Here is a 1,153,433-nt window from a genome sequence, read left to right as displayed (position 1 = left end):
TGAAGAACAGACTCGACCCGGGAGATGTCGATATTTTCTTCGACCACGCAATAAGGACAAATAAATTCCTTTTATTATTTTTGATTTTACATTACCCCCTTACATTTGCCTTGAATATTGTGGACATTTTATATTGTGTGTACCCTTTCCTTTTCGTGCAGCTAAGAGACTTATATTAAATTGATTGCTCAATTCATTTAAAACCTATCATCTGGGTCGGCCGTAGGGCCGTGTGGGTACTTCCTTCTGTTTAGCAGGTTATTGACACTAGGTCGATTTCTTTTGTTGATTTCTGGGAACTCCTGGGAATTGATAATCGCCACTCAGAACGAAGTGCGTCAAGAACGTCACAGACGTTTTTTTAGAGGATGGAATTTACTATGCTGTCGAAAGGAGAGGAAATGTTGGCGCAAAGATCTAAATTGCATAAGGTGTTTCGCACAAAATGTTTTTTGTTTCAGGTTTTTATATTATTTCTAACTGTTTCTATGCTATTGGTGGGTGGAGTGTACTTTGGGAGTCAGTTACTATTGGATACCATTTCACCTACCTCTCCTTCTCATCATTTGAATTTTGTTCCCACTATTTCTCCACATTCTTCCCATCTCCTACCCCAACATGAACAGGTTAGACGTGCGGAATTCATGAATAATTCCTTTGTTCAACTCCTACATCAGCATCAGTTGGTGGTGAATACCACTAATTGTTGGGTGTGTGGGTTAATGCCACATACCATGGATAAGGGTATTCCGTATTTAGTTCTTCCTTATAGTCCCCAGGGGTCAGCGCGAGCATTCAAAACTATGTTCCGTAGTGCACTAGATTCCTACCCCCATCGAGAACCACGCTCAGTAAACCTTGGTCCTGGCCCGTACCACAAGTCTTTGGCGATAGCTATTGCTGATTTAGATAGAGACATTTTTGATGCATCGCTTATCCCAGAGGAGGAGGTGCGAGCATATAAGGATCTGAGTGAGATTGAGTATAGTATATCAGTGGGTGATGAACAACTTAAGAGCTCGTCTCCGATTTGGATCGTACCTCACCTTGGTCACTTCTGTCTGCAAGGTCTTGGTCAAAATCCGAGAGCTCAGTTTGGGAAGAGTGCTTGTACTGAGACGTATGTCTTACCGATGCTCTCTTCCCCTGTCTTTCTGACTGCCAAGGGTACTTATTTTGTGTGTTACGATCGTGCTTATACATGGTTGCCTCGTGATTTCTAAGGCACCTGTTATATCGCGAATCTTCTACCACCGACTTTTACCGTTGCCTCAGACTATCACAAGACTAGAGTTGTGAGAGGCGTTATTAGTAGAGAGGATACTGCTGGTCAAGAGGCAGGAGACTTCTTTAAGGGTTTTCTACCGTTTTGGGGTCCTATGGTTAATAGTAGGAACTTGAGACAGCTAACTCGTGTGGTTGAATCGACTGCTACTATCACTGCAAGCGCCCTTGGTAACCTGACAGCAGAGCTTCAAGCGGATAGACTTATGACGCTACAGAACCGTATGGTTCTAGACGTTGTACTAGCAGATAGAGGTGGTGTGTGTAAGGTCATCCATTCGAGTTGTTGCATTTTTATACCTGATAATGCTCCAACTGTCTATCAAGCCATCTCAAAGTTGCATAAAATCTCAGAGTCCATACACGTGGACGAGGGAGATTGGACGCTTCTAGGATGGTTTTGGGGCCTGATGTCGACCTGGGGTTGGAAGATTCTGATGATTATAGGGATTGTTGTGACGTTTCTGTTCACGTGTTGTCTTTGTGTACAGTGTGGTCCTGCCTTATGTGGCCTTTGTGCTACTACGTGTATAAGAAGGCCATCTGTTACCAAAGAGGCATTGATGGATAGGATAATGTTCCAGCAACACCTGAATGATCTGATGAATATTGAAATCGATTCTGATTTCGACTAGTGCTTGCCTACATGAGGGCAAAAGGAGCGTCTGAGGTTCCGTGAGAATCGTTATGATGTTTTGGGCATGATCGAATATGGGCAAGTTTGGTATCTATGAACCGTAAATGACGAGTTTAGTAAGTGTACGCGTTTTCGCTACACTACTAGGAAGGGTTCGCCTTATTTACGCGTTTCTTCATCTGAACCCTCGGGTTCCATTTTAGATACGGCATCCATTTTGTTTCTTGCCCTCACGTAGTTAGTTAGCAGGCAACTGTCCGTGTCATGACCCTTAGTTCCCAAGCCTTACGGAAGACGCATATTCCTTTCATGCGTCTTTTATGACCAGGGGAATGACATTGCAAAGGCAGATGGCTCCGCTTGAGGGTAATCTTGCCGTGCCGGTCTATTGTTTCAGCCGTGCATGTGCTAGGATCGAATCCTTTGATCCTGTGATCATGCTTCCGATATTACCCTCACCCTCTTTTCTCTACTGTTGTCTGTCTTCCTTGCAGCTGTTCTTGTCTCTTTCTTTCGTCCGTTTACAACTAGAGTGGAATGTGCCTAACGGTGAGAAGATGTGCTTTTACAGTTGGGAACCGGCAATGTTACTGTAATTATGTTCCGGGTTTCAAGAAGTCCTTTTGAAGTTTATTGTGGGAACTGAGTTGTAATCTTTTGTTCGTATGTTGTGCAATGACGAAAATGTGTATAAAAGGAGCGATCCACATTTGCAATTTGAAGCAGACTCTCAGAACCTACACTCTGTTGTACTTCTTGTGACTTTTGCCTCCCTGCAGTAATAAACGCTGATCTTTGACGCCGAAGGAAGTGTCCCGTGTCTCTGTCATTTGTGCGCTGAACAGGTATCCCACGAAGGTTTCAGGTGTTGTTCCCTGGCACCGCTGGACCTTAGAAAAAGTCCAGTCCTTCAGTATACAGTGTTCATTTACATGGTGCTTTAGATTTCTGTTTCATAATTACCCCTGTAGATGGTCTTGCTCGACCGCAATGCATTTGGGTTCCATGAATTTTAATTATTCTCAAATGAATGTTATACAACATTTGGATATATTGCAAGAATTTTATTCATATGTAATATACATATTACATATGAATAAAAGAAATTACATATTTCATATAAATAAAGTTGACAATGAGAATCACAAACCTAATTTTGTAGTATATTTTGTAGTACTATAAAGTGCTATTCATAAACGTGTATGCAGTTTCTCTTTTCACCGCTCCCGCACGACTGTGGAGCCACTGCACATATAGGTATATATTTTAGTAGTAAATGTGGGCGGGGCACAGTGGAGGGGCCGAAAAATGGGGATTAAAGGGCAAAGGATTATGGAGGAGTAGGAAGGGGTTTAGGGAGGATCAAGAGATGTCTAGGGAGGCATGTCAACCCAACCACAAAAGCGTGTAAGATTTTTATCAGGTTTTCCCACAAGGAAGAATCGGCCATAGAATCCTTCCAGAGCAGTTGTTTCAAATTCTTTGAAAATGGAGAGGCCCTGCTGCCTTATGGGAGGATATCCCTAGGTTGATTTCAATGTGTTGTGAAAAGTGGTCACTTTTTGACCGAGGCTCAATGCGAAATGTTTCAATACATGTCACTAGTTGCACATTCACAAGGGTGTAATCGATTATTGATTTGGAACTTGGAGTACTGTGTGTGGAGCTAGGGGGTTGACATTCTTTGAAGCGTCTGTTGAGCGCCCTTAGGCCAAGGAATGTACAAAAGTTGATTAATGTTTCACCCAGATTATCTTTATTAGCTATATCTGGTTTGACTTGATTTTGTATATTCCAGTAGTGGCCAAACAAGGTTATTATCGTGGGACAGGGACGTGTGGAATAAATTCAGATTAAAATCTCCAGTGATAAATTCTGGCTAAGCTCCTTGCCAATCGTCTTGTTAAAGTGATCAGTGGAATAGTGCATCCAGACCAGTCAGGCTTTATGCCCCAGCGCAATCCAGCACTGAATCTCAAAAAATTGCACAGGGTGATGGGAAGGCTGACCACGATACAAGAGCCGGCAATCATAGTCTCGCTGGACGCATCCATGACGTTCGACACCATCGAATGGCCTATCATGTTGCAGTTCAGGAGAAGCTGGGGTTTGGGCCTGGGTTTATTAACTGGGTCAGGCTCCTCTATTCGGAGCCCCTGGCACAAGTTGTGGTGAACAACAAAAAAATCTGAGGTGTTCATGCTGGGTCGGGGGACCCGTCAGGGTTGCCCACTGTCCCCACTCCTTTTTGCCCTTGCTCTGGAGCCCCTAGCGGCCTGGGTTCGTAGGGATCCAGTAATGCACGGCCCGCGATGGACCAACACATGGGAAGACCGCATCTCGCTTTATGCAGACGGCATTCTCCTATTTCTAGCCTCTCCAAGAGCATCGTTGATTGCGGTGTTTGATATTTTTGCAAGCTTCGGCAGATTATCTGGATACTCCATAAATTGGGGTAAATCCATCATATAAGTCCTTAACCCCTTCGCTGCGGTGTGTTTTCCCCCCCGCTGTGCGGGAGGGGGTCCGCGCAGCGCCCCCATGCTGGTGACGAGCTGAGCTCATCACGGCCGCACCCGTTTTTAGAACGTTCAGCACAGCGGGGAAATTAGCCCCGCGTACGAACGTTCCAACGGCCGTGACGAGCTCAGCTCGTCATGAGTACAGCTCAACTGTACTCCATGACGAGCTGAGCTCGCCACCAGCATGGATGGTGTTAACTGGGACCCGTCAGTCGTGCCTAGGGGATGCCTTATCCAAATTACCATGACGGGTTTTAAATACTTGGGAATTTTCGTGACATCCAACCCACAACTCCGCTACAATCTCAACTTGCTCCCGCCATTACAACGATTGAAACTGGACATAACAGTCTGGAAGGCGCTTCTTCTCTCACTCTTGGACGGGGCAGCACTATTTAAAATGAAGTCTTTGCCTCACTTCCTCTATGTGCTGTAAAACTACCCCGACCCAGTGCCTGCATGCTACTTCAGGGAAATAAAGGGACTGCAGAGAGACCTTCTGTGGGATGGAAAACCCCGAATAGCACTGACCAAACTCACCCTTGGCTGGTACAACGGGGGGAACAGCCTCCCTGATCTTAAGAAGTACTATTGGGCGGCTTGTCTTGCGGCCTTCAACCATGCTACATACTGCCGCACAGATGGCCCGGGCTATGCAATGGACCGTTGGGTCCTTCCAGAAGGGAACTAAAACAGAGCCCTCTACTCCATACCACGGCGATTCCCACTTACTGGACCTACCAAACATTCAGTGCAGGTCTGGCATGCAGCAACAAAGAGCCTGGGATGGGAGCGACAACTGACGTTGACGACTCCTCTCTGGGATTCAGAGACGCTGGGAGATCTGTGGAAGTCGAAGGGATTCGACAAATGGGACCTTATTGGGATCTCAAACGTCAGAGATATGTGGGTTAAAGGGGACGTGGTGACATTTGCTTCCCTGCAACAAAAACACAAACTCATCAACCCAGAGTACTTTCGATACCTCCAAGTCCGACAAGCGCTACAGTCCTGTCTCACTAAATGTTCCTGTATCTCACAGTCCTCACCCCTTCACAATAGATTGCTGGACGGATACTTGCCAGAGAAGGCAATCTCTCTCACATATAAAAAACTGATATACAACACCATAGACCCCCTCCAGAGTACCAGGGCGAAGTAGGAACGAAATGGCCTTGAACTTGATGACGAGAAATGGCAAGAGGCGCTGGCCTCCCCACAAGAGGTCGCAATCTCAGCTACACTATGCCTCGTTCAGCTCAAAATATTACATATGGTGTATGTTACTGGACCATACTTGGTCCGCATGGGGAGGACACTGGGGGGAGATTGCAGGCGACAGTGTGGCAGTGAGGGCACGTTCATGCATATTCTGTGGGAGTGTGATCTTATTCAGGTGTACTGGCGCCAAATACATTCTGTTCTTAGCGAAGTGTTGACTTTGGATATCCGCCCTAAAGCGAAAAGGTGCCTATTGAATGTATGGGAGCCCACGGCCCTGAGCAGAGCGGGTAAGATCTGGGTCACACTGGGTCTCACGGTGGCAAAAAGAAATATCGCCCTGTTGTGGGGAGCCGACAACCCACCAACCATAGCGGAATGGAAGAAGTATATGGACTGGTGTATGTTCCGAGAAAAAATGGTGTTTCTTGCGAGGGGCTGCCCAAAGAAATGATCTCATGTCTGGGGGCATCGAACACCTACCGGGTAGAGGTATGTAGTCAGCCACGCAATTCCTTATCTGAAGATTTGCCCTCACCATAAATGCTGTGTCCCGAGAGCCATCATTACTCTGTTCCTGTTGCTACCGAGATTATCACTGTTTTATTGAATGAATTCCTCCCATGTGTTAACTGTCAATTTGAGTCATGATACTATGCCAAAACAGATTGTTTTAATAAAAAGAATTATAAAAAAAAAAATCATCATTGATGAGTAAGTGGGTTTTTGCTTTTCCAGTGTGATGACCTTAATGATGGATTGTAGTTTGCTAACACATTCAGTTGTTTTGCTTTCCAAGCGGATTTATAGAGATATTCAGCATTAGCAATTTAAGGTCCGGCCTTTGCTACAGGTTTTCTAGCAATACCAGCAGTAGCCAGGGTTCTTCCAAAACAAATCTGGTGGTTTTTAGCGCTCGGTTGAACAAGACGTGGACTTTGTCTGCCGGGCTGTGATCCTCAATGAAGCCCAGGTTTCCTGGAGGTAGGGAATATCATACTTCTACAGGTGAGGAAAAACCTCACAGTCGTTTAGAGATGGCTTTCAAGCTGCTGACGTTTCATGAACAGGCTGTCAACCCAAGGCTCCCCCGGACCTTGGACTTTAGTTTCCTCAAACCGTTGGCAGGATTGAAGGGAGCCATGACTAGGATGAGCCGCAAGGATCAGAAGATCTTTGCTCTGATTCAAGGACCACTATGCGAACTTACTCTGATGAAGGCGTAGCGATCTCTGTTGCAGACCCAGCGCCATCCAGTTAGAGAAGGTTGATGATGTTTTTGTACGCTTCTCCATGTTGGTTATGCTGATTTTCAGCAGAAGAGCAGTGATAGCAGATCCGGTTTAGTCCATAGACCTTTCATGCTCCTCAAGATGGAGTAATCATGCGTTTTGGGGTTGGCAAGTAGGGGGCGTTCTTGCTGTTTTCTGAGACAGGAGAACAGGATAGACGTTGTTCAGATATTCTGTTAACGTTAATCCCCATTCTCTTACCTGCCACTTTATCGCTAAATCAAGTTGAAAAAAAAGATGAGTGTGTGGTACAAAAACTGCTAATGATAGGTATTTATTTTATAAGAATTATGTGAAGAGTGTGTTGTACATTAAGATTATCATAGTTTATCAACAGTCTTTCTAGCAGATAATCTTCATGAATAGAAAGCTGTAAACTGAGATTGTAAGGCCTCAGAGTATACATTAGCGAACCTTCAGGGTTGTCCATAAAAAGGAAATGTTGTAATATATAATGATCATTCCCAGTAATAAGCCTGGCTGAATCTCTTGCTGAGAAGTTTGAAAAGATTTGTAAATTTCTGCCCGGAGGTCTGGGCGATTCCCAGGTTGCCTTGAAGACCACATAGTAACGTGGGCATGAAAAGAAAGATGATTGGAAGAAGTGGCCAAGTTAAGGGTATAGATTTGTCCAGCAGCTTGTGACTAAAGGAAAATTGTGTTTTGGGATGTGGCATATTTATTATATTACATAATTCATGGCAAATGTAGGGGGGTAATTAACTGACCATCAGTCAAATTAATCCTAACCGAATGTACTTATAATCTCACATATCTAAAAGTCATGTAAAGTTCCTCAGCATTATAGGAACTGGATGGTCATAGTCCCTTGTTTGGGCTGTGCATATCAGTAAAGGCCATGCTAGCAATCAAGCTGTTTACAGGAAGTGCCTACTGGAAAATCTGGGCTACAACACTCAAGGGCTATCTTCTGACTGATAGTGTAGTTCTCATTGAGAAACCTCCATGCAAATCCATAATGACATGTATTGGTTGTATCACAGAGAACCTCAACACACCTCAACAGGGTCGGTGCCTTTCATCTGCCATATGTTAGGGCAATTCCTTCCTTTGTTCAAGACACTAAAGATTTCTTGAGCAGAAATGCGGGTACTTAAGAATTTCAGTCACCCCACACACACCGTATCTACTGACATTTGATGTATTTATTCTCAGCTTGAGTTTTTGTGCCACGCAGGAAGTTTGCAGTCTAACCACTGGGGTGCCCAGTCATACATTTATGTAAAAGCTTCTTGCCCGGACTGCTCTAGACAAGTGTGTCCCTTTCAGCTCGTTCCGCTTAAAGATGAATATTCTCTTTTTTTGTTTCACATCAAAACTAGAAGTCCATTCACATCTTAAATAGCATTTTTGTATGAAGCATTTTATTTTTAAAACAGGCTAATATTCCAATGCATTTTGGAATTTATTAAGCATCCCTTTATCAGGCAAAATACCTTCTCGTATCAATCTTTCTCAATGATAAAAAAATTTTAAAAATGAAAAAAGTATCTATCCAATTTATGGCATAGCTCAAAAGTATTATATGCATAATAATTAATAATATTACAGTCTGCTCATATGATATTAATAGTGTCAAACATACCTGTAAATAGAAGATTGTTTTATACCATGTCATTGTAAATGTATTGCGACTTATATAGCGCACGTATCACCCGAAGGTATCAAGGCGCTTGCTTAGGGAACCCGTCCTGGTATTCCCCTGTGAGATACCCCAGCAGGGTATCCACAAGGTGAAAGCCAGGCATCCCGCCGCGAGGGGCCGTAGTGGAGATTAAGCAAGCTATTGCCCAGAGTCGCAGAGTGTGACCCCGTGAGTCGAGTAGGCACCGGAGCGAGAATTGTCGAGTCCGTGGAATTTTGAGCCCGAGACCCGCCGAGGCGGGGAATCGAACCCTGGTCCACGGCTGATCTCAGCTTCCGGGTCTGCCACCTCTAACCACTGAGCCACGCTTCTCATTACAATTCTAATACCTTCGATCATAACCAAGCATCAATTATTAAAGAATACTTCAGTTCATTATGTAGTACTCAATAAATCCAAATACAAACATGCCACGATTGTTTACAATTTGTTGGCATATATTCAGGTCTACTATCATTCTTGTTGCTTGAATGTCTGCAGGGGAGTCTATTAGCATGTGTCAATTGAGACTGTTGCTCCTTATACCTACAGTTACATGGAAGTACTCAAGTCATTTTCAGAGTCTTTTCGATAGAATTGACCCCGCATAGACTTGGCACTCTAAACTTTTTCGAATCGCTTTTGCTAGCTATCGACATGGGGATTAACCATGGGCAAATTTTTGGGACAGTACATGCCAAGCTACAGAATAATTGTGTAAACTACTACTACAGTATGTAGATATTTATGTATATTTATTTTTACAACCTCTCATGGAGGCTATCACAACCCACATTATGTATGCAGTAATCTTCTTCAACAAAATACGATCACTACAATTACCAAAGGCACAATATTTACTCTTTACTCTTGGTGGGACATTTTTGTACACAGTTATTCAAGAAGAAATTGGTTTATAAGAGCTGGAGATGTTGGTTAACAAAGCATTTCTAATTTAACGTCTCCTCTTCATCTTGAGCTACAACTACTTCAAATAGAAGAACCAGTATTGGTTATAACTGGGGTGCCCAGCAATGGGGTCCAGTATGGCCTTGTATGGAACTATGCAAATACTCACCAGTCAAATAGAATGTAAAGTTACCCTTGCATAATAGTAAGATAAATAGTACAAGCCATTGAAAAGCTGGCACTGCCTGGCCTCAGAGTGGAGCACTTACATTCACCTTTATATCAATGAAGATAGTAAAACCAGAGGGTCCTGACACTGTTCAAAGTCTGAAGTCGCTGGTAATTGTCTCAGCATGTTTCCAAATCCAAGATGGTGGCATTATCATTAACATGAATGTGTTCTTCCCTTTCCAAGATGGCCCGACCTTTCAGACAAGTACTTCTGGGTCTAGACCAGCGGTGCTAATATAAAAGGCTGCTCGGTATGTGCTGAGGTACCTGATAACTGTGCTCCCAGTTTGCACTCGCCCCCTCTTGCCCCCCCCCCCGATGCACCTTTGTTTTGTTTGTTGTTCCATGGGGTAGTTTACTTCTCTGATGCATCTGGCTACAATTTTGAGTCCTGCTGTCCCCTGTCTTCATAATCTTCCTGGTCCTCCAGCCATCCAGTTGTCTGCCGTTCCTTCTACGTGGGGAATGTTAATCTCACCCTGTGGGTCATTCTCTCCAATTAGCCTGTATTGGTGAGTCTACATCGTTATTTAATGTAATATATGTGTATAATTAAAAAAAACTGGCAAATCATATCACTGACAATAATTGTTGTGACTGTATATCTAGGTGGTGGTATTGCCATAGGGCCACTGGTGAGCCTTAAGTACTCGACTCAGGTCCAGTGCTTCTCTTTTACCAACCGCCTCCTTCCCACTTTCTCCTGGGTCCTTACTTTGTCTTTGCCTATCATTCGAGCTTTAGTGTACTCAGCTCTTGAGAGGCAAGAGGCTTGGCTGCTGGTATCCAACTTTCTAATATTTGTGACAGATCCTTACAGACCTCCTTAAGTGAAACGAGCCTGAAAGGGACAGAAACGACTAAAGCGACCATAGTTAGGCAAGAATCTTTGACATGAAAGAGAATTGAGGCTTTACCATGGGAGTCTACATGTTTTCTTGCAGCCGTGGATGTATCTTCTCTTTATACAAGTGTCAAGTAGATGGGTGGGTGGAGACTTGAAGACATGTCCTTAGTGAGTGCTCCGAATCATACATAAGGCATACTCAAATGCTGCTCAGCATAGTGGCGTTCATTTTAATGGACAACAATTTTTTTTATCGTACTTTTTGCTCACAAATTGGTCCTTTTTTCACAAATCCAGGGCACAGACAAAGATTCTTGCTTTGATCTCTTTGCTTTGACCTCTCATAAGGGAATCTGGCCATGGCACATTTAGAAGAACAGATGTGTGGTGGAACATATGGTAACATTTTGCGGTGCAGTGGATTCACCATATAGGTGAATTCTTTTTAATGGGACAATGGACGGTGTAAAGTGAAGGAATATTTAGGATGCCTCAGGTAATTCAGTCTCATTCACTCACTTTAATAACACATCAGACATGCTATGTTTATTATGTTAAGAATTAGTGAAGCATGCAACTACCACAAGGTGGGTTAAGGATAAGCAAGAATCATTGCAAACAAAGTTCAAGAGAACAGCTCTTACGAAAAGAGTTGGAGTCAGGTATACTTTTAAGAGCAAGTGGTAGGCTGGTCCAAAATTTGGAAGTAAGGTAAGAGAAGGCCTGTCCACCCATTCAGATCAACCACAGGCTGAGCAGAGCATGAGGGTAAGAAGATAGATCCTAAATTTCTTCCTAAAATAGATCACACCTGTATTGTAAATAGGTGTATGAGTAAGGCCGAGGGCTTTGAATTGACAGGGAGGAAGCCAGTGGTGATTCTTAAAACTTGTGGAGACAGATGAAATGGAAGGGAAATTGAAATATAACTCCGGCAGCAGGGTTTTGAATAATTTGTAACTTGTGGGTAAGAAAGTCTGGCAGATGCAGATATGTGGGCTGCAATAGCTTTCCTATTGGAGCAGGATCAAGACTGATTTGCTCATGGCTGTTACCAAACTGAGATGTCATTGTGGGCAAAAGATTGATGGGCTGGAATGCTACCCCGAGCGATTGCCAGTGGTTGACTGTGGTGGAGTGAGCGTAGCGGGCCGGAAAAGCAGGCGAGGAGGCCGTATGTAGTGGGCAATACTGGACTTTTATTATAGAGGAACAAAAAGGAATGTCACAACTGGCAGAAAAGGAGGCTCCAGGCGATGAGCTCCGGTCCTGGTCTTCTGTTCTGCTCGGGGTCTTCAGGCACTCCAGGGACGGCTCCGATGACGGGGAGGATCCACGGAGGGCAGTAAGAGAGGGAAAAAACAAGGGACCGTTAGTCCTATCCAGAACTCAACGCAGTATATACCGCTCACCGTCACCCGGATAGTGCGAGAGAGGGCGGAAAGAGGCAGTGAGGAAAGGAGGGTACCGGGAGGAGGGAATAAAGGTTGGGGAATAGAGAGGGTGCCAAGGTGGGACGTGAGAGGGACGGTTGGGGCTGCTGTGAGGTGCTATACACTTAATTTACAGTGCAGGGGAGGTGAGACTATGGAGAAAAGGGGAGTATTTACAGGGACTTTACAGGGACTCCTAACGAGCAGGGAAAAGAAGGCTAAAGGCACTCACGCGGTCCGCCGTAACTCTCCAGTGAGTTACGGCCGCTCTCCAGCCACCTCCGTAGGACTCCACCACTCTTCAGTCCACACGTCTTCGTCGCACGTCTGCTCTCCTTCTCCATCTCCAGCCAGAGGGTCCTGCCACGAAACTCCGACGGCGTGTTGTCCTCGATCCTCGGTTTTATCCTGTGCTGACGCTGCCTCTGGGGCGGGACTTCCGGGGTCAGCGAGATATGATTCCTCCAGACCTGGTGCTCGGGTTGGTCCCTGCGGGAGAGAGAAGGGCGGGGTTTCGTTGGTAATGGCTGGTGCTCCGAGTCCTGTCTCGGCTATGGCGTTTTGGCTGCGGGGTTGTAGTCCAGGTGGAAACGGATGAGGTACGGGCGGGGGAGGGTGGCCTCCAGTTTGGGGTCTTCGGGACGCCGTCTCACATCCCCTTCCCCTAGCTGTCCTTCCTGTACTGGACGGAGAATGAGGGTACCGTGAAAGGTAATCTGCATTACCCTGGTCTGAGCCTTTCCGGTGTTTTGTTTGGAAGTGAAAGGGCTGTAGGGACAGAAACCAGCGTAGGACCCTGTCGTTCTGACCTTTGTTCCGGGCCATCCACTCCAAGGGGGCGTGGTCGGTGTAGAGGACAAAGTCTCTGCCCTCTAGGTAGTACCTCAGATTGTCCACTGCCCACTTTATGGCCAAGGCTTCCTTTTCAACTACAGCGTATTGCTTTTCTCTGGGAAACAATTTGCGGCTCACATAGAGTATGGGTCACTCGTTGCCTAGGGTATCTTTCTGGGATAACACGGCCCCCAACCCATGATCGGAAGCATCCGTTTGCAGGATGAAAGGCAGCGAGTAGTCAGGGGGTACCAAGACAGGACTTGAAGTCAAGGCGTCTTTTAAGTCCGTAAAGGCATGCCATGCTTCGGGAGAGGGGTTTCGTAGCATTTCATCGGAACGGTTAATTTTCTTCAGTAGGTCCGTAAGGGCTGCAGCTCTCTGGGAAAAACTGGGCACAAACCGCCTATAATACCCGAGAAGCCCCAGAAAGGCTCGGAGGTCTTTTTTTGTTTGGGGAAAGGGAAGGGACCGGATGGCCACGGTTTTGCTTTCTTGGGGTCTTATCAGGCCATCCCCCAGAAGAAACCCCAGGTATTTGACTGTTTTCGCCGCTAGGGTAGTTTTGGCTGGATTGATGGCAAATCCGAAAGAGCCCAAGGAGGAGACGACGCTGAAAAGATGCCTCAAATGCTGGGGCCAGCTGTCACTAAAGATAATGATGTCGTCTAAATAGGCGCCTGCGTACTGGGAATGAGCCGCAGGACGTGGTTCATAGCACGTTGAAAAGTGGCTGGGGCGCCATGAAGACCAAAGGGCATGACTAAAAATTGGTATAACCCCTCAGGGGTGGAAAAGGCAGTCTTCTTTTTGTCTTGTTCCCTGAGGGGTATCTGCCAGTACCCTTTGCAGAGGTCGAGGGTGGAAATAAACTTTGCCTTGCCTATCCTCTCAATCATTTCGTCCACCCGGGGCAAGGGATAGGTGTCGAAGCTAGACACCTTGTTGACCTCCCGAAAATCAATGCAGAAACGGACCGACCCGTCAGGTTTTGGCACAAGCACAATAGGGGAGTTCCATTCGCTGACTGAGGGCTCTATGATTCCCATCTTTTGCATTGCTTCTATCTCCTGACGGATAACATTCCGGCGGGCCTCCGATACTCTGTAAGGTCTCAGTCGGACAACTTTCCCTGGTTCTGTTTCTATTTTATGTTCCGTGACGTTGGTTCGACCCGGAGAAGAGGAAAAGACTTCTTTCAGGGACTCTAGGGTTTGTCGCAGTTCCTGGATTTGTACGGGGTTTAGTTCAGGGTCTAGACAGGGGTCGAAAGAGAAGAGGAAACTTTTGCAGGTTCCTGTCAGCACCGGACGGGGTCCTTCCCATTTTTTCAATAAATTCACGTGGAATATCTGGGAGGTGCCACGTGTGGGGTCTATTTCCACCTCATAGGTGACTGGGGTCACCTGCCGGAGGATAGTGTAGGGTCCTTGCCACTGTCCCAGAAGCTTCTGGTCGGATGAGGGCATCATGAGGAGAACTAAATCCTGAACAGCAAAGACCCGGCTGCGAGTGCCCTTGTCATATTGCTTCTTTTGGTTGTCCTGGGCGTTCCCTAGGTTTTGTCGGACTATGTCCCGGATCATGGATAGGTGATTTTTCAGGTTTTCCAGGTATTCGGGAAGCGGACGAGTGCGGTCCGGTTCTTCTTCCCAGGCCTCCCGTGCCATGTCTAGCAGGTTACGAGGGGGACGCCCGTACAGCAATTCATATGGGGAGTATCCGGTGCTACTCTGCGTTTTACAGCGGATTGCGAATAAGGCTAAAGGGAGCATCTCTTCCCATCTTTTTGCTTCTAGGCCCAGGAGCTTTTTCAGAGTCTGCTTCAAAGTGGCGTTGTAACGCTCCACCAATCCGTCCGTTTGCGGGTGATATGCAGACGTTCTGATTTGCTTAATCCCAAGTTCAGAACAGACACGTTTCATAAGAGCAGAAACAAAAGGTGTACCCTGGTCGGTCAGTATTTCCCGGGGAAACCCAACCCGAGAAAATAAGGCGATCAGGGCCTTTGCTATATTCTGGGTAGTGGGTTGGCGTAGGGGTATGGCCTCCGGAAAGCGGCTGGCATAGTCAACTATGACCAGCGCATAGCGACACCCGCTACGGGAGGGCAAGAGGGGCCCAATAATGTCCATCCCTATGCGGCTGAAGGGGACGTCTATGAGAGGGAGGGGTTGTAACGGAACCCGGGGAGGTCTGTGACGGCTATTTTTCTGGCATACTACGCATTCACGGCAGTAGGTTTTGATTCTTTGATACACCCCCGGCCAATAGAATTTCTCTAGGACGGCTTGGCTGGTCTTCTCGTCCCCGAAATGACCCCCTAGAAGATGACTGTGAGCCAGGAAGAGGACTTTGTCCTGGAAGGGACCGGGGATAAGTAACTGTGCGTTCTGTTGGGCCCCCCCTTTTCGGTATAGCAGACCGTTTTTCTTATAGAAATAGGGACCTACTTGCAAGGGGTCCTCGTGATCAAGGGCTCTTCCCAGGCTTCCTGGAGGAGGGGGTCCTCCTGCTGTGCCGCCCTGAACTCCCGCTCGTTCTGCCAAGGGTGTTCTTCAACGATAGCGGGATAAGCGCCGACGTACTCCTTCTTCTCTCTTCTTTTCTGGCTTTTAGGTTTGTGGGGTTTGGGAGCCGGCGCTAGATTGGGTTGTCCTGGATACGGAGCGTCTTTCCACCACTGAGCCAGGGAATCGGAGGTGTCTTGAAGGAGCGTAGGTAGTCCCGGATAATCGCTCCCTAGAATGGCTTGTTCTGGAAGAGCGGGTACGAGACCTACAGTGAGATAAGTACCGGGGTCCTTGGAATGTTGAACTCGCACCTGAGTCGTAGGGTACTGTTTGGTGTCGCCATGGACACATTGGATGGCTACGACTCCCGTAGGGTTACTGACCGGGTGTGCAAGGTCTTGTGGTCTTAGGACACTCTGACGGCAACCGGAGTCGGCAAGGGCCATGAGGCGTTGACCGTCAATTGACACAGGGCAGTGGAACGGTGGGGGTGTGTACCCAGGAGGGGTGCACAGATAGTTCCTCACAAAGCCGACCTCCATCGGCTCCTCCTTCTGCGGGCACATCCGGGCAATGTGTCCGAACCCTCCACACGAATAACACTGGGGTCCAGGAGTAGGGGCTCGGAACACAACCGGGGAGGGAAAAAGGGGGGATGGTTCAGGTCGGCGGGCCGGTGGTGGCCGGGTAGGGCGAGTGGTCATAGCAGACGGGGGCCTGTGGGGGTGTTCCTCCTTCCCCCGTTGGAGCTCCTGAGCACGGCTATAGGCAGAAGCTATCTCTATGGCCGTCTCCAAGGTGAGTCTGGAGTGCTGTCTCACCCAGCGCTGTGTGGCCGGGTTTAAGGAGGTAAGGAATTGTTCCAGATATATTTTCTCCAGGATGTTCTCCTTGGTGGAGGTCTCGGGCCGAAGCCATCGGTTTGCGAGATCTCGGATCCGGAATGAGAGGGCCCTTGGATTCTCTTGGGGTTTTTCCCTGGCTTGGCGTAGTTTCACCCTATAGGTATCGTCGTCAATGCCAAGACGTTCTAATATACACCGTTTAATGTCCGCATATGGGGTGTTGCCTTGTATGTTGGCCTGTTGATAGGCGGCTTGTAGGTCACCGGTGAGGAGTGGCCCCAAGTATTGGCCCCAACGGTCCACTGGCCAGTTGGCGGCTTGGGCTATTCTTTCAAAGTTTGTGAAAAAGTAGTCCGGATCTTCCCCTGGGACATACTTTTGGAGGACCACGGAGGGGAGAGAGGTCACCGGCCTTTGTTGCCCCAGGGCATCCGTTAACTTTACCATGGTTTGCTCGTGGGCCACCCCCTGGCCCTTCAGGACGTCGTGAAGCTGTCCTCTGTCGTCTTCAGCGGTCTTTAGGAACTGTTCCATCAGTTTACCGAACTGTTCTTGGGATTCCGCCATCTTCCTGACTACGGCCTCCATGCTTCCAGCAGATCCCACTTCTGACACCAGATGTGGTGGAGTGAGCGTAGCGGGCCGGAAAAGCAGGCGAGGAGGCCGTATGTAGTGGGCAATACTGGACTTTTATTATAGAGGAACAAAAAGGAATGTCACAACTGGCAGAAAAGGAGGCTCCAGGCGATGAACTCCGGTCCTGGTCTTCTGTTCTGCTCGGGGTCTTCAGGCACTCCAGGGACGGCTCCGATGACGGGGAGGATCCACGGAGGGCAGTAAGAGAGGGAAAAAACAAGGGACCGTTAGTCCTATCCAGAACTCAACGCAGTATATACCGCTCACCGTCACCCGGATAGTGCGAGAGAGGGCAGAAAGAGGCAGTGAGGAAAGGAGGGTACCGGGAGGAGGGAATAAAGGTTGGGGAATAGAGAGGGTGCCAAGGCGGGACGTGAGAGGGACGGTTGGGGCTGCTGTGAGGTGCTATACACTTAATTTACAGTGCAGGGGAGGTGAGACTATGGATAAAAGGGGAGTATTTACAGGGACTTTACAGGGACTCCTAACGAGCAGGGAAAAGAAGGCTAAAGGCACTCACGCGGTCCGCCGTAACTCTCCAGTGAGTTACGGCCGCTCTCCAGCCACCTCCGTAGGACTCCACCACTCTTCAGTCCACACGTCTTCGTCGCACGTCTGCTCTCCTTCTCCCTCTCCAGCCAGAGGGTCCTGCCACGAAACTCCGACGGCGTGTTGTCCTCGATCCTTGGTTTTATCCTGTGCTGACGCTGCCTCTGGGGCGGGACTTCCGGGGTCAGCGAGATATGATTCCTCCAGACCTGGTGCTCGGGTTGGTCCCTGCGGGAGAGAGAAGGGCGGGGTTTCGTTGGTAATGGCTGGTGTTCCGAGTCCTGTCTCGGCTATGGCGTTTTGGCTGCGGGGTTGTAGTCTAGGTGGAAACGGATGAGGTACGGGCGGGGGAGGGTGGCCTCCAGTTTGGGGTCTTCGGGACGCCGTCTCACATTGACATATTGCAAGCATTCCTCCCATCACCTTTTGTGTGTTTTATGTAACACCCTAAGTGATAAAGGTACGACCAGATGTGGGCCCCGTGCTCACTGTGCCACAGAAATCAAGCTACACTCGACTGAAGAATCCCAATAAGGGCAAACTAGTCTTGGATTGCTTGTGTTCCGGTTCATGGAGTACCTAGCCTGACAGTTCAGGCTTGACTGTTCCTATTGGAGCAGGGTGAAGACTGATTTGCATATTGGGGTGTCTAATCTGAGGTGGCATGGTGGGCAAAAGAGTGAAGCCTTGGAATGCTATTCCTAACGATTGTCAGTGGTTATACTTACTGCAAGCCTTCCTCCCATTCACCTTTTGTATGTTTGCTATGACTCCCTGAGTGGCAAGGGTATGCCCAGAGGTGGGTTGGGGTCGCACACTACTCACACACCAGCGGGATCGCCCCTAAGGACTGTGGTAAGTGTAGTTCGTGTTCCGCGATGCATCTTCTTTCGATTCTCTGCTATCTTCGCTATCTTCGCCATCCCTGGACACGTGTTTCGGGGTATTTACCCCTCATCAGCAACCCCAAAACACGGCCTATCCCTGCTGACCAGCGGTGATACCCCGAAACACGTGTCCAGGGATGGCAAAGACAGCGAAGACAGCAGAAGATCGAAAGATGATGCATCGCGGAACACATAACTACATTAACCAGAGTCCTTAGGGGCGATACCGCCGGTGTGTGAGTAGTGTGCGACCCCACCCCCTTTTTCTAACTTTAAGCTCCCTTGAGCCGCCGGCTGACGAGCCTGGGATCCCGCACCTACGCGCCTGAGTGGTACTATACCTGGCAGATATTTGGCAGCCATCGTCAACCCCAAAACACGGCCTATCCCTGCTGACGAGGGGTGATACCCCGAAACACGTGTCCAGGGATGGCGAAGACAGCGAAGACAGCAGAAGATCGAAAGATGATGCATCGCGGAACACATAACTACATTAACCAGAGTCCTTAGGGGCGATACCGCCGGTGTGTGAGTAGTGTGCGACCCCACCCACTTTTTGTAACTTTAAGCTCCCTTGAGCAGCCGGCTGACGAGCCTGGGATCCCGCAACTACGCGCCTGAGTGGTACTATACCTGGCAGATATTTGGCAGCCATCGGCAACCCCAAAACACGGCCTATCCCTGCTGACGAGGGGTGATACCCCGAAACACGTGTCCAGGGATGGCGAAGACAGCGAAGACAGCAGAAGATCGAAAGATGATGCATCGCGGAACACATAACTACATTAACCAGAGTCCTTAGGGGCGATACCGCCGGTGTGTGAGTAGTGTGTGACCCCACCCCCCTTTTTATGCCCAGAGGTGGGTCTTGTGTTCACTGTGCTACTGGAACCAAGCTACACCCAACTGATGAGCCCCAATCAGGGCAAAATAGATGTTGGGTTGCTTGTGTTTCAGTTCAAGGAGTTTGGTCAAAGGAAGGATGGGTTGGGATGTTACCCCGGGTGATTGCCAGTGGTAAGACATATTGCAAGAATCCTTCCATCACCTTTTGTCTTTTTGCTACTAAAAAGGACACATGAGGTTATCAGAGTATGTTTATCCCAGTTTGAGTATGAAGAAGTGGAAGGATTTTTCTAAGCATCTGGAGGAGGCTTAAACAAGTCCTGGAAACATGTCAAATTTGTTATGCAAAAGAGCGTATGAGATCTAAATTGATGCAAACATATTTTTTTCAGGGTTCTAAAGCCAGGGGGGTCCCGCATGCATCGGATGGCCATCAAGACGCAGCCCAAGCATCTGCCAGTCTGTTGAGAAAAATATATCTTGGGCTTGTTTTACTACCCAAGCCTCTATAGCGTTTAAGATATTTCAACAACTTGAGACATATTTATTGACAGTTTCTTGACTACATAAATGATAAAGTTACCTCTGATTTATTTTTTCATAGCCTTGCGGCTTCAATGCGCGTGTGCATTTATATAACAAATCTTTTTATGGTTTTGCTGTCTCCCTGTGGTTTGCAGTACATAGGGTGTTCGATACACAAATGTAAAAAAAATATATATTTCTGAATATGGATGTAATATATCTAGTTTGGTTTGTGGGTTAAACCAACTTGATACTTCTGAGTGATTTTAGAACCGGAACAGTTTTCACAGGCAGAATTCTTATTATATTCTGTTTGTATACATGCTTATATGCTGCGTAAATATGTATATTAGATGAAGAGCATGTTCGAGTGATGTATTATAGTAAGGATTATGAAAAAACGATCTGATTTCAGTTGCAAGGAGCACGTGGGACCAGTGGCAAGCACGAAAAAAATGCGTCCCTTGACTGCAGCATCACTAGTAGCGTATATCAATATGCAGTTCGGTTGACCACGCAGTTCTCTGGGCCGCGGTGTTTCCGCCTGATTTAACTCTTGTCCCTGTCCTAGTAAACCCAATTTCTCGAACAAACGGGTTTTCTTATGAGAAGGTATCACCGTGCTCAAAACGTTGAGAAGCAATGAAAAGATGGGCGATTATACAATATTATTAAAGGCCACTAAATGGCAGTGAGAATGATTTGCTACAGAGAAGAAACGTATATTTTCAGGCGAACGATTGCTGGTTCTGATATTCTGATTCTCTATAGGTAGCATGTGTGGGGCTTCCTTACGGAGGGACCCGGCGTTAAAACCTGAAACCTGAAAAGTAACGTTTAATGAAAACACAGCAGTGACTACCACCTTACTGACATTAACACATGAAGGCCTATGTATTCATGATCACTATTATCACAAAATCCTTCTAAAACCTCATAAGCATGGTGCTTGTAATAGGTGTGCCAATAAATATATCTTTACTTTTTTAAATAAAACGTTACAAAATACACAGATAAATTAGCCAAAAGTACAGCAACACTTGAAAGTCTGATTTATAAAATACACCTAAAATCGTGATGTTATCTTCCTTACACATGCATACCTCTATGTAGCATCGTGCTACAAAGAACCACAGACACAGGTTCTTATATTTCAGGAGCTTTATTATCTGCAACCTGTCTCAACCCTGTCCCTACTCTAACTGCCCTCATCCTGTTCTGACTCCTCCTCTTCCCCTCAGCCCACCTAGCTCCGCCCACCCCAGCTACTAGACTGTCAACTATATTACATCTCCCCCTTTCTTAACAAAATGAGCTTAATGTCTTCAGTGTTCGCAATTCTTCAATCCACCACACGGGTCGGCGGACAGCCTGTTTTTCAAGCTTCAGTAGTGTCGAATCAGTGGTGGGCTTGGCTTTGGTCAATGTTTCTGTTGTCTTGATCAGGGCATTCTTGACCACGTTGCTTGTAAACTGTTTATTCTCACGGTCCGCAGTCCTCATGTTTCCTTCCGGTGGTGTAACTACGGTTGGTTCAGATGCTCGATCTCTTTCACGAGTGGATAATGTTCTGGTCTTCTTCCGAGCACCTGCATCTACTTTTACTTCCTTTTGTCTTGTCCGGCCGAGGGCAACACTGCCCTCTAATTCAGAGTCATGTATACCAGACAGTACGGTGTTATCTGATGAGACTGTCTTGGTTTGGTTCGGTAACTCATTCGCCGCATCTACTCTTACTTCCTTTTGTCTAGTCCGGTCGAGAGCAACACTGCCCTCCACTTCAGGGTCATGTATGCCAGACAGTACGGTGCTATCTGATGAGACTGTCTTGGTTTGGTTCGATAACTCATTCACGGCCTCGGGTTGTCTGGCGAGCTCGTGAGCCATCTGTGCATAGGCATGTTTCTCTCTCATCTGATGATCTCTCTCTACTGACACGTCCGGCTTTCCTTGCGGAGTGACTGGCTGATCCCTTCCCATCCGGTTACTAAGGTCCACTGTCTCTGTTTTCCTTTTGTAGGTCCTTTGAGTCAGCCTCGCGGACCCCTTCAGGGGTGACGGTGTCTGATCTGTGTCTAGATATACTTGTGACTGACATAACAGGTTGTCCTGTGGAGTGACTGAGTATTCAGAGACCTTAGTGTGTGATATGTTGCTCTTGACGGGAAGGATGTCCTTTGGTTCCATGGTGCGTTCGGGTGGTTGACGCCATGTCTGTTGTCGGGACCATGACTCGGTCGACTCACGGGATTGAACAGACGTGCTCTCTGAGTCAGAGAAGTCTTTTGTCGACTTCCAGGATCGGGCAGACGCGCTCTCTGAATCAGAGGAGATCCTGGCCATACCCCTTTTAAAGGATCGGACAGACGCGCTCTCTGAACCAGAGGAGTTCCTGGCCATAGACGTGCTTTCTGGGTCAGAGAAGTCTTTTGTCGACTTCCAGGATCGGAGATATGTGCACTCCGCGTCAGAGAGATTCTTCTTCCCATTCCTTCTCAAACGTTTCTTTGAAACTGTCTTAGGTAATGGATTTTTGAATTCCGTAGTCCGTGACAAATTGCTCTTTCCCATTGAATTGTCTTTGAGATGCTTCTCCGTGTGCCTTTGTTGGAACACCTTCAATGCTGTCTCATTTGGGAGGTTGTTTGATGATCCCATGCTTGTTCCTTGTGCTTGATCCCAAGCTTTTGCCTCGAGATGCTTCTCCATGTGCCTTTGTTGGAACATCTTCAATGCTGTCTCATTTGGGAGGTTGTTTGATGATCCCGTGCTTGTTCCTTGTGCTTGATCCCAAGCTTTTGCCTCTTTGTCCTTCTCACCTGAAGTTAACAATTTCCCCTCCGTTTCTTCGTTGTCGCGGGAGCCCTGGATGCATGGATCTTTTCTGGTTCGTTGCTGTGGAGGATCAGTCCGTCTTGTGCGACCTGTTTCTCCTTCACGCTTGTTTGATGCTCTAACACCTCTGATCTGGGGGTGATGTGTTCTCCTGCCAGATGTTTCCTTGGACTCGTCTTCACTGCTTGGCGACTGATGTTCCTGCGCCGACTTCCGGTGTTGACCAGTGCGACCCCTTCTTCTATGGTTTGTCTTTCTCTCCCACTTGTTGTGCAGGATGCCCTCTTGTCCAGGAGTGCGATCTGTCCCACTTGACGCTCTTTCCTCATCTGAGTACTGTGTGTCATACTTTGAATGACTCCTTGAGGAACTCCTGGGGGGTGAATCACTCCTTGGAATTGTCCTTTGGATGGTTGACTCTGAGTCATCTGACTGAGTAATCCTTGGTTGACTTTGAGTAGTCGGACGCTGAAGAATCTGACTCTGAGTAATCCTTGTCACTTTCTTGGTCACTGTATCTTTCCCGTTGTCTTTTTGCTGGTCTGCCTTCCCTCTCTCTCCTTTCAGTTCTGTTTGTTTTCTGAGTTCTATCTTCCCAAGTATCTTGATGGTTTGCTCTCAGGTGCACGTCCTTCAATCCGTCTCTTGCTTTGATTTGCATTCCAATTTCGGCCTTCTTGATGATTTCCTTTAAGGACCAATGCCCTTGCAGGATCTTGCGCTTTGTGTCGGGGTTTGTGCAACCTCCAACTATCCGAAGTCGAACCACATCCTCATTTGTAAAAGTGTTGAAGTGGCAGCCTCGTACCAGACTTTGCAACCGAGTGATGACATTTGGCAACGGTTCACCTGGTTCCTGCCGTGCTGTATTGAAAACCATGCGATTATGATCCACATCTGTCTGTGCGTTGAGATGGGCACAGAGCTCCCTTTGGAGTCTTTTATAGATTTCTGTATCCTCTTTGGAAAATGTCCTGATTGGGCATCGGCCCTCAGGACCCACCAGATGGAGGAGTAGTATCAGACATTTTCTCTCTCTTTGCTCACCATTGGCTTTTAGGAAATCTTCCAAGGCTTCAAGCCACCAGTGTCGTTTGAGATCCGAGATCCAATCATCAGTCTGCACCGCTGGGGGCGGTACTTCAATGTATGGAGTGACCCGCTGTGCTACGTCTCTTCCCGCCATGAGAGGGAGATTCTGGTCAAGGTCTTTGGTCTGGTCGTTTGCTTAGAAATTGATAGTCTTTGTGACCATCACAGTATGCGCCGGTGAATGAACTTGGATGGTTCTACTCTCTCCGGGGTCCTCTGTAGGACTGCCCTCCTCTGGGTCTTCTGCAGTTTTGCCCAGCAGCTTTTCTCCCTTCGGCGCTCTTCGGTTTGTGCTCAGCGTCGTCTTTATCTGTCTCTTGCATTTGCTTATGCTTGTTACATTGCCTTGTTGTCTTTGCTTGGTCCTGATGTTCGCTTGTGCTTCTTTTATTTTACAGACACGTGTTACTTCATTACATTCGCCACTGCGCATTCGCTTGCGTTTCTCAATGTTCGCGTTTCCACCCGTGCTGACATTTGTTTTTGTCAATGCACGTTTGTTAAGTCACTCTTGAGGTTGCTCGTGCTTGGTAGTTGATTCACTCTCGTGTTTGCATGTGCTTATTCCGTTTTGGTTGCCAAGACTTGTTCATTGTTGCTCACGCGCCGTTATCCACGCTTGTTTATTGGCCTTACCAATGCCTATTTCTTGGCGTTTACCAGTGCTTGTTTATCTGCACATACCAAGGCTTGTTGACGTGCATGTACCAATGCTTGTTTATTTGCATGCACCAATGCTTGTTTATTTGCATGTATCAATGTTTGTTTATTTGCATGTACCAATGCTTGTTTATTTGCATATACAAATGCTTGCTTTCCTTGTCTTTGCCAATGTTTGTTTGGTCTTCGCCAATGCTTGTTTTATTTGCATATACCAATGTTTGTTTATTTGCATGTACCAATGCTTGTTTATTTGCATGCACCAATGCTTGTTTATTTGCATGTATCAATGCTTGTTTGCTTGTCTTTTGCCAATGCTTATTTATTTACTCTTGCCAGTGCTTGTTTATCTCCATTCGCCAATGCTTGTTTTGTTTGCTTCAACCAATGCTTGCTTATCTCTTCTTGCCTGACTTCAAAATGGCCGCCTACAGTTAGCACAGGGATGGTGTCCCAAGAGTTGCCTGACTCAAAGATGGCCGCCGTGGTTATCTGCAGGCACTACTTTCTCTCTCTTCATTCGACCCCTTTTCTTCACACAGGACTCACCGGCAGTCGTTTTCAGGGTTAGCACACTCCGGATTTGGCTCCCTCTGGTCAATGCCACAGTCAGGTGAGGATGGGGTGGGCTCCCGCCTTACTTTGCAGGGTCCTTCGGCGGGGCGTGCCAAAACCCACGCATCAGGCGTGAGGTTTTCCGACGTCAGAATTCACTCGGGCTCCAATTTTGCAGCGCTCAGCAGCGCTTGGCAGCAGACCTTCGTGGGGCAGTCCCCACCAGGATTCACACTTTTTTTGCCACAGCAGTCATCAGGTGAGGTTGGGGTAGGCTCCCAACTCACTTTCTAGGTTCCCGCTCTTCGGTGCCGATAGCGTGCCAAAGCTCACGCATCGGGCGGGACTCGCGCTTTCGGCGCGAAAGGCTTCTTCTTTTTCGAGCGTTTCAGCGCTCAAACACTCGTGGTAATGGCTCCCTCTGGGCTCCTCACGGTCACTGGAGGGGCAGGGTCACCTGCTGCTGTCCTCTTCTTTCAGGCCGTAGCGCCACACGGCAGCGGGCTCCTTTTCTCGACGCTGCAGGGGACAGGGCACTCTCTTGATTCTCTGTGGGTTGCAGTCATGCAGATCCCACCCTCGTCGCCAGTTGTAGCATCGTGCTACAAAGAACCACAGACACAGGTTCTTATATTTCAGGAGCTTTATTATCTGCAACCTGTCTCAACCCTGTCCCTACTCTAACTGCCCTCATCCTGTTCTGACTCCTCCTCTTCCCCTCAGCCCACCTAGCTCCGCCCACCCCAGCTACTAGACTGTCAACTATATTACACTCTACATGAACTTATGCATCTACATATGTATTACTTTACTCCTACTATAGAAGAAGAAAGATTTTTTTTAACTCGCTCTAATGCACTACCCTATACCTCTCTCAATATATCCTCTACCTTCACTCTCTGACTCACCCCAAACCTCATTCTACTACTAAGCTCTCCCAAACAACCCTCTTTAATTTCTTCTTTCACATATCCTCCTTTGACTCATCTCAAACCTCATTATTTTTTTTTAATGCAGATTTATATAGCGCAAACTTGACCCGAAGGTATTGGAGCGCTTGGAGCCGACCACGTTGCACAAGGACACATTCAGGCACAGGGAGATTAAGTGATTTGCCCAGAATCACAGGATGTGGACACGACCCCGAGGCTCGAACCTTGGTTTCCAGCACCAGTCAGCAGTCTAGCCGTCAGACCACATACTCTCCCTTTTACTACTATGATCTCCATAATCCATTTCTAGAAACTCTTCCTGCCTCCATCTCTCTTTTTACTCATCCAAAACCTCATCTTAATAGTATGATCTCCCAAATAACACTTTGTAGACTCTCTCCTCTTCTATCCCTCCATTATCCTATTCAATCCAACTAACAGACTCACATGTCCACTGCTCAAATTAACTCCTATTTCCCTATACTAATCCACCACTTTTTGGGTTCCCGAGTAGCTTGCTACTTGCCGAAAGCACACCAGCGCTTGGTATGGGGTAGTAAGCGCTACCTAATTACAATTACAATTCAAAAGAAGAGAGGGTCGAACTAGGGTTAGATCATGCCACAAGATTAACCCCCAACTTCATCACAAACCAAATTGAACAGGTAGGCAACGCTCCCAAAGTGCTTTTTGAAATCATTCAAGATTCCACTAGCCCTTGGGCGTGTGCCCAACCCCCTTTAGGGTCACAGGAACTGTGTGACTCCCTTGCCAGTTTCTTTCAGGAAAAAAGCTCCCAGATCAGTTTAAAATGTAACGCCCCATCCATTATAGATACCTGTGACACCAGCAGTAGGGCCGACTTGGTAGCTGACAGGACTTCTATCCTAAACAGGCTTGAACCCTTCACTCTGGAGGAAATCCAGAGATCCCTATATTCAGCAAAATCAGGTTCTCTTCTGGACCTCCTAAAGTGGTGTCATCTCTATCTAAATGTCTTCTTCCGGCGGTCCTTGAGATATTTAATCTTACGGTGGAAACAGGCACCATTCCTTCTGAATGGAAAGCCGCCTACATTTTAACTATCTTTAAAAAATTGAACTGGGAACCCCATATCTTTGACACCCCTTTTGGGTAAAATGCTAGAAGGCTTAATTAACAGATAATTAACATCCTACCTGGAAAAGAATCAAATCCTGGACCCTTCGCAGTCCTGATTTAGACCAGGCCACAGCACTGAAATGGCCCTGCTGAAAGTTACAGATTCTCCCAGACTCTCACCAGATGCAGGAACTCCTGCCATTCTCGTGCTTTTAGATCTCTCTGCAGTCTTCAACATGGTTTTCCATGCCAGGTTGCTGGAGAGGTTGCGAGAGATTGGCATACAGGGCACAGCTCTTAATGTGGAGAAGCGTGGCTCAGTGGTTAGAGGCGGCAGACCCGGAAGCTGAGATCGACCGTGGACCAGGGTTCGATTCCCCGCCTCGGCGGGTCTCGGACTCAAAATTCCACGGACTCGACAATTCTCGCTCTGGTGCCTACTCAACTCACGGGGTCACACTCTGCGACTCTGGGCAATAGCTTGCTTAATCTCCACTACGGCCCCTCGCGGCGGGATGCCTGGCTTTCACCTTGTGGACACCCTGCCGGGGTTTCTCACAGGGGAATACCAGGACGGGTTCCCTAAGCAAGTGCCGGGACGCTTACGGGCAGCCGTGCGCTTTACAAGTCTAATACATTTACATTTACATTTACAATTGGTTGCATAATTTCTTGGAAGACCGATACCAAACTGTTACCCTCGGTCCTTATACCTCGTGCAAAATGAGACTGGACAGGAGTGTCCCACAGGGTTCTTGTTTGAGCCCTACCTTGTTTAACATTTATATGGCACCCCTTGCTAATATTATAGAGCCTTGCGGTTTTGGAATAATATCTTTTTTTAAACATATCTTTATTGGCATTTGTGAGAAAGTGAGTTTCGGTTGTAGTACCCCCCCCCCCACACACTTTTTGCCTGATACCTGATGCACTTTTCCTTGGTGTGCCCTGGGTCCCTGCCAATCAGGTACCCAGGGCCTGTGTTCCTTCCCTAAACCCTGTGCTAAATCCTAAACCCAATTTGCATCTGTGGGCCCATGTCAGTCCCTAGTAAATGGTACCCTAGGTACCCAGGGCATTGTGACCAGAGAATACCCCTAAGGGCTGCAGCAGTTATTGTGCCACCCTTGGGGCCTCTGGACACTGACACACACACATTGCCTTTGCAGGCTGAGTGTCTTGGTGCAGAATTAAACAAAGAGTCGACATGGCACACATCCCTGTGTGCCAGGCCCACAAACCCACTGCCCTGGCATACATCAGCCACCCCTCTAGCTGGGTGCCCTATGCCAGTGGAGTGGGCACAGGTGCATGAGCCCTGTGCCCCTACAGTACCCAGGGCCATTCCTGGGTACTGTAAGTGCAGTGATGACACTAAGAGTATATGGTGCTGGGAGGTTGTCATTACAAACTCTATAACACCATAATGGCTACACTGAAGGCTGACAAGTTTGATGTCAAAATTCTCAGCACCTTAAACCGACACTGATGCCAGTGTGGGAGTTAATGTAAAATGCCCTACAGAGGGCATCTTAGAGATGCCCCCTGAAACCTAACCTACAATCCACGTCTTGTCTGAGAGGCTGCCTAGGCAGCCACACAGCAGACATGTTGCTGGGCCCCTAGGTGGAGAGCCCCCGCTCTCCTGGGCCTGCAACAATGCACATCCTGGGACGAGGTGCCAAGCCTCCTCCCCCAGGATGGCCAGGGGAAGCTTCAAAGGCATTCCGCCTTTGTGAGCTTCTCCAGACCACTTGCTGTACTCAGCAACTGGCCCCCACCAGTTCTGACCCCCACTCTAGCGGGAAGACTGGCGGGAAACCCTACGTCAGAAAGGGGAGTGTGCCAACTCCACCCCTCAGGTGGGAGAGGCGAGGTGATGCACGACCCCGGGCTCTGACCATCTTGAAGATGGGGAGCCCTGCCCAATCACAGCTAGGCTCCTGCCCCCCTCCCACAGGAGAGGAACAGGCTAGGGGGTGTACCCACCCCAGGACAGCGACCCATTGGTCCCTGCCCTTGCCCTAACCGTAACACCCCTAAATTTAGTATTTAGGGACACCCTGAACCTTCTTCCTTAGATCCAGATTCTGCAACAAGAAAGAAGAACAAGTAACAAGAAGACCTGCCGTGCAGCTGCTAAAAAGAGGAAGACACCAACTGATTTGGCCCCAGCCCTACCGGCCTGTCGACCCTCGAACCTGCTCCTGCTAAACCCCGGCGTCTCCAGTGGCCAGCAACCTCACAAATCCCGGAGGACCTGACTGCCTTGTGACTCTCACTACTTGGGTCTCCCACGAGCAGTGGTACTGCTCAAAGCAAGTAACAAGCCCTGGCATCAGCCCGGAACCGCAAACCCTGCACACTCTGCTCCTGCCAAGCCTGGCCAGTGCTGGAGTGAATCAAGATCCTGAAGACATCCCCCCGGTGATTCTGACCTGGAATCTAGTGCCCAAGGACCCTCCTTGACGACGCCTGCAGCCTCAGGACAAGGGACCCCTCGAACCGCGATCAGCAGGGGGTAAGATTTCCCAACCTCAAAAGACACCCCTGCACCCGGCGCCCCACGGCCCCCTGAGCCCAACTCCTGGGTGCCTACCTATCCTACCTATCCTCCAAGATCCCAACTTACCCCTCGAAGTATTGGTCGCTCCAGAAGAGCCTCCGTCCCGAGCCTGCAGCCTTTGTTCCCTTTTCAAGATCTCCATTGAATAACATTGAGCGCCTGATGGCTCAAAAGCACCCTGCACCCAGCCGCCCGAGTGCCCCTGGCAGTGCAACCTTTGTCCTTATCTACTTTCCCATTTGCCCTGAGCAAGTGACCATGAGCCCAGCTCCCACAGCCGCGTGGCCTGCTAGCCAGCAGCCACCAACGGAAGGCCCCCTGCCTCGCATTGGATAACATTGGGCCTAACTACCTCTGCACCCGGCTGCCCCTGTGCCGCTGAGGGTGTACCAACTGTACCTACCTGACCATGGGGGACCCCTAAGTCTATGCCCAGAACCTTAACTTCACCAGTCGAGTAGTCATATGAAGACCAATAACTCACTTTCCTGCCATAGGATAACATTGACTGGTTTGACTCGAAAAATCTTTTAAGTGTGAAGTTTTGAAACTCTAAAATATTCCTATAAAATCATCCGAATACCGAATTCCGAAGTATTCACCTGTGATCAGGAAAGAAGCCAGTACTGTACCTTTTAGCCCAGTACTGAACCGCAAAATTAATCCTAACCGGGTTTACTAGTAACCTGAATTTTCTCCATAGGAATCCATTGTCTGCTTTTCAATGAAATTTCTTCTGTCTACTTTTGAATACTTGAAATATTCCTTAAAAATCGTACATACTACTGAAACTTAATTATTTACTTGTCTTAAGTAGAGATTCCAGTGCTGGACCTAGGAGCCCAGTACTGGATTACAAAAGTAACGAGAACGTACTTTACCTGTAACCTGAATTTTCTCCCATTGGATAACATTGCTAGATTTTCACTGAAAAGTTTCTAAGTGTGAACTTTTGAAATCCCTTTATATTCTTTAAAAATCATTGTAATAACTAAAACATTTTTACTAAACTGTTTTCAGCTTAGACCCCAGGACTGAATCTAGGATCCAGTCCTGGATTTACAAAAGTAATCTATAAAGTAATCAGCTGCATTTATGTAGAAAAATCCATTGAGCTCAATGTTACATTGTGTTTAGAATTGTGTTGCCTACTGCAACCATTGTGCCTATTGTGTTTACAAAATGTATTGCCTCTTTGCAAAGTAATTCCCTGAGAGTACTAATATCAAGAAAAGTATATTTTGATACCTGTTGGTTCTAAAATAAAACAACTATATCTTTTGACATAAAAAAAAAGGCCTAGAGTTCAGTTCTTGAGTGTGTGAAACCTTTTGCTGACTGAGTGGGTACAACAAATGCTTTACACTGTCCTCTGGTACTGCCTTACTGCTCGACCAAGCTACCGCTTTGGAGAGTAAGGTAAGACCTGACTTTAAACTCTGTTATACCTCTGGGGATTGTGGACCCTATACACACTGTACCTTACTTTGGTCCAATATGGAGCCACTTTTTCACAGCATTTCTTCAAACATTTTTCACCAGATAATTTTCATCCAACACATGTCATAATAGCTGTATTACATTGGGGTAGTGCAAAAAATTGGTCATAAAAATTGAAATTGATACTTGTATAGCGCACTACTCACCCGAAAGGGTCTCAAGGCGCTTGTACGAATACCGCTGTGGAACCCATCCTGGCTTTCCCTGTGAGGTGTCCACCCAAGGTGGAGGCCAGGCATCCTTAGCGTTGTGGGGGCCGTTGTGGAGATTAAGCAAGCTATTGCCCAGAGTTGCAGAGTGGGGACTCCATGATTGGAATAGGCACCGAGGCGAGAATTATCAGGTCCGTGGAGAGGTACGGGCAGAACGGAGACTGTGAGAGGTTCAGGCCGAACGTTGGCATTGGGAGGTTCAGGCAGAAACAGACTATGGTCTGGGTGGAGCTGCACACAGAGGGGTCATGGGGCGCAACCACTGGTGTAAGCAGGTTGATCAGAGGGCAATGACAAACAGAGGGACACAGACAGTGAGGGGCAATGGGCACTCCAGAGCGTGTGCACAGTGAGGGGTACAAGCTGTGAGAACAGTGGGCATACAGCCGTGGGAGCTGGGAGATGGCACACACACGGCGGCATAGCCAGAGATCGGATGCTTTAGACAGTGTGCACATAAGAGGCAAAGGCGACCATTATAAGCACGTGGAAAGCCGATATCACCCCGCAGCTTAAAAAGATGCAGATCCCTTTTATTCCACATTTCAAGGCTTAAATAAACTCCCTTGTCATGCTGCAACTTAAACAGAGTGGGCACAAGGTAATAAAGAGGAGCAATTGAAGCTGATGAAACAAGTAACCTGAAGCTGGAATGCAGTAAGCCCACAATCTGGCACACTGTGCGTGAATGCCCTGCGAATAAAAACAAGAGCAGTCCTGAAAGTGAAAGAGGACCGCGCTGCAGGTGGAGCATGGGGATCTCTTGTCTTTATGGGGCCATGTGTTTCAACACATGCCCCCATAAAGATAAGAAAGTGCTTTGCGACAGATACAAAGCAGACAAGCCAGTCCGCCGGGTGGGCCGGCACAAAGAGTGAAAGGGAGGCAACCCAAACACCTAATTTCCAATGGCAGGCGACCGTTTACCATAAACGGTGACACCAGCCAATTGAAATGAGGGGCGGGACTTAAAGCCCTTTTCTCAAACTCCTCATGAACAATAAATCTCGCCGAGTGAGCTGAGCATGTGCGCAGCAACGCTATGAGAGACCTAAAAAGGGAGAGTGGGCGGTCCTGCTCGAGGGTGGGGGGGGAGTGGCTTGCTCACTTTTGTGGGATCTGACTGTTTGCTCGGCCCCTGCCCTCGAGCAGGACCGCCCACCCCCAACCAGGAACCAGTGTTGCCAGATTGAGCTATTTCTCGCACAATCTGGCAATATTTTGCCCGAATGTGCGAGAAAAAATCGTGTTGGCAGGCTTTCGAAATTTGGGCTAGAATCAGCCCAGTGTGCTGCAGGATCAAGGCTTTGTTCGGCACCGCCGCACTGTAGCCCATGGTTGCCTGCCACACCCCTTTCCTAATTTTAGGTGTGTCTTCCCTGCGGCCCCTGCCCACAAGTAACACCTCAAGGGCCATATATCCTGGCGGGCGGGAAGCTTCTTCCAGTTAGGGTCCTGCAAGACCTACAGAGACCTCTTACCTGCCCCCAATATTGTGCTGACCTGCCTTGGAGTTCATTTGACCCAATTCTGGGTCAGATTAGTTCCTCCGTGGTGGGCGTTTCAGTTACATTACCGGCCCGCCCCCATACCGGTTTGCCTTTTATGTTTTGGGATCCCCCTACTACCTTCTTTTGAACTTCCTCTGCTGCAAGCCTGTGACTACGGACCACCGACCGACTAGCTTGATTGAGGCCTTCTGTTGCTGCCACGTGTCGTGGCTCTTGGCCTTCGACTTGCAGCTTGCCCTGCAGTCAGTGAACTATACATTGCACTGGATAGTGATACATTTATTTTTGGACTTTTATTTTAAATCTGTGAGTATAATGAGGGACACAAGGTAGAATTTCAAAGTTATATGTACTCCACAAGGAAGGCATGCAGAAATATTGTCCACCACACTGATGGAACATTAATTACAGCTCAAGCATGGAGGTAAAAACTATAAAAACTAATAGTTACATTATTGCTACTTCACCTTATTGGTTTCTGGTAGAGCACATGCCTCTTGTATTAAATGTGTATGTGGTGCCTGTGATTTTTCTCAGATAAATGCATTTATCACACATCAGACATTGTGACTAAGAATGGGAGGAAGGGTCCAGGATGGAAATGGGGAGGTGTTACTCTAGATGCCACATTTCCACCTTAGCGGCTGTTCTAGAAGCTGTTCTCAATCTCAAGCCTTTTAGAATTTCGGCCTCTCTGATTGGAGGGCTGGTCAGTGGAAGCTTCCTGATTACATATTTCGTTCACATTGTCCACACCAGTGTACAATTAGATTAAATTCTGTCCTGCGGCAAGAGGCGGGGAGAAGAATGTGAAAATGGCACAAGGCATCTATTGTGGACAGTGGTCGATGTGGGGGAAAAAAGTAGGGGAACTCTGGGCGGAGAGTCTGAGGGTGGGGATAACCCAAGGATTGGATCAGTGGGCGGAGTCAGAGGTGTGGCCAGAATGTGCCAAACATTCCAATTTTTAGTATTTGTTTGGCAGTTCACCAACCAGTTACAGCTTGTTGTGTTATTTAATTTAACCAATGGATACACTTGATTATTTAAGATTTAATAGGAGTTATTGGTATTTAAATACATTCACAAAGTGGGATATATTTTCAATCACACAATGTCCCAAATACGCTTAAAAGTGGAATCAAAGGACATTTGCCTCCAAGCCATGCAGTTTCTCTCATTAGCACTTCTCTTCCCTTCTTCCACAAGAGCAGTTCAAACATGAATGGCAAAATATCCTAGTTTGCAATTGTTTTCTATATAATTATGGCTCTGCCATATTTGCCACATAATAAATCATCCACTGCATAATCTTAGTTTTTAACTAATCATTTTTATAGCTCAAACGGATACAAAGTTGCTAAAAAACGTGACTTGAATTGCTGCAAAGTGGACGGCCCTTTGCAGAGGTTGACTGATCACCTTTCTCACTGCTGCATTTGTATGTTATACTGATACTAATGAGGCAGAATCTTTGCAGAGACTTGACATGTGTAAAAATGTCTAAATAATAAAGTATAAGAAAATACATTGCATCACGCTGCAGCCTTTTTTTGGTTGCATCATTTAATCAACACTGCAGCATCATATTGTCCCCCATTGCTGCATAATTCCAGTGGCTCCAGAGCAGGTAGCATGTGTTAAAAGTGCTGGTGCATGAAGCAGAGAGACTGTGAAGTTTGCAAACTTAGTTTGATGTGCGTGCAAATCCTGCATTGCCGATCCTTGGTGAGTTGCAGCTACTACTGCTGAAACAAGGCGAATGGAGGTACCAATTGGTGAGGCAGACTGGCCTCGATGGCAGGGCCGGCTTTAGTGCTGGTGGCGCCCTGTGCAACAATGTTTGTTGGTGCCCCCAATGATCACCTACATCTTGGACTCCCTCACTACCACCCTTTAACAGTCCCCCTCAAGTCTCCATAACCACAATCTTTTTCAGATGCATTTCATTTGATTTACAGCACCACTCATACCAGTGTACGGTGTCAGAGCACTTTTGTAATAAAAGAGTCACTCTTGTGATTTTGGCACCCTATGATGACCCTCAACCACCAGCATTTTAACTGAGTTTAGTGTGTTATTTTACTCTAGCCTTAATGTAGGATGGTCCTGCATATGCCTGCTTCTTTTTTGTTCTATGAACTTGCTGTCTTTCAATGGGAGACATGGTTTAATGTCATTCTGTTTTCTGACTTTACCTTGCTTTATGGCAGTGCTAAGCTTTGACATGCTTTCATGTCATCTTGCTTTTCAATTCCATCTTGCTTTGGGCCTTTCTGTGTGCATGGCCTAACTAACTCCTGACTGAAGCTATTTTCTGTGCTTGCATGGAGTTGCAAAGTGGGGAAAGCATGTTTTGCTCTTCCTTCTGTTTTTCACACTTTACTGTCTAGAGAACACCGGTTCTTATCAGAGGAATGTACATGGGCCATCGCGAAGTCATAGCAAAGGCCTGATCAACCGACGCCGTGGCCTTGGAGCAGACGGGTATAGGTTCTCATGAGAATGAGGGGGCGAGGCTTGCTAGAAGCTTCGTTATGTTCGGCTTTGTATTAAGAAGGGGAGCCTCCACTGGTCTGGTGGGAGTTTGGATTCCGAGCGAGGGCAGACGTGTCTATCTCGGATTGAAGATTGCTGAGCTCTGATCCCCGGCTGTGTGAAGACTTCCCCCAGCCAGAAGTGGGCAGTGTATGTATCAGGTGATGTATTGAGCATTGTGGTTATTGCCATTGTGATGTGAGCCAGTGGCTGTGATTGTTTGAGGTTTTTTCTTTGTGGTGTGGGAGGTGCACATCCATAATGAGTCCTCTACTGTGTATGTATATATATATATATATATATATATATATATATATATATATATATATAATTTTCTGATCTCTTTCAGGACGTCCAGTGTATCTTATCTTATATCATTTATTGCTTGTTTATTAATCGGTATTATAGTTTGCTCAGTTATTGATTCATGCCTTTAGATTATAGGTTTGCTACATATATTTGAATCTTATACATTTAGTATCTGAGACAGCCTTTGTTTAGAGAGCATTATGTAATAAACCCCAAGCCTTATTCTAGAAGAGAGAGTCCCTACATTTTATTTTACTTGTTGATTTAAAAGTGTTTGATACTAATGAATCTACATTTACTGATATATTTGGCCTACTGTTCATTAATAAACTCATTGTAGAGATAATGTAGCTATAGCATGTTATAAATACACTATACAGTGATTGGTTTGTGAACTGGAATGTCCAGCAGAGAATAGAATGTATTGTACTAGAGGTTCTGTAAGGACTTGACTGTTAGGCAGCGCTGTAGAAGAGACTGCTGTGCTGAAGATCTCCCAATATCCAGAATAAACAACTCTTAATCTTAAATCTGGAAGTGTGATTTCTACATATTTTGGCAACGGGCTACATCTGTGCGAGGGACAGATTATGGATTTCCTCACCCTTGGACTGAAAAATTGTTGAATACTGATCTACATTATGGTTGGATCGTTTTTATTACCTACTGTACTATACTTTTAACCACTTCGACGCTAATGACAAAGCCAGCTCGTCATGGGCGTTACCTGCCCTGCGCTCATGACGAGCTGGCTTTGTCACAAACAAGCCATTTATTACTTTTTCAGCGCACATCAGGTAAACGCGGTAGCGCTGAAGCAGTTAAAAGAATACTTCAAGAGATGATGGATGCCTGAAGGAAATTAGTTTTCAACGTTCACTTCGTTTTTCTACAAATTCACCCATTTTAATTGACTTTTCTTCATTGTGCCTGTGATTATTTAAAAGTAAACATCAGAGTAACTCCGGACTTCCTCATGCGACATCTGTCATTGTCTGAGTTGAAAGCCTGCACATGAAGGGATTGTCTCGAGTTTCAGCACGAGGCAAACTCTCGGTAAACACTCTGAAGCTTAGAGATTATCTCGTGCTTCAATTCAGCGCGTGATAAACTCCTATTATCTCAGTGAGAGGTCCGTGCTATGTAAACATTTCGAAGCTTCACTGCGAAGCATTCTTTGTGTGACAGAGCAACAAGGAGAACACGTCCATTAATTAGATTGCATTGTGACACTGCGCAAAACTGCTTCATTATCTCTGTGGGAAGCTGATGTCATTCAACTTAGCTTATTATGACGCTTATCCTGCGCTGTGAAAATGAATGAGAAATTTCCTAGTTATCACAAAGGAAAGTTTCAATTCTATTAAGGACGCGGAGGTGGGGATTTTGCTAGTCCTTTCTCCATTTTATTGGACAGCAAGTTAAAAGTAATAAAGAAAAAACATTAAAACCATGGACTACCCAAACCAACATGGCAGCGGTAGTCATGGTAGCACATTGACCAAAAAGAGTCCATCAAACAGCATAAAGGGATTCCCAGCCGGTAGTCCTTCCTCTTTCTTGGGTGCTGCCGCAGGAAAGAAGTCATCTATCCACTAGTCCGCTTTCTGATCGGAGCCTAGGGAAGAGAACAAATAATAATATCCTGTCGAGAACAATGTTGAACGAAGTCAAGAACATTGCAATGGAGTAAATAAACAGTTGCAGAAAGATGAAAACATAATTGAACAGCATTCAAATATATACCATAAGATACAGAATAAAAGTTACTTCCCTTAGACGAAGAAGAAATCATCAGAATCAGTCTTGGGAGGGAAGGCTCGATAAAGCCTGGGTGGGAAAATCCTCGCCTCCGCGTCCTTAATAGAATTGAAACTTTCCTTTGTGATAACTAGGAAATTTCTCATTCTATGTCAGGAAGCGGAGGCGAGGATTTTGCTAGTTCAAAGCTTACTCACCACCAGCGATGCAGCTTCTTGGATTGGATTAAAATAAAACTTTTTGAAAGTTGAATCCGAAGACCAATCCGCAGCATTCATAATATCCTCCAAGCGTCCCCCTAACTGCACAGCCTTGGAAGCCATTGCACCTCTAGTGGAATGAGCCCCAAAGTCAGTGATATTAATGCCAGCTTCGGACATAATCCACCTGACCCATCTGGCAATGGTGGGAGAGGAAACTGCTTTAAACGGTTTTTTAACCGCAATAAGTAATTGACTCTCGCCCGGAGGACGGAGTTCAAGAGTAACATCCTAATAAGTTTTTAGGCAACGAACAACACAGAGCTTAGGTGAATCCGGGAATGCTGGATAAGATACTGACCTGGTATTACATTTGGTTCTTCTTGAAACTGTAAACGTAACACCCTCCGGGGTAAACACCCTGGCCGAGATATCCAGAGCACGAACATCCGAAGCTCGCTTACAAGAAATCAAGCAGAGAAGAATCGCCAATTTAGCAGAAATTTCTTTGCGCGAAAGGTATTGATTATCTTGCCAGGACTTAAGAAAATTCAAAACCACATTAACATCCCATAACCCAGAATAACGGGGTTCTGGGGGACGTGAAAGGCGAATACCCTTGAGAAGTTTACAAACCCAAGGATGCTCACCCACCGGAGAGCCATCAACAAGAGCATGACCAGCAGAAATTGCCGATCTGAAGGAATTAATGGTGCTGTATGCCAATTTCTTTTGGAAAAGATCAGCAAGGAAGTTAATCACATCAGTGACAGAGGAGCCCATGGGATCCAGGTGTTTTGCCACACACCAACGAACCCATCTGTTCCACGCTGATCTATAACGTCTAGTGGTGTTGGGGGCCCAGGCTCCTCTAATGAGGAGCTCAGCGTCTTTCGAAAGTGAGTCGCAAGACCAACGTCCCCTGAAATCCTCCAGGCCATGAGCTGTAGATGGCCTTGGAGAACTAGAGGATGCGGGTGACCCAAAGGATCCGTCAGAATGTGATCGAACGACGGTAACCGAAGAGGACTGTCCCAGGACAGCTCTAGAAGAGAAGGAAACCAGCATTGGGCTCTCCAGATTGGAGTGATCAAAATCAGAGAAGCTCTCTGTCTGCGGACCTGAGCTGCAACCCTCTGAATGAAAAGGAAAGGAGGAAACGCATAAGCTGGAAACTGGGACCAGTCCTGAAGGAAGGCATCCACTGCTTCCGCACCCGGATCCGGTTTCCAGCTGTAGAAGCGGGGAAGCTGGGCGTTCCATCTGGACGCAAACAAGTCCATCTCTGGCTGACCCCAAAGGTCCGAAATTCGCTGAAAAACCGAATGATCCAGCCTCCAATCGCTGGCATCCCGAAACTTCCTGGACTGTCAACCCGCCACCATGTTCAGATCGCCTGGGAGATACTCCGCCGTGACGGAAATCTGACGAAGAAGGCAGTAGTTCCAGAAGTCCTTCGCAAGATCCGCTAGGACTTTGGAGTGAGTGGCGCCCAACCGATTGATATATCTGACCGCAGTCGTGTTGTCCATCCGGAGAAGAACACAACACGAGACCTTGGTCGTGGTAAAAGAGCGGATTGCGAAAGAACCCGCGAGGAGTTCCAAGCAATTGATGTGGAGGTGAAGTTCGTCCTCCGTCCACCTGCCGCCCACCGAGAGGGAGCCGCACCGGGCACCCCAACCCTGGCGGCTGGCATCCGATTCGATCACAAGATCCGGACGGGAACCGAAAATCGCCTTCCCGTTCCACGCATCCATGTGATCCAACCACCAAAGAAGTTCTGACCGGGCTTCTAAGTTTAAGGAAATCGGAGTAAGTGAGACCCTTGCGAAGATGAAACGCTTTTAGTCTCTGGAGAGCCCTGTAATGAAGAGGGCCTGGAAAAATGGCCTGGATCGATGAAGACAGTAAGCCCACAATCCTGGCCAACTGACGGAGGGAAATTCGATCCCGACGGAGAACTTTGCGAATCTCCTTCTTGATCTTGGAGATCTTTTGAGAAGGAAGATGAAGCGTTGCGTCCGTAGTTATGATCAGAAATCCAAGGAAAGTCATATCCTGACGAGGAATCAAATCCGACTTCTGGGTATTGATGATGAAACCCAGTGACTGAAGGAGGGAAATTGTTACCTGAAGGTGGTGAAGAAGGAGGTTTTTGGACTGATTCATTAAAAGAATGTCGCCCAGGTAAATTATTAGTCGAATCCCCATGGTACGGAGATGTTCTACCACCGGGCGCAGGAGTTTGGTGAAGCACCAAGGTGCTGAGGAAAGACCAAAGGGGAGCGAGCGAAATTCGTAAACTTGATCCTTCCACAGGAACTGGAGGAACCGACAATGAGGAGGGAAGATTGGAACTGAAAGATAAGCATCCTTCAGATCCAAACGAACCAACCAATCCTTTTGTAACAGAAGATCCCTCAACAGATGGATGCCCTCCATCTTGAAATGTCTGTAAATCAGCCATCCGTTGAAGGAACGGAGGTTGATTACCGGTCTGAACCCTTTGTCTTTCTTCTCCACAAGAAAGATATTGCTGAGGAAACCGTTTGGATGAAGAAAAGAGGGGATAATGGCGCCTTTTTGTAACATAGCCCGAACTTCCAAGTCTATAAGCTCCTGCTCTGTGACTGAAAAAGTTAGAGGGCGAGGACGAGAGAGTTGAACGGGGGAACCGTAAAACTCGATGTGAAACCCCTGAACGGTCTCCAGAACCCAAGGGTCTGATGTTATCGACGACCAGACCTGGGGAAATAACGCTAACCTTCCCCCATTCGAACCGGAGATATGATGCAAAATCTTACCATTAAATCCTCTGGAGTTGGACTGGTTACCACCACGTCCCCTGCCTTGGCCTCTGCCACCTCTGGATGGGTAAAGGAACCCTGTTGTCCATCATTCCAGCCGTTGTTTCTTCTGGATTGTCCTCTATTGGGGCCTTGTTGGAATTGGCGGCCGGAAGAGCGACCCCTGCCTCTGCCGGCCCCGCCAAAAACCTTTTTAGGAAAAAACTTCTTCATAGAAGCTTGCGCTTTGTCTAGGGCAGAAAAGGTAGCAACGAACTTTCCTAACTCCTTCACAAAGGGGTCCCCAAACAAAGCACCTTGTGCAATCGGGCCCGCTTCAGATGACGACAACTCTCCCAGTTTTGGATCAATCTTAAGTAACAAGGATCGTCGACGCTCCGCTGAAAGAGCACAATTAGCATTACCAAGAAGGCACATAGCCCTTTGCGACCAACCAGCAATATCTTCAACCGAGAGAGGCGCGCCTGACTCTTTAGAACGGTGGGCTAATTCAATTATTTTTGTCAGGGGACCAACTACATCTAGCAGTTTATCTTGACAGGCTTTCCAAGACCTATCTATACCCTTTTTAGGGTCCTTGATATACTTGGCAAAGAAGGTGCACAACTTCGGATCAATTTCCGGGGTGCATGTCACCCTAAATGGAAGAGAAGGGCGGGGGCACTCAGATCGCAGGCGTAAACGTACATCCTGAGGTAAAGGCTGCCGAAGCTTCGCAGCGACATAATCAGCAGTAGACTGTTCAGGAAACCATTCTGATGACCTGGGTCTAAAAATAGTAGATGGGTCAAACATATCAGGAGGCACAAGCTCACCCTCCGAAAGACTAGGAGCACTAGGCTTCGGGCGCCAAGACCTGCTCACATCAGAAAAATCCTCTGAGGAAGCATCCTCATCCTCATCTACATAACCGTCCTCTTCATCATCTCCCTCATTGGGGAACCCTTCTTCCGGGTCAAGGTCCTGGGTGGCAAAACCACCAGTCTCTCCGGGTGAGTCGTCCCCCCGGTAGGGTGCGCTTCTAAGCGTGCGCGCACTCTTACGAAAGACTTCAGATAATTTACTGAAGCCCTCCTGGTGCCCCGCGTCACGCTTTCTGGCCGTACGTGAAGGAACACAAGGAACCCCACTGGGCCCTGCCCCGCTGTCCCCAAAAAAACCTGAATCAGTCTTGAACACATGGGCTGACAGCTTATTGACACTGTCCTGCAGAGGTGCCAGAGCTTGTGCAATCGCAGAAGAGAGAAGCCTGTCCACCTCTGCAGGGGAGCGTGAAAGAGGCAGTTGTGGCTGATCAATAGAATTCGCCACCTCAACATTGGAAGGACCGGACTGCATATTAGCAGACAAACTGGTACCCATAAAATAAACACCCCAACTATATAATAGGGGAAGCCCCTCACACAGGTACCACAACAGTCTAACCTTTCACCAAGACTGGGACTGAAATGAACAAACCAAAATATCTGTAACAATTTAATTTAAATTCCAGTCATAAAACATATCGTGCCGTTAGAATACAGCGTCAGTGTGAGGGGCGAGGCAGAAAAACAATGGAAGCGCAATGCCTCAGCGCGTTTCTACTCAAGCGCGAAGAGCGCTGAGGAGAACAGCCGGTCGGCGTCAGAAGCCGGCACCCAGACTGCGCACGCGCGTAGGAAAAACGCTCGGGCTGAAAGCCTACCGCGTTAAACAATCATCAAATAAACGGCCTACAGCGAAGGCAAAGTCAAATACCAATAACAGATTTAAAACAAAGCTGTCTATAATAATTTCAAAAAACTGCCACGACAAAGATCAAGCTGAAGTAAAACGTGACTTATCTTGCCGAGGCAGCAATGGAGAAAGAGGAAGGACTACCGGCTGGGAATCCCTTTATGCTGTTTGATGGACTCTTATTGGTCAATGTGCTACCATGACTACCGCTGCCATTTTGGTTTGGGTAGTCCATGGTTTTAATGTTTTTTCTTTATTACTTTTAACTTGCTGTCCAATAAAATGGAGAAAGGACTAGCAAAATCCTCGCCTCCGCTTCCTGACATAGAATTGAATGGAAATGTTTCATTAAGCTTTATTAACACAGTGTGAAGTACATTAGCGCTGTAGGTTAAAAGCTTTTCCTAATTAAAACAGCTGATCGGGGAATGAAGAAATAGCAAGATAAACAAATCGAGGCTTGAACTAAGGACCCTGCTCAGTGAATACGAGGAAATACATTATTACACTGGAATGAACTCTGAAGACATGTGTCTATAGTACATTAATGTCTAATGTGTGTAACTCATTATCTCTGTGGGAGGCTGGCACTTATTCTGTGCTACGAGAAAACAATGAAGAGAAGCTGCAAAAAATCTCTTCATTAGCCTATTATTACAACCTGAAAGTACATAGTGCTGTGAATTGGAAGCTTTTATTGTCATAATGGTGGAGTGAAGTGGATAAGAGAGCATTGGAATAAACTCTGAAGACAGCCATTTACAGTGCATTGAAGATAATATTGGAGATTACTTGGTCCCGTGGTATGGACATAACAAGATTATTTTTGGATATTATAGGAAATAATACTATGGAACTATTTTCACTCCTACAATTTTGAACTGCAATTTCTCAAGAAAATATAATAATTATAACTCTACGGACATACGCTTTATTGTGTTAGTCTGTTTTGTTAATTTATTATATTAATTAATTATTTTAGTTTCTTGCTTTAGTTTCTTGTTTTGTTTTCCTCACTAGGAAGAAGCAAGAAAGTCTGACCAAGCCATGGATTCACCACCTAAATTTTTACAAACTCCAGGAACACCTTCCATACCTTGGGAACAATGGAAGAAAATATTTTTTACGTACATGTTAGCTATTGGAGGGGATAAATATGGTCCGGTCAGACGTCAAGCTATATTATTACATCAGCTAGGAGTTGAAGGGAGAAGGTTATATGAAAATTTACCAGAAATATCTTTGGGGGTTGAAGATGGACAGCCTATTAATGTTTACGAAATGTCTATAAAAATGCTTGATTTGAGATTTATCACAAAAGTTAGTATTGTTATGGAACGAAATAAGTTTTTCACGAGAGCTCAACAACATGATGAAGATATAGATACATATGTGGGGGCTCTACGTGGGTTGTCTTTAACTTGTAAATTTGAAAACTTGAGCGATTCTCTCATTAGAGATCAGATTGTAAGATGCACTAATGATAAAAGAGTAAGAGAAAAGTTGCGAACAAAAGATCTTGACCTTGAAGCGACCATCCAAGTGGTAAAGGGAATGGAACATGCTTCCAAATGGCTAAAAGAAATTGATACTTCGTTGAAAAATGAAGCAAAGTCTACGAACGCCACCAGTGAGGTGTCTCCTATTTGTCATGTTCCTAAGTCTCCTATTAATGACCCCGTAAAGAAAGACCCTGATGGAGTGAAGAAAACTTTTACAGATGATAGCAAAAGGAAAGATACCAGAGAAATAAAGCGTTTTCGTTGTGGGGCTCCGGGACACATTGCTACGAGTTTTAAGTGTGTGGCCAGAAGTGTTATATGTCGTAATTGTGGGAGGAGAGGACACTTTTCTAAAATGTGCAGGTCAAGATATACTCAAAGTGGTGTTAAGTGTATAAATGAAGCACCATGTGAAGATGTAACTGAAGTAGTTGTACCCATTGATGGAGAAGAATGTACTTGTATTTGCAAGGTTGAATTAAAAAAAGAAGGGATGGCAGAAGGGGCAAAAGTGTAAGGTGATGAAAAACTTGAAAAACCACATTGTATTATCAATCTAAATGATTTTCAGGTAAAAGTGTTGGTTGACTCTGGGAGCATGTACACTTTGATATCTAAAGATGCATTATCTGGTGAGCAAAATGATAATTGGTCAGATTCTGATATAAAAGCTGTAGGGTATGGAGGTAAGAAGATTGACATACTTGCGATGAAGTGGATGAATATTTCATTTATGAAACAAGTAGTCTATGGAAGAGTTTATCTAACCAATTATGGATCCAATCTTTTAGGTTGGCGCCAACAAAAAGATCTGGGGATAAAATTAGATCCAAATGCAAAAAATCCTATTATTGTGTCGATACCTGAAAATTGCAATGTGAATTCTGTGGATACATTTGAAGAATGCATTGCTAAAAAGTTTCCACGAGTTCTTAATGATGAGTTAGATTTATTAAAAGGATTTTGTCATAAGATAATTTAAAAAAAAATGCTGTGCCAATTGTACACAAAGTACGAAATGTACCCCTTATGATGAGAGAATCTTTACAAAAAGAATTAGACAAACTTTTGAGTCAGGGTATAATCGAGCCAATAGAATCATCCGAGTGGTTGGCTCCTAATGTTGTGGAACCCAAGGAGGGGGGAAGATTAGATTATGCATCGACTTAAGAGATTTGAACCGAAATATTTGGGTTGACAGACAACCACTCCCCAACATTTCAGAACTTTTAGCAGCTATGACTGGTGGAAAGGTATTTTCGATTGTGGATATGATGTCAGCTTATCATCAGATTAATCTTCACATGGATTCTAGACATTTGACTTCCTTCGTCACTCCCCTAGGAGCATTTCGTTATTTGAGGATGCCTTTTGGGTTAGCATCTGCTGCTGCAGTATTTCAGAGGGTAATGACGAAGTTTGAAGGTCTAGAAAATGTCTGGTATTTTCAAGATGATATCATGATAGCAGGGAAAGATGAGAATCATCATGATGATCTGTTGGATAAAGTAATGAAACGTTTAGAAGATTATGGGTTGACTGTCAAATGTGAAAAATGCCAATTTAGAAAAGGATCTGTAACATATCTAGGTCATACTATTTCAGGGGATGGTATAAAACCCAAACAGAGCATTGTTCAAGGCATAAAGGAAGCACCACGACCAGAAAGTAAAGATCAATTGAAGTCCTTCCTTGGGTTAGCTGAGTATTGTTCGAAGTTCGTAAAGAACTTTACTGAAATTGTAGAACCTTTGAGGTTACAAATGAAGAAGGATGTGACATTTGAATGGAGTGGGATGTGTGAGAATGCATTTGAGCAAGTTAAAGATTGTATCATGGAAGCTCCTTTATTGGGACATTTCGAGATTATGGGGAACACTTATCTGACGACTGATGCGAGTGGTGTAGGATTAGGGGCTGTACTATCTCAAATTGTAGAAGGAAAATAAATGATTATTGGATTCGCTTCCAGGAGACTGAAAGGTGCTGAGAAAAGTTACTCGACAATTGAAAGAGAAGCCCTTGCATGTTGCTGGGCAATCAAACATTTTAAGTATTTTCTTTGGGGTTTGCCGTTCAAGGTTAGGACAGATCACAAACCACTAACACATTTATTCAAGGGAGGAAGAGGTCTAGAAGGAGGAGTTACTCCTAGAATATCAAGATGGTTGTTGTCAGTTTTAGAATATAACTTTGAGGTAGAATATTTAAAAGGACTAAAAAATGTAGTAGCAGATTGTCTATTTCGTCTCCCTATGAAAAATGAGGTTACTGAAATTAATGATTTTGAAACCAATGAGAATGAAGGAAGCAGAATTCACGAATGTACAGCATTGAGAAAAGAAATATGGGATGTTGCAATGGAGAGTGATCCTGTTCTAGTGAAGATAAAAGAATACATTAGGAATGGATGGGAAACCTATGTAAGTTGTCACGCAGATATGAAAGAGTATTGGAACATCAAAGAAGAGTTAAGTATACATGATAGTAAAGTAATGAGAAGGGATCGTATTGTACCTCCAGTGAGTCTTTGGAGTCAGATCATTGAATTAGCCCATGAAGGACATCCCTGCAGGAGCATGACAAAAAGAAGAATTAGACAAACATATTGGTGGCCAAAATTGGATAGCATGGTAGAAGAAGTGATTAAACATTGTTATGCATGTGCAAACAGTGATAAAGTAAAAACATTGAGAGAACCACCACTTAAGTGTGTTGGGTTAACAGTCAGACCTTGGGAGAAGTTAGCAATGGATTTTTGGGGTCCCATAAACAAGTTAGGTGGTGCAAATAGATTCATCTTTGTTCTTGTAGATTACCACACAAAATGGTTTGTGTATAAAACAACGAATGTAATTAACACAAAAACTGTAACAGAATTTTTGGAAGAGATTTTTCTAGAAGAAGGTGCTCCAAAAACCACTCTGTCAGACAATGGTGTACAATTTGTATAAAGGGAAATGAAGGATTTCATGGTAAAATGGGGAGTTACTCATGAAAAAGTAGCTTTGTATAGACCACAAGCTAATGGAATGGTAGGGAGGATAAATCGTCTTATAATGGATAACATCTAATTATCGTTAGCTAATGGATTGTCTTGGAAGGAGGAGTTAAAGAAGTTGGTGTGGGCACATAGAACTACTCCTCATGCTATTTCGGGTGTTTCTCCTTATGTATCTCTCAAAGGGAGAGAGCCAGGTAGGAAAGAAAATCTCAATTATTTGGTTGCTAAAGATCGTTTATGGGTAGATCACCATGCCAATAAAGCAACTGTTTCTGAAAAACAAAAAGATGCAGAAAAGTATTACAATATGAGGAAAGGTGTGAAAATACCTTACATCAGAGTTGGAGATTGGGTTGTTACCAAAAAAAGTGGTGTGATCACAAAAGGGGACAGTAAGTTCTCTGTTCCCTTAAAGGTAATGGAAGTAAAAAGAAATGTGGTGGTGTTAGAGAATGGGACAGTTTGGAGTATCGGAAATGTTTGCAAAGTTTCAAATGTACGATAATACAAATGTGATTATTTGATTGTTTATATATATCATTATTGAATGTGTTTTCTGTTTTATTTTAAAGCTATAACTTTCAAAACTTAATTTCTTTAATTTGTTTGTAAGGGGGAAGAAATGTAGAGTTAATGTAGCTATAGCATGTTATAAATACACTATACAGTGATTGGTTTGTGAACTGGAATGTCCAGCAGAGAATAGAATGTATTGTACTAGAGGTTCTGTAAGGACTTGACTGTTAGGCAGCGCTGTAGAAGAGACTGCTGTGCTGAGGATCTCCCAATATCCAGAATAAACAACTCTTAATCTTAAATCTGGAAGTGTGATTTCTACACTCATGTGTGATATTTCAAAGCACCTGAATTTGTCTTTTGCCTCCAAAGTGGGAGTGCTGTGCAAAGTGTGTGTGTGTTTTAAAGGTTCAGTGGTATATTTGCCTCCCAGGTGGGAGTGCAGGGATTGGGCGTGGCTTATTGATGAGAAGCCACATTCAAAACAACTTTACATCACACACTACACAGAGACAATCATGTATCCCTGTGTAAACCACTATATAGGAAATGTTACATAAGACAAAGGACTACAAGGTGTAGAAGCCACATGACAACCATACCAGTAGGCAGTATAGTTTAATAGCTCACTGTTCTATGTTAGGATTGTAATTTATAAACAGCAAGTAACAAAAGCCTCTCTCTGACAAAAGCAGTAACGTACTAACCGAGTTAACATTATGTGCACTTTGTGATCTAGATGGTACATGTTCTTAGCAGCAGGCACATTAACCCTCTGCGCTACCTTTCCAGGAGTCAACCCTTCCACTAGACAAAACTCAGATTTCTCTCTAGGAAGAACATTAATCACCAAAGTTATCATGAAATTTTTATTGTTGCTGAAAATTGCTGGAGGCCAGGAAGGAGGCAGCATAATATACTTGCAAACACTACCCACCCACCCGAAATAGGTACCCAGTGCGGTCACACCGTGCGCACCGCCCTAACCTGCTCAAGGTTCATGTGACCTCAGTGACAGAGTCACAGTGACTGGATCAATGTTGCTCTAGGGTGTGCTGCTTCGTAAGCCTCCCCGCAAGACTGGAGATTAACTTCAGTATGGATTGTGGTGGACAGGTCTTCAAGGTTAACCCACAATTGACACCACTAGGGTACACCTGCTTGTGCAAAGACATCAGGCCTTCTAAGGTCTAGTGGGGCCTTCTAAGGTCTAGTGGGGCCTTCTAAGGTCTAGCATGGGAATATGCTCCCTCAGTAGAGTGGTCTGGTGGACTGGTCATGAAGGCTGAACCCGGTTCCCCAGTTCCAAATTCGACAGATCTGGCCATAGTGCCATATCCTCTCCCCCACTGAATACCATACTGCCCCACCGAGAGAAACTCACACTGCCTTCAGCTACAACCTAATTGTAGCCGCTATATACACTTGGATGTGGCTCTATTTAAATTATGCACTTGATATAGTAATATGCTGCCTAAAAAAAGAAAAGTAAAAGCAAACACTCATAGGGAATGAAATATTAAGGAAAGCATTTGAAATGTAAGCAGAAACAACATGATTACCTTAACGATCTCTCACTCACTATTCAGAAATCAGTGAGTGGTTTTACCTGAAAAGTTAAGGACATGACTACAGGGCCCTAAAGGGACCCGTTTCAATGTCCATTGCTTATATCCTGACAAAACATAAGCAGTAGGGTTTAAAAAGACCACGTCCATAAACACAGAGCCATGGTACACATTTTGTTTTTCAATCCACCCATCAACCAGATTTTGCAATACATCCAAGAATGGGGCACTTCCCCACCTGGAGAACAATGCTGTTCAAAGAAAGATGAGAAAACAAAAGTAGCACTTCACTGCAAAGTCTGTAAAGTGAGGCTGATGTGTTTGGATGTGAAAACCAATCTGGCCACTTTGCAACCACTCTGTCTTGCTTTATTTAGTTATGTATTTATTTTTCATATTTAAAACCTTTTATTTCTCTCCATCCCGAGGCTGCACCAATTTGGAATAGAAAAATGTCAGAAAAAGGGCATTTCCCGCCAGAGTGTTTTTCTTTTTTGGATCCATTTCACAGGGAAGCAACTAAATGAAAGAAGGAAAGAGGTTGTGAATCGTTTCTTCAAGTCACGGTTTTCAGTAAGTGAGGAGCAAGACAGAAAGAGAGGGAATAATAGGAAGGGGGGGTGCTGCCAGCACAGAAAAGAAGAGGACATTGTCAGTGTCTTCTCTGAGCAATAAGGAAGAGACAGAGTCCTTTTCCTTCTCTGCGGTCCCCAAACGTCCACGAAAGCAAGCCGAGCCTTATCAATAGTGCCAATACCTTGACAGGTATTGGCACTATTGCGCATGCGCTGCTGCTGGCGTTCATGCAATTTTAACCTCCCTGATTTGATCTTTTGATTTCTTCGTGTTTTATTTGCATTTACCCCGTTTTTAAGCGGGACTAGGCTGGGCTTTGCTTCCCTCCCTCTCACCGCACATAAAGGAAACTTCATCGCCGTTTTGGCGAGTCCGGGTCCCGGGGGTGGTCCTGTCTAGGAGCCATTTTGGTTTGGGCTCCTCACTACATCGACGGGCGCCATCTTGGAGCGTCCTCGCGCTTGCGCTGGGCTCAGAACGCCTATTTAAAGCTTTATTCTCCTGCTCAGCGGGACGCGCAGATGGGGCGCCCTCGCTTAGCCGGAGTCGTGCCAGAGTCCTGCCCGTCTGCGCCCATCCGCGCTGAGAACGGGCTGCAGGACGGGCTGGCCTCTGCCAGCATGCCTCCAGGTATGTTCAAACAGGACGACCGTTTACGTTATACCACCTCGGCACTACATGCTCTGCGTCCTTCCATTCCTATTAACTGCACTTTATGTATTTTGCCCACTCATTACTATACATGTACTGGATGTGGTTTTTCTACTGGTAAAATTCAGCTTTCTAAGACGCAATTAAATATAAAACATCACCGGGGAAAGAGGAAGCCCTTTAAGGGTTGCATTTCATCACCAGCCTTAGTTCCTCTCCATTTTTGGAGCCTCAATTGTAGATCGCTTCCTAAGAATAAATTCAACATCTATGATTTCATTTGTGATGAATCTCCTGATGCATTGTTCCTGACCGAGACATGGCTACATGCCAGCTCGGGTCCGGATATTGCTACAGCTATTCCTCCCAACTATGTTGTACTGCATCAGGATAGACCTTCCGGCAAAGCAGGTGGCGGAATCGCAATTATTTTTAAGTCCATCTATCAATGCAAACTGGAACATGTACATCTTCCAGGTAGTGAGGCAGCATTATTTAAACTAAGGGTTAACCCCTGACTGACACTTTCCGGTCTGCTAATTTATCGGCCGCCCGGGAATGCAGCTTCATGGATTCCCTCACTTGTTGATTGCCTATCAGCAACATATTTGAAATCAAATAACTTTACTATCCTCGGTGACCTAAACATCCACTTAGAAGAGGCAAATAACCCCCAGAACAAAACTTTTTTATCTGATCTTGAGGTGTTTAATCTCAATCTTTGTAACTCAGGGGCTACTCACATCGCAGGCCATTTATTGGACCCCATTATCTCTACCCTTTCGTTTGACTGCACTTCATTGGCGCGTCCACTACATTGGTCTGATCACTATGCGGTACATTTTATGTTACCTCCTGGTTCTTTTTCGGCCCATGCTCACGTGGAGGAAATCAAATCGTCCTACCGCTGGGATAGGCTTGATATGGTTGCTTTCAACCTGCGTCTGACGGAGTCGATTCCGGCTTCTGTCAGTACAGATCAGGATTTAAACATTCCCATTTCCCGCTGGCTGACGGACGCTGTGACTGATCTTGCTCCCCGTGCGAGTAGCAAGCATAGATCCCTACGTCCTCCTGCACCTTGGTTTTCCGACGAGTTGAAAATCCAACGTGCTAAATGCAAAGCCTTGGAGAGGAAGTGGAGGATTTCATATTCTGCCGTTTGCAAAGTGATCTATAAAGATGAGTTAAAAATCTATCATGCAAACTGCAAACGTGCTAAGGCCACCTATATCGCCACTACTATTACGCAAACGCAAAATTGTCCTCGGACCCTTTTTGCCACGGTAAAGAAACTTACTGGAGCAGATACTATTCCTTCCTTGCCGGCTCTGAATGGTACACAGTGCAATGCCATTGCGGATTTTTTCGTATCTAAGGTTGAGGGAATCCACCAATCTCTGGCCTCTTTTTCACGGCCAATTGAGTCACCTCAACCTGATTCTTTCCGCAGGGTCTTTTTCTCTCCCACTGTATTTATTGACAATTGGTTACCATTTGATGACGCCTCCTTCCTGTCCTGTCTACATAGTATCAGGTCTGGCTCCCCCCGGGACCCAGTCCCTTTGAAGATACTAAAACAACTAGATCTTGAACCACGGAGATTCCTAATGAGGCTATTAAACATCTCTCTTATTGAATCTCAAGTGGCACAGGACTGGAAACACGCCATGGTGGTTCCGTTGCTCAAAAAATCTGGTGCCGACATCACAAACCTTGCCAACTTTAGGCCTATATCCCTGCTGCCAGCATGCTCCAAAATATTGGAACGTCATGTTAACACTCAGCTCAATGAGTTTGTTGAAAACGTGGGATATCTCCATCCATCCCAATCAGGCTTTCGCGCTAATTATTCAACCGAATCCGCACTCCTTGGGGTGACCGAGCGACTCCGACACGGTATCGATCGCGGTGAGACCTTCGCGCTTATTCTTCTTGACTTAAGCGTGGCGTTCGATACCGTGTCTCATCCCATCCTTCTGGAGTCCCTCCGCTCCCTGGGTGTTACTGGATCTGCGCTTGCCTGGGTGGCCTCATTTCTGACTGAGCGCACCTTTCAGGTTTTCTCAAACAAGGCTGAATCTGCGATCTATTCTTCAACCTACGGCGTCCCCCAAGGGTCTATATTAAGCCCATTGTTGTTTAATATTTACATCCGACCTCTTGCTTCCATCGTAGAGGATGCCGGTCTGTCCATATACTCATATGCTGACGACACGCAGATAGTGTTTTCTCTGTCTAGCAGCAGGGTTCAGGAAGATTCCGTCCTTAAAGTTGGCCTATCTCGCGTCGCAGCTTGGACGAGGAGGAGGTCACCTCAGATTGAGGGTTGTAATTACGTGCATGTATGATGTTGTATTGCTGTGCCCACTCTAGTTGAATTCCTACTGCTCTGTAGCTGATATACTAGTTGAGCTTGACTGTATATGCGCTGTATATGTTTTATGATGCTGAAACTGCATGTTTTCTCGCCTTCCATGTTTAATTCAATAAAAACATTATTTTTAAAAAAACGGCTTGTGCATGCTGTTATCAGTAAAAGATTCACTAGCGTCGACCTCGTGAGCACTCACCCATCTCTCCTGGATTTGCCAATGTACGCTGCTCTGCATCAATCAAGCGCCCCGCGGTGTCAGTGCGTGGCGTTCAAAGACGCCGCTGGAAAAGCCCTAATCAGTATCCGGAGGGAGTCACGTGTCCACTAAACTAATCGAGCTGGATTAAATACACCTATGTTAAAAAAGTGGGCTTTTTTAACATAGGTCCTGAAGAAAGCCAGCATATACATAAGGCACTGGCTGAAACATGTTGACCCACTGGATGTGGGAGGTCGTAACTCGCCTCTAACATCCTCCAGCCTTATATTTTTTAACCGCTGATGGAGGCCCAGGTATTAAAGTTTAATTCACCCTCGGGTACTGGGACCCCCGCCAAGCCGTTTTAACATCACTTTCATAACACCCTTCACTGCACACTCAGCAATATACCTGCTCCGCTGTAACCAGGCGTCGAAGCACACCCGGGACACGCTAGGTGTCACTGGGTGGGCCCGATGATGAAGCATGCCACCAACTAGGTTGGTGGGTGAGGGATTTATGAACACACTCACCAGGTGTTCCCACCCCATGACGAAACATACTTGAGTCTTTTTACTTGTTGTAATTAATATAACTCATGAGCTAGTCTCCTTTTGATTAAATCATATATAACCCCGGGGATAAGGACTAGCTAACTGGTCCTCTCTCTCTCTCTTGATTACGCATGCAACAAGGGAATTGTCAGTGTGGTAACAGACAACAGTAAATAGGGCTTAACACCTTACTGTTGCTGTCGCACCAATGGTCTATCCAGGGTTAGCAGCCACTACCCCTCGTTGACATCAATGACTACTTTATTATACGATGTGGCCAAGCTAAATGACCATTATATATTGTGATTTTTTTACATCATGATAACCTACACAACAAACTGTTTATTGGCACCTGTGTAATAGGCAGCATTATTATGTGACTAAATTAATTCAATCGTTTCGGTAGGTTAGAATTCAAAATTTCCTCTGCACAGAATAAAACTATTGATATGCAGTTACACCCCACTCTCCTCAGTGTGCGCTCTACCGACTGAGTTATCTTCCCAGTTCACGGCATGGAAGGTGCTGCCATTAATCGCCCAGAAGCCTGGCTTCTCTGGAGGGGAGGGGCACTGATGGGGGGGGGGGGGTAAGAGCAGGGTGCGGTCATATTTTTTCCCTGTCCCTGCACTGTTATTTTCAAGTGTGTGGCTCCCTCCCTGCTGCTTGCCTAACGAGCAAGGTGTTGAGAACCAGGATGGCGTGGGAGGGGGGCGCATTGGGGTGCAGTGCCACCCGGTTCGCCTGCCCACACAGAGACTTTGTGACGCAAATTCCCGCGGAGAGTGAGGGGCTGGTGCCAGCAGGCTGATGGGCAGCAGCCTTGGTGCGGCTAAATCTTTCTAACAATCTTTAAAAAGGTAATGTGTACCCTCAGATATCATTTTACACACTCGGAATACACTTTTATGGTTCAACTGAACCAGCCGAAGTCCTGTTTCAGGTCACTTATATAAGAACTGTATTTGTATAGCGCATAGCTCACTTTCGACCGCTCTTGGGCGCTGTAAGAACCTGTGGAGTTAGGAAGTCAGAAGACACCATGCGATATCAAGTGAGTGACAGTTCTCCTGACAGACCAACATTGATTTTAGTGTACAAGATATAGGTAATCTGATTAATGTGGGTACTAAACATATAATCGTTGAAATAGAAGTATATTTTTAGGTCTCGCGTGCCGTTGCAGGGCAGAGCCCTGCTCCGCCTCGGCGAGAGATTTTATAGGAGAGGATTTTCAGAAGAGGGCTTTTAGCCCCGCCCCTCATTCCCATTGGCCGGCGTCGCCGTTTATGTTAAATTGTGGCTTGCCATTGGAAATTAGTTGTTTGGGTTGCCTCCCTTTGGCTTTCTGTGCCGGCCCACTCGGACTGGCTCGCCTGCTTTGGGGCTGTCGTGAAGACTTTTCTTATCTGCTTGTTTATTTAACAAGCAGATAACAAAAGTATTCACGACAGCTGTGAAGCAGGCACGGAGCGCACAGGGTTGGGGGAGGACAGGTTGCTCTCGCCGCCCACCCCCCAAATTCAACCATCCTCCTGTTCATTCATCTGTCCTCTCTCCCTCGTTAATATCTGCCCGTCTGTCCCTCGCGTTCACCAGTGCCTGCACACTGCTCTCCTTTCCATCAGTCCATAATCTCCGTTCCTCGTCTGTCCCTCCTTTCTTTCTCCTCAGCTGGTCCCCTCTCCCTCATTAGTCCCCGCTCTCTCTTTTTTCACCCATCTGTCTCCTGCTCCTCTCACTGGGTTGCGTTTTGCTTTCGACAGCCTGTCCTCTCTCCACGCACGTGTCCCTTTTCTCTCGTTTTCATTCGCCTCCCCCCCTCACTATGATCTGCTAATCTTTTCATCCGTCGCCCCCTCTCTCTTACTGGCCCCTGCCCCCCCTCCACAAACTCTGCGGCTCGGTGGGTTAATGCACCTGCTGGAGCACGCACGAGAGGGGTGCAGCTATATATAGACAAGGACACACACAGTGCAGCCGTTGACGTGTTTGGGTGGAAAGGAGGGAGGGGAAGCTTATTGCGGGTTTGGCAAGTACATAGATGGTCTCCGACAATATACATTTCAAGACCTGTTTGTATTTCAACAACAAAAAATGCAGATATTTTAAAACTACTGGACTGTTGCAAGGTCCCTTAAATCGTGTGGAAAAAAAATCAAAATTGGGACAGTGCATTTCGAGACCAACTTGCGCCCGACCAGCTAAGAGAGCGACAACTCAGTGGGTTCATACACTGCCACATCAAACCGTATGGTCATGGAATTAATTGATTCATAAACCACTAGCCTTGGGCCGCCTCAAGGTGCTTTCGGCAGACGAGGGGGAAGTCGTGGGTAGTGAAAGAGGCACATTTTGAATGCCCGCAATGGTGCCTTCGGCTCTAGTGGTACCCGGCCTTGTCTTCCAAGCCTCCTAAAATCAGACCACCACGGGAAATGGTTAATCTCTCAGGCGTCCTTTGCCGTTGGAAATGAGAGGATGTGGTATAACGAACAGAGCTGCCACTTTGGACCTGTAGAACCGAGTTCGAGTCTCGGCGTTGGCTCACCATCCTGTGATCCTGGACAAATCACTTAATCGTCCCATTCCTATATATGTGTGTCTTTCTGTAACATAACTGGTGCTAATGTACAAATTCTAGTCAACCAGTTACATATGGTCTCCATTGGACACAGTTGCTTCCTGGCTTTAGGGTGCTTGGGGCCAGCGCTCGACTACTGTGGAGGAGTCCCAGTTGTACCTTGGAATTTGTTTGTGGCACATGGTGGTGTCCACACACACAAGCGTGTGCTCAGCTTTCAAAACCCCTTACAAGAGGCCTTGTGCTCCGCGATCAGTGCTGCGCATTGCACCGCTAGGCGCGAGGACTAAAAAGTAGGGGAACGGAATCTTTTTAATAAAAGAAGTAGGGGCATGCCGTGCCCTTCCGAACCCGCCCACTTCGACCACTGATTGTGGATTCCACCGGTAATGCTAGGCAGGCAGTTCATTCAGCCTAAAAGTAATTGTGACATCAGATCTGTGGATACTTGTGATCTCCAGTGCTTTAAATGGGCAAGTACTGCCCGGTACCTACACCCTACACTTCTTTAATTTGAAAGGGAGAGTACCTGCACTGATAAAACACTTTTAATGAAAGAGTACCAGCACTTCTCAGCAGCAAACAGGTACTCTATGGAGTGAGTTTGTCTCTGTATGTCTATTTAAAGCACTGCTGATGTCACAAGAAGCGCAGTGTTGTGTGATATGATGGCCAGGGTACGAAGGGGACCTATGTAATTCCCTAAAATGTCATGAATACCGGAAGTGACTTTATGCTTCCCTCATAACATCACACTGTTGGCTCACTTCCCTCCTCATCTCTCCTACAGCCTCCTGCTTGGTGCTGATAAGATAGGAACTTGTCAAAGTGTGGTAAATAGAAGGAACAAGTCAAGTTTATTTCAAAATTTGGAACTCCTTCGAAGTCCACGAGATCGTTAATAAAACATCACAAGAGAAATACAGTTTTACAATAATGAATAAAATATATGTGGCAACAAGGGAATTGTTAGTGTGGTAACAGACAACAGTAAATAGGGCTTAACACCTTACTGTTGCTGTCGCACCAATGGTCTATCCAGGGTTAGCAGCCACTACCCCTCGTTGACATCAATGACTACTTTATTATACGATGTGGCCAAGCTAAATGACCATTATATATTGTTATTTTTTTACATCATGATAGCCTACACAACAAACTGTTTATTGGCACCTGTGTAATAGGCATCATTATTATGTGACTAAATTAATTCTATCGGTTTCGGTAGGTTAGAATTCACGGTTTCCTCTGCACAGAATAAAACTATTGATGTGCAGTTACACCCCACTCTCCTCAGTGTGTGCTCTACCCACTGAGTTATCTTCCCAGTTCACGGCATGGATGGTGCTGCCATTAATCGCCCAGAAGCCTGGCTTCTATGGAGGGGAGGGGCACTGATGGGGGGGTAAGAGCAGGGTGCTGTCATATTTTTTCTCAGTCCCTGCACTGTTATTTTCAAGTGGGTGGCTCCCTCCCTGCTGCTTGCCTAACGAGCAAGGTGTTGAGAACCAGGATAGCGTGGGAGGGGGGCGCATTGGGGTTCAGTGCCACCCGGTTCGCCCGCCCACACAGAGACTTTGTGACGCAAATTCCCGCGGAGAGTGTGGGGCTGGTGCCAGCAGGCTGATAGGAAGCAGCCTTGGTGCGGCTAAATCTTTCTAACAATCTTTAAAAAGGTAACGTGGGCAGGAGGAGCCAAGATGGCGATCGGGATGGTTGCTTGAACGCTTTACTCCGCGAGCCCTCCCGCCCCGCACGTATATCCTGGCGATAATCCTGAGCAGTCTTTGCTGATCTACGTAGATGAAGGGAACCATTCACTTACCGTCTGTCTCTGAGGCTCCACCGTGCAGTGGATCCGACGATATGTCCCCGTCTGCTTGTCGGCCTTCGTGGAGCTGAGACCGGGGCCTCGAGTACGAGGGGTCCCCGTCCGTGATTGCAGTGCCGGCGGCCGCTGGGTGAGATGAGAAGCCGCTCAGTGAGAAGCCGAGGTCTGCGAGCCGAAAGTGATGGTACCAACCCACTCCCAATAGTGGGTTGCCCTGCGAGAGCGGTGATATAGCTGGGCCGGAGAGAGTCCATGCTGCCCAGTTCCCCTTTGGTGAGCTGCCCGGCCATGTTAACGGTCCCGTCCGGGAACCGGTGGGGGGCTCCCGGTGAGCAGTGGGGAGCTTGTTTAGCCTTTTGGTGACTCTCCTTTTTGCTGCCTGCATCGACTGTCGAGATCCCTGCCGTGAATCCTGCTGATTCCCGAAGTCGGACAAGTCACCGACGTGAGGGGGAGGAGAAAGAGAACTAAATGGCTGAAATGGCGGACGATGCCTTAGTGCGCACTTCTCCCCTGGGTAGAGAAACCGATGCACATGAGAATCCCGGGGTTTGGCTATGTGGGGAAATGCCCACGAATAGACATATACTAGCTGCCCTGACATCCTTACGGACTGCCTTGCTCCAGGAGACGTTGGGAGAACGGATGGCCGCCATTGCTGTCCCGCCATCTTGTGACGGTACGGATTGCTCTCTAGGAGGCGCCGAAGTGTCTCCCTCTGCTACATCGAGGTGTTCCCCAGGAGAGTTTCTATTCTTGGAGACGCGCATAGATTTGTTTCTTATTGTTGCTACACCTGTTACACAAATGCTTGTCTCATCGGGCCCTTTTTCGGATCGGCGCGTGGAGGAACGGTATCGATTTATGGAACCGGGGGCCCAGGCTGGGTTTCGGCGCTTCCCACACTATGTGATTCCTTTTCCGTGCTTGGCGGGCCTGTATTCCAACTTGAGACTATTGGCGATGTGGATATTGTCGCACTCGGACTTCCCCCATGCACCATCGGAGATCTCTTTGTGGCTGGGACCCTGTGGGGTGAAGACGCTGACTGATCCACCCGGGATGTTCGGATTCTATGTGCCAATCTGTACCCCGTCTGCAGGAAGGTTCGAAGTCTCTACTATTGACAGGAGAGGCCAGGGGGGACCTTGCTTGGGACTTGGTGGGCCCTATAGTTGGTTAATGGCGATTTAAGGGGCGTTTGGTGGAGTTGTACTTGGTTGCGCTTTATGTGATTGCTGATACTTGTGCTTCTATTACTGTTCATGTTTAGATGATTTTTGGTATGCGGAGGTGGGAGGGACCGGATAATTACACAGACGGCCCTTCTCCTGTATTTTTCTTCTTCCATTTCTCTTACTTCTCTGTATTTCGGGTCTCTCATTTAGGGCGACAGGCACGCTGCTGGGGGGGTAGGCCATAGCCTTCTGCAGGGGTGCAGGGTTGGGGGTTGGGGGATGGGTTTGTTATTTTGTTCTCTCTTTGTTTCTATGGCCCTTTGCCCTTTTCCTTTTTCGATGTCGTCGTCTTTCATGTCTCCCATATTGTGTTTTCCCTTTGAGGGGGGGGCTAGTTCGCCATGATTGTTACGTGTTTATTGCATCTATCCTGACTCGTGTGCCCCTTCTCCTGTCCCTTTTGGATGAGGTATATCGCTGGCGTAAAACTTTGTTATTAGCTAATGCGTTGGGGGCGTGCGCGATTGTGCGACATTGATTTCTAAAAAAAATTTTGTTATTGCAAAATGAACCGTTTCAGGTCTTTCTTGTCGCATGGTATCCTACTAATGTATCGTATCCTGGATGCTCCTCTGTCTTTGACCTCCAGACCGCTGTAACCTTCGTACTCTGTATTTTTCATCGACTTGAATAGCGGCCGGCCGGACTGGTTGTAGGCCCATGGGTGTATCTCTGTGCTGAGACAATATAGGTTCTTTAAAAAAATAAAAAATAAAAAAAAAGGTAACGTGTACCCTCAGATATCATTTTACACACTCGGAATACACTTTTATGGTTCAACTGAGCCAGCCGAAGTCCTGTTTCAGGTCACTTATATAAGAACTGTATTTGTATAGTGCATAGTTCACTTTCGACCGCTGTTGGGCGCTGTGAGAACCTTTGGAGTTAGGAAGTCAGAAGACACCATGCGATATCAAGTGAGTGACAGTTTTCCTGACAGACCAACATTGATTTTAGTTTACAAAATATAGGTAATCTGATTAATGTGGGTACTAAACATAAAATCCTTGAAATAGAAGTATATTTTTAGGTCTCGCGTGCCGTTGCAGGGCAGAGCCCTGCTCTGCCTCTGCAAGAGATTTTATAGGAGAGGATTTTCAGAAGAGGGCTTTTAGCCCCGCCCCTCATTCCCATTGGCCGGCATCACAGTTTATGTTAAATGGTGGCCTGCCATTGGAAATTAGGTGTTTGGGTTGCCTCCCTTTGGCTTTCTGTGCCGGCCGACCCGGACTGGCTCGCCTGCTTTGGTGCTGTCGTGAAGACTTTTCTTATCTGCTTGTTTATTTAACAAGCAGATAACAAAAGTATTCACGACAGCTGTGAAGCAGGCACGGAGCGCACGGGGTTAGTGGGAGGACAGGTTGCTCCAACCGCCCACCCCCCCAAATTCAACCATCCTCCTGTTCGTCCGTCTGTCCTCTCTCCCTTGTTAATATCTGCCCGTCTGTCCCTCGCGTTCACCAGTGCCTGCACACTGCTTTCCTTTCCATCAGTCCATAATCTCCGTTCCTCGTCTGTCCCTCCTTTCTTTCTCCTCAGCTGGTCCCCTCTCCCTCATTAGTCCCCGCACTCTCTTTTTTCACCCATCTGTCTCCTGCTCCTTTCACTGGGTTGCGTTTTGCTTTCGACAGCCTGTCCTCCCTCCACGCACTTGTCCCTTTTCTCTCGTTTTCATTCGCCTCCCTCCCCCTCACTATGATCTGCTAATCTTTTCACCCATCGCCCCCTCTCCCTTACTGGCCCCTGCTCCCCTTCCACAAACTCTGCGGCACGGTGGGTTAATGCACCGGCTGGAGCGCGCACGAGAGGAGTGCAGCTATATATAGACAAGGACACACACAGTGCAGCCATTGACGTGTTTGGGTGGAAAGGAGGGAGGGGAAGCTTATTGCGGGTTTGGCAAGTACATAGATGGTCTCCGACAAAATACATTTCAGGCCCTGTTTTTATTTCAACAACAAAAAATGCAGATATTTTAAAACTACTGGAGTGTTGCAAGGTCCCTTAAATGATGGGAGAAAAAAATAAAAATTGGGACAGTGTATTTCGAGACCAACTTGCGCCCGACTTTGTGGCTTTGTTGTTTCACGCATTAGGCAAGCGCGAGGTTTCCTGACTTCAAGAAGGATCGTTGCTATGAAATACTCATCTTGGGTTAGTAAGAACCAGTATCCGGTTCTTACAAGCTTTTAATTACTGGCCTGTGAGGTGGACTGCCCCCAAGCGCTTGCTCCCATTGCCTGATCAGGAGAGCGTGACCCCCTGGAGAGCTGTCTGAGCCGCGGCTGCGGCGTTGGGTGATCTGCGGTGCTCCCGTGCAGTGGGGGCCCCGCGGCGGCTGAAGATAACCCACGGTGGACCTGCAACGACGGGAGAGGTGAGGTGGTGCCCGCGTCCCAGTGGAGTGCTATCCCCCCCCAAGCCCTGCTGCGTGAATTGGTGCAGAGAGGTCGCTGCTCTCGAGAACTGCCGGAAATACTACCCGGGAGAGACCGACGGAGGGACACACGCTCAGGAAGGTGAGGGGGCGGCAAGGCAGTGAGAACGGGATTGCTCGGGGACCGTCTTGTGGATCCTGCGCCCATCCCCCATTGCGGGTTTGTGTTTAAGCCCCGCATATGGGAGAGAAGACTGCTGGGCATCGCTGCTGTGGCTTGCAGCCGTATGGGGTCCGTGATGACTGCGTGGGAACACTGGAGCACACACTGAGGCTTGGGGGACTTTGATCACTGGAGTGCTAGTAGCGGTGCGGGGCTGACACAAGGAGAGGCGAGCAATATGTGAGGAAGATCAACAAGCTAGACTATCAAAGACATTGTGCAGGCGCAGTGGAGGGGTGCTGAATAGGACTTGGAGCGACCTAGGTGTGCTGGTGCCTTCCCCCCCCACCTCTGATATCGGGCCTCAGACGCACAACCCGACTGTGTGGAGGATCTCTCGATAGCCTGTGGTGCTGCTGTCTTGGGCTCTGTAGTACTGTGCTGCTAAGGATGTCTGCAGACCTATGAACTAACAGAGTGAAACTGCGCTCACAAGCTACCCCAACGGTGTGGGAGTGGTGCTGCTGTCCTGTGGGAACCGTGGGCTGCTGCTGGTGGGACTACTAGAGACGCAAGGCCTGAGTGAGGGTTCGCGAACGTCTCAGCCTCTGGATAGGGAATTAATCTTGGATCGGTACTATACTGGTGCTCCCACTCCACTTGATTGGTCCGGGACTGCTGAGGACTCAAGCAAACTCAGAGCGGGGATACTGCAGAGCCCGCGGCTGTGGGATACATTGGGCGACTACTGGTGTTACAGGCCCTGAGATAATAAGACACACAGGACACCATGGGGCGCACTAGAACAAAGCAGCAGGACTCACATGCTTTGGAGACTATACCCATCGCAGATGAACAGAGTCTCACTGCCCGCATTCTCCAATAAGACAATACAGCCCCAGGCAGGAGATACGTGCCTCTGTCTGTTCAAACCTTATGCACCTTATGCAACCTTCCCCCCTCTCCGCTCTTACTCTTTCCAGCTTCTGTCCTCGGCCCTCACATGCCCTTGCCCTTTGTCCCCACCCTGTTTTGCTGTGAACCTTAGATAGACTTCCTTTCGTCTCTATGGTGGTCTCTTCCCTTATCCTCACTCCCTCTCCTCTCCTACCCCCCACTACTTTCTCTCGCCTTTCACTCCTCCCCTAATTGTATTGCTGATTGTTTGATTTAATGTTTACTTTTTGATCTTCTTCTAGTATATTGTTGAACCACATTGTTGCACTTCCTGTCGTCTCTCCTATCATCTCCTACCGCATCCTCACTCTATTTATGTCTCTCCCTCCCTCCTCTCTCAATGTTTTGAGACTGAACTACTTTGTCTGATGCACGATGGAGCTACTTGGTTTAGCTATAGGGGAGATGGGCCTTGGATTCCCTCCTTGGTCGTCACCTACCCAGTCGGTCTTTAGGCAGACTTCTTTTCGTCTCTTCTTATTGTCTCTTCCCTAGCCCCCATCCTCTCTCCCCTGAATCTCTCCCCTTGCCTCCTACTCTGCCTACCCCCTGTGCCTTTGTGCCCTTTGACTAAGCACTCCTTCTCCCCTTGTTGGGGAAAGATCCAATATTTATACTCTGGAGTCTAAGCGAACCCGCTGAGTGAGTCCACTGCGCCAAGGGAGCCACTCACACTTGAGGTATGGCATGGCACCCCTTGCCAAAGCACTCCCTCTCCCCTTTTCGGGGAAGGATCCAGTATGTAGGCCTTGGAGTCTCGGAGACCTCTCTGAGAGAGTCCACTGCAATAGAGATAGGGAAGGGATACCACTTCCCTTGGGATTACAGCTTACTGGACTTTGGACGTTGCCTTGACTCGTCTACTGGTTTGTGTCCTCGTCACCCTTCCCCTCTTCTCCCCATGCTGTGTCTCTCCCCCTCCCCTCCTCTTTTCCACCTTCTTTATCTGTCTACTTCCCCTACTCTAACCCCCCTGAATCTCTCACCTTTCCTTCTTTTCCCCTTACGTATTTGTGCTTATTCTTTTTCTCGACCGTACAAGTAACTATGTTGCCATGCTCTAAGAACAGTGTAACCTTTGTAACGATGTAACCTGTAACTATGATCTGATGCTCATGTAAAGCGCTCTGATACCTCCGGGTCTAACCAGCGCTATATAAAACTTTTAAAATAAATAAACAAACTCAGTTGGTTCATGCACTGCCACATCAAACCGTATGGTCATGGAATTCATTGATTCATACACCACTAGCCTTGGGTCGCCTCAAGGCGCTTTCGGCTGACGAGGGGGCAGTCGTGGGTAGTGAAAGAGCCACGTTTTGAATGCCCGCAATGGTGCCTTCTGCTCTAGTGGTACTCGGCCTTGTCTTCCAAGCCTCCTAAAATCAGACCACCACAGGAAATGGTTAATCTCTCAGGCGTCCTTTGCCGTTGGAAATGAGAGAATGTGGTATAATGAACAGAGCTGCCACTTTGGACCTGTGGAACCAAGTTTGAGTCTCGGCGTTGGCTCAACATCCTGTGATCCTGGGCAAATCACTTAATCGTCCCATTCCTATATATGTGTGTCTTTCTGTAACATAACTGGTGCTCATGTAGAAATTCTAGTCAACCAGTTACATATGGTCTCCATTGGACACAGTTGCTTCCTGGCTTTAGGGTGCTTGGGGCAAGTGCTCAACTACTGTGAAGGAGTCCCAGTTGTACCTTGGAATTTGTTTGTGGCACATGGTGGTGTCTGTCAGGGTTTTAATTCGAAGAGCACAGGCATATGGTCAAATGTACATATAAATGCTGCAGCTGAAACTAGTTGTAAATTGTCAGGCCGATTTTTCCTCCAGGGATGCCGCATATTAGACAAACGGAACACAAGTGACGCCGCAGTGGCCTGTGATCTTTTGAGAACACTATATTGACCGACTAGAGAAATGAGGCAGCACGGTGGGTTGATGTGCCGGCTGCCGAGTGGCATGTCACAGACATTAGCCATGGTGAGCTTAGCTTAACCTTTATTCCTCATCAGGGATAGGCTCAGTGATTAGGGCAGTAGTAATAATCGTTGCTCATAGAGCCACAGAGCCATAAGCATGTGAAATAAAGAAACAAGATATATATATATTTAAACGTTAACCACTGACAGATGTCTAGTGAAAAGTGGAAATGTGTGGAAACGATATCCCCCACCTGTGAAAAAAATGAAGAGCGCATGCCCACCTAATGTTAAAGGGGAGACTCCACCCAGTAGCCTAGCCAGTGTGTCATAGACCCCAATAAAGAAAAATAATGCCCCCCCACCGCTGTGGTTTCGGAGCGCTACACATTAAATGCCCTGCGCTACTATCAATGCTTGAATGCAGATGCTCACGCACCAACCTAGATTAATCAAAAGTAAACTATTGCCTCAGTTGCTGCCTTAAAACAAAGCACATGGTTTATTTCTCATTTGCCTCACGACCGTGACAACAGGCAGGCTGGTACCGCCGCCGCTCATTCCTTGCACGGTTCGCCTCTGCTTCGCTGTAATGATAATGTGCTGAATGATGGGGCGAGAGGTTGCCGACTGCCTGCTGTTAGCTTCTGTTCCCACAGTTGCCTCTTTGTTACCAAGCATAAAAAATGCAATAAGTCTTGCCTTTGATTAAGTTAAAGCCATTTGCTTTGCTATACAATACCATTAGCAAAGCAAATGGCTTTAACTTGATCAAAGGCGATACCTATTACATTTTCAATGCTTGTTGAATGTTGTAGTCAGGCTACACGTAAATTAATGGAGTGACAACATTGGGCAACTTTTCCGTTGCTTTTGGGCTTGAAAGTAGTGCAAAAATCTGGCAACACTGCAAGGCACTTCTGCTTACTCGCCGTAAGAGAAGGCAGAAACATAAAATGGTAGTTATTTTTTTTTTTTAATTCCTACAAATCCAAATGTTACCTTATTACATGCGTACATATCTTTTTCAGGGCTCAACCACATATGCCGGAATTGCTAACAGGTACATCAGTTATATACATTTAGCAGCCTAAGAAGTACTGTAGCTCCGAATCGACATTGATACCCTGTTCTACTGCATGTAACTTCAGTATCCATCGTGCCTCACACTGTCTTACCCTAAGTTCTCTATTCCCTCCACGGTAATCTTTCAAAAAACTTTTGACTGTAGCAATTGCTAGCAATTGCGATTTCACAGCACGGGGTGGTGGCTGTTCAGGTTCCCTTTGATGCAAACACTTGTGAATGTGAATCAGAGTTACTTAACCCTTCAGAATTTGCGCAGCAGAGACCTCACTACCCATTTGTAAAAACCATGGTTCTGGAGAACGGCAGCCTTAAGGCCCGGTGGCGCAGGGCACGCCTAAAATCCCCTGGATTCACCTGCCTTGTCAGAAACAGAGACACGGACTCTTCATCTGGCGTAGAAGATAGTATTTATTAGCTGCAGCTAGTACAGTGGTCTTAGAAGTCGTCGGTAAACGAGGTTCAAAAGAGACTGCCACCTAACTCCGTGGCGCACAGGTTTATATATGGTACAATACAATGCAAAATGCAATCACACAAGAGCATGAGACGTAGACAAACGTTATAAACAATGCTTTAAGTCCAAAGTAACTCAAGTTCTGGGTTGTGTTTGTCACTCGACCCCTTACGCAAATTACAAACGAATCCACACAATTCAATTCACGAGTAGAGAAAACACAGCTGTATGTGTTAGAAAGACAGTCGTGAAACAGGAGAAAGCATGAGACATGTAGCGGAGGGCAGTAGATAAGATAACTTAAAGGAAAGAATGGTGCGAACCAACAAATAGTCCGGACGGGGATTAATCAGCTCAGACAGGAATTAGTGTACTCGGCCAGCCCCTGACACTCGTTAGTAAACATAGGCAAAGAAGCCACCTGACACGTGAATGCAGAAACGACAAAAATATCGCGTTCACCACGCTGCCTGAGTGAGGGCAACATAAAAATGGCGGCGACTACAAAATGGAGGCTGTGCACGAACGAATTCGTAATTTACAGAACCTCAGACCCTCCTTTTGCCATTACTCAGGCAAAAACAAACCAACTCATGTTAATTTGAGTCGGAATCAACATCGATGTTCATAAAATCCTCAAGCTGTTGCTGCACCATCATCCTAATATTCTCTGTCTTCTGAGTTGCAGGTTGTGGAACACATAAAGTAGCCAGCAGGCCACACACTGCGGGACCACATTGAACACACAGACAACAAGAGAATACGATGGCCAAAATTGCTCCAAGGAACGTTAAGATTTCCATCCCCAAGTTGACAATAGTCTCCAAAACCATCCCATAAAAGACCAATCCCCTTCGTCTTGATGAATCGACTCGGAGATGGTATGCAATTTGGAAATGGCTTGGTATACTGCCGGAGCATCGTCTGGAATATAAATGCAGCAGCTAGATCCGATCAATTTACAGACACCTCCTCGGTCTGCTAAGATCACATCTAGCGCAATTCGATTTTGTAACGTCATAAGACGGTCAGCCTGAAGCCTCTGCTGTAATATTACCTATCACACCTGCAGTAACATTAATAGTGGTCTCAACCACACGCACCAATTGCCTGATGTTTCTGCTGTTAACCATTGGGCCCCAAAAGGGAAGGAATCCTTTAAGGAAGTCTCCTCCCTCTTGTGCTGCTGTGTCCTTGGCATCGAATATACCTCGGCTATATCTAATCCTGTGGTGGTCTGACGGAGCCGTATATGTAGGGGGAAGAAGGAGAAGGAAAGCTATATAACAGGTTCCAGAAAAGTTGGAAGGGAGCCATGTGTAAGCTCTATCTTTACAAACAAAATAGGTTCCTTGAGACGGAACCAATGGAGGGAAATCAGGGGACGAGATAATGTAGGTATACAAACAACTCTGCTTGACGTCAGTTTTCTTACTGTTGACTTGGAGACAAAAATTACCTTGATGGGGTACAGTCCATACAGGAGAAGACTCACCCTTTCTAGTTTTGTCACCAAGGCTAGAAACATAGTGGGTAACATTCCATCGTTCATAAGCTTTCTTCTCATCTACCGGAATCTTGCTCTTCTCTACAATCTTAGCCATCGCCACTATACCTTTTATCAAAGAGCTCTGGCTGAAATCCTATCCATTCCCAGAAGTCTTTACAGGGCTTCGAAGTCTGTTGTGGTATGCGGCCGAAAACATAGTCAGGTAAGCCCACGCTGAACCTTCATATGAGAAGGGGAGAACCAAATATGGCATCCCCTTCCGTGTATTGTGTGGCATAAGACCGCACACCCAACAGTCAGTCATATTAATAGCCAACTGGTGTTGGTGTAACAACTGGATAAACGTATTATTAATATATTTAGCTCTCCTTATCTGTTCATGAGGGGGTAGAGCATGCATTTTATGTGAAAAGACAGAAAGACGAGAAAGCAAAGAAGTTGTAGAGTTAGCAACATTTCTCGGGTGTAGAACATGTACAATCCAACCTATGCAGGCTAATAAAATACACAAAAACATAAAAATACACGAAGTTACGCCAAATCGACTACGCAATAATTTACAATATTTCAATCTCATTTCCTGCTTCCTATTTTCCCTACCTATGGTTGTTGTACCATCCATCTTTATCTGAAAAAAATGTCGCTCACGGCAATCTTCCTCAATCACTCAGCTATGTACTTCTGTATATCCTGAGGCGCTAGCCACTTACTAAAAGAAAAAAAAACAGGTTACTGTCTAAGTCTCCTACCGTGACCCTGCGACGGAGACAGATGGCACATCTACTACTAAATATCACACCCAAAAAAAAATTCTCTGATCAGTAAAAAGAGTGTTCAAAGTGTTCAGTTCCTTTGGCCAGCTCTCGGCCTCAAGTTGTAGCGGGTTTTTCTCTGTACCGTCTGGTCTTTAAACAGGGTTTTTGGATTCGTAGTGTCTATTCAAAGATGCGCAGGCACAGCGGCTTGAAGAATATCATCATCTGCTTTCTCAGACTGAGTTCCATAAATTTGAGCATGACTGAAAGGCACAAAACAAGGAACCGCTGCAGTGTCCGATTCCCTTACACCACTGCGAATCCACTGGTCGAAGGGTAATGGCAATGGCACCTTCTTACAGTGCACGCCATGCACCCAGTTTCGCTTGCTAGCCACTTTCACAGCTGTGCGGGTGACGAGCAAAACTTGTGTAGGTGTGGACCAACGAGGCTCCAGATTCTTAGTTCGTTGAAAATTCTTGACGCAGACCCAGTCACCGGGCAGAATGGTGTGAACTGGGTCTGTGGAGGCCTCTGGCAAAGCACTTTGTACCTGTTGACGAATAACACTTAATTTAGTAGTCAAGTCATGTAAATAATCAATTAACAGAGGATATGGTATGTCAGAGTATTTCTTGGGACGAGGGACACCCCAAACATTAGCTGGGCGTCCGAATACCACTTCATACGGGCTAAGTCCCATACGCGAGTGCACAGTAGTTCTGGTTGACAAAAGAGCTAGGGGCGAGGCATCTGGCCAAGCAAGACCCGTACTGGCTTGGATCTTAGCTAGCTTAAGCTTGAGTGTACCATTATAACACTCAACCAAACCTGCTGACTGTGGATGGTTTGCCGCCTGGAACTTTTGTCTAATACCAAGACCAGAACACACTTTCTGCATAATTTGACCCACAAATTCACTTCCATTGTCATTCCAGACAATTCGCGGCAAACCAAACCTGGAGAAGAACTCTTTAAGCAACACTTTAGTAGTTGACAGAGCTGTGTTATCTTTCAAGGGGTAGGCCTCTATCCAGCGGGAAAAGGCACATACCACCACCAGAACATACTTAAGGTTGTTTCATCGATCCATATGAATGTAATCGATCTGCAACAACTCAAAAGGATATGACGGGGGAGAAAAATGAACTGCCGGAGTTGGGGTACCCTTTCCTGGGTTATGCATTAGACAAACAATACAATGCTTAACCACATTTTCTGCACATTTTGGGATTCCTTCATTCTGCCACACAGGAGCCAAGAGCTAACAAATGCCTTTCGCATTAATGTGAGCTGGACCATGAGCCATAGTTACAACCGGCAATACATAAGCTTCCGGTAATAACCATCGCTGATGTTCCGACAACTGCGTCCAACAACCCGTCGAGTCTAACATTCCCGTACTTTCTTTCCACGTTCTCAATTCCTTCTCAGTAGCCTCTCCCTGAATCGTTTTCACACTCTCAATCGTGTCTTCACACATTCCAATTTCCCTAACCCAGTTTGCAGGACCTGCCACATACATTCGACTAGCGGTGTCTCTAGCTGTAGTTCTTGCTATCTCGTCTGCAAATGCCTTTCCGCGACCCACATCATCTGTGACTTTCTTTTTTTTATTGATTCAGTTCAAAGCTGCATAAGAAAAACAGATTTATATAGCAATTACACAATCAGAAATAATCAAATATTCAAAAAACAATATCAAAACATGATATATAAGCAGCTATATCATCATATTTAACCAAAAATAGAGAGAGCAGTGATTTTTTCATGGATCCAAATGATCAATCATTGCCTGCCAAATTTTATACCCTTTTTGCATTTTCCTAACAGATTTAATCCGGTAAAGGTTACATTCTAGATAAAAAACATTGTAAAACTTTGCTCGCCACATTTCATATATAGGAGCTTTTGGCTACAACCACATTGAAGATATACATAGGCGAGCTACCGCCATAGCTATAAATAAAACATATCTGTTGTGTTGATACCCTGGAAAAACGTTATTATCATTAGATAAACCAAAAATAATCATCTCTCTTGAAATTGTGACATCACACTTTGTGATATAAACTAGAAATCTTTCTATAGATATAAAGAAAGATTTTAACACTGGGCAATCTGAAAATATATGTACAATATCTGCTTGATCAGATTGGCATCTATAACATTTCCCATTGTTAGCATTACCCCATTTCATCATGCACAGCGTATAACTTCTATAGAAGATAGCCAAGGTGCTTTAGTAGAGTCATCAGAAGGTATTCTTCAGGTATTTCATGACTATTATACAGATCTATATACCCAAGAAAAATGTTCTATTGATTTCATTGATCAATATATAGATAGACTTGACTTAACTCAACTAGACTCCATGAATAAAGAAGATCTAGAGCTGCCAATTACAATGCAAGAACTTGAAAGCGCCCTTAAAGAATTGGCGCTGGGGAAGGCTACCGGCCCCGATAAACTTCCTCTAGAGATATACCATATGCTGTTTTCCATTATTAAAGACGATATGTTGGCAACGTTCTTAGGTGCCCAAAATGGAAATCCCCCCATCATGGGACGATGCTAGTAGAATTGTATTTAAAAAGAAAGATAAGCCGCCGCATCTTCCTGGGTCATATCGACCTATTTCTCTTATTAATGTAGATGCGAAACTGTACTCTAAAATTCTTGCGAATCGGCTGATTCAAGTTGTTCCGGCACTTGTCTCCAATCAACAACATGGCTTCCTTCCCGGTCGTGGTACGATTAATCACATACATCGTGTCATTGCAACTTTAGACTATGCAACTGCAAATCGTACAAACGTTGGTTTGGTGTTTTTAGACGCTGAAAAAGCGTTTGATCGCGTTGCATGGGTATTTTTATGGGCGATCTTGTGAAAAATGAGGTTTGGGCCACGATTTATATACGCTTTACAAGTGATGTATAGACATCCTAGGGCCAAGATTTGTTTGTCAGGTCAAGAATCAACAGCAGTTAACATCAGTCGGGGCACACGGCAGGGGTGCCCATGCTCACCACTACTATTTGCCATATACATAGAACCACTTTTAAAAATGCTGATGACATCTCCACATATACAATCTATGGCTTTACCCGGGGGCAATGTACGTGTGTTAGCTTACGCTGATGACGTAGCGATCATAACATCAGATCCGGAACCTGCATTACACGAGATCGAAAACCTGACTCGGGAATTTGGTAATGTGTCGGGGTATAAACTCAACATCCAGAAAACACAGGTTATATGCTCACCAGGACTTTGCCCTAATGACAATCGGGTTACCACAGAGGCTAAATATCTTGTCATTAAAATTAGATTGTCGCTTCAAGAGTTAGTCACGGTGAATTGGTCAGATATATTACAATCAATTAGAAATCAACTTGAGAAAATTGAGTGCTTACATTTGTCATTGGTTGGGAGACGCAATGTTCTAAAAATGTCTATTTTGCCTAAAGTTTCATATTATTTCCGATCAGTACCATTGGAGATACCTGTATTACAACAGAGGAAACTACAATCTATAGCTGATAGATTTTTATGGGGTTGGAAATCGGCACGCAGGGCGTCTAAATTTATGACACTACCAATATTACGTGGGGGTTGGGGAGTTCCAAATTTTGCATTATATTATTTGGCGTGTCTTATGCAGAATATTAAGTATTTTGCGATTGGTGGAACTCCCCCTATATTTGAGAGCCCTGATATTTTTTCTCTTTTACTTGGCCCACAATCTCAGCAAATGCTACTTTGTTTTTTAGAACCCAGTTATTATAAAAGAACCAGATTTAAATTGGTGGTGTCTGCATTTAAAGGATGGCGGTCCATACGGAAGCTTATCTCCCTTGGGCGCATTAATTTCTATACTCCATGCAACTCTATAGAACTGCTTCCGTTAATATTCTGGGATTATACTATGGGTACATGGGGGCAAAAAGGTATGTTAACTATAGGCAATATGGTTAAAGATGGCACAATTGCCTCTTTTCAGGAGCTAAAAGATATCTATATTCTCTCCCAACATGACTTTTTTAAGTACTTGCAAATACGGGATTTTATTTTTAAACACCCAAATGCTTTACCGCTTTGTCATAATGAATTCATCGATATGCTCAAAAAACCCTCACGTATTGGGACTATATACAATCATCTGGTGAATTTACAACAGGATGATTTGGGATTGCAGGAATCCAAATTGTGTAATAGACTGGGCACACTGGCTGTGCCCTTTCAAGAGTCAATTTATATAGCTAATAAAATTATCTTGTCTGCCAACTTATACTCACAACATTATAAAACTTTATTTAACCTTTATCATACGCCATTTAAAATGATCTGTGACTTTCTTATGTGCGCTGCACTTTATGATCGCTATTTGTGCAGGTAAGGTAAGTGACTCAAGAAGATCAGTCACTAACTGACCATGCTGGATCTTTGTTCCGTGAGAGGTAAAGAATCCTCTCTCCCTCCATAACCTACCAAAACTATGTGCAACGCCAAAAGCATATTGACTATCTGTGTACACATTCACTCTCTTTCCCTTCGACAACACACACGCTCTAGTCAAGGCTATCAATTCAGCTGCTTGGGCTGAATTATATCCAATACGTGCCGTCTCAACAATTGTGCATAAGGTGGTAACAGCATAAGCAGAAGTAGTCTCCCCATTTGGAAGTTTGAAACAAGAACCGTCCACCCATAGGATCCCATCCGGGTCATTGAGCGGAGTGTCCTTTAAATCAATCCTACCCTTTGTTTCTTCTTCCATTCGAAGAAAACAATCATGTTTCTCCTGAGCGTCTTTCTCCTCTGGGAGTGGCAACAGTGTAGCTGGATTTAACGTATTACATCTTTTGATATATACATGACTCGCTAGAAGTGTCAGCTCATATCCAGACAACCGAGCACTCGTAAGGGGCTGTGTTCTTGACCTGTTCAACAGGGTATCCACTGCATGTGGAACCATAACAATGAGTGTGTTATCCAATACTAATCCGGCAGATTGTCTGATAGAAATCGCCGCAGCTGCCGTAGCTCTAAGACAACTGGGCAAAACTTTAGCTACTGGGTCTAGTGTAGCGGAGAAATAGGCACATGGTCTCTGCTTATCTCCACATTGCTGTGTCAAAACTGACAATGCGCAACCCTCTCTCTCGTGAACGTACAGTGTAAAGGACTTGCTATAATCTGGGGTACCCAACACTGGAGCAGAACACAGAGCAGTACGCAAGTCCACAAAACTTTTCTGACATTCATTCGTCCAAGGGAGCGGATGTGGCGTATCTTTCAACGTTAGTACCAACAGTGGTTTAGCCAAAAGTGAAAAATTGGGAATCCATTGTCTACAGTAGGAAGTGATACACAAAAAGGCACGCACTTCTCTCTGCGTGGTAGGTACAGACATCTGTGAAATCGCATGAATACGTTCTGGGGTCAATCGCCTTCCCTCCTTCGACAAGAGATGACCTAGATAGGTAACCTCTTGGCGGGCATATTGCAGCTTAGAGGGTGACACCTTATGATGTAGAGCAGACAAATGATGCAACAACGCAACAGTCACTTTCTTACACACATCTTCTGTATCAGCAGCCACCAGTAAATCATCCACATACTGAATAAGCGTAGCACCTGGAGGCAAAGAGAAAGCATCAAGTTGTGACTTAAGAGCCTTGCTATAAATAGAGGGACTTTCGCAATAGCCTTGAGGTGCTCTTTTAAATCTAAAACTTCGACCACCTAGAGAGAAACCAAAGATATCCCTACTTTCTTCAGCAATAGGAATACTAAAGAACGCATTCTTAAGATCTATAACCGAAAACCAAGCTGCCGAAGCAGGAATTATCGTCAACAAGGCTGTAATGTCCGGAACGACAGGAAACTGTGGCACAACAATTGTATTGACTTCTCTAAGGTCAATAACAAATCGATAAACAGGAGGCTGTGAAGGATCAGTTCTTTTAGGAATCGGAAGAACAGGGCTGTTACAAACATTGCCTCTCGTTTCTTCAACCACGCCCTTCTGAATGAAATCATCGACAATAGCCAAAAGTGCTCTCTCTCCGTCACTAGAGATACGGTACTGGGGAATGCGTGGCATTCTCACATTCTCTTTAACTGTGACAACATACGGTGGGATCGCAAGACAACCTACGTCATTCGGGCCTGTAGCCCAAAGACTTTCAGGAAGAGAAAGCAACTCAGGTGGAAACTGGTCTCGGGACAAATACGTAGAAGACGTCAATGTCTCCCCCAACGTAAGATGCACGCCAGAAGGGGAACAATACAATGTTGCATGTAGTCTTTTCAACAAATCCAGACCCAGCAGGTTCTCGCCGCAACCGGTTGTCAAAATAAGTGGAGCATTCAAGTCATAGGGACCAATTGAAACGGGCAAGGGACAAGAAACCGGATTACGAACTGGGGCGCCAGAAAATCCTACAGAGGTATTTATTAAGCCAGACAAAGGTGCCCCGGGGAGTTTAGTATGCATAATAGAACTTCTCATCGCACCAGTATCCAAAAGAAACGGTTCTGAAACACCCATAGTATTGATAGTGACATATGGCCCATTTTGATCTACTGGAATCGACACAACTCCCTTACTTCGTCCATGGCTGTCCTATTCGAACTGAAAATCGTCAGCCCTTTCTTCACAATAATCGTCATTATAATACTGCGTAGACTGAACTCCCTGCTGATCAAAGTAATTCGTAGTAGATGAAGGAAAATAACGCTGCTCCTGAGAAGACACACCTCGTCCTCTACCTCTAGATCCTGACTGGGAATTACCACAACCCCGTGGAGCAGACATCCCATTATTACGCTGTAATAAAACTGGACAACTATTCTTAAAATGTCCCTCTTCTCTACAATACGCACATTGATTAGGACCCAACTGAGGATGTGGTGTGAAGTGCTCAGGTTTCAGGAACACTTTCTGAAACTGTGGGGGTTGAGAAAACCGAGGCAGTGCAGAACGCGGGGGATAAGCTTGCTGTAAAAGAACCTTCGTTTTCAAATCTTTATTTTTCTTCTCTTGTTTCTCCTTCTCCTCCTTATCTCTATTCTCATAATACTGTGCAGTAGCCAGTATTTTAGCAGGGGAAGACACAGCCCATGCACTTTCAGAACTCTTTCATTTATTTGACAATTCGGGAAGCAAGTTATATACAAACTTATCCACAAACAACCGTTGACCACCCTCTACACTCAAATCCTGACCATGATCAATAAACGTCTCTTCAAAACGAGTGAAGAAATCCGAGACGCTTTCGTCTTTCTTTTGCTTGCATGTGGCCAGCTTATCCCAATTAACTCGCACCGCAGGCATCATAGTTTTCATCAATTCAATTATTCTGCCTGGTAGGGCCGTATTCAGATCATCGGGTTTCACACCACCCACTTGACCTGCATCGGCGGCTCTAATAGCAGCCCAATCACCACCTAATTCACCAGCATGATTTTCCCTACGAATCCGTGCCCACAATGCTTGTGGAACAACATTTCCAAACAACATATCAATATCGGCCAGATTCATAATACAGGCCTCAACTGTTTGAGACAATTCCTTGTAATATCCAGCCAGATTTTTACGAGGGTCCGGAAGAGTTTGTTTAAGCGCCAATACTTCAGACCTTTTCCAGGGTTCGTGGACCCATATACGCTGGAAATGAGCAGGGACAGCAGGTGGACCAATTATTGCGTCCCTCCATACGGGAGGAACTTCACGCATCGGATAATTCTTAATGCCTTTGTTTTTGGTAGGATCAGTCTCGGAAAAGGACAAGGACAAAAACATTGTTCGGAACGCAACAAGTTTATTTACTGCTTCTTCAACTCGTGGTCCTACAATAAAACCTTTATCAAAATCAGCTTGCAATTTCAATAACTCCGAAGGGACTATATCCAACTTCATATCTTCCCAACCTTTGATAAGAGTCTGACACATGACATTAAAAACATATCTCTGGGTGGGCTCTACCCATTGATGAAAGGAACTCATAATGTCTTCTGTACTATATTCTAGTCCATTCTCAATCCATTTACGAGCGAGGGAACCCAAAACTACTTTCTCGTCCGGAAGAGGAAATTGACAACGAGATTGTCGTCTAGAGAAAGCTGGAGATAGATTCAAAGACCCAAGAAGAGGAGAAAAGAAATTCGAGACAGCATCTGCTAGTCTCCTGTGTGAGGTAGGGGAATCCCTTGAGAGAATAGGAGTTCTTACAGACATAGAAGGCAACGGGGACTGGAATGTAGCCGACTGAGGAACAAGAGCGGAGGATTGGAGAGGAGGTAGGGGCTGAATTACAAGCTGTAAAGACAGAGCAGAGGCAGGCAAGGAAGCATTAATAGGCTAAACTGGTTGCTGAACAATCGGCAATGGAGCAACCACTGGTTGAGCAATAGGAGGGGGTAACAGAGGTGCATTATCATTTTGGGCATAGGGTGGAGGTGAATTCAATAAACAAGACATTAGAGAATCTTCTTCTAATTCCTTACTTTTATCTGGAGAGGAAGTAGGCAGCATCGGATAGCATCTATCTATCGCCATACGATGTTGTCTTTCCAGTATCTCATTTGCACCATCTACTTCATTATTTTTAAACTGCTGAGCAGCCTCTATGATTGACATGTTTTGTTCTTTCTTATCCTTTTTTGCTTGTTTAATTTCTTTCTGTTTGGCTTCCTTACGCCAAAGGCGAAAAGAGTCAAACATTGCCGGCCGGGCTTTTCTTCTAAACAGAATCGTTTCCAAATTATCTAATATGGCGGGGTCAAAACTACCATTTTGGGGCCAACTCAAAACTCCACTATTTTTCGTGTATCTGACCCATGTCCCGTTAAAGGTAATGGGACCAATACCGTGTTTCGAATAGAGCTCATAAGTGGGAGTCCCAACCGGAGGGATCGGACATGAATCCTCCAACTGGGAATCCCTCGTACAACCTGAACAACAAATTCTTTTGAATTTACTCAGTCCAGGCATCGTTACTTTTCTAGACTGCTCACAAACAACAAGGGGTGTAAATCAATGAAACAGTACAAACGTACTTACCCCTTGGCTTCGGGTATTGCAATACCTGAATAAAAACCCAAAAACCAAAACAGAACAAAGTTTTGTGGGAGCGACCCACCAAATACTTAACTAAGGATCGTCCTACACCAACGAAGGTCCGACGATCGTCTCGCTTTACCAAACATCATCAGAAGGGTCCAAGGCAGGTCGACAGTCAGGGCAGCAGTCGTCAGCAGCCGTCGGAGTGGAGTAGCCGCGTCGTCAAAGACCATCGGTCCACTTTCAACATACAGGGGTCGATCACGTGGTGCGCTTCCTCTGGAATTTTTCTGCGGGGCTCCTCACGACCCTCGGGCTCAACTGCTACCGCTGAAGTCGCCCCACGTTGGGCGCCAGTTGGAGAACCGCAGCCTTAAGGCCTGGTGGCGCAGGGCACGCCTAAAATCCCCTGGATTCACCTGCCTTGTCAGAAACAGAGACACGGACTCTTCGTCTGGCGTAGAAGATAGTATTTATTAGCTGCAGCTAGTACAGTGGTCTTAGAAGTCGTCGGTAAACGAGGTTCAAAAGAGACTGCCACTTAACTCCGTGGCGCACAGGTTTATAATATGGTACAATACAATGCAAATTGCAATCACACAAGAGCATGAGACGTAGACAAACGTTATAAACAATGCTTTAAGTCCAAAGTAACTCAAGTTCCCGGTTGTGTTTGTCACTCGACCCCTTACGCAAATTACAAACGAATCCACACAATTCGATTTACGAGTAGAGAAAAAAACAGCTGTATGTGTTGGAAGGACAGTCGTGAAACAGGAGAAAGCATGAGACATGTAGCGAAGGGCAGCAGATAAGATAACTTAAAGGAAAGAATGGTGCGAACCAACAAATAGTCCGGACGGGGATTAATCAGCTCAGACAGGAATTAGTGTACTCGGCCAGACCCTGACACTCGTTAGTAAACATAGGCAAAGAAGCCACCTGACACGTGAATGCAGAAACGCCAAAAATATCGTGTTCGGGGGCGTGGCTAGCAGCCGACGATGGCGGCAGCTTAGAGGGAGAGCTCCGGGGCTGAGGCGGCCTCCAAAGGAATCCGACTATTAATCCGCGACGCATTTGACCCAGGCGGGAAGGTACTGAGGCCCAGGACCGGGAGGCAGAGGTACGGCCAAGCGGGACGAAAATCCGAGACCGGGGAGCCGAGATATCCCGGTCCCCGAGTAGGCCCCTGAAGGGATCCGGAGCAGGAGACTGACCTGGGCGAGAGAGCCGGCAGGAAGTGAGCCGATCTGGGCAGAGGGCAGCCGGAAGCGCCCGCCCGCGACAACGACGGAGGGGGAGTCTCCCCGACTTCCTGTAGTGGTAACCGGGCATCAGCAACCCCGGGCGGGACCCCGGGCGACCCCGAGGCGGGAAGCGGACCAGACGACCTGGGGAGTCGGGGGCAGACGTGCGGAGAGGAAGAACCCGGAGCGGGGCCCGCCATCTTGAGAACCCGGCCGGATCCCCGTGCACAGCCGAGCTGGTACAGGCAACGCCGAGAAAACACAGGTACCGTCCTTCTACAACGATATACGGCACCCGGCACCCCCCCGCTGTGTGGGGGCGCACAGCACACACGAGAGGGCACAAGGACCCTTGAGCAACACTACGTGGAGCCCTATCCCCAGACACGGGCGGAGGTGCCTGGTAGGGAGGTGACTACTGCAACAGCGGCAGGGGAATAAAGCAAAGGACTCAAGACCGCACTGTGGCTCGGCGCAACAGATATTGGGGGAGCGTTCCCACCGCTTGAGACCCGTCGACACCACACGATTGAACAAAGTGCAGTCCAGCGGCCACACGTGTAGCTGACCAGAGGGAACGCAAGCCGCCACGTGATAAGGCCGGAGGCGAGCCTGGGGTGCCATACTGAAACTCTGAGAGCCACGACCAAGGGTGAACTGTGCGCCGTATACGTCCAGGATACTGGTGAAACGAGGGGCTGCCCCGGAGGAGTGTGGAGGGCCGGGTGTCATTGCCCGGGGGTCGGAGTACACAGCTCCGCGAACAAAGATGGCTGGCAAGGGGCCGAAAAACAACGCGGCGCACTCCCGCCTTGATCGCTTCGCATACGAGAAACCCACCACCCCCCCGCAAGACGCCAAGTCACAGACGGGCAAGACAGTGGAGGCGACGGGGGGCAAGAAAGCTACCCTGGACGATGTTATGCGGGCCCTCACACAGGTGCAGGCCACGGTGGGGTCAATCTCAGCCGAAATCACGCTGATTCGTGCGGACTTCCACAAGATGTCGGAGAAAGTGAACACGATGGAAGTTGTGACGAAAGCCTTGGTGGAAGATGTGTCGGAGTTGCAGGTCAATATGGAACGTATCTCAAAGGAAAATAAGGAACTGAGAGATAAGCTCGATGACCAGGAAGGTCGCTCGAGACGGAACAACATCCGTATAATAGGTGTGCCAGAATCGGAAGACACGAGGTCGATGGACTTATATGTGGAGAACTTAATCAAGCAACACCTACAACCTAAGGGACTTTCAAATTTTTTTACAGTGGAGAGAGCGCATAGAATCCCTGGAGGGCGCCGACAGACGGGCGCTAACCCCAGACCGATTATAGCACGACTCTTTAATTTTAGAGATCGAGATGCCATTCTACAGGCGGCGAGGACCTCACCCCCCATTAAGATTCAAAACGCCACGCTAGCCTTTTTTCCGGATTACAGGGCGGAGGTCGCGAGGAGGAGGAGAACATTCTTCGAGGTCAAAAAAGAACTCAGAGCCAGGGAGATCCCTTATTCAATGCTTTTCCCAGCCAAACTTCGGATTGTGGCCGACAATAAAACTTGGTTTTTCGACACCCCGGAGGCAGCACAGGACTGGATGGAGGGTTGGCGGACGACAGGCCCCCCTCGTCGCTCTAGCAGACAAACCAAAAACCGTACTGGAGGATCCCAGCAGGGCCAGCAATCAAACGGTGGCGAGACGGAGCCACCTTCGCCTCTGAACGATATTCAGGAGGGGGAAGATGACGGAGAACAGTGATCCCCGGATATTGTCCATTTGAACTGAAAGTACCGCGGCCTGAGAATGCCGCCTTGGACACTGGGCTGAGGGCCTCCGCTGACAAGGAGGGGGCCGCCGACTTCGGAGAGTGCTTCACCCCAGCGAGCAAGTACTATGTTATGGGTTGGGATCAGGCACTCTGCTAAGTTGGGGGGGCGGGCAGTTCGAAGTCCGTTGAGCAGGGAGGCAGGGAGGGGGGGAGTTGGGGATAGAACAGTTGTTGGGGTTTTAGAATGTTTGCAGGGTCTGGACAGAACACACGGGGCACAAGCGCGCAGAGTGGAGGTACCTTGGCATGGCATGAATGCTCATTACCTGTCCCAGCATGGTGGGTGGAGGTGATGTTACGAGGCAGGCAATCCCGTTGAACCTTATGTCATGGAATGTGAGGGGTCTGGGAGATAAAATAAAGAGGGGGTTGGTGCTACAGGGCATAAAGAGACTGAATCCCGCACTGGTCTTACTGCAAGAGACACACTTAACGGGGGCAGCGACAAGGGCCCTAGATAGGAAAGGGTATAGTATGGTTGTCCACTCTGAATTTACGAAGGGTTCCCGTGGCACGGGGATATTAATGCACCGTACATCACAATTCATAGCCAAATCCACTAAAATCGACACACAGGGGCGCTTCGCGGCGCTACATGGACAGTGGGAGGGGAGGCCGCTTAACGTGGTCTCGGTATATATTCCACCGGCACTACACGACACTGCTTTTCCAGAGTTGGGAACCTTCTTACTAGAACTGCCGGAAGGAGATCTTATTATAGGGGGCGACTTCAATGCAGTAGCACATACCTCTATGGACCGCTTCCCAGTACGCACACACACACAGGGGCCCTCCCGATTGCAGGACTTCATGGAAGCACAGGGGTTAGTTGACGTATGGAGGCAATCCCACCCGGACGACCGTCAATATACATATTATTCTGCGGTTCATGACAGCTTATCAAGAATTGACTACCTCCTCACACTGGGGGGGGGACTTCTCACTGTAGCGGAAGCCCAAATCCGTCCACGGGGGATCTCGGATCACTCCCCTCTGACACTGTCTCTTTCCAGTCATGAGAGTACACATAAACGCATTTACCCTATCTACCCGGGCTATCTTCGTGAACCGACGGTGGCCAAGGCATTGAAAAGGGGCACGAGGTCTTACTTTGCCGAGAATGCGGGGTCGGTGCGTTCCCGTGCGACCTTGTGGGAGGCCTACAAGACGGTGCTGCGCGGACAGGCTGTTTCAGCTGTAACACACCATAAACGCTCACAGCGTCGGGAACTGACAGACTTAGAGGGACAATTGGAAAGGGCCACACGAGATCATGAGAGAGACCCGACCGGACATACACAACACACGCTCCGGCTGTGTCAGCAGCGTCACGCAGACCATGAGCGTCGCAGAGCGTGTGCCAATGTGGCAGCGACGGCGAACAGGGTATACGACATGGGCGACAAGGCGGGAAAACTGTTGGCCTGGTTGGAGAAGAAGAGGGGGGGACAGAGGGCCATACTGCAATTGAGAGACCCGGACGGCGTGGTGCAGACCAGACCGTCACAAATAGTGGAAGTCCTAGCGAACTATTTCCAATCAGTATACTCCCCTGAATTCGAAGTCACCCGGGAAATGGCGGAGGGGTCTCTCGAAGGAATACCTACTAACACCCTGCCACAGGACAAACGGGACGAGCTGGACTCGGACCTGACGACCGAGGAGATACAGGCAGCTATAGCGGCACTACACCCCGGGAAAGCACTAGGCCCTAATGGGGTACCGATTGAGTGGTACAAGACCATGGCGGAGACGCTGTCTACGCCTTTACTACAGATGTACGAGGAGTGCCGGGAAAAGGGGCAACTTCCGCCCGACCAGCGCACGGCCACTATAATCGCAATACCAAAGCCCGGTAAACCCCCGGAAGAATGCGGATCATACCGCCCGATCTCTCTCCTTAACGCCGAAAGTAAGATTTTGGCGAAACTGTTGGCCACTAGGTTGCTGCCACATCTGGCGCACCTAATACACCCGGATCAGTCGGGGTTTATGCCACACCGGAGCACGGCGATGAACCTTCGACGGCTTCACGGCGTAATGGCGCACGCTCCGCTACTGGAGGAACAGGCGGCGGTACTATCCTTGGATGCCAAGATGGCGTTCGATATGGTAGAGTGGAGCTATCTCTTTGCGGTTCTGGCACATATGGGTGTTGGCGTAAAATTCATATCGTGGGTCAGGTTACTATACACCGAACCCGTAGCAAGGGTGACGGCCAATGGTCACATCTCGAGGGAGTTCCCGCTGGCGAGAGGCACGAGACAGGGATGCCCGCTCTCACCGTTGCTATTCGCCTTAGTGCTGGAGCCCTTGGCGACAGTCATCAGAACGACACGGCTGCTGAAGGGCATTCAATGGGGAGGTGAATGGGAGGATAGGATTTCCCTGTACGCCGACGACATGCTGGTATACCTCACGGACATCGCGCATGGGGTTCCGGTCCTGCTGGCCCTGTGTGAGAGACATGGCACGGCGTCGGGGTATATAATTAACTGGTCAAAATCGGTACTCTACTTGCTGAGTGGCACTCCGCCGCCCCTGACGGCGGACTGCCCGTTGCTGATAGAAACTTTCTCCTTCAAATACCTAGGGATTCAAATCACACGGGACCACACGACCTTTCTGGACCTGAACCTTAAGCCACTGCTGGATAGGTTCAAGGCAGACGTGCGACACTGGAAGGCCCTCCCCTTAACTCTTCTAGGTAGGGCGGCGCTTTACAAAATGATGGCGCTGCCGCGCTTCTTGTATGTCCTAGAAAACACCCCAGCAATGGTTCCACCATCCTTTTTCAGGCAGGTGTCGGCGCAATTGTCAGGCCTATTGTGGGGAGATAAACCGGCCAGGGTCGCACAGGTAAAGCTGGTGCGGGACTGGTATAGCGGGGGGATAGCACTCCCACACCTTGAATTGTATTACTGGGCAGCTCACCTTAAGGTGATTAACCACTGGATACACATAGCACAAGATGACCCCGCATACCTAGCTGATAGGAGGTAACTAGGCATGAACACCCTGCTAGCACCGCTTTATAATAAAGGTCTGTTAACAAAATTGAGAGGCCCGACCAAACATACGGTCTCTATTTGGCATAAAGCCCAGAGGCGACTAGCATGGGAGGGATGATTACCAAGCTCACACCATTATGGGATACCAAGGCCCTAGGCACTCTACGACGTAGTAAGGGGTTTGACCGGTGGGACGACATTGGGATCTCTACGGTAGGAGATATGTGGACGAAAGATGGGGTGATCACATTCGCGGCCCTGAGGGAACAGTACGAAATGGGAATAACTGAAACGTATAGATATGTACAAATCAGACATGCACTCCTATCGGTACTGGAGCCAGGCACAACGATCCCAGACTCGGCTCCGTTAGAGGACCGGTTGCTTACAGACTACATGGAAGCGAGTGCTACCTCCCTCACCTACCGTAAACTGTTAAATAACCTACCGGACCCACTGGTAAGATTGAAAGAACGATGGGAAGACGAGATCGGGGAAATGGATGAGGCAAACTGGAATGCAGCATTGGCTTCACCCAGGGAGGCGGGTATTTCCACACGTTTTAGATTGGTACAGTATAAAATACTACATAGGGTCTATTATACCTGCACAACACTACACAGAATCCAGAGGGCCGAACACCCATACTGTCTGAGGAATTGTGGGGAGGAAGGTACGCTGTTCCACACGTTGTGGTCCTGTCCCTATATTCAGGACTATTGGAGGCGTGTATCACGCACGGTGGGCCAGACCTTGCACAACACGTTCACACCTGAACCTCGGGTTTGCCTACTGAATGTGTGGGACCCGACGGACCTGACGCCGCATGGGAGGAGATGGGTGATAATTGGTATGATGCTGGCTAAACGTGACATAGCAATGAACTGGGGGGCGAGCAACACCCCGACCCTGACCCAATGGTGTAGAAACATGGATATGGTAATGATGACTGAAAGAGCAGTTTATCAACAGAGGAATAACCCACGTAAATGGAATAAGATATGGTCTCCGTGGAATGTATATAGGGGGGAGATCTGTGAGCCACTACCTGAGGATGACGACATGGATAGTGAAGAGGAGGATGAGGGACTAGAATGAGAGGAGGGAGTGAGGGGTGGGGGAGGGACATATGGGACGGCGGGAGGCAGGAGCCTCATGAATAGATATGTTGATAACTCCATAGTTGAGACACAAATTGCATAATGCTTTGGAAACTCATACTCGCGCAAATGTCATAATCAACGTATTGCCAATAGTAAAGTGTTGTGACCCTTTGGTTTGTAGTTATAAAAATTAAAAATGTTAATTTGAAAATTTGCATAATTGACTGATTGCGGCTGAATGTTGAAGCCACACAGTCGAAAAATACCTGAAGTATACATGACCTGTTTCAGCAACAATAAAAACAAATTAAAAAAATATATATATATCGTGTTCGCCGCGCTGCCTGAGTGAGGGCAACATAAAAATGGCGGCGACTACAAAATGGAGGCTGTGCACGAACGAATTCGTAATTTACAAAACCTCAGTTCCTGAGACCAACCATGGACAGAAAGAATCGCAGCTAGAGCTCAGGAACAAGTGTCTTTTTTGGTTAACCAGGCACAAGCAGTTCTCCTACGACAGGGCTGGGGAAATCTTAATGATCAGAAGAGTGGGATGGGTGGGCAACAATCTTAAAACAATTATGGGAGATTGTATAGTCATCAATTTTAGCAATCCCCTAACCGTACAAAATATTGCAGGTCAGTTTGTTAGCACTCATGTGCCATACACTATGGTCCGCGCCCACAACTTGGACTTTTTTTACTCAGGCAATCACACCATGCCCTGGCCGCTAAAATCTAGGGCTTCAACTAACAGATTCCAGCCATTTAAAAATGCTGGCCAACCCCTTAGACCTCTTTTTAGCATTCCATTAGCAAATAGATACGGATCCTTCAAGGAAGTGGATTGACAGGGGCTGCAAGGGGGCCTCAAACCCAATATAGGGTCGGGGGGTCCTAAGAAGGCAGCAAGGCGAATCTCAGTGGGCCATGGCTACAGCACACCCCCAGTAGTGAAGATCTTGAACCAGGGGTGTAGTGTAGTTCCTATTTTCCCAATAGGCTCTGCGCATTGGAATAGTACCTACAGCAGTAAAGGCCTAGGCCAGACGTTAACTAGGTCTACTACTGTCGATACTAGACTTAATTTTTGGGTTTGCCAGCTAAGCTCAGAGTTCGCTAGAAACTTTCTCGAATGTTCAAGGAAGGATTAACTCCCCTGATTAGACAAGAAGGGATTTAGTTTCTGACAACCATAGAACATGACAACTTTGCTCTCCCCTAATCAAGAGTCAATCTCCAGAGTCGTGTGAGCACAAGGCAATTATTTTACTCAGTCAGTACGTGCATTCTTAGTCTCATCAGAATGTAGAGAAAAGGAAGAGACGGGCGTGTTCAATAAAAGATGTTATTTATTGATCAGTCTCTTTTCTCGTACAAGAGAAATGGATCGATATTATTGCGATACTTATAGTTAAGTAAAGTGCATACATTAGAAGCAATAGTATAAAATAATACTGTAAAAACATTGATATGGTTTCTGAGCCATATGATGTTTAAAATGATTAAAATATATTTACATATACATATACATTGGACTAAACGCACTCAACTGGTGTTTCTAAATACGCCTACCCCGTGTACCTGACCTAAGTCTAATGCGTGGGCGGGAATAGAAAGTTACAGTTTAAGTTAAGTTTGTTTTTGCCAAGTGAATAACTAAAGAATTCTCTAGGAGGGGTTATTCAGTTCTGTACCTGGAATTTAGGATGAATGAGGAATGGTATCTCTTTCTCTGCTCTCGATATTCCAGGCTGCCTGCGAGGGCTACCCGGAAGCGCCGGTGCTGGGTCTCTCGGCTTGAGATAGCAGCGCGTCTCTCAGCGCGTCAGGAAGGCGGGGCTGCTGCCTGCGGGGTCTGCTTCTGCTCTCGGCTTCGGCAAGTATGGCTGCTCCGTCTTGTCACCACGCGTGTGTTTGCATAGGGCAAGGTCGGCAATATTTATACCTTAAAGGTGCCGGGATTGACGTAAGGATGGACATAGGTACGTCAATAAAGATGTCATACGACTTGCTCGTTAGCACATTCTTTACTAAAGTTCTCTGTGAAATCAAAACAATGGCCGCACGGATTATCCAGGTTGTCATAGGTTTGATTTGTTATGAGAACGTCGTATGCCTTATCAGGGGCTGGAGGAATATCGCTTGTCTAATTAGATCTCAAGCGTTATGACCTAATCAGATAACACGTTCCTGTGCCGTAGTGTGACTGCGTCAGATAACGGTATCTGCATCATGGGGGATTTCTTGCCTCATGGGCTGACTGTTAGTTAACTAGCTAGTTAGTTTAACCAGAATAGGGCCAGGAATAGGGGGATCGATTCAGAACCTATAGAAATACACGACACCCACTCCACGCTAACTATGGTCATATCTACTAATCTATGCATAGTATAACATAGTACAACATACTATAGAGTATAGTGTATACCTTACCACCCCAAAATACATAAATGCATTTTGAAATTTTTAAATATACTGGAAAATTGCAGTCATATATATTGTATGCACTTAAGCTATGAATTAAATGCAAAAGTAAACACGCAATGTTATGCATTATTGCTTTTTGGTATATGAGAAATACACATGAAATGGCTCTTAATATGGCTATACAGAAAAAAGGTCGAAACCATTTCATCACATAAAATATATTGTGAACATACCAGTGGGCAGCTAAAGTCTATATAAAGTCTATAAAGTATCTAAAAAAATAGAAATCTTAGTTCTCTAGGAATAGTTTCCTACTTTAAGCAGAAGATCAGTGTCCCGGGAAAAAATATATAGAAAAATATTTTAGGGGCTTGCTGAAAAAAGTTGCTGTCCGTGAACTGGATTGTAATTGTTCATCTGACTTTATTTTTAAAGTTGAAGGCCGAATTCAGGGAACGCCGTGTGCGAGTTTACTCAAAAGTCTCTATTTCTGTTCTGGAGAGAACATCATATCATTCAGGCTTTCGAAAAAACTGTCAACAGCTTCATGGGAAAGTTCCTCTAAGTCGGAAATAGGGGTAACCATGCATTCGTGCGCATGATTGTCTGCATTGACATTCTGATTTGCATTGCTGACAGAAGGTCATACCTGTTCGATGCTGCTTTCATCTTGAACTTCACTACCCTTCAATCGCAGTGGTGAAGATTCCAGGAATGCCGTCATCAGGATTGGCAGCCTTTGAGGGCAGCACAGTGCGTGAACCTTGGTAGGGACCAGCAATGTATCTGCATCCACCGGTGCATCCGATTGTAGCGTCAGACAGGTGTCTAACACGCATTCTTCTCCGCATAGCAGACACCTTAGTACAGGTAAAACACACCTTTGCCACATTGGTCGAAAAGATAGAAACCAAGTCATGTTCAGGTCTCTAAGCCGGGAGAGTCCCAGGATTTTTGATATCCGGTCCCGGTATCCAATGGCTAGGATCGTTTCTTCCATTGTCGTCAGAGTTTGATCTGTGACATGGGTTGCCATAACGAAATATAAGGACTAGGAATAGGATTCCTGCAATTAGTCCCAGGATCAGGGGAAGTCCGCCAAAAATCGAATGGACGAAGTCTGGAAAAATACCCAGTATGGCTTTGAATGGTGTTAATGCCATAGAAAATACTGTCTTAAATACCTTTGAGACCCCAGTGGTATCAGAAATATTTAAGATTTCGCTCAGGATTTCCGCGAAATGTACGGGGGAATTGGTTGATAATAATGTATGTATCTCTGCAGTCGTCCTTGCGACTTGTAGATCATACGTTTCTTTTGATGACGTGAGCCTTGTAGGCGTCTGAAGAAGCACTGTTTTCATTCTGCTTAAAGTGTCTATTCGAATAGAAGTAATTTTCAAACCGGGCCATGCCCTCGCCTCCTTGTCTGGAAAGGAGCTGGGGAACAAAGAACGTCCACAGCACTTGACCTTCGCTGTAGTAGTTACTAGATAAGGAGTCCCGGGCATGAGACTGCAACATCTGCGGTCTACAATAAGAATGTAACTCCCATTATAGAGTCTTTGAAAGAATGGTTCTATTTCAGTTGCAGGTGCGCCTTGCTGGTGACATGAAAGGTTGTATGAATTCCCTTCACAGGCTCCGTGCAAACTAATACCGTTACACAGAAGCGTGCCGCTTAGTGACATAGCACAATTGTTGCCACTAAGAAACCCTTTCTGTCCTTTATTACTGACACATGCATGTGAATAGGGCAGGTTCCAAGTTGTTTTAAGGTACCCCTTTCCCAATTTCTCGTACATGCCAGCCTGTATATATTTTTGGCAGTATTGAAACCTGAAGGTTGAGATTGGAATATTTATTATTCCGTGGATTATCCATTCACTGACAGGTCGTTCTGACATTGTCATTGGTAATCTTTCAAGTTTTTCAATGCTCAAGATTGTATAATCAGCACCCTTCTGCGCCATACCGATTTGTCTATCAGTAAGGTTAAAGATTTGGAATAGTGACGTTGTGTTGATTAAACGCCAAGGCACATAGCCTGAACGCAGATTTTGTAACGTCCAGCCAAGCTGTACAATAGAACGCAATTGTGACTGACCATGTTGTAATAACAGTAAGTCTTGCGATAGTATATCGATTGCTGAAGACACAATGCTGTCCAATGAAAAAATTCTGGAGGACAGAGTCATTAACCCATTGTCCACTACAGAAAGTGATTTTTCCAAATTAATACGGTCAATTTCCCGTATTCTTTCTGCTGTCTCAATTTGAGTAACCTTCCAGGCCTCATTGTATGCTGCATATACAGAGGCTGCTATGAAACGCTTCTGACGCTGTTTGCGTGGTCCCAGTATGAAATCACGCAAGTCAGCACCATCAGTAAGTAAAGTTAGGTGTTGCTTAATTTCAGGCAGTGTGGAAGTCTGTAGCCATTGAAGGCATAATTTGCCCACACTGTAGGTTGTTATTATCCCTGGGTGATGTCTTTGGGGATATCTTGGGTCTGGCCTGGTCATTTTGAAACCCTGTGTTTTATTCAGGAATCTATCTTGACAGTGATTTGTATCTGTGGGCCAGATCAACCATTGTTTCCAATCAGGATGTGTTCTGTTTTGGTTAAGTATATGGTTTATGTCTATTTCTTCGTCTGTATCAGAGTTATTGCTAAACATTGTTGGCTTTGGAATAGACAGGTTATTTAAATCTTTGATTTTTGCTAGGCCAAGACAGGTGGTTTGTTGAACGGTGTCATTTAAAAATATCATTTGTTCTGGGATCATGCAGGCTCTAAACAAAGCTTCTAAACCCTGTACTTGCCATTCTTTTGTACCCCAAACACTTTTCAAATCAACATTTTTGTCCCAATAATCGAATCCGAAAGTATTCATTTTTTCAAAGAATGAATCAGAATAAATCAATTTTGTGTTGGTTATCATGGTTTTGGTCCCTGTCTTGTTTGACAATTTGTAATAAAATGTTTCAGCATTACTTGTGTTAAAACCTGAAAAATATGAATATTTGCCATACACGGTTCTTGAGCTCCCTTTTGGAGGTGTAGCACAATGTTCCCACTGATTATAATTTAAAACATTTCTAGGTTGTGCAGATTTATGCAAGAAATGGTTACCATAATGGTTATAGCAGTACATGCTGTCATAATTTGTAGAACCCTGCAAATAATCATGTTTTGTAAATTTAGCAGACATTACTAAGTCAGACATCATATTGTTAATACTTTCAAAGTCCCAATAATCAGCAAATGAGTTTGGTTTTGCAAAGTCACTCAAAGAGATCTTAATTTGGTGTGGATATTTCAGGATCTCGACCGGACCATAAATTTCATAGTCAGTGTTGTCCCAGGCTACCCCACCAGGTATTGGAATTGCTGTGAAGTTGGCTGAAGAAAGTTCTGAAGAAAGTTCTCTTTTCTCGACGTGTGAAGATGTGTGTGGTTTGAGGACCAAGTTGATGTTCTGACTTGCTGTGTCCATTTTAGCATATTTTCCCTCAATGAAGCGTCCCAAAGTAAATACCATGATGAGCCAAAGTATGAGGATAAATGCACCAAAACCCACCCAAAATTCAATCCATGGAGAAATCAGATATGTTTCTTTTAGTTGTTTCAAAAGTTCCTTCGCTTTGTCTTTAAAGGAATTTGATGATGGCTGTGTCTTTTGTTCGCTGAAACCGTCGGAGGAATCATCGAAGTTGATGAAGTAACCAGAAGCAGTTCTGTCAATTGATCCAATTGGTTCAGGATTTCTGTTTCTTGCATTTTCACTTGGTACTTCTGTATAGATTGGTGTGTCTCTGCTAAATGTCTTTATTTGGGTTTTCAGAGGTCTTAGTTCTATTGCATTGTTGCATAGTCCTTGTTGTTCTTCTGTAGGCGTTTCGAATGTGATGAGCCTCTTTGTTAGGACCTCTGTACTGGTAGCAAACCTTGGTGTTCTGCTACTTATTGGGAGTCCACTTGGCCTACCGTTGGTTATCGGCCACATGTTGTGGTTTTACCAGGTCGATGGATACAACTCGGTTCTCCTTTTTTCCAGCAAGTGGCGGTAGTACAACTGATCTTGTCCCGTTGACAGACAAGACAGGAACTGCTTTTCTGTAAGAAGGCCCAAATTCCTTCTTTACCGCGATCTTCTCCCTGACTAGATCCCCGACTTTTGGAATCCAGACAGGTCTTGCTGGGACAGGTGGTGATTCTTCAGTGGTTGTTGGCTGTTGTTTCAACTGTATGTTGCTCAGGTCTTTTCTTGTTTTGTTTAAGTCCTGCAAAATAGCCAAACGGTCTTTGACATCAAAGGTTTTTTTCTATTACCACTGAAGTCTGACTATCAAGGTCAGAGATCAACATCCTAGTTCCGAATAATAATTCGTACGGACTGAATCCCTTCAGAGAATTTCTTGGCAAGTTATTTAGACTACGTTGGACACTTATTAGATGTTTGACCCACCCAGCTCCCGAACCTAATATCCTTTCTATTATAGATTGCTTTCTGCCTTGGTTTTTTCTTTACACCATCCCATACCCTCAGGAAGGAAGTGAGAAGATTCCCGCTGGGCTGTGCTCATTTGGCCATTCTTTCCCTCCCCCAGGCTGGATTGCCTGAGAAAAAGAAAAAAAAAATGGTCGAACGTAGCATGCTCTTAGCGTATATGCCATTTAGACTCGCAAATCTTGTATAACAGTCCGGACGTCAGCCGAGTGCTGTGGATCTACATTATAAGTGGGAACTAGCCTGTATATGTTAATCGCAAGCCATTCTTTTTACTGGTAATATTATCTGCCTTGATACGACGAGGTATTAAACTGCTTCTCTCCCCACTGCGATCTCTGTTGCAGTTTGGGCAGTTTTTTACAAACATGGTGTAGTGCAGGCTCATGCCTGGCCACCAGTACCGTGATTGTAATTCTTCCAGAGAATCTTTTAATTTAAGGTGTCTGAGACCCTCGCCCATGTGTGCGTCTGCGATTAACAAGTTTCTCCTGTCCATGTTTGGAATCACTCTATCCCCCACTCCAGGGATTCGAGCAAAAGGAATGGAGTTTGCATCTATGATGTATGTGTAATTGAGTGGATAGTTGATCGGTAACGCCGAGCAGTCGTCTTTTGATGACGTTTTCACTGCCAGCAATGTTTCGCCGTCAATGTATTTTAATGTACGCTTTTTCCGATCTACGGGAGCCGGTTTACTGGCTGCCGCTGCGGCTGTTTCAGCCAATGAATTCCCTACAACGTGAACGCCATCACGCTGGTGACTCAGTGAGTGTGTCACGTGAGTCTTTGGTAGTTCTTTTTTCAAAAGAGCTACCTGTTCCCAGAGCAGTCTCTGCTTTATTGGTGCATCCGTGTCATCTTTGTAATCGTTCTGAATCCAGGTCTGCAAATCCTTGTTATATGCTTTGACGCAGAAATATGAATCTGACACTATAAGTGTCGGGAATTCGCGATCCGCATTATCTAGCGCCATTTTCAAAGCTAATATTTCAGTTTGTAGTTCTGAATTAGTTTCTACTGAGTGTGATTTTATTAATAGAGGTCTTAGTTTACCTCCGTGCCACACTTCTTTTGTAATCTCACATGTGGGATTGTATGCATGTTCTCCCCAAACGGAGGGTTGAGCATGTCCGTCTGTATAGATTACACAGGCGTAGTGTCGTAGAGGCAGAATGTCGATTGGCAGAGGATACGTTTTTTCATATTTTAGATTTTTTAATTCTTCTAGTTCTTAAAAGATTGTCAACCAGGCAATACTTGATAATTCATATCCTCCGTACTGGATTTTCAGATGGGCAATTCTGGATTTTTTGAAGTTGAATTTGTAACCCTCTGCAGCGAAACCAAGTATTATGGTGTTCACTCTTTTCAAGTGAGTTTCCAAGTCATCATCTGTTAAGTAAATGTCATCGACATAAGATAATGCTTCATCATCATATAGTTGTAGTAATTCTGTTACTCTCGCTGAGAATACCCCCGGGCTGTTCTTGTACCCCTGGGCTAACCGACAGAATTGTTTTTGAGTGCCATTTACTGAGAATGCAGTTAAATATCTGCTCTCTGGTGCTATGTTTTGACAAAAGAATCCGTTGGAGATGTCCAAGGTTGTTTTGTATTTTTTGCGCACTATGTTATTCATTAGTGCAGCACTGTGTGAGTTTTGCACTACAAAAGTTTTGCAACATGTGTTAAGGTGTCGGTAATCCAAAACTAGACGGTACGAATTGTCTGGTTTGGAGACCGGAAACAAAGGATTGTTCATTTGTGAGGTGCAAGTTTCGATCACCCCCTGGTATTCTAGCTGATCTAGTATTTCATTTACTTGTTTTTTAGCTTCTTGCTTAATTGGGTACTGCCTTTGTGCAGTTGGTTGTGATTTTAACTGGATTTTGTGAGGAGGAGACTCCTCATCCCATCCTACATGATTTTTATATAAAGCAGGTGCTAAGGCCACTGCCCACTTTCTAGCAAGTGTGTATTTTTTATGAATCGGTATTTGATTTGAGAAGGCAGGCATAATTACTTCTTCGCCATGAGGGCACTCCCTGACAAACTCTGGTGGCCAGTCTTTTTCAGCTAGAAGTATGTCATAGCCTTTGGATAGGTTATCCCAAAATAGTCCCCTTATTTTCCTAGTCTTATCTCCCTCTATACGTAATGTTATCTCGTATATTTTGTGGGGCTTGCTAACTCTGGTATCTGCAGTTTCCACTTGAAGGTATTCATTCGTGTCCACTGTCTCCAGATGATTCCTAAGGACTTTGCGAGCTATGCTCACCTCTGCTGCGCTGTCTAGCATTGTCTGAGCCCACTCTCCGTTTTTCAGTTGTGTCCTCAGTATTCTCGGCATTGTTAACTACCTTGATACTGGCTACCTTCTTTTTTGGAAATTGTGATTTCTTTTTCAGTTGAGCAGGTTCCTTGTCTTTGGACTTGGCGTGCTCTTCTGATCGTCCTCTTCTTTCCGATTTCTGCGAGGAATTCTGAAAAGATTGAGAGGGACGTGTATCAATGTCTTGATATCTATCAGGTTTTTTAATATTATCCCTATTTCTAAGGTTATATCTATTCCCAGAGGGGTCACTCTGAGGTGACCTTTGTCTCGGGTTTGGAGATTTCTCTCTTCGCCTAGGAGACCTTCCTCTGGACTGGAATTTCTTTTCTTTGGGATTGGATTGTTTGTTCCCATCCCAGTTCTTTTTTGGTGAATTATTATTATTATTAAAAAACATTTTTTCTGGACTTGTAGTCAGTTGCGGTTTTACTGGTATTCCACCTAGACTATCTCTGCCTAGTTCTTCATAGGATTTTTCTATGATTCTGGCAATTTCAGCTGGTTGGTCTGCTATATCTGTCTCTTTTAACCTCTGGCGGATCGCCACGTTTGCTGCTTCACCTTTTATGTTGGCTAGTAATATAGCCGAGACCTGCTTGAAGTCTTTCAGTAATTTCATACCAAGAGTTAAAGCAGGTTCTGGACCGTATTCATCTTGAATTTGTTTAAGCACATCTGGTATTACCGAAATGGATGGAACACCGTGTGTTTTTGTATAGATGGAAGCAAAGACTGTACCCCAAGTGTCACAGTCCTCAATGTGTGGTGCGATTCCCATTGGAAGACATATAGTCAGAATCCTGTGTTTTTCCAGCGGGGTGGTGTCAGGAAACACCGCCTCTATTTGGGTAATTTTCTGTGCCAACCAGAATGGTATCTGTTCCCGTTTAGCTGGAACTTTACCTAGGCAGGATTGGATATTCTGTGGTGTAATTTTATTTGTGTTCCCCTGGTGAGGGGTCAGCTGTGGAAGTTTAATCGCTGGCTGAATTGTTGAAGTCCGCATTACATACTGAACTAATTGTCTGTGAATTTTTAGTAGTTGTTTTAGCTGTATTAACAGCTCTGCTGCAGGCATTCTTTCGATGTCTGGATGTGGTGTGTATCCGGCTAAGACCGGCCACGTTGCTCCTGGTCTTCCTAAAGGACCGAGCCTTGTAATGTGATTATTATGTTTTAGGGCGCCATCAAATAAGAGCAAATGCTCTTGGAATTTGAGTGGTACTTCCACCTCCTCGAAAGGAGTGTACTCATTAGGAGGTTCCTCTACTTTGTAATAGTGGAAGTACTTTGTTACAGCATTTGCTGCTGGAAAATGTATCCATGTATAGTATACCTCTGTCTGCCGATATTCGTGTGCCTCGATTACGAATATGACTGTGCCACCTCTAGGTGTCAGTCCATTTTCTATAAGTTTTAAGGTTATAGATCTTCTTTTGGTGACCGGAATGAGTATTATATCCGCGTCTGCTGCTTGCATGGTAGCATCAGCATCTGCTATTTCAGTAGCTAATCTAATTGCCTCTCTTTCTCCATCACTGTCTCCCATTTTACTGACAGGATGGTATTATTTTTATTTGCAGATCAGGTTTTTTATGGAAACAGAGATTAGATGCACAATATTCTGGAACTGTTTTATCCTTCAACGTTGACTAGACCAAAAACCTTACATAGGAGTTCCCTCCTGCGAGGTTTTGGAGGATATAATAACCTTTCACCCACTCCAGACGTCTTTGGAGTATTTGGAAAAAGGGGTCTGAGTGAGAAAGCACGACTGAGTTACTCTAAATGTCTTACGTTAGTTTTATCGCCCTTTCCAAACGCGTTGGGCGCCATGTAGTGTAGTTCCTATTTTCCCAATAGGCTCTGCACATTGGAATAGTACCTACAGCAGTAAAGGCCTAGGCCAGACGTTAACTAGGTCTACTACTGTCGATACTAGACTTAATTTTTGGGTTTGCCAGCTAAGCTCAGAGTTCGCTAGAAACTTTCTCGAATGTTCAAGGAAGGATTAACTCCCCTGATTAGACAAGAAGGGATTTAGTTTCTGACAACCATAGAACATGACAACTTTGCTCTCCCCTAATCAAGAGTCAATCTCCAGAGTCGTGTGAGCACAAGGCAATTATTTTACTCAGTCAGTACGTGCATTCTTAGTCTCATCAGAATGTAGAGAAAAGGAAGAGACGGGCGTGTTCAATAAAAGATGTTATTTATTGATCAGTCTCTTTTCTCGTACAAGAGAAATGGATCGATATTATTGCGATACTTATAGTTAAGTAAAGTGCATACATTAGAAGCAATAGTATAAAATAATACTGTAAAAACATTGATATGGTTTCTGAGCCCTATGATGTTTAAAATGATTAAAATATATTTACATATACATATACATTGGACTAAACGCACTCAACTGGTGTTTCTAAATACGCCTACCCCGTGTACCTGACCTAAGTCTAATGCGTGGGCGGGAATAGAAAGTTACAGTTTAAGTTAAGTTTGTTTTTGCCAAGTGAATAACTAAAGAATTCTCTAGGAGGGGTTATTCAGTTCTGTACCTGGAATTTAGGATGAATGAGGAATGGTATCTCTTTCTCTGCTCTCGATATTCCAGGCTGCCTGCGAGGGCTACCCGGAAGCGCCGGTGCTGGGTCTCTCGGCTTGAGATAGCAGCGCGTCTCTCAGCGCGTCAGGAAGGCGGGGCTGCTGCCTGCGGGGTCTGCTTCTGCTCTCGGCTTCGGCAAGTATGGCTGCTCCGTCTTGTCACCACGCGTGTGTTTGCATAGGGCAAGGTCGGCAATATTTATACCTTAAAGGTGCCGGGATTGACGTAAGGATGGACATAGGTACGTCAATAAAGATGTCATACGACTTGCTCGTTAGCACATTCTTTACTAAAGTTCTCTGTGAAATCAAAACAATGGCCGCACGGATTATCCAGGTTGTCATAGGTTTGATTTGTTATGAGAACGTCGTATGCCTTATCAGGGGCTGGAGGAATATCGCTTGTCTAATTAGATCTCAAGCGTTATGACCTAATCAGATAACACGTTCCTGTGCCGTAGTGTGACTGCGTCAGATAACGGTATCTGCATCATGGGGGATTTCTTGCCTCATGGGCTGACTGTTAGTTAACTAGCTAGTTAGTTTAACCAGAATAGGGCCAGGAATAGGGGGATCGATTCAGAACCTATAGAAATACACGACAGGGGTACAGTCACCCTTGTATCCTGGAGGAGCCCTTGATTATCATGAGTTAGGCCCAGCCATGCTGAACCATCCAGCTGCAACTCTTATGGATAATGTAACTCCCTGCCCAGCTCTTTAAACGGAGGAACCCAAAGCTACCTTGTTGGCACGGCCAGCGGTTACGAGTAGTTGTTCCCATATTATACAGGATGCCTACGGCAACATCACCTCCCCTGGCCATAAGCTAAGGATCTTATCCTGGAACATTGCTGGAATCAAAAACAAGATCCACTGCCCCGATTGGGGAAATTTTGTGGGCTCTCACAGTGTTTGTATGTTCTAGGAGACCCGGGCAAGAGAGGATATAGAGAGAGGAGGCTTCACAACCTTTAACGTGCAGGTTACCTCAGGGGGAAGGGGTAGACCCTCGGGGCCTATGCACTTGGGCCGCTACCCATCTGGATTGCACGGCAGCCCAGCTGAGTACCGTATCCAATGACATGCAGTGTATTGTACTCACTTTCGCCTCCAGTCTGAAACTTGCATTCATTAACATCTATTACCGACCCGTAAACATTACCCAGGAATCCCCGACCATAGAACTACACAACTCCTTTATAGACACAGTTCCCCCGAATGCCAGATTGATTCTTGGGGGGGATTTTAACTGCCAAATTTCAGCCCCTGGCTGCCCCTCCGGATGCCCCCTCTAGCGAAGAGGATAGCCTCTGGTCAATCCCTGACCCGCAAGTTCCACCGGTAAAGGCCTGGACCCCTCTGGTGCTCCAGATCAACGCAGCAATCCTAACCCACTCCTTGAGGGTCTGTAATGGCCATACCAAGTCTGAGCAGCCTGGGAAGTTAACCTTCAACAGAACAGGCCAATCCTCCCTGCTGGGCTATATCTTAGTGGAGACAAGCATGTGGCGGTGGGTGGTTGACTTCGCTGTCACACCAAGATTTGACAGCGACCATAATGCTCTGACACTGGACCTTGAGCCACCAGAAATTTATAATCCTACGTCTACTGCCACCTCTGCTAGTACCAACTTAATTCTCGCCAAGAACAGAAGGAAAATCAGGTGGAAAAAGTTCAAGCAGTCCCAAGACAAGGAGGGCGAACTATATTCCAAAATCCTCTCGCCCTTAATGGAAATGGAGATGGCTGCTCCAACACTTGTCACTCCTCCCACCATCAGCAGATTAGAGGCACTCCATAAAGAACTGACAACTAGCCTAACCAACATCTTCAATCCTATGACGCGTCCCAAGCCCACTAACGGGGTTAAGCAAACCTGGTATAAAAACTCCTGTCGCAAGTCAAAGGGTGCCCTCATAGATGCTATCAAGCTAAAGGATAGATCCTTAATCAAACAAAGCAGGGCTCAGTACAGACACTGTACCAAGCTGGCCAAGAAGAACTGGGAGCTGGAAAGATGGGAAGACATCAAGGCAGCTCTTCATAACAGGGAAGTGAAGAGGTTTTGGTCTATAGTCAGTCAGACGGTGGCGCAGAAAACTCAGCTATAGAGCCAAACATCTCTGCAGCAGCATGGAAACTGCATTTTCAAGCCCTCTATATAACTGAAGGACCCACAGAGCCCGAATGTGTAACCGTCTTAGCAATCCCAGGGAACGTTAGTGAAGACTGAAAAAATTGAAGTGGGGGAGGGTCAAAAAGGGCAATTTTTTACGACCAAGGCTACTTAGGCCCCTATAATAGCAAAACAAACAAAAGAAACCTGGTCAAAATCACTGTGAGTATGCCATGTTGAGTCTGAGACCATGAGTCCATTAATGACACTGTAGTGATAACACTGGGCTAGAAAAAATTCCCATCAGCCCACCCATCTGGTGGAGTATCGTCACGTGGGAGGTGTATCATAAATCCAATTCTTAAGGCACCTAAAATTGATGCAAAGATGGATTTTGGAGATTTATAGACCACAGTGGTTCACTAGTGATGCCAATGGAGTGCAGTGCGCGTGAAAAGTGAAAGTGCAAGATAAAATTGACTCAAAGAACCAAAAATCAGTTTATTTGGTATGGTGCTATGGTCAAAACTAAAAACAATGCCTTAATAGTTTTAAATAATAACTATACCAAGGCATGGTGTATTTTGGTCGACATGTTTCAGCTAGATAGACAACTGGTCCTAGCTTTCTTCAGGACCCGGTGAATACTGCGACTGCAAATTAACACGAATGAAAATATAATTCTAGTGCTGAATTTGTACACCAATAATGGATAAATCCTACCAGTTGTTCTGAGCCCAGATGTATACTGGTGGTAATCCAATCATACCGTCTATCCTAGAACAAGATAGAAAAGTGTACAACTCAATAGTGTGAAAAATGATCTCAAGGATGCAACAAACAAACAACAAACACACTCACAATACGGTAGAGAGAGTCTCACCGTCACACAGTAGTTGGTAAGATACTACTGGATAAGTGTATAAAAATCACAGTTGATTAACAATGATCACTAGTTTGCAGTATTCTACTGACTAAAACCTAGTCATAAAAAAGGAGATTCAACCTCAAATGAACCGTGGTGAAAACCATGCAAGAAAGCAAATGATGAACTATTTTATGTAAGAGAAAAGAAGATTAGAGGAATCTTGTAATGTGAGTCACAATAGCACCCTAAACAATAAGCATAGATGTCATAAAAAGGTACGGGCAAAGACAAAGTGGCTGGCCATAACCAAACTTTAAGCGTCCTACCTGTCCGTCGGTATGACTAGGTTTTAGTCAGTAGAATACTGCAAACTAGTGATCATTGCACTGAAGTACCCCTGATATTTCTCTGAGGTCCTTTGATTTTTTCCTTTCTGACAGAGCGGGGCCTCCCTATTCCCGAGTGGGTGACCGGGTGAGGTGAGGCATTTTCCCACATAACGCTGGGTGAGTTTAGTTATTTGTTAATCAACTGTGATTTTTATACACTTATCCAGTAGTATCTTACCAACTACTGTGTGACGGTGAGACTCTCTCTACCGTATTGTGAGTGTGTTTGTTGTTTGTTTGTTGCATCCTTGAGATCATTTTTCACACTATTGAGTTGTACACTTTTCTATCTTGTTCTAGGATAGACGGTATGATTGGATTACCACCAGTATACATCTGGGCTCAGAACAACTGGTAGGATTTATCCATTATTGGTGTACAAATTCAGCACTAGAATTATATTTTCATTCGTGTTAATTTGCAGTCGCAGTATTCACCGGGTCCTGAAGAAAGCTAGGACCAGTTGTCCATCTAGCTGAAACATGTCGACCAAAATATACCATGCCTTGGTATAGTTATTATTTAAAACTATTAAGGCATTGTTTTTAGTTTTGACCATAGCACCATGCCAAATAAACTGATTTTTGGTTCTTTGAGTCAATTTTATCTTGCACTTTCACTTTTCACGCGCACTGCACTCCATTGGCATCACTAGTGAACCACTGTGGTCTATAAATATACAAAATCCATCTTTGCATCAATTTTAGGTGCCTTAAGAATTGGATTTATGATACACCTCCCACGTGACGATACTCCACCAGATGGGTGGGCTGATGGGAATTTTTTCTAGCCCAGTGTTATCACTACAGTGTCATTAATGGACTCATGGTCTCAGACTCAACATGGCATACTCACAGTGATTTTGTTTGTTTTGCTAACGTTAGTGAAGAACCTCAGTGGATCACCTTAATAGAAGTCAGAAAAGCAATTAGGAAGCCCCCTTTAGGTAAGGCCCCCTGTTTAAATAAGATGCCCGGGGACTTATTAAGAGAGGAACCTAACATCTGGGGACCCTATCTCTGGGCAATATTTAACGCTGTAATGCTAGGCCTGAAGATCCCGGACACATGGCTAGGGGCCGAAATCTTCCCTGTGTTCAAGAAAGGCTCACCACTCTTGCCCTCCAACTACAGGCCAATAAGCCTCATAGACGTCACTCAGAAACTGTTTCAAAGGATTCTCCTTGAGCGACTACATTCTTGGATGGAAGATTATGAAGTCTTCAGCCCATATCAGGCTGGCTTTAGGAAGAATACCTCCACCATCGATCAGCTCTTCAGGCTCCAACTTTTATATTGGAAGACGGTGTCAATAGAGGGTGGCAGTCTCTATTTGATATTCATCTACCTCAAATCGGCCTTCGATCTGGTCCCCCGAGCCAAATTGTGGGAGGTTTTGGAGGAGCTGGATATCCCGCCCTACTTGCTGTCATTGTTCATGCGCTTACATTCAGGAAATTTTGCCCAAGTCAGGCATGGGAAATCTGGAGAACTGACCCCCTGCTTCCCAGTGAACAGAGGCGTGAGACAGGGGTGTGTGCTGGCTCCCACTTTGTTTTGTCTTTTTATCAACGCCTTGGTGGGCCAAATAAAACAAGGTGGCGGACAATGATTCCCCAAAGCTGGAGCAAGGCAGGGTGCCAGCAATGATGTTTGGGGATGACACCTTGCTCTTGTCCAAATCTCCCATGGGCATCCAAAGGATCCTAGATAGTTGTATTCTATTCTGTAAAGATCGAGGGCTAGAGATCAACACTATGATGACCAAATTCATGGTTTTTAATCCAGCCAAAACATCTCGCTCAAATCCCTCCCTAAATGGTATTTCCTTAGAGCGGGTGACTGTCTTCGATTACCTTGGCGTCACGTTGTCTGAAACATTTGAGTGGGGCCCACAACTAGATAAGGCAGGCTTGAGGCTAGCGCAGCTGGCGGGGAGGGGGGGGGAGGGGGGGAATTACCAAATCCTATAGGAACTCGTCATACAAACCGCCAGGTCCTGCATATATAAATATATATAAAGTGCAAGTGAGAAGTGCTGCAATGTATGGGGCTGAATTATGGGGCCACCGCCCTTCTGGCGGATTGGCCAAAACAGAAAAACAATTTATGAGAAAGCTCCTGGGCTTACCGCCCAGCACTCCCCTTATTCCTCTGTGGCTGGACTTAGGAGTCAAACCAATTGCAGAAGAGATAGGTCTAAGACCAGTGACTTCCTGGGGCAGACTGTGGGCAACTCCCGAAATAGCATTCTACCGAAATGAACTTAAGGGGGTTTTGTGTCAACGGGGGGGTGGGATACCTGTACTGGTTCAAGCACATCAAAGAAACTTGTGTCAAAATAGGGATCCTCAACTTGTGAACCAACCCGGAGTTAGTGTCCCTAACAACATCACGACTACAACTTGTCAGAGCCTATAGGGCACATAAATTAGCCAACCTGCAGGTGAACACCAAACTTGGGCACCTAACAGCTGAATTTCTTAACATAAAAACCGAGTACCTCTTTGAGTCTTTTCTGGATGACATACAGCCTCCCATAGCCAGGAAACTGTATGTCCAGTTCAGAACAGGGACCCTACCGGTCATTGCTTTTGTGAACAAATGGTCAAATGATCCCCCTGGTTGTCCTGCCTGCAACAGCCCCGACGAGACCGACACTATGTACTTTTTTTCTGTCCAGGCTACAAATCTGCCTGACGGCGTTGGCTTATACCTGTGGTTCCCAAAGTGTGCGCCGCTGCACCCCAGTGCGCCGTGATGAGAAGCCAGGGGCGCCGTGCCACCGCCCAGGATGTGGCTCCTTTGTGCTGAAAGTGATCCCAGCCCTCGCCCTCCGCATTTAAATGGCTCAATTAAAAGCTCGGTCGGTGAGGTTACGGCGGGCGAAATGGTTAAAACTGTTGCTGCCTAAAGGAAGAGATAGATAAGGCGCCGGCCGGGTTTTGCTTAAACTAATGCAAGTGAGTTTTAAACCTCTGCAGGGAAAAAACAAAACTGAAATATAGAACCCTGGTGCATTTGCAAGAGTAGATGCTTTATTTATGAAACATATGCCAAAAAAGACAAAGTTTCATTGTGATGCATGACCCAGCAACCCTGGTCAGTTCCTAATCAGTTTTTACTGACCGTATGGAGAGCAGTGTCATGCTTCTGCTCGAAGTGGAAATCAGATGAAGACGAGCACGCTGGTTAGGATACCGGCATCAGGATGAAAACCCTGAGAGTATATTACTATTTATATAAACACAGAAATGCTATAAAAAAAAATACATGTAGCAATTTTTAAACGGCATGTTAGCCTGAAAATCAAAATACATATGATGCTATAACTCACTCCTGGCGCTTCAAAAGAAAACTGCATTACTAACTGGTGTATGTTGCTCGTCTTCATTTTATTTAATTACGCAGTGTATTTAAAACATACTGTATTTTTCAATCAGCAATCTGTAAAATCAGTCCTCTAATTCTGTACCAACAACTGCACAACTTTACTGGTCTACCATGTGTTTCTTTCTATCCTTAGTAATCTGCAGGGCAATTTTAGTCCGCTTGTTGTTCAAGTTTATTTTACTCCTTACTTTATGCATAGGTATTTCACTACTTATGAATGTAAGATTGTAAGGATTGGCGGCATCACCTATTTTTCTTTCATCAACAGTTCAGTCGATCAATCAGGTACGTGTATAGCGCACCTACTCACCTGTAAGGATCTCAAGGCCCTGCTGGGGGGTTGGGGGGGTGGGAAGTAACAGAGTGTTACTGCTTACAAAGTACATTTTCCCAAAAGGAAGAGGGAAAACATCCTTGGCAAAGAAAGTGTAACCCTTCTATTCACAGCAGGAGAGTATAATAATAAAGGCTTCCTCTGCAGTAAGCCCTCTTTCTTTGCTGCAGCAGACAAGGTAAGCATCCCTCTTGCCAGCTTTCTAATTTTACTTGCAGTTGGGTGGGTGGGTGGGTACAGGGACAGGGGCCTGGTGGAGACCGCTGGGTGGGTGCAGGGTCAGGGGCCTGGTGGAGACCGCTGGGTGGGTGCAGGGTCAGGGGCCTGGTGGAGAGTGTTGTGTGGGTGGGTACGGGGTCAGGGGCCTGGTGGAGACCGTTGGGTGGGTGCAGGGTCAGGGGCCTGGTGGAGAGCGTTGTGTGGGTGGGTACAGGGTCAGGGTCCTGGTGGAGACCGTTGGGTGGGTGCAGGGTCAGGGGCCTGGTGGGGACCGTTGGGTCGGTGGGTGCAGGGTCAGGGGCCTGGAGGAGACCGTTGGGTCGGTGGGTGCAGGGTCAGGGGCCTGGTGGAGAGCGTTGGGTGGGTTGGTGCAGGATGAGGGGCCTGGTGGAGAGCGTTGGGTGGGTGGGTGGTCAGAGGCCTGGTGGAGAACGTTGGGTGGGTACAGGGTCAGAGGCCTGGTGGAGAGCGTTGGGTGAGTGGGTGCGGGGTCAGGGGCCTGGTGGAGAGCGCTGGGTGGGTTGGTGCAGGATGAGGGGCCTGGTGGAGAGCGTTGGGTGGGTTGGTGCAGGATGAGGGGCCTGGTGGAGAGCGGTGGGTGGGTGGGTGGTCAGAGGCCTGGTGGAGAACGTTGGGTGGGTACAGGGTCAGAGGCCTGGTGGAGAGCGTTGGGTGAGTGGGTGCGGGGTCAGGGGCCTGGTGGAGAGCGCTGGGTGGATTGGTGCAGGATGAGGGGCCTGGTGGAGAGCGTTGGGTGGGTACAGGGTGAGGGGCCTGGTGGAGAGCGTTGGGTGGGTACAGGGTCAGAGGCCTGGTGGAGAGTGTTCGGTGGGTGGGTGCGGGGTCAGGGGCCTGGTGGAGAGCGTTGGGTGGGTGCAGGGTGAGGGGCCTGGTGAGAAGCGCTGGGTGGGTGCAGGGTCAGGGGCCTGGTGGAGAGCGTTGGGTGGGTGGGTCCAGAGGGGAGGAGGGTGCAAGGCAGAGGGGAGAAGGGTGCAAGGGAGAGGGGAGAAGGGTGCAAGGGAGAGGGGAGAATGGTGCAAGGCAGGGGAGGGAATGGTGCAAGGCAGAGGGGAGAATGGTGCAAGGCAGAGGGGAGAATGGTGCAATGCAGACGGAAGAAGGGTGCAAGGCAGAGGGGAGAAGGGTGCAAGGCAGAGGGGAGAAGGGTGCAAGGCGGAGGGGAGAAGAGTGCAAGGCAGAGGGGAGAAGGGTGCTAGGCAGAGGGGAGAAAGGTGCAAGGCAGAGGGGAGAAAGGTGCAAGGCAGAGGGGAGAAGGGTGCAAGGCAGAGGGGAGAAGGGTGCAAGGCAGAGGGGAGAAGGGTGCAAGGCAGAGCGGAGAATGGTGCAAGGCAGAGGGGAGAATGGTGCAAGGTAGAAAAGGGTGCCAGGCGAATGTGGAGTAGGGTATAAGGGGGAGGGGGAGAATGGCGCAAGGGGGAGGGGGAGAAAGGTGCAAGGGGGAGGGCGAGATGGGTGTAAGGCAGAGGGGAGAAGGGTGCAAGGGGGATGGTGATGAAGTTAACAATTTGCCCACCCGGAAACATTTCAGCGGAAGCCCATGATCAGAGCTCACCCCGCGTAAACTTCTTGTAACGCCACAGAGCTCCTTGAGCCTTTCTCTAGCCTGGTTACTTTTAGTGGGAGTGCTTTATACTACTCTATGATGGTGTTGTATGCATTGAGATAAACTTTATAAGATCTTTGTGATTGCAAATAAAGTTTTATGATAGTGATGGCTACTCTCTGAATCCTTCATCACGTCTAGGCTTGATTCTTCATGTAGACCAGTGGTTCCCAAAGGGTGCGCCGCGGCACCCTGGTGCGCAGGTAAAAAAATGGTGGGGAGCCACGGCCAACTACCAATTAGATCAAGGGAGCCACGAGTCAAAAAAGTTTGGGAACCACTGGCTTATACAATTATGCAGAAACCTGGGATGTACACAGTGTCTGGAGGCGTATCGAATGTTAAGATCTGATTTTCTTAATTCCATGTGGCACAGGCGTTGGGCCTTTTTAGGTCTCGCCTGTCGATGCGCATGCGCATCGAGCTTGCGAGCCTATTGCGGCTTAAACAAGCTTTAACTAAGAAGCAAGGAATCCTGGCGATTCCTTGCAGTGCCCGTGACTTTTAAGCTCAATGCGCATGTGCATTGAGCTTAAAAGCTCGTGCACATCAGTTCCCTCAGCCGCAATCGCCGTCTGTTCCCTCTGCCGCATTCCTCCGACACCTTTTGAAGTGAAGCTTAGCTTCTCTACCAAAGGCCCCGGCTTCTTCACACCCACATGCCGCTCTCCCCGCTCCGCCCCCTCCCCTGCCCGCCATGTGCATTTCTCCTACACTCCCTCCCCAGAGCAATGCCCTCCGTCTGTTTTACAATTTGAAGAGGTGCCTCCTCACATTTCACTTCACTGCCTTCCAACCTCATGGTTGAAACTTTAGTCACCATCTCCTGTTTGTCGTACACAAATCTCGCAGATACCCCAAGCAGCGGTGCACGCACTACCAATCCTTCTGTTATGCCACATCTCGCAGCTTAGATTCATTCCCTCTTTCTTTTAACTCTCCACGTTTCTGCCTTCCAACCTCATTGTTGAAACTTTAGTCACCATCTCCTGTTTGTCGTACCCCAAGCAGCGGTGCACGCACTACAAATCCTTCTGTTATGCCACATCTCGCAGCTTAGATACATTCCCTCTTTCTTTTAACTCTCCACGTTTTTGCCTGTTTCACTCTCTCTTCCAACTCTCACCCCCCTCTCCATTTACTTACACAAATCTCGCAGATACCCCAAGCAGCGGTGCACGCACTACCAATCCTTCTGTTATGCCACATCTCGCAGCTTAGATTCATTCCCTCTTTCTTTTAACTCTCCACGTTTCTGCCTGTTTCACTCTCTCTTCCAACTCTCACCCCCCTCTCCATTTACTTACACAAATCTTGCAGATACCCCAAGCAGCGTTGCACGCACTACCAATCCTTCTGTTATGCCACATCTCGCAGCTTAGATTCATTCCCTCTTTCTTTTAACTCTCCATGTTTCTGCCTTCCAACCTCATTGTTGAAACTTTAGTCACCATCTCCTGTTTGTCGTAACCCAAGCAGCGGTGCACGCACTACAAATCCTTCTGTTATGCCACATCTCGCAGCTTAGATACATTCCCTCTTTCTTTTAACTCTCCACGTTTCTGCCTGTTTCACTCTCTCTTCCAACTCTCACCCCCCTCTCCATTTACTTACACAAATCTCGCAGATACCCCAAGCAGCGGTGCACGCACTACCAATCCTTCTGTTATGCCACATCTCGCAGCTTAGATTCATTCCCTCTTTCTTTTAACTCTCCACGTTTCTGCCTGTTTCACTCTCTCTTCCAACTCTCACCCCCCTCTCCATTTACTTACACAAATCTCGCAGATACCCCAAGCAGCGGTGCACGCACTACCAATCCTTCTGTTATGCCACATCTCGCAGCTTAGATTCATTCCCTCTTTCTTTTAACTCTCCACGTTTCTGCCTTCCAACCTCATTGTTGAAACTTTAGTCACCATCTCCTGTTTGTCGTACCCCAAGCAGCGGTGCACGCACTACAAATCCTTCTGTTATGCCACATCTCGCAGCTTAGATTCATTCCCTCTTTCTTTTAACTCTCCACGTTTCTGCCTGGTTCACTCTCTCATCCAACTCTCACCCCCCTCTCCATTTACTTACACAAATCTCGCAGATACCCCAAGCAGCGGTGCACGCACTACCAATCCTTCTGTTATGCCACATCTCGCAGCTTAGATTCATTCCCTCTTTCTTTTAACTCTCCACGTTTCACATAGATCAGGTACAGCACAGGCGGCAGCAGTGCAAGCTTCCATCACACACGGAGCAGGTACAGCACAGGCAACGGCAATGCAAGCTTCACTCAAACACGGAGCAGGTACAGCACAGCCAACAGCAGTGCAAGCTTCCCTTACACATGGAACAGGTACATCACCGACAGCAGCAGTGCAAGCTTCCCTCACACATAGATCAGGTACAGCACAGGTGGCAGCAGTGCAAGCTTCCCTCACACACGGAGCAGGTACAGCACAGCCAACAGCAGTGCAAGCTTCCCTTACACATGGAACAGGTACAGCACCGACAGCAGCAGTGCAAGCTTCCATCACACACGGAGCAGGTATAGCACAGGCAACGGCAATGCAAGCTTCACTCAAACACGGAGCAGGTACAGCACAGGCAACAGCAGTGCAAGCTTTCCTTACACATGGAACAGGTACAGCACCGACAGCAGCAGTGCAAGCTTCCCTCACACATAGATCAGGTACAGCACAGGCGGCAGCAGTGCAAGGTTCCATCACACACGGAGCAGGTACAGCACAGGCAACGGCAATGCAAGCTTCACTCAAACACGGAACAGGTACAGCACAGCCAACAGCAGTGCAATCTTCCCTCACACATAGATCAGGTACAGCACAGGCGGCAGCAGTGCAAGCTTCCCTTACACATGGAACAGGTACACCACCGACAGCAGCAGTGCAATCTTCCCTCACACACCGTCACACACCCTCAGCTTCACACACCCTCACTCACCCTCACACACACACACACACACACATACAACAACAAAAAGAAGACTAGAAATAAACTATCCTAATCCACACTCTAACTCCTAGATTTAAATCCTGAGTCCTAATTCACCATAATAAACTAACAGCCTAATTCACCCTACAAATACACCCTCAAGATACGCAACAGAAAGACATCCTAGAAAATAACAACCTAAGTAAAAATACGCGCAATGATGTTTTTCAAGCTTCAGGTCACCAAACTAACAATTATTAGGACAACAGAACACCAACAAAAGAACGAAGAAATCTCGGTCAGGATGCGAGGACGAGGATGTACAAACCCAAAAGTAAAACAGCCTATTTTTAACTTGGGTAATAAACAAGCACTATTCATCCGGTAAATGGGACGGATTAAACACAATTGTCACGAGTTACACACAAAGCCGTAGGCAAATAACAATAGCAGTTCATCACACGGATTTACATCAAATATAGAAAACATATTACGCAAGTTGGATTCAGCGCTAACATCCCTCAGCCGCACTCCTCCCACACCCCTGCTACGCCCCCTCCCCTGCCTGCCGTGTCGAGTGGCTTCAGGTATCTTAGCCCCATTCCAGGCCCCTGCTGCTTTCACACCCTCATGCCGCTCTCCCAGCTCACCCCCTCCCCTGCCCGCCGTCTCAGTTATCTTAGCCCCACTCCAGGCCCCTGCTGCTTTCACACCCTCATGCCGCTCTCCCCGCTCACCCCCTCCCCTGCCCGCCGTCTCAGTTATCTTAGCCCCACTCCAGGCCCCTGCTGCTTTCACACCTTCATGCCGCTCTCCCCGCTCACCCCCTCCCCTGCCCGCCGGGTCACATTCATCCCCCCTCCCCTTCTCTGCCTTCCCTCCATTCACCCCAGCGCCACTTCTCCTCCCCCCTAATTACATGCCTTTCACGGCAGCTCTCTCGCACATCAAAGGCTGCCCCCCACTCCTCGCAACAGACTTCGTTGGCCCCGAGGCAACCAGTTCTGACACACACCAACTTACAGCTTGACTTGTACTGACCCTGCACCCCAGCAGACATGCATTCATCATACATCCACTATCATCAGACATATATATTCACCCACTCTGCTTCAGTCACCCACTTACACAAATCGCGCCGATACCCCGAGCAGCAGTGCCCGCACTAGCGAGCGTTCTGTTATGCCACATCTCTCAGGTTACAGATCCCTTCTCTCTTTCTATTCCTCTACACGTTTCTGCCTCTTTCACTCTCTCTTCCAACTCTCTCCCCCCTCTCCATTTACTTAGACAAATCTTGGTGAGGCACAGGCAGCAACAGTCCAAGCTTCCCTCACACACAGAGCAGGTACAGCACAGGCAGCAACAGGGCAAGCTTCCATCACACACGGAGCAGGTACAGCACAGGCAACAGCAATGCAAGCTTCCCTCAAACACGGAGCAGGTACAGCACAGGCAGCAACAGTGCAAGCTTCCCTCACACACAGAGCAGGTACAGCACAGGCAGCAACAGTGCAACCTTCCCTCACACATAGATCAGGTACAGCACAGGCGGCAGCAGTGCAAGCTTCCCTCACACATACATCTGGTACAGCACATGCGGCAGCAGTGCAAGCTTCCCTTACACATGGAACAGGTACAGCACCGACAGCAGCAGTGCAAGCTTCCCTCACACACCGTCACACACCCTCAGCTTCACACACCCTCACTCACCCTCACACACACACACATACAACAACAAAAGGAATAATAGAAATAAACTATCCTAATCCACACTCTAAATCCAAGATAGAAATCCTGAGTCCTAATTCACCCTAATAAACTAACAGCCTAATTCACCCTACAAATACACGGAGCAGGTACAGCACAGGCAACAGCAATGCAATCTTCCCTCAAACACGGAGCAGGTACAGCACAGGCAACAGCAGTGCAAGCTTCCCTTACACATGGAACAGGTACAGCACCCACAGCAGCAGTGCAATCTTCCCTCACACATAGAGCAGGTACAGCACAGGCGGCAGCAGTGCAAGCTTCCATCACACACGGAACATGTACAGCACAGGCAACAGCAATGCAAGCTTCTCTCAAACACGGAGCAGGTACAGCACAGGCAACTGCAGTGCAAGCTTCCCTTACACATGGAGCCGGTACAGCACAGGCAGCAGCATTGCAAGCTTCCCTCACACACGGAACAGGTACAGCACAGGCAGCAACAGTGCAACCTTCCCTCACACACAGAGCAGGTACAGCACAGGCAGCAACAGTGCAAGCTTCCATCACACACGGAGCAGGTACAGCACAGGCAACAGCAATGCAAGCTTCCCTCAAACACGGAGCAGGTACAGCACAGGCAACAGCAGTGCAAGCTTCCCTTACACATGGAACAGGTACAGCACCCACAGCAGCAGTGCAACCTTCCCTCACACATAGAGCAGGTACAGCACAGGCGGCAGCAGTGCAAGCTTCCATCACACACGGAACATGTACAGCACAGGCAACAGCAATGCAAGCTTCTCTCAAACACGGAGCAGGTACAGCACAGGCAACAGCAGTGCAAGCTTCCCTTACACATGGAGCAGGTACAGCACAGGCAGCAGCATTGCAACCTTCCCTTACACACGGAACAGGTACAGCACAGGCAGCAACAGTGCAAGCTTCCATTACACACAGAGCAGGTACAGCACAGGCAACAACATTGCAAGCTTCCATCAAACACGGAGCAGGTACAGCACAGGCAACAGCAGTGCAAGCTTCCCTTACACATGGAACAGGAACAGCACCGACAGCAGCAGTGCAACCTTCCCTCACACATAGAGCAGGTACAGCACAGGCGGCAGCAGTGCAAGCTTCCATCACACACGGAACATGTACAGCACAGGCAACAGCAATGCAAGCTTCTCTCAAACATGGAGCAGGTACAGCACAGGCAACAGCAGTGCAAGCTTCCCTTACACATGGAACAGGTACAGCACCGACAGCAGCAGTGCGAGCTTCCCTCACACATAGATCAGGTACAGCACAGGCGGCAGCAGTGCAAGCTTCCCTTACACATGCAACAGGTACAGCACAGGCAACAGCAATGCAAGCTTCTCTCAAACACGGAGCAGTTACAGCACAGGCAGCAGCATTGCAAGCTTCCCTCACACACGGAACAGGTACAGCACAGGCAGCAACAGTGCAAGCTTCCCTTACACACAGACCAGGTACAGCACAGGCAAAAGCAGTGCAAGCTTCCCTTACACATGGAACAGGTACAGCACCGACAGAAGCAGTGCAAGCTTCCCTCACACATAGATCAGGTACAGCACAGGCGGCAGCAGTGCAAGCTTCCTTTACACATGCAACAGGTACAGCACAGGCAACAGCAATGCAAGCTTCCCTCAAACACGGAGCAGGTACAGCACAGGCAGCAGCATTGCAAGCTTTCCCTCACACACGGAACAGGTACAGCACAGGCAGCAACAGTGCAAGCTTCCCTTACACACACAGCACGTACAGCACAGGCAACAGCAGTGCAAGCTTCCATCACACACGGAGCAGGTACAGCACAGGCAACAGCAGTGCAAGCTTCCCTTACACATGGAACAGGTACAGCACCGACAGCAGCAGTGCAAGCTTCCCTCACACATAGATCAGGTACAGCACAGGCGGCAGCAGTGCAAGCTTCCCTCACACATGCAACAGGTACAGCACAGGCAACAGCAATGCAAGCTTCCCTAAAACACGGAGCAGGTACAGCACAGGCAGCAGCATTGCAAGCTTCCCTCACACACGGAACAGGTACAGCACAGGCAGCAACAGTGCAAGCTTTCCTTACACACAGAGCAGGTACAGCACAGGCAACAGCAGTGCAAGCTTCCCTTACACATGTAACAGGTACAGCACCGACAGAAGCAGTGCAAGCTTCCCTCACACATAGATCAGGTACAGCACAGGCGGCAGCAGTGCAAGCTTCCCTTACACATGCAACAGGTACAGCACAGGCAACAGCAATGCAAGCTTCCCTCAAACACGGAGCAGGTACAGCACAGGCAGCAACAGTGCAAGCTTCCATCACACACGGAGCAGGTACAGCACAGGCAACAGCATTGCAAGCTTCCCTTACACATGGAACATGTACAGCACCGACAGCAGCAGTGCAAGCTTCACTCACACACGGAGCAGGTACAGCACAGGCAGCTCTGAACAATGTGCCTGACCTTATTGCAAGGTGAACTATCCCTTTCTTTCTATAAATTGAGATAAGCCTAGTAGTGGATTTGTTAGCTCCTAGTACTAGTTTCAGTGTCTATTGTCACATTTCATTTGAACTATACATTCCTAAACCCATATGTGTGTGTTCCCATTAATCCCTGGTGCTGTACTTCACCGTCCCTCAACCCTTTTCTAGTGAAAAAAGGGGGAGGGGGATTGGCAACGCCTCACGGGAGCAACCACCATGGAGGATGTGTCAAACTGGTACTCGCTTGACTCCCCACTGTATCATCATCAGCAGTTGCCAACCGTAAAAGTAAAGGGGATCAAAACATTGTGCTAAAGAAAACAAAACTCCGTGTCGTGATGTGAATGACCCAACTACGTGATAGGGGCTACCCTCCCGCAGATACCCCGAGCAACAGTGCCCGCACTAGCGAGCGTTCTGTTATGCCACATCTCTCAGCTTACAGATCCCTTCTCTCTTTCTATTCCTCTACACATTTCTGCCTCTTTCACTCTCTCTTCCAACTCTCTCCCTCCCTCTCCAATTACTTACACAAATCTCGCAGATACCCCAAGCAGCAGTGCCCCCACTAACAAGCCTTCTGTTCTGCCACATCTCTCAGCTTACAGATTCCTTCTCTCTTTCTTTTACTCTCCACGTTTCTGCCTCTTTCACTCTCTCTTACAACTCTCTACCTCCATCTCCATTTACTTACACAAATCTTGGTGATGCACATGCAGCAACAGTCCAAGATTCCCTCACACACAGAGCAGGCACAGCACAGGCAGCAACAGTGCAAGCTTCCACCACACACGTAGCAGGTACAGCACAGGCAAATAGGCGTGCAAGCTTCCCTTACACATGGAACAGGTACATCACTGACAGCAGCAGTGCAAGCTTCCCTCAGTAACACGTACACACAGCAGCATTACCTATGCACTTCCTTAACAATCCGCAGCATGACATCTATCTTCCAATAAACAAATATAACACATCCAGTTTATGAACATTTTTACACACGCCACACACAACTGCAGCTCTTACTGCATGCCTCAACAACGCACATGCAAAGAACTGTTAATGCATACTTACAACACGTACACATACATCAACAACAACGATTCCAGTATTTAAAAGTAGCCACACACACATTAAGTTCCGCATCCGCTGCAATGTTCTCTATTTTCATAATAAAGTTAACGTCACAACTTTGAGGCAGAATATTACAAGAGTTTTAGGTTACAAAGGCCAACTTTGTATACTTTGGAACGCTTTATATATACCATTTGTACGGTTAACTTGCACCACACAGTTCAAGTCGAATTAGAGTAAGGGAAAAAAAAAGGCTTTTGCTTTGTCAGTTGAGAGCGAACTCTTATGAGCCATTAAGGGAGTTGCCCAGGGAAGTCTACTGTCGCGCCAATGTCGAAACTCCATCTGCATACACATTCAAACATTCACACTTCCAAGTCGCACACATCATCTAGTGTGACTTTTCCTTGGGGCAAGGGAAGGACTAAAACCTTTGATCCTTTCTTAAAGTAAAAACCAAAAAAAAGGTTTTTTCAACGTTAGCCCCTATTTAAGCTGGGGGACGGATCACTTTGAATCAGACTCTATTTTTACCTGCGAGAACAGAACTCGGACTTACAGAAGGACGCTGTACTTCCTGATAACGACCAACAGCCACTGAAAAAATCCGCCATTCAATCTTCCAAAGTAAGTGCATGGAACTTTTATTTCAATACCCCTAAGGGACAGCATTGATACATTAACTTCAGTTTATTATAGCGTTTACTATCTCCACATTGCACCTGTGTCAAATTATTCTCCAACATGTTATTTTGGAACACTGAATGTTCGCTGTTAATATTTATCAAAGTAATACGTCATTTATCAAGCAGGTCATAGCTTTTGTTTGAACATACCGATACATATGTTTTTTTTTTATCGTTCTATCTTGTAGGTTATTCAGAAACATTCGACTTTTCATTGAAAGGGTAAAAGAAACGGCGCCCAAACATATATCATGTAAGTACATCCAACTGTTCACTCTGCTAACCGTTTTTGATTTCGTTCATAACACTTCAACTCACCACACAGAACATTTCTACCACTAATTAAAGGCACAACATGACTTTCACACATCTCTCAGCTTACAGATTCCTTCGCTCTTTCTTTTCCTCTCAACGTTTCAGCCTCTTTCACTCTCTCTTCCAACTCTCTCCCTCCATCTCCATTTACTTACACAAAGCGCGCAGATACCCCGAGCAGCAGTGCCCGTACTAGCGAGCGTTCTGTTATGCCACATCTCGCAGCTTAGATTCCTTTTCTCTTTCTTTTCTTTTCCTATCAACGTTTCTGCCTCTTTCACTCTCTCTTCCAACTCTCTCCCCCCTCTCCATTTACTTACACAAATCTCGCATATACCCCAAGCAGCGGTGCACGCACTACCAATCCTTCTGTTATGCCACATCTCGCTGCTTAGATTCATTCCCTCTTTCTTTTAACTCTCCACCTTTCTGCCTGTTTCACTTTCTCTTCCAACTCTCACCCCCCTCTCCATTTACTTACACAAATATCGCATATACCCCAAGCAGCTGTGCCCGCACGACCAATCCTTCTGTTATGCCACATCTCGCAGCTTAGATTCCTTCGCTCTTTCTTTTACTCTCCACGTTTCTGCCTCTTTCACTCTCTCTTCCAACTCTATCCCCCCTCTCCATTTACTTAGACAAATCTCGCAGATACCCCGAGCAGCTGTGCACGCACTACCAATCCTTCTGTTATGCCACATCTCGCAGCTTAGATTCCTTCGCTCTTTCTTTTACTCTCCACGTTTTTGCCTCTTTCACTCTCTCTTCCAACTCTCTCCCCCCTCTCCATTTACTTACACAAATCTCGCAGATACCCCAAGCAGCGGTGCACGCACTAACAATCCTTCTGTTATGCCACATCTCCACCGCTGTTAATAAATACACAACACAGGTTCAAGGTCCACCGTGAGAGACCAAGGAGGTCTATATGTGGGTCTTCTTTAGACCACCAATGTCACATTACAGGACTATATGTAGTTGTGTCACCCAGTTGTTGTATGTTTGTGGACAGCCCTGTGCGTTTTTCCCCTGCGAGTTTAAAAACCATATGCCCCAATGGAAATGCCCCCGTTATATTGTATTTCTGTCCGTATCAGAATTAGGCTGTAAAGTTAAAGGGCACCCATAATGAACGTCATTTTGAGTTAGAGTTACAAATGCCCTCTTAACCAAGGCAAAGTGGTGACTGAGACCTTTGGCTGCGTGATTTCAGCCAGGGCCCTACGTTTTTTAGGTGTACCCCTTTACAAAGACTGATGACTTCCCACCTGTAAGCGGGTTGTGCAGTCACCATTGCTGCTGAGCTCCTTTGCCTTCCACATTGTAAATGGACTGGTGAGTGCTGCACAAAATACAGTGTATGCTGCACAAAATAGAGGGCTCTTTTTTGCTGCCTCTTTCACTCTCTCTTCCAACTCTCTCCCCCCTCTCCATTTACTTACACAAATCTCGCAGATACCCCAAGCTGCTTTACGCCCGCACTACCAATCCTTCTGTTATGCCACATCTCGCAGCTTAGATTCCTTCGCTCTTTCTTTTAACTCTCCACGTTTCTGTCTGTTTCACTCTCTCTTCAAACTCTCTCCCCCCTCTCCATTTACTTACACAAATCTCGCAGATACCCCAAGCAGCGCTGCACGCACTACCAATCCTTCTGTTATGCCACATCTCGCAGCTTAGATTCCTTCGCTCTTTCTTTTACTCTCCACGTTTCTGCCTCTTTCACTCTCTCTTCCAACTCTCTCCCCCCTCTCCATTTACTTAGACAAATATCGCAGATACCCCAAGCAGCTGTGCACGCACTACCAATCCTTCTGTTATGCCAAATCTCGCAGCTTACATTCCTTCGCTCTTTCTTTTACTCTCCACGTTTTTGCCTCTTTCACTCTCTTTCCAACTCTCTCCCCCCTCTCCATTTACTTACACAAATCTCGCAGATACCCCGAGCAGCTGTGCACGCACTACCAATCCTTCTGTTATGCCACATCTCGCCGCTTAGATTCCTTCGCTCTTTCTTTTACTCTCCACTTTTTTGCCTCTTTCACTCTCTCTTCCAACTCTCTCCCCCCTCTCCATTAACTCTGACAAATCTCGCAGATACCCCAAGCAGCTGTGCACGCACTACCAATCCTTCTGTTAGGCCAAATCTCGCAGCTTACATTCCTTCGCTCTTTCTTTTACTCTCCACGTTTTTGCCTCTTTCACTCTCTCTTCCAACTCTCTCCACCCTATCTATTTACTTACACAAATCTCGCAGATACCCCAAGCAGCGGTGCACGCACTAACAATCCTTCTGTTATGCCACATCTCCACCGCTGTTAATAAATACACAACACAGGTTCAAGGTCCACCGTGAGAGACCAAGGAGGTCTATATGTCGGTCTTCTTTAGACCACCAATGTCACATTACAGGACTATATGTAGTTGTGTCACCCAGTTGTTGTATGTTTGTGGACAGCCCTGTGCGTTTTTCCCCTGCGAGTTTAAAAACCATATGCCCCAATGGAAATGCCCCCGTTATATTGTATTTCTGTCCGTATCAGAATTAGGCTGTAAAGTTAAAGGGCACCCATAATGAACGTCATTTTGAGTTAGAGTTACAAATGCCCTCTTAACCAAGGCAAAGTGGTGACTGAGACCTTTGGCTGCGTGATTTCAGCCAGGGCCCTACGTTTTTTAGGTGTACCCCTTTAAAAAGACTGATGACTTACCACCTGTAAGCGGGTTGTGCAGTCACCATTGCTGCTGAGCTCCTTTGCCTTCTACATTGTAAATGGACTGGTGAGTGCTGCACAAAATAGAGTGTATGCTGCACAAAATAGAGGGCTCCTTTTTGCTGCCTCTTTCACTCTCTCTTCCAACTCTCTCCCCCCTCTCCATTTACTTACACAAATCTCGCAGACACCCCGAGCAGCTGTGCCCGCACTACCAATCCTTCCGTTATGCCACATCTCGCAGCTTAGATTCCTTCGCTCTTTCTTTTACTCTCCACGTTTTTGCCTCTTTCACTCTCTCTTCCAACTCTCTCCCCCCTCTCCATTTACTTAGACAAATCTCGCAGATACCCCGAGCAGCTGTGCACGCACTACCAATCCTTCTGTTATGCCACATCTCGCAGCTTAGATTCCTTCGCTCTTTCTTTTACTCTCCACGATTTTGCCTCTTTCACTCTCTCTTACAACTCTCTCCCCCCTCTCCTTTTACTTAGACAAATCTCGCAGATACCCCAAGCATCTGTGCACGCACTAACAATCCTTCGGTTAGGCCACATCTCGCAGCTTAGATTCCTTTGCTCTTTCTTTTACTCTCCACGTTTTTGCCTCTTTCACTCTCTTTTCCAACTCTCTCCCCCCTCTCCATTTACTTACACAAATCTCGCAGATACCCCGAGCAGCTGTGCACGCTCTACTAATCCTTCTGTTATGCCACATCTCGCACCTCTGATTCCTTCGCTTTTTCTTTTTTACTCTCCACGTTTTTACCTCTTTCACTCTCTCTTCCAACTCTATCCCCCCTCTCCATTTACTTAGACAAATCTCGCATATACCCCAAGCAGCTGTGCACGCACTACCAATCCTTCTGTTATGCCACACCTCGCAGCTTAGATTCCTTTGCTCTTTCTTTTCTTTTCCTATCAACGTTTCTGCCTCTTTCACTCTCTCCTCCAACTCTCTCCCCCCCTCTCCATTTACTTACACAAATCTCGCATATACCCCAAGCAGCTGTGCCCGCACTACCAATCCTTCTGTTATGCCACATCTCTCAGCTTACAGATCCCTTCGCTCTTTCTTTTCCTCTCCACGTTTCTGCCTCTTACACTATCTCTTCCAACTCTCTCCCTCCCTCTCCATCTACTTACACAAATCTCACAGATACCCCGAGCAGCAGTGACAGCACTTCCAAGCGTTCTGTTATGCCACATCTCTCAGTTTACAGATTCCTTTGCTCTTTCTTTTAAAAGAATTGCATTAACAAAATGTTAAGTACTTCACGTGAAGACTTACAAAAGATATATTATAACCAACATTTCTTTCTTCTCCTTTCAGATTATTCAAACAACAACGAAAGAAACACAAGTTAAGGTAAATACTACTTTGCCAGTTAGGGCAAAGATTGTCAAAAGTTTATACCTTACAGTCCCCCCAATAAATTAGGTACTCGGAAAAGGTTTTTAATTTAAAATTGGTGCAAACATACTTTTATTATAACATCTAAGATGCATAGATGCTTGAAAGCAAGTTACCATCAAGGGAATAGAAAATTTAATAGCAAATCACAAGGTAAGCAATGCTTACCAAATAGTGTTTTTGCTGTCTTGCACAATTTATGCAAACCAGTAACTACTTGGAACTCTAATGATCTGCATTATATCATGGACCGTGGGGACGCTTTATATCTACAAATGCATTCTATTAACAAAGAAACACTTATGCATCCAGATGACTTGCCAAGGTATATAGACCACAATCAAGAGATATATTCACTCACGCTACGAAACGCTTACTACGGTGATGTCCTTAAACGTTTTGATAAAGCGTACCCAGATATTAGCACAGCATTAAATGTAACTCTTAATAAGCATTGTGGTGTTATACTTTGTATGGATGTATATGTTATAGCAATTTTCAAACATATGCAAACATACTTTGTATTTGATTCACATAGCAGGGACGATGAAGGCATGCCTCATTCTAACGGAACATGTGTTACAATTGCATTTCATTCTTTTGAAGGGCTGATTCAATATGTTGTGAAACTAGCATATCAGTTTACACATCAGGCTGATCAATGTGTCCAATTTGAATTAACACCAATAGATATAAAAATCATTCAGAGGAAATCTTTTACTAAAGCACTTACTGTGCACAATAAAAATAGGCACCTACCGCAAGAAAGAAACATTTGGGTACATACTACTGAATGTACTCCTAATCAGACTATAACATCAACTACAATGTCTTCATATAATGTACAGAATCAAAGTAAGCCAGGGAATAGCAATTTATCACAATTACCAGGAAATAGTAAATCTATACAGAGAACAAAGAAATACTCTCCGAAAAGAAAAAGGGATTCAAGTACATGTCCACAAAAAGTGGTAAAAAGGAAAAAAATTTATGCAGCTGAAGAAGACAATTCCAACTGTCAACAAATTGGTATTGCTCAAAAAAGACCAAAATTAAAGAAGTGTCAAAGGCAGAAACGAGGTAAACAAATACATACAATTATTAGGAAATTCCACCGTGAAATATTGCATGGGCCAGAGTACATTTGTACTCTTTGCAATCAATTGTGGCATAAACCAACGGTGAGAAATACAGGCAGTGTTAGCCAATCCGAAATTTTCAGAAAGTGTAACATTAGTACGAAGAAAACAAATTTAATTTGTATCACTTGCTATTATTACATTCGCAAAGATAAAATACCACCATGTTCAATTCTAAATGGCATGGGCTTCCCAAATGTACCAGCTGAATTAGAATTATATGATTTAGAAGAACGATTAGTTTCACCTAGGATACCATTCTTACAAATTCGGACTCTGCCACGCGGTTTTCAAAAATCGGTATCAGGTGCAGTAGTTAATGTACCTGCAGATGTTATGACAACTGTTACCATTTTACCAAGGCAAATTAATGACGCCATGACAATCCCAGTGAAATTAAAAAGGAAATTAGTCTATAAATCATATACACATTATGAAAATATTAGACCAAATACTGTAAAAAAGGCAGCTACATGGCTAGCTAAAAATAGTACAATGTTTAATGAATATGGTGTTACTATTAACCCTGACTGGGAGTATATACCTCCAGAAATAGAATATCACAATGAGACTTCGGAGACAAACAATTCATCTGATAGTTCAGACAACATAGAAGCTGGAAATTTGGATACTATGTTAACAAATGAAACTATTACTACAAATTCGGTGAATGTGTTAAGTTTAGCTCCAGCTGAACATAACACGCCAAGAGGTTTATATGAGGATAAAGATTCTGAGTTTTTGGCTTTCCCTACTATTTTTTGTGGTGAACGAAGGCCAAACAATAAGGAAAGGCACATACCGGTACATTATAGTACTATTTGCCAAACAGAGTTAAGAAGTTATGATAGAAGAGTCGCTAAATCTATTAGTAATGTCTTTTTTAAACTGAAGAAATTACATATTAAGCAGATCCACGGTAAAATCAACATTTCCATCAGGAAAAAATTTACAGATGGAAATAAAATAACTGCTAAAGACATAAAATATAATATAGAGAATGTTTTACAGTTTAATGAGGGTTACAAAGTATTAAAAACTATACGCAGTTCACCTCCATATTGGGAAAGTTGCAAAAAAGATATTTTTGCAATGATAAGGCAACTTGGCATACCTACTTTCTTTTTGACTTTATCTGCTGCCGAAACTAAATGGCACCATTTAATAAATATACTATTGAGAGTTAGAAACTTAAAGGAATGCACAGAGGAAGAATTTTTAAACATGTCTTGGGAAACTAAAAGTAAATTAATACAAGAAGATCCGATAACATGTGCAAGACAGTTTGACTATCAAGTTAGGAAATTCTTTAATTGTGTTTTGATGAATGGCACTAATCCTATTGGGGAAATAGTAGACTACTTTTACAGAGTTGAATTCCAACAAAGAGGTTCTCCACATATACATGCATTACTCTGGGTAAACAAAGCACCACTGTATGGTGTTTCACCAGTGGAAGAAGTCAATAGCTTCATTGACAAATATATCACTTGTCATAAGTCTGAGAACCCTACTTTACAACCGTTAATAAATTTACAAAGGCATGGTCATACCAAAAATTGCAGGCGTAAACATCAAAGGACATGCAAATATCAATATCCTAAATACCCAATGTCAACAACGCTTATATTAGAGCCATTAACACTTGAGGGGACAAATAAGCAATGGCAAGATAATATTAAAAGAATACATGAAGCTATGAATAGTACTACTTTTAATACACTTTCTTTTGCCGAATTTTTAGACTTCATTAAAATGGATGATAACGAATATATTACTTCAATACAAACTAGCGTACAAAAAACAACGATTTTTTTTAAACGAACACCAGCCGAATGCTTCATCAATAACTACAATAGTATTCTTTTAGAAGCTTGGCGAGCAAACATAGACTTGCAGTTTATACTGGACCCTTATGCTTGTGCTGTCTACATTATCTCATATATCAGTAAATCTCAAAGAGGAATTAGCAAACTTCTAGCGCAAGCTGCTAAAGAGGTACCAAGCAATAGTAATGTCAAAGATCAACTTAAACACATAGGAAACAAATTCCTCAACTGCACAGAAATTAGTGCTCAAGAAGCAGCATATCTCATTCTTCAAATACCATTAAGGAAAAGCTCACGATCATTTGTATTTATTAATACTAGCCGTCCAGAAAAAAGAACTTATTTAATGCGTGATATGGAAACAATTAATAACTTGCCTGAAAATTCAACTGACATTCAATGTGAAAATATTATTATAAAGTACTGCAAACGCCCACAATCATTAGAGATGTGCACGTTAGCAGACTATGCAGCTAATTTTAACTATGTGAAGAAAAAAACACATGGCAGAGAAATCAATGATAGCGAAGATTTACTTGCAGAACAAAACTTTTACAGCTCAGATGAGGAAGAATTAGAAATAGCATGTAGTCACGGGAATAAAGAACAACAGAAACAGAATTATGATTATGCTTTAAATAAGCGCACACAAGGGAAAATTATACGCTTTTGCAGATTTAACAAAAATAATGAACCAGAAGAGTATTATAGAGAGATATTAATGTTGCACTATCCATGGAGGGAAGAACATAAAATCCAAATAAACAAGGCAACTTACTATGACAGGTATCTGGAAGTTAAAACATTTGTTGACGCACAACTAAAAATCTATAACAAACAGCATGGAGAAGTTACAAACATTCTTCATGAACAGTGTCTTGAAAATGTAATTTCAGCTCCTCTATCACCAACAGTAAATATACAGAGAGAAGACGAAAATAATGAAATAAATAATATATATGATTTGGCGCTAGATTTAGGAATTAGAACTACCACCAATGAACAAACTTCAACTAACTTTTTCTTACCCAATGAGAAATACCAACAACTTATGCAAAACTTAACGGAAGAACAACTACAATTTGTTTACCATCACTTGCATTGGTTTAAAACTACAAGCACTCCATGCTATACTTTTTGCACCGGAGGGGCAGGTGTTGGGAAAAGTTTTGTAATATCTGCACTATATCAAACTTTACTACGTTACTATAACACAAAGGCAGGTGAAAACCCAGACAATGTTTATATCTTACTTACTGCTCCAACTGGAAAGGCTGCCCATAATATTAATGGCAAAACACTGCATAGCACTTTCAAAATACCTGTGTCGCAAAGTTTGACTTATAAACAACTGAGTCATGAACATAGAACTGCTCTACAAATGGAAATGATGCATGTTAGAGTTGTTATTATAGATGAAATTTCAATGGTAGGGCACAATATGTTAAATTTTATACATAACAGGCTACAAGAAATAAAATCATCTAATGAACCATTTGGAGGCATTTCTATTTTAGCCATTGGTGACTTTTACCAATTAAAACCTGTATTTGACAGATACATTTTTCAGGATTCTACACAGTTGTATGGTCCTTTAAGTGCAAACTTATGGAAAGAACATTTTAAAATTTTTGAATTAACAAAAATTATGCGCCAAAAAGAAGATCTTCAATTTGCTCAACTACTAAACCGGTTGAGAGAAGGCAAGCATACTGAAGAAGATATTTCACAAATTAAGCTAAGGGAAATACAACCTGATGAGAGTCTATTAGAAACAATACCATATATCATGTCAACTAATAGAGAAGTTAATGATATTAACCAAAATGTTTTGGAAAAACATTGCAAACATTATCCAGTCTACATAACAGTAGCAAGCGATACCGTAAGTTCTGATTTGTCAGAAAATGTGAAAAAAACAATTCTGAAGCAACTGCCCAAAGATCCACAGAAAACAATGGGCCTTTCACATACATTACACATAGCCTTACAACTTCGTTATGATTTAAGTTGCAATGTGGATGTAAATGATGGTTTAACAAATGGCGCAACTGGTGTTGTACAATTAGTTGAATTGATTAACAATACACCTATTATTGTTTGGTTGTTATTTGAGAATCAGAGTATAGGACAAACAACCAGACAACAATATAAACACTTATATCATTCACAAATTCAAAACACATGGACACCAATACATGCTATATCTAGACATTTTCAATATACTAAGAAATTTATTACCATTATACGGAAGCAATTTCCTTTACGCCAAGCCTCAGCACGGACTATACATCGCACACAAGGTGCAACTATCGAACCACTTTATATACACTTTAATAACAGCAAAATTCATCATTTGCATTATGTTGCTATTAGCAGGGCAAAATCAATACAAAATGTATATGTACAGAATTTTGATGAACGTAAAATATTAGTACATCCACAAGTTAATGATGAAATGCACAGATTAAGGACAGAAATGCCACTTGAAATACATATCCCACAGTTACATACATACACTGCACATTTCAATATAATTGCACACAATATAAGATCACTACAGAAACATTTTACTTCTATGATAGCCGATAGTAATATATTGCAAGCAGACATTATATGCTTAACTGAGATCAACACTACAAGGAAGGCTACAGATAGTGATTTTACGATACAACAATACCATCACATTATATTTGATAAATTTCATACATACAACACTAACCATGGAAGGATCATGTACTACAATTTTTTTTTATTTATATTGCCTATTTATGAGACACATGAAGGGATAGACATTTTAAATTTTACTGTACATATTCAGAACACGTATTACCTTATTATTATTGTATACAAACCACCACAAAAAAGTATAACTTCTCTTTTGGATTTTATCAAAAATATTACTGATTTTTACCCCACACACAAATTTATCATTATAGGGGATTTTAATGTGGATCTATCTCAACAAAATTCATACACTAAGCAATTAATTGAATTCTTTGAAGCTAAATTACAATGTAATCAACTCATTTCCAGTTACACAACTAACTACCAATCCATTTTAGATCATATATATACAAATGGAAACCTGCACAACTATGGTACATTAGAATGCTATTACAGTGATCATAAAGCAATATGGGTTTGTATTTAACATCTTATAACGCTTTTTCTATTTCAGATGATGTCTATTGAAGAAATCATTAACATTAATACCAATGACAACAAACCATATCAGAAACCCATACGAGTTAATGTAATCAACTGCTCTGGAAAAACTACTTACAAAAATGCAAAACAAGAACAAAAAATTCTATTTCATTTGGCTCTAGCAGATAAAACTGGTACTATGAAATGTACTTGTTATCAAGAAGAATTATACGAGCAAACTCAAAGTAACTGTGGACTACTGATACGCAACTTCATCATCAAAAACAAAACAATTCTAATTACTAAGCAAACAAAAGTTACAAAATTTCCGGCAATGAAAATTGAGGAGGGCCTTATCCAACAAGCGAAGAACATTTTGCATCCGCCTGCACCATCTGCTTCTCCCATTAAGGATATAAAACGTGCAACTCTAAAAAGTCTTATGACCGTTTCTGGGACAATATGTGGCGTAAGTATCAACGCAAATATGTCATCATGTCACAACTAAAAATGCCTAGTTAGCTTACACACACATTACACCTTTGCTAACTTCACTAACAAGCTAAATACACATAGCATTATACAGTCTGTCACACTATGTAGAAAGCACGAACTTTTTTACCCATAATATGCCAGAGTTTCTCTGTCTACTATAAATACAAGCACTCTCTACAAATCCATTTTTGGAAATAAACAATGCTACCTTTTCTAAAGGAGGTTCTGTTGGGTCCTTAAATATGACACCTTAGATTGCCATTCATACAACGCACTATTACTAAGTGTTTTTTCTTTCCGAATTTAATACAATGTTTCTTTGGTGTAGGAAGAGGACGTAAAGACTGTCTTTATCAATGGAGAAGATACTCCACTGAAATCGATTACTTTAAAAGATGCAACAGATGACATCAAAGTGACACTGTGGAGAGAAGCTACACTATTTAACATACATCTTGGAGATTATGTTACGCTAACTCATGTAACTGTCCATGAATTTAATGCACAGAAAATTTTGAATACAACGAGGCACAGCAAAATAGAGGTAAGCAGACAACTCTGGCTCTTTCAGACACTCTGGCTCTTTCAGACACTCTGGCTCTTTCAGACACTCTGGCTCTTTCTGACACTCTGGCTCTTTCTGACACTCTGGCTCTTTCAGACACTCTGGCTCTTTCAGACACTCTGGCTCTTTCAACACTCTGGCTCTTTCAGACACTCTGGCTCTTTCAGACACACTGGCTCTTTCAGACACTCTGGCTCTTTCAGACACTCTGGCTCTTTCAGACACTCTGGCTCTTTCGGACACTCTGGCTCTTTCGGACACTCTGGCTCTTTCAGACACTCTGGCTCTTTTCAGACACTCTGGCTCTTTTCAGACACTCTGGCTCTTTTCAGACACTCTGGCTCTTTTCAGACACTCTGGCTCTTTCAGACACTCTGGCTCTTTCAGACACTCTGGCTCTTTCAGACACTCTGGCTCTTTTCAGACACTCTGGCTCTTTTCAGACACTCTGGCTCCTTTCGCCCACTCTGTACCTTTTTCCCACTCTGTACCTTTCGCCCACTCTGTACCTTTCGCCCACTCTGTACCTTTTTCCCACTCTGTACCTTTCGCCCACTCTGTACCTTTCGCCCACTCTGTACCTTTCGCCCACTCTGTACCTTTCGCCCACTCTGTACCTTTCGCCCACTCTGTACCTTTCGCCCACTCTGTACCTTTCGCCCACTCTGTACCTTTCGCCCACTCTGTACCTTTCGCCCACTCTGTACCTTTCGCACACTCTGTACCTTTCGCACACTCTGTACCTTTCGTCCACTCTGTACCTTTCGTCCACTCTGTACCTTTCGTCCACTCTGCAACTTTCGCCCACTCTGTACCTTTCGCCCACTCTGTACCTTTCGCCCACTCTGTACCTTTCGCCCACTCTGTACCTTTCGCCCACTCTGTACCTTTCGCCCACTCTCTACCTTTCGCCCACTCTGAACCTTTCGCACACTTTGAACCTTTCGCCCACTCTGTACCTTTCGCCCACTCTGAACCTTTCGCCCACTCTGAACCTTTCGCCCACTCTGAACCTTTCGCCCACTCTGTACCTTTCGCCCACTCTGTAGCTTTCGCCCACTCTGTACCTTTCACACACTCTGTACCTTTCGCCCACTCTGTACCTTTCATGCACTCTCTATCACACACACACACTCTTGCTCTCAAACTAAAAATCTCTCTTTCAGACTGGACTTACAAACAAATAAAGTATAAGAATCTAAGGACTAATTGTTGCATTTCTTTTGTCTCAACAGGTAACAGCCCCACCACAGGAAAATATTGACATTCAAATTTATGGCGTCGAAAGCACCAAAGATGAAACCAGTATGATAACTATTAGGGTGACAAACACAGACGTTTATCAATCGATGCCAATTCAAAATGACATACTAATTAAATGGTTTATGTTGGATGATGAGGTGGACAACATTGGAAATGCACTTGTACATTATTTGCCACAAACTTGTGAAGTGGTGTTTTGTAATGGGAAAATCATAAACATTCTAAAAGAGAAAGACGATGAAGACATATGTTCAGAGTAAATATCTCATGTTGCCCTTATCTCTCATTTTTGTATAAAAATTCAAAGTAATTATTATTGTTTTTAATAAAAATTAAAAGGTGTGAAATAAAAACTTTGAACTTCTTTGATCTGGTTTTGGGAAAGGAAGGATACATACAAATACAACTACACTCAACTAATACAACATAGTCACACACATAGAACTATCATGCAATAACACACACACTCTGTACCTTGCGCGAACTCCGATGCTTTAAGCCACTCTGCATCCTTCCGCCACTCTGCATCATTCAGCCACTCTGCATCATTCAGCCACTCTGCTTCATTCACCCACTCTGCTTCATTCACCCACTCTGCTTCATTCACCCACTCTTCTTCATTCACCCACTCTGCTTCATTCACCCACTCTGCTTCATTCAGCCACTCTGCTTCATTCACCCACTCTGCTTCAGTGAGCCACTCGGCTTCAGTCACCCAGTCTGCTTCAGTCACCCACTGTGCATCTTTCACCCACTCTGCATCTTTCACCCACTCTGCATCTTTCACCCACTCTGCATCTTGCACCCACACTCTGCATCTTGCACCCACACTCCGCATCTTGCACCCATTCTGGTACAGCACAGGCAACAGCAGTGCAAGCTTCCCTTACACATGGAACAGGTACATCACCGACAGCAGCAGTGCAAGCTTCCCTCACACACGGAGCAGGTACAGCACAGGCAGCTATGAACAATGTGCCTGACCTTAGTGCAAGGTGAACTATCCCTTTCTTTCTATAAATTGCGATAAGCCTAGTACTGGATGTGTTAGCTCCTACTACTAGTTTCAGTGTCTATTGTCACATTTAGTTTGAACTATACATTCCTAAAGCCATATGTGTGTGTGCCCATTAATCCCTGGTGCTGTACTTCACCGTCCATCAAAACTTTTCGAGTGCACAAAAGGGGGAGGGGTATTGGCAACGCCTCACGGGAGCAACCAACATGGAGGATGTGTCAAACTGGTACTCGCTTTACTCCCCACTGTATCATCATCAGCAGTTGCCAACAGTAAAAGTAAAGGGGATCAAAACATTGTGCTAAAGAAAAAAAAACTCCGTGTAGTGATGTGAATGGCCCAACAACGTGATAGATCCCGCAGATACATCAAGCAGCATCTCGCAGCTTACATTCATTCGCTCTTTCTTTTACTCTCCACATTTTTGCCTCTTTCACTCTCTCTTCCAAATCTCTCCCCCCTCTCCATTTACTTACACAAATCTCGCAGATACCCCAAGCAGCGTTGCAAGCACTACCAATCCTTCTGTTATGCCACATCTCGCAGCTTACATTCCTTCGCTCTTTCTTTTACTCTCCACTTTTCTGCCTATTTCACTATCTCTTCAAACTCTCTCCCCCCTCTCCATTTACTTACACAAATATCGCAGATACCCCAAACATCTGTGCCCGCACTACCAATCCTTCTGTTATGCCACATCTCGCAGCTTAGATTCCTTCGCTATTTCTTTTCTTTTCATATCAACGTTTCTGCCTCTTTCACTCTCTCTTCCAACTCTCTCCCCCCTCTCCATTTACTTACACAAATGTCGCAGATACCCCAAGCAGCAGTGCCCGCACTACCAATCCTTCTGTTATGCCACATCTCTCAGCTTACAGATTCCTTCGCTCTGTCTTTTACTCTCCACGTTTCAGCCTCATTCGCTCTCTCTTCCAACTCTCTCCCCCCTCTCCATTTACTTACACTAATCTCGCAGATACCCCAAGCAGCAGTGCCCGCACTACCGATCCTTTTGTTAAGCCACATCTTTCATCTTACATATTCCTTCGCTCTTTCTTTTACTCTCCACCTTTCGGCCTCTTTCACTCTCTCTTCCAACTCTCTCCCCCTCTCCATTTACTTACACAAATCGCGCTGAAACACTAAGCAGCAGTGCCCGCACTACCAATCCTTCTGTTATGCCACATCTCTCAGCTTACATATTCCTTCGCTCTTTCTTTTACTCTCCACCTTTCTGCCTCTTTCACTCTCTCTTCCAACTCTCTCCCTCCTCTCCAATTACTTACACAGAGCAGGTACACCACAGGCATCAACAGTGCAAGCTTACCTCACACACAGAGCAGGTACAGCACAGGCAGCAACAGTGCAAGCTTCCATCACACACGGAGCAGGTACAGCACAGGCAACAGCAATGTAAGCTTCCCTCAAACACGGAGCAGGTACAGCACAGCCAACAGCAGTGCAAGCTTCCCTTACACATGGAACAGGTACAGCACCGACAGCAGCAGTGCAAGCTTCCCTCACACACAGACCAGGTACAGCACAGGCAGCAGCAGTGCAAGCTTCCCTCACACATAGATCAGGTACAGCACAGGTGGCAGCAGTGCAAGCTTCCCTCACACATACATCAGGTACAGCACAGGCGGCAGCAGTGCAAGCTTCCCTTACACATGGAACAGGTACAGCACCGACAGCAGCAGTGCAAGCTTCCCTCACACATAGATCAGGTACAGCACAGGCGGCAGCAGTGCAAGCTTCACTCACACATAGATCAGGTACAGCACAGGCGGCAGCAGTGCAAGCTTCCCTCACACATACATCAGGTACAGCACAGGCGGCAGCAGTGCAAGCTTCCCTTACACATGGAACAGGTACAGCACCGACAGCAGCAGTGCAAGCTTCCCTCAGACATAGATCAGGTACAGCACAGGCGGCAGCAGTGCAAGCTTCCCTCAAACATAGATCAGGTACAGCACAGGCGGCAGCAGTGCAAGCTTCCCTCACACATACATCAGGTACAGCACAGGCGGCAGCAGTGCAATCTTCACTTACACATGGAACAGGTACAGCACCGACAGCAGCAGTGCAAGCTTCCCTCAGACATAGATCAGGTACAGCACAGGCAGCAGCAGTGCAAGCTTCCCTCACACATAGATCAGGTACAGCATAGTCGGCAGCAGTGCAAGCTTCCCTCACACATAGATCAGGTACAGCACAGGCGGCAGCTGTGTAAGCTTCCCTTACACATGGAACAGGTACAGCACCGACAGCAGCAGTGCAAGCTTCCCTCAGACATAGATCAGGTACAGCACAGGCGGCAGCAGTGCAAGCTTCCCTCAAACATAGATCAGGTACAGCACAGGCGGCAGCAGTGCAAGCTTCCCTCACACATACATCAGGTACAGCACAGGCGGCAGCAGTGCAAGCTTCACTTACACATGGAACAGGTACAGCACCGACAGCAGCAGTGCAAGCTTCCCTCAGACATAGATCAGGTACAGCACAGGCAGCAGCAGTGCAAGCTTCCCTCAAACATAGATCAGGTACAGCACAGGCGGCAGCAGTGCAAGCTTCCCTCACACATACATCAGGTACAGCACAGGCGGCAGCAGTGCAAGCTTCACTTACACATGGAACAGGTACAGCACCGACAGCAGCAGTGCAAGCTTCCCTCAGACATAGATCAGGTACAGCACAGGCAGCAGCAGTGCAAGCTTCCCTCACACATAGATCAGGTACAGCACAGGCGGCAGCAGTGCAAGCTTCCCTCACACATAGATCAGGTACAGCACAGGCGGCAGCAGTGCAAGCTTCCCTCACACACGGAGCAGGTACAGCACAGGCAACAGCAGTGCAAGCTTCCCTTACACATGGAACAGGTACAGCACCGACAGCAGCAGTGCAAGCTTCCCTCACACACCGTCACACACCCTCAGCTTCACACACCCTCACTCACCCTCACACACACACACATACAACAACAAAAGGAATAATTGAAATAAACTATCCTAATCCACACTCTAACTCCAAGATAGAAATCCTGAGTCCTAATTCACCCTAATAAACTAACAGCCTAATTCACCCTACAAATACATACTCAAGATACGCAACAGAAAGACATCCTAGAAAATAACAACCAAAGTAAAAATACGCGCAATGATGTTTATCAAGCTTCAGGTCACCAAACCAACAATTATTAGGACAAAATAACACCAACAAAAGACCGAAGAATTATCAGTCAGGATGCGAGGACTAGGATGTACTAACACAAAAGTAAAACAGCCTATTTTTAACTTGGGTAATAAACAAGCACTATTCATCCCGTAAATCGGACGGATTAAACACAATTGTCATGAGTTACACAAAAAGCCGTAGGCATATAACAATAGCACTTCATCACACGGAATTACATCAAGTATTAAAAACATATTACGCAACTTGGATTCAGCGCAAAAAATAATCAATAAACATTACATATGTCTCTTAGCTTCACAAAAGAAATCGTAATACAATTAATACATTTTAAGTGTACAATATTCATGGCGAAAAGAGTACTTAGAAACTCAATGAACAGCTCTTGTACGTCAAATTACAAACAACTGCTAATAATACATTACATAACACTTTAAGAAAATTAATACATTACATATCGATTAATAAAAACAAGACTTTAATTACACCACATAATAATCATTTCGAAATATTACAAACAAAAAAATACAATGTCAACAGTATTAAAAATACACTCCTATTCATTCGTTAACTTAAATATACTATATGTAGTAAATAAAACACCTAATTGCATATAAATTACATAAATAACTAAAATAATTACAATCGCTAACAAAAAATGTCACTATTTATATAAATACACTCGTAATTATTAACTATTTTATGCATACTATCAATACTACTTTACATTATATTAAAAAAACACGTCGAGGGAATCTCTTACCTATCCTACGACGCACCAACAGCACACGTACAGGAACACGCCTTCCGCATCCGGCTATTCTCCATGTTCTGGAGAATTCCACCGATTACGTATGCTAATCGGAACGCGACGTCAAAAACGTTGCGCTCCGATTGGCTAAAAAAAATGTCCATCAAAAAAAAAACGTAACGGTAGGGAAAAGAAAAAAAAAAACTAGAACGCTAACCTGGTAAATGTAGGTAGCGTTCAGGTGGCGATTTCCGTCAGACATTTTATTAACAAAATTTTTTTAAAACATCAACCCCTCACCCTCTATAACTCTCTATCACCCTCAACACGTCACCATCACTCACCCTCAATCACCCTCACTCACCCTCACCCTCACTTACCCACACTCACCCTCACCCTCAATCACCCTCACCCTCACTCACCCTCAATCACCCTCACTCACCCTCATTCACACTCACTCACCCTCACTCACCCTCAAGCCCTCACCCTCACTCACTCTCACTCACCCTCACTCACCCTCAACACCTCACCCTCACTCACACTCAACCACTCACCCTCACCCTCACTCAGCCTCAAACCCTTACCCTCAATCACCCTCACCCTCACTCAGCCTCAACCCCCCACTCACCCTCAAATCCTCATCCTCAATCACTCTCAACCCTTCACCCTCACTCACCCTCAACCCCTCACCCTCACTCACCCTCACTCACCCTCACCCACCCTCACTCACCCTCACTCACCCTCAATGCCTCCCCCTCACTCACTCTCAACCCCTCCCCCTCACTCACCCTCAACACTTCACCCTCACCCTCACTCACCCTCAACCGTTCACCCTCAACCCCTCACTCACCCTCACTCTCACTCACCCTCACTTACCCTCAACGCCTCACCCTCACTCACTCTCAACCCCTCACCCTCACTCACCCTCAACACTTCACCCTCACCCTCACTCACCCTCAACCGTTCACCCTCAACCCCTCACTCACCCTCACTCTCACTCACCCTCACTTACCCTCACCCCCTCTGCCTCACCATCACTCACCCTCACTTACCCTCAACCGCTCAGCCTCACCCTCACCCTCAACCCCTCACCCAGCCTCAACCCCCCACTCACCCTCAAATCCTCATCCTCAATCACTCTCAACCCTTCACCCTCACTCACCCTCAACCCCTCACCCTCACCCTCACTCACCCTCAACGCCTCACCCTCACTCACTCTCAACCCCTCACCCTCACTCACCCTCAACACTTCACCCTCACCCTCACTCACCCTCAACCGTTCACCCTCAACCCCTCACTCACCCTCACTCTCACTCACCCTCACTTACCCTCAACGCCTCACCCTCACTCACTCTCAACCCCTCACCCTCACTCACCCTCAACACTTCACCCTCACCCTCACTCACCCTCAACCGTTCACCCTCAACCCCTCACTCACCCTCACTCTCACTCACCCTCACCCCCTCTGCCTCACCATCACTCACCCTCACTTACCCTCAACCTCTCAGCCTCACCCTCACTCACCCTCAACCCCTCACCCTCACTCACACTCACACTCAACCCCTCACACTCACTAACCCTCACCCTCAACTCCTCACCCTCACTCACCCTCAACACCTCACCCTCACCCTCACTCACCCTCACCCTCCCTCAACACCTCACACTCAATCACCCTCACCCTCACTCACACTCAACTCCTCACCCTTACCCTCACTCACCCTCTCACCCTCAACCCCTCACCCACCCTCAACACCTCTCCCTCACTCACCCTCCCTCACACTCACTCACCCCCACTCAACACCTCACCCTAAACCCCTCACCCTCACCCCCTTACCCTCAATCACCCTCACCCCCTTACCCTCAATCACCCTCACCCTCACCAATAACTACAACTTTTCTAATGCTATACTTATTGCATTCCAACCCCACTCATCCACGCAACGCCACTCACACACGCAACGCCACTCACACACGCAACGCCACTCACACACGCAACGCCACTCACACACGCTACGCCACTCACACACGCTACGCCACTCACACACGCAACGCCACTCACACACGCAACGCCACTCACACACGCCACTCATCCACGCAACGCCACTCATCCACGCAACGCCACTCATCCATGCAACGCCACTCATCCACGCAACGCCACTCATCCACGCAACGCCACTCTTCCATTTGCAAAAAGAAAAAAGTCTAACTATTCTATTGCGAGACCTATTGCATTTCCAATGCTTGTTTAATTCATTTCAGCAACTGTAAAATAACTCTTGCACCGTATGTCCTTTTTAGCCTCTAATTTTAATAGTTATTATCTGGTTTTAATCATTCTTGTTTTTAATAAAGACCTTGGACATATTAAAAAAAATCTGGGATGTATTGCAATAGCTAAACCATGAACTGTCAAACACTGTTTGTCAATGTTATATTGTATATGGATTTCTACTTTTTATGGCCTTTTTTGACCGAAATAAAGTTTGTTGAAATGAAATGAAATAATCTCGTTGAAGCCAATCATGTCGCCTCTTCCACTGGGGCGTGTGCAGGCTTCTGATGCAATCCGTCCTTCACGGACGCGGACTCGTTTGGGATGTTACACTTTTAACCTTTGCATGGAACTTGGCTGCTCCCTTCTCCACGCCATCACGTTTGCCAGAGGGTGTGCTAACAAAACCTCGGAGCTTGAGGTCTTCCCGTAGCAGTAAAGGCTACAGCAGGGATAGAACCGGCCGCCATGTTTCGCCTGCTTCTTCTCCTGGCCTGCTGGAGCGCCGCTGAGGGCGGGAAGCTGCTGGTGGTGCCCCTGGATGGGAAACGGCTTTTACAACGAAGCCGTTTCCACGAAATCTTTAACCACGCATGCAGTACAACGCATGCGTGGTTACAACTAATGCCTTTACCACGCATGCCTTTACTACGATGTTTGTAGTAAAGGCATATGTGGTAAAAGTAAAAAAAAAAAGGGGGGGCTTGGGGGGGTCTCCCCCCCAAATAAAACAACTCACCATAATTCACGTCGGCATCAGAGTCGATTAAGAGAAATCGGTAAAAAAATGCCGTTTTCTCTTAACGACGTATGACGTCACCACGCAAATAGTCGGTGAAAGGTTTATGCGTGCTAAACGAATTCCGTTGTAACGCATGCGTGGAAAAGGCATGCGTTGCAACGGAATTCGTTGTATCATCATATATTCCCCCTGGATGCCAGCCACTGGTTCGCCATGCGAGACGTGGTGGAGGAGCTCGGGCACCGGGGCCACCAGGTCACAGTTCTTGTGCCCGAGCACACGCTCCTCGTCCGACCGTCCCAGCATTACACGCTCAGCTCCTACCCCGTGCCCTACACAAGGCAGCAGCTCCACCAGCGCCTGGACTACTTCCAGAATTACTTCCACGAGGGCTCCAGGGTGGAAAAGATCCTCGCAGGCACCTTCGAGTACCAGATCGTGTCGTATGTGACAGGCATATTCTTTGACGGGTGCGCCAGTCTCTTGACCAATGGCAGCATGATCCGGACGCTGCAAGAGGAGCGCTTCAATGCGCTGGTTACTGACCCTATTTTACCCTGCGGGGTGATCCTCGCAGAACAGCTCAAGCTCCCTTTCGTGCACACTTTTCGCGGGTACCCGTGTGGCCTAGAGCACGTGGTCACCAACTCTCCCGGCCCGACGTCATACGTTCCCAGGTGCTACACCCTTAGCTCGGACCGGATGCTCTTCGGGGAACGCGCCTGGAACTTCGTTTTCGGCTACCTCGAGCTCCTGCTGTTCAAGAACTTCTACGGCCAGTATGAGCGCCTGGCTGCTGAGGTCCTACAGAGGGACGTGAGCCTCGCGGAGCTCCATGGCCGAGCCGCCGTCTGGCTGCTGAGGTACGACTTTGTGTTCGAGCACCCGCGGCCCGTCATGCCCAACATGGTCTTCATAGGAGGAATCAACTGCAAGAAGGGGGCGGAGCTGAGTGAGGTACATAATACTAACACGACACGCAGTGGCTAAAGGTGTGAGGCCCTTGTCGGCCTTCCGGTGTTCCCTTGTATAACTGTGTCAGCCTAGGTCAGAGGTCAATGGTCGACAGGACGTGAGGGGGGAATGACTTGAAGAGAGGGCCATGCAGATGCCTGCCTTTCTTGTCTCCCTGATCTCACTGTAATTTTAGGCATTACTGAACTGCCTCCTTTCTTGCAAATAAATTATTTACAATAGCGAATTCAGACTGCCTCTGTGCAGCATAATATTGCCTTTGAGTATTTGCGTTTCTAAGGTACAGAATGCTGATGTACTCACCTAGGAGACCCGAGCTCCTCACAATTCCTCTTTTAAGTTCACTAAGGTCCACCACCGGCTCCTAAAGCTGTGTGTTCAGTGAACTGACTGTTAATGTGCTGCAGCTCCTGGGATTTTCTGTTCATTTGGCCCCATGATCCTCATGCTCAGCCCATGCTCCACAAGCTGAAGCTCCTCACGCCATTGCTTCTCAGACTCTTTCCATGTGCTCAAGGAGCCTCAAACTCTTTTTTGTATCCCAAGTATCTCAGGCTGCCCGTGTGTATCACACTCTGCAGACTGTCCTTTCCTTAGCTTCAAGCCACTCTCACTGCCTGTTTATGAGCATCAAGCCCCCACAGTGTCTTCCAAGATGGTGAAAACTCCATACAGTGTCTCTGTACCCTGAGCTGCCATGCTTTCTTTCCATGTACTCATCTTACCTCATTCTGTATATGTACCCTAGGCTCCCCACTCTACTTGTTGGTAATCCATAAGGTACTTAAAATATATGGATAGTTATTAAACATGTCAGTAAAGCACAACCAACAGTGACTTTGAAAAATCAAGCCCAGTGTCTCAAGCCAGCAGAGGTGCACGTTACCAGCAGTCCATTACATCTCATTATTGACGGCACATAGATGTTTCATGGACACAGCTTTTCCACCTTTTAAAGACCTTATAGTTTTTGCTCCCTAACAAATTTTAAGCACATAATGTGTATCTATCCCAATGCTACCCAGGTATGACATGTAAATGCTGCTGTCACTCTCTCAGACATGGCATGCTTGACATATGTAAGCAGGGGCGTAGCTAGAGCTTGTGGCGCCGGGGGCTGTCCCTCAGATTGCCGCCCCTTTGGGGAGGGGGGCACTTGAAAGATGTCCGAGAGACACGTAGTATTGCTGCCAATAGTTATCTCGATCATGCAAGTTACATGCACATACATGACACGGTCAAAAGCTACACAGTTGAGTACACCGGTGACTGGCAGTACAAAAGAGAGCACACAGACTGCATGATCTATCTGGGGACTCAGAAAAACAGCATGTGACACCCATCAGAGAGCTGTGTGAACAATTACCCCTCAGCACAATGCAAACATGCACATACATGACACTGTTCAGGGATCCATCATCTACAGCTGATATTAAATGACCATACATCATAGTCCCCCCATTAAAGCAGTGGGGACCTGCACAAACGTGATGTGCTCTGGGGACCCAAAACCAATTTAACAGTGTCAAAGCCTGTGATTCTTTACCTTTCAAAAACAGCAAATTAATTATTCACAGGGAATGACTCACTGTGTGTCCTTAGAACTAAACAGCACAAAGGGGTCAGTCAGCGCCACCTTGCCAACACAGACTGGATACACATCCCACTCTGGTGGCTCAAAGGCAACAACCTGGGGTCGTGCCCTCGTCGCCTAAAGATTTACACCAAGAAAGTGAAACGAATATGTCTGAATAACTTCTGGGAGGAATGTTCTTTCCTCCCTCCAATAATCTTAGAAATCGTTCCAAATGATTCAATTCCGAGCACAAACTTTATTTAATGGAACTTTAAAACCTTTGGGTTCTAAAAAGGCACTCATGAAATATTTCAATGTGTTCACTTTGTGCAAAGAAAGTCTGACTCTCTCTGAGGATGTTGATGATTCACCTTCTCCAAAAACACTGTTAAAGTGTGGAGGTTAAATGGAACATCCTTAACACAATTTGACCGAAAATTTGGCAAAAAGCCAAAAGTCCTACAGGTAGTTTTGAAAATCAGAGTTTGCAATTTTACAGGGCCTATAAAATTCAAACCATATACAACACCTTCTTGACATCTACATTACACAACCTCACATTCACTGGAGTTTGAGATATTGTCATTGTAAATGACAATGCCTTTTATTTTTGTTTTGGGTTTTAAAAGATAAATAAAAGGCATTGCCATTTACAATACTAATAGCTTAAACTTGCGTGAATGCGAGACCTATTGCATTGCAAATGCTTGTTTTATTTTGTGATAATGCCTTGTGTGCCCTAAGTGGCTATGGGTATTCCCAGAAGTGGGTCTCTTGCTCACTGTGCCACTGGATTCAAGCTACCTTGGCTGATGAGGGGTGAAACCCTGAAATCAGTCCCAGGATGCTTGTTTCCGGTCCAGGGAGGACCTGGCTTGTCAGTTCGGGCTGGACTGTTCCCATGAGGAACAGTGTCAAGACTGATTTGCATATGGCTCAGTCCAAACTGGGATGACATGGCGCGCAAAATAACGATGGATTAAACCCAGATTTGTGATTGTGGGTGAGTGTTTGAAAAGTTTCAACACTCCATCCATCACTTTATTTTGTGATGCTGGGAGGTCAGTGGCAGCTTCATTTTCTGATCACAATGTGTGCGTTCTGCAAGCACCCCTTCTCATGAAGAAACAGTCCCACAGAAGAGCATCATTGCATACATATTACATGTGGGACTCACATATCACTGTAAAACCCACTAACAAGGAGAGATGGAAACATGGACAACACATCTCCATTCTTAGTGTATTCTTGAAATAATTGTAACACTGAGAATGCTGCCATGTAAAAAATATTAATTTGACAAATAATGAATCATTATTTCCGTGCGGTCTAAGCACTAACATATGCAGGCTTTAGCTGCTGCTGTCAATCAAAGCCTTTCTTCATCCCGCCTTTCTTTCCAGTGAAATATAAAGTAAGACATTTAGTGACATTCTGGGTTCTTCAGGGCCGGAATCCATCAATCAGGAGGCAAGTGCTGGCCAGACTACTTTTATAGCGTCAGGAGCTGCTTTGCACTCCATATGCAGCATTGATCACATTTGATTTAATCCGTTTGAGAAAGAAGGTTTTTAGAGCTGCGTTAGAGAGGTTAACCTCTGCAGGCAGAAGGATTCGGGATCCTGCACCAATAACGAGAACAGTTTCATCTCTTAGACTTCCAAGGGCTTGTGGCAAACCTCGGGTCCTGGATGAAACTCCAGACACCGTTGACGCATCTATTCCAAGCCTAGTTGGAGAGAAATCAGAACTGGCCGAAGACAGAAGAGGGAGGCCTGGGCCAACAACGGTCGGATCGACTACGAGGAGGACGCACAGTCACAGTGCGCCACTTTTACTGTCTGTCTGGGCGGCGGCCGCGGCCGCCTTAATAATTTATTTGGGTCTGGGACACTGTATTCAAAAGACTCCGTGTCCCAAATAAATTATTAAGGCGGCCGCAACGGGCCTCTAGTGCCGCGGCCGCCTCAAAAATGGTGCCGCCTGGGGCGGACAGCCTCCCCCTAGTTACGCCACTGTATGTAAGGATTCATGGAGGTTCATGAATTAGAAAGTGAGACCAAGTCTTCAGCAGAGCAGACCAGGTCAAAATAGGCCTTTCTCTGTTATCCGCAGACCCCGTGCACATTTCAGCAGTTCAGCAGTTCTGTGTGTGCTCATTTATTCAGGTTACATATCTAACATCTAAGTAAGGACATCAGAATATCCCGTCCATAGTTATGGTTTAATCAGGTAAAACCAGTTCTAGGCCTATTCATTTATGTAGCTGTTTCTCTCTCTCTTTCCTTTTTTATTCTGATTTTGTACTGCAATGGTTTTAATTAACTCTGCATCATTCATTTCAAAGCTTTATTCGACTTTAGTCATAAAAGCATGCTTCCTAACCATAGTACAATAAATACTAAGCATAAAAAACAATTGATTAAAAAACATATTAAACAAGAGAAGTCGATGCTGATGAGATCTAAGAACATGAATTAAAAATCATTTAAAAAGGAATTTTAAAAACATACGTCATTAAAAAAGGCAGTTGTTAATACATAATAACTAATGGGCTTTAGCAGCACGTAATCTTATTACCCACGCCCAGGCCAAAAATTTTGCTACGCCTATTGCCGGTAGTACAGAGGAATCAGATGTTAAGATTCTAAGGGCTTGCGAAGAACAGCGAGTGCCCAGGTTTTTACAAATTGGTTTTAACCATGTTCGCCGGGGGGTAACATATAGGGGGCAGACAAAAAACAAGTGTGCAATGTCTTCTATTTGATTTTTGCCATAGTCGCAATAAGCATCCTGCGATGGGGACCAGTTTTGTCTAAAAGCTTTCACTGGGAGTGTTCCCACACGAAAATGGAAATATAATTTCCTGTCAAATGGACGTTCTATTAAATCCCAATATTTTTCATATGATGGAAGTTGTTTGAAGTCCAAGAAGCGAGATGACAGGATGGATTGCAGGCCTTTACGGTACATTGTGGCATACACCGAGTCCCAATAAATGTCCTTCAGTTGCTTTTTTGTTGGAAATGAGGCAACATCCGTGTTACCCCACAAATGGTCTAGGCCCAATTTCTCTAGTGTACTCCGGAGCTCTTTTAGCCAAGTAATACAGTGAAAACGGTCAAAATTCACAACATCAAGGAAAGCTGATACATAATGGCTTAACTCTGGGGTTACCATTAGGCGCCTCCAATACAGCAGGGGACGTAGGCGGGCAATATCTTCAATGTTTCTCCTGCCTAATTCCATCTTTAATGGGATTATGGGGGTACTCTGTGGGGCCCCAACAAGCCCTCGCATAAATCTATTTTCCGCCCGCCCCAGGTTACCCAGGTTCGAAAATCCCCAAAGCTCAGACCCATATAAGCATGCGCTCAGTACCTTCATGTTATAGATTTCGAGCGCACAGTTAATGGGTCTTGTCAAAGATGTGTTATGTTTGATGGAGACCGCACCTGCCAGCTGATTAAATTTTAGTAATGCCATGTCAGTGTGTGATTTCCATTTCATATCATGTTGGAGATTAATACCTAGGTAAGTAAAGGCATCTACCCTTTCCAGAGGTTCGCCCTTATATGTTATTACCCTCTTGAGGGCCGCTTGGGAACTTAGACACATGAATTTGGTTTTACTGGTGTTTAATTCCAAACCACGGCTGTCACAAAAGTCCCCAAAAGCGTCCACCGCTTTCTGCAAACCACTGGGCGTACGTGATAGCAAAAGCGTATCGTCCGGGAACATTAGTACGGGGACGTGTACACCTGCTAACAATGGGGCGTCAGTTGGGGATTGATTTAAGAATTCCACAATACCGTTTATATAAATTGAAAAGAGCGTTGGGGCCAGAACGCATCCTTGTCTCACCCCCCGTTCAACTGGAAAACGGGCCGTCACTTCCCCCTGTTTGCCCCACCTTATTCTTGCAAAATTATTTTCGTGGAGGCGAACAAGTAATGTGAGGAGCTCTCCGCTGATTCCCACATTGGCCAGAGTTTCCCACAGTTTTTCTCTCGGGACCAGATCGAATGCAGCTTTTAGGTCCACGAAAACTGCATACAATCTACTATTCCGGAGTGTTACATTCCTCCAGTAGATGGCTAAGAAATAGAAAACTTGGTCAACACTGCTAGTCAACGGGCGAAAGCCCGCTTGGAATGGCGACAATATATTTTCGTCTTCGATCCACTGCTGTAACTTGTTCTGGACCATACGACCCATTATTTTCTGTGCGGTGTCAATTAAGCTAATGGGTCTGTAATTTTTTGCCAACGTTTTATCCCCCTTTTTAAATATAGGGATGATTTCAGCCCCTTTCCACGAGGGAGGGACTTCTCCGCCCATGGCTATTGCATTGGTCAACCAATTAAAATATGTGCACCATGATGGCCGATCGGATAGAAAAACATCTGCTGGGATGCCATTCATGCCTGGAGCTTTTCCGCATGACACGCAGTCGAGTGCCAGGCTGACCTCCTTTTCAGTAAATATTTGAGCTTTATAAAAGACAGTTTCTGGGAGAGATATGGCTGCATATCTCTGGTTTCTGGCATACTGAGGCCGGAAAAAATCATTCCATCCTTCTATGGACACGTGGTTTTGTGGTTGGGCTGCTTCCCCACATCTGTTCCATTTTACTAGAGCCCAAAACCGCTTTGAGTCTTTATTAGTGCAGGCCTGTTTTAACTCACTCCATCCCTCCTCGTCCCAGCGTCTCTTTGATTGCTTTTGTGTCTGCCTGTAGATGTCTCTTGCCTTTCTAACAGCCAAAGGGTTTCCTATTTTCAGTTCAGTACTTAGGTTTTGCCTTGCTAGTCTGCAGTTTTTATCATACCAGCCTTTAACTGGTTGGGATTTTTTTGGGGCAGATGGATCTACTGTTTTAAGAAAAAAGCTTTGAAGTTTAATAAACAAATTTTTGTGGGCCTCCATCATGTATTCCGCGAAGTTGGAATTTCCATGGAGCAACTTGATAGCACCAACCTCATCCTTCACTAAGTTTTTCAACTGTTCTAATTTCCTTTCGTTCCCTAACAGCATACCCCATTTCAGATGTCTTTGGTTATTAGAACACACAACATCTTGTGTTGTCATCTCTTTAATGTTTTTGGGTGCATTGGCTTCATGGTAGGGGTGAAATGACATATGCAAAGGATGGTGGTCGCTCTCCAAGCGTTGTACAACTGCCATGTCTATTAATTTGGACCATGCTCTAAGATCGACTAGAAAATAATCGATCCTGCTAGTTGCACGACCATTATCAAAGGTAAAATTTCCATTTAGATCTGAGTGTGTCCTCCCATTCGTGGCTCTTAATCCTCTGAAGAGGCAGAGGCTCTTAATCCTAATAGCCGTGGCACTCCATCTTTTTATGGGCGGAATCTCTAATTGCGGTATTCCCCACCTGGTATCTTCCTCCTCCGTTAAACTTCTATCCTCTTCTCCCAGGGGCTCGAAAGTTGAATTGAAATCGCCACCCACAACAACATGGGAGTTGGGTGGAAGAATTTCAAAATCTTGTTCTAGTGATGTGAAGACCTCAGATGGAATACCTGTACCCACCCCTCTAGCATAAAGATTATACAAGGCTAGCTCATGGCCATTAGGCCATCTAATATTCAGGGCCAGGATATCATTGGATTTAATGAGTCTTTGTGATATGGCGCAAGTCAATGCTTGACGTACCCATATTATAAGTCCTCCAGAAGGGCGCCCCTTTTCTCCTCTGGTTGCAGGTTTATAAAAGTTTAAATACCCCATACAAAATACGGGGTTGGTAGACCATGTTTCCTGCATCATAACTATGTCATGTCTGGCTATGTAATCTACCCATTCAGGAGGTAAAAGCTTACTCGCTATTCCTGCTACATTCCAGGATATAAAAGTCAATGGCCGTTCTCCTTGAGTTGGGCCAAGTATAGAAGTCACCTCCCTACGTTCCCTCGGGTCATTAGTTATCAATTCTCCCTGCTCTGGGCTTGTATCATCTCCGACTATTCTGTTATTATCGGTTGAACCATCTAGCCCTGTTATAAGCGTGTTATTATTTATGTTTGTGAGTGCCTTATGATCTAATGCTAGATTTTTTATATGATGGTATTGTAAATTATCTGGTTGGCACATTAGGTCAATCAACTGATGTTTCACCACTTGTCCTTTATCTCTTATGAGTCAATCGCACTCATTCAGGTTGGATAATGGTGAGAATCTGTTATCTAATTTTAATCCATCTACATTTGGAGGACCCTCCCATGTTCTTCTACCAGGCAGTGTTGACCATTTGGTTCGCAGAACACTTGGTTTTGAAGACAAGCCTTTCCTATTGTAGAAAAAATCAAGGGAGAGTGGAATTAGTCCTGCCGTTCTCCGTTGGGGGGGAAATAGGTTGATCAGAATTTCCGGCAGCACTTCGGGGCTTTTAAAATTCACAACCACACAATCCCCTGGAAATTTCTTGTTCCCACTCCCTATCCATGTTACCCGTTTTGCAGATAGCAGATCCTCTGCCAATTTATGTTTGCCCCCGGGACCCATATACATGTTGTTGTTCAGCCATTGTAATGCCTTATTTAGTAATGAATCCGGGTGTTCTATCTGTCCTACGTTTAAAGGGGGGACGTTGGCGAGTACCAGGATAAGAGGAGAAGCTTCTACAATGAGCTCTACGGAATTATTTACCAAATTTGATCCCTGCAATGTGCAGTCCCCCACAGAATCTGTGGGGGCAGCACCAGTGGGAATAATTTGTTCTGGGCCAGACTTCTGTTTTTCCTGGCGGGTTTGTGGCGGCTCTTCTACGCCTAGGTTAGCAATTTCTAATGGAGGATTTTCGGCAAGTTTTACTTTTAAAGATGTCGAGAACTCCTCCACTGTATCATGTGTTGCTTTTAAATTGGCCTCCATTTTATTTATTTTAGCCGTGAGATGATCAATTTTTGACAGTAAAGGTTTTATAAGTTGACTTAGCTTAATGTCCAGCATGCCCATGATTTTTCTTAATAGACCCTCGTCCCACCCATGTCTCATGTCCCCTTCATTCCCATCTATGATATTCTTATTAGGCGGGGTGGTTGGCCTTTTCCTACTAGATCTTAGGCCCTCCCTTCTTGAAGCGGCCTTAGAAATAGCTTTTGTAACTCTCGGGGCCGGGACAGGGGGCGGTGGAGAACTTGGGTCTATTACCTCTATATCTGGGGTTAGATCATGCAAAGAAACATCTAGAGTCCCCACTGTCGCTTCCCCGTTAGTGGCTAGGTTTTCCTCAGGTGATTCATTTTGTAAAATCCCCACATCCTGCCCTAGTAGAGCTGGAGATAAGTCAATTGGGGTGTCTAGCAATATTAGGTCAGTATGTAAATTCTCGTTTTGGGGCAGAGTCAAGGGGGTGCCTAGGCCCAGCGAGGACCTCCGTTCATTATTAATCTTTTCAACAACTTGTACTAAGTAGTTGTCCATGGTGTTGGTTGGAGCGATGGTATTTCTTGGCTTCGACATTGCTGGTGTTCTTTTTAGCCTTACAACCAGTGTAAACTGTATAGTCAGTAAGAATGAACAAGTTTCTTTACCTTCCTGTGAGGCTTTCTCAAAGGTCCTGGTTCAAAACACGCAAGAAGAAACGGTAGAGGCCGATTGCTTTAGAACAGTGGAGGTAGATCATTTGTTCCAATTGCCCCAGTGATAATTCTTGTCAGGACTGTGCGATAGATGTAAGGGGGGGGCCCGTCCCGTCACCTTAGGTCCCCTAAGGGCCACAGAGGGCCCGCCCTTTGCCCGGGCTTCGCTCCGGGCGTCCCGCGAGACGGAGATGTCGTTGTATTTATGCGCCTCCTGGCGCTTCGTTTGCACGCAGACCCCAGCAGGGACTCTGGGTGTTGTAGTCCCCTCGCCGGTCTCCGCTCGGCGGCTCCCGCTATAGATGGTGAAAAGCGGTGGAGCGGCGGGAGACTGGCGGGCGGGTCCGCGGAGGGCTGGGCAGGCAAGGCAGCAGCAAGCACTTCAACCTGACAGGAACACAGCAAGGCTTCAACGCTGAGTAGCAGAAAACTCTGCATCTTGCCGCTGTCTCCACGCTGGGTTTGCTGTGTTCTTAAAGACTGCTCTGCCTCCCTGGATACTCCTTGCGGAACCCGCTGCGCGGGTCCCGCTTCGTCAGAGGCCATCAGCTATCAGCGCTATTGTGGGAAAGTACACTTTGGGTGTTGGGACCTGCAGGGCTGCGAGCGTGTTGTGGGCGCAGGACTTCAAGTCCCAGGAGCGCCCACAACTCCCAATCGTTTCCAGCTGGGACGCTCTCCCTGCAGGCTCCTCCCTGGCCCCTCATCGCGGTCATAAGCCGCCTCATCATTTGCACCGGCGGAATCCTCTGCATCTTGCCGCTGTCTCCACGCTGGGTTTGCTGTGTTCTTAAAGACTGCTCTGCCTCCCTGGATACTCCTCGCGGAACCCGCTGCGCGGGTCCCGCTTCGTCCGAGGCCATCAGCTATCAGCGCTATTGTGGGAAACTACACTTTGGGTGTTGGGACCTGCAGGGCTGCGAGCGTGTTGTGGGCGCAGGACTTCAAGTCCCAGGAGCGCCCACAACTCCCAATCGTTTCCAGCTGGGACGCTCTCCCTGCAGGCTCCTCCCTGGCCTCTCATCGCGGTCATAAGCCGCCTCATCATTTGCACCAGCGGAATCCTCTGCATCTTGCCGCTGTCTCCACGCTGGGTTTGCTGTGTTCTTAAAGACTGCTCTGCCTCCCTGGATACTCCTCGCGGAACCCGCTGCGCGGGTCCCGCTTCGTCCGAGGCCATCAGCTATCAGCGCTATTGTGGGAAACTAGGACCTGCAGGGCTGCGAGCGTGTTGTGGGCGCAGGACTTCAAGTCCCAGGAGCGCCCACAACTCCCAATCGTTTCCAGCTGGGACGCTCTCCCTGCAGGCTCCTCCCCTTCCTCTCTGGATAGTATATTACTAACTGCAGAGTCCCGCGGCGCGGGAGCGGGCGGGGGTCGCCGGGAGAAGCCCGGGACAAGGGCGGGACCGTCTGTGGCCGTCCGGGGCCAAAGGAGGCCGGGCTGGGCCTATTCTCTTTGTCCTGTTTTCAACTTTTTTGCCTGCCGAGTCTTACTAGTTTGTGCATCAGATCTGACCCTGTTACTGTAGTACGTGCCACTGCCGTCCTCCTGATAAGGTTATTAATACCTCCTCTTTCCACGAGATGTCCAGCTCTGAGGCAAATTCTGCCCCAGGAATGTCAGGGTCTTCTTCTTCTTTCTTAGGCCCGCTGGATAAATTCTTCGCTAAAATAAAGAATGAAGTCGACAGGGAGCTTACTCTCGCAGAGAAACGAGCGGGGCGACGTCTTTCTATCGAGAACTTAAAACAAAGACCACTTCAGCCCCAGGATACAGTTATAGGTCCCTTAATAGATTTAACTACACCTACAGATCATGTTAATACTTCTACCTTTATAGAAGATATTCCCCGCATTTTTCAAACTAAGTCTCCCGACCAGAAGGACATCATAACCATTTCTGACTCCATTCCTTCCCAGTCACCAGCCACACAGACTATAGACTTAAGTACCCCTCAAAACGAACCAGCTCTTCTTTATGATACAAGTATACCCTCCCCCGTATTTACCCCAATCGGGCCTGACCAACTTCCCCTTAGCATTCCCGATGGAAAGTCCCCAAGATCATCTACCAAGGTCCCCAATAAACACCCTAAGGGTTGCTTCGGCTCTCCGCCAAGGAAGAAAAGAAGGAAGTATGTATTAACAAGCATTGGAAATGCAATAGGTCTCGCAGCATTAGAGTTAGTGCTTTTAGAATTGTTTATGGGTTTTTGTGTAAATCTTTAGCATTTTTGTTTCCTGTAGCCAATGCTAAAGAATTAAAAAAAAAAGCCATAAACATTTCTAAAAGCTCTAACTCAAATGCTCCGAGACCTATTGCACTGTGTGAGGGTGAGGGGTTGAGGGTGAGTGAGGGTGAGACGGAAAGTTGTGGAAAAAGTCGAAAAAGAGAAGACACTGGGCATAGAGAAATCACGGGTAGTCTAGAGGCTACCATCATGAGCCTGTGAAGAAAGTCTTACAAATGTACAGATGTACACGTGCGACAAACATTAGTTAACAATATTTAAATTGCTAACAAACATAAAACCAGAACAGAAAGTAAATATTTTGCACACAAAAAAAAGATTTGGAATGAGGAGGCACAATATGGTAAGATGTGTGTGAGGACAACATTTCTGATTGAAATATGACGGCTCCTAAACGAATGAACACATATTCTGGGAGCCGCAGATCTGAAGGTGAGCCTGTCCAGTGAAGACGTGAACGGAATAGGAACCTGTCAAAAAATTTCTGAGCAGCCTTTTTTTTTGGGGAGGTTTTTTGTTTTCTTTTTAATAATTTACAGAAGAGATGCCTGTCATCCAATGAGAACGGTCGGTGCTCGTCTAAAACCCCCGCTTCTTTCTTAGTCAGTCAGTTCAGTGGCGTTTTATGTGGCGAAACGAACATGTGATGCATATGTGAGAGCCCTACGCCGTTTCATTTACCGTCCAGAATCCAACACAAAGAAAGCGTTATTTTTTTATTTTTAATTACATAACACGATTGTATTTACTCTTTTACACTTTATGTAATTTTAGGGGGTGGCGTAGCTACTTGCCTTCCTATCGCTTTCTAAGGTTTCGCGCTTGTCGCCGGTTTTCAGAGATCAGTGATTTATTTCCATGTTCGGTCGCCGCCGCTGTCTGGAGGGCTGTGAAGAGGCAGGGAGGGCTGGCGTCTGCCGCCGTGGGGTGGGGGATGGGCGACGGCGCGCCAGAAGGTGGCAGTAGTGCAGCGCGGTTGGAAGCACTGCCTTCCTTCCCCCTCCCCTGGCAATAAGTCATGTAAGGTTGCTGTGCTGGTTTCCTGGACGAGCTTTCAGAGAGCTGCAGCTTGCAGGAAAGCGCTTATGGCAGAGTCCCGGTAATCCTATCCGAGCCGCACAGTAATTTGAGCACTGTATCCCTCATACAAGTTGCAGAGTGCTATCAGGAAAAATAGCAACAACTCACGATCACGCGCGCCTGGTTTTTTGTGTGTTTCCCAGTAATATTGTCTTTTATTTGCTACCGCTAACATTTTGTTTGCTTTCTAGCGGCAGGCAGGCAGGGGAGGAGAGGAGGAGGGGGGAGGAGAGTAGGGGAGGCACGGCCTAGCGGCCGTGCAATCAAGTAGTGAGGGGGCGGAGCTGGGGGAGGGTGCGAGAGAGAGTAGGCAAGGCTAGCGGCAGGCAGGCAGGGGAGGAGAGGAGGAGGGGGGAGGAGAGTAGGGGAGGCACGGCCTAGCGGCCGTGCAATCAAGTAGTGAGGGGGCGGAGCTGGGGGAGGCTGTGGAAGAGAGTAGGCAAGGCGACACGGCGGGAGGGGGCGGAGCGGGTAAACAAAGACGGACATGCACGCGCCCGTGACTTTTAAGGTCAATGCGCATGCGCATAAGCTTAATGCGCATGCGCATTGACCTTAAAAGGATAAAGAGTGGATGAGCCCCTATAGTCTCGCTTGCTCGATGCGCATGCGCATCGACAGGCGAGACCTAAAAAGGAGTATTGTTACTCCCACTAATCCTATAAACCCAACACATACTCAGCCAACTACTCCCCAAAAGGATGGAATATCGGATACTATGAAAGATACGATTCCTAATTCAATATCTGTTCCTAGTTATGCAGGGTTACTGAATGATATTGACTGCCTCATAAAGGCCTTGATCCTCCCCCTCACAGAAAGGATTATTAGATTAGGTGAGATTTTTGATCAAATCCTTCAAGAGCAGAAGGGTACATTGTCCTGTAAACCTAATGCTCTTAGTAACATAACCCAGCCCACAAAAGCCCCTAAACAACTTAAGTCTTGGACCGGTACCCCTAAAGTAAACCCAATATTGATAACTGGGATCCCTAAACCAGCGCAGGATAATAAATCTAACGACAAACTTAAAAATAAATCTGCCACAGTCAATAACATCACAAACAAAAAAACAGGGTCCCACAATACTCCCTCTAATAATATAAAGCCTTTAGTTGATAAATCCCATAATTCTAAAAGAAGAGCAATGAACATCGCTGATTTACCACCAGAGAGCCTAAACTATGTCATTGTATTAACAGGTGTACCGCCTCCGCCAGATGGTAAGCCAGAACATCAGGATAATCTAAAAAACAAGGTTATCTACTGGCTGCGGAAATATAGACCACTCCCCCCGCACCTAAACGGTGATATTGTTTCGGTCAGGCGATGCAACTGGGTAGGTACTAGACCTAAGGACATAGATGGTGATGCCATCATAGTCAACTTTAAAGACCACAGACTGGTCACATTCATCAGTGATTGGTTTCCTGGAACGGGTGAGGGGGGGATTTCAACGCACAATCTAGGTTATTTCTACCCTGAAGCTATGCTGAGGCCATTACCACCTAATAAATTACCACCTAATAAATTAATACCGAGGAATAGAATTCCTAATTATAAGAACAATTGGTATCTTAAAGGTTCTTACGGAGCCACAAAACCTCTGTTTCCAGTTCAAGGTTGCCATGTGGGATATAATCCCTCTTCTTTCCAACCTAGGCCCACCCCTTTCCAACCCAAGAGTCACAGACCCTATGTTTCCCATAGATTAGAACCCCCATTGATGACAAAGGGCCAGAACTCCTATGACTTTACCAATGATCCTCGCTTTCCACTTTACCAGTCAACCCATCAATCGCCAAATTATCAAAACCCTATCTTTCATAATTATTGGGACAGCTCTCAATCTTTTAACCCTAAGGACTCCTGGACCAATTTGTTTCATCCTCTCTCTGAACTGGATGAGAATGAATGACGTTATGAGCCTATCAACATAGAAAAGAGGCCCGAGGGGCATCACAAACATCAGTCTACCACTATACAAAATCCCCTAGTAAGACCACCAAAGGTGTCTCAGGCTAACATGCGGTTGGGGGAAAACTTACCAGGAGATATTACGATGTCTAGTGTCGTTTCTTACTATCCTCAATTAACTTCCCACAAATGTCCCACTGCCACCCCTAGGACCCCTTCTGCCACTATAAACATACCATCCTCGCGATTGCAAAATCACATACCGAGTGCAGGCAGCTTACACGAGGTCACTAGTAGGGTACCTCACTCCAACACTCTTCTATCATGGAATGTCGCGGGGTTAGCCAGTAAAGTCACCAACACAGCTTGGCTGGACGTCATACATAAGCACGATATCCTGTGCTTTCAAGAGACATGGTGCACGAAGAACTACATCTGCTAGGGTATCAGACCATTCATTCCCCGGCTAAGCTGTCAGCATTGGGTCACAATAAGGGTGGCCTTTGTATATATGTTTCAACATCTGCAGAGGTAAAGGTTAATAAAGTTTTCTCCAGTATGTATTTCCAAATCTTATCTCTTAATTGGGGTCAGAATGAGAAAATCGTATTGGTCAACTTTTACAACAACATGCCTAATAGTGAAATGGAGTCCATCATGTCAAATATGTTGTGTTATATGGCTAGAACTGTTGACCTATTTAATGGGGGCAAAAATAATCTGGGCTGGGGATTTTAATTGTACTATTTGCCCACATACTGATTCAGGCCTCTGTGGTTTGGATGACTATGGGGGGGAGGAACCGATACATTTCGTCCACACAAAGATGGGGATGTTGTTAAATGGTATTGTTTTTAATTTTGACTTTTCCTTTGCTAATCAGAATTGTCCTTTGCCCATGCCTTTTGAGCCAACTTTCTTTGGAAGGGGTTGCAAATCGACTATTGACTTTATACTTACAACACATGTTAACCAAGGGTGTATAACCTTGTGGGAAGTCGGAAAAGATGTATCTAGCGACCACTATCCCCTGATAATTGGTATAAATGTAAAAGGGCACTCTGAAAATAAGGGAATCTCTTGTATGTATCCATATAAGGTCGACCTAACTAAAACTAATGGCTATGTGATAAAATGGGAAAAAATTGTTCCTAGCATGTTCCTACAAAAGCTGATCACCCACTGTGCAGAGGATGTGAACATATGCTTGGAGGAACATGAGGAGGCCACTACTGTAATGTCAGCCTTTGCCAATATCCTACATCACATTAAAAATTTGCTGACACGTCTTCCCCAAAAAAATTCCACTAGTATGGAAGGTTGGTTTAACGGGAAGTGCACAAAAGCCTTAAAAGAAGCACTGGCCCTGAAACCAAGATCTCCCTATATAATTCGTGAGGCAAGGAAATTATACAAACTTGCGATTAAAGAAAGAAGACTGGCCTTAAAAAAGCAGGCTTGGGAAACACTTAGAGAAGCTTCTACACAGAAAAATAGCTCTCAGTTTTGGAGGCTAGTTAAAACCCTATACCAACCAAGGGATAATGGAAACAAAATAGACCTCGCTATACCCGCTGAAAGATGGTTAACCCACTTCAAGCAATTATATAATGAACCAAGTATAGCAGACACCATTTTACCTTCAGGGTCTAGATCTATTGTGGATAAAAGCATAGTCAATAGTAGAGGCACACATTCCCCATCTCATCCATTTCCGATAGACATAACCTTCACATTAGGAGAAGTCCAAGAAGCAATCAGGGAAAGCGCACCAGGTAAAGCAGCAGGCCCCGATTGTACCCCGGTAGACGTTTATAAGGCCGAACCGGATTTCTGGGCCCCCCTGCTTACAAATGTCTTGAATATGGGAAACCGAAACGGGTTTATTAAAACCTGGTCGGACGCTATAGTGGTTCCTATTTTTAAAAAGGGCAGTCGGGACGACCCGACCTGCTACAGGCCAATATCCTTATTGGATGGTCTAATGAAAGTAGCAGGAAGGATCATTTTAAAAAGACTCCAAGCATGGGAGGAAGACCATAATGTTGTGTCACACTTGCAATACGGGTTTAGGAAAGGCATAGGGACAGTTGAACAGTGTTTAAATCTGTCCCTTCTCACTTCCAAGTACACACAGGCAAGAGGCGGAGCACTTTTTATAATCTTTGTCGACCTAAGCTCCGCCTTCGATTGCGTGGATCATACATTATTATGGTCCACGCTGGAGGATCTCGGTATTGATGCCCGTATAATCATCTTCATTAAGGAGTTGTACAACAATTCCGGGGCAAGAGTGAGATATGGCAAACAGGGGGAGTGTACGGATAAATTTGCACTGTCAAGAGGGGTAAGACAAGGCTGCATTTTGGCCCCACGGCTTTTTACGTACTATATAAATTTAGTGGGACAATATCTTTCCCTCTTTCCAAATGATTATCCCACTGTGAAAGGATTACCAATACCACTCCTCCTGTACGCCGACGATGCGGCAATATTGTCTCAGACCCAAGTAGGCCTACAGAGGGCGGTCACCAAGTTTGCGGGTTTTATGCAGGAGAGAGGCCTTAATGTAAATATCTCCAAAACATACACTATGCCATGCACTAGAAAACTTAATAGGGCCCCTTGCACTATATTTCTGGACAAACAAAAAATAGCTACCATTGATAGGTTTTGCTACCTAGGGGTCCTGTTCGACAGGAGGTGTGGCTGGAAGCCGGCGATTGCAGCAAGAAAGCTGGCTTTCACTCGCACCATAGGTGCCTTGCGCGCCTTTTCTGATAGACTAGGTGGCAAACCAATCAAGGAGCTAATCCAGATCTACCGGGCTAAATGTGTTGCCACAGCTACCTACGGTGCGGGCTTATGGGGTATTGAGAAGGACTACTCCCTGCAGTGCTGCGAAAAACCAATTCATCTGCTACTTATTGGGAGTACCCAAAAGCACATCCACGTTTATGACGCATATCGAGACAGGCGTCAAACACCTTAGTGATATCATTAAGATGTCCCCAATTCTTCTGTGGCACAAGGTGTGGACAACACACGAGGCAGGTCTCAATAGGGATCTCATAGAAGACTGCTTAGCCTTAGATAGGGTTGCTAATTTTAAATGGCTATCTTATGTAAGATCATTACTAACAGAACTAGGACATCTGGAATATTTTGAAAACCCAAGATCCATGGAGGATGTCCCTAGATCAGCCCTCAAAAAAAAATAATTACCCATCTGGACACTGTGAGATGGAATCATGAAAAATTTAAAAATACCATCTTAAAATTTCAGGAAATTACTCCCAACGAAGGCCTGCAAACTTATTTGAAGGTTGATCCTAGCCCGTACCACCGAATGCTTCTGTCCCGCTTGCGTCTAGGGTTTTTCTATCGTATGGTAACCTTACCTGATGCGAACAACTGGTCGTCTACTAAGCTGATCTGTCCATGCGATAAAATCGCGGTGCAATCTAACATCCACATACTGTTTTTTTGCACATTTTATTCTTACCCCAGAACACTATATCTGAAACCTTTATTAAAAAGGTGGGGTTTTTAAAAATTGTTAAGACTAGAAGATGACCATGTGATATTCGTAGTCTCATGTTTTTTAAAATCAGTCATGAAGTATCGTAAATCAATGTGGCATATGACTTCCCCTTTGGACTCCACGACACCCCCGGCTGTTGTTTGTTGATATTGTATTTTAAATTTATTTCAACGAATGTTTTTCTTGCCGCCCATATACATGTTTTTAAATGAATGTGTAGTTGTAAGCATTTATTCTTTTAACAATGTTTATGAAATTTGAATTGATGTATCTGTTGTGCTTTTATGATTTTATTTGAAAATCGAATAAAGCTTATTAAACTAAAAAAAAACTATGCTAATAAAATAATTCAAATTCACTCTCTCTTTCCTGGATAGCACACCCAATAGCACAGTTTATGTCTGCAATACAGTTCTATTGAATACACTGTAACAAAGAGCAACCTCTCAGGGTACAAAAAGGGCAGAGTTTACATACCAATAGTAAAAAGGAAACTCTCCTTGAACTTAGACACTACTCCACCAAATTGTGAATATAGGTAGCCAATAAGATCAGTGCTGCACAAAGTCTACAATCAAAGTGCCATACAAAGAATTTACAAGTTCTATAAATACTTTTATTATTTTTCGGGAGATGTCTGAACCGAAAGGAATAGACATAAAGTGTTTTAGGGGAGCTGAAATGGATGACATGATTGATTAATGGATACGTATTTGCAAGTTAATACAAAATTTGTGTCAGATCTCCTATGTGTTGTACTTTGAATTTCCAAACCGTTGAATGGCCAAACTGTTTACAAAGAAAGTTAGCAATGGGGTTTTGCCTAGGAAAGAAAGTTATGCAGTGGTTCTTAGTGTCTATTTTTCAAAGTGGCCTAAAGTTAGCCACGAAGGGGGTAATTTGTAGGAAAAAAACATTGCAGGTAAGATTGATTTAATATAAAATCACTCTGATTTTGAGCATAGTAGCTTTTCCTTTTAAAAAGATGCACGAGTACTTGAATAGTAGGCAGACAAAGCAAATGTGTTCGCAGTTGGTCAAGTGATTTATTTCAAATAAAAAAATCAAATAAACTTTATTCGATTTTCACATTAAAAATCATAAAAATCACATTACAAATTTACAGACTAAAATTTAAAAAGAAGAAAATAATACACAAAATAATTATTTCTTTATATACCACTTACATCTTAAAATCGCATTTTCAGTTAATTCTTTGATTATTATAATACTTGTTCTATACATTAGTCAGCCTCATAATGGGTTTCCCATATTATACTTTTCCTTTTTTTCAGTATGGACTTCAAGAGGCCAGTGATAGCACCCACACAATAAACATTATCCAATCTTTGTAAATAAAGGAAGGCAGGACGGCATTGCCTCCAGCCCCCTCTCTACAGCAGTGGCAAAATCCATCTAGTTCTTTCCAAACTATTTAATTATTTCAAAATGCAGAGAAGCATAAAACTGGGGAGCCGAGATTGTCTAAACCAGTTAGTATAATTGAAGAACTGATGGGGCTGCAAGAGTAGAAGATGGAACTATGTGGAAACTCGACAGAATTTTGTATGCAAGGACAAGGGAAGTTGGGGAAAATACTGAACCTGATGTCCAGGGTGTACCTGAACAAACCAATGGTAATGTTTACCTAGCTTTGTCTATAAGTGTGTCACTTGCTACTCTTGGCAAGCAGAATGATCTGGTGACACGTAGAACGATCTGGTAACAATTTGAATCTTCGGCTCCTCAACTATGGCAGAGGAGCGTTGCCCCACTGCTTTGAGCAGTGTAAAGGAAAGGAAATATAAAATGATAATAACTTTTAGTTATGATCATTTTATGTTTCCTTCCTTTGCGGGCGGGCGCGTGGGGATGCTCTGCTCACAGAGCAGGGCAGGAGAGGAGCGGTTTGCCCACTCCTTAGTGTGCAATGACTGTTTGGTCGGCCCTCTCGGGCTTACCAAACCAGTCATGCGCACTTTCCCCGTTCTCCATGCAGGCTGCATTCCAGCCTGCGTGGAGAACAACCCCAGGTCCCCAGACCCTGGTTGAGCGTCCAACCAGGACGCTCAAAACCAATCACAACGCTGCATTGCAGAGTTGTGATTGGTCAGGGGAGCCTGGCTTCCTGTCCCATGAGGAGAATAGGAGCAAGGAGCAGAGACGAGGTGGCGGGCAAGGTAAGTGTTGTAATTTGTTTTTTAAAAAGTGGTTTTCCATTGCGCTACCTCGCGTCCCTCCTCCCACTGCCCGCGAGTCATGCCGGCCCCCACTGCCAAGACGAAGTCTACAGTTGAGAAGACCACTGGGGAAGTTTGAGGACAACATTTTAGATTACTCATTGTATATATCTCTTTGTGTTAAATGTTCTTAGCTGATTTGTCCCTCTTCTTGCATGCACATACCCACTTCTCATCCATTCCTGGCCACCAAAAATACACCCAGACACTTCTTCTCATCCCAACATCAGTAGGTGCCCCTCATGGCACTGCCTCACTATGCTTTCTCTTAAATTACAAAAGGGGACAATCCTCTCGCCCCTTTTCAAAATACCTCCCTCCAGCGCTATTACAGTTTGTCCGCTGACAAGTGATTTGAGCTTAGGGAACAATGTCTATTCCTTAGGCCAACTTTCTTTTTGAAAACGAATTTACTCATGGAATCAGTATTAATATCTCCATTCTGCTCCTCCTACGAAATCACACTTTTAGGTGGTAGATTTGAACTTGCATTCATAGCGCTGATCTTCCTGTTCATCATTAACTTGTAAGGGTAGGGGCGTACCATGCAGTCTACTTGCATGCGGTTATCCCTGAACATATACCCCAGTGAACTGGAAGGCCTGAAACTCTGAGGTATATCTTGCTAATCTTAGTGAGAGATTTCATCATCCCCAGAAAACAGTGCTCCATGGAGATGCTTGGGGTTGGTTCGAATAATACCTTTTGTCCCCCACAAAAACATTCTGTCATCTTCCATGGCTAAAGTACGTGTGAGGGGTTCCTCCTCGAGGATTGTGCAATGAGTTTTGGCTCCTCACAATGTTCTTGAAATGTAGGAATCTACACCCTCTTTGTTACCGTCATGATGTAGTAAAACACATCCCAAACACAATTAACTGCATCAGCAGCAACAATACACTCTTTACCTATGATGGTGTATATCAGGTGGGGTGCATTTACTAACTGCTCTGAAATGCTTTCTTTGCATTCTCACACCCCACACACACATTTAGGATTGTTTATTATTAAGCATCTCAGGAGTTTCAACTCAGTAGAATAACAATTCACAAATTTAGTGCTGAATTGTGTGAGACGCAAGAATAATGCTAGTTTTTATTTCAAAATTGCTTCTGGTGCATCGAGAATAGCTTTGACATGGTTAATATTAGGTTTGATGCTACTCCTTGAGTGACTGTGCCTCAAGTACTCAACTAATTTAGCAATTTATTTTCAGTGTTAGACATGTTCCTTTTAATGCTTTCAAAACTTAAAATGTATTCTCTTTTTGATCTTTTTTCCATAAATGAGTAGATCGTGTTAGAAACTATTAGCACTGATTAGCCAGTGTAGAGTTTCTTTCATAAGTAATCCTTTAGAAACCATATACCGTAATATGTCTATATACTATGTGTAGCTTAGTGCTACCTGCTGATACACCCATGGCAAATCTTTTTTCTATATTTATGGCACTTCCAACATATAATCACAAATAGACCTCATTGTCAATTTGACAGCCATCAGACACATCAAAACAAAATACAGAGCACCTAATGGAGCAGCATCTCTACCTGTTCTTCCTACTGTATATGACAATATGTGCATTAGTTCTCTGTCAGGATCAGAGGCTCAGATTATGCCTAACTCTTTTATTCACTCGGCAGCTATAACAAAACATTATTTATTCAAAGACTACAAATCCCATGAGTCTTTGCAACAACTCAACACAATAACCATAGAGTAAATCCTGTATATCCAACATCAATGAAAAACATTTCCTCTTTCTTCAATGTTCAGCAGCCAGATAAGTGTTTTTTTCTTAATGTATTGGTATTGTCCGATATTTGTAAATAGTAAGATTTATATTGAACGTTGCTGTTTTGCCTGTTGTCTTTCTGTTGGGCTGTTTTTTTGGTGCGGTGCAATTCTCACTAGGGGGCGTTAGCAGTGGCATGGACTCGCACCCAGCAGGCGAGTCTGCGGTGCCGCCGGGCCCTCCTGGGGCATACTAAAGGCTTATGACTAAGTGCGCTGTCTTTGGGGCACACCCCACTCCTCCTCACGTGCCTCACTCGTTGTAGCAAGACACACGGTGTGTCAGCTGTGTTTGCTGAAGGCCATTACAAAATAATGGGGTAACCCAATAGATGTCACAGGACCTGGGTACAGTATAATATAAAGAAAGTTGATCCTTGACTGTTTTGGAGAAGGTATTTAAATAAGCGAATAGTGATTTAAGGGTTGCCAGGAGAGTCAACCTGAGGTAATGGATACGTTATACTCATGTATGCACACCCTAGTAAAACTGTAAGGTCTTCCAATATACTTATAGCTGAGGGTCGCGTAACTAGTTACCAACTAAGAACAGCCATGCACCACCACCCACAGAATCGTGAAAGAGCTATCAATCTGTCAATCCTTTTCGTGTCTGGGCCGGGCGAGGTTTCCTGTGTGGGTGGTGGTGCATGGCCGTTCTTAGTTGGTGGAGCGATTTGTCTGGTTAATTCCGATAACGTACGAGACTCCTCCATGCTAACTAGTTATGCGACCCCCAGCCATAAGTATATTGGAGGACCTTATTGTTTTACTTGGGTGTGTTTGGTAGAGGGACGCGATGTACATGCGGCCTCCAAAGCATTCTTCACATTCCTTCCTCCTTGCGCCTTGCTGTAGCAAGATGTGCAATGTACTGTCAGCTCCATTAGGCAGTGTGTAGGGCACGCTTCTCTTCCCGACACAGGACGCAGCCCTCCCTTCACATTCTTGAAATTCCTTTATGCACATCTCAGCATCTCATTGCGTTGTCCCTTCTGCTGTCAATGAAAGATAATCTGCCATGGATCGTTGTTTTGCCCTTATAGCCCGTTATAATTCGTGGCGCCCTTCTTGATTCTCACGTACAGAGCCAACAAGCATTGGCTCATCAAAATCTGAAATGTCAGAAACCGGTCCTCGGTAGCTTGTTTCCGGTCCTGGGAAGACATGGCTTGGCAGTTCGGGCTGGACTGTTCCCATGAGGCACAGGGTCAGACTGATTTGCATATGACCATGTCTGAACTGGGGTGGCAGAGTGGGCTAAAGAACGGTAATGGATTAAACCCAGATCAGTTGACTGGGGGTGAGTGCTTGTATTGTCAACGCTCCGTCCATCATTTCCTTTGGTTTTTCTAATCAAAATCTTTGTCTGGGTTGGCTAGGGACAGTTTCCGAATTGGTCTCTTCATTATTCCTCCCTATTTTGCCTCTAATTTCACGTGACCGACCATTTCAAGTGCATTTGATGAGTATTGGGAGTCTGTTGGGAAGGAGAAGGTGCTTCTCCCCATCCATGAGAAGCTGGTGGATGCCATTGAGGCAAACCTGGAGAGGGCGGTCTCTTCTGCTTTAGAACCCCTGAGTCAGAGAATTATTGAACTGAGGGTATGACACAGTATATTGCCCCTGGCTGGGGAAGGTCTGAAGCTTGAACCTCCTACTGACTAGGCCTGGGTGTGAAATCCCGCTCGCTGAGTTTTTTTCCGACTTCGTGCTCTGCGTAGCAGAGTTTTTTTCTTTGCTCGCCAAGGTTAAATTGGTGAGGTGTGCGAGGAAAATCCTACTCCAGACCACCACCCAGCAAGACTTCTCAATGTGGGCAGTCGCGGATGGCCGCTACCGCTAGCATTGAGAAACCTTCCGTTCGTATTGAGGAAGTTGCCCCTCGAGTAGAACTTCCACCCGAGCAGCAGAAAGAAGCTCTGCCCGCCTGTTGTGCTCCTCATGGTGATGTTCGCATTGATTTCCCTGCACGGGTTAAACACCTAGCGCTAAAAATCACAGCGAACGGCTTGACCTAAGGCACTCCGCTGCTTGTGTAGCGCAAACTCCCCCCAGGCGTACTTCTGACACTCGGGAGCCCCTAAGGGTAAAAGCAAAGCCAGATGGAATGCCAATCTTAGGGTGACCTCTACCTCCTCTGACGCCTGTGAAAGGCTTTGGCAGGCTTTCCTGAAAAAGGTGCCTTGATGCTCTCGAGGCACATGAGGAATCATAGCCTGGATATCCCCCCCGAGGGCAATTCCTGATTCCACCAGGGAACAGATGATAATGCCGGGGAGGGTTCAGATACCCCTGATGGGGGCTCATGTGACGAACCAGACCCGAGCAGACTGTGGTGACCTGAAGGTGGCACTAAAAAACCCAGACTGGAGGAGAAAAGCAAATAGAACTCTGTGGGGTCCTGGGTATATTGAACATGGTGGAGAAGCGTGGCTCAGTGGTTAGAGGCGGCAGACCTGGAAGCTGAGATCAGCCGTGGACCAGGGTTCGATTCCCCGCCTCGGCGGGTCTCGGGCTCAAAAATTCCACGGACTCGATAATTCTCGTTCCGGTGCCTACTCAACTCACGGGGTCACACTCTGCGACTCTGGGCAATAGCTTGCTTAATCTCCACTACGGCCCCTCGCGGCGGGATGCCTGGCTTTCACCTTGTGGACACCCTGCCGGGATATCTCACAGGGGAATACCAGGACGGGTTCCCTAAGCAAGCGCCGAGATGCCTACGGGTAGTCGTGCGCTATACAAGAGCGTAATCATCATCATCATATTTATTATCCCCTCTCTGTGGACTGGGTTCCAGCATCTAGGATGGTGTTTTATTTAGCCAGCCGCATTAGTAAGCCCATGGGCCAGGAGGTACAGGAGCATCTGAGGGCTGAGTGTCTTAGACCCCCCCTGGCCAATAAGATGGCATGTACCCCGGCTATAGATGCCAGAATGGCGACGTTTATCACAAAATTTGTCAACGACCCTAAGAAGGACCTGGACCGTTCCTAGGGTTCCTGTCAGGATAAGCTTTTAAATGTTCTGGGGACACTCACAAAAATCTGTGATATGGTAGAGGATGCCAAAGAGTCTGGACATTTGATTGACTCCACTATTCTGTCAGGTTGGGCCCAATGGGCCCTATGTTTTTTAGGCAATGCCAACTGTGCCTTATCGACGGAGCGCAGATGCTCCTTACTAATCAAGATAGAACCCAGGTTGGGTGAGCTGGCTACCACAGAAGCCGGCCCTGTGGAAAATGGGGGTCTCTTTGGGAACCCTTCATAATGGAGTTATCACACTTCATCAATACATTCTCGTCCCTTGACAAGCCTCAACAGCCCATCAAGAAAGATTTCAGCCGAACAGGTTTTTGGAGGGGCCAGAAGAGTTAGTGAGTGCTTCTCTGGCTTGGCGTATAATTACAATCCCCATAAACCTCAAACAAGACGTTCTATTCAGTGGCAAGACCACAAGAAATTTGGAGGGTTCTACCCCCCTAGAGGACGTGGAGGCAAAGGAGCCTTCTGAGGAGCCAACAACTCGCCTCTTGGCACCACCGTTAACAATATTCCTTCTTTCCTATACAGGGTGGGGGACAGGTTGCAGTGGTTCAGTCAAAACTGGGCATCCATCAAAGCCACAACGCTCCACCCGAACTATATTGGTACGACTATCAGACAACTACCCACACAGGAAGTGGCACTCAAACTGTGAACAACGTGGAGTAAAACCGCAGCGCCTTAGAAGAACCACAGGAGCCTACACAGCCTTTACTGACACCGGTTCCCAAAGACAGCAGTGGAGTGGGACAGAAAAAACGAAAGGCCGCACGAGGAGGTCACTCCACGTTGGCAGGCAGTGGCGAGTACTGTCTCCACCACGCCAAGTAAACAGGCGTATCCCCCGGATTCAGAGGTGCCATGGAAGGCAGACGGCAGCGATTGGTGCAAAGTAACCAACTAGACAAATACGCCTTCAATAAAGAGCAGCCAGGCATGCCGGTTCTGACCTCAAGTACTGACAGTGGCCAACAGACAGCGAAACCCAAAGATGTGATGACCACCCTACTGCAAATGCAAACATCCATTGGCACTATATCTTGTGATATAACGCTGCTACGAGCAGATATCTCCAAAATGAACACGAGAATGTCAGAAGTAGAAACCACCACTGCAGCTCTCTCGACTGACACTGCGACACTGCAACAACAAGTACGTCACCTGGAATTAGCTACCAAGCAGATGACAGAAAAGCTGGATGATCAAGAAGGATGCTCATGGCGCAACAACATTTGCCTGGTAGTGGTACCAGAAAGCATCAAAGGGCCAGCATTAGATCTCTTAGTTGAAGACCTGGTACAAACCTAATTGCAGCCACATGGACTCTCTAACTTCTTCTCGGTGGAAAGAGCCCACCGGGTACCAGGAGGGAAACCTAGACCAGCCCACCTAACCCCACACAACCCATTCTGGCACGTATCTTCAACTTCAGAGACCGAGATGCAATTCTGCAGGCGGCCCGAATTGCAGCCCCATTGCGGGTGGACAACAGTAAGGTAACCTTATACACTGACTACACAGCGGCTGTAATGAAGCAACATCGAAATTTTTTAGAGATTAAAAGAGAGCTGCGCAATCGAGAACTCAAATACGCAATGCTCTTCCCAGCAAAACTAAGGGTGGAGGCAGAAGGAAGAGCTGGTTCTTAGCGACGCCGGAAGAAGCCCAAGAATGGTTGGAAGGATGGTGCCCAGCCAAAGGATATAACCGACAAGGGACAAAACAAAGGCACCAACTCACCAAATCAGTCCTAGCAACAGAGACAGACACTGAAGCAGTGGTGGACGCTCGCAAAAGTGCTAACAATGACTCAGAATGATACCCCACATAGTAGAACTTAGAACCACAGGATCACTCCGAGACAGCGTTGCTACACCTCAAAAAGAATGTCACGCATTGACAGGATTGCAACGACCTACAGACATGCATTGGTTCCATGGAGCAACTTTGGATCCCACGGACTACGGGACCCACACCACAGACAGCACACGATGGCCAGGTTGAAAATTGTAGCCTGGATCGGATTGCCTTATGGTGGAGAATGCTCGCAACAGACTGTGAGGACATAAAAGGAATGTACGGGGGAACCTGAGTGACTCTCCCCCTTACGCAAGTACAAAGTTATGGGACTGAAGCACTCTGCTGAGTTGAGGAGGCGGGTAGTTCTAAATCCGCTGCGCAATGAGTCAGGGAGGGGGAGGAGGAATGGGCACAGTTAAATGGTTTATTTTTATTTTTAGTTATAGTTTTGATGAAAGGTGCAACAACAAGGGTCAGACCAGGAGACAATTTGGGAAATACACTGTGAACAGTTCAAGGCTTGCTAAACATTATTGATGATCATGATAAATACAAATTCGGAGACCAGTGACACAGGTCCCCAAACACAGGCTTCTCGACCGTCCTGCCTTCCGTTGAAGGTGCTATCATGGAATGTGAATGGTCTGGGAGATAAAATCAAACAGGGCCTGGTCTTACAATACCTCAGACGTCAAAATCTCGCTGGTACACTCCTCCAGGAATCTCATCTGACGTGGAGGACCTGTAAAGCCATAGTGGGGCTTCAAAATGACAGGGCACTGTGATTTCACCCTGATTTTACCTCCGGTTCCAGAGGGGCAGGGATCCTAGTCAATAGGCGTTTCCCATTGATTATAACTGGGACCAACAAGGATGATCAAGGGCGATTTGCAGCAATAACATGCCAATAGGACTGTAGAATATATAACATAGTGTCAGTTTACATCCCGCCAACGTTACATCAGACTGCCTTTCCAGACCTGGGGAAATTCCTACTCCCACTCCCACATGGAGATCTAATTATAGGGGGCGACTTCAATGCCACCATGAATGCATCCATGGATAGACAGCCCCCAGAGACCCTAGTGGTTCTAACCACAAGTTAGTAGAGTTTGTAGAAGCTCTCGCCTTGTTGGATGTATGGAGGACCAGATACCCGACAGAACGGCAATATACATTCCACTCTGGAGTACATAATAGTCTCTCCAGACTAGATTACATTTTTACCTTAGCAACAGGGATGCTAGGAATGACAGAGATTACACACCAACTCAGGGGTATTTTGGACCACTCACCAATACTCATTACATACATGACCTTCACCCCTCAACGGCGACGAATGTCCCCAATACTCCCCGGATACCTCAAAAATCGTAAAAATAATAGGGACCTCCTTAAGGCGAATAAAGAACTATTATGAAGAAAACAAGCACTCGGTCCCCTCTCCAACGACTCTGTGGGAGGCGTTCAAGACAGTGCTCCGAGGGCACCCAATATCCCTAATTACAGGATAAAAAAGGACACAGCAAAGCCACATTGATAATCTAGAACTGGAAGTATCATTATCAGAGGCAGCACATATAACAGACACCAATGAGGAGACGACACATAAGCTACACCTTGCACAACAGGCATATAAAGCCTACACATGGGAGGAAACTAACAATACACTATAAAAAACACAATACACTGTTTATGAACTAGGCGACAAAGAACGTACGCTGTTGGCTTGGTTAGAAAAGAAGGAGAGGGCAAGTAAATGGGTGGCGCAGATCCGATTAGACAATGGACAAGTAACAGCTGAACCACAACAAATAACCGAAGCGTTAGCGGCACATTATAAAACAATATATACCCCCAACAGCCACAGCCTGGTAAGACGACAATATTGCATTTCTCAAAGACATACGCATGCCCACACTAACCCCAGATGCAGCAGCGGCTCTGGAAGAAGATATAACGCCGGAGGAACTCACACACAGGCAATAGGAGCACTACACACGGGGAAGGCCCTAGGGCCCAATGGAATCCTGGTGGAATTCTATGAAAAAGCAGCACCCCAGCTCGTACCGCAGCTACTCGCCATGTACACAGTTAGCTTAGAGAAGGGGATCCTACTTAGAGATCAGCGCCTGGCTAACATAGTCGCGATACATAAACCTGGCAAAACACCACAGGAGTGTATGTCCTATAGAACGATTTCCCTAATAAACGCTGAAGCAAAAATACTAGCTAAGACACTGGCCACAAGATTATAACAACATCTCACCACAGTGATCCATCCGGATCAGTCTGGATTTATGCCATACCGCAATACTGCACTCAATCTGAGGAGGCTCCATAGTGTTATAGAGTGTAGGTCCACCATAGAAGAGGACGCAGTTATTCTCTCACTAGATGCACGAATGGCGTTCGATTTAGTCAAATGGCCCTTCCTTTTTGCGGTCCTAGGTCTCATGGGATTTGGGCCCAAATTCTGCGTGTCGATCCAATTACTCTTCACTCAGCCACAAGCACAAGTGGTGGTGAAAGACCAATATATCGACTGAATTTCCATTGGAAAGGGGGACACGGCAGGGTTGCCCACTATCACCACTCCTGTTTGCGCTAGTGTTGGAGCCCCTGGCCGCATGGATAAGACAGGACCCATTGATATGTAGATTAAGATGGGCAATGGGCTGGGAAGACTGAATCTCGCTATATGCGGACGATATACTTTTATATTTAACATCCCCAGCATGCTCCATTAATTGCCTTTTAGGCATCTGCACGGCATATGGGTGAGTCTTTGGATATACCATAAACTGGACAAAGTCACTTCTTTATATCTTACAGGGTTCCCCGCTGCAGCGCCCACATGTATGTACACTTCAGATAGCAGACAATGGCTTTATATATCTGGGGATATTCATAACGCTCGACCGACCACAGTTTATTGCACAAAGCCTAACACAACCCTTGATGAGATTCAAAGGCGACGTCAAAAACTGGCGTACACTGCCACTGACATTGCTGGGAAGGGCAGCCCTCTTTAAAATGATGGCACTTCGCACGTTTCTATATGCTCTACAAAATACACCTTTCCCTGTCTCCCCAACATACTACACAGCGATAAATGCAAAAGTGACTAGTCTGCTCTGGGATGGGAAAACTCCCGGTATAGCTATGCACAAACTTACGAGAAGTTGGTATGACAGTGGTGTCTCCCTCCCTGACATAAAAATATATTATTGGGCTTCACAGCTGGTTTCCATCAACCAATGGCTGCATATAACCCAAGAGGACCCAGCATACTTAATGGATAGACACCTACTAGACGCTACGGGGATTATGGGAGCGCTCTAAAACATGGTTAGAAGAAGCATCTTCACAGGTCCAACAGCACACACGATACACGTCTGGTTTGAGGCACAGAGAGCACTAGGATGGGAGGGATTAATAACACAAGCTATGCCACTATGGTACACAAAGATATTGGGCACACTGCTCAACACCAAAGGGTTTAGCCAATCAGATTTGATAGGAATATCGAAAGTTGGAGATCTCTGGAAGAAAAGGGAAATGGTCACATTTGCCTATTTACAGGCCACTTACAGATTGGCAAAGACAGAAATATTCCGCTACATGCACGCCAGTCTCTGATCCTACCAGGAACACTACCCGAAGAATCCTCACCATTAGAAGATATGCTCCTAACAGACCTCCACAAAAAGGCACCTCCACAAAAAGGCATACTTCTAAACCTACTGGAAAATTGTGAATAACCGCCAAGATCCCACAGCAGCACTGAAGGCCAGATGGGAATTAGGTACACTATACAATACTCTCTGGATCTGTCCAGAGATATTGGAGAGCGCTGATGCGCACGCTTTCACAAGTCACGACAGTCACGATTCTCCCAGAAACAAAACCTTGTCTTCTCAATGTTTGGGAACCTATGGACTTCAACAATAAAAGCTCAGGACTGGGTAACACTAGGCATGACAGTGGCAAAACGAAATATAGCGCACCAGACTTACCCCTACCCTCAGTCAATGGTGCAACAACATGGACATGGCAATGATAGCAGAGAAGTCAGTCTACACTCACCGTGGGTGCCCCAAAAAATGGACAAGGATATGGGGGAAATGGAACACATACCATGGAAATATATGTGAACCCCCACAGGAGAAGCCTGGGTCAGACATTAGTGAATAAACACACTTTAGCATAAGATGATTGCAGGATATGTGTCAGTTTGTCTATAACTCCCAATGACCTAGATGGACAAGTCTCTGATGTTTGTATACAGCAAGAAAGTTTATGTAAAATGCTTCACCTTTGTCTATGCACCGTGAAAGATTATTGTACTACAAGGTACTGTTATGGTAATTTAAATGTCAATAAAATTGTTTTTAAAAAAAACTGGGCATCATAACGGGGAACGAGGGGGTGGTTCAAACCGTGAGGGACTTTCACATAGAATTGTACTGTATGTGCAGTCAACACTTTCATCTCCGTCCTTTGGTGCTCTCACAAGAAGGGACACGAGTGGTAAACCAAGAGGTGATGGCTTCTAGTAAAAGCGGCAATTACCCATTCTGTTCTTCACCCCAGGCTGTTCTTGAGCAATATTTTCCTGGTTGAGAAGTGCAAAGGTAACATACAGTCATAAAGTTGAAAGATTTCTACCAATGGGTGGTATATTATCATTTTAAAAAAGAGGGCAGTCCCCTCCTCAGAGATGGGAAACAGCCATCATATCGCCTGCGAAACAACGCATGTGATTACAAAGCGATTGTTACAACGACCACATTGTTACATTGCAGTACATCTACAACACAAGTCGTTACAACGACTTGCTCTAGGGGGCGCTCTAAACTAAGGAATAGTATAATTTACTATTCGAACACCTTCCCTACTGTTGCACACACTGGAGTTGGAGTACTATTCCTACGTGCAGTGCGCCCCCTAGAGCAAGTCGTTGTAAAGACTTGCTTTGTAATGGTACTGCGATGTAACGACAGCGTTGTAATCGCATGCAATGTAAACACCTATATTCTCAGAGATACTCTGTTTTTCAATGACTGGTTGATAAGGCTTTGATAAGGATGCCTACCTCAACATTCTGATTTTTCCCCCCCACAGATGAGTCCTACAGCTCGAGTTGGATGGCCACATTTTTGAGTTCACATAGCTGCTGTTTGCTTTGTCCTCAGCGCCTTGATGCTTGACAGAGTACTAGAGATGGAGGTGCGGGGACAACCTCGTGCCTCTAAATATAATAATGGTATTCGGTATGCTCCCATTCACTTTAACTTGTGCCATGAAAGCCGATTACAAGAGTGATACCCAACTTATCAACTGTTCTCCAAGACAAACACTCCAGTGTACAGCAACCATAAAGCTCCACTTCTATCCATCAAACTCCTTCTCGGCTTCTAAAATGTCAGTCATTTGGTCACAATTTGTTTAATGTTTAGTGGTAAACATTGTTGGGTGGGTGTGGCCGGTTAAGTGCCCCATTAGGATCCAGATTGGTGGCGTGACACCAGCCATGAAATTATTAGATAATTCTCAGTGCTAACACCGTAATAATTTTGCATCCATGTTGCTGAGAGACTCTGGCTTAAATGAGGAGCACAGTGTGTGCCATCTGCCTACTTTTGGAGGTGTTGTAATTATAACCTCCCTCTGGGTAGGATTTTGCCTTCATCGTAAATAGCTACGAAGTAAGAGCAAATTATACGTCCAAATTCCTTATACAATTCAGTCTTCAGCCCGTCACTGAAATTCCTGAAATTACACTACTACGCCATGTCGTAAAATGACATGCCGTTGACGGCAAAACAGCGAAGACGCAGGAATAACACAAACAACTAGAATGTGAATGGCTGTTGCTTATGTCACTTGTGTTGTTGCGCTATTGTTTCCACCAAATATGGTCTCACGTCAATTGACACAAGGATGCATTTCACACTAAAATATAGCACTAACTGATGGATTTGCTTCTGGGTAATTGCATGTCATTTTGTGCTGGATATGCTTTCTTGTAATTGCATGCAATTTTGTGTAATTCTCCTGAGATTTCACATAACTACTCAAAAGCAAAATTTGCACATTTTGTACGCCCCTAGTTGTTACATCCTCACCAAGCAGCCTAAAAGCCTCCCTTTGCCATACCACTTAGCTAGCCTGTATTTGTTCTTAAACTTGACTTGCCTATCTGCAGTTTGATTCAGTTACAGAAGAAGCCTGTTTATCTTGTGTAATTATATGCTCCTGCTCTAATTTCTGTTTCTCTTACTCAAGTCTGTGGAAGATGGACCTTGCAGATTTCAGGACTCACACCTATTTCCTCTATAAAAAATTACATATACATCATGGTAGTTTGAGATTTCCATCGCCCATCTTATTTTCCACCCATTGTTTAGGCCCTGCACATTCCATGACGTCAAGCGATTTGCGATAAATGGACCGCCATGTGGTGTATGCACGTCAGCTAAAGACATTTAGCCTTGCTGTTCTCCAGTTGCTGTCAATCAATCAAACATTTGTAGAGCGCACTAATCACCCGTGAGGGTCTCAAGGCGCTGGGGGGTAGGGAGGGGGTGCAGCTACTGCTCGAACAGCCAGGTCAGGTAAAAATACACCCCACTGTCTGGTTGTATATAGGCTGCTAACACCGAAGCTGACTAATCCTACCCACCGCCCCCACTCTGGTCCTACAGTTGGCCAATGTCAATCGTAGCCCTCACAGAGCCAACTGTGTCAAGAATCACCTACAACAGCAGAACCACGTTCCTGGAGGTTAGAGTCAGGTCCCTCACAACCCTCCCTCATCAGTATCCCTTGTTTGAGTCCATGCCCCTACCTGTGTTTCAGTGGGCCCCAACAGGAAGCATTCATTATTCGCTACTGGATTTGTGATCTACCTACTGACGTCAGTATAGAACCATTCACATTAAACATGAAACCCCAAAGTATTTAGATCTAGGTGTAAACATTACCCTTCCCCAGTCATTTCAGAGTCCAGTGCATCCTTCATTCTATGCCATTAGGAGCATTCTGATGCCGCCTACTCCGCATCACTGATAGTCTGTCCTTCCTGGCCCCCATGCCACCTGTGACCCCTAGTGTCTTGGTGTTACATTCCTGTCCATGAATTGTAGCGCTTTTATGAGGTCAGAAAAATGTGACGCGGTTGATCACACAGTAAGTTCCGTAGCTAGGCAGGATAGAACATGGCAAATTTCATCCCTTTAGCTTACAATTTTTTACACTATGGTAAAATCTGGCCATGCTTCCTGGATCATATGGGTAAAATCAGGGCAAAAGTTTCATTTCTTGATATTCCAATTAGCCCCAGTGCTTAACTTGTAAAATATTAGGTGCCAGGGCTCTGACCAGGAGGCCACTGCAGCTTGCACCACCCATTGCCCTTGTCATCGCTGCCAAAACAACTACTAATCATCTGTCTCGCATGTAAATGCTACGGCTCGGATTATTCCGGGTCCCCAAAGCTAAAGGAATGGCTGGGTAGGTATTAGCAATTTTAATGTATATTGTATTCCTAAACAACCGTTGTTCTGCTCATCTCTAAATTAGGTGAGCAGCGCCATCATGTGGTAGACTGTTCTAGGTATGTTGTTGACAATTAAGTGCCGGTGCAGAGCACCGGAAACCTATTAAGTGCCGGTGCTTAGCACCGGAAGACCTCTGCTCAAATTAAGCACTGATTAGTCCTTTTCTCCAGTGAGGCGCAGCTTAGTACCCCTGTCACAAAAACTCAAGAATAATTGTGGGGTGGGCGGGAGGATGTCCTGTGGTCGCCTGGGAGCCAATAGTTCATCCTATTAGAGAAAGTAGTTGGTTTGCACATATCTATGGATTCCACAATGAGTTATATGCCCGCATAAATTCCGAAAAATTTGTACACCATGGATGAAATATAACAAGCTGGATCTAGACGCAGATGGGGCAACTCCAGATCTTTCGCACAACAGGTCAGAACTGAGTCCTTAGTAACTGTGTTACCTAGCGTATACCTGATGGTTAAGATTGTACAAGATTTGACCTATGTATTTACATGTCTGTGTTGTTGATGTGACTCAGTGTCTCACATTGAAGAGTCAGCTGCAATATTTACTGCTCATTGATGTAACTTGCTCCTCGCAATTAGACATATCTCATGCATTAACGACTCCTTTTCCTAATTGTATGTTTTGTTTTTCAGTCAAAAAAATAAAAAATTAAGTTAAACAAAAAAAACAAGGAGTTGTGCATGCCTCCTCAGGACCATAAATGAATACAAAAATCAGGTTTCGATCACTCAGTGCAGTAACCAGCTAAGTCAACAACAATCTGCTCAAAACAACCAGTTTAAGGAAAACTATAAACGACAATCCTATCTCTCACAACACTTTATCCACCACACTGCGAAGAGATGTGTCTCATATCACAATAACCACACCTTGGTGGCCATCATGCAAGACTTAAAAGCACTGTCGACATAGCACCACAAAAGAAAGACAACTACTTTCCAACAGACACCCTACAGGGTGTAGCTTGCTGCCCATGTAGGCAAGCGATTCAGTGCCCCACATAGGAGGAGTAAGTAACATATAAATGTTGCAGTACTATACTAAACAATTATCACGGCTAGAGTATGCCTCAAGATCTTCGGTCGTCATAAGCTCTTGTACTTCCACATCTGCTAGATCGGCTTTGATTGTGATACAGCGCCGTCTTCCGCATATGATATTCTGCGCTCCGCAAGATCCATCTGGACACCTTGTTTATTCCAGTGCTCTCTTAGAAGATCCACCCTGGCAGTCACTGCATCAGCTTTAGAGCCATTGAAAGTAGACTGGCTCCCTTCCACTTCAATGAGAAGGGACCATATATCCATGGTATCAGGGTCATCTTGGTTCGAGGCGTCCAATGGTGCTCAATTCTTATCTTGAAACCCCTATCGCTTCTGTTCTGTTTTGGGTCAAAAAGCTAGTTGCTGTGTGCATTGTCTTCTTTGCCCTTTTTTACTGCGTCTGCAGGATGCCACACGGTGATCTGTTTTGTCAGCAAGTACAATTTGGTCTTGGCCCAGCTGCAGGCATATATATTGCTCCATTAACTCCCCTGTCTGTTCTTTGCAAACCTAGAGTAATGTTCTTGCAGTCATTTATAAAAGACCAGGCATCTGATATCACTGGAGCTGCGACATGTTCTATCTTTATAGCACTTCATGCTCTCTGGAACCATCCTTACCTCCAGATTATAGAAGCTGCCTCCACCTGCCCTGCAACTTACCATCTATGGCAACACAAAGCCAACAGGCACACTCGAGAATAGCATGGAAGGCAACACGTGTGGTCATTAGGTCTTGTTTCTGGGGGACTCCAGCCCCCAGGAGACTCTGCTCTGGAAGCTCCGCCAGCTGCCGTGCCCAGTGGAGTTGCCCCGTCTGTTCTTAAGAGCACTACCAATCCTCCCAGAGTGCGGGACGCGCCCCATCCAAATGTTGTCTTTTTCTGAACATTTTCTATTCCAAAGTGCAGCTTCAGTAATAAAAGGTTCAAAATATGGAAAATAAATAAATAACTAAACAAAGCAAGACAGATGGTGGTAAATTGGCCAGATTGATTTTATTCACACCCAAACATATTAGCGCCACTTTACATAGTTTGCCAATGAAACTCTACTTTTGTTTTCTTGTCTTACTTTGAACAGCATTGTTTTCCCCGGGCGGGGAAGTGCATCAGTCCTGGAGGCACTGCAATGCCTGATTGATGGGTGGAGTGGAAAACAAAATGTGTACTGCGATTCTGTGTTCACGGATGTGGTCTTTTTAAATCATACTGCTCACGTTTTGTAAGTATATAAGCAGTGGACATTGAAACGGGTCCCTTCCGTGCCCTGTAGTCATTTCCTTAACTTTTCAGGCAAAATCACTCACTGATTTCTGAATAATGGGTGTAAAAGCTTTAAGGTAACCATGTTGGTCCTGCTTACATTTCACCTGCTTTACTTAATCTAGTATTCCCTATGAGTGTTTGCTTTTTCCAGGATGTTATTACTTTTTTGTCCAGGCAGTATATTGCTTGTGCATAATTTGAATTGAGTTGCATCCAGGTGTTTATAGTGGGGCACAAATGGGTTGTAGTTGAAGGCAGTGTGAGTTTCTCTCAATGGTGCAATATCGTCTTCAGTGGGGGAGAGGATATGGCAGTATGGTCAGAGCTGCTGAATTTGGAACTAGGGAACCAGATTTAGCCTTCAGAACTAGTCCACCAGACCACTCTCCTGAGGGAGCGCATTCCCAGGCAAGACCGTAGGAGCCCTGGTGTCCTAGCACCAGCAGGTGGACCCTACCAGTGGCAAGTGTGGGATAACCTTAAAGGCCTGTCCACCACAATCCATACTGAAGTTCACCTCCAGTCTTGCGGGCAGGCCTACAAAGCAGCACTCCCTAGAGCAACAGTGACTCTGTCACTGAGGTCACAGGACTTTTGTGAAAACCTGGATCTAGGGCTGTGCAGCCGGTGTGACTGCACTGGGTGCTGACTTTGGTTGGAGGGGTCGTGTTTGCAAATATATTATGGTTTTAAAAGTGTTTGCTGCCTCCTTTCTGGCTTCCAGTAATGTTAGCAACAATAACAATTTCATGATAATTCTGGTGATTAGTGTTCTTCCTAGAGAGAGATCAGAGTTTTGCCTAGTGGAAGTTTTGACTCATGGAAAGGTAGTGTAGAGGGTTAATGTGCCTGCTGCAGAGAACATGTACCTTGCAGATCACAAAGTGCACATAATGTAAATAGGTCAGTGGGTTACTGCTTTTGTCAGAGACATCCTTTTGTTACTTACAGTTTATAAGTTACTAACATAGAACAGTGAACTATTAACTTTCATCTAAGAGCTGCATGCAAACTGCAAGGTATAAATTAGAGGGTTATGTTTTTTCCCCAGTCTTTGATTATCCTAATTTTGCAAAAAGTGTTCATTTGGATAGAAAACAATTTTGATTATTAAAGAGAACCCCCAACCATGGTATTCCATTTGTTTTATATTCTGAGTTTGTGTTTCTCCAGACCAATCACTATTAAACTATTGTTGCAGGGATTCTGCTCAGTCTCAGAACTGTGCACAGAGACTCAGGACCTCAAAGAATTAGGGTGTACCAAAAACTCACCTTAGTACCCAAAGTCCCCTACCAGACTAGCATCAGTGTCTCATTATCTCTTCGTCCTATAGCAAAGTCACCAATGATTAGACAACCCAGAACATGTGACTTAGGATACCTCAGGTAAGGTGGGAAACATGAGCACTCTTTCGTTATACTCTCATACCAGTCCAGAACTAGGAGTAAAGGGAGACACGAGCAAGTTTAAAATGTTTATTGTAACACTGTGATCTCAGTTGCAGCATCTTAGCTAATACAAGCAGACATATCGTAAGAAATAAGATTGTCAGCATAGTTACTATTCCATAAAATACAAAGGGAGAAAGCATATTATAATGCTAAATGGAAACAGGTTAAAAATATACCTATATTTCACCCTCTCTTGCTAGTAGGTTATTTTATAACTAAAGAAGGTCTCTTAGGCTTGCATAGGCGACCCCAAACCTCAGAGATTAGCAGGAGTGAATCACATCGAGTTCAGCACAAGCTCTCAGCATACAAATGTTCTCCAAGTGTGTTCAATCATGCCTACACAGTGTATTATTAAAGGTGCCAGTATCTGAGCTGTCCACGGCTGCATATATGTTATGTCTAGAACGTGCGCTGATCAGTTCGAACAACAGCAACAGTGTTGATATAACCTTGAAGGCCTCGGCACTCACTGTTCAGACTAAGCTTACAAAGCAAGTCTAGCAATGTAGAAAAACAAGTCAATCTCATGTGAAGCAAAACTCTCTGTCTAACTCTAAACAATATCTAACGTGTGTGCCGTGTGCAAAAGAAAGCAAAAGGTAAAATGGCGTTTAAACTTTTAATAAGCTCATGCTAACTTAACACTGTATAAATGCAAGGCTCCGCCCCACTACACCCTCCCTTAATCAGAGCACGGATAAGAAATGTGGGCAAAGCAGGAACGCAGAGTTCAAGTTCGAGAGATAGAACCAAGTTAAATTTTGCCATAATGGAAAAACCGAGGCAAACTCCGAATTTTGAAAAAACTCCAAATTAGTAATTACTTTTGGGCACAGTAAAGCCAATAGCCCTAAAAAAAACAAAATAGTAAAAAAAAAAATCTGATGTCCAACATGTTACTCAAGTCGCGAATAAGAGAGAGAGTAGGAAATGCACCTCACTCCGATACTGTATATGCACAGTATGTTGCAACAGCCTCCAACAGGAAGTAATTGTTCTCATCAGAAAACATTTCAGCCATCCAATTTAATAACGGGAATGAACATACATGTTCCTCAAGCACCGGAGCCTCTAGTACCATCTTCTTCGATATAACTGCGTGCCAAGAATTCATACGCTGCTGCAAAAACATTCCAACGTCCCAAGACTCCATGCATCGCTGGAGGTCATAATCTGCTGCATAATCTGCTGCAAAGGCCATAATCCCGCCGCCAGAACAAAGCAATTCATGAGCAACTAAGGGGCTCATCAGTTGATCATAATCTGCGTTGGGAGACACCGTACTGCAGAGACTCAAATCAAGAGCCCATTCGAAATCGCAGCTCAGGCAATGAAAGACAGGCTAGGCGCATGTGAAAAAGGAAAATCGAAACGATAATCCATAAACTGCACTCAATGTAGCCAGAGGCAGCCCTCCATAGTAATTAAGCATTCGTTGCAGAGCAGCAGCAGCCGGGGCACATCGTCTCGTGGCACAGGATGTACATCCATTCTGAAATAAACAAAGTAGTAGAAGCACTCTGGCAACCAGAGCAAGCATCAAGGGAAATCCACCAAAGAGGCTGGAGAAAATCGAATGAAAAAATGCCGGGAACACACCGAATATGGTTTGGAAAGAAGTCACAAGGCCACTACTAACAACTTAAAAAAAGTGAGCCAGCCCCGTGGTCGAAGAAGCATTAAAGATAGTGTGAATTAACTCCCCGAAATGCAGGGGCAGATCCGTATTTAATAAAGCATGCACTTCTGTGCGGCTGTTTGCCACGTGAAGGACAAATGTTTCACGGGCAGATCTTTCTGGGACAAAAGAGCTCTTATTCGACTCATCTTGTTGAACTCTGCCTTCAAGGTCGGAATCGACGGCCAGATGGAAACATCCAGCTTCCCATGTGGAGGAGGAAACATTACGTTTTTACAACAAACTACACGTTAGGAGACCGCAGCGATGTAATGAATTCCAGCCAGCATCCCACAACAATCTTCATTATTTAAAAGTAAATAACTACCATTTGCTAGTAATGTGAATGTGGGTGTGATAGCAGGCGTCGGTGTACCTTTTAAGACACAGGCCAAATTAGGTGCATTTTGATTACACAAGCCAATCAATTGGATATTCCTACACAGTAACGAGTGATCAGGTGTTGTTGTGCAATCTTCACCATTCAAATAAACCTCTTTTCCCTCCCTCAGGCACCTATAGGTAAATGGTAGTGACCAAGCATCATGGAGATAAGCGGTGCCCAGAGGTTCATACCTGCCTATAGCATAGTCCTTCATGCAAGTTTCAAACTTGAACGGAGGGAAAGGTAATTTTATTAGCCCATGTATGAGCCACACAGCAGGATTTGTCTCGGCCACAGAAAATAGCAAAGGCTCTAACTTTTCAATATGTAACATAGAAAAAGTTGCATTTTTCATAGACATAAATTGCTGTTTGTCAGTCAAATTAAAAGGGGCAAACAATGAGGACGTGTTTATGTAGTCCCAAGGCACTTTCCCTGCCTTCAACATTTGTAAAGTCCATGCAAACTGCATAAAAGGGGCATTCTAGGCTGGGCGCAAGACCTCGCTGTTTGTCATTTCCCTCCTGAAGACGGGAGGTTGCTGTGTTGTGCTACTATTCCTTCGTTGTCATCTCCCTGTTGTGTCACGGACCTGAAACCTTGTTTTTACTCACTTTACACTTTGTTGAATAGTCAGCAATTTTAATTCCTAATATCTTTTCCCCGCACTCTGGGCCAGCCTCAGGCGAGTTAGGCGCTGAGTCCTTCGGTCCCGAGCGGCCAAAATTCGTAGCGGCCATCTTGGGTGGGAGGAAGCGGTTTTGCGCATTCTAGTTGACAGCATAAAAGGGGACGGGAATGCCTCCGCGCAGCGGACGCGCCGTACCTGCGCCGGAGTCGCACCTGAGTCCAGCCCGTCAGCGCGAAGGAAACGCCAGGGGCCAGGTAGGCTGGTACTCCTTACACCCAGGATCCAGTAAGTCCCCTCTACTCCCTATGCGCCCTTCAAGCACTGAGGCCATCCTGGCAGCCCTGTCACCACAGGTCCTTACCCAAGAGACTGCTGGGTACCTTTGAGTGCCGATGCATCGAGGGGGTAAATAATTCCACCTGCTCTGATTCTCTAGGTAATCCGGCTATGACTAAGGGACAAAACTCTCCTTCACTTAGTAAGGAAACGGGGTTTCTTATTAACACCTTGCGTGCGGCGCCGATTTCCTCCGAGTGCTGGACATTCCATAACTGGGTGTGGTCGTGATGGAACCATTCCGTCATCCGCACAGCTCAACCGTGAGGCATGACGGAATGGTTCCGTCACAAGCATCGAAGGGGTTAATGCCCGGTCCCTAGTTAAAAATAACATTGCATTTAGTGATCTCATCTTGGATAGGAAACCCTCATGGGCCTTTGTCACTGAAACATGGGCCTCAGAATCCACCGGGCCCGAACTTGTCAATGCCATCCCGAGGGATATGCTCTCTCAAGAATGGATAGAGTGGGTCGCAGGGGGGGGTATCGGCATACTACACAAAAGCTGCATGAGATGCCGGACCGAGCACCTCCCTTCCCCGCCGGATTCCTTCCAGGCCATGCACTTCATCTTAAATCCCTCCCCCTCGGTGTCCTTTGCAGGTATTCTGATTTATAGACCTCCTGGCCCTAGGTCTGCTTTTAGCCATGACCTTTTGGAAGTTTTGGAACCATATATTGATAAGCCAAATTTGACCATCCTTGGTGATTTCAACTTCCATTTGGAAAACCCGAACTCAGTTGACACAGTATCTTTGTTAGACTCGCTGGCGTCTTGCGGCCTGTCGCAAAGAGTTGGAAGTTCCACACACTCTGCTGGTCATACCTTGGATGGGGTATTTACCAATGACCCCAGGTTGGTAATAGATTCCCCTATCCCCTTATCCTGGTCAGACCATATGGCCGTCCCATTTGAGTTCACACCACAACCCCTTTTTGTGCCCATAGTGGTCACCAACAACTGGGTTCTGAAAAGAAACTACAGGGGCCTGAATAATGAGTCCCTTGGCCCTGTGTTGGCCAACCTTAAACCCCCCCGACAATGGACACAGACACGGCTGCCCTTGATCTTGCCAGCACTATCTCGAATGCCGTGAATCTGTGACCTCACTACTCCGCTAGGAAACGACCTTCTGCCCCTTGGTATTCAGACTCCCTTAGACTGCTAAGGCAGGAGTGCAGGAAGCAAGAGAGACTTTGGAGGTCTCATTTTGATCTGAATGAAAGGACTAAACATAAAAGTCTGCTTAAGGGATATAAAGCCGCGGTATTGGCAGAAAAGAAAGGATATTTCACCAAATTGACTGCCTCCCTTAGCTCCCCCAGAGAACTATTTAAAATTGTAGATTCTCTGACCCTTTCGAAACCGCCCGACCCTATTGTGGCATCCCAAGAACTGTGTGATCAGATTTCCATCTTCTTTCATATCAAGATTATGGATATTCACATAGCCCTGGAAGCCCTTAACCTAGATTTAGAGGTTGCGTCGCCCTCGGTCACACCTCCTATGCAGAGCCCGGCTAATGGACCTAGCGGTGACTTCTCTAATTTCCCCCCTCTCACTCTGGAACATCTTAATCAACTCTTGGATAAGCTTAAATCCGGATCCCCTTTGGATCCGTGTCCTCTAAAGACTTTGAAGGAGTGTAGGGACGTCCTGCTACCTCCGCTTCTGGAGGTGATAAACCTGGCGATCTCCGAAGGTGTCTTCCCTGTGTCATGGAAGATGGCGATTGTTAAGCCCCTTTTGAAGAAGGCTACTTTAGATCCTGCAATCTTAAAAAATGTTCGCCCATTTCCCTGCTTCGATGCTCGAGGCCCACCTCAACCACCACCTGAGCACCTTCCTGGACAACTCCAGCTTGCTTGATCCCTCCCAACATGGCTTCAGGAAGGCGCATAGTACTGAGTACGCCCTCACAGTGGTGGTCAATAACATCCGCGCTAAGGTCGACAGTGGCCAGACTACCCTTCTGGTCCTGCTCGACCTTACAGCCGCATTTGACACCCTGTCCCCCACCATTCTGTCTACACGCCTTAGTGAGATGGGAGGGGACGGGCCAGCGCTGAGCCTCCTGACGTCCTTTCTCAACCAGCGTAAGCAAAGGGTCAAGCTGGGTGACTTCCTCTCCTCCGTTAAGTCTGTGCAGTGTGGGGTTCCTCAGGGCTCATCCCTGAGCCCCACACTTTTTAACATCTATGTGGCCCCACTTGCCAGGCTAGTAAGATCTTTTGGACTGGAAGTTTTGTCGTATGCCGACGACACCCAGATTATGGTATCCTTATCTCAATCAGTGAACATCACGGCCTTAAATTTCAGGAATTGCATGGAAGCAGTGGCGTGCTGGATGATTAAGAACTTCCTGAAATTAAATTGGGAAAAGACCGAGGTTCTCATCTTCGGAGGCACACAAGAGGTGTGGTCGGTCGACTGGTGGCCTCCTGCTCTAGGAACTTGCCCCATGCCCTCTCATGCTGCCCTTAACCTGGGGGTTATTCTTGACACCACTCTCTCCTGTGACAAACAAGTCAACAGGACGGTCTCTACCTGTTGTGGTGTCCTAAGAATTCTGAAAAAAATCACGCATTACCTTTCCCCGGAAGCTCGAAAATAGGTCACGGTGGCTCTTATCTCTTCGCGTTTGGACTATTGCAACGCACTATATTTAGGAATAAATAAAATACTAGTTCAACGCCTACAAATAGTGCAGAACACGGCAGCCAGGTTTGTTGCGGATGCCCCTAGACGTTCATCAGGCTCCTCAATTAGAAAATACCTGCATTGGCTGCCCATGCAGGCTAGGATAAACATTAAGGTTCTATGCCTTACCCACTGTGCCCTTTATGGGTCTGGAGCAGAAGACATCAGGTCCCTTGTGTCTTTCTATGCTCCTAGCAGGGCATTGCGTTCTGCCAACAAGAACCTTTTGTCTGTTCCTCGATCTGCTAAGGCCAGATGGGGAGGGAGGGCCTTTTTCTCCCTTTCCCTGAGACTGTGGAACATGCTTCCCGCTGAGCCCAAGGGCCAGGCATCTCTCGCATTTTTCCGTAAAGCCTTGAAGACCTGGCTATATACAGAAGCCTACCTGTAGTCGACACATGTTCTACATCTCATTCAGCTGCACCATCTTGATGCGCCTTGATGCCCCCGGGCTAAGTTCGCGCCTTATAAATCCTAGTTCATTAATTCGTTCATAATGGAACGCAGTTGACATTGACCATGGTACAAAACAGAGACATCTTCTTGCACAATATCAACAACAGACGAAACAATATTATCTAATGTGTAAATGCGGGAAGAAAGCGTGTTAATGCTATTATCTACAACTGCTAGCACTTTTTCTAAATTTGCTTTATCTATAGCTCTTAAGCGGGAAGCAGCTTCAATCTGAGACAGTTTCCAAACTTCGTTGTAAATAGCATATATCCACCTTTTGGATCTGCCAGAAGCAGGGCCCTTGACAAAGTCATTCAGATCGACACCGTCAGTCAATTTAGACAAATGAAGCTTAACTGCCGCTGAAGTGGAGTGTTTGAGCCAATTCTGACACAGCTTGCCTACGGAATAGGTAGTCACATAATGGTCACTCTCAAAACGGGGATCCACCCTAACCTGTGTGTAGCCAGAGGCTAAACCCAGAAAACGATGTTGGCAAGAATCTGCACTTCTGTGCCACAACAGCCAACCCTTAGGATCCAAACTGGATATATTAAAAGTAGAATTCTGCAATAGCGTCTGTAATTCTCTGATAGTAATACTGGTATTATTATCCCAACCAGGGTATTCTTCCAATTCTGGAAAAGGAGCATTTAATTTTCGAGTAGTAACCAATCCAAAGCAGGTGGTTTGTGAAATAGTCGAGTTCAAAAACAAAATATGGTTTGGGATGAGACATGCACGATGCAAAGCCTCTGTGCCTTGCACTTGTCAACTTTTAGAACCCCAAACAGATTTAAGATCAATAGTATCTTTCCACAGGTCATAGCCCCCAATAGCCAACTGGTCAAGAAAGGACTTGGAATATAATAATTTTGTGTGGGTCAGTCTAACTTTGGAAGAGGACTTTTCGGTCATCTTAAAATAAAATGCATTAGGATTTGACTGATTGAAATCAGTAAAATAAGTGAATCTCTTTAAAAGAGAATTTGAGCTGCCTTCCACAGGAGCTGGGCAATGTTCCCATTGCGTATAATTAACTATATTCCTCCTTGTGTTTGCCTTATGCAGGTAGTGATTGCCATAGTGTTGATAACAGAATAAATCACCATAATTTGCGGAATCTAAATATAAATCCTCAGCATCAAAAGCAGCATAATATTTCAAATCTGAAAACAAAGCCTCTACTCCTTGAACATCTCAATCATCAGAGCGTATATTTTGTTTAACCACATCCCCCATAGAAACTCTTAGTATGTTAGGGACATTTATAACCTCTGTGGGACTGTGAATTTGAAATTTCACAGCATCCCATACAATCCCATCTAAGACGGGTCAAGAAGTAATGTTTACAAAACTCAGGTCCCTCTTCAATCTGTGTGACGAGGAATGGGGTGCCAATGTTTCATTAATATGTCGAATAGCAGTCCTCTCTTCAACGTAGTGTCCATTTACGAGACGGAAAAAATACACCACAAATCCAATTGACATAAACAAAAAAATTGAAAACAGCACCAACCAAATGTAAGTCCAAGGAGGAATCAAGACATTTTTTTTAAACCATGTTGCAAAAACATAAAGTTTTGAAGAGGACTTCGATGTGGTAGAGCTAGTGTCAAATGAAAATCTGGACTCAATGGCCAAACAGGTTTATAAATCGGGCATCGACAAGTCTGTGGGGTAAGTATACTCAGTCTCATCAAGATGAGCATCAGGTGGGGTATTCAATAAAGGACTTGAAACTGCAGGCATCTCAAAGTCAACGTCAGGACTGTTGTTAGGAGCTGGAGCCAAAACAGAATTTCTCAGTATTGATGGACAGGAGACCGCAGGTGTCATACTAAGAAGAATGGGCCACTCTGTGTAATTTGACATTGTTAATGGAGATGTACCTTTTTTCCTTTCGACCTGGAAGTGGAGGTAAAATGACTGTACTTGTGCCCTGCACGGCAAGTACAGGAACTGGAGCTCGATATGAGGGACCAAATTCTTTCTTGTTCTCGATCTTCTCTCGGACCAGTTCTCCAACTCGGGGTAGCCAGCCAACTACCGGAATCTGCAACGCAGCTTCAGATGTGGAGGGCAAATGTTCCTTTGCAAGACTGTCTATCGTCTCTTGTAGATTCTGTAAAACATTACAATGGTCATCTACATCAAAGGGGGCAGCAGCCGCCGCCGGGACTAGACCTTCAAGGTCCGGGACAAACATTTTGATACCAAAGAGCATCTTGTATGGGGTCCGCCCACCCAGAGACCTTCTAGGGAGATTATTAAGTGCAAGCTGTACGCTATTGAGATGGGCTAGCCAGTTTCGTCCGGTACCTATAACCCTAGCTGTCAATGATTGCTTTAAGTCACGGTTCATCTGCTCCACAACACTATTACCCTCAGGTCTGTATGGAGACGAAAATTTGACTTGGACCCCCAATGAACTCATGGCATCCTTGTACGCCTTAGAGGTGAACGCTGGACCCTGGCCTGAATGGAAGGTACCACACGCAAAAATTCCCCCAAAGACACGCAAATCCCTTATGACAGTTCGTGAATCAGCAGTTCTGTGGGGCCACACTCCTACAAAGCACGTGCAAGAATCAACTGCAACTAAGATTTACTTATACGCAGTATCTGAAGAAAAAGGACCACAGTGATCCAAATAGACACAACCAAGTGGTTTATTGGAAATGTACAACTGTGTCTGGGGCAGACGCGTAGCAGTCGAAGGCTTGATCTGCTGACAAATGTCACATTGAAGGACATAATTACGCGTCTGTTTATACAGTCCCCGCCACCAAAAACGCTGTTGTAGCTGAGATACAGAAGCCGAAACGCCCGCATTTGTGCAGACGCAACACCCCTCATGGGCAGCTGTAATCAGCGCTGACCTGCGGTCTGCGTTGGAAATCAATCTGTCACCAACTTCTGGTATTTTCACATTAGGAACTTTATCAGGACTTAAATGATAAGAATACTTTGAAGGGGGGGGAGGAGCTACGCTACGAATCAAGATGGCCGCGTTAGCTCCCGGCTCCGCCGACCTCCGCCAGCAGCTCGATTATCCTGTCTTCCATCCTGACCTTACACCTGATTTCCTTGTCTATGAAGGTCTACTGCTTCTAAAGGTGCAATCCCGAGATTTCTACCTCATCGGCAGACGAAGATACGCCGTGTTTCCATTCTCGGCCTAACAACGTGTGGAAGCCGGGGCCTCGATTTCTTGACTACCCGGGTCAGAGTTGAACAACATCGGCCGTGGGACCTGGACTGAGCCCGGTCTCCCGTAGAGTGCCTGAATTGTTGACTTTTTGTGCCGATCCTTTGAACGATCCACACCGGGGACACGCCAGCGTGCCACGCCGGCTGCTGTGGTGGGGGTCCGGTGCCCGGAGACCTTGTTGCCTTCCCGGGGTCGACGGGCTGGGGCCCTCTCTGACGGCGAAGGTGTGTTCCGTAAGACGAGGAGCGCCCATTATTTGATATCCGATTTGCGTGGCCTTCGGCACCGGAGCAGCCGGCCTCCGGGGTTCAAGTCCGGCTCTGTCGCCTACTGAGAGGGGATGGAGCGGACGGAAGGCGCGCCATCGCTGCAGGCCGTTGTGGCCGCCATCGGGGCGCTCCACTCGCGCACAGTCGCTGTGTTCCGGACACTGATGGTGAAAGTGGACGGTATCCTGGAACCTGAGGACGACACCTCGTTTGGTTTCCAGCTCGAGATATTACCAGTGGTGCATTGCACATCAGAGATCGAGGCCCCCGTGCATAACCCGAAATTCATGAACCTTGACGGTCCCCTATTACCGACAAGCCAGCCCGTGCTTCTCACTAGCGTCTCTTGCCTGGCCCTGCTGTCGCCTAACACATCTACAGACGGTCTTTCATGTGGCTACGAGTTCCTTGGTGATGGTTTTGGATACACGTTGTTCTTGGACACCTTTCCTCGTTCGAGCCGTGAACTTTTATCCTGTATTCGATCCTCCTGCGCTGACAAGAACTTTTATGGACGCTTTGCCTTTTTCATCAAAATGGCGGCTCGAGTGGCGAAGACTCTTCTGATGGACCGTACTGGCCAGGGATGAACTTTATCGCTGGGATCCGATATAATAGCTTTTAGCAATGCCGGGGTTGTGCCTGTATCGTGACGGGAATTGGGTGGTTGTTGTTTATCCTCCCCTGATTGGTTTGTATAATTGCTGAATATTGATTTCCCCATGTCTCGAGGTGGTCGCTGTTGGCGAGGGGTATGGTAGACCGGGAGTGTGTTTGCTTTCTCCTCCTCCGCTTTCTCTCTTTCCTTCCTTTAGGGTAGTTCTTGGGCGACAGGCACGCTGCTAGTGGGGTTAGGCCGTAGCCATTGCAGGGGTGCAGGGTGGGGGGTTAGGGGTGGGTTTTTTTATTTTGCCTTTCTTTTGTTCTATGGCCCCTTTTGTCTTTTCTTTTTCCTTCTATGAGAGATGGGCTGTTTATTTTTCACGAATCCTTTATTGTCCAGGTGTCTTCGCTGGTTTAATTATCCTGTACCATTGTGGACGGGGTCGCGCGGGTGGGATTGCTTTTGATTGCTTGATAGATTGCTTACTTCCTTTTTCCGTTATGTGTACCCGTGATGGGCATTTACCTTCTTATCGTGATTATTGTTTGTATATTTCCCCCGCCTGGCCCCGTTCTGTATTTCACTGCGAAACGCCTGATATTTGTATTGCCTACTCTTGTCTTACTGTTAAATAAAAAAATATATAAAAAAAAGAAAGAATACTTTGAAGGAAATTAAGTAGGATATTTACTTCCCTTCTCAGTAGCGGCAATTGCTGCCAAGATGTCATCATCAATCTTACTTTTGGAACGTGTAACTGCTGCAACCAAATATGTCGAAACTGCTGTCTTCGCGGCCTCATCGGCCAAACTATTGCCAACAGCGTGAACTCCCACACGCTGATGACCAAGAGTATGAATTACACACACGAGTGGCAGTTGCTCTTTCAGTTCAGCCACTCGAACCCAGATCATTTTATATTTTATTGTGCTACCTTTGGAGTCACGTTAGTCGTTTTGAGTCCAAAAGAATAGATTGTCATTGTAAGACTGGACACAGTAGGAAGAGTCACTCACAATAAGAGTAGTCACACCAGGGTCCGCGTACTCCAATGCAAGCATCAGAGCACGGAGCTCCGCTAACTGGGCGGTACAGTCCCCTAATGTCTGTGTATGCACGAGATTGGACTTGAATTCTCCATTCACCATGGTACCAACCACAATAGCGCAAGCTGTGACGTATGCGTGCATAGACTCATGCGCGACTTGCGCGGAACCGTCAATGTAAATGCTGCAATGGAAATCCTCCAAAGGGCGCATAGTCAAAGGGGCAGGATGAGCGAATTCATACTGCAAGAACTCCTGCGACCGTAAGGAGGCATCAAAAATGAACGTGACATCCGGAGACGTCAATGATGTCGCCCATTGTATCCACCGTGGGTGCAAAGCTTTAGAATTAGGTACACTGGCTTTCGTCACTGACTCCAAGGCAGGATATGGGGTAACTACGAACATGCGTTTTCCCTGCGACAGTGCACGTTCCTTCAGAATCGCCATTTGCACTGCTGTCAAAACTTTTTCCACAGTGGAAAACCGTATTTCATCCGAAGTGTACCAGTGTGACTTGTAAGCGATAGGTACCATGTCACCTTCGTTAAAAGTAAGGTATGTGAAACCCACCACCCCAGGGGCGATTCTTATCACCAGACTGGTGTAATTATCATGAGTCAGCAAGAATTTAGATTCTAGAAGATCAGATTGCAAAATGGCCGAATGTTCAGGCAGCCAGCACGATTTGGTAAAAGTTGGTTGTATCAAAGCATATAATGGCTTGATATGCTGGGCATATTCGGGAATATAAGTACGCCCAAAATTCAAAAATCCCAGCAAGGAATGTAATTTTTTCAGTGTTGTAGGAGTGCGCAGTTGTGCGCATTTCTCCAAGAAGTGAGGAGCCAATCCTCGACCTTCATTGTTGAGCTCATAGCCCAGGAACAACACTGTGTACTCTGCAATGTGAGACTTTGCAAAATTACATTTGTAACCGAAGTCCGCAAAATTGCAAATTATGCAGTCAACGCGGCACACAAGCGCCCATATCTAGTATTCTGTGAGATAAATGTCATCCACATACGAACACCCATCTGAGTCGATTCTCTCTAAAAGAGAAACTATACGGGCAGCAAACACACCTGGACTATTCTTATAGCCCATTGCTAAACGTTTGAATTTTTTCTGTGTGCCACCACTGGTGAAAGCGGTCCATTGACTACTTAAATCGGAAAGATTGTGGGCAAACAAACCATTGGATATGTTAAGTGTGGTTTTAAACCTTTTACGCACAAGACCATCCACCAAGGTAGAGCCGTGGGTATTCTGTACTGCACAGGTACGGCAATGCGAGTTCGGTAATCCAACACCAAACGGTAAGAACCGTCAGGCTTGGTCACAGTAAAAAGAGGTCATTTATCAGAGACACACAAGTTTTAATTACGCCTTGATATTCCAATTGTTCAAGGATTTCTGCGACCGAAGTTTTCGCTTCACGCCGCATGGGATATTGAGGTTGAGGCTGTGGCATAGACTGCAAGGGAATCTCATGTTGGGGGTAGAATTTATCCCACCCACAGTGAGTACAGTACAAAGCAGGCGCAAGGGCCTTAGCCCACTCTTCTGCAAAATTCAGCGCATGCTCCTTTGACACCTTGTGAGCGAAACTGGGGAGGATTACCTCCTCCCCTCTCGGACCTGCGAGAACAAAAGGTGGGGGCCAGTCAGCCTCCGCTAACAAAATGTCGTATGTAGTAGTAAGAGTTTCCCAAAATACCCCTTTTATGGTACGTTGTATGTCACCTTCAATTAAAAGGTCGATTTCAAATAACCTATCAGGGGGAGCTACTCTAGTATCAGCTGTCTCAACAACAACAAATTTGTCAGTCGCTGTCACCTTCAGCAGTGGACGCAGGGCCTCTTGCACTATGGTAATCTCTGCCGCTCTGTCTAACAGCGTCAGCGCCCACGTCTGAATCCGAAGCTGTGTTCTCACTATCTGTGGCGTATCTCGCTGTTAAAGTGGCAACTTTCTTTTCCTGAAACTGGGGTCTCTTCTGTGAAGAATCGTCCTGCTTGCCTTTTCCGTCTTTCGGGCGGAGTTGGTCGCAACTCTGCTGGCCACCCCTGCCTCTGCCGCCGCCTCCACCACCGGACGATGAGGCCAATGTGTCCTGTAAAGAACGAGGAGAACGTTGATCAGGAACCTGAAAACAATCAGGTGACTTAATCATAGCGCGGTCGCGCAAGTCATAAAAGCGCTCAGTAGACGCAGGCACTGGTGACGCGGGACGGGACTCCTGTTTCTGTTGTTGTTTTCCCTGTTTTTTGTTTTTGTTCCAATTTTGCTTTGGAGCTTTGGGTTGATCGTCTTTTTCAGACTTCGACCCTTGAGTCTGTTTTTTATCTTTAGCAGAAAAGGGCTTGACACCTAAACTATTACAGACTATGGTCTTATAAGCTGCAGTAATAATTCTCGGTAACTGACGGGGTTTATCGACATCGGGGACCTCGCGCAAGGCATTAGACACTTGGAAGTTTACCGCATCTCCATTTATATTAGAATGGGCGAGATCGGAAACCACATCAAATGAGTCAACGAGTCTCATTCCCAATTCAACCGCAGCCTCAGGTCCGTGTTCATCTTGAACACGTTTAATGACCGTCGGCAGGACAGCCATTGACGGAGTGCCGAAGCACCTCGTGTACACCACCGCAAAGATTCTTCCCCATGACTCACAGTCACCGGCTTCCGGTACCAAGTCCTTGGGCAAACTAATTGTAAGAATTCTGTGTTTTTCTACATGACTTGAATTAGGAAAAACTGCTTCCAGCTGGTCAAATTTCTTGGCAAGCCAGAAAGGCATATCATCCTTATCCTGGGGACGCTTGCCCATAACCGCATTAACCATGACGGGACTAAGCTTCATCCCGCTTGGTCCAGCTGGAAGCACCGCAACACCAGGGGCCCACCCTGGAAATTGCGGGTAATATATTGAACCAAGGCTCAAATAACTCCAATTGCGGAGGTATATAGGGGCAACTCAGCAACGGGGACTGTCCCCGCATGAGTATACGGGTTAAATCCAGCCAAAACAGGCCAAGAAGCGCCTGGAATGGACAAAGGACCTAATCTAATCGCCTTTAAACTGTGGGGAAGGGCACCTTAAACCAAACAGGGTGCTGCCATGCAGCAATCGGAATGTCCTGTGTCCTATAAGGAACGTATTCCACGGGCACGGCTGTGTGAGTGTAAGTGTTAAATACCTGAGTAGCCTCATCAACAACAGGAAATGTCACCCATGAGTAGAAAATCTCAAACGGGTAAGCTATCTCAGCACTCCCCACTAAAATAACCGCCATTCCCTCCAAGGCGACATTATAAGCCTGCAAATGATTGCGGACCGCAATGCGACTATGCTGCGGTATGTCAATGTCACCCGTAACGACACAGACAGGATAGGTACAATGCAAAACAATGTAGCACAACTGGGTAGTAATTCAAAAGGAAACTTTTTTGAAAGATTCAAGCTATAAAAGACCTATGTAACTATAAGAAGGTTTATCTGTCACCACTGTTAACCGGAAACAATAGTGAAGGGGTTAAGGACTGATATAAGCACTACTCAAGCGTCATGAAATAAGACCACCACTGTTAGGGCGCCATGTTGCAGAGATTCTGCTCAGTCACAGAACTGTGCACAGAGACTCAGGACCTCAGTGAATTAGAGTGTACAAAAAACTCACCTTAGTACACAAAATCCCCTACCAGACTATCATCAGTGTCTCATTGGCTCTTCGTCCTTTGGCAAAGTCACCAATGATTTGACAACCCAGAACATGTGACTTATGATACCTCAGGTAAGGTTGGAAACATGAGCACTCTTTCATTATACTCTCATACCAGTCCAGAACAGGGAGTAAAGGGAGACACGAGCAAGTTTAAAATGTTTATTTTAACGCCGTGATCTCAGGTGCAGCATCTTAGCTAATACAAGCAGACATATGATAAGAAATAAGATTGTCAGCATAGTTACTATTCCATAAAATACAAAGGGAGAAAGCATATTATAATGCTAAATGGAAACAGGTTACATTTATACCTATAGTTCACCCTCCCTTGCTAGTACGTTATTTTATAACTAAAGAAGGTCTCTTAGGCTTGCATAGGCGACCCCATACCTCAGAGATTAGCAGGAGTGAATCACATCGAGTTCAGCACAAGCTCTCAGCATACGAATGTTCTCCAAGTGTGTTCAATCATGCCTACACAGTGTACTATTAAAGGTGCCAGTATCTGAGCTGTCCACGGCTGCATATATGTTATGTCTAGAACGTGCGCTGATCAGTTCGAACAACAGCAACAGTGTTTTGTTTTTTTTTCCCGTTGAAATCTCCCCCAAGAATTTGAACCGTGTCTGATGTGTTAAGGATAATGTCCGACACTCCCTTTATTGTACCTGCCTGCAATTTGGGTGGGCCGTAAGCTGAAATAAACGTGTATTCTTTCCTTCCCCACATCCCGCGTACTCCCAAGTAGGTGCCCTGTTGATCAGTCCAAACCTGTGCCACTCTTATAGGTGGATATTTTTTAATCAGGATTGCTACCCCTCTGGAGCCCGAGGTAAACCCTGCGTGAGCCAGGACTTTATACTGTCCCCTTGCCAGGAAGGTACATTTAGTGCCCTGCAGGTGTGCGTTTCCTGAAGGAGTACCACATCCGCCCCGGACCTTTTGATATAGTTGTTGATCAGGCCTCGTTTAATCTTTCAGCCTAGGCCGTTTACATTCCAGGTCATCACCTTAATGCCCCCTCTATGCACAGTTTCTCTATCTGGACTACCTATAAGCATATTGTTGGAGTGCGATCGGATGACCTCTTACGTCTTGTTGTGGTACTCGTCGTGTGGTGTGCGTGCGTGCCCGACCTGACATGCTAGAGAGCATCTGGTGACATCTTACATCCCGTGGTGGGATTTGTTGTGTTGTGCGCGTGCGTGCTTGACAGGTGAGTGCGTCCTCCCTGATGTGAATCCGCCTCCCCCCTCCTCCCAACTCCCTTACCCTCCCCCCCTTTGCTGTATCCTACTGCCCCAACTTGTCCCCGCTCCCCCCACCCCACCTTCCTCCCCCATCAGACCCATCATCTACCTCCCTGTATGATAGGGCTTGTTGGCAGGAAAAGGTCTGTCGCCCCCCCTGATATCTCTCTCCCCCGCCGAACTACCCCAACTTGTCAGTCAAACAGTAGCCAAAGAGGCTGTGTTCCACAAATTCCACAGTGCTGTGCGGAAGTTCGTTGTAAGGAAAGAAATATATAAAAACAATCAAAGAACACAATATCAAACAAAATTAGGAGGCATGTGAGTCACTTGCGTGCTTCCATGCGGTCTAGCCGATATCTTGTCCATCCATCTTCGTTACCGCTCCAGTGTTGTGGGGACCGCTCTCTCCCTGGGTTGGGGCCCTATCTGTGGCGGGTCCGCTCTCCAGCTCATGGATGGCCACCACCAGCGGGTAAAGTGACTGTTCCTCCCCTTCCTCAACCCCCGACGTATCTCCTCCTGTTTCACTCTCCCTCTCGGTGTGTTCCTCAACGGCTAGGGCGAGAAACCTAGATCCCGCTGGACTGTCGGGCCGTGACGGGCCAGGGTCCTGTTGCCTCCTTGGGGTCCTGTTCTGCGAGGGGTACGGCGTCGCTTGAGTCTTCCTCATTCCCCTTGGTCTACGTCTCCTCTGTGGCTGTACCCTCTCCCAAAGGTTTCCAGTGGCGGAGCCCTCCACTGTCGCATTACGCTCACTCTCCTCTCGTCTCCGGGGGGCGGGCGTTCTTCCAGCCACTGCCACGCGTCATCCGGATGCAGGAAGAAGTGCGTCTTTTCCTTATACATTACCTTAAGTTTAGCTGGGAAGAGGAGCATGTACTGAATCTTTACGTCTCTGAGTTTAGCCTTTACCGTGTCATATGAGTGTCTCGCCTTCTGCACCTCCTTGCTGTAATCAAGGAAAATCAATATTTGCGAGTTTTCAACCCTAATCTCGCCCAGCTTTTTGGCTTCTCTTAGAATTAGGTCTCTGTCGGCAAAGTTGAGGAACCTCGCAATGATCGGTCTCGGCCGTCCCCCTGCCAGAGGTTTGGCCATAAGTGCTCTGTGCGCCCTTTCAATAATGAAGCAGTTGGAGAATGTCGCCTGGGGCAATGTTTCAAGCAGCCAGGAGCACAGGAACTCCGTCCCTTCAATTCCTTCCCTAAATCCCACAAAACGGAGGTTGTTCCGCCGCGCCCTATTTTCTGCGTCGTCCACCTTCCACTGCAACTGTTTGTGGGCATCCTGCAGGTCCTTGACGTCTTTCCGCAGGTCGTGTATGACATCCTCCGCCTCTCCCAACCTCGTTTCCGCTGTGGTGACTCTCTCCATGAGGTTTCGGAAATCCTGTCTTAGTAAGTTGACCTCCACTCCCACTTCTCCTATCTTCACCTCTAGGGCCGCTCTAGAGGCCTGAATATCCACCCTAGAGGCCTGTATCGCACCCATCAGGAGGGCCGTGTCCGAGCTCGCTCCCGCCCGTTCCACACCACCGAGTTGTGGCGCCACCGCAAATTTATCTATTAGGCCTTGCTTCTGGGTCTTCGGGCCGTATCCTTCTTCCCCATGGTAGACTGGCTTCTCTGCCGCAGGTGCGGGAGGGCAAGGTCTGAGGTCCTTGCAGCGGTCCGACGACCACTCCGGCCCTCCACCGTGTCGTCTCACTGGCGTCCTGTCCGGTGATACAGGGTCGTATGCTGTCCGTCATGGGGTACTGGCCTGGCAGGCAAGCGTTATAGGCCTCAACAGCCGCTCTCCAGGCGTAGGGATTAGGCGCTGTGGCGAAGCCTCGGTGACTGGCTAGGCTGGACCGTCGTCAGTGGATCCTGGCGTAGGGAGGGCGCACAGCGTGCGTGCAGTCGTTCTGGGCCCCTCCACGGCGTGTCCGTCAGTCCCGGAGGTCCAGACAACAGTGCAGCCCACTCTCGGGCAGCTCCTAGCCCAGCGTCGATGCCACGTTGGTCCGGGCCAACCGGGCCTGTCCCTTGCTTCTCAGTTTCAAGAGGGTCACCGGGCCCAGCAATGGCGGCAGAGGGCGTGCGGGGGGCACCCACACCGCGCGGCCCTCTCGTTGCTTGTCCCTCACAGTGCCAGAGTCGATATTGGGCCCAGCCGCCACCCGCCACCCGCGGGCGGTCACAGTAGGATGGTGTGCTTTACCCCTGGGCATCCCCCGCCCGCGTCGCCCCTCCACTGTGCGTGGGCGAAGGGTGCAGTGCAGCGGCCTCCCTCAGAGTTCCCCCTATCTCAGCTCACCCTCCAGAGTCGTCCCGGGTGTCCGCTGGGCCCAGCGGCCACCTCCGATCTCCGTATCGTCCTGGCCAATGTACCTCGTAGAGTGGATCGGGGAGGGGGGCGGCGTCCGCGTCTCCTCCGATCCGCGGCTCCTCGGATCCTGTACAGGTCCCGATTCTCCTGTCAGTCTCCCCGGGCCAGCTCTCTGCTCCCAAGGCGTCCGGCGCTGCAGGTCCACTTCCTCTATCCTCCCCAGATGGTCTCCAAGCTCGGGCTCCGGGTCCCTCTTCAATCCGCCGCGGCCGCCGCCATTTTGTATCCGGCTCCGGCGTGTTGGGTACTTCGGTGGTTTCTCTCCCCTTTACCGGCCTTCGGGAGCTGTCAGATGCGGCCGCCGGGGTCAGCAGTCGTTCCGCTGCCGTGTATGGCGAGTTGAAGGTCAGTGGATGTGTTTATAGATGTCGGATTAATTCGGCTAGCCGGAGCTGGCGCAGAGTGCGACTCACTCGGCCATGCTCCTAGCCACGCCCCCAACAACAGCAACAGTGTTGATATAACCTTGAAGGCCTCTGCACTCACTGTTCAGACTAAGCTTACAAAGCAAGTCTAGCAATGTATAAAAACACGTCATTCTCATTTGAAGCAAAACTCTCAGTCTAACTCGAAACAATATCTAACGTGTGTGCTGTGTGCAAAAGAAAGCAAAAGGTAAAATGGCGTTTAAACTTCTAATAGGCTCATGCTAACTTAACACTGTATAAATGCAAGGCTCCGCCCCACTACACTATACTGCTTACTAGTATGGTTTTCATGTAACTCCCACAACTTGTAGTTTTTGTCTTATGTAACATTTCCCATACAGTGATTTACACACATATAATTGATGGTCTCTGCGTAGTGTGTGTAATGTAAAGTGCTCCGACACACTACACTGGTATGAGTGGCACTGTAAATCAAATTAAATGCATCTGAGAGAGAGTGTTGTTATGGAGACTTGAGGGGCACTGTTAAAGCGTGGTAGTGAGGGAATCTGTGGCGGAGTTGGTCATTGGGGGGGCACCAATAAACATTGTTGTACATGGCGCCATCAGTGCTGAAGCGGGCCCTGCCCTTGAGGTCGGTCTGCCTCACCCATTGATACCTCCATTGGCTTCGTTTCAGCAGTAGTAGCTGCAACTCACCAGTGATCAGCAATGCAGGATTTGCACGCACACCAAACGAAGTTTGCAAACTTCACAGTCTCTCTGCTTCATGCACAAGATTTTGAAACATGTGCTGCCTGCTTTGGGGCCACTGAAATTATGCAGCAATGGGGGCAACATTATGCTGCAGTGTTGACTAAATTATGCAGCATAAAAAAAGGCTGCGGCATAATGCAGTATATTTTCAGATGCTTTTTTATTTTGACATTTTTACACAATTAATGCCAGTATAACATTCAAATACTGCAGCGAGAAAGGTGATCAGTCAACCTTTGCAAAGGGCCGTTCACTTTGTCATATTTTTTAGTAGCTTTTGATCCGTTTGAGCTACCAACCATTTATAAGTTAAAACTGTCAGATTATGCAGCAGATGTATAATGTAGAAAATATTATATAAAAAATAATAGCAAACTAGGATATTTTGCCATTTATGTTTGAACTGCTCTTCTGGAAAATGGGAGGAGAAGTACTGATGATAGAAACTGCATGGCTTGGAGACAAATGGCTTGTGATTCCACTGTAAAGCATATTTGGCACATTCTGTGATTGAAAACATATCCCACTTTGCAAATGTATTTTAATGCCAATAACTCATATTAAACCCTAAATAATCATGTGTATCCATTGGTTGAATGAAATAACATATTAAGCTGTAACTGGTCAGTGAAATGCCAAAAACTGAAAATTGGGATGTTTTGTGCATTCTGGCCACACCTCTAACTCCACCCACTGATCCAATCCATAAATAACCTGGCATCCTACTTGGCTTCGGAACAGCTAGAGATAAACAAAGATAAAACAAAAGTTGTTCGCTTAGTTGATAGTAGGAAATTAAAGTTCAAATGGATGGTTAAGGGGGCTCACGTAGAAGAAAAAAGCTCTTATAAATACCTGGGCGTAATAATCGGGCAGGGTACAAGCCATAAAGAACATAAACTGGCCCTTAGAGCAAAGACCCAGTCCCTGATCTATGCTTATAGATCCTTGCGCAGAAAATTGGAATGCCCAAACCATTCTCATCTGTTAAAAGTTATGGCTGCCCAAATCCAACCAAGTCTGTCATACGGCCTTGTTTCCTGGTCGGGCAAAGATTCGCATCTTCAGAATGAATTACAGTCAAAAATCTACAAATCGGTTTTTGAACTGCCAAAATGCGCCTCGCCTGCCCAGGTAAGACTGGAATTTGGGCTCCAGGACCATAAATACAGGGCAATGAGCAACTTTATTAAATTCTGCCACACTCTCAGGTTAGCCGAAGCGGACACTTTGAATAGACTCTGCTGGGACGAAGTTAGGTCACAGAAGGAGCAAGAAACTCCAAACTCTTGGGGGAGTTTCTTGAATACATCTCTGGCCATGTTGGAACTTCAACCAGCTTGGGACAAGAAGATGGATCGAGTTTCTTTTAACAAAATTTTGAACGTCGCAAGCAAAAAGAAATCTTTTCTGGAAGATAAACTGGCGCTAACAAAAAGGCGGCATGGATGGATAGTTATAAAATCATATAGGACTTCAAAGCCACAAGTCTATTTATCTGCCCATTTTAGCTCGTACTTAAAGATGTGCTTTTTAAAGTTCAGGATGGGGGTGCATGCCTCCAAGGATTTATCCCCCTCATGGGTGACAGGTTTTGACTCAGAAGGTTGTCGCTTATGCGGATTCCAAAAAGAAACCCTGCCCCATTTGTTGTGTGCCTGTCCACCCATGTTAAGCCAAAGGAGACAGGCGACTTTTATCAACCTGAACATCCGCTCTAGCAGACAAGCAGTGATAAGCTGGCTGGAGGGCTCGTCATGCATCCTGGCTTGTCGAGGAGTCAAGTACATGAAACTTGTGAACAGTAGCCTAGCGCAAGCAGATATGACCAATTAAAATAATATGTAAAACATCCCCATACTCTTACTTAGGGGTATATATTTATTTTTTCACTCTTCTATTGTAACTTTACTTTTAACACAGTTTTAGTGTTATGTTATGTTATGTTCGATCTGCTTGTATAGCGCATGGCTACCCCAGCAACGGGGCGTCCCAGCGCTGTGGACATACCAGAGAACAGAGCAGCGCAACAGGTGAAGATGATTTAAATGGAAGAAAACAACCAGGTTTTAATCTGTATATGGAACAGCAGGTGGTTAGAAGTGGTCCGAGTCCCAAGAGGGATCGAATTCCACAGCTTCGGTGCCAAATACCTGAAAGAGTGGCCACCAGCTCTACTCCTTCGGATCTTAATCGTACGGGCAAGAGATAAATCTGCCGAACGGAGGGCACGCGTGGGGGCATAGAAGGAACAGAGTCCCTGCAGGGTTTGGGGGGCAGTGATTTTGTAATAACAGTATTTTATACATTCAAAATGTATGGCGGACAGAGCACAGATGTAATACGACCGCTTGCATAATGACAATCGTAGCTGCAGTGAAGATGTTTTTATTCACTTTATGTTGGGAGGGGGGGGTTTGTGAAGATTTTAATTAATCAAACAATAAACATTACACTTGAAACTTGAAACTTGATCCAATCCATGGGTCATTCCCACCCTCTGATTCCCCTACTTTTTTTCCCTCACTTCGACCACTGGTAAAGTTCTCCCTAAGACCCCGGGCTTTAAGCTGAGTGTGGGGTCCCTGTCCCCCAGTACACACAGTTGTTGCCTCTGCCCAGGAGTCACCCTGTACCCTATCTGCAAGCGCACTTAAGTACTTCACTTAAGTACTTTTCTTGGCACAGGAGACTCGAACTTTTTCAGTCAGGGCTGGTACTCTGCCTCTTAACATCTACTGTTGTGGTTATTTTTGGTTGTGGGGCTTGCTCCATACACCATTGTTGAGCGCATGTAAGCGCTCTGTATATTCCGCACCTCCGTCTGCCTGAGCCTGGAGGGGGTGGGAACAGTTTATCCATTTCGACCCTGACTGTGTTCTTCCCAACTGCGTTGTGCCCTGTTGATGAGTCTGTTCTCGTAGATATCGTGACTGATTGAATCATTGATCTAGCTTTGTTTTTTTTTTGTTTTAAACTTGACCTTTATTGACATCAGAGAATTAACACAGCTGGGTGCCTACATCCCATTGGGCCGGCACAGCAATATATAACAGTCCGTGCTTAAAGTAGGGGAAAATGCGTACACAGCAAGTTGCCTACGACGCAATGTGGCGGCCGCGTCAGATAGGCAAAAAAGAGCAGATAGCACTCAATTTAGGTCTCCTAAAAGGTAGCAAAAAGACCAGAAACTTCCTAACTTATGATTTCTGCAAAGATCATCTGTCACAGTTAGACACAGTTCAATCCAATATCATAGTCCTGTCGCCACTCACGTCACAGCTACCTAGGTGTGATTAAGAAGTGTGTCCCACTGTACCCCACCCTCCCCCCCCGATGTCTTGCCCTAGGATCTCATGGGCCCACATCCAGGGATGCTCCCGCCTCTGCAATCTCTTCCCGGTCTCCCCCCACACTTCCCCCTGATCCGAGCTCTGGTCTGACCCGACATTGTCATTGTGTTCCAGAAGGTATGCCCTAAGAGGCCGACAAATAGCTTGAGGTCGTGAGGAAGGTGGCATTAGGTCAGCATAAACGTCCAGCTGTTCCTGGCAGTACACAAGATCATTAAGCCACTCTTTAAATGTAGGAGCTCGACCGAGTCCCCAGCGATAGGCTATACGCCGTTTCGCCATCAATAGAGCTAGAGAGGCGAACCTCCGGATTTTAACGGGAATTTGCTCCGTATAGCCCAACAGGATGGTAATGGGATCATCAGGAACATGTATTGCAGTCATGACATCCAGTGCCTGCAGTACCTCCCCCCAGTACTCCCGAACAAGCAGACATTCCCATGCCAAATGTCCAAAGTCTGCTCCTGCAGCCCTACATCTGTCTCAGCAGTCTGTGTCGCGCAAGCGTAGCCGTTGTAACCTAGCAGGCGTATAATATAAGTGATGAATGTATTTGTAGTGTATCAGGCGTAGCCTGCTATTTGCAGAGATGACCCCTGTTTGGCGACAACAATAGCCCCATTTCTCCTCCGAAATGGGGGCAGCCTGCTCTTCCTCCCACTTCCCTTTAGCTGGGGCAGGGCTCCGTCCCCGTTCCTTTTGAGAAGAACTATATAAATGGGACACCACATGTTCAGGGGGGTCTTGTTGCAGTAAAGTATGTAAAGGCACCATAACGGGGGTTCCGACGGGAAGTCCTGGGTTAGTGACCGTACATCTTGTCGTACATAATAAAAGCATTCCAAAGGAGTGGGGGTGGAGGAGCCGAAAAACTCCTCACTCGTCTTGAACTTCCCATTGTTGTATAAGTGACCCCAAGTTTCCGCATCACGCGACTGCACCCTCCCTCCGCAGTGACCGGTATATCCTGCCTCCCTTTTCAGGGGCACTAGCGGCGAGTAAAGAAGGGGGCACCGAAGTGTATGCGCTAGATTGCGCCAGGTACTGGTCGTGCATTGGACCGTGGTGACCGCCAAGTGTCTAGGTACTGTGGTCACGCTAAGGTATGCAGTGCACGGTGTGGGTGCCATATACCCGTCCTCTACAGCCAGAAGAGGCATATATGGAGAGGGGTGGAACCAGTACGCCGCAAAGTGCGCTTGAGCGCAAGCAAAGTATAGATCCATATCCGGGATCTCAAATCCACAGTCTTCGAAAAGGCCGAGTCATAATTTCCCACCCCAGTCTGGGCTGTTTTCCTCCCCATGTTAGTCGGATCAGCTGCGTTTTGGTGCAATTAAATAAAAACCGGCTCGGGGCATAGGGGATGTTAGTAAAGTTATAAAGGAGTTTAGGCAGAATAATCATCTTGATCAGCGACACTCTAGCTGCTATGGAAAGAGGCATCAAAACCCACCCGGTCACCCTGTCAGTGATGGTGTCAAGCGCACTGCCATAGTTGGAGCGCATCAATTCCTCCCGACAGCGAGAGATTCTAATACCTAGATAGGTAATGGTGTCCTCGCACCATTTCAGTGGAAAATCAGACGTGAATTCCTCTGTTGCGTCTGTGAGGGGGAACATTTGGGATTTGCCCCAGTTCACATTAACACCAGAAAGCTGTCCAAAGAGGATGAGCAGGCGGAGAATGGGGTTAAGGCTAACCTCAGGGTCTCGCAAATAGAGTGTTAAGTCATCTGCGTATAAGGAGATCAAAATTTGCCTCTCAGGATATATTAGGGCATGCTCTCGATAGTGCTGTCAAACCTTTGCCACTAGGGGGCTCAATGGCTATGGCAAAAAGCAGTGGCGACAAGGGGCATCCCTGCCGGTGCCCTGTGAGATAGAGAAGGGCGCCGACTGAAGTGCATTCACCACCACCCTGGCTCACACCTCAGAGTAGAGCAAATTGATCCACTGCAGAAAGGGGGTCTGGAATCCCATGAGCTGAAGGACAAAAGCAAGGTAGGTCCACTCCAAGGAATCGAACACCTTAGTGGCATCAAGAAATACATCCGCAGCATTGGCATCCGGATCAATGTCATTGAGGAGCGCAAAGAGTGTCCGCAAGTTATGGGAAGTGCCTCGAGTAGGCACGAAACCTGATTGGTCCGGAAGCACCAGTGCCGTCATAAGGGGACTAATACGATTAGCAATAAGTTTGGCCAGGATTTTTGCGTCAACATTTATTAAAGAGAGCGGCCTATATGAGTCGCACAAGTGAGACGATTTGCCAGGTTTAGGTATAGAAATGATACGCGCCTCCCTCATAGTGAGGTGGAGTATACCACTCTCCAGGGCCTCTTCAAACACATGTCTTAACACTGGGATAAGGAGATGACGAAAAGTCTTATAAAATTCAGCCGGGAGGCCATCCGGCCCGGGGCCTTCCTGGACTGCAACTGCATTATCGCTGCAATGATTTCCTCATCTTCATGATGTCGGAAGAGGAATGTCCTCTGCCCATATCCCAGCTAGGCAATCGCGGTATCCTCGAAGAAGGGGGAAAAGTCTACGGTCTGCGTTCTGTGGGTTTTGTACAGCTGTTTATAAGACTGTTTAAAAATGTCCACAATCTCAGGCGCGTCGTTGTGCATTTGCCCATCCTCCCCCTCAATTTCCAACATTGTGTTCGAGAAGCATGGAGGGCGAACCAAAGCCACCAGCATCTTTCCGGGCCTATCTCCCTCCCATACTGCCGTGCCCTATGATACTTCCCTCTGTATTTGCATTCCCTCTCTGCTGTCTCTTGATATTCACTAAGGATACTGCGGAGTTTAACTTGCAATAAAGCGGTGGGACATCGCTGCAGTTCAGTCTTGATGTGCCCAAGTTCTGTTTCCAGGCGATGCAAAGTGGAACGGATGTCCCTCAGGACCCCGCCACTCTTGGCAATGCATATTCCCTGCATCGTAGCCTTAAAGGCGTCCTATAGGGTGGAATATTGTGCCACCGAGCCCTCATTACTGGGGAAAAAGTCTGTGATCTCCTGCTCTAACTCTTGCTTGAAAACCGGATCCAGTAGGGAGAGCAGGTTAAAGCGCCAAAACTGAAAAGGGGAGTCCCTGTGCGGGAGGGTCACAGCAACCAGTACCGGGGAGTGGTCCGAATAAGTCCTAGGCAAATGGGAAGAATGCGTAGCCCTTCGAAAGAATCCAGACATCTATCCTAGACTAAGATGCCTGAGCGGTGGTATAACAAGTGCCCTCCCGTCTAGTCGGGCGTAACTGTCGCCAAATATCAACCAGATCATAATCCTCCAGTATTGCCTTAAGGGCAGCCTGTGAACGGGAGTAGTGGTGTGGTTGCGGGTGAGAGCGGTCCATACCAGGAGCAATTGTCACATTGAGATCACCCCCATAACAAATGTGTCAACCCAATCTCTAATCTCTTCCCCCACTGCACCCGGAAAAATTCTGGATCATCAGTGTTAGGTCCATAGCATGACACCAGGGCGAAGGTTTGATTAGCTATCCGCCCCCATAGAATGGAATACCTCCCCTGCTTATCAGCGATATTTCCCAGCGGCGTATATGGAAGGGACTTTCTCACCAGTATACACGTGCCTTGGGCATACATAGAGTAGGAAGAGAAGCATGTGTGGCTGGCCCATCGAGCAGCAAAGGTAGGGGGGACAGTGGGGCTGAAATGCGTCTCTTGTATCATAGCTCAGTGTATGTTGTGTCTATCCAAGTATGTGTCTGCGTTTACAGGCTTCTCCCATCCCTCTAACATTCCAGGTAAGGAAGCGGTAGGTAGGGGGTGATGAGCGCTCATCCATCACACATCCCAAGGCATCGCACTCTCCTGCGGTGCTTGGTGGCATTGCTTTATTTAATGCACATGGCACAAGTGGCTCGAAAAACAGTGGCCAGTGACAGGGCCGAACATTGATCATCATTCAAAAAACAACAGTGTCACACCCCCCTCCCACATCAGCAGCCCAAACCTGCCGTGACCCAAGTCCCTCCCACCATCCCCCCCACAAAACTACACTCCCAACAGGGGAAAACATCTGTACCATTGCCATAACTAGTGGTACAAAACCCACAGTCATCTCAGTCAGGCGTCTCTTGCCCGGTGGCGTCCAGAGGGCGGCTAAGGGTCATCCTCGCTTTAGCGAGGGTGCTCGGGAGTTTATCTAACGGTCATCCAGAACTTAGTTACACACCAAAAGGACATTGACTAGAACAAACCGCTCTTGCAGCAGGCATAGGAGTGAATTAAAAGTGTCTTTATCTGTGCAAGCGGGCAGAGGGCGGGTATCTCTTCCAAACAATATCAATGCGGCCATCTCTGTGCGCGCCACTAGGGCAACCCCCAGCATAGCAGAGTTCATAACTGGATCCCTGCTCCCCTCTAGGGGGGATGGACTGCCCCCTCCCTCCAAGAACCCTCCCGCTTTATATATCTGCCCCTCTCACCTATACCATTTGAGTCAGGATCCCAAGGTGTGCCTGCTCATCCATGTGCGTCATAAAGGATGTCGGGGGTCATTCCACATCAGATGTGCCTCCGCCAGCTTCAGGATGGGGGGACGGCGACGCATGCCCCGCCGCTGCCCTCGGTAGAGTCTTCAGGAAGTCCTGTGCGAGCTGCGGAGTGTTAAAGAAATGCTGCTTGCTTTGATAAGTTACTTTAAGTTTCGCAGGGACGAGCATCGCATAAGGGACGTTAAGTTGCTGTAGTTTCTTCTTCACTGGGAGGAATTTCTGTCTCTGCTCTTGGACGGCCATGGTAAAATCAGGGTATATCGAGATGTCCATCCCTTCATGTCGAAGCTGTCCCTTCTCTCTGGATAGGCGAAGGGCCACATCCCAGTCCCGGTAGTTGAGCAGGCGGGCACTGCAAGGATCAGGGCCCAGATCAGGCAGTCGATAGGTCTTCCACAGTGACCTCTCAGCCTCAACCTCCAACTGGTCACAAAGCTACCTATATGTCCCGCATTACATGTTCAGCACTGTCTGCCTTGATCCCAGCGCCAGGCCGACAGCCCACATCAGGCCCCTCTCATCGCCTCTCCTTCCTCCAGGCGCCTCCTCCAGGGACGTGCCAGCTCGGCTTCCCGCGGGGTCCCGCAGCCTCGCCGCATCCTGCTACTCCTCACCGGCAGCTCCGCTCCAATATTCCACGCCGGCCCACAGGCTCCGCTGTGCCGGCCGGGTATGGGGGCCCCTAAGCAGGCCTCCCGAGGTCTTAAGCGCCCACAGTTAACACACGCCTTCAACAGGCGCTCGCGTCCCTGCTGCAATCTTCTGCTGCTGAAGACGGCTGGAATGCCAGAAACCGGTCCTCGGAAGCTTGTTTCCGGTCCAGGGAAGGCATGGCTTGGCAGTTCGGGCTGGACTGTTCCCATGAGGCACAGGGTCAGACTGATTTGCATATAGCCATGTCTGAACTGGGGTGGCAGAGTGGACTAAAGAACGGTGATGGATTAAACCCAGATCTTTTGACTGGGTGTGAGTGTTTGATTGATTCAGATGCTCCGTCCATCACCACCCCCTTTTGTACCGCTTTTGGCCGCCATAAGTGTGGCAGGGTATGCTCAGACGTGAGTCCCTTGCTCACTTTGCCACTGGATTCAAGCAAGCCGGGCTGAAGACGGCTGGAATGCCAGAAACCGGTCCTCGGAAGCTTGTTTCCGGTCCAGGGAAGGCATGGCTTGGCAGTTCGGGCTCGACTGTTCCCATGAGGCACAGGGTCAGACTGATTTGCATATAGCCATGTCTGAACTGGGGTGGCAGAGTGGGCTAAAGAACGGTGATGGATTAAACCCAGATCTTTTGACTGGGTGTGAGTGTTTGATTGATTCAGATGCTCCGTCCATCACCACCCCCTTTTGTACCGCAATCTTCAGCGCAGCAGACACCCGGGAGGCAACACAACTCTCCGCAGCGGTCCGATCTCGAGGACGGGCCTCCCTCCAGCTCCTCCGAGGCCCGTCACCCGCAATGCTCGTCGTAGGTCGCTGGCTCCTCCCTCCACCAGCCAGTCCGTGGACTCCAGTCGGGGGGGCGCTGTCCACCACCCCCACGATGCCAGGGAGCGTCAGGCTCGACCAGGGTCAGCAGCGCTCCTCACCTCAGATGGACCAGCTCCGCAGCCCCGCGTCGATCTTCACTACTGCGCTGGCAATCGTCCCGTGTCCGCCATATTAGATCCGGCCGCAGCTTCCGATCAGTTGCGCAGATCAGCGCTCCACAGCCAGGTTCCGGCTAATTTCTCGATTCCAAGCATTCCTGCATGATTCCCCCGCACAGTATTCATGAAATAATCGCCTATAAAGTCAGGATGGCCAGGATAAAGATCGGATATTCCTCCGAGCTGCAAGAGCCCCACGGTAGTGCGGCCATCTTGCTTGGCGCCCTATAGCCCCCCCCCCCCAGCTTTGAGTTTTTTGTATGTATGTTATGTCCAAGAGAAAGCTAGGTCAATATAGGGAGGGGGGGTTACAAAACAGATTGGCACTTTGGATAGGTATATTGAGAAGGCATTTTGCTTGCAGAGAGGTGGCTCTTTCTATATTCTACTTCCATATAACTTTACCAAGTAACACCTCAACTGCTACCCCTGTTACTCCTGCTGCGGGGTTGGTTGGGGGGCACAGATGAAAAAGGTGTTAATTATGTCCCGAGGGTAACAGACGATCACCAAGCATTCCTCATTGACCCACTTTAAGTGGAAACAGGGGGTACCTCAAGCACAGGCTGCCAGCCTTTTGTCCCTTGGGTCCTCAACACCTGGTGATTCCCTTAATTCTAAAGAGGTCATCAGGAGTATTCTGGCTTAGCTTAGCAAGGAGGTTGCTGAATGGCTTGATTCTAAGCTGTTAGAGCTGTATGATTGCCTGGGGCGTATTGAGGAGAAACTTGGTGAATTAGATGCCAGGGTGGGCAAGGGCTCTATGGGAGGGTGGGGCATGCCAATGGGGTATGGGTTTATAGGCATAGGCAGGGAGCCACTATCCCAGTTGGTGGGGAAGGGAGGGTGAAATTCACCCCATTGTCACAACTGGAGTTACGACCCCGCATGTTGGCCATGATTGCCGCCTGTCTGAAACTGTGATGATTGTTCCGCAACCTGGGGTCTCCAACACCTTGAGTATTCTCCATCCACTTCCCACCCAGGAGGGTCCAGCACAGAAATGTGTTTCCCCGCTGCAATCTTTTCCGCCTGCAGCATGTTCTTATGTTATTGTCCTGGGGGATGTTGTGCTGTTACGAGCTGAAGCCAGTGAATCTGCGGTAGAATTAATTAATAAGACCACTCATTGGATTCACTGGAATATCAGATGTAGAGGCAATATCTTTCCAGAGGTACTTATGGGAAGAAGAATAGATTGGGTAGGTGTAGGAAGGTAGGATCTGCTTTCATGGTTACCTCCACTTTTTGCTGGCGTCAGTATGTTTTTGTATTTACTAGTCTGCTAATCAGGACCCCAGTCACAGTGCTTTCTGCCTAAATTGACCATGGTAAGTACATCTGTACATCTAAATTGGTGACTGGTGTTCCTTGAGTACCCATGTAAGTCTAGTATATGGTACTAAGGTACCCAGGGCATAGGTAAATCAGCGCTCTCCCTTGGGCTGCAGCATGTATTGTACCACCCATGAGAACACTCAAACTGTGACTACAGGCCGGGCCATTGCAGCCTGTGTGAGCTGGTGCTTGCACCTCTCACAACATATATAGGTTTATTTATATCTAAGGTCACTACTCTTAACACCTATAAGTCATCCCTATGGCAGGCCTTTCAGTCCTGAAGGCAGGGTGCTTGGTTATAAGTCTGAGGATGCCCCTGCATGAGTAGGACACCCCTACAAACCCCAGAGTTGATTCTCTAGGCTTGTTAAGTGGGGTCAGTAATTTTTATACATGTAGTGGACATCAGTCATTACAAGATGTCTAACTATATAGTGGCTGCACCGAACCCAGTCATATGTGGCATCAAACATGTTGGAATCATACCCCAACACCTTTCCAGTATTGGAAGTATGACCCTATGTACTGGTGGGGCTCCTTTGGGATACCCCCCTGTACTCCCAGCTACAGCCTTTCACAGTCTGACAGCATGCTAGTGCTGCTTCCGACCATAGACACATTTCTGCCCCCTGTTGCGGAGCAAAGCTCGAGTAGGGGAAGGTAGACAATAGGTTTCCAGTAACAGGGAGGTGTGACTACCTCCGAGACAGGACTTAGTGTATTGGGCAGGGGTGGGAGTACTTGCCTTCACCACCAGACTGCTTTGAAGGGCACATTTGGTGTCCTCCTTGCATACTCCAGTTTGAGCCAGTTTAGGAATCCCTTGGCTCCAGTCCTGCTGCGAAACTGGACGAAGGACATGGTAGTGTCCTCCTCCCTATATCCAGCAACTCCTCTGGGAGGGACCCTTGAGCCATCCTAACCCCCTTCCCAGGGTATTTAAGAGCTTACCTGCGGTTGGGTCCTCAGATTCGTTGTGGTACAAGACTCAAGACTATAACCACGTCACTCTTCGACCATCTGGACACTTGGACATCGCTGGACTTCCACTGGAACAGAGACTGCATCAAAGAGACCTCCTCCTGCTGCTGGTCTCACAGTTCTGCAAGTCTTCTTTGACGTCCATGTCTGTGGTTCTTCGAGGATCTTCACCAGACCTGTAAGCAACAAGGACACCCCATAGTAATCTCCCTTGGCGTGAAGGAGTCACTCCCCTGCATCTGCAGGCATCACAACAATGCTGACCAGTCCGCTGCTCCTGACGTCCCACGGACTTCGAATGGTTCAGGTGGTGGTTCTGCAACTCCTTCGAGTCCTGACCTGCTCTCTATGCAATTTTGAGGCAACTATCCCTCATTGGAACTACTGGGACTGAACCCCTGTGTACTGCATTAATGTGCCATTGCTAAGGCTTGTTGGCTCTGCACTCCAGAGATCTTCAGGCTATAAGAAGTACCAGCCTCCTCCATCTCTTCCTGCCAAGTACAGTGTCCTCACCGCTACCTCTGCACCGTGGGCCTTCCTTCTTGGTGAGCTGCTCGAGGTTCAGGTTCTCTTGCGACTCCTGTGCCTTTGGCTTGTGGGTCCTCCTGCTTCTGCTTCAGTGGGCTCCCCTGCTTGCTCGGGGACCACTCTGACTCTCCTGCTTGTGGAGAGCCCCTTGGACCCTGCTGGCCCCAGCGCTGCTCCTTCTTCACTCTTCACACCAGTTGCAGCTGCCAAGGTTTGATGGTGCTCTGGTCAGGCACTGAACCCCTGCTTCTCGACTTTCGACATGGGGCAGTTCATGCACAGCTCCTGGTCTTCCTCAGTCTCGCCTGGTCCTCAAAGTTGCAGGGACAAGGTCACCATCACTTCTGAACTGTCCGACATCGGAGGGCATTGCTGTTCCGTGCCTCCTAGCCACCTTCGAGTGGCATAGACTCTGCTTACAGATTCTTCACTTCAAGTATCTACTCTTGGATTACACAGGACTCTTGCACAGTCTTCTCCAGCGGATCTTTCCTGAAGTCCTCCATTGTGGTTCATGGCGGTTTACAACGTCACTTTGCACCTAAGCACCCAGCTTCCCTGGTGTAGGTATCCTGGTTCCCGGGGTATCCATAGGTGGGGTAACTCACCAAGCTTCTGTCTTCCATGGAGCTTCTTTAGGGCCCACTGGGAAGGATCCTTCTTCTTAAAAACTTCAACTGTGACTTTCCTGTTGACTTCTATTGGACACACAGCTGTGTTTCCACTTCGCACACAGCCTCCGTGGGGTTCTTCAATACTTACATTGGGTGGTTTCTTGTGTCCCCAGCTCCTCTGAGTCTCCTGGTCCGAGTCCCAACCTCGGTCACAGTTCGCATTCCACTTTCTCAATATATGGTTTGGTCTGCCTGTGGAGCCCACTGTGTTTTGTGCTACTTACCTTATTGCAATTGAAGTTTGTTGTGTATTTGTGTTGATATCTGCGGGTAGGAGATATACTAATGTGTTAGTGAATGTTGTGTAATAAATAGACATATTTTTATATATACACTGTGCAGTTCTGTTTCATTCTAACCTATACTATATAATTAAACTGGGAAAACAATCTGCTTAACACACCTTCAAGATAAGCCTGAAGGCTGCTCTCCACAGGTGCCACTTTTAGAGTGTTCTATGGTTATAAAAGACCACTAAAACCACCATAAGGTTTGCTTGGATTAGTGCAAGGGGCTTCACTTAAATAAGTGTGAACCATATACTAAGCCAGCCTCCTACAGTCGAGAAGATGCATAAAGAATTTGCTGGGGATGGTATTATTGTTTCATTTTGAAATCCCAGGGTTGTTGGAGACCTTATTTGGGCCTGAAAACAAGGGTTTGTTAGTCCCGGAAAAGTTAAAACCATGCCTCTTGCTTATTTTTACAGAAATGTGGTCTAGGGCCACGATGATAGGGAGAGTTTCCCACCTCTATGTTTGTGCAGCCACCCTTATCCACCATACCAATTCAAAATAGTTTTTCTCTTTTGGTTGATTTGTCAGAAAATAACTGACTGAGTGCCCCTTCTGAGACTACGAAGATTCCTGTTGAGGAAGTCCATAGAGTAGAGGTCTCACTAGGGTGCAGGCTGTGTCCATCCCATGAACTGTCGGATTCAGCAGGCCCCACAATGGGTAACATCACACAATATGCCTCGACGGGTAATAATGAAAACTCGGTAATGCTAGACAATCAAGCCCATGTGATTAAGATTCTCTTCTGGGATATGGCGGGTCTAGCAATCAAAGTGGGCTGTGAGGATTTGGTACATTTTATTAGCAACTATGATATTATCTTCTCCAGGAGACCTGGTCCACCGAAATTATTAGCCTGGATGGGTACTGCCCTTATTTTGTCTCTGCAGTTCCATCTTTATCGGGCAGAGCTAGGGCAGGACTAATGACATGGACCAAAGACACCCTAGATTGTAAAATCAGTCTGGTTCCTTCCGACTGTATTTTATTCCAAGCACTTCTGTTTATGTGGCCCAATGGTTTACATTTTGTTTTTATACATTTTTGTAATGGGTACTTTGTGATAATTCAAATATTTTAACAAGTTACATGATTTTATTAGTGACCTGGAAGTCAAACTTGCTTATTTGCGCAAAAATTATGAAATTATTTTAGGTGGGGATTTTAATGCCAAAATTGGAAATACACTGATGGAAAATGAGAGCAATACTAATGCTAATAGTGGTATAGGACATGAATATAATTTTTGGGACCAGAGAGGATAAGTACTTCACATATTAATTTAGTCATTTCTACTGGCTAATGTGAAGGATTTCTATGATCCCAATTACCAAGTTATGGCCACCTTTGAGAGGGACGGGTTCTCCACAATTATTGATTTATATTTTTGTTACCCATGATTTGTTGACCAGGGTATCTAGGTCGGCTATTGCCACACATACTTATAGTGATCATAACTCCCTATGCCTAGACATATGTCTTCCTGGGAGGGTGAGGAGAGTTATGAGTGTGGCATCTGAATCAGTAACAGTTAAGACCCAAGGATTGAGCCTTGCCTGGAGAAATGTGCTTATGAATAACTTCACTAAATTATGCTTGAACCATCTGCCCCTGGTGATTAAATGCCTTACTGCCTCCTGCGACTATAGTGGGATGACCAACCTATTTTTTCTGTTGAATTTAGTTGTAAGCACCTTTCTTATGAAACCAAGTAGACCAGGGTCCCATGAGGCTAAGTATTTGATCAGCACTGTAGGAAGGCCTCATTGTTGATACATGAGACTCCAAAAAAGTTACAGAGGGACTTGTGCAAAATACAAAAATGTAGAGTATAAGGCCACATTATGGAACTGGATTAAGGACCTTCAAAAAGAATTCTTGGGAAAGCTGGCGAGGGCTTGTAGGCTGAAGGATTCTTTTGGCTAGTGGCTAATAGTACTAAATCGGTGAGTGTGAAATCTAACTCTGTTATTACTACCATTAGCCTGGAAGAGTATCTGGCCCTACCTACGAGAAATGCCATTTATTAGACCCTGTTTTTTCCAGTGATGGAATGTTAACAATTCAAAAACCCATTACCTGTCACTTGGTTATACCCCTTTCTGATCTCATTTACACTGGAATCTCCTAAAATGCATCCTAATTATAATTGCTGTTTCTTTCGCATAACTTCAGTAAAATTCTACACAAAGTTATCTAGATGCTACACACAGGTGTTTTAGCTGTGAACTCACACGCCGGCCCACTCTCTGAGTGTGCCACTGCTTAGTGATCATTGTATGAAGAGAGAGCGCACAGACAAAACATTACTACTGCTGCCTCTGTTAGAAGGATGGATGAGCTAGTACATTACATATACAAACTTCATGAGATAAACTGTAGGTGGCAGTGTCAGCCTGATTTGGTCAGTTCAGGTAAAAGTAATGGCCCCAGTGCAGTTCATCATATTGGACACTTGGTGGCAGTTCTTCTGTATTACAGATTAAAAGATGACATTTCTCGTGAGGTTCTAAGCATTAAAGGCCCGTGTAATCACCCAGGATTAACAGAACAAGCGTGAGGGAGTGTGGCGCGGCCCCGCATGAGCGGTCAAATGCACTTGTGCTTGTGCTGGCATCCACCTTGCGGGAGCGAGCAGCGGTGGCACAAGAGCCATATGTTTTTAATTACCACGCGCACCGCTGCTCGCTCCCGCAAGGTAGATGCCAGCACAAGCACGAGTGTGCTTGAAAAGGAGCAGACCGATGGCCAAATGCCCTCCTAGACAGCGCATGCACGCTGCCTAGGCGAGACCTAAAAAGGTTGAGTCTGCTTCAAACGTGCAATGTCTTGTCTTGAATGTGACCCTTTGGCAAATTTGAATTTGTTGTGAGATGTTTTCCAGTTGGATTTAGCTATATCTTCCTGCATGTCTTTCTGGCAGCTATCAATTGCTTCAGTAGCCTTCTGGTAGTTGGTCTTCCATTGTGGGGGATGGCTCACATTTATGGAGAAGGTTTGAGTTGCCTGTACTAGGGTTCATCCTGTAGTTCCTAATTTTGATTTTCTCTTGTCATTTGTGGCCTGATGCATGCTGTATTTGAGTAGTTTGAGCATGTTCACCTAACAATTCTGACTAGGAAAGTGGCCTTCTTCCAGTCAATTATGTCTGCCAGATATCTGGGAAAAAGTGTAACTCTTTTTTGCATGAAGTTTCTTCCTACGGGATTGGTGTTAAGAATTTCTCCTTCTTTTCATACTAAAATCATGTCCTTTTTTCATCTTTCTTGGGACATAGTTGTGCCTAGCTGTGGTTGAGGGGGCTGATCTGTCTAGGGAGTTCTTTAATTTCTTGGATGTTGGTCATGAAATCAGGATGTATTTGGCTCGGACCGAAGCATTCCTTGAGATGAGTGCTCTTTGTGCTTCTTATTGTCTACATCAAATGGATGATAAGCCGATAAAGCCCACTACTGCTGCTTTTGCTGCTAGTTTGTGAGTTCCCCTGTTCTGTTTAGGTCCTCGCCACCAGAAAAATAGCACTCTCTAGGGCGGAGTATAATGGAGTTTCCAAGGTCAACATCTGTAGGGAGACTACCCAGGCTTCCCTATATACATTAGTTCTTCATTATAAGTTGGATGTGTCTGTAGCTTCCTCTGTGGGTTTTGCTAAAGCAGTTTATGCTTTTGGGTCTTGATAATAGGACCTGCTCTCTTGAGTGCATTACACTTTGTGTGACATACATGTGCTGTGCTGTGCTTTGCTTTGTGTTTTCTGGACACCTGTTTTTGCTTGCCACAGTAAGTACTAGGAAAGGAAGAATTGATGAGGGGGTAATGCCTAGATTACTTACAGGAAATCTTTTTTAAACGGTGGCCTAACCTTTCTTGTCACTGTCATAAACCCCTTTCAAGTGAGGCATGTGATTTGCTGTTGGGGGGGGGGGGGTTGCTTTATGCAGGGTGTGCTACTGCAAGAATGGGTTCATCTTAAGAGTAGGTTTCAAGTTGGGTCGTTAATTTTATCTTATGCAATTTGCTTTTTATAGCCCTTGTTCTGGAAGGCTTAACCTTAGTTGCAGTACATAGTTGGTGCTGATGGTTGCAGGTGGTGGGCAATAGCAATAGATTTTGGGGAGCAGGACTTATCATTGACCCAGAGCAATGCAATGGAGGAAAAGAAAGATAGGAAACATGTGAGAAAGGCTGAAAGCAGGGTTGAAAAAGGACAAGCAGTGGACCCCTAATGAAAACATTTTGTTTAACAATTACTCAGCAGTGAGGGCTTTGAAAAGGAAGAGAATGAGTCCATGTAACATATTACTAATACGTAATGCAGGCATTATACAAATTCATTATAGGGTGTCTAGTTTCTTCCTTTGCTTTGTCTGATTGTATGATCACAATTCTTGGATATTAGCTTGCGATCAGGCAGTACTAAAAGCAATGAATGTCCCAAAATCTAATGCCATTGCTAGAAGTACTTACAGCAATGAATGCCTCAAAACCTAATGACATTGCTAGAAGTGCTTACAGCAATGAATGGCTCAAAATCTAATGCCATTGCTAGAAGTGCTTACAGCAATGAATGGCTCAAAATCTAATGCCATTGCTAGAAGTGCTTACAGCAATGAATGGCTCAAAATCAAATGCCATTGCTAGAAGTGCTTACAGCAATGAATGGCTAAAAATCTAATGCCATATGCTTAAAGTACTTAAAGCAATTACTTAAAGCAATAAATGTCTCAAAATGTACTGTCATTTCTAATGAGTGAAAGCCCTAATTAATCAATAGACCAGAAGTTGCATTAAAATGAAGCCACAGGAATCTGATTTACGCGGACACCCCCTCGTGGGAATTAACATCTACTCATAAACAGGCCGGTATGTGTCATAAGGGTGCGTGTGGCCGTGCTAGGTGAGGGACATTTCAAAATGGTTTAATCCAGCCGAGCTATGCTTTCTGCGCCTGGCTGTTAGCGCTGCACTCGGCTGACTCTTCTAATTAAAGACAGCCTTGCGAGAGGGGGCTCCTTTACGATGCTGCATTCCTCACACAGGACAAAAAGCCCTGCTGACCAGCACTCAACAGATTTCCTAAACTATTTCCAAAGCCTAACGTGGGACACGCTGCAGCCCCCCCTTGCTTCGGCTCTTCGACACTTCACAGAGAGAGATTTTGAAAACGCCTTTTCTTTAATATAGGGTTACATGTAATCTCTGCCCTATCCTACACGTTGCGATCTCTATGTACTGTATGCACTGTACTACAGTATGAGATGGGACATTACGGTAGGTGTAAAGCCGCCTCGGGGTTCGAGGCAGGGCTTTGGTAACATTTGAGGCATTGGCGACGCAGCACGGAGTCCATTAGCCAGGCTTGGCCCGTGTGGATCGGTATTTATTAGTCTGCGTTCTCGGGAGAATATGGCAAGGTTGCAAGACATAATAATAAAGCGTTACTCCACCTCAGTTAATGAACGCAGTTAAATGACAAGCTTCTCCGCTCCAATGCATATTTAATCAGAAAGCGTACCAGGCCTATTCCAATAAAGTGAAGGTTAAAACACGGCACCTCTTTGTTAGTTGGTTGCAGCCATTCCAGCCTTGTGGGCGCGCACGAGAAACGTTTTCTGCAAATGCTCGGGTTTCATTACTTGCCTCAGCGGTACTTAAACCAGACGTGCGCGCGCACCACAGAGGAGGGGGGCGGAAATCGAAACTAGTGGTGCGTGCGCACCACAGAGGAGCGGGGGGGCGAGGGAGCCTGTTGTCTGTGCCGCGCGCTGATGCGCGTCCTAGACACGGACAGGAATGGACGGAGCAAAGGCAGGTCATGCTCCCGCCTTTGCCCAATCGCGTGCCGGTTTTAAAAGAGAAAAGCACGCGAAAGCCAATGGCAGATGGGGAAAGCAAAACCACACGCACAATGTGCGTGTGGGTAGCTTTCTGAAGCCCGTACAAGAGGTCTGGCGCCCACCACGAGCACTGCTGCACACTGCAACGCTAGGCGCGAGACCTAAAAACGGTAGCTTATTCAATTTAAAAAAACATAGCAAACCAAACAAGAACACTTTAAATAAAAGACATTGTAACTTATTGTTTCTGTGTGTGCGTCGTAGAAAGGGCTTTTGACTGGCATTTTGTTAAACGTTGGAAAAAACAGCTGAATTGTGCTTAACATTTGATTTTTTTAGATTATATACACCAGTACACACGCTTCACTATTAATAAATAGAAAAGCATTACAAAGCACGTTATTCCGAAATTTCGGCAGGGCGCTAAATTTTTCATGTTGTGGGATGGTATTTATTTATTTGAAAGAAGTGGAGAGGACAACCATCTAAAAGGAAGACATGGAATGTAAAACATCGCTATTGTAACGTGTTTATAGATTTGCATACTAAAGCTGAGCACGCAATACTGGAAGCCCCGATACAATCATTGTTGCCATATCATATTTTCAGTAAAAAGGATTTTGATCACAATTATTGTATTCGTGGTTCATGAACTTTGTGTTTACATAAAATTCTCAAATGCCTTCCTGCCAAGTTCACGGTTACACAGATCTGCGAAGAAATAAACATTTACAAACAATACAGCAAGCATTAATTATAAGGACCCTGACTCGGGCACAAGGCAAACAACTAGTAACCCACCTTCCTCATTCCACTAATATTTTCGTTGGTTATGGTGTTTGAAAATGCCCATGTCAAATAGCAGCATACCCTTTATGTTTAAAACATTAAAAGGTCTTTTGTAGAGCAAATACGACTAAAGCTGCAAATTATAACACTGGAAACCAGGTTACAATCAAAACCTCAGCTCGATATACTGCTTATTGTGATCAAATCACTTTTGTATCCAGGTACCTAAAAATAGGAAAATATGTAACATTTTGTTGACAATTGCATTTCAGTCTTGGCCTGAGCCTAAGTTTAAGCCACATTCACTGTTAAGACTTCACGGGCTGCTTTGAAGTTATAATATAAAAACTCTTCCCACATAAAAGACAGACAGCTTCTAACAGTATGTAGGGATACTTAATGTGTATTACCTTCTATATTACCTCATAATGTTAAAAGCTGTCTGCCTTTTTAGGCACATGGATAACAAGCATTTGCAATGCAATAGGTCTCGCATTTACACGAGTTTAAGCTATTGGCATTGTAAATGGCAAACCTTTTATTTATGTTTTAAAAACGAAAACTGAAATAAAAGGCCTTGTTATTTGCAATGTCAATCGCTCAAACTCGCGTAAATGCGAGACCTATTGCATTTCAAATGCTTGATAATCTTGCTTTGGGACTTTAAGATTAAAGGACTTGTGATGGGGGTTTCTTATGGGCTATTTTAACCACTTACAATGAAGATCCCTTGGATATGATCAAATCTAAGTGTTCCCTCACTCGAGGGCGAGCCCATCTACCTGCATTCCGCAGGAGGCCGGGTGATGCAGCGTTCCACAATGGTGATGAATCGGGCTACGTCTCCTAGTGACGGGTGCAAGCAGACTTCTGCAGCAAGCGCATTAACCAACAGAGCTGTCTTACTGCCAGTGTACCCTGCAAACTGCTGGGTCTGGACAGATGATTGCTGAGTTTTTAAAAACTGGATGTTTAAGTGGCTTGTCAGACACTCTCCATGTCTCTGCCCCCTTCCCCCACTCACGCCCCCCCCTCCCCTCTCCGCGGCTCCAATGCCCGCTCTGCTGCCCTTGAACCCCAAGTTATGAGATCTTTTTCTGTTTCTAGACCCGCCTTTATCCAACAACCAGCGTTTAGCCAGGGCCATCAAGCAGTCGCCACATGGCCTCGACATGGAGCCGGTGGTCGCATGATTGCTCCACCGGAGTGGTGTCTCCGCGGAAGACAGCGCCGAGAAAATGTGAGGCACCGCCGGGGGGGGTTTTAACGCCAGACTGCTGTCCATGGTGAAATCGGGAGCAGGGTGAAATGAGGTCACTGGTTCTGTGCCAAGAAACCCTACGCTGTGAGTGCCTGGTGCGCGCTCCGGGCCGGGGTATCTGCTGTCAGAGCCCATCCGAGGCGGCAGCTCCTTCTCCTCTGAGCCCACGGGCTGGAGGCACAGGGGGCGGACGGAGCTGAGCGCACCTCCCCGGCCTCGCCAGCCTCCCACGGGGGCAGGCTCCTCCCTCACACCCCTGGGCCCTCCCTCTCAGCCTCTTCACCACAGGCAGCGTGCAGATGTCCGCGAAGGATAAACCTGGCAGAGCGCAGGGCAGCGGGCATGGCGCGCAGGGGCCACTCCAAGGTAAGGGGGCAGCGGGCATGACGCGCAGGGGCCACTCCAAGGTAAGGGGGCAGCGGGCATGGCGCGCAGGGGCCACTCCAAGGTAAGGGGGCAGCGGGCATGACACGCAGGGGCCACTCCAAGGTAAGGGGGCAGCGGGCATGGCGCGCAGGGGCCACTCCAAGGTAAGGGGGCAGCGGGCATGACACGCAGGGGCCACTCCAAGGTAAGGGGGCAGCGGGCATGGCGCGCAGGGGCCACTCCAAGGTAAGGGGGCAGCGGGCATGGCGCGCAGGGGCCACTCCAAGGTAAGGGGGCAGCGGGCATGACGCGCAGGGGCCACTCCAAGGTAAGGGGGCAGCGGGCATGACGCGCAGGGGCCACTCCAAGGTAAGGGGGCAGCGGGCATGACGCGCAGGGGCCACTCCAAGGTAAGGGGGCAGCGGGCATGACGCGAAGGGGCCACTCCAAGGTAAGGGGGCAGCGGGCATGACGCGCAGGGGCACTCCAAGGTAAGGGGGCAGCGGACATGACGCGCAGGGGCCACTCCAAGGTAAGAGGGGCACCGGGCATGACACGCAGGGGACACTCCAAGGTAAGGGGGCAGCGGGCATGACGCGCAGGGGCCACTCCAAGGTAAGGGGGCGTGACGCATGAGGCACAAGTGCAACTCCAGGGAATGGAGGAGCACAGGGCATGGGCAACTCCAAGGTAAAGGGGCACTGGGCATGGCGCGCAGTGGCCACTCCAAGGTAAGAGGGGCACTGGGCATGACGCGCAAGCCAGGGCAACTCCAAGGTAAGGGGGGCACCAGGTGCATTGGCAATACGGGGCACGGCGCGCAAGCCAGGGCAACTCCAAGGTAAGGGGGAGGTACGGGGCATGGCGCGCAAGGCGCAGGGGCAACTTCAAGGGAAGGGGACACCTGGCATGTCGTGCAGGGGCAGCTCCAAGGTAAGGGGGCAGCGGGCATGACGCGCCAGGGCCACTCCAAGGTTAAGAGGTATAAAGCGCAGTGGTAACTCCAAGGTAAGGGGGAGTACCGTGCATGAGGCACACGTGCAACTCGAGGGTATGGAGGGGCACAGGGCCTAGGCAACTCCAAGGTAAGGGGGCGTGGCGCATGCGGCGCTGGGGCAACTCCAAGGTGAGCGGGGCAGGGAAAGAGCGCTACCAGAGCGCCTGTGTGAGCAGTGGCGTGGGGCCGGGGGACCTCTGAGAACCCCCAGGTGAAAGGTGGGGGCAAGACAGCTCGCAGCACCCCTGCTTGGGGAGTGAGGGAGGGCACAGGGCCAGAGGAGCGCCGAGAAACACGATTTCAAGAAGGACAGGTGAGGGCGCAGGCCTTGTGGGGCGTTTGCAACCCACAGGTAAGGAGGGGAGATTGGTGCCAAAGGGCACGGAGCGCTCCCTCCCCCCGGCAAGGTCGGGGGGGGGGGGGCAGAGGTATGTGTCTCTGGAGGGCTCTGAGGGGGCAGGGCGCTGCCCCGCTGCTGCAGGTGTGTGGTATCACTCCTGGGTGTGTCTGTGCTTGTTTTTCATCTGTGACATGTGACCCCCCCCTGGCTATCTCCCGTCAGTGAGGATAAATTACTCCCCCGACCCTCCGATCCCACAGAGAGCCCTGTCTGCAGCCCTCCCCCTCGTCCATGCGCCTTCTGGGCGCTCTCTGCCGCCTCGTGTGGTCAGGGGCGCGTCGTGTCCCACGCCCGCGCGTGCACGCACCAGCAGTATCTGTCGGTGTGTGCCACGCTGACCCATGAAGACTGCATGCCCCCCCTTCTGAGGTTCACCCCGTGTCATATATCTTCATATTGCGCACTCAAGGGCCTCAGGCACGTGTGTGCGTGAGTGTCTGTGAATTCTCACTCACACACAGCAGTGCGTTTGTATTTTTGTGCCGCTTCTGACTCTTTATGAATGCATTTCGATTATTATTGTTTTCAGTGTTTCATTCATAGTGTTTTTGTGCAAAAGTGCAGGCATTGGTGTAAGATTTAACATATAGCATGCTGTGTGTACGCGCGCCAACTTCCAGTTCAGCAAAGCAGGCAAATGAAGGGATATGAAGCAAAAAGTCGTTGCTCACGCAGGTTGATGAAAGGGGAGCCGGGATTGGCTTGCACCGCTTCAGATCCTGGAGTGCACCATTTATCACTAGTCACACTCGTGTGCGGCTGCTTTGAATGCTGTGTTTTTCAGGGGCCTCCTGTCTGACTGCTTCATGTCACCTCTGTACCAGTCTTCTGCATTTGAAAGACCTGGGAGAATTTTGTGTGCACATATATTATATTTTGTGTGCGGCGCTGTTTTTTCGAGTGATGCTCAGCGTGTGACCTTGTGCGGAAGTCTTGACCCCAGACACCTGCAGTCTGGGGGGCTGGATCCTTCACGGCAGACGCTGTGCACAACATATTGGATTTGAAATATATTGCTTTAATAACAACTAACTAAAGTTATTGCTCGTTTTAAGTTCCGCATTCTTTTATCGCTTCAGCTGTTTTTATTCGGGGTCATAGGTCAGGCGCGGGTGCCTGTAAAAGCGAGATTGAAGTTGTAGCCCGTGTGTGTTTACAATGAGTGCGAAACAGGGGGCACTTCACACCCCCGGCCACTGACACTCTTATTTCAACCCTGGGCCTCTCTGGACCACCGCAGGCCCGGGTTATTTGCAGCGGTGTCGTTCCCTCCCCTTGAAATGCTATCGTAAGGGGGGGAGGGGGAGGGAGGGGGTGTTGATGAACAGGCCTGAGAGGAGGGAAAATAAAACGAACACCTGGGATTTCTAACTCGTCTTGGTAAACTGATGGATCTTCTCAAAACTATTTGAACGTCTTTCAAGTCGAAATTCAATAAAAAATTCTTTATTTCGGCCTTGATGGCCATAAAAGCACAATGAAAAGAATACAGCACCGTTTATAGATATACATCTTACAAAGATAAAGTGCGCGTGCGTTGCAGTATTTAAACAAGCATTGGCCGCGCGAATTCGAGGGTGCCTACCGCTCTTGCCCCCCAAAAAAATCACCGCCGCAGCCCTGCTCCGTGAAAACCGGAAGTCAGGCACTTTTGGCCGAGACGGGGGCGGGGCCTGCAATCCGGCAGGAAGTCCCGCCCGCCGCCGCCGAGGAAGAAGTGAAGCCGGCCGACTGATGGCCTCTCCGCAGCCCGGGGCTCCCAGGTGCTGGAGGGAGCCCCGGGAGTGAAGTCCTGCCCCCTGGTGCCGCGACGAGACGAGACTGCCGCAGAGAGGAGCCCGATCCCCAGCAACAGCCCAGTGAGTGCCCGACCAGCGCTGCAGAGGAGACACGGTGGGGGTGTACGCTCATGTGTTTGAATGTGTCTGTGCGTGTGTCTGTGCGTGTGCGCGTGGGTATGCGTGTGTGTATGCAGTGTGTGTGTGCCTGTGTATGGCTGTGTATGTGCGCATGCGTGAGTGTGGAGTGTGTTTGCGCAAGGGAATGAGGCACGAGAGGGGCACGGCGCCGTGCGCGCTCACGAGGTCAAAACTGAGCAAATCTGCGCTTGTGCACCCTCTCGTGTCCACATTCCCAAAAACGGGTGACATTAGTTGTCGAAGCAGACTGCAATCAATGCTTACGTATTGAATGCAGGTCGTGCTTCGACCTAAAAAACTGATTAGGACATAATAACAAGATGTTGAGCTGAGTTTGTGGTTCTAACCTGGTTTCCAATGTTATAATTTGCAGCTTTAGTCGTACTTGCTTTACACATGCCCCTTTATTATTTTAAACATAAAGTGTATGCAGCCATTTGATATGTGCAAAAGAAACAATTGATGGACGGAATGCTGGACAATACAAACATTCACCCCCAGTCGCAAGGATATGGATTAAATCTATCATTCTTTTGCTCACCACACCACCCCAGTTTGGACCCAGCCATATGAAAATCAGTCTTGCCTGGACCGGAAACAAGCATCCTGGGACTAGTTGCAGGGCATCACCCTTCATCAGCAAGGCTAGCTTGAATACAGTGGTGTAGTGAGCACAGGACCCACATCTGGGCATACCCTTCCCACTTAGGGCGACATATGCAAAAGAAACAATCGATGGACGGAATGCTGGACAATGCAAACATTCACCCCCAGTCACAAGGATCTGGGTTAAATCCATTATTCTTTTGCGCACCACACCACCCCAGCCATATTCAAATCAGTCTTGACCCTGTTCCTTTTGAGAACAGTCCAGCCCGAACTGCCAAGCCAGGTGCTCCCTGACCCGGAAACAAGCATTCTGGGACTGGTGTTCTTTTTGGCATTTGATATGGGCATTTATTCATTTTAAATTTAAATAGTTATGGCAGCACCTCTGTGTCCCTATTGTCATCTACTTTTTTGCTCTTTCTTTAGTCCCTGCCCTCTTTTACATACCGCCCCTTTCGGATGTATGACGTTACAACGCATACTTTTACCACGCATACCTTTACAACGCGGTTTTTACATTGCAAACCTTTACAACGCATAGCGCTTAGAGGTGCTGGATAGTGGTAAGTATAATTTTCTATTCCAACTCCAGTCCCCGTGGACACTAGGGAAGGTGTTGGATAGAAAATTAAACTTATTCCCTATCCTAGAGCGCCCCCCAGTGCAATGCGTAATGGTTTGCGTGGTAATGCCTGCGTTGTAATGGTATTGCGTGGTAAAAAATGTGTGGTAAAGGTTGTATACCGCCCCTTTCACTTTTTTGTCATTCTTAAATAAGTGGGTGTCTTTCAGAGCGTTTCTGCTCTACAACCTCTTGCAAAATGCCCTGCCTTCAATGTCTGCTCCAATACCTCAAATCAGTGACAGTACCCCAAATGAGGGTGCTCCCCTGCAGAATGTGGTGAGAGGCTCATGATATTCCCATTTCTCACAGATTTTCGTTGCCCTTGATCTGAATGAAGCCCTCGCTGCTCCACAGGGACTGCAGGAGCAGCGTTGCACCCCTGCCTACACCGGTAATTTCCATCTGAAAGGAGATGGTGAAAACTATCTTTGACCTGAGAGATTAAAAAAAAAATCTCCTAACTTGCAGCCTTAAAAGTAGTTGGCCCCATATAACTGGCATCTGTAGGTGTGAAGGTTGAGCCACTGCTGCCAACACCCTTTTTTTAAACAAATGAAAATCTCTGAGCGCCCTATTCCATGATGTCACCATTTCCTTCTTCATTTACACAATCATGTAGTGATTCCAACATCATGGAATTACCCAAAAAATAATAATAATAAAAACCAAATATTATTTATATAAAAGTACAGCAAAAATTGACAGTCTGAGTTTATTAAATACAACTTAAATCTACATATCACCTTGCGTGCGCTCGTCGGCCAACGGCCATCGCGAGCACTACCTCGGAATGTGCTGTTCACGTCCGTTGGCCGACGCGGCATAGAACTCCCGCAGCAGAATTTTTGCTGCGGTAAAGGAGTTAATTACCTTCCTCATACATATTTACCTTCCATGTACTTATGTATCTTTATATTTATAATTTTGCTTTTAGTTCAGCATCTCCAATACACTACCTTATATTTTACCCTATACCTCTTGCAATATAACCACTACCTCCACTCTCTGACTCATATTATAAAAACCACATTCTACCACTCTCTCCAATGCTCTAGCCTATTTCTCACTCTATACCTCTCTCAATATATCCTCTGCCTGCACTCTCCCATTCAACCCAAACTTCATCCCACTAGTATGATCCTCAAAATAACCCTTTCTAGACTCTTCCCTACTCCACCCCTCCTTGCATCACCTCATACCTCTTTTACTTTTCCGATCTCTCAAACTAGCTTTTCTAAACCCATCTCTGACTCTCCCTCCTCCACCTCCCCTTTACTCATCCCAAATCTTCACCTACTTCTATAAGCTCCAAAAATAAATAAAGAATTTTCAACTCCTTCCTTTTTCTATCTCCCCACTATCCTTTTCAGTCCAAATAACAGACTAACATATTCACCGCTCAAATTAATTTCATATTTCCATATACTAAACCTGTTTTGGGTTCCAGAGAAGCGTGCTACCTGCCAGCAAGTGCTTCAGCACCTCATGAGGGGTAGTGTGGCACTGATGGGCAGTGCAAATAGGTGTGCCACTGCTGAATGAGGTGGCCGTGTTGGTGCTTTCTGTCCGCAGAGCCTCATGTGTACACTATATTGCCATCCATCATTACATTTGTGTTGAGGGGCATGCAGCTGAAGCATTTTAATTTTTTTAATTTTTTTTCCCAATTTGTAGCATTTACAAATGTCGCAAATAAGGCACCATATCCCACATATCATAAACAATAATTTCGCAATTTATACATGTTTATCCTGATAGTACAGTTTCAGGTGTCAATTGGCACATCTAGTACAATGGCATATCGTGACAATGAATATCCTACCAAACTGGCCCCACCACTAGCCCACCCACAAGTTCGTGTCCCCGATGTGCTGGACTCCCATCCTCCTACTCACCGCCAGCACAGGCATGCAGTAACACAACACCACTCATGGTTGACCGCAACGTAGGCGTTGATAGTCGATATAATCACCCCACTCCCTCAGGCACAATACCATCTTATGACTAACAATTTGAGGCCAGCTTAGTTGCTTCCACATATCTCCGAAATGGGCCCCATATATCCTTGAGTCAGGACGTAGGGGATGTGATGCAAGCATAATTCTCTGCGTTAACATTGCAATAGGCTAAACTGCGAAGCCAATCCTGCACTTTGGGTCCCGTTTTCCTCCCCCAGTGTATTGCAATCTCCCGGTTTGCCAGCAAGAGCCCCAGCAATGCAAAACGTCTAACTTTCTTGGGAAAGTTCACTGTGTACCCCAGTAGTGCAACCTCTGGAATAGGCTCAAGAGGCAAGCCGATTATCTTCCCCAGTGTAGAGTGAATGTCCACCCAGTAACTGTGTAAGCAGGGGCAAGTCCACGTCATATGCATGAAGTCGGCGTGAGGTGCAGCGCATTTCAAACATGTGTGTGGCTTGGAGGCATCTATCCTGTGTGCCTTGGCCGGTGTAAAGTAAGCACGGCGTAGAAATTTAAAGTGTAGCAGCTTGTGTTTGCTGTTAAGGGGGATGTTTTTGGTTACCTCGCAGCATTTGGACCATTGTTCATCTGTTATTGGACCTCCCAAGTCTGCCTCCCAGTCCTGTCGGATCTTGTCGTCACATGCCGTACTCATATAGGAACATGCTTTGTACATTTTAGAAATGAGACGTGCTCCATCTGGGCTCTCTATTACTAGTGTGAGTGGGAGAAACGAGTCCGGCTCAATTGGGAACATGGGGAGTGTCGCCCTCAAGGCCGACCTCTTTCGGGTCATAACAAATCGAATCATAAAACTGCTGCCGGTAAACAAAGGATTAGTCTACCTAACAAGCTACGTCTCCTTGCACCTGCAACAGAAACTTATGAAAAAAATAACCTTGTACACACTCTAAGTTACAATTCAAAAATCAACTGAAGGAGCCTTTCCCAAGGAAAATACATTTCTAGTCTACAATATTAAGTCAAGCTAAGAAATTGCAGTTAGGCCTCTGCTGGCTTTTTCATATCTCAGGCCTGTACACTTTTAAATGCATTCTAATACGACAACATAAGCATTACATTCAAAGGCACTCTTAAAGCATTACGTTTCATAACATTTCTAAAACATTACTCTTTCTCAGTTTAAAGTGTCTCTCTTGCGCTCTCAGAGATCTCTCCAATCTGCTGGACCTATGCCACTTGTAAGCCCTAATCAGACCCCACAATCCAATCACACATGCCACAACTATAATAAGGGGTTTCAAAACAAAGACAAGGAACCCTTTTCCCAGGCTCGCAAACCAACTTCCTACCTTACCAAATCCTTTGCCAACTTTCTCCCACACAGTTTCTTCAGTCAAATCCTCAGTTTCATGATGGATTGGAGTGATGTTACTTTTATATTTCTCCAGATCTTTACTGTTATCTGGTATATAAGTACAGCAGTCTTGGACCTTCAAAAGTTTACAGACTCCTCCCTCTTTTGCTAGCAGAACATCTAAAGCAAGACGATTCTGCAAGACTATCATCCTTATCGATAACATCTATCCTTCAACCAACACCAACGACTTAGCTGTATTCATTGTCAATTCATCCACAACAGTCGCCAATCTTCGAATCTTCACATCATTCAAAATCATACCCAATCCTGGTATCAAGGCTCCAAAGATATCTCCAACCTCAGCTGCTGCACTTTCACCTCGCTTCACTCTTACATGCTGTCCTCCTTCTAGGAGCTCCAAATCTTCTGCATGATAAATCTTAGGGAAAATGATCGCTAGATAACATGTACCATACCATTTCGCAGGCAATCACACATAGGCATTCCTTCCACAAACAAAATACACATTGGGAATAATCTGCACCACATCTTGCAAAAAGTCTTTAGCTGAATATTCTAATGTAAAGGTATGATCACATGTGGTCTGTCCCACGTTAACATTCTCATAATATGTCTGTGGACGACTTATGCACAACTTCCCCTTCTGCACTTCATCTAGAGCTATCGGACCATAACTCCCCTTCGACTTGTGCAATTTCTCTACAACTGTCCAATCTACCTTTCCCTGACCTGAAACTCGCAGCTGTTTTTGTTTCCTGTATCTATCTTCTACTTGATCTATGAATTTCTTCTCTACATCTGACAACAGACACATCAGATTATGGCGATGAGCATAAGCTGTATCCAACCGCTCAAGAGTCACTTCTTCTCCTCCTCCAGCTGCTTCACCAACTTGAACCACACCTCAAAAGCTGGAAGTCCCCTTTTGATTTCAGTTCATTATTTACTTTATTCAAAAGACAACCTTAACCCTTCTCCGCCCTCTGTGGAAAGCCCCTAAATTTCTTCTTCTTCCACTTGGACCTAGGTTATCTAATTCAACTTAATTACAACAAAGTCTCTTTAATCCAAGATAAGATTTGCTCCAACGGCCTCTAGAATATGCTGTAAAAGTTCAAGACGAAGAACAATAGAATCATGAGATGGCACTTCAGTTCCAAACATAGAAAATATCAGTCTATTCAAAATCAAGTTGCGAATTCTGCTTAGTATCGGAGGATTCGGGACTGTGATGGTCAGTACCCCTTCAATTTCAAGTCCTGGTACCTATAACACCACGTCCAATTTCACGTTCGGACTGGTACTGATCACTGTCACTGCCCTCAGTCTCCCCGATCTCAGTACTCCTGGCATCAGTCACAACGTATGTCCACTCTGTAGTCGCGTACTTTCGGCAAGGCACCCTCGTTCGTCTTGACCTCCTCATACCTCCACAAGCTCGTCCTTCCTCGCCTTCGTCCGACTCAGACTCTTCAGACACGGGAGCAAGATCCCTCTCGGAGACCAGTCTCAAGTTCAGCCGCCTCTGTCTCTCCGGTCACTGCTCTTCTGCTCTGCTGGTTCTCCAGCTTACTCCTTGCTCACCCTGCTCACAACTTCTCTCAGCTGAGTCTGACTAAGGGTCACCTTCACAGCTACTTCCCCTCTCTGAGGCAGTTTCAGTGTCGCTGCCGTCGTGACCCGCCTCACCTCGGTCTGGTGAGCAACCAGCTTCTTTAGCCACCCTCACAGCTTGGCTTGTCCCCTCCTGTGGCCCTGCCACTTGAGCTGGATTTTCATTTGGGAGAGGAGCTGTTTCTTCCAAGGGTGCTGAAACTCGACGGGTGTGAGAAGCCTGTACCCAATTCGGCAATCCTCCACACTTCACTGCAGTGTTCAATACCAATATGAGCTGGTGAGGGCCTCTCCAACGAACATCCAAGCAGCTCTTTCTCACGTGCTTCCGAACCAGCACCCAGGCCCCCGGACTCAGGTCGTGACAGAGATCACTTGAAGCCGGAACCACAGCAGCCTGCACCTGATGGGACACAGAAAGGATGACATCAGCTAGTCCCATGCAATAATCAAGAATCAGATCATCTGTGATGCTTATCAAGGCTGTTGATGGCACTGCTGGTAACCTCATAGCCTTCCCCATCAGCACTTAATGAAGTGAAAGACCTGTTCTCCTGTCAGGTGTACTGCAAATACTCATCAACACCAGAGGCAATGCATCAGGCCACTTCAGTGACGTGGATGAACACACTTTTACTATTCGGGCTTTCAAAGTCCCATTGATCTGCTCCACTATCCCAGAAGCCTCTGGGCGGTAACTACAATGGAGTCTCTGATCAATATTCAGCGCTGTACAAAGCATCTTCATGATTTCGCTCTGGAAGTGTGTTCCTCTGTCCGATTCCATTGAGGTCGGAATCCCAAACCTACGTATGAGTTCCCTCAACAACAACTTAGCCACTGTGAGTTTATCGCACCTACATGTCGGGTATGCCTCTACCCACCTTGAGAACACACATACCACTACCAAGATGTACCTCAGCCTGTTGCACGTAGACATCACAATAAAGTCCAACTGCATCCTGTTGAAAGGTCCCCCAGACCTCCCAATGTGACTCATCGTAACCACAGTTTTATTTCCGGCATTCATTTGTTGACACATAACACATCTCTGACACACAGCCTCAGCCACTGCACGAAATCGCGGATTGTACCACGTTTGTCTGAACACTCGCACCATCGCATCTCTTCCCAGATGTACAGCACCATGAATCTGTCTTGCCATCGGGCCCAACAACTCATCTGGCAACACCGCTCTCCCATCACTTGAGACCCAAATGTCCACATCCCCTTTTACACAGCCTGAATTGATTCACACATTCTTCTCCTGGTCTGAAACCTGTTCCAGGCACTTGAGCTCATCCCAAGTATCTGCCATGGCCAACATTGTGTTGAACTCGGTTCTTTCTTGGTTCCCTTTTACATGAATCTCAGTGAATGAGCAACCCGATTCAGGACAGAAACGTGCGACTTCATCCGCATAGCGGTTTCCAAGTGACACGAAATCTGTCCCCCTCCCATGAGCCGTGCACTTTACAACAGCAATTTCTTTGGGGCGCTGAAAGACCTCTAAAAGCAACCTCAACACGAAATCTGTCCCCTTCCCATGAGCCGTGCACTTTACAACAGCAATTTCTTTGGGGCGCTGAAAGACCTCTAAAAGCAACCTCACGAACTCCCCATTCCGGATGGGCGATCCAGACGATGTCATGTAACCTCTCTGGGATGTCCTCGCACTCATTAATTTAAGTATCATTCCTGTCATTGACACAATTGCTGCCCGGGTGTTTTAAAATCTTCCTGGCCTTTTTTCCCTTTGTTGTTCAACTAGCCCTGGTTCCCCCAGCCCCTTCCACAGTTTTCCTCTTCCCCATCATGAACCTCCAAGGGGCCGCTAATGCCAAAAAAGAACAAAATGCTGGCAATAGACAGAAAAGTCTGTGCCCCCACCACCCCCAAAGGATTGCAAGCGGGCACAGCAGATAGGTATAAAATAGTCCCCGGTAGCCCAGAGGAAACAAAACCATCAGAGTCAAATAAAGCGAGTCCACTAGGTACCCAATTGTTGGCAGCAAACACAGCGATAGATGGGACAGAAAGCATAATACCTTACTGACTGATGTTCAGGGTTCAAAGCAATCCCGGTGGCAAATTCAAAGGGGGGTGGCCCTGCCTAGCCTCTTCCTGTCAATGACGGGCAAGGACGGCCCGCCCGCAGAGTCCTGCGCTGTGGGAACACGTGCCGATATTTAAAGCACCTCCAGGCACGGAATGATGTCGGGCGTCACGTGACGGTGGCCGCAGGGGAGTCTGGGACAGTTGGTCCTTGTCCCCCTTCTCCTCGAGCAGCATGCAGCAAATCAGGCAAGTGTCAGGCGTCCAGGCGGGCTTCCCCAAAACTGATATGTGATCACCTTAGTAGATGAGATCAACTTGTTTTCTGGTTGCATCCAGAATTTCTTCTTTCTCTCTATGGAAGTGGACCCTGGTAATGACATTTTGTGGCATCTAGTCAGTCCTTCGGTTTCAGCCTTTGTAGTTCAGAGGGATGATACGAGCGACCTTCCCTAGACACCATCTTGTCTCTTCTCAAATAAACAAGGCAGAATCCTGGGTGAAACGAATTTTAGGTGGCAAAAACTAGATGACACAGCGCCAGAAAAAAAAGAGGAAAGCACCTAAATAGAGGAAAAAGACAAGAAGTCAGAAAAAAACTCTCTAAGGGTAAACATGTAGAAGGAATACATAATATAACTACACCAAGGATTACAAAAATGGTTAAAAAGAATAAGCAAGAAAGAGCAATAAACATACAGGACACAAGGAAATGCACTACAAGAAGAGATAATCGCAACACACTGGGGATCACAAAGCTTTCCAATGCACTGCATTCATTTGTCACCCATCCTATATCATGGTAGAAATTCTAACTACTCATTCAGTAACTGGGAAATAGAGAAGAAATCTTGAAACCTGTATTAAAATAGCAATAAATTGAGGGCAACATATTGTATTGCGATATCATGCAATAATATATCTCAACATTAGCTGCCACTTAATCTGGCCTTGTTAAAAACTGAAGTGAAGGTAGGCGTTCTATTTTTTAAGAGGCATTTTTGTTTAAAAAACCTTGTACTCCAGATACTACAGTGATGCACCAATGACCACATACACAAAAATATGAGTACCAATTGCAAACCTGGGGCGGGGGAGTGGGATAAGGAAGATAACCAATACAATGGACTCCACCAATTTGACTCGTCATTTCTCTTTGGACACTAATGTCTGAAAGGTGTAAAGGTCACAGTAGTTCTGCATTAAATCGTAAAAGTGAACGTATGCACCCTAATAATATCTCTGTGTAACTGAATCTCTGTGAGCTGATGTTGAACCTTGCTATTCCTTACACTAAATGAAAAAGAGAAAAGCATTTTATGGAACAAAGATGTTTATTAGGTTATTTGGTAGGTGACTCGTTATTTGCACACAGCCGATTGCCTACAACCACAGGGGCCAGCGGCTAAATACAATGCATTAAGGGTGCACATGGTTTACCTTGTTACGGCCGACATCCCGGAGGCTGGCCACATATAGAATCAAGGCTAGCAAGTCAAGACGGCCTGTCTATTCAAAGGGCCATGCCGGTCCTAAAATGAGAGGCCACCTAAAAGGGGGAACAACGATAGAAAAATGAATCCCTCCTACCCACCCACCCCTGAAAGAGAAGGAACGTAAAACAAAAGGGGACCCGTATCAAGATGTCAAGAGATGCATAGTGACCCTGAAAACCCAACCCACCCGTTTCCACTACCTCCCGCTCGCCTAGCTGTAGCCCATCTCAGTCCGTGGTAGAAGGTATCAAATGTAGTACTTGTAGTAGTATGGGGCAAGTGACCTCACAGAGATCTTTTGATAACAATGCTATGAAAGGAGCCCAAAGTTCGGCATATTTTTCGCCTTTCTGGTTTTGGATCAGCGAGAGTCGCCCCATTGCCAGGTTCATCCACAGCCTATGGAGCCACGCTGAGTGATCCGGAACCGTAGCTGTACCCCAATGCACTAGTATTGCCTGTCGCGCTGCGAGGAGATCTAATGCCATCTGTCTGCCGCGCAGTAACTGCAATGGGAAGGTGAGGGGGTTCGATAGCCCTAGTGAGGTTTCTCAATGTCAAATCTTACATCAATGTTATTTAGGACCCACTCCCAGAATCGCTCTAGCCTCGGGCAATGCCACAAAAGGTGTGCAAGGGAGCCTGACATACTGCAGCCTCGCCAGCATTCTTCAGTGTGGTTTTTGTTCCATTGATGAATCCTAGCCGGGGTAAGATACCAGTAAGATGCAACCTTAACTGCGGATTCAGTCCCTGCAGTGCTATATGCTGTGTGATGTGCTCTGTAGTGGATGTTGTCCAACTCCTTATCCGTGAGGACCTTTTCCGAGCTCTGCCTCCCATCTGAGTTGGCCACGTGAGCGAGTCCCTTTCTGGCTCTGAGTAAAGAGTACATATTGTTAGGTTATGAGGTGTTTGTCATCTTTTTTATTTACTATCCATTGCTCAAAAGGAGTAAGCTTATGAGAGGCATGTGGAAGACAGGCCTTAGAGGTGGCCCAGTGTCATAGTTGTAAATAATAAAATTCATCCGGGCGAGGAAGGTCAAGATCGTGGCGCACGCGGCTAAACAGGATGATGGGTCAAGGAGGTGGCCTAAGCGCGTGCAGCCCGCTTCCCTCCATCTCTGGGCAACTGCAGTCTTGATACCTGGAGGGAAATCCAGGTTATCCCCCAGTGGAGTCGTCATAGAGGGGAAGGTAGGGAGGCCCTTTGCAAGTGCCACCTTGTACCAAACTTTCATGGTAGCTGCCGTGAACGGAGAAGAGTAAAGGCCCCACCCTTGCCTCGTGCCCCTGTCAATCTCAAAGGGGGGTGAAGAGACTCTGTTAACTCTAACAAACGCCCGTGGGGCATGATATATGAACTGTACCCATTAGATGAAATGGGGGCCAAAGCCGAAGCTCTGAAGGACGTCAAAGAGGTATGCCCAGCACACTTTGTTGAACGCCTTCTCAGCGTTGACCGAGAATAGCACAGTGCACACCTGAGAGCGGTGAACACTATCGATGAGGTGGAGAAGGCGTTTGGTGTTATCGCCTCCCTGACGGGTTGGGATGAACCCTGCCTGATCAGGATCTATGAGACCTGCCATTAAGGTATTCAGCCGAGACACAAGAATGCCCGTAAATTACCAACGATGCCTCATGAACTGGAACTGTCTGAAATGTAAAGGACAATTTACTGTATGCACACATGCCCACAACTGTAACAAATGTATGGAGTTATGATGATCTCACCGTACGTACTATATTAGTGTATGATATTAATTTATTATTTGATGTGAAGAATCAAAATATGATTGCGCTGTATATGTTTAATAAAAAGATGTTTACATAAAAAAAAATGCCCATGAAGAGTTTCGCATCGATGTTGAGAAGCGCATCTTCCTGGGTCCTTATTGGGATTAAGGATTACAGAGATCGCTGCCTCCCCCATTGAATCCGTCAGTGCCCCACTGTCTTGGAAGTTGAATAGGTGGGTGAGAAGGGGAGCCAATTCATGACAAAATGTTTTGGAAAATAGGGCAGGGTAACCGTTGGGGCTAGGCGGCTTATCTAGCTTCAGTTTAGAGATGGCTGAGATAACTTCCTCTAAGCGGATGGGGTCCTCTAGAAGATCTGCCTCTCCCTTCGGGAGACGGGTGAAGTTGCTAGAGGCCAGGTAGTCCCGAGCATCAGGGGTGTCTGAGCTATATAGGGTGCAGTAGAAGCATCGGGACTCCTAGACAATCTAGGAGTCCAGATGGAGTTCCTCTCCCGTGGAGCGTTTAAGGAAGGGGATGTTCCCTGCTATTGCTCTGGCACGCACCTTCTGCGCCAACATTTTCCCACATCCATCACTTCCCAAATAGAACTTGTGCTGGAAGCGGAGCAAGGCATATTCGACCCTCTCGAGGTCTGTGCGTTTGAGGAGCGTTCGCTTCTTCTCCATCACCCGCCGTACCCGCGGGGCCCACGTGCTCTTATGTATCGTCTCCAGTTCTGCCACCTCCTGCTCAAGATCCAAGCAGGCTTCCCTACGTCTACGGGCCTCAGCAGAGGAAATAGCCATCAAATCCCCATGTAGCACCGCTTTGAGAGTGTCCCAAACAGTAGCCAGGGAAGTCTCACCGGTATCATTATGTTGTAGGTAGTTCACTATCTTGGTACGCACTTCTTTCATGATATCGGGGAATGTAAGAGGCCTACGCACAGTCGCCATCTACCAGGGGCATGTCCAATTCCGTTAGGACGCAGGGAAAGAGAGATGTGTGCGTGTTCAGAGAGGGAGCGTGTGGCTATTGAGGCATTGTGTACACTAGGGAGAAGCGCACTGGAAACCAGGAACTTGTGTATGTTTTGTGTGCTGCTGAGTAGTGGGTATACTCGCTCGTGTCAGCATGCTGAAGGCGCAAAACATCGTGAAGGCCATTCTCTGCTAGCCAGTGCTGACCTTCGGTAGTGTAGCACTGCCCAGACCGGTCTTAGTAATTATCCATAACTAAGTTGAGGTCCCCGCCCACTACCAGTGCGGAATCTGGGAAAGCCAGCCCCTCTGTTACATGTCTGCGAAGAAAGGCCTCTTGATGTGTATTGGGTGCATAAATATTGAGTAGAGTGAAGACAGTGGATCCCCACCGGATCCTAAGGGCTATGACCCTGCCCTTGGACTCATAGAAGGTAGACCACACCTTGCCCTCGAATTCAGCACCCAATAGAATGGACACCCCGTTCTTTTTTGCCACCCCAGAAGACGAGTATTGGCGCAGAAAGTGCCGGGCGTGCATGCTGGGTGTATCTTTAGCAAGCAAATGAGTCTCCTGAAGCAGACAGATATCGCCGTCGGACTGCTCAAGGAGGGAGAGAATCGCAGCGCATTTCGTGAAGTGGTTCAGGCCTTGGACGTTGAGGCTCACAATTTTCAGGTCTCTAGGCATAATGAGAGGGCTAGCAAGAAGGGCTAATAATCGCAGTGTCTGATACGGGAAATCCCCAAAAGAAAATCCAGCAAGAATACAACACAAAAAATACATCTCAGAATAACATAGCCCCAAAAGAGAACAGTAGCCATGAGTTTGCCTGTAGGGAGAACAAAAGGTGCTTCCCAAGAGCTCAGAATAGTAGAAGAACAAGACACGTATGTCCATCTGAATTGAAGGATCCAAGGGGAACATGACCTTGGCGGAATGCCACAAAACAAAGTACCTGGCGAACCACTGGCCGCAGAGGGTAGTCCGGTGAGTTAGGAAAGGTAGACTACTCCTGTGCCCCTCCACACTCGTGTCATTACCTCCATCCCCTCGGTGTAAGTTGGAGTGTTTCAAGGCTACAAGGACAGTCATGGGGCTGAGACAGGTATGAGATCACCGCCTCACGTTCCTTAGCCATTTCCTCCGGGGCTGGCCTTGCAGATGCCGCCGGTTAACCGACAGTCTGCCATCTGGGAAGTTTTTGCATGGCCCGGTCTGTGGGACTGTCCTTCCGCTCCGTGTTCGTGTCAGCGTCCAACCCCAGCAGATCCAAAGTCTCGGCGAGGGAGCGCATGTGTCGCAGTTTCCCTTGATGTTTAAAGATAATGCGAAAGGGATGGCCCCATGAGTACGGAATCCCTTTGTCGCGAAGGTAGGACGTGACCACTTGGAATTCTCTTCTTTTAGCTAGAATAGACGCTGCTAGGTCCTGGAAGAGGGCTGGTGTGTGCCCCTGGAACTGGATCGGGTGAACTGCTCTAGCTATGCACAAGATCTGTTCTTTAAGCTGGAAGTCATGTACACAAACAAGTACATTGGGCGGGGGGGCCTCTGGGCAGACCGACCCTATGCACCCGGTCCATCTGGATTTCCTGCGGGCCATCTTCCCCTGGAACTTGCTGGAAGAGGGATAGGACATAATCTCTAAGGTTATCGCCTTCCGCCTTCCAGGGCACCGCGCGGATGCAAGTGTTGTTCCTCCGTGAACAGTTCTCCAAGTCTGCCGCGTGGGCCTTGAGATCCAGATTTTGGTCCCGCAGCCGGAGGACCTCCTGCTGTAGTTGGTGCGGATCTTCCTCTCTCGCCAATTCATGTTCTTCCAGGGCGGCTACCCTTTCGCCCACCTCATTCACGTCTCGACGTACTTCTTTAAGATCTGCCGAGAGCTGACCCTTCAGGTCGAGAATGTCCTCTTTAATGGCGGAGAACAGTTCCATCATGAAGGCCTTCGTGGCCAGGCCTTCCGCCCCGTTGATTGAATCTGTGTGCCCCTGGTCTCTGGACGCTCCCTGGGATGCATCTAGGCCACTGGATCGTTTCAGTAGTAGCTCTTTGAGGGACTTCTCCCTTCTCGCTAGGGCTGAGGCCATCTTTGCGCATTGAAGCGTAGAAGGTGATTAGGGAGTGCCCACTAGCCAGTAGTCTCGCGACTGTCTGTCCCTGGTGTGTCTCTGGTGACCTGGCTGGGGTGTGGAACATAGGCAGCGCTGTGTCTGTGGGGGACCACTGCCCACACTACTTCCACAGAAGGCAGTGGTGCATTTGCAGGCTCCGGCATTGGTGCATTTGCAGGCTCCGTCAGGCTCAGAAGCTCCCAGCACTGAGTAAAAGGGTGCCCAAGCTTACGTTGGATTGGGTGTTGTTGTAGGCCGGCAGCAGCGTCTATGGCAGCCCCCTCCCTTTCCCAATTGGGGCCTAGAATGTCACCTTGCACTAAGTGTGGGCCAGATCTTTTAACCCCTGTGTCCACTTATCTGCGGAGCCTGGGAGGGAAGAGAGCGCTGGTCTGCTAGATTCTCGTCCCCTGGTTCCACCAGGCCTCGGGGCTGCCGCTGCAGGTGTTGGGTAGACCCAGTCAAAATAGCGTTCGGGGCGAGGGTCTCACTCACCTGTGTGCATCCAGCCGCTATGCCTCTTTCCAGTTAGCCCACAGTTGGGATGAGACCAAACCTTGCGCCGGACTAGATGGGCTGCCGGGCGGTCGCTCACTCAGATGCCGCGTGTAGAGAGCCTTAGAGTGTAGGCTCAGTAGTCCATCTGTCAGATGTGGAGAAGGAGACAAGATGGCGTGCTGAAGGTCTCCCCCTTGCCAGGCAGGTCCACTGTGCCCGCGATGCATGGGGCGGTGTTCCTCCTCTTAGTCTATCCCTTAGTCTAGGCGGTCCGCTAAATATGCTAGCGTTCTCCAGGGCGTAGCACGGGGCCACCGGCTCAGCGTTCACCAATGCACGGACCAGGCTGGAGCAGAGAAGGAGGCAAAATGGCGGGCGCCCGACAGGCCGCGCTCCGGGCCGCACCAGTAGTCCTGCAGCGCGAGGGCAGCTCGTCTTCTAGGACCTCTATCCGGCGTGAAAGACTGCAGTCGCATAGGATCGGGTGCTCCGGGGCTCACTCGGGCAGCGCTGCAGCGGAGCACACCCAGGTCTCACCCGTGGTATCTCCGTGGCTGCCGCCTCGCTCGCCGGAGCTCCAGCCCGGTATCAGCATGAGCCCAGTAAGGAGCACTCGATCGGCCTGCGTATGTCCTCACAGCAATACCGGAGGGATCATAGGTCGGTACCAGTCAGTGTTCCACAATTCACAGACCAGGGGATGGGGCATATACAAAGCTATGGATCAGCGGGGCCGGAGGAGCGGAGTTTCGCATCCTACCAAGCCGCCATCTTGGCCACGCCTCCTAGAAAAAAGCATTTTAAATGTGCGTTTATCAATGCCACCTCTATGAATTAAAAAACTATAAAGCAATGAAAAGGAGCATACAATTATATATAATTAGTCTGTAAAATACAATCAGTGTTTTAAACTCCACGAAGTCCAAAAAGTATAGATGGAGTCTTGAAATTCCTTTTCAATTTTTCTTTATTTTGAAGTCATATGCGAGAATGCATGTGCCAACGCAGCCAATGCGTTTCGTCCAACATTGACTTCCTCAGGGTTGAATCTATTTCTTCCAAAATAGGTGAAGCAATCTTCTTTAATTCCGTTGCAAACATAAGCTGGGATTTCCCGTAGCGTCCAGAAAAAGAGTTTAAAGGATAATTGCCTTCGTTCATATCCAGTCTGCCAATCTGTCCTTTTAGGACGGATAGACAGACGGCATTTGAACTTGACTGCTGAACATGTTTACCCCTTTTCTGTTTCTTTCTCACATTGTAGGTTGAAGTCTGACAAGGAAAAATAAGTGCCTGTCACCCAAAAATGAGTGCTGATGGGTCCCTCCTGCAACCACGGCTCAAATTAAACACGAGGGTGTGGATTCATTCTTCCTGTTCAGTGGGTGTCAAAGATGTGGTTATCTTTCACATGTAAAGGATAGTGCTTCTTGAATGATTCTGTCCATCTTCATTTTAGATAGAACCTACACCTCCTACAACCTAATTTCCTGCATTTTATTCCACATTTTGTCTTATTCTGGAGCCAGTTCAGCCAATTTGGATCAATTGAATCGATGCAGAACTCAATCTGATGGAGGACGTTATTCCTTACATCAGTCATAGACTTGAAAATGTCCTCATTCATGACAGAGTTCCTTTTTAAATTCTAATGAGGTGAGGTTGGGACTTTTCACTGGCAAGCAATTCACTTGAAAAGAGAATAATTTCCAAGGGAAAATTCTGAATTAAAAACAAATGAAAGGGGGCGTGGCTTCGCGGGCGAAGATGGTGGACGCAGCCTGCTAGAGCTCCCACCAGCCCAATCCTGATCCTGAGATTTATCCTGGCCCCCGGACCCGCACTATAGCCCACAATTGCTGCTGTGGTGGCGAACGGCAGGGGGTGCCTTCCGGTGCGGAGATTTGCGCTCCCGGACCCTCGGCGGTGGAGATAGCGGCCGCGGCGGCCTGAGGCCTAGTCCCGGCGTGTGCAGCCAGGGCCTCGATTTTGGCGACTCCCGGTCGGGGGCTCCCAGAGCTGGTCGGCCGCCGCGGCTGTTGGGCCCCTGCCCTGGGGCTTTGATCGGTGGCGGAGTGAAGAGTGGGGGCTTGGCCGTGCCCTCACGTGCAGGTGTGGCTGCCAGCGCTGCGGAGGCACTGGAGGAGGACTGCGGCCTGCGCCGAGATCCGGAGACCGGGGCCTCGAGTTTGGAGGTCCCCGGCGGCTTGTGGTGGTGCGTGGAGGAGGCCTAAGCGGTGGAGCGGATGGGCCGACGGCGCTGTGGCCCCCGGGGCGAGATCCTGCCCGGTCTGCATGGCTTGGCGCTGCCGTGCTTGCCTGGATTCCTGGCCAGTGGATTCCCTGAGGCCTCCACGGGTGTGATGCCCGGGATCTGAGTGCGCCCGTGAGCAGAGGTGGCGGAGGCGAGACGTGAACAGTGAGTGTCCCCGGGGCCCCCGTGTGAGTGGCCGGGAGGCGGAGGAGCTGAGGCCTGCTGCTGGTGTGCCAGTAGACCACCCCAAGACTCTGGGCGGTGGTGTGGGGGAGCCGGCGGCCCGAGGCGTGCGGCTGGCAGCTGAGGGGTCTGGACTGGTGCCGCAAAAGCGGGGAGGCATAGCCGGACCGGAGCCACATTATACTCCCTGACAGACGGCGGGAGGTGCATGGAGGCCTGAGGTGTCCCTGGTCATTAGTGGAAGACTGCGTGGTAGAACCGTGTGCCTTGGGGCAGTGGAGCCCATAGGGTGGAGTGGCCCTTGTTGATCTTGGTGGCGCAGTAAGTCCGACCGGAGACGTTTCGCGAATAGATTGCAGGGGACTGCCCCCCTATACATCCCCAACATGACCAGAGGCGGAGGGGGCAGTGGGTCCGCCAAACAGGGGCCCATTGACAAATTCACCGGGCCGAGTGGGGGGCCCAGGGCATCTGGAGGTGGCCAGGGCGCAGGGCCGGACAACGCAGCGCTTATGGCGGCTTTAACTCAATCCAGGGATATGCTGGACGCCAAGATAGGAGCGGTAGGGGCTGATGTGACTCTGCTTCGTCAAGATCTTCGCAATGCAGTGACTCGCATCACGGAGGCCGAGTCCAGAATCTCGTGCGTGGAAGACGATGTGGGGACCCTAAAGCAAAAAGTGGCTGCGATGGAGAAAATTCAAAGAGGCCTTGCGCTCCGGGTGGAGGACGCCGAAGGGCGCGCGCGCAGGAACAACCTTCGCTTTGTGGGCTTTCCGGAAGGCTGCGAGAAAGGGAACATGGAACGCTTCTTATCCCAGTGGCTGGAGAGCTGGCTCCCCCCGGATGTTCTGTCGCAATGTTTTGTGATAGAACGTGCACACAGAGCTCTAACGCAGAAGCCGCCTACTGGGGAGCGGCCCCGGCCAGTGATTGCTAGAATTCTGAACTTCCACGACAAAGACACCATCTTACCGGAGGCGAGGGCTAAGGATCAGCTCACATTCGAGAACCAGAAGATCATGATCTTTCTGGACTATACTAAACTGGTACAACAACAACGCCACTCCTTCATCGCTGCCAAGGCGAAACTGCGAGGCCTGAAGCTTCAGTATTCCTTACTTTATCATGGCCCGCCTTCGAGTGGTTTTCCAGTCACGGACCCACTTCTTTGATACCCCAGAGGAGGTTTTCAGATGGACCGATGAGACGGTAAGGGTCCGGCCACATGCCCAACCGGGCTTGAATCCGGGCTCGTCATGGGGCTCGTCACAGGAGCGAGGCGACCAAAGTGTCCGGAGCAAGCGGCACAGGAGATCTAGGTCGCGGAAGCGCTCCTCCTCTCGCAGTGGAGCACGGGATCGGACACCTGCCGACTCTGACCACTCAGGAAAGGAACATTGACGGACGCTGGGGTGTGAGATTATCTGCTGGCGTCATGGGCCCCTGCCGGGGGTGATCAGAGGGCTGCACTCTGCTGATCGGACAGCCGGGGACTGGGTATATGATGACTGTTCAATTTGCATATCCATGATTGTTTGGGGCTTCTTGTCTCCTACATGGGAGGGAGTTGGCGGGGGGGTTCGTCTTGGTTGAGTGGGTAGTTGGGATCCATTCGTATGGTTGGCCTTGGGCCCTCTGTTTTGGGCCCGATGTTACCCATGCCGCGCCAGATACTTCAGTGTTCTATGAGGTATAGGGGTGGGTGGTGGAGGGAGGGGGATTGGGAGTTGAGGGGGGCGTTCTGGGGGGGAAAGGGGGGACCGGGAGGGGTTGGTGGGGGATGCACGTGATTTCTACTGCTTTATTTCTGATCGTGTTGTCTACTCGGGCCTGTTGCTGGTTGCTCTGGTCTGGTGTTCCCTGGGATTATGGCTGATGCATCAACTCCGGGACTCCCTAGGGCGTCCATGTGTATATTGAGTTGGAATGTCAGGGGGATGCTGGATAAAATTAAGAGGGGGGCAATTCTGCGATGGGGGAAGAGGGAGGCAGCGGATGTCCTACTGCTACAAGAGACACATATGATGGGGACGAAAGTGCTTAGTCTACAACGCTTTGGCTACCACCAAGTCTATCACGCTGGGTTTACCAGGGGCTCCAGGGGGGTCGCCATATTAGTCCACCGCAGGCTGGCGTATGTGCATGAGAGGCAGTGGCTTGACCCGCAGGGTCGGTTTGTCTTTGTGAAGGGAATGGTGGGTTCAGAATCTGTTGTGTTTGGGAGTGTATATGCGCCTCCCCCGTTGCAGTGGTCCCTGGCTGAGAGGCTGTTTGAGGTGTGGGCGGAGATTCCGGAGTCCCTAGCTGTACTGAGAGGGGATTGAAATGATGTGATGGGTGTGAGTATGGATCGTCGGAGACCGCAGGAGATAACAACTGTGGTTGCCCCCACCCGGCTGAGTGCGATGGCGGACGGGCTGGGTTGGATTGGATTGATGTGTGGCGACACTTGCATGCTACAGTTTGTGAGTATACCTACGTTTCAGCTGCGCATGGCTCCTTCTCGTGACTGGACTGTGTATTTGTGCCCGGTGCGTTCCTGAGTAGAGTGCGTGGGGCAGACATTTTGCCCAGGGGGCTGTCTGACCACTCCCCAGTGGCTGTGGATGTTGAGTTGCACAGGAAGCGGCAACCATTTAGGTGGCGGATGTCTTCATGGCATCTCCAGCAGGCTGATTATGTACACCACGTGCGGGGGGGGGGATCACCCATTATTGGCAAGAGAACCTGGGGGCGGACGTGGACGTGACGGTGGTCTGGGAGGCCATGAAGCCCACATTGCGGGGGGTTGACATCGTGTGGTGAGCGGCGGCCCGTCGCCGACGTAAGGAAGCCATAGTTGCTGCCAAAGCACTCATGGAGGTTCTTGAGCGGCGGTGTCAAGGTGGGGGGGATGATGTAGCGGTGCGGCTACTCCTGCAGGCACAGCAGTCCTATGCGTCTGTGTTGCTGGACAAGGCCCGGCAGGAGTGGCTGGCCACGCGAAGTAGGGTTTACCAATGGGGGACAAGTCCTGCACTATGCTCCATAGGCTGTGTCAGCGCACCCTGCAGCCACTGACGCTGCCGGGACTCACAGATGATGCCGGGGTTACATTGACGGATCCGGTGGAGTTGGCGGCTAGCTTTGCTCGATATTACGCAGGGCAATATGCGCCGCGGGACTGTCTTCCGGCTGCTGAGGTCGATAAATGTATTGCTGATTTGCCCCCGAAAACCGACTCTGACGACGCGCGAGCGGCATTGGACCTCCCTCTTACAGCGGAGGAATTGGGTGATGCGCTAGGTCAGCTCAACCCCGGGAAAGCTCCTGGGCCGAGTGGCTTCCCGTGCGAGTTTTATAAGAAATTCCACCTCCAATTAGGGTCCCACTACAGGGCCGTGTTGGAAGCGGCGCAGGAGCTGGGGAGACTGCCAGCTGACTGGCGCCACGCTGAAGTGGTGGTGTTTCAAAAACCGGGTAGGCCGCCGGACCGCCATGACTCCTACCGCCCTATCTCTTTGCTTAACATCGAAGCTAAGCTGCTGGCAAAGGCGTTGGCGAACCGCCTTCTCCCCTACGTGGCGGATCTGGTCCACCCGGACCAGGCGGGCTTTATGCCGCACAGGGCAACGCGACACAATATTCAGCGGGCACAGACGGCGGTGGACGCGATGGGGGCCACGGGAGAGAGGGCAGCCCTACTGTTGGCGGATATTGATAGGGCGTTTGACTTCGTGAGCTGGACCTACCTGTTTGCGCTCCTGCCCCATCTTAACCTGGGCCCGGATTTTTATTTCCTATCTCAAGCTGCTATACACCGACATCACGGCGTCCGCGCGAGTCTCTGGGGCGGTCTCCGAGAGGTTCCCTATCGGTCGGGGGACCCGCCAGGGTTACCCGATATCTCCGTACCTATTCGCGCTGGCTATGGAGCCCCTGGCCTCCTGGGTACGAATCGACGCACAGCTGTGGGGCTTTCGGTGGGGCGGGGGACTCACGGACAGGATCGCACTCTATGCGGATGACGTCTTCTTTTTCCTCATGGACTTGGATAGATCGGGCCCTCGGGTATTGGAAATTATGCGCGTCTTTGGCGAGGTATCGGGTCTTTATCTTAACCCTCGTAAGTCCACCCTGTGGGTGTTGGGTGACGGGGCGTATGCGGGCTCCTGGGCGTCGGCTTTGCAGGTAGCAGTTGGAGGCTTGCTGTATCTTTGCGTGTTCCTGTCTGAGTCTATGGCGATCTCTTGGGAGCGCAACGTGCTGCCGGTGTGGGAAAAGGTCCAGTCGGACATTAAAACGTGGTCCCGAATGCCCCTTACCATATATGGTGGTCTGCGATCTTTAAAATGGTTGCACTCCCGCGTCTTCTGTATCAGCTGCAGAACCATCCGCACCTGGTCACACCCCAGTGGTTCCGGCAAGTTAATTCCATGCTGGGACGCTTCTTGTGGGCGGGAGGTGCAGCCCGAGTGGCACTGCGTACCTGCTTTCTGTCCACCTACTGTGGTGGCCTTGCAACGTCCGACGTGCTGTCGTACTACCAAGCCTCCCACTTGTTAGTGTTGTAGACTGGTGGTACGGAGATAGGGGGGGATCCGGCTTATGCTTTAGAGCGCTCATTGATGGGAGCTAACACATTGCATACGCTCTTGTACTCAGCCAAACTGAGGAGGCGATTGCCTCGTGCCACGCAAGTGGTTTTTGTGATATGGCGACAGGCGCTGCGCCGCATGGGCTGGTGGGGCAGATTGACGGCGGAGACTCCTCTGTGGAGTAATGGGCGGCTCCCCGCTTTGGCCGCGCTGGCAGGGTTTAGTTGATGGGATTCTATAGGGATCTCTTCGCTGGGAAATGTTGTGTCCGGAGTAGTCCTCAAATCGTTTCAAGAGCGGAGAGACGAGTTCCATATGCCCAATACCCAATTTTTCAGATACCTGCAGTTCCGCCATGCGCTTGAGCACAGCTTGGTGGGTCTGGAATCGCTACCGGAGTTCAGCCCCCTGGAGGCGAAAGTCTTCATGGGGGATCTTGTAGACAAGAAGGTGTCACGTATTTACCAAACCCTTGTCACCCATTGTTCCTCTACTCTAAGCCCATTGAAGGAAGCCTGGGAAGGGGACGTTGGACCCCTGGATGAGCACGACTGGAGAGAGGCCTTGGAATCCCCGCGAGGGACCGCTATCGCGGTGCGTCTCAGGCTGGTCCAATTTAAATATTTGCATAGGGCCTATTACACGAGGGAGCGACTGTGGAAGGCAGGCTTGATTGGATCCCCGGAGTGTTTGCGATGCGGAGCTGAGATGGGTACCCTGTTGCATACTGTATGGTCGTGTGTGGTCCTGACCGGATTCTGGAGGGGTGTGTGGGGCTGCCTGTCGGAGGTGCTGGGGTGGGATCTTCCCCGTACCCCTAGACTGGGCCTGTTACATGTACTGGAGGGCGTGGGGGGGAATACCTACAAGCGCCATCTTTTATTGTTAGGTCTTATGGAGAGAGCCATAGCTGGCAGACCCCCAGGAAAGAGGATTTGACATTTCTGTACATTCTGTTAAATAAAGGGTTTCTCCGACACCGAGCACTGTCAGTCAAAAAGCAGCCCCTGAAAGCAGCACAAACCTGCCATGCCAGAAAAAAAGCCACGTGTATATATAAAGATTCAAGCCCCGGGGGTGGCGGTCCCCGGGGCTGGGGGGCATTTCAATTTTGCATGCCCCCGGGACTTGGTGCACCCGGGGGCTAAATAATAACGAAGCGTGGTAACCCGCGCTTCGTTTTTTAAAAATGTTCTGCCGAAATTCAAAGTGGGTGCGCGAATCTCGCTGATTTAAAAAAAAAAAAAAAAAAAGCTTTTTTTGGCCCTGGGGTCCTTGTGGGACCCCTTGAGCAGGCCTGGGGGGTAAGGGTGTTTCTGACCTGCCTCCTTTTCTTGTTTTTTGCACCAGTTTCCCTGTTTTCTTGTGCCTCGGTTCTACCGAGGCACAAGATGGCTGCCAACACTTCCTCGATTGCAGTGTTGACAGCCAATTAGAATAAAGCTTGTAATTTGTGCCTCTAAATATCCAAACTTTTTTTTTTTTTTCAGCATCTACAGAACGAATTTACACTATTTAAAAAAAGGTCTCTTTCTAGACCAAGGGCTACCTTTGTGGCAACTTTGGTGTAATTTCGTTCAGCAGTTTTGGGTGTAACTGTGTCTAAAGTTTCCTATGGGAAATTGATTTTCCTACCTCTATGTTTTAAATTTCTCAGGAACTACTGAACGTATTTACACCATTCCGCCGGACACACAATCTTTTAATTGAGGGGCTGATTGCGATTAAACCTGTGCTGAGAAATGCTTGGATGGGATGGCCTGTTTGACCAGTGCAGCTGTCCTGGAGCCATCAGTGGCGCGAGGGAATCAGGCGAGCCGCTAGGCCAGAACACCGTGCCAAGGAAAGGCAAGATTCAGGAACGAAAGAAACCCCTTAATGCCCCACTTGAGGCAGCCCGATGGGTGCAAGCAATATAAGCCCCTTGCAAACAGGTGGGTGTGCCGCTTCCCTAGGGAGCAAATCACTCCCCGACGAAATGACAAGCCCAGCTGTTTTGGGTCTGATGATTAATGCTTTAGTCGAAAACAGAAATGCCACTCACAATTCCCAAGATGACGTTCTGATCTCTCCTATAAATGGTTTTCGAAACTGCGAACCCCCAAAGCAAGACACTATTTCAGTTGTGTCTTTAATTCTCTAATCAAAAGTGCCTAGTGTTTCTCTTCTTTCCAAACCATAAAAAACACATTGTGCAATAAATTCAATGTTGCCTTCTGCTGGGGTCTTACAAAAGGTCAGGATGTTTCTGTAGCACTTAGAGCAACAGATTTGCAGCTTCGAATCGCTATACATCCCAGGTGTAATCCTGCGGTAAAACACGTATTTTAGCGACCTCAGAAGGGTGAAGGTTTAGCCTGTCTTGCCAGATTTCAAGCTTAGAGACTCCAGGTTACACGAAAATCATTTTATCGAGCGCTCAACCCAAGGAGCTATTTGAGTAGTTGTGTCAGGATCTGACAGATTGTGCCTACTTACCGACTTTGTCCCCGACCAGACTACATCTCCCAGAAGGCCTTCTAGGTGGAGTTGAGTATTTAGTCACGTGACTCGCAGGGTGCGACGTACGTGATTCTAGTTTGGTGTGAGTACCTGTGGGAGCGGACAAATTTTCCACGCGGTCCAGGTTGCTCGTTTTGTCCTTGGATTAGCACCCAATTGGGCGGCGCGAAGATACTGTACTTGCCGTTCCGCTCGGCTGAGCGTCAACGCTTCTGTCCCAATCACTTTCTTCCGCCTGCGGCGGTGGCGGAAGACAGAACCTGGATTAGCGTCTTCTGTGAGACGCGAAGATTCGAGTTTGGCATTCAGCTCGGCTGAGCTCTGAACGAGTTGAAGCTGAATGTTTTCTTTCTCCTGTGGCTGCGGGAGGGAGATCTTGGCAACGCTTTCGCTGGGCTCAGGAAGCTTCGACCATCATTTTGCAAGTCCGCTCGGCTGAGCGTGAATATTTGCATTCTTCTGGAAAACTGCCAGCTCGCGGCTGCGAGTTAGTAAGTACTGTACTTCTCTAAAGGGTTGCTCTTTATTTATCCCGGTTGTATTTGGGATAGGTCTTATTTTTGATTCCTGCTTCTCCCCTCAGGAGGGAGGAAAGAGAGATAGAAGCCTTTTTTGAGCTCAGTGTGTACGGATTACAGTGAAGTCCGAGACTTTGGTTCTCCTTGCTATTTTCTGATATTTTCCGAGATGGAATACTGGCATACGTTATTTTAGCCATTCAGGATTGGCGTTCTTGGTGGCAGAATTTGGTTCTATCATTTTTCCACTACAGTCGAAGGAACCTTAACTTTCACAGTGTTACACTTGGGTTCTTTTTTGACTCAGCCTGGTTCCTCCACAAACCTACTACCCTTTGGAATCCAAGTTGGTTTAGGGCCTGGCTGTTTTCTGTTAAGGGTGATTGAAAGAGTTTGTGTATGTGGATGGACATATGCAATATGAGAGATGGTCATGTTGAATGGAGGAATTAATGGTATATTTTGGTTTCAGGTCCAGACAGTATTTGAGGTAAGAGAAGTATCTTGCCGTAGAGAGAGAGAAAACGGATCCCCGAATATCGTTGTCTTGCATGGTATGGATTACTCCATAGCGAGAAATATATGAGAGTAGCAAGGACTGTTCCCTTCCTAACCCTATCCCTCGCTTGATTACTCCATGCTTTGTATATATTTAAATTAGCCAGAGAATGGGGGCGTCGAGAGGTGGACCCCTTTGAGCATCATTCTGACCCCGAGGAGCGAGACCATCGTGACAGAATCACGTACCCACAAATACTTTCTCCTCCCGATCAGAATCGTTCGCGAAGATGGCCTCATTAGATGATGTACTACAGGCCTTAGTTCTGGTACAACAAGAATTAGCCACTTCCCGAGCAGAGACAGCCGCACTGAAAGAGAGGCTAGATAGACAAACCAGGAATACCTTTGACGCCTCAGAAGGGGCCCAAAGTGGTACAAAAGATGGTGGTGATGGACGGAGCATCTGAACCAATCAAACACTCACACCCAGTCAACAGATCTGGGTTTAATCCATCACCCTTCTTTATCCCACTCTGCCACCCCAGTTCAGACATGGCCATATGCAAATCAGTCTGACCCTGTGCCTCATGTACTGGGGTGGCAGAGTGGGCTAAAGAACGGTGATGGATTAAACCCAGATCTGTTGACTGGGTGTGAGGGTTTGATTGGTTCAGATGCTCCGTCCGTCACCACCCCCTTTTGTACCGCTTTGTTCTCAGACGTGAGTCCCTTGCTCACTTTGCCACTGGATTCAAGCAAGCCGGGCTGAAGACGGCTGAAATGCCAGAAACCGGTCCTCGGAAGCTTGTTTCCGGTCCAGGAAAGGCATGGCTTGGCAGTTTGGGCTGGACTGTTCCCATGAGGCACAGGGTCAGACTGATTTGCATATGGCCATGGCTGAACTGGGGTAGCAGAGTGGGCTAAAGAACGGTGATGGATTAAACCCAGATCTGTTGACTGGGTGTGAGTGTTTGATTGGTTCAGATGCTCCGTCCATCACCACCCCCTTTTGTACCGCTTTGTTCGCCATAAGTTGGCAGGGTATGCTCAGACGTGAGTCCCTTGCTCACTTTGCCACTGAATTCAAGTAAGCCGGGCTAAAGATGGCTGAAATGCCAGAAACCGGTCCTCGGAAGCTTGTTTCCGGTTCAGGAAAGGCATGGCTTGGCAGTTTGGGCTGGACTGTTCCCATGAGGCACAGGGTCAGACTGATTTGCATATGGCCATGGCTGAACTGGGGTGGCAGAGTGGGCTAAAGAACGGTGATGGATTAAACCCAGATCTGTTGACTGGGTCTGAGTGTTTGATTGGTTCAGATGCTCCGTCCATCACCACCCCCTTTTGTACCGCTTTGTTCGCCATAAGTTGGCAGGGTATGCTCAGACGTGAGTCCCTTGCTCACTTTGCCACTGGATTCAAGCAAGCCGGGCTGAAGATGGCTGAAATGCCAGAAACCGGTCCTCAGAAGCTTGTTTCTGGTCCTGGAAAGGCATGACTTGGCAGTTTGGGCTGGACTGTTCCCAAGACGCACAGGGTCAGACTGATTTGCATATGGCCATGGCTGAACTGGGGTGGCAGAGTGGGCTAAAGAATGGTGATAGATTCAACCCAGATCTGTTGACTGGGTGTGAGTGTTTGATTGGTTCAGATGCTCTGTCCATCACCACCCCCTTTTGTACCGCTCAGAAGGGGCCCAGCAGATACAGGTGACTGTGCCTCCACCCATTCTGTTGACTAGCCCTGAACGTTATTCAGGTGATCCTTATAAAATACAAACCTTTCTTACACAAATAACCCTGCACTTTTCTTGTAGACCTGCTTCGTTTCCGACCAACTTATCCAGAGTGGCGTTTGCCATCTCTTATTTAACAGGGGATGCCGCCAATTGGGCAGTCCCTCTGGTCAGGAATGATGACCCCGTCCTATCCGACTGGGTGGCTTTTAGGAGAGAATTCGAGAGGGTCTTTGATTGTAGGGCCACCACACTTAGCGCTGATCGGGCACTACTCGAGTTACGTCAGAGTAAGAAAGATCTGGGCACCTATACTTTCAATCGGTTGGTGGTAGAGACCGCATGGCAGGAAGAAAAGAGAATGGCACTCTACTATCAGGATCTAAGGGACAAGATCAAAGATGTGCTGGCTCAAATTGATCCACAGCCCACCACCTGTACTGTTTTAATAAATCTTACGCTCAGGTTAGATCACCGGATCACAGAAAGTGGTGGGGATTGCAAGAGGAGTGAAAGAACCATTCCGGGACTAGATACCGGACATAGTGTTTCACACTCTTCTAGGGAAGCGGGTCCTGATATATGGATGTAGGAGCTATCTGGGCACCTCTATCCAGAACTGAGAGGGAAACCCGCAGAGCACAAGGTGTGTGTATGTATTGCGGGAAGAAGGGGCACTACGTAAGGGATTGCACTCTGAAACCTAAGAAAAGGAATACTTTTTATTCTGGTAAAAATATTGCGAGCGCATCAGGAGGGAAACCTACTTGAAGTGAGCCCCATGCCTTGACGGTAGTGAACCAGGGTCTAAATGAGAAAGAATGGAAGATACCGTCCCTAGCGGTCACTGACATAAAAAGCACTGAGTCACACATCTTACTGTCCATGGTTCTCCGGACGAGACAACAACAGTATGATGTATGGACGATGATAGATTCTGGAGCCACCGGGAACTTCATTGATTGTGGTTTAATGCATCGGCTGGGACTATTGAAAGTGCCTGAAGCATCGCCCAAAACGGTGTTGGCAGTAGATGGCACACCCCTGAAATCTGGCCCTATTTGTGAACACACTGAATGGGTGGAACTTGTACTTAAAGGTAATCCTCAGGATCATGTAGAAACCGGTGTACAGTCTTAATATCGAGTCATTTATTTCGAATGGACATAATATCGACTAGAGAATATCGAGATGGCATTAATATCGAGGTAAGTAATATCGATTTATTTTTTATCGATTGTTATGTATGTAAAAAATATCGATAGATAAAATATCGAGTAAGTAATATCGTTAGTAAAAAATATCGATTTGTTTATTAGTTTAAAAATATCGAAAGTTGTGTTATCGACTGTCATGATATCGACTGTCATGATATCGACTCTTAATATGGATATATATAATATGTAATAGTTCAATGTACACTGTTTTAATGTTTAATAAAAACATTTTTTGTTAAAATATATTATTTTTATTTATTTATTTATGTAGAATTAATGTTAAAAATAATTAATACATTTAAAAAAAAATTAAATTACTATAATAATTTCTAGGAGCGGGTAGTGGGTTTTTAGGGGAATAGGGTGGGAAGTATTTTAAATATAATTAATTAAATATGTAAATATATTAATTGGTATTAATTAATTAAATATGTAAATATATTAATTGGTATTAATTAATTAAATATGTAAATATATTAATTGGTATTAATATTTAATTAATTGTTAAATTACTATTTAATTAAATATATAATATTTAATTGGTAAATATTTTAATTTAATAGCTTATTTGATAATTATGCTTATTTAAATAATTTATGTCATGTAGCGGGTTGTGGGATTATAGGGGAATAGGGTGGGAAGTAATTTAATTATAAGTAATTAAATATGTTAATTAATTAATTGGTATTAATAATTAAATAATTGTTAATTAAATAAAATATGTTAATTCTATATATATAATTATATATAATTAATATTATTATAATTATATATATATAAATATATATACTTATATAATTATATATAATTATATATATATAATATATATATAATTAGATATATAATGATATATATAACATATATATATATATAATTATATATATACTTATATATATATATATATATATATATATATATATATATATATATATATTTTTGGGTAAAGAGGTCGTTTTAGTGTTCAGGGTTAGTTTTCTGTTTGGGTATTAAGGGGTATATGTTGTGTGCAGAGTCAGTTTTCAGTTTTTTGGTAAAGGGGTAATTTTAGGGTTCAGGGTTAGTTTTAAGTTTGTGGGTAAAGGGGTATTTTTATGGTTCAGGGTCAGTTTTCAGTTTTTGGGTAAATGGGTTTTTTTAGGTTTCAGGGTCAGTTTTCTGTTTGTGGGTAAAGGGGTATTTTTTGGGGTCAGGGTCAGTTTTCAGTTTGTGGGTAAAGGGGTATTGGTAAGGTTCAGGGTCAGTTTTCATTATTTTGGTAAAGGGGTATTTTTTGGTTTTAGTGTCAGTTTTCAGTTTGTGGATAAAGGGTTATTTCTTGGGTTCAGGGTCAGTTTTAAGTTTTTGGGTAAAGGGGTATTTTTAGGTGTCAGGGTCAGTTTTCAGTTTTTGGGTAAATGGGTTTTTTTAGGTTTCAGGGTCAGTTTTCTGTTTGTGGGTAAAGGGGTATTTTTTGGGGTCAGGGTCAGTTTTCAGTTTGTGGGTAAAGGGGTATTGGTAAGGTTCAGGGTCAGTTTTCAGTATTTTGGTAAAGGGGTATTTTTTGGTTTTAGTGTCAGTTTTCAGTTTGTGGATAAAGGGTTATTTCTTGGGTTCAGGGTCAGTTTTCTGTTTGTGGGTAAAGGGGTATTTTTAGGGGTCAGGGTCAGTTTTCAGTTAGTGGTAAAGGGGTATTTGTAGGTTTCAGGGTCAGTTTTGTGTTTCTGGGTAAAGGGGTATTTTGAGGGGTCAGGGTCAGTTTTTAGTTAGTGGGTAAAGGGGTATTTGTAGGGTTCAGGGTCAGTTTTCAGTATTTGGGTAAAGGGCTATTTTTTGGTTTCAGGGTCAGTTTTCAGTTTGTGGATAAAGGGGTATTTTTAGGGGTTAGGGTCAGTTTTCAGTTTTTGGGTAAAGGGGTATTTTTAGGGGTCAGGGTCAGTTTTTAGTTTGTGGGTAAAGGGGTATTTTTAGGGGTCAGGGTCAGTTTTCAGTTTTTGGGTAAAGGGGTATTTTTATGTTTCAGGGTTAGTTTTCTGTTTGTGGGTAAAGGGGTATTTTTAGGGGTCAGGGTCAGTTTTCAGTTTTTGGGTAAAGGGGTATTTTTAGGGGTCAGGGTCAGTTTTCAGTTTGTGGGTAAAGGGGTATTTTTAGGGGTCAGGGTCAGTTTTCAGTTTGTGGGTAAAGGGGTATTTTTAGGGGTCTGGGTCAGTTTTCAGTTTGTCGTTAAAGGGGTAATTTTAGGGTTCAGGGTCGGTTTTGAGTTTGTGGCTAAAGGGGTATTTTGTGGGTTCTGGGTCAGTTTTCAGTTTGTGGGTAAAGGGGTGTTTTTAGGGTTCTGGGTCAGTTTGGGGTTTTAGGTTAGAGGGGTACAGGGTACAAATAAGGTAAATTTAAATGTCTATTAAATTAGTTAATTTTTAATACATTTTATATAAAATATTTCTATTAATATACATTAAACACAATATTATATAATTATAAATAGTTATGTTGTAATGTTATGCGTTGTAAAGGTATTTTTTTTGTACAAATATTTGTTGTACATTAATGTGGTGTCATGGTATTTGCTTTGTTAAAGTTTCGTTGTAAAGGTACGCGTTGTAAAGGTATGTGTTAAAAGTGAATACATGTTTTATTTAATTTTATTAAATAGAAAAAAATTGAAAAATAATTTTTAAATTATCTCATAAATTATTGGTAATTAGTTGTAAATTATTATTAATAGGAAAGTAAGATAAATAATGATAGTTATTTAGTATTTTTAAAATATTAAGTATTATGTGAAATTTAATTGGTAATCATTTATTAACAATATTATATATATATATATATATATATATATGATTTTTTCATTAATTTATTAATATATGAAGTATTTACTTTCCCTACTCTTGCACCCACTGGAGTGGGAATAGTAATTAGTATGGGTTCAGTGTCCAGCACCTTCCATGACTTTACAATTGGTGAAATGGGAATAGTAATTTGTATAGTTTTAATGTGTAGTATGGTTTTGTGAGTTTATAATTGGTGCAGTGGAAATAAGAAAACAATTTTTAAATAAATACTTATTATTGGTAGGATAATATAATCAAGTTTTTACATTACATAGAACTTTTATTTTCTCATTATAATTATTGTTATTGTAGTACTTTAAATATTAATACATTTTTAAAAATATTAAAATTTATAAGGCATTTTTAAATAGATTATTTAATATGCAATTAATATTTATATACAATAATAAAGAAGGAAACATACACAGGGTTAAATGCAATAAATGAAAAACTGTTTATTAACATATAAAAATTAATTTGTAAGTAGACATTAATTTTTTATTTATATTGAACATTTTTAATACACAGTTTTTATTATCCTAAAAAATATATGAAGTACATATATATGTTTTTAACACATAAATGATATTAATATATTTTTATTTTTTTTACATATATTCACATTTAAATAGTTTCAGAAACAAATTGGTGATATGTACTTTTTATTTAATAACAAAACATTTATTCAGATACACATTGAATATATTGTCATTGAAAAATATGTACATTTATTTTGTAACAGTAACATTTTTGTTTTTTACCAAGTCATGTTATATTTTTTTTAATTATTATTATGAATATTGAACATATTTATAATATTAATTTTTACATACATAAACACCCCCAAAAACTTTTATATACATACATAATGCTTAAAATAATATTTCCAATTTTTAATAACACATTTTTTGTAACAAACTTATATATGCAATTTTTTTTACATATACATTATTTACTAAATGTATTTATAAATCATAAAATATTTTTTAACCTATAACATAACAGTTGAATAATTATTTCAAAGTTATGAATATTTATGAAATAATTTTATACAATTTAAATAATTATTTACACTTAATATAATACTCTGTGTATTTTTTTAAGTGCTGGAATATAGAAATTAAAGAGCATTTAGCTGTATACAGGGACTACTTTTTAACCGCGTAATGTTACTTAGGCTTATTTGGTGCTTCAACAGATCGCGGTTGGATGCTGCTTCGCGTTAGAGAGGGTAAGTTTGTTTTAATTGTGTTTTATAAGTTAATGAACTTATTGTTAGTGTATGTGTGCTGTGTTTAGGTTTATGTAGGTAGAGTTACTAAGAGAAGATTGTGTGTTCGGTGTTAGGTAGAGTGTACGATATTAGATTTTTACCGCGTTTTTGTTGTAGGTGTGTGAGGTGAGGTAATATGTTTAAATGTTACTAAGATAATATGTTTGATGGATAAATATGTGTTTTTATATATGTATGGGTGTTTTTGTGTGGGTGGGTATGTATTTTATTTTTTCTAGGTTATCGTCGCGTTTCGCTGTTTTGGAGGACTTCCTTCTTTTTTGATCAGAGCTGTGTAACGAGTATTATATACTCTTATTTTTGCACACAATTTTTTGGGATTTCAAGTTTTCCTGGAGCGTTTTTTTTTCTGCATTACTGTTTTTCGGGTTTTCTATCGTATCTCGTGTCTACTGAAGTGGAAAGGAGTCGCTATGGATTTGCTTGTATTTTTGCATTTTTTTTTGGGCTTCCATGGATTGTATGGGTTTTTGGAATGGTGTCCTATGGATTGCTTGGAATTGGATTACGTTTGAAGCTGCAACAGAAATGTAAGTATTTTCAGAACATTTAATGGGTGGGGAAACTGTTTTAATTTTTGCTTTACTTACGTTGTATGTAACATTTTGTAAATACATTATCTAAATACATTTTATATATGTTAATATTATGTATTTGATAATTTAATTGCAAATTGTTACATGTTATAATCAAGGATTTTAGGAAAAAAATGTTTAATTTAACGTGTATAGTTATGTAATGTTTTAAAGAATTGTTTTTGCTATCATTGATAGATATTCTAGTCCTTTGCTAGTTGGATAGAGGGTAACTTGACTTTGGAGTGTGTTATACATTTTTTTAGTTTCTTTGGTGAGTTTAGGTCCGATCAAAGTTACTGATTGCTCCATTCGGAGCTCCTGGTAACTTTGTTCTTTTTGTAAGGATTGTATTAATTTGTGAAGGGTAGGCGTTCCTCGGCCTGTAGTTGCTTGGAAGGCATTGTGCCGTCCTTCAACTGCATTGTTTGTTTTTGCTTCCTTATTTAGTGTGCTAAGGTAGACATTCCACCAAGCTATTTGGTATTTGGGTTGTCTTCTATGGCCTGATCTGTGTAGCCTTCCTACCCATGTGTCTTCGAAGTAGTCAAGCATAGGGCTTAGTTTATCTTCGTTTCTTTTATAGTAGGGGCTGTCTATTAATAAGTTATAGTGCTCAGTTACATCTGTTAGTGGAACATAGGCTAGGGCGATGAGTTTTTTAATTTGATAAGCAAATGTGCTATCAGTGGCGTATTGGATACTCAAGGTTGATTTTTGTAGATGTCGCCAGATACATTGATTAAAGTGGTAATAGCAACCTTGTATTGCTGTGTGTGGGTATGTTTTAAGGATGCTGTTTATCATTGCTTTTTCAAAGTCAATGATAATTTTTTGTGGAAAATAGTTGTTAGTATGTTGCTTGACTTCAGTTAGTATTTCTTGATAGGTAGCTTGCTGTTTGTTTGGTAGAAGGGCATAAAGGAATGGAATATTTGCATTTTGGAAATGACCATGGATGGTGTATAATTGATAAAAAGGTTTGGGGCATACAGAAAAAGTACCGTCCATCATCCAAGTTTGGCATTGGGTAAGTTTAGTCATGTTGTTTGCTGTGGCAAACACTATAATTCTTTTATCTTTTGATTTGTTGTCATAGAGTATAACATTTTCTTTATTGTGAGTTACAGAGAGTTCAGGGGGAATTTGGACTTCTTCTAAAGTTTTTGGTGTGGGAGGAGTAGTGCATGTTGCTCTTTTTTGTCTAGCTACTGTTCTTTTAAGGGATTCAATAGATGGTAATTGGCTAGAAGCATGTTGGGGAAGTACACTTAAATGGTGTTTCAGAATAGCAGTTGTTGGTTCATCAGTTCTAGTACTAGCTTCTTTAAGGGAATCTAGCATTTGTCTAATCTCTATTTCTGTTACATTGGGTGGGTGATTATGTTCTTTAGTATAAGTAACAGTAGTTTCCTGAGTTATAGCTCTACCATAACATTTGTTGGCATAATATTTCGTACACTTCCAAAACACTTTCAAATCTTTTTGTTTCTCTTGAGTGTAGACATATCCCATGTAACAAAGAAGCATTTTCCCTTTTTGTGAATAAATGAATTTAGCTCCTTCAGTCATGATTGTATTGTAGTGCTAGGAGGTAATTAAAAGAGAATGTAATTATATTTTTAGAAAAAATAATGTTCTAATCACATTATACAGTTTCATACATTTTTATTTTACCTGTAAATGTGTTGATGATTTCAAGTCGTTATTTCCAGCTGTTGATGTTCTTCAAACTGTTATTTTCTGTGTATATCTTTTTGTACCTGTGGCAGTTGAGAAAATGTGTAGAAATATTTTATTACTATTTATGATATTTTGATAGACGTTTTTAGCTACTTTCTATTTAGTTACCTATCTATTAAATGTCGAATTTACATTTCTAATATATACTTACTTATTTATATGTAACTTTTGATGTCCAGGTGTTGTGTAGGTCTTCTGTTTTTTCTTTTTGTCTGTAGGATGAGTGCTAAAAAAAAAACATATATTTGAGGTATTTTGCTTTTAAATATAGGTGTGAGCTTTGAGAGTTACATTTTCGCTGACTAATAATGTAGTAGTACTTACTTTAGATATGTGTAGCTCTCTTTCTGTTGAAGTCAATCAGTTTTCTTTCTGAAATCCTGCAGAGTTTCGTCTTCCTGTAGTTAGGAGATGTATACTGCGTTTTTAGTTTGCTATGATCTCGTTTATATAGTATTAGGTTAATTGTTTCAGAAATAGGATTGGTTGTTTAAATTGATAGTCTGTTTTTATTTGTGGATTTGAATTTTTTTCTCTGTTATGCTAATTGCTTTCCTTATATGGGTGACGCCAATTAACGTTTATTGAATGTGTAAGGCCTTATTTTGTATAGGTAATGTTATCTTGATATTTGTAAAGTGGAGGAATATATATAATTAGCTGTAAGAAATGTGTAGCGGGTCGAAACATTGTTTATGTATTATAAAATGTATGTTAGTATTTATTGTGTGTTGTAAATGTTATGAAAATATATAATATATTTTATCTATTTATATTAACAATATCTGATTTTTTATGATTAGTATGACTGAATTATTAAATAATAAAGTCATTTATTCTAGGATGTATTAATGGCGATATTTTTAAAAATTGATAAATTTGCTATCTATATTTTTGTAATCGATATTTTGACTGTTGTTATATAAATATGTAATAATCGATGTTTTGGAAATCGATAATGTTGTCAGTCGATATTGTTGTAGTCGTTGTTTTTAGTAGTCGATATTGTGGAATCGATATTTTTGATGTTTGTTGTTTAAGTATAGTCAATCGATAATTTTGTTGTCGATAATTAGTCATCGATATTTTGTCCAGTCGATATTCGGTCTGTCGAGGTTATGTCAGTGATCCGTAGAAACCATCATCCTGAACATCATCGAGGCACCTCGATATGAGGTGATACTGGGCATGCCATGGTTATGGCAACATAATCCCACCATAGACTGGCAGCTAAAAAACCTAAGTTTCCTTTCCACTGCATGTTTATCCAATTGCATGAAAAACCTGGAGTCTCACACCCTCGCCCTAGCTCAGATTTATCAGGTGGCCACCACAGCTGAAAAAGAAGTGGAGTTGCTCCCAGAATACAGGGAATATAGGGAAGTGTTCAGTGTGGCTAAGGCTGAGACCTTACCTCCACATCGCGATTATGATTGTCGCATCGACCTGGTGGATGGGGCGACTATTCCATCTTGCAGAGTATACGCTTTATCAGAGCTCGAGACCAAACATTTACAGGAATACTTGGAGCATTTCAGAGCTAATGGATTTATCCGACCTTCCCGCTCACCTGCAGCTTCCCCTCTTTTTTTTACAGCAAAGGCCAATGGCGAGTTAAGAACGTGCATCGATTACCGCCCACTGAATAAAAACACGGTGAGAAATCGATACCCGTTACCACTCATCCCGGTCTTGCTGGATCAGGTACGAGAGGCCAATATCTACACCCGGTTGGACCTCAGAGGGGCTTACCATTTAGTGTGGATCAGTGCAGGGGATGAGTGGAAGATGGCGTTCAAAACCAGATATGGGTTGTTTGAATACTTGGTTATGCCGTTCGGGTTGTGCAACGCCCGGCAGCTTTCCAGTATTTTCTCAACGACGTACTCAAAGAATATATAGACCAGTTTGTAATAGTTTACATCGATGACTTTCTGGTCTACTCAGTTTCCTTGGCACAACATGTTAGTCATGTCATCCTGATCCTTAAAAGACTATTAGCCAACAGCCTGTACTGCAAGTTAAGCAAATTTGAGTTTAGTGTCACCGAAGTAGAGTTCTTGGGGGTCATGATGAATCCCCGAGGGTTTCACATGGCAGAGAGGAAGGTAGAGGCAGTACAGAATTGGCCTGTTCCTAAGAATGTGAGGGATATGCAGTGTTTCTTGGGGTTCTCTAACTACTATAGGAGGTTCATATCACATTTCTCACAGTTGGCATCTCCTATAACGAGATTGTTACGGAAGTGTAATCCTTTCGTGTGGACACCGGAAGCTGGGGGACCTTTCGAGCAACTGAAGAGAGCTTTCTGTACCGCTCCCATCCTAAGACGCCCCCACACCGATCTGCCCTTTGTAGTGGAGGCAGATGCTTTGGATGTGGCTATAGGGGCAGTGTTGTCCCAAAGAGACAAGCATACAGGACAACTACATCCGGTGGCTTTTTTGTCGAAAAAGCTGAACTCAGCCGAGGGCAACTACACGGTGGCAGAAAAAGAGCTCCTGGCCATCAAAAGGGCGTTTCGGGAGTGGAGGCACTATCTGTGGGGGGCACAGCATCCTATAACGGTCTACTCTGGTCATAGGAACCTACAGTTTATGAAGACTGCCCGGCATCTTTCACAGCGTCAGATGCGGTGGACTTTGTTTTTTGCAGAGTATGATTTCGTTGTCACTTTCCGTCCAGGGTCAGACAACAGAAAAGCGGATTCATTATCCAGGCAATGGGAAAACGCTTCCTTTCAACAAGAGACTCAGAGAGCCATCATTAAACCCGACAGAGTCTTATGTGTAGTCACGGTGGACCACTTCCTTGAACAGGTAGCCAGGCATCAATCACAGGCCCAGTGACAGGTCTGGACCGAACGGAATGCTCTTCACGCCCTCAAACATGGCATCCCAATGTATGATAACAAACTGTACCTACCCTCTCACTCACTGCGGTTGAAGGCTTTCAACTGGTGCCATGACTCTATATTGGCAGGACATCCCGGATATAAGAAAACACTACATCTCGTTCAACATCAGTTCTGGTGGGAAGGGATGTCAAAGGACGTTGAGAAGTGGGTGAGCCAATGTGAGATCTGTGCACGTTCAAAGGGGGATCAAACCAAGAGCAGAGGGAAACTCCTACCGCTGCCCCCACCGTCTCAACCATGGCAAGCAATCAGTATGGATTTTATAGTGGGTCTACCGCTCGACCAAGGATACAATGCAATTCTAGTGGTCATTGACAGTCTGACAAAAATGGGCCATTTTATCCCCTGCAAAAATCTACCAACGGCAAGTCAAACCGCCCAGCTGCTCCTGACCCATGTGGTCCGCTTACATGGGATTCCTGGAATTATTATTTCGGACAGGGGTCCTCAGTTTGTTGCTCGCTTTTGGGGTATGTGGTGCAGGGCGCTTCATGTGGAAAGTGCTTTGTCCACAAGTTTTCATCCTCAGACGGATGGACAAACTGAATGTCTGAACCAAACATTGAAAAAGTACCTGAGATGTCATGCGGAGGAAGCGGAACAATCGTGGGTGTCTTTATTGTGGTTGGCAGAACTGTCATATAACAATGCGTGGCACAGCTGTATTGGAGAGACCCCGTTCCGGGCCAATACCGGATATCACGCAAAAAGTCTGCCGTTGGTGATCCCTAGAGACGTCCAAAACCAACCAACCGTAGCAGATCATGTGAGAACCCTCCTGAAAGCACACCACCGGATCCAATGTTCTTTGGATAAAGCAAAAACCTCCTACAAGAAATTGGCTGATCTTCATCGGCAGGAAGGTCCTCGGTATCAGGTGGGTGACAAGGTATGGTTGTCCACCCGGAACATAAGTTTCCGCTATCGCAGCATATTCCACCCCCGTTTCCTAGGCCCTTATACCATTCTCCGTAGGATTAATCCGGTGGCCTATACACTGCAATTGCCTGCTTCCTTGAGGATTCATCCGGTGTTTCATTGCAGTTTGTTGAAACCCGCTACCAGTGCCCATCGCAAAGCTGTTCCTCCAGTGTTGAGAGACGGTCAATTGGAATACGAGGTACGACTTATCCTGGATTCTAGATATTGCCAGGGACGTCAATGGTATCTGATATCATGGAAAGGTTACCAGTCGGAAGACGACTCCTGGGAGCCCTGCTCCAGTGTCCATGCCCCTCGGGCAGTGCAACTGTTTTTCTCCCGTAATCCTGGTAAACCGGGTGCTAGGGCGCACTTGGGAGGAGGGCGTACTGTCAGGATCTGACAGATTGTGCCTACTTACCGACTTGGTCCCCGACCAGACTACATCTCCCAGAAGGCCTTCTGGGTGGAGTTGAGTATTTAGTCACGTGACTCGCAGGGTGCGACGTACGTGATTCTAGTTTGGTGTGAGTACCTGTGGGAGCGGACGAATTTTCCCCGCAGTCCAGGTTGCTCGTTTTGTCCTTGGATTAGCGCCCAATTGGGAGGCGCAAAGATACTGTACTTGGTGTTCCGCTCGGCTGAGCGTGAACGCTTCTGTCCCAATCACTTTCTTCCGCCTGCATTTCGGCAGAAGACGGAACCTGGATTAGCGTCTTCTGTGAGACGCGAAGATTCGAGTTTGGCGTTCGGCTCGGCTGAGCTCTGAACGCGTTGAAGCTGAATGTTTTCTTTCTCCTGCGGCTGCGGAAGGGAGATCTTGGCAACGCAACGCTTTCGCTGGGCTCAGGAAGCTTCGACCATCATTTTACAAGTCCGCTCGGCTTAGCGTGAATATTTGCATTCTTCTGGAAAACAGCTAGCTCGCGGCTGCGAGTTAGTAAGTACTGTACTTCTCTAAACGGTTGCTCTTTATTTATCCCGGGATAGGTCTTATTTTTGATTCCTGCTTTTCCCCTCAGGAGGGAGGAAAGAGAGATACAAGCCTTTTTTGAGCTTAGTGTGTGCGGATCACAGTGAAGTCCGAGACTTTGGTTCTCCTTGCTATTTTCTTTTATTTTCCGAGATGGAATACTGGCCTACGTTATTTTAGCCATTCAGGATTCGGGTTCTTGGTGGCAAAATTTGGTTTTATCTTTTTTCCACTACAGTTGAAGGAACCTTAACTTTCACAGTGTTGCACTTGGGTTGTTTTTTGACTCAGCCTGGTTCCTCCACGAACCTACTAACCTTTGGAATCCAAGTTGGTTTAGGGCCTGGCTGTTTTCTGTTAAGGGTGATTGAAAGAGGGTATGTATGCGGATGTACATATGCAATATGAGAGATGGTCATGTTGATTGGAATTAATGGTATATTTTGGTTTGCAGGTCCAGACAGTATTTGAGGTGAGAGAAGTATCCTTGCCATAGAGAGAGAGGAAATGGGTACCGAATATCGTTGTCTTGCATGGTGGAGAAGTGTGGCTCAATGGTTAGAGCGGTAGACCCTGATGCAGAGGTCTAGCCCGGGACAAGGGTTCAATTCCCCGCCTCGGCGGGTCTTGGGCTCAAAATTCCACGGACCTGATAATTCTCGCCTCGGTGCCTATTCCAATCATGGAGTCCCACTCTGCAACTCTGGGCAATAGCTTGCTTAATCTCCACAACGGCCCCCACAACGCTAAGGATGCCTGGCCTCCACCTTGGGGGTGCCCAGGAGTGGACACCTCACAGGGAAAGCTAGGATGGGTTCCACAGCGGTATTCGTACTAGCGCCTTGAGACCCTTGCGGGTGAGTAGTGCGCTATACAAGTATCAATTTACAATTTACAATTTACATGGTATGGATTACTCTATAGCGAGAAATATATGAGAGTAGCAAGGACTTCATTACATGTTAATATTTTGCTTATGTCGTTACAGGTATCCCCTATCCACCGCTGTTCCCTTCCTAACCCTATCCCTCGCTTGATTACTCCATGCTCTGTATATATTTAAAGTAGCCAGAGAATGGGGGCGTTGAGAGGTGGACCCCTTTGAGCATCATTCTGATCCTGAGGAGCGAGACCATCGTGACAAGTTGGTGGTAACTATTGCAATCCATCAGAAAGCAGAGTCACCCACCCGGTTACCTGCGCGTTCCTTTAAGAAATGAATGAATTATGAATCCTGAAGGGAACCCTAATCACCAATGCTTATAGCTTTGACTTATGTATACTGATTTTTGTTTTCTTTTTTTCATTTACTCACCCTCACAAACGTAGGAAGCGTACGTGGCAGGAGAGGGATGGGAATCTGACGAGGGGGCAGGAAAAGGACAGTAGCAGAACAGCCTGGGGCAGAAAGGCTCTGAGGCTAAAGGAGTGAGAGGGGGATGTGAGAGGAAACTTAGTCTCCTTGGGTAGAGAGGTGTGGTCGTGAGCTGAAAGAGGTAAGGAAGAAACAGAAGTGGGAGAAACATGCGGAGAGGCAGGCAAAAGCCATTTTCTGCTTTACACTTTGTATATCCTTAACGCTAGCCGGTTAGCGCCTTTGAGAGCGCCACAGTGACTCAGAGTAATTTACATTTTTGCCAGTCCACTAGGGCAATGAATATCTCGGGCCTCCAGTCTGGACCGTTGGTCTTCCAGTCTGGACCGTAGGTCTTCGATGACAGAATAATTCTCCCCAGAGCGCCTGCTTCCAAGTTCAGTTCTTTAAACTTTCAGCGTAATCTTTGGGGAAACCGAGTCGGAGTGGGGCTTCAAAACCTTGATGACTTCTTGTTCACAAGAGAGGAGACGACGAGGATGAACGTGGCAGGCACTTGAGCTATTTTGTGGACACAGCAGCAGGTTTTGTGGTACCAAAAGCCCGGGAAGAAGAAGGAGGGCCTGACCACAGCAGTGGTTTGGATTCTGTAACAATACATTAAATCAAGACTGCCACTGCACACGCCAGGGATCCTGGGGGGACAGGTGCATGAAAGGGAAAAGTGCAGTAGCTGGAAGGCTGTAGTGTCACCTAGCAAATCATTATATAAATAGTGAGGGGCGAGCAACTGCCCTCCAGCCAAAAAAAAGGGGGCCAGGCCCTGGGGGATGGGGTCCCCAGGGCACAAAAAAAGGCAAGAGAAGGGGGCCACACAGCCCCCCTTCTTAAAGAAAAATAAAAATCTGGCATTGCGGCTAGGCCCCGCCCCCTCCCTGCAACACTCAGCAAACCCCCTGGCGCGTTTTAGTTGGGGAATTAATTCCCCTTGAATACTGAGGGTCCCTGGGGGCCAACTAACCCACCAGGTACCTCCAGTATGTGCCATGGAGCTGTGTTGCAGAGGGGTATTCAGAGGACACTCCCCTTTGTACACCTCTATGCAACGCAGCTCTGTGGCGCTTACTGGAGGAACCTTGTGGGCTAGTTGGACCCCAGGGACCCTCAGGATTCAAGGGGACTTAATCTCCCAACTTAAAATGCACCACGAAGGGAGGGGGCGGGACCTGAGGTGCCATGTGTGCAAACACTCCCTGTGGCGCGTTTAAAGTTGGGGAATAAATTCCCTTTCAATCCTGAGGGCCCCTGGGGGCCAACTAGCTCACCAGGTGTTTCGAGTAAGTGCCACTGCGCTGCGTTGCAGAGAGGTGGTCTAGGTCATGCCCCTTTTTACACCTCTCTGCAACGCAGCTCTGTGGCTCTTACTGGAGGTACCTGGTGGGCTAGTAGGAACCCAGGGACCCTTAGGATTCAAGGGGACTTAATCTCCAAACTTAAAACGGCCACAGGGCGTGTTTGCACACGTCACCTCAGGCCCCCCCCCTCCATTCACCATTGTTTAAACGCACCCCATAGCTCGTTTTAAGAGGTAGTTTTAATCCCCCTGCCCTATTATGTACTAGGGCCTTACAGAGGAGGTCATGCTAATCACAGGGGTACCCCAACGCATAGTGTTCCCTAGTGTATGTAGGTGTTTTCACTGTATTCTAAGTGTCTTTTAGCATAGCACTGGCTCTAGGCCTGGTTAGTCAGAGTCAGTTACCACCAGTACCCGTCAGAAAAAGTTGTGGGCACAGGTTGATTTTGCAACAAGGCCTCTTTCTGCTCCTCTGTTGGTTCTTTCTGCACATGTCTTGCTTCTTCCTGCACTTTTCTCCGTCTTTGTGGACTTCTGTTGCTTCTTTTTGCATTTCTTTTGCTTCTTTCTTTGCGTTTTTTCTTCTTTCTTCACATGTCCTACCTCTGTAGGCATAGTTAGAAACTAGCATCTAAAAAACCTTTGAAATTCACTTTAAAAAACATAGGTTTCAGGCATGTTATAGTTAGAAATTAGCATATAAAAAACCTTAGAAATTCACTGAAAACATAGGTTTTAGGGAAAGTTATAGTTAGTTGGACATTTCACTCGTACAAAACCAGAGAAATTCCCCTGTTATAGTTAGTTCAGCTAACTATAATTTGCGCCCCCGCAATGCAGTGCTGATGACGTCACATATTACATCACTCATGACATGGTGAGCAAAGCCGAGGAGGCTGAAACGCATTGGTTGGGTTCGTTTGAAATAAATGGATTTAATATACCTTCACTTCGGAGTGCTGTGCAATTCCTTGTTTAAAAAATATATATATATATATATATATATACACACACACTATATATATTTTGTGACTTTTGCTTTAAAGTTATTATTTATATTTCAATGTAAAATGTTGTAAAAATTGTTTCATTATTGAGTTTATATTTTTTCAGTACACACACACACACACATATATATAATATTTAATTTGCATTAGTTATAAAAATTATTTATTTTTAATTGTGTTAATATTTTGTACCTTCATTATTTAAATGCATTCCTTATAATACTATATATATTAGTATTTATATTTTCTTGCCTTTTTTTGACTATATTCTGTTCCACAATATTTCCTATTAAAACAAGCATTTGCAATGCAATAGGTCTCGCGGTTGTGAGGGTTTGAGCTATTGGCATTGTAAATGGCAATTCCTTTTATTTACGTGTTGGTTTTTAAAACATAAATAAAAGGTATTGTTATTTACAATGCCAATAGCTTAAACTCTCGCAAATGTGAGACCTATTGCATTGCAAATGCTTGTTAAATATTGGTTTAACAATGTCAACTAGCAAAAACACAAAGGGCATACTCAGTTAAAATATACACCCCAGATGCCTACAGAAGACCCCGAGCAAATGCCAAAAACAAAGCACCAAGTAAGAACTGGATTTAACTTGAATGTTTTCCATGGCATATTAATCACACATATAGAATACATAGCATCATTTGTACCACAGTTTGGCTAGAATCTATTCCCATTTCAGTGAAGAATACAATATGATTGTGACATCAGCTCCTGTGACGTTATCGCACATCGCCTATGCTTATTAAGCACTACTTGGTGATTCCCTTCTTTCAGCAGTTATAGGTGGGCAACTTGGATCTGACGGTGGTTTTATGCAAGCTGCTGGGGGCTGAGTCAGTATGTGGTCGATACCAGCTCTTTCTCATTGGTATGGGGCACATATGCCATGTTACTCTGTGGCTTGTGCATTGTGTCCGGCCTCGTTGGACCTGCCATTAAATGGGTCAGTCTGTCTTCCTTTCATTGCAGCTCTCGCGTGGCTTACACACATGCACAAGAGGCAAACAGAAAAGGGTAGTAATGGGAAGGTGAGGAAAATTATTCTTTGACGTGGACATAGATAGAAGGACACTTCGAAGAAAGATGGAAGGATGACAACAGCATATTAAGGCAGACAAAGAGCAAAGGGAAAGTAAGAAATTAAAAGCAACTGCAGGAAATGGACAGAGCTAGAGAAGTGACAAGGAATGGAAGAAAACACACAAAAAGAAAACCTATTGAGAGCGAAAAGGAGCTTCATAGTGCAGAACAAAAGGAACCTGGCTAGAGAAGTAAAGCAGGAAATACAAGAAGAGGAAAAGAATGGCAAGGAGAAACATTAGCAAAAAAAGAAGAAAACAGAAAGGAAAGAAAGGTAAACCGAACTGAAATAAAAAGAAAGCTACAAGAAGCGCGAGCAAAAACGTGTGGGCGAATAGAGAGGCGCCTGCAGAGAAGGGACAAGGAGTGGAAGAAAACACACAAAGGAAACCTATTGAGAGCGAAAAGGAGCTATATAATGCAGAACAAAATTAACCTGGCTAGAGAAGTATAGCTGGAAATACAGGAAGAGGAAAAGAGAAACATTAGAAAAAAAAGAAGAAAACATAAAGGAAAGTAAGGTAAATCGAACTGAAATGAAAAGAACAATTCACATATACAGATATCAGATAGCTAACCTCAACATACTTCTAATACAAAGTATTTCCTAACCGAGTCTAACATCTGAACCATAATCATACATTAATTACTTTTCTGTGTATCCTATTTGGGCCTACGGCAAGGTCGCTAACTGGTATCAGATCCTTATCAATTAGCCACGCCCTCCCATAGGAGTGCGCATGCGCAGAGGGCCCGTTTACAGAGAGGGTACTCCCCCCCTCCCCCCCCCCAGTTACCCCAGTACGCTCCATGAACTCCATTAAAAGGGGGCCCTTGCACTCTGTGCCGTTTAGTGACGTCATAGTGCCCGTGCGGGGTGGCCAACCAGCCTAAAGAAAGCGTGACTCCCCCCTCCCCCGCACCCATCCAACCAACCGGATGTACCGCCCCTGGAGTTCTAGGAGAGACCACTTGTCCCTCCCCGTGGGCGACCCCATTCAAGAATGGCGCCACCCCCTAAGGACCTTAAATTTACTGCTCACCAATCATGACCTTACCACCACAGGCCAGCCTAGTTGCCCGACTATCTGCCCCCCCTCTCCTCCTACACTGAAAGGTCATGCCCAGCCCTAACACTCCCTAGCCAATCCATTATATTTTCCAATAGGATTTCATTACCTAACCTAGTCAGGTGAACCCCGATTTTTAAGAAGCATAGTCCCCCCCTGACACACCCATGGGCTATGTTTTGTAACTGAGGGGACCTGAACAAATTCGCTATTTTATTGTTGATCCTCCTTACTGAGTGATTCAACGCTTTCACAGAATCTACCCCCCTCCATTTGAATCTGGGTATCATCTGAGACCAAACTATGGTGCATCCTTGGTATGCCTTAGCTAACCAGCCTACCTCAGATCAAAACTCCTCTCCCCAGATTTACCAGATCGTTCCCACCCAAATGCAACATAACTTTTGTGGGTGGAGGACTGTGTCTACTCAAAAGATCTATAACAAAACCTCTAAACTGACTGAGGCAGAGACCCCCTTTACCATGGAAAGAAACCTTGAAACCATCTTGCTCAGCTCTTTGTCTGTAATTACCTGAAAGAAAAACAGATTTCATACGCCGTAGACAGGGGCGGTGGGTAATATTTGAAAGTGGTGGGGCGCAAAGTGATATGCATACAGCACAGTAGCGAGCGAGCGCAGCGAGCGAGCCCGAACCCCAAAAAGGGGGGGTTTTGGGGGGTAAACCCCCCAAGAAAATTTTGTAAAAAAAGAAGAAAAATCGTGCATTTTCAAGCAAATTTGAGAAAGCAGGAAGGTTAATAAAGCAATTGCGAAAGTGCAGTTATTACATTAATAGATGGCATAACATAGGTAGCTGCTTATTCAGTATAACCACAGAGCTTCATACATTCCGTCCTATTATGCTCAGGTGCTGAATTCAGACTACAATACTTTCATGGAAATCTCAGCTCTAAGAGTAGAAGAAGTTGCACAGCAGTTGGGAAACATCCTTCACAAAGCATTGGGAACCACGCCTTACCTTTACAATTAGAACGCATGCGACTATCACGCATGTCTTTCCACACAGATGATAGTGTTAAGGTGAAACAAAATGTACTTAATATGCCATGTGATCAGTAAAATCTGTGTAGTCTCAAATAGAACAAACACTACAAAACTTGCTTGAGGGCCTGGAGAGTGACCACATACATATGCCTAACTCCCATGTAAAAAAATATATAGCATCAGTTTCCTTACCTTTAACACTGGTGTTTGCTGGGTCGTAGCCGGGGTGAAAGAGCAGCAAAGGAGGTTGGGGTCCTCTTGTTGTTTGCTGAGAAATGGCCCCAAAATGCGGTACTGTTTCAGGTTGCCAGGCTTTACCAGGTGCTGAAAATGAAAAGAAACAATTTATTTATTTTTGAAACACTAGGGTAATCAAACAAAGACTGGTGGGAAAAAACATAACGCTCCAATTAATTAATTCCATGATTCAGAGTTAGTCGCTTTTACCAGTTAATTGTAGATTGCCACATTTACCACATAATTCACCACCTGCTGAATAATTTGCAGGTTAAAGGAAATAAATGTTTCTAACTGAAAGGAATCAGACCCTATTAAGCACTGAACGTCAACTAAAATGTAGTTCACAACAGGGCCAGGCTGCCAAAGATTAATGGACGTTTTTCGCCCACTGATCGCTGTTTTCAAGCATTAAGAGGAGAAAATACTGCAGAAATAATGTTAATGTAATGGACAGGCCAAGGGTCTTTACTTAGCTACAGTGTCAAAAGGAAAAAAATAAACATTAAAATATATTTTAATCAAGGTTAAAATAATGATCCATTCTTTGTCATCATAAAACATTTCACTATGCATGCAACGCTATGTTTATTTTGCCATGTTCTCAAAGGAGCAGTTGTTTACAGTGTAATGAAAGTTTAGCAGATTTCCAAATATTTTGCAACTGTTTTTTAAAGTCTATGATCTTGAATCTTAAGTGCCTTCTAATGAAGCACACAGAAGATAAATGTGCCAGAGAAGCAGCCTCACTTATATTCAGGTGTGGCTCACTAGTGTGAACTATTCTGTGCACAGACTGCAGGCAACATTTGCATTTATTTTTCTCAGTGAAGTCAAGAAAACCTGCCTCTTTTGGAGTAGAACCCCCTCCTTCTTTTCATAAAACTTAATTCACTGAAGCAATATTTAGCAGAAAGGCACAATTCACAAATGTGGGCTACTTTTTTTACGTGCCCGGGACCATTTTTGATCCCAATCGAACCCTGACCCTGCTGCCTTTCTTCTGGAGAAGTGAGTCCTGCTGCTACTGGCCCTGCCTGTCCCAAATTACCCTCTTCTCCTCCTCACTGCCTTTACATGGCCCTGGTCGTGCGGCTGTGATTATTGAGCATAGTATGGGGCATTTATACAATTGCTAATCCTACAGCTGTGCTTGCTATTCCCTTACATTGGCATAACATATCTCAGTGGGTTACTGTTCCTGCCACAGATCAGCAAAACCAACTAGGCTTTTTATCCTTGAATAAAAACAACCCCAACTAAGGTTAAGCCCTAAGAAAAATGTCTTATTCAAAACAGTGCTAAACAGATAGAATGGCATCAGGCACTATATAAAATCATAATTATTAATGCATATACATATTTTTACATGTATAATCATGAAGCATTATACTAAGAAGCCTCTGTAGTGTTAGAGATTGCACTCTTGCTTGGATGTGTTAATCTTAAACGCCTGCATGCTGATATAAGACAGAATTAAAATGATGTGCCTGTTCGTGGAAGCTGCTACCAATTAACAGAGTTCAAACCATTATTAGAAAAACAGAACTGTAAGACTAAGTCTCAGGGAGGGAGAGGCTGGGGCTGTAGAGAGATGACCAGGGAGGGAGAGGCAGGGGCTGTGGAGAGATGACCAGGGAGGGAGAGGCAGGGGCTGTGGAGAGACCAGCACCCTGTTGTCCGAGGCTACCTTGGGCCCTCACACTGCCACGGCTTCATAAACTGCCCCCATGCCAATGCTTCCGTGCTCTCTGATGCCAGGCCCCGCACCAATCTATTCCACGAACGGCTGTGCACCTCTGGAGCCTTCTGGGTGAACCGTAAGCGCACACCGCACAGGCTTAGCGCGCCTCCCTCCTCCTGCACCGCAGCCCGGCCGGGGCCTTGTATTGCAGCTTTTTTATTAATTTATTTTTATTTATTTATGCGATTTTATATAGCGCGGACTTTACCCGAAGGTGTCAAAGTGCTTCACAATAGAAACAGTAATGATACACGAGGAGAAAATTACAAGTGAACAAATTACAAAAGCAAACGTTAAGTTACATGAATCAAAAGTGACAATAGTGAGCAACCAAAATACATGAGGTCGCAGTCGGTACATTACAGGAGGAAAAAGTGATATGTGTGCAGGTTACAAAAGCGTACAAAGTACAAGTAGAGGTATAATACTGCAATAAATGGCAGACACTCCAGCACAAGAACAAACGTTACGTAGGCAATTGTGGCACTTGTGCAAGTATCTAACACGCCGCTTGAACAGACCCACGCTGCACAGGGCACCCAGAGCCCTTTTATATATGATAATTCTCTAGAGTGCACGGCCGAAAGGATGTGATATTTGAACTATCGAGCTATTTCTATTCATATTACCTTACTTTTTGGTCAACTGTAAACGTTCTAGCGCTTGCGAGACGTGGCCCTCGGGCAAATGTTGTGGCGCTAGGGAGGCATGGCCCTGTGGTTCAGTTGACCAACATGTGTAATCTTTGGCAAAGCAACACAACCTGCAGTAACTTTTATCCATAAGTAGTCTTAATAAGTAGCTTTGACCCATGTTCAGCTACGGTGTAGAGCTATTAAAGAGACGGGAGGTCGCTCTTTAGTGCCATATATTAAACGACCCGTGGACAGACAGTCCCTGCCTGTCACCTTGAAGTGATTCAGAAAAGGGGGTGGTGATGGACAGAGCATCTGAATTAAGCAGAACACTCCTACCCAGTCAAAAGATCAGGGCTTGATCCATCACCGTTTTTTAGCTCACTGCACCATTCCAGTTCAGAACCTGGCTACATGCAAATTAGTCTGTCCCTGGCCCAGTGCATTATGGGAACAGGGCAGACCAAACTACCAAGCCAATTCTTTACTGGAAAGGAAACAAGCTTCACCTTGAAGTGGGCAGCAGGGCGGTACCGGGTGTGGGGCGTCTGTGTTCCCAGGGCCCTGTTTGAAATTGTACCCCCGGGTGTGTGTATTCCCAGTGGCCCCGGCCTCCTTACATAAAGAAATTATTATTGGAGGGGATGGATGTGTATATTGTCTGCGGCCTGCGGGGACCCCCGCCGGCCCCCCAGAGGAAGCCCTGACAATGGCGTCTGGACAGGCCCCCAGTGTCAACCCCTCCCCCGCCCCTCCTCAGCCTGCGCCCCGCCGCGAGGGGTTCACACCTGCGCGCGCCTGGATCAGCCGGGGGTCCCCCCTCGTCCTCCTCCCGGTATAAGAGGCCTATGTGCGGCAGGCAACTCCAGACCACCGCACACCATCCCAGGAAGGTGACCCCTGCACACCAGCACCGGAAGAAGGAAGGCATGAGCAGCATGGCGGCAGACGCGTGGGGGCAGGTGGTGCGCCCCGGGACTCGGGGAGGTGTACTCTGGCCGCGGGAGCAGCAGCGCCCCCGGCGGACTCCACGGGAGCCTCCCACATGGATTCACTGCAGGTAGGGTCACTCGTCTGCTGGATTATAGAAACAAGGGTTCCTAGCTTATTTAAAATAATCACAATACAGTATAGCACACAATGGACTACTATACGTTGACTTTCCAATGCCCAGCCGGGCAAGGAATTTATTTATCAATCAATGTCAATTTTATCACAATATTTTTCAGACAGGTAGTATGACACAAGCCTGTGCCGTACTTTGAAAAAGAGAAGATAGAGAAAAGTGAAAGGGGTGTTTTCAGGCAAGGAAAAAAGAGCAAATCAGGGCACTTATAATTGAAAAGAAATAGTGACAGTGTCGCCTGGAGTGAAACAAACAATATCAAATTTTAAAATGCTACATGTATGTACACTCATAGGTGTCGACGTTTCGATCCCTTCGCTCAATTAGTTAATTGGGATCATCATCAGGACTTAAAAATTAGAGTTGCCTGAATGTAACAAAGCCTGTTGAGAAAATAAGGAAACAAGCACAAAGAAAAATCTTTAGAGAAAACAGTTATTGAGGAGAGCGGTCAACGCATGCCTTAAACTTTCCATTATACATCTGAAATCACAGTTTGTGACATGTGCTGGGTGACAGTGCCATTTGTAAAGTACATAGTCACGTTGCATTTATACATTAACACTGAGCCTCAGAATCGCAGTGACTCATGTGCAGAAGATATTGGGAGTTTGTGCACAACGAGTGACTGAGGGGATTGTGCAGCAGTGTGTTTAGTGAATGGGGGATGCCCGTGACTCAGTGAGCTGGTGTTTGAGCCGGGCCACATGCATCTCTGGTTTTTCAATGGTTTACTGGTCAACACAGGACGTACCTCTTTGTTGCGAGGTATTGAGTAAGGCGTCAGGCTTTCTTCGGGCACCCACGGGTAGCGTCCGGTGGCAGCCAGGGGTACAGTACTGGTCCTGGTTGAAGGGTTTAGATATATCCCATCGCGGCTTTAAGCCGAGCTGTGGGAAAGATGCACTTTAGTATGCGTGGTAGGGGCGGGCCAAGGAACAAGTGATTTGACACTGGAGGGGCGCACTTTCAGTCACAATAATGTCACAAATGAGATGAAAGTCTTAACAAACTGCAATAGTTGTAATGTAAAGATTTTTCTTTGTGCTTGTTTCCTTATTTTCTCAACAGGCTTTGTTACATTCAGGCAACTCTAATTTTTAAGTCCTGATGATGATCCCAATTAACTAATTGAGCGAAGGGATCGAAACGTCGACACCTATGAGTGTACATACATGTAGCATTTTAAAATTTGATATTGTTTGTTTCACTCCAGGCGACACTGTCACTATTTCTTTTCAATTATAAGTGCCCTGATTTGCTCTTTTTTCCTTGCCTGAAAACACCCCTTTCACTTTTCTCTATCTTCTCTTTTTCAAAGTACGGCACAGGCTTGTGTCATACTACCTGTCTGAAAAATATTGTGATAAAATTGACATTGATTGATAAATAAATTCCTTGCCCGGCTGGGCATTGGAAAGTCAACGTATAGTAGTCCATTGTGTGCTATACTGTATTGTGATTATTTTAAATAAGCTAGGAACCCTTGTTTCTATAACGCAGTTATACCCATGGTTCTTGGCTACCCGCTGGGTTTCCCTTGTCCTTCAAAAACACTCGTCTGCTGGAGGCCCCAGCCTCCCACTCCGGGACTAGGCTATCGATGATGCAGCGGGTGCAGTGGCACCGGGGCTCAGAGCAGAGATAAGCTTACTGCATCCCGAGCATTGGTAATTTTACTAAGAAACAAGTTTGTTAGGGTGCCCTCGGGAACACTGCTATGGTGCCTCAGATTTGTCAGAAATCGAGTGGCGTGGGGCGGCCTTCTCTGAAAATATGCTCTAGCGCCGGGACACTCGTGACTCGCAGGAGCTTTATGAATCTCTGTCTTCATCACCTATCAGCGTTCTTCAAATATGCTTCGACCCAGCGGTTCCATCTGACTCCTCCCCTGCCCCCCCATCATCCCCTGGCTTGTTCATCAACACTCCAGCCCCCCTCACCTCTATCCCAACCTCCGGTTTCTCCCCTGCTTCTTGGTGTTGTGTCCCGCCTCCATCCTGAAGGACCCCCCCCATGTACCTCGTCCTCGCCCAACATTCCACCCGCTACTCCAGGCGCCCTCGGTGGCCCAAGCCCCCTGCCTTCATACCCCCACACCCCCAGTTTCCCCGCTTTCCACTCTCCCTCACCCACCCGATATCACTCACCCTTCCCCCATCCCTCGGCCTCGGCCCTGATTCCCCCATCCCTCTATTGCTTCACTTTCTTCAGTATCCTTCCGGTTTCCAGAATTTCTCACCCCCCACTTTCATTCACCCCTCCCCATATCCCTCAGTCACTCCTTCCTAACCCTCGCTCTTTTGGTGACCCGTGGTGCAGTGGGTGGCCTTCGGATGTCCCAATACCAATAGGCTTCTGAATTTGCAAGGTGTTCCCTTCATATGCGCACCCACTACCAGACTGTTACTTTGTGCGGATAGACATTCAAGTGTGTGTGTGTGTGTACTGTGTATGTGTTGTGCAGTATAAAGACTGACTCGCTCCCCTCTCCCCTTCTTCGTCAGATGAGAACGTGAGAAGGTCACAGACAGAATGTTCAAAGAAGGGCCCCTCCGCGCCGTGGCCTCCCCCCTTCACTCGTACTCTGCTGTCCGGCCCTCATGATCATCCTCATCATGTCATATGCGTAACTATGCCTGCCCCCAAGCGCGACCTGCACCTACTAGTATTATTAGATTTTCTTCAATAGTTCTCTCTCTCTGTCAGGCTCCTCTCTGTGACTTCTGTCTGTCTGACTGTATCTCGAGTCGATTGACGATTCTCTAATCTCTCGACTCGAGTCAAGTCACTGATTAAAGTGAAGTGTCGGACGTCTGCTGGTGCTGCCTGCACTGAAACTTAAGTACACAGCAAGTTGAAGTTGCAACTAACTGTACACGTCACGGCTTGCGCGTCCCGAATGGCCAATCAGCGCATGGCTTCACATGCTGAAGGCACTGTGATTGGCCATGATTGATATGCAGTGCCAGTGTGCCACCACCCACGCGCGGCATCCAATAATGGATTGCCTGTCCTTCGGCGCAGTGGACCAGCCAATCCTGGCGCTGCATGCAGCGCCAGGATTGGCTAGGGGGGCACACCAGCTACTCGCCCTGGCGCCTTCACCATGGGGCCGGCTTAAGCAGCTCCCCCCCCCTCCAGCCCCTTCGGTCCGTCTGAGCGTCTCTAGGGGAACTTCATGCTAACGCGCATGCTCGGGCTAGATACAGCCCCAAATTCCTCATGCGCAACACTGACCGTACTGCTGCAGCAGACCAGACAGCCAGCCAGCCCCACCCCCTGCGCACTCCTGATTCCATCAGGTGTGTCCCTGAACCCGGATTGAAGCGCTGAGCTTTATTTTATTTGTGTGTATGTTCATGTTGCTCTCTTCACGGAGGTGCGTCCAGGTTTAGTGGGGCTTCGCCCCTACGCCCCAATGGACGCACCGCGGCTGGCCGTAGATAAGAATGACCAATGACCCATACAACATGTGCTCCCTTGTCCCGTGGATGTGGCCGCCGTTGTGAAGAATCCTGCTTGTGATGCGCCGACGGCAGTTCCCCCCTGCGTGACAGGTTCGAGAAACTGAAATGCAAACAAGCAAACAGGACAGTCATCAGTCCACAACTGCATTGGTACCCTCACAACATGTGCAGCCGCACATAGCGCTTGTAACAATTAGAAGACCATCTTCCAATCCTCTTCACACTGTTGCTATGCAACCCTCTAGCTGTTACCTCTGTGGCAGCCCCTATTCTGAATAAATGGGTCCCAAAGTCCTTTGAATTCAACCTGTCCTTTCGATCACCATGGCCAATACCCTTTTTAAATTGGAACATGGTAAGCGGGGTACTGTCAGCATGTATTAATAATGTACCCCCTACCGCACCATTCCTCTGTCGGAGAAAGGCTTCCAGGTGTATCACAGGGCAGCATGGATAGTTTTGTGCCCGGTGAAGTACCATCCCTTCGCCACGGGCTTCTTGATCGGTTTTAGATTTTCTAATGGTTATTAGCAAAGTGTCTCCCTGTATCTTCACATGCTCAAGCTGGAGCGCACCTTGCGCATCCTGTTTGTTGCACGCCACCAGTTCTCCCACCCTAAATCCCCCATAAAAGGCTAATGCTAAGGCAGCTCTGAATAGTAATGCCTCCCCTATTGAACTGCAAATGCCATCCAGGGCTGTTAGCAGTGATGTCAGCCACTCCAAACCAATCGGCTATCTGGTGTCAGGAGCGGCCCCCTGGAGGCGACACCGGCCCTTTAGTGCTTTTCTTACGATGAAATTATTCGTGGGGTCCCTGGTGTCCTTGATCTGTGCAAAGAAAGAAACCACTGCCACATGTCGCCTAGCTGTCGCCGCAGAGCGCCCTTCTTTATTCAAAGTGTCTAAAGACTGGAGGAATGCCCCTGACTTATGCCAGCTATCCACCTAATCCTGCCCTGAAAAAAGTGCAGTAAGACCAAAACGCCCCTTCGTAAGCCTTCCTGGTCCTTGGTGCTAGGCTAGCTGCCACGAGGTTCTGTAGCTGGGGGCACCAATCTGCCAGAGTACTTCCGGGAAGTGTGTTGGTGTCTCCTCTGCAGACGGTAGGTGTTCCCCGAAAACCTACATCTTGAACGATGAGAGAGTGCGTCAGCAGCATTATTCAGCACCCCCTGGACATGTTTAGCCTTAAACTGTATGTTCAGCTTAATACACAACAGCACTATCTCTTTTTCAACAGGCGGAGGATAATTTTACACCGGGCTGCCTGTTGGTTGATGCATTCTACCACTGTCATGTTGTCTGACCAGAAAATTACAGATTGATTACGCAAATGGTGAGGCCAAACCGTCAGTGCTACCCAGATGGGAAAGAGTTCCAAGAAACCTATATTGGCTGTCTGGCCATTCTCAACCCACCAAGCCGTCCAACGTTGAGCCACCACTCGCTCCAGAGTATGGCACCAAATCCCACACTGCACGCAGCGTCAGTCCATAAACCTAACTCAGCGGAAGTAGTGGGGGGACCGGGCCACACTACCCTTCCGTTGAAACCCTCCAGAAATACAATTCAAATCCGCATGTCCTGGCGAACCTCAGATGACAGTCTTGTGTGATTGTGTTTCTCCTGCAGGCCTGCCATGGCCTGAGAGATGGAACGGGAGAATGGTCGTGCCATAGGTATTAACCTTAGTGCAAAGTTCAACTGGCCAACTGTCTGTTGTAGCTGATGTAATGTAACCTTATCCTTTGCCAAACATTGCCGTAGTGCTGCTCTAAATTTCAATATTTTTTCTTGCGGTAACCGGAAACACCCCTGTACAGAGTCCAACTCAATGCCTAAAATTTCTATTGTGGTTGCTGGATACACCGTCTTCCCCGGCGCCAGAGGGACCCCAAAAGCACGCATGAGCACGGAAAATTCCTGCAATGCCCTTGCGCATTCCCGGGAGCCCGCCGGCCCCAGAAAGAGAAAGTCATCCAGATAATGCATGACATATTGGTGCCCTGTTGCCTGTCTCAAAACCTATTCCAAAAATTAACTGAATTTTTCATAGTAAGCGCAAGAAACAGAACAACCCATGAGCATGCACATATCCATGTAGAATTTGCCCTGGAAGGAAAAGCCTAGAAGGTGATGATCTAGAGGATGTACAGGCAGTAGCCGGAAGGCAGATTCAATATCTGATTTGGCTAGCAAGGCCCCTGGTCCCAGAACCCTTAGCATATCCACTGCCTGGTCAAAATAGGCATATTTCACGCTACCGATTTCTTCGTTGATGGCGTCATTTAATGAATTGCCTCTAGGAGTTGACAGATTATGAATCAACCTGAACTCCCCTTCCTCTTTCTTCTAGACCACCCTCAGGAGTGAGCAAACAAAGTTGTGCACAGGGATGTGATCAAAAGGACCCACTATTCTGCCCAGGCGCAGTTCTTTTGCAATTTTTGCTGCTGCTACCCCCAGATTGGTCCTAACAGACAGCTGATTTTTACACTCTGGTGTCCCTGTGTAGTCAACTGCAGGAATCCTAAAGCCATACAAAAAACCTTCTTGTAAAATCCTAGCAGTAGCATGGTCTGGGTACTTGTTTAACCAAGGAGTCATAGCCAGAATGTCAATGGGTGAATGTGTTACCAATCGTACCTTCTCCTTATTCCTGTTTCTTCCTTCCCCTATTTCCTGAGAATGTATTACCTTTTTTGAGGCATTTTGATTCTGGGTGGGAAGGGTGATTACATATGGAGCATGCGTGTCTGAATTTACAAGTGCCTTGTGCCCTGGTGCATGACCGCCTGTTAAAATCCCATCAGACCCCTTTTCGTCCCCCACTGCTCCCTGGACTAGGCCCGTGCCCCCCGTTTGTGATGGCTGAAAGGGCTGAGGCGCTTGGGAAGTGTGACTCCTGTTCCAGTTTTGCGCTGCATTACCAGGCTGTCCTGGGTTAAAGTGATCAAACCACAAGATGGAGTCAACCCGGTCCCAGGTAAGTGATGGGTCAAATTCTTTAGCCTTCTTGAAATTCATGTCACAATCCTTCCATCCTACACCTCCAAAGTTATCATGCATCATAGTGATGCCTGCTCTGGTAACACGCCATTTCTGCTTGCAGATTAGGCGAACGCTCAGCTATTATAGCCATAAATACAGAGAAGGCCCTAATCCAGTTGTTCAAAGTCTCCTCTACCCTGAATCTCGACATTTCAACACGCCATTCACTAGGAAGCATCCAATCCTTCTGCTTCCTGGCATACTCCATTTCCCTGTTATCCACTAGCAAGGAGAACATCTTAACGTAAGCGACTGACCATACCAATTCCTTAACCTCGCGTGTTACATGCCTAGCCAGATGTTCCCTCCTAGTGGGTAACACACCCACACCCAACGGTGGATATACCACATCCTTACCTGTTGCCCCAATCCGCCATCTTGTCTTTTCCAGTGTCACTCTCCTGTACCGCTGGTTGGGGTAAAATTGAAGTGCTTGGCCCTTCGCCTGGCACCCCGTTTGGAGCAGCAATAATTTTTGCCACCATCCGCTGTGCCTCTGCTAACGGGTCCTCCCCTACTTCCTTAGCACCCACTGAAGACGGTAGCATTCCCCCCTTTCCTAACCAAGGGAGAACTGCCGCTATCTGAGCCGCTACCTCTGGCGGTACCTGATTTACCCCTGTTGGTGCTGGGACCGGAGTTGGTGCCACTGGATTCAGAATGGGACCCACCAGGAATTATGCAGGACTAGGTGTGGGTACCCCCGGGGTTATCGCTGGGACCACCGGCGTAGGCAGAAGCGGGGTAGGTGCAGGGAATAATGGGACACTTGCCGGGATCTCTGGTATAGGCGTAGCGGTCACCTGTGTCACTGGTACTCCTGAGGGACCCTCTCCCGAAGGAAATTCCCCCAAAGGCTGTCCTGGTGTGGCGTCCTGATTCTTCCCCTTTCTGGGTTTAACCCTCCTGGGGAGTGGATCCAATTCCGCTCTGGGTTTTGGGGGCACTATGGTTCACTTGGGCCTGCCTGCTGGGCCCTTCTGCCCAATCGATTCTTTGTCTAAGCTCCGCAATGCTCTGCCCCATTTGCTCTACCTTTCCCCATCTCCTATCCATTGTCGCCACCCTACGCATCACTGGTTCCAAAATATGCTCCATGTGGGAACGCTTAATACCACGTTTACTAGCCATAATTGCTGACCACACAAATCCAAGCTTAACTTACACACTGATAGGTAATAACACCGCGAGCACAATGTTATCTGCTACCTAAATGAGACCTATCCAGGTCCTTACCTTCGACGTTGGAGGTACACAGACTGGACGTAAGCACCACGCAACTGAAGCCGCGCCACACCAGCTAGCCTGGGTGTTGGGCGAGTAAACTCTAGCCCGGCGGCCCTCAGAAGCAGTGAAGTGCAGGCCTGTCTGTGTCTCCTTATAGCGATGTCCTCTGTGCTTAGCGTGAAGAGCACCCTCTGTACTCCTATTATGGAAATCAACAGGGTTAGGCGTATGTTATGGACTCACAAACCATAGAAATTGGGTTCAAAGCATACAGTCGTGGCATTCACAGAATTAGCTCCTAGGTGCCACAATATCTTGCTCAAGGATCACTGAATACCAGCGTTCTTGCCAATAATCAACCTGGCTCTCACCAGTTGTTTCCCAATGATTTACCACCTTTTATGAGCCCCCCCCCTCTTTGCACACACAAGTTATTGGAGCACTGCTTAGCACCACAGATTATACAATGATTTGCCACAGAATCACAAAATGCGAGCCGTTTTTTTTCCCGAAAATTCGGCCTCCTTACTTCAAATTCCTTTATTGCATAAATGCGCCGCCTCTGAGCAAAATGCTCAGTTCCTTTCTCAATCCCCGCTTTCACTGCTGCATGTCGTGCAACAACCCTCCTTGCCTTCTTCTGTACCTTGAAGGCGCGTGCGTGCGCTTTACTTAAATCCAAGATGCGCCGCTTTCACCCGATACTTCATCCGCTCTCGGGGAACCAGGAATACGTCGGCTCCGTACTCCGCCGCACGTCCACGCCGCTCCCGCGGCCGCTCTCCGCCGCACTTGAACACGATCTGTAGAGGGGAAATAAAGAGGAAAAGCCGGCCACCGACCAGTGCTTCCACCGGAACCTAGGAGACGAATCGCCCGCGTCTGCCGCCTGCCTATAACCTGTAAAACTAAAAACAAAGAAAAGGAATACAGCCTCCTAGAGGCTGGGTGAGGCAGACCTGGGAGCGCGGGAAAAAGAGACCGACTCCCGCGCTCCCTGGCTTTTAAACCCCAATACTGGCCATGCGGTTCTAAACGGCCTGACCTCTGCTCCCCCTTGACCCGGAAGCGATTCAATCGTTTCCGGGTCAAGGGGGATCCCTTTGGGCCAATCGCTGACGAGGCGTGCCCACGGCGCCCTACCCTGAAGAGCAGGCGAGGGGAAGAAGGGCGGGTGCCCCGCCATACCTGCGGCGGGGCCGATGACGGCTCCTGCCTTTTTCTGCTTGTGGCGCACCCCTCAAGGTGTATGCCGCCACAAGCACGAGTATGTGCTTTCAAAAAGAGCTGCACGATGGCTAAAGGTCTCTTATGGAGCTCATGCTCGCGTAGGTGATACCTAAAAACAGGGGGAGGTAGATATAGAGGCTAGGTTTAGCCTCCTTTAGATACGTTACACACACAAATCGAATACTTAGAAGAAAACCTTCCCAAGGGAAAGGTGGATAGGACACAGTGGGGATCCACTGTAATCGCTTCGCAGGACAAAATTTGTTTTCCTGGGGACCCCTCACCCACCAGGGTTGCCCCTAGGTGGCATGCTTCATCATTGGGGTTCATCCCAATCCTCTACGGATTGAGGCGTGCTGCAATTTAACGATTACGCAGGAGCACTTACTGGTATTTACTAGAAATGAAGTAGGAGGGAGTGGAAAAAGTGAAGTTAAAAATACCTAAACAGTGGGCCAGTATTTTATTCCTGCACCTAGTTGGTAAGGTTAAAATCAGGTGCTATTACTGAAAACTGGGACCACAATGAGTCTGATTATCTCAGTAATAGGTAGTCAACATGTTTCGAGCCGTTCCCCTATTGGCTTTTCCGCTGGACTACACAGGAACCAGTCCCGTTAGTACCACTCCTAATAAATCCTCTATTAAGGACCCACTCGTCCACACACACTGTGCATACACCTAATATACATACAGTTGTCTCTGAATATCTCGTATTTAAAATAGGCTATGCTATTGCGTCTTGGTCTAAACAAGGGTCGAAGGGCCTGTAGTCGCACTTTCATCAAGACCGCCTCGGACAATACACCTAATTCCTGCTCTGGGGATCACATCTTGTAGCCCCAGGGCTACAAAAGGTGACCACCTACCGTGCCTGTAATTTCACCATCCCTCTTTCTTTCCATGCTCGTTGCACCGTTTTTAGGTCCAGCCTGGGGAGCGCATGCACTGCTCTGTATGTATGTATGTATGTATGCTGTATGTATGTATGTAGTTAAAGCCCCGCCCACTCTCTGTCCCTATTTGTCATTGGCTTGTGTCATCGTCCTTCATAAATGCTGGCTTCGTTATTAGTCTTGTTAGTCCCTTCTTAGTACCGCCTTGTCTTCATTTGTAATCTCCCATGATGTCTGGCCCTATTTCTTTGGTTGTTATACAATATTTCTACTTTAGTCTGTAAGTACTTTTTTAGGTCTATGCCTAGAGACGCGTGAAGCGCGTTCTCGGCAGAGAACTATTGCAATCGTTTCAGCCGACAACGAGGGGCGACAGGAGCTAGCCACGCGCCCAGCATCGTCAATGGGAGAGACAAGAGCTGGCCACGCGCGTATGGGATTGGGTCGCGCGCGTGAGTCAGTCTACTCGTAGCAGCCGATGTGCACGCTCACGGCGACGTCTCCGCCACGCGCCACAGCCCCATGATGAATGTGACGTCAGTGAACGCTCGCCGTCTCCTGCTTCGCGCGGGCCCGGCCGGCGGCCGCTGCTCCTGGACTGCCGGCCCTCGCTGGACTTCCTGTGCTCCAGCGACCGCGGATCCCTGAACGTGAACTTGTTTTCTCTTTACCCAGGTTATTTTATGTTGATTCGTTTTAAGACCTGTCACAGTCACTGCTCTTCTACTATTTTTTGTTTGACTCCCTTTATCTCAACCTCCAGTCCATGTAAACTTTCTACTTTTAATTCTTGCTTTCTCTATTTCCAATACATATGCACTCTCCCTTTTTCATCCTCGCGCATACTTTCTTTTCCTGTTATTTCTCACACTCCGTTTTCCTCTCACTGCCCCTGCCGCCGACCGCTCGACGTTTTGGGTAGCGCACTCGAAAACAGAAGTGCACAACAATATTGTATCAATGTGATAGTTTTGCTTAAGTCTTGCATGAGTGCTTTTTTTCAGAAAACAGTAAAGATGAGAGTAATGATTATACACACTGAACAGACTGCATAAAATGTGCCCTAAACCTGCTCGATTGTTGCACTTAACTCGAAAGCTTGTGCATATTATAGTTTCCCCGCTGCCCACCGGGATGCCCGCTGCTTCACTGGTGCTCCCGTGCCAGCGGGAGCCCTGTAATTGCCAGCATCAAGTGATAATTGCAAGAAAGGTCGTTGAGAGACAGAGGTGCCGGGAAAGGGCCGGCTTAACAGCCAGCAGCGCACACCTTTGATGTCGAGTAGTGCTCGGCAAGCACAAGGCCGCACTTTACCTCTGCTGTGCACAGTGGAGTGTGTGGCGCCTGAGCATTAGCGTAAAACGGGGCTGGCCTAAGGAGAAAGGTGAACTTGGAAAGCCGAGCACTTGGGGACCAGTTAGGCACAGGACAGGTGACAGTTGCAGGTGAGTTGCGGATGTCCAGTACTTCTGAAAGGCCTGTACAGTCGTGGCAGAGTGTATCCCGAGCACTGTGACTGTCCCGTACGGTACCCCTACATCTAGTACAATTGCAGTAGAGTCCAGCACGTGCATAGCGACTGTCCTTTGTCTCTGAAAAGCTAGTACAAATGTGGCACCTTCTTTCACGTGCATTGTGGACGTGCAGCCCCTTTGAAGGGCTAACACAACTGTCGCATGAGTTGTGAGTGGCAGCACCGTACCACAGCACTGAGGGCCTTTCTGCTGCGTGTGTCCCTTGTGAGATCACTGTGCTGGGACGCTGGGAGCACTCCTTTGCCTTACCACCGTTAGGACACCATGTCACTGCGAGTGGCAGGCAGCACCGTACCACGACCCTGTTCTCTGTCCTTCCCTTATGAGGTCACGTCACTGAACAGTGAGGGCAATGCTTCACTAGCTGACCCCCTATGAAGCCCCCTCTCTCTCGAGCAGAGGTAACCAGACTGTACAAGTCTTCTGATGCGTTCCATCTACGGGGGCATCCTGTGACGTCCCGTGCCCCTCATATGTAGGCATGCCTTCTCTGGGTACAAGATGTGAGAGGACCTTACCTTGATCTGAAATCAGCTTTTAACAATGCGGCCAGCTTGCTGTGAGCCAGGGATGCACTGCTGAGTGCTAACATCCGCGCAGTTCATATGCAGACAGTTTGCAAACAAACAGCCCTATTTATTCGTAAAACTCAGCAGATTTCCAAGGCTGTTTCGGCCCAGAGCCCTCTATATATTGGGATGCTAATGAAGGAACGCTGAATCTGAGCTCTCTTCCCGGGCTCCCCGGATCATCTCTTTGGGTGCGCCCATTGTGTGTACTGGCCTTTCAGGATGTGCAAATGCAAGATTATCTCATGTGTGCCTAAAAGCCAAAGCCGTGAGTTCACGGAAATCTACTAAACTTTGGAGCCCAAGCTTTAATCTTCCAGGAATCCTAGAACCTGTGGACTCCAAGTCATCGATTCACAGGAGCCCACTTGCCTGTGAGGCTTTAGCCTTGGTTTCAAAAGTGTTCTCATGAGTCACGGGCAGCTCACAGACGTCCATTGGAACAGGGAGTCCAGGACTTCTGTTCACATAAGTTACGTGCATTTGGACCCCAAGCATTTTGTTTCAGGTGATCACTGGATTCTGGTAGTGGCCTCCTATTCGCAGTCACACCAGCAGACTTTGAAGTGGGTCAACACGGGTCCTTCATCTAGCAGGTGGCAATACTGTTCCTATATAATCAATGCTTAATTTATGCCAGTGATTGTTGGTGCTCAGCACTGGCAGTTAATTATTAAAATCAGCACATATATTTGACAGTAAACCATGTGATGGTGCTGTTTATCAATTTGTGTATGATGCACATCAGTTTAACAATTAAATAAACATTTAAAAAATAATTCTGAAGCGTCTAGGCCATTCTTACTGCTTTGGCTGGGCTTGCATCATCCATGCTGTCACATTTAGTGTGCTGTTTTGGTAGGGAGCATTGATTTATACTGGTATGTGGCAGTGATGGCAATTCCAGTTGGTAGTGCAAGCTGCAGTGGCCCCTTGAACAATATAATCACAAGAGGAGCTCAGAGGGACAGGACGGGTACATAAGGGATAGCCCTCCACTCAATCAGATTCAATCACAAAACATCCCTGTACCCTAGATCATAGTTAGCAACCGTCTGGTTGACATGAGAACCAACAAAACAGTTGGACCAATGCTTTAGTTCCAACGCACCTCCTCTCAATTCAAGGTTAGGTGTATGTTCTCTAATGTCATACTATCCATACCAAATCGCTGTTTGTGGCTATCAATCGGAAACTCCGGGGGAAATTCAACTCGACATATCCATTGATGTCTGTCCCATTGAGACAGTCCATCCATCCACACTCACACCATAACAAAATGTGAAAAAATGTGTGGCGGAGAGGAAGGCACCTCACGGGCGAACAACCCTCGGGGAACTTGGCAGATTTTACAAATACTCAGCCCCCTTTCTCATCATCGGTTGCCATTCCTTTTCCAAGAAAAGAACAGTGTCTAAAGCAAAAATGGTGCAAACAGAAAGGTGCTAGACAGGAAGCTCCAATAATTAGCTACCTGATGTGACAGAAAAACTAATAATAAAGTGAAATGTTTAAAATCAACAGACACACCACTCGTACAACTTTTATTACTAACTAGGGTGTGTACTGGTGAATTAAAAAGGCTGGTAGCTTACTGTCGCATACCACTACCTGTAACCGACATGTTTCACTGCCCGGTCAACTTTATGGCAGATTCATCAGGGTTCAACATTCTATCACTGCACCAATGTTGGACATCATAAATTAGGAAGCTGTCGAGTTGAAAAACACACCACATAAAATTAGGTCTGGACCAAATGCACCTCCCCTTCATACCCAGTAAATGATGGATAAGAAAAAGCGGGGTAATTACCCTCAACCAGCTATGTCCTCTCAAACCAGCTGGTCGGGACAATACTCCGCCAAGTTGTCGATTGTTGTATCAATCTATAAATTAAAACAACATTAGAGCCATACTCTACAGCTCTAGTCTTGCCATTGCTTATACAGTTCGATCTTCACTGTATCGCTGTAATTCCCATTACCCCGCCTCTGCCATGTACTGCGCTAAGTTTCAAGCCCAGGTTTCAAATGTATATAAGGGTTTGAAACAGACTACCACATAGATATTGATATGAGAATGGGCAAACAGAGGTCAAAAGTGGACACAAGTAAGCTACTCCACGTTCAAGTACACAACCTCGTGGTGTGCACCATAGAGCATGCACCCTTTCCGCAGTGCTATATATCTATAGACTGAGTGCCAACAGTTCTTCTACACACTCTCTATGTTTTACACACCTGCGCGTTCTTATCGTATTCAATGTTACTCGCGCTAGTGTCGCTGTGCCTTACACTCGTGATACTCTACTCACAACCGCCAACGTGCACAATATAAATCACCTAAAGAGTATATGGGGAATGCACCCTCTATCCCACCCACTACTCCTCACCGCACGCATCGGAACCAGGACCGTGTCTTCATCCCAGGAACGCCGACTGCCGCGCGTCCATTGTTTTTAAAGTTCCTGATTCAATTGCGCTTCCGATCACGTGATCGGACCAAACTGACCGAATGTATATGAGTCAGCCGTACGCCGCTCAAGACTGTGGGCGCCATCTTTGAGTGTAGTTGGTAGTTATTGAAAAATAGCCTTTATACTGTTTTTAACACAGTCCACACGTCCTATGCACGGACTATTTTATCGGGTTCCGATGGTTTATTTACGATGCATCTCTAGCTCCAGACAATAACACGGTAGAGTCACACGCTGCACAAATTAGATGTTCTATGTCGCTCTTAATCAGTAAATTAATGCGGAAGCCATGTATGAACAGGGGATATAATGTTCTATTGTCACAGCCGATTCTTAATCTACAGGACTTTACATTTGATCGAGATCATACTACATTAAGCTACCAGAAGCCATGAATGACCTTATATACAACCATATGTTACAACGCCTTTTGAACCAGAAACTAGGCATAAGTCGTTCACAGAACACCAAAGGGGTCTCAGGAAGGTCTGATCCTGTCAAAGGGTCAACCAATAGCTGTCAGGGATTACACATTAAATGTTGGAATTCATGTTTGGTATCGGCTGACACATACATGCCTAACCCCTCGACTGGACAGTAAGGGCACCAAATCCTGACCATGCTGCGAGCTAAAGTATCGACGTGGTAGTGCAGTTAGTTCTACTTAACTCTATTCCACTCAATAATTTCGTTTAATCCTTGTGTGTCACTCCTTTCCCTAAAAATCCATCTAGCTTCCTTGCTGAGTAGAACAGCCTCAATGTTATTGGGTTTGCCCTTCACTGTCTCTAATACCGTCCATGTGAAGGCGTGCCTTTCCTGATGACAATGCTGGACCAATTTGGTCGTCAGTTTTCCTGCCTTGATCGTACTGAGGTGTTCTTGTATGCGAATTTTTCTTTTTCTTGTGGTTAGTCCAATGTATTGGAGACCGCAACTGCACAATAATCTATAAACCACATTGGTGTTGTTGCAGTTGCTGAATTGGTTCAAAAACCACTCTTTTCCCGTTGATAGTATCACACTCTTGCATTTTCTGGTTAATGAGCATACAGAACACGTCCCACAGGGGTAATGTCCATTTGGAATAGTTGTGGATTCATTCCCAGTAGGCACCACATCACGGGTATGGACAAGCCTGTCCTTGAGATTACTCGACCGTTTGAAGGCAAACCTCGGTGGAGGCATAGAAAAGTCTTTGTTAGATAATAGATTCCAGTGTTTTCTTATGGACTGTCTAATTTTCGTGTCCATAGGATCGAATGTCATCACTACTGGTAGACAGTCCTGTCTTTCCTTGTTTGTGTGTTCTAGTAGTGCACTACGTGGAGTGTTTAATGCCCTCTTCCTAGCATTCTTAACAACCTTTGGAGGGTAATTGCGTTGTACCAATCTCTTGGTCAAGTCAACGGACTGCTCCACAAAGGTCCGCGATGCTGAGCAATTTCTCCGATACCTCAGAAATTGACCCACCGGGAGATTATCCCGGAGGTCTCTTGGGTGATATGAGTTGTAGGAGAGAAGGGAATTTCTGTCAGTGAGTTTTTGATGGACTTTAGTGGTAAGGTTACCTTCCACATCAGCCTCTATGTCAAGATCTAGATATGTGGCCACTTTTCTATGCCTCCACCGAGGTTTGCCTTCAAACGGTCGAGTAATCTCATGGACAGGCTTGTCCATACCCGTGATGTGGTGCCTACTGGGAATGAATCCACAACTATTCCGAATGGACATTACCCCTGTGGGACGTGTTCTGTATGCTCATTAACCAGAAAATGCAAGAGTGTGATACTATCAACAGGAAAAGAGTGGTTTTTGAACCAATTCAGCAACTGCAACACCACCAATGTGGTTTATAGATTATTGTGCAGTTGCGGTCTCCAATACATTGGACTAACCACAAGAAAAATAAACATTTGCATACAAGAACACCTCAGTACGATCAAGGCAGGAAAACTGACGACCAAATTGGTCCAGCATTGTCATCAGGAAAGGCACACCTTCACATGGACGGTATTAGAGACAGTGAAGGGCAAATCCAATAACATTGAGGCTGTTCTACTCAGCAAGGAAGCTAGATGGATTTTTAGGGAAAGGAGTGACACACAAGGATTAAACGAAATTATTGAGTGGAATAGAGTTAAGTAGAACTAACTGCACTACCACGTCGATACTTTAGCTCGCAGCATGGTCAGGATTTGGTGCCCTTACTGTCCAGTCGAGGGGTTAGGCATGTCTGTGTCAGCCGATACCAAACATGAATTCCAACATTTAATGTGTAATCCCTGACAGCTATTGGTTGACCCTTTGACAGAATCAGACCTTCCTGAGACCCCTTTGGTATTCTGTGAAAGACTTATGCCTAGTTTCTGGTTCAAAAGGCGTTCTAACATATGGTTGTATATAAGGTCATTCATGGCTTCTGGTAGCTTAATGTAGTATGATCTCGATCAAATGTAAAGTCCTGTAGATTAAGAATCGTCTGTGACAATAGAACATTATATCCCCTGTTCATACATGGCTTCCGCATTAATTTACTGATTAAGAGCGACATAGAACATCTAATTTGTGCAGCGTGTGACTCTACCGTGTTATTGTCTGAAGCTAGAGATGCATCGTAAATAAACCATCGGAACCCCATAAAATAGTCCGTGCATAGGACGTGTGGACTGTGTTAAAAACAGTATAAAGGCTATTTTTCAATAACTACCAACTACACTCCAAGATGGCGCCCACAGTCTTGAGCGGCGTACGGCTGACTCATATACATTCGGTCAGTTTGGTCCGATCACGTGATCGGAAGCGCAATTGAATCAGGAACTTTAAAAACAATGGACGCGCGGCAGTCGGCGTTCCTGGGATGAGACACGGTCCTGGTTCCGATGTGTGCGGTGAGGAGTAGTGGGTGGGATAGAGGGTGCATTCCCCATATACTCTTTAGGTGATTTATATTGTGCACGTTGGCGGTTGTGAGTAGAGTATCACGAGTGTAAGGCACAGCGACACTAGCGCGAGTAACATTGAATACGATAAGAACGCGCAGGTGTGTAAAACATAGAGAGTGTGTAGAAGAACTGTTGGCATTCAGTCTATAGATATATAGCACTGCGGAAAGGGTGCATGCTCTATGGTGCACACCACGAGGTTGTGTACTTGAACGTGGAGTAGCTTACTTGTGTCCACTTTTGTCCACATTTGACCTCTGTTTGCCCATTCTCATATCAATATCTATGCGGTAGTCTGTTTCAAACCCTTATATACATTTGAAACCTGGGCTTGAAACTTAGCGCAGTACATGGCAGAGGCGGGGTAATGGGAATTACAGCGATACAGTGAAGATCGAACTGTATAAGCAATGGCAAGACTAGAGCTGTAGAGTATGGCTCTAATGTTGTTTTCATTTATAGATTGATACAACAATCGACAACTTGGCGGAGTATTGTCCCGACCAGCTGGTATGAGAGGACATAGCTGGTTGAGGGTAATTACCCCGCTTTTTCTTATCCATCATTTACTGGGTATGAAGGGGAGGTGCATTTGGTCCAGACCTAATTTTATGTGGTGTGTTTTTCAACTCGACAGCTTCCTAATTTATGATGTCCAACATTGGTGCAGTGATAGAATGTTGAACCCTGATGAATCTGCCATAAAGTTGACCGGGCAGTGAAACATGTCGGTTACAGGTAGTGGTATGCGACAGTAAGCTACCAGCCTTTTTAATTCACCAGTACACACCCTAGTTAGTAATAAAAGTTGTACGAGTGGTGTGTCTGTTGATTTTAAACATTTCACTTTATTATTAGTTTTTCTGTCACATCAGGTAGCTAATTATTGGAGCTTCCTGTCTAGCACCTTTCTGTTTGCACCATTTTTGCTTTAGACACTGTTCTTTTCTTGGAAAAGGAATGGCAACCGATGATGAGAAAGGGGGCTGAGTATTGGTAAAATCTGCCAAGTTCCCCGAGGGTTGTTAGCCCGTGAGGTGCCTTCCTCTCCGCCACACATTTTTTCACATTTTGTTATGGTGTGAGTGTGGATGGATGGACTGTCTCAATGGGACAGACATCAATGGATATGTCGAGTTGAATTTCCCCCGGAGTTTCCGATTGATAGCCACAAACAGCGATTTGGTATGGATAGTATGACATTAGAGAACATACACCTAACCTTGAATTGAGAGGAGGTGCGTTGGAACTAAAGCATTGGTCCAACTGTTTTGTTGGTTCTCATGTCAACCAGACGGTTGCTAACTATGATCCAGGGTACAGGGATGTTTTGTGATTGAGCCCCTTGAACAGTACCTTGGGCCCTGGCACATGTTTATTTATAAATTAAGCACTGTATATAATGCTTCACTCTTCTAACTTGCCCTGGTGCTTAAAGCTTTTTAGGTCTCGGCTAGAAACGCGCGAAGCGTGTTCTCGCCAGAGAACTATAGCTGTCGGCTGAGCCGACAACGAGAGGCGACAGGAGCTGGCCACGCGCCCAGCATCGTCAATGGGAGAGACAAGAGCTGGCTATGCGCCCATGGGATTGGGTCGCGCGCGTGAGTCAGTCTACTCGTAGCAGCCGATGTGCACGCTCACGGCGACGTCAGTGAACGCTCGCCGTCTCCGACGGCTGCTTCGCGCGGGCCCGGCCGGCGGCCGCTGCTCCTGGACTGCCAGCCCTCGCTGGACTTCCTGTGCTCCAGCGACCGCGGATCGCTGAATGTGAACTTGTTTTTTCTTTACCCAGGTGTGACGTGGGGGACCCGGATGAGGGGCCCCCTGGTATGCCTATTAATGTTTCTACCCTTTTTGTCCAGCATACAGAGGCATGGAATACTCCTGATGACATACGAAGACGGCCCGATGCGGAGAACCGACAAGCTTATCCCTTTAAGGGGGCGGATCTGGAATGGCGGCACGCCCTCCCCGAAGAGGTAAAACCCATCCCAGAATCGATCCAGGTGTGCGAGACACCCGGAGGCGGAGTAGGAGACTGGTGGCGTGAGTGGAGAGACAGCGGATCGGAGTGGACGGAAGAGGAAGGCGATCGGAGGGCGGAGGAAGGACTGAGAACCGAGGACGAGGAGGAAGGAGAGCGTAGTACGGAAGCGGAGGAAGTGGAGGAACATCGGAGGACATACGAGGGAATACCAGCGCGACCTCGGAGGAGGACGGGGAGAGAAGCAGAGGCGGAGCGGAGCTACGAGGAGACTCCAGGAGAGAAGGCGACGACAGGACCGGAGGACGAAGCTGAGGGCGGCAACCGCTATAAGCCAGGAGGCTCTGTGGAACGCGCATCGCCCAGCCACACTAACACGGAAGTGTGGCTCAACCAGGTACGGTCCAAGTTCACAGGGTGGGCATGCATCAGGCGAGGGAAGCCCCCTTAAATACACGAAACCCCCTCTGCACACCCTTGTTGTTGTTTTCTGAGCACAAGGGGTCACGTCACTGAGCAGGGGTATTAGCGGGCACGTGTGTTTTCCTCACCCCCTTTCCCCTACAAGAAGTGTCTTACCGAACTCTTGTACTGAGACGGATTTTCTTTTCTTTATCCTATACCGGCACAACGAGGACATCGAGACGGCGGGGAAAAGGCCTACAACTCCCAGGAGACCTTGGGATCGACGCTCCGGAGGGGGAAGAACCACGACGGAGGAGGCAGAACAACCCCTACCCTTTTACCGTGTGCCTGTACATAAACGCAGACTTTATAAAATAATAAAACCTGCACTACCCCGACAACCCGTGTGTGCGAATCTGTTTGAGACCCCCCCTGAAGTCCCACACCAGGTTATTTTATGTTGATTCGTTTTAAGACCTGTCACAGTCACTGCTCTTCTACTATTTTCTGTTTGACTCCCTTTATCTCAACCTCCAGTCCATGTAAACTTTCTACTTTTAATTCTTGCTTTCTCTATTTCCAATACATATGCACTCTCCCTTTTTCATCCTCGCGCATACTTTCGTTTCCTCTTATTTCTCACACTCCGTTTTCCTCTCACTGCCCCTTCCGCCGACCGCTCGTTACTCCGTGAAACCCGAGCCGCTGGATGGACGCATCTTCCTGTGTTCGGATGGACGCATCTTCCTGTGTTCGGTCTGTGTGAGAAACATCTGTCGCGCCCCAGCTGCTGAGCGTCTTCCTGCTTTTTGGGGTTGAGTTGGACGACGCTGCATTTTAATAAAGTTCGACATTGTTGAGTTAAAACTACTTAAAGAGAATGTATTTCTATATGAGTTGCCCGAGAAAGCGCTGCAGATGCGAGACAACATATTAAATTTTGTCTAAACGTAAACAAAACATAAAGGTAATTTTGGTCTTCGATTAAACTAACAAAGACTTCATTAAGTAAAGTTAAAAAGGCGGTGTTTGGCGCAGTATATTAACGACACATTTTAGTGCTGAGCATAGTCAAAAACGTATTTGGAAAATAGATAACATCATAATAGCGAGGTGCTAGTTACAGGGGTTCATTTAAAAAAATATGGAAAAATCTGAGGCTTGAACGGAAATGTTTTTTAACTTCTACCCTATTCACAGAAGCTTTCATATAAAAATCATCTTCGCCCACGTAAAAAAAATGCGAATGCTGAAAATGCATACTGAAATGTTGGGCATTCACAAAAAGATGTCTATGTCTGTGATACAAATACATTTTCACATTTCATTTGCTTTGACCATGGGCACTGACATACGTTTTCACGCCCTCCTCCAAAGCAGCACCCTCTCACCCTCACACACCCTCACTCATCCTCACACCCTCTCTGACCCTCACCCACCATCACTCACCCTCACCCACCCTCACTCACCCTCACTCACACCTCCTCACCCTCATACCCCCTCACCCTCAAACACCCTTACCCTCCATCACTCACCCACCCTCACACCCCCTCACCCTCACTCTCACACCCCCTCACCCCGTCACATTCACCCCCTTACCCTCACCCCCTTACCCTCACACATGCTCACACACCCTCACTCACCCTTACAGCCTCACACCCCTCACCCTCACACCCCTATCACCCTCACACCCTCACACCCTCACACCCTCACACCCTCACCCTCACACACCACATCACTCATGAACACCACGCATCACTCTGGGACACCACCACATTACTCGGGGACACCACCACATCACTCGGGGACACCACCACATAACTCGGGGACACCACCACATCAGCTAACCATTCACAAACAATGTTTATATACCAATTGCAAAATTTAAAAAAAAAATAATGCAAAGCATTGTCATTTACAATGCCTGTAACTCAAACTTTAATGCTGCGAGACCTATTGCATTGCTTACCCTCACCCACCATCACCCACCCTCACTCACCCTCACTCACACCTCTTCACCCTCATACCCCCTCACCCTCAAACACCCTCACCCTCCATCACTCACCCACCCTCACTCCCAGCCCCTCACCCTCACACCCCCTCACCCTCACACCCCCTCACCCTCACACCCCCTCACCCCGTCACTCTCACACCCCCTCACCCCGTCACTCTCACACCCCCTCACCCTCACACATGCTCACTCACCCTCACACATCCGCACTCGCCCTTACAGCCTCACACCCCTCACCCTCACAACCCTCTCACCCTCACACACCACATCACTCATGAACACCACCGCATCACTCAGGGACACCACCACATCACTCAGAGACACCACTCAGGGGTACCATCATGTCACTCACGGGTACCACCACGTCACTCGGGGACACCACCACGTCACTCGGGGACACCACCACGTCACTCGGGGACACCACCACGTCACTCAGGAACACCACCACGTCACTCAGGAACACCACCACATCACTCGTTCTTCAATGAGCTTCTCTTACTGCAAGAGGGCAGGAGTGTCTATCATGCACAGTTGTGACCACTGGCTTGTTTAACTTGCAGCAAACAGGGAGCTCTTCAGGGGCCATGAGAGACAGAAGGGGGCAACTCAGAAGTGCCTTTAGGGAGGTTCTGTACTAACATCTATGTTAAACATGTATACGCTTTAGGTTTGCTCCTCCGCTCACTTGCTAAAAACCATAACTTCAACAAAGGGCTCTTACCCTCTTTTCTCAATTTGTTCCTCTGTGAAATGGATCTTAAAAAGAAAGAAACTCTTTGGCTGCAAATGTCTCTTTGCACACACTCTCTCACAATCGCAAGTGCAAACCCGACCAGAAGTTATTGGAGCGCTTTACTGAGCAGTTCTCCAGTTCCAAAGTGGCAGCTCGCTGCGCAGTGCTCCTCGGCTCAGATTACCTGTAAAGGGTGTGCTTTCACTTCCAGTTCAACGTTGCTCTCCCTCATTTTCTTTCCCCCCCTGCCTGCCACATTGCTGTGTTTGTCATTTGCTTCCCTATTCTCTCCGTGCCCCTTCCCCCACTGTGCCATCATTTTTGATTTCTAACACCTACCTGCACCTTCAGTTTTGCTTTCCCACACCCTCCCCGTCTGTGTTCCTCCTGCTACTTTCTGTTTGCAATCCCCTCCCACACACACACAGACTCACTTTTAAACAAGCATTTAGAACACATTAGGTCTTGCAATTGTGAGAGTTTAAGCTGTAGGCATTCTAAATGACAATGGATTTTCTTTATGTTTTAAAACCAAAACATAAATAAAAGGCATTGTCCTTTACAATGCCAATAGTTCAAATACACGTAAATGCGAGACCTATTGCATTGCAGATGCTTGTTGTTTTAGTTGGGTGCATGGCTGTGATTCCCACAAGCATTCCGGCATATTAGGGGGATCCATGGCATGTGAAAATGATGCATGTGCAAGTAAGGTAGGATCTCTCCGTGTGTGTCAGCAGTACATGAACAAGCTTGTGCCTGGTGACTAAATGTTTGTATTCCCAAAGTATGTTTAAAACCGATTATTGAGTGACTGAATTAGAAATACATATTGCTGATGTTGTCTGTTAGGCACCAGAGGGGAGTTTTTGCAATGGCTCATGCTTAGTCACTTGTGTGGCAGCATACCATACTTTTTATTGATAATGTTTTTATGTTTTTATTAGCGCTGTCTGGGGCTTGCAAGACTGGTCTAACTTTTTTGAAGTCTGGCCCTATAAGGTCTCTTACCTTTCATGAACTTATAAAATTTGTTTAGCTCACCTGAGACATCTTGAGATTGTGAGACCTGTGTAACTGAATAATTCAACCCTCCCCTTCCAAGACGTTTCTCACTCACTTGACTAATATTCTGCTTAGAAGAACCCTAGAAACTACTAGCAAAGGCCAGGCTGGAAAAATGAAAGAAAGTTAGATGTAGTAGTGAATAAATATGCTGCAGACATTTTGAAAATTGATAGGCCATGTGAAGTTTCACACCGTTTATAACTGCATGTAATAACTTTTTTTGTCAATTTTAGATAAATTGTTAGGAGAATTCATTATTTTTACACTGTTTGCTCCACATTCTGTGGGACAGAAAAATGCCCACACCATTGGGAAAGGTTAGGCTTGCCTTTCACCCCATGAAAACATTGGAATATTTAATCTGTGCCCCATGTTAGCATCCACCATCAGACACTTATCTATTGCTGCCTCTCACAAGTACTACTTTGCGAGTCACAATAAAATCACATAAACATTTTGTAGGACATAGTCCAAGGATCTCCTAATATTCCTCGCATACATGTGTGTTGCCTGGTCCTCACTTTGAATAAGTGAGTGTCTCTAAATTATTGGGCGACATGAATGGATGTGGAAAACCTTAGACTTCAGCCATAACACAAATATACCTCATCAGAGAACTCATCGGAGTCCTCTAACCCTCCAAAATTATTTACAATTAGTCTACCCCAGAGGTCAGGAACTGACCACAGTAACCAAAATCAATAACCTCAGGATAATCTTTCTTAGAAATGTCCTCACAGACCTATATCTATCTTGACGCAAAGAATGCTCAGCTCCCCACCATCAGACAAACCTTTCCAGTCTGCAAATTAGCACATTAGCAAATTAGCACACAAAAGGAACCTAGTAAGAACCCTTATCCTTCGTAAACTGACTATTTCGATACCATCAACAGTGGTGTTTAACAAAAAGTAACACATGAAAAACTGCAGGTAATCCAATAATTAATATCAAGTCCCTGAACATTAATAGACGCAAAACCTACTCCTCATGCACCTCACAGCCTCCTCCTTGACAAGAATAATACTATGCCACTAGGTTTATATACGGCGCAATCTACACCATTTCAATGTCCTCCTCGGGTTTTTGGTGAGTGATGCATTGTGGATGCATTGTTGAATATAGATTATTTCAATAGAGAGGAATCCTACAGAGGTCCAGTCAAGTAACCTTTTAAGGAACCCTTATGCATGTGACCGCCTTCTCTGTGCTAGTGCATTACTGAAAAGCAATTTCCTTTCTACTGGTGGTGTTTTCTGTTCCCATCATTAGAATAATTCCTAATCTTGCTGTCCATGAGTTTCGTCAAAAGACATGGTGAATGATCAAAGACTAAGCAGTGGCGTAACAAAACTTGAGGGGACCCCCCTGCAAAGTACATGGAGGACACCCCCCTATTACCCGCACCGTTCAAGAGCTCTCAGGCTAGAGACCCACCATACTGCAGGGGCTGAGGGGCTTTTGTTACGGCACTGTTACCAATACAGCCGTTATAAGTAACCCTGGATGGTGGAGTTAACAGTTGGGCTTAGTCTGCCTGCAGTCTATCATAGGTGCTGGTCTACCCACTACTGGATCCCTGCCATCAGTATGTCGGGAAAGTTTGCCCTATTTTAGGTGGGTTTCCTGATGCAGACTCCTGTCATGATATACATTGGGCCCACTCATTGTTCAGTTTTGCCAAAAGTGCATCCACTGCTCCTTCTCTTTCACCCCTCCTTCCTCCCTCTTTCTTTCTGGCTCTTCCTTTCCAATTATGGGGGCGTAAAGAGGGAGGTGTACTCGTGTTAGAGACCCACCATTCCTTCTCGGACACACTCCCCTCTGCTGCCCTGGGGTCTTCGTTACACCAATATTTCTAAGCATCCTATCTTTTCTTCATTCTCATCCTAGCCTTTTTCTTTCTATTCTGTTACTCTGTTTATCTCCAACATTTTCTCTCCCATCCCGTCGAAATGAAATGAAATGAAAAATTACACTTGTATAGCGCATAACTACCCGGAGGCCTCGCAGCGCTTGAGACTGATTGCTTATGGCGAGCTCAGGGAAGTTCAGCAGGTTTTTGCAAACAAGTGAGTTTTTAGAGCCTTTCTAAAGGACATAAGATTGTTGTTCTCACGAAGAGAGAGCGGAAGAGAGTTCCAAAGCTTGGCCGCTCTATGGGAGAATGAGCGACCGCCCCAGTGAGCTCTGTTGACTTTGGTGGTGGTTGCTAGCTGTAAGGAGCTAGAGCGGAGGGATCTGGACGGGACATAGGGTGTGACTATTGAGTGTAGAATCGCGGGGCCTGTTCGATGAAAAGACTTGTGCAGAATACACATGGCCTTGAACTGCACTCTGGACGCAACAGGGAGCCAGTGAAGTTCCTTTAGGGCTTTCCTTGCTGACTGCCAACGGGGGATGTTATACAAAAGACGGGCAGCACAGTTTTGCGTTACCTGGAGCCTATGGGTCACCGATGCCGGAGCTCCCACGTAAAGTGCATTACCATAGTCCAGACGGGAGAGTATCAGGGCCTGGACCATGATCCTCCTCGCCTGGAATGGGAGCAAAGGGAGCACTCTGCGCAACATCCTCATCAGCCCGAAACATGTTGAGGCAGTCTTGGTGGCTTGGGCCGAAAAATCAAGTGATTTATCAAGCCAAACCCCAAGGCTCTTTATCTGGGGTTTGGGGGTGGGAGGCGAGCCAAGACATGGGGGCCAGATGGATGCTAGGGCAGACGGGGGGGGGTTGCCCAGCAGGATGATGTCTGTCTTCTTCCCGTTAAGTTTCAAACAGGAAGATTGCATCCACCTGGCAACAGCTTCTAGACAGGGACCTAAGGTGGTAGACGATCCCTCCGAGTGGTCCAAAGAGACCACAAGTTGGGTATCGTCAGCGTAGGTGACGATTCGCACACCGAAGGGATGGACTATCCTGTCTAGGGGTTCCATGTAGGCATTAAAAAGAGTGGGACTCAGGAAGGAGCCCTGGGGGACCCCACACCTGAGTGGATGTTTGGGGGAGACTGCCTCACCCTCAAACACCTGGAAGAATCGATCGTCCAGGAAGGAGGACAGCCATTCCAGGGCCGCGCCCGACACACCCAAGCCACTCATGCGTTGTAATAGTGTGGCATGGTTAACCGTGTCGAACGCGGCACTGAGGTCAAGTAGAATGATGGCGGCTTTTCCTCCCCGGTCCAGCACAGCTCTGGCTTCTTCCGTTACCGCTAGAAGGGTGGTTTCAGTTCCGTGCTGAGGACGGAACCCTGTCTGAGAGGCACGTAGCAGACTGTTGGACTCTAAGTAGTCCACTAAGATGTTATTAACATGCCTCTCAAGCAGTTTACTCAGCCACGGAAGTAAAGAAATAGGGCGATAGTTAGCCAGGTTGTTTTGATCCAATGTGGGCTTTTTCAATAGGGCTTTCACCATCGCGCACTTCCACGAGGATGGGACAGATTTGGAAATGATAGAAGCATTAAGGACATCCAGGATGACCGGACGAATGACACCCAATACCTTAGTGAGAGTCTGAGGAGGGGCTTGGTCATTAGGAGATCCAGAGATGATCTTAGGGATCAGTCTATCTAAAGCAATGGGGTCAAGGAGTGGAAATTCATCAAGCATACATGGGACAGAGGAGTTGGAAATTATAGGAAATGTAAGTTCCGGATCATCCTTGGCATTGTTAAATGAGGAATAAATGGCCTGGATTTTTTGGAAAAAGAAAGTAGCCAGGTCATTACAGCGGGTTTGTGCGCCGTCAGCTGAAGGACGCTCAGAAGAAGGGGAGATTAAGGATTTAACAATTTTAAAAATTTCCTTAGGGGCATTAGCAGCCAGATTAATTTTCGAGTCTTAAAAAAGAACTAGTGCAGCTTTTATCTCATTTTTATAAAGCTTTACTGCGGCTCTGTACTCGACTTTCCTAAGTTGGGAGTGGTCATGCCTCCAAGCTCTCTCGAGTTTACGGCAAGCTTGCTTCATTGTTCTGAGGGCGGGTGTGTACCAATGAGCAACTTTGGGTCTAGTTATTGATTTCAGGGGGTGCCTTGGAAGAACCTCATCAAGAGTGCTAGAGATCCAATTGTCGAAATTAATGGTGGCAGCGTTGGGATTAGCCACCCTCTTAGGAGGATCGTTGGTGAGGGCTAATTCCCAGTCCGGAAGCGAAAGCGAAGCCCATTTCCTTCCCAAATGCTTGTTGAGATTTTGAGAGGTAGGGGGGGGATTTATAGACCATATAAAAGGTATTAAAAAATGATCAGTCCAGGGTAATGGAATAGGTGTCTCAGCCGTCAGATTGTCTAGGTTACTGTAGATGTGATCCAGGAGGTGGCCCCTGGTGTGAGTCACATGAAAGCCTTTTTGGCATAGGTCAATAGCCTGAAGATTGGAGCGAAGATTGTTGGCTGATGTATCGTGGGGGTCGTCGAGATGTAAGTTGAAGTCCCCCAGCAGAGTGAGATTAGACGAGGTGAGCACAGCATTGGCGGCCATATCTGTCATATTAATGACAAAATTATTAAGAGCGCCGGGTGGTCGGTAGGCTAGGATGCCAGAAAAAGTAGTAGTAGGAGAGAATTCTAAAGTAAAATGTAGGCTTTCACAAGCTGGTGTAGTGGATGAAGTGACACGACATTTATAGCTATCTCTATAGATGATGGCCAGTCCACCGCCTCTCCCAGTCTGGCGATCCAGCCGGTTAAGAGTGTAGCCTTGAGGAGTGGCCCATACAATGGTCGGGTCACTTTCTAATTGGAGCCATGTTTCTGTCAAGAAGAGAGCGTCAGGATTACGCTCTTCTATTAACATGGACAACTCAGTGTGATGTTTCGGTAGAAACCGACAATTTAGGAGAAACATTCTCCGTTTGTATTGGGGATGCGGTTTACCGATGTGTTGAGGGAACGGGCTCCAATCACACAATTTGCAATGGGACCATGTATTGATAGGGAGGGTCAAGTGGAGAGATAGGGGGTTGGTGGGGGGACGTAGGGCTAGAAGGGCGGAGGAACTGTAGGTAAGACGATCTCCTACCATGGTGTCGGCACAGTCTGAAGGCTGGAGGCGTCTGGACGCGGACTGGCGCAGACTGGCTTCTCTTTGGCGCCTCTTCGGCGCGTCTATGGCACTCCCGCTGCACGGGGGAATGATGGAGTAAATAGATTGGGAGAGGGGGGAGACTAGAACGTCACCCTCCAAAGATGGCCGCCCGGCATGGAGCAACCAGGAAATAGGGACGCTTTACCTCCCTCCACTACAAACAGCACAGGTTGCTGCGGTGGACCGGGGAGTGAGCGTGCAAAGTAACAAGAGAAATAAACAGTAGTTTTTAAAATGAGCAATTACAAGATAAAAACGCTTGCAGCAGTCGTGAGTCACCGCCGAGCGCTTGCGCAGCGATGTTTAGCAGTCAATAATCGAGCGCGAATGACTCTAAGCCCTTAAATAGTCAGGGAGAGGGGGAGACTAGAACGTCACCCTCCAAAGATGGCCGCCCGGCATGGAGCAACCAGGAAGTAGGGACGCTTTACCTCCCTCCACTACAAACAGCACAGGTTGCTGCGGTGGACCGGGGAGTGAGCGTGCAAAGTAACAAGAGAAATAAACAGTAGTTTTTAAAATTAGCAATTACAAGATAAAAACGCTTGCAGCAGTCGTGAGTCACCGCCGAGCGCTTGCGCAGCGATGTTTAGCAGTCAATAATCCACTATGCTATTTTTAGCAGTCAATAATCCACTATGCTATTCCTATCTCCTGTGCAGTATTTCTCTCTCTTTTTCTGCTCTTTTTCTGCTATCTGCTTTGCATTTTCTTCACCCATTTTCTAACCCTCTCCATTCCCTATCTCTCTTTTCTCATTTCCTCTTTTATACCCCACCCTCTCTTTATCAGCTTTCCAGTGGACCTTGTCCTTTATAGCCCCTCGTGATTTCTTTCCTTCATACTTTCTCATTGTGTCCATTGATTAGTGCGTCCAGTGCATTCTTATCTATCACTATGCTCTTCATCAATCCTGTACAGACCCGGAGTCTGGGTCGCTTGTCTTGAGCTCTTATTGCCCTTCTTATTCCTCATACTCTCCCAGAACCCCTAGCCTCAAAGGTTTTATTTATTTACTCTAGAGACTTCACTCGTGTCTCTAGAGAGGCCAGATGGTGCCAGTTCCCCAGAGCTATTTGTCCTGGCTCTAGTTGTGCCCGCCACCACAGCTGCTCAATGTATTGGGTGACAACACAGAAAAAACACTGCACCTTGCCACACACATTAAATTGTCCAACTACCTTTTGTCTCCTTCTGTTCTCTCACTATAATGTCCCACTGTTCTACCTAATCAGCCTTGGATTTAGGTAAGAGTATTTGTTCCTGGATAAATTAATAAAAAGTTCTGAACCATAAAAGATCAATGGGTTTTCAAAATATTTAAATTTTAACATTGTTAATATAATATTCCATCAACACAAGTACAATTCAAAGTGGTGGATGTCAAAAAGAAGCACTATTTACAAGGAAAATAAAGTTCAAAGGTTTTAGGGAAAAAGCCAAGACCTAATTATATCAAGCAGATTAGTATATGGCACCAAATACTTAGATATTTTATAAACAAAGATATTTTAACTGCACCAAGATTGAAGAAAAGTAAATTCATGTTTTATAAGTGTGATGGTAAATGTGAGCCTTAAATGTCAAATAATCAATGTATTAAGAATTATCAGCTTGGGAAGTTTAATCTCCGACACAGAGTTGGATTTTAATTATGGAATTTGCAGAAGTGGTCCATGAGCCTTAATGAATGAACCTCGATCCAGCTGAGTAGTCTGAGAAGGTAGCACTGTTGGGGGATACGGCAGTGGCTGATCAGACCAGTCTGACCTATTTACACTTAACTAGAGAGCTTCAAACGCTGTGCTCGCAATCCAGCGCATCACACATACACTGAACACTGACAACCAACGCACGTAAAGGGATTACTGTTGTCCTCTCCCTTCGGTGTTTACTTTATCTAATGTTCTTCCTGTGGGTCTCCTTTACACATTGTTTCAGTGGTTTTCTCCTTCCGCATTATTTCTCTCTCTTTTGCAAAGTCTTAATACTTTTCTGTTTCTTTCACCCTTTTTATCTCCCTGGGGCCCATACTATTGCTCCCTGAGGCCCTACTTCATCCATTTTCTCACCATCTCTCGATCTATTTGAAGGGATTTCTTTCACTCTCTCCTGGGTAGTCTAACATTACCTTTCTCTCATTGCTCATCTTCTCTTTATCTATCCCCTGACACCAGTCCACGCAACACAATCTACCATCTATGGCTTCTTTAATTTTCTCTGCACAGCATATTTTGATGATGTTCAACAGAAATAGAACGTATTGTTCATCAGTATCCTTCCAAAACAAAAAATTCATATGCTCTCTCTCTCGTGGCTTAGCTGCCTTTCTCTCTCATTCTAAAGGGTGTCTTGTTTGCTCTTGTGGGTCTCTTTCACTCTTTATGTGACTCTCTGGGTTTCTCAGGCTCCTTTTATACTTTCTCTTTGGGGCTTTCGTTCACCTTTTGATCTTATTTTCTTTCATACGCCAGAGTGTTTTTTGTTTATGTGTAGACGTGTTTTTTGTTTATGTGTAGACGTCTCACTTTGCACTTGAGAATGAATCTATAAAATAAGGTTAGAACCCGATACCACAGTAATATGTTAAATAACTCCAAGGGCTGCATCACCTCATGGATAGGCAGCACTCTAATATAACACTGCATTTAGGTTTTAACAACATAATGCCATCTGAAATTCAAATTGCAGCATTTTTGCCCCTACGTTCAAAGATGCACTGGCCGGTGCTTTGTGTTCTTGGGTCCTTTGCAGTGTTCACCATGGAGAAGGGAAATTTTCTCCAACACAAGTGCTGTTCCTAAATGGACTGCTGCGAATCTAAGCATATTTATAACATTGTGTTTATGAGCTCCTGCATCCCCCCCAAAAAACGAAAATACTTTGCACCCCAGGAGAGACTCTATGTACAGACAAACTTTAGTTTAATGTCAAGTAAGTGTCAATTGAGTGTCAAGTAAGTGTCTAAGGGGCACATTAGGATTGCGGGCGGACGACGCAAAAAGGGACCGCCCGCCATAAGGGCGGGGGTAGTGAGGGCATCCGAGGAGGAGGTCATTGGAAGAGGGGAGCCAAAAAAGACTGTAGCACTGGGCACCACCAGAGCTAAAGCCAGCCCAGGTGGTGAGTGACGAACTGAAAGCATTGCATGTGCCAAAAGTGCTTATCCTGTCTTCCCAGCGCCTCATCTAAAGTGTCTTGATTATGAACTGCTCTGTCATTGAATGGCTGATGATGCGCCACTCACTTATAAAGCAAAAACAACAATTGATGGACAGAATGCAGAACAATGTCATACATTCACCCCAGGACAGAGACCTGGGCTAAATCCATCGTTTTTTTGCACTCCACACCACCGCAGTTCAGACATGGCCATATGCAAATCAGCCTTGACCCTGTGCCTCATGGGAACAGTCCAGCCCGAACTGCCAAGCCATGTCTTTCCTGGCCCGGAAACAAGCATCCTAGGACCGGTTTCTGGCTATCCGCCGTCTTCAGCCAGGATAGCTTGACTCTAGTGGTGTGGAGAGCATGGGACTCACGTCTGAGCATACCCATCCCACTCGGGGTAACGAATGCAAAAACAACAATTGATGGACAGAATGCAGAACAATGTCATACATTCACCCCAGTACAGAGATCTGGGCCTAAATCCATCGTTTTTTTGCACTCCACACCACCCCAGTTCAGACATGGCCATATGCAAATCAGCCTTGACCCTGTGCCTCAATAGAACAGTCCAGCCGAACTGCCAAGCCATGTCTTTCCTGGACCGGAATCAAACATCCTAGGACCGGTTTCTGGCTATCAGCCGTCTTCAGCCAGGATAGCTTGACTCCAGTGGTGTGGAGAGCATGGGACTCATGTCTGAGCATACCCATCCCACTCGGGGTGACAAAGACAAAAACAACAGTTGATGGACAGAATGCAGAACAATGTCATACATTCACCCCAGTACAGAGATCTGGGCCTAAATCCATTGTTTTTTTGCACTCCACACCACCCCAGTTCAGACATGGCCATATGCAAATCAGCCTTGACCCTGTGCCTCATGGGAATTGTCCAGCCCGAACTTCCAAGCCATGTCTTTCCTGGACCAGAATCAAGCATCCTAGGACCGGTTTCTGGCTATCAGCCATCTTCAGCCAGGATAGCTTAACTCCAGTGGTGTGGAGAGCATGGGACTCATGTCTGAGCATACCCATCCCACTCGGGGTGACAAATGCAAAAACAACAATTGATGGACAGAATGCAGAACAATGTCATACATACACCCCAGTACAGAGATCTGGGCCTAAATCCATCGTTTTTTTGCACTCCACACCACCAGACATGTCCATATGCAAATCAGCCTTGACCCTGTGCCTCATGGGAACAGTCCAGCCCGAACTGCCAAGCCATGTCTTTCCTGGACCGGAATCAAGCATCCTAGGACCGGTTTCTGGCTATCAGCCGTCTTCAGCCAGGATAGCTTGACTCCAGTGGTGAGGAGAGCATGGGACTCACGTCTGAGCATATCCATCCCACTCGGGGTGACAAATGCAAAAACAACAATTGATGGACAGAATGCAGAACAATGTCATACATTCACCCCAGTACAGAGATCTGGGCCTAAATCCATCATTTTTTTGCACTCCACACCACCCCAGTTCAGACATGGCCATATGCAAATCAGCCTTGACCCTGTGCCTCATGGGAACAGTCCAGCCCGAACTGCCAAGCCATGTCTTTCCTGGGCCGGAATCAAGCATCCTAGGACCGGTTTCTGGCTAACAGCCGTCTTCAGCCAGGATAGCTTGACTCCAGTGGTGTGGAGAGCATGGGACTCACGTCTGAGCATACCCATCCCACTCGGGGTGACAAATGCAAAAACAACAATTGATGGACAGAATGCAGAACAATGTCATACATTCACCCCAGTACAGAGATCTGGGCCTAAATCCATCATTTTTTTGCACTCCACACCACCCCAGTTCAGACATGGCCATATGCAAATCAGCCTTGACCCTGTGCCTCATGGGAACAGTCCAGCCCGAACTGCCAAGCCATGACTTTCCTGGACCGGAATCAAGCATCCTAGGACCGGTTTCTGGCTTTCAGCCGTCTTCAGCCAGGATAGCTTGACTCCAGTGGTGTAGAGAGCGTGGAACTCACGTCTGAGCATACCCATCCCACTCGGGGTGACAAATGCAAAAACAACAATTGATGGACAGAATGCAGAACAATGTCATACATTCACCCCAGTACAGAGATCTGGGCCTAAATCCATCGTTTTTTTGCACTCCACACCACCCCAGTTCAGACATGGCCGTATGCAAATCAGCCTTGACCCTGTGCCTCATGGGAACAGTCCAGCCCGAACTGCCAAGCCATGTCTTTCCTGGACCGGAATCAAGCATCCTTGGACTGGTTTCTGGCTATCAGCCGTCTTCAGCCAGGATAGCTTGACTCCAGTGGTGTGGAGAGCATGGGACTCACATCTGAGCATACCCTCCTCCTACTCTCTCTGGCGGCCCCCACCCCCATCCTTTTTCCAGCCAGGCTCAGACTGAAGAGAAACAATGTAAGTTGTTACTTTGTTTCTCTTCAGTCCTGGGTCAGGTGAGGAGCTCAGAGCAGGCTGCAGACTGCAGCTGTTTTAGAGAAAGACACACAGCTCTCTACAGATGACCTGAGGGGGGCTTCCTTCACGTACTAAAGACTGGGCCCCCCGCACCGCAGGGGCTGCAGGGGTGTTTGTTACGTCCCTGTTTATGAGCTGGGAGCGCCTAGACGCACTAGCTGTCTGAGAGCGCCTAGAGGCCAGAGCTGATTGAGAGAAACCTAGATCCCAGAGCTAGCTGAGAGCACTGAGAATCCAGAGCTGGCTGAAAGCGGCTAGAGGCCAGAGCGGTCTGATAGTGCCTAGAGGCCGAGCTGGCTGACAGCACCTAGAGGCACGAGCTGGCTGATAGCACCTAGAGGCCCGAGCTGTCTCAGAGCGCCTAGAGGTCAGCGCTGGCTGATAGCACCTAGAGGCCAGAGCTGGCTGATAGCGCCTAGAGGCCCGAGCTCTCTGACAGCCCCTAGAGGCCAGAGCTGGCTGACAGAGGCTAGAGGCCAGGGCTGGCTGATAGCAGCTAGAGGCCAGAGCCGTCTCAGAGGGCTAGAGGCCCAAGCTGTCTCAGAGGGCTAGAGTCTAGGGATGGCTGATAGCGGCTAGAGGCAAGGGCTGGTTAATAGCAGCTAGAGGCCAGAGCTGTCTGTGAGCGGCTAGAGGCTCGAGCTGTCTGAGAGCGCATAGAGGCCCGATCTGTCAGAGGGGCTAGAGGCCAGAGCTGTCTAAGAGGGCGAGAGACCAGGGTTGGCTGATAGCGGCTAGAGGCAAGGGCTGGTAAATAGCAGCTAGAGGCCAGAGCTGTCTGTGAGCGGCTAGAGGCTCGAGCTGTCTGAGAGCGCATAGAGGCCCGATCTGTCAGAGGGGCTAGAGGCCAGAGCTGTCTAAGAGGGCGAGAGACCAGGGTTGGCTGATAGCGGCTAGAGGCCAGAGCTGGTCGAGAGCGCCTAGTGGCCCAAATTAGATGACAGCGGCTTGAGGTCCAAGCTGGCTGCGAGCGTCAGAGCTGAATTGAAAGTGGCTATAGGCCAGGGCTGGTTGAGAGCGGTCAGATGCCAGTCTCAGCCCTGCTGTAACTCTGAGCACACCTAAAGATGACACGACAGATACGCCCCAGACATCCCCAGAAATGAAACACACACCTTGTGCACACCCCAGACATCACCAGAAATGAAACATACACCTTATGCACACCCCAGAAATCACCAGAAATGAAACACACACCTTGTGCACACCCCCCCTCCATGTCAGTTAGCCTCCTGTTCCTAGTCTAATCACTGCCCGGCTTGACCCTGCGGCCCCATCCCATCCAAATAAAATAGAAGTTGAACATTTATTTACAAAGGAGGTGGAACATATCATGACGCCATCATCGTCACTCACTGTCCCTGTAAACAAGTCACTGCAGACCATATCCATCTTTCAACTTAGAAGAAAACACATTTCAAGCCCTCCAATATGTTGGAATCCATAATTCGAGGAATTCTTTATTTCCCCTGAAAAATGGAAATTTCAAATTACCAGGTCCCCAGTGAGAGAGAGAGAGAGAGAGAGAGTGAGGGGCTTTAATGCACGGCTGAATTTCTTTACAAATTGGCTCTGATGAAGTGTCTGTAACCCTCTGAGTGCCCCCATCACCATCTTGTTCCTGTAGGGCTCGGACTGAAGAGAAATAATGTACGTTGTTACTTTGTTTCTCTTCAGTTGGAGTCCTGGGTCATTGCAAGGAGCTCAGAGGTGCCTGTGAGCAAACCTCTCACAGCTCTCTACCGGGCGATGAGCTGAGGGGGCACCCTTCAGGCACTGAAGACTGGGGGCTGAGGGGGTGTTTGTTACGCCCCTGAGACTAAGTTGACTGGGGAGAGAACTGTTTAAAGATATGTATTCCTGGGTCCCAGGAGTTGAGGAGATGAAGCGGCTCAGGTTGGATAGTAGTGAGAATAGAGATAATACTGAGTGGTGTGAGGTTTAGGTTTGTGTAGCAAAACGGAGAAACTTTGAGTAAAATCTGACAGTCTGTCGTCACCTGGGCGGGGAGTATGAGCTTTCTAAGAGGAATAATGTACAGGACTCGCAGGAGGACGACCTTTTGCAAATTTCCAGGACAGATTTGCAGGATTTGATTCATTCTGCTGTTCAGGCTGCACTGCTGAAGCCTTCTGCCAAAAAGTCAAAAGGGGAGAAGGATGAGGACATGGACAATTCCATTAAGGGGAAGTATTTCCAGGATTAGGTTTTTTCCGACATGCTGACCCATATTCGTGAGGTCCTAGGGTTTGATCCTAAATCCTTGGCGGACGATGGCTTTTGCTCCCAGTATAGTACCTCAGTGGTGGATGACTTGCCTTTCCATGATGTCATTAAGGACATTCTGGCTAAGCAACGGTTTGAGGTTAACAACCAGGGGATTCCTTGCTTTTTGGGAAAGCAGCATCGCTTGGCAGAATTTGATGTCCAGTTTCTTCAGGTTCCTAAAGTCAATTCTATTTTGTCTTCAATGGCTTCTTCCTCTTCTTTGTCTTTGGAGGAGGCTTCCCTTGCTGATCCTGTTGAGCAGAAGGTGGAGTCAGCTTTGAAATGTTCTTATGCTGCTTCTCATTTTGGGATTTGGCCTAGCACTTACTCTGCCTATTTCTTGCAAGTTGTTTGACTGTCTTCAGGATCAGGGGGATCCTACTCCTATCTTGGCACAGGTGGAGGTCTTGGCCCAGTTTCTGTCCGAAGTGACTTTTGATTTGCTGTGGACCTTCCCCTTAGCTGCAGGGGTAGCGGTGGGTGGTTGGAGGTCTCTATTGACAAAGCCGTGGCGTCTTGAAGCGGTTCAGAAGGCCTTGACTCATAAACTGCTGTTTGAGGGTCCCTAGCTTTTTTGGGACGATTTGAACACAATGGTGCAGCGGTCTACAGAGGAGAAGAAATTGTTGAAGCCTTTTCAGAGTGTGCAAAAGACGAAATACTTTCTCCATAAGCAAGGCTTTTGCACTGTTCTCTCTTCTTCTCAGCCCTTTCGTGGACGGGCCTGTGGTCGGGGCTGCGTTCCATTATAAGTCCCTGCCGCAGCAGCAGCCCAGGGTGCTGGGCAAAAGCAACTATGCCAAGGTGGGGACTCAGCTCCAATTGTTCCTGCAACAAATGGTTAACAAAAAAGAAGAAATGTTCAAAACAAAAACAGTGATTGCTTCAGGGAAGGTCAACCTGGATTTAAAAAACAGGACTGTGCCTTCGGTTGCAGTAGGTCTCTTACCCCATAATTTCATGTTTTATAATTAACAAGAAATACCGGAAGCTACAAACATAATGCACGAAACTAGAAAAAGTAAAATCCTTACTTTGTCAACCTATCTTCTGTGTGTGTTTTGACTGCAGCATTGTTTTTTATTCAAGAAAAGTTGAAGTTCTAATAAAAACTGAAACGGTAACAGCTAACAGCGTTTTCAGTGGATAGCAATTGCGTTCGCAAAAGTACAATTTCGAGGAAAATGTCTGAATTAAAAAAATGGAAAAAAGGCAGGATATTAAAGCAACTCAGTATGGAACAAGCAGAAGAGAAGCTAAGGTAAGGTATGCACCATTCCTATCTCTACACTGCAACGTGGCAGGTTTCTTAGTAGCTCGATGTTCTGCCTAGAAAATACATTTTCTTCACATTTTAATACTGTTGAGAAATGATGAACACAACACAGAAATAATGTGCTAACTTGCATTTAGTGGAGTGTGCCTTGTCCCCTGCTGCCCTCGTCTCCATCTTGTATTTTTGCATCTACCTTGATTGGCTTTCCTCCATAACAGCCTGGCAGAAGCAGTATGAAAATCAGCGCTTGCATCAGTTATGAGTTCCAGATAATCATTCCAACAAAAAATTGTGCAACCATCAGCCTTCTTTCGTGAACACATGGATTTAGGTACCTTGTTAAAGTTCAATATTTGAGCACCACTCGCTTTTGCCAAATTTCTCATTGAGTGGCCTGCCGCCAGGCAAACTGATTACAAAAGCCAGTGCTTTCATGCTCCTTGTAGCAGAGCACCAAGTGCTGAGATGACTCCACAGGGACCCCTCCTCTTCCTTTTCTTGTTCTGGAGCACAGCTGAGGGTGGGAAGCTCTTAGTGGTGCCTCAAGATGGAAGCCACTGGCTCAGCATCAAAGCGATAGCGGAGGAGCTTGGACAGCGTGGCAATGAGATTGTGGTTATAATTCCTGAGATCACCTTTCTCATCCAGCCTTCTCGTCATTACACGCTAAAGACCTACCCAGTGCCGTACACGCAGGAGCATCTCAATGATCAATTAAAAGACATTAATGCGTTTAGTTTTGATGAGCCGTCTCTCATAGAGCAGTTCTTAGCTGGTACAAAGGAATACAACATGTTAGTGTGCCATGTCAGCCTTCTCTTCCAGGGCTGCATGAGTCTCTTACAAAATAAGGATGTGATCAGGTACCTGGAAGAGAGCCACTTCGATGCCCTGTTGACAGATCCAGCCTTACCCTGTGGGGTAATTCTCGCTGTTCGGCTCAAGCTCCCCCTTGTGCAAGTTTTTCGTGGTTACCCTTGCAGCTTAGAGCACAAAGCCTCTTACTCGCCCAGCCCACCTTCCTACGTCCCAAGATGTTACACCTCCTACTCTGACCACATGAACTTTGGAGAGCGGGTCCGTAACTTCATCGCTAGCCATCTTGAGCACTTGGCTATATATAGCATCTATGGTCAATATGAGCTCCTCGCTGAAGAAGTGCTACATAAGGAGGTGGATATTATGGAGCTCATCGGCCGCGCCTCGATCTGGCTGGTGAGGTATGACTTTGTGTTTGAGCACCCACGACCCGTGATGCCCAACCTGGTCTTCATTGGAGGTCTGAACTGCAAACAGAGGAAGACGCTGAATGAGGTACATCACTTGAGTTACTGGGATGTGGGATTCTTGGAATCTGTACAGTGATTACATTTATGAGTTATCAAAGTCAATAAGTGATAAACGAGAATCGCCTGAGCTTCTAGTTTAACATGTTTGAATTGAGAACCAGTAGTGATGGATGGCTGGAGGAGAGAATGTCATTTGTAAAGTTCTTCATCTCGAATGAGGCATTAAAATGGTAAGCTTTGCTCAATCTTGCCACTGTGCAATCACTCTGCCCAGCCCTATGTAGATCTGATGTGAATTACCCTTTTAGTCAGGGCTCATGCACAGCTGAATACACTTGAACAGCCTTACCTCAGCGCTTTGAATTTGCTGCTTTTTTCAATTCGATTTTTTTGGCAGGCCCATTACAAAGCGACTGCATTAAATAACGTAGGTTCCAATATTAGTTCTTGTGATTGTGATTCTTTTGCCTCTCTAGCAGAAGAGATTCGATCATTTTTCATCATCCTATGGTGTTTCTACTAACTTTGATATTGCAGTAAAGATACCTTTCATTCCACTGACAAACCAACAAAGGTAAACACAACAAAGCTATCGTGGTCGTGCTTTTAGGAGCACAGTGATCCCTTATTCAGGTAACAGTTTGGCAACTTTTTGTGCGCTGATGTGTAGAGAATTCAGTTATTCTTCAGGGGTAAACCCAAAATCCAATGGTCCAGAAGGAGTTTGGGTTTTCCCAAACATTGCTAGAATTGAATTTCAGAGGACAAAAGTATACTACATCTTTGTTGTATATCTGTGTTTTATAGGGGAAGAAGGGTAGGGAATGTAATTAGAGCACTTACTATATCTTTTCCTACTCAGGTACTTTCCTTCTACAGCAAGCAAACCTGACATGCATGACTGTAATTAGCAAATATAAACATTACTTCATAAAAACACACTCCTAAAATTTGGAAGGCACCTATTTTTATTAGTCAGATTATACAGGTGAAACAGTTATATTAATTAAAAATATTCACCACAGTCCTAACTCCCAGTTCAAGAGACAGCTTTTGTTAAAGATTAAAGCCTATTAGACAGCATAACTGCCTGGTTTGCTAATGACATCTTGGACATTCGTAAAGCTTCCCTGGGAATGCATTCTGGCCTTTGCTTATCATTGTCTTTGCAGTTTGTAACTCACATTTGCTTGCCTTCTATTTGCTGGTTCTATTTGTTTTAGGCTGTCCAGCTTGAGTTTGTTCCTTCTGTTGCCCAAAACCTATTTACTTTATTCTTCCACACTACAGTCTTTACACCTTGTTCTTATCTTGTCACATTTGCGATGCGTTCAAAGACAGAGGTCAAATGGCAGGCTCTGTCTTCCAGGATGGTTGGCGTTTACTTTTCTTTCTCTGACTTCAAAGTAAGAGCATTTATGTGACAATCGTGCTAGCTACTGAGGTTGTGCTTAAAGAAGGCTGTACAAGGGCGGCTCCTCCATGTGGGCGGAAGAGCCTCGCCCCACTGCCATTTTGCAGTGCGAAAAGCAGAAACATAAAATGGTATTATAAATACCATTTTCTGCATCTCACACTGTGAGAAAGCAGAAGAGTTTGGTTGGGGGGAGGGCGGGTGGGCGGTCCCACTAAAGGGAAGGGGAGGAGTGGCTTGCCCACTGTTGTGGGAGCTGACTCTTTGGTCTGCCCCAGTGCCGACCAAACAAGTTATGTGCACTCTCTTGTTTCTCCATTTGGATGCATGCAGCCTACATGGAGGAAATGGCCTCCCCATATACACCTGTGTGGTCGGCGTCCCGGCCAATCACACCACTGTGATTGCAGTGTTGTGATTGGCTTACGGGGTGGGGAGGGAGGCTGCTTGCTTCCTGTATGGAGCAGAGAAGCAGTGACAACGCAGGACGACGCAGGACAGGACCGGGCCGGTGAAGGTAAGTTAATTTTTTGAAATATTTATTTAAAATCCCCCCCTCCCCGAATGACCCCGATGTTCTCCACCCGCGAGTCATGCCGGCTGCGACTGAGGCTGTACATGTTAATATTTCTTCTAACACACATTTAAAAGTCTGTAAATTAACAGTGCACATATATCAGGATGTATAAGAATTGGTAAGGCTCAAATAAAGCTCATTGTTTGGTAGTTCTAAACTGATGTGGAAACAAATATTGTAACACGATCTAAAAAATCAATACACTTGGTGATGAGATTTCCACACATTATCATTTGTGTGCTGTATACTTCTATCAATAAAACTGTATATCTGTGCAAATGTAATTGTCATTTCAGTTGAAGATGTTTTGTCTGTAATGGCAGTACGCTACCACACCATGCATACTTCACTTTATGCCAATCAACTCTACTCTACATCACCCCACACCACTGCAGTCTACTCTACACCATTCCACACTATGCCACTCCACACTACGTCACTGCACTCTATTCTGCTCCACTCTACACTTTATTCTACGCCTCAATGCTCTACACCATTATACTCTGCCACTGCCTTCCACGCCAAGGCACTCTACTCCACTCCACTATACTATACCACAATGCACTCTAATTTTATTTTATTTTATTTTAAGAGTTTTATATACCACTGGCTAGACCCGGATGTATCAGAGCGCTTTACTTGAGGTTCCGCAAAATTTCAAAATTACATCAGTTACAATTTACATCAGTTGCTAGACAAACATTACAAGAGCATGCAAGACGAGATTAGGTAAAAGAAGGGGAAGGGGGTGGGGGTAAAGGGGTAGGAGGGAGATAAGGCGGAGAGACGAAGGAAAAACTGACCAAAGTCCGGCTGGGTAGGTGATGGTCGAGGGGGAAGTCCCAAAACCCATCTCCACTATAGCAATCAGGTAGCTCCACCGGGCATTGGCCAATTAGCTAGGTCTAAAAGGGAAAACATTTAGAGAACATAGAGGACAAAATAAATGGAGTGTGGGGGCTAATGGGGTAGGGTAAAGGAGTAGGAGGGAGCAAATGACAAAGAGATGCAGGAAAATCTGCCCAACGTACAGCTGGGTAGTTGACGGCTGAGGGGGAAAGTCCACAGCCTATTTCCTCTTCAGCTACCAGGTAGTTCCACCGGGCGTCGGACAGAAAACTAGGTCCCCACGGTCACTAGTCACAGACAAAAACATTTAAGAAGCATAGAAGACTAGGACATGGAGAGAAGGAAGGTAACGGGGTAGGGTAAAAGGGGTAGGAGGGATATATGACAGAGAGACGAAGGGAAAGCCTGTCCAAGGTCCGGCTGGGTAGGTGAGGGCCGAGGGGCAAGTCCACAGCCCATCTCCTCTATAGCTATCCAGTAGCTCCACCGGGCATCGACCGAATGGCTAGGTCTCCATGGAAAAACATTTAAAGAGCATAGAAGGTGGGATGAAAGGAGCGTAGAGGGGAAGGGGGTTCGGATAATGCCCCAATCTCCCCACACAGTCAGCGACAGAAGGAGGGAGGTGGGGTATCCACAGTCCACCGTGCGGGGTGTTCCCCCCTTCACGGGGCAGCAGGTCAGAGATCTCGCGGACCATCAGCCAGGGTGTTCGTCGCTCTTTCAGGCTCACAGGACCAGGTCCCAGTCGGGTCACAGGCACTCCCACCGCTGCAATTGCGCTGCTATGCCTGGCACACAGAAGTAATCAATCTCCCCTTCCCTATGAAGGGCACAGGGACGCACCAAGCATGATCCGCCGGCGACGCCGTTAGAATGCAGACTTGTGGCAGAACACATGAGGCGGGTTCCAGAATGGCGGTGTGCGCAGTCCCCCTAGCGCCGACCTCCAGTCTCACGGGCCCCAAGCAGCAAGGTCACTAGCAGGCACAAGCAGCTCACAATCCACACCGCAGCAATATTTATCCCCAGTGACCAGCAGTGTTGGCGGGCAGCTGGTCGGAGATCCCGCAGACTATCAGCCAGGATGTTTGCAGCTTTCTCATGCTCACAGTTCCAGCACCCACCCGGGTCACAGGGGACTCCACTACGCCTGTTGCGCTGCTGCGCCCGGCACACAGGCGAAATCGAGCTCACCTCGCTACGAAGGTCGCTGAGACACGCCAAGCACGATCCGCCAGCAGCGCCCTTGGGATGTAGGTGTGCGGCTGAGCTCACGAGGCAAGCCTCCAAAATGGCGGCGTGTGCAACCCTCTCAGCGCCGATCTCCAGTCTCCCGGGCTCCAAGCAGCGAGGTCACCAGCAGGCACAGCCACCATACAGTTCACACCGCATGAATATTTACCACCAGTGGTGTCGGGTTACTCTCGGGAGTCGCAGCTTCTCAGCCGCCGCTCAAAGCAGGCGCCGCCACTCCAGCCTCTGGATCCGTTGAAGGCACAGCAGGCGATCGTTCTTGGCGCAGGAGTTTAAGCCCCCGTCGGGCGAGATGGCCAGAGCGATGGCAGCGGCGTCAAGTATCCCCGCCACCACAGTGTAGAAGTCCTCCACCGGCTGCATGCAGCGAGGTAGGTTTCCAGTCCACCCCTACAACCTCTATCTATATTAAAGACACAAGACAGTCAGGGCAGACAAGTGCAAGTTTGCTGTGCAGGAGTTGGAATACTTAGAGCGCAATGTGTCGGACGCTCCAGGAGACACACAGCATCCCTTCTGATCACAGCTGCCCAGCATGGGCTCCGGCTGACACAGCCCTCTGCGCGCATACACTGGGTGCTCGTGCTGCATATCTGTTGTGCGCAAGGAGGGGTTCCGGCTGGCACAGTCCTCTGCGCGCGCTCTCTCTCTCTGATAGTCTAATCTGTAACACTGCACTCTCTGACACTCTATGCCACTGCACTCTACTCGGCACCACTACACTCTGCATCATTTCCCTCTACGCTACTGCACAATGCCCTGCACCACTCCACTCTAGTCTGCACCAATCCACTCTACGCCATTTCACTCTACACTACTCTACAACACTTCACTCTGCGCCACTGAACTCTATGCCACTCTTCTCTGCACCACTGCACTCTTTGCCTCTGCAGTCTACACACTCTACACCAATGCACTGTACACCACAACACTTTATGCTACACTACTCTGCAAAGCTTCACTAAACGACACTCCCTGACACTGTACTCTATTCTGAAATAATGTTCTAATCTATAACTTACAGTTTGCATGCAGCTCTTTAATAGTTAATAGCTCACTGTTCTATTTAAGGATTTAAACATATAAACTGCAGGTGGGAATGCAACGTCTTTTCAGTTTTTTATGCAAAAGTTTGGAGTGATATTTGACGCGGCACACAAGCGCGGTCTGGTTCCAGACGCACATAGCCATGGCTGCAGTGCACAGAGACCCTACACTGCCGCACACAAAGGAAAAGAATTTGAGGGAACATTGCTCTGCACCACTGCATTGTACCCCACTATACTCTGCTCTGCAACTCTCTACATCACTGCACCATACCCCCTCTACTCTACACCATTTCACTCTACACCCCGACACTGCACCTGCTGCACCCCCAGCCACTCCACAGCTTACTGTGCTCCTATACTTTAACAGATAGAGAAGACCATTCTACTGTGCACATAAAAGAAGGTTAATGGGAATGTAATTTATATCACATACCATAAGAAACTGTATACCAAACAAATGAACTATACTGTTTTGGAATATGGAGTTACTGATTAATCTACTACAAGAATAATGTATTTTTTGTATATAATATGGTGAATGAAAGATAGATCTTTCATTATTATATACATTTTATATTGTGCCTTTCGCTTCTTGATTGAGCCTACCAGGCAGCACAATCTGCCTGGTTGCAAAAGACCTATTGTGAACTTACCAAGAGTTTGCAGGGGCTTAGAGCCTGCCCATTGTTAACCATGTGTCAGCTTTATTGCCACACACATTTGCTTGCTTTTTATTCAGTGGCTTTCCTTGTCTAAGCTTGTACATCTTGTGTCTGTCATCCCCTGGAGCATAGTCTTTTTGCCATCTCTCTAACTGGCTGGCTTCTTTCCTCCCACTGCCTACTTTTAAGGAACTTTTTTCTCTTTTTGTTTATGCACTCCATGGGAGTGCATGTGTTTTCCTGTTCTCTCCATCTTGCTCCATAGCTCTCAGCAAATGCTTTCCTGGGTGCTTTTCTTCTCTCTCCTGCAATTCTCCCACCTTTAATTAAACATACATTAGTTAATGATCGGTGGGAATTTCAATCTACTAGGTAATGAAAGCTCAACTGGTTAAACCAGATTATTGCAGATGTTTGTGTGTGTAACTAGTCACAGAACTGAATCGTGGTGCAGTGGGGATAAGTGATGCATATTGTATAGTGTTCCAAGGTCCCAGCGTGCGATGGAAAGCACAGTGAATATGCAAGTCATAATTTTAAAATAGTATTGCACCCAGCAAAATGCAAAAAGGTGTAGTAACAGAAATCAGAAATAATAGGAAATAATACCAAGAATACAAATCTCTGTCAGCACAAAAGATAGCAAAGTTTATTGGGGACCAACAAACAATGTATTAACATACGGCACGGAGACATCAGCAAAGTCACTGAATGTCCAAAGATGTGACGTTCTGGGCAGTCTTTATAGGCACAAACTGCAAAGGATGCAGCATCATAACATACGTAGTACAAATTAAGCATAGTTCACTTGATCAATTAGCAAGGGCCTAAGCTGTGCTATACCATTTAAGGGCCGAAATGTACTGTTGCTGACCACGTGCCCCAAGTAGGCAGTTTTTGGGACTTTCCACTGTCATGTAAGATATCAGTTTGGTACCTTTCCTGCTAATAATTGCAACATAATAGCAATGACCAGACATATTGCGAAATGGGATATGCTGAAACGTTTGTGCCTAAGCTACCATCTTCCTTTGTCACGTATCTTGTCTTGAGAAAGCCCTGCGTTACTAAAGCCGTTTCTCTGAAGCCAAGGAAAAGTGCCAGCATCTTGTGCAGTGATTTTCACGTCAACTTAACAGGACCTAGAAGCTTACTGCATTTAGTATCAGATAAGAAAGATGGCTTCTACAAAGGATTTAGGGGGAGATTTACCAAAAAGTCAAGGAATGCAGCAAAGCCCCCCGTGAGGCTGCGCTGCGTTGTGCGTGAAGGAGGGAGAAGGAGATTGCCATATCTTTAAAGATATGGCTCATCCCCTTTCCCTTGCACCGGTGCTGATTACAGCTGCTGTGCGCCAAGCACACACCATAGCACCATAGCACTAGGGTGTGTGTGTGTTTGAGTCTAGCATAGGTTTTGTACAGGAAGGGCAGCCTTCCTGTACAGAATACCATGCATAGACAAGATGCTAAACTTTTCCGATTTTGTATACGTGTTGCACAATGCAGCACGCATGCAAAGTTGGAAAATGAAGGAGAAATGAAAGCATTTCTCCTTCCTTGTGCATACTTTGGAAGGGTTTAATTTTCTCACGCTAAACCCTATCTACTTCATTTAGTAAATTGGGTTTAGTGTGAGAAGCCTTGGGTGGTTGCATGGGAACACCCATGCTCAAACCTTGGCACGCCCCCATGGCGCTAAGTAATGTAAATCAACCTCATGTGCTGCTTTGCATTTCGTTTCCATTATTTCCAGCGTTAACAGGTTTAGTGCTGGAAAGGCAATTAGGAAAAAAAGATTTTGCACCGATTTGTGTCACTTTTGTGACGCAGACACATTGCAAAATCTTAGTAAATCTCCCCCATAGTGTTTTACGTCAAACTAATGCACTGTACCTAGTGCAACTCTTTTCTATATGTTTTCATTAGACAGACGCACTCCAGAATACAGCTGGCAATACTCCTACATTACCTTTCAAAAAGAATAAACTGTTTGTCACCAGGAAACCAGAAATAATCTTCTCAATTATAGTTAATGCTGGATCCAAACAGTCTTTATATTTGCTGATTAACCATTGCACACATTTACATTTCTTTGAGGCAGCAGCCAGTCAATGAGAAAGCTTGCTTCTTCTTTCAGTGTCAGCCTTTCATTTGGGCAGCTCTAAGAGACCAGACTATTTTCATGATTCCAATTCTTTAATCGAAGAAATTATTGAACGTGATAATCTCAGGCATCTTGTCAGGCAAGCTTGGTACAATCCCAGGGATGTACTCCCTGAATCACAATGAAGAAACCACAAGTGTGAACGCATTACAAGTGAGGGGCCGTCCCTAGACCGGTGGGCTGGGAAAGAGAACTACAATTGCCCTTCCTAAACCATACCAAAGCTGTACCCCTCATATGAAGTAACAACAGTCATACTTGCGTAAGAGAATTTTCTCATTCTCTGGCCCTATTTATTTCCCTTCATAAATACAACATTAAAATTCAGCTGGTATCTTCATGCTGCAAAACATTTTTCATTATATATATAATTGATACAATCTTTTGACTAATATAAACAATCGCCTACCAAAATATTTTCACAATCCATTAATAGTCCTGACTGACCACCCCTCAGTTCCTAGTGGCATCGTATATCTTAATTGACTTGGGCACAGGTAATTTTTTGGGACCCACAAAGATTGTTGTTTACAAGGTGAAATCCCCACTCAATCAAGATAGAGGGAGGTAGGGTCGGCAAAGCAGCTGGCTCCCCAAAAGAACCCTTCAGAGATACCCAATAAAGGGTTACCACCTTGCCCCAATCAGGTGGATGAGACTGGGCAACCTTGTGACCATGGCACCCCTGCTTCAGGTTATTCTAAAAACAAATAACATCTTGAATCCACCTGCGCTTAGATCTGTGATGCTCCACGTTGGCAACCTGTTTTGTGGTCAAAACATTACTCCTTAACCACCACAGCAATAGTTGGTTCCCTTACCAAACATTTGAGTAAAGGCTCATTTCAAGATTGTGCTGAATTGTTCAAAATAAGCGCAAGAGACTGAACAGCCAAGGGAATACACCTGTCACAGTAGATTTTTTTCTTGGAACTGCAAACCCAACAAATGAAAGTCATCAGGGTGGACTGGCAACAAATGAAATACCAACTCTATATCTGCTTTTGCTAACAGGGCTCCTAGACCTAGCTACCTTGAAAGTAGGAGTGGGCAGAGCTCGAAGAGTTTCACTCTGCGGAATTCCACGAAGTTAACAAAGTACTCCAGTTAGCACTATTTAGAGGCAGTCATGACTGCAGTACACTGATACTGCACTATGGTTCTTGAGAGGTCGGTGGCTTTGCTGATAGAAGTGGGTCGAATCCACAACTTTAAGTGAGAGTTTGGGAACTCTAGCCAAACTCCCTCACATCAGAGGGGTGGTAACATTACTTAAGGAACAGGCGTTTGCCGTTAGCAGTCAGCAGGATGAATTTCCGTGGCATTGAGGCAGTCAAGTGTGCCATTCATCTGCATCCCTTTCCCATGAATATTTAAAGGCTATCGTGGCTCGTTCCCCAGAGCTGACCTGGATCTGGCAGGGCACCTGAGCTGGCAGCACAAACCCTGTCTGCACGCCAAGCGACCTCGTGTCACGCAAGCAGCTGTCACCCGATGCCACCTCTGCATGATCGCGGTTGAAGTTACGATTCGGAACCACAGGCAAGAGTCCGCATTAACCCCATTCCAGCCACCCACCTCCATTTTGAAGAGGTCTTCAACACACACCACCACATGAGCAGCATATCTCACGTGCAGGCTCATAGGAGCCAGCCTAAGACCACAACAGTCATGAAGAAGGAAAGCACACACTTACCTTTCACTGGCGATGAACCTACAGCTTTCTGCACACGGTGGGTCAGGACATGCATTGGTGGAGGTAAAAGTTTGTTCTCAGCGGTGCAAGTCAGGTGGTGGCTCCTAGATCCTGTGCAGGTCTGCAGGCCCAATATGACAGTGAGTCCAGGTCCCAGTGGCAGCATAAGTACGTGGCACGCTTGGCCTCCTAAGATGTAGCTGCCGGGCTGAGGACGCTGCTTTCTGTATGCGATGGAGGGCTGAGCATGAAACCCAGACATGCCAGTGGAGATGGGGCAGCTCTTTAATATTATGAAGAGAATATGGCAGCCATTTTAACATTCATTTGTTCAAAAGGTGAAACAAGCAGTTAGCTCTAGCAAGCTCGGTTAACGTGACCATTAGCTAGGAAGTCAGAAGCTCGGTTTTTGCAATTCATCAGTGGCATCCGAACACTTAACATTTGCATAACTTGTCCACACCCAGGTCAGAGAGAAGCGGTTATCGAATCATGCCGGTGAGTTTTAGTATTCACAATTCAGCCCTATGAATGTGACCCTTGTAGAAGTGAGTGGCAGATAAACTCTGCCACGCAGCAGAGGTGGAGTTTTTTTAGCTAAACTCCGCAGGGCGGAGTGAACAAAACTTTGTGAACTCCACTGGCGGATCAAAGTTTACCTCCCAGCCTTATTTAAAAGTACAAGAGCTCCATCAAGGGACGCAGGGTTCACGGCCTCATTAGCAGAAGGCCTTCTAGGGGCTGAAAGATTGTGAATCGTCCTAAATTCCCCTGAATCTTTTTGGGGAACCAACCCCAGGGGACAGCAAACAAAGTCTGGAAATGGTGGCCTATCAAAAGGCCCAGCCATCCTTCCCAATTTTGATTCTTTGTCAATCTTTCTTTTGCCCACTTCCATCCCCTGGTTGAAAGACTGTTGGTTCTTGCAACATTTTGGGCCCTGTAGCCCTACCGCGGGAATCCTTTAACCAAAGCGAAAACCAGAGTATAATTGATAAGAATGTTCATTCTTTGGCTACCTATTTAACCAAGGGTTTATAACCAGTAGTGAGACCGGGGAGGGATTAAAAAAGACAGGGGACGGGACTCCTTTATTTCTGAATACTTAAACTCTGGGTGCCCTGTCATCTCACCAAAGGAACAATTGTGCTTAAATTTGCAAGACCCCTGTGGCCTTGGTGATGCTTTCTTATTATATGCCCAACATGCGCCTTTCTGCTCTTCCCCTCCTGACACCTGACGAAAGGGCATCTGGCCACTGCTGCCTGGCTTCCTCAACATCATACAACACAACCATGCATTCACACCGGCCCTCAAGAACAGCAAGAGCCCCTTAAGCGTCTAGAGCATGGCGTAAAAATTACAATATCAATGAGAAACTAGCTTACAAACAAACTCTTAACTCCCACCATAAACGCATTCTTGAGGGGGAAAAACTTTTTTCTCATCTAAAATCGAGGCGCCAGTTAGATTTTTAAAATAGTAAAAGAATTCTCCTCCCCTAGAGCGGTGGACAGGATCTTCACTCCATTTGCGACATGGGGGGAACACATGTCCCTATACTTTTATGATAAAATCAAAAAAATCCAGGAAACTTTCGCTACCCACCCTCCTACTCCAGTACCAGTTATGGAACCTTCCTTTCCCCCCCTTTGGACCAATGTCCCTTCTGCGAGTTCCCCCCCATCCTTTAGCGACTTCTCTTGATATTATGAAAGCTTAGAAGTCGGGGGTTCCTTCGGACCCTTGCCCAGCTTCCATTCTGGCGTCAATAGCTGCGACCATCAATCCAGCAGTCAATCTGATTCTAAATGACTCCATGGAGCTAGGGCAGGTCCCTATCAGGTGGAAGAAGGCGCTAATACTCCCCCTCCTGAAACAGCCAACTTTGGACCCGGAGTTGGCCTCTAACTATAGGCCCATATAACTTCTACCATTTTTCTCCAAAACATTGGAAAAATATGTTAATATGGTCACCTCCACGTTTGTAGAAACCAACAACATACTGCACCAGAGTCAATCTGGTTTTAGGCAAAATTTCAGCACTGAAACGGCACTCCTCAAAATCTCGGAGTCCATAAAGGATGTCCTGGACAAGGGCGGCAAAGCCGTGCTGATAATATTGGATCTTTAGGCGGCCTTCGATACCGTCCCTCATGACCCACTCCTGGTTTTGGGTGGACGGTACTCAAGTAGTTCACCTCTTTATCGGACCGCCAACAAGTTGTTTGGGCTCCGCTATTCTCGGCTCCCATTCCCCCTTGAAAAGTGGGAATCCCGCAGGGCTCTGTTCTTAGCCCCACATTGTTTAACATTTACATGTCCCCCCTAGCGAATCTGGCTGATTCTCTGGAGCTAAAATAGTGTTGTACGCCAACGACACGCAGCTGCTCTTCACCTGCGACAAGGACATTGATTTTAACGGCGAAGAAATCAACTGCTGTTTATCGGAGGTGTTTGCTTGGCTCCAACTAAACCAAATGAAATGTAATTCCGATAAATAGCAAGTCATTTTCTTTGCCTGACCCCCCAAACGATATGTGGCGCAGCTGGTGGCCACAGGGGATGTATGTCAGTACAATGCGATCTTTTAGATCGCGGTACTTGACAACGCTGCCATTACAACGCAAGTCGTTACAACGACTTGCGTTGAAGGGCGTGGATTGTGGAATATTATAATTTTATATTCCAACACCAGTCCACGTAACAGTAGGGAAGGTGTTGGAATATAAAATTACAATATTCCTTAACCAACAGCGCCAACCAGCGCAAGTTGTAGTAACGGCTTGCGTTGTAATGGCAGCGTTGTTAAGGTAGTGCGATGTAAATACCGCGTTGTAAACGATGTTCCACAGGACATGCATCCTCCCACTACCTCGGTCCGGTCAGTTAAAAATTTGGATGTGAAACTGGACGACACCCTAAGTATGAAAACCCAAATTCAAGCGGTTGCCGGACAATGTTTTGGCTTCATGAAAATGATAAAACAGTTTTTGCCTCTTCTCTCGGTCCTCCATAGGAAAACTGTAGTCCAGGCCTTGATCGGATCCAGGCTGGACAATGTGAATATTCTGTACCTTGGCCTACCAGAGTACCTTCTCACCCGCCTCTAGGTGGCCCAAAACGCTGCAGCAAGGGCGATACTTTTACTTGGCCCCAGGACGTGGATGTCTCCCCACTTGAAATCTCTCCATTGGCTCCCAATCCGTAAGAGGATCTTTAAAGCTCTTGTCCTGGCCTTGAAGGCCCTACATGATACCAGGGCTACCTATCTTAGCAAAAGAGCCCAGTTTTATAGCCCACAGCGCTCTTTGCGCTCCTTGTCCCTATCGCTAGTAAGCAACCCCGGGTTCCTCCGCTCTCGCACAGGAGGTCGATGTTTCCAGGTACAAGTTGCCAAACTTTGGAACTGTATGACACTTACTTTAAGACAGATGCACAATCTACTCCCCTTCAGGAAGGCCCTTAAGACTTGGTTGTTCCAACAATAGTCCCGCGTTCTTCTATTGAGTCAGCCTGTCACACTCACTTAGCGCCGGAACACTCAGCCGAGTAGCTACGTGCTCTACAAATACCCTGGTAACATAACATAACATAACATCTGTTTGATCTCAAAACATCCCGGGTTCATGGCTTACTTCAACCTGAAATCTTTACTGTATTCTTTCCAGCAGGACCCCCCAAATTCCTCATAAGCCCCCACTATTGTGTTCATATAATAGGAAGTTGTGGGCCCAACCAGGGCATTTTTCAAGGAGAACCGACTGATAAATAGTAAAACCCCTAATACGGTTCATTATTTTCTCCTCAACTTTTGGATTTGTTGGTGTCCACGTCTGATAGTTTGACCACCATGAGTTTAAGCACATCAACATATGCACCTTTCTTTATTTTAGCCTTCATGTCCTCAGATAGGTGCAAGCTAACTGAGCCCTAGGAGAAAGGACCTGATCATGGGCACTACTACCAGTAGTTGTCCCCTCACCTTTTAGTCCCTGTCATAGACCCTACAATCGTGGATGCCCCGGCCGACTGTGTGTGGGGGGGAGGGAGGGGGTCCCAGCCGTCACAAGTTGTGTATCCACTGGTCTCAGTTGATGGGTGGAGGGACTGATGAAACTCTGGGTGCCAACCCCGCCCGGAGGTGGAAGATGTGGGTTTCCTCCCACCAGGGTTTTTGCGGGTGCCAATGCCACCCCCTCCCCGGCGGTGATGGCTGAGGCTTGATTGCCTAATTGTGAAAGGTGTGTTAGCACCATGGCTAAACTACTTACAAGGTCATTTCCAGAACTACCTGAGCTCGTCCCAGCCCGCGTCCTGTCTATCATTCTCTCCTCCCCTAGCACTATGACCTCACTTGAAGACTGACTTGTGGGGGTGGGGACCCTTGCATGTGTCTGGTCTGCCCTTGTTGTCTCCCCCTTTGCTCTTCCCCTCCTTGCTCACGGTTTAACTGGTGGGAATGCTGCTTTTGTGGTAGTGTCCGTCCACCAAGGGCGCTTTTCACCCGCAGGTACAGTAGCAGTGGGGGCTTCTGTACTAGGCCCTGGTTGTGAACCAGCCTCTTTCTGGACCAAGGAGGTCAGTGCAGGTTGAGTTAGGGCAAGTGCCTGATCTATGGCATCTAACCACCCCATGACCACCTCCGTTCTTGCTATCCTTTTCACCTGCTTCAGAGGCATTTCTACGCCCTGATGATGAGCCTGTACCTTCAGATATATACCTAAAGTCTCAAATAAATGACCAAGCTTGCTCCAACAAAACTGCCTCCGCAGAGCTGGAGGACAAACATAATGACAAACCACCCAGTGAACCTCCAATCAGTTGAAGTCCGAGAATCTGAAACACTGCCTAATATTGAGTTTAAATCAGTCCCAGTGCCCCCAACCAAACAAGTCTGCCACATTAGCTAAGTGTCAACCTAGAAAAACAACAACTCGAGAATTTGAAAAGCTGCCTAGCCCCATACAAGATTATCCAAATTTACCAAAACAAAAAAGTCTCATTAATGTGTGAGTGCACACTGCCACCTACTGCCCAAATACAGTAACCTACTTCCATAATATAAAAGATTTTTTAAATTATTAAAGCCACGTCTGCCTATGCACAATGGGTGAATAAAATTAAATAGAAAATACCACCTTTTTAGGCCCATCCACTTTTGCTCCTCTCCCTTCCAAGAGCCCAATTACTGACTATGTTCATGCCTGCTCCCCCAAACCCCCTTGTGGTGTCTTGGGCCCTAGGACCACATGCTGGATGGAAAGACCATATGGACACAGATGTAAGGTACTGGAACTGCTCTAGGGAACATGCGCCCTCCCCTTTTACTTGCAGGGTCACCAGATCGGTAACGCCTGTGATGGGTCAATCAATCAATCAATCAATCAATCAAGACATTTATAGAGCGCACTACTCACCCGTAGGGTCTCAAGGCGCTAGGAGGGGGGTGCCGTTACTGCTCGAACAGCCAGGTCTTGAGCTTCTTTCTGAAGGAGAGGTGGTCTTCGGTCAGGCGCAGGTCGGTCGGGAGGGAGTTCCAGGTCTTGGCGGCCAGGTAGGAGAAGGACCTTCCTCCTGTTGTCGCTCTTCGGATGCGTGGGACGGCGGTGAGGGCGTGGCTGGTTGATCTGAGGTGGCGCTTGGGAGCGTAGAAGTTGACTCGGTTGTTGAGGTAGCTCGGGCCTTGGTTATTTAGGGCTTTGTGTGCGTGGGTGAAGAGCCGGAAGGTGATTCTTTTGTTGACGGGGAGCCAGTGCAGGTCTCTCAGATGTCCGGAGATGTGGCTGTTTCGTGGGATGTCGAGGATGAGTCTGGCTGAAGCGTTCTGGATCCGCTGGAGTCTCTTCTGGAGCTTGGCGGTGGTTCCGGCGTAGAGGGCGTTGCCGTAGTCCTTTCGGCTGGTGACGAGGGCCTGGGTGACAGTCTTCCTGGTCTCGGTGGGGATCCACCAGAAGATCTTCCGTAGCATGCGTAGGATGTTGAAGCATGACGAGGAGACGGCGTTGACTTGTCTGGTCATGGAGAGGGAAGAGTCCAGGATGAAGCCCAGGTTGCGAGCGTGGTCCGTCGGTTTGGGTGCGGAGCCCAGGGCGGGGGGCCACCAGGAGTCGTCCCAGGCGGAGGGCGAGGAGCCCAGGATGAGGACCTCCGTCTTGTCTGAGTTCAGTTTCAGGCGGCTGGTCGTCATCCACTCGGCTACATCTCTCATCCCTTCGCGCAGGTTGGCTCTGGCGGCGGCGGGGTGGGTGGGTGGGATGGGTGGGTGTATTGTGTGTGTACAACAGGAGGCTGGACACTAGAATGTTAGTTGTACAGTCGGTGGTCAGCAATAGGCAAAATGGCGCTCTAAGGTCTATCACAAGTGCAAATCAGTTAAGGCAGGTAATCTGGCATGGTGCATAAGGTAGGGTAAAACCATCAGATCCCCACATGTGTGCCCAGCAGACCACATATGCTATATATACAAATCCTCTGCACACGTTCAAAAGTAAATACATAAAGTTACATAAAATATTGCAATGATGCTTGTCTTTATATTTTCAGATGTCTTTAATTCAAGATCTTTAAGCCTTCTTAGCCAACACCTGTTTCGTCGCTGTTACAGGGGATTACCCTGCAGCTTCTCCAGGGCTAAGGGAAAATATAAACAGGTACTTGTTCATGTAAGCAATGGTAGTAAGAACACTTTACTTTTTCAAATTATTGACAAGGTGACTTTGGTGACTTGTGTGAATTTCAAAAAAGGGAATAGAACTGTGTGGAAATCCATGTGAAACTGGTGTTGTACATGCTTCTCGTACAGCTTCTCTGTGCATCCATATTTCAATCGGGTAAAGAAAGAACAAGCAAAGCCCCCAATCATTTATGTTATCGTTATATAACATACTGGTACAGTTGGTGTTTGAGACTCCCTTATAGGAGTAATCCTGTGGTAGGCAAGGTGCGGGCATGCAATCAACCTGTTTAGTTTTAAAATCTATTTTGTTATATTCGTGGCGAAGTAGTGCTTCCTCATGCTGTCACTAAATAGTAAATATATGCTGACTATATTGTGTACTAAAACATGTATAAAAGAACGTATTTTATTATAATACGATGCCTGAGGTCAGTTTCAAGTAGTCTCTAAGTTACAGGAAAGGGCACATCAGCTAAGGAGTAGCAGTCGGTACATTCTAAAGACATGTACTAGGTACCATGAAGGATCCCCCTACCTTAATTCTGGTGATAATTCCAACCCGGAAGGGGTTCCTGTAAGTTCTGCTTCTGGAGAGGTAGACCAATTAGTCTTGTGTATGGAAAGCTAAATATGCTTTCAAATGTAAGGGACTTTCTTTTAGAAGAGCTGCCCCATCCTAAGGTAAAATTAACTTGCTTGTTCTTTTTTTTCACGATTGATATATGGATGCACAGAGAAGCTGTACGAGAAGCATGTACAACACCAGTTTCACATGGATTTCCACACAGTTCTATTCTCTTTTTTGAAATTCACACAAGTCACCGAAGTCTCCTTGTCAATAATTTGAAAAAGTAAAGTGTTCTTACTACTATTGAATACACAAACAAGTACCTGTTTATATATTCCCTTAGCCCTGAAGAAGTCGCGGGGTAATCTCCTGTAACAGTGACGAAACAGGTGTTGGCTAAGAAGGCTTAAAGATCTTGAATTAAAGACATCTGAAAATTAAAAGACAAGCATCATTGTGATATTTTATGTAACTTTATGTACTTACCTTTGAATGGGTGCAGATGATTTGTATATTGAACACTAGAATGTGTCCAGCAGGACACTATTCCCTCACCTTACCTGCTCTCCTGAAACAGCGACCTCGAGAGCCTGAGAAATCAGACGATGGGACCAGCTGGGAAAGGATTCTCTTGCCAACAATGGAGAGTGCCGCCAGTACCACCAGAGTCCCCGGGCAGAAGCAACCGGGGAAAGAGCAGCTCCAGGGAGAAGTGGGCGATGAGCAAAGTAACGAAGTCTCCAAAACAAAAAGAAACTCCTGGTATAGTTTGGGCAGTGTGCACCAGCAGTCCTCAAGTGCAGGCAGGCAGCAAGGTGCCCATAGGGGTACGTTTGACCTTTTTAAGCTGTCCTGCTGCCCCTACCGACTGCCCAGGCAACCCCGCTGCCCCCCAGGCAACCAGTCGTTGTCACCCATGGGAAAGTACATCCGCAAAAATTTGAATGATGCAGCCTCTGTTGGATCTCTGAACCTGACCGGTCCGTTCTGATTGTGGGACCCCTGTAACTGTCTTCATGTGCGCACAGTGTATACCAGCCATCCATAGGCTGTACCAACTGTGGAACCCCTGTATATGTCCTCATGTGCGCACCATGTATACTAGCAATCCATAGGCTGCACCAAATGTGGGACCCCTGTATATGTCCTCATGGGTGCACAATGTATACAGCCATCTATAGGCTGCACTGACTGTGTGACCCCCTGTATATTTCCTCATGTGCGCACAATGTATACCAGCCATCCATAGGCTGTACCAACTGTGGGACCCCTGTATATGACCTCATGTTATTTATTATTTATTTATTTATTTTAACGTTTTATAGAGCGCAAACTTGTCCCGGGAGGGTATCAAATCGCTTTACAGGTTCAAAGAGTAATACAGAAAGATCGGTTGACAAATGATAGCAATAAATCGGGGGGATATGCAGAAACAAGGGTCATATGGTAGGCAGGGAGTCAAAGGGGTATGTGCAAGGAGGGAGCGGGTGAAAAGGTACATAGGAACATTTTACAGAATATATGGTCATACATTAGGGAGGAAAGTGCATGGGTGCTTTACATTACGAGGCTGGCAAAAAAAAAAAAAGAGAACTATAACACGGTGATCTTTACAGAGTCAAGGATCATACAATAGAATAGGGTATCACAAAGGTAATAAGTCTCTCGGTGCTTGTGGAGCGGGTTAGTCAAGGAATTTAGCCATGAGGAAGGATTTAGCCTCTTTTTTAAAGCGTGCCAGGGAGTGGATACTTCTAATGTCAGACGGGAAGGCGTTCCATATTCTTGGAGCAGACCCGCTGAAAGAGCGATTGTAGTTTTTTTTTTTTCTTAAAACGTGCAGGCTTGAGTAGGAAGGTATTTGCCGATCAGGAGTTTCTGCTTCCTCCGGATATCGCGAGCTTCTGTGCAAGATACGCAGGGGAGTTGGTGTGTAGGGCCTTGTGTGTGATGCATGCAACTTGAGGTGAATCCTAGCCTCGAGAGGGAGCCAGTTCAACGCTTTCAGGTGAGGGGTGATGTGATCAAATTTTCTAGAGCCCGTAAGTAGTCTGGCGGCTGCATTGAGGCAGGCTTTTAAGGGTGCCAGAGTGATCTTGGGTAAACCAGAGAGTGTGGAGCAGCCATATTCCAGCCGAGAGATGACTAGAGATGGGACTGCTAGTTTTAGGTCGGGAGCGGCTAGAAATGGTTTCAGATTCCATAGGTAACTCAGGTGGAATCTGGCAGATTTGGCCATTGAGTTGATGTGGTTTTGCATGTTTAGGTTGTAATCCAAGGTGATTCCCAGTGATTTGGCAGAGTCCACTATGGTCGGGGAACAGTTTAGGGCTGTGATAGCTTTGATCCAAGTCTGTATCTCAGAGTTGCTCTTGGGCGGGGAGATTAGAAGGAACTCAGTTTTGTTAGCATTGAGTTTTAGCTGGTTTGAGGCTAGCCAACGGACATTCAACTTCAGGGCCTCATTCATGGTGAGAATCTCCGCATGAGAGGAGATTTTTATGTAGATCTGAGTATCATCAGCGTACATATGGAAGGAGATATTTGCATTGCGGAGGATTTCAGCAAGGGGTTCTAGATAGAGATTAAACAGGGTGGGGGACAACGTTGAACCTTGAGGGTCTCCCACCGTGACCATGGAGGAGGAGGAAAGTTCACCATTGATTAGGAATCTCTGAGATCGGTTTTGGAGGTAGGAACTAAACCAGTTGAGTATTGTGCCGTCTAAACCCATCCTAAGTTTGAGGCGTTCGAGTAGCATCTCATGGTTGACAGTATCGAAGGCCGAGGATAGATCCAGGAGGATTAGGAGACAAGTTTTGTCTTGGTCCAGGGCTTCAAGAGCATCATCGACAACGTGGAGCATGGTGGTTTCAGTGCTATGTCCTGGTCGGAAGCCGGATTGACAGTCATCGAGTAGATGGAAGTTTTCTGATGTGGTGACTTAGCTGTATGTGAACACTCTTTTCCAACACTTTTGCTAAGAGGGGAATGTTGGAGATTGGTCTAAAGTTGTCAGGGGAGGCTGGGTCCAGCGATGGCTTTTTCAGAATAGGGAGAACTTGTCTAGCTTTCAGTGAGATTGGTATTGATCCCTGCCGGAGAGAGGCATTGATTATCGTGGTCCAGCAAGGAATAATGGATTTGGTAATCGTCGCAAGACAGTTCGAGGGAAGCGGGTCGTTGAAATGGTTGTTCGGGTTTAAGGAGGAGAGGATATTTGCGACGGAGTCTTCATCGTAGGGTAAGAATTCAGACCAGTGCACTAGGTTCTTGGGTGAGGTCAGTGTCAGTAGCAGTGATGGAGGAGGCGGATGGTCAGTGTTTGGTGGGGGGAGTGAGGCCGCTTTGAGTTTGGCATCTAAGGTTATTATTTCGTTTGCGAAGAACGAGGAGAAATCTTCGGAGGAGATGAGAGACTTGGGGTTTTCTTTCGCTGTTTTGGACAGTTTGTTCGACTGGAGTTTGATCATCTCAAAGAGTTTGCGAGGCCTGTTCTGAGCATTTCCTAGTTCCGCTCTGATAAACTCTTTTTTTGAATTGAGGATGTTTTTGTTGTAAGCATTTCTGGCCTGGTGAAGAAGTTTCAGGTGATCTCTCGATGGGTGCTGTCTCCAGATTCTTTCGGCTTGACGGAGGGATCTTCTCTCGTCATTGAGGGAGCCAGTGAACCATGGGTTTCTATCTTTGACTTGAGTCCTTTTTAGTTTAAGAGGGGCGAGGTCATCCAAAATGTTCGACATTGAAACAGTGTAGTGATCATTGAGGTCACTGGCAGAGGTGATGTGGGGAGGGGGGGGGTCGGATTTGCAATATGACTCAAGTTCAATTAGGTCTAGGTTTTTGGTGTCTCTGACCCAACGTTTTGGGAGCACAGGTTGAGGAGCCCATGTTTTGAGGGTGCAGGGTAGAAGAAAGGCGATGGCATGGTGGTCTGACCAGTCGCAGGGGTCGGTGGATATGAGCTTGACAGTTTTCTCATTAGAGATGATCCAGTCGAGAGTAGCCCCTTTCGAGTGGGTAGGGAGTAGGCAAGCTTGGGTCAGGGCTAGATCAGCCATGAGGTCTTTAATGGCGTTGACATGAGGATCCTTAAGGTCGTTCCAGTGCAGGTTGAAGTCCCCAAGGAAGATGTCTTTGGAGTTGGGGGAGTTCTTAGCCGTGATAATTTCCATGAGGTAGTCAGTGAATTGATTGTTATTGCCTGGGGGTTGGTAAAAATTGTGCAGGTTGCACAGGAGGGTGGTGTTGCTCCAGACTGAGAGGGCTAGATATTCGCAGGAATCAGTGGTATCCGTTGAGAGCTCTGAGACAAGGAGGTTAGAGCGATAGATGCAAGCGATTCCGCCACCTTTTTTGTTAAGTGGTCTGTCAAGTCTGGTAATGTTAAAATTGGGGGGGACTAAGAGGTCGAGGCAAGGGGAAGATGCATCGTTAAGCCATGATTCAGTTAGGATGGCTAGGTCGGTGTTATTGATCAGAATGAGAGCAGCGACATCGGCGGCATGCTTTACTGCCGATCGGCAGTTGATTAAGAGCCCCGTCAGACCGGGGAGGGAAGTGGTAGTGGGGGTCGGGGCAGTCAGGGGTACAGGTGCTAGATTGCTTCTGATCGCCCTTCTATTGCAGAGGGGGGCCAGTCTGTGTGGGTCGATAGCGACCGTGCAGATGGGGTGTGCGGTACTCACGTCCGGTGGGCAGGGAGGGATAGGGGCTGGGTTGAGGTCTTTAAGAATATCCAGGATTTCGATTTCGGTGGGGTCAGGGGAATCGGTGGTGATTGGGCAAAAGTTGTATGAGCAGGCGAGGTCAAGGATTTCCTCCTCAGATAGACAGCTAGTGTGCTTGCGAGGGCGAAGATGTCTTAAGGCTGTTGGTAGCGGGCGTTTGAGAAGTTCATGGATGGGCGGGGGAGTCCGCTGAGGCATGAGGTTTGCGAAGGCTAATTCGGCGAGGTGGAGGAGGTTTGTTAGGTCGAGGATAGAGGAGTGGACGCATTGAATTATTTTGGAGGCTCTGGAGTGCACAGAGCGGATATATGTGGAGGGGGGTAAGAGGGTTGGAGTGGATGGAGCTGGGAGTTATGGAGGATTGGGTGGTAGGGTGGACTTTGCTAGGAGTCAGGGAAGGGAGGGTGTGATTGTTAGCGAGGACAATGTATGCAGCTATCCATAGGCTGCACCAACAGTGACGCCACCTATATATTTCCTCATGTGCGCACAATGTATACTAGCCACCCATAGACTGCACCGACTGTGTGACCCCTGTATATTTCCTCATGTGCGCACAATGTATACTAGCCATCCATAGGCTGCACCGACTGTGGGACCCTGTATATTTCCTCATGTGCGCACAATGTATACTAGCCATCCATAGGCTGCACCCACTGTGGGACCTTGTATATTTCCTCATGTGCGCACAATGTATACCAGCCATCCATAAGCTGCACCGACTGTGGGACCTCTGTATATGTCCTCATGTGAGCACAATGTATACAGCCATCCATAGGATGCACCGACTGTGACCCCACTGTATATTTCCTCATTTGCGCACATTTTTTACTAGCCATCCATAGGCTGCACCGACTGTGGGACCCCTGTATATGTCCTCATTTGCGCACAATGTATACAGCCATCCATCCATAGGATGCACCGACTGTGACCCCACTGTATATTTCCTCACGTGCGCACAATGTATACCAGCCATCCATAGGCCCATGGGTGTGTCTTTTAACTATGCATCGCCTGCAATGCTCTTTGTTTAATCTGTTGGTGAGAATATATGCTCACACACAATGTGTTACCTAAATCGCCCTTGCAACATATTTCACGGCGATGTCATATTCACCTAAGCAGACACCAGATTTGAACACTTATCCCAATCTTTCCTTGACCCTGTATGGTGGGGGTGGGGCTCCCTCACACACCTGCTGCGCGCCATTCAGGTAACGTTTTCAGTCACATTACTAGTCTACGTGCAGCAGCATTGCCATCACACCGCGTTAAACTTGTGACACACTGTCTCCCACGTACAGACACACAGCTTGAGGCCGTTAATGCAAATATTTTAAAATATGCATTAATCTCTATTAGCCACATAGCATCTTAAATTCATTTGTTCCAACGTCACAATACCAAGAAGCTGCCTTAACTTTTAAGTGCAGTTCCACTCGACTGCAAACTACAATGCTCTTTTGTTTTTCTCCATGGCATTTGAGTGCCCGTGCTAATTAGCCTTCAATTGCTAGTTATGTAAAGTACGCAGCTACATTTTTTCTTAATGCACAGTACTTTATTCGACACATAGCATCATCCCAACCACTTTTTCTAAGTTTAACCATACCATGCAAGTTGCCTTTAGCCTTCATTGTCGTTCCACTTGCCTGCAAACTACAATGTGCTCATAATTGTCTTCCTTCTTGGCACGTTTTAACATTCGAGCACTCCTGCAAATCTTTTTTGTTGTTGTTGCAGTTTTATATAGCGCAAACTCAGAGGTATCAGAGCGCTTTACATGAGTTGCATTCCAGACAGACACGTTCATTTCTAGGCATGGGGAGATTAAGTGATTTGCCCAGAATCATATGTCTCAGACTCGAACCTCCCTCACACTTATTTAGCTTATTTGCACCCTAATTAAAGGACTGCCTGCACTGCTCCAGCATAAAATCCCTCATCACCAAAGCCAGAATGTGAGCCTAGCTAGCTCTAGAACAACATCAGATTTGTCTCACAGTCAAACCACGGTCTCCTACAGCCACTAGATGGCAGAAAGGCTCATAGTAATATGTAGCCTCTTGCCTACAGTTGTTTTTTTTTTAGGTCTCGTTTGGCGAAAGCAGCGCGCATGCCCTCCCTCATCATACGAGAGCTTCTTGGAATCAATATAGATTCCAAAGCACTCGGAGGCGGAGTTTGAGCCCCGTCCATCTTTTTAATTGGTTTGCGTCATCTTGCATGCAAAACGCTGGCTTCTCATTGTAAAGGAGGCTTCTAAGTCCCTCCTTGTTGCCGCCTTGTCTCCTTTTGGCCACGCCCACCGGGATTTGATCTTTTACCGGTGGCGTGACACTCTCTAGTTCATTAGGCCCTACGCACTCTTTTTTACTCACTCTGCTTTGGCAAAGTCAGCCGCGTGTTTACTCTGGCATCGAGCTTTCACTTAAAGTGAAAGCTCGATGCGAAAGTAAACACACGGCTGCCTTTGCGGTACCGCGCTTGTTATGTTTTACATTTAAGATGCATCTCTGTTGGGGGCCACCCTCTGGCGCCGCTCTTAAGCAGAACAGCGTAGCACGCAACAAAGCCCGCAAATAAAACAAAAGTATTCCAAACTGAAAGAGGCAGTTCTAGAGATCGGTTGTTGGTGACACTTCGTCGAGCAGGCGCCTGAGTCCCGCTAGGATCCACTTCCGGGACAGTCACTGTCCCACCACGAAGCAAACAACGCCAAGTCCCTGAACACCCCACCCCACTGTTGGTTTTATAACACAAGAAGCTCGGAGCAATCTTCTTGAAATCTTCTGCGCTCCAGAAGACTGACGACATGTTTACTTTCGCATTGCGCTTTCACTTAAAGTGGAAGCGCGATGAGAAAGTAAACACGCAGCTGCCTATGCGATATCGTGCTTGTTATGCTTTAAATTTAAGTTGCATCTCTGTTGGGGGCCACCCTCTGATGCTGCCCTTAAGCAGAACAGCGTAGCAAGAGAACAGCAGTCCAAACCCTAAAATTCAGTTTGCTTGCAGGCGGCACAAATCCTCTACGAGAAAGTTCTCGGAAGTATTTTCATTTATAAATTTTAAGATGTGACTTATAAAATAAATTCAGCAAAACAGCTGGTCTGACAAGGGTGCACTTTGGGGACAGGCTTGGATTCAAGAGCATGCATGCCTGAGACGAGACTACGGTTAATACTGAAGGAGGAAACGTATATGTGACTGAAGCAAAATGGGTGGCTACTGGGAAAGGATGCCGAATGGGCACAACAAAAAGGATGTATGACATTACAACGCATGCTTTTACCACGCATGCTTTTACATCGCAAGTTTTACAACGCATGCCTTTACAACGCATAGTGCTTTGGGGCGCTGGATAGTGAATTATTTAATTTACTATTCCAACTCCAGTCCCCGTGGATAGTAGGGAAGGTGTTGGATATTAAATTAAATCTATTCCCTATCCTAGAGCGCCCCCAGCGCAATGCGTTGTAATGGTTTGCGTTGTAAAAGTTGCGATGTAAAAGCATTGCGTGGTAAACGTTGCGTTGTAAGTGATGTTTCCCCAACAAAACCATTCACTTATTAGGTATTTAGTCAAGTGGAACCGATTAGCAGCTCCCAAAATCTGAAAATTTGCCGATATCTCACAAAACTCCACAAATAAACGACAAGAGCTAAACATCTAGAAGTGAGACAGTAAGACCCACTCCGCGCCTTCCAACCCACGACGGAGAGCGCCTGGAATATGATTTGCTTCACAAAATGTTATATATACATGCAGCATGGCAGTGGAAGGAAATACAGTCCAATACACGTTATTTAGAGCGCGGTACTAACAGGCGCACATTTAGAACTACAATGCACAATTACATTCAAGTTTAGAACCACAGTACAGAACAAGCATTAAAAATGCAGTAGGTCTTGCCTTTTATTAAGTTAAAGCCATTAGCTTTGCTATACAATACCATTAGCAAAGCAAATGGCTTTAACTAATCATAGACGAGACCTATTGCATTTTCAATGCTTGTTATTTTTAGAAACGATCGATGCAGCGCACAAGCGATCTTTATGGTGAGTTTTCCTACCGGTTTTTAGATGTATTTGCCCATTGTAACAATTGATTTATCCCAGTATATTGTTCACATTTCTTGTTTTAATTTTAATAGTTGGAGGATTCATTCCTCGTTTAGTGTTTTGTTCACCTATGCTGGTGTCATGTAACCAGGGAACACGTCCTAAAAAAAGTGGTGGGACTGACCTAGTTTGGCAGTGTGCAAGTGACATCACGGCGTGCAACATCATGCCCTCATCTCATTTAACTTCCGTCGGTGATCTTCCTTACAAGTCATAAACCACCATAACAATTTCTTCAGGGAGGTGTTCTTTAACAAATTATTTTACTTTCTTTATTCATTAGAGAAACCTATTCCCATAGGACTTTTAGGGGCATATGGAACGGCTTGAAACCTGAATCCCATATTGTTACACACATGTTCTCACTGGGTACCTAACACCATAGGTTAGTTACCCAGTCCAGGAATCTTCTTCATACACTTGAGTTTAGACACATAAACTCACAGAACATAACATTATTGTCTTCTTACCACAGATTGGGATTTATTCCCTGCCACTCCTGTGCCGCCCTATGCCTCAGTACCCCTCGGAAGCATTTCCATATTCATCCTACCAATTGGGATGGTTAATTGGCACACCCAGGAATAAAATGTATACATTCAGTATTTTTGGTCAGTGCAAGCAGACTCACTGACACATGTTTTCTCCTCCATAGATGACCCTGTCTAAATTGTATGCACAGGCCCAATATATTGACACAATAACAGTGTACTGTTTTATTTGATTCTGCAGCATTTCACTCTGTGTAGAAGGGTGTACTAGCAACTTTTGCATCCTTGATCAGTCACTATTGATGTACATTGATTGTATAGCATCAGCACACTTTACACTGCCCTATTTCACTTGAACTGCGCTATTGCATCGTTTGGGATCACCTTTACTTTCAATTTGACTTGAATATATCAATGCAATGATTTTTTTCTACTGTTGAACAAACTGAACAAAACTATCTTGTTTAGAAATGAAACCAATCTTTTGAAGGGCTAAATATTTTTCTGTACGGAAGTAGAGGTTCCAACTTCCCACTAGAGGGACCACTCTTTCTCTTTGTTGCCTTTCGATTGGCTACTCATTACAAGAGGCCACCTCCTTTACCTTTCAGAGACATTTCAAGGTTAGTGTTAACCAGTCAGGAACAGGTGTTTTTTAACAAAAACCTGGAAAACAGTTGGTGTAAAAGTAAAAAGATTGGGAACATTGTTACTACTAGATCCTGTCCACTTCGACCAGTGACAGGCGGGGAATCATTTTTTAGGTCTCGCCTAGCATTGTAGCACGCATGGGTTGCTCGCTCGGCGAGACATATTGTGGATGAGGAGATTTCAGAAGGGGCCTTGAAGCCCCGCTCCTCATTTTCATTGGCTGGTGTCATTGTTTATGTAAAACGGTGGCCTCCGATTGAAACTGAGGCTTTTTGGTTTCCGCCCTTTCTCCTCTTCGTCCGGCCCATCTGGACTGGATCGTCTGCTTTTCGACTGTCGTGAAACAATTTCTTATCTTTACGCGGCGTGTACTGCCGGATCATGTTTCCGACAGCTCGTTTTTTATTATTCACAATTACGTCGCTGCCTCTATTTCTGGCTTTCCCCCTTCCTCCATGTGATAGGAGCCCTCACATCGAGCACAAACCCAGCTGTGGATTTGTTAGTGCACATGAGAGTGCTGAGACACAGACTTTGGATTGGAAATATGCCATCAGAACAAAATTACAAATGCCGTTCATACTAGGAAAAAATTATCAGCATTTGTAATTTTGTTTCCATTGTTTAATTTGATGGCACATTTTTTGTAGGCACGGGATAGAGCCGACACTGAGACTCAAACTGGTTCCCAGCTCATTAAGTCAGCAGCTCTCTAACGTTTCACCGGAGCAACACCAATCCGGCTGCACCAAAATGCTGCTACGTGCAAGTGAGTAAAGCAAACAGCAACAGAAGATGAAGGCGTAGTCTATTTGTCCCTATGCTTCTCTCCCCCAGCATAGTGTTGCTCTCTGTAGCACATGTGCTTTTCCCCGTCCCCTGTTATTTTTCTCTCCACCCGTGCACTTCTCTTCTATGCCTGTTGTTGCTTCCCCAACTTGCACCCTTTGTGTTGATTCACCCTTCCCCCATGTAGCTACTGTCATCTTCCACCCTCCCCTTGTTGCTTCCAAGTACCCCCACCCTGTGTGTTTCTTCAGTGTCCCCCTGTCACTTCCCATGGAGCTTCTGTGCGCTATGTCGCATGTGCCCCCGTTGTTCTGCCCGCGTAGCTTCTACTACAGCCGTCCTCCTGCTTTTAATAAAACAACACTTGTTTTTACATGTCGCTGCTTCTTCCTTGTGTTGTGTCAGTCTGTTACCACGTTTACATGTAGATCTTCCATTTCGTCACTTATTGTGATGCATGAAGTCCTCTGACCCCGCCAAACTCTATATATGATCTTACTTCTATTTAATTGCTACGGCTGTTGTGTGCATGGTTTTCTTGATTAAATTTGTACCCCGGCTGTTTCCATTCTGAAAGCTGGCCTACAAATCCGATAACGCTTCAGTTATAAAAAAGAATGATGATGCTTCAGCTGGGCTGTGTTATTTTATATGCCACGGCCTTTGAAGGTTATGCTGGCTCACACTGCCACTGAGGTGATCAGATTGTACTGAGCACATGAGGTCACCCCCTCATCCTGCCACCAATGAAGAAAGGAAACCCCCCTGCCCAGAGCTTCCACTTCCAAGTTATTATGTGGGTGGGAGCTGGTGAATCATGCCCTGCTCCCAGACTGCTAATTATAAGTGCTCTTTCGTGTGGCGAGTTATCGGATCTGGACAAAAAGGCCTGCTGTCCCCCTCCAAAACCATGGAAAATGCTGTGTAGCTCAGCAGCAGGACTTCACCATGTCACAGACTCTCAAGGATACGTGAACACTCTTCTGCTTTTGCCCTTCGCGTGCCACGTTATCTGATATGTTCTGCCACATGCACTCCTGTTTGCAATGCATTGATCTGTGTTTATATTTGTTAACTATGTGGAGATCTCTGCTTTACCACAACAGAGAGAGCATTTTTCAAGACTTTATAAAGTTGGTTGATTTAGTATGTGTTTAATTTTATCTCTTTACTTGTATTTTGACACATTTCCATTAAAAACTGATTTTGATATAAATTAACGACATGACAGCCAAAGAGTGTTTCGGTTTTAATCCCCTGATTGTAGCTAAGTCGGATAGGTCCCATTCACACCTTTGGTTAAATACGGATGTATGACGTTACAATGCATACTTTTACATCGCATGCCTTTACAACGCGGTATTTACAACGAATACCATTACAACGCATAGTGCTTTTGGGTGTTGGATAGTAATTTATCTAATTTACTATTCCAACTCCAGTAGTAGGGAAGGTGTTGGATAATAAATTAAATATATTCCCTATCCTAGAGCGCCCCCCAACGCAATGCGTTGTAATGGTTTGCGTTGTAAAGGTTGTACACCGTTAAATACAGTTATCCACAACTGTTAACTTGCCCTTACCTAGGCGTTCTGCTGTGTCACAACTGGACGCTCCTAAGATAACTTCGAGGAAGAGTGGATGTGAGTTTGTGGCTACAAAGTTTAATACTGTGGTACCTACAGTGATGGGGGTTGTGTATATTTTAAAATATTTTTGAAGCCCCTTGGATCTCAAAATTGCCCTCTCACTACACTTTACGAATGCAAGCAGATGCTAGTCTAGATATCACCCTCACCTATTTATTTCCTTGTTCAGCCTCACCCAACCTTCACTCCTTCTCAATAGGCTGTGTGTGGTTTGCAATGCAATAGGTCTCGCATTTGTGATAGTAAATGACAGTGCCTTTTATGTATGGGTTTTGAAAAACCTGCAAGCGGTGCATAGTCATTGCTTACTAGAAGCAAGCCTGGCAGTAACTGCACCTCTTTTACTGCCAGCCTTCCCTCTCGTAAGCAATGGCTACATGGGTATATGTAATATCCACTCTGAGTCCGTATTCCAAAATGAGTGGTTATTAACATTTTTAATGCATTAGATGGGAAACATCCTTTACAACGAAACCTTTACAACGCACTACGATTGCGACGCAACTTTTACAACGCAAACCATTACAACGCATAGCACTGGGGGGCGCTCTAGGATAGGGAATGTATTTAATATACTATCCAACACCTTCCCTACTATCCACGGGGACTGGAGTTGGAATAGTAAATTAAATAAATCACTATCCAGCGCCTAAAAGCACTATGCGTTGTAATGGTATGTGATGTAAAAACCGCGTTGTAAAGGCATGCGATGTAAAAGTATGCGTTGTAATGTCATACATCCCATTAGATTAATATGATAAAAAAATCACATTAATAAAAGCCAGTACCATTTACAACACAAAACTCACACTAGTGCAAATGCAATGCAATAGATTTCGCAATTACAACAAAGTGAGCTATTGCCATTTTGCATTACACCATTTTATTAATGCTTCACGAAGGAAAAAAAAAAACAATTACATTAACAATGGCAATAGCCCAAAATAATGTCATTGCGAGACCTATTGCACTGGAAATGCTTGTGTTCCAACAATGGCAGACTGGGCGGCAAGGGGGATTATACAAATTGGTGATATTATTAACCCCTTCGCTGCTAGGCCTTTTCCCCTCCTGTGCTGAGGCTTTTTTTGGCGTTTTGGAGTAGTGCGCGCTTAGGCCCTTGTAACTTTTTGACCACATAAGGTATCCACGCCAAATTTACGTCCTTTTCTTCCAACATCATGTGGATTCTAAAGGCGCCCAGGGTTTGTGGATTCCCTTGGAGGGGGCCCAGAAATTAACCAAAATATAGTGATTTTTTTGTTTTTTTCAGAAAAATGGGAAAAACGGGCTGCAAATGAAAGCCTCTGGGTGTTTCCCTGAAAATGGTATCACAAAAGGGTTTGTGGGGCTGAAATCTCCATTTTCTGAGCTTTCAGGGAATGACAGACTTTTGTCAGAGAACCGAAATTTTTCACTCAGTTTTGGCATTTTTCTGGGACATAGCCTATTTTTGCTATTTTTAGAGCTTTCCACCTCCTTCCAGTTAATGGTAGAAATGAGTTTGAAAGCAATAATGGATCCTGGAAAGCTTTACATTTTCGAAACGTAGACAAAATTCTGAATTCAGAAAGGGGTCATTTGTCTAAATCCATGAAGGTTTCGTTATAGAAACTAACAGTTAGATATTGGAATATTTGAAATTTTGTTGAAAAAAACAGCCTTTTGTCTCAACGTTTTCACCTATAACTTTTTCTAATTTTGACAGCTCTTGGAAAGCAATATACCGTTACATCCGTTAGACCTTCCTGGTTGTGGGGATATATAGGACTTGTAGTTTCACCAAGAACCCGACGAACCCAGATCCAAAAACTGAGCAGCAACTTGCAATGGTATTTTTTCATTTACTGGGTATAGTGCACTTTGTCTTGGAAAATGTATACATGGAATAATCTGTATGAAAGACACCTATGTATTTCTGAATTGGGTACAAATTATAGAGTTCAGAAACAGTATATAATTGCACATTTTCAAAGTTGGGAATACTCATACTAGCATGAGAATTATTGGTCATTTTTCATAAAGATTTTTTTTTTACACAATGTCTTTCATTCAAAGGGAGAAATCCATGAAAGCTCAATTGGTAATAACAGTTGATTTACAAATCTGAATTACCCCAAGTGTCCCGATAAAAACGGTACCTCACTTGTGTGGGTCGGCCTTGTGCCTGCGACAGGAAACGGCGCAAAATGCAACGTGGTCACACCTAAATTTAGCAGTTACAAATTGACCCTTTTTTGGCAAAGTGCCTACCTGTAGTTTTTGCACCCTAGCTCTGCCGGCACCTAGGGAAACCTAGGAAACCTATACATTTTTGAAAACTAGACACCCAGGGAAATTCAGGATGGGGTGACTCGCCTGCCTACCCCCAGGGTTTGTTACCCAGAATCCCTTGAAAACATAAAAATTTGATTAAAAAAAACCATTTTCCTCACATTTCTGTGGTGGAAAGTTCTGGAATCTGCGTGGATCAACAAATTTTCACTCACCCAGCGTGGCCCCAGGTCTCCCGAAAAAAATGGTACCTCACTTGCGTGGGTAGGCATAGTGGCTGCGACATGAAACAGCGCAAAACGCAGCATGGTCGCACCTCAATTTCCCAGTGAAATTTAGCACGATTCGGACAAAAAGACTACCTTTTGTTTTTGCGCCGTAGCTCTGCCAGCACCTAGGGAAACCTAGCAAACCTATACATTTTTGAAAACTAGACACCCAGGGGAATTCAGGATGGGGTGACTCGCCTGCCTACCCCCAGGTTTTGTTACCCAGAATCCCTTGAAAACATAAAAATGTGACCAAAAAAAACACATTTTCCTCACATTTCTGTGGTGGAAAGTTCTGGAATCTGCGTGGATCAACAAATTTCCACTCACCCAGCGTGGCCCCAGGTCTCCCGTAAAAAATGGTACCTCACTTGCGTGGGTAGGCATAGTGGCTGCGACATGAAACAGCGCAAAACGCAGCATGGTCGCACCTCAATTTCCCAGTGAAATTTAGCACGATTTGGACAAAAAGACTACCTTTTGTTTTTGCGCCGTAGCTCTGCCAGCACCTAGGGAAACCTAGCAAACCTATACATTTTTGAAAACTAGACACCCAGGGGAATTCAGGATGGGGTGACTCGCCTGCCTACCCCCAGGTTTTGTTACCCAGAATCCCTTGAAAACATAAAAATTTGACCAAAAAAACACATTTTCCTCACATTTCTGTGGTGGAAAGTTCTGGAATCTGCGTGGATCAACAAATTTCCACTCACCCAGCGTGGCCCCAGGTCTCCCGTAAAAAATGGTACCTCACTTGCGTGGGTAGGCATAGTGGCTGCGACATGAAACAGCGCAAAACGCAGCATGGTCGCACCTCAATTTCCCAGTGAAATTTAGCACGATTTGGACAAAAAGACTACCTTTTGTTTTTGCGCCGTAGCTCTGCCAGCACCTAGGGAAACCTAGCAAACCTATACATTTTGAAAACTAGACACCCAGGGCAATTCAGGATGGGGTGACTCGCCTGCCCACCCCCAGGTTTTGTTACCCAGAATCCCTTGCAAACATAAAGATTTGACCAAAAAAACACATTTTCCTCACATTTCTGTGGTGGAAAGTTCTGGAATCTGCGTGGATCAACAAATTTCCACCCACCCAGCGTGCCCCCAGGTCTCCCAAAAAAAATGGTACCTCACTTGCGTGGGTAGGCATAGTGGCTGCGACATGAAACAGCGCAAAACGCAGCATGGTCGCACCTCAATTTCCCAGTGAAATTTAGCATGATTCGGACAAAAAGACTACCTTTTGTTTTTGCGCCGTAGCTCTTCCAGCACCTAGGGAAACCTAGCAAACCTATACATTTTTGAAAACTAGACACCCAGGGCAATTCAGGATGGGGTGACTCGCCTGCCCACCCCCAGGTTTTGTTACCCAGAATCCCTTGCAAACATAAACATTTGACCAAACAAACACATTTTCCTCACATTTCTGTGGTGGAAAGTTCTGGAATCTGCGTGGATCAACAAATTTCCACCCACCCAGCGTGCCCCCAGGTCTCCCGAAAAAAATGGTACCTCATTTGCGTGGGTAGGCATAGTGGCTGCGACATGAAACAGCACAAAACGCAGCATGGTCGCACCTCAATTTCCCAGTGAAATTTAGGACGATTCGGACAAAAAGACTACCTTTTGTTTTTGCGCCGTAGCTCTGCCAGCACCTAGGGAAACCTAGCAAACCTATACATTTTTGAAAACTAGACACCCAGGGGAATTCAGGATGGGGTGACTCGCCTGCCTACCCCCAGGTTTTGTTACCCAGAATCCCTTGAAAACATAAAAATTTGACCATAAAACCACATTTTCCTCACATTTCTGTGGTGGAAAGTTCTGGAATCTGCGTGGATCAACAAATTTCCACCAACCCAGCGTGCCCCCAGGTCTCCCGAAAAAAATGGTACCTCACTTGCGTGGGTAGGCATAGTGGCTGCGACATGAAACAGCGCAAAACGCAGCATGGTCGCACCTCAATTTCCCAGTGAAATTTAGCACGATTTGGACAAAAAGACTACCTTTTGTTTTTGCGCCGTAGCTCTGCCAGCACCTAGGGAAACCTAGCAAACCTATACATTTTTGAAAACTAGACACCCAGGGCAGTTCAGGATGGGGTGACTCGCTTGCCCACCCCCAGGTTTTGTTACCCAGAATCCCTTGAAAACATAAAAATTTGACCAAAAAAACACATTTTCCTCACATTTCTGTGGTGGAAAGTTCTGGAATCTGCGTGGATCAACAAATTTCCACCCACCCAGCGTGCCCCCAGGTCTCCCAAAAAGAATGGTACCTCACTTGCGTGGGTAGGCATAGTGGCTGCGACATGAAACAGCGCAAAACGCAGCATGGTCGCACCTCAATTTCCCAGTGAAATTTAGCACGATTTGGACAAAAAGACTACCTTTTGTTTTTGCACCGTAGCTCTGCCAGCACCTAGGGAAACCTAGCAAACCTATACATTTCTGAAAACTAGACACCCAGGGCAATTCAGAATGGGGTGACTCGCCTGCCCACCCCCAGGTTTTGTTACCCAGAATCCCTTGAAAACATAAAAATTTGACCAAAAAAACACATTTTCCTCACATTTCTGTGGTGGAAAGTTCTGGAATCTGCGTGGATCAACAAATTTCCACCCACCCAGCGTGCCCCCAGGTCTCCCGAAAAAAATGGTACCTCACTTGCGTGGGTAGGCATAGTGGCTGCGACATGAAACAGCGCAAAACGCAGCATGGTCGCACCTCAATTTTCCAGTGAAATTTAGGACGATTCGGACAAAAAGACTACCTTTTGTTTTTGCGCCGTAGCTCTGCCAGCACCTAGGGAAACCTAGCAAACCTATACATTTTTGAAAACTAGACACCCAGGGGAATTCAGGATGGGGTGACTCGCCTGCCTACCCCCAGGTTTTGTTACCCAGAATCCCTTGAAAACATAAACATTTGACCAAAAAACCACATTTTCCTCACATTTCTGTGGTGGAAAGTTCTGGAATCTGCGTGGATCAACAAATTTCCACCCACCCAGCGTGCCCCCAGGTCTCCCGAAAAAAATGGTACCTCACTTGCGTGGGTAGGCATAGTGGCTGCGACATGAAACAGCGCAAAACGCAGCATGGTCGCACCTCAATTTCCCAGTGAAATTTAGCACGATTTGGACAAAAAGACTACCTTTGGTTTTTGCGCCGTAGCTCTGCCAGCACCTAGGGAAACCTAGCAAACCTATACATTTTTGAAAACTAGACACCCAGGGCAATTCAGGATGGGGTGACTCGCCTGCCCACCCCCAGGTTTTGTTACCCAGAATCCCTTGAAAACATAAAAATTTGACCAAAAAAACACATTTTCCTCACATTTCTGTGGTGGAAAGTTCTGGAATCTGCGTGGATCAACAAATTTCCACTTACCCAGCATGCCCCCAGGTCTCCCAAAAAAAATGGTACCTCACTTGCGTGGGTAGGCATAGTGGCTGCGACATGAAACAGCGCAAAACGCAGCATGGTCGCACCTCAATTTCCCAGTGAAATTTAGCACGATTCGGACAAAAAGACTACCTTTTGTTTTTGCGCCGTAGCTCTGCCAGCACCTAGGGAAACCTAGCAAACCTATACATTTTTGAAAACTAGACACCCAGGGGAATTCAGGATGGGGTGACTCGCCTGCCTACCCCCAGGTTTTGTTACCCAGAATCCCTTGAAAACATAAAAATTTGACCAAAAAAACACATTTTCCTCACATTTCTGTGGTGGAAAGTTCTGGAATCTGCGTGGATCAACAAATTTCCACCCACCCAGCGTGCCCCCAGGTCTCCCGAAAAAAATGGTACCTCACTTGCGTGGGTAGACATAGTGGCTGCAACAGGAAACGGTTCAAATCATACGGTGGTGAATTTACATTACCTTATTGCAATACTACCTTGATTTTGGGGGGGGGGCATCTGAGTTTGTGGCCCGGGGCTCGGTGGTATTCTTTGCAAAGTAGCAAACCCAAACAGTTCTGAAAACTAGACACCCGGGGGAGTCCAGGGAGGTATGTCATGCATGGGTCCCCCAATGTTTTCCTACCCAGAACTCTCTGCAAACCTTAAAATTAGGTAAAAATTGCACTTTTCCAAACTTTTTGGCGTGGGATCGCCGGGCCGGCAAAAAAGTCATACCACCCTGCGTTCCCCTTGTTTTCCCGAGTAAAAGGATACCTCACTTGTGTGGGTGCCCCAAAGCAGAATACGCCAAAAATGAATTTTGAAAAAAGTAGTTTTTACTCATATTTACGTTTTACAAATTAAGCACCCCAGCCTAAGTCACATGCCTTTGGCCCACCCACACAAGTGAGGTATCATTTTACTCGGGAGAACAAGGGAAACACTGGGTGGTAGGACATTTGTTCCGGCAGCGAGATCCCACCCAAAAAAGTATGGAAAAGTGGGTTTTTTGACCAAAATTTCAGGTTTGCAGGGGTTTCTGGGTAGGAAAACATTGGGGGACCCACGCATGCCATACCACCCTGGACTCCCCCGGGTGTCTAGTTCTCAGAACTGTTTGGGTTTGGTAGTTTCCAAAGATTCCTGCCAAGCCCCGGGCCAAAAGCTCAGGTGACCCCCTCAAAAAATAAGATTATTTGGCTAAAGGTAATGTTTTCGTCTCCACAGTATGAATTGGGCCTTTTCATAAAGCAGCCGCTATGCCTACCCACGCAAGTGAGGTACCATTTTTATCGGGAGACCTTGGGGAACGCTGGGTGGGAGGTAATTTGTGTGTGCCCAGAGATGCCACGCTTTCCCACACTACAACGTGTGAAAAAACTGATTTTTTCCATGCAAAAAATGAGGTTTGCAAGGGATTCTGGGTAAAGGAACGTTGGAGGATCCACGCAAGCCATACCTCCTTGGAAGCCCCCGGTTGTCTACTTTTCAGAAATGTGTGGGATTGGTAGGTTTCCCTAGATGGCTGTCTCGCACGGGGCCAAAAACCCAGGTAACCCCTCTTGCAAAAGCTGGTGGACTTAGGGGTTACCTGGGTTTCTGGCCCCGTGCGAGACAGCCATCTATGGAAACCTACCAAACCCACACATTTCTGAAAAGTACACACCCGGGCGCTTCCAAGGAGGTATGGCTTGCGTGGATCCGCCAACGTTCCTTTACCCAGAATCACTTGCAAACCTCAATTTTAGCAGAAAAAAATCAATTTTTTCACACGTTGTAGTCTGGGAAAGCGTGGCATCACTGGGCTCACACAAATTACCTCCCACCCAGCATTCCCCCAGGTCTCCCGATAAAAACAGTACCTCACTTGCGTGGGTAGCCATAGTGGCTGCAACAGGAAAAGGTCCAAATCTAACAGTGGTGAATATAAAATACCCTGAAGCAATATAACTTTGATTTTTTTGGGGGGAGGCACCTGAGTTTTTGGGCCGGGGTGGGTGGTATTCTTTGGAAAGTAGCAAACCCAAACAGTTCTGAAAACTAGACACCCGGGAGAGTCCAGGGAGGTATGGCATGTGTGGGTCCACCAATGTTTTCCTACCCAGAACTCCTTGCAAACCTTAAAAATAGGTAAAAATAGCAATTTTCCAAACATTTTGGCGTGGGATCGCCGTGCCGGCAAAAAAGTCCTACCACCCTGCGCTCCCCTTGTTCTCCCGAGTAAAAGGATACCACACCCTAACAGAGTTACTCAAAAGTCAAACATTCAAGCACGGCTATCTATTCCTCAAAGACACACACATACAGGTTGGATTTGGCACGAGGGCGAGTGATGGTTCAGTACATAAAATTTTATTAACAAGATATTTCAAAAAAATGAAATACTCTGTCAATAAATAAATGCATAAAAACTGAACCAGTGACTCGCAACTCGTGAGCTGTAAAGCCACGACAAGGCACCAACCGTTTTACAGGCCATTCACGCACCTTTCATACCTGATACAAACCAGACCATTGACACCATCCGAATGGAAAAGCAACACATAACAACAATCACAATAAGGGGCAAGGTACACCCTACTGCAGAAAGAGAAAAAAAACAATTATTACTGCACACCCATCTAATCCGCAAGCACACACACATACTGGTTGGATTTGGCACGAGGGTGAGTGATGATTCAGTACATACAATTGTATACGCAAGTAATTTCATCAAAAATGAAATACACTGCGTATAATTGAAAGTATGATAAACTGAACCACTGACTCGCAGCTCGTGAGCTGTAAAGCCACGTCAAGGCACCAACCTCTTTACAGGCCATTCATACACCTTTCGTACGCGTGACACATACAAAACATTCACACCGCCAGCCGCGGACCCATCACATTTCAACACTCACACCAGCAAACAGCGCCATTCAAGGGCCCATCACTTTCACACGCCCACATTTCTGACACTGCAACTACACAAAATGATGGACTGTGTGGAGTGTCACTCAACTAGCAGTGTGTGTATTGACCAACAGAAAGTAACTACTCACACACCGCCTGCCGAGCGCCAGTCCACCCACACCACCATCCAAGCACCAGACCATGCACACTGCCAGCCAAACACCACTCAGCGCACACCGACAGCCAACTACCACTCCACACACACCACCAGCCAAGCATCACTCCACGCACACCACCAGCCAAGCGCCACTCCACAAACACAACACCATCCAAGCACCACTCCACACACGCCGCCAGCCAAGCACCACTCCACACACACCGCCAGCCAAGCACCACTCCACTCACACCGCCAGCCAAGCACCTAACCATACACTCCGCCAGCCAAGCAAAAATCCACCCACCCCCCCAGCACAACTCCAATCCATGCACTATGCCAGCCAAGCACCAGACCACGCACACCACCAGCCAAGCGCCATCCACTCACACCACCAGCCAAGCACCTAACCATGCACTCCGCCAGCCAAGCAAAAATCCACGCACCCCCCCAGCACAACTCCAATCCATGCACTATGCCAGCCAAGCACCAGACCACGCACACCACCAGCCAAGCACCATCCACTCACACCACCAGCCAAGCACCTAACCATGCACTCAGCCAGCCAAGCAAAAATCCACTCACCCCCCCAGCACAACTCCAATCCATGCACTATGCCAGCCAAGCACCAGACCACGCACACCACCAGCCAAGCGCCAGTCCACGCACACCAACAATCCAAGCACAATCCTGCACACACCACCATCGAAATTAGAATTTTTTAAAGAAATACCGCAAATCAAATGTAGAAACCTACAAATCTGCTAACACAAATTCAAAACCTAAATGCTTTGCACTAATGGAAACCTAAAAGCAAACAAAAAAATATTACAGAAAACAGACCAGACAGTACACTTACAAGCTCAATGAAACTCCCAAAACTTCTTTTGTGTGTGGTACGATTTAAAACAAGCTGGCACACACAATCCAGGATTTGAAGGACAGTCAGGACAGTGCACACGAGACTCCCTCCGCACTTCTCTTCGCCAACAGACTCTACATCTTTTAGTGGGATTGTCTTTTGCAGTTGTGGGAGGAATGTATTCTGGAAAGTGGCGATCTTTCAGTCTAGCCACTTCCTCCACCACTCCAAATCTTGGCACACTTGCCTGTTCCACTAGTACAAGGCTGCCTATTATAGTCTCCTGAAACTTAACAAAAGGCATCTTTGACTCAGGACAAGATTTCTGGAAAACAACAAAAGCATTAAAGGATGCCAAGTGGAAAAGATGGATAGCCAACTTCTTGTACCAAACGTAAGCCTTTCGAAGAGCAGCATAAGGTTCCAACCTCTGATCTACTCTGTCAACACCACCCATGTGCCTATTATAGTCTAAAATGCACACAGGTTTACGCACTTCAGCAGTCTCACCCCGAACTGGCAGAGCTTCAGTGCTTTCGTCATGGATAGTAGTCAGCATGTAAACATCTCTCCTGTCTGAAAACTTCACAGCTAGAAGCTTCCCACATCGCAATGCAGTAGACTGTCCCCGCACAAGCCTTTTGCAAACAAGTTCTATTGGAAAACCTTTCCGGTTACTGCGCATCGTGCCACATGCAACAGTGCCCACTTTGGCCAACTCCTTGAACAAACGCACACTAGTGTAGAAGTTATCTACATATAAATGGTGGCCTTTGTTAAATAATCGTCTACCTAGTTCCCACACAATTTTCTCAGTCACTCCAAAAGTGGACGGACAAGCAGAAGTGTTAATGCTGGAATCCTTACCGGTGTACACCCTGAAATTATAAACATATCCAGTCTCACTGTCACACAGCATATACAGTTTGATGCCATAGCGTGCCCTCTTACTAGGAATGTATTGCCTAAAAACCAAGCGGCCCTTGAACAATACCAAAGACTCGTCCACAGCTATTTCTCTTCCAGGTGCAAACATCTCAGGAAAACGATCAACAAAGTGATCAAGGACAGGCCGAATCTTAAAAAGACGGTCACAATCAGGGTGATCGCGTGGCAACGCTAAATCATTATCAACAAAATGCATCATGCGAAGAAGAAGCATATATCGATCACGAGTCATAACTGCTGGAAATATAGATGTTGCCATCAAGGGACTAGTGGACCAATAAGAAGACATTGATGGCTTCCTTAGCAAGCCCATCAAAAAAGTTAATCCCAAAAACTTCTTCATCTCTTCAACATATGTGGGAGACCAATGGGTAGCTCTGGAATGGGGCTTAAGGCTGGCACTGTGGTCCCTCAAATACTGCTCTGCATACAAATTAGTTTGCTCCACAATCTCCTGCAAAAACTCATCGTCAAAAAACAACTGAAAATATTGAATTGGCAAAAAATTGTCAGTATCCACTCTACACCCTTGAACACCAGTGAAGTCTGGCAATTCCGGCTGCACCATGCCAGGGGCAACCCAGACGTCATCACTAATATGAGGAGAAGAAGCCACCCTAGCCTGCAGGCCAGATGCCTCTTGCTGCACTACATCAACGGGAACACTAGCATCCCCAGATGCCTCTTGCCTCACTACACCAACAGGAATACTAGCATCCCCAGATACATTTTGCATCTCTTCACCAACAGGAGAACTCACATCCCCAGCTGCCTCTTGCATCTCAACATCAACAGAAGAACTCGCATCCCCAGATGCCACTTGCTGCTCAACAACAACAGAAAGACTAGCAGCACCAGATGCCTCATGCTGCTCTACAACAGGAAGACTAGCAGCACCAGATAACCTTTGGCGCACCACAGCAATGTGAAACCTTTTGGGCGCAGCCTTTACCACACTTGCCTGTTCCTGACGTGAAAAAAAGGGAAACCTAGAGGACCTAGGCTGCCGCTCACATGGCTCTTGCCTCTCTACCGGCACATCAATGTCCCTCTCTACCACAGGCACTTCATCAGCACTAGAAGAAGAATCATCATCCGATGATACCATGCGAAGAGAAAACTCACTGCCTGAATCTTCTGCACCTACCCATTGCTCCGAATCGGAGTCAGTGTCTGGACCATGGTCAGAGGAAGACTCAAAAAGCAAACTAACAACCTGCTTAGCAGTAATCCTGCGAGCAGCCATTATCCTTACAAATCAAGAAGACTACACACACAAGTGAACAACAACCTACACTGTGCAAAGGAAGAAGTAAACAAGGTAGAGTCTTCACACAAAAATCAATACACTCAAAAACAATTCAAATCTAACCAAATATAAGAAGACTCACCAGCACCTACTCTGCTGAAACACAGCAAAAAGAAAGGAAATCCCACTGGAAAGAAAAAAAAAAGTATAGATTAGACAAAGTACACATCAAGCAGCAATACAAAATAAAAAGTTAAAAAATCAAGAAACACAAAGCCACACACACAGCAATAACTTCACTTTTCATAACAACACATTTATCTAGGAAAAATAGTACAAAAAACATTTACTTACCAAGCACATGCAACTACACAAGCTGCAAAACCAGCATGAACCGAACCACAACCTACACCAATACAAACAGCAAAAGCCTGGATCAAAAACAAAGAAGAAAAAAAATAATTTAATACTACATTTCACAAACAACATAACAAATGAATAAAAAATACACAAATTTACCCCCAAAATCACATCCACACAGATGGGCCATCAAAAAGGGCAAAACGGACAAAAGTACGGGTTGATTTGCCCACCGGGGGGGGAGGCCAGAAAATCTAAATTTAAAATCCGACCCACCTGAAAGCGACCCTTGCACAATGGGTCACTTCCTACAATCTAAAATAAAATCCCTGGTGCTAGTGGGGGCATTTCCACCGCACAATCGCAATGCTGTGCGCGACCGTGAGCCAGAAATGCCCTGCAAAGAGACATCAGAAGAGAGGAAAATCACTTACCTCTCCCCTGATGCCTCTTTGCAAACCCCCCCAAATATCTCAAAACCAACCTAACACCTCCAGGCGCAGGAAGCAAATGGCTTCCCAACCGCCTGGGAATCCCTGAAGATGTTGGCGCGTGCTGTGCGCGCTGACATCATCAGGGATTCTCATGGGGAGGGGGACAACAGAATTACTGTGGTTCACTGCGATGCTGGACAGAGGCACTTGCATCCTTGATTTTCACAAGCGCAATCCTAAAACAGTTCCTATAACCAGGAGCTTCTTTCTCCCCATCTGCTGCTCTCAACAGTCTCTGACCATTTATACACATAAGAGGCATGTGAACTCACACAGAAGATCCCCGTTTGGCAACGCCCACCAACTAGCGGAGTGCACCATCTTTCCTAAATTTACCCACTATGATGGACAGCTCACTCAAGGGACCTGTGCACACATTGGTGCGATGGCATAGTAACACACACGGACACTGGAGACAAAGCAAGCGCTCGAGTTGCAGCACAAATTCAGGAAAACATTCATCAGCCCAAAAACATTTGTGACCTTCCCACTATGATTCACAGCTCACACAAGGGACCCCTGCGCACATCTGTGCAATTGCATAGTAACGCACACATGGACACTGGAGACAAAGATGGGGCTCGAGTTGCAGCACAAACTCAGGAAAGCAATCATCAGCCCAAAAACATTTGTGAACTTCCCACTATGATGAACAAATGGTCTCTGCTTCCAGATACCTAAGAGCCTTGCTAGTTTATTCAGATAACAACCAACACACACTGGGGTCGATTGTGAAAATATGGTATTGTGTACAAAAAAGGGGAGAAATGCTCCTCTTTTAGGTGTCCCCTCACTCACCAGGGTTGCCCCACGGTGACATGCTTCATCATTGGGGCCATCCCAGTCCTCTACGGGCTGGGGCGTGCTGCGACTTGCGAAAGTTACGTAGGAGCACTTTATTAGACTATGTGTGGTGCATGTGTATTTGAGGAGTGGACTATGTGATGTGTGAAATACCTGCCCAGTAGGTTTACAATAAACTTTATTCTTGCCTCTAGGTGGTAATAAACGGGGTGCAAAGATAGGCTGCCCTAAACGTAATGTGTCCAGATGTACCTATCAACTCCTATCGTCGACATGTTTCGTGCATACCCCAAACACTATGATGGACAGCTCACACAAGGGACCCCTGCGCACATCTGTGCAATTGCATAGTAACGCACACATGGACACTGGAGACAAAGATGGCGCTCGAGTTGCGGCACAAACTCAGGAAAACAATCATCAACACAAAAAAATTTGTGAGCTTCCCACTATGATGGACAGCTCACTCAAGGGACCCCTGCGCACATTTGTGCAGTTGCATAGTAACGCACCCATGGTCAATGGAGACAAAGATGGCGCTAGAGTTGCAGCACAAATTCAGGTAACAATCAACAGCCCAAAAACATTTGTGAGCTTCCCACTATGATGGACAGCTCACTCAAGGGACCCCTTCGCACATGGCATAGTAACACACACATGGTCACTGGAGACAAAGCATGTGTTTGAAAAGCAGCACACAAAAAAAAACATTCATCAGGCCAAAAACACTAGTGAGCTTTGCCTAGGCAGCACAGGTGTGTTTTTTAGCCACTTCAGAAACACACATCAGTATAAGTAATGAAGGACAGATGCACTTGCATCCTTCATTACAATGAGCACTATTATTTTACTTTATAAATGACCCCCATCAGCATTTTTGTAGAAAAAACGGCCTTTCAACAACATTGCAGCCAAGAGAAGACTTCATAGATAATGTTCCCCCAACAAGGGGAGCGACCCTTCCCCAAGGGGCCGCTCCCCGAACTACGAAATTGATCATCAATGAAAAAAAAACCAAAATCCCTAACATTCCTGCTGCACGATCGCACGATCGTGCAGCAGGAAACCTCTAAATGCCACCGAGGGAAAGGAAAAGCCTTTCCTTTCCCTCCTTAGAAGTAATACTGAAATCTCCCCCGCCCCAGCCGCAAAACTAACCTGTTTACCATCCGACGCGCAGGAAGCAAATGGCTTCCCTGCGCGTCGGTAAACAAATGGAGCCTCCGGTGACGTCAGCGCGCCTCGCGCGCTGACGTCATTGATGACGCGGGCGGGGAGGGCGGGGGGAGGCAGGGGAAGGTCTTCCCCTGCCATCCCCGCAGAAACTAAAAAAATCGGGCTGACTCGGGGGGAGCGCTGGCGCTTCCCCCGAGGGTGGGGCTCATGACGAGCTGGGCTCGTCATGAGCGTGCGAGGAGGCTACGCCATGACGAGCCCAGCTCGTCATCAGCCCCGAAGGGGTTAATATGGATGGGATGATGCAGTTCAGTGATATGAGGAACAAGTACGGTCTGGATAACAGAGGCTTTTTTAAATATCTTCAGATCAGGAGCTTTTTAGGCAACAAGCAGGGTGGGGCCGCCGTGTTCAGCAGGAATGAGATTCTTGAGAAAATAAAGCTGTCTGGGGATTGTACGATACGATCTTTTTATGCAAGTCTGGTAAAAGAGAAGAAGGATGACTTGGAAAAACACAGTAATAGGTGGGTGGAGAAACTGGGTGGTGAGCAGGTTTGGTTTCAGGAATCCCTAGAATTAGGTCGAACAGCTCTGTGTTCATCCCCTTTACAATCCCAACATTATAAAACCTTATTCTCATTGTACTTTACGCCAGCCAGGATTGCAAAATGGGGCGGTACTACGGGTATTTCGTGTCCCAGATGCAATTCCCTAGAAGCAGATAGTGTCCACATATTTGCCACCTGCCCTCAACTGCACACACTAGTGAGGGACATAGAGGTCTTTTTGAATGGGACATTAGGAATTCAAATTGTGCTCACTCCTCCTTGGATTCTCTTAGGGGTTGGTGCAGATGAGGAAGCAGCACCACGGGAATTTTTGTTTGTAGCAATGGCAGTTTACAGATTAACCATAGCTAGGGCGTGGCTCGATAAAAACCCTCCGGGAATGCAAACCTGGCTGGCTAATCTACTATATGTATATAATTTGGAAAATAATATCTATGCTCGGAAGGGCAGGAGGAAGAGGATCTTGGGTCTAAGAATCTGGGACCCAGTAAATAAGTGGAAAGAAAGATTGGGTAATCACTGAATGTATGGGAAAATATTGGTGTGCCTTGGTATAAGAATGATAAAAGTTTAATATATTTTGATTGTGTACTGTGTACAGATAAAGGTCATGAATTGTTGAAATAATATATGAAATATTCATGTGGAAATGTATAAAGTGAAATTGTGCATAATTTGGAAAATAAAAATATATAAAAAAAAAAAAAGGAAATGCTTGTGTTCCTCGCTGCTAAGTGTTGGGATTCTCTCCCTTTCAGTCTTCAAAGTATTATTAGTTTTACTACTTTCAATAAACAATAAAACCATAGCTGTTCTCACGCATTAGCCATTTGAGGGCCCTTCTAACACAATGACTCGCTTAATAGGGCAACCCTGTGCTCAATAAATGCATATCCTTCGTTCATTCAAGAAGCACTTTAAAGCAGGACACAGGAGACAGGATAAGCACAAACCCAGTGTAGCCTGTCCACCCCCAAACCCCTACCCCAACGCCTAGATGCAGGCTCATTGAATTGAACTTAGTTTAATTCTTTCCATTGAGAGCCAACTCATCACCAATACTTAGTGCTGGTAAAATACAACTTTAATAAATATCAATAAAAAAGCAATTTAAATTAAGAGGGCGATTTAATCATGTTTACAGATGACAAGATGTCACCATCTGCAGGATACATGGTTTTAAACTGGCTGGGCCAGGTCAGCATTTATCCCTTCAGAGGTGTATAAAAGAAAAGAAAATGGGAAATCGCATTATCTGTGATGCACAGATTTGAAAGGAAAGCACAATGTACCATGAAGCGATACATACAATACAATATTATTATTAATATGCCGATCCCCTGACAGAATGGCACCATGAGCTGAACGTTTACCACTGAAAATGATGATGATCATCAGGTCACAATTACAAATCTGAGCAATTCTGAATACTTCGAAAGGTCGGTAAATTAAGTACAATTAAGTTGGTTATTGAAAACTCCTGATATTTACTGCGTAGAACTTAAGACTATTTATTAATGAATCTGGACCAACTACCATGACCAGGACTTGCCGTATGGCAGGCTGACGAGGGCAGTGAACACGCTTACCTCCCAGATGGCGCTCTGGAAAACTCTACCATTGGTTCCCGTTGAGCAAATTGCCCTCTATAAAATGATAATGTTGTCACATCTCTCATATTATTTTGCTAACTGGCTAATCTCACTTAACCGTAAATTCTCCGCATCCTTAGACATGCTCCAGGCAGAGCTTGTCTGGCACACAGGCCATCGCAGAGTTATGCTCGACAAGTTAGCCTCTCTGCTGATCAGGGTGGGGTGGGTGCACCAGATTATGAGCTCTACTTCCTCTCTGCAGTTGCCCAGCTTCAGTGTTTGAGTTGTAGGTTTGCTGGACTTTCTATCGAGGAGACGTGGCGGGGAATCTCCACTCCAACTCGATGACCTCTATAAGCTCCTGTTTCGGGTTCTCGGAAGCTGGGTGCCCACTCCCATGTAGCCCTGTGGTCCAATGCTTGTGCTGTGCGTCTTATTGGCAAACCCTCCCCTATGCAGCAGTATTGCAAACCCTCTCTATGCACCAGCCATAACCCTTTGCAGTCTCCTGACCTTCGTATCCCATCTGCTTGGGCAGTTTTGCACAATTGCATACTCTCAGGCTCCTGACTCTAGGTGACTTGCTCGAGGATGGCCACGTCCTCCCATCTGATGACCTCTCAGACCAGTCTGCTCTGCAGGGGGGACAGTACTACTGTATTAAACACATTCTCTGGCAAACCTTGTCCATTGTCCATGCCAAACCTGAAGCACACACACTTGTTCAAGCTGCTTATAGCATGGGCTTGGGGAGTAGACCTGTTACTTGGTTTAGGACGCCTCTTCCGCTCACAGCCCATGCAGTAGCTTTTCCTCAGAGACAAATGCAAGGCGGAGGCCAGTGGAGTTTTCCACAAGTGAGAATGGTTGAGAGACTTGCAGCATACACTGTGGAACTGCCCCTCCCTGACACAATGCTGGGCCAAAGTTATTGCCTTGTGCTTGTCTCTCATGGCCATCTCTAGGTCCTGCCTGGGTAATGATGGTGCTTGCCATCTATAAGCACCCCAAAACAGACAAGGTCGTGTCCGCTTTTGCTAATCTTGCCCTCCTTCTGGCAAAGGGTACACTCGCCTGGAATTGATAAGCAACAATCCCTCCCCCCAGTAGCGCCTTGGACTGCTGATCATTCAGTGGGCCAGGGTGGAAAGTAACACCGTGCAGGGGCACAACTAGACTCAAACTTTGGAGGGGGCTAACACATGGATTAGTGGAGACAGAAACATCATAAGAGCCTAATCAAAATTACTTGTGGTGGGGCTCCTTTCGGTTTTCCGATGTAGTGTGTAAAACACTGAGTCATTCTTTGAGACTGCATGTGGCAAATAGTGCATTTTAAAGCACAGGGGGTCAGTAACATTATTCTGGGCGTTACATGATTTTGGAGCTTTCAAGGAATTTTAGCAGAGTGAATGACAAATGTTCTATTTTAATACACATTAGGCCAGTAAACCAGGTGCAATCGGAAACACCAGAATCTATTTTACATCACAATCACGGGCAAATTGTACACTCCAAACACTCTGGACCAGTTGTGTCAACCTAACTAGTCTTAAAAAATCTTTTATAAGATATTTGACCATCCTTTCACCAAAGGAAGGTTTTGAAAATTGGAAGCAAATAATGAAGTTTAAGCACATTTATTTAGTCACTGCTCTGTTCATGCTTCATTTGCCTGCACATAATATTTTAATAATATTTTCTCAATATAATATTAGTATAGTAAACAGCTTTGTAGCTGTTTGGGGGAAGCTGCCACCTATCCTAGCTCTATAACACAAAGAATGTTGACTATATATTATTTGGTTCTTTGTGACAACTCCCACCAAATATTTTTGAATTTGAAATGTTTTTGTAGTCATTTAGCAAGAAACACAACCCATGTTTGAAAAGATTTGCTCTAATAACATACATTAAGGATAGAAAATGAGCACACAAGCTTGATTATAGTTGATACGCCCACATCACAGATGAGTGTCAATCTTAGATTACCAAAAGTAAGAGATTTTGACCTTGTTTTCCATATGGCACTTATCACACTGCACTCAGTACCCCTTGTCTAAGTGTAAGGATAAAAAAATAAAGGGAGATTTAAGTATTATGTATTTTTTTTACATTCCAGTCCCTCTACCTAGCCACTGGGCAGCAAATAAGTAGCTGTTGTGGATCTAAGCATGGGCAAAGCGCTCAACCTTTGATGCCACTACAGCTATTGCTGCCACTTTAGTGAATAAATGCCATGGCAGTTCAGGGCTGACATTCAAACCTGCAACATACCCCTGAACACAAATGGGAGCAGATTATTGAATAGCAATTATGAAAATAATTTGCAACACTGCTCGAAGAATGAGAATGTATTTACTGATAACAATGTTTGCAGATTTCTATTGAATTCGTGTGTGAAGCAATTGATGTATGTAATAAGACTTCTTAGGGTGGAAGCTTAGTAGCATTATGACGAAGTAATCCCCGAAAAAACTTTGGATGCATGAGTCTGTCGTCTAATAAGAATGATGGGTCTAAATCAGAACAATTGCATAATTTTGGAGTAATCATAGTGTGAGAAAAAGACTGGACGGAAGATAAACTAGCCTCTGCTTTGTTTAGGCAGGCAGGAAATTAAGCATAATTGCTAGGCACTGCAAACCTAATCCCAACCTCATTTGAGTTAACATATTGGCTCATCTGAGCAGGAAGCATTTACTGCAGAGAGAGAAAATACCTTCACAAAGTAGTATCCATTTTAAGCACTACCCGTCCTGCTAACATAGCCTTCTGCCCTATAACCTATTGCAGAAAACAAGACAACCACGCTGGCCTCTGTCCAAACAGAAGTCATCTCTCCCTTACACATTTCCTCCTACTGTCTCCTCAGCTAAATGTAACTATTATAGAAAGGATCATGAGAGGTCTGCCTTGAGGCCCTATGTAGGAGGTGGGCAGCTCCTGCTTCCAATGTGCTCTTCTTGGCCTGCACTAGTATCTCCTGCTCTCAAAATACTTGGTCAGATGTTCCTCTATCAAATAACTATTGCCCTCATCTGCCTCCTGGGGGGGGGGAGGGCAGAAAGTCTTTTGGCTTCTTTGGGGGGGTAGGGGGGGCATTTGTATTCCCATTCTGGGCAGCCACCACCCCTGGCATATAAAAAGAAATCCCTGGTGTTAAGGGTGCTTTCTGCCCCCCCGGGGAGGCAGTTTGGGGGCTACTGACCCATCTGCCTCCCAGAGGGGGACAGAAAGAATAGCATTTTTATTTGTGGGGTGAGGGCATTGACATGCCCATTCTGGGCAGCCCCACCCCTACGTGTATTACATTTAAAGAAATCCCTAGTGCTTAGTGGACTTTCTGCCCCCGCCCCTGGAAGCTGTTCCCCAACCTCCTGAGGCCAGTTAAAACAAGCATTAGAAATGCAATCGGGCTCGGATTTATTTGAGTTTGAGCTAATGGCATTATAAATGCCAATGTATTGTTGCTATGTGTTGTGGAGTGTGTTCATGTGGTGTGTACTGCCAGTGATCTCCTTGTGAGTGTGAGAATATTGCACCGTTACTGCCTGTGATGTCCTTCTTGTGAGTGTGAGAAGCTTGCACCTCTGCTGGCTGTGGTCTCCTTGTGAGTGTAAGAAGCTTGCACTGCTGCTGCCTGTGATGTCGTTCTTGTGAGTGTAAGAAGCTTGCACTGCTGCTGCCTGTGATGTCATTCTTGTGAGTGTGAGAAGCTTGCACCTCTGCTGGCATGTCTCCTTGTGAGTGTAAGAACTTTGCACTGGTGCTGCCTGTGATGTCCTTCTTGTGAGTGTAAGAAGCTTGCACTGCTGCTGCCTGTGATGTCGTTCTTGTGAGTGTGAGAAGCTTGCACCTCTGCTGGCTGTGGTCTCCTTGTGAGTGTAAGAAGCTTGCACTGCTGCTGCCTGTGATGTCGTTCTTGTGAGTGTAAGAAGCTTGCACTGCTGCTGCCTGTGATGTCATTCTTGTGAGTGTGAGAAGCTTGCACCTCTGCTGGCATGTCTCCTTGTGAGTGTAAGAACTTTGCACTGGTGCTGCCTGTGATGTCCTTCTTGTGAGTGTAAGAAGCTTGCACTGCTGCTGCCTGTGATGTCGTTCTTGTGAGTGTGAGAAGCTTGCACCGCTGCTGCCTGTGATGTCGTTCTTGTGAGTAGGAGAAGATTGCACCTCAGCTGCCTGTGGTCTCCTTGTGAGTGTAAGAAGCTTGCACAGCTGCTGCCTGTGATGTCCTACTCACTACTCTACTCTGCACTCACTACTCTACTCACTACTCTACTCTGCACTCACTACTCACTACTCTACTCACTACTCTACTCACTAGTCTGCACTCACTAGTCTGCACTCACTAGGCACAACACAGCACTCTGCACTCAACAGCACTCTGCACTCAACAGCACTCTGCACTCAACAGCACTCTGCACTCAACAGCATTCTGCACTCAACAGCATTCTGCACTCAACAGCACTCTGCCCTCAACAGCACTCTGCCCTCAACAGCACTCTGCCCTCAACAGCACTCTGCCCTCAACAGCACTCTGCCCTCAACAGCACTCTGCACTCAACAGCATTCTGCACTCAACAGTATTTTGCACTCTGCCCTCAACAGCACTCTGCCCTCAACAGCATTCTGCACTCTGCACTCAACAGCACTCTGCCCTCAACAGCATTCTGCACTCTGCCCTCAACAGCACACAGCACTCTGCCCTCAACAGCACTCTGCCCTCAACAGCACTCTGTTCTCAACAGCACACAGCACTCAACAGCACACAGCACTCAACAGCACACAGCACTCAACAGCACACAGCACTCAACAGCACTCTGCCCTCAACAGCAATCTGCCCTCAACAGCACACCGCACTCTGCCCTCAACAGCACTCTGCCCTCAACAGCACTCTGCCCTCAACAGCACTCTGCCCTCAACAGCACTCTGCACTCAACAGCACTCTGCACTCAACAGCATTCTGCACTCAACAGTATTTTGCACTCTGCCCTCAACAGCACTCTGCCCTCAACAGCATTCTGCACTCTGCCCTCAACAGCATTATGCACTCTGCACTCAACAGCACTCTGCACTCAACAGCACTCTGCACTCAACAGCATTCTGCACTCAACAGCATTCTGCACTCAACAGCATTCTGCACTCTGCACACAACAGCATTCTACACTCTGCACTCAACAGCACTCTGCACTCAACAGCACTCTGCACTCAACAGCATTCTGCACTCAACAGCATTCTGCACTCAACAGCATTCTGCACTCAACAGCATTCTGCACTCTGCACTCAACAGCACTCTGCACTCAACAGCACTCTGCACTCAACAGCACTCTGCCCTCAACAGCATTCTGCACTCTGCACTCAACAGCACTCTGCCCTCAACAGCATTCTGCACTCAACAGCACTCTGCACTCTGCACACAACAGCATTCTGCACTCTGCACTCAACAGCACTCTGCACTCAACAGCATTCTGCACTCAACAGCATTCTGCACTCTGCACTCAACAGCACTCTGCACTCAACAGCACTCTGCACTCAACAGCACTCTGCACTCAACAGCATTCTGCACTCAACAGCATTCTGCACTCTGCACTCAACAGCACTCTGCCCTCAACAGCATTCTGCACTCAACAGCACTCTGCACTCAACAGCATTCTGCACTCAACAGCATTCTGCACTCTGCACACAACAGCATTCTGCACTCTGCACACAACAGCATTCTGCACTCTGCACTCAACAGCACTCTGCACTCAACAGCACTCTGCACTCAACAGCACTCTGCACTCAACAGCACTCTGCACTCGACAGCATTCTGCGCTCAACAGCATTCTGCGCTCAACAGCATTCTGCGCTCAACAGCATTCTGCGCTCAACAGCATTCTGCACTCTACACTCAACAGCACACAGCACTCTGCCCCCAACAGCACTCTGCCCCCAACAGCACTCTGCCCCCAACAGCACACGGCACTCACCAGCACACCACACTCACCAGCACTCACCAGCACACAGCACTCACCAGCACACCGCACACAGCACTCAGCACTCAACAGCAGTGTTTCATGCGTTTTTGCCTGTCTACAATGGAGGCGGCAGTCCCAACTACAGGTTTGTAATCCTGGAGGGGCCTGTTGCTGGTGAATGCACAGGCTGCTGAGGTGTTGAATCATCAAGAATCAAAAATTCAAAGCAGTCGCTGGGGAATCACCGGGCCGTATGTGGCCAGGAAACCTCCCTTCCGATCCTGGCTGCTCTCTTGAATAAACAGTTTGATCCTGTGCACACCCTCATTCTTTGTTGAACACACCGGCACAGCCTCACTCAGCGGCTCACCCCCTGGAGCTTGCCTCACCCCTGTCCGGAACAGGTTGCTCTGGAGCACTCTCGCCAAGGAGACTGAAAACCGCTTTATTTACATAAGAGACTTTAACAATATGTATATAGAGATACATAGAGTGACTTTACAACTTGTACATTTGCATTTTTTTATATTTGTATCTCTTCCCTGTGTGACTTTACAACTTGTACAATTGCAATTTTTTTTCCTGTTTGTAAGTTTGATGTAACTCATGGAATCCTAAATCCTTATGTAGCGCAACTGGTTCTTTTGTAAAGCGCTCTGACACCTTCGGGTAATATTCGCGCTATAGAAAATGGCATTAAATATATAAATAAATAAATTAATGAATAAAGAATTGTAAATCGCATTCCAACTTTAGCATTGCAGTGCTGCAGGAAACCGGCCACTGGGCGGCCTCAGGCCTCGAAGGCACGTCCTTGCAGGCATGGCCTGCCGAGGACGGACAGACAGCGCCTTGAGGTGGCCAACTGCAGGCATGTTGCAATAACGGGCAGCTGTCAGGCTCGTCCCAGCGCCCGGCCCGGACAAGAACAGGCAGCGCTAGCACGGCTCGCCTGGCAGGCTTCGAAGCACTTCATTATCTGTATTTTATTTAACTTTTCGTTGTGATTTATGAGTTGCGAACACGGCCTTTATTAAGAGCGCTTTACTTTTCAAACAAAGTTACAGAAGTGAGTGGCAAAAGTACAAATGTAAAGGTATTTTAAAATAAAATCAGCACAAACGTACCGGAAAACTAGGGAGTCAGTGTTGTGATCACAAGGCTTAAAACAAAACCTGGGCTGTTGGACCCCCAGCATTTGTTCATCAGGTTGTTCAGTTTGTGGTTTTCAGATGGTGGAATATTTAGTGCCTGGGCCTGGTTTGACCAGGAGAGCAGTCTGCACCGATCTAGTGGAATGGTGCTGTTCCAGATGGGCACATGTCCTAATGCATGAATTCCTCCTTCTGGGAGGGGCTCCAGTAGAATCAGTTGACATAAGGTAAATCCTCTTTCCCGCACAGAGCCCCATGTAATATCTAGAGCCCATGATCTATCGAGTTTTAAAATGTGCCTCCAAGTGGAGGGCTTTATACGGCGGGCAGTCTTCAATCGAGGTTGCAGCACTTGAATCAGGTGTATCGAGATTAGAATGTATTTGAAGATGTGGCTATCTTCGATGAGTCTTACAGCCATGTTGTAGGCTGAGGATGGAGGAGTCTGAATTATTTGGCGTCCTCTCAGGAAGCTTTTCTGTAATAAACCATCTCTCTTCTAGTGTTTGAACCACCGAATGCGGATCTAACTCGAAAAAGGCATTTTGGAAATGAACAAGTGCGAATTCCGAGTTCAAGAGATCGCTGTCCTCCATCCAATGATCAGAAGATCTTTTTTATGCTTTGTTTAGCTTTGTGATGACGTCCACTTCAGTCTTGCTGTTTTCCCTCACCAAAGATGTCCAGCGGGCATGAATACTTTGGCGCTGCGATATTCTGGTGCAGTGGAGTGTTACTTTACCCTTTTCTGCAATTTGTATTCCGTTTAGTATTTACTCTTTCCAAGTAAAAGGTGGCACCGTGTGCACTAACAAGTGGAAATGTTACACCTGAAGATTGCCATGATTGTTTTACATTTCCTCACATAAGCATTAATCACTGTAATTGTAGGTGTAGGTTTAATAAGCTAGCAAATCAAGCAGACCAAATAAAGTGTACATAAAATAATGACTGAACGCGGGTGGCACCTTCTTCTCTCATCAGTGTGCAGGTTTGTGGTTACAGGAAACTGGAAGCCGTTCGTCCTTGGTCTCCGTCACGAAGTTGACAGCTGTGCCAGCTAAGTTTAACGTGACTTGATCCGCTGTCTTTCCTTCTTCCGGCGCGCACTCAAAGTTGTTAATTTAGAAGAACAGATAAAAAAAACGAAAGGAGAAAAGTCTAATTGGATGCCAAAATAACATTTTATCGGCCTACTGCTAAACAGGACTCCCAACTGTTTCCGTGCTGATTCCAGTGTACTCGTTTGCATCCCGCAGACATTTAGCCCGCTCATTGTGTACTCATCCCACTTGGCAGAGTATTGAACAAAAACAACCCAGTGTACTGCTGGTGTGACAACGGAGGCGTGCTAGGCACTGCGCAGCATTGTACCGTGGGAAGTTCGTCCTTTACTTTAAAAACACACACCCCGGACGAAAGGCAGGTGACTTTTATTTGCACTGCCCAAGTGTTCGCTCTGTGGACGTCGCTTCGTCGAGGTTCAGTATACAACAGCTTTGTGTTACTTCGCACTAGGGAGAACACAACAGGAAGCTGTTACTGGCGGAGAGGAGGGCCTTTCATATAATTTTAAAGCCGGTCTAAATGGCAATGCATTAAGGCAGAACATAAACGACTACGAAATAAACAAGAACTACAGTGTGGACGAGCATGTATGAGTCATCTTCTGTGAGCCTCGCCTGCTGCCTCTCGTCATTTAACATTGAACGCGCTCACCGCTGTGAACGCGTTCGCATCATCTGGCTTGCATTACACGGGCACTCTGACAGCTCGTAATTAAGATTAATCACTCTGCCATGCTCGCTCTCGCACACAAAATGCCACATCGGGCACGCGTACATTACTTACAGCCTATCACTTCAAGGCTACTACATACACAGCACAGGGAAGACGAATCACTGACCAGATGCCAGAAAACGCAAAGGAATGTGTGGAATTCCTCTCACCAAGGCCCTTCTTCTTCTTCTTCTTTTTTTTCTTATAACATTAGGATCTCGAAACTCCTCCCCCAGGGGGAGGAGTCCGAGCCCTAAAAAAGAAAATCCCTCTGCTGTCTGCAGCAGAGGGATTTAGTGCACCTGTTCTTATGGCGGAATGGTTCTGTCATAAGCACAGGATCACTTTGAAATGCTTCATGATGGAACCATTCCAAACAGTTTAACACAAGCAGAGGAACTAGAACAAAACAAACCTATTGTGTGTTTAACCAGTACAAATGCCACCAGATACACGTGTTTTAGGTGGAAAGGCCAAAATAACTAAATAAATAAAAGAAGAAACAAAAAATCAGGAGTGCTGCTCCTAGTGGCCAGTTGCTAAACACACCAGGTGCCCTAAGCAGAGGAGGGAGTCATCAGCAACCCTCCTTCCAGTTTCTGCTGTACATTCAACTGGCACCAGTGCTTTCAGTGGGCAGTTACTCTCTGGTACTGAGTACCTGCACTTCTCAGCAATTTTATAATACAGTTAATAGGAGAGTACCTGCACTTCTCAGGAGCACACAGGTACTCTGCACAGTGAGTGCCAGCACTCCTGTATTTCCATGTAAAGCAATGAGTGGCAGGAAATTGCAGCCCCAGGCATTATTTATCCTGTTTCTAACCACTTCCAACCTGGGGAGCTAGCAAGTGATTGGTCCAGGAACCCACAAAGTGTTCAGGAGAAGAAGTTAGGATGCAGTGGTGTGTGTAACTTCTGGGGGTGTTTTTTTTGGGGTGCTACACCTCACAGATAAATGTATTTTCTAGTAAATAGTTGGGTACAGGTGTTTCGGTCGGGTATGGTGAGGTATCGGTCGAATTCCACCAGGAATTTTTGTATACCTACAGACAAAAACACACACACTCTCTCCCTCTCTGTTTTGAAAGTGTTCAGTATTGTTAGTTATTTTACAAAATATTGTGTTTTGTCTCACTTAGTCCGTCTACCAATCTGCATTTGTCCCCTTTGCCACTGCCCCTTTAGCCCCTCTCATGCACCCTGCTAGATGCATATTGCATTTCTTTTCATAACAATTTTTTTGGGGGTTTGGCAATATAGCAAGACCAGGACAGCCCACATATATACATGAGACGTTGTAGGGTGAATACCCATGAATAAAAGTGATACAAAAAACTGGCACAGTCATTCCCCAGCCACCACCCAAACCCAGCATGCCCCCGATAGAGCCTTCATGCAAGTACATTCTTGGATCCCTCCCTGTTCCCTCATGTTGTAATTCCATATGTTTGTATTTCATTATGTAGCTGGGCTCGACAGTATGCATTGGGGCCAAAACTTTTCCTCTATAATCGTCTCAGCGCCATCATATCTTCTAGTGTTTTTGTGGACAGTCCCTAGCCTGACCACTGCAATCTCTAGACCCATACGGTGGTCCATCCCTCTCTTCCATGCCCCTATTGATGGTGAAGAGTCCCCTTTCTACATTCTGGCTATGGCCCTCTTTGCCACCATGACCCCCAGAAATAACAGGTGTTTGTTTAATGGTTCCCTCCCATTCCCTTTGTTATATGGAGGAGGATCACTTTAGGGTCTAGTGGGACCTCCACAAGACAAGACGCCACCCTCTGGCAGAAGCACCTCAATTTCAAGCAACTCTACACTGTGTGTAGGAGGGTGCCTTCTTCTATCTCGCAACGAAGACAATGGTGGATTTCATTACACCCATGCGCCATAAACGGTGTCTGGTATAGTAAACTCTGTACAAATATTTAAATTGAATCAAGTGGAGGCGTGAGGGAATAGCTGCTATGGCTTCTGTCCAATCCTCTTCTTCATCTTCATCTATGTCACTCTGCCATGCTGCTCGAAAGGCAGGTAATGCAGTGGAACTACTTGTGATTAATGAGTGGTAGATTTGTGTAATATTGTGAGTACCTAAGTTGCTCATTAACAGTTTGCCCTTTAGCGGGCTAAAGTCTGGTGGCTCCCGAAGGTCTCCTGAAATGTTTTTTAAACGGTGCCTCTCCTGACATCGCCCAAGGTGGCTATCCCTAAGTGGGCCCATCTATGGAACCCACTCAATGAGGCCACTTGTCGAAGAAGGATGGCACGCCACAAGTGAGTCTTTGTGTCAATATTCCCCTCCACCCCATCCGCCAGAGGGAGCGCCTCCATATAGATATGTGGTATAATGGATTTTAACACTGTGTGCCAGCGTGATCGCATGCAATGTTATTGACCAGGCTACGCCCCTGAGTAAATGATGTTACCAAGGGCACAACTAGACCTGAACTTGAGGGTGGGTGGGAGGGGGGGCGAACAGGTCAGCCAATCGAGATGGGGCTAACACTTCAAGACATGGGGCTGAACCACCTTTAGAACTAATGCACGAAAGTAGACTGATAAATGATGCATTTTAGATATTGCTCAAACCCTATATGATTACAGCACACATGGTTTAGTTGATTTGACAATGTTTACATGCTACTTATAGGTCTTTGAAAGGGGAATCAATCTATAACACATTAGAAGCAGATTTCGCAAAGTTATTTCAAGCTGAGGACCCTTCTGCGAATTCTCGAAGAATTCATTCTGTGAAATGACAATGAGCTCATAAAATGTTTTTAATTCCATCTTCAGAAAGACACCACAGTCTGACTGTTGACAAAACTGAATTTTTCAGTCTATTCATTGGGACGTTTCAACATAAGCTTCTTTGAGGCCTCACACATGTTCAGGAATCATAAAATTTAGCTAAGTGGGTTAACGCACCTGATTTTGTGATGTGTGACTGGCAAGTCACAGGTTCTATTCCTAATGCATCTTCTATTCCTCCTGAGATTAAATAAGTCAGTGCTGATCAGTTAATTACTATTATTTACGCTCACTGGCGGCTCCTCCGCTAAGGTGGAGAAGCGTCGCCCCACTGCTTTTTAGCAGTGTAAATACTTGAAAAATAAAAATCATTTGATTTTTTTCCTGCTCGGGCAACTTTGCAGGTGGGGCGGGCTGTTCTGCTGACAGAGGAGCCGGGGGAGGATTGGTGGGTACTCTGTCAGTGCGTATGAATGTTTTGCTGGCAGTCTTGGGCCAGCCACACAGTCATACGCAATTTACTTGTTCTCCACTCGGGCTGCATTATAGCCTGGGTGGAGAACATACCCTGCTCCTAGTCCATGTCTGAGCGCCGTGACCAATCACAATGCTGCATAGCAGCGTTGTTATTGGCTTAGGGGAGCGTGGGTGGTTCCTGTTCTGGCCGGAGCTTAGGGATGACGCGGAGAGGCTGGGTGAGGAGGTAAGTGTAAATTTATTTTTCTTCTGCCCCGCCTTCCCCGATCCGTGCCAGCCGTCACTGATTACTTTGCCAGGAATCTGTACTTTTCTAAATAAAAATAAAAATAGTTTTTGCTAGCACCCCACATTGAGCAGTTCTCATATGAGGGGACTACATCCACAAAGAAAACACAAAGCCTAGAGAACTAGCAAAAAAGTTAGTTGCTTTGAAATAAGTTTGCTATGAGTGGAGTTCTAGCAAGCAAAGGACACCAGTTTTCCTTCAAGGTCCAGAACAGGTACAATGCAGGGCCGGATCCCTTTCAGGTTCCCCGGGCCTTGCCTTACCACCTGCAAGCCCAGGAGCCACCGCTAAATTATTTTATTTCTCTTGTATCAGTTTAGCAGTGTTCATACAAACACAACTTTCATGTTTACGTGAACCCTGCAGTGCTCAGGCCATCCCTCTTGACTCTCCACCAGGGTCCTGATGACAGGAGGAGAAAGAGTGCTGAGCGACGATCCAGCTGCAGATTGGTGTTTAAAAACACAGCATTCTGTAGAGAGATGTCTGGATTGCGCGTTTGAGGGGCGTAGTTCAACTACGATCCCCACACACAGGTATTCTATCCATTTTATTTGGCAGACATACTGTGCATGCCTCGGGCAGCACAGTTTATCCAGTATTAGGGTATCTTTCATAGATTCACATGCCTGAATCATTCCCCGTCGTCGAGGCGGGAGTCCCACGGTAAATAAAATATATAATAGCAGTGCCTAACATTTCTTGTAGTAGGCTGGAAAAGCCTAAAGGCCTAACTAGGCCTCAAAACTTAGCAGCCTATCTACATCATTATGTAAAAAGACCTGAAATAGTAGCCTCAGCCAATCAGCTGTCCTCACCCTCTAGAACCTTCCCAGCTCAGGCAGTTCTCCTCAGATTTTCACCGCACTTCGTGTGTAAGGGAGTCTCCCTGAGTGACCGTCCTGTCCTGGGCAGAAGCGGTCGCTCCCACCACCTCCTCCCTGACTTGGTATCGTACCTGTGAATCTCCTGCATTTGTAGCGCTTCTTGACACGACTTTGCAGCGCTTCCTGAGTCTCACTGCTTGTGTGCCATTTACTGTATTACATTTAACTGTATTTGCAGCGCTTCTTAACCCATCTTTGTAGCGCTTCTTGACCCTACTGCGTGGCTGCACAATCCGATCGCTTAAGGGAACTTTGCTCAGAAACAGTGCCAATCATCCTAGCGCTCGTGAGCCCTCCATTGCGCTTTACTTTCGCAAACCTCTGCTGCATTATTCCCACCCCACAAGCGGCATTACCCCGTCCTACCCTGCAGCATCTGTGTTGTTACAGCCATTTTGAGCTCGTTTGTTTGGCCGTCCACACACACCTCCCCCCCACCTCGCTCCCGCCTCCCAGCTGCCCCTCCCACCCACAGAAACTACAGAGCGTCCGAGCCCTCGTGAGAGCTGTGACCGTCCTGTCCTGGGCAGAAGCGGTCGCTCCCACCACCTCCTCCCTGACTTGGTATCGTACCTGTGAATCTCCTGCATTTGCAGCGCTTCTTGACACGACTTTGCAGCGCTTCCTGAGTCTCACTGCTTGTGTGCCATTTACTGTATTGCATTTAACTGTATTTGCAGCGCTTCTTAACCCATCTTTGTAGCGCTTCTTGACCCTACTGCGTGGCTGCACAATCCGATCGCTTAAGGGAACTTTGCTCAGAAACAGTGCCAATCATCCTAGCGCTCGTGAGCCCTCCATTGCGCTTTACTTTCGCAAACCTCTGCTGCATTATTCCCACCCCACAAGCGGCATTACCCCGTCCTACCCTGCAGCATCTGTGTTGTTACAGCCATTTTGAGCTCGTTTGTTTGGCCGTCCACACACACCTCCCCCCACCTCGCTCCCGCCTCCCAGCTGCCCCTCCCACGCTCCGCCCCTCCACTCTCCATTTAAATCATATGAACCAACGCGCAGCGTCCACGCGCTGCATCCGCGCCGAAGGTGCGCCAAAGGTAAGCCCGTCTACGCCCGTCCGCGCCTGGACCGCACCCAGCGCCAGACCCCCTGGCCCCCGCCGCTCCCAACCCTCTAGAGTCACATACGATGCCGCTACTCTCCTCGCCCTCAACCCCGGACGCACCCCACTATGCTGCGAAGCTACCCCTGGACGTACCCACGGCCCATTCTCCTGCCTTTCCTGTAAGTTCAACTGCTTCAGGACCCTCACCAAACACACTTCCTCCACACACAGCTCCGAACCCATCAACTTGAAGTACATCCTACTGAACACCCGCTCGGTCCACAGACATGCAACCGAACTCTGGGACCTAATTGACACTGCGTCACCTGACATCGCCTTCCTTACTGAAACATGGATGAACGCATCTTCTGCCCCCGACATCGCCATAGCCATACCGGACACTTACAAGATCATTCGAAAAGACCGCACCGATCAAACTGGAGGAGGCATCGCCATCGTCCATAGAAACACCATCAAAATTACAACCAGCTCTGACGTCAATCTTGCAACCGCCGAACACCTCCACTTTCAGATCCACACCGACCCCAGGACCACACTTAGAGGAACCCTCATTTACAGGCCCCCAGGCACCCGATCTCAATTCAGCGACGACATCGCTGACTTCGTCAGCCCGCACGCCCTCGCCTCCGAGAACTACATTCTTCTAGGAGACCTCAACTACCACCTTGACAACATTCTCGACAACAACACCACCACCCTTCTGGACAACCTGTCCAATCTCGGACTCAAACAACTTGTTGACACCCCCACTCACATAGCCGGACACACGCTCGACCCTATCTTCACCTCCAGCAAGCACATCTCCTTCGATCACACTACAGCTCTCCACTGGACGGATCACAGCTGTGTTCACTTCAGCTACAAAACAACCCTGACCCACAACCGTCCACAACCCATTCCCCGAAGAAAATGGAACAAAATCACCACCGACCAACTCCTCGCATCACTCAGTCAAAACACTCCCACCCTAGCAACGGACCCAGACCTAGCGGCCACCAACCTCAGGCAATGGATTACCCACAGTGCGGACGAACTAGCACCCCTGAAAAAACACCAGCCGAAATCATCCAGCAAAAAAGCTCCCTGGTTCAATGATGACCTTAAAAAATCCAAGAAGACATGCCGCACCCTGGAGAAGAATTGGAGAAAAGAACCAACCTCAGACAACATGGCCTCCCTCAAGACAGCCACCCGCAAACACCACCAACTGATTCGATCCGCCAAGAAATCAGCATTTAAGGACCGTCTCGACAACAATTCTCATAACAGCAAGGAACTCTTCAATATCATCAAAGAATTCACCAACCCTCCCGCAGCATCCAACGACATCACTAACTCCCAAGACCTCTGCGATGCGCTATCATCCTTCTTCTACAACAAAATTGCCGACATCCACAACAGCTTCAAGAATACTCCCAATGACCAACTCACCCCACCCCCTTCAGATCCCACCCCTCCAACTAACTACCTCAACTCCTGGAACCCAATCACCATTGAAGACACCATTCGCCTCATGAACTCAATCCACTCTGGCTCACCTTCTGACCCCTGTCCCCACTACATCTTCAACAAAGCTGACTCCATCATCGCTCCCCAGCTCCGCGATGTCATCAACTGCTCCTTCAACTCCGCCACCTTTCCAGAAATATGGAAACACGCCGAACTCAGCGCCCTTCTGAAAAAACCAACAGCAGACCCCTCAGATCTGAAAAACTACCGACCCATTTCCCTCCTCCCTTTCCCGGCCAAGGTCATCGAGAAAGCCGTCAATAGCCAACTCGCAGCCTTCCTTGAATCCAACAACTCCCTGGATCCCTCACAGAACGGCTTTCGAGCCAAACACAGCACCGAAACTGCCCTCATTGCGGCGACCGACGACATCCGAGCACTCCTGGACAGCGGTGAAACAGTGGCCCTCATCCTACTCGACCTCTCCGCCGCCTTCGACACTGTCTGTCACAACACCCTCATACAACGCCTCAACAACATCGGCATACAAGGAAAAGCCTTGGACTGGATCATCTCGTTCCTTGCCGGGAGAACCCAAAGAGTCCGACTCCCCCCTTTCTACTCAGAGCCCACCGAAGTCATCTGCGGCGTACCTCAAGGCTCCTCACTCAGTCCCACCCTCTTCAACGTGTACATGAGTCCCCTCGCCTCCATCGCACGTCAACACAACCTCAACATCATCTCCTACGCCGACGACACCCAGCTAATCCTTTCCCTCACCAAAGACCCCAACACAGCCAAAAACAACCTTCACGAAGGTATAAAAGAAGTAGCCGAATGGATGAAACAGAGCCGCTTAAAACTCAACTCAGACAAAACGGAGGTGCTCATCCTAGGATCCTCCCCCTCAGCTTGGGACGACTCCTGGTGGCCTTCCGCTTTGGGATCTGCGCCCACACCCACAGACCATGCACGTAACCTTGGCTTCATTCTAGACTCCTCCCTCTCAATGTCCAGACAAGTCAACGCCGTATCGTCCTCCTGCTTCAACGTCCTTCGCATTCTCAAAAAGATCTTCCGCTGGATCCCCCTCGAAACAAGAAAGACTGTCACCCATGCACTGGTCACAAGTCGACTGGACTATGGCAACACACTCTATGCCGGAATTACAACAAAATTGCAGAAAAAACTCCAGCGCATCCAAAACGCATCAGCGAGACTCATATTAAACATCCCGCGCCAAGAGCACATCACAGGTCACTTAAAAAACCTCCACTGGCTTCCCGTCAGCAAGAGAATTACTTTCCGCCTTCTTACCCACGCACACAAGGCCCTTTATAATCTTGGACCCGAATGCCTCAACACCCGACTGTCCTTCTACTATCCCACCCGACAACTAAGATCATCCAACCAAGCCCTCGCCGCAGTCCCGCACATCCGAAAAACCACCATGGGTGGCAGATCCTTCTCCTTCCTGGCTGCCAAGACCTGGAACTCACTCCCCACCCACCTCCGCCTTACTCAGAATCACATCTCCTTCAGAAAAGAACTGAAAACATGGCTATTCGATAAACAATAAACCCCTCCCTCCAGCGCCTTGAGACCCTCTGGGTGAGTAGTGAGCTTTATAAATACATGAACTTGAACTTGAACTTGAGTGCCTACTCAGTTTTTGGATTTTCAAGCTTTAAAATGTCTGAAAGGAAAGCTCTTTTCAAACCTTGTGGAACCTGCTTCAAGAAGAGAGTCCATGTGGATGACAAGCACTCGGATTGTATTTATTGCCTGCACCCTTCACATGTGGTGAAGGACTGTCGAATTTGCCGTACCTTCCCTCAGAAAACCATCAGGGATAGGGAGGCAATCGACGAAGACACCATCGACGACCCCGACGACGAGGGACTCGTCGACGAAGATACCATTGACGGTCTCGACGACGAGGGACCCGCCGACGACGGCCTCGTCGACGACGGCATTGTCGACGGTCCCGACGACGAAGGACTCATCGACGAAAATACCATTGACGGCCTCGTCGACGGCAAGATCTTTAGCATTGACAGCACCGTCGACGGAGAATCCGTTTACTGGGACTTCTGCTCATCGGCTGCACGGTTCCCCGCCAGCAAAGATACAATTCACTCATTTTCAAATGAAAACGTATAAAAGGCAGGATTATTCACATATTTCTCCACTTTTGCCATCGCACATTTTGGAGACATGCATGCAAGGAGAGTCAGATGAAGGGGAAGAGGATGATGATCCCTTTGGGATTGCCTGTCACCCTTCTCAGTTGCATATTAAACTTCAAGAGGATGATGAAGAGGAGGTTCAGGAGCAATATACGCATGACGTTTATTCCACACCATATCAGTCACCTCATACTAGACTTCCTCGGTCTGAGGACACAACACATTTACCAACTTCCTTAATACAGGATTTGCAAGCTATGTTGGCAGATTATCGCCAGAGATTTCCACCCAATGAAGGTGCGCCCGCTGGGTCACCTGCTCCAGTTCCTGTGCCACGACCTCCGTCGCCAAGAGCTCCATTGTCACCACAACCACATACTTCTCCAATTCCTCAGGTTGTAGACAGTTCCTCCACTGATGGTGACGAAAGTAGAGAAGAGGGAGAGTTACCGGATAACACTCCAGTGGACCCTTGGGAGGATTATGTCATCCCTACACCTTCTCCACCTCCTCCCCGTCCTTCAGACTCTCCACCTGAAGATATTGGGGGTTTTCACAATATTATGCAGAGAGCTGCTAATAGATTTGAATTAGTTGTCACAGTTGAGCAGTCGGACTGCTTTTTACATGACTTTAAAGAGGGATATCGGAGAGTGGTCAGAGCCATACCTATTATCGATTATATATGGAAGGAAGGCCTCAATATAATGAAAACACCAGCTTCCATTCCGGCAGTTTTGCCGAGGATAGACAAAAAGTATCGAGCACCATCCGATACTCCTGCTTGTTTAATCGGTCATCCTCGACCGGATTCGGTCATTTCTCAGGCTGCGCAGCAGAAGTCCAAAAATCCTTCTGCTCCCATTTCAACGCCACCTGACAAGGAGGGAAGAAGGCTTGATGCAATTGGAAAGAAGTTTTCAGCAAACGCAGCAGCATCCATTAAAGCGGCTAATTCTTTAGCTATCCTGGCTCGTTATGATAGACAAATGTGGTCTGAGATCACGGAATATCTTGAGCTGATCCCGGAGGATCAACAGATGGAGGTGCGCAGAATTGTGCAGGAAGGCGAAAGGGCGGCCTCAGAAATTATTGATTGCGCCCTAGACATTTCTAATACCAACTTTAGACAATTGGCTGGGGCAATTGTGCTTAGACGTCAAGGTTGGCTCAAGGCTACCACTTTTAGACCTGAGGTCCAAACCAAGATCTTGGACATGTCATTCGATGGTGAGTCATTGTTTGGGAAGCACATTGATGACGCTTTATTGGCTATTAAAACTGATACCGATACAGCGAAATCTCTTGGGACCCTGCAATACAAGAGGGGGTCCTTTAGAGGGGCAAGAGGTCGTGGATACTCCTCCAATCTTCTAACAGGCAGCCTGCTTCTGGTTCTTTCTCTCGGCAAGGAGGGAAACGGCGCTCAGGCAATCAAGGGCGAGATTCTAACAAGCGCCAATGAGCTTTGCCGGATGTCGGCCACCCCTCTTTCCCTTCCCGTGGGCGCCAAGATTTCCGCCTTTTACCATCAATGGCGGAAGATAACTTCAGATCAGTGGGTCCTGGATTTGGTCAGCAAGGGACACACTTTGGAGTTTTTGCAGAAGCCTCCAACAACGCCGCCCAGGGGTCCCCCTCCCCCTCGCCTGCGCTTACTCTTCAAAGAAGCCTTAAAGATGCTACGCAAGAATGCGATAGAACGAGTCCATCCTTATCAGAAAGGGATGGGCTTTTATTCTCGCTTCTTCCTTGTGGAGAAAAATTCGAAAGAGTGGCGCCCAATATTGGATCTGCGCAAACTCAACAAATATCAAAAGAAACAGAGTTTCCGCATGGTGACATTGAAGGACATTCTGAATTGTCTCAACGAAGGAGACTTTCTGGCTTCTCTGGATATGCAAGACGCATATTTTCACATCCCTATTCACCCGAACCACCGCAAATTCCTAAGGTTTCAAGTGGCCGGCGTCCATTTCCAATTCAAAGTCCTCCCGTTCGGCCTCAAATCGGCCCCCAGAATCTTCACAAAATGCCTGGCTCCAGTGGCTGCAATGTTGAGGTCCCTGGGACTCCAGGTGTTCCCATACCTCGACGACTGGCTGTTAAAGGGTCCAACCAGAAACTCGACAATGGAGGCGGTCAGCAGGACACTTTCACTATTCTCGAATCTAGGGCTGATCCTCAATTCACAGAAATCTCAGCTCCAACCTCGTCAACGATTGACTTTTCTGGGAGCAGTCTTGGACACATGCCAGTGCAAGGCATCCTTGACACAGGAGCGACAAAACAAGCTCGTCAAACTAGCAAAACAGATATCCGCAAAAAAGTCGCTTTCAGTTCGGATATATGCTTCCCTTCTGGGGATGTGTTCATCTGCGATCAACCTCATTCCTATGGCAAGACTCAGAATGAGACCGTTGCAAGAGGAGTTACTTCGTCAGTGGAAGCAGGTCGAGGGATCATTCGACGACCGCATCAAAGTCACTGTCAAAATGAAACAGGCTCTTCTCTGGTGGTCAAAGGCGCACAACTTGTCGCCGGGCCTCACCTTCCTCCAAGAGATTCCGGAGTTCACCCTGACTACGGATGCGTCCATGGAAGGTTGGGGAGGTCACCTTCAGGACCTTCAGATCCAGGGAAGATGGTCTCATCAGTACCAACAGATGCACATCAACATCTTGGAACTCAGGGCCATTTTTCTTTCCCTACAAGCTTTTCTACCAAGGATCGTGAATTCGTCCGTGCTGGTGCGTACGGACAATACCACCAGCATGTTCTACATAAACAAACAGGGAGGAACGAAATCTCTTACCCTGTCACTGCAAGCTCAGGAGATGTGGGAATGGGCCTTAAGTCACGGCATATCCCTCAAAGCAGAGCATGTACAAGGGGTTCGCAACTCTCTAGCAGACAGTCTCAGCAGAACATTTGTGGGCTGTCACGAATGGGAACTCGAACAACATCAAGTAGAGACAATTTTTCGGCTTTGGGGGAGACCAACGCTGGATTTGTTTGCCACGCAGCAAAACAGCAAGTGCCTGTTTTATGCCAGCAGGTTCCCAGGAAGGGGGTCAAGAGGAAACGCCCTCCTCATGAGATGGACCGGAATGTTTGCGTACGCTTATCCTCCGATTCCGCTCATTCCGAAGGTCCTGCAAAAGATGAAGAGGGAACACTGCACTCTCATCCTCATTGCTCCACGTTGGCCAAGACAATATTGGTTTCAGGAGCTTCTCCTGCTGTCTCAACAGCCTCCGTTTCGGCTCAAACCGACAGTGTCGATGCTGACAAGAGAGGGAGGTCAAATCCATCATCCAGATCCTCAATCGCTGCACTTGCACGCTTGGCTCCTGACTTCCTAGAGTTCAAAGACCTAAACATCTCCTCGGACTGCAGGGAGATATTGTCGCAAGCACGTGTGCAAAGTACCATCAAAACATATCGTTTCAAGTGGAAGAGGTTCTGTTCATGGTGTGGAGATAATGAGGTTCATCCACTTCAGGCTCCTCCTGAAGCCATCCTTCCATACCTGCTTTCTTTGGCTAAATCAGGTCTAGCCTTTTCTTCTATTAAAGTACATCTGTCAGCAATATCCAGATTCAGGAAGAATTCCAACAAACCATCCTTATGTTCATCCTCCTTGATCAAACAATTCCTTAAAGGACTATTCCGAGCTTTCCCTCCAGTTCGTCCTCCTCCTCCGGAATGGGATCTTAATGTAGTTCTTTCCCAACTTCTCAAAAGGCCTTTTGAACCAATCCATAAAGCAGAACTGAAGTTTCTGACTTGGAAAGTTGCAATCTTGTTGGCTCTTACTTCTGCTCGCAGAGTTAGTGAAATACAGGCGTTCACTATTACTCACCCTTTTCTGCAATTCTCTAAGGACTTTGTTACACTTAGGACCAATCCTAAATTCATTCCTAAAGTGCCAACTCAGTTCCACATTAATCAACCGGTCAAACTCAGAACCTTTTTCCCGGATCCAAAAACTCCTGCAGAGAGGGTTTTACATTCTCTGGATGTGAAAAAGTGTCTGAAATTCTATCTGCAGAAAACGAAAGACATCCGTAAATCTACACAACTGTTTGTTGCCTATGGAAGACCCACCTTCGGTCAAGCTGTCACAAAAGCAACTATTGCCAGGTGGTTGTCTTCTACAATTACCTTCCGTCATGACAAGGCCAATAGACCTTTATCAAGGAAGGTCAAAGCTCATTCCACAAGAACAGTGTCGACATCTACGGCCCTTTTCGCTGGAGTGACGCTGGAGAACATTTGCCGAGCTGCTACTTGGAAAAGTGTGCACACTTTTACCGAACATTACTGTCTGCAGTCGGCAGTTCAAGATGACACAGCTGTTGGTGATGCAGTGCTGCAGCATCTTCTTCACTAAGGTTGGAAAGCTTATATATTTTTTCTTATACTGCTTTAAACTTTACATATTTATAATGCTGTCCTATCTGTTATATTTGAAGGTTTTGATGCATATGTTATATTAACAAGTTTTGTACTCTATTACCTTCCTGGTTGTGTGGGGATTGATTTATGTTTTCTTTGTCTCCCACCTTCCTCTACCAACAGGCATGATGTTACTGCTTGCTATTCTGATTCAGGCATGTGAATCTATGAAAGATACCCTAATACTGGATAAGAAAACGAGTTACTTACCTGTAACTACGGTTATCCAGTATTGGTATCTTTCATAGATTCACATGCACCCACCCTCCTCCCCGGTAGGGCAGTTCTGTCTATGGATACTAATTCTCACTTGTGCTGGGAAAATCTGAGGAGAACTGGCTGAGCTGGGAAGGTTCTAGAGCAGTGTTCTTCAATCTGTGGGGCGCGCCCCACTGGGGGGGCGCGACACCTTCCCAGGGGGGGCACGTCCTCCACTGCAAACCCTTTGTTCCCTCCATGCAAATCTTAGAGGACTCCGGTATGTGGAAGGGGGAGGGGGGAGATCGATGGGGCAGGAGGTGCCCGTCCTTTTGTCTGGGTAACTCTCCCAGGAGGGGGTTAATTCACGGAGCTGTTAGCTTCAGCTAAAGTGTGAGGCAAGGAGTCTCCTCTGCTAAAAACGAAAACAAACAGACACGCTTTCGGTTTTAGCAGAGGAGACCCCTCGCCTCCCACTGCAGCTGAAGCATTTCAGCTCTTGGAATTAACCCCCTCCTGGGAGAGTTAGCTCTTCCCAGAACAGAGACAGTTTCCAGAGTTCGAGTCTCGGCATTGAAACTGAACATCCTGTGATTCTGGGCAAATCACTTAATCTCCCCTTGCCTAACAAAGAAAATGAATATGTCCTCATTACAGATGGACACATTCATTTTTAGGTTTTGACTGGCCATGCGCTTTGCGCATGTGCCAAAAAAAACCTCTTGAGTTGTGTGTGTGGGTCGGGATACGCCCCCTCCTCCGATTGGCTAGCTCCATAAATGGAGGCTAGCCATTGGACGAGGGGCCTGTCCGTCAATGCCGGACCAGATTCGGGGGCGTTCCCGAGATTCTTTGGCTTTTGCCGACGTCACGCGACGTCAGCCAAAAGCCGGGAACGCCCCCGAATCTGTCCCGGCATTGAGCCGGCACCCGCCTTCCGATGCAGCATTTTCATTGTTACTATAAGCTTGTTTATTTTATACGTTTTAGCGTTGTGGACATTAAAAAGGACTGAAATGATGTACATATATGTGAATATCCGTTTTAGAGTTAGGTCCTTTGCTGGATGTGTTTTATTTCATGGGAGTAAAGTATACCGAATTCACGCTGGTTTCTCTTTATTTTAATGAGGCGAAAACAGACTAATTTGTGCGGTGATAAATGTCCCAGCGGCGAGCATGCTACTTTTTTTTATTTAATGACAGCCTCATTAGATGAAGTTATTTATTTAGAGCTTCCCATGTGTTACCTATTATAGGGCACCGACCCCCACTGTGAAACCACTAACTTTCCACTTTCCGACCAGAAAAGTGCACCCGGGATCACAGCATCGCCTAATTGTGCACTTCCCGCGGCAGCGAAAGGCCACGAGGCAGCAATATTGTGCTACTGAACACTGCCTGACCCGCTGGGCATTGACAAACATTGCATGCGTATTAACACGAGGAATAAAAAGGTCTGCTTACTACAGAACAAAGGGAATATTTCAAGTAGATAAACTTCCAAATAAGGTAGGAATCGTAAGCTGATAGTTAAAAAAAATGTTTATGCTGTCGCACTTTGAAACTTCCTGCTCACCTTTTAATAAAATTTCGTAACGAACATAAGGCAAACAAAGGAACCGAGAGTGGATTTTAAGGCGTGCAGATTCAGAGTCAGAGTGCAGATTCAGAGTCAGAGTGCAGATTCAGAGTGCAGAGTGCAGAGTGCAGAGTGCAGAGTGCAGAGTGCAAGTGCAGACTGATAGTGCAGATTGAGAGTGCAGACTGAGAGTGCAGAGTGCAGATTGAGAGTGCAGAGTGCAGATTGAGAGTGCAGATTGAGAGTGCAGACTGAGAGTGCAGAGTGCAGATTGAGAGTGCAGAGTGCAGATTGAGAGTGCAGATTGAGAGTGCAGAGTGCAGATTGAGAGTGCAGAGTGCAGATGCAGATTGAGAGTGCAGATTGAGAGTGCAGATTGAGAGTGCAGATTCAGAGTGCAGATTCAGAGTGCAGATTCAGAGTGTAGAGTGCAGATTCAGAGTGCAGATTCAGAGTGTAGAGTGCAGATTCAGAGTGTAGATTCAGAGTGCAGATTCAGAGTGCAGATTCAGAGTGCAGATTCAGAGTGCAGATTCAGAGTGCAGATTCAGAGTGCAGATTCAGAGTGCAGATTCAGAGTGTAGAGTGCAGATTCAGAGTGCAGATTCAGAGTGCAGATTCAGAGTGTAGATTCAGAGTGCAGATTCAGAGTGCAGATTCAGAGTGCAGATTCAGAGTGCAGATTCAGAGTGCAGATTCAGAGTGTAGAGTGCAGATTCAGAGTGCAGAGTGCAGAGTGTAGAGTGCAGATTCAGAGTGCAGAGTGCAGAGTGCAGAGTGCAGATTCAGAGTGCAGAGTGCAGACTGATAGTGCAGACTGATAGTGCAGACTGATAGTGCAGACTGAGAGTGCAGATTGAGAGTGCAGATTGAGAGTGCAGATTGAGAGTGCAGATTGAGAGTGCAGAGTGCAGATTGAGAGTGCAGAGTGCAGATTGAGAGTGCAGAGTGCAGATTGAGAGTGCAGAGTGCAGATTGAGAGTGCAGAGTGCAGATTGAGAGTGCAGAGTGCAGATTGAGAGTGCAGATTGAGAGTGCAGAGTGCAGAGTGCAGAGTGCAGATTCAGAGTGCAGATTCAGAGTGCAGATTCAGAGTGCAGATTCAGAGTGCAGATTCAGAGTGCAGAGTGGAGATTCAGAGTGCAGATGCAGAGTGCAGATGCAGAGTGGAGATTCAGAGTGCAGAGTGGAGATTCAGAGTGCAGAGTGGAGATTCAGAGTGCAGAGTGGAGATTCAGAGTGCAGAGTGGAGATTCAGAGTGCAGAGTGGAGATTCAGAGTGCAGATGCAGAGTGCAGATGCAGAGTGCAGATGCAGAGTGCAGAGTGCAGAGTGCAGATGCAGAGTGCAGATGCAGAGGCAGAGGCAGAGTGCAGAGGCAGAGTGCAGATGCAGAGTGGAGATGCAGAGTGCAGATGCAGAGTGGAGATTCAGAGTGCAGATTCAGAGTGCAGAGTGCAGATTCAGAGTGCAGATTCAGAGTGCAGAGTGGAGATGCAGAGTGCAGATTCAGAGTGCAGAGTGGAGATTCAGAGTGGAGATTCAGAGTGGAGATTCAGAGTGCAGAGTGGAGATTCAGACTGGAGATTCAGAGTGGAGATTCAGAGTGCAGAGTGGAGATTCAGAGTGGAGATTGCAGATTCAGAGTGCAGAGTGGAGATTCAGAGTGCAGAGTGGAGATTCAGAGTGCAGAGTGGAGATTCAGAGTGCAGAGTGGAGATTCAGAGTGCAGAGTGGAGATTCAGAGTGCAGAGTGGAGATTCAGAGTGGAGATTCAGAGTGGAGATTCAGAGTGGAGATTCAGAGTGCAGAGTGGAGATTCAGAGTTCAGAGTGGAGATTCAGAGTTCAGAGTGCAGATTCAGAGTGCAGAGTGGAGATTCAGAGTTCAGAGTGCAGAGTGCAGATTCAGAGTGCAGATTCAGAGTGCAGAGTGCAGATTCAGAGTGCAGATTCAGAGTGCAGATTCAGAGTGCAGAGTGCAGATTCAGAGTGCAGATTCAGAGTGCAGAGTGCAGATTCAGAGTGCAGAGTGCAGATTCAAGATTCAGAGTGCAGATTCAGAGTGCAGATTCAGAGTGCAGAGTGCAGATTCAGAGTGCAGATTCAGAGTGCAGATTCAGAGTGCAGATTCAGAGTGCAGATTCAGAGTGCAGATTCAGAGTGCAGATTCAGAGTGCAGATTCAAGATTCAGAGTGCAGATTCAGAGTGCAGAGTGCAGATTCAGAGTGCAGATTCAGAGTGCAGAGTGCAGATTCAGAGTGCAGAGTGCAGATTCAGAGTGCAGATTCAGAGTGCAGATTCAAGATTCAGAGTGCAGATTCAGAGTGCAGAGTGCATATTCAGAGTGCAGATTCAGAGTGCAGAGTGGAGATTCAGAGTGCAGATTCAGAGTGCAGAGTGGAGATTCAGAGTGCAGAGTGGAGATTCAGAGTGCAGAGTGGAGATTCAGAGTGCAGAGTGGAGATTCAGAGTGCAGAGTGGAGATTCAGAGTGCAGATTCAGAGTGCAGAGTGGAGATTCAGAGTGCAGATTCAGAGTGCAGAGTGCAGAGTGGAGATTCAGAGTGCAGATTCAGAGTGCAGAGTGCAGATTCAGAGTGCAGATTCAGAGTGCAGAGTGGAGATTCAGAGTGCAGATTCAGAGTGCAGAGTGGAGATTCAGAGTGCAGATTCAGAGTGCAGAGTGGAGATTCAGAGTGCAGATTCAGAGTGCAGAGTGGAGATTCAGAGTGCAGATTCAGAGTGCAGATTCAGAGTGCAGATTCAGAGTGCAGATTCAGAGTGCAGATTCAGAGTGCAGATTCAAGATTCAGAGTGCAGATTCAGAGTGCAGAGTGCAGATTCAGAGTGCAGATTCAGAGTGCAGAGTGCAGATTCAGAGTGCAGATTCAGAGTGCAGATTCAAGATTCAGAGTGCAGATTCAGAGTGCAGAGTGCATATTCAGAGTGCAGATTCAGAGTGCAGAGTGGAGATTCAGAGTGCAGATTCAGAGTGCAGAGTGGAGATTCAGAGTGCAGAGTGGAGATTCAGAGTGCAGAGTGGAGATTCAGAGTGCAGAGTGGAGATTCAGAGTGCAGAGTGGAGATTCAGAGTGCAGAGTGGAGATTCAGAGTGCAGATTCAGAGTGCAGAGTGGAGATTCAGAGTGCAGATTCAGAGTGCAGAGTGCAGAGTGGAGATTCAGAGTGCAGATTCAGAGTGCAGAGTGCAGATTCAGAGTGCAGATTCAGAGTGCAGAGTGGAGATTCAGAGTGCAGATTCAGAGTGCAGAGTGGAGATTCAGAGTGCAGATTCAGAGTGCAGAGTGGAGATTCAGAGTGCAGATTCAGAGTGCAGAGTGGAGATTCAGAGTGGAGATTCAGAGTGCAGATTCAGAGTGCAGATTCAGAGTGCAGATTCAAGATTCAGAGTGCAGATTCAGAGTGCAGAGTGCAGATTCAGAGTGCAAAGTGCAGATTCAGAGTGCAGATTCAGAGTGCAGATTCAGAGTGCAGAGTGCAGATTCAGAGTGCAGATTCAGCCCTGTGTGTGGTGAGGAGGGCCCCTCAGTGTTTCACATGCTTCTACGGATGTTTAGGGACCTTGTTGCTTCACTGCTGATTGGGCTCTGAGACGACCATCCTGCCTAGTTACCTGTTGTGAATGGTTATAAACAATAAACGTCCGATTATGGTGCCGGTTGGACCTATCCCCCCCTCAAGAACACAAAGAACCTACTGACATTTTCTACCTGAAATAGACCATCTAATTTGGAAAGACCACCCTGTGTCCTTCCTGATTTTATTTTCACCCATTCACTAATCTCAAACTTATACTCCTTTCTCTCCATGCTCACATTTGTCCCCTTGCCTCCTACACCATTTCAACCTTTCAGCCATGCATGGACCAATTTAGTACCAGGTAAGCATCACACATCTATTGAAATGGGGGTCGCAGTGTGTAGGGCTTGCAGTGTGTGGGGGGGGGTCGCAGTGTGTGGGGGGGCTCTGTGTGGGTGTGTGTGGAGGGCTCCGTGTGGGTGTGTGTGTGGGGGGGCTTTGTGTGGCTGTGTGTGTGGGGGGCTCTGTGTGGGTGTGTGTGTGGGGGGCTCTGTGTGTGTGTGTGGGGGGGCTCTGTGTGTGTGTGGGGGGCTCTCTGTGGGTGTTTGTGTGTGTCATTTGCGAGAGATAAAGCTAGTTGCATTGTAAATGACAATGCCATTTATTTATGTTTTAAAAAAACACATAAATAAAAATAATGTCAAGAGCAATGCCAATAGCTCTAACTTTAACAAAGGCAAAACCATTGCATTGTAAATGCTTGTTAGGCATGGGGTGAATACTTGATTTGCCCAGAATCACAGGATGTTTGAGCCTCCCACCAGATTCAACCTTGGTCCCCAGCTTCAAATTCGGCCGCTCCAACCGTTAATCCTCATCCTCTCATGGAAGGAAGACAGTTACACAAGACTGCAGATAAGGCGAGGAATACTTTTTTATGTATATATTAAAGAATTGCTGACAATGCATTTTGCAGACAGCTGTGGTGTCAACCAGACCTAAAAAGAGACTGGCAGTTCACTGTGGCTCATGTCGCTCTTAAGGGAGGGTTTAATTGTGAAGATTTCACAAATGTCATGAAAAAGCGTTTTTGTTCAGTGCTGAAAATAGAAATATATGTACCTCAGAAACCCATAATTTGAGGACGATGGCATAAGGGAGCGGAGTGAGGGGGGAAGAGTCCAGAAGAGCAGCAGGACGAGAAGCGGAGTGAATTACAGACACCCTATCATTTAAATATTTTTTTTTTTTTACATATGCTGCACAGAAGTGTCGACGGAAAAATGTGATGGGCAAGCTTTTCTAACTTCCTTACTCTGTATTAAACCGACTGCATTTTAAGCTTGCTTTGGAGGTAAAGGCACTTGCTGCGTAGGTCTGTGTGCATCCAGCAGGTTTCAGGGTGTGATACTGGTGAGATAACTCTGGTAAATGACGCATTTGCTGGAGAGATCAGAGTGCACCCGTTTGACATGTCAAAATCATCACAAAATAGCTCAGAGGGTTAATGTACCTTTTGCAGAGCTCTACGTTTAAGCTACTTATTTTAATGTTTTGTTAAGTAGTTTGGTGGGCTAATGATTTTCTTTAAGAGGTCCTTGTGTAAACTGCAAGCTTACACTCTCAATAAAATGAGCCAGTCATGTTCACTCTTTAAAGGACTCCATGTAGCCTGCGAAGTCTTAACTTTTAAACTCAATATTTTGATATTGTAAGATTGTTAATATGGGTTTTAATGGGTAGTGATAAATACTTATTATGTGCCAAAAAATGCAGTTTGTATCATCTGTTCTATGAACGATTATAAATAATGTACCTGCACACATACTATATATATATATATATATATATATATATATATATATATATATATATATATATATATATATATATGCTGCGAGCGCATTGGTTCAGGCTTCCCGGGAGTTGCAGCGCTCGTCATGGGTGCCTCTCCCTACGGCGGAACCACGCTGTTTTCAATATTAAACACATTACTTCTTTTATGAAAGATTTGGGGCGCATACCTTAAGTTTTCTACTGCAATGTGCTTAAATTCTGGATCATATCATCATTACAGGATAAAAGCGAGTGATTTATGCGTTTCGGGGCACCTTGGTCACGATTCTACGCGTTTCAATGTCCCTGTCCCCTTGGTATATATAGTATTTTTGCTGACCATGCATAGATGTCATGTTTTACACAGTTACACAAGCTGAGAAAATAAATCAATTTCTGTAAATCTCAGCAACGTATGGATTTACGCTGCAAGGGATTTCTTTGGTTCGCTTGCTAGGCTGCTTGGTGCGGTGGCCAGGTATGATATACGGTTTATTATCAGTCATTGATCAATCAGGCAGCCCTAGAAAACAAGTGGTGTTTTGAGCTGTGTAATACGCCTCTGTCATTTCACCACACCCACCCATTCACAAACCTGCAGTTTACTAAACACTCTTATTGTATTGAATGGTATTCGCTGAATATGCCCGGAATGCGCGAGTGGCGGTCGAGTCCAGAAATTTCTGTCAGGTGGTGGGGGGGCCCAACATCTAAAAAAATTCAGCTGGGGGGGCTCAACCTACAAAAGTTTGAAGCCCTCTGTTCTAGAGGGTGAGGACAGCTGATTGGCTGAGGCTACTATTTCAGGTCTTTTTACATAATGATGTAGATAGGCTGCTAAGTTTTGAGGCCTAGTTAGGCCTTTAGGCTTTTCCAGCCTACTACAAGAAATTTTAGGCACTGCTATTATATATTTTATTTACCGTGGGACTCCCGCCTCGACGACGGGGAATGATTCAGGCATGTGAATCTATGAAAGATACCAATACTGGATAACCGTAGTTACAGGTAAGTAACTCGTTTTCTTATCTGCAAAACTGGGGCTGTCAGGGTGCACAGCAGTGCATCCCTGAGGCCAATGAGGAACAAAACAGAGCAGCAGGGGCAGGACCCTCATCACTGACCCAGCTTCTGATAGGACTGTGCTTCCAGTCCTAACGAGAAGCTGGAAGAGGGCTTGAGGTGGGTCTTCCTCTGAAACCCGGCCTTGCTGCTCTGTCTGGCTATTCGTTAAGAATCATGGCTTGCTAGGTCCCATGTCCAGCAATTGATTCCTGCTCTACTGCTGCTAAATAGCCTTTGCGTTGCCAGCAAAGGGAGAAGGGAAAGTAAAACAAAGAACTGTGTATGATTGAGTGAAATTGTGTTTGGGAGTGATTGAGAGAGAATGAGATTAAGTGACATGTGCGTTTTTTGATTGTGTTTGATAGTGTCAATGAGAATGAATCTGATCTGTGAGAATCAGTGAGTGAGAGTGAGTATGACTAAGGGAAAGTGAGGGAATGAGTAAAGCTGTCTGAGTGATTTAAAATAAGTGCGTGAGGGGGAGATTACGGGAGGGAGTGTGAGTGAATCAGCGGCTTCTCCAATCGTGCAGCAGTTGTACCAGGGCAACTGGTCTAGCTGCAGAATTTAAACAGAACACCTGTACCCCAGGAGTTCAAATCAGAGTCCCCGCATACCAGTAGTTATTAGTGAGGGTCAGCGATTGTGAGATTGTGTAAATGTGTTTGTGAGTGAGATTGTATGGGTACATTTGTGTGTGAGGGCACCAGAGGCATATTTTCAAAATTTGCCTCGGGTGCCTTTGTGAATATGTGGCAAGTATTACGCCTCATCGGTATCAGGAATCACTAGCCGCCACTGATGGGCAATGCCCTGCAATAAATAGTGTCTCTTTATATCATATGTTATAATTACAACAACCATGATTTCACTTCAGTTCTAAAGCCTCCAGCACAAATGGTGAAATCCACTAAAATATAAACGCTGTGTTTTTTTAAATCCTTCAACGTCAATGTGCATTATTCATTTCTCTAAAATTCTGTTGTGATGAATGACCATAGTCTACATCATAGGTACTCATAGTACGGCCCGGCAAGCCATCCCTGGAGGCCTGTGGGCCTTGCAGACATGTACCTGTGCTTAAAACATTTTTTAAATAGTGTTAGCAAACACCACCGCAGCAGCGCTGGACTCAGAGGCTCTGCTCTGTGGGGGCCGGGGCAGCAGTGATTGTCAGAGTGGAGTGCAGGGGCGCTAAGAGGTGAATACAACAAGGCCTCAATAACATGTAAATGGTCTTTTAACCCCTTGCATGCTGATGATGGCCCCCAGCCGTCATGCACTACGGCGCTCGTGTGCTGATGACGGCTGGGGGCCGTCATGAACCCGCCCACTCTTTAAAAGTGCCGCACAGGCGCAGAATCGCGACAGCAGGCAAGGAGTTAATGACCTGTAAAGTAATCGGGTGCGTCTGTGTGTGCGCGCGCTGAGGAAGCTGTCTCATCCTGGGCTGAAGGCTGACACTGACACTGACACTCACACACACAAAGACACCCACAGACACACAGACACACATGGGTGAGGTGACAGAGGGTGAGGGAGGGAGGGTGACAGAGGGAGGGTGACAGAGGGAGGGTGACAGAGGTAGGGAGAGGAAGGGAGACAGAGATAGACAGAGAGAGGGAGGCAGAGAGGGAGGGAGACAGAGGGAGAGGGAGACAGGGAGGGAGATAGAGGGAGGGAGACAGGGAGACAGAGGGAGGGAGAGAGACAGGGAGGGAGACAGGGGAGGGAGGGAGACAGAGGGAGGGAGAGAGACAGGAAGGGAGAGGGAGACAGAGGGAGGGACACAGAGGGAGAGAGAGGAAGGAAGACAGAGAGAGACAGAGATGGAGGCAGAGAGGGAGGGAGACAAAGGGAGAGGGAGACAGGGAGGGCGACAGAGGGAGGGCGACGGAGGGAGACAGACGGAGAGAGAGAGAGGGAGGGAGACAGAGGGAAGGCGGAGGGAGAGGGAGACAGAGGGAGGGAGACAGAGGGAGGGAGAGAGAGGGAGGGAGAGAGAGCAAGGGAGAGAGCGCAAGGAAGACGGAGGGAGGGAGGGAGACAGAGGGAGACAGAGGGAGGGCAGAGGGAGAGGGAGGGAGACAGAGAGGGGAGACAGAGGGAGGAAGACAGAGGGAGACAGAGAGAGGGAGGGAGGGAGAGAGAGAGAGAGAGATGTATGTATGCTGGGTCTGGTGGCTCAGTGGACGAAGGCGTCCGCTGCAGGGACCTGTGTTCAACCTCATGGTCACATTTCTTTTGTTGCTTTAGCCCCGCCCCCACCGGTGCAGTCCTCTGCCACAAACCACACTGTAAATTTTGCCCCCGGGAGAAAGTTTTTGAGTACCCATAGTCTACATAGTGGTTGTTCATAAATGTCTATACTAATTATAGCAATTATAGCAATTACACTGGCCTATGTATAGAAAGGGACCACCTTGAATGAAGCACAAGAGACACAGCCGACAGGCAACATGGTTACCAGTTTGTCATTGTAACACTGGAACAAGTAGTGAACGAAGTAGTGTTTTCTACAGGATGCTCTCTCAATTCCATCACTTCACAGAATCCTGTAAGCATTCCCACCAATTCCCCTTCTCCCGAAAGTGCGTCAGAAGATTCAGGAGAAAAGGGAAAACAGTGATACTAACAGTTTCTTTTTGACCACGTCACCCGTGGTTTTATTTTCCCATGGATCTGTCCAGAGGGGAGCTTCTTCACCTCCACATTCAACCATCACCTCTCCAGTTTTCATTGCCTTACTTGGCTCAGCGACAGCACCTCCGGTTGACGGCCTGGAAGTTCAAAGGGTAGGGTTGGTACAGATGGGATGTTCTAGGCCAGTTGCTCTTGAAAATCAGAAATCATGTAAGCCATCAACCTTAGCAGTGTATAGGAAGACTGGAACTCCTTTGATAATGGTGCTCATCTTAAGGGTACTGATCCTTTGAAAACTGCCCCTTTTCAATTTTTTGATTATTTACAGGATGATTTTTTTGAAAGGTTTATCTCAATCTACATTGTCTTCCAAGAGGGTGTTCATTAAAGCAATAAAATTCGAAGAGGACTCTTCCAGAATTTACATTTTGGTCACTGAACTTTTAAAGAATTACAGTCTTAAATGTCCAACCGTGTCTAATTCAGTTCCTTCGTTGGGTCTGTCCATAGGTTATAAGGACTTCAGTTACATCCTTTTGAACCTCTCAAGACATCATCTTTGGCATGGTTGTCTTCTAAGACTGCCTTTATTGTGGCAATCACCTCTGCAAGGAGATTGGGTGAGTTGGGGCACTGTTATCATCCTTTCCTTATATGAAATTCTTCGTGGATTCTAGATTTATTCCTAAGGTTAACTCATTTTTACATTTGGCCCAGGAAGTTGTTTTCCAGTTTTTCATTCGTAAGATGACACTGTTGTCCCTTCCACTTTAGATGCCAAGAGGGCTTTATCTATTATACGGCTAGAAGAGGAGAATGTAGGACTTCCGTTCTCTCTTTGTGCCTCATGTATCGGCTACCAAGGGTAACAAGCATTTGCAATGCAATAGGTCTTGCATTTGCAATGCAATAGGTCTTGCATTTGTAAGAGTTTAAGCTATTGGCATTGTAAATGACACTGCCTTTTATTTATCTGTTTCGATAATTAACACATAAATAAAAGGCATTGTCATTTACAATGCCGCTAGCTCAAACTCTTGTAAATGCGAGACCTATTTAATTTGAAAGAAGCATCCCCCATTGTTCCGGGGAGCTTGGAAAGTGAAAGCGTGCATGGCGCGCTGAATATTGCAGGAAAGAATGTCATTCCTGCAGTAGGAGAAATGCATTATAGAAAATAGTGCTCACAGACTAGATAAGACATACGTGTAACATCAGAAGTAAATGGGCCAGTCCTGATGGGAGGTTACAAATGAAGATAAGGTGGTACTAACGAGGGACAAACAAGCCTATTAACGAATCAGAAGCCAGCATTCACAAAGGACAATGGCACAAGCCAATGAAAAATATGGGTGCAGAGTGGGCGGAGCTTCAAGTTCATACTCGAATACAGCATGTCTCACAGAGCAGCACATGCCTTGCCCAGGCTCGACCTAAAAAGGCTTCTACTCAAATACTGAGCAGATGGGTGCTCCAAGCTATATCCCAAGCCTATAAATCTCATGGGGAAGCTATTCCTTCAAACATTCAGAGCAGTTCTACTAGAGCTGTAGTAGCTTCTTGGGTAGAAGTGGGTGGAGCCTCAGTTCAGGAGATTTGTCGAACAGTGACATGGTCTTTCCAGTATACTTTAGCCGAAACACTATGGACTGGATTTGGCAGGTTCTACAGAAGAGTCTTTTCGTACCACTGTTTTATAATCAGCAATGAAGTAATTGCTGATTCACCAAACTTCTTTAAGCATCATTTCTTCATGATGCAATGTTTTCAGGTCTCCCGCCTAGCTTTGCAGTGCGTAGCAGTGCTCGTGCAGCGCGAGACGTCTTGTCTCAGCTTTGGAAAGCTAACCACACGCTCATGCGTGTGGTCTTGCTTTTGCAGGCTGGCATTGGCTGTAGCGTGCTCTTTAAAAAAAAAAATGGCACGCAATTGGGCAAAGGCGGGCGCATGTCCCGCCTTTGCTCCGCCCATTCCTGTCCGTGTCTAGGGCGCGCATCAGCACGAGGCACAGGCGACAGGCTCCCTCGCCCCCCCCCGCTCCTCTGTGGTGCATGTGCACCACTGGTTTCGATTCCGTGCTTGGTTCTGGTTCAATTAAAACAGAGTTGAATTTTCTACGTGATGTCGCGCAGTAAACTCCGTAATAGGCTGCTATGGATGGTATTCCATGCATATGCACAGTTGCAATTTTTGTTCTCCTAAGAGTTTTATTTACAACCAGTATTCAGGTGGAGTTTCTTTACGAGTCGCAACTTTGTGAAAGAGATGCTCTTGTGACTCCTAGCTCCAATTGAAGCGACTGTTTCTGGGCAGAAGGTGGAACCAGGGGCCGGAGCACCAGGGCGAGCGCTCATTGGAGATATCCAGCTTACGCGCGATCCTGCTGCATGTCAGCATGCGTAGTGCTGCTAAAACAAAGTTGAGCGAGGAGGCTGGAGCGGACGCCGATAGCAGCACGTTCACTGTTGCAGGAGCAGCGCTTGCTAGAGGGTACGGCAAGCTGGTGGGGCTCGCTGGCGCCTACCAGCGTTTCCTGTGGCCTTTGTCAGGTAAGGTTGCTCGGGTAGCGCGTGGTCCTTTGTGAGTGGTGAGGTGGCACTGGCGCGTATTCGCAGAGACTGTTATAATCATAGTTGATGGAAGGAGCAGCACGCAGCTCGACTGCATGAGGATAGTGGCTGTAAAGGCCCCTCTCTGGGTGGGACTTGTAAGAGGTCGAACTAGTTGCCCTTTTGTATGCGAGTCTAGGGTTTTAAAAGGCGCCCTATTGTATGTTATAACTGGGACCTTACATGCCGCATTACTGACGTATTTTATTCGGTATCGTCTGTGGTATTACTCTTGCTTGTGAGGGGGTTAGCACTGGATTTTATTTGGGTTCTACCAAGCGGCCGTTTCTGTGCGAGTTATTTTTGGAGATAAAGTGGAAATGCAAATTTTTTTTTATTTTTTTAAAACCTTTATTGAGTCAATCAAATCAGTACAGGCGCAGGCCTACAACCACAGGGGCCGGCCGCAAACTCAGGAGATGGAAACAGGAGCATTGCATGTTTACGGTGCAAGGAGTAACCATGGCGTAATCATAATACATGGTTGTAGGCACAACGAAGCACAAGGATAAGAGAGGTTTCATTTTTATAACATTGAAGAAGAAGCTGCGGCTATATCATCAGAGGCATCACACTACACAATAGACAAGAAGAGACGGGAGGGGCATATCCCTCCACGCAATCGGGAATCGATGATGAGCAATAAGGCCTAAAACACACTACGCCCGCCGAATGCAGGCCAGGAGTAAAGGTCAAACCATGGCGAGCAATTTAGCGAGAACATCATATGGAAAACCCACCCTTCCAAGACAATAAAATAGAGGCAAGTGCAGATGCCCGACAGAGAAAAGGATGAAAGAGGGAGATACAGCCAACCCCACTAAGAAGGAAAAGAGAAAGGGACCATAGAACAAAACAAACTAAAATAACAAAACCCCCCCAACACCCGCCACCCCACATCACCGTAATGGCTATGGCCTACCCCACTAACAGCGTGCCTGTCGCCTCAGAATTACCCTGAAGAAAGGAAATAAAAGACAAGCAAGAGAGAAAGACAATAAAGAAAAAATATGAGGGGAAGGGCCGGCGATTCGGACATCCGGTCCCTCCCATCCCCGCATACTAAAATCGTATAAACAGAAGCCATAGAAAAGTACAACGATCAGCAAGCACATAAAACGCAATCAATTACAGCCCCACTAAACGTGCCCTGGAATTACCATTAACCAGCAAGAAGTCCCTCCAAGTCCCAAGCGAGGTCACCCCTGGCCACTTCTATTAATAATAGCAATGTTAAACTGCTTTGCAATCGGGAGACAATTCGATACAAAAGGTTCAATCGTTCCGGGCAGACCAGGTAGCTCCGCCGCCCAACATCGTCCCAGCCACCGAGAAACAACTGACGATGCACGGCGGAGGCCGAAATGCAACAATACACAGACCACCAACAGTTCCAAGTCCAAAAACAGGTCCACCAAGCTCGGAAAGGAAAGCACAGGATGTGGAAAGCACAGCAGCACTGTCTGGGCCTCAGGTACCACGGATTGATGGGGCTTCTCCACTTGCTGGTCAGAAAAAGGCCCCGATGAGACCAGCAGTTGCGAAACAGGTGTGGCGACAATAAGCTCAGGAACCAAATCTATTCGTGCCTTCAAGACTGTAGACTCATCCGGGAACCATGACAATGCAGCAGAAGGAGACACGTCGACACCGACTCGGGGGCAAACCACTACGTTACAAAATGGCGGGTCAGCAATGGCGGCGATCCTTCCTTCCAAGTCCCGGGATCTCCGGAGCAGAGCAGTCCGCAGGGTCATCAGTGCAGCCAGTACGCGGCTACGCGTAATCGTTTCCCCATGTAGGCGAACTCCGGGGGTCTCAAGCACAGCGGTTTCTCCGTCCCCGGGAGGGGTGCACTCCAAGGCGCCATCCGCCATTTCAGCCATCTCGGTCTCCGTCACTTCCCCTCCACCTCCGAGTCCAGTCCGACCACCAGGGTCAACCGGTCCCACGGCTGGACTTCTATAGTCGGCGCTTGGTGCAGAAAGGAGAGTCAACAAAAGGCCGGGTGCGCTCCCCGCAGCTCGCCGGGAGCCAACTTCCGGTTCCCGGACGGGACTATTAACATGGCCGGGTGTCACCCCCAAGGGGAACCGGGCGACACGGCCTCTCTCCGGCTCGGCGATATCTCGGGTTCACGGGGCAACCCACTATTGGGAGTGGGTTGGTACCAACTCTCCCGGCTCGCGGCTCTCAGGTTCCCACTGACCGGCTTCTCATCCCGACCAGGGCCGCCAACACTACGAACACTGCCGGGCAACCTCTGAACTCGAGGCCCCGGCGTCAGCGCCACGAAGGCCGGCAAGGAGACGGGGACAGTTCTTCGGATCTACTGCGCGGTGGAGCCCCAGAAACAGATGGTAAGTGATCGCTTCCCTTTAACAACGTAGATCAGCAAGCCTCGCTCAGGATTATCGTCAGGATAGACGTGCGGGGAGGAAGGGCCCTCGGAGCCGAGCGTTTATGCGACTGTTCCGATCGCCATCTTGGCTCCTCCCCCCGGAAATGCAAATTTGAAGGCTCCATTTTGGGGGTGGTCAGATGACTATATTATAAAGAACCAGTGCGGTCATTTGAGTGTCATTTCGTCCTCTTGAATGAATATACGTGTCATCGTGCTATCTGTTCACTGAGGATAGGCTTAAAGTAGGGATGGGCCTGTCAAGGCTCTGACCGGGCTGTAATTTTAAAACAAAAAAAAACCTGATCTTGATGCGGGACCGGGCCCTATGTTCATGTCCCCACACTCTTGCAGGCAAAACACTGATCGATTGCTCGTAAAGACTGTAAAGCCCCTTAATATAATACACGGTAGTAGTCTTGTTTTCATTTTTTACATGTCTTACTTTATCTTGTATACCCCGAGTATTTGCTGTATACAGATGTTACTGCTGTCTCTTTCATGCAAATTAATTTTGTGCAGTGAACTAAATTGCTGCCTATTTGGGTAAGTTTGTGATGTTGTTGGATGTTTCTGATGGGCCACAAAAGAGGGCTCCAGAGCTGAGGGTGAAAGGAGTGAGTTTCATGCACTGTTTGGCCTATCTACAGAATTCACTGTTACATATTCGCATGTGTTAATTATAATTATCATTTTATGTGAAACTGTGTGAAAGAGGTATACAGCTATTAAAATATGGACAACAGCAAAGGAGAAGAAAATGTGCTTCCAAGTGAGGGAATGGGTTGTCTGTGCAGAGAAGGGTGAAGTGAAGATGAAAGAAGATACTTGCAGACGGAGAGTTTAAAAAGTTGGTTTTGTAGAGGAAATATGTGTGAAATATGCAGGCTGATTATTTCGGAAATGTGTGGGTAGAAAAAAAGCAGTGTCTAAAAGAATGAGAGGCTGTAGAGAAACATGGTGTGAAAGGGATAATGGTAGTGACTGAGACATTGTTAAGATCAAGACCATTTAAACTCAGTTATTTTAATCCTCCTCAGTTCTGTTATCACACCAGACAAGGTTCGCCCGATTTGGTGAGCATGGTAGCTCCCGACAACATCGCACACTTCTGAGTCAAACAGGCTTTTTTTGCCCGATAACTGCATTGAGGAGGATTCAAATAACTGATCAAATCACCAGAGAAATTATTGGATGTACGGGTTCATATGCTGTTTGTATATTTCAAGATATAAAAGAAATTGTCAACAGTAAAGGATAACAAGCATTTGCAATGCAATAGGTCTTGCATTATTAAAGTTTGATCTATTGCCATTGCTGAATAATGCAACACCAATAGCTCAAACTTTAATAATGCGAGACCTATTGCATTGTAAATGCTTGTTTTTTTTTAAACTTGCCTCATCCTCAATGTTAAGTACTGAGATGAGGAGCACTAGGATGAAGGGGTAATATCTCAATTACTTAACATTAATCTTTATTACCCTGATTCATAGTCTTCCTTGTCCAGTCCACAACCCTTCTTCCCTTTTACACCTCCAACAAATTGCCCTTGGAAAGTACAGAAGGCCAGGTGGGGGGGAGGAGCATTTATAGTGGGTTGATATAGAAATAGAAAAGAGCTGCAATCAGCGCAGATCAGTATTCATGAGCATGTTAAAAACCTATCAAAGGCGAAGCCGCCTCAGTGTTAAGGACTGGGACGAGGAGGTCTCTGAACCAGGGCAATAAGATTACCGGTAAGTAATTGAAACATTACCCAGTTTAATGCTAGTGTATTTACTGACCCTGATAACATGGATGGATGAGTCCCCCTTACCAAACTTTTGATGGTGAGCATCAATTCACTGAGTCATCTTGCTGAGATAGATAGATAGATAGATAGATAGATAGATAGATAGATAGATAGATAGATAGATAGATAGATAGATAATTTGACCCTCAGCTCCCACAAATTGATTCATTTGTTTATAGTGGTCCTTGCTTCAACGCTGCACCATATACATGTGAAAGGAACTGCTAACAAACTTGCAAATCTAGTGAAAATCAACAACATTAATCAAGTAGGAACCAAATCATCTATCCTAACACCAATTAACCCATTTGCTCCCGAATGCCCGTCTTAAGAAGTCTCTGGCTGCAAATGGTGGGAGAATATAGGTGGGTGGCCCGCGAGGGGTATGCCAGCGCTTTCCCCATGGGTGGGTGCCAGGACATATTGGTTACGTACTCGGCACATGAGCACCACAGCCGAGGACTTAACCAATAAATCCATGGCACCCAAGGGGTTAAAGGTTTGCAAAACTTGTTTCCTCCAGCTCCCTTCATTATGTCCCAATGGGACCTTAACTTGGTTTTCACTTTTCTTGTGTGTGCTTCCATTGAGCCACCTCATACCTGCTCCCTTAAACTTCTTACCATCAAGACAGCCAGTCTGGTGACTAATACATTTGCCCGGAGGGTCAGTGAAATGTAAGTGCTGTCCTCACAGCCTCTATACGTCTCATTCTTCCTAGACAAACTGGTTCTTCGTACTTGGGCTTCCTTCCTGCCAAAGGTAGTCACCCCATTCTATGTAGGCCAATCCATCGCCTTGCCTACTTTTCACTCTTCGCCTCATCTTTCTAAGGAAGAGGAGAGACTCCACTGTAGGACCCAAAGAGAGCGTTGTGGTTGTACCTTGACCACACAAAATCCAGGTGGACGATCAAATCTTTGTGCGATATGTCAGAGACAAAAATAGGAAGACATTCTGAGACTATCTCAGAATGGATCATGCTCTGCATCAAGATCTGCTACGGATTGTCCGAGAAGCAACCCCCAGAGGGGGCTGCGGCCACTCAGCATGCAAAGTTTTGGTCCTGGACACCTGTCAGGCAGAGCGCGAGCCTCACTGCAAACGTTCACCAAGCCATAGTTCCTGGACAGTGAGGTTTTGCGGGACAGGCACTTTGCCTGTTCGGTCCTGCAGGACTTCCTAGTATAAATCAAGTTAGCAGACCCACCTCCAGATAGGTACTGCTTGGGTATCTATTCTATGGTAAGGTATCTGTGGTTAGAAGTCGCTTTCAGATGAACAAGTGTCTTACTTTCGATAATCCTGGCTGCCGTCCCTGACGGCTACTACATCATTCAGGCAAATCGGCCCCAGGGGAAAACTGGAGGGGGTGTGGCCGCCATAATCTCCCATGCTTACAAAGTTAACTCCCTTATCATGCACCCCATACAGTAGGTGGATTATGTAATTTTTAAGTTTGAGTCGGACACCCTTCCCCTTACTGTTGCCCTTTTTTATCGTCCTCCTGGACAGTCGCCTGGCTTCTTGCATTCTTTTGGCAGCATAGCGGCTGAACTGGCAATTAATCACGCTAGTACCCTTATTATAGGAGACTTCAATTATTGGCCCCATACTCAACACGAAAGCTCTTCCTCCAGGGAGTTCACGGACCTGTTCTCTGGTCTAAATTTTCTTCAACACGTTTATGTTGCTACCCAAGTCAAGGGCCATATTTTGGACCAGTTGTGGACTTTAAACCAGGATGTTTTAAACTTACAGATCTCACCATGTGCATGGTCTGATCACTTTTTCATTTCTTTTATTGTATCTAGAATCCCAGCTACCAAAACGTGTCCCCCTATTCACCCACTCATTCGGAATTGGGGCAAAGTAGACGTCCCCTCGCTCTGTCTCTCATTGACCACTACAATTCCCCCCCTGTTGGATGAGGCAGGCTCCCCTTTGTCTGTTCATATTCAGGCCAATAATATTCATACCTGGCTTGCAGACGCTCGGGATACTGTAGCTCCTTTAAAGAGGCTTAGGAACAAGCGCCCTCACGACACACAGCGTTGGTATTGTAAGGCCTTGACAGACCTGAAGCTTGCCCTTTGACAAACCGAGCGCAAATGGAGAACGGATTATTGTCCTCTCAAGAAACTCACTTTTCTGGCCGCATTGAAAGAATACAAATTGGCTATTCTTGCGGCTAAAACCAAATATTTCTCGGATAAAATCCTGAATTCCTCTAATAAAGCTAGGGAAGTTTTTACTATAGTTGATGAGTTGGCCAAATCTGATTGGATCACGATGACCCCCACCCTCTCTCCGCATCTTTGTGACTCCCTCAACAATTATTTTGTCGAGAAGATAGCCTTAATCAAAGCAAGTATCCCTACACCTGACGCAAGCTTTGATACAGGCAACATCCCCAATAATTCTTCTTCATTTTCGAACTTCCCGTCAATCACACAGGAAATGTTTGTATCCCTCCTTAGTAAGGTTCGCTCTGGCTCTCGCGCTGACAGTTGCCCTGCCTACATTGCCCGGGAGATCTTCCTCAGTCTCCCAGAGGTGCCCCTTTCACTGCTCAATAATTCCCTTGCTGTGGGGATGGTCCCCAGTGCATTTAAATCCGCCGTTGTTTCACCTATTCTTAAAAAACCTGGGGCAGATCCGGCGATACTGAGCAATTTCCGGCCAATATCCCTGCTCCCTTACTTGGGCAAACTCTTAGAGGCCCACGTCTCTAGCTGCCTTGGCTCTTTTGTGGAAAGCTCCCGGTTTTTAGATCAACAGCAGGCCGCTTTTAGACCGCAGCATTACACAGAATCCATGATGGTGGCAGTTTATGACGAACTTAGAAAAGGGGCTGATCAAAACATCTCCCAGGCCCTGGTGCTCCTTGACTTGTCGGCGGCGTTCGACGCCGTTGATCATTCCATCCTTCTTCAACGGGTCGAGAACGCCGGCATCAGGGGAACCCCGCTTAGGTGGCTCACCTCTTTCTTACAAGATCGTAAGCAAGGTGTTCGTCTTGGCCCCTTCACGTCTGAAGCCAAAGGCCTTACTTGCGGGGTCCCTCAAGGTTCTTTCCTCTCCCCGTTATTATTTAACCTTTATATCTCCCCCCCTCATTTCCAGGCTACATGAGAGACCTGGGGTCATCCTCAATAATGCGGATGACCTCCAGCTCATTTTCAACATTGATTCCTCTCCTGCCTCTATTGAGGACTTTCAGTCTACTATGTCATTCATCAGCAATTGGATGAACGCGAACCAACTCAAGCTTAATCCAGGAAAGACCAAGCTTGTGCTTACTGGACCTCCGGGCAACCCCTGGAACTCCGGCTTCTGGCCACACTCGCTGGGAAGTTCCCCCTGCCCGGTGAGCTCGGTCAAGAGTCTTGGAGTCACCATCAGTGAGGATCTGACTATGAAACCCCAAATTAAATCTGTGATGTCGGCGTGTTTTTTTCATCTCCGGCGCATCAGAAATATTAACAGATTCCTCACTCACGAGGCCCTAGTTCAAGTCACGCTTGGTCTGGTTATTTCCCGTATCGATTATGGGAACGCATTGTATGTTGGCATTCCCCTTTACCAGTCTCACCAACTTCAGCTTATTCAGAATCAAGCGGCTAGACTGGTCTTCCAGCAGCCTAGGACAAGTTCAGCCAAGCCTCTCTTGAGGAGCCTGCACTGGCTCCCTGTAATCCAGCACAGCCTTTTCAAGGTGGGCTGTTTGACCTACCAGGCCCTTGCCCACCAAGGCCCGGCCTTCATATCCTTCCGCCTTCATCGATATATCCCTTCCCGAGCTCTCCGCTCTTCTAGCTCCAACTTGCTGCTTATGTTTCCCTCCAAGCGGAAAAGGCTCGGGGATTAAGATACGCTTCTCAGGCTCCCCTTTTTTGGAACTCTTTGCCTTCTGATCTCCGTCTTATCTCTTCTTATCACTCCTTTAGGAAGGCTTTGAAGACCTGGTTGTTCTCTCAAGCTTTTGATTGATTATTGACCTACTGATGTTTCCATCCTGCAGTCTTTTCCTCTGTCTGTCCAAAGCGCCAAGAAGCCGTTGGTATACGTGCGCTTTACAAATTCTTTTATCATATCATATCATATCATAATGCCTTATATAGTAGAGACACTATCTAGCTGCAGATTCCATACCGATCCTTCTCTCTCTGAGAACAAATTAATAGGTACAGGGCTACTCCCTTCTCAGGACCCTTGTTCCATGCTCCAGTGGTCAGTGTAATTTGTGGCTCTGCGATCCTGGCTTGGAAAGTTGAGAAAAGAATCTGACGTCCGCATGCTGGTGTGGTATCTATGTAGGCACAGCGCTTGTCACTTCCGGCACAGATGATACCTACGATGCCTTGCGGAGCCGAACGACACCACCTGCCGGGGCGCAGCGGTATAGCACACGAAAAAAAGTCCGGATTCAGTCTGATGCCTGGGGATAATTCTGAGATAAGGAATCTGCGGCTAGATAGTCTCTACCAGATAAGGCGTTACCGAAGTTAAGTAACTTGCTCTTCAGTGTTTGAGTGCATTTGGTATTGGCACATAACATGATGTTCTGGGTATACAAGACTGGCTATAGAAATTGGGGATATGTGGACATTTGCTATAGATATTAAGGGTATATTTGCAACTTCTATGGCTGCACAGAATATACGCACACTGTGAAGTAATTTAAAGATATGCTGAATCTTTTTGAAGTGTTGGACTCTGAGGATGACTGTTGATAATGACTTCTGAGTGCTTGCTATTGAGGTACCAGGTTCTGTGGACCCTTACTGTGGGACATTGGGTAATGGTTCAAATGTATTAGGCTTTTTGCTCTAGATCTATGTGGTTTCTGAGTAAATGAAAGGTATATGAATGTATACCATAGAGGTAAGTGAACACTTGGTGGAAATATTTGGCAGTATGCATACACTTCCTGTAGCAGTAAATGGAATCTTTGGGGAGAAGATGTACGGCTTTAGGCCGTACGGCCTTACGGCTAGAGCGGTCGACCTCGAAGCTGGGGAACCGGGTTCGCGTCTCGGCAACGATGCTCAACATCCTGTGATTCTGGACAAATCACTTAATCTCCCCGTGCGTTACAAAAATGAATGTGTCCCTTTGTATGTTACAAAAATGAATGTGTCCATTTGTAGCGAAACTGGTGCTCCTGTAAAGCGCTCTGATACCCGATTTCTCGGGTCTAGTTCTAGTAAAAAACTAAAACAAAACAAAACCAAATAGGCTGGCCCTGATAGACTGGAGATCTTGTTCTATGTCATTGTTCTTGCTCAGATCAAAATTATAGACCCCCCATCCCCTCATGGTCTTGCTCACCACCACTTCTCTTCGAATCAGTAACCTGGTTCTCTAATCAATGTCTGGCTTGCCTGGCTCTCTTTAATTATATACCCCTCTCATCACTCCTCGTTTTCAATCTTGTAGCTTCTGTCTGAAATGAAATGAAAAAGAAACTTATATAGCGCTCTAAACCCTCAAGGCGCTGCATTCTAAAACCTAATTTGAGCCTTATTTTCTAACATTTCTTGGTTAGCCACTCTACCTTTTAACGTCATAATTATCTCCCCTCCCTCACGTGCTTAGACCAGGCTTCCATATCTGTAGGCATCAGGCAAATTATAATTTTATTTCCTGCTTTGACCCCCTTCATTCGCGTACACACTTGCTTGGAGCGCCTATCAGTTATCATGTGTTGTGTAGCCGCAATTTCCTTTTGTCACATGAAAAGGCATTGCTTTACCTTAACTATGATCATTTACACCTGAATTGTTAAGTCTTCTACTGTCACTGGGCCTCGCCTGCGCTTTCATAAAACTCGAAAATGAAGAAAAATAAAATGGGTATGAAGCACTGCCTCCAGCCTTGAGGGGTGGCGTGAGGTGGCGTGAGGCTAAAGTAGAAAATAACAGAAATTTGTTGCCAACATCCTGGACCAGAGCAGAGGAAAAGGCCAGGACCAGTTCCGCAAGGGACATCGCCCCTGGTGGTGCATGCCACGTGGCAGATTAACTGGCACAGCCCCAAGTACTATAGCACGTACCTTGATCTGAGGCGGATGCCAATGGCCTCCAGGGCAGGAACGAACAAGCATTTGCAATGTAATAGGTCTCGCATTCGCGAGAGTTTTAGCTATTGCCATTGTAAATGACAATGCCTTCTATTTATGTGTTAGTTTTTAAAACATGGATAAAAGGCATTGTCATTTGCAATGCCAATAGCTTAAACGCTCGCACATGCGAGACCTATTGCAGTGCAAATGCTTTTTTTTCTATGGGCCATACAAACAGTGTGACATTTACAGTGCGGCCCGGCAATGATCACATGCATTTTACGTAACAGTCCTTATTTTAATAGATTTCACTGCTGGCAATGTTCTTTTAATCCTAGCGCACTCTGTTTAAATAATTTTAAGGAGCTTCATATGTTGATTATTTTATATTCGTTTGCACTTAAATGCATTAACTGGCACTATTTTGCCCCGAACATGAATTATTTTTTTTTGTAATTATTTTATGGTATTAGAGGAAATGGTTTTAATTAACTGTAATAATGTTCTTGGGGAGCCAGCTGGGTTTTGCGATTTGTGGGTTACTACCTTTCATTTAAGTGTGGGTGATGTGGTGTGTAGAGTGAAGATCTTCCCTACATTAGCTTTGAACAGTGTTGTGGTTTCTCCATGTAGAGAGCTGAATGGAGCTGGGGCATCTGTTGAATTATATGACTCTTGATCTATTCTAACCCCTGTCAGCTTTACAAGGGTTGTATGTCCTCAGGAGCCCCTACATGCATTCGTAATTGTGACACGTCTTATGCCTTTCTATGGGACATATGTGGACGTGCCCATGCCTTCTTAGGTCTCACCTGAGGCAGCCCTTGTGTTTGCAAGGCATTTTGTTTGCTTAGATTGAGCTTACAGCCTACCGATTGCTTACAATTGGTTGACTTTATCATCACTTTCGGGTGCTTGCTTCTCACTCACTTGCATGTGTGGGCTTTAATTCTTCTTTTTTATTTTTGACTCTCACCTGGATCATGGCCCAAGTACTTATGACCTTTCACTGCTTATGTTTTGGGGCCTACTTTTTCCATTTTGTTGAATCATTCGATGAGAGTGCATGTGTTTTCCATTTGTCTCTCTGACATGTTGTCCACCAGTGCTTTGTGCCTCTTTCTCTTTTACTTATTCACTAGCCCCTTTCACGCTCTGTGGTCTTCTGTTCCAAATGCCCCCTTTTCCCTAACACCTCTCCCATGCCCCGTGCTGTTCTGTTATAAGCACAGTATCAGATCTAACACATCCCATGCATACACAGAACCAGATCAGAAGGACAGGCGTTTTATTACATTGCATGGTACAGCCTCCCTTTCCACATCAAAGCCTCCTTGAATCTTCATTGATCCTGAACGAAATTGAAGTCATTGTTTTTTAATTACCTAACCTACCTTAAGGTAGTGCCAGGCCCCAGTGCTTAATTTAAGCTGGTGGAGGCACAGGCGGTAATATTTAGGGGCCAGGTACTTATTTTTCCTGATCGGACGTTGCCCGGGAGCAAGAGAGGTAAAAACACACAAACCCAAAAGAAGAAGGAAGAGAAAGACAGAAAATTGTCAATGAGAAATAAAGCAGTAGCCCTCTAGAGTGAGATAAAGGGACAGAGAGTGTCTGGAAGTGGATTACAGAGACATGAGGTGGATTCAGGAGTCCACAGCCTTGGTATTTGGTACACTGACATTTAATAGCATGTGCGATTGTTATTTATTCCTGAGTCAGTGTACTCCTTCGTTTGTGCTGATTTTTAGCACCAGGTGTTTGTCTTGTGCTGGGAAACCAGCGCAAACTGCACCATGCGCAGCACAAGAGGGTGCTGCTTCTTTCTGCTGCTTGAGTAGATTTTCGACTCAAGCAGCAGCTTCCTCAACGCAAACGGATGGCTTTTCAACACAAGGGGTTGAGACTATTTGCGAACGCCCGTATTGAGAAATCTCGCTGGAAAGTAGTCTAGTGACGGATTTTCTTCACTCGTGGTCGCAAAGTTAACATTAATGAACTCGAATGAGGAAAAAACTCAAAGTGCAGAGTATAGAAAACTCCGGACACTCCATGAATGGAGAGAAGTTCACCACCCAGGCCTACCCAGAACCACTGCTGACATGTTTTGTAATCCTCATTTACACCAGAATCAGCTGTGACACGTCAGATTCTCAGTTATTCAAACATTGACACCTTGTGTTGTCCTCGCCCATATTTGGCACATTGAGTGAGCGTACTATATTCAGCGCTAGAACATTTGGGATATTCAACCTAAAATCAGAATGAAAACCTTGTCTGATTTTTCCATTAATGTGCAATCAGCTCTGACACACTATAATATTGTACCACATTGAGAACTGACATATCGTGTGATAACAGCCCCAGAATCAGTCCTGATACCTCGTCCGATTTCCAGTTGCTCAAGCAAAAACTGTGGCTCATTTTCATCTTCACCACATACACATTTTGTATTACTCGCTCTAGAATCGGTGCGGACACCATTTCTGAATCTCTGTTATATCAGAAACAGCACTGACATGTTGTGTGAGCCCTGTCAATATTTAGTACTGACACAATTGTATGCAGGACACAAGTCGGGGGTACACACGGTTAGACTGCATCCACCAACTATTTTCACATGGTAGATAGACGCTGTCCACCCTGCCAAGAAGTTAGGCCCCACACAAATATCTTGAAATTGTCCTGGTTTCATTTTCTGACGCTGGAAAACGTTTAGCAGCCCCTGCACATGGTGTGCTTTCCATTACCAGCAGCAAGGTGCAGGTAGCGTGGGGGCTTTTCTATTTTCACCTCCAGCTGTGTAAAATATAAAGGGAAGTTAAGGGGCCATCAGGCCTCCTTTTTGTTCTAATATGACCCTGGCTGGGTGCGGTCTGTAGCCTCACACATGGATAAAAAGGCAACAAAGGGGAAACCACGCAGACAGCTTGTTATCACGTCACAGGTACTTAAGAGAAGCATGCTTTTGCCCATGCATATATATGACTTCATGCCCTGTAAGAATGTCAAATGTGTTGTTCTGGCCCAGTATTTACACAAATAACAATTTAAATACCACTATTTTACTTATTTTATAGTGCTACTCGTCCCATTGCAGGGTGTCAGAACTCTTTGTGTACCATACACATAACACCTAGACAATAAATCATCTAAGTGGGTAAATCAGTGTACAAGATGTGTTACATAAGACTGAGTGTTACATGGTGTAGGAGTCACATGTCCTTCATAGTTCTCCGTCCTATATTAAAAGGATTACAATTTATGAAATGCAAGTAATAAAAAGATCTCTGTGTTCAAAGCATAACCCACTTATCTGCAAACAATATACATCTGTAATCTGCATGTTACACAATGTGCTTTGCAGGAGACACATTTACCTTCTACACTACTTTAATTAAAATCTGGAACTAGACAAAACACAGATCTCTCCAACAAAAGTGTTAACCTCCAGAGATTTCTTACCATTTTCAATATTCCCAGAGATTTATTGAGCACACAAATATCTCTACAGCAGCTGCCCTAACCCCGTAAGATATTTTAAATCTCAGACTTTGTAACCAACTAAGCAGAACAGATCTACTGCCATGTTTCTCCTTGTTGCCAATTACTCTGTGGCAGAGTTTTAAAAACATTTATTCGTTGAGGCCCAGATGTTGCATCGGGGTTGCCCCTCTTTTTTGTCAGAACCCTGATGGAATATCTCAATTGCTAAATCTAGTAACTCGCCTAAATATACTCCTAATAGACCCGCTAAACATATGTGTGAGGTCTTAATATCTGATGTCACATCTTGTGATGTCACTTCCTGTGAGGTCACTTCTTGTGATGCCACGTGCGATGTCACGCACCGTGACATCATGCTCTGTGATCTCACGCACCACGAAGTCACTTGCATACTGCCTAACTAGGTTAGCCCCTCCACTTCTTTTTGAGGACTTGTGCATTGATTGTATGCTACTCGCCTTTGAATCAGTGCGGACACCATTCCTGATTCTCAATCATACCAGAAACAGCATTGACACATTGAGTGAGTCTTTTTCGGAAATAGGTGCTGTCGCCTTGCCAGGATAAAAGATTTAAACAACAATGTGGGAGATAACTTTAAAAACTACATTTCTACTTGAAAAGCATTCTAGAATTGCACCTCAGATTGCGTTTAAATTGCTGAAAAAAATGTTTCACATAGAAAATGACACTTAGGGAAATGTATATGAAATAATGTTAAGAATTCTTTTTGGGACTAGGCTATCATTCTTTGATGTGCCCCTTTATTAGGCCCAAAAGCCTTTTTCAACTCCTACTCATAGCTTATTATACTTTTATTTAGAAAATGTTTTCCTGATGTAGCATGCCACATTAGCTCATTTAAACTGAGCAAAGAACCTTACTGTGACTATAGAATAAATAATGATTTGGATATATTTTATGTATGTCTCACCAGAACATTATCGCTAGTTTTGTCTCAGCTTATCCGACTCACTTTTGTATTCACAATGGACATAGAGCTAATCTTTTAGTTTAGGTAGGAAGGTTCTCATGAAAACCTTTCTCCATGTTATAAGTATATGCAACATTGTTTTACTACATACCAATGTGGATGTTTACTGTGGGAATCGAGAGAATAAGAATCGGAAGTTGACGACCCCATTGAATGAGCAGTTTCCATTGGAGTAAAACTATTAACACTTGATAAGTTTGATACGTTTCGTTACATTATTGTGTGATTTTATATTAATAAGTGTACCTAGCTAGAGACCAGAGACCAGACTTGATTCTTTTCCTCTGAGACTTGCTTGGAGGAGACTTCTTATTCCAGCAGAGTTACTTCTTATTCCAGCTCTTTGTTATCGACAGCTATTGCTGAAGGTGACTTTATTCTTTACCTTATCTAAACCCTTTTTTGATCAATGCTACTGCAATGATCATTTGCTTCTTTACTGACATTTCGACAGGTGCTACTGCAACTGTTAGGAACTCTGCTGAGTTTCCAGAACGACTCTTTATGAGAAGTGCCATTTACTCTTTTCCAAAAAGGACTCTTCATGGGTTCTATTTAGGATAGATTAGGCTCTTAGCTAGTTTAGTGACAATTTTCCTTTATGGAAGACTTTGTATTGATTTATGCTGCCACTTGCCATTTTTTGGGCATTTCGGTAAACTGAACTAATCTGAATAAAGATGAAAAAAACGAACCTTTTAAGATAAATAAAAGTTTTGAAAACTCTATCAACCTCTCGTCATTGACTGAACATTAAGGATCTGGCAGTTGATGATATATGCAGGATTTGTATTCTCATTCCAGCTCCATTCAACACTTGGCAAAGGTCCTTTGACCTGTCAGGAACCATAAGGATTTCCAAAGGACGAGATCTGTAAGTTGGGAAGTTAGGTCTTAAAGGCCTTTTGGGAACCCTCCTATGAATTTTCCCACACAACAAGCATTGCCAAAGACAATAAGTCTCGCCTACAGGAGGTATTGGCCTTTTCAATGTTTTCAAAGCGATGTTGTACAGCCAAGCTACTGTGGAACTTGGCTGAAATAAAAAAAAACGCTATGACGTGGCAGCAGCTTGTGCGTGATAGTGCTTCATGCTGTTTATTTTGTGATTTTTCTGTACCAGCCTCCTAGAATTTGGTGTCCTTGGAGAGAGGTACTTTTTGTTCCAAGTTATCTGGTGTTTGCTGTAAAGATGTCAGCTCTTTCTGTGCCTGTGCATGTTTGAACTTTTAGCTAGGCAACACATGATACATTTCTAAACTTTTACTACAAAACTAGTTTTCCAGAGGGTGCCTAAAATCACTCTCCTTTTTGGAGTGCAGCTTATGTGCAAGCTCCTCCCCCTGGACTCGGGCGTATGTGTTCATATTTCAAGTTGCACAACCAGGCATGTGGGAATTGCCCAATTATTTTCCAGTTCATAGCTTCTCCGAGCTCAATAAATGTCCGAAGTCCAGAAAAGATTCTGTGGACTCAGCACTTCCCTAAAGAGAGCGGATCTCCATCATTTCGCAGCAGAACCTCTCGTCCACAGATGGCTTCTGGGGCTTCCTCCTGGGCTGCAGCCGTGCTTCTATTCTTGGCCTGGTCCAGCCTCACAGAGGGCAGGAAGCTACTGGTGGTGCCCCAAGATGGCAGCCACTGGCTCAGCATGCGGCCTGTGGTGGAGGAGCTGCAGCGTCGAGGGCACGAGATCACCTTGGTGGTGCCAGAGGTCAACCTTCTGATTGGGACTTCAGACGTCTACACTGTGAAGACCTACCCAGTGCCCTACACGAGGGAAAACTTTAAGTCTCAAATCAGCCGGATGAGTAATGCCGTCTTTACTGAGCTATATTTTGTGGAAAGGATTATCACTGAGTATGAGCAGGCATACAACATCACCAAGATGATGCTCTCAGCCTGTCGGCAGCTACTGAATGACCGTGAGCTGATCCAGTACCTGCGAGAGGGTGATTTTCATGCCTTGTTCATTGATCCCATGTTTCCATGTGGGCAGATAGTCGCTGAATATCTCTCCATCCCATCCGTCTTCTTCCTGAAAGCGATCTCATGTGGCTTTGATGATGCGGCCACTCAATGCCCAAGTCCTACATCCTATGTACCCCGGCTGTTTACAGGCTTCACAGACCGCATGGTGGTTTCTGAGCGAGTGAAAAACATGTTGTTCAGGTTCTATTTGATGGGACTTTGCCATTATATTTACTCGCCATATGGCCACCTGGCCTCACAGTTCCTCCAGAGGGAAATATCTGCTCCTGAGCTCCTAGGTGGGGCCTCGCTCTGGCTGCTGAGATATGACTTTGCCTTTGAGTTCCCGCGACCGGTCATGCCCAACATGGTCTTCATAGGAGGAATCAACTGTGTAGGATGGAAGCCTTTGTCTCAGGTGAGTGCTCATTGCCTTCTTTCCACGCAGTGACCTTTAGGGGTGTGTGTTTCTATGCTGCATATAACACCCTGACATGGCTGGTGTAATATCAGTTTTGATGAGCGTGAAAAAGTTGTACAGAGAAGTTCAGCAGAAAAGCGTTCAAAACTTTGCTGTTTTCTTAATGTCTGCTGCCTCACCTTATGACCTATTATTCAGTAGCGCCAAGAGACCCTTGGGCGATAGTGCGTTTTAACAAATACAAAAAGAGTGTAATGAAAATATTTGGTGGGGGGGGGGTGGGGTGGGAGAATAAAAGGAAGGGAGGGATGTAGTAGACTTGTGTGAGAGAAAAAGAACAGATGGGGCGAGAGATGGAAGAGACAAGAATGAGATAGAGGATCATCCAGGAAGACACAGAGCTTGTGAGAAGAATTGTGGATTTCGGAGGGAGACAGAGGAAGAGTGAGGATAAGAAAGAATGAGGTGGGGATGGAAAAGGTGAAGGGTATGACTTATTGGGATAGGTGGAGCAATTGAATGAAATAATGGGTAATTGATGGAAAAGGCGCTGGGAGGTAGTAAGATATGAACTACTTGATCATCCCTCTCTAGCGACACTGCGAATGATTCAGAGTTAGATGCAACAAAGTATAAGAGTGACAGCGTTGTAAAAAGTGCACCTGCGCTTACCACCCATAATCACCAGGATTACCATACTTCTTTGTTGCTACTGTACAAGCCTGAGGGCTTCCCTGTTCACTATCCCACACATGCAACACTGGACAGTGAATGCCAAGGTCTAGGTGTTCTTAATTGTGTCTGTTAGTCTTCAAATTAAGGTCTGACCAAGGGCATATTTTTGTTTAGCAATCACATTTATGCCAAAGCTCATTCTGTAACCAGATCCAGACTATAGTCAACCAGACGGGATAAATGCCAACCTCACAAGTCCATTCTGGACCACAGATCTGGAAAGCAGGCCCAGCATGGCCTTTGGCCATCCCAACCACAGCAGAAGAGGCCACAGAGAAAGCACCTGTGACGTGCTTCCTCCTTGTCAATAGTCAAATGTTGTGATTTGTTTTCACTTCATTTACTTTAATTATCAGTCCAGGGATATCAAGGAACCTATAGAATACATCTTAAAGTGCATTGTTTTAATAATAGCTGTTTCAATTATGATAGGGAGAAAAATACCGGCTTTAGATGATTTCCCCTATTTTTGTACTGGCTGAGACATTCAAATACTGCTCATGCCGGTAAAAAAATAAAACATCCCAGTGGCAACCCTAGCTCATGTCTGAAGTAAGCTACAGTGGAGGGAGGGTGTTGGGGTAGAGGAGACAGGAGTTTATCTGCCAATGATGCAGCAGGTGCAGTGGCACCCGGGCTATGAACGGCCTTTTGCACCTCAATTATGGCTGTTTGTGTTGGGGGTTCTGAGAATGTTAAGTAGTTTAATCAGTGTAGAATGCGCACATTAATAAACTGTAGAATGAGGCATGCATTATACTATTCAGATAGTGGCAGTTCATGCCTCCTCGGAGGAGCAGCCGTAATGTGGAATTGCAATGCCTACTAGAATGTCTGTGTCTGTCGGTTCTCTGCCAGATGCTGTGGCAAAGTAAATAACAGTTTTATCTCAAATTAGAAATTGTGTCCAATAAAGCTGTATCATGTAACTTGAAACAACGCAAGTTTCGAAAATGCAATCGAAATCGTAGCAAGCATTGAAAATGCAATAGGTCTCGCAATAGAAGAGTTTGACATTTTTCGTTTTGCATATGGATGAGTGGCGTTGCGTGGATGAGTGGCGTTGCGTGGATGAGTGGCGTTGCGTGGGTGAGTGGCGTTGCGTGGGTGAGTGGCGTTGCGTGGGTGAGTGGCGTTGCGTGGGTGAGCGGCGTTGCGTGGATGAGCGGCGTTGCGTGGATGAGCGGCGTTGCGTGGCTGAGCGGCGTTGCGTGGCTGAGCGGCGTTGCGTGGCTGAGTGGCGTTGCGTGGGTGAGTGGCGTTGCGTGGGTGAGTGGCGTTGCGTGGGTGAGTGGCGTTGCGTGTGTGTGTGGCGTTGCGTGTGTGTGTGGCGTTGCGTGTGTGTGTGGCGTTGCGTGTGTGTGTGGCGTTGCGTGTGTGTGTGGCGTTGCGTGTGTGTGTGGCGTTGCGTGTGTGTGTGGCGTTGCGTGGGTGAGTGGCGTTGCGTGGGTGAGTGGCGTTGCGTGGGTGAGTGGCGTTGCGTGGGTGAGTGGCGTTGCGTGGGTGAGTGGCGTTGCGTGTGTGAGTGGCGTTGCGTGTGTGAGTGGCGTTGCGTGTGTGAGTGGCGTTGCGTGTGTGAGTGGCGTTGCGTGTGTGAGTGGCGTTGCGTGTGTGAGTGGCGTTGCATGTGTGAGTGGCGTTGCGTGTGTGTGTGGCATTGCGTGTGTGTGTGGCGTTGCGTGTGTGTGTGGCGTTGCGTGTGTGTGTGGCGTTGCGTGGCTGAGTGGCGTTGCGTGGGTGAGTGGCGTTGCGTGGGTGAGTGGCGTTGCGTGGGTGAGTGGCGTTGCGTGGGTGAGTGGCGTTGCGTGGGTGAGTGGCGTTGCGTGGGTGAGTGGCGTTGCGTGGGTGAGTGGCGTTGCGTGGTTGAGTGGCGTTGCGTGTGTGAGTGGCGTTGCGTGTGTGAGTGGCGTTGCATGTGTGAGTGGCGTTGCATGTGTGAGTGGCGTTGCATGTGTGAGTGGCGTTGCATGTGTGTGTGGCGTTGCGTGTGTGTGTGGCGTTGCGTGTGTGTGTGGCGTTGCGTGTGTGAGTGGCGTTGCGTGTGTGAGTGGCGTTGCGTGTGTGAGTGGCGTTGCGTGTGTGAGTGGCGTTGCGTGGCTGAGTGGCGTTGCGTGGCTGAGTGGCGTTGCGTGGCTGAGTGGCGTTGCGTGGGTGAGTGGCGTTGCGTGGTTGAGTGGCGTTGCGTGTGTGAGTGGCGTTGCATGTGTGAGTGGCGTTGCATGTGTGAGTGGCGTTGCATGTGTGAGTGGCGTTGCATGTGTGTGTGGCGTTGCGTGTGTGTGTGGCGTTGCGTGTGTGTGTGGCGTTGCGTGTGTGTGTGGCGTTGCGTGTGTGAGTGGCGTTGCGTGTGTGAGTGGCGTTGCGTGGCTGAGTGGCGTTGCGTGGCTGAGTGGCGTTGCGTGGCTGAGTGGCGTTGCGTTGTTGAGTGGCGTTGCGTGTGTGAGTGGCGTTGCGTGTGTGAGTGGCGTTGCGTGTGTGAGTGGCGTTGCATGTGTGAGTGGCGTTGCATGTGTGAGTGGCGTTGCATGTGTGAGTGGCGTTGCATGTGTGAGTGGCGTTGCATGTGTGAGTGGCGTTGCATGTGTGAGTGGCGTTGCATGTGTGAGTGGCGTTGCGTGTGTGTGTGGCGTTGCGTGTGTGTGTGGCGTTGCGTGTGTGTGTGGCGTTGCGTGTGTGTGTGGCGTTGCGTGTGTGAGTGGCGTTGCGTGTGTGAGTGGCGTTGCGTGGCTGAGTGGCGTTGCGTGGCTGAGTGGCGTTGCGTGGCTGAGTGGCGTTGCGTGGGTGAGTGGCGTTGCGTGGCTGAGTGGCGTTGCGTGGGTGAGTGGCGTTGCGTGGTTGAGTGGCGTTGCGTGTGTGAGTGGCGTTGCGTGGTTGAGTGGCGTTGCATGTGTGAGTGGCGTTGCATGTGTGAGTGGCGTTGCATGTGTGAGTGGCGTTGCATGTGTGTGTGGCGTTGCATGTGTGTGTGGCGTTGCGTGTGTGTGTGGCGTTGCGTGTGTGGCGTTGCGTGTGTGAGTGGCGTTGCGTGTGTGAGTGGCGTTGCGTGTGTGAGTGGCGTTGCGTGTGTGAGTGGTGTTGCGTGGGTGAGTGGCGTTGCGTGGGTGAGTGGCGTTGCGTGGGTGAGTGGCGTTGCGTGGGTGAGTGGCGTTGCATGGGTGAGTGGCGTTGCGTGGGTGAGTGAATGGTTAGCTGTTGCTTATGCGACGTATAGCACTTAATACTAAAGTAGGCAGACCTTCTTAGCCTTTGTGAGAATAATAGCAAAATAAAAATAAAAACCAGATCAAGTCAAGGACGCAAACGGCACCATGCTATTGTTTATTTACTCAGATGATATGCATAAAAATGTAACTTGTGAGCACGTTTCTCTAACTCTCCAATAATCCCATTACAACACTTTGTACAAATGAGATTGGGACTCATCCTTCCGAAGTCGAGAAAAATGTGCAACGCTGTGTTGAAGTTAATTTTTTTAATTAACAAAATGCAAATAATGTGGAGAGATTTCAAGTGATTCAGGAATGGGGGCCCTTGTAAAGAGAAAGTACGGCCGGCCTGGGCAGTGATAGGGGAGGAGGGAGGAGAAATGCGAGTCACGGCAGCAGCAGCCTTTGATGTGCCTGCCGGCCGGCCGTGAATAATTAGGGGGTGAGAAATGCGCTCGGAGGGCTGCCTTTGATGTGGTAATGCGAGGCAGGCAGGCAGGCGGCTGGTGGCATTGTGCACGCGCTTTTTAGGGCTTGCGCAAGCGCAATGACCTAAAAAGCACATGCACTTGAAGGAATCGCCAGTGGAATCGCCAGTGGATAAACACTGGATAAGCCCCTATAGAGCTTCGCCAGCTATGCGCTGAAGCGCATCAGCAGGCGAGCCCTAAAAACAGGTAAAAAAGTAAGAAATTGTGCTGGGCTGAATTTATCCCCACTGGTGTGGCAGGGTTACAAATGTGCGTATTTCATATTCCAATATCTTGACACAGTATATTGCCCATTCCCAGGTTATAGTCGAGGACACTGGATTATGCAATGTTGTGGCTTGTGTGTTTTCAGCATAATTATGGATTTGCTGCATTTGCCACATAATCCATTATCTGATGCATATTCTGCAGATTAAAAGAAATGTTTCTAGTTCAAATGGATCAAAGGTTGCTAAAAAATACAGCAGCATGTGTTGCAGCACAGTTGAAGGTCCTTCGCAAAGGCTGAATGGTCACATTTCTATTGCTTATTGCTATACTTGGGTGGTAAACGTGTACAACTGAGGTGCAACCTATGCCCAAATAGTGTTAACAAGTGCAAAGAAAAATGATAAAGGAATGAAGTAATACTATCACAAAATGTGCCTCATTACGCCACAGTATTTCTCTTTCCTTGCTACATAATTTGGTTCTCCCCTGCCACATAATTTCAGTGATCCTGTTTATGATCTCTTCACATTCAGGGGTGGCTCCTTCATTAGGGTGGAGGAGTGGAGCCCCACTGCTTTCTCGCAGTGTGAGAAGCAGAAAATGGTAAAAAGGCCATTTTATGTTCCTGCCTCTCGCACTGCGAGAAAGCAGAAGGGTTTGGTTGGGGGCGGGTAGGTGGGTGGGTCTGCACTAGGGCAGGGGAGGAGTGGCTTGCCTATTGCCGAGGGTGCTGACTGTTTGGTCCACCCTCTGGGGCCGACAAAACCAATCATGCGCACTCTGCCTTTTCTCCAGGTAGGCTGCATGCAGCCTACATGGAGAAAATGGCCTCCCCATAGGCACCTGGCTGGTCGGCATTCCAACCAATCACCATTAAAATTGCAGCGTTGTGATTGGCTCAGGTAAGGAGAGGGAGGCTGCTTGCTTCTTGTTCTTGCCAGAGGCAGGAGAGCCGGAAATCAGGGACACGCGGGACAAGATCTACTAAGTGTTATGCAATATGGCATGATATACACATGGTGGCATTATGGCTCATTATCCAAACTTGCCTCAGAACTAACTAATTCATTCCACAGGTATAGTTTAAAATTGATATAGCTAAACTTTTGGCACAAACAAAGTATGATTATCAGATAAATGGATAGTGTCTGCGTCATCTGGTCACCTTTCGTAAATAGTGTTTGGTTACTTTTTACCTGCACAGCACTAGGTTTGATAAGGTTTGCTGTTACAGTGCGAGGTCTCACAGCTGCTGATTCATGCATAGAAGCCACAGAGAGTGGAGTTCTTTGACCTTCAGGACCCAAAGCTGCATCACATACACATTCATAAAAAACATGGTTTGTTTGCCTCAAATAAGTTATTGTGTCATTTTATCAATATCATTTTACACACCCATTCAGTGTTTAAGGAACACAAAACACAACACATGCACACACCAACCCCATGCATAAACGCCATGTTTATACTCATACACATAATACATAAGCACCCTCACACCAGACTCAAATTAACATTGCGTACAGAAACACCTGCACTGGAATGGCCATGCCAGACACATGCGCAAAAACACCACAAGCATGCACACACATACAATACCCACTCAAATTGCACATGTATAAGTTGATTCCATATACTAGAGATGTACAAGCACAAACTTTCACTATTCACAAACAGGACCTCAAAAACTGCAAGCCGCACAAGCTCTCAGCGCTTCTAACCCTTTAGCTGAATCTGCCTATAACATATATAGGGGACTGCAATCGAAGCAGCGGATCGATACGACATCGTTCCTTCTCCCACCAGAAACCCAGATACCATGGATCAACTTAAATAACAAAGGCATACCTGTGGTAAACCTTCATCACGCATTGGATGAATTGACAGGACCCCTCCCATCCCGTCCCCAAGAATCCCGTCCATCTTGTGGCCAGCATGCCACTTGGATTCAGCGTCTTTACTTATGCAGACCTGTAGTAGAAGCCAGACCCGGCGGACAAACAGGCATCATCACCAAACCGAAACCCCTGATCGGCTTGCCAATGTCTAGCTGCACCCTAATTCCCCCATTGTGAGGCTAGGATCGGGAGTTAACTGCTCGATTCCGAGTGGTCGCATTTTTAAATACAAACAGGCAAATGTTTTTTTAAATGTTGTCCTGATGATGATCCCATGTAATTAGAGCGTAGAGGGATCGAAACGTCGACTATAAGCAGTACTTCCACAACTTAGCAATTGTGCTGTACCTTAATTGTGTTTTGTACTGACTGGCAAAAACTTTAATTTAACATTGATGTGAAAGTGGCCAGTTTAGCTCTTTCTTGCCTGTGGAAACCTCTTCCTATGTGTTGTTTGTCGTTCTTGAACTAGGTACAGGACTGTGCCTTCACTTATCTAAATAACTGTGATTCTGTTGAAAATAAATACCCTGTCCGGCTGGACAGAGGATAAATATAGTTTCCTATTATGGCCTATATTTTATTTACTTTCCTTATCTTGATAAGCTTAGGACCTTTGTCTTCTAAAGCATAGAACATATATATGTCACAATGACCAATGAATGATGAATAAAATCTAACGGCCTGAAATTGAACACAGAGGAGACTGAAGTTGTGATCTATGGAGAGTGCTTTTCTCTGTGCGATTACACTGGTGGCCAACAGAACGATGACCTACTCCCACCCCCATCACCCATGCCAGGAACCTCTGAATCATTGCTGACTGCAAACTCAACATGACAGTCCAAGTTAGGGTCATCGCCTCATAAAGGCCTATTTCTCACCTCACCTCAAGGAGCTACACTGGTGCAGATGTTGCCAATATTTGTGAACTGGTGTATGATTATTCTGAAGTTTTCCAGTACTTCATGTAATGTTTGTATCGGCGGTGTTATAAGAATTTTAACTGCAACTTGTGAGAGCACCTTTTCAACATTATCTCCTGTCCTCACACCTTTCTGTCGCACAATGAGTGGAAACAGAATAGGACCATTTTAGCACATAAAATGGACGTTTGTAAGAGAGTTTTCAAAGAACAACAGGGCCTGTATTACAGATAGGGAGCACTGTCCCTGTTTGTATCAGTGCGCACCTTTAAACAGGTGCCCTTAGATGCAAATAGGGACAGTGCACTCTGTTACAATTAATGCGCTGCCATCGGAACAGCCGGAAACCTGTGCCTGGCCTGTGGGAATCGCTTTCAATGAAATACGGAACTTCTGTTTATAAGTATAGAAGTCATGTGTTTCACAGTACAGGTGGCATACTGCCGGCAATTTAAAGAGGGGAGAGAAATTCCCTGGGAGACAGGTGCAGTTAGTGATGGCACCTCCCTAAAGGGCGATGTCTAGGGCACCCTCCAGAAGGCTGGCTTAACTTTTTGGGGGAATTCTGTCAGTGAGCATCCTGGGGGTCATTTTGCCCCAGTACCTGAATCCATGATACAGGGAGGGTGCAGAGGCAAAGTCAATCCCTCATTTGCATAGGGCCATGCTCCCATAAAAATGAGGAAATGCACTCTGAAGTTAGCACTGGCTCTACATGTACCCCAGCACATTAAGAAGGGGCTGCACAAGCGGCCATCTTCTGTAACACTATAGTGCCCTAGGGTGCACAAAGAAGGCCATTGTACCCCTTGATCACCTGTGTGATATACCCCAGAAGAGATTACCTCTGACTGCAATTACCAGTTTTACAATTGTCAGGCATGAAAATTGCAATCAGATATCAAGGATACTACTTTCTTTTGTCCAAATGTGTTGCTGCTTTTAAAACCTGTTTATCAATGAAAGCAAAAGAATGACATGGAAATAAACAGTTACAAAGATCACAGTGTGCAAGGAAATAGGTGTTGAGCAAGGAGTAAACAGCTGGTCTTCCTAGTGTAAAGATACAAAGGCTTAGGTGTGGTTACAGGGACCTCCTTAAACTTGAAGTACTTTTACAATCTGTTTGGTATCCAGGTGCTTTTATTGAAGCCTGGCCTGCTGGCATTTATGAGGGCAGGGCCTGACGAGTATAGACATCAACTTTTACTCTCAAATAACATGCTGTGTATGACTGTTTGGAAAAAATATAATATAAAGCTAGTACTTGTAGGCTACCTTCAGAATTGTCAAAAATTGCACACATTGGCCCACCCAAACGCACGCTTGGCCCTTCCAGATATAAATTCCTGGAACCTGGCCTGCTGGGAAGGTCCATTTGGACGCTTCTATCTATGAGTAATGAAGAAAGAAATATGCTTTGGTTTTGCAAATGGCAAACCTAATCACTCTCAACGTGGTCAAAGTTTCAAACTTTAATCTCAAAGTTGTCCGAAGAATATTCTTGCAAAAAGAGCAGTTGTGTTTTTCTTGAGCTTTTCTTCCACAAATCGAGATGAATTGCCGCATTATAACATATTCTGGTGGTGCTCTATTAATTGTCAACCCTTATCTTGTGATTACTCACTCTGGACAGATGACCAGGAGGTCTGCTTTCAATGCAAACTGAAAGATAGATGGCCAGGACGTCTGCTTTCAATGAAAATTGTTCACTGTTATTCAAGAGAGGCTCCTTTGAATTTTTGTTCCTATTAACAACACATACACAACCGGTAGATGAAACGAAAGGATCGCAAATCCTCAATTCCTATTCATACGAAAAATGAGCGCCGTCAATGCCTCATCAGAGGTAGTAAGTGATACAAAATGCAATTACATACAATATGTAGGTTGTGGAAAAATCTACTTCTGATCCGTGGAGCAGTTCATCTTACTCTGCCTGGGGCATTCCAGTGGGTGGGAGCACCAGTTCTTCCCATGGTGGGTGTACAGAATCTTGTTTGGATGATGCTCTGTGTGAGGAGGAATTTCAGGGACATAGATTCAGGGAGGGTGTGTAGGGTGAGACACCTCCCTAATAATGACTTAGTTGTTCTTGGCCTGTCAGTGTCAGTCGAATCTTCTGTCTGCTGCAACAGTAACATCAAGCTACCACTGATGCCTACTGGGTAGAGGTGTGTGAGCCAACTTTTTAACCGGGGAGTTGAGCCAGAACTGAGCCAAGAGTCGGGCTTGGCTCTAAAAGCCCACAAGCTGAGACATGGTTTACATATTTAGTATGTAAATCATGCAATAAACATCATGTAAAAATATAATGACGTCGCTTTTAAAAACAGTGTATTTCTTTAACATGCATGTGCTTTTCACCTAAGTATTTCAGATTGTATCACTACATTGAGAGACATTCAATAAACGCAACACTGATTAAATATAAACTTAGAAATATTCATGCCTCCCCCACCCAAACGCCAATGCCTCTACTGAAATCAGAGATAAGTCAGTTGTCATGTGAACCCCATATGTAGTTTAGATTCTTAATATAGATTGAGCAACATTCTACTCTATTAAACATATGTTTTTTGTGCAGTGTACTTCCTGAACTCACACATTTGAAGGTACTCTTATTTGTGATTATAAAGAAAAATAAGGCCCTGTAAAATAAAATATTTGCTGTGGATCACACAATTTGTTCAAGCCAGGAAGCGGGACTGTTGATTAAGTTACAACTTTGGCATGACTCTACAAGGGGTGTTTTCCCACCCACAAGTGACAAGGTTAAACTTGGTTCAATACACCACGATGGATGTGATAGACAAGTTATTGTAGCCCTGCAATCACTACTCAATGTGTGATTGATATGGAGGTATTGCTTTTGGGTTACTAACATTCTCACAAGAATTGGCTCTTCCTCACATAACCACCATACGCAAACAGAAATATACAGCATACCCTTCTGTATATAAACATTTATTTGTACTATAAATAGGTACCTATATATGTGTATTGCTTTATATAAACGTATAGAATATTTATGTTAAAAAAATATATATATCTTCATTAGTTCTGCTTACCAAATGTACATATACTGATCGTTACTTTATACAATGTTTTTACATGTATATAAGTGACTGCATAAATAAGTGAATCTTTTATCATAATTATTTATCTACAATTGTTTCACTATTGAATTACAAAAAATATATAAATACAATTAATTTAAAGTACAACAACACTTGAAAGCCAGAGTTTATTTAATTAATTTTGTATCTACATATACTACTTTTCTTTATGCATCTATATACCTTCCATTTACATATGGATCTATATATTTATTACTTTTCGTCTAATTCAGCATATCTAACGCACTACCCTATTTCTCACCCGATACTGCTCCCAATATTTCCTCTACCTCAACTTTCTGATTCATCTCAAACCTCGTTTTACTACTCTTTCCAATGCACTACCCTATTTCTCACCATATACCTCTATCAATATATTCCCTACCTCCACTCTCTCATTCATCCTAAACCCCATACCACTACTATGATCCCCAAAATAACCCCTTTTAGACTCTTCCGTATTCTACCCCTCCTTGCATCATCTCATACCTCTTTTACTATTCCGGTCTCCTAAAACAAGCCTTTCTAAACCCTTCCCTCTGACTCTTTCCCCTCCACCTCCCTTTTACTCATCCCTAGCCTCCTCCTAATGCTATAAGCTCCAAAACAAAAAAAGGAAAAACAATCTAAATCCTCCCCTCTTCTATCTCTCCACTATCCTTTTCAATTTAAATACCAGACTACCATGTCCACCACTCAAATTAATGTCATATGTCACTATACTAATTAACCACTAATCCTTTATGGGTCCTGGAGTAGCATGCTACTTGCCGAAAAAGCGCTTCACCACCTCATCAGGGGTAGCAAGAGTTATATAAATGCAAACATTTTTCCCTCCGCTATCCTCATCAATGCAAATAATGGGCCAACATATCCACCACTGAAATTACTTTCATATTTCACTATACTAATTTAGCACTAATACTTTATGGGTTCTGGAATAGCATGCTACTCGCCGAAAAAGCGCTTCAATACCCCATCAGGGGTAGGAAGCGATATATACATGCAAACCTTTTTCCCTCTTCTCTCCCTCCACTATCCTTCTCAATCCAGATATCTGACTAACATATCCACCACTCAAATTACTTTCATATTTCACAAAACTAGTTCACCACTAATCCTTTATGGGTTCTGGAGTAGCATACTACTCACGGAAAAAGCACTTCAACCCCCCCCCCCCATCAGGGGTAGCAAGCGCTATTTAAACGCAAACCTTTTTTCCTCTTCTGTCGATCCACTATTCTTCTCAATCCAAATAACTGACTAACATATCCATCACTAAAATTACTTTCATATTTCACTATACTAATTCTCCACTAATCCTCCATGGGTTCAGGAGTAGCATGCTTCTTGCCGGAAAAGTGCTTTGACGCCTTGTCAGGGGTAGTAAGTGCTATATAAATGCAATTACAATACGGTACAATACAAAAAAGTGGGTATCGGGCAATATGACAACAGCAACAAACCTTCTTTCGTCAGTATCACACACACTGTACTTAAAAGAATGAACCCTTTTACGTTAAAAGTGTTTCTTACTTCAGGAACCTATTTCTTAGTACATCTAAAACAACAACACAGATTTTTTTTAAAACAGCAACTAGACATGTTATAAATAACGAGAACAAAATGAACATTCACAGCATTGTTAAAATGCGATTTAAAATGTTATCTAGAACCTGACACCCTAATGCATGCTTCTATGTGCTTTACTATGAGAGCATGAAAGGCATAGCAACTTGCAGTCTGGAGTTTCTTGGGTGAAAGAGAGCACAGCATACCTTGTTGACAGCAAAGGCTGTCTTTTTCAGCATGGATATGAAGAATGTGTTCACTACAAAAGGCAAACACCCACTGCATTTGCAGTAGGTCAGTCTTCCTCCAAAACATTGCTTTATCAGCTTCAGGTTTCAGTGCACTGGCAGTAGGTGAGTCAAGTGGCAGTCCTTATGTCAGAAATTGCAACTTCTGATAAGATTCAGGATATAAGTTTAACAATGTTTGACATAGATTATGTGCATCAAGGTATGCATCCCACATGTTTCCTTATGACCATATAAAGGAAAAGGACATCGATTCTGACTACATTATTTTGGTTATATGTCTTTATTTGTTCTTATTAAACCTTGACATGTTGAAGACGAGACATTTTACCCAGAAGAATGTCACAGTAGATGTTGTATCTATGTCATTAATCGAAGAACTTGACAATATCACCGTTCTTAAAAAGATAAGGTCTGGTGACAGCTGTATTAAAAGGCAGACATGACAACGATTCGGCATAACTCAAGTAATATGGTGGTGTCCACTGTCTAAGTTGTGGAAGATGGTGACATCCAAGCACTAAGAAGGAGTTGGGACCGAAATAAGATGGAGTTGGACCTTAGGGCCTTTACGTCAGGAGTGACACCAAACTTTCGGGTTTCACATTGTACAGCTCAGTTATTAGATGGGTATTATCTCTTTACCTTGCCCATTTCACAACAAAGGTCACTGCTTTGTCGTTAAGCCTTGGCACATGAGGTTAGAACGTGGAGGTAGGCAGATGCCATATGAGAGCTCTGCTCGTTTTGGGTCCAAGAGGACCTTGAGATGAGCCAGAGCCATGCATTTGGTTTTAGATTTCAGTAGCTCACCAACCTCCAAGACTGGGCCTGGGATTGAAGAGTGAACTGCAAAGATGTGTGTGATGCATGGTCTCGATCGAGTGCATGGGTCTGAGTGGGCCCCTGCTTGCCACACAATTCACGTCAGTCTACTGCCTGGAAGGCTTTAAGTCGGTCATGTTCTGTCAGGTCTCAGATGTGGTATTAACTAAAAACTTTGAGATGGGCTCCCATCAGGTCCAAAACTCACTTCCTTTACAGGTGAAAACAATGCTCGAATTCACAACTACTGTAGAAAGCCTTGATGTAATCCATAACAGCGAGGAAGACTCTGCTTAGATTACATTTTAACTGAATCTTGTATTCCCATAAGAATATTTGTTTTTCCATAAATTGTGTTCTGTAGTTTTTTTTATGCAACATATGACTCTTTGTGTGAATGAGAGCTCTGGAGATGAGTCTGAAGGCAGGGTGCATTTTTCACAGTGCCTGTCAGTGTGTCATAAAGGTGTTCAGATTTCAAACACCTGCAAACTGTGCTTCTAAAAGGCCTGTTCTCAATGTCCAAACTAAGCTTGGTCTGCTCAAGATAGGTATGGGCGTATGTTAGCTTGCTCTCCTGGGCTGCCCTGCACTCCATTATTCTGAGAAGGAATTGGACTAGAGTGGACAATATAGTCTAAACTATCCCAAATAGACCCTACACTGTCTGGATTTCGTTTTGTAAATAACTGAAAAGTAACACCCCTAACTGGAGAGACTGGCTCCGTATATGATGTACACTTATGTAAGTGGACACCTTGCACTGATCCAGGCTACACTTATTAAAAATAATAATAATAATAAAACATTTATTGAGCGCATGGCTGCACAACTGTGTATCCCCGCGCTAATTGCTGAAGACTCTCATCCGAGAATCAAGTCGGGGGGAAAGAAAGGGCCAGAGTTATTGAGGGAAAAGGTATGTTTTCAGGTTCGCTCTGAAAAGAGTTTCAGAGGGTTCCATTCTTAAATGAATCGGAAGAGCATTCCAGAGTTTCACTCCTAGATAACAAAAGGAGCGACCACCGATTTTTGTTTTTTGAACGCGGGGTAGTTTGAAAAAGGACATTCCTGAGGACCTCAGATGACGAGTAGGGCGATGAATGGTCATGAGGCTTCTTAGATATGTGGGGCCCTTGTTGTTGGCTATCCTGTGGACATAGCAGAGGCTCTTGAATTTTATTCTTTCCCTTACTGGGAGCCAGTGCAATTTGGACAGTGCTGTCTTGGCTGAGGTTCTTTTCGGAAGGCCTAATACCAATCGGGCGGCTGCATTTTGTACACATTGCAGCTGGTGAAGCAGTTTTTGGTTAATGCCTAGAAGAAGGGCATTCCCGTAGTCCCGTAGTTATTGTGATTTAAGTGGTCTTAGACAACCTTAGAAAGCTCTCTAAGTGGTAGCTGGGGAGAGCAGCCTTCTGGCTGAGTCCAGAAGGTGTGTAAAGCAGCTTGTTTTACCAGAACATAATCTTATAGGTATAGATTAAGTAAAAAAGAACCACACAGTCTATTTATAAAAATATGTATTTATTAGAAGACACACACTAACACATGCAAATACCTCCTAGCCAGAGATTTACACAATGCTTTGCAATAGAAACAGGTACGTAGCACAGAATAATACACATAGGTCCCCAGGGGGAGACCAAACCATATACTAAAATAGTTGTATACGAACCACATCTCGAGTCAAGACAATGCTCAGAGGACGTAGAAGTGCCAGGGACCCTGAATCCACCCAAGGTGAGTCTCTAGGAGCCCCACGGAGGTTGTGTTCTGTGTAGGAACACAACTACGTTTCTCCCTACAAATCAACGTATAAGTCACAGTTGCAATTTTAAAGAAAGAAGACCCTTCCCAGTGGACCTGAAGAAACCCTGTGGAAGACAAGAGGTTGGAGAGCCACTCTACCCGTGGATACCCTTGTAACCAGGTTACCTGCTCCAGAAAAGTTGGGTGCATAGGGGTGAAGTGGCGTCGTAAACTGTCGTCAAACTCAATGGGAGACTTCAGGAAGCTGCTGAAGAAGGTGAGTGTCTAGTGGAACTCAAAGGATGATACAAGGTGGAGAGTAGCTGCAAGCAGAGGGGACAGAGTCACTCGGGTGTGACTTGGGGGAACGGAAGACGAATGCCCACTGATGTCGGGTGTTACAGGAAAGATGACGGTGACCCTGGAGCTGCAGCTATGAGGACCAGGCGACGCTGTGGAAGACCAGGAGCTGTTCACGAGCTTTCCCACGCCGGATGTTGAGAGTTGAGAGGCCGGTACCTGTCAGGAGCACCAACAAGCCTTGGCGACTGCAAACAATGTGGAAAGCAAAGAAGGTGCTGTGTCGGGACAAGCAAGGTTCAGAGGACTCACCACAAGTAGGGGAGTTAGGGCAGGTCCGAGCAATCAGGGGAGCCCAAATAATTCAAAGGTGACTCTCAACAGGACCCACAGGCCAAAGGCACTGGAGTTCCAAGAGGACATAGAGCAGCTCACCAAAGAAGCAGGCCCATGGTGCAAGCGATGCAGTGTTGGATAAGATTCTGGTCACTGCAGATGTTTGCGGTTGGGGCTACTTGGAGCCGAAGATCTTGATGATAGGAAGCCAACAAGCCTTTGCAATGGTAAATCGACCCGGTGTACAGGGGTTCGGTTCCTGTGGCTCCGACGAGGGATACAGCCCTCAAACTTGTTGAGAGGGCAGGACAGGCCTCGAGGGATGTGAAGAACCACCACCTGTGTTGCTGTGCCTTTCGGAATCCCTGGGATCCCAGAATCAGCAGACTGGTCAGCTTAGTTGTAGTGCCCGCAGATGCAGGGAAGTGACTCCTTCACTTCACGGGAGGAAGGTTTCTGCATGGAGCACAGGCCCAGACGTTGCAACAGACGAACAGGGCAAAGAGATCAGTAGCAGCAGGAATCTTCCTGGTTGCAGTCTTGATGCTCAGAGCGAAGTCCAGAGTGCCTAGAGCGTCGAAGCTAAAGTGGTGTCTGAATTGAATCATGTCCCATGACGAAACTAAGACCCACCCTCAGGTAAGCTCTTAAATACCCTAAGGAAAGGGTTGGGAAGATTCAGGGTTCCCTCCCAGGGGAGGGGTTGGACAGTGGGGATGACACTCCCCTGTCCTTTGTCCAGTTTTACATCAGAAAGGGAGCCAACGGCTCCCTGAGCTGGTTTGAACTGGACTATGCAAGGAGGGCACCAAATGTGCCCTTCAAGCAGACTGAGTGGCACTGACAAGCACTCCTACCTGTCCCCAATACACTAAACCCTGTCCGGGAGGTGGTCATACCTCCCTGTGACAGGATACCTATTGTTCTGCCTTCCCCTACCCGAGCTTGGATCAGCAGCAGGAGGGAAAAATGTGTTTCTGGTTGGCAGCAGCCATGTTGTGCTGTCTGGGTCTAGAAGATTGGAACCAGGAGCACTGAGGGCCTAACAGAGGGCCTTTACCTTTACCGTGCTTGGAATCATTCCTCCCACACCGTTTACCCACACCGTTTACGGTGTGGGGGTATGATTCCAACATGTTTGATAACAAACATGACCGGGTTTGTTACAGCCAGTTTTGAGATGGTCATCCACGTAATGACGCGGTGCCCCTCTATATGTAATGTGGCTGTCTCACTTACAACCCAAGAGAATGGACTCCAACAGCTGTAGGGGTGTCCTGCTCATGCAGGGGCACCCACACACTTAGAACCAAGCACCCTTGACCACAGGATTGATAAGGCCTGCTGTAGGGGTGACTTATATTTTTAAGTGCAGTGACCCTAGATAAGGTAACCTATATCTGTTGTAAATGGTGTTAGCACCAGCTTACACAGGCTACACCGGCAGGCTTGTAGTGAGAGTTCAAATGGTCTCCCATAGGTGGAATAATACATGTTCCAGCCTATGGGGGACTCCTGGGCTACCTATGTCCTGGGTACCTTAGTTCCATATACTAGGGACGTATAAGGGTGCCCCAGTAAGTAATCTGAGGTGTACCTAAGTACATAATATACCAAAACAATTCAGGGGAGTAAGCAGAGAGACTGGGGTCCTGATTAGCAGGATCCTAGTCAGACAAGTCAGAAACAGCAGAACACCAGGCAAAAAGTAGCGGTAACCATAAAAGCAGATCCTACTTTCCTACACTAACACTGTCCATTACCATCACCCAGGGGTGCTAGTACGTGTGCCCTATTCAGGGAACAAGTCCTAAAAAGAAGAAGTTAGGGCACTCACCTAGTTAGGTAGCATGTACAAATCACATTGTGTGACATCGCATGACGTGGCATCATGCTACACAACATCACAGGAAGTGAAATCACAGGAGGTGACATGACATGTTTAGCAGGTCTATCATTTTAGTGTATTGCGAGATTTAACAATTGAAGATGCTCAACACTTAAGCCTGTGACTTTAGATCTCTGTCTGGAGGAATTAATCAGCCAAAATGTAGATTAAGTTTGGTGTCTAACTACATTAGCCAAGCCACTAAGTGCTGTACGCTAGGCATACTAACCCTTGCACCATGAACATAGCATAGTCCATGCATTGTAAAACAAATGCTAGAAACTGCAATTATGAATAGCAAAATTACAAAATGTACTATCCTATCTAGCATATCACAATTAAATGAATGCACTGATAATTTTTACACACTTTTATCCATTATCAAAAAAATTCAAGTTGCACTCTGTACAGTTTCAACTGGATATTTTGCACAGCTATTAATGTAGACATTATGGATCATGCTATATTGCCACAGTATGTTTTACCATGATAAATGAGTAATTAGTGAGACCGCTTCTATCACTGAAAACCTACCATCACCTAAAACACTCCCATGGGTCTGCACATCTTTTATGGTGATGGGCTGTAGGATCTACCTTTCTAGACTGGGTATCATATACATTGCAACGAGCAGTCAACCACCTGTTAACATATGGCATTGGTTTCCAAAGCGGCAGAGGAGGGCTCATGAGATTTATAAACATTAATTAAGCACTGCATTTTGCACTGCCAAAATAGGTCAAGCACTTTGGAAATGCTTGAAATTTCAAAGGAAAATGGACCATAAACTGATGTCATACGCTGGATGAAGAGAACCTTGGAGTTCAATTCTTTTTAAAATGAGTTAATTTAAAAACAGCCCTTCACATCAAGCCCAAACTTATTTATTATTATTACTTATTATTATTGTATCTGGACCTGCGAGGAGCCCTGCTGTTAGCTGCCTTGCACTGCCGTGGGAGCTTATCTTGGACTTCACAACTCGCCGCACCCGCTTCGCGGGTGCTGCTTCGCAGGTGCCGCTTCGCGGGTGCCGCTTCGCAGGTTCAAAACTTTGGAGGGAGCCACTCCATCTGGGCATCTGTGTGTGTTCGCTGTTTGCTGTGGGGCGAGGGGGCCACTGAAAGACCGCGCCGAACGCTGCAGGGACTCCAAGTACCAGGAGTCCCTGCTCGACCTGAAACACCTGGTCCTGCGTTGAGCTGACAGCCCCGTCCATGGCCACCACACGGTAAAAGCTGCTCGAATCCACTGCCTCTTTGGGATTATTATTGTATCTGGACCTGCGAGGAGCCCTGCTGTTAGCTGCCTTGCACTGCTGTGGGAGCTTATCTTGGACTTCACAACTCGCCGCACCTGCTTCGCGGCAGCCGCTTCGCGGGTTCAAAACTTTGGAGGGAGCCACTCCATCTGGGCATCTGTGTGTGTTCGCTGTTTGCTGTGGGGCGAGGGGGCCACTGAAAGACTGCGCCGAACGCTGCAGGGACTCCAAGTACCAGGAGTCCCTGCTCGACCTGGAACACCTGGTCCTGCGTTGAGCTGACAGCCCCGCCCACGGGCACCACACGGTAAAAGCTGCTCGAATCCACTGCCTCTTCGGGATTATTATTGTATCTGGACCTGCGAGGAGCCCTGCTGTTAGCTGCCTTGCACTGCCGTGGGAGCTTATCTTGGACCTGCGAGGAGCCCTGCTGTTAGCTGCCTTGCACTGCCGTGGGAGCTTATCTTGGACTTCACAACTCGCCGCACCTGCTTCGCGGGTGCCGCTTCGCGGGTTCAAAACTTTGGAGGGAGCCACTACATCTGGGCATCTGTGTGTGTTTGCTGTTTGCTGTGGGGCGAGGGGGCCACTGAAAGACCGCGCCGAACGCTGCAGGGACTCCAAGTACCAGGAGTCCCTGCTCGACCTGGAACACCTGGTCCTGCGTTGAGCTGACAGCCCCGCCCACGGCCACCACACGGTAAAAGCTGCTTGAATCCACTGCCTCTTCGGGATTATTATTGTATCTGGACCTGCGAGGAGCCCTGCTGTTAGCTGCCTTGCACTGCCGTGGGAGCTTATCTTGGACTTCACAACTCGCCGCACCCGCTTCGCGGGTGCCGCTTCGCGGGTTCAAAGCTTTGGAGGGAGCCACTCCATCTGGGCATCTGTGTGTGTTCGCTGTTTGCTGTGGGGCGAGGGGGCCACTGAAAGACCGCGCCGAACGCTGCAGGGACTCCAAGTACCAGGAGTCCCTGCTCGACCTGGAACACCTGGTCCTGCGTTGAGCTGACAGCCCCGCCCACGGCCACCACACGGTAAAAGCTGCTTGAATCCACTGCCTCTTCGGGATTATTATTGTATCTGGACCTGCGAGGAGCCCTGCTGTTAGCTGCCTTGCACTGCCGTGGGAGCTTATCTTGGATTTCACAACTCGCCGCACCCGCTTCGCGGGTGCCGCTTCGCGGGTTCAAAGCTTTGGAGGGAGCCACTCCATCTGGGCATCTGTGTGTGTTCGCTGTTTGCTGTGGGGCGAGGGGGCCACTGAAAGACCGCGCCGAATGCTGCAGGAACTCCAAGTACCAGGAGTCCCTGCTCGACCTGGAACACCTGGTCCTGCGTTGAGCTGATAGCCCCGCCCACGGCCACCACAAGTGGTACTTAACTGACACAGACGCCCGCGGCGCGGGAGCGCGCAGGAGAAGCCCGGGAGAAGCCCGGGACAAGGGCGGGGCCATCTGCGGCCGTCACAGGCCGGATAAGGCCGGGCTGGGCCACCCCCCTTACATCATGTACCTCTTGGACTTCTGCCTCGTTTTGTAAATCCCAGCCTTACCTACCTATTCTCTTAGCTACCTGCTACCGTGGGGAGTTGTTGCTCTACTCTGTTGTCCTATTGCCCATGCCCATGACTACTAGATCGGGAAAGGGCAGGAAGGTGGGCGGGTGGGGGGGGGAGCATAAATAGGACCTTGGACAGTTTTATAACTCGTGCCTTCTCAGTGCTAGAAAAGGAAATCGCTGTCACCGAACGTAAATTATCTCTTGAACCCCTCTTCCATAAGCGCTCCTCCTTAGGGGCCATAGCACACATACCATCTCCAGCTAATAATAACACGCGTAATGTTGTTGCACTGCAGGCTCCTGAGCGTGATAATATAGGCGTTATCAGGGCTAGCCTGGACAGGCTGAATGGGGTAGTTGTCTCAAAGCTAGAGTCTCCTGCTTCCTCTGAGCCCCCAGAGCCCACTCTGCCATCGGTTCCACCTCTAGTTTTCATGGCCGACAAAACTATTCCCCCCGCGTCTAGTGTTGCTTGCACCCCTCTTGTAAAAGGGAAAACAGTGGGTGGCGGGGGTTTAAGATTTCGTGCCCTCAAGAGGAAAAGACTTGCCATCTACTCAAGGGGTGGGCTGTTTAAACTCTCTAAAAAGTTTAAAGCAAAACATACTAGTGGTGGTGAGGAATGCGTGTTGTCTGGGAGGGTACACCCTTTGTCTCCATCTATAGAAGTTAGTATGACTCCTGCCCAGCCCATTCCAACCTCTCTTCTGGAGAATCTACCAGAGAGCTCCCCTACACCCGTTTTGCCATTGCCCTCTCCCCCTATAGAGCAGATTGAGAAGTTAGTGAGGTCCCTGATCCTCCCCGTACTACAAAGGGTTAAGGATATTGCAGACCGTTTAGACAGATTTGAGCAGAAAACCTTAGATAATTTTTTTTCGCTCAAATCTTTGATAAAATTGCAGGCCAAAAACAATTTAAGGGAGATTGAGCAGGTTAGATCTCACGGAGATGCCTTAACTCCCGAGGTCGCACCGTCTCAACCCTCCCAAAAATCGGACTATCTTCAGGGGGCTGTGCACCAGGGCGCTGTACAGGCTGTACCAGCTTCTACCCTGCCTTCCGTGCTCCCTCCTGATACCAGCGCCCTGACAGTCCAGGGTCAACATTTAGCGGGCTCTGTTTCCTCAGGTGCAATCTCGAAAGGACCTACTACCATGAGGGCGAAAGCACCGCGCCCAAGGAAAGACCCCAAAGCCTTCCTAGAACAACCTAGTACAAATAGCCTTAAGCCCTCATCTGTCTCCCAGTAGCCTGTTCAGTCTTCCACCGAGGTTGCTAGATCCCCTCCTGTAAACCTCCCACCTGATTGTCACCCCTATGTTGCTGTCCTTACTAGCGTTCCGCCGCTTAAAGTTGACCAGCATGAATCCTATCAGGCGCTCAAAAACAAAGCCACGCATTGGCTGGGAGCGAACAGACCATTGCCTAACGAGTTGGTTGGCCAGATTCTTAATGTTAGAAGGGTAGGGTGGGTAGGATACGGACACAAGCATCTCCAGGGGGATTGTGTGGTGGTGAATTTTAAGGATGCCAGGGTTGCCCCATTCATCTGCAACCAGCAGCAAGACTATGATGGGGAGGGTATTGGTTTAGTAGATTTGAGTTATTTTTATGCTAGACCGTCAGGCTTCTCAAATGTTAGCCATCATGGGTGGGCTGGGAGGCATGGCTTTATTTCCCCAGAGCGTAGCCACTACTCTCTACCTTATCTACCTCACGCTTGGCCAACGATCCACTCGAACCATACCTTTGGGTACTGAAATGATACTTGCTTTCGGGACATATCTTCTCGTCTGAGTACGACCAGTATCTGGGAACCATCTACCGACGATTGTCAGTTACAGCCTGTTTCAGACAGTCCCTCCAACCCTATTCCCCCATGCCCTAGTCGGCCTCTAGACTCGCCTTCTGGTCTTTCTACTACTTATATTGCGAGGTCCACGAGAGAGAGCTCTCCACTAACCATTTTGGGGCGATCGGTAATACTTGGGTCTGAGTCCCGCACGGAGCCAGCTGTGGCGGATCCATTTCTCAGGATTCTCAGCTTTAACGTTGCGGGCATCTCTAGGAAGTTGGACTCCCCCGATTGGAATACCCTCGTGGAGGCCCATGCAATTTGCATTTTTCAAGAAACATGGAGTAGGGAACCCTGCCATAAGGTGGGGTACTCATCGTTCTTTATACCCGCCGTTCCCTCCCTCTCAGGGAAGGGTCGCCCCTCAGGTGGCCTTCTCATTTGAGTTGACGTCTCACTGGGGTGCACAGTTGTGCAGCACGTGTCCAACTCCCCCGACCTACTCAGAATCTCAGTCATGGGGCCCCAGAGAGGGCTCACCCTGAACATCATTCACATATACGCCAGAGGGCCGAAAGGAGGCTTACAGTCACCCACAGTTACAGGCCTGAAGGACGTTCTTAGACAGTGCCCGGCTAGATCTCATGTCCTGGTCGCAGGGGACTTCAATTGCACTTTTAAACCCCTTGCCACGGAGGACATCCTGGGCTTTGCTGAGGAAGATGCCAAGAGTGGAATTCCCTTTCTTACTATTCCACCAATCAGGAGGTGGTCCCAAAGGGCCATACAACTTAATTCTATGACCCTGGAATATGGCCTGAAGGCTGTGAATAGGAGGACGCCCTCGGATCCTCTGCGACCCCACACTTATAACAGGGCGCTTCACACTTCGAGGATAGACTACATTCTCCTCGATATTAATCTGTGGAACTTCGTGCGGGATATGGTGGTCTCACCCACAGTTGACAGTGACCACAACCCCCTCTCCTTGACTCTTCGCCCTTTGTGGCTTGGGGAATCAAGCATGCACATCCCCCCAAACCATCCTACACCTCAGGAGTACGACCCACTAATTGTGGGAGACGCCTGAAGTGGTGCAATGTCGCTATGGATGAGGGCAACCTGCTAGCTATAGGGGCGCTCCTAGCACCTGCACAGTCCAAATTGGACTTGTCCATCCAGACACCTAGTGAAGTGACAGCTCTTTTTTGTAATCTAATCAACGCTTTGGGTAATTTCTTCCTTCTCCCAGTTAAAGTTCTTCCAGCCGGGAAAAATAAGAGTCCCAGGAACCAACCAGGCTGGTTTACTAAAAAATGTAGGGAGGATAAATCCGCCTTGATTATTGCTGTTAAAACTAAATCCCAGATAAAGATAAGGCTTGCGAGGAAAAAGTATACTCAGAGCACGAAAGCAGCTAAGAAAGAGTGGGAGGATAGGTATTGGTCTGATCTTATGGAAGCGAGTGCTGGCAGAGATTCTAGAGGGTTCTGGACCCTAATCAGACTTAGGAATAGACCAGATTGCACCCTCATCACATGTAACATCCCAGCCCTAACCTGGTATAATCACTTTCTCTCCCTTTATTCCCCTGATGAGATGAATCCTCAGTTAATCGATAATAGCAGCCCTTACATAGCTGAACCTCAAGGGGAGACAACAGGAGATCCATTCACCCCTAGAGAAGTCGAGAGCGTAATAAGCTCCCTGGCGCCCCTTAAGGCCCCTGGACCTGATGGGCTACCCGGTGATCTGTTGCGAGCTAACTCCAAAGAGTGGGGGAAGGTGATTTCTTCCTTGCTTAACGCCATTAACAACGGCGCTCCTGTCCCTGAACCGTGGGAAGGGGCGGAGGTCGTCCCGATATTCAAAAAGGGGTGTCGGGACGACCCCGCCAACTATAGGCCTATAAGCCTTATCGATTCAACCAAAAAGGTGGCGGGTAAAGTGATCCTGGGGAGGGTGCTTCAGTGGGTAGACGACAATAACATTCTGTCGGACTACCAAGCTGGCTTTCGGTCCGGTACGGGGACCATAGAACAAGCTTTCAGATTGGTCCTTCTTTACTGGAAGGTGGTGGTGCTGGGCAAGGGCAGTCTCTACTTGTCCTTTATTGACCTGAAGACTGCCTTTGACCTAGTACCAAGGGAGGGGCTTTGGAGGGTTTTGTCGGAGTTGGGGCTGCCACCTTATATCCTGTCCCAATTGGAGAAGCTCCACGCTGATAATTTTGCCCAGGTGCGGTGGGGCCCGCACGGTGAAAAAACGGATAGGATCCCAGTGGGGAGAGGTGTCCGTCAGGGATGTGTGCTTGCTCCCACTCTGTTTTCTCTTTACGTGAACGGAGTGGTTGAGCATCTGCTTAGAACTCCTGCAGATGCACCGTCCCTGGCGGGCAGCGTATCCCCACATTACTATTTGCTGACGACACCCTCCTTATCTCAAAGACTCCTATGGGCCTGCAGAGCCTCCTTAACAGCTTCCAGGAGTTCTGTTCACTTAGGGGCCTGATTATTAACACCAATAAAACTAAATATCTGGTTTTGAACCCCCCAAAAAAATGGGTCGCCCCCCGGTGCTGAACTCTGAGCCTTTGGATAGGGTGGCCGAATTCGACTACCTAGGAATCCGATTAACTGATTCAATGCACTGGAATTCGCACATCCAAAAGGAGCAACGCTCCTCCTCAACTAAGCCAATTGCCCCAGTATTGGAGATCTACAGAGCAAGAGGTGTTAGTGCTGCTTTGTACGGGGCGGAGCTGTGGGGCACATGTAACCTCGAAGCCTTAGCTAGAGCAGAGTGCAAATTTTTGAAGGATTTCATGGCCCTCCCCCAGAGCACCCCTTCCGTACCTGTCTTAATGGATCTGGGTTGTAGATCGATTAAGGACCAAGCCCAATTACGTCCTTTGCTACTCTGGGCCCGCCTGTGGCGTGTGCCCGAGTTGGCTTCATATGCAGAAGCTCTGTCAGAGGTGATGCAAATGGAGGGCTGGTCCAAGATCAAGTGGCTGAGGGACGTGAAACGTTTGCTTGGGGTCATTGGTCTCGGCGAGGCGTGGGGCTCTAGGACTGCTCCCCCCAAAGCCGTCCTAAAGAAACTGTATTGGGCTTGGATCTCTCACAAAATTTCCACAGATTCTAAACATTGCAAATCGACTTTAGATTTTATGAAAATCAAGGAAGTGGTGGTCTATGAACTGTATTTAGATCTTTTATCTAACCCCCTAGATCGAGCCCTGTATTTTAAATTCAGAATAGGGACGCTTCCTGTAAATGAATGGTTAGCACGGTGGAAATCTCCTCATCAGCGATCTCCTTTCTGTGCGTCATGCCCAATGCGTGTTGAGTCTGTTGCCGATCTTCTTTTTGAATGTCCGGCCTATTCAGCCCCTAGGCGGCGGTGGCTCAAACCGCTATGTAGTCATTTGGGCACCCGGCAACACAAAGTGGCCCTACGTATTTTAATGTCTGACACATGCACTTTGTTTGTTTGTGGTGTATCCAAGTTCCTAAAATGGTCCTGGATAATTCGATCAAAAAGGCTTGCTTTGTCAATTTAATACTTGTCTTAACTGCTTATACAATGTTTTTTATTGTGTAAATGAATGTGTATGTAAATATTGTTTTTAACCCATTGTATATGCTTTTATGATATTCTCTTATATCGAAATAAAGCCTTCAATCAATCAATCAATCAAACCCAAACAGTATTTGCTTGGTCTCTTATGCTAATCAAGAGAAATGACTATCAAATTCCAGGGTCCTAAACTCCCGTAGTACAATTTCCATCATCAAAAACAACTAAATAGCATATGATATCTGCTGAGCCAAAAATACATTCTGATGTCCAATTGATATAAATCATGTTAGCAGTAAGAGGGAGGAAGCTTCTTAAGTGCATCATTAAGGAAGGCCAGAAGACTTAGGGGCATATGTATGAAGCTCATTTGCCGTTCGCAAATGGGCCGATTCTCAGAATCTGCCCGTTTGCAAACGGGAAAAAGCCTTTTGGGATGTATCAAGATTTGCGATTCCTTATTTTGCGAATGCATTTAAGGAATCGCAAAGTGCGATTCCTTAAATGCAATGTAGAAAGCACTGAAGTTGTGCAATTTCTCCTTCAAGTTGATGGTAATTTGCGATTTCTTTGAAAAATGCAATGTTTGACATTTTTCAAAGTGCACCCTTGCACCCTTGAAATTTCATTCGCAATTTGCGAGTACCTAATGGGTACTCGCAAGTTGCGAATGTCTTCCTATTCATTCCAATGGGCCTCTAAGCCCATAGGAATGAATGGGAAGGTATTCCTTAAATGCGGTTCGCAATTTGTGAGTCGCAATTAAGGAATGCCAAGTAATCGTAAAATATTTGCAAATTTTTTATTACATCCCGTTTTGCGATTCTCAAATAGTGATTCTTTAAATATCGCTTCTTTAGAATCGCAATAACATTATTTGATACATATGCCCCTAGCTTTTCCAAACCAAGTCCCAGGGCCTACACCTCCCTACTGGAGAAACCTCTATAGCCATTCTACAAAAGGCTCCACTTTTCAGTGCTGAACTCAACCTTAAATTGGAGTGAGATGTGGATACTATCAATAATTAGATGTACTATTTACTGGGAAGAAAAGAACGTCGACAGAGTCCTGTGGCTTCCTCTTCTCAAGAACAGGATGGCTACCATTTTAACTCACTGCTTGTTCCTGGAGCAGAGGAGAGTAGTGGAATGTGCCTTATTCCAAGTCTGGGCTTAATATACAGAATCTTCATACTGCTGCCGATGAAGAAGATATAAACCGAGGTCGATGAGTCAACAAATCAACAGGGAGAGCATGTCAGATCCAAGCTACGGCCCTATCTTGGTGAATAATATTTGGCAAGTATACCATGCAACACACATCATGTAAAAATATGAACATGCCTTTTTAAAATAATAAAATGCATTTCTGTAACATGCTGAATCATTTACTCTTGTACATCAGATATCACTGCATTGAGAGCTATCAAAAGTGATCTTTTTTGAAACATGAAATTAGAAATATCTCTGCTACCCTGCTCTGATGACAATGGCACTAGTGAACTAAGAGGAAAGTCAATTTGCAAGCGTACCTAGCATGTGGACTGGATTCTTTCCATACATGGAGCAACATTTTAGGCTATTAAATCAAACAGAGGAGAGGAGTTTGTACAACACACATCATAAATTCATGTATTTGAAGTTTCTCTTATATATGATAATGAAGATAAAGGAAGCATGGTGAAATCAATTATTTGCCTAAGATCACACAGTTTATTTAAGCAGTAAAGGTGGGACTCATCCCAGGCCCTCTAGATGATCAATCAATCAATCATTGACACTTATAGAGCGCGCTACCTACCCGTAGGGTCTCAAGGCGCTGGGGGGGGGGGGGAGGGGGGTGCCGCTACTGCTCGAACAGCCAGGTCTTCAGCTTCTTCCTGAAGGAGAGGTGGTCTTGGGTCAGGCGCAGGTCGGTCGGGAGGGAGTTCCAGGTCTTGGCGGCCAGGTAGGAGAAGGACCTTCCTCCTGTAGTCGCTCTTCGGATGCGGGGGACGGCGGCGAGGGCGTGGTTGGCTGATCGGAGGTGGCGTTTGGGAGCGTAGAAGTTGACTCGGCTGTTGAGGTAGCTCGGGCCTTGGTCGTGTAGGGCTTTGTGTGCGTGGGTGAGGAGGCGGAAGGTGATTCTTTTGTTGACGGGGAGCCAGTGAAGGTCTCTCAGATGTCCGGAGATGTGGCTGGTTCGTGGGATGTCGAGGATGAGTCTGGCTGAGGCGTTCTGGATCCGCTGGAGTCTCTTCTGGAGCTTGGCGGTGGTCCCGGCGTAGAGGGCGTTGCCGTAGTCCAGTCGGCTGGTGACGAGGGCCTGGGTGACGGTCTTCCTGGTCTCGGTGGGGATCCACCAGAAGATCTTCCGTAGCATGCGTAGGATGTTGAAGCACGCCGAGGAGACGTTGTTGACTTGCCTGGTCATGGAGAGGGAGGAGTCCAGGATGAAGCCCAGGTTGCGTGCATGGTCTGTCGGTTTGGGTGCGGTGCCCAGGGCGGGGGGCTACCAGGAGTCGTCCCAGGCGGAGGGTGAGGAGCCCAGGATGAGGACCTCCGTCTTGTCCGAGTTCAGTTTCAGGCGGCTGGTCGTCATCCACTCGGCTACCTCTTTCATCCCTTCGTGCAGGTTGGCTCTGGCGGCGGCGGGGTCATTCGTCAGGGAGAGGATCAGCTGGGTATCGTCGGCGTAGGAGATTATGCTGAGGTTGTGTTTGCGTACGATGGCCGCGAGGGGGCTCATGTAGACGTTGAAGAGGGTGGGGCTCAGAGATGATCCTTGAGGGACGCCGCAGATGACTTCGGAGGCCTCTGACTTGTACGGTGGTAGGCGGACTCTCTGTGTTCTTCCGTCGAGGAAGGAGATGATCCATTCCAGTGCCTTCCCCTGGATTCCGGCGTTGTTGAGACGCTGCACTAGGGTGCGGTGGCAGACCGTGTCGAAAGCCGCGGAGAGGTCTAGGAGGATGAGGGCCGCTGTTTCTCCATTGTCCATCAGGGTTCGGATGTCATCGGTGGCGGCGATGAGGGCGGTCTCGGTGCTGTGATTGGCTCGGAAGCCGGACTGTGAGGGGTCGAGGGATCCGTTCGTCTCGAGGAAGGCGGCCATCTGCTTGTTGACGGTCTTCTCGATGACTTTGGCTGGAAACGGGAGGAGCGAGATGGGGCGGTAATTCTTGAGGTCGGTGGGGTCCGCTGTTGGTTTCTTGAGTAGAGCGCTGAGTTCGGCGTGCTTCCAGCTCTCCGGGAAGATGGTGGTGTCGAAGGATGTGTTGATGATGTCTCGCAGGTGGGGTGCGATGACAGCGTCGGCCTTGTTGAAGACGTGGTGAGGGCAGGGGTCGGTCGGTGATCCGGAGTGGATGTAGTTCATCGTGCGGATGGTGTCTTCGGTGCTGATCGGGGTCCAGGCGTGGAGGGTGGTGGTGGGGGGTGGTTGTTCGGTCCTGGTGTGCGTTGGTTGGTTGTTGAAGCTGTTGTGTATGTCCGCGATCTTGTTGTGGAAGTATGAAGCGAGGGAGTTGCAGAGGTCTTGCGATGGGGTGATGTCGTTGTTTCCTGCGCTGGGGTTGGAAAGCTCTTTCACGATGTTGAAGAGTTCCTTGCAGTTGTGTGCGTTGTTGTCCACCGGTCCTTGAATGCTGTTTTCTTGGCGGCGCGGATCAGCTGGTGGTGTTTCCGGGTGGCAAGTTTGAAGGAGGTCCTGTTGTCTGGTGTCGGTTCCCTTCTCCAGACTTTCTCGAGGGCTCGGCAGTTCTTCTTGGAGCTCTTGAGTTCGTCGGTGAACCATGGGGCCTTCTTGCTGCCGGGTCTGCTAGGCGGGGTCCTCAGTGGGGCGAGTTCGTCCGCGCAGTTGCTGATCCACTTCGTGAGGTTGTCGGCGGCCTGGCTGGGGTTCGCTGAGCTGGCAGGAGGGTGCTGGCTCAGGGAGGTGGCGAGCTGGTCTGCCGTGATCTTGTTCCAGCTTCTGCGGGCGGCCTGTTGCTGGTGTTGGTGGGTCGTTGTTCTCTTGAAGGTGAAGTGGACGCAGCTGTGGTCCGTCCATTGAAGCTCTGTGGCGTGGCTGAAGTCGATGTCTGTGCTGGAAGAGAAGACTGCGTTGAGTGTGTGTCCGGCGAGGTGGGTGGGGGTGGACACCAGTTGCTTGAGTCCCAGGTTGGCGAGGTTGTCGAGCAGGGTGCTGCTCCATAGCCAGTTATCTGGCTTGAGCTTTCAGTGGCTTCCACACCTCTAGTCATAAATAATGTAAGTTTCTTGAGTCCTACACAGCAGAAAACAATTTCAAATTATACATTTTTTGTGGGCTCTAAAGCAGAAAAATACTTTCCTCTCTCCAGTGGATTCTTGGTGGGGAACATGAGCATATACCTCTTTACAGTATTTTAATATTCCATGAGAAAAGGTCCTGAATTTACTGATCAGCACCAACCACAAAACCCCTCACTGCTTACCAGGTCATAAGTGAAGTGCAGAGGAGAACTGGTCAACAGCAAATCAAATGATCCCTGTTCTCAGGCTATGTTATGCGCTTGTAGAGTGCAACTGCATAAACTTGGATAAAAATTATTCACATGCAGGGAGCAATGTAGTGTAGGTTTTTCAGTTTGGAAGTAATTGTTGATCCAATAAACATCTTTGAGCATCATTTGCTTACGGTGCAATTTATTTTGTTATTAACTTGGTACATCCTCAATGTTAAGGACTGGAATGAGGAAGACTAGGATTGGAGGGTACTGTCTCAATTACTTACTGGCAATCCTCATTAGCTCGATTCATAGCCCTCCTCGTCCCAGTCCATAACCCTCCCTCCCATTTGCATCCCACCAAATTACATTTGGTAAATACAGGAGTTCGAGCGGGGGGAGCATTTATAGTGGGTTTGATAGAAATGGAAAAGAACAACAATAAGCACAGATCAGTATTCACAAGTGTGTTAAAAAAAAACTGTGAAAGGGAGGGCCGCATTAATGTTAAGGACTGGGGTGAGGAGGACTATAAATCAGTATCCGTGGGTGATTATTGTAGATAGAGCCCATGTTATGGTCCCTCAAGAATGCAGACATAGTTTTATTCACATGTTTCCTAGTTTTGTCTATATGTGGACAGAATTCAGATGACCACTTCCATCTCTGGCATTTGATAGAAAACCCAAAGGGGATGATGGACGGAGCGTTGACAATACAAACACTCACCCCCAGTCAACTGATCTGGGTTTAATCCATCACCATTCTTTAGTTCACTCAGCCACCCCAGTTCAGACATGGCTATATGCAAATCAGTCTGACCCTGTGCCTTGTGGGAACAGTCCAGCCCGAACTGCCAAGCCATGTCTTCCCTGGACCGGAAACAAGCATCCTGGGACCGGTTTCGGATTCATAATCCTCATCAGCCAGGCTATCTTGAATCCAGTGGCCAAGTGAACAAGGGACTCACGTCTGAGCATACCCTGCCACACTTAGGGCGAACAAAGAAAAACCAAAGGGAATGATGGACGGAGCGTTGACAATACAAACACTCACCCCCAGTCAACTGATCTGGGTTTAATCCATCACCATTCTTTAGTTCACTCAGCCACCCCAGTTCAGACATGGCTATATGCAAATCAGTCTGACCCTGTGCCTTGTGGGAACAGTCCAGCCCGAACTGCCAAGCCATGTCTTCCCTGGACCGGAAACAAGCATCCTGGGACCGGTTTCGGATTCATAATCCTCATCAGCCAGGCTATCTTGAATCCAGTGGCCAAGTGAACAAGGGACTCACGTCTGAGCATACCCTGCCACACTTAGGGCGAACAAAGAAAAACCAAAGGGGATGATGGACGGAGCGTTGACAATACAAACACTCACCCCCAGTCAACTGATCTGGGTTTAATCCATCACCATTCTTTAGTTCACTCAGCCACCCCAGTTCAGACATGGCTATATGCAAATCAGTCTGACCCTGTGCCTTGTGGGAACAGTCCAGCCCGAACTGCCAAGCCATGTCTTCCCTGGACCGGAAACAAGCATCCTGGGACCTGTTTCGGATTCATAATCCTCATCAGCCAGGCTATCTTGAATCCAGTGGCCAAGTGAACAAGGGACTCACGTCTGAGCATACCCTGCCACACTTAGGGCGAACAAAGAAAAACCAAAGGGGATGATGGACGGAGCGTTGACAATACAAACACTCACCCCCAGTCAACTGATCTGGGTTTAATCCATCACCATTCTTTAGTTCACTCAGCCACCCCAGTTCAGACATGGCTATATGCAAATCAGTCTGACCCTGTGCCTTGTGGGAACAGTCCAGCCCGAACTGCCAAGCCATGTCTTCCCTGGACCGGAAACAAGCATCCTGGGACCGGTTTCGGATTCATAATCCTCATCAGCCAGGCTATCTTGAATCCAGTGGCCAAGTGAACAAGGGACTCACGTCTGAGCATACCCTGCCACACTTAGGGCGAACAAAGAAAAACCAAAGGGGATGATGGACGGAGCGTTGACAATACAAACACTCACCCCCAGTCAACTGATCTGGGTTTAATCCATCACCATTCTTTAGTTCACTCAGCCACCCCAGTTCAGACATGGCTATATGCAAATCAGTCTGACCCTGTGCCTTGTGGGAACAGTCCAGCCCGAACTGCCAAGCCATGTCTTCCCTGGACCGGAAACAAGCATCCTGGGACCGGTTTCGGATTCATAATCCTCATCAGCCAGGCTATCTTGAATCCAGTGGCCAAGTGAACAAGGGACTCACGTCTGAGCATACCCTGCCACACTTAGGGCGAACAAAGAAAAACCAAAGGGGATGATGGACGGAGCGTTGACAATACAAACACTCACCCCCAGTCAACTGATCTGGGTTTAATCCATCACCATTCTTTAGTTCACTCAGCCACCCCAGTTCAGACATGGCTATATGCAAATCAGTCTGACCCTGTGCCTTGTGGGAACAGTCCAGCCCGAACTGCCAAGCCATGTCTTCCCTGGACCGGAAACAAGCATCCTGGGACCGGTTTCGGATTCATAATCCTCATCAGCCAGGCTATCTTGAATCCAGTGGCCAAGTGAACAAGGGACTCGCGTCTGAGCATACCCTGCCACACTTAGGGCGAACAAAGAAAAACCAAAGGGGATGATGGACGGAGCGTTGATAATACAAACACTCACCCCCAGTCAACTGATCTGGGTTTAATCCATCACCATTCTTTAGTTCACTCAGCCACCCCAGTTCAGACATGGCTATATGCAAATCAGTCTGACCCTGTGCCTTGTGGGAACAGTCCAGCCCGAACTGCCAAGCCATGTCTTCCCTGGACCGGAAACAAGCATCCTGGGACCGGTTTCGGATTCATAATCCTCATCAGCCAGGCTATCTTGAATCCAGTGGCCAAGTGAACAAGGGACTCACGTCTGAGCATACCCTGCCACACTTAGGGCGAACAAAGAAAAACCAAAGGGGATGATGGACGGAGCGTTGACAATACAAACACTCACCCCCAGTCAACTGATCTGGGTTTAATCCATCACCATTCTTTAGTTCACTCAGCCACCCCAGTTCAGACATGGCTATATGCAAATCAGTCTGACCCTGTGCCTTGTGGGAACAGTCCAGCCCGAACTGCCAAGCCATGTCTTCCCTGGACCGGAAACAAGCATCCTGGGACCGGTTTCGGATTCATAATCCTCATCAGCCAGGCTATCTTGAATCCAGTGGCCAAGTGAACAAGGGACTCACGTCTGAGCATACCCTGCCACACTTAGGGCGAACAAAGAAAAACCAAAGGGGATGATGGACGGAGCGTTGACAATACAAACACTCACCCCCAGTCAACTGATCTGGGTTTAATCCATCACCATTCTTTAGTTTGGTTTTTCTTTGTTCGCCCTAAGTTGGCAGGGTATGCTCAGACGTGAGTCCCTTGCTCACTTTGCCACTGGAGTCAAGCAAGCCCGGCTGAAGACGGCTGTAATGCCAGAAACCGGTCCTGGGAAGCTTGATTCCGGTCCAGGGAAGACATGGCTTGGCAGTTCGGGCTGGACTGTTCCCATGAGGCACAGGGTCAGACTGATTTGCATATGGCCATGTCTGAACTGGGGTGGCGGAGTGAGCTAAAGAACGGTGATGGATTAAACCCAGATCAGTTGACTGGGGGTGAGTGTTTGTATTGTCAACGCTCCGTCCATCACCACCTTTGGTTTTTCTTTGTTCGCCCTAAGTTGGCAGGGTATGCTCAGACGTGAGTCCCTTGCTCACTTTGCCACTGGAGTCAAGCAAGCCCGGCTGAAGACGGCTGTAATGCCAGAAACCGGTCCTGGGAAGCTTGATTCCGGTCCAGGGAAGACATGGCTTGGCAGTTCGGGCTGGACTGTTCCCATGAGGCACAGGGTCAGACTGATTTGCATATGGCCATGTCTGAACTGGGGTGGCGGAGTGAGCTAAAGAACGGTGATGGATTAAACCCAGATCAGTTGACTGGGGGTGAGTGTTTGTATTGTCAACGCTCCGTCCATCACCACCTTTGGTTTTTCTTTGTTCGCCCTAAGTTGGCAGGGTATGCTCAGACGTGAGTCCCTTGCTCACTTTGCCACTGGAGTCAAGCAAGCCCGGCTGAAGACGGCTGTAATGCCAGAAACCGGTCCTGGGAAGCTTGATTCCGGTCCAGGGAAGACATGGCTTGGCAGTTCGGGCTGGACTATTCCCATGAGGCACAGGGTCAGACTGATTTGCATATGGCCATGTCTGAACTGGGGTGGCGGAGTGAGCTAAAGAACGGTGATGGATTAAACCCAGATCAGTTGACTGGGGGTGAGTGTTTGTATTGTCAACGCTCCGTCCATCACCACCTTTGGTTTTTCTTTGTTCGCCCTAAGTTGGCAGGGTATGCTCAGACGTGAGTCCCTTGCTCACTTTGCCACTGGAGTCAAGCAAGCCCGGCTGAAGACGGCTGTAATGCCAGAAACCGGTCCTGGGAAGCTTGATTCCGGTCCAGGGAAGACATGGCTTGGCAGTTCGGGCTGGACTGTTCCCATGAGGCACAGGGTCAGACTGATTTGCATATGGCCATGTCTGAACCGGGGTGGCGGAGTGAGCTAAAGAACGGTGATGGATTAAACCCAGATCAGTTGACTGGGGGTGAGTGTTTGTATTGTCAACGCTCCGTCCATCACCACCTTTGGTTTTTCTTTGTTCGCCCTAAGTTGGCAGGGTATGCTCAGACGTGAGTCCCTTGCTCACTTTGCCACTGGAGTGAAGCAAGCCCAGCTGAAGACGGCTGTAATGCCAGAAACCGTTCCTGGGAAGCTTGATTCCGGTCCAGGGAAGACATGGCTTGGCAGTTCGGGCTGGACTGTTCCCATGAGGCACAGGGTCAGACTGATTTGCATATGGCTATGTCTGAACTGGGGTGGCGGAGTGAGCTAAAGAACGGTGATGGATTAAACCCAGATCAGTTGACTGGGGGTGAGTGTTTGTATTGTCAACGCTCCGTCCATCACCACCTTTGGTTTTTCTTTGTTCGCCCTAAGTTGGCAGGGTATGCTCAGACGTGAGTCCCTTGCTCACTTTGCCACTGGAGTGAAGCAAGCCCGGCTGAAGACGGCTGTAATGCCAGAAACCGTTCCTGGGAAGCTTGATTCCGGTCCAGGGAAGACATGGCTTGGCAGTTCGGGCTGAACTGTTCCCATGAGGCACAGGGTCAGACTGATTTGCATATGGCTATGTCTGAACTGGGGTGGCGGAGTGAGCTAAAGAACGGTGATGGATTAAACCCAGATCAGTTGACTGGGGGTGAGTGTTTGTATTGTCAACGCTCCGTCCATCACCACCTTTGGTTTTTCTTTGTTCGCCCTAAGTTGGCAGGGTATGCTCAGACGTGAGTCCCTTGCTCACTTTGCCACTGGAGTCAAGCAAGCCCGGCTGAAGACGGCTGTAATGCCAGAAACCGGTCCTGGGAAGCTTGATTCCGGTCCAGGGAAGACATGGCTTGGCAGTTCGGGCTGGACTGTTCCCATGAGGCACAGGGTCAGACTGATTTGCATATGGCCATGTCTGAACTGGGGTGGCGGAGTGAGCTAAAGAACGGTGATGGATTAAACCCAGATCAGTTGACTGGGGGTGAGTGTTTGTATTGTCAACGCTCCGTCCATCACCACCTTTGGTTTTTCTTTGTTCGCCCTAAGTTGGCAGGGTATGCTCAGACGTGAGTCCCTTGCTCACTTTGCCACTGGAGTCAAGCAAGCCCGGCTGAAGACGGCTGTAATGCCAGAAACAGGTCCTGGGAAGCTTGATTCCGGTCCAGGGAAGACATGGCTTGGCAGTTCGGGCTGGACTGTTCCCATGAGGCACAGGGTCAGACTGATTTGCATATGGCCATGTCTGAACTGGGGTGGCGGAGTGAGCTAAAGAACGGTGATGGATTAAACCCAGATCAGTTGACTGGGGGTGAGTGTTTGTATTGTCAACGCTCCGTCCATCACCACCTTTGGTTTTTCTTTGTTCGCCCTAAGTTGGCAGGGTATGCTCAGACGTGAGTCCCTTGCTCACTTTGCCACTGGAGTCAAGCAAGCCCGGCTGAAGACGGCTGTAATGCCAGAAACCGGTCCTGGGAAGCTTGATTCCGGTCCAGGGAAGACATGGCTTGGCAGTTCGGGCTGGACTGTTCCCATGAGGCACAGGGTCAGACTGATTTGCATATGGCCATGTCTGAACTGGGGTGGCGGAGTGAGCTAAAGAACGGTGATGGATTAAACCCAGATCAGTTGACTGGGGGTGAGTGTTTGTATTGTCAACGCTCCGTCCATCACCACCTTTGGTTTTTCTTTGTTCGCCCTAAGTTGGCAGGGTATGCTCAGACGTGAGTCCCTTGCTCACTTTGCCACTGGAGTCAAGCAAGCCCGGCTGAAGACGGCTGTAATGCCAGAAACCGGTCCTGGGAAGCTTGATTCCGGTCCAGGGAAGACATGGCTTGGCAGTTCGGGCTGGACTGTTCCCATGAGGCACAGGGTCAGACTGATTTGCATATGGCCATGTCTGAACTGGGGTGGCGGAGTGAGCTAAGGAACGGTGATGGATTAAAGCCAGATCAGTTGACTGGGGGTGAGTGTTTGTATTGTCAACGCTCCGTCCATCACCACCTTTGGTTTTTCTTTGTTCGCCCTAAGTTGGCAGGGTATGCTCAGACGTGAGTCCCTTGCTCACTTTGCCACTGGAGTCAAGCAAGCCCGGCTGAAGACGGCTGTAATGCCAGAAACCGGTCCTGGGAAGCTTGATTCCGGTCCAGGGAAGACATGGCTTGGCAGTTCGGGCTGGACTGTTCCCATGAGGCACAGGGTCAGACTGATTTGCATATGGCCATGTCTGAACTGGGGTGGCGGAGTGAGCTAAAGAACGGTGATGGATTAAACCCAGATCAGTTGACTGGGGGTGAGTGTTTGTATTGTCAACGCTCCGTCCATCACCACCTTTGGTTTTTCTTTGTTCGCCCTAAGTTGGCAGGGTATGCTCAGACGTGAGTCCCTTGCTCACTTTGCCACTGGAGTCAAGCAAGCCCGGCTGAAGACGGCTGTAATGCCAGAAACCGGTCCTGGGAAGCTTGATTCCGGTCCAGGGAAGACATGGCTTGGCAGTTCGGGCTGGACTGTTCCCATGAGGCACAGGGTCAGACTGATTTGCATATGGCCATGTCTGAACTGGGGTGGCGGAGTGAGCTAAAGAACGGTGATGGATTAAACCCAGATCAGTTGACTGGGGGTGAGTGTTTGTATTGTCAACGCTCCGTCCATCACCACCTTTGGTTTTTCTTTGTTCGCCCTAAGTTGGCAGGGTATGCTCAGACGTGAGTCCCTTGCTCACTTTGCCACTGGAGTCAAGCAAGCCCGGCTGAAGACGGCTGTAATGCCAGAAACCGGTCCTGGGAAGCTTGATTCCGGTCCAGGGAAGACATGGCTTGGCAGTTCGGGCTGGACTGTTCCCATGAGGCACAGGGTCAGACTGATTTGCATATGGCCATGTCTGAACTGGGGTGGCGGAGTGAGCTAAAGAACGGTGATGGATTAAACCCAGATCAGTTGACTGGGGGTGAGTGTTTGTATTGTCAACGCTCCGTCCATCACCACCTTTGGTTTTTCTTTGTTCGCCCTAAGTTGGCAGGGTATGCTCAGACGTGAGTCCCTTGCTCACTTTGCCACTGGAGTCAAGCAAGCCCGGCTGAAGACGGCTGTAATGCCAGAAACCGGTCCTGGGAAGCTTGATTCCGGTCCAGGGAAGACATGGCTTGGCAGTTCGGGCTGGACTGTTCCCATGAGGCACAGGGTCAGACTGATTTGCATATGGCCATGTCTGAACTGGGGTGGCGGAGTGAGCTAAGGAACGGTGATGGATTAAACCCAGATCAGTTGACTGGGGGTGAGTGTTTGTATTGTCAACGCTCCGTCCATCACCACCTTTGGTTTTTCTTTGTTCGCCCTAAGTTGGCAGGGTATGCTCAGACGTGAGTCCCTTGCTCACTTTGCCACTGGAGTCAAGCAAGCCCGGCTGAAGACGGCTGTAATGCCAGAAACCGGTCCTGGGAAGCTTGATTCCGGTCCAGGGAAGACATGGCTTGGCAGTTCGGGCTGGACTGTTCCCATGAGGCACAGGGTCAGACTGATTTGCATATGGCCATGTCTGAACTGGGGTGGCGGAGTGAGCTAAAGAACGGTGATGGATTAAACCCAGATCAGTTGCCTGGGGGTGAGTGTTTGTATTGTCAACGCTCCGTCCATCACCACCTTTGGTTTTTCTTTGTTCGCCCTAAGTTGGCAGGGTATGCTCAGACGTGAGTCCCTTGCTCACTTTGCCACTGGAGTCAAGCAAGCCCGGCTGAAGACGGCTGTAATGCCAGAAACCGGTCCTGGGAAGCTTGATTCCGGTCCAGGGAAGACATGGCTTGGCAGTTCGGGCTGGACTGTTCCCATGAGGCACAGGGTCAGACTGATTTGCATATGGCCATGTCTGAACTGGGGTGGCGGAGTGAGCTAAAGAACGGTGATGGATTAAACCCAGATCAGTTGACTGGGGGTGAGTGTTTGTATTGTCAACGCTCCGTCCATCACCACCTTTGGTTTTTCTTTGTTCGCCCTAAGTTGGCAGGGTATGCTCAGACGTGAGTCCCTTGCTCACTTTGCCACTGGAGTCAAGCAAGCCCGGCTGAAGACGGCTGTAATGCCAGAAACCGGTCCTGGGAAGCTTGATTCCGGTCCAGGGAAGACATGGCTTGGCAGTTCGGGCTGGACTGTTCCCATGAGGCACAGGGTCAGACTGATTTGCATATGGCCATGTCTGAACTGGGGTGGCGGAGTGAGCTAAAGAACGGTGATGGATTAAACCCAGATCAGTTGACTGGGGGTGAGTGTTTGTATTGTCAACGCTCCGTCCATCACCACCTTTGGTTTTTCTTTGTTCGCCCTAAGTTGGCAGGGTATGCTCAGACGTGAGTCCCTTGCTCACTTTGCCACTGGAGTCAAGCAAGCCCGGCTGAAGACGGCTGTAATGCCAGAAACCGGTCCTGGGAAGCTTGATTCCGGTCCAGGGAAGACATGGCTTGGCAGTTCGGGCTGGACTGTTCCCATGAGGCACAGGGTCAGACTGATTTGCATATGGCCATGTCTGAACTGGGGTGGCGGAGTGAGCTAAAGAACGGTGATGGATTAAACCCAGATCAGTTGACTGGGGGTGAGTGTTTGTATTGTCAACGCTCCGTCCATCACCACCTTTGGTTTTTCTTTGTTCGCCCTAAGTTGGCAGGGTATGCTCAGACGTGAGTCCCTTGCTCACTTTGCCACTGGAGTCAAGCAAGCCCGGCTGAAGACGGCTGTAATGCCAGAAACCGGTCCTGGGAAGCTTGATTCCGGTCCAGGGAAGACATGGCTTGGCAGTTCGGGCTGGACTGTTCCCATGAGGCACAGGGTCAGACTGATTTGCATATGGCCATGTCTGAACTGGGGTGGCGGAGTGAGCTAAAGAACGGTGATGGATTAAACCCAGATCAGTTGACTGGGGGTGAGTGTTTGTATTGTCAACGCTCCGTCCATCACCACCTTTGGTTTTTCTTCAAATTTTTTTTTTTTTTTTTTTTATTTGATAGAAAACACCAAGCTAGTGTGAGGTAAAAGTGTCATTAGTGTTTTAAAGGTATCCTTCATTAGGATTTCCAATCCTACCCCAGTAAGAGTGCCCAGGCCATTGCTACCACAGTGCACAATCATGAGGTCTGGATGTTAGTAATCCATAATACTTTCAATCAATGGAAGCAACTAATGCTGCTTTAAACCTCTCTGGTCAATCCAAGTACTATCCACATTAGAAAAACCCAGGTCCCTGCCAATATTACTCTTTCTTGCACACTCTCTGGCCCAAAACACATAGGAATGGCCCACAATCCACACTCTGTCCCTTTTCAAAGGAAGGTGCTGTAGCACACAGGAGAAGGCTGCAGCAAAATAAGATAGATTTGAAAAAGTAGTCAGTTAAGAACGTCATGATACTAAAATGTGAAAGAGGTAATTGTATTGGCTGGTATATATATAATTACTTTTTAAACAAACTTTATTGAATTTGAAATAAAGTTCAACTCAGTATCGATACATCATGTGTTACTTTGATTAGAATCATAATTCTTCAATTCACTATACCCCTTACACAGTGGTGGGGAAATGGTAGCAATGATCATGCTCAGTCTTGTAAAACTCCCCCACCCCCTGGCAACTCCCTGAGCATACGTCCAGCAGTATCCAATTTGAAGCTTTTGTATGTGTCCTTGTTCTGGATTGAAGACACTTAACCCACAACAAAAGCCCCCCTGTCCTCCCCACCCCTCAGGTGTGTCACTGACAGAATAACCCCATCTTGTAAGTCCCATTTCCTTCAACTGAAGTCACACATTAAACCTCACATATAGTACCAACTGCATATCGCTTCTGTTAGAGACCCTCTATTTTAGGTCCTGTCAGGGAAGGCAGGTAACTGTGATCTAATCTACTCCCTCTGGGGGCGCTTCTAGTGGGCCCGCCTCCTCAACAGCATCTGGGGCCTTGAGTTCCACAACTAAAGCTTCCCATGCTCTGGCTGCATCTAAAGTTTTCTCACTCCCCGTTCTTTGAGCATTTTGTAATCTGATTATTCCCTCACACTCTGCCCACTTAATGAGTTCCCTCTTCCACCTGGCTATACTTGAACCATGTTTTGCTTTCCAGTGCATGGTAATGACTCTTTTGGCTAGGAGCAGAACCATGTCTATAAATTTACTTGTGACTTTATTTTTGGACGTGTGCGGGAACCAGTGCAACAAGCAATATTTGAGTGATGCCACAGTGTCCCTGTCAGTGACTCCAGCCAATATCGCAGTCACCTCCTCCCAGAAAGTGCTCAGTAGTGGGAAGTCCCAGAACATGTGCTTGAAATCCGCATTGTCTGAAATGATACCGGGGGCAGGCCGCAGTATTGGTCACAAAGTATTTATTAATTTTGTCCGGAGTTAGGTATGCCCTGTGTATTATGTATAAGTGTACCAGCTGTAATCTCGCATTTCTGGTGCTTTTCCAAGCCCTCTCCACCAGCTCACCCCAAGCTTTCTCTGGGATATCTTGTCCCAGGTCCACCTCCCATTTTTGACGCAAACCCGTTAGGGCGGATAAGGTTTCCCTCGTGATGCGCCTGTACAAACAGGTGACCACCTTAAATGGGCCTGCCGTCATCACTACGTATTGGCACCCCAATGACGTTTGGAGTTCAGGGAATCCCCTCCCCCCCAGGTAAGTTGTACCGGTCTGGCAGATCATCAAATGGGATCAGTGCCCCCTCTTCATACAAGTTTCCCATCACAACTACAGCTCAACTACAGACCCATATCTTTGCTGCCATACTGTGCCAAACTTCTGGAGTCTCACGTCTGTGACAGCATTTCCACATTTCTGGAAAAATCAGAGTATCTTGCACCTAATCAAGCTGGCTTCCGTCCTTGCCATTCTACCGAAGCGGTCATTCTTTCGGTGCAGAATACTCTGAGGCGGAACGCGGATGAAGGGATCCATCAGGCTCTGGTGCTACTGGACCTCTCTGCTGCGTTCGACACGGTCGACCACACCATCTTGGTCGACCGTGTCGAGCAGGCAGGCCTTAGGGGCCCTGCGCTGAGCTGGATCCGCTCATTCATCTCTGGCCGAACTCAATCGGTCAGACTGGGCTCCTTCACGGCTCCTACTATATCCACTATCTGCGGAGTACCTCAAGGCTCCTCGTTATCTCCCCTGCTTTTTAATTTGTACTTACGCCCCCTTTTGTATTCCCTCAGGAAAGCAAAGGTAACCATCTTCAACTATGCTGATGATTTGCAGCTCATCTTCCCTTTGAACACCAAGGACTCTGTGGTAGAATTTCAAAACACCATGTCCCACATTCTGAGTTGGATGAGCTGCAATCATCTGAAACTTAATCCAGGCAAGACCGAACTGGTCCTGCCTGGACAGAGTACACTTAGTTGGAATCCCAGCTTCTGGCCCTCCAGTATGGGCGCCCCCCCATCTAAGTCACCCTCGGTCAAAAGCCTAGGTATCTTCATTAGTGAGGATCTCTCTTTAAAAAAACAGGTGGGAGCAGTTGTGTCCTCCAGCTTCTTCCAGTTGAAGAAAATTAAAAAAATTGCCTGTTTCTTCTCCTCAGCGGCCCTTACACAGATCGTCATCTCCTTGGTTCTGTCCAGATTGGACTTCTCCAACAGTCTCTACCTTGGGCTCCAAACTGGAGAGCTTAAACGCCTCCAGCTGGTTCAGAACCAAGCAGCCAGACTTCTTTTGAACATCCCTAGGAGGCAATCAGTCAGACTTGGCCTGAAACAGCTACACTGGCTGCCGGTTGAGCAACGCGTGGCCTTCAAAGCCGGGTGCATTCTATTTAAGTCTTTACATGACATTGGCCCCCTATTCATTAGAGACTTATTTAAAAGATACAGTCCTTCCCGCAACCTCCGGTCCACCCATAAATCCCTCCTGACTGTTCCCCCGTATAAGAGGAAGCGTCTCGGAGGCAGCTGCTTTGACCACCTTGCAGCTGCCTTCTGGAACTCTCTTCCCCTTCATCTAAAACTGAGCGACAACATCCTCAGCTTTAGACATTCCCTGAAGACCTGGCTCTTCTCTCAGGCACATCACTGAACTGCTTCATCTCTACTAATTGACTGTCGCGCCTTGTTCCTCTCTATAGCGCCATGAAGCCTCCGGGCGTACGAGCGCTCAACAAATGCTGACTAACATTAACATTAACATTAACACAACCAATCCTTGGTCCACCCAAATCCTAAGTCTCTGCCAACTACCCCTGTAAGGGCTCGCACCTAAGTAACGGGATTTCTGGAACATATGGGCACCCAATCTTGGCTCGCCGCAGGTATCTGTGCCAGCAGCGTCTAGCTGTGTCCATTTCCATGGAAAGAGCCTCGGCCTGTATTGGGAGCCATAAAGTAAGTCGGGATAGGAGATTCAGAGTCATTAAGCTGTCGCCCCAGTCCTCCGCTCCCCATAAACACCCCACTATCCACTTCGTGAGCTATTGGAGCTGTGCCGACTAGTAGTAGACCTCCCCCCATAAAAACCCCGTAACCATTGACCTAAGCTGGACAAAGAAATTGGTAGAAATTGGTAGAGTTCCAAAGAAATACAACAGTCTTGGTGGGTCACCATTTTAAGTAAGGCTACTCTGCCTGCTACCGATAGTGGCAAAGTGCTCCAACAGTCCAAATTACTTTTTGTCCTCCTTATAGCCCTTCCTATGTTACCCTCAAGGAGATCCCCTTGAGTGTAGTATATTTGCGTGCCCAGGTACGTGAACTCACACCCTCATTTTCTTGTGGCCCTACTCTGCCATCCTTTGTCGGGAATAGGCAAAATTTCGACCAGTTCACCTTTAATCCCGCTACTGCGCCCAGGGCCTGAAGTAAGTCCTTCACTCCCCTAAGTGCCTCCCCCGAATCCGCCAGGAACATCCGAAGGTCGTCCACATACAACGCAATGTGATGTGTCAGCCCATCAATCTCAAGGCCCCGATAATGGTGCCCTGTGCGGGCTCGGGCGGCAAGTGGCTCGACCGCAAGGGCAAATAGTAGGGGGGAGAGGGAACATCCGTGTCCCGTCCCCCTCCCCACCCCACGGGCATCTGATATCAGGTTCCCCGTTTTTACCCGAGCAGTGGAGCCGGAGTATAGAAGCGCAGTCCAGTCCACAAACGTATCTCCCAGTCCAAACTGCCTCATCACATGAAACAGATATTGCCATTCTAGGCTATCAAATGCCTTTTCTATGTCCACTGCAAAGATCGTCGCCAAGTCCTTCTCATAAGGGTCTGCCCCCAGCACCCGTAGCAGACGCCTAACGTTAATCGCTGTATTTCTGGTGGGGATAAACCATGATTGGTCCCTGTGGATCAGTGCTGTCATATGTGGAAGTAATCGTGCAGCGAGAACACGGCTGAGGTTTTTGTAGTCCAGATTAAGGATGGAAAGGGGCAGATATGCCGTTTTGTCCCATGGCTGTTTCCCCGGTTTAAGCAGGGGTATGATAATCGCCTCTCTGGTTGTGACAGGCAAATGTCCCAATTGTTTTGCCGCCTTATATAATTGTACCAATTTGAGGGCTAATAGATTAATATATTTGAGGTAGAATTCAATTGGTAGGCCATCAGTTCCTCGGATTTTGTTTCTTGCCATACTTTTAATGGCCCCTCTCACTTCCCCAATTTCCACGTCTCCCCCCAATGTGTCTGCTAACTCTACATCTAAAGTTGGTAGGTCCAGGTCTTGCAGGAATCTGTACATAGTGTCTTCTGCTAGAATCACCCTGCTCTTATACAGCTCAGTGTAGTAGTCGAGGAACAAGTCAATGCTGATCATATCTTGCTTCTTCATTCTGATCAAGCTCTAATATGGTTGTACCTCTCCTAGCTGGATTGGCCAGCCAGACCAGTAAGGCTCCCGATGTGTCCCTCTCGGAATGGGCCCGTGTCAAATATTTCTTATAGTCAAAGCAGAGAAGGAGCTCTACCTGTACTGCTACTGCTTCTCTAGTCTCTGATAGTTCTCCCTGTTTATCTGCGTTCTCCAGCCTTTCCTGTTCTAATTCCCTAAGGCGCTGGTCTGCTCTCTGCACATCTTGGAGTAGGACCCTCCGAGTAACCACTATTTCTAAAATACAGCGCTCCCTGGCGACTGTTTTAAATGCATCCCACTCTACTAGTCCGTGGCTGTATTCGTATTTTCGTGGCAGTATTGGTAAATAACCGTGCCTATCAAGGTATGAAACACTTGGTCCTCAAGGGCCTCCGGCCTCAACCTCCACGTAGGTATTCTGGACCGCGCTTGGGACCAATTTAGAGAGACCAACTCTCAGTGAGGCATTCGCTACTGCGTATTCCCTGATGCACATCATATGAACACTTCTCAAGTTTCATTCAGTTGCATGCAAACTACTAGAGCTATGTGTTCAGTTATAGATCAAATCTTCAAGCTATACTGCTATTGGCATATCTACATATAAAAGGAAAGGGACGCTAAAACACCTAGTGACACACCTGCAGGGAAACTTAAACATGCACTGTTACACACAAACAGTTCTTATGTATCAATTAATATGGGAGGCAGTTGCACACACAGGTAAATACCCCAGCACTAACTAACACAGCCAGCAAGAGATCCATACAGCTGGATACATACAGATTTAGAGATCCATAGAGCAATTAAGAAAGGAAGCCATGTACCTACATACTTATTTCAATACCCAATAACACATCCTCATAGGCACTGACACACTGTGTTAGATATAAACTGGGGAGCTGGCACAAATAACTCACCTAACCAGGCAGGTAGGCATTCCAATATGTGTCAGGCCCGCTCCAGTGGGGCATGTATATGCACTTGTGCTGGTAGGGTGAGGTCAGAATCAAAATACGTGCTAAGCCTTCAAATCCTTTTCTACTACGTATAATTTACTCCTGAGATAGGCTGTAGGTAGGCTATAAGACAGATTTCCATGAGCTTAAAAGATAGATGTTCCCTAAGTTTGATTCCGGTGTACGCACAGTAGCAGACCCATATCTCCACTTACAGATGCTGTCACCTGTCTAGACTTAAACTCACATACCTACATATAAAAGGATAGAACCCCTAATAACCTATGCACACACTGTTGGAGGCACTTAAACATGCACTCACACACACACATACATACATACAACTCTTTTGCATCAACCAGCATGGGCGGCAGATGCACACACTATTGAAGTAAATAACAGTCAGTATGAGATCTATGGAGCCCCTTCCATACGCATTTACAGATTTATAGACTAACTAACTGAGGCAGGCATGTACCAACATGCTTACTTACATGTAAAATACAGACCCTCATAGGCACTGTGAAATATTCAGTTAAGTGTACCCTGGAAAACAGGCACTAAGACTTCATCATGCAGACAAGTAAACCTTGAAAGATGTTTCAGGCCTGCCACTGTAGGACTTGTATATGCAGCTGTTCTGGTAGGCTGCATTCAAAATCAGAAAATGTTGGTAAGTGTTCAAGTTTTGTTCTACTACATATGTCACTGCTGAAATAGGCTGCAAGTAGGGTATGAAGCTCGGGGCTATGAGCTTAAAACATCAGAGATGCTTACTAAGTTTAATTCAGTTACATGCATACCAGAGTGATATTTTGAGTTATAGATCCAATCTCTAACCTGTACTTCTGTTGACATATTACCTACACATAAAAGGCAAGAACCACTAAAACAGCTATTGACACACTGGCAGAGACTCTTACGCACCCTCCTCCCCCACTGCTAGGCCTTCTCTCCCCCCCCCCCTTTTTGGGCTGTTTGGGGTAGTTTGCGCTTAGCCCCCTGTAACTTTTTGACCACCTAAGGTATCCATGCCAAATTTGCATCCTTTTTGTTACAACATCATGGGAATTTTAAAGGTACCCAGGGTTTGTGGATTCCCCTGGAGGGGACCCAGAACTTTGCCAAAATACAGCTACATTTTGTTTGTTTTTTAATAATGGGAAAAAAGTGCTACAGATGAAAGCGTCTGTGTTTTCCCATGCAAATGGTATCAACAAAAGGTTTGTGGTGCTGAAATCACCATCTTCCTAGCTTTCAGAGACTGATAGACGTTTGTCAAAAAAACAAACTTTTTTACACATTTCTTGGCATTTTACTGGGACGAAGCCTATTTTTGCTGTTTTTTGTGCTTTCAACCTCCTTCCAGTTAGTGGTAGAAATTGGTATAAAAGCAATAGTGGATCCTGGGAAGCCCTACATTTCAGAACAGTAGACAAAATTCTGAATTCAGCAAGGGGTCATTTGTGTAGATCCTTCAAGTTGTTTATAGTAACTAACAGTAAAGAATAGGAACAATTGAAAATGAGTTTAACACAACAGCCATTTGTGCCAATGTTTTCAACTGTAACTTCTTCTAACTATGACAGACGTTTGCAAGTAATATACCATTACATTCGCTAGAGCCACCCGTGTCTGGGGATATATAGGACTTTTAGGTTTACCAAGAACCAGAGGAACACAGAGCCAATAACTGAGCAGTGTTTTGCAATGGTTTTTATTGTGTATCGGGTATATGGTAATTCATGTGGGAAAATATAAACAGTGAAAAATCGATATGAAAGATACCTATGTATTTCTGAAATGGGAACAAAATATAGAGTTTAGAAACAGTAGCTATTTTCACATCTCCGAAATTGTGGGTACCCATGTGAAGTAAAGGACATTTTTCAAAGTGACTTCTTTTTTACACATGGTCTTGCATTTGGAAGGCAGAAATGCATCGAAAGCCGATAGCTAATAACAGTTGCTCCACAATTCTGTGTTCCCCCAAGTCTCTCAATAAACATGGAACCTCACTTGTGTGGGTAGGCCTAGTGCCTGTGACAGGAAATGGCCCAAAACGCAATGTGGTCACACCACATTTTTACAGTTAAAATTGGCCCTTTTTTTGCAAAGTGCCTAACTGTAAATTTTGATCCATAGCTCTGCCGGCAGCTAGAAGAACCTAGCAGACCTGTACATGTTTACAAACTGGACACCCAGGGGAATCCAGGATGGGGTGACTTGTCTGGCTCTCGACAGGTTCTGTTACCCACAATCCTTTGCAAACCTCAAACTTTGTCAAAAAAACACATTTTCCTAACATTTCTGTGATGGAAATGTCGGGAATCTCAGTGGATCCACAAAATTCCACACACCCCGCATTCCCCAAAGTCTTCCGATAAAAATTATACCTCACTTGTGTGGATAGGCCTAGTGCCCGCAACAAGAAACGGCCCAAAACACAACGTGGACACACCACATTTTTACAGTGAAAACTGACCTTTTTTTTGCACAGTGTCTAGCTGTGGATTTCAAACCCTAGCTCTGCTGGCATCTAGGGAAACCTAGCAAACCTATACATTTATTAAAACAACACACCCAGAGAAATCCAGGAGGGGTGACTAGTGTGACTCTAACCAGGGTCTGTTACCCAGAATCCCTTGCAAACCTCAAAACTTTGTCAAAAAAAAGAATTTTCCCAAAATTTCTGTGATGGAAAAAAGTTCTGGAATCTGTGTGGATCCACGAAATTCTACCCACCTAGCATTCTCCAAAGTCTCCAGATAAAAATGGTACCTCACTCCTGTGGGTGGGCCAAGTGCCCGTGGCAGGGAAGGGGTCAAAACCTATTGTGGAGACATCACAATTATTTATCACAAAACTACCTGGTTTTGCAAGGGGGGTCACCTGGGTTCTTGGCCCCTGGCTCAGCGGCCATCTAGAGAATTCTACCAAACCCACATATTTCTGAAAACTAGACACCCGGGAAAGTCCAGGGAGGTGTGGTTTGCGTGGACCCCCCCACGTTTTCCTACCCTGAACCCCCTGCGAACAATGAACAAAAACAAATTTACAACAAAGTTAAAGATAAAATACAGTGGTGCTCTTACGCTAAGGCGGAGGACTGTCACCCCACTGCTCTCAGAGCAACAATGAAAAATAAAATGATAATAGGGCAATGTTATCATTATATTTTTCCGTCCTGGCTGTGGGGTGGTGCAGGTAAGGGCTGGACTGTTCAGAGCAGGGGGAGGAGTGGTACGCACTCTCTAAGTGCTCATGATGCTTTTTCGGATGTTTTGACCTGGCTAAACAGTCTTGCACACTTAGCCTTTTCTCCACCTGGCTTTATTGCACAGCCTGGGTGGAGAACATGCATAGGCTCCAACTTCCTGTCTCAGCACGGAATCACAGCGCTTGGCCCAATCACAATGCTGCTGTCATACTGAAGATAGCAGTGTCAAGATTGGCTAGGGGAGTCTGGGAGCTTGTGTGCTTCCTGCTTTTTTGTAAGGTGGACGACTAAGGAGTGGCGGCTGCAGTACCTAAATAAGTACAACTTTTTTTTCACTTCCCGCCACCCAATTCAGTAGCAGCCACCACTGATAAAATAGAGTATGGATTTCTCCGTGAGAGGAAACAGTATGATTGGTCTTTGTACAAACCCATATTACTATACATCAGAGGTCTAGCTGGTACTGGAAAAAGCTTCCTAATTATAGTTCTCACTGGTTATCTACAGACGTCTACAGAATCAAATGTGTCATGTGTAGTAACATCAACAGGATTCGCTGCACACAACATTAAAGGGATTACTTTACATCACCTTCTTATGCTACCTGTTGAACAAGGCAATAAACTGCAATCCCAGAAACTATATGGTGAAGCTTCCCATGAGGTGTGAAGAGTATTGAAGAAACTGAAGCTTTTAATAATTGATAAGGACTGCATTGTATCCAACTTAATGCTTGCATTAATACACTTAAGAATGCAGCACATTTTGAGAACAATCTACTATGTGCTCTTTGGTGGAAAACATTTGATTGTATTTGGTGTCCTACGTTAACTGACTCCTGTAAAAGGAGAACCTGTTTCCAAAACACTTGTGCATAATGAAACACAAAATTCTCTCCGAAGTATTGGCAACATGAATATTTGGTTACATTTTGAATTCAAAGCCTGAAACTGCCGACAACGCTACCGGGGCGGCTGCATCAGCGCGAGCTGCTAAGTGGCTGGAATACCTCCGAGAGACGTACTGCTGAGAAGGGCTGCCTAGTATCCCATTGACCCTGTCATTACGTTCATTATAACTACGATCCAGCTTCTGGAACCCCGCTGCCACCAGATGACCACGGCGACTAGAAGGGGACACGCTGATCACACTGTCCCGCGCGTAAGCTACGGCACACCAAGCACAGCAGGCAAGATGGGCAAACCGGAGAAGCAGCAAACGAAACTACAATTCGAAGCGAAAAAGCAGACTAAGGGAACTACTAATGTGTCAGAGGCGGAAGGGGACAATGACACTGACGAAGGTGCTGGCATGGAAGGTGTGCTGCGTGCCATACAGCGCTGCCTGAAAGAAATGAACGGGAAGCTGGATACTCTAACGCAAAGAGTTGACCATATGGCCGCAAAAATAGACAAACATGGTGAACGGCTAGTAGAAGCAGAAACGAGAATATCGGCGGTGGAAGACGCCTCCAGTGCCAACACCAAGAACTGCGCCACTATGGAGAAAACGTTGGAAGCGCTACGTAACAAGACGGAGGATTTGGAGGCAAGGTCCCGCCGCAATAATGTGCGCATAGCAGGTCTTCCGGAATCGACAAACACGGAGAAAATGGAGCAGTATGTGGAGGATCTCCTTAAAGAACTTTTTGGGGCAGAGAAGTTCTCGTCGGTGTTCCTGGTGGAGCGTGCTCATCGCTCCCTTGCGCCACGCCCAAAGCCGGATGCACCCCCACGCATCATCATAGCTCGTCTGCTGAATTTCAGAGATAGAGATGTGGTCCTCAGGCGGGCACAGGAAAAGGGGGACATCACTCACCAGGGAAACAAACTTGAATTCTACCCGGATCACACCATGGCTGTCCAATTGGCCCGCAAAGAATACCAATCGGCGAAAAAGAAGTTGTGGGATTTGGGAGTAGAATATTCCATGCTCTACCCGGCAAAACTCAAGGTAACTCACGCAGGACGTTCTGCAGTTCTTCCCACGCCGCAGGCGGCTCATGAATATATCAAAAAGCTGGGCAGGCGGAGACGAACGTCAGGACGAGAGGAGCTGCAAGACGACGAGGACTGAGCGGCCCTGACCAGGTAATGATGTCCCATTGTTAAATCGCCAAGGTCTGAGACTCTGACCCTTTCTTCCGTATGGACCCCCCTAGCAGATCGTATATTACCTTACAACTGTACGTTGTACGCAGGGCCAATGATTAGGCACTCTGCATTGAGCTCAATAGTCACAGAACTCCAGCACCCACACGACAGCCGAAAAGTGAACTATTTGTACTGATGGCTGGTGGAATGTTTTGAAAATTAGACAGACCATAATGCACTGTCCCGCGGCCACTTAACTATGGACATAAACGTGCTGGAGACATAGCCATTATATGAACTGTCTCAGGTTAATGGGCAGACAGTGCGCGACTCTATACTGGAATTGCTTCGCCATAGACTGTGGGGGGTGAGATGACTCCCAGACGATATTGCCAGTTAAAACCACACTACTGAACGTTGTGGGGTCTCGCAATCAGCTGATCAGTGGCAAAAGAAATGAAGGAACTTACATTTGCATTACTATGTACACGTTTGTTGATTGTGACAGAGCGCCCGTCCACATCCACAATGTGGGTGTTGATGTGCGCCGCTAGTGGACCCCCTAGATGGGTGTTCCCCAACACATGTTTGTTCTACAGTTTATTTGAATCAGGGATATGGCTTTGGCAGGGTTGGGTTGCTGAAGTGGGAGGTGGGAGGGGGGGGGGATCTTTGGGAATGTTATTTTTAGATCACTGTGCCTGACACGCATTGCAAACTCCAGTTCACATAGAAATTGCGAAGTAGATGATTTCCTTGTTCTGGATACTCTGACAATACACAGGATGTTTAAGCTAAGGGGCTTCAAGATGATGCGTTATAAACATGTAACTTTCTGATGTGATGAAGGCAGCACAGCTGAACTTAATCACCTGGAACGTCAGGGGTCTGAATAACCCCCAAAATATCCGCCAAATATTCGCATACTTCACTAGACTCCAGGTAGACATCGCATTTCTTCAAGAGACGCACATTGCACCTAACACACCAGCCACACTAGGTAAGAGATGGGCTGAGGCAGTTTACACCGCAAATTATTCCTCATATGCACGTGGAGTTAGTATTCTTATACGCGAGGGAGTTAACTTTAAGGTCTCAAAGGTGCTAAAGGACACGGAGGGCAGATATATTATAGTGATTGGCCTTCTTCGGAATCAAAATATAGCACTAATAAACACTTATGGTCCAAACACGGACGACCCGGGGTTCTACATTAAACTATGGCACGTTATCTCTGAAATCCACGTCGGTAACCTAATATGGGGAGGCGACTTTAATATTGCACTGAGAGATGGCCTAGACCGCTCTCCAAATACTGCGGAACCATACAAAAGGGCATTAGCAGAGCTGCAGGATGCTATAACAGATCTACGACTACTCGACCTTTGGAGAACACGATATCCGGGCCAATTAGAAGCCACACACATAACTGCAGCCCACAACAGCTGGTCGAGAATTGACTACTGGCTGGGGTCAAGCGACGTCTCACTATGGACTTCCTCCATTAAGCACTTACCACGCACACTGTCTGACCATAGCCCGGTGTTAATCTCCCTGCAACTTCCACACTACACCCCCTTCCCCCAGGCCCCCCTTCACCTGGAGGTTCAATGCCACAGCACTTCTGTACTCTGCATACACTGCCACCATTCACACAGCAATGGTGGAATATTTGTAGCTGAATGCTCCCAATATGGAAGATAAGGGGCTACTTTGGGACGCATTCAAGGTGACAATACGGGGTAAATGCATTAGTACCACAGCGGGAATCCTTAAAGATATCAGACGCCTATTGAATATTGGGTAAACTAAATTGAGTGAATTGGAGCGACGGTATGCACAAACAAGGGACTACACCATATTAGGGGAGATAAAAACGACACTGTCAGAGCACCAGGAGTATGCCGCTGATGAACTTAACTATGTTTCGAAGCGTGGGATAGCGACGGCATACGGAGAGGACGGCAGACCAGGGAGGGCCCTAGCTCAAAAGATATGCTCCGGGCATGCCTCACAGCACATTCACACGATAAAGGATTCGGTAGGCGTGGTTAGATATGACAAGATGGGCATATTGCACGAATTCCGAATAACATATGGCCAGCTGTATGAGTCCCGCCTAAATGTGTTGACAGCCAATATACTGGACTATATGGCGGACGTGGAAATAGCATGGTTATCAGATGCGCATAGAGCATACCTGTCCCGCCCCGTCACGGTTGAGGAAGTCACCGACATTATCAAAGCCCTCCCTAACGGCAAAGCACCAGGCCCAGACGGCTTTACGGGCGAATTTTATAAAGCATTCGCAGACATACTAGCACCACACTTAGTAAGAATGTATGGAGAGGCCCATGAAAAGCAGATACTCCCAGCGTCTCTAAGAGAGGCGATGCTTGTTGCTCTGCTGAAACCGGGTAAGGATCAGGAATACTGCGATTCCTACAGGCCATTATCACTTATCAACGTGGATACCAAGATCATGGCGAGTGTCCTCGCGGTCGGGCTCAAGCCTTTGATGCCGTTACTGATTAGACCGGATCAATCTGGCTTCATACCGACATATCCACGACGCACAATACACGAACGCTTTTCGCATTATCTCATTACCTAAAGCCTGAGACCAGGGCAGCGGCGGTCTTATTAGATGCCGCCAAGGCCTTTGACACGATTGAATGGCCATATCTACACGCAGTTCTCCAACGTATGGGCTTTCCAATAATATTTATGCAATGGATAAAAATCCTGTACATTGACCTCAAGGTCCGCATAAAAGTGAATGGCTATGTCTCGGACCCGATCAAGATAGGCAGAGGAACCAGGTAGGGATGCCCCTTGTCCCCAATGCTATTTGCACTGGTACTAGAGCCACTCGCATGCAAAATTAGGCAACATCATCATTACTCTGCTCTCCAATTCCCTACGCGACCCCTACACATATCCCTTTATGCGGATGACATGGTACTGTATGTAAAAGACCCAGACCAAAATCTTAACCCCCTGCTACGTGAGTACATAAAATTTGGACAATACTCAGGCCTGCAAATTAACTGGTCAAAATCCCAGATACTAGCGCTGACAGACAGCACCGCCCCATTTGCACTGGATTACCCGCTAGAATGGCGAGACGAACCCACGCGCTATTTGGGCATCTGGTACCACAGAGACCCTGAACTGCTCATCCGCACAAATTATGGGAGGGTCATATCAGATTTAGAGGAGAAAATAAGCCGCTGGAACAAGTTACCACTCTCACTAGCGGATAGAGCTGCCATAGTAAAAATGGTGCTGCTGCCCAAATTTCTTTATCTGTTCAATAATATTCCTATTAAGCCACCGGCGGAAGTCTTCCGCAATATAAACAAATTGATACTCCGTCTCATTTGGGCGGGAAAACAAGCCAGACTGGAATTGCAAACGCTAACGTTGCTCTACGCGATGGGAGGGTTTAAGGTACCAGATTTTTTCCTTTACTATCTATGTGCACAAGCACAATTTGCGCATTACTGGTATCATGAAGTGCCGTTCATGTCGCATGTGGCAGCTGAAACAGGTGATGCTCACCCTATTCCCCTGTCGGCCATACTACCACACAAAAGACCGCCGCTACACTCTCGCGACATAAACACTATCGATGCAACAAACATGGCCTGGTATCTGATGGGCAAGAAAGCGGGAAAGCTGCCATTGTATGCGCCGGCTCTACCGTTGACATATCACCCGGAGCTTTCGGTCACGCAAGAGGAAGTGGGCATGGGACTACTGCAACAAGCTGGGATAGATACAATGGGCGATCTATATGAGGAGGGCCAATTTAAATCACTGGAGAAGTTGAGCTATATTAGTAACCCAACACTGCTATTTAATTTTACATACTACAGGCTGCAAAGGGCAATGAAGGAGCTGTACACAACATATCCAGCAGAACCCCTACAAATGACCTCATTGCAATACATAATAACGGCACCTGCTGCAGCTCACATGGTATCTAGGCTATACACTAGGCTACAGGAGGATATAGCAGGGAACACGGAGAAAATGAGACACAAATGGAACTGTATCATGGCTGAACAGATAACCACGGATGAATGGTCCACAACATGTATGCTAACTAACATGCTAACTCCGAATGGTAATCTACGAATAATCCATTATAAATACTTGCACCAAATGTATTACACACCACAGAGACTCTTTAAATACGGTCTGTGTGCGGACTCTAGATGCAAAAGGTGTAGAATGGAAGAGGCAGATTTCATCCATCTTGCTTGGCACTGCCTAAAAATTGCGAACTACTGGGTCCAGGTGACGGAGGCATTGAGTGCTATGTTAGAGACACCCATTGAATGTACTATACGAGTATGCTTGCTGGGACTTGTCCCTCAAATCAGAGCGAGGAAACGAAAGTTCTGTGGGATAGCACTGTTGATGGCAAAACGTAGAATCTCGCTCCACTGGAATGGGAGGTGTCCAACGCTGCGACATTGGTTGGAAGATCTAACCTACTGCAAGGACACACTGGCAACCTATGAAGAAGTACTCCTAGCTAGTTCAAGGTCCAAAGACCATTGGTGTTATTTAATTGAGTATCTACAAACAAGGCCGCTGAAAGACCCTGAGTAAATGGTTGTAAACGGTTGCGCCCCACTGTACAAGGTCACATAGTATTCATATGAGGGACGGGAGGGAGAGTGCTGTGGTGCAGTGATCACTGTTTGTGTTTTTGTTATTTCTTTAGGTTTACTACAACAAAATTAGTTCCGCCACAATGCTTTATCACTTATATTCTTCACGAGTGTGATCTCCTTGCTACAGACACCTTAAACTTGCCGCCGGACCCCCGGGTTGCCGGACTCAAGGCTATGTTAATCTGCTAAAGACTTACTAGTTCTAATTCAACTGCTGTACATGCCGCCGGCCCCAGGGTTGTAGGCGTAAGGCTGTGTAACTCATGTAAGATCAAATAAAGATAGTTGAACTACCAAAAAAAAAAAACATTTTTAATTCAAAGAATTAGTAAAAAATATTCCCCAAACATCTGATATGGAATTATAGATATTCTGGAGGACATTAGAGTAGGTGCTGACAAAAGAGGTAAAACCTGCTTTGGAAAGCCGCCTTATCTAGAGTCTATTCCCATCTAACATTACAGCAGCAGAACTATTGTACAAAGTCATTAAAGAACAGAAATGTATAGTGTGCTTAATGCCAACACTTGAAGAGTGCTCCAACTTTAATGAATTCTTACTACAATTAGAGAAAGAAGATATTTTGGAAATTCTCCATTCTCCATTCTCCATTCATAAAATGGAACATCAGGGAGTCATAATACTACTGGCAGATAAATTACAAGCAACGCTGCATTCTTTGGAGGATCCTGTAACCAAAACTATCAGATTAGAGAAGTGTTTACACATAAGCAAAAACTGTCAGGAAATGTTGTGTTGGAATTTCAATGTTTAGCAAGGGTTAGTAAATGGTGCAATGGGTAAAGTTATTGATTTCATTAATTTTCCAAATAGAGATGAGGTTGAATACTGGGTCATAAAATGTTATCAGATTGATGGGTTGAAGCTGATTAGCAGATATAATGTATGTTTTGCCTAACGAAAGACTTAGATATGCGATGGCAATAGTTTCCGCTCTCTCTAGCGTATAATGTAACTGTCCATAAGTTACAAGGTTTAAGTATAGATGCAGTTCTTGCTAATTCTGGAAGTACTGTATTTGAAGAAGGAATGTCATATGTGTATTGTCGTGAGTTAGAGCATTGTCCGGGTTGTTCTTGATTGATTTTGATGATAGGAAAAATTGTGCGGTTGGAAACTGTGTAAGAGAGTACAATCGGTTAAACAGTGTATACGCTCCTCATTTAGGCCAATACCCTGTTTATGAGAAACAGATAATCCGTCCAAAGCAGAAGATTACAAAAGAGTGTATACATGCTGAAGAAAAGAAAGGACACAAGCACAAACATGAATCAAGAAGAGAAACTAGGAAAATGATGGAGATACTGCAAGTTGCCAGTTGGAAAACAGTTCAGGTGTCAACTGCTATGTGAATGTTGTTCTGAATCTACTGTACCATTTACCACATCTTGTAAATTAAATTGATCAAAATTCCGATACGTTTTTTTCTACACTGTTTCAGTTGCTCCAACATTTACTAAGTGACAGAACTGTGATTCATTCTGCTTTAGGAATTAGAGACCTTTAGATATTTGTAGTGTATTGATAATATTTACCCTCAATAGTCAACAAGATGCACACACATTTATAATGGTCATCCTTGGGATTTCAGAAGAAGAAGAAGGAGTAAATATTGATGATTTATTTGGGCTGAGTTACAAATACAATCATGACTGTGAAGAACGCTCTTTCACATCAACTACTGAAATAATTTCTTACCAACTTCTCTACTTAACATTGCCACATTCTAAAAGTGTGTCTTTTGACAGACTTATCAAAAAGGCTAGGCAAAATATGAGCTGCCCAAATTGTTGATCAGATTGTATGTCTACATGGCACTTACAGGAACTGGCAAATACATTATACTAATGCTACAAAGATGTAGAGCAGATGGATCTAAATTGGAAACTCAAATCACAAACTTCGAAGCTGTACAAATTTCAATTTCTGGAAGAACATACACTACAGTGGCTATCATCTTTCATGAAGGACTTCGTATAACTTTAGGACACTACACTGTGTATTTAAAACGTGTAAGTGGATGGATGAAATTCAATGACCGCAAACATACATTGACACAAAAAATGCCTTTCAAACTTCCAAATTCATACTTCTTCTTTTGTCAACAAAAGAGGGAGAGCATGTGGCGCACCCGCTGCTGACTCGGAAGCTGGGTAACTGGGTTTAAGTATCAGCATCGGCGTTACCGCCTGTGATTCTGGGAGAATCACTAAATCTCCTTTGTGTTTATGGACAGTGCCTGGATACCCTCACGGGTGATGAGCCCGCTATATAAGTCTACAAACTTTAATTTTACATTCTTAGAAGGATTGCTGTTTAATAAGTGTCATGGAATGTTTGTTCTTCATGGATCATCCATGTCTAAAGCATCATTCGGCCTACTAGGGTTGATGTCTTCAGAACGATCTTCAAAATTCCATTGTGTTTACATCTATTTTGAGGAATGGACTACTTCCAATATGACAACATTTTATCTTTTCTGATATATTTCTTTAAATTAGTTCAGTAGCTATAGTTAAAATTATTTACCGATTATTTGTAGTGAGTGCAATGCATAGTATCACTGAATTAGAGTGTGATACTGTGCAGCTTTTTTTGTACAATCAAAATGATTGGTTTTTTTCCCCACTATTCAAAGATAAAGCTTTGGAATGTTGACGTGTAGGGCTTTATGGGGAATGCAGGCAATTTTCAAATGAATCCTTGCCTCATATGGGAGCCAGTTTAGAGAATTCATATCAGGAGTGATGTGATTGTTTATTTTAGATCCTGTAATGAGCCTAGTAGCAGAGTTAAGAGAGGCCTTTAGTGTCGCCACCGTAGCTCTTATTTTTCTTAAGATGTTCATGTTGAAGTGCGCTCCTTTGGTGCCAGAGTTGATGTGCTCCTGCATGTTCAGATCCTTCTCCATTGTTATTCCCAGAGATCTTGTTGACTCTATAATGTGTTGTACGCAGTACAGAGCTATTAGTTATTTCATCCATTCTGCGATGTCCAGTGAATGTTTGGGAGGGGCAATTAGAAGGAATGCCGTTTGGGAGCGTTTAGTTTGAGGTGGTTATGAATTACTTTTCCATTTAGATCCATTTTGATATGCGCTCAAGTAGAGATTCAAAATGCCATAGCCAGTATACTGACCACACTGATACACATACCGACACATGCATGCACACACTAAAGGCATTGTTAGAAATCAGATATCTGGTTGGCTAAGGCTTGTGCCAAAGCCAGGCAGGGACCACTACTCTAGTCAGGGCGAGGGAGTTACATGCCAAAGATAACCCTTGCTCACCCCCTTGGTAGCTTGGCACGAGCAGTCAGGCTTATCCCGGAGGCCATGTGTAAAGCATGTGTGCACGCACACAGCAACAACATCCCAGGCCTACTACAAAAGGAACTCCACACAAGGTTATATCAAAAATAGCCTTTGTATTCTCATAACACATTAGAATAGTAAACACATAATATACATGGTGCCACCTGGCACTGGGTCATATCTACAAGGGATTATTTACACCTGATAGGGCCCACTGGACCACTGTCAGAACTATCACAAAGCGAACTTAGTAAAAGTAAAACAGGTCATAAACGTACAACCAGTAACCACTGGTAATCACTATATTTATCATCAGCCTGTAATATAAACTACATTATGCACAGTATCACATTAGGCGCAAATTACCTTCTGCGCCAACCTCACCAGCATAAACACATTATGCAATCCTCTCATAAGTCTAAACTCCTTAGACCCTAACCTCCCAAGTATAACTCACATTAGGGGCATAAATCACAATGGAACATAATCTCACTAGCATAAACTTTAATATGCAAAACAACCTCATAATCATAAGAACCACGTTTAGAGGTATAAAACAGGGTGCGTAAATCATACTACATGAATCACATTTCCTAGCACCACATAAATCACATTTAGCACATAGCATCCTAATATAGACCATATTAGAGGCAGTAATCACATTAGGGCCTGGCACCCTATAACCCTCACAGTCCCCCTGGCCAACTGGCCATCTCAAAGGGGCTCAACCGCCCTGTGTCCAGAATGTCAGGGCTGCTGCCTAGCAACTGAATCCAATTGCACCATTGCGCAAGCCTAAACGTAGCAGCTGGCACTAAGTGCTGTGCAGCTGAAGGAATCGTAGACCTGGGCATTCTCTGTGCATAATGTCAGGGCTAAAGCTGCCACTGCAGTGAGCAACAGGGCGCAAAGCGCTGGGGCAGGATAGGAGTGTACCTCACTCCTTTCTCTTCTCATTATAGGCATAAATGTCCCCAAATGTTGCAGCTGCCTGCGCTCTCGCAGGGCAGCTGGGAAAGATGGCCCGCAAAAACAAGCACTGGCACTAAACATGCATCTCAAGTCCCACTGGGGCTCTTAAAAACAATATGACCCCTACACTGCTCCAGGCACCGACAATGTGCCTCGGGGGAGCGCGTCTGGGGCCGTCATCAGGCCCCACAATGCGCTTTGAAGCCCCACTCCAGGACTCTGAAAAGAAATGCCCAAGACGTTGCAGTGGCCCGCAACTGCGGCGCTGCTGTGAAAATCAGCACAACACTGGGGGCGGGCTCCAACCATGTGCCTCAACACACCCCTCAAACATTGCAAGATTCAGCCCCACTCACCGGGCTGATTGGAGATTTCTTTTACCCAGCGCGGAGGGGCAGGCACCGGCAATGTGCCTCGCGCCGCCTCCGCACCAGCTCCACTCACCGGACTCAACTTGCAGCGGCCTGCGGGGTTGCTGCTTGCTCCGGCCGCACTCCTCCCTTCACCCGGGCCCCCTCCTGGACCCGGGACTTCTAGATGAAGCCTGCGAGGCTCCTTGCGGATCTCCGGTGGCGAGCGGGACTTCCTTTTCTCAAGCGGAAGTCCCGCCCCGCTCCAGGCATCGGGCTGCCTAATTTCCGATTTTCTCTGCAGCGCTGCTTCTCCTCAGGTAGCGGCAGTGGCGGTGACTTTCTCCACGATCCGGGGTGGGCAACCGCAAGTAAACAAAGAGCAGAAGCGGGTAGGCACCCGCCATTGCTAAAATCAGACAGCGGGGTGGACACCCGCTCGGAGGCAACCAATGCGGCAATGAGGAGTAGGCTCCCTCTACTTAAGTAAAAGTATGAGTGGGGTGGGTACCCGCGATTGTAGGAAAAGAACGCGGGGTGGGCACCCGCAATTAAAGCACAATGGGGGAATCCCTAGGCTGGGGATTCCCCCAGCAAGGGATGCAGCACAGCGCTGCCCAGCCCCCAGGTTCTCCATTAGCTGGGCAGTTTCAAAGATAGCGCTCCCAGGCGCTGGATGAAGCAACAGTCCTGATGGTAAAGAGCATAAGTCCTTGAGAGGTTCAGGGGCATAGCTGGGCCCAGGGGACAGCACACAGGGCCCTCCAGCAGGGAGGCAGCCCTCATGGCGGTTCCTCCTGGACCCAGCAGCAGCAAGCCCCCCTTCGTCAGGAACAGAACAGGAATAGAAGTGAACCAGGCACTAGGAGCCAAAGTCCAAGGAATGGGGGCAAAGGGCTGGACCCCAGGCAGGCCAGCTCACAGGGCCCTCCATCAGGGAGGCAGTCCCTTGTGCCGGTTCCTACTGGAGCCCGGCAGCAGCAGGCCCCCCTCAAGTCAAGTGCACCCCACACACAGCCCCTGTATTTATATAAACTTTTCCTTTTGTGTCACAGCACAGGGCTTGGGGATACCAGTCAGAACTGTTTTAGAGGGGATTTGGAGCACTTTGTTTTGTCCAACTCCTCTCCCCTTTGTCAGGTGGGGGCTCAGTGATCAGAAGCACCACAGGGGGCAGAGCCAGCATTGTGGAGGGAAGGCACAGTCCTATTCAGGTCCCAGGTGCAACTCCTCCCTCCCATCTGCATGCAGATCTCTCTATTCACCACTGGGCTGTCTCCTTGAGCCACCCACACCTCTCAGCTCCTGTCAATCACAAGCCAGACATGTAATTCACATCAGGCAGGCAGACACAGAGTACACCGACATGCCAACTTCTAAAAGTGGCATTTCTCCACCAGTCATCATAAATCTGCGCACACCATTGCGCAGCATTCATTCTCACGAGTTCATACATACTAAACTAGCCCCTACACTCCTCTCATACCAGGGATTACCATGGACACACATATCCCCCATGCATTCCTTTGGGAGGGCAGGCCAATCTCACCACACACACTCAGAGAGCGCACACACTTTACACTGGGCCACAGTGCTAAAGTGCCCAACGGCCCGAAATCAATACTACTATGTCAGAGTCCAACAGGCATATATTGATATAGTGACCCTCACACTTATGTATAAACTGACAGATCCACACAGAGTGAAACATAGATTGCACACCCCGCAACTCATTTATGCACACCCAGGTACACAATAATTCATACACTAAGACACCCAGGCACACACTGATGCATGGAGTAACACATCCGTGCAGACACTGATGCATATAGTCAAACATCCAGGTAGACACAATTGTATACACAAAAACACTTAGGCATACACTCATACACCCTGCCACATATTCATACATATACTGACACACCTATACACATACACTGGTACAGTTACTGAGACACTTGCACACTCAGTGATACATACAACTAGACAGCCATCACACACTCATACATATAGTAAGACAGCCAAACAAATATACTGATGAATTCACTATCTCAGTCAGACACTCACTAATACATACACTGAAGCATCCTGAAACATAGTGTGTATTTGGGTGAGTCGGTATACATATGACTAACACATTCACGGATATACTCAGATACTCACTGATACGTACAGTTAGATACCCTGGGTTATAATCATGCATATATTGACACACCTACATACACACTGATACATGCACTGACATGCTTAGACAGTCAGCGATACATACACTAAAATACCCCTGGACACATTCATGCATGTACTGACACAGCCAAGTAAATACACTAATGCATTCACTGTATCACTCAGACACTCACAAATACATACACTCGGGTACCCTGTGACACACCCATACATATACTGAGACACCCAAACAGACATTAATGCATTACCTAACATACTCACACAGACTCTGACAAACATGAGGACTCACTAATACATACACTGACACACCCATGGACACACTGATGCATGAACTGACATCCTCACTCACTCATATATTTTTGAGCACACCCTAGAACTCATTAATACATACACTGATACACCCATGGACACACCAATCAGTTCACTAATGTATTGACACACTCATTTATAGACACCCTAAAACACTGTAGGACTCACTGATACATACACAGACGCACCCCTGCACACACTAATGGATTCACTTGCGCACTTACTCATGCACACCTTGAGATACCCTATGACCCACGAATATATACACTGACACACCCATGAACACACTGATGCATTAAATGAAATACTCAGATATTCATTGATACAGACTCTGACACACCCTAGGACATACATACACTGGGACACCCATGGGCACACTCATGCATTCACTGACAAAATCACCCACTCACTCATACACTCACTGAGACACTCAAACTCACTCATACATACTCTCACAGACCCATGGACACGCCAATGTATTCACTAACACATTCACACACACACTCACACACACCCTAAGATGCTGTTTGACTCACTGATACATACGCTCACACATAGACACACTGATTTAATTATAAGGTTTTATACAGCCAAACATGACCCTTGCGGGTATCAGATCGCTTTACAATAATCAAGGCGACATGTATAATAATAAGGGAATGGGAGAATCCCCTGAAGAGAAAACAACAGTGTCCAGGCAGACAACAACCCGTAGAACAACATAAGAGAATAGACTGAGAGAAATAAGCATGCTTACAAGTTACGGGATGAATCATGTCCTGCAGTATAGTTCATGCATTTTACGACGTAAATTTGTACATCAATATCCTTCTCACTTCTTTCTTTAATGAAACAGTTGAGGAATTCATTCTGATTTTAGCAGGAAAGGCGTTTCAGGTTCTCGGGGCCATGCCTGAGAAGGCTCGGTTATACGTTTTCCTTTTATAAAATATTGGTGGTATCAGCAGAAGGGAGTTAGTGTTTCCACCTGCTCTGCCAGCTTAGCTCCGTGTAGGACACATAGGGTTGCACTCCCATAGTCCAACCTGGGAATAACTAAAGATTGAACAGCAGAATTGAGGTCATCCGGGGGAAGGAAGGGTTTTATTTTTCTTAAGATGCTCATCTGGAAGTTCCCTCCTTTGGTGGCAGAGCTGATGTGCTCCTGCATGTTCAGATTCTTGTCCAGAATTATTCCCAGAGATCTTGTTGATTTGTATTATGTCAGAAACACAATTCCGCGCTGTTAGTTGTTTCATCTATTCTGTGATGTCCAGTGAATGTTTGTGTGGGGCAATTTAGCCGGAATTCTGTTCTGAGAGCGTTTAGTTTTAGGTTGTTACCAGTCAACCAGTTTCGTGTTTTTTGTAGCATTGTGTTTAGAGATTTAATATCTTCAGGAGAAGAGGTTTTTAAGTACAGTTGGATGTCATCTGTGTACATGTGATAGTGGATGTTAGTTACATTCAATAATTCTGTTAGGGGTTTCATGAATAAGTTAAAGAGATTGGGTGAGAGAGAAGACCCCGAGGGGCCACAAATGTGACCTGTGTTGGATTGGATAGGGCCATATTGACCGTAATTCTTTGAGTTCTGTTCTGGAGAAAAGAGGCAAACCAGATAAGGACCGTCTTCAATATCCCCATCCTACATTCAAGTAGGTGTATGAGGCTGTCATGTTTGACAGTATCGTAGGCTGATGAGAGGTCATGAAGGATAAGAAGGCAGGATTCATTCCGGTCCAACATTAGTAGTGCATCATCAACAATGTGTGTGAGCACCGATTCGGTCCTGTGGCTTTGGCAGAAGCCAGATTGGAATGGATCTAAGAGACTGAATTAATCAATGTTGTTGCACAGTTGCACATGAACACATTTCTCAAGGATCTTCGCTAGTGTCTGAATCATAGAGCTTGGCGTAAGTTGTTTAGGTCAGAGAGGTCCACTGTCGTTTTTTTAAAAATGGGAATAACCTGCCCTGCTTTAAGGCACTCTGGTATCAATCCGTTAAGTAATGAGGCATTGCTAGTCCTTAGGGGGAGTAAGGACATTTTGATCTCAGTAAAGATGTTCGTTGGTATAGCGTTGCTGAAGTGGTTTGAGGGTTCTAGTGTTGTAAGGATTTTGAGAATACCACTTTCATCCAAAGTTTTTACTATGATCCATATAACATTATTTTTGGTGGTGGAGCTGGGATGCCCGGTGTCTCAGAAAGCAAAGGTGTATGGGTGCTACAATGAGGTGTGAGAGGAAGGTGCTCTGAAGGTGACTGCAGGTCATTTTTAATCTTTTTTGTCTTTTCCATCAAGAAGGAGCCAAAATCCTTGCAATTTGGCTGTGACTTGGAACGTGCGAGGGAGAGATAGGCTGCTTATTGGATTGCAACTTGACCAGTTCGAACTGTTTTTTTAATGATTTCCAGCTTTGTCTAATTGGCGTCTAAAGAAGTTGGCTTTGGGGCTCCTAATTTGTTTGTTGTAGATGCTCCTAAGTGATCTCAGGAGCTTAATGTTTTCAAGGTATAGTAAGGATCTCCCCGCCTTTCTGTGTTAAGGCTGCCATTGAACCAAATGTGTGGAGTCTTTGTTAGGCATTGTTTGTGGCTGCAGGGGTGCTATTGAGTCTAGAATGTTCTTCATAGAGTTGTTGTAATGGTTTGTGAGGCCATGGACATGTGCCATATCTGTCACGGTGTTGTTGCTGAGGGATGTCAGATAATTCCAGTTGATACTCTGCATGTTCCTTTTTCATTGCTTGGATTACTTTGGTTGACCGTTTCTTGTCTTCACGGATTCTGTGAAGAGGAAGCTGATGCAGTGATGATTAGTCCAGTCACAAGGGATGATACATTCCAGTTGGATGATGTTATTCTTGGTAATGATACGGTCCAGGGTTGCAAGATGAGGAGGCATCATTGAGACGTTTTTCGGTCAAGATTAGAATGTCTAGCTCATGTGTAAAGATGTGGCCTACAATGTCTGCTGTATGGTTCGCTGCCGATCTCCAATTGAGTAGCATGCACTTCAGGTGTGATTCGGTGTCAGCGGAGGATGACTGAGAAATGGGCACTAGTTTAAGGTCTGATTTGTTGACAGCTGTGGGATTTGCCTAGTATCACTGTGTGGGTTGGTAGGGACAGTTTCATTTGCTTTGTTTGCCCTGCGGGGTCTCTGTGGAACTCCTCCCCAGCCCCCCCAAGAGGCCCAGCGAGTCAGGATGTTTCTACTTTGCCCCCTTTTCTTTTTATTACCTTTTTTCTGTAACTTGGTTCAAGCCGAGTCACAAGATGGCTGCTAACACTTCCTGGTTTGAATCAGATCTCAGCACAAGATTGGAAGAGGTCGTAGAACCTCCACATCCCTAGGTATACAACTGGAAGTTTCTTTAAATTTCTCTGCAACTTCTGAACGTATTTACACCTATTTATAAAAAGGTAGTTTTCTGGACCAACAGCTATCTTTCTGCCAAACTTGGTTCAATTCAGTTCAGCAGTTCGGGCTGTAGCCGTGTCTAAAGTTCTTATGTAAATTAATATGGGGAAAACGTGTTTTCGGACCCCCCTTTTTCCGGCCCACGCTTGACGAATCCCCCCAAACTTTCAAGACAAAAACTGAAGTGAGCGTCCAACTAGTTTTGTACATTTCACAAGGATTCTTCAAACGACGCCAAAGTTATTGGCAAATAAAACAAATCCTCTTCCTATGGAAACTACATCCTAACTATAAGCTGGCGACCCCAATACATCTCTCTCTCTCTATATATATATATATATACTACTATTATAAAGAGGGAACTTGCACCTTTTGGCCAGGTAAACTCGGGAACAACAGCGCCAATATACACACCCGATACATCTATGAAAATGTCAGGGTGTGTAGATGGACATAGGCTATATAAATAAAATAAAAAAAGTAAATTAAAAAAATTAAGTTTGAAAACAAAGTAGTCCCCTGAAAGTAGCGCCGGCCGGGACCTAGCGCTGGCCGCGACGCGACGTGCGGGATGATCGGAACGAGACGTGCGTGATGACGACAAAGGAGGAGCGGCGGTGCAGTGACCAGCGGCTGTGCAGTGAGGAGCGGCGGCACAGGTAAGGAAAGGGAAAGTTTACACGGAGCGCAGTAGTGAGTCGGGGCGGGAGGGAGTCGGGCGGGAGGGGGGGCCTGGTCCGTGTCCGTGTAGGGGGCCAGGCGACAGAAGCACGGAGCGCGGGAGTGAGTCGGGGCGGGAGAGAGACCGTTATGGGAGAAAGGATTTGTGCAACTTGCCGGTATGGTTATGAACGGTATCGAGTAACAACTAGAAAATCACGCTGAGCCACTGCAATGAGATTCTAAATTGGATATTCTTTCTCTCCATTATTGTAGGAAGCAAATTTGCTGTACAGAATATTTTCACACAAGCGGGAAAATCTGAAAACGGAAACGTGGAATGTAAAGTTGTGAAGAAAAACGAGGAAAAAGCGGGGGCGAGAGGGAGTCGGGGCGGGAGGGGGGCCTGGTGCGGGTCCATGTCCGTGCATGGGCATGCACGGACAATGTCGGGGCGGGCGGGGGCCTGGGCGGGCGGTTGGCCCTGAAGCCTCATTGCCCCCAGGCAACGCTGGGGCGGGCTGCTAGTATATATATATATATATATATAGTCTCTAGTTGGCAGAGGTATGCACCCTGAACAAGTAGGAACTACCACTCTAATCAGAGTAAGTCACCCTAAATTAACCTGAGCTCACCATCTGGTAGCTTGGTACAGAGCAGTCAGGCTTAACTTAAGAGGCAATGTGTAAAGTTTTTGTGCAACACTTTATACAGTAAAACAGTGATAAACACTAACCAAAAATCATCCTAACCAGGTTAGGAAATAGAGCTTAATTTGATGAACAAATCAAGACCAAAACAACAAATATCCAATAGGTAGAACTGGAGTTATGAATTTTTTAAGAATATCTTTAAATAAGGTGCTTAGAGTCATAAAGTTCCCACAGGACTATCGGGTCGCGCTGGAACTGGTCAAATCTGAAAAGTCAAGTCGACCGTGATAGACCGAGGGTTGGCTACAGAAACCATGCAGGCCCCGTTGAAACAGTACCATCACAGAGAAAAGCACTGATGTCCAGGAGCAACTGCGAGGAGCGGTTGGAGGAGATGCTTTGTTTTCAATCTGAAGGATAATAGGCGATGCATTGGTTCTGAGTCATGCAATTTGTATATGCTTCAAACCCTGGGAAATGGAGGCAATGTGTCATTGTCGAGCTGCGCTCTCAGCCCTATGGAATCCTCAAAGCGGCGATAAATTGGCATCAAAGGCGAAAGTGTCTGTTCAGACCCGTGCAAAGCAGATGATGTATGGATTCTGTAGACAAACAGCCAGACAACACACTTCCAAGGACCCAGGACTGGATTGGGACCACTTGGCGGGGTGGACTCACAGTTGGCAGAGTCCTGTGGCTGTAGCAGGGTTGAAGGAAGTCTTTGATGTCCCTAAGACTTCAGAACAGGAGGCAAGGTAGCAAGCCTTTGGAGTCACTTGGTGCTGGGGATTCAGGTCCAGCCCTTCTCAGCATCAGGCAAAGGGCAGCAGGCAGCATGGCAGAAACAGCAGCACAGGAGTCCAGCAAATCCAGCAGTGTCTAGCAGAGTGTCAGCCCTTTCAGCCACACAGCAGTCCTTCATCCTGGCTGAGTGTCCTCAGGACCAGAGTGTGCCTTTGAAGTGGGGTAGACTTCAATGAGAGGCATTTGAAGTACACAAGGTCCCTGCCCTTCCTTGCCTGGCTTCAGACTGACTACAGGGAGGAATTCAGCTCTTTGTGGAGGGACAGTCACAGACCAATTCAGGTGCAAGTGTCACCTGTTCCCTCCCATCCAGCCCAGGAAGACCCTTCGGCCTGTGATGGGCCATCAGGATGTGAATGGCACACCTCAGCTCCCGTTGTGTGTGACTGCCCGGAGGAAATGCATGGAGCCCAGCTGACACCCACCCCAGATGTGTATTCAGAGACAGGCAGAGGCACAGAATGATTAAAGTAAGAAATGCATTTTCAGACTTACAATTTAAAATCCATTTCTCCATAAGTTGTGATATTAAATTGTGGGTCCAGAGGCACCAACCTCGAAATATCCATCTTGTCCCAAATAGAAATAGAAATGACACTTATAAAATGAAATATGGGGGGCGTGGCCAAGATGGGGACCGGGTAAGACGTGCTTTGTTCGTCTACCCGCTCCCATCCGCCCGTCCGCCCGCTGCGACGCCAGCTGTCAATACAGCGGTGCAAGTGCCCCAAGCTGAGTGGTGACCGCTGTCTGGTGACCTGAGAGCGAACCCTCGGGTGGAGGAGAGGGGCGCATATCGCCTACCATGCAATTGGGGCAAGACTCGGAGGCTGCCAAAGCCCCGGTCAATCGCTTTTTTTGGAAATGCTATTCAGACGAGATGTCGACGCAGTTGGGGAGCGAGTGGCAAGTATTGAGTATATTGAACTAGCCCAAGACGAGGAGGTGGAACAACTGCAGCGTGAGGTAGTTCGACTACGGGCCCAACAGATCGATCTCCAGGCACACACCGAGGACTTGGGTAATCGTTCTAGAAGAAATAACATTCGTATTAAAGGAGTTCCACCCAAGGAAGAAGGTTCGGACATCACACAGTACTTGCCAGAGCTATTTAGAAGTATATTGGAGGCCCCCCCTGACTTTGAAATCAAAATAGATCGAGCACACAGGGTGGGTCTGCAAAGATGAGCACCGGCAACCCCCGCTGGACATCCTGGCATATCTTCTGGATTTTCTTTTTTTTTAAATATTTCTTTTTATTGAAATTTGTAACAACCTAAACAAAACAAAAAAAGAAAAGAACAAACAACAAGGCAGTACAATCAATCAAATGGCGAAGCGTCCTGCGGGGGGGAAGCGTGAGAAAATAATACAAACAGTGACCCTGCGGGATGGGAGGAAAGAGGAACATAGCAGATCCGGAGACAATCCAAGCAACACATTAGGAGGAATGTCGGGTCAAGGGGAAGGAGGGTCAGTCACTAAGTGCGTGAAGGGAGGGGTGCAGATGTCTCCCCGGTAGGAATTCCAACAACCCCAAATCTTGCCCCATTTACGGGGCCTGCCACGCGCAACATACACCGTCTTCTCTCTGAACATGCACCAGTCCATATTTTCCTTCCAGGCCAAGACTGTGGGCGGCCTCTGGGAACCCCACAACTGGGCGATGTCCCTCTTTGCGATCATATTACCTAGGGTCACCCACTGAGTCTGGGCCAAATCATAATCATTGGGTTCCCAAACATTCAGCAAACATCGTCTAGCCTCAGGCAACAACGCAACACCCGTGACCTCTTCCATCACTGCATGCACTCGATTCCAGAAACGAACAACCACCGGGCATTCCCAGAGTATATGGAGAAAAGTGCCCAGTAAGCCGCAACCACGCCTACACAGCCCATCTGAAGCATAACCCATACTGACCAATCGTGGACCGGTGACATAGATCCTGTGGAGATTCTTAAGTTGTACAAACCGGAGGGGGGCCGGGATTGCAACTTCCTTCGGAGAGGATATGGCTGACTGCCAATCCTCGTCATCCAACTCCAAGCCATCACCGGTCCAAGCCTCCCTAAGTTGCTGTAAGAGGTCGATCCTATTGTTTATCAGCTTCTTGTAAATGAGCGAAATCGTGCTGTCGGGAACGTGTCTGTCCAGCACCCGATCCTCAAGCGGCGAAGCCTCCGGAACAATAGTGCCCGGGGGGAAAACCGCCATCAACGCATGACGGATCTGAGCATACCTAAAAAAACTCCTTGTCACTCAAGTCATACTCCAGTCTCAATTCCTCAAAGGTTTTGACCCGATCCTTAGTCCATACATCATTCACCCTGCCTATACCTATAACATCCCACCGATCAAAACCTTTCGTTTTCCACAGGGAGCCTAGCCTCTCGGAGGCATAGAGAGGGGTCACGCGTGTGAGTCTGTCCCTCCACCCCATTGCATCGGTGGCGCGATGCCACACCTGCACAGCTATCTTGGTGGGGCCAGTGAGCGTCCTCCCAGCGGATTTCGTATAAAGCGCCCTATTGTAGTCCCCACCAGGCAGCAACCATCTGCCCATTTCGAACGCGGGGTTAGACGCAGGGTCATACATGCCGTGGTTAATCGCCCCCAGCTGGGAGGCCCAGTAATAGCGCCTAATATCCGGGAGAGCTATTCCACCGTCGTAACAAGGAAGTGTTAACTTGGCAAGGGCTATGCGGGACCGCCCACCCCATATCAGCCGTCTCTGTAAGCTTTCGACCTCTCGGAAGTAACTAGCCGGGATGATATTAAAAGTATTCTGGAGGGCGTAGAGAAATCGGGGCAAAGACATCATCTTAAATAATGCCGCCCGTCCGAGCGGGGATAGTGGGAGTCTACACCACGCCTCAACATCGGACCGCAGGCGCCGAAGCGGCGGCAACAGGTTACGTTCAAAACGGACAGCGGGGTCCAAGGTAATAAATAGCCCCAAGTATTTGAAACCCGCCTGTACCACCTGTATCGGGCACCCACGCGGCAAGAGAGGAGATTCGCCCGAAAGAACGTAAATGCAGGACTTGGACCAGTTGATAACAAGGCCAGAGTTTTTACCGAAGGAGGTCAATACATCGAATAGCACTATTAGCGACTTTCGAGGTGAGGTGAGGTATAGCAGGATGTCATTAGCATATAGCGACACTCTGTCTTCGAAATCGGGGGACCAACGTATACCCTTCATTGATGGCTCCCACCTCAGCCAAGCCGCCAAGGGTTCCAAGGCAAGGGCAAAAAGAAGCGGGGACAGCGGGCACCCCTGGCGAGTACCCCTCCCAAGCGAAAACGAGCCGGAGACGCGACCATTAACTACCACCTGGGCCAAGGGATCCTGGTATAGTAGCTTCACCCAACTGATGAAAACTGGGCCAAAACCGAACTTGGCGAGGACGGCCCAAAGATACGGCCATTCCAACGTATCAAATGCCATGGTGGCGTCCAAGGAGGCCAAAATGGCCGATTCACGCAGTGAGGACGCTCTCGCGAGGGCGCCATGTAGACGCCGAAGATTAAGTGCCGTGTTTCGGTGCGGAATGAACCCAGACTGATCCGGATGGATCAGGTCGCAGACAACAGTTACCAGGTGATTCGCAAGCACTTTAGCGAGGATCTTAGGCTTGGCGTTCAGGAGAGAGATGGGCCTGTACGACGCGCAACGATCCCGAGGCTTCCCCTCCTTATGGATCACAACAATAGATGCAAGTCGTTGGTTATAAGGGAGGGTACCAGCTTCTAGCGACTCCAAAAACATAGAGCGAAGATGTGGTGCTATTGTATCTGGACGTAGCTTATAAAGTTCGATGGGAAGTCCGTTCGGACCCGTGGCCTTCCCGGACCTCACAGAGCGAACCGCGGCCGCGACCTCCTCAACGGAGAGCGTCGCGTCCATCAGCTCCCTATCCAGATCCGACAAGCGGGGCAAAGCGATATCCCTGAGGAGCAGGCGCGAGTCCTGCTCCGGCCTATCTAACACTGGGGAGTAGACAGTTTGATAATACTCGGAAAAACACTCCACAATCTCAACCGGGTCAGTCACTCTCACACCGTCTGCCTTCTCGATCAAGGGGACCATGCGGCTAGCCCTCTCCCTCTTATCCAACCATGCAATCAACTTTCCGGCCTTATCACCCACGTCATACAAACGGCCTTGCTGCTCCCTGCTCAGCACCTTCGCAGTATCAGTGACCAATGCCCTGTAGTAAGTTTGCTTAAGGCTGAGAAGGTGCAACCTGTCCTGAGTAACATCAGATTCCAAGTCTCTTTCTATATCTGCTATCTCAGTTTCAAGCCGGACACTGCCTCGCACCTACGCCTCTTAGCGCTATTAATGAGCGATAAAGCATGACCGCGGATGACGGTCTTATAAGCTTCCCATAGCGAGACAGACGATGACACAGACCCCACATTATCCACAAAATAATGATCCAGCGATTTAACCAGTTCCGTTCGGATCTTAGGGTCACGGAGATACCAAGGGTTGATTGGGGCTACCCGGCCCTCAGTCCCCGGCCCAGCCTTCATTACAAGCCACAAAGGGGAATGATCTGAAATGCCCCTAGCCAAGTGTCTGATTTCTTTAATCAACGGGGCCTGTGTCGCGGGCATCAGGATATAGTCTAGTCTTGAGAGGCTACCGTGTGCACCGGAGTGAAAGGTATATTGCAATTGTTCAGGGTGTAGCAGCCTCCAGCAGTCTATCAATCCCAGAGTGTCAAGAAAGCCACCCAACCAAGATTGGGACCTCCCAAGATCCCTGGGTGGGTAGCGATCGGAGCTACCGGAGACCACCGAGTTAAAGTCTCCTCCAACAACAAGAATGCCTTCTGGGAGCCCCAAGACCACCCTCCCCAAATCAGCAAAGGTTGTGGCCTGAAGGCCGGGCGGAACATAAGCGGAAAGCAAAGAGATGACTTCCCCCTCCCACCTTCCAGTGATGGCGGCGTACCGCCCCCTGTCGTCAAGCATGATGGCATCGATCTCAAGGGGGAGGGAGGCCCTGACCAGGATTCCCGCCCCCCTAGAGCCAGTGGTAAAGCCGGAGTGTGCAATGAGACGGTATCCCCTACGATTCATAGCATGACATGTATTCCCAATCAAGTGTGTCTCTTGCAACAGTACAATATCAGGGGAGAGACGTCTCAGGAGTTGTAATACCACACCACGTTTTATCCTGTCCCCCAGCCCGTTAACATTCCAACACAGCAGTTTCAGCCCCCTATCCCCCATCCCAAACATGATGACAGCATCCACCCCACATGAGTCGCAACAGCCAATTCCAAAAGTCCATCAATACGGTGCCTTGAAATGAACCAAACAAAAAACAACTTCCCCCCTCCACCCCCCAGCAAACCCCGGAAACAAAACCCCCCACCCTGCACCCCTGCGTTAGACTCGAAGGCCCCCCCAACTTGCAGTGTGCCTGTCGCCCTAGCAAATAACTAATCTACGAAAAGAACCCCCGAGGAGGAAGAGACCCACGTCCCCCGCCACCCCTGGAGACCCGGTCAATTTAAGCGGAGGAAAGGATCCGCAAACCACAGCTGAAAGGTCTATATGAAGTCCAACGGATCAGATCTCATCACTATTCCTGCTCCACCGGACCACCTTCGGCTCCACCAGAATGTCCAGAATGTTCCTGCCGCCCGGGCAGCGAGTCGAGCCAGTCACTTGCTGCCTCAGGGTGATCAAAGAAGAAAGTTCATTCTGCGTGTACCACACGTAGCCGGGCTGGAAATAGCATTGCGTACTTCATGTCCCTGTCTCTCAATCGCCTCTTCACTCCCAGAAACCCCGACCTCTGTTTCTGCACCAACTGAGTGAAGTCTGTGTAGAAACTCACCGTCGTGTTCTCAAATTTCGTGGGGCCACCCAAGCGCGACGCCTGCAGGATAGTGTCTCGATCACGGAAATTGAATATCCATGCGATTATGGGCCGCGGGGTAGCACCCAACTTGGGTTTACCACCCGGCACTCTGTGGGCCCACTCCACCGCAAAGAATTTACTGATGGGTGCCAGATGGTTGACGATGAGGTCCTCCACAAGAAGGTCGACGTTTGAGGGGTCAGGATGTTCAGGGACACCCACAATACGGACGCTGTTTCGCCGAGAACGACTTTCAAAATCCTCCAGACGACGGGAAAATAAATCATTGGAGGTCCTTAGATTACAGACCTCCGTCTGTAGGTCGGAGACATCCGTTGTGAGGCTAGAAGTCTTCAAGTCCAGGGATCTAACTTTTTCGTTTGTTTTAGCTAAATCCGCCCTGATCAAGTTGACCTCAATCGCCACCGTATCCAATTTATGTGCCAGGGTCTCGTACTGTTCACCAATGGAGGTCTTCATATTCGCAATGGCGCCCATGACATCGCGGAGCGTCAAATCATCTTCCGCTGTAGAATCCTCTCCCTTGTCAGCTGGATGCTTGCCCGCTCCACTGGGGGATCCCTTAGGATGGGTGTATCGATCCATAACGTTAGTTTGTACGGAGCCCCCACGGTGAACAGACTTGGTCTTTCGCTTTTCAACCTCGGGCTTGCCGGCCATCTTGGAAGCGAGGTCCCCAAGGGAACCCTGAGATCTGGTGAAAATGGCTACGTCGAAGTCACTCACAGATGCTCATCCAACGGACAGTGTGTCGCACGTCCCACACCGATCGGTGAGGCACGGTCCCGGCCCGAAGTAGGACCGGCGAGTAAAGCCAACCTCAAGCGGTGTGACAAGTCCGTGGTTTAGAAGGGTCCGGACCAAAAACAAAACTGAAACTGAAAGCCACGTCCAGGGTCGATAGCCAGACCAGGGGCAGCCGCTGTTGTTCAACTACCGCCCAGGCAGATATCAACTCGAGCCCCGGGCAGATCCGTGGAACAGGCCAGGAAAGTTCAGATCGTCACAAAATCGGTTCCCGTGGACCAAATCGATTTTCGAAAGCAGCTAGCAGATCAGCCTGGTCGCATCTTCAATAATCCATTGTCAGAATCAGGATTATAGTCAGGATAAGTGCCGGAGGTGGCGAAGGTCCGGGAGCCCTGTGCTCACGCGACCATCTCGGTTGCGCGCGTAGCTCCTCCTCCCATCTTCTGGATTTGCAGTTAAAAGAACAAATATTACAGAAAGCCAGGAATAATCAGCCACTTAAATATCAAGATTACCCCATTGCCCTTTATCAAGATCTTGCCATGATAACTTTATAAAAATGATAAAAATGAGGGGACTTTCGGCCGGCAACAACGCACCTGAGAAACCAAGGTGTTGCATATTCATGGGGTCATCCCTTTAGACTGCTCTTCAGACGGCAGGGAAAGCTGTACTAACTTAGATCATTGCAGGAAACATGCCGGGCTTTGGGCATTGAACACTCACAACAGGAAGAGACAGAGGGGAGTGGCAACATGGCCTCTGGAGATTGATGGCGGCAGGTCCGTGGGGGCCGTTCCAAGGAGCATACGGCGAAGCCAGATGCCACAACAATTGAGCAGAAGAGACAAGCAGTTCTGGAGACATTGTCTAAGGAGAAGACCTCCCAGGAGGACACTTGAAACTTCAGGGGACAGATAAGTGTTCCGAGAAGGCTGGGCAGGCGGCGGATGGAGAAGTTCCTTGGAGCGGGAAGGGCATTTTCTGGCTACCCTATGCACCCATCTTTTCGGTATTCCAAGGACACACGGAATCGACCTGCAAGTCTTGGACTATATGGGGAGTTTTGTTTTGCCAGTTGGGGTTAGGGAGGGAGGGGAACTGGTACTTATAGGAATGGTATTACAGAGACAAAATACGCAAAATGGGGGAAATACTTGCCTTTAGGAAAGGGGAGGAGAAAGGGAACAGCGAACCAGTGTTATACCAACACTGTAACAGCCTCACCCTCTTAATATGTCAAACTACACATTGAAGGTCCTTACATTTAACATGCAGGGCCTTATCAACCCCATTAAGATAAGGGCTATCCTTTCATATCTGGAAAATTCGGGAGCGGATATTTGCCTTCTCCAGGAGATCCATGTCTTATCAAAAGATTGGCACCGCCTGAGATCGCAGGCCTTTCCCCAACAATTCTTTTTGTCTTCTTCGGTCAAGAAAGCGGGAGTGGCTATCTTGATTGCTAAGCACATTAGGGGGAAGTGAGAGATAAAGTGGCGGAAATCAAAGGGAGACTATTAGCTTATACATTTAATGCGGGGGACACGCCTTGATTTGGGACAGGAGAGATTTCTGAAGGCAGCAATATCAGATGTCATGAGTATACAGGCACGCATGGTGGTGGTGGGGGGGACTTGAATATAGTCATGGATGTGGCTAAAGATAGGTCAGGCATCACGTCCCACAAACTGGAGAGCTGTCAAAGGAAAGGAATAGATGGCTGCAGACCACAGGGTTGGTGGACTTGTGGCAAGAGGCACACCCCCAGGCTTCACAATATTCATTCTATTCTCACACCCAGGGAACATACGCACGCCTCGATTACCTATTGGGCACAAAGGAAATTAGCAAGGTGGTAGGTGAAGTAGACATAGAACCAACTGCGCTCTCTGATCATGACGCATTGACAGTTACCTTTCAGCTGCCACCACAACAGAAACACCCAGGGTGCTGGTGTTTGAGAGAAAGTATGCTTCACAAAGAGACAGTGACACAACAACTCACTAAATGCATTCTCGAGTATTTAGAGATAAACGATTCCCCAGTCATTTCTATTTCTACGCTATGGGAGGCTTTGAAAGTGCTGGTGAGAGGCAAGCTTATAGCTATATCAGCAGCAGAGAATAAAGAGCGCAAAGAAAAAAGGGAGCAGTTAATGGCACAAGTTACAGAACTGGAAAGGGTTCATAGTCGGACCGGTGCACCTAGGGTCTGGCGTCAGTTGAAGACAGCAAGAGCGCAACTGGTGGGGTTAGACCTCAATAGGGCTGAATATGCTGCACTGTTCTGAAAGTACTCCTATTATATAGGAGGGGATAGGACGGGGAGTATGTTGGCAAGTAAACTCAGAGCCCGTAGCCAACAGACGAAGATTCAGTCTCTTACGAATAGCGGGGGGAGAACTCACAGAAGATGAAGTCTTATCACAAACATTCAGGGATTTCTATGCAGAATTATACAAAGGAGAGACCATGTCAGACCACCATATTTCATCATACTTAGAGGGGATCCACACGTTCAAGATAACTAATGATCAAGTGGAAGCTCTGGATGCCCCTATTCGGATCAAGGAGGTGATTGGGGCGGTATCACGCCTTAAGATTTTCAAATTGCTGGGGCTGGATGGATTCCCAGCAGCTTTTTACAAGACATTCTGTCAACTCTTAGCCCGGATCCTGACCCAATTATTTAATTCATTCGGGGGGCTGGGTTTGATTCCCTCTGGTATGTTGGCGGGCCATTGTGGTCCTACCCAAACCGAGGAACACAAAAAGGTTTGTGGCTCCTACTGCCCCGTATCCCTACTCAATGTGGACTTAAAATGGTTCACGAGTATTTTGGCTACAAGACTAGGCCCATTGATGCCAGTTATAATTGAGCCGGACCAAGCAGGATTTATCCAAAACCAACAAAGCGGGGCTAATACCAAGCGGATTCTTCATGTAATAGACAAGGCCCATCATACAAATATGGACGCCCTCTTATTAGCGGTCAATGCTGAGAAGGCGTTTGATTGGGTAGATTGGGGATACTTAGAAAGAACATTGACCCACTTCGGCATGGGGGACCGATTTCGATCGTGGGTGGCGAGTTGCTATAGCTTTCCCACTGCTTCAATTAAGGTCAACAGCATCTCTTCTCGCCCTTTCTCCATTCAACGGCGTAGTAGGCAGGGATCTCCGTTGTCGCCCCTCCTGTTTGTCCTCTACATTGAACTGCTGGCCCAAAGGGTTAGACATAACCCTGACATTAAGGTCATTCCATTTCTCTCTCAATAAGCCTATATGCCGATGACATATTAGCCTCACTGGAGTCTCCGAGGAGTTTGCTCCCGGCTTTTTTAGAGGAACTGGAGACCTTTGGACAGGCCTCCGGGTTCCGGGTCAACACAGGCTCTCAATCTAGCTGACCATGGGGTTGGTGGACTTGTGGCGAGAGGCACACCCCCAGGTCCGGTGACAACTGGAAATCGCTTCCCGGTGGCCCAAGCAGCAGAATCTATCCCATATCTGGGGATCGGTCTGGCCTCAACCATTAAGCAACTGGTCACGTTGAATTACACCAAACTAGGCGGATAGATCAGGTACACTACTTGCCCGCATAGTCAGTGATCGACCTGACCCAATCATATCTAGCATTCGTACCCTGACGGGACATTTAGTCCACACACAAGCAGAAATAAATACTGCCTTTCACGACCACCTTGAAGCACTCTATGCACCCCCCGCTCCAATAGAAAGCTCCTTGATTGCAGAGTTTTTTACAGGACCTCCCTTTCCTGGTGGTATCAGAGGCTGTACAGAAAGATATTGACAGTCCCATTACTCAACAAGAGATACGCGCTGCGATTAAGGGTCTCAATCGTAATAAGACACCTGGGATGGATGGGCTCCCCGTGGAATTTTATCTTACCTACTCAGAGTCCCTAGTACTTACACTGACAGCGGTCTTCACGGCGGCATTTGAGATTGGCCGTCTGCCTGATTCCACCATGCAAGCACTGGTTACATCCATACCCAAGCCGGGACAGGATGAGTTAGAGATGTCCAATTATAGACCCCTCTTCATGTTATCTACTGAATATAAAATCCTAAGTAAGGCCCTTGTCAATCGCATACAGACATATCTTCACACACTTATTTACAGTGATCAGTGTGGTTTCCTTCCAAACATCAGTACCTCTTTGAACACCCGGCGACTAAACTCTTTAATGACAGCCACCCCACGAATCTACCAATATGCAGGATGCATAGCATTAGATCTTAGACAGACATTTGATTCACTATCATGGGATTTCATGTTTGCGACATTGAAACGTTTTGGATTCCCAGATAACTTCCTTAAATGGGTCTGCTTGCTATACACGTCCCCAACAGCCAGGGCCCGCACGGGCCGTTACATCTCCCACCAATACACCGTCCACAGAGTCACGAGACAGGGATGTCCCCTGTCCCCTTAGTTGTTTGTACTCGCACTGGAGCCCTTGGAACTGGCCCTTCGAGTATTAGCGGACCGACTAGGCATTGATATCGACGGAGTACATCATCTAATATCTATCTACGCAGATGACATACTCCTATATTTACGAGAAATGACTGCTGACAACGCCCCCCTCCCTGCCATTTTTGTCACTTTCAAATGATTGTCGGGCCTGGCCATAAACCCTGAAAAGTCAACAAGTTATTTCTTCCGAGAGACGCCGCACCTAAGTACACACGTTTACAGAACACAGGAGGATCAAATAGAGGGCAATATTTTACGGGCGATAACAAGACCGTGCTAGTGTCGGGTTCTGGTCTTCCCTACCCTTATCAGTGATGGGACGGATCGCCATCTCAAAAATGGTGATGCTCCCTCACCTGTTATACTACTTTGTGAATCTGCCGGTGATCCTCCTGCAGTCCATTTTTAATACATTGAATACCATATTGACTAGTCTCATCTGGGGGGCTGGCCATAGACGACTAAGCCTCAGGAAACTCCAACTAGGGACGTCAACCGGCGGCCTGGGGGGTCCCGAGGGTACTATTATGCAAGTCAGCTCCAGTGGCTCTCATACTGGACTGCGGGAAGGAATCTGCAGGAAATTGAATTTACGCTGCAGAGACTGGACCGAGGTGAGCTACACTTCTTGCTGCTGCCGAAGGCTAGGATTCCCCCGGACTGCCACCCCCCCACCCCCATCCCCCCCCACTGTTGAAGACTGCTTTGCTCTGCTGGAGGAGGGCCCTATCCTACACATGTGCAGTGACACAATACGCTATGAATATCTCCATATTGGGCATTCCTACACCACAGGGGAGACTTACACGTCCAGAATATGGGACTGGACGGACAGTGGGGTGGAGGAGGTGGGAGCATTCTTTGGTGATGGTACTATGTTAGACCATGACTCCTTCTTGCAGGCCACAGGGGCGCCACCGCGCCTATATCTGTTACACGCCACTGTGACGCACTACATTAGAACCACATGGGCCCCACAGAGGAGCGAACCCACACAACATGAATTGGTACACCTTTTATATTATATGGGACCTGGGGGCCACTTGGTATGCTGGCTGTATACTGGGGTCCGGGAACATGCAGCGATTTCGCTCACATCACTTAGGACACACTGGGCTGACGACTCTGGAGTCGAGATTAGGGACAGAGCATGGAAGACTATGCTGGAACACCCCAAAAAAGTATCACGTAATGCAAGACTTAAATTCATCCAAGCGATGGTACTCCATAGATCATATCTTACCCCAAAAAAAATACATCGCATGTTCCCGGACTCCCCCCATTGTTAAAGGAGACGAGGCGGACTTTATTCACATGATGTGGTCTTGCCCTCGACTACGAGAATATTGGGGTGGAGTTCGACACGCCCTGACTGTAGTGACACAACTGCCGGTCCCAAAGGAGACAAGGCGGACTTTATTCACATGATGTGGTCTTGCCCTTGACTACGAGAATATTGGGGTGGAGTTTGACACGCCCTGACTGTAGTGACACAACTGCCGGTCCCAGAGGAGGCCTTGCATTGCCTTGTAGGCCTCCGTAGACGTTCAGGGGTGCAAAAGGTGCGGTCAGGTTCCTAGATCTAGCACTCATCTTAGCGATTAGGGTTCGCACGATGAGGTGGAAATCCCCCAGATGCCCTGCGGTTACCACTTGGCAGGCGGACATGCTCCAATGGGGACTGGGGGAGGGTGCAGCTCTCCGAAGGGAGGAACAGAAAGGGCTGAGAAAGCAACCTGTAGCACTGGACTGGGAGGCCATGATGATTACATTGGAAGCACTTGAATTGTCCTCCACACAAGATGCTGCGACCCAGTAACACACACGGACAATCAGAGATTTCCGGGTAGTAGGCCTTGTAGACCCAAGACACTGTAATTTCATCCTGGACACTGTAACCTTTAGAAGAATGATTATGTATAGAACTCCTGTGGTCACCGTGGAAGCTGGGGCAAGACAGACCAGGAGAGGGGCGGGGTGGGTTAGGGTGGGGGGGTGAAGGGGGTTTGTATAAGTCCTTGTTAGTTGAATGTAACTATGCACAATCTGGTAGTGACGCTAAGGGTGTAATGTGTCCATGACTCGATTGGTAACGTTGTTATTAAATAGCAGGATCCTGACTCTCCTTTGATAACATACATAATGTCTAGAACAGACTTGTAATGTGATTTGGTTGTGGGGATTGTTGTATCTGAAAAAGACTGTACCTACTGATTTACTCTGCTACTGCACTTGTCATACTGCGGTCATCAATAAAGTGTGTTAAAAAAAAAATATTAAGAATTACGCCAAACTATCTCGACAGATTAAGAAGGATTTAAATAGCTGGAGACATCACCACCTGTCCATCCTGAGTCGCATAGCTGCCGTTAAAACGTCAATTTTACCTAATGCATTATATTTATTTCAGACATTACCCATCTCACCACCCAAGGGAATGCTCACTTAATTACAAAAAGATATACTCCACATTGTCTGGGCTGGGACTCGACTGCGTATGCGAAGGCAATTGGGGTATTTGAAGCCGGAAGATGGGGGCTTGGGGATCCCAAATCTAATAGATTATTTCAGAGCAGCTCAAATGAGAATCAGAAAACCAATGGCTGTTCCAGGACAGGTCGCTAGTAGGACTCCCCTTGTGGAAGGTGCCTTTCCTAAAGAGACCTGATAGGCCACAAAGTCTCCAGAGGTCACCTATTACAAAGTCAGTGATCCAGGTGTGAGACGGGGTGGCCACGAGAAGGGACCTCTTGATGACGCTTCTGTTTGAGAACAGGGAGTTTACTCCGGGGTTGGGAGGCAGGGCTTTTACAGCATGGCAGGCTACGCCATGCAAGGCGGCAGGACATTTGCTTGACCTTGAGGGGATTATTACGACAGGACGACACACTACCAGAGACAGAATGGTTCAGTTACTTGCAGTTAAGACACTGGCAGCTCCATCCGGATATTCACCCACAAGTCAGCCGAAAACTGACGAGATATGAAAAATGGCTGGTCACAAAACGAAACGATAAAAGACTGATCTCCGAGCTATATGACATGTTGCGCCAATCGGCCCCCGCACAACCTACACCTAGTCAGAAACGCTGCCCAAAGGAAATAGGAAGGGATCTCTCGAGAAAGGAATGGGGAGACATTTATTTTAGGGCCAACCACACAGCGCGAAATCCGTCCAGTATAGAAACTGCTACCAAAATAGCTACCTATTGGTACCTGATGCCAATGCGCCTTAAAGAAGGCAATCCAGATCGCAGTCCTACCTGTTGTTGAAGGTGCGGGGAGGAGGGTACCCTACTGCACCTGCTATAGGATTGCCCCGTTTTGACAACTTATTGGCCCAAGATACTAGATGAAATAGACCAGCAGTTTGATACACAGATCCCAAGATTCCCGGTTTATATAGTACTGGGATTGCCCAATCCTTTAACATTCTCACTGAAGTCTTGTAAAGGGAGACAGATGGGACTAGCCCTGGGGGCTGCACTTCAAAATATTCTGTCACACTGGGGAACTCAAATAACACCTACGTACTTAGGCTGGCTTCATAGATTATGGTAAATTCTGGGGATAGAGCGAATACATGCCACTCTAGCAAACCCCGAATCACCTTTAAGGAGGTATGGAAACCGCTCCTCACTTTTCTGTCAACGGAATTCAATGAAATCACGTGCCTGAAATATCTCCGCCTTCTCCCGTTAATGAATGCAGAAGATTCCCCCAACAAAAATCAAAATCTGGCTTGGAGTAACCTCTGTATACCAGTGGTACATTTGTAATCTGTAAGAAGAAAATCAGTACGGGGTGCGGGAGGGTAGTTGGGAAACTACCGTCAATCTTTGGGTGGCCTGCACCGTGTGCACGCCTGACACCGCGCCAGGAGACAATGCCCGGAGCCCGGGACTCCTAGGGGTGAGACAGGCGAACCTGGCCGTGGCGGCAGGATGCGTGTACTAACCGTCCGGAGGCCGAGGTGGCCACTGTGGTCGGTGCAGGACGGAGCCTAGTGCCGGCATCTGATGCCTGAGAGCTGCGTAAGGCCCCTCCGAGCCAGAAGCGGCAGCCGGACGAAGAGAGACATTCCCGAGCTGGCGCCTGAAGGAGCGACTGCTGGGCGCATCCCTCACAAGGTGAGGAGCGGGGCCAGGGGTGGATAGGCAGAGCCCAGAGGAAGAGCCGCGGCCTGGAGACCCGAGAGGAGAGCTGAGGCCTGCAGGGTGCAAGCGAGAGACAGTCGGGGGCTGAGCGCCACTCAGGCTGGTGTGCTGGAGAGACACTGAATTGCACACACTGCAGTGCTGAGCGGTGATTGTGGTCGGCTGGGTGACCCTACTCGGTGACCCCGGGCTGCGGATGTTGGAGCGCGACTGTGCGTCCGCAATCTGACACAGCGAGACCTGGGAGCCATTTAGTTCTTGGTGTTGGCACCATTTTCGCTGCCGACGCTCTTTGGGTGACCCACGCCCGATACGCGCCTGACGCCTCGCCAGGGGACAACTCCAGGAGCCCGGATCTCACAGGGGTGGAACAGGCGAACCTGCTGTGCTGCTGCGGCCTCCGCCGCCGGACACATTGCGGGGTAACAACGGCGATTGTTTGGAAAGGGAGCGTCGGCAAAGGGGACTCTGGACACTGAACACCCTTGGACGGGGAAAAGGGCCTCTGGTGGGTCAGAAAGCGTACGGCCCTGCTGGAACGTGTGGTGCCGGTCGGTCCGCTGCCGAGAGCACTTGAGGGGCGAGCGCGGACTGTTGGACACTGGGGCCTGGCCTGTGCTGGTGCTTGGTTCGGATTGGTGACTTCCCTGGCGGCAGCTGGTGGCACTGGACTGGTGGGGTGCCTTTTCCACTGGGACTTTGGTAAGGGCCTGACGCCGGGCGGCTGTAAACAGGAGTGGATGCCTTCTGCGCAACAGCTTGCGATGGGCAGGCTTCGGGACAATCCCCTGCAGAAGCAGCAGGTTGCGGAGGGCCTGGGCTCGTCGCATGGAGTACAGGGCGACAGTCTGGGCCCGACAGCGGCCCTTGCGGCCAAGATGGACTCGGTGCTGGCGGCGGTGGAGCACATAGGCACCACGTTGGAGCTGACGAAAACATTCCTTGAGGCCCGAATTGACAAGGTAACGTCAGACTTTACCCTACTTCACGCCGACCACCGCAAGTTGGTGGAGTCAGTCGTCGAGCAGCGCCAGTCGCTCTAGGAGTTGCAGCCGGTGGTGCATCAACATACCTCGGCGTCCAAGACGTCCTCGATAGGGTCCATGTGCTGGAGGATCGCATGGAAGACGTGGAAGGTCGCTCCCGGCGCAACAATGTTCGCATGGTCGGGCTTCCAGAAGGCGAAGAAGAGAAGGACCCGGAGTGGTACACAGAGTCCTGGCTGAGAGACCTCCTGCCTCTGGAGGTATTGTCCTCCCACTTTGTCGTGGAAAGAGCGCACAGGGTGCTGGCGCAGAAGCCTCGACCCGGAGCCTGACCTCGCCCGTTCCTCTTCAAATTACTCAACTATCGTGATCGGGATGTGGTGCTGCGCGAAACAAGAAAGCTGGACTGTGGGGAATAGCCGGGTGATGTTTTTCCCTGATTACACAGGAACAGTGCAGAGACGAAGGAGTGGTGGTGAAAAAGCAGCTACGGGAACTAGGACTGCCATATTCCTTGCTGTTCCCCTCTCGACTTCGAGTGATCTCCAAGGAAGGGGCCCGCTTCTTTGACACGCCGTCAGATGTATGGGACTTGTTGGAGGAAACGGGGCAATGGAAGGGCACCCAACCTGAAAACACGGAGCGGGATGGTGAGTGGCAAGTGCAAAGGTCGAGAAGGCGCAGGAAACGAGGCGCCCGACATGGCCAGAGCGTCGGCCCAGCAGCACCCAGCCTGGAGAACATGCGGCGTGAGCGGCAGGAAGCACTCGAAGCGGTTGTGAATCTGGGAGCAGCGCAGGATGCGGGCCGACTGACCTCGCAGACACGCAGTGAGCCGGACATGAGTAGCCCGTCATCCCCATCAACTGTGCTCTCTGACGACACGGTCATGCCTGTGGTAACACCGCAAACTGCTGATCTCCTTATGTAGTGTGCACTGCAGCGAGCAAACTAAGAGACTCACCCCTGACTCGGCACCTGCTTGGCAGGTGCTACCCATTTTACTACTCCACGTACTGCTGAGATAGGTTGGCTTTTCTCCATATATGCTAGCACTGCTGGGGAGTGTTACAGGGCTGCTGGATGGAAGATATAGCTGCTGGGCCGAAGCTAGCAGGCTCTGCGCGTTTGTCTGCCTAGCGGGCTCCCCTGCAGGCGTCCCGCACTGGCTCGGCGCAGCTGTGGGTTCTAGACACTCCGCAACACCTCCCGCGCACTCAGGCGAACTAAGTTAGGGGGGCAGAGTAATGAGATAGTTGGCAGCGCACGTACCCAGACAGCAGACATGCTGAGTTAAACCCACTCTTGCGAGGTGGATCTAAATAAAGTTTGGACGTATGCCCCGCCTGGGACTCGCCCTTCTTGTTCTATTGTTTGTGTTCGTTCACATGTTTCAAATGCGGCACACTGACTTCCCTTTTCTCGCTGGCGCTCATAAGGCCCCCCGTGGGGCGCTCCCTTGCTCCTGTGCCCGAACTAACCAGACACATGACGCACACTAACATAGTGACCTGGAATATTCAAGGTATGCACACCCCGTCCCGTCGTTATTCCGTGTTCTCCTACCTACCATACCAGTATATTACTGTCACCTACACAATGACCTGAAAACATGTTATATCGTTATTCATTTCTTTCAACAGTGTTATTCCCTGATGAAGGGTTATGTACCAGCCCGAAATGCATTAGAAATGACAATAATATAATGATGCCTCATTTATAAAATATGGAATTACTCAAATGAACTTTTTTTGAAATATATTACAAAAAATAAACAGATCTTTGTCTACATTACCGACAAAACAGTGTGGAATCCTCTTATTTTGTTGAGAGGAAAAACGGGTGTTCCCCCAGGGATGGTCCCAGTGACCCACTGGAACCACATTTACTTGATTTATATGGCGTTTTAGGGGTAATAACGCCTCCTGCGGAGAACCAATAAATATTATAAACAACGAATAACAGTTTAGCTGTGCACCCATCCACATTAATATTCTCCTACCTACAACGCCATGGGGTGGGGGTTGCCCTTCTCCAGGAGACGCACATGACATTGGTTGAGTTAGACAAACTGCGCAGGCATTGGAGGGGACAGATATTCAGTACCACCTTCTCTGCCCATGCACGCGGCACACTGATTTGGGTAAGGGCGGGTGTCCCCTTCAAATATATGGAAGCGCTGGTAGACCCTGCAGGCAGGTATACCCTAGTGCGGGGACGATTAAATGGTCAGGAACTCCTGCTGGGATCCCTTTATGCCCCGAACACAGATCAGTCCGCCTACTTAGAGAGCCTGGATCACATTCTTCACCCATACGCTGGACTCCCCTGGCTTGTTGGCTGGGATTTTAACATGGTGCTAGACACCCATTTGGACAGGTCTTTTCCACCCGCCCGAGCCGCGACAGTAGCGTCCACAGCGCAAGCGTTCAGGGATTGACTTGCGCACTGGGGGGTGTGTGACCTCTGGCGCGTGTAACACCCCACAGATAGAATCTACTCCTACTACTCCCCAGTTCACGATTTGCACGTCCGCTTGGATCGAATAATAGGCACCCAGTCGCTACTTCCGCTCCTAGCCCAGACAGAGTACCTCGGACGAACACACTCAGATCACAATCCCCAATGGTTCAAAATCAGCTGGGAGGCAGATCGACCGCCTGTGCACACGTGGTGGCTGCAACCTGCTGCACTTGAAGACGCCGAGTTCCGATCCTCATTGGGTACGGCCATATTAGCTTATTTCGGGGCCAACGCAGAGACAGCGAGCAGCGCACTGGTGGAGTGGGAGGCGCATAAGGCAGCTATCCGCGGGCATTGCATGGGGGCCACATGGAACATACGCAAAACACTGATGGCATCTTTGACGAGACTGGAGTTGAAACTCCTTTGGTACGAAAGGGAGGGCGAGGGGATGGATGAGCATGCGCGTACGCTCAACGCCCTGCGTGCTAAACATGCAGCCCTTATGGAGCAGCTGCGATGCCACAACTATGCGGCACACACGGCCAGGACGCACGCCAGGGCGGATAGAGCTGGCCGGCTGCTTGTCTGGCTGCTACAGAGCGCTGGGCGCGGAGTCCCCATAGGAGCGCTGTGTACGTTGGGAGGGGAAATGGTATACATGCAATGGGAGATCCATCGTGCCCTAACGGACCATTATAAGCAACTGTACAAATCTCGCGGCACGGGCCCACGACAAGCGCTGGATGTGTTCCTGGATGCAGTCACCTTGCCTGTGGTGTCTGAGGAGTATGGAGACGCCCTGAACGCCCCGCTCACATTAGAGGAGGTGGGCGATAAAATCAGGGAAATGGCGACTGGCAAAACCCCTGGGCCGGATGGCCTGCCCACCGATTACTATAAGGCGAACCGGGACATTCTGGCGCCCCTACTCCTTCAGCTGTACACACCGGCATTGGCGAAGGCTCGTTCCCCTCATCAGTGCGGGAAGCGTTCCTGGTCTCCCTACCCAAACCGGACAGAGACCTCACGGATCTAGGATCATACCGACCACTGGCAATGCTCAACACGGACTATAAAATCTTCACGAAAATCCTCGTGGAACGGCTTGCGACAGTGGTCCCCCATCTAGTGCACCCTGATCAAAATGGGTTCGTGCCGGCGAGATCCACATCCCTGAATCTTAGGAAGTTCTTTAGGGTGGCGGCTGAAGCGGCAAAGGAGTGGCCTCGGGCGGGGTGCCTGATAATAGACTTGTAAAAGGCCTTTGATTGCCTGGAATGGGGGTACTAAGCTGCGGTGCTCTCGTGCTATGACCTTGGCGTGGGTTTCCTGCAGATGGTTCAGCTCCTCTACACGAACCCTGTGGTCAGGGTGCGGCTGGGTCCATACATTTCCAAGCTGGTGGCGGTGGGCCGAGGCACTCGCCAGGGATGTCCCATGTCCCCGCTGTTGTTCGCGCTGGCTGTGGAACCGTTGGCGACGGCCATGCGGCAGACTCTGGGAGCGGGCATACCCCTGGGAGACGCGACTCACCAGGTCTCGTTTTACGCAGACGACCTGCTGGTGCTCGTCAAAGATGTGGCGTGCATCCCGGAGCACCTGGCCCACTTGCTGGAGCAATTTGCGGTTGTCTCAGGGCTCAGAGCGAACGCGGGCAAGTCCGGTCTCTATGCCTTCAATGCGGAGGTCGAAGACCCGGGGTACTGCCTCGGCGGCACGAGGGTCCAATGGAAGGCCGACACCTTCAAGTATCTGGGAATCCAGATCTACAGGCAGCCAGCTGATCTTTTTGAAGGCAATCTGGGTAAGTCGGTAGCAGCGCTTAGGTCCCAGACACGTTTTTGGACCTCCCTTCCGCTGACCACAACGGGTCCTGTACTATTTTGTTAACCTGCCTATTTATGTGCCGCACTCCTTCTCGTCGCTTCATGCGATGTTGCGGGATTTCATCTGGGGCAGGTCCCGGCAGCAGCTGGCGCTTGCAAAGCTGTTCCTGCCAACGGATAGTGGTGGACTGGCCGCTCCCTGTTTCGAGCACTACTACCTAGCCGTGCAGCTACAATGGATTGCTCGCTGGTTGGCGGACAGAGGTAGAGAGGATACTGCCACAGCGGAGCCGCCGTATTCACTGGAGAGAGTCACTAGGCTTTTTCGATCCCTTGGAGGCGCCCGTGAGACCCACCCTGCTGCTGCTGACAGTAGCATACAAGTGTTACCGCAGAGCCCTCTTCCTTACTCGACGGGTCCTTGCATATGCGCCCGCGGTGCCTCTGGAGGCTTTTCTGGGCGGAGACGGAGTCCTCGTGCGGCCAATGCTAGAACGCTGGAAAGAGGCGGATATCCAGACGTTAGGAGACCTCTTCAGGGACGGTATGCTGGTGGCGTATGAGACACTGGTTGCAGAAGATGGACTCCCACCTAGGGGGGTTCCTGCTGCACCGCGCCATAGTGGCAAAAATGACGGCCCGGTGGGGGGACATGTCCTTGGAACCTGCACAGCACTTAACTATACAATACTTGCACGTCATGGGGAGGGGTAGGCATTTGGTCCGTTGGTTTGCGGGGTCATTAAGGATACACACAGGGATTAGCTTGGCCCTGTTAAGGGATAAATGGGAGCGTGACTTGGGCAGGCAATTGTCGGATAAGGAGTGGGAAAGAGTTCTTAAAAGTCCAGTGCGCATCCCCAGAAATCTGCGCTTCCGCCAGATACAACTCTATGTTGTCCACAGAGCCTATCTCATGCCAGCGCTTATTAACAGATATTTCCATCACGCGGATGCGTCCTGTCCCAGATGCGGAGAGTTAGATGCGGGGATCCTCCATCTTTTGTGGAGCTGCCCCAAGCTGGGCACCTACTGGAGTGTAATCGGCGAATTGCTCCACGAGTGTACTGGGCGCATTATACCCCTTGACTGTCCGGAATACATTCTGCATCAATTCAAGAGGCCGCCTAAAGATAAAGCGGCATCCAAATTCCTGGACCTAGGGATGGTGGTGGCTACGCGCCTGCTCACGAGGCGCTGGAAGGCGAGTGACCCGCCAAGTGTGCAGGCGTGGACCTCCTCCTTTCAGGCGTGGGCCTGGGCGGAGTGGACGGCCCTATGCAGGGAAGAAACGGTGGGGCTCCCTAAGGAACCCATGGCGGTGCATTGGGAAGGCATGCTCAGAGCCTTGAGGCCGGGAGGCGTGGCTGAAGACGCGGGAGGGGTGGAAGGCTAAACGGCGCCCTTTGGGTGTGGGGTGTGCAGAATGATCTCCTGTTTAGCCGCTCAGATGAAGACTGTCACTCTCTACCAGAGATATACAGTCCCCGGTTGCGGGTCTAGTCGTGGCTTGGGCGGGTGCGCGCGCGGGGGGGGAGGGGACTACGAGGTATCAGTGCTATTGATCAAGCCAGTACTGTTTCTTTTGCGCTTCCTTTACTGTTAGTTCACGGTTGTTTTATAAATGTCAATGATGTGCACAAATCTAGTCTAGGGAAGATCCACCCTCTATTATGCTAACATACATCAGCTTAGCGTGTGGACAGTCACGGCCCTGCCTTGAGGCGGCTACCCGACAACTTATGTTTTGCCAGTAATGGGCGGGAAAATTCACTTCCTATTTTGCTCAGAGATTAGAATGCCTACATGTATGGTGTACTGCCTCTTAATGAACATCTGACATGCCCGCTTATTGTGCAGATACCGTTGAATTGTCTCATGTACTGTCTTTTTCTCCAAAAAATGCTAATAAACAGATTTGACAAAAAAAATAAATTAAATGAAATATGGTAATCCCAATGTTGACGTATGGGAAAGATAGGCCTTGCAATAGTGAAAAAAGAAATTGAGAGTTTTTCACTACCTTAAAAAATTGTAAAACTTAAAAGTACATGTCCAACCTTTTAAGTACACTGCGCCTGCCCTTAGGGCTGTCTCGGGCCTACCTTAGTGGTGGCTTATATTTATTAAAAAGGAAGGTTTTGACCTGGCAAGTGGGTTAACTTAAAATGGCAGTTTAAAACTGCACACATAGACTCTGCAACGGCAGGCCTGAGACTGGTTTAAAGGGGTACTTAAGTGGGTGGCACAATCAGTGCTGCAGACCCACTAGTAGCAGTTAATTTACAGGCCCTGGGCACATGTCAGTGGACTTAACTAGGGACTTATAAGAAATTAAATATGGAAAACACGTGTAAACCAATTATACTATGGTTTAGGGAGAGAGCACATGCACTTTAGCACTGGTTAGTGAGCACTGTGATTGTCTGCCATCAACATGGGAGCAATGTTGCTGGCAGCCATTACAGGAGTTAGTCCCCTGTCCTGAACATGTGAATATATATGTGTGTATGTGTGTATATGTTTTGCACAATGGTGGTTAAATAAATACTTGCAACAAGAAGAAGCTACCTGTTTAGAGCCTTCTTTGTGGTGCTGTGAAGTCCTTGCTGTGTGGAGGCTTGGAGAACGTGAAGATATATATATATATATATATATATATATATATATACATACATACAAGGGCATAGTAGGGATGTCCCGACCCCCTACGCCCCTTGGGGGTACCCAGGTGAATCCCCCGAGCCAAAAACGTTAAATAAATTGAAAACATTTCTGAATAATTAAAACAAGTACTGGCATAGCCAATAGGTCTCGCCTTAGGGACCTTATAAGTATTTAGTTATGCAGCACAATATCCTTGGTGCAAGAACGTCAACTGTTGCATGGAAAGTCCTAAAGGCGCGACCTATTAGCTATGCCAATGCTTGTTTCTCTGGTGGTTACTCAAAGGCATCTTAGCTGGTTGATCCTTTGTCACATACAGTATTCCTTTGTGTGCCCCACAGTTGAGGGGTCATCCCATGCAGAACATAGTGAACAAACTGAGGGAGGCCTTTAGGCTGCAAACCACAGACTAATCCCTTTACGGAATGGCTTTAGGCTGTTGGGAAATGGCCAATTGCTGCTGTTGCTTATTGGGGGCGTGGTGTCGCGAACGCGCTGAATGTCAATTGGCCCCGATGTGGGGCATGAAAGTGCCGCCCCCTGGTGCCGATTGATTTACAATGCATGGAATTCCTGTTGGTAAACACCGGGTTCAGATCCCAGCTAATGAATGTACTTTTGAAGTCTAATAACGATGCACACATGCTTCAGGCCGCTGTCTGGGTGTGTTTGTAGAGGGCCGGAGGCAAGAGGGGTGAGGGCACGGAGCAAGCCCACTTGTATTTTTATTTAGCAGGGCATGCCAGCCCTTCTGCTTTGGTCATCTTCGGTTCAAACAGAAGCCTGTCGTTCAGCTGCTAGGAGCGCTTGTGAGAGGTGGGAATGGGGTGGTTAAATCTGCACGCACGCGTGTGTGTGTGTGTATGCGTGCATGTGTGTGCCTACCAGTACCTCACCACACCATGAACATTTCTTAGCCCGAGCAGAGGAATAGTAAGTCATGGCCGCGGACACACACAGTTGTGAGGTGCTGGTAAGGGTCACGCTGCCACCCCAGGATGTACAATTGTCCTCGAACACGAATCTTAAAGCACCTGTATACGTTTTAACATGTGTTTTTGTAGTGGTAATGATCCAATTCAATTGCTAACCTCTCCAGAGCAGGGGAAACCACTGCCGGCGTCAAAGCCTTCCCTCTTTTTTTTTATTTTTATACAATTTTTATTGACTTTTGCTGAACAAACTAAAGAAAACATCCTAGAATACATCGAGATCTCATATAGCAATATTTCGTATTTAAAGTCAATAGCAGGTATCGCAGTTCCACAATCACACATTTCAACTTCTTGTGTTATAACGCCTGAATTCCGACCATTGAGACATTTTCCTCGATTATCAATCCCCCTCTGAGTCAGTGTCACTATCTTCAGAGTCCGAGGGAGGGTCACAAATGTCACCCCTGTAAGTGTTCCATGCATCCCATACTTTTTTCCACTTTTTGGGACATCTTCTAGTACGGTATACTGCCCTCTCAGTCACCATGGCTGCATCCATATCCCTCTCCATTGTGGTAGGGTCGGTACCTCAGCGGCTCCCCATTTCTGCGCTATATTTCTTTTTGCCACCATCATGCCCAGGGTAGCCCAACACTGTCCCATACGTGTAAGGTCGTTAGGCTCCCATATGTTCAGAAGGCACCTTCTGGGCTCAGGTATTAGTGACACCCCCTCCACCTGGGAGATTGTCCTCATCACTTGCGTCCAGTAGTCCATGAGCACAGGACAGTCCCACATGGTGTGAAAAAAGGTCCCCTCCTCTCCACAGCCTCTTAGGCAATAGGGATGTGCAGTTTTTCCTATCTTATGTAGGGTGTGTCTGGTGTAATAGAAGCGGTGTAAAATACGTAATTGCACAAGTCGGAGTCGTGAGGGAATACCCACCTCCCGTGGAGATAAAGCCTTCCCTCTTTTTGTTAGTTAATCCGCACCCCCTTTCTGCATTGGCGAATGGGTATTTAGCTGTTTAATAAATGTTAGTTAACATTGACTTACAACATGCTACAGAGGTCTTACAAACACATTAATTGATTTTCTTCCCAAAGACACACAGGAGCAACTAAAAGGAACTGAAATCAAGCACGGTCGCGAAAGTGAAAGCGACCGTGCTGGGTTAATTAGTGGTGAGTTTTAACGGGGTTAACCCTAAAAACTATCTGACCTGGGTCAGTCAATCAGGTACGTATGAAGTGGTCAGAGTCTATTTCTTTTCAAAGCATCAAATGTCACATAAACATTATATCTCAAATTATAAAGTTATAAAACAGCCCATAGGTATAGTGCATGTTTTATTTTAGCACATAGTTGAGCGGATACTTAGTATCAATCAATAAGTTCCGAAAAGTGTTGAATCAAACAAAAAATGTGGAAGAACATCCCAATTAATTCATTGGATCAAATAAACTTGTACACAACAGTGTCAATCAATTCATTAAGAACTCGTCATATGTATAACTTGTGGTAGGGAAGAAATATAACGTATTATTCACACAATAATGTAGCAACGCGCTCTTGGTGACAAAGAAAGAGAGGTAGTTAGGTGGGATGGGTGTGATGGGATAGTTGTGGGGACTGGGTAAAGGTGTTGTGACCATAGAACAATCACAGTACAATTTGATACAGCCTTTACAGTCTAGTTTAGATCAGTAGTTCCATATTGCTCTTCAACATAGGATTTGTGTTACTCCATTCATTTCTCCTATGTTTAGAGAAGAGGTGTGGTCTGGTCTACGTTTCGACCCCTGATGTAAGGGTTAGTAGAAACCTCCTGCTGGGGTCTTCTTCAGGACGCGAAAAGAGAAGGAGCGCTTTACGTATGGCCATCCATTGGCCATCATAGTAGGACCATCTTGGGTTCCTATGGTGAAGATTGTCACTGGGACGTGGCGGCCCTCCAGTCGTGGTATCTGTTGTCTTATATCAATTAATTAATTGACTTTTCAAATGTTCGATGATTGTCGGGGGGATGCGCAAGAAGTCACACTGTCCCGGTGGTTCTATTCAACACCCCAACAAGTATCCGGACATCACATCGGATTGTCTGACGAACATTGACTGAGTTAAGGCACCCTCCATTAATAAAGCATCCCGGGGGATCAGAGAGCTGAGCCACGTTGCTCACCCTCCCCTTTAATTAAAAAAGAAATCACCCTGGATGATGGAGTACCTAGGGCCTAACATGTCTTGGGAAGGGGGACCACACAGACCACCTCCGCGTTAAAAAGAAAAGGCCCTGAGAAAAAGCCCTGGGTGATGAGTTCCCCATGGCATAATAAGGGTCGGGGGCCAGGACCTAAAGAGATTCGGGCAGAGGGGCTGCGTGGCCCCCTTCCGTTGTTTTGTATGTTTTGGCCACATGGTAGGTTCTTTGTGGCATATACTGGTTTGGGAAGTGGGGCTCTGCACCCCCTCCCCTTTAAAAAAATGGCAATGGGGATGGGGTCCACAGGGCCTAATATGGCATGGGGAATGGGGCCCCTTGGCCCCCTCCCTTTGAAAATCCATAGGGCCCTGGGGATGTGGTCCCCAGGGCCTGATGAGGCTTGGGAGGAGGGCCGCGTGACCCCCGTCCCCTTAAAAAAAAGTGGCACCGGGGCTTGCGGCCCACAGGGCGTATAAAAGTTTTGGGAGGGATCACTTGGTTCTCCTCCCTTTTAAAAAACCTAGGGCCCTGGTGCATGAGGCCCACAGGTACTAATGAGGCTCAAGAGGGGGCCACATGGCCCTTCTCCCCTTTAAAAAAAAAGGAAAGGGGGATTCGGTCCTCAGGGCCTAATAAGGCTCTAGGAGGGGAGCCACTTGTCCCCTCACCTTTACATTTAAAAAAAAAGGACCTGGGGATAGTGTACGCAGGGCTTAATGAGGCTCGAGTGGGGGGCCCTCTGCCTCATCCCCTTTAAAAAACAAAAGGCCCTGTTAGGGTGCGACACAGGGCCTACATCACTCATGACATGTGGATAACCTCATCAAAGCATCATTTGTGCACATATTGCTCTATAAATTAGTATGGCATTAGAGGCATGAAAGTAAGTACAAAATAGTTCAGACAAATAAGGGGCTTCAATAATGCCATTGCAGATATTACTCCCATAGGTGTAGAAAGCATTGGTTATGTGCAACATTGACCTTGCCATACACTTCACAGGTAGCGTAGCTCACATTGACAATCAACCACACATATACGGGAAACCCTCATTGCATATAGTGCTCAATCTGTATACAACGGTTCAGAAAAAGCCAAGTCCCTAAAAACACTCAACGTCTGTGTTAAAATTAATGCCCTACCTTGCACAGCTTTTATCTATGTCAAACCCCTCATAATCACAGAAACGGACACTGAGCAATAAAGTTGATACGTGTAGAAAAGTGGGACCTGTAAACAGTGTCTACTCTATGGAGAGTTTACTCTGTACCCCACTGTTTGCAGACAGTGAAACTCTCATGAAAAATACACCACAGAGTATTAAAAGTATCTACCAAAAACAGGGTACAATCTATACAATGCTTGTTTAAAAAAAGACACTATTCTCTTAAAATAACCAAGGTCTGAAGGTGATAAAGATTATACTACCTCCAGCCTTCAGAGTGTGGTGAATATATTATAGATAGTCCACCTTCTGAAGCAAAAGAAGAACATGTACATAGGTTAGAACCTGGTGCACACAGTCTTCTAGGTTATGTAGAAATGATCATGCTAAGACAATCCGGTCTAATAACTCAAGGCTGCTTACTATACTTAGTATCTGCTACGTAAAATCTTTGCCCTCTTGAAAACTTCTTCTGCTGAACCAAAAGACGGGTGGAACATACGGGACACAAGTCGTCAACTGTCAATTAGCATCTTTTACCACGCATGCCAAAACAACGCTTGGCTTAACAATGCAGTCAATAGCACGATTATGTTGTTACCACGAGTTCTATTAGAACGCAGGTCATTACAACGACTTGCTTTAGGGAACCGCTGAATTTTGGAATATTTAAAATTACTATTCCAACTCCAGTTGGTGTATTAGTAGGGAAAGTGTTGAACTTAAAATCCAACACCTGTCCAACACCGTATCCCCTAAAGCAAGTTGTTGTAATGACTTGCTATGTAATGGAATTTATTAGTAATGTCGCAGTCGTGGTACTGACTGTGTTCTAAAGGCACTACATTGTAATGCTTGCATTGTAATAGATGTTTCCCTCAATTGTTATTTGAACACAGGATTACTCTTCAATACAAAGAGATATAACATGTTCATTACCTCTACACAAATATGATGCATTAGCAGCACATGCATTTGTGAACACCTACACCCATTATCTGGACACAGTCAGAACAAAATTTGATGCAGAAGTAATATGGTAGCTACCCACCAATTTGTAAACTATAAAACAAATTAGCACACTCATTGGATGATGTCATCAGTGATGTAATCAATGATGTCAAAGAACGTGTCATGACTGGTGTGATATGTGAGGTCATAGGCAGTGCATCGCAGAGGTGCAGGTTCTACATTTTTGTTTTTTTAGTTCAAAATGCTAATGTTGTCACGGACATATTCACATAACTATAACATTACTTTAACCTTTGTTTTTTCCAGTGAATTTGTAAGGGTTTTCTTTTTTTTAAGCAAAATCAGATCTTTTTATCACACCTAACTATAACGTTACTTTAATCTTTGGTTTTTTTTCCAATGACAGACTATCTATACATAGATATATATATATTTCACACAACGAGAAGAATTACTCTGGCACTCCACTTGGTAAATTATATTAGTTTATTCCACACACTGTGATGGCCTACGCGTTTCGAACATATCGTTCCTTCTCACGGCAGTGTCATACAATTGTCCCTTTGCACTTTCTGTATTTATATGATTTAGACATTTGTGATGCATGCTGGGATATGTGGTTCACACAGTAGTTTGTACGTAACTTTATTCAGTGACATTTGTATAAAGTTAACGCCTATTGTTTATGAGCAGGAGTGTGTTCTCATAATGTCTTTTAGCTGCGCTCGGTATATTTACAGCTCTTATACCACCATTGTTCTATTCAGTGTATTTTGATTGTGAATCAAGTGATTATCACATATGATTGCAATGCGTGTTCGATTGTGGGCTGAGTGCCATTATTATAGCTATGCCGGGCGCATGTGCATGTCCTGTTTCTGTGTGTTGTCCCTTTATGCAGCATAATTTGACCTTTCATGTGTCAGGACGCGGCTTAGCAGTGTGTCACTGTACAAATCTGGCTAGAACATAAACCTCTTTGTGTACATTGGTATTTGTTTCATCTTTAACCAATAATATTCATGTGTACAGTGTAAGTTTTTATCTAGGGCTAAGTGCCCTTGCCACTGCTTATATAGCCTCTGTCAATGTCCATGTCTCATAGTTCATTTTCGTAAATTCAATGTCAGTAATTCTAATACACAATGGTTCTTACTCCCACTCACATATCTGAACTGTTTCTCATATTCAAAATTAAAGTCTTTGAGCCATTACTGTTAGTTCAATGTTTTCATTTGTAGCATATTCCAAATTAAAGATGGAAATAAAGTTCTCCGTCCCCATTCAATCCTGCAGGCTGTTTTGTTTTAAATCTCATGATTAGTTTTGATTCCAATCTTCTTAGTTTGAGTTTCCTGTTGCCTCCTCGTTCATGTTGTGGTATTGTAGCTAGTCCAGAGTATTGAATATCCTTCCAGGTTTTGTCTGCATGGCTGGCAATATGTTTTGCCATCGCATAAGAATGGTCCCCGTTTTGTATTGCCCGTGTGTGTTCCAAAATTCTCTTCTTTAGCGGGCATGTTGTGCTGCCGATGTATCTTTTTCCGCAGCTGCATTGGAGCATGTATACCACATACGAGGTCTCACAGGTGATATAATCCTTGATTATGAAGCTTTTACCTGCTGGTTCTTTCAAATTCTTCAGATTTGTTCCTATCTTGCAAGCCTTACAAGTATGGCATTTGGTAAAGCCCTTGTTTTTGTCATTTAGCCAGTTATCAGCTTTCCTGATCTCAAAGTGGCTTCGCACCAGATGATCCGAGAGTTTTTTATTTATTTTTTATTTTTCAAAAACCTTTATTTCGCACAAAAACATTGTACACGGCGTGTAGCCTACAACCCAGGGGCCGGCAGCAGATGTTCAATAAGGACATTAGATCAGACCAGGGACTTATCTCACATTCCGCCGTCTGCCGCAGCCCATACCTGTGTAGTCTCTCTGGGATATAGTAGACACAATGCAAATATTTAAAATGCACCAATCTGTGTCTCCCATTCAGAGACAGTCTCCTAGTGCTAGTGCAGCAATACTTCCACATTTCGTCATCTATCTGTGTGTGGAGATCGTGTTCCCAGTCCGTTGTAGCCTTGGAATATTGAATCTGTTTATGCCGTGCTCCCAATTTATTGAGGTTCGTAACCAGTTTGCGAGGGGATACCGTCTTTATCACATAGGTAAGTTCCAGAACCTCAGGTGGTTCCGCAAGGTCCGGGCCCAAGAGGTCCTGCAGCGCGCTCCGGACTCTATGATACTGGAAAAGCATCAAAAGCGTAGCCGCCGTCTGCGGGGGGGGGGGGGAATTTGCTCCCAGGTCTTCACCACCCCGTCATCAAATAGGTCCTCTAGCTTCGTGATTCCCAACTTGTTCAGCGCGCTCGTGACCCCTTTCTCTTTTAGCAGTGGTAACCACACCGCCCATTCAATTAGCATTTGTGGGGAATATGGCAGTTCGCAGCCTTGTGCCCGCATCAACTCATGCCAAGCATGGGTAGTAGTCTTGATGGAGTCCAATCTGCCTACATTGCGACCGGCAGGGAGGCAGACTGTGGCCGGCAAGGGAAAAGGTTCTGCAAACAGACGTTCCAGTATTACATGTGGGATGTTTTTCCTACCATGTATCCATGTATGCAGATGTGCCGCCTGCGCCACCCTGTAATATCTCTCCAGATCCGGAGCGCCTAGACCCCCCATCTCGTATGGTAGAGTCAAAACCTTCCACTGGATTCTAGGTTGCTTACCCCCCACGCAAGTTTGATGAGTACCTGTGTCAGCTGTTTAAAAAAAACCTTTGAGAGGACAACCGGAATATTAGAGAACAGAAACAGGAACCAAGGCAAAATCACCATTTTCATGATGGCAATCCTGCCCATTAACGACAGGGGGAGCTTGCACCACCTGTCAACGTCATCTACCAGCTTGGAAAAGGCCACCCCGTAATTCTCCTGTATCAGTACGTCTGGGTCCGAGTGTAAATGTATGCCCAAATACCGAACTGGGTCAGACGACCACTGCAGTGGAAATTCCATCTCAAACGGCTTGGTGACTGGTGTGAGCGGAAACGCGACCGATTTGGTCCAGTTGACTTTCAGTCCTGAAAGCGCCCCAAATCGCACCACCTCTCTAAGCACCGATTTGAGATTCGTTTCCGGATCGCGGACATACAGCAGTGTCGTCTGCGTAAGTGGAGATGCCTATTTTGTATGTCGGGAAGTGGATGCCCTCCAGACCATGATATTCCCTGATCGCACATGCCAAAGGTTCCAAAACCAGCGCATATAATAGGGGCGAGAGGGGGCATCCCTGCCTGGTTCCCCTGCTTATGTCGAAGGCTTCAGTGTCTCCTATTCGTAGCCTGGCTGTGGGCTTGTAATACAAGGCTCCCAGCATTTGCAGGAAGGGTTCACCCAACCCTAGTTTCCGCAATACTCTAATCATGAAGGGCCATTCCACAGAGTCGAACGCCTTCTCCATATCAAGGAAAATGGCTAGAGCTTTATTCTCTTGTTGTACGTGCTCCATGGTGCCCAGTACCGTACGGATATTATACGTGAGATTCCGATCTGGGACAAAGCCGGCCTGCTCTGGTGCCACAAGGTCCGGTGCAAGCAGCGCAAGACGCGTGGCCAACACCTTCGCATACAGTTTGGCATCTACGATAATTAGGGAGAGTGGTCTAAAGGAGCCGCAAGAGTTAGGGGGTTTCCCAGGTTTCAAAATTGTGATCAGCAGCGCCTCACTCATGGAGGCCGACATGCCACCCTCTTCGCAGATATCATCAAATAGTGAAATCAGGTGCGGCATTAATTTGTCTATGAACGCTTTGTAAAAGCTAACTGTGAGGCCGTCTGCCCCCGGGGCACTACCAGAACGCATCCCACCCAACGCCTCACGAATCTCATCTTCCAGGATTGGTGTCATCAAAAACTCCCTCTGCGTATCAGACAAGAATGGCATTTTAATGTAGCTGAGGTAGTCATCGATTTCCTCCTCCATCAATGAGGATTTCGATTTATAGAGATCCGCATAGTAACCCCGAAACTCTCCCGTGGCTGTTAGTAACTCATCAATCACCATAGGTCGTCTTTCCTGACGAATTAGTCTAGCTAACACTGAGCTGGGCCTCTCCCCTTCTCCATATGTTCGAGCCGTGGCATACTTGCCCATATGCTGCACCTCCCTATCCGCCTCCTCATTATAGTCAGAAAGCAACGTTTTTATCTGTGCTGTGACGTCATCATTTGGGTTGTTCTGCTGCCGCGTCTCAAGATTCGCCAATTGTGTGTCGAGATGTTTTAACCTTTGTCTAATGGACTTAAGGACACTAGAATGTTTGGCCATAGCCATCCCTCTGATATAAACTTTGAACGCGTCCCACAAAGTTTGGAAACTATCCACAGACCCCAAGTTGGTTTCAAAGAAGGTATCTATATCATTTGCCAGTTCTCCCCTGAACACCTCATCCAATAGAGAATAAGGGGGAAAACGCCAAGTAAAAGGCGGGATTCGTTTTATTGGCACTATCAGCGACAAAAGTAGGGGGGAGTGATCTGAGAGTGTACGTGGGAGCACCACACAACTCCGAACACAAGGAAGCACCGATTGAGAGGCCAGGAAATAATCTATTCTGGTATGTGTGTTGTGAAAGGCCGAATAGTGCGTGTACCCTCCCTGTGTGGGGTGCCTGGATCGCCAAACATCAGCAAGGTCAAGTTTAACCAATTCCGCCTGCATGTGGATGGCCGCTGCAGACGGCCGGCGGGGCAGACCGCTGGATCTGTCCAGGTCCGGATTGAACACAAAATTGAAGTCTCCCCCCAAAGCATTTTAGACGAAGTGTGTGATCTGCAGCGTCCGGCCAGCGCCGCGTAGAACTCAGGGTGGTCGTAATTGGGCCCATATACGTTAATTACTATAAGATCGTGTCCTTTACCAACGCATCTGGCGATCAGATAGCGACCCTCCGAGTCGGCCTCAATCAGTGTCAGCTTCAAGTGGGATCGTGGATTAACCCATGTGACCACCCCCCTGGAGTGTGTAGTGAAGCCCGCGGCCAAACTGTTACCCCCGATTCCTTTAGCAGCAAGCATCTTACTCGTTGGGGGGAGGTGTGTCTCCTGGATCAGTGCCAGGTCAATGTGATGTCTATATAAATAGTTTAGCACTTTCCTAAGTTTGCGGTGATCATTCAGCCCTCTCACATTCCAAGTCAAAGTCTTCAGTGTATCAGGCCTGCCGTCTGCAGACATCACATTCGCGTCAGCCATTCCAGACGTGCAGCGGAAGCGTTATCCAAAGGCGTCCCCCCAGCACTGCAAACCTGTCTCTGCAACGCTATGTCGGTATCTATGGTTCTCCTGCATGTAAGTACGGGCAGCTCACTGCTTGGCTCAACTTTTTGTAGCCCCTGTGCAATACAACAACATCCCGTCACACACACTCCCCCCCACCCACAGCAGACCGCCCCCAACCTGGCCTGACAGGACCCAAACCCACCCACCAACTTACAACTCAACACGTTCCCCTGATCACCTGAACAGGGCTCCGAAGGAACCGCTATGGCCAGAAGCGCTAGGGCAGAGGTTGCCAACACAAATACACAGCTGCACATCTGTATAACAGTTCTCGCCCGAGCCCCGGTTCCATCACCCTCCAATTGTACGTTAACGGGAGGAGTATAGTTAAACAGTTTAGAGTCTATAAGGGCCTAGCCCTCCATTACCCCCCCCCCCCCTCTTTCTCAAGGTGCACATACCGTCATCAGCGGTCAAGTAGTATGTGGGACTGTACATGTACAAAGACCAAGCCCCCCCATAGTTTATCAAACATTCCCGCCAGCAAGCAGGACCAAACATATTGAAAAGGTCTCACCCATCTGTAGAGCCGCACTACCACTGCTGTTCCCTCTATGTCCATCGTTCCAGGTTTCATGTCGTCCATAGAGCTATTCTGGACAAATCTCAGTAGAGGCACCGCGTCTCATCAGTCAGCTCGCCGAGCGGTATGCAAGGCCAACTGTCGCTCCCCACTCATTCTTGTTCGTCCAACTGGCTGTGTGCTCCGTGCTCCTCATGGTGACCTCTGGGGCTATTTCTCTGCTCCTTGGACCATATCTTCAATGATTTCTGGAGTTCTCTGGGGTCCGTAAAGAAGTGTGAGTGGCCTTGTCTGTTCACCCGCAGTTTCGCCGGGTACAACATCGCATAGTCCAGGCCTAATTCCTTGAGTTGCTTCTTGTATGGGGCGAAGTGACGCCTCTCCTCCTGCACTTTCGCCGTAAAGTCCGGGTAAAGGGAGACCTCCATGCCTTCGAATTGTAGTTTCTCCTTCTCCCTCGCAACCCGCAACGCTGAATCCCGGTCCCGGTAGTTCAAGAGCTTCGCTATTATCGGGCACGGAGGTGTGCCCGTGCGCGGTCGGGGGCCCAGCGTGGGGTGCGCCCTTTCCACTATAAACATTGGAGAGAATACATTCTCTCCCAGCATCGTGGTCAGAAGTTTCTCGACAAAGAGTTCTATCTTCCCCGTCTGTGTTGTCTCCGCAATCCCCGCGATTCGGATGTTAGATCTCCTCGAGCAGGCCTCCAAATCCTCAGACTTGTCCTGTATGACCTGGAGTAGTCTAGTGAACTGCTTGCGGTCTTTATCCCATTCTGACTGCGCCTCTTCAACTTCTGTGATTCGTCTCTCGGACATATCGAGTCTCTCCGCGTGCTTGTCTACTCGCTCTGACATGCGGTCCATCCTATACGATAGAGTGTCTATTTTCGAGCCAATGGACGACATACTGTCTTGCAGGCCTTTTTCCATTGTTACCAGCATGTCCTTTATGTCCGCATAGAGTGTGCCCTCTGGACCCCTGCTCAACGGGGATGGCTCTGGTGCCTGTTCTTCCGATGGCTTTGATCGTTTCTGCTCAAAGGCCAATTTGGTCTGCGTTCTGTCGTTCTTGCCCATAGTTGCAGTGTCCGAGGCCCTCCGCCACCCAGCACAGGGCCTTGTCCTGGCGCGCCGCGACAATCAGTATCACCGACTGACTCTCCGTGCGCCACTCGGCACCCTCGCAGCCCCACTTCGCAGCCCGGTCCCCAGGCAAATGCGGGTCGCGTTATTAGTGTCTCCCGTATGTCCTTGGGTGCCCCAGCTTGTGCAGAGTCGCACCGCCTCACCGCATACGTCGCAGTGTTATTCCTTTCGCGGCTTTTTCTACCGAGGCACTGCCATGATCTATCAACAGGCACCCCGATGCGACGTCATGCGGGAGGCCGCTGGCGTAGTCAGGGTCCGCACGCGTATCTCTAGGTGTCCGCTGTAACTCGGTGTGTGGGCAAATGCAAGTGCGCAATACCGGGCCTCCACAGCGCCCTACGCTGCGCTCACCGCGCAGTCAGGAGTATCCCGGTGATTTTGAGTCCCAGAGGCGATCCTCTGTGCAGACCTGCAGGCCACCTCACAGTTGCTCGTGTATGCACTCACTCGCCGTCACCTCCACGGGCTGCTCGTCTTTGTCTCGGAGCAGCGGTCACCTGGTGCTGTGTTACTGATGTGCTCCTCCACTGTCCACTGTGTAACAGGTCGTGCCCAGAGGGTTGTAGTCGGTCCCGGGGTCACTCCGACTCGGGTCCACAGGGGTAGCGCTCTCCTCCGTTCTCACCTCCAGACTCCTGGGACTTTCAGTCTCGCAACTCGCGGTGCGGGGGTGGGGGAGGGGCCGCCGGTTCCGTCGTCCTGGCGCCAAACGTCAGGACCGTCGCCCCAAAGGTGTGTATGCAAAGGATCCAACTTTACACCCCGAGCAGTAGATTCGCCCCCATTGCGTGTGTTCCAGGACAGTGGAGCCGTTAGTTCTGCGCCGCCATTGTGCCCTCCGGGGACCACATGTACCTGCGGCCGCTATGGTCTCCGCTTCTTCTCCCGGAGCCAAGTGACGGTCCCTACATCCCCTGGGCTGTGGGCCGCTCGTACTCCCCCTTACGCAGCTTTGTCACTGTCCACACTGCCAGTCGATGGCCACTCTGATCGTCGCCCCGTCAGGGACGGGGCAAGCGAGTTCCGGCCAGCCGCACGCAACGTCACGCACAGCGGCTCCCCGCTCAGGCAAGTCCGGGGATCGGGGCCTGGTCCGCAGACAGGCTCCCAGGAGGCAGAACGGCTCTGAATCACCTCGGCGTTTGGTCGGACGCTGGTCGATAGATCCCCACCACCTCCGGAATGTGCACCTACACCTCCGGGGAGTGTGTCCTCTGTGTAGGCAGGATAATATACAGGATTTTGTTGTCAATAGAGCGGAGCTCGGCACCCACGCGTCCTACATCGGCGCTGGCAAGCTCCGCCCCTGATCCGAGAGGTTTAGTGCCCGCCTATAGGTCATTAATGGCCGGTCACCTATATTCCTACCTATATCAGGATCTTTTTGAATTATATGCCAATACTTTGTCAAGATTATTGGGATTCTATAGCTTTCTATGTTGTATGTTATGATCATACGTGGTGGTTCCTCTTTGTTTCTTGTCACTTCTTTGTATTGTTTTCTGTTTTTCTCTTCTTTTGTTAGCAAGGTTTCTGCCCTTGATTTTTTTCTGGCTTCCACTTCCCCTCTCAAGATGTCAGAATGTTTATATCTCCCGTTGTGAAAATCGCCTCTTAGTTTCTATGAATTTCATCTCCATTTCACTGTCCTCTGAGCAAGTCCTCGTCATCCTAAGAAGTTCTCCATAAGGAATGCTTTTAAGTTTCTCGGGATGAAAGCTTTGACCATGTAGTAGGCTATTTGTGGCAGTTTTCTTTCTGTGTACAGTTGTTTGTATTTTGTTATCACCCACATAGACTTTCATATCCAGAAATTCACCTCCTTGTTGCTTATTGAATAAGTGAATTTTAAGCCCACATCATTGTCATTCAGTATATTGAAGAAAGTTTGAAATTCTGATTCCGTCCCCTTCCATAGAAGGAAGAGGTCATCAATGAAGCGCAACCATAGTGCTACGTTCGCCATGTGATGGTCATTTTCTTCTCCCCAAGCTACACTCCTCTCCCACCACCCCATCATGAGGTTAGCGTAGCTTGGAGAGAAGGAAACTCCCATCGCCGGTCCACATTTTTGCACATATACTTTCTTGTTGAAGAGAAATACATTGTTGTAGAGACATAGTTTGATCATTTCTATCAACATTTTAGAGTGTTCCAATTCATTGATGGGACGTTGTTGCAGAAAGTATTGGATAGCTTTTATACCTATCTCGTGTTCGATTGAGGTATATAATGAAATTACATCTATTGTCACTAGTAATTATGTGGGCTGCCATTGTGTGTCCATTAATATGCGCAGGAAGTCCCCCGTGTCTTTGAGGTATGAGCTCAACGTTGGTACAATTGGGGATAAGAAGTGGTCGACGTATATAGAGATGTTTTCATATAGACTCCCAAACTGGATATGTTTGGTCGTCCAGGGGGTTTGTTGAGTGTCTTATGTACCTTTGGGAGGAAGTATATGGTAGGGGTGATTGGATATTCTACCACCAGAAATTTTCTTTCCTCTTCTGCTAAAAGACCTCCTTCTTTCCATGAATTCAATTTTTTGCCCAGTTCAACCATATAGTCTTGTGTTGGATTCCTGTATAAGAGTTCGTAGTTCTTGGTATTGTTCAGTTGGCGCATTGCTTCCTCTATGTAATCGGCTTTTTCCATGATTACTATATTTCCGCCTTTGTCGGCAGGCTTGATCTCAATTGTTGCATTTGTTTTTAGAGTTTGTATCGCCAAGCGTTCCATCTTGCTCAAATTCTCTCGTTTCCGGTTGTCATTTTGTTTCATTTTTTCAAGGTCTCCCAAGACTAGTTCATAAAAGATATCAATTTTGTTCCCAGGATGCAGTATAGGGCAGAATTTTTAATTGTTTTTGAATTCTGTTGCTCTTCTTTTGCCAGTCAAAACGCTCATTTCCTCCAATATTTGTATGTCGGTGACTTGTGATGCTGTTGTTTCGTTAGCCAATTCATAGGCTGTGCGGAGACATGGTATTTCACCTATATTGTAATCACCAGATTCTTGACTTGTTTCTAGATTATTTGAGTCGGGACTTGTTCCTCTGTATGAAGGAGATCTCGTGAAGTGTTTTTTTAACTTAAGTTTTCTTATATATTTATAGAGATCAATTTTTGTGTCCACAATGTCCTGATGGATCTCTGGGCAAAATGACAGTCATTTATTGAGGAGATTTCTCTCACTTTCAGTTGGTGTGTATCTTGAAAGATTGATTATCAGGTCAGGGGGTGTCTTGTTGTAAGATTGCCATTTATTTGTTATTTTTTCAATGTCGTGCGGTTCCTCAGATTGTATCCGCTTCCTTTTGCACCTGCCTCTCCTTGTTTTGCGTCCTGTCCTCTTGATTGAAAGAATCCCCTTCCTGTGGCTCTTGTTCGATAGGTTCCCCTGTTTTTCGGTTTCCCTCGGGGCATCTGCTGCTCTTGATACATCAGTGTAAGTTCCTCTAAAAAAGAAAACTTTTTTGTACTTTTAATTCGTTGTTCCCCATCACTAACTTCGGATTCTGTTTCGCTTCCAGACGGAACTGTATTTGACCCCATTGGTGTTTTCCATTGTTGTTTGAACACATAATATTTTTTGGCAAATGTCAATATGGTGCCATATTCATAATCATCTTGATCTCTATGAAATTTCCTTTGTTTTCTGGTCTGTACTTCCTCCTCATGTTTATCTAGGTTCTTTTCCATGTCCATGTCGTAATTTTTTCAATGTTCCACTGTCTTCTTTTAGGGCAAGTATTTGGCTTTCAGTCTCCTTTATTTTTTCGTGAAATTCTTCCACATCCTTTCTCGCATATTTGATTATGATGAGCATCATGTTGCGCGAGCATCCCATATTGTTGATGCCCCACTCCTCCAACATTTCAGGCTTGGTGTCCGGATAATTGGGGAGTGTAAATATGCGCAACCCTCTGGGGACCATCTGGCATTTGATATATTTTTCCAGGGTAATTATTTCCCATGATCTGGATATTTCCTTGCGCATCAGTTTTTCCAGTTGGGCAAATAGTTGTTTTGAAGTGGTTATAGCTGGTTGCGTTTCCTTTCTGGTTTGTTCGCTACGTTCCGCTCTGCCCGTGCCTCTCTGAAATATACTTTCAGCTTTAGATGTGCTTATGGCTGCGCGTTCTTCCATTTCAATCGATTTGCCGTGGGAATTTGCAGCAAACAGGAATTTTCACGAATGCAATGCGGCGTATGGAGAACAGAAAGCAACTGGATTAACACGGAACGACGAAAAACATTCCCGCCACGAAATCTGGTTGAGCGCCGATGTGCTGGGTCGGAGGACACGGACACGTTCGGGAGTCTCCCAGGTAAGCAAACATAAGGTGGGGGAATACATGCCATACATGTCGAAGTGAGGCATCAAAGAACGGAAGGTTCACTGAGAAACTGAAACCGTGAGGAGAAAAACTCTTTTCTTTCTTCAACTTGACCTCGCTTGGTAATAAATTGATAAACACTGTGACTGGTGGCTTCCAGGAGTAGGAGGCTGCCTAAAAGATACTAACATAACGATTTGTCACAATTGCCCGAGACTTCACTGAAAATTAAGCAATAACCTTAATCAACCAAGTCAGTAATTGAACTGTTCAAATCGATCGAAATGGAAGAACGCGCAGCCAAAAGAACATCTAAAGCTGAAAGTATATTTCAGAGAGGCACGGGCAGAGCGGAACGTAGCGAACAAACCAGAAAGGAAACGCAACCAGCTATAACCACTTCAAAACAACTATTTGCCCAACTGGAAAAACTGATGCTCAAGGAAATATCCAGATCGCGGAAAATAATTACCCTGGAAAAATATATCGAATGCCAGATGGTCCCCAGAGGGTTGCGCATATTTACACTCCCCAACCATCCGGACACCAAGCATGAAATGTTGGAGGAGTGGGGCATCAACAATATGGGATGCTCGCGCAACATGATGCTCATCATAATCAAATATGCGAGAAAGGATGTGGAAGAATATCACGAAAAAATAACGGAGACTGAAAGCCAAATACTTGCCCTAAAAGAAGACAGTGGAACACTAAAAAAATTACGAACGGACATGGAAAAGAACCTAGATAAACATGAGGAGGAAGTACAGACCAGAAAAGAAAGGAAATTTCATAGTGATCAAGATGATTATGAATACGGCACCATATTGACATTTGCCCAAAAATATGATGTGTTCAAACAACAATGGAAAACACCAATGGGGTCAAATACAGTTCCATCTGGAAGCGAAACAGAATCCGAAGTTAGTGATGGGGAACAACGAATTAAAAGTACAAAAAAGTTTTCTTTTTTAGAGGAACTTACACTGCTGTATCAAGAGCAGCAAACGCCCCGAGGGAAACCGAAAAACAGGGGAACCTATCGAACAAGAGCCACAGGAAGGGGATTCTTTCAATCAAGAGGACAGGACGCAAAGCAAGGAGAGGCAGGTGCAAAAGGAAGCGGATACAATCTGAGGAACTGCACGACATTGAAAAAATAACAAATAAATGGCAATCTTACAACAAGACACCCCCTGACCTGATAATCAATCTTTCAGGATACACACCAACTGAAAGTGAGAGAAATCGCCTCAATAAAGGACTGTCATTTTGCCCAGAGATCCATCAGGACATTGTGGACACAAAAATTGATCTCTATAAATATATAAGAAAACTTAAGTTAAAAAAACACTTCACGAGATCTCCTTCATACAGAGGAACAAGTCCCGACTCAAATAATCTAGAAACAAGTCAAGAAGCTGGTGATTACAATATAGGTGAAATACCATGTCTCCGCACAGCCTATGAATTGGCTAATGAAACAACAGCATCACAAGTCACCGACACACAAATATTGGAGGAAATGAGCGTTATGACTGGCAAAAGAAGAGCAACAGAATTCAAAAACAAATCAAAATTTTGCCCTATACTGCATCCTGGCAACAAAATTGATATCTTTTATGAACTAGTCTTGGGAGACCTTGAAAAAATGAAACAAAATGACAACCGGAAACGGGAGAATTTGAGCAAGATGGAACGCTTGGCGATACAAACTCTAAAAACAAATGCAACAATTGAGATCAAGCCTGCCGACAAAGGCGGAAATATAGTAATCATGGAAAAAGCCGATTACATAGAGGAAGCAATGTGCCAACTGGACAATACCAAGAACTACGAACTCTTATACAGGAATCCAACACAAGACTATATGGTTGAACTGGGCAAAAAATTGAATTCATGGAAAGAAGGAGGTCTTTTAACAGAAGTGGAAAGAAAATTTCTGATGGTAGAATATCCAATCACCCCTACCATATACTTCCTCCCAAAGGTACATAAGACACTCAACAAACCCCCTGGACGACCAATCATATCCAGTTGTGGGAGTCTATATGAAAATATCTCTATATACGTCCACCACTTCTTATCCCCAATTGTACCAACGTTGAGCTCATACCTCAAAGACACGGGCGACTTCCTGCGCATATTAATGGACACACAATGGCAGCCCACATAATTACTAGTGACAATAGATGTCATTTCATTATATACCTCAATCGAACACGAGATAGGTATAAAAGCTATTCAATACTTTCTGCAACAACGTCCCATCAATGAATTGGAACACTCTAAAATGTTGATAGAAATGATCAAACTATGTCTCTACAACAATGTATTTCTCTTCAACAAGAAAGTATATGTGCAAAAATGTGGAACGGCGATGGGAGTTTCCTTCTCTCCAAGCTACGCTAACCTCATGATGGGGTGGTGGGAGAGGAGTGTAGCTTGGAGAGAAGAAAATAACCATCACATGGCGAACGTAGCTCTATGGTTGTACTTCATTGATGACCTCTTCCTTCTATGGAAGGGGACGGAATCAGAATTTCAAACTTTCTTCAATATACTGAATGACAATGATGTGGGCTTAAAATTCACTTATTCAATAAGCAACAAGGAGGTGGAATTTCTGGATACGAAAGTCTATGTGGGTGATAACAAAATACAAACAACTGTACACAGAAAGAAAACTGCCACCAATAGCCTACTACATGGTCAAAGCTTTCATCCCGAGAAACTTAAAAAAGCATTCCTTATGGAGAACTTCTTAGGTTAAAGAGGAATTGCTCAGAGGACAGTGAAATGGAGAAGAAATTCATAGAAACTAAGAGGCGATTTTCACAACGGGGATATAAACATTCTGACATCTTGAGAGGGGAAGTGGAAGCCAGAAAAAAATCAAGGGCAGAAACCTTGCTAACAAAAGAAGAGAAAAACAGAAAACAAAACAAAGAAGTGACAAGAAACAAAGAGGAACCACCACGTATGATCATAACATACAACAAAGAAAGCTATAGAATCCAAAAAATCTTGTCAAAGTATTGGCATATAATTCAAAAAGATCCTGATATAGGTAGGAATATAGGTGAGCGGCCATTAATGACCTATAGGCGGGCACCAAACCTCTCGGATCATCTGGTGCGAAGCCACTTTGAGATCAGGAAAGCAGATAACTGGCTAAATGACAAAAACAAGGGCTTTACCAAATGCCATACTTGTAAGGCTTGCAAAATAGGAAGATATCTGAAGAATTTGAAAGATCCAGCAGGTAAAAGCTTCATAATCAAGGATTATATCACCTGTGAGACCTCGTATGTGGTATACATGCTCCAATGCAGCTGCGGAAAAAGATACATCGGCAGCACAACATGCCCGCTAAAGAAGAGAATTTTGGAACACACACGGGCAATACAAAACGGAGACCATTCTTATGCGATGGCAAAACATATTGCCAGCCATGCAGACAAAACCTGGAGGGATATTCAATACTCTGGACTAGCTATAATACCACAACATGAACGAGGAGGCAACAGGAAACTCAAACTAAGAAGATTGGAATCAAAACTAATCATGAGATTCAAAACAAAACAGCCTGCAGGATTGAATGGGGACGAAGAACTTTATTTCCATCTTAAATTTGGAATATGCTACAAATGAAAATTTTGAACTAACAGTAATGGCTCAAAGACTTTAATTTTGAATATGAGAAACAGTCCAGATATGTGAGTGGGAGTAAGAACCATTGTGTATTAGAATTACTGACATTGAATTTACGAAAATGAACTATGAGACATGGACATTGACAGAGGCTATATACAAGCAGTGGCAAGGGCACTTAGCCCTAGATAAAAACTTACACTGTACACATGAATATTATTGGTTAAAGGTGAAACAAATAGCAATGTACACGAAGAGGTTTATGTTATAGCCAGATTTGTACAGTGACACACTGCTAAGCCGCGTCCTGACACATGAAAGGTCAAATTATGCTGCATAAAGGGACAACACACAGAAATAGGACACGCGCATGCGCCCTGCATAGCTATAATAAGGGCACTCAGCCCACAATCGAACACGCATTGCAATCATATGTGATAATCACTTGATTCGCAATCAAAATACACTGAATAGAACAATGGTGGTATAAGAGCTGTAAATATACCGAGCGCAGCTAAAAGACATTATGAGAACACACTCCTGCTCATAAACAATAGGCGTTAACTTTATACGAATGTCACTGAATAAAGTTGCGTACAAACTACTGTGTGAACCACATATCCTAGCATGCATCATAAATGTCTAAATCATATAAATACAGAAAGTGAAAAGGGACAATTGCATGACACTGCCATGAGAAGGAACGATATGTTCGAAACGCGTAGGCCATCACAGTGTGTGGAATAAACTAATATAATTTACCAAGTGGAGTGCCAGAGTAATTATTCTCGTCGTGTGAAATATTCACGAGACCCTGTCCTGGTCTCGACTCTGGCACCAACTCTGAGGTGCTCCCTCTGCGACAGGACATTTGGTGTTGCGATATATATATATATATATATCAACAACGCAGAAACCCAATTGAATGTGGCCACAGGGAGTTAAAAAATCAGCTTGTTCTTTACTTCTGGTAGATATATATATATATATATATTGATATTGTTTGTAGCGGTTCGTTCTTCAATAGACCGTCATATACATGTGTAACAAACTGCTAATAAACTCGCAAATCTAGTGAAAAACAACATTAATAAATTAGGGGCTTGAACACTCCGTGAATGAAGGAAATTGCTGAGGTGTCCCTTCATCTAAACAGGTATGAGAACCTGTAGACAAGCATTCAAGGGCTCCACCTCGAACATACACTCCTGAACATAAGGGTTGTTAAATGTGTACAGTTATTTGTGTCGGAAGCAAATGCATGTGACCGTGCAAGAAAGGCTGAAAATCATGAACGAACATAATACGAAGCAAAGAAACTTTCAATCGATCTTTTTCCGTAAATATTTTTTTATTTCAATCAAATAGCTGTTAATTGTGCTGTTTTTCTTTCTTTTTGTATTATTTTCCAGCAATGGTTTTTTACATGTTTTTAAGTCTAATGGAGTGGCGTATGTAGACCTTTTGCAGCCTGTGGCGGTCCCTGCGTTTGCCGCCCCGAGATGGCCGCAGGTAAGAGGGGTGCTGGCGATTCCTGCATTTGTTGCCCTGCGATGGCTGCATGTAAAATCGGAGGGAGGGTCTGCCAACCCCAAAACTCGTTCTGCCCAGGATGTACCCCCCCCTCCCACCTTACTACACCAGTGGTCTAATGGTTTTAACTGATTATGTGCTTTATTAATACATCTGAATCACTATTTTAACGCCAATTAACCCACTTGCTCCCGGATGCCCTTCTTTGGACGTCTGGCTGCAGAAAGGATCCCCCTGATGACTGGGGTTCTTGTTCTACGTCATTGTTCTAGCTCAAGGCAGAATTCGGTATCCCGCTTCCCCATCCAGGGTACTGGCAATCACTACTTCTCTTACGAGGTTTAAAAAGTTCCTTAAACTCCTTGTTTTTAGGTTTCGCCCTGGCGTTGCAACTGCGTAGCAGTTGCTCCGCCTAGGGCGAAATCTCATGATCCTACATATGGGCTTTGGTCCCTCCTCTGTCTCCCATTGGCTAGCTCCATAAATGGAGGCTAGCCATTGGGAGACAGAGGCTGTCAATCACGCTTTCCCCTGAAAACGCGAATCGGGGGCGTTTCTCGGTCTTTTTTTAAGTCCCGCCCCTTTGTCCTGGGCCGCGCTGTGATTGGCTGCCGGCCCGGGACACCCCCGTGACGTCATTCCCGGGCCGCGCTGTGATTGGCTGGCCGGCCCGGGACCTGACTTGTTTATTTACCTGTAGGGTTGGTTTGTTCATCCCTTTTAAATCCTTCCCTTTCTCCTCTCATCTTCTTTGTGTCTCCCTATCCCCCGCCTCTCATCCTCTTTTCGTCTTTCTCATTGCCTTCTATTAATTGTCACTCTATCCTATCATTCTTCTTCCCTCTTTTATTTCCATGCTTTCTCGCTCCTTGAGTCCTCCATTCTCTCTTCATTGGCTGTAGCGCCCCTTCCTCCATTCAGCGAATCGGCTGACCCCGCGACAGCGGCGCCGCGTTGGAAGGCCTGGCTCAGGAGGCTCAACCTCTACTTCAAAGGCACCCGAGAGACTGACGGGACAGTCAAGAGGTCCCTCCTCATCTTGTATGGAGGCCCAGAAATTTACGACCTCTTCGAGACGCTTCCCAACACGGGGCCGGACGACGACTACGATGCAGCGGTCACTGCGCTTAACACCCATTTCGACCCCCAACTAAACAATGACTTCGAGAAATTCAAGTTTAAACGGGCATGGCAAACAGAATACGAATCTGTAGATATGTACTATGCACGACTGTGCCGGCTGGCCAGTACCTGCCCTTTCCTCAACCCTAGAGAGGAGATCAGAGACCAGATCATAGTAGGATGTACATCAAAACTGCTGAGAAAACTCATCCTCCGGCAACCCGGAATATCGCTAGATGAAATCCTGATTTTAGCCCGCTCGCACAAACTATCTGACGCACGGGCGGTGGAAATGGAGATTGCCCTGCGCTCACCGATGTCCCTGCCCGCAGTGGCTAAGGCCACACCAATCAAAGAAGAAAGGGTTGATGCGATACAAAGGAGGCCCCAATCCGGTCGTCAGCGATTTGGGCCCGGCCGCAGTACACAATGTGCCTATTGCGGTGAAGATCATCCAGCGACGGCGACATGCGGAGCGAAAGGAAAAACATGCCTGAAATGTGGCCGGATAAACCACTTCGCAGCGGTATGTCAGGGCGAACGATACAGACCGAATGCCCCCAGGTTCCGCGCAGCCTATGGGTCCCGACAGCTGACGCAGCGAGTCCGACAATTGTCCCTGGAGCAAGAATTGCCGCCCCCCGACACTCAAGCTCAGGAGAGGCGGCCCCGGTACGAAGACGACGATGATGAAGAGGTGTACGTCATCTCATACGTCAGCCGAGTGTCCACGAAAAAGAGACCGCCGCCCATGTGCACCGTCTTCATTAAAGGCACTGAAGTGAGAGCTCTCATAGACACGGGGGCGTCCGTGAATGTTATGGACTCAGAACAATACGAACAAATGTCGCCCAAGCCTGCCCTTGCACCGTCAAGCGCGCGCATCTACACTTATGGAGGCACCGACCCATTGCCACTGCGTGGAGTGATCAGCACCACCATCGTGAATGGAGAATACTCGACGGAAGCCCGTTTTCACATCACAGAAGGGAAGAAGGGCACTCTTCTGAGTTGCCACACAGCGGAAGACTTAGGGCTCGTATTCTTTGCCAATCAAGTGCACCAGTCACATGCAGACAATCTGCTACAGGAGTTTCCCGCGCTGTTCACAGGACTGGGAAAACTGAAAGGAAAGAAATTTCGTCTCCACATAGACACATCAGTGCGCCCCGTAGCACTCCGGCACCGGCGAGTGCCGTTTAACCTACGACCACAAGTAGAAGCAGAACTCAAAAGGCTAGAAGATATTGGGGTGATAGAAAAGGTGTCAGGCCCAACCCCTTGGGTATCCCCACTGGTAGTGGCACCTAAACCAAAACAACCAGGGGCAATCAGGCTGTGTGTTGACATGAGACTCCCCAACGCAGCCGTGAAGAGAGAGCGACACATTACCCCAACCATGGACGATATCCTCGCTGACCTGAACGGAGCAAAGTGGTTTTCGAAGCTGGACCTCAACTCAGGGTACCATCAACTCAAACTAGAGCCCGGGAGGCGCTACATAACCACTTTCTTGACCCACGTGGGGCTACGAAGATACCGGCGGCTGAGTTTTGGCGTGTCCTCAGCGGCGGAGGTATTCCAAAACGCAATACGAGAGGTATTGTCAGGACTGTGCGGGGTGATCAACCTCAGTGACGATATCCTCATATACTCTAACACCCTTGAGGAACATCATGCCCATTTGAGAGCGACGCTACAAAGGCTAGTGGAGTACGGACTGACCCTACATCGGTCCAAGTGTTCATTCTACCAAGAATCCATCGACTTTTTCGGGTATACGTTCACCCGTGATGGACTGAAAGTTGACACCAAGAAAGCGGAAGCAATCCGGACCGCAAGCACTCCACGGACTCCCACTGAGGTAAGGAGCTTCCTAGGCATGGCCACTTATTGTGGCCGATTCATCCTCAACCTGGCGGCTCTGGCTGAACCCCTGAGGGCACTCACTCGACAAGACCACAAGTGGGAGTGGACTGCAGCAGCCAACAAGGCATTCCAAGACATTAAAGCAAGCCTTCTGGACAAGACAGTGATGGCATACTTCCAACCGCGCCGTAAAACAGAGTTGATCGTGGATGCTAGTCCGGTGGGCCTTGGAGCAGTGCTCCTCCAGGAGTACGGCCCGGAAGAGTGGAAGCCAGTCGCCTATGCGAGCAAAGCCCTGACCGACCCCGAAACCCGATACGCCCAAATTGAACGCGAGGCGCTGGCGATAAAGTGGGCGTGCCAGCACTTTCACCTATATTTGTGTGGCCAGGAGTTCAGTGTGGTGACAGACCACAAACCTCTACTGCCTCTGTTCACAGGATCATCCAGACTAGCACCCCCACGGATAGAACGCTGGGCCGTCCAACTACAAGGATACAACTTTAAGATCTTGTTCAGGCCAGGGGCGCACAACCCCGCCGACTACCTGTCCCGGCACCCGGATTTGACAAAGCCAGCCCACCCCCTAGACAATGGACCGGGAGTGGAAGAATTCGTTCACATGATCTCGCAAGCCGCGTGCCCCGACACGATGATTCTAAAGGAGATAGGTGAAGCCACCGCTAAAGACGAGACACTTTCCCGCATCAGGCAAGCTCTAGAGGAGAATCGCTGGGCTCATTTTCTGGAGCCTACGGTCGGAAGTCAGCCATTCACGGCAGCAACTATGGCAAGTCAGGAGCGAGCTGAGCGTGGGGGACAAAGGGGTCATCCTTAGAGGGCATTTGATCGCACATACCGGCCATCAAGGAATGGCCAAAACCAAGGCACGCCTGAGAAGCAAGGTCTGGTGTCCAGCCATGGATGAGATGGTGCGTTCCTGCCACGCCTGCACCATCTCAGGTGGAGACCCAGCACCAGCACCGGTGATCACGGAAGCGGCCCCCCAGACACCGTGGACACACCTTAGCATCGATTTTGGGAGCTTCCCGGATGGCCGCCACACGCTCGTTCTAGTTGATTCCTTCTCCAAATTTCCGGTGGTGTAAGTGATACCTTCAATTGCTTTTCCCCAAGTCAAGAAGGCTCTAAACCGCATTTTCGCCACTATGGGACTCCCGGAGGAGATTAAGTCGGACAATGGACCACCCTTCCAAGGAAGAGAATTTCAAAGCTACCTTGAGAACCTCCGGGTCAGACACAGAAAAATCACTCCGCTTTGGCCCCAAGCAAACGGGGAAGTAGAAAGACTAATGAGAACACTCAACAGAGCTTTGAGGATTGCCGTGGACGGGGGGGGAGGACCCCGAAGCAGCCTTGGATCAGTTCCTGGGTGCCTATCGGCAGACGCCACATAGCACCACCAAATGTGCCCCCTCGCATGTGCTAATCAAAAGGGCGCCTCGAGACAGCATCCCGACTGACCGCACCTGGACCCCTGAGGCAAGAGATGGAGAGGCCACCCAAGCTCGGAGACAAATCACCAATCAGAAGGCGAGCGCAGCTCGGCGAGCTCAACAACCGACGCTACGGGAAGGGGATACGGTGGTGGTCCAAGATCGACACCCAGGCTGGAAATTTCGAACACCCTATGAGCCGGAGGTGTGGACAGTGGATAAGATTCAAGGGACTATAGTCACCGTCCGGAGAGGCAGTCAGGTGGTAACCCGCAACGTATCATGTTTCAAGAAAACGGGAGGGCCGGCCGGCCCCCCAGCAACAGAGGACCATCAGGAGAATGCGGAAGATTTCTTTCAGAACCTTGGAGCGTCATTCTCAGGCTCACCCCCGGCCGGACAAAACGGAGGAAGCTCATCCGGGACGGCCAACCTAAGCTCTGGAGTCAGCACAAGTCAACTGTACCCTGCCTCGGGTATCGAGAGTGAGGAGGCAACCCCGGATGGGGTCCCATCCCCAGCCGTCCGAAGTCGGAGATACAACCTGAGACCCAATCCGGGTCCGAGCCAGAGAATGAGAGACTTTGCATGGACTCCACCCTGATGGCATCAGTGCCCGGAGTAGCAGACTAAATTGAAGGAGGGATGTAGAGAGCCACCCGGGCTCGCTCCGGGGTATAAATAAATCAGGCGGAAGACCGCTCGGGGTCTTTCCGGCGCAATAGTAATCTGTTGTACCTGTGTTTCTTTGCACTCCATTAAGTATCCAGCCAGGCCCTGTCCTGGCCCACCACACCGTGGCGGGAACTAGAAAACAGAGGTTGCTGCTTCAATTATGGCCGGCAGAGGGCACCACCAAATCTTTCACACTAAACATCTTTATGGCAGGTAACTCGGAAAATGAAATTCAGTCTACATTATTGGTATAGCACGTGGAAGCGTTTCTAGATGATTCCCTACAGCAGCAGAGGTTGTACCTTTCAATGGAGCAGCTGGTACCCACGTCACCTAATTGGTGGTGATTGTTTTTCGCTGACATATTCCTCGGACGCAATTTCCTCCTTTGCATTAGAGCTCTTGGCGCTCTTGCCAGACCACTGTTTTAGCAGCAGCCACCGCAATTGTGGTGAGATACGAAATTACAACATTTCAACCCCGCTTTATATGATTGGGGGATGTTTTAACTTTCTACAATATATTCCAGGACCCGAGCTAGAAGTAGCAAATACGCCTACAGAACGATTTTGGGGAAAATAAACTTTGCCCAAACGCTCCAGGACTGCAGTTGTATTAGCAAATTAGCCGTCGCAGCCTCCACAAAGCTTCTGCTGTTCTGAGGGCACAACGGAAGCCAAGAAACTCTGCAATACATCTATCTATCTATCTATATCTCTATATATAGCTATAGATCGATAGATAGATAGATTTTGTACTTGTTTTTATTTCAATACTGCACAGACCTCACATTACATGCTAACCTCTTCGATGCTCATGACTGCTCCCGGCGTCATGAGTCACGGTGGGCGTGTGCTGATGACGGCCGGGAGCCGTCATGACCACGCCCGCAATCGGAATGTTCAGCACTGCGGCGGAATTCACGCCCCAGTGATAAGGTTAACACTTCGGTTTGCAGTGCGTCAGAGATGGTTAACGAAGAGACGACCAGTTAACATTTACTCCGAAGTAACCGTACATAGTATCACAGTGGTCTGCATGTGTGCCCAAATGCACTGGGGTGGTGGAGTGAGCTAAAGAATGATGACGATGGATTAAACCCAGATCAGTTGACTGGGGATGAGTGTTTGATTTGCTCAGGCGCTCCGTCCATCAACCCTTTTGGTATCGCTTTGTTCGTCCTAAGTTGGCAGGGTATGCCCAGACGTGGGTCCCTTGCTCACTTTGCAACTGGATTCAAGCTAGCCTGGCTGATGATGGCTGATTAGCCAAAAAACGGTCCCAGGATGCTTGTTTCCGGTCCAGGGAAGACATGGCATGGCAGTTCGGGCTTGACTGTTCCCATGAGGCACAGGGTCAGACTGATTTGCATATGGCCATGTCTGAACTGCGGTGGTGGATTGAGCTAAAGAATGATGATGGATTAAACCGAGATCAGTTGACTGGGGTGAGTGTTTGATTTGCTCAAGCGCTCTGTCCATCATCCCCTTTGGTATCACTTTGTTCACCCTAAGTTGGCAGGGTATGCCCAGACCTGGGTCCCTTGCTCACTTTGCCACTGGATTCAATCTAGCCTGGCTGATTAGCCAGAAACCGGTCCCAGGATGCTTGTTTCCAGTCCAGGGAAGACATGGCTTGGCAGTTCGGGCTGGACTGTTCCCATGAGGCACAGGGTCAGACTGATTTGCTTATGGCCATGCCTGAACTGGGGTGGTGGAGTGAGCTAAAGAATGATGATGGATTAAACCCAGATCGGTTGACTGGGGGTGAGTGTTTGATTTGCTCAAGCGCTCCATCCATCATCCCCCTTGGTATCAAATACCCCACTCGTCAGTTTTATTGATGGGCGCATGTTATCTATGTGGCATGCAGAACAGTACACACAGAGAAGGAATATGCGCAGCATTAAATAACATAACTTTGTAGTAAAAGAAACAAAAAGAGAACCTGGCAGGCCTGGTGGCGGGGGTCTGCCCCGGAAAGTAACAGGATGCCCAAAGGAGGATTATCAAATGTCAGGCAGAAAATTAAGAATGTACAGTGGCAAGAGCCGCTCAGCTTTCTGGAGAGGGTCAGTGTGTCAGAGCGGGGGGTGGTCTTCAGGAGTCATTACCGAGACAGTACAGTTTGCGGGGATAATGTCGGCCGCTACGTCGGGTCCCCATCAGTGGCATGTATGGGAAACTGGCACAATTGCATTCTGCCGAACCTATAGCCTGTGTCGTTAGCCCACCCCATTGTTAGCCTAGTCACCAGCAACTCAGTAATATATTTAGAGTTACCCTATGTTCATCCCCTCGTCTGCAGAAGTGTGAGTTGGCGTAGTATGTGTGGTAGTCTGAGAACAGATTTCAGCTTCATTTTCACTCTTCGTCCAGGATCCTTCCATGTGCCCTCTTGGGTGCCTAGCCTGATTACACATTGGCAGCACTCTTTTAAATTGAAATATAAAAGTGCTGGCAGTCACTATCCATAGTACCTCCTGGCTCCTGAGAAGTGCTGGTGCTCTCCCATTAAATGTATTGGAGCAGTGCTGAGAAGTGCAGGGACTCTTTCTTTCAAATTAAAGAAATGCACGTTTTCAGTACCAGGCAGAACCTGCCCATTTAAAGCACTGATGCACATGCAAAGTAGTGGGCTAGAACCAGGTGTTAAAGAAAATTATGACCAGTTGCCAGTGCAGAGCACGGCACCAACAAATATGCCCCCTCGCAGAATACGGACTGGGGTTCGGTGGCAGCAGCAAAACACTTGTTCAATCTGGACAGATCCCCAAAAAAACAAGCAAAAAGCAAAATTAATTGTATGCAACAGCAATGTTAGAAGCCATTTCAGGCAGTTATTGCGAATAACGAGTCTCCCATTTGGAGAGGTACAACATTAAATGCTGACTCATGCCTCGTGCTGGAATTACACAAGTAGGTTAAAGGTCAAAGCAGAGGGGTGAGGCAGAGCTCAAAGCATCTGTGTGTTGCATGCTCTTCAACGGGCAGGTCCCCGCAGATGCGGGATGACTCACGTGTTCCAGAAGGCTTCACGATCCACCCCTTTCTGCCTTAATCTTTTGTGGGCATGTTTCCAACTTCTACAGATGTCAAACTACTAACCGGTTGCAAAGAACACATTTTACCTGCACAGGAGCCTTTCGAGGAGTGCTTTGCTCTTGGCACGTGTTGCAATAGAAGTGTAAGAGTGATTCTGAGCAGTTCAGGCAGCATGAGAGAGGAGATGGCGTCCGTTCTGTGCTCCATTCGTCCAACCATTGGTGCTCTTCCAGTCCTTCTTGCTGTGTCACTCATGGCTTCGGTCAACTGTGGGAAGCTGTTGGTGGTGCCACACGACGGAAGTCACTGGCTCAGCATGCGCCTCGTGGTGGAGGAGCTGGGGAGGAGAGGCCACCAGGTGGTGGTGGTTGTGCCAGAGATCAGCCTAGTCTTTGATGGCTCTGAGGGGCACGCGCTGAAGACCTACCGAGTACCATTCACCAAGGAGCACTTTGATGGCACCCTCAAAGCTGTAGCATTTGATGCCTTTCTTGAGCATCCCCCACTGCAACAAATATTGTCCATCAGGAGGTTGATGACTAACGTCACCGGCATGATGGTCACTGCCTGCGAGCACCTCCTGCATGACCAGGAACTGATGGCGTATTTGCGTTCTATGGAATTTGATGCTCTATTAATGGACCCCTTCTATCCATGTGGCACAATTGTTGCTGAGCACCTGTCTCTCCCCAGTGTGTACTTCCTTCGTACTATCCTCGGCGGGATGGACGAGACAGCATCCCAAAGCCCTAGTCCTTTCTCATATGTTCCAAAGGCAATGTCTACAAATGCAGATCGCATGACATTCTTTCAGCGAATACATAACCTGATGGTGGCGCTCTCTGACTACTGGCTTTGCTATACCCTTTATTCTCCATTTGAACGCCTGGCTTCCACATTCCTCCAGCGGGAGGTGACTTACAAAGAGCTGTTCAGCCGAGCATCAATCTGGCTTGTGCGATATGACTTTGTCTTTGAGTTCCCGCGTCCCGTCATGCCCAACATGGTCTTCATAGGCGGTATCAACTGTGCCAAGGGAAAGCCTCTGTCTCAGGTAAGCTCCTCCAGTTCAGCATCAATTCACTGCCTTACTCACAGTGCTGAAGTTCAACAGTCGACCTTGGCATCTCATTGGGTATATCTAAAGTCAAACATGATGTATGCCTCCACATGCTGGGAATTTGTCAGACGAATAGTGGATTCACAGAACTTCCACACTCAGTCATGCTTAACTTAATAATGTCCTAACTTATGCACAGAAGGACACAGCAGCCATTTATAGCTTAGGCCTGTTTTCATTGGCCCCTTTTGTGGAGAATCTCCTCGTTGCATAGATTTCACCTGTATGGGGTTCAGAAAATAGTATTTTTTTTACATTCTATTTTTATTTCCCCTTTGTGGAAAATATAGTCCATAAAATGCCTTTGTTTCCTACTAATGGCGTGTGAAAATAGAGAATATTCAGACACTTTCCCAAATTTCTTACAGTATTTACCCTAACATTAATCAGGTGTAAGGTTAGGTTTGCAAATTGATGTCTGTGAATATCCATTGGGTTAGCACTGTGTAAATGTGTTATTGCATTGTTGTGTTAAATTTCCCTAGTTGCTTTTTGGACAACCACCTGCAAATAGCAACATCTGCACAATTAGATAGCAAAAAGGTGTACAAAAGTTACATATGCTTTGCCTACATTCGGCGAATTTGGATGACACCTCCACATAATTTACACTAGATGTTTCTGCCTTTGTGAAGAACCACTAAGTCAAGCATAAATTAGTTAGAATAAAAAAATTCCACGCAGAAGTTCCACTTATTCATGGGTATATCTTTGTGATCTACAAGAGCAGACTGAAGCACAGATCTGATAAAGTTGTGATCGATTAAGAGATAGTAAGGTGATCAATAGCAGTAGCGCTGGAACTTGAGGTATGGAAGGTGCTGCAGAACCCCTATGAAACCAGAAAGAGTTTAGATAGAGAATGCACAATGAATAGCCCTGTCAAATGTTTTTTTCTTGCAGCATTTGTTGTATTTTGAAAGATAGACTGCCACATATGCCCCATTCTTTTAGTGTGGTGATGTTATTGGCCAGCAGCCCACTATAAAAAATATTCCAGCATCACTGAAGGTAACCTTCCAGAGGTTCTTCATGATTAGAAAGTGGCCATTGACAGAGGTTCCCCTTCTGTTCTTCCATTATTGAACTATGAAGTACCACAGCTGCTTGTGCCATACAATCTAGCCTCACTGAGCTAAGAGTTGGTCTGACGTGGTTTGTCTGTTGTTTTCAAGTGGATACTAACTTTTTTAATTCAGAGCCAACATTATCCTTCAAGGTCAGGTAAACCATAGACATAAATAGTTGCTTAGGGACCCATCCCAGACCCTTACAGATGTATGCTGATAGCAGCCTAAGTTAGGTGATTTCCTTCATCAGAATCCAGTTGTTGGGCTTTTTGGCACTAGGGTTCTGTGGTTTATTTATTTATTTTGAAGGTTTTATATAGCGCGAACAAGACTCTTGCGAGTATCAGAGCGCTTTACAAGTCGTGCACTAGCCTGATAAGGAAGTGTGCAACATGGTTGTGGGCCCTATGCAGCGTAGATACAGGTGTTGGTATGACGCCACTCATAGATTTTAATTGTAATGGCATTTATGTAGCGGTTACTACCCTGACGAGGCATTGAAGAGGTTTTTAGGCGAGTAGCTGGCTACTCCAAAAACAGAATGGATTAGTGGTGAACTAGTATAGTGAAATATGAAATTAATTTGAGCAGTGGATATGTTAGTATGTTATTTTGATTGAGAAGAATAGAAGAGGGAAAGGTTTGCATTTAAATAGCGCTAGCTACATCTAATGAGGCGTGGAAGTGTTTTTTGGCGAGTATCATGCTACTCCGGAACCCAAACAGGATTAGTGGTGAATTAGTCTGGGGAAATATGAAATTAATTTGAGTGGTGGATATGTTAGTCTGTTATTTGGATTGAAAGGATAGTTGAGGGATGGAAGAGACAAAGGTTTGGATTTATATAGCGCTTGCTACCCCTGATGAGGTGTTGAAGCATTTTGGAGACAAACAAACAACATTAGAAGCATAGCCACCACAGGGGGAATACTTAGGGACCCAATGAAGAATATCCGGTGTGTAATGGCCAACAGGCCCAAAATGAAAAATTGCAGAAATAAGCCATACAGTCCACTAATGGACCGTTTTCCTACAGCTGAGACCCAAAAAGAATAGAGAATTGTGGGCCAGAGTGGTCAGTAAGGTGTGGCTGAATGCTTACAGAGACCAAGGGAAACGCTGCGGAATAGCCAGCTGTAGATTATACAAGAAAAAAAGTTGCTTGGCTAAAACCGGTCCCGCCTCAAACGGAGGAACCCCTGCAAGAAAACAGATCAAATAAGTGAGATCTTCTAAAAAAGAGGCATTCAAGACTGAAAGCACTAAGCATGAATAAAGACAATGGAAAATGCTCAAAATCGGAATTCAACATGGGGCGTCTCATGTCCAGTTAGGTGCAGAGTAGAGTACTGATAGGGTGGATGATGGAAGGTCCATAAGACACATGCAAAAAGAACAATTGATGGACAGAATGCAGAACATGTCATACATTCCCCAGTACAGAGATCTAGGCCTAAATCCATCGTTTTTTTTTGCTCACCATACCATTCCAGTTTGGACCCGGCCATATGCAAATCAGTCTTGACTCTGAACCCAATAGGAACAGTCAAGCCCAAACTGCCATCCAGGTCCTCCCTGGGCGGGAAACAAGCATCCTAGCACCGGTTTCTGGCTTTCAGCCCTCATCAGCCAGGATAGCTTGACACCAGTGGCATGGAGAGCACGGGTCTCACGTTTGGGCATGCCCGTCCCACTTGTAATCAGTCTTGACCCTGCGCCTAATGGGAGCAGTCCAGCCTGAACTCCCAGGCCAGGTCCTCCCTGGGCTGGAAACAAGCATCCTAGGACTGGTTTCGGGCTTTCCGCCCTCATCAGCCAGAATAGCTTGACTCCAGTGGCATGGAGAGCACGGGACCCATGTCTGGGCATACTGGTCCCACTCTGGGTGACAAATGCAAAAAGAACAATTGTTGGAAAGAATGCAGAACAATTTCATACATTCTCCGCAGTACAGACTGATTTGCATATAGCTGTGTCTGAATTGGGGTGGTGAGCTAAAGAACGATGATAGATTCAACCCAGATCTGTGACTGGGGGTGTGTTTGAAAAGTTTCAGTGCTCTGTCCATCATCTCCTTGTGTTTGCTTTGTTCACCCTAAGTTGGCAGGGTATGCCCAGATGCGGGTCCCTTGCTCACTTTGCCACTGGATTCAAGCTAGCCTTTCTGGTGAGGGCTGTAAGCCCAAAACTGGTCCCAGGATGTTTGGTTCCGGTTCAGGGAAGACATCGCTTGGCAGTTCGGGCTGGACTGTTCCCATGAGGCACAGGGTCAATACTGATTTGCATATAGCTGTGTCTGAACTGGGGTGGCAAAGTGAGCTAAAGAACGATGATGGATTCAGCACAGATCTGTGACTGGGGTGAGTGTTTGAAAAGTTTCAGCGCTCCGTCCATCATCTCCTTCTGTTTGCTTTGTTCGCCCTAAGTTGGCAGGGTATGCCCAGACGTGGGTCCCTTGCTCACTTTGCCACTGGATTCAAGCTACCCTGGCTGATGAGGGCTGTTAGCCCGAAATCGGTCCCAGGATGCTTGTTTCTGGTCCAGGGAAGACATGGCTTGGCAGTTCGGGCTGGCCTGTTCCCATGAGGTACAGAGTCAAGACTGATTTGCATATAGCTGCGTCTGAACTGGGGTGGCGAAGTGAGCTAAATAACGATGATGGATTCAACCCAGATCTGTGACTGGGGGTGAGTGTTTGAAAAGTTTTAGCGCTCCGTCCATCATCTCCTTGTGTTTGCTTTACTCTATAGGACACTCCAAAGTACAACAAGCATTTACAATGCAACGGTTTCGCCTTTGTAAAAGTTAAAGCTATTGGCATTGTAAATGACAAATGTTGTATTTATGTGTTGGTTTTGAAAACAGATAAATAAATGGCATTGTCATTTACAATGCCAATAGCTTAATCTCTCACAAATGCGAGACCTATTGCATTTGCACACACACACAGAGCACAAACACACACCCAGAGCCACACACACACACACACAGACAGAGCCACACACACACAGAGCCACCCACAGAGTCATTCACATAGAGCCACCCGCACACACAGAGCCACCTACACAGAGCCACCCTCACACACACAGCCACCTACACAGAGCCACCCTCACACAGACAGAGCCACCCTCACACAGACAGAGTGGGGGGGGGACGGACACCTGCACAACTAAGAGGAGCGGGGGTGGGGGGGAGGGACACCAGCACAACCAGGAAGAGCGGGGGTGGGGCGGGGACCTGGATGAAGGTGTGACTCCAGCCACCGGAAATAGTGTACTTCTTAGCTTGGGCTATGAGGTGCTAGATTCTTGAAGATATAGCTCTACGTCCTGCAGGTCGGGATGGACTCCCAGTACTCGATCAACTGCAAAGGGCCAGAGCCCTGAGAGAAGAACGGAGGCTTTCTAGCTAGTGAGGCAGCAACCAATCATATCCATGTCCATGTCAGGGTCGAATCGAGGCCCACTTCCGGCAGAGCGAGCGTTCACACAGTGCAGAACTAGAGCTGGGTACTGGCGAGGGGGGCCGGGCCCAGTTCCAGAGAGATGTGAGGTCGGTAAGGCCAACTTGAGGGAAGCCTTCGTCTAGAGAGCACAAAACAAACGCCAATGAAAGCGGCAGGGCCAGTGCGAGCAGAACCAGTGGTCCAAGCAGCGCTGCACAACACGGTATGTCCTCACGCAGTTGAGCCAAGTTGGGGTCCAGAGATTACAGAGTCAGTGCGTTGTGGTCACTGAGGTGAATGGTGTTCAGAGCTGGGCTCCAGCCCCAAAGAGACAGTCCGTGAGATCCACCAGGGTAAGGCCTGATGCCAGAGGAGTCCGGGGCCAGCAGGGGAGCTCAGAAAAAACAAGCTGTCAAAAAGACTTCAGATCATAGTAAGTCTGAGGTTTCCAGTAGAGGGATGTGACGGGTCTCGAGACGCCCACGTCACGGCCTCTCATACATATTCAGCCCTGTCCCAGCAGATCCCAAAGGCATCAAACGCCCCCCACACCTGTGGCAAGGCAGCGGTCGCAGCGCTGACCCCCACATTCCAGGGGTGGCCTCGGCTCCTCGCGGTTTGGTGCACTCCATAGTGGAAGGAATAGCAGTGTTCGATGAAAAGCCAAAACACAGGAACAAAGGTCAGTCCTCAGAGCGCGCTCAGTCCTTGCTCCCTTCTCAGCTCACATTCACCCATGCGGCCAGGCTGCAGAGCTGGGACTGCTGCGTGGAAACGGCCCACATACAGATGTTGCTTTTTCCAAACTGAGGAATGGGGGGAGGGGAGAAGGGAGAGGCGAGGAGCCTGGAGAGGCCGCCAGAGGAATGTGTCTTACAGGCTGGGTCCTCGGGCTGCCAATGACACGAGTCAGAGGGTGGAAACTGTGGGCTGGGCCGAGAGCTGGGAAAGCTGAGGGAGGAACGGAGAGGCATTGGGAGGAACAAGGACTGCTCGCAGCCCTCATTCACAGCACTGAGCCCTCGCGGGCAGCAGACACCCACAACTGAGTGTATAGGAGCACAGGGTGACACTCGCAGACCAGGTGTAGAAACAGACTGTCCGCAGCTCACGCGCACTCTACAGAGACCTCACGGTACCAAAAACATCCCTCGGTGAGTGTACAGGGGGCGGCTGTGCCTGGGGCCCTCACCGACTGCTCCCTGTGAGCAGTCACTCTGAGGGAGCAAATGGTCCTCGGTGAGTTCATAGGAGCACGGGCTGTGCCCAGGGCCCTCACTGACTGCTACCTATGAGTCTGCTGCGGACAGTCTGTTTCTATGCACATTGCTCACGACCCGCCCTCCACTGAGTGCATAGCAGGGCAGGGTGTGTATAGCGCCCTCACAGTCTGTGCACAAAATCACCGCCGTCACTGATCGCAAAAAAAATCCAAATTGAGCGTTCAGCTGCATATTGCAGGCGCCTACCGGCGATTGCACAGAGCAGTAAATAGGAGGAGTAAAATGGCATAAACTGTGGGCAGGGCCGAGAGCTGGGACACCGTGGGAGGCGAGACAAACATGTCACATTATTAGCATGAAGACCTCGGTCCTTACAACCCTCCCCTTCGGCCCCCGCTGAACCCCCCTACAAAGACACACGCAGTGGATCAGCTGATGCATTCAAGAGCATGCCAGAAACACCACCCAAGCTACAACACTCAGAAGGAAGCACAGCGCCACACGTCCAGCTTCGCACGCATCACAAGCAGTGACGTTGCGTGGGACACTCCACTGTTTTAGCTAGGTGGGGGTCAGCGGATTCACTGGCGTCACAGACATTGTAGTCACAAAACGCTAGATAGGACAGCCACATTTCACAACCTTCTAATAATCGCGGAATACACACAGCTTGTAATAAGACACTCGTGTGGGCGGAGAGCAGGCTCTGGAGAGCGATGCTCTTTTATCGGAACAAGCAACTCAATGTGAGCCGGAGTTGTGGCCGCTGTCGTATGTCGGGGTGTGGGGTAGGGGCACTCGCTGCCTCTCCGAGTATTGCGGTATTGAAAGTCAAATGTCCACTCTGCGAGCTTTTGGCCCCAGACGCCTCACCTTTGTCGTCCACAGCTTGACGGTCCAGTCGAAAGAGGAGGTCAGGAAGAGATGCGAGAAGTCGACGGGCCCGGCGCCATCTTCGGAGGAATGACAAAAACAAACCTTTACAAAAAAAAAAAAAAAAAAAAACGCCCACCGCCGCAATGACGTTCTAAAAGGGGCGGAGAGAGAAAAAATCAGCGGAACGCCTACGAATCTGCTCGGACAATTACGGACAGATCTCTCTTCCAATGGCTAGCCTCCATTTATGGAGCTAGCCAATGGAAGAGAGAGGCGGAATAAAGCCCCTACTGAAAAACAAACGATTTCGCCTGCGCGATACTGCTTGCGCAGTAAACGCCAGGCGAAACCTAAAAACGAGGAATACTGATCTTCAAAGCAGTCAAATCTCAGAATATGTGAGGCAAAATTCTAGATAGAAAATATAACATCTACACAATTGTAGCTGCAAGAAAATATAACTAGTTAAAACAAAAATGGAGGTGAATGAGATCCAAACTGTAGATAGATAAGCAACAGGTGAGAGTAAAGTACGAGAAACCAATAAGATGAAGAGAAGGAAATAGGACTGTTCACAAGCAGTAGAAGCGGGAGCCAGAAATAAAGAGATGAATGAGGACACGAAAAGCTCTGGGCTCCTACTACAGACAGATAAATCAGTGGAACATGCGCAGAGCTTAAAGAGAAAGGTAGCAATAATGTAGGACCAAAGGCAACATCCCAGGCAAAGTGTGAGCCATGGTTCTGAAGAAGTGTAGAAATGCAGCATGTAAACAGGTCAAATGACAGGCCTGAATTACGTTAGCAAAAGAGGCGTTACAGTTTGGGCGTGCAAGCAACAATATAAATAGAGACTCGAACGTGGGAAAAAAAGGCCAAATAAAAATATAAAAGAAAGATAAACACTAAATCAACCTGCCCTGGACCCACAGAAAAGTAAGCAAAATGTCAAAGTCGAGCGGAAAGGTCCAGCCGCAGCAATCTCGGGAGGCAAAAATGCTTACAGCTTACTTGCGGGTCCCAGGAACAAGGCCCAAAGCATAGTAGAGGGCCAGGTCCCATACATCCAACGCAGATGACACTGCAGTTGTCTAGTCTTGGTGTGTCCATTGCAAGAACCAATGTGGTCCATGTGAATCAGTATACAGAGGATTCCCCAAAGGAAGCGATTGTGGGGGATGGCAATCTTCATATACCTGTTCACCTGAGGTACGAATGATAGATCAGAGCCCACAATCATCTTGAGGACCAGTTTCCTTAAGGATGCAACTCCCAAACCTAAAAGAACTTGACAAACCTCTCAGCCCAAGAGCGAAAAAAGAACCTTAAATCAGTGTATACAAGAAGCACTCTTCTGCTCTAGACAGCGTGAAATCCATTCCGATGTCAACCCTCCAGTAGAGGGCAGAAAAATATCCTAATAAAATCTAGCAGATCTCGCTCGAAAAAAAGACACAACCCTCAGGCAGAAGCAAGCATCAGAAGGAACTCGGGGACGTGAGCAGGAAAGAAGAAACATAAAGAAAGGTAATGTCATGTCCATGGAAATTCAACAGCTCTTCTTCGTGTGCTTACACCTGCGTGAAGTCGGTTATAAAAAAACTAAGGAGCCATTAAATACTGACTGTAATGGGAATCGATTCCAGGTGCTTTCCGTTGCCACGGAGCACATATGCCATTCCTGGGGGTGCGAATAACAACCCAATATAAACCGGGGGCTGTAGCCTCCTTGCTTCATGTCACTGAGCTGCAAAAGCAAACTCGTCTAGAACCATAAAATGCCCATAGACCAGATTTAGGCGGGAGACTACTTATTTTTCAACCCACAAATTGCTTTATTTGAGCTTTCTCCCGCCTGAAATGGCATTTTCTATAATAAAAGTCAAAGGGGAATTTTAATTCTCCCGATTTTTTATTGTAAATCTCCCACGTCACTGTCATAAAATGTTGTCATGTATGCTAGAACGTGTTGGTTACATCGATCATCAGGGAACCGAGGTAAGTGGGAACATGTTGGGCGAGCCTGCACCCTTCCCAAACGGAGCGGAGCTCTCAAGGGTCGCTCATCCAGTCCAGGGTTTTGCTTTTCATTCCGGGAGTCGTGATCGTACAAGTCCCATTGTAAAATTAGGGCTCTAGCATCAGCATGCAAAGAATCATCCTAGAATCTAGAGTGTACGAGTTACTTGCGGACAAACAAGAAACCTCACAGCTTTACCAAACTCAAAGCTGTTTCCTCCAAGGGCCTTTAACCAAGTTGGCTGGACCAGTTACAGAGATGCGCAGGAAAAAACACATCTCACCTCCGCCAAGGTATACCGTGACTGTTTCACTCGCCATTGTGTTCAGCTGAAACTGGTTTGAGGGGGGGGGGGGGGGGGGCTTGACTCAGATTTCTGCCCTCTGCCCGTAATGCCCTGCCCCCTCCACAAAACAGGGTTAGACAATGCAAATGTGTAAGGGTCAAAGGGCGGGCGTTTGCCTGCAGCAAATGAGCCCCCGCGCGTGACTCTGAACGTACGTGTCACGTGCAGAACAGGTTACAGCCCTGTGCGCGAGGAGCTTCTCTGCCCGCCACGGGCAGCTCACGGTGGGATACTGACTCCGCGGCTTCTGCTGTCAGAGCCCCTCCAAACCCAGCAGAAACCTGCACAGAACTTTGTTTCGGCAGAGGGTGAAGACCCGGAAGTTGGTGTTGCCTGCGACAACCTCGCCTCAAAATTCCGCCGTTACCCTAGCACCTCTCGTCTCGTTCCCGCAGGACCCTAAGAAAAAAACACTTTCTCCATTCAGCCATGCTCCCTGTCCCACGTTTTGTCACCTGGGCGTTGCCTGGGCTCCTTTGCTTGGCCCTCTTCAGCCTCACCGTCACCGAGGGCGGGAAGCTGCTGGTGGTGCCCCAAGATGGCAGCCACTGGCTCAGCATGCGGCCTGTGGTGGACGAGCTGCAGCGTCGAGGGCACGAGATCGTTCTGGTGGTGCCAGAGAGCAATATCATGATAGAGACATCGCACGCCTACACTGTGAAGACTTACGCTGTGCCTTACACCAAGGAATTTTTGGAATCAAAACTCAGGTCAATGGGCCAAGAAGTTTTTAGTGAGAAATCTATTCTGGAGAAGGTAGTTGCTGCCTATCGGCGGATATCCAACATGACCGAGATGATGCTCTCCACTTGTCGCCACTTTCTGGACGACCAGGAATTGCTCCAGAGTCTGAAGGAGAGTGACTTTGATGCTTTGCTGATTGATCCATTCTTCCCATGTGGGCAAATAGTAGCGGAGTACCTGTCCATTCCATCAGTCTTCTTCATGAGAGCGATCCCGTGTAGTTTTAACCACGAAGCGGCTCAGTGCCCTAGTCCAGCATCCTATGTCCCCAGGTTTTCAACAACTTACACTGACCGCATGGTCTTTTTTCAGAGAGTGAAGAACATGCTGATGGGTGTAGTTGAAAGCTTGCTTTGTCGCGCCCTCTACAAACCATATGGACTCCTTGCCTCACAGTTCCTGCAGAGAGACGTTACCGCATTGGAACTCTTCAGCGGAGCTTCAGTGCTCCTACTGCGCTATGACTTTCTCTTTGAATTTCCACGGCCAGTGATGCCCAACATGGTCTTCATTGGAGGAATCAACTGTGCTGAAAAAAGATCTTTGTCTCAGGTGGGTAACCTATAAGTCTAATTATAAAAATGTAAGGAATTGTATTAGTGGGTGGGCCGTAGACGAGACACCTCAATCACATTTACGGTCCTGGAAAGTCTCTAGATCCTGGATTCACAATAATTACAAATTCTGAATACCTAAGTGATATTGCTTAAGAATCATTGAACTGAATGATCCTGGTAACAGCTATCCCATCGCTATCCCCTGGGCAACGGCATTAAACGCGTTTTTGAACATGTGTGTCATTACCACGCCTGCCTTTACCACCCATATGCCTTTTACCACCCATATGCCTTTACTACGCATGCCTTCACAATGATTTTAGTTGTAAAGACATATGCATGATAAATAGTGTCAACGCTCTAGATTCCGAGCGAATTGGTGGGTGTGGTAGAAACTTTGGGGACATCCTTCTGCCTGGACGGGAATGGAAGTAGCAGGATGGATCAGGACGTGGCCTGGTGAGTAGGGCTCAGGGCCGGATCTTAGGGCTCAGGGCAGGGGTTCTGGGTAGTTTTTAGGGTTAGGGGCTACTTTTAGAGCTAAGGGCATGGGGCTGGGTTGTTTTTAGGGCTGGGGCCAGGGTAGTTTTTGGGGCTGATGGCCCGGTTCTAGGCGAGGAGTCGGGGTAGTGTTTAGGGCTGGGGGCTAGTTTAGGGTGGGGGGCTAGGGTGTTTCTAGAGCTGGGGCCTGAGTCATTTTTAGGGCTGGGGCTGGTTTCAGGGTGGGGGGGCTGGGGTGTTTTTTGGACAGGGATTGGGGTAGTTTTCAGGGCTGGGGCCAGGATTTAGGGCGCATGGTGGGGGACTGGGGTGGAATCTTTACCACACACATGCCTTTACCAATCCTGCCTTTACAACAAAATTAGTCCCACTTACAGTGAGTTGCCTATTAGACCAGTCCCCTGGACTTTGTCTAAAGCATATTATTAATCATAGGACCCAGAAACATGTATGTCTAAAAGAAAACAAAAACATAAACAGAGAGATTTAAAACCCATTGCACTATAGAATATTTTATATACATCTCGCCCCTGTCTCAACCCAGTTATCCCAGATTTCCCAGTATTTGGTCTTTTTCGTAAATTTGCCTGCTTGATCCAAAAGAGCTACCCTCCGAATAGAGTGGATCTATTCATTCTCCGTAGGGGGACATGGTAATAGCCATTTAATACAAAGCTCCCTGCGGGCTAGGAGAATCAAGGTAAATATTAGAGCTTTATGATTTTATGTTAGTTCTCGTTCATCAACTTCGCTATGGGGTAACCCAAAAATTACAGATATAGTTGTTAGTTTTATTTCTAGCCCCATAATATCTGATATGGTCTTACCCACTTTATTCCAATATGAAGATATTACCGGACAGCTCCAGAACATATGGACCTCATTAGCTCTATCTTCTCCGCATTTGGGGCATTTCTTGATCTCCCAATTTCCCATCTTTGAAATTTTCTGTGGGGTCCAATAGGCCTTATGAGCTGTAAAGAGGTGATTCTTTTTTAATGGTGCAGCATTTATACAGGAACAAAGATGACACATAGATACTTGCCCAATAGATTTGAGTTCTTCATCCGGCAGGTCATTCTTCCATATCTCCATAAATGAGGCCTGCTCCTCTTCTCCATTTTGGGCAAGTAAACAGTACCAGTCTGCCACCTCTTTTTCCTTAATGCCACTAGAGCAAATCTTTAGTTTAAATTCGAGTTTCCTTTCAGTTCTTTTTCCAATGCATTTGTCCAACTTATCAGTTGATGATATTTAATCTTTGAAATCATATGCCCCGTGATAGCTGATAAATGTGGCCAAGAAATGAGTTCCGCCTCAAATAAAAGTTGCCCCCAATTGATCCCACATCTTCTCAGAGGTGTCGCCAGGGCATCTGCCAAACACAGTGGTGTCCCAGGGATGTCCCAGATCGGAGTAATGGGATTTTTAAAAGACGACTCACTTGTGACCAAAGTTTTACTGTTGATTTCAAAATCTTCACATTTACGTTTTAGGAAAATTTAGGATGGCCAGATTTTAAAAGAAAACACCCGGCTTGTTGAGAAAAATCCCTTGTAAGAGCTTTAAAAAGAGGTGAGAACATACAGTCTTCCAGCATTAATTGTCGGAAGTTTTTTAACTGAAATGCACACATATACAGATATAAATCAGGGCTTGCAATCCCTCTGTATTCCTTTTTCTTTCTGATTTTTTTCTGGGCAATCCTTGGACACTTATTTCCTCATATAAACCTTGAAAAGAGCCCCTGGACCTTCCCAAACCAGATTTATTGGGAACTCTAAGAGAATAGTGTTGAACAAAAAGGTATATTTTGGAAGAAGCGACATTTTTAGGTCAACCCTAAGGCATTGCTTTAGCAATGCTTGTTGGCGAGATTATAGTAAGGCTTTCAAAAGTGTACCCAAACTGCGGATCGGGTACAGTGCATGTGAGCACAACCACGCACATTGTGAACAGCTGCCATTTGCTACCAGACACTTTGTGCGCGCCCTCCGCCTCTGCTGCCACTTCAGCTCACCAGGCTGCACACCCCTCACCCCTCGCTCCCCAATGTCCCTCCCACCCTTCCTTTGATCTTGCCGCAAGTTCTCTCAGGCTAATGGCCCTCCCCCAGCACAGAGCACGCATCGCTTGTTCTTTCTGCTTTCTCCTTGCAGGCTCACGGCGCTGCTCCCAGTTAATCTAATCTCCCCATACCGTCCCCCACAACATCTCCTACCCCTTGCAGTTTATTTGTAGTGTCATTGTTTTCACAATGGCACCTGCTTGTCTGAATTGTTGTTTTCCGCCCGTCGCGGACCTCCATTGACACTTCCTCCCAGTCTGCATTTTAATTGTTGCCACACCTCTTGGCTTCTCCTGTCACTTATCCCAGAGGACACACTCACGGGCATTGTACCACATGCATCTGGTTGCGATGTCCCCCTCTCTGTGAGCCCGCATCTACTATCCGGCACTAGGAGGGGAGGGCTGCCCCAACCCCACCCCATGCTTTTGTTTGTAAGCTCAGCATGGGACGCGTGTCACATGCGCACAGGAGCTTTTGCACCCAGCCAGGGCGTGGACAAGGCACTCCCTGTCTCGTTACCCGAAGGACATGCCACCGGGAGGGGGACCACACACACACACACACCCCCAAGCTAAGCTGCAATCACTTCCAGGCTTGCGCAGCCATGCAGAAACTCTTTCCAGGAATCAGTTATCAAAAGAGCCCAACACTCTCTCCAAGTGCACCCTCAGCAAGACTCGCGTATTGCCTCATAACCAATGCCCCCCCATACGTTTTAGAACCCCGTGGTACCGGCTGCTACTTAGCTGGCTGTTTTTGCACCGCGTCGTGCCCAACGTAGAAAACAAGCCCCACTCCGTCAATTAATGAAATGCATTAAGGGTCTGGCGTGAGGTATAAACCGTGCCTTTCCCATTTTCTGTAAAAATGTGTTGCAGGCAGCCCATTTTTTTTCCTGTTTTGGGGGTTTCCGTCTTTATTTTTGCCAGCCCAGGCACCAACAATACATTTTTTTTCTTGTCACAGCGCAATCATTGGCTACAGCGGCCTCCTCAGCTCCCAATATTTTACTGGGATATTTTCCGTCCATGGAGCGTTTTCGTATGCTGGGTGTGTTTTTTTGCTTATGTTCTTCACTTCGTCATCCTGTTTGTATTTCAACATCCTGTGAAATGTTACATGTGTTTAGAAATATATATACCCTCTCGTGCATGTTCAATATTGTGAAGAATGTCGTATATCCACTGCTGAGATTGCGCAATCTCATTTCATCAATCGAGAAGCCAGGGAGTTTGGGCGGTGTGAAATGTGTGCTGGCGTCAGTCTGGGGAGATGTGTCTGGCTGTGTTTACTGGAAGCACTCAGGGCTACTACAACTTGCAGCCCTCTCATGCATGCTCCGTGGGGGCGCAGGGACAGTGGCCTCTTGCCCAGACCACGGCTGGAGCCCCGGACCTCGCCATTTGTTAGGGAAAATCCCTCGTCATTGTGTACAGTGCCGGTCTTCCTGTTTCAGGCTAACTACAGAGACGCCATGTTGTGCTATTTTTACTAAAATCTTTCATTTAGCTGAAGCTTCATTGCGTCCTCCCCTCTCCCCCTCCATTCCTTCTTCCTCTTCTCTCTCTCCATTCCTTACGTCACCCCCTCCATTCCTTCTTTGTCCTCTCTGCTGTCCCCCCTTTCCATTCCGTGCCTGCTAACCTTCACACCTCTGCTTCTACACTCCCACCGCCTTCATTCTTTGGGTCTCCGCATGTGCGCTTTAAGGCTGTTACAATGTGTCTCAAACTAATTAATATTCTGAAACTGATTCATATGCCCCAAAAATCCAATCCCCTGCGAGTGGACTGTTCACCCCTTACATAAATTCACTTCCTCCCCCCCCCATCCTAACATCTGGTATGCTAATAAGGCCTGCCCCTCGGTGGCATGGCTCAGGCTGTCCAGTCTGGCAGAGCCTCCATTCAGTGCCCACTGCTCAGGCCAGCTGCCCCCAGAGCACTTCTACTGGGCACATCTGCAAATAAAACAGAAACCATTTCCAGACACACCCTCTCCTGGGAGCAGCCTTTTCAGCTCGTCCATTAATCGCAGAATAACACTGGGTTTTAATAAAATGTAAAAGTAATTCCAGCATGTGCGTTAACGACGTGCGCCGTAGTACATAATGCCACCAGATTATGTTTTTAAAGACTTAGCTTCTGAGATATTGGGTGTTCACAGATTCATGTTCCACTGTATCTAGGTGTAAAAGGAGGGCGTGCAGGCTCCTGTGATGTTGGGTGTTCACTGATTCATGTACCACTTTATCTAGTTTAGTTTTTAATGATTGCATTTTTTAAATACGCCATACACTTTGTTTATTCTGTACAAATGACAGTGGGCTGTGTTTGATCTGTTGGCTGGCAGGCCAGAGAAATGTGCTGAGTTGCTGTAAATAGAACATCTTTATGTTTAGTACACCACACACCTCGCTCTCCATCATATGCAACCATGTGCAGTTACAGAAGCGGAGCAAAGCTTACACTGCTGCTGTCTGTGATGTATAAGTGCGTAAACTTGTTAACCACTTGTATTCTCATTTTGGTGGTCTTTCATGGTGCCAATTTGTGTATTTCACTATTTGTTTACATTCTGCACGCTTTTCTTTGTTCAGTGTTTATTTCCAGTGGGTAGCTACCAAAGAGAGTCGATCTATCTATTTATCTATCTGTCGCCCTCACTCTATCTATCTGTCGCCCTCACTCTATCTATCTGTCGCCCTCACTCTATCTATCTGTCGCCCTCACTCTATCTATCTGTCGCCCTCACTCTATCTGTCGCCCTCACTCTATCTGTCGCCCTCACTCTATCTGTCGCCCTCACTCTATCTGTCGCCCTCACTCTATCTGTCGCCCTCACTCTATCTGTCGCCCTCACTCTATCTGTCACCCTCACTCTATCTGTCACCCTCACTCTATCGATCGCCCCTCACTCTATCGCCCCTCACTCTATCTATCGCCCCTCACTCTATCTATCGCCCCTCACGCTATCGCCCCTCACTCTACCTATCGCCCCTCACTCTACCTATCGCCCCTCACTCTACCCATCGCCCCTCACTCTACCCATCGCCCCTCACTCTACCTATCGCCCCTCACTCTACCTATCGCCCCTCACTCTACCTATCGCCCCTCACTCTACCTATCGCCCCTCACTCTACCTATCGCCCCTCACTCTACCTATCGCCCTCACTCTACCTATCGCCCTCACTCTACCTATCGCCCTCACTCTACCTATCGCCCTCACTCTACCTATCGCCCTCACTCTACCTATCGCCCTCACTCTACCTATCGCCCTCACTCTACCTATCGCCCTCACTCTACCTATCGCCCTCACTCTACCTATCGCCCTCACTCTACCTATCGCCCTCACTCTACCTATCGCCCTCACTCTACCTATCGCCCCTCACTCTATCAATCTATCTATCACCCTCACTCTATCAATCTATCTATTGCCCTCACTCTATCTATCTCCCTCACTCTATCGCCCCTCACTCTATCTTTCTATATCCCTCACTCTATCTATCTATAGCCCTCACTCTATCTATCTATAGCCCTCACTCTATCTATAGCCCTCACTCTATCTATCGCCCTCACTCTATCTATCGCCCTCACTCTATCTATCGCCCTCACTCTATCTATCGCCCTCACTCTATCTATCGCCCTCACTCTATCTATCGCCCTCACTCTATCGCCCTCCTTCTATCTATCGCCCTCCTTCTATCTATCGCCCTCCTTCTATCTATCGCCCTCCTTCTATCTATCGCCCTCACTCTATCTATCGCCCACGCTCTATCTATCGCCCTCACTCTATCTATTGCCCTCTATCTATCTCCCTCAATTTATTTATCCATCTATCTATCCCCCTCACTCTATCTATCAGTCTATCTATGTATCGCCCTCACTCTGTCTATCTATCGCCCTATCTATCTATCGCCCTCACTCTAGCGATCGCCCTCACTCTAGCGATCGCCCTCACTCTAGCGATCGCCCTCACTCTAGCGATCGCCCTCACTCTAGCGATCGCCCTCACTCTATCTAACTATCTATCGCTATCTATCTATATATCTATCTCCCTCCCTCTATCTATCTATCGCCCTCCCTCTATCTATCTATCGCCCTCCCTCTATCTATCTATCGCCCTCACTCTGTCTATCTATCGCACTCACTCTATCTATCGCATCACCACAGCATCACTCAAGGGCACCACAACATCACTATGCGCTACCACAGCATCACTGAACGCCACTGCATCACTCGTCGCCACCACAACATCACTCAGCGCCACCGCAGAATCAATCTGTGCAACCATTCAACAACAACTGGTTCAAATATGTTCTCTCAATGTTTCAAGCTTTATTACAAATGTCACAAAAAGATGTTAATATTTCACTTCTGTTCTTGGATTTTCGTCACAATAAAATACACTGAACATAATCTTCACAAAAGTTATTTACAAAAGTTTAAGCTATTGCCATTATACATTACAATAACTTTTATTTAAGTAATAATTATTTAAAAAAATTGAAAGCCATTGTTATTTGTAATATCACTACATCTAAGTCACATAAATACAACACATATTGCATTACAAATGCTATAGGTGTCACATTTGCAAAAGGTATAACTATTGGCATTGTAAATGACAAAGCTATTAATTTAGCTATTTTCAAAACTAACACATAAATAAAAAAATTGTCATTTACAAAACCAATAGCTCAAACTTTCCTAATGTGAGACCTATTGCATTGCAAATGCTTGTTATTATATTGGATTTACCCAAAAAGGAGAGAGACAAAGCCCCCCAAGATTGTAATTGGGAGCTCACTTCCTTTGTTACTTTTTAGGTTTCGCCTGTCGAAAGCTGCGCAAGCAGCCTTTTGCGCAGGCGAAATCTTATGTCTAGAGTATGTGTGCTCATGTCCCGCCCCTCTGTTCCATTGGCTAGCTCCATAAATGGAGGCTAGCCATTGGAACAGAGATCTGTCCGTCAATGCCAGAGCAGATTCGCGTTCCGGCGATTTGTAGGCTTTTCGCAACGTCATGAAGACGTGTCCACTGTGGGCGTGTACCTTTTTTTTTTTTTTAACATGGCTGTTTTTCTTCATTTGTTCGATCATCCTGGTCCCGCATGGTTGTATCCCGCTGTCCGTCCCACCTCCCGCTGTCCGTGTCTTTGTTCGCAGCCCCCCCCTCGTGACTTCTGCTGTCCGTGTGCCCGCCCCCGCTGTCACACAGGGCACCTCTAGCCGTATCTCAGCCCTCAATCCCAGTCTTGTTTTTTTTATTATTTCATTGCACGGCCCGACCACGCGGCCAATGCTTTTCCTGTCTCGTCCTCTCATCCCTCTCGCTAATCAGGTTTCTTTTCCTCTTGTCTCACGAGCCATATGAAAGTTCCACAGAACACTCCAGACATTTCCGCAGTCCTAGCCTTGTACTCTACAGATGTTATCATCAGGTTCTATATTTTTATCCACTGATTAAAGAGCTGTTTTCATAACAGAAAGTGGTTCCGTTCTGCCCGCTACTAGCGAAAGGCAGTGTGCCGTACCCACACACCAACGAGGCGCGCTCTTACAAATCCCTCGTTTATCTCTAAAACTTACGTTAGAATACGAACAACTAGACCGAAAGCCCTGGGTGAGTCAATGCTCGGAATAGGACGGACTATGTTTAGTCATGCTGCAGGATCTCGGAAACATTCCATAATTACCAACATTATGTCAAAAATTACAATTACTGCTATGTCGTAATTGAGCCCACTCAGTACCGCAGTAGCTGACATGAAAATCACACTCCCGAATACAACCACCCGGGGCGGGGTCAGTCAAGCTGCCTTGCAATAGGGGCATCAACCTCGGGACACGCTCACTCTCGCCCTCCGCGAGCCTGACTACACAGTTTACAATGAACATGGAGGAAGACGGGGAGATAAACGTTTTGTGCCACAAAAGGCCCCATACCATGTGGGTGAATTCAGCCATTACTGGCCTCTCAGATTGTAAATTAAACCAGAACCTATAGCCCCCCTTGGCCTCAGAGTGTCTGTCCCTTAACCCCACCAGGCACACCCAGTGGACCACACCGTTTGCTACCTCTTGTATTTTGTTTGCCTTCAATTGTCATTTTTGCCTCATCTAACTTAACGTTTGCTTTTGTAATTTGTTCACTTGTAATGTTCTTCTCATGCATCAGGTCTGTTCCTATTGTGAAGCGCTCTGACACCTTTGGGTAAAGTCTGCGCTATATAAAAACGCATAAAATAAAATAAATAAAAATCCAAGAGGTTTACTCCACACAGTCTATATGAAAAACGGTAGTTTGTTGTAGTTTTTGTATGGCAACCATTCGTAAGTCTAAAACGTGACAGTCACTCATTTTCTTTTATTGATTAATTTCGGATAGGAGGGAGCTTTAAAAATATCTTGGCGTTCAGTGTTGCATTTTAAAGAACACCGAATGTCAGTCATAACCGCAAAACATAGTGCTTTAAGCCGATATATTTGTGTATGAAGTCAATCAATGGTATGCTACTGCCCACAAGGATACCCATTTCAAAAGTTTATATAGCTCGAGGGTAACTGTCACCAAGAACATTTCCCACGCCTCAACAAGACTGATGTGCAACATGACCTGTAGATAATAAGTTTGAATGCCGATAGCTCATTGTTTAATCCCACTGAGGCCGATAGTGACCTCGCCAAAATTTTTAAAGTAAATAGTTATGCCTCGGTTTAGAAACAATGCATCTACAATACTTACTTGTTTAATCTTTTGTTCACGAATATTGTCCATGCGGTGCCTAGTTTATTCTGCTGGTCTGTGGTGAGTGTTCCCTGCACTCTGCCCGTTCCATGAAACCTCGCTGCGCCATGTTACCCCCGAGCTTCTCGCCTCTCGCCCCTCCCCCACACTACCATCACGCAGCCTAGCAGTGTGCCATGCAGGTAGAGTTGCTAGTTTCTCCTTCTGTCAGCACAGAAAAAAATGTATATCTGAAAAGATGGTGGGCGTACCTCTATCACCCACTGATAGTAACAACGATTGAAATGAAACTGAAATGCGCAGCTCACAATGGGGCACGGGGGCAGCTCGCTGGGCGCTGCAGCGGGTCCCCGCGGAGCTATGTGGGTGGCTTGAAGTGCTCTTTTGGAATTACAGGTGACCCCGCCCGCCTCCAATTTGTGAGGGTACATTTAGCTATACACCTACCGCCACCCTGTTGGGCTTCGATATTGCAGCTTCCCGGGCATACACAGAGCTCCAAGGTCGGCGCATTAACCCACCCTACAATTTTACTAGAATTGGAACCTTTAACCTCGCCGGCTCGCACAGAGCTCTGCAGTCGGCGCATTAACCTACCGAGATTGGAACAGGTGATCTGCTGAGTACACATAGAACTCCATTGCCTCACCGCGCTCTCTTAGGGGGACCTAGAACTAACTAACACACGCGTTCCTGCAGATCGTGAAGTAACTGTTAAGGGGAGGGGCAGGCTCCCCAAACGTAGCCTCCAGGAATAAAAGTATTTTGTACCCGAGCTCCACCGTTGAACTGCTGCAGCCTCTTTTGGGTGGCCGTAGTCACCTTCTCCACCCGGGGCACTATTACACCGCAGAGGACCGCCGACCTCAAAGTTGGGGAACCAGGTTCAAGTCTCGGTGGGGACGCTAAACATCTTGTAATTGTATATAAAACTGCAAAAAGCACAAATTTAAAATGTTATCGACATTTGGAGGATGAACATCTATTCGACCATACCACCTAATTCCCCTTCACCCACCCAGCTCTAGAGTCAATGAAAATCGGTTCCTACTCCTTGAAATTTCTTACAGCAGGATAGCTTTTTCATGGGGAGGGGAGGCAAAATGATGTAACCAATACAATCGGCTCACAGTGCATTATGTAATACAGTTGTTACAATAAGCACTACCTCGCGGGCATCTTCTGACTTGTGTTTAGTGAGAACTTCCGGTTACAAAGGGCCCTTGACGCCGCCTCTCTGTGGGCAAAAAGGAGGTTTTCTATCAGTGTACCACAGTTCCGGTAAACTTCTGCAGACAGGCCTATATGTATTTAATTCTAAAACATACACAACCAAGCTATCAACAACGGGGGGTCACACACTGGAATGCGGTCATATGGCCAAGATCACACAACCTGTCAACTGTAGGCAGACCATGATGGGTGAATGCAAATGTGGTGCGGGGGCCTTTATCTGTACACCTTGTCTGGGTCTGGGTATGTGTGTTTATCGGCATGCGCGCCTGTGTGAGCATTAGTGTGCTTACCCCTGTGTGCCTTTTGTGTAGATTCATGTGTGTATGTCTTTTGTAGTTTGGTGTCTATACATATGTGCGTGGTTTGGAGTTTATGGACGCTGTGAGTTTGTTCTGATGCATGTGGTTCGGCGTGTGTGGCTGGTGTGTGAGTTTTAGCGGTCAAGTGTGTGTGGGTGTATGTAAGGACTAGTGTATAGTTGTTGTGCTTTGGAGAGTTTGATATGTGTTGTGGTTCAGCGTGACTAGGGAGTGCTAGGGAGTGCAGGGTGACTGCAGAGTGCTAGGGAGTGCTAGGGAGTGCAGAGTGACTGGGGAGTGCAGCGTGACTAGGGAGTGCAGCGTGACTAGGGAGTGCAGCGTGACTAGGGAGTGCAGAGTGACTAGGGAGTGCAGAGTGACTAGGGAGTGCAGAGTGACTAGGGAGTGCAGAGTGACTAGGGAGTGCAGAGTGACTAGGGAGTGCAGAGTGACTAGGGAGTGCAGAGTGCTAGGGAGTGCAGAGTGCTAGGGAGTGCAGAGTGCTAGGGAGTGCAGAGTGCTAGGGAGTGCAGAGTGCTAGGGAGTGCAGAGTGCTAGGGAGTGCAGAGTGACTAGGGAGTGCTAGGGATTGCAGAGTGACTAGGGAGTGCTAGGGACTGCAGAGTGACTAGGGAGTGCTAGGGACTGCAGAGTGACTGCAGAGTGACTGCAGAGTGCTAGGGTGTGCTAGGGAGTGCAGAGTGACTGCAGAGTGCTAGGGAGTGCAGAGTGACTGCAGAGTGCTAGGGAGTGCAGAGTGACTAGGGAGTGCTAGGGAGTGCAGAGTGACTAGGGAGTGCTAGGGAGTGCAGAGTGACTAGGGAGTGCTAGGGAGTGCAGAGTGACTAGGGAGTGCTAGGGAGTGGAGAGTGACTGCAGAGTGCTAGGGAGTGGAGAGTGACTGCAGAGTCCTAGGGAGTGCAGAGTGACTGCAGAGTGCTAGGGAGTGCTAGGGACTGCAGAGTGACTGCAGAATGCTAGGGAGTGCAGAGTGACTAGGGGGTGATAGGGAGTGCATAGTGACTAGGGAGTGCTAGGGAGTGACTAGGGAGTGCAGAGTGCAAGGGAGTGCAGAGTGCAAGGGAGTGCAGAGTGCAAGGGAGTGCAGAGTGACTAGGGAGTACTAGGGAGTGCAGAGTGACTAGGGAGTGCAGGGTGCAGAGTGCTAGGGAGAGCAGAGTGCTAGGGAGTGCAGAGTGACTAGGGAGTGCTAGGGAGTGCAGAGTGACTAGGGAGTGCTAGGGAGTGCAGAGTGACTAGGGAGTGCTAAGAAGTGCTAGGGAGTGCAGAGTGACTAGGGAGTGCTGTGGAGTGCTAGGGACTGCAGAGTGACTGCAGAGATTAAGCTAATGGCAATGTAAATGACAATGCCATTTATTTATCTGTTTTCAAAACCAACACATAAATACAAATTTTGTCATTTACAATGCCAATAGCTCTAACTTTTCCAAAGGCGAAACCATTGCATTGTAAATGCTTGTTCAAAGTTGACTTGTGCGAATTTGTCGATGCTCTGGACTATCTGGATTCCCAAGTATCTTATCTCCTTCTTTTCATAAATACTCTCGAAGTCCGTGTTCCACTTCATAAACTCTGTTTTTTGTTGATTGAGGAGATACCCTGAAACCTTTCCGAAGTTCTCTATTTCTAACAAAATTTCTGAATAGGATTTTTCTAGATTCCCTGTAAACACAACAAGGTCGTCTGCATACAATCCTATTTTTTTTCTCCCATCCATTACATTTAAAGGGGATAATTTTCTGTGATGCTCTTAATTTATAGGCTAGGGGTTCGATATACATATTAAAAGTATCGGAGAGAGGGGGCAACACTCTCTGGTCCCTCTTGCGATCTGTATCGCTTTTGTTACGTTCTCATTAACCGGAATCTTAGCTTAGGGGTTTTTATAGATGGCTTTAATTGCTGCAAGGCAACCCTGTAATACTTTAAATAAGAAAGCCCAATTAACTCGGTCGAATGCCTTGGCGGCGTTGAATGTCATTACCGCAAGGAGGACTTTTACATCTTTGCCATATCTATAGCTCCAATAAGATCATAAGTTAATTCACTAAGCTGAATTAAACATGTTCAACGAATATTGTCGGAATAAAAAGTTGACCGTGAACATGGATAAGACCAAAATGTTATATTTCGGTAGGAGTAAAACTAGATTCCCTTGGTGTCTGGGTACAAATCTACGCGAGAGGGTGAATGAATACAGATACCTAGGAATCTGGTTTATGAGTAATCAAATGGGATACCCATCTGGAGGCTCTTAAAATGAGGGCATCTGCCTCTGTGAAGGGGCTAAAAAGATTCAATAGCGTCTATGGAGAAAACTCAGATAGGCCGGTTATAAAAGCCTACTTAGCAATGGTCCCCCCCCCAATTCCTCTATGGGGCAGAAGTGCTTTATTTAAGTGGGGAAAAAGGGTGGGATAAAGAGGAGGGAAATATCCTAAAAAAACTTGTTCTCATTGCCGAAATCCTCTATGGTACAGGCTGCAAGGCTTGAGATGGGAACTACTTCCTGGGCAGTAACTGCCTGTATGGCACTAATTCGCTTTTGGCAGCGCCTAGGATCTGGAGAGCACCTAAAAATTTCCCAGTGGTGCAAAAGCGAAATCGTTAATAGTGAACTGTCCTGGGCGAAAGAAACAAGAACCGCACTAAGTGAAGCTTATGGACTGTTGGGTTTAAAACTATCCCCCGCAACTGGGTCATCCAGGTATAGCTAAGAATGAACTGAGGTCACTGGGTGCTGTGATGTCCCACACATATGACGGAGAGTATCTCTCGCGGAAAGTTTCGGTATCGCATATGGCCCTGGCTTGGGAACTTAACCAACAGTATCCCTATTTAGACAGATTGCCAAGCTTCCATTTTAGACGTGAAGTACTAAAAGTGCGAATGGGGATAAGCCCCTGTTATGGGAATAATGGAGTTAAAAATGTTATGTTGAATAATAATGGGACCTGTACTTGTGCGTTAGTTACTCATTGTGATATTGTACATATTTTTTTAGATTGTATGTTGTTTTTAGATCTACGGAAAGAGATTTTATGCCCGATATTTAAAAAATTGAGGATCAGAAATAGGATGCAAGCTGCTAGTCTTATAGTTGAAATGACGAATTTAGATATTGCTTGTGCTGTGGGGAAATTTATGAGCAAAGTCATGGCGTTCCTTAAGTGTACAGAGTAAATATCGTATCCTGCGCATTGGGGCAGGATGAGGCTGTGCATGTAAAGGTTAACAATATGGCATGGAACCTCTTGGAAAGGATTTGATGCTGATGGAAAATTACCTGACTTAATTACCCAAAGGGGGACATTTGTATATAGTAAGAAGGAAAGTGCTATTCAATGTGATGTACATATGCCACGTTTTTAATATGATCCTGCTTATGTTTTTATAGAATTTTATGTATAGGGTATACTTTCAAGGTTGTAACTAACCAAATAAAGTTTTCTTACTGACTGATACTGACTAAGCTGCCTCCACTTCATGAATCCTTTTTGATCTGGATGAATAAGTGAGCCTATTACTTTGTCCAATCGTCTGGTGATAATCTGTGTATCAATTTTATGATCACAGTTTAAAAGCGAGATTGGACGGTAAGACTCGCAGTCGCGTGGATTTTTATTGGGCTTTAGAAGAATTGTGATTATTGCCTCTTCCCAGGAAGCTGTGGGGCTATCACCCTCTATAAAAGAGGAGTTGATTAATTGTAAAAGAATGGGTGTTAATTCATCTTTTAATAGGTTGTAAATCTCATTAGGAATAGAATCGGGGACGGCTGCTTTCCCTTTTTTCTAGAGAATTAATTTTTTGGGCTACTTCCTCTGGTAGTATTGGACAATTTATTTGTTCTTTAACCTCTTGTTGAAGAGTGGGAAGATCTATCTCTGATAAAAAAGTATTTCATGCAACTATCATCAATCATCTTCTCTTCTGTGTAAAGTTTTTTGAAAAACTGAACGAAGGCTTCCTCAATTTCAGCATCCTCTGTAGCTATACTACCATTGTTTGGGCGTCTTATATCTTTTATCCAATTTCTCGTCTGATTGTCTTTGTTTTCCAGGCGAGGAGTTTACTACACTCCTCCCCATGTTCATGGTGTGCAAGTTTACTGGCGTCCCACTTTTTTTTAAAATTATAGATTCTAAAAAATCTGCCAGTTTACATTTAGCAGAAATTAAATTACTTAAAATGATCACATTCTCCTGATCCCTCTCAAGACTTTCATGCAATCTATGTATCTCATTTTCAAGCTTTTTAGTCTCCTCTTTTATTTTCTTTGCTTGTGTACAAGATATGCACGTTAACACCCCCCTCAAGAATGCTTTATACGTATCCCACACCGCTTGGATTGAGGCAGAGTTTAAATTCATATCGAAGAACTCTTTAGTTTCTACTTTTAATTTTTCAATTATGGTGTGTTCCGATAACTGTGCTCGATTAATAGTACACCTTCGAGGAGATTAGGCATTATGGACAGCTACTTTCAAGATAACTGCGGAGTGATCTGACATATGTTCAGGGGTATGACTTACTTGCTTAGTTTTTCGTCTAGCTATTGCCCCAACTAGAAAGGAGTCAATCCTTGACCTATGTCTGCATTTTTTATTGTGGAAAGTAAATTTCCCACCTTTAGTTTTAGATTTAGTGGCCATATCACTTCAAATATCTATTAGACCTATGTCCAACATTAGTTGCCTTCAGGCCCTTCTCATTTTTTAGGTCGAGCCTAAGGCATTGCTTTAGCAGTGCTTGTTGGCGAGATTATAGTAGGCGACCTAAAAAGTCTAACAAAACTGCGGATCGGACACAGTGCATGTGAGCACAACCACGCGCTCGTGCCGCGCTCCACCTCTTCTACCACTTCAGCTCACCAGGCTGCACACCCCCTCACCCCTCGCTCGCCAATGTCGCTCCCACCCTTCCTTTGATCTGATGTGCGTGCACATCGCCAGCCAAATCACACACCACCATTTGTCTGTGCCTCGGCATCGGACTTCAAAGGCTGCCGCTCCCCCGCCCCCTCCCTCCCCCCCCCGCCACAGCAATGCCGAGAGCTTGTTTTTTTTTTTTGCATCCATTTCGCGGGGAAGCCATGTTTTGTTCGGCATTCTCTGCACCTTTCTCTTTTTTTTTTTCTGGACGAAAGTGAAAGCCTACTGTGCTTGTTTACAGTAGCCTTGCTCCTCAAATGCTGTTGCTGTGTTGCCATCACTCTAGGGACACTCAGCTTGAAAACACTCGACTTGCTAGCTGCAATGCTACATCCGCTATGCTTTGCTTTTAGACACGCTGCTCCCTCGCAGACTGTGCCGACTCTGCCCCTCCTGATTCTGAAACTGACCAACGCAGTCACCACGCAGTCTCTTCTCTTTCTTATGATGTCTGCCCTGCCACCATTTACTTCGGACCCTCACCCCTCCTCACCCTCACACACCCCTCCTCACCCTCACACACCCTCTCATCATCACACACCCTCACTACTCTCACACCCTCACCCACCCTCACACCCCCTCACCCTCACACACCTCACCCTCACACCCCCTCACCCTCACACACCCTCACCCTCACTCACCCTCTCACCACACCCCCCACACCCTCACCCTCACACACCCTCTCACCTGGACACACCCTCTCACCCTCACACACCCTCTCACCCTCACACACCCTCTCACCCTCACACCCCTCACACCCACCCCCTCACCCTCACACCCCCTCCTACCCTCTCACCCACCCTCTCCCTCTCACCCTCACACACCCTCACCCCCTCATCCTCATACACCCTCACACCCCCACACACCCTCACTCACTCACCCACCCTCACCCTCCCTCACCCTCCCTCACACCCTCGCACACCCTCACACCCCCTCACCCTCACACCCCCTCACACACTCATACACCCTCACCCTCAGCCACCCTCACCCTCACACACCCTCACCCTCACTCACCCTCACTCACCCTCACTCACCCTCACACACCCTCACCTTCACACACCCTCACCTTCACACACCCTCACCCCCACACCCCCTCACCCTCACACCCCCTCACACACCCTCACCCTCACACCCTCACACACCCTCACCCACCCTCCCCCTCACACACCCTCACCCACCCTGACCCACTCTCGCCAGAATAGCATAACAAATCATAGTATAGCATAACAAACTACAGCATAGGATAGCAAAACATAGCATAACAAAACAAAGCATAGGATAGCAAAACAAAACATAGCATAACTAAGCATAGCATAGCATAACAAAACACAACAAAACATAGCATAACAAAACATAGCAAAACACAACAAAACATAGCATAGTATAACAAAACACAACATCGCATAGCATAACAAAACATAGCATAGCAAATCAAATCATAGCATAGCATAAAACATAGGATAGCAAAACTAAACATAGCATAACAAAAAAAGCATAGGATAGCATAACAAAACATAGCATAGCAAAACATAGCATAACAAAACACAACACATAGCATAACAAAGCATAGCTTAACACAACAAAACATAGCATAGCAAAACAAAACATATGGTAGCATAGCAAAACAAAGCATAGCTTAATAAAACACAAAAAACATAGCATAGCAAAACATAGCATACCATAACAAAGCATAGCATAGCAAAACATAGCATAACAAAACACAGTATAGCATAGCATAACAAATCAAAGCATAGGATAGCATAGCATAGCATAACAAAACAAAGGATAGCAAAACCAAACATAGCATAGCATACAGCATCACTCCGCACCACCACAGCATCACTCAGGGGCACCACAACATCACTATGCGCTACCGCAGCATCACTGAACGCCCCAGCATCACTCGTTCGCCATCACAACATCACTCAGCGCCACCACAGCATCAATCTGTGCAACCATTCAACAACACCTGGTTCAAATATGTTCTCTCAATGTTTCAAGCTTTATTACAAATGTAACAAAAATATGTTAATTTTTCACTTCTGTTCTTGGATTTTCGTCACAATAAAATACACTGAACATAATCTTCACAAAAGTTATTTACAAAAGTTTAAGCTATTTCCATTATAAATTACAATAACTTTTATTTAAGTATTACTTATTGAAAAAAAATGAAAAGCCATTGTTATTTGTAATATCAATACATGTAAGTCACGTAAATACAACACATATTGCATTACAAATGCTATAGGTGTCACATTTGCGAAAGTTATAACTATTGGCATTGTAAATGACAAAGCTATTCATTTCGCTTTTTTCAAAAACAAAACATAAATAAAAAATTTGTCATTTACAATAGCAATTGCTCAAACTTTCCTAATGCGAGACCTATTGCATTGCAAATGCTTGTTTGTATTGAGCCATACAATGGTGTGCCAATGCAACTTGGTTCTGATATACATCTACCTTTGCTCATTTAGTACCAGCAGCAACGCACATTCTTAGCAGTACACCCCAGTTCTTCCCTAGAGCCCCTTCATGGTTCCATCACTGAGAGGCATCCACAGCTCTTGTAGTCCAACCCAATTATCTGAGAGCAGCACCTTTGCTTTTGTAGCACTGTGTACGCAGCTGTACCAAGAGTCATGGCCTGCCCACTAAGGTCCCTTATACCGCAAACGCCATCTGCAGCACTGCCTGTTATTTCAGGATCGAGTGTGTACAGTTCCATCAAGGTATTGTATCCCTGATCTATAGTGCCCTCTCCCCTGCATGCACTGGAACCTGTGCAACTCCTCATAGGCACCCTGGGGCGTACCTACCATAGGTACAGCATGTGCACTGGCGCCGGGGCCCAGACCACAGAGGGCCCTCTGAACCCTGATAATAGCTGAATTTACTAACCAAAAGCATTCAAAAGGGCCATTAATCCTGCTTGCTCCAGGGCCCATGGTATTGTTGCTACACTAATGTATGCTCCTCAAACCCTGCTATTCCAACACTGATATCCGCAAAGAACTATGTTGATGCACCTCATACGTACATTTTTTCACTCTCGTCTATATCCGCCTACACTTTGCTGTTTTGGGAGGCACTGAAATTGTCCCCCCACCACATACCAGGATACGAGGCGACTGTGTGTGATGGCACCTGATTACAATTCAAAAGGCTTTATAGGTTCACATCTAGAACCAAGACAACATGTCTTAATTTCCCCTCTCACTTCATTTCTCTTTGCAGCTAACTATGAGGGGGAAGCCATTTAAAGTCGGTGCAGTCCAGATAAGTGGTATTCCAGTTCTCCCTTCTTAGGGTTGTTATCACTCAGCACATCAGGAAGCTTCACTGGCTTCCCATTCACAAGTGCAGCCAATTCAAACTTCTCATGCACACGTACACGTACAAAGACCTACACAACACAGGACCATAATACCTGAACAGCCACATACACTTTCACCTGACCACCAGACATCTACACTCTGCCTTACTCTCGTTCGCACATATTGCCCGCATCCACAAAAGCAAAACTGGAGGTTGCTCATTCTCCATCACCCAAGACACGGAATGACCTCCCGCAACACATCAAAGCCTTCTCCTCACTTCTTGAGTACCGCAAGAATCTGAATACCTGGCTCTTCATGTAAGCAAATTTGGAACCACAAACCTACACACCTGCCCAAGCGCCTGAATACTCTATCACGTGATTAATGCTCTATCCAAATCAATATAACATAACAAGATTAAATTCACTCCTTATTAAACAGCTGCCACACACTTGAGTTCCCCAAATCTCTAGACTGTCATCGTTCAAAGTACTGTTAGTTGATATATTGTCAGATTATGAAAAGCATGAAGATACAGTTCTCTGTTAAGGTAAGGAGTACCCTAAGATTCTAACCTCACCGCCTTAAAGCTCAGGTGCTCTTGAAATAAAAAAAATAAAAAAATCGACAATGAAAATAAAAATGGCTTGAAAGGAGATTTCTTTTCGTTACTCTGACGCACGAAGCACAAAAGCAGTCCCTATCAATTCCAGAATCTTCCAGAAAAGATAAAAACATTTTCTCAAAAGGCTGGTTTTAGGCCTGGAGTCTCCGCTGCACATAGTGAGACGTGAGATAAAAAAGCAACAAACTGCTGGCCTCATTTCCAGCAACGGTGTAACAAAGCCAGGATTAGGTTTCTAGGAACCCTGGCACTCTCTTCCCCAACCCATCGTCACTGTTGTCGATTCTTTATTCTACCCTATGGAAACCTTCTAGTTTACTGGCCTCCTCATTTGCGGGCCTGCTAAAATGACACATAGGTGTTCCATCCAAAGTTGATGTGCTACCTGGAAGGTTTGGATTTCCCAGAAGTTGATTTCTTTCTTTAAAAGTTTTTCACACACTTTTGGAAGAAGAAACAGTTGGGTATTAAAACTGGTCTGAGGGTTTAAAGTGGATCCTACAATCATATTGACCTGGAAGGAAACCTGGCTCCTATACTGTTGAAGGCCTACAGGTAAAGGTGGAGTGTGGGTTGGCTTAGCAATGGGGATGCCCCCAAACGGGCATGGGAAGCCCTATCCAAACGTACACCGATCGTCTGCCACAGTAGGAACATGTAATCCACAAAACACAGTCACATTAGAGAAACATTGCAAGGGCAGGCAAAATATTGCTGCTGGCCAAATGTCTACTGAGCCGCGGGATGAAAACTACAGCAGAGAATCAGAACACTGTTGCTATATTGGATACCATTACCAGACATATTCGTCCATCGAACACTGCCAGCATAACGGAGTGACTCATAATGGTTGAATTTAATGTTACACTATTTTATTGCATACTATTTGTTTTTCCGTATAGCACAGACTTCCCCAATTCATTGGGTTCTTGGCACTTTCATGTTCTTGAAGAGCTAACTGGGCTTTTCAATTTGTGGGTTATAGCCTCTGATTTAAGTGTGGGTGATGTCATCTGTAGAGTGAAGGTCTTCCCTACATTGAGTGTGAACTTTGTTGTGGTTTCTCCATGTAGAGAGGTGCATGGAGAAGGGACAACTGTTCACTTTTTTTACACTTAATCTAACCCCTGTCAGCTTTACAAGTGTTGTCCGTTCTAGGAGCCCCTGCATGCATTGGTAATTACGACAGGTCTTGTGCCTGTCTACATGACATATGTGGGCATGCCCATGTCTTTTTAGGTCTCACTTGAGCAACCCATTTGTTTGTGAGGCATTTTGGGCTTAGAGCCTACTCATTGCTTACAATTGATTGGCTTCATGGTCCCTCTCGGTTGCTTCCTTCTCACTCATTAGCATATGTGGTATTTACTTCTTCTTCTGTTTGACCCTCCCCTGGAGCATAGCCCAAGTACTTGTGTTCTTCCACTGCTTGGGTTTTGGAAGCTACTTTTTCATTTTTATTGAATCACTCCATGACCATGCATGTGTTTTCCATTTGTCTTTCTGACTTGCTGTTCACCAGTGCTTTGTGTTTCTTTCTCTTTTACTTCTCCACTTGCCCCTTTCATGCTCTGTGGTGTTCTCTTCCAAAGGCTCCCTCTTCCCCAAGACTCCTCCTGTGCTCTGTGTTGTTATGTTATAAACACACAATCAGGGCTGACACATCCCACACTTACACAGAAACCAATGAGAAGGACAGACGTTTTATTACATCGCTCCTAAAGCGTGGAACAGCCTCACATTACACAGCCTCTTCTTTTCTTGGATCCTGAAAAAAGTTGAAGACCTGGCTTTTTCAGTTCCCAACCTACCATAAGGTAGGACTAGGCACTAAACACTGCTAGGCATAAAAGCCTGCTCAGGTCCAATATAACCCTGTGTGCGATAGTGCGCTTTACAAATACACATCACACAACCATGTACAATTGTTACTAATTCCAGAGTCAGTGTGCTCCTCAACCCAGAACCATCACTGACATGTTTTCTACTCCTCTTTTACACTAGAATTGGTGAAGACACACGTATTACTCTCACGTACTCCAGAATCAGCGGCAGCACCTTGTGTGATCTTCGTTCATGACAGAACGTATGCCAGCACATTTTGTGGCTTCCACTTTCTCGCGAACAATTTGCCCGATACTCCTACACTCCAAAATTAGCACTGGCAATTTGTACAGCTCTCTGCTGACACCTTGTCCAATTCTTCTCAATTGCTCCTGAATCTGCTGTGACACGTCTGATTCTCAGTTATTCAGACACTACTTCTGAGGACAACACAAGGTGTCAGTACTAGTTTGAGTGCCGAATATGGGCGAGGTCATATTCAGCACTCAACCGTGGAGTGATCGTGGCTCATATTCAGTGGTAATACGTTTTGGGATGCTCTAAAATCAGTTCTGACACCGAGGCTAATTCTCCATTACTGTACTGTCCTCTCTGACACATTGTATATTGTGCCACTTTGAACACTGACATATTGTGTGATAATCGCCCCAGAATCAGTCCTGATACAGAGTCCGATTCCCAGTTGCTCAAGAAACAACACTTGACTTGTTTTGCAATTGTTGCTCATATTCAGCACTGACACATGTTGTGTTACTCTATATTAAATAGGTACGGACTCTATGTATGATTCTCAGTTACACCAGAAAAAGCACTGACACATTGTGTGAGCCTTGCCAATATTTAGCACAGACACATTGTGTTCTACTGGCCCTAGAATCGGTACAGACACCACGTCTATTTGTTGGAAACACCTGAAACAGCACCGGCATATTGTTCGAATCTGACCAGTAGTCGCTGCAGATACCGTGCAAGAATAAAAAATATAAACAACAAGCATTAACAAAGTCAATAGGTCTCGATGACAAGAGTTATTGGCTTTTTCATTTTTTTTTAGCAATGCAGTGTTGCTACGTGACTGCTGCGAAACATGGGTGAAAGTTTTAAAAAGCGCTTGGACGCAGCAGCAGCTAGTGTATTATAGCGCTTAAAGCAATTTATTTCATGATTTTTCAGTACCCGCCTCCTAGATACTTTAAACTTTCCTTGGACATAGTCCATGTTATCTGGTGTTGGTTTGCTGTAAAGCTGTTGTAGGCTTTCTGTGCCTGTGCATGATCGAACTTTCAGCTGGGCAACAGAATACATTTCTAAACTTTTACTAGGAAACCGATTTTCTAGTGCGTGCCTAAAATTGCTCTCCTCCTTGGAGTGTGTATAAAGTCACCTGGCCACTCCGCTGTGACCGCGACCCCCACATGTGATCCTGCAACCCTTAGGGCTGGGCACGGCCGAGAGTATAGGTATAGGTGGTAAAAAACGCTTGTGGTTTTCCCCCACAATGAGCTCGTAGAAGCCCCAACATGCGGAGCATGGTTTATATGTGAGCCATCACCACCCTCTCCATGGATGTCGCCTTCATCATTGAAACGTGGCTCAACCGCTCCTCAAACCCTGACATCAACACCACCACTCCTTAAGGCTTCAAGATGATACACTGAGACTGCGCCAACAGACAAGATGGAGGAATCGTCATCATCTTCAAGTAAACCATCAGATGCATCATCACCAATGATGACCCCGCACCGCTCATGGAACACCTCAACTTCCTACTACAAACGGACAGGAAGACCACAATAACAGGCACCCTTGTCTACAGACCCCAGGGACCCCGAGCAACATTCTGCGACACCATCTCTGACCTCATTGTCCCCCTAGCAATCTACTCTCACCAGTATGTCCTACACAGCAACCTCAACTTTCACATCGATGACCGCCAAAGCCGCCAACTCCATTGCCCTCCTGGAGAACCTCAACAACATCAGCCTCACCCAACTGGTCTCCAAACCCACGCACAAAGCCAGACACACTCTCAATTTCATTTTCCCTCCAGCAACAGTATCAAATTCAGCCACACCACAGAACTCCCCTGGACTGACCCCACCATCGTACTCTTCACCATCACCAATGCCCAGCACACCATCACCAAGTGTCAGATCTCCTCCCACCGCCATTGGAGCAAGGTCACCGAAACTCTGTGGTCTCAGGCATTCACGCCCTCCCAACCCAGAGCCTCAACAGACCTCGACCAGCCCATCCAGAACTCCCTAAGGCTCCGTCTGCTGCCTCCAACTAATGTAGGAAGAGTGCTTTGGGTGGACAACTACCTTTAATAATGCGGGCCCCGGAGGATGCTGTCCCTAGGGCAGGAAAATTATCAGGGAGGGGGGCCACGTTGCTCCCCCTCCCCTTTAATTAAAAAAAACGGCCCTGTGGGATGGAGTCCCCAGGGCCTAACAAGGCTTGGAGAAGGGGGCCCACGCAGCCCACCCACCTCCGCCTTCAGTAAACAAAAAAAAGGCCCTGAGAAAAATCCCTGGGGGATGGGTTCCCCATGGCATAATAAGGCTCAGGGGAGGCAATGTGCCCCCCCCCCCTATAATAAAAAAAAGGCCCGGGAGGGATTGGGTCCCGAGGGCCTAAAGAGACTCAGAGAGAGGGGGTCGCGTGGCCCACTCACCTTCTTTTGTAAGTTTTGGCCACAGGGTGGGCTCCTTTTGGCCTACACTGGTTTGGGAACTATGGGCATCTGGCAAAGTATGCCTTAAATCCCAGCTTCGACTCCCTCCACTCACTTATACATTCCCTTGCTTGGTGCGCCTATCAGTTAACGTGTTGTGTATCGCAATTTCCTTTTGTCACATGAACAGGTATTTCTTTACCTTAACTCTAGTAACTTGCATCTGAATTGTGAAGTGTTCTACTGCCAATGGGCCTCGCCTGCGCTTTAATAAAACACAAAAATGTATAAAAATAAAATAGGTATGAAGCACTGCCTCCAGCCTTGAGGGGAAACAACCATTACAACGCAACTTTTACAACGAACTACCATTACATGGAAACTTTTACAACGCAAAAACTTTTACAACGCATACCATTTCAACGCAGGATTTTACAACGCAAGTACCTTTACAACGCATACCATTACAACGTAAGTATTGGTAAGTATATAATTATTTTTAAAATATATGTTTGGGTTTTTGGGTAAAGGGGTATTTTTAGGGTTCAGGGTCAGTTTTCAGTTTTTGGGTAAAGGGGTATTTTTAGGGTTCAGGGTAAGTTTTCAGTGTTTGGGTAAAGGGGTATTTTTAGGGTTCAGGGTCAGTTTTCAGTTTTTGGGTAAAGGGGTATTTTTAGGGTTCAGGGTCAGTTTTCAGTTTTTGGGTAAAGGGGTATTTTTAGGGTTCAGGGTCAGTTTTCAGTTTTTGGCTAAAGGGGTATTTTTAGGGTTCAGGGTCAGTTTTCAGTTTTTGGGTAAAGGGGTATTTTTAGGGTTCAGGGTCAGTTTTCAGTTTTTGGGTAATGGGGTATTTTTAGGGTTCAGGGTCAGTTTTTAGTTTTTGGGTAAAGGGGTATTTTTAGGGTTCAGGGTCAGTTTTCAGTTTTTGGGTAAAGAGGTATTTTTAGGGTTCAGGGTCAGTTTTGGGTTTTTGGGTAAAGGGGTATTTTTAGGGTTCAGGGACAGTTTTGGGTTTTTGGGGTACAGGGTTAATTTGTAAAAATAAAATAAAATTATATTTAAATTAATTAAATGTAATTAAATAAAAATTAATTATATTTTAATAATTTAAATTAATTTAAATTAAAAAAAAATATTTTTAGGGTTCAGGGTCAGTTTTGGGTTTTTGGGGTACAGGGTTAATTTGTAAAAATAAATTAAAATTATATTTAAATTAAATTAATTAAATAAAATTAAATAAAATTTAATTATTTTAATAATTAAAAATAATTTATATTAAAAAAAATTATATACTTACCAATATTTACGTTGTAATGGTATGCGTTGTAAAGGTACTTGCGTTGTAAAATCTTGCGTTGTAATGGTATGCGTTGTAAAAGTTTTTGCGTTGTAAAAAATTCGTTGTAATGGTAGTCGTTGTAAAAGTATGCGTTGTAACGTCATACATCCAGCCTTGAGGAGTGGTGTGAGCCTAAAGCACTAAAATAACTTACATTTTTTGTCAACATACTCGAACAGAACATAGGAAGATGCCAGGACCAGTTCAGCCTAGGACATCGGCCCCTGGTGGTACCTGCCATGTGGCAGATCCACCGGCACAGCAGCCCGAAGTACTAGAGCACGTACATTGATCTGAGACAGATGCCAGTGGCCTCCACGGTAGGAATGAAACAAGCATTTGCAATGCAATAGGTCTCACATTTGCGAGAGTTTAAGCAATTGGCATTGTAAATGACAATGCCTTTATCTGTTTAGATAATTCATACATAAATAAAAGGCATTCTCATTTAAAATGCCAATAGCTCAAACTCTTGTAAATGCGAGACCTCGGTTGCCATTGTCCTGGGCTGCTTGGAAAGTGAAAGCGTGCGTGGCGTGCTGAATGTTGCAGGAGAGCATGTTATGCCTGCAGTAGGAGGAACGCATTAAAGAAAATAGTGTTTACCGACTAAATAATTTAATAAATAACACTGTTTCAACAGGTATCAATCCAAAAAAGGTTAAGTATGCACACCATAGTTGTAAGAAAACAAGAGGATAAAAAAAGGTGGGAGACATCAATGGATTTGCTAAAATTGCTAAGATACTAAGCTGGTCTCATTTCCTCTTAATTTCTGTCCATAACCCTTCCACAGACTCATCATAGTCTCCATCCCTTTGCTTCTGATCATTCACACTATAAGCTTTATCCCCTTACCGATTTCTCTCAATACAGACTGAATAGTGTTTTCCTCCACTCTCTCATTGCAGGCCACAAGTTCCATGCCCTTTCATGCACTACACACAATACAGGTTTCATGCTTGGCTTCTTGCTTCCAGCTCACTACATGTTCTATGCCCCTTTCTCCACTCTCTACAGGTTCCATACCTCTTTCACTCCAATATCTTGCCTCAACACCAAATCGCTCTATTGTAGTTTTGGTAAGTGCTTTAAATCCCCTGCCGTCCACTCTTTCACAACAGGCTACATGCGTTTCTAAAGACGGTTTGCGAGTTGTGCTTGGCTAACAGAAAGGCTGCCGACACCTCTTCACTAAACCACTCTCCACCCTGTGCACCATGAGCCCTGCAATCTGCCTCTGCTGCAATCACAGTCCTACAGGCATGCTGTAAATGATGAGTGCTGATCGAGGAAGAAACCCAGATAGACCTAATAATGTGATGAGTGCAGAGGTGACAAAATGTATAAGACAAAAGATCTTTTTATGCCCACTAACATTGGCATCAACAAAATCTTATGTAGAAGTGTGCATTCTTCATTGAAACAGAGTGCAAGTATTTTCCTGCTGATACAGGACGTTAGCCATCAGCAGGAAAAAGCAAAGCTTCCTGGCTGGAGACATACTTCTGTGACAAAACAACCAGGTAAAAGGAAGGTGGAAAAATCAGTAAAATGGTCTTCTGGCTGGAAGAAAGCAGCATAAGGGGCCGGTCAATTGCAAAAAGCAGAACAAGGAATAGTCAAGCAAGACAAAGTAAATATTGAACCACACTGGGCAGGCTAGTGATGTGAGTCGCTATTACAGCAACCTACTAGCTGCATCAGTGTGGGCATGGCCATGGGATAAACATCTGACAATTTAAGCATACCTGAAAGTGTTGAGCAAGCAAAAGGGAGAAAGGAAGCCCAAGCTATGCACTGGTGAAAGTGAGGACCAGCAAGCAAGATGGAGGATAGTGTGAGGGCAGACAGGCTAGGGGCAGTTTGAGAGACTTACGAGGAGATCCTATGGTTGGCTTGAGGGATTTGATGTCTGCCATACATCTAGAACACGGAGATCGGGATGACTGTGAATTGAAAAATGCAGTGTCGAGATTAGGGGGCAGAAATAAAATAGGAATCAAGAGAAATAGAGAAAACAACTCAGGTACAGGGTGTAAAAGGGTAGGAAGTCAGAGAATCCTGGGGCAATGGAAGAGCAGGAGACTGAATCATGCCACAGTGGGAGAGACAAGCAACACTACTAGGCAATATTTGCAAACAGGCAAGATGACTCACTAGGTCAGGGCTCACCTCTGACAACTGGTGTGATCTGCAGTAGGCAGTTCAAAACCTGACAAGGATCCACTTTCCATCGTTCAAGTTCAGTAAATGGAGTACCACAAAATTGAGCCCCAGTACTATCTGTTAAATATAGCTCTTAGAAACAGACAGAAGTGTGGTATGAATGGCTATGTATAAATCATTGAGAGGAATGGATTGAGGCAGAGGGAAAGGACACAGAAAAGAAATGACACGGTGACCTCAATGAAAAGGGATGTGAAGTGTTAGGAGGATGGAAAGAAAAACTGGAGAACGTGGGCAAAACCGGACTGCCTTGCGAAATAGAAAGACATGAAATGAAGAAAGTCAGATAATACCAGAACAGAGAGAGCAAGTGACTAGACTAGGGCACAAAGGGAGAGGCATGAGTCCTTGCCTGTACCCCATAAAAGCAGAATCTGTGAACCGGTCAGGTGAGTCAGTGGTTTTTGGATCCGCATTGTCAACTGGTGTGATCTGCGTGCCATGAGTTGAAGTATGGCAGACTGCCTGTCATATCCTGAGGTCGATAAATGGAGTGCCATTAAAAACTGGAGTGTACAAAGCGCTGTGGTGAAAGCCAGTTATTAGTAATTGTGAAGACCTCGAGGAAGGCAAGGATGATGCAGTATTAGAGGAGAGAGTAATGTGTGGCTCGTGAGCATGCAGCAAAAAAGACACTGTTGGCTGACATACAAGCCCGGAGAAAAGAGACAGATGGTTGTTGCAGTCATTTCACTGAGTGGAAACATGTAGGACCTGAGTTGGAGGCGGGGGGGGCTACAGTGATGAAGTAGTATACAGGAATGCAAGGAGGTATGCAAAGATGATGCTGGGAAGAGAGGTGGGCAGGTTTGTAGAACGGCAGTTGAAGCACTAAGCAGGAAGTGAGTGGCAAGAGGAAAGATGGTGGTGGGGAGAAGGGACTATAGCCACAAGCAACTGAAAGATCCAAGACAAACAGGAGGCACTAGGATGAGGAGGCAGGCATCTGTAAGATTATGAGATCACTTTTCTTAGCAAGTGGCCAAGGGACGATTTATTCTGGGCAGAAAGAACAATTTGGTTTAACCTCCAATATTCTGGTTTATAGAAGCATCTTTCACCCCCGGCAGTGGTAGGTCAACACCCTAGGAGGCTGAGGAAAGCAGAAAAATCAGGGAACACAGCAAAAGGGGGACACAAACATAAAAACCCAATAACCTGCACAGATGTATGGCAAACCATCTTGAAATCAAGACACAGGCAATAGTCACGGGGTAACAGAAGCCCTCTAATCTGGATTATTCTGGGCAACAGTACAGAAAAAGCAACCTGAAATTGAAAATGTGAACTATCCCCCTGCATATTTTGTGTACATTCACTGTAAATTGCATATCCTTGTAAACAACTATAATATAATGCACACGTTTGCCACTTTTGCAGCTTTAATTATAGTTGATTAATCAGCATGTGCTATTTTGAAAGCAATTCATGTGTCCATAGTGCTGTGCAGGTACAAGTTAGCAATGATTACATGGCAAGCTGAACATCTATAGCTGCAGAGGGTCATGATCCAAGGGTATAGGCTCATTTGTTTTATATTAAGAGATGTGCAGACGGGGACTTGGCAATCAGAGGTTAAGTTAGTGCATCGAGCGCTCCAGACCTATGTATGATGTTTGCATATTTAAATCTCTGTATACCTACTCACAAGAAGGGGATTAGCCACTGTGTCATGCGCTCTAGTGCAAGTAAGGAAATGTGGCTCCAGGCTACTGTTTGAAGTGTCCGTGCTGCTGTCACTCTGCTTGATGATTGAAACTCAGATGTAAGGCTGCGTCAGCAATCCAATGAGGTTGTTGTATGCCTGGCGCGAAGGGGGGTTTGAATCCACTCAGCCAATAGAAATGATGCCAACATTTTGAAAAACGCTTAGGACCCCCTGTTTGGAAGTAGTCAACGGGACAGGGAAACACAGACTCAAAAAATGCACACAAAAAATGTCCAACCTTACTTTATCAATGCACAACCATCTCCAATTTATCATGAATGTAATAAAGGCTCAGTAAAATATTATTTGCGTTCACATCAACAATATTTTTTTTTCACTTACTGTGATAATTTTCTTTTCATCATATATATTTTTTCTTTTTTTCTATAAAACTTTGGCTAGCGCAAAAACTGTTTTTTAAGAAGACATTTTAAAACACTCTTACTCTCATTCACATCCAAATGCATGTCTCAATCAACTGCAACCCTCACACAAAAAGATTTCATAAATCACAAGTCATTGGTTAAATCATCATTTCATATGAGTCTGGTTAAAAGTAATCGTTTCTGCATCCAACTTAGAAAAGTTGTTCTCTGTGAAACTTTGCTTCTGTGTTCTTAAAGTAGAACAAATCCCAAATCAATAACACCCTCAGGTCAAGACAATGATATATTCGTATTTCTTTACAGCATTCTTAGTTCTTATGTTAATGTTATTATACCCTTATGTGGCTTAACCAATCTTCCTTCCTCTGGGGTGCCACACCTGTACGACCCCAAAAGCACCCAAAACGTGTCCTGACCAAGTATCACTAAGCCACACATTCAAATAGGAGTATTAAATATAAAGTGCTGCTTAGTTCCATTAGATTTACAATCCTCAGACCGAGTAATCAAAAGTGCCACAAAATATCCATCACCATACACTACATAAACACTACTACACTACCCTCCCTAATACACTACACTAAACAAACACGACAACACGCACTAAAACGTTTTTAAAAAAAACACACACAACACAAACATTACCACACTACTTTTACAGTACCCTAAACACTACAAAAGTAACCCCCACCCCATGCGCAAACCCCCTTACCTTTCTCCTCTCCAGCGTCGCCGTTGGATCCTGCTTCCTCCTTCCTGCTTGGTTCACGTCGTTGTGAGGAAACAGCCTACGTTTCCTCACTACGACTTGGATAGCTGCCCCCGCCGCCGCCATTACATCGCATGCGTTGTAATAGCGCATGCGATGTAATGGTATGCGTGGTTTTATCACGCGTTGTAACATCGCATGCATTATAACGCATGCGATGTAAAAGCAACGCGTGGTAAAACCCGCGTTGTAATGGCTGATCCCCGTCTGCACATACTGAGAACTGCACAAAACGGAAAGAAATAATCATCACGCTACCTTGATGTGCACACGTGGACTGAAAACAGCCTTGATTTGTTTCCAAGGGTCACTACAAGTGAAGGGAGATTATGTGCCTTCAAAGGACATCTGCATTCTTCAAATGTAATTAGCATACATAAATAATGCAGGGCCATGAAGAAAGACCTCTCTCGTCCTACCAAAAGTTAGTGCTGCTGAATTCTGGAGAAAACTGGCATGCTATCATCTGTTGTGGAGAGCGAAATTCCAATACCACCACATTGGATTACCTGTGAGGGGCTCCAAACTGCTTACTCATCGTAGGGGAAGGAATTGCGACCTCCCAGTCCCTTCTCAAGTTTTTATTCATACATTTTTTTTTTTTGTTTCAAAAACCTTTATTGTATATTGTAAGCATGATACATCAATGCAATGAGCTCGAGCAGCAGTACATCAGACAATGCAGCATAGTAATAGCATCTTCCCATGCAGGCGTTGATGTGAAGTCATAATGACGCAGAAATAACAGTTTGAACATAACCCTCCCCACCCCCATATTAACATTTCCCACTATAAGCAATGAAGGAAGCATGTCAGAAGTAACCAGTATACTTGAAAACAATAGTCAGACCCCGAGTCCTGCGAACAACAGACTTCTACTGTCATAAGATACCAGCCTGGCAGTGTGGGAGGCCCCGCATGGCCTATCGAGCCCCCATGCAGTTTGTGATTCTCCGGCATAACGCATGTAGTCCCAAAGGGACATTCCAGGTAAGAGTGCACATCAGAGGGGCCCACACTGAACAAGGACCAAATACATATTTGCAAGCGCAGTGCTAGGTATGAGGCTGTGAAACATTGCCGTCAACAGTGGTAGCCTCATCCCGCCCATCCACCTCATCAGCCTGCTGTCGAAGAAGGTAGGATACTAGTGGAGCCCAAATGTCCTTTGGCCGTGAGCTCAGAGGTAGAAGTTCAGCATAATCATGTAAGCGTTCCTGCCATGTGGTCATGGTATGAATCCAGCACTTAAATTTAGGAGCTCGCCCTCGTCCCCAGCGGCATGCAACTAAACGTTTGGCCAGTAACAGACCAATGGCTAAGAATTTCTTGTGAACTGTAACAACTGATTGTGTCAGTCCCAGTAATGCCTTCAAGGGGCAGGGGGGCATGGCAACACCCAGCATGTCAGAGAGCCCCTCGAAAACTCGTACCCAATAATCAGTTACCTGAGGGCAGACCCAGGCTAGGTGCATAAAGTCAGCTCCGGCTGCACCGCAGCGGAGGCAGCAGTCAGTCTCGCTTAGGTGAAACTTATGTAATCGAGCAGGGGTTTGGTATATTCGGTGGAGGAATTTGTAATGTAAGAGCCGTAACCTGTTGTTGCCGGTGATTGCATGTGTTAAGGCGCAGCTAGTCTCCCATTGTTCGTCTGTCAGAGGTTCCAGAAGGTCCCCGTCCCAATCACGTCTGGCCCGCAGTGTCGTGGAGCTCTGTGCGTCTTGCATGTGTTTATAAAGCGTGTATATGACATGTCGTGGGGCGTCTGTCTGTACAATAGCATGTAGCGGAGCAAAAGTGTCGGGCTCAGTGGGAAGCGACGGGGTAATCGCCCGGACATTCTGTCGTAGCCTAGCAAATAAAAAGGTATCCATAATAGAGGGCGATTTCTCTCCGAAAAACTGTTCAGACGTCCGGAAAGTTCCGTTCACATAGAGATCCCCCCACGTGCTAATTCCCAACTCCGTGAGCAGCCTGTGACAGATAGTTTCACAAGTGACCTGTAATCTGGGATCATTGACCAGTGGCAACTTGGGCGAATAGAGAAACGAGGCGTCTATAGAGAAACGAGGCGTCTAGGACGTGTGCTATTCGGCCCCAGGCCAACACTGTGCAATCAACAGCAACAGTAGAGGGATCACGCTCCCTGGTTCGCACGAAGTATGAATTTAACCAGTGCTGGCCGTAGGGGCCATATGACCTCCCTCCACGGCCAGATGCGCCATGTATGGCAGAGGGTGGAACCAGTAAACAGCGAAATGCGCCTGGGCACAGTCATAATACCTTTCGAAGTGGGGAACTTCGAAACCACCCTGATGGCAGGGAAGCATAAGACTGTCAAGGCTGAGGCGTGCTTGTTTCCCGCCCCATACCAGTCTCGTAAGTTGAGATCGCAGGGAGCGAAAGAAGAAGCGCCCCGGATTATATGGGATGTTGACAAAGAGATACAGTAGTTTCGGTAATAGCACCATCTTGATGAGGGCAGTTCGCTCGGCCATGGAAAGTGGGAGGTGCAGCCACTTGGTGACACTGTCCGTGATTTTATCAAGTGCAATGCCGTAGTTGGCTCGCATCATAGTGTCCCTACTTCTGGTGATGCGAACACCCAGATATTTCAATTCATCCTGCACCCACATTAAGGGGTAGTCGAGTTGGTGTGGATGGGTATTGTCAGTTAACGGAAAGATTGCGGATTTGGCCCAGTTGATGTGAACGCCTGTAATCCCTCCAAATCTCGTGATTTCACGGAGTATCGGATTCAAATTGTCTTGGGGCTTTTTGATGTAGAGCGTGATATCGTCTGCATATAGCGAGACAAGCAGCTGCCTGGCTGGGTAGACGAGGGAGCGGTGGTTATGCCTTTGACAGAGTTTCGCCGCCAAGGGCGCTATAGCGATGGCAAAGAGGATGGGGGATAGAGGGCATCCTTGGCGGGTGCCCCTCTGGACTGTGAAAGGGGTAGATCGAGCTCCGTTAAGCAGTACAGTGGCGGTGGGTTCATGATATAGGAGCTTAATCCAGTCCAAAAAGCTGAAAGGTATTCCCATATATTGTAGTGTGCCTAGCAGGTAGTCCCATTCGAGCGAATCAAAAGCTTTGGTGGCATCCAAAAACACCGCCACGGCATCGCTTTTTGGGTCAATGTCCTGAAGGACTGCATGGAGGGTACAGAGATTATGTGAGGTTGCACGGTTTGGAACAAAACCGGCTTGGTCCGGCAACACTAGTCTCTCCATGAGGAGGTTGAGGCGTGTTGCTAACACTTTGGCTAGGATTTTGGTGTCACAATTTAAAAGCGATAAAGGATGGTATGAATCGCATTGTGTAGGGGATTTGCCGGGCTTGAGCAGGGAAGTGATGAGAGCTTCGCGCATAGTGCGGGGGAGCCTGCCCTCGTATACTTGCTTTAGAACGGGAGCCAAAATAGGGGCGAAAAGTTTATAAAAATCAATAGGCAGCCCGTCAGACCCAGGGGCCTTTCCAGAGCGCATTCCCATGATATCCTGTGATTTCGTCAAGCTCCAATTCAAGATGTAGGAATTTCTGCTGTGTGTCACCCAACCAGGCTAGTGCAACGTCATCAAAATAGGCCGAGAGGCTCAGTCCTCTGTGAGGAGTAGAGTGTGCGGTAGTGTTCACGGAAGATATGGAGTTGATCAGGAAGGTTCCTATGTACGTTACCTTCATTGTCATGTAGTTCAGTGATATAGTTAGTAAAACGAGGGGGCCTAACTGAGCTCGCAAGCGCTCTTCTGGGTCGGTCGCCCTCTCCATAGACACGGGCCAGGTGTGGGCATCCCAGAAATTTACATTCCCTGTCAGACACTTGTGTATATTCGGAGAGCGTTTCGCGTTAGCGCGCGCGAGCTGTGTCGTCGGCCGGATGTTGGGCAATAAAGCGCTCATGGTCGTGTAACTCCGCCTCCAATTCATGTAAGTCGGTGCGCAGGGATTTCAGTATACCCCCTCCCTTGGCTATACACCATCCCCTGACAGTGACCTTGAAGGCCTCCCAGACTGTAGTGACACTATCTACAGAGGACACGTTGCGGTCAAAGAAGTCCCGAATGTCTTGTTACAGTTCATCCTTGAAGACCGCATCGTGGAGATGAGCCGGGTTAAGTCGCCAGGACAGGTAAGGAGAGTAATCAAGGGGAATTAGGAGATCTACGAGGACTGGGGAATGATCAGAGTATGTGCGTGCCAGGTGTGATGTCCGTTGTAGCCAGGGCGTCAGGCCAGCTGATATAAAGACATAGTCCAGGCGTGCCCAGGTAGAGTGTACAGAAGAATAGTGAGTGCCTTCCTGGAGAGTGGGATGAACAAATCTCCAAGCGTCAGTGAGGCTATTATCTTCCACTATGGAGCAGAGCGTCCTTTGGGTGGTATTATAGTGAGAGGGAAGTGGTTGTGATCTATCTAGGCAGGGCCTGAGAGCAGTATTAAAGTCACCCCCCCAGATGATGTGTGTAATACCTAGCATCTGGATTTTCCCCCACAGGACGAGTAAGGCAGTAGGGTTGTCTACATTGGGGCCATAGTAATTGGCGAAGAGAACGTCGCGTGTATATAAGCGTCCTCATACCAAGCAAAATCTACCTTCAGCGTCATTGTCAACCCCTTTAGGCGTGAATGCCATCCCGCGCTTAATCAGAATGGTTACGCCTCTAGAGTAGCTGGAGTAAGAAGAAAATGTACGATTCGTGGCCCACCTAGAGGCAAACTGTGTGGTAATTCCTGTGGCGAGGTACATCTCCTGTAAGAGGGCAATGTTAATGTTGTGCCTGTCCATGTATCCCAACACCTGCCTGCGCTTTCTGGGATCGTTTAGGCCTCGCACATTCCAGGAGAGAAGTTTAACGGTCTGGAGAGACCTATTAGCATCCTTAGGACCTGTGAGCAGATCTGTCATGTGACTATGGACAAGGACCTGAAGTATGCGCAGTAGGGGATAACATTATGTTCTCAAAGTCGGACTCAGAGTAGAGTGCAATTACGGACATGGCTTCGGTATACATTAAAACAGAATAACAAGTCCCTACCCCCCACCTCCCACTCCGACAACCCAAACTTGTCGGGCATGACATTCCCTCCCACAAAGTAATAACCCATTAAGGAAAAAAACATTCCCCACCCTACAAACCATGTCAAAGAATCAGGGGTTTGCCCTGGGTAGGAGGTGAGTCACTAGGGGCGGGCGACCCGCCCGTGCATCTCCTTTATTTCACCCACTGGTACTCTGGCCAAAGGCCAAGTATCCGATCGTGGGACGGAGATGACACCTGAGCATAGTAGTAAGTGCAAAGTTGAACATTTGTAATAAACAGTTTCATACATCACCAAACAAAATCAGATTCTGTGTCATGTTCAAGTGGCGAGATGTTCCGTGGACAACTGGCAAGGTGACAAAAATCAGTCCTGCTGTGAAAGTGGAGAGGGCGATCTGGAGCGGTCCCCCGAGTCCGCCGCCCCGGAGGAAGCCCCTCTGCGACGCTTGAGGTAGTCTTCAACTTGTTGTGGGGAGGTGAAAAAATGTTGTTTCCCACGATGTGTAATTTTAAGTTTGGCAGGGTAGAGCATTGCGTAGGGGATGTCCAGGGTTTGTAGCTTTTTCTTCACTGCCGTGAACTTTCGGCGTGTCTCCTGCACTGTCGGCGTGAAATCCGGGTAAAAGGACAGCGAAGTGTTCTCGTATGGAATGTGTTGTTTCTCCCGGGCCAATCGAAGAACTGTGTCCCGGTAGTTCAAAAAACGAGCAGTGATAGACCTGGGCGGGGCCCCAGGGGGCGGACGAGCTGCTAAGGATCGATGTGCCCTTTCAACGGGGTGGTGAGCAGAGAAGGAGTCTCTTCCAAACAGATCCCCATCAGCTTTTCATTAAAGACTTCCATCCGCCCTGTATTTGTTGTCTCCGCAAGGCCCAAAATTCGGACGTTGTTCCGTCGCGACCTCGCTTCAAGGTCCTCATTTTTATCCGCAATGACTTTTAGTAGCTTGTCCATCTGAGTAGCCTGGCGTCTGCTGGTCGCGGCAGAATCCTCCAATTCAGAGATTCGACTTTCAGCCTCCTTCAAGCGGGTGTCATGTTGGCTAATTTTAGCCACCACCGTGTCCATTCTGTTATTAAGCGCATCTATTTTAGAAAGGCAGTTTAGATTGCCGAGCTTCGCTCCGCCCCATTGTCCAACCAGAGGTAGATCAGGAGTGGGAGAGGGGGGGGGGGGGTCCGAGCTAGTGAATCGGAGGTAATGGAGAAGCAATCTCCGAAGCAAGTTGAGGCCAACTGTGAATGATGCAGCTCACTGTCCTATAAATTCACCATCCGGAGGGAGACTGTAGGCCCAGAGTGCTCCGTTGCTCTGCGAGGCAATGGGGTGGGGGGCGGGGTTAAACAGATCGCAGTGCAGAAGCTGTTGGGTATACAGCAGGGAGTTGTAAGTACTAAGCGAACCCCAGCAGGATGAGCAGAGATTGGCCGTCCAGCCCTGCAGTGTGTCAGGAGGAGGGGGGAGGATGTGGGAAGCAGTAAACAAAGCAAATTAACCGGTCTAGGATCTCTTTTCCCCCACAGTCACGCAGGCTATAACGACAACGAGGCAGGTCCGGGCGTGGAAGAAGGGGCACCAAGGGAATGGCGTCCGCCCCCGAGTGACACAGCCTCTGGTGTGGCAGATTCTTTCAGGGCGAAGCTCCGGCAAAGTAGGCACGAACTACCTGCTTAAGGGCGAGATCCAGGCCGGGTGTAGGTGAAATGGGGCAGGAGTCCAGAAAATGGCAGCAGCGCCAGTGGAGGCCGCCGTTGGCGAAGGCGTGACAGGGCCAAGGCGAAGGAAGCAGGCGTTGGGAAGGCCGCTCTCACCCCGGTAATTTTGGCGGGCCCAGGCAAGATGGCAAACGAGGAGCCGTACGTTGGCGCCAGAGGTCCCGCGGGCAGCAAAGGGAGGCCACCCAGGAAGTCCCCGTGGGCTCCATCCAGCGCGATCCTCTCGGGAGGAGACAGGCACGGGAGGGCTTCGGGCAATATCGCCAGGGCCGGGACTTCTGCCAGGTGCAGTGGCTGCGGTCGGGATTTAAGCCCAGCGGGAGGTGTCTCAACCCGGGAGCTTGGTGCAACAGGAGCGGCGGGCAAAGCAGGCAGCGGCTCACCTCAGCTCCGTTATTCAGCAGCTCCGGCCGGTGGTATCAGCGTGGAACTACCCTCGGCTTCAGTCCTCAACTCGGGCAGTGGTGGCAGCTCCTAGGAGGCCGTGGAGCCGCGGCGTCACGCAAGGACAGCAGCCGGCCGTGGGCTCCAGCGGAGAGGGATGAAGGACGTGGGCGAGTAAACTCCGGCGCCGCTCAAGGGTTCCAACTCTCAGCACAGCATGTTCGGTATCCACGGAATCCTTACACCAGCGCGATCAAGGTGATGGTGTTCTTGAGTTAAGGTGAGCACTTCAGGATGGCATGAAGGATGATATTAAGCTCAGTCGGGCTGGAGCCTTACAGCCGCGCGGCCATTTTGGTCGTGCGCCACCTAGCGCCCCAAGTTTTTATTCATACGTATGTGCAACACACTGGCTCCCGTTGAAGCCTGAATTTTAGCACTATAAATAGGGCAATAAGGGTAAATGTACTCACTACGTGCCCCACAAAAACCGGAGTTATAAATATGCCTGCTCCTCGATGGCAGAGTGATGGCCGCTAAACTCCCCAAGTTCACTGGACCGTTGCTCATCGCTGGAACTGTGCTAACCTTTTGACACTGAGGCAGTGCTTGTTTCATACATAAGTCGCACAGTAGAGGCTTAAATTTTACTCCCCCAGCCAATCACTGGCTAGAGCCCAGTCTTGGGCTTCTAGCTAATCAGGGGCCTCCAAAGGTTCTCTGCCAGCATTTGATGAGTGCCCACAGCTCATATATTTGTTCAGTGATTTAATGTCTACTTGTCCATTGGACAAAATAGACATTAAATCTTCATGCCCATCATAAAAATCAAAGTGGTTCGGGTGTCAGCCTATTAACAAATGAGAAGCCAATAGTTACAAAGGACGATGACACAAGCCATAAACATATGGGCGGAGAGTGTGCGGGGCTTCAAGTCCATACTCTAATACAGCATGTCTCGCAGAGCAGCGCATGCGCTGCCCAGGCTCGACCTAAAAAGGAGAAGGAAATTCCAGTTTTTTTCACCATTTAATTTGAACTGGTTGACACTCATCCAAAAATACACCTTCATAAGATACTCATCCAATTGAGTGGCCGCATTTTGTTCAGCATCAGATATTCCAACGGCATTCTGCTTGTTATCGGTGCATAGAAAAAGAGTGCAGCCATAGCTCTTAATGAGGTGTGACAGTAGGGACATGTAAAGATTAAACAAAAGGGGGGACAAGCGGTCTAGCAGGAGAGGTGAAGGAGAAAAAGATTCATAATTTCTTTCTCTGCCAATGAAGGCCATCTAGTAGACATTTGTATGGAAGCTGAGCAATGGAAAGTATTGTTTGCTTTAGTGTAACTATGACACCTCCTCATGTTATGTGTGTATTTTCGAAACAGTTTCACGATACGCAACTTATAGATATACTAGCAGCCCGTCCCGACGTTGTCCGGGTATGAAATCGAATTTCTGCAATGCTTTCAATTTGCAAGGCAATTTATTTTTAAAACTTACTCTGAATCGCCCCATCACCGGGCTCAGGCCCCCCGTTTTTTTAAAAACGTACTCCGAATCGCCCCATCACCGGGCTCAGGCCCCCTGTTTTTTAAAAGCGTACTCTGAATCGCCCCATCACCCGGCTCAGGCCCCGCGACTCAGAATCGCCTCATCACCCGGCTCAGCCCCCGCAGAAGAATGTGTCCACTGTGAAGCCGTGTCCTCAATGCAATATGGGAACGTTTGTGTCCACTGCAGACGCGAACGTGTTTGTGCGCTCCACCTGACTCTCCGCTCCAGCCGACGGCAATTAGACGCCCCACATCACGTCAACATGCAACGCCCACAACAATGGTAAATGCAACGCCCACTTGTATTGGGACGACGCCCACTCGTATTGGGACGGCTCGGCTCCATCCAGCGGGCGAGCTGAAGGCGCGCCAAAGGCAAGCCCGTCTGCGCCCGTCCGCGGCCGGCCGGGGCTGGGGCCAGGTACCCTGTTCACCTTTATGCGTACTCCTTTCAAGATCTAGTCGCGCTTCGGGGTAATTGGGCTATTTCGGCTCATATTTACTCCCGCATTAGGAGTACTGGCATCCTTAACCCCATCCCCTCGGTGTCTCTTCCATTCCTGACAGGCCAGTCGGCACATTTCCAGTCTCATGCGGTGGTGTCTGCTTCCTCCCTGTTACCCCTAGCCCAGCCTGTCCCTACAATGGTGTCAGCCTATCTCCTCAATACCCGCTCTTTAGTTAAGCATCTGCTTGAACTTTTCACTTTTCTGGACACCGTTAGGCCGAATATATTATTCCTTACTGAGACATGGCTCTCCTCCGACTCCTCACCGGACATATTAGCGGCCATTCCTGATCCTTATTACATCTTACGTTCGGACCGCCTAGATGGGAAAGTCGGAGGTGGAGTTGCGTTAATAATACATTCAAATTTTCAGTTTTTACCTTTATCCTTCCTTCCCATACCCTCAGTTGATTTTCTTGTTGTTTGCTCCATGTCTTCTACTGTCCCTCTGACCTGTGTTCTTTTTTATCGTCCACCACAGTCCATGCCCCTCTTCTCCTCGACAGTAGGGGATTTGTTGGCCACGCTTGTGGTTAACAACTCTCGGTTACTGGTGTTGGGTGACTTTAATCCATTGGCCCTCCGACCCCCGGGAGGACCCCCATTCTAAAGAGTTCTCTAATGACGTTCTCTGTAACCTTAATCTTTCTCAGCATATACATTCTCCCACCCATATCCATGGTCATATCCTTGACCAAGTTTGGTCAACCAATTTGAGTATTTCTACTCCGATTATTAGTCCATGTCCTTGGTCCGATCACTTTTTTTATCTCATTTTCCTTTGACCTCGTGGAGGTTAGTAAACCCCCACTCCCCTTTAACACCTGGGATCGAAACTGGGGTCGAGAGGACACATACTCTCTTTGTTCCTTCCTCTCCTGTTCACGTCCTAATTTATATGACCGTTCTCCTCATTCTCAGGCCTATGCAATTAACAACTGGCTCACTTCGGCCTGTGATCACTTGGCCCCTTTAAAATGCCTTAAGACCCGTCGTCTTCACGACTCTAACCGGTGGTTCACCTCTGAGTTAAAATCTAAAAAACTGGCCCTGAGGCAAGCTGAACGTCGCTGGAGACTGAGATATTGCTCACTTCAAAAATCATTATATCTTGCCTTGCTACAAGACTATAACAAGCATTTGCAATGCAATAGGTCTCGCATTAATTAAGTTTGAGCTATTGGCATTGCTAAATATTGCAACACCAATTGCAACAAAGGTCTATAAATTGTAGGCCAAAAAAATGTGTATTTATTTTTGTAGCAATGGTGGCATGCTGCGCTTTAGATGAATATATTTAAAAGTAAAGTGCGCCATACTGCGATTGCTACAATAGTTAATTGTGGATGCGTTAACAATTGATGTGTGCACTGACGGCTGGTGATGTGTGTGCCTGGTAGAAGCGTGCACTGCCGGCTGGTGGTGTGTGTGCCTGGAGAAAGCGTGTACTGATGGCTGGTAGTGTTTGTGCCCGGTGAAAGCGTGCACTGATGACTGATGGTGTCGGTGCCTGGTGAAAGTGTGCACTGACGGTGTGGTTGTGTGTGCCTGCTGAAAGCGTGCACTGACGGCTGGTGGTGTTTGTGCCCAGTGAAAGCGTGTACTGATGACTAATGGTGTCGGTGCCTGCTGAAAGCGTGCACTGACGGCTGGTGGTGTGTGCCTGGTGAAAGCGTGCACTGAGGGCTGGTGGTTTTTGTGCCCGGTGAAAGCGTGCACTGACGACTGATGGTGTCTGTGCCCGGTGAAAGCGTGCACTGACGGCTTGTGGTGTGCGCCTGGTGAAAGCGTGCACTGACGGCTGGTGGTGTGTGTGTGCCTGGTGAAAGCGTGCACTGACGGCTGGTGGTGTGGGCCTGGTGGAAGCGTGCACTGATGGTTGGGGTTGTTTGTGCCTGGTGAAAGCGTGCACTGATGGCTGGTGGTGTTTGTGCCCGGTGAAAGCATGCACTGACGTCTGACGGTGTCTGTGCCTGGTGAAAGTGTACACTGACAGCTGGTCCTATTCCCATTGCATCTGATAATGGCACTGATTTGAATTAGAAAGATTATAAAAACTAAACAAATCTAAACAGATTGTTGATAAAACAATGGGCAGTGCTCTGATAGCATAATTCAAATCTTTGGTATATACTGCATAAGTATGGATTTAGTGCACCTGCCACGCAATGTGCTGCATAAATTGCAGTTTTCAGGCTCAAATTGATTAAAACAAATGATACTGACATAGAATGTGTTGCATAATGCTGCACATCTGGACTTTCCTTGCTGGATTATGTAGATAACCCAGTTATATACTCGGGTCCTACATTTCTATATAAACTGAGCGTCCCTGAACAGTGGTGACACCTTGTAGTGTGGTTTTGGGGCTGCTGTGATGATGAAACCCATATTTCACTGGGGTTTTTAAACCACTGCACTTTTTGAAATCAGACATGTAACACGAGCCAGCGAGAAGGAGAGAGTGAGTGAGTGTGTGTGTTGTAGATGGATGTTGACTATCTTTGTGTATGTTTGTGAACTTTGTTTTTGCATGAATTATCATATTTACTATCATGTGACCATTAAATAAAACAATCAATGCAACCCTTTTCTATTCATTTTTCTAATGTGAATTTAGGAGATTCCGGTAAACAGATGTCAAGGGTCATCGTCTGCTTTGTGCAAATTAAAGTGTGTTGTAATACACTAATGGCTGAGAAAATAGGATGAAAAGGGGTTTTCACCTCCCACGGCCCCAACGCGCAGAGCATCTATTGATCATGTTAATGAAGTGGTGCCTGCGCCACCTTATTAGCAATAAATCTCCGCCATTCTTTGTTGGTTAAAAGCATTATAGTCCTCATTGCTGTCATTACTGAAGCCATTATTCTTGTGTTAGCATCAGAGTAGATTTATGATAATCCCGCCATCACGGCGGAGTTTAAGAAGGTGTAAATGCGTGATTAATGGCTGCTTTCACGTTTTAATACTCGTCATTTCCCAACTCTTTTTTACAAATAAGAAATGGCCATGGCAATTAGAGGAGGTGATTACTGAAGCACTTCTAAGACGTGTCTAAGTACTCACATATGCAATTGCCTCGTAAAAAAATCAAAAGATAATACTTTTCTGTGGCAATACAGGATGGATCTGGAACACTGCCTTGTGAGAAAAGACATGCCTCGAAATATGCACACCGCGAAAAAAACGCATCCACATTTTTTTTAAGAATCTATTTCGCAGGAAAACGTCAGTGAGGAACGAGGGGGCAGAAAAGCAGTAGCGCTACAGTCTGCACCATTCTTAACCTGAGATCATGGCTTTAGCAAAGCAGTGGGTGTCGTTCAATTGTCAATTGTTGTACTTCTTGAAATCCATTGTCTTGTACTTAACTGCGTCACAAGCAAATGTGTTTAGGCGCAATATGTAAAATTAACGTGATGCTTTCGGAATGGAGGTAACTCACAATGAAAACACAAGACGTGCGCGCGCACTTCCCAAAACGAAACCTATCGTGGGGCGGGACTTCAGTCTTGTGAAGCCCGCGCCCACGGAGTGCCTGGCCAGAGGAAGAGCCCCGCGGAGGCTGCAGATGTCCGGAGTGGCGGTAAGTGGGCCTTAGTTGTAGGGGGGGCAGGAGGGGGGGTCTTCGTGCGCTTGTGTGTGTGTGTGTGTGTGTGCGCGCGCGTGTGTGTATGTATGTGTGCGACGGCGGGGGGGTTGTCTCTGTATGTGTGCGTGCGTGTGTGCGCGCATGTGTCTGCATATGTCTGCGTGTGTGTTTGCGTGCATGCGTGTGTGCGCGCATGTGTCTGCATATGTCTGAGTGTGTGTGTTTGCGTGTGTGTGTGCGCGTGTGTCTGTGTACGTGTGTCTGTGTGTGCCTGTCTGTTTGTGTGTGCGCGTCCATATCCATTGTGTGTGTGTGTGTGAAGAGCCTGCCGGAATCGGAGCGCGTGTTCACGCGCGCGACCTGATCCGATTCCGGCAGGCTGCGTGCGCGTGCCAGTCTCTTGTCCTCTCCTCTGTAGTCCTTGAAAGCAGAAACGATCACTATAGGCTCGCTTTGCGACAGAAGGGCTTTGCCCTGCAATCGCAGGCGCGAGACCTAAAAAGGCTATTCTTCAAGCAAAATCCAACTACTTTAACTCAAAAATCCTTCTGTCTGCAAACAAGCCGAAAGACATCTTTTCTACTGTTCAGGACCTGGCCACCTCGGCAAGAGCCACTCTTAAGCCCCGTCCTTCACAAGCCCTCTGTAATTCTCTTAACGTGTATTTTATTGACAAAATTAGTACCATCAAAGCTAATATTCCTCTTCCTTCACCCAATTTCCACTGCCCTGATCCCTTACCCAATTCCCACTTCCTAGATCAGTTCCCCCTAATATCTAGGGAAACCTTCATCGCTTCACTTACCAAAGCTAAGTCTGGCTCTCCCACCGATAGTTGCCCTGCTTATTTATTAAAGGAGGTCTTTTCTGTTTGCCCTGATCAGCCTTTGGCACTTCTCAATAATTCCCTCTCGTTGGGGATAGTCCCTGACCTTTTTAAATCTGCTAAAATTATTCCCCTTTTAAAATTATTTCCGCCCCATTTTTTTGCTTCCTTTCTTGGGGAAAATCTTAGAGAACCATGTCACAGCGTGCCTCAGCTCTTTCATCGAGAACACTCATGCTTTAGCTCCTCACCACGCGGGCTTTCGTCCCTTTCATTCAACAGAGTCTGTCATACTCTCTGTGATTGATGAACTCAGATGTAGAGATGATGCCAATTCCACTCAGGCCTTGGTTCTCCTGGATCTCTCGGCCGCCTTTGACACGGTCGATCACACCATCTTGATCGACCGTGTCAAGAGTGATGGCCTCCGGGGCTCCTCCCTGGCTTGGATTTCCTAATTTTTGGAGAACCGCCAGCAGGCTGTTCAGCTGGCTGGCTTCTCTGCGGCCCCTCAACCTGTCATCTGTGGGGTCCCTCAAGGTTCCTCTCTCTCTCTCTCTCTCTCTCCTCTTCTTTTTAATTTGTACATTTTCCCTCTCATTTTTGCTCTTCAAAAATTGGATGTCACAGTATATAATTATGCTGACGACCTCCAACTTATCTTGAATATCTCCTCTTCTCCTTCTTCTGTCTCAAATTTTCAATCAGTTATGTTTATCAGTGACTGGATGAACTTTAACCACCTTAAGCTCAATCCCAATAAGACTGAGCTTGTACTTACGGGTGGTGTTTCCAGTCCCTCGTCCTCCATTTTTTGGCCCGCCTCCCTCTCCCTCTGCCTCTGTTAAAAACCTTGGCATTAAAGTTAGCAGCGACCTTTCCATGCATAATCAAGTTAGTGCTGTGGTCTCATCCAGCTTTCTTAACCTACGTACCATACGCAAAATGTCCTGTTTTTTCTCTATTGAGGCACTTATAATCTTGCAAGCCATGGTTATATCTCGTCTGGATTACGGGAATGCTCTGTACGTCGGAATACCGGCGTGCGAGCTTCGCCGCCTCCAGCTTATCCAGAACCTGGCGGCAAGATTGGTTTATAAACTGCCCAGACATCATCACATTACTCCACTTTTAAAAACTTTACATTGGCTTCCACTTGCCGAACGTTCCCTTTTTAAACTTGGTTGTCTGATTTTCAGGGCCTTAGCTGGTACTGCACTGGAACAGGAACAGACTAATTTGCATATAGCCAGGTTCTGAGCTGGGATGGTGCAGTGAGCTAAAAAACGGTGATGGGTTAAAACCATGATCTCTTGACTTGGTAAGAGTATTCTGCATCATTCATAAACTCTGTCCATCACCACCCCCCTTTTCTAAAATCGGTTTTATCCACACTATGTGTGGGAGGGTATACTCAGACGTGAGTCCCTTGCTCATTGCACCATCAGGATTCAAGCAAACCGGGCCGAAGAAGGCTGTGATGCCAGAAACCGGTCCCCGGGAGCTTGTTTCCTTCCCAGTATAAGAATTGGCTTGGTAGTTTGGTTTGCCCTGTTCCCATCATGCACTGGAACAGGAACAGACTAATTTGCATATAGCCAGGTTCTGAGCTGGGATGGTGCAGTGAGCTAAAAAACGGTGATGGGTTAAAACCATGATCTCTTGACTTGGTAAGAGTATTCTGCATCATTCATAAACTCTGTCCATCACCACCCCCCTTTTCTAAAATCGGTTTTATCCACACTATGTGTGGGAGGGTATACTCAGACGTGAGTCCCTTGCTCATTGCACCATCAGGATTCAAGCAAACCGGGCCGAAGAAGGCTGTGATGCCAGAAACCGGTCCCCGGGAGCTTGTTTCCTTCCCAGTATAAGAATTGGCTTGGTAGTTTGGTTTGCCCTGTTCCCATCATGCACTGGAACAGGAACAGACTAATTTGCATATAGCCAGGTTCTGAGCTGGGATGGTGCAGTGAGCTAAAAAACGGTGATGGGTTAAAACCATGATCTCTTGACTTGGTAAGAGTATTCTGCATCATTCAGAAACTCTGTCCATCACCACCCCCCTTTTCTAAAATCAACTTTAACCACCTTAAGCTCAATCCCAATAAGACTGAGCTTGTACTTACGGGTGGTGTTTCCAGTCCCTCGTCCTCCATTTTTTGGCCCGCCTCCCTCTCCCTCTGCCTCTGTTAAAAACCTTGGCATTAAAGTTAGCAGCGACCTTTCCATGCATAATCAAGTTAGTGCTGTGGTCTCATCCTGCTTTCTTAACCTACGTACCATACGCAAAATTTCCTGTTTTTTTCTCTATCGAGGCACTTATAATCTTGCAAGCCATGGTTATATCTCGTCTGGATTACGGGAATGCTCTGTACGTCGGAATACCGGCGTGCGAGCTTCGCCGCCTCCAGCTTATCCAGAACCTGGCGGCAAGGTTGGTTTATAAACTGCCCAGACATCATCACATTACTCCACTTTTAAAAACTTTAAATTGGCTTCCACTTGCCGAACGTTCCCTTTTTAAACTTGGTTGTCTGATTTTCAGGGCCTTAGCTGGTACTGCGCCTGCCTTTGTAGCCGGTAAACTCAAGCATTACGTCCCCACCCGCAACCTCCGGTCCTTATCTAAACCTCTTTTGTGCATTTCCCGCTGTAAAAGGAAGAAACATGGCGGCATGAGTTTTTCCTTCTTGGCCCCCTCCTTTTGGAATTCCTTACCCCTTAGTATTAGGACTATTGCTCTCTATATGGACTTTCGTAGGGCCTTGAAGACATGGCTTTTCCTACAGGCTTTTGCCGAGTAGACATCTCTCTTCACTTATGTCCTCAGCGCCAAGAAACCGCTTGGTCTACGTGCGCTCTACAAGTACCTTCAACTTCAACTTCTGTAGCGCTGGAACTAGGGGTACTGAAAGTTGCTGCAGAGTCCCTATGAAACCAGAAAGAGTTTAGATAGAAAATGAACAATGAATAGGACCGTCAAATGTTTTTTTTCTTGCAGCATGTGTTATGTATTTTTAAAGATAGACTGTCACATATGCCCCATTCTTTTAGTGTGGTGATGATTTTGGCCAGCAGCCCACTATAAAAATTGATCCAACATCACTGAAGGTAACCTTCCAGAGGTTCTCCATGATTAAAAAGTGCCCATAGACTGAGGTTCCCCTTCTGTTCTTCCATTATTGAACTATGAAGTATCACGGCGGCTTGTGCCATACACTCCAGCCCCACTGAGCTAAGAGTTGGACTGAAGTGGTTTGTCTGTTGTTTTCAAGTGGATTCCAACGTGTTTAATTCAGAGCCCACATTATCCTTCAAGGTCAGGTAAACCATCGACATAAATAGTTACTTAGGGGCCAATCCCAGACCCTTACAGATGTACGCTGACAGCAGCTTAAGTTGGGTGACTTCCTTCATCAGTATCCAGCTGAAGCGCTTTTTGGCACTGTGGTGCTGTGGTCTGAGTGCACTAGCCTGATAAGGAAGTGTGCAACATGGTTGTGGGCCCTTTGCAGCGCATATGTAGGTGTTGGTATGAAGCCTCGCATAGATTGTAATTGTATTTATGTAGCGGTTACTACCCCTGACGAGGCGTTGAAGCATTTTTTCGGCGAGTAGTACACTACTCCAGAATCCAAAAGGATTAGTGGTGAATTAGTATAGTGAAATAGGAAATTAATTTGAGCAGTGGATAGGTTAGTCTGTTATTTTGATTGAGCAGGATAGAAGAGGGAAAGGGTTCCATTTATATAGCGCTTGCTACCTCTGATGAAGTGTTGAAGCGCTTTTTGGCAAGTAGCATGCTACTCCGGAACCCAAACAGGATTAGTGGTGAATTAGTCTAGGGAAATATGAAAATTTATTTGAGCGGTGGATATGTTAGTCTGTTATTTTGATTGAAAGGACAGTTGAGGGATGGAAGAGGGAAGGGTTTGGATTTATATAGTGCTTGCTATCCGTTATGAAGCATTTTGGAGACAAACAAACAGAAAAATTAGAAGCATAGCCGCCACAGGGGGAATACTTAAGGACCCAATAAAGAATAGCAAGTGTGAAATGGCCAACAGGCCCAAAATGAAAAATCCCTGAAATAGGCTGTACAGTCCACTAATGGACTGTTGTCCTAGGGCCTAGACCCAAAAACAATAGAGAATTGGGGTCCAGAGTAGTCAGAAAGGTGTGGCTCAATGCTTACAGAGACCAAGGAAAACCCTGCGGAATAGCTAGCTTTATAATATGCAAGAAAAAAAAGCTGCTTGGCCAAAACGGGTCTCACCTCAAAGGTAGGACCCCTGAAAGAAAACAGATCAAATAATTGAGATCTTCTAAAAAAGGAGGCATTCAAGACTGAAAGCACCAAGTATGAACAAAGTCAAAGGAAAATGCTCAAAATCAGTATTCAACATGGGGCATCCCTTAATGTCAAGTTAGGCGCAGAGTAAAGTACTGATTGGGGGGATGACGGCACTCCAAAGGACATTCCAAAGGACAACAAGCATTTGCAATGCAATAGGTCTCGCAGTTACGAGAGTTTCCGCTATTGGCATTGTTAAAAACAATGCCTTTTATTTATGTTTTTAAAACAAAAACAACAAAAAAGGCATTATTATTTGCAATGTCAGTAGCTCAAACTCGCGTACATGCGTGACCTATTGTATTGCAAATGCTTGTTTCTCTTCTGTCAGCTCCAGTTAATGCGATTCCTCAGTGAAGCTCACTACCAAAGGCCATATTAATTAGAGGGCATGTGTGAAGCTCGGCCTTCCTCTCGGCAGTTGCAAACACCCACTGGTACCAGCAAGCAAGCACTGGCAAGTTTAAATACTGTTCTCCACGAGAAGCTACAGGTCTCTCAACAGGGAAATACAAGCATCTCTGTACAAGGAACCACACACTTCCTTTCTGAGGAACCAGATGCGTCACCGTTACAGACCTCCCCATTCTGAGGCAATATAGGCTGCCCGGCATAACAAACCTGACGAGAAACCAATCACTCCATAAAAAGAACTGCATACACCCCCTCAGTACGAAACACAGACATCGATCCTTGAGTAGCTAGCTGCAGGCATTCCACCCGAGGAACCACAGACATCCCCATTTACAGAACTGAGCTGTACCACCAGAAACATGCATTTCCCGCATATAAATGTAAGTTGCGTTTATTTTTTCATGTAAAGTGTGTGCATTTACCTGGCCAACAAAAGAGTTACAGAATAATGTGTTCTTTTTAGTCATATCTCCGAACCACCGCCAGGCTCGCTGACTACGCTCCCCTGCAGGATGACAGTTTCCATATACATTTTATGCACTTCGACCACTGTGTACCATCCAACATCAGACCCGCTTTTAGCCTTCAGTAAATAGATGGCACCCCGCGTATAACCATTATCGGCACAGGTGTCATAGGCTCTCTGTAGGGGTGGTATTACTAGATTGAGGTTTGGTATTTAAAATATTGATTTCAGCATCCACGGACTTCAAATGGTTTCAGTAAGAAGGCCCATGGAGAGGTGAAAACTGTGATGCTTTGAAAAGTGCTGTCCATGTTTAGACTCTTTTCAGGAAGAATAAAACTTTGCATAATTCCAAGGTTAATAAATTAATAAAGCATATCTCTGTTGATGTGATTAAATGAAAGAATAAGAAATGGCTTACTTTCCTGGTGCTTCTGCCACCAGTGTTTATGTAGAGATATAGCATTTTGAAATAAGTGTGTGGCACTCAGGAAGGCGAGGTACTCTGTGATGTACTAGTAACACGGGAGGGAGGCATCTGGTAGACGGCAGGAGCCCTGCTCTGTTTAAGAAGGTTGCACAGCACGCTGAGAAGCAGCAATCGGCCGAGCAGAACCTCTAGTGGTCACAATAATATTGTGTGCCCCGCCTCACGGGATGCCTCGCGCAAGGCGTGCGCCGGCCCTTGTTGATCCTAGGTAGTGCGTTGACGCATCCCCAGAAAGTTACAAAGGACGGCTCCAGCCATAACAAACTGAAAGAGACGCCGTGATCGTGCGAGCGTGCACATTGGCTGTCCATATGCAAGCTGAAAGGCACACCATGCGCGTGCCCATGTGCTGTCAGGGGCCTAGCTGATACAGACGCCGTGAGCGTGCACATCGCCTGTCCGGGCGCGCACATGTTTTGTCTCCCTTCGCGCACCAAACCGACAATAGCCTCGCCAAGCCAAAGCAGCGCATGCGCTGCATTCGCTAGGCGAGACCTAAAAACAAGGAATACTGATCTTCAAGGCAGTCAACAGCTCAGAATATGCGAGGCAAAATTCTAGAGAGAAAACATTACTATTTAAAACGAAAATGGAGGTGAATGAGATCCAAACTGTAGATAGATAAGCAATAGGGGAGACTAAAGTGTGAGGAACCAATAAGATGAAGAGAAGGAAATAGGACTGTTCCCAAGCTGTAGAGGCGGGGGCCAGAAATAAAGAGATGAATGAGGACACATAAAGCTCTGGGCTCCTACTACAGACAGATAAATCAGTGGAACATGCACAGAGCTTAAAGAGAAAGGTAGCAAAAATGTAGGGCCATAAGGTGAAATCCCAGGCAAAGTGTGAGCCATGGTTCTAAAGAAAGGTAGAAAGGCAGCATGTAAAGAGGCCAAATTACAGGCCTGAATTAAGTTTGCACAAGAGGCGTTACAGTTCGGGCGTGCAAGCAGCAATATAATTAAACACTTGAACGTGGGGAAAAATGGACAAATAAAAATATAGAATAAAGATAAAGAATACATCAACCTGTCCCGGACCCACAGAAAAGTAAGCAAAGTGGCAAAGTTGAGCGGAAAAGTCCAGCAGCAGCAAGCTCGGGAGGCAAAATGCTAACCGCTTACTCGCGGGTCCCAAGAACAAGGCCCAACGCACAGGAGGGGGCCAGGTCCCATACATCCACCGTGGATGGCACTGCAGTTGTCTAGTCTTGATGTATCCATTGCAATAACCAATGTGGTCTAAGGTGGATCATACATAGGATTCCCCAAAGCAAGGGATTGTGGTGGAGGGCAATCTTCATATACCTGTTCACTTGAGGTATGAATGATAGATCAGAGTTCACAATCATCTTGAAGAATTGAGGACCAGTTTCCTTAAGGATGCAACTCCCATACCTAAAAGAATTTGACAAAATTCTCAGCCCAAGATCTCAAAAAGAACTCTAAACCAGTGTATACATGAAGCACTAAAAATTGCCTTCTCTTCTGCTCTATACAGCGTGAAATCTATTTCGATGTCAACCCTCCAAGAGAGTGCAGAAAATCATCCTAATAAAATCTTGCTCTAAAAAGACAACACTCAGGCAGAAGCAAGCATCAAGAGGAACTCTGGTACCTGAGCAGGAAAGAAGAAACATAAAGTAAGGCATTCTCATTTCCAGGGCTTTCAGTGGGCCGGGTCTCACCGGTGCTGAGCACCTGCAGTTTTTTAAAGGGGGCCTCGAAATGGTTCTCTATCGGGCTCTGTTTGTGCCCTGGCACAGGCGGTCCGTTTGTTTCCGGACTGCAGTGACAGCAAGCACATGGATGTGCGTGTGCTCACTTCTCACTAGTGGAGAAGTTACTGCATGACGTCTTGCCTGGTGAGCGTTGAAGGGGAATGGAAATCCTTTAAAGAGAGTCATTTTCTCTCTGGATTTCCCTTCTCTTCTTGAGACTCCAGAGCTGCAACATTGTCGTGGTGTCACCAGGGCTTTAAGAGAAAGTTTTTTCAATATTATATACAAGCCACAATTACTGCTTATTTATCTTATGCAAATAACAACCACTGACAAAGCCAAGAGTCCTGACTGGTTGTCGGTATGATGTTACTTGTTGCATCATATATCTGGATGCAATGACAGAAACAGCAAAATACAAGTCGGGTGGCACACTATGCTAAGCACAGATTTTTAGTTTACATGTTTTAAGCCACGTACGTAATTCCAGTGGCCACGCCCCTTTGCGAGACACCCCCCCCCCGGTTTTTTTTTTATCCCACTTAAAGCCCTGGTCATGTCTATGAAAATGAAACAACTCCTCTTGGTGTGCTTACTCCTGCGTGAAGTTGGCAAAGGGGAGGGGATGTGGTCCGCCTGCTAGGTATTCGACTTTGGGTGCTGGAAACTAGTGTTCGAGCCTCGGGGTCGCCTCCACATCCGGGGTCGAGTTCGCGCAATATAAATCTGCATTAAAAATAAAAAAACACACAAGGAGCCATTAAGAACAGTGACTACATTTCGGACCCAATTCAGATGCATGCTTTCCGTTGCCGTGGAGCCCCATTCCTGGGAGTGCGAATAACATTAACAACCTAATATTTTAACCGCGGGTTATCGCCTCCCATGTCACTGAACCAAGTGGACTAACAGATCTGTGGACTAACAGATCTGAAGACAACGAACTGCAAAAGCAAACTCGACTAGAACGTGTTCCTGGTTACATGGAGCATCAGAGAACCGAGGTGAGTGGGGGGACATGTTGGGCGAGCCTGCACCCTTCCCAAACGGAGCGGAGCTCTCAAGAGTCGCTCATCCAGTCCAGGGTTTTGCATTTCATTCTGGGACTCCTGGCTAGTCCTGCTACTCCCATTGTAAAACTAGGACTACAAGCACCAGCATGCAAACGCTAACTTTTAACTGTACGAGTAACTTAGGTACGAACCCAGTAAACCTCACAGCTTTACCAAACTCGGATCGGTTTCCTACAAGGACCTTTACGGGCCAGTGAGAGATGCGAGGAAAAATATCTCACAACCGGAAAGTCAACTTGTATTGTCACTGCTTGCATACCATTGTGTTCAGCTGGAGCTGGTCTGAGGCCGCAGGGGGATTACGTGACTCCGGTTTCTGCCCTCTGTACGTCCTGCCCTTCCAACCGGGTTAGAAAATGTAAACGTATAAGGGCCAAAGGGCGGGCGTTTGCCTGCAGCAAATGAGGCCCCCGCCTCACTCTGAACGTACGGGTCACGTGCAGAACAGGTTACAACCCTGTGCGCGAGGTGCTGCTCTGCCCGCCACGGGCAGCACACGGGGGGGGGGATACTGACTCCGCGGCTTCTGCTGCCAGAGCCCCTCCCGCAACAACAGCAGAAACGTGCACCGAACATTGTTTCGGCCGAGGGTGAAGACCCGGAAGTTGGTGTTGGCTACTGTCTGTGCCTGCGACAACCTCGCCTCAAAATTCTGCCGTTACCCTAGCACCTCTCGTTTCATTCCTGCTGGGAAAAAGCAATTTCTCCATTCAGGTGATTCAGCCATGCTCCCTGTCCCACGTTTTGTCTCCTGGGCGTTGCCTGGGCTCCTTTGCGTGGCCTTCTTCAGCCTCACCGAGGGCGGGAAGCTGCTGGTGGTGCCCCAAGATGGCAGCCACTGGCTCAGCATGCGGCCTGTGGTGGACGAGCTGCAGCGGAGAGGGCACGAGATCGTTCTGGTGGTGCCGGAGAGCAATATCATGATAGACACATCACGCACCTACACCGTGAAGACTTATGCTGTGCCTTACACCAAGGAATTTCTGGAGTCAAATGTGAGGTCACTGGTCCAAGAAACTCTTGGTGAGAATTCTATTCTGGAGAAGGTAGTTGCTGTCTATCGGCGGATATCCAACATGACCAAGATGATGGTCTCCACTTGTCGCCACTTTCTGGACGACCAGGAATTGATCCAGAGTCTGAAGGATAGTGAATTCGATGCTTTGCTGATTGATCCATTCTTCCCTTGTGGGCTAATCGTAGCGGAGTACCTGTCCATTCCATCAGTCTTCTTCATGAGAATGATCCCATGTAGTTTTAACCACGAAGCGGCTCAGTGCCCTAGTCCAACATCCTATGTCCCCAGGTTATTCACTACTTACACTGACCGTATGGACTTTTTTCAGAGGGTGAAGAACATGATGATGGGTGTCTTTGAAAGCTTGCTTTGTCGCGCCAACTACGCGCCATACGGACTCCTTGCCTCACAGTTCCTGCAGAGACACGTTACCGCATTGGAACTCTTCAGCGGAGCTTCAGTGCTCCTGCTGAGCTATGACTTTGTCTTTGAATTTCCACAGCCAGTGATGCCCAACATGGTCTTTATTGGAGGAATCAGCTGTGCTGAAAAAAGACCCTTTTCTCAGGTGGGTAACATATATGTCTAATTATAAAAATGGAAGGAATTGTACTAGTGGGTGGGAGGTGGGAGAGACACCTTAATCACATTTCCTGTCTTGGAAGGTCTCCAGATACTGGATTCGCAATGATGTTACTTAAGAAACATTGAACTAAATGATCCTAATAACAGTTATTCCATCGATATCCTCCGAGCAACAGAATTAACAACGCAGTTGTGAGCACGCTTGCCATTACTGGTTACCACGCTTGCCTTTACCACACATATTTCTTTACCATGCATACCTTTACAACGTTTTTTGTTGTAATGGCAGTAAAGGCATATGTGTGGTAAAGGGAGTCGGTGCTTAAGATTAAGAGTGAATGGGTGGGGGTGGGCCGGTTTCAGGGCCGTGGGCTAGGGTGTTTTTAGGACTGAGATCAGGGTCATTTTCAGGGCTGGGGGCAGGGTGTAATCTTTAACACTTGTATGCCTTAACCAATTATGCCTTTACAACAAAATTCGTTGTAAAGGCATGCTTGGTAAGGACGCGGTTGTGGTAAAGACAGCATTGTTAAGGCATTCAATGTATACGCTTGCATGGTTCTGTCATACAACCCTAGTCCCCATATCCTTGTTAAACCTATTGGAAAATGCGAAGCCTTAAATATCCAAGAACATGTTATTCACAAGTCACTCCACAGACAACATTGGTGTTTCTGCTCCTTCTGTTGCAATACAGCTTCAGATGCCGTCCAAATCAACAATTCTGTCTGCATCGTAGACTCTAAGGATCATAATCCATGGATTCGCAAAATGTAGAAAAGGACTGGGTGGAATGTTTGAATTGATCTCAACCAGTGGTAATTATTCAGGACCACTTTCCAGTGCATGATTGTTTTGCCCACCATACCACCCCAAATGCAAAAAGAACAATTGATTAACAGAATTTAGCACAATGTCATACATCCACCCCAGTACAGAGATCTGAGCCTAAATCCATAGTTTTTTTGCTCACTGTGCCATTCCACTTTGGACCCAGCCATATGCAAATCAGTATGGGGTGGCGTAGTGGGCAAAAGAACGATGGATTTAACCCAGATCTGTTGACAGGGGGAGAATGTTTGAATCCATCAGCAGTCCGTCCATCATTTGTTGCAGTTGCACTTTTCACCCTAAGTGGGATGGGTATGGCCAGACATGGGTCCCTTGCTCAATGTGCCACTGGATTCAAGCTAACCTGGCTGATGGAGGGTGACATACTCCGAAACCAGTCCCAGGATGCTTGTTTGCGGTCCAGGGAGGACCTGGCTTGACAGTTCGGTCTGGACTGTTCCCATGAGGCACAGGGTCAAGACTGATTTACATGTGGCTGGGTCCAAACTGGGGTGGCGTAGTGGGCAAAAGAACAATGGATTTAACCCAGATCTCTTGACTGGAGGAGAATGTTTGAATCATTCAGCATTCCGTCCATCATTTGTTGCAGTTACATCATACCACCCCAGGCAGAAACAAGCACATTAGCCTTGGCTTATAAAGGGAATAGTACAGCTAAAACTGAGACCCAGAACCCCTCTGAACAAGAGCACAAGCAACGGTTTTGTCCTTTTTGACCAGGTCAATAGGGTGATTGAGTTTCATGGTGGATTAATCACACAGGACCCAGATTTGGGCTGTTGGAGCGCGGTGCTGAAGAAAGCAAAAAAGCAAGGCTTAAATTAATCTCTACCACTGGTAAGTGATTGAGGCTGCATTCCAGGCCATCATTTTCTGTTAAACTTGCCACCTCTGCCAGGATCCAGCCATATGCAAATCAGCCTTTGCCCGTCTCCAATTTTGGCATCACTGTAAATAACATGTCCTATCCTTAACTCGGTGATAGAAATGTTATCAGCCTTTGAAAAATGAAAGGTTGAACACCCCTGCTTGAATTCAAAATCTCTTTAGGTTGCACATAGATGTCTATAGATGGCGCAAACAAGCTGTATATACCTACCTACATACTCCAAGCTGCATATAATGAACAGTAAGCAGGTTAATTTTTTATTTGATCTGAAAACGTAATCTTTCTTTTGTGCATTTTACTTCTAATAGTTATGCGCAATATCACTGGCTTCACAGCACAAAGAAATAAACAAAACAAAACTCTATTAATATATATGCTATTAAATACGCTGGGCTAAATTTATGGACTTTTTGTTTGGAAGGCAAAATTCTTCTGGCATAGCCCTGTCTTTTAACCGCCATGTGATGGGTATTTATTGTGGCTAACATGTTGTAGTGGAATTGTTGCTGGATACCCGAGCTATCTACTTTTTGATGGGTGTGGGATGTAATAATGACATTTCTGACCCCCTGCCAATTTCAACCAATCTACATTAAATATGGTAGGTCATGTTTCTAGGTTTCACCTAGGCAGCGCCTGCGCTGTCTTTTTGAGACATGCTGCATTCATGATATGGGCTTTATGCTCCGCCCTTGGTAACCTCAAATACTTAAAGGCACCAAAAGGAGTAACAAAAGCAGCGAGTGCCTGACAGTTCGGAGAAAGTTGTATTTGGTGGTAGGCGAAATGTAAGTCAATAGTAGAGAAAACCTTGGTCGTGCCGATATTGGCTAGCATATCATGTAATTGTGGTAAAGGGTGACAATCGATGTGAATATTTTGATTGAGAGATCTTAAATCTACACATAACCACAGGTTCCTAGTTCTCTTTTTCTGTAAAACCACAGGAGAAACCCATTCCGAGGCATCAATAGGAGAAATGATACCTTCGGTCTGGAGATTGGACAATAACAATTTTAAATCCTCTCTGACGCTCAGAGGCACAGGTCTAACTTTATGTTCAATAGGAACAGCATCCTTTTTTTTAGCATAATAGTATGTTCATGACCTTTGACAGTACCTACAGAATTTTTAAACACACCGGGAAAAGATTGCAGTAGCCTATCGACAGCGGAGTCCAGTTGTTTGACAGATAGAATGTTAGAAGAAAGATCACCCAAAGTAATGGGAGGATCTTGCCCGGACACACAATGATGCCTAGAAGTCAAGGTACTTCCATCCTATGATGTCTCTTCTTTTGACCGCCACATACATTTTGGTTTTAGCGGATCTGCCTAAACACTCCACTCTGTCCCAAAAGTAACCCAACAGATCAATGTCCCGTTCCCCAAAAGCTTTGCGGTTGATATCAGGAGTAAGAAGTACCATGCCATTGGGCTATAATTTGTAAAACCATCTGCTAGGATAGGTACAGGAGCTCCTGAATCAGCCATGACCAAAATGGTTACCATCAATAGAAATGTCAACCAACTGCCCTTTAATAGGTTTATCAGAAAGTTCAGGAGTGTCAACAGTGACTAAAATGATAGCAAACTGGGAAGTACAATCTTGGACGTTAGGAGTGTCTAATGAAATGTTAGATACTTCAACCCTACTGGAAGTACTGCTGGATGCTGTATTCATCCTACTTCTACACACACCTTGGAAATGTCCACATTTTCAGGCACTTAACCCATTTTTCCCCATAGCTGGACAATTAGGATAGTTTCCTATGTGGTGCCTGGAACCACAACTAAAACAAACCAATTGGCTCCTAAAAGGTTGATTCTTGGAAAACCTCTTGTCGGAGGTTTGCTTCGAGTTGGTGGCATAAACAACATTGTCGTCAGAAACAAGATTCACAGTGGAAGAAGGTGCAGGGTGTATGGTGGACTGTGTAGGAAGAACCATAGTTTGATTAGATTGATTAGACAAAACTTTAGATGTAACGATTGACCTTTCAATATTTTTGGCAATGTCTATCGTCTCAACTAAAGTAGGATTGCGAGAGGTGAGAAGACTCTCTTGGATCTTATTGGAAAAGCAATAGAAGACAAATTGATGTCTTATCTAGGTGTCAACATTGGGACCAAACTCACACTTTTCAGCCAAAACTCTTGTAGTTGCTACATAATCCTCTACCGAGAGGATTGATTACACATTGCGAAATTAAACCTTTCCAAGAGAACACTTGTGGAGTCAGAATATTGTTTGCCCATGCGTAGTTTAGCTTCAATAAAGACGTTCCTTACTGTATCTTCAGATGTAGGCGCAGAATAGCGTGGAAGGTTGTCAAAGTTTTTGCGGCTGGCTACTCCCAGATGATTAATCAACAGGGCTAATTTCCTTGAGGGAGAATAACCATCAACATCAATGGCAGTGAGATCGTTTTCAAAATCTCTTGGCCATTCTGTCCACTTCAATTCAGGTTTGCCTGTTTTTTGTAGGACAGGCACTGTCTGAATGACACCATGGCTGGTTGCCATAACAAGTGAGGCAACAGAAATATGAAGAAAGAACAATATTATGCTGGATAAAAAACACAAAATGTAATGGTGTTTGAATCACCAAATGAAGGTGTCACAACAAGTGTGTAGAGTAAATGAAGGAAACGACAATGGTGTGTGAGTCACCGAAGGATGAGGCGTCACACAAATGGCACGCAAAACTCACTCACTAGGGTAGCAGGAACAGTTGGGAAGAAGGTGTGCGAATTACCGTTGTGCTGCATATAGTGGTTGATGCAGAAAACTGGCAGCAGGCGAAGTTGTTACAGGTAAGGATGGTGTGTGAATCACCGATTGTGGTGTCGCACAGGAGGAGAAAAGGCGTTGGGATTGAGTCTGAATGAAATTTACTTCACGACCCACCCAAAATGACCGCTGTGCTTCTGACATCAAAACACCTCCCAGAATGCAGAGCAGGACTTTCTCCGACTTCGAAAAGACAATAAGAATTTAGGTAAAGAGGTCAGAACTCTGTGGCTCTAGAGATCCAGAATTGACGAAGGTAAGAGCGAGCTGCGTAGCTGGTGAGGATTAAAAACAAAGCGCATGGGCAACAAATGGAAGGGCGGGTTGGATGCGATAGCAAATAAGTGCAACATTTGACCCACCAAACCGAGAGAACCTCTAATGTCCTTGCTAGGGTCGTCTGTAAGGAAGCAGGTGCAGCAGACATGAACTGTTGGGCTCCAGTAGAAATGTAGAATGGCGCAGGAAACGACAGCAGCTGGAAACCCCACTCCTGGTACCAAAATGAGATACCTGAAAGGCAGGAACCAACAGAGGCGCAGGTATTACATCCAAAAGAGCTTTATTAGGATAAAGCTAATAAGTACATGCAGAGAGGAGCCCACGGCAGAAGCAGCTGCACGAACAAGGTACAAGAAGCAACTGCCGGGGCCAGAGTAGATCATAGCATGACGCAATGCAGATTCCAGGTAAACATTCTAAACATTAAAGAGACAGTAGGCAACTTAACTTACCACACCAGAGTCGCTGCCTACGACGACCACCCGCCTGCGCCACAGACTCGACTCTGGACTCTTCAGCGCCAAGCCGCTGCCCAGGTAAATACCAGCCATAGAGCCTTAAATTATAGACCGAGAATCTCCTTGTCTTCATTTTCTTCATTTTGCTCGCGAGAAAGTGTAACACATACTTGATGAAATGTCACTCATAATCACACTGAAATAATGAAAACGCTACACCGCAATCAGAAACCTTGGCAACTATAAATGCACATAATATAACTGTATGCAATCACTAATTCCCAAACCAGTGTGATCGTCGCACCAGAACCTTAACGGACATGTTTTCTAATCCTCTTTTACAATAGAATTGATGAAGACCCATGTATTACTCTCACGTACTCCAGAATCTGTGGCAGCAGCTTGTGTGATCTTCGTTCATGACAGAATGTATGCTGATGCATTTTGTGACCTTCACTTTCTTGCTAGTAATTTGCCTGGTACTTCTACACTCCAGAACTAGCACTGGCATTCTGTATTGCTCTCGGCCCAGATTCACCGCTTACACCATGTCCAATTCTCAATTTCTCCAGAATCAGCAGTGACACGTTGTCCGACTCTCTGCTATTCAAACGCCAGCACTGGCACACTGTGTTGTCCTCGCCCATATTCAGCACACATGCAGTGATCGAGGCCCATGTTTTGTGCTAACACGTTTAGGGATGTTCTAAAATCTGCGCTGACCACTTGCCTCATGTTTCCATTACTTTACAATCAACTCTGACACACTGTACAATGTACCATATTGAGCACTGCCATATCGAGTGATAATCGCCCTAGAATCAGTCCTGATCCGATTCGTAATTCATCAGGAAACCGCACCCACTCATTTTGTGATCCCTGCTCATATTTAGCACTGGCACATGTTGTGCTACTCGATCTAGAATGAGGAAACCATGTCTGATTCTCGTTTAGACAAGAGAAAGCACTGTCACATTGTGTGAGCCTCGCCAATATTAAGCACAACACATTGTGTGCTACTAGCCCTAGAATCGACCCAGACACCATGTGTGATTCTCGGTTACACCAGAAACCACATTGACCCGTTGTGTGAATCTCATCCGTAAATTGGTGCAGACACCGCGTCGGAATAACAAATGTAAACAACAAGAAGCATTGACAAAGCCAATATGTCTCGCTTACAAGAGCTGTTGGCTTTTTCAATCTTTTTATGGTGATGATGTACAGCCACGCTGCTGATAAGGAACAAGGCTGAAAGTTTAAAACAAGCATTTGCTTTGCCAATACGTTTTGCCTATGCAAGAGCTATTGGCTTTGACAATATTTTTTAGCCATGTTGCACACCAGCATGGCTGCTGTTTACCCTGTCTATAAAGTTAGTGTTTTAAAGGAGAGTGGCGTGGAGTAGAGAGGGGTGGGGTGGAGTGGCATAGAGTGGTGTAGAGTGCAATAGAGTGGAAGGGTGTAGAATGGAGTGGAGTAGAGTTCAGTGGTAGTGTGTCAGAGTAGAGTGGTGTGGTGTGTAGTGGAGTGCCATAGAGGGTGTTGCATAGAGCATAGTAGTGTTGTAGAGTGACATAGAGCAGAGTAGATTGTTGTAGAGTGGAGTGGCATAGAGTGGAGTAATGTAGGAGAGTGAAATGGCATAGAGAGGTGTTGAATGTTGTAGAGTTGAGTGGCATAGATTGGAGTGGCATAGCATAGAGTGGAGTAATGTGGCATGGAGTGACAAAGAGGAAGTTGTATAGAGTGGTTAGAGTGTTGTAGGATGGAAATGAGTATCATACAGTGGAGCAGAGTTTAATGGAGTTGAGCGTCATTGATTGGAGTATCGTAGAGTGGAGTGTCATAGAGTGGCCAAAAGTTAAGTGCCGTAAAATAAAGTGGTGCAGAGTAGATTGGAGTTTAGTGCATTTACATAGAGTAGAGTGGCGTAGAGTGATTTAGTATTCAGTGGCATAGAGTGCAATGGTATAGGGTAGATTGTTTCAAAGTAGAGGGAAGTGGCATAGTTGATTGGTTCAGGGTAAAGTGGAGAATAGATTACAGTGGAGTGATGCAGAATGTAGTGGCATAGAGTGTAGTAGAGTTGAGTGATGCAGAGTAGAGCGCAGTGGCATAGAGTAAAGTGGTGCAGAGTAGTGGTGCAGAGAGCAGTGGGGTAAAGTACGTTGGTGCAGAACAGAGTGGTGTAGAGTTCCGGGACGTAGACCACAATGGTTCAGAGTGCAGAGGTGCAGAGTATAGTGGTGTTTCGTTCAGTGGCAGCGAGTGCTGTCTTGCAGAATAGAGTGGCGCAGAGTAGAGTGGAGCAATATATAGTGAAGTAGTGTATAGTGGTTTAGCTTGCGGTGGCGTAGCATGCAGTAGTCTAGAGCACAGTGGAGCAGAGCAGAGTGGCATAGAGTTCAGTGGCCGAGAGTGCTATCTTGCAGAGTAGTGGCGTAGAATGGAGTGGCATATAATAGCATGGTGCAGAGTGGAGTGGTTAAGGGTAAAGTGAAGTGGTATGGGATAAAGTGCAGAGGTGTAGAGTAGAGTGCAGTGGTGTAGAGCAGAGTGCAGTATCGTGGAGTAGCGAAGAGCAGAATAGATTAGAGTGGTGTATAGTGATGCAGCGTAGAGTGCAGTCAAATGGCTTAGAGTGGAGTGATGCATAGTAGAGTGCAGTGACAGAGAGTACAGTGGTGTAGAGAGCAGTGGCATAGAGTTGAGTAGAGTGCAGTGCCTTAAAGTGCAGTGATGCAGAGTAGAGTGCTGTTAAGTTCAGTGCAGTCTTGCTGAGTAGACTGGAGCAGAGTACAGTGACGCAGAGTAGAGTGCAGTGCTATAGAGTGTAGTGGTGCAGATAGCAGTGGCATAGAGTACAGTGGTGCTGAATAGAATAGAGTGGCGTAGAGTGCAGTGAGAGTGCAATTGTGTAGCATGCAGTTGCGTAGAGTGCAGTGCCGCAGAGTAGTGATGTTGAGCTTAGTGGTTGAGAGTGTAGTCTTGCAGAGTCGAGTGACCTTGAGTGCAGTGGTGCAGAGTAGAATAGAGTGGCGTAGCATGGTGTGGCATAGAGTGCATTGGTTTTGAGTAAAATGATGTTGAGTGCATTGTCTTAGAGTGCAGTGGTTTAGAGTAGAGTGGCATCGAGGGCGGTGGCATAGAGAAGGAGTAGTGCAGAGTAGAGTGGCACAGTGCAGAGGCATAGTGGAGCAGAGTGGAGTAGTGTGGGCATAGAGTGCAATGGCATAGAGTGCCTTGGCGTAGAGGAGATTGTTTAAGAGTAGTGTGAAGTGGCATAGAGCGGACTGTTGCAGAATGGAGTGAGGCAGTGTAGAGTGCAGTAGCATAGAGAAGTGGCATAAAGCCCACTGACGTAGAGTTATGCAGAGTAGAGTGGCGTGGAGTGGAGTTGAGTGCAGTGCCTTAGAGTAGAATTGTTTTAGAATAGAGTAAAATGGCATAGAGTGCAGTGGTGCAGAGTAGAGTGGCATAGAGTGGATGGGCGTGGGGTGGTGCAGAGTAGAGTGGAATGGCCTAGATTGGACTGATGATTAGTCCAGTGATGCATAGTACAGTGGGGTAGAGTGCACTGGTGTTGAGGAGGGCAGAGTGATGTGGTGTAGAGTGTTGCACCAGATGCCAGCAGTGCTAAAACCGGCCCTGGCGGTAGGTAGTTGTTGTTTCAGTGGAATATGTTCACCTAGTTCATGTTGACAACACACGCATCTACCAAATAATACAAAAACTGTTTAAAATAGGGTGGATGTTTAATGGTGTAGTGTAAATAATGTAGTTGTTTCCAGGCTCCTGCTTGTAGTGTTCTGGAAAGCAGTAATCTGTGTTATCTAGGTTTTTATGGCATGGTGCTACTGTACATATTGCACATACTGAGGCTATTGCTCAGTAAGTATAGTTGTGTAGGCTACACCTTTTGGCTTGACAATGCATGTTTTTATTAAAAGGGTTTGGCATCCCGCTGACTGTAAACAAAAAAATCATTAGACATGCACTAGAGGGCCACTTTCAGCAAAAGCCCACAGTGCTTTGATAGAAGACCCTCAACATGAATATTTGTTGCCACAGAAAGTACATGTACCTCCTCCCCGCAGGCTTGTTTTAAGGGTTATGTTACAGCCTTGTAAAATGGAGCAAAGAAGTGGCACGAGCGGCCTCCATGGGGACAGAAATATGCATTTACCTTGCTTTCCTATAAAAGCTCTTACTTTGAACTTACAGAAAGAAAAGTAAATGCCAAGCTCCCTTGGAAGAAGAAGTCTGACATTTAACCTTTTGTTTTTAAATGCGAAGCAAATGTGACAAGATAAGACGAGATTAAAGGCCTGTTTACTGAAAGTGATATCTCGGAAGGATACAGTAAACAAGGTTTGGGCAAGGAAAAGAACAAACTCAAGCTGACCAGCCTAAAAAATAGAGCCAGCAAATAGAGGTCACGAAATTTACAAACCACAAAGCCAATGGTGAGCATTGGTCAGAATGCATTCCCAAGGAAGCTTTCCGAATTTCCCCAAGATGTCTTCAGCAAACAAGACAGCTAGGCTGTCTGATAGGCTTAGACCTAAAAAACGCTGTGACACTGGAGCAGCTGATTTTTCTGTACCTGCCTCCCAGAACATTTGTACTGTCCTTGAAGATATGCACTTATTGTTCCACACTATCTGGTGTTTGCTGTGAAGCTGCCAGCTCATTCTGTGCCTGTGAATGCTTGAAATTTCAACTGACCAACATAAGAGAAATTTCTAAACTTTAGCTAGAAAACTGGTTTTACAGGCCCTGTATAAAATCGATCTCCTCCTTGTAGTGCAGCTTATGCGCGAGCTCCTCCCACAGGTCACAGGCGTGCGTGATAACATTTCGAGTTGCACAACCAGGCATGGGGAAATTGCCAACATATTTTCGAAATCCTAACACAATAAATGATCAAAGTCCAGACAAAAGGTTCTGTTGACTCAGTTGTGTCCTTAAGAGAGCGGATCTCTATCCTTTCGCAGCAGAACCTCTCGCCCACAGATGGCTTCTTGGGCTGCCTCGTGGGCTGCAGTCGTGGTCCTATTCTTGGCCTGGCCCAGCCTCACCGAGGGCAGGAAGCTACTGGTGGTGCCCCAAGATGGCAGCCACTGGCTCAGCATGCGGCCTGTGGTGGAGGAGCTGCAGCGTCGAGGGCACGAGATCACCTTGGTGGTGCCAGAGGTCAACATCCTGATAGGGACTTCGGACGTCTACACTGTGAAGACCTACCCAGTGCCCTACACAAGGGAAGAATTTGAATTCCTCATCAGCTCGATGAGTAATGCCGTCTTTACTGAGCTATCTTTTGTGGAAATTATTATTAATGTGTATGAGCGGGCATACAACATTACTGAGCTGATGCTTTCATCCTGTCGGCACCTACTGAATGATCGTGAGCTGATCCAGTACCTGCGAGAGGGTGATTTTCATGCCTTGTTCATTGATCCCATGTTTCCATGTGGGCAGATAGTCGCTGAATATCTCTCCATCCCATCCGTCTTCTTCCTGAGAGCGATCCCATGTGGCTTTGACGATGCGGCCACTCAATGCCCAAGTCCTACATCCTATGTCCCTCGGCTACTTACAGGCTTCACAGACCGCATGGTGTTTTCTGAGCGGGTGAAGAACATGTTGTTCAGTTTCTACACGATGGGACTTTGCCATTATATTTACTCGCCGTATGGCCACCTGGCCTCGCAGTTCCTCCAGAGGGAAATATCTGCTCAGGAGCTCTTTGGTGGGGCCTCGCTCTGGCTGCTGAGATATGACTTTGCCTTTGAGTTCTCGCGACCAGTGATGCCCAGTATGGTCTTCATAGGAGGAATCAACTGTGCCGGAAGGAAGCCTCTGTCTCAGGTGAGTGCTCATTGCCTTCTTTCCACACTGTGACCCTTAGGGTGGGGTGTTTCTATGCCTCATGTAACACCTTAGAGTGGCTGCGGTGATATTAGGTTTGTTGAGCATAAAAATAAAAGCTGTACAGAGAAGTTCATTAGATAAGTTGTGAAAACATTCCTGTTTTCTTAATGACCTACTCTTTAGTAGCACCAAGAGACCGCTGGGTGATAGTGCATTTTAACAAATGCAAAAAGAGTGCAAGGACGATTAAAGGTGGGGGGAGAAAAGGAGGGATGGAGTAGACTGGTGTGAGAGAACAAAGAACAAATGGGGCGAGAGAGGAGAATGAGATAAAGAAATAATCATCAGGATGATACAGAACTAGTGAGAAGAATTGGGTCAGTGGAGGCCAAGGAAGAGTGAGAGGAAGAAAGAGTAAGGTGGGGATGGAAAAGGTGAGGGATGTGACTTATCGGGATAGGTGGAGGAAGTGGCAGAGAGAATAGAATAAGATGTAATCAATGAAGGAGATGCTGGGAGGCAGTAAGACATGAACTGGGTGTTTTGGGCGCCCAACTTGATCAGCCCTCTAGCGACGCTGTGAATGATTCAAAGAGAGATGCAACAAAGTAGAAGTGTTTCAGTGTTGTAAAAAGTGCACGCACAATTGCCAGCCTTGATCACAAGTATTTCAAAACTTCTTTGTTGCTACTGTGCTGGTAGTACCCCAAGATGGCAGCCACTGGCTCAGCATGCGGCTTGTGGTGGAGGAGCTGCAACGTTGAGGGCACAAGGTAATTCTGGTGTTGCCGGAGAGCAATATCATCTTAGAGACATCACGCGCCTGCACCCCGAAGACTTACTTCTGGAGTCAAAATTGAGTTTAAACGGGCCAAGAAGTTCTTAGTGAGCAACTACCTTCTCCAGAATAGATTTCTGTCTATCCGCATATATCTAACATGACCAAGATGATGCTCTCCACTTGTCGTCACTTTCTGGATGACCAGGAATTGATTCAAAGTCTGAAGGAGAGTGACTTTGATGCTGTGCTGATTGATCCGTTCTTCCCTAGTGGGCAAATAGTAGCGGAGTACCTGTCCATTCCATCAGTCTTTTTCATGAGAGCGATCCCGTGTAGTTTTAACCACGAAGCGGCTCAGTGCCCTAGTCCAACATCCTATGTCCCCAGGTTTTTCACAACTTACACTGACCGCATGACCTTTTTTCAGAGGGAGAAGAACATGCTGGTGGGTGTCTTTTGAAAGCTTGCTTTGTCAGTCCATCTACTCACCATACGGGCTCCTTGACTCACAGTTTCTGTAGAGAGACGTTACCGCATTGGAACTCTTCAGCGGAGCTTCAGTGCTCCTGCTGAGCTATAACTTTCTCTTTGAATTTCCACGGCCAGTGATGCCCAACATGGTCTTCATTGGAGGAATCAACTGTGCTGAAAAAAGATCTTTGTCTCAGGTGGGTAAAATATAAGTCTAATTATAACAAGCATTTGCAATGCAATAGGTCTCGCATTAGGAAAGTTTGAGCTATTGGTATTGTAAATGACATTTTTTTTATTTATGTGTTGGTTTTGAAAGTAGCGAAATTAATAGCTTTGTCATTTACAATGCCAATAGTTTTAACTTTTCGCAAATGTGACACCTATAGCATTTGTAATGCAATATGTGTTGTATTTACGTGACTTAGAGTGAAGGCGAAAGATAGAGGGAGGACGATAGATAGATAGAGGGAGGGCAATAGAGGGAGGGCGATAGATAGATAGATAGATAGAGTTAGGGCGATAGGTAGAGTGAGGGCGATAGTTAGAAGCGTGCACTGACGTCTGGTGGTGTGTGTGTGAATGGTGAAATTGCGCACTGACGGCTGGTGGTGTGTGTATGCCTGGTGAAAGCATGCACTGATGGCTGATGGTGTGTGTGTGCCTGGTGAAAGTGTGTACTATGTCAGTTGGTGTGTGCCTGGTGGAAGCGTGCACTGATGGCTGGTGGTGTGTGTGTGCCTGGTGAAAGTGTGTACTATGTCAGTTGGTGTGTGCCTGGTGAAAGCGTGCACTGATGGTTGGTGGTGTTTGTGTGTGATGAAAGCGTGTACTGATGAGTGATAGTGTCTGTGCGTGGTGAAATTGTGCACTGACGGTTTGGTTTTCAGTGTAGTTGTGTGTGTGTTTGTATGTGTGGTTGTGTGTGTGGTTGTATGTGGTTGTGGGTGTGTGTGGTTGTGTTTGTGTGTTGTGTGTGTGGTTGTGTGTGTGGTTGTGTTTGTGTGGTGTGTGTGTGGTGTTGTGTGTTTGGTTGTGTGTGTGGTTGCACTGTAAGGCATTTGTGAGCGTGGCAGTGCTAGAGTTTACACCTTTCAGTGAGAGGCTTTGGGGAAGAGGTGTGACAGAAAAAAACTCATAAACCCCAGATTGCAGCATAATGTGTACTAAAATAGATCAGCCTAACAACAGTCTGTAAAAGACAATACATAAAAAAATAGTTGTCTAACAATTATGTGGGTCGGATGGTGGTTTGTCTGCCTGCTAGAAGCGTGCACTGATGGCTGGTGGTGTGTATGCCTGGTGGAAGCGTGCACTGACAAATGGTGGTGTGTGTGCCTAGTGGAAGCATGCAAATATAGCTGGTGTTGTGTATGCCTGGCGAAAGTGTGCACTGACAGCTGGAGGAGTGTGCCTGTTAAAACGTGCACTGGCAGCTGGTGGTGTGTGTCTGCCTGGTGAAAGCGTGCACAGATAGCTAGTAGTGTCCATGCATGATGGAAGCATGCACTATGAGTGGACAGTGGCCGCTCATTAGCATGATAGGAGAGTGGATTGAGCGTGGGCCATTGGTTTCTGCGGCATACATTTGTGTACAAATCGCATGTCACGTGTTGGAATCCTGACAGTGCACCTCAACCATTCATCCTCCCGAGGTCGATAAAAGAAATGCCACGAGATTAGTGACGACACACTGGGCCCTAGCGCCTCAGCACTCTTAAGAAAGCGCTGATTTTCGGCACCCGTGTTACTGATGGAGTGAACCTCCTGTCCTCATTAGATGCAGTGGTGTCAGCATTTGAGGACTTCGATGTTTAAAGAATGGTTTAAAACCCTACATTATTGCAGGCCGTCTTGCCCGTTCTCACCCTCCTCCGTCTCTGGATTTGTTGTTTGTCATGTACTGCCTGGGTTGTAAATTGGGATATGGTTGGCTCTTTGTGGGAAATGAAAGCCTGTGCAGTGTATTCATAATCAGATTTTTGAAACCATTCATGCCACAGCAGAACTTTTTGTTTCTTATCTGTTGTCGTGCCTGGCATTTGTTCTTTCTTTCTGCATAACATGATTAGAATTATGACCCGCCAGGCTGCTTTTGTTTCCACTTTTGCTTAGTCTGTTCACTACAAAAAAAATAACGCTGAGTGGACAGTGGCTGCTCATTAGCATGATAGGAGAGTGGATTGAGCGTGGCCCATTGGTTTCTGCGGCATACATTTGTGTACAAATCGCATGTCACGTGTTGGAATCCTGACAGTGCACCTCAACTATTCATCCTCCCGAGGTCGATAAAAGAAATGCCACGAGATTAGTGACGACACACTGGGCCCTAGCGCCTCAGCACTCTTAAGAAAGCGCTGATTTTCGGCACCCGTGTTACTGATGGAGTTTTTTTTAGGGGTGCCGAGGTCTCGAGGATGGAGTCGATTAGAGTCTGCTCTGTTCACATACCCCCCTGCTCCTCGCATCATCGAGGCCGTGCTGAGAGTTTATAGGACAGAGATGGACAGGGTAGAGATAATGGGCACTGTTGGAGCGTGGTAGTGAGGCAATTCATGTAAAGCAAGGGGGAGAATGTAGGGGAGCGCCTAAAAAGATTGTTTCACCAGGCGCCGCCAGCACTAACGCCAGTCCTGCATGAAGCCAACCACTGACAGCAGAGGGAACAAGCCAGCAACAAAAATAACAAGTCAGGTATTGGACAAGCAGCACCCAAACACCTCTGTAGGGAACCATTGTCGTCACTCACCCGTGTCTGGCATTGTCTGCTTCGTGACCGAAAGCCAAGTTCAGCGTGATGCCACGGCGTGCTAGCGGAAGTCAGGCAGCCTTCGTTGGGACGTGGGCGGGGCCTGCAAAGAAACAGGAAGGAACTGCCGGGAGAACGTCTTGGAACACTGCACGCTGAATGCTGTCTGCTGAGGGACACTCGGAAAGAGCCCGGTGAGTGGAGGGGGGGGGGTGTACGCGCGTGTGTCTGTGTGTGTTCGAGTGTGTCTGTGCGTGTGTCTGTCTGTGTGCGCGTGTGTCTGTTTAAGGGGGGTGCGTGTGTGTATGCAGTGTGTGTGTGCCTGTGTTTGCGTGTGGCTGTGTATGTGCGCATGCGTGAGTGTGGCTGTGTGTGTGTTTGCGCACGGGAATCTGAGGCAGGAGATGGGCACGGCGCCGTGCGTGCCCACAAGGTGAAATCTGCGCTCGTGCCCATCTCGTCTCCACATTCCGAGAAACGGCTGACAATAGTCGTCGAGCAGACAGCAAGCAATGCTTCGCATTGCTTGCACGTCTAGGCTCGACCTAAAAATGGAAGGAATTGTATTAGTGGGTGGGCCGTGGGAGAGACACCTCAATCACATTTCATGTCTTGGAAGGTCTCCAGATCCTGGATTCACAAAGATGACACATTTTTAATAGCGAAGTGGTGTTACTTAAATATTGAACTAAATGATCCTTGTTGCAATTATCCCATCGCTATTCCCCATATCTTTGTTAACCCTATTGGAAAATGCAAAGCCTTCAATATCAAAGACGTGTTATTCTCTAGTCCCTCCTTAGGCAGCATCATTTGAGTTTCTGCTCCTTCTGTTGCAAGGGATCATCGGATGCCACCCAAATCAAAAATTCTGTCTGTATCATAGACTCTGAGGAGGCTGTACCCTTGTGCTAACTGATTGTTAAGCGGTAAGACTACTGACCACTTCTCTCTGATTCATATCAGGCCAACTTGAATGGAATTGAGGGAAGACTACCTTGAACTTACTCACACTTACAGGAGACTCCGTTTATCCTATGCAAGAGTCACATTTTGCATGAAAAAAACGACAGAATCCGGACATATGCAACAATAAAAAGCATATACTCGTTGAGAATACAAGGTCAATTAAAAATGTGAAAAGTAAACAGTGACTGCATCGCTGACTTAGATTACCATAAGGAGTTTCACAATAATAGCTGAGAAATTGATCAGTGTTTTTGCCTGTAAAGTTAAGTGCATAAATGAAGTCCCAGAATGGACACGTTTCAACGTCGGTTTTTAAATTAAACCTCGCAGGTACCCACCACACTTAAAGCTCTGCGTTTTAACAAATGCTAAGTGGCTTATTTTTACGTATGACCATTTCAGCCACTCATGCCTGAAATTGCTCCACTGTGGGACTTGTAGTATTTAAAAGAAACAACAACAAAAAAACTCATTGCAAGTAGCGGTTGAAAATTCCAAAATGAAAAGGGTTGTGGCTGAAAAACTCATGACTGCCTCAAAGAGTCAAGCATGACTTAAAATCACTTGAAGCTATGTTTTTAAATCTTACAAAGCGGTGTAGAACATTTCAAATACGATTACTGCTTGTTCCGCATTTTATACCTAATACAAAACTTTTTGAACCATTATATGGAAGTGCACCATTTCATTCACATAGTGCATGAAAATAAACCATGACAATCCCATTTGGTCTGACTTTTGTGTAGTGTATTTGGATAATGTTTTACCAATTTCACTAACGCAGAAGAAAGGCATAGTAGGGACAGCATAAGTGCCAGCGTTTGTAACACTACACAAAGAATAGATATAGGTTGCGGGGCGATTTTTGTTGTAATCATGTAGTAGTAAGTAAATTTGCTCTATGAATCCACTGCTGGCCATGGACAAACAGTAAGTCAGTGAACAAACCGCAGCCTGGTTTTCAGTCAGTTCGATCAGTTCGTGCTTTGCATGCAGCTTGTGAGGGTGCCCGGGGCAAGTTTTGGACAGGACGCCTGGAGCGAATTTGTTACACGGAGGAAAACCGTGACAAAAACTCTTGTGTAGCGTTACACGTCCTTGGCACACTATGATATACTAGAATATGTCTTGAGTGTCCTTTCAGACTTTAAAACAAATGTATGTGAAAACTGAGCTGTATAATGCAATATTTGGCCTCATAAAAAAGCCTGGCTTGCTTGCCTCCCTTGTTGGGTTTAAGGGGCAAGTATTAAGCCTGATCGCTTTCAAAGATCATCAGCTACATGCCTACAGCTGTTGAGCAGAGGGGTCACGGGCAGGGAGGTAAGTGCATGAGCAGAGTGAGCCAGGACAAGAAATTTGGAAATGAAATAGTGGAGTTGTCCAAACTTATAATGAATAAAAGTATAAGCCTGGTATACTCCTCCTGTCCTATCTGCAATTTTTCTAATTTTATATGCAACAGTGGCTCATAAGCCCAAGGCCCACCATTATTTTTGTGAGCCTGGCTCCTATGTACAACCCCCTGAATCTTAATTTCTCCTCTGCACTTCCAAACTCTACCTTGTATTTTTCACCCTTCCATTCAACTATGGCCTGTCCTCTGCTCCTCTCACTCTTTCTCACCTCTTACTATGGTCCTGCACCTTCGTACTGACCCGCTACCTCTCTTCGCTCCTAACCTCTTTCCTGCCACTCCCTTCTGTCCCCTAAACTTGCTTCCCCTGCATCTTACCTCTTTTAATTTAAACTGTCTCCATTCCCTGACCTCTCTCATATAGTTCACCTCTCCGATGAGCTCTGCAGCTTTTTATCTAGCCTCACCTTTCCCTTCACCTCATCCTTATACCTGTATACTCTAATACCCCATAACATAACGTGTATTTGTAAAGCTCACGTTCACCCTGAAGGGTATCTTTGCGCGGAATAACGGATGTTTATTTTTACCCAACTCAATTGTACTCATTTTATCGATTTCGGAAGGATGAAAGGCTGAGTGTACCCGCTGGGATTTTATCCTGTGACCATGAGGTCAGACACAGTCCTCTACAGTGGCTCCATTATTCCACTAAGCTTCCAGACCCAACCACTAGATCCCGTGACACACTGGCTGTGCTACTGCTCCCTGTGCCACTCGGCTCTCACTGGCACCTCTTCCAGGAGTGTGTCCATTGCCCTGCAGTACCGTGGGCTGTTCAGTACTGAATCCCACACAGTCCAGCTTACTATCCCTTTACTGAGCCACTGACCGCTTGTCCGGTGCACCCAACACCTGATCTGCAGCCCCCTGCTATTTTTGTATTGAGAACCACACACTGGTGTCCCAATGCATCTCGGTTCTGGTATACAGCTACCTTTGCTCATTTAGTACCAGCAGCAACGCACATTCTTAGCAGTACACCCCAGGTCTCACCTAGAGCCCCCTTCATGGTTCCATCACTGGGAGGCATCCACAGCTCTTGCAAGGCACCTAGGTCCTACCCTATTATCTGACTGCAGCACCTTTGCTTTTCTAGCACAGTGTATGCGGCTGTACCAAGGCCTGCACACTAGGTGCCTTTATACCACACACGCCATCGGCAGCACCACCTGTTATTTCAGGATCGAGTGTGTACAGTTCCAACAAGGTGTTGCAGCCCTGATCTTTAGCGCCCTCTCCCCTGCATGCACTGGAACTAGTGCAACTCCTCATAGGCACCCAGGGGCGTACATGCACTGGCACTGGGGCCCAGATCACTGAGGGCCCACTGAGCCCTGATAATAGCTGAACCTACTACCCCAAGAGCAGCCAAAAGGGAAATTTATCCTGCTTGCACCAGGCCCATGGCATTGATGCTGCACTAATGTATGCACCTCAACCCTGACCTTGACCCTCAGCACCGTATGCTATTGCAACACTGATATCCGCAAAGAACTATGTTGACGCACCTCAGACCTAAGCTTTGGCACTCTTGCCTATATCGCTGAAACGTTGGTGTTGTAGGAGGCACTGAAAGTGTACCCCCAGCGCATACCAGTATACGAGGAGACTGGGTGTGATGGCACCCGATTACAATTCAAAGGGCTTTATAGCTTCACATATAGAGCCAAGACCGCATACCTTCATTTCTCCTCTCTCACTTCGTTTCTCCTTCCAGCTAACTTTGAGGGGGAAGCCATGTAAAGTCTGCATTCTTGATAAGTGGGTTTCTGGTTCTCCCTTCTGTAGGTTCACACTACACCTCAGAAATCTTCACTGGATTCCCATTCACAAGTGCAGCCTCTTCAAACTTCTCGCGCACACGTACAAAGCCCTACACAACACAGGACCAGAATACCAAAACACCCGTATACACTTTCACTAGCCCACCAGACATCTACTCTCTGCCACACTCTCACCCTCACTCGTACACATTCCATGCATCCGCCCAAAAAAACCTGGAGATTGCTCATTTTCCTATATCACACCCAAGACACGGAATGACCCCTCTCAACACACCAGAGCCTCCTCCGCACTTCTTGAGTTCCACAAAAAGCTGAAGACCTGGCTCTTCATATAAGCCCCTTGGAACCACAACCTACACAGCTGCCCCAGGGCCTGGATTTGCCCTTGGGTGATTAGTGTGCTATACAAATCAATATAACATGATTAGACCAACTCCTACTTATAAAACAGCTGCCAAACACTTGAGTATCTACAGCTCTAGTCTGTCTTCCTTCAATGTACCCTGGGTTGGTATACTGTCAGCATACGAAAAACATGAAGATGCAGTACTCTGTTAACCTCATGCGCGCTAGCGGTCTTCCCGCTGCGCGCTGCGATTTGAAAAAACCCGCTTTCCATGACGAGCTCAGCTCGTCATCAGCGTGCGAGCGGCACAACTCATGACGAGCTGAGCTTGTCATGAGCGTCGAAGCGGTTAAGATAAGGAGTACACCAAGAGTCTATCCTGATGCCCCCTTAAAGCGCAGGTGTTCTTGAAATAAAAATATTGACAATTTTAAAAAACTGGCTTGAAAGTAGATTTTTCTTTATTCTGATGCACAAAACCAGTCCCTATCAATTTCCAAAACATGTTCTGAAAGTGCTGTTTTTAGGCCTGGAGTGTCCTCTGTACTTAGTGAGATATGAGATAAAAAGCTACACACTGCTGCCCTCATCCCCTAGAAACCTTCCAATTTACTGGCTTCCCCTTTTTAGGTTTTGCTTGGCAATGCGTACGAAGTACGCATGCGCTAGCAAAATCTAATGTAATTTCTCTGTGGGGTCGGGTATCCGCCCCCTCCTCCCATTGGCTAGCTCCATAAATGGAGGCTAGCCATTGGGAGCCGGATCTGTCCGTCAAGGCCGGACCAGATTCGGGGGCGTTCCCGAGAATTTTTCCCTTTTGGCCACGTCATGCAGCGGTGGGCGGGGCTTTTTTTTGGGCTCGTCGAGGTTTGTTTAGGCCATTTTGCGGCCGACCGCCGGCTGAGGAAGTCCAGGTGAGTCTTCCCTTTCCTGTCCCCCCTCCCGCTGTTGGTTCGTTTCCCGACCCCCCCCCCCCCTCTCCCGCTGTCGGTTCGTTTCCCGACCCCCCCCCTCTCCCGCTGTCGGTTCTATTGCCCGGTTTGTCGTCGTCTTGTCTTCCCTTTCCTGTCCCCCCTCCCGCTGTTGGTTCGTTTCCCGCCCCCCCCCCCCTCTCCCGCTGTCGGTTCTATTGCCCGGTTTGTCGTCGTCTTGCTTCCCTTTGCCTGGTTCTCGGTGGCCGGCTCCCGCCGTCTTTCTCCCTCTCTTCCTATAAGTGCTTCTTGGGCCCCAGCCCGCCTCAAGCCGCTATGTGCACTGCTACATGCCCTGCATGTTGTCTGCTCGGCGCCCGTGCCATCTCTGCCACTGTGCCCTGGTGCACGGACTCCCACACGGGAATTACCTGCGGCCCCGATACCCAGTGTGCCCGGCTCCCTCCCCGTGCAATGCACTGTGCCTGCTCTGTGCGCTGCCGTGCGTCCTCAGTGCCCCGAACCGCCTGTGCCTCCGATGCCCTCTCTGCGCCCTGAGGCTGCAGGCACGACTGGCCGGGGTTCTAAGTGGCACAGACAAAGGGTGCCTTTTCACTACGAATTGCAGGTGAATGGTGGTTTATTGTGGGGGGGGGTCACCGTCTCATGCAGATGTCTGCTCAACACTTCTTACACAGATGTAGGGGGTGGTGAGCTCCGCGCTATACAAGCGCTTGAAGCGGGCGTGCGTGTGTTGCACGAGTGTGCAGGCACCGGAGTCAGTGAACTGCTTGCAGCTGCACCAGTGTCGATGCAGAATGTGGTCCTTTAGGCGCTGGGAGCCCTCCACCTGTACCTCTTCAAATTACGTACCTGTTTGCAAGAGAGATGTGCTTTACACGACGCGCTTATCTTCCACTTTACTCCCTACCCATAGGGGGGGGTTTATGTGGCTTGTGTTCTGTACCAGCTATCCACGCATACGCTGACAGACATCTCGGGCAGGTTATTGCTATAGCGTCTGAGCGTCCACTGCCACTTCAAGGCGCTTAAATCCGTGTCTAGTCGCTCAGTGGTCTAATGCGTCCACAGCAGGGGCCTGTGTTCCCGTGGTCACAGGTTCAAATCCCGGCGGGTCCACTCAGCCTTTCATGTATCTGAGGTCGATAAAATGAGTACCATTGAGTTGGGTAACAAAACGCATCTGTTATTCAGCGCCAAGAGACGTATGGGTGAACGTGCTCAAATTCACGTTACCTTATGTTATGTTAAATGGCAGACGCCTTGTGAAAGAGGTGATTGCAGGCGCGTGCCCCCAGGTGTGTGTTTACCGACCAGAACGCCTGGTTCCTTTGCCTGGTTCTCGGTGGCCGGCTCCCGCCGCCTTTCTGGAGGAGGCGCAGTGCAGAGGACATTTTTATTTCAGAGAGTGTAGCTATCTCCCCCATCGGAGAGAACCACATATAATAAAACATCAACTTCCACCTGCGTTTCCTTCCCCGCTCCTACGACCTCCTGGTCGCCAATCGCGATATATGGCTTCGAACGAAAGGCGCTAGATTACTAGCCTCTTCCTACTTTGCGGTAGAAAATTAACAAGCGAAATTCGGAAAGGCGGCTCAACAGAAATAAATATTTGTGGTTCCGCAGCTCAGCGGGTGAATGCGGCTATAAACAAATCTGTGTCTGATGTGAAGGGCACGAGGACAGAATGCAAGGAGGGCGGCTCCGCGTTTCACCGTTCTGTGGTTGATGAAAGGAGCGCCATGGGGGTCGGTGCTGTGTAAAATGAAGCGCCTGTTATTCGGAGCCGGTGTCTTGCTCCAAGGGGGCCGAACCCTGGGTGTCTCTCTGGCTGGAAACAAGGGCAGATTCTGAGCCTGCCCGAGGTACTGTCCCATCCTCGGCGTCATTTGCACTGACATATATCCCCGTTGGCATTTTATTATCAGAGTACGGACTCACACACCCCCTTTTATTTTTATGTCGAACCATTTTGCAGGTCAACATCTTCATATTATGAAGCCAGCATCCGGGGGTAGACGTCTACTACTTATATAACACGCCATTATTACATATATATCCGTTCAGTACATAAAGAAAGGAGCCCGACTCCAAAGCGGCCGCCCGGGATCACACTTGCTGGCGCGGAGGAGCCGTGACTCGATGTCTGTCCGCCGCCTTTGCTGACACCAGACACCAGCTCCATCAATCGTTGACACCAGACACCAGCTCCATCAATCGTCTACTGGCGACTTCCACCCAAAATAGACAGACATGTTCAATGCCCCAGCGATGGAACCCTCCCAGCGGGGGCTCATTAATATGGAAAACATCATGCACCAGAGACAAGCACGAGGCGATGATGATAAAATCAGGAGCAATGGCCGGACGGATGCAAACATCACGAGGCAAGTGATGAAATGCGGAGGCGCGCGCCTGAGCGGGGGCAGATTGCGCCCCCACCCCTTCCTGCGCGTGGCAGCCGGGGCACACTGTTTGGGTACCCTGGGATGCAGGTCGCAAGCGCTTCAAACAACAAAGCGCATTTTTTGGAGACGCTGCAGCTATTTAGTTCCACGCACCCGCCTACAGTAAAGCACTACGTGATGTAAGTTTGATGTGAGGGTGGCGTATGAGACGGAGCGGCCAATACCCTGCAGAGGACAAGAAAAGAGCATTTATGACCATTTCCCTGTTCAAGGAGAACATCTGGCTGCAAAGGTAACGAACAGCTGTGCAGCCTCGTGCAAAGCCCCGCACCCCCACCCCAGCCTGTCTCACTGTATCTCACGGGGAGCAGGGTGTGGGGCCGTCTTTCCTTCCAGTTCTCGATTCTTGTCTTTTTCCATCCACCCTTCCATTTTTCTTTATCTCCGGTTTCTTTCAGTCCTCTTCCACCCGTGCATCCTTCTTTCCTTCTATTATTCTGTGCCTGTCTTCTCCCCTCCTTCCTTCCATCCATAACTAACCCATCCTTCCTTTTCCTCCATCCGCCCGTCTCTCCTCCCTTCTTTCCTTCCCTCCATCATCTGACCTGCTCCCCTTCCTTCTCCATATCCGTCCTTCTCACAGGCATCCATCACTTCTCTACCCAGCCATCCCTAGCTCCATCCACCCACCCCTCTCTGCGCCTATCCCTGCGTCCACCCTTCTCTCACCCACCCCTTCAATTTAAACTCTTTCCATTCAGACCCTGTCCGTCGATCCATCCTTCTCTCCAACGACCTACCCCTCTACCTCTTATCTTCCTCTCCATCCCTGCTTCACTCCATCCACCTACCTCTTATCCTCCTCTCCATCTATGCTTCCCATCATCCACCTACCTCTCTACCTCTTATCCTCCTCTCCATCCATGCTTCCCCCCCATCCACCTACCCCTATCTCATCCTCTCCATCCATGCTTTCCTCCGTCCATCTACCCCTCTGCCTCTCATCCTCCTCTCTGACCATGCGTCCCACCATCCACCTACCTCTCTCTTATCCTCCTCCCCATCCATGCTTCCCTCCATCCACCTACCCCTATCTCTTTCCTCCTCTCCATCCATGCTTCCCTCCGTCCACCTACCCCTACCTCTCTTTCTCCTCTCCGTCCATGCTTCCCTCCATCCACCTACCCCTCTACCTCTTATCCTCCTCTCCGTCCATGCTTCCCTCCATCCACTTACCCCCTACTTTTCATCCTCCTCTCCGTCCATGCTTCCCTCCATCCACTTACCCCCTACTTTTCATCCCCCTCTCCTTCCATGCTTCCCTCCATCCACCTACCCCTCTACCTCTTATCCTCCTCTCCGTCCATGCTTTCCTCCATCCACCTACCCCTCTACCTCTTATCCTCCTCTGCGTTCATGCTTTTCTCCATCCACCTAACCCTATCTCTTTCCTCCTCTCCATCCATGCTTCCCTCCATCCATGCTTCCCTCCGTCCATCTACCCCTCTGCCTCTCATCCTCCTCTCCGACCATGCTTCCAACCATCCACCTACCTCTCTCTCTTATCCTCCTCCTCATCCATGCTTCCCTCCATCCACCTACACCTATCTCTTTCCTCCTCTCCATCCATGCTTCCCTCCGTCCACCTACCCCTACCTCTCTTTCTCCTCTCCGTCCATGCTTCCCTCCATCCACCTACCCCTCTACCTCTTATCCTCCTCTCCGTCCATGCTTTCCTCCATCCACCTACCCCTCTACCTCTTATCCTCCTCTCCGTTCATGCTTTTCTCCATCCACCTAACCCCTACCTCTCATCCTCTTCTCCGTCCATGCTTCCTTCCATCCACTTACCCCCTACTTCTCACCCCCCTCTCCTTCCATGCTTCCCTCCATCCACCTACCCCCTACCTCTCCGTCCTCGCTTCCCTCCATCCACCTACCTCTCTACCTCTTATCATCCTCTCCGTCCATGCTTCCCTCCACCACCTACCCACCTACCCTCAATCAATCAATCAATCATGCTTTTGTGTAGCTCGGCTACTCACCCGTGAGGGTTTCAAGGCGCTGACCCATCTACCTCTTATCCTTCTCTCCATCCACCCACACATCTATCGCGCATCCTTCTCTCATCCATCCCTTCAGTCTGTCCTCTTTCCATTCATCCGTCTATCGACCCCCTTTCTCTCCATCCACATGTGTATCTGTCACAACCTTAATGCTCACCTTCCACCCCCTCCCCCCCTCTCCCCTGTGCTCTCTTGTAGCTCTTCCCATAGCCCCATCATGCAGTTCTCTTCCACAGACCTGCCTCTCCGACTGAAGTCAAAGGAGCTGTAAGGTGTTTGTGTGTGTTTGCTCTCTGTGGGTGTTTGTGTGTGTCATTTGCGAGAGATAAAGCTAGTGGCATTGCAAATGACTGCCATTTATTTATGTTAAAAAAAACATAAATAAAAATAATGTCGAGCAATGCCAATAGCTCAAACTTTAACAAAGGCAAAACCATTGCATTGTAAATGCTTGTTCACTATTGGTGTTCCAACCTTCTGGAAGGCACAGTTGATGTGCTACCTGGAAGCTTTGGGTTTTCCACAAATTGATTTGCTTCTTTAAGTTTAAATCTTTTTATTGAAAGCAGTGCATAAAAAATTGAGACATTCACCACATGTGCTATACAGTCAGGTACTGATAGGAGGCAACATAGAGGCAACCAGGCCCACAAGTGGCCTGACGCTACATGCAAAGTCCAACCTGATCAGGAGGGTACATTAATATGCAAATCATGGTTTATAACAACCCCCAGAAGACCCCCCCCTACACCCTATTCATACACCCCTCCCCCCCCCCCGGTCCAGTGCTCGTGACCACCCCCAGCTGACCTGCCTATGAAGTCTCCCCAGCTGTGACTGCCTTAAGAGTCTGTGTCTTTTGGTTCTGTGAGCCGCAGCAGCAGAAGGTATCGTGGACAGGTGATTTCTCTGAATTCCGTGATTAGTAGTGAACGAAATGGTTGCCAGAGCTCCTCTATTGGTCCCCGTCCCCCGCCATGGTGAGTGATAATTTTTCCATACGTAGCACGGGCCAGCCAGCCCGTAGTGGAGGGGATAGTGGCGGTGCGCCAATGTGCAAGGATGTTTTGCACCGCAGAGCCTAGTGCAATGGCTATTTTGATTTGCTTCTTTAAATGTTTTTGGGGCTGCCCACACATGTTGGGAAGAAGAAACATTTGGGGATTAAAATTGGTTTGATGGTCGGTCAAACTGGATGCTACGATCATGTTGACTTGTGGTAAAACTTGGCTCTTAGTGTTGAGGACCTACAGGTAAAGGTGGCGTATGGGTTGGCTTAGCAATGGGTATGACCTTAGCCTGCCACTGTAGAAACCTGTAAACCACAAAACACAGTCACAGAGTAGAGAAATATTGCTAGAGCGGGCAAAAGATTCCTATCAGCCAAATGCCCATTAAGCCTCAGGATGAAAGTTACAGTAGTCAGTCAGAGCACTGGGGCTCTTGGGCACCATTACCAGGCATATTCATCCACCAAACACTGCCAGCTGAACGGAGTCCGTCATAATGATTGAATTTAATGTTAAACTATTTGATTGCATACTATGTGTTTTTCTGTATAGCACAGACTTCACCAATTCATTGGGTTCTCGGCACTTTTATGTTCTTGAGGATCACACTGGGCTTTGCAATTTGTGGGCTGTGGCCTCTGATGTAAGTGTGGGTGATGTGGTATGTAGAGTGAGGCTCTTTCCTACATTCAGCTTGAAATATGTTGTGGTTTCTCCATGTAGAGAGATGCATGAAGAAGAGGCATCTGCTGAATTTTATGCCTCTTGATCTAACCCTTATGAGCTTTACAAGTGTTATCCGTCCTTTGGAGCCCCTACATGCATTCATAATTGTGACAGGTCTTGTACCTTTCTACATGACACATGTGGGCGTGCCCATGCCTTTTTAGGTCTCACCTGAGTCAGCCCATGCATTTGTGAGGCATTTTGTTAGCTTAACATGGGCTTAGAGCTTGCCCATTGCTTACAATTGGTTGGCTTCATCGTTACTCTCAGTTGCTTCTTTCGCATTCATTAGCATGTGTGGGCTTTATTTCCTCTTCTTGTGTTCGACCCTTTTCTGGAGCATAGCCCGAGTGCTTGTGTTCTTCCACTGCTTGGGTTTTGGGAGATACTTTTTCCTTTTTTGTTAAAACACTCCATGACCGTGCATTTGTTTTCCATTTGTCTCTCTGACATGTTGGCCACCAATGATTTGTGTTTCTTTCTCTTTTAATTCTCCTCTCGCCTCTTCCACTGTCTGTAGTGTCTTCTTCCAAACTCCACCTCTTCCCCAATACTCCTCTAATGCTCCGTAGTGTTCTGTTATAAACCCAGAATCATGTCTGGCATATCACACGCATACACAGAACCTGATCAGAAGCACAGATGTTCTAATGCATCGCTCATAAAACATGAAATAGCCTCCCACTCCACATCAGGGCCTCCCCTTCTCTTCTTGGATCCCACAAGAAGTGGAAGACCTAGCTTTCTAATTACCCAACCTTCCATAAGGCAGGGCTAGGCAGCAGTGCTTAATTTGATCCGGGCGCTGCTGGTGGGTGCCACCGGCACTCATTTCTGGAGACTGCCACTTATTTTTCCTGATCGGACATTGCATGAGAGCAAGCTATGGAAAAACACAGAAACAGGAATGAAGAAGGGAGAGCAAGAGGAAAAACGTCACCAAGGAATAAAGCAAGATCCCGCAAGAGTGAGATAAAGACGCACAGAGCTTGAAAGAGGCATGATGTAATTTAAGGACTATGCAGCCTTGGTATATGGCACACTGACATTTAATAGCGCCGGCTGCGGGCTTCTGAGAAACGCTTTGGGCTCCTGCAGTCATTATTTTTCACAGTAAATACTGCTGCCCATAAACGCCTGCTCAGTGCCAAGATATTCTTACGGGTGATAGTGCGCTTTATATATTCCCATTACATAACCATGTACAATTGTTACTAATTCCTGAGTCACTGTGTCCCTCACCCTAAGAACTATCACCGACATGTTTTCAAATCCTCTTTTACACTGGAATTGGTGATGGCATATATATTACTCTCGCATAATCCAGAATCGGTGGTAGCACCTTGTGTGATGTGATCTTCGTTCATGACAGAACATATACCAGCGCATTTTGTGACCTTCAATTTCTTAAAAATTTGCGCAAAAACTGTGCCTGAAACTCCTTCCCTCCAGAATTAGCAGTCCTTTTGTACAGCGTTCAGCCCAGATTCACCACGGACACCTTGTCCAATTCTCAATTACTCCAGAATCAGCAGTGACATGCTGTCCTATTCTCATTTATTCAGACACCAGCACTGACACATTGTGTTGTCCTCGTCCATATTCTACACTCCAAACATGGAGTGATCGTGGCCCATATTCAGTGCTAAATATTGGGGCTGAATGCCGCTTGTGGTTTCCCCAACAGTGCGCTCACTGGTTCTGGTTTGCTAAGTTTGTGGTGGGCTTTGGGAACCACCTAGAAGCCCCAACATGACGGACTGTGGTTTATATGTGTACCATCACCACCCTCTCCACAGACGTTGCCTTCATCACTGAAATGTGGTTCAACCGCTCTTCGAACCCCAACAACAGCACTGCCACTTCTTAAGCCTACAAGATGATTCAGTTAACCTGCACCAACAGACAAGGTGGAGGAATCATCATCATCATCATCATCTTCAAGGAATCCATCGGATGCACCATCCCCTGTGGCGGCTCGCAGAGGGAGTGCCAGGGTGAGGGGGGTAGTGGACTTCGACATACGGCAGAACAGAGTAAGAAGTAAGTAAATAAATAAAACAATTTACCTTGCACACGCTGCATCGCCGAATTGGCGATGCAGCGCGTGCAAGGTAAATTGTTTTATTTATCTACTTACTTTACTCCTTTCTGCTGTATGTCGGAGTCCACTACAACCCCACACTGCCCCTCCACTGCCCCACAGCACTCCCTCTGCGAGCCACCATTGACCATCACCAATGATGACCCCGCGCCGCTCATGGTGCACCTTAACTTCCTATTACAAACTTACGCGAAGACTACAAAAACAGCCACCCTTGACTACAGACCCTAGGGACCCCAAGCAACATTCTGCTACGCCATCCCCAACCTTATTGTCCCCCTGTCAATTGACTCATCAGTACGTCCTACTCGGCAACCTCAACTTCCACATCGTTGACATCAATGACGCCAACTCCATCGCCCTCCTTGAGAACCTGAACAACATCGGCCACACCCAACTAGTCTCCGAACCCGTGCACTAAGCCGGACACACATTCAATCCCATTTTTCCGCCAGCAACAGAATAAAATTCAGCCACACTACAGAACTCACCTGGACTGACCACACCATCGTCCACTTCACCATCACCGATGTCCAGTACACCATCACCAGATTAGGGGTGTGGAATTTAGTAAAATATCTACTTGCCCATGGGCAGAGGTTGCTTTATAAATCTACTTGCCCTGCAACAAAATGTACTTGTTCCTTTTGTTCCATGTAGTGTAGTGACAAATTATACCAGCAATCTAATTGTATAAAAGCTCTGATATAGCCTCTCCGATTATGCCTGGGCAGGATTTGAATACTAGCAATTCCCTTATTTTGCCACCCTTCTGTAGATATCCATACTGGGGCTGAAGTTAATGGTGAGCAATAGTTCCACAATTGCAATGCCCTTTTGAGTCAATTCAAACCTACTAACTTACATGTTTTATGGGTTTTCACCAGCTCTTCTCTAAAATTTTACCATACTGAGAAAGGTTGGAAATTTACTTCTGACAATGGCAGACGTAAAACTTCTTCCAGGGTTGGGAAAAAAGTGGTTGGAGGGAAAGTGAACTTGCAAACGCTCCACAGATTTTCGCAAGAGCAAATCTACACATGCGTGTTTGCTCATGCTAAAATGTAGTTCACAAATTCTTTCTAGGTTTACGATTTCTTGGCTTAAGTCTATAAATTCTTGTGAATTCATAAAAGCCGCAAATCTGCACTTGATGCACAAGCATATACCATGGGTTCACTTTTGAGATTTTTTAAAATAATTGAGCCCCTAATTAGGTCTGGCAATCAGCAAGTCCTTTTGTGTTCATTGAAATTCTCTCTCTCTCTGCCCATCGGCTGGCTTCACTATAAGTGACAGAATTCTGCTCTTTCACAAGGAGCATATTGGCACGCATAGTTGTTTTGTTCAGTGCCAGCAACTAATTTGGCAATGTGTGGTATTTGAGGCTGCTATTGTTATTTGCTTTTTGCCAATGCTTATTATAATGCTGAGGGCCCTGCAACTCCCACACCAATAATATTTTACAACAAGCATTTGCAATGCAATTGGTCTCGCCTTTGGGACCTTATATGTATTTAGCTATGCAGCACATTCGCCTGGGCGCTGAAACAGCTACTGTTGTTGAACACAGTGGAAAGTAAGCACCAAACTGCGTGACACGCCAGGTATGGGAACACATGGAGAGAAATATTGCCTTTCAGCGGGAAATGTATAGTACAAAGCTCTAGGCCATCGGTGGTCATATCACTAAAAATACAAGATTTGAAAAAAAATATTATTGTCTACGGGTGCTTGTGGATGACAATTTATATGGACTGGAATCTGGAGAATGCTAAAGTGAGTGTGGTATTTTACTGACCTCTGCTGGTCGTTTTCTATCAAGAAAGTTAAACAGAGGCAGTTGCCAGAAAAAATTATAAAAGAAAGTCCTTCAGCAAAAAGCAATTCTGTTATTTTACTGACCTTTACTGGTCCTTTTTTATAGAGACCGTTAAATAGAGGTAGTTGAACAGAAAAAAAAGTCCCTAAGCGGAAGCAGACCAGTCCTAGGGCTGATCTCCAGAGCCCACAAACTACATACACATACAAGTATATACTAATATATAAGTATATACTAAAGTATATACAAGAGGTCTCGAATGCTCGACCTAAAAACCATGCCAAAACAAGACACACATTCACAAAACCAAAAGGTCGATCACTAATTTCAGAGCTACTGCCTTTGCCAATGCTTGTTTCTTTTTGTTTCCCATAATATTGTTGAAACTGGTTACACCGATTTTTCATTAGAAATATTTTTGGGAACTACTAGCATGCATCAAAATATTTTATAAATGATGTTGCAAAGAAATGGTACCTAAAATTTTACAGTGGTTTATCAAAATATTTTTATCCTAGTTGCGTTTTTGTGAACTTTTTATTTTTAAAGCAAAGAATCATCTTGCTTATATACTTTTGCAAATATTTGCTTCTAATCAGAGACCATTCTGGGAGCATTATAAATAGCCTCATACTGCTAAACGTGTGTACACATAAAACCGCTGTCAGTAGTGCAGTCCAAGCTTACGTTTCTTTAGAACACTCACCCTAATAATAAAGGCTTTGCATTAATGAACCATAAATACAAGTTTGAACAGCAGTAACATATGAAATCAAAAATGATCTTAACTGCAGACAATACCCTTCTCTGACCCATAATGTGGTACTGTAAACTGGCAGGCAAAGGATTTGTGCTGCAGGGGGTTGGGCATACTTGTCCCAAGGACAAAACACACATGAAAACTTGTCCTTGACCCCAAAAAATATGTCCTGGGCAGCGGGCTATAGGAATTCCACACCCCTGCAGATGTCAGATATAGTCCTTCCGCAGCTTTAGTAAGGTCACCGAAACTCAGTGGTCTCAGGCCCTCACCACCTCCCAACCCAATGCCTCAACAGACCTTGACCAGACCGTCCTGAACTTCGCCTCCTGGATCATCAACAGAATCGCCCCACTGTAACCTACAAAATCCAACAAGACATCCAAACATGCCAGCGCTGATGCACCCCAGAATTAAGAACCATCAAGCACAACTGCCACCAACTGGCAAAACGATGGCATGCCACCAAAAACTCCGCCGACAGAGCAGCTCGCCAAATAGCCCTCAGGAACTATCACTGGCACATCAAAGAAGCAGCTATCACCAGCAGCATCGACTCCGTGGCCAACCACACAAAGGAACTCTTCAAAATGGGGAAACAAATATCCAACCCTTCAGCCATAGAGAACACCATCCACCCCTCCCAAGAACTCTGCAACACCCTCTCGGACTACTACAACACTTTCAACCTCCAACCTGCCACTCTCACCCCGTATGACCTTAACAACCAGCGAATATCAGTCAAACCATTACCACCTGGTCTCCGCTCACCACCCTGACCACCTTAGCCATCATGTCTTTCCTCACCCCTACCCCCACCACTTCTACAACCCTGCAATGAACCCAATCAGATCACAACTCACCAGTATCCTCAACACCTCCACCTCCACAGCAACCTTCCCAAAGAGATGGACACATGTAAACGATCGATTCCTCCTAAACAAAGCCTCTGCCAACCCAAGTGATCTCAAAAATTATCGTCCGATCTTCATGGCCCCCCACCTGGCATAGTACTCAAGAAAGCCATTACCAGCAGCTCGCCGAGTTCTTGGAACAAAACCACCTACTGGAAGCCTCACAGTCAGGATTCCATGTCAACCACAGCCCTAAGACCACGCTGATCACCGCCACTGACGACATCAGAACACTCCTCGACCATGGAGAAATGGTGGCCCTGATTCTCCTCGACCTCTTTGCAGCATTTAACACCATCTCTAACAATATGCTCATCAACCGACTCTACAACATAGACAAGACGCCCTCAAGTGGATCGCCTCCTTTACAGGACGCACACAGAACGTCCAAAAGCCTCCTTTCACCTGCGCACCCAAAGACATTATATGCAACATGCCACAAGGTTCATCCCTCAGCCCCACCCTGTTCAACGTCTACATGACCCCCCACGCACAAGACGTCAGATCCCATGCCGCCTCGACTACGGCAGCGCCCTCTCACTGGCATTTCCACCCTGCTCCTCAGAAAACTCCAGACCATACAGAACGCTGCAGCCAGACTCATATTGGTCCTCCCCAAACAAATCCACTTTGCCCCTTACCGGAGAGACCTCCACTGGCTCCCCATCCAGAAGAGATGCCAGTTCAAGATCCTCACACACATCTACAAAGCCCTCCGCAACCTAGGGCCTGCCTATATTAACCATCGAATGAACTTTCTCCAACCCTCTAGATATCTACGCTTCTCTTCACTCACACCCCAGTGTCCGTCAGTCGTGGCCGCTCCTTCTCCTACATCACTGCCAAGCCCAGGAATGACCTTCCTCTCCCGCTCCAGACAGCCTCCTAGCAGGCAAACTTCAAAAAGATGGCCTGGCTCTTCGGAGGCTCAGAGCCCAGATATCCCTAGAGGGCATAGTGTTGCACTTAATAAATCTGTATGATTGATTGATTCAGCTTGACACCCAGGGCGCGGGTGCACATGATCACATTTCATGTTACACAATGAGGCATGGGGAATAGCCAAAATATTTTCTGTCAGTGTTTCCCCGAGGGCAATGAATGTTTTAAGTCCATACAAGAGGTTCTGTTGACTCAGCTCTGCCCTAAAGAGAGCAGATCTCCATCGTTTTGCAGCAGAACCTTTCGGCCACAGATGGCTCCTAGGGCTGCCTCGTGGGCTGCAGTCGTGGTCCTATTCTTTGCTTGGTCCAGCCTCACCAATGGTGGGAAGCTGATGGTGCCCCAAGATGGCAGCCACTGGCTCAGCATGCAGCCTGTCGTGGAGGAGCTGCAGCGTCGAGGGCACGAGATCACTGTGGTGGTGCCAGAGGTCAACCTTCTGATAGGGACGTCTGACATCTACACTGTAAAGACCTGCCCAGTGTCCCACACAAGGGAAGATTTTGAGTCCCACAGCAGCCAGATGAGTAGCGCATTGTTTACTGAACTATCGTTTGTGGAAAGGGTTCTCAATGTGTATGAGCGGGCATACAACGTCACCGACTTGATGCTCTCAGTCTGTCAGCACCTACTGAATGACTGGGAGCTCATCCAGTACCTGCGAGAGGGTGATTTTCATACCTTGTTGGTTGACCCCCTGTTTCCATGTGGGCAGATAGTGGCTGAATACCTCTCCATCTCGTCCGTCTTCTTCCTGAGAGCGCTTCTATGTGGCTTTGATAATGCTGGCACTCAGTGCCCAAGTCCTAACTCCTATGTCCCTCGGCTGTTTAGAGGCTTCCCCGACCACATGATGTTTTACTGAGTGTGTAAAGAACATGGGGCCAGATGTAGGAAGGCCATTACCGGTCAGTAACAGCCGAAATCGGCCGTTACTGACCGGTAATCGGCTATTCCTATGTGGGTGGCAAATTTACCAATTTGGTATTTACCGAATCATCATTTACCGAATCGGTAAATGAAATATAGGAAGCACTTTGAAGAGTGCTTCTGTGCTTACAGGATTCGTTATTTACCACCAACTTACAGTTGGTGGTAAATAACGAATACCTCTGTAAATGCAAATCTGTGCATTTACACCTGTGCCGTGTGACAGACATACATGCCCTTAGGGCATGTATGTGTGCCACTTGTGAACACAAGCACTGTTCATGGGTGCAACAGGGTGTCAAAGTGACACCCTGCCATCCTTGACTCTTTCCCTATGTTACCGAATCGGTAATTACCGATTTGGTAATTGACATTCATTCCTATGGGCCTCCAGGCCCATAGGAATGAATGGCAATTACCGAACCAGTAATTACTGATTCGGTAATTACCGAATCTTAACGATTCGGTAATTTTTACCGATTTTTTTTTTTTAATCTACATAGCATTTACCGATTCAAAAATACCGAATCGGTAAAATTCGGTATTTTTGAATTGGTAAATTTAAATTACCTACATCTAGCCCATGATGTCCAGCTTCTTCGCGATGGGACTTTGCTATTATATTTACGCGCTGTTTGGCCACCTGGCTTCGCAGTTCCTCCAGAGGGAAATATCTGCTCCTGAGCTCTTTGGTGGGGCCTCGCTCTGGCTGCTGAGATATGACTTTGCCTTTGAGTTCCTGCAACCACTGATGTCCAACATGGTCTTCATAGGAGGAATCAACTGTGCGGGAAGGAAGCCTTTGTCTCAGGTGAGTGCTCATTGCCTTCTTTCCACAGTGACCTTTATGAGGGGGTGTTTCTATGCTAAACGTAACACCCTGAAATGGCTGCTTTATTATTAGTTTTGGTGAGTGTGAAAATAAAAGGTGTACAGAGAAGTAGTTATCCTCAATCAAAAAGAGGGGGAGAATGAACCGCAAAAGTCTCAGTAATATTGTATTGGAGGCTCTCAACCACACGTTTACTGCAGTGTATATAATCTCTGCTCAGTGTGCTTTGGTAGATAGTCTCTGGTTCAGGGCCCATCAACTAGTTTTTGCAATTGGTCCCAAATAAATTCTAACTGGACTGAGCATGTTATGCAAGTGTACTGAAGATATCTTTTGTATTTTTATAAAGTAGGGTAACAGCATTGGAAGCACTCTTTATAGAACAGGCACACATTGGGGAGAAATAGTGCAACCTTCCCAACTCCACAGTACAAGTACAGCTAGGATAGAATCAGCACAGGGCCACCTTTTAGCACTGGTGGCACCCTGTGCGACAATGTTTGTTGGCGCCCCCCCATGGTCGCCCCCACAGACCCCCTCACTACCACCCTTTAACAGTGCCCTCAAGTTTCAACAACCACTCTCTCTCAGGTGTATTTAATTAGTTATATATTGCCACCTATACCAGTGTAAGGTGTCAAAGCACTTTACATCACACACACATTACACACAGACAATCAATCATATGTGTGTAAATTAGTGTATAGCAAATGTTACATAAGCCAGAAGATTACAAGGTGAGTCACATATCCATACTGGTAGATAGTATAGTTTAAGAGAGCTTGGTCTGGAGAAGTACAGACTCAGAATTTAAAACATAACCCCGTGGTTGGGGTATACATCTAATAATAAGGATGTTTTTTTACCGAAATAAACACTTTTTGAAACCTTAGAATAATGTAAGCCAGACGAAAACATCATAACGCTCCCAATCTATACCTTACAGTTTGCATGCAGCTCTTTGATGACATTTATTAGCTCACTGTTCCATGTTAGGATTTTAACATCTACACTGCTAGGAAGAATGCACTTTGTGATCTGCATGGTACACATTCTTTGCAGCAGACAATTTAACCCTCTGTGCTACTATAAAATGAGGTAAAACTTCCTGCAGACAAGACTCCTTCTCTCTCCAGTAAGAACATTAATCACCGTGTTATCTCGACATTTTTATTTTTGTAGGAAAATTGCGTAGGCCAGCAATGCAGCAGCACCTGCTTTTAAAGCCATAAAATACTTCCAAATGCGGCCCCCCTGGAAGAGTCAGCACCCGGTGCGTTGGCACCGGTCGCACCGCCCTAGCGCCGGCCCTGAATCAGCAGAAACCTTTTCCATCACAGGACAGGTACTAACTGGGAGCAGCAACTTAAGCTGTAATCGCTCACAGAAATGGTGCAATATAGCAGGAACAAAGGAAGCTTCCCTCTCTCCCAGAAGGCAATGCCTTTTCTTGCAGAGCAGATCTGACAGGCCAGACTAATATGAGCTTTGGTTACTCACAAACTATGTACATTTAAGGCATGAGTGGCGTGTAGGTTACAGACAGGTCTCTGGAGTGGGTGCTGTAGTTACTGAGGTGAATATGTTGTGAGTGCACGGGCACAAGGCGCTGTGCCATCCCACGCTCCGCGTGCTGCAGGAGTTCGGAATGTTGAGGGCTGCCAGAGGTTGGTATGGCAGGCAGGGCCAAACAAGTAGGTACAATTTGTTTGGGATGGAGGTGGTGGGGTCGAAGCAGGAAACAAAGGGCGGCTGCTTACCAGCGTCAGTCTTACTATTTGCCTTGAGTGGTTTTCTCACGACAGTGGGGACAGTTTCCGGCTGCCTATGATGCTACTCTTTTATTTAGGGCAACTTTGCACACCACTATATATAACTGCCTAAACCATGTGCAGGCGAACTGATGGATCCTGACTACATGAAACGTGGATGGGCAGTGTGACCAGTAGGCAGGGGTTCAGGAATATTTATTCTCTCCTCTGACACCACGTAGCAGCCTGGTGACCCCATTTGCTCCATCTTCAGTCCGTTGTGACTCTTTACCCAATAGCATTTGCATGTAGTGGGTTTTTAGCCCATCCTTGTATCTTTCAAAACAAAACGAAAGATCACAGGATGCAAAGAGACTTCCAGTGGGACCACTTGAGCTTTGTGCTGACACAGCGGAAGAGTAATTCTCAACGGACTGACCAGCCTCGTGATGAGAACTAAATACTCCTCACTCGCACCGTGAGAATCTGCCAGGAGCTAAAACAGTGCGACACACCGACAGTGCGAATCAATAAACATGTCCGCTTCCTAGTGTGTCTCGAGACCGGAGTTGCTGCGTCTCTGGTTGTACTGCTTCAGGGTGCTGATTTGAGCCAGGCTCGCTTGAGACGCGTCTCTCCACGGAGTTTGCGCAGTTTTTGGTTTTCAAAAGGCGGCTTGTTGCTTGTTTAACTTATGTGAGTCTTCCCCCGCCCCCATCATCGAAACAGGAGTGTCTGGGGTGTTGATTCTGCGCATGCACCTGTCCGTGGACGCCTTTTGACGTGAACCTGATACGATACGATTACCTGTGGTTGATAGAAACTGATCTGCTCTGTGCTCCGAGAGCGCCCTGGGCGAATCTGCACGTGGCGCCCTCTCCCACTCGACCTCTTCAATTGTCTATGTATCGAAAATGTACGAATAGGAAGACACTATTAGGGAGCACCATGAAAAGATAAACAAACAAAATAAGCAGACAAGGACGCCCGTAGCCTTCAAGGCAAGTATTTAAACACACCTTTCTTTGGCCCTGCGTCATTGTGAGACTGCGGCAGGTCGGCGCCCTCCCTGGGTGTGAGCCCAACTCCATACATGCCAACATTTCAACTTCGCTAAGAGGGAGAAATATGCGCGTGTGCAACGACCTCAATAAAGTGTAACGTGAAACGGGTCAGGCATAACAGTAAATGTCAGTGGCGGCTGGTGAGATTTGCACGTGGTGCGCTGTAAAATTTGAGATTTGCGCGTGGTGCGCTGTAAAATTTGTGGTGTAGCACACCCCAGCGAGAGCGCAGGCCCAAACTACCATTAGGGGCGGTTCGGGGGGGGTACCCCCCTGAGATTTTTTTTTTTAAATGAGTGGGCAAATGGTGCATTTTCAAGCAAATTTGTCTAGACGAATGCTCACCTCCTTTTTGACTGTGAAGAGTAAAGTGCATGAGGTTATGTAGATATCTCAGACACTGTTGTACATGGCATTTAGCGACTTGCAAATTGTGACTCGCAATTGAGCGCAATTTGTAAGTTGCTAAATGCCACAGTCGTACATCCGGCCCCAAATCTGCTTATGGTGACCTGCAATTTTGACAGCCATGGTAGACTACCAGCACAGTCCGATTTATCAAAGCAGCACAACTCTATGGAACCTGAGGGAGAAATACAAAAATACCACATCTAATGCCTGGTAGTCGTCTGAGCTTAGAGATGTGTGCATAGCAATCAACAGCTAAACAGGCAATCCCGAAAAAGCGGACCAAGCTCCAGTACTAAAATACATATTCAACATTGAACAAGAACCTATAAAGCCAAATGCTTGAAGGCATTTTAGAGCCTAATTCACAATATAATTTAATCAGAGAAATCAACATACTCAATGAATGAACGAACCAGGGAGGTTTACTTATTAAACCTCTACCATGAGCAAATAAGGACATGAAAGCAATCAATTGTTTGCAATAACATTTTATTAAGGTTTCAGAAGTAAACATATTCAAGCAACAATGTGTTGCAAACTCTTGGAGCACTGAGCAGAGTGATATTCATCAGTGTATCATATCTTACATAAAATACACTTCCTTAGGAACTATTTTGATAGAGTTCTAAGACCTACTAGAGAGGCCTGTGTATGTGGCTTTTTTTGCTGCCTGCAAGAGAGGTTTTGGTGGCTGCCACTGACAGCATGCAGTTTTTTGCGACTTAAAGACATTCAGTTTTGAGACGAGTATTCCAACTAAGCTGTTTCTCGTTCCTGTCAGTTCAGCGTAAACAGAGGTCGCAGCATGACCCCCTTTGATGTCCTTGCCTAGGTTGTGCCTTGAATCTGAACAGATTTTTTTAACTGTACTAAATAGTCCTTCACAATAGGCATTGCTATGCGGCAATAGTAAAAGAAACTTTGCAAGTTTGGCAAGACTTGGAACTAAAGGCAGCTTAGTAACACAATTTTTTAATTTGGATAGGCTCTCCCAAACCTCATCAATTCTTTCACATTTCGGCATATCACGGTCTGCCATGCATTGATATTGACGGAATTGTTGATGAAGACTCTCTAAGTCTTCCGCTCCAATCACATCCGGAAATCGAGAGACTAGAATTTCAATTTGCTCGGATGTAGCTTGTAGTCTGGTGTCCGGGTTCAAGAATGTGAGAGACGTGAGGATGTCATCCTTTAATGCAGGCATTGACTTAATCATATATTTGACAGCATTTATGTAAAAATACTTAGCTTCATTCAGAAATTTGTTGTACGCTGCTGAACCCAGAAGATCCTCTTTCCTGGCCTCCTGTTTGGTCATGAGGCCAATGTAAATTTCATTTAATGGCAAATGATTGTCTGGATTCTCAATGTCAATTTGTAGCAAATCTGAAGCTGTAGCCATAACTTGAGGCTTTATAAAGTTGGCCATCAAATTTTGGAACAGATACATTGCTGACGAGTGGAGAACATGTATCATTGGAGCCTCACTTTGAAGTAGTGTATTGAAATAATCAAAAGTTGGAAGCATGCCTGAACAAACATGAAATAAAGTTTTGTCATTGGGTTTTTGAAGTGCTTTACAAGTCGTAGCTCTCGATCACCAGATTTTCCCTTTTTCTTATTGCCTTCAGCATCTTCATCAAAGTTTGACAGAAAGTAAGACTTTAGTGAGTCCCATTGCTTTAGCGTTCTCTCTGCAGACTTTCCCAAGCTTAGCCACCTAGTACTGACATGTTTAATTACTTTCCTGACTTCTGTCTCAGTAAAATGCATAAACTCTCGGAGTACACCTTTGCGCTTCACACTTTTGTCAAAGTGGTAATAGATGTCTAGGAGCATATCATCAACTTTGACAGACAGTGCTTTGGATGCTTTTTGTGCACTCAAATGACATAAATGACAAGGACAACCAACATCATACACTTTTTGTTTCCCATCTTTTTGTTCACTCCTGGTTTTACTGAGTAGACTGTTGTGCTTACCATTCATGGAATTAGTGTTATCAGAGGAATATGTTGCACAGTTGTCCCAACTGAGATTTTTTTCTCTGATAACGTGGTTGCATGTGTCAAACAAGGTCTGGGCATCTCCTGCAACAATAGAAGGCATATCAAGCAACGATGTAACTATGTGCCCAGTATTTGGATCTTCATGGCGCACTAAAACAGGAAGATATTTATCATTTCCATCATTACTTCCGTCAGTTGCTAGGCCAAACCAAGTTTTCTTCTCTAGAGCCTTTTTTACCTCATCAATACAGTATGGGGCAATAGCTCCATTAACTATGTGACTGGCTTTTGTCCTTCCACAGGAGAATTTTGAAGCTATTTTTGAATCCGGAAACATTAATTTGAAAAGTGAACTGGCGTGATCAGAGACTGCTAGGGGTATGTTATGTTCGATTAGGAAGCCAAGAAACAAAACTTCAGCTTTTATCACCTTTTCATCGATATCCTCTGTTGCCCGGCCTCCAACCCAATCGGTCATTTTTTTAGTCTGAGTCTGTGACAGTTCACTACTTTTGTGTTTTGGTGTATTAACATGCTTTAGTACATCATTCCTGCCCCCATGAGTAATGCTGAAATCGCACGCACAAATTTCACAAAATGCACTGCCATGCCCATTTCTAGATTTCAAAATGAATGGAAAGTCTTTTTGCCATGTCTCTTTGAATGTACACTCGTACTTCCTTTTTTTTTCTCCCCTTGGAGGTGTGCGATCTGATCGTTTCAAACTCATGATCAAACACTATTGTTATCCAATCAAAATAAAGGGGTGTGGGCCAAGTTGAAGTGCAAGCTGCGTCCCGGGATGAGGCTGCTGCGTTTCCAAGAAGAGGCTGTTGCGTCCCAGCTTAGAGGAGAGGACGTCCTTAGGCAGTGAAGAGGCTCCGGGGCGAGAAGAGGCTGCGGGCAGAGAGGACGTCGTCGGCACTACGGACACAGGAAGCTTCACAAAAGGCCCTTTAAAAGTCAGCTGTAAAAGCGCTTACAGCTGACTTTTAATGTGACCTGCGCCTTTATAAGGTACCTATATGGAATATAACAGGAAAAGTTTGTATTTCACACTGGCATCTATATACACTGAAATGGTAGGCAAAGTTCAAATCCTGTTCATGTTCATGCTGCCATAAATAACTTGCATGAGCAACGCAATTTGGGTGAGGGTGTGGCATAACAACCAAAGCTGCCAACTTTAGAGCTGGGGAGTGTGGTGCGAGTCTCGGCTTAACATCCGGTGATTCTGGGCACATCAGGTAATCTCCCCGTGCCTACAAAAAAATGATTGTGTTCTTGTGTAATCAAACTGGTGCTCACTTAAAGCGCTCCTATACCTTTGGGTTGAGTTTGTGCTATATAAATCTGCTCCTTGCGCTTGCATATTACAGCCTGCCTCAAGACACTAAAAGGGTTACACACTAGTCTTTTGTGCTCGCAGACAAGCTTGGATCAGGGTAGGGAGGCAAGAAATGAGACACCTTGGGGAGGGGGGGGGGGAACAGTGGGTGAGAACTTTAATATGTTTACCACTTCAAAGATCACTATGAGACCGTTTGATTGCCAGAAAGGCCTGCTGTGAGCTGCCCACTGCTGCACAACACCAAACCTCGCATCTTGAGACGAGCACTTCACATCTGGATGCCTAGGGCACAACATACTTTGGTCAGCAGACGGAACTCAGTCCTGCCGATGCTCTACTGTAGTCTGCCTGAACCTGTGACTTGGACCCAGTCTACCGTGATCAGATAACTGGATTGAATTGAAAAGCAATTTGTATTGCACGACTAAAGCCCGAAGGCATCAAGGCGCCTACCAAAACAGATCAGGAAAAATAAGGCAAAGCACAACTACAAATATGTCCGCACAAAAAGACGGGTTTTCAGGGCATTTCTAAATAAATGAAGGGTGGGAAGAGACCTTAGTTCCAGTGGAAGGGTACCAACTGCAGTTGGTATTTGAGTCTTAGTGCTTGATTTCCAAAAAGCCTTTAAAATTGCATATCTGGGTGCAACTAATTGGATTTTTGGTCCTGGTGGCAATAATGTTTCCCTCTATTCTTAAAAATTGGTGTGGAATTTGTTGAGTATGGTGCAAATAGACCAGTAAACACTTTGCACTGCCAGATAAATAGCTTCATATTTGTCAGAGTTTACACCATGTCTTACTGACTACTGCAGTTGTATTACATGGCCAACATCAGGTCAGTGCTAGCACATGGTGTGCAGTTGGTGTTCAAGCCTTCATAATACTGCCAACCATGGGTTGATTGGTGCCATGAAGATCCACATGTAGCCATTTGGGTCAAATCTTTGATTAGAGTTATTCTGTTGCATACAAAGCAATCCAGGAGGGAACTTTGTCAGAGGAAGGCTCTTAATGCCCACCGCAGAGTTGAGGATAAGAACCAACTTGCTTGAGACCACCACCAGCATCATAATCTGAACCCTCCTCAGCCCTTCCAATGATCAAATAGCTGCAAAACACAGTCAGGGACAGCAGTTGTTCCAATTGACTCCCCTCCAATATCTTTTATAATGATTTGTTAGAAGTCTCCTAAAGAACTGGCATGTTCTAAGAGGCCCTAGCCAGCAGTGTGAGCCTGCTAGAAGGTGAGGCAGAAGGGTGTTGAAATACAAAGAAGCAGTTGACAGAAAGCATTCACTGAAGTTTAAAAAGTAAAGTGTAAATTGGCCATGTGCAAAACAAAAAAAACACGGTGAGGAAAATGGGAAGCAGATCTCAAAGAAGGTGAAATTGAAAGCTTTGAATAAGCTGGGCAGGCATGAAGGAATTTCAACATAGGTTACAGTCCACCACCACACAGACCAGGACAATCCTGCATAGATTCAATGCAGGAAAGCATCTGATGTTTTCAGAATATTTGGCCACATTTCTGAACACTCATACTAAAGTAGTTAACTGTAGATAAAAAGCCTCTTACAGTAAAAGAAATGCTGCGTATACAACTACAAATTCAGTGTGCAATTTACTATATATAGTCTCCACTGGGCTCAAGAGGATGAACGATACACACCCCAGCCCAGCATGAGGGAAGTTAATACTGGGCAGGGGCAAAGCCTATAATTACATATTGGTAAATGCAGATAACAGCACTGTCAAACCAGATCAAAAACGATGCATTTCAGTTTTGGAAGGTTTGTAAGTTTAAACTAATGCCCAAAGTAAGTACGCCAAGACAAGCTAGTAGAATAAAGTGACTATTCTCATTAAATGTTCACAACTACTGCTGGCCACAGTAAGCATAAATGCTATCAGTACGCATCACACAAATAATTTGCTAGAAGTTTTACCCCCAATGTCAAAATATTTTATTTCTTCAGAAATGGAGCCTATTTACCTTTTTTTTTTGTTAAATGTAAAGGCAGGGTAATATGCAATTCCATTTCGCCGACAATAGGAATGATCGGACATTGCCCACAAAGTTAACATTAAGAATCTACATTTTAAAACAATAGCAGATTGTTTCTGAATGCTTTAGCACAGGCTTTAAACAAATAATGAACAAGCAAGGGAAAAATAGTTTCTACGCAGCATGGAAAGAATATTTGCACGAACGCTGCAAATAGAAGGAAATGAAAGCACTTTAAACTTACCTGTTGGTGCTTTAAATCTTCCGACAGCAGCAGAACACCAGTCTGAATCAGCAGAGGAATCCTTCACAGCGAGGAAGAAAAATGTAGATCTCGGACCAGGAGAACCTCGACAGGACAGCAAACGGCAGCAGTGAATAAAGCCACATACCCCAAAAAGTAAATGGAATTCAGGAGCTTTATGCTCCCGATTTCGCGCCACTTCCTGCCTTCTGTATTGCTGTCCTCTTCATTGGTGTAACGTCAGTGATGACGTTGCTAAGTGCTGATTGGCTGCTGAACAGGAGTTAGGCCAATCCAAAAGCCCCATTTGAAATGGGGAAGAAATGCAGGAAGTGAACGTACTTTCGACGTGGGACATTTTAAAACCAAAGGTGAGATTTTCAGTATCGGGTTTCTGGCTGCTTGAATCGGGAGGCGGGAGACTAGCCTTCAAATCGGTAGTCTCACGCCTGAATCGGGAGGGTTGGCATGTATGCAACTCCCACCTGTCAAAGACGAGCTCGACTTGATGGTAAGGGGCTCCTCGGCTCTGTCCTGGCAGTGCTCCTAGCGCCTCGTGCAAGAGAAGCGGCCAGCCACCGGGCGGCGCTGCTGCTGATGGCGTCTGTGTCTTCCTCCTGGACCGTGGCCTGGCTTCTGATCTTGACGCTGACCCCCCTCGGCGAGGGCGGGAAGCTGCTGGTGGTGCTGCAAGATGGCGGTCAGTGGCCCAGCCTGAGCCCGCTAGTGAAGGAACTCGGGCAGCGAGGGCACCAGGTTGTTCTGCTGGTGCCGGACATCAGCATTGTAACCGGGCCGCCCCACGCCTACACTGTGAAGACCTACTCTGTGCCCCACACCAAAGAGTACTGGGAGTCCAAGGTCAAGTCGATCAGTCGCTCCATCCTGAAAGAAGACTCCTTTCTAGAACAGATCCTCCCCCTGTATCAGCGGATAGTCAACATGACCCAGATGATGCTCTCTGCATGTCGGCACTTGTTGGATGACCTAGGGCTGCTCCAGAGTCTGCAGGAGGGTCAGTTCGATGTCCTACTCATGGACCCCATGTTTCCTTGTGGGCAGATAGTGGCTGAGTATCTATCTAGGCCATCTGTATTCTTCTCACGAACATTTCCATGTGGCTTCAACCATGAGGCCGCTCAGTGCCCAGGTCCTTCATTCATCTCCCCAAGGCTGTTCACAGGCCGCACCCACCACATGGATTTTACCCAGCGATTGAAGTACATGCTTGTCGCCCTCCCGGAATGGTGGCTCTGCCATGAACTCTACGCTTCATATGAGCTCCTCGCCTCACGGCGCCTGGAGAGGAAGGTGACCTACCAGGAACTCATTAGCAGCGCCTCGCTCTGGCTGCTGAGGGCTGACTTTGTCTACGAATTGCCTCGCCTTGTCACTCCCAACATAGTCTTGATTGGAGGAATCACCTGTGCTGGGAAGAAGCCCCTGTCTCAGGTGGGTGGCCAGTCCACTAGTAAGTTTGCACAGAATTCGATGCCTTTGAGGTGGAGAGCGGTGCAATAGAAATAAGAGAAATAGTGGAGTGTAAGGGGAGAAATGAATGATAGAAGCAGTGGGAATTAGATGGGAAAGTGTGAGAGGACAGTCAAAATTTGATGAGAGGGACAACTGGCGAGAAAAAAGAGAAGGCAGAGCGTAGGCAAGGAGGGCAAGGAGTGAGTAAGCATGAGAAAGAAAGGTTAAGTGGTACAAAAGAGTGACGTAAGTGGGTGTAACCTACAGAAGGATAAAACGGTAATATGTGCATGGGAAAACAGAACAAATCAAAGAGAATGGCTTGAGCAAACAAACATACGAAGAATAGGTGAAAGATACAATCGAGTCACTGTTGACCGAGACCTGTCTAGGCCTCAAGATTGTGATGGCCTGCTGAGGGTTCTTTATGCGGCACTGCAACAAAGCACAGCGTTCTGCTCTCTCAAAGATGCATATAATCTCAACCTCCTTGAATTACTCACACACATTTAAGGAGTTCTTTTTGCTGCTATCTGTTAGGTGATGTACAGTGAAGAATCTGCTACTCTACTCCGTTTAACTTTTAACCACCAACCCAAATTCTCAACTGGTAGACATTGTGGTTTTGAATTACTACCGTTCTATTTTTTTCAGTTTTAACTATCTGATACTATAGCAGTTCATGGTGAACATATTGCTATTGTCCTTACTTTTAGTAACCTTCCTTTTCTTTCAGCCATTCTCTTCTTTTGCTTCGGAAACTTCAGCTATTGGCTTGAGACATTCTGAATTACATCTTGGATCAGACCAGGGGAGTATTTTAGTCTCACAATTTTCAGGTCTTTCCTACCACACAGCTGCCATAAGGCCCAAAGCTAAAAGAAGATCTTTATATACCTATATAACTTTATTTTGCTCCAGATGTAAAGAATTTATAGTTTCAGGCAAGACCTCCTCTTAGTTGCAGTGATATCGTAGAAGCAAACCTCCACCTCTCCAAAAGGGCATTAGGACACGGCAGTCCCAGACTGTGTGGAGATAGCTACATGGTTGACCACATCCTCTAAGATAGAGATTTGTAGGGGCACTCCCAATCCTAACCAAACGTGTCCGGGTTAAGTAAGCCCTGTGCAACAGCTTTAATTAAACTAGTTGGAACTCTTCTTTTATTGCAACTTCCCTTGGAGAGCTAATTACCATTTTCCTATCCTTAAGGCATCCCACGTTTTTTCCCCCACTGGGCCCATAAAGTCGTCTGTGGGTCTCCTTCAGTTTTTTATTTTTTATTTCTTTTTTAATACGTGGCATTTTGCCTCCTGAGGGATTCAAGCAATAGCCTATCCTCCAGAGAGGCCGAATCCATCACTGTTCTTTTACGTCGTACATGTTTGGTGGAAGTAGGTATTTAAATACCTCCTTGTCAGCCAGATCATATTTTTTTTGCATCTCTTCTCACATGAGCATTTCGTCCACTACTGATATGTCCTCTATTTGACTCATTCCAAATATCCTAGATGTAAAATACTACAAACCCTCCTACATCTTTCAACACCGCTGTGCCACAGAGGCGTTTCTTTTGTTTTAATCCCTATCCATTTAAGGTGCTAAGTAGCTCTATACCAGACTTACAGTGTCACTTGGTGTGATGTTTTATGGAAAGAACAATGGTTCAAAGTTGGCCTGAAAAGGTCCGGTAACACAAGGTTAGATATAATTTGGTCAGATGAACAAATCAGTTATGGGAGCAAGCTTCATCGGGCAACAAATAGTTATTTAATTATAGTATGCATGTTCATATTTACAGGTGTGTGTGTGTGTGTGTCTAAAACACCAACCTTGAATGTTTCCCCTTCAATTTTACTAATAATTGAAGCAAGTCTTGAATTAATCTGGACACACCAGAATATGATTGTTATCTCCCCCAACTGTACTAACCTTGAAGCACGGCTCAGGCTCCTTAACGTCCTGAACCAGTTAATCTGAAAAGCCAACCATGATTGATTCCATTCCCAACTGTACTAGAATTTGAAGCACGACTAAGGCTCCCAAAAGCTTTGAATTATTTCAGAATGCTCACACAGTCCTGATGATGATCTAGAGTAACAAAAGATCGAAACACCGCCGACCCCATGTTGAAAATCCTTTCACTTGTACATATCGTCTTGGATTACTATGTCTTTTTTGTGTGATATTTTGTGTATTGTCACCCTCACTCAGTCACGTTACGCACCCTTGTCACTTATGTGAGCACCTGTAAATATGAACATGCATACTATAATTAATTAACTATTTGATGCCCGATGAAGCTTGCTCCCATAACGGATTTGTTCATCCTACCGAATAATATCTAACCTTGTGTTACCGGACCTTTTCAGGCCAACTTTGAACCATTGTTCTTTCCATAAAATTCTTAACCCCAGGTTCGCTTTACGGGGTACCCTTGTTTCCCAAAACTAACTTGGTGTGATGTAGCATGTTCTTCCAGTGTCCCCATTGATATAGGGCAGTCAAGTAACCCGTTGACACCATTGCGTGTCTATCCGCTCTTACCAATGGTTCTCTAGGGCAGCAAGGACTCGGTCAGTAACGATTTTTGTCTGGGTAGGGAGGGCTATGCGTCCTTTGTACATTACCTAGATTAGTTTAGCCAGCGCTTTCCTAGGTGCTACTCCATCCCACAGAAGCATCCAAAATCTTGCCTCCAGTTTTTAAAAAAATCTGTTGGAACACAGTAGGTCGTGTTCTGGAGCCACAAATACATTTGGGGAGCACAACCATTTTGAACATTGCCCTATGTCCCAGTCAGGAGAGTGGCAATATCTGCTAGTGGTTGACATTATCTCTAAATCCACCAAGAACAGCATATAAATTAGATATGAAAAACTGTTCTTTATCGAGAACAGAGACTAAGAGAAAGGGAGAGCGTGTGTATTTTTAAGGTAGGATCTTCCAAACAAGATTTTAACAAAGAAAAGGAATTACATTACTTATTAAAATCTTGAGTTATTTTGTGACTGCATGAATTTGTGGCATAAGATATGCTGATAATTTGGAAAGTTTGACCAGGCTTCAGTTCTCTGTAACCATACATCGGAATTGACAAATGTGGACTAGTTAGTTACTCGTCTGAAGATACTTTGAGATATTGAACTAAACTCCATATTGAGATTGTGGCTCTTGTGGTATAATTTCAACTGAGAGTTTGTATTAGTAAGTGGATGCTGTGAGATCAATAGTTCGTCGTCGTGTAACTCGAATCCTTTTTGAGCCTTTTATTCACTGTGTTCATTGTGTGATATAATTGATTGGTCACTGTATTTGATTTCAGTTCTCTTTCTCATTAAACATGTTATATTTGTAATTAGTTGTTGAGTAATGGCACCTTCCCCCTTATGGACTACAAGCAATCTCTTGTAAAATTTGCTTTATATTTTCCGCAACTTGTATAGTGTTTTTTGCCACACATGAGGCAGTATGGGCAATTATGTAGTGGTACATTTGTTGGAAGATTTGCGTTACATTTCGAAAATGAGTATAGTATCTGATAGAAATCTAGCTGCAGATTCCTTAACTTAGAATATTCCCCAGTCGTCAGACTGGATCCGGAAAACCCTTTTTCCCCAGCAGTACCTCTGCATGCTGGGGGGCGGCATCGCCTTCCTCTGTCCTTATGTCGTCCACAGAAGTGATGTCAAAGGAGCCATATAGGTCCCCCCCCCCCGGCGTGCTGACGGAAGTTTTCTTCTTTTCTGCGTTCCAACGCGGATCCGGAGAAGCAGTTACCTCTGGCTTGTTATTGTTTTTCAGACCTTCTCGACGCCTTTTGGCTTCCGGGAACAATGTGTGAGGCCTTTGGGCTTCAAAACGTGTGAATCCCGTTCACGGAAGATGTTGGCGATGGATCCACACTCGATCTGTATGTGGTGCTTGGGCGAGCACCACGACTGAGGAGTGCGACGCCTGCCGCTTGCTGAATCCGAAGTCCTTACGGGAACGTCGCATAAAGTTGCTGACCGCCTGGATGTGCCGTTCGGAGCCCTCATGCTGCCGGTCTCCTTCTCGTGCTGGGGGGTCGGTTCAGGGCAGGTCACGGAGTCGTTCCGCAGGTAAGCATAAGAAAAAAATCGCGGAGGTCGCCGACCTCAAACGACCGTGGGGCCTGTTGCTCCCGGTCTCTACCGGACATGGATCCTGAGGAGTCGCCCCCCACTTACCCGCCGTTTCCTGGCGCTGGGACGACTAAGGCCCAGATGGAGGCCTATTCTTGGGCCTTGCTATCCATCTTTGGGTCATCCTCTCTCCCTGGTTCGCCTTTGGTCCCCACAGAGGGGGTAAGGGCTCAGATCAGAGCTTCACCGGCGGGTTCGCCCTCTGCACCGGTCGAGCACCCTGACTCCGGTTCCGGAGTCGTTGCGATGGCAGGGCATGGCCAGGAGGGGCTTCCACATCGCATGTCCATGCCTTCCAGGTCGTCTCCGCACAGCCCTGTGCGATTCTCTGCGTCAACCCCGGTTACGGCTGCAGCGCAGCTTTCGACCGCAGCGCAGCTTTCGAACCAAAGTTAACTTTGTCCCTTGCTGCAGGTTTCTGCCTCGGTAGAGGTCGCATCGATGCTGGTCCGGCGCCGGACGGACGAGGCTCCTTCGGGGGCTCATGACGTCGAGATGACGCCTTCTCAACACTGTTTGGCGCCGGAGGTCGTGTCGATGCCGGTCCACCGTCGCCCAGACAAGGCTTCTTCGGGGCTCTCGAAGTCTAGCTGATGCTGGCTCGACGCTGTTAGACGCCGTGGTCCTCCTCAGCTGTTCCTCGGTTGGTGGAGGGTGGGGAGACCGACACTGAGGAGGCTCCTGTGGGTTCGCCACTCCCTGGGTTGTTTCGCTGTCCCCCGGCCTAGGTCCCCCCATACTGGCAGGGCCGTGGATGCCCTAGGGCTGTACAGCCCCCTAGTTTTAGTGGCAGGATTAGCCTCATGCTTCCCCTACGGATGACCTGTTGACGCCATCTAGAATGGCCACTGTGGCTAATGCAGAGTTTGTGAGGGCGGTTTGCAACTGCAACCCACCTCCGTCTCATTGCCCTCGATCCCTTGCTGGAGTTACTCTACCAGGGCAGCGTGAACATAGAGCCCTTATTGCTATTTGGTGAGTCGTTATACAACACTCTTCTGGGTGCTTGGGCGAGGCTCTTTTCGGGGGACCCGTTGGATCGTGCCATTGCGCATCGACATCGCCCTGCTCCAAATGATTCTGTCTGTTCCTCCGTCATAGGGCTCAGAGCGGCCTGTTGGATGAGATTAAGTTAAGGACTTGTAGAGGTAATGTTTAAAATGTATTTAAAAATTATTCTAGAGGCACCAAGGTTTCCAAAGGCTCAACTCTGGAAACACACCTAGGGTACTCTGAGGCTGCAAAATGGGCTTAGTCCCTTGTCTGACGGATCACCAGGATTCCGGTTTCAAAGATTGCTGATTCCTGGCAGTCAAAAATTAATCTCGTGAGTCTCCATGGATTCTGGGGAGAGACGGGTTGGTAATTAATAACCCGTATTTATGCCTGATTCACTCGTATGGTATTAGTAATTATTGGTTAAGGACTCCCCTGCTGTAATTATTAAGACTGCAGTCTACTTCCGCACCCATTTAATGAATATTTAGTCGTGAATAAAACAATCTACAAAAGTAAAGGAAAGAGAAAGGAGGCCCGTTTAGTATGGTCCATCCCTTTTGCAACTAATGTGAAAATTGCTTTAATCGAGCGATAACATTCTACAATGGGACCCGCACTAGGAAAATGGGTCCCGTGTTTGGCACTGTTCTCGAGTCCTCACCTTAGATCCAGTAGTTCATTCAGAAAAGTAACAGGGGCGCCGCTTTTCCTTTGCGCTCTCTGTTCTGGTTTCGATCCAAAGTGAAAAGCCGGTATGTTTCCGGACTCGTTAAAACTGGTTCGCCACAGCACGAGGACTTGTAGGACCAGGGTCACTGTCTGTATGTATAAAGGTGGTCGGGGTCTTGCCCAGTCCAGAAGCTGTGTGTATATGGAGGCTGATTTGCTTCGAGCGAATTGAACGAAGACAGCCGATCCGTTATTCAATCAGAGCGTCTTAGCGCATGGGATTGGAATCCAATAGACGCGAACACCTGGTGATTTGTAGAGTACACAAGACCCCGACCACCTTTATACATACAGACAGTGACCCTGGTCCTACAAGCCACATTGTCCTGCGACAGATTCATTTGGGTTACTCACAAGTGTAGACCGCTTGTCTTTTTGGTCCTGATGAGAACTCTATAAACCAGCTAGAGTTCGAAACGCGTAGACCAGTTATTTTCCAGCCATAAGATTGTGTAAACATTAGCCTCAGAAAAATGTAAATGAGATGAAATATTTTTTGATTCAATTTTCTATGGCATTGTAAAAAGAATTGTGAAAAAAGTTTGATAATTGTAAATATATTGTTTGTTGTATGTGGTGAATGTGTGGAGTGGTTGTGACTGAAGGTGAGAGAATCCGTACATTGGAGTGCCTGAGAGTGTATTGTATGTTCTTGAATTTGTACATTATATGTGTTTTTAATGTTGCAATTTTGTGAAAAATGGAAAAAGTACAAAAAATTGAGTGAAAAATGTGATATTTTGAATAAATAATAATTTCAATTTGATTAACTCAGACAGAAAAAGTAGTCTACATCACTTTTTGTTTTTTGTCAATTAGTGTATGGCCATTAAGAAAGAAAAGTATTTACAGTACTTGCATTTATTTTGTTATTTAGTTCTCAGAGGCTTTGCCTTACTGTTGGGAGCCCAAACCCAGTGGTGTTGCTGATATGTCGTTTGAACGGCACATTAGTATTCTGTCGCACTTTGAATAAGCATTTGCAATGCACTAGGCCTCGCATTTACCCAAGTTTGAGCTATTGGCATTGTGAATGACAATGCCTTTAATTTATGTTTTGGGTTTTAAAACATAAATAAAAGGCATCGTCATTTACAATGCCAATAGCTTAAACTCGCGTAAATGCAAGACCTAGTGCATTGCAAATGCTTGAGATCACATGGGGTCTTCCACCGTTAAGTACCAAGAGTCCTGTGTGCCTGTGTTATTATTGTACAGTTGGTAAAGGGCCCACCCCGAAAGAGATTATCCTGGCATTACTTGATATCTTGTCTAAGATAAAGCTTGCTCTGTCTCGAAAATCTCGCCCCATAAAGCAGCATACTATGGGTTGGTTTGATTCCGCGTGTGTCTGCCTGTGTTGGGTGTGATTGGAGGTGGTAGAGGCCTACTGTTCTCCCAAAACAAGCCGATGATAGCATAACTGAGTTAATACCCCTCAGAACAGGGCAATAACTTACATAGCCACAACAATTGACACAGATGACTTACTTTAATACGGATTGGACAGTCTAGATAGAGAGGCACCAAAGCAGGCCTCTATTCCCCAACACCTGGATGACAGGGGGAGAGAGTGATGGTAATAAAAGGGAGGGGGCGGCATTTTTCAATTCTCGCTTAGGGCGGCAAAACACCTAGAAACGGCCCTGCTGAGAAGCCCCCCCCCTCCCCGTTGACCAATTCATCCCCCCCATCCTTAATGTGTCTTTCTGAAGGGAAAGGATAACTCACGACTTCCAAGCGCTCCTCTGTTATGCAGATGCCTCCCAGGCACCTACGCAGCCTGAGGCAGGATCCTCCTTCAGCCCCGAGCGAGGCCTGTAATCTCTCCCCCATCATGGCTTCACAAGCCGCAGCCAGCAGAAACCACATCATTCACGCACAAAATATGTCCGGGCAGGTACTGGACATCTCTGGGCAAAGCCACAGAGGAGCTCCGTCAGATGGGCACCACAGCTGCAGGGACCTTATTTCAGAAAAGCCACGATATTGCTCATGCGAAATACTTTTCTCTGGGGAGGCAGCGGGCCTTTATGGGGATGTTTTAACAGCACTAATAGAACATTCCACACCTTGATGAGCGACTTTATCACAATAAAAAGGACAGGTCAGTAGGACCAGGGGCACATTAGTCGTATGCCAGGATTGTTTGAAGACCTGAGGATGGAAACTTTTCCAAAGCTTAGGATAGCCGCACCTGTCTCTGCCCACTTTCAAAACTATCCACCAGGGAAGTTGTCAGTACCTAATTTGCGAGACACTGACGAATTAGGAAGTGTGCTTAACCTCAGTTACTATCAGTGAATGAAGGAAGTTGAAAAAGTGCCAGAGAGTTTTAAATTATTTTTTCAAACGCCGCTTTCGATCAGTTACTGTCTCACTACAACATTATTGTTGGTGAGCAGCCTCACTTGTGTTCAGCTCAGTCATGCGGCGTAATGTGGCACATTTTGTGAGAGCAATACTTCATTATTTTGTCATTTGTACACATTAACAGCGTCTGGACAAAGGTTTCACCTCATTAGTACTTATTTAAGATCCACATACAGCAGTAGGAAACAGATGGGTGACCGGGGCACAACGTGTCACTGAGTTTTCGGTCTCGCCTGAGCCAATGCGCTTGCGCATTGCTCCGGCGAGATTATAGTAGGGGAAAAGAACAGTCTACCAAAACGGCGGATTATACACAGTTCATGTAAGACAGGCGCGTGCACAACACCAGCCACGTCACACACCACCATTTGTCTGTGCCTCGGCATCAGACTTCAAAGGCTGCCGCATCCCCACCCCCTGCATCAGACTTCAAAGGAATGCGCTCCCGCTCACCCACCCCCCCATGCTTCTCTGCAGTATCTACTCGCCCTTCACGCCATCATCTGCGCTGTCAGTCTTTGCACTGTCAGTCTGTATTGTAACTGATTATGTGCCCTGTCTGTCCGTTCTGCAGCTTATCCTCCGCGCTACCAGTCGGCCCGCAAACTTTCTCTTAAACCGTCTGTCTGCCCTGCACCTACTTCTCTGCACTGCCAAGCTGCCTGACCTTGCCATGCAGTGTTTGCCCTGGGCTCTGTCCTGTATCTATTTCCCGCCGCTGCTCTTTTCCTCTGCATCGCCCGCTTGCCCTGCACTTTTCGCTTTCACTTAGTCTGCCTGCAGATTGGCATCAACTTTATGACCAGCTACCCTGCCCCCATTAGTTTCTGGTGCATATCTGCACTGTACCTCTTACCATCATACATACCCCTCACCTCTTATCAGTCTGCCCTGTACTTTAACGAGTGCGTTGCTACCTCAATCCGCCTCCATTGCCCCTCAATTCTATTTTTTTCAGACGAGCGCATGTATATATCTGCTCATGTGATACGTATTGTTTCCAATTCCCAAACCACAGAGCTTCCAGCCAACCCCGGCCCTAACCTCTCACTGCTCCATGTTAAATCCATCCAGTGTCCTGCTAACTACGTGCCGCTTTCTCCTTCAGCGACTTCTGCCAACCTGAACCGCTTCCTGAAATCCTCTTTCGGTAACCATTTCCGGCTTCCTGCTAATTCCCCAGCCGCTTCATGTTTTCCTCCAAACGCTGCTGCGTTTCCTGCTAACCGGCGAACGAGATCTTTAAAGCCCCCCGCTGACACCTCTCCTATAATTCTGTCACTATACTGTCATTGCTACCGAGATATGCTGTGTTGAACACATTAAAAATGTTGCACTGTGCTGAGGAGTATGTGGTCTGCATTGGCCCATGGGCAACACACCAAACACTGTCAGGGTCACGCCTGCGACTTAGAGATCAGTGCACGGGCTTTTGGCCTCTCTGTTTTTTTTGTATTACTATATTTCGATTATCATGTGGATGGTTTTATTGGGTGGCGGGGGATTAGAGTTCTCCCACTTGGTTTTTTTTTTTTGCCGATGCAATGCAGCGTCGCTGTAAAGCATTTTGCTGATGCTTAACAGCATCTGCAACAATCATTAGCAAAGCCAGTGGATGCAAAAGGCAAGCCCTATTGGTCTTACCAATGCTTTTTTATTGTTGGTTGCCAAAAGTCTGTTTTTGCATAGTGGGATTTTCTTTCAGATAACCGCACGCCGCCACCTTTTGATAACCGCACTGCCACCCAATGCTTGCTGCTACAACCTACGCCCATTTGTACTGAAGTCAAGAACAAACTAAACCTACAGAAGAGAGCTCTCTCAAAGTTTGCATTAGCAGCTAAGGGGCTCTTTTCAGAAGAGCTGATGTGAGATGGTCACAAGTGCCAGAATTGACCAGTGCATAGCTCTAACAGGTGAGTCGTTCCCTGCTAGGTCTTGCTGCTTCATTTTTGGCCAGGATCTTCTTTACTGACTTCACACTCCAGCCAGAAGGTCAGGACTGGCCGAGCCCTCTGTGATGTTTGACTCTTCATGCTGAAATGAACCTGGCCAGCAGGCAGAGGTGCCCCTGACCAGAGATCCTACTCTGTGGGTACTCTACCGCCCTCACTCCACCGCCCTCACACCCTCACTCTACTGCCCTCACTCTAGCACCCTCACGCTCTCACTCTACCGCCCTCACTCTACCACGCTACTGCCCTCACGCCCTCACTCTACCACTCTACCACTCTACCGCCCTCACTCTACCACTCTACCGCCCTCACTCTACCACTCTACCGCGCTCACTTTACCACTCTACCGCCTTCACTCTACCACTCTACGGCCCTCACTCTACCGCCCTCACTCTACCACTCTACCGCCCTCGCTCTACCGCCCTCACTCTACCACTCTACCGCCCTCACTCTACTGCCCTCACTCTACCGCCCTCACTCTACCACTCTACTGCCCTCACTCTACCACTCTACCGCCCTCACTCTACCACTCTAGCGCCCTCACTCTACCACTCTACCCCCCTCACTCTACCACTACTGCGCTCACTCTACCGCCCTCACTCTACCACTCTACCGCCCTCACTCTACTGCCCTCACTCTACCACCCTCACTCTACCACCCTCACTCTACCACTCTACCGCCCTCACTCTACCGCCCTCACTCTACCTCTCTACCGCCCTCACGCCCTCACTCTACCGCCCTAACTCTACCACTCTACCGCCCTCACTCTACCACTCTACCGCCCTCACTCTACCACTCTACCGCCCTTACTCTACCACGCTACCGCCCTCACACCCTCACTCGACCGCCCACACAACCACACACAATCACACCCAACCACACATACAACCACACACACAACCACACACACACAACCATACACACACAACCACACACACAACCCCACACACAACCCCACACACAACCCCACACACAACCCCACACCCAACCCCACACCCAACCCCACACCCAACCCCACACACAACCCCACACCCAACCCCACACCCAACCCCACACACCCAACCCCACACACCCAACCCCACACACCCAACCCCACACACCCAACCCCACACACCCAACCCCACACACCCAACCCCACACACCCAACCCCACACACACCCAACCACACACACCCAACCACACACACCCAACCACACACACCCAACCACACACACCCAACCACACACACCCAACCACACACACCCAACCACACACACCCAACCACACACACCCAACCACACACACCCAACCACACACACCCAACCACACACACACCCAACCACACACACAACCACACACATCTATCGCCCTCACTCTATCTATCGCCCTCACTATCTATCAATCTATCAATCTATCTGCCTCTATCTATCTATCTATCTATCTATCTATCTATCTATCTATCTATCTATCTATCTATCTATCTATCGCCCTCTATCTATCACCCTGTCTCTATCTATCGCCCTCACTCTGTCTATCTATCGCCATCATTCTATCTATCGATCACCCTCACTCTGTCTATCTATCTATCTATCGCCGTCAATCTATTTATCTATCATCTATCTATCACCCTCACTCTATTTATCTATATATCTATCACCCTCACTCTATTTATCTATCGCACCACCACAGCATCACTCAGGGGCACCACAGCATCACTCAGGGGCACCACAGCATCACTCAGGGGCACCACAGCAACACTCAGGGGCACCACAGCAACACTCAGGAGCACCACAGCAACACTCAGGGGCACCACAGCAACACTCAGGGGCACCACAGCAACACTCAGGGGCACCACAGCAACACTCAGGGGCACCACAGCAACACTCAGGGGCACCACAGCAACACTCAGGGGCACCGCAGCAACACTCAGGGGCACCGCAGCAACACTCAGGGGCACCGCAGCAACACTCAGGGGCACCGCAGCAACACTCAGGGGCACCGCAGCAACACTCAGGGGCACCGCAGCAACACTCAGGGGCACCACAGCAACACTCAGGGGCACCACAGCATCACTCAGGGGCACCACAACATCACTCAGGGGCACCACAACATCACTATGCGCTACCACAGCATCACTGAACGCCACAACATCACTCGTCGCCACCACAACATCACTCTGCGCCACCACAGCATCAATTTGTGTTCTCTCAATGTTTCAAGCTTTATTACAAATGTTACAAAAAGATGTTAATATTTCACTTCTGTTCTTGGATTTTCGTCACAATAAAATACACTGAACATAAACTTGGCAAAAGTTATTTACAAAAGTTTAAGCTATTGCCATTATAAATTACAATAAGTTTTATTTAATTATTAATTATTTAAAAAAATGAAAAGCCATTGTTATTTGTAATATCAATACATCTAAGTAACGTAAATACAACACATATTGCATTACAAATGCTACAGGTGTCACATTTGCGAAAGTTATAACTATTGGCATTGTAAATGACAAAGGTATTAATTTTACTATTTTCAAAACCAACACATAAATAAAAAATGTGTCATTTACAATGCCAATAGCTCAAACTTTCCTGATGCGAGACCTATTGCATTGCAAATGCTTGTTCTGTTTACGTTTTCTCCTTGCAGAGCACAAAAGGCTAGGAAATTATGGCCGTGGATATATTTGTTCTGCATTATCCTTCGGCCATGTTGTGACTCCTTTGTTTTCCCTTGTTGCATTGTGCGTATTTTGCAAACTTTTTATGAGCACACAATACATTTTATGATGTAACAGACAATTAGGTATATTTAGAACAGAGAAGTTCAGCAGGATATAGTTAGGGTAAAAAGTTTGTTAGTAACAATGCAGAATGCCAAATGCGCTTAAAAAAAATAACCTTTTTTGCTTAAAGAAGGATTCAAGCCATCAAATATATTATAAAGATCACTTCCCTAGTTGTAAAAAGTAACAAACAATCCAAAGATTGAGATGCATTGATGCTCAAGGCAACACCAGTGCTGTTATTTCTTAGTGGGGTGGAAATATAATAGTGAAATTGGATTTTGTTTCTAGCGCTTTCTCATTTAATATTAGATCAAATTAGTATTCATTTGTGAACAATCCTTAATTTGACTTACTGCTTTTGTGCTAGATATGTACAATGCTCGAAAATAATGTATAACACTCCCACGAGTGCCAAGAATCCAAAGGGCACACCTAAAAATGCAGTGCTCTTTGTCGGAGCGGGGTGCATCGTGCACACCTCAGGGTGGTAATTATGTGTGACATTGGCAAGGACGTGCTGTTTGCACAATATCCCCCTTCAACTCCCCCCAATCACCCCAATAAGGAGCTATACCAGACACCCATTAAAAACAAGCATTTGCAATGCAATAGGTCTCACATTTACGAGAGTTTAAGCTATTGGCATTGTAAATGGCAATGCCTTTTATTTATGTTTTAAAAACCAAATCATAAAAAAAGCATTGTCATTTACAATGCCAATAGCTCAAACTTACGTAACTGCGAGACCTATTGCATTGCAAATGCTTGTTTCGAATATTATACAAACGTTATCGATCAGCAATAAAAATCTGTCAATCGAACTATTCAGAGAATAAAATAAATACAAATGATACTTATAAGTTACATATCTTATGTTTCTCATCCTTTTCCTCCAAAACGTTTATGACTAGTGCTCGCACCTGGGTTGACTAGGCATCAAAGCACAGGCAAACCAGGGCTCGAGTCGGGGTACCACGCGGGTGGACGGCGTCCCCCCACTTATTTAAAATTCTTTTACCGGGTGGACACGTCCCCCCTGCAAAGATGCCGTTGCTGAGGTATAAAGTGTATTCTTGCCATTAACTGCATGCAAAAACATACCCAATATAAAGACACTCACCTCGCATAAGCCTTTTTAAACGCAGGCTACTCACAGTATATGGTGCACAGAATATAAGTGCACGCTACTGCTACCTCTGCAACAGAGGGCAGATTTGGGCCAGTACGCAAGACTCTTAAGATGCGTGCGTCGCAGCTGCCTTGGTCAGGAACTACCAGCCCCAATTCACCTCCATTAATAGAAGTCTGTTTTTTACCTTTCGTGACATCACTTCCGGTTGTGACGTCACTCTATGTCTTTGGGCGTCCCCCCACTTCTATGTTTTTACCTTTCGTGACGTCACTTACTGTCTTTGAGCGTCCCCCCACTTCTTTATTTAGGACTTGTGCCCTGAGGGAAACTGTTTCCACTCTGAAAGCTGCACTTAACATGGACCGTATGGTAGAAGCAGAGCAATCTTCCCTCGCTTACAAAACAGCGGCTCCAACTGTAAAATGCCAAGTTGGAAGGAGAACCATCCCATTTCCAAATTGGACATGCTGACATACCTGCACGCTCAATGCAGCCCTGTTAAACAGTTCTTCCACAATGGCTCATGCTGAGTCTGCCCTGGAGCCCAGTGTGGCAGCATACTGCATGCACGCACAACCTCTGTGTTGCCGGAAGCTAGCTTTCACCTCTGCACTAGCCACTTGGCCCGGTTCAGGCTCACTCCCAGGCTCTTCAGAGCCCAGTTCACCGTTAGTATTTACTTTTCTGACTTAAATCATCTGAAGGAGGAGAAAAAAAGCAGGGCTTCTCCTGAGAGGTGATTGGGGGGCATGGCGGGTGTTGAACAGAGGCTAGGAAGGTTTATTTGATATCTTTGGAAGAGGTCAAGGTTTCTGTAAAGGCTGGAGCCAAAGCACAAAGAATGGTTCACATTTTAAGTGCAATTATTGTCAAGCAATTGAGAGGTGTCAAATGACTTCCCAGTTAGCGACTGTATACAAAATTGATCATGGGGAATATATATAGACTAGAACATTCAGTATCCATACGAGGTTTTTGTAGTGAAGGAGGTTCACTCAGGAAGGTTGTAATTCAGGAAGATTTATTCATAAAGATAACAAGTAGTAAAGTACAGGACATCAAGTAGATATGTGGTAGATAGGAGCCCCACCTGGAGCTGCCTGTCAGCTGCTCACCCCATGACCAACTGTCACGCAGCCTCTCTCAGTTCCAACATTCCTAGGCATCATCAGACTCCAACATTCCAATGAGACAGAGTACAGGCACTGGCTGAGCAGGGCCGGTAAAACACCTTATAAATATAATATGCAGGATACTACAGTTTTATTGTGTTGTAGGTTAGCAGAGCTGACCTGTGACCACATCAGGTTAAATGGCAGTAATGCAAAACTGTTCCTGAAAGTTTTTAGGCCATGTACAGTGGTTAATAAGTACCAGGACATAGCACAAACATTTGCACAATGTTATCACACTTTATACAGGGTCAAACAAACATAAAGTGCAGAGGATATTAGTACTTTCTGGGGGGAATAATCCGTACCATGCCCGGGTGAGGACAGTAGGGAAGATTTAGAGAGACATTTAATTAAAGGAGAGAAAGGAAGTGGTAGGGTAGATTCAAAGTGGCAAGACAACAGGGTGTAATGGGATCCCGGTGGAAGTCTATAGCAAATGTCTATACTATTGGGGCCTTATCTCTTTGATAATTTCAACAAAACAAGAGATTGGAGAACTGGCACCAGACCATAGACATGTGATGTTCAGAGTAGTGCATGAAAGGAAAAACCCAGAAATGCGTGTGCCTAACATAGGCTTATTTCACTATTAAAAACAGAAGTTAAAATCTTGGCACTGTGATTGGTAAAAGTCATCATCTCTTTGGTGCACTGGAATCAAATGGGGTTCATGCATGGCTTAATCTCTGAGAAGTGTGCCAGAACTAATAAGTATATTCGTAATCTATTAGGAATTAAATCTTTTTATTGAATCCAGTATTTGTTTTTGAACAAGACTCTTTGACTTTCCGAGTCTTTCAGGACAAAGTAAAAACAGAAGCAAAAGGTTTGTGGTACAGCCAACACGTGTTTCGCCACCTATTATTGGCCTTTCAGCATGGGCCTTCTTCAGGGCTGACAAATCAAAAGTGTTACAATAACAGTAGAAATTAATATATACAGACCGAACACAGACATATGGTACATTAAAGGCAATTTGTACAGGAGGGAAATATTTTTGTTATGGGGAAGGGAGGAAAGGAAATGAGGAAATCATAATAGAGAATTATAGTTAAATATCCTAAAAGGGCAGACATCTGTAGGTTACCACACAGGAAGGTGGGAGAAAAGGAAATTAGGATAAACCAGAATGAAAAAATGAGAGAGCAGAAATTACAAAGTAAAAGCGAGTCCAAAACGGTATAACGACCAGTGGGGGGAAAGCAAAAAATTGCAAGGAACATTGGATAAAGAAATTATAGGTATGTAAAATCATTAGGTCCAATCATTTTAAAGTACAAGACATGTCATGAAATATTCGTTCCACAAGGGGAAGGGGAGGAAAGGGGTCAATGGGAAGAGGAAGGAAAGGGGTAAGAGTGGAATATATCACATGTATTATCCCATCATGGTAGAACATAAAATGTAAGTCGAAATACACATACGTTTATGTTGTAGTTATGATGAAAACATATCCATGTATGGAGACAAAAAGGCACATAGCAGAGTTTCCAAAACATTAGTATATATCTCTTAAAAAATGTGTGTGTGTGTATGTGTGTGTGTGTGTGTGTGTTTGACACTCATATGGAGTTCAGAGAAAACCATGCTTTCTGGTGACAAACTGGTTTTGACTTAATTAATTGTGTATATAGCCGGGGTGAAGTCTTAGTTCACTGTTGTGGTGCCTTAGAGAGTGTACCTTGAGAAGTTTTGCCCATAGTAGTGTGTTCCAAGAGAAGCGTTAAAAAAGGTGAGTGGGCATCCTAGTTACACTATGTGTCGAAGAGGACACTCATGCAGGGTGGATTTTTAATTTTATTATTGCAGTGTTATTCAAATTCATCACCCTGACATGGAGGTAATTGTGCTTACCGTGGAAATTTCAAGTATTATGCTTTTAAAATTGGGGTTCTTATAAAAAGAGAATATCGGGAAAGAACCAGTTTTTGTCTGTTGCCTTTAGAAAGGTAGGTATATCTGGTTGCAGAGACGTGGGATCCCAACCTTAAGTAGCTCAAAAAATGAGTGATGACCCTTCTCGTTTCGTAATCCCGGAAGGTTCCGGGGGAAACAAATATAAAAGAAATAAAGTGCATGTGTTAAAAGGTACCCCATTTTCAGGAGACTTAGGTGCGTACTTTAGGCGCTCTCTGGAGGCCTTTCCTGCGTTTGCTGTCAGAAAGAGTCTTAAGTTGATGCAGGCGATCAAAAAGGAGAATGCGTCTTCCTTAGTAGGCTTGTGGAGGAAGTATTGCATTGTAATTGCATTTATATAGCGCTTACTACCCCTGACGAGGCGCCAAAGCGCTTTTTCTGCGAGTAGCACGCTACTCCGGAACCCATAAAGGATTAGTGTTGAGTTAGTATAGTGAAATATGAAAGAAACCATCTCTTGATCCTAAAAGTCCAATTAATTTCAAACCAATCTCTCCTGCCATACCCAGTAAAAATCCTGGAGAGTGCAGTTAGCAAATCTTTGTCCCTATTTATTTGATTTATTTATTTATTTATTTTAAAGGTTTTATATAGCGCTGGCTAGACCTGGAGGTATCAGAGCGCTTTTCATGAGTATCAGATCATAGTTACAGGTTACATCGTTACAAAAGGTTACACAGTTATTAGAGCATGGCAACATAGGTACTTGTAAGGTCAAGATAAACATTAAACACAAATAAGTAAGGGGAAAAGCAGGCAAGGGGGGAGATTTAGGGGAGGGGGGTATTGTATTGTAATTGCATTTATATAGCGCTTACTACCCCTGACGAGGTGTCTAAGCGCTTTTTCGGCGAGTAGCACGCTACTCCGGGACCCATAGAGGATTAGTGTTGAATTAGTATAGTGCAACATGCGAGTACATTTTAAGTGGTGGATAGGTTAGTCAGTTATTTGGATTTGGAATGATAGCAGAAGGATAGAGGAGGACAAAGGTTTGTATTTATATAGTGCTTGTTATTAGTCAGTTACTTGGAGTGAGAAGGATAGCGGAGGGATAAAAGGGGAAGAAAGATTTGCATTCATATAGCACTTGTCACCCCTGATTGGTGTTGAAGCGCTTTTCTGGCGAGTAGCACGCCACTCCAGAACCCATAAAGGATTTCTGTTGAAAATTAGTATAGTAAAAAATATGAAGTAATTTGAGTAGTGGATATGTTATTCAGTTATTTCGATTGAAAAGGATAGTGGAGGGATAAAAGAGTGAAAGATTAATATTTTTTTTTTTTTTAGGTCTTCGCAATAGGAGGAGGCTTTTGTATTAGTAAAAAGGAGTTTTGGAGGGGTGGACTCAGTGGATTGGGTATTGCTAAATGAGAAAAAGGGCAGCATTTCTGGCCTTAGTTCCGACCAGTCCCGAACAGGCTCAAACAGGGAACTACCCTTGTCCTCTCCGCCCTTAACAGGCTCAAACAGGGAACTACCCTTGTCCTCTCCGCCCTTAACAGGCTAAAACAGGAATAGAAGAGAGAAAAAGGTTTGCATTTATATCGTGCTTGTTACCCCTGATGGGGTGTTAAAGCTCTTATTTTGGCGAGTAGCACGCTACTTCGCGACCCATAACGGATTAGTGTTGATTTAGTATCGTGAAATATGAAAGTAGTTTCAGTGGTTGATATTAGTCAAGTTTTAACAAGTTTAAATACTTTATTCGACAACATTGTCATAAAAGCTTTCAACCCTATCTACACATAATAAATACTAATCTAGTAGTATAAAAAACATATTAAATAACATGCAATATTGCTTTGTTGGCGAATAAGAAAAAATCTTAAAAATTTTAGACATTAAAAGTATCATCACAGTCCAAAGGAAGTTCATGTAGTTCATGGGGGTTTTAAAGTGCGCGTGCGTATGATCCAAGCCCATCCCAGGAACTTGGCGACTGCAATTACAAGTTGAGGGGCACAGTTTGATTTCAGGACCCTGTAAGCCTCGAGACAACTCCTTGTGCCCAGGTTTTTGCATGCAGGTTTCAGCCATCTGCTCCTTGGGGCAGCGTATAATGGACATACGAATAAAAAGTGCAAAAGATCTTCTGCATGGGATTTACAATAAAAGCATGTGCTGATGTTATCAGGGGACCATTTAACAGTGAAAGCATTCAGGGGTAGGGTGCCGACTCTAAACTGGAAAAACAATTTCCTATCTAAAGGCTTGGAGATCAAATCCCAGTACAATTCGAGCATAGGGAGTGTTTTTAACTCTAAGAACTGGGATGTCAAGGCAGGGGATTGGCTGGAAACCAGTACGGCATTATTTATCATTTCCCAGTATAGCTTTTTTAATGCATTCTTGGAAGGAAAGACATCTGGGTCGGTTTCATACCACAAGTGTTCAAGGTGCAATTTTTGAAGTAGTTTCCTCACCTCTTTTAACCAAACTACTTTGTGAAAAGTGTCAGATTTATCAACATCTAACAAGGCAGCAGCATAGTGGCTCAATTCCAGAGTAGTTTTTATACGCCTCCAATATAGGAGGGGGCGGAGTCTAATCATGTCCTCAATCCTTTTCCTCCCCAAATCATACAGGAGAGGAATGGTGGGGGTACTCTGTGGGACTCCGATTAAGCCTCGCAGGAATTTATTTTCTGCCGCTGATAAAGCCTTCAAATTGGTGAAGCCCCAAAGTTCTGACCCGTAAAGACATGCACCCAGCACTTTCATGCCGTAAATTTCCAATGTTGGCTGTATTGGTTTTGAAAATGAAGTTTTATGCTTCTTTGTTATTGCCCCTGCCAACTGATTATATTTTAACATTACAAGGTCCATATGAGATCTCCAATTCATACAAGCGTTCATAGAAATACCTAGATAGGTAAAAGCGTCAACTTCTTCTAAAAAGGCCCCATTGTAGACCAGTTTCCCCTTGTATTTCTTAGAGGGATTCAGGTTCATAAATTTTGTTTTAGATGTATTTATTTCTAAGCCTCGGATCCGGCAGAATTCTCCAAAAGCGTTTAGTGTCTTTTGTAGGCCGCTAGGAGTCCGCGAGACCAGCAAGGTGTCATCCGCGAACATGAGTACTGGAACTCGCTTCCCATCCAGTAATGGAGCATCTGTCGGAGTTTGCTTCAGAAAGTCCACGATACCGTTTATGTAGAGGGAGAATAGCGTGGGAGCCAGGACACAGCCCTGCCTTACTCCTCTCTCCACAGGAAAGGTTTCCGTGATCTCCCCCTGGGTTCCCCACCTTATCCGGGCGTATATATTAGTCAGTTATTGGGATTGAGAAGGATATTGCAGGGCTAGAAGAGGGAAAAAAGTTTGGTGAGACTGCTGAATTGTGTAAACTGTTTTGGCACACTGTTCCACCGACCTCCAGTTCAGAAACTTGAGGGATCGGGTTACTGCAGGAGTGTGGAATTCCTATTACCCCAAGCCCAGCACAACTTGTTTGGGGTCAAGGACATCATGCTTTCAAGTTTATTTTTTCCTTTGGACACCATATTATGGATTTGTGAGACAGTCCTGTAGGCAAATAAGGTACGTTTTGTTTCGATTAAGTTCATGGTGGCGAACTTGTACTTATGGTTCATTAATGCAAAGTCTTTATTAATAGGGTGAGCGCTCTAAGGAAAGGCTGTGATCTCGGTTTGCACCACTGGCAGCGGTTCAAGTATGAAAATGTACAACCACAGTTGCAATGTTTATCAGTTTGAGGCTACCTACAATGCTCCCAGATGCCCTCTGATTAGATGCAAATATCCGCAGAAACCTGAAAGCAAGCATGTAGATTCTTTGCATTCAAAATAAAATGTACACTAAAACATAGCAACTAAAAGAAAAACATTTTGCTAAATTGTGCAATTTTTTAAGGCATCATTTAGAAAAATGTGTTTGATAAATGCTAGTATTTCCCAAAAATATTAATAAAGAAAAATGAGTGGAAAACCAGTTTTGGCAAGATTATGGAAAACATGGAAATAAATAAACACTGGCAAAGACAATATGTATAGCGCCTTTTTGCCACCCTTTTTAGGTCTCGCATGGCGTACTGCGCACATGCGCAGTTGAGCTTGCAAGATTTTATGTTTTAGAGTGTACTTCACTAGCGAGGGTTAAGCCCCGCCCCTGTTCTCCTTTGGCTGGCCTCCTAAACAGTAGCCAGCCATTGGAGAAGAGGTCCTAGTGACGTTCTCCTCTCTCGCTATGCCCCGTCCTTTTCAGACTGGCTTACTTGACTTCCTGCTGGCGTAAAAGCTTTCTTATCTTCTTGATGGGGCCAAGAGATGGCCCCATAAAGAAGATAAGAAAGCTTTTACGCCGGCAGGAAGTCAGTCTGAAAGGGACGGGGCTCAAAGACAAAAGGCTGTGTCATGGAGTGTGGGGAAGGGAGCCCTTTTATCCCATGGGCGTTGCACTCTGAGGAGAGGGCTGTTTATGATTAAATGGGCTCAGGAACCGACTTACTGCCAGTATCTGGCCCTGCGACACGGCTCCCCGTCCACGGGATTGACTCCCGTCTTCTATCCCGATACCTGAGGCCTCATGTACTCGGAGCGGCCCCAACCGAAACAGACTCTGGTGAGTGCCGCCGCACCCCCCAACCCCGCAGCCAAGACCGTCCGTGGGCCCCTTTCCAGTATCACTGGTAGATTAATCTGAAGCGGCGTGCCATTTTGAGGTTGGAAAGGCTCTGAATTTATGAATCGGATCCTTACCGAGCGTTAAATGGCATGATACATGAGGGCCTCTGTTCTTTAATTCTGCACATTCCCCAAACGGCTGGATGCGGGGGACAGCGGCCAGGGCGAGGGTGGGGGAGCGGAGCGGGCAGGTGGGGGTGTAGAAGCTGAGTCTGCTGTTGAGGTAGGCTGGTCCGGTGTTGTGGAGTGCTTTGTGTGCGTGGGTGAGTAGCTTGAAGGTGATCCTCTTGTTCACGGGGAGCCAGTGTAGGTCTCTCAGGTGGGGGGTGATGTGGCTGCGAGGGACGTTGAGGATCAGTCGGGCGGGTGCGTTTTGGATGCGTTGCAGTCGTTGCAGGTGTTTGGCCGGGATTCCTGCGTAGAGTGCGTTGCCGTAGTCCAACCTACTGCTGACGAGGGCCTGTGTCACCGTTCTTCTTGTTTCGGTGGGGATCCACTTGTAGATCCTGCAGAGCATGCGGAGGGTGTTGTAGCCGGAGAAGGAGACGGCGTTGATCTGCTTCGACATGGAGAGGGAGGAGTAGAGGATGATTCCTAGGTTATGTGCGTGGTCGGTGGGTGTCGGTACTTTTCCCAACGTGGTCGGCCACCACGAGTCGTCCCAGGCAGAGGGGGTGGATCCGACTATGAGGACCTCCGTCTTGGCCGAGTTCAGCTTCAGTCGGCTGCCTCTCATCCATTCGGCGACAGCCTTCATTCCCTCGTGGAGGTTGGTTTTGGCGGTGAGCTGGTCCTTGGTGAGGGAGAGGATGAGCTGGGTGTCGTCGGCGTAGGAGATGCTGTTGAGGTCGTGCTGGCGGGCGACATGAGCGAGGGCGGCCACGTAGACGTTGAACAGCGTTGGGCTGAGGGTTGATCCCTGGGGTACGCCGCAGATGATGTCGGTGGCTTCGGAGTGGAAGGGGGAGGCGGACGTTCTGATTTCTGCCGGAGAGGAAGGATGTGGTCCAGTCCAGGGCCTTCTCTTGGATTCCGGCTTTCTGGGTGCGTGTCTTTAGTGTGCGGTGGCAGACCGTGTCAAAGCGGCTGACAGGTCCAGGAGGATGAGGGCTGATGTTTCGCCGTTGTCTAGTTGGATCCTGATGTCGGCTGTGGCGGCGATGAGGGCTGTCTCGGTGCTGTGGTTTCTTCGGAATCCAGACTGGGATGGGTCTAGGATGTTGTTGTCCTCAAGGTAGCGGGTCAGTTGCGTGTTGACGATTTTCTCGATCACCTTCGCCGGGAACGGGAGCAGGGAGATGTGCTGGAAATTCTTGAGGTCCTTGGGGTCCGACAATGGCTTCTTGAGAAGGGCGTTGATTTTGGCGTGCTTCCAGCTTACCGGGAATGTAGCTATCTCAAAGGAGATATTGATTACTTTCCGTAGTTGGGTGTGATGGCTGCGTCTGCTTTGTTGAATATGTGGTGTGGGCAGGGGTCGGACGGTGATCCTGAGTGGATGGAGTTCATGATCTTGCGTGTTTCATTGTTGCTGACGTTGGTCCAGGAGGTCAGGCGGTTGGTGTGGGTGGTGTTCGTAGGGGGGGTGGAGTCTGACGTTGTCGGGTTGGTCGTGGTGGTGATGAAGCTGTCGTGGATGTCAGCGATCTTGCGGTGGAAGAAGGTGGCCAGCGAGTTGCACAGTTCTTGTGAGGGCGGGATGTCATTGGCATTGGCGTTGGGGTTGAAGAGTTCCTTCACGATGCTGCAGAGCTCTTTGCTGTCATGTGCGTTGTTGTCCAGGTGGGCTTTGAAGGACGATCTCTTGGCTAATCTGATGAGATGGTGATGTCTGCGGGTGGCGTCCTTGTGGGCTGCGTGGCTGTTCGGTGTTCGTTCGTAGAGCCATTTCTTCTCCAATTTCCAGCATGCTCGGTTGGCGGTCTGGAGCTCTTCGGTGAACCAGGTGGCTTTCTTGCTGGTGCGGCTGTTGGAGGGTTTCTTGAGCGGGGCGAGGGTGTTGGCGCAGTTGTTGATCCACTGTCTGAGGTTGCGGGCGGCGGCGTCTGGGTTGGTGGGGTCGCTGGGAGGGTTCTGGGCGAGTGTGGTGGCCAGCTGGTCTTCGGTGATTTTGCTCCAGCAGCGGTGGGGCAGCTGTTGGGTGCAGTGGTGCGTGGTGGGTTTCTTGTAGGTGAAATGGATGCAGTGGTGATCCGTCCAGTGAAGTTCGGTGGTGTGGTCGGAGACATGGGTGCTTGTCGAGAAGATGGGGTCAAGCGTGTGGCCGGCGGCGTGGGTGGGAGCGGTGACGAGTTGTCTGAGGCCGAGGTTGGCGAGGTTGTCGATCAGAGTGGCGAGTTGGCGTCGTTGTTGCTCTCGAGGTGGAAGTTCAGGTCCCCGAGGAGGATGTAGTCCGTGGAGGCGAGAGCGTGGGTGCTGACAAGGTCAGCGATGGAGTAGCTGAACTGTGGCTGGGGTCCGGGGGGTCTGTAGACGGGTGTTCCTCTGAGGGTGGTGTAGGGGTCAGTGTGGATCCGGAAGTGCAGGTGTTCGGCTGTGCTGAGTGTGTTGTCTGAGTGGGTGGAGAACTTGAGGGTGGACTTGTGGACGATACCTATTCCTCCTACAATTCCGTTGGTGCGGTCTCTGTGGGCGATCTTGTATCCGTCCGGGACGGCTATAGAGATGAAGCTATTGGCATTGTAAATGACAATGCCATTTATTTATCTGTTTTCAAAACCAACACATAAATAAAAATGTTGTCATTTACAATGGCAATTGCTCTGATTTTTGCAAAGGCAAAAACGTTGCATTGTAAATGCTTTTGTTTTTGCTAATGAGTTTTTGACATAGCGTAGGTAAAACTTTTTTGTTGTGATAGCTTCTAGAACCTCACCAATGTAACAAAAGCAATGGCTAAAAAAAATGTTGTTTGGTCTCAAAAAGAACACATTGCTATACTAGTCCTGGCACCGAAGGAAACTACTTTGGGTGTGGGCTGATATGCTTCTTGTGAAAGACCATAAAACTGTCACTTTGAGGAGAGGGAGAGAGGGAGAGGGAGAGGGAGAAGAGGGAGAGGGAGAGAGAGAGAGAGAGATGTTTTTTTCTATAATGTAATTTGGGGCCAAATTACTAAAGAACGTCACAATGTCCTTGTCTTGCAGATTCGTGAATTTCCTTAATTTACACAAATAGACCAGACCTGGAAACTGTATTCCAAGAGAAATTGTGAATTACATTTTAGTGCAAACAAATATGATCATGTTTGCTCATGTCAAAATCTGCTGAGCATTTGCAAGTTTACTTTCCTGAAACACCCTTTTTCTTACCCTGGAAAAAGTTTTGCTTCTGCCCTATTCAGGAGTAAATTTCTAACGTTTCTCAATGAGGTACGAGATTACAGAAGAGTTAAACATACAAGTTTAAAGGTGTGCACTTACTCAAAAGGGTACTCCAACTCTAGAATTTCCATTTCTCGCTACTTCCAACCCCAGTATGTAGATATGAAAAAGGTGGCAAAATCAGAGCATTGCTAGAACACAAACCATGCTATAATAAGTAAAGTCATAATACAAGAGGTTATTATCAGAGTACTGATATTATGAGAACATCTGCTGGATTTGAGGGCCAGGCTTTACTTTCTACTAGCAACAACAGTGAATCCTTTTAATTCGGGGATCAGCCATCATCAAGATCGTCCCACCACCCCCCTCCTGCACAAAATGTACTCCCATTTCAATGGAGAACTCTGTGAACGCTCTTAAAGCCTGCAAGTATGTCTCCCCCAATGAGCCCGGCCCTCCTCAGATTTTGGCCGCCAACACAGCACTTATTCATCCCACTTTGAATTTTTTTCTAAAGAATTCTTTGCACCAGGCCATTGTCCCAAGCCACTGAAAAGTGGCTAGGCTGATTCAATTGTTAAAAAAGTCCATGGTGGATAAGGCAGTCCTGGCCAACTATAGGTTGATGTATTTGTTGCCAGCATTCTCAAAGATCCTGGAGAAGCTTGTTAACACCCATCTATCCTGATACATTGATACCAATCAGTTGCTGCATCCTCCACAAGCAGGTTTTCACCCAGGATACAACACTGAATCCACACTGGCTGAGGTTTCCGATGTTATTAGACTGGCTGTAGACAATGGGAAGAAAGCTACCTTGATGCTATTGGATCTTTTGGCAGCATTCAACATGGTATCCAATCCTCTCCTGATGCAATGTCTCCGTGACAGGTATAGGTGGGACCATGCTGACTTGATGGGGTTCTCTCCTTTCCAGCAGATGACAGTCTGTATGGACAGTAGAAAGGTAAAGTGCCTTCAAGGGAGTTTGTTTAAAAAATAGTTGATAATTTAAAATAATTTACAAGGATAAATTAATACTCCTTACTAACAATCAATTCAATAAAGTAATTATTTGATTCGGTGTAAAGCCTCAATTAGGTCAAAACATATAAACAACATATAAACAACAGACACAAGGTGTATAAAAAATTGAATTTTATGAAAGAGTCGTTTGAAAAAGTAATTTCATATACAGATAAGTGAAAATTCAAAGATATTAGGGCCTGTAGGTACACAGAAAAATAAATTAATAAGTGTCACAACAGAACCTAAAGAACACCTATCCCAAATCAGAACGAGTGAAACAAGACCGGGATAAGATGAAAGTCGACGTTTCGGTCTCCTAAATATAAATTTCTGTGTACCTACAGGCCCTAATATCTTTGAATTTTCACTTATCTGTATATGAAATTACTTTTTCAAACGACTCTTTCATAAAATTCAATTTTTTATACACCTTGTGTCTGTTGTTTATATGTTGTTTATATGTTTTGACTAATTGAGGCTTTACATCGAATCAAATAATTACTTTATTGAATTGATTGTTAGTAAGGAGTATTAATTTATCCTTGTAAATTATTTTAAATTGTCAACTATTTTTTAAACAAACTCCCTTGAAGGCACTTTACCTTTCTACTTAATTACCCAAGCCCTCAAGGGTATTTTGGGTTGCTCACTTTTGTTCATTAGTCTGTATGGATGCCACCTTTCGCATTGGATCCCAAACCAATTAAATTTCACGTTCCCCAAGGCTTTGCTTAAGCCCTTACTTTGTTTAATGCATATATGTCCCCCTTGGCAACCCTAGTGGAATCATTTGATGTGCAGGTTGTCTCTTATGCTGACGACTCACAGATTCTTCCGTCTTGAGGCAGTAACATCTCTGTCACCCAAGATCGATTTGCTGTGTGTCTGTCAGCAGCATTCCAGTGGATGCACCAGAGTAACCTCCAGTGCAACACAAGTAAAACGGAAGTGCTGGTTTTTGAGATGGTGGTGTATGGCCTAGCTCACCACCTCACCTCCAACCCTGACCACAGTGGTGCGTAACCTTGGAATGAAGTTCAATAATAACTTGTCTTTCAAATCTCAGGCAGAGAGTGGTGTTGGGACCTGCTTCGGTCTCCTGAGGAAATTTCTGTTCTCGATTCCAGTCTCTTGCCAGAAGACTGCAATCCATGTCCTTATAACATCTCGGTTGGACTATGACAATGCAATATACTGAGGTCTTCCTCAGTACCAACTCAAGAGACTCTAGTTGGCGCAGAACACTGCTGCCCAGCTCTCGCTTAATATCCCCTGACACACCCCTATTCAAGCTCATCTGAATGAACTTTACTGGTTACCCATTTGGAAGAGAGCGAAGTTAAAGGGTTAAGTGCTTTCCCACAAAGCTTACCATGGCCTAGGGCCCAGCTACCTCACCAAGCGTCTTACTCACTAACTTCCTGACCATCCTCTGCACTCTGCTTATGCGCTGCTTGTGGTAGGGCCCAAAACTAGACGGAAAATTTGGTGGAGACTCTTCTTTCTCTGCGCTGGCTGCGTCAGGTTGGAATTCTCTTCCCTTGCACCTTCTTGCTACCAAAAAGTGGTATAAGTGTGTGCTCTTTTAAGAGCAGCTTAAAGAACTGGTTATTTAATGGTGCCTTATAACTCTCTTCTTATGTAATGTTCAGTGGGTAAAGTACCTACAGCGCCAGGACAGCTGTGCGCTTTATAAGTGCTATTTGATTTGATTGCAGCGCAACATGCATATTTGCCGCACATTGGCGGAACTCCGCAAAATCTCGCTGCGTTTCTATGTAACTGTGAGTTCCGCCCACTCCTGGCTATTTCATGAAATAAGCCTAATGTTAAAAAGCCCAAGTTAATAAAAGTCTAGTTATCTTGATTTCAAACAATCACAATTATATTTTCATAGTGTCCCTATGGTCCTTGGACTTCCAGTACCATTATCTCCACTCAAGAAATTTCAATTCTGGTGCCTAATTGGCGCCCTGGCCTGACCAAATGACCAGGTTTGGTACCTCACAAATGTTAGCAGCAACTACTATAGAAATATTTTATGAAGTAAACATATTGTTTTTCTGCAATGCACAGAGGAAGCGGAGAAATTATCTGGTTTAGGGTTAAGTACCACCCTGGACTTAGAACAGGCATTACCGGGGCGCTATTCACACGGAGCCACAAAGCTGATGTTCCAGTCAAGAGAATTATTTTAACAAGTCCAGGAGCTATGGGCTCAATGCCCAATATGATGCTGAGAATAGCATGGCCTTGCAGCGTCAAGGCCCCACCCCTCACTTTGGCTTGTGTACAATTGTTCCAGCATCAAGTCCTAAAAGTTGAAAAGGTGGTGCTGAAGCTATGAGTTTGGATGGCTGGTGCATACTAAGAATGCTGTAAGAAGGGGACAGTCAGAAAGCAAATTATTGGTGCAGGGAAGAAGGCTCACCAGGCAAAAATCACCGCTCCTGGTGGTTGTTCACATGCTCTTGATGAAAGATTGCAATCAGGCCACTTTCTCTGTTGAGGGTTTTGACAAACTTCTAAGTATGGCCGCCCTTTTTTCATGGAGACTTACGGGTCATGGTGCGTCCTGTGGATTAAGGACGCGACATTTTATAGTAGTGTACATGGAACAGCCGAATTATAAATTTGGGGTATGGCTCCTCAGCAGAGGGGTTGGGGGTGGATGTGAAGAAGGAATGGGGCGGAGAAGTCGAGATAATGAACCCGATTTTCAGGCTGCGCAAAAAACAATCTTTTTTTTTTTTTTTTTTTAAAGGGTTGTGCTAAAGCTACTATCCGTGAAATAGTTGCCATCTTTGAAAGTGTGGTAATATGATTAACTGTATTTGGGGGCAGATGTTCTAACCTACAGTTACTACACTTGGAGACAGATGTTATAACTTGTATATAGTCAAACAAATACAAGAGGTGTGGTAACTTTAAATGCTGCACTTGGAGGCAGATGTACTGACCCCTAATTAGTTACATGAAACAAAACACCAGCACTAATGGGTGGTGGGATTTAGGGGAGTTCCCTTGACCCGGGATTGAGTAATTATAGAATTCATATTGTGGCCAAAATATTTACTATATAACATTCCCTTCTCTTGTGATGTTTAAATGATAGTTAGCAATTCAAATCATAGGGTGCATTAAAGTAAGATCTCGGTGTGTTTTAGGATGTATTATTACATGATTTCTTACTTGAATCATGGATTCAGTGAGACGTTATCATAACCAGGGCTTCTCATCTGTTTTCGGAATGTTAAATATAATTCGGGTGAACCATGATCAGTACTCAGGATATTGTTCAGGTGTATGATTATAAGGTTCCCCTCTCTTATTAGTTGTTAAATTATAGCTCTCAAACTCTTATCATGGAATACATCAAGGGTAAATCTCGGGGGTGTTTTCAGGTGTGTTTACCAAATTTTCTTAGATTCAGATAAGCATGGTCATTAGCAGTAGCTTCTCATCTGTTTAGGAATATTCATGTTGTTGCATAATTCCGTTACACTAAGCAAAGTTCAAGAAATACAAATAGCATATGTCTAAAAAGTTCCTTTCGTCTCTCATGGATGCAATCATCCACCTTTATTATTATTATTTATATTTATATGGCGCACGAATCATCCCCAAGGGGATCTCTCGGCGCATAGGAGGCGAACAGACCAATGTGCAGCATATGCATCTAAAATAGCCTGGTCTTGAGGTGCTTTTTAAAAAGAGTCAAAGTAGTGCAGGCCCGCAGGTGTTCCGGCAGCGAATTCCAATACTTAGGAGCCAGGTAGTAGAAAGCGCGGGCTCCCATTTTCGCCTTCTTAATTCTCCAAGTTTGAAGGAGATTTTTTCTGCAAGATCTGAGCTGACGGGCTGGGACATCTAGTTTTTGTTGTGAGGTATCTGGGTCCAAGTCCATGGAGTGCTTTAAATACTAAGCAAAGAAGTTTGAAGACTGCTATTTTCTTTATCGACAGCCAATGTAACTCTCTCAGTAGGTGAAGAGATGGAGTTCAAGCTGGCTTATTCAATGCTAACCATACTGCTGTATTTTGAATGACTTGTAACCTTGAAAACAGATCTTCCCTCATCCCTATCAGTAGTGCATTTCCCTAATCTAGTCTACTGACTAGGAGCGCCTGTGACAGGGCCCTTCTGGTGGTAAGAGGGATCCACGGAAAGATCCTTTTCAGCAACCGCAGTAATCCAAAGCACTTGCCTGACAGAGTCTTAACATGCTACTCCATGGAGAGATTGTTATCAATAACAATGCCGAGATTTTTAGCCCACTTTTTCGGAATGGGTGCTTCTCTTAACTCACCTGGCCACCACTCCTCCGTCCATATAACCTCCGCTTTCCCAAACAATAAGATCTCAGTTTAGTTGGATTTAAGCTGCAGGAAGTTCTTTCTCATCCAAGTGGCTATCTTTGTCATACAGGTTTTAAATTTCTCTCTGGTCACGTCGGGGTCCTAATGGGCCTATCACCTGGGTGTCGTCCGCATAGGAAATAGTCTGGAACCCGCAAGATTTTATCACCGTGGCCAGGGATGCCACATAGATATTGAACAGGGTAGGGCTTAGAATAGAGCCCTGCGGCACGCCCTTGTCTAGCATTGTAGTCTGAGATGTAAAAGAGTTTAGTTGTACACATTGCGATCTGTCGGATAGAAAGCTCTGTAACCATTCTAATGCCGTACCTTCGACACCAATCTCTCGCAGCCTATCCCGTAGGATTCTGTGAGAGATGGTGTCGAAAGCTGCCGACAGATCTAGAAGAACTATCATTGTAGGAGTTCCCTCATCTAACAGTAGCCTGACCGATTCGGTTACCTCTGTCAGGGCTGACTCCGTACTACATCCTGCACGAAAGCCAGATTGAGAGGGATCTAACAGATTATGATGTTCCAAATATTCTGATAGTTGCTGATTAACTAACTTCTCAATTATCTTTGAGCAGCCCGGCAGAAGGGAGATGGGTCTATAATTCTGCAAAGCGGCACAGTCAACTGATGGTTTCTTAGGCAAGGGTTTTATGAAGGCCTTCTTCCATTTTGATGGAAAGGAGGAAGTTGATAGTGACCTGACTTAATCTGTCTCAATAGGGGTAGAACTTGCTCCTTGGTGATGATACTAAAGATCTCTAATCTAGGTGAGAGAGGATTATTTGGGCTGGGGCTTTTTTCCCTAATCTCCGATTCCTGATCGAAGGAGTCCTAAATTCTGTCTATTTTGTTTTTAAAATTCACAGCAAGCTCATCACAGAATTCCTGCGTGGGTACGACGGAGGAGAAAATACAGTACAAAAAGTTTGTGGGGTTATTTTCCTCCATTGTCTGCGCATACCTTTCCGTGCTAGAGGCTGACCTGGCTGTTTAGGGGCGGTAAAGGAAAAACTCAATGCCAAGTGGTCAGACCAACTTACTGCTTCTGGTAATTCAGTTGTTAGATAACATCTTTACTAACATGCATAATTTAATACATGACAAGCTGTGTGTGTCGGATTACATACTCTAGGAAGGAGATCTAGCATTTCCATTGCTGCTAGTAGGTTTAACGTGTCCATATGCGTGGCCAAATCAAAATTAAAATTAAAATCCCCTAAAAGAAAGAAGTGTTCTGTTTGCAGCCCATACGGGGCAAGAGATTCCAGTAGTGAAGCGCAAAAGACCTTCTTATTTTCCCCTGGAGGATGATACACTACCGCCCCCATTACCTTGTAGCTAGCTTTGAACGGGCTCTATGGAAAATATCATCAGCTCCATACTGGGGGATTGGATGGTATTCAATATTATTATATTCAAAGCTGGTCGAGTGGCTATGGACAACCCTCCTCCCCTCTTGCCTGTTCTATCCAGTCTTGCTATTGCATATTCCGCTGGGAATGCAATAGCTATAGAGGGAGTTGAGTATGTATGTAGCCATGTTTCTGTAAAGAAACAGATGTCTGGTTTCCGGTCATCTAGGAAATCCCAGACTTCTGATGTATGCTTAGCTATGGACCTTGCATTAATATACAGCCCTTGAAATATAGCGTCTTGGCCCTTCTCTTTATTGGTCCTTCCCTAGGGATCAAGTTCCTGATAGTTTGATCTGCTGTACAGGAGCTGTTCATGGGGCTTACATTTCTATGAAGATCTGCTGTCACCCAGTTACACTGGGGACAGCATCTAATGTCGTCTCCCTTCTCCAAACAGAGCCTACCCTCGCACTTTGCGCTGGAGATGTTGGCCTGTATCTCCAGTAGATCCTCTCTGGAAAATATTCGGGGCGACATTTATAATAGCGGAAGGAAAAAGATAGAGTTTCCTGCCAGCTGGCAGCGTCCAAGCGCGGACGGGTGCAGATAGGCTTGCCTTAGGCGCGCCCGATAAACGGCCACAAACACCGCAATTTTATGTGTGAAATGGGGTCGGGGCATTAGAGCGCTAACTGCCTAATATGGCGCCCGTCAGTGTCCCTCTAGTTTCAGGCTATCTCTCTCCACTCAAGCGGTCATGTGCAGAGACCGTGGTGGACCGGAGAGGTGCCTGTGCCTACTCTCTGCAATTGTGACCCAGCAACTTCGAAATCGGTGAGGAAGAATGCCCCCCAATAGTGAACAATCAATAGTACAATCATAGAGTGTTAATTTTAAAAGATACGATTTTGCATATATTAAAATTCAAACAGTTAAAAGCAAAAGCGCAGTTAAACAAAATACGTGCAAAGGTGCCTGCTGCTCCTTTAGGTCTTCAGGGTGATGTTCATGTTTGAAAAAGGGGGAGAAGGGTAAGAAAGTGAGTAAAAGAAGCCAAAAAATTGGGTCTGGTGCTGATGTCCTCATTCATTACCAAGCCAATATTGCATTTCCGCATCTTTGTCAAGTCTATTTCTGATGGTGTTGTATTGAAGAATTAGCTCACTCTCTCTTCTGCGTAGCTTGAGTTCTTGATTGTCTCCTTGTCTGTCTTTGTGTATTGCTTCAGTGCCATAGAAAGTGAACGTTTTTCTGTCTGGGTGTGTCTCGTGAAAATGATCCGTGAGGGGATGACCTCTGGTATATTTTATGTTCCTGTAGTATTCTTGAATTCTGGTTCTCAATGGCTGAACTAATACTGGATTCAATAAAAGGATGTCATTCCTAATTAGATTCCGAATATTCTTATTTGTCCTGGCACACTTCTCAGTTACTAAATAAATAGGGAAGGGGTTTCCTATTACTGAGAACAAGTAGCTTAATCAATATCCTCATTTATAAGCAGGTGTGCACAAAAACCTAGACCCATTACCCCTTCAATCTTCGAGAATGGCTTAATATCTGAAGGCTCCATAATTGGGTTGACAAATTGAAGGGTATACAAGACCTATTCACTTTTGTAAAACTAGCTGCTGAAAAGGCATTTAATTCCCTCAATTGGACGTACGTTTTCTAGGGTTTGAAGAGATTTCGATTTGTATCAAGTTTTTGTGGGTGGGTGGTCCTGCTGAGCCAGGCACCGCCTTTAAATGTTAACTGGTATATTCTGAAATACCCAAGCTTCAGCGTAGCACCAGAGGGGTTGCCCATTGTCATCCATGTTGTTTGACCTCTGTATGGAACCTCAGGCGTGGTGGATTAGAGTACGAGTCAACATTATGGGATTTCTGAAGGTCATGGGCGAAACAGAAAAAATATAGTTATATGCAGATTATGTCTTGCTATATCTCTTGGAACCCTGGTCATGTTAGTCGTCGTTTGAAAGATTTGAGTGAGAGGCATAATCAATGTAAGATTAAATGGGATCAATTGGTCTTATATGGATTGGAAAAATTGAGAGAGGGTGAGAGATGTGGCCCATGACATGGAGGTGTTGAGGGGTGGCTTCAGAAATCTGTGAATTGGGATCACACAGAACAGGACAGTTTTTCTGGAAAGGAATCTAGAGGTGGTGCTCCGGGAGTTTCAAATAGTTGTGGAAACGCTTACCTCAATAATGGGGACTTAGGGCCAGATGTAGGTAAATATCATTTACCGATTCTAAAATACCGAATTTTACCGATTCGGTATTTTAGAATCTGTAAATAATATGTAGCTAATGATTCGGTAAATTTTACAGAATCAGTCAAATTCAGTGAATACCGATTCGGTATTTACCGACTCGGTATTCCCCATTCATTCCTATGGGCCATGAATGAGAATTACCGATTCGGTAAATACCGAATCGGTAATAGGGGGTAGACTTACAAGGGTGGCAGGGTGTCACATTGACACACTGTTGCACCCCTGTATAGTGCATGGGTGCACATGTGGCACATGCCCTAAGGGCATGTATGTCTGCCACATGGCACAGATGAAAAAAGCACAAAATTGCTTTTTTTTAAGGTTTTCGATATTTACCACCAACTATTAGTTGGTGGTAAATACCGAATCCTTAATGCACATGAGCACTCTTAGATGTGCTTGCTACATATCATCTACCGATTCGGTAAATACCGAATCGGTAAATACTGAAACTGTAACATCCGATTCGGTATTTATCGATTCTTATTTACCGAATCGGTATTTTTTGGGCTCCTACATTACAAATTACCAATAACGGTCGGTTACGGCCGAAATTCGGTGATTTCGGCCGTTACCGACCAGTATTGGGTGACCAACATCTGGCCCTTAGTCTTTAAAATGATCACGGTGCAAAAATTCTTATACATCCTACAGAATACGCCATGCGTGGCCCCTCAGTCATTCTTTGAAAGAGTTGACAAAACACTGCGTACACTTTTGTGGGACCATGGAACGCCCAGGTTGACATGCAAATACTAACAAGGTCTGTGCATAAGGGTTCAATACTCTCCCAGATGTAAGAGCATATTACTAGGCTTCTCACCTCAGGCTCATTAAGGCATGGGGGTACACTTCTTGGGATGAACCTGTATCAAGAAAGGAGAGGATCCCAATGGTAACACACACATACATACATACATACTACATTAATTGTCACGGAAACTCACGGAAACCATTTAGGAGAGGATTTCTGGAACCCACTCTGACGGCATTGGCTAGGGCCACAAAATATAATGGATGATGGGAGATTCACTGGAAAAAAACCTCTGGAAAGAAAACACGCTACCAGAGATGCAAAACCAGATGGGGTTTATTAAGTGGGACCTTGTAGGTATCTCTAAACTGGGAGATGTAGTGGGGGGGGGGGGGGGTGGAGCAGAAGTCATTTGAAAAATTGGAGAAGGAATACGACTTCGGTCCTATCCAAAATTGTAAACTGTTACAACTCAAGCACTCATTAGTGGCAGAATTGGCAGACTGGACTAATGTACCAGACAATAGCCTGCAGGAGAATATAGAGCCAGATGTATCATCAACATTAGTAATACCAATTTCCTAATTACAATTATCTCTGAATTGCAATTAGGAATTCAGTATTCCTAATGTATGGAACTTTAAATTTACAAATAGCGATTTCTACCAGGTCGCAAATAGACCTAATTTATGAATGAGGTAGTTTGCATCACAAGGATTGTGGCCTGCTTGGGGTAGCAGGCCACCATGTCTGTGGTTGTTTTTTTAATAAAGCAATATCATTTAAAAAAAATCTTTTAATACAGCCCGTTTTCCTTAAAGGAAAACGGGATGCATTTAAAAAAAGAAAATTAAACTTAACATTTTTGTATTCTAAGAATGGGAAGTGGTCCGTGGACCACTGCTTATTAAAAAATATTTCTTTCTACATTCTCAAAGGGGAAGGGTTCTCATTTGCGAATGGGTTACCACCAACTTGGAATTGGGGGTAAAATATAAATGTTTTCCAACCAGAAAACGGTTGCAGAACATTTACACATACCATTCCAATTTGTTATTTCGAAGGGATGCTCTAAACATGCCTCTTCCAAATACTGAATCGGTATGTATGTGCAATCCCAAATTACGCTTTAGTAACATTATATACATACTATAATGCCTTATTGCATTTTACATCTGGCCCATAGTGCTGTTGGAAGAATAAAACAGCAAGCAGTTTCTTGCATATATTGTACCCTCTTAAATAATAAGCCAGCTAACCTTCTAAAACTGAGGCCTACATGGGAAACCGCTATAGGGCCGTTGGAGGATGTTGATTGGGAGGCAGCCTTGATACATCCACAAGAAGTTTGCATAAGGGCAAGATAGAGGTTGATTCAACTAATAGTGCTACATAGCGTGTACTACAATAGAACTGAGATATATAAAATGGGTAGGACGCAGTCTCCCACATGCAAAAAATCCAATGCCGTTGATGAGACCTTCTTCCATGCGATCTGGGAATGACCTATAAAACCGCAATATAAGGCTGAGATCATCACAGAACTAATGGCAGTATGGAGGTTCACTCGCATAATAGACGCCATTTGTTTATACTAGGCATCTCATGCAATGTTGATAGACCAAGAGCAAAAATGATGTCCAATGCAATAATTTGTGCTGGCGAAATGAGATATGGTGAGAATGTGGGGAAACTAGGGAGCTACAACTAAACAAATGTGGTTAGTGGGAATTCATATATGTAGGGAAGCGGAGATAGTGGTCAGGAGGGACGAGGTTCTTATAGAAAGTTGTAGAAGGTATCATGAAGTTGGAGGGATCATTATGGTCTAATTTGGGAGACTCAGGCGATACTTGGAATCGGACACACAACATATAGTCTGTATCTTCCCCTTCCAAAGAGGCTTGTGTGCAAAGTTTGACAGGGACTAGGTTCTACCATGCGACTGTAAGGGAGAGGTGGGGTGGGAGCGGGTTTTCAAAAGTTGAACCATGAACTTGTGTACTTACCAACTTTACTGCCCTGTTGACCTATTGCACAATTCAGTGTACTATTTGATGCTTTTTGGAAGCAAAAAGAATGTAGACCGTTTAAAAAAAAAAAAGGGAAAGGGTTCTCAGGTCATATCAATAGGTGCATTTCATAGGACACTAAAGAGTTATTGATTTTGAAGTCATGCCTCGGTTGACCGTGAGGACCTCCGATAATACTTCAGGGTTTGGCATCAGACCCACTGGAGAAGAGGGTATAACTGTTTACCGAAGTCAAAGGTTGAAAGTCCAGAGATAAGATTGTGAGGAGTGGATCAGGCAGGATATCACTGCCTCTCTTTAGCAGACGCTCTGAAGCTCGGCGGTGATTAAGATGCCTTCTATATTCGTCTCCTGGCCGGTGTCTGGGTTCCTTCTTTTGACCCTCTTTAGTCTCGGTGAAAGCGGGAAGCTGCTGGTGGTTCCCCTGGATGGAAGTCACTGGCTCAGCATGCTCCCAGTGGTAGAGGAGCTCAGGCAAAGAGGCCACGAGATAGTTTTGGCAGTGCCAGAGATCAACGTACACATTGGAACGTCATCCCAGGACTACATAGTTAAGACCTACCGTGTGTCTTTCACCAAGGAATACTTTGAATCAATGATTAAATCAATGGGTACATTTGTTTTTACTGAGTTGTCCTTTCCAGAAAACCTCTTCACTTTATATCACCGGATATCGAACCTCACCGAGATGATGGTCTCCACATGTCAACGCTTTCTGTATGACCGAGAGCTGATGCAGTACCTGAAGGAGAGTCACTTTAATGCTCTGTTAGTTGATCCTGCGATGCCATGCGGGCAGATAGTGGCGGAATACCTGTCCATACCATCAGTCTTCTTCATGCGGGCAATACCATGTGCTCTTAATGATGAGGCTGCTCTGTGCCCAAGTCCAACATCCTACATCCCCAGGAGTTTTACCGGCTACACAGACAAGATGCTCTTTTCTCAGCGGGTGAAGAACATGCTGATCACCCTACCTGAAATGTGGCTCTGCCACTTTATTTATTCTCCGTTCGAGCGCCTGGCTTCGCAGTTCCTCCAGAGAGAGGTGACCGCCCTGGAGCTCTTCAGTGGGGCATCAGTCTGGCTGCTGCGTTATGACTTTGTCGTTGAGTTCCCTCGCCCGGTGATGCCCAACATGGTCTTCATTGGAGGAATCAACTGTGCTGAGAGTAAGAAGAGTCTGCCTCAGGTGTGTGATTTATTTTTCTATGAGAACAGAAAGATCTAATTAGAGTGAATAGCAGGGAGATGCTAGGAAGAGAAGAGGAAAGATGAAATAAAAGGCTTCGGTAAAGTGGAGGATTAAAACTGTATACATTGTTTTAAGTAATGAGTTTACAGCATTGGTTAACATCAGTAATATTGTGGCAGCACCCAACTCAGTCTCAATGTCCCCAATAACCTTTCACACCACTGTCCACATGGTCTGTGCCCCAGGTGCCCTCCGTAGTAGACACTAGCTCAGCACGACCAGTTGCCCCCACAGGCAGTCCTCCCCGCCCCACGCCCAAATCATCACTTGTACACTTACTTTAGTACAAGTCCATCTGATGTGCTTCTAAAAATCCATTTAGAACGATTCTCCCACAGTGAATGGGCATCAGGACGTTTGTGCCACACAATAATATGCGAAGGGATTATAAGTATTACTCAACCTTTAGGATTTTTATCATGATAATTACACTGCCACGAAATATACTCATCAGAATTCCTGCATATATGTCCATCTCAAATCCTAGTAGAATATGCACAACAGGATTCTAGTGCAGGACAGTATGGCCATATGAATAACTGTGCTTCCAGGATATGTTCAGTATGGTGTTACAGATTACACCTATGAGAATTATTGTGCCACACATTATCCTCTTATGTTATCACATATTTCCAACATAATGATTTTGACTTTGAATATGCACTTTCGAATTGCAGTGTTTATTGAATATGCACATTATAATTATCGTGTCAGAGAAAATGCAAAGCACAATTACTATGCAGATAAAATAGCCTTCTTATTAACTCTCACAAATGATGCTTTTCAGAATAGTTGTGCTACGTATGGAATGGGTCTTGCACAATTGCTTGATGAAAGATATGCAATGTAATGTTCTTATTGGATTTGCAGTGCTTCTCGAACACACACATCCAAAACAGGGGGTGCAGCAAAATTACTATCTGGAAAATATAGCCATCATCATGACTTTGCAACTGGGCACGGCCATTAGAATGTCTGTTCCACATAAAATGTACAGCAGGACAGTTGTTTTGTAGAAAATCCCATTAGAATTACCTTGGCACAAAAGTTGCTCGTAAGAAATACGGAAACAGAATATGGGCACGGAATTATAGTGAATTAAAAATTTGAGGAGCACTCCGTTTTCTTCAAAAAAATTGTTTAACTCAACTTTGTTACGTTTTTATGGCGTTTTTATAAGCGTGCTGCGGAGGTGGCACGTATGTCCCTACCGCGCCTATGAAAAATCAACCTATCTTAAGTGTATCATGACACTTAACCTCCGTGCACTGTTGCTGGAGTGATTCTGCTACGAGAACTACATTTAATTTATATACTGTATCACAAAATAAACAAAATATCCAAGTAGTCCTCAAATATATATTTTCAATTGACACAAGCAATCATATGTTCACAGTTTAACTAAATCAAAATATAATTTTTACAATTGTAACATCTCTAAATCAAAACATATATTCTTGTAATCTTCTGGGAAGCAGAATCTCGTAGCAGAATCACTCCAGCAACAGTGCACGGAGGTTAAGTGTCGTGATACACTTAAGATAGGTTGGCACGGAATTATAGTGCCATATACTGTTACAATATTGTCATGAGAAATACTGCCTTTCTGATATCTGTATTACTGACTCGACAGAATGCAGGCACCATATTTAATGTGCCAGACGTAAATAGTTACAACACAGACATGCATTAGTTGCCAAATTGGCTCTGCAAGGCATTCTGTATTTAGGTATGGAATTGAAGCTCTGCCCTTCTTTTCAATTAGCTCCTTTTACTGTCCTTTCAAAATCGTTGCTTTTGATTGATAAGTAGGCTTAGTAGTCCCTCCTTGGTACCGCCTTGTCTGCATTCGTAACCTCCCTGAAGGACTGGACTTTTTACTTGTTTTGTTACACAGTCTGCTTTATTAAAGCTGTGCCGAACAATTTTCTTTAATGATCGAACACTATTCCACCCACGAAGTGCTTTTCTACAACGCAGCACGCTGCCCGCTTTTATTAATGCATTTATTTAATTTACAGCTCGGTCCACTTTCACTTTAGCAGTTGCGCTTATTTAGTTGTTCAATATACAGCACAGTCCGCTTTCACTTTAGCGGCCACACTACTTTATTTCATCTACAGCGCAGTCCGCTTTCACTTTAGCGTCCGTGCTACAGAACCTTTCTTTCTTTTTTCTTTTTGCGTGAAAGTGTCCTATACCATGCTTTCACTTTAATGTTGGCCGCGCCACTTTCTTTAGACCCTGCTCACTGAACCTTAATACGGTGAGCACCATCTAAAGAAAGGGGCGCGGCCACCATTAAAGTGGACTTGCAATTTCAAGATTTTCAGCTATTGTCATTATAAATAACAATGCCTTTTATATGTGTGTTGTTTTTAAAAGCACATAATTAAAAGGCATTGTCATTTACAATGCCAATAGCTTAAACTCTTGCAAATGCGAGACCTATTGCATTGCCAATGCTTGTTATCAGATGGGAGCCGAGTCACAATTTTGGCTAATAACTAGTAGTCGGCCATGGGGAAGCGTGGATTCCTCTCTGCGTGGTCGACTGTGAGGAAGGGGTACAAGGTGAACTGAGGTGCACTGAGGTGAAAGGGTAGACAGGTGGGAGAGCATGGGAGAAATAAGAGTTATGTTTGTGAGGACAATTTGAGGTGATCATTAACCAGCCATTTTAGAAAGAGTTGATTCTGTGACTAGGCAGTTTTTTTGTGCGTTTTTAGGAGATGAGAGTAGGTCTGAGAGGAAAAGGACACATTCGAGTTACATGCAAGGGGAAAGCTGACTTTATAAAACCAGGTTTTATTAGAAATAAAAGGGGAAGGATGCTTGTGACTCCTGCATCCATTCTTCATTGTGGTAACCACTGCGCTGCTCGTCATTACGGACATGGTTTCCAGTATTGACCACCTACAAATCATTGATTTCAAGCATTTGTCTAACTACTGACATGGAAGGAAAACAGGACCTCAACACCCAGAATGCACTTTGTGGTCACCCAGTTGTCCAGTACTGAGAGAGAGGTGATCAACCTATGCCCCATAAATGTACACAGTCTATACATGCCAACAGACCTGATTCATGCGGGAAATTCACACATGTTAAGCAAAAAAGGCTTTAATTTAGGTCCCCTCCCACCTGAAATTGCTCCCCTTTAATACATATCAAAATAGAAAATAAGTTCTCCCAATCACTTAAAAAAAAAAAACTCCCTCTTTTGTCTCTAAATGGTGGCATGTTTGTCAGTCTGGAGGGAAAAGTCCATAACTTGTGCACTAATATTGACCAATTATTCTCAAAATGCAACTGTGTCAAAAGATTTTCAGTGGCCAGTAGCAACTTGACAATTACTCTTCCAGAAAATGTATCGCTTGTCGCCCTGTAGTGTTTGAGGTAAGTGGCATGGGGTTGAAGGAGTGGCAGGAAACGTCATATTATGTGTATTTTTGTCTGCACTGGAGTAGGGGGATTCCAGTTATAAAGGAAGAACGACCCCCCCCCCCTAAAGTAACGTCAGCTCTGCCCTGGGTTGTATCTGACTGCTTCCACAGATGGTTGACCAGACAATTCTTCTCTCATTCACCAGGTGCGAGACTGCCTGTCTGATTCCTTGAGACTCCTCAAGCCCACAATCGGCTGCTGAGACATCCAATTCTTGCCGCAGGGGAAGACCACCACATAATTCTTGCATTTCTGAGAAGGCAGTGGCATAGAGGGAGTCTGGAACAGCCAGGCTTGATGCTGTTTTATGCGGATGCTAATCTGTCTTTCTGCCCTGGCTGTAAAATAATATACTGAAGACCGTAGCTTAGCTAGAGTAGTGTGACGGAAGGGTATTTCAATTCTATAAAGGGTCAGTGACCTCTCTTCCCTTCCCCTCTCACCTCCTTTAGCAAGGAGGAGTGGATGTTCAATGGTTGAATTACAGACTGACCGCCCGCATCTTTGAATCCTTACATCTCTGAAATCTTATTGTGACGTTTGAAGCAGCATACCTATCAGACGTTTACCTCTCCAATTATCTCAAATAGTTGGGTATCAATAAGCTCAGAAAAGCAGGCAGAATGATTAAGATCCTCAACAAAGCACACTGGACGAGGCTGCACACAAGAACACAGCTCAGGACAGATGCAGCTTCTGTTTGGATGTTGCTGTTGATACAGCCTTACAATTGGTAAGAACAGTTTGAGGCATGTGTGGTTGTACATACACATGCTTAGCTAAGTCTGCCATCTAGTGTTGGACTCGAAAGTGTGCAAGTTTTTCTTTGAAGAAGTCTTTCGAGTCACAAGTTATGGTGACTCTTCCTCTCGCTTGCAATGCACATGGTCCTCGACTCCATTTTATTTTCTGCCATCGGGATGGAACGTGTGCTCTTTTGCTCCGTCTTGGCATAGTTGTTTCCTAGTATAAACCTTAACGTCGGTGTCGCCCTCAATCATGGTTATTTATATTCTACATCGGTAGCTCGTCAATGCGTTTCCACCCGACCGAAGCGGTGGTGGGGGGCTTCCCCTTTCTTGATGGCTCGTCCACGCCATGTCCCTCTTTCAATGGGAGAGACACCCTTTCGATTTTGCCCATGCTGCCTTGCCAAGTTTTCACACATTGACCAACATCTGGTGTGTAACTTGTGCCTGTCTCTGGATCATCAGGAATCCGTTTGAGAAGCTTGCAAATCCTTCAGAGTTGAATATGCATTGCAGAATACCAGTGCCAGAAAAGATAGCTGGAAAAATAACTGTGCTTCCATGCTATGCTCATCTATATTATGGGTCTCTTAAGCATGTATTACAAATCGCACTCCAAAGAAAAACCATCTCTTCTTACAGTAGTTGGCGTCAGGTCATTAAGGTCCTTTATGCGTAAAGTTGTAATTGCACCTCCAGAGTCTAGCCCTTGTATCAATGGGGTCCAAGGGATCCCAGTGTATATCAAATCATGTGCCTATATGCAAAATGTAAGTTTATAATAGAATATATATATATATATATATATATATATATATATATATATTCACTGAAAAAACCATAGGTTAGAGACCATATATAGTTAGCTGGACATTTTATTGACATAAAACCAATGAAATTCCATATATAGTTAGTTGCACTAACTATATATCGCGCACCCGCAATCCACTGCTGATGATGTCACATATTACATCATTCATGACATGGTCAGTGACATCACTGATGACATCACTGATGACATCTCAAATGACATCACTGATGACATCACTGATGACATCTCAAATGACATCACTGATGACATCATCTAGTGTCTGTGTGTTTTTGTAAAGTTTAAATATGTTTTACATATTGAAGAATGAGTGGATATATGGAAGACTGAGTGTGTGTGTGGCTGGCTGGGAGGTGTGTGACTCTGTGCATATCAATGTGTACTTGTATCAGTGATTGTATAAGAGAGTAAGTATGTGTTAGTATATGTGTGAAAAGTATGGTGTTCTGTGTTTAACTGTATAGATGAGGAAATCGAAGTGTGATTGATTCTTCACAGGACTGACTAGGTGTATGAGTGCATATGATAGTGTTGTAATAATGAGTGACTGTATGTATGAGTGATTGTATGGGTGAATGAGTGAATGTGTGTGTAGACGTAGGAATCAGTGAGTGCGTATGTAGTAACTGGTATTGGTGTGTCATGATGTCATCAGTGATGTCATTTGAGATGTCATCAGTGATGTCATTTGAGATGTCATCAGTGATGTCATCAGTGATGTCACTGAAGTATGGTGTTCTGTGTTTAACTGTATAGATGAGGAAATGGAAGTGTGATTGATTCTTTACAGGACTGACTAGGTGTGTGAGTAACTCCATGGATGAGTGGCAGTGTGTGAGTGTCTGCATAGGTGTATGAGTGCATATGATAGTGTTGTAATAATGAGTGACTGTATGTATGAGTGATTGTATGGGTGAATGAGTGAATGTGTGTGTAGACGTAGGAATCAGTGAGTGCGTATGTAGTAACTGGTATTGGTGTGTCATGATGTCATCAGTGATGTCATTTGAGATGTCATTTGAGATGTCATCAGTGATGTCACTGACCATGTCATGAATGATGTAATATGTGACATCATCAGCAGTGGATTGCGGGTGCGCGATATATAGTTAGTGCAACTAACTATATATGGAATTTCATTGGTTTTATGTCAATAAAATGTCCAGCTAACTATATATGGTCTCTAACCTATGGTTTTTTCAGTGAATTTTCAAGGTTTTGTAAATGCAAATTCCTAACTATATATGGTCTATAACCTATGGTTTTTTCAGTGAATTTCATTGGTTTTTTAAAAGCTAATATCTATAGCTGTAAAATATATTCTTTATTACGTGACGTATCACGTAGCCACGTGAGACGCCTCATGACGCGTCGCATAACCGTGACGTATCGGCTCTGCAGCGCAAACAAAACCCGTAACGTAAGCGTGCCGGAGCACGCTTACAGATATATATATTTTTTTTAACCTTAATTAGACAAAATCCACACGTGCACATATCTTGAGGCCTTGCAAAGGCACATCAAACAAACAGTCCCTACAATTTTGCCAAGTTTGCTGGAAATCTATTCCCTTAATTTTTTTTTTACTGTTTCTCTTGGTTTTCCCCTTGTTACGCTTACCGGGACGCTACCCGGTACGCGAACCGGACGCTCCAAAAACACAAGATGGCGGACTCCCGCTACGCTGCCGGTTAGCTGCCCGGTTCACGTACCGGGAAGCGCCTCTACCGCGAAAAATCGCGGGGGACTTTAATATCCCCCTCATCAATCCTAGGGGGTCAGGAGGGGTTTACCTTGCCCCCTTTCCTTCATTTCCCCCTTCTTTTTTCATCACATCTTGTCTCTCGAACCTACCGAGAGACAAGATGGCGGCCGCTCCGGACTGTTTACAATGTTGACAGCTACGCTGCCGGTTAGCTGCCCGGTTAGCTGCCCGGTGAGCTGCCCGGTTCGCGTACCGGGACGCGCCTCAACGGCGTAAAATCGCAAAAAAAATTTTTTTTTATTTTTTGCCCCGCGGGGCACTTTAATATCCCCCTCATCAATCCTAGGGGGTCAGGAGTGGTCTACCTTGCCCCCTTTCCTTCATTTCCCCCTTCGTTTTTCACCACATCTTGTCTCTCGATCGTACCGAGAGACAAGATGGCGGCCGCTCCGGACTGTTTAGAATGTTGACAGACACCGGAGAGCCAATCAGCTTCACTTCGCGAAGTTCCGTTACGCGTCAGGTACGCGAACCGGGACGCTAACCGGAGCGCTGTCACAGATATATATATTTTTTTAAACGTTAATTTCTCAAAATCCACTGGAGCACATATATTGAGACATAGCAAAGGCACGTCGGGCAAACCATATCTACAATTTTGCCAAGTTTCATGTAAATCTATTCAGCCGTTCGAGCTAAAAGTGAGTCCAACCGCCCTATGGAAAAATGAATGGGAAAAACGCGTTTTGGTACCCCCCTTGTTTCTCGGCCCCCCCTTGACGAAACCCCCCCACATTTTCAGGGGCTGCTCAGAAACAATATGTGCCATTTTCCTGAAAATTTCAGCCAATTCCGTCCACAAACGCCAAAGTTATTAGACATAGAATTTTCAGAAATCCCATAGAGAAAAAATCCTAACTATATATACCCACTGGCTATCGCCAGTAGGTAATATACATATATAAACATATATAATCTGCATATCTATATAAATATAAATGCATGCATACATATACATATATGCATACATATGCATGTTATTTACATGAAAGTTTTAAAAACACTAATAAAAGCAAAGCTAAAAAGCCACCTCATTACAAACAGAATGGCTTTAACTTAAACGAGGGCGAGATCTATTGCATTTTCAATGCTTGTTTACTTTGGTTCTATCAAGAAGGCATTCAGATGTGTCACACATTTGCCATAAATTCTGAATGTTAGCACTCTAGTTGCTCATTAGATCACTGTAGTAAAGCTAGTGCTCACCAGGGAAGTCTGCTGCTAATCATGGTTTGCAGCCATTTTCCCGCATTTTTTATCCCGCAGACTTTCAGTCCGCATACCATTATCCCGCAAGGTCATTGACCTCGCATACCATTATCCCGCATTTTTTCAAAACGCATGTGCATTTATCGCGCATGCCTTTACAAAGAATTACGTTTTAAAGGCATGTATGGTAAATGCATTTGCGTTGTGAAAACCACGATGACGAGAGAGGTAAGTGGGTTTGTGTTAATTTTTTCGTGGGTTAGTGATTGTGTAGTGTAGTGTAGTGTTGTGTAGTGTAGTGTTGTGTTAGTGTAGTGTAGAGTTGTGGTGGTTGTTTAGTGTAGGGTCATGCTGGGGGTAGTGTTTTAGGGTTTAGGGTTGTGTTGTAGTGTTTGCGTAGTGTAGGGTCATGCTGGGGGTAGTGTTTTAGGGTTTAGGGTAGTGTTGTAGTGTTTGCGTAGTGTAGGGTCATGCTGGGGGTAGTGTTTTAGGGTTTAGGGTTGTGTTGTAGTGTTTGCGTAGTGTAGGGTCATGCTGGGGCTAGTGTTTTAGGGTTTAGGGTAGTGTTGTAGTGTTTGCGTAGTGTAGGGTCATGCTGGGCGTAGTGTTTTAGGGTTTAGGATAGTGTTGTAGTGTTTGCGTAGTGTAGGGTCATGCTGGGGGTAGTCTTTTAGGGTTTTGGGTAGTGTTGTAGTGTTTGCGTAGTGTAGGGTCATGCTGGGGTGTAGTATTTTAGGGTTTAGGGTAGTGTTGTAGTGTTTGCATAGTGTAGGGTCATGCTGGGGGTAGTGTTTTAGGGTTTTGGGTAGTGTTGTAGTGTTTGCGTAGTGTAGGGTCATGCTGGGGGTAGTGTTTTAGGGTTTTGGGTAGTGTTGTAGTGTTTGCGTAGTGTAGGGTCATGCTGGGGTGTAGTGTTTTAGGGTTTTGGGTAGTGTTGTAGTGTTTGCGTAGTGTAGGGTCATGCTGGGGTGTAGTGTTTTAGGGTTTTGGGTAGTGTTGTAGTGTTTGCGTAGTGTAGGGTCATGCTGGGGGTAGTGTTTTAGGGTTTTGGGTAGTGTTGTAGTGTTTGCGTAGTGTAGGGTCATGCTGGGGGTAGTGTTTTAGGGTTTTGGGTAGTGTTGTAGTGTTTGCGTAGTGTAGGGTCATGCTGGGGGGTAGTGTTTTAGGGTTTTGGGTAGTGTTGTAGTGTTTGGGTAGTGTAGGGTCATGCTGGGGGTAGTGTTTTAGGGTTTTGGGTATTGTTGTAGTGTTTGCGTAGTGTAGGGTCATGCTGGGGGTAGTGTTTTAGGGTTTAGGGTAGTGTTGTAGTGTTTGCGTAGTGTAGGGTCATGCTGGGGGTAGTGTTTTAGGGTTTAGGGTAGTGTTGTAGTGTTTGCGTAGTGTAGGGTCATGCTGGGGGTAGTGTTTTAGGGTTTAGGGTAGTGTTGTAGTGTTTGCGTAGTGTAGGGTCATGCTGGAAGTAGTGTTTTAGGGTTTAGGGTAGTGTTGTAGTGTTTGCGTAGTGTAGGGTCATGCTGGGGGTAGTGTTTTAGGGTTTAGGGTAGTGTTGTAGTGTTTGTGTAGTGTATGGTCATGCTGGGGTGTAGTGTTTTAGGGTTTTGGGTAGTGTTGTAGTGTTTGCGTAGTGTAGGGTCATGCTGGGGGTAGTGTTTTAGGGTTTAGGGTAGTGTTGTAGTGTTTGCGTAGTGTAGGGTCATGCTGGGGTGTAGTGTTTTAGGGTTTTGGGTAGTGTTGTAGTGTTTGCGTAGTGTAGGGTCATGCTGGGGGTAGTGTTTTAGGGTTTAGGGTAGTGTTGTAGTGTTTGCGTAGTGTAGGGTCATGCTGGGGGTAGTGTTTTAGGGTTTAGGGTTGTGTTGTAGTGTTTGCGTAGTGTAGGGTCATGCTGGGGGTAGTGTTTTAGGGTTTAGGGTTGTGTTGTAGTGTTTGTGTAGTGTAGGGTCATGCTGGGGGTAGTGTTTTAGGGTTTAGGGTAGTGTTGTAGTGTTTGCGTAGTGTAGGGTCATGCTGGGGTGTAGTGTTTTATTGTTTTGGGTAGTGTTGTAGTGTTTGCGTAGTGTAGGGTCATGCTGGGGGTAGTGTTTTAGGGTTTAGGGTAGTGTTGTAGTATTTGTGTAGTGTAGGGTCATGCTGGGGGTAGTGTTTTAGGGTTTAGGGTAGTTTAGTTGTTTAGTGTATGCTAAAGGCATATTCGTTCTAAAAGTTTTCGTTATTTTAATTTGCGGCCTAATAGTACATGCGGGATTTGTTTTGCGGACTGATGGTATGCGGAATTTCGTCATATATTCGCTAATCATACTTTCTATGGCAAAATGAACCCCCTCATTTTGTTCATTTTTAAATTAAATGTTTTAAGAGTTACCACTTTATTCCAATCAAGATGGCTTCAGGTGTGCCATACCTTTGTAATAAGTAGGACTGTCAGCACTCTAGTTGTTCTTTAGAACACTCTGGGACATTCTGTCATTGGGCTATAGTTGGGCTACATCTGGCTGATATTTGGGCTACATTTGTTTTTTTTGTCTCTGGTGGCCATCTTTGGGCTACATTTGGGCTCCAACATATATATAGCCCAATGTAGCCCAATATATATTTTTCAAAGTTAATTTTCGTAAAAACCACTGGAGCCTATATCTTGAGACATAGCAAAGGCACATCGGGCTACCAGTCCCTACAATTTTGCCAAGTTTGGTGTAAATCCATTCAGCCGTTCAGGCTAAAAGTGAGGCCAACCGCCCTATGGAAAATTGCATGGGAAAAACACGTTTTGGGACCCCCCTTTTTTCTCGGCCCCCCCTTGACGAAACCCCCCCAAATTTTCAGGGGCTGCTCAGAAACAAAATGTTCCATTTTCCTGAAAATTTCAGCCAATTCTGTCCTCAAACGCCATAGTTATTCGACATAGAATTTTCAAAAATCCCATAGGAAAAAAATCCTAACTATATATACCTACTGGCTATCGCCAGTAGGTAATATATATATATATATATATATATATACACATCATTCAAGATTCTTGATTTGCAACTCTTTCAGGTGCTCCCCTGGGATCCATGGTTCTGCAGGGCATCCAGTTGGACTTCCACCTGTGGTCCCTTCCCCGCTACCCTCGGGACCCTTTTTTGGGTCTCATACTGATGCTAGCTCAGGCTTCCACCCCAATTCTTGGGTCCACTACAGTCCCTTCTTTACATGCACCAATGTTGACTTCACTGCACTATGAGATTACAAAAGTGCAACCACTTAGTATGCATCCAGGCTCTAATGCTGTGCCTTAACCCCAGTACTATCAAAGGCTGAATGTTGTGTTCAAATCTGTCTCTAACGCAGGTCAAGGTATCCAAAATGTTCCGCTCAACACTCATGACGATAAGGAGTCTGTCAGATTGCCGATATGATCGATAAATCGCCAGAGTCCTAGCTGGACTCACCACGTGGGCAATCAGTGGGGGAAAGTGGATGTTTCAGTGCAATTGTGTCAAGAGCAGCAGAAGTGTTAGATTTAAAGTTGTCTGCTATTGAAAATAAGGTACATTTATTAACTGAGAAGTACAATCAGATCATCCTCTTCTGAACCACTATTGCTATTCAACAAGGCTCTCGATGAAACTCTCATGGCCACCTTTTCTGAACCCATCTACGTCCCTCCGCTCAGATGAACAGTAGCCAGATGACAAAGGCCAGCCCTTTGTGATCGTGATTTTCTAACAAGGCATTTTATGCCTAAAAGGTCTGTTGACTAGTACAGTTACTCCAAACACCTTTTTGACCCACCATCTGCAAAGATTGAGAGTCTAAGCATATTGATGCCTTCAGGAAGAGAATACTCTTCTTGACTATTTTAGCCTTACGATCCTTGAATACAGTAGGCCCTGTGGGTAGGTACTCTCATGCTTTATGGGAAATGACCAGTGAGATACTGTTTGCCATCCTGGAAGATGAAAGAGCGTTGCTGATTAATGCGATACATGATAGCAAGGATGTGGCGAAAGATGTGTTGCATGCTGACTTGGATACCACAGATTGTGTTGGCAGAGGTATGGACACCAGTGTTGTGGTTAGAAGGTAGGCCTGGAAAAGTTCAGTTGGAAGTTCAGCAGATTCAGCAACATTGATTGACATGCTCTTTGATGGGTCCAGAATATTTGGCGAGAAGGCTGATTCAATGCCCAAAGGATTTGAGGACAGGTGAGCCACAGCATGATCCTTGTGACTCCTGTCTCCTGCCAAATAGTTCCACAAGCAGTACAGAAAAAGCAGGGGGTATTCCAGAGGGCTATCTTATGGACGGCACCATCTCTCCCAACTTGTGCAGCAACAGAACACCAAGTACTTTCAAGACAGAGGTCCTGGCGGTGGCTGAGCCTGTTTGCCCCAGCCGACACAGCGCTCCTCTAACTCTTCCTCTCCTGTTGTAGAAGTTGCCAAACACCACTCGTGCTCACATTGGGCTGGTAGGAGGCAGGATATGACCTTTCCTGCTCAATTGGAGATACCGGACCACTTAATGAATACCTTTTTGAGGTCTCAGATTGTTTCTGCTCTGTACGCAAGAGACCAAATGGTATCCCTGGGCTTGTAGGATGCGTATTTCCATATTTCCATCCACTGCTGCTCATCTCAGGATTGGTGTACTTCCAATTTGCTGCGCTTCTTGTTGAGCCTACCTTGGCCTCTCAGGTGTGAAAATGATAGTGGTGGTTGTTTTCTATCTTTGGCGTATGGAGATGGATGCATTTCCATACCTTGATGACTAGCTGCTCAGGTTATCTTCCCCAAATAGAGTTGTGGGCCACCTACCTGGTTGAAGTCCTGACATCTTTGGGGTTTCCATCACTGTGCTGAAATCACATCTGAGCTCATGCTGTGGACTTCCTTCATTGGAGCTGTCCTTGACATGGTGGCATGCAAGACCATTCATTGCACCGCAATTTGACTTAATTTTAGTGTTAACATTTCTTATGTGCGCGACTTTTGAGCGAATGCACAGTTGCTCATTGAGACTATTGACTCTCAAAAGAATGTTTTTGATTGCCGTCACCTCTGCAGGCCATCTGAATGAACCACAGGTACCTTCTTCCAGGACAAATTTTGTTTTGAGAACCAGGGCAGCGTTCTTATCCAAACTTGTGACTTCTTTTCACAACAGCCAATTTATCACCCTTTAAAAGAGGAGAAAAGTCAATTTGCTAGACATTAAAAGGACTTTCAGTTTCTTCTGTGAGTTTACAAAAGACCATTGTGTGGATAGTGAGTTCTTTGTGGGGTTCTCTAGTGCCAAGAAAGGGATGTCAGCGCAGAAAGAACCCTGTCAGTATGGATGGCCCTCTACATCAAAATCTGCTGTGCCCTGACCAAGAAGCAACTCTCTGAAAGTCTTCAGGCCTATTCAACTAGAGACAAGGCCACTATGATGGCGTTAGCAGGGGTGTGTGCCTGTTCAGGACATCTGCCAGGATATTATGTGTGCTTCTGTGCAGGTGTTCTCAAAACACTACTGCCTTGACAGTCCGCTTCACGGGAGGGCCATTTTGCCTGCTCGGTCCTGTAAGACTTCTTAATATGACTCTACTCTTCAGTCCACGTTTGGCAAGTACTGCTGTGTTATCCATTCTAAAAGTAAGAAATCTGTGGGTAGAATTACCGATCAGAACAAGTGACTTACCTCAGTAATCCTCTTTATGTTGAGTACTTTATTTAACTGCAGATCCCTCTCTGCCCTCCTGACCATAATATATTTGAGAAAGAATTGCAAACTCACCCAATTGAAGGAGCTATATAGAATTGTAGACAAATAGCATCTTGGAGCTTTCGTATCCTATGTTACCTCCTAGAAGAATTATGCAACGAGGTAGCCTTTTGGAAGGCAAGATTTTTAAGATTTGCAACAAAACTAAGCCTGTTATTATAAGAAACTCCAGCCTTCATGAAACTCACAATTCACTCTGTAGAATATCTGTTTCTTTTGATCAGTTTAGAAACAGTAAAAGACCTTCATCCCTCTGATTTCCCAGATGACACTGATCCTGCAAGATGGCTTAAACCTTTGTAAATCCTTCACCTGAGTATTTCATAGCCGCCCTTATTAGTTCTGTTTCAATGGCATAGTACGTGGGCCATGGAAATAGGAGATCTAAAAGTCCCCTTAAAAGAAAATATCGCTAAATCCTTTGAACTTTAGTAACCACAGACCTGTTTTACTACTCTCCTTTTCAGGTACATTTCTGGAGAAAATGGTACATAACCAACTCTACAGCTATGTAGAGCACAACCATATTCTGGACTGCATCCAGGAGTGCTTATACCTTGTTAGAACTGCTGAATTGGTGATTGTTTCTGTTCTGGATGATCTATGAAGATTAGGGACAAATGATGGTGTTGGTGCCTTGGTTTACTAGACCTGCATTTGACAACCTCAATCATTCTATTCTGATCTCCAGATTTTGAGCATCACATGAACCGCTCTCAAATGTCTGATATATTTAGAAGGAAAGGGATCAATCTGTGCTACTTCCCTCATTTTCCTCTGACTCCAGAACCCTGAGATATGGGGTTCCACAAGAATCTGTAGTATCTCTCCTTCCATTTAATTTCTGAATGCTTCCCAATTGCCACATTGCTGTATTAGGCAGTCACTTTTACATGTATTTTGCTGATAATCTGCTTAATTTGCAGTTACAAGAAAGAGAAGCATCATTCTAAGCCTTCCACCAACTCCACCAACTCCATGACAAAGTGCTTATCAATTGCTAGATAGTGGATGGCAAAAATTCAGAAAATTAAATCCAACTAAAATCAAACATCTTCTGACATCTGCAAAACATCAATTCTAGACCATCTGGATTGGTCCCCAGTTATAGGCCTTGTCCAGTGTCCCAGAAAGCCTTTCGGAATCTTAGCATTGATATCAACATTGACTTACAGCTGTGCCTTCATTAGGAAAAGCCACGAAAAATGGGTTGGGATGCCTGTGGATAGGAACAAAATGTATAAATGATGCTCCCCTCAGTTGAAGAAAAATTATAGTAATAAAGACAAGAAAGAGCTTGTTTTCGTATGTGTAGACTATTAATGTAGTCGGACTGTAGGTCAGTTAAAAAACACGTGAAAATGGTAAAAAAACAAAGACCCTTAGTAAGTGTTTATTTCCTATCCACAGGCATCCCGACTCATTTTTCGTGGCTTTTCCTGATGAAGGCACTGCTGTGCCGAAACGTGCATAGACACCAGACATTACCTGGGTTGTAGCCACTGATTGATGTTGGAATTATTCATCAGTTTGATTCTACTACCAGAATTAAGCTTTTTGCCGCCTATTATGACATCACATGTAATACAGATCTCCCAGATTAAACATAATCAATAATGAGAATTCGCTTTACATATGTACATATAACGTGTTTGTCTTAATTATACACTGTGATGCCAGAGTGAACGTTGATAGGGCTGTGGTGTCTGTGAACTGTGTTATTGTTACTATTATTCATATTTATTGTCTTGTCTCAATAAAAGTCAATTTTGTTTTTGTCGAATATAATTTTTGGTTATTGTCCCTCTATGTGATAGTATTGTATTGCCCATACATTTTTAATCATGCTTGAGTTGCCCTAGGATTTTGCATTTTTCATTTTTAACATTGCAGTATTAAACTCTCTCATCCAATCAAAACTGGATTACGGTAACGCCACATGTCTATTCTCACCAGAGTCAATCTTTCTCCAACTTCAGCCAGTGCATAACGCTGCAGCACACCTCTTTACTATTGCTCCCCAAGGTATTACTGCACATGTTAAAACTATGTAATAGAGCTCTATACAAACAACACCTCATGATTGCGCATAGCAATCTGTGTACTATTTCTAGTTCTGAGGGTCTTGTGTGGTCAATTACCATGCTCCCAGTTGGAGACCTCCAGTGTTATTGCAAGTACTCGAAGGCGGTGCATCCCAAAGCTTTGACATCAAAATAACTACGGAATTATAGAAGCCTCTCAAGATATTTTATACATTATAAATCTTTAATATGGAATTAGAAACACCAAAGATCTCAATTAATTGCCCGTTGTCAATTGACATCCCTAATCAATGTAGTTTTGGGGTTGGGCAAGATCAGATATACCATGCAAACTGGAAAATGGAAGAGGCGTATTTTGTATGACATTGACTTTAGGGATTTAAAGTATAACCATTTCCATTTATGAACTTAATTTCGATTTAAAAAAAAAAATCACAAAAGTCATCACAGTACAAACACAGGGATTAAATTGATCAGTAAACATTACACTATCTCAACACACATGATTGTGAGTATGTCTCAGATACAGATTATTAAAACAATAAATAATTTGGTACAACTAAAAAATATGCCCAAAAGGCGGGCCGAAGAGCAGAATCCTTTAAAAAGAGCATCAATTATACCTAAAAAATAATTTGCAAAAACATTAAATAGTTATTAAAAAGGGAAGGAAGTTTACCTATACCTCCCTACAGACTAGCGAATCACCCACACCCAACCCAAGAACTTGGCTTTAGCAATCACAAGGGGGGCATCCACTGCGGTTTTAAATAATCTGTATGCTTCACTGTGAGCCCTGGTCCCCATAGATGAACACACGGGTTTCAGCCAGCATCTCCTCAAATTATGATACGCTGAACAAGCAAATAACATGTGGGCCAGAGTTTCAACCCTGTTCGGTTAGAAAGGACAGTTACTACAATTGGCAAACAAATTAGACCACTTTGAGGTAAATTCCTTGGTGGGTAATGTACCCACTCTTAACTGGTGGAAATGTTTTCTATCGCGAGTGGAAGTGATTAGATCCCAATACTGTTCATAATTAGGTTCAGATTTGATTTTTAGGAAGGTGCTAGGCAGAGTAGGACTGCTGGAAGATGCAAACTGCCGGGAATAGATCAAATGCCAGTATGCTGCCTTTAACTCTGATTTGCTGGGGAAGAGACTTCCCTCAGGGGGAAGTCGACAACTGATTCAAACCCAACTCACAGAGAATGTTTTTAACACTCCTAAACCACTCAATTTTGTTGTTCACATCCATATCCCGAATTTCTAGCTCAGCCAATGCGTAATTGGCTAGTTCGGGAGTCACCCAGAGTCTCCTCCAGTAAGATACTAATCTATAACGGGCTACATCCCGGATGGAGTGGCACCCCAGATCCATATAAAGGGGAATTAGAGGGGTTGATTGGGGCAACCCATTAATGATCGTACACATTTGTTTTGTGCCACCACCAAAGAATACAAATTCGCATGCACCCGTATAACAATAGGAGCCTGGTTTAGCTACCTTAAACTGAATGAACATATAAGATTTAAATCACGAACACTGATTTAGTCACATGCAGTACTTTTAGTAGGAAGGCATGTTAAATCACTGACATCTCCCAAACTACAGGGGGCGTGACTGTGAAAAATAACATAAGTGGAGTAAAGTGTCAGATAGTCTTTTCACATAGTAATTCGCAACTGTAGAAACACTAATTAAAGCTGTATTTCACTACTAAACACCTTAACAGCACAAGGATGGAGGGTGGAAGCTACCCTGCTGTCCTCCATTTTGCACACTACTCTAAAAACGCCCGTGTCTAGAACATAAATTTGTTTCCATTATCAAGAAATCATTCAGCCTCCTGCCTTACACCACCGAACTTTGAAGATGGTTAACACACTGAATTTAGTAACTGGAACCACAAGCCTACAAAAGACTGTTCCACAGGACAGTTAAAGTGGGCAGATTGGAGTATTGCAATAGTTGGGCGTCCATATCAAGGATACAGCAAACTAGTAGAAAGAAATTTAGGAATGCTAAAAATAATTTCACCAGTTCTAAGGCGCTATGAAACAAAAACCATTATTTGCTCAGAAAGTCTAAATGCTTTTACTGTTATGCAAAAGCATGTATGGGTAGAGTGTGTCATAAATGACAGTACTAAACGAACCACTACTATATTTCATTAGTGGTTCTCATTATAATACCAAACATTGGCAAGGCCAATAGGTCTAGTAGTAGTCTAGTAAGCACTATTGGCTTCGCCACTGAGTTGAAGCCATGAAGTACACCAGCGTGGCTGCTGCTTAACTTGGCTGAAAGTTAGTGGTGAAGAAAAGAGTGGCATGAAATAGAGTTGTCTATAGTGGAATAGAGTGGTGTGAAGTGTCATACTGTGGAGGGTAATGGATTAGAGTGTGGTAGAGTGGAGTAGAGTGAACTGGAGTGGTGTAGACTGATGTAGAGTAGAGAAGTTCTGTGGAGTGGAGTAGAGGGGTGAATAGAGTGGAATAGAGTGTCGTAGAATTTAGGGTGTAGAGTGGAGGGGCATAGAGTGACCTAGCATAGAGTGGAGTAAAGTATGGTGAAGTTGAGTGTCGTAGAGTGGAGTGGCGCAGAGGGTTGTGGAGTAGAGTGCTGTGGGGTGGCATGGCGTGGAGTAGACTGTGGGAGATTGGAGTGGAGTGGCGTGGAGGGCTGTGGAGTAGAGTGGAGTGGCATAGAGTGGAGTATAATTGAGTGGAGGAGAGTTGCATAGAGTGGAGTAAAGTATCCTAGAGTGGAGCGTCGTGGAAGGCCAGTGTTGCAGAGTGGAGTAGAGTGGCCTAGAGTGAAGTGGCATAGAGTGTTGTGGAATGGCGTAGAGTGGAGAACAGTGTCGTAGTGTGGCGGGGCCTAGAGTGGTGTAGCATATAGTGGAGTAAAGTGATGTAGAGTGTTGGAGAGTGGAGTGCCGTGGAGTGGTGTAGCGCAAGTGGTGTAAAGTATTTGTGGAGTGGTGTAGCATGTTATTGAGTGGATTGTCGCACATTGTTGTAGAGTGAAGTGTTATTGATTGGAATTGAGTAGAGTGTCATAGCGTCGGAGGTCGTAGAGGGGAGTCATACAGTGGGGGTCCTAGAGTGAAGAGTAGTGGAGTGGCATAGAGTGGAGTAGACCGTTGTAGTGTGGATAGGCACAGAGTAGAGTGGTCTAGAGAGAAGTGGCGTAAATTGGCGTAGAGTATCGTAAAGTGCAGTGGCATAGAGTGAAATTGAGTAGAGTGAAGTAGAAAGAGTGGAATAGTGTTGTGGCGCAGCGAAGAGGGCAGCAGAGTGTCTAAGTGTGTCGTGTAGTATTCATAGTCTGGTAGTGCACTTCCATTCGGACAAAACATTTTTTTTTTAAATGACAATTACATTTGCACAGACGTACAGTTTGCACTTATAAAACTATACAGCACACAAGCAATATTTTGTGTAAATGGCATTAGCTGCTTCGTTCTGATTGTGTTAAAATATTTGTTTCCACCACACTTTGGAACAACACAGAAAGTGCTTCATTTGTGGTTTCTAAATTTTGATATATTCTGAAATATTTGCACAGTTCATTTACAGACATTTAAATGTTGTTGGTCGAAAATATAACATCCTAAAGCCTCTCCTGTCACGTGGATACCCATCAGGATTGTCATATAAATCCTCCCACTTTGAAGTCAGAGACCGAATAGTAAACATCAGGCTCCTGCATAACACGGAGCCTGACATTTCACCTCTGTCATTGAATGCACAGCAAAAAGGGCAAGCTAGAAACACAATTTCAAAGTCTGTTTTCAGAAAGCGAGCACCCGTGGATTAATACAAGGAGAGATGTTGAATAGACGATGCTCCACGGGAGGGGCAAACACATGCTGGACAGCCTAACAAATGAAAACAGCAAATAGAAAGCAAGCAAATGTGAGTCACAAACCACGAAATCATTGGTAAGCAATGGGCGAAATGCATTCCCAGAGAAGCTTTCAGAATGTCTCCAAGAAGTCTTTGGAAACCAGACTGCTGTGCTGTCTTGTAGGCTTCGACTTAAAAAAGGATATTACAAATATTATTTGTGTGTATAAATTCACCTAACTAGGCACGCATGTATGGATACATTAAAACACATGGTGCCACATATGCATATATGTAACTATACACATAACCCTATCAGTGCCTGAGTTTAATTCATGAATTGGCAGGAAGGAGCCCCAATGGAATACATGCCAAAACTTGTGATGCAGGGCTGAGACTTGCAATTCTTTCAGCTCAAAAGTGTATTTCTCCAAATCTTCGAGTGCAGCGAAAGTTAATGGGAAAATAAGGGTTATGATTTCTGCCTCAAAAACTCACTATTAGGTGCCCCCAAATAGGGGTTGTACTGTGAAGGCCCAGGGAACTCCGATCTATCCACAATACCATGGGGAGGGGGAGTGAAGGATCAGTGCCCAGTTTTCTTCTTTTAACCACACAACACAAATCACTATCGTACAGTCCTGGTCACCTTCTCCCATAGGGGGCTCATTCTAATTTTCCTAGGCATGCCATGAATGTCCGTTGCATTTGAATGGGCTAGCTGCGTTGGTCTACAATTTCCATGCCGCAGTGTAGTTTTCTGTTTAAGCGAAGTGTCCGCTCAATTGTTTCATTTCAGATGTCCCTTATCATAAGGTCCTGGTGAGACCCCCAACCGGTCATGAGGTTGACACATCATCGGCAAATGTCATAACGAACCATTTCTGGCCCCTTTGATATCCAAAAGTGGCCCCTTTAGGATATTGCTTACTTATGAATGGTCATTTTTGTATATTAAGAAACCTGATTGGATACTGTAATATGACACGTTTTCTTTGGTTCTTTCTCACATGGGACAGTGAGCACTACCTATTTTTCAATACAGATAATACTTGTACAAAACTAAATATGTCTAGTATTAAACAAAAAAATTGACTCATTTTTGTCTGTATATAACATTCTCCTTGTGACATCCGAATCTCCGGTTGAAATTTGCTATTGTGTAGTGATTTATCATTTATTCGTACATTGTCCACAAGAACAATTGTTTTTTTTATACATGCAGTTAAGTAGTTAAGCATATTCGAAATCTGTGTGTGGTATTAGGCATGCTTTGTGTAGTATCTGGCCTTAACTGGGGGATATTGGGCCATGGGAATGTGCTCTGTGAAGCTCTGCCAAAGCCATATTTTGGACCAGCTTGAAATCTTGGGCTCTGTGCTGGTCCATATTGAGCCTACATTACGCGACATTGCCCCAGCACTGCGTGGTCTTGGTACACTGCAGTGTATTTAGATGAGCAAGGACAGTGCCAATGCTATCTATTGAGGCACGAGTTTTTACTGGATCAACACAATAGTCTAGGACATGGATATAAGATGTATGCCACCCTTGCTGAGAAGTGTCTGTCTCATGTAAACAACTTTGGTCGTAAAAGAACCGAGGTTCCGCATTTACTAATGTATTCACAAATAGCGATTGTGGCAAAATTCACGGCACCCAAATTCACTCTGTGACGTCTAGTATTAAGGAATGGTGCAACACAGAAACGGAAACTCTGTTGTAAGATGTCCCCACGTTCAGTCTTCCGAAAATAAAATAAAATGGATCTTCATAATCACATATTTTGTGACTTGCATACAGTCTAACAAGGTGATGAACTGTGAGAATTTAGTGCCAAGCATATCATTCTAGAAACCTGTGCCGTCATTTTTCAAATGCTACTTTGTAGCATATTCTCTTTGCACATTCTCCCACAGTCTCCGTACTGTACTTATTTTTGTAAACACACAAATGGATTTCGTTCCTAACATTTTGTGAGTTCTTCCGGGCAATCGGCAATGTTCTGTAGATGTTCCTCTTAGAAAAAGAGTTGTAAGCTTTTCGTGTAGAAGTCACAGATCGCTGAGTAAGCAGGACATGCCTGACCCGGTCCTGTAGTGGCCTAAACAACTGCTCAAGTGAAGGCACCAAGACTGTGCAGGTTACCCAGTAAATCTGCAGCTGAATGGATGCATCAGTTGGGCAAACAGCGATGAAATTGGCAGTAATAAGCCTCAATAGTGCTATTGTTGCGCGTTGATGGCTCAGAATATGTTAAGTCATCGACCCATGAGATCTACATTAAAAGTCTAGACCAGAAGATGGCAAGAAAATGCACTGGTAAAGACGAAGGGAGACGCAGTTGGAAGCGGTTGATGTGGCTGATTGTACTTCCGGTTTCAGTGTCTGCATTCAGTTGGTGGGCGCAGAAAATAGTTTTGTTAGTTCCACAAACCTTTGAAATGTCCTGAGAGACTGGAGCCCGAGTTGGTGACTACTTAACTATGGATGTGAATTGGTCCCCATTGAAGGCCTAAAAAATTAGTGTTACTTAGGCACACTATGCACGGTTTGGGAAATGAAATTGTCAACGAGAGTCTACAACGTCCTCTGAGCAGCTCCCCGGCAGCCTTCTCAGTCTAGCCCTCTAGAACATGAATCATTTTTCAATCTTTTCGAAAATGGTTTGACCAACCTATTTAGAATAATTAAGTTTCTCACCTATAACAGTTCTGCACCCAGTGACCAAACCAGTTTCTTTCTAACCGCTACAGAGGAACTTCTCTCAGTGAAAGGACTACAGAAGTGTGTGGTCAGCAGCTGGCACGAGTCTTGGTAGCAGACAGTGCTGTACACCCTAGCCTCTAGCTGGAGGAGGTTGAGAAGTTGGTGGAACCTTTCTTCCAGCGAAGAAGGTGACCTTATCTTCTGAGCTATGGAGGAGACCCACCAGGAGGGAAGCATGTGTATCCCACACCCATAGTGCACTGTTGCCACTTGTCTTTGGGCTCCAGGGGTTAGAACAGAGCTCACTGCAGATACATTTCTCTTCTCCAGGCATCTGATTTGAGACATCAGCACACTTTATTTATTTTTTCTATTGGATATTTTATCCTATTGGTATTTTTACAGTGTCGTCCTCAACATGGGGTTATCATCAAGTCCCCCGCTGCGGTCTCAGGTCTTGACCCTGCTACGTCATCCCTAAGTCCACAAGCCTGCTTCCTTGGCAATGTCTTGCTGCAGGGAGGGGGTTTCAATCACTAACTTGGACAGTGGAGTTAGGGAACTTCTTTGGAGAACTGCCATATAAGACACAAGAACCATCTGACTCACCTTTTCTTCCTTTATCCAACATCAAGTGATTGTCACCTGGTGACTTGACGGTTAAGAAAAAGGCAAATTGCTATTTTTTCCCAAAGAACACAGCCAAGTATTTATCGAGACCCACTATACAATCTACATGCACCCTTAGCTCTCACCCAACTGCTGGTCAGATGCCCTTGGACTGCCTGTTGACCATCTGTGCACAGACATTCCAGGTATAGCCCTCAATTCTTGCTGCACTCAAGTATCACAAAAATAAGCACCATCCCCCATCTTTTTTCTCACAAGAACGACTAAACTTCATGACTACAGTGCAGCGATCTTGGCCATCTTCCTTATACTTCCGCCTTCATGTTGCTCTGAACCACAGATTTTACTTTGCACCGAGCATGGTAATGAGCATAACTGTGTATGTTCCAAGGACCCTGGCATCAGCCGTGGACCTTGTTCTCTGTTATCTTCTGTTGTGGACCACTTTTGGATGTACATGATTTAAATAAGACCACTTTCTGCCTTCCTTCGTTTAAATAAAGCAATATTATCAGTTTCAGCTTTTCGTCTAACGCAAATCCTTTTTTCCTTCAGGCAGTGGTCCAGAGAGAATTCTTGTTTTAACCCTGGTGAAGTGGGGGTTCCCATTTCTTCCTAGGAAGCATCATGATTCATACATTTGTTTAGAGGGTTTCATTATGCTGAAGGCCTACTATTCCATGGCCATTTAGCTGAGCACGTCTAGTTCCCTATGACATAGACTGCAGACCATCTACAATGCCAGAAGTAATCTCTGAATGAGACCAGAGACTCAGTTGTCCGATGAGATATGTTCATTGGTGACTGTCGGAAAATGGCTGCAGTCTAACTCCCCTACCTACCTGTAGCTTCCCAAGGAACTTCCGCCTATATATATGAAATACAACATTTTGCCATATGCGCCCGCATGTATTCTTCAGTTGGTTGAGCAATGAATAATTGTCACCCTCTGAATAAAGGTACAGAAAACGAACACATATTTTGTTTGCCGATTGGGTGTTTGCAACTATTTCATAACTTTTTAATATTCCAGAAGGTGGTGTGTCTGTGCATTTGGAGTTACAGAAAGCACACTGAGACCATACAAGGTAGAAATGTTCTACAGAACAATGATAACACAGTGACATTACATGTCATAAAAAGAGTTTGCAGGTTTTCCTTGTAGTTGGTGCAGATTGGTGATTGGTACAGTCAGTCAAAATGGAAATATTACAGGTCACTTGGTTCATCTAGTATGTGGTATAAAGGTGAGAAGATACTGATAGCCCATCAGCATGCTTACTCTTGACCTGCTTCGAATGACCAGTGCGAGGTTGAAGATTTGCTGAGTTGTCTTAAAGCCATACAAAGGTAAACATGTGGTATTGTGAACCAGGTAAAATGGCAATCCAAGACGTTCCAGGTACTTGCTTTCACTGTAACAGGATAGACAATGTTTAACATCAGGATGATGAATTACTCCTCTACATACTTTAAAATTAATGCACACTAAAAAAACAATATCAGAGTCCAGATGGGAGGTTCATTGCGATTCTTTGAAGACTGTACTTTGCTTGAGACCTGCAGCAGATACCCTGTCCGGTGATGGTGAAATGGCTTGTTTACCTGCCTGGTGTGCTGCAGCCTGGCTCCCTCTATTGGCCCTCTTCGGCCTCAGTGAAGGTGGGAAGCTGCTGGTTGTTCCTTTTGATGGAAGTCGCTGGCTCAGCATCCGCCTGTTGCTGGAGCAGCTCAGGCACAGAGGCCACGAGATTGTTGTGGTGGTGCCAGAGAGCAACCTACAGATTGGAACATCCCACAACTACACTGTGAAGACCCACCCTGTGCCCTTCAACAAGGAATACCTGGAATCGGAGATTAAATCAATTGGTACTTTGGCTTTTACTGAGCAGTCCTTTCCAGAAAAGATGTTTACTTTGTATCAGCAGGTATCCAACCTCACAAAGATGATGGTCTTGTCATGTCAACACTTTCTGGATGACCGAGAGCTGATCCAGTACCTAAAACAGAGTCAGTTTAATGCTCTGTTAGTTGATCCTGCGCTCCCATGCGGGCAGATAGTGGCAGAATACCTCTCCATACCATCAGTCTTCTTCATGCACGTGATTCAATGTACTCTAAATGCGGCTGCTCTGTGCCCTAGTCCAACATCCTACATCCCCAGGAGTTTAACCGGCTACACAGAGAAAATGCTCTTTTCCCAGCGGGTGGAGAACTTGCTGATCACCCTACCAGGAATGCTGCTTTGCCACCTTCTGTATTCTCCGTTCGAGCAACTGGCCTCGCAGTTCCTCCAAAGGGAGGTGACCGCTCTTGAGCTCTTCAGTGGGGCATCAATCTGGTTGCTGCGTTATGACTTTATCGTTGAGTTCCCTCGCCCAGTAATGCCCAATATGGTCTTCATTGGAGGAATCAACTGTCCTGAGAAGAAAAAGAGTCTGTCTCAGGTGTGTGACGCTTTGTTTTGGCTGAACAGAAGGATCTACATGCGACTGAAGTAGAAAGATTGATTAATTACACCCGGTTATGAGCACATTCCATTTAGGTGTCTAGGGGGCTCCAAAAGATTACCCCCAAAATGGTGTTTTAGGACTGGATTAAAAAAAAAAAAAGTCAAACAGTGAGCACTGTTTATAAGGTGAGGGGAAGGGAATTCAAACAGATTGGATCAGGATTGTAAAACACACTCTACCCTAAAAATGTGAGGTAAATTCTGTGTACAGTCAACAAGACATTGTTACTGGTCTTTGGTGGTGTCACTGGTAGATATCTAGCTATTCTGTAGTTTAGAGGATTGCACTACTTTGTGGATGCATTTATACATAAATAATATATTTTGGAAACGTATCTGCACCTTAAAGGGAAGCAACATTTTATCTGGCATGTGAGATATAATTATATTCGTGTTGCTCCCATATTGTCCCGACTTTAGCATTAATGGTAAAATGATCCGTTGAAATCCCTGGTAGACTTTCATAAAGGGCATTGCATAGTCATTTCAAAAATGGACTAATGCCTCTTCACCGAGGGCTCTGTGCTCCCTTTGGTGGTACTGACATTAGATTGCAAAGCCACGAGGAACTGGGAATTAGGACAAAGGTAAGCTTCAAAAGTAATACTGAGGTTCAAGCTTCAAAATCCGCTTTCTGGAGTATTTTGTGGAGGTCCTTAATCACTGCTTATTTATGAAATAATTACATATTGACAGTTGCCACACTGTAGTTATGATTCAGCAGCACTTTCAATTAAAAGGGCATTTTTTCATTTGCCTGTAAGTTTGGTCCCCATTATCTGTGGATCTGCAGCAATATGGCGCTTGCCTAACTTGGTCAGCTAATGTGTACCAATCCAAATTTCGTGCAGTTTTGTGCAGGCGACAAAAATAAATAAGTGGTGGGGGGGGGGGGAGGGCAAAAAAGATAAGTTTCCAAATTTAGCACTCGGGGGGGGGGAGGGCAAAAAAGATAAGTTTCCAAATTTAGCACTCATTGGAAATTTTACTTGCACCTGCAGTCAAAATCACTCCAAAGATCAACATTGTATGAAAGAAGGCATTTAACCAGAAGTGCTTGGATTGTTTTGGTTTCAATCTTGGTTTTGCTTTTTTATATATTAGCATATGAAGAAAGGCTAGGTGAGCTTGAAAAGGTTAAACCTTATACATTGTGTGAGTTGAAAAATATATGCTGACTTGCTCATTCCTTTGGAACTGTTTGGTCAATATGCCTGAAATTTGATAGATTCTTGCTATGTTGAGATCGCTATTTGTATTAATTTTTGCAAATAAATTTGGTGCTGTTTGATGAATCTGCTTCAAGCACAGCAAGCTGTTAGCAGGCCACACCAGTGCAGTTATTTTCAGCTTTCATGACGATCTAAAGGATCATAGCTAATTTAAAGGGGGAGGGTAAAAAATAATTTTAGCCACTAATATGTTTGGCACCATTTGCTGCCTCTGCAGAGACGTTTGGCAGAGAATGAAACATTTCCTAGCTAACGTAACGTAAAGTTTCAATTCTTTTAAGGACTTGGAGGCGAGGATTATGCTCATCTTTCTTCACTTTTATTCAACAGCAGCCATTTTAAAGTCAGACAAAATCAACATTCCCATAAATCATAGGGAATAAACAGTTAAACAATAGAGTTGCAACAGATGGAATGTCCATTCATCTGCATCAGAGATCTCCTTGGTGTTGATAGTCCTCTGCCTCTGTTCATACGTCCTCTTTCGTTGCACGGTCAGTCAATACGAGGGAGGGAAAGGAGTCAAGCATTGTACCCTGGGTAGGATAATCCTCGTCTCCGAGTCCTTAATAGAATTGAAACATTCCGTTACGTTAGCTAGGACATTTTTCATTCTATGTCAGGACCGGAGGTGAGAATTATGTTAGTTTAAAGCTTGCTCACCACCAAATGAGCCATCTCAATAACAGGTTTAAAGTAAAACCGCTTAAAGTTGGAATCTGAAGACCAATCTGCAGCATTCAGAGAATGTCTTCTAACTAGCCCCCAGGTTAAATGCATTGCCCCTCTGGTCGAGTGTGCCCCAAAAGCTGGCATATCAATGCCTGCTTCTTGCATTATCCACCGAACCCAGCGAGCAATCGTGGGTGAGGACACAGGTTTGTGGGGCTTATTTAGTGCGATAAGCAACTGGTTCTCTCCAGGGGATCTGTGTTCCTCAGTCACCTCTTCGTCAGCCTTGAGGCAAGAAACAACACATAACTTCGGAGAGTCCTGGAAAGCGGGATAGGAAAAAGATGTCGTTCCTCATTTGGTGTGTCTACGGATGGTAAACGTCACTCCAGTGGGAGAAAAAATCCTACCGGAGACATCCAAAGCTCTGACATACAAAACATGTCTGCAAGATATTAAACAGAGCAGAATGGCTAGCTTCGCAGACAGTTCCTTCTTAGAGAGGAATCTATTTGGTTGTCACAATAGGAATAAGTTGAGAACCTGATTGACATCCCATAACTGGGAGTAACGTGCTTCTGGGGGAAGCGAAAGACGGATACCTCGAAGTAGACGACAAACTAACGGATGTTCACCAACCAGGGAGCCATCAACCACATCATGCCCCGCCGAGATAGCGGACCGGAAAGTATTGATGGTCCTGTAAGCCAAACCGTCCTCCGCCAGGGATGCCAACAAATTTAAGATGGATGTCACATCCGCTGCCACAGGATTGATACTGCGTCGCAAACACCAACGACACCACCATCTCCAGGTGGACCGGTAACGTTTGACAGTGCTGTCCGCCCAGGCTCTCGACATGAACTTCTCAGCCGCTCCCGAAAGGCCCGGGACCGCCCATCGTCCCTTGTAATCCACCAAGCCATGAGCGTCAGGGACCCCTGCTCGATTAATGGGTGGGGACACCCGTCCGGATTGAGGAGAAGAGTCAGGAGATGGGGGAGTGGGATTGGAGAATCCCAAGAAAGTTCCAGAGAAACCGGAAACCACACTTGAGAACTCCAGATCGGCGAAATGAGCACTATCTCTGCCCTCTGGCGCCGAAACCAGAGTTATCATTGCGAACGGGGGAAAGGCATAGCCCGCTTCCCCTCGCCAGTTCTGCAGAAATGCATCCATCTGCTCCGCCAACGGATCCGGCCTCCAGCTGAAAAATCGGGGAATCTGGTGGTCCAGGCGAGAGGCGAAGAGGTCCACTGAAAAGAGACCCCAGAAGCTGTATAGATCCGCGAACACTCCCGGGTGCAATCGCCAAAGGCTTTGGTCGTGGGAGTGACACGAGTGGAAATCTGCCACCTGATTGCTTTGTCCGGGCAGGTACTCCGCTGAGACTGAGATGTGATGATCCATTTCAATATTGCCAAAGGTTCGCCGCAAGGTCCGATAAGGCTCTTGAGCGTGTGCCTCCCAGATGATTGATATATCGGACTGCTGATATATTGTCCATCTTGCGGAGGACGCAGGAATGGATGTAGTCCTTGGTCCAGCATTTGATCGCAAACGATCTTGCTAAAAGTTCGAGACAGTTTATGTGTAACTGTCGCTCTGATTGAGACCACACCCCCCGTGGTGTAATCGCCACATCTCTCGCCTGAGCCTGACCTGCACGCGCCGGACCCGATGACTATATCTGATGTGGATCCAAAAATGGCGCGCCCATTTCATGCCTCCATGTCGGAGAGCCACCACTGTAGTTCTTCCCTGGCCTCTGATGACAGGCTCATCCTGTGAGAATAAGGAAGACCCTTACGCAGATGCGCCGCCTTGAGGCGCTGCAGTGCCCTGTAGTGGAGCGGCCTGGAAGAAATGGCCTGGATGGACGCCGACAGAAGGCCCACTATTTGAGCTACCTGACGGAGGGAAAGCTGAGACTGAGCCAGAGCTCTCCGAATCTCGGGTCAAATCTTTGTCATCTTGTGAGATGGGCGGCTGAGGGTGGATTCCACCGAGTCTATCAAAAACCAGAGGAAAATCACTCTTTGAGATGGAGTCAGGGTGGACTTGGTTTCGTTTGACGAAACCGAGGTTTTGGAGGAGATCGACCATAGTCTGCAACTGACGAGAGAGAATTCCTGGATCCTAAGCCATCAGCAGGATGTCGTCTAGATAGACGATAAGTCTCATGCGGGACGCCCATAATCGTTCTATCGCTGGCCGCAGGACCTTGTATAAACACCAAGGGGTAGAGGACAATCCGAAAGGTAGGGTGGTGAATTCGTAGGTCCTGTCCCGCCAGGGAAACTTAAGAAAACGACGGTGGGGGGTAAAGATAGGAATTGCCAGATAAGCGTCCTTGAGAACGAGGCGTGCCATCCAGGCCCCAGGACGAAGGTCGCAAATAAGATGGATACCTTCCATCTTGAAATGGCGGTATACCAGCTACTTCTGGACCTGCTCCATAGCGGTCGCTCCACCAGCTCACTACCTGACCAGAGACGCTTTTCTCCGCTTGCTGACCACTCCGCCTGCCTGACCAAGCTCCTGGATACCCCCTGCATCGCCTACAACTTAGAGCGCTTCGATTTAACATAGCGCCTGGTATCATTTCGCTTTTCCATTTATTCATTGAGTCCTGCACGTTGGCCCTGCATTGCGTTGTTTGTTAAGTACAGGAAAAGTGTTTACTGCTGATTTGTGTGTTAATATTGCTCCGCTCTCACTCCGACGGTGCCCCTGCTCCGATCACGCTACCTTACTGCCATTTTGTTGTATTTACTTGTGGCCCATTGTCTCCTCCCCGATCCCGCCTCCCAGCTGACCCTCCCACGCTCCGCCCCCCTCCACTCTCCATTTATGACAGGTGTCCCTACGCGCAGCGTTCACGCGCAGCGGTTGCGCCCCATGCGCGCCGAAGGTGCGCCAAAGGTAAGCCCGTCTACGCCCGTCCGCGCCTGGACCGCGCCCAGCGCCAGACAACCTGGCCCCCGCAAACCGCACTCTGGCCGCATCAAGTATGATGCAGCCACCCTCCTAGCCCTTTACCCCGGACGTACTCCCCAATGCTTCGAAGCTGCCCCAGGACGTACTCATGGGCCCTTCGCATGCCACACCTGCAAATTTGCCAGCGTCAAGACCCTTACCACAACCACTAACCCCAAACACAAGTCCGACCCTAACCACCTGAAGTGCATCCTGCTGAACACCCGCTCGGTCCACAGACACGCCTCCGAACTCTGGGATCTACTTGACGTTATATCACCAGACGTCGCCTTCCTCACTGAAACATGGATGAATGCATCATCAACACCCGACATCACCATAGCCATTCCGGACAATTACAAGATCATCCGTAAAGACCGCCCCGTCCAAACAGGAGGAGGCATCGCCATCGTCCATAAAAACACCATAAAAATCTCGACCAGCTCCGACGCTAACCTTTCCACCGCCGAACACCTCCACTTCCAGGTCCACACTGACCCCAGAACCACACTCAGAGGCACCCTCATCTACAGGCCTCCAGGAACACGTAAACAATTCAGCGAGGACATCACTGACTTCATCAGTCCACATGCCCTCGCCTCCGAGAACTACATCCTACTAGGAGACCTCAACTTCCACCTGGAAAAGAATAACGACAGCAACACCACCACCCTACTGGATAACCTGGCCAATCTCGGACTCAAACAACTTGTTGACACCCCACCCACATAGCCGGACATACGCTAGACCCAATCTTCACTTCCAGCAAACACATCTCCTTCGATCGCACCACAGCTCTCCATTGGACGGACCACAGTTGTGTTCACTTCAGCTACAAATCCACCTCGACCCACAACCCCCCACAACCTATTCCCCGAAGAAAATGGAAGAAAATCACCACCGACCAACTCCTCACATCGCTCAACCAAAACCCACCCGCCCTCTCATCTGACCCTAACCAAGCTGCCATCAAATTCAAACAATGGATCACTCACAGCGCTGACGAATTAGCACCCTTGAAAAACCATCACACCAAACAAGACAGCAAAAAGGCCCCCTGGTTCAACGATGACCTTAAAAAATCCAAGAAACTTTGCCGTACTCTCGAAAAAACATGGAGAAAAAACCCAACCACCGACAACATGACCACCTTCAAGGCAGCCACCCGCAAACACCACCAGCTGATTCGATCCACCAAGAAATCAGCTTTCAAGAACCGACTCGACAACAATGCCCATAACAGCAAGGAACTATTCAATATCGTCAAAGAATTTACCAACCCCACCGCAGCCTCAAACGACATCACCCCCTCCCAAGACCTCTGCGATTCGTTATCCTCCTTCTTCTACAACAAAATTGCCGACATACATAACAGCTTCGAAAACAATACCAACGAACAATCCTACCCACCCCCCCCAGAACCTATACCGCCCTCCAACGATCTCAACGCCTGGAACCCAATCACCACCGAAGACATCATCTGCCTTATGAATTCCATCCACTCTGGCTCGCCAACCGACCCATGTCCCCACCACATCTTCAACAAAGCAGACTCCATCATCGCACCCCACCTCCGTGATGTTATCAACTGTTCCTTCAACTCTGCTACCTTCCCAGAAAGCTGGAAACATGCCGAAGTCAGCGCCCTCCTGAAGAAACCCACAGCAGACCCCTCTGAACTCAAAAACTACCGCCCAATATCCCTCCTCCCTTTCCCGGCAAAAGTCATCGAGAAAGTCGTCAATAGCCAACTCGCCGCCTTCCTTGAAGCCAACAACTCCCTTGATCCCTCACAGAACGGCTTTCGAGCAAAACACAGCACCGAAACCGCCCTCATCGCAGCCACAGACGACATCCGAACTCTACTGGACAACGGAGAAACAGTGGCCCTCATTCTACTCGACCTCTCCGCCGCCTTCGACACAGTATGTCATAGCACCCTCATACAACGCCTCAACAATATCGGAATACAAGGAAAAGCGTTGGACTGGATCGCCTCCTTCCTCGCCGGAAGAACCCAGAGAGTACGACTTCCCCCATTCAAATCAGAGGCTACCGAAGTCATTTGCGGTGTACCACAAGGATCATCACTCAGTCCCACCCTCTTCAACGTTTACATGAGTCCACTCGCATCCATCGCGCGTCAACACAACCTTAACATCATCTCCTACGCTGACGACACCCAGCTGATCCTTTCCCTCACCAAAGACCCTAACTCCGCCAAAACCAATCTTCACGAAGGTATGAAAGAAGTTGCCGTATGGATGAAAACCAGCCGCCTAAAACTTAACTCCGACAAAACGGAGGTGCTCATCCTAGGATCATCCCCCTCTGCCTGGGACGACTCATGGTGGCCTTCGGCTCTGGGCACAGCACCCACACCCACAGATCACGCACGCAACCTGGGCTTCATCCTAGATTCCTCGCTCTCGATGACCAGACAAGTCAACGCCGTCTCATCCTCCTGCTTCAACGTACTTCGTATGCTCAAAAAAATCTTCCGTTGGATCCCCTCCGAGACAAGAAAAACTGTCACCCACGCACTAGTCACGAGTCGACTGGACTACGGAAACACCCTCTACGCCGGAATTACAGCCAAATTACTGAAAAAACTCCAACGTATCCAAAATGCATCAGCGAGACTCATTTTGGACATCCCTCGCCAAAATCACATTACCGGCCACCTGAAAGACCTCCACTGGCTCCCCGTCAACAAGAGAATAACATTCCGTCTCCTCACCCACGCACACAAGGCCCTCTACAAGCTAGGGCCCAAATGTCTCAACACTCGACTATCCTTCTACACACCCACCCGCCAATTAAGATCCTCCGATCAAGGCCTCGCAGCAATTCCGCGCATCCAAAGATCCACCATGGGAGGTAGATCCTTCTCCTACTTGCCAGCCAAGACTTGGAACTCACTCCCCACCCACCTCCGCCTTACACAGAACCACATCTCCTTCAGAAAAGAACTTAAAACCTGGCTATTCGATCAATAATGAACCCCATCCCCAAGCGCCTTGAGACCCTCTGGGTGAGTAGTGCGCTATATAAATTCTTGAACTTGAACTTGAACTTGTTGAATTCACTAAAATTGATGACCAGGCGCTGACCCGTCCACCTTGTCTACAAGAAAGAGGTTGCTGAGGAAACCTCTGGGATGTGGAAGTATTTCCACAATTGCTCCCTTGTCTAAGAGGGAGTGTACTTTCTGATCGATTAAAGCTGATTCTGCGTCGGAAAAACAGAGAAGACGTGGGGTTGTGCACTGATAAGGGGACCCGTCAAACTCTATGTGAAAACCCCTTACCGTTTGAAGGACCCAAGCATCCCCCGTGATGGAAGTCCACATTTGGAAAAAATGCGCCAGACGGCCCCCCACTTTTAGAAGGGAAGAAGGGAGAACACTCACTGGAAGGATTGGAGTTTCCACCTCCTCCTCTGCCTCTGTTGTTGCCTCGCCATCCACAGGTGGGGTAGAAGTTCGCGAAGCGGGTCTTGTCCTAATATTGTGCTTGGTGAGAGCCTTGCCCTCTGTTTTGATTAGGACGGCTGGATGAGCGGCCTCTACCTGGTCCGGCCCCTTGGAAAACACGAGGGTGAAACACCTTTCGGATAGAAGACAGCACCCTGTCAAGGGAGGTGAAGGTGTTGACGAACCTCCCTAGCTACTTGATAAAAAGGTTCGCCAAAGAGGCCGCCTTGCGCCACTGGACCCGGCTCAGAGTCAGCTAAGTCTCCAAGCTTGGGATCAACCTTAATGAGGATAGACCTCCGGCGCTCGGTGGAGATCGCATAGTTGGCGTTTCCAAGAGAAACAACCCCCATCTGGGCGCAGGAAGAGAGGTGTTCGGGTGATATCAGGGACCCGGAGGCCTTGGCTTCCTCCGCCATATCTAGTATTTTAGTAATGGGGCCCAAAATGTCCAACAACTTACCTTGATAGGCCCGCCAGGACCTGTCAATTCCCTTCTTGGGATCTTTAACAAATTTTGGGAGAAAAGTAGCGATTCTGGGGTCAATACCTTCCCCTCCAAGGAAGGGCGAGGGCATTCTGCCCTATGGCAGTTACGGGTCGCGGGCTCCAGCGGGCAGCAGATCCGACTGGCCAAATACTGGGCGACCTTCTCCGAAGGGGCCCAGTCGGAGGACCTCGGATGGAGGATGTCGTCCGGATCCAACATATCTTCACAGAGGTTTTTCCCCTCAGGAGTCTGAGTTGGACGGGAAGGACCCCAAGTACGCGACGGTTCGGCAGCTTCATCCACCTCCCCGTCGTCTGCGTCCCCTTGATCCCCACCGTCGGCGGTAGAGGGAAGTACAGGAAGAGTAGAAGTACCAGCGGTACTAGCAAGGAAGACCTGCTTAAGGCAGGCGAAAGCATCAGACTCTCCTCCAGCGTCTCTGGCGTGCTTAGACGGTGGCTGTTGCTGGTCCGCGGAGGGAGCGCTATGAGGAGAATCACCTGCCGAAGCCTGGGAAGCCCTGGCCAACTTATCACAAGCCTGGTCAATTTTCGGTGTCAGCCTCTCCTCCAGAGGAGTAATGGCCTGCTCCGCTGCCTTGTGGATGGACGCGTCCACTGCTTCATAGAAAGTGTCATCCCAAGGCAGGGCTGCCAGAGGATCCTCCTCCCATTGATCATCCCTGTAGGATTCATCTTGATAATCCTCCATAGCTGTGGTAAGTAGGAGGTAAGTAACAGAACCAGGTAATTGAGGTCAAGAGGTGGAATGCCTCAAATCGGAGGGGCTGGGTTTCAGCCTGAAATGTAGGCGAGCAGCGCTCGCAATAATCAGGGCAGAGCCCGGTACCCCAACAGCCCTGGTGCCTAATAGAAATTCTATGGCAGCCTGCCCGCAAGGGTCGCTACAGACGCAGTCTACACTACAGACTCTACCTAACTGTAGAGCGATGTAGGCCTAAGAGAATACAGACCCCCCAGTCACACAGTGTACTTCCCCCTGCCTAACGGCAGGTACAGACCCAGAATGGACATTGGAAACGCGAGGGGGTGTTTAAATAGAAAAATATGCCTACTGGCAATCGCACCGACCCGGGTCAGGGGCTTAAGGGCAGGCACACACAGACCAGGCTCTCGTGGCGACGCTGCTCCGGTTCCGACGCACTCTGGAATGTGCGGAATCCCGGGAGCGCTCGCCGCATCGGGATGCTGTTGAGAGCCCTCTAGCGGTGCGACACAAGCACCGCACTCCGGCACCAACAGCACGCCCGCAAGGGAGCTGCGACGCTCCCATGGCCGCTTGTGAGCCGCCGAGTAGCAGCGGCTCGCAAGCCAAAGCACAACCTACAATGAAGGGGTTAGAATGAACCCGCAAAGCAAGAAAGGGGCCGCATGCGTCTCAGAAGGATAATGCCCTTTACCAACGCGCCGTGAGGGAAACCACTGCAAAGAATAACGGCACAGCATACACCAACAAATTGGCAAACAAATAAGAAAGACACCAAACAACAGTAAACAGTAGAAAGAAAACTTCTATGGCAAATACATGTAGAACAAGTCTACAATAAGCAGCATACAAAGAAAAGCCCAAAAGCATGACTTATCTTGGCTGCAAGCAGCAAAGAAAGATGAAGTATGAACAGAGGCAGAGGACTATCAACACCAAGGGGATCTCTGATTGGTGCAGATGAATAGACATTCTGTTACTGTTACTGTTACTGTTAGTTTTATAGAGCGCTCAGCTGCTCAGAAGCGCGTCCCGGCGCTAAAGATCATCACACCAAATACCAGCAACTAACACACCTCCGTGAAGGCCCCAAAAATAACCATAATGGCATTATAGGACAAAAAGATGGGTCTTAAGTCCCTTTCTAAAGACCGAAAGATTGGAGCATGTCCGCAGCGCCAGGGGCAACGTGTTCCAGAGACTGGGTGCGAGGTAACTGAAGGAACGACCTCCACAGCGAGCACGTTTTACTGTTGGGACGATGGCGTTTGCCTGGGCAGCAGACCTCAAAGGTCTCGATGGAAGATAGAAGTTGACCCTTCTCTGCAAATATCCAGCGCCGACATTGTGAAGCGCCTTAAAAGCTGTAGTTAAAGTCTTAAAGAAGATGCGCTTACGAATCGGCAGCCAATGCAGGGAGACAAGGAGGTTACTGGCCCTGGCTCTTCTAGTTAAACCAAAGATTGCCCTGGCTGCTGAATTTTGAACTATCTGCAGGCGGGTCAGCAGATATTCAGGAAGACCTAAGTAAAGGATGTTAGCGTAATCTAGGCGAGAGCCTATTAGTGCTTGCACCGTGATCTTCTTGTGCTCCAAAGATAGATATGGCAAAAACTTACGCAACATCCTTAAGATGGCAAAGCACTTCCCAGTCAGGCCAGCCACCTGGGCTTTGAAGGAAAGAGTGTTATCAACCATCATACCCAGATTCTTTGCTGTAACCGAATCGCTAGCAGGGGGGAACATAGCCGAAGGCCACCATTGCTTCCATCTCCGGTCTGCAGGACAACCAAAGAACAATATCTCGGATTTGTCGGAGTTGCATTTGAGGCCACTTTTCCCAAACCAATCAAACACAAACTCCAGACACTTCCGGATAGCTGCTCCGTCAAAGTCACAGCCCCTGTCACAGGTGAACAGGAGCTGTGTATCATCCGCATAGGATATGATCTGGGCCCCTAGCTCCTCCACCCGTGCCGCCAAAGGAGTGAGGAAGATATTAAAAAGGGAGGGACCGAGGATGGAGCCCTGCGGGACCCCAACATCAAGCTGCGGCATCAGGGCGGAAAAAGGGGGGGCCCAGATCGTTTGTCTCCGGTCGGCCAAAAAAGATTGAAACCATGCGAACACCGTTCCCCGCAGGCCAATCTCCCAAAGTCTTGTAAGGAGGAGGTCGTGGGGAACGGTGTCGAAGGCCGCTGACAGATCAAGCATGATAAGCAGAGCCTTTCCACCCCTGTCGAGAGTCTCCTTCACAGCCTCGGTTACCTCAAGTAGAGCGGTTTCAGTGCTCAGGTTAGATGTAAACCCGGACTGTGACTGATGTAATAAGGAGTTTCCCTCTAAAAAGTTGGTCAGGGTCGTATGAACATGCTTTTCCGTAATCTTGGCCAGGGCCGGAAGCAACGAGATTGGCCTGTAGTTGGAATGCAGTTTAGCATCTGCATTCGGTTTTTTAATGAGGGGAAGAACTAGAGCCTGTTTCCACGACGAGGGGACTTTGCCCGAATTCAGAGAAGCATTGATGATAGGATTGATGATCGGGTTAAGGGCAGGTGCCAGGGTCGCAAGACACTTGGCAGGGCAAGGGTCCAGTGGAGAGCCAGATTTCAGGCTAGACAGAAGGTCAAGCGAGGCCTGAAGCTCTATGGAGGGGAAACAGTGCAGGGTAGGACCCAAAGAGTCCATATGCGAGGCCAATGGATGTAACCAAGGGAAAGAAGAACCGTCGACCATAGAGCCCGCGATCGAGATGTTATGGGTTCCTTGCAAGGCTGCCTGGATGGTACGTATTTTATTGGTAAAAAATACTGCAAGCTCCTTGATCCATGGTTCCGAGAAAGCAGACGTAGGAGTGCAACAGGAAGGAGAGATGAATTCTTTAACAATCTTAAAGATCTCTTTGCAGGAGCTATCTGCTTCCTCGATCCTTTTAGCTAAGAAAGATTTTTTCTCTGCAGTGATCTCCCTGTGATATTCTTTCACTGCTTCTCTGTAGGACTGCTTAGCAGATGTATCGTACTGCCTCCTCCAAATTCTCTCCAGCCGCTTACAATGCCTTCTCTTAGTAGCCAGGGTAGCAGAAAACCACGGGGCTGATGCTCTTGCCAGTTCTGATCTAGCTAGGCGAGGTGGTGCCAAGGCTTCCAAGCGTGCAGTGAGCCAGTACTGAAAACACCTAACATCGTCCTCCAGTCTACCCGTGAGAGCACAAGGATAGGTCTCTAAAGCCTGGGTGAGCATGGCCGGGGTGACTTTGTGGAAGGCTCTAGAGTTACGAGCTGTTTGCCGCTGCGAAATGCGAGTGGCTACTGGCTGATGTGCTATCGTGAAATCCGCTAGGAAATGGTCTGACCAAAGAACTGGGGCAAGGGAGGAGAGGGCCACCGGAGCGGTCGAGAAAATTTGGTCTAGAATATGCCCTTTCTCATGTGTAGGAGACTGCAGGTACATATGAAGTCCCACCGAAGATGTCATGTCCAAAAATGTTTGCACTTCAGGATCCTCACCCTTGTCCATGTGGATGTTAAAGTCCCCGAGGATCAGGCAGTGATTTGTCCTAAGACTTAGCGTGGAGATGATCAATAGCAAATCCTCAATAAAGGAGCCTAGAGGGCCAGGCCGTCTATAAAGCAAGAGCCCCAAACAAGATTGATGGGGGGAAAGGGCCAGGGAGAAGGCAAGGGTCTCACAACCTGGTAATTCATCCATCGACAAGATGGTACAGGGAATGTGCCTCTTGATGATAAGTGCCACTCCGCCTCCCCTTCCCTTGCATCTATCTCGACGGAAAATAGCAAAAGAAGGAGGGATGGCAATAGCCAGATCAGGTTCCGATTCCTCACCAAGCCATGTTTCCGTGAGAAAGAGACAGTCCATATCATCGTGTGTTAAAAGATTATGAATGTCAAGAGCGTGCTGAGGAAGGGACCTGGTGTTTAACAAAGCACATTTACTACCTAATGGGGGAAGCTTGCCCGGAAAGGCATTGATAGGGACATGCAACCACCCACACGTGGGGCACTTGGTAATAACCCCTGCAGAGTAGGGGATAGCTCGCTGACATGGAGCAGTGTGTACATTATAAGACAAAAGTTCCTCTCTTGTGTACATCTGGCCGAGTGCTCAATGGGACCCACCAGGCTCGCGTCCGAGCGCTTCCGAGACGCTGACGGGCGCAGACGGGCTGACTCAGGCGAGACTCCGGCGCTAGGGACGCTGCTCCCGCAAACGCGACCGCTAGCGCGGTAGAGCATCCGTTTCCTTTTATGTGATCCACTAGAGCGCTCTCACCGCTCTGGGCCACACTCAAGATGGACGCCTTGGAATGATTTCAATAACCCCAAATAAAGCCCAAAAACGGCCGCTAGAGCCGTGGAATGATGGCGAAAATGAGTGCAGGAGGCCTAGGGGTGTGCTGTCCGCATCACAGGGTGAAAAACACAATTTTTTTAAAATGACGATTTTTATGATTAAAAAGCCTCAAACAGCTAACAGAAACAGCAATATTTGGTAGCCCTTAGCAGGTAGCGCTTCCAGATAGTATTTGGCAAAGAATCTCGCGAGCGCTGACACAGGGCTCCTTTTATGTGATCCACTAGAGCGCTCTCACCGCTCTGGGCCACACTCAAGATGGCCGCCGTGGAATGATTTCAATAACCCCAAATAAAGCCCAAAAACGGCCGCTAGAGCCGTGGAATGATGGCGAAAATGAGTGCAGGAGGCCTAGGGGTGTGCTGTCTGCATCACAGGGTGAAAAACACAATTTTTAAAAAATGACGATTTTTATGATTAAAAAGCCTCAAACAGCTAACAGAAACAGCAATATTTGGTAGCCCTTAGCAGGTAGCGCTTCCAGATAGTATTTGGCAAAGAATTCTATCTGTTGCAACTCTATTGTTTAACTGTTTATTCCCTATTATTTATGGGAATGTTGATTTTGTCTGACTTTAAAATGGCTTCTGTTGAATAAAAGTGAAGAAAGATGAGCATAATCCTTCGCCTCCGGTCCTGACATAGAATTGGCCGGTCTATTCTTCTATTGGCTTTCAGTTTGTGTGAGTGGGTCAGTTAAAAAGGGTAGAAACTGAGGTACAACTGCTAAGATTGCCCACAAGTGAACAATAAACTCTTTATTTGTGTCATCTACGTGAAGATTAAAACATATATGGAAGTCAAGGGTATTACTCTGCCATCTCATCCTCTGAACGACATATTTTAGCGATCAGCTATGACCCAAAATATAGGTCTGTGATCTTCATCAGGACCATGGGTCCCTATTGAACTGCCCACTCTTATATTGATTGACTCTAGCCCTAATTGGAATGTGGTACTAGGGATCCATGTAAAAGGGTAGAAAATGGAAAATAAAACTGTCTGCTAAACCAACTCCTTGTATTTGTGAGCGTAAGACAAATGAGAGCATTTTTTACATATCGACAGTGGTTCATCTGGGTCAGATTGATGTATGTCTCCTTTCAAAATATGTGTGACTTAGCTCATCATTGACAAAGTAATGGTGAGACCGCCTGAACCCGATATAACTCATACGGATGCGTATGAAAACACAGCACACACATGAGGTAATGGCTCACAGTGGTGTCAAAAAGTTTAGAACATAAGCGAGAAGGGCAAGGCTTAACCTCCTTTATTTGTAGGCATATCTCATGGATGTTAACCACATTTATCGTACTCTGTAAATAATTAATCTGCTATGGTTTGCGTCCTCAAAATGGAATTGGTGCAATCTATTACAATGTTAACGTGACCAGCACTTACCAAATCTGAGTGAAGCACTGCTCATTGTCAGGCTCTGGTTTCTGCAGACTGATAATCATGTAAAATAAGTATAGCCTTTCCTTCACTTTGAAAGAAAAATGACACCTATTTATTGCAGTTCTTAATTAAAAATGAATACTGGGAGCTATTCTAAAGGTTTCTGGGAGCTACTGCTAGTTTGTGATGGGATGGTTGGAGACACCTGCATTAGACAGTCTTGCACCTGAACACTTGACAATGATTTTGTTTTGTGTGTAGCCTCTTCAGTTTCTTAATGTATTATGGCTTATAAAGAATAGCAAACATCCTTTACTGTACCTATATCAATTTACAAATTCAGCATATGTGGATTACTACACATCTAAGTATAGGTTTCTGACCCTGATGTCTCTTATGTTCTAATTGATATCATACTAAATTATGTAGGAGTCACCATTACCGTGGACTGTAACCTGGCTTGCGATTCTTCTTGTTGTTTCATTTTCACATACATGATTTCACACTGACCTTAAAATTAAGGGAGGATGGTACAGCGATCTTGGCCATCTTCCTTATACGTCCGCCTTCATGGTGCTCTGAACCACAGATTTTACATTGCACCGAGCATGGTAATGAGCATAACTGTGTATGTCCCAAGGACCCTGGCATGAGCGGTGGACCTGGTTCGCTATTATCTTCTGTTGTGGACATGGTCTACAATGGAGGAATCAACTGTGCTGAGAGGAAGTCTCTATCTCAGGTGTGTGATTCATTCTATTAAAACAGAAAGATCTAATTAGAGGGCAGTGGGCTGAGAGAGGGATGTTGAGAAGACGCCATGGGCAATCAGCGAATAGCAGGGAGATGCTAGGAAGAGGAAGAAAGGTGGGGTGGAAGTCGGTTTTCATAAGTTGAACCATGAACATTGAGAGTCAGTGTACTTACCAACTTAACTGCTGTGTTGATCTATTGAACCATTCAGTGTACTGGTTGATGCTTTTGGTAAGCAAAAAAATCTAGATTGTTTAAAAAAAATGGTTCTCAGGTCATATCAATACGTGCATTTCATAGGACGCTAAAGAGTTAATGATTTTGAAGTCATGCCTCTGTTGATCGCGAGAACTTCAGATAATACTACAGGGACTGGCATCAGACCCACTGGCTAAGAGCCCATCCTAGGGCATAACTGTTTACTGAAGTCAAAGATTCAAAGTCCAGAGATACGATTGTGAGGAGTGGATCAGGCAGGATATCACTGCCTCTCTTTAGCAGACGCTCTGAAGCTCAGCGGTGATTAAGATGGCTTCTATATTCGTCTCCTGGCCGGTGTCTGGGTTCCTTCTTTTGACCCTCTTTAGTCTCGGTGAAAGCGGGAAGCTGCTGGTGGTTCCCCTGGATGGAAGTCACTGGCTCAGCATGCTCCCAGTGGTAGAGGAGCTCAGGCAGAGAGGCCACGAGATAGTTCTGGTAGCACCAGAGATCAACATACACATTGGAACGTCCTCCCAAGACTACACACTGAAGACCTACCGTGTGTCTTACACCAAGGAATACTTTGAATCACATATTAAATCATTGGGTACTTTTGTTTTTAATGAGCAGTCCTTTCCAGAAAAAATGTTCACTTTATATCAGCGGATATCCAACCTCACCGAGATGATGGTCTCCACATGTCAAAACTTTCTGTATGACCGAGAGCTGATGCAGTACCTGAAGGAGAGTCACTTTAATGCTCTGTTAGTTGATCCTGCGATGCCATGCGGGCAGATAGTGGCGGAATACCTCTCCATACCATCAGTCTTCTTCATGCGGGCGATTCCATGTACTCTAAATGATGAGGCTGCTCTGTGCCCAAGTCCAACATCCTACATCCCCAGGAGTTTTACCGGCTACACAGACAAGATGCTCTTTTCTCAGCGGGTGAAGAACATGCTGATCACCCTACCTGAAATGTGGCTTTGCCACTTTATTTACTCTCCGTTCGAGCGCCTGGCTTCGCAGTTCCTCCAGAGAGAGGTGACCGCCCTGGAGCTCTTCAGCGGGGCATCAGTCTGGCTGCTGCGTTATGACTTTGTCGTTGAGTTCCCTCGCCCGGTGATGCCCAACATGGTCTTCATTGGAGGAATCAACTGTGCTGAGAGTAAGAAGAGTCTGCCTCAGGTGTGTGATTTATTTTTGTTTTATTAGAACAGAATGATCGAATTAGAGGACAGTGGGTTGAGAGGGGGGTGTTGAGAAGACATCATGGGCAATCAGTGAATAACAGGGAAATGCTATGAGGAGGAAAGAAAAGACGAGATAAAAGGCTTCGGTAAAGTGGTGGATTACAATTGTATACCTTGTTTTAAGTAATGATTTTACTGCATTGGTTCAGATCAGTGATACTGTGGCAGCACCCAACTCAGTCTCAATGTCCCCAATAACCTTTCACACCAATGTCCACATTGTGTGTGTCCCCAGATGTCCTCCGTAGTAGAGTCACTAGCTCAACACGACCAGTTGCCTCCACAGGCAGTCCTCCCCACCCCACGCCCAATTCATCACCTGTACACTTAACCTAGTACTTCTACCAAAGGTAGCTCTCAAATCCCAAGCCCCACATCCTAATCTTTACCCACAGCTCCCATTGATCTCAGCAAGGAAATTCGATTGTCCTTTTTGGGTACTAACTAAATGTGCATACTTTGGTACAAGTCCATCTGATGTGCCTCTAAATATCCATTTAGAAATATTCTCCCACAGTGAATGGTCATTGGGACTTTTGCGCCGCATAATAATATCCAGAGGAATTATCATGATTACACAACCGCAGGATTTTATCATGATAAATACACTGACACGAAATGTACCCATCAGATTTCCAGCACGGGCTTATGTGTCCATCAGAGAGACTGATACACAATATACTCATTCTAAAATTCTGTGACAAAATATTTCCCATCAGAATTAAGGCACCACAGAAACTGCGTTTTTCAGAATTACTGTGCGGCTGAGTATGTCCACTGGCTAATCCGTTTACAATTGCCTGCCACTTAATGTGTCGATCGGAAGTTCCGGTAGAATATGCCCATCTGAATACCAGTGCAGGTCCGTTGAATAACTGAGCTTCCAGAATATGTCCATCGGAATTCTGGTGTTACAGATTATAAGTATCAGAATTATTGTGCGACACATTATCCTCTTATGTTATCACATATGTCCAACAAAAGAATTAATTTGCCTTTGAATATACACATTGGAATTGCAATGTTTCTTGACTATGCACATTATAATTACCGTGCCAGAGAAGATGCAAAGCACAATTATTATGCAGACAAAATAGCCTTCTTATTAACTCTGTCACAAATTCTGCTTTTCAGAATTTTTGTGCTGCCGAATGCGTCCCGCCCATGAATGTGCTCATTGGATGTGCAGTGCTTCTAGAAAGCACACGTCCAAAAGAGGTATTCAGCAAAATTACTATCTGGAAAATATAGCTATCATCATGACTTTGCCATGGGGCATGGCCCCTAGATTGGCTGTTTCAGATAAAACGTACAGCAGAATTGTTGTTTTTCAGAAAATGCACATTAAAATTACCTGGCACAAAATATGCGCGCAAGGAATATTAAGCGAGCAGAATACAGCCTTTGGAATTAAGGTGCCATAGCATGTTATCACCAGAACTACTGTCCTAGATATTGTGGCATCCGTATTACTGAGTCGACAGGATCCAGTTGTCATATTTACTGTGCCAGATGGTCTCAATTTGTTTCAGGACATTTTGGGCTGACTCTTTAGTCCCCACATACTCTGCCCAATGCCTGATTATGAGATGGTAGTTAAAAAGATTTCTTCTGACACTGCAGTGTTTAGACTAACTCCACTTGTACATTTGCAAATCTTTTCCTGTTTATATATCTCTTATGTGACTCATGTAATCCAAAGTCCTCATGTAACGCAACTGGTTCTTTTGTAGAGCGCTCTGACACCTTCGGGTAACGTTTGCGCTATATAAAATCGCATTAAATAAATAAAATAAACTTCGAAGGGCTGGCCACGCACAAACAATTCTTCAGTGGTTATCATGCAGGAAGCCGCATGTTTGTATGAGATGGGAGCCGAGTCAAAATGTTGGCTCATAACTAGTAGTAGGGCAGAAAGCAGCGTGGATGCCTCTCTGTGTGGGCGAAGGGGTATAAGGTGCACTGAGGTGAAAGGGTGGACAGGTGGGAGAGCATAGGAGAAATAAGTGCTGTGTTTGTGAGGACAGTTTGAGGTGACCATTAACCAGCCCTTTTAGAAAGAGTTGACTCGTTGACTGGGAAGTTTTTAAAATGTATTTTTATGAGATTAGAGAAGGTCTGACAGAGAAAGAGATGAAAAGGACACATTATATCTATATGCACAGGGAAAGGTGACTTTATAAAGCCAGGTTTTATTAGAAATATAAGGGAAAGGATTCTTGTGACTCCTGCATCCATGCTTCACTACGGTGACCACTGCTCTGCAGGTCATTCCGGATTTTGTCTCCAGTACTTGCCACTTACAAATCATTGATTTCAGGCGTTATTCTTCTGAAATGGAAGCACACCAGGCCTACGGCACCCAGAATGCATTTGCGGCCACACAATTGTCCAGTACTTTGAGAGAGGTGATCACCCTATGCCTCACAGTGTACTCGGTCCATTCAGGCCAACAGACCCGGTTCAGGCGGGAGGCTCACAATTTTTAAAGACGAAAACGTCTTTAATGTAGGTTCCTCCCGCCTGGAAATGCCCCCCATTAATACAAGTCAGTGTGGAAAATAAATCCTACCAATCACTTTTTAGGTCTTGACTATGCAGCGCGCATGCCCTGCATAGGAGGGCCTTTAGCCATCGGTCTTCACTTTTTAAGCACTGCACTCGTGCTTGTGGTGGCATCCACCTTGCGGGAGCGAGCAGCGGCGCGTCACAAGCACGAGTGCAGTGCTTGAAAAGTGAAGACTGCTCTCCCAAGCGCGCGCACCACTCGCGGGCTCACCTCCTGCTCCCCCTCTCTCTTCACATGGGCACTCCCTTTCCTGTATGTGAGGCTCGCTGGGACAGCGCTTGTCTTCTATGCTGCTTTGCTCTGTTTTGGACTCAAAGGCTGTTCGTGTTGCGGACCGGGGGTACAAACCTCCTCTCTTCCAGAAGCTGACATTTCTGTGCTGATTGTTGTCATAGCGGTGAGATCGGAACTTGCTTTCTTTTGAGAATCTTTGGTGTTTCTTCCAATTTTCTGTGATATTTAGGGACAACTTTGAGTTACGCTTTGAGTTACTTATTAAAGGTGCGTAAAGCGTAAGGTGTATTTTTTGCTTTATGACGTAGTGCTTGCGACTCAAGAACTGCCGGACGCTCACATTTGTTTCTTTGAATTGTCTAACAGTTGTGCTTAAACTACATTCGTTGAGCGCAATGAGTAGGATACAGTTCCACAAAACGTGTGGTGCAGACACTAAGTAACCGCACCATGCCAATTTTCAATTACTTTTTTTTACTGTTTCCTTTTAACGCGAGAACAAGAAGCTAGGTACAGCTAGACATTTTTAGGTCGAGCCTACGTAGGCTGCGCATGCGCAGTCTCGCTGGCGAGATCTTATGATCTTAAGGAGTTTTCACTAGCTGGCTTTAAGCCCCGCCTCTCTTTTCCATTGGCCGACATCACCGTTTATGCTAAACGGTGGCCAGCCATTGGGAAAGAGGTGTTCATGACGTACACTTTTCTCTTTTACAGAAGGCCCACCTGGACGGGCTCGTCTGATTTACGTTGGTGGCAAAAGCTTTATCTTTATGGGGACATGTGTTTCAAACACATGGCCACATAAAGACAAGCTCCGCTGCATGTTTATTTTTGCATCTGGCTTTCACTTTAAAGTGAAAGCGACATGCAAAAATAAATGTGGCTATTTTTAAACTGTGGTGGTTATAGTGTCAATGACCTCATGATTGTGCCTGCTCCTTAAGTGATTGCACTGACGCCAGCACAGTCTGTTTCCTAAACAGATACAAACTAACACACCACTGAACATACCTGCTTTGCTTGGTCGCGATTTAATGGTATTTTACGCAGATAAACTAATCAACTTCGCATTGGCACAGTTTGATAATATCGTTGCCACAACAAAGCCAGACTCATCAGGAGTGTGAAAAAGTGCATCACACAAATTTACGGTTGCGCTGCCTTTGACTAGCATTTCTTTTTACATTTGTGCGAATGAATACTGTAAGTAAAATGTCAGTATCAAACAGCTTTGAAGTCGTGTTCTACATCCTGAAAAGGAGCACAAGACAATGCAACACTGCCTGAAAGAGCCCTTGCAGCGGCCGCGCGAAGGCCCCTGGGATGGAACAGCCCTGCCCACAGGGGCAGAGCAGCCCTTTGCGCGCTTTCCTAGGGGTGAGCCTGCAGGACGCTCGGTTCCCAGGTTTTGCCTCCAGCCTGGACCCAACGCCCACCCGGCCCTCCCCTGCCCCTCTATTAAGTCACCGCCGCAGCTTCCCGATCGGACAATCGAGCTCTGTTCTTTCATCTCCATCCTTAATTAGCAGCTACTTGAGTGATTGTGGGGGCGGAGGGGGACCTGCCCCGGAGGGTAACCCGGAGCTTCGCACCAAGGTCAGCCGGCTGCTCCATGGGGGTGCTTTGCAGCTTGGCAACACTGGCATGTTCCGAATTATCAGCAGATTAAAGTGCACGGGAAGCCCCGGTGCCTTGGCTGAAGCTCACCTCATTAGCCATGCTAGGGTTCCTAAAACGGCGTCTGCTGCGTCACTCTGCCCCGATCCTCTCTCAGAGCGTCGCTGTTTGAAGTGCACATGTTAAAAGGCCAATAAAACGACGTTATAAGTGGGAACAGGTTTTAATGCAGGAAGTAAAGTAAACCGGCTTGCTTGTTGCGTGGTAGTCATTTCGATCCACACAGCGCTTTACTAACGGCCTTCTACTTGGTAAACTGCGCGGGGTTTATGGCAATAAGGCTTATAATTCCACAGTATTCCACAAGTAGCCCATTTCACGCAGGAAATTTGAGGCTTAGAAAACCAATTTTCATAAATATTCGGAAGAGTTGACTAGCACCAGTGCTAGCGGCCATGGATCTAAGACCGGGGTTACTCCAGTGATGGCGTCCACATTAGACTACAATTCTTCACCCCTCCTCAGGACACACTCACTACTACACACTCACTACTACGCACTCACTACTACACACTCTCTACTACACTCTACTACAAACTCTCTACTACACTCTACCATACATGCTCTACTACACACACTACTACACACACTACTACACACTCTACTACATCCTACTACACACTCTATACTACACACTCACTACTCTCTACTACACACTCTACTACACACTCTACTACACATTGTACTACACACTCTACAACACTCTCTACTACACTCTACTACACTCTCTACCACACACTCTCTACTACACACTCTACTACACTCTCTACTACACTCTCTACTACACTCTCTACTACATAGTCTACTACCACACTCACTACTCTCTACTACTCACTCTCTACTACACATTCTCTACTACATTCTACTACACACTCACTACTACACCCACTACTACACACTCACTACTCTCTACTACTCACTCTCTACTACGCACTCTACTACACTATCTACTACTCACTCTACTACACATTCTCTACTACTCTACTACACACTCACTACTCTCTACTACTACTCTCTACTATTCTCTACTACTCACTCTATACTACACACTCACTACTCTCTACTTCACACTCCTACACACGCTCTAATATAACACTCTGTACTACACACTTTCTACTACACACTCTACTACACACTCTACTACACACTCTACTACACATTCACTACTCTCTACTACACACTCTACTACACACTCAACTATGCACTCAACTACACATTGTACTACACACTCTACTACACACTCTATACTACACACTCACTACTCTCGACTACACACTCTACTACACCCTCTCTACTACACTCTCCTACACACTTTACTACACCCTCTCTACTACACTCTCTACTACACTCTCTACTACACTCTCTTCTACATGCTCTCTACTACACACTGTACTACACACTTCCTACTACACACTCTACTACACACTCTACTACACACTCACTACTACACACCCACCACTCTCTACTATTCTCTACTACTCACTCTCTACCACGCACTCTCTACCACGCACTCTCTACCACGCACTCTCTACTGCGCACTCTACTACTCTACTACACATTCCCTACTACTCTACTACACACTCTCTACTACACACTCACTACCACACACTCTCTACTACACATTCTACTACTCTCTACTATTCTCCACTACTCACTCTATACTACACACTCGCTACTCTCTACTACACACTCTAATACACACTCTATACTACACACCCTCTAGTACACACTCTACTACACACTCTACACACTCACTACTCTCTACTACACACTCTGCTACACACTCACTACCACACTCACTATTATGCACTCACTACTACACACTCAATACTCTCTACTATTCTCTACTACTCACTTTCTAATACACACTCTCTACTACTCACTCTACTACTCACTCTACTACACTACTACTCTCTACTACTCACTCTCTACTACTCTCTGCTACACATTCTCTACTACTCTACTACACACTCTCTGCTGCACACGATACTACGCACTCATTACTACACACTCACTACTACACACTCTACTATTCTCTACTATTCTCCACTACTCACTCTATACTACACAGTCACTACTCTCTGCTACACCCACTCTACTACACACTACACACTCTACTACACACTCTCCTACACACACTCTCCTACACACGCTCTACTACACACACTCTACTACACACTCTCAACTACAAAAATTCAAATTCAAAAGTACTTTATTCGGTTTACATTTTCAGAAACCATAAAAGTTCAATAATCCAAAATACAGTACAATCACGTAAAAAAACACAAAGATTCGTTGCCCTACATCGAGACATTAATAGGGAATTGGTTTTGTCATTGTAATGATGTAAATGGCGTTGTTAAAAACATTTTGATATTAAAAAGGCCATGAAAACACAATATCCAATTAAAAATCTAAACTTTTTCTACATTTCATTGCACATTTTAGAAAACCGGCCACAAAGGGGATACACTGATATTGGGGTTACTATACCTACGTGCACATTGAGCCCACCCTTCCCTCCCCCGTCCTGATGAAGACCCGCCCCTGAGGAACCCAGTCACCCAGTTTTCTGTTTTGGGTCGCAACGCCGACAATTCCCTCCTTTGGAGCCTGTACCTACATTGTCCTGTCCCTACCCCTCCTCCCCTTCCCGTTGTCTCCTGTGCCAATCAAGGAATACGGAGGACTATCAAATCACGTGCCAGCAAGAAAGAATTACATTTTTTGCGAGCTATCTATTTAGGGCAGGCTCACTTGTGATTATTTTTCAAAAAATTCTATTTTTTCTTAACCGACCATCTTGGTTACTTACACTAGCACTTACTTTCACTCTTTTCTGTGCACACCAATTGACAGTGAACCCCATTTGTAAATATTTGTATTTATATTTGCTATTTTCAAAAAATATATATTAAATGAGTAAGTCTCTCGGACTCTGGTGAGACATATTTGCTTGGTTTATGTGTATTTTTTCTTGTATCAATTGATATTTTGGGCTACTGTATCTGTCATGTTCTGTCCTATATTAACCATAGTGGATTTAATCTAATGATGACCGATGTGACTAATTGAATTATATTATCTCATTGTGTATGGTGAATTAATGTCTAGCACCAACTGTTGACTATAATACTTGATACCCAGGTCCTTTGACTGCAATTGGGTTACCCCTTGTTTTATAACAAATTCTTTTGGAACTAGGCCCCACCTGCATCACATAGGATTTGGTGTTGTTTATGACCAGATCTCGCTTGGTCATGAATCCATTAAAGGCGTCAAGTAGGGTTTGTAGACCCTTAGGGGTGCGGGCGAGGAGGACTGCATCGTCCGCATAAAGCAGGACAGGCAGTCCTCGCCGTCCCACATAAGGGTAATCGGCCCCTGTGTTCAACAAAACTCCTTCTAGGTTATTAATATATAAATTAAAAATAAAGGGCGCTAAAATGCACCCTTGTCGTACCCCCCTTTCAGTGTTAAAATTCCTGGATACCTTCAGGTCTATTGTATATCTGATGTTGGCCTTGGTATCTCTATGAAGATCCCTTAGGAAGTCCACCAGGGATCGCTCCACCCCCATGGCCTCCATGGACTGCCACAACCCTCCTCGGTTGACAGTCAAAAGCCGAGGAAAGATCCATGAAGGCCATGTAGATCGTCCCAGGGCGAGCGATGGTGTACTTACCCAAGATCAGATAGAGATTAAGGCACTGAGCCATTTTAGAGTGACCTGGACGGAACCCGTACTGAATGTCCGAGATGTTCTTATTCTCCTCTGCCCAGGTGCTCAATCTCTTTAAGATGGCTCCCCCTATGACCTTTACAACTGAATCAATCAGGGAAATAGGCCTGTAATTCATCACACAGTTACGGTCCCCTTTCTTGTAGCCTGGTACTATTGTGGAGACTCCCCAGGATATTGGGCATCCTTCCTTGGCCGCTGCGTCACCCACTGCGGTCAAGATCAGGGCCCAAAAAGAGGGATTAGATTTAAAAAGTTCCGGAGGAATGCCATCCGGACCTGGGGCCTTTTTATTTGAAAGTTTATTAATGCCCTCCTCTATTTCGTTCAAAGAAAACATCACTACTTTGTTCCCTGAATTCTTAACGGGTATGACTGGCAGTGTAGACGTGTTCTTAAATATGGAGGCAAAATGGGACACCCATTCTTCCTCTGTTATGTTGGAGCCCACCACTTTAACCCCTTCCGCATAAAAAGGTGATCGGTTGATGGTACTCCAAAATCTACAACTACTTGATAGCCAGTGCAATTTTGTAATTTTTCCGCAGTATTCTAATCAGGGAGCTATCCCTAGGCGTGATTTTTAAACCTGCCTTTAGTTCTCTTGCTGCTTTTGAGCATGAGCGGCAAAACAATCTTGGATCTTTAGATAGGCTAGGTCTTCCTGAAGCTGGTAGCAAGCCTCCTACTTTGATAGCAATACCCTCAAAGGATTTTAATATTCCTGGAGCTGTGGAATCTACATTGAGGCAGCAGGAGAATTCTGCCGCACAGGTAGCCTTTAGTGTGTCATAAAAGAGGGACGGGATTATTTGGGGCCATTTATTCCGCCGCCTTCCATCAGTTGGTAATAAGGTGTTACCTCTTTGTACTTGTCCCTTTTTTTTCATTATACTCCCTCCTAATGTCACACAGAGAGGATTGTGATCGCTCTGTGCGGTGGGTGTTATAGAGAAACCCTGGAGGAGAGGTACAATGGACCTAGACAAGAGGATATGGTCTATAAATGACCCACAGCCTCTACCTTTAAACGTGGGGAGCCTTTGTTTACTGAGTAGTGGAGCAAAACTCAGCGCGGAGGACAGATCCAGCTCATCATGCATATCATTGAGGGCGTTACCTTGTCTGGTATGCTCGAAGTGAAGTCCTATTATCATTGGGCAACCCATAGACCCCATGGTGTTCAACTTGGGGTCACCACATGGGTGAACATTAACATCTCCTACAATAAGCAGATTCTTGATTTGGGGGCCACAGCCCTGTTTAATGAAATTGTTCAACTTAGTAATCCCACAGCTCTCATCTTTATGAATAGCATTATAAAAGTTTACCACATGAAGGACACTATCTTTTTGGCCTAAAGGGGTGACCTGAATGTTTTTGTTATCAGATGGGATAGCCCTAATACTCGTCTAAGTGCCAGCGATACAAAAATTGCCAGACCACCCCTGGCCCTACCACTGGTAGCTTTGATCGCTGGGACAAAGAAGGCTTTAAAACCCTCCAGTGCAAAATTGCTATTAACGAGCCAAGTCTCTTGAAGACTTATTAGCGAGACGTTACTAACGAACTTCACCCACAGTGGGTCAGTATCCTTTCCTACCAACCCCGCGATGTTCCATGAGATTACTTTATTAGCTTGTTTGTTCCCCTTAATGCCCAGGGTGACTACCCGAGGAGGGGCAGACAGAGCTTTTTCAGGGGGGTTAATTTCTTGGTGCCCATCAGCTATGAGGGAGACTTGATAATCTATTTTGTCTCCCACTAGTACGGGCTCCGGCCCTGAACTGTTGGCCAGGGGAGAACTAGTTTTGGGTGGAATATTTCTATTGTAGGGAATGGGGGTTGCATTGTTACCACGCAGTCAATCACAGTCGTTAAGACCAGAGAGTGTTGCGAATCTATTTGGCCCCTCAAAAAGCAGGGGAAACCCATGTCCACCCCAATTGGGTTCACTTGGTAGCCTCACCCATGATCGACCCGGTCCCTGTTGTGTTCTGTGATAAAGTGTCCTGACATGTTGCCACCCATTCCATGTGTCAAATCGTGCTCGGTTCGATGCCCCATAGAAGAAACCTAGGGGTAAAATCTCAATACCCGGGCCCCTGTACCCCCAACGGTATACTACTTCCCTCAGTATCCTGTCTACTGGGGCTGGGCTATTAAATTGTTCACAATACAGTCTCCGTTTTTAGATTTTCTGGACCTACCCAGCCAGGACACCCGTCGGACCATTATGACGTTATGCCCTGCCATGTTACCTTCAGAGGTGTTACAGGACAGCCAATGGACATCCTTGTGTTTTAACTGGCTGTAATCCTCATTAACTCCCTCAGTGAGGGGTGGTACATTTCCTAACACTAACACCAAAGGGGTAGATTGGGGGGGGGGGTAGGTCAATAACGGGAAGAATAGCCACGTTATTGGTAGTTTCGACCGGGTTTCTTACCCCCTCAGCCTGTGCGGGTGAAAGAGTGGGGAAAGGGGTATTCTGTCTGCGATGTTTGCTATTTTCCTCTATGACGACTTTTTTGCCTAGGCCTCCCTTCATCTCGTCCTCCCTTCATCTCGTCGTCCTTGTTTTTGAGATCCTCAGTTCATTAACTACACTAGTTGAAATCAAGCAAGAGGTGGATGGGGGAATTTTGGTCTGTTTACTTGGGTCTATATAGGTACCCCCAGTTTGCGAGCTAGGTGTTAGATTCGCCAACATGTGAGTATTTTCTGCAGTTGCCTTATAAAGGTTTTCCAATTTCTCGTTAATTATCTTTAGTCTCTCAATGAGTGGAAGCATAAATGATTTAAGCAACTGTTCCACTTGGGATATAGTGCATACAGCGTCACTAGGTACAGCTGTAGCATGGGTGAGAGACTGAAGACTAGTACTAGGTGTGGGTTTTGGTGGTGCAGGCAAACGTGGCGGGTGTATTAGATGTTGCGGTTACTTTACAGGAAATGGGCTTTACCAATTTATTTGTTATTTTGGGTACTTTTGGTTTTCTACCTAGTTGTCGGCCCCCTCCCCTCTTTCTTTTACCCGTTTGTTTGGGGCATGTAGCTGTATTTTTTGGTGTCAACAGCCTGAACATTCTTGGTAGTTGAACAATAGGGTGGAAGTCCTCGGAAGATAAGCTACTACAGGATGAAATGTTCACGGAAGTAATGGGATACACCCATCTAGACCTTTACTTGAAGATCTTGAACTGGTTGCACTAGGTCTTCGGCTGTTGGAATAATCTGGTGTAACAGCATTCCTTATATCACCCAGGGAGGATCGCTTAGAGCCCATAAGTTCCAAAGATAGCCGTTTCTCTGTGAGGGCTATTCCTCGCTCTAGCACAACAGCTGCTCTGGTGATGAAATTATTTAGAGTCCCTGTGATGCTGCCCCCTGTTATGCTAGTTGCAGTCTTTCTGCCCTTCCCTGGATGATGGGCCATTTCAGTCAAAAAGTCAAATGGAAGGGGCTGGCTCGTCTGGGACGGGGTGCACCCTGGGACACACAAATAAGGTATATCAAACAATGATGTCCGCCCCAAGTCCCCTCGTATAGTCTTACCAGCTTAAGGGTGCACGTTGGGGGGGTGGCCCGGCCCAGCCTCGTCTGGCCCCGGACGGCCACAGACGTTCCCGCCCTTGTCCCAGGCTTCTCCCGGGCGCGATCCGCGATGCCGTGGATATTCGTTAATTTATGTGCCTCCTGGCGCTGGTCTTGGCGGCTTCCGGCCGCAAAGGCACCTAGTCACCGTAGTCCCCTGCGGTCACCACCTCTACTGCGGCCGCGCTCTGTTGGTGAGGAGCTGCGGCGGCAGGGGGAGACCGTGTGTGGCAGTGCGGGCTCGGCGGGAAAAGAAACAGACCCCAGACAGTGCCCCAACAATGTCCGGTCCTCGGCAGCAAGACTGGCAACAGAAGGTAGGACACACTCTCAACTACACACTCTACTACTCACTCTACTACTACTCTACTACACACTCACTACTCTACTATTCTCTACTACTCTATACTACACACTCTGCCTATTATCTACTATTCACTATATATTACACACTCTCTACTACACACTCACTACTATACACTCTCTAGTACAAACTCTCTATTTCACACTCTACTACACACTGTACTACACACTCTACTACACACTCTACTACTCACTCTCTACTGCTCACTCTACTACTCACTCTACTACTAACTCTACTACACACTCTACTACACTCTACTACACACTCTACTGTTCTCTACTACTCACTCTCTACTACTCTACTCACGCTCTACTACTCACTCTCTACTACTCACTCTCTACTACTCACTCTACTACTCACTCTACTACTCACTCTACTACTACTCACTCTACTACTCACTCTCTCTACTACACACTCTACTACACACTCTACTACACACTCTACTACACACTCTACTATTCTCTGCTACTCACTCTGTATTACACTCTACTACACACTCTACTACTCACTCTACTACTCTCTCTACTACACTCTCTCTACTACTCACTCGACTACTCCTTCTCTACTACACACTCTACTACTCTACTACACACTATACTACTCTCGACTACACACTCTCTACTACACTCTCTCTACCACACACACTCTACTACTCTAGTACTCACTCTCTACTACTCACTCTACTATCTACTACTCACTCTATATTACACCCTCTCTACTACACACTCTACTACACACTCTACAACTCTGCTACACACTCTATACTACTCTACTACACACTACTACTCTCTATCTACTACACACTCTCTACTACTCTAGTACTCACTCTCTACTACTCACTCTACTATCCTCTACTACACACACTCTACTACTCTAGTACTCACTCTCTACTATCCTCTACTACTCACTCTATATTACACCCTCTCTACTACTCACTCTCTACTACACACTCTCTACTACACACTCTCTACTACACACTCTCTACTACACTCTCAACTACACACTCTCAACTACACACACTACTACTCTACTACACACTATATACTACTCTCTACTACACAATACTACTCTCTACTACACACTCTACTACACACTCTACTACACACTCTACGACACACTCTACTACACACTCTACTACTCTAGTACTCTCTACTACTCACTCTATCTACTATTCTCTACTACTCAGTCTATATTACACTCTCTACTACACACTTTTACTCACTCTCTACTACACACTCTCTACTACACACTCTACTACTCTCTACTACCTCTCTACTACTCACTCTACTACTCACTCTCTACTACTCTCTACTGCACACGCTCTACCACCGACTCTCTACTACTCACTCCACTACACACTCTTCTACTCTAGTACTCACTCTATACTACTAACTCTACTATCTTCTTTTCTCTACTACACACACTCTACTACACACACTCTACTACTACACACACTCTACTGCACACACTCTACTGCACACACTCTACTGCACACACTCTACTGCACACACTCTACTGCACACACTCTACTGCACACACTCTACTGCACACACTCTACTGCACACACTCTACGGCACACACTCTACTGCACACTCTACTGCACACTCTACTACACACTCTACTACACACTCTACTACACACTCTACTACACTCTACTACTCACCCTCTACTCTATTCTCTACCTCTCTCTCTACCTCTCTCTACCACTCTCTACCTCTCTACCTCCACACCTGCACACATATGTATAAATATATATATATATGCATTTATATATATATGTGTGTATATATATATATATATATATATATATATATATATATATACATCTGCATATCTATATAAATACATGGATACATATACATATATGCATACATCCAACAAGAGCCACACCACAGGAGGTAAGTATTCTGACGTTTATTCAGGGTAAAACAGCAACTTCTAGAGGCAGGGCAAAGTCCTTACATCATAGATCTCCAGACGCGTTTCGTGCTCTTCCTCGCACTTAGTCATGGGCTGGCGGGTAAATTAATCTTCAAGCTTTAATATCGGCACCTCGAGTCCTCGTGACACTCCCCTCAGTGGGCGTGGCCGCCGAAACGGCCTTCTGGTCTTGGAAGTGCCGAAAATATTACTTCAGTGAGCAGCTTCAATGAATACAAAAGTGTCACTTTAAAATACCCCAGAGGGCTGAAGGCAGAATGCCCCTCACTTGAGAAGCTGCATCTCACTGCTTTTTCCAGCCGCTCCTGCTCATAAGTGCCAGCGTCAGTTGGAGCCAGCACAGACCGCTTACACGGCGGTGCTCTAAACGCAGCAGGACGAGCCGCTGAAACATCCAACAAGAGTTGTCCTCAATGTAAAGAGCCACAGGACAGGAGGTAAGTATTCTAGCGTTTATTCAGGGTAAAGCAGCAGCTTCTACAGGCAAGGCAAAGTCCTTACATCATAGAACTCCTGACGCGTTTCGTGCTCTTCCTCCCACTTAGTCATGGGCCTGTGTGCACGTGTAAATGCATGTTATGTACATGAAAGTTTGAAAAACACTAATAAAAGCAAAGCTAAAAAAAACCTAATTACAAACAGATTTGCTTTAACTTAAACGAGGGCGAGACCTATTGCATTTTCAATGCTTGTTTAAATGAGGGTTGTTTTTTGGTCTCCTACCAGATACCTGTATAGTAAATGAAAATGAATCTTCTATATACTATACTATAAATACTATAAATTATTGTTAGGCTTGGAGTGCTTTCATATCACTAAACGACGAACATTCTGCTTGAATACTGCTCATCGATAAACTACAGGTTCTGATCTATTTTATGCTATAGGAAGATTTTCAGGTTGAAGATTAATTACGTCCCTTTTTCGTCAGGTACAGGATCAAATTCACTCTCTTTAAATATAGGCTCTTCAGGACTAGATGGCGTCCAAAACAACCTTAAAGAACATTATTAAGATCTAATGTTTTATTTAGCACACCACCCGTCATATTTTAGAAGAATAGTGCTCTATGGACTTGTAATATATCCTACTTTTTTGTCGGAATATTGCTTTTACTGAAATTTATTAGAAGTCAAGTTGTAATGCTTTCGGACCAATTACGGAGTAAAACAAAATATTGAATGTGAGCATATTCATGCTGTTTAAGAGTGGTCTAATATGCAATAGAATTGCCACAAGGTGTTACTGTTTGGTTTTAAGAGGAAATCTGCTGATTGAAATAATGTGCCCACTAATGGCTCCTGTTTATCTTGGATACGGCACATGGTACTCTCGCAGCTCTTTATAGGACGTTTTCTTCTCTTAACAACTTGTCCGACCAACATTTTCAGGTCACATCATTCGTTTCTTTACCACACGTCTGTTATCTTACTTCTTCAAAGTGATTAGTTAAATGCAATTTGTTGGTCACAGATTTCTGAAATGTAACTATAACTAGTAGTAAATGATGACAAATTATGTTAATTTTCTGCTTGTGTCCAAATTTAAAAAGCAGCTTTAGAAATATTTACACAAAGGCCACACATGCACCAGATCTAAACAAGCATTGGCATAGCGAATAGGTCTCACCTGTGGGACCTTATAAGTGTTTAGTTATCCAGCACAATATCCTTGTTGCAACAACATCAAGTGTTGCAAGGCTAAACACTTATAAGGTCCCAAAGGCGAGACCTATTGGCTATGCCAGTGCTTGTTTTAAATTCCTCCTGTCTCTCTAAATGGTGGCATGTACGGTAATCCAATTTGGACCACAGTTCTAATGAAAAAACGAATACCCCCTAAAGAAAACTCAGCTCTGTCCTCGACTGCAGCTGCTTCCACTGAAGGTTGACATGACAGTTATGCTCTGGTTTACTCAGTGGAAGAGATAGTCTGCCAGTGGTTGACAGTTTGATTCCTTGAGACTCCTCAAGTCCTCAGTCGGCATAGAGAGTGAAGGCTTGAGGGGCCAGGCTCAATGCTGTTTTATGCGTTTCCTTCCTAATCTGACTTCCGGCCACTGCTCTAAAGGTATATGATGGAGACATTGGCTTAGCTGGAGAAAGGGTAATGGAAAGCGGTTTCCCCACTCTATAGGGTTCAGGACCACTCTTTCCCTCTCCTCTCCTCATCTTTAGCAGGCAGGATTGGATGTCGAATTACAGACTGCGAGACGGGATAAATCTCACATGACCACCCGCATCTTTGTCTCCTCGCCTCTCTGAACTCATATCACCACGCTTGCAGCAGCATACCTATCAGCCTCTTACCTCAAGTAAGGTTGAAGTCAGGAGTTTAAGAGAGTGATCCCATTAAGGTCAATTGGGGAATTAACGCGTTTTGGAGGGTCCTGTAGCTCATGTCAAATGTGTGTGAGTCAATTGAAGTCTATGGCGGCATTTTGTCTGCCAGGAGGGTGAATTGAAATAAAAAGTGGGGGATATCTGGGAAATGCAGGGGAATTGACAGATATGCAGCGGCCCTTTCCTCCAATCAACAACACACACATTGAACACAATGCAGTGGTTGGTAGTCTGTTCACCATCCAACAATTATCTCAAATAGTTGGCTGTTGATGAGCTCAAAACAAAATGCATAATAATAAAAAACTCGCAAAAGAGCACACTGGACGAGGCAGCACATGAGAATGCTGCGCAGGACAGATGCAACTGGTGTTTGGATGTCGTTGTTCATACAACCTTATTCTAGCAAAGAATATTCTTGCTCAAGAGGATATGCCGCTCCCTAGTGTAGAAAAGCATGCATTATGAAAGAAAAATGAACATGTAGGAAACATAACCTGAACATAATTGAGGCAATAAAAGGAGTTTGACAGGTGTGTTTTGGCTCCTACCTTTCTCTTAATTTTTCTTATTGGATGTGTACTTTTTTTAAATTAAACTGTACTAACGATTTCTGTCTTGGAAGGCAATGAAGTGTCAGCGCTCCTTTTCTCAGATGAAACTCAACGAATGTCAAAAACTAAAACAAGTCTACAGGTTCTGCTAGATAAGTTCATTTTGTTTTGCCCCACTCATAGTTTGAATTTTAATACACGCAAACGAAAAATTAATGGTTTTTAATCCACATAAGATTTATTGACCAAAAATGACACTAGGTGGGTGCCCCTTGTAGAGAGTCAGGAAATTCGACTATCTTGGAATTTGAATTTCTGACCCTAGCTCCTGGCCGAAACAAATTGATAATATTTCTGCTTTAATTAACCAGAGGCCATTTGCTATAATTAATTTGCTAAGAGAACCTCGAATCATCCTGTCTCACCGGCCTTAGATATAAATAGAGCACAAGCAGCAAGCACAGCTTTGTATGGCTTAGAGATATGGGGTCATTGCAACTCTTGCAAACTTGAAAAAGTGGAAAATACCTTTCTCTGCTCTCTTTTGACACTTCCCCAAAGCTCCCCCATGCTACCAGTTCAACTAGACTTGGCCCTGAAATCTATGGTAGATCACATGAAAGTGTGGCCAATTTTGTTCTGGGTTTGAGTTTGGATGGTAGAAAATCTCTCCCCTTATAGAGAGAGTTTAATAGATGTTCTGGAAAACTCGGGTGCATCTAAAATTCCTTGGTTAGGTTATGTAAAGAAGTCACTTAACAATGTGGGGCTTGCAGCCTTTTTGGCTACACACGGGCTATTTGCCTGTCAATGCCATAGTGCCCACACCGTCAGCGCTTACTCCACCCTACGCATATTACACTTACATACCAAGGAAACTCATGAGACATATTTGTGGGAAAGCAGTGATGCAGGTTTATTTCGTACAACAGGTATCAAATAGGTGGGTCATCTTACAGGCGATCCAATGCGGCAGCCCCTCGCTGACCCGCATGCCTAAGGAGCCATCTTGCGAGGCGATGCTCTGACGGTGCAGTACATTATCACTTTATTTCGTTACACTCCCGCCCCCCCTGTCAGGGCGGGGAGATGAGGCACACCCCCGGTCGGTTCAGGCCCCCCGACCGCCCGAAGGACTAACGGGGCGCCGACGCTGTTTCCTGGAACCCCCTCGGCTCCAGGTTCTTGGCTCAGGCACCCTTACTGTGCCAGGCAGAGGTATTTAGACTGTATCCTTCTGCCGCAGAGGTACCCCTACTGTCCATCTGCTTCCAGATCGCCCTGTGACTCCGCCTGCAACATAAAACATGACCATTAAGGGATTCACAACAGCACCCGCCGCTCTGCAGCTGGGTCAGGGTTCAGGGTGGGAACAGCGCAGAGCAGCCCAGGGAACCAGACGCGGGAAGGAGAGGCCGAGTAAAGTTGCTGGGCCTGCTATATATCCCAGGGAACGCCTCCCCCGGCCCCAGGAGAGCCCTCCCTATTGGTTGTTGGCGAGGAGGGCGGCTCAGGGGGGTTGGCGCGCTGCAGGCTCCGCTCGCCCGACGTGTGGGACTAAGGCGCTGTCCCGCCCATGCTCCCCTTCGTGTCGCGCGGCCAGCGGCATAGTGCCCACACCGTCAGCGCGTACTCCACCCTACGCATATTACACTTACATACCAAGGAAACTCATGAGACATATTTGTGGGAAATCAGTGATGCAGGTTTATTTCGTACAACAGGTATCAGATAGGTGGGTCATCTTACAGGCGATCCAATGCGGCAGCCCCTCGCTGACCCGCATGCCTAAGGAGCCATCTTGCACGGCGAGGCGATGCTCTGACGGTGCAGTACATTATCACTTTATTTCGTTACACTCCCGCCCCCCCTGTCAGGGCGGGGAGATGAGGCACACCCCCGGTCGGTTCAGGCCCCCCGACCGCCCGAAGGACTAACGGGGCGCCGACGCTGTTTCCTGGAACCCCCTCGGCTCCAGGTTCTTGGCTCAGGCACCCTTACTGTGCCAGGCAGAGGTATTTAGACTGTATCCTTCTGCCGCAGAGGTACCCCTACTGACCATCTGCTTCCAGATCGCCCTGTACTCCGCCACAGCTCTGGAGGAGGCCCCCGTCGATGACAGAGCCCCCCACCTACCCAGTTACTGGCACCCTGCCGCTGACAGGGCTTCATGTAAGTCTAGGAGAAAGACATCCATACCCAGCCCAGACAAGTACACCCCGTCGCTTTCATAATATCCCTCGGTCCTTTCCTGTATCAGCGCATGACTAATGAACCCCAGGCCCCTCCTCTCCATGAATTTCTGCATGGACCTGTTGACCCTCTTCCGGCCTTGCTCTATTGCAACTACCGACCGTGCTCCCCTCCAGGCCCTGCGGGGGACAATCTCTGACCATATTACCTCCGTGGCTCCCAATTGGTTAGTTATAGCTGTCACATCCCTCTGCATGGCTTCCATTAAGGCTCTCCTCCACACTTTGGCCAGATCATTCCCCCCCAGGTGGATAATGAGGATGCTGGGGGGACCGCCCCGTGCTGCTAGACATGTTGGCGAGGAGGGCGGCTCAGGGGGGTTGGCGCGCTGCAGGCTCCGCTCGCCCGACGTGTGGGACTAAGGCGCTCTCCCGCCCATGCTCCCCTTCGTGTCGCGCGGCCAGCGGCAAATACGTTGTAAAGGATAGATTTCGGTATTGAAATCATGGAAAATGTTTTTCGTCATCTTTCCGGGGACGACTGACAAGTGATTTTCTCTTAATTAAATGGGACTACAAATGTGATGCTTTTTAGATTGTTAAGTCATGGTTAGCTAGAACCCTTTATATAAAATGTTGTTTGCTAACTTTACCGACAGCTTCCTATTGCACCAATTGTCAAATTGAGGGTCAAATCTCCAGCACTTTTCCATCCTGCAAGTCCCTGGATGAAACTGAAGGGCATACTTATTTTCTATGTAAAGCATATTGTAGTGCAATATCCAAATAGGTAAAGCCGCTTTTTAAACTATATGAGATAAGGCAGTATCTTGTAGCATTAAAAAAATTGTTATACTTATACGAACCCTACGGTTGTGTTTGCTGTAGCCAGATGTTTATGCTCTACTTGGGCCATTAGATTTAAAGCCTCTAAAATTATTCCTACGTATTTATCCTTTTAACAATTGTTTACGGACCTTGCTACATTGCACAATCACACTTTATTGATGTTTGGGAATGGTTCTCATTGGATCGACTTGTGGCAAATTGGGGCTAGTTGAAGTATGATGGAATGGGCAAGATTTGATCTATTTATTTTTAATTCTTTAAATGAATTTTAAGATGAGTTTGTTTCATGTTATTTTATTGTTTTATATTGTTTGTTTTTTTCCAATGAATGCAGTATCCGGAATCATAATAAATAAATAAAATGATTCACAGTAGCTGTAAGTAGAAGAACTAGGGGGCTCATGAGTCCACCCACCATCGTTGCGGTGGTTGGGACCCCCCGCCAGTAATGTGGCGGTCCCACCACACATACAGGCCCTTAACATTGCGGACAGTGCTGCTGGATGCAGCACCATTTGCAATGTCAAAATAGCATGCACTGCATTTCCCTGCACTGCGTGGTAGGCACCATGCAGTGCTTGCCACGCAGTGCAGGGAAATGCAGGGGGTTACCATGGGTACCCCCTCAGTGCAGCAACACCCCCCCAAACAAGGAGGGTATGTAACGGGCCCCCAAACCCAGTCCCTGCCAGCCTTTCCATCGGGCATCGCGGCCATGGAAAAGCCTTTCTTTACCCACATCCTAATTTAGTGGACGGTGCCTGCTAGGCACCGCCACCATTTTAGGTGCCCTACACCGTCCGCCAGGCAATTGGCGGTTAAGGGGCGTACGGACTCTGCGCCTGCCGCGGTACCCACGCCATCCTAATTGGGCGGTGCGTAAACCGCTTAGTGATGGCGGAAGGACCGCCGCTGCCGGGCCTGCGGTGGTGGGCCTTCTCCTAATCGGCCCCTAGGTCTTTAGATCTCTTCGGAATTCAAGATTGCTGCAAATAACTCTTATTCTTGCAGGAAGAGTTACGTAGCTTAGCTATTGAGACTGAGAGGTTTCCTCTGTTAAGAGACTTTCTGAATGACGGGATGGGTAGGAGTGAACCTAAACTGCAAGTTAATGTTATGGACTGATACTAGGTTTACCCAGATACGATAAGCTATGCACATCGCCTTAAAATTGAAAGATGTGGCACAGCGGCCAGAGCAGCTGAATCCGGAGCACAGGGCTCATGGTTCGATCGACGCCGACAGCTCAGCATCACCTGACCTTGGGCACTAGCTCACTTAATCTCCCCGACAGCCCCCAGCAACTTGAAACCCTGAAGGGGGTGTTATGCTCGCACTTTACAAATACGATTTCATTCATTTCAAAGTGATTCGTCTGGCCACCAGGACCCCGTGTATGGACTGAAGTGCAGGAGAAATGATGTTAAGGGTCTGTCTTGCACCTGCATCCTGGATTCTCTGTAGCCTCTTATTCAGTTTGTAGGATGCTCCAAGGCATATATTGATGGTGTAGTCTAGAAAGAAGATAACTAACTGATGGTGGCTTGCAACATTTGTGGGAACCCTAATTGGAGAAGACTTGACATAGTCCTCTCCTAATGTATAATGTTCTCTTCTTAATTTGGCTCACTTTAGGTGTAAACGAAAGTTCCACAACCTTGGTCACACCTAAATTCCTTAACTGGAGTGAGGGGTTAGCTTTTGGGTGGTAAGCGGTCCTTTTACCACAGGCTAGAACCGCGTAAATAAATGTTAAATTCACCTATGCACTATAGTTATACTATTTGTTCTGTGACTCTTGTTGAATGAAGGTAAATGGTCCGTTGATACGGTATTCGATTTGTTGAGAGGCGAGCCAGACTTGAGAGTGGCTGACAAGGGTGGAGTAGACTCATTTAAGGATTATTGATGGGTTATATTGGATAATGGCTGGCTAGATCCTATTATGGGTTAGTATGAAGCGTTGTGTGCATGGAAGCACAGTGCTCTTTGTTTTGTTCCACTAGGGTGTACACTTGTCGGTTGCTCAGCTTTAGGTGGCATGTTTCGAGACATTTATTTCCATTATGTAAAGTAGCACCAAAAACAAATACAGTGGTAGGTTTTTACTAAAGTTCTTCAGGATGACAGTTTCAGATTGGTGAGAGCATGTAGATGCTTTATTTAGTCTGTCTTGAATGGATGCACTGTTGACAAAAATGCACTTAGAGCGGGCTGCTTTGAGTTCACTTGTGTTAGACAGTCTTCCGAGAGTGCCACTAAAATGGTTATTCATAACTTGTAACTATTAACCCGTGATTATTCTATTGAAACCCTGAAAAAGAGGACCATCAACTGATAAATCTTTGTCTGTGGCTGTTAACTAAAACTAGGGCCACCGTTTGCATTATTGTAGTATAATTTCAGGCTGCTTTAAGGTGCACGAAATGCTGGCAAAATTGTTGCAAGCATGTGTGACACTCCCTGCACACACCCCCCGCCATTGCCAGTGCTATTTTGCTATTTTTAGCCAGTAATGCTTTGCACCCAGAGCTCTAAGCGCCATGTATCCTATTGGAAAAGTAAAGGTGCATGGAGCAGAATGCTGTTAGTCAAAAAGACCAGAGTGAGTAAATGCATCTCTTGAGACATATTGTACTCGACAGATAAGAAGAGGCAGAAGCCAGGCAGTAATGGGTACAGGGCGCTCTAGCTGGCCATGACGCGGTACGCTGTATAAATTATGTTTGTTTTCGGCCTTTTAATTAGTTTGAAGCTGACCTTGCTTCTGCCCATTGCTTACCATTGGCTCTGTGGTTTGTAACTCACATGTACTTTCTTTCTATGTGCTGGCTTTATTTGTTTTAGACTGTACAACTTATCTTTATCCCTCCCATAGGGAATTACCTGTTTACTGTATTGTTTCACGAGTGCTCGCTTTCTGTAAACAGACCTTTAAATTTTGCTTTTATCTTCCCACGTATGCTGTGCATTCAAAGACGGAGGCCAAATATCAGATTTTGTCTTCTGATGGAGCTTTTCTTTCTCTACTTCGCATTTAGAGTATTTATATGACAGCCTGTTGGTGTGAAAGGAAAGGTTTTTTTCTAGCACGTAACAAAATTTTAATGTCTGTAAACGGAGTGTGCAAATATTTCAGAATATGTTAAAATTAGGAAAGCACAAACTAACACGTTTGTATAATTCCAAAGTTTGCTAGAAACAAATATTTGAATACTATCAAAACAAATTAATACACTAGGTGATGCCATTTTCCACACATTTCATTTGTATATAGTTATATCAGTCGAACCGAATGCAATGGTCATTTCAATTGAAAATGTGTTGTTTGAATGGCAGTACACTAATCAATCAATCAATCAGAGTACTTGTAAAGCGCGCTACTTTACTTACCCATGAGGGTCTCAAGGCGCTGAGGGGAGGGGGTGCCGCTACTGCTCGAAGAGCCAGGTCTTGAGGAGTCTTCTGAAGGCGAGTAGGTCTTGGGTCTGCCGTAGGTGGGTAGGGAGGGTGTTCCAGGTCTTGGCGGCGAGGTAGGAGAAGGTTCTGCCGCCGGAGGTTGTTCGTTGGATGCGGGGGACATCGGCGAGGGCAAGGCTGGCGGGGCGGAGCTGGCGGGTCGGGGTGTAGAAGCTGAGTCTGCTGTTCAGGTAGGCTGGTCTGGCGTTGTGGAGTGCTTTGTGTGCGTGGGTGAGGAGCTTGAAGGTGATCCTCTTGTCGACGGGGAGCCAGTGTAGGTCTCGCAGGTGGGGGGTGATATGGCTGCGGCAGGGGACGTTGACGATCAGTCAGGCGGAGGCGTTTTGGATGCATTGTAGTCGTCGTAGGTTTTTGGCTGTGATTCCTGCGTAGAGTGCGTTGCCGTAGTCCAGTCTGCTGCTGACGAGGGCCTGTGTCACCGTTCTTGTTTCTGTCGGGATCCACTTGTAGATCCTGCAGAGCATGCGGAGGGTATTGTAGCAGGAGGAGGAGACGGCGTTGACCTGTTTAGACATGGAGTGGGAGGAGTCGAGGATGAATCCTAGGTTGTGTGCATGGTCGGTGGGTGTCGGTGCTGCTCCCAGTGTGTTCGGCCACCAGGAGTCGTCCCAGGCTGAGGGAGTGGGTCCGAGGATGAGTACCTCCATCGTGTCCGAGTTTAGCTTCAGACTGCTGTTCTGCATCCAGTCGGCGACGGCCTTCATTCCCTCGTGGAGGTTGGTTTTGGCGGTGTGTGGGTTCTTGGTGAGGGAGAGGATGAGCTGGGTGTCGTCGGCGTAGGAGATGATGTTGAGGTCGTGTTAGCGGGCCACTTGTGCAAGGAGGGCCATGTAGATGTTGAACAGCGTCGGGCTGAGGGATGAGCCCTGGGGGACGCCGCAGATGATGTCGGTGGGCTCGGATCGGAAGGGCGGGAGGCGGACGCTCTGGGTTCTGCCGGAGAGGAAGGACGTGGTCCAGTCAAGGGCCTTCTCTTGGATTCTGGCTTCTAGGAGGCGTGTCTTTAGAGTGCGATGGCAGACCGTGTCAAAGGTGGCTGACAGGTCCAGGAGGATGAGGGCTGATGTTTTGCCGTTGTCTAGTTGGCGCCTGATGTCGTCTGTGGCGGCGATGAGGGCTGTCTTGGTGTGATGTATTTACTATGGGTACTGTATCGATCCCCCTATTTCTGACCCTTGTCTGGTTAATAATGAACTAGCAGCCATTCAACTGCACAAAAACCCGTTATCTGATTAGCCATACAACGGCACAGAAACCCGTTATCTGATTAGGTCATAGCGCATGCCATCTCATTAGGCAAGCACTATTTCTCCAGCCTCCTAATAGGCATACGGTGCAAAACAAATCAAACCTACCACGACCTGGGAAATCCCCGCAGCCATTGTTTTGATTTAACCGAGAACTTAAGTAAAGAATGTGCGAACGACCAGTTCGTATGACATCCTTATTGACGTATTTATGTCCATCCTTACGTCAATCTCGGCACCTTTCAGGTATAAATAATACCGACATTGCCTTAAGCAAACACACGAGGTGGTGGCAAGATTGGAGCAGTGAGACTTGCCGAGGAGCCCAGCTGACAGCGAAGCCCACAGACGCTGCCCCTCCTTTCTGACGCGCTGAGAGAGAGACGCTGCCTTTTCTCCTGCCGAGAAATCCAGCTCCGGCGCTTCCAGCCGCCCTTGCAGGCAGCTGGGATATCAAGACCTGAGATAGAGATACCAGCCCTCCAGCCTTCTAAATCCCAGGTACTGAACTGAATAACCCCTTGCAGAGAATTCTTGAAGCAGACCCTTGGCAAAGCAAACTTAACTTAAACTGCTACTTATCTACTCCCGCCCACGTATTAGGCTTAGGTCAGGTACATTGGGGTAGGCGTAGTTAGAAGCACCAGTTGAGTACGATTAGTCAATGTATATATGTATGTATCTATTTTATCCATTTTAAGTATCATATGGCTAAGAAACCATATCAATGCTTTTACAGTATTATTTTATAATTCTGTTATTACTGTATGCACTTTACTTAACTATAAGTATTGCAATAATAGCGATTCATTTCTCTTGTATGAGAAAAGAGACTGATCAATAAATAACATCTTTTTATTGAACACGCCCGTCTCTTCCTTTTCTCTACAATCTGGTGAAACTAAGAATGCACTGAACTGACTGAGTAAAATAAGTTGTCTTTTGTTTTCACACGACTCTAGAGATACACTCTTAATTAGGGGAGAGCAAAGTTGTCATGTTCTATGGTTGTCAGAAACTAAATCCCTTCTTGTCTATCCAGGGAGGTTAAACTCCTCCTTGTCTATTCGAGAAAGTTTCTAGTGAACTCTGAGCTAGCTGGCAAACACTAAACTTTAAGTCTAATATCGACAGTAGAAGACCTAGTTAACCTCTGTCCTACGTCTATGCTATTGAAGATATTATTCCAATGCGCAGAGCCTATTGGGATAATAGGAACTACACTACATGGCACCCCACTGTTTGGATAGGCGATAAATCTAACGTAAGACATTAGAGTAACTCAGTCGTGCTTTTTCACACAGACCCCTTTTTCCCCATAATACTCCAAAGACGTCTGGAGTGGGTGAAAGGTTATATCCGCCAAACTTAGTAGGAGGAGACTCCTATGTATGGTTCTTGGTTTATTCAACGTTGAAGGATACACTGTTCCAAAATATTGTGCATCTAATCTTTGTTTCCATAGAAACCTGATCTGCAAATAAACAAAGTAACCTTCTTGACAGTAGAATGTCAGAAGCTGAAGAAGAAAGGGAGACAGCTAGAATAGCAGCTCAACTCCTAGCGGATGACAATAGTCTCCTACAGCAAGACCCGGATGCAATACTCATCCCGGTCAACATAAGAAAATCTATAACTTTAAAACTTATAGAAAATGGGCTGACACCGAGAGGTAGTACAGTCATATTCGTAATTGAAAACACAACAGTGATGGACAGAATGTGGATCAATGTCACACATTCACCCCAGTCCAAAGATCTGGGCCCAAATCCATCGTTTTTCCACTCCACACCACCCTGGGTTAGACAATGGCGATATGCAAATCAGCGCTGACCCTGTGCCCCATGGGAACAGTCCAGTCCGAACTACAAAAGCCATGTCCTTCCCAGAACGGAATCAAGCATCCGAGGACCGGCCCGGTTTCGAGGTAACACCTCTCATCAGCCCGGCTAGCTTGACTCCAGTGGTGTGGAGTGCCTGGGACTCACGTCTGAGCATCCCCAGTACACTTAGAGCGATAATTGCAAACACAACAGTGATGGACAGAATGTGGATCAATGTCACACATTCACCCCAGTCCAAAGATCTGGGCCCAAATCCATCGTTTTTCCACTCCACACCACCCTGGGTTAGACAATGGCGATATGCAAATCAGCGCTGACCCTGTGCCCCATGGGAACAGTCCAGTCCGAACTACTAAAGCCATGTCCTTCCCAGAACGGAATCAAGCATCCGAGGACCGGCCCGGTTTCGAGGTAACACCTCTCATCAGCCCGGCTAGCTTGACTCCAGTGGTGTGCAGTGCCTGGGACTCACGTCTGAGCATCCCCAGTACACTTAGAGCGGTAATTGCAAACACAACAGTGATGGACAGAATGTGGATCAATGTCACACATTCACCCCAGTCCAAAGATCTGGGCCCAAATCCATCGTTTTTCCACTCCACACCACCCTGGGTTAGACAATGGCGATATGCAAATCAGCGCTGACCCTGTGCCCCATGGGAACAGTCCAGTCCGAACTACAAAAGCCATGTCCTTCCCAGAACGGAATCAAGCATCCGAGGACCGGCCCGGTTTCGAGGTAACACCTCTCATCAGCCCGGCTAGCTTGACTCCAGTGGTGTGGAGTGCCTGGGACTCACGTCTGAGCATCCCCAGTACACTTAGAGCGGTAATTGCAAACACAACAGTGATGGACAGAATGCTTGTTTCCGTTCTGGGAAGGACATGGCTTTTGTAGTTCGGACTGGACTGTTCCCATGGGGCACAGGGTCAGCGCTGATTTGCATATCGCCATTGTCTAACCCAGGGTGGTGTGGAGTGGAAAAACGATGGATTTGGGCCCAGATCTTTGGACTGGGGTGAATGTGTGACATTGATCCACATTCTGTCCATCATTGTTGTGTTTGCAATTACCGCTCTAAGTGTACTGGGGATGCTCAGACGTGAGTCCCAGGCACTCCACACCACTGGAATCAAGCTAGCCGGGCTGATGAGAGGTGTTACCTCGAAACCGGGCCGGTCCTCGGATGCTTGTTTCCGTTCTGGGAAGGACATGGCTTTTGTAGTTCGGACAGGACTGTTCCCATGGGGCACAGGGTCAGCGCTGATTTGCATATCGCCATTGTCTAACCCAGGGTGGTGTGGAGTGGAAAAACGATGGATTTGGGCCCAGATCTTTGGACTGGGGTGAATGTGTGACATTGATCCACATTCTGTCCATCATTGTTGTGTTTGCAATTACCGCTCTAAGTGTACTGGGGATGCTCAGACGTGAGTCCCAGGCACTCCACACCACTGGAATCAAGCTAGCCGGGCTGATGAGAGGTGTTACCTCGAAACTGGGCCGGTCCTCGGATGCTTGTTTCCGTTCTGGGAAGGACATGGCTTTTGTAGTTCGGACTGGACTGTTCCCATGGGGCACAGGGTCAGCGCTGATTTGCATATCACCATTGTCTAACCCAGGGTGGTGTGGAGTGGAAAAACGATGGATTTGGGACCAGATCTTTGGACTGGGGTGAATGTGTGACATTGATCCACATTCTGTCCATCATTGTTGTGTTTGCAATTACCGCTCTAAGTGTACTGGGGATGCTCAGACGTGAGTCCCAGGCACTCCACACCACTGGAATCAAGCTAGCCGGGCTGATGAGAGATGTTACCTCGAAACCGGGCCGGTCCTCGGATGCTTGTTTCCGTTCTGGGAAGGACATGGCTTTTGTAGTTCGGACTGGACTGTTCCCATGGGGCACAGGGTCAGCGCTGATTTGCATATCGCCATTGTCTAACCCAGGGTGGTGTGGAGTGGAAAAACGATGGATTTGGGCCCAGATCTTTGGACTGGGGTCAATGTGTGACATTGATCCACATTCTGTCCATCATTGTTGTGTTTGCAATATTCGTAATTGAGGCACACGAATATCGGCAGACAGAGGTATTCTATTCATGGATAAACTTTCCAGCAGCAAACGCTGTAACAAAGGACTTCCACTATTACAAAATAGAGGAACCTCCTAATGAGTACACTCCTTTCGAGGAGGTGGAAATACCACTCAAATTCCAAGAGCACCTGCTCTGGTTTAATGGCGCCCTAAAACATAATAATCACATCACCAGGCTCGGTCCACTAGGTAGACCAGGAGCAACGTGGCCGGTCCTATCCGGATACACACCACATCCAGACATTGAAGAAATGTCTGCACCAGAACTTTTAGCACATCTAAAACAATTAATTAAAATACATATACAATTAGTCCAATATGTAATGCGGACTTCAACAGTCCAACCAGCTATTAAAATTCCACAGCTGATCCCTCATCAGGGGAACACAAATAAAATTACACCACAGAACATACAGTCCTGTCTAGGTAAAGTACACGCAAAACGGGAACAAATTCCATTCTGGTTAGCACAAAAAATCACTCAAATAGAGGCGGTATTTCCAGATACCACCCCGGTTGAGAAACACAGAATTCTGACTATCTGTCTTCCAATGGGAATCGCACCACATGTGGAGGACTGTGACACTTAGGGTACAGTCTTTGCTTCCATTTACACAAAAACACATGGTGTTCCATCCATGTCAGTAATACCAGATGTGCTAAAACAAATTCAAGATGAATACGGTCCAGAACCTGCTTTAACTCTTGGTATGAAATTACTAAAAGACTTCAAGCAGGTCTCGGCAATATTATTAGCCAATATAAAGGGAGAAGCAGCAAATGTGGCGATCCGCCAGAGGTTGAAAGAGACAGATATAGCAGACCAACCATTTGAAATTGCCAGAATCATAGAAAAATCCTATGAAGAACTAGGAAGAGATAGTTTGGGTGGGAAACCAGTGAAACCCCAACTAATAGAAAAACCTGAAAAGGTATTTATTAAAAATAATCTAAACACTCAAAAAAAAGAGCTGGGATGGAAATAAACAATCCACTCCCAAAGAAAAAAGATTCCAGTCCAGAGGAAGGTCTCCTCGGCAGAGAGAAAGATCTCCGGACCAAGGACACAAGTCTCCCCAGAGGGAGCCCTCTGAGAAAAAAATACAACCTTAGAAATAGGGATAATATAAAAAAACCTGATAGATATCAAGATATTGATACACGTCCCTCTCAATCTTTTCAGACTTCCTTGCAGAAATCGGAAAGAAGAGGACAGTCAGAACACAGGGAAGAGCACGTCAAGTCCAAAGACAAGGAACCTGCTCATCAAAATAAAAAATTACAGTTTCCAAAAAAGAAGGTAGCCAGTATTAAAGTAATCAACCATGCCGAGAATACTGAGGACACAGCTGAAAACCGGAGAATGGGCTCAGACAATGCTAGACAGCGCAGCAGAAGTGAGCATAGCTCGCAGGATCCTTATGAATCATCTGGAGACAGTGGACACAAATGAATACATTCAGGTGGAAACTGCAGATACCAGAGTTAGCAAACCTCATAAAATATATGAAATAACATTGCGTATAGAGGGGGATAAGACTAGGAAAATAAGGGGTCTCTTTTGGGATAATCTCTCCAAGGGCTATGACATCCTTCTAGCTGAAAGAGACTGGCCACCAGAGTTTGTCAGGGAGTGCCCTCATGGCGAAGAAATAATTATGCCTGCCTTCTCAAATCATATTCCAATTCATAAAAAATATACACTTGCAAGAAAGTGGGCAGTAGCCCAAGCTCCTGCATTATATAAAAACCATGTGGGATGGGATGAGGACTCTCCTCCTCACAAAATCCAGTTAAAATCACAACCTACTGCACAGAGGCAGTACCCAATTAAGCAAGAAGCTAGGAAACGGGTAAAAGAGATCCTAGATCAACTTGAATACCAAGGGGTGATTGAAACTTGCACCTCACAAATGAATATTTCTTTGTTTCCTGACTCCAAACCAGACAATTCATATCGTCTTGTTTTGGACTACAGACACTTGAACTCATGTTGCAAAACTTTTGCAGTACAAAATTCGCATAGTGCTGCACTAATGAATAACATAGTGCGCAAAAAATACAAAACAACATTAGACATCTCTAATGGATTCTTCTGTCAAAATATAGCACCAGAGAGCAGATATTTGACCGCGTTCTCAATAAATGGCGCGCAAAAAAAATTCTGTTGTTTGCCCCAGGGGTTCAAGAATAGCCCAGGATTATTCTCAGCAAGAGTAACAGAGTTACTACAAATATATGATGATGAGGCATTATCTTATGTCGATGACATCTATCTAACAGATGATGACTTGGATACTCACTTGAAGAGAGTAAACACCATAATACTTGGGTTCGCAGCAGAGGGTTACAAATTCAACTTTAAAAAGTCAAGAATTGCCCATCTAACTGTCCTGTTTGTAGGATATGAATTATCAAGTGAAGGCAAAAGCCTGGCTGACAATTTCCTAGAGAAATGTGCTGTAATCCAAGCACCTAGAACACTAAAAAACTTACAATCAATTCTAGGTTTCCTAAATTTCGGAAGAACTTGCATTATAAATTATGCAGAGAGAGTTAAACCTCTCTATGATCTTATAAAACCAGATTTTAAAAGAATCAATTGGACTCAAAAACACACAGAAATTTTGAGATCTTTACAAACAGATATGTTAATTAAAACAAAATTACAAACACGTGATAACACACGCAACCTTGTGATTCGAGTCATCCCAGGAAGATGCAGATTCACATACCTGACCTCTAATGAAGGAGAGAAGGTACCAATTGCATACAAATCACATTTGTACACAGAAGCTGAAAAAAGGTTCAGCATTAAGGAAAACATTGTTCATGCGGTTCAAACAGCTGTAGCAAAAGAAAAATACCAAGCCGACGGTAGACAGGTTACAGTCAGAACAGCAGAATCAACTTTTGAGGCATTAACAACACCATGTAATTTACCGACAACTGCACTGAATCCAGAATGGATACAATGGGTAAATTCTGTTGCTACAGACAAAGTAAAATACAATTTTGACCCGGAAATGAAAGAATTAAAATATCTAGAATATGAGAGAGAATACCCTCTGCCAATCGACATTCTGCCTTTACGACAGTACGCCTGTGTAATATATACAGACGGTCATGCTCAACCCTCAGTTTGGGGAGAGCTGGCTTACAACGCCACATGCGAAATTGTAAAAGAAGTGTGGCGCGGAGGTAAATTGAGACCTCTATTTACAAAAACACAATCAGTGGAAAATAATTCAGAACAACAAACTGAAATAATAGCGTTAAAAATGGCGCTAGATAATGCCGATCGCGAATTCCCGACACTTATAGTGTGCAATTCGTATTACTGCGTCAAATCATACAATAACGATCTACAGAAATGGATTCAAAATGGTTACAAAGATGACACAGGTGCAACAATAAAGCAAAAAGTGCTTTGGGAACAAGTAGTTCTTTTACAGAAAGAACTACCAAAAACACACGTGATACATTCACTGAGTCATCGGCGTGATGGCGTTCACGTTGCAGGGAATTCATTGGCTGAGACAGCCACAGCGGTAGCAACTAAATCGGCTTCCGTAGCTACAAAAAAGCGTGCAGTAAAATACATTGACGGTGAAACTGTGCTGGCAGTAAAAACGTCATCAAAAGGCGACTGCTCAGCGCTACCGATCAATTACCCACTCAATTATACATACATAATCGATGCAAACTCAGTCCCTTTTGCTCGAATCACTGGAGTGGGGGATAGAGTAATTCCAAACACGGACAGGAGAGGCTTGTTAATAGCAGACGCACATATGGGTGAGGGTCTCAGACACCTTAAGCTAAAAGATTCTCTGGAAGAATTACAATCGGTGTACTGGTGGCCAGGCATGAGCCTGCATCATCACATTTTTGTAAAAAACTGCCCAGACTGCAACAGAGATCGCAGTGGCGAGAAAACGGTTTAATACCATGGCGTTTCACTCCAGAATGTATCAAATCAACAAAAAAATAAAAACCCAGTATGAATAATGCGTCATATTAACATGTAGAGACTATCTTCACTTATAATGTAGACCCCAACTTTCGGCTGACGTCGGAACTGTTATACAAAGATTTGCGAGTCTATAATGGCATATATGCTAGAAGCATGTTACGTTCTGACCAAAATCTTTCCTTTAGCTCTAAAACAGCTTATGGGGGGTGCCTGGCCAGAATGAACATTGCATTGCGGGACTCTTCTCACTTCCTTCCTGAGGGAAACAGGATGGTGTAAAGAAAAAACCAAGGCATAAAGCAATCTATAACAGCGAAGATATTAGGTTCAGAAGCTGGGTGGGTCAAACATTTAATAAGTGTCCAACGTAGTCTAAATAACCTGCCAAGAAATTCTCTGAAAGGACTCAGTCCGTACGAACTATTGTTTGGGACTAGAATGTTAATCCAGGACTTAGATAATCAGACTTCAGTGGTTAAAGAAAAATGCTTTGATATCAAAGATCGCTTGGCTATTTTACAGGACTTAAATGAAACAAGAAAAGACCTGAGCAACATGAAGTTGAAACAGCAGCCAACAACCACTGAAGAAAAACCACCTGTCCCAGCAAGGCCTGTCTGGATTCCAAAAGTCGGGGATCTGTTCAGAGAGAAGATCGCGGTAAAGAAGGAATTTGGGCCTTCTTACAGAAAAGCAGTTCCTGTCTTGTCTATCAACGGGACAAGATCAGTAGTACTACCGCCCCTTGCTGGTAAAAAGGAGAACCGAGTCATATCCATCGACCTGGTTAAACCACAATCATGTGGCCGATAACAAATAGTAGGCCAAGTGGACTCCCAAGAAGTAGCAGAACACCAAAGTTTGCTACATCAACAGAGGTTCAAACTGAAAGACTGATCACATTTGAACAATCTACAGTGAAACAACAAGGACTATGCAATGAAGCAATGGAACTTAAACCTCTTAAAACCCAAATCAAAGCTTTTCATCAAGAAACACCGACCTACGATGATGTAATTACAGAGTTTTCTAATGAAACAAAGCAAAATCAAAAAGCAAAAAGTAATCCAGAAGCAATTGGAACAATTGACAGAACGGCAACCGGCTACTTCATCAACTTCGATGATTTTTCTGAACATCCAAGTGAACCGGAAGTACAGCCATCAACCAAAACTTTTAAAGACAAAGCAAAGGAACTTTTTCATCAACTAAAGGGAACCTATCTGACTTCTCCATGGATTGAAATTTGGGTGACATTAGGTGCATTTGTCCTCATACTTTAGCTCATCATGGTACTATGCTTGGGACATTTCATTGAGGGAAAATATGCTAAAAAGGACACAGCAAGCCAGAAAATCAACACACATCTTCACACGTCAAGAAAAGAGAACTTTCTTCAGTAAACTTCACAGCCAATCCTATACCAGGCGTTGTAGCATGGGACAATACTGATTATGAAATCTATGGCCCGGTTGAAATCCTGAAGTTTCCACATCAATTTAAGATCTCGTTAAGTGACTTTGTAAAACCAAGCACATTTGCTGATGATTGGGACTTTGAAAGTATTAATGATATGATGTCTGACCTAGTAATGTCTGCTAAATTTACAGAACATGATTATTTGCAGGGTTCGTCTAATTATGATCAAATGTTCTGCTACAACCACTATGGTAACCATTATCTCCATAAATCTGCACAACCTAGAAATGTTTTAAATTATAACCAATGGGAACATTGTGCTACTCCTCCAAAGGGTAGTTCTAAAACATTTTATGATAAATATTCATATTTTTCAGGGTTTAACACAAGTAATGCAGAAACATTTTATTTCAAATTGTCAAATAAGACAGGTATGAAGACCATGCTTACAAACACGAAATTGATATATTCAGATTCATTTTTTGAGCAAATGAATACATTTGGTTTTGATTTCTGGAACAACAACATTGAAACAAAAACTGTTTGGGGTACGAAAGATTGGCAAGTACAAGGTATAGAATCATTGTTCAGAGCCTGCATGATCCCAGAACAAATTATATTTTTGAATGACACTATTCAACAAACTACCTGTCTTGGCTTAGCCAAAATCAAAGACTTAAACAAACCGTCTATTCCAAAGCCAACAACGAACAGTAATAGCTCTATAGATGTTGAGATAGATGTGAACTATATTTTAAACCAAAACAGAACACATCCTGATTGGAAACAATGGTTGATCTGGCCCACAGACACAAATAACTGTCAAGACAGATTCCTGAACAAAATACAGGGGTTCAAATTGACCAGGCCAGACCCTAGATATTCCCAAAGACAACATCCAGGGATAGTAACTACTTACAGTGTGGGCAAGCTCTGCCTTCAATGGCTACAAACATCCACACTGGCAGAAATTAAGCAACACCTAACTTTACTTCAAGAAGGTGCTGACTTGCGTGATTTCATTATGGGACCACGCAAACAGCGTCAAAAACGTTTCATAGCGGCCTCTATATATGCAGCTTACAATGAAGCTTGGAAAGTAACTCAAATTGAGACAGCCGAAAAAATACGGGAAATTGACCGTATTAATTTGGAAAAATCACTTTCTGTCGTGGACAATGGGTTAATGACTCTGTCCTCCAGAATATATTCACTGGACAGTATTGTGTCTTCAGCAATCGATATAATAGAGCAAGACTTACTGATGTTACAACACGGTCAGTCCCAATTGCGTTCTATTGTACAACTTGGCTGGACGTTACAAAATCTGCGTTCAGGCTATGTGCCTTGGCGTTTAATCAACACAACGTCACTATTTAATATCTTTAACCTTACTGATAAACAAATCAGTTTGGCACAGAAGGGTGCTGACTATACAATTCTGAGCATTGAAAAACTTGAGAGATTACCATTGACAATGTCAGAACGACCTGTCATTGAATGGATAATACATGGGATAATAAATATTCCGATAACAACTTTCCAGTTTCAATACTGCCAAAAATATATACAGGCAGGCCAGTATGAAAGGTTGGGTAAAGGGTACATTAAGTCAACATGGAACCTGCCCTATACACACACATGTGTTAGTAATAAAGGCCAGAATGTGTTTCTTAGTGGCAATAATTGTGCAAGGTCTCTAAGCGGTACACTTCTGTGTCAGGGTATTAATTTGCATGGAGCCTGTGAAGGGACTACAAATAACCTTTCATGTCACCAGCTAGGCACACCTGCAACACAAATAGAACCATTCTTTAAGAGACTCTCGAACGGGAGTTACATTCTAATTGTAGATCGCAGATGTTGCAGTCTGCTGCCCGGAAAACCTTATCTCATAACCGTGAATACGAAGGTCATGTGCTGTGAACGGGTATTGTTCCCAAACGATGCTCGAGACAGGGAGGCAAGGTTATGGCCCAGTTTGAAAATTTCTTCTATTCGAATTGATACTTTAAGCAGAATGAAGACTGTGCTCCTACAGACGCCAACCCAGTTAACGTCATCAAAAGAAACGTATGATCTCCAAGTTGCAAGGACAACTGCTGAGATTCATTCACTGTTATCAACCAATTCCCCCATACATTTCGCAGAAATACTGAGCGAAATCTTAAATATTTCTGATACAAGTGGAATCTCGAGTGTATTTAAGACAGTGTTTTCGGGAGCTTTAACCCCATTCAAAGCCATCCTGGGTATTTTTCCTGATTTTGTCCATTCCATCTTTGGCGGACTTCCTCTCCTTTTGGGACTAGTGGCAGGCATCCTATTTTTTATCCTGTTACTTCGCTATGGCAAACCACGTCACAGACAAGACACCAGCGACAATGGAAGAAACAATCCTAGCCATACGCTACAGGGACCGCATAACTAAAGTCCTTGGAATAGCCCGGCTTAGAGACCTGAACATGACTTGGTTTCTTTCATTTAGACCGATGTGGCAAAGTTGTGTTATGCCTGTATTAAGGTGCTTGCTATGCGGCGAAGAATGCGTGTTGGACACCTGTCTGACACTACAATCGGATGTGCCAATGGACGCAGAGACTTTGTTGGGTCCGGTAACGGCTCATGCATTGTACTGTCCCCAGCGGCTACCAATCCTACCGCGGCTACCATGTTGTTGTCTTCCAGGTGGCGGGCCAGTTGCATGTTGGGGATTACCACACTGTGTATACTCCACTCTACGACACTCTATTTACTCTATGCCCCTTCACTTTACAACACTCCAGGACACTCTACGACACTATACTCCACTCTATGCCACTCTGCTTCACTCTATGTCAGTCCCTTTCACACTATGCCACTCCACTCTATCCCACTCCTCTAAACTCTACACTATATCACTCCACTCTACGATACTCTGACACTCTACTCCACTTTGACACTCTACTGCACGCCACTCCACAACACTTTGACATTTTATGACATTCCGCTCTATACCACTTCACTCTACACCACTCCACTCTACTCTATTTCACTACACTTCTCGCTACTCACCTTTGCTCCACTAAACTATTCCATGACACTCTACTCTACTACTCTTCACTCTACGATACTCCACGACGCTCCTCTCCACTCTATGCCACTCCACATGATCCAACTCCACTCTGTGACACTCCACTCTACGCCACTCTATACGTCACTAATTTGTAGCAATGCTAAACAGCAGCCATGCTAATACACATTGGCAAAGTCAATAACTCTTGCATGGGGTAGCCCTTTCGAATTTACCAATACTTGTTAAAGTCCTGTAGTAATTATTACAGGTTGTGAAACTGCCGTGTGCTTGTAGGGATTAGGCAAAGCCAGTGGAACAAGCCAGTCGGTGCTGGTGTATGACAGATTCTTCTGGTGTACGGAGGACTCTGTTTCCAAAATAGGGACATTTAAAATCGTAAACCATAATTACATTTACAATGGTTGTATTTGCTATCATCCAGGACTGTGGATGCTGAAGTAGGGAGGGACAGAGTGATACAGAAGAAATGAGCGTTTTTTTCCTTGGTGCCTTGCTACCTAAAAGAACTGTAAATGTATGCAACTGGTCAAACAGCAAATCTGAAGGCTGCAAGTGAGCTGAGTTTATGGAGTCATTTGACAATTGTGTTAAATAATTCTTCCATTTGCGAGGTAATGAAAGGCTGTTGCCTGCTGAGTTCTGGAGTGCGTCTTTCTAATGCACATATAAAAAACATTTTGCACCATATTGAGTCTAATTGCATATTTATTACTAACAAAATATGTCTTTTGAATGCAGCTGTTTTAACTTAAACACTGGGGCCCTGATTACAAGTATCAGAGGTATTTGTCGCACCGGGTAAATAATGATACCACATAGACTGAGTGTTATTTATATGGTTAACTGAATAGCAGTTATTATGAGTTTCTGGGGAATAACGTGCACATTTTCCTGTTTAACACACCAACAATCCACATGGTACGATAAATGCCTACGCTTTCCCCCTGTTAAATTTCGGCAGGTTTGACCTTCCAAGATTTAAAGAAGGTTGAGATATTTAAGCCCATAATTATCTGATGTGTTAAATAAAACGAACTCGTAATTACCACATGTGCGTAAACAGGGGTTTACACGTGGGTCGGGATTAACCTCCCAGCTCGTAATCCGGGGCTAAATCTTTTTGCACATTTCCCGAACTACCTTATAATAAATGAAACTTAAACATAACTAAAGAGTACCCTTCCGGTTCCTTCTTTGCTTTTCTTTCAAGGCTATGTTTTACATACAACTACCAGGAGGTGAAATGCCAACTAATTAGTTACAGAATATTTGGTTATTTTAAGCCACCTCTCTGACTCCGACCCCAGCACATAGGATCACAGTTCCTATTCTTTTTCATGCCCTTCGACTGCTGACTGCGGCGGTGTTAGCACAGTTCCACGAGCAGCTCGTTCTTTCAGGTCACCATTTATGACAAAACGAGCTGCTGCCTGCATTTGTTTTGCCCTTGGCACCAGTCCGATGAGGTGAATTGAGGACGTTGACCGCGCACTTCTTATTGGATGAGGAATTCTTGGCTCTCTCTCAAATCCTTTCCCTTCCAACGAGCACACAGCGTCGCGATTGGAAAAACAAAGTTCAACATTTGAATGCTGGTTAATGCCCAACCTTTTATATTTACCTGAACATATTGAATGTTAAAGTCTTGCGATTAATTAAACCCCGCCTTCTCTGAGGTGCACTCGGCTGGATGTCACAGGACCACAGCAACAGAAGCTCTCCGGCTGAGAAGTTATACAAATCCTTCGGTTTTATCTCCGGGATCCCGAAATCTAGCGCTTTTGGATAAATGTTGATCTGGGATTCAGCGTGGCGCAAAGGGTTGGCACTTCTGTCTAGAGTCTGGTAGGGCCTGTTCTTGAGGCGTCCTCTCTCAGAAGTCTTCCAGGTGCCCCCGGGCTCTTCTGGCACACATCCCGTTGGCCTCACCCAGACTGCACCTCCATTCCATCATGGCTGCTGGCCCTCTGTGCATCCCCTGGGCAGGGGTCGGGCTCCTCTTTGTCCTCCTGTCCCTTTCCTGCCCTGCTGAAGGAGGGAAGCTGCTGGTGATCCCTCAGGATTTTAGTCACTGGCTCAATGTACGTCCCTTGGTGGAAGCGCTGCGGCATCGTGGGCACGACATTGTTGTTGTGGTGTCGGAGACCAACATCCTGGTTGGGCCGTCGAACGACTACACCTTGAAAACCTACTCTGTGCCCTACACTCGGGAACAACTGGAGTCAAATATCAGTTCAATGAGCCAACCTGTTTTTAGCGAGAAGACCCTTCTGGAAAAGATCCAGGTTCGGAATAAGGAGGCGGCCTTCTGGTCTGAGATGCTGGTCTCCAACTGTCGGTACTTCCTGGCTGACCACAAGCTCATTCAGTATCTGCGGAAGAGCCAGTTTGATGTGCTGCTCATCGATGCGGTCTCCTCTTGCGGTCAGATAGTAGCGGAGTACCTGTCCACACCATCCGTCTCCTACATGAGAGCAATCCCATGCGGCTACCACTATGAGACTGTTCGGTGCCCCAACCCTATATCCTACATTCCCAGGTTTTTTACAGCCTATACAGACCACATGACGTTTTTTCAGAGAATTACCAACCTGATGACCAGCTGGTATATAAGCTGGCTTTGCCATACCATCTACTCACGGTATGAGGACCTGGCGTCACAGTTTCTTCAAAAGGAAATGACCACACAGGATCTCTTAAGTCGGACCTCAGTCTGGCTTCTTGGATATGATTTTGTCTTTGAGTTCCCCCAGCCGGTGATGCCCAATATGGTTCTTATTGGTGGGATTACCTGCGCAGAGAGGAAGCCTCTCTCAGAGGTATGATACTTTTTGCTCTGGTTGTTTGAATGTGGGGGAGTGTAGAGAGCGGGAACCCTGAGATGGGTGCAGAGGGGAGGGAGGCTGCGTGGGAGTCCCAAGCTTACAAAGTTGGCGTTTTGGAAGGGTGAGTGTCAAGGGCAACAAAAGGAATGGAGAGTGGATGCGACGAGGGAGGAGCATGCAGAATGGACGTTTTCCCAGTTTCATTGGCTTGGAACCCATGAAGGTGAGAAGAGCACAGTGGCATTTCGCGAGGAGTGCAGTCGCTGGGTCGAGCCATCATAAGCTGCATCATCCCATTTGTGGCGTAGTGGACAAGTTTGAAACTGTAAAACCAGGAGACATGGTTTTTATTCCCATGCTACAGAACTGTGTTCTCTTAGGCTTTAAAATATATTTCTCTGCTCTATTTGTTGTAAAGATTGGAAGTACTGTGAATCAGGATACATGCTTGACAGCGAATGTGTTGTAAGAAAATTGATCTAGGACCCAGCGCTCATTAATGATAATCCTGAGGGAACAGCACCCAGTCTCAGGGGTTTCTGACTGAAAAGGGGTAGAGGGGGATGTCACGAGTCATACGACGAGCATTCCTGCATTACAGTCTTGGCCCTCCTTCTTGACTAAGTTGATCTTGTGAACATCATGTTTTCTTTATGCCTTTGTTTGTCATTAGGTGAGAACTTTAAAGTGGTCTCAGGAAACGAGCACCAGTTGCATGCTCTGGGGACAGGACAGCCCCCAAGAGCAGTTTTAATTAAGACAATATATTTTCATGGCTAAATGGTAGCTAGTTGACTGGTAATGCACACAAGGACCTTTACTGAACTTAATTAAGGAAACCTTATGACACACTGTTTAGTCTCAAGCAGAAGCTATGCTCTTACGTTATCTCTGGTCGATGTTTACCGACCATTCCACTTGTCGCGCATCTCCAGATTGGAGAGATGCTCTGGGCCGCGCTTGTTCCTCAGACTGCTTTGTCCTCCTTAGGGAGCAGCAAGTGGGACATTTGTCATTCCCCACTAGCTAGGTGAGGGAGAGACCACTAAAATGCGAGGCACTCATGCAAAAACCAGGAAGAATGACCAAACCATGGTGTGCTTCACACACACCATGCTGTTCAGCATCCACCTCTCCTCTCGCCCTCCCTGAATCACCCACCTTAATGAGCAGCCCCACTCTGAATCCTGGATTCTCTGTAGCCTCTTAATTACTTTGTAGGATGTGCAAAGGTGTATATTGATGGCCTTGTCTAGGAAGGAGAGAGCTAACCTGATGGTGGCTTGCAACATTTGGGGGAACCCTAATTGGAGAAGACTTGACATAGTCCTCTCCTAACATATAATGTTCTCTTCATGATTTGGCTCACTTTAGGTATAAGCGAAAGTTCCACAGCCGTGGTCACACCTAGATTACTTAATTGGAGTGAGGGGTTAGCTTTTGGGTGCGATCTTTGGATGGGTGGTAAGCAGTCCTTTTACCACAGGCTAGAACCGCGTAAATAAATGTTACATTGATCTATGACCCATGGTTCTACTATTTGTTCTGTGACTCTTGTTGAATGAAGCGATATGGTCCGTTGATACGGTATTTGATTTGTTGAGAGGCGAGTCAGACTTGAGAGTGGCTGACAAGGATGGAGTAGACTAATGTATGGTTTGGTGATGGATTGTATTGGATAATGGCTGGCTAGATCCTGTTAAGGGGTTAGTATGAAGCGTTGTGTGCATGGAAGCACAGTGCGGTTTGTTTTGTTCCACTAGGGTGATCACTTGTCTGTTGCTCAGCTTTAGGTGATATGTTTCCAGATATTTATTTCCATTATGTTTCTTTGCTGCCACTTCAAGTAGCACCAAAAGCACATAAACCGGTAGATTTTAAGTATGTTATATTTTAGTTACTTTCTTCAGAATTATAGTTACGCAGAATGGTAACAGCATGTAGCTGTGTCCGTCTGGGTGACCAGTTGACAAAACTGCTCTTAGAGCAGGCTGCTTTGAGTCCACTTGTGTCAGACACTCTGCCGAAAGTGCCACTCAAAGGATCATTTATAACTTGCAACTACTAACCTGTGATTGTTCTATTGAAATCCTGAAAAAGAGGATGGTCAACTGATGCATTTTTATCTGTTGCTGCTAACCATTTTTAGTGCTACTGTTTGCATTGTTTTAATATCATTTCAGGCTGCTTTAAGGCGCATGAAACGCTGGCAAAATTTATTTATTTATTTATTTAAGAGTTTTGTAGAGCGCGTAGTAACCCTAGGGCATCCCAGCGCTGGAACCTGAGTTCGGGAGGGGACAGCAGAGGAAGGGTTTTAGGGGAAGAGAAGAGTTTTCAGTGCCTTTCTGAATTGAAGGAGGTTAAAATGATGACAAATCATGTGTGACCCCCCCCCCCCCTTATTGTTAGTGCTATTTTGCTTTTTTACCCAACAATGCTTTGCATCCCTTGGAGTTTAGCTCCACATATTCCATGGGAAAAGTAAAGGTGCAAGGAGCAGAATGTTAGCCAACAAGAGCAAAGTGAGTAAACGTGTCTCTTGTGAGATATTACACCACCCGATGGATAAGGAAAGGCCGAAGCCAGGCAATATGGGGACAGGGAGCTCTTGCGGCCATGACACGTTTTATGCTGCAAAAATGATCTGTTTGTATTCAGCCTTTTTATTAGGTTGAAGCCTACCAGAAAACATAGCTGTCTGGTTGCTAAAGACTTTTTGGGGACAGACTGAAAGCTGACCTAAGAATGCATTCTGCCCATTGCTTACCACTGGCTATGTGGTTTGTAACTCACATTTGCTTATTTTCTTTTTATTTGATTGAGGCAGGGGCGACTCCTTTGCTAAGGCGGAGGAGTGTTGCCCCACTGCTCTCAGAGCAGGAAAAGTAAAATGATATTAACATCATTATTATCATTTTATTTTTTGTTGCTGCGGGGCTGGGTTAGGGCAGGGCAGGGCTGGTGGCACAGGGAGGAGAAGTGGTTCATGCACTTAAGTGCACATGACGGTGTGGTCGGTTATCTTGGGCTGGCCTAACAGTCATGTGCACTTAGCGTGTTCTCCACTGGACTGTAATAAACAGACTGGTTGGAGAACATGCACAGGCTTCCAGTCCCCATGTGAGCTTAAAACCACAGCGCTCAGACCAATCGCAACGCTGCATTGCAGCGTTGTGATTGGCTTAGGGGAGCCTGTGTGCTTCCTCCTTCAGGGACTCGCCGGAGAAGTTGAGAGACTATGGTGGAGAGACAGCAGCCGAGAGAAGGTAAGTGGTTTTTTGTATTTACCCTCAATTCCTCCTCCCCCCGTCACCCTCCCCTTGCCCTTCCACCCCGTTCCCTGCCAGCTGCCACTGGTTTGAGATGTTCGGCGTTGTCCCTCCCATAAAACATAAATAAAACATAACCTGTTTACTGTCTTCTTTTGAGTACTCGCTTGTACTAGAAACAAATATTTGAATACAATTAAAACAAATCAATACACTAGGTGATGCCATTTCCACACATTTTAATGTGTGCTGTATAGTTTTATCAGTAAATCAAATGTTATGGTCTTTTCAATTGAAAATGTGTTGTCTGTAATGGCAGGGCACTACCACACCGTGCATACTCCACTCTACGACTCTCTACTTCACTCTATGCCCCTGCAGTTTACAACACTCTACTCTTCACTATGCCACTCTACGCCACTCCACACTTTTCAACTCCACTACACACTATTCTACGGCACTCTACTCTATACCACACAACTCCACTCTGTGCCACTCCACTCTACGGCATTCGACTCTACTCTACAACACTCCATTCTGACCCTACACTCTGACCCTCCATTCTGACACTTCACTCTATCCTACTCCACGACACTCTGTTCCACTCTACTGCATACAAATCCACTCTACACCACTCCACTCTACGCCACTTCACTCTGCACCATTCCGCTCCACGACACTCCACAGCACTGCACTCTACTCCTCAACACTCCACTCAACTCCACTTTGCTTCACTCCATTCTGTTCCACTTCAGTCTATTCCACAACACCCCACTCTACTACATTACACTCTATGACACTCCTCTCTTCAACACTCTTGGATAGTCCACAACACTTCTCTAGACTCTATACCACTCCACAACCTCCACTCCGTGACACTACACTCTGCTACACTGTCCTCTTTGCCACTAACTCTTAGCCATGCAGAACAGTAGCCACACTGGTGCACAACAAGGCCTATTGCAAAGTCGATAACTCTTGCATAGGGGATACCTATTCAATTTGGCAATACTTGTTAACCGCATGCGTGCGGGCGGAATTCCGCCCGTACGCTGAGTTTTTTTAAATCGCATGTTACGTGACGAGCTGGGCTCGTCATCAGCGTGCCAGGAGGCTACCTCATGACGAGCCCAGCTCGTCATCAGCGTCGAAGGGGTTAAAGCCTTTTAGGTATAATTACAGGTTGTGAAACTATGCAGTAGCATGTGCTTGCAGAAATTATGCAAAGCCACAGGAACAAGTCAGTCATACTGGTGTATGACAGATTCTGCTAGTGCATGGGGGAATTTGTTTGCAAAATAGGGGCATTTAAAACGTAAACCTTGATTACCATTGAAATGGTTGTATTTGCTATCACCCAGGACTGTGATGCTGAGGGAGGGGCAGAGAGACCGAGTAGAAACAAGCCTTCTCTCCTGGGTGTCCTGCTACCTGAAAGAAGTGTAAATGTATGCAACTGGCCAATCAGCAAGTCTGAAGGCTGCAAGTGAGCTGAGTTTCATGGAGTCATTTGACAAATGTGACAAAGTACTCTTCCCGGTGCTATGTAATGAAAGGCTGTTGCCTACTGAGTTCTGGAGTGCATCTTTCTGTTGCACATATAAAAAAGGTTTGCACTAGATTAAGTCTGATTGTATATTTATTACTAAAAATATATATTTTGAAAGCAGCTGTTTTAAATCAAACACTTGTGCCCCGATTACAAGTATAGGTTCTAGTTGCACCACCTGGAAAATAATGTTACCACGGTGTTCAATATTTATATGGTTCGATACATAGAACCTATTATGAGTTTCGTGGACATAACATGCTGATTTTGGTGTTTAATGCACACAAATCTGCATGTTACGGAAAGTGCTGTATGCTGTTCTCCTGTTACATTTCAGCAGGTTTTACCTGCCGAAATTGAACGAAGGTTGAGGTATTTAACGCATCCGATAATTATCAGATGAGTTAAGTGACACGCAACTCATAATTCCAAAGCGTAAACACGGGTTTACACATGGGTCGAGATTAACTTCCCAGCTCATAATCGGGGCCCACATCTTTTTGCTCATTTTTGCTCATTTTCCTTCTAATAAACAGAACTTAAACATAACTAAAGAGTAAGCATCCCATCCATTAGTTTTTTACAATTGTTTTTCATTTAAGGTATGTGCGTCATATTTTATATGCAGTTACCTGAAGGTGGAAAGACAACTAATTAGTTACAGAATGTTTTGTAAATTTAAGCCACCTCTCTGACCCCGACCTCAGCCTTCAGGATCACAGATCCTATTCTTTTTCATGCCCTTCGACTGCTGACTGCGGCGGTGGTAGCACAGTTCCACGAGCAGCTCGTTCTTTCAGGTCACCATTTATGACGAAACGAGCTTCTGCCTGCATTTGTTTTGCCCTTGGCACCAGTCCGATGAGGTGAATTGAGGACGTTGACCGCGCACTTTTTATTGGATGAGGAAATCTTGGCTCCCTATATTAGATCCTTTCCCTTCCAAAGAGCACACCATGATAGCGACTGTAAAACAAAGTTCAACATTTGAATGCTAGTTAATACTCAACCCTTTATATTTACCTGAACGTATTGAATGTTAAAGTCTTGCGATAATTAAACCCCGCCTTCTGTGAGGTGCACTCGGCTGGATGTCACAGGACCTCAGCAACAGAAGCTCTCTAGCTGAGAAGTTTTTAAAAAACTTCAGTTTTGTCTCCGGGATGCCAAAACCAAGCGCGTTAGCATAAATGGTGACCTGGAATTAAGCGTGGTGCAAGGACTTGGCACTTCTGCCTAGAGTCTGGTAGGGCCTGTTCTTGAGCCGTCCTCTCTCCGGGTTCTTCCAGGTGTCCTCGGGCTGTTCTGGCACACATCCCGCTGGCCTCACCCATGCTGCACCTCCATTCCATCATGGCTGGTGTCCCTCAATGCCTCTCCTGCGCAGGGGTCGGGCTACTCTTCCTCCTCCTGTCCCTATCATGCTCTGCTGAGGGAAAGAAGCTGCTGGTGATCCCTCAAGATTTTAGTCACTGGCTCAGTGTGCGTCCCTTGGTGGAAGCTCTGCGGGATCGAGGGCACGACATTGTTGTAGCGGTGTCGGAGACCAACATCCTGATTGGGCCGTCGAATGACTACACCTTGAAAACCTACTCTGTGCCCTTCACTCTGGAACAACTGCAATCAAATATCAATTTAGTGAGAAGTCCCTTCTGGAAAACATCCTGGTTCAGTTTAAGGCGATGACCTCCTGATCTGAGATGCTGGTCTCCAACTGTCGGTCCTTCCTGGCTGACCATGAGCTCATCCAGTATCTGCGGGAGAGTCCGTTTGATGTGCTGCTCATTGATACGGTCTCCACTTGCGGTCAGATAATAGCAGAACACCTGTCCACACCGTCCATCTCCTACATGAGAGCAATCCCATGTGGCTCCCACTATGAGACTGTTCGGCGCCCCTACCCTATATCCTACATTCCCAGGTTTTTTACAGCCTATACAGACCACATGACGTTTTTTCAGAGAATTACCAACCTGATGACCAGCTGGTATATAAGCTGGCTTTGCCATGCCATTTAATCACTGTATGAGCACCTGGCGTCGCAGTTTCTTCAAAGGGAGGAGACCTGACAGTTTCTCTTAAACCGGGCCTCCGTCTGGCTTCTAGGGTATGATTTTGTCTTTGAGAACCCCCAGCCGGTGAAGCCCAACATTGTTCTTATTGGAGGAATTACCTGTGCAGAGAGGAAGCCTCTCTCAGAGGCATGATACTTTTTGCTCTGATTGGTTTAATGTAGGGGAAATGGAGAGAGATGGCTGTGATGCACCATCTAGAACCCTGAGGAGAATGCAGAGGGAAGGGGGAGGAGCGTGGGAGACCCAAGCTTACAAAATTTGGTGTTAATGGAGAGTGAGTGTGAAAGGCAGCAAAAGGAATGAAGAGCGGATGAGGCAAGGGAGGAGCATGATGAGTGAACGGTTTCCCAGTTTCATTGGCCAGGAACCCATGAAGATGAGCAGGGAGCAGGGGCATTTTACAAGGAGTGCAGCCAATGGGCCAAGCCATCTTAAACCACCTTATTCTATTTGTGGTGTAGTGGACAGGTTGGAAACTGGAACCAGGAGACATGGTTTTGATTCCCATGCAACCGAACTGTATCCTCGCAGAGGGAACAAAAGACAAACTCCCACTTGACCTGTATTTCTTCTTTTGTGCTAATACAGTGCTGTGTGTTCTGACCTAGTAAACATTAAACAACATACATACTTTGTAAAATTGTATTTAATATTTTCTGGCTTACTTAGCTCATTCAATAAATATTCTGATCTCACATAAATATTTTACAATATTTGTCATATAATTTCATGAACAATTAGTATAGACACAGATTTGACAAACCACTTCACATGAAAAATTCTTGATCCCCCATCCTGCACTCACTCATACATACATCAAACGCACATGCATCCCAGCACCTCCACATATACACAGAAAAGCTCCAGCAGCGACCGTCCCCGACGTCCGATAGGATCTTTCTGCTACAGCGGTGACCGCCCTCTACGCCCGCACTCCTTTTCCTGCTGCAGGGACCATCCGTGACACACACTCCCTGTTCTGCAAACTGGACTCTTTGAACTAGACTTTGAAAAGATAACTTTTTAAATAGGACTAACCTGGTCCCTGAATCAGGTCCACTCTCCATCACGGTCAGCCTGAACTTGTGATTTCCCCCAGTCTAGCATGACCAGATGACCGCGAGTAGCACTCTGTGCTTTTAGGCGTTATACTTACCTAAACCTTTATCTTTGAAATTGAATATCTTCGGTTATCCTGATTGGATTTTTGTTGTTTTGATCTCAAGTTATTTATTAAATTATAATCTATGTTTTAAATTGGTTTGGGATTTTTCTCGTATTGGGTTTTCACTTTGTTACTGTTAGTGTGCTGCATAAATAATTTATACATGGTCTCTAAGTTAAGCCTGACTGCCTTTGTGCCAGGCTACCAGAGGGTTAAGCACATGTTAATGTGGTGACTTTTGTGGTTTACCCTGACAGGGCTTGTAGTTTTTTTTGGTTTGTGTTTGTTTTGTTTAAATATGTTTTTATTAGTTTAGTCTTTAATCACAGTACAACACTCTGAAATATCCTTTCACACCATTCAAATATAGATAAGAAATATGTTCTTGAGGATATGTAGCATTCTAAAATAACAAAGGGAATAGTGCATTTCTACAACATTGTGTCTTATGCATATCGTATTGTACTGAAGCTTATACTGATCAATCTGATCAGTAAAGAACATCACAACATAACATTAACTACCCCATCCCTCCTCCCCCCGAGTGACATAAGGAAAAACACTATCCTGATGTTAGAATTAAAAGCCAAATACTGAGTATGACTAGGAATGTTGTACACTGCGTCCTGAGTGCGAGGCCTAGAGGCTGGCTCCCTCTTCAGAGTTGCCTTCTTCATTGCTATGTTCTTCCGATACTGGAGATGAACGATCCCACCCCCCGTGTACCGCCGTAATCATGGCATACCAATTACCAAGCCATTGCGTCCTCTTCCAGTTTATCAACCTTCCGGACCTGCCTCATCTGTATTAGCTCATCCGTCGCCCATTCCCCTAGATCACCAATCCACTGCTTCACTGTAGGGGGCCTCAAACTTATCCAACTGATCGCTATCCTCCTTTTAGCCAAAACTAACCCCAACTCAAGGAGTCTTCTGATGAGGGTGTTATGGGAGACATTGTTGAAGGCCACGGAAAGGTCGAGCAGGATGAGGGCTGCTATTTCTCTTTAGTCAAGAATGATTCGAATGTCGTTGGTGGCTGCGATGAGTGATGTTTCGGTGCTGTGGTGCTTTCTGTATCCTGATTGAGTGTTGTCTAGAGGATAGTGAAGATCGAGGTGGGTTGTGAGTTACTTGTTGATGGCTTTCTCAATCACTTTGGCTGGATAGGGGAGCAGGGAGATCTCTCTACAGAGCACAACATAGTCATTGATTGCACACAGTGAGGTCCAGCCCAAAACAACTAACAGTTCAGATCAGTAAATTTTCCTAAAGGCCCACAGTGCCAGCACTCACCTACAGTGGGCTGCTCCTCGCTGTGTACAATCAGTGGCTGACTGTGTCATCCTCTGCAGAGAGATCTAGGAGAACACGTAGGTACTTGTTACCTGAGTCAAGGAATTGCAGTGCATTATCAACCGCTTTAAGAAGGGCAGACTTATTGCTGCCGCTCTATTTCAGTCCCTAATGGCGATCATTGAGGAGGCTGGTGCCCTGGATATGCAGAGCGAGTTAGGGAGGCTACATGATAAGCTACAATCACCTTAGCAAGAAAGGGAGTGTTGGAGATCGGTCTGTAAGTGTTTGGGTCCTTGGTGTCAGCTGATGTTTTTCTTTGGAGGTGGGCACATTTTCAGGCAGTAGGAGAAAGTACCTTCAGTAAGTGATGAGCTCTCCAGAGTGTCCCAGTAAAGCAGATGTATGGAAAGCAAGCTCCTAGTGGGTGTAACCAGGCAGAACATTATTGAAGTAATTTGATGATTTAACTTTGGAGATGATATTGAGAAGCTCTGTATCCGAAATCTCATCAAAATGAGACCAGGTTCACTGTACCTTATCGATAAACTTTTGGTAATTTTCGAGCTTTCATCCAGGTTTTTCTTTCATCGTACAGATTTTTGGGCGAACCAAAGAAGTAAAGGTTTCGGCCTTATTTTCTTATTTTTTTGGACAAGCAAATTCCTTGATGAGGTCAATAAAGCAGCTGTTGTATTCATTGGGTAAAGTCTTGATGTCTGTCAGAGGTATGTGAACAAGAAGGGGGTGGAGAGTGGGAGAAATCTACAAAGAGTTCTCGAAATTAGAACATTATTGACATGTCATTCACAGTCCTCACCCTTAATGGGAACCGTACAACGCCACCAATAGCAACACAAAGCTAATGTTACTTTAAAAAATGTAGCTCACGAAAAATTGGGAGCACAAAGAAGCCATGTACAACAAAAGGATAGCCATGGCCACTGGCTTGCCTAGAGGGTCATAAGATGTGTTTACATGTTGCACTCCGACGTGACAGACAATAGTGTGGGGCTGCCTATTCGAGCAATGGAGGTGGTATGTTTGTGCTGCAAGTCTAGTAATTCTTGGCTATTCCGCACCCTGACTAGCACCCATCCAGTTGGGCCTACATCCTGGCACAGTTAAGCACAAAAAATATGAGCACCCTGCTCCTTAACTGGAGGGGGGTATCAGGGCATCTAGGCGCAATGCAAAGCTTTTCCCACTTTACATACGTGCTGCACAGTGCAGCGCGTGCGTGGAAAGTTGGAAAAGCACGGAGAAATTAAAGCATTTCTCCTGTTAGCGCCTCCTGTGAAGGGGCTCTAACTTTTGGTGTAAAACCATGTGTGCAAATATTTGTAAAAATGGTTTTGCATCAAAAGGCATGGGTGGTTGCATCGGAATGCCCATGTACCACCCATGTAATGCCCCCTCAGCGCAAAGTAATGCAAAGCAGTGCTTCGCGCTGCTTTGTTCTACTTATGAGGTGCTATCCAGCGCAAAACAAGATTGCGCTGGAAAGAAAATATCAACAAAAACAATATGCGCTGGTTAGCGTCACTTTTGTGACGATAAACCGGAGCAAAAGGTTTGAAAATCTCCCCTCTATATATTTTTTGTAAATCTACTCTATCCTGCTCATTCTCTGGAGATGACACGAATATCTGGAAACCAAATGATATATTAGCCCCCCCCAAAAAATAGAGCAACATGCATTCCCTCTTTAGCTAGCCTAAAATGACACCTATTCATAAATCACATACCAAATACATAACGTTCACTACACTGCAATTGCCTACTTCAGGAAGTCTCCTTAAGCCTGTAAGTCTGTCTTCACCCTCAGTTGTTACCTACCACTGGGATGTCATCTGCTCTTTACTTCGAAAACCTGACATCGCCCCTCCCATCAATAGCATGTCATCCTCCACGCAGACCTCCAGAAAAATGCACTTGGACACAGTACATCTTAAACTGCTCGTATCAATTCGTTTCTTTATTATTTACACCAGGCCGCCCCCTCCCACACCCACCCACACACAAACCTTGCCTTGGCTGAGGAGTTGTTTGCTTCAGGCTGGTGAATGGACTTGCTAAGCTCTCTCGGGTCATCTGAGTGCACAGACCACGGAGTTCCTTGATAAGAAGCTGTGGAGGCGGTACCTCTCCACTGAGGACTTTGTAGTGAGAAAGCAAAGCTCATTAGATTGAGGGATTAGGTCCTTTGTAGCGTGCATGTTTGCACAAACCTGCTACGGTTTCAAAGTCCTGCGGTAGGAACTTGTAGTTCCAGGACTAAATACAAAAGCACATTTTGTGCAGCAGAGACTATTGGTTGTCTCTGAGGTGAGATTTGTCATGACGGTCTCTGGACTTGGTGCCTTTCTGACTTTTCCGGTCAGTCTTGGTCAGGATCTTTCAGCGATCAGCAAGGATTCCCTCCACTGGCCATGTCTGCCTTCTGGGCTGCTATCGGCTTTCTTCTCGTGACCCTCTGTGCCCCCTGCGAGGGCGGGAAGCTGCTGGTGGTACCCCAGGATGGAAGCCATTGGTTCAGCATGCGGCCGGTGGTGGACGAGCTGCATCAGCGAGGACATGAGATCGTTCTGGTGGTGCCAGAGATCAGCATGCAAATAGGGACATTGCACAAGTACACGGTGAAGACCTTCCCTGTGCCCTACGGAAAGGAGTTTTTTGAATCTCAGCTCAAGCTCATGAGTGATTATCTTTTTACCGAAGATGCTCTCCTAGAAAAGTTTATCAATCTCTATCAACGGATTTCAAATGCAACTGAGATTATGACGCTCGCCTGCCGTCAGTTTCTGGAATACCAAGAGTTGATCCAGTACTTGAAAGAGAGCCAGTTTGATGCTTTGTTCATTGATCCAGTTTTCCCATGTGGGCTGATACTGGCAGAATATTTGGATATACCGCCGATCTTTTTCATGAGACTTATTCCATGTGGTCTCAACCATGAGTCAACTCGGTGTCCGGCCCCAGCTTCATATGTCCCAAGCTTGTTCACAGGCTACACTGACCGGATGGATTTTTTCCAGCGGGTGAAGAACATGTTGATGACCATACCCGATATGTTTCTTTGCCGTGCCCTGTATTCTCCTTTTGAGAGTCTGGCCTTACATTTTCTCCGGAGAGAGGTCACTGCCCAGCAGCTCTTCGGGCGAGCCTCCGTTTGGTTGATGAGACATGACTTTGTCTTCGAATTCCCTCGACCAGTGATGCCCAACATGGTTTTTATTGGAGGCATCCACTGCGGCCAGCGGAAGCCTCTGTCTCTGGTGGGTGACTCTTTCAAATACCAAGATGGTTACTAAGTTGGCTGTGACCTATCTCCTGCTGTCTTTATAGTGGGTTACAACACAGTCATTACCATGCAATACCCATATCACGCATCCATTACCATGCAGATGCCTTTACCTCGCATACCGTCACAGCGAGAATGTAAGTATTTTGCAGGTAAGTGTATATATGTATATTAGGGAAATTACGTTTTTAGGGTTTAGGGGTGGGTGAGGGTTATTTGGGTGCCATGGTTATGTTTAGGGTAGTTGTGGCTATTTGGGTGGCAAGGGTATTTTTTGGGCTTAGGGTCGGTAAAGGAATTTGGGTGGCAAGGATGTTTTTAGGGTTAAGGATGGGTAAGGGTATTTGGGTAGGAAGAGTATTTTTAGGGTTTCGGGTGGGTGATGGTATTTAGTTGGCAACGTTTATATAGGATTTAAGGTGGATGGGGTATTAGGATGGCAAAATATTTTAGTGTGAGTGAGTTTAGAGGTCGATAAGGTAATATATTATATATATATATATATCTCCACAAAATACCCTACTTCCGAAGGGAAGAGAGCACACGCACGAGGGCTACAGAATCCCGGCTTCTTTATTTTGTTGGGCCTCCCTCGACTCAGTAACCAAGAGATATGTGTTTCGGCTGCAGCAACAGCCGTTGTCAATCTGGTAAGTGCCATTTTCATGCACATTTTATCGTGTCACATTAAAAAATATATAGAAGAAATACTACATTTTTATATATAAGATTTCATTTGACATTCGCATTTGACAGTTGGCAATATTCAGATTCATTGTTCGCACACTATCCATCGCCTTCATATGATTTTAAAAGAGCTAAAAGTGACATATCACGTCTCCCAATTCATGCTATATGTATTGTACTCCCAGATTAGAAGCCACACTCAAATAAACAGTCAAGGATTTCCAATTTGCAATATTGGTACAAAACACCAAATAGGTACAGTTGTGCACTTTAAGGCATGTCAGTTGCCATACTCCTGAGCTGTGCATGTCAGATTGGCCAGTATTTGTGCTGTGGACAGCCTGACCTGCACAGTTTACTCACACAGCTCCATGCTAGCCTTCAATGTGGAAGCCTAAAGACACAGCGCCATTGGTCTTCAATGGAGCGTTGTGCTTGCATCCCCCGGCCATTGTTAGCACGCCACTGCTCTTATGCTGCTTGGTATTGTATGCAGCATAGTAGCAGTGCTTGGATTGGCTGCGGAACTCGGTCTTATTTTTTCCTGCCTTGCGTTGCCTAGGCGAGACCTAAAAAGTCTGTGTACCTTCTGAAATCTTTTAGAACCCAACTTGTAGATATATGGATGTGACCTGGACAACAGGCCTGCCGTGTCCATTGCACTTTTCTGATTTATACACATTGTGCAGGGGTTTGAGGCAGTTGTCTCTGTGCTGTGGCTGCAATTCTGTGGATGCGTTCTTCCAAATTCTTTAAACCCGAGCGATAGACGAAAATGATGGCCTAACTAAATAACTTGCATATCACGTGTTTGAAATCTAGTAACTGAGCCGCTTCTTTGTAGCAGGGATAATTGTATAGCCTGCACGTCACAAGTTCCAATCGTAGGAAGACAGCTCAGTGAGCTATGCATCAATACGTATGCGCACTTTAAAGGAAACCTGGTAAAACCACAACTCAAACTTTCATTTTTCTGCAGCTGATACAATTATTATTGTTGCGCTGGATAGTAGTGAACGCCTGTTATCTTAGGTCAAGAAATAATGCTGTTTGTGCTCTATTAAAGGCAGTTTTTTTAGTATAATTAAATACACATAACTTTAGAGACGCCTTTTGTTTTTCTTGCCTGACTAAGATTCTCAGCACATCTTTCTGCAGTTTCTGGTCTGTATTTGGTTTGAGCACAATTGCATCACTATTTCTTTGAAAATGTCGTGCTTTTTTCAGAGGACTTAAAGTAAATAACTTAGATATATATGATCTTTGCCTCCTAGTTACCTTATGATTGAGAAGGCGTGGGTGTATCTTTATGTTTTGATTTATTGATAATCTAGCATCAAGTGCAATGAACTATTGTATTGATGTGAGATAAAACCCCGACTTCAATTTTGGCTCGAGTCTGAAAATGTATTTATTACAAGAAACATCTATGAGTCACTGTGTAAAACAAAGGGTATCCCTGCAGCTTGACACAACACACTAATCTCGAGGCTTCTATCATCCGTGGGATGCAGGTAGGGCAGAGGTGGGGGCTGTGAGGGTTGTTGGAGCTGCTGCAGGCGGTCTTAAGGATGTAGCTGAGCAAGCTCAAATCTGACGACCGCCTATCCTCGGGTGCTAAGTTGCTTCACATCTCACCTCACTTCCGGTGAACAGTTAGCAATGGCAGGTACAGCCAAGCCATTCAAAGAATAGCAAGTTTTCATTTCACAATGGTATTAACAAGAAAATGATACTTAGAACAGGAAATTAAAGGGTGGTTTTGTTGCCTTTTCACAAATGGCGCTTCCACTGTGAGCCATTTTCCGCAGTGCGCATTCATGTGAGCATGGCCTAGAGGTCCTGTATTAACTTATACGTGGCCATTTCAACGACAAAGTTATTTTCTGGGAAGTTATGAAGTATCCATTTGTTCGAACCAATCACAGAACGTGAGGTGTTTTTTGCTTCTTTATTGATTCTGCCGGATGAACTGGTCATGGCGAGCTAATGAGAGGGCTTGGCTGCTGCCCCAGGTGAAGTGAGGGCAGAGGCCATGAGTTTCTAGGAGCTGTTGACTTGTTATCTACGCTTTCCACGTAGGACGCTGTGAGGTGGGTACAAGGTCCGGTTGGGGGAGTGTGCAGCCCTTTGCAACTTGTGTGTTTGCATAACCCACTAAGGTTTCAAAACCCTGTGACAGAAACCTTTGCTCCTGTGACCGAAACCTTTGCTTGCAGGACTGGATGCATAAGCCACAGATGCTCTTTGGCAGAAACTCTCCGGTGTCTCTGTGGAATCACTGATCCTGACACCCCCTGGGCTTGGTGCCTATTTAGGGTTTCCCTTGGCACCGATTGAGATCCGCCCTCCCTCTTCAGCCATTCCTTCCAAGCTCTCCAACTTCTCATGGCTACTGTGTCTTTCTTCTGGGATCTGCCAGGCCTCCTTTTCCTGATCCTTTGCTCCATCTGTGAGGGTGGGAAGCTGTTGGTGGTGCCCCAGGATGGGAGCCACTGGCTTAGCATGCGCCCAGTGCTGCAGGAACTACAGCATCGGGGACACGACATTGTTCTAGTGGTGCCGGAGATAAGCCACCTAATTGGGACGTCGCACAATTTCACCGTGAAGACCTACCCTGCGCCCTACACAAAAGAGCACCTGGACTCCCAGATCAAGCTCATGAGCCATGATCTTTTTGCTGAGAAATCTATAATAGAGACGTACCTCACCCTTCATCAGCAGATTTCAAATACGACTGAGGCAGTAGTCTCCGGTTGCCGTAACTTTCTGAATAATCAGGAGTTAATCAAGTTCCTAAAGGAGAGTCAATTTGATGCTTTGTTCACCGATCCGGTTTTCCCGTGTGGGCCGATCGTGGCGGAATATTTAGCCATACCGCCGATCTATTTAATGAGATATATTCCATGTGGTCTATATTACAAGGCAGCTCAGTGCCCAGCCCCAGCATCCTACGTCCCAAGTATGTACACCAGCTATAGTGACCGGATGGACTTTTCCCAGCGGGTGAAGAACTTGCTGATCACCCTGCCCGATATGTGGCTTTGCCATGCCTTCTACTCGCCATTTGAGCTCCTGGCCTCACAGTTTCTTCAGAGAGAGGTCACTGCCCAGCAGCTCTTTGGCCAACCCACTGTCTGGTTGGTGAGACAGGACTTTGTTTTTGACTTCCCACGTCCTGTTATGCCGAATATGATATTCATAGGAGGCATGCTCTGTTTTAAGAGAAAGCCTCTGTCTCAGGTAGGTGACCCGTTTAAACATCAGGTATGTGCCGGAGTGGGGCGTGCTCCTAATCTAAGTTTTACGTCCTGCAAACTTGGTAGCGCTGTACATTTTCAGAGTTTTCAAGTTGACCATCTCAGGTGTGAGTAACACATCTAGTCATGCTTGTTAGCATTCTTCTACTTATAGTCATACATTTATAATGGGAAATACAAACTGTAGGTGCCAGCAAGGGTGGATTGACCATTAAATCAAAAGAGATCTTCGGAGGGACTGGCCTCTGTGATCAGCCCTGGGGCCACTCCATTGCTGGTTTAGGGGCGACTTTACTGTATGTCGTCACTAGCATGCCTCAAGGTAAAAACGTGCTTCCCAAGCTGTGTTTAGTGGGACATCTTGGGCATTGCAGTTTGTCCCTCCAGTTTATCTGGTAAACCAATGCTGACACTTCACAAGCACAGCTTATGTCCACAGTCTGCAGGGCTGCACAAGAGACACCTAGCCAGGGTCACTGGAGGAACATGTCTTCTCCAGTATTAGGGTGTCTTTCATACATTCACATGCTTGAATATTCCCCGTCGTCGAAGTGGGAGCCCCACGGTAAATAATATAGCAATAAGAAAGCAATAATATGTATATATAAAAACATATAGCAGAAGTTTCAAAACCAGAAATACTTTAAAAGTACCAGGTTAGCATTAACACATAAGAAAACATAGGAAAAAAGGAAACACCTTATAACATATCCATGTCATTATGTTAGACCAAACTACAGCCAATCAGGCGCAAGCACCCCTTTAGAACCTTCTCCTCAGAGGCTCAGGCCCTCAGATTTTCGTAGCACAGGAGTGACAAAAGAGTCTAGGAGGAGAAGCGAGCCTCTGAGGGGAGGTGGGTGGGTCGCATGTGAATCTATGAAAGACGCTAATACTGGAGAACCACCTGTTTACAGGTAAGTAACAATTGTTCATCTGCCCGCTGTGGGAGTTCTTGCCAGGGCAACTGTAGTCCAAGGCTGCCCCCGAGTACCAGAATGTGATTAAGGAAAAGATGGGAATAGTTGAGCTACTCTCACCTGACATAGAACACCATGATTGCTCTGTATTTGTGACAAAATCAAGACAGTGCAGTTTTAAATTTTGAAGGTTAAAATGTAAATGTAAAATAAGGGGAATGACGTGATTAATAGAAACCAGCATTGGCGATGTCAATAGGTCTGGCTTTAAAGGAGTGTTGTATAGTAATGTGAAGCATTACCTTTAAATAGCATAGGAATGGAAATGTTTTGTGCGGTAGCACAGAACAATAGGATAATATTGCTGTATGTTAAAAGGTCAGGTGACAGTTGCACTTTCAAGCCAGACCTAAACATCCATGTAGGTTAATGAATGCCCATACATTATCTAAGACACTTTAATGGTTTTACAATGCATGTATGTGCCCCTGAAAGTTCAAGCTCATGCAGCTGGATAAATAAACAAAATGCTCACAGCTTTGTGGAGGGCAAGCTTTTTTTTGTGGAAGTACACAACGTCTGCCCAATCAAAACATGTACTTCTGGCTCCCAACACGTGGGCAGAGCCAGGGTCCCTTTCTTTGTGATTCTCACATAATTGTTTAACGACAGCCTTACTACCAAGACAGACCATAAAAAGGAGATCTGCACGCAACAGAGAAAGGCGTGCACAAAGGAAACGGAGCAAGAAAGATGCAAATAAAGGAAAAATGAATAAAGAATGACTTGTTGCTGGACAGAAGGGAAGGGGTTAATGAAAAACACATTAATTCAGCTGTCATTATTTACAGTGAAAGTATATGTCAAGTGTTGTCATAAAATATAATTTACATAACAACGTAAATGAGAGGAGTGAAGGCGGAGGAGAGCATACTTTTCTAAACATTTCTTCTGATTTCAAATAATATTTCTACATTTCCACAACATGACACGGGGAAAAAATTGTTTGGTTTGTATTCCCAACTGTAAAAAAAAAATGTATTAAAACTTTCAAAGCCTAGCAGGTCTCTGGTCCAAAATGACATGAAAGGGGTCATGATTTTGGCAAGAGTGATGTCATCGCGCATGTGCGCTGCTGGGTGCTTGTTGCCTACCAACTGCACGCAGCCTGGAGCATAGAAAAGGGGGAAATCCATGTGACTGCTTTCACTGGCCTGTTTTTGTCTCCTCTAGCCGTGTATGTGCCCATTGGTGGCACTGCAAACGAATCACCAGCTGTAAAGTTATAATTACTACCAATTTTGCTTTGTTTCTTCTTTTCTTTTAATGGGAATACTATTCCACTTGAAAACTATTGCCCTTCGCAAAATTTAGGATATTGGATGTATTTTCCCTCACTTACTGTGCCAGTTATGCCTTGTTCCTTTAAGTGCAACATTGAAAGTGTAGACAATGTAAGATAGGCTTGCACATATTTGTGAACACCCAGAAAGTTAAATATTTGTGAATATTGACACCCTGTGCTTTGGACACCCCCCTGGGAAAATGTTCTTCTCCCTTTCCTAGGTTTCACTTGTAACTAAGGGACTTCTGCACGCACTGACATTGTGTTTCAAAGTGCGATGGCAAAATGCACACGTCAAATCTTCACTGCAGCATCTGCAAATTGCACTACGAGAATTGATATCATGACGATGCAGGCCAAAGTAAAAAGAGCTAGAGACCTCCAGAGAACTTTACCAGTATCCAGCATCGGTCCAACATTGGATCCTCTAACACAAATGAGCGGTTGTGATTAGTTAAGAAACCTGACTGATGTAGTACACACATAGAATAGATTGGGAATTTATCAGTTATACAATTAACCATTATTACCTTTCCTACTTTAGCTGGCACAGCCGGTACTCTTATCCCCATCATATAGACAGGCAAATCAGTGAATTCGCAATTCAGTGAAAGAGTCTGTCCCTAAAACCTAAAGAGAAGCCATTTTCTCGCTCTCTCTTTATTTGCCATTTTTTGTGCTTTGCCCTCTTTGTCTATGAAAGAGCATGCGCTCCGCAGAAATCCTATTTTAATTTCCATCCAGAGAAAAGTTGCTCTCTTCCCAAAACCAATGCCTGGACGGCCAGGCAAGTGTAGATTTCTAGACTTGTAGCTCTTTCCCTTTGGAGCCATGCTCCAGCATCCATTGGCATCGACTCTGGGGCTGGTGGGTTCCCATAGTGGTCATGCTGGAAATACTGTTCTTCTCTCTGGCATTACCCCGTGAGTTTCACATGGGGTACTGCTTTCAGAGCGGGATTGTTTGTCATTAGCCAGTGATTTACCTTGGCCTTATTCTAGTCTCGACCTTGAGCAATGTGGGCTGAACATGTTGTTCAAGGCTGATCTTGGGTTCCAGTCTTGCCCTGCTTTGTGGTTGTGTTTGAATTGGCTCAAGGTAAAGGTATTACCAGAGCATGATGGCAAAATCAGGAGAAAAAAAGACAGTAGCATTGTGTGATGTGCATCACGTAACTGTTACATCTGCAAGCTTTGATTATCTTTAGAATAATGCTCTGTCATCTTTTTCCCTACATGCTCTGTCTTATTCGTAAAAGGAAGGGTTGTTTTCACCCGAGCATAGTCAAAATTCACACCTTCTAGACCCTGATTATGAGCTATTAGGAATTCTATGTGGATGTAAATGCACAAATGAACCACACTTGTTTGTTAATGAGACACAGCAATCCAACACAATTGTGGAGGTACATTTATTTAAGCTTAAGCTTAGAGAGACAAGAAGCCGTTTGCTTTCAGATGTACTCTACCAGATGCAGCTGGCACACTGTTTACATACCGTTTGAACTTCATTGACATGCAGTGAAATAGCTGAGTCAGACTTGTGTTCATAAATAATTAATGGGAGTTAAGCTGAAGCCAAATACTAACCGGAATCTTATCAAAGCATAAATACATTCTCACAGGGCTGAGCACAGGTGATGTTGAAACGTCTGCTGATCCTCCAATTCTTGAAAATAAGGGGGGAGGTCACAAAAAGAAATAGTTCATGGACTTTTACCCTCCTTGGCCTTTGTGCAAAAGCCAATGTTTGTTCACCTGCAGGGTTCATAACATTTCAATGAAACACAACATGGAGAATAGTGAATAGTGGATCAATGTCATATTTATGCTCCAACATGGAGATTCCGTACTATCAGAATTCCCTATATCGGCCTGAATCTCCGCATTGAATTTCCTTAGGAAAAGGGAATAACTACGGAGCCTGACTTACTGGGTGATATTCCACATGGTATACCCTATCCCAATGGTTTTTTTTTTTGTGTTGAAATTTTTTATTAGACCTTTGAAGATAAAAGTACAGATGGAAATAATGATACAGAGTAAAATCTTTGGTAAGTAAAAAATGGTACAAATTAAGAAAAGTATTACACAGAATATAATAAATATGAGAACATAAGGATAACATATATTTCGTAATCCTAAATGCAATGATAGGGAAAAGATTATAAAATAAGTGCAAGATGAAAGAAGAATCAAGGAAAGAAAAGAAGAATAGAACAGAAAAAGAAGAAAATAATAAAGAAAGAGGAAAAGAAGAGAAAAAGAAAAGAAAAGAATAGACAAAAATCCCAGAGCAACACAAATGTACAGAAAAAGAGGTAAGGGAAGAAAATGTAAAGCTGAGCAGTACGAGAGGAAGAACACAAAAGAATAGGATTAAGAAGGTGGAACAATCAGAGGAGAAGGAGGAGTGGAGCCAGAATCATCATGTACAGAGGCTTCCAGAAAAGGGGACCACACCTGGAGAAAAATGGAAGCTTGATCCTGCAAATTATAAATTGTACGTTCATGTAGAGCTGTTTGCATCATCGCCACCAACCACTCCTCCTGCGAAGGGGGCAGAGGAGATTTCCAGTGCCTTAGTATGCAAATTTTTGCCGTGGCCAGAGCCGTATGGAGAAGACGAGTTTGTGGTTTAGAAAGCTTCGGAAGGCTACGAAAATCATGCAAGATAATATTCAGAGAGGTAAGGGGTAGAGGGAGTGACATAGTAGTAACCAACGTCTTCCGTACAAAAAGCCAAAAAGGTGTTGTATGAGGGCATTCACAAACAATATGCGTAATATCACAGCCAGAGGCTGAACACCTCCAACACAAAGTATGGGATATTAACTTAGCATGGTGTAACTTGACTGGAGACCAGTGCCATTCGTGTAGAATTTTAAAAACACAAAATTTAAGACGGGCTTCACGAACTCCCTTATGTAACCCTTCCAATATTTGGTCCCATTGAGTATTGGAATATGTAACCGAGAGGCGAGATTGCCATTACAACTGGAGAGCTTGTGAGAGAGGTTGTGAAAATAGAGGATGCAAGAAAGTTTTGTAAAGACCAGAAATCACACCTTTAAGATTCCCCCACAACTGTAGATAGGACAAAAGAGGAGATACAGATATCAAATCAGGCGGGGGACCTAAATGTTTCGTGAGAGCTTGCTGGAGCTGAGTGTATTTACAGGATTGAGTGGATGGCAGATGGAATTCCTCACAGAGTTGAGAAAAAGATTTAAGAGTGTTATTGTGAAACAACTGATCTATTGTCTGAATACCAGCTTCCTGCCATATGGGCCAGGACAGAGTGCGACCTCCAACCCGAACGGCAGAATTAATCCATAAAGGAGCTTTAATATGGATGCGTGAGTTAGATTTAAGTATACGATGACTCCTCTGCCAAGATTTGGACATTGCAAATAAGATAGGGTTTTTAGGATCAAAAGAACTGACCCCTTTACCATAGAGAAGGGACAAACCTGGACCAGAGGCTAACAAGTGACGTTCAAGAGGGACCCATTGAGGTATATCTTTAGATTTAGGTAGAAAAAAAACAAGTTGCGAAAGATGAAGAGCAAGTGTGTAATGTTCGATAGAAGGGAGACCCAAACCCCCGTGTAACTGATGAGATTTTAATTTTGCAAAGGCAAGACGCGGTTTAGCCGTGCCCCAGACAAAAAGTTTAATTTTGGAGTCAATGGATCTCAAAGTAGTTAAGGGGATGTGAAAAGGAAGCATACCCAAGACATAAAGGAAACGAGGAAGAGTAACCATCTTGACCGCCTGTACTCGCCCCCACAAGGACAAACCGAGAGCCTTCCATTTATCAAAGTCTCTTTGCATTTGCGCGATTAAAGGGGTCAAATTGTCCGTGACTATATTATCCAACCCTCTATTTATTAAGATTCCTAAGTACTTAAGCCGGGATGATTGCCAATGAAAAGGGAAACCAGAAATCACATCCTTTGTTGTACTAATAGTCATGGGTAATGCTTCACTCTTATCCCAATTTATCTTGTAGCCAGAAAAGGAAGAGAAATCATTAATGATGCGGAGGAGAGCAGGAAGGGAGCGGGGGAGATCAGTAAGTGTAAGGAGAACATCATCCGCATATAAATAAATTTTTGAGTGACCAATTGGAAGGGGAACACCTATTACCTCAGTAGATTGTCGTACCGCCGCAGCTAAAGGTTCCATTGCGAGAAGAAAAAGAAGAGGGGAAAGTGGGCAACCTTGACGAGTACCTCGTCTGATTTGGAAAGGGGTGGATAGGAAACCGCCGCAATTTACCTGAGCCGATGGGTCATCGTAAAGCAGTCGCACTTTATCTATAAACTGATCACCTAACCCGAACCTTTGCATGACAGAAAAAAGGTATTCCCACTCGATACGATCAAATGCTTTTTCAGCATCTAGAGAAAGGAGTAACGCATTGTCAGTGAGATGTTTAGCTGACCATAAAGTATGAGATAGGGTGCGTAAATGGTTTCGAGATGACCTACCCGGAACAAAACCTACCTGCGAATTATGGATTAAAGAAGGTAGAACTTTACGAAGGCGTGAAGCAAGAATGCTAGCAAGTATCTTAACATCAGAATTTAAAAGGGATATGGGCCTATAACTACTGCACAACAAAGGATCTTTGCCAGGTTTCGGTAAGACAGCCATAACGGCCTTGTTGGAAATAGGACCAAGAGAAGACTCCTCCACTGCCTCCCCAAATGCAGCATGTAAAGTATCGATCATACTCTGACCGGTCCATTTGAAGAATTCAGGAGGGAAACCATCATCCCCCGGAGCTTTATGATATGGCAATGCAGCTATCGCCGAAGATATTTCATCCTTCGTAATAACACCCTCCAGTAGGGCTCTACCCTCATCGGAGAGTTTTGGAAGATGGACTGCAGCTAAAAAATTGGACATCGCAAGTGTGTCTATATGAGTGCTTGGAGAGTAAAGAGATCTGTAGAATGAAGCGAATTCTTCAACAATCTCTTGTGGTCGAGTAAGTAAGTCACCATTACTTGATTTAATAGCTGGGATTGCCATATTGGCCTCCCTCTGTCTCAATTGCGCAGCTAATAGCCGACCAGCCTTTTCACCCTGCTCATAATGACGTCCTTTCATCCTTTGTAAAGCGTACTCAGCTTTAGAAGTAAAGAGACTATTAAGAGACATTCGTGCTTTCTCCAGTGATTTCCGAACCTGAAGGGTTGGTTTTAAGATATATGATTGAGAAAGTTGACGAATGTCCTCCTCCAAAACAGTCTGTTTATCTGCATTTTCTTTATTGCGAAAAGCAGCGTCCCGCATGAGTTGACCCCTAATCGTTGCCTTGGCCGCTGCCCAAACCATTCTCTTAGAAGAGACTGATGTATCATTGAGAATAAGATAATCTTGGAGTTGTGATTGCAAAAGGAGTTTACCTGCTGGTGCTCTGTACCTAGCTATATTCAAGCGCCATGGTTTACGTCCTGGTTTGGAAAGGCCCAAGTCAAGAGACAAGAGAACAGGGGAATGGTCAGAGATGGTTGCTTCCAGGATCTGGGACTGTGTAACCAATTGGACTGCCCGTTGTGAAAGAAGAAAGTAATCAAGACGTGAGAATGTACCATGCGAAGGGGAGAAAAACGTGTATTCTTTGTCCTGAGGATGACTCAATCTCCAATGATCAACTAAACCAATATCAGCAAGAATGTCCCGGAAAATGGCCCTATCTGGAGCATTAACAGTGTCAAAACAACCCGTTCTGTCCAGAGTCGGATCTGGTGTCAGATTCCAGTCTCCTCCAATGAGAAACTGGGAGGCATCAATTTCCGTGAAAAGGCGGTTCAGACGGAGAAAAAACTGTTTTTTGGAGCCTAATGGAGCATAAATGGAACCAAGACAGATGAAAGAGTTCCCAATCTTCAACTTGGCAAATACATACCGACCTTCCGGATCAGACCATGTTTTGAGAATTGTGAAGGGAAGTGACTTTCGGAGAAGTATGGCAACCCCACACTTACGAACAGGGTTAGGGTTGGTGGGATCATGCTTGGAGACACTACTATGAATCACCTTACCGACCCAATCTCTGCTGAGTTTACTAGATTCAATGTCATCTAAGTGCGTTTCCTGCAATAGAGCAACGTCCACATGTTTGGATCGTAAATATGTTAGTACTTTTTTGCGCTTAATATAATGGGTGAGGCCATTAACATTCCAGGAAATCACTGACAACGAATTAGGAGAGGACATGGTAGGGGAGGTCAAAAGGTAGAGAGAAAGGAAAGGAAGCAATTTGAAGAAAAATTAGAGAAGAAAGATGTTGCACTGGGAAATAATAGGCAAAGTGAGTCGAGGAAAAGGAAAAGAAGAAAAGAAAGGAAAAGAAGAAGGGAAGAAAATACAGAAGTAGTTTAGAAAAGCAAAGTAAGTATCTAAGATAGACAAATCAGGTAGAAATGAACAAAAGAAAAAGAATAAAATAGCAAAAGAGAAGAGAACCTAGACTGTTATCTACGGGTCTGGGAGCACTGAAAGCAGCGCCAAGGGGTAATCGGACCCCGTCCGAGGAAAGAAGACTGGGGATCTAGAGAGCAAAGGAGAATATGGAATATACGAGACAAAACAGAGCAAGGCAACATTATCAAAAATCGTGTGAAAACATTAAGTATCATAATAAAGCAAAACCAATGAATAAAGAGAATGATTAAATGCATGTTATAAATATCATCCAATAAATAATAATTCTAGAAGGCAAGAAAAGAAGACTAAAGGAAGCGGAGTAAATGAAGGAGTCCCCATAGCAAACAGTAAAAAAAAAAAAAGCCATAGGAAGAGAGAGAGAAAGTAGTAGACAAAAGAAGAAAAGCACTCATGGGGAGACAAGAGAGCATGACTAGAGACAATATATATATAAGTGAGTAGAACAATATAATAAAAGTGTATTATGTCAAAACCCGAAGTATCTAATAAAGCAGATGGACAGTGTAAATCTAAACACAATAACCAGAACATGGAAAAGGGGCATGAATGGGGAGTAAGTCCTATATGTAATAAGTAATACATATGCAGTATATAATGAGCGATACCTACAATGCAGAAATACTCCAATTTGTTGAAAACTCACAGTATAACAATAAAACATATAGCACAAAATAAAACAATGCGCATAGTTTATAATACTATAGATCCACACGTGAAGTAGTAAACAATTAAAACAGCAGATACTAGAAATTATCCTAATCTAAAAAATAGCAATAATACAATAAAGAAACAAAGAATATCTTATATAACCGGAGTAATTAATATATGAAACGAATATCAAGAAGCGTAATAAAAACCTAGACGAGAATAATATGACAAGAAAAAAAAAAAAAAAAAAGGGGAACATACTAACACTGTCCTTGAAAAGGAAGGAAAGAGATAGTAGGTATAAGAAGAAAGAAAACCCTAAGATCATACAACAGAGTAGAAACAGAAGAAAAATGATCAAACACAGTTTAAACCAAGAAAACAGTAAAATAAAGGGACATCAGAGAAATCTGGAATAATTAAGACATGAAACAATTGGTAATAAGCGTAATAACAATAACAACACCATATCTAGAAAAATGGACAGGAAGAGAGAAAGATGTCTTGTGGGATAGAGGACAGTCTTATGGTATATGATAAGCAAAATCTGAAAATAGTTAAATAACTAAATAACTACCAGCTGTCAATCACATAATAATAGTAAATATATAAGAGCAATAGAGCACAGAATACTATACTATATAAAACACTAAGAAGAATGAATCTTATTTTACCATGCCGTAAAGCCTCGGTAAGCTAAAAAAGCAGTGAAAGCATCATGAACAATAAACAGTGCTATACACTTATAGAATAAGAATGAAATAATTGGTAATAAACGTAATAACAATAACAACATCATTTCTAGGAAAATGGACAGGAAGGGATAATTATCTCCTGTGGGAAAAGGGATAGTCTTAAAGGATATGATAAGCAAAACCTGAAAATAGGTAAATAACTGCCAACTGTAAATCATATAGTAATAGTAAATATAGAAAAACAATAGAGCACAGAATAATACGTAAGACTAAGAAAAATGAATCTTATTGGTTACCATGCCATAGAACCTCTGTGAGCTAAACAAGCAGTGAAAGCATCATGAATAATAAACACTGCTATACACTTATAGAATATGAAAAATTAATAATACATTCAAATATCAAAACAAAATGTCAAACTGCATCAGAAGGTGTTTTAAGAGGCGATCTGGACTTGTCTCTGTGTGGCGTATTGGTGTGAGAAGAAACAGAACGTAAAGCAGAATCCTTGCCATCTTGAGAGCGAAGCAGGCGAGTGGGATCTCTGCCACGCTGCTTTGATTCAGGAGAGGAATATAATTGAGATGTTGGAAGATTCATAGATGAGGATTTGGACTGAGAAGATTGAGCAGAAGAAGGAGACTGCGTTTCCATGTCTTCGGACCTGATATCGTTCAGAAACTGCTGTAGTAATGTAGGATCATAAAAGTCTGTAGATTTTCCATTCCTAGTAACACGAAAACGTGCAGGTTCAAATCCATATTTGATGTCCATTTGGCGTAATTGGGGTCGCATGGAAAGAAACGCCTTCCGTCGTTCATTTGTTTCTTTAGAGAAATCTGCAGCCATGTAGATGGTATGACCCTGAAACAGAAAGGAGCCACGAGTGCGAGCCAGTGATAGAATTTGTCTGGTTTGCTCATGTCGAAGAAAACAAGCAATGATTGGTCTAGGTCGTGCAGAAGATCCATGACGAGGCGGGCCTAGTCTATGAGCACGTTGAAGTTCAAGAGGGGGAGTAAAAGAAATTCCAGTCAGAGTGGGAAGGGCATCACAAAGAAAGGACTTCATGTCTTGCTGTTCAATATTTTCTGGAAAACCAAAAAAACGGATGTTGTCCCTACGACTGCGATCTTCCAAATCGATGATCTTACTGTGTAGGAAAAGTAAGTCCTGATCTGAGCCCTGAGCAAAATCCAGACGACCTTCAATGTCTAGTATTTTAGAGTCGATGACATCAATCCTGGAGTGAAAAGCAGTAAGTTCTGCCCTGATAGATTTAGTTTCTGTAGTCAATGAAGTCATAGTAATGTCCAGACCTTCTAACCGCCGGTTGACCCCAGATAATTCGTGCAAAATGCGTTGCATGGTGTCAGATAAGGATTTGTCACTCTGAGGCAATGCAACTTGCGATGAAGGAGGCGACACAGAGCCATTGCCCTTAGCTACCACAGGAGAGGATTGCTTTACCACTTCATTGAAAAGTGGTTGTTTGGGCCCACGGCCACCATTCCTATTGTTAGCCATGTCCTTGCACCGCTTTAACGATGATCTGCAGTAGCGAATGGAAGAAATATTGGTATATGAAGCAATGATAAAGCCAGGAATGTATCGAATAACAATGAAGTAATGGGGTGTACACTGCAAGAAAAAAGACAAGGCAAACAGCAGACAAGTGGCACCCAGATATCACTTATAACCCATAGAGTGAGAGGGAGAAATGGACCAGTACTCATGCACATGAATCTGCCAGAACCAAGATTTCCGCCCTGTCAAATGGTGGTCACTGCACGTTTTATATGAAGGAGCTAATAATAGAGAAAGAATATGTCAGGCAATATTAGTTTTCCTCCTCCAGCAATGACATGTGCGCATTTAATTGAATAGTTCTTGTCACTTCCGTAGAGGTGCCTTTCCCAATCATAAAGGAGTAATTGCAGCCTGAGAGGAAAGTAAAACGTGAGTAGCCTGAGGAGGGCGCTGCCTATTAGTCACATCAACATGAGGAAATAGAAATGCAGTTCACAGCGTTTATACAGCGCAATAGTAATTTTCCCTCCAGTAAGTCAAAACCGCCGTGCACATGAGTACATTTAATTGAGTAACAATGTGACCATGAAAAAACAAATGTGCCAAACAATTATATTTCCTTCATTGCTGTTAAAGTGCCTTTCCCAGACATAAAGGAGTAATTGCAGCTTGTGAATAGCCTGTGTTCTTGTGAATTTTAGGAGTATTTTGCTTGCAAAATGTGGAATGTTGCCTTTGTTAGCGAATCTCGTGCTATATAGGCTGTACCTGAGGTCAGACCATAGTCTGCGCTTTCTGAGTCTAATTAAGATATAGCCTTCTCTGACACGCAGCACCAACTTCAGTGCAACAAATATAGTGTAAAACTCAAAAAGTTCTGAAGAAGTGAAAGAGTACAAATGTAGTCAGGCAAATAACTATTGCACAGAGAGACCGAATCCTCGTAATTTTACCACAGGCACTGACTTAAACAATGTGAAAGAGCAATCCAGGTGGAAAAAATGGTGTTTCAAAAAAGCAATATATCCATTAAATGAAGCCACGAGAGTTATCTCTTATGCAGTTTAGTGAGAAGTGCACTTTTTATCAGTCACAGTAGCATGAGACAGTTAAAATGATTGCAGCGCTTACACATCGCGCTCCCACCGTCTGAGGAGGCGCGGCCTTGGTTGAAAGGAGGCGCGGTCCTGGAGTAGCGCAGGCTCCGCCTCGGCTGAGGAGAGGCGCAGGCACGGAAGCGCGCAAATGTCGAGGCTTGCGTCTTGGGAGTCGGCCGTCTCACCGTCACTCCGCCATCACTTGAAGAGGAGCCTCCATGCGGAAAAAAAACACACCGCCGTAATCCTTAGGACTGCCGGATTTCTTTCATCAGCAGAGAGACGTCCCACTGGAGCAGGTGAGGCGAAGAGGCTCGTCAGGGGTCCGACCCTCGGCGGAGCTCTCTCAGCAGGCAGCCATCTTCCTGCGTGGCCAGACCACGCCCCCTATCCCAATGGTTTTAAGATACACATTTAACACCTAATCTGAGGAGGATAGGGGCTTGGAATGAGGGTCCATGCTGTAGTGTACACTTTTCCCTAAGCAATTTTACTGGCCTGATTTTCAAGTCGGTAGACTCATATCCAGACTTACTACACCTAGAAGATCTGGGCGTTGGAATACCAGACCATTTATAATTGTGCAGAGTGGCAATATACAGGAAATAATCACATTGTTGTGCAGGACTCTCTCTGCTGTTTGTGAAGTATTCCTAAGACTCTTACCTTGAGCAGTGCCCGGTCAGTAATAGAAAACTGCAACTGTTCAACCCTTTTTTAAAACACTTGGAGAATTTCTAACTTTTCCCAAAATATTCCAAGACTGGAGTTAATATAGTAAATAAGCCTCCTAGACTAATTTGGAGAAAGTTGAATGTTACCCAAGTGTTTCAGGGCTGGAGGTCGAGTAGTAAATTTGCCTTTCCAGTCTCGACAAAACCCTCAGCCGACCTGAGGGCACAAATGGTGAGGGTCTGTTTTCTTTATCACTCTACCATACTCTATCTCCAGTTACATGCACACTCTGCTTCTCGTACTTCCACTCCCCTCCTCCAGCCTGTGCTGCCTCCAAATCCTGTATTTCTTTAAAACATCCACTGGCAGTATTAAGCACTATGTAGAACACAAAGAGAATGCTTCATACAACCATCACAGCCTCTTTTATTCCGACAGTGCCTATTGTCCACTGCTTTTATTTGCCGACCGAATAATTATTTGATGTTTTGTTTGTTGAGGGTCTGTGTTGAGGCCCTGTTTCAGTGCTTAATTTGAGGCGGTGGTTTCCGGTGCTGAGCACTGGCACTTCATCATCAACACCGGCGCTCTTCATGAGCACCAGTTAAGGGCACATTCATTTATGGCACGGGAACATTAAATTATTTGCCCAGAATCACAGGATGTCGAACCGACGCCCAGACTCGTGCCTGGTTCCCCAGCGCAGAGGTAGGCAGCTCTGGCCGTATGGCCAAATCCTCTTCCAACTTTCATAGTTAGTAGTTGGTTCTGTTATAGGTGACCTTAGCAGGAAAATGGGCTGGTGCAAGCTGTCTCCTGACGAGAGCCCCGGTACTTCTTTTTTTCACTGATTAACCACTGGCCTCTTTCTTCACCCTCCCTTAGTAATTGCTCGAGCCAGTGGTTTAACACACTCCTGCCACCTCTGCGTGTAGAGAAGCTCCTCTCCCTTGACATCCCTTCCCCAGGGCATCATACCATGATAGCAGGACAGAACCCCACAATCACAGCAGGGCGGAACCCCACAATCGTTGGAATCACACTGACTGCAGACAAACTCGCTCTCTCCCTCTTTGTGGTGGACACTAGTAAACACGAGCAGCAGTCCAGAACTAATCGTCATTAACACTGAGGGCGAGTGGGCACTGGTAGTATGCCAACTGAGGGCTCATAACAGTGACAGCAGGCCAGAAACCAAGTGTCCTAAAACTGTTAGCACATCAGAACCCAAAACGTACTAAAAACAGATGAGGCTTGGGAAACTGAGACCCTCTGACACTGGGTGCAGGACAGAAACTGATAATAATTGGAATCTTTAAAACTGAGGGGCTCAAAAACTGGCAACAGAACAGGACGCCAGTGTCGCTTGGCCAAGGTTATTAAACACTAGGACCCCTGACACTGCCAAAAGTCTAGACCCTACAGTCAATCAGTTAGATTGAGTGCTCCACAGCATCAACAGACTAGGAGCCCACTGCCCTTATATGGAGGGCCCTAAATTGCCGCCACCACCACGGGGTGTCGCGTTCACCTCGATGTATCAAGTGTAGGCCCATTGTCCAGGGAGGCACTCTGTTTTCTTGTGTTTGGAGTGACCAAGGAGCTAGGTTTTGGTCTTGCAGGCCTGAGGCTGTGTTGCAGACCACCAGAAGATAGATTTCCAAGTCATCTTTGAGAATCCGTAGATCACGTGTTGCTTCTGAAAGCAGTTTGCATAAAAAAGTTGTATGTTCTCCTGGTCTTCGAGACTACAGTCTACTGTTGCTTGCTTACTGTATTTTACCTTGCACTTAACCTGAGCTAAGCTCTTTCATAGCCCTGCCTTTGCTTATGCAGCCTTGGATTTCTGCCCTTTTTAATAACCACTACACCCTGATAGTCTTGCTTTGTTTGTCACTTACTAGTAACAAGATGAGGCTCACACCTGTGGTCCAGTGGGCTAGCAGTGTTTTATAGATGTGCCTCTTCACAGTGGTGCAGTGATAACATGCATAGGGAAGAGTGGGTGCTATGCTCTGGGTGTTTGTACATCCCCTGTCACAATAGAGCATAGCAGTGTAAGCCTATTTACACATGATGTCCACCTAGAAAGTATTCTAAACGCAGTCACACAAGGTAAAACAAAATTACACAGTAAGAATTGTCCTTCACTTATCAGCCTACCATGGACACAAGCGCCTCCTCTGTTGGGACTCAAAATTCCCCCGCATGGTGATGGATGTATACTCCTGCCCTGAGTGCCCCAGCTGCAAATATATCTGGATCCCTGGTGTTGATTTTTGTTGTCATGGGCAAACATTGATCATGCGTGTGTGCAATGACATAGGCCTGTCTCATGGATTGCTGCCTTCTTGAACCTGGAGGGTCGTCCGAGGTGCTTAAATTTTTTTTTTTTTTGGAAAGTATGTTTTTATTGCAGAATTACAGACAAAACATCGGGAATGTCAACCATCAGCCCCGTCCTTATACAAGATACCACATTTGTCCTAAGTAGTACACAGCCCATCAGCCCACATCCCGGAGGCAGGGCGGCGTGAAATCAATGTGCAAGAGAGGTCTCCCAGCCTGGTACATAGGGACGTCAGTTCAACAACACAGTCCTGGTTCCGCATTTTTGTACCCTCAACAACAACCCCCCCCCCCCGAATACCCCCTAGAGGGGTCGTACCTACCACACTAACAACACTCAAGTTCAGTAGGTCCACAGCGCCTAGTCCCGCTCCTACAGCAACATGACAACCCGCCCGGTGAATACTCTGCGCCATCCCATTTCAGCTCTAACAGGGCAGTCTACGTACTCCTCTATCCCCTCCCTCCCTCTAACCGCTGCTGATGTGGGTGGTGATGATGTGCGTTGGACATATCAGTGCGTCGTCAATATTGATCAAACGTTCGTGCTACTAGTCTCCTGGAACTCAGTCTCCGAGAGTCTCTCCTCCGTTTCTACCGTTAAGTGATCACACAAGGCCTGCACAATCGTTTCCCAAGCTCTAGCCGCCTCTAAGCTCTTCTCCCTCCCCAGTTTCGTGGCCTGCCGCAATCTCAATACACTCTCGCACCTCGACCACTTCAACAACTCATTCGTCCATCGTCCCACAGCCGGGCCTTCCTTAGTTTTCCAACGCCAGGTGATCTCCCTCTGCGCCAGCATAAGCCCCAAATCAATGAACTTGCTCGTGACTTTCGTTTTTGCTGTGTGGGGAAACCATAGTAAAAGGCATGCTGCCATGTCAAATTCCACTTCCCTATCCGTAACCGCATTCAGAAGGGCGCCCACCTCGGGCCAATACGTACCCAGCTTCGGGCAACCCCACATCATGTGGTCCAGTTCGACCTCACGAGCTAGGCACCTCGGGCACGCCGCGTCTCGCACCTTAAAGTGCCGGCGGAGTTTGCCCGGAGTCAGATATGCTCTGTGCAAGAGGAAGAAATGTATTTGTTGGAACCTGGCATTTCTGCTACCCTTCCATGTCCGAGCCAGAATGTGGCCCCACTCTGTGTCCGGAATAGGTTTGCCCACACTGTCCTCCCATTTAGCTTTCAGCGCCGTGAGCGGTTCCAGCCCGTCGTTCAACATCCGCGATTGGAGTCAGGTCACCGCCTTGATTGTACCCGCGGCCATCATCACATACTGGCAGGCCATGGTCGTGCTCGGCTCCGTCAGTCCCCCCCTCCAGTGCTTCTGCATTGCCGCAGATACCGCCGCGTGCAGGAGATAATCCCCATCTGGGAGACCAAACTGCTCCTGGAGCACCGCAAACGGGGCCAACACCCCCTCCACAAACAGATCGCCCACCACCTGTAGCCCCAACTTTTCCCATTCCGCCAGCGGAGACCAATCTCCCCCATGCGGTAGAGCCGTCAGCATCCCTACGGGAATCTCCGGGGCATACGGTCGCACTGCTTGTACCCGCTTCAGGCTCCTATTCCAACAGAGTCGGAGGGTTTTTTCTTCTAAGGTAAGCTCCCGCAATGCCAATCTCTGTTGCATAACAATGTAGGAGAGGACGTGTCTCTGGATACCCATCCCCCGGACCCGGTCAGGACCTCTAAACTCCCTGGCCACATTCTGTGTCAGAATCTGGAGTTGAGCCGCCAGATAATATAATTCAAAATCTGGCACTGCCATCCCCCCCTCAAGTTTGGGCTGAGTCATGGTGTGCAACGCCACTCTGCGTCTGCCCAGCCCCCAAATGAACTCAATATTCATTGATCGCAGATCTTGAAAAATCCGCTGCGGGATCCAGATAGGCAGGGTCCTGAAATAATACAACAGTCGAGGGAGTGCCACCATTTTCAACAATGCCACCCGTCCTTGCACCGACAAAGGGAGAGTAGCCCAGAAGGACATGCAGCCACGCAATCCCCTGATACACCGCCCCACATTTCCCTCCAGTAGGCTCACCGCATCATGGTAGATCCGGACTCCCAGGTATGTAAAGCACCTGTCCGCCCATACCACGTTCACCGCAAGAGCAGGGCGCAGAACATCCGCTCGCAGCGGGAAAACACAGGTCTTATCCCAGTTCACTTTAAGCCCCGACAATTCGCCGAAGGAGGAGAGCAGCCTCATGGCCCCACGCAAAGCCACCTCCGTGTCCTCCAAATACAGCAACAGGTCGTCGGCATATAAGGAGATGTAATGAGTAGTCCCGCCGCACCGGACTCCCAGAAAGGACTCCCCCGTCCTGGCCCGCGCCGCCAGCGGTTCCATCGCAAGAGCAAACAGTAGGGGAGAAAGCGAGCAGCCCTGCCTAGTCCCTCTACGCACCGGATAAGCGGATGATATAAGTGGTCCCACTCGCACCCTGCCGTGGCCACGAATATAAAACTTTCGTCCAGCACACAAACCCTTCACTGAGTCCGAACCTCTCCAGCACCGCATCCAGGTAGCACCACTCAAGGCTGTCAAAGGCTTTCTCGATATCCACTGACAAAACAGCCGATGCGCTGTCGGAGCCCAAGGCATCCTGCAATATACCGATCAATCTGCGTGTGTTAGTGGCGGTGCTCCTAGTAGGGATAAACCCTGCTTGATCACCGTGTACCAACCCGGTCATATGCGGGAGCAGTCTGGTAGCCAACACGCGACTCAAGATTTTGTAGTCTACCGTCAGCATAGACAGGGGTCTATACGACGTCACCTCCAGTGCATCCCTACCTGGTTTCAAAAGCGGGACCACCAGCGCCTCTCTCATGGAAACGGGAAGGCGCCCCAGTGCCATCGCCTCCGAGTACACCGCCAACAATCTGGGCGCCAGTACATCCACGTATTTCGCATAAAACTCAATGGGCAGTCCATCCACCCCCGGCGTCTTGTTCCTGGCCATCTGTTTAATAGCCCCTCAGATCTCCATGAGAGAGATCGGCCCTCCCAGATCCCTTGCCGGCTCCTCGTCTAGCACTGGGAGCTGTATCTCGCTTAGATAATCACTCATGGCCGAGGGGCCCGCCTCCAACCGAGTATCATACAGGCCCGTGTAATACCGCTGAAAACGCTTCAGAATGGCCGCCGGCGAGTGGACCACCTCCCCCGTTTCGGTTCTGATGCACATAATCGGGCCACTCCTCGGCACTGGGTCAGCAATCCTTGCCAACAACGTACCCACCTTATCCCGCTCCGCATGGACCTTTAAGAGGTATAGCTTATAATCATAGCATCTCAATCTCTCTTTCCCTTGCCACCACTTCCTTCGCTTCCAGCAGTCGTTCCTGCAAATCCGGTCGTTCCGGCCTATTCCTCTCAATGTCTCTTAACACACATTCCGCTTTTCCCAAATCCGCCAGGACGGACGTCCGTACATTCGAGAAGCTACCCATGCACACACCTCGCACCACCACCTTCAGTGCGTCCCACTCCAGCGATCTCGTTGCAGTCGAGCCCTCATTCTCATCGAAATACAGCGTTAAGCCCTGTCTAACCGTTTCCCCAAACACCAGGTCCTCTAAAGTGTCCGGCCGTAGTCTCCAGGTAGGGATCTCAGATCTTGCCCCCTGCCATCTGATCGCCATCAGCAGGGGGTTATGGTCCGAGATGGTCCTAGCCAGATATTCAGTATGGGTCACCATGGCTGCCATGTGGGCGCTACACAGTATAGAATCTATTCTGACATGTAGAGCGTGCAGCGCCGAGTGAAAGGAGTAATCTCTATCAGCAGGATGTTGCATCCTCCACACATCCAGCAAACCCCATCGTTCCTGCCAGTCCCTCCTACGGTCCGACAGCTTACGTACCGGGGATTCCGCCAACGGCGGATGGGACCTATCCCATACTATATCTGTGATTGAGTTAAAGTCCCCCCCTAGGATAATGGGGCACGCCAGAAAGTGGGCCATGGAGCCCGAGAGTACATCAAAGTATCGGGCCTGGTCAACATTAGGGGCATAAACACTACATAATACCACCTCAGAACCATGCAGCCTCCCCCTCACTGCCACATACCGACCTCCTGGGTCCACCACCCGATCCGTGACCTGGAATGGGACTCCCGCTCTGACCCATATCAGCACCCCCCTCGCAAACGCCGAATAAGAGGTTCCAAACACTTGGCCACGCCACCTTTTCTGCAATGCATCACATTCTAGTTTGGTTAAGTGAGTTTCCTGCAGCATGGCAATTTGAACACCCTGTCTCACTAGATAAGCATGCACCTTGTATCTTTTAGACATTGTCCTGAGACCCCGAACATTCCATGTTATGCACTTTACATCAGATAATGACCCCATCGCTGCTGTCTCTCCTCCCCTCCACCCGTACCAACCAACCCATCACATCTTTGCAGCCACACCCGCCCCCCCAAACACCCCAACAAACTTCCCCAACCCCACTCCCCAGTACAGGACCTAACAACGCAGCGTCAGCCTCCATCCAAACCCTCAACAGTACACACAGTTCACTAATCTGTGGCAGTCGCCACAGGAGCCTTAAGGGCAATAGGGGGGTACCTCGACACCAACCCGCGGCGGGCCAACCCACACCCCGTGCCCAAGATCCCATATGAAAATTACAACAGAGTACCTGCTAGACGCCGATCAACTGGATAAGTGATCATCAATGAAGAGCCATCGGCACACCCCCACATTTATACATTAAACATCCCATCCGCCGTTTGCGGCGTGACCGACGGTCCCACAGAGCTGTCCGCTTCAGAAAGTTCACCACCCGATTTGCGGCCTCCGCTTTCCGATTCCGAGTCCTCCTCCAACTCCCTGAGCTGCGAGCCTGTTATCGTCGCCGTGGCAGCCAGCGCTCCCCTCCGTTCCGCCGCCAATACATCCTCCTGCATCGCCTGCTTCAGCCGGTCGCGTTTGCGGATCCGCTGAGACTTCCGAATCTGAGTCGGCCTCTTCTTCTCCTTCCCATCCTTGTGCTGGCGGTCAGTTCCCGCCCTGTACATTTCCAGCCACGACCAGGCCTCATCAGGGGTGTGGAAAAAGTGGGTCGTTCCATCCAGTATCACTCTTAGCCGGGCTGGGAAGAGCAGCGAATATTGAATACCCTCCTCTCTGAGCTCTTTCTTGACCGCAAGGAATGTCGCTCTATTTCTCTGAACTTCCTGGGTGTAGTCCGGGAAGATTGTGACTCGGCTATTGTCCACCTGGAAGGGTCCCGCCGATCTCGCCCTCTGTATCAACAGGTCCCTGTCCTTGAAATGCAGAAGCCTGGCAACCATCGGTCGGGGGGGACGGCCCTGCATGGGAGGACGAGACGGGACCCTATGCGCCCTCTCAATGGAAAAGAACGGAGACAAGCCTTCAGGAGCAACTGTGGACCTGAACCAGTCCTCCATATACCTCACAGCATCGTCCCCTTCGATTTTTTCCGGCAGGCCCACCACCCTGACGTTGTTCCGGCGGTTGCGACTTTCGGAATCCTCCGCTCGTTTCTCCAGCGTCGCCAGTCGGGCCAGGATATCAGAAAGTTTATGTTCCGCGGTGACCACCGCAGGCTTAAGCTCCTGAAGAAGCGATTCGTTGTCCTTCACCCTATCAGATAGTTTGGCGTGATCCGCCCTCAAGAGGCCCAGCCCCGTAGCCACCTGCCCTATGTCCTGGTGCAATGACTCTTTGGTCGCTGTAATCGCCTCCAATATACTATCCAGGCGAGCATTTAACCTGCGTTCCTGCGCTGATGCCTCCGGGCATTCCGGTGGAGCGCTAGCCCCGTCCGGCCCAATCGTCATGCTCTGACTCCGTCCGGCCGCCATGTTGCCATCCACATCCGCCATCTGAAAGAACCCACAAATGTTCGTCACAGCACCTGGGGGTGAACAGTGCCGCCACAGTCCCAAATCCGCAGGCCGGGTTATCTTCCTATGCCAGCACTGCACCCGCGTCCGGAGCAGGCGCTCTCCACTCCACTGAGGGCCGCCCGGCGTAAGGGAGTGCACGCCAGTTACGAAAATGAGCAATGTCCACGTGCTTCTCCGGGATCAACACATCCCTGTGTAGACTGCAGGCCCCAGCTATACAGTAGTGCAGGCTCGGAACCTACCACGCCCACACACAAGTGGACGGCTCTCCGCCACTCGGTGCCCCGTTGCCAGCCGACGCCAGAGGCCCAAAGGTGGAAAAGATTGGGCCCACAGTTCCGCCACCTCCGTGGGTCTTCCAATGCAGTCCTCCGTTTCAGGCCCTGCAAGAGCCCCTAGCTGCGTGATGTAATGGCCTCCGCCGTCCCCTCTGGCAGTGTACCTGATGCGCGGGCGACAGCGTGAGCCCTAGGCAGCGCCGTCCCACTCTGTGCAGTCCTATGACCTGCACTCAGCTCACCCGCCGACCTCTCAGGTCCTGCCGATGGTCGGGTGTGTCCTGGGGTCTCCCACCAAGCCGCCGCTCCACTTCAGCGGGGGGGCCCGCTGGTCCGCGCTGACACCCGGCAGCCTCTGGGGTGATCGCCTCCTCCTCCCCTCAGTATGCGCCAGTGGTGGTCCCGTCGTCGTAGGGCAGCCCGCTCCTCGACCCCACCAAGCGCAGCGGTGGGGGAAGGGCCACCAACCCACCAGCCGTCTGTCAGCAGAGCGCTCTCCTCAGCGCGGGTGTCGCCGGCCCCTCCTGCGCGGTCAGGTCGCTGTCCCGCTGGGCACCCGCCGGCAGCCGCTCCCCGCTCACCACTGCCAGGCAGCTCCACTGACCTCCGTCACACCAGCCCTGGGTACAGCCGCCGCCATTTTAGGCGCTGGGTCGCGATCCCACAGGAGCTCCGCGCAGGCTCTCCCCACCGCCGCAGAACCTCCGCCGGTCCCGCAACGTTCGCCCCTGCGAGTCTGGAGCGGGGTGTGACCGCTCCGGTCGTTTCGTCAGCCCCGGTGCAGGTATAATCAGGAGAAATACGGGATCCCGGACGGAGCTCCGGGCTCACGCCGCCATCTCAGTCGGCGCTCAAGCCACGCCCCCCTCCGAGGTGCTTACATCATGATGATGAAAAGCTACTTCCTTTACCAGGAGGAATGTAGCACGAGCGCTGATGTAGCATCATACTGTGCAGTGATCAGGGCCCAGATGAATGTGTTCTGCTTCTTAGCTCTTTAGGCTCTGGAACACTTTTGACTTTGAAGAGTTGGAATGGGACTCCTGAGACTGACTACTAGTGGGGCCTAACCTGAATTTTGCTTATCGCGAATGGGGAATAATCACTACCATTAGTGGGAAAGGGAAGAGCGACTCAAGGACCTGCTTACCGAACTCTTAAGTACTAACCTCAGGGGACTGTTTTTTATTTGGGTATGCCATAATTTTCCTTTGAGTCCAATATAAAAATTCCATTTTATTCATAAAAGCAAGTATTTGATTGCTGCTACCGAACATATTTTAAGTTGTGAGCCTGTGTTCAAGGCTTCTCGGGAGGAGGTAGATGCAAGGAATGAAGTGCTCGAACCGCGCTACCACTGACACTCAAGTGCTGAAGGGTTCTTGGCCCAGTTGCTCACGACCCATAAGAGGTCGGGCCCAAGGACATCAAGAGTAAAAGGCCTAAACCCCCAGAGCTGAGCCCAGTAGCTCCTGCTTGCCCCAAGCCAGTGAAAGGGGTTCTGACAGCCTCTGTCTCTGGCAGTCCATCATCCTGAAGTGTCCTACGCCTTCACTCTGACCGTACCACATCAAGGCAGCGAGATAAACAGGTAGGCAGGTGACCAGTCAATCCTCCCGAAACCTTCAATGTGTCATGCAAATATGGATTCAGAGCACCATGGAAAGCATGAGATGTTCTGGTGTAGCTGTGGGCTAATGTGTGCATATTTTACCCTTGGCAGCAATACTGGATCTCACCTGGTGCTGTGTAAACTCGCCCCCTGGGATAGTAGCCCTAACAGTGACCAGTAGTGTGTTACCCACTTACATCCTGCACAATAATCAGTAGAAGCTTCTCCCTCCTCGGGCCCTCATGCCTATTGAAGACAGGCTCTTGCATGGGTTCACCCAGGAATCTTCCCACTGGTATCTCAGACCTTAGTGGTATGTTATGTTATTAGGGATTTATAAAGTGCCAGCTACTCAATAGTGTCCCGGCGCTAAACCTTCTGGGTGGGGCTAACAGTGAGCTTGGGCTGGCTAATTTACACTATAGATGGAGTAACCAGGTTTTCAGTAGCTACCTAAAAGGGAAAAGATCCTGCATTTGTCTAAGTGCCAGAGGAAGTTTGTTCCAAAGTTGTGCTGCTTGTACCTGAAAGGAGCAGCCACCAATTCGAGCATAGGAGGAGTTGGGGATGCAAGCTAGCTGAAATGCTGCAAACCTCAGGGCACGATGTGGGTAATAGAATTGTACTCGCTTCCTAAGCTAGGGGGCCCCCATCCCATGGAAAGATTTAAAGGTCAGGTCCAACGCCTTAAACTTTATCCTCTTACGGATCGGCAGCCAGTGCATGGCTTTCAGGTGAGAAGACATTAGTGTTCTGGGACCGAGCATCAGTATTGCCCTCGCTGCAGCTTTCTGAACCACCTGTAGTCTTGACAGCAAATATTCGGGGATTCCCAAGTAAAGGTTGTTTACGTAGTCCTTACAGGTAAGGGGTGACCCGATACAAGTTTGTGGACCTGGGTAACGTTCAATATAGAAAAACAGTGGTCCTCAAACCAATCAATCCTAGTCGCTAAATTAATTCGCAAATTCCTAGTTATGAGCAAAAATGAATTCACGCTCTTCATAATAAACAATGCTTCAACATAAAAATCTTCACAATGAAAAAGGTAAAACGAAATTTTAACAATGAAAAATGGATGTGCGGAAAACAAAATTCATATGAAACAAACTGGATTTATTTTCATCAATAGAGATTTATCACTGGACATTTTTTGAGGGTTGCTCCAAGGGGGAATGTGCAAAGAAAGAGTGCTCGAAAGTAGGTGAGTGTGGAAATTATTCCCAGAGTGAACAAGGATGGAAAAAGTTCAATGTGGGATTGATCAAACGTATCAATCTTAGTGTCCTGTCCCAACAATATTTTACATGGTCTATTTACACAATCACAGATTGTATTCATCTGTGGCACGTAATAGGGAAAGGCTGGATGGGTCCAGGTACATGGGTGTATGATCGTTGACGTTTCGACTCGACTAGTGCTATATAGGACGGTTGAGCCTTTGCCTGCAAGTGTACCTCAGGACGGTATATGTGGGGATAATAGGAGGCAACCAACCCGTGGTTTTAGCACCTCATCTGGTGGGGAGAAATGGTGACTAACCGTAATATTCAAATTAGCACATCCTGTGACCATCAATGTGTGTGAGCTTACCCGCACGCAAACCATTGCGGGAAAGTTAGCCGTTTCCTGGCACAAATTCAGTTCAGTCGAATGCCCCTCCAGGGTCAGTCTGGTGGGCAACACAATTGCAAAGGTTCTGCATAAAATAAGAAACCTTTATGTATAATTCTGACGCTAGTGCAACCAGCCCTCTAAGTATAGTTGCGCCATTAAAGGGGGCCTAATGCACAATTACATGGATTAGTCAAGGATCCTCACCCGGTGCTATACTTGAGGAGCATGGTCTGCACGAAGCCAGAAACCTGTGCGTATAATTCTGTCTGTTTATCTTTTCTATACCGGTCATAGTAAATGCACGTTTGTTCACAAGTATCTAATGTTTCCCTCTTTTTTCTTCTGCAGGAATTTCAAAAGTTGGTGGATGACTCTGGTGAGCACGGCATAGTAGTCTTCTCGCTGGGGTCCATGGTGTCCGAAATCCCCATGAAGAAAGCGATGGCCATCGCTGAGGCTTTGGGAACAGTTCCTCAGACGGTGAGTAAGAAACCCACCCAACACACTCTCCGCATTCAAGGGCGTACATAGCAGAGTTCTGTGAGAAAAGATTGGGTGTCTTGGATGTGGCTGAAAAGGTCTAGGAGGAAGGCAGTTAGAAGTAGATGCACATCCTTCAAAGATCCGTGTGCAATCTGTAGGTTCAGGCTAAATCCCCACTTAGAGGTTGGTGAAACGAGTTCCATTGAGCCCTAATTTCTTCATTGTGGTTTAAACCAATGTTTGAGGGCCTCCATGGACTCTGGCAACAGCAATGCTCCAACCTCAGTTGGCCCCAGATATTTGGCCACAGACGAGAACCTTCTGCTATTGAAACATAGGACCAAAGAAATGGGCAAGGCTCTGTCAGAAGCCTCGCTATCCTAATCCTGACATGTTGGTGTAGAATAGCCTCCTTCTAGAACCAGAAACTCATAAATATCATGGGGAGGGTCACTGGAGAGGAGCAGGGTTCAATCAAGTGAAATAAGGTTCAGTTAGGGCTGTGTTACCCCCGGACAGGTCATTCCCTTATCTAACATCCCTGCTGAGCATCCATTATTAATGCAGAACTGCAAGGTTTCTTGGAACCTCTTGCCAACACACCTGAGGTTGCTGAAAACAGAGACACAGTTTAGGAAGGCACTGAAAACTTGGATTTTCAGATCCTCAGACAAATTCTGCCTATCCCTCATATAGGGTTCCCGCAGCTCCATCTCAACCTTCTTCCGACTAGCGCCAGGAGGCTCCTTTCGGAGTGACAGCCCGCGCTTTATAAATGCAACAATTAAATCAAATCAATATTAAGACAAAACCCGAACTCAATGCATTGTTCACACATGCTATTGAGAGCTCCCTAACCTGCTTTTGCCTCGCATTTTTAATTTAAAAGAGGTCTCACTCCAAAAGAACTGCGTGATTATGGTGTCTGTCTTTAATCGTCCGATGAGACTGGCATCCAACTTGCTTTGTATAACATGAATTTGAGTGTGAAATTCCACAAAATGAAGATTTTATTTTGCATGTCAAACGTGGTATTTCTAGCTTTTTAGGTCTCGCGCCTGCTGTTGCAAAGCAAGAGTATTGCAATCGTTTCAGCTTTCAAGGAGTAGCGAGACTTGGAGACAAGAGACTGGCACGCGCACGCAGCCTGCCGGAATCGGATCAGGTTGCGCGCGTGAACACGCGCTCCAATTCCGGCAGGCTCTTCACAGCACATGCACAACACACATACAGCCCCCCCTGCCGCGCATACACACAATCACACATACAGAACCCCCCTCCCCCCGCCGCGCATACACACACGCACACACACACACACACACAGAACTTCCTTCCCCCCCGCCGCCGTGCGCACACACACACACACACACACATACACACAGAACCCACTGGCGCTTACACACACACATCCCCTACCTCGTCTCGGCGTGTCTTTGCGCTCCCTTGCCCCTCTCCTCTGGTGCGCGCGCACCACTGGTTTGGATTCCCGCGTCGGCTCCTCTGTGGTGCGCGCGCACCACAGGTTTCTATTCCGTGCTTGTTCTAATTATCCGCAGGGTGGGGAGCGGAGCAGGGGGAGTTGCGGTTTAGGGTTCTTCCATCGTCGGGGCCCGCAGCGGCAGCAGCTTTAGGACCGGCTTTCCTCGGAGTCCGTGTTAGGCGGGACACCGCCGCCAGGCCCCGCACCCGGTGCAGCGCCCGCCCGGGGAAGAGGACGAACAACAGACTCCAGAGCAGGCGGGCCAGCAAATAGCGGACCACGAGGGCTGGGGACACCCGCAGGCTGACAGCTGCTTCACCACACCCGCCAGCGCCTCGGAGCCCGCCTCCAGCCTGGGGCGGAGGAGGCCAAAACAAGGAGTCGACCCCTGCCGGAGCCCAGAGAGGAGACCCCAGCCACCCGAGATCTGAGCTAGCCAGAGACTGCTGGGTGAGGCTTAGCGACCACCCCTCCGACACTGCGATTTGAAAATAATGCTGTGTGTTTTGGGTTCGTGTTCCCTCGGGCTCTCTGCTGTGCGTGGAAGTTGCTTTGCTGTGGCCCGCCCCGCCACCACTGGTTTCGTTTTAGCCAGTGCACGCGCATCACGTGGTTAAAGGCAGCAGTTGCTCCCTGGCATGAACCGGTTGCTCTGGGAAATGTTCCAACCACGCCGTGACGCCGGGTTAGTGGGTGCAAGTTGTCAAGACAGCGAGCCGGGCTACTTGGGGACATGGAGAGAGTTCTTTGGCCTGTGGATTCTGACGTAAGGTAAGCCCGACCCGGCACAGTGCGGTCAGAGCGGGCACTAATATACCGGGAGTGACCGGGCAGAGTACCAAAGGAGCGGGCCAGGCAGAGCTGGCGATAGTGCACCAGGACTGACCGGGTAGAGCACTAAGAGGGGCAGAGCGGGCACTAATGCACCAGGGCTGACAGGGCAGAGCTCCAGAGGACCAGGACGTACAGAGCAGTATCAGGACAGGAAGGGCCGCACCATGGCAAGGGTGACCGGAGCCCACGTCTGCTCCGGACTGGCACTGCTGCTTCTCCTCGTTCTGCCCCACACAGTTAAGGCCTCGGCCCCACGAGCTTCGTATGACGTCACCCAGGATTCAGACGAGCTGGGGCAGAGCCAGGCATGGGTTGGGGGAAAGGGAGCCAGCATTATTGTAGCGCCTCTGAAAGGCTGCCAGGACATGTCTGACTGAGCGGGCATTAATGCACCAGGACTTACTGGGCATTAATGCACCACGACCTACCGGACAGAGCGTACTTTAATGCACCAGGACTGGCCGGGCAGTGCATTAAGCCGGGCAGAGTAGACACTAATGCACAAGGACAATGCGGTCAGAGCGGGCACTAATATACCGGGAGTGACCGGGCAGAGTACCAAAGGAGCGGGCCGGGCAGAGCTGGCAATAGTGCAACAGGACTGGTGATGACAGTCTGTCTGACTACTTTGAAAACAGAAAGCCAAAGAACGGCGACTCTGGTGTCCCCCAATTGGCAGAGAAGTTTGTGGCTGCAGGGAAATGAGGAAGTGCAGAGGGAGGGGTGTCTGGGCCATTGTCAGGAGTTGGGTAGGCTGCAGTAGGCCCTGGTTCGAGCTCCCTGTCCCTAAGGTGTGCACAGAAACCTCAGTAGCTTCTGAGGTAATGGTTCATTACTGACGAAACAAATACTGCCTCTTATGTGTGAAAGTGGAAAAATGCTACCAAGACGGTCGCAACACTGCGCACTATCCACAAATGGTCACAAAGTGACCCTCTAGGTCATTGAATACAATTTAACAAACCTATATCAAAAATGAATCACACGAATAGCAAATATACTTGTAAATGTAAATCTTTACAGGTAATTGTTGAAATCCCCAAAACATTTTTTTACATTGATATCATTTTTTAGTTGCATTCACATAGAAATCAAAAGCATGAATTCCTTATACATGTATATTGAGAACATTTACAAAGAGACAGATAATCAATTGTTTACGAAAAAAAATTTAAATGTGGGCCCGATGCATTTCGGGACCTGAGAGTCCCTTCTTCAGGGGCCAATCTACAAAGAAAACAATGAACATATATCACTTAACATAATTGCGTGAATACGCAGCGAGAGGAAAAAACAGCAGAAAGTTGCACGTAAGCACATAAAAGTCCGTGGTTAAATGATGGTATTGTGATCAGAAATTACCAATGCTATAAAACAGCCATGTGTAGAACATATAGAAGGAACCAATGTACTCCACATATCCAAAAATGTAATGATAATAAAAATAATGACAGTAAAGGGACACGTGAAAAAAAGTGGATAGAACCCTTCACCTAAAGTCTGTGGGTTGGAGAAAACAACAAGTGTGGAAGTAAACCTTGTAATAACTGCAAAGAGACCCCTGTACTATAAAAATACCTGTCTGTCCTGTGGGGAGACCTTCTGTAACACAAATGGGGATACCATTCAATAAAGGAAACCAGTGAAATGTAGTGGCTAAACACTACTGCACACCTTCAATGTTAACTAATGGCTACACACCTGAATAACCTCGGATGAGGTAGACAGTGGAGTCTTCAAAATCTATAACAGATACCGGCAATTTTCAGGTGATGCTGTGGGGGGCATGAAATATATGGATCACCATAAAACTAAAGCTGTATTGCAAGATTAATATCCAATGGTTACTACTAGGGTCAAAATAAAACACTCACCAAGTGAGAAAAACACGAACAGTCACCACTTTGATTCAAAGTCTTTTGTTGGAAACAGACTCCCTAAAAAAGGGGGAATAATAGTAATTATTAGGTCTTCAGTAATTGAAGGCTTTAATGTCGGGCTATGGTTTTAAAGGAGGGTTTACAAGAAGGCCAGTAAACTTACCGGGTCTAACCGCGAGAAGAAACAACAGTCTGGGGGTCTTCTGAAAGAGAAATGCTGCTGGTCTCCACCTTGCACAATGCTTAACCAGCGTTCCACACAGTGTTTGGAGATGGAAATAGGACTGGTGCCAAAAATGAGGCAGTGCCATCTTGGAATGGTGTTTGGAGATGGAAATAGGACTAATGCCAAAAATGAGGCAGCGCCATCTTGGAATGGTGTGTAAACAGAGGAAAAAATTCTAAATGGGAAAAAGATGCTGGGATGCAAAAGAGAAAGAAACCGCGTTTGCGGAAAGAACCAAATGCGCGACGGCCCTAAGGGAGCTGCTTAGGAGGATGATGAAGTAAACTGCAAGTCAGTAAGGTGATGGTTGGTGCAAAACAGACCGGAAAAAGGATATAACTAATAAAAAACGCGCAGATCAAAAATATAACATTGGGTGCCACATAAATATGAAATAAAAATGTGAAAAGAACCTATGACAAAAAATAATGAAAAGGTGACATGCACCGAATGTGTGTCAGAGAAGAAAGGTAAGAAAATGTTAAAATGAAGAATCAGGAAAATGTACATGGTTATCCCTTAAACAACAATTAACTCCGTAGATACATACAGTGATGATAAAATAATGACATATGGACATTCAAAATACATAGAAAACAACGGAATTGATAAAATGTATCAATAACAGAAAAGTACATACAATCTATATATCACAAAAAAACTTGGACATTTACATAAGATTGATACAATTGGTCCTCAGTATGAGCGCTAAACACATGTAGTGCTGGTGATCAATTAAGATGCTTGTGCTACAAAAAACAGATCATATCGAGCCGATCATTGAGCCCCACTGGATGCATGGTTCCTAGAAATTTAATCCAATGTATCTCCCTTTGTAGTAATAATTTGTCAATGTCTAGACCAGTTCTAACCATGATTTGCTCAACCACTTGTACTCGCAGTTGGGATATCATGTGGTGGGCTTCATCCCAATGTCTTGCCAAACTTGAGGTGGTACTTTTAGTTCGAATCCGGCTCTTATGCTCGGTGATTCGCACCTTAAGTTTATGCGTGGTCTTACCTATATAGGCCTTGCCACAGGGGCATTTGATGCAGTATATTATGTTGGCTGAATTGCAATCTGTATTGTGCTTGAGGTGTATCTTTTTGCCTGATGTGGGATGTGTTAAGGTGTTTCCAATGATCACGTTGTGACAGTGGGTACAGTTGTTACAACGTTTGGTCCCTGTGAAGAGCCTTGTCTTATCTGTGATGGTAGGTCTTCCTAGAAGTGAGCGTAAGTTAAGCCCTTTAGTGTAGGCGAACAGTGGTCTCTCATTAAAGATACCCTGAAAGTCTTGCTCAGTCTGCAAAAGGTCCCAACGGTTAACAATGATCTGTTTGACAGCCTTAGAAACAGTAGAATATTTGGAAACATAAACCATGCGTTTATTGTCCTGTTTAATAGTAGGTTGTAATAGCTCATCACGTGTTTTCTGAAGGGATTTTTGTAAACAATCCTGCACAATCTGCTCAGGGTAACCTCGATTGAGGAATTTCTGTTTGTATTCTTGCATCTTTGTCTGACATATTGCAGAATCTGAACAGATCCTGCGAATTCTGATAAATTGGGAGTATGGAAGATTCTTAAGTAAACTCCTTGGATGAAAGCAGTATGCAGAAGCGTGCTATTGCGGTCTGTCGGTTTGGAATATATTGATGTTTGAAATTGATTAAAAGGTGTTTTGAAGACTTGAACATCCAAGTAATTAATGGCATCCGAGCTGATGTTAAACGTTAAACGTATATGAGGATTCAAATCATTAAGTGTGTTGATCATGTTAATGAGTGATTGTTCAGTGTCCTGCCATAACAAGAAGATATCATCAATATATCTGCAGTAAAGGGGTATTTTATCCCACCATGTTTTGTTTGAAATGATATGGTCAAACTCTTACTGCGACATGTATGTATTAGCATACGCCGGGGCTCCAGAAAAGCCCATGGATGTCCCCGTGAGCTGAACAAAAAACTTATTTTGCCATTGAAAATAGCTGTTGTGTAAACAAAATTTCAAAAGTTGTAAAATAAAGATTTTATCAACCTCAATATTGTCAGTCTGGAGTAGTGCCCACTCTACTGCCTCTAGCCCAGCCGAGTGTGGGATCGAGGTGTAGAGTGCTGTCACATCTATTGTGCATAGCAAAATTTGAGCCTGGGGGTCAATATCAAGACCAGCTAATTTTTGCAGGAAATGGGTGGTGTCCTTCAAGTAAGTGGGCCATTTTTTAATAAAAAGCTGTAGGTAAAAGTCCAAAAATCTCCCGATAGGATCAAAAATGGACCCACAACCCGACACAATGGGTCGGAATGGGGGATCCTGGGCGTCTTTATGCATTTTAGGAATCATATAGATTCTGGGGCGTCTAGGATGTGTTGTAACCAAAAATGCTTTGGTTGGCTCATCTATCGAATCATTGTTGAGAGCTTCCAAAAGAGAGTATCAAGCATTTCTTGTAATTGCGTAGTAGGATCATAAGACAGTGCCATATACGTAGATGAATCATTGATGTGAGCCTGAACTTTGGATTCATAATATTGGGTCTCCATCACAACCAGGGCACCCCCTTTGTCCGCTGGTTGTAAGGTTAAAGTCGGATCATTAGCTAAGGCTGTAATGATCTTGCGTTCATGTGGATTGAGATTATCGTGTGTTTTGGTAGTAAAAGACAGTTTCTTAATGTCGTTGTGAATAAGTGTCTCAAATGTGTCCAATGTCTTGTGGGACACTGGTGGCATGAATAGGACTAATGCCAAAAATGAGGCAGCGCCATCTTGGAATGGTGTGTAAACAGAGGAAAACATTCTAAATGGGAAAAAGATGCTGGGATGCAAAAGAGAAAGAAACCGCGTTTGCGGAAAGAACCAAATGCGCGACGGCCAAGATGGCACTTCCATCTCCAAACACTGTGTGGAACGCTGGTTAAGCATTGTGCAAGGTGGAGACCAGCAGCGTTTCTCTTTCAGAAGACCCCCAGACTGTTGTTTCTTCTCGCGGTTAGACCCGGTAAGTTTACTGGCCCTCTTGTAAACCCTCCTTTAAAACCATAGCCCGACATTAAAGCCTTCAATTACTGAAGGCCTAATAATTACTATTATTCCCCCTTTTTTAGGGAGTCTGTTTCCAACAAAAGACTTTGAATCAAAGTGGTGACTGTTCGTGTTTTTCTCACTTGGTGAGTGTTTTATTTTGACCCTAGTAGTAACCATTGGTTATTAATCTTGCAATACAGCTTTAGTTTTATGGTGATCCATATATTTCATGCCCCCCACAGCATCACCTGAAAATTGCCGGTATCCGTTATAGATTTTGAATACTCCACTTTCTACCTCATCCAAGGTTATTCAGGTGTGTAGCCATTAGTTAACATTGAAGGTGTGCAGTAGTGTTTAGCCACTACATTTCACTGGTTTCCTTTATTGAATGGTATCCCCATTTGTGTTACAGAAGGTCTCCCCACAGGACAGACAGGTATTTTTATAGTACAGGGGTCTCTTTGCAGTTATTACAAGGTTTACTTCCACACTTGTTGTTTTCTCCAACCCACAGACTTTAGGTGAAGGGTTCTATCCACTTTTTTCACGTGTCCCTTTACTGTCATTATTTTTATTATCATTACATTTTTGGATATGTGGAGTACATTGGTTCCTTCTATATGTTCTACACATGGCTGTTTTATAGCATTGGTAATTTCTGATCACAATACCATCATTTAACCACGGACTTTTATGTACTTACGTGCAACTTTCTGCTGTTTTTTCCTCTCGCTGCGTATTCACGCAATTATGTTAAGTGATATATGTTCATTGTTTTCTTTGTAGATTGGCCCCTGAAGAAGGGACTCTCAGGTCCCGAAATGCATCGGGCCCACATTTAAAAAATGTTTTCGTAAACAATTGATTATCTGTCTCTTTGTAAATGTTCTCAATATACATGTATAAGGAATTCATGCTTTTGATTTCTATGTGAATGCAACTAAAAAAGGATATCAATGTAAAAAAATGTTTTGGGGATTTCAACAATTACCTGTAAAGATTTACATTTACAAGTATATTTGCTATTCGTGTGATTCATTTTTGATATAGGTTTGTTAAATTGTATTCAATGACCTAGAGGGTCACTTTGTGACCATTTGTGGATAGTGCGCAGTGTTGCGACCGTCTTGGTAGCATTTTTCCACTTTTGTCTATTGACCCCTGTTAGACAGCAAGGGTTACACTGCTGCACCAATTGTGTTAAGATTGTTTATTTGTTATCAATATTTGATTACCTTTTGAGTACCTTTAATTGGTGTGCGCTTCCAACCCCACTTCTTTTCTTATGTGTGAAGGCACGCTGCATTAAGCCCCAGTGAAGACATTGTTAAGGCATTGTCATTTACACCACCACATCACTCGGGGACACGACCCACTTCACCCTTCCACCGACTCAATTGCAATAACTTTTATTTAAGTATTAATTATTAAAAATATTAACAGCCATTATTATTGGTAATATCAATAAATCTAAGTCACGTAAGTACAACACATATTGCATTACAAATGCTATAGGTGTCACATTTGCAAAAGTTATAACTATTGTCATTGTCATACACAATGCCAATAACTCAAACTTTAATGCTGCGAGACCTATTGCATTGTAAATGCTTGTTTCTTCGAGCTGCTTCCTCTGGGCAGCACTTTCCGGCAATACAAAATTATAACTTTTCAACTTTTAAAAAAAATACCTCTGGAGTTTTTAACTCTCCTCAAGAAATTACAGTAATTGAGTTAGAAAAGTTAAGAAGTCTTGTGCTCTATTTTGGAGGAAGGAATTGACACATGACAGAAGAGGGGGAACATTTTTTTTGTTGGAGAAAAAAAAAAACTTACCTTGGCTCGCCACAGTGCCGACTCAGCGATGCAGCAAGCGCAAGGTAAGTGTTTTTATTTTATTTTCCCTATTCCGTTGTCTGTCGACCCTCCACTCTGCCACACCCTACCGCTCTTACCTGAACCAGCCACGCCTGTGAACAGACTGTGCCTGGTTTCAAGCTCGTGACCTGCTGCTTAACACTTTCTTCAGTAATCGAACTGCAACTTGTCTTCAGCATGCTCCCCGTGGTGTTACAGCCAGGAAAATAGTGAAGCTGGACAGAGGCTATGTTTAAATAAAATGCTGTTTGGTTAAACGTAACTTGCCCTTGTTAAAATATGTATGCAGTGTGTTTTAAAAACACGGTTTTCAAGCACAATATTGTCACATATTAAACCTACTTTGCCACGATCTCAGAATTATAAGTATGAGTACCTGCTCACCTAGTGAGAGAGAGGAGAGGGAATTCCAAGCCTTGAACACATGCAGAAGGTGAACACCCACAAACCTTCAAGTTTGTGGACATTCTGAAACCGTTGCAAATTTTCCCACCCTTCAAAAGAGCTGAGATGTAATATGTTTTCAGGGTAGCAAAGGGAAGAGGAAAATCCAAAAACTGGTGCTTTAGAAAAAGGGGGCTTTCAACAGGGAAACTATTTCCCCAGCAAAGTAAAAAAATAACAGTACAGGTATATTTATGCATAAAGAAATATATCCTCTGCTACATTTCTTTATGGGTAAATGTGTTTGCATTAAAGAGTTCAGTAACAGCTGTAGCTTTTTAAGATGACTAGCTCATTTCTTTGTGAACGGACTTTTTTTTTTACACTTTATTAGGACATCAGAACACAAGTCAAAGAAAACAATATACCCATTACAACATAAAAACAAACTGTGACTGATGCCCCATTTTTTATTTTCACCGCCCACCCCGGTGGATCCTTCCTCTTAAGAAAGCAACAAAACAATTCTTAACAAAGAAGATTATATACTATACTGAAACCCAACCAAAATCCTACATCTCAGGCTATATATCAATCCTTACCTAACCAGTTCGTTAAAGACGGCCACAATTTCTCTCCTTTTTCCCTTGCCCGCCTACCCCTTCTTTTATACACAGAGATCTCCCAGTTATATAGATAACAATTTACTAAACCAAACATATTCTGTCAGGGGGGGGGGGTCTGAGTCAAGCCATACCATGGTCACTGTTAGAAGGGGCGATCCCAGAGGGCCAGGCTATGCTCTCCCGACCACTCCGTGACCCACCTCTCCCACAAGTAATGCGAGTCTTAACGTGAGGTCCTCACCGAGGAGGACTTCGAGTCTAGGATCGTACACACTGAGCTCACACCACACTTACGAATGGACACCACACCGTAGATTTCAATAAGCAAGTTCTTTATCAAAAGCAAAAAGGAATCAGTACTCTTATTTACAAGCGATCGAGGGATCGTAAAGTCTCCGGGATTCGGGAAGAGGGAAGCGGGACAGTCTCAGTCTTTAGGCCAGTACGAAGCGTACCCTGCGCACAGCTCTCAATCCTCGAGCCAGGGGATACGTAAAGATGATGAACGTACTGACTGCCGCACTCACTTCGGGACGAATCAGTTCGTGTTGGTAGCGTCGATGGTCCAGCCGGACCAGAGTACTCCTCGAGCCGCGATGAGGTCAGCAGGGCTCGATCCGGAGGATAGTTCTTGAGGAGTCGCGACCACGTCAGCAGGGCACAGGGTGTTCCACGAAGGTCTTTAGAGTTCAATATCGAGCCGCGACGAGGTCAGCAGGGCTCCGATGTTCTAGTTCCGTCCTTACGAGGATGAGCCGCAACGGCAGGGCTCCGGTGTTCCAGTTCCGTCTTTACGAGAATGAGCCGCGACAGCGTCAGCAGGGCTCGAAGAGGTCGAAGGTTCAGTTTTCCCAAAGGGTAAGCCGCGATCAGATCAGCAGGGCTTTCTTGTCCAGGATACAACTGCCCGCTAGTTGTTGGGCGGGCCTTGATATAGTCCAGTGGCCCTTTGATGTCCGGACCCTCGCAGGCGGAGGTCTCAAGCCTCGGGGGCTGGTCGTTGGAGAGGTCCGTCGGTTGGCCCTTTGATCCCTTTGAAGATGCGTCCGGGAATTCCCAGATGCCCAGCAGGGTCTGGAGCCACCTCTCAGGGAGGCCAGAGGTGTGATCGAAACCGGCCCACAGGGGAAGGCCAGAGGTGTGAGAGAAACCAGTCTCTCAGGGGAGGCCGGAGGTGCAATCGAAACTCCCTGTCTTATCTCACTCGGGGAGCCCTTTACCCCCCAGCCGGGACTGGCGCGTCTGGAGCCTAAGTTTCGCTGGGGCCGGGGTCAGGCAGGGCCCAGGGAGTCAAGGACCTCGGGAAGGGAATATGGCGGCTGGGGGCCCTGTGGGGTGATGCAGGTACTGGGTGTTCGGAGCCGGGAAGGAGGACAGGGGCATGCGGGGCTGGTCGTCAGTTGGTGGGGTAGTGTAGGGAGTTTGGGCGTACAGGGAACGGGACGACCAGAGGCTTCTGGGTGCAGAGCTAGGCTAACGGGGTTCTGAGGAACGGGGGGGAACCACGCCACGAGGCCAGGTCCAACAGTCACACGCAGACAAAAAACCGCCATGGCAATAAAAACCATTTTCCTATTAGTTTCTTCCATAACTTGATTAGATATCCCCAACATTATAACCTGAGGTGTCAGTGATACTGTATATCCAAACACAGACTACAGATGCTGTTCAATTTTAACCAAAACTTGGGAAAGACCTGGACAGATAGCAAACATATGTGTCATATCCGTAGCCAACAGTCCACAACGTGAGCAATGTATCCCCGATGTGCCCCCCCCATTGGTATATATGTGCTGGAGTTATATAAAGGTTACACCAGCTCTTAAAACATTGTATCTGCAAGTTGGCTGAGATACACGATGTTTGGCTAAACATCAGGGAGTCCTCACACTCCCCCTGTCCCACATGTAGAGTTGTTTGCCACCTATCAAAGTGCTTAACAAGATCATCTCCCATTTTTTCATTTATTAATTTATAGACAACCAAGGTAACCGCACGATTGCTATTAATCAACTCTAATAACGGAATTCGATCCTGATTCAGACATTTCTTAGCAAAAAAATCTTGGATTTGTAAATATTTTAAACAATCCTTATTCTCTATGCCAAATCTTTCGTTAATGGCATCGAAAGAAAGTAGTTCGGCACCACAAAAGAAATCCCCTATATAATGAATTCCTTTTTCGCCCCATTTTCTAAAATATGCATCGTGAAAAATTTCCGGAAGTAAAAAATTGTTAATAAATGGAGAATACCGATGGAGCCGCCCAATCTCGAATCTTTTCCTGACTGTAGTCCAAACCTTGTAAGCCCCTAACAAAATCTTAAACGTAACCCTCTTATAATATGCAAAATCTATATCCCTCAAAAGGAGACCCCTTGCTTCTACCCCATATATTAGTTGAAAGATAGATATTTCTGAGCCTACCGGATTACCCTCATTCACCAACTCCCCTAAATACTTCAGTGTGATTGCCCAATAATAAATTTGAAAATTAGGAAAGGACCAGCCTCCTCGCTCTCTCGGTAAAGTCATATACCTGAGTGCCCGTCTTGGGCTCTGCCCCGCCCATAAGAACCACAACACTACCTGGTCAAATTTCTGAAACCATATTTTACCAACTTCCAGAGGTATAGCTCTGAGGTAATATAATATTTTGGGAAGGAACATCATTTTGATGACATTGCTTCTTCCAATAAGCGTCAAATGAAGATTATTCATCCTCCTAGAATCTAACTTCATACTGCATACTAATGGGGAGAGATTCAAATCTACAATGACTGCAGGGTTGGGGCTTATCTCCACACCTAAATACCTAGCACTTGACACAATATGTTGATCTACAAGAGCAACCTTCTCATTAATAACTATTATCGTCTTACTATCGTTCAGGAGATAGCCAGAGATCCTGCCAAATTGTGAAGTTAAAATACCGATTTCCTGCTGCTGTTCAGAGGTAGTAACAGCTAGATAGTCTGCAAACCCTAACATTTTCACGTCTCCACCTCGAGCGGAGATTGGAAGAATTAACTGGTTCTCATGAATCAATCTTATTAACGGATCAATATAGATCGCGAATAACAGGGGAGAGCAAGAACACCCTTGTCTGGTGCCTCGCCTTATATTAATCTCCCCCGACTGTATTCCCATCAATGCAATTTTAGCAATTGGGTCCTTATACATACTTTGTACTGCTCGTAAGAAGCCCTCCCCAATCCCATAATACTTCACAGCTGCCCACAAAAAGGGCCAGGAGACCCTATCAAATGCCTTTTCAGTATCTAATAAAATTCAGGCCATAGGGTCTCCTGTCACCTTATATAATCAAATAAAGTTATCGTCCTGCGTATATGATCAATTGTTGTATGACCCGGGACAAAGCTGTGTTGCTGGGGAGAGACTATTTTCTTGATTACAGATGCCAGCCTATTGGCAAGAATCTTAGAATACATTTTAACATCATTGTTTTAGTGTAATTGGCCAATAAGCCCCCAGATCCGTGGCCAGTTTACCTTTTTTTTTTTTTTTAAATAACAATTTTTAAATACCTCCAAGAAACAGGGGGAGGTTCCCCCCTCTGAATCAAACCAAACATCTCCAGCATAATTGGTGCCAACTGGGTTTGGAATTTTTTATAAAATTCACCCGGAATGAAATCCGGCCCGCCCGCTTTACCCAATGGAACTGAGTCTGGTGTGGTGGTAATCTCTCCAAAGCTCATCGGAGCAGCCAACATTTGACTACCTAGAGTAGCAAGGGGATCTATTTTCACCTTATCGAAATATTCAATAATTTCTGCCTGTAACTCAGATAAATCTCTAACATCCTCAAAATATAACCTCTGATAAAATTTCTTAAACGCAGCCATAATTGCACCTAAATCAGTCACTAGGCCAATATCTGGATCGTTAATTTCCACAATCCGAGTTTCCACTTTCTCATTACTCTCGTACACTTTAGTTCGCCAAGCAAAATATCTAGCTGCGGCTTTAGCAGAAGTAATCTCTGTTATGGCAGCTCTAGCGATTAAAATCCTGGTTTGAGACAAATCAATATCACCTCCCTCTGATATAACCTTAACCAAATTTAACTCTGCTTTAGTCAGCACACCATACAAAGTGTTAAGCTTACTTCTTTCTTTCTTCTGAGCCTCCCACCCAAACTGTGTAGTCCCCCCCCCCCTAATACCAGCCTTCAGCTTATCCCACACCTTCTGAAGATTAGTACTACCCAAATTCTCCTTCAAGAATTTGGTAATCCACCCAGCCATACGCTTGATATACAAATTGTCACTCAACAAAGCCCTATTAAAAGTCCAACTAGTAACATTTTTCTGACATTTGATATTTATTTCCAAGACCAGAGGGTTGTGGTCGGACATTACCCTAGGGAATTTTTCAATTTTACAACCCTGCGCCACCCTTTAAGAGATAAAAAAAGAATCCAGCCTTGAATGTGATTGGTGTGAGGCTGAATAGCAAGTAAACCCAGGATTATTGCCTTTTGTTAGTGCCCAAATATCCACTAACCCATGCAACTCCTTCAGTTGACCAAGAGATCTAAAGACTGTTGGCTTACGCCCTTGATAACACATCTCTGGGTGATTGGATATTACGCAATCCAGATTTATATTAAAATCACCACACAGTATAACCGGCAGCGGCCACCCCACAAATGTAACTCTCAACCAATCATACAGTTCAGGGTCATCTACCACAGGACCATATACCGAACACAATGTAAACAAACTGGTGTCAATTAAGCATTGAGTAATTACCCATCTACCATATTTATCTGACCTGGTGTGCGAAATATTTGCCACCCCAACGTGCAAATATTGCCACCCTATAGTCTTGACCTCTTGCTTAGACCATGAGATTAGCGGGAACCCATCCAACTCCATAATATGGCTTCTGCTAGCTTTGATGTGGGTCTCCTGGAGGCAGATTATATCGGTCTTCAGAATTCGAACATCCTCTTTTACTCTTTGCCGCTTTGCCGGATCGGTTAATCCACAAATATTAATAGTAGCTATCCTAACACACCCCATACTTTATTATACATACACCAAACGAGAAACAGAAAAGGGAGAATAAAAGCCATAGCTTCAGAAATAAAAAACATTTCAGAATACCCCCAACAAACACCTTCCAATTGCTCTTCCCTTAAAGTGGATCCACCCACCTCCCCACCCCTCCCCCCAAACCACTTACTAAGGCAAAAGAGGTCACCAGACCCTTGTGATGCCTCCCACATTGGTGCGCCCCCTGTTGCTCCCTGACCTGAAAAAAAAACATCTGCAGAGCCAAGCCCTGCTATCCCACCCCTATTGCCCGCTGTATTTGCTTCCATACACTATTTACAAAACCTTATACATTCATCCCATCACAGAAGGAAGCAAAATAAAAAAAAAATCAAATACCCAACCCTTTGCTACACATCACCAAGGGGAGATAGCTGAAAAATAACTGACATTTTTCCAATGTAAGGACTGCCTCATAGGAGCAATCCAGGGGAATATAAGAGAAGAACAATGAAGAGTACTGTAGCAGGACCATTCAACTTCAGAGCAGCCTACAGTAGGCACGTTTGACATATTTACAAGTGTCAAAAACATGCCAGCTCTTTTTTTTCTTTTCCAAATTGTACTACTGTTTAGTGCCAGGTGTATTCCACTGCATAGCAAAGGTGGATGTATGGGGTCAATCTGAACTTAGAAACATCCATGGAGAAGTGTGGCTCACCGGTTAGAGGCGGCAGACCCAGAAGCAGAGGTCGGCCCGGGACCAGGGTTCAATTCCCGACGCGAGAAACATCCATGGAGAAGTGTGGCTCACCGGTTAGAGGCGGCAGACCCAGAAGCAGAGGTCGGCCCGGGACCAGGGTTCAATTCCCGACGCGGCAGGGTACGGAACCAATGTCAGCGGGCTCAATAAATCTCGCATCGGTGCCTCTCTAACCATGGGTCCCACGCTGCAACTCTGGGCAATAGCTTGCTTAATCTCCACAATGGCCCCCTCGCTGCCGGGGATGCCTGGCTTCACCTTGGGGATGCCCAACAAGGGACCATCTCACAGGGAAAGCCAGGACGGGTTCCCCAGCGGCACACAGCGCCAAGAAACCATGCGGTGAACGTGCGCTCTACAAATTCAGACTAACATAACATAACATTCTGTTGGACATGGTGGTGTTCTGTGGGGGTGCTCTTCAGGTAGGCATAGGGGCGAGCACCTTCCGAACTAGGTATCGAATGTGTCACATAAACATGCACTGAATTTTGATTGATACAATGTGTTTATCAGATGCCTTCTTATATTTTAGGTTGATGGGAGTTATACATAAAATGTTTATATTGTATGTGTAGTTTATATATGGTGTATAATGATTTGCATAAACTGTAACGAAGCATTTTGATATTGCATGTACTGCGGTAGTAGGTACACGCACGAGTGTTTCTAGGTAATTTTGCTTGCACTGCATACAGTGGGGGTGTTGTCATGTTGAATTATGTGTTTTGGGATGTGCTTCAGTGTCGCACTACTTCATGGTCACTGGTGAGGGGTCTCGGCAAGCATTGCGCTTGCCTTTTCCACTGAGGTGTATCTATCATGTCTTTAAAAAAAGCCACTTTCCTTTAGAGTATAATTTAAAACGGTTTCTTTTCACAGGTTTGCATGCGTGAAATGCATGCTGCCGCAAAATAGCTACCTGCTATATTCCTTGACCTCCGGCATGGCCTTGAATTACTATTTCCCTCCTTTATTTTCAATGCACCTCTGCTTACCTTATTTACAGGGTCACATCGCCACTGGAATTATGCGATTGTGTGTCTCAGACAGTTTTTGCATGATTATAGATTTGCTGCATTTGCCACATAATCCATTTTCCACATAATCTGCATATTTTAACCCAAAAACCATTCTAGCTCAAATTATTCAAAAGTCATTAGGAACACAGTGACACACGGGGTGATATGCAAAGGAAGGCCCTTTGGAAAGGTTTCCTTTCTGTTGCTTATTGTTATATCTGGGAGTTAAAATGAGGCGCAACCAATGCCCAGGCAGTTTTAAAAAGTGTAAAAATGACAAAATAATGAAGTAATACTATCATAAAATGTGCTGCCTTATGCCACATAATTTACATTTTCTTGTCGCATAATTGACTCAACCATGCCCATAATTTGTCTCTCCCCCCCCCACATAAATCCATTGACCCTGCTTATAAACCTCTATAAACTACTCTGAAATATCAACCTTCTTCAACCCCCTTTTTTTTTTTTTTAAATAAATCTTATGCTTCTCACATGCCCCCTATAATGATCACATCTAAAATACTAATGCCGCACAAATAAATTAATGCATGGAATGGTTTCCTTTAGCATGCAAGGCTTACCCCAGTAACCAGTGGACTGACTACTAACCTTGGCCTACTCTCCATAAAGCGATTTAATGCCCCTTCAGATGTAATAAGAGCTATATAAATGCAATTTCAATTCCAATTTCAAATTTGATGGGGCTAGATGAAATAAAACGACCCAAGGGCCAGAACACCGAATTTAGTAAGAGTTGCCACCAGTCGGTTTTTCCACTGGCATGACTGGTATTTTAGTGTCCTGGATGGTACGAAAATGAAGAAAATCATCCATATCTGGTAGTTTTACCCAGATCAGTCTGTAATTTAAACAGAAAACGTAAGGCAAAAGCACTTTAACACGAGTTCTCAAGCTGCCCTAATAATCCGTGACTGATCATTAAACTAAAGAAGGGAAGAAAAGCCTTTTTAAAAAGGAATACGTTTTTAAAAAATTGTTTTATATATAAAGGTTCCTCTTTAATTATCATGTTCTGGTCTTTGCAGAATTTTAAAACCTGAACAATGCCGGTTATTTTATTTTCGCTTTTTTGTTATTTTATGTAATGTAAAGTCAGGCCAAGGGCATTGGAGTGATTTACATGAGCACCAGTTACATTAGAGAAGATCACATTTGTATTTATTTTATGCTTTGGGAGAACAAGTGATTTTCCCAGATTCACAGGATGCTCAGCTGCTTAGTTCCAAAGTTCGTGTCTCTAGCCAAGGCAGCCTCAGTGTGAGGTCTACACAAACACACTGACTCCTATTCTAGCCCCTTCATCCCTCTCCTATCAACCTATACCTGAAAGACTATGAGGCCTAGGTGACAACACCTGGCACAGGGAGGCCCTTTCCCACTCACCCACACAGAGGGGTGGAAAAAACAGTCCACAGGTGACCTTTTGGTGCCCGCCCATCGCCCAATGCCCGACTTCCCAATCCGACCCGATCAGGAGTAGCATTTCTCTTCAGTGAACACATCAGAAGTTCCACTGGTTCAGCGACTACATCAGGAGCTCCCTTGGTCCTGGTAAGAGCAACATTGTTTGTAGAGGCCTTCTTTCTAACCTTACCTTTTCTCCACCCCACCTGTACAGGTTTTATGGCGGTACACTGGCCAAGCTCCCCCAAACCTTGCAGCGAACACCAAGCTCATCAAGTGGCTGCCGCAGAATGACCTCCTAGGTAAGTGGCTTCAGCACAGCAGCAAAAAACAACAGGTGATGGACAGAATGCAGAACAATGTCATACATTCACCCCAGTACAGAGATCTTGGCCTAAATCCATCGTTTTTTTGTTCACCATGCCATTCCAGTTTGAACCCAGCCATATGCAAATCAGTCTTGACCCTGTGCCCCATGGGAACAATCCAGCACGAACTGCCAAGCACAGCAGCACCACATACTGTGCTGAGATAACACAACCATGCGGCCCAACACGCAAACCAGAGCTGGAGACCAGAGAGGGTCTTCATACAGTACATTGACAGGAAATGGGCAGTTGGACCTAGGACTGGAAGCCCTAATTTAAAATCACTTCCTGTTCGTGCTCTTATCTATGGAAATGCGATGTCCATCCCACCACTGCAGGCTTGTATAGATCCTTCCACCTATACCACAGTTTAGCAGTAGGAAACCTGAATATCTTTTGTTTGCTGCACAACTTTGTGCTCCTCGGATTACATCTGAAGTTGTGACGTCCGGCCCCTCAAGACACCCATTGTGCTCCGACCTCCTCAAGAGATGCCGCTGATATGGTGTCTTTCACTTACTGACAATAATAAAGCACTGATTTATCACAAGAAGTCGACTTCAGTATCCTATGAAATGACATGGCGAATACAGGCTGCCATGCCCATGGGCGACCATCATATTTATCATTTACGTAGAACACACCAGAAAATGAATTTCCGCTTGACACTAAAATAATACGGGTCAATTTTTAACCCACTGCATTTTTCATTTAATATTAATGTTGGAAAGGTCAAAGGTCTGCTCTTCTGATTTAAAACAGTGACCTTCAGGCTTCACACTAATCTCCGAAACAAGCTATCAGTCTATGATGCTATATTACATAGTTTAAATACTACACAGTATTTTGATACTACAATTAATATTTATTATCAAACTGTTCTGTAACTCAGCCTGTTTAAATTGCCTTAAGCAGTTAAGATAGTCTTGGTTTTAACCAGTGCTTAATTTGAGCATGAAGTTTCCGGTGCTCAGCACCAGCACTTAATTGTCAACACTGGCACTTATGATATTCTACCACAAGGTGGTGCTATTTAGAGACAAGCACAACAACAGTTGTTTGTTAAATCAATATACAGCTGGGGGGGGGGGGCTAGAATCGTCTGAATTGAGTGTGATGCTTAGTAGTTGTGGCGTTACTGCCCATGACAGCGCTGGAATAGGCAATGGGTGGTGCACACTGGAGCGGCCTCCAGAGAACGGCCTCAGCAGTTATTTTGTTCACCAGTTAAGCTCTGGTTTAAACTTATATTACATCTAATCATTTTCAGGGATCACAGGGATAGCTACTTTGCTTCTCAAAAGTAGTGGTTCTTATCTACCTTCTACAATGTTTCATTGATCTATGATAATCCTATGTGTTGGGAAACCTAATCATTCTGTCCTGAGCTATCAGTGTAAGGCATAAAAGGTAACTGTAATTTTAAGAAATATTAACAAATTATAAATGCTAAGCTATATGTCTCATGGCTCATGGTTATTGCACCCTGGTCTGTGATATAGCGAGAACATATATTTTTTATGCTGCAGAGTTCACTTTTCAGTGCTAAGTGGCTGTGTGACTCCATCCCAGTGAAGAATCGATGAGGGGTATATCATCCGTCACTGCCTGTAAAGACTAGCCGCAGAGGTGGAGTTGGGACCGGGTGGACACCCACTTTCTGTTTTTGGGAGTGTCTGTGCGGCACTCTCATGAGGGCATGGCTGGGAAACAAAATGTTCTTCCATTCACCCTGATCTAGCTCCTGAATTAAATCTGCGTTGATCCCCACAGGGCTTGCATCAACAGTTAGTTCAGTGGTCTTCCTCAGGGCAAGGTAGCCAGTTGTGTGGTGCAACAGAGTTCTTGATGTTGTGAAATGCTTCTTTCGTGTCTCTGCACCTCCATGTTCCTTTTGATTTTGTCAATGTTCTTTGGGGCTCTGAGAGCTTTGCCAGGTTAAGTATGAACCTTCCAAAATACGTTGCTAGATCAAGGAAGCATCTTACTTCTGCTGCTGTTTAGGTTCGGCTGCCTTCTCTAATGTCTCACCCTTTCTGAGTATCAAAATTTGACACCACTCCATCTGTTACTCACCAGTACAAAGTCTCCTATTTCTGTGTTTGATTCTTGGGAGTGCCGAACTTGTTCTTGGGAGAGCCGAGCTTGACTAGCACTTGCATTATTGACAGCTCTTTTCTGTTGGTCAAATGCAGATGTGTTGGAGCCCAGGAACTAGCTTGAGGTATTACTTTTTGTCCTGCTATTCCAAACATTATCCCATCTGAGGACCATAGTGTGATGCTATGTGGTATGCGCTTGTAGTCTCCAGAAGCGATGTATGGCATACTCCATGTCTTCTTCTTGATCCTGGTTAATGTGACTTGCTTTGTTTAATGTCCTCATCAGGCCTTCCACTTCCCCTTTGGCCTAGGGCCACATTGGTGTGTTATTTCAGTGAGCAATTCCTAAAGGTTCCAGATATTCTTTAAAATCACTGCAGTCCATTGTCTGCTTTCAATTGCTGGGCAGACCCAAAATGGGAAATAGCATCTCAAACTTGGCCCATGTCTACTCAAAATTGATGCTGGCAAGAATTTCAACCTCCTGAAATATGGAATAAGCACCCAACACGTCTCCCATCTAGTAGTGACCCAAAATCAACTCTCACATCTTGCCATGGAACTTCACTTGAGTCATCCGGGAACATAGGACCTGGTCTGTGGAAGAGACCAGTGACTGACCTCAATGGCACTCGGCTACCAGTGCCTCAACAGGATGTCCAGTGAAGGGAACCAGACTTCCTTGCACAGGCGGGCTTTCATTATCTGCGCCCTTCACTAGCTAGACATGGAGAGTCATGGAGAGTTTGTGGGATAATCACTCTGTGCCTTCTGTGGTGCTCAGTTCATCTTGTATGTTCCACAGTCCTTTCATAACCGTGTTACTGCCATTGTGTCAATCTCCAAACTTTTGCAAGAGAGTGTTCCATTGATTCATTTGCGCAAGGGCATGCTAAATATATGGACCTATTTTGGTTGCATCTGCTGTTTTTGCCGGTCTGTGGCGTGAATTGCCAATGTGAGTTGCCCCAACACTATCAAACTCATCAGCCCCACCACCTGTAGAGTCCTCTACTGACTGTCTCTACCTGAGGTGTCTGAGTGTTAGTCGGTCTGGTTTTTGCATCCAGACTTGTACCGGAATACAAACTATTACTACTGGAGCTTAAGAACCCATTTTTATTAATGCTTGGTGGAGAGTGGGGAGCAGTACCAGCGAGTAGTGGTATGAGGAGATTGTGGTCAGTTGTTACTTTGAAGGATTGCCCGTTGAGGTAGAAGTGGAAATGTGTGCAGTCTCATTTGATGGCAAAGGTCTTTTTCTGTATGTGCTCAGCTTTGAAAGGCAATCTGCCTCCATTCATCCCCCCAGTGCGTTGCATCAAAATGGCCCCCTACCCAGTGGGACGGGTGTCGACTATAAGCTCCGACTCCTTTGCTGGGTCGCATATGCCATGGTCGAGTCCTATAATAATGCATCGTTGGATGTTTTGGAATGCTGCTTCTTATGCTTTTCCGCCAAAACCCAGGGGTTTGCTGTTTTGGTCAGCTCTGTCAGAGTTCCAGACAGTGTCGCAAGATTGGGGACGAATCTACCACAATTGGTGACTAGACAAAATAAGCTACATACTTCAGATGGTGAGGTTCAGCCTCTCTCACGTCTCCCCTTATTCATGGGTCCACTCTTATTCCATCGCCTAAAAATGTCATAAAATTCGCCCTCTTATTGCAGGAACTTGCATTTGTTTTGGTCTGCGACCCTTTGCGGTTTGGCTTTGAGCCTCCTCTGAAGTTCCTGTATCATTGTGACAAACATTAAAACATCATCACAGACACAGAGGACTCCTTCTAGGCCTGACAGGTCCTTCCTAATCACATTTTGAAATACTTTCGTCAATGAGGATCTGCCAAAACTAAGTCAGTGGTGCCATAGGAGGTCTCCATGTGCTGGGAAGGTCGTAATGTATCTGCACTGCTCATTGAGTTCAAGTGTGTAGTAACTAGACTTAATTTCCAGTCTGTAGAACCACCAGGTTCCATTTGATCAGTTATGAAGTCATCAATGGTAAGTGTGATGTGCCATTCCCGCCTAGTGGCTGTGTTAGGCAGGCGCATGGTTATACAGATCCTGATCCTTTCTGGTTGTTTTGGTTTGCAGGCCACCGCCACTGGTGATAGTTGGGGAGTGAGGCCTGTGATCTTGTCAATGACACCAAGGTCTTACAGGTTTTGTAATTCTGCTCCACGGCAGGGCATACATAGGTGGAAAGGAATATGATGGTGGCATGTGGTCACGGCTGTGTGTAGTGAAACTGCAGGTGTTCGAACCCAACTAAGTCCACAGAAGAGGTGATTGATGCTGGTCAGTATGTCATCTACACATCATGATTGAATGGCCACTGCGAATCGTATCAGTTGCAGCTCTTCCGTGGTGGAGCAGCTTAGGAGAGTTTCTACACCTCAAATGGCAACAAAACGTAGTCATGGAACATTGTTCCTGTGTGCGGGGTGGCCCATTTGATCTCTTTTAATGGAAGAGGGTTTGCTTTGCTATACGTGGTTAGCTTTGTCTTGGTAGGTAGCAGTGTTTGCAAGGTTATAGTTCGTTAAGGAACTTTATGCTCGTCATGTCTTCTGAGGCACCAGTGTCTATCGGGGAGGTTATTGAAGTTCCTGATATGGTGATTTGATATTTGGGTCATAGCCCTCAGCCTCTATTATGGCTTCTAGTTAAGCATTATATTAAAAAATAATCAATTATATTTACCTTCTTTGTGAATATTTCAAACAGGGAAAGAGCCCCATTTGTGGGCGGAAATTTCCTCAGCCGCCACTGGGACACTTGCATCTTACTGCGTGAAACCATCATTTGAGATCCACGCTGCGAACCCTTGCAAAGTGATTTGGGCGTTATTGCGCTGAGCATGTTCTACCTTTGGCTGGGCAGTCTTATAGTAGATGTGCTGGCAATCCACAGTACCCACACACTATCCTTGTCATCACATCATCCGTCATTTTGGCCACCAGACATCCTTTTCCAGTGGTTGCAGCAGTCTTTGTCGTTTTATGTTTGCTCACCTCCTCTCAAATTGACCTTTGCTGATTATGCTCCCCATCTGGTTAGCCCTGTCATTGGACAACTCATTAGATCTGATGAAGGTAAGAATTTCTCCCAATAGCATTCTGGGCTTGCAGAGTATGTGCTGTCAGAGAGCAGCCAATGTACATCCTTGGATAAGTTGCACCCTGGCTTCCTTATGGGGGGCATCATTAGTACAGGTGCTTGCTAGTTAATGAAGTCTTGCCTAGGGAAGATTGCAGTTGAGTCTCCCTCATGCCGATCAGCTTGTAGCTTTAAAAATAGGATTCATCTGGGGGTCAAGGTAGAGATTAAGTTCCATGATTGCTCCATCATAATCTTGCCCACCTCCTGTGTTGGGGAGATCCTTGAAGAACTTGAATATCTTCCCCTGTATAGTGAAGAAGCATCTATTTCGTTTCCCCACCCCCCTCCTTTGTAGTTTTGAAGTGTTTGTTGATGCAGGCAACCCAGTTGTGCCAGCAAGGCATCGCTGTCATAAGCTCACCCAGCTCTATAAAGCGGGCTAGTGGATTGGCTGATTCTCCTCCTGGACGTATGGTCTGTATGGCTGGGGGACATCATGACATTGTCCACCATGGGTAAGGCACTGGGGCATTTATTTGTGCACTGCCACCCCCTTGAGTGTCTGGCTCATTATCTTGCAGTGCGCCCTTCGTTGTAAACACAGTGACTGGGGGCGAAATGGCCTCTTCTTTTCTATTTTTTGGTTGTTTGCTATTTCCCTGTATTATTTATGCCCAATTTTGTTTTTATATAGTCTCTTTCCATTGCATCGTTGAAGTTCTCCCTGGTGTGCCGGCAAATACACTTTACAATAGTCTCTCGATTGAGCTTTATCAAGCCAGTGCTGTTGCCAAAATTAGACAAGCGTTGACAATGCCAATAAGTCTTTCTTATGAATGCACTGTCAAGCCAGACCTAAAAGTCAGTGTATGTTAACAACTGCCTCCTCCTATCTGTTCTCTGCCACAGAAAAACACCATCAATTATCTAGTTATCTAAGACACTGTAATAGCATTACAATGGCATGTGTTTGTGCCCTTTAACCACTTGGATGCTAATGACAAGGGTAACTCATCATGGAGTTTCCATTGATTTCAATGGAAATTGTTAATAAATCTGTCCAGGGCCTTAGCATCAAATTCAAGTTCAGGAAACGGGATAAATAAACAAAATGATCACAATAATGCGGAGGACAATCGCTTTTTAGGTCAAAGCCTACCAGCCAGTGGCACTGTCTGGTTATGAAAATACTTCTTTGGGACATCCTGAAAGCTTCACTGGGAATGCAATCCGCCCATTGCTCCCCATTGGCTTTGTAACGCACATTTGCTTATTTTCTATTTGCTGGCTTTATTTGAGGCTGTCCAGCATGTCTATGTCCCTCTCATGGAGCATAGCCTGGTCACCACCTCTATGACTAGCTCCTTTTATTCAGCGAGTGCTTGCTTTCTGTAAATAGGCCTTTACATTTTGTTCTAATCTTGTCACATTTGATGTGCATTCAAAGAAAGAGATTACATGTCAGGCACTGTCTTTAAAGGGTCTTGGTGTTTATTTTTCTTTCTCTGACTTTAAAGTGAGAGGGTTTATGTGAAAATATTGCTGAATACTGGAGGTGGGAAATCAGATTTTTTTCTAGCATAGAGCAAAATGTAAATGTCTGTAAATGAATTGTGCGGATATATCAGAATTAGGAAAGCACAAATGAAGCACATTGTAGGCAGAAGTGGTGGATCCAAATATTTGAGTATGATCAAAATAATTCAGTACACATTATCATTTGTGCGCTGGATAGGTTTATTAGTAAAACTGTATGTGCAAATGTAATGGTCATTTCAATGGAAAATGTGTTGTCTGTAATGGCAGGGCACTACCACATCATGCATACTCCACTCTACGACACACCACTCCATTCTATTCCACTTCACTCTAAAACAATTCAAGATATAACACTCCACTCTAGGCCACTATACTCCACTCTACGACACTCCCACGCCCCTCTATGGCACTTCACTCTATGACGCTCCGCTCTACGACACTCCACACAACTTTATTCCACTCCTCTCTGTGAAACTCTACTCTACAGCACTTTTCTCCATTCTACACCACTGCACACCACTCTACTTTAACAATCTGACTCTCTATGCCATTCTGACACACTTTCTGGATGTATGGATCTTGGAGACCGGTGGTATATTAGAAGTGAGCCTTTTTACCAAACCCACAGACAGAAACACTTTACTAGAATTCTCCAGTGGACACCCGAGGAGTGTTAAAGAGAACTTGCCATATGGGCAATTTTTGCGTATCAGGCGCAATTGCACCAACAAGAAGGATTATTTTGACAATGCGGAAATCCTTTTGAATAAATTATGCTCTAGAGGGTACCCGAGGAAACTAGTGAAAGCCGCCCTTAAAAGGGCGTGGTTTACACCTCGGGAGACTTTATTGACCCCTAAAGAAGGCAAAAGTGAGAAAACTGCCTTGACCTGTGTTTTAACGTTCAATGTTAAGGCAAATAAAATCAAGCAAATCATTACAAGAAACTGGCGAATCATTGACCATCTTGAGATTCCTCCACCACTGTTTTCTTTCCGTAAAGGTAAGAACATTAAACAACATCTTGTTAGAGCTAGTAGAGAGCCCAAGATCAAAAAAGACACCAGGAACTTGTTAGGCCTGCCGGCCGTAATAGGACATTTTCGTTGCATGAATTGTACTGTGTGCCCTAATTCTAAAGATCTCAAAAGCATCGATGTGAATGGCCAGAACCACATCATGCGTTCATTTTCCAATTGTAACACAAAGAACGTCGTGTATGTGGTTCTTTGTCCTTGTAATTTAGCCTACATAGGACAAACAACGCAGGCCATCAAAATGCGAATAGGCCAACATAAATCGAGAATTAGATGTAAGACTAGTGGGGCTCCGCTAGTGCAACACTACATAGATTGTGGACACGACGAAGAGGACCTAACTTGGGCAGTACTTGTAGTGGTGACAGCTAAAAACAAAGCAGAATTAGAACGTAAGCTAAACTGTACAGAAGCTAGACTGATCGAAAGATACCACACTGCGACAAGGGGCCTTAATGACCGTGACGAATTGTGGGCATTAATTTAATGATGTTCATTAACGTTTTCTGGATCCGCAGATGAGTACCCCTGATGATAGCCCTTTTGTCGGGGGAACTCTCTTAGGACCCAGTCTGTTTAGAGTAGTACAGGAATGGAATAGCATATGCAATGAGTATTTTTATACCTAATTCAGATCCATTCGATCATGATTGTCTATATTTATTGTGTTGAGTTGTTTGTTAATTCACGGTGTCATTTGTAATTCTTATTAATCTGTGTTTGATGTATTGTGATTAGATTGTTAGCCCATATGCGTTGGTGCAATGCCCACCTCCTTTTAAATAATGCACAACTTTAGGTGGTGATGCGATTGTTATTTTTATTTTTATTTTATTTTATTTATTTCTGGTTTCTCCTTCTTATTTATATTTTTTTCGAATGGATGTGTGGATATTTATATGGTAGAGGAGAATACCCAGACAGACAATACGCTTGCCCGTAGTCCGTTGTCTCTTCCTAAAAGACTACCCCCTGTCCTGTTTCTTTGTTTATGAATTCAGCGCGCAGATTAGAACGCCCTCCGAGACGCCCCTTCTTTAATGACTCTGCGCGCCCTGACCGCGAGATTGTCTCCTGACAAACGGACGGTGGAGCTCTTGGAACTCAGATTGAAGGTCTCCCTTAATCGCGTGTGACCTGGGGGAATTGTAGCACCAGAGGTAGGCTTGTATAATTGTCACCTTGCATGTAGCGCCACAGTATAGACCTGAGCCATGTTTGTGCACACGCGGGTAGTAACTGCGTTTGTGTTTTGTTTTGTGTTTATTTTTACCTTGACTGCAGGTATCCCTGGTTATTCCTTATTGAGGGCGTGTAATTAACCGAGGTGTTTTTTACACCAATGAAATAATCTATCCCCTCCTTTGAGATTGGATAATTGTGAAGGTAGGCTACATTCTTGTTTGAGGTATGACTCGCCGTTACTAATGATAGTTTTGAGTAACCGATAAGTTAATAGATCCGGTTCTCTGGCTCTCTCACCCTCCATATACCCTTTAGGAAAGCGTGAACCGATTTTCCTTTGGAAAGAAGTTGTTTATACCCCTCAGGGTGGTGCCTTGGCACTCCCTGCTGGGGGGGTCACGTATACCACAATTTGCAGGTATTTGGAACCTTGTGGCAGCTGCCATTGCCCGTTTGTAGTGGTCCATTTATTTTTAAGTGCATGCCCCTCGACATTTATCTGTAGACACATGGTGGATAGAAGAATGTGTCCATGGTGACTGGGTTTCTACAACCTGTGTACTCGTTATCACTTTTGTGAAGATTGGGCACGTTTGGAGCTTGCTTTCTTTCTCCTGTAAATGAGATGTGGTTTTGACTCCATTTTTTTGCACGTTTTCCACTTTCTGGTGGTCATTGCATCGGTGTAAATGGGTGAGTTTCTCCTTGCGGCATAGTGTGTTTTTAGGAATTATATTGTATTTGTATATATATTTTTCAGTACCCTTGTCCTGATGAAGCCAGAAGAAACCACTGGCGGAAACGCGACCGCGTCGACAGATAACTAATAGTGTTGGCTTTACCCCCCTGTTTTTTTTTTTGTTTAGGGTACATAGTTGTATATTTGTATATATTGTAATTACCTCAATTTGATTACTGTATATAGTCTGGTCATCTTTCCCCCCCCCCGGTTTTTTGACTCAATATTTTGTCCTTTGCAAAAATTATAATCATTTATTGTTAAAAAAGAGCGTAAAAAACAGGTTAATAAATTGTTTCCTGTTGTGAAGTAGCGTTTGCTTAATTTATCCCTTAATACCTTTTTGTTCTATTTTCTTATCCATGTGATGTTCCTTGCCCAGGTATGGGAGGGTAATATGGGCAGAACCCCTGTTCATTACGTAGTTTTCTGCACACTTTTTCAAGTGTGAGGGTCCCTTGTTTTAAGAGACAGCATTTGAATTGTTTAAAAGTACTGTATATATTGGTAAGGCCTCTCTTTTGGGTCATGAGATTGGGATGTGTGGTTTGTCAGTTTGATTATTGTATAATTTTGTAATGTGATTATTTGTTATATCTTACATTGTTTCCTATGCCGCACATTTTCAGTTAATTATATCATTTTTTCCTTTCATTTTTGCTTGGATCAATATTTCATTGTGTATGACTTGTAGAATTCTAGTGGAAATTTCAGTCTGGTTGGATGTTCTGACCGGCTAAGTGTTATATGAAATATGTCAGCACCACACTTGGTAAGCTATACAGAAGAAGAGATAAATAGGTTGAAACAAACACCCTCTTTGTTAGGAGCAGATTTAAGTGGGAATAGACCACCAAGTTCCGACAAGGGAGAAAGATTAACCCAACTAAAAAAGAAAAACACACGGACACAGCTACACGCTGAAGTCCTATTAGGATACTTAAAAACAAATACTATCCCTGTCGGATTACAGGTTAAAAATATTCCCGTTATCTTTCTCCAAGATAAACCGTATCTGTTGGACTTTAGTGGGGTAGGAACAAAGTGTTCCCAGGATTGGATTGTTTTATCAATCAATACTGCATTACGAATCAGTGAAGACGAGTTAAAAGAAATAGAAAGGTTAGAGGAAGAAATACTAGGAGATTCCACCATAGCGGATGCGAAAGGCCTACTGGAGAGTATTGGGAAAACATTAGCGGATTTTAAAACCAATACCGTTAATTTAAAGACCACTAAACTGAGTAGAGATATAAAAAACTTTACCATAGAGCAAGTGTATCCCTACTTGAAAGAGGATTTCTTTAAAAATACTACCCCAGGGGCACTGAATCCTCAATACAAGGGAAGATCAAGGACAAGGTTTCTCACATTTTCTGACTCCTCGTCAGACTCAGACCAAAGTGGAGGAGCATATTATCAACCATACCAACAATATCCACCCTTTCTGCAATACCCCCAAGGCCCGCCACCTTTTTTAGGCAGAGGGGGACGCCGAGGCAGGGGGTTCAGAAGAAGATGGGGGCCACGCCAGTTCCAACAATTTCAGCCCTTTCCACAGCCCCCACTGACACAGGACCAGAACCTGTTTCAAACGAGACAACGGGTCTATATGCGGTAGAAAGAACTAATAACCTGGGGAACGAGCCATTGATGTCTCGCACAATGAGTGATACAGAGATTATTCCAATTTATAACCTCTCTAAAGAGTCTCTACCACCTATAGAATTGAAGGTCCTACAGAAAGGTCTTTCATTTGTGCCATTACTAGTTCAAGACCCGGTTGATACTAAGACTGAAGTCTTACAGTTTCTAAGAAAGATCAGATTGAAAGTATTTTTTTCTGAACAAGAGGAGAATGTTGAATACAATGTAAGCGGCTTGAGAGTCAAATCGACCTTTTGTCCTGAGAGTGCAAGTATGCCTGACGAAATTGTGTTGTTTGAGAATCAGGTCCTCAAAGAAGTAGATAATTTGAATGCTAAGAAACTTTCCTTTAAGTCTAACTTCAGTAAGGAAGAACGGTTAGCTTTGGACCAACTAGCTAACAACCCCCTAACAGTAATAAAACCAGCTGATAAAGGTGGGGGGATCGTTGTATGGGATTGTAACGATTATGACAAAGAGGTACTAAGACAGTTGGGTAATTGTGCACACTATCGCCAAATAACAGATAGCCCAGCAAGTAACTTAAGGGCTAGGATTTTACATCTCACCACGCAAGCCCTAGATGCCGGATACTTGAGTAAAAAGGAATATGAATATCTAAATACCTCCATGCTGAAAACTCCCAATTTGTATGTATTACCCAAAATACATAAGGATGTCGTCAACCCCCCTGGCCGGCCGATTATTGCGGCATGTGGATCAATGCTTGAGCCTCTAGCTAAGTACATTGATACGTTTCTTAAACCCTTTGTGTGCCAAACACAGGCCTACATCAGAGATACCATGGATTTTATCCACAAGGTTGAGGGCTCGGTGTTCGATAGAGACCAACAGTTGTTGGTCTCTTTCGACATCGAAAGCCTCTACACGAACATCCCCCAGGATGAAGCACTCCTTGTGATGGAACTGGTACTCGATAAAAGGAATAGACCCCATCAGGTGCCAACCAAATTCATTATTGAGTTGGCTAAAATTTGTTTAAAAAACAGTTTCTTCACTTTTAAGGGGGTCCTTTATTTACAATTGAAAGGAGTGGCAATGGGGTGTTGCTTTGCCCCAGAAATTGCCATCCTTGTGATGGACCAATTTGAGACTAGATATGTCCTTGGTGAAGCGAACCCATTTCTACATTGTCTGTCGAGGTGGGTTCGCTTCATCGATGATATCTTCTTGATATGGAATGGGAATAAAGAAGATCTAGACCGATTCCATGAATGGCTAAACGTCTGCACTCCTGACCTTAAATTCACAATGAATTACAGTAATGAAAAAATTAACTTTCTGGATGTATGGATCTTGGAGACCGGTGGTATATTAGAAGTGAGACTTTTTACCAAACCCACAGACAGAAACACTTTACTAGAATTCTCCAGTGGACACCCGAGGAGTGTTAAAGAGAACTTGCCATATGGGCAATTTTTGCGTATCAGGCGCAATTGCACCAACAAGAAGGATTATTTTGACAATGCGGAAATCCTTTTGAATAAATTATGCTCTAGAGGGTACCCGAGGAAACTAGTGAAAGCCGCCCTTAAAAGGGCGTGGTTTACACCTCGGGAGACTTTATTGACCCCTAAAGAAGGCAAAAGTGAGAAAACTGCCTTGACCTGTGTTTTAACGTTCAATGTTAAGGCAAATAAAATCAAGCAAATCATTACAAGAAACTGGCGAATCATTGACCATCTTGAGATTCCTCCACCACTGTTTTCTTTCCGTAAAGGTAAGAACATTAAACAACATCTTGTTAGAGCTAGTAGAGAGCCCAAGATCAAAAAAGACACCAGGAACTTGTTAGGCCTGCCGGCCGTAATAGGACATTTTCGTTGCATGAATTGTACTGTGTGCCCTAATTCTAAAGATCTCAAAAGCATCGATGTGAATGGCCAGAACCACATCATGCGTTCATTTTCCAACTGTAACACAAAGAACGTCGTGTATGTGGTTCTTTGTCCTTGTAATTTAGCCTACATAGGACAAACAACGCAGGCCATCAAAATGCGAATAGGCCAACATAAATCGAGAATTAGATGTAAGACTAGTGGGGCTCCGCTAGTGCAACACTACATAGATTGTGGACACGACGAAGAGGACCTAACTTGGGCAGTACTTGTAGTGGTGACAGCTAAAAACAAAGCAGAATTAGAACGTAAGCTAAACTGTACAGAAGCTAGACTGATCGAAAGATACCACACTGCGACAAGGGGCCTTAATGACCGTGACGAATTGTGGGCATTAATTTAATGATGTTCATTAACGTTTTCTGGATCCGCAGATGAGTACCCCTGATGATAGCCCTTTTGTCGGGGGAACTCTCTTAGGACCCAGTCTGTTTAGAGTAGTACAGGAATGGAATAGCATATGCAATGAGTATTTTTATACCTAATTCAGATCCATTCGATCATGATTGTCTATATTTATTGTGTTGAGTTGTTTGTTAATTCACGGTGTCATTTGTAATTCTTATTAATCTGTGTTTGATGTATTGTGATTAGATTGTTAGCCCATATGCGTTGGTGCAATGCCCACCTCCTTTTAAATAATGCACAACTTTAGGTGGTGATGCGATTGTTATTTTTATTTTTATTTTATTTTATTTATTTCTGGTTTCTCCTTCTTATTTATATTTTTTTCGAATGGATGTGTGGATATTTATATGGTAGAGGAGAATACCCAGACAGACAATACGCTTGCCCGTAGTCCGTTGTCTCTTCCTAAAAGACTACCCCATGTCCTGTTTCTTTGTTTATGAATTCAGCGCGCAGATTAGAACGCCCTCCGAGACGCCCCTTCTTTAATGACGCTGCGCGCCCTGACCGCGAGATTGTCTCCTGACAAACGGACGGCGGAGCTCTTGGAACTCAGATTGAAGGTCTCCCTTAATCGCGTGTGACCTGGGGGAATTGTAGCACCAGAGGTAGGCTTGTATAATTGTCACCTTGCATGTAGCGCCGCAGTATAGACCTGAGCCATGTTTGTGCACACGCGGGTAGTAACTGAGTTTGTGTTTTGTTTTGTGTTTATTTTTACCTTGACTGCAGGTATCCCTGGTTATTCCTTATTGAGGGCGTGTAATTAACCGAGGTGTTTTTTACACCAATGAAATAATCTATCCCCTCCTTTGAGATTGGATAATTGTGAAGGTAGGCTACATTCTTGTTTGAGGTATGACTCGCCGTTACTAATGATAGTTTTGAGTAACCGATAAGTTAATAGATCCGGTTCTCTGGCTCTCTCACCCTCCATATACCCTTTAGGAAAGCGTGAACCGATTTTCCTTTGGAAAGAAGTTGTTTATACCCCTCAGGGTGGTGCCTTGGCACTCCCTGCTGGGGGGGTCACGTATACCACAATTTGCAGGTATTTGGAACCTTGTGGCAGCTGCCATTGCCCGTTTGTAGTGGTCCATTTATTTTTAAGTGCATGCCCCTCGACATTTATCTGTAGACACATGGTGGATAGAAGAATGTGTCCATGGTGACTGGGTTTCTACAACCTGTGTACTCGTTATCACTTTTGTGAAGATTGGGCACGTTTGGAGCTTGCTTTCTTTCTCCTGTAAATGAGATGTGGTTTTGACTCCATTTTTTTGCACGTTTTCCACTTTCTGGTGGTCATTGCATCGGTGTAAATGGGTGAGTTTCTCCTTGCGGCATAGTGTGTTTTTAGGAATTATATTGTATTTGTATATATATTTTTCAGTACCCTTGTCCTGATGAAGCCAGAAGAAACCACTGGCGGAAACGCGACCGCCACTGCGTCGACAGATAACTAATAGTGTTGGCTTTATCCCCCTGTTTTTCTTTTTGTTTAGGGTACATAGTTGTATATTTGTATATATTGCAATTACCTCAATTTGATTACTGTATATAGTCTGGTCATCTTTCCCCCCCCCGGTTTTTTGACTCAATATTTTGTCCTTTGCAAAAATTATAATCATTTATTGTTAAAAAAGAGCGTAAAAAACAGGTTAATAAATTGTTTCCTGTTGTGAAGTAGCGTTTGCTTAATTTATCCCTTAATACCTTTTTGTTCTATTTTCTCATCCATGTGATGTTCCTTGCCCAGGTATGGGAGGGTAATATGGGCAGAACCCCTGTTCATTACGTAGTATTCTGACACTCTATGGCACTTCACTCTATGCCTCTTTACTCTAAGCAGCTCTACTCTAGTCACTCCACTCTACTCTACATCACTCCACTTTGCACCACTTCATTTCACTCTATGCCACCCGACAAAGCTTTACTCCACTCTGTGCCATGCCACTCTACTGTATGCCACTCTACTGTATATTTTCAAAAAGGGGGTGGCCACTCCACTTTGCCATTCCACTCTGCCATTTCACTAAAAGGGCCACATGCATCATTGAAATTGCGGTTGCAAAGCGAATCTGCCCCTTTGCGACCGCGATTTTTGCATTTGGGATGCATCATCTCAAATGCAAAAATGGCTATTTAAGTAATCACTAAAATATTGATTATTTAAATTGCGATTGCATTTAGGAAATCACAAATTGCTATTCCCTAAATGCAATGCAACAACCAAAGTAAAATTGCGATTTCTCAATTAAGAAACGCAAATTACCATCAATTCAAAGTTGATGGTAATTTGCGAGGACTTTGAAAAATGCGCTTTTGCACAACAGTGCATTTTTCAAAGTTCTATGTTGCACACATACATGTCCTTGGGGCATGTGTCTGCAACATGTGTCGAAATTGCAATTTCAGGGGTGCATCAGGGTGTCCTTTTGGCACCCTTGCACCCTTGAAATTGCATGCGCAATTTGCAAATACCTATTTGGTACTCTTAATTGTGCATGCAATTGTGCATACAATTCCCATTGATTCCTATGGGCCTCTAGGCCCATAGGAATGAATGGGAAGCAATTCCATATTTGTGAAATACAATTTGCGAGTCGCAAATAAGGAATGTGTAGGAATCGCAATTTTTGGGCGATTCCTACATGCATTAGCATTTGCGATTCCTAAATCGCGATTTAGGAATCGCAAATGCACAGGTTGATGCATGTGGCCCTAAGCCCCTCCACCCTACGTCACTCTACAACACCCTATGCCATTCCACTCTGACACTTCTCTACACTCTATGTAGTTTCCTCCACACAATGTTACTCCAATCTACTCACTCCACTCTACAATACTTCACTGTACAACACTCCACTCTATACCACTCCGCTCTGACACTCTATTCCACTCTACACCACTCTATGCCACTACATGACACTTTACCCCACTCTACGACACTATCCTCTACGACACTACACTCTACAACTCTCTATCCCACTCTATGCCAGCCAACTCTAGGAAACGCCTCTCCATGCCACTTCAATCTTGGACACTGTATTCCCTCCTACGCTACGTCACTTCACTCTACGTCATTCCACTCTACATATCTCTCTCTGCGCCACTTTACACCACTCTATGCCACTCCGCTGTACAACACACTACTCCACTCCATTCTACGACACTCCATGTCGCTTCACTGCACTTTTCAACGCTCTAAGCCTCAGTGCTGTATGCGACTCCACTGTACCCAACTCGACTCTACTTTTCTATACTCTATTTTTTACCAAGACCATGCACTCCGCGACACTCTACTCCACTCCATTGCGACACTCCACTCTGCGCCACAATCTTCTATGCCTCTAATATTTAGCCCTGAACAGCATGCACGCTGTTGTACAACATGAGCATAGACGAGACCTATTGGCTTTGCTGATGCTTTTTTGTGGAAGAAAACAAATTCTGTCCAATCAAAACATGTCATCTTGGCTTCCAACATGTGCGCAGAGCCAAAGATTCTATCCTTGTGGTCTTTACATTAACCCCTTGGGCGCGGGCGCGATTTTGCGCCTGTGCGGCCTCTTTATTGAGTGGGCGGGTTCATGACGGCCCCAGCCGTTATCAGCACACGCCCACCGTGATGCATGACGGACGGGGGCCGTCATCAGCAAGGAAGGGGTAAATGTCTGTCTACAGCCAAGCTGTCAAGCAAGACCATAAAAACCGGAAGCTAATGTCGGTGATTATTTGTTGCTGCAATCTTCTATTTTCCCACTAGATGGCAGCCTCACGCTTAAATTCACGCGAGGATTCGGTGTTTCGTTCCACCGCGTAGTTCCAGATAGCGGAGAATGGCTTTCGATGATGCCTTTTGGTTTCTAAATTTGTCAGAATGTTTTGCCAATGTGTTTGTCCATTAAGTCTTATCTAATTGGGTGTGCTTCTTTTAGCTCTCCTTGTGAGTATCATCTGTGTTCGTATAGCAAGTATCTGGAGCGAGGGACAGTTACTTGGTGATAACGATTCATGTCCTGCCCTATTTACCAAATCGTTTTATTCTGGGAGTTATTTTAGTGGGTCAGTTGAAAGAATTTTGCTACCATTTTCACTTTCATGCAGCTGGAACATAAACCCTCTGAGCTCTCGTGCTCTATTTTCTGATAAATTCGTCTATTTGAACTTGCGAATACGTTTCATAATGTATTTTCCTGTGAAGATATCATGGAAAAGGTCGCAAAATGTAATATCCTGTGATGTCATCATTACGTTCATTAACATTTTTGAAACCTGAAAAGCCCTACCTCATTTTGGGCACAGAATGTTGTCCATTAAGGAGAGGTGTGGTTGAGACGCATACAGACAAGGCATGAGCCGAACATGCGTCAGTCATACTTTGGTTCTGGAACAAGTGATGATAAAATGGGGGCTATTCTCAGGCAGTAGCAGTTGCTACCGGACGCGAGTGGGGGGAGGTGGGGGCGAAGGACGGCCGCCGCCTCTCCTGTGTCCTCCGTTATCTTCCTGCAAACTCCCGGCCAGCAGCAGGAAGCACCAGGCTCCCAGGCAGCCCCTGAGCCAATCACAATGCTGCAATGCAGGGTTGTGATTGGTCTGAGCGCCATGGTTCGGCGCTCATACGGGGACTGGGAGGGTTTGCATGTTCCTCACCAGGCTGTGTAATGCAGCCTGGTGGGGAACATGCAAAGTACGCATGACTGTTTGGCTGGCCCAAGAGGGCACGCTTCAGGGGTACAAACTACTCCTCTCCCGGCCCTGCCAGCCATGCCCCGCCCGAGAGCTACTGACGGCTTCCCCTTATTGGCTGACCAAGGGTCAGCAAGTGAGAGAAGGCAGCAGTCCCAACACTCCTGGGACCCCCGAGGAAGAACTGCAGGTAAGTGTAATGATTTTTTAAAATTAATGTTTGATGCATGCGTGTATGTTTGAATATTTGGTAATGAGTGTTCTGAATGAATGGATGTGAGTGATTGTATGTATGCATGTGTATCCAGGGGCAGCTGCTGTCAATCCAATGTGAGTGGTGGGCGGCGTGGGGGAAAAATAATACAAAATAAATAAACAAATGTACACTTGCGTTTCACTGCACCAGGCCTGATCTTCTGCTCCGGCACTGCACTGCTCCTCTGCTTCCGGCACTGCAATCCTCATGAGCACAGGCTCCCAGACTCCCCACGCAATTCCAGCGCTGCTCTCATGATATTAGTCCCAGCATGAGCGAAGCGCTGGGATTGGGCAGAGGGAGCCAGTTTCTCACTCCAGAAGGGAGTGGGAGTCTATTCCCCTGAGCACTGCTGATATCTCCAAGGTACAGCCTGGTGATATCAAAGTGTGCATGTTCGTTTGGCTGTCCTAAGATGGCTGGCGAAACCTACATGCGCACTTTGTGCCACCCACTCCTCCTCCCCATGCTGTGTGGCACTGCGACAAGGCCCAGCTCTAGACTCCAGAACTGGAGATGAAAAATAAAATAAACAGTTTTATTGTCATTTTCTTTTTCTTCTGTTTTCTGCCTTTCAGCAGTGGGAGCGATGCTCCTCCGCCATAGCAGAGTGTGTGTGTGTCCCACCTGCTCTCCTTCCTAAAATTACCAGCCGCCACTGTCAAGGTGTAAGAGTAAACAGGAAGCTTCAGACATTGTAGACAATGGAGTTACCAAATATGTAGGGGTGTAGCTATGGATAATGGAACAGGTGCAGTGGCAGCAGCTCCAGAGATGCGAGGGGCCCACTTACTAAACTGGGGAATGGGGAACCCATTTTTCATGTTTTCGCTAGGGCCTGTGGCACCTTTGCTATACCACTGCAAATATGGGAACCAGGTCAGTCCTGTAGCCTTTCTCTTATATTTACTATATTATGTTGTACATGTGTATTATTTCCAAATGCAACACACATCGTGTTGCTGCAGACTGGGCCAAGGTCAGCTTTGCCTCATGGTGGACACATAATCCTAAACAAGCATTGGAAATGCAATAGGTCTCGCAATAGAATAGTTAGACATTTTTCTTTTTGCAAATGGAAGAGTGGCGTTGCGTGGATGAGTAGCGTTGCGTGGATGAGTGGCGTTGCGTGGATGAGTGGCGTGTGTGAGTGGCGTTGCGTATGTGAGTGGCGTAGCGTGTGTGAGTGGCGTTGCGTGTGTGACGTTGCGTGTGTGAGTGGCGTTGCGTGTGTGAGTGGCGTTGCATGGATGAGTGGTGTTGGAATGCAATAAGTATCGCATTAGAAAAGTTGTAGTTATTGGTCTTGTAAATGACATAATTTTTTTTTTTTGCGATGTTAAAATTGCTATATTGATGGCTTTGTCATTTACAATGCCAATAGTTATAACTTTTGCAAATGTGACACCTATAGCATTTGGAATGCAACATGTTTAGTATTTACGTGACTTATATGGCAGCTCTGGTCGTCATGCTACATCTCTAGATAGTTTTATCTTCCGCAAATGTGACACCTATTGTAACACAATATGTGTTGTGAGTGAGGGTGAGGGGATGAGGGTGAGGTGTTGAGGGTGAGGGGTTGAGGGTGAGTGAGGGTGAGGGTGAGTGAGGGTGAGGTGTTGAGGGTGAGGCATTGAGGGTGAGTGAGGGTGAGGCTGAGGTGTTGAGGGTGAGTGAGGGTGAGGAGTTGAGGGTGAGTGAGGGTGAGGGTGAGTGAGTGTGAGGGGTTGTGGGTGAGTGAGGGTGAGGATGAGTGAGGGTGAGGGGTTGAGGGTGAGTGAGGGTGAGGGTGAGGGTGAGTGAGGGTGAGGCTGAGGGGTTGAGGGTAAGTGAGGGTGAGTGAATGTGAGGCTGAGGGGTTGAGGGTAAGTGAGGGTGAGTGAGAGTGAGGGTGAGTGAGGGGTTGAGGGTGAACGGGTGAGGGTGAGTGAGGGTGAGGGTGAGGTGTTGAGGGTGAGTGAGGGGTTGAGAGTGAGTGAGGGAGAGGCGTTGAGGGTGAGTGAGGGTGAGTGTGGGTGAGGGTGAGTCAGGGTGAGTGAGGGTGAGGCTGAGTGAGGGTGAGTGAGGGTGAGGGGTAGAGGGTGAGTGAGGGTGAGGGGTTGAGGGTGAGTGAGGGTGAGGGGTTGAGGCTGAGTGAGGGTGAGGGGTTGAGGCTGAGTGAGGGTGAGGGTGATTGAGGGTAAGGGGTTGAGGCTGATTGAGGGTAAGGGGTTGAGGGTGAGTGAGGTTGAGGGTGAGTGAGGGTGAGGGTGAGTGTGGGTGAGGGTGAGTGAGGGTGAGTGAGGGTGAGTGAGTGTGAGTGAGGGTGGGTGTGAGTGAGGGTGAGGGTGAGTGAGGGTGAGTGAGGGCGAGGGTGAGTGAGGCTGAGGGGATGAGGGTGAGTGAGGGTGAGGGGTTGAGGGAGGGTGAGGGTGAGTGAGGGTGAGGGTGAGGTGTTGAGGGTGAGTGAGGGTGAGGAGTTGAGGGTGAGCGAGGGTGAGTGAGTGTGAGGGGTTGAGGGTGAGTGAGGGTGAGGGGTTGAGGGTGAGGGTGAGGGTGAGTGAGGGTGAGGCTGAGGGGTTGAGGGTAAGTGAGGGTGAGTGAGGGTGAGGCAGAGGGGTTGAGGGTAAGTGAGGGTGAGTGAGAGTGAGGGTGAGTGAGGGGTTGAGGGTGAACGGTTGAGGGTGAGTGAGGGTGAGGGGTTGAGGGTGAGTGAGGGTGAGTGAGGGTGAGGCTGAGGGGTTGAGGGTAAGTGAGGGTGAGTGAGGGTGAGGCAGAGGGGTTGAGGGTGAGTGAGAGTGAGGGTGAGTGAGGGGTTGAGGGTGAACGGTTGAGGGTGGGTGAGGGTGAGGTGTTGAGGGTGAGTGAGGGTGAGGGGTTGAGAGTGAGTGAGGTTGAGGCGTTGAGGGTGAGTGAGGGTGAGGGTGAGTGTGGGTGAGGGTGAGGGTGAGTGAGGGTGAGTGATTGCGAGTAGCAAAAAAATCGTATGGAGCCAGGGGCGTAGCGCAGGCTCCTGCAGGGGGAGGCTGGGACAGGCTGGGGTACCCCTTGAACTCAATTTCTACGACTATCCCTGAGTTGTGAGAAACTGGTGAGGGGGGGATTCGGAAGGACGGGGTGACATCATGTAGATTTACACCATGGCATCGTGCTCCACAGCAAGCGAACGTCTCCCACAAACGGCAACATAGCGCGGCACAAAAACTCGGACTCTTTCCCCTGAGGGAAACGCGCACAGGCCTGCAGAACGGCTTATTTCCACCCTGTCAGAAATGGCACCTCAGCATGTGCCTTCCCTCGTCACTGAACAGGGCATATTGAACAGGGTCGAGGGCTGGAGGGCTGGCAGCTCGTCCTGTTCTCTTCCGTGAATGTCTAGCTGATTTGTCTTGCCAATAAAATATTATTTAACCGGGAGATGGAAACGTGCAGAGAAATGGATAGAGAGTGAGCGGAGACAAATGGAGGCGGGGGCTGGGGAGAGCGAGGGTAGGGAAACAGACAATAGGAAAAAGTAGAAAGAGGAAACATGCAGCAATGGAGAGAACACATCAGAAGAGCAGCTGTAAAATGGGATTGCGAGAGGGAAAATGAAAGGACATGTGGGACAGAGGAGAAGAGCACGAGGTGACCCAACAGGAGTAGATGGGTACTGGGGAGACATGACAGAAGTTAGAGATTAAATAGGTGCGACGGGGGTAAGAGGGCTGAGATATAGGGGTGCTTAGAGCGACGGAGATGCAGGGAAGGAGAGTGACGGTCACAGAAGGGGAGAGGTGTATAGAGATGGCGGGAGGCGGACGAGGAAAATGGTTAGAGAAGGAAAGATGAAGGAAGCACGAGGGAGAAAAGGAAGACGTAAGAGGGTGAAAATGCGTAGAAAACAGAAAAGATTAATAGGTGGGGGAGAGGGCTAGCGAGGGGAGAGCAACAGAATAGACGATCGTGATTAGAGGGTGAAAGGAAGAGAGATGAGAGATCGTGGGACGGAGGTGAAGAGAGAGATATTCGTATAACGTGTAAGAGGAGATAGCTGGAGTGATAGATGAGTTGAGATGAGGATGAGGGACATCGAGAGGTAGGCGATTAAATGGAAACGTATTGAAAGGAGATGGGCAGTTAGAGGAAATTAACAAACAAGACGGAGGGCATTGCTGTGGGGAGGGGGTGGAGGAGAAATGCACACGGCGGGCAGGGGAGGGGGCGGAGCGGTGAGAGCGGCATGTGGGTGTGAAGAAGCCGGGGCCTTTGAAGTGAAGCTAAGCTTCACTTCAAAAGGTGTCGGGAGGAATGCGGCTGAGGGAACAGACGGCGATTGCGGCTGAGGGAACTGATGTGCACGCGCTTTTAAGCTCAATGCACATGCGCATTGAGCTTAAAAGTCACGGGCACTGCAAGGAATCGCCACGATTCCTTGCTTCTTAGTTAAAGGTTGTTTAAGCCGCAATAGGCTCGCAAGCTCGATGCGCATGCGCATCGACAGGCGAGACCTAAAAAGCAGACAGGTGGGTAATAATTGCACCAGGACCACAAAAGCAAAAACGCTTTTTGAAAGTAACAATATTTAAGACATGGTACTTAGAATATGCAGTGTTTTTGCAATGCTATACATATTTAGTTATTAAGTGGCCTCAAGCTGAGATCAACAACCAATGTATGCTTTAGGAAACAACACTCTGTCGACACCTCTCCCCTCCCCCAAGAGGCAAAACCGATGAGCTGTTTTTTCACAATGAGTGTGGATAACAAAAACGTGATCAAGAACTGCGGTTGGGTAGCACAACTATTGAAAGTTCAGTTACCCGAATACACGCTCCTCAGCTCAGTGATCATTAACTCCCAGAACTGTAATTGTTCCCTGACATTTGTGTAGTCCACTCTGGTGGCTTATTGTGTTCAGTCATATTCAGTTAGGAGCAGGCTGGAGTCAGGCCCGGACTGGCCATAGCCGGCACCGGGCAATCCCCCGGTGCGCCGCACGGGTTGGGGCCAGTTTTGGGCCACTGGGGGCCAGTTTTGGGCCCCTTGGGGCCGTTTTTGTTACAGGGCCGTTTTTGCAGCATAGCTGCAAAATCGGGCCTGTACCAAAATCGGCCGAAAACCGGCTCGGCGGCACCTCCAACCCCCCCGAGTGGGGAGGGCGGGAAGCACTTTGCCAGGGCCGGTTGTGGTTCCCAGTCCGGCCCTTGCTGGAGTGCGCATGCTCGGCTCGCAGTATGTGTGGATGCAGTGTGGCCTGCGTGGGCATAGTTCAGTGTCGTGTCTGAGGTTGTGAACCGTGCTCCAGATTGTGGGCGGTGATGAGGCCCTTATGGTGGGCACGCGCTTTATCATAGGAAGGATGCGTGTGAGCAGGAGAACAGCACACGTACCTTCCCCTGGCATTTCCTTTCAAAAATATGAAGTGACACCTTGTCACAGAGTCATATAATTATTCTTCATAATTCTATCGCTTATCAATCTTTTTGGTTACCAGTTGATGTATATTTATCCTCTTAATGCTATATTTATAGCTTGATTATCTTTTTATTACAATTAGAACATACTAGTTATAGGATATTGTAGCTCTATTTATAATGAATTTTATGTTTCATATGAATATGTAACATTTTCTTGCCTATTGTAATTATTTTGATGGATTTTGTAATCTATGAACTGTGAATAGGTATTTTCGCTATATATTATTATTTTCTGCAGTGTCTATGTTTATTGTCTATAAACAATCTTAATAAAATATTTTGCAACACAAAAATATATATATATGATACCTTACCTGCTTATTTACTTTCACTGGCTCACACCTAGTCACAATCCCACCCACGGATAATTACCTGTGAATTCGCACCACCATGTTACTCGTGCTGTTTTTCCTGTCACTAACAGACTTGGTCATGCGCAATCACTCAAACTCTCTAACTTACCTTTAGTAAGGTTTACAAGCTATACTCGCCAAGATGTATTCAGCCTCACTCCTGTTACATGCGTTCATTCACATTTAAGCATGATTATAGCACCCACATTTCGCTCACTCTCTAAAGACTTGTTTTTCTTCCTCTGGCAGCACACCCTAAGGCACGTGCCTTCATCACACATGCTGGCTCACATGGAATCTACGAGGGCATCTGTAACGCGGTGCCCATGGTCCTGCTGCCTTTATTTGGAGACCAGATGGACAACGCAAAGCGAATTGAATCGCGTGGAGCTGGCGTGACCCTCAACGTCCTGCAGATGACTGCACAAGATCTCAGTAACGCCTTGAAGACGGTGATCAATGACCCCAGGTCAGTGGCGTGATCTCTGCGCCTAAGCCATACCTAAAACCCTAACTTTATACTCCAGCCTTCAACACTATTAGCACAGCGAGCACACCCCACTATATGCTGGAATTCCAACTTTATCCCAGCCTCATTTCCTATGCCAACTTTAAATCCAGCCCACATTTCCATCTAAAACACATTCCCCACTCATGACTCTACCTCTGGACCACATCCTCAGCGGTACTGCCCCATTCACATCTTATAACTCCATCCCAGTTATATATTCCCCTTTTTAACATCACCTCTAAAACTGGATTCCAATCTTGTCTTCAACTTTTTTTACGAATCTCACTTTTATCCTTATGCCTAGTCCTAATTGCCTCGTCCCAAAAAATTGCACCTTAAGCTACCGTCCTACCTCGCTTAATTCCTAGAGCCTTCAGCACCCATGATCTTAACAATGCCACTGAAATATGACTCAACTCCATCTCGTCACACTACAACAGCAGCTTCTTATATAACACAACTAACCCCAGTTACACTCCATCTGCAAACCTGGGGCCAGATGTACTAAGGCTTTTACGGGCACAAATGGGTTTTAGACCCGTTTGCGCCTTAAAAAAACAAGTGGCCCATGTACTAATCCTATTTTGCGAGTCGCAAATGAATTTGCGACTTCCAATATAGGATTAAGAACTCGCTATTAGGAAGGGGCGTTCCCTTCCAAATAGCGACATCAAAAGCTATGTAAGAATGTTTTACAATTGCGGTTGCAAAACACTCGAAAGCACTCGCAAACGGGAAGGGGTCCCTAGGGAACCCCTTCCCCTTTGGGGGTGCATGCGCAAACATTTTTTAAGGGCAGGCAGTAACAAAGTTATATTTTTATTTTTTAAATGCATTCCGTTTCCCTTTAAGGAAAATGGGCTGCATTTTTTTAAAAAACTGCTTTTTCTTTAAAAGCAGTCCTAGACCTGGAGGTCTGCCGACCCCAGCAGTCCACCATCCCTCGGAGTGCCAGCCATTCCCAGTGGAGTCGCAAATTGTGACAGCCTTGTTAATATGCATGAGGCATGCAATTTGCTACTCCATTGGGAATCGCAAACAGTGCCTCTGACACTGTTGTACATTGATGTTTGCAGCTCGCAAATTGCGACTCTCAATTTAATGCAATTTGCGAATCGCAAAAATCAATGGTCGTACATCTGGCCCCTGGTCCAGGGGCTGTGGCCTCGGGATGAACCTTAAAAGGACTGTTGATCTCTTGACTGTAAACCAGAAACAGGTTACGGATAACATGCATATCTCTGGATTGTAGGCTAGGAGCGATTTATTCAAGAACTGTGGCCCTGTAGCAGGTTAGGATAGCCCTGAATATATCTAGACTGTGACCTTGGGCCAGGGTACAACAGACCAGACTACTAGCTTCTAGTCCTTGGCCAGTTTAGCAGGGACCTAGGTGGCCTGAACTTGGCCCCTGGACACAATATGATAGGCCACCACCATATCCCTTGAGGGTGGCACTGCTAAGGAAAGGTTTGATACCACACGGCGTGGCCCTCGATCTGGTGATGATAGAATCTGTTGTGCCTGTGAACCTGGTAATTTCTAGGACAGGGCAGGATATCTCTGGCCTGTCTTGTGTTGGTCAGCTTTGGCAAACATGGGCATCTTTGTACTGTTTCCCCTAGGTCGGGTAAGGACAGATATCTATGTTCTGCGGCCCTAGGTCAGGTTATCTATCTTTGGACTACGGTCCTGAGACCGGACAGACCTCATTCTTCCAGGACTATGGACTGGTTCAAGATAGGACAATCCTGGACCATGGGCTGGAGTCCAGTCAGTGCACACCTGGATATGCTTCATCTGGGGCTGTGCTCTGGTTAGGGCAGGCTTGACTATCCCTGGACTGCGGCCCTTTTTCAGGTGAAGATTAAGTGGCATTTCAGGGTACTGTCACCTTTGGTCAGAGGAGGACACCAGCTGATTTCATACATAGACTGTGAACCTTTACCTCATAGTAATCCCTTCTCTTGCAGGTGCGCTGACCAACATACTTTACTTCAGTTTGCGCTGCCTTGCAGTCTTCTGGAAATATGACTTTGCATCCTGGTGTCTTTATCTTGTGCGTATGTATCTCTTTAATATTTACTTTATTTACTCTTTCTAGCTATAAAGAGAACATCTCTCGCCTCTCAGCACTGCACCTGGACCGGCCCATCCACCCCCTGGACCTCGCTGTACATTGGGTAGAGTTTGTGATGCGGCACAAGGGCGCCCCCCACCTGCGGCCAGCAGCGCACGACCTCAACTGGATTCAGTACCACTCACTGGATGTCATTGCCTTCCTCCTTGCTGTTGTTTCTGTCACCCTCTTTATAGTAATCAAGTGCTGCTGCTTTTGTGGTAGGAAGTGCTGCGGCCAGAAACGGCGACCCCAGAAGTCTAAAACGCACTAACTGGGGTAGCACGCAGCTCGTGATAACCACTATTCCACTCAGGAGCAGAAACAGTCTTTCATAAATAAGGTATTTGAGTTACAGGACATGGATAGCAGATTCTATTTCAAACATGTTTCAGTTCTAGGTCAAACCTTGCTGAATCATGGAGAATGTTTACTCAATTTGGGTCTTCCTGTCCCAGATTTGTATACACCACCCCAATTTCTTTCTTAAATTTTGGTCAGTTGCTCCTGACATTTGGCAAACATTTTCAGAATTTGTGGAAAACGTTTTCATGCCTCAGATAAGACATTTTTAATTCATTTTAGTCTTTCCTGAATTCTTGGTCATTCTTTCCTGAAATCTGAGGTAGACTACCTGAAATGTCTGTCCTGAATTCCAGGATATTTCCCAGTTTTTAGGTCAGCCTTTCTGGATTTTTGGGGAATGAGCTGAAAGATCCTGGTGCGGCTCTCCAGTTTGGGTATTCTTTCCTTGATCCTGGAGAAGTCTTTCCTCAGCCAGCAATTTCAAAACTCTGGCAAATCATTCCTGAATTCTGGAGAATTCTACTTAATATTTCCCTTATTAGGAACAGTCATCCCTAAATTTTGAAAATGTTCATGAATTCTATTTAGCCTTTGTAGACATCTTGGTAAACCGTTCCTAAATTCTAGTCAGGGTTTCCTGAATAATACAGCCTGCTGAGACGCTGAAGGAGCGTTTTCTTCATTTGTGAAGCTAAGTCAGTTTTCCTTAATTTTTTAGACTTGTATCCTGAATTCTGCACTGCAAAAAAGCACGCACTGAATTCTGCACTGTAAACTACACGCACAATTTACCTTATGGAGAAAGACAAAAATATGTCATTACTATAAAACGCACTGTAAATATACAATTAATTGTCATCTCACTTCCCTTCCTTGCCCAGTAATGTGACTCGGGTACATTATTTCAAATTAATTTTGCCTATACCTTAAATTTAAAATTGGCGCGATTCTGATAATTATATTTTACAATTCTGCAAAACATTCAAATGATGACATCTTGTTGCAGCACATTCAGTTACTCATCTTCACAAAAAGTGAAAAGACTCTGCATATATTATCAAGCTCCTGGATTTTTCATTTTCTGTACAATAAATGCACTGCAGAAATATTTGCAAAGTAGTGCAGAATTGTATGCAGGGCTCATTTCAATATATTATTTTTGTAAAAGTTCTTCAATTTGGCTTGCTGAATTCTGTAACTCTCCTGATTCCTGAATGAATTTGGTGTTTACATCTACATACCTCATTTCTGCCCACATTTGGTAGGACAAACTTGATTTAAAGACTTGTGCATTCTCGATTTAAAAATGATAGTGCGTCCTATACACCATTCTGCCTAATCCATTTCAATAGGGACCTCAAACGTACCTCTCTTTTTGACCCACATCTGCTGATTTTTTTAATGTTTGCAGGTGTGCACTGGGTCTCTGTTGAATAATCAGGACCACTTATGGAAGTGAAATTAAAGCCATAGAATTAATGTTAACATTGTAAGATCTGATTTTCTTAGATTATCAATACATTTCTTAAATTCAGCTCACACAAAATGGCTGCTGAACAGAATAGCTCCTAGTCAAAGTAGCTACTCATGAAAGTAGGCACTGTACATGCGCTAACTGCGCAGGCGTCTGGCAGTGGAAATAACCTAGCAGCAAGTGATCAAAAACCAGGGAATTTGTCTCCACTTGCATGTGGGTGAGATAAGTATCAGAAATGCACCCCTCGTTTCTGTGTGTGACTTTCTATCTCTCTCAGTCTCTCTCTCTATCTCTCAATCCTCGATGCCTTTGATGGGGTTCTGGTGACATAAGATCAAAGGCAGAATGGCTTTCAACGTCTCTAAAATCCTGAGATGGAATAATATTGGCTTATATTTTCAAAGGAATTTCTATATTATCTGAATTTCAAAATGTGTGTTTTATTATGGAAAATGAATATTATATTTTTATTTCGGAAGGGGAATGTTCACTGAATGTAATGAGCAGAACATGGATGTGTAATCATGGAAAACTCTTGAAGATGCCAGTTGGTTATGAATATTTTGATATTGAAGCTATTTTGTACGCACAAAAAATGATTTTCTGAATAAACATGCAGAAATTGATGTGTTGCAAGTTTCATATAATTTGTGTCTTATGTTTGTGGTGTGCTACATAGTCTACACAAACTGATGTTCTGCCTGTGACTTTGACCCTGACATGCAAGGATGTAGCAAGGGAGGGTAAGCAACAATAACAAGCATTGGCAAAACCAATAGGTTTCGCCTATCTATTGGCTTTGCGGCTTAAAGTAAACAAGCATAGCCAATAGGTCTCGCCTTTGGGACCTTATGTATTTAGTGAGAGCTATTGGCTTTGCCAATGTATTTAAGCTATGTTTGCAGAGCAGTGTGGCTGTGATAAACACCTTGCATAGCACGCCGCACAGACCGTGCTTGCTCTTCACGTATTGAAGGTGAGTAACATTTACATGGAGTTGTTTTTCTTCCTTAAAGCCAAGTTAGTGGAAAATGCAGCCATGGCAAACGGAGTAAACCAAGTTCGCTCCAAGCCTGTGCTTGGCTGCAGGCTGGCCAGCCGAACTGATAGCCATTATTGTTGGAGCCCATAAGCTTTCCCGTGCACCGAATCACCATTTTCCAGGCCACTACTGTTTCAGAGCCTTCAATAAATAAAGCACTTTTTTCTGCACTGAAGACATTTTCTACAGAATCAAAACAACGACAGCATGAATAAGCACTGCAAAATGTGCCATACTACAATATTTGGCTACAGCAGATTTGAAGACAATGTTAATTAAATAAAAAAAACAAGCGCGGCCGCGAAAGTGAAAGCGACCGTGCTGTGTTAATTAGTAACATGATCCATGACGTATGCCTAGAAAAAAAAGCAGTTACTAGAGCTCGGCGGTTTCCAGGCGCCCGTCCGTGATGAAAGGGGTCCGTGGCTGGTGTCAAACCTCCCGAGCGCGGGCGCGCATCACAGGCTGAGGTCTGGCTGTGCGCGCTGCTGACAGCACCGCATGCAAGGAAGCACTGCAGGGAAGATTTTGTATTCAGTGTGATCAGAAGTGAACTGTTGTGACCCTGGTGAGGGGGGCAGCAGAAGGGCCCTCCAGTATATCAATCGACTATGCTGCATGCATTGTTTAGGGTGCTGCAGATAACATACTCATCATACAGACAAATGATGTCCTTGATGATATTGTGCTTGCGAGACAGTCCAGCAAGCACTGCGGGAGTCTTTGTGTATATTGAATGACAAGATATTGCACGTGCTGCACAGGACCCATTTATCAGTGGAGACGGTACACGTGCATCAGGGGCGAGGTGCACATGCTGCAGAAACCAAAGACAGAGCCCACACTAGGGAGGGTGGCACATGACGAGGGTATAGTACAAAGTAATAGGTGGCATTGCATCCAGTGATAGAAGTAGCACTCCGAGCTCCAAATGAGGCGAAGCAACGCTGCGCAGACTGTATGGGGATCCACTGCATGTAATTTAAACTGAAACACTACAGTCAGGTAACCGTATTTTATGGTTTATACATATTAAACAGGATTGGGACTAACTGAAAGGTGTCGCTTCCACCAAGTTCTGCAGAGGTGTGTGGTGGGAAAGACAAACTTGGTACACACTTCTTTCAGTGCAACACTTTCTTCGCGAGTGCTGAGCACCCACAAAGCATACTGGGGTGGCTGACTGCATCCGCCATGGATCTGCAGCTCTCTGTACTGATGCCTGTGCATGGTGGGTAAAGGAAGCCCCACGTGGGGAGTGGGGTGGTCTGTGCTGGGAACGATACTAGATCTGAGCGAACAGGACGTGTGTGGACAGTACACGCATACCAGTTTGCGAGCCTCTTTATCATGTGAATTCTCATAACAAAACAATGGAGTGATTTTCTGCAAAAAAAGCAAGAGAAGAGCCAGGTATCCCATCCCGCACATGGGTGGATTTGGAGCAAAAGGCAAGGATGAGAGGTGGAGAAAAGCCTGCGGCAGAATAACACTCGCTGCCAATTGCTATTTAGTTCCCAGTCAGCAAAGGATGTCCTGCTCGACTTTCAGGGATAGAAGAAGGTGGGGGAAAAGAAGCGCTATGTACGGGTTGTGACGTCTGACAGGTGCAGGAGAAGGGACAGGGTTGGAGAATTAGAAAGCAAGTCAGCAAAAGAAGGCACATGCATGAGCAGAGAAAAAAGGAGGCTGGAGAAACTATGAGTGATGGTTAGCGAGGATTGGGGACACACGTATGCCATGTGGGCAAGCCGTCAACACAAGTGAAAGGAGAGGTACGGATCTGGGAAGTGTTTCTGAGATGCATGCTTTTTGGAGGAGGTGATTGCAATAACCACTTGGTCAAAAATACAGGTTTACCACATGAAATAAACTGAGGAAATGGAAATTCAAATGCGCGGCGCAACATGCCTAATATAAAGAACAGCGTCCTGCGAGTGGTGCGCAAGCGCGTTGTAAGTAAGAAAATAAAATGAATGCAGCTGCTAACCTGCGCGCGCTGCTCGCTCCCGAGACCCAAACGCCATGGGAGTAAACATTTAGAAAAAAGGTGGGACATGCACCTGCCTTTGGCCAATTGCGTGCTTTCAATTTTGAAAGCCACACGCAAAGGCCAATAGAATGTGTGGAAAATAAAAAGCCACACGCACAAGTTTAACGAAAGTCTGGAGTGATTCCAAGAGGACCTCTTCCAGAGCAGCGCATGCGCGCTGCGCTAGGCTCGACCTAAAAAAAGGTATGATGACGTTAGCATTCTTTTTTTCTTTACTGTCAACCATGTAGCACAGTAGCCTGCGTTGCTGTTCAATATGTCTAAAAAACATTGACAAAGCTAATAGACTTCAGATAGGTGAGACGTATTGACTTTGTATTTGCCTGTTTGTGAAAGCACACAACTTCTCCCGAATTAAAGCATGTACCTCTGTTTCCCAGTATGTGGGCAGAGCGAATGTCCCCTCCTGGCGATTCTCACCTAATTGCTTAGATCAGAGGTCTTCAATCTGTGGGGCGCGACCCCCAGGGGGGTCGTGGAGTCCTGGGAAGGGGGTCGCAGATTTTGTTGGAGCGTGCTGCAGTTCCTGGCGTCAGGCTGATTGAGGCCGGGTGATCACGGCGGAGGCCTAATTCACGCCTCATTAACAAGTAAAGGTCTTCTGAAGACCTGTGCAGTACTCGGGTGTGCCTTTCTGTGTGTCCCGAAGCTGTTTCAGCCGGGCTCACTTACAGTTGCTGGGGAGTGGGGGGGGGGGGAGGGGGGGTGTCTGGGGGAGGAGGCTGTAGCCCTTTGAGTTCAATCAATGGACTTAGCTGTGGGGTTTATTTTTTATTTTTAACGTTTTATATAGCGCTAGCTTAACCCGTAGGTATCAGAGCGCTTTACAAACACACATAGTAAACAGCAGAAGGACATTACAGTCATTGGTTCAAGTCCCACGAGCCCTCATACCTGGCGCCTGTGCAGGAGAAATGTGCCTGAGACTGTTCTTCACGGTGAGGTGTTTATACAGCCTGTCTGCTACCCCCCCCACCCCCCCCCCAAGCAGGGAAGCACAGAGATGCCCTCCCAGGAGAGAGGAAGAAGAAGGAAGAAGCCGCAGAGAGATACTGACCCCACCCCCATGACAGAGGCACAGAAAAGGTGCGTGGATGAAGGATGAATGTATGTGTGGATGGAAGGATGAAGGGTGGGTGGATGGATGGATGGATGGGAGGAAGGATGAAGGATGGATGGGTGGATGTGTGAAAAGGTGGGTGGATGAATGATGAGTGGATGGATGTAAAGATGAAAGGGTAGATGGATGGATGAAGGATGAATGGATGGATGTGTGAAAAGGTGGGTGGATGAATGATGAGTGGATGGATGTAAAGATGAAAGGGTGGATGGATGGATGAAGGATGGTTGGATGTGTGAAAAGGTGGGTGGATGGATGGATGAAAGGGTGGATGGATGAAGGATGTATGTATGGATGGATGGACAAAAGGGTAGATGGATGAAGGATGGATGTATGGATGAATGATGGATGGATGGATGAAAGGGTGGATGGATGAAGGATGGATGGATGAAAGGGTGGATGGATGAAGGATGTATGTATGGATGGAAGGACAAAAATGTAGATGGATGAAGGATGGATGTATGGATGGATAAAAAGGTTGCATGGATGAATGATGGATGTGTGAAAAGGTGGGTGGATGAATGATGGGTGAATGGATGGATGAAAGGGTGGCTGGATGAAGGATGGATGTATGGATGGATGTGTGAAAAGGTGGGGGATGAATGATGGGTGGATGGATGGATGGATGGATGAAAGGGTAGGTGGATGGATGAAGGATGGATGGATGAAAGGGTGGATGGATGAAGGATGTATGTATGGATGGAAGGACAAAAAGGTAGATGGATGAAGGATGGATGTATGGGTGGATAAAAGGTTGCATGGATGAATGATGGATGTGTGAAAAGGTGGGGGGATGAATGATGGGTGGATGGATGGATGAAAGGATGGGTGGATGAAGGATGGGTGGATGAAGGATGGATGTATGGATGAAAGGGTGGATGGATGTATGGATGGAATAATGAAAGGGTGGATGGATAGGTGAAATGGTGGATGGATGTATGGATGGAAGGATGAAAGGGTGGATGGATGAAGGATGGATGTATGGATGGATGGGTAAAAGGTTGCATGGATGAATGATGGATGGATGTGTGAAAAGGTGGGAGGATGAATAGATGGGTGGATAGGTAAAGGATGGACGTATGGATGGAAGGATGAAAGGGTGGATGGATGAAGGATGGATGGATGTGGGAAAGTGTGGGTGGATGAATGATGGATGGATGGATGTGATGAGGTGTGACAGGCGCATTTATGGTTGTCGATAGTTGTTGATGATGAGGAGTACCAGTTTCTAGAATCTTTTGTCGTAAGGGGGTCCTTACGCCTAAAAAGGTTTTACAAGGGGGTCTCGGCATCCAAAAGTTTGAAGACCTCTGGCTTAGATAATGTGTAATCAGTGTGTAATAAAGGTTAAAAAGGTATGATTATGCTTGAAATGTATGGCCGCATGAATTTTCAGGAAGGGGGGGACCACACTACAGGGCAAGATGTCTAAAACGGTAGGAGAGGTTATCTACAGGCTTTAGAAAATAGATCTGAAATTAAAATGTGATCTTTCAAATGTTTCTAAATGGGCACATGAGGTAACAACTTCCCAGGAGACAGGACAGTAAAAGGGCATTCCATATTGCAGCGCCCTTTCAAGGAATTTCTTTTTTTTTTTTAAATGTAACTGGACTGCAGTTGAGGATATGCCTTGCACAAAATATTTTATTTTACCTTGTTGTGAGGCACCATATAGTTCAAGTACTTGGCGGATTTTTGTGAAATTTTTACAAGAATCAGGGGACTTTGAAAACAACTCACTGTTCGACCGGCCGCTTTCCTTTAATACAGCAATGCACTATGGGATTTGTAGTCACCTAAATTGAATGTAAGCTGAAAATCTTTCAACTCGTCAGATGCGCAATGTTTTTGGGTAACCCAGGATAGGTCTGGCTCCATCAATTTGTAAAATATAAATTGGACTTTACAATGTGTATGCAGAGTGTGTCAATTTAACTGGAGGCCAGCAATTTCGCTCACATTAAACTGATACAAAGCAAAGAACTTTTGACATAATCTTCATGCAGGTTACAGGTTTCACATCCAACACTCTCACACACAGGTTCCTGGCCAGTAGAAATGATTGGTGGGTATATGTTCCTTCTCCACTAATTTGGACACTCGATTGGGCTACTACACCTGCTGCACAAACGTGCACCTGTTTATTTGTGGGAAACCTCACATTTGTCTCGATAAAGTGTGAATTGTAAGCCTCCTGGAGCATCAAGTTGGGTATTGTACAAGGAGCAGTGGACTAAATAAATTACTCATGGCTAATATCAGACTATTTGGGAACCTGGCTTCAAACTTCGGAGGTTGAGGTGAAGGAGGTGGCGTACACCTGTGTGTCGAATGTTTTGTTGATGCCAGGGGAAACACCACAGACACTGCCAAACCCAACGCAGAGTTCGGAGGGCCAGCTACTTTAGTAAGAAAACATTGTTTTGGAGTGTGTAACGCCACAAACACCCCTGAAGCGTTGCAGCCCTGCCAGGTTCCACACATCAGGCGTTAGACTAACGCATTTTAATGTGGTGGTCCACATCCCAGCATTAAAATACATTATTGTGCAATGCCAAACTCCACGAAGTGGGAAAATAACTCTGCAAGCGGCAGAATGCGATAGAAAATTGCTCTCCGCAGTGATTGCACAGTGCCGGATGCTTGTCCACACTATGCAATCATTGCGAACGGCACCGTGCACAGCACAAGCTTTCCTTTTCTGGTGCTCAAGTAAATTTTTTCTTGAGCAGCAGCTTTCTCAACGCGAACGGCAGTTTCTCAATGCGAGCGGTCGCGAGCATACGCGACCACTCACAATGAGAAACCTGACCACCCCGCCGGGAGGTTTATTTTCCACGCTCGGCCTCGCCAACTTGATGTTGACGATCGCGACCATGGAAAAATCTCGCTGGGGGACGTTGGTGAACGCGAGCGAGGAAAAAAAACTCTGCTCCGCCAAGCGGAGTTTTTCGGAACTCCGCGAGCTCCGCATAATGCGGAGTGCAGAAAACTCTACAAACTCCCCGAACGGAACAGAGTTCACCGCCCAGGGTTATACTGTATATGAATACCGATTTGAGCACACTTTGTCACCTGCATCCATTCCTACCCCACTTAACTTGTGATTGATTATACTTGCATGGTGTACCCTTCCCTCAAGCACAAGTCCTAAAAATAGAAGTGGTGGGACTAACCAAGTTAGGCGTTATGCAAATGACATCACAGTGCGTGACATCATGGCATGCGACATCACAGGAAATGGCATCACAACCAATGACTTTACAGGTAATTACATCACAAGAAGTGACATCAGTTCTTCAGACCTCACACTTATGTTTAGCAGGTCTATCATGAGTACATGTGAGCACTTACTAATACACATGCAAACACTGCTGATTTAGGCAGAAAACTCATCCTTTTGTAAGCTACACTTAAAACAATGTTGTCTTCTGTCAGCCTAAAGCTTCCTTTACCTAAGGATTGAATACAGGAACTCCGCTGCCAGCCTACTACACCAGGCTTGATATTCCATATGCAGCACATTTCCAAATCGATATGATTACGTAAGCTCCCTGCACTCTCCCAAGGTGAGACCGCGCTCCAATGCGAAGTATTCTTACTCGGCCTTACCCACCACTAAATGTGTCTGTAGTGGGAACCCACACTTATCTTAGGCTATTGGGGCTCGTTTTTACCAACAGACCATGACCTAAAACAAGACTGAAAGACAGAAATGGAAGAAAGGAGAAAGAGATGTGTAGAGTAGTAAAAGAAAAAGGTTATGGCAATGTTGTCATTCAGCAATAGGACTTTAAAAAGAATTGGGACTCTGCATGTATGTTTACAAATTACCATCTCCCAAACTGTTACCTCCATGTTTAGCAGCAGACATCGCTCATGTTCTTATTGTTAGCATATCTATATGTAAACCAAACTCACATTCCCTAGCGCAACCTGACAGCTCACCTTGGATTCAGTACAACCAGAATACCCACATGAAGAATGGATCATAAATTTCACAGAAAGTTGTATCCGCTCCATATCAAAATAGGTGCAAGCCACTCAGTATCCAAGGATGAGAAGGAAATGGTGATAAAGGTAGCTGATAAGAAAACAGCACGGTCCATTTCAGTCCTAACTAGCACTTTCAAGAAAATAGTGACATTCAGAAGGAAATGGTTAGTTTGCATAGAAAAACAACCCAAGTAGGGAGATGTAGGAACTGCGAGAGGCACCTCAAACTATGGCCAGTAATCAGAATATACACTAGATTATGCTCGCTAATAAGATCTTTACCTATCCTAAACATGCTACACTGCCAACATGGTGCACTGGAGATGGTTTGCTTGACCTACTTGTTTACAGTAACACACGCCTGATGCTTCATCTATTCGCTGCAACCTCATCCTGAAGGAGTCAGCCCTAAGTAAGTACACATGATCTTTCATTTCATACATAGCAAACTCTGAATTACAGCAGTGTTTCTGACCTAAGAGCATCATAAGAGCAAACTACTGTGTTTTTGTGTTTATAATAAAATACATTGTAATATTTGCAGCATCGCTGCAGTAGGTAGGTGTGAGAAGGGCAAAAAAACAGGAACAGCTATACCCCAGCACTGTAATAACTTGGCAAAATTTAACATGGTCATATCCAGTGCTCCCTAATTTCCAGAGCTGCAAAAAAGCAACTGGTCTTCCTTTTTGAGAAAAACCACCGTTTAGCATTTAGTGATTGAAACTGGTAAATAAAGCACATCATTTCAAATGTTTGGAAATAATTGTTGTTCTGGTGAGACAGATTTAGATATTTCTGCACAAAAGTTTTATATTTGGGTCATGGAGGAGCAAGCAGGATTATGCAAGAAAGTTCTTATTTGAAAGGGAAAAATGTGCAAATGTCTGGAAATAATTTTTGTTCTGGTGAGACAGATTTAGATATTTCTGCACAAAAATGTTATATTTGGGTCATGGAGGAGCAAGCAGGATTATGCAAGAAAGTTCTTATTTGAAAGTGAAAAATGTGCAGTTGCAGCATTTACCTGCCACCCATGCTCAAACCTCCTGTGGCAAGAATTAAAGAAAAAACATTCATCTTTGATGTAAAACAGTAGAAATAAGGAGATGCCAATCTAATGCTAAAATGAACAATGTGAAAGTAGAAACCCTGGACCCAGCTTAACACAATTACTTGATCTTAGGCAAATCACCCTTTTGTGTTTGATAGGCTGTAATGTTGCACAATGTATAATAAGAATCATCACATATAGTACCCATGTAACACTCAACTTTAATGTGGCTTCTGCTAGCCAACCACACTCAAACCTCATGCATTAACTTTTGAAGGGGAAATAGGAGATATAAAGAGATGTCTGTTTGTGGTTTAACTGCACAAAGTGAATGCAGAAAGCCTGTGTGCTGCCCATGACCTCTGTATGCCAGGTGGGGGCCGCAGTGATGATTGAGGGCTGGTGCATTGCTCTATCAACATGACTACAGACAGCCTCTCTGCTACCTTCAGTAAAGTCAAGTTGGGATCACCTTTGGATCCTGCCCTGCCACACATTCTAGCCAAAGTAGCAGAACACATCTTTCCCACTTCACTAGAAATATCAAACCTCTCCGTAGCAGAGGGAACTGTACCTGGGGCATGGAAACATGCCATGATCAAAGTACTACAAAAAAAAGCCCAACCTAGACCCTCTTGATTCAGGAAATGACATACCGATCTTGCTGCTCCCGGGAGAGAGTAAAGTATTGAAAAAGCATGTTCACCAGTCCCTCTCAGAATTCATTGAGGCCCATAATGTCCAGCACCATACTCAAACGGGGTTCAGACTTAAGCACAGTATGGAAACTGCTGTTCCCGCAGTAGTGGAGGAATCTAAAATGCTGCTAGGCCAGGAAGGCTCGGCCGCCATCATAGTTTTGGATCTACGCACTGCCTCTGACACTGTAAACCACTATATTTTTATTGACAGAATCAACAGTGTGGACATTTCAGGAACCCTGACCTGGCTCAACTCCTTCCTGAAGGACAGGACCTTCCAGATTTTTGAGGCATGTAGTACCTTGGACACATTTCATCTGAAATGCGGAGTACCACAGGGCACGTCACTGAGCCCAACACTATTTAACCTTGATACGCGTTTACTGGCAGACATTGTACTGCCATTTGGGATCTTCATAATCTCATCCGCGGATGATACACAACTGTTTTTTTCTCTCAATTCTAATCAAGACCCCTATCCTCCTCCTTAGGCCCATGCCCAGAGAAAGTAGTCAGATGGATGAACAGCTCCTGCCTCAAACAAATGGGACTAAAACTGAGCTCATGATTCCAGAAACTAATCTTAAATCCCATGCAAGCCAGTGCAGCCGTATTGCCTGAGGCAGCCATCCTGCCCCCAAGATGGCTATAAAGAGTCTGGGGTATGGCTGGACAAATCCTTGACCATGAATACACATGCAATAAAGCTCACAGCAATTTGTCTCAGCATCCTGAAGATGCTCTGGAAAATCATATTCCTGCTCCCCTCACCCTAATAAAGGCTAGTGGAATAGACACTTATGTTTTTCTTGCCGGGACTACGGAAACCCACTTTACTTAGGAATACCAACAAATGTAATAAGGAAACTGTAAATAGTGCATAACTCTGCAGCTCAGACTCTGCTTAATATTCCTGGGCACCAGTCAGCCTGTCAGGCCTTGGTCTTCCTCCACTGGCTACCAGTTGCCCAGAGGATCAACTTCAAAGTGCTTTGCATGGCTTATAGGGCACACCCAGACAAGCCCCCCTGCCCTTTGGCCCACCAAGACCTGTTGGATTGTGGTTCCTACCTTCAGAAGGGTGAGAAGTGGAGGGTGGTCCTTCGGCCATCATGTGACCCAACTATGGAACTAACTTCTCCTCACTTTGTGGGCAGTCAACAATTACCATTCCGGACACTTTTAAAGACCTGGCTATTTGAGAGCAGTCCCCTCTAGAATACTCTGGTTATTTGATGTTACACTCCTAGCGCTGGAATGCCCACAGGTAGCTAGGCGCTCTACAAATCCTACACAGAATTAGAGAAGGGGCCCATTGCCCTGTGCAATGCTGTTACCTGAAGGGTCCATTTCCCTGTATGCAGCATTACAAGCTAGGTGCGCCAGAAGGGGGCCAAGATGAAGTAAGAGGGCAGTCGCCCTGGAGCATGCAGCTGTGACAGAAAATCAAATTCAAAAACAACAGTTGATGGACAGAATGCTGAACAATGTCATACATTCACCCCAGTACAGAGATCTGGGCCGAAATCCATCGTTTTTTTGCACTCCACACCACCTCAGTTCAGACATGGCCATATGCAAATCAGCCTTGACCCTGTGCCTCATGGGAACAGTCAGGCCGAACTGCCAAGCCATTTCTTCCCTGGACCGGAATCAAGCATCCTAGGACCGGTTTCTGACTATCAGCCGTCTTCAGCCAGGATAGCTTGACTCCAGTGGCGTGGAGAGCACGGGACTCACGTCTGAGCATACCCGTCCCACTCGGGGTGACAAATGCAAAAACAACAGTTGATGGACAGAATGCTGAACAATGTCATACATTCACCCCAGTACAGAGATCTGGGCCGAAATCCATATTTTTTTGCACTCCACACCACCCCAGTTCAGACATGGCCATATGCAAATCAGCCTTGACCCTGTGCCTCATGGGAACAGTCCAGCCCGAACTGCCAAGCCATGTCTTCCCTGGACCGGAATCAAGCATCCTAGGACCGGTTTCTGGGTGGCAGAGTGGGCTAAAGAACGGTTATGGATTAAACCCAGATCTGTTGACTGGGTGTGAGTGTTTGATTGGTTCAGATGCTCTGTCCATCACCACCCCCTTTTGTACGACTTTGTTCACCATAAGTTGGCAGGGTATGCTCAGACGTGAGTCCCTTGCTCACTTTGCCACTGGAGTCAAGCAAGCCGGGCTGAAGACGGCTGAAATGCCAGAAACCGGTCCTCGGAAGCTTGTTTCCGGTCCAGGGAAGGCATGGCTTGGCAGTTCGGGCTGGACTGTTCCCATGAGGCACAGGGTTAGACTGATTTGCATATGGCCATGTCTGAACTGGGGTGGCAGAGTGGGCTAAAGAACGGTGATGGATTAAACCCAGATCTGTTGACTGGGAGTGAGTGTTTGATTGGTTCAGATGCTCCGTCCATCACCACCCCCTTTTGTACCACTTTGTGAAGGAAAATCAAGCCATTACCTATGGAGGAAGAGAAACAAACTACCCAACAATCCAGGAAGGCCCAAAACCTGGCACCAGATTCAGGGAGGCTTACTACATAGACAGATAAGTGTGTGGCTGCCTGCCGCTTTTACCGTAGCATGCAGACTTCTGCTCACACTTGGAACCTCCACTCCAGCAAGACGAGTAAGAATGAATAATGGGCCGCCAGGCCTCGGGGACAACTTGCTTTGATTGACATGCTGTGGAGCTGAGGCAACAATGGTAAACCTGGGAATGCATCAAAATGCTACGCCTCCCAGGGGAGCTGTAACGAGGAGAAATTATTTTTTCTCCTCGTTTTTTTCCTCTTTGTTTGTGCTGTATTCCGCAGCACACATTGAAAGAGTAAAATGCCTCAAGGGATTGTCTTTGTGCAGGAAGGTGTCCCTTCCTGCACAAACACAATCCTGCTTACAACGTATTCACCCTTGCACCCACGGGTGCCTGCATTGGTGTTCGGCAGCACATTGTGCGCTAGCACTAGGAAATTACAGGAATGTGCTGTATGTCGTTTACAACAGCACATTCCTGCCCTTTCCCTATCAAGTAGTGCAGCAGGGTGATTTGCTACGCTGGATGATTTCTTCATAAGTATGCCCTCTAGTTTATCTACCTTAAGAAGATTTTGTATCTTTATTTGTACATGGGTGGCTGAACGTGAACACCCGTGCATCACCCATGTAATGTCTTTCTGACGCACGGAAATACAAGGCAGATCAATGCACTGCCTTGGGTTCATTTTTTAAATTTATTTTACTGAGTTACGCAAAAAGTATCCAAGGAGGCTATTTCCTCTTTGTATGTGTGCTGCAGAATGCAGCATTGATGCAAAGAGGAAATAATGAGGAGAAATAAAAAACATTTCTCCTTGTTAAGCCAGCCTTAGGTAGGCTCACCAGTTTGGTGCAAACCCATGTTTTCAACTGGCTACCGGGCAGTTGTGTGTGCTGCCGTGCTGGGGGCTAATTTCGTTGATGGGGACCTGCGTGTGCAAAACGAAATTCGATTTGCTTTTTTTATTTCAAATCGCACGCAGGTCCCCATCAACGAAATAAGCCCCCACCACAGAGAAATTACCCCCTAGCTCGGCAGCACACACAACTGCCCGGTAGCCAGTCCGGCCCTGGTTTTCAAGTCTTATAAATATGGGTTTGCGCCAAAATAAAAGGGTGGATGCACAGAAAGGCACAGGCGACGCCCATGCAACACCTACCTGCTGCAAAGCAAAGCAAGGTAGGACAATGTCCTGCCTTGAGTTAGATTTTTTTTTTTTATTAAAGCCATGCATACAGGATCTGTGTCACAGTGTAAATCCCAACATTGATTTTGTGTCAGTGCCAGAAACGTGACGCAACCCTGATGCAAAATCAGGCCTCAACTTATACCGTTAAATTTGTAAAACTTGCCACACAGAAATTGGCAACAAGGAGAAATTGGATATTAAATCTGTACTGCTTAGTTGGTTACAAAGTCTGAATTTTAAAATATCTTATGGGGTTGAGGCACCTGCGGCAGAGATCTCGGAGTTCCCAGTAAATCTGAGGGAATAATAATAACGGTAAGATAACTCTGGAGGTTAACGCTTTTGCTAGAAAGATCTGTGTTTTGTCTAGTCCCAGTTTCCACCCAGAGTAGCATGGAGGGCAGTGCAGAATTTGAGCCAGTGGTTTTTGGAGCTCAGCACCGACCACTTAATTTTTTTCGGGCGCTCAGCATCGGCACTTAATTGTCAACACCGCCCTTATGACACTCTGCCACATCGTAATGCTGCTCATCTAATTTAGAAATTAACAGAACAACAGTCGTTTCTAAATACAATATAAAAAAAAAACAATTACTAATACCTGCCTGCCCAGCCATTCCTTTAGCTTTGGGGTCCTGGAATAATCTGAACTGCCGCAGTTGCTGGTGAGTGAGATGGTTAGTAGTTGTTTTGGTAGTGATGACCGGGGCGTTGGGTAGTGCAAGCTGCAGTAACCTCATGGCCAGGGCCCTGGCACTAATTATTTTACAAATTAAGCAATGAAAGGTTAATTTGTCTTTTGCAAAGCACATTGTGTAACTTGCAGGTGACAGATTTTTATTTTATGTAGATAGGTGAGCGGGTTACTGATTTTAACACAGAGATCCTTGTGTTACTTGCAGTTACATTATATTCCTTCTAATATAGCACAGTGAGTTATGAAGGGTGATGTGACTCCTCACTGTCTTATGTAACATATCCTGTACAGTGATTTACAAACTTGTATGATTTATTGTGAATCTAATGTGTAAATGTGATAAAAAAAACCTCTCGGACAACCTGCATTGGAGGAATAGCGCTATAAAAGAAATAAAAAAGTGGTATTTAAAATTGTTATTTAATGTAAATACTGTAACAAACCAATTAATCTAGCATTTTTACATGCATGCAGATCTCTTATATACCAGGACTGAACAAAGTCGGGGGGCGTGGCCAACAGCATGGCCGGTTAGGACGTGCTAAGACGGAGCTCCCTCCGAGCTGCCTCAAGATCCGACACCATATCACACTATACCGTCCCCAAAACGGAGGCGGGGAAGCCGCAGAGGACCTGCATCGGCTGAGGGCGAGAGACGTGCACCATACTGCGCCCGGAACGAAGAAATCTTCCCGAAATAGTCCGCTCGCGAGACGGACTGCACCAAGATGGCGGCCGCCAGAGCGCGAGCGAGCCGAGCGGAGTGACAACGGGAGCTTGGCCCCGCGGCTCGGACCTGCGGAAGGTGGGCGGCGATACTGCGAGCCTTATCCCCCCCCACTGGACTGGCGCCTGCATCGGCCTCGCACTCCCGGCGGAGAGCAGTCGCCGCAATGCCTACACCAAGATGGCGCCCGACCTAGTGTGGGAGAGCCGGAGGCCCTGAGACCCGCGATCCGGCCCCCGAATCTACAGCCACCGGGAATTGAGCGCCCCAATTGATAGGGGCGGCGGACATCTGAGGGACTCGTTGGGAGCCGCCCCTTCATTGCCGGCGGGAATACCCGGGGAACTGAGGACTGGCCCCGCCCACTGCCTTAAGACCCGGCTCCCGGGACAGCGGAATGCGGACGAGCCCTACCGAGGTCTGACACCCTGTGGAGCGGCAGGGTGAGTGCACAGGCGCGACACTCACCTGGACAAGGTGAGAGAGACCATCGGGGCCCCGGGACCCTCACAAACTAAGGGGCATTCAGACGGGCATACCCCCGTGCTACGGAGGCAGAGAAAGCTGCGGGGGTCGCGAAATTCGGCACAAAGGCATTAGGGGGTAAACAACCAAATACTCTGCAAAGGCGCAGGTACTTGTGGCCCTAGTGCCGACCGGACTGCCCTGGGGAGCGACAGGGCTGACCTACACCTGTTGTGTGGCGCAGAGGGCCCCTAGACGCCCTTGGCTGGCGGAGTGCAGTGACACGCCGAGACCCCCCGGTACAGATTGGGAGGAGACGTGAGAGTGGGGAGGCGAACCCCGAAGGCCCATGCGGTCGAGGATTTGAGAACTACTCCTGAGGGGATCTAAGCCTCCGCCAGCCTGAGAAGCCTGGGAGCAACTTCGGACCATATCCTACCTTCACCTGGGAAAAGGACGGGCTGGGCCACTGCCATTCATCATGGGGAAGAGGGAGACACTACCGAAAGGGCCCAAGCAAGGCCCGATGGACAACTTCGTGGCACCGCGCCAGGTGGTGAATGGACTCCCGGCGACCCTTGGCCAATGCTCTGACACCGACTTACTTATGGAGGCCATCCAGGCGTCGCGAACCGACATACAGGAGTCCAGGGCGGCATTGGAGACCAAGATTGGCGAGGTGGGCTCGGAAGTGACGCTCCTGCGACAGGATTTTCGGAATCTATCGGACAGGGTTACCAACACGGAGACACGGATGGGGGAGGCGGAAGCCTCTATCACAACCTTGCAAAGGGACATGGCGGAACTCCAGGCCTCGCATCGCCAACTCCTCTGGAAAGTGGATGATGCCGAAAACAGGGCCCGTCGCAACAATCTGCGCTTTGTAGGCTTTAGAGAAGGATGCGAGAAGTCTGACATGGTGGCCTTTCTGAAAGCATGGCTGATGGATACATTCCCGGAGGCGCAATTTTCGCCCTGTTTCATTATAGAGAGGGCGCATAGAGCCCTCCTTGCCAAACCACCAACAGGGGCGAGACCACGTCCTATCATTGCACGCTTCTTGAACTTTGCCGACAGGCACTTGATATTGAGAGAGGCGAGGAAGTTGGGAGAGATCCGGTTTAAAAATACACACATCATGATTTTCCCGGACTATAGCCAGGAGGTGCAGAAGCAGAGGCGATCCTTCGACGCGGTGAAGGCGAAACTAAGAGACCTGAAAATCACCTACATGCTACTGTTCCCGGTGAAACTTAAGGTGCTCTTTAATGGACAGACTCTCTTCTTCACGCACCCAGAGGACGCTTGGCAATGGCTGGAGGAGCGACCGATCCTCAACAGCAGAGAGATCGCCAAACGGGATCTGCTAGACAGATCCGTGAGAAACGCCACCCAATGGGAAATTCCTAAGGCCCAGAGACTGAAATCTAGAAGATCCAAGAGGCGGACCCCAGTGACACCGTACAGAGGTCAGGACGCAGGCATGGCACGAAGGGGGCGCTCGGCCTCACCAGGAGGGGCGATTGCATCAGGGTCGAGATTCGCGGTACTGCACGCCACAGCCCGCTCGGAGGGCGAGGATGTGGAGGCTCTAGACAGTTGCACTTCGGGAGGAGAAGAGGAAGAGGAAGAGAGACAATCTGATCACCCACTGGTACAAGAGATCCGTGTGCTGGAACTGGACTTGTCAGGACAACACAGCGCACCAGAATCTGAGATCCCGGACTCTAAATCATAAACGGATGTGTGCCCGGATGTGGGGCAAACTGTGCAATTCATTGTGTAGAGATGTGGATTGACCCTCTGCTACCTGACGGTTCCATGGGACTGGATTGGCAGCCGGTTGCAGGGACGCACGCAAGTTGGCACTCCCTTATGTTTTGTTTTCCACTTTTGTGGTGTGTTTGAGTGTTTGAAAGGGAGGGTTTGGTGGGTGGGCGACAGGCCTACTCCTACGGAAAGCCATGTCCCGTCTTGGGGCACATCTGGAAGGGGAGGGAGGTGGGGAGGGGGAGGGGGGAAGGGGTTTCCTAGTTTGTTGGGGCAGGGGAGTGGGTGGGAAGAGTTGGCAGCAGCAGAAACACGAGCGAAGGGTCAGTCACACGAATTGCACCTCTACATTACCTCCGTCAAGAGAGATTGGGTCTTCTACAACCTTAACGTTTTCTGATGGCGGATACCATACATACACCTAGGGAGGAGGACAGGGGGTTACAGATCCTGACATGGAACGTTAATGGATTGGGCTCCAAGGTTAAGAGGGGCCTAGTGCATAACTATATAAAAAGAACTGACCCGGATATTGTTTTCCTACAGGAAACGCACCTCAGGGGCACTCAATGTGCCTTCATTGCCAGGGGCCGTTACAGGGTCCTGGCGCATGCCGGATATACATCTGACTCCAGGGGAGTAGCAGTTGTGGTTAAAAAGTCCCCACCCTTTACCGTCACCCACACATGGATAGACCCCCAGGGTACATACGCGGCAGTACAGGGCACCTGGAATAGACGCACATATACCTTGGTCTCGGTATACGCACCTCCCAAACTGCAAACACGCACGTACACCGCTCTCGCAAACATACTCTTGGACACAGCGGACACCATGCAGGTGGTGGGTGGAGACTTTAACGACGTCATGGATACACACCTAGATAGATCGGGGGTCAAGGCTGGAGGGGGACATAGGACTGCGCTGTGCGACCAGATGACCACCATAGGCTTGACCGACGTGTGGAGATGGCTCCACCCGACACTTCACACCTACTCATACTATTCCGGGGCTCACCGGACGTTCTCGCGCCTAGACTATGTCTTCATGTCCCGACAATATCTGAATCTGGGGGATGTCGCTGACTATAAGGCCAGAGGAATATCGGACCACTCACCGTTATACGTGAGAGTGGGCCGAGACGGTGGTAAGGACACGGGGTCCTGGCGCCTCGCGGCGTGGGATCTCCAGAACACGGCAATACTGAAAGGTGTAAGAGCTGACATCAAGGTATACTTTGCAGAAAATGAGGGATCAGTGGACTCGAAGGTCACACTATGGGAAGCCCTGAAACCGGTCCTACGAGACCGAATTAGGTCCAGACTAGGGGAGGAAAGGCGGAAACTCCAGGCGGAGGTAGTGGCCCTGGAAATAGCTGTGCTGAGATGGGAGGAAGCCTATACAACCCACAAGTCTACCGACTCCCTGAGACGGTTACTTGATGCCCAGAAACAATACAGGGAATTAGTGACTAACGAGGCCAGGACCCAATCCTTGGCCACCCTGCACAGATTGTATGATGTAGGAGACAAGTCAGGGAAACTATTGGCATGGCTCAGCAAAAGGGAACGAGCGGTGCGGTGGATTGATAGCATCGCTACGACCGATGGAAGGTTGGTAAACACAGACGCGGAGATAGCGGATGCGTTGGCCACCCATTACGAGGATTTCTATGCAGCCCGGGACCTAGCTACCCCTGAAACGGCCCTCCAATACTTGGAGAATACCAACCTACCGACCGTACCCCCGGAAGCCCTGGAGGCTCTGGAGGTGGACATAACATCGGACGACATCACGGCGGCCATTGCCAGGCTTCGGCCGGGCAAAACCCCTGGGCCAAATGGTTTCCCACCAGAACTTTTTAAACGCACGACGGACCTACTGACCCGTCATCTTAAGGGCCTTTTCGCCGACGCTTGTGAGGAAGGTGGGCTTCCACCAGATCTCACAATGGCCACGATCGTTCCAATCTATAAGGAGGGAAAGCCAAGGGAAACCTGCGCCTCCTATAGGCCGATCTCCCTACTCAATACGGAAGTAAAAGTGCTGGCAACCATCTTGGCAACCCGCTTAAGGTCGGTCATAACGGACCTTGTACATCTAGACCAATCGGGCTTCTTGCCGGACAGGGCTACGAAGTTCAATCTCAGGAGAGCCCACAACTGGCTCCAAGAGGTGGCGGGGAGAGACGACCCACACTGGATCCTCTCCCTAGATGCAGAGAAGGCGTTCGACGCGGTCCACTGGCCATTCTTATTTGCGGCACTCCACAGATTTGGTTTCGGGCCTAAATTCATTAAATGGGTGCGGTCACTCTACACTGACCCCAGGGCCAGAGTGAGGGTAAACGGGAGGCTCTCTCGAGAGTTCCACATACAGAGAGGCACTAGACAGGGCTGCCCCCTGTCCCCCCTCCTCTTTACGCTCACCATAGAGGTGCTCGCGGCTAGAATCCGACAAAACGACGACATCTATGGCTTCACTAGTGAGGATGCGGCTTTAAACATGGAAAAGATCTCGCTTTATGCGGACGATGTACTGCTTTACATCACCAAACCAGCTACCACGGTCCCGGAGCTCTTTAGAGAACTAGAAAGATACGGAGGGATGGCAGGCCACAAAATCAATTGGCACAAATCAATACTCTACGGTCCGGGGGGACGCGACCAATGGGGGAGACTACCGGAGAACCTACTGACGACAACTGAGGGCTTCCAATATCTTGGGATTTACATAACGGCGGATGCGAATCTTTCGTTCCAAAGGAATTTGGAACGGATCATCTCTAATGCAGTAACAGATATGGACCGCTGGAGACAGCTCCCACTGACACTACTGGGTAGGGCGGCCATGTACAAAATGATTGTACTACCGAAGTTCCTACATGCCCTGCAAAATGAATATTACCTAATACCAGCGGCGGTCTTCAAAAGGATACATGGGGATCTGAGGTCCTTCCTTTGGCTAGGGAAACAAGCTAGGGTGGCCCTGACCACGCTTCAGAGGCACCAATACAGTGGGGGACTCTCGCTCCCCAATTTGGAGGCCTATTATTGGGCGGAGCATTTGACCCCAATCAATGACTGGCTCCATGCGCCGGCAGATCACCCAACTTACGCGTTGGAAAGAACTAAGCTGGCGCCCACTAACATTTTAAGACATCTCTATGGGACCGTCAGTGGGGCACCCCTTCTCCCCGCCACCTCTATAACGCTCGGGGCATGGGTGAGAGCCACGCGTCGCATGGGCTGGGAAAAGAAGCCCACGCGGCAAACACCGCTGTGGCACTGCCAATGGTTGAATGAGCTACACAAACTACGCGGATTCCATAGATGGGACGACATAGGGATATCCACAATAGGAGACGTCATAGCCAATGGAGAGTTGAAATCGTTTCAAGCCCTTCAGTCGGAGTTCAGACTCAATAAAACACAACATTTTAAATACACACAATTACGGCATGCGCGGGTAGCCCAAAACATCACGCTTACTGACATTCCCGAATACGCACCACTGGAAGGGAGGCTCCTACAGGAACAAATGGGGGGACAGGCAGTGTCCTTAACGTACAAAACATTAACTAACCATATATTGGGCGACCTAACCTAACTTAGACTCACCTTGGAAGCAGAGGTAGGGGAGATGGAGGACCTGGATTGGGAGATTGTACTGATGCATCCCCGGGAGGTGGCAATAAAAGCTAGACTACGACTTATTCAATTTAACTTTCTCCATAGAACATACTTTGATAGAGTACGTCTATGCAGAATGGGGAAGATAGATGAGCCACGATGCCTCCAAGGGGTGGAAGACTTTTTCCACACGGTATGGTCCTGTGAAATAATACAGAGATACTGGACCCAGATTTTTAGGGAATTGGAAGAGGTCCTCGAGGCCTCGATACCCCGGGACCCCAAGCTGGCACTGCTTGGCATGACGAATGAGGTGGATCTGAGTCGCCCACTAATTATTTTCCTGGTCCTTGCATTGGTGGTCGCCAAACGTGATATAGCTAAACACTGGGGAGCGCCGGATCCCCCAGACCTGGAGGAGTGGAGAAGGGGTCTGGACTTATATATGGCAGCGGAAAGGGTAACATATAAGGCGAGGGGCTGCCCGAAGAAGTTCCATAGAGTATGGTCAAAGTGGAGGCACTACCATGGGCTAGACGGGGGGCTGTAGGAACGACCCTAGCAGGAGGGTTGGTGGGATGTAACCCTGGGATCATAGGGGTTTTTAACTGTGATAACAACTAATGATGCTGATCCCATAAGGAGCCGGGCCCCATAAGGTACGGCTGACCTAGGATGCTTGATTGCCCCGGGAGGGTTTTGGGGTAGAGGGGAGAGCAAGAAGAAGTGACTGAAGCATCTGTCTATTTGTCGGACGTGTACACCTTGTACGAACTTGACTCGTGTGTTCTTTTACCCACTGGGGGGGGAGAGGGGTGGGGGGAGGGCTTAGGTTACGTTTTAAAATTAAAAAAGCAGAAACTTGGATTGCCTATTTATGTCCACGGGGGGTACTCTCTACTGGATATATTGTATTACTCATACTCGCCGCCCAACCCCAGGGATGTGGGCTAAATGGCTGTGTATCCCTTCCTGACAGTGAGTGACCCCAACTGTGAGACCTTCTTGTCACTACAGACTAACTGCACCATTGGCTCCTTGTGTATCTGCAATAAAATGTATTTTAAAAAAAAGGACTGAACAAAGTCAAAAGCACGCCTCTCTTAAGTACCTGCTTTCCGTTTCCAGTTCCGGATGTGCGTGCGGCAGTATGAGGAGGAGGGAGCGTGGGGAGCCTGACCGGAAGCGCCTGTGAGGTGAGGAAGGAGGCGAGGCAGCGAACATAGTTTTTATAAGCACTGGTGAAACCTATTCGCGGGTTTCTAGGCCCCTACTGCCATCCCCAGGATCGCAGCACCGAAAAGGAAGCGCACTAATTGCTTATGCGTGGGCTTGCGTCATAGAGGTAAATAGAAAATCGGTGCAGGCTCAATGCAGGAGCACCAGCTTCGGCGAGTGGGGGGGAAGTCCTAACCTAATACCTCAAAGAGGCAGGCTATCACTCCTCTCCAGAACCGTGTCAAGGAAGAACAGTGCCAAATTGTATGCATTAGGGTACCCGCCTCCCGTTCGCACCTGAGGGTCTGTGACTGAACCACACCAAGTTCCAGAGCGAACTTGCCCATCAATGTGACTAAAACAGTGTCGTCATCATGTGACGAAGCACAGTGGGGACAGTAATGTCAGTGCAGCTAACTCCTATACCATCAAGCTCTGAAGAGAGAGGAGAACAATGAAGGCAAAGATACCACAAGCCGACCAGAACAGCAAGAAAACCCCTTTAGTGTACATCAGGTTAAGAGAGGGAAAGCCCATAGACAGAACGCGCGTGCTGGAGCAAGAGGTCACAACTTTGAAAAGGGAAGATGAACCAAGCCTAGGGCCCGAGGGATCCGCAGGATCCGAGGTGTCGGCAGAAAGTAAAAAGCGAATACCGGACGACCAGGCAACACTGTTGAGCCTGTACCTGCAAGATACAGGGGGCAACAGGGGGCAACAGGGGCAAAAGGCTGACTCCTGCCCAGCAAGTCCCTGTATGGAACAAGGAAACCATACTAGATATGCCAGAGTTAGAAAGAATCTCATGATACCGCCAGAAGTGGAACTGGACCTAGGGTTTGAGAGATCCACCAGATGCAATGTGTCGCTTATAAGCAAAACCCAGAGAGAGGGCAACCGGTATGACAGATAGCGCATACCGGCCCAGTATGTAGAATAGCGGTAGACGCACTGTTGAGGCTGCATCAGCTAGACACATGTGACAACATTGGCAGCCAACCAACCCCTGGCCAGAAGGCCGGTAGTAAAATAGAAGACACCCCAACATGGGCGGTCTGCCACAACCGGCGAAAGGGCCAATGGCACATAGCCCAGTGTCAAAGTAGGAGCGACACTGTTAGATATTTAAGCATACTGGAAGGCACCTAGCACATTATGTGGATGTTGGAACCACATGAAAAAAGGAAAGAGCTCCTGCAGGGCAGCGTGAGCAGCTCAGATGTGCACGACATCAAGAGGGCAAAGGCCCAAAAGGGGGACCAGTCATCCGGGCACCACATGAAGATGGTGGCACAAGCAGACCGGGTCAGTGACCACGGACACCGCATGAAGGAAAAAGGCTGCATGCATCCTCTGTGCAAGACAGAGCAGATGCAGAGAGAAAGAAACTAGATAAGGTAATAAGCAACATCCTCCCTTGCCCTGGAGGAACCACGGTCCCCTGCAAAGTAGGTGTGAGAGAACCAGGCACAACAGTGGAAACAGTCAGGATCAATACACGTGCCCCGGACCATAAGAAGCAAGTATGCTGAAGAAATAGCCCGATGAAAGATCACAGTATGATCCAAGCAGAAGCGTGGAAACACCTGTGCGGGGCAGCAGGGAGTGTGGAAAAAAACGCTGTAGCAGAAGTGGCGAGAAAAGAAGGCCACATACAGCAGAGATATAAATGCTAATCTAGTACCTTGGAGGACAAACCAAATAAGGGCTGCGTGTCCAAGTCTGTACTAATAGTACAAATCATTACTGCACAGCGGTGGAGAAGGTGTGAGCTGTAAAAGCAAGGATAGAAGCACTACAGACAAGCAGGACCAAAGGTACCCGAAGTGCGATAGAGCGATGCGAACAATTTAATCGCAGGAGAAAAGACAGAGAGGGACTCCCCGAAGGATGTCCATGAGGAATAATCCATAAGAGCATACTAAGGCAAAGGCAGTCGCCTAGTACCAGCATATACCCCACATAGGATAAGTGTCAACCCCTGATAAGGGGATCCTCTTGGGCAAAACACACAGTCAGAGGACTGAAAAGATCGAACTCACCATACGGCTGAACTTTAACAAATCAGAGAATGCGTAACAGTCGCGGACATCAACCGGGCAACCTACTATACTTGTGTGTTATATAGGTTCAGGAAAAGAAGGCAGAGAATCATGCACGAGTTATTGCAACGCTGGCAAGGGCCAGGAGACTGCCGAATCGGCGTGGCGGTCAAAAAGGTCCACGCCATTAGCGGTACATCTCTGAGGGCATCCCGAACATTATCCGAGAAAAGACTGTCGTACAGCCATGCATGGCGCGCAAAGCCACAGATCAAGGAAGAGGTTCTCTCACAGAGTCAGGGGCATCAAGGGAAGAACGGAGCGAAAATTGCGCCATTCCCCTGCCATCAAGCAGAAGCCGAAGCAACTGTGACCGTGGCTCCTCTGGAACAGACTGTCAATTAAAGGCCGCCTGAACAGAGTGGATCACCCGGAGCAGGATGGTGCCTACGAGCAATAGCCCGATCAACAGGGTCACCAGAAGAGGGCTTTTCCTATGTGCCACGCAAAATGTCAAATAAGGAGCCGCCAAATGGTAGCAAAGGCACCACCTCAATAGGCTCCCTATGGAGCAGATCCATTAAAGGATCAGAAAGCAGGGGGGACCACATGAGGTCGAAATCCAAGAATAGCATCCGCTCTCTGAATAGCACGTGCGTTAGCAGCACCTGCTTCAGTTGCCATCCGGTTAGGCGATAATAAACCGTTGGTAGGAGACTGTTAGAGACTAAGCCGTCCACTGAACAACAAAAGTGGAGGAGCCGGAGACTGACCTGAACAACTCCACAAAGTGAAGGCCAAAATCACCTTGGGTTAAACAAGGCACTTGCACCATGGGCCCCCGACCCAGGGAATCCAGAGAAACGTCAACCTCTTGACAAGGAGGCGTAGTCGCCGGCACCGGCGTTGATCAACACCGTGTGGAGGTCGCAGCGATGTCCGAGGAGTTGGGGGGAGCAGCAACCTCTTGAGAAAACTTGGACATTGGCACCAGCGTCGATGGATGCCGAGTTGCAGTCGTCTGGATGTCGACGACCTCCAGAGGGGACTCGACCTGGACACCGTCCGACGTCGATCCCACCGCAAAAGGAGCACGTTTGGGCATGCCGGGCACTGAGCAGGGCGTCGAACCAGGTTGCCGAGCCGCACGTTGTGCCTGGGCTGGGGCCGCCTCCGACATCAGCGCAGGAAGCTGCTCAGGGCTATGCGATGACTGGGTGCGCTGGACGGGCGACTGGGAGGACCCACTGGGCCATGTCCTGTCGGCGTCGTATCTGCTCTGGAATCGGATTTGATGCACACAGCCGGTCCCGAGGAAGAATCCACCGGCGAGGACCCGACATGAGTGCCTTTTTGGGATCCGAAGGTGCTCCAGGGAGAGGGGGTGACCCAAAGTAAGACTGCAGTGCAAGAGAATAATCCTCCATTTGGGCACGCATCGCTCCAGCCCCCAGAAAGGGAGGGTATGGAGGAAGCAACTGCCAGATGCCTTTACCCGGCATAGAGCAAGAGGAGCGGGCGCCATCAGTACACGTATGTGGAAGACCTCCGTGCTTGCCGCTTGTGCTTGCCCTTACCTGCCTTCGAACAACGTTCGCGGGAATGTCCTCTGGAACAAGCCCAATCCGGAGGGGGAGAGCAGCACCTGCAGCTGTGGGACTGGACAGCCGTGCAGCCAGCAGTTTCATATGACACTCTCTCAGGGACTTGGGCTTCATCCTCTGACAGGCGTTGCACTCTTTGGAGTCGTGTTGCACACCGAGGCACCACATACAGGTAAGGTGCGGGTCAGTGCCAGACATCTGACGCACATAGGCTTCACAAGCCTTAAAGCCTGAAGGCATTGCACACTGTTCCGGCGACACCGAAGGTGTCGAAAAGGCCTAAAAACCAGGCTAAGGAACTGCTGCTTTCCCAGGATCCGTGTTGGGATGCGGAAAAGGAGAAAACTGACGTCAGCGCGCCGGGAGGGGAATATATGGCTCCACTGACATCATGCCCTTGGATGACGTCAGGGCAGAGTCATGCTGCACCACCTCCTGGCGTGCAGAGGAGCTGCTGCAGAAAGTCTGATGCCTGGGGATATTCTTAGTTAAGGAATCTGCAGCTAAACGTCTCTATCAGATAGGTGCGTTTCTTGCAACAATAGTATGTCAGCGCGGGCCCTCTTAGCCTGTTGAAGTATGGCCCCACGTTTAATTTTGTCTAGAGCTCCCTAACATTCCAGCTCACTACTCGAAGGATACCAGAGGGCCCCGGAGGACTAGCTAGCGGGACTGCCATGAAAGATTGAGGTTGCGTGTGCCGGTGTAGAAAAAGATGTTTGCTGTGGGTATGGAGGCCTAATATTAGTGAGAGGAGTGCAATCTGGGGATGAAAACAAAAACCATAACAACCCAACAAACCAGCCTCCCTATACCTCAACAACGATGAAGTATCTGTCGCGTCGGGTGTGGCCCGCAGACCCTAACGGGGGGTCCCGGCACACTCCGTCCAAAGGATCCCAAACTTATAGCCCATTGGAAACAGGCACTCTCTCCGTGGGGAAAGGTCTAACAGAGAAACCGGCCCATGTACAGGCTTCTCCGATCAAAGAGCAATACCCAAGACACAAGGGACTACAGTCACCACCTCCAATCATGGGGCCAAGGTAGTCTGCTGGGAGGGTGATCTGGCCCGGGAGGATTCACTGCAGAATTAAGCCCAGCGTCTGGATCTGGAGCGTCCGTGGCCTTAAATTTCGGTTGCAGCAACTTCCAAGGTGCCTTGCTAGAAGAGGAGTCCGATCCCCTCGTGAGGGGCATGTGAGGACGCAGCCACACTGTCTCATCTGTCCAATGAAATATTTCTTCTGGTGAGTCAAAAAAATGGGTGCGGGAACGATACACCACAGAAACCGGGCTGGATAAAGCAGTGCATATGGAAGTTTCAGTTCTCGAAGTTAGGCCTTGGGTGCCAGAAATGATTGCCCCCGTTGCTGAACCAGTTTCGTGTAGTAGGGAAAAATCAATATTTGAGCATTTTCAAAAAGCAGAGGTTCCTTGGCCCTGGCCTGCTTGAGAATTACATTGCGGTCAAGGTAGTTCAGAAGCTTTGCGATGACCGGCCTCGGCCGGGCCCCAGGTAGAGGCTTCTGCATAAGAGCTCTATGCAAACACAACAGTGATGGACAGAATGTGGATCAATGTCACACATTCACCCCAGTCAAAAGATCTGGGCCCAAATCCATCGTTTTTCCACTCCACTGTGGGCACGCTTCACCACAAAGCAGCAAGACAGGGACTCTGGGGGGAGCCAACTCTCCAGCCATTATGTAAGAAACTGCTCCATATCTCCTCCCTCACAGCCATCCGGAAATCCTACAAAACTAATATTATTGTGCCCTTCTCTCGGCATCCTCCACTCGCGCCGCAAGGCCCTGCTGAGTTGTCTCTGGTGTGGCCACCCGCTTCTGTAGGGTTATGACCTCGTCTTCCATGCCGGAAATCCAGGGCTCGGCTTCCGTTATGAGAGTCACCTCTTTCCTCAAATCCTTCCGAAGCAGCATGACATCGGAGCCGGCCTCCCTGATTTTAGCGTCCAGCATGTCTCTGGACTGCGTAATTGCAGCCATTGTGTGCTGCTTTTGACCACAAACAAGCTCAGTGATCAAGTTGGGAGAACCTGTAAGCTACTAGATGCTCATGAAGAACTGTCATCCAATCAAGCCTGTTAACTTTTGCCAGTTTTATTTCCTTTGTCAATGTCCTATTGAATATTTTAATCGAACGTTCGACTCCGGGTTATATAGTGAAAACTTCTTGTATCTGACGCCACAACTGTCAATTCAATTTTTCACTTCTCAGGAGCACAGTTGGGAGCCCATTGGTTGATAACAGTGTTAGAAATCCATCACGTATGACTAAACCCTTAAAAAATCTTACAAATAGATACAGATGTGATATCGCCAACGTATAAAAAGTTGGTCCTTTTTGAGAACCTATCCATAGCCACCATATCAGGTATGCAGTAGCTCCTTCACTCTTGAGTGAATGTCAATAGCAACTTCCTTAAATGGGCCACAAGGTAATACCCTGCACACCATGAGGGGAACACATGGTGTGCAAATCCTGTCACTGGCACTGCACTTTCCACAATTGCGAATAGCCCTTTCTACCTCTAAACCTAGCCCAGGCCACCAAAACATCATCCTATAGCTGTTCCTTTATATTTACAACTCTATAAGTGCCACTGGTTGGCAAGACCAGTTATTCAATCTCTAAAGCAAGAGGGCATAATGAAGAAAGTTACACAAAACAAGAGTTCATCACTTTTAGCCAACTTATCACCCACATCAAAGAAAGGCTGCAACTTCAAATCAATCAATTTCTTGTCAGGCCAACCATCCTTCTTGAGTTCACAAAACTTGTTGAGCACCACAGCCTGCTGTATCTCCTCCTGCTCCTCCAAAATGGCACCCTGAGCGACCACACACTTGCTCTTGACACAGTATCTCATCTTCTACCACTTCCACTCCTGAATAAGCAACATGCAGACAAGAGAGACAGTCTGTAGCATATTTTCTGTGGGATGCTTCTAACCAATGATTCCTCATCTTTAGTATATCCCCCACATCAGACTGTATCTAGAAGATTTTTCAGCATAGCCCTGGCACACCTTTAGGTCCATTGATCAGTCACTCAATCAGAAGCTTGTAGAGCGAGACTACTCACCTGTAAGAGTCTCAAGGCACTGGGGACGGGGGACTGCTGGTGCGTCTAAGGTGCTGTGATTCCATTGAAGAGTCAAGTCTTGAGGTCCTTCCTGAATTGAGGCAGTGATGGTGATTGCCTGAGGTGGAGAGACATGGTGATCCAGGTCTTTAGTGCTAGGTAGGAGAAGGATCTACCAGTAGGTAGTGTCATATAGTCCAGCGTGGACCGTGCTCCACCCCAGAAATGATGACTGGAGCCACAAATAGTTGCAACCCACACTCGCTGACATCCTTTCCTTATGTGCTTTCGTACGCTCACCCGGTTCGAGCTCCTAATTTTTTTTTATCACAAATGACTTCATTGTGTTAGGAAAAATTTCCCCTCCTAAAAGTACAGGGTTTAAACCCTGTAAGAACTGTCGCAAGCAGATGTCTGTTATAGATCCCCATGACCTGTGTCCCTTGTTTTTGGGTTTGGGCCATGCCTTAAAGCTGTGTGGGGTGTGTGACCTGATGCACCTAAAGGTGATATGAGAGTGCGAAACCAAGCTGTACACCGCAGGACACCACAGGAAGTCATGTAAGATCCTATTCCACTTTCAGAGCAGCTCCCACAATTGTTGTGGGCCAAGTCTTCAGAAAAGTTAACGCCTAAAAAAGAAACCTAAGAAGTTCAAGTGGGCCTTGTCACAACCTCCACATCCATATTGGTTCCCGCCACTGGGGGACCTCAATCCCATTGTCCTGTTCAACTCTGAACTGAATCTTTCTTGTCTTCAGCCAAAGTTGTGCCCTTGAACCGTTCCAACAGGCTGAGTCCCAGTACATGCTGACTCTGATAAAACAGTGCCTTTACCTAGGAGCCGCCGTCCAGTGCTCCGACAATTTTTTTTAATCACCCTTTAACTAGAGTCAACCAGCTTATTGTGATGATAACAATAAGGAGGATGCCCCCCACAATATGATGACAATTTTTGTTTGGGTCTTCAAGAAGCCAGTGGATTGGACACTTTCCTTAACGTGGGGTTGGGCTCTCCTGATGGCCCTTCCATGGACGAGTCAGCCTGAAATGCCAAAGTCTTCAGATTAATGGGTGAAGTTCTGGACTTTTACTTACTATTGGTTGAGGTGAAAACTAGTATCCTCACAGAAGTCCTCTAACCTGGTCAGAAGACTGCTGATGTTTCACAAAAGCATGACTGGCAGTCTCATGGATTCTTTGGCTAAACCCTGCTCCTGCCCACCTGTTGACAGGTGGCGCAAAACCACAGACCGACTCTGGGTGAATTTGCCTTCCTAACACAGCACCCTACTCCTGAGAACCTGGTAGTTCAGGCATCCAATAGCAGTGTTCACCTCAATTCTTACCCTTTGACCCCCTCACAGGCAGAGAGTCTAAAAGAACTGAGACATTCAGAAAGAGGATGTTCCCATCAGTTAGCCTCACCCTTTTTTTTTTGGTAAACCTTTTTATTGGATTTTACATTTCATACATACATGTCATACAATAATCATTGTCAACTGCTGTAATTCGACATTTAATGAGTCCCGTTATCAAGACTGGTGGTAGTGTAGCAATTCATCAAGCAATTGGCTTAATAACTAATGGAGAGGGAGCCTCCCTATCACCTCCGCTGGCGATGCCGGAAGGCATCGAAGAAGTGATCTGTGGTGTGAGCAACGCAGTATTCTGACCCATATGACAGTCTCTAGTCCAAAGTCCCTGGTAGAGGGTATCGTGAAATGGTAATCCAGGTTCGAAACTGAACTGGGGGACTCATAACTCGGGGAGTAGGGGGCTGGGGGGGAGGGGCTAGTGGTCGCATAAGGTAGGAGCCAGAGTGGCGATGCTCCGAGTCAATCCACTAACTTCAGATACTGTGCTCCATCCTGACTGATGGCGCGAATCCTGGAAGGTGGCCGGTGGAGAGGAGGGAGGGGGGTGGGGGGGGTTTGCAGGGTGGGAACGCGCGTGGACGGGTGAGGAGACGCGTGATCCTGGCGTGACCTGCGGCGGGTCCTGCGTGGGGTGTGTACCGGCAGTGTGTGCTTGCTTAAAATCATGTAAGAGCGTCGCCCATTCTAATGAGATAGGACGCCGCCGTATGCCGCAGGCCTCCTCTTGGAGGATAAGGTCTTCCTCAGGTGCGGCCCATTTGTTTACCGCCCCCCAACAAGCTGCCTTTGGGGGACCCTCAGTCGCGCGCCAGTACATTGCTATACTGCGTTTGGCTAACAATATGGCCAGCAGCGCAAATTTGGTCTCTACCTTCTTTCGTTTATTGTGCTTAAAAATACCTAGGGCGCATGCCTCCCATGTGTGAAGATCTGTTAGGCTGGTGACTGTTCGCAGCGTGGTGTGTACCGTCCTCCAGAAGGTTTGTAGTCCAGGGCATGTCCAAAACATGTGAAAAAATGGGGCATCCGGTGTATGACAACGGGGGCATTCAGAATGGGAGGTCGGGTAGAAACGCTTAAGCCGGGCCGGTGTTAGGTAAGCGCGGTGTAGTATGTTGAACTGGACATTTTTGAATCGTTGGTTGAGGGACACTTTTTTGTGATGTTCTAGGGCCGTCAGCCACTCCTTATCATAAAGGTTATGGCCTAAATCCTCCTTCCAACGGAGCCACAGTCTCGACAGCAGTACCTGCGTGAGTTCTATGATGGATTTATAGATCCACGTGACATGGTGTCTGCCCGTGCCATATGAAGTAGTGTGTGTAACACCAGGTGAGTCGCAGGTTTTCCGTCTCTGAGATCCCAGGTCTGCCTACAGTCCGCCACTAGTTGCCGATGCATCAGGAATTGGCCGGCCGGTAGCCCTCTCTCCTCGGTCAGGTTTGTGAACGAGATCAATTGACCGTCCTAAGTACCCCAAACAGGTATTGCCACGCCAAGGTGTCAAACGTCTTCTCGAGGTCCAGTACGAGGCACGCTGCTCGTGGGAACCTGTCCCGCACGCCGTCCTGGACCTGGAACAGTCGACGTAGATTTTGGAAGGTATTTCTCCCTGGAACAAATCCACTCTGATCCGGATGTATCAGCCTGGGGAGGATTTCCGCGAGTCTGTCTGCTAGGATTCGCCCGAGAATTTTGCAGTCCGTGGTCAGAAGGGTGATGGGTCGGTAGGCAGTGCGGAGCAAAGGATCACGATCGGGCTTGGGGGATTTCACCAGTGTGGATGCTCGCATTCATTGGGGAAGTAGGCCCACCTCCAACGCCTCCCGGAAGACCGTGTCAAGTTGCGGGGCTAGCTGCTGGGAGAATGTGGCGTAGAGCTCTACCGGGAAACCATCATGTCCCGGAGCCTTGTTTTTTGCCAAACGGCCGATGGCGAGTTTGATCTCCGCCACTGTTATTGGAGCATCTAGTGCAGTGTGTTCCTCGTCTGTGATTTGGGCTATGGTGTCCGGGTGCAGTATGTGTTGGATGTGGTCCTCCCTGTCTGGGGTTGGTTCCCTGTAAAGTATGGTGTAATAGTCAAGGAAGGCCAATAGTATGGCGGCTTGCGCATAGACTATCTCCCCCACGGCGCTGCTAATACCGGAGACCGGTTGTGTTTGCGTGTCCTGGCGGATGAGCCATGCTAGCAGGGTGCTGGCATGGTTCCCTTCATTGTGGGCTCTGGTAGTGTAGGTGTGAAAGTTATAGCGCCATAAGTCTGCACACGCCTCCTCATATTTAGTTTTGGCCTCCGCAAGTTGCGTGGGGAGGAGTTCCCGCTGGTCAGCCACTTCAGATAACTGCGCTAACTGTTGTTCTGCAGTGTGAACTGCCCTCTCTAAGACCTGTTTCACACCCGTGATTTGTCTGACGCATGCGCCCCTTAAGACTACTTTGAAAGCGTCCCATTCTAGGGACCTAGTCGCTGCAGTACCCCTGTTTTCTGCAAAGTAGTGTTGGATGGTTTCGGTTTGCTCTCTTTTGAACACAGGGTCCTGAAGGCAGTCTTTGGGGAGGCGCCATGTAGGGATCGGCGGTGTGGATGGGCGCCATGCAAGTGAAGCTGTATGCGCATCGTGATCCGAAACCACTCTGCCTAAGTGTCAGATGCGTGGCAGGAGGGCTAGTGTACATAAAAAGCGGTCTAAGCGGATTCTTAAGTTGTGAGGTATCGAGTGGAAGGAATATATTTTGGTGGTCGGGTGGATATGTCTTCATGCATCCGTGAGGGACCAGTGGGTGGCCCAAGCCCGGAATGCGGCTGTGTGCGCGTGGGCTGAGGAGTGTTTGGTGGGGGGTGGGACCTACCCAACGCCAGGTCTAAGGAGCAGTTATAATCCCCTCCCAATATCCACGGGGACTGTGTGAATCCCGCTAAGGTGCTAGTCAGGGTCCCCCAGAATGGTGTCTGATCTATGTTCGGGCATAGATTCTGCCCACAAGGATGGGCTGCCCGTCCAATAACCCCTCCAGTAGCGCATAGCGGCCCTCGGGATCCACTCTTCTACCGAGTTCACGAAAGGGGACACCAGGCCGGATCCAAATCAGCACCCCTCTGGCGAAGGCAGAGTAGGTGGTGCCGCAAAATATGCCACACCATTTCCTCTGGAGTTTGCCCAGTTCCTACCTCGTGAGATGGGTCTCTTGAAGGGATATGACCTGCGCCTGTTGCCGCTTAATATACGTATAGATCGCATAGCATTTTCGGGCCGTATGCATCCCCCGCACATTCAGGGTTAAAAACGTAACGTCTGCGTGTGCCATGCTGGGTACATTGTTCTGTCTGGATAGCGCTGGGTCTCCGAATGTATGGAGTCTCCTGTCTCTGGCTGATGGGTGTTGCGCACAAAGCTGTGCGAGGTTGTAGGTATACGCCCCTGCCCTACATATGGGAAGTAACTAGAGGTCATAGTGTATGGGGTGGGTAAACTGCGAACTGGGGTCGGGAAACTGTCCCAATACTGGGGACCTATCGCTGGGAGCGATACGTCCAAACTAACCCTCCTGGGGAACGAGAGCGTCAACTAACAATTAGCAACCATGGGGTGGTGGTGTGTGCATGCGAGGGTGTTCCTCGGATGGGTCTGTGTAGGATCATTGTGCATCATTTGGTCCCTGATGGGTGTGAAGTAGAACGGTGGGTGTGTCCTGGGTGAGCTCAGTGGTGCAGGGGGGGTTCCCGGTCTAACTGGGCATAGGGCCACCCCACGTGTATGCGCTGCTAGAGGTGAGGAACAGTGTTGCTATGGTAGACTCTGTCGCGTGGTGCTGCGTGCTCCTTAGATTATGAGATCCACAGTCTGGGGCATAACTCGTGGCAGGGTGACCGAGTCTCCTTTGGAGGATGTTTCATCGCTGTTGTCTTCCCCTGCGGAGGAGAACAGCTGTGGGGCCCAATCCAGGTTGTCTGAGTGCGGCGAGGCCTGCAGCGATGAGACGGCCCGCACGACGTCCCGGCGTTCCTGCATAATTTGTTCCAGATCTGGGGAGTCGAATGTGGGGCTTCGTGCTTTAGTGTTCCCGCCAGTGCCCCCCTGCTTGGGTTGCGCTTCCTGGGTCGTGACGTCCTGTGTCGCTGTCCAAGTCCCAGTCCAGGCCCTGGCAGCCACGGACAGTGCAGGTCCGCACAGTCTCTCGCCTCCTCTGCGCACGTAAAGAATAAGGTAGAGTCTTTGTAGATAATTCGGAGTCTGGCGGGGAATAACCGGGAGTATTGAATGTCATTTGCTCTAAGCCTTCGTTTCACCTCCAGGAAGAGCGATCTCTGCTGCTGCACCGCCCGTGCATAGTCTGGGAAGACCATCACCTGTTTGTCTTTGACCTGAAGGGGGCCAGATCGTCTTGCGGCCCTGAGCATTGCATCCCGGTCTTTAAAATGCAGACATTTCGCCAGCATCGGGCGGGGTGGCGCCCCCGGCCGGGGCCTGCGTGCTGGAACTCTGTGGGCGCACTCGATGTAAAAGAGGGCCGACCGGTCGGCGTCCGGGAGAAGGATTTTACCCACGTCTCCATGTGGCCTACTTAATCCTGTCCCTCGATACCCTCCGGCAGGCCCAGCACCCGTATATTACAGCGCCTTGAGCGCCCCTCCAGGTCGACCATGCGCTCCTCTATTGTTGACAGGCGGGTCAGGACATTACAAATCGTCTTTTGTTGGTCCTTTACTGTAGGTCCGCTATAATCTTTCCCCCCTCGTTGACTTTGTCCGCTAATTTCCAGTGGTCGTCCTTGACGAGGCTGATGTTGGTCGCGAGTGTGCCCATCCTTTCCTCCATAGACACTCTGGATTGTTCAATGGCTTCCAGAACGCGGTCCAGCTTATCCGATGTAGACTGGTCCGAAGGGGGCGTTGTCGACTTAGTTCCCGTCTTGGGGTACGGCATATTTTCTGGTGCGGTCTCTGGCACCACGGTTGTTTGAGTGGTCCGGGGTTTCCCCATTGTGTCTCCTGAATTGTTGAGCAGCCGTGCGCTGAAATATTTAGGTCCGGCAGGCGGTGCCGGGGGTCCCCCGCTCCCCCGGTATGGGTGCCGAATAGTCTGTGCAATCTATCTGGACTGCCGCTTCTGGCGCGTGTGCCGAGGCTGGGCCTGGGGGGGGGTTGGGGGCAGTCCCCGGCCGTGTGCGGAGGCGAGCACCGAGTGGGTCCCTCTGCGGAGGTGGAACCAGCACGGAAGTTATGTCCCTCCTGCTTCTTCGTCCACTGGATCCGTTGGTGAGTGAGTTGCACGGCCCTTAGGATCCACACCGGTATGCTACCCCAAAAGGTGCGTGGGGCCGCTGGTGGTGTGCCCGGCCGGCCGGTGAGGGGGGGGAAGCCCCTGCCCTGGCACCAAGTGGGCAGTCAAGGCACCGCTCTAGGGTGAGTCGGTTGTCTGGTCGGGCCTCAGTGGCGGAGGGGGGGGCACCACACACCCCCCTCCCCTCTGGTACCAGGCAGCCCCGGGGGACCCTCTCGCCACTCACCGGCCACAGTGTTGACTGTCGCCGGATGGGACGCAAGCTTCTGCCCCGCAGTCTGGGGGGCCTCTCTCGGTCTTCGCGCTGTGGCCGGCTCCAAGTGGGTCGCGCTGCGTTCCGCGCCCTCTCCGGTATCAGGCAACACCGTGCCTCGGGCTGCCTCCACTCAGAGCTTCACCCCCGTCCGGGGGGGGGGGGGGGTTCAGGCAATGTAAGCATCGGGTGTCACGCTGGAGTCAGAAGGGATCGGTCCAGCTCCGCCAATCTGCCGTTGCTCAGCAAGGCGCTGGAGAAGAGGTCAGTCCGGTACCACCAACCAGACGCCTCCTAGGACGGCTCAGCCTCATGCCCCGGTATAACGTCCGGTGTGCCTCCTTGCGTCTGCCCGCTGCTGCGGATGCGGTCGGGGTTCCCGGAATCTGCTTGCCTCTCGGGGGTGCAAGGCAGTATCTCACCCTCAGAGAGCCGCCACCAGGTGCGGAGGGTGCTTCACTTCCCCGCAGTTCAAGTGATCCGGGTCGCACCGCTCCCCGCGCGTTCCGGCCTCTGGGTGTCAGGCGAAGCCGCGGACTGGCGCCATCTTGTCACCTGCCATCGGGTGTCCTGTCTGTGCCAATACACCCCGAGGGCGATACCGCTTCAGTGGTGGCCCAACGTCAACCGGTGCCCCTCGGGTTCCGACTGCAGGATTCCCGATTATTGACCGGGACCGACGCTGGAAAGCGGTGAAAGTGCGGGTCAGTTGCGGAGCCTCAGCAGTGCACGTCCACCATTGTCGCCTGCTTGGCCACGCCCCCCAGTTAGCCTCACCCTTAAGTCAATCAACACCAGGTTTTTGCCGATTAGGTAATCGTATGCATTAGATGACATGGTTGCAGAGGTCTTGCCGGTAGTCACAGAGTAATTCCGTTCTTGCTTTACCCAAACCATTCAGGTGGACCAGGATGGGCCTAAATATGTAGTTCAGCCAGAACTAGCATGATGATCTGGCACCATGCATGGATGAGATCCACAGAATTGCCCAGGCATCGCTCATTGAAATGCCTTTTGACGGAGCATGCCTCTTTTGTGAGAAGGAACACCCCTGCCTAGAGTGTTCTAAAGAAAGTAGAGCAACTGCACGCTCCCTCGCTCTATCCACACCACACATCAGTGTCCCAACAATTCACCTTTTTTGAGGTATCACTAGGGGTTTTGCTTACAAGTAGGGTCAATTCCCACCACCTCAACAACAGGTACCCAAGTCCTTTTGGGGTCAGGGTAGAAGATCCATCAGGCAGCGCCAAGCCCATAGGGACAGCGAACCTTCCAGCCACCAGCCCCACGGCAGCAGCCTCCAAGCTGCTTTAGTTGGCACTTAGCTGCGCATGACCATGCTGTGAGAGGCAGAATCAGTCATTTTCTCCAGGACTGGCAGGCCATAACATCCGACAGGTGGGTCTTGTATAGAGTTGAATGGGGTTTGGCCTGCCATTCTTTTCTGTACCTCGACTTCTTGCATTCAACGCAAGAGCGGCCTTTGGAGGATCATTTGTCCATTTTGCTGTAGTAAGTTTAATCTGTTTTGGCAAAAGGGGTCATAGAGAGAGTCCCAGCATCAGAGATTGGAACTGGGTGTTACTCCTGTTATTTCCTAGTGCGAAAAAGGGCAGAGGTCTTCATCCTATTTTTGATCTTTGACCTCTCAATTTCTTCCTGCGGAAGGACAAATTCAAGATGCTCATGCTGGCTTAGGTTCTATCTTCTCTGGATGCAGGAGACTGATGTATGACGGTACAACGAGTGCTTTCGCAACGCGTACTGTTACCACGCAGGTTAAACAACGCAAGTCGTTACAACGACTTGCGTTGGGGGGCGCTGGATAGTGAATAGTTTAATTTACTATTCCAACTCCAGTCCCCGTGGATAGTAGGGAAGGTGTTGGATAGTAAATTAAACTATTCCGTATCCTACAGCGCCGTTGTAAAACCTGCGTGGTAATGGTAGCGCGTTGTGAACGTTTTGTTCTAAAGGATGTTTCCCCAGGAGACTGGATGATATAGTTGGACCTGCAGCATACCTATTTCCACGTTCCCTTCCTGCAGATCCACATGCGCTACCTGACGTTCAGGGTGCGCTCAGGTTTTTTTCAGTGTGCGGTACTCCCTTTTGGATGCACCAGTGCCCCTTAGTGTTCACTAAGGTTATGGCAGTGGCCACAGTATACCTTCAGAGTTGTGGTAACAGGGTTCCCATACCTCGATGACTGGCTGTTAAAGGGGAGATTGCCAAAGTCAGTTGTTGATCACTTCCAGGTAACGGCGAACCTCCTTACATTATTGGGTTCACAATCAACATGCCAATGTCACGCCTAACTCCTTCGCAGAGACTCTCATTTGAGCCATCCTGACCTCTGCCCTTTTCAGCACATGGGTTGTGGAGGTTACCTGGAAGAGTAAGAGATCAGAGGCCACTGGTTTCCAGTGGAGACCCGTCTCCACATCAACCTGTTGGCGTTGTGGGCTATCGGCATGGTGCTGAAAACCTTCCTGCTGTCTATCAAGAGGAGGCTGCTTCGGATCCTCGTGGATACAGCACCGCCATGTGGTATTGCAACATACAGGACAGACTTTGGGTCCTGAAACCTTTGCCAGGACGTGCTGCGCTGCTAGACTTTTCTGAACCGTCAGGTCCTTTCTTGATATTGCACCACCTGGCAGTATCTTTAAACACCAGGGTGGACAAACTTAGCTGGCAATGTCTAGCGGATAGGGAATGAGTGTTACATCCAGAGGTGGTGCAGGGCATTTTCCTTTTGCCTTTCTGCTGCTACCTCTTCTACGCAGTTTTGAAGATGATCAGGAATGACTGGGTCCAAGTCATCCTTTTGACTCTGGATTGGGCCAAGAATATGTGGTACCTGGAACTTCGGGGCATGAGCATCGGTCCTCCCTTTAGACTGTTGCTTCTGGAGGACATTCTGCCGTGAAAGTAGGGCAGGGCTTGCCAAATTTACACCTTGAGCAGCAGCAGTTGACTACATTCAATCTCCCTCATGAAATAGTGGACGTCATCCTTGCGGCCAGATGTCTTTCTACAAAGTCTGTGTACGCAGGACGCTTGGCCTGTGTGACACTTATAAAACAAACCCAATAAGCACCTCCTGTCTAGGGGATGTCCCTTAGTGCACAGCCATCTGGCCTGGAAAGGCATAAAATGTTCAAAACAAATAGTTATATCTATCCAATAGTTATATCTATCCAAACAGGATGTAGTTTGAAAAAAACTTTAAGTATGCTGTTTTCTTCCTCCAATCTGATAAATAATCTCAGATGTTCTTTCTTTTCACAAAAATATGTTATCATCCGACATAAAACATTCCTGATGCATTTCGGGCAACTGAGTGCCCTTCTTCAGTGGTCCAATCTGTGAATGAAACCAAATAATATGCACTAGTACATGTGTTCATATTTTAACATGTTTATTTGAATGCGTTTCTGATCGTGTTCACATCTGAGATTATTTATCAGATTGGAGGAAGACAACAGCATACTTTATTAAAGTTTGGATAGATATAACTATTTGTTTTGAACATTTTATGCCTTTCCTGGCCAGATGGCTGTGCACTAAGGGACATCCCCTAGACAGGAGATGCTTATTGGGTTTATTTTCGCAAAACACTTCAAAGGATCAGCGAGTGAGACCTTAGGAGCACGCGACAACCTGTTCACTTTGAAAACACATTGGCTGTGCGTGGCAAAATAGATTTTTGTTTTACACTTATAAAACAAACATGTTGCAGGTCAAACTGTTGGATGTCTTGTTGGTAGTTTTATCTTTGGCCCATCAAAGACTCACAGTGAGTGGGAACAGTTAATGGTTATTTGTGGACCCTTTCAGCCATTGTGCGTTTACTAGACAAACTGCCCTTGTTCAAATTAATTACACTTACTTTTTTTATACATACCCCTTTTGAGCCATTGCACAGCTCCCTTCTATGTCTCTAGACTGTCTTTTTTCATCCTGATAACTCCAGCTCATCGCATGAGTTAGCTTCAGGCGTCATCAGTCCAGCTACCCTACACCATCTTCTTTATGAACAAAATGGTGCTGAGAACTAAAGTAGCCTTTGTACCAAAGGTTGTGACTCTCTTTCATGTTAGATAGTCCCTCACACTTCCAACATTCTTTGCTCCACCTCACCCTTCAAAAGAGGGGTAGAGACTTGTTTGTAACTCAGAAAATCAAGGAGTTTTTACATTGATTGTACCAAAGACAATAGCATGGACAATCAGCTCTTTTGGGGATTCTTTGGAGGTAAAGAAAAGCAAGGCAGTGCAGAAGAGGACTTTATACCGATGGATAGTTCTCTACATTAAGATCCACTATGCTTTGCCTAACAAGCAGCCTTCCTGAAGTATTGAGACCCCATTTGCACACAGCCAAATCTGCTAACATTGTGCATGCACTTAGTGCGCCTCTCTTGGATTTTTAAGGCTGCAATGTGGGCATTAGTTCACATGTTCACTAAGCTCTACTGTCTTGATGGGAAGGTTTGTTGGTTGTTTGGTCCTACAGGACTTCATGGTCTGAATCATTCCCTAAACCCACCAGGCAGGTACTGCTAAGGTATCTATTCTAAAGGGGAGAAATTTGTGGTTACTGATCAGAAAAACACATGATTTACCTTCAGCAATGCTCTGTAAGGTGGATATTTTATCTAAAAAGATTCCTCACCACTTCCCCACTCTTCATTCTGTGAAATTGACCCGCGTCTATCTAAAAACGTCTCAAAGTCCAGATCTGCGCTCTGGCTCGAACAATTGGTTTTTGGACTCTGTGTCCTAGGGCATGGACAGTGTCCGAGGGTGGTACCTATATGCATTCCCTGTCAGCACTTCTGGGGTGGAGTGAGGTAGATGTGGAGCTGCTCAACGCAACCTACTGGAGTGCAGAGATTTTGCTAAAAACAAAAAAATGGCCCGGATCATGTTTGGTGTCTGGGGACATTGTATAAGGGATTAATCTACAGTCACATCATGTGTTATCGAAGGTAAGCAACTTGTTCTTCTAGTGCCAGGAATGTACATGTGTATTTTCTTGTAAATTCCATTTCCAGATATGTGCCAAAACTTTGTCCAAACCCTTCTGCATAAGTATCTCTTTTAGTGGCTTGTGGACGGTTCTGATGGTGAATACACACCCCAACATGGAACTCTAAAATTGTTTGATCTCCCCAAATCACTGCCAGAGTCTCCTTCCTTTATGACTGAGTAATTCAGCTGATCCCATTTTAACTTTTACCATAGGTGATGCACAAATTTGCACTCCCTCGATGTCACCATTCTTCTGTAACTAGCACGAATAAATGTTTTTGTGATTCTGCTTCCTAAGGCACGTACAGTGTCCAGAAAGATACTGACATCAGTGCGCTTGCTCGCTTGGGTGGCACCTATATGCAGCTGCAGTTTGCACTTCTGGGTTCGAGGGAGGAGGTGACGCGGAACTGCTCAACGCCACATACTGGCACGCACGGGCTTTGCTAAATAAAAAATGTTCCGGATCCTGTCAGGGCCTGGAGATGTTGCACAGATGTTGTTAAGTTATGTTACACTCTTTTATATAGCGCTCGATTCACCGGGGGCATCTCGGCGTTTACTCAGAGTAACCCGACGGGTGGACAGCACAGGGGTGGAGAGACTTAGAACAAGAATGCCTTTAACTGTTTTCTAAAGACCAGGTATGAGGGTATTACTCGCAAGTATGCTGGGAGACTATTCCAATATTTGGGGGCAAGATAGGAAAAGGCCATTCCCCTAGACCTATGGCGTCTAATGCCGGGCACCTGGAGCAGCTGCAGCGTGCTGGATCTCAAAAGGCGGTTTGGGGTGTATATTTTTAGTTTCTTTTGGAGATACAGGGGGCCCTGACCCTGAAGAGCACAGAAAGTAAGACAGCAGACTTTAAAGAAGGCTCTCTGTTTTATCGGCTGTGAGAAGTTGGCCTGATATATAATGTTCACTATTCTAGTGAACACTTTGTATCAGCCCAAACAACCCTTATTGATGTCTGGTTGTAAGTCAACCTGATAGACCAGCTATCCTAGTAGCATGGACACGTGCAGTCTTTAGGCTAAACTCTAGAGGGCGTGTTAAGCCAGCTGTTTCACCATCACATTTACCCCTTGAACACCAAGTGAAAGGACACCACACAAGTTGTTATGAAAATAAACAGATATTTATTTATAACAAGTCTACCCTGAACTCTTTATGAGTCAGGGAGCTAAGCACACAACAAAACTCTTACGAAAATACTTTAAGTCGCACAATTTACACAAATGCCCGAGGGGCACGAAAAACCATATACTAAACAAGTGGAATGCGAAATTACTAGCAGGTAAGTACTACTCTCATGGACTTTAGAAACGCTAGGCCTACAATGCTGAACCCTTAGATTAGAAGCAGGAGGCCTAGGGACGTCGTGTGCAGAGTGGGAACTCTCACGCGTAATGCGGGACAAAGTCTATGGATCCTAGTAAATGCAAAAGTTAGTGTTCTCGGGCGAACCCGACTAGGTAGGTCAAAAACGAAAGTGGATCTAGACACTTAGAGATATACAGCTATGCTCTCGCAACTACAATAAGGTATTACATAAACAGTACAATGACTGATGAGTATCAATGAAACAGAAGCAGATTCTTTAGTGTGTTCTTAGTCACAGCAAGAAGATGGTTTATTCTCTCCAGACTTGAGGAATGTCATACAAAGCCGACACGTGTTTCGTCGTGTACAGTTGAGTCAACACGACTCTTCAGGGCTTAGGGCTCAGCTCAATAATATTGATTGAGATTCAGTCTGGACTTATGTTCGTGTGCTGTTTAGATAGATAGGAGAGAGACACTGGTTACTCCGTTTGTGACTAATTAGGAAGAGTGTGTTTCAAAAGAGTCACGTAAGAAGCACTTTTGTCTGAGTATTCTGCCTTATTGGTTAGGATAAAATCTTCAAGTTTAGACACTCTGAATACTGGTGTGTATCAGGTGGTAGCCGGGAGGGGATCCATCTGTGGAAAGGCTCGCAAGAAACGGGTGCGTTTCCTATGTGGCGGTGCGCCGTGATAAGGTATCCCTCCTCCTATGGTTCCCGGTCGTCGTCTCTCTTGGTTCGTACCCGAGAGACGACGACCGGGAACCATAGGAGGAGGGATACCTTATCACGGCGCACCGCCACATAGGAAACGCACCCGTTTCTTGCAAGCCTTTCCACAGATGGATCCCCTCCCGGCTACCACCTGATACACACCAGTATTCAGAGTGTCTAAACTTGAAGATTTTATCCTAACCAATAAGGCAGAATACTCAGACAAAAGTGCTTCTTACGTGACTCTTTTGAAACACACTCTTCCTAATTAGTCACAAACGGAGTAACCAGTGTCTCTCTCCTATCTATCTAAACAGCACACGAACATAAGTCCAGACTGAATCTCAATCAATATTATTGAGCTGAGCCCTAAGCCCTGAAGAGTCGTGTTGACTCAACTGTACACGACGAAACACGTGTCGGCTTTGTATGACATTCCTCAAGTCTGGAGAGAATAAACCATCTTCTTGCTGTGACTAAGAACACACTAAAGAATCTGCTTCTGTTTCATTGATACTCATCAGTCATTGTACTGTTTATGTAATACCTTATTGTAGTTGCGAGAGCATAGCTGTATATATATGTTTAGTCCTTTGACTTTTTTAGACGGTTAAGGGTGTTTTTCCGCCTGCTCTTCACGCACTACACACAAACCTTTAACATCACACACTGTAACGTAAAAACTGAGGCAGTGCGCCCTAGAGATCTGAATTTCCTAAAAACCCCTTTCCAGTGTATCTAGACACTTAGAGAGTTGGTCTACGCTGGAGCACCGGGGTACTCGGTTTACCTAGCCCAGGGGCTGCGGCTGCATAGGGTTCAAATGTCGTCGGATGCCTTCGTTGAAGAACCACGAGCCTGAAGTAAAAGTTGCTGGCAGGCGGCCAGTGAAGATGTTCCGGGCTGATCCAAGGACTGGATCAGTTGAGGAAGAGTACCTGTAAGCAGAGGGGACCAAGTTCTGAATCACTAGCCAGTGATTAGGTGGGCACAAGGATGGCACCGGACGAGGTCACTCAGCCAGGCGAAGAGGTGACACTGGATTCTGCTGCTGCACGGACCAGGGTGCTGATGTCGACCAGGCTGGAGGTCTGCGAGCTGTCCCACGTCGGATGTCTGCTGCTGGCGATGCTGGATCCGGTGAAGGAGGCAACAAGCCTTGGCTAAGGCAAGTCCACGTGGAGACACAAAACGGCGCCTGGGGTGGACCAGGAGGGTCCGAGGAAGTTCCCCTTCAAGAGGAGACAAGGGCCAGTCCAGAGGAGCTAGACCAGTGGTAAAACAAACGTAGGACGTCGTCTGGAGGGTCACTAGCCAACGGGCAAGTGACCTGGACAACGCGGTGAGCAGCAAAGAGCAGAAGGGCCCCACGCAGATCTCGTGGATGCAGGGGGGCTGAACTTCGGTGCTGGAGCTGCTCAGGGTCGGGGCTTCTCTTACCCCAAAGCACTCAGTCGAGGGTCACTCGGTGGTCGTGCTGGACAAGCGTCATGCAGTCTTGAAGATGGCCGGTCCCTCGAGGTCTCGTCACACCCACGAATCTCAGCGTAGCTGACGATGTAGGTAGAGGTCAGAGGTGCCAGGGAAGCCGGTTCTCGTCGAGCTGGGCAGTCTTGATCCGGAGGAGAGACTTACAGCAGACCGCGATGCTTGGATGGTGCCTGCTGCTGCAGGGTGACTACTCCTTAGTCACAAGGGAGAAATCTTGAGAAGAAGTCTTGAGTTCCTTTCGTGGAAAGTAGTTTCAGGATTCAAAGATGATCTAATTTGGAAGGGGGCCTGCTCCTACCTTTATCCTGCAAAAGGGGGCTGGCACGCGACTAAGTCCTGCCCTATGGGTGGGACTAGGAGGGGGGTGGTTACACCCCTCTCCTTTGGCAGGCTTTCCCCAGATCAGGGGCTGGAGTGCCCCTGGAACTGGTTCAAGCCGGCCTATGCACAGTGAGCACCGGGGTGCCACTTGCAGTCACCTTCCTCTAAAGCCCTGCCTACCTAGGATACACAAAATCCTGTCTGGGACGGTGCTGGCACCGCCCCTGGCAGGAAACCCTTTGTCCTTGCCTCCTGTGCTGGGAGGACTCCCAGCAGCAGGAGGGCAGACTTGTGTCTCGGTGGCAGCATCCATCTTGTGGAGCTGAGGCTATGTCTGACTTTAACCGAGGTTACAGGTTACACACATGTCGTGTCCCTCTAGAAGGGTGGAATGCTAACCCCGTCGCCAGAATTGGCGAGGGGTTAGTATTCCAATTCGTATGACACCTTACTCGACATGTTTTGATAAAGCGATACCAGAGTTGGCATATAACCGCGAGGATTATAATGCACTTAAGAGTATATGGTATGCGTTATCATGGAACAGCTATTAGGACTTGGTTCCGCAAGCTGCAAACGGGCTCAGCTCATGCCAGAGCACCATTTCACCTTATTCCACGCACTCTGCCTTCAGGATTGTTAAGGCCTGCCATAGGAGTGACTGATAGGAATATAGGTGTCCATTTTAGGTTTAGATATAGGAATACTATATCTAAAGCAAAGGGTGATTACACCACCTTGCCCCAGCTGTCGTGCAGCCAGTTGTGTCAGATTTAGTTAGTCAACCCAGGGGTGGCATAATACATGCTGCAGCCCCTGGGAGACTTCTGGGTCACCTCTGCCCTGGGTACAGGGACTTGGAGAGGGCCCAGTGCCAATTCAGTACCTGGGTACAATTTGGAAGAGAGAACAGCTAGGCTGTGGGTCGGATTAGCAGGCCCACAGCCAGGGAAAGTCGTAAACCAGAAAAAGCAAAAATCTGGGTGATCATAGGATTGCAGACCCTACTCTCCTACATGACCCCCCCCCCAAACTTTGGGACAATAAGCTAACCTTGACCAGGTGAGTCTTCTTGCTCTAAGTGGAAATACCTGGAGAGCCCATCAGCATTGCCATGATCAGTACCAGGTCTATGCTCCACTGTAAAATCCATCCCCTGTAGGGAAATGGACCACCTAAGTAGTTTGGGGTTTTCACCCTTCATCTGATTTAGCCATAAGAGGGGCTTATGGTCGGTCTGAATCTTAAAGTGAGTGCCAAACAAGTATGACCTCAACTTTTTCAGGGCCCACACCACAGCAAAGGCCTCCCTCTCAATAGCTGACCAATTTTTCTCTCTGGGGGTCAGCCTTCTGCTAATAAAAGCAATGGGCTGGTCGTTACCATCAAAATTCAGCTGAGATAGAACAGCTCCCACACCCAACTCAGAAGCATCTGTTTGGACGATGAAGGTCTTGGAGTAGTCTGGACTCTTTAGGATAGGTGCTGTGCACATGGCCTGCTTTAGGTCATTAAATGCTTTCTGACAGCTTGCTGTCCACTGAACTTTCTTTGGCATCGTTTTACTTGTCAGGTCATTAAGTGGAGTCACAATGGACCCATAATTCTTGACAAATTTCCTATAGTAACCAGTCAGGCCCAAGAAAGCTCGAACCTGAGTCTGGGTGGTTGGAGGAGCCCAGTCCTTGATGGCCTGTATCTTGCTCTCCAAGGGTTGAACCTGGCCTCCACCTACAAGGTGGCCCAGGTATACAACCTGTGTCTGCCCTATCTGGCACTTAGTGGCCTTGATAGTGAGACCTGCCTTTTGCAGTGCCTCTAACACTTTCCTCAGGTGGACCAGGTGATCCTCCCAGGTGGAACTAAAGACCGCTATATCATCAAGATATGCTGCACAGAAGTCATCCAACCCAGTGAGAACTTGATTCACCAGCCTTTGGAAGGTGGCAGGTGCATTTTTCAAACCAAAGGGCATCACCACAAATTGATAATGCCCACCAGGGGTAGAAAATGCTGTCTTGGGCTTGGCTTCCTCAGCTAACCTGATTTGCCAATACCCAGCTGTCAGGTCAAATGTACTTAAGTAGTTGGCAGAAGCCAATCTATCTATAAGTTCATCTGCTCTTGGTATTGGGTGGGCATCAGTCTTAGTGACTTCATTGAGTCCTCTGTAGTCTACGCAAAACCTCATCTCTTTCTTACCACCCTGGGTGTGAGGCTTTGGCACTAGAACTACTGGGCTAGCCCAAGGGCTATCTGAGGGCTCAATGACTCCCAGCTCCAACATTTTCTGCACTTCTGTCTTGATGCAGTCTCTGACATGATCAGGCTGTCTGTGGATTTTACTCTTGACAGGCAGACTGTCTCCAGTGTCAACTTCATGGGTACACCAATCAGTTTGACTGGGGGTCAGAGAGAACATATGTCTAAAGGATTGCAGAACTTGTCTACAATCCTGTTGCTGATGTTCAGAGAGGCTGCCACAAAAGACAACACCATCTACTGATCCATCATCAGGATTCTGAGTGAGCAGGTCTGGGAGAGGGTCACTCTCTTCCTCCTGTCCCTCATCTGTGGCCATGAGCAAGCTCATGTCCTTCCTGTCGACATATGCCTTGAGCCTGTTCACATGGAGCACCCTGAGGGGGCTCCTGGGAGTTCCAAAGTCCACCAGGTAGGTGACCTCTCCCTTTTGCTCAATGATGGTGTGGGGCCCAGACCATTTGTCTTTGAGTGCTGCTGGGGCCACTGGCTCCAGCACCCACACTTTCTGTCCAGGCTTGTACACAGTCAGGACAGCCTTCTGGTCATGCCAAGCTTTTTGGAGTTCTTGGCTGGCCTCAAGGTTTTTAGATGCCTTCTCCATGTATTCAGCCATCCTGGAGCGGAGACCAAGTACATAGTCCACTATGTTGGTTGCAGGCTTTTTGAGAGGTCTCTCCCATCCTTCCTTCACCAAACACAGGGGTCCTCTTACAGGATGCCCATACAGAAGTTCAAAAGGGCTGTAGCCAACCCCCTTCTGTGGGACCTCTCTGTAAGCAAACAAGAGGCAGGGTATCAGGACATCCCATCTACGCCTGAGCTTTTCAGGTAGTCCATGAATCATCCCTTTGAGGGTCCTGTTGAATCTTTCAACAAGCCCATTGCACTGTGGATGATAGGGTGTGGTGAACTTGTAGTTGACACCACATTCCTTCCACATTGCAGTCAGATATCCTGACATGAAGTTTGCACCTCTGTCAGAAACAACCTCCTTAGGGAAGCCCACTCTGGAGAACACTCCAACTAGGGCCCTTGCCACTACAGGTGCTGTAGTGGTCCTAAGTGGAATAGCTTCAGGATACCTGGTGGCATGGTCCACCACCACCAGTATAAACGTGTGCCCTGATGCTGTCTGGGGTTCCATTGGACCAACAATGTCAATCCCCACTCTTTCAAAGGGAACCCCCACCACAGGTAGTGGTATGAGGGGGGGCCTTTGTTAAGCCACCTGACTTACCACTGGCTTGGCAAGTGACACAGGAGCGACAAAACTCCTTGGTATTCTTATTCATGTGAGGCCAGTGAAAGTGTGAGACAAGTCTGTCCCAAGTCTTTGTCTGGCCTAAGTGACCTGCAAGGGGAATCTCATGGGCCAAGGTGAGAAGGAAACCCCTCTGAGACAAGGGGATGACCAGCCTCCTGGTTGCACCAGGCTTGGGGTCTCTTGACTCAGAGTACAGGAGTCCATCTTCCCAGTATACCTTGTGGGCACCTGTGGCGTTCCCTGCAGCCTCAGCAGCAGCCTGCTGTCTGAGGGGTTCAAGGGAAGGGCAGTCTAACTGTGCCTTCCCCAGGTCTTCTCTGGAGGGTCCCCCTGAGCCCAGAAACTCAACTTGATCAAGTTCAAGCTCTTTAGGCTCAGTTTCCCTCAGCTCTTTCAGGTCAGCCTCCTCAGAGACTTGATCCTCAACCTGGGGCAAGGGGGAAGGTAATGCCTTAACCCTACTGCTCTTCTTCTTGGAAGGTGTCTGGTCCATTGTTCCAGGATCCAGCACCTGTTCAGTGGGGCATCTTATGGCCTGTGACCTAGTCACAGCAAGCACATGTGCTGGCAAGCCTAACATTTCCATGTGAGTTCTCTGCTCCACTTCTGACCATAGTGATGACTCCAAATCATTGCCCAACAAACAATCCACTGGGAGGTCTGAACTAACCACAACTTTCTTTTGGCCACTTACCCCTCCCCAGGAGAAAGCAACAATCGCCATACTATGACTGGTAGTGACGTTGCTGGCATTGGTCACCAGGAAATCTGTACCTGGCATGATCTGTCCAGGGTCCACAAAGTTAGGTGTCACCATGGTGACACTGGCAGAAGTGTCCCTATAGGCCTGAGCCATTTTGCCATTTATTAAAGGTGTCTGCCTGTATTTGCCCAAAGTATTGGGACTGACATCAGGGGACATATCCATATCCCCTGTACAGACAAGGACAGCCTGAGTGAGTGTGCCAACTAAGTTGTCAGACCCTTCAGTTCCCAAGGTTAACCCAACTATTCCCTTGGGAGGGGCACTACCACTACTGACTGTACTAGGGGGTGCAGTTGCCTTAGGGGCTGTAGTGGTAGGAGGTTGCCCTCCTCTTTTCGTGCACTCACTAAACCAGTGAGACTTACTTTTACAGTACTGGCACCACCTTTTTGACTGGCCTTCTTGAGTCTTCTTTTTCTGCTGTGAAGCCTGACCCCCACCCTCTGGTTTGTTGGGGACCTGTTGAAGACTTCTGGTCATTTTGTTCACTCTTGTTACTACCCTTTTGGTCTGCTTTCTTCTGACCACCCTGGTTCTGAGTCTGGTTCTGCTTGACCCTTGTTCTGACCCATCTGTCTGCCTTCTTTCCCAATTCTTGGGGAGAGGTCAGATCTGAATCAACAAGGTGCTGATGCAACAACTGGTTCTGACAATTATTTAAAATCTGTTCTCTCATGATCAGATTATACAACCCTGTGTAATCAGGAACCTGGCTACCCAGCAACCAGCCTTCCAAAGCCTTAGTGGCACAATCAACAAAGTCATTCCAATCCTGAGACTGAGTTTTCTGGGTGTCTCTGAACAGCAACCTGTACTGTTCAGTGGTTAAGCCAAACCCATCAACCAGTGTGTTCTTCAGGACTTGGTAGTTGTTAGCATCCTCAGCTCTTGTAGTGAGGAGCTTATCTCTACCTTTGCCTTCAAAGGAGAGCCACAATATAGCTGCCCACTGACTTTGGGGGATGCACTGGACAGTGCAGGCCCTCTCCAAAGCAGCCATCCACTTTTGGATGTCATCCCCTTGCTTAAAGGGGGGCACTATCTTAGTCAGGTGTTTAGTATCTAAACTCCTTTCCTTATCTCTAGGGAGATTGCTGCCACCAGTGGGAACTATCCCACTCATCTGCTGCTCTCTAGCAAAGGCAAGCTTTTCTTTGGCCAGGGCAAGTTCTTCCCTTTCAATCCTTAGATTAGCCTGTTTCATCCTAGCTTCATGCTCTCTTCTCTGAGGGGAAGTAAATCTCCTCTGAGAAGAGGCATTAGAGTGCAGAGATCTATTGGAGTCCCTAGAATGAGATCTATCCCTTCTAACTCCAAGGTTAGGCCTTACTAGGGTCAGTACTGGGGGTCCCCCAGATCCTTCCCTAAGTAGGTCTAAATTGGCCCTAGTAAGTCTGCTGACTAACTCAGACCTGTTGTCTGCCTCATCCCCAGAGAGTTCCTCTTCTTCCTCCTCCTCAACTGCATTTTCAGTGTCAAGGAGGTCTGGATCTCCAATGGTACCCTCTAGGGCTGGCATATTCCCATCTAACTGAGAAACTTTTCTCGCATCATATGTCTCTAAGAGACCTATCAGAAAGGGAATGGTGGGGTTAGACCCCTGTTTCAGTTTCCTGGAGGTACACACTTGTCTCATCTCCTGGAAACTGAGAGCTGCATATCTTGATTTGACCTGTGGAGGGTCAATGGCCACTAGGGGAGTCTCTGAAGACTCTCCATGGGTAGACATGCTTTTCTAGTGAGGTGTAAGTGGTGCACTTACCTACACTATATGTTTGCCTACTGATCCCTTGCTAGAGTTGTAGTTTAGGGTGTGCTAGGCCCTAGGAGCTACAACAGCTGGTTCCGTAGAACTCAGAGTATTCTAAGCTAAGTTATATGTACCTTAGTACTTATGTGATCTTTCAAATGATATTCTTAGGATATGTGTGGTAAAACAACAGCAAGCTCAAATTCCACCGCTGCCACCAATGTGAGAAGTTGGCCTGATATATAATGTTCACTATTCTAGTGAACACTTTGTATCAGTCCAAACAACCCTTATTGATGTCTGGTTGTAAGTCAACCTGATAGACCAGCTATCCTAGTAGCATGGACACGTGCAGTCTTTAGGCTAAACTCTAGAGGGCGTGTTAAGCCAGCTGTTTCACCATCACATTTACCCCTTGAACACCAAGTGAAAGGACACCACACAAGTTGTTATGAAAATAAACAGATATTTATTTATAACAAGTCTACCCTGAACTCTTTATGAGTCAGGGAGCTAAGCACACAACAAAACTCTTACGAAAATACTTTAAGTCGCACAATTTACACAAATGCCCGAGGGGCACGAAAAACCATATACTAAACAAGTGGAATGCGAAATTACTAGCAGGTAAGTACTACTCTCATGGACTTTAGAAACGCTAGTCCTACAATGCTGAACCCTTAGATTAGAAGCAGGAGGCCTAGGGACGTCGTGTGCAGAGTGGGAACTCTCACACGTAATGCGGGACAAAGTCTATGGATCCTAGTAAATGCAAAAGTTAGTGTTCTCGGGCGAACCCGACTAGGTAGGTCAAAAACGAAAGTGGATCTAGACACTTAGAGAGATGGTCTACGCTGGAGCACCGGGGTACTCGGTTTACCTAGCCCAGGGGCTGCGGCTGCATAGGGTTCAAATGTCGTCGGATGCCTTCGTTGAAGAACCAGGAGCCTGAAGTAAAAGTTGCTGGCAGGCGGCCAGTGAAGATGTTCCGGGCTGATCCAAGGACTGGATCAGTTGAGGAAGAGTACCTGTAAGCAGAGGGGACCAAATTCTGAATCACTAGCCAGTGATTAGGTGGGCACCAGGATGGCACCGGACGAGGTCACTCAGCCAGGCGAAGAGGTGACACTGGATTCTGCTGCTGCACGGACCAGGGCGCTGATGTCGACCAGGCTGGAGGTCTGCGAGCTGTCCCACGTCGGATGTCTGCTGCTGGCGATGCTGGATCCGGTGAAGGAGGCAACAAGCCTTGGCTAAGGCAAGTCCACGTGGAGACACAAAATGGCATCTGGGGTGGACCAGGAGGGTCCGAGGAAGTTCCCCTTCAAGAGGAGACAAGGGCCAGTCCAGAGGAGCTAGACCAGCGGTGAAACAAACGTAGGACGTCGTCTGGAGGGTCACTAGCCAACGGGCAAGTGACCTGGACAACGCGGTGAGCAGCAAAGAATAGAAGGGCCCCACGCAGATCTCGTGGATGCAGGGGGGCTGAACTTCGGTGCTGGAGCTGCTCAGGGTCGGGGCTTCTCTTACCCCAAAGCACTCAGTCGAGGGTCACTCGGTGGTCGTGCTGGACAAGCGTCGTGCAGTCTTGAAGATGGCCGGTCCCTCGAGGTCTCGTCACACCCACGAATCTCAGCGTAGCTGACGATGTAGGTAGAGGTCAGAGGTGCCAGGGAAGCCGGTTCTCGTCGAGCTGGGCAGTCTTGATCCGGAGGAGAGACTTACAGCAGACCGCGATGCTTGGATGGTGCCTGCTGCTGCAGGGTGACTACTCCTTAGTCACAAGGGAGAAATCTTGAGAAGAAGTCTTGAGTTCCTTTCGTGGAAAGTAGTTTCAGGATTCAAAGATGATCTAATTTGGAAGGGGGCCTGCTCCTACCTTTATCCTGCAAAAGGGGGCTGGCACGCGACTAAGTCCTGCCCTATGGGTGGGACTAGGAGGGGGGTGGTTACACCCCTCTCCTTTGGCGGGCTTTCCCCAGATCAGGGGCTGGAGTGCCCCTGGAACTGGTTCAAGCCGGCCTATGCACAGTGAGCACCGGGGTGCCACTTGCAGTCACCTTCCTCTAAAGCCCTGCCTACCTAGGATACACAAAATCCTGTCTGGGACGGTGCTGGCACCGCCCCTGGCAGGAAACCCTTTGTCCTTGCCTCCTGTGCTGGGAGGACTCCCAGCAGCAGGAGGGCAGACTTGTGTCTCGGTGGCAGCATCCATCTTGTGGAGCTGAGGCTATGTCTGACTTTAACCGGGGTTACAGGTTACACACATGTCGTGTCCCTCTAGAAGGGTGGAATGCTAACCCCGTCGCCAGAATTGGCGAGGGGTTAGTATTCCAATTCGTATGACACCTTACTCGACATGTTTTGATAAAGCGATACCAGAGTTGGCATATAACCGCGAGGATTATAATGCACTTAAGAGTATATGGTATGCGTTATCATGGAACAGCTATTAGGACTTGGTTCCGCAAGCTGCAAACGGGCTCAGCTCATGCCAGAGCACCATTTCACCTTATTCCACGCACTCTGCCTTCAGGATTGTTAAGGCCTGCCATAGGAGTGACTGATAGGAATATAGGTGTCCATTTTAGGTTTAGATATAGGAATACTATATCTAAAGCAAAGGGTGATTACACCACCTTGCCCCAGCTGTCGTGCAGCCAGTTGTGTCAGATTTAGTTAGTCAACCCAGGGGTGGCATAATACATGCTGCAGCCCCTGGGAGACTTCTGGGTCACCTCTGCCCTGGGTACAGGGACTTGGAGAGGGCCCAGTGCCAATTCAGTACCTGGGTACAATTTGGAAGAGAGAACAGCTAGGCTGTGGGTCGGATTAGCAGGCCCACAGCCAGGGAAAGTCGTAAACCAGTGAAGCAAAAAGCAAAAATATGGGTGATCATAGGATTGCAGACCCTACTCTCCTACATCGGCAGCCAGTGTAATTTTCTCAATAAAGGGCGTGAGGCGGAGCCTGCCAGCATGTTGAGGACCAGCCTGGCCGCCGTGTTTTGGATTACCTGTAATTTCGTCAGAGAGGTAGTTCTAACCTGCCAATAAGGCATTTCCGTAATCCATGCGGCTCATGCTTGGGTCAGGGTTTTGCGATGGTCTATGGGGATGAAAGGTAAGATTTTTCGAAGTAGCCTGAGTCTATAGTAACAGGCACCCGAAACTGAAACTACATGATTTTGCATGGATAGGGTATGGTTTAATTTTATGCCCAAGTTGTTAACACATTGCTTGGGCATTGGTGACGGGCCTAGTTGTAACGGCCACCAGTCATCCATCCATACAGCTGCGGCTTTCCCTAGGAGCATGACTTCCGTTTTTCCCGGGTTTAACTGTAGACGACTGTCGGTCATCCAGTTAGATATTGCGGCAATTCCAGAGACAAAACGGAGTCTATCTGCTTCCAGATTATGGCCGATGTTAAATAGCAGCTGGGTGTCGTCTGCGTACAAGACTACTTCGAACCCCAGGGCTTCCACCACCTTGGCCAGAGGGGCCATATAGATATTAAAAAGGGTGGGGCTAAGGCAGGAGCCCTGGGGGACGCCCTTGTCTAATGATGTTTTTCTTGCTTGGTGGGGGCCCATAATGACCGTTTGTGAGCGGTCAATCAGAAAATGTTGTAGCCATTTAAGAGCTGGGCCACCAATGCCGAAGAAGCTTAGCCTCTCCGCGAGCCTTGTATGAGAGATGGTATCAAAGGCCGCGGAGAGGTCAAGCAGAATCAGAACAGCTGAGCCACCCACATCCACCGTTGTTCTCAGGGAGTCCGTCACTGCTAGTAGGGCCGTTTCTGTACTATAGCCCTGCCGGAATCCGGACTGTGAAGGGTCCAGAATACCGTTTGCCTCCAACTAGCAATTTAACTGCTTATGAATCATACTTTCCAGTATCTTTCCCAAAAGAGGGAGAAAGGATATTGGGCGGTAGTTGCCCAGCTCCAAGGGGTTTGCCGTGTTTTTTTTAAGAAATGGGGCAAACAAACGCTTCTTTCCAAGGTGTGGGAATCACCCCTTCCCTAATAGAGCAGTTAAAAGATTTTTGCACCATTGGGGCCAAAATATGGGAGAGGAGTGACATAATCTTAGGAGGGCAGAGATCTACCGGGGAGCCCGACTTCGCAGACTCTAGAGCTCTTTGTGTCTCAACTAAGGAGATGGGTCTAAAACTTTCAAGAGAGCAGTCGACCCTTGCCGTGGCTGCGGTTGGATTCGAAGTACAGGATGGAACTGCCAAGTTTGCTTGAGGAAAATTGCAATAGATTTTTTCTATTTTCTCCTGAAAAAATCAGGCCAAAGAATTGCATAGGTCTTTGGACTCGATGGTGGGTTGCTTACATACCGCCGGTTCGACAAAGCCTTTTACAATGATGAGGAATCTATGGTTATATAGAACATTACCGGAGGTAATTAACTTGTTTTTCTAGTGCCATGAATGTACATTTGTATTTTCTTGTAAAATCCACTTCGAGATAGCTGCCCAAACTGCAACCAAACCCTTCTCCGCAAGTATTTCTGTTAGCGTCCGTGTTCATTCTCAAAACTACCCACTAACCGAAGTTCTTGCGAAGACGGGTTTGGGCGAAGTTTAGGCACATATCCAGAAGTGAGTTTTGCAAGAAAATACAATGGTTTGAAAGGTTGAACACACACTTCCACATGAAACTCCAAAATGTCTTGATCTCCCAAATAATTGCCTGAGTCGACTTCTTTAATGATTGAGTAATTCAACAAAGCCCCTTTTACAGTAGGTGACGCACAGTTTTGGACTCTCTCGATGTCCCCATCTTTCTGCAGTATAACTGCACCAAGACCCTTACCACTGGCTTCTGATACTACAATAGCCTCCCTGCCAGGAACGTATGCGTTCAGGTCACCATCAGCAGCTGCCTTTCCAGAAGATCAAACCTAGCACTACACACTTCATTTCAACTGAACTAAACTCCTTTCCCACACAAATCCCCTATGACAACTGACTTTAATAAGATAGATTGTATTGTAATTGCATTTATATAGCGCTTACTACCCCTGACGAGGCATCAAAATGCTTTTTCGGCGAGTAGCATGCTACTCCAGAACCCATAAATGATTAGTGGTGAATTAGTATAGTGAAAATATGAAAGTAATTTGAGTGGTGGATATGTTAGTCAGTTATTTGGATGGAGAAGGATAGTTGAGAGATAGAAGAGGGGAAAAGGGTTTGCATTTATATAGATCTTGCTACCCATGATGTGCTGTGAAAGCGCTTTTTCGGCGAGTAGCACGCTACTTCGGAACCCATGAAGGATTAGTGGTGAATTAGTATAGTGAAACGATTATATTAATTTGAGTGGTGGATATGTTAGTTATTTGAATTGAGAAGGATAGCAGAGGTGTAGAAGAGGTAAAAAGGTGTGCATTTATATAGCGCTTTTTCATGTGTTGAAGAAACCAACTGTACAACTCCACCATTCCCAACAAGCATTTGCAATGCAATAGGTCTCGCATTAGGAAAGTTTGAGCTATTGGTGTTGTAAATTACACATTTTTTATTTATGTTTTGTTTTTGAAAATAGCAAAATTAATAGCTTTGTCATTTACAATGCCAACAGTTATAACTTATGCAAATGTGACACCTATATCATTTGTAATGCACTATGTGTTGTATTTACGTGACTTACAGGTATTGATATTACAAATAACAATGGCTTTTAATTTTTTTCAATAATTAATACTTAAATAAAAGTTATTGTAATTTATAATGGCAATAGCTTAAACTTTTGTAAATAACTTTTGTGAAGATTATGTTCAGTGTATTTTATTGTCACCAAAATCCAAGAACAGAAGTGAAATATTAACATCTTTTTGTTACACTTGTAATAAAGCTTGAAACACTGAGAGAACATATTTGAACCAGTTGTTGTTGAATGGTTGCACAAATGGATGCTGTGGTGGCGCTGAGTGATGTTTTGATGGCGAACGAGTGATGCTGTGGCATTCAGTGATGCTGTGGCAGCGCATAGTGATGTTGTGGTGCCCCTGAGTGATGTTGTGGTGGTGCTGAGTGATGCTCTATGCTATGCTATGTTTTGTTTTGCTATCCTATGTTTTGTTTTGTTTTGTTATGCTATGCTATGTTTTGCTATCCTATGATTTGATTTGTTATCCTATGCTATGCTATGCTTTGTTATGCTATGCTATGTTTGTTATGATATGCTATGTTTTGTTGTGTTTTATTATGCTATGCTTTGTTTTGCTATGTTTTGTTATGCTATGCTATGCTATGTTTTGTTGTGTTTTGTTATGCTATGCTGTTCTATGTTTTGTTGTGTTTTGTTAAGCTGCTATGTTTTATTGTGTTTTGCTATGTTTTGTTATGCTATGTGTTGTGTTTTGTTATGCTATGTTTTGTTATGTTATGCTATGTTTTGTTTGCTATCCTATGCTTTGTTTTGTTATGCTATGTTTAGTTTTGCTATCCTATGTTTTGTTGTGTTTTGTTATGCTATGCTATGTTTTGTTGTGTTTTGTTATGCTATGCTTTGTTGTGTTTTGCTATGCTATGCTTTGTTATGCTATGTTTTGTTATGCTATGCTATGTTTTGTTATGCTATGCTATGTTTTGTTGTGTTTTGCTATGCTATGTTGTGTTTTGCTATGCTATGCTTTGTTTTGCTATGCTATGTTTTGTTAAGCTATGCTTTGTTATGCTATGTTTTGTTATGCTATGTTATGCTATGCTAAGCTATGTTGTGTTTTGTTATGCTATGCTATGTTTTGCTATGCTTTGCTATGCTATGTTTTGTTATGTATGCTATGTTTTGTTGTGTTTTGTTATGCTATGCTATGCTTTGTTGTGTTTTGCTATGTTTTGTTCTGCTATGTTTTGTTGTGTTTTGTTATGCTATGCTATATTTTGTTTTGCTATGCTATGTTTTGTTTTGCTATGCTTTGTTACCTTATGCTATGCTTTGTTTTGTTATGCGATGGTTTGCTATGTTTTGTTATGCTATGTTTTGTTATGCTATGCTATGTTTTGTTATGCTATGCTATGTTTTGTTGTGTTTTGTGATGCTATGCTATGTTTTGTTTTACTATGCTATGTTTTGTTTTACTATGCTTTGTTATGTTAAGCTTTGTTTTGTTATGCTATGTTTTGCTATGCTATGCTATGTTTTGCTATCCTATGCTTTTTTTGTTATGCTATGCTATGTTTTGTTATGCTATATTGGTGAGGGTGTGTGAGGGTGAGTGAGGGTGTGTGAGGGTGAGGGTGAGGGTGTGTGTGAGGGTGAGGGGTGTGTGAGGGTGAGGGTGTGTGTGAGGGTGAGGGTGTGTGTGAGGGTGAGGGGGTGTGAGGGTGAGGGTGTGTGAGGGTGAGTGTGTGAGGGTGAGAGGGTGAGGGTGTGTGAGGGTGTGGGGGTGTGAGGGTGAGGGGGTGTGAGGGTGTGAGGGTGAGGGGGTGTGAGGGTGAGGGGGTGTGAGGGTGAGGGGGTGTGAGGGTGAGGGGGTGTGAGGGTGTGAGGGTGAGGGTGTGTGAGGGTGAGGGTGTGAGGGTGAGTGTGTGAGGGTGTGTAAGGGTTAGAGGGTGAGAGGGTGTGTGAGCGTGAGGGGTGTGAGGGTGGGTGAGGGGGTGAGGCTGGGTGAGGGTGGGTGAGGGGGTGTGAGGGTGAGTGAGGGGGTGTGAGGGTGAGTGAGGGGTGTGAGGGTGAGAGGGTTGTGAGGGTGAGGTGTGTGGCAGCCCGGGATGAGACACGTCCTGGGCACACACACAGCCCTACCCGAGCACTTCACAGGTCTTTAAAAGGCCATTTGCATATTAATGAAGAATTGTTATTGTCTCACCCCTTCAAAGAGCCCCTGCAGCTCCACTCTGACTACTGCTTAAGATTCAGCCCCCCCCCCCCCGAAATTTGGCTCTAGTTGCGCCTCTGGTAGCAGGTTACCATGAGGATGCATCGGGAGGCCCTTGAGCGTGAGCAGAGACAGAGTAATGTGGTCAAAGCTTCTAGCCTAGCAGCCGCACTGAGCACAACCACCAGTGGACCATGGTCAGACTTCAGCGTGGCAGGCTGAATCTGCATTTTCATGGTAAAGTCTAGAAATTACAAGCGTTTGTTTCGTGTTTTGAAGGTCATATAGTGGGATGGAAGCATTCGTACTCCGAGTATTTTGCATGGGTGCCAGCCCACCTCGTGAGGGACTTTCAAGTTACTTTCAGTGTTTGGAGGACAGGCTCCCATGCAGTTTTCTCAGCAGGACCATTTTATAAACCACCTCAGAGGTGAAACTACAACTTACCCTTGGAAAGGATCTGACAGGCGGGAAAGGACCATGTGGCTAGACCATTCAGTGGGTGCAGTCTCTGACAGATTCTGACAGCTTTGTCAGTCACTGCCGGCACAGTTTAGAGTGGTGGGGAGGGCAGGTGCGGGACGGGGGTGGGGTAGGAGTATCGGGGAAGTCGGCATATGATGTGATAAGCAAAACATTTTTTATAATAAAACCACTTACCTTGCGCTCGCCTAGTCAGCAATGCGGTGAGCGCAAGGTAAGTTTTTGTATTTATTTTTACATTTAATTTAACTTATTCCATCCATTTAACAGTCTGACGAAACCCCTATTGGAATGGAAGGACGGTCCTGGTACCTTTTCTTCTCCCCATTCTTGCGTTCAACATTTTGAAACTTTGCGCATGTGTCGGCACACTTATTTCAATCCCCACAAAGAGGGCAGCAACAGATCGTTTTTCTAAAATGTGAAATATATTAGCTGAACATAAATTAAAGTCCACCCACGCAAAAAGGGGCAGTCATGATGCCCAGATACTCTAGCTCACTGGGCATTGTGGAAGGGGGTGCTGCAATGCCCCTGATATATAACACATTGCTGCTTCAACAGCCACCACTGGTACAAAACCGCTCTCCACCTTTCCGACCCACTGGGTAAACATCCGGTGCCCGCTACGGCCAGATTTGTCCTGCCTGACACAGCGTTGCGTTAGGTAGAAAAGAGTCTTGCACCAAATGCTTTGTCAGTGAAAAAAGAGTAAAATATGGATGACTCATCAGATGAGATACTGAAGACAGATCAGCACTGTCCTTCTGTCCTAATTGTGTTTATTTTTTAAAACAATAACATGAAATCTTGCAATGGTTGGACTAATGTGCTCAGTTCTATTAAAAACCTCTTCCTCATAAGACTATTTGCTATAGATTGTCGGTCAGCTGTACTTGACTAGGGACGCGTCACTCAGTGGCTGTTGGGCGCTAAGAGGCAGGGGGCGCTGAAAAGATACACTTGCGCGATTTCACCTTCCCAAGGTTACGCTGCAAGCCTGGCTGTTTATGAGACAGCGCGGTATTTCATGTTAGCTCACCGCCGACCGCCTTCAAGATATGAGCACACTTGGCAAGCAGTAAACAGAGCTGAGCAAGGATGGGGATAAGCTGGAAGACGGTACGATGGCCATAACACCCCACACACGAATGCAAATTTAGCAACACTTGTAAATTAAAACAAGCCCCATCAGCCGTGCGTGTAATGCTTTGTATTATCGAGGCGCTAGGACCCAAGCACAGCTGTCAGTGCAGCTCAGTCACACCGCCCTGCGTAAATGGTATTATTTGTGCATTCGATACAGGCAGAGGCTCACTCTTGCCCACGAGCAGGTGGTGGGACGGGGGCAGCCCTTCTGCGTGCTGTATAATAATACTCCCACCTCAAAACTGCAGATTTAGCTGCTTGCCACTCGCTTGTAAAATCAAGGTATTGCACGTGAGAGGAAACCCGCTCCGCCCTGCTACAGCGCAGCCCAGGGAGGTGTCCTGGCTCTCTAGGGGAACAGTAGCCCGAGCCGCCCCTTGTTCACCGCACTGACTCAGTACACAACTGCTGTCAGGGAGGACAGCAAGGGCGCATTCCAGTGGAGCAGCCAAGCAGCCGTGAAATGGATCCAAAAAAAACCTAGGAATTCTTTTCATCATCAGCTTTTGACCCACATCAAGAGAATAAGAGAACGAGAAAGCAAGAAAAAGAAATCACCGCCGCAGCCCTGCTCCGTGAAAACCGGAAGTCAGGCACTTTTGGCCGAGACGGGGGCGGGGCCTGCAATCCGGCAGGAAGTCCCGCCCGCCGCCGCCGAGGAAGAAGTGAAGCCAGCCGACTGATGGCCTCTCCGCAGCCCGGGGCTCCCAGGTGCTGGAGGGAGCCCCGGAAGTGAAGTCCTGCCCCCTGGTGCCGCGACGAGATGAGACTGCCGCAGAGAGGAGCCCGATCCCCAGCAACAGCCCGGTGAGGTGAGTGCCCACGGAACACGCCGAAAGAGCCCGGGGAGTGGGAGGTGGGTGGGGGGGGGTGTACGCTCGTGTGTCTGTGTGTGTGTTTGAATGTGTCTGTGCGTGTGTCTGTGTGTGTGCGCGTGGGTCTGCGTGTGTGTATGCAGTGTGTGTGTGTGCCTGTGTATGCGTGTGGCTGTGCGCATGCATGAGTGTGGAGTGTGTTTGCGCATGGGAATGAGGCACGAGAGGGGCACGGCGCCGTGCGCGCTCACGAGGTGAAATCTGCGCTCTGCGCTCGTGCACCCTCTCGTGTCTCACATTCCCAAAAACGGGTGACAATAGATGTCTTCGCAGACTAAGCAATGCTTCGCATTGCTTACCTCTAGCTCGACCTAAAAAGGACACAACCTCCTCCTTGTTCTTTGGAGACTTCAAATTACAGTGCTTCAATAAATGTCTTGCTTAGACTTCCTATGTGAGATGGTATGAGCTAAGTAAGATATTTTCTCCCTTCCATATATACATTGGTCTACCCTCTCTGGTGCTGCCCCAAAATATCATCAACCTTGATGGCCATATAAATTTCCACTTTTACAAAGCTATCTTGGAACTCCAAGGTCATGGAAGCACCAAATCATTCTAGTCAGTTGGCCTCCATATCCTCATTTGTGAATATCCATCTTTTCCAACCATACCAAGCCCTCAAAAAACTTCTTGTAAATTTGCAAAGATGTAATGCTTAATTTTAAAATACATCAAACATCAAGACTAATTGTGTGTTCTCCATTTTCACTTTGGCTGATAGATTACTTCCCACTTGCAGCTCCACTTCCCCACTAATTTATTTCACTTAACTCCTCCAATACTTCACAAAATGGCCTCCCTTCCCACAACTGGTTTTCAAAGCTGCACAGTTTTTACTGCTAGCTATGTGTCCATCTAATCCACAAGGAAACTTTTACAGCCAAAAATCGTCTTCGCTTCAGCATTCATTCACACAGTATTCACCTCCCCTTTCTTACTAACATCACTTTTCTCCACGCGTTTAGCAACTATGTCACACAACTGGCGGTCCATCCTTTAACCACGGCGCCTCTTTGATCTTATCTGACTTGTATTTACAGCAGATGTTCCTCTACTAGCCAGCCAAATTTGAAAGTAGCAGATAGTTTCCTAACTGCTATGATCTTTTCCTTTACTGATTCATCTTCCCTTTGCACTCTCCTCCCTAAATCGAACCTTTCAAGGATTGTGCTAACTGTAGGGAGAAAGTGCATATTAGATTTCTTCAGAACCACTTTAAACTCATTCGATCCTCGACTTTCTTCCTCATTTAACTCCCCGTGATTGTCCAACACTTCGTGCCCCTCCACCACAAAACAGTGCGTTAGGCAGGCAAGCTTTATTTCTGCTTTAATATTTGCACCACATACATTTGCATAGTTCAGCAACACTTATTTTAAACTTGTCCCAACAAATATTTGGTTCATCTAGGTGAGGGTAGGGAAAATGGACGTGTCATGTTCTGAACATCAACTAGGACAACCCTAAGAAATGTAAATAAACCACTGCCAGTCTGGTGAGCGCAGTACATAGCATGTACAAACACTCTACATATGTAATAGCTTTGTAAAAATAGGGCGTTAGAAGTATGGACAAAGAGTAGAAAAGTAACCTACGAGTCCTCACACTTTGCAGACCTCCACTTAACATATTTTTAAATGCCAGCTGGTGCTAGGACATGGAGTTACATTGTTACACACAAACCATGGAGAATAGTTTTTTTTGTGAGTTCCACAAAGACCATCTTCACTCAGCCAACCAGGGTATGGTAGTTTCTCCTCATGCGACATCTCAATGAAAAGAACACATCCCTGACAGCACCTCCCAACGGTGTGAACCCCTCACTCACAGCCACTCTCCAAGAATGTGCATGTAACCCACTATAGCCCTGGTGGTTGAAAGAGACCATGGGCCACACACAAACGTGTTCATCAGTTACCCAATCACATGTGCCATCAGTGTTTAAGTTATCCTGCGGCTGAAAGTGCATCACCACGCTCGAGTATGGCAGGAGCCACTGACATGGGAACTTGTAACAGCACTGCCACGTTCTAGTGACACAATAATGCCTAAGCGTCGCGTGATGTGGTTAGGTTATTGGCTGCTCCCCATGCCTGGACCATGGCTGGCACTGTGTGTCACTGATCCTATCGATCAACACTGCTTTCCAGTGTTGCTTTGCTTATGTGGCACTTGGTGCTGCCCATAATTGGAACACAGACAGAGATGCATTTTGCTGCTCCTGCTTTCGGCCTCAGCAAAATGCTCCAAAGTCACCAGCTATAGGAACTGGAATGTTGCTGCTAAACTTGAGAAAATATAAGCCTCTAGGCGCTTATTAACAAGTCCATTGCGCCGCCGGTGATGCACCGGCAGCCCAATGGGCCTCCCTATATTTACAAGGCTATATAAAGTCACCCTGGGTGACTTTTCATGGCCTTGTAAATATGTTCCTTTTCATGCATAACTCTGCCTAAAAGTGGTGTTCCATGGTTGTTGTTGTGGGTGTTACCACTCATCATCCATGGAACTTGATGCATTCCCAGATTTAGCTAGGAACAATCCTCACCTGCATTCTCAGACCTCTGGACACCTCACCCCTGCAGCACACAACGGGTCGGCGACAGCGCATCACGACCCACTGTGCTCCCTACCCACGGTCCCTAATACGGGCAGCTCCTACACCAACAGGCTCTACACCACTGACATCCCCACCTCCTCCCGAGACGCCCCTGCCCAAGCCAACCCGAACCCCGCCACAGGAAACATGGAACAGCATCTAGCCCTCCTAGAAAGACAGCTAGAATTGATAATCCTGGGCCTGAGCAAAATCTTAAACAACCACGATCTGGCCCGAAAGACTAGGTTCACTCCGCAACGGACTTCCACTCTGACCAGCTCCACCCATCTAAAACCGGACAACGTGCCTCACCTGTGTGAGCTCCAAACCACCCCCGAGACCCTAACACAGGGACCCAGAGAAACCAATACAGAGTACAGAACCCAAAGCCAAAGCAGCCATGTCCTGTAAGGAGGCGGCGGAGCTATCGTTATCCTACGACTCTCCCCATAAAGCCTCCCTCAAAGCCAAGATCCAAGGGATCACCGCACAACGAATTCACCAAGACCCCCAGCCCTCCTAACTTCCATACCCAGTGCCTCCCCCGTAAAGAAGCTCACAAATGAGGTGTACACTATCAACTGCATGCTCATAAACTGCAGATCAGCCTCCAAACACGCAACAGAATTAGCAGAAACCATCCTCTCCCATGACATAGACATCATCTTCATCACAGAGACATGGCTAAACGAGTTCTCTGCACCAAGCCTAGATATGTTGGTGCCCCCAGGCTTCTCCTTCATTAACAAGGACAGAGAAGACCAAAAGAGGTGGAGGCATAGCAACATAAGGACAACAATGCCATTGTAGAAATGGACACCTTAAATTACATCACCATTAAATGTCTTACCGCCAACATCAAGACAAATGACAATAGAGTAATTCTCTGCCATCTTCTATATAATCCCCCAGGCAACACCTCCGCATTCGGGGAACACTTGGCTGACCTGATTGCCCATTGCTCACTCGGGGACTCAAACAACCTAATTCTCGGTGACCTCAACCTACGTTGGAATGAGGCCAAAAATCCGCTAATTCTAACCCTAAACAATCTTCTTCAGGAAAACAAACGGACCCAATTCTGCTCAGAAGAAACGCACAAGAAAGGAGCAACCTTGGATGCTATTAGCACTCAAAATGACACAGTGACGATCGACCACGTCCTCCCCGTGGACTGGTCCAACCACCACAACATCCTATTCCATATCAACTAAAAGGCTCTACTCCAGCCCACTCCACAAGACCGCCCCCAAATGGTCCAGAAATATATGGCATATTCCCCTAGCGGACCTAGAGGAACGGATAAGTTTGCTCCCCCCCAGCTCCTCTGATCACCTTTCCACAACTGATCTCACCTCACACTACATCTCAAATATGACCTCCATTCTGAATCAATTAGCCCCCCTGAAATTGAAAAAAAACTGGAGCACTCCATCAAGATCATGGTTTAACACTGACATCAACTCCGAAAGGAGACAACTAAGAGCCACAGGAAGACTATGGAGAAGCAATCCTTCCGACATCATCCGCGAGCAACTCAAAGCAGCTCGCTGGAAGTATAAAAGCAGATCCTGAACGAAAAAAAACTAATTTTTCTGCACTGCGCTGGATAACGCTAAAAACAGGCACAGAGAGCTCTTTAACATCATTAGACAACAAACCTGCAAAGCCGCTACCCCCTAAGTACAAGCCCCCAAAGAGCTCTGCGACAACTTCGCAAATTTCTTCGAGGAAAAAATCAACAAGATTGAGCTCTCACTAGACATCAACATCACTCCCCTCAGCAAGATCATCTCCCCTGCAACCAAGAACGTCACAGCCATGCCCCTTTCAAAAGCCTGGAAATCTTTTGTCCCTATACAGGAAGCTGAGATAGTCAACCTGATCTCCACATCCAAGCCCTCCTCCCATGCTCTAGATCCTCTTCCTCCACAACTGACCAAAAAGCTAAAATTCTCCCTTGCCCCGCTCTGGTGCAAGATCATAAACAGCTCCCTGAGATCCGGAGTTATCCCCGACTGTCTCAAAGTTGGGCAAGTCACGCCACTGCTAAAAAAAATTTTAAAAAACAGGCTTAGACACAAAAGATCTGAATAAATTCAGACTAGTTTCTAACTTACTGCTCCTATCCAAAACCCTAGAAAGAGGAGTGCTCCTGCAATTAACTCAACACCTGGAGAGTATCAACCTTCTCTATGCTCACCAATCGGGTTTCAGAAAGGGCTGCAGCATGGAAACCGCTAACCTCAACATCATTGATGACATCCACAAATCACTGGATGCGGACAAATGCTGCCTGCTCATTCTCCTAGACCTATCGGCAGCCTTCGATACGGTCGACCACAAACTCCTCATTAAGGCACTTCAAGAACGGGCAGGTTCAGATGAGCTGGTCCTACAATGGTTCTCCTCCTTCCTCCACAATCACACCCAAAGAATAAAAATCAAAACATTTTGCGCCCGACCTACACCCTGTCCACAGGGGAGTTCCCCAAGGTTCTGTGCTCTCCCAGCAACTTTTCAACATTTACATGGAACCACTCACAACCCTACACAGAAAAGCCAATATCCCCTTCCACCTGTATGCGGACGACACACAGATCTACCTGGAAACAACCTCCAGTGGTGACATTCAGAGACTTAACAACGCACTTAGAGACGTCCAACACTGGCTGTCGAGTAACTACCTAAAACTTAATCAAGACAAGACTGAAATACTCCTCATCTCAAACAAAGAAGAGAATCTCCAAATTGCGGAATGGCTAAATGCGATCGATGCACTCAACGGAAACATCACCCTGGAGGACTCTGAAAATCACTTGGCTTCACACTAGACCCAAAACTGAACATGACCAAACACATTAAGAACTCCTCCAAGAGCACCTTCCTCAACCTGAAGTTACTAAACAAAATAAAAATTTCATTCCTCTCAAAGGACCTTAAACTTGCCACCCAATCACTGGTTTTATCTAAAAACAACGCAAAATGCAGCAGCTAGTATGGTCACAGGAGTGAAGAAATGCAACCATATCTCACCTGCACTCAGAGAACTGAAATGGCTCACAGTTGAACTGCAGGCCAGTTTCAGAACAGCTTGCCTTACCCACAAAGCCCTTCACACAGGCAAACCTGAATATTTGGCCTCTAAATTAAAGAAAGCCGGTCAGACCAGAAACCTCCTTAGCTCGAACACTTTACTACTCATACCGTTGAAAGCATGCAAACAAAAAAACGCGGCCCGGTCCTTCCCGGGCAACACGCCCAAAATCTGGAACGCTATCCCCCACATCAGAACTATCCCCAACTTTGCAAAATTAAAAGGCCAGCTCAAAAATCTTTTCCTAGAACGTTCCCTAGTGTAGGGACTAGAGGCGCTGATGGCTACTCCCTGGAGGGAACGCGACCCAAGACTATGTCACTCGGCGAAGGCACCTCAAGTCGTCATTGCCCCTTGGTTATTTAACCTGCTGAAACTCATTGTTCATGCTTGATACTTTCATTGTGTTTTGCTATTTGTATTTGCGGTCTTTGCAATGAGACTGTTGTAAAGCGCTCCAATACTCTAGGGTCTGGCCAGCGCTATATAAAACTTCTTTAAATAATAATAATAACAATATTATGTAAACCTGGGAATGCACGAGAATCCTGCTCCTCTCCAGGGGAGGTCGAAGGAGGCGCAAAAAGGAGAAATACTTCTATTTCTCTTCGTTTTTTTCCTCTTTCTATGCATGTTGCATTCTGCAGAATGCATAGAATGAAGAAAAAGCCTTTAATGAGTGTATTTGTGTAGGAAGGAACACCTTCCTTCACAAAAGCAATCATCCTCTCAGCGCAAGCAACCTTGCAAAACGATGCAAGGGTGTCTGTGCTGGCGCACAGATGCTGTTTGTGCATCAGCACAGGGGAGAAGGACAGGAATGGGCCGTATCTTATAGATGTGGCCAATCCTGCCCTTTTATTTTGAAGCACAGCAACGCAGTAGGAAGGCTTGCTGAGCTTCAGTGCATCTAAATATTGTAAATGAGGCCCCTAGAGTCTTGACACAGGAACCTGCTACCACACATTCGCCTCTGCTGTGTGACATGATTTCCACTCTACCTCGTCTACTCCCACAGACAAAAATTTTCTTCACCAAACCGACACAGGAGGAATAGCAAAGAGAAGACCTATGTCCCCTGATCATATTGAGGCTGAATGCTTCTCCTATCCCATCCTCGTCGCCAGTGTAAAAAAGCAAAGTTTACAGTCCAGCTAAATTGAACAGGCTTTTTCATCGACCTCAACAACCACTGCCCTCCTGCAGCTGCCACAGTAAAATCCCTCAAGCACAGTGGTGGTATTAGGTCGGTGGTATAAGGTCAGCAGGGCAAGACACCACAGCTGGGTCTAAAGTTGTTTATGTAGGTTTCTTTCTACACTGCAATGCAAAGATACGTTGTGAAGAGTTTCCAATATTGTTCCATAGGGTCCGGGATGGCTGCATCATAGATCCAGGTGGGGTTCGATCAAATATGGATGTTACTGATCGGGAGTGTACGGACGGTCCTGGAGAAGGTTGTACTAATGAACATCGAGCCCAAAAATATAGACTTATAAGAATATCATGGGACAAAACATCAAAAGTTAAGTGCATTAAGGGAAGTATAGATTCACTATCTCTAACTCCAAATATACGTACCCTTACCTTAAGATGTCACCACGAATCATATATGAGAAAGTGAGGAACAGAAAATATAGTGAGTTACACTGGTAACCACTAGAGGGCAGACTCGTAGTCGAAATAAGCGGCCAGGCGATTGATAGATAAAAATGCAAATCCTGCATCTACATCTTTCGCCCATTCGCGTTTCGCATCCTAGTTTGTTTTGTATCTCGAGTGAGTCATCGTGTTTCATCTATTTTTATATATTTGGAAATAAAAGGCTCACGAGGACTGCCTCCCATGCTTTGTCTGTAAGGGCTTTGTCAACAGTGATGCCTCTCTTAAGGTCAAGAGGGACCTTTGATGAAGAGATGTGGGCAGGGTGAGACTGGGACGGAAATTAGATTTAGACACCGAATTAAAATGAGTCCCGGTAGCGGAAAAAGTGGGCAGCAGTGGCAAATCAGGGCAGTTTTAAACTTGTAAAGACAAGCTGTATGAGTGTTTTGCAAGGTCTGAGAGACTGCATGCAGGCAATACATTTTGTTAATATCAGAGCAATCAGCAGAAACAAGCATTGTCAAAGTAAATAGGTCTCACTTTTCTAGAGCCAATGGCTTTGTCAATGTCTGTTTAGTCACGTTGTACGTCAGCTGTGAAGCACGGCTGAAAGTTAGGAAAAAAGTGCTACGTGACCCATTTTTTTGGAATGGGCTTTTTCTCTACCATGTAAAAAAAATGCTTTCAGGAAAAAATGACAATAACACTGTCACCAAACATAAACCAACAAGAAATTAAAATCCACATATACACATCATTCATTTTTAATGGAGGGAGGAAAGATGAGCCAAAGGCGGTGGGTGCTGGGCAAAACTAAAATTAAGCAAAAATAACAAAAATTGAATGATAACTGTGACCCATTAATGGGTGCAATCTACTTAAAGCGGTCTGAAGTTGATAAAAAGCGAGAAAGACATGGCTGTGATGCCTGAAACTCTCAAATACATAAACGGCAATCAAAGTTAAAATCTCACTTGTTTAATCATTTTACCTCCGAGCTGAAGTTCGCCTTATTGGCCCTGCACGAAGATGGCTCCAAAAAAGCCATACCGAGCAGGGAGTGCAGCGCTGTCTGCAGTTTTGTAGGATCTTAAAAAACAATTGGGATAACTTTTGGGTGCTTTTTTTTCTGGCAGGAGAGGGCAAAAAACGAAGGGGGGAGAAGGGGGTAGTAGGAGGAGGTGGGGGTGGCCAGGGCAAGAAAATGCTGGGGAGGTGGTGGAGCGGACAAGCAACAATGCAGGAAGAGGGTGCAAGTAAAAGGAAAAAAAAGTATGAGTGGCGGGCACAGGAAGGACACAGGCAAGGGAAGCAGTGCTTTGTCAATGCTCCATTGTAGTTGAGTGCAAATGAAGCAAACCAATGGGTGGGCTCTACACCTCCTGTTAGTCTCTCATGCCACACCGCATGCTCTGACTCAAGCAAGACCTAAAGTATAGGGTGTGAAGGAAGGGGGCAAACTGACAAAGAGGTGTAGTTGCCCACCAAACATACCAAAGGGCATAAAACAGCCGAGAGTGCCCCTTAAACATTTAGGGGTGCTAGGTAGAAGGCAGGAGAGTGTTTAAAGAGAGGGCAGGAAGGGTGACTAGAGTTAGTGATTTTAAATTTCGGAATGGGTAGTGGTAAAGGGGATCATGGGGATTTTGCGGTTTGGGAAGGTAAAGGGAGGTAAGGATGAATTTAAGATTTGAGAGTGGGTAGGCGTAAAAGGAGGGAAGGGTGATTTCAGAGTTCAGGGATGTGTTGAACTAAAGAAAGAGAAGGGTGAATTTAGGGTTGGGGGTGGGTGGAAATAAAGGAGATTAGGGTGATTTGAGGTTTCAGGGGGGTAGAAGTAAGTGTAATTTTAGAGTTCAGCGGTGCACTGTGGTAAGTGGGGGTAAGGCTGATTTTAGGTTTCAGGGGTGGTTAGGAGTAAAGGAAGGTAATGGTGATTTTCGGTGATTGGGGAGAGGTAAAGTAGGGGCACTATTAAGCAGAAGAAAGATAAAATAAAGCCCTTTTTACTTAAAAAGATGCGAGTCTCCCATCTGAATCAGGTGTGTTGGCATATATGGGAGAGTCAAGAAAGGACCTGACACACCTTCAAACAAGCAATGCCACCACAAGATTTGGCATGTAAATGATATTGTAAATGTCCTGTGAATCAATGATAAAGGCTTCTTAAATTTCTGTTTCACTTTAGTACATTAAATTACATCACTGCATTGACATCTGTTATAAGTAACACTTTTGGAGAACAGACTTTTCCTCACCTCCAAAAGGAGGTGGCCCCAAGATCACCCAAGGTGACAAGATCAAACAAAAAAACAGCCTGAGACAACAATTTTTGGACAAAAAAAAAAACCTCTTAGATAGCATTTTAATTAGAATTCTCTTCCTTTTTTCTAGTTAAAATTACGCAGTGCCCTGGATTGCCTGATTCATTCAGCAAACTTTTGCCACACATACGGGCCTAAAATATATCGTTCCATGGATGGTCTGGGCACCACCGCCTTGGTCTAGATCTACTGAATAACGGGATTTGTCCTTAGTTGGCACTTGCCACTTTACGGGTGAGTTGCTATAGCCAGTCCTTGTGTACTTTTAGTGTACAATTCTTATGGACCCTTGACAACAACTGTTGTTATTCATATTGAATTGGAGGAATTGGTGTAACCAGGTTTTTAACTCCGATTGAGCATTGCAAGATTGATCAGGTGGGGTTAATACATTACTCCCGCCAATTGATGTGCAGACACCAAGCCTGGGTAACCTATTAGGTCCCGGATCTAAGTTCCTTGTTTTTATTCTGTAGGGTCACTTCACCTGTCCCCTTGCCTTGTCCTGGAGAAGATCTGCATAGCTGAGGTATTAAAGTTCCTCGTTTGCCAATAAGCCGGATCGAAACGTCAACGCTACCCCCTACTGCACCTGGACCAATTTTCCCCTTTCCCATTACCCCTGTTTACAGCCATAAGGAAACTCTCCTTACAATTTCGAATGAATAATTTGCACGTGGCCAGGTAGCATCTAACCGTTTATTGGATATCAGTTTTGTACAGTCTTGTAAATATATGCCCTTTAGTTTTCTACACACTTTGAGCTCTCTTGACTCCTTTAAATACGCTTGAGCACTCGTTCCCTAGAACACTCTTACCATCTAGACCCTCTAATATTGTTCCTTTAAATGACTAAATACATATATTGTGATAATACGTTGTGGTTTTTCTGCACATTTATTTTCACGATTTACAGACATTTGGGAGCTGATTAATGCAAGCTCAGATAAATTGGTAATTCTGTTAATCTGACTCTTCCTTGAATAATTGGTCCAGGACCATTGTTTCTTTATAATAACCGATACCCAGGTCCAGGGACCATTTGGGAATACCCCATTGTTTATAATGACATTTTATTATAACACATTTCAGGAGAACAAAAGCAGTTCCACAAGACTATTCAAAGGATTTGATCCCCATACAGTCTGCCAAACATTCCTACTGGCCATCCTCTGTCTCCCTTTAAAGGTTTTTCCTCCCCAAGCCTCCTAGAACATCCAGACCTAATTTGGGACCTGGCCTGCATCCACAAGGGCCCTTGAGTCTTAAATTACCCACTTTCTCTGAAAGAAGGAGCAACACCTGCTTAGATGCAAGCCTAAACAACTATGGCAGTGGTGTCCTCTGCAGGACCCCTCCAGCACCTATCAGAGAGCTGTGACTGGGCCACCGGGCCGTAGCCCAGTCCCCCGGTGAAGAAGGCATCTTTCCCACGCCTAGAACCAAGAGGATGAGGCACCCACTACATAAAGAATCAAGAAGATATTGTCAGCACCCCCTTTGCCCTTCAACACCTCCTGTCAATATTCCAGGTTTTAACACACCTTGATCCCAAAAATGGATGAGCAATAGAATGCAATGTGTTTGTGTGGGACGCCAATGTGACCAGAAATATCACTGCCAACTATGAGCCCACACTGCCACAGGACGACCATTGTTCACCTACCATTCAGCATCATCATCCTCGATGATGCTAGCTGCTGTTCTGCGAAAGAAGACAAGGAATGATCAAACATCTTGTTCCTCTCAGCAGACAGGTGAACCATGTCAGAATGGAACAACTTCCCATCTCCCACCCCTATACAACATTGAGAAATGGACTTCAAACTCCTCCTATTCAACAGACTGACTCAGTATTTTTCTGTTCAGGTGCTTAGCAAAAGGCCCATTCTGCCAAACTCTCTAGATATCATGTGGGGCCATGCTGCAGTTGCTTAAAAAACAGTTTAGTTAGTCAAAACAATGCAGCCATCAATAAATCAATCATGCTAACCCCATTGAGCCAAACCCTTACCACCCAGATGCAGGGTGGCCAGGGAAGGCTGCGTAAGGTCCCTTTCCAGGAGCCCTTTGATCTCCTGTCTCAGTCGTCCAATGCGACCCACTTCACCCTGAAATGTAGGACTGCCACAAGACCATAGAGAAACTAATACCTAGTGCATGAGAAAGAAGGGGGTCAAAGAAAAAACAAATTTAGCCAGAGGCAAGACAGCATTGAAATAGCATTTGAATTATGTTCCTTAACTCGTGACAAAGCACGCATAGTGTTTATAACAACTAGATATCCATCTGCCATTTTTTTTTTTTTATCTTGCCCCGGCTCACGTCCAGACCCAGTTGCTGAAGTGGCTACCCCCAATCCAGTATAAGGGAGAAGAAATTCACCAGATCAATCCCAGTACACTCTAGTGCCCTGGATAGGATCCTCCCAAAGTAACCTAGTTTGCATGCAAAAATATAGCCTAGCAGTACCCCTTGCTAATGTACCCCCTAATGCCCAGAGACCATGCTGAGGGCTGTGTGCTCTCCTTTTTCCAGTTGATATGTTTTAGAGCAGCAGAGAGATTTAGCAAGAGAATCACCTGGCCAACTGATGTTCTCAAAGACCAACTGAACATCCTTCTGCTTTTGAGGAAGCAACTATTTTGCCGAGTCTTAATGTCCAGTAAAAGTAAAGGCAGAATATCACCTTAAAGAAGATGGCCTGAAAACTGAGGGGGAGATTTATCGTTATGCCATGTTTGACGCAAATCGGTGAAAAATCTTTTTTCCTCGATTTACTTGTTTACCACCCAAGGTTTCTGACATTAAACCCAATTTACTAAACAATGTAGACGGGGTTTAGCGTCAGAAAACTACGCCCTTTTAATGTAGGCACAAGGAAGGAGAAATGTTTTCATTTCTCCTTCCTTTTACAACTTTGCATCTGTGCTGCACTGTACAGCACACATACAAAGAGGAACAAGCATTGGCATAGCCAATAGGTCTCGCCATTGGGATCTTAGAAGTTAAAAAAAAACTGTAGTATAAGACTTGCGGGAGAGTAGGTGGATGATATGTGAGGATAGTAAGGCTGGGGTGTTGGTTCTGGGGCTGGCTTGGTGGTGGTTTGAAGTTTGCAATTTTTGGGTATTATGTGGGGCTCTGAGGGCATCAGGATTGCGGGGGATCTGTGTGGGGAGGTGCGCATCCTGGGATTGGGGGTTGCAGGACGGGAGTTGTGGTGCTTACCACAGGCTTGGCACTGGGTCTTGCATACTAAAGGATCAGTCTGGGCACGGTGGGGAGGATTCCAGGGGGTGGGTGCGGGTGGCTGAAGTGTGGTAGGGTTTGGTGTGGGCGAGGCGAAGGGCTTAAGGGGGGGGAGGGGTGTTGCTGGTGAGGGAGGACGGTGCCTCGGGGTGCGGGATGAATTTTGGGGAGTTGCAAGTTGGTCAACGGGGGCCCTCTGGGAAACCGTAAGCAGATTGCAGAGACCTAGGGGGAAGCGAGGTGGCTCTATGTGCGGACCTGTAGACTTTGGAGCGGCTCAACATACGACGATACTGCACAGATGAATTGGTCGGGTGTTTGGCCTGGGGTGACGCACAAAGGATCGCGAGGAGTGTTTTTATGCGGAGTTGGGTTTAGGTGGCAATGGAGTTAAGGGGTAGTCCGAGGCGCGCCAGTGGGAGCGGCGAGGGATGGGGGCTGCTGTGTAAGCGGCTGTGGACATGGCGTGCAGTGCCTCTCTGAAGTGGCCTATGAAGTTGCACAGAGGATCGGGAGGAGGGTTTCAATGCGGAGTTGTGTTTAGGTGGCAATCAGTTTAAGGGGTAGTGTGAGGCGAGCCAGTGGGAGTGGCAAGGAAGGGGGGGTGCTACTGTATAAGCGGCTGTGGACATGGCGTGCGGTGCCACTATGAAGCGGCCCATGGAGTTTGAGGCCCTGCGTAGCCCGCAGTCCCAGTCTGGTAGACCATATGGTGGTGAGTGGGCCTGTCCTAGCTGTAGGAAGGGTAGCTTGGGATGTAGTTTCTATCCGGGCCCCTGTGGGGTGTATCAGGCCTGTGCCCAGTGTTATGTTAGCAGGAACTTTTAGAGCGCACGGTCACCAGGGTTTCATGGCTCTAATCTTGAATAGTGTTGCGGCACAATGGACTATGCGTAAGCTTGCTCACACAACCAGGTCTTAAGCTCCTTTCTGAAGCCCAGCAGGTTGTCGTGCATCCTGATTAATAGTGGTAAGGAGTACCAGATAGTCAGTAATTGAAGATGAGCAACCCGTAGGTCGTGAAGTGGGGCGTGCTTTACAATCATACAGCTGATGAATTTGGAGGCTCCTGCAGTGCAATGCCTTAAATATTAAGCACCCCGTCTTAAAAGCTGCACGTTAGGCAATAGGTAGCCAGTGAAGTTTGAATAGCCAGGGTCTGGCCATTTAGGTTGTTTGTAAATTAATCTCGCAGCCTGGTTCTGTACTAATTGTAGACGTTTGAGTAGGAACAGAGGCAGGCCAAGGTAAATAGAGTTTGAAAAGTTGAGACGCGAGAGAACCAGGGCTATCACAACCTGTATGAGGGCTGAGTGGGTCAGCAAACGGGCGATCTTCCTGATTTTACGCAATTGGAGAAAACAGGTGGAGACCACTGCCCCCACTTGTCCTCTGAGCGAGGGGTCTGCAATTATAGTGACCCCCAGGCTTTTCACAGAGTGAGAGGGAATGGAGGGGGGATCCTAATTCTGTTGGCCAATAGGGTGGGCCCCAGGAGATCTCACTCTTCCCAGGCAACACTAGTTCCGTCTTGCCCGGGCTGAGTTTAAGATGGTTGAGGTCCATCCAACGCTGAATGTGAAGCATGGTAGCTTGAAATTCAAGGACAGAGTCCTCCAGGTAAAGACAAGCTGGAGATAGTCAGCATAATTAATGGTACTTATCTTTCTATTTTTTAATGAGTGGATCAGGGGCATGAGATAGAGATTGAATAAATGTCGGGATAGGGACGAGCCCTGTGGCACCCCGCATGTCCTAGAGGCAGTAAAAGGGCAACGTCGCACCGCTTGTGTTCTGCCTTCAAGGAAGGACTTAATCCAGTTGTATGCGGGGCCCTGTATGCCGGCTTGCTCAACACGGTCCATCAAGATTTTATGATCGACCGTGTCGAACGCGGCCAACAAGTCCAAGAGCACCAAGACCTGGGGGATGCCCTTGTCTGCATTAGCTCTCTGGGTGTCCAGTACTGCAAGGATTACTGACTCAGTTGAGTGAGCGGGCCGAAAGCCAGCTTGATGTAGCTCTAGGTGTCCTGACTGTTCAATAAAATTGGAAAGGCATCTGGCCACATGGGCCTTTAGGATCTTGGCCAAGACGGGGAGGAGAGATATGGGACGATAATTAGAAGGATTCAGGGGGTCAGACCCTGGTTTTTTTAATAGAGGGACTACAATCGCGTTCTTGACGGCTCTGGGGACCTTGCCCTGCACGAGAGACTCGTTAAGAAAGGGAAGCACGTTGTGAGGTAGGGCAGAGAAGACGTCCCTCAGGACGTGAGGTGGACAACAATTATTAGGGGACCCAGATTTTACATGGGTCATTAAGTCTGATAGAATCTGAGGACATATGACTGGAAAATGAGCCATGATGGATGAGTTAGTTGGCATGTTGTCCAAGTGTTCCGTACTGACGGTGGAGGGAATTCTAGCTTTGATGGTAGAAATTTTGTCCAGGAAGAAATTGTTCAAGGAGTTGCATAGTTCTTGGGTAGGCATCTGACTGGGGAGTATTCTCTCAGCGTTACAGAGGTCATTAACTATCATGAAGATTTCCTTCGACTTATTATGAGCATTTAATATTCAGGCGGAGAAATAGGCCGCTTTGGTTTCCAGTATGGCTTTTTTATACTCTTTACGAGCTAGCAAAAACTGCAGTTTATCTTCAATGGAGTATCTTAGCCTCCATTTTCTTTCTTTTTGATGGAGCTCAAGTTTTTGTTTTTTGAGCTCGGTGGTAAACCATTTGAGTGCATCTGAATGGCGAGCACGGGAAAATTTAGTGAGTGGAGCATGAACATTGGAAGCCAGCAGTAGCCAGTCCGAGATGTTCTCTTCCTTAGGGTTAACATCAGGGTTGAAAATGGGGGCTGAACTGGCCACGGTTTTGACAAATTCTGATTTATCAAGGGTCCTCCACTTTCTTGCCATGCCTCCCACCGCTGTGGGGATTTTGATCTTCGAGTTTATGGTGGCTGTAAATTTTGTTAAATAGTGATCTGACCATATATATGGGGAGATTGTGGGCACCGACAATATAAGGGTTGAGGACCAGATTTTGTCCAGAGTGTGTGCCTTTACATGAGTGGGGGGAGGATAAGTGCTAGACCAAATTCAAGTTAGAGAGCAGCTCAGACGTTCTGCGGCATGGGCCTGCCCAGGGCGTCGTGAAATCAATAATTCAAGTCTCCTATAAGTAGAACATTATCATAGTTCGTGACAAGGTTGGCCATTTGTTCGCTCAAGGAAAGGGGGAAAGTAGGCATGGCCTGAGGGGGTTGGTAAATAAGCACAAAGATGAGAGATCCAGGGTTAGTGTCAAGTTTAATAACTATATTCTCTCCCTCCGGGAGATCGAGGGAGGTAATGGTGGTGAACTTAGTTTTTGTGTATACTAGCTGCTACACCGCCACCAGTCTTTCCAGAGGGCAGATTTACAGACAAGATGTAATATTCCGAAGGGAGTGCCACTAAGATGTCCGGAGTAGAGTCCTGGGTTAACCAGGTTTCAGTGACCAGAAGGACGTCTTTTCTGAAGTAAGCAACAGAAAAATGTCTAGCGGGTGTTTGACCAGGGAATGGGGGTTAAGATAGAGGATGCGCAGAGCGGTATGTTTAGCTGCAGTGAGGCCAGGGATAGGGGGACAGTGGGAAGTGGGGGAGTTGGGCGAGTGAGGGGGACATGGCGGCTCTGAGTTTGGAGGATACCGTTTTCCATGATGCGATTGTGATCAACAGAATCTAGGGGGAGACATGGATGAGCTAGCAATCGAAGTGCCTTGGAAGAATATTTAATAATTTGACCATAGTTCGTGGCCCCTTTACCCGTCTGGGCGTGGACGGGCACAGACCAGCGCGCGTCCGCTGCGCTCCCGCGCAGTGGCATGCATTTATGCCTGGGCCCCGCCTCCGACTCCTCCTCCTTAAGCCCAATTGGCTATGGCCTAGGGGTTATGGCAAGGAGCCAGCGAGCTCAAGTTTAAAAAGTAAGTTTTCCCATTCAATTTCAATTTTAAAAAACAATTCTGAGCACATTAGACAGTTTTAAATTAAATAAAGCGCTGTCAGCAGCGGTCCACGCGGCAACACTAAGCAAAATTTCCCACTCCTGCGCTGCAGTGAGCTTTTGTGCCTGGGCCCCACCTCTTACTCCTCCTCCTTACAGCCAACTGGCTAAGGCCTAGGTGTGGAGAGCTTCAGGGGTTACGGCAAGGAGCCAGCGAGCTCAAGTTTAAAAAGTAAGTTTTTCCCTTCACTTTCAATTTAAAAAAACAATTCTGAGCACATTAGACAATTTTAAAATAAGTAAAGCACTGTCAGCTGCGGTCCGCCAGTGGGGAAGGGATGAGGAGTATGGGTATGTGCCCCCTGGCTCTGTACCTTTATAGTGCACCCGCAGGTTGTTCTGCTAGAGGCTGATGTAGCTGAACTTGTTCTTGGGGATCCAGGCTCGGGGCAGCGGCGTCTCCTGTCAATCCACGGCTGGGTGGAGGCGTCGGAGCCTGCGTTGCAGCTCCTCCTCCTGCTGGTTCAGGGCTGAGTCTCCGCGCGGGTAGCGGGGGCCCGGGGGCTGTCGGGTCAGGCGGCTCTGGGCCCAGGGCCGTGAGAGACAGGGGTGGAGGGGGGTGCAGCAGCAGCAGGCAGCCCAGCTCATGGACAAGAGCAGCAAAGAGGAAGACGAGGATACAGTGCCCGTGACCAGCGGCGGGGGCTGAGACCAGGACATGCTGCGCAGGGCCCTGGGAGTGGTTTCACGAGAGAGCAGAGGCCGCGTGTGGAGAGCAGGGCCCTGGCTGGCTGTTGTGCAGAGAGGAGGCAGATGCTGATCCTGGCTCAGGCGCCGCGAGTGTACTGCACTGCGGTCTCTACTGCCTCTGCCGGCCACACACAGCGCAGACCTGCCAGACCCACAGCGGCGCAGGCAGTCTCAGCTCAGGTAGCAGCATCTCCAGCACAGGCACAAACTACTGCCTCTGGCAGAGTGACTCCAGCACGCAGGCTGCTCCGCTGTGCCGAACCAGCTGTGTGGGAGAGCTTCATGGGAGGGCGTGCAAACATGGAGCGCAGGCTGCTAATTAAACAAGCGCAGTTGTGAAAGTGAAAGCGACCGTGCTGGGTTAATTAGTAACCTGATCCTGGAATGCAGCTGGTACACTACCTGCCGCTGCTCCTCCGCTTGCTCCCGAGGCCCATAGGCTATGGGAGTGGACGTTTACAGAAAAGGTGGACATACCTTTGGCCATTTGCGTGCTTTCATTCTTTAAAGCAAAACGCAATGGCAAATCAAATGTGTGGGGTGAATAAACTTACACGGAGAAGTCTGTAGGAAGTTGGGAGTGATTGCAAGAAGCCTCCCCATAGAGCAGCGCTAGGCTCTACCTAAAAAGGGTTGAAGTGAGTCTCCACATAGTATTTTGTACTGGAAGGGTACCTTTCTAGTACAAAACCTATGCTTGACTCACAGACACCCTTGCACCCAAGCTCAAAGGTGTCTCCGTGGTGCACGGCAGCTGATTTCAGTGCAGGTGCTAGATAGAGGAGAGTGCCTTATTTTAGTAAATTTGCTCTCTCCTTTTCACTCATTGCAGCATTTATGGTTGCTGCACTGCGGTGTGTGAAAAAGTAGTACATTTCCCCCTGAGTTACGCACAGCCAGTAAGAACCCAAACAGCATGGCCAGTTTTCCAAAGTAACTATGTCTTCTTGAATCATTTTATAGCTCTCTCCGTCCTCTCCCAACCCTTTAGGGCCTTTTATCAATGGAAGGAGGCTGCTATATCCTGAGCACCCACTAAAACTGTCAAAGCAGCCATATGACACCTTGCATAAGCAGTGGACCTCACTTCCGTCTTAAAGCAAATAAAGAAGGACAGCTGTGAATCCTCTAAAAAGGTCTCATGCCCTAAGGCTTCTTCTAGAAAGCTCAAATAGGCTCTTCTGTTCTTTGGCGCTAGGGTGGCTGAGAGATATTGTAGGACAATGCACCAAAGGTGCTGGGTTCCTCTGCTGCCTCTGGGTGGAAGCATCTGAATCCTGCATCTTGAACAAGACAGAGCATCAGTGGCATTATTCATTACACCAGGAACATGTTGGGCCTTAAACAAGATGTTATGCTCTAAACATACAAGGACGGTTTCTTTCAAAAACCTCAACGCCATTCTACGTCTTAAATGCGGTTGACAGATTTCACCCCTGCCATATTCTCTCCTGTTTGAACACCATAGATCAATAACGAAAATAACCAGTGGAAATGCAGAAGGATACCAGTATGCTTAACAATTCCCGAAATATCACAATCTTTATCAATCATATCTCGTGCTCCCTTGCGAGGCCATTTTAAGCATGCCAGATTTTGCCAAGAATCACTCCAAAGCCCACACTCACCATGGCATTTGTATAGAGACATGAAAGAGCAGCGGTAAGATGCTACCATTAAAGCTTTAGAGGAATTCAACCAGGTATGCTGGTCCTGCTTAATCTCAGCAGACACTCTAGTTCTGCAATAGTTTTTATATCCAAGCCATGGCCTGTGAGATAGCCCATGGAAATAAGGTGTAAAGCAAAATTCAATTGCCCTACAGAGACCTGTAGCTGATGCAACGTAACCTTGCAGAAACCGAAGCAACCCCTAATAAATTCCTTAAATGCCATTACTTTGTCAATGGGAAGCCTTCAAAACCCTTAGCATATCAACCTGAATAGCAAGAAAAACCAGTGTTGTTGCCAGTCCATTGGTCTTCTCCTCGGAAGCCCAGAAGATGGACATCATCCGGCTGTACCAGAAGTATCTTGAAAGCTGTCTCAATGTTAGCATTTGCCCCTATCCCCACTGCACTAAGCATTGCATTGACCTGGTTGAGCGAGGCATACCGCACGGGAAAAGGGCCTGATCAATGGCATTGCTAGCAGATTGACATTTCGGGTTTAAACAGTTATGAATGAACTCCCCTTTTTCCTTCCGAAGGACCTTTACGAATGTAGAAAATACAAAGTAAGCCAAGATTCTGCCTCAAAAGGCCTAACTACCCTACCCAAAGCCAATTCTTTCTCAATCTTTCCTCTTTGCCACCCACTTATTCGCTAGGAAGGACTGCCGATTCTTACAGCCCACTGCCTCTATGTAGCGGTTATCCGGGGTGTGGGAGCCGGTAGCGTGCACTCAGTGGAGTTCAGACTATGTAGTACCTGTAGCTCGCCACTGGAGGGAGCCTGGCAGTTGCGGAACTACAATCCCCAGAAGCCCCGTAGCCGAGGAGGCGGAAGTATGGCAACAAAAGCCTTCCGCGGTCAACGGCTCAGGGCTTGTCAATCAGGACTGTGAGAGTGGTCGGACGTAGCCTCGTTTGTTCCCTGTATATTGGATTTGGTACTTAGTCTTCCCCGAGCAGCGGGAGCTGCTACCTTGAAGATACGTTTCCGGAAACGCGATTCCCCGCAGGCAGTAAGACGGGTGGCCTCGCGTTGTGTTTGAGTGGCGTTTGTGAGACCCGCGCAGGAGCGCGTTGTCGTCTCCGTCACTTTGTACTTTTCTTTGGGATCTTTTTGTGCTCCTGGCATGCCGGTACCGGTACGCATTTATCCAGACTCCTTGCTGATTTTGTCTTTCCGTTTTTACCTTCCTTGCTGATTTTGCCTACCTGGGAGACTCCTGTTGATATCTTTGGTATTTTCTGTGACAATTTGAAAACCGCCGAGGAGGCGGGTACCAGTACCCAGGATTCCAATGTTCGTGTGTGGCTGCAATTGAAGGGATAGACACGCCTGTTCAACACCACAGTTAGTACTCGCCACAGTTGTTCATATGTATGACTATTCCACCTGTAGAGGGCTGGGCGTCTAATTGTTCGTTCTTGTTCTTCCCTCACCTGCAGAATTCCATCGCGGGCGTTACCAGACCTGCGAGGGAGTGGGTAGACGGCATTCTACGTCCTTTCGGAAGCCCCATTGAACAACCTTTTTGTTATTTTCTCCACTTCCCTTTTCCCCGGGGGGCACAACGTACATAGCTGTGTTTTTCTTCACACTGTGTGTGGTGCGTCCTGGAGAGGAGGGGGGATATTCGTCTCTTCATCGCTCCTGCTGGCATCTCTCAGAGGTTAGTGGTTTCTTGCCATTGACGTCGTGACAGATTGACAAGCCCACGTACGTAAATCAGCCTGAGCGATGGATACGAATACCGTGTTGACTTCCCTGCTGGAGAGTTTGTCTACCCTCCAACAGGAGGTCCATGCCACAAGACAGGAGAACCATGACCTTAGAAATGAAGTAGGGTCCCTGAAAAGGGAGGTAGCTGGTCTTACTCGGAAAGGGAGAAGCTACATCAGAGAGGGCACACTACCACCCCCGACACAAAACCCGGATGGGGCTTCGGCGGGGGGTGGATTCTTTGCTACACCACCCATAACTCCTTCTCTTTCTGGGTCAGTTCCTACAGTCCATGTCATCCAGAACCCCGGTATACCATTAGCACCTCCTGAGCGATTCTATGGGGACACCAAGAAGTTTGAGACTTTTCTGAATCAATGCAGACTCCATTTCCTCTGTAAACCTACTGTTTTCGTGGACGATGCCTCAAAAACTTCATTCATGATGTCTTACATGGGGGGCAACGCTGCCAGTTGGACCATTCCGTTAATGGAAAGGAACGATCCAGTGCTACACAACTTCCAGGATTTCTGTGGTGAGATGAGGAAACTCTTTAATAGAAAAACGCACATGCTATCCCTAGACCGTGAATTAATGACTCTTCGTCAAGGATCACAAGACTTGTTGACTTATATCACCACCTTCAATCGGCTTATAGTGGAAACAGAATGGCCTCCTGAGAAACGTACCTCTTTGTTTTATCAAGGCCTTCGAGGAGAATTGAAAGATGTGCTCTCTCAAGTGGTGCAACTACCCAAGACCTGTGATGAAATGATAGACCTTGCCGTCCAGCTCGACCATAGAGTGCAAGACCGAAAAGGCGACAAAAATAGAGGGGAAATACGTTCTTACTATCCTAAAGCTCGCCCTCCTCCGGAGGACTACACCAAACCCGGAACAGGAGTGGAACCCATGCAAATCGGAGGGGTCAGGGGTCCGTTGACTCCCGAGGAAAGAGAAAAAAGACGCCTACAAAAGCTGTGTCACTACTGTGGGAAAAGTGGCCACTTCATAAGAGAATGCCGCGCCCGCGGAAAAACGTCAAATCCTGGAGGGGGTCCCAGAAAACAAGTCGCGGTAACACAGGAGTCGGAAAACTGAAGAGCCCAAGTATGGACGGGGTCTCCGTCTTGGGTTCAGTGGAAGAGGAAAAGATCCCATTGTATCTTGCTAACACCTTGCAACCGTCTGTAGCTCATATGAACATTACAGTTGCATTACGAGTTACGGAGGATGAGTCCTTCACAGTGTCTGCCTTGTTGGATTCAGGGGCCACAGGGAATTTCATTGATCAGCAGTATGCCAGGAGTATATGCATTCCCTACGAAAAGAAAGAAATTCCGGAAATGGTGAAAGCTGTGGATGGAAAGGCTTTGACCTCAGGACCAGTTCGACATCATACAGTGCCTCTAGTGATGTGTGTGGGTTTAAATCATCAGGAACTCATCCAGTTTGATATCATTGACGCTCCCCAGTTTCGCCTAATCCTCGGCATGCCCTGGTTAACCTTACATGATCCAGTGGTGAAATGGGCTGCGCGTTCTGTATCTTTAACATCCCAGTACTGTCAAGAACATTGCTGTCCCCTTGGGGCGTCCAGAGAAACCCATGAAACACAGGCATCTCTTCTCGCCCAGGGATGCAGCGATGGAAGGTACTGTTGCGCTACCGCACTTCCTGGAGAGTACGCGCAGTACCAAGACGTCTTTGATAAAAGGAAAGCAACTCAGTTACCACCTCACCGACCTTATTATTGCCGGATTGATCTTGTTCCCGGGGCGGACATTCCCTGTAGTCGTGTGTATGCCCTTACTGAGCCTGAAACGCGTTACTTGAAGACCTATTTAGAGGAAAACCTTGCTTCAGGGTTTATTCGACATTCCACCTCTCCGGCGTCTTCTCCGCTCTTCTTCATAACGAAGAAGGACTGTGATGAACTCCGCACGTGTATAGACTATAGGTCTATAAATAAAGCAACCATCAAGAACAGGTACCCGTTACCCCTTATACCAGTACTGCTGGACCAGCTACGGGGGGCACAGGTGTTCACCAAATTGGATCTTCGTGGGGCCTATCACTTGGTACGAGTGAAGCCAGGCGATGAATGGAAGACTGCCTTTCGCACCAAGTTCGGTTTATACGAGTACCAAGTGATGCCCTTTGGATTATGCAACGCCCCTGCTGCCTTCCAGTACTTCATGGATGAAGTACTGAGGGGACTGTTAGAAACAATCTGCATCGTGTATATCGACGATATACTGGTCTATTCTCGTAACCTTACAGAACACGTCTGCCATGTGAAAACAGTATTGGATCGTTTACGAGTCCATTCCCTGTTCGCCAAGTTGGACAAGTGCCTCTTTCACGTTAACGAGGTGGCCTTTTTGGGATATGTCATCAATGCCCAGGGGTTCCAAATGGACATGAGCAAAGTAGAAGCGATCACAAAGTGGGCAGCCCCAAAACATGTCAAGTCTGTTCAGAGCTTCCTGGGGTTTGCTAACTACTACAGGAGATTTATCAAAGACTTCTCTCGCATAATCACTCCGATATCTAGACTCCTGAGAAAGAACGTGTCTTTTGAGTGGACGCCTGAAGCAGACCAGGCTTTTGAAACACTCAAACAGCGCTTCACTCAAGCTCCGATCCTGCGGCATCCAGATCCTACACTGCCGTTTGTGGTTGAAACGGACGCTTCACAGTACGCCTTGGGTGGGGTGTTATCCCAACGACATCCGGAGACGGGGCAACTGCATCCAGTGGCCTTTTATTCTTGCAAACTTACACCTAGTGAAGTAAACTACTCGATCACAGACAAGGAACTGCTGGCAATCAAGAGGGCCTGCGAGGAATGGAGGCACTACTTGTTAGGTGCCCTGCATACCATCGAGATGTATACAGATCATCGGAATCTGCTGTTTCTGAAAACAGCGAGAGCATTGACACCAAGGCAACTTCGATGGTCACTCTTTTTCTCGGACTATGATTTTATCATTAAATACAAACCCGGTCCCCAGAACGGTAAGGCAGACGCTCTCTCCCGAAAGGTCGACCATCCTGGACCCCCTCTCGTGGACGAGACAACCCCCCCTACCATTCTTTCTCCCTTGGCTTTTCCTGACACAACGCTGGCTTTCGTGATGTCCAACGACTTCCTGGAAGACCTGAAAGTCACGGTATCTGGGATTGATGGCGCTGCCTGGATTCAGGAAGACCCTGTTCACAGAAGCACTAAGGACGATCTGTTGTACCATTTCCATGCTTTGTTTGTTCCCTCGAGCACGCTCCAGGAGCAAATTATGCAGATGTGCCATGACTCTACGTTGGGAGGTCACCTGGGAGAATATAAAACCATCGCTAGCATAGAACGATCCTTTTGGTGGCCTTCGCTGCGGAAGGATGTCAAGGATTATATACAGAAATGTGCTGTATGCGCTCAAAGCAAATCCAGTCATTCCAAACCTGTGTGGTATATAAATAAATAATACCGGATCTATTTTTTAATGAATAAATGAATAACAGGTAGCTCAATAAATAAGAGTCAAGATTCGAGGTAGTAGGAGTTTTGCAGGTTTATTACAGCATAAAGGACAGGAACAGGACAACCTGCATAGGAATAGGATGGCAGGGCCCAGCAGCTGCTGGGGCTGGATCTGGGATGAGCGCGCTAACATTTAATAACAATACACGATCATATATACTAAAACAGTTGCATTACAATACATACGATAGGCGTAGCAGTGGGTGGAGCAATAGGCGTGACGCGTAGCAGTCGCGAAAGATAAGGGTGAAAAGAGGTGTAACAGGGCGTATACATAGACATGTGATGCAAACGTAACAGATTATGTCATAAATGGGGCGGAAACATGGAGGGGGCTACCTAAGGAGCCGGGACCTCTGACCTGATGGTGCGCGCAAGCTGGCAATGACGTGTTACTAGGAGAAGCTGGGGGCTTCGAACTCTGTGCTAGGAGCAGAGACTGAAGTCTGGAGAGTCAGGGCGACATGTACCTAAGCAGTATCTAGTATCTGATGTTTAGAGAACATGTTGATATAAACTAGAAGTTATCTGGGTAAAGGCGAACAGACTCTAAGACTGGAGCATGCATTATTCTACATGTAGTGCGTGATGAAGAATATTAAATGATCATTAATACAGTATTTCTCTAACGTGGAGACGTGAAGGCTAGACAATGACGGAAACTATTGATGCGATTCAGTAGCTTTAGGAATGCAGAGAAGGAGGGCTGGACTGATAGCTAGAATCATAACATACTCTTGGCAGACTCAGAGACAGAGCCAAGCTGAGCCGGGCACTGCGAGGCAGGAAGTAAGTGAAGGGTCGAGGATACAGGTGGGGGCTGTATCGCTCCTCAGCGAGGGCTCAGGAGACAGGAGCTGAAAACTGGTGTCCGGGCCCTTTGGAGGCCTAGAAACGGGGACTTTACAATGGAATAACGTGCACACTGAGAAACGTGGCAACGTAGCTTTACATAGGCCTGATATTCGTAGTATTCACGAGAACTGGAAACTGACATACTAAAGGTGGACACAACTATAATTGCGTCTTTAATTGCTGAACATGGGGAATAACATATGCATATTAATCATGCACAGATAACATATGATGGAAGACTCGTAGGGACACAGAACATGGCAAAATTTACTTTTCCACATTCCCTCCTTGTCACTACGTTTCCTTCAGGAAACATCAATATTCATGATACCATCTATCATTTCATACAGTATCATTTGCTCGTCACGAATTTTCTGGGAACGTGTTTTAGAACGGGGCTTGGGACTAGGAATACAAGATGTAGCACAAATGCCGCAAATCGCAGGGCCACATTGTATACAGAGGCAGCAGCTAAATATGATCGCTACTGCAATACCTAGAAAGGACAAGACTTTCCATCCCCAAGCGGAAATTATATTCCAGAACCAACCGGACCATGTCCAGGTGCCTGGATTTTGGTGTAACAGATGGGCAATTTTATGGAGTCTGGTTATAGCTGAATAAACAGACGGCGCGTTATTTGGAATGAAAATGCAGCAACTAGATCCGATGACTCTACAGGCCCCGCCCCTATCGGCCAATATGACGTCAAGGACGAGACGATTCTGTAAAACGACAAATCTCATAGCAGATTGCTCTTCGGTTAAGTTACCTAGAGCAGAGGCAGTCTCATTGACAACTACTTCAAGGGTTCTTGTTAACCTACGGATTAGCTTACTATTCTGGATAGGTCCTATAAAGAAGAAGAAACCTCTATTGAAATCTGTATACTGTTCTAGAGCAGTTTCAGTATAATCGACAATTGGGGACTCGATCTCCCTTCTATGTCTAATGTGTACTAGATGTGTGTTTCTATGATAATCAGGTGGGGCTAGGAAAACTGGTGGCAGTAGGAAGGCAATGTAACAGGTTCCCTCCCAATCGAGGGGCAGACGAACATATGCGGTCTGACCACAAATAAAATAAGAATGACGTGAAGCTTTGAAAATAGATTTCCCACTGTCACTATACTTGACAATAGTAGTACAATCACTATGTCCTACATGTACGGAACCATTATTTCGGACACATAATTCGCCTTTGACTGGTAGTACTGAAATAGCAGGTAAATCTGGAGTGGAATCAGACTGAACATTCAGGACCATGAAATTCGAAGAATAATTACCTAAATTATACACTTCATTTTCTAGATCTAACCCGGTTCTGTGGGGGAGACCTTGCTTGTCTGGAAAACACGTACTGTTAAGAAAAGACATATCTGTTGAGGATGACGTTAACGTGGACCATGCTCCACACGAACCATTATGTGAAAAAGGATAAGGAAAGAGTGGCAGAACTCCCTTCGGTGTCTGGAAAGGGGGGAGTCGACCACACACCCAACAATTAGTGGCATTGCTGGTCTGGTGTGAATAATGTAGCATGCGGATGAAAGAATTATTTCGCATAGCGAGGCGGTAAGAGAGTTCATGAGGAGGCAGATCACTAAACGTGTGTTCTACTGTAACATTAGAAGACTTATTTACATGAAAAACTGGAAAATACAGGTAAAACGCATAACTGGTGCAGGAAATCATAATACTGAGAAATAATATGAAACATAGAAAAACGATACATCGGATTGAGTTTTGACTAACTCTCTCACTATGGGGGTCTATTTTATACATGTCAGAAACAGTCTAACCGTTTCACCTAGGGGAGGACTTAGACAATCAAACTGGCTGACTTATTTTACTAGACCGGAGTTTGAGTTTATACTCCTGTTGCGGAGTTTTCTCTGACTGGGAAGGGTTCGTAGCAATGTCTTTTGTGGGACAGTCCTTAAAAATAGTACTTTGGCAGTCCTTTGAATCCTGGGAAATGTTCTTTGAGACTGGTTTCAGTCCATAAAACTTCTTTATATGTGAAAGGTGCACCCAGCCTTTGCGTCCCTCCAACTTCACGGCTGTACGGGTGGCGAGGAGGACCTGTCGGGGCTCCTTCCAGCGAGGCTCCAGCGGACTTGAGCGGTCAAAATTCCGGACAAGGACCATGGATCCTGGAACGATTTCATGCGGTGCCACCTCGGTGTTGTCTGGAAATGCGGCGGCAACCTGTGAACGACAAGAGTTGAGGGCAGACATCAAGGAAGCTAGGTAATCTGTCAGCATATTACTTGAAACATCGGTAATACTTCGGGGTCTGGGTGTACCCCACATGTTAGGGGGGCGGCCGAAAACGACCTCATACGGGGACAGACCTGATCTGGAATGTGCGACCATGCGCATATAGAACAAAGCAACTGGCAGAGCTACTAGCCAGTCCACACCTTTCTCTTTACATACTTTGGCAATGCGGATTTTCAGGGTCTGGTTATGTCTCTCTACGAGACCTGCTGCTTCAGGATGGCGTACACAATGGAACTTCCACTGGTACCCTAACAAAAGGGAAACATGCTTCATTAACTCTGAGGAGAATGGCTGGCCGTTATCAGAATATACGACCCTAGGGAGTCCATAACGGGGGAAGAACTCACGAACCAACTGCTTGGCAGTGGTCGCGGCTGTGTAATCTGGGACTGGATATGCTTCTGTCCACCTGGACAAAGCGCATACAACTACAAGGACATACTTGAAACCTCGACATCGCTCCATCTGAATATAATCCATCTGGAGGACTTCAAAAGGGTGGTCGGGGGGCTTGAATCCACCTTGTTCCACCGGGACACTTTTACCTGGATTAAACTGACAACATATCATACAGGTACGGACTTTCTGCTTGGCGGCAGCTCGTAAATGCTTGTTGAACCAAATATTCTGGATACTGTCTAACATAGCTTTTTCTCCTAAATGTGCTGGACTATGTGCGGTATTGATAATGACTTGAACCATAGAGTCGGGGAGAAACCAGGTGGCTTTTCCTTTCGTTAACCATCCTTGATCTGTCTGGACCCCTCCTTGTTCGGACCATTTCTTGATTTCTTCGGGAGTAGCATGTAACTGGATATCTATCACATCTTGAGTAGGGTCTTTAACTGTCATACATGTAGTCGGATCTGGAGTGTGTGTCATGTTAACTGGAATGTCTGGAGTCTGTGCTGTAAGCTTGGCTGTGCGATCTGCTAGATCGTTACCCTGGGAAATAATGTCAGTAACTTTCGTGTGTGCTTTGCACTTCATGATAGCAATGGATGTCGGTAAATGTATTGCATCTAACAGAGCTTGAATAAGGAGACCATGCTGAATCTTGGTTCCATGAGAAGTCATGAAACCTCTCTCCTGCCATAGCACTCCAAAGTCGTGTACGACTCCAAATGCGTAGCGCGAATCTGTGTAAACATTAACTTTCAGGTTCTTGGCGTGTATGCAGGCTTGAGTCAGAGCAACTAGCTCTGCTGCTTGAGCGGACAGGGTGTCAATACGGTGTGTTTCAATAACTTCGGTGTCGGTAGTCACTGCATACGCGGCGACTAGTTCTCCTGTATTTGTTCTCATACATGAACCATCCACATAAAGTGTTAGGTCGGGATCTGGTAATGGAATGTCTGTCAGATCTTGTCTTGGCTTTGTCGTAATATTAACTACTTCCACACAGTCGTGTGTGTCCGGACTTAAAGTAACTGATGGTAACAGTGTAGCAGGGTTCAGGATGTTGCAGCGTCTGATTTCTATGTGTGGCTGGAACAGTGTCAATTCATAACCTGTTAAACGTGCAATTGTCAAGTGCTGAGTTTGTGTTCGGTTTAAAAGAACTTCCACGGAGTGTGGAACTTGTACTGTCAGGGAGTGTCCTAATACTATGGAATCACTTTGTCTGATAGCTAGTGCTGTGGCTGCAACTGACTTGAGGCACGCAGGCAGAGCCTGGGCTACAGGATCTAATGTGCTCGAAAAATAAGCACAAGGCTTGTACTGTCCTGCTTGATCTTGTGTGAGAACAGATAATGCTGTACCTTCACGTTCTGTGACGAAAAGTGTAAAAGGCTTACTGTAGTTCGGTGTAGCTAGAACTGGAGCTTGACATAGGGATTTCTTTAACTCATCGAAACTGAGTGTATGTTCAGATGACCAAGGGAGGACAGTCGATACGGCTGCCTCCTGTGTCGTTAACTGTATCAGTGGTTTGGCTAGAAATGCATACTGAGAAATCCATTGTCTGCAATAAGAAGTAAGGCCGATAAAAGCACGTACCTCCTTCTGGGTCTTGGGCTGAGGAAGACTCGCTATTAACTGGATACGGTCAGGTGTCAACTGCCTACCCCTCTTGGACAGTAAGTGTCCTAAGTAGACCACTTGCTGGACACAGAATTGAAGCTTCGAAGGGGACACCTTGTGCCCCATCTCGGCAAGGAAATACAATACTGTAAGTGATGCTCGCTCGCAAGCACGTTCAGAACGGGCTGTGATCAGGAGGTCATCGACATATTGGAGCAGGGCAGTGTCAGTTGGCATGTGAATGTTGTCTAGTTGTCTCTTAAGTGCTTGACTGTAAATACTAGGACTTTCTGTGAAACCTTGAGGAGCTCGTGTGAACATATAGCTCCTTCCATTTAAACAAAATCCGAAAAGGAACTGGCTGTCTGGATGAATGGGGACACTGAAAAATGCATTCTTGAGGTCTATGACAGTGAAAAATGAAGCTTCGGAATCAATGGCTGTCAATAGGGAAGAGATATCTGGGACAACTGGATACTGGGGAATAATACATTTATTAAGCTCTCGGAGATCAATCACTAATCGATATACTGGGGGTGCATTTGGATCAGTACGTTTCATGACTGGAATGATCGGAGAATTGCATACATTGGAGTCAGTTTCTACAACTACTCCTTGAGCCATGAGCTCGTCAATAATTTTGGATAAGGCTGCTACAGCCTCAGGTGGCAATCTGTACTGTCTGATTCGTGGTAACACTACACCTGGCTTGAGAGTCACACGATGGGGTGTGATTTGCATATAACCAACATCAGTTGGACCTTGCGCCCATAGATGCTGCGGGACATTGGACAATCTGGGATCAAAATCTCGTAATACATAGTGACCCTTAAAGTCACGCAGGAACAATCGTATTCCCTCTGGGGAACAGCATATAACTGCACCTAACTCTTTCAGTGTTTTAATACCTAATAGATTTTCTGGACATGACTTAGTAAGTAACAGATCAGTAGTGCGGGACAATGGACCTACTTCTAGAGTGACTGGCTTTGATATTTCATTTACAATGGGTTTTCCTGAAAATCCAAGGGAAACATTTCTTGAGCCTGAGAGCGGAGCCCCTGGAACTTCGGCGTGACTTATAGTGGTCCTACTTGCCCCTGTATCAATCAGAAACTTTCTATCTTTCCCTAGTACTTGACTGTGAACATAGGGACCTTCTTGATCTACAGGTATCTCGATGAGAGGCAAGCCTACCTCCCTCTCTAGGCTGTTTCATGAATATGGCTGATACTCTGGATACTCAGACTGTGCATACTGGTACATCTGCTGTGTAACGTGCTGTGTTGCAGCGATGGGCTGCGGTGCTGTAACTGTCTGTGGTGCATTCTGTGGCTGAGGAATCTGTGAAACTTGTTCTTGTCTAGGCGGACGTGGTCTTTCTTTAGTCTTACCAGTAGCTATGTTGTGTTTCAGAACTGCACACTCGTTTATAAAATGACCTGGCTGTTTACAATAATTGCAGTTCCCTTTAACGGGAGCTGCGGGATGACTGGCTTGATTTGGACCCCTCTTCTGACTGTCTTGAGGAACAGATTGTGCAACTAGTACTTTCATTTTCGTGTCTTTCATACGTTTTCTCTCGTGTTCTTGCTCTTCTCTAATTCTATTCTGGTGGTATTGGAGCATCTGTAACATCTGGGACGGGGTATTAGCTTGCCAGGTACTTTCGACTTTCAAAACTCGATTTTTAATTTGTGGACTTGAATTCTCGACTAATTTAGTAACAAAAAGATGAGGGTATGACTCACTACTTGTCTTGAGGCCACTATTGATGCTAAAACATTTCTCAAATCTAGAATAAAAATCACTAATGTCTTCGTCTTGTTTCTGTTTACAGGCTGAGATTGCATCCCAGTCTTCTTTTCTAGTTGTCAATAATCTGGGTAAAACTTGAATCAATAATTCAGGTAATTCTTTACATTTCGCTCCAAGGCCGGTACCTGGTACTCGTGCCTTGTCTTCAGCTTCTAGAACTGCCCAATCGATCTTTTTCTCTCCCACCTCCCATTCTTTTTCCTTGAGCTTTTCATAAACCCCTGCGGGCAGCAGAACCTTTAACATTTTAATTATATCTGGATACGTGTATTCTCCCATACGGAGCATGTCTTTTAATTCTCGATGGAACCCTGCTGGATCTTTATCATGACAGGGGATTAATTTTTTCATCTCTAAGAGTTCCATCTTTGTGATCGGGGTGTAAACAAACACTCGTTCTAGTTCGCCACCCGTTCCTCTAACTGGGTGGACTTCTCGTAACGGATTCTGTCTCTCCATGTAAAATGGTTTACTTTCTGGGGGTGAGACATGAACAAAATGCGGGTTCAAAAACGTTCTATATTTGTGACGCTGTTCTAGAATGACACTAATTAAATCGGTACCTAAACCTTTCCATCTATACTGGAGTAACTCGTTCAGGATATCATGTAACGGGCCTGGATCAGAGTGCTGACCCTCATACAATGTAATGAGGTGCTGAATCATATACATACCCGCCAGTCGTTGCTCGGCTGGGGGCATTTTCAGAAACATTTGTGCCACTATTTCGTCTGGAAAAGTGGTAGAGTCAGTAGTCCATCGGACTGCTGATCGGGCTAGTTCTTGTTCATGCATAGTACTTAACTCACTATAACCGATTCGTGATTTCAGAATGTGATCGGTAGCTTGAAACACTTGTTCTAGAGAACCTTGTTCTGGTGCTGGATGATGGAAAGTTGACTTGTGTTCTAGGCGTAAATGGCGATCTGGAAATCTAGATTTTCCTACATACGCTATTCTGTCGGGATTCTCGTCCTCTACCTCTTCTGTAGAAGAGTCATTTTCTTTCTCGCTTACTTGTGCTGCTTTACGTTGATCGTGTAACCTTATTATTTCTTTACGGATTTTCTTGTACATACTTTCCATAGCACTGATGGTCCTGTGCTTACCCTCGGCTATATTATCACTCCACTTTGTCAGGGTTCTCATTTCGGCTTGATCTTTGGACGGGTAATCTTGTTCTCTTATTAAACAATTAATCAAAAACTTTAGTATCATGAGCTGGATCTCGGCTTTTCTTTGAGACATGACTTCGCCAATGCTTTCTGGATCATCCCCTGTACGGATGAACCGATATATTCTGTCTAGATCTTCTTTCATATTCGGTAGGGTGACTAGATACTCGGCCACCTTTCTTACACGTAATGAATATAAAACCATATTATCCTCGCCTGGGACTGGATCATAGCCGCATTCATTAAGGGCTTTTCTTATTTCTGCTACAGACTGATGTCTGGGCGTACGCTGTGACGCTTGTGCATGTAATTCGGCTGACGTTAAACGCTTATGTGGCGGCGGGGTCTGAGGAGGACCTCCTCCTGCGGCCCCTAAACTAGAATCATCGACTGATCCTCTTCGTCCTGGCAGAGTGGGAAATGGAAATGCAGGCTGGACTTGTATGGCGGGCTGGACCGGGGGTACCGTAACAGGTACTCCGGTGTCTGGAGGAGCGGGAAGTGCCTGATTTACAGGGACTGGCGGAGCGCGAACAGGATTTGCATATTCTGGGACTGTGTCGTCCAAATAGGACGAAATGAAAATATCAGCTGCGGTCTGTTTGTGACGTAGCTTGGTCGGAACTAATGGTGGCGGGAAATTACTGGATGCCTCTGGGGTCGCTTTTGGCACGCCCTCGGCAAGAAGAGGATACATACCCTTAATAAGGGCATGCCTCTGTCTGTCTGACTGTTCGGTTTTAACTCGTTCACCAATCTCGATTAATTCCTTTTCTTGTGCTCGTTCTAAGGATTCTCTACTTAATTCTGACTTTCTGATTTCTTTTTCGGTTCTTTTATGAGATTCTTTGCGCCATAACTCGATGGCATCTTTCTGTGACTGTCTGGCTTTCTTTTTCCATAATGCTTCTTCTACTCGCATGATGCACTCGGCATCCCATGTGCCTGATACAGGCCATCTATACTTTTCCTCTAACTGTTTGGTATACTCGACCCATAAGTCTAGATACAATATGGCGCTTATGCCATGCTTCTGATACATAAAATGACCTGGACTGTCCCTAGGCGGGACAGGAACTGCTGCTTCCAGCAGACCTTTTCTAGTTCTCAACTGACGCAGTTTTGAAAAGAGCGGCATGACTGAACTATAATCTGGACACAATACGATACACAATAAACACGATAACTACTTCACACTCATTCCACGACATCAAGATACATGAAGAACATTCAGAATAACAGTTCGAACAGAATACTACCTGGAATACGGAAAACAGAATACATGAATTCTCTCGAGAACAGAACTGACTAGAACAGGAACTAGATGCACTGCTGAAACAGTACGAAACTTACCGGTCTCATAAAGAGACACGTCAGGACCCGCATCCACCGAAGTGGACACTTCCTTTGTGGGCTTGTGTACCACCAACCCACGGACCAGAGTCAATTAGATTGACCCTGTCTAGATACTACCCCAGTAATGGTACTCACCGGGCAGTAAGAACGGAAGGCCTCAGACCAGGACTGCTTTGATGACGGACGACGAACTTCGGACTTCAGTTACGGGTGGACCTCCGGATACCTCGGACCTTGGACTCTCGGCTTGGGCTCTGGTCGGGACTCGCCGCGTTCCTCCACCGCCTCGTCTGGATGCTGGACCGCCTCCTCCGTCTCCTCCGTGGGCCTGAGGGATACTTGAAGCAGAAATATCTGCACGTGCACGGTATGGTTCCGTCACGGCTGCAGAGGGTCAGGGGGCCGGCGTGGCTTCACCGGCGCGTGGGGAAAGGGCAAGTCCCTATTCGGGCGCCATTATGTGGTATATAAATAAATAATACCGGATCTATTTTTTAATGAATAAATGAATAACAGGTAGCTCAATAAATAAGAGTCAAGATTCGAGGTAGTAGGAGTTTTGCAGGTTTATTACAGCATAAAGGACAGGAACAGGACAACCTGCATAGGAATAGGATGGCAGGGCCCAGCAGCTGCTGGGGCTGGATCTGGGATGAGCGCGCTAACATTTAATAACAATACACGATCATATATACTAAAACAGTTGCATTACAATACATACGATAGGCGTAGCAGTGGGTGGAGCAATAGGCGTGACGCGTAGCAGTCGCGAAAGATAAGGGTGAAAAGAGGTGTAACAGGGCGTATACATAGACATGTGATGCAAACGTAACAGATTATGTCATAAATGGGGCGGAAACATGGAGGGGGCTACCTAAGGAGCCGGGACCTCTGACCTGATGGTGCGCGCAAGCTGGCAATGACGTGTTACTAGGAGAAGCTGGGGGCTTCGAACTCTGTGCTAGGAGCAGAGACTGAAGTCTGGAGAGTCAGGGCGACATGTACCTAAGCAGTATCTAGTATCTGATGTTTAGAGAACATGTTGATATAAACTAGAAGTTATCTGGGTAAAGGCGAACAGACTCTAAGACTGGAGCATGCATTATTCTACATGTAGTGCGTGATGAAGAATATTAAATGATCATTAATACAGTATTTCTCTAACGTGGAGACGTGAAGGCTAGACAATGACGGAAACTATTGATGCGATTCAGTAGCTTTAGGAATGCAGAGAAGGAGGGCTGGACTGATAGCTAGAATCATAACATACTCTTGGCAGACTCAGAGACAGAGCCAAGCTGAGCCGGGCACTGCGAGGCAGGAAGTAAGTGAAGGGTTGAGGATACAGGTGGGGGCTGTATCGCTCCTCAGCGAGGGCTCAGGAGACAGGAGCTGAAAACTGGTGTCCGGGCCCTTTGGAGGCCTAGAAACGGGGACTTTACAATGGAATAACGTGCACACTGAGAAACGTGGCAACGTAGCTTTACATAGGCCTGATATTCGTAGTATTCACGAGAACTGGAAACTGACATACTAAAGGTGGACACAACTATAATTGCGTCTTTAATTGCTGAACATGGGGAATAACATATGCATATTAATCATGCACAGATAACATATGATGGAGGACTCGTAGGGACACAGAACATGGCAAAATTTACTTTTCCACACCTGTGGGGTTGCTACGACCTATCCCAATCCCTCCTTCTCCTTGGCATACTGTATCGATGGATTTCATAGTGGAGTTGCCCCCTTGTGAGACCAATACTACGATTTTAGTCTTGATTGATCATTTGACGAAAATGGGTCACTTCATTCCTCTGAAAAAACTGCCTTCCTCTTCAGAATTGGCTATGGTGTTTCTCCAACATGTAGTAAGGGCTCATGGTATACCTAGGGTTCTGATTACTGATAGAGGCTCCCAGTTCACTTCTCGCTTTTGGAAAGCGCTTTGTCAGGCATTGCATATCGAGGCTCGGTTGTCATCCAGCTTTCATCCCCAGACTGATGGCAAAACCGAGCGGCTTAACCAGTCCCTGGAACAATATTTACGTTGCTTCACCCTTCAGAACTCGGATGACTGGTTCCCTTTGGTTTGGATGGCGGAGTTCGCCTATAATAATGCGGAACATTCCACGTTGGGGTGCTCCCCCTTCTTTTGTTTATATGGGTTTCATCCTGATATGCTCCCCTTCGAGTGGCCAGTCACTTCCTCTCACCCGTCCATACAGGAGCATCATGCTCACCTCCGGGCGGTCTTAATCGATGCCCGTAGCCAGTTGGCTCTGTCACAGGAGGCCCAGAAACGTTATGCAGACAGGAGGCGGGTTCCCGAACCAGAGTACAAGGTCGGGGATAAGGTGTGGTTGTCGACTAAAAACCTACGATTGAAAGGGAAAGGGAAGTTGGCACCTAAGTTCATTGGGCCCTACGGCATTGAGGGGGTGGTTAACCCTGTGGTTGTTCGCTTGTCCCTCCCCCATTCTTGGCGCATTCACCCGGTATTTCATGTGTCCCTTCTTCGTCCCTGTCGGGTGGGTGTGCGTCTTCCCTCGCGTCCGGGTCCCGTGGAGGTGGATGGGGATGAGGAGTACGAGGTTGAGGAGATCCTTGATTCCCGTTTGAACCGTGGGAGGTTACAGTACCTTGTGGCATGGAAGGGGTATGGAGTGGAGGACAGGACTTGGGAGCCTTCCGCCAATGTTCACAGTCCCTTGTTGGTGGATAGGTTTCATGCTGCGTATCCTGGCAAGCCTGGTCGACCGCCGGGACGTCGGTCCTCGAGAGGGGGCTCTGTAGCGGTTATCCGGGGTGTGGGAGCCGGTAGCGTGCACTCAGTGGAGTTCAGACTATGTAGTACCTGTAGCTCGCCACTGGAGGGAGCCTGGCGGTTGCGGAACTACAATCCCCAGAAGCCCCGTAGCCGAGGAGGCGGAAGTATGGCAACAAAAGCCTTCCGCGGTCAACGGCTCAGGGCTTGTCAATCAGGACTGTGAGAGTGGTCGGACGTAGCCTCGTTTGTTCCCTGTATATTGGATTTGGTACTTAGTCTTCCCCGAGCAGCGGGAGCTGCTACCTTGAAGATACGTTTCCGGAAACGCGAGTCCCCGCAGGCAGTAAGACGGGTGGCCTCGCGTTGTGTTTGAGTGGCGTTTGTGAGACCCGCGCAGGAGCGCGTTGTCGTCTCCGTCACTTTGTACTTTTCTTTGGGATCTTTTTGTGCTCCTGGTGTGCCGGTACCGGTACGCATTTATCCAGACTCCTTGCTGATTTTGTCTTTCCGTTTTTACCTTCCTTGCTGATTTTGCCTACCTGGGAGACTCCTGTTGATATCTTTGGTATTTTCTGTGACAATTTGAAAACCGCCGAGGAGGCGGGTACCAGTACCCAGGATTCCAATGTTCGTGTGTGGCTGCAATTGAAGGGATAGACACGCCTGTTCAACACCACAGTTAGTACTCGCCACAGTTGTTCATATGTATGACTATTCCACCTGTAGAGGGCTGGGCGTCTAATTGTTCGTTCTTGTTCTTCCCTCACCTGCAGAATTCCATCGCGGGCGTTACCAGACCTGCGAGGGAGTGGGTAGACGGCATTCTACGTCCTTTCGGAAGCCCCATTGAACAACCTTTTTGTTATTTTCTCCACTTCCCTTTTCCCCGGGGGGCACAACGTACATAGCTGTGTTTTTCTTCACACTGTGTGTGGTGCGTCCTGGAGAGGAGGGGGGATATTCGTCTCTTCATCGCTCCTGCTGGCATCTCTCAGAGGTTAGTGGTTTCTTGCCATTGACGTCGTGACACTCTACTACTCCCTGGGCTAGGACCCTAAAACAATACGGAAATCACCACTTCATCTGCTGAGTGGCCGATGCATGAGCATTAAGTTTAGCCCTTGAAATCATTGACCGCAAATCAACCGGGAAGGGGTTCTTACACAACAACTACTTTACTCTATTTCTGGGTTGATAGGCTGGGATACCAAAAAAGGAGCAATTAAGCTGGAACTTGCACATCCCTGTGGGGCGAGTGCACGCTTTTTTGTTTTAGGCCCAGCAAATGTTTTCGCCTGACTCTTCAGAAGACAAAATGGCCCAGCTCCATTTTGTCCCTTTTAACGAGCATTGTGTACCTCAGTCAAGAACTAACAACAAGTTGTTCTCAAAACATTGGCTTTAGGTGCTTTTTTGTGATGGAAATTCTTGTCCTTCCAAAAATTGACCCCACACTCTCCATTTGCACACACAATCTTGTTATGGTAACAAGAATCTGGAGGTCCAAGTAATGGGAATTTGTCAACCAAAATAACCTTTTATTAATATCCCCAGAGTGAATGCAGTCATTGGTTCAGTGGCTCAGGGGGAGGGTTAATTATGTTGGGGGCGAGAGAGCCCCTGCTGAAGAACACAGAAAGGTTGTGAGTGAAATGCTTGAATTCTTCTCAACTGCCATCTGCAGGGGACCTGGCCTGGCGGTTCAAGCTCAACTGTTCCTATTGCAGAAGGATCAAGACTGATTTGCATACGACTGTTCCATGTCTAGAGTGGCACCGTGAGCAAACACCTAGGGGCTGGGATGCACCCTTGAGCTTTCTCCAGCAGTGGCTGATATTTACTCAAGTTACATCCTAGTTTTTCTAGCCTTGCTTTAGGCACTGTATTTTGCAGTTACTTTAATCATAGTATTCACGTCCTAAATGCCTTGGTTTCAGCATGTACTGATTACTGTAACTGTCTACCTCGATCTGTCAGATTACAGTTAATACAGAATTTTGATGCCCGAATAGCTTTGAATCTCTTGTGCAAGAGACCACATTTCACCTGTTCTGTCCTTATAAAATGAGCTTCCTCCTAAGGAGCGGGTCCTTTTCAAACCGATGTGTCTGGTGCTTAAGGCTGTCTGTTCCCTCCAGTTAGCCCCATTGTATCAGCGGTTACAATGGTACAGTCCCCGCCGCTCACTTAGTTAATAAAATTATATTTCTCTCGGCTATTCCTAGATTTCATCAGAGAAAGGTTGATGGCAGGGCCTTTCTATTGCTGCAGTTCAAAAATTGAACTATATGCCCTGTTGGACCAAAGGCATTTGGCTGGTCTGTCAAGAGCGGCATATGGGGGGGGGAGGGGAGGAGGGTATAATTGGTGGCCTGGAATGCAGCACCAAGTGATCAACAAGGGCTGAGTTTATGGCAAGCATCCCTCCCATCACTTTGTAAAGAGAGATCCCCATCTCATAAGACGAACTGGGCAATTCTCGTTCCTGGTATGTTAGCCGGTCAGGGTGGATAGGAGGGGAGCTGGAGGCCTCTGTATCCCAGTGGCATTTATGCTGATATTTCCTCTGCAGTGTTTTGTTGAACACAGGACACAGGACACCTGCTGACCCTGTAAATACCTGACATAGCAAAGTCAAATACCTGGTATCGCAGACTCATACCAAGCACGTTCGCACACCTACAGCCCCATTCACAGGTGCTCCTCTGGGATGACGACAATGTGGAGAAAAAGCCACAAGAAGCCTCTACCTACGCAAGAAGAATAGACTAGGGCTCGTCTTCTTCATCAGAAGAAACACATTTACATGCCTATCACAGGGCACAATATCAGGGAGTAGGCCCTGGCAGGTTTATTACGGTGTTAATGCACATTACCATTTTTATAGCAGATTTACTGCACCATGGCACAATCGCTGCTCCCGGTTCAATCAGATGAGTACAGCCTGTCGTGTCCAGGATGGGATTATCACACCATACAGGCTCTTGGCGCGTTCAGTGCACCAGGGCAGGATTAGGCAACCAGGATTCTTTGGAGCACCAAGATTAGTGCAACCTGCCATGGTTGGGGGAGGTTTAGAACTTCCACCAGGTTAATTTAACATATTACACATGAGCACACACATTTTTTTAAAATCAAAAATCATCCCAATTCTTTAAAAAAAAAATATATTTTTATTTGCTATTTACAGTGCATAAACACAACAGGCATGTCACAAAAGACCATCAACCACCACCCTTCATCCCCCACCCTTCTACCCCCTCCCACAAAATCATACTTCCATCCTCCTCTCTATCAGGCTTTACATTGCGTCTCCAGGGACCCCAGAATACTAAAACAGTCCCAATTAAACCAGCCTTTCAACCAAAGCAGCCAAGCACCCCTCCCTCCTTGGTTCACAGTCCTCCATCCAAGCCATGGTATCGGCGCCATTTCCCCCACAATCTATTGAACTTCTTAGGGCACCCTTTTGCCTTGTACGTGACCCTCTCTGCAGCCATGTATAGGTCCATACCCTTCCTCCACTCATCCAGCCTTGGCGGGGTAGAGGCCCCCCACACCTTCGCCACATCCCTCTTAGCTACCACCATAGCCAGAACTACAAAGATCAGGAGTGGGCGGCTCAGGTCAAAATCATTTGTTATGCCTAGCAGGACCAATTTTGGATCTAGCGGTAGGGTGACCTCTAGAACCTCCCCCAACTCCCTCAGGACCTCCGTCCAATACTTCTGTATGTCGGGGCACAGCCAATTAATATTGTAAAAATCCCCCCTCTCCTGCCCACATCTGAGGCACTGTGTGTCGCTAGCCCTCCCCATACGGTGCAGGCATACGGTGACGTAATAAACCCTCTGCAAGATTTTATACTGGATAATCCATAGGCGGGACTTGATGGCAACGTTCCTCGGGTGCATCAGGGCTGTGTCCCAATCCACCGTATCCATCTCCCCCACATCCTGCTCCCATGATTCTCTAAGTTTTACCAGCCCATCCGGTGTATTATTGATCAATGCTTTATAAGTCAGGGAGACTGCCTTGCATGCGATATGTTCCTGCAAGAGGTGCCCCTCCAGTGATGCATACTCTGGTAAGGGCCCCATCAGAGCCTCCTCCGCCCGCCATACGTGTCGCAGCTGCGCATATCTATAGTACTGTGTGTGGTGCAGCCCAAATTCCGCCCTCAAAACTTGGAAGGACTTTAGTTCCCCTCTTCATCAGGTCCCCCAATACGGAGATACCAATGTCGTCCCATCTCTAGAATCCACGCAGTTTGTGTAACTCCTTCAGCCAAGTGCAGTGCCATTTTGGGGTCTGTTTCGTTGGTGTGTGCTTCCAGCCTATTGCCCTAGTCGCCTTCTCCCATATCCCCAGCGTTACCCTGGTAGCTGAATGCAGTTGTTCCTTCCCCTTGCCTCCATATATAAAGTATAGGCAGGTGCGCCGCACCATACTTCTCCTCTCGAGGCCGTAAGTGGGATGCATTGCTGGGGCATGCAACCATTCATTGATGGGGGTGAGATGTTCCGCCCAGTAATAGGCTTCGATGTTTGGCAGGGAAATTCCACCATTATACTGGTTCTGCTGCAGAGTTCCCAGGGCTACCCTGTACTGTTTCCCCAGCCACAACAAGGATCTCAACTCTGCGTTTATATCATTAAAAACCTGGCGAGGAAGCGGGCAGTATTAATTCTGTAAGGCGTACAAAAACCTCGGTAGCGTAATCATTTTAAACATGGCTGCGCGGCCCAAGATCGTGAGGGGGAGCACCTTCCACCTTGCAGCATCCTCGGCAAAATTATCCAGCACCTGCTTGACGTTCCTCTTGTATGAGAGGTCTCTATCCATCGTCATATACACCCCCAGATACAGAAACCCCTCGTCCGTAGTTCTCAGCGTCCCAGGCAAGTAGGACCAGTCCTCTCCCCCCCCCCCCCCCCCCCGGGGGTCATAGAGAATTGACTTATGCCAATTTATCTGATAGCCCGCATGGGCGCCATAACGGCCCAGTGCAGTGAACAACGCCGGAATCGTGGTGACAGGGTGAGTGATATACAAGAGGACGTCGTCCGCATACGATATTTTGTCTTCGTGCAGGTCAGACTGGTCGATTCTAAAGCCCCTAATAACCCCGTTTTGTCGTCTCTCGCATGCCACTACTTCTATGGTTAGGGCGAAGAGCAACGGGGACAAGGGGCACCCCTGTTGGGTCCCCCTTCTTATGGGGAAATCATCAGATAACACCCCGTTGACTTTAACTCTGGCTCTTGGATCCGTATACAGCAACTGCACCCACTGCCTGAACTTAGGTCCGAAGCCGAACCTGGACAACACTCCTTCGAGGAAGGGCCTATGTAGCGCGTCAAACGCCTTTTCGGCGTCCAGGGATAAAAACAAGTGAGGGTCCCGCCGAGCATGCACCTCCATCAACCAGTTATGGGTCCGTCTGAGATTCAGTCTGGTTGCCCTATCCGGCAGAAAACCGGTCTGATCCAAATAGACCAGGTCAGGGATCACTCGCCGTAATCGAAGAGCTAAGATTATTGCTAGGAGTTTAACCTCCACGCTCAGAAGCGATATGGGGTGGTACAATGCACAGTCCTCTAGGGGTTTACCCGCTTTGTATATCGGGATAATCGTGGCCATGCGCAAGTCCGGCGGCAGCATACTCTCCTGCGCCGCTCCCTCAAACAGTGCCAAGAGGTGTCGAGCAAAGAGATCCGCTGTTTTTTAAAGAATTCAGGGGGAAACTAGTTGGGGCCAGGGGATTTCCCCGGACGAAGTTTGGTCAAGGCCTCCTTAATTTCATCTAGGGTTATACCCCCCTCTAAGTCCCGCTGGTCATCATCCGAAAGAACGGGAATATCGATTTGGGTCATGTACCCCAACGCGTCATCTAGCGTACCCAGGTTCCTAGCCTCATTATAGGCCCCGTAGTAGGCGGCAAAGGTTTGAGCTATCTGTGTGTCCGTCCGTCGCAATTGCCTCTGTTCATCCCTCACCTGCTCCACCCACCGAGCGTCTCTCTCTTTCCTGCTCAACCACGCCAAGAGTCTCCCAGACTTATCCCCTACATCGTACAGCCTATGTAATGTCGCAAGCGCCTGCGTTTTTGCCTCACCCGTCGCCAAATCCCTATATTGTCGCTGCGCATCCAAAAGCCGCCTAAGAGTCTGAGGGTCTTTATCGACCACATGGTCGCGCTCCAAGTCCAAAATCTGAGCTTCCAGAGTCCGTACCTCTTCCTGCACTTTCCTCTTTTCCCATGCTAGTCTGTTCTGGGCCCTATCCCGCAAAACCGCCTTGAGGGCCTCCCAGAGGACTACCCCTGATGAGACAGAGCCCTTGTTTTCAGCTAGGTAGACCTTCACATCCGCTCTTAGGCCGTTTAGTAGATCCTTATTCTGTGAATCCCAAGCCATCAGCCGCCAATTATTTGCCCCCACCGCCCGTCGCCCCCCCACCTGTACCAGGAGAGGCGAGTAGTCTGAGATACCTTTCGCTTGATACTCAGTCATATCCTCCACACTGAGTGCCTGTCTGGACATAAAAATGTAGTCTAGTCTGAAGTACACCCTATGGGCCCCTGAGAAATAAGAGTAGATGCTAGCGTCTGGGTGCAGCCACCTCCATACGTCCACTAGTCCTAGGGTGGAGACAGTTCTGGCCAGAGGAGTTGGGGTAGAGTCCCTAGGTCTACATCCTGACCTATCCTGTGCTGAAGACATGACATCATTAAAATTCCCCCCTACCTCCTGCAAGGTATCCGATGTGTTCAGTAGAATGTCTGTGACGCCAGACAGTGTTCTGGCCTGCAGTTTTGGCGGTGCATACAGGGAAAGGATCACAAGCTCTGGTCGTCCCCATGCTCCCCGCACCCCTACGTAAGTCCCCAGTGGGTCCGTCCAAGTCTGCGCGACAACAAAGGAAGGAGTCTTCTTGATCAGGATGGCAATCCCCCTGGAGCCCATTGTGTTCCCCCGCATGCACTAGCACTCTGTAGGAACCCCTCGCCAGGAAGCCACACTTGGTGCCCTGCAGATGCATCTCCTGCACAAGGACAATATCAGGTCCCACCCATTTCAAATAGGCTTGTACTAATCCCCTTTTAACTTTGTTGCCCAGGCCATTCACGTTCCAGGTGAGGATTTTAGCCCCCCCTCGAGCCTGGACCTCCGTCCCATGACTATATAGCAGTGTACACGGCCTCTTACCATAAAACTCTCAATTGCAGTAGGGGTTGGGCTCCGGGATCCCAGGTGTGAATGACGGTCTCAATCATGACATGCTGAAACAAACCCCCCCCCCCAACAAAGAACCCCAACCAGAGTGTTTACTCATCTAGTTCCGCCCCCCTCCCAACCCCAAGAAAAGAGTAACTTCCCCCTCACAGCCCCCCCACCCCACCTCCCTCTTCCCTCCAGTCCCATCGCCATCTCAAGACAGAGATTAGGCCTTCCAGGTGAAGGAGGTCTCTCGCCCTCCCAGTCTTACCCCCAAGAAACCCGCTCTGAAACCTTTAACCAAGAAACATACTTACACAGGTATACTTGCAAGCAGGTACAAACAAAGAACGTTAGACCAGAGAACAAAGCAAACTGTAGGTGGTTGTCCAACTTGCGTGCTCCATGGCCACTGAGACGATGCTCAGTTAGCCCAACTTGTCCAGACTTCACAAATTAGAGTCCAGGGGGTCCCCTTGCAATGTCCCCGCTTCCTGTATCGGTTCCTGTTCCAAGTTGTTGATAGCCACTACCAGGGGATGCAGCGATTGCTCTTCCATGTCTTCACCCTCCGAAGAGGTACCACCAGGCTCTTCCTCCCCCTCTTACTGTGCGTTCCCAGCAAGGCAGTGAAACCTGGAACCAGTCAGGCGACCGAGGTCCAGAGAGGCCGAGCTCTGCTGCCGCCGCTGCCGTACTGATCCTTTTACAGGGTAAGGATTTGTCACCACGTTTCTACTTCCACGTGTCTGCCTCAGTCTCTGCGGCTTTGGCGACCCCCTCGGGCCTCTGTGCGTTTTCCAACATCCGATGCCCTCCGAGCCTCTGCCGCAGGTCTTGTAAGGGGGGCGGGCACTCCTCCAACCACTGCCATGCTTCTTCCGGGTTTGGAAATAAGTAAGTTCTCTCCTTGTAGATTACTTTTAACTTTGCAGGGAAGAGAAGCATGTACTGAATGCGGAGATCTCTCAGTTTAGCCTTCACCGCATCAAAGGAGCGCCTCTGCTTCTGCACTTCCTGGCTGTAGTCCGGAAATATCATGATCTGTGGGTTCTCCAGACTGATTTCCCCTAGCTTTCTAGCTTGCCTTAAGATCCTGTCTCCATCTAAGAAATTCAGGAAGCGGGCAATGACTGGCCGCGGCCTAGCACCCACTGGCGGCTTTGTCAGCAGCGCCCGATGGACCCACTCTATCACAAAACAGGTCGAGAAGTTATCTTTCGGAAAAGTGCGCAGCAGCTAGGACTGCAGGAACTCCGACATATTGGCCCCTTCAATTCCTTCCCTAAAGCCCACAAAACTGAGGTTATTGCTCCTGGCTCTGTTTTCTGCATTGTCCACCTTCCACAGGAGCGGTTTATGCGAGGCTTGGAACTCCGCCATACCCTTCTTCAAGTCCTGGAGGGTGTCTTCGGCCTTCCCCAGTCTAGTCTCAGTCACTGTCACTCGCTCCGCTAAGTTTTGAAAGTCCTGCCGCAGGAGCGTTACCTCGGAGCCCACCTCCCCGATCTTGGCCTCCAGGGCAGCACGGGACACCTGCATGTCCTCTCGGGACGCCTGTATAGCCCCCATCAATAGGGCGTGTCTGTATGCACTCCCCGCGAGTTGGTCTCCGGGGGGAGGGGCGCCGTGGTGTATCGGTCTAGATTACCCTGTCCGGGGGGGGGGGGGGTCCTGGGATCTCTGTCTTTCTTGCCCATGTCGCACTGTCTACAAGCAGTGTTTTGGCAGGGTCCCTGCCATCCGTAGTCCTCTCCGGTTCTTGTCGACCCTCACCGTCCTCACTATCTCCCTTCAGGGCAGCCCTCCGGCGTCAGCTTCACCCCAGGCGCCACACGGTGCCCGTCCCTTGGCCACTCCAGAAAGCCCCTTGTTGGTCTGTCACCAGGCAAGCGGGGGGGGGGGGCGTGGAGGGCAGAACCAGGCACCAGAAGAGGCAGAATGGGCACCTCACCTCCTCAGCTGGCAGTCTTCACACCGTCCCCTGGAACACACCTCCACTGTAGCTTGGGGCACTGGCCTAGCAACCCCTGCCCCAGGAAGTCCACACCCGGTTCCAGAGGCCCAGTCGGCACCCCCTTGCTGTTGCCCCTCACCTCTGTCGAGCCACCACCCTACTGACCAGGCTCTCATTTACCCGTGGGGGTGCAGGCCTATCATCCAGATCAGCAGAGTCCATTCGCTCGCCCCGAGCTGATTGAGGGCCTCCTCCTGGCCCAGTCCCACTCTCCTAAGGCAAGGCGAAGGGGGGAGGGTAGCCGAGGTGGATCACAAACTCCCCCTCCGCAGGGCCGCTCCGATGTAGGCCATCACGGTGCACTTCCCAGACCCCTCGGGCCACAGATGCTCTTCACAGTCAGATTATGAGAGGGATGAAGGGGGGGACCTGCCCACGTCCAGGCACAGTCCAGTGTCGGGCCATCTCCCCCCTCGCACCCGGTCCCAGCAAGTAGGAAGAGCAGGCGTCCCTTAATCCAGGCCACCGCGGCCCCAGGCTCTTCAGCGGTGACTCCGCCGGCCGCGCTATCCCGGCCGGCAGCCCTCACCTTAGACCGCCGCAGGTCTTCGCGAGGCCTCCAGGCACGCCCAATATTCACCACTCCCGCAGTCGGGACCTCAGCTGCTCCGGTCCGGCGCGGGTCTGCGTCAGGCTGCCTATCCGCCGCCGCCGCCACCACAGGCCGTCCACAGGGTGACACGCTCCCGCAAGCCGGGCTCCCCGCAGGCTGCGGCATCATCCGGCGCTCCGCGATGCCAACAGGGTTACTGCAGCGCCATGTTAGGCCACGCTCCAGGGGCTCCGAGCTCGTCCTCTCTTCCACGCATAACGTGGGCTCCCAGACCACCCACCGAGACTGCCGGTGGGATCAGGGACCTCCGTGGAATCAATCACGTCGGTTTACGGGACTGTGGGCCACCATATTAACTGTCGGATCACTGAAGCAAGCCGGAGCTCAGCAGGCACACGTCCTACTCGGTCATGTTGTTGGCCACGCCCCCAAATCATCCCAATTCTTGAGGTAGTGCAAAAGCACCTGGATTATTGCAACAGACTCTATACTGGTCTCCCAAACAAATCAAAGGCTACAGTCCCTGTCCACATTCCAATGAATCAGGCAGCTCTCACCAGTTTGACCTAAAACGTTGCTGTCAAATTACGCCTGCATTGAAGTCCCATCAACTCCAAGTTTCAAGATCCTGTTTCAAAACCCTCTGCATCATCCATAAAGCCTTGCACAGAAGCATGCCAGACTACCTCTGGAACATTTCAACCAGAAACTAACCTCAGACAATCAAAATATACTGAACATCTGGCCAGATTGCTACAAGACATTTGGGGGAAGATACCCTCATGGTCTGGCTACTATGTGTGGATCTCTCTATTGGTCCAGGTCAGTCTTAAAAACAATTCTTACATTGTGACACACACCTATTCAACTAGTTTTCTCTCCTAGGAATACCTGTACACTTTTCAACCAAGTTAGTTACCAGACCAAAATCTCCTGCCAGTCAAAAGACAACGTTATTTACTTGCAACCCAGCCCCGCAAGGACATTGCCCAACCATGCAGAGCCTTCCTTTGCCTCTCTGCATCTTGGATCAGAGATCATTCCATCAGACACATCATCCATCATTGGCTGATTGCAGGTCCCTTTACCAGCAAAGCTGCATGTTGTTAGGTTGCAGGAATGGTTTAAAAGGAGATAAGTTGTATCCATGAAATAAAGTAATTTACAGAAATCCAATGATGTACATGAGGGAAACAGGCATGCTTCTTAGAGTAGTTTATACTCAGAAAGAGGAGGCATGCACCAGATGGATGGAAAGGAGAGGGCCAGTGGGCAGAAAGAAAGGTGAGAAAATGATTGAACGTTTTATTCAAACGGAATTTTCATGCAGGGTTTTGGGAATATAATGGGAGGAGGGTTTTTGAGACCACATGCATTTTGAGGAGGTTAAACTGTAGAAAGAAACAACATTAAATAGATCTCTGTCCTGGGCAGATTGCTTAAACATGCGAGCCTGCATGTGCAGATCATTTACACATTAAGAAACGGAGCATGCTGTATGAAAGGCTGTGGCAGACTATTACAATCTGTAGTATCCCAAGCTTGGTACAGGGTGTATATACTGCACTATTGACGCAGTTTCCTTTGTTAGGAAAAGTCTCATTGAGTGATCTTCGCTTGCTAGTCTAACCAGGGTCAGACTGGCAGAGGAAATAGGCCAGGGCACCAAAATAAAAGAGGCTCTGAAGATATACAAGTGGGACTGGATGCATTGATGCTTGCTGCAGGAAATGTTTGTGGTGTTATTTACAGTCAAAACCAGCCCACCTGCAAACAGGCTCACAAAGAGACAAAATACCAGCCCGCACACTGACCAAACAGACTACCCTACTGGGCAAGCCGATTTGAACATCACTGCATTAAAAGGTCACTTCATTCAGCAAAACAACTTCTCTCAAGAGGAGCAGTTATCCCTTTTTTAAATCCTTGAAAGCTACACCACTGTAGTAAAGAGAACCATTTCTAATTTCCACTGGTCAGCCCCTTCAATAGGAGTGGTGAGGTTCCGTGATTCTGTACCTGTTTCATAAAGGTAGTCGTATCGTGACGATTTTGGTAACAGCAGACCGAAAATGACGAGTATGGTATGTACGAGTGTTTTCGTCATGTTCGAGTGATGGATTCACTATGAAATTAGGGATTGCGTTCTGGACCTTTGGGTTCCATTTTGTGTACGGCAGCCATTTTGTGGTTGCCCTCACATAGGCCGATGACTACGGCCGAACGAATCCTTGGGACACATACACCTTTAGCTGACTTCTGTGTGACCTGGGCAAGCTGACTCCATTGCCCGAAGCTAAACTTGTTGAGCCAGTCCCTTGTTCAGCAGCTGGTCAAGATAGAGATCAAAGAGCAGGACATTGCTGAGTTTACGGTACATGCACACACCCTTCTATCTTGCCTCTCATCTGTTTCTGTTCCTTCTTTTATGGCCTATTTATGGTTTGGGTTATGGTCTTTTATGATGGGTTTCTGTCCGGCCTGTTCGAGCAAGAATGTTGGGCCTTCCCGTGTAAATGATGGTGGGCTGGACAAACTGAAATGTGGGTTTGTCATGCAATACTTTTGTCGTGTACACATGGGATTGGTCAACTGTAAATAAGGAATGTTTGCCTGAAGCACAATATTTGGTATAAAAAGGGATGACTTGCTTTGTAAAGTTGAGCAGTCTCCTACGAATATACGCCATTGTACTTCGTGGACCTCTGTTTCTGGTTGCAGCCAATAAATTTGATCTTTGACGTCACCAAGAAGTATCCAGAGTCTCTGTATGCCAAGACAGGTGAACTCGGAGACATCGGGCGTTTCCCCTGGCGCCGCTGGGTTCTAAAACCCGGTTCTTCATTTTGGCGCCCAATGTGAGGAGACTTCAGCGGTACCGGTCCAAGCCTGAAGATCGTGAGGAACTTCGTGTGAAAATTCTGGAGGAAGGCCTGCCACTTCATCGACCCCTGTATGTCGTCGTGGTCCGAAAGTCTTTGCTGCGAGGTTCCCCGCTTTCCGACGGCTACAAAGGACTGCTGCCCTGACTGTCGCCCTGTCTTGGAGCCCTTTGATGATTTGTAGAGCGAGACGATAGACAGGTCTTCTGGTGACGTGATCGATACCTCAGTTAAGTATGAGTGGAGCGTCTCCCAGTCCTTAGTTTTTGGGTATCCCCTTGGGATCTTTGATTTGGGACTTGCAAGCACCAAAGCCGAGGGACTCGTGTATTCACGAGACTATCGTATTCGATATTCCCTTGAAGTTTGAAGCTAGACTAGTGAGCGAAGATGCCTGGTCTTAGCAGACTTGGAAAGTTATTTTGTTGTGGTTGTAATAGGGATTACCGATTGGAGGATTCGTGTCCGGTTCCTCCGATTGGAACTCCAACTTATGAGCTCTATTTGAAACATGGCGTGGGCCCCATCACGTATAATGAAGTGAGGATTCGCTACACTAGGAAGGATGGTGTCCTAAAGTGGCCCCAATATGGTAGTTATGACACAGAGATTTTAGATAATCTGGAAATTAAACTCCTCAAGAAGAAAGCCCGGCCGGCGATGTTTGAGTCTTTTCGCCTATGGCGAAAGGAAGCCAAACAGAACGAAATTAAATTAGCAAAGAGAAATAAAAGAGAGAAGGGTATCTTGATAATGCAGGCTGCTATACAGTTTAAAGATAATGAAGAAGAACAAGCGAGTGAGCAGTTGCACAGGCAACGTAAAATGGCGATTGATAAGGGTTATCCAGCTTTGCCACCTCATCAGCAAGATGCGACGAAGGACCTTGAGAAAGATCCTTTGATGTCACATTTGTTGAGTTCGCCACCCCCTTATATGAAGAGTGCTACGGCACCTCCGCAACGTTTAGTTGCGCAACCTTCGGTTGTTTTGCCTCCGGTTATTGCACAGCCACCAGCTCCTCTTCAGTTGGCTCCTATTCCTTTGGCGCAGCCTTCTCAAGGGCCGCCGACTTTGCTACCTATTCCGTCTCCAATTTCTGCGACTTTGTTTCCTGTATTGTCTACTTCTTCCGATACTCCTTCTGATACTACATCTACGTATGCTTTGTCTCATCCTGTTTTTCCTCCTGTTCTTTTGTCGACTTCTCCTTCTGTTCGACAAAGAATGACTGATACTGTTACTATTCTCTTGTCTCCTTTCTTTGGGTCATCGAGTACGACCCCTGTTTCAGCGCGTAAACAGTTGCGTAGCCAAATGCCTGGTCCCGAAGAGCGGGAAGTGTTGGATCATTTAGCGCGTAAATGGGTTACTAATTCGTTAAGATATGATTTAGAGTCTGTTATGGATGTCTTCCGACAATGGGAAGCACCGAAACAGAGATATGTTTGACAAGATGTGTACTTTCCTTCGTGAAGAATGGGAAGATGGTGATTTGGGACAGACTCCGTCTGAGTTGTTTCATGTACAGTCCGAGTTTGCAAGAGGTGCGATTGTGAATCTCGACGTTGAAAGAGCAGTTGCGACATTGTTGTCATTTAGGAGCGAGTCTCCTTCTCAGCCGTTGTTTGAGTCTGATCCTTCCGTTAGGAGGAAAGTGCGACTATATCCAATGAGAGAGGTTCCTCCGGTGTGGAAAGAGGCCGTTCAGGCCGATGTTATTGCTGGTATTGTAGCTGCGCCGGCTCATTTTCAGCGTGTTTGGGTACATGTTCCGTGGAAGCGAGCTGAAGTTCTGGCTCTTAAACAGATTTTGCCTGACCCCAGTAAAAATCCTGCAAGATATTATAAGGAATTATCACAGACAGCAGACTCATGTGTTCTGAATCCAGCTGATATAGACATGTTGTTTGGAAATGTGGTTCCACAGCCTTTATGGGGATTGATTCGTCATACGGATCATGCGCAGGAATTAGGTGATACATGAGTTAATATTGGTGCTGTGGACGGTCGATAAGTTGGTGGTGCTAAACCTGAGCCTTTGGTTGCAGCACTTCCTGGTAGGATCGTTACTTACATGAAGACTTAAACCCCTGCTATGCAAGTAAACTGGGAGAAATTGTCTGCGTATAAGCAGAAGAAAGATGAAAGTGTGTCTGATTTCTTCACTAGGTTTGAAGAGACGTTTATCGACCATAGTGGTCAAGACATGAGTACGGAAGGTGGTCAACGGTTGTTTGTTGATAAGTTTGTGCATAACGTGCTTCCCGAGTTGTGTACGAAGTTGAAAGATTCAGAGAGTTCTTGGGCTGTTTCCTCATCAGCACAGATATTGGCTACTGCACAGTACTACGAAAATAGGGATAAGGATGAGAAGGATAGAGCAGACAAGAAGACCAAAGAGTTGAAGACAAAGGTTCTTTTGCAGCAAGCGTATCCGCCTCGTAGTAGCCAACGTGATTATCAGCAACCTCAGCAGTTTCAGAGAAACTCGCAAAGGTTTGAGTCTCCTCAACCGCGTTTTCCCGTAGGCCCTAATCAGTGTGCATATTGTAAAGAAGAGGGTCATTTTAAAAATAGTTGTCCGGTTCTGTTACAGCGCGCGAACGGTGTTTCTGGTGTGAGAGGTCGAGGTGTTCAGCAAGCTTCTAGAGGTAGGGGACGTGGTGTGTTCCCCCAGAATGCGCGTTCCTTTCCTCCACAAAATTCAATGAATTGTTTTGATCAACAAAATGGTGCGTCTGGTAGGACGACTCAGTACTATGCTGACGACTACTACGTCGAAGGTGAGAATATTGACGGTAATGATTGCTAGGACAGCCATAGACAAAGAGAGGGAGTTGTTTCAGTTCCAGTAGATCATTGTGGACCTTATGTTGAAGTGATTACATCAGGTGTGTCAGAGCCTTTTCTGTTGGATACTGGTGCTGCGAAGAGTTCTATTATGCACTCTAAACTCCCTGGAGCACCTTTGTCTGGCTTGACGAATGTTTCAGTAGGTTTTTCTGGCGCCCCGGTTAGAAACCAGATTTCTAGTCCTTTGTCTCTTTCTGTTGGACCTTGTGAATTGGAAGCACCCCTTATTTTGACGACAGGTTGTGGTGAGAATTTGCTGGGACTGGATTTGCTGAAAAGATTGTATGCAACACTACAGTGTTCTCCTTCAGGAGTACAACTTACATTAGGTAAGAGAGTGATCTCTCCGATGTACTTGTCGAAAGACCGACTCCCGGCCGAATTGTCTTCTCTTCCTGATATTCTTTGGGCTACTAGTCCTAATGATGTGGGTCTTTTGGAGATACCGCCATATGTTGTGACGCTGAAAGCGAATGCTAGAATGCCTCGTATTCCCCAATACAGGATCTCTAGGATGGTGAAAGAGCTTTGCTAGCGATCATTTATGACCTGATTGAGAAAGATGTGATTGAAGAAACGAGAGGTAATGTGTGCAACAGTCCGGTTTTGCCTGTTCTGAAACGTACTGATTCTTCACAACCGCCTGTATATAGGTTCGTGATCGATCTTCGCAAGGTGAATAAGATTGTAGTTCCGCAATTTCCTGTTGTTCCGTATATTACTGTCTTACTGACTATGATTCCAGCTTCAGCTGCCTGGTTTTCGGTGATTGATTTGAAGAATGCTTTCTTCAGCATCCCGATTGCCGAGGAGAGTAGAGATATTTTCTGCTTCTCTTTAGGAGGTCGAAGCTTCCGGTTCAAGCGCGCTTCTCAAGGCTATTGTGAGAGTCCGTCAATCTATAGTCAGGCTTTGAAAACACAGCTTGATACGATTGTCTTACCTGATGGTGCTGCTCTTGTACAGTATGTCGACGATTTGTTAGTAGCTACCGATACTGAGGAGATTTGTAAAGAAGCTACTTTGTCGTGGTTGCGTCATTTGTCTGATGTCCATCATAAAGTGTCTCTTTCGAAGTTGCAGTATTGTCGACAAGAAGTGACCTACTTAGGTCATCTCTTATCGAAGGAGGGAAGAAGATTGAGCCCAGAACGAATCCAAGCGATTGCGAATATGAGTGTGCCAACCACACAGAGAGAAGTGCGTGCTTTCCTGGGTATTACGTCATACTGTAGACAATGGATTCCGAATTTTTCACTTCTTGCGAAACCTTTGATAGCTCTTACTGTTAAAGATACTCCGAATCCTATTCCTTGGTCTGACGAGTGCCAGAAGAGTTTTTCTGAATTGCGCGATGCGTTGTGTTCGGCTCCTGTGTTGGGTACCCCCGACTACAGTAAGCCTTTCACACTCTATGTCCATGAGAGAGAGGGATGTGCATTGTCAGTTTTGACACAGCAGTTCGGCGATAAGCAACGTCCATGTGCGTATTTCTCGTCGACTTTGGATCCGGTAGCTAGAGCGTTGCCGAGTTGTTTATTAGCTACATCGGCAGCAGCTGTCTCTATTCGACAGTCTGCTGGTTTGGTGATGGATAATACGTGGATTGTGATGGTTCCACATGCAGTGGATACCTTGTTAAACAGAACCAAGACACAGCACTTAACTAGTGCTCGATTGTCAGGTTATGAGTTGACACTCTTAGCGAGTCATGTGCACATAAAGAGATGCAATACGTTGAATCCAGCTATGTTGTTGCCCATTTCAGTAGAGACAGATGTTTCTAAACAGCATGATTGCTTTCTTAGGACAGAGGAGGAAACGAAAGGGAGAATAGACCTTAGGGACACTCCTCTTGCGAAGTGTGATGGTACCTTATGGGTGGATGGTTCGTGCTTCAAGCTTCCGAATGGCGATGCGACTGCGGCATATGCTGTTACGACTTTGCATAAGATTGTTGAAGCTGCACGTATCCCACATAATTCAGCTCAAGCAGCAGAATAGATTGCATTGACAAGAGCGTGTGTGTTGTTGAAAGGGAAACAAGTGACTGTGTACACTGATAGACAGTATGCGTTTGGTGTTGCCCATAGTTTTGGACGTTTGTGGAGAGAGCGTGGGTTCCAGACTTCGCACGGAGCTAAGATACAGCATGGTCAGTTGGTGAATGAGCTTCTGGAGTCACTTACATTGCCGTTGCAAGTTGTGATTGTGAAATGCAGTGCACATAAGAAGGTTACCGATGATGTTGGTCGTGGTAATGCGTTTGAAGACGAAGTTGCGAAAGAAATGGCAAGAGATGTGATGAGTCGAATGTATGTTGCAGGTCCGGCGAGATGGGTTCCGGATAGAGGAATGTGTGAAGATACGATAGAGAGTGTGAAGTCAATTCAAGCTGAAGCTACAGAGAAAGAGTTGAGCGTATGGAGAGAGAATACGGGTAAATTGGATTCGAATGGTTGTTGGGTTGAGTTGTCAGAGCATCAGCGATGGTTGTTACCCGATGCGTACGTGCTTGCAGTGGTTACGATGGCGCATGGAATGGCTCATATCAGTACGAAAGGGATTTGTAAGTTGTTGGCTCCAGTATGGCAAAATGCTGGAATTCCTAAGTGTGCAGAGAATGTGGTCAAGAATTGTATGGTTTGTCTGATGTACAATCCTGGTAAGGGAACTCCAACTCCAGCTGGTCATTTTGCACCTCCGACGTATCCGTTTGATGTCTTGCAATTAGATTTTATACACATGGAGAGATGCAACAACCTGAAATATGTACTCGTGGTTGTTTGTGCCTTTTCAAGATGGGTAGAAGCATATCCCCTGAAAGATAATACTGCCTTGTCCACAGCTAAAGCCCTTGTTAAGGAGTTTTTCCCTAGGTATGGTTTGCCGAGAATGGTCTGGAGTGATAATGGGAGTGAATTTGTGGGTCAAGTGATGAAGAGAGTATGTGATGGTTTAGGAATTCGTCAGAAATTCCATGCTGCAAATCACCCCCAATCAGCTGGTTTAGTGGAGTGCTATAATGGCACCCTCAAGTTGAAATTGGCCAAGATACAAGCGAGCTCTGGTCTTAAATGGCCTGATGCTTTGCCATTAGCACTTTTGTCGACAAGGATGACTGTACATTCGAGTGGGACTTAGTCCTTATGAGATTGTTTTTGGTCGCCCGGCAAACATATGGGGAGTGCCGAGGCCGACTAAATTTAGCGAGATCGAACACCCTGTACTGCTTGACTATCTGTATGATTTGACGGCTAAATTGCGTGTCTTAAACCAACAGGTTCATGATACATTGCCTCAGGCTTCTGAAGATTCAGGACACTATCGATCCGGCTCCTGGGTCTTAGTGAAGAACTTCCAACGGACAAAGAATGATCAGCCCCGCTGGACCGGTCCCTACTTGGTGCTATTGTCTACGCGATCTGCAGTGCGAGTGCAAGGAAAGAAAAACTGGATCCACGGCGTACATTGTAAGTGGGTTCCTTTGCCTCTGCAGTACGACCGGTGGTTCCAGGAGGGCATTCCTGATTCAGAAACCGATACCGTGCCTCGTTTTCTGCCTTTTAGCGATGCACGTTTAATTGGGACGAGTTCTGAGCGTGAAAGCGACGATCTTCTGCAAGAAGCTGTGCCATCGTCAGTTCGATTGGACACTACCGTACCGGACCTTTTGTTCCGTGATCAAACATTGCCTGGTAAAGGCCGTTATAATTTACGACCAAGAGTCGTGGGACTAATAAAGTGAAAATCCTTTTCTTTGCTATTTTGAAAGTTCAGCTCTCCCACCTGAGAAACTGTTTTGACTGATTTTTGTTTTTTGAACCGCCATCCGGGTTCAGCTGTAGGGTCGCGGTGTAAAGACTTGGGAGTGCAGGCCGAAGACATATGGTCAACGGTTCTGGTTGGTCCTAGGGCGTTCCCTGGACTGACAGACGCATTCCTTAGCACGGAAGACCCAACCGCCGCGAGGAGCACGGTTAGAGGATGGAGTTTTTCGAGATGGAGAGACCTGTTGAAGAAATGAGTTTTAAGAGCAAAATGTGTAAAATTATGAGCAGAAAATGTTTCTTAATATTGTGTCTTTTTATGTTACTTAGCTTGATGATGTTCTTGATGGGATATATTATATTCTCTTTTCAAGTGACGTTTGCACCCACTACACAACCCATACCTTCTTCTACTGTTTCTTCGCATTCTTTTCACCCTTTGCCTGAACAGGAGTCCATTAGGAGATTGGAATTCGTTAATAACTCCTTTGTTCAGCTTTTGCACCAACACCAGCTAGTAGTGAATTTGACTAACTGTTGGGTGTGTGTGGTCTTATGCCTCATACTACTGATAAAGGTATTCCTTACCTGGTCCTGCCATTCAGCTATAATGGTTCTGTGTGGGCATACAGAACGATGCACAACAACAATAGGAGAGGTAGGGAAAATCAAGGACACTCTCTCAATCCCCAGTTAGATACAAATAAACAAGAACAGAGAGGTCAGATCAATCTCTGAAAAACCACAAAGACGGAGTCAAACAAGGTTCACACACCCACTTTGGGTGGGAAAGAAAGCCCTCACACACCGACCTAGTCAGTGTCATGCTTCATCATCGGGCCCCACCAAAGAGGCCGAGTGCCTCTTTGGTGTGCTGCGACGCCAGAAAGACTGCGGAGCTGGTTATGTGAGAAGGGCGTGCTATGAAATAAAGTAAAAGGTTAATAGTGCCTAAAAAGGGTATCCAAAATGTAAATTTTAATAGGTGATCCCTAAGGCACAGAACGAGGAGTATTATGTGTCTGAATTTAGCTGCCAAGGTATTAGGGTTGGTCAAATTCAGAAATACTAATATTAATCATTATCAGTCAACATGTTTCTGCCATATGGGTGGTTTCGATTTACCAAGGCATTCGTCAGGACTAAACCCCGGCGGTATGGACTCTCTAATCGCCCACCCTAACCTGGGGACGTGAAAGTGAAAATTAAAAAGGTGATAAAGTGCTTAAAAATGAAGAGCGGGTTGCTCATTCAAAAGTACTCCGGATTTTGGAGTGTTACAGCACTTTAAAACAGGGCGCTACTTGCACCATGGGTCTCGGGAGGGGGGTTGGAGCGAACCTGGCACATCGCCCTCAGTGCTCTCAACCCGCCGTCAACCTAGCTGTGGCCTCAATACCGGATACCAGACCCCGGGGTCCGGTATTGAGGCCACAGCTATACCGGACCCCGGGGTCCGGTATTGAGGCCACAGCTAGGTTGACGGCGGGTTGAGAGCACTGAGGGCGATGTGCCAGGTTCGCTCCAACCCCCCCCCCCCCCCCCCCCCCCGAGACCCATGGTGCAAGTAGCGCCCTGTTTTAAAGTGCTGTAACACTCCAAAATCCGGAGTACTTTTGAATGAGCAACCCGCTCTTCATTTTTAAGCACTTTTTCACCTTTTTAATTTTCACTTTCACGTCTAACCTCTCTGTTCTTGTTTATTTGTATCATACAGAACGATGTTCATCTATGCTCGTAAAGTTTACCCCCTATGTTCTGTGAAAGACAATCCAAAGAATAGTGCTCTAGTAAAGGGAATAGTCGATATGATTAGAGGAGCTAATTCCTATGAGACAATCCCGAAAGATGAGACACTAGCGTATATTGGATGGAACGTGACCGGATATGGAGTTAGTCTGAGTGAGAACCAGCGAGCTAAAAGATCCTCTCCGATTTGGATTGTACCCCATCAGGGTCATTACTGTCTGCAAGGTAATGGCAAGAATCCGAGAGCTCAGTTAGGGAAGAGTATTTGCACTGAGACGTATGTTTTTGCGTCCCAGACTTCCCCATCGTTCCTAGCAGCTAAGGGTACCTATTTCGTCTGTTACGATAGAGCATACACATGGTTGCCCCCTGATTTCTCAGGCACGTTTTGTCTCGTTCCTGTTGCCTCCTACTTATACAGCTGCGGCAGATTACCACAAGACGAGAGTTGTTAGGGGGTCTTCAGTAAGGAAGATACTACAGGACAAGAATTAGGTGATTTCTTGAAGGGTTTTCTGCCGTTTTGGGGACCTATGGTTAACAGCAGGAACATACGACAATTGACGAGAGTGGTTGAGTCCACCGTAGTTGAAACTGCCGGTGCCCTTAGAAACCTGACTGCTGAGCTCCAGTCGGATCGCCTTATGGCTCTCCAGAACAGAGTTGCGTTAGATGTCATACTTGCAGATAGAGGAGGAGTATGTAAATTGATTCAATCGAGCTGCTGCGTTTTCATTCCAGACAATGCTCCAACAGTGTACCAAGCCATTTCCAAGCTGCACAAGATCTCTGAGTCTATACATGTGGACGAAGGAGACTGATCATTAATGGGATGGTTTTGGGGATTGTTATCCACCTGGGGATGGAAGATTCTGATGATCATTGGGATAGTTTTAGCCATTCTTTTCCTGTTCTGTCTTTGTGTACAGTGTGCTCCTGCTATATGTAGCCTTTGTGCTACCTCGTGTGCAAGGAGACCTGTATCAAGAGACGTGCTAAGTAATAGGATGATGCTACAGCAACATCTTGATGATTTGATGAATATAGACCTGGATTCAGACTGACGTGAGTTTAGGTGATTGCCTATGTAAGGGCAAAAGGAGGGTCTGAGGTTCCGTGACTCTGTACCCGTTTCATAAAGGTCGTCGTATCGGACGATTTTGGTAACAGCAGACCGAAAATGACAAGTATGGTATGTACGAGTGTTTTCGTCATGTTAGAGTGATGGATTCATTATGAAATTAGGGATTCCGTTCTGAACCTTTGGGTTCAATTTTGTGTACGGCAGCCATTTTGTGGTTGCCCTCACATAGGCCGATGACAACGGCCGAACGAATCCTTGGGACACATACACCTTTAGCTGACTTCTGTGTGACCTGGGCAAGCTGACTCCATTGCCCGAAGCTAAACTTGTTGAGCCAGTCCCTTGTTCAGCAGCTGGTCAAGATAGAGATCAAAGAGCAGGACATTGCTTAGTTTACGGTACATGCACACACCCTTCTATCTTGCCTCTCATCTGTTTCTGTTCCTTCTTTTATGGCCTATTTATGGTTTGGGTTATGGTCTTTTATGATGGGTTTCTGTCCGGCCTGTTCGAGTAAGAATGTTGGGCCTTCCCGTGTAAATGATGGTGGGCTGGACAAACTGAAATGTGGGTTTGTCATGCAATACTTTTGTCGTGTACACATGGGATTGGTCAACTGTAAATAAGGAATGTTTGCCTGACGCACAATATTTGGTATAAAAAGGGATGACTTGCTTTGTAAAGTTGAGCAGTCTCCTACGAATATACGCCATTGTACTTCGTGGACCTCTGTTTCTGGTTGCAGCCAATAAATTTGATCTTTGACGTCACCAAGAAGTATCCCGAGTCTCTGTATGCCAACACAGGTGAACTCGGAGACATCGGGCGTTTCCCCTGGCTCCGCTAGGTTCTAAAACCCGGTTCTTCAGTGGCATTCAAAGCAAGCAGCTAATGGCGTAATACCAGAATCTTGGAGTAGTTTCATCGTTTCTCAGACGCCTTGCAGTCTGGTGCGGGTGGCTTAAAATTAGGAACATTTGTAAACCACATGGACAAGACACCATGGGTCTGTATCAACTTTTGGCAGAGAAACTTGGCCCTGTTTCTGCTATCAGATGATCACATTTCAAAAGAATGAGGCCTTCTCATAACTCCAAAGGCAGCAGTTGGGTGTGATGGCTCGGACCACTGGGAAAAAACAGGCTGCAGGAATGACGAAGGGTTTTCTACATATTTGCATATGGAACGGACTTCGCATTCCCATGTTTAGAAACTTTAATTAGAAATCTGGACACTTCTCCAATAATTGCCACACCCAACTGCACTGCAAGGCATGCGCTTGCATATTCAAACACATTAAGGCGCACATTAATGGGGATTTGGCACAGGGGAGTACAGCAAGTCAACCTGCTGCACTGCCCTATGCCAAAGTGAAAGGGCAGGAATGAATTTATCCAATACGGTGCATTCCGGTCCCTTCCCTCTGTGCTGGCGCCCTTTTGGCAGCCTAGCACCAAAGTAGGCATCCTTGCACCACCTGTGTTGTTGGCAGGATTGCTTTTCTGCAGATGGAAGGGGCACCTTCCTGCATGAAAACAATTCATAGAAGTGTTTTCCTTCTTCTGTATCTGCTGCAGAATGCAGCACACATAGAAAGAGGAAAAACGAGGAGAAATCAAGATATTTATTCTCGTTACACCTGCCCTGGGGAGACGTAGGATTTTGATGCATTCCCAGGTTTACAAGTCCTTGTAAATAAGGGAATGAGTCAAAAACCATGGGAGTTGCATGGGAATACCCACTGCAAAGCCCATGGAGCGCCACACTTGCGCACAGTAAGGTGATGCAGCGATTTGCGCTGCGTTGTCTTACTCGAGATTTATGAGGCCACTCAAAACCTCGCAATGTTCCTTTGCATGGCTTCATAAATCTGACTCAAGGCCTTGCATCACGCATGTACCACTTTGCGGGGTGCAAACATGACACATGGCTCCCATAAATATGCCCCTCAAAGTCTGTTTCAAGTTGCTTAAAAGAACTGTGAAACAGCGCAACGCTGGGGTAATTCCTTATGCCCGTTTAGTGCTTTAAACGACAAAATACTGCTAAACTTCAAAAACACTCGTGCTTCATCTGAGACAGGCAACTAGTACCCAGGCTCTTACTGGGGTGCGAAAAAGTAACGCAAACCACCTGACCAGAGTTTAAACTGTGCTTCAACATATGATGAAACATACGGCTTTCGGAATGCATGTGTGGTGGAGCCTTGCATCTCCCGGCAGCTCTCCCATACGTTCACTAACCCTGGGTTCTGGAGTAGTGTGCTACTCGTAAATAAAGGAGAGATTCCCTTAAACTGGACAAAGTAACACTTAGCTAAAAAGTCAAAAACAATACCAAGATTCATGTGTATAAAAAGAATTGTGTGTGCTACTCACCATATGCGCTATGTAAATGCAATTACAATATCACTACAAGTGGTATAGTTTGGATTAGAGGGTTACTGACACATGGGGCTCAGTATAGCACGGCATGATTGAGGTGACCTGCTAGAACAATTTGTACGTATAGTGGAATAGAAGGCATCTGTACAGGTCAGAATAAAGCTACATTGGCAGAGCCGATAGTGGGTGTCACCGCCTTAGGGCAGGATCGATGTGCACTGGCAGAGCCATTTATATCTATACTAAAACAGAGGGCATTCTTGCAGGCCAGAATAGAATTGGCAGAGCTGCACATGTCACAGGGCAGGATTGATGAGACTAGCAGAGGTCTAAAAATTGTCAACCAAGTTAACTAGACTGCCAATTGAAAATTCCTCTTAGCCTGCAATCCATATTAATTGAATTTCACTATTGGCTGCTGTCCTGTCATTGTCTGCTAGAGCCCATCTACTTACCAAATCAACGGCACTCTTGAGATAATCTCATCATCACAAACTGCTCACGCACACAGATAGCGCCTCAGCAGTCAGCCTGCGCACTGGCGAACAGGCCCCAGTGCCAAATAAAAATACACTGGTATAATTCACATAACACTTGTTAGGAGAAATTCCTGCACCGCCGGGCATTGAAAAATTATAGTGTGCGAGAAAGCAAACCATGAGAATGTTAGCAGCCATTATTTGTAGCAACTGATTTTTTGTGTGCTTTATTTTAGCGCAAATTGTGTCGTTAGTGTAATGTCATAAGGGCGCAATTCAGGCTTGAATATAGCAATACATTTTTTAAAGAAATTACAAAACCAAATTACATAAATTTCACAAATATAAAAACATTTTAATAAAAAGAACTAAATAAGTTAGCTTTATGTGCAGCGAAACTTGAAAGCCTGGGGTTCTAAATATTTATTCATGCATGTACATTTGGGACTTTGTATAGTGCAATTTTGTCTGTTTATTCTTTTTCATATAGATGTATACCATTTGTATGTAGTTATGTATCTATATATTTCTTACTTTACTCCTACTAGAGAGAAGATTAAAAGAAATTTAAAAAATGGACTCTCAAATTTACTGCTCTGTATCTCAGCCTAAACCTCTTTCAATACAGCCTCTACCTCTACGCTCTCACTCATCCCAGGCCTAATTTTACTACTATGAACTCCCAAATAACCCTTTTCTGGACTCTTCCCTACTCTAACCCTCTTTTGACTCATCCCGGACCTCATTTTACTATTATGCTCTCCCAAATAACCCTTTCTAGACTCTTCCCTCCTATATCCCTCCTTTATACTATTCAGTTCAACTAACAGACTCCCATGCCCACCACTCCAATTAACAATTTATATTTCCCTCTACTAATCCACCTTGGGTTCCGGAGTAGCGTGCTACTCGCTAAAAAGTACTTTGACACCTCGTCAGGGGTAGTAAGCGCTATATAAATACAATTACTACTACAATTACTATCAAAAGTTTAAAAAACACTGAAATGCCATGACTGTGCTTCTTCTCCCAGCCTGCCTCTCTTCATCGTGCGTGTTATCAGTGACGTCCCTCCTGACTTTAGACGGGCGATGCAGGCTCTGGGTAGGGCCTGTTCGTAGGCTAGGACTGTGCTCAGTGGGATGCCAACTGGGCACAGCCTTTGTATGCATCCTTTCAAGGAGCTCTTCATTTTGGAATGTCAGAGAGAATGCTTTATTTACACTGCCCTTCAAAAAATGTGGGGGAAAAAAACTGTAATTTAATACTCAAGTTGCCATTGATGTCAATGCAGCGGTCATCCTTGCTTATACCACTGATGTCTGTGATATAATTTTGTTATGTTATCTGAAACATCGAGTGCGGTCATGACCGGTGCGCATTGGGAGAATTGTGGTTGCATAACTCCTCATAAATGCCAAATTGGGGGTCTTTATCATCTGGCTAGAGCTTTAGCTGCTGTTGTGAGCACTCATGTGATCAATACAGGGCCCCAGCATTTCATAATGGTTACACTGTACGATTGTTTTTAAATTCTGGTTTGGGTGATGGGGCACAGTAGTTCCTTGCGGCACACACAGCCAGTGCAGATCACTCTGAAGCAGCTTCTCTAGTCCTACCAAGGGCATCACAGAACTCTTCATGCCGTAGAAGCCCAACGAATTGGCTTTGCCAGTGCTTAGTTTAAAAAAAAAATAATTTGAATCCTAAGGTCTATTCAATTGAAGTTTTTAGGAAAATTTCCTTTTTTGTTTTAAAACGCATTGATAAAGAAAAGGGCTTAAGATGGGGCATCCACCCTTATTTAGTGGATGCTCATCTGCCAAACTTGTGGTTTCTCTGCCCCGTTAAGAGGTGAAAAAAACTACCGGGCTTACGACAGCAAAGTCCGAGCTGAACCTGCTGTTGGAAACACTTGACTTGACGGCTTGTTCGCCAATGGGCAGCTAGGTAATAATGATGATCGCCCTTTCCCATGTAGGTAGAACATCTGTCATTGCCTAGCCTAGCCTTGGACGTGCCCAGTAAGAACTGGCTGCAGAGAGCAGTCGTTGGCCATACAACTTGGACATTGCCCCAACCTCAGAAATGAAGGGGCAAGGCCTTTAGGCAACATTCTTTAAGTGATAACTTATCGAAAACTGTTCATATGAATTTCAAAACAAAACACAACTTTGGTGAACCCCTACTGTAACGTTATCCTCCATTGATTTCTCTTCATGCAACATTCAAAGATCAAACCTAAATTAAACTATAGCTATGAAACAATTTCTGCAGCTACAATACCAAAGTTAGACGAAATCCGAAAAAAGTTTTTTCTGCAGCTGCTTGCAAAACCAGTTTGTAACCGGGCCATCTGGTGTTGGGCATGGGCTTGTGTACAGTACACACTACTATCATTATAGAGTTTTGTTAGGGTTATTAGGTCAGGAGACATGAATATCAGCACACCCTAAGTTTGCTTTGAAAGAAGTAAAAAGTTGCATATATTGTCTTTGGAATCCCATAGCTAAATATAGGCATTTTATCCTGGGTATGGAAGGGAAGGTATTTTATACCCTTGTGTGTCTAAGCTCATTCTCCTGGGATGCAATGAAAGGTAATGGACTTGCGTTTGTAATCATGTGTTTGTGGAGCGCTTTATGCCGATTAGGTAGACACAACATTAAATCCTAACCAGGGCTGGGAGGGATACATCAGAAGATACCGAAATATTTTTAAAAAACAGGTTTTCAACTTCTGTCTCAAACAAAGCAGATGTGTTTCTGTCTGCAAAATCAAAGGAAGAGAGTTGCACAGTTTGGCTGCTGCTGTAGAAAAAGCAGATACTCCATAAGCAACTGCACTGGTCCTAGTAGTGGCAAGCAACTGATGGCTTGTCCATCTAAGAGAGCATGACGGTCAGGAAAATGTATTGGCCAGAAAGGAGGGTAATTTGAGGCCTAGGGCTTTATGGTATTGTGAGGGCCTTAAACACCATCCGATATCGAATGAATAGGCCATGTATAGATTACTAGCGACATACACAATCTTCTGGCAGTTTTTGTAAGTACCTGTGCTGCAGGATTCTGAGCAAGTGGAGGTCAACCCAAGAGTTTCAGGATTTAAGGTAGATTGAATTAACGTAGTCAGGAGGAGACAGAATGCTAATGTTCGCTACTGTATGTGAAGAGGGGCCAAAAAAAAGAGGGGAATCTTTTCAGAAGGTTAAAGTGGGTGAAGCAGGTGCGGGCCACATTTATGGACTGGGCTCTCAGGTACAGCCTGCAGTCCAAAGGAAGACCTAAATTCCACACCACTGCCACAGGGTCTGAGAGCTGGCCATAGGAGTGTGACCCATTCCACTACTGGTGAAGTGGAGGTAATTAAGACCTTTTTTGCTTGGGTTCAACTGGAGGAATTGATGGCCACCCATCCCCTGATAATGAGAGCCTATGTTAAAGGTCTTGCCTTTTGATTGGAAGACTCCTGCACTCGATAGGTTAAGATGAGCTCAACGTCATCAGCATACAAGTATACCAATGCTCGATGGAGCAATTTGGCTGGGGTCACATGTACACGTTAAACAAAAAGTGCGAGAGAATGGACTATTGCTGGACTCTTCGTCCAATGTAGATTCCTTTGCAAGGTACAGGGGGAGAATGACGACTTCTGATCACCCTGAAATGAAAGAATGTAGCCACTTCAGGACCACACTGGTGAGATCTACTGCTTCCCAGGTCTTAAGAAGGAAGTTGTGGCCAATAGTAATAAATGTGGCTGATAAGTCTCAGAGGACCACCCTTACCAATAATAGTTTCTTCTTTGTCAATGAGCTGGCAAATATTATCCAGAGCCGACAGGACCACCATCTTAGCACTGTTGCTGAGACGGAATCCGGCTTCTTGCCCATTGATTAAGGTGATTAGAGTCTGAAAAGCCCTGAAGAGGACACAAGGCCACTTTTTAGTGAAGTTTACCCATGTAAGGGAGCAATGAGATGGACCTAAGATTACCCATCAACTTCCAGGATGGGTTCTTTGCACAGATCTTGGTAAGGCTGCCTTCGAGAGGGTTAAAAAATGGTATGCCTCTAGGAGTTGTTAAAAACAGTCAGATTGTCACTTGAAGCTAAAGGGGAGTGGCTTTATGGTTGGTGAACTGTTGGATTGAGTAATGACTGACAAAAAAAAAACAGTTGTCAATCAATCCGATTTCGTTTGAAATTCAGTGGTTAAAATATCAATAACCTTTAGAAACTTGCCCAGCAACTTGTGATTTACATTTAGCATAAACTACAAAACAGGTTAAAGTCTGAGCCTAGCCTAGTTCTATCTCCTTGTCATGTTTGGTATACATACATTCAGCAGCATTGGAGAAGCGTGGCTCAGTGGTTCGAGGCGGCAGACCCGGAAGCTGAGATCGGCCGTGGACCAGGGTTTAATTCCCCGCCTCGGCGGGTCTCGGGCTCAAAAATTCCACGGACTCGACAATTCTCGCTCCGGTGCCTACTCGACTCACGGGGTCACACTCTGCGACTCTGGGCAATAGCTTGCTTAATCTCCACTACGCCCCCTCGCGGCGGGATGCCTGGCTTTCACCTTGTGGATACCCTGCCGGGGTATCTCACAGGGGAATACCAGGACAGGTTCCCTAAGCAAGCGCTTAGATACCGTGTCGGTGATTTGCGCTATATAAAATACATGTACATTTACATTTAATGCAGGGGAGAGCAAAAACTCCTAATGAAGCTAGGATGGGAAAGGTTCTGGACTAACGTACATCAAATTTTAAAGGGTAGAACCTGAAATTGGTGCAGTATCTTACAAATAAGCAATCCAAACAAGTGTTTTCTAAGCATCTCAGCTCTAAGTGCAGTCTCTAGTGCCAACTCACGGTGTCCACATATATCAAACGTGCTTCTCAAAACCATGTGGACTGATGAAGTGAACTGAATTTATTGAATAAAAAGATTAAACGAAAAATAATGGGGCAGGTAGAAAAAAATGAATTTGGGGTTTATACATGATTGCGGATGTTATTTAGGAGCCTTGCAAAGTCAGGAACTTCAATTCAAGGGCATGCATATTAAGATTATTTTATTAAATGTTGGATTGCTTGTCACATTTGTTTTTAATACAATTCGGTGGATCACAAATGTAATAGGCAAATAAAAAAACAATAGAAATGTTTTGTGAGAAAAAAATGGATTTCTAACAAAAAGTAAATACTTTTCGACTGGACTATAAAGTTTCACAGTTGAGTATTTTCATGGAATTCTATCATAGGTAACATTCATCAGAACGATGTGTGTAATTTGGCAAGACTCGTCACCCTTTTATTCTGCGTGCTGTACTTGCAGAATGAGCCTTAAATTGGCTCGCACCAAGGATGACTCTTGGATCAATGTAGTCAAACTATCAGGGCTGTAAGTGGGCCGGGTCTCACCGGTGCTGAGCACCGGCAGTCTTTTTAAAGGAGGCCTCGAAACGGGTCTCTATCGGGCTCTGTTTTGTGCCCTGGCACAAGCAGTCCATTTTTTTTCCGGACTGCTGTGACAGCAGGCACATCGATGTGTACCCACTCACACTGCTCACTTGTGGAGAAGTTACGGCATGACGTCATGCCAAGAGAGCGTTGTATGGGAAGGGAAATTATTTAAAGAGTCATTTATTTTCTCTCTGGATTTCCCTTCTCTTTTTGAAACTCAGGAGCAGCAACATTGTTGTGGTGTCACCAGGGCTTTAAGTGGGAGCTTTTTCAATATTATATACAAGCTATAGTGGCTGCTTATTTATCGTATGCAACTAAGAACCAAATAACAAAGCAAATAGTCCTGACTTGCAGGTATGATGTTACTTGTATTGTATATCTGGATGCAATGACAGAAACAGCAAAACACAAGTCGGGCGGCACAGTATGCTTAGCACAGATATTTAGCGAACGTGTTTTTAAGCCATGCCCCAAGTCGGATTGGAAAGGCAGGCACTCAGGAAATGGCTGGAGGGCCGGTAGTCGTGTTCTGGCTGTGGGCTGCTTTTTTGGGCAGCATGGGGGCTGTCTGTGCTATTAGGATGCCGCCAGCAGCCGAGTGGGTGCCTGAGTGGCCTTTCTAGAGGCAGCTGGGTGGAGGTATCACTCCTTTTCTCTTGCTGGGCCGGCCAATTAATGTATGCTGATCGAGTGGGAGCAGGGGGCCTGAGCAGAAGTGGTCTCACTTGCATTCATGTGTGGCTCAGCAGTGTGAACTAATCTGTGCTTTTTTTATCTAAGTAAAGTTAATAAAATATGTCCCCCACCCCCTTTTGTCAATAAAACTTCGCTGAAGCAGTGTTTTGCGGGAAGGCAATACGCAAGTGTGGGCCACTTTTTTTTGGGTGTGCCCGGGTCGATTTTTTTTTTATCCCAATCCAACCCTACCACGACCTTAATTACATTGGCCACACCCCTTTGAGAGACCCCAGTGTTTTCATCCCACTTAAAGCCATGCCAACTATGAATACCAAAAGCTTTTCTCTTAAAATTAACATCAGTGTATGTATTTGCTTGAGCTCCAGTAGGTGGCTTTGTAAATTCCTGTGGTGGTGCTGCCGTAGTGCATGGTCAGTTAGGGCCTTTGCCCTGCTTCCGTTTACTTTCCTGTGCCACGGTTGGGCCCAATACTCTGTGAGCTACGTACGGTTTGTGTTGGAGTTTAGTTAACTTTATCATTTGGTTTCGATGACACCGGAGGTTTTCACTGTTCGACCTTTGCTGCAGCTTTATCCATCCATTTCTGAACTTTTAAAACCATTTTGTGTTAAATTTACAATTGCTTTGGTCTATCTACTAGGTTTTCACCTTTTATGCAAGTTGAAATATGGCAGAGCTGGGGGAATGGGATGCAGCTGCCAACACCGCCCCCTTCAGGTGGACGGGTGCCATTTAAGAGCCACATTATCTCCCCTGCAGTCCTTTCCCCTATAGGTCAGATTTCATCCTCCTTGGCCACACATTGTCTTTGCTGTTTTTAGGTCTCGCCTCTCAATGCGCATGCGCATTGAGCGGAGCGAGACTATAGGGGCTTAAACAGCGTTTAACCAAGCACACGATTCCACTGGCGATTCCTTGCAGTGCATGTGCTTTTTAGGTCATTACGCAAGCCCTAAAAAGCGCGTGCACAATGCCACCAGCCGCCTGCCTGCCTGCCTAGCATTACCACATCAAAGGCAGCCCAGCCTCCCTCCCACTAGCTTATCAGCGTGTGCTCATCCCCTAATTATTCACGGCCGGCCGTACTTTCAGTTTCACGGCCGCCGGCCGTGTCTCCTTTTATGCATCTACTTTGGTTTACATTTCTCTTCTCGTGTTTCCCTTTGCTCCCCCCTCCCACGGAGCCTTGTCCCTCTCCTCATTCTCCACCCACGTCACTTTCCTCTTGCATTACACTGTTTGCTACCTCTCATTTTATCTGCTTTAGATCCTTGCACAACAAGTACCACCATTGCCTACGTAACGTTTGTTCTTGTGTTTTAGCGTCTGCACTTTATTGCAGTATCAAACCTCTTCTTGTACTTTGTACACTTTTGTAACCTGCACCCATGTCCCTTATTCCTCCTACCGTGTACCGTTCATCCCCTAATTATTCACGGCCGGCCGGCCGTACTTTCAGTTTCACGGCCACCGGCCGTGTCTCCTTTTATGCATCTACTTTGGTTTACATTTCTCTTCTCGTGTTTCCCTTTGCTCCCCCTCCCACGGAGCCTTGTCCCTCTCATTCTCCACCCACGTCACTTTCCTCTTGCATTACACGGTTTGCTACCTCTCATTTTATCGGCTTTAGATCCTTGCACAACAAGTACCACCATTGCCTACGTAACGTTTGTTCTTGTGTTTTAGCGTCTGCACTTTATTGCAGTATCAAACCTCTTCTTGTACTTTGTATACTTTTATAACCTGCACCCATGTCCCTTATTCCTCCTACCGTGTACCATTTTCTACCTCTTGCATTTGTGCCCACCATTGTCGTCCTGCCTCGCAAACTTAACCCTTCCTCCAAGCAAATTCTGCGCTACATAAAAGGCATTAAGAACTCTATAACCCCGCGCTGCACGCATCTCAGCCACCCTTCTCCTCCCTCCCCCACCCACAAGACTGCACCAACCTCCCAGTGCGTCCATCGTATCACCCGCCCCCGAGGGGCCCCCTGTTTAGCTACGGCTTTGTTTCCTGTATACCGCCTCCTTCTCTCTCCTCCCCCCCCCACCAGACAGCACTTCAAATGCTATAGGTGTCACGTTCGCGAAAGTTATCACTATTGGCATTGTAAATGACAAAGCTATCAATTTAGCTATTTTAAAAACCAACACATAAATAAAATAATTGTCATTTACAAGACCAATAGCTCCAACTTTTCTAATGCGAGACCTATTGCATTTCCAATGCTTGTTCAGTCTTGTCTGTGTAAAACCTTCCTTCTATTGAAGTGGTTTTGCAGTGACTTGGCTGTCATACCACTAAAGGTAATCCAAACCCCTTTTAGTTAAGGAAGCAATGTATAGACTTACTAGAGGAATGAACCAGATCTTCCTGCATGTGCAGGGGAGCGCCTCGCAGAGTAAACCTCGTGCTCCAAGAATGCAGCCCCCTCAGCCTCATGTGCAGGAGGAACCGATGTATATCTTTAAAAGACAGATAGACCGACAGACAGACCAGCTCTGCTTCCACCTCTGGGGCACTGCACATCGCGCAGTAGACGTCATACGGGTTGCAACATTCCCTGGCCTTTCCCGCCACACGGCAGCACCAAACTATAGGCCTGGCCTGTATTAAGGTGAAGGGACACCAGAGGGCTGGATCTCCAATCCCTGCTGGCTATCCCAGCACCTTAATCCGGGGATTTAAAAGTATTTACACAAGAATGAGGAATTACACAGACCCTAGAATACTGCGTCCAAACCTGCATGGTTTCCAATTACAGGCCGCAACCTGCACACATATACCACCGGCCTGGAGCAGCTGCTGTATCCGAGGGCAGAGCCCTGGGGGGAATCTCCTGGGGGCATGCGGGGGTGTGGCGGGCAGGACCCCGTGTGTAAGTCAGTCTACCGGCAGTAAAGCCCTGAAGGGCTTGTCCCTGAGGCACTGGTGTCTGAGGGCAGGAATTTCGGAGGTTGGCTCTGCTAGGCAGGGGAGGGGGGGGGGGGGGCTAGGGGTTGTGCCTATTACGGCTCTGCATAACAGTGAAATGAGAAGCGCCTGGTGGCGTGTGTGTGCATCTGGGCAGGTGTGCTATCGTGTGGGTGCTGGCAGGGTAGTCGGGCGTGCAAGATTTAGCAAGTAGGGAAGAGATTAGCCTGAGAAAACAAAGGCTGGAGGGCAAAATAGCTTTATTTGCTTCCTTGCGTGAATTAATGTAAACAGCTGCGAGTCTTTCAATTATTAAGAAATTAGTCAAGCGATGTTTGCAGATGAACCCGCCAGTGTGTGTATGAAGATTAGAAGCAATGAAGCAGCGTTTGAAGGCGCTCTGGAGGATGTGGGCATCTCTGCACGGACTTTAAGCAGCAGCAAAATCGGATGGCCCTGACCACCTGGTTTATAAAAGGCCGGTGGGCGCGAGGCCACCGCCCTTGTGGTCCTGCACATACCGTGGAGCCTGGAACACACGCTGTGGGCGTTGCCCAGAGGAACCAATGCAAAAGACACACAATTGATGGACGGAATGCAGAACAAATCAAAACATTCACCCCCAGTGGGACGGGTATGCCCAGACGTTGGGTCCCGTGCTCTCCATGCCACTGGAGTCAAGCTATCCTGGCTGATGAGGGGTGAAAGCCCGAAACCGGTCCTAGGATGCTTGCTTCCAGTCTAGGGAGGAGCTGGCCTAGCAGTTCGGGCTTGGCTGTTCCAATTGAGCGCAGGGTCAAGACTGATTTGCATATGGCTGGGTCCAAACTGGAATGGCATGGTGAGCAAAAAAACGATGGAGTTAGGCCCAGATCTCTGCACTGGGGTGAATGTATGACATTATTCTGCATTCTGTCCATCAATTGTTCTTTTTGCAGGGGAACCAATGAGCAGCCTCACTCTTCCCAGACTAGATGGCAGTGCCAGAGATGCGAGTATTGTTGGAAGGACGCTCAAGTGGCAGAGAGCACAGGACACATTGGGTCCAATACCTACCTGCCCACCACGTGCCCCCACAGGGGCTCGAGAGTTAGAGAGGAAGCTCCTGCCACCAGAAAGGAAGCTTGAAAATCAGACTTCCGACTCCGTCCCAGCATGGGGGCAGCAATGCAAGAGCCTACTGCATGGTTTGGACAACAAGGGGGTGACAGCATAGCAAGCTTCTGTAACCCGCAAAATCTGTACATGCAGCAGCAATGCACGCGTCTCTCTCACACTTCAGATATAATAGGATTGTCAGCAGTGCAAGCTTCAGTCACACAGGAAACATGCAAACAGTGACTCTGCAAGCTTCTCACACAGATCAGGTACAACTGGAATGACTGCAGTGCAAGCTTCAATCACACAAAATGCCTACAGGCAGCCACAGTGCAAGCTTCAACCTCAGAGAATCTATCCAAAAGTGGCAGTGAAAGCTTTTCTCACATACTTACATATGATTTCCAAACTTGTCCAGAATGTCATAAGTAATGGAGATTAGAGGTAGTTTGTTTCAAAAGATAAGCTCAATGTCACCAACTTATCCCTAAATTATTTAGACAACACAAAGAATAGCAAATTCGCTGAGCAGTGGTTCAGTTCTTAGAAGCGTTTATTAAAAAGTGTTAAGCTGTGTGTACCTGAGGTAGTTAGAAAACCAACAAGGACAGAACAACACTCACTTCTACAGCCAGTAAAATCCATATCCATTACAAAATCATTCAAGGATAACACTGAGCGGATTGTCAAAGGTGCAAAAAGGCATCCAGGAGTCTGTGGATCGTTTACACCCCCACAGGACGCCTGGAATATGAGAGACCGCAGAGAAGGACCGAGTATTACTGCCACATCTGCCTGGGACAAGGAGGGTTTGCAAGGGACAACGGAGTATTGCCATTGGACTGAGCAAAGGCGGAGTGTTCTCAAGGCAGGCTGACAGTAGACTAAAGAAGATTCAGAGGAAGAACGGAGTGCTCCCACCATACATCAACTATAGACTAAGAGGTTCTAAGACGAAGGACCAATAGTCGCGTCCGGAGGAAAGGCTGCGTGTCCCCCATCACATGTAGATTAAGAAGGTCTGTGAGAAAGGGCTGAGTACTTCCAACACGTTGACTGTAGAATACCAAGGACTGCAAACAGCTTAGTGTTCTAGTCACAACATCCATAGAAAAGCTACGAGGAAGTGGCTTTTCCTGTTCACACGTCTACTGTAAATTAAAAAGGGACAGTACAAATGGGCCAAAAGTTAAAGTCGCGTCTAAATTGGAGAGCAGGTGGGACAGCAAGGAAAAGCTCCCATTACATGTCTGCCCTACATAAAGAAGAACTCCGATGAAGGGCTGAAAGTCCTCATTACGTCCACCCCAAGGAATATCAGGCCAGGTTGAGGGCTGCCTTTAACTTGTGCTATCGACCTTCAGGATTTGCCACAGGGGGATGAATGCTTCTGTCAGGTGCACAAAAGGCTGGAATCGATAGTAGTTGGGACCGGAGAGTTTCCATCAGGTCTGCTATAGCGATGGTGCCAGAGCGCAGAGAGTTCCTGTCACAACTACTCTACACCAGAAGTAAAGCTGAGGAAGGGCTTGGGGCGCCAATCACATCTAACCTGGATACTGGAAGGGACTGCGAGGCAGTCGACCACAGGTTAGCAGAGATGGCGGCGGAAAGCTGGGTGTTTCTTTCATTTTAATCATAGATTAGAGGGTGACGGAAAGCAGAGAGCAGTTCACATCACACTTAATACAGACCATATGCGATGGTGACTGATGTGAAGCCATCACATATACCAGAGACTGCAAGCGACGGTTATGTGGGCTGTGCTCCCGTCACGCACACCATAGATTAAATGTTGACTGGTGGCTGTTTTACCCTCCTTTCCTACAAACCATAAGCAACAGAGGTGAGAGATGGGGGTGAAATGGAGTGTTTCTGCGAGTTAGCCTATACTACACTGGAAGAGATGGTAACCCAGACAGGACTGCCAAGCGATAAGAGTCACTGCTCAGACAGTATATCTGACAACCTATAGATAGAGTGCTTCTTTTGTTAGCGGACAGGGGTCTGTTTACAATAAGCATCAGTTTTAGAAGTGTTTGCTGAGACATTGTGGTATGTTTCTTTCTTTATATTCAAGGCAAATAAAACTTTCTGAAAAATAAGTGTAGCACGACAACAAGTTAAGGACCCACACAGCAGCACCACACTTCTGTGCTCAGGGTCACTGGGTTGGAGGCCCGGGTGGGGTGGGGGTGAATACGATGACGCTAGTGAAGATTTAAGGATGGACGGCTTACACTACTGCAGAGTAAAGGGTGATGCATCCTGCACTGTTAAGATCTGTATTCAGATACCACACTATCCACCTACAGCCCACTCCTCTACACCCACAGCCCCCGCAACCCCCCCCCCCCCCCGAAAGAACGCTGATTGACTATAATATTGTGGTCGAAATATCTAACTGCTGATATATTGCGAAGGCGATTAGGATGTCGATTCCGAGACATCGTCACTTGAGCTTAATTGAGGATATTTTAGTATGTAGATGATAAACTGAGAGTATATATTTCTTTCTGCGACCTATAACTTAAGAATCTCTCTCTCTCTACCACCTGCCGCCCCCTCCCAACACCTTTGCGGAGAGGAAAGGAAATCGGGAATAAAGAACTCTTTGTTACAGGAACCCCTATCTCCAGGAGTGGAGCAGGCCAGGCTTAAGAGCACCCCTCCCCCTAAAATGGCACCTACCACCAAAACCCTAACTCCTCTCCCGGGGCCAGTGAGACACGTTTAAAGTGCATTCCTGAGATAAGAACACCTCGGCAACCACCATCAGATAGGACTCCGCGGGGGCAGGCTCCGGTGCCGACGCCGCCCTGTCCCGAGCCATTGACTCACCGCACTCCCCCACGAGGGCGCGCCCCGTGAGATGGCCTGTTCCAGCCAAACTCACCCCCACGCACGAGAGTGGTTCCTGCGAGGCCATCGCAGCCACCCCTCAACATGCTTCCGAGCAACGGGGGCCGCCGTGAGCTCACTCGGCAAATATCTGCATCTACCGCGGAGAATGCTTGCAAGAAAGATTTCTAAACTTGGCGAGCTCTCTATAAATACACATCTATCAAAGAGGGAGGGAGCGGGCGGGGGCGACAGAACTGGGAGGATGTAAGGGTGTCCAACGGGCTCCCCCTAGCGGCGGTGACTGGGATCTCCCGTCACCACTGTGGGGTGGGGAATTCTTAGCAAACGCAATGGAGCTAGAAGTGATGGTCCTCGTGTAACGCAAGGCCTGGGAGCTGTAGCGCCTAGAAATCAACCAGAACTCCCGATGCTGCCCCTTTAGTTAACAGACATGTTTCTGTCACACACTGGATTCTCCCCTAGCCCAGTGGACTGTTGCAAGGCACTGCCACGGTTTACAGGCGCTGCCCTCGGTTCACAGGCGCTGCCCTCGGTTCACAGGCGCTGCCCTCGGTTCACAGGCGCTGCCCTGGCATGTGCTTGGCCCTTCCCCAGCCCGGTCGATAGCTCGGAAGCAGCAGCGTGCCCCGACTCCACCACATCTGCTCCCTGCCCGGGCATGTGCGGGACTGACTCCGCCGGCTGCAGTCCGGCCAAACCTGGTCGGGAAATCCCCATTCCCCAAAACTCTCATGCGCCCCGAAGTCTAGTCCTCCAGAGCCTAGGCGCTGCATTCTCTTCCGCGTCGTGAATACATTAAAGTTAACCCAGCTAAAGACCGTGTCTAGGCGAGGGGCTATAACCAAGTGAAAATGTGCAAAGTGTGTGTGTGTGTGTTAAGTAAGTAAAGGGTCGTGTTCCGTGTAAGGTCGGGCGCCTTAGTTTCCGAGGCTAGAAGCGTCAGGTGTGAGAGGGCGGAGCGTGCTTCCACGAGCAGGCCGCGTGCATCTGCACGAGAGGGCGTGTCAGAGAAGGGTGTTAGGAAAGGTTGGGAGAGGAGTGTCTTGAGAGAGAAGAACAGGAAAAGGTACGGTCCGAAGGAATAGAGGGATATGGAGAGTCAGAAAAAAGTAAGTTGGTAAAGGAGGGGTGCGTTTTGGGCAAAGAACAAAAGAAGAAAAGTTGGGATAACTCTCCCTCGAGAGTGTAATGCATCTGCCCAGGTGGCGAGGGGAGACCAGAGTTAGGGGTGAGGGTAGCTCTAAGTGCGTGCTACTGATAGAGCAATGGCTAATCCCCACTAACATTCTTTAACATGAATTTTAAAAATGACCATAACAGAATTTAACAAAGGTCCCTGGGGCTAGGTATTCCTTTTCACTTGTGCAAGATCACACAATGACATCCCTTCCATCTCCGCTGCATCCGTAAGGCCATACTTCACCTGTCACCGCGAACGCGGCTGAATGAATAAAAACAATTGCTTTTCACCCAAAAGCCCTTGGGTAAGTCTTGTTTTGTGTAAAAAAAGCATTGTTTTCGGGGATAGGTGCCCTTTGAACTCCGCCCACCTCTACAGACAACTCATTTTTAGCAGATGGCGGCCGCGCTGTATATTTAGTGTCATGGAAAAAATACAGGCCAAAAAGCGTTCAACAAGCCCCCTTTTAACGATCTCCTCTAAATCCCCAGGCCTTGGGGGAGTAGCTTGGTGGGGGCAGGCATGGTGCAGGCTCAGTTGCCATTTGAGCGGTGAAGGCAGCCTTTTTGCATTTTAAGAGCCCCCCAGAAAGTCTTAAGACCACCGTCTTCTTCAGCCTCACGCGAGGGTCGTGGTAAGTGTAACAGCACAAACTCTGCTTGTGCATCGATTTACAGCCCAGGGTTTCAAGCAAACCCCTCTCAGCCCCGACTTTTACACGCGTAATTTCCGGCAGTTACCACCTGAAAGAAATTGCATAAGAGGGGTCCACGTGAATTAATGCAAAAACACGGTATTTGTAAGCTCATTGCCCAGTGCACAGCGCAAAAGTTCGAATCAGGATCTAAAATGGGCCTGACAACCATTTCCCCAGGAGGTTTTTACGTCCGACCTAAACTTGGCCCGGCCTCGATTGCGATTTGCCTTGTTGATTCAGATATGAGCAGTAACTTCTGTAACGTCACGTACTAGAACGGAGATTGTGGCCAAACTGATGAAATTTACCAGAGGAGACGTCCAGTAAATGTCTGAAGGTTTTGTCAGGAGCGATACACTGCGCCACGATACACACCGCGCCATCCTCTGGTTAAGAATCAGACCCTAAGAAAGAAGCAAAATTCTCTCTTCCCAGAGGAGCCGGCGGCCGGGGCGTGTCATTTATTTCCTGGCTCATTTTAATGGTCTTTCCGCCCTCACATTGCCTCCCCTCTTTGGTGGGACACGGACTACAGTTTTAAAAGTAACTTGCTTGTCTGTTGGAGCTGGAAATCAAAGCTGTGCGCCACTCACCCGACCACAAATGCAGCATTTCTGAACCTGTCCCTGAGAAAATTCAGACTCTGGCAGTCGTCCCAGGCAGATGTAAAGGCAATATTATTTATTTTTAAGGAAAAGGCCACGTGCACCTCCCTCCGCGTCCCACGGAAGGGTGGTGGTGTTTGATGGGGAGGGGAATACAGGAAAGGCAGATTCAGTTACAGGGGGTGCAACAGCATTCTACAACAGAAAGGCGTGCATAGCAAACATAACTGGGTTCGCTCTCTTTCCAACAACATTTCAACAACTTGCCCAATTTAAGTGTCTGACCCTTTAGCGGCACATCTGGATTCAAGAGAAGTTTTAAATTAAACAAAGGTCAGTTGAAATAGTGACAGGAGGTTCAGGTTTCCTCTTTCCGTGGCATTTTTTATTCCTAACAAAAATGGGAGGAATTTTATTTTTCCCTCCGCTCGCCCTCAATCTTCACGTGTTAAGACTGCAGCAAATAGATGCAAAGCCGTGACAGAACTACCGTAAATTCGTTTTTCCTCATGGAGCTAAGTGGTTGAAGATCACACATCTGAAGAAAAGGTGCTAAAGCACAGGCGATATGGGAAGGCCAAACAACACCCAGCTCCGTGTCCCGTCTTAAATACATATATTTACACAATCCCACAGAATACATTTACAAACTGCATATAAAACAAACCTTTAAAAACATTCACAAAATGACCACATTTTGAACCCTGACCAAACGAGCGGTTTTACATATTTAAAATGGCCGATAGAAAATTTAAAAATAATGTCTATTTGAAAAAGCATGTAAAAACGGAGTTCCGATATTTTAAAAGTAGAAAGCGTTCCCGTAAGAGTCCCACCATGGTTCACAGTCAGTCGTGGGATCATGTGAAGACATTCAGGCCAACGAGGGCAGCGGTTCAGTCGCCACCTTAGAGGCCTTGATTCGTTCAATGCTGCGTCACCTGGGACTACTGAAGGGCCCCCCAGCAGCACCCCAGCATCGGGGCATCGTGTAGGCGTGCTAAAGACGGGGGCCCCCAGTCTTTAGCACGTGCTTGAGTCAGAGACTTTAGTTATGTAGAGTTTCCTCCAGAAAAAAAAAAGAGTACCAGCATTCTCGAGGGCGGAGCCCCCTTTGATTGGTCGAGGCCTGAAGCACCTTGCGGCACACATGCTGGTGCACGTTGATGATTCAGCAAAGAGCCCGGCTGGAAATAGCCCCCTTCCTGCTCACTGGGGCTTCTGAAGTGTTCTAGAACGAAAGCAGACAGGAAGCAGCATTCCTTAGCTACCTGGGACTTCCTGCTCAGCAGAAGACCACGCCTTCTCCAAGCAGTTCACCTGGATCACTGACCGACCCCAGGCAGGAGGCAGAGGGCGGGAGCCAGCCCACCCATAACAATGTGAAGTGACCCGGCTCTGCAGAAGTACAGAGGGCCACCAGGACCAAATTTATTTAGGGCGGTCAAAGCCAGCAGAGGACAAAGTAGGCACCTGACCTGCCCTGTCAGATATTCAAGTCTTATCTCTCAGAGGATATTCCAAAGTTCCCAAGCCTGTTTACTTGTCAATGATGGTGAAACAGAGCCCTGTCTTATCAAGTGCTCCTGTGCCAAGGACAAATGCGAGATCTCCAGATCATTGGACTTCTTCAGGTTGCAGACAACCATGGCTGTCAAATTGCAGCTCTTCATGCAGCAACAGCAGGAGGCAGGGGCCCTCGCGCTGTGTGCGGCTGGATTACCCCCACCCCTCAAGTATGAAAGTCTTCCTGGTCTGCCCCCGTACAGAAGGCAGGTGTCCTCAAGATCCGCCAGTCTGTTCAAGAGAATCTGGACCACTCGGGCCACTGAAGAGTGTAGAAAGAGCTCTGCCCCTCAGATAGCAAAGTCATCATCATCAACCCCAGAGCAGAAGGCCGACGCCCTCAGGATCTCCAGGCTGTTGACCAGGATGAGTGTCCCCGTGAGGTGCTTCCAGCGCTTGGTGATGGGGCTCTTCATCTTATCCAGCCCCGTGTGCAGCTCCTGGATTACGTCCCGGTAGCTGTCTCCAATCTGGTTGCTCCACGTCAGCAGGAAATCATAGGCGGGTTTCCACATGGCCTGCGGTCACAAAGAGCGAGAGAAAACACAGCAAGCATTAGACGACAGTTCTGATGGGTTAATCGTGACAGCACCATACAACAAATATCTTTGACAAAACAGAGCTTTGCAATAACAGTACAACTGAAAAATTGCACATGCTCGCCCAGTTGCACAATTTGCCACAATAGTTTCCTTTAATTGCATCACCCTAAGAAAGTAGTTCCCAAAGCTCTCGATAACTGTTTCACAATTCTTCACACACCTGACTGTTATATGGCATGCCCATCAGGCCTCAGAGAGCCCTAAGAGGGTCAGGGGCATAAGCACCTGCTCTACCCTGGAGCGCGTGGCATACTGGTGACCGCTTAACATAGCACAGTCTTGCCAGTCATAAAAGGGTTAATGAAATGGTCAATAACAGACCCCATCCTTTAAGCACCAGTCCAGTTTATGGAAAGTGTTTTATTAATGGCCAGCATCGTCACATTACATTAGACTCGTTCAGTTTGCTATTTTAGGGCTATCCAGATTTATTTAGTGAAATCTAAACTATTACTTTCAAGTATGGGTGGAATTTTTATTTATGGACTAATTTCATATACAGCGAATTGGGTCTGTGTCTCTAACGCAATCAGTAATTGGAGCTGCATAAATTGGCCATTAGCAGTGTACTGCTTTAATAATTTGCCCAGTTGATCTCTTAAAATTATTCCGAGGGGGAGGGACAGCTAATAATGTTGATGAGCTTCAGCCTAGAAGCCGCTGTCCCAAAAGAAGGGAATGGTTACACAGATTCCTTTGGTTTACAGCCAGGCTGCTCAGTGCTCCTTGCACTATTTGATGGACTCCGGCTAAGAGATTCCTGAAGAAATAGTCACTTGACAATCCTGTTCCTTAGGCTCCTACCCTGGGTTTGTCTTCTTCACGCATGCCTTTTAAGCTTTAGTGTAGTAGCGCGCTAACACTTCTAGGACATCATTATAAAATGGTGTTTCTATAACACTGAGTAGAGCGTATGGTGCACTTGCCTAATCCCGCTTTGACATAAAAGAGTGCTTCCAGTGCTGTTTAACAGAGGCAACATACATTATAAGAGAAATTCGTTTTTGATGCAAATAAATAACAAGTTACTTACCTTCCATGACACTTTCTGGTGGCTACTCTAGTGAACTACAGATTCTGAACCATACATTACTCCCCAAGCGTCACATGGATCTAAAATCTTTTTCGTTGCACTGATCTCATGGCCGATAGTGGCGCTGTCTGGCCTGGCATATAATTCTACAACACCACAAAAATGACAGTAGGAGATGCAGATAAGAACCAATCCTTCGCACAGATGTCAGCTTCATATCATTATTTTTCCACGCCATACTGAATACTAACATGGGCCCTTTTTAGAGGTTAAAAAAAAGGGAGGTGGTAGGGTGGTGAGGAATCTGTGTTTAGAGCATGGGCACTCACAAACTTTCTCTCAGGGGCCAAATTTACAGTGTGATTTGTGTCCGAGGGCCGCACCGGTGGGGGCAGGGTCAGTGGGAGAGGGCGCGGGGCTAGAGAAACAAAACAAAACGGTGACCATGAGGTTGAACACAGGTCTCTGCAGCGGATGCCTTCGTCCACTGAGCTACCAGACCCGATATATATATATATATCTGCCTCCCTCCCTCCATCACTCTATATCTCCCTCTCTCCCTGTCTCCCTCTGTCTCACTCCCTCTCCGTCACTCCTTCCCTCGCCCTCCCTCTCACTCTCACTCTCCTTCTCCTTCTCCTTCCTTCTCCCTCCCCCCCTCTCCCTCCCTCCCCTTCCTTCTCCCTCCCTCCCTCTCCCTCCCCTTCCTTCTCCCTCCCCTTTCCTCTCCTTCCCTCCATCATAGTTAACTCTCCTTCCCTCACCCTCACTCCCCTTCCCTCCCTCCCCTCCCTCCCCTTCCCCTCCCCCCTCCCTCCCCTTCCCCCTCCCCCTTACCTTCCCTCTCCCTCCCCTCTGCCATTCCCCCTCTTCCTCCTCTTCCCTCTCTCCCACCCTCCCCTCTCTCCCACCCTCACTCCCCTTCCCTCTCTCCCTCATTCCCCTTCCCTCACTGCCCTTCCCTCCCTCTCCCTCTGTCGCCCTCCTCCCTCTGTCGCCCTTTCTCTGTCTCCATTTCTCGGTCTCCCTTTCCCTCCCTCTCCCTCTGTCTCACTCCCTTTACCTCCCTCTGTCTCTGTCCCTCTACCTCCCTCTGTCTTCTCACCCTGCCTGTTTGTCACCGGGCTGAGACAGCTTCCCCAGCCAGCTTCCCCAGCGCGCACAGACACACAGCCCCACCCGATCACTTCACAGGTCTTTAAAAAGACCATTTGCATGTGAATGGGGCTTTGCTGTATTTCACCTCCTCTTAGCCCCCTGCAGCTCCACTCTGGCCTCCTGGAAATAATCGCCCAGCCCCACAGAGCAGCAGAGTCTCTCAGAGTGTCTCTGCAACCGGCAGTGTTTGCAGACACTCTTTGAATATTTTTTTTTAAAACACGGTTACGATGTCTCATGGTCCGCGGGCCGCCACGGAAGGCTTGCCGGGCCGCTGCCGGCCCGGGGGCCGTACTAGGAGTACCCGTGGTTTAGAGTATCCACCAGAAAGAGCCTTACCAAAGGTAAGTAACTTGCTCGTCTGATAGATACGTCTAACAGCAGAATCCTCACCTTAGAATAGATATCAAAAGAGTACCTTCGCAAGGTGGAGGGTCTGCGGAGTGGGCTCCCACCAGAAAGTCTTTCAGGACCAAGCAGGCAATATGCCCTTCCTGCGAGACCTGGTTGTCTGTCAAGGCAGTGGTGCTCGATAAATATATGCACGGACACCCATGCTGCAGCCTAGCAGAGGTCATGAACAGGCAACACATCTGCCAAAGCAATGGTAGCAGCCTCAGCCATAAAGGAATGGGCTCTCGGGCCTTCTGGAGGCTTCTTATTGGCCAGTACGTAGGAGATCTTAATGCAGAGGACAATCCAATTCAACAGAGTAGTCCTTGCACATACTTCCCTTTCTACTCACAAGAGAACTCCAAAAAAGTTAATAATTCACTCAATGGTCCCAGGTGCAATGAATGTAAAAGCTTAAAAAGCCAACCAATGGATCCTACCTCTTCTTCGGAGAGTGAAGGGTCGCAAAGAACGGAGGCAAAGTGATGGATTCCCCAATGAAGAAGGTAGTCACCACATTTTGCAAGAATGCCACTTGTGTCCTCAGCACCAACTTGTCTGGGAAAAAGGCAGTGTAGGGCAGGTACTCCGAAAACGCCCGAAGTTCACTCATGTGACAAGCGGACATTATTGTAAAGAGGAAGATGGTCTTTAAAGACAGGAGATGCAGCAAGCAACTAAGAACAGCTCACAGGGCTTACACATGAGAAAAGTCAAGACCGAGTTATGGTCATATTTTGGCATTACAAACTGTTTAGAAGGGAAGATGTGTTCAGATTTGTTAAAAGTTTGACACAGCAGATGATTTAAACAAGGGCAGTTGGTCCGGTAAACGTAGAAAGGCCCGACAAATAACGAAACCAGAGGATATTTGACAGCTTTGCTTGCAAGGGGTCAGTCTTACTAAAATCACACCAGGCCACAAATTTTAAGCCTGGTGTAGATCAATTTTATGTAAGGGTGCCTGATGGCAAGGATGCTATTCCACCACTTCTAGCAGCAGGTCAAATGCAGTCAGTTGCAGCCACTCAATCTCCACAGAATCTAATTGACCAAATCTCTATGCATATGGTTGTAGATTGCGCAAATTCAGGGGAAGGACCTTCCCCTGTCCCCTGCTGAAACTGGAGGTCTTCACAAAGTGGTAGCTTGATCAGAGGACCAATGTTCATGCCCAGAAGGTCTGGGCACAACCCTCTCCTGGCCCAATCCAAATCCATTAGGATGACTTGGCTTGATCGTTCCTGATCTTTTTCAGAACTTGGGATGGCATGAGAGGCAGGGGAGGAAAGGTGTACAGGAGTCCCATGTTCTATTCCAGCCAGAACACATCTAATAAATGTTCTTGTGGAAACACCAAGGAGCAAACGTTTTCACACTGCACATTCAATGGTGACCAAAAGATCTACCCAGGGTACTGCCCACAGCAGGAAGATGCCCAGCGCCTCAGTGTGTAGATGCCATTCTTGAGCCGCCAGATGCAGCTTGCTCAGTTCGTCTGCTCTGTCAGTCAGGGACCCTGCAAGGCGGTTCACAATCACAAAAAAGCCAGGGAGTTTTTCCCAAACCATCTTGATGGCCCCCTTGGAGAGCAACAACTGCACTTCCTGCAACAAAATGGGCAGGCACTTACCTGAAATCTACTTTGGTGTGGGAGGAATAGCGGGCCTGGAAACAGTAGAGCATAGCTATTTTGAACAATCTATAAGACCTATCTTTCGGATGTAATGGATTGTCGACCTGGGAGGAAATGTTAAAATCTGCTCGCCAATGGTTGAGCATACATCACTATGTGCAAACTAGAGTGGTTTAGTGGCTGTAGTAGCAGAGGTAGACACATTGGTAGACTGATGCCCCTGCTGGCTGGTATGTGGTCTACTAGACCCCCATCTATAACCTCAAAAGAACTGGGATCCCTGCTGCACAGGTTGGGAAGGCTTATCTCTGTTGATAAGTCAGCCCTCTGGAATGGCCTCTAAACTGATGTGAAAACTGTTCGACAGGGGGCAACAGTCCCAAAGAGCATGCCATAACTCTACTGTCCTTCAGCACTTTAATGTAGAGCCTACCTATTAACTGAGGATGCAGGACCCATCAAAGAACATATCCATGAGGAGGCCAGAAGATCCCCAATGACTGCTAGTGAAACCTGTGGAATGCATCCATGTGCGTCGTTGAAGTACAAAACGAGTACCATGTGCTTGATGCAACATCGCAGGTTTCGAAGGGTATGCCCCGATGTGCATTCCTTGCTCACTGTGCCAAAGGAGCCAAGCTATACCCAACTGTAGAGGCCCAAACAGGGCAAAACTTGGGATGCCTGCGTTCCCATTCAGAGAGACCATGGCTTGGCAGTTCAGGACTGTACTGTCCCTACTGGAGCAGGATCAAGATGGATTTGCATATGACGGAGTCTAATTTGAGGTGACATGGCAAGAAAAAGAATGAGGTGTTGGAATTCTAACAAGAGCGATTGCCAATGGTAGGCCAATGGTAGGACTTATTACAAGCATTCTTCCAATCACCTTTTGCGTGTTTAACAAAATTGATACAGCAGTGCAAGCTCCTTTCAACGAGAAGCCTTTACTGCTCTTACCCATGCTGCAGCAAATACTCTATGACTTAGTTAAATCTTGTCTGTAGGGTTTAATAGGTCCAAAGCATCGTTTGTTTGAAGCATCGTTTATAGTTTTGATTTTAATGTCTGGGAGGGAGAAAGGGAGGGAAAAAGGGAGAGAGATCTTTCCCAAGAGACTGACATTCGGTGTTTGAAAGTACCTTAACCCTTTCCATGCTGATGACGGCCCCCAGCAGTCATGTCACACAGTGCTCGTGTGCTGATGACGGCTGGGGACCGTCATGACCACGCCCGCGATCGGAATGTCCAGCACAGGAGCGGAATTCCGGCCGCGGGCAAGGGGTTAATAAAGTATCAAGGTTTTGGAGTGATAGTAAACTCGAGTCAAGTGCTTTGGAATAATCAAATCTGGTGTTGGATGTCCTGGAGAGATATCACAGACTGACAGTTTTTTGGGCACCATCACTGTACAAGAGGAGCTTGGAGTGACATTGCTTTCTTATGGTTGGGTGCATTGAAGCATTACGGAACTTCACTCTGACTTCTGTTTTTCTGGAGCAAATGTCACAGTTTTACATAAGATTCCTGGAGCAATATTGGGGTCCTGAGAAAAAGTCCTGGTGTGCTCGCTCACTAAGATTGAGGTTCTCAGGAGATGGACTGATTTCACAAAGTAACATTTACTACACAACCTAACCCAAAGCCTCACAAAAGGAATAGCTGTTCTACAGACTCCACCTGTTAGGAACCTCACTCCTCTTTCCCAAACACAAAAATCTATGTGCACCTTAAAGGAATCTCACCTCGTTGTCCAAGCCACCATTCTTGTCCCGGTGAGGGGCTTCGTAGGCATCCATCTGCTGCTTGGAGACCCTGGCCAACTTCTCGGCCAGTTCACGCCAGCGTTGGGCCACCTCCACAGCCGTGGTGAGGAGCACAAAGTCCTGGATCAGCCGCACCACCAAACCCTGGTAATCTATCTTCAACAGAGCCTAAGAGGGAAAATAAAATGAGCTAGTTAGGGGTTACCTGTGTTAGGAACATCTCCAAAACAGCCTGCCATCCAGGCATCACGTGTCAGTAATGGATCAGAGCAGCAGGAGAGCCCACATTTTAAAGGGAAACGCATCCCCCAACCCTCATGTCCTGGTGCTGGTCCTCAATGGAGTGCACGGTCAAGACTCTGCCATAACAGGTAATTCAGTGCAAATTTGCCCACCATCCAACTCAATCCATAGATTTACTAGCACGGTCTAGTCAACATGTAGTTTATCAGTCCAGGATGGGCAACACGGCTCCTGTATGAATAGTAAGGGGCACAATTTCGTGCAAAAGTTCCTTATAGCACATATGACGCCCTTTAATGTTTGGCCATAGCCAACAATGGAGGGGGGGGGGGGGGGGGGGAGAGAAGGAGTGGGAAAGCTAAAACTTAAATAAAAAAAAAAAAAAAAAAAGAATGTTGTCTTCCCATGTACCCTCTGCTACCACGAACTCTCCATACACCAATTCCCCATCACTATACACTACTAAAAGAAAACACTTTGCATAAGTACATCCTTCTGGGTGCATGAGACACGCTGTGATATATAGTCCCCCTAATCAGACAGAAAGAAATTAAGAACACAGGCAGTTTCGCCTCGAGAACAAAGACAATAGAAATACATTTCTGGGTTCCATTTGAATCCAGATATTACAAAGAAGGGTGGTTAGAAAAAAACCATTTAGAGTTAACTGTACAGCTTCAAAATGATGATATCAGATGAAACAGTACTTGGATGCCAAAGGGTACTTAGTCACTGGATAACACAAGAAATGATACATCATTCATATGACAGTTGATAGTTGACCTGTAAAAAGCAGTGCACTGACATACAAGAAAATCTGGACTGTTCCCATCAGGTTGGTGCCTTTTGGAAGATGGGCTAAACTGGGAGAAGAGTCACTTACAAACACTGGATAAGTGACTACCCCGGAATCGACTGCCTTTAAGAAGCACTTGCCCATCAGGAAATTGCGATTTCCCTGCAAGCCAACAGTTCTAATTCTTACCTGGCACCATTTCAGAGTTTCTAGTTTATCATGTATTATAGAATTTGCATGCAGGGTATGCTTTGAGCAGGAGTGGGGGGGGGGGGGGATATAGGAGGGAAATAATCAGGGGGGCTCTTACCATCATGAGTTCTTTCTGGAACGACTTCCTCTCTCTGGCCTCGGTGTTGTTGCAGTCTTCTTTAAGTTTCTCCAGCACGCATGCCACCCGCTCTGGCTCACTATCCAACTCTGCCCGGCAGAAGTGGTTGAGTGGCAAGGCAGCATAGCCCAGGGCATCCGCGAACGAGCGCCAGCTGCTAATGTTTTCCATGAGCAGGGTCCTTACTGAGGAGTAGATATAGGTTAGAAACTTGCAGGGTCTCAGAATCTGTTCCAGCAAGGTACTAGTGGTGAGATCAGGGCCTTGGAAGTACGCAGGCTTAACCTTCCCAATCACAAGCACATTCTTGGCATGCACAAGGCCAATCTTCCCCTGGTAATGGCCAATGTACCACTCTTTAGTCCACAGCTGGCCTTTTAATCGAATCTTCTCCTCAGTGAGCAGTGCAACAATGTCACCTTTCTTATATTCCAGCAAGTAATGGTTCTTGCTTTGGCGTATAACAGTCTTGAGGAGTTTCCCATATTTCAAATTGGATACTGGCCGATCCCGAAAGACTGGAAATCGGTAGGTGGACGCCATGGGGGACAGGATGATCTTCCCCACCTCATTTTTTTTCAGAAATCTTCTCTGGGCTGTGGTCTTGAGACCAGACTTGGGAGGAGGAGGCGGTGTCTGCACGCAAAACTGAGTGATAATGTTCTCATGATCATCTTTCACTTGAACCCGCAGTGTGAAGTCTGTGAGCTCGTTGGCATTGTGCGAGCGAATGGGAAACACCAGGCGGCAGACCTTGCCTAGCTTCATCTGGAAACCCCGCACCATCTTGGCCTGCTCGTTGGCGTGCACTTCATAGTTTGTCATATTGGAGAAGAGGCAGAGCTGCAGGTCCTGAGGGCGGACCAACACAAATTGGTGCTTCCCCCAAAGTTGTAACACCACAGGGGCCGCACCATGGATCTGCCGTGCAACCTCATTGACCAGCAATGTCTTCGGGGCGCAGTCATGACCAAAAATGGCCACCACAGTTTTAAAGGAAGGGTGAATGTGTTTGGGTCCATACACACCCACTGTGATCTTCTTGCTGATAAAGTCCCACACTGTGGCAGGATAGACAATGTTTTGCAAGGCTAGGGCTACCACGGTCACATACATGCAAGGCTCCAGATTCTCCAGCTGGACCTGGATGGTGTCCCCATAGCAATAGGTAGAGATAACAGGAGAATAGGGGCCTTCCTTAGTGTCACTCCTTAGGCATCTGATACTCACCATGTTTTTGTTAACAATTTCATTTTTGACCTCAGCAGATACTTTTAGCTCTAGGGTGATGAAGGTCCTCACCTCCATGTTGCTGAGTTTAATCTCCAGGACTGGGCTGATGGTGCTCGACTTGTCACTGTTGAGTTCCAAGGGTGGGTCTAGCAGGGCTTTCATAGAGATTTGCTGGGTCTCACCAGGTGACACATGGCCTTCAGGTATGTGGATGCTGATGTTGGTGTCGGGCAGCTGGACCGCACCTCCACAGCTGTCCAGTTTGCACACAATGTTAGTTTCCAGCGGCTGTGTCTGACCCCAGCCAGGGTTCTGCCCAAGTTGATCCAGATCGTGACAAGATCTTGCCAACTTTCTGTGGCTCAGCCAAGCTGCCCGAAAATCTTCTCTGCTCTGGAACTCTTCGGGGGAGGGAGACTTCAGTGCTGTAAAAAATCCAGAAGATGCAGAGTTCTCAGGCTTTGCTTGGAGGACAGACAATTCTGATAGACTATAGGAACGCTTGCTACGGAAAAAAGGATTGTCACGCCGGACAGTCTGCTCAGAATTGGGAACAATGATGGATGGCTCATCAAAAAAGTGTGGGCTCAGACCATTCATTGTGATGGCGCTAGGTTTGCAAGGGGAGGAGGACACAGGGTCAAATAACAGCAAATCTATGGTGGGCTTGGAAACTGGCTTCGAGTCCAAGACTGGTGGTGGGTGTAGATCACCGTTAAGGAATGGATTTTTGGGTGCACCATTTAAAAATGGGTTATTCTGGTATGCTTTAGTAGAATCTTCTTTCACAAACGCAGTCCAGTCCCCAAGGAGGTCCAGCTCCTTCATGCTTTCTTCAGGGCCTTCTAGTAGATTGTCGATCATCCCACTGTCACTTAGAGAAGAGTAGCGGTTGTTTAGGGGCTGAACGTGTGAACTGGGGATGTAGCCCATCTCTGTAGTGTTGTGTGCATACCACCAGTCTCCGCCTGACGTGTCAAGGACATACAGGTGATCTCCCTTGGAGAACTTGAGGGTGGTGAAGTTGCTGGGACGGTAGTCTCGAATGGCCACCACTTCCTTCACATTGTCCAGAGACGTTGGAGCATCGATGAGCAGGGCACTTGGAGTAGGCACTGCAAAAAATAGAAAAGCAAGTTTAAGTCGAATATCGAATGTTGTATCCAAATTCAGAATCTAAGGTTTTTGCAACTAATTTGCAATTATATAGTACTTTACGCCCCCAAAGGCTACAACGTACATTTTGGATCATGGCAAGATTGATCCTGAATTGAACAAATGTCTTGTGATAAGGCAGCACCACAGGTCAACCCCCACTGGGAGATGGGAGAAGGAGTAAGCAAAGTCTCTGTGTGGTGTCAGATCTAGAACATGAGAGCTTATGGGGCACTGCATTAGGTCTGGAACGAGGGGCACCATTAGCTCATGTGAAGCAAGTCTCTCCAATGCACTAACATGGCACAGTATAGATGAGGTTTGATAGGGGAAGGACAGTGGTAATACACTGCAAGGGGATGCTGTAGGATTTCAGTGTGTTGGTAAAAGCACACTATATTAGCTGTACATTACTTACATTGATATGTTGCAAAGATGTGGGTGGTCACTCTAGAGAACAAGCTGCTCGGCGCTTAAAGTTCACAGTAAACATGAGCCCTGAAACCCATAGCTGCGTTTGCCTACTATAAACAACGTAAAGAATATCCATGAACCAAATTCTATTTCCAAACAGCCAATACTCTGTTATTTAACCAGAGTTGTTTGATTAGGACAGATACACAAGACTGATTTGTTTGGATGCTTTGTAAATTTTCTAAACCTGAAGGGTTCTGTCAATTAACCTTCCGGCCAAATACACATTGTTTTTACAATTGCACTGTTTAGTATATTGTTGGCTGGCCACATATGGTCACATATGCAACGCACAATATCAACAGAATAGACGTGAAGGGTAGTTCAAACAAACTGACTGAACATTGGTGGATAATGGTACTTACGAAATTGCTTATCGGGCTAGTATATAGGTCAACATACCACAAGCACCATTAAGTTCTGAGGAGGTCTAATGTTTTCAATGCAGCAGCAATATTTTGCTCTGGCAATAGCTTTCTGCTCCAGTAATATTGTAAAAACATACTATTTGAGAACCATTATGGGATTAGGGACTGCCGGAGGTAATGTGAAGTCCTCAAAGGGGGTTATGTAGTCTGGACGGATGCATCAAGTGGGATTTCTATTAGGACTACTGTCCCCTCACTGGGCTGTGAGGTAGTGACTGGTGGCAGCATGAACTGTCGGTAAAATAGGCTTCTTTTCCCAGCGACCTACTGAGAGGAATAACCTACTGCCTACTCTTTATAAATTGTCTGTTCAGTTCAGTACAACGGAGTCTACACTGTGCGTTAAATGCAAGCATGCATGCCCTCAGCGTATAGCAGAAGTGTGCAAGGAGTATGCGTACCTATGGAAACTGCAGAATGCATTTTGATACCACTGTGTGGGTACTCTATATTAAGTGGAGGGTGGAGCTCATCCTTCAGACAAGTTATGTGGATTGCACAACACCGACTTGGCCTAGCCTTCTGATAGTTAATGAGACAAGCGGGAATGGGAGGACAGGAGACTCCAGTGTCTTTGAAGTGAGAGTGCTGTCTGGACATGTCCAGCCTTTGGTTTCCCCAGAGACCAAAGTCAGATGGTTGGCAAGCGTGAAGGCTGCCACCTCCCTGTGTGCCATTCTTTTCTGTCTTTTCTGTAGCCTTGAGGGACGGTTTCCCAGACCCAGCTTCCTTTCGGATATCACCTGAAGAATAGAGTCTGTACATCCAAGATAAGTGAGGTGATTAAAATAAAGACCACATGGAAATGTGCAGAACTCGGGCAAATCCCATTTCAGCTGTGCAGGGCACTCACACAGCTTTCAAGATAAATTAAGGCTGAAAAGTATATGTTGGAGTGTAAGCCACTTAACATCCACACCACAAGAGAGATACTGGGGAACTCGGACCTAGCCTGGCAAACTGGGTTTATCAAATACCTAGGTATACATTTCGGCAAAGAACTCAAAAGCACACTCGAACAAAATGAAAAACTACTGTTAGAAAAAACAAAGAAGCTGTTAAAGTACTGGTCACTCACATTTTTAACATGGTGTGGGAGGATAGAGACTACAAAGATGATGATCACTCCAATGGTCAACTACCTGTCAGGTATGCTCCCTCTTATACTCACTGACGAGTTCCACCGCAAAATGGATAAGATGCTAAATAAATTCCATTGGCGGGACAAAAAAGCGAGGATAAGCCTTAAAAAATTAAGACTAAACAAGATACTGGGCGGTCAAAACGTGGCAGACTTCAAAACATTCCACACTGCTTTTTTAACTAAACAGGGGCCTACTGGATCCTGCCTCCCCAGGAATATACGCCGGTCTGGCTTACTTTTGAGAGACCCATACGGGGCAACCTGGAACCAATAGCTCTCCTCACAGCCAACAAACACACAGCCCGCAAATCCAATAGTCAAAAACACAAAGAATGCCCTGCTTAAAGTAGACCAGAAAATGGAACACAGCATTAAAAATTCAATGTGGGAATCACTGTGGGCAAACACAAAGATAAAATGCAGAGGGAAACCTCTCTCCATAGATACATGGAAAAGACTAGGTATTGCATACCCAGTGCAGCTGGAGGAGGGGGGAAGCCCCTCCTCCTTCAGCATGCTAAAAGCAAAGCACAATCTAACAGACCTAGAACTGTACAACTTCCTTAAAATCAGAACTGCCCTGTTCAAAGCGAAACGCACAAAGAACAAGCCCGCAATCATCCAATACATGACGAATCTCAACAGAATAGGCCACCAGGTATCAAACCTATACAAACTGCCACGACCCAGCTCTACCAAACTTAACGACAAAACAATCACATACTGGGAGAAACAACTTGGTTCCTCACTCAATGTGAAAGAACTACACCTCCTCTGGGCCTCCCCCACACAAAACAAAATCTCCCCGGTGTTAGCACAGACAAAATTCTGGCTCCTACACAAAACTTACTGGGCCCCGGCTCGCCTAGCGACTCTGAACCTGAGGGAAATAGACCAGTGCTAGAATTGCGACAAGGAAAAGGGGGACCTGGCACACCTTATCTACCACTGCCCCAAGGTTAAAAAATGCTGGGAAAGTATATTCACCTTCATAAACACAACGCTAGGATGCACACTGCAAGCAGACTTTGTTACCCTTACCACAACATTTATGACAACAGAGTTAGAATCACAACAGGACAGAGACCTACTGGATCTCCTACTAACAGCGGCAGTTAAAATAGTACTCACCAAATGGAAAGACACCTCCAAGGCAAATTTCAAGGGGTGGCTCAACTGGGTGACGCACCTTAGAGGCGCCGACTACTCCGCCCTGCGAAACCCACCATGGAGACAACCCAACAGGGGGATGTGGACATCCTTGGACGAGCTCCTAGACCCATATGAACTGCCATGAATAGTACTAGCAAAATGTAACAATGGGCTCTGTAGCACACCCCCACAGGACCAAGACACTAGCCAGAAGAAAGTAAACCTCTGTATGCCATCTCTTTTTCTCTCTACCTCAATTCCTACCCTTTCCCCTTTCCTCACACTCTTCTCCTCTTACTGAAACAGCGGATAGGGGGGACAACCAAGCATATATAATTTGAAACTGTACTACCATTTACACAGCCAGTGTGGGCTGCCTCCCTGTAACGACAATGCGCTGATGAGTATATGTTATATGCTGTAAAAAACAATAAAACATTTTTTAAATTAATAAATGTAGGATTAAATGGTGCGAGCTAGCTGCAAACATGAATGGACACATGCAGATACTATGACATACCAAATCTGAATTGGCTCCCAGACTGGTAACCCTTCCCAGGAAGGTCATCCAGGTCTAAACCTTTTGATCTTACGTTCAAATGTGGTATTCATGAATATTTACTTTGCCATGACAAAGCTCAGCCTGAGAGCAACGTGTCAGCTGAACTCCCCATATCACCACACCTTATCTTGAAAAAGGCCAGAAATATATAATTGCAGTGTTTCAGAATTGGTCTGCACTCACCATCAATGCTACCAGCAGTGATTAATTTGTGCAGGAGCCTTCACTCATTTTTTTCTAGGACTGGGGACTATTTTTCATCAGACATTGACCCAAAGCAAGAAAGACCGATAAGAAAACTAAGCAGTGACAAAGCAGGAAAGGAGGGAATGAAAAACAACTGCAAAACAGAGATAGGCCGGAAGTGTAAGATGGTGGAAGAAAGAGGCAAAGGTGGAATGAAAAATAGGCACTATGAGTACTAAGGCACTCTGCGAGACGGCACGCTGGCGGAGACAAAGACAAAGTTTGGCCCCAGCACTTACTATTTTTTTGTGCCAATTACTGGACGAGGCCTTACTAAGAAATACCTCGATCCGAACAAAAGACAGGAAGCCTCCTGGTGTCGAGTGCGTCGGACCTGTCCACAGGAGCCGGGGCAGAGAGGAGTCAGCTGGAGTTGACGCAGACCGGGGATCAGCTGCTGGACTACAGGGCTAACCTGTGAAAGATCGCCCCCTGCTGGCCCTCTTCTTCTCTGGACTGTCCAGAGTTATCGAGCCTGGTACGGTGCAGCGCTGTCACAGCGGCAGCAGAGGCTGCCACCCGGGACCCTGCTCACTTTGTTTGAAGTAGCAGAAACAGTCTACTTTGGAGCAGCCTTACGGCTCATGGGAGAAAGCTTATATTATATATACGAAGCCTCCACCAGTCTTCAGTACAGACATGATTTGGGGTAGACAAGATAGAACACCGAAACGGGCTTCTGAATAGGCGACCATTTTCAGGGGGTCTCTAGTCAAATACTATAAATTCTGAAAATGGCTGCACCCTGCCAGATGCTCTACCCACCTACCACTCACAATGAAACATAACACTGCCAACAAAGCAGGCGGGGTGAGGGGCCTCCATGCCCAATAGATCCTAGTGTGCCATTAAGGGAAATCATTCTAAACAGGTAGACAAGTACGTAGTTTACTTAAAAATACATTGGTGCTCTTCCACCCTGCAGGGTCGGACCTGCACCCTGGGGTCCAGGAGTCTCTCGCCTGCCCTCAGAGGCCGACATTATAATGAGGCAAGGGCAAGACCAAAAAAGCTGGTGTAACCGGATATCCTTCCTGCATCACCCCAAGTTGACTAGATGGGCATGCCTGCACTTCTTGTGGGTAAACTTTGGCTCGGTGCATGGATGTATACATAGCTGGGGATGGACACAACCCTCGTGCATATGGAAGTGGGTCCCAGCAGTACCCAATGTCATTCATACGGTTTAAAGCCCCTGTAGTGGTTACCCACTGAGTCACCCACTAACTAGCTAGCAGGACTTTGGGGTTCTTTCTACAGCTCTTTTACACCTCGAGCAATTCCTGACAGCGAAGGAGCAGGGAAGAGTCAGGGAATCTCCCCAGAGGTAGCTCCGACTAGCTTGGTGCTACTCTTTCGATCTCTTGGGACCTTGAGGGTCCGGTCCCCTACTTCCTGGGGAGTTCATTCGAGGGCATGGGACCTCTCATGATGAACTCTTCCCTCAAGGCCTAGCATGAGAAGCACAAGGGTAGAAGAGCCATAAACTAATTGGACGCCTGGGGACCAAAGGACGTAGGTAAAAAATGTCTTGTCCACCTTCCACGTAGAAGACTCAAGGGCGAAGGCAGGAGAAGTAAAATATGCGTTACAGGGAGCACTGGAGGGGTGGGGGAATGCATTAAATGAGGCCAGAGGCATAGCAACCTGCCCTCCCTGCGCCGATTGGCCCATTTGAAGGGGCGTGCGAGTTGGCCCAATCAGCAAGTTGAATAGGGTAAATGTAGAGGGCACAACGGATGGGCTCAATAATCAACAGTAGTACCGGGCCCAACTTCACACTGGTGAATGTCTGTAGAGACTAGCAACCAAGTCTGCCACACCCAGACGTTGCCCACAAGCCAACTCTTGGCGGAACTTCAGATTTTGCTTTAACATTCTTGCTTGCGTCTCACTCGGGCACCTAGTCACTCACCTGAAAACACTGCTACTCATGCCAGAATCAGCCCACGGACATTGGCATCACTCAGCTGGCCCCTCTAGAGGTAGTGGTGCCCTCCTCCTCATAGAGCATGCTAAATCAGGAGCTCTCCCCAGAGGGTTAGCAGGGACCCCACTTTTACATGAGACTTAATTTTCAGTCACATTCTCATTCACTACAGTTTTTCAAAGTGTTTATCGCCTAGTGCACCCACCCCTTAATCAATTATAATCATTAAAACAATATTTTCACTTTCAAGCCTTGGTACCAAGCACAGAGAAGCCCAGCTTTTGAGGTATTTGCAAATACTTTCTCTGGTATGACAAAAGAGGGATTTGTTGTGGACAGTGGTTGTGGAGCTTGACATCGTAGATAAATAAGAACATAGGAAGTCAATGCACTGGAAAAAAACACAAAGCTTAAAGTGGCAAATATAGTTAGGTGAAAATGTCAATTAAAAGGTAACACTATAAACTAAAAATGAACCAAAAACCACTGAAATTCCCCAGTTATAGTTAAATCAAGTAACTATAACTTGAACCCTAGCCTCGAACGCCTTGTATGGTGATGTCATTTCTGTTTCAGTGAGGTTATCAATGCTGTCCGAACAAGTCACTAGAGTTCTAATATACGAGGTCATAAGCAGTGCATGACAATGGCTCAAGTTCTAGTTGACTTAACCATAACTGGCGAATTTCGGTAGATTTTCAGCTTTAAATGTTACGTTTTAACTGACTTTCACCCAACTATAACATCACTTCTACCTTTTTTTCAGTGAACTTTTTTTTTTTTAATGTTAAGTAAGATTTTATTGCCATACCCAACTAAACCAACCCTCGAATGGTTTGGCTACAGTGCATGGGCTGCAGCCAGGCCCTGCACTTCCCCACAGAGTCAAGCCACCCCCATCCCAAAACCGACACCAACTACCCTTTTTAGGTCGAGCCTAGCGGCAGTGCACTTTCACTGCGCGCTCTGCGAGGCATGCTGTATTAGGTTATGCACTAGAAGCCCCGCCCACTCTCAGCCCCTATTTGTAATTGGCTTTGTTTCATTGTCCTTCTTAAATGTTGGCTTCTGATTGATAAATAGGCTTGTTAGTACCTCCTTGGTACCGCTTTGTCTCCATTTGTTACTGCCCATAAGGACTGGACCTTTTATTCCTTATGTTATACACTCTGCTTTAACTTAGCTGTGAGCACTATTTTGTTTCTTTTTTTATCTTTTTATTTGCAGCACTGTCCACTTTTAATTTAGTGGCCGCGCTAGTTTATTTTTAAATTAATTTGCAGCGCGGTACGCTTTCACTTTAGTAGCTGTGATTGTTTATTTAATTAATTTCCGGAGCAGTCCATTTACTTTAGCGGCTGCACTAGTTTATTTAGTTTATTTGCAGCGCGGTCTGCTTTCACTTCAGCGGCCGAGCTTTATGTAATTAATTTGCAGCCCCCCCACATGTGCGCTTGTGCCTCCCTCTGCCCCTGAATTAAGTTCCATTGGTGTCCCACACAGAAACACTGCACAAGTTCCACCTTTGCAGCTTCCACGGACCCTGTTTTTAAAACATAAATAAAAGGCAGTCATTTACAATGCCAATAGCTTAAACTTGCGTAAATGGGAGACCTATTGCATTGCAAATGCTGGTTTAAAAATGGATTTCTAAACCCAGCAGGACTCGAACAGGAATCCATGGGAATCCATTCTGAATTCCAATGGACTCCCAAAGGAACGCGGCACCACAAAAAAAAACAAAAAAAAAAAACACCCTACCCAGACCCCTTATCTCATAGTTTTTTTCCTTCATAATATGGGGACTTAGTCCCCAAAATCCTGTAATGAATGCAACAAAATGTACCTTCTTGTTGCAGCCAGCCAATCAGAGAGCAAGCTCCTGCAGAACTCGCAGGAGCTTTTTGCTACAGCTGGAGCGAAGGAACCGACAGGAAAAAATTAAATAAAGCCACCTCAACCAGTCAGATTGCTCTATTATTTTAAGTTGCTTGCCCACTGTACTCCCACAGAGCCAACCGTCTAGATATCAATAGCGTTTTAACCTTAATTCCTCAAAAGCTACTGAACATATTTACACCAAACCACAAAATCCATGCTTTCTGTGTATAAACGTAGCGGTCTGCCAAAATTTGGTGTAATTATGTTCAGCCATTTTGGCAGTAGCACTTTTCAAAAATACCTATGGAAATTGCATTTTGGGACCCTCCCCCCTTTTTCTCGGGCACCCACTTGGTAGATTACCGTGAAACTTTCCAGGAAGGAGCGGAGGTGGATGAATTTGGTTTTTGGTAAAATGTTGTCATACGGCGGCAAAGTTATAAGCAAAAGAAAAAACAATCAATTTCCTATGGTAACTAGGTCCTAACTATAATTACACTGTGGTGAACGTGTGTGTGCATACACACAAACACACACTGACGTTTGCCACTGTGTACCATGGGAAATTCTTTTTTTCTTTTGCTAATAACTTTGCCGCTGTTTGTCAAAATGTTACCTAAAACAAATTACATCCACCAAGGGAGATGGAGGTGGGGGGTGGGGGGGGTTGACACCTGGAGAAAAAAAAATCCCCTTATTATACTTCTTTTAATTTCATTGTTTTAGAGCACTAACTAACCATTTTTGTATTACATTTTGAATAAGTTTATAAATATTATAGTTCTCATCCGCACACATGGCTCTATATCTAAATATTTTCTATATTTTTCTTTTCATGTGAAAGTAAATCACCTGAATTTTTTTTTTTTTTAAATGGTCTCTTTTTTGGTAGGATAAGAGGGGGGGGGGAGTAAACCCACTAAGCCCCATTCCTCTTTTTCAAATGATCACTATATTTTTTCGGCGAGTAGACCCAGAACCCCACTTTTTCTTATAATGGCGGAACCTGTTGACTTAAATATTTAACAAACTGCAATTTTAAGCGGGGAATCACATTAAATTGAATAGAAAATGGTCCACGGGCATAGTGTGTTTTATTGCTACAAGTCTGCAAACCCTAAACGATTGTGTAACAATGACTGTATGTCATGAGGGAGGTCAATGATGTCATAACATGTCATGACTGATGTAATCTGCAGGGTCATAAGTAGCGTTTAGTAGGGGCACAAGTTATAGTTCGCGCAGTAAACTATGGCTGGTGAAACTATCTATATAATTCTATTTAATTTACAAATGCATGTTAGAGTTCTGCAGTTTAAACATGAAGGAAAATAAATATCAAGGTCAAATTATACAATGCAATGCCATACAAATGTATTTTCGGTCATAATCATAAGTTTACAGCAGAAACGAAATCATTTTTTTTCTGCCTGGAATTCAATAGGACATTCCTGGCAGGCATAAATGTACGCGATACCACAGACATCTTCGTAATGAGTGTGGTGAAATCAGCAGCAGTAAACCCCTCTCGTGAAGAGTTAAGAGGGCATTTCAAGTTGTGTGCATTGTTGCCAAACTTTGAAGGCAAACCACAAGTATGTGAGCATGTCCAAACTTCAGGTCAAACACTTCACTGTGTAACTCCCTTTCCAGAATGGGAAGGGAAATGGTTCACCCCATATTTGCTCGCAAAATCGGGGGAGCGCTTTCTCTGTGAACAAAAAAAATACTCATTCCCTAAGCAGAGGAAAAAACGCATGCATTTGCACACGAGGCTCCATGTCCTCACTGCAGATGTAGAATTCCACATAGGAGTCCCTGTTCCTGTGGGACATTTCACAGAACATCCCCACTAGTACGCTTGGAAAAACTGGTCACACCTTTCCAGGTGTAATGCTGGGTGGGTTTATGAATAGGAGAAAAATGTAAAATTACGCTCAGACTACAACGTCCACTGTACTTTCACTTTTTTTGTTCCAGAAGGGGCATCTATGCTTTTTTTTAACGGAATTATATATAATATATATATATATTTTTTTTTACTGTTTTTTAAGTTCAAACGGAACTCTGTCTCCGATAGACAGCCATGATACATGTTGCACATTTTTAATCTCTTTATGCTCCACATAATTACATACCTTCGAGCCAAAAACCATAATTAGAATAAATAATACAAAACTAACATTGTCCATAATCCTGAATCAAAGATTTAAAAGCCCAATATCTCTCAACAAGCATTGGCTAGTGCATACATAGAGCTATTGGCTTTTCCAAAGTCTGCTTGCCGTGTAGGATGCACAGGCTGCCATCCCCGAATGCTTTTCTGAAGAAAAAAAATCCATGATGTCCGACATGCAAGAGCACATGTGCAAATGGACCTGAATCCATTTTGAAATGATTTTGTTATACATTGGGGGGGAAAAACATCCCACAATGGCTATTGCGTGTAACCATGCATGCATAAATGCCTTTTTTTTTTTAAGTTGAACAAAAATAATTTCAAGATGGCCACATATGCTTGCGCACGCATGTTGGCCTTCTTGGAATTTATAAAAAAAATGTTAACCTTTAAAACTGATTTACCACGCCGAGATGTCTGACTGGCATTTCAGAACAGCAAATTAAAAAATAAAGTATGCACAGGATGCCACGCAATTAAGGCAAGGGGGCAATCCGATTACAGTGTGCAGCTGTAGCACCTTGCAAACATCACTGGGAAAAAAGCGTGTACGGACATCAAAAAGGCAAAATCAAGTGGACAGTGGGAAGCAGGCTCAGAGGGAAATGAAATTGGGAGGGGGAGTTGACAGCCTGGTAGCTGTGTGCAACTATTGGACCCTTGCAAAAAGTAAAAACATAATTAACTAAAAAATAAAGCAGTGGCAGACTGATGGAAGTGAGAAAAGCACTGAACGTCTAATTAAGAATGTCGCCTCACGCCAACTGTGGAAGTCTACAAATCATCCAATCAGAAACATGGTATGAAAGTAATGAAACAGGGATAATTAAAGAGGAAGATAAGTCAAAGAAGGAGCAAAAATTGCTCGGAAAGACGCACTTTGACTTCAGTGCATACGACCTGGTGGATAATCCCCACCACGGAGTGCCAGTCTGATTTGGACTTGCACGTCTACCTGCAATATTTGGTTACAATACCACTTGTATGATTAATACTGATCTACTGCCTATCGGACATTCGATTTGATTTGCTTCCTTGCTTGGACTGTTTTCCCAGTTCCATACAGATGCCAATAATTGGCATACGAAGTGGGAAGTGCCCTTAACCAAGGTGCACCCTTGTGACTGGCACAGATGCTTTAGAAACATGCAACCCTGAAGTCATCCAATTTTTAAATGGACGAAACGTGTTGGCTGATGGTTTTTACGAATGGAATATACCTCAATAAAAGAAGATATTAACATATGGACCACATTAACACTTATTTATACAGGAGTGCCATATTTGATTGTGATATCTTGATGCCCGTTTCTTATCCAATATATAGGTTTGCTTGTTTGTGGTGCAGCTCCGCCTCTCCTTTGTTGTTCTATATTCCCTTGTGAAGGGAGGCACCCCTTGGACAGGGGGCGCACACGGAGAAGTGCACACAATGTTGTCTAATATTTTTTGACATAAAATGCTTTGGTGATTAACGGTACAGATGCCGCACAAGTGCTTTGGTCCACTGTCCACACCTTAGGTATTCAATAAATACTGACTACATTAGTGATGAATGCCTGTGTTATGTTATGTTATGTTATAGGTTTTTATTATGCGCACAGCTACTCCAGCTAAGGAGCGTCCTGGCGCATTGACAAGAGAGTGCCTAAAAAACATAACACAGCTAAAAAGGGAATCAGGGAGGACCACTCTAAATGCATAGCACAGACTGGGGAAAAAGACTAAAACAAGAATGTTTTCAAGGCTTTCCTAAAAGCCATGAGATCCTCGAACAGGCGCAATTCCACCGGGAGGGAGTTCCAAGCTGATGCCGCCTTTACACCAAATGAACGGCCGCCCATGCGGCAGAGCCTGTATCTAGGGACTACGACCAGGGCCTGGCCCTGGGAGCGTAGAGTGCGAGTAGGAACATAAAAGGAAAGCGAGCCAGACAAAATTTCAGGGCCCATGCCTCTCAAGATCTTAAAAGCGAGGCAGAGTACCTTAAAAAGAATACGCTTCCTTATTGGGAGCCAGTGAAGGCAGCGGAGGACATTCGCGACCGAACAGAATTTAGGGAGGCCGACAATCGCCCTGGCTGCGGCATTTTGTACCCGTTGTAGTCGGGTAAGCTCGGCCTGATTGGCCCCTGCGAGAAGAGAACTCGCGTAATCCAGGCGAGAGGTGACAGTGGCCTGGATTACAAGCTGTCTGGTGGGGGCATCAAAGTACTTAAGAACAGGTCTTAAGCCTTTCAGCAGACCAAAGCAGCAAGCCGCTGTTCTTTTGGTATGCCCTACAAAGGTCAGACCCGAGTCTATCCATACACCCAGATTTTTCAGCTCCAAAACCGGCACCGGGGATGGTCCCAGCTTGGGTGGCCACCATTGGTCACCCCAAAGTTCCGCTCCCCTACCGACAACCATAACCTCTGTTTTAGTGGCATTCAGCTGGAGACAGTTCCCTGTCAACCAGCTAGCCACCTCCTTCAATCCATCCTGAAACCTGGGGGCATCCACTTCCGCATCCCCGCTGAGAGTAACCGCCAGCTGTGTGTCGTCGGCATATGAGACCATGGTTAGGCCCCACTGCCTAGCGACATCAGCTAGCGGTCTCACGTACAGATTAAACAACGTGGGACTCAGCGAGGATCGCTGTGGAACCCCCATGGCCAGTGGTTGGAAGTTGGACTTGAAGGGAGAGATGGAAACACAGAAGGAACGATCGCCGAGGTAGGAGCGGAACCATTGCAGAGCCTGCCCACCGACACCTATCTGTGGATGTAATAACTCCTGATGACCTGCCTGTGATTTAAAGGAGGGGTTAACCCTAGGCAGCATCTTGCACAGTGTAAAATCTCCCACAATAATTTATTTGTAGATAAGATTTGAAACAGAACAAGCACCATACTTCTCTTGTTCAACCCCAGACAGTAGAGTTAGTGTGCTCCATGCCTTGGCGCAGGCAGTATGTGGACTCCATGAACCACAACCTGAGTATGAATCCCCAGCAGGCTCTGTGATGAGTGTGTTAATGAGCTGCGATTCCAGATACAGGGTAATTTGCTCCGTGTAGACTTTGCAATTAAACTCTCCCTTGCATGTTAACATCCCCAGGTCTCCTTGATGTAGAGCGATGCTCAGATTCAAGGGTAAGCTTGCAAGGGACCCACTTTTTGCCGGTGTAAGGTGCAATCAGGGGTCTGCGTCTACAGACTCAGACACCACTCGCACATGTGATCTGGAGCATGGCACTGATGCAGAGGGTGAACGTGGACAGGGCCTTTGCATCTCAATCTGGGACTATTCGGATGATGTATAGGCAGGTGCTTTTTAAAGGGTGGCTCTTTTGCCAAAAGTCTGCGCCTGTATGGTCCCTTTAGCTGGAGGGGTAGCTCTGCTGTGAAGGTCTAAACCTATGTGGTCTGCATGGTCACCTGCTGGAGGTCGGAGCCCATACAGTCCTTGCAACCGGAAGGGTGTAGAGGGTCTGAGCCTGTGCAACCCTTGTAGCTAGAGGGGTGGCTATGCTGTCGAACGTCTGAGTTTGTGTAAGTCACGTGAGCATGGGCATGGCTCGGATGCTCAAAGTCTGAGTCTGGATAGTTTAAGTAACCAGCGGGGTGGCTCGAAGGCCGGAGCTTTGTATCGCGCCTGTGCCCAGAGGGATGGCCTGCTGTCTAAGGTCTGAACCTGTATAGTAGTTCATGAAACAGGAAGGGGAACATTGCTGTCAAAGGTCTGAGCCTGTATAGTCCTTGAAACTATGGGGGTGATTTTGCTGTCAAACGCCTGCACAATTTCGGCAGGCATAGGGATGGCTCGGATGTCGCAGGTCGGAGTCTGTACAGGTCAAGTAACCGGAGGGGAGGCACTGTGTCGAATAGTCCCAGCTTGTACAGTTCATGTAACAAGGAGGATAGGATAGCTCTGCTGTCAAAGGTCAGAGCCTTTACAGTCCTTGTAGGCAGAGGGGTAGCTCGGGTGTGGCAGGTTTGAGGCTGAATGGCTCTTGTAGCCGGAGGGGCGGCTCTACTGTCGAAGGCTGCGGCTGGTGCTGGTAAAAAGAGGAGTGGGTCTCCTGTCGAAGGTCCGCGCCTGTGCAGTCTGTAGAGCAGTAGGGTATAGCAGTAGTGTGCAGCGCTGCAGTGAGATCTCTGCATCGGAGGATGGCCTCACACCCGAGCCCTACAGTGTGTACCTCCTTTGAGATGCGCGTCAATGCGCTGTCCGTCAGTGTCTAACGCCTGTAGGGTGTGTGAAAACAATCTTTCAGGCAGATGCTCGGTCGCCACCACTGATCGATGAACATTTTAGTAGTTTCGCTCTGTGACAGGAGGGGAAGGCGCTGCTGTCTATCATTCCAGGGCCTCTATGAGCAAAGCCAGGCACGGGAAGCACGGAGGGAGCAAGGCAAGACTGAACATGCCCCGGGCTGACCCCCCAGCTCTTGGGGACACAGTGCGTGCTGAGTGCTCTCGGACACGACATGCTCCGGGCTCTGTAAAGTGAAGGGCAGTCACTTTACCCTCGGAAAGAAATTCCTCGAAAGGAGCGGTTTGAAAATTAATCTTCCGGGGAATGACGCGAGCATGGGAAATGGCAATTTCTACAAGTTAAACTGTAACTAAGTGTCTTGCTCACTGTGTATCTGAAGCGCACGGTGAAGGGCACGTTAATAATTGTTAAAGTTAAAGAATACGACGCAGTGCTCTGTTATGACCGCCCCTCCCCCTCTTCTGCCCTTCTCCGACCCAGTCGCTTCATAAACTCCCACCGCGAGGTCTAGCGGAGGAGAGGGGCCCATCGACGACAGGTGACACGGCGGCCTCTGACAGAGCTGGGGACTGGGGTTCACAAGACTCAAAACTGCCCGCAAAAGCCCAGCGCTACCACCCGGTCGTCTCATGACGACGGAGACAAGGCTGCATTCTCTATTTCACATAAAAAGTCAGAATGCCAACGACTCTCCCATGGCAAGAATAGGGGAGCAGGGCCGACAGCCGGTCCCCCCACGAGCTCCCCACCCCCTCGTGTCTTCGTGCAAATGGCACAGGCCACTAGTTAGGGGGACAGGGATAGGTGGGCACCGGGGCGGGGTAGCTAGGAGAAGATACACAGTCATAGTGATGAAGGTGCAGTTATTACAGTTTGTGGACTCCATTTTTGGCAGTGGGTAGACCGGTTTAGTCGACGTGAGGAAAGGTAGCAGTCTGGTTCAGGCTAAGTATTTTATGTAAACACGGAGTCAGCGGTGTGGCCAGGGAAGCCTTGCGCATGTCGTGGCCAACTGGGAGGCCTGACCCTACAAGGCTTGGTGTTCTCGGTGAGGCTTGGGTAGGTATTGTTCAGCTGCAAAAGACTGGTTGCAAGTGGTGTGCCTGATGCTGCTGTGGCATACTCCCCTACAAGGAGCAGAAGCCATTTTATGTGGGGGGATGAGCACGGTATGTTGGTTGATGGGACTGTGGAGCACGATTCCCTCAAAGAAGGAGAAGACTGTAAAGTCGGGGGCTCTAGGCCCGCGTACTTGGTAAAAGGATGACACAGACACAGGGTGTATGGTACTAGACCTGGCCATGAGCCTGTGCACTTTTATTGGCAGGGTCACCTGACAGTTGATGCCGGTGTTGGATGGGTGTGGGTTGGGCGTATGGCCAGCCCTCAAAGGAGTGGCTGGTAGACTTGTGACTGTTGAGCCACTAGAACGTGTCCAGCAGGACTCTACAAAGACCTTACCTGGGGAACGGAGGCTTGAGGAATGGTGTGGGGCACTGTTGAGCGACGGGAAGTCTGGAATCCATGGCCGCACCAGCAGCGTGAATACAATTGCAGTAATTAAGTAAGAAGGCGGAGTTAAGAGGAGGTCGGAGTGGGGCGTGAACAGAACAGCAGTGTCAGTTGGCCGACGAGTTGGGAAGCAGCTTGAGGAGCGTTGAGAAGGTGGTTGGGGAGCTTCAGAATGATGCATTACTGCCAGAGAGCCAGCAAGTGATGCTCTATATGCAAAAAGTTGTATTTTTTAGGAAACCATGATGCTTTTGAGAGTGGAGCGATGGGAAACATAGAACCTAATAGCAAAGTCCATGTAAGTTTAGACAATGAGGAATTACCAGACCCAATTCCTCATGGGCACAGCAGGGTAATGGAGGTGAACCAAACCACAGGAGAGGCTGTGTAACTGATGAATTTGAAGGCCATGTGGCGAAAAGTCTGTCACCGACAGGAAAGAGAAAACATTCACCAGTCCATGTCCTGATCAGTCTTTGCCAGTGGCCAAATGTTTACAGACAGGAACATGCAGGTCGAACATTGTTCAGAAAAAGGGTCAGCAGGCGTGGATACCAGAGGAGGAAGGTCCGATAGGAAATGTAGGAGCTGCTATAGCTTTAGATACCACAGGCAATGAAGCTCTCTCGGGTTTAAGCAGCCTGAGGGGGATAAGAAGTCAGATACTGGTGGATAGGTCATAAGACAGTATCCAGAGACCAACAGATTGCAATACAGCTCCAGGACATTGGCCCGGCGCACAGGGCGAGCCTGTGGCAGCTGTCCCTGCTACGGGGAACAAGGTTTCACAAGAGAGCCCATACCAACGAGATAGTGGAGGTTATATGATGATGGTGGAGGAGACGGAATGAGACCAGATGTGAGTCGCGAGTGCGGTAGGGAGGGAGGGAGATCTGTTGGAACTGAATTATGGGGATGAATGGGAAGAAGGCGAATTAAAAAAGTGGTGATGATCGAGGAGAGGTGAGGCAGAAGATGCTGAATGAAGGGACTCAAAGTTTAACGATTAAAAGAGGCAGGTTGGATGCATTTCAGAAGCCAAGAGCATAAGGCGGGATCACCATCTGTGGCAGAGGAACGACGCAAAGGTGCTGGCCAGCAAGTAAAGAAGTGCCTTCGGAGCAAAGAAAGAAACTGCCCAACAATAGGGCAGTTGGTATGGAATGACAATGGTGAGGAACCGGTTAAAGGTCGACAAAATCAGTGGGGGTTGGTGAAGTTGTAATTAATATTGATGGGCGGGATAAGGTGGTAAGGGAAAATATGCAATGGGGGAGGACAACATAGTTAGGGCACAGAAAACAATGGAAGGATTTAGGTGTGATAATGATATACAATCTGATGACAAAATGGGTACAGAAAAATGTTGAGATAAGAAAGCAGATGAGGCGGAGGATGTTCATCATACAAAAATTGCCAATTATGGGTTTGGCTGTGGCACTGGGGTCACATATTTTGGACAAAATAAAAAACGGAATTTGGAAACATCAATATGTGGAATTGGCAAGGAGACCAAGGGTGCCAATCACAGTGGATAATTGGGCATCACATTTTTGGGTTTTTGCAATTATTTACTGTGAGGAACATGGTGACAGGGCAGTTGCTTTATTAAACTATATTGACCTAATTTGTACAGCTCAGATGTACTTGGGGTGGGGGTGATATGCATGGTTCAGATATGATGAAGAATTCATGGCAAGGCTTAGTCTAAATCCAGCCAAGCCTTGGAGAGATGCCGATTCGGATTTCTGGCTTCGGTGGACAGCATCCACACACCCGCCAGCGTATAAACATAAACATAAATGCTCCAAGTGCGGTGGTAGACACCTTTGTAACACAGGTGAACAGTGTTGGGCTCCTAGGGGTAGAGGACATCAGTTACAACCTGTAACAAAGGGCACATACTCTGGTTAAGGTTGACACTTTATGCCAGTGGCCATTATATTCAATCCAGTTTTTTGGCTGCCTCCCTATTTCGAGTTTTAAGGAAGGTCTTCAATTAGGTTATCAAGGGCTTGATATCAGAAAGCGAGCAGATAACTTAAAAAAAAAAATCAGCAAAAGAGTTAACTGACATTGTAAAAGCTAAATTGGATAAAGAACTGAAAGAAAGAGGATAGCTGGACCATTATGGTAATGGCCTCTACCCGATTTAATGATTTCCCCACTGGGGGTGGTCCAAAAGAAAGAACAAGTTGAGTTCCAGCCAGAGGATACATTAGTAAATTATTCCATTGAAGAACAGGAAAGCACAGTGATAAACACTTCAACTGATAATGCTATCAGATTGGTAAAGTCTGGGGAAGAGGGTGCTGAAATAGCTCGAAGTGAAAAGTTAAAGAAATCCAGTGTTGTTTGGATAGCGTGATTGGCTTGAAAAAGCAGCAATGCATTGGATTCAGAAATTACTTAATTATCTTAATTTTTCACACAGAGTTGCGAGAGCGGGGAGGACCCTCTACAGGCGATAATGTTCTGCTAAGCCAGGGGCAAGTTTGCCTGTCTTGGCAGGATATCAAGAGAATTAGGAGATGTCAAAATAAACAACTAGAAGTTGCTGTTTATTTGTAGGTTGACCAGGTTTGGTTACTGTTTCTACCATTTAATTGTCTCTATTTCACGTTCTGTTCTGGTCCAGACACTGAAAAAGCAGTTACTTGGATTGTAGGACAATCATTTGTAAAATGGGCAGCAGAGTATGCAGACCAGCAAATCTATGGTCGGTCATTGGGACTTGTGAGTACTAGGCATACAGTGCTGGGGTGGGGGTGGGATAGGAGTGGTCTGAAATGGGGAAACGTATTGCCTCTACTGGTGGAATGTTTCTCCAATAGACGGTGTCTCGCACATTTCAGAGAAAATAATCTTGTCAGGCTGTCAGCTTTGACGTTGCTCCAACAAATGGAGGATTTGTTGTTACTCAAAAGCATGTGGTCCGGCATCAGCATTGTATGGAAGAAGTTTGTTCCAAGAAAACACTGGAAGGGAGCATTCAAACACTGCTATGGATAAGGCTCGGAGGAAATGGAGTAGAGCTACAGACCAGACAGAGAGCAGGGGGGGGGGGGGTGGGGGGGGCTGCACACAGAGCTAGGGGCTACTGAGAGAAAGAGGCTGTACAATGAGCCAGAGACTGCATACTCCGAAGGGGGGGGGGGGCGAATTAATACATGGGAATGGATGTTTCAGTTATATTAAAGTAATTGATGATTACAGTATCTATTACAGTGCCATGAGCATGGAGCACCCCCTCCTCCCGCCGAGTAACAAGTCACAAAACAAGTAGGTCTAAAAAAGTGCGGTACAGTAGGGACATATTCTATATGTCACGATCATTGGGACTTCTGAGTACCAGGCATGAAGTGCTGGGGGTGGGGTGGCGAGTGGTCTGAAATGGGCAAACGTATTGACTCTACTGGTGGAATGTACCATAAAAAAAACTCTGCATCACATGATGTGTCACGCAATGTAAAAAACATTGTGGTTATGTGCGGCCTGCCTAAAGAGTTGAGGGATTTAAAAGCAAAAAAACTAGCAATGGAGAACATAAATGCATAAACAGCTGGCTTTTTTGGTATTTCTATATCCAACTACCGTTATTTGCCAAATTAGCCAATGGTTGGTAGAGAACGTAAAACAAAGAAATCTATGTTTATATAAACATTGATACTACAGCATACACCCTCTGCCCAGCATGGTATCAAACTGGGGCAGATGACGGCCTCCACCTGTGCCATGCATGCTCGGAGACATCTGGGGCAGAGAGGGGACCATCAACCTCTACCTGGTGTGGCACAGATCTACCACCTGGGGCCCGAGCGTCAGATCCACCTACTGGAAACTCAGACCAATACTGTAAGTCAACCTTCCCATCACTGATTAAGTTTATAATAGTACCACGCTTCAGCACCAGGTGGGCGACGCTCTTCAGCCCACAACACTTCTTCCGCAATTGAAAAATCTGGAAATGTTTGCCTTTTTTGTATTTAATTAACACAAACTGTTACACGAGCTAAGTAAGGCTTACGAGCACCAGAAAACGAAGACCAGATACTGGAGGGCAAACGTGAGCTGCATGCTTCTTATAAGTTGACATAGCCCACTAGATGACAAGCGATAGCTGCCATCTTGGTTGTAAAAATGACAGCTCTATTAAATCTCTTTGTAATTATACGTGGGGAGCCATAAGAGCAAGAAACTTCCAGTTTTCACTGCCATTTGCCACTCCATCTGCCCTATTGCTTCAAGTGTAAACAGTACATTATTTTTTAAAAGCAACACCCCTGCCTCGACATTCTGATAATCCCATTACATTCTATTTAGTAGCCACCTTCGTGCCATTTCCCCTTGGTAAGGCTTTGCTTCAGGACCAAAGCAACAAATGGAGATTCATGGAAATGAAGGCGGCCTTGGCCGACTGCTATAGTCCTAGAGTCCCATGTTCGGAGCCACTATGGACAACCACTACGACAGACAGAGGGCAATTATTAAGCACAGCAGCCAGCACAGACTCTTGAGTAATATGTGGTAGAGAAGGGGGGGCCTCACCACGACTATGACGATATAATAGTCTACAGTTAAGTTTTAGTTAATGATGAACCTTCTGACCCAATGAGGTATGGCAGTGTCTCATAGGCATGGCCATGTGTTTATTTATTTTATTTTACAGGCATGCAGTAAATAGGTAGGGATCAATTTCAGGCCTGAATAAGACCATGGGCCCCATGGGCAACGTAATAGGCCTACACATGTTGGCAGATGAGAAGAATACACATTTCCTAGTACCCACTGGATATACCCCCCATACCTGTATTAATAAAAAGACATTTCTTTGGGTCTACCCTCAAAGCAATTTTAGCTTCTGGATCCCTTTGAGGATCTAGCTTTATTTATTAAAAACTTTCTCCAGAAAGAGGTTGAGTCCATCCAGGCAGGATTTTCTTACAAGAACAGGCTAAGGTTACCCCGGATACACCATGCCACAAAAGAGTGGGTGACATTTCCATATCCAGCTGGGTTCCTTGAAAAAGACTGCAAAACACCCAACATACAAGATGGGCCAACTTTAAATCAGAGTTGCGTGTGAAAACACAGAGGCCGTTCTAACGGTGGTGGCGGCTAAGGTGATGACCGCATTGACATATGGCGCAATGGTGTTTAAGGACAACCTCTATGAGTAGTTAGACAAACAGCAATGTATTTGCTATCAGCATATCTTCGTCCATCCAGATTGCACTGGCCAGTCACAAATCAGGATAGATTTAAAATTGCCATAGCCAGATCTGATTTTAAATGCCAAATTTATTATTAACTCCTCAACGATGCAAATGGCCCCAACAGGCACGATGAAACATCTGCTCTGGGAGAAAATCCAGTCCCCAGTTCAACATGGGGTCTGCTACTGGCAATCTCAATGAAGGCCTTAAGTGCGGAAGATCTACTAATAAAACAGTTTACCGTTGAGGACCATAGCAAAATTGCTAACAAAACAAGCTAACATAATCTAATGAGAACAGGACTTAAGCGACAAAATCCAAACATCATGGCATCTGGGCTGCCAACCTCTACTCTCACTGCCCTCTCACTGCCCTCTACCCAATTACCTGCACTCGCCGCTCCCCTACCATGCAAAGAATGCGCTCTGGCCTAATCTCCCTAAGAGGCTATTGGTATGATCGTAATGAGGGAGAAGTCGATGCACGGTGCAGCACAACAGAAGAGTCCTTAATACACAGATCCGACCAATACTTCGAATCCTAAACATAAGGACATGGGGGTTCGCTGTCCTTACTGGCCTTCTAGGAGAATCAGGTCAGCTATCTGGGCGTTGAATAAAGTTTATGAAATCAGTAACAGGAAACCTAAAAATGCCCCAAGATGTCTGCTGAAGCCTAGGACACATCAACCACAAATTTGTTTGAGGCACAAACTATGTCCTATTTTTAGAAGACCTTTATATTACAAGCACACCTGACGCACATACCCCACAGAGCCCCACCTGTCCAATAAGGAACTATGAAGCAGTGTGTGTTTTTAAGACAGCTGATTGTTATGTCATCATTTACGAACCTGTTTGAGGCAGAAATTATGTTTTATAATCTGAAACACTTTAAAGCAACCCATTGCCACTCCATGAATTACAAGCCTGCTTGAGACACAAATCACGTTTTAATATTGAAAGCACGACACACTTTTGGATTTTAATGAACTGCACTTAGTGGGCCACACCTTAATGGTATGGACTTTCACTGATCACATTGTAGGGCCTTCTTTTATTACACTCTGCTATTGTATGTTTTATTCAGCTTTTTTTCTCAGCGCCTTTTTTTTCCTTGGCAGAGATGTAATAGTCTTTACTTACTTACTTCCATATCCAGTAATACTGGTTCCAGCAGGACCCCACTAGTTCGCTATTCGTCTGTTTTACCAGACTCATTGAGAGATACCTGTACGAACAACTCCAATATTTTTTTAGGTACCCTATAAACCACAGGTCAAGGAGAAATCGACAGACGGAAATCCATCAAAGCTTCACTGGGGCGGATTACTATGTACCACATTATTTTAGGGGAACTATCACAAATCCTTAGATCATCTCCCAGCAGGGGATGAAATAAAACATTTGTAAATGATCTCAGGATGGTTGAGAGCCTTTGAAAAAGCCAGGGATGTCTGGGGCTGCCATATCACACTACATAAGGATCTGGGCAGACTAAGGGTCTGACGAGAAGCAATTGCTGTTGTGGGCTGAGGTCTCCATTCTTAAGATGCTTAAACATAAGTACATAGACACCTCACCTTTGACATCGCTGAAGCTAGGCTCCGAGAAGGCATCTTCTATGTCGATGAGCGTGCCCTCGGAGCGGCACCGCGGGAGATTGCTGGAGTTAGCCGCACGGATTCTTTGGGCAGCCATGTTTGTCCGTCGCATCCGGCAGCACTAGGGTTTCATGATGCTCTGTTATGACATGTCTGCCAGCTGCTGGTCCACATCCTGCCACACGACTCCAGTGTAAGATTGGTGTTACTGATCAGATCACAGCGCCCAACCACAGCACCCAACTACGGAAGTGGCTTCCCAATCTCATTGGCAGAACTGAGATCTTGCTAGCAGCTTTCAAATCCTGAAGTCTCCAAACAAGGTTGATCTCCCCAAACATTCACAGACCTAAATGGAAAAGAAAAAAGTATTAATCAGCAATATAGTTATAGCAAGAACTCCAGCACCTGAAGCAAACTAGTGCTTTTCCTTTTCAAGTAAAGAAGCTTAAATTGGACTCTCCTCTCCTGTGGAAACTCACATTTTACTTGGGAGTGACTAAGGGTCAGAGGTCAGGTGGAAACCATACACTTACAAGAAACTGATTTGCAGCCCAGAAAATGAAACATGGCAAGTGAAGCATTCGAGCAGGCTTCTACAATCGGGAGCTGGTGAGCTACTGGTAGCTCTCCAGTTACCTCTAAGTAACTCTGCGGTGTGCAGCACAACCTACTACATTAAAGGATTTGTCTAGTTGAATTTTATTTATATCAAAATACAAAAGCATGTTAGCAAGAATTATGTGCATTTTTAGATCTCATAAACTGATGTTTGGAGAAAAATGATTGAATTTCCAAAATATATCTGCTATTTCAATGACAAATCATGCAGCGTTGGGGGTGTTATAAGCTTAGTGCTAGGTGCATTGCAGCTATGGCTGTTATGCATTACCCACATGGAGGCATTCCACACCAACAAAGCCTTTTTATTACATAACTCGCAGTCATTCCTGACAAACTGAGGTGATCACTGCAGGCAACCGTGCATAATGTGAACCCTAATGTGATCTTGCCTAATGTGGCCGCAACTACAACTCTAACAATAATAGTAGCTCCGGGTGATTTTCATTGAACATAAATTGATCTTATTACAGAAAGGTTGGAGACCCCTGCACTAGAGACTTTCCCAACCTGTAAACTTTGGCCTGTGTGATTTTTGTCTTGGAGGCTACAGGCAGCTGCATGCGAGTGATATATATACACACTAATTTAAACGTTTTATTCAGACTGTGAACTGAACATTACTATGGTTTTTGGAAGGCGCAAGGCCTTCGGAGTGTCTCAGTCACTACTGTTCCACTCTTCACACTTCTCTTCTGCAGTCTTTGTAAGATGTTCATGCTCTTTTCTCGTCTCATCTTTCTGAAACATTCACTCTGTATCTCGCTCATCTATTTCCTCTTTAGCACCATCTTTTTACTCTAAGCTGCATGTGGTTCCTTGCATTTCCTTCAATTAAACCAACCCCCCCCCCCCCACACACACACACAATCCACCCACTCACCCATATGCATACCATTTTCTTTAACTTTCCCCATTTCATTATTTTGACAGCTGTTACATGCTTCACAACGCATAAAATCACTATACAAGTGGCACACCTTACCATTGTTCTGGGCTCTCTTCAGAGAGGCCAATGATTGGAAAAGCAGTATTCCAATCCCCTTTATAATTCACTGACAGGCAATGTGAGAAACCTGCACTGCGTTCCGCTTGTACTTCGCAGCTCTCAGCCATGGCCTACACACAGCTACATAGGAGTGACTCTTCACACTACACATGATACACGAGTAATATGTTGCATGAAAAAACTACAGACATACCATCCTGGAAAAAGAAAATTCTCTTAGGGAATGCAAAAGTAAGTAAAAAGTGAAATGTAAACAGAAACTATACTGCTGCATGCAGGCAGGCAGAGTAGTGTGTTTTTGCTGGCTGTGAACAGAAGTGCAGCACAAGGGTGAGGCGAGGGGGAAACAGGACATTTACAGATGCAATCCCCATCCCCCTTTGCACAACGGCACAGGTTAGAGGAAGAAGACACTGTTTTTAGGTTGAGCCTGGGCAGCGCAGGCGCTGCGAAGCATGCTGTATTCAGGTAGGGACTTGAAGCTCCGCCTATTCTCCGCCCATATTTTTCATTGGCTTGTGTCATTGTCCACTGTAAACTGTAGCTGTTTATAGGTCAATAGGCTTAGTAGTCTCTCCTTAGTACTGCCTGGTCTCATTTTGTAACCTCCCATGGCAACACCCCAGTTGTGTGGTTACTCTGTAGGCCTAAATTACAGCCTCCGAGCACTATTTTCTCAAATATCTTTGTCTTGCCTGACACGCTCTCTTCCAACTCTTTTTAAAAAAATGTATAGCACAGGCGCCGAGCGCATTTGCAATGCAATAGGTCTTGCATTTGCAAAAGTTTAAGCTATTGGCATTGTAAATGACAATGCCTTTTAAGTATTCGTTTTAAAAACAACACATAAATAAAATTCATTGTCGTCATTTCTGTTATGTTATGTTATTTATTCTTTTGTATAGCGCAACGGTTACTCAAAAAGAGTGTCCCGGCGCTTTAGGTAAGGGAAAGTAATGCAGGATAACATAACACATTTAAAAGAAAGTAAACGACACGCAGACAATAAAAAAGAGAAACTACCTGGAAGACTACTGAGAGAACAGCCAGGTTTTGAGCCCTTTCCTAAACTCCAGAAGAGTAGTAGCCCCCCGCAGTGGGAGCGGCAACGAATTCCACATCTGTGGGGCCAATAGACTAAAGGAGCGGCCCCCCAGGCGGGCCCTCTTAACACGAGGAACCACCGCCAAGAGTAGAGATTCCGACCTCAGCGAGCGAGCCGGATGATAAAAGGCCAGTCTCTTTTGGAGATACTTTGCCCCCACCGCGTGGAGCGCCTTGTAGGCCAAAGTCATAGCCTTGAAGGCAATCCGTTTGCGGATGGGTAGCCAGTGCAGCGTCAGCAGTAGCCCAGAGACGCTGGTACGTCGATTTAGACCAAAAATGGCCCTGGCCGCCGCATTCTGCGCAACTTGAAGCCGCTGTAGTAGGTACTCTGGTAGGCCCAGGTAAAGAATGTTGGCATAATCCAACCTGGAGCCTATCAGAGCCTGCACAGTCAGCCTCCTATGCTCCTCTGACAGAAGAGGCAAAAACCTCCGCAGCATTTTTAATAGGCCGAAGCAGGTACCGGTCACCCCAAGGATCTGGTCTTTCATCGTCAGCCCCTTGTCCATCTTAACCCCCAAGTTTTTAGCCATAGGGGAAGAGCCGGACGGAGGGAACATGGCGACGGGCCACCAGGCCTGCCAGCTAGGCTCTGTATCGCACCCGAAAAAGAGTACCTCAGATTTATCGGAATTGCACTTGAGGCTGTTCAGTTGGAACCATGTAAACACAGCCCCAAGGCAATTCCGGATACTCTCCCCGTCAAAGTCTGCCCCTCTCTCGCAAGAGAAAAGGAGCTGGGTGTCGTCGGCATACGACACGATCCGGGCACCAAATGACTCCGCCACCGCCGCCAAAGGGGTCATAAAGATGTTAAAAAGGGTCGGGCTCAATATAGAGCCCTGAGGGACCCCGACTCCCAATGGCGGCATCACGGCGGAGTCAGGTGATGTCCAGACCGTTTGCCGGCGGCCGGCTAAGAAGGACGAAAACCATCTGAGCACCGTCCCCCGCAGACCAATCTCAAAGAGTCTTGCGAGAAGGCCATCATGGGGGACGGTGTCAAAAGCCGCCGACAGATCCAACAACACCAGCATTACTTTGCCCCCGGAATCCAACACCCCTTTGATGGTTTCAGAAACCTCAAGGAGCGCGGTCTCGGTGCTACGATTAGAGCGAAAGCCTGACTGGGAGTCATGAAGAATCTCGTGGGACTCCAAAAAATTGGAGAGCACCGACTGAACGTGCTTCTCCAAGATTTTTACCAGAGCCGGCAACAACGAAATCGGCCTGTAGTTAGCCGGGACCTTAGGATCAAGCCCAGGTTTTTTAAGTAGCGGGATGACCATGGCTTGCTTCCACACGGACGGAACCACTCCCTGACTCAACGAAAGGTTGAGGAGGGGGTTCGCCAGTGGATTAATCACCTCCGCCAATTTACCCAAGAGCTTAGCTGGGCAAGGGTCCAGCGGAGACCCAGATTTTAAATTGCCCATAAGCGCTAAAGAGGCGGGGGCTGGCAACGATGGAAACTCAGCCAGTAAAGCACACCGTGCGGCAGAGGAAAGCGTGTCGACCTCGGACACCGGCGGCCTAACAGGTACTACAGATGAAAATGAGTCCTGTATAAGTTTTATCTTGCTAGTAAAAAAACAGGCAAGATCCGCCGCCCAAGAACCCAAGGGCACCTCTTCCAATGTGATAATCCGAGGGGAGATGAATTCTCTGACGATGGTAAAAATCTCCTTACTGGAGTTCGAGGCGGCTTCGATTCTCCCCGCAAGATAGGCTTTCTTTGCGAGGCGGATGTCCCGGTGGTAGACCTTAACCACAGCCTTATAGGCGGACCTGTCCATGCTGTCATAGCGAGCCCGCCAGGCCCTTTCGGCTACCTTGCACTGCTGCCGTGTAGCCCACAGTGCAGGAGTAAACCAAGGGGCTGACACCCGCTTTGATGTCAGGCGGGGGGGCTGCATCGGGGCCAGGTCATTAAGCCTCTCCGTAAGCCAATCCTGCAAGGACTCCAAGTCCCTCTCCAGCTCACCTGAGAGAGGACAAGGATGGTTCGAAGCAGCCTGAGCCAGCATCTCAGGGGTTACTCTACAAAATGCTCTGAAAGCTCGTCCCCGTTGCTGTGGGACAGGGGCGGACGGCCTGGCAGTGCCACTGATTACAAATTTGGCAAGCCAGTGATCCGACCACAAGACCGGGAGAATCTCTTTCACCACCAAAGGGGATGTAGAAAAAACCTGGTCAAGAGTATGCCCCTTAGCATGAGTCGGCCCCTGCAAATGAGGTATAAGGCCCAAAGGATTCATGGCCTCCGAAAGCTTTATAGCAGCGGGGTCAGACGGATCATCCATCCGGATGTTAAAGTCCCCCGCCACTAAGCAGTGTTCTGCTCTCAGGGCCAGACCCAACAACACAGAATCAAGGTCTGCAAAGAAAGTTCCGAGCGGGCCAGGGGGTCGATAGACCAACAGACCCTTCACTGACTGGTGCGGCGCTAGCATGAGTGAAAAAGCCAGCGATTCCGAGCCACGGATATCCTCCGTGGATAAGACGGTGCACAACGTGCCCTTCCTCACCACCAGTGCGACCCCACCGCCCCTGCCCTTCGCTCTATCCTTCCTGAAGATGTTATACTCAGGCGGGATTGCCCTTGCCACATCGGGGTTGGAGGATTCTCCCCACCAAGTCTCCGTCACCATTAAGCAGAGTGGCTTCTCTGTCTCGAGAAGCTCAAAGATGTCTTGCGCATGACTGCACGCCGATCTGGTGTTTAGCAGCATGCAGGCATACTCTGCGCCAACTATGATACTAGACGGGGCTGAAGACAAAGCCCGGTTAGGGCGCCAGCCACAGCCCGGGCAACGAGACTTACCCCTATGGCGGCCCGCAAAGACAGAACAGCAACAACTCTCCCTGTGATTCAGAGAGCGCAGCTCCTCACATGTGTATCGCACCAAAAGTGCGCCAGATTTACACATGCTAAAAAAGGCAGAGACCCGCCCGAGACGCCTCCGGGACGCTGACGAGCGCAGACGGGCAGGACTCAGGCTTGACTCCGGCGCGAGTCAGGCGCTACCGCTGCGCGTCACCGCTGCGCGACTCGAGCGAGCTTTAAGTAGGGCTCACCTGTGGTCATTAACAGCGCTGGAGCGCTGAACCAGTGTCACACTCATTTACAATGCCAATAGCTCAAACTCTCGTAAATTCGAGACCTAATGCATTGCAAATGCTTGTTCTGCAGAGTCCTTAAGCAAAGCCGTTTTGCTAGTGTTAGGATATATGCGAAATAAACTGCTACAAAAAGGTACAGTTTTTGGATAGATGTAGCGAAGTGAAACATTGGCAACGTTTTGCATAGACCTTCATGAAAGTTGCAAAATAAATAAATACAAACATTTATAAACAACTTATCCAACTTGTAGCCAGAACTCAGTAGCCTTCCGGCACTGGAACATGTTATCTGAAAGTTATTAACAGATTGTGCAACTCGCATGAACCCACTGAGCTATCTTACTTGTTGCATAGTCATTCTAACGGTGACATCCATGGGGTGGGGTAGAGGCGACCGCGGTCACATTTCACTGGTCAGCAAGCTCAGTGCAGACACAATGTCCATTCCACAGCGAGGAATCAGCCGTAATAACAAGAATGGTCCAATTCAATGCTGCTCACCGTGACCCCAGAGGGTTGAAAGGACGAGGGGGCCGAGGGAGCTTTGGCATCCACCAAACGTCACTTCCTGCTCTAACCAGTGATCACTCAGAGAATGCACTGGCTCGGTAACCGCGGGGCCCTGCGGTGCGATACAGAATGAAATGCTGCTAAACATCTGTGCACGCCACGGGAACAAAAGGAGGTGTGCACATACCCACACTCACATGATCAGCCAGTGCACTGGATGTGGAGCAAAGACCACAATTGGCGCATAAACTGTCTCACGAATGGGTCACGTCACCATGATACCGAGACAAACACGGGCCCCCTCTGAGAGGAGTCACCCAGGCGAACGATGGATGGCAGGATACGGCCGCTAGCTCGACCGCCACGAGTAACATGTGCAAACAACTGACCCGTGTCAAGCAGTTCATACTGAACACAGGGGCGGCGCCATGGGAGGGGGGCGGGGGGCGGAGAGCGAGAAAGAGAGAAAGAAAGAGAGAGAACGAAAGGGAAAGAGAGAAAGAGAGAGAGAGAGAGAGAGAGAGAGAGAGAACGAAAGGGAAAGCGAGAGAGAGAGAAAGAGCGAGAGAGAAAGAGAGAGAAAGAGAAAGAAAAAAGAGCGAGAAAGAAAAAGAGAAAGAAAAAAGAAAGAGCGAGAAAGAAAGAAAGAGCGAGAAAGAAAGAAAGAGCGAGAAAGAAAGAGCGAGAGAAAGAGCGAGAAAGAGCGAGAGAGAGAAAGAGCGAGAGAGAGAAAGAGCGAGAAAGAGCGAGAAAAAGCGATAAAGAGAGAGAAAGAGCGAAAGAGAGAAAGAGAGCCTTTGACTGAGGTCCATTTTGCAGTTTGCGGGACAGCAGAGATGCCCTTTAAATCTGGTCAACACAACACAGAGCACTACTACAAAAGCGCCTGGCAGCGTGATCTGCACGACACGAGCGAGGGCAGGGCTATGACGGACTTGAACCTGTGCAACGTGAGGCATAGCTCTGCTGTTTGTGATTCTGCAGAGAGGACGAGAGCAGCCAGGCAACACCAAAGATGAACCAGCACGGACAGGCGAGTGAGCACTAAAGACAGCCCACGAGCGGAGAAGCCACTGCCCTGCCCACACTGAGCTTTCACTCCGCATTTGATACTAGTTAACTTCCAGGCCCGGCAGCTGCGCCTCTCCTAGGGGAGCCCCACACCGGCGCAGGCACTGGCCTCCCAACCGCGTCCTCTGCACTTTAAACAAGTCCCCTGGCAGGCAAAGTGGGTTCTACAAGGAGCTGGTTAGTCGGAGGAGGGCTTGCCTCGCCCTGGGAAAGGAAATACAAACGGGAGATCTCGAGGAGAGCCCCAGGAAGGAAACAGACCAAGCGTCTTGAAACTACACACTATCTGTGAGCACCAGAGGAAGGTTAGGTCTGTTAAGTACAGTATACTTACAATGTGGGCTAACAGCCAGAGATGACGGGTTTGAAACTAGGGAACCGGGTTCGAGTCTGGCGTCGGCTCAACTCCTGTGATTCTGGGCAAATCACTTAATCTCCCCGTGCCTGCAAAACATGACTGTGTATTTGTGTAATGTAACTCGTGTTCATGTAAAGCGCTCTATACCTTCGGGTCGAATTCGCGCTATGTAAAATAAAAACAGCAAAAATATGGCGTAATTCTTGTCAGCCATGAATACAAGAGGGTCCCAGGCACACCGCGTGCCCCTCAATCTACAATAAGGCAACCTCTCCGGTTTCTTAATTAAGTGCTGTCGAAGCACCATGCACACTTTCACAAGCACCCCTTGCTGCAGCCCTCCTCTTCGCCCCATCCCTTTGTCTTTCACACCCACACCACTCCAGCCACAAGCAGCCTGGTTACCCCCCAAGGGCCCCATCACCTTTGCCCTTTTCCACACCCAGGCCCCCACAACACCCACCGTGACCAACATCTGCTTCCTCCAGGCCTAGCCCCAACCACACCACACAGCCCTCCACACACTAACAACTGTGAGTTCACATCCTGCTGACGCACTCAAATATGCTACCGGGCACAGGTGCACCAGCCACTGCGTGTCCCCTCTACCCCACACCTGCCTTCCACCTCATCCCAAACACCTCACGACTCGCTCATCCGCAACCACCCCTTCCTTCCAGTCACCCATCCGGCCTGCATCCCTCGTGTCAGAAGGCGAGGGGGCTGTGGGGTGAACAAGGTGTGCTGCGGGAGGCAGGGCTCTGTCCCAGCCGACCAGAGCCCACGGCACAGCAGGGCCCTGCCTCAAACCCCTGGGCGCCGCCTCACCGGCCCGTAGTTGCCTGGCAGTCCTCCTAATCCGGGAACAATGACCTGCAGCGCCGCGGAAAACTGCCCCCGGGGCGGGGGCGGCTCCATGCCAACCCCAGGCCTCCCGCGGGCACCACCAGGCCGGCGCGCTGCCAGGCGCAGGAACGGCGCACACGGACGCCGGGAGGCGGCGCAGTCGTGAGCCCGAAGAAAGGAAACAACGCAAACTACGAGACAAGCCCCGCAGCAGGAGCGGGCGGGGCTCTCCCGCTCACAGGCTCGGTGGAGGCGCCACCCCGCTCTCTGTCGCCACATGGGGGGCCCTTGAGTTAAGCCAATTGAACGAACGCACCTGAAGATGATTTGTTTAAGAAAAGTCCACGACTTGAGCACAATGCCATCAGTGATAAGGAACCGCCTGCAACTTACAACAGTATAGAGCAACATGTAAATGTTAGGCTGGGCAAACACTAGGTTGAGGGACAGAATCAGGGTTCGAGATATGGCTGGGGCAAAGATTACGATTAGGGTACGGCTTAATGTCCGGGTTAAGGGCGAGGGTAGACAGGTTATCAATTTATCCAGCATTTGGTCAAACCTTTAAAACAAATGCCTCAAGTCCCCCAGCGTGAATGTTCACAGCACGCGATCGAAGCTAGATAGGAAATACTGCTGAGGAAATACTGCTGAAGAGCTGGTCAAGCATCCCAACCCAACCTGCTGCCCCTTCAGAAAGCAACTCGAGGCTCGTCTTGCCCTCACTGCCATCCCTAGTCCCCCAAACCCAAGAATTACACCACTCCACCGGGATTTGAATCGCGGAAGAATTAGAGGTCAGATGGAGTTAATTTATAGCCTAGGTCTTACTCTTGTGTGGAGACTCACAAGTCCAGATATTATCTGAGATATACTACTTGATTTAAGAAAAACAAGGTTGCTGGTTCTCACTTTGAATAAAGGCATATGAAAACAAGCATTAGAAATGCAATCGGGCTCGGATTTATTTGAGTTTGAGCTAATGGCATTGTAAATGGTAATGTATTTTTGCTAAGTGTTATGGAGTGTGTTAATGTGGTGCAGAGTGGAATTGTGTGTTAGATTGTAATTGTAGCAATGGTGGCATGCTGTGTTTTTACATGAATATGTTTAAAACTAAAGTGTACCATACTGAGATTGCTACAATACTTAATTGTGGATGTGTAACAATCGATGCATGTACTGATGGCCGTGACTGCCTGTAGAAATTGTGCACTGATGGCTGGTGGTGTGTGTGCTTGGTAAAGTACTGCACTGCCAGCTGGAGGTGTGTGTGCCTTGTGGAAGGGTGCACTGACGGCTGGTCGGTGTGTAGTTAGTAAAAGCGTGCACAGATGGCTGATGGTGTGTGTGTTTGGTGAAAGGGTGCACTGTTGGTTGCTGGTGAGTGCGCCTTGTAAAAGGATGCACTGACGGCTGGTGTTGTACGCCTGGTGGTGTTTGTTGTTTGTGAAAGTGTGCATTGATGGCTGATAGTGTTTGGCCCTAGTGATAGCGTGCACTGACGGCTGGTGGTGTGTTGTTGTGTATGTGGTTGTGTGTGTACTGGTGAGTGTGTGATGGTGAGTCTGTGGGGGTGAGTGTGTGGTAGTGAGTGTGTTACACCAATGAGGCGCACTGGTGCCACTGCACCTGCTGCACAATGGTAGGTACGCCACACAGGTGGTACTACACCTGCTGCGCAATCATAGCTAAGTAACACTGATAACACCTCACCTGCCCCACGAATGGTAACTACGCCACACACTGGTGCCTCTGCACCTGCTGCACAATCATAGCTAAGCAAAACTACCAGTGCACCAGCTCCACCAATGGTAGCTACCACTCACCGGTACCACTGCACATGCTGCACCAATGACACCTACGCCACACTGGTGCCACTGCACCTGCTGCACAAGCATAGAAAAGTAACACTGATAACACTACACCTGCTACGCAACGCCATCTACCACTCACTGGTGCCACTGCACCTGCTGCACAATTATAGCTAAGGAACACTACCACTGCAACTGCTCCACCTATGGTAGCTACTACACACTGGTACAACTGCACCTGCTGCAGCAATGGTACGTACGCCACACTGGTGCTACCGCACCTACTGCAGCAATGGTACCTACACCACACTGGTGCCACTGCACCTGCTGAACAATGGTACCTACACCACACTGTTGCACCTGCTACACCACACTGGTGCCACTCCACCTGCTGAACAATGGTATCTACACCACACTGTTGCACCTGCTACGCCACACTGGTGCCACTGCACCTGCTGCACTAATGATAGGTATAGCACACTGGTGCCACTGCACCTGCTCCACTAATGATAGCTATACCACACTGGTGGCAGTGCTGGTACTACTCTACCTGCTCCACCAAAAATACTTACACCACACTGGTGCCACTGCACCTGCAGCACAATGGTAGCTATGCCACAGTGGTGCCACTGCACCTCCTGCACAAGGGTAGCTATGACACACTGGTGCAATAGCACCTGCTGCACAATTGTAGCTATGCCACACTGGTGCCACTGCACATGCTGCACAATGATCGCTACGTTACACTGGTATGGTACTCTTGCTCTGTTGCTGCCTTGGCACAGTACCTGCTGTGAGTGTGTGAGGGAAGCTTGCACCACTGCTGCTTGTGATTTCCTTCTAGTGAGTGTGATAACCTTGCATCTGTTGCCTGTGGTCTCCTTGTGAGTGTAAGAAGCTTGCACAGCTGCTGCCTGTGATGTCCTTCTTGTGAGTGTGAGAAGCTTGCACCGCTGCTGCCTGTGAGTATGGCAAGATTGCATTGTGCATCTCTGTGCTGTGCCTGTTCTTTGTAAGGGACTCTTGCTCTGTTGCTGCTGCTGCCTTGGCACAGTACCTGCTGTGAGTGTGTAAGGGAAGCTTGCACCACTGCTGCTTGTGATTTCCTTCTTGCGAGTGTGAGAAGCTTGCACCTCTGCTGCCTGTGGTCTCCTTGTGAGTGTAAGAAGCTTGCACAGCTGCTGCCTGTGATGTCCTTCTTGTGAGGTCTCGCAGTTGTGAGAGTTTGAGCTATTGGCATTTTAAATGCCAGTGACTGGTGGTGGTGGTAGTGGTAGTGGTGGTAGTACTGGTGATGGTGGTAGTACTGGTAGTGGTGGTGGTGGTACTGGTAGTGGTAGTACTGGTGGTGGTGGTACTGGTAGTACTGGTAGTACTGGTGATGGTGGTACTGGTGGTGGTGGTAGTGGTAGTACTGGTAGTGGTAGTTGTGGTAGTGATGGTGCTGGTGGTGGTACTGGTAGTACTGGTGGTGGTGGTAGTGGTGGTGGTGGTAGTACTGGTGGTGGTAGTGGTAATGGTAGTGGTAGTACTGGTAGTCGTGGTACTGGTAGTACTGGTGGTGGTAGTGGTAGTACTGGTGGCTGTAGTACTGGTAGTACTGGTGGTGGTGGTGATCTAATCTGCAGGGCTGATCTGTCTCATCATCCTTCTTGGGTCTGGCAAGCAGCCGCTGCCTGCCACTGAAGCCTAGTTCCCTTCACAGCAGCACAGCAGACACGCACATGCCGCACTGCCGATCTGTGCTGATCTAATATGCAGGGCTGCTCTGTGTCTTCATCCTTCTTGGGTCTGCAACCAGTCGCTGCCTAGTTAGTGGGGGTGAGTCTGTGGAGGTGAGTCTGTGGGGGTGAGTCTGTGGGGGTGAGTCTGTGGGGGTGAGTCTGTGGGGGTGAGTCTGTGGGGGTGAGTCTGTGGGGGTGAGTCTGTGGGGGTGAGTGTGTTGTGGTGAGTGTGTGGTGGTGAGAGAGTGGTGGTGAGAGAGTGGTGTGTGTGTGTGTGGTATGTGTGTGTCGTGTATGATTGTGTGGTGCGTATATGGTGTGACATGCTGTTGTCAGTATTCGACTTAACTACGTCTATAGATTGTTCTAAGAACACACTGATATAAGGCATAAGACAACAAATGTTTAGTTTTAAAAACATGCGAAGTTACAGAAAGTAGAAAAAACAGACTCTCAAACACTCTTGGCCTCATAAAAGTGAAGAGGACATCTGTTTTCTGTTAATTACTTCTTATCTTTTCTTGTCAGAGTAGTGTCACATTCCTGCCCTCTTCCTTGGCCTCATGCTTCATGGAGACGGGGGAAAACAGATTCAAAGCTTTGTTTTCCCACTAAGACAAGGATCCATAAAAAAAAAAGAAAAAAAAGAAAAAAATCGGCAGCATATTGTCCCAAACATAAGTCCCATCAAAGTTTTTGTTTAATAGCAAATGTAAGAGGACCTGCAACATATTCGCTATATTTATTTCTTCCAATTATGTGATATTCGTACCTTTTGTGCTGCTAGCTGAAATGAATATGGGTGTGCCTGTATGTCTGTGTATAGTGTGTGTACTCTTCCATACCTATTGTAAGAGTGAACGAACGCTGCCTTCACTGTAGCTAGTTATTTGTGTGTAGTATATGTGTGTGCGTGGTGTATTGTGTTATATTGTATTGTAATTCCATTTATGTACCACTTACTACCCCTGACGAGGAGTCGAAGTGGTATGCTTGTATGTGCAGCAGGGTATGTGTGTGTGTGGTATGTGTGTGTGTGTGGTATATGTGTGTGTATACTGTGTGTGGTATTATGTATGTGTGTGGTCAACTTAGTTTGAGTGTTTCTTTCCTGCACACTCACACACTGCCCCTACACATTCACACACTGCTCACCCTGTACACTCACTGTTCACCCTGCATACTCACACACTGTTCATCCTGCACACTCATCCTGCACACTCACACAATGTGTACCCTGCACACTTACACACTGTTCACCCTGCACACTCACACACTACAGTCACTGGGACTCTGCTTACTAGCTGTACTTGTCTCCTTATGTGTACATGGTAATGTCACTGCTGACTAAAATGTGCTTTATATTCGCACTGTTTGCATGCCAGCTATAAAAGTTTATCTGTTTTTCCCTTGCCTAGAACAAGCAAAGTTGTTGGGATTGTACTATAATCCATTTATAACCAGGTCGCCTAACATATGGCTGACTCTTCTCAGCCATACCAGCATTTCAGACGCACAGTATGTCAGGACTGACTCATATTAGGACAGTATATCTCTGATTAGCAATAAAAGGTATGTTGCTGGAATACTGCATGCGCCTAGTTCCCTTCACAGCAGCACGGCAGACACACACACGCGGCACTGCAGATTGGTACTGATCTAATCTGCAGCGCTGCTCTGTCTCATCATCCTTCTTGGGTCTGCAGGCAGCCGCTGCCTGCCACTGAAGCCTAGTTCCCTTCACAGCAGCACAGCAGACACGCACACGCAACACTGCCGATCTGTGCTGATCTAATATGCAGGGCTGCTCTGTGTCTTCATCCTTCTTGGGTCTGCAACCAGCCGCTGCCTGGCACTGAAGCCTGATCTGTGCTGATCTAATCTGCAGGGCTGATCTGTCTCATCATCCTTCTTGGGTCTGCAAGCAGCCGCTGCCTGCCACTGAAGCCTAGTTCCCTTCACAGCAGCACGGCAGACACGCACATGCCGCACTGCTGATCTGTGCTGATCTAATATGCAGGGCTGCTCTGTCTTCATCCTTCTTGGGTCTGCAACCAGCCGCTGCCTAGCACTGAAGCCTGATCTGTCCTGATCTAGTCTGCAGGGCTGCTCTGTGTCTTCATCCTTCTTGGGTCTGCAAGCAGCCGCTGCCTGCCACTGAAGCCTAGTTCCCTTCACAGCAGCACGGCAGACACGCACACGCCGCACTGCCGATCTGTGCTGATCTAATATGCAGGGCTGCTCTGTGTCTTCATCCTTCTTGGGTCTGCAAGCAGCCGCTGCCTGGCACTGAAGCCTGATCTGTGCTGATCTAATCTGCAGGGCTGATCTGTCTCATCATCCTTCTTGGGTCTGCAAGCAGCCGCTGCCTGCCACTGAAGCCTAGTTCCCTTCACAGCAGCACGGCAGACACGCACACGCCGCACTGCCGATCTGTGCTGATCTAATATGCAGGGCTGCTCTGTGTCTTCATCCTTCTTGGGTCTGCAAGCAGCCGATGCCTGGCACTGAAGCCTGATCTGTGCTGATCTAATCAGCAGGGCTGATCTGTCTCATCATCCTTCTTGGGTCTGCAAGCAGCCGCTGCCTGCCACTGAAGCCTAGCAGCACGCATGTGGCACACTCCAGATCTGATACATGATATTCTCTAAATTGTGTTGATGGAATTTTCAGAGCTACCCATGCTAATACAAAGTGATCCCGTGTAGTTACAGGCGAGCACAATCATTGTGTAACTCATTTGGTAATCTGTATTTAAATACTGCCTCTTTTTCAGCCACAAAAAGGCTGCAGACGAACGCGCGCCCTATACATGCAATGCAGAATGGTGAACACGCTCCCACCATCTGGATTGCATTAGAAGGGCACCCTGACAGCTCCTAATTAAAATTAATGGTCTGCCGTGCGCGAAACCGCACAGAAAATGCCAAAAATGGCGGACGAACATTACATATGCCCTATCGCATCAAGACTACTAAAAAAACAGCACCGCGAGGACCAATCACCATTCAGATTATAAAATAAAGCACTGCAAATGCACGAGCAAAGAAGAATTTTTCCAGCATGAGCCAGAAACCCGCTACAATACAGCTCGCAGCTCCTCCCCACTTCGTGGTGACGTCGCCGAGCCCGTAAAAAACCAGCCAACACGTGTTTTGCCCCTTTCCGTCGCTCAGGCCCGGGGCTTCCTCAAGGCGGTGAATGGATCAATTTTATCACTCATGTTACACGTTCTCCCTGGTTGATATCTGTATGTAGTCGTGAAGTATGCAGTGTGGTCTCAGCAAATTGTGGACATCACCCACAAAGAACGAGTAACTTTAGTGATAAGAGTGATCCTTTTGCTGCCTTGAAGAAGGTCCTAGCCTGCATGGCAGAAAGGGGCGAAACACGTGTTGGTTGTTGGTTTTTTTCAAGTGACCTGGCTTAACGCTACAACCAACAACCTTGTCTTTCTTAAGTAAAGCAGCATATCACAGATAATATCTGGACTTGAGTCTCCACACAGAGCAAAACCAAGGATATACATTAACTCGATCTGACCTCTAATTCTTCTGGGATTCTTATGCTCTAGTGGGAAACTGGTTTCTCCCACTTTGAGGCCAATTGAGAACTTTGAACATTTTACCCAATAATAAAGGATTTGTAACCCCATGGGACAAAAAAAAAACCCTCTTTTCAATCCACCGGTATTTGAACCAGCAATCGACAACCTGCACGCATACCTGAATTTGCTGGAGAATCCATGGAGCTTCCTTCCCATTTGTTTGGTCACCGTATCCAGTTTTACTCACTCAGTCTTGGCATTGTTGACTTAGAGTTATCTTTACTGCTGCTCTTAAAGAGTCCTTATCATCAGGCAAGCTTTTCAAGCCACAGATTTCACTCCTGTTTTATGGGGCTAGGTGTAATCATTACCAGAACCACAAGACTCTCTCAGCAACAATGCTAAACCAGGTGATTGTCGCCATGTTCGATAGTATGTGCAGACAGATGAGCCCGCTCCCCAGACAGATGAGCAAGTGTGTTTTGTTTGAGATGTGGTGAATACACAAGGATAGTGAGCTCAATGGTTACCTACTCAGATCATATGGTACTTCAGAGACAGTTAGGTTAGAGTGCCTGCCCTCCCCCATTTTTTTCTACAATAGTTGGCCTGTACCATTGCGAGAGCTAGACAGGGCATCAACTGAGCGGAAGGATCATTACATTTTGTGACTGGAACAAGCACTTCAGTATTCCAGCATGGTGCGTGCCGTAAAGGAAATTGGGGTGTCGTTCTACTCAGTCCATGCATAAATGGACCTCTTTTGTTTTCTGAAGCCGAATATAGTAAGAGGAATCAATTTTCTACTGCACAATTTGTTGTGGCATCCCAATGAACCAGGAGGTATTTCCTGCTAGTCTTCAACTAGTTGCAGCACAGCCAGTTTTTTCCTTACCTCCAGGGTCCAGTCTGGGATGCAGAATTGGAGGTTTCTGAAGTGTATCCCAGCATGACTCCAATCCCAGGTGAAATGCACTAAACAATGTGTTCCTCTTCGATACCCCTACTTATCTGTAATGCCTACTGATCCACAGGGAACCACTGAGAAGGAGACAACCTTAACAGCAAGGGACTAGACTACCAACAGTACAAATATCTGCAGAGCTGGCAGACAGTAAGTGAGTCACAGTGGAGGCAGACCAGTTGAACCCACCCAAGCAACAATAAGCCACACGTGGAGGTAATCCAGGTAGGTGGATGCGGTATACAAGCTACACCCGCTCACCCTTTCCTCTGGCCCAGAAAGTAACTGGATGCATGGGCATCATTCCTTCTCCTTTAAGAACTCCTGCAGAGGACAATCTTTAGCAGCACACTCACTTGCCTTGGTTCCGAGCCAAATGCTGAAAATTTCCCTTAATCCCCCTCCCAACAACGTCTGTGTCCTGAGAAAGTACCAAAGATTACACAGCTTCCAACTCTAAACCTCAACTGCGTAGTGGTGCCCCTATCCAACCCAATCCCAGTTTACAAACATTTCATTTGGGAAGGGGACTCTCAGATTTCCCTGCTTCCCAGGCAGCCCCTTCATCTCAATTGAGGGTTTTTAGACCAATGTCCAACTCTACCCCCAAGAGGGGGTGAGGGGAAGAAGAAAAAAAAAAAGCGCAAAATCAAAAAAGTCAACTCCTCGATAAATAACTGCAGGAAAACTCCACAGTCAAATGCTCTGGTCATTCCCGAAGTATTGGAAGTATATACCCAAAGCAGTTATAAGTAGAGGCAGGGGTCGGCTTGGCTCTCCAGTGCAACCTAATCGCAAGGTGCCAAAACTCTAGGTACACCAGAGGCACCAGGAAAACAAAAACAAGCATTTACAATGCAAAGGTTTCGCCTTAGGAAAAGTTTGAGCTATTGGCATTGTAAATGACAAAATTTGTATTTATGTGTTTGTTTTGAAAACAGATAAATAAATGCCATTGTCATTTACATTGCTAATAGCTCTAACTTTTCCAAAGGCGAAACCGTTGCATTGTAAATGCTTGTTTTTTATTGTGTGGGGATGAGTCTGCGCGGTGTTTGGGCGGGGCGGGGGCGGCAGCCACCACGGTCCGGTTTATTGTAGTAGTGTGATGAGGCTGCTGCCCACGCGCTCTGGTTCCGGCCGGACGCCGTGTCGCGCCCCTCTCTCGGGGCCACTGACACGTTCTGGGCTGTGTGTGTCAGTTTCACGGCTCCAGTGTTTATTGTTGTTAAACGCGGGGCTCTGGCTGGCGCTCTTTAGAAGAGGCGTGCAACCTCAAACACCACCGGGGTTTACTGGAGGTCAAATACGGCTGTAAATAAGGCTGGCATGGCCGTCCCCGGGGCTCGCATTCCCCGTCAGATCAGATCGTAGGTCTGGTTAGAGAACTGTAAGATTTGGGAATAGACTCATCTATAAAACATTGCTGGTGTTTGTATTAAAATTCATACCTTATGTTCCACTTGTGCAATACCGCAGAGATTAAAAACAATTTTGTGCTTGAAGCGAAGTACGCTCTACCACAGTGAACTGTGCCTGAATGTCGGTCGGTGAGGGCTTAAATAGATTGTTTCTGACTTTAGTGTGAACTGCAGTAGACTGCGCCTCTATTCCATGGGGGTGACTGCCATGGATTGTGTCATTTTGCATAATGGAGAGAATTTGCAATAGAATGTGCCTGCCTGCCTTACAGAGTGAAGTTCTGCAGACTGCGCCTGCATTGCATGGGGCGGGGGCCCCACAGATTGAGCCGAGTGTATTTCAGAGAGACACGTATCTGCAGTTCAGGCAGTTAAATGCCACCGATTATCTGAGCGCCACATACGGGGCTGCCACAGGTTGTACCTGCATGCCATACAGAAGCACTCTTGAAATTGGGCCTTTAGTTCGAAAAGAACTGATATATATATATATATCGTATGAGCATCCCATTTGGTTAACTGTGATATGTAATGCACCTGCATTTCAGAAACAGCTGTCATGTACTGTACCTGCACTGTGTTTAGTGGCTGTATATGATGCATTCATTTCAGCAGGGGAACTGTTGTAGATTGGACGTGTTTCGGAGAGAGGCTTGCAGTACTCTGCACGCACGGCTGAAGAGCCTGGAATATTTTGTGTTTGAATTTTACTAAATCTATAATAGAATGTTCATGTAGTTCATTTTAAAAATGCCATTGCTGGTGTCTGCATTTCTGAGAGGACGGCCGTGTACAGACTGCCTGCTATTATAAGAGAACATGGGTAGATTGTTCTAGCGTTTTAAAGAGAATCACAGAACTGCAATAGTTTATGCTTGTATTCAGACAAATCACTGTAATGATCTGCGATTGCACTTCAGAGAGAGAACTCTAATAGATTGCGCCTGCATTTTTGAGACGTGCAATAAACCACGCTTGCATTTTAGAGGGAACACTGCAATCCTGTATACTTCACAGAAGGAACTGTTAAAGCTACTGCCTGCATATTAGAGGGTGCGTTGCCTGACAGTGACTTTCAATATTGGAGAAGAAACCGCAAGAGTGTGCCTGCATTCCAGAAAGAGGACTTTAATAGATGCTGCGTGTTGTTGACTAAGAAGAGTGCTGTAGGCGACGCCAGCATGTCCTAAGCAGGGACGGCCAGACAGCGCGCATTTGAAAGATGCCCTGGTTGGAATTGTTCTCGCATTTCAGGAGCGCCTAACAACTGCGCCATTCTTTTGCCTGCGTTTCAAAGAACACTGCAGGTAGAGAAATCCCGCCACAGTATTCCTTAAGAGACGCAGGTGCAGAATGGAAAGTTAAGCCGTGGGTTTCCCAGTTTCAAAGCGGCGCGTGTCCTGCTAATGGTGTGGAGGCAGCTCGCGCAGGAGGTTCTGAGACCCCCAGTCACGACAGCTCTCTTCAGATGGCAGCCTGGCGCCTCCCGACAGCCCGGCCTTTAATTGGTTGCAGTTGTGCTCACCTGTCACATCCTTGGAACGCTCTGCCCTCGAACCTGAGGAACCTGTGGAACGGACGGCGGGAGGGGGCGGGAGTGGACACGGACGGCGGGAGGGGGCGGGAGGGGGCGGGAGTGGACACGGACGGCGGGAGGGGGCGGGAGTGGACACGGACGGCGGGAGGGGGCGGGAGAGGACACGGACGGCGGGAGGGGGCAGGAGAGGACACGGACGGCGGGAGGGGGCGGGAAACGTGCACAGGACAGCGAGGGGGGGGCGGAAATGGACAGCGCATCAGTGAAAGGGGAGGGAACGGGAAAAAACGTAACTCCGCCCTGGGAAAAAATCTCGGGAACGCCCCCGAATCTGGTCCGGCCTTGACGGACAGATCTCTGTTCCAATGGCTAGCCTCCATTTATGGAGCTAGCCAATGGGACAGGGGGGGCGTATTCCAGAGTCCTTACTAAAATCAAGAGATTTCTCTGGAGGCGGAGCTAAGAGCTCCGCCCTCCAGCGAAACCTAAAAAACAGAGTAATCAAGTTAACGCCAAAAACGTATTTTTGCAGACACCATCTTTTTCCACTAATCGCATGGCAGCAGCAGCAAGAAATCTCAGATTGTGGAAAACTAGCAAGCACCCCAAGAGGCATGTTTTAATCATTCCTCCCCCCCTCCCCACGGACTTACATTGTGCCGTTTCCAGCACAGAGGATAGCTTTGGAGCCATCTGGGAAGCTGACATTCTATACCAAAACATTGGCCAATATATAGCAAGGAATAGTCCAATGGCTTAGACTGTAGAATCATGTTCAACTCCTTTGGTTAAAACTGGTGTTGCTCTTTTTCATGCCTACTTGGGCTAGGACCTCAGATGGTCACTATACATTATTTTCACTTGTCTGTCCAAGTGTGTATTGAGGACACTCTTTTGAAAAGCAAAACATGCTCACCTCCACTGACTGCATTACCACTCGCGTATACAAGGTATTGGATGCTAAACTCTGCAACAGGCGCCATAAGCTAGGTCTAAAAGTTCGACCACAGCTGCCACTAAAAAGAGCATGGACACTATTGTGTACTTTCTACCATTACATCAGTAGTTTCCACACTCCTCTGCCAGTAGAGAGAACATACATCATTTTAACACTGCCAGGTGCTCTATAGAATAAAGAGGATAACACGCTTGGGTGGGTCCCCTTAGAATTAGAGGAAGCTGAAGGTAAACCTCTGCTTGCAAAGTCTGGCAAACTTGTAAACTTTGTATCAGCTAACCAGGGGGATTGTTTTAATGATTTTGTAGAGGTGGGCGAGCAACTGACCGCTCAAGCCAGGTGCGAGCCTCAAGCCTGGCTCAGCTCGAGGTTCTATTGGAACCTCGAGCCCACACCGAGCCAAGCTTTCATGTGGACTCTGCCTGCCTTCCTACCTCCGCCAGGATGTGAGATGGCCAGAACTGCAGACTGTGAAACTGGAGAACTAGGTTCAATTCCCGGCATCGGCTCAACATCCTGTGATTCTGAGCAAATCACTTAATCTCCCCATGCCAAATAAAAATGAATGTGACCTTGTGTGATGTAACAGGTGCTTATGTGAATCGCTGCAATACTTTCGGGTCGAGTTTGCATATATTTGAAAAAACGCATTAAAAAGGTAAAAACAAGGTCTTAAGATAAAGTAAGACAGGGGGCGTGGCTTAGCGCCCGGCGAGGACGGCGGCTCTTATGTGAGCGCTCCGGGTCCGCAGGGGTTTTCGCCTTGCCTTTCGACTTCTTCTCACCTGCTACGCGGCTCAACCTGCATCAGAGACTTCAGGCACCAGCGGGCTTTTGAAGACGGCTTTCCCGACCGCCGCAATGCTTCATTTCGCTACTTTGTAGCGGACGCGGCTGACTGGAAGTCGCGTCCGCCATCTTGTCTCCGGATACCGCGCACTGCGGCGCCTACGTTCATGGCCTGACGAAAGCACCGTGGAGCTCCTCAGCTACAGCGCCCCACCTGGTGAGATGATTTTCGCATTCCAGCACTAGGATGCCGAATTTTTTTCTCCTTGCATTATTTCTTTTTGGCCTCAGCTCCTACCAAGCTTTCCTCACATCTCTTCAACCCAGGCGGCCATCTTAGAGGACTGGTGCTCCTTTCCTTTATTCGACCTGCAAGCACATATCTGCGCAGTCTTCTCTCTGTCAAGAGCGTTTTCCTTTTCATGGATGGATGCAACTCTGAGCTTTTAGGCTCATTTTCTCTGCACCTTTTTCCACCGTGCTCTTCGTCCTATATGAGGCTCCTCTCCTGAAGGACTTTTTAAGCTCTACAATGTGCCGCACTTCCTTATTTACAGGCTGAGGTGATTTTCTTCCTCCTTTATTGTTGTGCTAATTTTTTCCAGTGACTTGCTTCTTGTCCCATTCTTTTGCTTCATTCCTGGACATTCCTGGTTTACGCACAAACAGCTTCTTTCCCTTCTGAACCTACCTTCCATCTTTTGGTCAGCAACTCCAACGTGCTTCTCCGCCTGTATACTGGCGCACAGTGACTGTTCTTGCCCTTACTTTCTCCTTCCCAATACCTCCTTTTTATGGAAAGAAAGGCAAGTTCTCGCACTCCCAAAACTCCGCGACACGTCTTCATCAAAAACTCCAAAGTTTTCTCTGCCCTGGCGCGCCTCGAAACTTCTCAAGTGCTCGACGAGATGTCGCAGTCTAGCATGGAGCGACCCGCTCAATCTTCAGGGAAAGCTGCGGTGAAGCGCCTCAAAAACACTCCTCCGTCACCACCTGGATCAGCCTCTTCTGTCTCCATGGAACTCCTGTTGGAGGAAATCCGTGCCCTTAAACCTTTTATGGAAGACACTAACTCAAAATTGCAGGTTCTTACCGATAGTTGGTCTCAGATGGATGCCAGGGTGACCACGGTAGAACATTCTCTGACATCTCTCCAGGAATCTTCTTCCAAAGTCTCTCATATGCAGTCTCAAATTTCTTCTCTTCAGAAGCAAGTTGAAGAGTTGGAGAACCGAAACAGACGCAACAATCTCCGTCTCTACGGCCTGGCAGAAAATTGCGAAGGGACCGATCCCATCGCTTTCTTCAAGTCATTTTTGCCCAAACTTCTTCACCTGCCTGAGGGTACCATGCTCAACATCCAGCGAGCACATCGCCTAGGCCGTCTCCCCTCCAACCCTTCTCCTTCTTCCCGACCGAGGGGCGTCATCATGTACTTCCTCGAATACACTGATCTTCTCAAAGTCATCTCAGCGGCCCGTGCTCTACCTCGACTCCAATGGTCAGGATCCAACCTCTTCTTTGCACAGGATTATGCCAAAGCCACAGCCAGTCGTCGCAAAGCCTTTTTAGATATGCGTCCAGAGCTGCGTGCGATTGGTGCCAGATACGGCCTTTTTCATCCTTGCCTGTTCAGAGTCACCCACAACAACAAGACCACGACCTATGAGGATCCTGTTCGTCTCAGAAGTTTTTTGAATGCTGCACAGTCGTTTGACATGGATCTCTCTGGCACCTCATCTGCTTTTCCTCCGTGAACCCTGTTAATATGACTTCATTGTCTTACTCACTCCACGTGTTTTATGGTTGATGTTTGCTGTTTCATAGATTGCCTTTTCTAGGCACTTTGATGTCTTCCATCTCTATGTTCCCCTCTAACTCTTTTTTTTCCCTCTCATGCATCCTTATTGGATGGAACGGTAACCTTCCCTACTGTTTTTCTATGATGTCTTATTTTGCATCGCTGTTTTATCTAATTTCTCTCTTCTTCCCGTTATTCCTTTACACCTTTTTACCTTCTAACGCTGTGCTGTTTTCTTCTTTCTCCAGTAGTTTCCCTCATTTATGTTTTTCCTTCCTCTTTCTCGCAGGTTTATCATATATGTGGAGTCTTCCCCTCGACTTGTTGGCTCGCTTGCATTGGACGCTTGCTTCCTTTGCCTGGCGCTCCCCTCCCACTCCTTCTCGTCTCCTTTCCCTGGTGATCATTCCTTCCCGCCTCTACCCTACGTAAGTATGTTTTCCCCTTTCTCCCGAATGTTCACTTTCCTTATTTTGACTTTTTCTCCTTCCAGTTCAATAATTTCCTTTCTTCCACAGGTGTCTCTCTCTCTTCTTTCTCGACAACTCTTCTTTTATTATCTCCTCATTGTCATTCTCGCTACTTTATGGTCTACCTTCCCATGTTTCTCTTTTCAATTGCTTTTTTCTCCCCTTCTTTTGCTCTCTTGTATTCTCCATCACCCTTTTCTCTATCCTCCCACTGTATTGCCTCTCAATGACTTTCTCATTTTCTCTGGTTTTTTTCTTTTTCGGGGTTCTTATTGCATCATCTTTCCTTCTCATGACTTTTCTTTCCTTCCTTATTTGCTATGTCTCTGAAAGTTATTACATGGAATGTAAGGGGCGTTAATTCCCCCATCAAACGGCAGAGAATTTTATCTCACCTTGCTCGTCTGAATGTGGATATCGCTTTTTTGCAAGAAACTCACTTATCTGCTGAAGAATCTGTTAAATTGAAAAGAAGTTGGGTGGGCGATGTTTATTACTCTCCTGGGGATGGCAAACGTAATGGTGTTGCTATTTTATGTCACAAGGCTCTTTCTCACTCCTTGCTTGCTCAGGAGTCAGATGCTGAAGGCCGATGGACTTATGCTAAACTCTCTGTCAAGAATGTTTCAATTTCTCTCCTTAATGTTTATGCCCCTACCACAGGTGATCCCACTTTTTGGCAATCGTTCTCCCAGCACATCACCAGATTCATTGATGATAACTTCATACTAGCGGGAGATTGCAATCAGCCCATAGACCCATTTCTGGATAGGAACTCCAAAACGCATTTCATCCCTAACAAATCTCATAAATCCTTTTCTCAAGCTATTTCCCAACACAAACTCACGGATGCTTGGCGCCTTTGCAATCCTGACCTTCAGGAATTTACTTTCTATTCTCCGTGCCACCATTCACAATCCCGAATTGATTATGTTTTTGTTACCCACAACATTGCCCAAACTCTCACTCAAGCGGAAATTGGTCCGATTTTACTCTGACCATGCCCCCACATTAGTTCAATTGGACATTTTACCCAAATCAATAAGCTATAAACTTAATCATGACAAATGCGAGATCCTTCCCTTGACTAAATTCACTTTTAAACCCGATTTTGCTACCTCTAATTTTGCGTGGAAACCCTCCAATATTAAGTACTTGGGAATGCATATCACCCCCGCCATCTCAGACACTGTTTCTCTGTGCATGTCTAAATGCATTCAGAAATTAACAGATCTCACTTCTAAGTGGCATCCCCTTTACCTATCCTGGTGGGGTCGCCTTGACACTATAAAAATGATGTTGTCTCCCATTGTTCTCTACACCCTATCCAACATTCCGGTCCCTATCCCCTCCAAATTTTTCAAAAAGATCAATTCTATTCTAGTGTCCTTTCTCTGGAGTAAAAAGAAACCAAGAATGTCTCTAGTACGTCTGATTCGCCCTAAAACTGAAGGTGGGGTTAATTTTCCTGACTTCCCAGCCTACCACAAGGCGTTCCAACTGAGGCAAGCTTCTTTGTGGCTACAAGATCCTGCGTCCTCGTGCCCTCTATGGACCAAATTTGAACGCCTCCTTCTTTCTCCCTTCTCCTTTGCTGAATTCCTTTCCTTCTCCCGTAAACCCACTTCTCTCTACACTCCGATTCATCGATTTACCACTAAACTACTCCTCTCTTCCACGCACTTACCTCCTCCTACCATTGCTGCTTTCCTCTCCTCCCCCATATGGCATAACACGTCCTTACTCATACGTGCCAGGCCCTTTTTTTGGAAATCTTGGCACTCTCGAGGTCTTCGGTGGATCTCCCAACTTTTTTCTCACTCCTCTTTCTTGTCTTTCGACACCCTTCGCTCCCTCTATGACCTACCCACTTCCTTTGCACGCAAATACCAGTTGCTTAAAGATGCTGTCCTCATGAAATACTCTGCCCTCTCCCGGCCTTGCTCTCCTCCTCCTTCTTCCACTCCCACTTCCTCTCTCCATTCCTTCTTACGTACTTCACCAAGAGCTGCTGCTATTTACAGATACCTTCACGCTGGTGAGATTCCGAGACCTAAATCTAAGGTGGAGGAGTCCTGGGAGCATGATTTATCCGTCTCTTGGTCGGTTTCCTTCTGGGACAAACTCTGGACCAAACTTCGCAAATCCTCCAGAGCAGCCACACTCATTCAGACTCTATTTTTTATTTACAATAGACTCCTCTTCACACCCTATGACCTTCACAAACGTTTTTCCAGCACTCCCCACACATGCTGGTCTTGTTTGTCACCACAAGCTGACTTATTTCACATGTTATGTTCATGCACCCATGTTCGTACTTTTTGGCTACAAGTTTGGGCTCAAATTAACTTAATTTTCCACACTACTATCCCTTTCTCCCACACACATGTTTTTATGGGAAGCCTTTCCCCTTGTTGGGATGATGTTAATCTACAGCCTCAGATTGTTGATCTATTACTTGCCGCTGCCTTCCAACAAATTACAGTTAACTGGAAAGACTTCTCCAAGATTTCCTTCAAGGCGTGGTGGTTTAATGTCTGCCACAACCACCGACTCGACACTGCTTATGTTTACCCGGCTTGTATGGCAACTAAACGTATGATCTTATGGACTCCCGTTACGCTTTATTTGGACTCATGTAGTGCACGCTTGTTTCACCCTCTGCCTTCCCAGCAGGAAGTTTCTAAACCACCTTAGCCCCGATACATTCCACTTATTCTCCATTGTATCATTTTGTTCGATTCTTTATCTTGTTTTCATGCTTGTCATATTTCATGTTCATGTGTTATTTCAATGCCTTTTTCCCTCTTCCATTTTGAACTCCGATTACTTTTATTATACTGCTTGTTTTTGTCTGTTCGCTTTATTTTGCCCAGAGTTTTTATCTTAACATCATACTGTACTCTGTATTGACACCTGGTTTTCTCTTTTATTATCATCAATAAAATTTTCTTGAACTTAAAAAAAAAAAAGATAAAGTAAGACAAATAGATACCCATTTACTGACTGATTTATACAAAATGAAACCAAAAACACTGGATAAATCAATACTTCCCACTTAAGATCTGCGATTTAAGGCAAATATTTTACTTCACCGTTACTCTTTTTCATCATGGAGTATGAAAGCACTTTCGAGTATGCGAGTTCATACTACCAGTTGTACAAGTACTTTCTCACTGCAGTAATATAATGTGTCCTATTAAAGTCATAACCTGCACATTAAAGAAATACACTATCTTTATGTTGAAGGGACTTTATCCTATTTTATGTGTTGTTTGTTGCATGATTTACACAGCAAATATCTCCAGGGCTCGGCTGGTGCACGGGGTCTTAGATCCGAGCAAGCCCCTTGGTTCAGCTCTGGCTTGGCTCTCCCTTTCAATTGATTGACTCGTCTGCCTCCATGACTTTGCTAGTGCAGAATTTCCCTGCAGCCTCCAAAGACAGGAGGGGTCTGGAACCCTGTGATGGTGAAGGATGTATGGAAGGAATCTGGCCTGGGCGTGCAAAGAACGAGGACATACAAACCTCTTACAGAGAGGTTGGCAAGCAACACCGGTTAACATATTGCACCTCATAGTCCTTCGGTTCTGCCTTAAGAGCCACTAATTTGGCCACTGTACCAAAAAAAATAAAAGTTGCAAAGTTTTAGGCAATTGTAAAACTGAAAGTCGCTCGACATTGCAAACTCTTTTCTATAACCCAGAAATGAATGATAAACCTTTGCCTTCAGCAGGTTCAGCCTTCTTCCATCACGATTTTGAACTGTGGAATAGGTGAAAATAATTAGTTTAACAGTCGCAATTTGGAAGGGTTCCTTGCACTTTTCAAAATTCTGTGGGGTTACTAAGCTAGGCAGCTTCTTAGACTAAAGCAGATTTACAGCCAACAGTGTTCAGTTGGCAAAAAAGGTGGATCTGGAGCAAAACACACCGTAGTTACTAAGTGTTGAGCTTTTAAACACACACCTTTGGCAAGGTTTTCGGTGGGTCACCTTTTACATTCTCGAGTTTGTTTCCAGGTCAGCTGAAAATTTAAAGTAGAGTAGCAGCCGGGAGGGCTTGCTGTATGTATCCTTCTAAGGGTTGGGATTGGCTGATAAGCCCAAGCACCAGTAAATATGGTTTTAGGGACTCTGGTTGGACGATCGGAGGAAAGATAATGAAGGACAATATGTAGGATGATCAAGAACTTAAAGGGGAGAAAAATAGTGAGGCCATGGTGAGGAGGTCTCACTGTGACAGAGTTACTGCTTATATGAAAGATAATAAAAGATCTTTAGACGTAGAAGACATGAATTTGTTTTCTCCTTTTGTTGTTGAAGAAAAGTAATATTTCGTTATTTTGTTCTTGGTTTGTCTTTTGCTTACATCGTCGTATTTTGAAGAGGAATATTTTATTTTTATTTTTTTAAGAGGGAGGTGTGCAGTATATGGGTGTTTGTACAGAACAGATTTTATTGGAACCTTGTTGGGTCAGCATGGAATGGATTCTGGGGAGACATGGAGGCAGTGGAGGAGTGAGGGCTGAACAGGAGTTGGAGTGGCTGGATGGGACCTTTCATGTAGAGAATAAACTCATCTTATTCTGACATCACTTCTCCAGTATTCTCTACCAGCACACCTCGTTACAAGCAGTGGTATTAAGTTAACCAAAATAAAGGTCTTCTCCTTCCTCAAAAAAAAAAAAAATACACGCTCCAATTCTCTCTTAATGGTTCACAGATTCAGCACACAACAAATGACACTTACCTGGGGTTCTGAAGAAGTTCAGGGTACCGACTGAAATGCCAATGAAAACATTATGAAGGAAATACCTTCCAAGCATTTTATGCCATTAAATGACAAATTAGTATACTTGAATAGGCACAAAACAATGCCAAACTGTTTGAAAGTCTAGTATCCTATATCCTAGTTTGTGTGACTGTAAAGTGGGAAAGAACATAAAGAAGCATCGGCAAAGACATTTCTTTTGAAAGGAGCTAGCTGCTCTTTCGGCTTTGACCAGAAAAAAATGCTTGCTGCAATTTATTTTTAAGATTTCCCACTTCAAGATAGTGGACCCCATCTTGGAGAGGTAAATAAAAAAACAAAATGTTTGACAAAGCACATAATAAAGCAAAAAGAAAAAAATTGCAGGCACTAGGCTCTTCGAGAAAGTTTTTATATATATATATATATATATATATATATATATATATATATATATATATATATATATATATATATATATATATATTTAAAAACTGGAATGAGGCATGGGAGAAATGGAGGAGTTTGGGAGGTGCATGTGTAGACTGGACAATCACTGGACATTCACCTTACAACTGCCTGTGCAGCCAGGCGCAACCACGCCAAAAGCAGGGAAAGGCAGTGCGCAACAAACAACTCACCACCCACCTCGAGCAACACCACCTTCCGGACGGTTGTATGTTCTTACAACGCATTCCGTTACCACGCATGCGTTACAACGGAATTAAATTTCTACGCATTAGCTTTTCCTCGAATACTTGCGTGGTGACGTCATACGTCGTTAAGAGGAAACGGAAGTTTTTTTCCGTTTTCTCTTAAACGACGCTGATTATCTGCATATCCCGACGTGACTTCTGGTGAGTTTTTTTCTTGGGGGGGGAGACCCCCCCAAGCCCCCCTTTTTTTACTTTTTACCTTTACCACATATACCTTTACTACAAACCTCGTAGTAAAGGTATGCGAGGTAAAGGCTTTCGTGATAACCACGCATGTGTTGTACTGCATGCGTGGTTAAGGTATTTGTGGAAACGGCCGCGTTGTAGTGGCCGTTTCCCCTTCCGGACTCCTACCAGTCGGGATTCCACAGCACCGAGAGTGCTCTCATCGCAGCTACAGATAACATCCTAGCTCTCCTTGATCAAGGAGAGACGGCGGCCCTGATCCTCCTCAACTTCTCGCAGCATTAGTCACGGTTTCCCACCACACACACTAATCATAAGAATACACATCGTTATTCAAAGGAACGCTCTAAGATGGATCGCTTCTTTCCTCACCGGAAGATACCAACAAGTCAGCCCACCCCCATTCACCTTAGAACTTAAGAACATCATCTGTAGAGTCCCTCAGGACTCGCCCCTCAGTCCCACCCTCATCACCACGTACATGACACCGTTGGCCGACTTCGTCAGATTTCACAGACTCATCATCTCATATGCAGAAGACACTCAACTTATCCTCTCCTTCTCTGGGGTCCCCACCACCACCAGAGCTAGTTTCCAAAGTTGCATGACCAGAATTACCAACTGGTTGAGAGAAAACTGCCTGAAACTCACTGACAAAACAGAAGTTCTAATTTTCTGCAAAAACTTCACCTCCTGGTACGATTCCTGGAGGACCGTGGAAATAGAATTAGCACCCTCCCCATCGGAGCACACCAGGAACGTCGGCATCGTCCTCTACAGCAAACGGACCATGAAATCCCTGGTCAACGCTGTGTCATCAGCCTGCTTCGTCAATCTGCACATACTAAAGAAGATCTTTGCGTGACTCCCCACCCACAGCAGACGCACCTTCACACAAGCAGACTAGACTACGACAACGCCCTTTATTGGAGGATCTACACACACCCCTTTTCAAGAGACTAAAAGCAATCCTGAACACTGCAACCAGACTCATCCTTGACCTCCCCCACCAGAACCCCACCTCAAGGAACTCCATTGGCTCACAAAAAATTGACCGATTGATTGGAGAAGTTGGAGGTAAAGGTATGAGGGGGTAGTTTCAAAAAAAAAAAAAAAAAAAAAAATAGATGACTACGATGGAGTGGGGGAGGCAACAGATGAGCTTGGGGTGGACAGTAGAGCAACAAATGTGAGGAGTCAGGCAGTGATGGGGAAGCTGCAGATGGAAGAGAGAGAGCAAGAAAATACACAAACACCCATGCAATGCTGAAAGAAATACAATAAAGTGGAATCTTAACATGAAAGACAGATGGGCACAAGGGGTCCCCATGATAGATATTTGTATTTTTTATTTTTAAATAGCGCTGTATGATACTAAAAGAGGCACTTTGGCAACCAGCTAGAACGTGATAAATCAGCTGGATGAAACTTTGACTGTGCTTTTGGTTTTTGCCTATTGTACGGCATTCTGCAAGTTTCAATGCTCACCCATGACAGGCCTAGTGACCACAGGATGGTAACAGACGGGCCTAATGACCACAGGTTGGTAATAGACGCCAGCTGACAATGATTTACCAAAGGGATCTGACAACAATGTGTTCTGAGGCAGAAAGAGGCAGCGAGACAGTTTCTCCTACACAATGAAACATGCACAAGTCTTATCCCTGAACTTCTGCGGGAATAATCTTTGCTCAAAAACCTGACAAAGAAAACTGTTTCATACTAGTAGATTCACCAGGCTTAGGAGGAAAAACAGCAACATATATTTTTGCAGGTGGTCACCAAGAAAGAGAGCAAACGTTGAGCAACATGGACTTCAAAACAGGCCAGAAAGTGAAATACTTGGAACTGAAGAGACTGCAACATTGTAAGGTTTTCTATGTACTTACTTTGACAACCACTCTCGCCTATAAAACAAACAGTAGTTGGTTGCACTTGAGGACAGAGGAGGCCATGAGTCGAGAGGAGCATATACCCTGGGTGCAGTTGGAATAGCTTAAAAAGGCTTAGTCAGACAAGGATAACTGACTCCTACCAAGAGACTCACTTTGTAGGTTTTCTTCAGTGAGTTTCGGCCTACACAAGCAAAGACTTCATCAGGAGCCCCATGAAAAGGATGAGGGTCTCCGCCTAGGTGTATGGTCTACAAAAGGAAACAACCTGGTTCTGAATATTTGGAAGCCACTGCCGTTGTGTGTGAACAGTATGTTCCCTCTGCATACAGTTCTGGCCCGGCAGATACAGCCTACTTGGCAAAATGCTGCCATTCTATTTTGTTCTGTTTACAGTAGAGGTAGATGCGGGCATGGGGACAACCCTAGGCTTGCAGTATGTCAATGTAATTAGATGTTATAGTTCTGGATATTTTCTTAAAACTAATGGATACTCCGTATCCATTTGTTCCGCCATCTGTAATCGCATTTGAATGTTGTGCCTTGAAAGAGCACACTCTGACCGGATGTGCATGTCGAAAGATTCAAGGTCCGCCAGGTGAGAGATGTCCTTAGTCCGGCCAGCTAGTCTTGTAGTGCGCGATTTCTTTTTCATTTCCCAAGAATAAAGTCTGTAACTGTACAAAACCGCTCTGACTTCCGTTGATGTGTACAGAGCCCAATAACAGGAGTTTCAAATCGGAAACAGGACTACTGCCATCGAGAGACAAAGCACTGCTAGCTTAAAAATAAAAATATTTTCCCTTTCCGATAATAAAACTTCAGCTTTGACCCACTCACTCCCAAAGAGTGAATTACTCACCCTTCCTGAACCACATCACGCCTGGAGTTTGCATGCCTGGGTGTTTACACTCTGCATCCTGCAGTCAGACGCAGATGGAGTATCGGAAAGAGCCTTGCTTATTTTGGAAATCTTATATCATACTTGCCTAGGCTCAGTCGGAGTTCAGGGTTCAAGAAAGGGTTTTCTTCCCTTTTAATGTACAGAGATCATGGCTCATCCACGGACCGCATCAACACACTTGCTGGCTAACAGTCCTAGGGCCGGTGTGGCGTAGTGGGCAGCATCCTTTTTTCATCACCATCCCTGGGACCTCGATACTAATGCTTGAAAGGGGAGCTCAGGACCTTAGTTTTCACTACTCTTCAGTGGGTCGAGGTGGCTAGCGGTTTGACTCGTGGTTTGCCGTCTGTCCTGGCCTGACACTCTGTATCTTGGAGCCTGTTGGCTCCTGTGTTGCATCAGAAGAGTGCGGTCAGATGGCGTGTGCTTGTAAAAGACAAACAGAACAATAAAACAGTTAAATGAAGACACGCCAGCATAAACAAGGGCCTAGTAGAGGTGGCTGCGGAGAAACAACCCTACTTCTGCCTTTTATAAGCGCTGTACATAACACTTGTTACTTTGACCAAGTGGAATTGTCCTCCACTTAGAGGCTACGATGGCTGAGATGGACCAGTTGGAATTCAGACTCTTAAACCTAACAGCAGATAGACGTGATGTAGGGCGCTGCTGGACCCCGATGCGGGAGGGCGAGACCAGTAGCCAGAATCCTGCAGTAAACTGCTTAAAACAGGTGTGCAATGTCAGCAGGGGTGGTTCTTTTCAGTTTCACCCAATAACCAATGTTCTTTCATTTGTGGACATTTGTGAATATATCCCCAATTAATTGACATTTACACGAGAAAACTCAAGCCACAAAGTATTTATAAGACATTCATACGCCAAGTTTCTTAGATGCACAATGTATGATGCTCCAAATAAGCGAAAATGAGTCCATCGGAATGAGTTGACAGAATTTGAAATATGGTGAGAAATCTTAGTGTGACTATTACTGGCTGGTCTATGAAAAGTTCATGGGAGCACATGGTCTTAAGTGGTCTTGATACCCTGTATATAGCAGCAATACATGTATTTATTCCCGTCCTAAACATTTAAAAGCATCTATGTTCGACCCAATTATTACTTTAAAACAGGCCTTCATCATGATGGGAAGGGTGCACCCCCGGCTGGATGGGGAGTATTACAAAACGGATACCGATTTTTGGAAGTAAACACATTTCTTTGGTCTGAAATACTTAGAAGTAAAAGCAGAAAACAAACCACCAAGGATCAAGTTATGTATTGGAAACAAATCTCCCAGGGCTCAGAGCCTGTGCAGTTTTCTTCACCTTCAAAGCGTTAGGTATAAAGAAAGAGGCTCCCTTATTTGTTGTTGTGAAAGATGTGTAGAGAACATGCTACAGAGAACACACCCCACGTGCACAACACAAAACCACAATCAAAATAGGTAGATGTTCCCTAACTACTGTCCTGCACCACACGAAAACACCCTAAAACCATTTGGTCAAACCGACACAAATACACCACATGCACACAACACATAATCCTAATTACCTCCATGAGTTGATATTTATATTAAAGACGTGTTTCACCCTCCCTGGCAAGGCCACCAACCAACTAATCTGAAGAAAATGGGAACGTCCTTTAGCACACCAATCCATAAACAAAAAATGTTCAAGGTCAAACTCACTTTACTTTTATGCTACTCTCCATAAACTAATTCTAAACTAAATAACGTACCTACCAACCTCATGCAACCACACACCAACATTCACAGTCCACTGACAGCCTTCCCAGATTGAAAGACGGAAGATTCCAAAATTAAAGGGAGTGCAGATTAGAACTGAAGTACAATGCAGCAATAATGGCAGTAAACACCATACAAACCACAATAAAATTACATGCCACGCCTTGGTTGGTTTTAATATTAATACTTTGTTTATGGTTATTTAAAACCTTTAAATACGAAAAGACAGGCTCAATTAATAGAAGAGATCGTGTTCATACATATTAAAATGGTATAATCAGCATTAAAAACATACTGGGGTTGCCACGCTACTCGGCTAAGTAAATATAACAGCTAGTTATTCCACATTTGTAGCGGCACAAGGATTAGATAAAGTGCAGATGCATGGAGACATTTGTTTTTACAGAGAAAAAATAAATAAATGGGCAGAAAATTGGTCCTTATTACCAACAGAGCAGTAATCAAATAAAGTGCTGGTGCAATGTAAAAGCCACCAAAAGTAGCACAGAATGATCATCAAAATTGACACCTCGGATTATCATTGGTCAGGAGACTGTTAATGGATACAGTTCAATGCGGTTGATTGGTTTCAACAAGTAGTTTAACCGGATAAAAATAGCAGCTAGTCATTTCTCATTGGCAGCAGCACAAAAATCAGGTAACGTTAAAATGCCCAAAATATGTCCCATCTGGTTGTTTAAACCAGAATAGCAGCATGTTCCTCATTAGCAACGGAGCAATGGTCTGAAAGTGCTGGTTCAATATAAAAATAAGCATTAGTTGCAGCAGAGTGGTCCTCAAAGCATGCACCCTCGAGTGTGCAACGCTCAAGTGACTGTTTCGGTTGAATGTAATTCAGTATGGCTGGTCATTTTCAACAGATCGGCTCAATAGCTAGGTGTCGTATACCCCTCTGAACTATTTGTTGAAAACGACCAGCCACACTGATTTGCATTCAACCAAAACAGTCCTGTGAGCATTGCAAATCCGAAGGTGCATGCTTTGAGGTCCTTGGTTGGTTTTTGTTGTAAATAGATTATGTAGGCAGCAGGACACGTCTTCAATTATTAAGATGGATTTATTAAGTTACAAGATAAGATAAGACAGCAGAGCAGTAAAACCCCACAGCTTACCAAACCAACTGCCAAGGCTGGAATCTTCACACACCAGATAGAACACACTTAGGTACTATGGGAGATAGAGAAGGTAGGAACACTAAGAAAGGACTACAGACACCAAGTAGTCATATTGAACCAAGTAAGAATATACAACAGTTTTGTTTTCACAGTCTGTGCTTAGAAGTTCTTTTGCATCAGATGGAGAAAAGTACCATGTATTGAAGCAGAGGTGAGGGTGACCATGTTTTAGAAAAAGTTAAGTACTCCTCATCGTAATTGAAAGGTATAGTTCAACTCCTCTCTGAGGAAGCTGCTAAGAGACTTGAAATATAATTACACATAGTGTGGGGAATTATCTATATACACACACATATATGAACATATATATCTCTCCAAGTGGTGGCCACCACTGGGTAGTATAGGTAGGTATCAGTTTCAATAGAAATGCCTTTTTTTATTTTGCTAATAACGTGGGGCTTGTGTGACTAATCTTCAAGGAACCTTCTTTTTGGTTATTTTCTAAATGGAAAGTTTCAGAGTGGTCGGTCAAGCAGTAGCTGTGAACAAAACGGAGGTAGTGTCCCAATAAACACAATCTCCATTCAGTTCCCTTAGATTTTTGGGGGAATGTGATACACCGAAAACAACTGAACAGAAGTAGACCAAATTTGTCAGGAATGTACATCTTGGTCCAGAACGCATGCTTTGTGATCGGTTGTAAATCAGTTCAGTAGTATTTGAGAAATTAAGGTTCCAAATAATTGTATATCTTGATGGTCGTGTTCACAAGAGTCTCACAAGGGTCCCACCGGAGTGCAAATTCAAAAAGAAAGCTATGTTTGAGGGGGGCTTTTTTCCGATTTGCCATCTCCCTCCCATGGGAGCGATTGGCTGCTGCAAGTCCTACGCGAGTTCATACACAGATTGGCTGTCTGAAACATGTAGAGAAATAAATGATTTGGCCATTATTTCGGGACTTGGTCCAAGTGTGATGAAAATGAAAAATAAAAAGTATAAGATGATAGGGGTACCCTGATCCACTGGACCATGTCGGGAGATCCCAGAGGTCCACTCCCTGGTGGTGCGTCTCCCGACGGATGACCATTATTTTCAGATCCACAACTCTACCAAAAAGATACACTCCTACTCCAGGTGTCCTACACTAGGTATTTATTGGTAGTCCAGGTACAAAATGTGTGCAGAGGCCCAACGCGTTTCAATCTTTACAGTCTTTGATCACGGGTTGAATGGTTGACAATCTTAGCAAGCCGCGTTTTCAAATCTCATTAGCATAATTCCAATTTAGCTCATGTGAGCGTCATAGTCACTCCTCCATTACTGAGGCAGTATGGAATTATGGTATTGAAAGTTGTCTACCATGTTGCTGCAACCATAAACTGTCTAATGGTATGTGTACTCTTTCGAAGTCACATACCCACCTTTAAATATTGAGGTTTTTAAACCTGCCCTACCCTCGATGAAGGCGTGTTGGACGCCGAAACACGTTGGTTTTGTTCGGCTTCATGGGTTAAAATATACGATTTTGCATATTAATGGATTGGTGATCTTTCCGGATTGAATCGGAGAAAAGTGCATGTTTTGCGCATTGAAGTAGCAATATAGGAAGTGTCTTTGACTATGGGAATATATATGAGAGAGAGAGAGAGAGAGAGAGAGAGAGAGCTAGAGAGAGAGAGAGAGAGAGAGAGAGAGAGAGAGAGCTAGAGAGAAACATGAAATGTACCAGTTATAGTTATCTCAAGTAACTAAAACTCGTGCAGTAAAGCGACTAACTATAACTTAAGCCCTCAATATGCACTGCTAACTACTTCCCATATAAAGTTACAACTCCCAACGATAACGCACATTTAACCTTTGTTTTTTCAGATATATACACACACACGCATACATATACATACACTCACAAATTGCGACTCTCTTCAAATCTCTAAAGCAAATAAGGCTGTACAAAGTGCAGGGAAGGAATACAAGTGAGGGTGACCCAACAGTTTGTTACAATGTACCCGCCGGACCTGGGATTACACGGCGCATAGGACTACTTACTTATTAATGAGGGAATCCTCAGAAGAGTAATTGGCTGCTCCTTTCAGAAGTTGGAAGGGGAGGGAGCCTGATGGTTTGCGTTAAGATGGAGTTCTAGATCCTGCTTTGCATAGCCGTTCAGCCAGGAAGTACGGCATTAAAAGGCTTGAAGATGGTTTCCATTTCTTCCTACAAAATCCACTTGTATTTTACACATCTTCCAACAGACTGCACGCTAAAGCGACACCGTTTGGTATCAATAGTGCTACATATTGAAGAGTGGTGAGGAGGGCCAGGTGTGAACCAAATATATCTCAACACTTCTAAAAACAACACTGTCCCATTCGAGTTCCATGACCTCACAAAGGAACACGGAAGGCAGGCAGTCTCAGTACTCGAATGCAGGCTTCGGGGTCATTACAAGCCTGAAGAGTTCAATGACCTCGCAAAAGAACTTGGCACCGAGTCTGAAGTCTAATGATTCTTTTAAGAATATGGAGAGTCTACCCAGAGCTCCATGACCTCATAAAGGAACTTGGCTTGCAGTATCGGAACTCACACGTATCGTCTAAGGATATTACCCATCTGGCTGAGCTTCTATGACCTAATAAAAGATGTTCGGAAGAATACTGGAAGTCTGCCAGGAATGACATGATCTCATAAAGGAAAACTAGGAGGGCAGTTTGGGAAATAGTAGGTTATCGAGGAGAAATAATATTTTTTACATAAAAGTACGTGTAGTGTCTCATAACTAGAGTGCTGTTAAATGTGTCTCACCAGCAGCTTCTTAATGACGGAGTATCAGACAGGAAGAGGAATGACAACAGTTCTTGGCTCAGTATACAAGCAAGGCCTTAGTGAGCTGGCAGTTTCAGATGTTGGTGTATTACTACAAGAAGAATCCAGACACTGAGATAAGTGAAGATGTGTAGTTTCAATATGAGGAAGAACCCATTAGAAATGGCAGCATTCACAAGCTCCATGGTTCGCCTTTAACTGCCATCGTCCGAACCGGGAACCCTCCACATTGCAAAATAAGCATACAAACAAAGCACACATGGAGTGCATGAACACAACAATATGTCTGGCAAAGCCAAGCACAGCCAAAAATAATATATTGGATAAAATTAACCATTGTTTTAAATATTGCAAGTCAGCAAGGAGTTCCATGACCAAATAGAGGTAACGAGACCGAAGGACCAGTGCTTCGTTTGAGCTAATGGTTGCAGGTGGTGCCCACAGGCACTCATTTTTGGGGACCGGCACTTATTTTCCCACATCAGCCCTTTAGCAAGAACAACAGAGAAAACACACTCAGAGGAAACACGGAGCAAGAAAGACAGAAAAACAATCAAAAAGGGGAAAAGAAGAGAGATCTAATGGGGTAGGGAAAGTCTGGTAGTTCATAAAAGAGTCATGAGGTGGTATTAAGTCTATTCAGATTTGGTGTGCTGTGCGTCCACATTTAATCGCACCACCCGCAGGCTTCTGAGCCGAGCTTTGGGCACTGGCCCTCATTAAGCACTGAGAAGGACGAGTTACTTTGAGGTGAATGCCTTCTCAGGTGACTTGTAGCATCCTTATTGCAGTATCCTTATAATGAAGGCTCCTGATTTTCAGTTTTTAGGGATTTTTTACAGATAAATACAGACAAAGCAATATGTTGTCTGTCTGCATTTATTTTTAAAAGTTGATAAATATAGAATACTGGGCTTCTTTTAAGTGACTCTCTCCATGATGTCTTTCATAAATTATAGCCCACCAGCTCAGCAGATGGACAGCATGGGAATTCCACTGCAGCAAGTTATCGCAGTTGAGCTGCTATGTCATTTCTCGGCTAGAGAAGTCACAAGTCACCAGCAATAAGGAAATTAGAGACAGGCTTGTATACAGGGATTGCAGGCTCCCATGCATTATTTCCAAATGTGCAGAGGAGTAACAGTGAATTATGTGGATGTTTTCCACAGAAGGGTTTTGAGTGACAACTAGATAACAAGAGCAAAGCTCGAGTTGTCTAGGATTTCACTCAAAACCCTGTGATTCACTTTCTATCCATCAGTAATTTTGGGCTATGGGTTATGCATGCCCCCCCAAAATCTGACCCTTCCTTTAATTGCTACACAGGAGATTAACATAATATAGGGTGTCCTCCCTGTCCCAAACGTTTATAAATATAAAAAAAAACTTCCAATACTCTGCACCTTCTTTCCTCTCCTCCAGAAACTGTGCTCCTTGCTTTCCAAGCTGCTCTGAGAGACTCCAGCCTGAGCAGCTTAGAATTCCTTTGGGGTGTTAACTGTTGCTACCTCACAGGAATGAATTCCTGGATGTAACACTAGTTACTCATGCTGGTGGCTCCCTACCAGAACCATACATAACAAAGGAATAATGAGCAAAACCAGAATATAATCAAGGATACTACAGGCCTCCTTCCAATAGCCTAAGAATACAAGGACCACAAAACCAAGGTTTTGATGTAGACAATTTTAGAATTCAAAGAGAGCAGACTTCACAACCTCTCTACATCCACTTATTGCCTAGAAAAGGAGTATGATTCATAATCAGGGAACAAATTAATCTATACCATTATTTAAACATTTTCAGGGGTGCAAAATATAACATGCACCCAATTATAGTACAGATATGGTTCTGCTACAACATAAAGATTAAGTAGCATCTAAAAATTAGCCAGCGCTGCAATGTGCATTTTGTCTAGTTAAGGAGCGATGACCACAGAAGGCACGGAGACTATTCTAGTCATCTGCAGGGTGCGCCACCTATTCTGCTCAATATCAACACTTACAGTGCACTCTGTGGCAGGACATTGCTTACCATTGGTAGCCTGGTAACCTACTTGCTTGCTTCTAATTCATTTCCTTCCCTTCCACTTCTTGTGTTCATGCCTTCTCTTGAACATTGCTTCTTTATCATCCTTTTGTTTGGATTACCCGTATCCTTCCACTGCTCCCATTCAGGGAATTACATTTCTTTTGCTTTTAGCAATATGTGGGATAAAAGAAATCACTGTTGTAGCAGTCCATGGAAGAGCATTTTTAGGTCGAGCCAGAGCAGCGCATGCGCTGCTCTGCTCGGCATTCTATATTGGAGTATTGACTTGAAGCCCCGCCCATTCTCAACCCAGATTTGTAAATGGGTTGTGTCATTGTCCTTCGTAAATGCTGGCTTCGTATTTATTAACAAGCTTGTTAGTCCCTCCTTGGTACCGCTATGCCGTCATGTGTAACCTCCCATGAGGACTGGCCCTTTTACTTCTGTTACACGGCATGTCTTATTTAGTCTGTAAGCACTATTTTCTTTAATGAGTTTATCCGACTGCAGGCACGACATGCTTTTCTGCAACATTCAAATCACCATGTGCGCTTTTGATTTCCAAGCAGCCTGGGACAATGGCGGCCGCTTCTTTGAAATGCAATAGGTCTCGCATTTACAAGAGTTTGAGCTAATGGCATTGTAAATGACAATGCCGTTTATTTATGTTTGTCATTTACTCTGCCAATAGCTTAAACTCTTGCAAATGCTAGACCTCTCATTGCAAATGCTTGTTTAATATCTCCCTCTTGTGCGGTTTCCCCCTCAAATCCCGCCCCCCTGTGCTTCTAATCTAGCTACCCCATAGCCACAGCTCATCTGTTGCTTCAAGTACCCTTCCAAGTCTTTTCTTAAAGCTCATATTTCAACTTCCTAACACCTACTCCCTGATACCCCCCTCCACCCTTCAGTGTTGATTTTACCTCCCACCTGTTCCTTCTTAGCTACCCTGCCCCTTCCAGTCGTGCTCTTTTACATTTTCTAGGGCCTAGAAGCTGCAATTTCCTGCCAGACTGCTTCTTACTTAAGAGGTGCATCTGTGCACATGTTAATGTTCCAAGAGGAAGATCCACCATCTTGCAACAGTAGATAAAAAAAAAAAGCAGCTCAGTCATAACAAGTACCCGCATGTACACATAATTGCCCTTTTTTGCTAATCCTGTTCACCATCACCAAAAAAAAGCTTTTTTTCCTAATTTTTGCTACTACAGAACAGCAGCTGCAAAGAGAATTTGCAAAGGCAAAATGTCTGCACTGACAAAATTAATAGGCAAGTTCTACTGGCTTAGTCATTACTTGTTTGTTAACTTTAAACCCAGCACTAATGCCAGGTAGTGGCAACACTACCCTGCAGTGTCTACACAACATTTTGAAGTAACTTTAGAACAGCTTTGTGCTTTCCACAAATAATCAACTTAACATATGCAGAAAGATGTAGGTACACTTACAACAGAGCGCACTGTGCCCTCAATTGCCTCTCGGTGTCGGAGTTGTCACACAGCCTGGAGGGGTGCAGAACAGGCGATACAGAAGAACTACACAAGGTTTGCTCGTCATTAAACTCGGGGACGGAAGAGGGAAAATATCCTGCAAACGATTGTGGCATGTTTCTAAAGAATAGACGCGCACTGTTCACCTGGTGCTAAGCACCTTCTACATATAAACACGTTTTTCAAATGTACAAGAAGAATATATATATATCATCAATTAATTTTTTTAGTATATCATTTTATCATCCCGTAGAGATGAACTCCCCACACGAGATACCAATTTACAAAGAGTTTTAAAAGAACCCTTTTAGTCCTGAGGAGAATCCCACAATAGGGGATTCGAAACGCGTCGACCACTCCTGGCTCTTTGTCATTGGTTAACAGTTAAAAAACTATGTTAGGATAAGATAAGATTTAATCCTGACTGATCTTGTCTTCATTATACCAACTCCATGACTAGAAAAACATGATTTACGATTGTATATGAGGAAGCAATCTTTTTGATAAAGGGCCATATTTCAAGAGGTTTACAGTGCATGCATGGGTATGTAAGTTGAATGCTTGTGGAGAGAAAGGATTATGTGGATGTGATGTTATCTTGTAGATTTGTAAAAAAAAATTGTGTGTAATTAGAAAAATTGGATGTATTTGTATATAATGTATATATGCACAAAAATACTGTCTTTGAAAAAGAAAGAAAAATATATTTGAACTAGTGACTATAAATGACTGAAATAAACTAGTGACGTAAGTAAAAAGCGTACTGGTATGTTCTATTCGTACCATAGTTTGACATAAAAGGTGTTAATTCGAGTCCAGCACTGGCATTTGTATTGTTGTTTATAACCACAGTCAAATCTGGCCCGGCTAGTGGAATCCAGTTAAATACAGAAACATACAATTTTACGGTGAAAGTTTTAGGCCACATCATCAAGCCTTTCCATCTAACTGTGACAGAGTTCATAAGGAGTCCCAGCTACACCCTGGCTGCCGTAGTATTCCTGATCTCTGCATCTGTTTCAGCTGACTTAATTTGTCACTTGTGACTGAACTCTGGTCTGCTTTTGTTGCGTGCGTTCTCTGAAGCATAAGTTTTGTACCAGCAGGGGTACTTCAAAGTACAAATACTATGCTATAAAGCTTTTGTGTAATGTACAATCCAGCACATACGCAAATTTAAAAAACGATGGGTAATGAACACATTTCATATGGTTACGCGCCTGCGTCACACAGGCTTAAGTTTTTCTAGCAAATTTCTTTCTACCTATGTTTACAGATGGAGATTTGAGTCAAAACACATGGGTGGCTGCATGGGCGGTCCCATGGAATACCCATTTGAAACAAATAAACGCAACACAATGCACAACACAACTTTGCATTGCTTTGGGAGGCTATCCAATGCAAATCCACAATTGTTGTAAATTTTTTTTTTTTTTTTTTTTAAATAGTTTTTATTGCAGTCACGCCAAAACAGGCCAAATCACAAGTATACATCACAGTTACAATGAGCCGTTACGTAATAGTTCCTGATGCCTCATACACAGCCTGCGTGCCCACAACCCGGGGGTTGGGTGGCAATAAGTTCGCGGCTCCCCCGTGCCTGACGCTAAAGGTGCAGGAGTAGTTAGCTACAGGAGTATGTGCATGACTACTTTTTATGCCTCATCTAACCAACGCGATGAGCCCCCCCCCCACCCCCTGAGCTAAACCGGTGACCTCCCCCAGCCCCCCCCCCCCACCACCTGTCTAAGGGCCCTGGCAACGGTCGTTCCCACGTTTCCAGTGTGCGGTCCGTGTCGACCATGTGTTCCTGCTGCCCCTGGGTCATCCGCTTGCCCCTTCCACCCTTTCCGCATCAGGGGCCTCCTCCATCTCGTCCTCCTCGCTATATTTAAGGGCCTGTACCATCACTTCCCATGAAGTCGCTGTCTCAGTCGCCGCCTGGCTAGGGGTCCTGCGCGCTAGCTGGTACCTGTGTGTGCTGTCGGCGATCGCCCATTTCAGAAATTCTTGCAGCCACCGCCTGGGAGTCGGAGCCACCCTCGCCTTCCAGTGCCTAGTGATCTCTCTTTTAGCCACCATCAATCCCATATCTATAAACTTGCTCGTGAGTTTGTTTTTGGGGGTATGAGGGAACCAATGCAAGAGACACTCCGCCGGGCCAAAAGCGATGGTCCTGTCAGTAACCTCGTTCAACACGTCACCTATGGCCTGCCAATATTCCCGAAGGGCCGGGCACGCCCACAGCATATGCACCAATTCAACCCCCTCTTTCGGACAACGGGGGCAGGTCGCCTCTATCGTTCCAAAATACCTACTAATCCTCCCCGGGGTCATATACGCCCTATGCAGAATATAGAAGTGGATAAGTTGGAACCTAGCATTTCTCGTGCTGTTGCGAGCCCTGCGCACTATCTGCGCCCACGTCGTGTCAGATATGTCTTTACCCAGGTCCTCCTCCCACTTGGCCTTCAGCGACGCGAGAGGACGGAGATTCTCTCGCACCATTCTACTGTAGAGGCACGTCACCGCCTTGATTGTATCCGCCGACATCATGGTGTATTGGCATGCTGCTGCCGTCGCAAGGTCCTCTAGCCCCGTTCCCCAGTGGGTCTGTATTGCCCTGCACACTGCCGCGTGAAGGAGAAATCCCCCTCTCGGGAGGTCAAAGCGCTCCAGCAGTGCTTGGAACGGGAGTAACGTTCCATTTTCGTAAAGGTCCCCAATCACCTGCACACCCGCCTCCTCCCATCGCTGTAGGTGCGACCAGTCACCTCCATGTGGCAACGCCGTTAGCATACCCAGAGGGATCTCTGGAGCATATGGGCGCCAAATTCCTGCCCTCTTCTGCACTCGATTCCAACATTGACGGTACGTGCCTTGTTCCAATGTTAAGTCTCGACCATCAATCCGCTGTTGAAGGGTGATATACGCCAAAACATGGCGGGGCGTTCCCTGTAACCTTCCGTCTTCCGGGCCCCGATATACTCGTGCCACCTCCTGCGTGAAGACCTGCAGTTGGGCCGCCAAATAATAAAGCTCATAGTCCGGCACCGCTAGTCCCCCTTCATCTTTCGGGCGGGTGAGCGTTGCCAGCGCCACCCTGCACCGCCCTGCACCCCAGATAAACGCTGTGATCAGAGATCGGAGCTGCCGGAAGAAGGAGCCAGGTATCCAGATTGGAAGCGTGCGGAAGTAGTACAATAACCACGGCAGGGCGACCATCTTCAATAAGGATATCCTGCCTGCCACTGAGAGCGGCAACATGGCCCAGAAGGTCATACAGCCCTTCAGTCCTCGCACACATCGCCCCAAGTTACCCTCAAGCAAGTCCGCCGCCTTGTGGTAAATGTGGATCCCCAGGTATTTAATGCAGGCAGGCTCCCAGGCTAGTGCCGGCCGGTGGTTCGGCCGAGCAGCTCCCTCCCGTAGCGGGAACAAGCTCGTCTTGGGCCAATTAACCTTCAAACCCGACAATGTGCCGAACCGCTCCAGCAGTGCCTCTGCGCCCGCTAGATCCGCGGCCCCGTCGTTTAGGAACATCAGCAAATCATCAGCATATAGCGAGATGAACTGCTGTCCGTCTCTAGCTCGCACCCCGAGAAAGTGCCGTCCCGTCCGGGCCTCAGCCGCTAGGGGCTCGATAGCCAGCGCGAACAGAAGCGGAGACAGGGAGCAACCCTGGCGGGTGCCCCTTTCTACCGGATAGCGGTGGGACACCGTCACCCCTACTCGTACCCTTGCTATCGCTTCCGCGTATAGGACCCGTGTCCATTGGATATAGCCAGCTCCCAGACCAAATTGTTCCATAACCGCATAGAGATAGTCCCATTCCAGGCTGTCTAAAGCTTTTTCGATGTCAACAGAGGACCAGCTCAGAACCGACCCCCCCCCCCTCCCAGCTCGGCCATGAGGCGGACAAGTCGCCTAACGTTGAATGTGGTGTTACGGGACGGTATGAAACCGTTCTGGTCCTCGTGCACCAGTCTCGGCATATGCGGCAGGAGCCTCGTCGCCAGGATAGAGCTCAAAATCTTGTAATCGGTAGTGAGCATAGAGAGCGGCCGGTAAGACGTGGGGTCACTGCCCTCCCTGCCGGGCTTCAGTAGTGGCACTATAAGGGCTTCCCGCATGGACTGTGGTAGGCGGCCTGCTGCCTTGGCCTCTCTGTAGACGACCAGGAGCCGCGGCGCCAAGACGTCCAAATATTTACTATAGAACTCTATGTGTAGCCCGTCTATCCCCGGCGATTTGTTGTGAGCCATGTTCCGCACCGCCTTCCTAATCTCCCCTAGTTCAATATCCGACCCCAGCTCCTTCGCCTGTTCCTCCCCCAGCCTCTGTAGTAGCAGGCCGTCCAAAAAAGGCTCGGCCAATCCCCCTCGGTCGCCTGGGGTACTCTTATATAGGCCCTCATAATATTTTTGAAATCCATCAACTATGCCCAGCTGATTGTGCTGTACCAGGCCAGCTGCATCCTGTAGCTGTAGTATGGGAGAGCAGCGCTTAGTGGGGTTCGAGAGCCAGGCAAGAAGGGTGCCCGATTTATCTCCGTCGACATGGGATCGCAGCACGTACCGTCTATAATCAAAGGCACGGAGCCTCTCCACTTCAATGGCCACCTCCTCCCTAGCCGAGCAAAGCGCCTCCTGGAGATCCGGACGACCGGGCCGCCCCCTTTCTGCCTCCCTCAGCTTGGCGTCCGCCTTATCGAGATCGCTCAGCAATACCTTCCTCGCTCCTACGTATTCCTTGATACAGATACCCCTTACCACCACTTTAAAGGTGTCCCATTCCGTGGCCCTAGTGGCCGCCGTCCCCTCGTTCTCCGCGAAATACAAGTTCATCCCCTCCTCCAGGGCCGCCCCAAGTAGGGGGTCCTCCAGAGTCTCGGGCTTCAATTTCCAGGTCTCTCAGCTACCCACGCCAGCCGAACCAAGAGTGGATTATGGTCCGAGATCGTTCTCGACAGGTATTCCGACCCAGCGACGGACGGCAGCACACCCCGGGAGCATAGTATTGCATCCAATCGGACATGCAAATCATGTAACCCTGAAAAGTAGGAATAATCCCGGTCAGTCGGATGCTGCCCTCGCCATACGTCTGTCAGTTCCAAACTGTCCTGCCAGTCCCTCCTGCCTCTAGACAATCTATGCACCGGGGAATCTTGCAGTGGGGGGTGGGATCTATCCAAGGAGGGGTCAGCTATGGAGTTAAAGTCACCTCCCAGCAGGACCGGGCCCGCCAGGGAGTGAGCTAGCGTCCCTGATAGTTTCGCAAAGAAAGCTAGTTGGTCGGTGTTTGGGGCATATATACTAGCCAGCACAATATCCCTGCCCCCCAGCTTCCCTTCCACCACCACATATCTCCCCTCTTGATCTACCCATTGGCACGTGAGTTGGAATGGTGTGCCTGCTCTAATCCAAATCAGTACTCCTCTAGCGTAGGCTGAACAGGTGTGATAGATCTGGCCCCTCCACCTCCTCTGCAGCGCTGTCCCCTCCTGCTTCGTGAGATGCGTTTCCTGCAACAGTGCAATGTGCACCCCCCTCCGCACTAAAAAGGCATGCACTTTGTGTCTGCGCTGCATAGTGTGTAGGCCCCGTACGTTCCAGGTTATGCAGTTTAAATAATTCGCACTAGCCATTGTCCCAATGATCCTGTCAGAATTCTCTCCTCAGTGCCTGCCCCTCGACGGTGGTGGTACCCCCCCCGAACAAAACAAAACCTCCCAACTGTCCGTCCCATGGCATACCCAGGGTCAATGACTTTAAAGAGAGCAAACAAACCCCAACTGTGGAACCCCCCTCCTCCCCCAGAACAGGCCCCAATATCGAGATATCAGTCCCCATCCAAACACCCGCACCTGATTGACCCAGGTCGCTACTACACGGCCGCAGCCGTGGGTGCCTTAAGGGCCTACGGAGCGCGGCCTCGTCCAGAAGGGAGCCGCGCCGCCCGCCCCCGCCCCTTCCCCAATCCCCCAGAGTAGTCTGGCTCCGAGCCCTCTGGTGTGCCCCGGCCCTCGTGTGCATGGAGCTATGGGCCCCCGCCTAGCACCCCAAACATTACCCATTGTCCACCACAGGCAGTTCAAATATTCAGGATCTCTTCCGCCGTCTGCGGCGTCACCAGTGGCCCCTCGGCCCGATGGATGCTAGAGAGGTCCGAGTCCGACCCCGAGGCCGACACATGCGTGTCCGAATCCATTCCACGGTTAGAGCCGGGGCTCCCATCCCGCCCCAACTTCACCACCTCAAGCAATGCGGCCTGTCGCTCAGCTTCAGTCTGGAGGGCCGTCGGTCCGTGCTTCCCCTGCTTCCGCATCCTCAGCCTGTGCGATTTCCGTGGCCTTGCTGGCGAGCGCGCTCGCTCCTTTTCTCTTTCCTCCCGTAATTTGGCACCATCGGTTCCTGCCTTGTATGTTTCCCACCAGTCCCAGGCGTCCGCTGCCGCGTTAAAAAAGAGCGTCTTGTCGTCCACCACCACCACCCGGAGCCTGGCTGGGAAAAGCAAGGATTAGGAGATCCCTTCAGTACGCATTTCCTTTTTAATTGTGAGGAAGGAGGCCCGCTGCTTCTGCGTCTCAAAGGTGAAATCAGGGAAGAGCGTGACCTTACTGTTCGCAATCTGAAATGGGCCAGCCTCCCGGGCTCTTTGCAGGAGCAGGTCTCTGTCCTTGTAATGAAGCAACTTGGCTATGATCGGTCTGGGTGGGAGCCCCGGCCTAGGCGGTCCAGACGGGACCCCGTGGGCACGTTCCAGCGTGAAAAATGGCGACAGTCCTTCCGGTGCCACCACTGTTTTCAACCATTCGTCCAGATAGGCCACCATATTCATTACCCCCTCCGTCTCCGGCACGCCCACGATCCGCACATTGCTGCGCCGGCTCCTATTTTCCGCGTCTTCCGCTCGCCGTTCCAGGGTGCGAATGCGGTCCAGGGCCTCCGTAAGTTTGCTCTCCAGCACTTTCTGTGCGGGCGCCAGGTCTTTAACCGCAGTCTGTGTCCTTGACCCTGTCCTTCAATTTATCGTGGTCCGCCCGGAGCAGGCCAAGCCCCAACGCCACTTGCGCTATATCATCGTGGAGCGCGTCACGCGTGGCTGTTATGGCGTCCAAAATGCGATCCTGCAGCCGTTGCAGTTCCGTCTGCTCAATAGGGCCACCCTCCGCCGCATCCGACTTCTCCGCCTCCTCCGCCTTGGTTCTTGGCTTCCCCATTGTGGCAGGGCCTTGTCGCTGGCATCCGTCCGATAGCCTGTGCCCCCCTGGGCTCCTGCAGTGAGTCCGGCACCAAGTTATTATGCGGTCGTGCTGCGCGGTTACTGCACTCCTCCAGCGTTTGCTGCTGCAGCTCGGGAGGGGGGGGATCAGGGCTCTCCGCCGACCCTCCTCGCTGCGCGCCCATCCACAATTGTTGTGATGTTAAGGTTTTTGACATGCCTTCCTGAAAAAATCTGGGTGAGGGGTCATGTCACTTCCTGTGAGGTCATTAAGGTTAAAGTGTAGGTGATGTCACTTCTGCTACCCCTGGCATTTGGGTGAATTGATAACCATGCCTTAGTTTGTAGTATTTGCCGAGTAAACAGCAATTATTTCGTATGTTTACATCAGATTTATTAAACTGGACTACAATGCAGTTAAAACAACGTGGACTTTAAGCTTAGTTATTGAAACACTTAATATGTGGCAAATGGTGCTCATACTTGTAAAGCTTTGCAAAAACGGATCAAAGGATTTTACTTCTAAAGAACGTGTTTTTTTTAAGTTTGCTAATGTCCGGGAAATGTATATTTATTTTAACAGCCACAATCTCTGGCAGCCAGATTCATTCCAGTTCAGTGATACTTCCTCTTCTGCAGAAGCACTTACAAAGCAATAAGAAACAAAGTAACATAGCTAAGAGGAAAATATGGCAAAATAACAACCTCCAGTGAAAATGGATACAGGAGTATGAAGAGAAGGGAACATTAATACAGAGTGACTTCGCGAAATCTAATAGCCCCTTACCCCACCTCTTGGCCCTTCTGTGCTGGAGTGAACCGTGTGGCAGAACAACGAGAACAAGGCCTAATTTGAACCTCAGTCCTATTAAACAAGTGCAAGATTCAACAAGTGCAAGATTCAACAAGTGCAAGATTCAACAAGTGCAAAATTCAAGACTGAGCCATTTCTGCCAGCACGGCCAGATTGGCGTACTAAGCTTCTGGCGTTCCCCGGGACTTTGAAAGGGTGTAAGGCCGGTTTTCTAGCAGTGCAGAAGTTTTAAAAGCACTGCAAAGTTTCTTGTATATCCAGCAGTTTTCAGTCAACAATAAAAGTGTCAAGATAACGCTTGTGATTAGTGTGCCTGCTGGAGAGAGAGAAGAGAGCTTTGTCTAGTGGCAGTATATCAAAGAAAAGTATTTTAGTTGTGCAGCTCAGTGGGTTAATGCTTTTGTCACAGAGAGGATTTTATTACTGTGCAATTCATAAGTTACAGTGGTAATCAAGCACAGCGAGCTATTAACTGCCATCAAAAAGCTGCATGCAAACTGCATGTTACAGGTTAAAAAGTTATGCTTTTTTTCCTCAGTCTTTCATTATCCTGATGTTGATAAAGTATTTATTTGGGCAGAAATAAATTCATATTATTAAAGTGAACCCATAACCACTGTGTTGTGCTCTGAATCCGGAGTGTGTGTGCATGTGCGATGTAAATTGCTCCGACACCCTACAGTGGTATGAAAGGTGCTATAAAACAAATGAAATACTTGTGAGAGGTGCTATGGAGATATGAGAGGCACTGTTAGAGGGTAATACTGAAAGAATTATTGAAGGGCCCTAATGAAGATTGTTGTATCCTGGTGCATGATAACATTTCCTATGCTTTAAAAGCGAATATAAAAAAAAAATATATATATATATATATATATATATATATATATATATATATATATATATATATATATATATATATATATATATAATCTCTCATATACATACACACACAAATGTGTTGTAGAATGCACTATTTCCCCCAAATTTCCTGGGGGTGGAGGAGAACGCTCCCGGTGTACTGGTCAGACTAGTTCGCTGCACTCACTATACATTGGACTACACTGACAAAATTTGCAAGGGCTGCTTTGGGTTCCAAGTCCGGCCTGAACTTGCTAATTTTAGACATAGTGGTCAGCTTTTAACAGAGGTTAAAAAATAGAATAAAGTTGAAAGATGGTTGCTTGATTAATAACCGAGAGTCACAGCAACACTAGGTAGTGAGCTTGAGGATAGCATATTGCGTTTTTTTTTTTCTTTTTAAGGAGGCTATAGGAAGGATAGCAACCTTTTGTAGGTCTGGCCTGGAGACGTCTTGCCAGCCTTACAATTCACGAAAAAGAATCCAAATCAAAATACACACAAAACATATATTTCCTTTAAACTTCATCAATAGGAACATTTCAAACAAATGCAAGAACTAGTGACGGAGGCCATCCCCTGCTATAACTCTGAAAGTTTTTCAGGACCCTCTGGCTCTGTGCAGAGGAAGGAAATAGTCGAAGCCTATGACACTGGTCTCCCTGCACATGGCATACAGGTTCAGGAAAAGAGCTAATTTAAAAATGTAACGATCTCAAATCAACATGTTTCAGTGACACTGAACTCGGTATTGGTCACTTAGGCCAAACCATGACAACCGAGGATGAGGCTCACTGAAACTGTCGCCAGTTTACAACTCTGGCTTTCTGTGCTGAGCCAGTGTGTGACTGAAATCTGCTTCCGCTGCTCGCCCGGTGTCCATTCGGCTTCGAAAGCACACAACTTGCATTTCTTGCTGTTTCCTTACACACGTCCAGGTCTTCGAAATCTTTTTCATAGCGGTGTTCCACACAACCAGATTATTTCGAGTTACATATTTTCATATAATAAGTAAAAAGGTCAAAGAGATTGTAGACAGCTTAGAGTGTTGAACAAAGTTGCAAAAAAGAAGGGACTTTTTCATGAACAAAGTGTATGGATGCCCAGGTAGTAGGATAAATTCCTTAGGTTAGCCTGCGCCCATGGGACCGTGATGACCTTTTCTACCACACCTTGCACAATGCACAAAGCAGCACAGTTCAGAAAGCTGGCAGTAAGTATGGAAAACCATGTAAATATGTGCGACATAAACAGCCTGCACCTGTCAGCACGGACCAGCAACACGCCTGAGGAGCCCTTACCACTTCAGCCCTACGCTCACATTTGCGTCACATCTTACGCCCCAGGGTCACAGGTCAGTCACCTGACGTCACCACCCTGCGTACCGACGACGCCAGTGACCTGCACCTTGCCGTCATAGTCTCGCCCTCGCAGCTCTGCGGCTGACGTCACAGCACCAGGGCGTGGCGTCACCACCATAGAGCTACCCCTTAAGCCTCAGAGCCTCTCACAGACCTTCAGGAAGCCCAAGTCGTGCCCCCACCCCACATTGCAGGAGGCCATGAAACAACTATATTTCTATATATCTGGAGCGATGGGAAGGGAGCCGCATTTTCATTTCTGAAAACAAGCATTCCCATTTTTTTTTTAAAGCAAGCCATGTGACGTGGCGCTGCAGAGAGCAGCTAGACGCATGTTCACACACATGGGTTGTACCACAGCGACGAGTTTTTTCCACTCACAAAGAAGGAAGCTCTTTCATCAATGATGTGTGTAGGGGGTGCTGGATCAGTTGTGGAAGAGAGGAACATTCCACTGACACCTGCCAGAAACACGACACCTGGACAGGACTGGGAGCGGCTGGGGCTCGTCTCCAGGGGGAGAATGAAACCGGAGACAGCAGCCAGCCTGCTGGCAGAAAACATGGCACCTGCCGAGCTGGCACCTGCTCCACAGCCCGGAGCCGCCGCGCATGTCTTCCCAGAACCCCACCCTGGGAGCAAATACGGCACTGGGGGTTAAATACAGGTGGTGAAGACTGGCAGGATGCCACTGACTCAAGCAGGATGAGCGATCTACCATGGAGAAAAAAGAACCGAAAAGCGTTGAGGAAGAATCACTCGGCTCAACCTCTAGTGGGGGCTTTCAAATAAGTGAAAATATCCCCAATAACACAAATATGGGACTTCGCAGCGCACGACTACGGTTTCAATCACAGTGAATCAGGGCTTTAAGTGGGATGAAAAAATATGGGGGGTCTCTGAGGGGTGAGTGGCCAATGTAATTAAGGGTGTGTCTTAAAAACACATAAGCTAAAAAATTGTGCTTAGCATAGTGTGCCACCAGACTTGTACTTTGCGGTTTCTGTCATTGCATTCAGATATATGATACAACAAGTAACATCATACCTACAAGTCAAGATGGCAGACTCCACTTGGATCAGTCAATAAAAAAAAGTTATGATTATTTAAGCGCAATAAAAGCGGGGTAGTGGAGGAGAAAGCAGGGACATGGAGGGGAAAGCATCGCACGAGAGCGGGAGCAACACAGGGGTGATGTAGGGAAAAGCACACACAGAGGGTGGACACAGGGGTGGAGAACACAGAGTACAGGGAGGTGTGATCATTTAAAGTAGGGTACACAAATCAGAGGAAGACAGAGCTGGAAACACTTGTGTTCTCATTGAATGCTGAACCAAAAAATATATGTTCCCAAAAAAACAACGAGTAGTGGAAGGATAGAAGTCACTCAATTGGAGAGAATGTAAAGAGGCTATGCTCGAGGGGAGAGACAAACGCAAGAAAGATGAGCTGGGACAAGGAAATTCACTGAATGACAAGCAAGCAAATGAGTGACAATAAAGCTAACCAACGGTAAGCAGTGGGAGGGCTGTAAGCCCATGTAAGCCCTTTGTACAATAAGTCTTTGGCAAGCAGACATCTTGCACTGTTTGGTAGACGAGACCGAGTAATCAAAATCACGAAAGCTCTGGTACATCGCATACAGGGACATCCCCTGCTCTTCATAATTATCTGCTTTCCAGTTCTAAGCCTCGTTTACATCTCGGCTTCCTTCACCGCTGCCGACCCCCCTGCCATGGTGGCAACACTCGCATCCCTGGGCGTCACAGATAAAGTGTTACAATGTTTTCCTCGGACCTTTGGGTGCTCCATTGCACTCTCCTGATGCTTCTTGCCCTTTTACTTTCCCTTGCTTGCCCCCATGCTCTCATCTAGAACTTCTAATACTCTTACAGCCAGGCCTTTACACAGCACCACAATAGTAATTGCTTAATTCTTTCAAGAAGAAATAATAAACCTCTACCGACACTCCACTTGGTTCATCTTCTCCTTTTGAGCAAATATCACGCCATTCTACTGCTCTAGCAGACACCTAGGAGTAGACGTTAATTCCAGAAGGCACCAGGATTTAAACTACTCTACATTAGAATATCTGCTCCCTCGCCGCTATGGCCAAGACCCTGCTCAGGGCTTCAGTGATGGGCGAGCTGGACTGATTCAACAGCTCACTACATTCCTTATCCCGAGGACAAAATCATTTTTACCACCAGAGTGATTTACTACCTGTCCCCAATCACTCAACTTGCCCTACTAGAAAACACAGTGCTCGCTAATAAGACCCTATGCTTGTGTTCAAAAGACATCCATGACACTGTGCGGTTACCTTTCGGACCCTCCCTGCCAGGCACACTGCTGGGCCACTAGGATCATCCTAGTCTCCTCTTCTGCTTGTACCTAAAATCTGCAAAAAGAACAATTGATGGACTGTTCCCATGTGGCGCAAGGTCAAGACTAATTTGCATATGGCTGGGTTTAAACTGGGGTGGCTTAGTGACCAGAAGAATGATGAGGGATTCAACCCGGACCGGAGCCTGGAGGTGAGTGTCTGAAAAGTTTCAGCACTCTGTCCATCATCTTATTGTGTTTGCTATGTAACTAGAATCTCTTTATACCTTGGTTGTGTTACGATCTATGGAGTTTTTTGGTCACTTCACTGGCATGGCCTACGTTCGCATCGAGCTCAGTTTTGAAAGTGCTCTCAACCTCCATGCATAGAGCTTGAAATCACTTACTACTGAAGCACTCCTATTTTACTCCTACTCTGCCCAGCTCCTAAAAATGGCTTATCCTGTTCCTCCACTCTTTTCTGCCACTCCCTCACTACTGTAAATATATACATGTTTTCTATGCCAGTACCTTTCTGTTACATTTCCTTCGGCTGTGAAGGTTCATACCTGGAACCACACTCCCGGCTTGCATCAGGCCTGGGGCGGTCGCATCTTAAGAAGTGACCTCAAATACTGTGCGTATCCCATCAGGAAATTTCACACAGAGGAGACGGTCAAGATACGGAGGCAACATGATGCATAGTTTATTTCTTGAGTTAGAAAGTTCATTTATTTATACATGCAGCTGAGGGGGGCAGGTTTATGGGTTGGAGGGACAGCATGAAGGCAGTCAAATTCCTGACAGAAAAAATTACGACTTAAGTGACACAGTTCACTAGAACAGGTCTACTACCACCACCAGAATGAAGGAATCTGAAGGAGGCGCACTCAAAGTTAGACGGTGATGTCATCAGGACAGCCATACTGGGGATACCCAATGGGCAACTAATGAAAACCGCAGTGGGCGTTCTCCACCCATGATCCACACTGCCCTCGCCGTGGCCCAGCCAGGACACTGCATCCACCACCAGTCAGGAAGTGATGAGATCCGTGAATGCTGTAAAATTGGGCTGCCAACCAATCCTGACTCACATTGTTGTCACAGTGGCATTCTTGACATTTCTAGCTGAAGTAACCAGCATTTTGTTGTATATCCAGAGATTCTTTGTTTTGTGCTTCACTGAGACCGAGGAATCTGCAAAACAAGATGCCGTGTTTTGGAGATTTTGCCGTCGACGTCACTGGGCTTGGACAAAGAAAACACCTTGAAAGGTCAGTCAAGCGACCAAAACATCAAATCCCCTTCAGCCCGGTGTTCACGATCGCCTGTGCACGAGGAAAGATATGTACAGCCTGCTGTACGAGTGGGTCTAAAGACGCCAAGGACTATGCTTGTACCCACCCAGTTACGATGCCCCAAATATCACAGGTGCCAAGCAAAACACCAGGTACAAAGGACAGCTATGCACACGAGGTGCAACTTCACACTCTCAGTTCCAGGGGGACTGACAGCGGTGTGCCAGGGCAGAGCTTTTCCAGCCTCTGGAGCCCGAGCTGCTTGCCAGCTAAGCACCAAGCAACATAGCACCCTCCATACCCCAAGGCAGTGGCAGCCGTGCCAATGGGGTCAGCGGCACGTCATCCCGTTCCGCGACGTAAAGGAAAGTTCTAGGAGCAGGAAGTGACAGGGCGCGAGGAAAGGAGGTGAAACAGGCTGAGAGCAGCACAGACACCTGGGCCGCGAGGCTGTGCCGACGCCGCATAAATTAACAGCTAGCTCAGCGTAAATGAACCTCTGCATTAAACAGAACATCCGAGGCAGGCCGGGAACACAGGCGAGGTGATAAAGGATGGAATTAAGAAGGGTTTATTCTAAGCAGCAGCGGGTTTGGTGGTTTGTTCGACAACACCTAAAATCCAGAAGCTTCCACGTAGCCCCTGCCAACCACTGCCTTCTGAATGTGGCGCCCAACTAGTCATAAAAGCTCTTAGAGACTGTCAGTTTCTGGTGCTCCCTGCAGACACACGTTCCCACAAAAACATGGTCCCAGGAGTGACCACCAAGGATGGCACGTGCCCCTCTGACGCCTCTGGTTTGACTGACACGATATGAACAAGAGTCTAAACTGTTTTCATGTAACTGTCTTGTGCAAGGATGGGGGGGCTGGAGGGGGGGGGGAGGGGCTTGTGAGGACCTACGCATACATGTAGTGAATCAGGAGTTTGTCTAAAACTCGAAAGGGACCTGAGGAGATGTCAAGTTAGGTTGGCAGCCATGTTAACACATGGTTTGTTATTGAAGTAGTGGACAGGATGCGGCTATGTGAAGAGGGAAGGGTATAGGCTGCATTTGGTAATGGACTGGGGCCCGGTTTTGCTGCAGAGCACCAGAGCGCCACCTGCTGGGCAGGACAGTCATAATGCAGCGTTTGCAAGGATGCTTGGTTTCTCACTACTTGCATTTCAAAATAAAAGCACAGATACCACGCGACCGCTACTCATCCATCCAAGAACTGAAAGGAACAGGGGGTTGTCATACTAGAGATCAACAGTCTGTTCAATTGGGCCACTCTTAAGCTACATATATGAATAATACATCTGTGGAAATCCTCTACTGTAGTTTGCTGGACCAATATTTAAAATATACATTAGAGTACTGCACACTTGCACTATTGTGATACGATCAACTGGAACAATTTGAGCCATAACAACTATACTTGCAATGTATACAATACACAAATTAAATACCTATTCTCGCAGGGAGTATGGGAATTCTCTGCGGAGTCTGCGCTGAGCCACACGCAATTCAGATGTGAATACTCTGTGTTGGCTACTGTAAAATAATATGAACCGTGTTATTCTTGTGCTATGGATCACAGTACGGCACTTGTGGGACATTTCACTACTATAGGATTTAGCACAGTATGCGTAAACCACTGCTCTCATTTCATTGCCCTGTACATTTCTTGGTCCCACAGAGTAGATGTGCACTGTGTGTACCAAACACACCTAGGCCCAATACTTATTTTGCTACGTATATAAATATGCACACACTTGTGTGAGCGTAGTGGGCCAATGTTTTTCTTTGTGGTACACCGTCAGCGCTGCTGAATATTGATGTGGGAAATACTAAGGCCGTCTAGTCTTTATTCTACCTCACGCCTCTTTCTCCCACCTCATGTATTTCCTGTATCTTCATATCTTTTTCATCTCTGCGTTCTCCTTTTGTCAATATTTTCATATCCTCTCTTTCGCTCAGCATCAAAGTCTGATGAAAAACGAGTCCTGGGGCGCTTCCTCATCTGCTACCACCAACAAAGTAAGCTTTGCCTGCCCCACAGATCAGAGAACTTATTTGTGGTATACCTCCTTACCATTCGAGATCTGGGTATGGGATTGTGACACGCCACAAATTGCATTAATCCAGGTTAAACACACACAAGGTGATGGCAGAATGTTTGTAAATAGTCTAAACCACATGGTAAATCACTCTGGGAGGCATTCCAACCAATCATTTTTCACCCATTGTGCCATTCTACAGCGAGGGTTGCTTTCTGTAAAGCAGTACTACATTGCTCCTTCTGGGTACAGCCCATAGTGAACTGCCAGGCGAGGCCCCCTCTTCAGAAGAGAGCACAAGCAACCTCCGATCAGTTTCAGCCTTGCTAGGCCTGGTCAGTGAAGAATAGCTCGGATCCTGAGGCACACCATACCAGGGACCCACATACCCTCTGGCCCCTGAGGGCTTATCATCAATCGCTGATGGGAGAAATACATGCACATAATCGAAACCAGTGGAATCCCTGTGGCTAGCATTGCAACTCGTCGTTTTTCGTACAGTGTAACTCTGGAGAGAGGCCCGCCATATGCAAATCGCTGCAGACCCAAACCGCACACTGGAGAGAGACAGTTCAACGCTCAAGGCCCCGTGGGAGGGGCGCTCAGATCAGAGGCACTCAGGCAGGCTGCACAGACCTGCTCTTCGGAGGCCACACGTAGATAAGCAGTCATTTCAGCTCACCCTTCGGCTCCCGTACCCCCGCCCTCCCGGCTGTTTGTAGCCCAGGGGGACCCGAGCGCCCAATCGAAACACCAGCGACTGTTCACCGCCTCAGGTCACCAAGACCCAGAATCAGGCCTCCACTTCGGCACACAGGGAACGAGGGAGGGGCAACGGAGACACCTTAATGTGTACGAATGATGCACTTGTATTAGTCCCCGGCTCAGCGACCAAGGCAAGGGGAACGAAATAGAGACACAGGAAGACAGATGCAAAGACTGAGGGGAAAGAGAAAATCTCTGAAGGCCAGCAATGATGAAAACTACCCATCGTGGGATCGGTGCTGCAAGCCGTGCAAACCATCCACATAGATACCGACGTGTCAACGCGCTCTGTGTGCAAAGGCCTAAAACAGTTTAAGACGGTCGATGGGTTGCCAGGCATGCAGAAAATGACAGGTACATGTTGGCCCCATCCAAGTTACTTGAAACCTTTGCACCATATGCAGCTTTGACAAAAACAGCAACCACCACACACAGCAGCTGCGCTCTGTGCCGCAGCTTCCAAATTATGAGCACATCACTGGCAAGCAGCACAGCATGACCACGCAAACCCACGGAGAGGCATGGCTCGAGGAACCAGAGACCTGGAGAGTCAGAGCACCACTCAGGGAAAAGGGTGACCACGCATGAACACTGCCGAGCAGAAGCACAGGAGCCCGGCTCCGAGACTGCACACGAAGACGGTCGACGAGTTCAGGCGTAGTGACACCACTCTGGAGACTGAAAGGTGGAGAGAAACAGAAAGCCCCCCGTGAGAGGGCGAGAAGTACAGCCATGCTTGCACCGTCTCTCGCTGTCCCAAATCCAGATCAGACAAACGTAATGATTTAGACTCCTCCCCCCCCCCACCCAAAAAAACCTAAAACAAAAATGAGAACGGTGCACCTTCTTAGGAAAACATACACGAATTAGCGGACAGACATTTTATGTCCCGACTTTAGTTACAAACAAAATGCTAAGCCAAGACTCTGGCCATCTGAATGAATGAATGTGGTATTTATAGAGCACAACTGTTGCCCAAAAAGGGTCGCACCTGAAGCTAAAGAGGGTGCAGGCAAAAGGGGAGGCGGGGCACCCCGACAGGCTTGTGGATCACCTCAGTCCGGGGCAACAGGCTGTTACCCCCCTAGCTGCATGTGGGTCCCTGGTCTGCAGGGGCACAGGGGAAAGAAAGGGGCCAGTGATAGCCCAATGCGCCTCTCAGTCACCCCACCACCTCTCGTCCCCCACTTGCAGTGACACTTATCACATTGTAAGGGATTTTATTAAATTAACATTTCCTCCCTCGTGTATTCGACATAAATATTGGTTAGGAAAAGAAGCCACTATTATTTAGATCCTCCTAATAGGAGGAAGGAGAGGGAGGTTAATAATGCGGATACCGGGCATTAGCTGCGATTTCTTCGGCTCTGATTATTAAAGTTCCCACTATATTTCTCATTTCTTGGAACGCTTTTAACAGCCGGAGTGAAAACGAACAATATAAAAAGGAAGGGAGGGTGTCCAAATCTAGGGTGACGAATCCTAAAATGGACCCCGTTATTTCCGGTCTCTGCTAGCCTGCAGGGAGCTGCAGCGGGCCCCCCTACCATGCCTGAGCGTCATTAGCCTGGATTCCTGGAAGACCCCTGAACATGATAAAAACTGGGTCATCGCCAGAGTCGCGGTGGGGGCGGAGGTCGAAGGAAGTGCCAAGAGAGGGAAGGATTAAAAGATCAACTAAAATGTAGGATTAGATGGCAGGAGCCAGAACAAAGCAACAGAAACAAGAAACGAGAATGTAGAACATGAGTCAGACGATGTGCAACAACATCCCCGTTATCATCAGGGCTGCCCCAACCCTGCTCAGTTTTAGGAAACAGCTGAAGTCTCACCTCTTAAAGAACACTGCCTCATGATGCAGCAAGTCCACAAACCAGCTACCTCTTGAGTTGTTGGGGGTATCTAGCTTCACACTATACAAATACCACATGCATACAAGAAACGAGACACACAGGCTTCATTGCATTTAATCAAAACTGAAAATAAGCGAACCCCTTCTCAAAAACAAGAAAAAGCTGAAGATCGTACCACCGGATGGCGGTGCCCCTCTAAGTCAGCTTTAGCACAACTCCGAGGGATGAGCGGGGCTACAGGGAGAAGGCCCGCTCCTGCAGGTGGGGTCTGGACACCATTCCCCACAGAGGGCTGGCATCACACCTACTATGAGCTGGGTAGCATCCATTGAAGGTGATGGGCATTGGTGCTTACAGATGGACTGGCAGCAGCGTCACCAGAAAACCATGGGAGTCCTTCCCAGAGAGTGACTGGCACGGACTCCCAGAGACTGCCACCCACCCTTCTTCCAAAAGGGGGACAGGCAGCCCCCAAGAAATTATGACCAAGAAACTCGATGGTCTCAATACAGGCAAGGGAGTATCAGTGGCCGGGCCTTACAACCCACCTCTATCTAGGACCCTCCTGGGCAGGTGGTTGGCGTGATGACTGGCACTCGTCAGCTTGTGTAGGTCTCTGCATGTTCTGGTAGCCAGCACATCTCTGTCTCTGGCCTTTCCACTTCTCAGCGACAGGACCAGTGCCTGTCCACAACTGAGCACCCAGAAGTCTACAGAGAGCAAGGAGGCAGGAGCTGCCCCCTCTATCCCCAAGATATCTTGTTCCTTCCCTTCAGAGTTTTAGTCAGGACCGAAGGCCTACAGTGTGCTTAAGAGCCACTCACCTGAGACACAGTTAGCCCCCATCGCTTGACGGTTTGACAGGCCATTCAGCATACCGGAGAGTAAAATGCCTCCTTTCAGTAGTGGTCCACCCCTTTTAACGCAGGAAAATGGTACATTCCCCGATGCCCCATTTAACAGCTCCATGTGAACCCAGAGCTACCCTTTTTGTGCCCTCAGCTCCACCAGCCAACAAGCCTGGCAGGAAGCCATTCCTCGCTGCTGCTGGCAGAGGGCGCAGGGCTCAGCACACGGAGGGCCATGGGAAACATTCCTGAGCAGAGGGAGAGAGCCAGGAGTGGAGAGCTGGCGAGGGCTGGACATCAGAATATGCAAACCCACTATTTCCACAGGCAAATAACCCTCCAGTCACCGCCATAGGACACCTGGCAGCCATCATCATTCACAAATGGTTAAAATCGTTTTTTCCGTCCATACCTCACTTACATGGCACATGCCCCCCATAGTTTCCCTCAGAATATATCCATATAGTATGCCCTCACTGGAAATCCCTACATCACCCACCGGGAACTGGTTCGAATCCTTAGGCCCACCAAGGATATTCAGTCTTCCAGGGTCGCAAAAGAGTGCAAATAAGTGAGCATATTATTTCTGTGCCGCGAGACAAACCAGTTTAAATGTATTCTACTGAGCAAGCATTTAAGTGGTAACTAATATTAACCCCTTCTAATGTGGCCCACTTTACCTCAACCCCCCCTTGCTTTGTCTTTTCTACCAAAGTCACTCTCTATGGTCTCAAAGAGCACTGTAGGGGACAAAAGGGACAAAGGCCTGCATAGAACACCAAGGATATCTATACTTCTAGTATAAAGAGAGAACAGAAACCTTTTGGCAAGGTAAACTCGGGAACCACAGAGCCAATCCACACACCCAATACATTGTTGGATCCTCAGGGTGTGTAGATGGACATAGGCGACATAAAATAAAAATAAAACGTAAATTAAAAAATTAAAATTTACAGACAAAGTAGTCCCCTAAAACTTGCGCCGGCCGCGAAGTAGCGCGGACCGCGACCTAGACGTGCGTGATGACGACAGGCGGGGAGGAGCGGTGACGAGCGGCGAGGAGTGGCGGTGAAGTCCGGAGCTCGGGGAGGAGCGGCGCATCAGGTAAGGCGAGGCGGGAGGCGGTCTGGGCAATGTCGGGGCAGGCGGGGGCCCGGGAGTGGCGGTGAAGTCCGGAGCGCGGCTCAGGTAAGGCAGAGGCGGGAGGCAGGCGGGCGGGAGGCGGTCTAGGCAATGTCGGGGCGGGGGCCCGGCCGGGACTGCACAAAAGCCGAAAATGCTGCCCCCAGCCCCCTTCTGCCCCGGGCAACGCCGGGGCGGGATGCATATATATATATATATATATATATATATATATATATATATATATAAGCTGATGTCTGATAAACCTACCAGTCTCACACGCTGCATTGGGGTAGGGGGTTCATTCTGTGGCGGTGAATGAGGTTCTTTCCAAAGGACAAATCACAGAGTGTATGTCCAGACTAGGAGCTGCACACGTGCACTGTGATCTCACCGGCGTCATATTGCTTCTTCCTATAGAAGCCCAGAATCAAAAGAGCCGCAAAATCTAGGGTGGGGTCTGTGAGAACACCCAAACTACTTTCAGTGGGTTATACCAAGGGCACCCCAATAGTTTCGTTTAGAATTTAGTTCTGGGTGCTGCCCCATCAGAGTTCTCACAATCGTGCCATTTAAAGGAACACAGGCTCTGGGAATGTGATAAAATGATTTGCCCAGGATCACACAATGTAGTCAAGAACTAGCAAGCTAGCGCTCTTCGGTGGATTCAGACTTTCATCCTTCTACAGTCGATAAAATGAGAACCACCTTAGCAACACCAAACGGTCTAGCTCCTCAAGCACACAATTCGAACTCATGTGTCCCGGTTAGAACATTTGACGACAGATTAGAGACAGATCCAGAGTGGCATGGCAGAGTGGTAAACAGAATACCAGGCCAAAATGACCAGTGCTAGCTCGTATGTCCACCCATGTAATGTGCAATTCTGTGCTTTCCGCCCTTGAATGTGCCTATATGCGAGGTCTGGAATTACCAGGCCTTCTCCTGCATTGATTCCTCGAATGCAGACCCTCTTCTGCAGACATGTTCCATCTGCTTTCTGAAGATGAAAAATGTATGCAGAAAAACATGTTACTGGGCGACTTCCCCACACAGTAGTATTCATGCTCGGGTGGCACTTCCTGCATGTTCACCACCCAAACACATCCTGATGGGGCCCTTAACCAGAAGGCACAACGACCTTCCCTTTCTGCTTCCTAAGCCAATTGCACCTACAATGAATCCGGATCTTGCATAAGGTCCCCGCGCCCCTCCCCCTCTGCTCTCAATACCTCAATCCACAGCGCCATTTAAGTCCGCCATAATAAGCCGTGCTGCGTTTACTGGGTCAAGGGAAAAGCACAAAGATGCCTTGTTTGTTTCGCTCCGAGGGACAGGGAGCCGCCACAGAGACCAGAACCAGCGTCAGAGGAGGAAAGCCCTCCAGAGCTTCAACCATGCTAGTCGATTCACGGATGCTTTACACCCTCCCCAAACACAATGTCATGTAAGGCGGACCCCATCATACATGACAGCACCAAAACAAAAGGAAGGCAGCATCCACTGTCCCGCTAAGCACCACCTTTTGTCCGTCCAGGCAGCCGCTCAATGCCAAACACCTCCCAGTGCCGTGTAAGTCCGCCCCCACCAACACAAAGCCAAACCCCAATATACAAGCAGACTCCACTGTGAGACACGGGCCTGCCCGCCCGTGTGACACATCAGCAGCCCAACATCAAACAGACACCAAACACGTCAGACAGCCCACAGATCATTAAACACAACTGATTGATCTGCATGTCATGCAAGGCCATCCCAACATAACGCCCGTCGCACCACACACATACACATCTAATCCCAGTGCTTAGTCGATTTTAAAAATTGAAAGTGTAGGAGCCAAAAGTTTTTCTTAAGCGATCGCTGCTTATTAACCGCTGGCTAATCACCAGTGTCATATAGCCCAGCTCCCAGTAGGAATTCCCAGTAATGCTCACCACACACCACCACCACACCGGTAGCCTACCAACAAAGTCACTCAATGCAGTCTGACAGCGAGGCGTACAGAATCCAAACAGTGGCTTGTAAGGCAGTCTCCAGTGTCATACAGTGTATAAATACTGCTGCTGCATGGCGACTTCTCATCAAGAACATTCTTGGTAGCGTATACATGGAGCAGGGCACTGCTTGAGGTTCGTATCACTGGTGCTTAATTTGTAAAAGAGTGAGTCCCTGGGCTCAAAGTTTTGATCAGAAGCCCAGGGCTAGCGCGACAGACCGTCGGGTGAGAAAACCACGGCTGTGTTGTAAAGTAAGGATGGAGGCAGGATTCTTCAAGAAGGTTTATTCAAGTTATAAGAATAAACAGGTGCAGTCAGGAAACACAACTATACCGCATTCAGTCAGGCTGCAACTGACTATTCATAGAATGTGAATACATAAGGAGCAAAGCATTCCATGGAACAGCTCGCTCTAACACGAGCCTTAAAGCTACATGCATTAATTAAATGAAACACAACATAACACATCCCCCCTCCCTCACAATAACCCCCCTAAGAACCCCAAGGGAAAGGGACATGGAAAACAAGGAAAGGGAAACTAAAAAAAACAGATGAATTATCTAACATAATCCTTTAACCAACAAGGCAAAGTCCTTGTCCTTTGGAAACCCTTAATAGGTGGTAAAAGGGGTACAGAACTTGTGTCTCTATTAACTGGAAGGGAATTTACATCAGAAGAAGAACTCATGTCACCACCCTTGTAGTTAATGTCAACAAGGCAGGGTTCTTGTTCTAAACTGCAAGGATTTTGCGCCGACTCATTAATTGGATAATTAGAGGAATCAATCACCACATCCCCTCCCTTTAATTGAGGACAAGAACCACTGGGTGCAAGTTGAGATTGTAATTCACTGCCATCAAAATGATCTTCAACCCAATCAAATTTGGTTTGTTCGTTTCTCACGACCTTATCCTTGTCATGATTTTGGCAAATGTCCAAAGCAACATCTTTTAGGTTCCAAACCTTACCATCACTTAACCTGACTGAATTCTTAAGAACTTCTAGAATTTGTTTAGGCGAATCAAACTTATTCTCGCCCTTCAAAACCTTATAAGGCTTTTTGATTCTAACCCAGTCCCCTGCTTTTACAATGACATCTTTAACACAATGACGTTGATCATAGTAAGTTTTGCTTTTGTCATGTACCAATTCTAATTTTTTTTTAACCTCCTCAGGTGACCATTGTTGAACATTGTCCTTGAAAATCCAGCTAGGGTTAAACTTGCATCTAGGTAATCTACCTCTCATCATTACAAAAGGAGAAACTCCTGTAGAATTATTCAAAGTCACTTTGTAAGACCACACAGCTTTCTGTATCTCTAATTCCCAGTCCATCTTTTTGTAATTGGCTGCTTGCAAAACACCTTTAATCACTCTATTGAAACGTTCAACAGTTCCATTCCCACTAGGATTGTACAATGATGTTGTTTTGTGTGTGATACCACATTTCCCAAAATATTCCTTAGCAGCCTTGGACAGAAACTGAACACCATTGTCCGTCAACACATTTATGGGTAGCCCTTCCACCATAAAGATTTTATCCAGAAATCTTAACACAACTTGTGTATCTACTCTATCCACAAATTTAACTACAGGCCACTTGGTGAACAGATCAATTGCAACTAATCCATATTCCTTTGGTTCTCCAACTGGACCAAATATATCTACTGCAATGGTTTCCCAAGGCATGCTCGGAATGAGTCCATCACTCATTGCTGGCCTCAAAGTCCTTAAAGATTTATCTGCGGAATTACAAACCGAACAACCTCTGACAAAGGCTTCAACCTCACTGTCGACCTTTGGCCACCAAAACAAACTTTTTACTGATAACTTAGTTCTAACTATGCCAAAATGTCCCTCATGACATAACTGTAGGATCTTTTTCCTCAACTTTAAAGGTGGAATAATCCTGTCTCCTCTCAACAAAACCTCTTTCTCAAAAGATAACTCAGATCTGACCTCCCAAAATGACTTTAGAGTGCCTGACAAAAATTTCTCCTTTGGCCAACCTTGGCAAATGAACTTTGAGACTTCTACTAAAACCTCATCTGCATTATGTTCTCTTAACCAATCATCCCTACTGATGGCTGGGAAACCAGAATCATGTACCAATGCCACACTAAAGTTCGCCCAAGGATCATCTACACAATTTTCTAGTGGAGAAGGAAGCCTTGATAGACAATCCGCTACAACATTATCTTTCCCTGGTACATATGTGATCTTGTAAATGTATTCTTTCATACGCATTGATATCCTTGCTAACCTGGCAGAAGCAGTTGCAGTTCCATCAGTGGATAAAATGTGGACTAATGGCCTATGATCCGTTCTGATTTCAACCATTTTTCCCCAAATGAAAGCACGGAAATGCTCCAAAGCCCACGCACAAGCCAAGGCTTCTCTTTCTATAATGGGGTATCTGCTTTCTGCTGGTGACAATGCCCTGGATGCAAACAAGATGATTCTTTCTTTACCATTCTTTCCTACCTGCGACAAGACTGCGCCCAGACCTTTGTCGCTTGCATCAGTTGTTAAAAGGCAATTCAGATTGGGGTCAAAGCTAGACAAAGCATTCACTCTCTGTAACTCCCATTTGAGTTCAGTAAACTCTTTCTCACACTCTTTGGTCCATTCAAATTTAACATTTTTCTTCAATAATGATCTAATATTATATATTTTTGAGGAAAAATCTTTAATGAACTTGGCACAGTACTCTGCCATGCCCAAAAACGATTTAATTTCCTCTTTAGATGCGGGTGAAGTTAAAGTAACTATATTCTCTACTAATGAAGGCTTTGGTCTGACACCTTCTTCACTAATTACATGACCAAGGTATGAGACACTTCTTTCCCCAAATTTGCATTTAGATAATTCCACTGTTAAACCAGCCGAATTGAGTGTGTCAAAAACTTCCCAAAGCTTTGTGTCATGATCTTTCTTGTCAGTACCTGCAATTAAAATATCGTCTTGAAAAAAACAAATTCCTTCCATATTACCAAATAATTTGTGCATTAACCGTTGAAACACGGCTGCGGCCGATGCAAGGCCAAAAGGCATCCTAATAAATTGAAAACAACCAAAAGGTGTAATGAAAGCCGTTAGGTGTCTAGACTTAGGCTCTAAAACTACCTGGTGGTAGGCTGCAGAAAGGTCTATTGTGGAGAACCAAGTCGCACCTTTTAAGGAAGAAACCATCTCGTTAATTTTTGGCAAAGGAAAACGTTCAACAACAATGTTTTGGTTAAGATGGCGTAAATCAATACACAAACGAATTTTGCCATTAGACTTCCTCACTACGACCACTGGACTAATCCATTCCGAAGAGTCTACTTCTTCGATAATGCCTTTAGTTAAGAGACCTTCAATTTCATTCTTGACTTCGTCTCTTATCAACAGAGGAATAGGCCTAACTTTATGCACTTTGGGTTGTGCATCACCTTTGAGCATGATTCTATGCTCAAAACCTTTAAGTTTGCCTAATTGACCACTCACCACTTTAGTGAATTTACTCTTCAAAATATCCTCTAATTTGCTACATTCATCTAGGATTAAAACCTTTTCTTTGCTATTGGGGTCTAAAATGATATGAAGATTCTTCTGGTCATACCATCCTAGAACTGAAGGCCCTTTTTTTGCTATGTATAACTTGCCTCTGGACATTCTGCCTTTAAATATGAAGGTAAGCCATCTGAAACCCAAAAGGCCAATTCTTTCCCCTGTATAACTCACAGGACTGACATCTGAGGCATTTAACTTATCTCCTATACTTTGTGTAAACTTTTTTTTCCATACTTCTTCATTGACAATTGTATATGGAGATCCAGAATCTGCATATACTTTGACATTGACGCCTCCTAAGGAAATTTCACAAATAGGTTTGCCCTCCATTGCTTCATCAGTAATATTCAACATGTAATCACCCCTCACATTTTTCACACAACCTTCGTCATCTTCACTACTTCCGCTAGCATACGCATTATCATTCCATATGCACTTGACATTAGTACGCCTGCGACACATTTTGCTAAAATGGCCTATAAGACCGCAAACACTGCACTTTTTACGCAAGGCTGGGCATGACTTGTAATAAGCCATATGTTCTTTGCTACCGCAACGGTAACATCTTTTATCTTCCATCTTATCCATTCCTTGACCTTTAACTATTTGACTGAAATTTTTGTTTGGAACTTGCTTATTCTGATATTTCGGTGTTCCTTGAATTCTGAAGACGGCGGACGATGTTCTGTCCGTTTCTTTCACAGTATCTTTTATTACCGTGGCGCATCTCCCTGACATTTCTGACTTCCTCATTATAGCAAGTACGTCGTCAAGAGGTGCATCCCCATTTACCCAAAGGCGATCTTGAATTGGAGAATTGTCATTGTGCATTACGAGTTGGTCCCGGATAAAATCATCATGCAAGTCTCCAAATTTACAGTCAATAGCAAGTTTTTTAAGGTCATCCACCCATTCATCAACTACTTCTTCCTTCTTCTGTTTCCTTTGGAAGAATTTGTGTCTTACCACACCTATGCATACTTTAGGTGCAAAATACCTGTCCATATCTGAGATGGCGTTGTCGAATTCACTTAAATCGGCATTAATTAACTTCTGCATTCGTGAATATGTTTTTAACCCTTTGGGACCTAAAGAATGTAGGAGTAACCTTTTCTTTTGTTCAGGTTTCATTTTGGCATTTTCATCTATAGCACAGATGTAATTATTAAAATATTCCTTCCATTCCACCCATTTCATATCTGGTTGTGATCCAGTAGCCCAAAATGGTTGTGGAGGGCTGATAACAAAACTTTGTTGAGCCATTTCTACTTCTGAGATACTTTGAGACTGATCTCCTGAATCCATACACTAATATCGTCTTTTCAAATTAAAATACCTCACTTCCCAGTAGTAAGATATTGGTTGTAAATCAAGTGCCCCGACAGTCTCACCTGTTTATTCAATTCCTCCTTGTTCAACGGAAGCGTCGCTGGATGTTTGTGATAAGCGACTTTGCACTGGTTCGATAATCCTTTTTTGCTGCCTCGGTATTTGAAAAGGTAAGGAGAGACTTCGCGACCAATTCAAAATGGCCGCTAGGCTGGGTCACGCAACGTGACCTTGCGCAACCGCGTCATCACGTGATAGCTGGGAATGCGTGAATGACGTGTCAATGGTGCGCGAAGGCTGCGCGTCGGAGGACCGCGCATGGAACGCCGCTCCCAGTTAAAGGGCGCCTTCAACGGCAACTCGTAGTAAGTGTTGGTGAAAGTAATTAAAATTATATACGAACCAGGTTTGTGTTCCGTTGGTAACCGGCAAGGAGAAATTCAATCCCTTAAAATCCAATCCGATCCTGTTAATTTCCTCTTGAGGTTAAAAAAAAAAAATATTTTTTTTTTTTTTTGTTGAATTCGTGAAAATCCCGGTCCTGATCCCGATCGTCGCCACTTGTAAAGTAAGGATGGAGGCAGGATTCTTCAAGAAGGTTTATTCAAGTTATAAGAATAAACAGGTGCAGTCAGGAAACACAACTATACCGCATTCAGTCAGGCTGCAACTGACTATTCATAGAATGTGAATACATAAGGAGCAAAGCATTCCATGGAACAGCTCGCTCTAACACGAGCCTTAAAGCTACATGCATTAATTAAATGAAACACAACATAACATGTGTAGTATCCATTCCACAGCCTCTCATCCGCCACCAGGCACTCTGCCCATTTATTTCACTCAAGCAGGTTTGATTACATCCTGGATTTCTTTCATCCTTATTGTTTTTCAGTCATTCTCTTCCTCCTCCTTTCTCTGGGTCAAAGTCGAATGAATTACAAAAGTTACTGGTCCCCAAAAACGAGTGCCGGTGGGTTCCACTTGCAATCCCCGGTTCAAATTAAGCATTGCCGTCCCACAGCAAGACGTATTTCTAGTTTAGTCTCCTTGGAATGAGCTGGTTGTTTTGGGCCCTGTAGACACACCATCCTTGTGGGAGCTCTCGGTATCCATAGAGCCGAGGCGTACTGTGGGTTTTGTTTCTCATGAGGCACGTCGCAGGGGTTCAGTTCCGTGGAGCAGGGCTTGATAGTCGCTTTTCAGTCACTCTTGGTTGGTTGTAGCTCAGTCTCGGCGGAGCAGGGTCGTGCGAGGGGTTTTGAGTCTCCTGTGAGCGCAGTTTCCTTGTAAATGTAAAATTATTGCGATTTATATAGCGCACATATCACCCGTAGGCATCAAGGCGCTTGCCTTGGGAACCCGTCCTGGTATTCCCCTGTGAGATAGCCCCAGCAGGGTATCCACAAGGTGAAATTAAGCAAGCTATTGCCCAGAGTCGCAGTGTGTGAACCCGTGAGTCGAGTAGGCACCGGAACGAGAATTATCGAGTCCGTGGAATTTTTGAGCCCAAGACCCGGCAAGGCGGGGAATTGAACCCTGGTCCAGGACCGATCTCAGCTTCCAGGTCTGCCGCCTCTAACCCCTGAGCCACACTTCTCCATAGAGTCAGAGTCACCCTCACTTGCGGGGGTGGGGATCTTTGCGTCCTTCCATAGGACACATTCCGCCGCTGAGGCATGCTGGGCTGGCGGGATCTCCCAGCTTCCTGGTTTCCAGGCCCTGGAAGCAGCTGCCCTTGGAATTCGGAGAGTCAAACGAGTTTTCCAAACCCCTATTAATAGCCGTGGCAACAGCTGGAGCTTCCCAAACCCTGCAAACACGCCTCTGCACACCAGCAGCCACAGGGCACAGCTGGTTCCGGCGGCCAGCACCGGTTCAACTCAAGGGCCGAGGCTGGAACGGACACTGTTCAATGGAGCGCGCCACCCCGCCTTCTACAGGTGCCGCTATGGGCCAAATCTGCTTTCACTCCTTCGGATCAACGTGCAGCCCCACGTGGATTGTTTTCATGCACACGGCGGGTTGCTCAAGAGAGGCGAGATGGGACTCCTGTTGGCTAAACAGAAGCAACGCGTTTACCTCCATCGCACCACCAGCGCTCCTCCTGGTACAGCATTTACTCTCGCTAACTGCTCTCCTTATTGAGAACAGTAGCACCCCCGTCATTCCAGCACCGGGCTCCGCTAGCACACGTCAATCCAGATCACTAGCCTGACCAGACCTCTCTAGTCCTCGCACTTCACTAGTGACGACCCAAAGCAGTTTTACGCCAGCATAGTTTGACACAAAAAAAGGACATGGCCATTGCATACTACATCAATAGGCACAGCATTGGCCAATGGGCAGGCTTCGGGTCCTGGAAGAAATATATGGGGCTTCTATAGTTACAAATGAGGGATATAAAGCCGGGGTCAGAGTAGACAGAGATGAATTAAAACTCTTGCAATATAGTGCTGAAACCAGGACTACTGTGATGGTCTCTGCAAAGTCAATGCTTCCATGAACGTTTCAGACCCCATAGAGCCTGCTACCGGGCTGGAACCAGTGGACCAGCTACATCCCGGTCAAGAGAAGAGGGACCAGATACTCAAACCAGGTCCCTCTTACAATCCTCCATCATCGTAAGATTCCCAAGACACAGGCATCAAATAGGAATATTTTAGAAGCACTGGGCAGCACGTCACTCTTTAAGACTACGACTTGTTGCAGAGTTTTTCCCTCTGACTCAAGGTATCCTAAGCCCTGCCCACTAGCTGTAAGGGATGGGGCCTGAGGCGGCTTGTGAAGACCTCATGCTTATACCACGGAGCCTGAAGAGTAGCTGGTAGCCGGGATGCTGCAGGGAGTCCACCACAATCTCAGTAGGCCTCTTGGTCGGGCAGGGGAGCAATCTTGCCAGTCTCTGCCCTTTGAGTCAAATCACATTCGAGCTCCACTGTCTCTGGTAAGGGGTCTAGGGATGGCACCAGGGTAGTCTGGACCACTCCTGACCCCCTTGTGCTAGCTCAGGTTCCCCTCTCGGGTCACAGGCAGTCCAGGAGGATCCACAGCCACATAGGTACAAGGCCACGAAACACTACAAACGGTTGGGGTTGAGCTCCAGCTTATAGCTGTAGTTTCAGAAGTTGGACACTCATCTCTTGTTAGTCAGGAAGCTGGCACCATTCAAGCGGATCTTTCTGTTCCATTGGGGAAGGCTGCCTCGGTGGGATCATTTGTTAACTTTCCCCAAAATGATGGTGAAGGGTGCTGGCCTTATTGTGTGCGCTTCCTCTCCCTCACTCACTATTTTGGGTACGACAGCCGTGATTCACCAGAGAAACAAACATGGTGATGGAACCCTCACACAATCTAGAGGGGGCCGTCTATTGCAGGAACGCCACTACATTTCACCCCTTGAGTACAGTCATATGTTGCAGATGCAAATAGATACATCTGTCCCCAGCCAGGGACCACACAACAGTAATGGGGGTGGACCCTTGAGAAAATGTGTAGAGTGAACCTTTTGAGCCACCCCCCCTCCCCCGCCCCCTGACCCCCTGCATGTAGTCTAGTCTAGAGCTCTGCAGGGGAGGAAAGGGGTTGTGTAGGGGCGGGCCCTTTGATCGCGGGCTACTAAGACATGCCACAACACAGAGGATCTTTTACGAAAAGAATGAGAAACGGAAAGAAATGGACAGCTGGCACAAACAGCTGTGGAGCGTCTTCATTGCTACAGCTTAACATGCTTGACATTACACTTCCGGTCTAGCCTGAAGACAGGATGCAACACATCCGGGTAGCTATTTCTTTCAACTCCATCTGTCTCCTAGCAGGAAGAGAGATCGTTTTTCTATGGGAAAAAAACGGACCGCTGTAGAAGAGCTATTACTATCACCTTCAGCTCGGACAAGGTCACAACCCCACTTTCCACCTGCCTCCCAAGGCCATCTGTCTGATCATGGCAAGCTTTCAATGCACAGCTGGTGTACAAATACCCTGATTTAGGACACATTTTAGGATATAACCTATAAGTCTCCATTACCATATAGCGGAACGAGGTTGACAGCAGCCTTCCTTTACAAGGTCATGGAACTCTGAAGTGACTGCAAGGTTCTTGGAATGTACGGCAGAGAGTATTTTATTACTTCTAATAAATGGCCACAGCAGCTCGCCGCCCCCCTACAGACCGCTTAAATCCTTGGTGTCTTGCTCCTTCATAGGAAAGAAATAGTATGGTTGTAGAGACCATGAATGAAAACAAAATCAATGGTGAGAAATGAAACGCACCAAAAAGCAATTAGCAACTTGTTGCAGAACATATTAGAATCAATTTAAAGTAAATATGATTTTTTTTATAAAAAGGGCTGTAGCAGAGAATGAGTAGTAACATGCAGAGATTCTTTCATTCTTGTATTGTACAATGTGTAAAAAAAATTAACACGTTGCCATAAACAGCTCCGGTCTCCTTATCACGTTACAAACTGATCTGAACAAAAACCCGTTCACGGTTTCGTTGTTCAAACTGCAGATTTGAATTTGTTCTTTCCTGCTAAACAGACATGTTGTTGCAGTTCCAATGCATTGCATGATAGCATAGTGCTATTATTTGTTTAATGCAAATGAACATCATTATATTAGAATAAGATGCAGTTTAAATCATCATCCCCTGGCACTGTACCTCTTTCGCCTCAAAGGAACTGAGTCCATCCCATTGCAGTGGCAGCTTCTCCGCTATGGCAGAGGAGTGTCACCCCACTGCTTTGAGCAGTGCAAAGGAAAGGAATTATAAAATGATAATAACTTTTAGTTATGATCATTTTATGTTCCCTTCCTTTGCGGGCGGGTGGGCGGAGCTGCTCTGCTCATGGAGCAGGGCAGGAGAGGAGTGGTTTGCCCATGTCCAAGTGCGCAATGACTGTTTGGTCAGCCTGCTCTTGGGCCGCCCAAACCAGTCATGCGCACTTTATCTGTTCTCCATGTGGGCTGCATTACAGCCTGTGTGGAGAACAAGCCTAGGACCCATTCCTTGGTTTAGCATCGGACCAGGACGCTCAAAACCAATCATATCCCTGCATTGTAGCGTTTTGATTGGTAAGCACACAGGCTCCACTGATCAATCACAACACTGTGGGCCTGGATTCCTGCCCCACGATGAGAGCAGGAGCAAGGATCAGAGACGTGGCGGCAGGACCAGCGGCAAGGTAAGCATGCCAATGTAATTTTTGGGGGGGTTTTCACTGTGCTACCTCACGCCTTCCCCCTCTTCCTCCCTCAGCCCGCTTCCCAGCGCTCGCTCGCTGCGAGTCATGCCGGACGCCACCGTCCCATTGTGTCCCCTCCATGATGCTCCATTCCCTTTACTCCTCCCCTCGCCGAAGCATGCTATTGCTGAAATGGAAACAGCAGACCATGCTCAGCACGTTGGCCACTATACAGGACCACCTTGCTATCCTACTCAAGTCCAGTTTCTCGACGGGTCCTCTCTGTGTCCAATTAATGCAAACACAGTGGATATTTTTTGCATGGAACCCTCTTCCCTGCAGTCCACATCTCCTTCAGTCTAATTTCATTATGCAGCGACACCTGCTGCCCCCTCCCCTCACCAACCCACCCACCCACCCACCCACCTGACTGGCTTGCCTCTAGTTTGACATCTTATCCCAGCAGAGGATATAGATTAAGTTAAAAGTTGGCCAAATCACTATTTCTAGACAATAAGTCAATTGCTCATGTCTCAAGTCTGGCTCTAGCCTGGTAGTTTCATCACGCAAGATGTGGGCCACATAGACTACGTCAATTAGGTCACAAGAGCAGCCATCTTTGAATGGTGATGAGCATCCCTGTAGAAATGACTTGGAGTTTGTTTTTTTAAAACCTAGCTGCCAAGCTGTTCAGAAAAAAAAACCGAACTAGTTTTTCCTGGAAATCCTACAGTTCAACCAACCTCTTGAGTCGGATATCCTCTGTGGCCAGCAGTTCACAGGTTTTAATCCCAGCAAATTCAGCAAAACCCTAAGACAACTGCAGGCATGGAGTTAGAATACTTTAGGAAATCAAATAATTTGTGAATGACACTATCTATGCTCTTTTCTATATGTAGGTAATATGCACTCCAGAGAGCTCTCCTTTATTACAATCCAGTTTCTTGATCTATTTTAAAGGACCTATTATTCAAAGATGCTCAGTTTCACAACATTTTTGTGGTCGCCACTCACCAAATCATAGCCCAAGTCTGAATTTTGTTTTGAGAGGGTCAAAGGCACTTTTTCACTAAATGACGCTCAGTCAATTGGAGTTCAAATCCGTTACAAGGGCATGTGGAGGAATGCAAGTAAGCTTTACCGATTATGTTGAATTTAGTTTCTGATTTACGCTCTTCTAAAGGCAAGGTGGCTCAGTGAGTTAGGTGCTTGCGTCCGAGATCTACGTGATCTTCAGGTCATGCATCTGAATTCCTGCAGGGCCAACTCAGCTTTTCATCTTTAGGAGATGAATTTATAGGGAGTACAATTTAATCCAGTAGTGATAAAAGCTGCTCTTTATATGCTACTGCCGGATCAGCATCCACCTTGATGTCCCTGGCATTCTTCGAAGACCACTTGCACGGAGTATCCTATGCTCTATGTCAGAGGAAACAGTGCGGCAGCCGTTGGCTTGGCAGTACCCGTCCTATGTGGCTAGTTAATCTTGTGAAGACATTTTCAGTGTATCAAAGGCAAAATAACTGGAGTAAATGGCCTGGGCTTGCAGATCGGGCTGCTATTGGAAAAGGCCAGTTTGCAAACTGCTGGGTCTAAACTGAGGAGGCGTTGTGTCAAAAGAGCAATGGGTTGGGATGCTGCCCAGAGGCATTGGCAGAGGTTATATTTATTGCAGGCGTTCCTCCGATCTCCTTGTGTGTTTGATAATATTCCTCTCGCCCTTCTTCGTTCCATATTGCTCTCCCTCAATTGTATATTTTCTTTCTGCTCATCTTACCTCCTTTACTTTTCTGCATGTGGGTTTGTCGTCTGCTGCATCTCTTCCCCCAACCCCACAACCACACACATTCCGTGTTTACCTCCTCAATGCCATGGTTCTCGCGCTCTTTTGTTCTTTTAGCCTCTTCGTCTCCGTGTCCATTCCTCCTCGTGTGAGTTGTATCTATCACACGCGTGCTCTTTCCCTCGGGTGCGATCTCTTCTCATAGCTACTCTTTTTCTAAGTCTGGGTGTCACGCGTGTCCATTCCCTTCACCTCCCCCGCCTCTCCCCGTCCTTGTTGCCAAGTTGGGATTTGAAGTCCCTGTTTTATAAACCGTGGGAGACTTGTTTGCGCATTTCCTAATCTCGGCTGCAGAGCGGAAGTGGTGAACGCGGCGGGCCGGCTGCCTGAGGGGACACTTTGACACAAGGGCCTGAATGGAGCCTGCGACTCGGGATGTTTCTGGCACAGCTCGCGCCTCTGTGCGCTGCTCAAGGCCGAGCATCTGGAAGTGTTTTCGTTCTGACTGCGGGTTTCATCAGTGGGAGGAATCCACCCTGTGTGTGGGGCGACCTGCTACTCCCAGCCGTCCCAGAATGCCCCAGTGTGGAGTGACTGCCCCACGGTGCAGCATCCGCCCGGCCTTGGAATCCACAGCAAACTCAACGGGACTGAATGTTGTCACTCGGTCGTCCTCGTGGTCTAAGTGTATATTTATGAAGATTTTTTATAGCGCCTACGGGTCCCCTTTCGGTAACTTGAGAGATCTGTCTGGATTCACTCGCACACTATGTATAATATAAAGCCTCTTGGCTTTGGGAAGGCTTTGTTTGGAATGCTTATGTAAAATATAGGATTGCAGATGACACAAGTTTGCTTTATTGCATCTTACAAGGTGTAAAATAGTCCCTCCGGCGCGCAATGGCGGCCCTTCCTGGGGAGGGAGGGAGGGATGGATGGATGGAGGGAAGCAGTGCGGTCTTGGGAGGAGATGCTCAGCTGCAGCTCTCCAGGTTCAGTCAGACTGGCTAAAACGGTCTAATGTGATTCCCCACTCTGAAGGCTTCAGAGAAATATGAAAAGAAAACAAGAATTAAAACAAAAGATAATTAAAAGATTCAAGCGCGGAATGCTTTTCAACACAGAATGGCTGAAGGGGGTGACCCATCTCCGAACTATTTATACAGTCTCAAACGAGAGGGACACCTCCAGCCGGTAGTGGCTGAGCCGTCTGATCCAAGAACCTACTCCAGATATTCATTTTTCAGATTTTATTTTCATTGGTTGCAATAGCACGGGCATTGACATACCTAAAACGTTAACGGGATGAGTCGAGCAAACATAGAAAGCCAAAGTAAGAGGTGTGGCGCCGCGGCCAGGGCGACTGACGCTGGAATCTGGAGACCACGGTTCGATCCCCGGCTCCGGCGGCAGGTCAGCCCAGCACCATGTGACTCTGGGCAATAGCTCGCTTAATCTTCCCGACGGCCCCCCAGCGCCTAGAGACCCTTACGGGCGATTGTGCGCTTTACAAATGTGGACTTTAAAGTCCCAAAACGTCGACTCCATCGCAAAGCTGGGCAAGGTTACAAAAAGGGATTGGCCACTCCGCTTTAAAGATCACCTAAACTCCACCTCTGGATTAACACCGGATGTAGAGCGAAACTTTCTACAGAATGGGCACTTCCGTACAAGGCACCGAACTATTTACTCTTCCTAAACGAGACACTAGTGTCCATGCAGATCCACGCACCAGCTTTTAACATGAGTCACTTTTGTGGTTCTGCGGATTCTCATCAGTACTATGGAACAGCCGAAGAGGTCCTGGCTTATCGAATGTAAACAAAAAACAGACCGTGTGAACATGAAGCGTATTCATTTACTCCATCACTTCCCGTTATCTTAAGGTTCAGTCCTACCAAATGTCTTCAACCTGGGCAAGGTGCTCTTGGTTTATCACAATCTACCAATAAGCGCACAAACACAAAGCTTAACAAAATGGAAACGAACGGTCACGCTGAGAAAAACTGGATGCTCACCAACATTCAGAATTTGAACCTGTACAATCTAAACACCCATCTGCTGACAACTAAGAAGTGAACTGCAAAGATGATGGCACATCCCTGCATCCCCCTCAAACTTTAGGATTCATACAAATATTAAATCTTTCGTCCAAACGTTTTGCCCAAACTGTGCAATCACCAAAATCAATTGGCGGTCCTTAACTTCCAAATAATGTTTGCTCCCATTACTACACCATATGATTTTCCAAGTGATAGTTCTAAAGCTTCTAGTTACGATAGTAGCCTACTACCCAGCCTAAACAGATGAACACCATCATTAAAGTTTGCATTGATACTAGGCAGTAGAACACCCAAGTTAACTCACACCATCCTAAAGAGGACATAAATGGACCACTACCACCACCCCCCCTTCATCCCACACTTCAAGTTCTTATCCATCACATCCAGACCGGTGATAAAATTGTCCTGTCTACCAAGCAACAACCTGAAGAGAGATGGCCAGGGGTCCAGGCCCCAATCTCAAAAGCATATAATTATCGGGTCACTCAGATTCTACACTCCTAACATGATGATGCTACTGCCACCCTACCGAACACTCAGTCAGACCACTAGAACAAGAGATACCTCTCTTTACAACAAAACAAATACACTGGCTAGACCGTGGAGTAAATATTTCCAATAAGACATAGTAAATATACCCAACTACACCAACCTCCCCACGCGTATTCCATAACTTGCAACCAGGCTTTGCCACATTAAGCTTGCCCAGTCTAAAACTCCAAAACGATAAAAAAGCCATCCAGAATAAAGTCCTACACCTTTACTAAACCGCTCATACAACCCATACTCGTAATGCTAAAATATTAACCGCCACAGACCGTTAGCTCACAAATGTATGTATAGTGTCTAACCAGTCCCCGGGTCTGGTTCAGCATAAAATCTTCCCACAGAGGAGAAAAAGACAGTGACAGAAAAGAAAAGAAAATGAATGTTTTTCCACACTGGTCGACCATTTATGGGAACGTGATATTCTTACAGATCACGGTATGAAGGGAGGATAACCTTACATCACCATTCGTCACACCTAACCACAGGCTGTTCACTCTATTAACACAGCAGAGGGTGCTATTTTACACAGACAACACATACTCTATACAGTGGGCTGATTCCCACTGGCCTGTGGTGGAAGAAGTTCTAATAGACATGCAGTGTGTCCCTTCCAGAGCTGATCACTTTCCGGTTTGCTCTGAATATATACAGAGGGTACCAACTACAGACATCATAAGAGTTGCAGTGGTTGCTACAGAGTTTTCCATCTTCGCCTGTGAATGTCACAGAAGCAGGACCCCTGCCACACTATTTAATGCAATCTTTACGTTATGACGGTGGTCCGCGCCACAACAGACAAAGCACCGACAAATGCACAGAAGTGAACTAGCACATTGGTCAAATCATGCATCTTATGGAGAAATAAGGTAAAACAGACTTGTGCTGGGCTTTAGAATTCCACTAGATGTTGCAACACTAGCAAAGAAAATAATTATAATACTCTGGAAAACATAAGACAAGATACAGGAAGGAATTGCTGTATCTTTACAATACTTTTTGACATTCATTACTTCATTGATATCAGCCGTGCTCCATGCTTCCGGAATTACTTCTCCCACAATTAATAGGTAAATAAGTATTTGTTGAATGAGCCTGACACTTTTTCACAGATCTCACCATCGGTACTGTATGTGCTGTCAGAATCCAAATTTCATTGATCAATAGTTTATTGCATTCTTCCAACATTCCAAAATGGACGCAAGACAGAAAAAAATGATATACAACCAATCCAATCACGTTTGACTAATAATGTATCTTGCATGTAACTGAATCCATAAAACCCATCTATCAGATACAGGTACTGCCATTACATTGGCAACTTTAATCAGCAAGATAGAGCACCCTCTTCATAGCACACTGAGCAGCCATCAATCACACTTAAGGAACAGATCATGAGCGAAATAAACAGTGACAACACAAACTTTATGAGAGTTCAGTATACCGCATACAATATGCCAGCTGCTCTGTAATGGATAATACCAGGAGGACAAGTCATCAGCAGTGCCGAATTAGTAAAAACAAAAAAATAGATGCAGGTGGTTGCAGTCTACACAGCCAAATGATTGGGCAGCCGATCAGAGAATACCTCTTACTTCCGCCTCCGGACTCTAGTCCATCACCATACACTGTCTCTAGACCTTAGACTGGGGCCAGCTTCTTGGAGTGTTCTTTTTAAGATGTCTACGTCTTGGGCTACCACTCTGGCATGCAGGCTAGCGAAAAAGACACGGAGAAGCACCTTCTTTGTCTCAGGCCTAACAATGCCACACCGCAGTCATGGTGTGCAGCACGTGCAAGCACTACCAGTCTGGTCACATCCGGTTCAGCTTTGTTATCTGTTATTACATTACACACTCTCTTGTGGGCTGTGCTTGTGGTAGTTTGCCTTTTAGTGTTTGTACTGAGTATATTTATTTGTTTTGAAAGGACAGTAAAGGCAGGTTAACGAAAAAGATTAAGTAGAAAGATTAATACCAAGAAGGAACAATAAAACAATTACTGCTAGAAACATAAAGGGAATAACGTGTTGAGCTGGTAGTGTGCAGGGCTTGTCGCAGTAACTTTGAGTGGTAGCTGTGGGCCCTGCCCTTTGTCAGGCGCTACCTCAGTGCACACCAGTGAATACAGCAGCATACCGACAAACCACTTTGCAAATACAACAAGATGATGGAAGGAGAGCTGAAACTTTTCAAACATTCACCCCCAGTCAAGAGATCTGGGATGAATCCGTTGTTTATTTGCTCAACTTGCCATCCCAGTTTGGATCAGCTGTATGCAAATCAGTCTCGATGCTGCTTCCCATGGGAACAGGACAGCCCAAACTGACAGGCCAGGTCCACCCTGGACCAGAAACAAGCATTCCTGGGACCGGTTTCGGGGTATCACGCATCATCAGCCAGGCTGTTTTTCAACACTTCGCCCAACACTTTATTTTGTGATGATGCGACAAACCACCTCACCTCGCCCCCTGCAGTCTTTACTGTTCACAGAACAGCTGGAAGCACACATAAAGACAGACGACAGCACACATCTGTAAAGCACCTAAGAAGTTCGAGTCCCTGCCAAGAGCGAGCGTGCGGTCTACAGTTGAAGCAACACAAAGGTGTCTGCCCCTGAATAACAAACTTAGCAGAGGTCTAACTTCGAGCAGGGAATGCCAAACACACAGACCACCTTTTCCTATCAGCCTTGCTGAGACCCTCTAAGCTTAAGCGTCCACGCTCCAAAAACACTGGCGGAAGATTCAGGGATCTTTTAGTCAAACCAAGTCGCTCATACTTCAGGATGTCGTATTTTAGAATGAATTTTCCATTGTGTGGTGTACAAGAACTGGGAGGTGCTGCACTGCAATATACATTTCACAGCTTTAAGGTATGTTATACATATTGATGCAAATATATTGATGCAAATCACTTCAGCTTCTGTGAACCGGATCATGAGTCGATACAAGATCGCAAGCAAATAACACACTTTACCAGTGAACGGCTCAATCAGAATTACTGTGGGCATAAATATGCACAATTTCGACACTGTATGCTTCACTACGGACCAGACCGTATCTTCCCAAAACGATTTGGGGTGAGAACATCCAATCGACCATAAAAAGACACCTGTATAACACTCCATGTTCGGCCAAGGTCTCTGGTCCAGTGCACCATTTCATCAATCTTGCGTAGCAATCAAACTCTAGCATTCAAATATTTTGTTGAATTTGTTTTCTATGGCTTATGAGTCAAGTGTTAGTGGGTTGCACAACTGAACATAGAGCTTTTACTCGTTTGTCTTCAGAAAAAACATTCGAGTGCGCCGCCTGGTGAAGTCACGTCCGCCTCCGCGTGCCCTCGTAATACACTTAATATTCTTAGACCCTCCAGCCGATTCTCGCAGCTAGCCGAACCACACCCCAACCCCCGCGTCCTATTCAATGACATCAACGTACTACAGAACACACACATTGGACACAGGGCCGTTTACACCATTAGGCAAGACTAAGCGGCCGCCTAGGGTGGCAAAAGAGAGGGGGGGCGGGGGGGGGGGGGGGGGGGGTTCAGCAATAAACATGAGTTTGGGAATATCTAATGCATTAATTCTTCTAGCCTGGATGACAGGGGGAGATAGTGATGGTAGTACAAGGGAAGGTGTGGGATTTTTCAATTCTCGCCTAGGGCGGCAAAACACCTAGAAACAAGTACCACAACCACTGCGCGTTGGTACTAGTCTCTTCTGTGGGTTGTACTTTTTGAAAGTGTGCAATGTGCTTCTTTTATTCCAAGCACTATGTTATGTTACCAAGTGTCTGTCGACCCTACACAGGAGTACATACGTTTGCTCCCGACCTCAGCACATGATACAGCTGGGACCCTGTATCCTGGGGCGTCAGGCCCTGCACACAGCTACATACATGTGCTCCCAACCTCAGCACACGGCCCAGCCAGGCCTGGGTATTTCGGGGCTTGGGAGTAACAGCTCGGAGTGAGGAAGAAAGCTAGTGCTGATCACCGGCAATGAAACCAAACAATTCCCACGACGACAAATGCCCGCTGGGCCCATTTCCACTGGAAGCAGCTGGAGGTAAACAAGGCCCTTTGTGCTGAAAAGAAAGGTCTGGGCCGAGCAGACACAGCGCGACGCCCCAAGCCTGGCATGAAGCAGTGCCACGTACACCCGGCCATTGTCGTTTACGTGCGTGTCAGCATGGCCTTCGGGGTCGCAAAGGATGATGGGGATTTAAACCCTCCCGTCCCCATTTTTGTGGTGGACTGGAGGATGCTAAAGGGGTTGAATAATCAACCACGGGGTTAAACACAAACCAGGCCCGGTCGAACAAACTGTAGCCCGGGCATGTGGGGCGCCCTTGGAGACCCCGCCCTGCTCAGAGGTGCCCACAGGGCAGGCTGAATGGTAGTGTGGGCGGTATGTGCTTCAATTAGCAGTGCCTAGAGGGCATTCTTGCGAGCTAGCGCTACGTAGGACTTGGAAGCATTTGCTTCCCTCGCTATTTTCATGACAACATCCTGCAATGCTCGTGTTCGTACGTGTTTATTATAAGCATTTACATTGCTTTCTAAAAGAATGTTCGTCTCCTCCGCCCGGGGCCTCCAGGGCAGGTCACAACACTGCAGACAGACTATCACTCGCGGTACCCCTTACGATTTGTTGAATCGGGGTGCAGGACTCACTCCAGCTGAGAGTGCCACGGGTTCGCAGGTTAAACTACTAGTGAGTCCGAGAGCGGGGACGACGAAATATACTTGGATACTTTAATGCCCCCTGCACATAGCCTTCTTTCATTGCAGAAAGTCTGGGGCTACCGACCTGCACGCGGAAATTCCTGAGGCTTGTGGGCCAGCTTTCTGCTGTCATGCAGAGGTTTAACGCAACAGGATACCCCACTACTGCAGGGACGGATCTAGGACTAGTTGCCATGGCAGGACGGACAGATGTAATCTCAGCTCACGTCACCCGAAAAGCATGTCCGATGGACCAGCACACACACTTCTTGCAGGTGCACACAATACTTGCTACTACGGAGAAAGAATGCTCCTAAGTACATTGACAGGTGTGTTTCTCTTCTAAACGGCATTTCAGCCTTTAATTTATTTGTAGCCACAATTTTTTTTTAAAACTATGCTATTCAATGAATGGTCATATGTTGTAAACAAACTGGGGGTGTGGGGGCGCTTGCTTCCAAACTAACACATTGCTTTTGAAGCGGGTGCCCCTCGCTCACGCTGTGCAAAGTGGTGCAGGTGCAAGAATATCTCACCGGGCTGCTTTCACCTCCCAGACTATCCTGTCAGAGACGGACTCCTGCTGAGGACACACAGCAGGCAGACGTAAGAAAGCACGCACGATACACACACCGGCCAACTTTGAAAACAAGACGGCTAGAGGCGTTACACCGGATGTGGCGAAGAGGAGTGGGCACATGTGTGACAGGAAAAGGGCATCGGCTGTTTAGCATAACAAAAGCACAGTTTGCAGGTCTCGCTCACTGTTAGGGGGGCATCTTGGTTACCAGCAGGTAATTATGCATATTGACACCGGCCCGCGTGGACCACGCCCACATCCGGTCAGCTGTCAGGCTAATCACACCAACAACTGGCTGGCTTTAGGATGCAACACCTGGTCATTTTAGCAGACTTTCCTTGGCCAGAATAAGCAACTGAACTACTAGGAAGGAGGGATGGGCAATGAAAGGTTGTCGAGACAGTTTTTAATAGGTCTTGCATGCAGTGTGCGTGCGAGTTGTATTGTTTACAGGTGTGGGCACTGCCTATTGCTTCCCACCCATTGGCTTCATTGACACTCCTCTATTCTACCTCCTCTGGGCCAGTGCATGCTGGACATCACTTCCATTTCATTCGGTGGAGCATAGACCAAGCACAGATGGGCTCATTTTAAATAGTATCAGTCTTCTGATTGCACTTTTTTTTCCCCACTGCCTCCATCTCCCGTATGATATAGGTCACTCCTTTGCCTACTAGCCCCTCCTGCTCTAAAACACGTATATTTGTAAACAAATCGGTTCTAGCAGAAGTGTTGTACATACCAACAAGCTCCGGCATCCCATGAAAAGTTTCAGATGTTTACATGGATAGGTCGGGATAAAAAGTCAGTAAAACCTGTATTAATATAGCACTTACTTGCCCAAAAGAGACTTTGAAGTGCTACAGGGCACTTCAATGTCAATTTTCCATACTACGAATAGCCACACCACTCCACATACCGCCTCTCCACTCCATGCCATTTCACACATTGCTATTCCAAACAATGCCCCTCCGCCCAATGCCAATCCACTTTTCAGCACAAACTTTTAGCTGTGGTGTGCAGCAGCCAACATTAAAAGACCTTGGGTAAGCCAAAAGCTTTCGCATAAGCGATAGCTATTGGCTTTGCCCATGCTGGTTTATGTTGCACCCAAAAATATGGCTAATACAACAGCACAGATGGGTAAGTGCCAATAATGGAGAAGGAAGAACTTAAGGGAATTCCGTGGTGTTCATGTATGCACCAATGATACCCTCTGAAATGCACCGATATGGGTTACCAATGTGCAATGGAGGAGAGGTCATATGGGCTGGGATGGGTGGAGCAGGGTTGAGTGATCAGCCGCCCCTTTATGTGGCCTCTGCATGCACAGAGCGTGCCTGTCACTGCATTACGAAGAAGGAGGGAGGATGGAAGGTATTGTTGATATTGTTCCCAGATGACTTCCTTAAAGAACATCACAGAGTCCCATAGACTAAGTTTCTGTTGCTACTATGAGGTTACCACCAACGTGCTATACAGCACGTTTATCCAAACCTGTGCATACAACACTTTATAATACTAGTAGTTCTTAATACCCACTACTCACAGGTACCACTTTTCTCAAACTCCAATGGATGAAAGGCAAGTGTCGACCTCGACCGGATTTGAACTCCAGGCCTCCAGATTGTGCACCAACTTCAAGCAAGGTGAGAACTTCACTTGCTGAACTGCCTCGCTTACTGCCACAGGGGTGGTGGGGGCCTCAGGTGTAAAAGTCTCACAGTGGCCTCGGATAGTCTTGTTCACATCAGTTTGTTCGGAACCCATAGTGCACCCTAGCCCACTCTTCGCAGGACTGTGAAAGAAGTTACTGGTCAAGTAACCAGATCTGGTTGATGGAAAATACTTAAAGCTAGGCAGGAGACCGGCTTTGATGATAAGAAGCAGGAGTACCCTGGCAGTGGTCACTAAACATCCGAGGGGTGGGTAAAAGGGAGGGTGAGGGAGTTCCTCCACAATGCAGGTCAGAGAAGAGAGATGTAGTAGAGTGGAGAGAGCAGAGCAGCCTGCAGCAGAACCCACTGCTCCAGGGAAGGTCAGAGTTTCAAAATTTGGTTTTATTTCTAAAAGAAAGCACTATTCGAGACTCATGCAAATCACTTTACTCTTCTGCCTCTAATGCATCATCTTTTTGTTGGCACATATTAGTGCTTCAGTTGAGGCCCTCAGTCGTCTTTACTACGGTCTGCTGTACGCGTGCTGCTGCCACGAATCAAGCTTTGGATAACTTCACTTTCAGTTTGAAATTCCTCACATTTACAGAGCGTTTTCAGATTTTCAAGTTTACATTTTGTTTTAGGTGTATATATTTTATTAAAGTGCTAAAATGATTTAATTTTCAAACACTCGCAATCCCTCCACCTGTCCCAGAGATGCAATACACAGCCCCAGGGGTCCAGGGACCACAGGTTAACACCTGCTGACTGTGGGACCAGTCTTGAATGCCTCCTCGTGGTTCACTCCGTCATCAGATCCTTGAAGTAGAACAAGACCCCGAGAAGGGATAAAGCCTCCAAGTAAGAAGGCAAATCAACAGCTGGTTGTACTCACCATCCTTCTATAATGTTTAGGAAGCCTTTGGGTGGTTCCAATTCTAAAGAGCAACCTCCGCATCAACTCTAGTGTCCCACAAAGGACACCGTTGGTGTCCACAGTGAAGCTGGCCTCTGAGCCACCAAATCCTGTGTTCATGACCAGGGTTGGATTGGGATTGAAAATCGGCCCGGGCACGCAAAAAATAAAATAAAAAAATAAATAAAAAATCGGCCCACATTTGCATAAACACTCCTCAAATCACTGCTTTGGCGTTATCTTATAAAAAAAACTCTAGCTGGGGAACTGGTGAAACAAGTGAGGCCACTTCTACTCAGGCCTCCTGCCCCCGCTCAGTATGTGCACGCATTAATGGGCCGGCCAGCGAGACAAATGGAGTGACACCTCTTGCTAAACGGAGGTAATGAGCGCCCATCCGCCTCTAGAAAGGCCACTCAGACACCCACTGGGCCGCTGGCTGTTTGAACAATAGAGACAGCGCTCAAATAGCCCCCCAGACTGCTCAAAAAGGCAGCCCACAACAACACTCAGACACCGGCCCCTCGGGCATTGCCCGAATGCCCGTGTTACCAAACCGACGCTGTTCATGACTGATCAAATAGTCATTTGCCATTCCCGTTGCCCACGTTGGTCCCTACCAGTAACCAGATTTAAGGGTAAACATTCCTCCTGACCTCTAACACCAGCAAGTGGCTGTTTGGTACCGATAACCGTAAACTAAGCGGCTGCAACTGCAAATCAGAACTTGAACCAACTGGCAGACTCCCAGCTTAAACACAGACAAAACTGTTTGGGACAATCAATTTTTAAGTGTTTATTGAAAAAACATCTGACTACCATCTTTACTTTTCTACACTTTAAATTTGAGCCATTTACGGTTTTAGATAAAACATTAACCTTGCAGAACACTTATCAATCAGAAAAGAACAGAACAAAACACTTCACACAACTTCCAAGTTCAAAAATGAGTTCCCTTCCTACAATTCATGAGTGACTAAAAAGTGATCTTAAGGGAAGGAAGGGTGGTCCAAAAACACAAATCCGCAACTGAAAAAGCTTGTAAAGGGATGCATTTGTTAACTTTTTTGATCTATAGATAGGAGAAATCCTGACTCCATTTTGTATGATAAACCAAGCAAGGTGGCAGTTTCCAAACAAGGGCCCTAGAGGCAAGATACATCTTGTTTAAATTAAAGACGAAACAGCAAGTGAATCAGTGACTTGAGGACAGACGCAAGCCTGACAAAATTTCAAGCCACTATACCGAGTCATACAGCGGACATGAAGATACCTTTTCTTTGGTGACAAGATATTTTCAAATCTATAGGCTACAGTTGTGTAACTTAATTCTTACAGAAGAAGTGCAGAGTTTTGAGCATTCAACATTAGTATAAAAGCGTCACACAATGATACCTTTAGGAAGGGGAGTCGCCTACTGATTCGAGACCTCTATTTTAGGACCCCTGAAAACAAATGCAATGCCTATTTTACAGGGATGAATCAAAAAAGGAAGTCTATTATCAATCAAAAACCCACATATGACACAAAGACAGTTCCAGGTTGATAGAATCATTGTCCTATATCAAGCATTTGTATCCAAATACCAATTTATTACTTTTTTGTTTTTTCAATACGCTGCCCACAACACATATCACATACATTAAATTAAATGACAGACACTTCTTGAGAATGTAGAAAATCCCAGTGTACATGCACACAATACGTGAGACAATGAAAACATTTAGTGTCTGATGTCCACATTCAAATGGTCCCCATGAGTATTGAGTAACGTCCTGGTCATTTATCCCAACATAGAAAACGGCAGAGCAGCAAGAGTCTCTAACCTGGCAAACCTCGAGAGCCCAAGGAGCATTTCTAAGTGGAACCTTTGCTCTAATAGTGTGGCTGTGGCTTCTATCCCCCTGTATGTCACAGCTCATGTCCGAAAATAGTATATGGTCTCTTTCTCTGGCATAAACTATATACCACTGGCAGAGAAACGAATTCTTCACCACGTATGGACTGCCAGGTCAACATGCCCTTAAATATTACCTGGGGACGACGTAATACTGATGATGTGGGCACGGTGGTGGGGCACTAAATCATCAGGTTGAAAGCATCCGTGTCATGAAATTACCACTGTGCAGAATGTTGTTGCAGCACAGTCAAATCAGTTTTTTTTCCTGCAGACAGAAGGACAAAGCTATTTGAAATACAAATGTGTTTTGCAAGCTGGTGACGTAGAAATGCTGGTGAAGTGAAAATCCTGCTTTGTATTTGTTCGGCTTCACATTTAATATTGAACATTTCCCGCTCAAATCTCCATGCTTGTACATTTGTAAATAAATATGCTCCCCATGTCCACTTCCGAAGCAATGCTTACTGTCATGACCTACAACAGTAAGCATGATACCATTAAATAATTATTCACTCAACTATTACAAAAACAACACATTAAGAATGAAGTTTGACTTGAGTTAGAATATGCAACCTGCAATGCACCCAACACTACGCAATACCACTATTGTAATTTGAACAGCCAATCCTATATGTAGAAGCACGGGGTGCCAGCCACCCGAAAAGAACAACAAAGTAAACCAAAAAATCCTCCAGACTTTCCTCCTTCATACCCCTAACATCATCTTAGTTCAGCCACTAATAAACAAACAATCACTTCAGACAAACTCATAGCATGTAACATGTTCCATCCAGTCAAAATTACCACAACTAATGAGAGATCCTCTGGAAATCCAGAAGTTTTTCAATACAGCCCCCAGGCTTCAAAACCCAGAGTATCACACAGTACTAAAGCACTTAAAGATCACTTGACAGAAACAAGCACTGACAAAGCCAATAGGTTTTGCCTATGAGACATTTGTTGACTTTGTCAATGCTTTGTAGACATGCTGCATAGCAGGGTGGGCTGCTGTGCATAAAAGCTTATGGTTAAAACAAAACAAAAAAAACATGCTAGGACACAGCCAGCGCAGACCGCATCATAGCACTTTTTTTCCTCTTTAAGCCATATTGCACAGCAGTAACTGCAGCAGCCCGCGGCAAGTGGAAGGACATTGGCTGCAGACATGAAGCTATACTTGGCCCATGCCTCACAGCAGAGACACACATGAAGCCCCAGGAGGAAGCAGAGGTGAGGCGGGGGCTCTGACAAATTAGAAGCATGGAAACGCGAGGGATATCGGAGTTAACCAATGATAAGTAAAGGGCGGGTTCAAAGCTAGTTTTAAGCTTTAAACAAAAAAAAAATTCAATAGATTTCTTAGACAGTGCATGCGCGCTGTTCAGGCGAATCCTAAAAAGGAGCTAAGGTTCAGACTCTGGTCTGTGAAATCCAGAGTTTATAGTGGGCAGGAACTATGGGGCATGACCTGCCCAAATGTTTTTAAATTGACAAAAAACAGTTCCCCTACTTTATGTTAAAAGGCAACTGCCCTGAATGGTTAATTATGACATGTGCGATGCCTCAGCTGAAGTGGAGGGGAGATGGTTTCTTGTGCTGTGATGCAGAGGGGGGGGGGGGGGGGGAGGAGGGGTGAGGAGGGGGGCAGAGAGCTGAACAAGAAACAGGCTTTCTTGTCAGGGTGTCTGCTGCATGAAAGAAATGTAAATGTGCACATTGGGTTAATCTGCCAATGTAAAGGCTGCTTGAACGACAGTACTGGCTTTAATTTCTGGAGTAACTTCAAAGAGTATTCTTGTTGGGAGGTATTATAAGGAGACTTGAACTATGGAGTGCATGCTTTTAATGAACAGTTATAAAAAATGCACGTTACTCAGATTTCAGCCTCTCTTATACTGTGTGTAATGAAAGTTTAAAATAATTATATACATATTCAAGGTGCTTTCTGTCAAAGGCTGGGATATCGTAACACTAAACAAGCATTGGCAAAACCAATGGGTTTCACCTATGAGAGATATCTTGGCTTTGTCAATTTCTTTTTTGAATGTTGCACAGGGGTACCAGCTGCTGAGCTATATAGCTTAAAGTAAAAAAAAGCGATGTGGTAATACCGCATCTTAGCGCTTTAATTTTTTTACTTCAAGCTATGCACATGCAAACAAGTTAAAATCGTTATATTTTCCCTATACTTAATATGACGTTTATATTCTTGAACAAATGCTTATTGCAGTTACCAGCATGTCAAAGAGTAGCTAGCTGGAACACAGAGCATGGAGATTCTGTGGCATTACAGCCAGAGCTGCAGACTTTGGAGCTGGGGTTCCAAGTTTTAATCTCCCCACCGTCTCAACATGCTGTGATTCTGGGCAAATGACTTAATCTCCCTTTGCCTGTAAAAATGAATGTGTCCTTGTGCAATGTAACTGGCACTCACGTAAAGCACTCTAGGTTCTTCCAGTCGATTTCACGTCATATAAAATAAGCGATGATGGAGGCAACGAGTGGTAGGTTGGGGAAGGGACTCGTAGTGATGGGAGCGAGCTGCTGGGAGTGACAAGCCAGCAACAAACTGGGAAGGGGCATGCAGTGAGGGAAGTGAAGCAATGGTAGGGACTGACAAGCAGTGAACAGAATGCGGATGCTGGAAAGTAGAAAAAAAAATAAAGTGCGCAGCAAGTGGAAGGACACGGGCTGCCATAGTCAGTACTTGGTCCAAGCTCCACAGCCAGGATGAAGACATGGAGCAGAGCAAGAAACTGTAGGCAGGAGGAGGCACGGACCAACAGCAAGAGAGTAAACGATTGTGATGAGGAAGCCAACCAATGGTAAGTAATGGGTGGGCCCTAAGCCCCTTTTAAGATTTTTTAGGTTTTGCCTGGCGAAAAGATGCGCTCTGCGCATCTTTTTCGCGCAGGCGAAAACCTGATGAGAACTGTAGTGGGGTTTGGGTCGGCCCTCGTCATTTATTGGCTGGCTCCATAAATGGAGCCTAGCCATTGGACGAGGGGCCTGTCCGTCAATGCCGGACCAGATTCGGGGGCGTTCCCGCGATTCTTTGGCTTTTGCCGACGTCACGCGACGTCAGCCGAAAGCCGGGAACGCCCCCGAATCTGGTCCGGCATTGAGCCGGCACCCGCCTTTCTGACCTTCTCAGTTTCTTCCCTCAGGCTTGGACGGGAATAATTATCCCTCCCCTCCACTCCTCTTCACACCCACTCACTCCCCTCCTCCGAATTCCCCTGCCGCCCCCTCCTCCACGCAGCCGATTCTACCCCTTCCCGCCCCCTCCCGCCCCTGCCGATTCTACCCCTTCCCGCCCCCTCCCGCCCCCTGCTTCCACCCTGTATGAAAACGTACTCCCTGGTGGGTGGCGCGGCTGGGGGTGGCTCTGTCGGGGGTGCCCGCCTTCCACTCCTCCTACGGCTCCTCCCCACTCCTTCCCCGCCCCCGGAGCCCGGACACAGACACAGCGCGGCGGCCGCACTCCACCCGGACCCGCCTCCGGCTCCGGCGATTTGTGAAAAGGAAGGCTACGGCAGTGGAAGGGAAAGATGGGCGTGCTTGCGTTCTGTGGGGCTGATATGCCTGTGTTTGAGGGGAGCTGATGATGGCACCCGGGGCGGGGCTCTGCTGGCACGTCATCTATCCGACAGAAGGGTATTTCTAATGGGGGTGGGATAGCGTGCACATTGTCGCGAGAGGCGGGGTGGATGGTGCCCGTTCCGGCAGTGAGATGAGGATGCGCGCAGTCTCGGGGGAGGAAGTGCTTGTAGGTGGGAGGGTAGCATGTGTACCCTGGCAGTGTGAGGGGATTAGAGCGCACCTCCTAGGAAGACCGAGGCGCTGGAAGGGGCGTGCGCACGTTGTGCAAGGTTATGTGCTGAGGAAGGTGAGATTCGGGCACAGATGTCTACGTAGTGTTGTCAGGTTCAGGGTATGGAGGGGTGGAGGTGCTGCATCGTGCAAGGTGAAGGCGCGGGAGGGGCAAGCTCGCAGGTGGATGGAAGTGGAGTATTGTGAGGGACAGGGTAGGCTGAGGGCACTGGTGTGCTCATGGCATGAAACATCGGACTTGTCTAGATCCCCAATTCGTTTGAGGTGGGGTCATGGAAGGGGGGGGGCAGTGCAGGTTATGGGCTCTGACATGCTCATGACATGCACATGACATGCTTATGATATGCTCATGATTTAGATCGTCGGGTGGAAATGACCTCATTGTGCAAGAGGGGGAGGTTGATCGTATTTACAAGGCAAGGAGGCGCCTGACGCTCAGAAAACACGTCACTCCCAAAGAATGGGTTGCGGGGCTCTCCCACACCCCCACTTTCCCTTTGTGGCCACTTAGCTCTCTCTGAAGCCCATCCTTGGCCTCACCTGCTAAGATCGCAAAGCTAAACGGCTTGGGGTATCTCTCCTTGTCTTGGGACAGTCGTTTCGGTCTTGGCGTGGCTCACAAAACCGGGGTATTTTCCCAGGTGCGAGTTAAAGCCCTCACGTGCAGCTTTGTTTTTTGTAGCTCTATGGAAAACGCTACACGTTACTATTCACAGTCTAAATCCTTTGGGCGTGGGAGGGTCAGAGCCTTCTTGACAATTTCGTAATGCATACATCAAATATCCAATTTCCAATGAACATCTATCTACACGTTGCCATGTCGCATCGTACACCGGTTCTTCTGGTCGGTAGACTTCACCCTCACAATAAGCGTAAAACTCCAGGCTGCTCATTAGGTTTTGTCTGGCTCTGTCGGGGGTGCCCGCCTTCCACTCCTCCTACGGCTCCTCCCCACTCCTTCCCCGCCCCCGGAGCCCGGACACAGACACAGCGCAGCGGCCGCACTCCACCCGGACCCGCCTCCGGCTCCGGCTCCGGCTCCGGATCCTGGCCCCCTCACCCTACCGAAACGGCTCCAGCAGGTTTCCGGGGCACAACACCCCCGTCCAGCAGGTAAGAACGGCACCCCGGGAGGGAGGCGGGGAAGCGGCAGAGTGGCCTACTCGAGGCCCCGGCTGCGGCCTGTTCCGGCCTTTGTGCCCCTCCAGCCAGGGCCTCAGTTGGGGACGGGGTGCAGCAGGCAGGGGGCTGAGGAGGGGCAGAGAGAGGGGAGGTGGAGGAAGGCCGCCGTTTGTATACGAAGTGAATGGAGGATGGGGAAATCAAACCGTGGGTACGATGAGGGGCTGTCAGGGAAAATCATAATGTTGGGCACACCCACTGGTATTATGTTTGTAAACAGAAATAAAAATCAAAAATACTTGAAAGTTGTGATCACCTATTAACGTAAAGCTCGACAACATTCTCGGGTGTAAAGCTGACGTAAATCACACTGACCCCGCTCTTCAGAAGTCGTGCAGCTTGAGAGATTTGCACAGCGCAGGGGTAAGAACTTGTAAATGCCAAACTTCAGCCTTTTCACTGTGGGGCCAAGTAGACACCCTTGCTCGGAAAAATCGGACTGATAATCCCCATAAGCGTCGCACAGCCCTTAACGGAGTGCGACTGATGACTTGACTGGCACACCGGGAGCTAGACATGACGGCACACGCGCTTGTCCCCTTCTCGGTAAGGACGGCGTGCTTTGGAAGCGCGGCCCGCGTCGATCACTTTACACACGCACAAAATGGGGCTTCAGGGGGTTCCCGCCCAATGTCGCCCCCCTCGAGTGGATCAGCAGCGTGAAACCAACTGCTTGCTTAGCACTACAGCTTCAAAGTGAACATTTTCCTTTGATAGTTGGCGATGTTAAACATTTGCTCGGTGTCACGCTAGCAGATAAACACGTTTCATCTTTCAGCATCCATCCCGGTTATCACAAAGCTCAATTATTCGATTAACGTCAACACGTGAAGGCCGCGCTACACATGAAATATCGATATACTGGGTAGCAGAAGCGCTGCTTCTTGACTGCTGCACTTGAGGATCCAATGGCAAAGGAGATGTAACATGTTCGACTGACGTCAAAAGCCCTTACTAAATAGTCTGAAATACACACCATTTCTTTTTATTAATCACATATCCACTGGAATCAATTATAATAAGGTAGTGTAAGTCGTATGTATTGCACATAAGGCAATCATCATGAGCCCAGGCTCCTACAAGTAAAGCTCATATGTCTGTAGCAGGAGATCCCACAGTGATACAGACTGGTTTCACAATCACTAGGATCACATCAGAAAAAAAATATTTAGGTGGTATTTCTTTCTGTTAAAATTGCTGAACTCTGGGACGTGCTTTCTGCAAAAATCATTGAAACCCTGTAGTCTAGGGGGAGACCCCTACAGCTCTGCTGGGGCCTACCTGCTCTGCTGGCCGTGGGCTTCGTTGCTATCTTGCTCCTAGGCGGCCTTCTCAGACAAAGCGGGCACTGGCTATTTCCGACTGCCCTTCCTGGTGCCTGCTCTGCGCCTTGTTGCCTACCTACACAGTGGAGACTGTCCGGTCGCTGGATCCCTGGGAGCTGTGCTCAATGGCCCATGACCAGAAATGTACTGCCACTGGACTCTGGCCACGCAGAAAAGCCCCTCCCCACCATCCTTACTTGCCGCACCGCCTGGCCTTCTCCAGTCATTCCTGTGTGGGGGGGGGGGGGGGCTCGCAGTGTGCGGGGGGGGGCTCGCAGTGTGCGGGGGGGGGCTCGCAGTGTGCGGGGGGGGGCTCGCAGTGTGCGGGGGGGGCTCGCAGTGTGCGGGGGGGCTCACAGTGTGTGGGGGGGCTCGCAGTGTGTCTGGGGGCTCGCAGTGTGTCTGGGGTGGCTCTGTGTGGCTGTGTGTGTGGGGGGCTCTGTGGGTGTGTGTGTGGAGGGCTCTGTGTGGGTGTTTGTGTGTGGCATTTGTGAGAGATTAAGCTATTGGCATTGTAAATGACAATGCCATTTATTTATGTTAAAAAAACATAAATAAAAATAATGTCAAGAGCAATGCCAATAGCTCTAACTTTAACAAAGGCAAAACCATTGCATTGTAAATGCTTGTTTTCTTTGTTACACGAGATTTCGCAAGCGGGTTCAAAGGCTTGGTAAGCACGGTGCCACTGTTGTCTAGTCTAAACGTAAACACACACATCACTATTCCCCACTGCAAAAAACAGATATCAATTCGGTGCCTCTCTGGTAACATACACATCTCCAGAGACTGCATTTATCAATAGAGGTTTCACAATGTAAAATAGTGCCTCTGACGGATTAGTTTAATTTGTAATTATTTTCATTTAAGGTGCGTGTTATTTTACATGCAGTTACTTGAAAGTGAAAGACCAACAAAATAGTTAGAGTGTTTTGTTCTTTTCTGCCAAGCCTTTGAACCCGCCTCCACACTTGATCGCTGGTAAAAAAAAAAAAAAAAAAAAAAAAAAAAACTGTCCGCTTGGATATACAAACTACAGGCAGCCCGCCAACACGATCATAGCCACTAATGGACCATAAATAAACAGGAACATAATACATACATGCCAATAGACCCAATTCAGACGCAATACTTGATTTTCAAATGTTTAAAAGAAGAAAAAATATACATTATTTTGGCTGTATATAGCTCGAAATGGTCTCTGCTTCAATAGAAGTCAAAAGAGGAAATACATTCCCTCCAATTTTTTTTTTAAATCTCTCACTTTTCTCTACTAAAATGTTGGCATGTATGAGGATACACAGCTCAACCCAACCGTAAGCCCTTCGAGAAGCATGCCAAAACGTCCACCCGCCAGACACAGAACAATGCTATCGATAATGGACAGTAATCATTAAATCAGAATTTGGTGGCATTGGCTGAAGGTGCTGGTGTATTTCTTGCCATGAGAGGGAACGGCAGCACCCCCACAGCCCTCCGTCTGTGGCGGTGGTTAGTAATGGATGTCTGTCCCCTTCTTCCTCGGGGTAGTGCCCACCCCGGAGTAGGAGACAAAGCCAACTTGTCATGAAGAGCTGCATGAGTCAGGCAATCGGGGACGGGGCATGCAACAGCCACGAGAGAGCAGCTTCTCCTGCCAAATTTTGACTAGTGTTTTTCCTCTCTTCTCTGGCAGGCAGGGCCGGACTGGGAACCAAAACCGGCCCTGGCAAAGTGGTGGGGGGGTTTGGGGGTGCCACCGAGCTCTTTGCCGGGGCCGGTTTCAGGCTGATTTTGTTATATAGAGCCGATTTTGCAGCGGCCCTGTAACAAAAACGGCCTCCAGGGTCACAAAACCGGCCCTCATCCGTGCGGCGCACCGGTGTATTGCCCGGTGCCCGCTACGGCCAGTCCGGGCCTGCTGGCAGGGCCTGCGGGCACGGGTGGGAGGGCGGGGATAGCATGGCAGAGAGAGGGGCAAGCTGGAATAGGAGCTCTGCATAACCAGGATGCTAAAATCCTCACTGGGATGACATTCGTTGGGGACCGTGCGGCTGTCCCAATTCTCCCAGGTGCCCCTACGCCAGCCATGGTGTCTGGCCTGACCCTGGGGCTTTAATTCGAGACCTGTGGGGACTGTCTGCTAACACAAAGCGCCCGTGCCAGACTGGCCATAGCGGGCACCGGGCAATTCCCCTGTAGGCTGCTAGGGTGGGGGCTGGTTTTCTTGCCGGGGGTTGGCAATATCGGCCCCCTGTAACAAAATCGGCCAAGGCCGGCCCTCGCAAACTGCTCGGCTGCACTCCCCCTCACCCCAGGGGCGGCCGGCTGAGTAGTTTGCCAGGACCGGTTTCTTTTCCCAGCCCGGCCCTGCAAAGCGTCCGAGCGCGCTGGCTACACAGCATTTGCGGGCAGGTACACCGGTTAAGAAGGGGCGTGGCCCCCTCTAGGCTGAAATCCTCAGCTGCATCCTTGGACCACTATGGATGCTCTCTTCGTGAACTCTGGAATACAAAGCTCGAAGAGGGATAGCCAAGCCGATTGGTCACTTCAGTGCCAGTGATCTTCACCCACTAAACCTCGTACCAGCGCTAGCATAGCAGGGAACGTGTCCAAAAACAGACTGCAACTGCACAGACAAGGGGAAGCAGCGACCACTCTGGCTAGCTTACAGAGAGCGCTGTGCTGCTCCCCTACTCCAGGATGATAGGAGCTGCATAGGGTGAGCAGCAACTTACATCCCCCACCACTTTCCTGCCTCTTCTGGTGGTATCCTCCCGTTGGGGTGGGGGGGGGGGGAGGGGTTTGTACCTCGCCGGGGACCCCCCTCCCATTGTCCGCCCCCCCCCCCCCCCCCCCGACACCTCTCTGGAACCCGTGGGGGCGCTGGGCTACCACAATACTGCTTCTGGGTGCTTTAGGGCACCCAGAACCAGATTCTACCAGGGCTCGGCGTCTGTTATGGCGCTGGCCCTCGAGGGTCCTTTTTGGGGCGGCCTTTGCATAAAGCCAATTGGTCACTACAGTGCCAGTAATCTTCACCCACTAAAGCTTGTAACTGTCCTAGCAGGGGGCATGTCCAAAAACATACTGCAACTGCTCTGACAAGACGGGAGCGGCGAACACTCTGGCTAGCTTCCAAAGAGGTCAGAAACAAGATCTCCTCCCAGTGTTTGGCTTGTAGCTCTGACCGAGCATCATCCCGTCCGGAAATGTCTGCACCTCCCTGCATGTCCCAAAGTGGGACCGCTGCCTCCAGCACATCTGGCCCGGCGCAAGGGACCTGCTGAACACTTGCACAAAGAACAATTGAGGGACAGAATGCAGAACAATGTCATACATTCACCCCAGTACAGAGATCTGGGCCTAAATCCATTGTTTTTTGCTCCCCATGCCATTCCAATTTGAACCCAGCCATATGCAAATCAGTCTTGCCCCCTGTGCCCAAAGGGAACAGCCCAGCCCAAACTGTCAGGCCAGGGACTCCCTGGACTGGAAACAAGCATCTAGGACCGGTTTAGGAGTTTCACCCCTCATCAACCAGGATAGCTCGACTTCAGTGGCATGGAGAGCAGGGGACCCACGTCTGGGAGGACCTGGCTTGGCAGTGTTGGCTGGACTGTTCCCATGAGGCACATGGTCAAGACTGATTTGCATATGGCTAGGTCTAAACTGGGGTGGCATGGTGAGCAAAAGAATGATGGATTTAACCCAGATCTCTTGACTGGGGGTGAATGTTTTGATTTGTTCTGCATTCCGTCCATCAATTATGTGTCTTTTGAACACTTGCTGACAGCAGGATGCTCCTCGACCAGGAAGCATCTCCTTCATACAGGCGTGAAGGTTGGAAGTCAGTTAGGCCAGTCTAGCAGGAGCGCGCAGAATTTCGGTCCAACCTCTCTGCATACCTCCAGCGGCTGAAGAGCCAAGTGAATGAATAACCACTGGCACGTTCACCTGGAACATGTGGGAACCGATTCAAACAATTTCTTTCAAGGGCTGTAAACGTTTTTTTTATAGAGAGCGGCTCAGTTTTTCTTGGAACAAATCCATCCCTCTAGTTTTATTTCTTACATTAAATTCCGAGCCCGATTTTTCCACGTTTTGCTTTCTTTTATCTTGTTTTATTTTAGGAGATCGTTGTAACACTTTTGATTCGTGGTTTTAAGTGACCGCAGTCTATGGGGTTGCCTAGGGAAAGCACACACTTTTCTTTCCTAAACCATTGCCCATTTTTCGCAGAGCAGTCCTGCTTTGCTCAAGTAACCTGCAACCATTTTGTAGGCAAGTGCATTAATTGTGTGTTTTCTGCATCCATGCTAACCCTGTAGCTCGTGAGCATTTTGTATGGAATGCTTATCTTGCTTAGCTTTTCCTCTTAAGTGACCCCATTCAAATAACACTTGGGTAATTAAAACGTTTGCAAAAGTGCAGATTTTCAGATGAAAAGTATCCCTGTAAAAACGACAGGAATGACTCGTAGTTCTTTGCGAGGACTGTGATTACTTCACATGAACAAAAACACATGGCCTTGCACACCACTACTTGTGACCCTGTGTCTAATGCTTGGGATACAGAAGCACTAATGGTAGTTTGAAACCACAATACTTAGCGATGCCCGTAGAGTCAAGCCAATGGAATCACACAGGAACTTTCATTCTCATCACTCAAGACATTTGTATCGCCAAATTTTCTTGGAAAAAACCCAATGGCATCTTCTCAAAATATTTGTCATATAATACATGGGGTTCTGTAATACTTGTAAAATTGTCAGTCTCTAATTTTTTACAATGACACACAGAGACCATGCTTATTTTTGCACTGTTTCGACAAAGAAAAGCTAGAATCTGTATGTTTCTACACATTCAAGCTAGGGAACCCTTGTTTAATTAAAACAAAACTGACTTGTATTAAACGGTTTTTAATATCGGTTTGCAACAAATAACTAACAGTTTTTTGATGTGTTTAATTTTGAACCAGAAGGTTTTATTTATGTTTGCAAATAGGCTTGCTCTTTCATATGAAACAGCTACGTACCAAGGTTTTAAATGGCTTGTGGGAAAGGTAATGGTGCGATCATGTATTACATGGGATAAAGTACCCCCTGGCATACACGATAAGGATATTGCAAATCACTTCTAGTTCCATAACCATTTAAAGGTAGTCTGCTTTTGGTCTCATTCCTCTATGTGGTTATGGAACTCCTTTGTGACTTGCAATATTCTTATAATGTATGGCAGGGGTACTTTGTTCCTTATATAATTAATAACAAGCATTGGCATAGACAATAGGTCCCACCTATGGTTTTGCCAATATGTTTTAGCCATGTTGTATTCTAGTGTGGCTACTATTCAGTATGACTAAAAGTTATTGGTGTAAAGGAGCTCGGAGTGAAGTGTTCTAAAGTCGAGTGTAGTGTTATGAGGTAGAGTGGAGTTGGGTAGAGTGGCGTGACGTAGAGTGGAATGGCATGCAGTTGCATGGGGTGGTGTAGTGTAGAGTGGAGTTGCATGGAGTGCAGTTGTGCAGAATCAATAAGCATACATAGACAGATAATGGATTGTCGACATTATAGATTACGCCAAACCCTGAAAAGGTACTAATTCAGAAACTTTGAAATGCAAACTAAGCGCTGGATAAATCAACATCTTCCTTGTAAAACCGTTAAGATGGTGCAAAAAAGCTGGCTACCTAGCAACTAGCATGACAACCTAAGGCACCCAAAAAGGGATAGCATCATAGAAGGTTAACATTGGCAGAGGTGAAAACCTTCATCAGGCTTGTAGGATACACAAAGAATCTGTGCCTTTACTTTCACTGTATAATGTCCAAACTAAGCACCCAAAAACTATAAACACTGTAAACAAGTAGACTCTAAGAACACGTGTAAGTGTAACAATGTCAATAAAGCATTATTGTGTTGTAATGGGTGCAGAATCTAAATGCAAACTGAGTGTCCTACAGCGATGTGTGCGGAGGGGAGCAGCGGGTCATACTCGCTACCCTCAAAGACCTCGGGCAGCAAAAAGCCCCCGAGTTCGGTTGTAAGAGCTGGAGAGGACCTGGTGTCCAGAGTCCAGCACACTCAGGTCCCCTTCAACAAAAGCAGCTCAGTGCTGGGCCTGAGCCCTGGAGTAGAACCAGGGTGCTCGATGGGGGTGGGGCAGAGGAGACTGAAGGTGGTGAAGTGCTTATGATGCAGTTACAGGCCAGGTGGCTCTCTGCCAAGAGCAGCTGAACCTATACAGCTGCGAAAGAGACCAGAGGATCGGGTCTCCACCAGTAACGACACAGGTAATACCACCAGGGTCTTCCAGCAGCCTCTGAAGGAGCAACCGGCAAAGTCGCAATGGGTAGAGTCAGGAAAGATGGAAGTGTCAGGAGGGATACCCATTCCACCTACAGAAGGAAGTAGTGTTTCCATGTCTAAAACAAGCGGAGCCCACCATGAAAATAAGCAAAGATGAAGCCAACTACTACCAAAACAAACTGAAAACAAGCCCAAGTCGTCAAAAAAAACAAGCATTAGGCAATGCTAACAGCGCCTGCCTAGCCACTACAAGCTGTCCATGCGTGTTGTTTACAAACACAGTAGCACGATCCTTCCTTTCCTGCCCCACACTGCACAGAACAGACATGCTGCTGGCTTACAGCACAACAGAGTTCCCACTGATGTGGCTACGGTGAAGTAGCCTTTCCACAGTGCAGCCCGAGCTCTGCAGGCAGCAGGATGGCAGGCAATGCTAACTCTTACTGCAGTGTGGGGCACAGTGAAAATACCACCTTCCTCCGCTATGCTGAGGCTGTGATTGTTCACTGCCGGACAAGATGGCATTCGTAAGTTGTACAACAACGAGAGGTAGTGGCCTAATGATGGGGAAAGTAACAATAAAAAAAATACAGGAGACGGGTGGGCGGGCCTATGTATGTGAAAGCTAGGATGACACAGAGGAGTGAGGGAGATGGGTGAAACAAGAGACACAAACAGGAGCAACAAGTTATACAAGCAACAATAAACTCAAGCAGAAATCAAAGAAAACAATAATTCCCCAAAACAACACAAACACAGAAGCGTAAAGATATATGTAAATGAGCAGTGCTCTGTGGGAGAAAACAAAAGAAAACAAGCATTGGCATAGCCAATAGGTCTCGCCTTTGGGACTTTTTAAGTGTTTAGCCATGCAACAGTTGATGTTTTTGCACCAAGGATATTGTGCTGCATAACTAAATACTTATACGGTCCCAAAGGCGAGACCTATTGGCTATGGCAATGCTTGTTTATTTTATGAGGGTGGTACCTGTACTTCTCAAGAGTGACGTGATACTTTGAATTGGAGAGTGCCTGCACTTCTCAAGAGTGACATGATACATTGAATTTTAGAGTACCGGCACTTCTCAGAAACAAGCAGGTCCATTTCAAGCACTGATGCTGCACACCTCAATGAGAATGAGAAACTGAAGGAGAGAAGTGAAAGAAAGAGGCATGCGGTGGAACCAGCATTGGACAACCCTGGCATTCAGCAGTACCTCCTAAAACGAACTTAGGACCCTGGCACTTACTTTTTATGTATTTTATTTATTTTACAAAGTAAGCACAGCGTCTTGTGTGGTTCTTTGACAAGTAACAGTTCAAGCCCTGACCTCGGTCGTTATGTGAAATAAGTCTGGTGGTCTAAGTCCGGTCCCCGGTGGCTCTAATGCTCACAGTGCATGGTTTGTGCCACTTCCAGTCATCAAAACTATAACCTCAGCGACCTGTCCTGTCCACAGCGGAGATGTGTAGAGGGTAGTAGCACAATCAGTGAACCCTGGGCCCAAGTGCAAGGAAGGAACTGGGCCTCCGGCTGCTGTTTGAGATCTAAAATACAACAACAATCAGGATTCTCCTCAGGCCTCTAGGCCCAGGTGTCCCTTGGAATAATGAAAACCATGCCCCTTATGCACCTGACCTCAGGGGCCTGCCCCCAACGGAGATGTTATGTAGGCAGTAGTATAGCCAGTGAGTCGTGGGCTTCAGTACAAGAAAGGAAGTGGGCCCCCTGGCTGCTTTTTAAATGATAAAACATCCGTAATCCGGGTTCCCCTCAGGCCTCCTGGGACTCGGTGCTACCGCACCTGCTGCACCACCGCAAGCCACGCCTCTGGTTTTGGGCCACCCTGTCCTGCATTCACTGGTGCTGCTCCTACCCAGTGCCCATGTTCGACGCACAAGAGGGGCAGCTAAACTCGCAAAGCCTCAGTGAGTGTTCATCCAACCACTGCATTATACGAGCACTGTAACACTGGCAGTCACGTTCAAGAGCCGGTCAGAAGCAAAGCAAGCTGTAATCAGCAGAATACTAATACAGTATAGTACAAGCTTCTTCTCTTTCAGTTCTTACTCGTCATACACATGTACTACCGGGTAAGGTCTAACCGAAAACAGTGATAATGGGAGAACGCCTCAGGATAACCAATCCAACCTATCTCTAGCTACCACAGGTGTTGTTTGGTGAAATGGTCAAGGGTGGATCACTTTCCTTGGCCACCAAAATGTGCTGAAAACCCAGCATGACCCCCGGCCTTTACAGTTTGATTCCACTATAAGGCACAAAACTCAGGAAAAGGGATAAAGCCAATAGGCTGCATCTTGGCAAGATGATCTTGCACGTACCCGAAGGGCAGACACACAGCTGCAGACAAAGTAACACACCTACTGATCTACATATGCGCACACAACAAAAATACACCAATACATAAAACAACAACAGGCATGGAGACATTCCTGCACACCGATCAACAGGCATAAGCAAAAACGCGTATGAAGGGTAAAAATCATACAGGCTCACACATGGACAGACAACAAAGTAACACATACAGACCCATATCACACACATATGGACATACAGAGACACATACAGCATGCGTCCTGGCCTACCTGCAAGCACCAGTGGGAAGATGAATGCATTGGTGTTAGAGTGACCAGACGTGTCGGATTTCCCCGGACAGTCCCGGTTTTCAAAGGACTGTCCCGGAGTCCCGACCTTTCCTTAAATTTAAATACATGTGCCCCGGTTTTTGGGACTAAGGGCAAGCAGACGAAAACAAGCGTGGGCATGTGGCGGCAAAAGTGAAAGCAGCTGCAGCATCCCACGAGTGGTGCGCGTGCGTGTGAAATCTGACAAAACAGATGGCAAACTGCGCGCCGCTGCTCGTAACCGTAAGCTGCCCTCGCTGCTGCTCGTAACCGTAAGCTGTCTGCATTTTCACACGCACTAGAGTGTGAAAAGTTCAGAGCGATTCAAAAGGTCGTTTTCCTAGAGCAGCGCATGTGCGCTGTGCTAGGCTCGACAAAGAAGACAAATTAACCACTTGCAAGAAAGAATTTTTGAACGTGAATCGATGGGACTAATAAGGCAATGGGAGGGCTGTAAGCTCAGAGTGAAAACAGCAAGTCTTGGAAAAAAAAAAAAAAAAAAAAAAAAAAAGGGACAGGGCATGCCCTGCCTGGGCTCAACCTATAAACTACATAGGAAATCTACAGCATGGTACTCCAATGAGTAGCTTGTGAGCAACTGTTAGCTCTCCAGCTACCCATAAGCATCTCTCCTCTACACAGCCCAGCCTAATAATTTAATTAATATACGTAAACCAAATTTGAGAGGTGTGCATTCAAGGAGAAAATGTGTGTATTTTCAGAACTCATGTGCTGTTTGGGGAGACCTATTACAAATATTAGCTTGGTGCCAGGTATGGGGCATTGCAGCTATGTCATGTAATACTGCAGAAAAGGTTGGCGACGCCTGAACCACAGCATCAAGTTGAAGTAAGAACGGACAATCCTCCGGTCATTATCAATTTTCACGAACCAACTGAAAATTCTTCTTTTTCCTAATTTTTGAAAAAATCTAGAACATTAAATTCTCAAACGTAACTGGGTGTGAAAGACAAAATCTTGCGGCATGCTAGGCCTGGCACCATAAAGGATACCGGCAAATAACACCATAGCTTCTGGTAAGAAGAATCTTGACAACATAACCCTAGCAAGTGCTCCAGTTAATTTGCTTACAGTTGTCAAGCCACTCATCAAAACTCCAACTCCCTTGCTCCATAGCTGCAGCTCCCATCCTCCCTAAAAGATGCAGTTGGGTAAACCTAAAATACCAGGCAGTAGTCTGCAAAAAACTTAACACACTACAAAGACAAGGATTAGGTGGAACATGTGCTGTTCTAAAACCTTAGAACACAGATGGAGCAGTAGAGAGGCAGCTCAAGGAGAACATTATTAAGTGTTTGCACGGAAAAGGGTGAAGGGATATATGGATGCACTATAATAGCAAGGGTGCCATGGGCCATAATGCAGGCAGAGAAAATGGGCCCTGGGAATCCTGACTGAGTTGGAAAATGCAGCCATAAGTGTCTAATGGAACACTTACCTTTCTGAGCCCTAGTGCCACTCAACCTGCTGCACTAACAATAACTATGCCCCTGGCTGAAGGAATGTCTTTTATAGTCTCCCAGTAAGATTGGTAGAAAAAAGAGATAGCTTAACGATAATTATTTCAAACAGAAGGCGGCAAATCCAGTAAGTCTGACTTGTCATTTTCACCTCAGACTAATATATTAAAGAATGCCTGCTATAGTAAAAAACAAAACACACACAAAACAATTGCTTTCTGGATAGAATGCATCGATGAGATAAAGAATACAACGTGTGATGAGTAAGTGTACTTGAAATGTGCAACAGTCAAGCAGGGATTGCAATGCACGCACTCCTTAGAAGGTGGAGCAGTACACCAAACATCCATTTGCGTGAGGTGAAAATCCTTCTGTAGAAGGAGCGAAGGCCCACACCATGATAATTCGAAGAATTGTTATCAGTAAGTTACACAAACACCTATGCTGTCCAACCAGACCGAAAACATGATTTTATAATGAAACATGCAACCATGAGTAGTCGAAAGCAAAGACAATTTCAAGTCTGGTAGCTCCCATTTGTCCTGATAAAAAAAAAAAGCTGACCAAAATGCATTGGGGTACTTAAGACCCATCAGTGATGCCAGCATAGAAGACACATGAGCACAATAATACAGATTAAGTTAAGGTGTACCTGGAGACCATTGTGGCAGGCAAGAAAGGGGCAGGCCAGTGCTATACAGGGATCTTTCGCTGCACTGGAACTCAATGTCTTTATGCGTAATCCCCAACTGCACGAGACCCTTGAGAAATATCTAAAAATTAAAAACACACACAACATAGGACGTGTTATTTTTTTTTATCTGACACTGGAGAGCAGGCAGGGGAGACAGTATTTTTCTTTCTCTCTAGACCCAACACTCTCCCCTTTTGTGCTGACATTTAACCATCAGATATGTGCCTTCCATCGCCTCCCTAACCTGTTCGCAAAGGAGCCCAAAACCCGGATCAGTTTGACAACTGGGTCTCACCCCAGCAAAGGGCCCACACATAAGGGTAGGCGTGGGTGCCGATATCCAGTACTGTCTTCACGCATCGGAGGCAGAGTCCCGAGGGCACAAAACCTGTACCATGGTCTTAGCAAGAGACTAGAATTACTGTCCTATTCCACGACACTTGTTGCAGCATATTCCCCAATTAGCACAGACTCCCACAAGCAAGATTGCTCCGGCTAGCATCGTCGATGGTAAATCTGTAACTTCAGTGGATGCTCTAGGTTTCCATGGCGATAAAAGTGTCAAACAAGCAGACGATCTTTTAATGGAGGTTTTTCAAAAGCAGACAAATCTGGAGAAGTCCATCAGAAAATCCCCCCTAAAAACTATGAACCGACAGGGTCGCTGGGGCACAAAGTCAGTACATTTTGAGTAGCACTCATTTTATCTGCAAAAGCACATTTTTGTGGAGGAGAAATTAGATCGGCTGTCAAATATAAAGAATAGTGTACTTCTGTTCCTTTAGAGATTGAGAGGCCCAATGAAGTTCAGATAACACTAATAAGAGAAATGTGTACTATTCGAAGTAACAAAAAATGGTCGCAAACTTCTGACAACAGCAGACACACTGGAAAGCAAACGGCAAGTTTAGAGAGGCGCATAAACTATGTAAAACGGAAAGAGTAACTGGGTAGTTTCCTTTTTATAAATAAAAGAAATGTATCTACCAGTCATTGACAGATTTATGCGTTTCACTTGGAATTGTATGCTTAAAATGGAAGCTGCATGGAGTCCTCTCTCTTTTATAGAACAAGCCCATGAACAAGTGTTACCTTGACAAAGACAGGAACTCGGTAAACATGTGTATTGTACGATAGGAGGTCTGGAATAGAACAAAACTGTGTGGAATCTCAAACAAAGCGCATTGTCTTTTGTAGTTTACATTTCTAGGAGGCTCAAGCATTACATGCCTCAAACCAAATCACCATGGATTTTTTTCCGTCCTGGGTGGCGCCAGTTATAGAGGTTTGTTTTCAAGAACGAGCATGAAAAGGCACCAGCATAAAAAGCAAACAGCAGAGGAAATCATCAGTAATGCCGGCTCCTACAAACGAGCTTAGAAGAGCCTTGTTTTACACACTGTAAGATCACAGTTGAGTATTATGGGGAAAATTGGCCGGGACAAAAGATTCCGGAGCGGAAACCTAGCAACCAGCACCATAATGTCCACCGTACGAAGACAAATGGGTTTGTTTGGGCGCACAAAGGTGTTGGGTGGATAAATGGAGATTTGAAGCCTATTGCAGAGACTTACTCTTTGTAATGAAATGGGAGAGTGTGGCAATGGGGAATGGGGGACAAAAAACCCGTTTAGAATCGCCTTCACACAGAGATCTACCTCGAACATGAAGGGTTTCATGACGTAGATGTGATAGGCTTTCATAGGTATGCGTTTATTACTAAATGGACTTTGCTCTATCTGGAGGTGAGCATTGTGTTTTTGAGTTACATTTAAACAAAAAAAAGGTGGAAATTCCTATTAAGTTGGTATTTCTGTCTGCTACTTGATCAAGCAGCCAAGAAAATTGATTTTAGGCATCTACTTAACTGGTTATTTAATTTTAATAGTATTTTTTCAAAATGAAAGCAGTAGAAATTGCCTTGTTTTTAAAAAAAAAAACTCTACCTTTGTAGTCTAGTGTGTAAAAACCCATATGCTACCGCCATGACAAATTACATTTATTCAATCAAGAGGCGTTCGATCGGGAGAGAGGCCCCGGGGTCGAACTGACTCTTGATTGGGCACCAGCAACAAAACTTTGGGGCTGCTGAAGTTACCTTGGAGATTAAAAAAAACGAATCCAATTTTCCTGCTCAATTTTTCTAGTGACTACATCAAGGGTGCAATTAGCCAACTGCCTGAATACCAAGCTATCACTCGCATACATATTCCTTGAATGAAACTTCTCAAATCTATTTTTAAAAATAAAAAAATCTGTGAAGCTTAGGGCACACAAGTAATTTTTGCCAAGAATATATATATTGTCTGCAATACAATTGTGACATTGCTACCTGGAGATAAGAAACACATTAACACTAGAGCCCAGGCTTATGTTGTAATCAAAATCAGGGGAAGCATGTCTATGCAGAGTGTGCCTCAGCTGTTAAATCTTCTGACCACATCCTTTTTAAACTGTGCACTCCTCACTACTTATATCAATGTACCAGTGTAGGGATGGGGTTAGGTGAGTTAAAGGTAGGTGGGACCGGTGTCGCAGCCCTGTCATGTGCCACACCCGCCCCCACGTACCCCACCGACCAAGCTTGACCATTGAATAATGCCCGCAGTGGGTGGGAACCAAAAAAGCTTGGAGGTCAGCGTGGGTTTATTTGAATTTTTTGTACTAGCGAATGGACGTCGTGCTGCTGTTTTGATGGAAGGTGGAGGATGGCAGGAGGCCGGCTTATTTCACAGAGCAGTTATGGACTTTCATTGTGAGAGAGTAACCTGCACTGCGAATTTAAACATACAGAGGGAGTGTGCAGCTAACTGCAAAATTGTTGTTGGTGGCCTTGCGCCAATGAGCCTTCACCACCAAGGATTCTTGTCCCAATTCCACGAGGGCTGGGGACGCAGTCTCTGGATTTTTCATATACCCACCTCGTGTGTGATAGTGTTCCTGTACTGCAGCACACCGAGCAGCACCGCAAAGACGTATAGGAATTAGGAGATCTTGGCCATGGCCCCATTGCTATTGCACAGTCAGTTCGCCATGAGGCAGCTCAGGGAGGCAGCATGGAGGCGGTGAGACACCCGAGCCCAAAGCAGTACCCATGAGTTCAGCTGGATTGCCAGCTGTGAGCAATCTCCCTACTGTCTCAGCAGCCCACTGGCCTAGTTGAACCAGGTACAAGGGAAAGCGAACCCAGAGAAGAGTTCTTGTTGTGTTTTTAGATCCAAGCACTGTGTTTAGCCGGAAAACTGGCCAACAAACGTCTTGTAAAAAGATGATGAAGACCGCTCCTAATTTAAATGTGCAGGTCTTACTCTGCGGAAGCGTACCACTTTAATCCAATTGAATAAATCACTGACTGGTAGTTAAAAAAAAAATTGATAATATCTATGCAGGAACAAAGAAAAATTATTAAGCCGCCTAGCTACAATAGCATAAGTGAACGAAGAGGCAAGTTGGCTGTCATGTACCCACTTACCTTTCACCTACATTATTATTAGAGATGAAGCAACATCAAAGTCTATTAAACCATCAACATGAGAGACGCTTGTACAACACACACCCTGAGCTAAATTATTTCAATGAGTACTCGGATGTAATAATCAAGGAAAAGGCAGAAGTAATTTGTTCAAGCAGGACAGCCCAGATTGAATACCGGTTTCCTGGTTACAAGCTGTGTAATTCAGCCACTGGATGCGAGTCTTATTCTCTGTCCTGTTTAACCCAAAGGATCACACACAAAAACAAGTCCATTTCCTTTAGGTGCCGAATGGGGCTTTGCGGGGGGTGGCCGACCGGAGGGAGGCTCGCCCCCCCGGGGATTTTGGGGCACCGGGAGGAAGGGGAGGGGAGGAATGTCAAAGGACACAGGAAGGGAGTTTTGGGCTGGTTGGGCTGGTCGGCGGTTTTTGGGCTCCTTTTGGGCTGGGAGGGTTAATAAGCGGCCATTTTGGGTCACTGTGCACCATTTCATGGGACAGTGACCCAGCAGCTGGGGGCTCTTGAAAAATTTTGTCCCACCCGCCCTCCCTTAAGTTGGGGGGGGGGGGGGGGGGAGAGCTCTTTTCTTCTTTTCAGGGTCGGAAAATTAAGGGGTTTTTGTTGGTCACAGGTGCTTTCTGTGTTAGGGTTTGAATATTTTGTCGCTGGGAGCAGGTGCTGGAGAATTTTATGTAGGTTGGCGCTTTTCCCTAGTTATAATGGGGGGGGGTAGGATAGGAGGAAGGAGCTTTACTGGTTGAAGGGGAGGGAGTGTACATTTGGCAGATGTAAAACAGTTGAGGCAGGCGTTTGGGTAATTGATAAAGATGTGTATGATGTTGTCGGGGAACTGTTTAGGGGTGGGGGGATTGTTCAGGTATATGTATAATTAGTTAGGACTAGTTTTGTACGGCAAAGGCCAAGGTTGGGGTATGTTTTCAGGATGCACCTGTTTTCCAATAAAAGCGGCCTTTATCACACTTTACATCTGTGTCCGGTCGGTTCTTCCCCTCCCCGTCTCCCGATGGGCCCCAATTGGTGCACTGTATCATCTAAATTCACATATCAAAAGCTAGCAGACACAAGATGTTTTTCAAAATAAAAAAAATACAATGTTTGAAATGGCAGGGTGCTCTATCTGCCCTTTGGAAATCACCCTTATACCCTGACTTAGCACAGTGACTGAATTCAGGAGGTGTAACACCTCAGTGAAGGCAACCATACTACTCCCAACGTTACATGTCTTCCCAGAGACAAACAGAAAAGTGCACAGCTTGGCTGTTAGTTAACAGACTCACACAGTCACAGGTGAGCGTAGGCTTTGTGATTTTTTTTAACCACATGTGGAGCATGATTGAAGACACCGTAAATCTACTCGTAGAGGAAAGCAATGCTGGGAATTTTTCAGATTGCACAACAGACTGTTTGAAGTCCCTCTCCCATAACTTTCATAGCACTCCGCGGGCTCTTCAGTATCAGTCCATCTGCTCGCTCTCCCTCATAAGGCGTAGCCCAGCACCTCCTCTACTGCAAGGGAATGCTATTTATAATTTTAATTAAGAAATGCAGCTTGTACAGCAGTTCAACTTTATCCAATGTGTACAAGAGAGAGAGTGCGTGTGGAATCTTTATAATAGCCCATCCCGCTTGTTTTAGCCCATCCCGCTTGTTTTATCTGTGCCCCCTTAAAAATCATTTCTACGAATGCCCATGGAGGGAAAAAAATATTAAACTATTATTTTGCCGAAGCAAATAACTAGTTGCTAAATCTGAATGAGCAGCAGAATTATTTAGTGGTACTTTTTTGCTTGCAAATATTATCACTATAATAGTTTGTTTTTAATTCAATAAAAGTTGCACTTCTACTGAGGAGAAACGTGACATAAGTGCATATTTTTTAGGATTAGCCTTCAAAACTTCCCCCGAGGGATTTCCGTCCTTTGGACTCAAGATAGAGGGTATATGGACTTGGAGCAAGGGTGTGCTAACACAAAACTACACCAGGTGCTCCCAGCAAAAGCCTCATTTCTTTATTCTTCGTCAGTTGCATCTTAAAGATAACCCTGGGCCAGCCAGCTGTCCATCAAAGATTCGGAAGGGATTAGTGTCGTCTCTGAAACTGATGCAAAGGTTGTCATATGCGGAAGAGAACAGCGAATATGTGTGCGCTTGAGCGAGGATAGTGGAGGGTTGATACTAAAGTGGGAGAGAAGAGTTGAACCCCTGGAATCCCCAAGGATAGGAGAGGATCAGCTACATCCCTTCCAAGTATAATTCACGATACAAACTGAATCACCTACCGTAAATAAGCAAGTCTATTAAAAATGAAATTAATTTAGCCAGCGGTCGAACTGCATACACCAATATGGGAACTGTGATCCTGAGCACCAGAATGGGAACGAAGCCACTGAGTGTGTGTGGACAGGATCAGACACAATTAAAAAGAGCAAACTATACTGTAACTATATTGTTGGCCCTTCCTCTAGAGGTATCAGCATATCAAACAAAAAGCATACCCGAAAAGAAAAACAAATCCCAGTTAAGCAATCTTCACAATGCTGGAGACCCCATACTTTCCTTTCAACCGGAGGCAAATAAAGGTCGTTGTCGACCATGCACAAAAAAAATGGTTATTCCTTTAAAAAGAGGTATGGGAACTATTTTAATAAAATTACAAAGTCTTTGGGACACTGTTTCCAATAGACCACGCCCACTTCATGCTCTGAATGTAGTTCGTGTGTAACGACAGATGAACATTAAAAGTAACAGCCCGCTCCAAAAGGTTCCATTCTGAAGGCCTGTGGACGATTTCCGTACACACATCCTTGCATCAGGGACGCCCCCTCCACCCCTCCCGCACTGCTGGCGCCGTTTGTACAAGTCGTTTACAGATTATTTTCATCAAAAGGTGCACGGATCTTACATATAAAATGTGTAGAAACGGACTCGGAAACGCTCAGCCAGGACACGCTGGGATCAGGCGCTCCGTTAGGCGGCCTCAAGCAGGGCCAGGCCGGTGATTCAGCCTGGTGACGTTTACAACCCACACTTCCGAGGAAGTAGAAGAGAGCCTTATGAAGAAAGGTTAATCTGCATTCCTTTCCCAAGGGCTATCTCCTGGTGGCCCGAGCACAGTGCGGACATTAATATCTAACAGGAGGCAGACATGTTTGATGCTGGTCCTAACAGCCCCAGGATTCTGTTAAGGAGAATTTTTCTGAAGTAAAAAATAAAGATCAATATTCAGTATAACTGAGGCGTCCAACACCTAGGACGACCGCCATCTGCACCTCAGAGCCTCACCATCGCTCCAGCAATTCAGGAAGGACCTCAAGACATGGATATTCAACCAATAGGAGAACAAGCAGCATGATCCCACAGCGCCTCGAGGCCCTCAGGGTGAAGCAGCCGCGCTCTACAAATCCTGATTGAAGCAGTGCTTCAATGCATTGTCTGGAGTAGCGCTATGAGACAACAATATTGGTACCTGGTTGCAGGTACATATAGGGGGTGAGCATATTCCAGCACAGGGGTGGTTTCGGAACAGGGAGATAGATGACTTGCCAGTGGGTCCTTAGACCCGGGGCGTAGCTGTCAATTGTGCAGCAAGTGCAGTAGCACCAAACCCCAGGAGAGTGAGGGCTCTGCACCCAAGATGCACGTGCGTTTCATAACGCACAATTGGCCAGGGATCGATTTGCATGTTTGTATTAGAACCAACTGCGATGCTACTAAGCCACAACATTGGACTAACACTCCAAGAAACTGACTAATATCCACCACTGAAATTAATTCATATTTCACCATATTAATTCACCACTAATCCTTTGTAGGCTTCCTGAATAGCATGCGCCAACAAGCGCTATATAAATACAAACCTTTGTCTTCCTCTATTGTTCTGCTATCATTCCAAATCCAAATAACTGACTAACCTATCCACCACTTAAAATATACTTGCATGTTTCACTATACTAATTCAACACTAATCCTCTATGGATCCCGGTGTAGCGTGCTACTCGCTGAAAAAGCGCTTTGGTGCCTCGCCAGGAGTAGTAAGCGCTATATAAATACGATTACAATACTTTATGCAGAAAGAGTTGAGGCAAGGAATCGTAGCCTAGTTGGAGAGGTGGGTGAAAAAACGCACACTATGAGGCTTCAGAAGAGTCTGTAGAATGCACAGAGACGGTATTCACCGTGAAAGAGCAAACACTGAACTTGTCTTGAGAGAAAGTGCAGTTTGCAGTGTTTAACATCAGCGGGGGAACAGGAAGCATAGTAGAAGAGCCTGGTGGTTATTAGCTATCAGTCACTATTAACAATGGACGTAAGAATGTCCTTTCGTTTGCAATCAAGCGCACATTATACAGGTGTTACGGCTGCGTAGTCCAGATGGGTGTAGGCTCGACGACAAACTATCACAGCAGTACATTGAATTTGCATGCACAGCAGAGCCGGGTTTTCGAGTGGCGTGCGGCGCCACCCCCACCGCATTTTCCTGCCCCAACCTCCCTACACCTTTCCGCAATTCATAAAATGCAAAGGTGCTTTTAGAGTGTAGGCACATAGAGTTTATGGGAAGTGCCACAAGGGTGCAGTGGTGCGCCTAAGCGCTATCGAAGAGCATAAACGATATTTACAAACACCTCGGCACTGACGTTAACACCATAAGCTGAATGAGCAAATTCTGTACAAAGGAAGACGTCGTTATAAAAAGCCAGCTGGCCACCTCCGAGTGGAAAGGGCAAAAGAAATAGGTGGAGCTATGGGCAAGAAAGTGAACACTTAATACTCCCAATTGAACTTTGGAGAAAAGTCGTGACAGAAAACTAGCAGCCCTCGAATTATGGGCATGGCATTTTACACCTGCATACATATAACCAGTAATAAATAGAATAAACAGGAACCACTAGAAATACAGACTACATAATAATGGGAAATAACTGCCGCAAGGGGAGAAAAAGAGAACAATACACAGTAAAACTAAAGTAACCGCTGACACAGGCTTGGAGTGTATGGCTTAGGTATGGCTGCAGTGAGAAAGAACGGTGCATAGAAGCGCGCGTCCAGTGGAGGTTTCTGTGCTTACCGGGTTACTCCCAAGCTGCTCCAGCTCTTCTTAGATTACAGCCACATCCAGAGGCCTGTGCAGTGGGAGGGTGTCGGGGGCTGCGCTGCTCTCCCTCCACGGTGACTGTGTCGAGGCTTTCCCGTTGCTAACTCCTGCCTGCGGCGCTGCCAGTCATGTCCCAGGTGCTGCTGCTGGCACTAGGTCACCCCCTCTGCACATGCACTGTGGCGCCAGCGGTGCAGCCGGGGCACTCCTGCTACGGCTACAGCGTGCGGCTGGCAGTGAGTTCTCCGGGTAGCGGTGCCCGTGGATGGATGCACCGCCTCAGCTGCTGGCTGACTTCCCTCTAGCTTCTTTCTGCTCTGTGTGTGATCAACGCCGCCAGCCCTACATCAGGGGCGGAGCTTAAGCAGTGACATCACAGCCTCCACACCCACACACACACACACACACAGGAGCCTGGGAACCAGTGTGGTGTGGTAACAAGCACCCGGCTCAAATACTAAATAGGAGGGGCCTAGCCTGAGAGGACACCCAGGCGGTGTTGTTAACTCAGACAGGGGTGGGATGAGCCATGGAAATAGTCGAAGGACCAAAGAGTGACAGAACCAGCGGCCATCTTGGACGTGTGCTCTTGCGCATTCACAAGCATAATTACTCAACGCTGTCGGTAGGAAACACTTGTCATTTACGTAAGCTCACATTCTGGGAAAAAAGGTGCAGTGCACATGCGAGGTAAGGTGCTGTACCAACGTAGCAGTGCTTTCGCTGTAGAAATTCTGCATGGCACCTCTACCTACAACATATTGAATTATCTTTGGGACTGAAAGCCCAACATTCATTTTTACGGTGGCAGTGTCTCCCGGACCCGCTGCTGCACCCGTGAGCTGCTTGTGAATTTTGCCACATATGCGTGGGCTGCGAGAATTAATAGCGGACTATTTTAAAACATTCTAAACTTCGTTTTTAATTAGGACAGCCTTCATTTGTCCCCCTTATACCGGCATTCTCTCCCCGCATTTGACCGCCTGGGCTCGATATTGGAGCCTGCCCGCCTCGTTCCGACTCGGCAACCAGTGCCGTTGTGCGGAGGGCGGACAGGTAAGAGCCAGGCAGCACTTCCGGTTCTGCCAGAGCTGAGGTTAGCGCTCTAGTGGCTACCTCACTCCGGGCTATTTAGCCACGCCCTTCCTACAAGCGCGCAGCGGTTGCGCGCAGAGGGCGCCTTCGTACGCGCCTAAGAAGCGCCGAAGAAAAGCCCGTCTGCGCCCGTCCGCAACAGGACGGGGCGAGGGGCGATGGACCCTGACACTGCTCAACGAGCCCCCACTGGTAAGGGTAACCACTTTATCACTTACTCGGGCCAAATGCTACAGAGCCTTAGACCATCTACGCACTGTAGCACCAAAATTCCATGGCACAGTATAGAGGGAGGTTTCTCCTGTCTGCAATGTCGGCGTCTCTCCGACAACAGTATACTTCCACCCGACCAAAATACGCTCCCACAGGGCCTGAAGAGCTTCCTTCTAAATGTGCGATCGCTACCCAGACACCAACACCAGGTCTGGGATTTAATCAATACCACTCAGCCGGACATATGTTTTCTCACCGAAACATGGATGAAACCCCATACAATTACAGCTATAGCAATGGGGATCCCATCCGGATATAAGATCAAACATTTGGATAGAGAAATTAAAACAGGGGGTGGCCTGGCAATAATACACAAGGACTACATAAAAATCACAATAATAGAACAACATCTACACTCACAGCTAGAAATTATGATTTTTAAAATCGCCTTAACCAGCCACATCACCTGGAAAGGTGCTTTAGTTTACCGGCCCCCGGGACCAAACCCTAATTTTGCGCTTACCCTCCAGGAAATCTTGGCTCCCCATCTCAAATCCAAAGAAGACTTTATTCTCCTGGGAGATTTTAACACGCATGTAGATCTGCCAATATTGTCTGAATCTACTGCTCTGATCACAGACCTTTTTAATCTAGGCCTAGAACTACAAAACCATGGATCCACCCATAAAGGAGGACATATGCTTGATTTACTCTTTTGCAACTGCGCCAAAGTAATCTGCTCCCCGGCAAAGGAGATATCATGGACAGATCACTTCATGTTAGAATTTATATTACTGACTCCAACAAGACCTGTTAAAAGTGCTCCTCTCCCCTCTATCTGGCGACGACAATGGCACAAAGTGACTGCCAATAAAGTACAGGAAGTCTGGACACGTCCTGACATTCTGGCAACAGATACAGCAGACATGGCATTAGCTAAGCTTAATGTCTCCATTAAGCAAGCCATTGACATTTTAGCTCCTTTAAAGCGGCATAAGCAGTATCCCGCGTCTAAGCAAGAAAGATGGTATACCCATGAACTGAGAGCAGGAAAACAAAAATGTAGACGAGCTGAGAAGGCATGGAGGAAAAGGAAAACTGAGGATAGCCGTGTAGTTTTCCTAGATGCCCAGTCAGAGTACTATAAAAATATAACGCTAGCTAGGAAACAACACCTAACGCAACAGATAGCAGAAGCGGGTAATTGCTCTAAGGAGCTCTTCAAAATTTTGCAGAATTTTATAAAACCAACTGCATGTGAGAGCTCCGACGATTTCTCGCAGGCCCTATGCGATGAAGTCTCACTATTCTTTGAGGACAAAATAAATACCATCCACGAAAGAATAGTAGCAGCTAATAATATCACAAATAAGACCAATAAATGCCCTCCTCAGACCCCGCCAATATACAATAAACTTCCTCTGATATCCTTCCCTCCGATTGACAATACAGAGCTCCTCTCCCTCTGCAGTCATATTAAATCAGGGTCTCCCAACGACCTCATTCCTGCCAAAATGGTTGGCCCTCTGATTTCTCTCCTGGGATCCCCCATACTGGAAGTGATTAACACCTCCCTTATGAAAGGTCAGGTCCCAGTAGACTGGAAAAAGGCGGTGGTGAACCCGATAAGAAAAAAAGCGGCATCTCCATGGACAGACCTCTCTAACTTACGACCTATCTCTCTCTTACCCTACTTCGGCAAGGTTGCGGAGAGGCACGTGAACACCTATCTTTCCCAGCATCTTGAAGCGACGGAAGGCCTGGACCCTTCACAATCTGGGTTCAGGCCAAACCACAGCACAGAATCAGCCCTTCAAACAGTGACCAATAACATCAAAATGGCACTGGATGACGGCAGCTCTATGATTCTGGTGCTGTTGGATCTTTCCGCCGCTTTTGATACGGTGTCTCACATGGTGCTTCTCAACCGCCTAAGGGAGGTAGGCGTGGAGGGAGGGGCTCTGGCATGGATGAAGAGCTTTCTATCTGGCCGATCCCAAGAAGTTAGGCTGGGCTCCCATAAATCCATCCACAGGGAGCTCAACAAGGGAGTGCCACAAGGCTCTTGTTTAAGCCCCACACTTTTCAACGTGTATGTGGCCCCCCTAGCCAACTTAGCAAGATCTTTCGGGTTCACCCCGGTGTCGTACGCTGACGACACCCAACTCCTTTTTCCCTTCAAAAATCTTACACCTGCAATAAAAAGATCTTTTGCAGATGGCATGAGAGCCATTGCAGAATGGATGTCATCAAATTGTCTGCAGTGTAACATAGGGAAAACTGAGGTCATGCTGTTTGGGCAAGCAGCAACACACTGGGCATCTGACTGGTGGCCCTCAGAGTTAGGCCCTGTCCCCATCCCCAAGAGTACGGTTAGGAACCTGGGAGTGCTACTTGATCAGCAACTCACATTTAAAGATCATGTAAATCAAGTTGCCGGTACCTGCTTTCGGGCTATTGGGATGTTAAGACGAGTCTTCCCCTACCTACCGGACCATCACAGGAAAACGCTTGTGCAGGCTCTTGTCATCAGCAGGGTGGATTATTGTAACGGTTTGCTCCTTGGAGCAAACGAGGGACAACTTAACAAACTACAGGTAATCCAAAATACAGCAGCAAGGATTGTCCTGAACGCTCCACCAAGGACTCCCTCCTGTCCCCTGCTGATTAGACTCCACTGGCTTCCAGTGAGGAAACGAGTCCAGTTTAAAACCCTATGCACCATCCACAAGAGTATGATAGGGGAAAGCCCTAAATATTTGACTGAAATTTTCCAGCCTTATATCCCTGGGCGTTCTCTACGCTCTAGTAATCAGCAGTTACTGCAGGTACCTAGAGTAAAGAAGACCAGACAAGGTGGCCGTGCGCTGGCCCATGCTGGACCAGTACTCTGGAATTCTTTGCCCCTCGAACTAAGATCACTCACCAGTCACCTGATCTTTCGGAAAACCTTAAAAACATACCTGTATCCCAGTAATTAATGCCTCTTTTGCTTGCGTACCACCATCGCAACATATCCATCCAGAACACTCCCCTTGCAGCAACAGCGCGGAGATACCCCTTCGGGGGTCTATTCAGGCGCTTTACAAGAACATAAAATAAATAAATAAAATAAAAAATATGTGACTTATTAGGAAATATATTGTAGTGTCGCGCTCTGGCTCCGGGCACCTGCGTGAATAACGCGGTACGCCGGAGCGAGAGCGTGAACGTCTGCGCATGTGCAGAAGGGGATTGCAAGCGCGCGACCGGAGCGAGTTTACAGTAGACGCTCGGCGCTTTTGTGAATAGAAATATCTTTTCCTCAATAAACGAACTTGTTAGAAACACTCCACTCTACAGTGTCCTCATTGGGGGTGAAGCAGCATCATTACAGTGGCGACGAGGAGTGGGATCCCCCACCAACTTCACCCGAAACGAAAAACGACAAATTACTGCGACAGCGACGCCCAGACCACGCGCCAAGGTCAGGAATGGTTGGAGACACTGGAAAAGAGAGCACACAACAAGGGAGGAAGCACACTATTCACAAAAGAGCGCGGCAGAAGCGCACAAGTCCCAACCACGCGCACCACGTGCCCGAGGGCCTACTACGAAGCACCCCACGAGCAGCACGGTAAGGTGGTGACGACGCCCCGCTGAGGCCCTGGCAGAGAAAGGAGACAGTGGCACGGGGGATGAAAAAGAACAACTCCCCAACAAGTCACAGGACAGAAGTACCAGCGCACCAGGCAGCTCCAAAAGCCAGGAAGAAGGTTCGGACCAAGGAGAATACAGCAGTGCGCCAGGCAGCCCCGAGAACCAAGGAGAAGGACCGAAGGCAGCGCACAAGATGAGCAACCAAGCGACATCCCTCACGGCACCAATTCCATTCATACCCAGACCAGGTGAACCCCAAATGAAATGGGAGGATTGGAGGGAATACTTCAAAAACTACATAGAAGCCTTAGAAGATGAAAACGGGGAAGCGTTCTCTAGCGCAAGAAAAAAACGGTTACTTCTACACAATTTAGGCCCTGATGGGATAAGGGTGTTCGCAAATATCATACCCGCGACGAGGCAAGCAGCAGACGACGACGTTTTCAAGCATGCCTTGGGGGATCTCGACAATCACTACCGCCCGGCTGTGTGTGTCTCCATTGATCGGTTCAACTTCCAACAAAGGAAGCAAGAAGAAGGAGAATCCATAGACAATTATGTCGCAGCACTGAGACGACTAGCGATCACTTGTAAATATGGACAACTTCAAGACGACTTCATCAAAGATCAAATTGTAATGCACACCACCAACAAATCAGTGCAGGATAAATTGTGGGCACACGGAGAAGCAACACTCAAAGAGGTGATCGCAATGGTAAAGAAAGCGGAACTCTCAAAACGTTGCGCCGAAGCAGCGAAAAAGGAGAACGTCCAAAGGCTTATGGTCAACAAAATTGATGAAGCGGAATCCCTAAGCAAGCAGAGAGGGGCAGCAGGAGACGGGAGAAACGTGTCCAAATGGTCAGGAAAACCGGGACAGTCAGGAAGACAAACCGCGGACAACAGGTTCGCGTGTTATAGGTGTGGAAGCACAGCACACACAGCCCAAGACAAGCGATGCCCCGCATTCCGCGCCAAGTGCACGTTCTGCGGCTTGATCGGACATTATGAGAAAGTGTGTCGCAAGAAAGGGAAGAAGTCGATGGTGAAGTACATTGCGCAATCCCCGACAGGAGACCCCGCAGAGGAAGATCCGGAGGATGATGACATGGTACTGTGTGTTGAAGACCAAGTGTTGGAGGTATCTGGCAAGCGCTCAGACAAACCACGAGCAGACATGCTAATTGGAGGGGTGAAAATCCAGATAGCGATTGACTCTGGATCACCATACTCCATTGTACAAAGATCGGTATGGGAAGAGGAGTTCAGACCCAGTCTTGGCCCGCAATTAGATCCGCCGGACATACGACCGATATCGTATACCAACAACCTAATTCCCATGGTAGGGTACAGACCCCTGAAGTTTGAATTCAGAGGGAGAACGGCAGTATGCAAGCTGTACGTGGCGGAGCGAGGACCCTCGGTGCTTGGATGGAGAGATCAGGGAGACCTTGGAATAAAATAAGACCCAGGTGGCAAGGAACAAGTGCTACTGACGGACGGTGGCAGTTGGCCAGATCTGGAGAAATTGAAACAAGACTTTCCCAAAGTGTTCGGAGGCACAGTTGGCAAACTCGAGAAATTCGGTACAAAACGGGGTGGTGATGGACGGAGCATCTGAATCAATCAAACACTCACACCCAGTCAAAAGATCTGGGTTTAATCCATCACCGTTCTTTAGCCCACTCTGCCACCCCAGTTCCGACATGGCTATATGCAAATCAGTCTGACCCTGTGCCTCATGGGAACAGTCCAGCCCGAACTGCCAAGCCATGCCTTCCCTGGACCGGAAACAAGCTACCGAGGACCGGTTTCTGGCATTCCAGCCGTCTTCAGCCCGGCTTGCTTGAATCCAGTGGCAAAGTGAGCAAGGGACTCACGTCTGAGCATACCCTGCCACACTTATGGCGGCCAAAAGCGGTACAAAAGGGGGTGGTGATGGACGGAGCATCTGAATCAATCAAACACTCACACCCAGTCAAAAGATCTGGGTTTAATCCATCACCGTTCTTTAGCCCACTCTGCCACCCCAGTTCAGACATGACTATATGCAAATCAGTCTGACCCTGTGCCTCATGGGAACAGTCCAGCCCGAACTGCCAAGCCATGCCTTCCCTGGACCAGAAACAAGCTTCCGAGGACCGGTTTCTGGCATTCCAGCCGTCTTCAGCCCGGCTTGCTTGAATCCAGTGGCAAAGTGAGCAAGGGACTCACGTCTGAGCATACCCTGCCACACTTATGGCAGCCAAAAGCGGTACAAAAGGGGGTGGTGATGGACGGAGCATCTGAATCAATCAAACACTCACACCCAGTCAAAAGATCTGGGTTTAATCCATCACCGTTCTTTAGCCCACTCTGCCACCCCAGTTCAGACATGGCTATATGCAAATCAGTCTGACCCTGTGCCTCATGGGAACAGTCCAGCCCGAACTGCCAAGCCATGCCTTCCCTGGAACGGAAACAAGCTTCAGAGGACCGGTTTCTGGCATACCAGCCGTCTTCAGCCCGGCTTGCTTGAATCCAGTGGCAAAGTGAGCAAGGGACTCACGTCTGAGCATACCCTGCCACACTTATGGCGGCCAAAAGCGGTACAAAAGGGGGTGGTGATGGACGGAGCATCCAAACCAATCAAACACTCACACCCAGTCAAAAGATCTGGGTTGAATCCATCACCGTTCTTTAGCCCACTCTGCCACCCCAGTTCAGACATGGCTATATGCAATTCGTACACAAGATACTTCTCAAGGAAAATGCGTGTCCAGTATCCCACAAAGTCAGAAACATACCCATTGCGGTTAAGGATGCTGTCCAACAAGAGCTACAAAGACTAGAGGAGCAAGGAATAATTGAACCCATTGACAGCTCGGAATGGTTGGCGCCCCTGGTGGTGGCCAGAAAACCCAACGGCAAGGTACGTCTGTGTGTGGACCTGCGCAAACTCAACAAATGCATGATAGTCAAGAAATTCCCCTTGCCGAGGATTGAAGAGATGCTGGCCAAAACGAGAGGGGTGACATGGTTTTCCACCATTGACCTCACCTCTGCATACCATCAAATAGACTTGCACCCAGCGAGCAGGAGGCTCACCTCCTTCATCACACCCTTTGGGTGTTACCAGTATCGCCGCATGCCCTTCGGGTTGGCGTCAGCGGCGGCTGTTTTCCAAAAACTCATGCACCGCCTGTTCAAAGATGTGGAAGGCGTCCAATACTTTCAGGACGATATCCTGATAATGGGGATAAACCGAGAAGATCACGACAGGAAACTGGCCAAAGTGTTGACGGTGCTACAAGAGAAGGGCCTCACCGCTGAGTGGGACAAATGCAAACTAGGCATGTCAGCAGTCACCTATCTCGGGCATGAGATAGGAAGTCACGGAATCACCCCCAAAAAGCAAAACGTGAAAGCAATCTGTGAAGCTAAAGCTCCAGTCAACAAGGATGAAGTGAGATCATTCCTGGGAATGGCTGAGAATTATAGTAAATTTGTCAGACATTTTGCCACAAAGACTCACAGGCTCAGACAACTCATAAGAGATAAGACGGCGTTCCAATGGGATGACGAGAGGTGGAGAGGTGTGGCTCACTGGTTAGAGGCGGCAGACCTGTAAGCAGAGAACGGCCCGGGACCAGGGTTCAATTCCCGACGCGGCAGAGTCTTAGACCAGGGTCAACGGACTCGATAATTCTCGCCTCAGTGCCTACTCTAACCAGGGAACACACTCGGTAACTCTGGGCATTAAGCTTGCCTCATCTCTACAACGCCCCCCCACAGACGCCGGGGATGCCTGGTTTCACCCTGGAGATACCCAGAAAGGGACCATCTCACAGGGAAAACCAGGACGGGTTCCCCAGCGGTCTACAGCGCCAGGACACTCGGGTAGAGTAACAGTGCGCTTTACAAGTATCCCACATTTACATTTACATTTACATTGACGAAGCCCAAGGCGAGTTTGAGGAATTGAAGAACAACATAAGTCAGGCGGTGCCACTGCATGGATATGATCCCTCAGGTTGCACAATCCTGACAACCGACGCCAGTGAAAGAGGTTTAGGAGCTGTACTGGCACAGGAGCGAGATGAAAATACCGTGGAAACCCTTAGCTTCGCCTCCCGGGCGTTGTCACCCACAGAGCAAAAATTCAGCGTCATTGAAAAAGAGATGCTAGCAGTGACGTGGGCCAAATTCCGGCAGTTCCTGTGGGGCACCCGCTTCAAACTGCAAACTGACCACAAACCATTGGTCAAGGTGCTCACCTCGAGTGGGCATGATACGGCCACACCACACATAGCCAAAATGACCCTCAAATTACTGGAATACACCTATGACGTTGAGTACTTACCGGAGACACGCAATAAAGTAGCAGATTACCTTAGTCGGGCCTCAGCCATTGAGGATGCACCTGAAATCTCACCCGGAGGGGACGAAATGGTAGCTGCAATGGAAGACTTGGAAAGGACAATCAGCAAGCAAGATTGGGCGCAAGCCTATGAGGATGATAGTGAGATGAAAGAAGTCAAGCACTATCTGATCACAGGCTGGCCAGAGAAGAAAAGGCTGAAAGAAACCCTGAAGAAATTCTATGAAGTGCGGGAGGAATTGTCAGTGAGTGACACGGGAATCTTCATGTACTGCAGCGACAAAGTGGTTCCCCCCACGACTTTGATCCCGCTACTGCTGAGCCAGCTACACGAAGGTCATCTCGGCATTGTGAAGACGAAACTACGTGTGAAACAAATGTACTGGTGGACTGGTATGGACATTCAAATAGAAAGACATGTGATAGAGTGTGACCAGTGCCAGGGAGCGGACAAGATTATTTGTATTCTCCCTTGGTTTTAAACAGACCGGGCTGGGCTCTATCTCCCCCCTCCACTTACTGCACTTAAAGGAATCTGCACCACCGTTTGGTGGGTCCTGGGTCCGTGGGAGGTTTGGGGCTTCGTTTTTCAGCGCCATCTTGCTTTGGGCTCTAGTCTAAACCGGCGGGCGCCATCTTGGAGCGTTCTTACGCTCGTTTTTCTTCCGGGGAGTGCCTATTTAAGGCGGACCCTTTGATGCCTGCATTCTCACACAGGTATTACTGCTGATAGCGCGCTGTTGCTGGCGCGCTGTTATTTTTAAATTTCCCAGTTTTCTATTTGGGTTTATTTTATTTGTATTCTCCCTTGGTTTTAAACAGACCGGGCTGGGCTCTATCTCCCCCCTCCACTTACTGCACTTAAAGGAATCTGCACCACCGTTTGGTGGGTCCTGGGTCCGTGGGAGGTTTGGGGCTTCGTTTTTCAGCGCCATCTTGCTTTGGGCTCTAGTCTAAACCGGCGGGCGCCATCTTGGAGCGTTCTTACGCTTGTTTTTCTTCCGGGAAGTGCCTATTTAAGGCGGACCCTTTGATGCCTGCATTCTCACACAGGTATTACTGCTGATAGCGCGCTGTTGCTGGCGCGCTGTTATTTTTAAATTTCCCAGTTTTCTATTTGGGTTTATTTTATTTGTATTCTCCCTTGGTTTTAAACAGACCGGGCTGGGCTCTATCTCCCCCCTCCACTTACTGCACTTAAAGGAATCTGCACCACCGTTTGGTGGGTCCTGGGTCCGTGGGAGGTTTGGGGCTTCGTTTTTCAGCGCCATCTTGCTTTGGGCTCTAGTCTAAACCGGCGGGCGCCATCTTGGAGCATTCTTACGCTCGTTTTTCTTCCGGGGAGTGCCTATTTAAGGCGGACCCTTTGATGCCTGCATTCTCACACAGGTATTACTGCTGATAGCGCGCTGTTGCTGGCGCGCTGTTATTTTTAAATTTCCCAGTTTTCTATTTGGGTTTATTTTATTTGTATTCTCCCTTGGTTTTAAACAGACCCGGCTGGGCTCTATCTCCCCCCTCCACTTACTGCACTTAAAGGAATCTGCACCACCGTTTGGTGGGTCCTGGGTCAGTGGGAGGTTTGGGGCTTCGTTTTTCAGCGCCATCTTGCTTTGGGCTCTAGTCTAAACCGGCGGGCGCCATCTTGGAGCGTTCTTACGCTCGTTTTTCTTCCGGGGAGTGCCTATTTAAGGCGGACCCTTTGATGCCTGCATTCTCACACAGGTATTACTGCTGAGGTAAAGGTGTATCACAGAGCTGTCTGCCGGGCTCGAGCTGACTATTATGCTATGGAATTCCAAGCGAGTTCCAATCCATCCAAACTGGTTTTTAAAGTCTTGAAGGAGCTCACAGTGAACAGACTTCCAAGTACGGAGATTTGCTCCCTTGCTCACTGTGAGTCGTTAGCCAGCTTCTTTGTGGAAAAAGTAAATGCCATCTATCGCTCTTTTCCCAAAGTCGATCCTGACAGTACGTCTTTTATACTGCGTACCTCACAGTGCCTGGCCTCGTTTCTCTTACCATCAGAACAGGAGTTTAGTCTCCTCGCGGCCAAGGTTAAGTCTGGCTCACCAGATGGCCCTCTGAGACCAGCCCAGTTTTTGGACTCTGCGTCTGTTTGCCTTCCTCCTATTCGACATCTCGTGGATCAATCCCTTACCACCGGGTTGGTCCCCCCCAGTTGGAAGGCCGCCTGTGTCATGCCCATTATAAAGAAGCCTGGTTTGGATCCACTGAAGCCGGAGAGTTATAGACCTATCTCCCTCCTTCCATGGGTGACAAAGATCACAGAGGCTCACGTGAATAACATCCTAACAAAACATCTGACCTCTGCACACCTATTGGATCCTACACAGAATGGTTTTAGATCTGGGCATAGTACAGAGACGGCACTCCTATATATGGTTGAACATCTCCGCTCTGTACTAGATGCAGGTCAAACGGCGGCACTGGTCTTGTTAGACCTTAGTGCCGCCTTCGACACTGTATCCCATGCCATTCTTATTCAAAGGCTTGGTGAGGCAGGCATATCTGGCAAGGCGCTGGATTGGTTCCAATCGTTCCTTTCGGATCGATCCTTTCAGGTAGTGGTGCCACCTTTCAGATCTAAGTCTCATGCCATCACCCAAGGAGTTCCGCAGGGTTCGGCGTTGAGCCCCACTCTCTTCAACTTATATGTACAACCTTTGGCGATGGTTGCGAAGAGTTGGGGTCTCACAATGGTATCATACGCCGATGATACCCAGTTGGCGGTGGTCCTCAATGGGGACCCTGACCCACTGGCTTCAAACTTTGCGGATGGTCTGAGGGCTGTTGCTAGTTGGCTTACAGCCAATTGTTTACAGCTCAACGCCCTCAAAACCGAAGTGATGGTAATGGGGAACCATCCTGATCTGTGGGGTGCGAGTTGGTGGCCCAACGAACTGGGTCCCCCCCCAAAACCTGTTCCCGAACTAAAAAACCTCGGCGTGTGGCTAGATTCCAAACTAACCTTCGCATGTCATACTAAGAAGGTAGCATCTATGTGCTTCGGCATCCTGCGGGGTTTGAGGCCTATCCTCAAATTTTTTGATGCCCCCACACGCCAGATGGTGATTCAAGCTAGCGTCTTATCGAGGCTTGATTATGCTAGCTCGCTGTTTTTAGGCGCTAACCAGGCGGAGGTCATGCGACTCCAACGGGTACAGAATGCGGCCGCCAGGGTTCTGGTAGGCCTACCTCGCTTCTGTTCAGCCCGCAGTACAATCTCTAAACTGCACTGGCTACCTGTAATTAGACGCATAGAGTTTAAGACCCTCTGTTTTGCGTTTAAAATTCTTATTACTGAGACCCCCACTATCCTCCAACATCTCCTGACTCTGTACACTCCTTCACGCAGTCTTCCCTCTGCAGGTCAAAAACTAGCACTTGTCCCACGTTTCCAAAAATGTAGATTAGGTGGTCGATCATTCACGGTGCTGGCTTCCAAGCTCTGGAACGCGCTTCCTATCCACATTCGATCTCTAGAGGATCTTTTTTCTTTCAGGAAAGCAGTTAAAACCCATCTTTTCCCCTTGCCCTATTAAAATTCAGTTACTCTTCTTGTTTCTGTCTGTTGTGTTACCTGTCAGATATAGCGCCGGGACGCCCCTTCGCTGGGGCAGCTGTGGGCTCAAAAATTGATTAACATAACATAACATAACATTTTGAAACCCCTGAGACCGGCTTTAGGCACGTTTGAGCAACCGCGCAACCCATGGGAAGACATTGCGGTGGACATCTTAGGACCAGTGTTAGACACTCGAGGAACAGCAAAGTACCTATGTGTTGTGGTGGATAAATACTCCAAGTGGCCAGAGGTAGATGTACAAGAAGTGATGGACTCTGAGGCGGTGTTAAAATTTCTCACCTCAGTGTTTCTACGTGAAGGGATACCAAGGACAATCCTAAGTGACAATGGGCCGCAATTTACTTCAGAAAAATGGACCAGATATATGGAGAGGAATGGGATTAAATCGAAACACCCCTCAGTGTACCATCCTGCGAGCAACGGACAAGTAGAAAGGTTCAACCGCGTCCTGATGGGATCCATACAGGCCGCAATAATGCAGGGTAAAGACTGGGAAGTGGAGATACATAGCATGCTGTGGGCATACAGAATCACCCCTGCCTCGATGGGCTACAGCCCCTTCCAGATTTTATGGGGTAGACTCCTCTTTACGAGAGACAATGTCGTCTGGAGAGAGAAGACGATCACCAGTAAATGGTCACCAGCCGTTGTTCAGCACAACCTGGAGAAGGCCCAGAAGGTGTACACCGAACATTACAATAGGAGACGGAATGTCAAAGACACAGATCTAGAGAAGGGGGAATGGGTGAGAGTCAAGCTCGCCACACTCAGAAGGAAAGGAGAAAGCAAGTACAGCATACCCCTGCAAGTGGAAGAGGTGTATGGAAGAGCCGCATTACTCAGTGATGGAAAAGTGTGGTCCCAAGACCGCATGGCAAAAATCAACAAGATTGTGCAATGGCCCATAGGCCAAGAGAATGACCTAGGCGATCAGAGACAAACAAGTGGGGCAGAAGAGATGACCACAGGGGAGGAAAGTCAAGAGGAAGGACAAATGCAAGCAGAGAGAGAAGAGAGCGAGAAAGCGAGTGTGGAGGGATCTTCGACAACAAGAAAAACCACTTCCACTGAGAATGATACTGGGACACAGAGAATGGTGAGAAGCCCCGCACGTGAAGGTACCCGTGAAGAATCTACTCCGGTAAGACGCACACGTGCTGGGAGAATAGTGGTCCGACCCACTCGATTTGAAGACTTTGAAGTAAAAGACTATTGAACTTTGGGACTTATAACTTTTACATTGTTATTGGAAAAAGAGGCGATATGTAGTGTCGCGCTCTAGCTCCGGGCACCCGCGTGATGACGCGGTACGCCGGAGCGAGAGCGTGAACGTCTGCGCATGCGCAGGAGGGGATTGCAAGCGCGCGTAACGGCAGATCGGGAGCAGAAGCGACCGGAGCGAGTTTACAGTAGACGCTCGGCGCTCTTGTGAAT

The 1,153,433-nt window shown here is 46.6% G+C and overlaps 4 protein-coding genes and 3 pseudogenes across 13 annotated transcripts; 6 read left to right on the top strand and 1 right to left on the bottom strand.

Annotated features, from left to right (window-relative positions):
• The first annotated feature begins 113,959 nt into the window (after positions 1 to 113,959).
• Positions 113,960 to 127,029, top strand: LOC144824822 (uncharacterized). 2 transcript variants are annotated; one of them, XM_078683815.1, is made up of 5 exons: positions 113,960 to 114,063; positions 118,175 to 118,210; positions 124,405 to 124,842; positions 125,197 to 125,412; positions 126,669 to 127,029. In XM_078683815.1, exons 3-5 carry the CDS (start codon positions 124,405 to 124,407, stop codon positions 126,954 to 126,956), a joined length of 942 nt encoding a protein of 313 aa, XP_078539941.1. In that variant the 5' UTR covers positions 113,960 to 114,063; positions 118,175 to 118,210; the 3' UTR covers positions 126,957 to 127,029. The 2 variants fall into 2 exon arrangements, with proteins under 2 accessions (XP_078539941.1, XP_078539942.1); XM_078683816.1 differs by lacking the exon at positions 113,960 to 114,063 and having other exon boundaries at positions 118,051 to 118,210.
• A 7,834-nt stretch (positions 127,030 to 134,863) lies between these two features.
• On the top strand, positions 134,864 to 135,661 carry LOC144824192 (UDP-glucuronosyltransferase 1A6 pseudogene; annotated as a pseudogene).
• A 171,633-nt stretch (positions 135,662 to 307,294) lies between these two features.
• On the top strand, positions 307,295 to 852,511 carry LOC144823148 (UDP-glucuronosyltransferase 1A9-like). 9 transcript variants are annotated; one of them, XM_078681389.1, is made up of 5 exons: positions 307,295 to 308,151; positions 803,963 to 804,094; positions 822,892 to 822,979; positions 847,722 to 847,941; positions 850,088 to 852,511. In XM_078681389.1, exons 1-5 carry the CDS (start codon positions 307,303 to 307,305, stop codon positions 850,374 to 850,376), a joined length of 1,578 nt encoding a protein of 525 aa, XP_078537515.1. In that variant the 5' UTR covers positions 307,295 to 307,302; the 3' UTR covers positions 850,377 to 852,511. The 9 variants fall into 9 exon arrangements, with proteins under 9 accessions (XP_078537515.1, XP_078537517.1, XP_078537510.1 ...); XM_078681391.1 differs by lacking the exon at positions 307,295 to 308,151 and adding an exon at positions 406,896 to 407,648; XM_078681384.1 differs by lacking the exon at positions 307,295 to 308,151 and adding an exon at positions 529,255 to 530,267.
• On the top strand, positions 539,432 to 540,624 carry LOC144825311 (UDP-glucuronosyltransferase 1A1 pseudogene; annotated as a pseudogene).
• On the top strand, positions 594,206 to 595,089 carry LOC144825310 (UDP-glucuronosyltransferase 1A1 pseudogene; annotated as a pseudogene).
• Positions 639,516 to 650,662, top strand: LOC144825309 (UDP-glucuronosyltransferase 1A1-like). Its single transcript, XM_078684126.1, has 3 exons — positions 639,516 to 640,518; positions 649,809 to 649,940; positions 650,496 to 650,662. Exons 1-3 carry the CDS (start codon positions 639,516 to 639,518, stop codon positions 650,660 to 650,662), a joined length of 1,302 nt encoding a protein of 433 aa, XP_078540252.1.
• Positions 852,512 to 990,489: 137,978 nt separating the features above from the next.
• SH3BP4 (SH3 domain binding protein 4) lies at positions 990,490 to 1,139,399 on the bottom strand. The gene is made up of 5 exons (XM_078681382.1): positions 1,139,056 to 1,139,399; positions 1,024,914 to 1,025,283; positions 999,940 to 1,002,308; positions 998,570 to 998,758; positions 990,490 to 992,520 (listed from the first exon to the last, which is right to left on the bottom strand). The coding sequence occupies exons 2-5, from the start codon at positions 1,025,044 to 1,025,046 to the stop codon at positions 992,293 to 992,295; spliced, it is 2,919 nt and encodes a 972-aa protein (XP_078537508.1). The 5' UTR covers positions 1,025,047 to 1,025,283; positions 1,139,056 to 1,139,399; the 3' UTR covers positions 990,490 to 992,292.
• Positions 1,139,400 to 1,153,433: the final 14,034 nt, after the last annotated feature.

This window comes from Lissotriton helveticus, chromosome 3_1, assembly GCF_964261635.1.
Source record: "Lissotriton helveticus chromosome 3_1, aLisHel1.1, whole genome shotgun sequence".
Classification (NCBI taxonomy): Eukaryota; Metazoa; Chordata; class Amphibia; order Caudata; family Salamandridae; genus Lissotriton; species Lissotriton helveticus.
This window is presented reverse-complemented; position numbering and strand designations above follow the sequence as displayed.

Excerpts from the sequence above, each read along its gene's own strand:
- LOC144824822 (XM_078683815.1), top strand. The coding sequence starts at position 124,405 with ATGATGTCTATTGAAGAAATCATTAACATTAATACCAATGACAACAAA. Across the intron at positions 124,843-125,196 it reads TTTCTGGGACAATATGTGGC|GAAGAGGACGTAAAGACTGT; the intron begins GTAAGTATCAAC and ends TCTTTGGTGTAG. Across the intron at positions 125,413-126,668 it reads CGAGGCACAGCAAAATAGAG|GTAACAGCCCCACCACAGGA; the intron begins GTAAGCAGACAA and ends TTGTCTCAACAG.
- SH3BP4 (XM_078681382.1), bottom strand. The coding sequence starts at position 1,025,046 with ATGCGACGGACAAACATGGCTGCCCAAAGAATCCGTGCGGCTAACTCC. Across the intron at positions 1,002,309-1,024,913 it reads TAGCTTCAGCGATGTCAAAG|TGCCTACTCCAAGTGCCCTG; the intron begins GTGAGGTGTCTA and ends TATTTTTTGCAG. Across the intron at positions 998,759-999,939 it reads TCCAGAAAGAACTCATGATG|GCTCTGTTGAAGATAGATTA; the intron begins GTAAGAGCCCCC and ends TTTCCCTCTTAG.
- LOC144823148 (XM_078681384.1), top strand. The coding sequence starts at position 529,386 with ATGAGAGAGGAGATGGCGTCCGTTCTGTGCTCCATTCGTCCAACCATT. Across the intron at positions 822,980-847,721 it reads GCCGCAGAATGACCTCCTAG|CACACCCTAAGGCACGTGCC; the intron begins GTAAGTGGCTTC and ends TTCCTCTGGCAG. Across the intron at positions 847,942-850,087 it reads ACGGTGATCAATGACCCCAG|CTATAAAGAGAACATCTCTC; the intron begins GTCAGTGGCGTG and ends TACTCTTTCTAG.
- LOC144825309 (XM_078684126.1), top strand. The coding sequence starts at position 639,516 with ATGTATGCAACTCCCACCTGTCAAAGACGAGCTCGACTTGATGGTAAG. Across the intron at positions 640,519-649,808 it reads GGTGGGTGGCCAGTCCACTA|AGCTTCCAGCCAACCCCGGC; the intron begins GTAAGTTTGCAC and ends CCCAAACCACAG. Across the intron at positions 649,941-650,495 it reads CTTCCTGAAATCCTCTTTCG|ATAACCGCACGCCGCCACCT; the intron begins GTAACCATTTCC and ends ATTTTCTTTCAG.